This window comes from Aphelocoma coerulescens, chromosome 2 (assembly GCF_041296385.1).
Source record: "Aphelocoma coerulescens isolate FSJ_1873_10779 chromosome 2, UR_Acoe_1.0, whole genome shotgun sequence".
Lineage (NCBI taxonomy): Eukaryota > Metazoa > Chordata > Aves > Passeriformes > Corvidae > Aphelocoma > Aphelocoma coerulescens.
Genome location: NC_091015.1, coordinates 46,005,305 through 47,056,786, shown reverse-complemented (window position 1 = coordinate 47,056,786; position 1,051,482 = coordinate 46,005,305). Strand labels below are relative to the sequence as shown.

The window sequence follows — 1,051,482 nt, the reverse complement described above, 5'->3', positions numbered from 1 at the left end:
TGAGATATATAAGGATTAGAAACATTATTGACACCTGCTATCATATTATATCTCGGTAACGTAAGTACTTTTTGCAGTTTCCCTGTACATAAAACTAATATTTTTCTTTGTTGAGGAATTGTTTTTAAATAACTTGGTTTATTTCCTCTTCCTATTTCTTTGCTAAATTATCCCAGTGGCATTTTCACCTAAACCTAAAAATACCACAGTCAGCTAGTTCTTCCTGTTCCATGTGCATTTACAAGATATTTTCCTGCTTATGATGGGAGAAAAGCTCCTAATATCAGCTAGGTGGATTTCTATCTGCTAGCATACATTGACTTCTCAGAGGGACTAATGACGAAGTAATTAAGAGAATATGATGTGTGAAAGTCCTTCAAAAAATGCAAACCTCCTGCAAGTAATGCTTCTCATTGTGCTGCAAGGTGTATTGTACACTCTTGGCATCATGGTTCCCCTCTCTAAAATCGCTTAAATCATGCTTTCTCCTTTCAGTCATTCAAAAACAGACCTCCTGAAAACCATCCAGGAAGTAATAAAATTCAATTCTAAATGATTCTTCTAACCATATTTCCTTGGTGTTGCTCTGACTGCATAAAGATGCCTTAAAGGAGGCATACATGCATCTATGTTAACTCCTCAGCCCCTCTCAGGACTTCTCTGTGGTGAGAGTTCATGGTGCTTCATTACAGATCTTTCCTGCTAGGATTTGCAGGAAGAACAGAGAGAGAAGCTGAGTGAATAGCCTAATTGAGACAGGGACAGGATGGGGCCATACAGTGTCCCAGAATCTGGGTCATAAATTCCCAGTGCCAAAATAATCAAGGGAGTGCTGAAGTGTTTCAGCACCGAGTGAGAGGTTTGAGTCATCACGAGTCAGGCCCTGAGTTTTTTCTTTTGGTGTGTAACCTCTGGCCCAGAGCCCTAAATGCTAGGGCTTAAATTAAGGACAACTAAACCAGGCAGACGGTTTGTACTGCCTTATGAATAGAACATACACACTGAGGTGTGCCCTGTTTTAAAAGCAGAGGTTTTGAATGAGCCCTACCTATGCAGTATAAAGAGAGTAGGGCAGGGTAGTCAGATGCTCCCAGTTTTATCCTTTTGACCTTTTAAAATAACGTGTTTGGCCCTCAGATGTTAAAGGTTGCATAATGTTGCTCAAAATTCTTGGGAAGGCTTTTCTAAGTTTGGATTATATAGGTTGAAATCCTGGCCCTTTTGAAGTGAGTGGCAATACTCCAGGGTTCGATTTCACCCATGCTGGAGTGCTAAGGCATACAAGTTACACTCTTTTCTCTTTTTTTCTTTCCCCCCATGCTTAGTTTTATGTGGTTTCTACAAGCTGACACTATTTATACCACCAGACATATCCAAAGCAACTCGAATTCTTTACTCTCACAGAGGCTAGGAGCCTCCTTGCAGAGACACACTGGAGTTCATCTCACCTGGCACAGGCAGTCACGCTTTAAAACTGTTACAGTTAAGGACACTTCTGTTAAGGGCTCTTGATTTAAAGTGTCTGTTATAAGGACATATATGTCAGTCAAAATCTATGAAGTTGGAGAAACCTGAGCAAAGTTTCCGTTTAGAAGTGTTTAATTTAAAGAAGTAATAAATCTATTTAGATTTTTCAGGGTTTTTTTTACTTTTTTAGCTGTACTGAGAGCTGTACTCAATTATGGTGAGTTTCGTCCATTTCCGTTTAGTTAAAAACCAGGGAAATATTGTTCCATGTCAAAATAAGAAATAGGAAAATGCAACTTCGATGTTTTTTCTGCATTTCTATTTATCCACTAATGTTCATTCCCATTTAAAAGGACATGTCATTTTTATATCACTGTTAAAGTCATTGAATGAACACCATTGTCAAGTTATAACTGGTAGAAAGGGTTTGGTTTTCTGAGGTAAAGATGAGAAATCATCTCAACCGTGGTATAAATGAAGACATAACTATCTCTCTTGTGATAGCATCTCTCTCTTTCAAAACTTTAATATTTTATATTAAAAAGTGAGATGGCAATATTCATTTGTCCATGGTGTGCCTGATTGTTATATCAATCTGTTCCAGCCAAGTCCTAATGAGCCAGTTTGTTTCATCCATCTGAACTATTAGCTGCAGAAGGTTGGAGGAATGGGGACAAAGATGCCTTTATTCATTCTTTACCTGAATCCACTTTCCAGCTCCACAGGAGCTGTCATAGCCTGTGTTGTTCCCCCCATCTCTCCCCTGCTGGGAGTTGGGCCCCATGGGGCTGTTTGGAGAGCAGGCAGCTCTCAGCAGCAGGCCCTCTCTTTCCCAGCCTGATCCTCCATCCTGAGCTGAGGTGGGGACACAGAGTAACGAGTTTCTGCAGTATCTTTATGCTGTTCCAGGATTCTTCTCCCATAGCTGGTTTTCCTTATGCTACTACGATGGCACAAAGCTGTAAGGACCATCCAGAGGATCTGGCCTGTTCTCTATTTTTTCCCTCTCTTATAGTTCTCTTTCTCCTATTTGTAGATAGTTTATTCTCACACTGCATCTAATTTATTTTTTTTCTACAATCTTGCTTTGCTTTTGTTGCCACTTGGATGAATCCCACTCTGTATGTTGGCAAATGTAAACTGAAATTCACAGGTACCCTGATCTCTGAAGTGCCAGCTGTATGCAGTAAAATGCAGTATCTGAGTGATTCAGAGATCAGGATTCTTCATTTTGTTTCTCTTCTATCAGCATGTAGAATAAAGTGGTACAGCAAGGAAGATATCTGCAGCAGAAATTTAATTAGAGTTTTCAGTTAATTGTGTATGTCCTCATCACTTACAAAATGACATCCTATATCAAGGAAAACATTGATTGAATCCTGAACACTAGGTAAGCCTATTATTCAAACAATGCCTTGACAGAAATCTGTTTGAAGTATTTTCATGGCATTCTGATGTAAAATGATTGTGTGAACACAGAGGCAAGTTATTGCTAGCCCGACTTCTTTATTTGCTCTACAATACTGCAAACCCCCAAATCATTAGCATTTATTCACTCTAATATTTTCAGGCCATTAAATACAAAAGGAGTTGTAAGTTGTGTGGCAAACAGCTTTTAAGGTCTCTTTCATTCTAGCCTAAAAAACTAAGAATTTGCAGCTCCTCCTCCCCTTTGCTCAGAAGCAGAACAGCTCTCACTGTCATTCAACTGGAACCAGAACAAACAACTGGGACAATAACCGTGTGGCATCAGAAATCCTGGTGACTCTCAGCTGCTTTGCTATCCAAGATTGTAAAGAATAAAGATAAAACGTATTAGGAGTGGGTTAGAAGGAGGTAATAACTTGCTTCCGTGTCCTAAATGAAAGCCTGTATTTTTGTTTAAGATAGGAATAAATTAACTGTGTAATGTCTGGATACAGAGGTTTGTTTCTATGTGCTGGTTTGGAGCCTAACTTCGAGCCTAACTACAACATAATTGCACAGGATAATTCTCTGATAGTTTCTAGACAGAAATTGTTGACAACTGAATCCTAGAGTAAGCCGCTGCTTTAAAAATTTCATATTGTATGTAGTGAAGGGAAAAATCTTTATTTTCAGAGCTATAGTAATGCATTGACCTGTAACTGGAAGAATTCCCTGCATTGCCTGTCTTAATTCATCACCATATGTGGGAGAGAATGTTGAAAAGTGAAGATAGGTTAGAAAAGAAAATTGGGGTGTTTTAGGTGTTATTTCCACACTCTCTTCAGCACCTCCGCATTCCTATTATTTTCTGTTGGTTTCATAACATCTTAATTCACAGGATCAGAGCTTGGTTTTCTGATTAAAGATGGGTAAAATTTTGAGGATTTCTTGTGATTCTATTGAGAAAGTTACATCTTTACACAGAAAAAGAAGCCGTGGGCTCTCATGTTCCCTTTTAATAAAGTTAAGGTTCCAGAAGAATGTGGGCTAACGTTCTCTGTGCTTAATGCATGATTAATGCATGTCTAGGGAGCAGGCTCCGCATCGACCACAGCAAACCAAACTCCATAAGCAGGCTTGTTCAGTCCCTTCAATAGGAGTGACCAAATATATTTCAGGAACCCAGTGGACCACAGTCAGTCTCAAGCCGACTGTCTGCCTCGAACGCAGTGGAAAATACCCGTGTGTTCTCTGCCGGGGATTCCCCCGGTGAAGAGGAAGTCCCCTGCAGTAGTAAGTCAGACTTGTCATATTTTGCAGTTGTTTCCTGAAGATCCTAGCCAAAGAGCCTGATTGGGCTGTAGTTGGACGGGACGAAGGGGAATGTCTGCAGTTTGATAAGCCTAAATTATTCCTTCTGCTTTATGGAACCTTAAATACAACTAGTGCCAATACAGCAGCTGCCAGTGGCTAAATCCAAGGACAAACAAAGGAAGAAAAAAATAAACATCTTTTGTCTCATCCTTGGTGGTAACTATTGCAGGGAATAAATGGAATCTCTTGCCTATACATCTAGGCAGAACCTGGCAAACTTCTCTCTGCTCTTCCCTAAGCTACATCTGTAGAACTTCAGGGAGCAGGAATCAAAACAGCAAGTGCTCATCTTCCTCAACTGCACCAAATGAAGCAAGCAGTGAGTGCAGCAACTTCAGGGTAGGGACACACTCTCTTAATCACACTAGAGCTGTTCCCAAGGCTGCAAAGTCGTGGAGAGGCAGTGGGGAGGACACAGGTGAAGCAAACATTTATTTTAGAAAGCTGGAAAGCGCAACACAGGAACACGATCTACTTCCAAAGTAAGCAGACTTTTTTCCTCAGTATTCTTACCACAGTTCAAAGCCCTGAGCTGTACAAAAGTGGACTCTTGGACATCTTCATCTTATCATAATGGGTGCTTGAAGGAATTTTGCTTAACCTTATAACTCAGTTAAGACCCTCTGTAGCTGTACTAATTACTGCATTTTAATCCAAGTGGACCCTTATTTGGACGAGCTTTGCACCTTACATAGACATTTCTACCTCTGCAAAGTGAATTCTTCTTGCATTTTACAGTTAATTTGGAAAAGTGGAACGTAATTAGAGAATCCAGCACACGGTTTGTCTTTGAAGCATTTCTTTGTCTCCATTTCCTGTGTTTGGCAAATTTTTGGCTCTGGAGCTCATGGCATAGCTGAGGACTAGGCCCACAAAGGCAATTTGCTATCTGTTGCAATTTCTAACTATTGATGCTGTAAAGGCTAGTGAAGTACAAAATTCTCAGGGAAGGCCATGTATTTCAAGGGAGATTCAGTAGCAGAGCTAGATATTTAGACAGTGGAGGTCCACAAATATTTGGCTGAGTAGTTATCCACTTAACCTAGTCATTAGGAATTGGCAGGGAGAGAGATGACATCGGCACAGAGTCTTCCACAAATACGGGTACACACCTCTGATTGGGGCTTTAACTCCAGGTAGATTTTTAACTCCAGGTAGATTAGCTCAGTTGGTTAGAACATAGTGCCAGTATCTCTGATGAGTTCATGATATCCTGGATCTAGCAGAAGGCCTTCTCCTTGTCCAGTCTTCTGCTGACAGAGGCCTCACTGATAATGCAGGAAGTAGAAATTTAATTCTGTCTGCTGCCTGAAAGATTTTCAAAAGAAGATTAAGCAAAAGAAGCTGCCCCACATCTTATAACTCTCAGAAGTGTGTCCTAACCACTACAGCATTTTGGTGCTCGGCTTATTTGTTCTCTCTCATTGCATCTCTTCTCTCTAAAATATACCTACATCCTCACTGGGTTGGAACTGAAAACGTGAGATGCCTAACAAACAGGCTAAAAGTCATTCTCTATCTTTTGATCTTTCACTCTTTTAATATTTAATGATCCCATTCAAAATGGAACAGCATTAGCAAGAGAGATTAGGAAGTCCCCTGTCCCCTTCCCACACCACTGCGTGTTTTCAAGATAGCAGTGTGAGATAAAGAGTCCCTCCAGGAACACAGGCAGCTTTTGTCTGTGTCCCTCGCATCCTCAGTCAAAGGTCTAACCGCTACACATTTTGAAGAGGTGCTTCTGCCTATGCTTTGGTGAAAGTGGCAATGCTTGCTCTGCTAGGATAACATCTGCAGGCAAGACTTCAGGATCCTTAGCTTGTGAATCATGATTTTCAGGATCACAAATAGGTGTTAAGTTGCTTGATGACATCAAGACTTTGGGTTTTTACTCATGAGATCAAAGGTATGACTTACTTAAACTGAAAAACACCACAATCCACCACAATTTTCAAATACATTGAAATAACAAATTGTGAGTTACCTATTCAAACACACCCTGCAACTGTGTGCTGATGAAGGAGTGAGGTTTTCAAGCATCCAATTCAGACTGAGTGGGACAAACAGACCTGACATGATGAGTGAGTGGTCAGTCTCAGTGAAGACATTTTTGTTTGAAATTCCTTGCAATATGGTGCACTATGCTCTGCCCTGGACATTGGGAACCTCATTTGGGATGAGGCTGACAGTCCTGGCAGGTCTAACATGGAGCCCTGGGCAAGGTGGGGGAATCTCCAGGGGAGTCTGGACAAGGAGAATTGGGCTGGCAAATGCCCTCAGAACCCTGACACTGTCAGTAAAACCACTTTCAACAGCCATGTATTTTTGCTAAATAGTGTTTTATTTTGATTATGCTCACATAAGGAGTATGATTCTGAGTAATATTTCTAAATTTCTTAAATTTACTTTCCATCTAGTTATGTATACGTAAATCCTGTTTTCCAGAGAAGAATTATTACCTCGGAAAAAAAAGTGCTGTTGGGAAAAAGCAGAAATCAGCCACTCCCAGGAATGCCCACTAATTCAGCTAGATTATTATTATATTCCACAACCAGCCAGCCAGGGTTTATTATTCCTTTGAGACAATGGGGGATATAATTTGGTTTTGGAGGAGTTTCAACAATAGCTTTTCCCTCCTGCACGCTGCCAGCTTGGATTGCGCTGTGTTACCGGACCAAAGTTCCCGGTGGCGGGGGATGCCAGCTAAGTGGCTTGCTGTGCTGCATCTCTCTCGAGGTGAAATGCCATGGAAGCTGTGAGCTGCACAGCTGCCTCGGCATCTGCTCGCAGAGCCCACAGATCTGAAACAATGGGCCAGAAATTGGATGGCAATTTAAATATAATGGTCTGCCCATTACTGGTAATTAAAAAAACATTGGTAAGAGCCCAGAAGGTAAGGGAGGCATGTGAAACAGACACAGGTTTCCTCTCACCTGGGTGGACTAGGATATACTTGGAAACCAGTGTACTTCTTTTTTCATGCAAACCTACTGCAAACTCCTTGGAAATAAATGGAAAGATTCCCATTGGCATTAATGGACTTTGGATAAAATCCTAATTGCCACTATAAAACCTTTTTTAATGTTGCCATACATTATCTGCTGTGTATGTATTTTAATAAAACAGTCCTGAAGGTACTGTAGGGAATGTACTCCTTAAAATGTGTCTATTTTGAAACTCTAACAAGGGCAAGCTCTCTGACAGGAGACTGTATCTTTATTTCTGAAGGAAGGCCTCAAGCATTCTTTAATTTTATAGGCAAAATAGAGAACTGCACAAAAGTCTGTGGGTTTCTTTGGGTAGAACCTCCCAGGAGCATTTTCTTTATTCTGATTCATAACGGTTCTTTCCCTCAACTGTGGCTTTGGTCTGGAACTCAAAATGCAAACCAAAACTGATTTAGAGGCGTCAAAGCGTGGATGATCTGGTTTCATTTACTTCATGTAGTTTGATCACCAAACCATATCTATAGACAAGTTTGCTCAAAACTGTATCTAGATTAATTCAATAGTTAATGAATGTCATAGCAAGGCTTTTTCTAAAAATGAACTAAGTTTTAAACTTACAATGAAAATCTAAACTGGTGTAGTTTTATGAGGCATCAGATTTTGTTACAAGTATCGTGGAGTAAGAATGGTCTTTTCTGGTAAAATGTAGAATATAAAGTAAGAAGTGCTAAGCAAATTTGTGTAACTACACAAACTGAGCAACATTTCCTCAGTTTCTCTTTCACAAAATGTATATACTAGTTACATGGATGTTAAGAACTCAGCCCCCCTCTCTCCGATATTTGTATAGATTTATGAATCCTTCAGGTCAAGATGCCAAATATTAATATAATTCTTGGAAGCATCAGTGAATGCTGCAAGAGCTTTAATTTTCCACACCATAGGTGTAAATGTGAATTAAATACCGTTTTTCACTCCAGGAACAGAAGGAAATAGGCATCTGAGATCTCAGGTTGCAGCTGTATTCTTGGTAGCAACAATAATGTACAGTTTTAACAATGATATGAGAAGATAGAAATCCTAAGCAAACGACAAATGATTATTATCAAAGTTTCAGGCTAAGCTGGAACTTTCCTTTAGGCTGTTTGTTTTGTGGTCTTCTCTAATGTGAACTTCCCATATATGTATTGGCACATAGCTAATGTGAAAGTGCAGTGGCTGAAGCAAAAATAAAAAGCCCTCATCTCTGCTGTCTTACATAGGCATTTACCCTGTAGCAGGGGTGACCAAATAGCTTGTGAATCAGTTTCTGAACCTTGCAGTTCAGCATACACCAAAATCAATGTTGGTTTACCTTAACAGGCCAAGCTGTATTCTGTGGTGGTTTAGAGCTGATTCATGAGCTGTTCAGCTCCCTGCTGTTAGGGGCAACCTGAGGGAGAAGCCTGGTAACCTCTGTAAAGATTCCTGGGAGAAGAGCAGCCAACACTTCAACACCTTCAGTTTAGTTTGTCACTATTTACTGCAAGCTGTAGACCTCTACCTATCATTCTTTTAGGTGGGATCAAGATTGGGCCTCACATTACCCACTACTTGGAGCAAAGATTTAAGGCTTGATGTGCTATCCCAAGGGGTCTCAGTTTAGATCCCCATCTAGCCCTTGTATCTCAGGGACATAGAAGAAATCAACCAACCAACTTGACTGCAAAGAAAAATAGTATTGAAAGTATTTACTTCAAAACAGTAGTCAGTCAACAATGTTTCATTTGCCGGGTATTTCCCTTCTGCATGAGTACCTGGCAGGTTCCATGTGTCAGTCTGTCATCTTTGCCCATAGTGGATACCTAAGATTTTCAGATGAAGCCTGTTTCTGTTTTCTTTTTATTACCAGTTTTTCATATAAATACAGTAGTTTTTGAAAGCTTTTTTCTCCAAACCTCACTTCTGTCACAGTTTATATTCTAAAGACACATACTCTTGCAAAGAGTCATGGTACCAAAAGCACCCTGGGAGGGTATGTGACTCAGCAAAACCTTCCTCTTCTTTTGCTTACAGTCTTTTTCAGATTTTCCATGTACACAAAGCACCAGGTGGCCTTCTGTCTGCCTCAGAGGGCTCTTCACATACCTTGGGATCTATGTGAAAGTGAAAAACCACAGCCCATCTCACTTTCCAATTCCTTCTTGTGATGCTTCATACTTCATTGTCTGAAGACAGGGATTACTTTCATAGCTGGCCTTCTGCAGCCACTGTGACTGTTAGGACAACTCTGTATAATGCCTGCTTTCCACATGATGTTGCCTTAAAAGGTTGTAATCCAAGGCAAAAGGTGTCTTTCCATGAATAAACTATTTTATCCCTTCTATCCCTTCAGAGAACAGATGATAATGTATTATAAATTTGACTTATCTGTCAGCTTATGGCCTTATTCATTAATTGATTTAGTAGCAAACAGGTTTTGGCATCTGGAATGAAGTCCCCTTTCATTAACTACCTTGAGATAATGAAGATGGAGCTGAGTATTTTAAGCTTTAAAAATCCACAAAACCAAAGCAAAAAAAAAAAAAAAAAAGGCCCCTACAGCAAGTGAAGAGGTGAACAAGGGAGAAAAATCTGTGGTGAGTATCTCACATTTAATTGTTTGAGTAAGCCTCCCATTGTCCTTTCTCTGCTTTTGTGTTTGCTTTTTGCCTTTTTTATCACTTACCTTCTACTTTTTCCCTGTTTTTCTTCGCCTAAGCCTTTCATACCTGAACAGCTTGCTATTTTCTCCCTTCCTTCTTCCCTTTCCTTTTCCAACCACTCTATTTGTGTCTCTTTACACACATTCTTTTTCTTGACTTTGTCCCTGGGTAATCTTCTCTCCCCCAATCCAATCCGTTGTGATTTTTTTTTCCTTCCAGATGTGTGAGCATGTGCCTTAGTCCCTCACTTCACAAGCTGTAACCCACAGACTGTTGGTTGATGACAAATTGGGAGGCTGTTAATCAGAGAGCTGTTCTCTTCTAGATATTGAGTATCTGAGCCACCTTCAAAGACAAAGCCTGTCAGATACATATCTAGTATTATTTCCTGCATAAGGGTAGATGATGTTATAACATCATGAGGGTACAGGTCTATGCAGTTTTAAGTAAAAGCAGCTATTTATGCTCCCTACATGAAATCTGCTAAGATGCCATCTACACTAAAAGTCAGACTTGCTAAAAATCTGAGGCAATCATTGAAATTGCAGCCATCTCTATATTGGGACATATATTAATCGGGTAATGTAGTGCTCCCTAACCTCTTAAAATACAGCATTTTTACTAGATGGTCTTCCTTTTTAGTTTGAACACCTTATGGTGACCTTGTTTCATACTTTTAACATACCTGGAAAACTCTGGGTGGAATTCAAATGTATAGTAGCAGCAGTCTCATTAATGACTGCTTTCAGAAGTCATATATTTCCAGATTAGTAGCAACTCCCAAAGATATTAGAAGTACTGAAAGGGAGAGAGTTTGGTTAAAATAGGAATAGTACTGTCAGAAGAGAATCTTCTTTAACTAATTATAATATTGTGGGGTTATATGGGTAATGGGCCAGGCATAAGCTATACATTAGATCTGAGCTGTGTGGATCTGGAGGGCCAAAACTAAAGTAACCTTAGCTTTTCAGTACTTTCTGCCCAAGAAAAGAAGGGCCTCAGCTTCTAGAAGACTCTACTTCCTTCAGTGTACTGATCAGCAAACCGGTCAGGTCAGCAGTGTTAGAGCAATGACATTAACAAGGACACTTGTCTCTTTGGGTCCTTTCTTCTACTGCTCTCCCAACAATACCTGTTGTTCTGCCCTGACCCAGGCTGTCATTTTACAGTTTAGCACAAATGCTTTGGTCAAAGGTGCTGTTTAAGTGACAAAATGGAATGCTTTGTTAAGTCCGTCTTAGTATGGAGGGAGTCACTGAAATACTGAGAGTTTCCCTTAACTTTCAACCATAAAAAAAATGATTTCTTAAAGTCAGTTTACATGCAGAACAAAGCCAATCTGACTAAGCACAAAATGTCAACCATATTTCAAGAATCAATGTCTTGGAATATTCTTTAACTAAATCTCAGTGAGATTGACAGAGTAAGCATAGATCAAGAGGAGAATTGTTTGAACAAGCTAGCCCCAAGTATCTTATTGCTAATTGATTTATCACTACTCCTTCAACACACTTTCAAGGAGGGATTCTCTCTGTTCTGTAAAAGAAACGTTTTTAGGTTTAAGAATTATATATACCAACAATGGCCATAACTTATTTCAAGCTGAAATAGACGGGTTTTGGAAATGTGGTATTTTAGAAAGACTTAACCATGCTTGATTTGGCTGGGTAGTATGCCATTCCTTAGGGAATACTTCAAAGAATGACGCAGAGCAGCAGCAACTGGGAGGATACAGACAATTCACACAGGCTGCATGCTTTCACACCCTTGTCTCAGATCAGCAGTCCCAGATGGCGATCACCCAGAAGACTCTCAGTCTTTTTATATGCAATACTCTGCAGTCACAAAGTGGTTTAACACATAAACTCAGTAAACTCAGATGGGATTGACATTACCTTCAGTAGGCTGAGCACTCTTCTACATCCACTTGCTGAAGGAAATTAGCGTGATCACTTCAGGGACAGTTCATAGCTCTGTAAGTAACAGTAGTACAAAGTGGCTGCAAGGACACATTCCTAAACATTGTTGAAGGAGGGATCTGGGCCTAGGAAAATAATATGCATCTCAACATCTGGAAGGCTAGCAAATATAATAATCAATTACACCAGTGTAGATCTGTGAGGTACATGTCATCATAGGTATGGTACTCTCAGTAAAGAAAATAGCAGAATGATTTTGGCATCTCCTCTGCCAGAGTGAAGCACTCAGCTTTGCTCCCAGTGGGCCTCAGTTGCCCATATTTATTCCTTCATGCAGGTTAAGCCTTAGCTTTTTTATCGCTATCTTACCTCAAACCTTTTGAGAATTTATTATGACAGCAGAAATAGATGCAAATGAGTGTTTAGTCTGACTATTTTGTGAGCTGAGTTGTGGAAGCAGTAAGAATAGAAAGGATATGAAAAAGAAGAAGGTAATTATTTCTTATTTTCTATTCCTTATATACAAAGACTAAACAACTTTTTACTTTACCAGTTCAACCTGGCCATTATAGATTTAGTCATCTATATTACTCTGCAATGTGATTCCACATTATTTTCTGCCCTGGTGAAAAATGCATTTGTCCATTTCTTATGGTGGGTAGTGTTTGCCTGGCACAGGTGATCCCTTTGGTGCAGAGACTCAATCTCCAAGCTAAAGCACTCCTTGGCAGAAGTTGCCATTCACAGCACCATGATAACATGAATCTGTTCCTCACAGCTGTGGAACCAGTGTGGCTTCCTCTACATCAAACATCTTTACACCATCCTCCACTGTGTCTTCACTTACACTGAGAGGTCTCTGAAGCACAATAATTCCTGATAATGGAATGCACATGTTAAACAGACTATTAATTAAGACAAATCTCATTATCAAAAAAGACTATTACTAAAGCACCAGGTTTTTCACATGAAAACAATGGAATTCCTCCACTGGTCTCTGGTCCTTCTAGAATGCCTCTCCATCCCATATCCTGTAATTTAAAAATAATTTTACTGTAAAAGTACATTTTCTCTAATAACTTGTAACCTTTTATAAAATGATTCCATTTAAAATTCTATTTTAATCATTTTTTTCACAGCAAAGAAGAGATACTAAACCATGTAATTCATATTCATGACAGCAGGCATCATTGCATCCAGACAATGCTGGGAAAATTTTGTGAGACAGAGATAGGCAAATCAATTATAATAAACTTTTGTTTACTGGATTCTTCTTGTTGGATTTTAATGTCTGGACATATAACGTGCATCTATAAGCTATTTTGGAATTATTTAAAATCATTTGTGGGACTCATCAAAAAATAAATTAGTCTGACATTTGCACTTTTGGGATTAGATTAAGCTGTCTGCTCTGCCCCCCTTGTGAAGTGCAAAAGAGAAGACTTTTGGCTAGAAATGAGCAGTTTAGAGAAAGCCAACATGTAAGAATTGTGGACAGATCCACTCTAAAATTTTAACAAATGTCATAAGTATTCTTTTATTCAGACTCTGAGAGGCTTTGGAGACAAAAAAATATTACAAGCATTAGAAAAAGCAGCAAGGAAATCAGAAGTAATTTCCAACTTTCTGTAAGGCAGTTATTATTGTGGCTCCTAGATATTCCGTTATTTACACCTTCCTTCTCCTCCTGGGTGCATTGGATTTATTTCATTCCACCCATGCAAATCGTGTTGGGATCATCAGAGCTCTTATTTGTATACTATAAACTTTAATTGCACTGTTCTAAAACAAAGATCTTCGATCAGCCAGACCAGGTATAGTTACAGCTGGGAATCCTGAACTGCTTATTTAAGCAAATCATTTTTTTCTATTCTAAAGACTGTATTCGCTTGTGTGTTCTGGGAGGAAGAGAGTTAAAGGCAGAGACATAAAAGATACTGGGTCAAATCAGATATCTTATCTAACTCAACATTTGGACAAACACGCTTTACCAGTAGTAAAGATTTGAAGATCTGGCCCATAACAATTTTTACAATAGTAGACTGTATTTTTGTTCTTGGCGCAGCACCAAATCTAATTTACTCTGAGTTTACAGGAGAAAAAAATACAAAAGTGTTCAGCCTCCCATTTGTTACAGCAGCATAATCAGCGGTGAACTGTCACTCTGAACAGCAGCAAAAGAAGCAAAAGAGGAACGCTCGGCTCTGCCCGTGCTGGTGGGTGACGTCAGGAACTCGCTGCTGGCTGACGTCAGGAAATCAGTCTCCTGAGGAAAAACAGCCAGCAAGCAACCAGCCTTTGTTCCACTCTTCCTCCTCTCCCGTCCCCCCCCCCCACGCCTCCAGCTTCTGGCACATTAGCTCTAGCAGACAGATAAAATTTAACAAAACATTAGTGTTTACACGTGTTTTCCACTTGGTCTTCAGAACTAAGCAACAATAACCGGGAGCCCTTTCTGACTTGGTTTGTGTGCCGAGGACTGCTGAGCCATACCACAAGTGACTCCATGTAAAAGTGCCTGCAGGTGCCGTGTGGTGGGAGAGAGGGCTGTGACGTGTTACTGTGTGACAATGGTTCCTCGTACCTGGGGCTCACAGGTAGGGAAGAAGGCTCCTTGGTCAGTACAGAAATGCAAGAAGCCAAAGCCAGTATAATGCCACTGAAAATCTGCCCAGCTCTCCATGGGGAGGCTCAGGAAGTCACTGCTTTTCCAAGCAGTAATAATTTGCATGTAGCAGCCCATGCACCTAGATATCTCTCAGGACCAGAGGATCAGTGGCTGAATGCTGGCATGAAACTCATGGGACGGGTGTGAGAGTTCAAGCACCATAAATATGCAGATGTCCGATGCTTGAAGAGAGTGATATGCTTTGCCTCCGTTCCTTTATTTTGAAAAACATTGAGTGCTGTTTTTGAAGGCAGACGTCTGGTTTCTAAAAGACTGCCTGCAGGAGCTCAGCCTGGAGGCAGGATGCAGCTGATCAGCTGCCTCCAGCAAGGCAATGGCTTAAGCTCCGGCTAAATTTCTGCAGGAAGTGTGGAGCAGCCTGCTTTGACAGATAGCATGGAGGCCAGCACCCTATCCTTATTGAAGCACCACCCCTTTACTTTCTCTAAAAATAAAGTAAAAACCCCATAGAATTCAGCCATGTTTCTCTAGTTTTATGTCAGCATCATCAGTTGCAAAGTCTGGCACACCACCCTTTCACTGTTATGCTTTTTATGATGATTAAGCACAAGTATTTTTAAGGTGAGGCTCTCTATTGTCTCCCCTATGATTTCCAATATTGGCTAGCATAAGTCTTCTTGTATGTCCAGCTACCCATCTCAAAGGATAAATTACTAAGGATGCAAGAAATGTTGAAGGAATGTACATCCCAAATCAACTTGAGGAGACAGAGTTTAAAAAGAAAGTAATGGAGAAGAAGCTCCATTACAGACAAAACCAAAGAGGTGATGAAGGGTCTTGTCATCTGGGGCTGTTCATGCAGGAGATTTCTTTAATTCTCCTCCAGACACATCAGTATCTTAAAAAAGAGGAAACACTTCTATCCTGGCCTACTCTGTTCAAGTCAGGCTACCTCAGCTGTGGTTTGGAGATTTGTGAATTTCTTTGCCATTTGTAGGGGATACAGTTTAGGCCAGGATAAAGACATCTAATACAGAAGAAATGACCATCTGCTAAACCGTAACAGATTTGCAATTCCCTGCTGTAGAGCTCTGTTTTCATTTTTGGCCTTGTACTATATAATTTTGGCTGGGCAGATTTTTAAATCTGTATTTGCTAATAAAAAGACAGCAGTTTCCACTGAAGCAACTCTGACTCTATATTCAGACTCTATATTTTTGTCTGGTAGCCTTTGAAGCACCCCTATCAGCTGTAAAGGTTCACAAAGTGAACAAAGTGGTTTGGGGTTCTTGGACTTGAAGTTTTCCACTCTGTTGTTGGCTTTGGTTATCTGGGTTTTTTTGCTAAAGGTTGTGGAAAATTGATTAAGGCCCGTACTGTTTAATATCTTTATCGATGATTTGGATGAAGGGATCGAGTGCACCTTCAATAAGTCTACTGATGACACTAAGCTGGGCAGGAGTGTTGATCTGCTGGAGGGTAGGAAGCCTCTGCAGAGGGATCTGGACTGTCTGGGTTGATGGACTGAGGCCAGTTGTGAGAGGTTCAACAAGGCCAAGTGCTGCATCACAACACCCTGCAGTGCTATAGCCTTGGGGCAGAGTGGCTGGAAATCTGCCTGGTGGAAAAGGACCTGGGGGTGCTGGTCGACAGCAGCTGAACATGAGCCAGCGTGTGCCCAGGTGGCCAAGAAGGCCAATGGCATCCTGGCCTGTATCAGCAATAGTGTGGCCAGCAGGACCAGGGCAGTGATTGTCCCCCTGTACTCAGCACTGGTGAGGGCACACCTCAAACCCTGTGTTCAGTTTTGGGCCCCTCACTGCTAGAAAGACATTGAGGTGCTGGAGTGAGTCCAGAGAAAGGCAATAGAGCTGGTGAAGGCTCTGGAGCACAAGTCCTGTGGGGAACAGCTGAGAGAGCTGGAGTTTAGCCTGGAGAAAAGGAGGCTCAGGGTGACCTTGTTACTCTCTACAACTACCTGAAAGGAGGGTGTAGTGAGATGGAGATTGGTCTCTTCTCCCAGGCTGCCAGTCACTGGACAAGAGGAAATGGCCTCAAGCTGTGCCAGGGGAGGTTTGGTTTGGATATCAGGAAGAATTTTTCCACTGAAAGGATGGTTAAGCTTTGGAATGAGCTGTCCAGAGAGTTGGTGGAGTCACCATTCCCTAAAGTGTTCAAGGAATGACTGGACATGGCTCTTAGTGTTAAGGTTTAGTTGGCAGAGTGGAGTTCAGCCAAAGGTTGGACTTGATGATCCTGCAGGTCTTTTCTAACCTTAATGGTTCTATGATTCTAAATGCAGTTTTTTCTTAGCTCTCAGAGGGAACAAAAATTCTGTCTTATAAACTACCTTGATAAAGAATTCTGAATGCCTAAAATGTCAAATTTTGTTCCTTAGTACTTCTCATTATCAGATGTGGACTGAACAGTTCCTGCAGTTACATTTTCTTGACATAAGGTTCTCATTTGACACCAGTCATATATTTATATTAATGCAATCTTTCTATGTGACTTTGTGTTTCTTTGCATTTTGAAGTCTTCAGATGAAATAGAAAAAAAGTGGTATTCACTCACTTTATTAGCGCAGTAATCAGATTTTCGGAGTTTCACAATAACAGGAGAAGCTTGAAAAGTAATTAAGAGATTCTCAACACAGCAGGAGTTTTTGTTAAAGGAGAAAACTAATTCAGACTGTAGTTTGCAGATACAAGAGAAGCTAGGGCTTGAGTCCAAGAGACTCCTAATCTTCAAGAAAAGTAGCTGCTCTGAAAGCCGTGGGGAGGGGGAGGTCATTCATATACTTTCGCTTTCCTTTAAAAGAAAGCAAACTATTAGGAGCTTATCTAACAATTAAAACATCTGCTTCGCAAAGGGAAAGTACATGTCAGCTTGCATTGCTTTGATTGAAAGGATGCATTTTATTATATAAGAACTTGGAAATATAAAAAGTAGTACATAAATTTGGGTTTGTAAGGAACAAAGTTGATTTCCAGAGATTAATAACAGACTGTGCATATGCCTTTGAGAAAGCACCCAACCACATGAATGACTGTTTCCAAATGCACGTTTATTTAGATGTAACCAGATCCCGTAAGTAATGCATGTGTAAGTCAAACCGGAGATTTTGGTGTTCAGTTTTGATATTATCATAACATACTGACATTTTCGAAACTATGAATCTTCTAAACTTCATTTTTGCCTGATGCAGATATAGATGGTAATGAATGGCAACAAGTTACTCATTTGTAAATCTTTGCTATCTCCTAGCCTATCTCCTATTTCATGCCTCCCTTGTTACTGCTTTCCCTATCTCATCTGCCCTTTTCTGTGGCTAGCTGCCACCTCTCCTACTGCTTTGATTCTGCAGTGCAGACACAGGTTTCTTTAATTGTTTTGAGCAGCTGTGTTTGGCTTTAAGCTTTTATTTTCTAAAATAGTAGGAATTATTACTGCTTTAGTAGAAAAAAAAAATTTGGTGCTGCCTCTTGTGCTCAATAATGTACTGATACAATTCATAATGTAGTTTCATTTCTTTAAATGTAATAATTACCTTTTAAAATGTGCATGTGGCTTAATCTTTTTATGGTTTATGATAATGGAGGAATTTTATATGACTCACAAGTGATGATAAGGATGTGCGTTGTAGATTACTGCTCTATCACCGTGCATTTGAAGAGAGCTCCCTTATGGCAGTAAAATAATAATAGGACTGATTGCCTTGTCCTAAAACCCACTGGAAAGCACCACTCTGGGTTATTTTAGGACATAACATAGAGGTTTATTCTCCTGTAGGCTTCTCTTAGGTGGTAAGGACATTCACCTGACCTGTGGAAGGCACTGTGCTCAGCAGTTTGTCTAGGTCTTCTAATCTACGCCAGAATCCCCTTGCCCAAAAGCTGTGCCTTGGCTCTTACTTTGTCATGCTCTCTAGGGCTGGAGGGAAGGAGAAGTATATGGAAAGAAGCAGAAAATTAAAATACATGACCTATGGGTCAGTGGGAAAACAGTGTGCACCCACTTCTTGCTTTTTTTGCCTCCCATCTCTCTCTACTTTGAGAGAAAACTGCTCTTTAGGCACGTGGCATTTCCTACAGGAATGAGTGTGTCTGAGCCAACTCCACTGGAGTTTTATGGACTGAAATATCTAGATCTGAGAGAGTTTCTTACACTGACCAAGTGCCATGTCATTTTTAACCTGCAATAGCCAAGGAAGCTGTATTGAGGAAGTACATTTTAAAATGCTAATAGAAGCTGAAGAACAGGCAATGATTTTGTCAGAAACTTTTATTTTGAAAGGAGAAAAAATCAGACAGTGGCTGTTGCCAAACATCTTTCCGGGGGCTCTTGTTGTAGATGCTGACCCACAGTAGGAATCAGTCATGAGGACTGGGACAGAAAATATGACCAAATGTGGATCAGCACATCAACACTGCATTTGGACACGTAATCCTCTTAATATCCATTTCAGTTACCCCTATAAACTTGTACCCAGCCCATCTTTATCTCAACTGTCTCGGCCTTCTAGTCACCTTAGTCTAGTGATATCTGTTTGAGTTGTAAATCAGAAAAGAAATATTGTTATTGTTGCTATCTAAATCTTACAGGGCACTCAGTTTATCCATATTTGACACATTGAATCTTTTCAAGCCAGAACCACAAATTGATGGAAAATGCACAAAGTGAGGACATGCAGTAGCATCACCATCCTTTGTCCCACAGGCAATGATAAAATGATGTGTGCGCTTTTCTAGGACGTGTTAAGAGGAGCTCCAATTCTCATCACTTCTTCCTTTCCTCTCCTGCCTACAGGAATTCCTGCCATGCTGGTCTGTTCCTGAATTGTGTTCCCTGCAGCCCCAAAGAAGATTTCTGCTAGTAGCACTGCAGAGCCAAGCCAGCAGTCTGTGTATTAATATTTTTAGTGGAGTGCTCTCCTGAAATCATCATATCCAGATGTTCTGAGACCATGAGGAGAATCTTAGGTTTATATAAACCATGAAGAAAATTTTGAAAAAGTGAATCCTATAGTTTCAAAATCCTTAGTAAAAGTACTCACCCCTCAGTGTCAGGCTTTTCAAGCCACAGTAGTGATTTTTGCCTCACCATTTCTGAATGCTTGGGGGTAGCAAGTGGCATCACGACTGCTGCTGCCTTAGGCTTGTTTGGAAGGATTTGGGTTTAAAGTTAAATCAAAATTTGAGGTTAAATCAAAGTTTGTAGGCAAAAATCTGTTTCTTCTTTTGTAGTGTCTTTCACTTAGCTCTGGTTTGCATCTGTTCAAGTTAACCCCAAATTGCTGAGGTGATTTAGGGTGAATCCTCACTATAAGTCTGTTTTACATGACTGAGAGTAGTGCTGGAAAAAGGTCAGGGTTTCATTGACATAATCCTATCTCGGGGTTTGCAAAAATTTACCTTTGCTAGTGTTCAGTCAGTATCCATGACTTTGATTTGAGGAGGCTGCTATTCCAAAACAATGATTCACAAAAAACATCTATGAAAATTTGGAACTCATTCCAGCCAGGAGTTCAGAGTATTTTTCGAGTCCTCAGGGTTCACTGTGGGTTTTCAAATGGCTGGTTCAGAGGTTTTCACCTTCCCTACCTTCAGATGTCTACTATTTCTTCCAGAAAGACCTAGAAGTTTTGTAATAATGCTTCTTCCATGCTCTTGAAAACTACATACCAAGCTGAGGGACTGTGATACCTTTATTCCGATTATTTTAAAAATGCACATATTTCTTACAGGAAAAAGATAGAGTCACACAAAGGATTGCTTTCAGTTGAGTGGTTTTTATTTCCTGCCTATGAATTTATGACATAGCTCAGAGATGACATAAGTCAAGAGCTGGTAATGTAGTTATAGACTATGGGAAGAAACCTGGCAGAGAATAGTCCTATGCTGCTATTACACCTGGAATGAAACTACCTGGTGCAGAAATTACTCACACCTGTAGGGGAGATGAGTCTTGGAGAAAAGGTGTCTGTATACCTGCATCCTACAAGTGATGGTTTGCAGAAACAGTGCAGTGGTCTTAGAAATATCCTGTTAATTGGTTGGGCTCTCTGGCACTAGCAGGAACACTTGGTGCATAGTGAAGTCATACTGGAGTTGAGACTGGCAAATCTTCCTATTCTCTGCTGTTTCTTTGTTTTTACCTGTAACTGCTTTATACACTATTGCCTTCATCTGCTGTCCTACCCTTCAGCCTCCTGGGCCACGTTTGTGATTGGTATATGAGGAGCAGGTGATGAGGAATTGCACTGTAGGCTTCCTACTGGTGGTAAGGGCAACAAGCGCTTCACACAAACTTCTTTTGGTGACATCTGGATGGTAGCTCATTTAGGGAAAATTCATATAAGGTAGATTTAGATTGGATAGTATGAAGAAATTCTGTACTGTGAGGGTGGTGAGGCACCCTCTGAGCTGGGTGCCCAGAGAAGTTGTGGATGCCCCATCCCTGGAAATGTTCAAGGCCAGGTTGGATGGCAGTTTGAGCAACCTGGTCTAGGGAAAGGTGTCCTTAATTGTTTTTCTTTTTAAAAAGTATGATGAATGGCAGTGTTCAAATTCATTAAGAATAAGATTTTCCCCTATTGCTTCAACACCTTAATGTTAAGCATTATCATAGGCGTAACAGCATGGTACATATTAAACAAAGAAGTTCATACTGAGTAAAATAATTTGCATAATTATTAGCAGGTCTCTTTGCTAGTTGTACAACCTTTAAAAAAAACCAAACAAAAAAAGCTGAAGAGTGTAATCTCCTTTTTAAATGCTGCAGAGGCCATTTTGTGTTTCTGAGACTTGGGAAATCCCACTGTCTCTTTATGAGATACATCTAGGGATAATCTAAAACTGGAGTTAATTAGTGCAGTGTTTGTTATTCTGATGTTAATATTATTTTTCCACTCATAGCTCTTGTTTGGGTAAACCTATTAAAGTGTTATGTGCTACTACACATCAGCTTAGACCTAATCCACCATGTTCACGTGCATCCTTTTGCTTTCTGCGTGGGTGTAGCTTCCTTGGTTTAAATAGAAGTAGGTTTAATCAAGTGTTTAAGTGTTTGCAGTGTACAATAAAGATATGATACATTAATACTGTTTTTGCTAAAATGTACCTCTAACATTGTTCCTTTTCCCCAGCTGTCAACCACATGCTTGATCTTCTTATCACTTTGTCTCAAATTATTTCAGCATAGTTGTCCTGAATATTTTACAGTTCACATGTAAATAAAAATATACTTTAAGTAACCTCCTTAAATTGTTGAGCAAACATATAAATGAATGGAGAACAATAAAGAAATAAAAAGAAAATCCAGTCAAACACAGTTATACAAAACCCAGCCAATGAACTATATCTCCAGCATAGATAAATGGTTCAGGAGTGAGTTGAGGAGGTGGATAATGAGAGACTGAAGGGCCTCTGTTGCTATCTTTGTGCTTTTGAGGATAGCTCTACCATAGTGCACACAAGTAGGTTTCTGTGGGCACTGAGGAAGGATGTAGACACTGATTTCTTGCTAATTCCAGAAGACAGGCAGCGAGCTATTGGTTACTGAAAGCTCTTTTGCCCCATTCCCTCTCATCTTGGTTAAAAATAACTTCTATTTACTAGGTCATATTAGCTTCTGGTTAGTCTGTGATACGATTCGCTATACAGCCAGACAGACCTTTGCATAACCCAAGTGAGATGTTGCTAAAGGAACAAGAAGCAAGAATTACCTAAGCTGCCGTAGCTGCCAAAAGAAGTGAGCTTCGCTTACAAAATAGCATCCACGCTATGGACAGCTATACCATGGCCTTGCCATGATATATGAAGAGGGGCAAGGGGGACTCTCTTCACTTTTGTGGAGCAGGAGTAGCAAGAGGCTACTTTCACAGCTCCCTGCTGTAGCAGCAGGCGTTTCCCTGGAGAAGAGCACCTGAAAGGGAAGCTTGTAGATAAGCCTTCCCGTCCTTACACTCTCTAGAGTGACTGGCTGGGACCTGCCACTGTGCTTGTCACATCCATGCACCTCCCGAGGGGCTGTTGACAGGATCCCCAGAGCACTTTGTTCACACACTATTGACATTCATGGTGTGCCTCATGTTTCCCAAAGTTAATGATCCATATTGTCTGCAGATGCAGGCAGACATCACTGCTCAGACCTGTGGTGCTGATGAACTAGTTACAAAAAAACATGTTTTACCTAGAGTGACTAAATACATATAAGGTTTGTGAAAATTGACCTTTCTTGTTGGATGAGTTTCAGGAAACAGTTTTTCACTTAATGACTGGCTTGAATCCAGGCCAAATTGGTAAATCTGTAAGTCTGGACTAAGCAAGTAATTTTGAACAAATTATTTATTCAGTGAAGATAGCTGCTTTTCCTCACTAGTACATAGTTCATGGACAGACTGTGAAACTCTTTAACTTACTTGTAATTCAAAGTTATTCATACATTTCTTCACATAATAATTCTTGGTCTAAAACTATTTATGAAAAGATTATCAGTGCCTGCCATGAAGAGACATGAAGGAATGGAAATTATGTCTGGTTCAGAATCAGCTTGAAAATGTAGATGGATATGCTCTAATGTGAAGAAACTCTTCACTGTTCAGTGAATGTGGCTGGTTTTCCTCAAATCATTTATTTGACAGACCAGTTTTTCTGGCGTTTGACCAGCTCCATAATTCATAGAGAATTTCCCTCCCCCCTGCCCATCATTTTCCCAGCTCTGCTGAAAGCCTTGCAGCCAGACAGCTGTTCTGAATGAAGTGTGTATATGGCCTCATATTGGTTCCTAGTAAATAGGTACACTGGTGTGAAACCACACATACTACCTTGGGGCCATCTTTGCAGAGGACAAAAGGACATGGACACTTGCCTGCCCACTTTGCAATAGAATTGGCCCCTCTGGTATGAGCTGCAGTTAATAAACATTAGTATAGCAGCACGAACTTTCTGGTGTGAAGGGCAACACCTGTACCTGCTGCGCTGTCAGAACAAAGCTAGCATGCAGTACCTTTTAGCATCCCTTAACTGCTCACAAAAAGAAAGGTGAGGAGGGAGACTCACTCTTTCCAGTCCTAATTCTCTCCTGCATCTGGGCAGAGCTCACTGAATCCTTCAACTCTTCTGCAGAAAAGCTGGCACTGCCTGGGGTTTCTGCTTGGCGTCCTGGACCAGGACGTTTATTTAAACCTTCAACTCCCTTTCCTCCAGTGGTAACATAATTCCTTTGGTTAACCCTTTGGTTAACCTCAAACCAAAGAGACTGATTCCTTTCAACTCCATCATCTTTCTTCTCTTCACTCTCCACTATTCCCCTCCTGCAGCCCTCACCTTGTTCTTTTACCTGCTTCACTTCTTTTTTAGTTTTTGTGATTCATAGCTTTTCTCTTTAGCCTTTGCTATTTCGGGGAGGAGGATGTCTTTCCTGGCCCCAGATAGTGCTCTTTCAAAGTCTGGCTTATTCTTTATAATATATCCCATTTTTTTTTTCTTTATTTTATATTACAGTGGAGCCTCCAGCTGGTATTAATAATCACTGAAAGGAGAGTTCCTACCCAAAGAATTTAGAATGCAGATGAATTAATTCCACAGGTTAAAGAGACACATCCTTTTATAAACCTGCAGTGTTCAAAACAGTAATTAAAATTATTAAAAAGCTGATTTGGTTGTATCAGGATTATAAGTATTAATATAAATACTAATTTAGGTAGTAGACCATTTTAAAGATTCTTGCTTGCCTGTAGGTTGTTTTTATTCTGGCCTTGCAAGATTTTTAAACTATCTTCAGTGTTACAGAGTGGTAATAAAGTCAACTATACTGGATCTTATCTTTATTTTAAAATACCTTATTCTTTCTCATTCAGCTCTGCTTTTCTGGTTCTGATAGCCCTCTGCAAAATAGAATAAGTATTTTCATTCCGTTCTGCAGGTGGTGGAAGACATAAAACATTAGAATAGGTCCTTTAAAACAGCTGTAAACTAAAATGATGCTTGTAAACTGAAATACTGCAGTTTTGTTCACCCTGAATTTTAAAATAGTTTCATGAGGTAATTGAGCCTTAAAGGATCTGGATTTTTTAAACTCTATTATGTTATTATGCAGTTGCCACAGGGGGAGCATATGCTTGCTGCCAAAAATCTAAAACTGGAATCTTGGATGTTAAACAGATAAGATTAAGTCATAGACTTCAGCTGTACTAGAAGCAAGCACAACATTCATCTGAAGCATGTGACAGCTATGTCCTGGAAAACTGTTTCTAGACAGACATTCTTGCCTGCTTACATAGACTGAAATAGGCCATTCTCATTCATTCAGTCTACTGAGTTTTAAGCACCTCTGTAGAACTATTTGCTTGAATGTTTTTCCCATTTTCCTGAAGTGTGGCATTGCTTCTTTAAGGAGACTTGTAAATGAAGCCTTTCACCTAAGATGGTTATCCTATTAAGGATTTCTGCTGTTTTTATTGGTCACTGGAAACACACTGTGACATTTGGGTTTTAAGACTTACTTTTTCTTAATTGTATTAGTGGGTTTGAGTCTATGTTGGATTACAGGTATCAGTTTGTGTGCATTCTGTGTTACCTTTCATTGTGCCCTAAAACATGACAGGCATTGCACTGAACAAAAGAAAAATATAATCACTTCCCTGAAGCATTTACTATCTAACTTTAGATTAAAAAGAGAGTAATGAACAGCAGGAGGAGATGGAGTGAGGAACTACCTCACACATTACAGCAGTAAGATCAAGCTGTTAAGCTGTTGGGGCTTATAAACACCTCGATTGCTTAACTAAATGGTTTATTTAAAATAATTATGATCAGTGAGCCAGTAATTGTAGGCACCACCAAAATGAACTCAAAGGGAGGGATTTGAATGAAAAGTTCAAATTCAGTGAACCAGAATCAGCATTGCATCTCACAAACCAGGCATCATGAGATGGAAAAGCTTGCTGGAGAGGTAGGTAAGTGAGACATCAAGACTGATGTCACTGGTAAGTGGAGAGAGCAAACCTCTATACACAGAAAGCGTGCAGTTATGCAGGGCACTAAAGGTGAGAGCAGACAGTTTAAATCTAATGTGGTGGATAAAGGAGAGCTACTGGACTCATTTAAAATGGATTTAAACATCTGAAGTGTTCCAGCTGACTTAGCAAGGTCAGCACCAGCATATTAGGGAAAGCGTAGACCTGTTGCCAGGTGGAGCAGACTGATGGGAGAGGAGACATGTAGCTTTCAGGGATAGACCCTGGGATGAGTGCTTATCCACTGGAGCAGAATAAAAGTCTGGAAGATTAGTCCATAAGCACTGCAGAAGGTTTCTTACCTAGACCTTAGTCACCTATCCCTCATCACTACAGTAGCCCACCTCTCTTCATATCATGGCTCCACATTAATAGTCCTCCTGAGTCTCCCTCCTACAGTGTCTATCCTGAAATATGTATTGGAATAGTGTCCAAGTGCTGTCTTCTAGGTTATATATGGTTTGGTGGCACTAGTGCACTTCATACCAGGTAAATGTACATTGCAGCAAGTGCCAAGTTTGCTGAATAGTGAGGTCAAAGACTGCCAGAAAATGTACCTTAAATTGATCTTCACATAAAGATAAGGCCCAGTGACAGAACTGCACTTGGACATCTTTGGTGTTGGTGTCCATGGCCTGTATAACACTAGTATGAAAAACCAAGCAGCACTAAAATGCAAACATGCAGTTGCCCCATCTAAATAAAACACACTTCAAACCACTTGTTAAAGAAGTAACTTGGATGTCCCAGATGACTTGGGTTTTGTGCTATTGCAAATCCCCAATCATCTATACCTCTCTCTTTGATGGTCTCAAATGGTTAACATCCAGATTTTATTATGTTACTGAATCTTGTATGCTGTCAGGCAGCACCACATCGATTAAATTGCACTCAGGAGAGAGCTAACCACAAAGCCATAAGAATTCTTGACAGGTCATTCTTGCTTGAGCCTGGTTTCTTCTGTATAAAGATTAAAAATCTTGTCACTGATGGTGAAGAATGAAGTACATGCAAAACAATGGAGCATCAATAACTCATAAAAAGCACTTAATAGAAGTGGCAGAATTTGAATGAGATGATGTATACATTAAACAAAATAACATTAGTAGTAATACTGAAGATTGAGAGTACTGTAAAATAATTTCACTAAATATTTAATGCATGTACTAATTGACAGTGATTGTTCATTTCAGTGATGAATGAGTGTAAGAATTTTATTTTTATTCAGCATTGTACCGAACCCAGGCAAATAACTCCTTTGCATTTTGCATCATTTCTTTCCTGAATATTCCATATTAACAATATTTGAAATGAACAGGTTCTCATTCTCTATTCTGCTGGGTCTGATTTTGCTCTGCTCTTTTAGAATAAAGCAACCCTAAAACAGGCAATCTACCTAGAAGATTCTTGACTTCCATGATGGCAGCTACTTTATTCCTTTATCTTGGTTACTGGTGTAGGAGTTTTGGCTTTAGAAAAGACTATGACCAATATACATTTGCATTAGAGTTTATTTCCACCTTCTGGCCTGCTATAGGAAGCTGGTGTAAACTAGAGCTACATTCCCAAGCAATGAGGAAGCCAATTGGCAGAGTTATGACTTGTTCAAAGGCCCATTCTGGTAGCCAGGTAACCCTGGCGAAGAGAGTAGAAGCAGCCCAATATTTTTACCTACCTTCTGTCTCTGCAGGTTTCCATCAGGTGAACAGAAACCTTGAACAGGGGAGCCATTTGAGACCTGCATTTTTCCTCCTTCTAATGCTTTGGGTTCGGAACTCTCAGAAAAGGTAGGCAGTCCTGATGGTTGAAAGGCAGCCTATGCTGGGGAGCTACTTTGGGAAATAAATTGAAGTGGTTTAATTGGACTTAATAATATTATCCTATCCCATAACACATGTGAAGAGGGAAAAGAACCCAGGATTTTATTGACAGCTCTCGAAGCTTATGTTTTTAAGACATGGTCTTCAGCAGCTGGATTTGAATCAGGAGCCAAAATTGAAAAGAAGGCTGATAAACACAAGAGGCTTGAAATGATGATTTTTTGGGGGAAACTTTGAGTCCAGAAATACCTTTGTTTTTATGGAATGCTAATACAACTATGAAGCTGACTTAGCAAGCCTTATGTCTTTAGGTTTCTATTCATTACAGAGAGCTGTACACTTCCACAGGAAAAAAAAGTGGAGCCAAAAAATTGAAAACATTGGCCTTCAGCTTCTTGATAATCTTTATCTGAGAAGCAGGGTTGTCTCTGAAGGTATGTGGAAGAATTCTTACAAATACAAAGAGAGAAGTGTTCTTTCTGTAATTGAATAATCTAAATGACTACTACGGCCTCCCTGTGGATTTCCTATCCAAATGCCAACTCAACCTGTTCATGATTACCCTGTGAGAGCCAAAGAGTTCACAACCTGCAGTGGGAAGGCTGCAGAACATGATAAAAAGGAACCTAGAAAAACTGAGACTGCTTCACCAGATTGTTATTATTTAACATATTATTAAATAGCAGCAGTCTGACTGAAGATGCTCATAAGGTTATGCTTTCTGTGTCCTTTTTAAATTGTCAAGGGATTCAAGTCACTTAAAAAAAAAAAGGGTAGAACAAAGTGTGCTACAGAATATTTAGCACTAACACTTAGATAGTCTTGCTGTACTTGAGACAGGCCACCCCTCAGGCAAATTTGTGTAATCAACACAACACGCAATTTTCATAGGCATGAACACTTGCAGGGCAGGATTAAGGTGAAGAAGATTTACACTGCTGGGAGCAGTCAGGCTGCTACTTCCAGTGATGGATTCTGGAGTTGTTTGGTGTATTCAGTATTTTTGGAGGGCAGAGACACAGTTGTAAACAGTTTTTAGCCTAAAGTTTAGTGTAACGGGTGTTATAAGTGTCCCAGATGGTCTCAGCACTTTGTTGCTGCAGGCAGGATGGTGATTTCAGGGAATGCTCGTGGGCTGATGCAGGAGTACAGGATGTGAAGGCATGAAGTGTTCCAGTCCCTATAAGTTTGCAAGCCAGGGAGGGAAGGAGAAGTGCCGCAGGGCCTTCAGATGGATTTGCAATACCTCCCTTGTAGGATGTCTGATTTTTGTCTCATTCTTGGCAGAACAGCATACAGACCCATACTATCATCAGATCTGCTGTGGGGTTGCTATTCCACTGCTGCTAATTCTCCCTGCTCTGCACCTCTGGGGTTTACAGCTGGAGCAACCATCATCTGAGGAACACAGAGAGTAGAGCTCTAGCCCAAAGCTGCAGCTGCTGCTGCAGATGAGGCTGAGCAGTGAAGAGCATGAGCAGGTGAGGAGCTGCCACTGCCTTCTCTTTCTCAGGCTGTAGCAGGTCCCTGATCCCTGCTGCTAGCCCAGCAGGCAGAGCAATGCTGCCTTCCCCCCTGCAATGGGAACAACCTGTGTGCTAAATGTAGCCCAGCTGGACCAGACCTGGCTTGCTCAGCATAAATAATGCTGATCTGAAGCTCTAATTAAAACAAAGTGAGGATAATAACCTTCTGAAACCATAGAGGGAAATCAAAACTTCAAACAAGCCCTTTCAGTAAGAAGTAAAATTTGGTTTTGTTCTTGTCCAAGCTTTTAGAAGGTCTTTGTTAGATCAAGATAGCTATTATAAGCTAGTATTATGCCTTAAAATACCCATCCAAATAAATCCTTGGTGAATTTTAAGGTCAGGAAAGACTTTTGTGACTATGAAGGAATACATCAGCTCTAGTTCCTATTTCAAAGAAATGTCTTGGAGCCAGGAAAGCAGTTTTCTGCCCCTTAAAGAAAAAAAGGTTATGTTTGATGTATTATCTAGGGATGACTGTTTTGGACAGACACATCTGAGCCAGAGGTGAGTGGGAAGAGAGGACCTGCAAACACAACAATCGTGTGTGTTGGGTGTTTGCATTGTGCTAACAAAGAAACCAAATACCTGTAGCTCTGTCAGCTCCCCTCTGACTGGTGTGCTTGTGCATTTGGTGTTTTAGCAAGTGATAGGATGCAGAAGGGTTGGCTGCAGAGGTTTGGGCAGGTGCTGGAAAGAGGTGAGCCAACACTGTAGTCTGGTTCATGGCTATGTTGATATGCAAATAAAGCACAGCAAGTAATGAAATGTATGTGTTGTTTCACACTGAGCCAGGTAAATCCCATTTGAAAAAAGAGTCTGGTGGCATATTAGATTGCTTATAGGAATAAAGCACCTACTTTGTAGTCTCACTTTCACACCAGTAATTAGCATTAAATTCCTGTTTTGGAAAACGGTTGGCTTCTGCTGAGGTTTTTTTGGAAACAAAATGAAAAGTTTCTGTGCTCCTGGGTGCTGACTTATTTATTCTGTTCTTTGCATAGGATAACTGGTGAAGGCTTTCTGCTTCATGCTGAATTTGGCTCAGGTTTAAATGTGCTTTGCATATTTTCTTATCCTGTAACTGTAATTGCTTTCAGTGAGCCTTGATTACTGTCATCTACTGTCATGCACTAGTGCATCTGACCAGTTACAATGCACAGTAAAATAGCACTTCGTGTGATTTTTCTGTGTCTACAATTTTTATGTTGCAGTTGTATGATAGCCTGATTGTACCTCTGATATTTTGATTGCTTACTCCCTTAAGGTGGATCTTGAAAAGATCCACTGAAGTCCTGTTCCTTAGTAAATTGCCTGGAACGGATAAGCAAGTAGAGCACAGTTACAGACCCTCTTTTGTTTTCCTGCTTATGCCAAATCCACTTATTTTTTCTTGGCCAGCTGTCTGAGGCATAATTATCCAGAACTGTAACTATCAGACTTAGGTGAAGCTTTTATGTGGAGATCAAATGCCTTCTATTTCATAGGGAAGCTTACACTACAGAAGAGTGCACTGGGAAGCTTTGAGTTACATCTCTGCTCCCTTGCAGGTGGGGCGATGCTCTCCCAGTTGCAGAGGGCTCCTAGGGCTCCACTTCTACTATTTTTCAAAAAATTCTGTTGTTCAACCAACCACTCACTTACCACAGCCCCCACCTCAATCACAACTTTTAACTGTCGTGTCTCTTTTAACTCTCTTGTCCTGTGCCTGTTTTCAGATCTGTTTTGCTTCCTCTTTGACGGTTCAGTACCCTCCCTCTCTCTCCACTATCTCCATTAACACAACTTTGAATCCTGCACGTGATCTACCACCGTGATTTTCTCCTCCTCCTAGCCTCCAGAGACCCATGTCCCTGCCACTGCCATTATCCCTAACCCAGCACTCACCATCCATTCTCCCTCTTCCTCTTGTGGCCTCTCTAATGCCTAAAGTTTCAAAAATGTTAGTAGCCTTCCAGCTTTTCCTCACATCTTCCATACTTGAGTCCTTTGGTCTCTTTTTGTATGACATACAGACATACTCCCCCCACATATATATATATTTATGTACATATATAAATGCTTTCAACGTGGTGGTTGGCCCCTTGAGGTTTTCTTGCTACCTTTGCCCTATTTCGCTTTATTCCCAAGGGGAACAAAGTGAACCAAGATATATAACCGGGTAGGTCATGTAGCTAAATCAAACTTGGAGCTGCAGGTACAGATATGGGAGGATCTAGGTAGGAGGCTTGTTAATTAACAATTTTTGTGTGAAGGTTCAAAGGAGCAGAATGGCTCTGTGAGCTTTTATACTCAAATGAATTCTCCTCTACTGCCAGGTAAAGGATCGAATGATTTAAGGCTGGAGTGTGAAGGCCAGTCCTGTTAGCAGAAGCTCAACCAGAGAATAATACAAAATCTGCGCTCACTGTTGCTTGGCTTCACTTGCAACATTTGTGTCTCTCTAAGTCATGTCTCTTCCTCGATGTTTCTTCTTGTTTTTCACTTTAATTTGTTTTGTCCCTCAAATTTAAAAGAACCCTTCATTGTAAAGTGGTAGCAACCTCTCCATACACGTGACTATTGCTAAATGAATTACATTATTTAATTAGCAATTGTCTCGTAAATAATTGAATTGAGTCATATGTAGATTTTAGTTTATGGTGCTATTCAACTTGGTGTTAATTAAGGTGACTAATAAAAGAGATAAGAAAACATGAATAAAGAACTCACTCTCTCTACCACATCATCCACAACACTTGCATGGCCTTGGTTACCTGGAGATGTAAGATGAAAAGCTCTTTTTCTCAGCCAAGGGAATCTCTGGTTATGTTTTCTCTGGGTCCGTATTTTAAGCTGTCTGGGACACACTGACCCACAGTTACATTGTGCTACTGAGAGCAATTAGATTCACTTAGCTTTCCTTTTATTTGAGAAAAAACTAGAATATAATAATGTAGGTTTTTAAAAGAACTTTTAAGCACTATTTCAATCAAGCTTGTATAAGCAAGAGGTTTATTTTTTAATTTGTTTTTTTAATGTGAGAAAAATCTGCTAGTTTTTGAAAGGTTTTTATAGGTTTCACATCAACTTCTAAAATTCTGCTTGTTTTAAAGGAACTGCCAAATGCTGGAAAGCTTGCTTGTTCTTGCTTTCTAGTTATCCTGGCATAATACCAGATGTAAGTCTCAAATGCTGATTAAATCTCAAAGAGAACGGAGATCCAGAATTAGTTGCTTGCAGGATGTTATACCTTATAAACACCAGGGGAGAAATAAATTAACACATCTCAAGATGGATTATGGTAAAGGTCTAGAATACATAAGTAATTGTTTAATGATGTGACATCTACACTTCCTGTATTAAACTGTATTAGCTGAATCATTAATAGAATAATTAGCTGAACCAATACAGATAATAAGTTGTTGCCCTGCTGAGGCAGGAGCAAGGTATAGAGCAAAAGATCAGGCAACAGGACAAAATTTAAAGATCACTTTTCTTGCCAGTGGTAAAACTTGAAAGCTCTGCAAAAGATGCACTGAGGCTGCTTTCAAGGATGGTCTCCATGGCAGCACTCTAGACTTTGGAGAAAGCTTTGTCAAGAGCTTATCTTGTCAGTTTTTACTGCTCTGTCACAACCTGGCTCTACCCTCATCTGAAAAGCCATATCTAAAAGCAGGCATTGCTCTCTGCTTGAATGGGCAATTGGCTTGTCTCTAGTGGACCCTTGGGTGAGAATATAGTGCTGTGGCCATGGCATCTCTGCTTCATAAGGTAGGGACTAATAATTCCTTAGCTAGAGCTTACAGGTTCTTCAGAGTTGGCAAGAATCCAAATGGCCATGGCACAGGTTGACAGTTTGCCAGATCTGAAATCTGACAGAGCTGCAGGTCATGCTAAGAACACTGTGTCCGGAGACAAAACAAATTCATCAGTTTACCGTGTGTTTTATTCCTGAGAATTCTAAAGCTTTGATGACTGAAAAAGAACAAAACCCCCTCCCCAAAACGACCCAACCACTTCCCCCTAACCAAACCCCATCTCATTGACAGAGGTCATGGTGTGTGGGGGGAGGCTTTGTTACTGTCGATATTCCTCATGGAGTTGCTTAAAGCTCCTGACTGAAGTCTGATCTTCTAGCTGTATTTGGGGCAATCAAGAGCTAGAGCTTCACTGCCTGGACAAAAAAAGAGAAGACTCCATGAACACAAGCAAAGGCATTAGAAGTCCCTCTGTTGGGTGTTCCCAGTATTACTCATATCTCTCCCCCAACAATATTTCACTTTAAACAGCTCTTAATCCTGCCCAAGGGACCAATAGGTCATTGTATCTTTCTAGGTTAGCCTTTAGACTGGTTAAACACTTGTGTGCTGAGCCACTTCAGCTGGAACTACACCAGCTCACTAGCCTCTTCAGACAAAACCACAAAAACAAAGATAGACACCGAAGCACCTACACTGTTTATAGCTGCCATCCTTGCCCAGCAGGTTTCCAGTGTTTCAGGTCTGGTATGAGTGGCTGGCTTTAAAAATGATTCCGGGCAAGCCTGGGAAGACCTTTTCTAGACATATTTCTGGAATGACTACAACTGATAGTTTTATTGGTCATCCCCAAAGCCTCTGAACTCTTCTGACTCCTGGCTGAAGAAAGGCAGCCATCAGGTTCTTCTCTGAAGACTTCTTAGACCTCCTTCTTGTCTTTGAGGGCCTCCATTTTTCCAGGCCACAAAGTTCTGGTGATTTCTTCATAGTCTGACAAGTCTGTTGTGGAGTTGAAGAGGTTAGGTTGGCATTATGGACAGTGCTTAAGGCAGATAGCCCGGTTACTCTTTGTGAGGAATGAGACAACTCTTTGTAGAAATTAAAACAATTTATTAAAACAGAAAAATTGAAAAATTGCAAAAACTAACAAAATATAAAAATTTGGGATCCTAGTGGCTCAGGAAGTATGCCCCAGGAGCGCAGGGATTCAGGAACTTTAGGCTTAAGACAGCTCTGAACCTCAGGTAGAGAAAAAAAACTTGCAGTCTAGGCTGGTCAAAAAGAAATCTATTTCTAAAAGCCCCTAGAAAGGGGTAGGTTTCTCCAGCACTGCCTTAGCAAGCTGGAGAGGAAGGGAGAATGAGGAAGGCGTGTCTGTTTTGCTCCCTTTTATAGCTTTTGCTCCGCCCACAGTCCGCCCACAGCCCACCCCTTTGGTTCAAGGTGATTGGTGCTCTCCCTTTGACAGACCATCTCCGTCCACCAATGGCTCCTCCTGGTCAGAGGGGTGATATTAGTTGAGATAAGGGTCAGGTGCTTACGGGGGCTGGGCTGTCCGTTGCAACTGGGGTTTTTAAAATCTGCCTTGAAACCAAGATACAAGTAAAACATAAAAAAAATACATCCAACACATCTTAAAACACTTGTAAAAGTATACAGTAAACACAGGAAGACCATAAAAACTTGATTAGTGTACCTGGGCTGATGGGTTAATTTTAACATTCAATTTAAAAATGTTAAGCTCAAAATTAATTAAAGCACTTAATATGCAAAGACCAAGCACAAATAGGGATTTCATGTATGACACTCTTCAAGGTGTGGAAGAGAAAGGAATTGTGAGTTAAAATCAGCAGGCAGAGCATACTGGCCACTTGCAGAGGCTTTAGTCAGGTTGAGAGCTCTCTGCTTGCTTTTCTCTGTGGTGCCAGCCAGCTGCAGCAGCAGGGAAAGGGGGAAAGAGGAGCTCTCACAAAGCACTGGCTCCTACAGCAGGCTGTGCTTGCCTGGCATCACTCCTTTCTCTGAGTCAGCTGATAGCTGGGTAAAATTAGGTCACCTGCCAACATATTTTTGGCTTTTAACATAATATTTGCGGTTAGGTAAATAGATTAGTGAGAGAAAGCTGTCTCTGAGAATGGAGTGCTCGATTGAAGAATGTGTGGGTGCCTTGATTTGGTTTTATACAAGTCCTAATGGTCCTGAGGAAGTCCTGGCTATGGTCACAGGGCAGATTCAGTCCTTTTGCTGTGGGAGAGGCCCCCATGGGACTGCTGTGGTCTGGAAGCTGGTACCTCGGGAAAAGAGGGGGTGGATATGCTGCCTCCAGGGGAGAGACTGCTGGGGCTGGGTGTTTTGGTGAGCTGTCAGCCTGGCCACATGATGGGATGCTCTGTGAGGAGTGAAGTTTTCCTGCTCCCATGGCTCTCTAAGCCCTCCCCAACAGCCAGAGGAAGGGTGCCTGGAGAAGCAGGCTGTTTGGTTCCCCCCACCCCCCAATCCTGAGCTGATGGTACAGCTGTTCTGCCAAAAGTGAATGTTTTTCAAATAGGCACTAGGTGCTGTGTGAGGAACACAGACAAGAGGTTTCAAGTAAGAAGTAGGATTTTAATTCAGAACAAATGCAGAAGACTGCAATATGTGTGTTATGTTCAGCACAGCTTTGAGGCTTTGCTGTCTCGTTTTTAATTATATCCTAATATGATACCACACCACATTATTCATGTTCTTAATAATGGCTTGTATTGTTTATGGAGATGTGAACAGAGAGACCCTGGGGTTATACAAAGCTCAGACGTTTTAAAACTAGTAAGATTCAACTACTTCAAATGTTTGTTTATTTTAAAGGGATATGTTTTTATCTGCAACAAACCCAGCATCTCTCAGTCCAGGCCAAGAGAGACTTCAGTGGGACTGCATGATTTAGCACAAAATCAGGGATCCATCACTGACTTGCTCAATGTAGGCTGCTACAAGATGTTTTACAAAATGTTTCTGCATCATCTTTAAGCAGAAAACTTGATTGAGTACTACTCTCTATGAATAAAAATGATTTACCCTGTCAGGTTTTGATATAATTACTTTACATATCAACCAAGGGACTGACAGTCACGTTTATGTCACAAAAATATCTGGTGCTAGAACGCAATGCTCTTAATGGCATTTGGTGAGGGAAGTTTTATCTGAAACCTGCTTTTTAAAAAAAATTATTTTTCAAAATTAATGAATTAATTATTTTTTTAAACACCCTTATTTAATTTTGCTGTTAACATGAATGAACTCCTGGAATTCTAGTGTTCTACTGCCAAGCTGCCTGAACAGGGCCTGTTCTGTGATGCTGGAGGATGGGGATAGCCTCAAGTAACAGCACGGAAATTAATCTGAGAAAAAGATTATATTGTGCCAGGATTTAGAAAAGAATAACAGATGAGAAAGAATTGGATTAGAAGGAAAGTCATGAAACAATTAGCTGAGCTAGGTGATGCAGAAGGAGATGTTCAAAAGGAGGTGGAGATAACTGGATGAAAAAATCCATACTTAGTGGGAGAGGACATCCAGTAAACTGGAAAAAGAGAGGGGCAAGGGAGAATGCTATTAGTGTGTTCATCCAGTGATAGCAAAATGACATTTTCATACCCCACTGCTCTGTCTGAGCTCTTTTTAGTGACTGCATACAAAAGCCTTACCCTGTTAAGATAGGCACAATCCAGGATCAATATTGTATTCACATCCAGGACCAAATCCTGTTTGCCTTGCTTTTCTAAATAGTGACATTGTTTAAGTAGAATTTATTTGCAATATGTTAGTCAATTTTATGTATCAGTAATTCCTCTTGAACAAGGAGACTAAATGCCAAGGAAAGAAGTGAGAGACTCTCAGTGGGAAAATAATATGGTATGTCTCAGTATCCAGACCCATCTTAAACCATAACTCCATGCCTGCATATAGGGATTATCAATGATATCTGTTTCTTCATCCAGTTTGGACAAAAGTGTCATGTTCTGCTTAATAATGGCAGGTACAGACTGGGATAACAGTGTGTATCATCTAAATCTGTCTTTAAAAGGAAATTTTTTTTGTTATGATTGGCATCTTAGTGTAATTTCAGGATCTAGTTTCCTGAAAATCACAAGAAATTACCTTAATCAAAGTACAGAGTTGGGTTTTATACAACTTTCCTTTACAGGAAATGGTTTTACTATAATAAACTTACACCAAAACTAGTGTATAGTTAACAGTTCACTGTTTCTTCCCAAGTCTGGATGTTAGTTTGGGTACAAGGAATGAGATCTCAGAAAATACCCTGACAGATGACACCAGTTATCTGTAACTATTTTTCCCTTGAATTTAAACACTGAAGTACCTGATTCTACTTATAAAGGACCTATACTTGTGATGACCTAATTTTGTAGAGACAGCTTGCTTCCATTTTTTTTTTTATTCTATAAAGGATGCAAATGAAAATAAACCTGTGATTTAAAATTTTGCCAGAAATAGTGTACAAGTTATTTCATGTGCTAATAATGGAAAATATTACAATGTCACCACAGTGGCACAGTATCAGCACTGTGTATTAGCATGGTGCTTACATAGAACACCAAAATTCTTTCCAGCCCTTTGCAATTCATCCTGGAAGAGTGGAAGGGCATATCTCTTCCAGTTGGTTCTGGCATGAAATCCAAGATGACACAAATTGGGAATGAATCACAGTGTATATTATAAATATGAGCCTGAAAATGACTCAGCTGGAAAATTTCAGAGCTCAGGTTTGTGCTGAAGGAAGAGCGAGTATTGCTGAGTAGACCACTTGTGCTCAGTCACTTTACTGAAGGGTTGTGGTGTGATCATGGTCTTGGCTCCAGACAGGTGGGGTCTCCGTTGTTATGAAAATGGATCCATTTTGCAAGGCAGGAGGTTCTAATCCCCTGGCATCATCTTTTGGAAGCTGATCCCGCTTATTTTTCTGCAGATACTGGGGTTTTTTTTATTTCCTCTATGACTTATAAGGAAATACGACTTTTGCTTTGGCATGTGATGGGGATAAAGATCTGCACTTTGGGAGCTACCTGTGATTGAAGTGGGGTGAAGTGCTCAAAAACAAAGCTTTTTTTTTGTTGTTCTAATTTGATCTATGAAAGCTTCTGTAATTCTGTTAGAGGAGTAGGAGTTGGCAGAAATAAAAATGTATGCAGGCTAAAGGGGAACTGAGGGGAAAACACCTTAGATTCAAGTACTGTTATTATTACTAAAATGTCAGAAATTTATATTATGCAATACATCTATAGTATTTTAGGAAATAGGATTTCATTTGAAGACAGGGAATGCCCTCTCCCTGATACATTTGCAGCCCTAACTTAATGATTAATGAAATCAGAGTCTGGGTATTTAACTATGTATAAAAATGGTAATGTTCCAGCTTGTGTCTTGGGATAATGGAGGCAGACTAGTCCTGACAGTCATCCAAAGGGATTTAATTTCCCAGACATTTAATCCAAGCTGTTTTGTGCCCAGGTCTGCACAACATTATATTTCAATGCAACACTATATAGCAAAGACATTAACACCTTAGAAGGTACATCATATGTGATAAGTTTTTCATTCAGGAGAGTCATAGGACAGTGCCAAAATGCCATACTGTAGAGTTTGGCTGTCATGATCAGTTTGTAGAATGAAATAAGTATCTGCTTTATTTCTTGTAAATCAAAATCAACAGTGAAACCTATTTATTGCCATAGGGACCATATTTAAAATTCCAGAAGCTGCTCAGTTGATTAATTTGATCTGGGAAGTTTACAGACTGCTTGAATAGTAAATATCATCTTAATTAAAAAAAAATTACAACTTTGGTAAGGATATATGATATAAAAACCTCCAACAAATCAAGATTGTGAGAGCTGATCAAAATCACATCAGAGAGAAGATGAATGAAATGAAATTAAGATCTTACACTGAAAATAACGTTCCTATCTATAGCTCCTCACCCTATCTTCCTACCTACCTAAGGACTCTAAATAGCACATCATTATAATGTATAAGTGTTTCTCTAGATTATTATTCTGTATAGCATTTGAAAGATAATGTATTCACCCATTTTTACACCACATTCCTGTATTCAGGGGAGGTCTTCTCAGAAGCACGAGAAGACACTCATAGTCTCCATACAAATTGATCAGCATATTAAAAATAACTCACTTTTTTTTCTAACTCAATCTAAGAAAAGCTATACTTTATTTTAAAATAAGTTTTCTGATAAAGGAGCTCAATAGTGTGTAATTTCATTCTAGTAAAGTTTTACGAGAATATATATTGTCTGTTTTAAATTATATTACTCAAGATAGCTGGCTGAATCCTTCAGTAGAATGTCACAAAATCAGCAAAACTATGGAAAAGGCCAACAGCAGTATACTTTGGGAACAGAGTCCCATCCAGAATAGAAGTGATTTTACCAAAACATCAGAGCTCAGGCTTCTGTTACTCATGTTTTGCTTACTTCTCTTATTTCCCATTGGGAAAGACACATACTCAAAATTTTTTCATTTGTGTGACTTCTACCTTTTTCTTTATGCCTCAGTGAGATGTGGAAAACAGGAAGGAGACCCTAACTTCCCCTCCTTAAAAAAATACACCTCTTCCCCTTCCAAATATCTACCATGGCTCTGGTGGATGGACCTTGTCTGGATGCCAGATGCCCACATAGCCTCTCTATCACTCCCCTCCTCTAGTGGACAGGGTAGAGAAAATATAATGAAAGGTTCATGAGCTGAGATAAGAGCAGGGAGAGATCATTCACTGATTACCATCATGGGCAAATTAGACTGAATTTGGGGAAATTAATTGAACTTATTACCATCAAAACTGGAGCAGGATAATGAGAAGTAAAACAAACCTTAAAAACTACTTCCCCCCACCCGCTACCTAGCTAACTATCTAACCAGGCTCTACCTCTTCCCCCCCACAGCAGCTCAGGGAGATGTGGAATGAGGGTTATGGTCAGTTCTTCACACGTTGTTCCTGCCGCTGTTCAGGGAGAGGAGTCTTTCCCCTGCTGCACCATGGAGTCTCTCCCACAGAAGACAGTTCTCCATTAACATCTCCAGTGTGAGTTCATCCCACAGGCAGCAGTTCTCCACAAAAGGGCTGTAAACATGAGTCACTCTTCCACCAGCTGCAGTCCTTCAAGGACAGGCTGCTTGGTCACCGACAGGGGCACAAGTCCTACCAGGAAATCTGTTCCAACGTGGGCTTGTCTCTCCATGGGTCTGCAGGTCCCCACCAGGAGCCTGCTCTGGCACAGGCTTCTCACAGGGTCACAGCCATCCACCTGCTCTGGTGTGGGTCTCCCTCACAGGCTGCAGGGGATCTCTGCACTCCCACTGACCTCAGTGGGCTGTAGGGGCACAGCTGCATCACCATGGTCTGTACCACAGGCTGCACGGGAATGTCAGTTCGAGCACCTCCCACCCCTCCTTCTCCACTGATCTTGGTGTCTGTGTAGCTGCTCCCCTCACATATTCTCACTCTGCTCTTCTCTGGCTGCAATTACCTTTGCAATGTAACTTTATTTCCTTGTTAAATCTGTTATCACAGAGGTGCTACTGCCATCTCTGATTGGCTCAGTCTTGGTCAGAGGCATGTCCACACTGGAGCCATCTGGCATTGGCTCCACTGGAAGTGGTGAGACGCTTCTCACAGAAGCCATCCCTGTAGCCAGTAACTCCCCACTACCAAAACTTTGCCCTGCAAACTTAAAACAGCAGCTCAGTCCTTCCCTGTTCCTGTCACCTGTCATTTCCCACCTGAGGTGAGAAGCTTGACTCTAAAGCAACTCTCCTTTTTGCACAAGCTTCATATATGAGGGCAAAAAAAAAGCACAGCTGTATCAGCTTTCCCTTGAAAGGAAAACAAAAATAAAACCAAAAACCCCAAGGGCATTCACAGCCAGTTCTTTTACCCCTTTGGTGGGTAACTGAGTTTGGTTTCACCCTTCCTTTTTCTGATTGAAGGTGGGATGAAGGCTGGCAGACTGGTCTCTTCCCTGTGGCACAAAAGCACGACTGCTTGGCAGTGAGAGCATCACAAACTGATCTGGATAAAATCAAAGTAACTCATGTCTGGGAATGACAATAAGGCAAGTGGCTGGGATAGATTTAGTTTTCTTCACAGTGGCTATGGGGCTATGTCTTAGATTTGTGCTGAAAACACTGTTAAAAATAAGGGATGTTTTTGATATTGCTGAGCAGGGCTTTCACAGAGCCAAGGCCTTTTCTGCTTGACATACTGCCATGCCAGGAAGGGGCTGAGGTTCTCCAGGCATTGTGAGGGGACACAGCTGAGACAGTGTTAGTCTTCATGTGTGTGTACACATGTGCTTTAATCCAAGAGAAGTCCTCAAGCTACTTGTGAGTTTTATTTATTTGCATACAGCCTCACTCCATCCCTTACTTCAGCTGTATGTTACTAGCCACTGAGGTAGCATTTTCAGGTCTCATCGCACAGTGAGGGCCTGTAACCACCCAAAAATGCTGTGTTTGGAGCTTTCCATTCCAGAGTGGCTCAGGTGCCCCTTATGGCTTGGCACGACACCAAGTAAGGGCACAACAGGGGTGTTGGGTCTTGACATATTTAAAAGAAGAAACAACCCTGCCAAATACTGTTTGTATCACAGAATAAAGGTGTGATAAATAGTGTTTCAATGTTAGAATTTTGTCTCCTGCGTATCAGATCTTTGAATTTCAGGGTACCTATAATCTGTAGGGATAGGTGCCATTTTGTGAAAGTGTCTTTGATGCTGCACGTTATGAAAGCAATCCAGAATGATTTACTTTTCCCCCAATAATTTTTCCCCCTTTATCCAAAATAAGCCATTCAGGATGCAAGTGTAAGTTTGCAGTTTGCATACAGAAGCACGTGTGTGCTCTATCATGGTGTTACTGAAGCACTCGGCAGCCCAAGCCAGGAAATGTGATAATTGACGGGTGTGACATAGCAACCTGCACTGCTGGGAAATGGCCCAGAACCAGTTCAGCTGCTGGCTGAAGGGAAATCTCAGCCCTGGGAGCAGTGGATACTGTCTGAAGAAGGAGAAAAAAACAATTGCTATTTACATAGGGATTAGGAAAAAACCTTTCTGAGCGGATTCATTCTTTTATTCATTCAGAAAGAAGGAAAACAGATGATTGTTCAAGAAATTTTATTCTTTTTTTCTGATATTTCTTGCTGGAATTTCTGGGTGGAGCTAAAGCCAGCAATTAGCTCGTTCATTTTCCCCTTTACATGGAGTCTCTGCTTTATCATTTCTTTGGGATCCCAAACACTTGTCATATTTTTTAAAGTCAAGATATGTTTATTCTCATGTTGAAAATATATAAAGTATTAAAAAAAACCCCCAAAGTATTTAATGTACTAGAAGATATTCCAAATGATTAGTACAATCACAATAGTCTCAAGGGATCTTGATCAATTTCCAGAATTTATTTGGTTTTGGGTTTTTATTTATTTATAATTAGGTCTTCATGAATGGTTTTGGAAGGTGTCTAGGTAAAGGGATAAATATGGCAGTTCCCTGTGTGGCTGTGTGCCCCACCCACAGTGTGCTACAGCCTTGTCCATTTTGAGAATTAATCTGTCATCCAAATGACATGATTTATCTGTTTTTATTGCAATAAATTTAATTAAGCAACTTCTGCTCTAAAAATCAGAACATCCAGAAAGCTTCAAGTTAGAGGTTGGAAATTAGAAATAATCAGATGATGATGGAGAAATTAATGACTTGGGTGCCTTAGCTCTTACATATCTTCTAAGTCACCATGGAAATATGACCTCAGGAAGGTTTTGAATGTCTGAAATCTGAGGAAACTGATATTGAGATGAAAAAGACTTGATTTTATAAGCTTTTTCATCTTCCCTCATATTATGTAATTGTAGTTTTTTGGTAGTGGTGGGTTTATTTAATAAGTGATGCTAGAATACCATGTAGGTTTGGTGCTGTTAGGGTCTCTCCCTTCACTTAGGGGAGATACCTTGCAGACAATGTAATTTTGTTTGCCTGGGTTGCAAGACAGAAATTAATCATAGCTATCCTGTTGGTTTTTCATGCAAGTTTCAAACACCTCAGAAGAGGTTGAAAAGCCAAAGGCTGCTTTTCATACATGTATTGATCAAGCAGCCACAGCCTGCAATAAACTTCAGTAGCTGTAAGGTGGGAGTTGAACAACTTAATGATGTCATCACTTATTGTTACCAAACTCTCAGCTACTCAGCCTTTCCTTCTGTTAGCTAAATAACTGAACGTCTGAATTAAGCTGTTTTTACAAGTAGGCTTTTCCCCCACTAAACCTAATTTTCTTCTAAGCAAATTAAAGCATGGATCTGGTTTGCTTTTGTTCAAGGGTTCATTATATTGCAGATTATGAAAAAAACTTCATCAAGTGTGGCAAAAATGTTGCCTAAAAATTAATTGCAAGTTACTTCTAATTATTGCAGTGTTACAGTTCTTTTTCCAGATATTTATATGCAATGATTATCAAATCCTAGATATTGGCAATAAACAATGGGCTGAAAATTGTTAACTGAAAATATACAGCAAATCTGAGACTGAGAGGGATTAGGGAGAGTCAAGATTGACTAGCAAGCTATTTGCTAAAAGATAAGAAGATAATCTATGTACATAGTGTGATATTTAACTGAACCATCCTACAAGAATGAGTCCAATCGGTGCCTTATGTTTCTCAGTTCAATTTCTGAGTTCCTGGCTACTTACATTTCTGAAGAGAAGAAAATAAGTTAGTGATTTTTTTTTTCCTTTATTATGAGGCAAGAAAGGATCTTTTTTAGATAAATAAAATTACAGAAAATTTCAGACTTGAAACTTCATCTCTCTTGCAAAGTCTTTAAACCTTAGTTGTGTAATTTTTAAAAAATATTGCTACATTCTCCAGTGCAGATTGCCTGGCAGTAATTGGAGAAATTTCTTTTTTATATATGTGAAATTGACAATAGTCAAAATCAAGTAAAGCTTCCCCCCTCACTTTTTATTCTGCCAACCAGAATGCTATGTATGCTGAACAGTTTTTAAAGACTGAGCTCCTGTTTTAGGATCAGCCATCCCCTTAAATGTCTACAGTCTCTTACCAAGTGAAATAACAGAGTAAAAACAGACTCGTGACTCTGAAAGCATTGGTGGCTGCAGAAAGACTTCTAGCCCTTTAAATTGCAGGTTGCAGAAACATTACACTGAATCATTTGATCCTTAAATTGCTTTCTAAATTCTGGACGTCTTGCATGGAACTACCCAGCTACCGAAGAGATCTTGATGTAAAACATGATGGCTGGCTAATTACAACTGAGTTTGGTATGAAATAATAGCAAATCATTCCATTGAGAGAGCAGTAAGAAAATCTGACTGCAAGAAAACATTTGTGAAGTGTCTATTCTTCTTAATTAGCAGTTTAGCTTTTTTTCTACTTTGTATGTTTTTGTACTGAATCTCTGATTTTGTATAGGCAGTGTCAGATCTGGTACATCTATCAGCACACTTAATAAATATAATTCATATTTATATGTAAATTCCTGAATCCTCACTCATTCCATAATAGACAGTGTACTTTGCAGTGCAGCGAATGTAGGGGTCACCATAGTCAGCTGTGCCCCGAGTGGACCAGATCAGTGTTTTGGGTGGAGAAACCTCCTTCCACGTATTCAGTCAGAAGCATTAGAATAGCTTAGGAGCCAGGGATATGTCATGTAAATGAACTCAAGCAGCTCTACTGCCTATTATGCTCACAGTTCCCTTCTATTCTGAGGGGCCTCATTGGGTCTAGGAATTAGTACAGCCCTAGGGCTTCTCTATTTGATTAACCAGAGCATGGATTTGTTAAATGCCCAGACATGCTGCAAAGTCTTTTTTACTTCTTGGAAGCTTTTGAGTAAGGATTCAAAGGTGAAAGGGTTGGAGGTTAAAGTTCTGACCTCCTCTCCTCCAAACCCCTTCCCTTCAAGAAGGAAACAAAACAAATCACTTAAGCATGTGCCTATCTAACTCAGCATTGCCATCTCTCATCTGTTTTGTGTTGAACTTAAGGCTTTAGTTGTGGTAACTGAGGTTCAAATCTTCAACTTTAAACCCAGTTTTGTAGTCCTTGTGGTTCTAGACTACAGATTGAAAAGGAGTCCAAGGAAAAAAATATATTTAAGAAAATACTGACCTATTACTTTTGATCGTAGTGCTTTACTTAAAACTCCTGACAACCTGCATTTGGCAATATCCCTAGCTGAAAATATGGGATTGCTTCCAGCAAAATAAATGGTACTTAACATGTGTTTTATAAACTTTAGTGAGTTGGGAGCTGAGAATGACTTACGGACGATTTTGCAAAAATGCTACTTACAGTACAGTTTGCTAAGTGGAAAAATGAACAGTATTTTTGTATTGTGAGCACAGTCCTTTCAACTGTGTTCTGCTGTTGGGGGGCTGGGATTATTTGGAGACTTCATTACACAGAAGATCAAATTCCTCATTGCCTTCATGGAACTGCTGAGTGACAGAGTGTCCTGTGGTCAGCAGCGGTCACAGGGAATGTGCCACATATTTGTTGGCTGGGAACAACATAATTAACAAAACCCATAGATATCTACCTATTTAGGAAAAGAAGTCCTGGGATGATGATTCAGAGTAAAGCTGTGGATTTTAATATTCCTCCTAGGATTTTTCTCTCTCCTCTGCCTGTGAGGAGGCAGTAGAGAATTGGACAAGGTGGAGTAATGGATGAGTGGAGTGCTTTGTACTTGGCAGGGTTTACAGTCTGGGGCTGTATTTTTCCTTTCTGCAGCATACCCCCTAGGGAAGATGCCTGAATGCAGAGTGTTCAATTATCTAAGCTGTCAGGAACATGCATATTGTCAAGATGTAGGCTTGCAGCAGATTCCTGGTGATCTTTACAGATGGCCCAGGTCTCCTCATACCTTCATCTTAAGCACTGGATGAATCATTTCAATCATTCACCCTAAGTGGGGTGAGTTTTGGGTGTGTGTAAGAGATAAATGACACAGGAAAGAGACAGCTATGGTAGAGGTAGGGTTGCTTTTTTGGTTTTGGTTACTTTGGGTTTTGTCTGCCAGCTAATTAGGTACACTACAGCAAATAAACATAGAAGATTGCTTATCTCATCCCAGAAGGTGCCAAAGATGTTAAGGATGTAAATGTCACCTTCAGAAAGAGAGAAATCAAGATATATTGAATGAAAGAGCAGGAAGTATCTTAGATATGTGGCTGAAGGAATGTCATAGGAAGTCTCCTGAATAGAAAAATGATCATCTGCTCAGCTTGAGTTATCATTGTCAGTTTGAGACAAAGATGAACCAAGATATTCTGTAGCTTCTGTAGGAGGCCACTGGCAGGTTTTGAGAAAATATATGATTTGAATTAGATAGCTGTAAGTTTGCTCAGCAGGGCTGTCTGGCTCACAGAAACTAGGTTACTTAGTGGTCCACTTCATTTTAGCATGAATAAAAATAAAGCAGTGTAGGCAATGGGGCTACCTTTGGGGAGAAGAGTGGAGGTTTGCTATACTCCCAGCTTGTTTCCATCCAGAAGTTTCTATTACCAGCCTCCAGTATTCCTTGGAGGAAAAACTGAAAGAGATGGGCAGCACAGAGAGCAATTTGTTCTAAGCTTTCAGGAAAATTGGCAACACTCAAACTGCATCAGCATTCAAAACTGTGGAGCTGGGGATGACCTCTATCTGAGAACAGAGTTCATAGCTGAGAGAGAGTCTAAATTTGGCCACTTTCAGGTAGATAATGCAGTGAACAGTGAACTTTGTGGAAGAATTGTGTATCTGTGTGTCAGCCTTTACTGTCCCCCACCAGACATTAAATGCTTTTTTATAAATTGCTTTTCTCCCTGACTTGGCGAAGCAGGTTATGTTGCATTGTTTTCAATTACTCCTATGCTGGAAGCTAATCTCTTGCTTAAGTGTCTTATAGACTTGAACTTGTGTATTTTTTTGAGATTTTATTGAAACTTTCCTGAGATATTTTTCAAGCCATCCATCAAGTACATGAATAAGAAACCCTAGTGGCACAACCCACATACAAGCTAGAGAATTCCACACTGTTTTTACACTGGTGAGCTTGATTCCCCTGACAGAGTGAGCTTTTCTTCCTGACTTTGTGTACAGCTCTGCCTGTGCCGTGCCTTTCTCTCTATTCTTTCCAGGAGCAGTGCAGGGTGAAAGCCAGGATGGAGCGCTGTGGTTAGAACTCAGAGGCTTTTGACTAGTAAATGCCTCCTTTTATCAGTGATGTGAAGGTATACTAGGTATATAATAATCTTTTCCCATCTTCTGCACTGATTTTGGAGGCTGTTAAATATTTGGTTACGTTTGGAAAACATTTTGACATTCTTTGCAGAAAGACACCATAGAGAAGCAAAGTACCCGTATTATTGCTTTATAAAGGACCCTTTAAACTAATGAGGCATTAATGAATAGACTGGTATGCTGAATCTTTCTCATGTAGGAAGGGTACAAAGTCATTTCACATAAATTGCAGCCCATTATTATAAATAGTTTGGCATGGGTTTCCCTAGAGGTGGAACTTCAAGCCAAATATGCAGCAGCAGCTGTGGTGACACTTTGTGTAGAAACGGTTCCAGGCATTGTGCTGGAGGAGCTGGTATTGCAGGATAACAGCACAGCAGCACATATTTAGAGCCATCTTACAGCAGAAGTTCTGCTGGTTTATACTGAAGGTATAAAAAATATCTGTGTGTGCCTGAGATGAGCAATGTGAGTCTTCTTCCCCCTCATTATTTCCCAATGATTTTGTACTCAACCAACTACAATCACTGTACATAAGATTTTAATGATCGAGGGGTCTCCCTGAATTATGCTTTCTAATTTTTGTAGGAAATTGTAAATTATTGCTGCAATACTCCCAGAAGAATGACTTTCCTACGTCTGACATTCAAGGTCTGTGCTAAACTAGAAGCCATACCAGGTATTATCTGATAACTAGTGTCCAAATTCATCCCCAAGGCATATAATTGTATTTAGGTCCCTAGGAATTTTAGAAAGGTTACACAAATTACTACAAAACCAGGGAAAAGGGACAGTCTTTTCTTTTGTTGTGTGTGTTTGCAGTGACCATTTACACTTACATAACTTAAAGCTTCCTACTCCACTTTTTCAACCGGCCAACAAATTACCAGCCTTTGTTAGGCATGCTGACAAATCCCTAGAAATCAGTGTGTCACAAATTTGCCTGGCTTGTACAGGACAGTTCTCCCATCCTTTTAAAATTCCTACTGGCTTTATCCCTGAGACCGGTTCTGCTGAGCCTTGGTACTCTGCTTGTCCTCAGCAGGATTCCAGATTGAAAATTGATTTGAGTACCTTCAAACATGGGTGACTGGGAATGATGCCAATCCAACATGGTACTGGGCCTCACCTGCCACTGGCAAGCCTGCAGGTACGCACTCCTCAAAGCAGAGTTGTGTTTCTTCCCTTGTTTCCACAACTGAATCCCATAATGGACATGTATGGAAAGTGTGCCTGTTGGTGTGATGTAGCACACACAGGAGAGCAGCAGTCGAAGTGGAGACTGTGCATCTTGTAAAGGTGAAAAGGGATATTTTTTTCATTATATTCTCTGCCTCATAATAAAGGGACTTGTATATTCTTGGAACAGGACATCCTTCCTCTTCTCTGCTTTGCAGGATAGTAGCTGTGTTTGTCCTTTCCTTCATCAACCTCCCAAGACTTGTGTGTTGGGGTGAATATAAGGGTTATTTCACAAGCAAGATTTTGGCAGACAGTAGAGAAAATAGTTACTTTTTTCTTCTGAACCTCTAGTTTTTGAGAAAATGTCTGTTGGTATCTGACTGAGAACATTTGTTTTGTTTCTTTCCCCTGAAATTTAGTGTTACCCTTTCTCACCCCAAAACTCCATGGTTCTTGTCTAAGAATTGCTTACTGCATTTTTTGCATAGTTTTTTTAATGCCTACCACAAGCTTTTAATAGTAACATAAGCACATTAGTCATATTCAATACCACTTGATGATAATGGGTACAACATCTGATTTCCAATTATTCTTAGTTTGGGTTTATTTGCAGCCTTTAATTTGTTACTTTCAACAAATATGTGCAATTTGTGGGCTTTTCTTTGAGTCTTGTGCTCTTAGGACTGAGTTTGGCTCTCAGGTGCTTCCCTGGAACTTGTTTTTCTAGTGAAGGACTTCTTTTTTTTAACTTTTTTAGGGATGGCCTTGCAGGTTGTAAATTAATAAGTCCTGGTGATAAAGCCTAAAGGATCTTCCCTGTAGTTATCTGAAGGTTTTATTTATCCTCTGTTTTCCATTTTCTCCTCAGATATCTGTCCTTTCAGTGATGCAGAAGTGGTTTTAAAAGTAACAGGGTGATCTAATTATCTGGAAATGTGATTGAAAATAGTTTACTTGTAGTATCTTCAGCCATTTCTCATTATTTTGAGGAAAGGAGAGGAGAGTTTATGGCTTTTGATGGCTAGGTATTGATCAAATATGTAGTTGATACAGACAGATTTCATCCTTGTAACTAATAAATCGTTATTTCTTCTCACTCGTATAGAAAGTTATTTTACAGATGGTATTTGGTTTAGAGATGGGGGATGATTTTGTCTGGTGTTGTCCTCTGTCTGCTCTTTTTATTCTTGGTATTTGTAGGACTTTGAACATAAATTCCAAAGTGTGTATCACAAATTGAAGAGAGATTCCCAAGCCACCTGAATGCCCAGGTTGAAATACTTAGCAGGAGTTCGTCCCTTCTTTTTCCTTTTCTTATAAAAGCAAAATCCTACTGTTATCTGTGGAGATATGAATGCATGCCTTAGAAAAATCCTGATGGTGTTTGTGTGAACTTCTGTGACAGCTTTTGGTTTGAGACAAGCAAAGCAAAGGTTACACACTGTCCACAGCTACAGAGGACAAGCTGCTGTACTGCACCTCCTGCCTCTGACCTGTTTGTACCTGTCAACATAGCAGCAGAGGGAGGCTGGATTATTTTAAAATGTTTTTGTGCCTCTCTGTGCCTTTTCTGGGCTGTTTAATGTAGCTTTGGGTGTTCTTACAGAGAATTTGGCTCTGCTGACCACTGTTTCCATCAAGATGTCTGAGAGGGCTTTCAGCCATACAACTGTGCTAGCACAAATATAATTTTGGACTTGGAAAGGAATGGTGTAATTACATGGCAGGAGGTTTGCAGGGGGTGAATGCCTGTGGCTGATGGTAATGCTGGACACTGTGTGGGATGGCCCTGGGTGCCCTGTGAGGTGGCCTGAGCTGCAGCAGTGTGCCCCAGCCCTGTGGCCTCCCATGCCAGTGTGTGTGGGACAGACTCAGAAGGATGGATAAGAGATTAGAGACAAAAATGAGTGCACAGCCCTGAGGAGACTGCACTGAGTCCAGTGCTACTGAGGCTGTGCTAGGGACAAAGATAACGTGGGGCTGCTGTGGGCTGTGGTAGGGACAGGGCCCTACAGCCAGCTTCCTCTTGTTGAACATCCTATTAGCTATGTTGAATGTCCCTATTACCCCACAGCTCGGATGAGCTACATGCTCTGCTTGTGTGAAATAGCTTCCTTCCTTTGGCCTTGCTGCACTTACAAGCCTCAAGCTTTTATCCTGAACAAAGATTGCCACTGCAAATCATTTGGTGAGGGGGACTCATCTTTTGCCTGCCACCCTGACCATGCTCTTGTGCTGTGTTGTTGATTGGCTGTAGGAGGGAGGAAAAAAAGCCCTGAATTAATAGCCAAATATTCACTTTGATATTTTTAAGGCAGGGAAAGGAAGAGAATTTGAGTTTTTGGAAAGTCCTGTTTCTGCTAGCATTGCATCCTGTAGGAACAGGGGTTTTAGATGTTAGTCACAACGTGGGTGAGAAGGGTGGGCAGTGAGCTGCCTTTCTGGGCTGTGCTCGGTGGGAGGGAGCCAGGAGGCATCCTCTGAGGCACCAGCTCAGCTGGAAGGCTGGAGAACAGAGCTGGGAACAAAGGACCATCAGCCTGTGCAGACAGGGAGACAGCCAGCCCATCAGTGAAGGGATTGACTTTTCCCACCAAAAGGTCTTCTTTGTTTTCCTCTTTGCAAAAAAAAAAAAAAAAAAAAAAAAAAAAACAAGAAGAAAAAGAAAAATAAAAGAAAAATAAAACCCAACCTCCCCCCACTTATTCAAACATGATCTGTTTATTTTTTTTCTTATCCCACTGAAAATGTTTCATTTGTATTTTGAGGAAAAATATAGACAATTTCAGACAAAATATTTTCTTTACATGTTTTCGTTTTGCTAAGACCATTTTCTGTAAGAAAGGATGTTTCTGTGTGTGGTGTGTGCATTTTTATGCATGTGAGGGAGCTTCATCTGCCTAATAAGTATGAAGGGCTGAATGCTGTTCAGCTGGATTCTCTGTCCTTCTGCAGAGCAGGTAGAAATCATCAATAAAAGTCAGGCTGGCCAGTGCTGCTCTGGGATGATACATGTCTGCAATATTTATTGGAGTTGCATGGGTCTGACCCCTAGACAAAGTTGCTCCTTCCTTCCTTCCTTCCTTCCTTCCTTCCTTCCTTCCTTCCTTCCTTCCTTCCTTCCTTCCTTCCTTCCTTCCTTCCTTCCTTCCTTCCTTCCTTCCTTCCTTCCTTCCTTCCTTCCTTCCTTCCTTCCTTCCTTCCTTCCTTCCTTCCTTCCTTCCTTCCTTCCTTCCTTCCTTCTTCTCAAACATCCTATATTCTTAATACATTGTAATACACAGTCTTGGCAAGTCTTGTCACAGAATGCTGACCACCTTTACTTCCTTGAAGTCAGGCACAAAGGTGTTCAGGATCTGCTGGAAATCATTGCCTCTCACGAAAGCAATTTCTTTCACCTCAAATGTAGCCATGGCATTTTGCTTCACCGATAACAATGAAGGGTAATAAAGATGCAACTGCAGCCTTCAAAAAAGAGATCAGTAAAATATCATTGCTTTGAAGAAACTGGTACTTGATGGATTGTACCAAAAGACTGAAAAGCCTTCTCATTTTAGTTCCCTACACACAAACACACACACACACAAATCCTTTTGATCTCAAGATTTCTAAATTACTAAAGAAAAAACTACTTACTTGGTCTTTATTTTCTATTTCAAGACTCTATGCCATTAAAACAACCAAACAAGAATCAACTGAATTATCGCTATGTCAGCTCTTCCCCTTGACATGCTTCAGAAGCCCCCAAAGACTGGCTGATGTGTAAATACATTTTTAGCAAAGACATGGGTAAAAATAGAAGAGAGTCAAGACACTAACTACTGTTGCTCAGAAACGATTGGACTAATTAATTGTAAATAAGGTGACAAGGCACTACCTTGATATGGGCACTAAGGTACAGCCATGGACCTCCTCACACGGAACTTGTACCAGAACACCTGAGACACGACTGAACCAGTCCTTATGACACCAGGGCTGTGAGGAGACAGCTTGGTGCCCCTAAAATTAGGGAAAAGAGGAGTGGCTGAATGAAGCCATAGCAACTCCTGGATGAGAGACTTGGGTGGAATCTGGATCTGTCATTTAGCCTTCCTGTGAATCAGTCTCCCCTCTGTAAAAAGGTATGATTTGAGCTCTTAACTAGAATTCCCTTATCTGTCCTGCATCTCAGGATGATGCCTTGTACAAAAAGGTCCTGATCTTGTTTGGTGCCTCTCATTATTACCAAAATATATAAAAAAACAAAAATAAAAGTGAGATTACAACCTCAAGGTCAGCTTCTGCTGTACTGCTCTCACCCTTTCCCACTGAAGTCTGCCAGGGCATTACTGAACACAGGATTTGGCCTTTAAAGTTTTGGTGTACAATATGCACATCTTGTGCTGAGATTAAATATGAATATGTTTAAAAGTCTGCTTTCAATCCAAATTTTGAGGGCTTGCCAAAGTAGCAGAGATTGAGATAGGATCTTTTGTACTATTAATTGAAGGCTATGCTTTTATTTCCTTTAAATTTTTTTTAAAGCCTCTCTTCTGTGGTGGAAGATATCTTGCTGCTCTTGGATTGATTCCAAATACTGTTTTCCCCTTTAGCTAGAGCTGCATTCTGCAGTAGTCAGTTTGATTCCTTGCTAAGTATCTTTTGTTAAATACTCGCAATTCAGAGTTGCAGTTACTTTAAGGTGAAAGGGAAACCAGATCAAGATGCTATTAACTGCCACTAGAAAGAAAACATGCCATAATGTCATATGAGTTAATAACTCTAAGTAGCCTGTAAGATGCTGCTGTGGAATTAAACGCTTAACAATAATTCAAAAACGGCTTACAGAAATTTAAGAATGTGGATCATTTAGTATAGCTGAAATTATGCTCCTGGCATATATGTATGACACATGAGAGCACTTACCTGGAAATTTATTACCCAGCTCTGAGCAAACAAAGCATGACCTACATTTGACTAAAGTCAGCTGTCTCTGGCTAATCCTATGGGCTTCTTTTTATTAATGTCACAATTGCTAATGTGGTATAACATTGTCATTACTGAATAGCACAGCGGGATAAGCTGCAGCTGTTATTTCTCCTTCTATACCTACTAACTCATTAAATTTGAGTTTTGGGGAATACAAATTGGAAAGATTATTCAAATTCTGATTGAGAAATAGGGCTTCTGGGAAATTGGTGGCATATAAAGTAACACTTTGATTCAAGGATTTTGGTGCTTTTTTTTTTAGGAAGACTGGAATGTTCACAATTTTTTTTTTCTTCCTTGTTTCTCAGTATTAAGGTCCAAATTAAACCAGAGGTAGAACATCAAGAAAAGTAATAGAAATAGGGAAATTATTGCACAGTGGGTACTATTCTTTCTGATGGAAAGGTAAAATGCAACGCTTGTACAGTGAGAACATGGAATGAGCTAGTCTTGTTCCAAGACATCAGTAGTACACTAAGCATCCCATTGTTATTTTAAATAGCATAATTTCCTCATTTAAAATACATAAAAAGTACTGGAGTTTAAAGACTTTTTATTTTTAAACAAATTTCTACAGGATTATATAGTGTACATAGACTTCGGTATTTCCACAAAAACATACATGGTAGCAAGAACTGACTTTTTCAAGAGGGAAAGGGAAACTTTCCAATTTGTCTGCTTCAGGACTGAGGCATTGGTGTTCCTTTTTCCTTTAATTATGGTAGACTTTTTTCTGTGAGCCTTACCTCATACTTATTCTCCTCACCCTAAAGTCTGGTTGAAAACGTACTAAAAAAAAATTTTTTTTTGTGGAATCAGAATGAAGCTCCTCTTTCCCTAAAACTTATTTTTTTAGCTACTCTCCCAAACTGCGGCTGCTTGTACAACTGTAGGCAGGAAAGAGTTTCCAAAGCAAGGTCTTCCAGGCTGGCTGCATCATGGTGATGTCTGTCTGGGAGGAGCACCCCAAGTCCAGGGGCCTCGGGGCAGGCAGGCAGCCAGACGTGCAGCCCTCACAAGGGCTCTGCAGGAGCTCGGACTGGGTAGGAGGAGGAATGTCTGGGGCTTTCCCACACCCCAGCTATTTCCTGCTTTCTGCAAAGCCCATGAAATCTGTGTCAGCCAGCAGAGAGTTAGGTCAGTGCTCAGGGGTCAGGCCACAGGGTGGATTTTAATGGAGCTAAGCTGATGGTTGCAGCTGAGGATGTGGCCATTAATTTCCACTCTATTGTTACAGTGAATAGTTTTACAAGCTAAATTCAGTGCATGATCTATTGCTGTATTTCAAGGGGTGTAAATCCCTTGACTTTCATAGATGGACCTGAGGAAAGGCAATGGTACTGAAGGATTAAAAAATAAGAGGTGAGGCTGGGGGGAAAGGGAGCCGGAGTACCCAAATATTGGTGTGTGATCATGTAATTGTGGTGAGAAATACATGATAGTTGGGCTAATCTGGAAGCTTGGATGAATTGGAATTCCTCAAATCAAGATTAAAACCTCCTGTGTTCTTCAGATAAATTGGAAGAGAAACGATCTCTTAGGCATTCATGCACTTAATTACTTTCTCTCCTCCTCCCTCCTCTGCCAACAGAATAAAATAACTGTGAACTTCCACATTCTTGTTTAAAGGGTGATGTCAGCTGTTAGGCTATGGATGACTACTCCTGGGGATAGGTGGTTAGCCTACAGCGGATGCTTTGCACTCAGTACAATAAGGAGATGGGTGCTCTTTAATGCTAATGAGCCTAAAATATTGGGAAGCAGTCTGGAGAGGAGGGGCCTTGAACTGGGCTGTCATAGCTACAGAGGGCAGATAATGCACTGTGCAGTCTTTGCAGGCGATAGATAGAATTCGTTTGTGGGAATTCTGTGGAATGTAATGTCTGTGATCACTATGACCACTGTAAATACTGTTCCCTAGCCTCCTAAACTTTCCCTTTCCGAAACAGTGTTTTTCCTCTTTTCTTGCTCCTAAGTCTTGATTGAATAATTTTCAGATTTCCCCAAAGCGAAGCCTTTTCCCCCACCTTTTTTTTCTCGTACAAACTTGATCTCATGTGAGCCCACCCTCACCCCTTCAGAAAGCTTGATCCCAGTTGCCTTCTTTATCTGCCCGTTAACTAGTTTCACAAGCTGTGAGTACTACTGCAGCACACTAGCTTTTAAAAACTGAGCTTTACAAGGGAGCCTGGGGACGATAGAGGATGGTGTGGAGTGTAAGGGAGGAGATGCTGAGGGCTCTTGCAGAGCAAGGTTGGCCCAGAGCGTGAGGAATGCAGTGTGCGCCTCGTGTGCGTGATAGGAGGGGAGGCTGCGCAGAGTGATTCATATGGGAAATATGCCATGACCACACTGAAAACAAAACAACATCAGCTCAAATTCTGGTGGGGTTTGTAGTGACAAGAAAAGCTTTTTGCTTTTTATTAGGTGGTTTGTGGTCTCTCTGAACAGGCACAAGGATTCAGCTTAATGCTTTGTGAGCTGGTGCCCACCACAGGCATTGTTGTTCCTGCAGGAGAAGGACTTGGTGAGCTAAGAGTGCCTCCAGGGTATGACTTGGGAATGGGATGGCATGTGGAAGTTCTCATTGCTCTGGTTCTGTGTAAAATGAGAACTTCAAGAATATAAACATAGGATTTCTAATGCATAGTACAAATAAATGTACTCAAAATTTGTGTTAAATGGACTTAAAAGGAAAGTTAATTATTGGATATTTTTTTAAACAGCAAATGCCACAGAATTTATGTTAATTAGCCACATGGCTGTATGTGGGAATTAGCTTAAATAATGCTTAAATGATACATGAATGCTCCTTTTTTCTGTTTTGTTTTTGTTGTTATTTTAACTCTCCCTGCTTCTCCCATTTCCTGCCTCACATTTTTATCAGAAATGGGACAAGACCATTCCCATGCATCAAACAAAACAATTCACTGATGGTGCTTGAACATGGAAACACACTCTGCCTCTGGATTTCTGCGTGGGTCTTAGGCTAAAGAAAATAGCCTGCACAGAACAGTCATGAACAGGTCCGTTGCCATCCTTTTCCTACCCGGACTATTCCTCTTAGAGGAGTTCCTTCTCCAGAGGAGTCCTTTCTGATTAGCAGTTTGCTCCCTCTGTCTGTGAGAGTTGATAAAGCAAGGCCAGCAGAAGAGCCGATTTGAAACCATTATTTATCCTTAGATGTGGTTTTAGGGGAATGTGAGACTGCTCGTGAGTTACAGATAAGTCAAGATTAAAGTTACTAAGAACAGAAATCTCTGTGAGCTTTTCTTCATTTTCCTGAGAGCCAAAGCAACTTATTTCTAGCTTGTGCAGTTTCAGACTTGAGAAAATTTGTGGATAATTGGACAATTGTCTGAAAAAGGCATGAAGTTCAAAGAGTTAAAACCTTTGGGGTGAATGCATACTTTTTTGAATAAACAAAGAGTGAGAATTTATTTTCTAGGGTTCTTTTTGTCTTGTTTTGTTGCTGTTGTTTGTGGGTTTGCTTGGGTTTTTTTTTTTGTTTTGTTTTTTTGGGACAAGGTTTTCTAAGTTCTTGCTTTTTAGGGGGATGAGGTGAGTTTAGTTCTCTTCGTCTTCCTTGCTGTCCACTGTGTAAGACTTTCACAAAGTCTGTGTGCCAAATGAGGAACCAATGGGCCAAATGAGGCACATTAGAAATGGGATATCCATGCAACCCTGGGAAAGATGCTGGAGGCAGATAGCTCTGCCTCCCTGTCTCCTATGGTTCTCTTGCTTCTATGTTCCACGCAGTTATTTCAGGAAAGTTTTTCTGCCACCTCTCCTTTCTTTCCTGTGGCCTAGTTGCCACTGAAACAGCTCAGATGTGTGTCCTCTGCTTGCTGATTTTCTCATGATAGTGTGGGGAAAAAAAAACAACCCAACAATTCACTAACAAGCAAATAAAGCCATGCAGAAACTAAGCTTTCCATTAAGAAAGAGCAACTTATTCAAACCAAGGTCTCAGCTCTACCCATAATCAACTGAAATACTTACTGAGAATACACATTAAAGAACTTAATTCATGACATGAGTAGTGACTGTGTATACAAAACCCAGATGAACTGAAAAGTGAGCAGTTTCACCAGTGCTTGTTCAGAGTGTCAATGGAAAAACGAGCGTGTGAGCTAACTAAGTCATGTGTGAGAAAATGGCAGTGCTGTGTAGGCACAGGAATAGGAGAGGACACTGGCCTTCAGCACAGAATTAAACCTGACTGAACAACATTCTGCAGCACGCAAAACAACTTGAAATGTTAAATGGTTGGGAAAAATAAATGTCCTTTGTAGCTTTCTTGTATTGATGTACTTGGAATCATAAGCCTTTTTCTTTTAAACAAATGCCATCTTTAATTTCCAGATACTCCTTAAAAAAAGGCAGATAGATTCTCCCTTGGCTGCAGTTACATATAAAAACCTTTTTATCAATTTTTCAAGGAATAAGCCTGCACTATGTTTTGTTATTTCTAGCTTGACAGAGCAGAAGTTGTGAATTTTCAATATAATAAAATCCATTTTGCTAGATATTTCACCACGGGAAGGGCACTACTTTAACGAAGAGGGTATTTGAATTAACGTATGATTTTGTCCAAAGCTGAGTGTTTAAAACAGCTGATCTATATCTGAACTTCGAACAGGTTTTTTGGTGAGCATGCAAATTAACTACGTCGTGTTATGAAAGTACCCGTTCGTGACTAATAGAAATTACAAGAGTAGTGCTGCCTTTGTTCTCCTTTCATTATCCTCTTGTCCCATAGTGTAATATTGTATCTTTGGTAGTATTTAATTTTATGTAAGAAAGAATAATGAGAGGAAAAACGCTGTGAAGAATAAAGACGTTCTTTGTTACACACAGGAAAGATTAAAGCTACTGCTTGCCACATGGAGGAGCTCAAGTATCATGTTAGGAATTACCAGTAGCCTGGAGCGCTCATTCCGCGGCGTTGCTGGTCTGGAAAAGTAACTCTTGGGATTACCTTGGCCTCATGTCTGCCCCTGGGTGTGTGGATAAGGTTGCTGTAACTCTGTAGCAGATGCATAAGAGCATAATTTGTTCTGTAGTCGTCCCAATACTCTTTCTCACTGGTATCATGAAGATCCCAAACCTACTTAAACTGATGCAAACCCTGGCTATTGCTTTTCTGTGTTTTTTTTAGATATGTTTTCACAACTCCTCCTCCTGCTAGAACCTGTAGGACTAATTAAGAGGAAAAAAAAAAAAAAAAAAAAGAAAAGACGTGAAAGTCTTTCCTGTGCCATACTGATATGTAGTGGCTGGGTAGCATGTCCCTGGTTTTGCTCCCCATGGTCATGCTGTTTTATATGGGCTGGATAGTGCATGTAAACTTAAAACATCAGTTCTGATGAACTAGAAAAATAAGAAAAATGAGATGTACACCCGCAGGAGAGAGTGGAAGAGAGGCTAGAGGCCCCCCATGCCACTCATTTTTTAAAGTCAGGTTTTCAGAGCCTGCTGGCTCATTAAACATGTTGTCCCTCAGTTTGAAGCACCAGTTTTAGGTGATCTGTGAGACTCTGCCTGAGGTGTGTGAGGAAGTGCCTGTGGGAGATGCACACCTGGCAGCTCTCAGAGGACACAGCTGGCTACAGCAAGGTGCTGAGTTAGAGGCAGGGATGGGAGTGAAAAAGCAGTACAAGGACCTCATCTTCTGAAAATGCAGTCTTGTGCTGAATATTTCTGGTTGAAAACAGGATTTCATTCCTTTCACAGTAATAAAATCATGACTCATGGCCTCTTTTCAGATGAATTCCTTCTGTTATCAGACTTCTCTTTACTGATGAATTATTGTCAGCCTATTACTCCTCCTCTCCTTCCCAGGAAGTATAGTCCTATATTCTCACTGTGGTACCTGTGCTGTTGATGGGGTTAGGTGTGAGACTGGCACAGCTGTAGCACCTTTCCTGTGTTGTAGGCACACATAAGCTTGTGGGGAAAGGAGGAACCACCTCAGAGTCTGTGGTGGTGCTGAACTTCTGCATTTTCCTTTTTATTACTCCCATTGGTGGTCTCAGTTGTGGTACTGTGTGCTGGCATAGCAGAAGCCTGAAGAGCTTTGGGGTTCTCTGGCTGCTATTGTTTCCTGCAGCTAGTTCCTAAGGGAAACAGCAGTCTGGTATGTCTTGCAGGAGGAAAAGGTAGTTTAAAGTAGCCATTGCTGCTGCTTACCAGTTTATTTTAAGGTACTCAGAAGGTTTTTGCTGCATGATACGCTAAAACTACAAATCTCATTCTTCTGAAGTTGATGATCAATGTGTATTCCATAATGGTTTTATTTTCCTCCTGGGTCATATCAATGAAAAAATATCTAAGTTTTAACTTATTAAATAACCCTGAAAGACTTTGTGTTATTTTAAATCTTTTGTTGGAAAGGTTAAGGTAAATGACATTAGTTGCATCCAGTCTTAATTATACAAATAATTTCATTTTTACATTTGCCTCTGAAGCATGTTAAATTTCTCAACTTGTTTGACAGGGATGTCTCACCTTGCTGAGATTTAAGGCACAGAAAAAAAGAGCTCATGACATTACGGTCTGAAACAATTGAGAAATGTGACACACTTGATGGCTGCAAGGGTAGCTGCTGCTGCTGCAGGTTCAGCTGGAAGAGTGGCAGTAGGAAATACTTCTAGAAATCCAAGATTCTTGTGTGAGCTACTACATCTTTCTGGCCATGCATGTGAGTAAGCAAAATTCACTTGTAATAAATTAAATATGGTTCAAACATTTGGATTGGAACTAGGCTTTAGAATGTGAATCCTGCAAAATCTACATTTGTACTCTTGCCTTCTTTTTTCTTATTTGCTGCAATATTAGCAAATACATCGAGTAAGTTAATTTGGTTAAAGGGATGGCAAACGCAGCAATATAGCATGGAACTGGTTCTAAATTAGCAGTTATGGGTCATAAATGATCTATTTTTGAATTGCTAAGGGTAGAACATAAGAGTGTGCAGTACCAGCAATTGTAAACTGCTGTACACTTCAAAAATAAATTGTATGCCAACTTTGTTGCTGGGTTCCAGTGAAATAATAAAAAACCTTGGAAAATGCACACCTTCTTTCAATTAAAATACATGCTCTTTGTATTAAGTTGCAGCAATACACAAAGTAATATGTACTGTCCTAGACATGTAAGGTAGTCCTAATTCCATAGATTTGAGGTGTTAGGAAGCTTGTCTCAGGATTCCCTTACAGAAACTGGAAGTGATTAAATTGTGCAGCTGAGCGAATAGAGGGCTCCACTTCACTAGTCAGGAATTTGCATTGGTGGAATTGCATGGTGAATAGGAGAGAGATTTTGGCTAGGAAAGTACCTTGTGCTTCTGTTTCTTGGAAGATTAATCTAATTAAAAGAAAGAAAGCTTTTTCAATATAGCTCTCCCATAAAAATGTAAGAACTTCATAAACCCCTTTTCTGCTTACTTCGATCATTTAAGCAGCCCATAATGATGCTGAGATTAAAGAAGGTCTTCAGTTCCATGCTGCAAGTTTTCAGCTGTGATAATTCTTGAGGGATCTTTCAATGAGCAGAGTTGTGCAGACCCTCTTGAATAAGTCATTAATGAAACAGCTTTGTGATAAATAGTAGTGTGCTAATGACCTGCAGAGGGGGTTTATGGAGAAAGGCACTGGTCTCTTGGGATCAGTATAGCTGGTATTGCATTTTTTGGAAAAATAAAGGTGTTAATACTTCAGTTGCCAGACACAATCCATCTCAAGAAGCTAAATCTCTACTGAAATCCCCACTACAGGGTCAATAACTTCTTTAGTTATGCTTCCTTTCTGTGTGCTGTACAGAACTGCAGCTGTGTGCAACAGCCACTGAACTCATGGCTGTTAAAAGCCATCCTTCTGCTTCTGGGAGGATTTGCAAAGACTTTTTTTTTTTTAATTAATGTTTATAAAGGCTTTTTGTGATCCTCAGAGAGGAGCATGAATTCAAGGCTTTCTTACTGTACAAATCTGGAGTTTTCCCTCAGGCCTCCATTCTCTGGGAGACAAGTGGTGCTGAAGAAGGGCTGCAGTGCAGCCAGAGGGCCTGGCATACCTGCCACTGCACTGTGCCTGCTGCAAATCTTGAACTCCAGCAGTTTTAGGGAGTTTGAGAGGACTTCAGTGAAAATTCCTTCCAGCAGGTGCTGTGTGTCCACGGTATTACTTTCTAGTTTCCCACTGATCTTGGAAATACAGCATCATGTCTTTGTTCTCTTGAAGTTGGATTTTTTTCTTTTTCATTTTCTGTTTTACTCCACTTCTTCACATTCTGAAAATTAGGCGTTACCTTCTTTGCAGTCTAGAAAACCTGAATTATTGTAAATTTATATGATCACTCTTCAAGGGTAAAATCTACTTTTTTTCCTCCTCAGTTTCCTATTCAGCCTCTCTTTTATTCTTCAGAATGTTGGCTGTAGAAACTGAAGAAATATAAGTAAGTGTCATTAGGACTTGCCCCCTTTTTCATTTCACCTAGCAACACCTTTGTGTCCCCTACTCTCCATCCCCAGTCCAGGACATCCCACAGCAAAGCAAAACATTTGAAAAACATTGCTATTTCAGCTATTTCAAAGGCAAAGATAATTCAAAGCACCCACACCCTGCCCAAAGGAAAGAAATACTGAGGACCAGAGACTCTGAAGGTGGTACTTTCTCCTTTTACGGCATGCAGTGCTCTGGGTAGGAACAGTTGCAATGCTGAAATGGCTGTGAACTTGATGGCCTCTTTTGGTGAAAAATAATTTTGTCTCTGTAGTTAAATTCTCCTCCTTTCCGTATAATCCATGTCTACATTTGATGTGGGGTAAAGATAATACTGGGAGATTTTGAAGAGAACTATGTTTATTCATGTAACTCCATGAAACAGCAGGAATAGTCCGTTTATAAGGGAGAGGGAGTTTATAAGGGAGAGGGAGTGACCAAATATTTTAAAATTTAAGTCTCTAAATATGGATCTTAAATAACTTGTCTGAGTCTCTTCAGATGTGACCAGTGGTCTCTAGATCTTGTGGGTAGGAACATTTAAGACCTCTTCAAATTTTTTTTTTTTTTCTGATGCCTTAATCCACACATTCATGTGCCCGAGGACAGAGGGGGGAAATCTAGAAATTTAGAAGTGTTTTAAATGTTCATTCCCTAACAGACTTGCATAAAGTGTACAGTAGAAGAATGAGAAGAATATAACTTCTGTATCTGTAAGGCAGCAGAAATGTATTTGAGGAGCTACCCTGGTATCTCCTAGGCTAGATGAGACAATGCATGATTAGAATATTTATGATCACTGGTGAGAAGTAGGAATGATAATATCCACTAGCTGCAGTATTCTTTAACTTCCCTGCAGGCTGAAATATGTATTAAAGTAGATGTAGTGTGTGGAGTACTAATACAATACATGTGGATCATTGTGGGGAGAAAAGGTTTTAAAATAACTTCTCAGTCTGCAATTTTTCTCTTTGGGAACAAGATCTTGCTTTGCTCCCAGAAGTAAATCCTGTTTTAATGAAATGCCTTAGGAAAGCTACCTTTCAAGGTAGTGTCCTCTGTCTCCTTCTAGTGTTTATATATACTTAGAAGATATTCTGAAAAGTAATGCAGAGGACTTTTTAAACATAAATAAAACGTACTTTCTTTACTAATTTTAAGTGGCTTTGCGTTAAACTTGTACTTTTCCACTTCAAATACATGCAGCCTTTCTTTGAGCTGAGGGAAGGTATTTGCACTTTTCCAGCATGTGGCTGAGTTTCAGCTGCCCCTTTGAAGTGCCATTTAGGACTGCAATCCTCTGAGCGATCTGACTCAAAGCTCAGCTGGAACTGCACCAGGACGATTTGCAAGGTGGAAGCCACTGTAGCACTTTGGTTTGAACTAGCAGAGAAATGAGAAAAGCCCCACAGATCCAACAGAGAGCTCACAAAATGGGAAAGTTTTCAAAGTCCCCCTACCTCCTTCCTGCCATTATCAAGAACCTGCTTAGAGAGTTTTCTTCGACTAAATCTTTTTTCAAAACCTAGTCTCCTGTGTCTTTTTTGGAATAAGAGTTTTCAAGAAAAACATTGTGTAGGCTGAGAGACATGCCAAAATTAGGAGTTAACAATGCTGTATTACAGCTATTATGACTGTGCTCTTCAAACACTTCAGTAAGCCCTTGTTCAGTCAGCTTTAGTCTTTATGTGATTCCAGTTTCCAGAAATCCAGCTTTGTATTCCTTTGATACTCTGTCAAAATCTCCCCCTCTCCTGTTTTTTCCACTTGCTACCTCTGAGGGTTTAGTCCTGGAAGATGCTGAATGCACTTGGATATAATTAGTCACAAAAAACTCTTGTGTGCATTGATTGTTGCCCACACCAACTACTTACCATATGCCAAGCACTTCACAGGCACGTAAGGTAGAGATGCTGTTCCAGGTGTCTCTCCACACACTTAACAGTCAGTGGTACTCTTTTCATTCCTGAAATTACACACATAGTTCATAGCACTGGGATTGAAATGCTCATCATTTTGCAGAATCACAATCTTGAAGAATATACGTGGTTTGAAGTTTGCTGTGCCTACCCAAAAAACACTTTTTATGCTGATTATACAAAACAGAAAGCATGCCAAGCATGTTCACAGTGGAGTAAGTGACTGCAGACAGGCCTATGGCTGCAAGCTGTGCCACAGCTCCCAGATCCTGCCCTCAACAAATTACCCCCTACACTGAAAAGCTGCATTCTGGGGTTAGCCTGACTCTTATTAGGACAGGAGGCTTTAGCTGATGTTACAAGCAGCTATTTTTTCTGAGGAAGAAACAGGTGTGACAAAACCAATGCTTGATAAATATGACAGATGAACAGACTTTTACAGAGCAACAATACTTTGTGCTGTTTGATTGCTCACTGTTTTGCAGAGCCATTCCAGGGACCGAGATGATTGCATGTGAGCTTCACCTCACTGGCTCAAAACGACTGCAATGCTCTCCTTTAACATATGGAATACTTCTGTTATATGCTGCTCCATCAGATTTCCAGTAGAAAATAATTTTAGTATTTCTGTGTCTACAACTTTTATGACAAGTGGTCCATAAATCCCCTCTCTAATATTGTGTGCTCTGTAGTACTGGTGGTTTATCACAGGGATAATTTTCTAACTTGTGTCACCTGGGGACTCAGGTTGTAAACAGTAAGCTTGTTCTAAATCTTCAGCGGTTTGTTCTGATCCAGCTCACTGCTGCACTTCTAATACCCTCCTGAATGTGATTTAGAGTAGGTTGTGCAATGGAATTTTTATACTTACCTTTACTGAGGTAAAATTTGTCCACTGAACAAATGTAGAGAAAAATATTATGTTGTGCTTTTACAATTTTGCTCCTGATAAGAACTTTATTCTTGACCAAAGTTCCTGCTTATTGACACAACTAATTTTTATTAAACATTGGGATTTGCCAATCAAGAATTTGTATGTATTTGTCCTGAAAGCCCAAGTACTCTTTTTACTCTTTTTTTTTTATTTTGCAACTACACTGTGAGCTGATATAAGAAAAAATGCTTTCTGAAGAAAAAAAGCTTATCATTACACAGTTTCAAGGATAAGAAATACTTAATTTTTTCTAAGACCTCGACATAATCCTAGTTAGTTAAGGTACAGAATATGTGTTAAAGAATGCACATTTATGGTTAGTCCAGTGCATGTGGAGTCCTTTGGCTCTCTCTCTGCACACCATCCAAGCATAATGCAGCTCCTTCTTTGCATGACATTACATTACATTAGTACAAAGTGCCAATTTTTAAGCACAGATTTGCATCCTTCTGGTAACTGAAAGAGAAGATAACTTTCCTTCCAAAGCATTTTGTATCTCTACACCAGTCAATTGCAAAGCTTCCTGAGGGACATCTCTTTTGTAGTCTTAATGTACTCCTTGCACATCCCAGACTCTTGATACATAATCTTTTAAACTGCACAAAGAGCTCTTCTCTGTGATACTAAGTCTTCTACAAAGATGAGTCATGTTTTTTGCGTTGAGCATATTTAAACTACTTATTCTATATATCTGTCTAAACTGATGTAGGTAAAACAGGCAGTTACTACAGACAGCCTGTAAATCTGCCATTCTTTCACGGCCTGGAGCAATCAGCTATTGCTGGTGCAGAGTCATGGAATGAATTTTAAAGTAATCAGTTTATTCCAAGTCTTTCTTAATGTACTTGCAGGTCTAGTGGCAACAGGAAAGAAAAAGATAGTGATAGCTCATCTGGGAATGATTCTATTATGTTGAATAATCTGAAGCTATACAGAAAAATGTACTGTGAGAGGAGAGGTCTCTAGAGGTTTGTTGTGTTTTTTTAAATCTTGAAAGGCACAACTTTCTAGTCGCTGACAGAAATCATCAGAGAGTTGATTCAAAAAAGTGTGGCATTTATCTTAATTTTACTCTTTTCAACTTCAGTGACACCCTTTTGCCACTGAGTGGGAGTAAGATTAGAATAGTGCTGAACATCTCTGACAGATTTTTTTCAAGGTGGCAATTTTCTGCAATTGCAAAGAGCTCTACCTGCTTGGCACATAGAAATCGTTCACTTCAGACTAAGTCTTAGATGTTTAATGCAGCCATAGAAAATTTCAGAAAATTTGGAGCGAAGGCTCTACATGTATTTCTTTTCTCCAGCTGTAGTGAATAAAAATATTTTTCTATGTGTGCATGTGTGTGTGCTTTTTAGATAAATATACACAGAGGTAGAACTTAGCTGAGGTTATGGTGTGTTGAAAATTTGGAGAATAGTTTTGCTGTAAATTCTCTGATGAAGCTGTACATAGACTTTCAGTCCTGGTTGGGGACTATTGATCTAGAACTGTTGCTTCCTCTAAATATAAAAAAACTAAACCCATTCATTTAAACAGGGCATCACTAGGCAAAGTTATAAAAATATTTTTTCAGTAAAGCTGCCTACATTCGAGCTTATGAGTTAGAGGGAAGATTGTCTTTTGACACTGGAGGACTTAGTGAGCTATCACAGGTCACAGTATATTGGTTTTAGTTGTCTCTTCCTCTGGTGCTGCCATTCCTCTCCTTCCTTTCTGCCCTTTAATTGAGATCCACAGGCTATTCAGCAGGAATGGATCTAGATTAATATTTCTGTCAGTCTGGAAGTCCTACGATCTGATACTCTGTCCCTTACTGGGTCTGGCAGTCACTTCTGGTGCCTCCTGTTAACCTTTCACAGGGCCCAGGGCTTCTCGCCAAGGCCACCCCTAAAGCTGCTTGGAAAACTCTGTGAGAAAATGATGAAACTGGAATGGTTCTCTGTTGTTTGACTTGTATGGGATGAGTTGCTAAGATCAGGTATGACCTCTCCCAGTGGTTTCAAGCCACCAGGATTTCAGTGTTGAGCAGTAAGGGAAGCAGCAAGCCCAGAGCCCTGAGCGATGCTCTTGTTTGGGCTGTGCTGACCAACTCTTATGTGCCTGCAGCTTTGCAAAAAGGGAAAAAGAGAAAAGATTCTCTGAGCATAACCCCCTTCTCTGCACCACCTGAAAACAGAACAGGGGGAATAGTGGGGGCTTCCTTCTATCCTCTGTGGAGGAAGGTTTTTAAAATAGGACTTAAAAGATACAATGTTGGAAGTTTAGAGGGCTGCTGATTGCTACCTCTAAGAAGAGACCTGTAAAAGCAAGTGAGGGAACTGGGGCAGACACTTTTCCAGTAGGAACCTACTCTCACTTTAATAGGGCTCTGTGCCCCCAAAACGGGATTTTGCTCTCTTCTGTAAAAGTTTTTATGTGACTGTGGGCTTATGAAAATCCTAATACCAGAGAGTTTGAAAAGTCAACAGTTTTGGGAGTTAGGTTCTTTAGGCAATACCTCCAAAACCATCTAAATTTGTAACAGTGTTTCTATCTGTCTTTGTGTTTACTAACAGATCATAAAAAGCTCATCAAAAAAAATCCCCTCCCCATAATAAACAAAAAACTCAAATCCCACAAATTCAGAGATTGATTTTGCTCAGATTAAAAAAAAAAATTGATGTGGAAGACAGGAGGGAATTAAAACTGCAGTAAAGAACTGTTTAAATAATCCTGAAACTATAAAGGTTTCTGTCAGAGTAGCAGATGTTATAGCATATAACCCCTCCCCCAGTGTTTTAATGGAATGTGAAAATATTGGACACTCTCATTTAAAGGAGCTGGACACAGGAGTACAGATCTTTGTTTCAGGGAATTTGAGAATGTGTCAGACATCTCTTTGTATAAGGGGTCTTTGAAGTATACTACTAAGCTTTGTACTTGAAAGAATTAAAGGATGCTGCATAGCTTTGTGCGAAAGAGAACTTCAAAGCACTCAGAGAAGTAGCGAAAGATCTGCAGTTACTAAATTTACAGTAAAGAACCATAATAAGTCTTCCTTTTTATGTATAATAGCAACATGATATTTATGGAGAAGGCTCAAAAGATGGTGACTGAATGGATCAGTCAATAGGATATACAGAATTTTATATCACTTAGTGTTTGAAATCCATCAAATGGTGATGAAACAGCCGTGACTGCTCAAAGTGCTGAGTTAAGAGTGTTGCTGTGGTCTTCAACTTTAAATGGTTTCTGCTCTTTAAAATTTCTGTGTATTTAGTTGAGCCTTGATTTTCTACAATGGCAGCTGTGTTTTCATGTTAAGCTATTGGAAGTCTGCTAGACTGTTGGGCACTGATCATACTACTGAGCTGTAGTGTACACTAAGGTTGTTAGTGTTAAGGATATTATCATATTTCAAGAAAATTTCTGGAAAGATGGTGTGAGAGAGAGAAAAATACAAGAGATTCTGTGTTGTAGGAGGAAGCTGAGAAGTGTAAAAGAACACAGGACCTCAGGGTATAAGTTAAAGCCCTTAACTCCTCTGAGTTTGGCACAGATCCTCAGTCACATGCTTGCTGCCAGCAATATGCAACAGTTGAAGTTCTTTAGCTTTTTCTCACTTTTTTCCCTGCTTAGGACCCACATAGGGATGCATATAATGATGTTGTCTAAAGGCAACTAAGGGTTATCTTCAGTTTGGAGGACCACAAATCCCTGGAGACGAGCGGGTGGGATGATGACATTTGACTTGCTTTGGCTGAATTTGGATTTTGAAAGCTGTGTCTGATAGGTAGACTGGCACAAAATAAACTAGGTTGTGAATTTATAGTGTACCATCTACTCCATGCCAATTGCTTTTTTACACATTTTGGTATATCTGGGGGAAGTGACACCTTGAAAAAGGGACCTTGACAGACTTGAGAAGCGGGCCAGTGTGAACATCAAGAAATTCAACAAAGCCAGGTCCAGCAGGTGGACTGGGGCAATCCCCAACACCAGTACAGTAGAGAGGGGTGAATGGACTGGGAGCAGCTGTGAGGAGAAGGACTTGGGAATATTGGTGCATTCACAAACACTCATTGGATATGAGGTGGCTGTGTGTGTTTGTAGCCCAGAATGCCAACTGTGTCATGGGCTGCCTCAAAAGCAGTGTGACCAGCAGGGTGAGGGAGGTGAGGTTATCCCCCACTGCTCTGCTCTCTGAGACCCCACCTGGAGCACTGCATCCGCTCTGGGGTCCCCAGCATAAGAAGGACGTGGACCTCTTGGACTGAGGGCCACAAAAATGATCAGAGGGCTGGAACACCTCTCCTATGCAGACTGAGAGAGTGAGGGCTCTTCAGCCTGGAGAGGAGAAGGCTCCAGGGAGATTTTATTGTGGCCTTTCAATACTTAAAGGGGGCTTATAAGAGAGAAGGAGAGAGACACTGAAAAAGGTTGCCCAGAGAAGCTGTGAATGCCACATTCCTAGAAGTGCTTTGGTTGGATGGGGCTTTGAGCAATGTGATCTAATAGAAGGTGTCTCTGCCCATGGCAGGGGATTTGGACAAAGCAATCTCTAAAGGTCCCTTTCAACCCAAAGTATTCTATGACTCTGTATTCCTAGTGCATATTAGGTGTGCCCAGTACCTTTGTTTTTGTTAGAAGTAGGATAATCCATGTTGCATAAAGAATCTTTTGTTTCCACTTAAGTAGGGACTAAGGTACACTTATTTCATTCCATGTATCCATGGCTTTTAAGCTTACCCTAAGAAAGATGATGCTTGAAAGTATTTGGAAAAGGTGAGTGTAGCCAGGAGAAGATGGCTGATGCAAGGGCTGGATTAAGGAGTGGGGCAGGCAGGGCTAACACAGCTGCCACTGGTAGAAGACACTGACCATTATAAGGATCATTGACCAGGAGTAGAGGAAATCCATGACTTGTGGGAGCTGTCAACTGAGCCAGGGAGAGAAACTTGCTGTGCCAACTGACTATGCATTAACTTTGCCACCTAAAGAAGCCTTAAATAACTGAAGGAAAACCATGTACCCAGAGAAACTGATTAGAACATCATTCTTCCAGATTATAAACTGGAGGAGTTAGTTTTATAATCTAGATTTTTGAAAAACTAAAAGAAATGAAACCAGCCCCATTTTTGCTACTTCTCCAAATAACAGCAGCATGTCATCAACTAAATCAATGTAAATGAGTGCTGAGTCGAGTTTTTTTCTCACTTAGCTATGAAAAGTATTGAATGTTTCTTTAGTGATGTTTTATTCAGAATTACCAGCTGGAGAAACTGTCAGCTGTGCCATACATCTCCAGAGACTGCTATATCTTGCTTTGGGATCTTTGTTCTATACATAGCTGCTGAGGGCTGCCTACACTCTCATTATTCTACTGCTTTGATCCTTTTGTGTGCTCATGAGAAGAATGAATGACTAAGGTCAGTATTGGACTCAGTGACTTGTCAGGTGGCACTGCTAAAACTTGGCAGAAGATCACACTTCCTTCCTCTTTTGAAGACGAGATATCCAGCAGTGCCAATGTCTGTTTAAATATAGGAAGAAAGATGAGGAATCTGTAAGATCTTATATGGTCTCCTCTTCCTAATATCTTGGGATAAATGCCATACCAAAACAATTAAGTGAGGCACAACTGTAATTCTAATACCCTTGTACAGAGCAAGTACTTTCAAAAGTATCCATTGGAGGACACTAGAACACTATGAATCAAGGAAGTATGGTGATTCTACTTTAAAAAAAAACCAAAAAACCACATTTCTCTTCAAAGAGAAAAATTAAAGTAGAACATTTTTTGTTTACATAACACAGTCTGAAAATCCATTATTACTTGACAGTTTTTCTCTGTCTGTCACACCTTCTGTATGTCCATTACTGCTTTGTTTTTGTTTTTGAAAGTGGTGGCATATACTTACTCTCTGGATGCTTTTATAATCACTTGTTCTAATTTTAAATAATTCCCAGATGGGCTCGAGTTTTTCTGTTCATTATTTTTTAATTATTTTTATTTTTTCCTTTTCAGCTTTTAATCATTTACAAGTCTTACATTAGCTTTTGTACCTCATTTATATTTAAAATGATTACTATCCTTGCATCTTTTTGCTTACATCTCACAGAAAAGGTTTAATGAGTGGCCAATCACTGGTAATATAACTGAGATATAACTCAGATAACAGTGCTGGATTGAAGAACACTTTTGACTCAGTGTGGTTCTCTGGGAATGGAAGAAAAAAGACTTCAGGGTTTGATTCAGTCTAACACAAATAAACTCTCATCTACCCTCTCAATGACAGCATTCTACTCCTTTCTGCTCACTTCCATTGCATTCAAAACTGCAGCTGCTAAAATTATTTTTCTCCTCTGTCCTTCAGAGGGTAGAATATAACTGTGTTGTATTTAAGGTTTTCTTTTTTTTCTTTTTTTTCCCCTCTCCTTACTTCTAACGTCTCTCATAGCTTTGAACTTTTCTATTAGTTGTATTCACACCTGTGGTATTAAACACAAATTTCTTCCCATCTTCCATGACAGCCCATCCTCTCCATTTGAAGCAATGTTTCCTTTCCACTTGAAATACACTGCTAGTAGGATGTGAAGCATCACCTTGAGACTTTCTCTTGAAACTGATGCTTAAACACGAAACCCTTATTTACATCTTGCTTAATATCTGACTTCTATGTGAGGATATTTGAAAGACTAATGTATGAATAAAAGTTCAGTGGGGGTAGTGGAAGAGGGAGGAAGAGAGACAGGAGTTGTGGAGGGGATAGCACCTGCTTTCTGGTCCTGCCACTCTGGTAACTTTGTGATTCCTTTGCTGTCACATTTTTATGTTTCCTGTTTCCAGTATATGTAAAGTACGTTGTGTTGTTTCTTTAACATTAATTTCACGAAACTCTGCATAAAGTATTTATTCAGTGGCTGATAATGTAACAGCAATTTCCAAAGAGAAAAATAGTACATTAAATGCTTTTTGTAATTAATTCAGTTGAATTTGGCTTTTCACTCCTTATTTTTGCATAGGGTCAAGCTCTAGAGTGGTAAGCATCTTTACACTTCAGTGACCTTTATACAACTCCAGCTTTAGTTCCCAGTTTAGTTTAAAGGAATCACTAATGCTTTGCAAAGTTCAGAAATCAGTGTACGTACACACATAGAGAAACCATGATCACACATGACATTTCCTTTTATTGCACACAAATTTAACTGTGGATCATGAGCTTGAGTTAGTATTTTGCATTTCCTTTTCCCTGTTACATTGCATGTGGTGTTGTCTCTCTGACTGTGTGAAAAGCTTGTCCATTGTATTTAGTTGTTTTAAATTGTAGTAGAATGGTGGGAAATAAGTACTTATATGGGGATTTTCTAAGGTGGATTAACAGTGGTATGTCTGATTAATTTATTCCTATCCCCTACTGTTACTCTCCTCAAATGATTTCCAGATGCCTACTCTAGGCATCAAAGCATGTAATAATAGATGGGATCAGATAATAAGTCAGAGTCTGCTATTATTTAGTAAGAGGCACTATCTCTACCTAATTCGAGACAGTGTGGTGCCACACCATCTTCTGCAATCTTACAGGGACAGCCTGCTAGGAAAGCTATTTCTCACAAGTCTTTCACATAATGTTTGTTGTGCAAGGGAGGAGGGTGGATGGATTGCCTTTGTGCTATTAAACCCCTCTGTGTGTAAGCAAAGCAGGGAAATGCCTAAGACTTAACCTACAGTTCTGCCTATAATGGGCCAGGGTGATCCCCTGCTACTTGCATCACGGGTTTCCTTTCTTGTCTGATTGCCTTGCTGGTTTCTCTGGCCCTAAACAATGTTTAACATTGTTCAGGTATCCCAGCATGGCCCAATGCTTCCACTTAAGTGGTTCATGTTTAGGAAGAAATAGGAACTGGATAATATCAAATTGAAGCCCAAAAATTCTAAATGAATCATGTCTGAAGTGGTTAGAAGTCCTTAAAAGACTCCTATAATGTGATATTTGAGATTTAAAAATTTAACATGGTTCCAAGTTTATGTGACTGTTTTCTCTGAGGAGTTATTTAAACTCTACATTTGATGATTATAATTATTATCTAAATTGCATAATATCATAAGACTGTTGCAGCTTTCAGAGGCCTTTAACCTCTATTATGGCAGATCTAGTTCTTGCTTATCTGCAATTCATCAGGTACATCAAATCTTACATGTGTTGCAGCTCACAGATGGAATTGAATTTTGCCTTTACACGAATCCAGTATAAGCAGCCCAAAGAGAAATGGTGACTGTCTCTGGCTTGCCACTTCTAGCCATGGGCATTAATATTCAATATGACCAAGGACTTTTGTTAAAATTAAAGGCTATTTGATTCTAATGAATGTCAGGAATATTTCTCTGCATTTGTGGTCAGTGTTGTGATTGGTTTGAGTCTATTCTAATCTACACTGTTTACCATACCCAAATTTCACTTGCTTATGCATCAGGCGTTTCTGACATGGATGTTTTTTTAAACCAGATGTCATTAGATTAATATGAAGAGCCATACTGTCATTTGCAAAAGATCAGGTGGGTACCCAGAGCTAAATTAAATGAATCTCCAGGACAGTATTATGAGGGTTAGTTGGCAAGAACTTGCTTGCATAAGACAGGAAATTTATTTCTGGAACTGGAACTTTTTACACATTACAACATCCACAGCTTAAAAGGTATCCTTGGAAAGGTGGAGTGCTCTTTTCTCCTTGCTGTTCTTTGCCCACCTCTAAAATAACGAGTGGTGTTTTTTATGTAACAATCTCTTGTTTCAAAGTAAAACCTTATAGCCTAGGATGAGGGACTTAGAATTGTCCAGAGGATAAATAACTTCTTGATTTTCATCAAATCAATGGAAGATTAGAAAAGATTTTTTGAATTCTTGAAAGAAACTCCCGTTCCATTAACAGTTCTGCCACACAATCAGAAAGAGATTGAGTCTTGTGTGCCCTCTACTCTCTCTAGAATGTTAGACACTATACTGGCTAAAGACCCACCTTCTAACTTTCATCCCAAATTTATTTATAGCTGGTTTCATGCCTACTTGTTCTTGTTCCACCTGGAACCTGAGTTGGGACACAATCTCTCCTCTGGGGGTTTCTCTACCATTATCCTTAGGGATAGCAATGCACTTCTTCAGCCTGTTTTGCCAGGGGTAGTGTCTCAGAAAAAGAAAGATGGCTGCTTCTACTTCCAACTGTGTGCCCAGCCTGAGGAAAGAGTGCACACAGCAGAAACCCTGTCATGGTCCCTGTCAGGGGTTGGAATGACCTTCTCTCAGCTGTCACCTCTGGAGCGCAGATCTGGAGTGCTGGTTCTCAGAAGAAGCATTCTGCTGGGGAGCAAATTAAATGGCCCTGGAGCAAACTCCAACGTATTGAGCAATGGGCTTCTGGAAATCTGTAAACTGAAGAGTCATGACAATTTTCTGCTGCAGACTTTGTACCGATTTTTAGGTGCAATGAACCATCATGTAACTGTTTGAAGGTGACTGAATTAAGCGTGGGGAATTTGAACCAGGCTCCATTGACACTAAATCTAATCGAGTGTACAAAGCTGCTTGTCAGATAAGAGAAAAGAGGAACCCAGCCTTCTGGAAAGGGGACAGAAAAAGTGTTGGGTGATGGGATTAGTTGATGAAATGCTTATTATGAGAGTTATGTATAGTTAGATTAATGCTATCCTAAGTACAAAAACACAACAACAAAAAAGCTATGGTAATTCCTTAAGGAACAATTTTGCCACTTTTTCCTGCCTTCCTTGAGTTACAGTTTAACTATACAACCTTGTGTTCACTATAGAACTAATTCAGAGGAAGAGAGTGATCGAGTTCAGAGTTCTGACTGGACTTCTAGGTAACTTCAGGCATGGCCTTCTCAGTTTTATTCCAAAATGAAGGTCTGTGGTCTGTAAGTAATTATTCTATATAATAGAATAAATAATAAAATAAATAATAAATAGAATAAATTATAATATAAACATACTTATAACTCCTTTCTGTGTAAGCAAGTCTTCACTGTTGTCAGCTACTTTTTGCATCTGGAGTATTTGTATCTGGATAATCAATAATTCAAACTATTTTATAATTTATTATAATAATTAATTAATTAGAACCAAATCCTATTCTTTCATGCAGTGGGGATGTAACTGGCTTAATGGTTGTGAAATTGTATTATTTCCATTCTTAAACAACTGGACAATGGAAAAGTGGAGACAGAAAGCATGTAAGCATGAGCAAGTAAGCATGAGCTTTTGTTATTATCTCCAGACAGCACACTCTGATACAAGAAGACAGTGAGGAAAATATATTTTTATTACTTACTACAATATATATTGTTACTACTTACTACAAAATCTTACCAGCTGTGCTTTGGGCATGTCAGAGCTGGATTTCATAATTTTCCCTGTTTTCTGCAGGGGTTTTTGCTCTCCCTTCTCTTGCCTGGAGACATGTTCCTTTCCTCCTGCTCCTCTGCTCTTTCTGCAGGGTCCAGGGGCATGTGGAAGCTGGTGATTTTCTGCCTTGATGCTGCTACAGTGAGTGAGACTGAGCTTCCCTTTTGTGATAGGCTGACAAAATCCAAGCAATATTGATTGTCATAGGTAATTGCAATCAAAGTTTGGTGGCTAGAGAGTTTTTGTGGCTTAGCTGAAGCATGTCAGAAGGTTTTCTTTGGATAGGAATAAAGAATCATGCTTCAGAGGTAATTTACTGCTTGCGAGGGACTGCACCTTATGCCACTCCATTGTCACCACCACTATCTTTAGACTGCATTTTTTGCTGCCGAGACTTGTTGCTCAACATCTCTCCCCAAAGATCAGTGCCTTAATCAAAAACATGACAAGTTTTAAATGGTTAAATGGTAAAATAATTAATCTTATCTTTAATTTTAGTTTTTATTCTGATATTGTGTTTCTTGCTAATATAGTGTTTGTTAATGACCAACACAAGCAGGCTCTATAAAGTCATGGTCAAACTTTGTGTGGATATCTGTCTTGACTGAAGAAATTTCAATTTAACCTTTCAGGCTGAATTTTCCTTCATTAGGCTGGAGTCTCTTATTAACTTACAGACTCTTTCCTCCAATCCATTTCCTTTAATTAAACTTGTTTCTATTATATGAACAAGAATAGATTTTAATTTATGGAAAAGTTTGTTCAACAAGGAGTAAATGTTCCCATTGTCCTTTCCTACCACTTGCAATCCCAGTGTAAGTCAGTGGTTAGTAAGTGAAGAATGCATTATGCTGGTAGTTTTGTGGAAGTAGTCAGGTACCAGCTTAAAGTTGCTTTGAAATCATGCAAGTTAGACCACAAAATTTACAGAGTTACTGTAATGCATTTAATTAGTATTTAAAACAAGATCTACATTTGCATGTTTTCTTTTGGTATGTAAGTGTGCACACCATCTGATAAGCTAGAATTGTGGAAGGTCATCTAGAGGAAGAATAGAATAAAATTTTCCCTGTCTGTGAAAACATCTGCAGATCTAAAATAAAAAAAGTGGGAGGAGGGGGGAAGAGAGTGGAATGAACTAGAAATTCTAACAACGACATGGGTTGCTTACCAATAAGTATAAAACAGAACTGGGGAACTGGATAACTGCAGCTGATGTTTATTGACTTAGGACAGATTAATTTGGGGATGCCAATATCTACTCTTAAGTGTCACTGAAAATATAAGATGTCAGTGTGCACTTCTTTCAGACCTTATGACTGTGCTGAAACCCATTTTTTTAATCAGACATGGTCATGGTGAGGTGGGAACTAAGTTTCAAACCTATTAATTTTGTGGCTGAGTATTGTAGGAGCAACTTGGCTCTTAGAGAGACTTCCAGTTGACCCTTGATGATGTCGGTGGTGACTACTCTGACCCTTATGTTCATGCTGCCTTTGCCAGTGCAGCCTGGGAATGATGGTGCTGTAGAAAATGGGCAACAGTTTGGGGCATCTTATCTGTGCTTGGTTTAGACCAGGTGGTGCAAAAAAAGTGCCCTTCCTGTAAGGCCCCTTTTCCTTATTTTTATTGGCTGGGACCTCTGCAGACTATTATTTGAAGTAATGATTCACCATGAGGCCTTGCTTGGCCACTCAAATCGGTAGGAGATGCCCTCACATTATTTCCAAATACAGCACTGCTGGGAGTCTGAGACAGGGAATTTCCATGGGCATTCTTGTGTAAACCAGTAAGATGAATCCAAAACCTGTTAAATTTTTTGAAGCCCAGAAAAATACCAGGAAAAGAAATCCTGTTCACTGAAGGCCCAGCAGTGAGCTGTGCTGAGCATCTGCTGTTCCCCTGAGCATGAGGGTCAGCATCTCTCAGAAACAGAGGCTGAGCTGCCACCCTTGTTGGTATTTTGCTCAGGTTTGTTTTTCATTCTTGTAATTAGGACCTTCTGATCCCTTTGGGAGTGCATAATTGAAAGCATGTTAGCAGAGTATTTATGATGGACGTGTATTTTGGCCAGCTTCCTAGATTCCTTTTTTCTTCGCATACCAGGAAGAGATAATATACAGCCATATACTCCCACTGCATAGTGCTCTTGTTTTCCTGTATTTTCTGTTTTTTGTGAAGACCAGAGATCAATATACACCCAGTGTAAACCTCTAAATATATTTAATGTAAGTAAACTGATAATATTTGGTTGAATAATTTGAATCAAGTAAATATGAGTACATCTATTAGGATGTTTCACATATGTTTATTGTTGACTGCTTTGCACTCTGTTTCTGTTTTCAGTTCACTATAACTAGATTGCATGGATTAGTTTCCTCTAAATTTGACCAAGCTAAATGCTAGGTTTTATGGGCTTGTGCTTTGCTTTCTGTAAACAGCTTGTAAAACATTTAGGAATAGTAGCATTATGGCGACATTAAAAACAAAAATGTAGATCAACCAATTTAATATAAACAGTCCTCTTTATCTAATAAAAATACATGAATAGTCATAAATTGCCTATACCCTTGCTTTCATGGGGAAATAACAATAGTGTTTGAGTGTTCAGCTCTGTAACGGCATCTGCAGCATGTTTGTCATTAATACAAGAAAATAAGAAGAGAAGCAAAGCTGACATGCATTTGCAAAGATGATGTTTTTATATTCATGTCCTAATTCTGTTATTGACATTGGGTATCAATAGCAGGAGCTCTGTCAAAGAGACAATTTTAAATGTGAGTAAAGAGGCTAACATTCATCTTTCTTTAATTAACTTCATTTTGCATCCTGGAAAATACAGTAGGATATAATAGACTATGTGACCCTGCTTAAGGAGATAGAAGATGTGGCAGAAGTCCCTTTAGCAATATCTGTTTTACTACAAATCTAATGGTATTTAAAACTGAAGACAGGTCTCCTCAGGAAAAACACCTCTGCGACTGTAGACTATGCAGATGACCTTCCTCATGGGCTCCTAACTGGCTCTTCGTGGGCAAGCCCCATGGTGTGGTATGACAGTGTGGTGTGCCCCAAGTCCCTTCTCCTGCACCCTGGCTCTTGCCTCTGCTGCTTCCTTGTCTCTCAAGGAGCGCTGCCGCCGTGCCACTGCCACTGCACCTCCCCTTCAGGCTTTGCTCAATCTGCTAGACTGAGCCTGAAAGGGTGCAGGGCCAGTTGTGGCTAAGATGTGGGCAAGCATCCCTTATCCTCTTAGACTTCCCCATGGTTTCAGGAGCAGGTTGGGAAGACAATGGAGCTGACCCTACCCAGAGTCCACACGAGCCTGGTGGGGCAGCGTGTCCTGTCACACTCCCTAATCCCATCCTGCAAGATTGCCTTGGGTACGTGTCCTTCAGGAGATCAGGCGTGCTGTTTAAGCTCTGCAGCTTCAGTGAGAACAGCCTTCATCAGCAACACCATGACGTACTGTAAAGGCTTTTTTGGGGAGGCAAGCCAGTGCATGGTGAGATGGACCTTCAGGGAAAGTGGGCTGCTGCGTCAGATACTCTATCTAGCCTTCTCTGTCAGTCTGCTAATAATAATGCTTAAATATATATAGGATACTTATAATAATGGCCAAATTGATGTTTTGTTTGATGGTGTATAAGTAAAGCACATATAGATTAAAAGGGTAATTTATGTACACTTGTGGGATTATAGCACAGGGTTAGTTCTGGAGATCTCAGAAAATTCACTGTATTTGAGCACAGTTGATTTGTGATATTTTTGAAGCCCTGATGTCTAGACATACCGACAGCCATGCTGAGGGCACGGCTGCTTGCTCAGGAGACTTCTTGTATGGAGCAGACAGCCATGTGGGTTGGATCATCCTCTTGAGCACAAGAGACCAGAGCATTAGGGAAGGCCTCTGTGAAAGTTCTATATCTAGTAGATTGATTTTAAATTAGGAATGTGCACTCTCTTTTGTTTCCCACTGAATCCTAAAAGGGGGTTTGCCATGTCTATAGGGACTACTTTAATAAAAAGTGATGTTCTTTCTTAGCCTTGGTGTGTCAGTACTTCCCCCACATCGTCCCCTTTTATTGTATACACAAAAGTGTCCACCTTAAAGTGAGTGTCCACCCATCTTGAGAATGTACAAAGATACATGTAATTTGTCAACAGTTTTAAAATCTCCAAGCAACTGTCTCCTTTTCCATCACATTTGCTGCAGATGTTGATCTGCAGAATGACTCGAGGTTTAGCATACAGGGGTGTGCAAATGAAATTCTTACAGTTAGTTATTCTGGCCTGCTTTCTGCATGCAGAAGGAATTAATTGCTAATTGTAAAATGAAGTGTCTGTATAAGATTAAAAAAAAAAAAAGAAGTAAGTTTCATTCATTTATTGCACCAGGCTATCCCCACTCAGCTATCACTCATGTGCTCTTAAGTTTACATTGGTGTGGTTGGTGGCTCTGTGACACTATTAGTCTTACACTGTTTGATTCCCAAGAGTCAGTTCAATAAGCACAACGAGGATGGATTTTTTTGTTTGTGTTACAAACCTGTCAAGTAAAGGGATATTTTTCTAAGCAATTGCTCCCCAGGAGAAGCAGAAAGGCAGCAAAAAGGCATTCAGTCTGACCCCAGGACAATATACTGCAGAAGAAAAGCTGTCAGCAGCCTATTGTGGCAAATCCTTGCTGGTCCTCAGGGCCTCACACCAATGAAAATCTGTGCCAAACAGATAAGTTGCTTTCTAATCTCCCTGTTTGGCTTATTTGTGTCTGTGGCCTCCTATAAAATATACTATGCCTGAAAAGGCTAGGAGTGGATGCTCTGAGACTTGTCCATGAACCCTTCCTCAATAACACGAGCCAGAACTGCAGCTCAGGTAAAAGTATCTGTATGTCTGTACTTGGTGACAGGGGCCACATTTCCCTTCCTGCTACATTGCACCTGGCTGAAGATCATGTTGAGTTATTCTGGAAGAGTCCTGATATGTGCTTCCAGAAGAATTTGGCCCTTCAGTGCCGGTTTACTCTGCTTGTAACTTCTGCTGCTGTGAAATACCAAACTGGTAAGGGCAGCTTGATTAACTACTTGCTCCTGAGTGCTAATCTTGGACAGCAATTGTTGTTATAAATACAAGCTTCTATTACTTAGGCAGACATTTCTACTATTTAGTCCAGAGGGGACTTTTTCCATCATTGCCCTCTTCCCCATCCCCAGGCTTTTATAAGCAAATACCGTGAGAACTTAACTCCAGCACTTCTTCCTTCAATAGCAGTGAGCTTGCTGTCTGATCAGGTGGTGGGGGTTTTTTTCCTCCAAAATGAAGACTTTGGAAAATCCAACTGCTCAATACTTCATGTTGAGGTTTTTCATGTGTTTGAGTGCTCTTTGGATAGATGGTTATGTTTATACAGTTTTATTCCTCATTGTGTGTGTAATTCATTGTTTTGGTTTTTGAGACAAAACTTCAGGAGGAAACACTCTGGAATGAGTGTTCCTCCCCTTTTCCTCCATCAATGAGACAAATGGGTCACAAGGAGTGAAAGTGGGAAAAAGAAACAAACTGTTTATTAACACATGAACAAAACAGGGCAGAACAGGTTAAAAAGCCCCCTCAAAATACAACAAATTCCCAGAGAGGGAACAGACACGCAGGCTCAGACCAGCCGGGACCACCCCTGCAGGCTCCCTGGACTGGCGAGGAGGGAAGGGAGGCAGTGAGGCAAGGGGAAGGAAAGGGAAAAAAGAAGGAAAAACCCAACAGAACCTTTTCCCAGCTACCTGGAACACAAAAGAAACCCAAAAAGCAGCACAGCACTCCCGGCGCACTCCCTCCTGAGCCCCACCGAGCCCCTGAGCCCCCGAGCCTTTGGGCACAGCCCTTAAACTGCCCCACACTTGGTCCCGTGGCCCCCGCCCCGGGTCCATCTTAGAGGCACAGCGTCCTTGGGCATTGAGCGGAGAGTTAAGGAATAAAGCGCCTTCAGGACATTCATCATGTAGGCAGTCTTTTGGTAGGCAAAAAATAAGTTCTGGGAAGACAATGTACTATTTCAAGTCTATTAGAGCTCATACTAGAGTTCCTGATGTTGTTCTATTTAAAACCTGATGGTTATGCTTCTCTATACAATAATTTTTTGAGTTATTAACCCAGTGCAGTGCAAAGCAACTAGGAACTGTGCAAATGGCTTTTCTTTACCGCACCTCCCTCACACACTGTTGCCAAAATACCCTAAAAATAATGCTAATTTTGGTAATTTTAACTTCTTGTACATAAAGTTAAACACATGTTTGTGCTCTGCTGTATTAAGGATTTAAGGCTCACAACCTGGTAAAGCATAAAAGACACCTCTAGTATATAAACTTTTGAAAGAGTACTTAGTATTTACTAGGAAAGATTGGTTGGTACATTGGAAATGAGGTGAATAAGTTGACAAAGTTACTTAGCATGAAGAAGAGAAGCTATATAAGCATATGTATGCAGAGTTTTCCTCAAATCTCCCTCCCAAACTCAAATCAACCTGCCATAGTTTCTTGCCAGGGCTATGTGCGTCTCTTGGTAAAAAATACACATGTACATGTGACCAGTATCCACACGAAAATCATGAAGAAATGAAGCTTGTGGCCCCTGTGGTGCTATTAGTCTCAGTTCTGTTGGAAAACTAGGCACATGGAAGATCACTAATTCTTTTCCTAATGCTGTTACTTTTTTTCCCTGCTCCTCTTCCATTCTTATCTTCTTATTAAAAAAAGTACTTTTTATAAAGTATTTCTATGATTTATCTCCCAAGGGAAAGCCCATCTGATTAATAAGCTTTATCAGATACATTGTTCAGTGCTCCTTACTACTGGAGCAAAGATGATTAGTTGACATGTACATGAGATAAAAATCAAAATGTTTAGGACATGAGCCATTTAAGAAGCGGAGAGAAAAACATAGCATGTGGGGTTAATTTTTTTTCCTTAATCTCAATGTTAATGAGCATTTAATGTGACTGTATTATCTCTAAAGAGTAGGAACATAATGAGATAGTAAATTGGTGTGTCAAGAATTTTCTGAAGCAGAGCAATCTTTGTAACCAACTTGACTTCAGGCAAAATAGCCAAATTGCTGCCATTTGACAGTACATTATGTATCAGCTAGTGATATAAAATATCTTAGGCACTGGGAAATATCTGTACAAGATATGTGCAAATGCAATTTTGAGCTAGGGAACAGGGAGCGTGTTGAGGGCCGTTTGGTGTTGTGCAGATTGTGTGCCTGGACCAATCTTAGTGTTTCTAAGTCAACATACAGCCCATTTCTACCCCATCATTTACACTGTGGAGCTGAAAAGAAAAATCCTGATTGTACCTGTCCACAGGAGATTGTACCAGCTCACGGGAACGGAGCAGATAATGGAGGAAAAGCCTGTGCGTAATTTTGTTGAAAGTTCTCCTCCTAGCAAGCTTTTTAATCTTTCCTCATCTCCTCCAGGGAGGAACATATGTTTCTATTTCTGAAGTCCATGATAGCTCCTGTTATGAAGGTCTAGGCAGAATTATTAAAGTAAAAGGTCTCAAAAAGTCACTCTGTGTGGCTACCAAAAAGAATTTATTTGATCAGTCTTTAAGCATTCACATAAAGCAGTGACATTGGTCGTGACACTTCACTTCAGCTGATTAAAGAGACTGAGTTTTAATGTTTAGAATACAAGCCTTTTTTTTTCCCCCCTCTAAATTAGTCAGGGGGCTACACACATGCAGGGTGGAACTGGTTGCTGTGACTGGAGTTATCGACAGCTCTGGATGGGGAGAATATGGTCCAGGCAGGAGACAGGCACACCTATAACACCACCCAGGCCAGACCTGGCTGCTGTCTTTGAGTTTAAAAGGAGCCCTGGGTAGCAGGCAGGGCACGAGTGGGTGGTGGCCCCCAGCTGAAGCCACTCAGGGCAATGACAGCCTGCAGGCATCCTCAGGGCCCTGACAGAAACAGGTGCTTGGATTTAAATTGTATTTAGTCACAGGGAGGTTTGTATTATGGAAAAATTCTGGTTAGACAGTCCTTTATTCCTGCGAGTGCTGCAGACATGGGGAAATGCAGGGAGTAGTTACAGCTCCCTGTGGGTTTGCTCCAGTTCTCTTCAAAGGCGGAATGCGGTGGAGCCAGCCACTTGAGTTCCTCAGGTAACAGTAACAACCTCATTTCTGTTTTAAGTGTAGCACTGCCTGGCAAAAATCTGTCCCTCTCTGTGTCCTTAGGGACAGCAGGGAGTCAAGCTTGGGAGTGACCTCGTGAAACAGCTTTGCTCTGATAATTCCTTACCTGGCACAGAAAAGCAGCTGGAATACACATGAGGGAAGTTGAGCTTGATTGTACAAGTAGATGCTTTCAAAACTCATCCAAAACTTTCACCTTGCTGAGTAGCTCCAATAGGGGCACCTCAGCAGAGCACATAAATTTCAGTGAACGTGATGTAGTCAAGCTGAAAAGTAATTTTTCTTTAAGTCAATAGTGTAATATCCAGGATTTAGCACGTGCAGATGCACTATTAAAGTTCAGCAAAAGTAGTTTTGGTGACCTTGAAAATGGGCACTTCTATGGTAAAGATATAAGCAGTGCTGTCTGAAATGACCTGCAGAGTCAGCAAATATGTGGAAGCTGTTGGATACAGCTTTTAGCTCTATAATGTACTTAGAAGTCTAATCAATACGCCTGACTTTGGGAAATACAATCTTTTTCTCCTCCCTTTGAAACAATTATGATTTATATTCCCTTTCAAATCAGTTAAAAAATACCTTTCCTATTTTCCAAAACTTTGAATTGGTAGGTACTAGGTAACAATTTTCTTGTTATTCCAGTATTGAAAACTTTCTGATAAATATTTTCAGTATCTGTGCTAAAACACCCCACTTCCAAGTGTTTCTTCGGGGCTTGGTTTAGGAAGCTGCTAAGAAAAAACGGGAAAAAAAGTATAAATCCCACCACATGATGAGGTCTTGTTCAAAATGTGGTGTTTGCAAACAAAGACTGAGGATAAAATACATGCCAGAGGCTAACTTCTTTAATGCTGGTATAGATGAAAACAGACATGGGGAAACTCGGGTTTGCATGAGGTCTCTTAAAGGCAATGAGAGCCTCTTGGTAATTGTTTGCAGCCAGTGCTTTGGAGGTTAATGTGTTTCATGTTTGCTCCTCATGGTGCTTTAACTGGCCAGCTCAGGTGCTATGCAGCTTTGTAGGGATTCCTAGCCAGGAGCTGCACACAATCACAGCATTATGAGTGACTTGGAAAGCTTTCAAGCTTTTTCCAAAGCTTTCTACTAATGATTGCAATTGCATTGTGTTCCTGTCGGCAAATAGGCTGCTGCACGACCCCATTGCAGGCTGATTACTACCATTCCCACTGTGTTAATTGCTGAAAAGCCTCCTGAGGTTTTAATGGGAATTCTTGCAGAGTAAAGTGCTAGCTAGGTGAAGAAAGGAGGCAGCCCTCTGGTAAGATCCTTCGTATTCAGGCACAGGAGAGAGAAATGTAGGGTTAACTCATGTTCTCCTCATAGCTTTTGCAAAAGGTTGACTCATGAGAGGAGGAAGAGGAGAAAGAACTCACACAGAGCTTGGGGATTTGGCAGTCCCTTGGTACTGCTGCAGTTGTTAATGCAGTTGTCATATACTGTCTGGCCCTAGGCAGCATCCTATGTCAGTGAATGTCTGTTATTATTATTATTCTACTGACAATGTAATATTTTCCTCTGTTTTGAGATGATTCAGCCATTTTAACCTTAAAAAAAAAGACCACAAACAGATCTACTTGGGAGAAAAATCTTCAAAGTGTGAAGACGAAATTTTATGTGGGAAATCTTAATACCAGTCTCAGTTTTTCATCGGTTTTCCTTCCGTTTTTCTTTGAAAGTACTTTAAAATGCTGAAGGTATTTCGTGACTATATCAGTCCATTCTGCTGGTTTTTTTGGATTTTTTTCCCCCTGAATTTACTTTTTTTGTGAGCATTTATAAATATGTAAATTCATGTGCATACAGATCATCAGTCTCTGGCTTTTTAAAGTGATAAAATTAGCCTTTGTACCTATTTTAAAATTAGTTCTTGGATGTTTTCTCCTCTTTCACTTTAAACAAAGGAAATTATTCATATCATGCAATTTTTTTCCTCAATAGAACACAAGAGATTTTCTGTTTATTAATGCAAACATCTGGAAAACACTTCAGAAGTTCTTTATGTTAATTTCCTTAACAAGGTTCATATTTTTGTATTGTGAAACAATTTCTGAGTGAGTTTACCCATAGCACTCAGTTTGTTATCTTCTGAGTGCTCATTGCTAGTCTCTTGGTGGTAACTGGTGAACAATAATCTTGGAAATGTCACAGTCTTAATAGAGATTCCTAAACTTTCTGGAACAGATTCTGCACACTGTTTTAAGTATGTCTGGAGTCATTGGATTTGTGCTGGTGTAGCAACCAGATATGACTGTCTCAGAGGGCCAGCTGGAACTTGTTTGCAGCCTGATTTATTAGAGGTCACATTAGTAGTAGACTTCATTAGGGATCAAACAGTAAGATATTTCTAAACTATTTTGCACATGATTTTGTTAGTGTGCAGCTTGAATTCTCCCAGAGAGTGTGGACCTGGAGATTAAACTACAAAGTTCCAGCATTATCATTGGAGACATTTACTTTGGCTCAGCAGTCTTCCTTCAGAGCAGTGATACAAAACACTGTATGTGTATGTCTGAAGCTCAGGACTGGCTGCCTGCAATTTATATAAGTCCTGTTCACAAGGCTATTTGAAAAGTTTTCAAATTCAAACTTTTTGCTTTTATTTTTCTGTGGCAGCTGTCAGCTGGTTTTAAATGGTAATTTTCCTGGGAGAGGAGGACTGTGCCTTCTCATGTCTAGGTCAGGGCTCTGAGAGCAGTGACTCTCAGTTGTACCCTAATCTGTTCTTTTCAAGAGTCATGCTATTTTGGTCAGTCAGGATAATGGGTATTTTCCTTCAGGATCTAAGGAGGATGGAGTGATGCAGCAACCTGTGTTCCTATTTGTCTTTTGAATTTATTTCTGCATAAATCAAAGGGTTTCTATTAAGGTCTATTAGTTCAGTGCCTAAGTTAAATGGTCAGTTGTGCCCATGGACACTGGTATATGGAGAGACTTACTGGTGTGTTGCCACTTTGATACTGAAGACAGGATCTTGTGAGAGCCTTCCAGATGTGCTGGAGTCTGCAGGTGTTTCATCCCGTGGATAGGAGAAACATAACACAAAACTCTTTGTAAATGCTGTTAGTATTGTCAGAAAAACCTAGCACCTACAGCAGCCTTTAAAAAGCTGTATTCTGCAGGATAATTTTTTTGGTACAATTCATGAATATGGATGGCTGAACCCCAGACCTGGCAATGAGAAGCACAGCCTTTCAGAATGAGATCATTGCTTTGGAGATTTGGTTATGAAGCTAGTTATTACCTAGTGTAAGCTTTACTGCTGTGAAGGGACCTTCTTCAACACAGGTTTTCAGAAATAAGCTCCTTCTTTGGTCCTATGTGGCTTTGTGTTCAAGCCCCAGTTTTTTATGTTTGAAAATGATGGTGTGTACAGCAGCAAATAGGAAATAAATCTGTCTCTGGAGGTAGCCATCCTCATCATCTAATATTAGAGGGATCATAGCTACTGGGATCTGGAAGGTAAAAGAGGAAATGAACTTTTTATGTGAGTGGTGTTAAAATTTACAGGGGAACTTTGGCAGTCATTTTTAAAAAAGACAGCCAAATCTGCTTTTGGGTTGTGTTTCTTGTACATGCTGAAATGTCACTGCAGAGTGGTGACCAACTCTCATTTCATTGTGGTCTGACAAGATTGAAAGCCAAGAAAAGAAGAAGGGTATTTATTTTACAATCAGTATTTAAAAAAAAATCTGATGCACATAGTTTGTACTTTAAAAAGAACGTACTTCAATTTCTTCCTAAAACTATTGCTGTATTCTTACATACTACTCTTCTGTCAACAGCTCTCAGTAATTTGTAATGGAGGCAAATATTGTAAGTCTGTTTTACAAAAGGGGATCCCAAGGTGTGGGGAGGAAAAAGTGTTTTCCTTGATGCCAATAAGGAGAGCTGTATCTAGTGTGATTACAGGATCTAAATCTGTCACATCCATGTGAAGTGCTCTGCTAGGATTTTGTGCTGTAAGTGTAAAAATGAGACCTTAAAAACAAGCGTGTTCCATCTATTGTAAGGGAAAAAAATAAAAGGAATTGTCTTAGAGCTAAAAAGTACCTCTTACCTTCCCCTGAAACCTGTATTTGTTTTAGTAGACATTATCTTAACTGGTATTTTACAGTATGAAGTGCTGTAAATGTGAATACCTGTCTTACAGAACATAAGCATTTGCTTAGTTTGACTGACATCAAACATCTTGATTTGTGCAAAACAGGTTTATCACGAACTTTAGGCTAAAGGTCTGCAGGTGAACTCTTGTCTGAAAGTGCTTGAGGAAGGTATTGCATTATAGGTAGACAAAGTATTAATTTTTTTGTTTTATGGCTGTAAAAGGTGTGCTATCTCATCAGATCAACAGGATCATTTCAAGAAATCTAGCCTAAACCTTTTTAACTCCAAAGAATCTTTACTGGCTTAATAGAGTTTGGCAACATTTTCCTGACACTTGTGAATTCCAGGGTCTTACATTTTTAATGGAGTCCTGAATGTTACAGGGCTATATATTTCAAGCAAGGAATTTAGCAACTAAATATTTTCTAAGTTCTCTGTACAGGAATCTTAGTCAGTGAAGACATAAACTAAAATAAATTGACTTTGTCAATAAAATATCCTTCGGACCTATAAATACTTACTGGTAGATATACTTTGTATAGGTAAATAATATTGCTAATTGCTTCAGGAATCCTTGCAAGCTTGTGGAGCTCTTTTACAGAACTAAATTTAAAATGGCCATGTGGGAATCTAAGGGTTGGTCTAGTTTAAGACCTGAGACTTATTTCTATGAATTCCCTAACCTAGAAATGCAAGGGTGTTGCTTTCAACTGAGCCAGGGAAACATCTTTGTTCCAAAGCTAGAATGAGGGTGACAGCCTGACCTTTAAGCATGATCCAGGTATACTTCTTGATGGGGTAGTCCTATCACATCTGGTAGGTCACTATGAAGAGGCTGATGTGAAGGCTGGTGTAGATCAGGAGGAATGGGAATGCCGATATTGTTTAGACCATGCCAGTAGGGCACTGGTATAAGGAGAGGAAATCTTAAAGGCTGGTCAGGTTTGATGTTTGACTACAGAATCAGCTTCAGGAATCAACCAGTGTTGTCTCCGTTTGGTGTTGGGTAGGTTGTTAAACAAGCAAACCCTGTGCAGTACAGGGTGTGAGAGCAAGATGAGAAAGGCTGGAGGTGTGCTTTTTAAGAGGTCTACTTGCTTTTGAAAGAGCAGAATGGGAAACATCAACAGAAAAAGAGTGCATAACTAAGGATTTATTTCCTTGACCATGTGGGCTGTAATGTATCTCTATTTGATCCACCTTTGAGACACTGAGGCAGTAGGGAGTCCTCCTTTGCATGACTATTCATTTGCAGTGAATTCATGCTTAAATCCTTTGTGCTTTATTGCAAATATGGATATTAGGTAATGAAAAATAGTGGCCTGCTTATAATTAATTTATTGCCATTCATCAGAGACTTGAAACTTTTATGGCACAGAAGAGTAGTTGGCCACAACACTACTGAAACTTATGTGGACAAAGGATCTGGCTCAATGCCTCCAGCTGCCTGTGAATAAAAAATTAGATTAATATTGTCCAACCCTTTCCTCCTGCATGCTATTCAAGAGAAATATTTTGGTCTCTGTTATCAGTTAGCCAATTTGCCAAATGCTTGATTTTTAGCATAGTGTCACTGGAGTATATATGAGGTTTTTGTTATCTTAATTCTTCCAGAACAGTCCATGTTATTCCACTCAGTAAAAGAGGATTCAGTTTTCAGTATTCTAATGTTCTGTCAGTGAAAGGCCAGAAACTCCTGATTTGAACAAAAAAGACCTTAAATAGAAGTGAAAGTAATCTCTGTTTTGTTCAGTGTGTTGTTCTAACAGGCCATGCAAAACTTGTTTTTCATTTCCATGCATTGCTTTTTGTCTTAGGTATCTAATCTTTCAGTTTTGATTTTAGTAACTGAAAGATGCTCAAAACTCTTCTTTCCAAACCTCTGACTTTGCTGCTTTTGAAATCATTCTCTCTGGGTCTGAGTCTCTTTTGCTTTGTGGCAGCAAAATACACTTTATCTAACAGGTCTGAACTCTACTGTATGCTCTCTGCATCAAGCCACCACCGCTGCTGAGCTTCCTATCTGTTGGTCCTGCCGCTGCCAGGCAGTAGAACATCCTTTTCCACTGGACAAGTTACTCAGCAGCTTCTCTCTGTCAGTTCAGTTACTCTGGTGAAGCTTTCAGGTGCATCTGTTGCACCTCTGCAGTAGCTGGGAAACAGCAAGGAACAGTTTCCTTTTGCCCCTGTCACCATTGACTACATCACTGGTCCCTCCGACTTTCTTGGCTGCTGTTTTACCGTCAGATTTTACTGCATAACAGGATTTTTTAAAAAGACACTTACATAGCAAAAACCAGAGTAGCAGACAGCAAGAAAAATGGGTAAATGTGTGGAGGGTCAATGCATGCAGGAAAAATAGGAAAAATGATTAGAGGAATTCAGAAAAAGAGATGTGTGTGTGAATGACTAACATTTCACTGTGCTTCATGATCTCCTTTCTCATCCTGTATATGTCAAAGGGCCAACTATAATTAGATAGAGTCTCTTCCTGAATAGCTGAGTGAGTCTTGTAAATATGAGGATCTTTCCTTTGGTTACATGTTCCTTTCTGAATCACTGATTAGACAGAATGATTTAATCCTGAATGAGGAAGAGGTCATAGCTTTAAAAAAACAATGCTTCTCCTTACTTCCTCCATTCTGCAACAGGACCATGATCCCTTTCATCTTATACAGTGTGTGTTCAGGCAAATTAATCATGTTGCATAGTGCATAGAACTAGAGGTCAAAGTTAGGTCTGCATGGGAAAAACTTGGGTGTTTTCTAGTGTCTATGTCACTGGCTGACTTTTTAAAAAAATTATTAAATGGTGTTTTAATTGATCTAATAGAGTAGATCCAGTTGGATGAGACCTACAATGGTCACCTAGTCCAACTGCCTGACCATTTCAGGGCTGACTAGAAGTTAAAGCACAGTATTAAAGTAATTTTTCCAGTGCCTGTTAAACACTGACTGGCATGGAGCATCAACCACCTCTCTAGAAAACCTGCTGCAGTGTTTGACCACCCTCTCATTACTTTTTCATGTCCAGTCTGAACCTCTCCTGATGCAGATAGCAGATGCAGACACATTCCCACGTGTCTATCAGCTACTCTCTCCCCGCTTCCCCTCCTCAGGAAGATGCAGAGAGCAATGAGATTGCCCCTCGGCCTCCAGCTCTCCAAACTAGACAGTCCCAAAGTCCTCAGCTGCTTCTCACAGGACATCCTTTCCAGCCCTGTCACCAGCTTTGTTGCCCTCCTCTGGATGCATTCAAGGACCTTTACATCCTTTTTCAATGGTGGGACCCAGAACTGCATTCAGTGTCCATGGAGAGGCCACACCAATGCTGATTACAGTGGGATGATCACCTCTGACTAGTTGGTGATGCTGTGGCTGTTGCACCCCAGGATGGGGTTTGCCCTCTGGGCTGACAGGGCTCACTGCCAACCAGCAACCCCAGATCCTTTTCTGCGGGGCTGCTCTCCAGCCACTCATCTCCCAGTTTATACTTGTGCCTTGCACTACTGTCCCACGCGCAGAATCCAGCATTTGCACTTATTAAATTTCATACTGTTAATGATTGCCCAAATCTCTCTATATCTTCCTGTAAGGCATATTGTCTATCCAGAGAGTCAACAGCACCTCCCAGTTCAGTATCCCCAGCAGTCTCACCAAGGGTGCACTATGTCATTAGTCATACTTTGGAATGCATACAGCTGAGGAAAGGAAGTGTACTTGTGGCATGTAACTATAAATGTAGTACTTGCATTTTTTTATCACTTCTTCTTCATGTCCTAACTGCTGATGGGAGACTTTGGGCTTAGTGTGCCATATTTTGATTTTTTTCAGTAATTATCCAGTCATCTAGGTTTAAGATTATCTATTTGGAACTGTAAATACTTAAACTTTGTAAGGAATCATGTTACCCAGAGACTGGCATCCTCACTGTTTGCTGAAACCGCCAGAACATGAAGTTTACAGTCTGGTGCATAACTGTTTATTAATTTAGTTTGAAGACTATAGGAAAATGTAAAGCATTATATTTCTTCCTTGAAATTCTAGAATTCTAGAGAGATGTCAAACATGACTGGAATAAATCTGATGCAAAGGTTTGTTTCCACAGGTGTTTCACTAGATGTCACTGAGGGGGTGGGGAGGAATAAAGTTGATATCATCAAGTCCTTGCTGAAAAATCTCAGTTTTTTCAATCAGGAGAAATAGCGCATTCTTGAAAAATGTTCAGGGGAAAATCCAGTAACATTTTCATTCCTTGTTTCATTTGGAGAACGCTGGAAGCTTTTCTTTTAAATAGTTTTTTCATAATATGTTAAACAAAAGATTTTTTTTTTTTGTATTATGTAATAATCTTTGGTTGAAGTACCTTTCTTGACTAAAATTTTTGAAATATATTTTGGTAATTCCTCTGATTAAAAATTGTGTATTTTAATTATTTGTTTCTTGAAGAGGGATACCTGGATTAATTGTGAATTTAATACCTACTAAACTCAGTTTAAAAAAAAGATTTCAATTAAATTTTAGGGGATTGACTGGCAGTGAGAGTGGCAAAGAGAAGTGGCTCACTCAATTTAACATTATTGGTTTGTAAAATGAATAAAAGATTATTGAAAAGCTGAACTGATCTTCTTCAGAAGCAGCATAAAACATCTACAAGCTTGCTGCTTTGCTTTAGATGAGCTTAACAGTTCCTTTTCTGACTTTTATTCATTTGCTAATGAACAAAATTAATGGCTATAGCCAAGATCATAGCATGTACTAAAAACCAGATTTTTAGATGACTTATTTTTTTGATTTTCATTGTGTAGCTTCTAATATTTAAGGTCATGAGGAGTTTCACTGACACCAATTTACTTGTTCATTAAAGAAAGGCAGCAAAGCTGTCTGTAATGTAATTTGTAGCTTGCTGTTCAGGAAGATGCTCTTCTGAAGACCTTGTATCTTGAGTTTAGCTGTAGCTCTACTCTGCTCCCAGAAGAGAGGAGAGAGTCATCCTCCCTCCTAGACTGCGAGTGACCTTTCTGGTACCATCTGCCAAATGTTTTCATCCTTTAGTATCCTGAACTCTTACAGATTTGAGGCATAAACTGAAGGTATTGGCAACTATATTGTTAGTGGCAGGATGTTAAAGGATAACAGATCTTTTCCTCATACTTTGTAGATTTGGACAAAATGGATTTTGTAGCACACAGTTGCTCAGGCTTAATGGCCTGAGCATGCTCTGCTCCTGCTAGACTGATGGCAGGTGCTTCTCCTCCCCTGGAGAAGGGATTAATCTGAAACTCAAAGGTGCCTCTTAGGCTGTTCCTCCTCTTTTTGATACAGGTTCATGAGAGACAGTCTGACTCAACTCATCTGGAAAGGCATCCCACAACAAAATCCCTAACAGCCAGTGTTATCTGAGCCAGTGCAGAAATGCTGGAGCTCAAGCCTGCTGAATGGACTCTCTTGGAAATGAGGGCTCTTTGTTTTCGCTTCTTCCAATTCACTGATGAGTTCCCTTCCCAATGGGTTATAATTTCTTCTGTGTAACTTCTCCCAAAGCTAGTTTTCTTTTGGAAATGCGTAGCTCTCACACTTGCAAAAGTTCTCGCAAGAGATGGATTTTTGTCGCTTGCTCCAGGTAATCTGAGCTTCGTGGTTTAGCTAACATTACTTTTAATTGCTTTTGTTTTGGATTTCTTGTTAAAATCCAAAAAATAGGAGTCAAAAGTAGAAAAATGCAGCCAGAATGAATCCTGTCTATGCATTGCTAAACATACCTGTTCCTGGAAGAAGCCACACATGTTCTTTTTAGACACTTATTTGCTCTAGCAGTTTTTATCAATTTCAGGTATTAGAGGGTATAAAATATATAATAGGTGACTCTCCTTGAGCGTGACTGCAGTTAAAATGGAGAACAAGCTCAGTTTCTTTTAGTCTGGAAATTCAGGTTTGATTCTGGATGTTGTGCTCAAGATATGTAGCTAATTTTATGTCATATGAGCTATTAAACATTCTAATACAGATGGAATTACAAAGAGCTATTCCTAACCTGCATGCTGACGAATATTTGCTTAATTCCTTGACTGGTAAGATTTTTTCCTAAATTTATCTTTTTATAGAGCAAGCAAAAATCCTTTCTGAAGCTGCTCTTCAGACAGAGTCTGTGCTTTACATAAAGCAAACTTAGCCTTTTCTTGGGAGCTGGCTTTTTAACAAAGTAAAGCATCTCAGATATTCCCTTGGCTACAGCTGGGACTATCCCTGCTAGGGCTCCTGTGCTTCTGATAGGAATATATGACCAACAGTGGAAACATGCAGGAACTTAAACTGCACAAGGGAAGTCTTCAACATTTTCCAGTTATACTTTTTCACCAAAAAACCCCATCTGAAGATTTGTAGTCTAAAGGCAGCCATATATTTAGGCAGGGAAAGGGACAATTTTGTTTTTAAAAGTACTGGGTTCTTTGATGACTCTTTAATTTTCTTATTTCTTTGATAATGCATCTCTGAAACAGTAATTTTCTGAAGTGACTTGCCTATCTTACCAGTTGTATAGACTTGTTTTGTGTAAATGACCAATACTCTCAAGGACAATAAATACTCTGTAGTGATGAGCCCTAGAGAAAAGTATAAAGTTGATGTGTTTTTTTTTTTGTTTAATGCTTAAAAAATGGCTATTCTAATAGCCACTTCTCACATATGTATATTTTTCCACCTGATCAAGCTAAATACAATGAAGTAAACCCTTCACTGTATGTAGGGAACAAGGTATTAAATTTACAGGTGATGAAATATAAGAAACACTAAGATTTAAGAGATTTTCAAAGAGAGATTTTTGAAAATATGCTGCAGAAATGGTTCATTAGTGTAGAGCTTTAATACTAACTTTCCTTATGTATTACCTGAGAAATCATGTTTTATTGATTTGACATGCTTGATAGCATAAAATATTTAAATTAAGAAATATAAGAGTGGAAGAAGACATCAAAAGTGTATATATCTCACTTTAGTGGGCCAAGCTTCCTGTGGTTTGGAGGGCTTCCAGTTCTTGATATTTAGGGAAAGAATATGAGAGTAGGCAGGCATAAATGGAAGCTTTTCCCACTCCATCAATTGCTTTCAGCAATCTGTGGCTTAGGGACTTACCAAGTCAAAGGTTGTATGCATTTCTCCACATTTAATAGTTCTTGTAGGACTTTCTAACCTGAAGCTGTCTAAAAGGAAAGCTGCCCTGAAACTAACCCAAAGGCAAACAGCAGATAGCAACAGGCTTAGCTCTTCTTTTTTTCTTCTTTTTTTAAAGCATGATACTCTATTTTGTTGCTGGATGATTTTTGCAGCAAAAGCAGGATTGATATTTCCTTCAAAGAGGAGTTGCAAAACTGCATCATCCAGACCATGAAAACTGGCCAGTCTGAGATTGAGGGATGAGATAGTTTTGCTCAGACAGGTTGCTATTAGCTGCAGAATAGTTCTTGCTGCTCAGTGATAGGAAATGGGTGTTCTCAGATGAGGGAATTGGTGTGAAAGTACTGCTTATTGCCTTTCTAAGGAACTTATCAGCTCTGCCTCTCTAACTCAAGTCCATGGCACACTCTCCTTAATCCTGTTTATAATTTTGTCCCTCTAGATTTTTGGTTATGTACATTTTATTGAATTAGTGCTTCTTGAGGGAAATACTGTCTGTTTAATAGGCTTAATCTTTCCAATTTTCTTGACAAAAATAGCACTCAAGCAATCTTATAAACACTGTAAGGCAAGTGTGTGTAGTTGCACAACTTATCCTCTAATGTAGGATGATGACCCTGCTAAGGGTTTTTCTGGAAGCATATTCAAATTCCCACTGTTTAATTCAAAGCGTTTTTTACTAACAGCTGCTAACTTAAAATGCACTAAAAATATTAAATTTCAAAAAGAAAATGAAGTAAATGATGACAAAGGGGAATTAGGTATTTAGACCCACTAAAACTTAATAGGATTTAATTTGTAGAGAATTCTTTGCCCTGTTTCTTAAGATCAGACTTTTATCCAAGAATGGACAATATTGCCCAGAAATGGTCCTTCTAGATGGAATTTCTCTTGATAATCTACAAGCCAGAGAGATAAACTCTAGTTTGTGAAATCCTGAAACTGCACTGCTTCCTCTTTTTTCAAAACAAATCATTGGTAAAAAAAAGAAAAACAGCCAGATGAATAGAAGTTTGTGTAACTATCCTACTTTATAACATGATTAATTTAGTAGAAAAACCACGAAACCACCCCCCTGGGAAAGCCACGTCAACTATGAGTACAATGCTGCAGAGTATGTGTGAAGTGCATAGAAGTAACTTAAGTGCAGTCTCAGGTGCTGGTTTCTTTCCTTCAAGCCCCCCCTGGCCATTAAGTCCCTGCCAAATGTCATTTCTCCATTTACTTGATTTCCAGTCTGCGAAGTCTTTAAGACTAGATGCTCCAGGTGATGAAATAGGAACAAAAATCTCTCTTGGTAGCTGTTCAGCAACTTCATCCAGATCGCCTCAGAGACACAACTCGGTGTTACCTTCTGCTTTTCTGCTCTGTTCTCTCCTTGCCCAATGCAGCTGCTGCTGAGATTTGCCACCTTTGGTCATGGTCACTGTAGTGTGGCATCTGGTGATGAGCATTGCTCTTCCCCTGCCCTCTTGCAATCAAGGACTATGTCTCATAAGCTGGATGTAGGAAAACACTGTCACTCCACTAGCTTTGAAAGGACTGCTGGTTTGAGCAAGGAGGATTTGATGTTCATAGCAAAAAGTAACAATAAGCAAGAAGCACAGACCTGGTGCTGCTTAATGTGCTATGGGTAAAACTCTCCCCCCCCCCCCCCCCCCCCCCCCCTTTCTAAGTGAAAATATTTTTAAATTGATTATTTTTTTCAGAACAATTTCATACCATTGTCCTATTCTATAAACACTTCAGTGAAGCATTTCAGTGGACTCAATGTTTTTATAAGTTTATAATATTTTCTCTAAGTTTATATTATCAGATTAATAAGCCAGCTGCATAATGATATTACTTGCAAGATAAGGCAAACAAATTTAGACATCAAAGGCCAATTTTCCCTTTCTTTTATTGTGAAAATTTCCACTACCCCCATATGTGTAAATATGTTTGAGTAATACCAAAGGAGGAAATTAAACTTGGTTGTGAATTTCTCCTTTTGTTTTCATTCAGGAGCACTCTTTATGCAGGGTCTCCTTCTCTGAGTTTCTACTAAACAATCTGCAGTCATGAGTAATTTTCTTAGCTTTCTGCACTGGAGATAGTGTCCAGGGCAGTATTTCAGGTCAAGTGATTTATCTGATCTATTCCACTAGCAACCTTATCAGTCAGAGGTTTATCTTCTTTCAGTATTGCCTTCAGAGTCAGATACTCAATACAGACAATGAATAGGAGTTCTCAGGTTCTTATACAGAAAGTCTCACTTTTCCCCACCATCTAATTTAAAACCTGCTTCTGAGAGTTTGAATCTTAAACGTGAGGCAGAGGTCAAAAGAATGCCAATAGGTTTAGGAAAAATCTAACAGTAAGTCTTATAGATAATTAAACTTACAGTAAAATCAAGTGCTTTGACCTAAAATATTGAGTTCTTATTCTAGGAGAGTTGGGGTTTTTTGACCTCTCAGAAAGCTCCCAAGTTTTGACCCAGGCATATGACTTGGGCTGACCTGACCTAAGAAGGAAGTTTTAAATAAAATGCATTGCTTTTGAAAAGTTAATAGGTAGGGAAATTAGCCTAGTAGTTTACTGAAATAATATTTCTAATTAGAGAAAAATATATGCTAAGGACAGACTTCTGAGTGAACTTGATGGCAGAAAGAGACTCTAGAAGATAAAATTTTTCTTTTATGGAAAGTACTGCTCTGAAGGAATGGTTACACACACCTAAAATTCAGCAGGTGTTTGTAGTCTTGTGGTCATATTTATTAGCCATTGAAGAGTAGTTTCTGCAAATCTGAGAAAAGGCAGTTTATCTTTTTTTAAATCATCTGGTCTACACCAGGATTTTGTTTGCGTCTTACTGTGTTGTCTTAAAACAATCTCAGGAGAAGGATTTAGATGCTTCAGAATAGATTCCTAAAGAGAAGTAGTTATCCCTTAATAGGTGATACTCCTGCATGACACAAAATATGGTACTTCATCTGCATGGTTGTCTAATTTGATCCTTTAAAATACCAGAACATTAATTGTAATATATATGCTGCATAGCACTATATTGGTCATTAAAATACTTTCCTCTCAGTCTTTTCCTAACTAGTGTGGCAGCTTATGGCTTGCTTATTTCTATTGGCTTTGCTACTGCCCATGATACCATGGGATTCTTGGAGGCTCTCCTGGAGTCAACAGGTGCTGGGTCAGAGCACGCTCGAGGGAATACTCTGAACCTAGATACAGCCCTGGCCACGTAACAAAGGTTATCCAGATAAAATAACTGCTCTGGTACTTTCTAACCAATTTTAAAATGCTCTAGCTCTTCAGACATGCTCCAGGGCTTGGTTGCCAACAAGAGTGTTCTCAAGCTTTTCAGGGAAACCTTCCAAAATAAGCTGGTATTCCTTTCCCTCTAGGCTAAGTGCTTTGCTATCGACAGAATGCCAGGAAATACTAATGGTTTCATATTTTCACATCTCAAACATTCACTGTATCCATTTTTGAAACATTTATGCCTCAAAGTTTGAATGCTTCTAGATATTACACACGTGTTTATAAAACTAAAAAACATCCTGGCTTCTGGATGTGCCCTGTATATGGCTTCCACACTGGATCAGCCTAGTTTCAATTTAGTTTTTTATAATTTGAGTCCTGATGGTCCAAACACATGTAATTATGTTCTGTGACAAAGTTGCTTATTTCTACTTATGTAGTTTTGGAACTTCTGGCCAAAACGTGTTTTTGGGAAATTTTACTCTGTGGAAATTCCCCAGAGGGACTACTTGCTTTCTGGGAAAACAAACAAACAAACAAACCTCTTAAAAATGGGGGTAGACAAATTGTTCTACTCTAACTCTGTTTTGCCTATCTGGCTGAGCTCACAGACAGAGGGAAGTGATGAAGTAAGAGTTTTTTAAAACTGAAAACATTTTAGTACCGCTACATTGTTTCTAGTGCCACAGAAGTTTGAAGTCTAATTTTTAAATATTTTTGTTTTTCTTAACATGCTTTCAATTAAATCCTCCAATTAGTATTACCTGGGGTTATGTTGTTACAGATGTGTGTTGTTTGGTTTTTGTGTTGGTGGTTTTTGTGCAGGGGAGTCAGTCAGCTGGGTCTTCAGGAATTGATCTCTATATGGTCAACAGCTTTTTCCTGGGTAGAGGTAACTGAGGAAGTGATATTAACCGCACAAAGACTTTTTTGTTTGGAAAATTCATGCTCACTTACTTTGGATGCTTTTCTTTTGCTTTCTTTTCCCAAAAGCAGTCTTATGAATTTAGAATATTTTGGGTGGTCTTGATTTTTAATTAGCGACTGGTCCAAAGACACAATCTCTTCCACAGTGAAATTGCCTCTTAAGCTTTTTCCTTGCTTGTTCTCCTGACTGAGTTGGAGGACTATTACTTATGAGAATTAATTTATTTTTCATTAACTCATTTGTTCATCAACCTTTATCTCTAGTTTTGTCAGTAATTTAAACTTTCCTTTGTTCCCTTTTCCACAAAATCTTGGGAAAGATTTCTCTCCCCCTCACCCCTTGTTTGCTGTGAAATATTTATCTCTGAAATAATCATATTGTTCTCTAGACTGCAGTAATTTATTAAGCTTTCAGTGTTGACCTCCCTTCAAAATTTTAAAATAAAATGTGGACAACTTAAATTCATTGATCCAGTAACTGTTTCTGCTTGTACTAGTCATGCCAATTGGCCTGCTATACCATGTGTCCTTCTCAGTCTACATGCTGCCTGGTTGGCCTTGTGTCCATGATCAATAATTCAAGGAACAAAGTGGTAGTGTTGAGCCCAGGGTCTACAGATATCAAGTTCAGCCAGTGAAACATGGTTTAGTACACTAACTTCAGTTTTAGTGTAATAAACAGCTTTCACATGTGAAAATAGCACTATGTATCCTGTGGTTGGTAATAGACATTAAAAAGAAACAAAATGGCAGGGAATTTTACATCCTTCCCCCATCTCCTTCCTCCCCTGTAAAGAGCTGATGTCCTTTTTATTTCTGGAAAATTTGTGACCTTGACTTCTGGGTGCAAATGCATGGATAACCTTCTCTGCCCATTAATGGAACATTATGTCTGCTTTGCTGCTCCCATAACAGCGTCACTTTATATAAACAGTTCATGTGCTGTACACAATGACTTTTTAAACTTGCCACTTGATGTATGAACTCATGATCAAAATGAAATCTTTGTCATATGTACATTGCAACTGTCCCATTTATATGACCTTTGATCACTGTTGCATTATCTGAGTGCCAGTTCTATCAACTACCTAGAATAACCCTTTTGAATAACCCTTTTCTCTAGCCTTTTCTCTCTTTTTTTCTCTCTCTCTCTCTCTCTCTCTCTCTCTCTCTTTTTTTGAGGGGGGTAGGTTTTGGGGTTGATTTATTTGAGGGGTTTTTTGGAGGGATTTGTAGTGGCTCATTTTCTTCTCTTAATCAAAACCCCTGAACTCAGTCTGGGTCTTTTTCGTCTTCAGCTTTTCTTAGATTTTTTAAAATACACTTTAAAATAGTATATTACTGTTTAAAAGGTTGAAGTGCAGCCTTTATAATAAAATATTGAGCATCTTATCTCAGCAATTTTTGCCGGATTCCATTAGAACAGCCAAAAGATTGAGAGCTATTTTGTATGTCATTCTCATTATTGTTTTCCACTTACAAATTCCACTTTGTTTGAAGTGGAGTGTCCCTGTGTTCTGCAACCCTGACCTTGCAAATGTCACTTTTACTGACATATGCCCTGTATATATGTGCTCCACTGATGTTCTGGCCTTTAGGGCTGTGTCTAGATTAATAAACTACGCCCTGTGGACAAAGCTGTCCTACTGAAAAGGGAGCACAGTTTGACTGCGTGGATGCAAGCTGCACTGGGAGACTTTTCCTCAGGTGCAGAGCAGGATCAGTGCCATTTTGCTCACTAGAGTAGGCATGGCTTCTGTTTGCTCCCTGAAAGTGGGCACAGAGATCACTTTTTGTGCAACCTTGATTTGGTAGTATTGTAGTGCCCTATGTGGTGCTGCAAGTGTTTTCTTTTACGTGTAACATGTACAGGACAGTGTCTTTGCTACTGTGGTCTTGGAATTTCATGTTTCTGTCTGCACTTACTCCCTACAGACCTTCCCCATAAGAGCAAGATAGAAAAGTGTCTCAGACAATGTTTTGATTTGGAAAGGAAAAGTAAGACTTCAAGGAGTCTCATGGAGAATTTGCAGTTTCATACCTGTTTAATGTGAAAGGCAATTGGAAATTGCTGCATGCCTGTGGGAAGTCTTGAGATAAGACATATGGAAAAAATGTATATAACTGTGACAGGTCGGTCAGAAATGTTCCCTTTTTTAATTCTGAAAAGAGAAGTAGTCTCTGCAGAAGTAGAAACAGGAGTAAAAGCACAAATTTCAGCTATTTTCTTTTTACAGTTGATCGGATCATGTGATAAGTACTCATTTCTCTATATGCTATGGTTTCAAGGATTTTATGCCAAGATCTTATTTTCATAACATTGTACCTCCTTGGCTCAGTGGAATCATTGTAGATTAATTTTACATATGAAGAAATGATTAATAATCTAAGAGAGCACTCTCCCTTAAGTAAGGGAGAAAAGATGCTCCATAATGCAGAAAGCTATTATTGCCTTTGCTGTTTTGATATAGCATTAATGCATTCCCTTCTCTATAGTTATTAATGCCCTTAAAATAGTTTCTATCCTCCTTGACGTCTTCCATTCTGAATATAATAGAGACTTTAATGAAATTTTCATGGTAAAACAACTTGCCAGAAGGTCAAGAAAGCCAAAAATAAAACTGGGAATGTAAGTCATCTAAATGTCCTTTTCTTTTTCATTTGTGAGGTTAGCACTTCAGGCTGGAAAATGAGCTAGAAACTGATTACCAAAGATGTGGAAGGGAAGATGGGGAGGGTGGGGAGTAAAGATAATGGAACATAGCATAAAGTGTTGAGAAAACAGTCTTTTTTTGCTACAGCCTAAGAAGTTTCTGTTCAATAGCTTGACAGTTATAGATGTTGTGCTGCCTTAAATGCTTTCAGAATGACTTACACAGAACCTTGTTATTGCTTATTACACAGTCCCTTGAATCCATGTTTTTTGCTGGTGTTTTTTTTCTATAATACACTTTTCTTTCTTTAGAAAACACAACTTTTAAGGGACTGTGGGACATGCATAGCACTGAGCAGTAAACGTAGCCACTCAGCTTAGTCACAAATAGTTCTGTGCAGAAGCACCCAAATTTATTTGGGTAATTGAGAGCTGTGTGGCACTCATCTCTCAGCATTTTCTTGGGTCTTTCCAAAATACCACGATCTATTAAGGCCTTGTTCCTGTGCTCCCTGGAAGATGAGGTCATGCACTGCTCTTAAGCACTGGGAATTCTGGTTGCAGAAATACAGTTTGTAAAGCATAAACCAAGATAAATATAATGTGTTTTGTTAAGCATAACTGAGACAATGTTGAGAAAAACATGTACCTGTTACACTAGCCACTAAGAGGGGAAAAAAGTGCCATTTTTCCTAAGAAATTATACTGCAGAAGTGATGGACTGATTATTAAGGGCAAGATGGTGGTGTAAACCTCTAGAAGCTGAAAGAAGAAACAATATTCTGTAGCCTGTCTCTGAGGCATTAGCATGGGCATGGCAGGTCCGTGTGGAAGATGTGCCTCAAGCGGAGATTTGTTTTGCCTGTGTTGCTTGTGCAGACTCTCTATAGAAAATGAAGCGTTGTGACGAGGAAGACTAATCCCCTTTCTTCTGATAGGTCTTGAGGGGATCAGTAATGGCTTGTGAAGTCTGTCTCAGACTGGAATTCTGACTTGTTTGAAAAGTCCATGGTTTCCTTGGTGGTGGCCACCACTGGGATTCAGCAGCATCTACGAATAGTTCGTCTTCAAATCCAAGCTTCAAGGGGTTGGGAAAGTAAATGGGTGTATTCCTTGCTTACACAGATAGGTGACAACATCTGGGTGATGCTCTGTGGTAACTTGGGGAGCACTGCTGGAGCTCAGCAGAGCAAACCGCTGTTCTGGAGCAGTATAGATGTGCAATCAATTCTCTACACTGAAACCTTGCAGAGCAGCCCTACACAAACACCTCTATTGCTTCAGGGCATCTACAAGGTCAAAAAGCAAGAGACCAAATGACATGATCTGTTCCTGGGTCCATTGTTGTATTATGGTGCCTGTTTGAAGAATTAGGTGTGAAGGTTAACTGGCCCATGGCAAACAAAGCACGTGTATCTTCCAGACAGAGGCTGCATAGTGCATGTGTGTAAAGAGCTTGAGTAGTAAGCATAGCTTCTTAGTCTTCAACATGTTCATTAAAAAGAGTTTATATACTTTTTATGTATCAAATATTAACAGCATTGGACACTTTTTTCTGTTTCTAATGCTATTCTATTTGAAAAACAAACCTAAAGCATTAATCACTTGGACAGATGTCCACACAGTTCAATCTTTTGTACAGACTGTTCCTTTCCTAGGTATACACTTCTCTGGCATCTATTTATAACTACGCACATCTAACAAAGAGTCCTTTGTAGGACTGCAGGACCATTTAAAAAATAAGATTTTAAATGCTATTTAGTCTGTCATTGAGTTAGTAGGGGTAAGAGTACAGTGGAAGTACCTTTGGACCAAGAGATGGGAAGGAACTACATCTGAACAAGTTGTCTGGACAGTATCCTATCTGCTAAGTTGCAGTGAGATCCATAAATAGATCTTCATCTAAATGAAGCATGAACTGGAAATCCTAGTAGTCTAACATAACACCTTTGTTTTTACAGCAATATACAAAATATACAGTGTATGAATGCAGCATGATCACAGATTAGTGGACAGAATCACAGCTGATCCAAAACATGGAACTACACATCATTTAAAAAATGGATTTCTGCTTTGGAAGGGGAAAAAGATCACAATTTTATAAAAAATTGGTATAGCTGCAGACTTGACTAACTTGATGTAAAATGTTCTTACTGCCTGCAGGGGAAAATTGCAATAAGAGTCTTGTTTTCAGAAAAATTCTACTCCTCAGAGTAAGGATCTCTAACTACAAATGAAGACAGGAGAAGAAGAGTGTGTAATATAATCTGACTTAAAAGAAGTAAAACCACAAAATCAAACAAAAAGCCCTGGGAAGGCATGTTGCACCATGAACCTTTCAATGTGAGGTTGGTTGGGAGAAGATCATTTAATATTGTTTTGGAGAGAGAATATCTGTGGGGTCCAACACTCAGCCAAGACTTATCCCTATACTATTAGTCAGCTGGTAAACCAAGCTGGTTTATCAGCTTGGTTCCAACCAATGGAAACCCTTGATTACTACCTCCTCCTTCTTTTTGGACTTTTAAGACTAGTCACATGCATAAGTGATCGGAGAAGCAGGCCCACCTTTTTTAAGTATTATTAATGAGGAATACTTTCAGGATGAAGTGTTCTGATTTGAACTTGGTTTGGCAATTTCATTTTTGAGTGTGCCAAAAAAGCACTTGGCAGATGTAGGAGAGGGGGTAGAACTTCTCTATTACAAATCCTCTTCACGGTGCCTGAGGAGAGGTCACTTTGTGATGCCCTTTGCCAAGAGCTGCAGAGGAATGTTCCTGGACTCAGCCTAGGAATTAAGGACTGTGGCCACTGTATGTTTGTTCATGCATGTTCTGCTGTCTGGCAAGAGGGTTACCCATTTTAATCCTCTTCCCTCCCAGAATTATTTTTATTCCTGGCAGCAGAAATCTGTGCTGACAGAAAACTGGAGCTCTGATAGTCAAAATAGTGGGTACAGAGCAGTAGAGATCATTAGGACAAGTTCATCATGTACTGGAGGAATTGTGCTTCTGATATACTTGAAGTCCTTGTACTTCATATTTTGCTAATATGCTGAAAAAAAGTTGCTGTAATCTATAGAATTTATTAAATGATTGATTTCTAGTAACAGAGTGAAATAGGGTATGTGATGGTCTTATTATATCTGATGTAATGTGTCTCAAGACATCTGAAATAATAAAACCCACTTACATATTTTGGTCTCTTGACTGAAGGAGCAAATATTTCATTCTCCATAAATGAAGTAGGTAAAAGTGCAGACAAATAAAAGTTTTGGTTTTGTTTCCAGAAAATTAATGAAGTTAATGCCAGTTTTGGTTCAAGGTAAGTATATAAAGTAAAAACCATTGCCCAAGAAACCCTGAACCAAATGAAGCTATACTTCATAATGAATAAAACTCAAGGAGATATAAAGCTTTCATGATTGTCATTTAATAATAAGTGAGCACCATTGCAGATCCAGTGATCAGAATCCCTTTCAATATGTTAAGACATATTCAACATCTCCAGTTCCTGTCACAGAAAGCTTAGTGTTGTATTACTCTGTCAAAACCGCATTTACACCTTTTATTTCTGTAGCTGTAAATTATTTCAGCAGCAGTGAGCCCAGCAGAAGTAGTTTGGTCCAAGAAGTGTATGTTGGGTTATGCATAATGGCAAATACAGTGAGTACCCTGCATTAATCCAACTTCATGGCACATGAAATATTAGCACAGCTTTTTATTGTTGTTTTAAACTCTTAAACAATATCTGTCCAGTGGAAACACTTTACTTTTGAACATTTAAAGCCTGTTCACATGTGATACAAGTCTCCTGCTGTCAGCTGCTGAGTAATGTCAACTGCTTCAAATGCCCTTTGCAGTAACACACTGCTCTATACGGATGCTGCATTCTGGTCTAATGTTTCTTTGCAGTACGTGCAATTGAAAACAGCAAAGCTGACATTTAATACTCCCTCTTCCATATTTGTTTAGTACGTGAAAGCATAAATTCTGTGTCTTTGAAATTACTCTTCAGAGGCCACTCAGGAATATTAAGAAAAAATTAAACAACAAAAGACTGAAGATCTGTGACTTTGGCTTCCAGCAAAGTCAGCCTTTAAAGTCAAATCTGTATTCTGCATCTTTCCATGAGGTGCACAGCTGGGCAGTTCAGAAATTCCAAGAGGGATTGAGGAACAGGGCCTTATCAGAAATTTACTTTCATCTGTTTGGCACTTCAATCTGTGAGACTGTATATACAGAAAGCAGATTGGTGTTTAAGCTCCCTATGGACCAAAAAATATTGCTCTTTCTGCTATCTTCAAGGACCTCAATAAGGAAAAACTGCCAGTCTTTCTTTACAATGATTCCTTGGAAAATAATATTTGAAAAGTGTGGAAGGATGACATTTTAATTCAAGGAGACGCTTCGCTTCCACTTACCTATCTAATCAGTTGACTGTGCTGACTTTAGCACTGCAGTGTGTGCCAAGGGGAAGGGAATATTTGGTTTCTCCTTGAATCCATACTCTTTACAGTCTTGCATCCAAGAATTTTCTTTTCTGAGGAAGCACTCCAGTGTGAATTCTGAGGAAGTTGTGAAGCAGTCCAATCACATGTAGGTTGTGTGCTCATGTAAGGGACATTCCTAGGGACCCAGAACTGCTGCATAAATGTAACAGTAATTAGGCTCATTTGATACCCAGCTTTGGCAGCGTTGGTCCAGGCTTCAGGCAACATCATGGGGAGCATGGAAGGTGGTTTAGAACAACACTGGGTTTAGTTCTGCTCTGCTGTGTAAAACATGGGCTGTCTATCTGAGCCTTGAATGTTTTATGAGAACCCAAAAAAAGCACTGGGAGGGCTGGTGGCTGGTCTTATGTTCTGAGTTCACCTCTTCTGGCCACAGTTTTCTGAAGTGCTCCAGTTAGTTCAAGAAATATGAGAGGAGTTAATTTAACAAGTAATTTACACAGTCTGTGCTACAGGAGAGTTATGCAGGATCTGCTGCAAATTATGCTTGTAACCTGGAGCCATACTTCATCAGCACTTACTGCAAACTACTCTGCTCCAGGTGGCCTTATCTTGAAATTATGTAAGGAGTGTGAACAGCAGTATGCCAGGCTGTTTGGAGACAGCATTTTCTCAAGAAAAATGGACTTAATATTTAAATGATAGTTGTAAAAGCTATTCTGTAAAGATGCTTGGGCCTGGTTTAGTATTATGATATATCTTATCTCACTGTTACAGAGTTCAAGCAAGTGGAAAGGCTTTCTGAAAGCTTGCCTTTTTCACTCTACAGTTCAGACATATTGGGGAAAGTTAGGCATATGCTGTGCTTTTTAGGACTTCCAGGTTGGGAGCGTAGAACTGCGACCAAGTAAAAGGTGACCAGATATGAGACTCAGTCTGATTTATGGTATCCCGCAAGGCCATCCCAAATTTGTGCTGCACTTATTTTCTTCTAGCATTTTAAAGCTTTATATCCCAGTGAATTTCTATCAGATACATGAGAATTTTTCATTTGAGGTAACTTGAGTCCTTCTTTAAAGGAAACAATAAGCTTGAAATAGTATCCATTTCCAAAATGCAGATGGATGTCTGTGGATCATTGAAATGGGAGAAATAAACCTCTGAATAGCAGTATTGCAGATGCCTGGAAGATTAGAGAAAGGACTTTTCATTTAGACTGGCTAAAGGATGTGTGAAACTGCAGTAGGGACACTATTTCAGTACTTTTCTGATCTCAGAAAGCAAAACTCTGTTTGTGTCACTAAAGAGGGTTGTACCACATAGATTCAACTTCATTACACTTTTGCACTCTTATATGAAATAATTGTCTAAGCCCTTTTATTTTTTGTTTTGTTTTATTTTGGTTTTTTTCTGATCAGAAAGGGTAACAAAGCTTGTTGTGTAATTATAAAAATGGTAAGGGAAGAGCTGTTCTGTGTGTTACTGCTCATTTTCTCTGTATGAATGACTTATAAAAAAACTCAGAAAAACCCCAAAAAGTTTATTTGAAGAGAAAGATGACTCAAAACTGGAATCTGATATTGCTTTTGCAAATGATAAGTTGTATATATATGTGTGAATCAGTATATCAGGAGAATTTCAAGTGGATTTTTAAGATGTGGATAAGGTATGTGGATAAAGTGAATGTGTAAGAAAGGTCTTGGAAGCAAAATTATTATGCCATCTATCCATCCATCCATGTCCATTGCTACAAAATCAAAATCTTTTAATGCCCCAATTTTTTGCTTCAGAATTTTCCTTCAACTGACTAGTTCATGGCTAACACCTCTGTCTCAGTACATTGGACAAGTTGAGGACATTTGTCCTAAAAATACAATAGTGGTAAGGGGTGGAAAAGAGCAGCAAGTACAAAAATGTACTATTGATACGCTTTTACAAAAGAGAGCAAATCTAAAAGAATACTTAGAATGCAGGGAAATATATTAACAGTAATGGGTAACACAAGGTACTGTATACATAAGAGAGATGGCACTAAGATATAGGCTTTTTAAATGAAAAACAGGCTTTGCCTAGCTCCTAGGTTTACCCCATAATTCCAGAATCTAGTTCGGATGAAGGTCACAGTTCCCACAGTATCCTTTCAGGGGGAGAAAAAGGTTACTTTTGGGTGGCAACCCTAGAAATTAATTCTTATAAGATGATGTTGATAAAAGCAGCTTAAACTTGCAAGAACAGTTCTATTACACCGAAAAAATTGGAAAACTTATTCCTAGCTAAATTATCATAAAGAATACAACAAACCATTTGTTACCACAGTTAGTCCATCCTTGCAGCAATGCAATCTAGTATAGTTGCCAAGACCTATTGGCGGAATGAAACTAGCTAAAGTGGGATGTAACCAAGGTAAAGATTATTTCAGGCTTAAAAAAAAAAAAAAATTAGAAGTGAGGCTGGTAACATCTGTAGCCAAAATAGCTACAAGAAGAGATACCAACTTTTCAGTTGCATTAAGCTTGTGCTTTAATACTTAAGGACGTTGTAAGCAGATACACCAACTGTTTGCTTCCTAATTCTTGGTTCTCATCATCAAAGCCTGGTGCCAGCCCAGGCTCATGTCTGTACCAGTTTTCTTGATTCTCTCTCCACTTTAGCTGTGATGGGACCACTCACAGAATATAATGGAAGTACCACCACTTCTAACAGCGCTCACTGTCTCCACGGCCATCAGGGGATTGCCCTGAGCTGTAGCAGGCTTCATAAATGTCCAAACTGATGCTGTTTGTACAAGCAGTGGAATCAACTGTCTTTTGTTGGGAATTTGCCTAAGATAAAGTTATTCTTGATTCTTTTGTAACATAAATTGAGTAATCTTCCAAAACACCTAAGGTTTCCACTTAAAAGTCTGATTTCAGTCCAGTACCATTTTGTTTCCTGAAAATAAAAGGAAAGTATTCCTTTTATATTCACTTCTTAATGAACGTGTTGAGAGATAGCTACCGCCCAGGTTTCTTTTAGTAAGGGTCATATGAGAAAGCATGGTTCTACCTAATTATCCCAAGGTCCTGGTTGGCCCTCCAGTGGCCACTGCAACCTGTCTTTCTTCCTCTGAAATAAGGACTAGGAAAGGATTCCTTCTGCTCACAAGCCTAAACTCAAATGCCTGACTCTCATGTCCAGATTTGATTAATGCAATGCACATGCTGTGCTCTGGACTAAACCTTTTAAATCAGCCTCAAGCTGATGAAAAATTACTTTGATACCTGTGGAGCCTGAGAGTTTTCTGGATGCAGTTCAAGATGCTGGGTTTTACCTACAGGTCCATAAATGTCCCTGGAACTTTTTCAGTTAGCAAAAGGATTTGGTTTTTCTTATCCTCAGTATGAAAAAGTAGAGGCCCATAAGCTGGATCAAACTTTGTTTAATGGTGTGAAATGCTGTTAACTCCCTTTTTTGTGAGTGTAGTTCTTTGTGGGGGATGGGGGGGAATAGTAGGGAGAAGAGGAATATGAGATGCCATTTTGTGATGAATTATTGCTGTTTATTTCCTAGTTTGATGCATGCTCTTGGCTTTTTTTATATTGTGCCTTAAGTGTACAGATGTGCTCCAAAGACCAGATCAGTGCCAGTCTCTACAGCTTCCACATGTCTTCTGCTGCAGCTCTATCCAGTGATTTGAAATAAAATTACATACCTGTAAACTGGCACACTAATGAAGTTACTTTCCCTCTTTTTCCATTTCAAATTGAGGTGTCTGAAGAGTTCAGGCAGGTTTAAAGTTCTATATAATTTTATATAATTCTATGTGGGGTTATAAATTACAACAGAGAAGCTGTATCTATAGTCTTGGTCATGTCACAAGTCTTACCTGTCTATGACTTTCTAGGATTATGAGTGGGATAGGAAGGAAATCTTTACAGAAACCTCAGTAGCAGTGGAGAATTTAGTTAGTATGTTTAAACTATTTGGGGGATTCTTGTGCCCTAGTCAGAGTTTTTCTATGGAAGTCAGTGATTTTAATACTCTAAATATGTTACCAGCTGCAGATTAATTACTGCATGTGAGGATTTGTCTCTTCTGAGCATTTTTTTAACTGAGCTGTTGCCTTGTAGTGCATGAGTGGCACTGTTGCTCTAGAGGTGGATGGTCCTCTCTCCTCAAGAGCAGTTTCACCAGAAGGCATGTTGTTGTTAGCTGCTGACATTGTCTTTCATGTGAAAGAAAATCAGATTGAATTTAGCAATTCTAGTAAAATCATTTGATAGAAGCTGGTTAGTTAATAACAGAGAGTTGTTGTCTTGAGCATCATGTGGTTGATGAATGGACTTAGTAGTAATATATTATTTGGCAGAAATGGACCATCTGCTTTTGTGTATTGTTGAATGAGGAGCACAGTGGGTATGGAGTGAGGGGAAAGGAGAACAAAATACTGGTGCTCCAATATATCTTTCTCCCTCACTTTTCCCAAAAAGAAAAATGGAAGAGCAGAATGCATCTAAAAATCCAAGTACAGGTATCAAGTAAAATTATCTTAAAATGGCTATATAGACGATATTTGGATTTTCTGAACATATTTCAGTTTCTGTGCTAAAAATGTACAGTGGCCTTATAGAAAGGAATTAACTGTATTTGTGTTGGTGATGATATATCTTCCCTGTAAGTTTTTCCATGCATACTGTCTTCATGTTTCTCAGAACACTTTTCTAACGTGTGTGCACCAGAGAGTTTGGACACGTTAGTGGCAATTTATGCCCTGGAACAAAAGGAAACCTTCAACTAAGGTGAGTACATAAAATTTTTTTGTTGCATGTTTTTCTCTAAGACTCTGCTGCCAGTCTGAGCACTTCAATCACCAATTCTGCCCAAGAACATGTTTTCCTTTTACAGACAGATAGTAGTACAGACACTTCATCACTCCTGTGTTCAGGCTTACTTATCTCACCAGTATTAAGTGTGTTCAGGAAGCTTACTTGTCCAATATTTTTCTTGCTTCCTTTGCAAGGTAAGAGACTCCATCCACTCCCTCAGCAGTACACTCTGAAGAATCCATCACAGTTGTGGCAACTGTGGGTTATGCCTGGTTGTACTTGCAGAAATTATAACAGTTGAATATAAAGACTATTTAATATAATTTCTCTTGTCCCTCTCTAGAAAGCATTCTTCTTATTCAACTGTTTTCTGTATCTCATAGTTTTTTGTTTTGTGGAGCTTTTTTTGTTTTATTTTGGTTTTTTGTTGTTGTTGTTTCTTGGCTCTTAAAGTCATCCAATCTGTATTTTTCTCCCTCTGAAAGGATACTGTGAGAAATGTGACCTTCACCTAAACCTTGCCTCCTGCTGTACATCTTTTAACAGAAGCACCTGCTGTTGCTCTGGCCTTGCAGTGGATGCCAGATAGAGGGATGTACCCTTTATAACTATGATTTTTCCAATACTCATCTCATCTGTATTTAACTGGAATTTAATGTGTCCAGCAGGGGTTGACAGTACTTATCTCATATATTGTCATTAGCCTGAGATAGTAACCTTGAGGGAGGAGAAGCTTAATAAGACTTTATTTGCTTCTGATTCTTGTTGTGAAAATGTTAGCCTTTCTTGTGGGTGTGACATCCACTGCTTAACGGAGCAGGCACTGGTGTAGTGGCTGGGGAGGTCTCCAAAAGTACTTCAGTCATATTGTCCCATGCCAAGAGATTCAGTACAGGGAATGATATAAACCTGAAGAGACAACTGAGGCAAATCAGCAGGCCCATCCTCCTTAAAGCGTAGAAGGGCAGCAGCAACAAGAGGGAGAAGGAAGGTGCTTCTGTAAAGGCAGCTGTTTTTCTCTTACATTCCCTATCCCAAGCTTTCATCTTCCTTCCTCTCCCTAATCCTAAACCTTCCTATTCCTTCACAAATTAATTTTGTATTGAGCAAGCATAAATTGTTTATATAAAGGTTCATTCGGGAGCACGAATGAACATTCATGTTAGCTTTGCAAATTTACTCAATCTAAGAGCTTCTGTGTGTTCTGTGATTTTTTTAAGAGAGATTTTGGGCAGGAGACCAAAACTAGTGAACACTTGCTTTTAATGCAGTCTAGTAGCAGATGGTCAGAAACAGCCCATGGACTCACTGTCTCTTTTGAAGTCAAATATGATACTAAGTAGCAGAAGTAAAGATAATGAGGTGAGCAATTTGGTTTATGACAAGCAGGGGAAGAAATTTGTTTTCAATTAGCCTGCCAACATATGAGACCAAGGTTAAAGTATTTAGGAATATAGTACTATTTGGGTTTTAGTGCTGTTCAAAGTCTCATTTATTTGTCACAAAAAAAAAAAAAAATTAAAAGTGAGTGCTTTTAGGCTGGATTTGTAGTCAAGGATCATGGGAAGAGTTGCAGTAAAAAAGCACTGAGGCCAGATGAATTACTCTAGGTTTATATGCTGGTACATTACGTGGTGTTGTTCTCATTGTCTTTAACGACTGGCAAAGTGAAGCTCTCAGATGCTTTTCATGTATGTTGAGTATTTACTTCTAGGAAAAGGTGGTATTTATTCTAAGAATTATTCCATTTCCCATCACTAAACCATATGCATGTAACCTAAACTGCTCAAAAATATATCTGCATGAGTTACTGAGTTTTCATATTTTATTGCATAGTGCATCATGAAAACTGGAAGAAATAAGTTGATTGAGTGCTATGCTGGCTTCTATATGTGGTGTTCCAGGAACACAATTATCATCAGAAAATACTATTGTTCATTGCTTTTGACTTCACAATATGTGGAAGAAGTCATCAGTCTAAGAACTAGTTTGAAAACATGTATAGCACAACCCACCACCCTTTCTGAGCCTGTATGCAGCTGTAGGTTTTTAAAATCCTCTACAATTTTCCTTGACCAGTTCATGCACATGTTCTTCTGAAACTGTGTTTTTTGTTCCTGTTTCCCCTTGTGTGCAGTGATTGTACTGCAGGGTCATTCTTTGTGGCAAGGACCACAGGATGAGGTCTCTGCCCAGCTCCCAGGACTGTCCTCCCCCTTGCACATATGGCAGGGGGCCCTGTGTGGGTTCCCTAGGATGGGCCCTATAACCCTCAGATACGTTTTCACTTATTTGCTCTTCTCCAACCCCGGTGTTTGAATTTCTGCATACCCACCTTCCCTGGACATTTTTAGGGGCTCTTAAATGACATTGGAAAGTGTGTGTGGAGGTGGCCATGATGGTTTGATACTTGAATTTATGCTTTTATTAATGCAACACACTTATTAAAGGATATCTCATACACTCTATACCTACAGTTTTAGAAATTTAATTTTTACCTTTGTTTTTGTGTATGTATGCACAGATGACACTTTATATGAACTTATTTAGCAGAACAAGAATTTTATATATTTATCACTGTGTATTTTTTTGTACTTACAAACATTTCCTGGTCCTAAAAGAGAATGGTCAGTATATTTTGAGTTTGCATGGGTATGGTTTTAAAAAATGGCAACCAGACAATTGCAGAACAGCATGAAAATACATGGTGTGGAGGTGTGGGGCTCTACCTGGAATTTAGGGCTGGGGCACCATTCACCACCTGTCTTGGCTGGCAACTGTCCCAGTGTGGTTGTGTCAGGGAAGCTGTGTGTGTTCCACCATTCACTCCACAGTGAAATGCCAAGCCTGAGGATGTCCAGGACACATATAATGTGGAGCTTACATACTGCCCCTTTCACCCCAAACTGTTGTGTTTTCCTCTTGAACTAACTAAATAATAATGAAAGAATCTGAGTAACACTAAATAGAGGTCTCCAGTTTTTGTGTATATCTGTACACTATAGCTCTTACCTTTTTAATACAAGTTTCACTTTGCTCAGCATGTAGTATTCTGTCATGCAAAAATTCCACTGAACTGGTGCAGGAATCCTACAGGATGAGATCTTGCTACAATAAGCAGTTGATTAATATCTTAGAAGGCAAAAAAAATTTTTACCTGTGTGTTTAGGGTAAGGTACTTGAAGATTTCTTTTGTTATACTGGTACTGTACCACATGCTTATTGTAAACCTCTGGAAGCACTGAAGAGTGATACAGGTTTCTTTTCAGTGCTTGCCTCTTGCTCCAAGACCAATACTGTTACTGATTACAGACTCTTTCATGCCCTGGAGACTGTTGCTTCCAGGCTTTAATGACTCCACTTTCATTTCCATATGAAACGGTTTTCCTGCAGTCCCTTTATAGGACTAATGAGTTCAACAAACTTATTAAAGGTATCTAAAGACTTTTCCTGCACTTCAAATGATTTTATGTGGAAAAAAACCAGCAATCCTCATGCTTGTTAAAGCTAACTTTATCATTCTTTTATCTGAAAATTTTAAACAAATCACCTCCCTGCCACCGCTGTCTCCTAGAAAGTAAGAGTCCAGCTCCTTGATTGTACAAGTGCAAGCAAAATATGTAAGGATAAATAAACTTTAAAATAAATAAACTTTAAAACTGTTGTAAATGGTACTGTATAGCTTGGTTCTCCATTCATTGAAGTAGTGGTGTGATGGGATGCTAGGTCAGGCATCTTCTCCATATGGTTTCTTGTGAGATTTCCCCTGCACCTGTGTCTTCTCAGCCATGTGACTGCAGCTGGCTTCTTGTCTTCAGAGAGATGTTAATAACACACACAATATCATTGGCACTTCAGTTTTTCCTTCCTTGTCTGCTACTTTTATTATTTTTTGAACCTTCTACTGCTGCAATAATTAATGAGATGCTCAAAACCTTGACAATACAGTTGGGAGAAGACTTTGTTACCCTTACAGTAGGGTTGTAATTAAGCCAGTTGCTGTCACTCTTTTGCATCCTACTATTTCTCAAGGCTCCATCTGCCATAACTTTAAAATCAGTTTTTATATTTCTAAGAGAATTTGAATCCGTCTTGTATGTAAAGATATTTTGTGCCAATGAGTTGGCTTTTCTGGTATCAGTATGAATGACTATGGTTCAGGGAGGAGTCACAGAAACACTGTCTTCTGAAGTAGAGAAAAATAATTGAAAGTATGGGACTTCGGGCATTTCTTTCGTATTTTATATTTGGAGAAACTTTATTCTCTGAAGAAAATAAGTATTACCTTGCATGAGGGACATGGTGCTCTTACAAGAGGAAAGCCATACTAGATTTTGAAAGTATGTGTGATGTTTACTTGAATGAATGTCACAGTAGGCAAATAAGGGATTTAAAAATCTTTCCCTAATAATATATCCCCTAGAATAAATCTTCTGCATTACGTTAAATGCTTTCTCCAACAGCATTGTATCTGTATAGTGCTATTTTTTGCAAAAATAAATATGGAAACATGAATGATGCTTGGTCATGAAACAATGAGTTATGCTTGGTCTTGTCATAATTTTGTCATGAAAGATCTTGTCTTACATATATGCCTCCAAATGTTTAGATTTGTTCCAGCATATATCCTCTCAGTCCCATCTTAAAGAACTTTGATTTTTTTTTTTTTAATTGTCTGTAAAAATATATATTTCAATAATTACACTTAGGATTTTGCAATCCATTGAAGTAGCAACTCTTTTCACATATGAAGAAGGTGCTGAGAGGAAGTGGCCCACTTATGCTTCCAGACAAGCCCCATGTGGTTTCTTTCTGAGGAACTGGGTGAATCTGTGCAGCTTTCAGTCCAGTCTAATAAATTACTTTTGACTGCAGGAGTCAAACTTTGCTTGCTACCTGTTTTGTTGTGTAGACTTACTAATATCTACCTCTGCCTGATGCAGCTCTCTAGGATTCAGGGTAAACCTAATTTTCTGCCTCCTTTTTTTTAACTAAGAAGGGATTAATTTGTAATCCCATGTGTGTTTTCGATATCAGTTGAATAATGAGACTGAGGGAAAGTACTGAGAGGGAGAGTATTTTATTCTAGGTATTTTTACATATCTGAAGCACAAGGTGCCCATGTTGGGAGATGAATATGAGACAAAATTCCTTCAGTGATAATTGGGACTATCCCTCAAAATAAGAACATTTCTAGGATTTGTGATGTGTCTGCCAGCTAATTTTATGTTATTTTTGTTTACAGTGTTTTCTCTATACACTGTTTAGAAATTATACTGTAGTCCTAGAAGTCCTAGAAACTAAACATTATTTAGAGATCTGGATTTTATGTACTTAACATTTTGAGATCTCATTTACAAAAGCTGATTAAAAAAAAAAAAGGTTATGACAGTTCTCAAAACAGTTTCTAAAAACTCAAAAATAAGCTGGAAAGTCCATATAACTTTAAAAATTATAATTAAACAATAATGTATTGTTATTTAAGGAATACCACACAGCATTGCTGTCTAACAGGGACAAAGTCACTAAATGGATACCAGTACACATTTGTCTTCAAATGGTAAAGCTAGTATACAGTCCATTTTCTAGATCAGAGGAAATCTACCTTTCAACTGTGTTCATCACTTGTGTATGTGAAAAAATATTTGTGCTGGTATGCATTCACTTATGAGGGTGAAATCAGCAGCATTTATAATGCTGAGGCTTGAAACTGATCTTCTATCAGAGTCTTCACATCATTTTATGATAGTGCAGCCCTTTTTAGTTCCAAAATGCTGCTCTTGTGTCTTTTTTCCACATAAGCTTTTTGCTCCTAAGAGAACATATAGGAAACTATAGGTATAAGCAATTCCCCTGTGAGTTGAGTTCTAATGCTGTGATGGGATTACATTAACTTTGCACAATTCTGATTTTCATTATAAGCCCCGTCAGAAAGCTGGATTCATATTGTGCCATTTTTTATCCTCATTACCACTTTTGTCACAAAAATGAAATTTTTCATCTGTCATACAGGCTGGAAAAGACAGCAGCCTGCAACAGTAGTGTGATATCCTTTCTAGTGCTGTGCAGTTTGACAGGCTGTGCCTTTCTGCTGTGTTCTCCTTAATGGTTTCTCAACCTGTGTGAAGGAGAGAAGGGATGGATATCCATCTCAAGGTACAATATATGATTAATAGTGTTGTATGTATTCAGAGGACTGCAACTTTCCAGACTGAGCTGGTTGCAAAAAGAATGGCAAATATTAGAAACATTGCTACTGCTAACTGGGACCCGCTTTCGTTTTCGTGTGGTCTAAGAATTGAGATGATTCTAAAAATATTAAAGAATGTAATTCATTCTTGTGTTTCCACAAATTCTTGATGGCCTTGGTGTGCTAGTTTACATGTCCCAAATGATGAAGTTCTCTGTAAAACAGATATGACCAACTTCCAGTGTTTTACAATATTTAAACTAAAATTTCCTACTTTTAATTTATGTTCTTTAACATAGTTAAGTACCCTGCAAATTACCCTGCTTTATAAAATTCCTATCCTTCTTTACTGTTTATGTCCATAGACAAAGAAATATAGCTGCCTTTTCATTATTCCTCACGTGCTTTGTAATGAAAACTACAACAAAGGGGTTTTGGGTAGATATCCTTCATTTTAATATCTCACATTTCTAGTACCTCCTGACCTTCTCCATCTAGAAGAGAAAATATTTTATGGTTTTGTGTCTATATCCTCCATGTGATGATACCCTGATCAAACTACCTGCATGATGAGAGATTGTGATAGTACTGTTCCTGTAAGGACTAGCAGAGAGATGCTAGGATGGTGCATACTGAAGTTAATAATTTTTTGCCCGAGTGAGAGCTGATGAAATGCAGATGCCCAAAGGCTTCAGTTGCTAATAAATAAAGGCTTCATAAGTGTTAATAACAGCAGTGTTTTGTAAGAATTGGTCAGGAACCACAACCTGTGCCTCTCAGAGACAGTATGTTTGGGAGAAGTTTCTTGTGATACATCCTTGTAAATAATATTATCTGGCTATTTCTTGCCCATCTTTCCCTTCTGAAATGTATTGACTGACTAAATGTGACAAAAGTGCTCATCCCATCTGCAGTACCTTGTAAGAATGAAACACACCATACAGGGCATTATGCAAAGGACATCAGGCTTCATAAGTATTGGTATTTGTCAAACTGTTTTGTGTAACTAACCTTTTGTCAGCACAGGGGGTTCCTGGAAATAAACCCATTTTTTTTGCATTTAAATGTAACAGGTGTACCTGCTTAGTGAATAAATATGTCTAAGAGCAATTCTACAGCAAAAGTGAAAATATGGAAAAAATCTCCATTGTGCTAAATCCTTTCCTGTAAGGGCCTTTACAGAAACACAGGGGTTATAAAACATATCTGTCACAGCTCGTAAGTGTTACAGAAGTGCACCTTTACATGAAGACATCTGGAACATAAAGTTCAACTAAATCACTGAAGACTCCATCTCAAATGCAATCTATTTCAATGTGACCTTACATCAGTGAGCACTTGAACTTTGCCTGCTGGCAAGCAAGGTCTGACTCCAGCTATCTCTTATCCTTTCACAGAGCTGCGTAGCTTGCCCACAGTGTTGTTTGGGGTTTTTGTTTTGTTTTGTTTTCCTCTACTTTTGTTTTGTTTTGTCATAATGGAATGCAGCTTCTTTTCCTGGCTGCCCTGAAGGCTTGCAGCATCACTTGGTATGTTTTTGACCTTCCTCTTCCCACACAGGAAAATCTAGCTAATTCAGATTTTTTAAACAGTTTTCTTAATTCAGTAAATTGTATTACAGCAAATGCAGGGATATAATACCAACAACAAGAAAAGAAGTTAATAGAAAAATTTCACCCCAACATTAAAACCAATTAACCTTATGTCACCTGTGCTTAAAGGAAGCAAGCCAGACTACTACTCTTGCAATAGATATTATTTACTCTTTACTCTGTCCTATTTAAATCATGAAGTTGAGACGGGAATGTGCTTAAAACAAGTAATTTTTCTGATATATTTCATTCTAATGTATAACATCTCCTGAAAGCCCTTATGCTTTGTTTACTTCAGAGATGCTATGTAAAAAACAGGCAGTAAAAGCTGAGTCTATGAAGTCAATTAGGTTATACTAGGAATGACTTTTGGTCCATTTTCCTTGTAGCTACTCTTGAACTATTAACCTTTTATTTTGTTTGATGTTCAGTAAATGAAAAGGTCTTATGAAGGATCCTAGTCTATCCTGTGTAGTAGCTGCAAAGACAAATCAATTTTAAATATGTGCTTAAAATTAGAGAATATATAGCATGTTGGGGTGTAGGAAAGCAGAGAAAGGAATGGTTAGTAACAGCTTGTCCAAGTGCCTCAGGGTGCCTGTAGAAAGAAATTTATTTATTTTTACTATCTCTTCCCCTGCAACAGAATAAAAGCTAATTCAAGTGTACAGTCCTCATTTGCATCTGACATGCGATGTGTTGTATCTCAGACATGTCAGGACTTGAAGATTATTTCTGTTCCTTTTTCTTAGCTGCTTTGTCAGTCTGCAAAGCGCCCCTGGCATACTGGGAGGCCCTGACAGCCTTGTTACCCTGATAATTTCCCTGTTGGAAAAGCCACATTTACTTGAAACAGTAACAGAAACACCATACCAAACAGAAGGGTAAAATCAAGCCAACACAGCAGAAATCGTTTAAGTGGCAAAATAAGAGGGAGTTTTGTCTTCTGGGGAGGGCAAATAGATACATTTTAATTTTGTTTAGAGCTTATAGGGAAGACGTGTATTACTAAAAACTTTTTTAGCAATCCATTGATCTTCAGTTCAGGTACCTATTGTGTGTTACTGGACTACAATTTTTGGCTTTGTTTCTTCAGTTTCCTCAGACTGTTTCTCTCCTTTACCCTATGGCAGATTTCATGATGGAGAGAACCCTTAGGTAAGAAAATAATTGATCTTTACAGCATCCTATTTTCTGTCAGGGTGAGGTTGGAACGTGGAGTGTACCATTTTCCTCTTCTTTTTTTTCCTTGTCCAGTTCCTGTTTTGCTGTGAGACTGTTATGAGTAAGTGGTGCAGACTCAGATTTCTGTAGGTTATAAAACAAAATACAAGAAAAGCTCCGCCAAACAGAAATCAAATCTAATATCTAATCAGCTCTCAATAGTGTGTGACTGTAGAAATATCAACACTGTGCTGCTGGTCAGGCATGTTCTTGTAGTCAGCTCCTACAATTCAGAGTCATGATACCATGAAACTTCCTGCTTTTAAAACCATGCATGAAAGTCTGTGGCTCATTTTGGGAATGTTTAGGAATGCAGTTGTATCATCAAATATGTTCCTAGTAAGTGGATGTGTTACTGAATTGAAAATCAGTTTTAGAAATTAATAGTATAGGTAAATGTCTAGGCAGATTGAAAGTTTTTTTAAGCTACTATATTTGACCCCAGAAATAATGTTATTGCAATAAAAACAAAAACAACCAACTGAACTCATGTTTTGCAGGGTTAAAATATTAACTGATTTGCTTATATGTCTCCACTGATGAGACATTATTTAAGTGTTATGGTTTGTAAATTTTGTGTCTATGTTAAAGCATTGCTAAGTGCCCACATTAATGTGATTTTTGGTTGTTTTGTTTTGATTTCTTGTTTTTGTTTTTTTTTTTTACTTGACTGAAACTTTTGTTACTGCATTAAGAGATGCATTTTGCCTGCTTTACTCCTTAATTCTCAAAGGCAGGAACATTGTCTAATTCAAACTTCATGGAAAAAGTTAGAGCAGAGTCAGGCCCTCTGAGTATATACCCTCAGACTTTCTAAGATTATCCAGCACGCTATTTCACAGGTATAAGGAGAGCATGGTTACTTAAAGTCAGGGAATACATACTTCTCTTTGATTTGCTATATATTATAAACTAGTAAAATATATTCTAGTTTGTAAAATATGCTTTTGCTGTGCAAGGCTCAAGATGGTGATGATAAAAGCCTCTACTGGAACATTCATCGTCACAATTTGTGACACTTGTTTTGGATGCAACTGCCTAAAGCTCCTCAGTGATTGATATGATGTGGGTTTTATCTTGATCAACTATTTACCATCAGAGACTTCTGTTAGTAAACCAAGGTGTATCCAAGTGTCTTTTTACATCTGCAGAATGAGCTTTCTAACAACCTTATTTAGATTTTGTAGCATCTTTTCTTTGTTTTCCATTCCTAATGAAAAACAGATTTAGAAAAGTGTGTGATTTAGGTTAACAAGGAGTTGTGAAAGAAATATTTTTGTAATTCCTCTCCATATAACACACAAAGGATTTGTGCTGGTTTCAACTTAGAAAAGTCACTGCTTTTGGGAGCAGGCTGCAGTTCCTTTTGGTTTCACTCCATGTTCTCCAAGATGTGGGCCATTTGTTTTCCCCTTTGAAATTCTGATAAAAGAACAAAATTGGGAAGTGTTTTGTTCTTTGATTTTTGGCCTTTGAACGTGAACCTGTGATCCTGTGTTATCAGTGTGTAGAGGAAAAAAGCAGCAGTGTGAAGGCAGTGAACTGCATTTAACCACTTTTTAAAATTATGCCAAATTTTTCATAGTTCCAAATCTTTCAGAGTAAAGATGATCTTTGGTTGGTGTAACATGATGGTAGTTTAGATACTGCTAGAGAGCAATTGATGAAATCCATCATGTGGAAAAAGAATTTCATAGTGTAATACCTCTGGTTGTCAAAGTATATGAGCCAAGAGATAATAATCACAGCTAAGAAATAGCCTTCATCCTTGGAGACGATGAGGTTTTTTTTTTAATATAAATAATAATAATAATAAATTGTTGCTTTGAACAGAGAAATGCAATAGTTGGAAGAATCTGCTCCCTCCTGGTCAACAAAGCATGCCAGTTTTGAATTAGATAAGTAGTGGTGGTTGAGACAGCTGGTTTTTGTTTGTTTGTTTACTTTTTAAATTAGAACTCATTTTTCAAAGTTGGTAGTAGGAGCCCCATAGCGTTTACAGAATCATACTGTGTATTACAGAGGATATGACTTCAGGTCAATTTTCTTTAATTAATTCATGTGATTTAGGTTGGAAGGGATCTTAAAAATTATGTGTTTCAACCACCCTGCTGTGGGCAATGACCCCTTCCACTGGACCAGGTTGCTCAGAGCCCCATCCAACCTGGCCTTAACACTTCCAGGGATGGGACATCCACAACTTCTCTGGGCAACCTGTTCCGGTACCTCACCAGCCTCACAATAAAGAATTCCTTCCTAATAACTAATCAGAACCTACTCTCATTTTAAAATCATCACCCTATGTCCTATAACTACATGCCCTTTAAAAAAATGGGCAATTAAAATTACTTCTCATTAGAAGAAGCTGATGTGCGTTTTGTTAATATGTGTTAGAAAATGTCAAAATCCTTTTTCTGACATGTATTAGAAATTTGGCCTTTATAAACAGTGGCCAAACAACAATATCTTTCACTAAGTTAGCAAAGAAGTTAGAAATTTTGGATCAATAGACATAAATTATCACCAATCCTAGTTCTTTCTCAGAGAAAAAGCACAGCCAGGAATATCTAATATTGTAAAATGTCAATTTTATATAAAAATGTTCAATTATGCAAGGAAATAAAATAGCTTTCATGAATCTAGAGCTATGAAACAAATTGTAATAACTTCTTTTTTATTTTTTAACTTCCTTGATACATGTGACTTGTGCACTTGTACATGAGTTTGCATGCAAATGCTAGAAAGTAACTTGAATTAAGAAAATACAACTCTGCTGTTTTATGGTGTGGGAGAAGGATTCCTTGTTGGGTTGGTCATGTGGTAAGTTCAGGATGCTCCCTGCTGCTGTATGTTCTTACCATCAATATTCATCCACATTGCAATTTCCATTTCAATTCCAAACCTCAAAATTGCTGTGCTTTTGTATAATACACTGCTGGCACTAAATCATGCTACCTACTGATGTTTAGTGACCTGAATGAAATTGTTTCGATGTAATTGACTGACATGCTTTGTGTGTAGAAATAAGTCTGCTCAGCAAAGGCTAAATTATGTTTTTAAGCCATAAAAAAAGGGACTTGTCTATTTTAGATTTTGAAAAACAGTGCAGACCCATTGATTTCATCCACAAGAGGTAAAATATATCAAAAAAGTACACAACCTTAAAAGCTATTGCTCTAGAATTGCACTCTACTGTTTCTCTCTGTTTTCATATTATAAACCATATCTTTTCCTCATGTGATAGGCTTCTCTGATCAACACTGTGCTGCTCTTAACTGGGTGTACAGCCTTAGTTCTCTTTTGGAAGTAGGTTAGGCATGGTTGCCAAAAGGAAATGCAGCATACAGCAATAGGAACATGTAAAGTGGGCAGGCATGGGTTGTGTGGTGAGTGTGTTAAAAGTTCATACTGCATGAAAGGTTTACTGTTTAGAGGTGCAACAGTACAGTATTTTAATCTTGTTTGGAAATTTTTTTTAGGTTAGATTTAAATGTGCTCTCTGCTATGTGTCTTCCTACTTTGCACCTGTACTCTCAGTGTCAGTGAAATCTGTTCTCGTTATTACATAACATTTTGACTTCATGAAAAAAAAATCAGTTGTCTGTGTTTTCTCAGCTTTAGGAGGGGGCATATATGATCTGGCCCGAGGTAAAAACACCAGAGTAAGGGCAGATGGTGAAGTTATGTCATGATTTTTATTGACTTACTTGGGAACTAGCTAATAGTTCTGTCTAAAATCTACACTTCGATAATTGTGTGAACTCCTGCAGAAAATCCCAAAGTCAGTGCCTACTTGCTTTGCATCCTTGGATTTTCATTATCTTTGAGGAGCAGCTATAAACTGTTCTGAGACCTGGCTGTCCCTGTCTGGGCTCACTGCCCATGTGGTTAAACATTAACTCTCCTGACTTGACCCTTTTGTCTTTGTTGTATACCACTTAATTTCAGCAAGAAAACTTAAACAACTTGTGCTGCTTGACACAGGTCAAAGACAAAATTATGTCCTCTGCATTAACTCCCTTCCCTGACAAGAGAAATACCAATCAGGTCTCCAGCCCTTTGACTCACTAAGTCCTCTGGATGAAGTCATGACTTGTGTGATTTTCTTTGCCTTCACTTTCCTTGCACTCTCTGGGTTGTTTTTGTATTGCTGTAAGGTTTGAATGTGGAGGATTTGGACAAAGTCAAATCTGTGTTCCTAGTTGTAGGTTCAGACTTTTCCTGCCTAGGTTGAGAAAATATAGCTTTAAAGGCACTAAGTTTTTCTATCCTCCACTAGTTTTGAGGATGGCCTTCAGACTTTAGGAAAACCTTAACAAAGGAATGCTGTGAAAAATGAATATTAAAAATACCATGCATATGTATTTTAGAAACTTATATGATGCATCATGATACCTCTTTATGGTTATAAACCTTTCCATTAAAACTGTAAAGATAATTTGTCCTGGGAGTACCTTGGAATACCAACTGAGTATTGGGTCACTTCATGATCCCCCCCCCATATTATTTTCAAGAAATATAAGATGGTAAGTGTATGTGGTGTTGGGCGGTTCAGCTGGAAAAAATGTGGTAATCATCTGACTGAGATATGTTAAAACAAGCACAAGTATTTTGAAGAAAGATAAGCCTTTACGTTGCATGAGCCTTCGCTGAGGGCAATTACACATATTTCATCCCCTGAAGGATGGCTCCAAAGGGAGAAATCAGACAGGAGTTCAAAGGCCCCGAGGAGCCTTTTGGGCTTCAGATTTATAACTTCTGTTCACTAAACATGAATCTTCTGGAAAATGCCACACATTTTGGACCTGACGTCAGCAATATCCCACGGAGAGGGCACACCTAATCAGTGAGTTGAAAGAAAGGGTGACTCTGTAGCCTTGTAGATGAGGTGGAACATGTGCCACATGGAGCACTCATGGAGCAGAGAGGGAAGGAGACACAGCCTCAAACTCTGCACCATAAACCTTCCACTTCCCCTTTGTTTTTCTCTCCACTGTCCTTGGTAGTGTTCGGTTTGATTGAAGAAGCCCTTTTCTCTGTAGCCAGATGCACATGGAAATACCTTATGCCAAAACAAAACCAGAAGAGCCACTGGATATGCTCTGCTCTCCAGAGCTCTGCAATAAATTGAGACATGCTGGAAAGAAAATGGTCTGTGCTCTGGTTTATTGATGCATAGAGATGGTGGCTAAAATGTTGACATGCATTTTAAAGCTAGCTGATGATCTGAAAGCATTCTGAAAGATACTTTATGTTAGATACTAATAAACCCACAATATAAGTCCGTCTGTTCTCTAAATGTTCCTTTTAATCCTCAGTGCCATCTTTCTTCCAAGGAGTACTTACAGGTTTCTCCAGGTTTTGGCTGTTACTAGGTTCTTGGAAAGTAATCTCAATTGCTTTTGCATGCAGTTTTTACCCATTTAAATTGTCCTCTTAACTTTGAATATGTACCTTGAACCATAGTATATTTCTTGAAACATAAGTAGAAGATCTGTTTTGTGTTTCCTGTCAGGTTTTTGTTTATGATTTTAACATCACAAATGTCCAAAAATCCAAAGACTACTCCATCATTGTCAAAAAAGGATATGCTGGCAAGGTGATATGTCAGACTATGGTTAGCTGAAATGAATCTGACTTAGAATAGTTCTTCTCTTTTTACCTGCCTCCCTAAGAACAGGAGGTGTGCTTGGGTCTTCAACTAACTAAAGCTTTGCAGACCATGAAAATCAAGGATGCTGGGTCAGTAGGCTTCTCTTTAATATCTTACTATAGTTTAACCACTACTAAATATCAAGGGAGTTGTTTGGTTTGTAGGTTTGTGATTGTACAGTTCCTAATTGTCTATATATTCCCATCTGCCTCCTCTTAAATGGAACTAGAAGTCTACATTTATACTGTTTTCTCCAGTTACCTATTCTGTCTATGTGTGTCTCATATTTGTATCTCTTCTGTGAACTTTTCAGGTGATGAATTTTTGACTTTTTTGAATGCATAAATATGGTTTACATTCTTCAGGCTTTACATGAAGTCACCTTACTATCTATACACTTTGTTTTCTACGGCACTTCTATGGTGTGTGATTATTGGCACTTTTTCTTTTCTTCCATTTAGAGACTATGCAAAAGAAAAAGGTATAAATTTCCCTCATTCCATCTTTCCTTGCCAGCTCTTACATACATTGTTTTGGGCTGTGATTTTCCTAGTTTTATTAATGTTTATTGATTTAAACCCATCATTTCTGTACCTCTTGCTTTTTTGATGGCTTTACTGCTGCTTCACTGTAATTAAAGCAACAAGTACCACTCTTGTAATGTTGAGTGAAATAAGCTTGTCTTCACAATTCTCTATTCCTGTCAAGTGCAAGCGCACACACCACTAAGAAATTCGCATGTCCCAGGGAAAGCAGGACATGTTCCTTCTTTACAGAATGTAGGTTTCTAGAAAAATTTAGATTGACCACATGTTATTTATTACTCAGGTGAAGCCTTCATTTCTGTGAATGTGCATAGGTCCAGTGGCCTCTTCTATACAGGTGTTAACAGTTACATTTGATGTGCATGACACCAGAACGCTTAAATTGTTTCACCTTTTTTTCCCCCCTTATTTTTAAGTTCCTTCTCTTTCTGCCTATCCCTCAAAGGAAAAATGATTATTCTACTCCGGTAGGTCTTTTGATGTCTTTTTGTAATTTGTGTCACCTAGACAGAGTGGGTGAACATCCTGAAGCATGGTCTGTGAGGACATGGCAAAACCCAGCTTACCATAGCTAAATGGTATAAGTAGTGCAAAGCCATTTTTCTTCTAGTTCCCAGGTATGTTATGGTCTCTTGTACATCAAACCAAGTTATAAACATGCTAGATTTTGTATGTTTTTCATGTGCATCCAGTTTGTGGATGGACTTTATTGTTCAGTTACCTGCTGAGAGATGCCTACAGATGCCAGGGAGACATGCCAGATGTACAGCTTTCCCTTATCAGAAACCTGATGTATTTTTGCTCATTTTGGACCTTTTTCTTTTCTGGTACAAAAGCTGAGCCATAGAGAACCACTTTTGCAGTTAGTTTCTAGTCACATACCTGTAAAAATGCAAATGCTTTCTTTTACCCATAAGTTGTTCTGTTACCTTGGTTCATCAACTTCCACATACAAGGTATTGGCAAGAAATGCACTGTAGATTTTTCTTTTTCTGACCTCTTTTAGTTTACTGTGTAACTTGGACACTATTGAAAAATATACAGAACAATTACTCTCCGAAGAAAAAATGTCTTGGAATTGAGCTTACACGTAGAGTGTATAACAGAACAGTGGAGAACCTAAAAATACATTCTTGGGACAAACATTAAAGAGAAGTGAATAATTTTTTGGAATGATCTTGAGGAAAGAATTTTATGAAAAAGAACTAAAGTCCCTTTATCCCTCTTTGTAAATGGTTTAGTATGGTGACAAGATCCTTTTCTTGTTCAAGATGGTCTCATTCTTCTCACATGGAAGTGAATGAGAGGACAGAGAAAAAAACTGATTATAGGCAAAAAGATTTCCAAAATGCCAGACAAGGAGGATCACTTCAAGGCGATAATGAATAAAAATAATTTCTGTCTCCTAACATTCTGCAGCTTAATCTATACCTGCATTCAGTTGAAAATAAATAATCCTCATAAAATGAAATGCTGTGTGGTAAGAGTCATACAAAAATATGATTTATAAGAAATAACAATTTTCTAAGTTATTGCTTAACATCTTTTCTTCCCCAAAAGCTGGGATTAAAAAGTAGGTCAACAAGCCCATTTAAATAGCTTATTCCACAGTGTGGTTTAAATTAGTGCTAGTGACAAGTGTATGAAGTGCTGTGCATTTTATTTTTATGGCATATTGGTTAAATTTAGAATTGTTCAAAGTGGCTGTTATACACAAGCCTCTAGGCAAATCCTCAGATCTTTCAGTCAGTGGGCTTTGTTCCTGCTTTTAAACACATATAACATGTTGGCATTGTGTTTGTAAACCAGGTGTTTTATCTGAACGTGCAATTAGAGTAATGAGCTTTAATGTTAGTCCAGTGGTAGAGTCTCCTGCACTAAGGAGCTACAATTTCAGCTCGGAGGGTAACGCATTTATATTCTCTGGGCACGTGATTCCTGTTCCTAGTTTTGTTCACAAGTCCTTCCAGAAGAGTGATTTTAATCTAGAGACAAGCTGAAACCGTTAAGTCTCACTGAACAGAACTGCCCTTGTAATGTTATTTAGTATTGATAGGTCAGGCAGCTTCCATCAGACAGATGGCCCGAGATGAAAGAGTGATTGTAGGCAAGGAAATGGCTTTTGCAGGAGCTCTGTTCTTGTTTCAAAAGCCATTCTTTGGCTTGCAGTCTCCCTCTTTGCTGCTTGAGAGCTGCCAGAAACAATTCTGGCCCTGAATTTCAGACGTACCTAGCGCCAAGGTGAGGAGAGAGATTTCCAGCACAGCTAGAATTTTTTCTCTTCCTCCTGCTTTTGTTGCTTTGCAGCATAGGGTTCTCATCTGTACCCTAACTGGGAAGATACCAGCAGAGATGGGTGAATAATGAGGAAATCTACTTACTAGTGTTTTGACAATTACTAAATAGAGTTTTGCTTAGATCATGTTTGTACTTATTTTATCAGCTATGGAGCTTTTTCTGAAAAGCTGTGGGAGTGAAGCGTTTGCTCAAAAGAATACTTGCAGGGAACTATTTCTGGACTGTATTCATGATTAATTTAATCAAAAACCAGTTTTTTCTCACTGTAAAAGTAGCTGATTAATGATTACGTCATAAGAGAGGAAAGAGAAACAGGGAATAAATCAGTGTGTTAAATTCGAGCTTGTTCTCTTTCAGAGCTCTACATAATTCAGCTGCAGCAGCATGTCTTCAATAGCTTTTTTTGTATCTTGCTCTCTCAGTAATGATACCCTTGTCAGTCTCCTCCTGCCCTGCTCTTGTATGCCATTCTATTTTATGTAGGTTCTCATTCTGCTTTCATTGGGAAGTATATGAGTACCTTGCAAGTTTAGGGTACGTGAGGCGACTAGCACCTGTCGTATTTGCCTCATCCCTTCCCTTTGTTTTGGTAAGATTGTTATCTGCTTAAGGGAAGCAAGATAGAAAAAGAGTGATTTGCATTTGGAGTGAGAATTGATGCCATTTTTAATAATCCTTTGCCCTTACAGGAATTTGTTTCATAGCCTTGGTGGCTGCTGGCAAAGCCCTGTGTTTTAAGCCTGTTACAGCTGAGGGTTACATTTTTGTACTTGTATGCTCCAACAAAACTTCTTTGTCAAATCTTCGTCCTCGCTTTACTCCTGTTTGCTCCATGATTGTCTCCTAATTGCTATGGAAAACTGAAGCTCCTGAGAAACCAAGGCACCAAAAGAATTGCTGATGCAATGAGGTGCTTTTCCGCCCTTGCTGTGTTTTTTTTTCTTTTATAATTTTGCAGTTTTTTGAGAGGCTTTTTATTTGTGCTTTGAAAGCTGATACACTGACCAAGATAAGGGAATAATAAGGAAAATTACTGCATATTTTCAAAGTAATTTATCAAGTGTTTTTAAGTATTTCATACTGAGCCCTCTCCAGTCAAGGCAAAATACTTAAGCCACAATAAACTTTGCTTGGCAATGACTTAAGTCATTGGCAAGCTTTAGCTAACAGTCCACCTCCATTTGGGAAAGCACTTAAGGCACATATTTATGTTCCCTTGACTGCAGTGAATTGTAGAAAACGATTAAGCACACTTCCAGTCAAGATGGATTTCCTGTATTGGACCTGCATTGCAAAAATATTTTAATAGGAACCGTCACACGATACTTCTCTTTGCTCCTCACATGAATAGTGAGAGGAGCTAGGTACAGTAAAGTAGGGTATGTCATGTCACAACTAGTTACTAATACAGAAAGTAATTTGAACATATATTTTGTGGAGTGAATTGATCTGACAAAGCCTCACAAATTTCTGTGAGAAACTTAAGGAAGTACCTCTCTAAGGTCTATTTGTAAGTTATGATGTCATATTCAAATTCAAGGAACCCTTTAAGAAGTAGTTAAGTTTGGAGAGCTCGAGAAGCTTAAGAGCAGAAGGAATAAGCCTTTATTTGAAACAGTATTGATTCTTATTAAATTTGATGAATCTGAAGGATATTTCAGAAATACCTCCTGTTTAGCATTGCAAGAGGAACTCTAAAGATGCTCTGAGAAGTTACTGCTACAATGATATTGATAAATCGCTCTGTCTGAACACTAATAGGCTACTTATTCATGAGCTGAAGATGAATATCCTGTTTCCCTGTGCAAGGAAGCAGCAAGCAGACAGGTATGAAAGCCCAGAAATAATAGATTCCACAATATGGCATGAAGGTTGACAACAAACTCATACCTTCCCAGCACAGAAATGACCATATTGTCCTGACTAAAATTATTAAAACCCACCAGGAAACTGAGTCAAAATTTTAACATATTGTAGTAAGTGAAAATTCAAAAGTGATTGTACCTTGTAGCAGTGGCAAAACCAGCATAAAGTAAATTTGCTTAAAACATGGCCCTATAGAGGCGTTGTAGTTCAAACTGAGATTTTGGACAAATAATAAGACTTCATTGGAGTGTAGTAAGCTTATTAATGGATGGCTGTCTCCCATAAATTCAGATACACTTTTATCTGATGTCATAGGACTGATCATATCACCAGACACCACTCAGATACACCACAGATATTTGCTATTTAAAATTTATTAGGCTTTCTATAATAAATGAAGACATGTTCCACAGGTTAGTGAGATTTCATTTCCTATCTCTAAAAGTTTATTTAACTTAAGACGCACCCTAAAACATGTTTCAATTTGAAGAATTAAAAACCTTGGGGCTGATATTAACCTCATTGTGAGAGGTCCCATTTGTAACTAAAGGTTTCCTTAGGGAAAAAGGTCTATATTAGGTAGCTGTTATTTTTTAGAAGCTGGTTGTTATTTCTTAGAAGTACCACAACAATCATATTTAATCACTGCTTAACTGATAATTTTGCTTCCTTTTAATTGTGTAATTTTCTGAGCTGTACAACCAAATTCCATGATGATCCCATCTGAGAGCTTTTCTTGAGAGACAATTGTGAACACTTGTCCAGCTGTGTCTCGTTTCTCTAGGCACTTCTTGGTAATCTGGACACAATTCCTTGATGCTTAATTATATGAATATAATTCTGGTCCTAATAGCTCATCTAGAAAACCAAATTAAGTAATTCTCAGTGTAAATCCTTAGGAAACTATTCCTCTGTGAACAGACTGAGTGAGCAAGGCTCAAGTAATCGAAGTTTATCTGCAATGGTGTTACCATAAGCTATGATCCACATAGCTTTGAAATATTTAGATCTCTAAATTGATCTATTGTTGTTCATTTTGCCTCTATTATGTCACAGCTTGCTTTCTGTCTCTCACAGGGCTCTCATGGTAAAAGGAAACAAATGCACTCATGCTTTAATAACTGACAAAGTTTTTTGTTTTGCCATCATTATAAGTCTTTCAACAGAAGTGAGGCAAGCTGGGCCAGCCAAACAAATGTTTACCACTGCTTCTGGTGTGCTGAGATGGCTCTAGGTAAAACACATTTTAGTTTTGTTTCAGCTGCTCTTGACATATGCTCCCTATCTTAATCTGCAGCCCTGGAAAGAGCCCAAATGTCATGGAGCTTGATTCTGGAGAAAAGGTTGTTAACAGGATAATGAGCTAACTTCTCTGAGTTTTTTTACTCACTCCTGTTACTCTGTTTTGATAATGGATAGATACAGCAAAATGACACTATGTGGCACCTGGCTTGGAAAGTCAAACAGCTTGGATTTTTCTTCATGAAGCAATTTCAGTTAGATATGCACAGATGTAGTTACTTTAAGACACATCCACATAATACAATCTCATGTTCTGTGACTCTTGAAACAGTACAACTAAAACTTACAGTTTTCATCTGAGCAAATGGGTTCTCTCACAGAGCTGACATGACATGAAATTTTGCACAGGGATTGTCCTTTTTTACTAAAACAGAGGGGTAAAACGAAGTACTAACAATTTTTGAAGTGGAGCATAGAAATTAATTTCTTGGTGACTCTCTTGAGAATCTAGGTATGATTTATTAATCTCTGATAAATTTGGGTGATGATTCCCAAAGTCTTATTCCTAAATGTGTTTTTAAATCGTGGTAGTTTCACCTAGCATTGGCTAAAACCACCTGCTGTGAGCAGTCATCTATGTTTTTGTGGTGATTTGGCAGTTGTGTTTGGAGGCACTTTTTTGCCATTGCTTCCATCTGTCAGAACTAAGCTCAGAGCAGGTGATGGACTTAATACTCTGACTCCTCTCTAAAATCATGGGTCTTTTTTCTGGTGTATAGCTAAGGCTGTTTCCTCCTAGAAATACAGGCCTGGGCTTAATCTGACTCATCTCAAGTGGCCTTGCTGTCCTGAATGGAGCTGCCCAAGCATAGGGGTAAGGTTATACCCAAATTCCCACAAGAAAATGGCTTAAGTTTGACCTGAACCACTGACGATATTCTGCAAGCAAGTAATTTCTTACTTATCAGTTCCTTGCCTCTTTATGATTTCCTTTATTGTTATTTATTTATTTAAAATTAAAATCGCTCTTTCTCTTAGAAATATCATTGCTATAAAAAAAAGTTTTACAAACTGACTTGATAATGAATTCTGGGAGGCCCAACTTCTGGTAAACACCTGTAAATTAAAAGTATTTCAACATTTCAACTCCTTTGTCAGACACTGTCTTTATTTTAAATTCTTTTTTTATTTTCCTACATTATTACTGTCCATACAAGAATGATGGATGACAGAGAATGAAGTTCCCATTAACTTGAGCTGTTACCCATAAATCCTACAGAGATTTCTAATTAACATGAAAGTTTACTGGTTGGAGCTTATTGTGAGAGCCTGCTCATAGTGCTCTGTATTTCTACCAGTGCAGTCCAGAGGTCCATGAATCTTCATGGCTTTGGGATTCCCAATATGTCCCATTACCATGAAAAAGTGACAACAGATGCAAGAAGTGTAAATACTGTATAGAAGTTCAATAAAGGGTTTCATTCTTTGCTGCTGAATTACAGTTTTATGGCCCATAAATAAAGCCAAACAAGGAAAACTAAAATATGAGGAATGGTTGTATATCACACATGTTATCTGGAATGAAATTCTTTCTACTGTGGTGACAAATGTCTCACCTTCAATTTGCATTCATGTCTTGTGTTATGCCACTCTAAGGGCAGATGGTTGATGTTGTTATAAATGACCTCAAACAGTAAAATGATATATTCTGATATCATCCAGCTTTTCATGGGACAGGTATTAGACTGGGTTAGGACCAAGGGATAAAGCTTATCAACCTGGTAAAATCTGGGTAAAACCAGTATTTTCTAGGGGTCAACCTTATATAGTTATGAAAAATTAAGATTTTTGGACACACAGCTCATCTATTCTCCCCCAGTAAAACAGTATAAATATTCTGAAATTGTCTGTTTTGTTCAGCATCAGCCCATGATGTTTTTTTTTTTGTAGTGATACATGAATTTTTCTGATTCAATCACTACAATAATCACTGAGGAAAAGATGTGATGACAGAAGTGAAAAGGATTCCATAGATCATCAAATCCAAACTGCTGTACTAAGCATATTGGCATATCGACCTATTTTTAAATGCACCAGCTTCACCAAGATTGGTTAAGATGTCTTCTCCTCTTACCTGCATGGGCAGAACATTCTGAATATGCACTCGTCTTATGGTGGGTCCATTCTATGCTTATTTATAGCCTGGTTATATACATTGACTCTTGAGTCTGCACTGCATTTCAACAGCTGTTTTCTCCCTCCAGTGTTCTTAACCCAGTGAATTCATATACAGCTGTCCAAAGACTGCTGGCATTTTTCTCTTTTTTTCTGGATTTTGTGCTTTTTATGTAAGATAACGTTCATTCCTCTGATCATCTTAGCCCTTCTTTGAGCTGAAGTAGTACTAATGCATCATAAAACATGTAACTGAAATTTGTAAGCTTAATTCTAAATGAATTCTAAGTAATACACAATGCTTTGACGACTTCTTCCATGTGTGATGTCATAGCATTGCATTTGTCTTTTTTATGTCTATATTTATGGTTCATGGTCATTGAAATCTGTTTTACCAGGCATTTCCAGCTACTGAACTCTGGGATTAAATCTATGATCTACATCCCTCGATAGCCTTTCATAGAAAGTTTTTTTATGTGCCAAGACTTTGATCTCTGATGAGACCTAAAGTTTTCCTTTCCCAGCTGAAAGGAGAGCAAGCCCTAGTGGATAGGCAGGAAGAGATACCGTGCACTTTGGTCATGTTCTTGACTGTCATGGGTCAGGGCTGTAGGCTGCAGAGTCTGGAATGCCTATGCTTATTATGTGAATTATTTTATCAGTTTTATTGAATTTATCTCACGTTCTCCGTGTTTGTAAAGTTGCCCTATTGTGTCAGCAGTACAATTTTTTATGTTCACAACAGTAAGGAGCTTGATATGATTTAAATAGGTGGTCCCATCTTCATTAATCAGAAGTATGGCTGAAACACTGAGTGAAGTAGTTCTCTGTTATTGCTGGTTTGATATGAAATAATTTTAAATCTAGCTTAGTCAATATGTTTTCTGTTTTTTACTCTTTGTGTTTCTGGGCTCAATTGGAGTAATAGAAGATGGTACAGGTGGCAAATTTTGGAGGTATCTGTTTACATTTGGTACGAAGATTTAAAATTAAGATTGCTTCCTTTGAACAAGCTGACTTCTTCCTTGGAGATTACACTTAGTATTTCCTGCATAACTGTGGAAAGAGCTGCTCCAAATACCCAGTCTGTTAGTGGTCTTGGTTAACAGGAGACACCACAACTCCAGCAGCTCTCTTCACTAAATTTACAGGTTAAATCAAGAGACAGTGCATTTGGCTTACATGCAAGATTGAGGTCAAGGCATTTGTGCTCTGTTCTCGTTCCTGCCACAGATCTGCAGGATAAGTGTGAGTCAGACTCTGCCCTTTAGTTTCTTTGTCTATAAAACTTACACACGCATAATCAATTTAACAGTCCCTGACAACTTACAATTTGAGTTCAGCCATGGCCTCTGCCTCAGGGGTTTCAAACCAAGTGACATGTTCAGGTGTATATGGCAATGTTGCAAAGATGTGGTAATTATTATAGAAAGTCAGTAAAAGATAAAAGAAATTAAATATATTCTGTATGTTCCATCAAGTTCAGCAGCTGAGAGTCAGTGAAAATGGGTTTTTTAAGGTTATTTGCCGAAAGTCTTATCTTGTGGCAGACATGCTGCCTGTACCTGAACTGAAAGACTATAACCAGTTATCCAGGGTTTAGGAATCAGAAGGGTTAGGAGCAGGCCATATTCCACTTTTGTTAAGTGCCTTATTCCTTTCTTCTTCCAAGGGTTTTTCAGCTTCCCTCTAGGACCAGGAGCACTAATGTGCAGCCTTCTACTCATTGTTCACTCCCAGGAGGGTAACGAGGCCTGACTTGGAAATGCTGTGTGAGTGGCAAGCAGCTGAGCAGTCTGACTCAGGGTATTGCTGCATACAGCACTGTAAATCTGGCAAACCTAATTACGCTCAGAGGGATAATGACAACTCCATATGGGATGGAAAATTGTTTGCATGTAGGTTTTGCTTCTTAACTCTTCTGGTCTTCCTGTAGTTAGTAGGCAGGCAGCAGCCTCCAAAGCTAACAGCAATGCTATTGCTTGTCCAGCTGGCATAGAAGATTTAACTTCACATGAGCCAGCTGGCTACCTCCTTGCCTCTTTTCACCTAAGAGACTGAAATATGTCATCCTTGAGATATGACCAGACTCCTGGAACTCACAGCTCTTTCTGGGAAAGAAACAGCCTTATTAGTACTCTGTATATGCTTTCCTTCAGAAATATATAAAATATTAAATATAGATATGTATGCATTTTTATGCTTTATCTATCTGTGTTCGTGCACAGATGTTAAAACTAAAATGTATACCAAGGAAGCTTCAAGCTTACAAATAGATATACAGAAAAAGAACCAGAAAATGAAGAAACAAGGTAGTCTGTTTTCATTTTGATATGACTGCCTTACTTCCACTACCCTGCATATGTGGTACCTTTAATTATCAGTTGAATTATTTAAATATGCAGCCAATATTATTCTGTATTCAGAGTCATTGATACTAGGAGGATCACAGTATTTTCATTTCCTGTATTTTAGAACCTAATTTATTACTCTTCAAAATGGCACTAGTGGTTTTAATAGTTATTTTCCTTTCCCTAGTAAATACAAATATATGGAGAAAGATAAAAATGGCTTTTTTAATATCATTGTTTTATAAGTAGCCCTGCTAGGTTTTGAAAGTCGTATCTGGAACAATGAATTGAATGGGACATTACATTTACTGATGCTGCTGTTTGGCTGAATTGCAATTTTGCAGAGGCAGCAATGTATCAGACCGAGCCATGAATCTTTCCCAAGAGAATGTAGGATTTGGAGATGACTGAAGGTGATAAAAACACAGAAAATGCCATCTATTTGGGTGTGCTGCTGGGGCAATATTGGTAATATCTCATTAAGGTACAGATGCTTCTTTTAATGTAAACCTCTCCAGCCAATCCTGACAAGCTGCTTTTTAATAGCATGAAAATTCAAAGGGCTTATTTTGCATCTCCCCTTTTGGCTGCTGAAATGCTAGAACGAAACAATTTTAAAATTATCTGAGCTTGCAAAAATGAAATTAAAAGCATGACATAAAAGGTCTTTAAAAGGTTCTATTTGTGGATTCTTGTCTTGTATCTCATGGAGAGCAGATGTGGCAGAAAGCTCCAGCAATAGTCTGAGATGCCTACAATGCAGAAGTTTATTAAAAGCAGCAAAGGAAAACCTTTACTCACATAAGTAACAGATGCTGTTTATCCACTGAATGCCTACTCTTGGTGACACTGAGTGACATAGTTTATATTGGCTAAACCAAGAAGGCCTGTATTAAACAAACCTTTAAATAAAGCTAAATATTTAGTTGTGCAATTTCTTCCAGGGTAATGATTAAGGATTGTGGCAATGAAAGCATTGGATTGCACTTATTTATTGAATGTTAACAATACATGAAGGTAGGATTTAGAATAATTAAAACAAGGGGCTACAGATATTAGGTTATAGTCTAAACTAGTGAACTGCTACCTTTCTTGCTCCATCAGTTTTATTAGAGCAATGCCTAGGGTGTTGCCTAATGGCTATAATTAGGTAACTACTGGCCATTTTTCAAAGGAGAGGGCTCTCAAAAAGGATCTCAAAGGTTATCAAAGGCTATTTGTGCCAAGGCTGCTCATCATGCATTGCTCAGTGCTCTCACCTATTCTGAAAATTTGGTATCTGCTCTGCCACTTGGGACCTGGGATCCATGGTTTGGAATTCTTAGGAATTATACAACATCCCTTCTTATGGATGGCATCCAAACATGAGGCATCTTACTTAGCATCAAAGATCTAGTGTTATGAATAATATATGTTTAGGATGCTGAAAATCAAGCAAAATAGATCATATGTAATTCCAAGAAAATATCTCAAAGGCCATCATATAAGACTTTTATAAGCTGACTTTGGAAACTCTTGTCTACGTTGTCAAACCTATAAAGATAAGTTGAAATAAATAAATAATGAAATGGCCTACTTAAGGTCTTTGCATGTTTTGCAAGTTTTAAATGCTTTCACAGGAGGCAATGCTTAAAGCTGCTTAGCACCCAAATTATTTGCAGCAGTTTTTCAGCCACAGCATCCTTCAAAGGCATCTGCAGAGATACATCCAGGAATGGAATGCATCCAACCATACCAAGCACTGGAGATCTTTGATGCTAAGTAAGATGTCTCATGTTTGGATGGCATCCATAAAAAGGGATGTTGTGCAATTCCTAAGTTTTAAGACTTCCAAACCATGGATTGCATCGTGAAAGTTCTCTTTAAACTTTCTCTTGTAAGTGAAAAATGCTGTTGGAGGTGTCTTTCCTGAGGATTACTGGTAAACACATTGTATTTATGGGGGTACTACACAATTTAGATGTCACAGAAAGGATGTCACTTTCATTCTAATTTGTCTTTTACATGGTGTCATGGGTTAGCAAAGCATAGTCCCAGAAGTGATGTTCTTGCAAAGGGGTTCCTACAGCTCCTCTATGACCTGACAGAACCTATCAGCTGGCCAGTTTGAATATGGACAATTCTTTAAGCTGCTTAAAATTGTGACCGCCTCTGTGGTCCACATTTAAGAATAGACAAACCCCGGGCAGAGCTCTCTCTCGTTTCCGGCGCTGGGACAGGTGGCTGTGGGCCCCGTGTGGGGGTGGGCGGGCCCAGCCCAGGGCCTGCTTGGGCCAGGCCGGGCCAGGCCACGGCCAGCCTGGAGCCATGGACCTGTTCCAGCCATGGAACCCGCCCCCCCCCCCCCCGCCCCCAAGACGGAGCAGCCCGGCTCCCCCTCTCCAGTGCGGCCAAGATTCAGCTGAAGCTTCCCTGCTCTCCAGCAAAGATCATGTGACCAACACTGATAAGTGACATTCCAGCTGCAAGGCCTGGGTGAGATTAACCCTTTTAGTGCTGTGAAGAGCTGAAAACCTGAGGGAAGAGAAAGAGGAGATGCTTAAAGCTGAAATTCTGTTGTAAAGCTATGATGTATCAGAGTACCCGTTGTGATTTCATGAAGGCATGGGGGGTGGAGCGTTCAACTTGTATTTGTGAGCAAAAGCACCTGCGCTGAGATAGGCAGATGCTGAAGCAGCTGTAATTTCATGAGAAGTTTGGATAGGGAGAGATGGAAGCAATGAAGACTTTTGCTCCAAATGGAAAAGGGGAAGATCTCAGTTCCTAAAGATGCTCCCAGAGACAGTCCTAGAGACGATGAGGAGGACCCTTTGCTCCCAGGGAAGGAAGAGGGCCTCTGTTCTTAGAGATTAAATTCTCCCAGAGATGGGTGAAGAGAACTTTTGTTTCTGAACGGCTCAACCTTAAAATTGTACCCCAGGAATTCAAGAGTGGACCCTCGAAAGCAGTTGCGGGAAAAGCTGCAAGTTGGGGGAAGGGACTCACATTGCGAGCAGAGAACCAACCCGGGCAGCTGTCTCATTGTGATAATGTGTTCATAGCATGGGCAAGAGAGACTGCTCTTCCTAAATGAACTGAACAAGGTTATTGTGGAAGTGGTAAACAGACTGAACATCTCAAGGGCTGTCTTTTCACATTGTCAGTGGGAGAAGGGAGAAAGGTGGGGGGGAGGAGAAGAGTTCTGAAGGTGTGGTATGATTTTTTTTTTCCCTTTCTTCTTTTAGGTCTGTTAATAAACTTCTTTATATTCTTTCAAGTTTTGTGCCTGCTTTGCTTTTCTCCTAATTCTTATCTCACAGAAGGTAAACAATAATGAGTATTTTGGACCAAACCACTACACTAAATTGGTGTATCTGCCCAGTTACAAACTGAACCCTCTACACATGGTTTATAACATCCCCCCAAATCACTTTTTGGTGTGCAATTCTTCATGCTTGTTCTACTCTCAGAAGTGAGATTTTTTCCAAGGATTTCAAAGAAGGCCATTTTAGCTCCAAGTGTGCTGGGCGTGAAAAAGGATTGTTTTGACACACTTTTATGCTCTGGTTGCTTCAGAAGCATTTAAATCTGAAAACTGCAATTGTGATGGGTAACTCTCTGTCTCTCAAATAAGGTGTTATAAGAACTCAAAAACAACATTAAAAGGACATGAAGGTTGCAAAGTTAAGCGCCAGCCAAAAAACAGATTAGGCAATGATAGAATGAACAGTGGTAGTGATTCTTCAATTCAGTCCTGCTCTGTGTATAGGTTATGAAAATTTTGAAGGCATAATGTACTGTTTTTTTCATGTACTGTCTTCTTCTCTCCTGGTATTGTCTTTCTTTACTGAGTCTCTCTTATCACATTTGTCTTTCCAGATACAGTTTTCTCACCCAGTAATTCTTTGCTTTATCCTTCCAGATTTCTCATTTCCACCCCATCCCTAACATTTCCTTCCCTCACATTTTTACTTCACCTTCACTCCTGAATGTCTCTGTCTTCATTTTTTTTACACCCTGCTGTCTTATATCTTCTTCTTGCTGTTGGCCAAGAAAAATGAAACTCTAAGGAACGAAAAAGACAAAATCCACATCATGTTTTATGTGTACTCTTCTTAAGGTGTAGAGAACTGATTTCTGGATGAGAATATGTTTGGAAGTAAACCTTTGGAGGAGGGGTTAAGGGGAACCCTTCTAGACTGTGGCCAAAGTCAGGTGTCTCCCTCCCATACTTTTGTCTTGCAGGTCCTTTGTGCTGCCATGTGTTTTGGGATTTCCAGTGGGGGTTCGGCTTCTTTATTTCAATTAAAGATGTGCAGAGTTTTTAAAGACTGTGTTAATAGGTGAAGTTAAGATGTTAGAAAGGTCTTTTGGAGGATGCTATCTAGCAAAAAATTTGACAGAAAAAATATAGTTGGTATTCCTCCCATATTTGTATTTCAGCAAATACATGTGAGCATGATAATTTTGTGTGCAGCTCCTCTGTGAAAATAAATGTTCCTTTCACTCTTACTTGCCTCATGTGTTCTCCATCCTTTCCCTCTATCTTTTTACTAAACTGACTTTTTCTGTGCTCTCTTAAATTAGTTTATGCCTTTGGGAAATGTTACTGTGTGTATGTGGCATCAACTGGAACAAACCCCTGCAGATTCAAGGGACATCGCTGGTCTGTGCTCTGTACTCCTGCTATGCCTAGAGATCAGTGTGCTGGGAGGTGTGAACACACTGAGCAAACCAGTGAGCCTGGCTCACTGGGTGACTTTTAACTTTAATTTAATTTGGGAACTTCCAGAGCTTTCTCACTGATACTGCAAAAAGCTAACTTGTATTCTTAATTTTCTACACTGTAAGTAGATCTGGCTAATTTGTTCCCCAGCTGTTTAATTTGCAAAGGAGGCTGTCATTCTGTGTTAAATAAAACTGGAAAGGATGGAGCCCAAGAAGATCTGTGTAACGATGAAAGTTTGTTCCATTTCAAAGCTGCTGTTGATATTGGGTGTGATCCAAAAACTCTTGATGCCAGATGCAATGCTTCTATTGATGTAATCAGATTTCAAATCAGGGCTGGTGTGTTCAGCCCACTACTCCTTTAGTTACTGTGCTGGTACCTGACTCCCTGGGAGGATGAGCTGTGCCAACAGCATTTAGAAAAACACCACTCCTACTTGCCCCCTGCCTTAGTACTACATGCAAGAGATACCCACCACCACTTGTATAATTCACTCTGTTTCTCCCCTCAGGCATGTAACGTGGATTTTTCTTTTCTTTTTCAGCCTAGCTCTGCTTTTCATTTATTTTCCTCAGGCCAGATGTGCATGTTTTTTTGTAATTTACAGGTGTTGTGCACCAGATCTGGGTGATCCTCACTGCCCCTAAATTTGAGTTTCTGGCTCATTCAGCCAAGAACTGATTTCTGAATGGTCTCTTTGGACTCATTACCTGAGCCTTGACATGCTTGGTGGCCCCATCACTGGCACTTTCTACACTTCTACATTAGAAAAAAAAAAAAAAAAAGAGGGAATGTTTTGAAAATCCAGGAATCCAGGCAGTTGTATGAAAGATAACGGATGAATCAGGCTTTATAGTGGTCTGCTCTGGTATTATTGAATGTTAGAGGCTCAAGGACCAAATCATGGTCTTGGCAAGCCCCACCAGAGCATGGCTGGCCCTGGTGCTGAGAGAAGTTCCCTGGGGGAGAGTCTGAAATTGGAGCTTTCCTATTTGACTCCACTTATCAGGGAAATGTGCCTCGTTGGACAGTCTCATGGCTGAATTGATTTCTCCGTTGTCTTATGATTCATATTGCTCTTTGGTGTTGCTGATCATACTATTTTCTTTTTTGCTTCATCTGCCTGTTTTTTTCAGGCTTTATCTGTCTCTGTAGTGCTAAAACTTCCCATTTTCTCTTCCAATTTACTTTTAAAGGGAACAGTACAGAGACCCCTGTCAGATAATCTGTCTGCTGGTTAAAATATGCTGCTGCCCTTAGCTAGGCAATCTCTTTTATCAGCTTGGTGGACAAAGACACAAAAATACTTCTCCTGCTGTCAGAAAAGAGCAAATATTTAACTCTTTACAATATGCAAGTGTTTTTCACTGTGATTTTTAACAATCATTGATAACGGATTGGCAGTTACGGTAAAACTTTGTTTTATGGACTCCGTACTATTTTGAGTGCTTTGCTGGTGGGTGAAGAATCCTGGTATAAGTCACTTTTCTATTCTGAATCTCTTCTCCCACATATAAAAGGAGAATAAAAATGCTGTCTGCCTTTCTGATATGCTTTGAAATCCACTGCTGAAAAATGTTACTTAGAAGTTGGACATTATGATCTATAATTATAATCAAACCCATGTGAGCACTTCGCGTGAGCAGGCAGCCTGATAGCATATATGGTTGTGAGTGTAAAGAAACCAGGAAATTCCTCCCACTGCTGTAGATAAGTGACACTAGAGGCATTTTTAAGAACAGATATTAGCTGTTCATTGTGTCAGTAAGGCAGAGAACCTGGGGAGCTGCATTGCTACTTGTTAAAATTACTTCCTGTATTTAATTTCTCTGCCATGATTTTGCATTAGCATAATCCTTTGACCTAAATATGAAAATACCAGTGAAGGAATGAAAACTGAAATCAGGTTTCAGAGTCGATTGTCCTGATGTACTTTGTGAATGGCATTAGTTGGTGGAGGTGGAGGAGCAGTGGGAATTATTCCCCCCGAAAATCTGGAATTGTGCATCAGAACCAAACTTATTTTTTGAAGATACAACTTTTTGTTTGATGTATGCAATTTTTACTTGTATTGCAGAATGCTCTCCAGGACTATGAGAACCTTGGAAGTACTTTTGGGCATTAAGTTACTTCAGGAGCTCCTATCCAAACCATCAGCTTCTTACTGGCTTACAAAAGTAAAAAAGGTTTTGTTATCTGAAACAAATGCACATTTTTACTGTTGATTTAAAAAGTATTTTTAGCTCGTGAACATACCCAAAGCATGAAGTGTCAAATGTGAGTCTTTATTTAATTATTTATTTATTTATTTATTAAAATTTTATTATTTATTTATTTACTTATTATTTTATGATTTCACGTATGTGAATTGGATAGATCAGCATGCAAATCTATAGATGAACAAGGTTTCAGATCTACCGCCAAAACTCCAGCTGTTCCTTTTGCTATTCTCACTTCCCTTGCTGATCTTGCCTGGACACCTCAGGACAGGCCAAGGACAAGCTGCTGTCTGAGAGACCTGCATTATAAAGGTAGGTTCATCAAAATGAATGTCTTCTCCCTTACTAGATTTTTATTTTAGTATTAATTGGTTTCAGTCCCTGGCATCAGTGCAGTAAATTTAAACTCCCTCAAATCTCTTGAAAAATGGAGATTTAATACCTGTTACAAAGAATACCCCCATATGATTTTTTTTTTTTTTTTTTAGGAAACGAAGGAAAGTCTTTAATGTAACTGTAATGGCTCAAGCTCATTTGTTAAAGGAGCAATAAGGTTGCAAATTGCACAATTCATCAATCTGGAAATGCTTGTTCAACCCAGTTCTGTTCTTCTATTTGTCTGCATCATGACACTGGCTTATAGTATTTCACTGCCCTTGTATAAAAGCCCTTGTTTACAAGTGAAGTAGATTACACTCAGTATAAATTAAGATAGTAATTTGAAGCTGAGACTACTTCTTTTTTCTGAACTAAAATATTTTCTTGCTACTGAGAATAATAATAATAATAATAATACAGTAACTACAAGGTAAAACTAGCTTCTTGGGGTCTTGAAAGAGTTGTGACCATATTGTGTTGCATACTTCAAATGCACCTGAGGAGGTGTTGTGAATTTCCCTGAAAGGGGATCAAGTCTGGTGTGGGAACACAGCACAACCAGACTTGTTAGAACACCTCTTATAAATTTGTTTTTTATTAGTAGACTTGCGATGTTAATGGCAGAAATTTATTTCTTCTACTAATTCACTTACTCTTTTGTGCAGGTCGCACATCTGCACACAGCTAGAGCAGCAGTGAGAGACCAACCCTGCCATACACTTACTCAAAAGTGGATGGTCATCCTGGGATCAGCTGTGTTTTCCAGAAAGGTATTTGGAAACTCCTTTGAGGTACCTTTAATCAGGAGGTGTGTGTCACAGCTGTAGTATTTCTCTGCATGCAGCAGCCCATTTCCTCTTCTGACATGGTCCAGGTTATCCCATCAGTGGTTGATGGGTACATTCATCAGCCTCTTGTCTTTGTTTACCAGTTTCTGGGAGGCTTTGCATGTGCTATCTCATGGCACAGATGTTTTTCACTGTTTTCAGGTCATGGTCCTTCCATCCACATGTGTAGGTCCCTGGTCCCCCCACCAGGGAGGCTGGTGCAGAAGGGTTTTGTGGCAGGAGCAGTGCTGCAGCTGAGCCATCAGCTGTTACTGAGGGAAACAGAATGTGCGTGGGAGAAAGGAAGAAATGACCCTGTTGTGTAGGTGGGGAACTGGGCTATGGCATTTTGCTGATTTGCCTCACCCCTGGCAGGAAGCCGGCAGCAAGGCTGTGAACTGAGTCCAGGATGCCTGCGTCCTCCTGGCTCAACCTTTCCCTCTCCATAACAACTGCCTCTGCAGTTTTCAGCTCCTGTTGCTCTTCTTGCTCTGCTGCAAAATATGCAGTTACAGCATTCTTGCTTTCCTGGATATACTGGCATTCTGGAAGTAGGCTCCAAGGTCTGAGGAAAACCTCAAAATATTTGAGATTGAGTTTCTAGGGATTGGTTGTCACACTTATTGGGACTCAGTCTGAGGTATTTGTTCCTCTGAATGAACTAGAGCCATTTCTTCTTGTCTTTATTCCACAAAGTGTGAATAGAAAAAGAGCAGCCCAAAGTAGATGTGTCAGGTGTCTGAGGAGAACTGTTACCTAGAAGAGTCCATTTTCCCTGTGACTCTTCTACTCAACACATCTAAATTATTTAGAAGAAAAAATAGGCCAAACACTTGTAAGAAATTATATCCAAAAAGAAGATTCAAAAGGATAAGGAGAAATTATTATTGAGGCTGCAATTCACTATAATGTGTTTTGCAGGAGTCACTTTGTTTTACCAGTCCCTATCTTTCCACTGTTCCCCAGCCCAAGTGCTGAAAATAACAGCTGGCAAACCAACCCTTGTTTTTATTTCACTCTAGATATTGTAAATATTTCTTTAGATAGCACTGAAAATTGTACTTCAGGGTTGTCATGGTGTCAGGATTAGATTCTAATGAGGATCTGAGTCATGACCAGGCCTAGCATTGTAACTTCATGTTACAATGTTACGTGCTTCATTTCTACCGCTCTTTTTTTTTTTCAATCTCTGGAAGTTCATTAGTTTTATAGATGAAAGACCGTGTGGAAATTTCTTTTATCTTTAGGTAAATTCCATTCATGCAATTCACTGAATCAAAAGCCCAGAAATTCCTTTAAATGCCGGTAACTTCAGTAATTTGGAGTTATTCTTCACTGAATTGTCTTAGTTAATTACTGTCATATTTAAACAAGGTTTTGGTTGACCAAAGACCATTACAATACACTTTGGGTTAGATCAGAATATTTAAAAAGACTTGACAGAACTGTTTCTTCAACTGTCTTTATGCTGGTTGAAAGCATTTCATTTGAAGTTCCTAGTCTTAAAAATATCCTTGAGACTCTCACTCTCTTTTCCTGATAGACGTAGGAGTGATTATAATAATAAAACAAATAAGCTTGTTGTTGTAAACCGTACCTACATGGAGGACATTATTTAGAACAAGAATGGATTAGATAATTAAACTCAGTGTAATTAACTGAATGGAAATATCTCCTTGAAATACAAGGGTGGGATAACTTCTATATTTGGTAAGTAAATGGCCTATTGCTGACACTGATGGGAGGCAAATAATAAACTAAAATTAATACAAGTATCTTTGCCTGAAACTAACTTTCACATTTTATCGCTGTTTGAATGTAATTTTACTGGTTTTGAATATGCGACTTACAGCAAATAGTTCTCCTGTTTATACATGAAAACCCACTGGACTTTCTGGGAATGTAAGGAAGGGAAAATGACACCAGAACTTGGCTGACCACAAGGTATGCAGTAATGTTTTGGTTGTCAGATGAAACATGTTGGAAAACTTATGCAGATGTATTTTGGGTTAGGAAAATTGGTGTCCTCACCTAAAAAGAAAAAAAAAATACTTGAGTCTTTGTTTTTGGAACTTAAAAATGAGAACAAATTTCAGTCTATACTGAAAGATTTAGAAAATTCATGTCAGTTTAGAAAACCAGAAAATTATAACTACAAGAGAACACTGTGATTATTTTTTCTTGTGTAATTCAATTGGGACTCATCGCTCAGGTAAGTCATATGATCAATAAAGTCTTGTTCTGTTTAATTATTATAGAACAACTTGACAAACATCTGAGCCAATTTCCCCACACTGCCTCAAACTTGGAATAGAAAGAAAAAGAGTCAAGTTGATTTAATGCACAGCTAGGCTTGAGTAGCCAGAAATGGAAAGAGAAATGGGGAACTGTTCTGTCAAAAACCTTGATCATGCAAAACAGGTAACTATTAGCCTACTTTGCAATGTTGAGATTATTTTTACTGCTGGGACTAGATTTGCTTAAAGGTACAATCAGTAAGAGATAAATGCCTTACCTCCTTAATCATTGGAAATGGATTACTGGCTGAAATTCAGGTCTGTTTAAATCTGTAGAAGGCTGTTATTTGTGCTGGGGCCCTGAGGGCGCTGACAGACCTTAGTGATCAGCCTTACCTGAAACTTCCACCCACCAGGGTGTTAGCCTCCCGCCCTGGGATACGCTGGGGGAGCACTGGCCTCTAGCACAGCTGCAGGGATGCCCTGCTTGCCCACAGATTCCCTTTTTGCAGGGGTCAACCTCTGCACTGGCAGCATGGCTTGAACTTGGACCTGCCTTATTGCCATGGCATTGCCTCATGACTTGGACCCTTGGTTGGACCTGGCTACTGTGTTGGGATCTGTCCTGCTCCACAGCTCAGGGTGGTGGACAGGCCCTGGCTGGGGGGACTCTGTCCACCTAGTCTTAAAATTAATCATATTCTGTGGACTTGTCTTTCAATCTGTTGGCTTCACAGACATGTTTGAATTAGATCTGATATCTAACCATTAAACAGTTAAGTGCTAGATAAGCATGAGCACATCCATAGTGAAAACATAACTTCTCCTTTTTCTCTAGGATTTCACATTATTTGAGGGTTCTTTTTGCCTAATTCTCTTTCATGAGCTTTGGTTGTTTCAAAGACTTTCTTGCAGGCCTTTTCTATTATAGATCTTCATTGCCCATTTTCTAAAGACTAGATATTATCTCTTCATCTGTCTTGTGTGGTTATGACTGCCTGCTGCAGTGAATTGGCACAGCTTTAGCAGCTTTAGATGGATATCTATGTAATCTCTTCATGGGCTGGCCAGCAGAATCCCACTACTCCAGTACAGTGATCCTTTATATTCATCATGTGAATATTCAAGTGCTCAGATTTTACTAATGGAAGTGCCCTGGAGAGAAGATAATGAGCTTCAAGCAAAGCAAACATTAATCTTTGGTTTTGAGGTATTTGCTGAAAACATTTAAAATTGTATATCTATCTGGTTTTTAAATTTACAAGTTGAAACATATCTGGGTATTTACATCAGTTGGAGAGCATGTCAATAAAGTAGTACTTGTGTGAGGGAAGTTTCAGTGGAAGTTAATTACAGGTAATTAAGGAATAGACAAAGTATAGGATAATGGATCCTAATGCCAAAAAGTTAATGAGAATTTTTTCATTGATTTTGCAATGGACTAGACTTCATAAAAGACATCTGACTTACAGAGAGGAAATTTTCCTCATGCTTAAGCCAGTTTCACATTACTAACCATTTGCTGAAATTCTTTTAGCATTTAAGAATATATGAAAAGTTAAATACAAACCAAATATTGTTGGAATGTGACAATTTTCAGATTTTGCTTTGTTCAGTTCTTCTTCTTTTCCCGTAACTGATGGCAATATCAGTTAGTATCTCTAGCTCTCTGTGGCTGAAAATGTCACCTGATTGAGGTGACACAGTTCAGTCCAGAGAAAAATCTGCAGTCAAAAACTGATCACAAAGTTAGTTATACAACGAGTCAGGGCACTGAAGAATGAAAATACTAAACTTGCTTTTTGTGAGTGGAAGAAGGATATGCAAAATGTGCCTTCTCTTTAGGGAAGAAGCTGGAGATTTTGTCATGATGCTTTTAATTTTAAATGTTTGTTTCAAATGAATATCTATATTAGAAATATCAAAAAATCTATAAAATTTTAAGGATCAGTTATTTCAAATCAGTAGGGGTGTAAAAATAAGCACAGTCCATTAACATTTTTTGGTTTTATTGCACAAGAGAAATTTTTCTGGTTTTTTTGTGGATTTGGAGTTTTTGTTATATTTTGGTCAACTTAAGACCTTCAAATTTGAGTGTGAATCTGAGAGAATTTGATAAAGAGGGGAGATGTTGCATGGCCCATGGTGCAAATGGACTTCTCACTCTTCTTGAGTTTTCATGCCTAATTTTATTCTTATTTAACAAAGCCTCTGGATTTTTAACTGTGGTTCATAATCAAGTTTGGGCTCCAGAACGCAGAATTATTGGTGGCTGCATTTAAAAGGTCTGAAATTTGTAAGACAAATTTCAGCAGATCTGAGAAGTGAGTGACCACAGATGGACACAGGGCTGAAGAGGAAATGAAACCCATAAAAAGAGTGACAAAACATACTGTAGATGCTTTTATAATTTCTTTTCTGTTTTTTTGTTCTTCTTTTCAAGTTAGTCAAAGTTTTTCTCTGCTGTATATTAATATCCATTATTTTCCATTTACTGCAGAGCAGTAAAATTGTAAGACCAAAGGGCAATGAAAAGTCAATTTTTTCCCTTGTGTGCTTTTTTTTTACTTTCACATACCCAGAAGGAAAATATGCTATGTGTCTTTATCACATGTTTAATGCTACATGTAGTCTGCAACGCAGAGATGGGTGCTGCTGTTTGGGGTACCCCTTCCAATTTATGTTGCAACTAGTGAAAAATTATGTAAAAATGATAATGTACCAACTGCTGGGAAATGATGTAAAACTCCCATATTTGTTCCAGAATATGAAAAGATGCTCAAAGTATTCCTCTCATTCATTTAAAAGGGCTTCCTCATTTATCTTGGTTCCAACAAGACAAGAAATAAAGTTGGTTTGTGTGTGTCCTATTTCAGAGTCTGAGCAATGCTGGAGGGACTAATTTTTCTGCCTGCAGAAGCTCTCTTGCTTATTCTTTTAGCCAGATGTCAAACAGAAGACCAAGAAAAACTTTAGATTCTCTCAAGAATGATGGTAATAAGGGAAGATGATAGAACATAACTGGATTGTACTCTTGCAGCTGAATTGCTATTGATTTTAGAGAATGCAAAATCTCATTGCAAGAAAGGCATCTGTCCAGCCCTTGGCGATGCTCTGTCACCTGCCTGCATGGGGCAGGGCAATACCTCACAAATGGCTCTGCTCTTTCCAAGGAGATGGCTTGTAGCAGGAAATTCTGCCTTGTACATCGACATTTGTCTCTCTGATTAGCCCTTCTCTTATTGCAACCATTAGTAGATATTATGTCGACTTCAGCTGTGTTGCATTGGAGCAACATGGTGATGACTTTGTACTCAGTATAACATTGTGGCACTTATTTTCATGGTTATGAGGATTCTGTTGTAGATAAATAAGATACAGTCCCAATCTAGTAAAATGGGAACTGATATGAGCCCAGAACATATTTCAGAAGCAGTTGAAATATAATTTAAATTTTTTAAATATGATTTCTTTCTTTCCTACCTTTCACTTGCAGACTTCTTTCCCAAGGAAATTATATTTTTCTTACCTAATTTCATTTTGCACATAAGGAAAGAACATAAGAGAAAATATTTTTCCCAATGTTCTGCTTATTTTCCCTATAGACAAATAATTCTAAATAAATAAAGAAAGAGGAATTCATTCTTTATCAAGAAGATACCGCATACAGATACGAATTATTGTACAAATTTTACAGCTTGTCTGTAGTGTTCAGCTGCAGCAAATAATAGTGGCAAAGTTGCATTTTGTATGGCTTTATTACTATAAAGGGCATAGGACAAAGGGAAATTATGGTATTTCTGGTTTAACTTTTATATTACCATGTACAAGGAATGTATGTTGCTCTAAATTAATTTTTGGTATGGGTCCATCTTAGCAGAAGACCCTTCTGTTAAAAGATATTGTTTTGCTGGATAGCCCATTGATGTCTCATAAGCATATTCATGTCTTTGAGTCTTGAGAAAATATTTGTTTCCAGGCTGTATCAGCACAAATTGTTTTTTCTGTGTAGTGTATATATCTGCATAACTAAGGAAATATGTCACAAATAATCCTACAGGATGTAGCTTTCATTTCCTTCTGTAGTGATATCAAACAGCAGTATAATTATGAGGAGCACTGTGTAGGGATATCTTTAACTTGAAAAGACAAGGTGTCACATCTAATACAGAGCAAATCTAATAGGGTAATACAGTATGACAGCAGAGAGTTCAGACTCTGCATGCTCAGTTACACGTTGGAATACGTGTTGGAACAAAGCAGGAGATAGAGTTCAGGAAGCAGAAGTCTTGTGAGATTTATAAAGCTATAAGTACAAAAAATATATTCTCCTGTCCTTTTGCTTTGTATGTTTGCAAAATTCTGGTGGCTCAGAATCTGAATTGTTTTCCAGGTATCTTATTGTTTTATTATTAAACCCCATTACACTAAGTAACTGGCTTTCATCTCCTACTTGTGTAACCAGGCACTAGATTGTGTTAACTGTACAGGTTATCTTCACCTTATCTTTGCTCGTGTTCAATTTTGTGATGCAAAATGCAATAAACACTACATTCCAGGTTTCTTTTTCCTTTATTTAAAGTAATATCACAACAAAAATCTAGAAAATATGGGTGATCTGACTTCAAGGTCTGTCTTGGACCACTCTCAGTAAGGCTTTGCATGTGATCAGCCTGAGCTGCTGTCTCTGGCAGGCTTCAGGAACTCCACCATAGGTTCAAAAGGTTTCTGGTTCTGGGATAATCCCAATGATGCACAGCTGAAAGAATAATTTATATTGTTATTAACAGATATGAATAAGGGAACTTAAGATGCAGGCATTTAGGAGGGTTGGAAAATACGAAGCAACTGGATGCTTGAAGAGTTTTCATTGATTAAGTTCAGTGACAGGTGATGTACCTCTGTTCAAGGGCCAATTTTATGCAATTCAGCTTGATAGATAAACTTGAGATAAGCTATTTTTACACAATATGTACTGCTTGTTAAGGATGAAAAAGCTTCTGTTTTTTTCAGATAGTCATGGCTCAGAGATACCTTTTGAGTCAACACAATTCCTCCTTGTGGATGATTTTTTATCGTGCTTCTAGTTAAAGCATTCAGTACCAGCAAGGCTGGGAAGGTGTCCCAAACAAGGCTCATATCAATATTCTGGGAAAAGTAGTGAGTGAAAGGCTGTTTGCATGGTTACTTGTCGATAGCAAGCAGTGGCACAAAGGGAGCAAGGAGGTAATGTTTGCAAATTTAAAGGCCGATGTGCCAGTACTTTATAGCAGAGTCCTACTCCCCTGTAAGTAAATTGTTCTTTTTTACTGGAAAAGAAGCATGATCACCACCTAGAACTTTATCAGTCAGAAGAAAATCATAAAAGTTAGTTTAGAGGAGAAGTAAAATTCCTCAGTCCATTTTCCTGTCTGTATGTCATGAAAGGACTGCTTCTCTTCTGCCCTTGCAGAGGCAGAAGTTCCATTTTTTCCCAAAGACATAAATACTCCTGGAAAAGTTCTATGCAACAGCTTCTCCCTGCCAAGTGAAGTAACCGGTGTAGCTGGGGAGTATACAGGACCTGGTTGTATGGCTAGAGTGCAGTCCAGAGTCTGGTGGGATGACTTGTCCTTGGGTCACGTTGTCTCCAGGCGTTATCTCCTGGAGTCCCTAGATGTAAATCTTGGTCCCAGCACAGTGGACACAGACTCTTTAGTTGCTATAGCTCTGTGTCCAACAGAAAGAGCTCTGTGAAAAGGTTGCAACATGGACTATATGGCAATGCTTTGTGGTCTGCAAACTGACCCATGGGCTGTGCTCCTGGAACCCCTGCTCTGAAAAGGTAGTTTCTGCCAGAAGATGTTGCTTCCCAGAAAACTCATGTGTAAGTAATTTCAGTATCCGAGGCCACTTATAAACAACAGGCTGTTTCTGGAAGTCCTTTTTGGTATATGCTTTCTCACTCTGTTATCCTGGCCTCTTTCCCCTCTCCTTGATTTGTCACTTGAGAATCCACATAAAATGAAGAATGCAGGACATTCAAAGGAAAGTTCCTGGAGCTGAAATGTTACAGCTGTTCTGTCTCCGTTGTCTTTAAATCAGTTTCAGTTTGTTTCAGTGGTGCCGAGGAGAGCTAAAAACCTTAGAAAAAGTTGCTGTTGACATCTGTGGCAGAAGGTACCAGCCCCTTGCAACACAGGAGGGAATGTGAGCTCTTGTGAGCTGAAAGTACTGTGGGTTTTATTGCTTTATGTTAAGCAAATATAGAATGGGAATGAAAGTAGCTTGAAGTCTTCAAACCAATGACTGCTCTTAGGACAATTTAGTAGGAATTTTAACTTAATGAAGGCTCCTGGCTCTGCAGGACACCAATATCCTGTCTGATTTCATTGCTGGAAGATATCCTAACTGGTAAATTTGTAACACTGGTGTGTGGCTCAGAATGGTTCTTTGCTGAAATAACATTTCACATACTAGGAAACCTTAAGCATTCCTCTTTGAAAGAGATGCTTTCTCCTAAGTTTTACATACTGCACTTTTCAGAATTTTGAGAATTTTTCTGCCTCATATCCACTAATTGGACACTGCAGCTGGATAGAGTATGGAGAAATGAAAAGTGAAAAAAATCTATTTTAGCAGAGTTGTTTGTCATGAGCTCTGATGAAGACGGCTGTGGGTTTGAAGTAATTTAAAAATGAAATGTTGGTACACTTTTTATTCATTTGTATGTTGCTGTATGTAAGACGAAATGCATTCCCAATCTCTCCCTTGACATCAAATTTGTAGACAGACAGACACACAGGCAGTCGCAGATGTGCCATCTACACCTGAGAATATGTTGTTGTGGGGTTGTTTTGTGTCTTGTCTTTGCACAGGAAGAAGATAAAAACTGGAATCTTGTGGGAGCTGGGCAGTCAAATATCTTTAGATACTTTTGGAAGAACCTGTCTGTCTGTGGGACTGGACCTTGAAGATGGTGCCTGACTGGTGGCAGGTTGGGTTGGAAAAAGCTTACTAGTTGGCATCAGCCAAATTTAAGGGCCAAACCAGAAGCAAAAACTAAGTGGAGTGGTTAAGGATCCATTTGGAATGTTAGTCTTTCTATTCTTCTTTTTTTCTTGAACTTATTTTTTTAACCAAGTAGAGTTACTTTGATTAATTGAACATAACAAGGTTATTTAGAACTGGAGATTTGATATCTCTACTGCATCAGACTTGACATTCATTTCAGAGGCATCTCTCTATCAGGGAATGGCTTCTTAGGGTCAGCCTCAGGATTACATTACACCTACTCTCTGTGCTAGAACTGCTGTGTGTCAGGAGGTCAGTGTAAATAGTGAAAATCTGTAGCCTGGAATAATCCAACCTGACACAGACAACCTAACCCCCCATCCTAATTAGCATGCCAGGACTTAATTCCGTACTAAACCACAGTGCTTTTTCACTCGGGGATGTAAAAGTGCTTATAAATCTAATTAAAATTCCTGTTTGAAATAAGATGATCTAGGCTTGGACCCTCTTGGGCTTTTAACAGCTCAGATATAGAAGGGTCTGCTCTTATACACAGGAAGATATTGATAACAGCAGATAGTTTGATAACATTATGAAAAAAATCAATTTTTTAAATGATTTTACAAGACTATTTTTGTTTATCTTGGTCAGGCTTAATTTTCTGCCTTGAGAAATCAGCACTCTTTCAGCACTCTTCACAGAAAGGCGGTTGCTGACCCTGCTGGTTTCTATTGAAGCAGCTCCCCAAAACATAGTTAGCAAAGTTGCATTTGCCTTTTACTCAGCAGAAATTTCAAAGTTTCAGCCTGTCTCTAATTCCCAAACAATTACAAAAAAAGCCAACCAAGCGACAACACACAGAAACCACCATTCCCCCTGCCCCAAAACCCCCATCATCCCAGCATGGAAAATGGTCTTGGAAGCAGAGACTAAGAGGGCAGAAAGTGATAGTCTTCTACAATTCAACTTTCTTCTTCCCTTTGCATTTTTTCCCCTTTCCTTTTCAGGTGTTTCCTTTTCCTTTTTTTCCCCTCAGCTTAGTGGCATCTGCCTTAAAAGGACACCTCAGAAAGGTCACCTGATTACTGCCTGAAGACAGACCAAGTCAAAGAAGAAGATTTACAACTAGGAACAGATATAAAGATATATAAAAAGATGTGAAACTTTTTCTGAAAAGGTTATAATTTATACTTGAAAGGGCCATAATGACACTGCTCCTCTGCACTTATATTAGGCATTTCATCTGAAGATCTCAAAAGGTATTAAGGGAGTGAATTTAATACTATAGTCTCCTCCTTCACCTTTAACAGGTTCAATAGCAGTAGGGGAAAAATCAGGGGTGGGCATTAACAGAATTCACAATGGCCTCTGCAACTTAGGCTGGCATACTTTCTCCAATAAATGATCTGCTGCCACCTGACCTTGCCAGAGTCGTTATAGCACACGGAAAATCATAGGTGCTGCAAAAATCTGATCTGGTAGAAAACATTATGTAGGAGAAGATCTAAAAACTCCTGTCTCAACCAGAGCCAGAGAACAATGAAGCTGAGGGGCCCTCATGCCAGAGCTCTCATAGCTAAATCATTAAAAATCTACATGGGATCATAATTTTGGTTATTTGTCTAGACCCCCCTGTATGCTCAAGGAATGGAACAAGGACTTTTATCTCATAGTTTCTGCCCTATTTCAAATGTTCCTTTTAGCACCATTAACTGAAAAGGTTAGGCAGATGTTTAAAGTCCTCACTTTAAACAATTATCTCCCCACCAAAAGTAAGCACTCTGTGGTGTTAAGGCTGGGCTGAAGAGGGAACTTTTGATTCCTGGATAAAGGCACCAGTAAAAAGAGAGTATTAAAGTCATTATGAATTTAATGGAAGTTTCCTGAGCTGCTGTGCTTAGTTCTGGACTGCAGATGGTCTTTATGCAGTGGGCATGCTGTGAGTTGTCTTAAACAATGAGATCCTACAGGGACCAAAGTGGAGAAGTAATGTCTTTATGTCTGATGCTTGGACCACAGCAGATAAATATTCAGGTCCCTGAACAGCAATGATGCTGAATGTGTAAGCACATTTTATCTCTCCAGGACTCTGCAGTTAGGTGGCTGCTGAGCTTTTTGTTTGCTTTGTGGATACAGGATCACCAACAGTGATGTTTTGTTTGTCCCTCAAGGAATGTGGGTTTTTAGGTAGCTTGCTCTGTATAACACTGAAAGACTTTCCTGGAAATGGGAATGACAGCCTTAGCATACAGAAGATGGAAAGGGCTGTGTTGAATGTATTTTTTAGCTGTTTCTTGCAGTCAGGGCAAGAATGAAACTGATCTGGTTGTCTCAATACTTGGCATGCACCAAACAGGGAAAGAAAATAGAGGGGAAACAGCCCAGTCTGGCTTCCTTCAGTTAGTGAGACCTAATGAAGGTCTAGTGTTGCTCCTGCTGGGATCTATCAGCATCTTTGAGGCAGCTGAAGAATTAGATGGAACAGATATTCCCTAGGAATGCCTCCTGCTTGTTTTCAGACTGGAGTTTTATGATCTTTATGGGTGGTAAAGAGTCTGCAGACCAAAAGCCTAACTCAAGTTTATGCTGTAGTATTCAAACAGGTTAAAAGTGCAACGCTTGCAACCTGCTATGTTAAAAGCCTGTGTTCCTTCAATGACTTCCTGCATTGTATTATGTGGAATTTTTTTTGTTGTTGAGGCTTCAGCCTGTACAGCTTTCTAAAAAAGCTCCTAAAACACGAAATGTTGCATGCATTTGCAGAAGCAGCGGGTGCTGAGGAAGAGGCAGTTACAGTGCTGTCACCAATTTTAGTGGCACAGCAGGAATGGTCTTTAAGAGAGAAACTAGATGTACAAGCACTCCATGTTCTCGGGGAATATTCCTTATTACAAAACAAAACTTCTTTCTTAGAAGGCTTAAGGCGAAGAAATAACTCCTTGCCAAGATAATGTCTGCTGCTCTTGGTTACTGGCCTCACTAGACCTTTCAGGAAAAACGTGGTTTAGGAACTGGTGGAGTTGAGCACTTTGAAGACAGTATTTTATAGTTAATGACTAAGCTGTGCCATATTCAATTCCAATCTTGGCAGCTTAAAACTATTTGCTCAAGTGAGGGATTCAGCGTCTCTCTAGGTTTCCCCTCCCTTTTGTGTATTTGTCCTATGTCCTTTGACACATTTTGTCATCTTAAAGTCTGCAGAGAGATCTAACAATGTCTGTGTATCACCTGCTGGGTAAGTAAATATCTATTTCGCAGCAGGACAAGACACTGCTTCCACCAATAAAGATCTATAGAGATTTGCCCAAAATCAAGGCACTGTTTAAAAGGTTGAAATTCTTCTGTTTAGTTTGGGTGCTCCATTTTCAGTTTTCACATACTTCTCCAAGGCTTAGACTTCTTATTTTTTCTCTGAAAGAAGCATTTAAAATATCCTGGCAGAGATGTCTTCTTTTTTATTGTTTGTGAACTATCTCCAATTAGAAGGCAGGCAGAAGTGGTTACTTGTGGAATTCAGGCAGCATTTACAGCCTGGTTAACGCATAAGTGGCTTACTGCTTCTGTCCTTCTGTACCTGTATTGCATCTAGAGATCATAGCTCTGTCAGGTTGGTAGTATACAAACATGATCCCTTTGCTACTGAGAAGATGCCTAGGCTCACAAATCAGAGAGAGCTGAAATGTCTTTTTTTTCCCCTTCAGAGTTTTTGTATCCCTCACTGCCTTATTATCTTGTGACTGGGAGGAGTCTGTCTTGGTCTGGGCTTGCTGTCCTAGGTCTCATGTTTTTTCATTTTTTCTGTGGAGTTCAAGTGGAAGATTCTTGTCATCAATAACATAATCTTACTGATACTTTGTGGTTTTTTTCATAGTTTCAATAACTTCAAGTCTTAAAAATAACGAGGAGGGGTAAATAGCAGCAGCTGATGGCCTGGACTTTGGTGAAAGCTGGAGGTTAGGGTAAAGCTTTGGGGAAGTTCACATGGCTCTGACCTGAGTATCCTAGTAGTGATCAGTCCATTGAATAACAAACTCAGTCATAAAAGAGAGCAAGTGAATTTATATTAGAAAGTGTATTAACTGCATGGTATTTTTCTGGGTCATTTTGATGACATACTTTGAGAAATCCGTCTTTGATTTCATTTTACAGAAACATTTGCTACAGCCCTCCAGTATCTTCCAGCAACTTACTGTTAGTGATTTCATCTTATGCTGTATGATTTTTTAGTAATATACTGGGAATTTTCTCTTTTATGGTGGGGTTGTTTTTTTTTTTCCTTCTGTTCACACTGAAGAACTCAGAGTCTGGGTTTCCCTTGAGCTTCAGCTATATTATTCTCTTATTTTGCTGTTCCATCTCAGCTGGAAATTGCATTTTCTGTCTTTTTGTAACAGGGGGATGGGCTGTTCTTGTCCCACCAGAAGTCTGGTTTCTTTTGGTTAATTTAATACCTTCTTCACTTAAGAGAATTTATCAGTTTCTTAAGCATTCTGTTATGTTTTATTAGCCTTATTGTCTGTCTTAGTATTTAATAAGCTCAGTACAGTCCCTTCCCAATGGATTTCCTTTGCCTCACTTGTGTACAAGCTTTTTTAGCAATTAGAGAGAGTGTTTTTCATAGGTTTCTATTTGTTTGAGCTGATGGGTTCTTCCCTGCTGTTTGACTGGCACATTGCGATGCCGGCTTAGCCACTTTTCCCCAGACTGATTATCTATTTTCTTGTCATAGCCTTCCAGAGCTTCTACTATTTTCTAAATGTTAGTCTTGAAGTTTTTCCTGTCTTCCCGTTAGCTTGCTCACAGGGATGCAAAGTGATTTTTCCCAAAGGCATACTAAATTTTTAGCTCTCTAGCCATATATATGTACTCATTATCAAAGCCTTGTAGTGTCAAAGATGATTCAATTGTTGTGACAGGGTGACTCCAGGAGTCTCCCAGCTCTGCTGCTGTGGTTGACCAAGAAATGGGCACTGAGACAGAGCAATAGCTATCTTATGTGTGCCTGAGATGGGCTTAAATGCTGGGGGTTTTTTGAAGTGACACCCAGACAGCCTCCCTAAGACCCTCATGGCAGCTGACCTTAAAGGCTAGTAGTAGTTCACAGAAACTCAGTGTTACAGACCCACCTGGACACTAACTCATAGTGCTCCCCACCCCAAGAAAAGGAACCTGTTCTATGTAGCAAAACCAGAAATGATAAACAAGAAAACAAAAAGTTCATCAGCAGTGAAAGGTAAAGTCATATTCTTAAAGCACTTGTATGGCTGTGTTTCTCACCAGAATTCTTCAGAGAAAGAGGTTTGGGGAGCTGAAACACAGGCTTTAATGCATTCAAACTTTTATGGTGCTCTGCTGAAGTCCATAGCCGAATCGTATCTCTTGAACACATGGTGTATGAGATGTGGTGTGTACTGACCTCTGGCTCAGGTTTTCTGGACTGAATCCTTCATCATTTTCATCCAGGTTCTGACTTGCATCATCACAATCCAGTCCTTACTTTGTGCACCTCTACATGGAAGACAACAGAATAAGTCACAGGAAGAAGTTGTGCTGTGTGGAGCCTTCACCAGCATGGGCAAGTCACTAGCCTTCTGCCAAGCTGATGCAGGTCACCTCTTGTGAGCTGGATGTGCTGTTTGTTCTGGGAGTTCATCTGTTACAAGCTCAGCATTGTACAGTGAGATCAAAGTGCTGCATGTGGAGGATCAGTTTGCAGGACAGGGAGCATCTGTAAAGGCTTCCTGATCCCGGATTTTGTACTAACAAGTGAATGGAGGCAGTTCCTTTGATCAATGTATTTCTTTTTGTTCTTATAAACCCTTGCATTTCTTTCTCCCCATTTCCATGTCTAAACATTGCACTTGAATTTTTCTGCATAAAACTCCTAGGAGGTAAGGTTGTAGTTGAAACTTGGAGAGTTGAAATTACTTTAACAAGCTTTCATAAGCCATTTGTAAGAGGACAGGGACAGAATTTAGGACTTTAGAGACTTGATACCAACACAGTTTTCACTCCAGTGCTCCAGTCACTTGGGAGGGCTTTCCTTTTGGAGATTTGTCTTATCTATATTTTTAGGAACTTGCTGTTGAGCTTCATTTAGAGCAATCCCACAGTCCCCCTTCTAAAGATGTCTTTCAAACTGCTGATATTTATGATCTTGTGAGTTTAATTCCCTTTTATGATAAAGAGACATCATGACTGCAGACTCACAGGATGGTTGAGGTTGGAAGGGACCTCTGCAGGTCATTTTACTCAATCTCCCTGCTCAAGCAAGTCTGCCTAGAACTGATTCTGGTCCATGGCTGGATGGCTTTTTAATATCTATGAAGCTAGAACTCCTTGGGCAATGTGTGCCAGTGCTTGGTCACCCTCACAGTGAAAAATTGTTATCTAATGGTCAGAGGGAACCTCTTGTATTTTTCTTTGTGTCCATCACTTCTTGTCCTTATCACTGTGCACCAGAGACAAGAGTCTGGTTCTGTTGTCTTTGCACTCTCCCTGCAGGTACTTATACACTTTGATAAGATGCTCCCGAGCTTTTCATTTTCCAGGTTGGACAGTCATAGCTTCTCAGCCTTTCCTCAGGCTAGAGATGCTTCAGTCCCTTCCTCACTTTTAAGCCCTTCACTGGACTTTCTCCAGCAGGTCTCACTTGTATTGGGGACCCACAACAGGACCCTGCACTGCAGTTGTCTCATCAATGCTGAGTAGAAGGGAAGGATCATCTGCCAACACTCCTCCTAATGCAGCACAGGATACCATTAACCTTTGTTGTGGAAAGGGCAGCTATGTTGTCCTGGTTTTAGGCAAGGTTTTGGGGCTGTATCTTCTCTCCTGAAGGCACTTTGTAGGTCTGTGCTCTTAAATAAAATAACTGAGCATCTTTTGACAGAACCATTTTTTCAAAAACTTAGTCAGTACATTTAAAAGAGTATTATAAAAGTAATAAAAACCTTCAGGGAAGTCTGGCAGAATATACTTCCATTTTGTTTTTAATTCTCTGGTTTTAATGATGCCTTAATTTCAACAACTTTGGAGGCTTCACACTATCTCAATTTTAGCAGAAATAGGTATTATAAAAGTGTTTTTAAGGAATCTGTTTAAAAATAAAAAAAACATAATATTTTTTTCTTTTGCGGAGCAACCAGAAATGTTACATAGCTGCAGACTGCCAATGCCACTCCCTCTAGAGAACATATGTAATGGTTTTTGACTTCTCCCTTGATTTATCCTATTTGGATTTCAATTTTTTCATTGTATAGTGTTGTTTCAACAAAAATAACATGTATCTTATTAGGGGAATTGTCTTTATCTTTTGTGTGTCTGAAGGAAACAACAGAATGAGGAGTTTCACTGCCAGTCCCTCGACAGAAGCGAGAGGTAATATATCCTCTAGATCATGTGGGGTGGTATACAGAGGTCTTCAGGAAGATGCCAAGATTGTATTGCTGTTGGATGTGGTAGATATATTAAAAATGTATATAGGGTTCCTATTACATCATGTATGTCTAAGAATTGGCTCTTCCAGACTGGGAAATGGCATGGAAACTGCTCTATTTCAGTGTTCAGTCTTTATGTTTGTATTGTTGGGGGAAAATATACCTATATATCTGTATCAGTGTAGCTAAACCTCAGGGATGTAACTCTGAGGACTGAGTCCTCCTGAAGGCTCCTTGTTGGCCAAACTTCAAGGTGATTGGCAGCTATGAATCTCCCGTGCCTGAAACGTAAATTGAACATGTCTATGAAAATGACCAAGTAGAAGATGAAAGGAATATTTGCAATGTTCTGCACTTCTGTTTTCCAATAGTGATGCAAACAAGGACCAGAGTTGAACATGAGGACAGAAAAAAGAACATTTGAAGCTGAAATTAGGAATGAAGCACAGTTCCTTAGAGGCAATGGAAAATCTCTGTTGAAGGAAGGCACTGCTGGTTAGAAATGGAGGTCAAAAAAGTGGGATATAAGAAGAAGTAAAAGATGGTTTCCAGGTGTTTGGGGGTGGGGAAGGTGAGGGTGGCACAGGAAGCACTGTGCAAAGTGTTCCTGGGCAAAGTCCCAGTTTGGTTTGGAAACACTCCTTAAAGTCCAATGTTACTTTAGACCTCCTTCATCTGAATAGGGAGAGCAGAAATCCCCTCCCTCTGGCCTTGAGCACTTGGCATGTCAGACCACCCTGACACCAGGAAGTCTGATGAAAGATTGAAATCAGCAGGGCATTGTTGAACTCCTTGCAGCTAGAAAGGGTTTCATTGTGTTTTGAGTGGAAATTTTGAGATTACTTCTTTTAGGTAGAATCTACTCGTGTGTGCATCCCTGGAGCAGTATGAGTTGATGAGGACACACCTCTACTGAGCACCACAAACCAAAGCACAGGAAGCAGAAGTCCTGTATCCTATTATCACCTCTGTTTCTAATTTGTTTGTTAATTTTGAGTTAGTTACACAATTATGTCTCCAGAGCTTGGCTTGTTTGTATGATATATGATAGTGCCTTTATGAAGCTAGCTTCACAAAAGGTGGTACTCACAAAAGGGTATTACTGCATAGTGTGGGGTAGAGAGAAATCAAGGCTTTAGGTAAATGATTGATTTCTATCCAAAGGTTTCATATGGGAGCTGTTTACACTACTAATGTTGAGTAGGAGCTTTGCATTATAGGGAGGCTTAGACTGATCTTTTTCTATATTTCTTTCCTTCAATTTTATTCTGTTGTTAAAATCTTGATAGGCTAACAATACACTGTCCAGATTTCTATAACAAATAACTGCAATATACAACCCTGGAAAGCCCCCTAGAAAGGCAAAAAAAAGCAACAAAAGAAATATTTTATGATGCATTATTTGCTACATAGGTTTTAAACAAAAGTACTGGATATACCGTCTGTTCCTTTTGCATTGGAATTTCCGCCCTTGTTTTAAAATTTCACCTTAAGCTAACAATTGCACCTAGCTGTATTAAATTTTTAATAAAAATTAAAGAAGTTGTTATAATGGTACAAGAATAAAATAGCAGAGGGTTATAAGACTATATAAATGCAATATTCTTTTCACATAGTTTGTAGGAATTGCCACTTTTAATCATAACCATACATCTTGAAAACTCTACATGGTTTAAACTAATTCAGTGCTGCAAAATCAGTCATGAAAACTCCTTGACCTGAGAGTTTGTCAGTTTAGAGAATGGAAAATCAGGCCTAGAAAACATAAGTGGATTGAAATGTTTTAGAATCTATTGAATAAATTGTGTTAAACTCACTAGTGCAGGTTCACAAATGCATTAAGTCTATTCGTACAGCTTTGACTTTATGCTTTATGTAGGACAGGTTTGAAACAGCTTTCTGAGAGTAAATTCCAGTGATTTATTAAATTGGCTCTCATTCAGTGAGAGTGGTGAAAATTTTTATGTATTCAAATCTGAGCATTGTAAGGAGATCTCTCATACTCTGACATTTGCAATAGTCACAATGTATGCCTGCAATATGAAAAAGAGAGCTTGCCTTGTTCAACAAGGGCTTCACAATCTCATTTGCATAGATTTTAAAGATTAGTTTTGTATTAAACATTTACTCTGCTTTAATAAAAATCATAGCCAGTAGTCATGAATATCACCAGTGTATGCTCTCTTATTAAAAAAGTATCCCCACATGATACATAATGTGGAACAAAAACTAGAGCTGTCTAAAAACCGACTCAGTTCAGGGCTCACAATCTGACAGCTGTTGAGCACAAAGATTTGTATTTCTTAGCAGATGGAAGATTCTTATTTCTCAAACTTAATTTCCCATTAAGTTTCACTTTCTAACAGGATCAAGGAGAAATGATGCAGTTGTCTGGACACTTTTTAGGGGAAAAAGAATGAACTGCCTTCATCAGTTTCTAGAACTTCCTGTTAACATGTTATAGAAGGTAAATTTATACCATTAAGGCATATAGGTCAATGTCAGACTCAAGCAGGGCAGAATCTGCAAGGTTGATAATTACTGGTAGTACTAGTCCTATCTTATCCCACCCTAAGGATTGACTTGGTTCTTCCTATAAATGCTCTTGGGTCTAATCTTCTTCACTGGCAGTCTAGCCTGTATAATAATAAAGATTTGGGTCTGTTTATCTATTGACAGACCAGGAAAAATTCCTTATTGGCAAACAGACTTGGGAAAAATGAAAAATGAGAGTGCTCTTAGCACAAGGAATACTTCTGGTTCCAGTTTCTAATCAAGACTTGTACTTAAATGGTGTTTGCAAGCTGCTTGCATTCATACTTCCATGTATATTGCTAGGGATAACCTCAATCATAATGTGGCTTCCAGCCCCCAAATTCTCTCTCATGTTTTTGTCCCTTCATTGCTTTTGGGAAGCTCATTCATTTCCCCTTCTTCTATTTCTTAAGTGTATAGATATCTTTATGAAGGTTTCATATTCCAGTATGGGAGGTTCGGAGCACTTAAAAATAGAGATGGCACGAATTCTGACTAATCTCTCTGATACTCTTGCCTTCATTTCAGCATCTGCTCTCAAGGCTTGGAAGGACACAGTGCTTGGCACTGCCTTTGAAATATACAGGGTAAAAAATGTACGAGTGATCTGTCATAGCTTGGATATTGTATTTTTAACATTGAGGGGTAAAAAATGGCTGTTCCACTGCATTTACCCATAACAAAGTTTGACAATGTACACAGGAAAAAGACAGTATAAAACTTGTATGATTCAGTTACCTTTCTCCAGCCTCCTCATTTATCATTTCACTTTAATTTTTAAATATTTCATTTCATCTTGATAATAAGCTTAAAATTAAGCTTGACATGAAATGTATAACCTGTATTATTAATATCCCATTATTTTATGGTTATACAAGAGCAGATTTGAATTGTCGCTTTAAATCAGACTATAAGTCAAAGCAAAGACTCTAGTAGACTGCTAGATCTGTATCTTCACTGAATTAGACAGTAATTTGGCAGTCTCTTCTGCTAAATGTAGTGAAATAGCTAGTTAGTGTGATATACCCAGGCAAATCTGTTGTGTTCCATTGATGGAGACAATTCCCTGTGGCAATTGAACTGGCAGTTGAGCTGATTCTTCTTGATACAGCGATTCAGCATGCTCTTAATGTCGAGGAAGGAAAATGTGGTTTAGAGCCTCATGCTAGGAATTGGGCTGTGTCACTTGTGTCACCCAAGATAGACCTCCCATACTCTTATGATATTTGTTCTTTGTAGTCCATTAAAATGCCTTTACTGTGGAAGGTATCTAATTGAAAATTATACTTAAAATGTATGTTGTTGCTGAAAATGCTTAGGATTTGAAAAGAGCTCCCTGTACCTGATAGGGAATAGACCCCATACTTTATAAGGACACCTGAGCTCCATTATCTAGCAGTGGTGTCTTTGAAAACCAAGTATTTTTTCCAGATGTCTCACCATCAAGACTTCTGTACATCCAGAATGTAACTACAATACATGTGCTGAGAAACTCAGCATGCTCTTTGCAAAGAAAGCACTTGATTTAGAATTCTACTATCAAAGTAGTCTTCCAAGGAGAAAAAGTGGTGTGTTAATAAAAGTCCATCTTATAAATTAAGTGATGGTGTTATTAATACATTAATGGAGATGTAAAAGTTCAGCCTGACTTGTCCTTGTGGTTTGCTGAAGAGAAAGCTAACTTCTAGATAGTCAAATGTGCTTGGACTGGAAGTATTTAAGAGTTGTTTTCCCATAAGTGAACATTCGTTAAGGAATGTAAACATTTTTTTGCAGGTGAGGTTAATTTACATGCAGAAATATTTATTCAGATATTATTAAATGAAACAAAATAAATAGAAACTACCATTCCTGACCTTTTATGTTCTACTCACAAGAGGCTGTCTTTAGTAGGAAATTAACACTTTTTATCCTCCTTTAGTTGCTGTTCATGTACGTCAAAAATCCCCTCTTGGTATTGAAAGGTGAAGACGAAATTGTTCTGTGTAAATATAAGTCTCAAATTTTTTACTTTTCATCACGTTTTTTTATCAATCTAGAGAAAAATGTGTGTATTGTCTGTGTTCCTGTACTTCAGTTGCTGTTTGAAATGTGTTCAATGCATATTTGAAATATTAATTCAGAATGAAATTATAGTTCTTCCAATAGCAATTGGAAAAGAGCAAGGTGATGGTAAAAAGAAAATCCTTTAAGAGCAAGCGTTATAGCAGACTTGTGTCTCTCCTGGCAGTAAAGCAGCAGTTTTTACCTTGGAACCTGAATTTTACTGAAACCAAAGCTTGTATTTCAAGAATTTTTAATACTGGAAAGAGGATGATAAACCAATACTTGAAGCAATCACATGTGACGTGAAGAAAGATCTTACAGATAAATACGCTGAAAGAACAATTTAATGTGTTTCTTGTATTTCTTTGACTACTTGTTCTTTCACTGAAAGTTACCTCAGATCTCCCAAACATGGTTTTCATTTCAGTCTTGCTGTCTAATTAAAAGGACAGCAAGGCAGGAAACAAGTATAATTGAACTGCTGCCTGTTAAGAGGGGAAACAGAAGCAGCTAGATGCTTGTGTTTTAGTCTCCCCTTAAGCTGTCAGCTTTGAACTTAAAGACTTTTTACTTTCTTGTAGTGTAAGTGCATACTTTAAACCTCTACAGACATCCTTGACTTCATTTACAGTGAAAATATTCAGTTATACTGATATTCAGTGAAAAACACTCAGAACTTGCTTTTGTTAATTTTTCTGTGTTAAGGATAGTAGTGCCCCATTTCAGCTGCCATGAAAGTGTGCTTAGAAGTCTCTTCTCTCAAACAGAACACACTTTTATCAGTCTTTTTCTGGCACAACACCATTTCATAATTTCTGTTTTCTGCAAAAGGGACATCTCTGTGCCTTGTTTCATGGTAGCAGTCATCCATAAAGACACCACTTGGATTTTTCAACAAAAAATGCACTTTTTTCCCTGCGGTGACATTGAGACCAATACCCTCATTTCACTCTTGAGGACTCTCCTGTCCATGCTAGTGAGCTTCTTCAGAAAGCTATATTGAAAGAGAAAGGGATAAAAGGAAAAAGGAACAAGTCCCTGCTTATGCATTCATTGCAATAATTTAACTTCAATTTAAACACAGGACATTGCCATCTCCTTAGAGGTTATGTCACTGTTTCCTTCCATAGATTAGGTGGGATTATAAAAGAACTCATTTGCAGCTGCTTTACTGCCAGAAAGCACTCCAAAAAATGCCTTTTTTTTTTTTTTCTTTTGGTGAAAATTTCTGTTTTCATAAAGTGTTTTTACATTTGGGACTTTCCTAAGCTTTTGTCCAGGCTATCCACACACCTTTGAAATGTCACTGTTCTTGCAGGTCTGTGACCCTGAGGAACAGAGCTAAGTAGAGCTACAGAAATTAGCAGGAGCATCAGCACACAGGTCTCAAGAGTATAGGGAGGCCTTTTCAGGTAGAGATCCCTGACAAGAAAACCACTGTGTGTTCTTTAGGTTGATAGGATTATTTTGAACTGCTGAAAAGATACAAAGTGAATTTTAACCTGGCTAGAGCTTTGTGGTGGATGAACTTCCCTGCTCTCTCCAAAATAGTGGTTCACCTGATGTTAAAGGAAAAGATTGGGGAAGTAGTATGGATTGACTAGGGTGATACGGAGCCGCATGAGACCAAAGTTACATTTCTATAAGAGATTGTACTGAGGCTAGACCCTTAATGTATCTGTGCACCTGGAAAGTGACACTTCTCTGTAGCCATTGTCCATAACTGTTAAAAGGAATGAAATCTGTTTTCTTATGATTCTGTGATTTTTTTCTTTGATTTTGTTGTCTAAGAAAATGTAAGCTTTCCCTTAACATGAGGATTTATGAGGAGTTTCTTTCTCATATGGCATTTCCAGGATTCCTCCACTTTTCATGAAGTTGTTAGGACCCGACAGGTCTTTCTGATCTCCATCTTTCAAAGTCAGTTCAAATCAATCAGTGTACTCAATATGTATAGAGGGTGGCAAATATGTAGGTGGGCACAAACAAGAAGCACTATCACATTGGAAAAACAGACAAAAGTCTAACAGGAAAGTTTGTGCAAATGGAAGATTTTTTTATGTTTCATAATGCGGAATATGTGGCTGGGGGGAGGAGGAGACCTGCAAGCCCACTGACTAGTTGAATATAGCATTTTGTACATATACCATAGTCAGCATTCTTAGGTGGATCCAGTGTCTTGTAGGGAATCTGTCTGACCTGTTCCTTTCCTGTGAAAAGGCACTTATAAAAGTCACTATTTTGCTCCTGGTGTTACCCTGGCTATTAATTTATTTTATTTAGATGTTATTTATAGTGTGTTAGAGAATAAGTAAACGACTTATTGACTGCTGAGCACATAAATCTTGCCTAATATTGGGATTGTAAACATTTGCACTTTTTTTTATAGAACCTGCATGTAAACTCCAAATATTTTCTCTTCTGAGTTGTTTTATAGAGTATGTATTTAAAGTGTTTAGATATTTCTTTGAATACAATGAAAACCAAGTACTTATATATTTTTGCTGTGTTTCTTTTTTGTTATCTTACAAGTGTAATAATAATCAGTAATAATCCAACAGTTCTGGTGACCCTCAGCCTTTTTTTGAACTGCGGGTATAAGAAATATGAACAAATGTATGTCCACAGTAGAGAAGGTTTTCATAATCCTGTCTGTATATAATTTGTCAGTGTAGTAGAAAATCAAATTTAATCTACGTATAACAAATTGAGCTGACATCCCCCAAACAAAGCTTATTTCTCAAGAGTGGCAAAGTGCTGGCTGTAGTAGCGACCTCAGCTCTGACTCACTGCAGAAGTGGCTCGGTGCCAATTGCCAATTTTCATTTGCAAAGAGGCCTCAGAACCTCTTTCCTTCCTTGGAATCACCACTGTTTTGGCCTGACTCTGACTATACTGCAGTCTGGTTTCCTTCTCGCCTTAGCATAGTTAAAGTTTCTCCTGTCTTCATGCACTACGGGAACAGCTGGAATGCAAAGTTAATGTAGCTATGGGTTTTTTCCTATTTTTTCCTGTTCTCCACACAAAACTCCTTTAGAATGCAGGACCAAATACCTATTGGCTCCAGGGCCATACTCCATTGCAGCCTTGTCTTCAGATGTACAGTGCCAGAAACTCACTGCTCTTTTAGCTAGTGTTATATAGAGGCAAACATGAACTAAAATATAAAACTTTCTTTGTTATATTATGCATCCAAACTGTAAAAAGTCATTATACAGAGCTGCTTCTGCCACTTGCATATTAGCTAAAAGGTTGCCTTGGGGTTCAGCTCCTGGATTAGAAGTGTCTGTGCCTCACTGTATTTTTATGACATGTTGGTTTTTTTCTGCAGAAAAACTCTTTAAGGCCAGTTTTTTCAGAAACTGATTCATTTATCTTTTATTTGGTTGTCTGTCATAGACTAGTAGTACTCTCAAACTCTGAAAACATCAGTCCCAATTAAATTCAAACCACAACACAAAAAATATGAGCCCTATTTGAAATGCAGACCTTCAGCTTTCTGGAGACTCAAAGTCCAGACTCCAAAGTGTTTAATGTGACTAGAAATGCCTCTGTATGCCAAGTGAGTGTGAGACTTCACTGATTAATTTTGCAATAGTTTTGGAAATGCTCATGGCATTGTCAACTTGTGGGAATAGTCTTTTGGGAACTCACCTCAATTTTCACAATGATTATGTCTTTCAGACTTTGGGGTTTTTAGTCATGACAGTCACAAGTAATCTTAACTGTTTTTTTAGTAAAATCATGTCATTATAGAAGTTGGAAAACATCTTCCAATCTAGGAGGTAAACACAACTGTAAAAAGTAGTTCATTCATGCTACTTTTTTGATCCATCTGGGATTTGTGAAAAACCTTCTGTATGGTTTTGGTGGGCAAATTTTTGGTGGCAAATTAAAATTAGTATTTGGAATAATAGCCAAGCTCCTCAGTCATCAAAAAACTGTTATTTTCACTCTCTGAATGAATGAGCATAGCTTTTTACTGTTTTTTTCTTGCACTTCTAGAGTCCTCACAGGTGAAATCCACACTCACATCTGCCCTCCGATGTGTTACTTTGCTGGCTTTGAGGGCTCTGGTGAGGAATTTTGGGAATAAGGGCATCCTGTGATGAATTGTCCCATACACTATGTAAAATAATACCAGGTAGGTGAGAATAATAGGCTATAAAGCTTTCGTTAGCAGAGCAAACTTCTTTTCTCTGAGGTGCTTCAGTGCCTTGTGTGGGTGGCTCATTGTTTTCCCCTCTGTGGGATTTTGGAAATGTAGCCACTTGAAATGTGGAGCACTGTCATGTACCAAACCAACTGTGCTACATAATTTAATGTTGTATGATTAACTGCAGTTTCTTGCAAAAATACTTATCTTTACCAGTTGTACTAGCGTGCATGAAAAGAAAAATATGCTCTTATATGTCTCTGATATATCTCAGGATGGAAACACTTTGCTGACAAGAGCTCCTTGTCTTTAATAAACACTTTTGAAATCTATCAAACCAGGTTTCAAGTTTTATAGTGCTTATACGTACATTTTAACTGAAATCAAAGAAAACTCCAAACAAAATACTGAAAACTTCTCACTTTTTGGTTTTCCCTTTTCCCTTCTCCCTTTTCTTTCCCCTTCATAATACAATGATTTTGTCTTCTAATGGCTGATCTTTAGGAGCACTCCTGAAATGATTTTTTGAAATAGTGTTCTCTGTAAAGACTGCACTTGTCATCACAAGCCCTTGCCTCTGAGAAAGCTCATGCAAAAAAAGCAGAGACTCATTGAAATCCTGCAGAGAGAAAATTCAAAAGGGGTTGGGTACAATCATTGTCTCCATTGTGCAATCACTGGTAATATGAATTCAAGTTAAAATTCAAATGAACACTTGCAGTAATGTTCACCAATCTCACACATTTTATATAAATATGAGATACATGATATTTATATACATGATGTAAATAGCATCAGTTTCTTAGCTCTTTTAAAATGACTTGAAGAAATGAAGTAATCGCTTCAGCTGATGAGGCTTTGCAACATGTAATTTGCTGTGGGCCCCATCACATCTCAATGTGCTCAGATTATGTTTGATGAATTATTGAAAATGTGACTCTTTCATTTGAAATGCTTCTCAACTCTCAAACAATAAGAACAGTCACAACAAAGAAAAGAGTGTGGAAAAGGAGTGAAAATGTTTGACAAAATAGCTAGAATAGCCATCTAATAAGCACCCTGGTGAAGGAATATTTGGATAGGCTGAAGCTATCCTTTCTTTGTTTTACCTTTGCCTCCCTATGTTTTGAGTATTTTGCATTTTTGTCTTCTGCAGTACATTCCTGGAAGTTTAAAGGTATTTTACATATATATTACTGTTAAACTACTGAAAGAGTTCATTTGTATGGAGCATTGTAATAGCTTTTTTTTCCTCCCCACAGAGCAGTGGGGTATCCACAGAGCAGATACTCTCTACCACATCAGTGAATGCTGGGGAAAATGGGAAGCTTGCTCAGGGAGAGGCGACCTTCTGCTGCTTTTTTGCTACAGGTGATTCACAATGGAAGAGTAGCCTAGGTCCCTTAAAGTGATCTCCACAGAAGTCAGTTTTGTTTCACTGAAAGTGTGTGTTAACCTAAGTGTGATGAATACTTCCCTTTATCACCTCTTATCACCTTATTGAACTGGGTCGGCAATATGAAGTTACTCCTTTGATAACGGAATTAGGACAGTTGTAAGGGCTGAACTGGGATTTATATGGCTAAACAAGATATGATTAGTTTCTTCATCTCTGTGTTAGGGTTAACTGTGTATTTTTGGCAGGGGAATTCCTTGTAGGAGATAAAGATGGGTACTTAGTCCACTGCAGTTGGTGGCAAAGCCTGCAAAAGCATCCCTGATCTCAGGAGCAGCATGATTTCACCTGGCATAGAGCAAGTTACTTGTAGTTGTTCTGTACTTGTTTCTGCTCGACTGTTTTGTCACTATTATGCCTGAGATATGAAGCTCTGTCTCTTGCTCTATGATACAATGTAATAAATTGTGACATCTAGCACATTTTACACTTCTGTCCTAACTTTTTATGCTGCTGTCTTAAGCAACCATAGCAAAACCTTTAATGTTTGAAAAAGAAAAGAGCACAAATGAAGGTTCAGAAATAGTTTCTTAAAAGAGCACTTGAGAAAGAGTGATTTCCCTACCAACATCTCCTCACTGACAGACCAGTAATGGCCTAAGAATTTGTGGCAGGAGTACAGCTCTGTCAGTGACTGTAACTCTTACCTTTTTCTTTTTAATTTGAACTTGCCCAAGGAACAAAACCAAGAATGTTAAGTGAAAACACCAAAAGAAAATGTATATTTATTTTTCTTTTCCACAAAACTTAAAGCCCCAAATTGTAGGTTGATTTCAGACTGAGAGGGATGCTTTGCTTTAACAAAAAATCAAATACTATATTTAATTTTCATTTGTGTTTAACTGTTTCCAAACAAGTAAGTTGTCAGAGCAAAACACATCAAGAAAATAGTGCAACATTAAAATGCTTAACAAATCTGCTTGTTGCTAGTCACGCTATCAAAGTGTGATAGCTAGTTGTTATCAAAGAAAATGATAAATTCCATTCAAAGTCTCAAATGCTGCTTCTTGACGTTGCTTTTTCAAGCAAATGTGATCTAGTAAGAGAGGAAATTCTTTTGCATTCTTCCTGTGCGCAGGCAAAACCTTTGCTCTGGAAAGTGTATTCCCTCTAGTTGCCTTATTGTCTTTCCTTTCTTGTCTCTGTTTTGTTTCACTCCTCTCCAGGATCCTATCTGGAAAGCCATGGTCTACGTTTGTAATGCATAGAATCTAGTTAAGTTGAACCATAGCAAAATTAATGAAGGTCATAATAAATTCCAAGTCTCTTACCATGCTGTGTTTTTTTTCCTCGTATAAAATGTTGCTATTATTTTATACTGTACAATGTATTAGGATCCGTCCCAAGTTATAATCAGCATTAGACAAAGAGACTTTCCCTGTGGGGGAAAACTCTCCAACAAGGATTAGTGTGCTGATATTCTGGTTGATTTTACCTATTTCTTATCCTTTCTTCTCTGGTCTAAATTTTGTACGCAACCATATTTTACTTCCTATGTTCCGGAAGGACTTTGAGATCTTCATCTTCAGACAATCCTGTGTGCCCTCTTGCCTTAAGTCCCCTTATATAGGGTGTGGTCATTTGGATATGACTGAAGTCACTGAACAGTCGATCATTCCAACAGCAAGGTTCGATTCACATGTTTGTTTACAGAAAGTATCACATCAGAAGTTTCATTTTGTCACATCACCCAATTGATCTGGAAATACTGATGATGCAGTGAGGCCACAGCTATGTTAAATTAATACACTGCTGCTCTCTGGCATTTGTGAATAGTCTGCCATTAAATTATAAACTTATTCCATCTGTACTTCTATGCCTCTATTACTTCTTTTTCACCTTCTTTCTCCCACTGGGACATGGCAATAAATGAAAAAGGAACATGGTTCTGAAAAATCCTCAGATCTCCCTTTCTTAAAAGGCCACAGAGGATGCTTATAAAATTCTAATTTTTCTTTGTTCCTGTGAGCAAACCCATTAGTTTTGTGTTCATGTTGATCACAATCAGTAAAAAATGAAGCCTCTCTATGGAATACTTAATTTGATATAAATATGTCCTATATTTTAAAATATAACTGTATTTACATGGTTCTAAAAGAGGCAGAAGATAGAATACCTGTAGAAGTCGCTGGATATAATAAAAAGTAAAACAAAAATATATAAATATATAATATATATTTAGTAGGACAAAAGAAATTGCAATAAGACAGGATACTCTGTCAACACTGAATTCAAGCCTAGTAGGCAACTGGATGCCTGTTTTTAGAAAATGCTTTCTTTAGGCCCAAATAACATGTGCTTTCACATTGACATTGGCAATCAATACAAAATCCATCAAAATGTGAATTTACATCGATGTCTAGAAGCTCTTTCTCTAGGCTAAGCCATCTTGAGAAATTCAAAAGAGCAGACACGTTAGTTCAGAAGGTCTTTTCTGTTTTTTCTGCTCTTTAATAATTAAAATAAATATTCCCATGGAATCAAGCAGTAAGCAGCAAGAATAGTTGTTAAAAAGTGAAATGGTTGGAGTACATATGGTATCCCTTCCGTATCCTATTTGATTCTGCTAATCCTGCAGATACAGTAGAGTGGATTTTTACAGGGAGAAAAGGCAGTCAGGGGAAATGGGCTTTCTGAAGAGGATTTGGCACCACTCTGGGACTTAGATGAAGGTCAGATGTTCAGAAGAGGCCAGCATTAAGCAGCTCCAACCATGACACTTGTGCACAGATTTCTCAAAGAAGTCAGCATCTTGTATGCAGTGCTTGTTCTGATAATCTTATTTGTTTTGGTGGCAAAGCCAAAGTTAAGCCCTTCTGGAAATCTGACTGCTGTGGCCAATTTTGTTGACAGAAGCCCAGCTAATGCATATTGAATTGTGATTTGGAATGGTCAGAAAAATGGAAATTTTTTTTGTGTTTCATACACAGATTTTGAACCGTTTATTTTCAGAGAAAACTGATCAGAACTGAGAGCTCATTGCAAGTTTCTTGTGTAGCCCCCTGATGTTAAGTCAGTGCCTTCTTTTCTCTGAAGGGTGGGGAGAAAAATGAGCAGCATTTCACTGTTGGGTATAATTGTATTCTTATGAAGAATCAAATGTAAATTGATATATAAATAGTAGATATTTTAAGGGATGAGCAAGATGCAGCCATACTCATATGGTGGATGTTTTACCATTAATCTCAGTAGGAGCAGTATTGATGGTAATTTTACAGGCAAAGTAATTAATTTAATGGAATTAAACAATGGAATACAAGTTCAATACTTCAGCCATAGTAAAAGTTGTTCCCCTGCCATTCCAAATAAATCACAACTTCTGAAAGAAGTTAAAGATATCATTACTTTAAAAGATATTGTTGTGGTTTCTCCAATCAACTTTCGTCTATATATTTTTTTGAGGAAGGCAGATATGTATGTGACCATGTCTAGTTTTTCAATTGTCTTATTGAAACCAGAATATTACAGTGTGTTGTAGTGTACGTGTATGTACTTGGTTACAGTAATTTAAAGAGCTTGGGATAAAATTAATTTTTCTCTGAATTCATTGAAAAAAAATGTGAGAAAAGTTCAACATTCAATCTTAATCCTAGCCTCTAACTAGTTTTTAGCCCTGACTGCCAGGAATTAATGGGATTTTTTTTCAGAGTTATATGGTGGTTAAAAATATTTTCTAATATCAGTGTTTACAAGACCAAAGTTCCAGAAAAAATATATTTTCAGCAACTTTAAAGAAATGTTGAAATAAAAAAAATGTGTGGAGATATAAACACCTGTGCATACACTCACATTCCAGAAATGTTAAAAGACCTGCTGCTCATGTTACTCTTTCAACCTGTTTTCTTTTCTTTGCAGCCAAGCAGAATGTTCATTCATATAGGTAATATTATTGTCCACAGCGGTGACATGAAAGAGAGAAATAAATATACCTGTACACCTGTTATTTGTTTTATCTCCTACACTGTATTTTTTTCTTCTGTGATCTTTCTGCATAAACCACAGGTTCCAGGGTATTCTTAATCTCATCTGGATATGCATAAGCTCATTTGTTGGAGGCAGGTTGGAGAGGATATAAGAGCATAAAAAGGTCCAACTTTTTCCTGTTAGCCAGAAATAGAGACAGTACTGTCTAGGCTTTATCTGAAGTTTGATGGGGTTATGTTGTTGCTTTGTTTTGGTTTTTTTTCCTATACTACTGTTTTATTTCACAGTGTAAGACAAGTTTTTAATTACAGACTCAATTAAACCCTCATATATACCATGTAAGAGGTTTATAGCTAGTACGTGCTTCCACTGTGACCTATTTTCATGCAGCAAACTCTGGTTTTATGTTCATTTCCAGGTGCAAAAAGCGGCAAATTTTGCAGGCTACAGATATTTTCTCTTTCTAACTGATAGAGAGGCAAGAGTTATTTGTTTCTGCATGTCTTTCTTGTGTCTTTCTCAGTAGTTTCTCTCTCTCCTTGCAAATTTTGGCTCATAGCTAGCCTGCAAATATGCATTTCAATGTGTTGATGTTGACTATGACTTATATGTCCTTATGTTTACTGTCTGCAGCATACAGGAAAAGCTAAAAGATGTGCTAGAAACACATATTCTTAGAAAATAAAAATTTTCCCCCCCCTTCTACTGCATTCACAGATTATTCCTCTTAATTTTCTCCTTTTTACTCTGCAAAGTAACCAGAAATGCTGATATTGGATGACTTGCCTGAACCTCAGCCAGTTATCTTAAGCTAATTATTATGGATTTTAGGCCTGTTTGCATCTTCACAGGCAATTAAACAATGTTAGAGGGTAGTCATTACAAAAGGCATCAGACTCAGTCTGAATTGAGGCTCTTCTACTTTTCTTCGCCACTAGAGATATAGGAAAAAAGGATCCCACCTAGACACAAAGCACAAATAATTTGAGATATCAGTTTTTTCCACAATTCTGTCTCAATAACCACCAAAAGGAGAAAAGTTGTAAGCAGATAAATATGTTTGAATTGTGGATTGTATCTGTTCAACTGATCATGTTTAGTGGGTTAGAAAACCCCAAGAAATTAATCCCCTCCCCAACCACCACCTTCAAGAAACAACAACCAGGGAGCAGTCTGAAAGAACAGTCATTAACTTTGAGTTGCATTTAGATATTTAGCAAGGTCCAGAATAAGCAGTAAGTAAGCCAATTCATAATATCAAGATAATCCTTGCTTTCCATTTACAGAAATACATTTTTCATTGTTTATTTTGTAAAGGAACCCTTCTAGAATTGAAATGGAGGCATTGTTTCTTTTTCTCCTTATTTTGAAATAATATTTTTCAGGCTGTATTATTTCCCACCTTTAAAAAAATAGTCAGATACTGAAACTTGAGCAATATTCTGTAAGGTTTAGTTCTGTTTTCCAATAATGTATAAACTCTGATTGTACCTACCTTATTGAAATGCAGAAACCATTTAGCAAAGAACAAAGAGAATTTTTAGTATGAGTTTAGTATGAGAAGGAAAGAAGGCAGATTAAAAGATCTTTTAATGTTTTTGTGTTAAAGATTTAGAAATGGAGCTCTCCTGCAGACTCGTGAAAATAATATAAAAGATTAGAGCATTTTACAAAGCAAAGAAGCATGAGATGCTCTTTAGATCCAGCAAGCAAATCGTAAACATCTCTTGACCATTATATATTCTGGGTGAGGGAAGAATAAACTGAAAACACTGTTTAAAATGTGAAAAGCATATATATTTTAAAATCCTTTAGAAGAGCTAGCAGATGGACTATGAAGAATGACATCTGGATCAAACTCCTTACTTGTAAACATAACCCAGTCAAATACAGCTGGCTCTAAAAATTCTGATAAATATTTTAATCTTGGTAAGAAAATGAATGCAGTGATGTACAAAATGAGCAAATGAGTATCAATTAGATTTTTATGTGTTAATGCCATTCTTCTGGAGAAGAGTTTGGGAGGCAGACACAGTAGAGAGCCTGCCAGAGGTGTGCACATGAGGCATCAAGGGCTGCTGACAAAAATCAGACACTAACATGGACTGTGAGCAGGAAGACATGGGCTAAATGTTGACATAAACCCCCAAGATGTGTCTATTTGTATTTGCTTTTGGAAATGATCAGAACTAGCTGCTGAGAGGCAGAGCTGTTATCAGGTATGTGGAAGGACTTAAGTAGAGAGAATTGCAGCTGGAGTGCAGCAGTTTTGTGAAATGCAGGCCTGGAGACCATGCTGGTGTGGACTGGGCTATTTTGGAAGAAATCACAAGACTTAGGTCTGACATGGATGGATGAGTCCAGATATTATTCATAGATCCTGTTTAAAATAGGATTGAAATGTGCAGACTATATTTTTTCCCCTGTGACATATCACAAAGTGTGAAGGCAATCTGAATTTTCAGAGCAACTAAACCAAAATCCTACTTGATTTACCTCTTGCTTATGCAGATTAGGTTGAATATTGAAGTTTTTTTGCATTTAATGTTATTTCACTTTCTTCACAGCCTTTAAATAAATGGGGGAGGGGGGGTGTTTTAAAATATATATAACAGTATCATAATTGTGGTTTCTTTTTAATGTTTTTTTTTTTTTTCATTTATTTACATACAAAACCCTTTCTCCAGGTTCTCTTTTTTATTCAGCTTTTTTTTAAAAATTGTTTTATTCAACACATTTTGACACACATGTGAACTATTCTTTGTAATGTTTTGAATGAATATATTCATATATTCTAAGTTATATGAAGGCTTTCAAATTACAAATGAAACAGTAAGTAGGGATTAAATTATGCTGCAGTCAGGTAGATAAAGCGAGCTTGAACTTTAATACAAAAGAATCTCCAAACCCCTTTTGAAAGCTTCAGTTACAAACTGAATAAACTTTTTGTTAAAATTTTAGCATTTTTAGGCGGTTTTTCTATTTATTCTTACAATAGTTATTAATTTAAACTAATGCATATTTATGTCTGTTCAATAAATGAAATGGTGTGTAAAGCATGTAAATGAGACACATTTTTTTTACCATGTTCTTAAACATTCCTCTCCAAAGATAACTACTAAAATAGGTCACAGTATAAAAATAGTATAGTAAGCAAGTTAAGGACTAGATTCTGTTTGCAAACTGAGTGGTCTAATTCTGCCCAAACTCCATTGATTTCAATGGTTTCACTTAGATTAAACTGTGTTGCTACTGATGAACGTGCATCTACTGTAGATGAGATATTAATTTCTCCAAAATCCTGACAGCAAGGACCATGATTTAGCTGGCAAAAAATAAGAAAGTAGAAGGAAATGCCTACTCTGTTTCATTCCATCTGCAAAATTTGCCTTGAGTCCTACACTGCAGGAATGTCTGACCTTTCAAGCAGATGGATGTGTCTCATGGAGGTGCACAGGAGACACACTGAGCCTGTCTCTGCCAGATAACAAAAAGTGTGCCCATCATGGAGCTGCAGCCACCCCCTACACCAGGACTGTCAGACTCCAAATCCTGTTTCAGTGTGCATACTCTCTAAGCTATGTGGGTGGATGAGCACTGGTGTTGAGGGTGCCCAGATTTCTGCAGCTGTATTACATAGAAGTCTGGCCATGTGCTTCGCGGAGAGGGGTTAATGAACCCTTGGGGAAGTCAGGATTGCTAGAGCGGTGGGAATTACTTATGCCCTGTTTTTTGATTATGTCTCAGGTGTTCCTGAGGACTAAGTCAAAGTGTATATTAAATGATTATACAGAATGGATCAAGTAAAAAGGCCATTGTAGGGAAACATCCTTGGACTCCACTAAGCATAGTCCTGCTGGAGCACTTATTTTTTATTCAAACACTACTTCTTCCCTAGTAGGCCAATAATGCAATAAAAAAAAGGCTTTTAATATTTTCTTCATGCTTTCTTCCAGGTTCAGTGCAAGTTTGATTACTACTGAAGCCATTTATTAAATATAAGGAGTAAAAACTAAGCCAAAGGTTTCATTCTTAGTGAAATTTGACAGCTGGAAAAACACCAAGGCTAGCAACTGCCAAGCAGCGGCAGTTCTGAATAGAAGTTTAAAACAAAAAATTAATCTTTGTCAACAAATCTTTCATAAATTATTTGGTTCAGGGCTGCTAAATCAAAATATTTTTCCCATCAACTTTGCCAAAATATAATCTTTTATTTAGAATTTCTTTCTCCTTAGAGGAAAAAATTCCAAAAACTAGAGAAAATTCTGATTCTTACTACATTTAGTTGGCCTTGAAATTAGGAAAAGGGGTCCAGTACCTAATTAAGCTAATGTTTTCAAAAATCTGCCTGACTACAGAAGCTTGTGAGTGACTTCAGAGAGAGAGCATAGGTCTTTCCCCCACCTCGAATGCATAAACCTGCAAATTTAGTTATTAATCTTCATTGCACAGGCATTCAAAGTGATACAGTATGGCAGCTGGTGTGGGGTCAGTAGCTCTGACCGAGGAAGCTGTGACCGGTCCGGAGAGATGGTCCCAAAAGGAATCGCCTTCCCGAGGCCCGGTGCCTTCCCTCAGCTGCTGGCAGAGGGGCCCTTGCAGAGGCTATCAGCTCTTTAGTGATTGTCAGCTCGTGATTCCAGCTCAGCTCTGCAGGGCACCTCCAGGCCAAGCCAGACCAGAGAGAGACGAGAGGCTCGTGTGGCTGTTCCGCACGGAGGTAGCTTTATTGTCGGTCCGTACTCCAGCAAAGGGGAAAGCCAGGGAGGGACGAGATCTCTCTCTCGCAGGGGCAGGGGGCTGGCTTTATAGGGATACAGGGGGTGGGCATCAGAGGGTAAGGGCCAATGGGTTACAAATGATCTGCATAGGGTCTCCCAGAGGATTCTGGGTTTGTCTTCTTCTCGCCGTAATTGCAGAGTAGCTGCCTTCCCAGGGGAGTCCTGCTGGGAGATTGAGCCCTCTCCTTATCTCAGCAGACGTCCTTCCAGGGTGGGGGCTGGGCATACCCCACAATACAGTTTTATGCAACATCACCAGAATTTAGTGCAGTCGTATCATTACAAAACAATTAAGAATTAAGCCCATTGTGCACCTCTTACATCCTCTAAATACTGCTGAAGAATCCCTCATATAATCTGTCATCACCAGGGGCATTAATGCAAGTGGACAGGTTTGAATGAATAATCAAACCTTCCTGATACTTGTTCTGAAGTTCATGTGGAGGCAGTCAAAGCTGTAACAGGATGAATGTCAGACTAAGCAAAGCATTCAGGATATGTCTAGGCAGAAGAGTGAAATGATCATTGCACAAGAGATGGCCAAATGTCTGAAAGCTTTTTATGATAAGAAAGAGTACTGAAGTATGTGATAATTCAGATAAGCTTTTTTTTTTTTTTTTTTTTTTTTTTTTTTTTTTTTTTTTTTCTCCTGATAAAAATAATCTCCCTGGTGCCTGGTTTCATTTATCCTTGTATTCTACCAGTGTGTGCTTTTTACAATCTCTTTGTTGCTGTAATGCTGGTTGATTGAAATTCTCAATTTGTAGGTCTCCTTGAACATGTTTATTCAGGGGATGGGACTTGCACAAAACAATACACTTGTGTGAGGCAATCCCATCACATCAGCCTTCATTATCATTTTTAGATTGTCTAACTGGAGGACTTGTCAGTGTTGTAGACCCTGTGCTCTTACAAAATGGCTTCAATTGTTGTGTGCTGATCTTCGATGCTACATCAGCCTTAGCCTTACTGTGATATCTGAATTAGATAAGCATCAGATTGCCAAAACTCTAACTTTTCTCCACTAAAGCAGTGGGACGTTTTGAGCACAGGAGCTGAGGTCTTTCTTCATATGCATTGTGGGATTTTTTTCCTTCTCAATAGATCTTTTTTTAAAATTTAAATACCATCATTCCCATCTATTTTGAGATCCTAAGTTTATGCGTGTGACGCAGCTTACTGCATTGCTCTTCTTCAAACAAGGATGAAGAGTGTCTGACTTAGTTTCATATTTTCCACAGCTGGATGATATGTCTATCCATTCCCCTCTTTGACACACTGCATGCCTTTAAATCCATCATGAGTCATTTTTCTTATGTGGAGGCTAATTAACATCTTGGGAACAGATTGCTTGCTTTGTCTTGATATTTTTTGAAGTAACCAGATGCTGTAATTACTGTGTATACAGTTCTTTTTGCCTGTAGGTTGTCGGATAGCACTCCCCATCACTTTAATTAACAGCATAAAATTAATTTAAATAGTAAAAGATGAGACAAATTTGTTTAGAAGTCTTTGAATGTAATAGGAAGAAAGATTTGTCCTGAATAGTAAAAGCAAAATAAACCTGCTTCAAATAATTCATGTTAGAATACTTAATTCCTTTCCTTTTTAGTGCTACTAATATTTACTTGAATTTCTCCTGCTTTTAATTATATTCCTTTTGTTTAATTTTTGCCATGTACGTGCTACTACTCTGTGTTGATTTGCTGTAAAATAGATCTAGATTTTTCCATAACTATATTCCTGGTGAAACCTGTATTTATTGGTCCTTCTTCTCTATCCTAATGTCTACTTTGATTAGGTCATTCCTAGTGTTTCATTTCTTCTGATTTTTCTTGGGAAGCTGAACAAACTGGATTGGAATTAAGAAGAAAGATACCCTGTTGTTAATTACTTTTTAGGTGACAAGAGGAAATAAGCTTTCTGTGAAAAACATGAAGACATTTATAAGGTATGAGTCAAATAAAATCACTCTCCTCCTAGCCATTATTGGCTGTTTTTTCATGGCAGATTTCCTTATGAACAGTGTCAGCTTGTATTTTAATTGCTCTAGTGCAACTCAGCACCTCTCAGATGAGAGGGGCTTGTTACATCAGACTTTCTTTTCTTACATCAGAGGCTTTCTAAGATCCAAACACGTTGTGTCATGTTTTAATCATCAGACTAGACTCTAGCATATTCCAAACAGCTAAAACAGATTTTGTCATGAGAGCTATTAGAGAAAGACAAGGAAGAAAGGATTCAATGGAATGTGTCATCAGCTGAAATGCCAGACACATGCACAATAAAAGGACTTGATGTAAGGATGATACTCACATCAAATCCAAAATAAGATGGCAGTCTTCCTTCATGTAAATTCCATGTTTAATTCATGACAATTATTACAACTTTTTTTCCTTGTCATGAGCTGTGACTACTCAAAATATTTTTCCTATAGCCATTAAGTTCTTATCAATTACATTATGATGAGTATCATAAACTTCTGTCCCAGTTTTCATCTCAGTAAGTTGCACAGCTGTGACTGTAACTATAAAACGATAAAAAAATATTACATCCGCAAAATACATCTCGTTTCTTGGGTTTTGTCCTGCATTTTTACTAGTCATGGTGGACCACTAATAAATAAGAAGAGCACTATCAGTGACCTTTAAAGTCTATATGAACGGTTTATTAGTGTCAAGGGAACATCACAAAAATGGTATTTCCAGTAGGAAATCTTGTTTTATACTCTGCTCTCTGAAATCAGGAGGCAGTATAACATCAATGCCACACAGCAAATAAAGAAAAAAATGGAATAGCAATGGAACAAACCCGAGGAACCCTTAGAAGTCCAGGTGTTATTAACAAGACTTGGTATGTGCCAAGAAAATAGAATAAAAGACAAGACCTCTGTGTCTTTTTTTGCGTATCTGGTTGGTTATTTTTCTGCATTTCAGGAAGCTTTTAAATGAAGAAGCTAAAAACCACACTTGTTCCTCTTATATATTGTCTCTTTATGGACAAACATTATTTTTTTATGAGTAAAGTCGGTTCCTGAGATGTGCTGGCATTGTCAGTGGAATGATGAGTTGTGGGAAAGCGTGCAGTTCCAACAGCAGTCTCCACCTTGGGGATCAGTCAACTAAAGACGGTTAAAGGAAGGTTTTCCTTATTTTTTGACATTGCTGATGAGCTTGGTTAATTGCCAACACCAAAAGGTTCCAAACTGCAGTTGCCAGACCATATTAGTGGTCTGTGGATTAAGCCACTAGACCCTAAAATGCTTAGGATGCCAGTTGCTAAGTTAGAGGAGTTGGTGGTGTGAGGGTTGACATATATGTGGACAAAACAACCTTCTTACTATTGTGTATGGGAAAAAAAAGTGGGGCAGGGCAATCATGCAGCAGGCAATAGTAATCAAGTACAGAGCAGTCTGGGGGAGTAGCTGGAACAAAGAATCAACAGGAAATATGAGAGAGGACCACAAACCAGGTCTCAAGGCTAGGGAGAAGAGGAACAAGTCCAGAACAGGTGCAGACTTTTCAGGCAGAGGAATAATCCAGTTAAGACAGAAATGATGATAGGAGATGGACATAAAGAACATAAACAGTTGAAGTGAGTGTTGCCAAGGTGCTTGGTAAAGGGGGAACTACAGAGAAAAGGACCTTTATCCATCCCAGCTACAGTCTCTTTTGTCACTCATGCTGAGTCATCACCCAGCTTATTTTACTTACTAAACTGACACAGCCTTAACAGTAACTGAAGGCTGAATGGTTTTAATTTTACAATATTTTGTGATATCAGTAAGCAGAAACACAACTCACTCTACAGAGAATTTTTATGCAGTTCAGTTTCATTAATTTTTCTTTCCCCTGAAAGAGGCAGGAGCTTTATATGCAGGATATGCCAGATGGAAAGCAGCCAGATGGAGACCCTGAGTTTGCCAAATTCCAGGTACTCTGACATGCTGCAAAGGAGCAGAGCAGGAGCCATAAATGGCAAACAGGAGGTGTTTGAAATCTACCTCAGCTCTGAACAAGCTTCACAGGAATCTCTCTGACTTCATAAAACAATTCTGACAAATTAGCAATTTCCAAGCAATAATAAGCAGCCTCTCAACCCCTCAAACCACACATCACATTTAAAAGCAATTCTGGATCCATGCAGTTTCTGCTAGGCCGAAGTTGGTATCCGTCAAAAGGCTGCTGGACTTAAATTCATTAGTGCCACTGCTGGCAGCCAGTACTGACTGAAGTGAAAGCCCAGACTACTCTAATGCGTTTCTAGAGTGTGTTCTAAAGATGATGAGTTTATTTATCTTCTGCTAAACTCTAACAGTTTGCTGAGTGGAATTTGACCAGTTTGGATGGTGCATCCCTCACAACCAAACCTCAATAAAAACATTGTGTTTTGGGCGATGACAGCCCTGTGTCTTGTTCACTGTATTGTGTGTACTGCAGGGTTGAGATAACTGCTCTTGACAAACAGAATAAAGATGTTGTTATCTAATATTGGTATTCTGAAGGGCAGAGGGCTGAATGAATGTCACTCTGGGGGCACACCTTATTTCTCTGCTGGTAAAGCCAACTAATATGGAAAATCTCTTACTGCATTGCTTTTTCCCATATGTCTGCTTGGAGCTGTTTTCCTTCTGTTTTACTGTCAGATTATTTTCTTTAATACTGACTTGAATTCAGTGGTTATACATATATAGGGACATAAGCATGAATTACAAAGAAATGCTTCATAAAGTAATTAGTATTTTTAACAGTTTAGAAACTGAAAAACAAGAAGGGATTTGGAAAAGTAGACAGAACATAGTTCCTTCTTAGCCCATTATTCTTCTAAGAAAGCAGTAGCTGGAAATATTGTTTTGCTGGGTTTTACACATTTTAAAGAGTGGTAAAAAAATAGCAATTTTTTTTTAATTTCATGAATGAGTGAAGAAAACTGCTGTGAATGGTAGTCAGTCACAAGAACTAATTGATCCAAACTTCATTAGGAAAAGCAAGGTCAACCATTTTGCTTTTTCTCAATATTATTCTGTTTCATACTATGAACGTGCCACATCTAATATTCACATTCATACAGATTTTAAATATGTTTTCCACAGGTTTTAGAAAACAAAATGTGGAGGTGGAAACATTCCCTGTGATTTTCCTGCCAGTCCCCATCCAGTCAATATTGTCTCTGTGACACCTGCCTCTGAAATGCCCCACTGCATCCCAGTTGAACACAAGGTTACTCCTTTTTTCCCAGTGTGAAGTTATCAGTGCTGCTCTACAATCATAAACAACTGGTTTTGGTCCAGCTGAGAGGCAGCTGCTTTGAATGGTAGGTAAAGGTCCTTCTACACCAAGTTTGATTGCTCAGTGTCTCATGGGTTTGGGACAGAAGCCTCAAAAGTGACAAGAAATGCTGTGTGCTGTAATGAAGCAGCACAGGCCTCCCTGTGGTTAACTGCATCCTGCCACCGACTGGACTGGAGTGCAGGTTACCAGGTGTCACCAATGTTAAAGTAGTGACCTTTTAGCTTATGGACCTCTGCCATCTGCCTCTACGCTGTGCTGTGCGTTTTCTGGGCTTTAAAACAGTCTGCAGATAAGTTAATGTACCTGTCATCTTGCCCCCAGTGAGATTTGTGCCTGGTCTTTCAGCAATCTCTCCAGTAATGCTGCTCACATTTTATGGTTTTGATTCCCTCATATTGTAGATTTAGTTTTATTTTTCTGTAGATATTCCCTGGAGCCAAAACAGAAGGAAGGGGAAATCTTTGCTGCAGAAGTCGTATATTTATGAGACTTATGATGACAGGGAGGGGGAAGATCCTTAAAAAATAACTCCAGTTGTTTTTAAATGTTCAGATTTTAAAATGATCTGTGGAACACAGAGTTGCGTCTATAAAACAAACAAAAAATCTTGTGATGTTATTAATAAAGCAGGTGGCTCATCTTTCAAAATCCCATTTTAGCCAGGCAGTGATTTTCAATGAAACCTGACATGTTCATTTTTGCCAAACTTAGCAGCCCCCAAGGCCTGTTGAAAGTCATTTGAAAAAAGCCTTCTTAACAGATCAGTTTTCTTTGCTGAAGCTGTAGCATCTCCTGTTTTTGTAAAGATTTGTTTCTTTTACATCTGTATTAGTTGAGCAGCAAGCTGACCCTGGTGACATAGATAACAAAGTAGGCTAGTTATACAACACTGAAGAATGATACATCCTAGAAGCCATGTAGTTAGCACCTTTATATATTGGCAACTATATTTTCCTTTTCCCATTTATTGTAGAGAATTAATACTTGTGAATCTATTGGCATAATTGATGTCAGCTGGGGAATTTGAGCCAGCCTTGCAAATACATTAATTATCACTGCAAATGATAGAAAGCACTGGGACAAATCCAGATCTAGTTTGAATCCATTGACTTCTCTGAGCTCATAGAGTATTTTCCATGTTAAACACATGATTTTGTTCAAAAATGCCTCCCAGACTCCTGGTCCGCATTTTATTAAGAAAGACAGTCTGCTAGCTGCCCATTAAGATACTCTGCTTGACAGAGTGAATAAGCAGTCATAATTTTTGAACAAGTGTGGCTATTTACTTATAGCTATGTAAGCAGAATAATACCGAGTTAAGAAATTTTGATGAAAGGCATTGCTTTTGTGGTCTTGCTTTCAGTACTGAATGAGAAAAGGATGTTTTTGGTTGAGCTCAGCTATGGTTTTTATCTAAAAAAATATATATATATATAAGAAAAAAAGGCATGGATCTTTCTTTCCTTCTCCATCTCCACAGTCTCATTTCAGTCAGAAGGATAATCTGTAGATCCTACATGCCTGTCAGCCTGACCTTGGTGCTGGGGAAGTCATGGAGCAAATCATCTTGAGTGCCACCATGAGACATGTGCAGGACAACTAGGGGATCAGGCCCAGCCAGCACAAGTTTATGAAAGACAGGTCATGTTTGACTAACCTGATGTCCTTCTGTGGCAAGGTGACCCTCTCTGGATGAGGAAAAGGCTGTGGATGTTGTCCGCCTTTGACACTGAGGAACTTGTATCTTTCCCCTGCGTGCAGTTTAAGCAGATGCTGTGTGGGATGAACACAGTGCTGGTGTCAGCAGGAGGGCCTGAACTCTTCCCCTGAATCTTTCCAGATTTGGGGATGCGGGCATGGCTTGAAGGGCTCAGTGGAGTCATCACACACCTCCTTAGATCTGTAGAGCACAACAGCTCTGGCTCTTGTTAGACGTGGCATCTGGATTTCTCCTCAAACTCTTGGTACTGCCAAGCTGAGATTTTTTATGTATCTTACATGGTGAGTGGGAGCCAACAATTTGCAGAAGTTCTCCCAGTGAACCTGTTATTTGTAAGAGATGTTCACTAAGCCATAGGATGAATATTGATTGAACTTGTGAAAAGCTTCCTTAGTAGGAATTGGTCTCAACAAAAGCAGGTTGGGTGTTTGAAATGTCATGTATTTTCCACAGACAGCAAGTAATGTTCCTTTTTCATCTGTAAAATCAATGTCTCTGAGCATTGCATGGTAGGAGAGGACTAAGGTAAATCCTGAGGGATCATATGTATAGGACTTTCCACTTTACTCATATGCTGCTCCATCAAGAATAAATCTTGACAATCACAAAGGTGCCTACCATCTGAATTAAACCCTACATGTATCGAATAGCACTGAAAGCAACGGCATCTTCAGGGATATGAGAAGAGTGCAACATGAACTGGAAAGTAGAAAAAGTCTGGAAAGCTGTATTCTGAAGGAGAAATACGTCTTGATGTCTTATAGCAAGTGCTTGGATTCACAAGTCACTTCTGTATCAAATATACAGAAAAAAACCCCTCAAGTGGTACTGCTTTTGCATCTGGCTTCTGAAATTCCTCATTTTGTGTCTAAACTTGGGTAATGAGTGCAGTGTGCATTGAGAATTTTCTTGCACAGTTTTCAGAATAATTATCATAATGAATTCAGTAACCCTCTCTTAATGTAGTTGTTATTCTTCCCTGGTTTCAACAGGAAATGGTAAGTTAATTTAAGCAGAACTTTTTATATGTTAACATTGTATAAGAGGGTCCATCTAAGGCTCACTACCTGAGGATTTTGGCCTGATCTGATAATAAATGATGAATGTAATGCCCATGTTGAGGAAGGAAATACTTTGATTCGGCAAGACAATGATAATTTTCTCCTGCATGAATTGATGAGCTTTTTCTTACAACATTATTTAGCTTGTGCTATGTCTGTTGGTTTCTCTGCAGGTAAGTGACACTCTGTTCCGATGTGCAGCGGTCTTTTGGTTTGATACTTCAGCTCTGTAAGAGATACTACCTATAAAAATATATATATATTTCAACTAGAAGAGATCAATCCTAGGCAGCTTTCTTTTTTTTTTTCGTATTGTTTTGCTTGTTTTGCTTGTTTGACCTGTTTTTCTGTTGTTTTTTTTTCCCATGGTGTTTTTTTTTAAAGTTATTACTCCATGCCAGCAATTTTATAATGACAGACTCTCCCCTTTCCTGTTAGTTTATATTTAGTGATGAAAAATTTCCCACATACATATCTGTAAATTGTGAAAAATAGCCCTTTTCTACGAGGTATATATTTTAAGGTATCTTCAAGTAAAATAAAGATACTCTCTTTTCAGCAGTTGTGAAGCCGCATCTGCAGTGCTGGATCCAGTACTGGGTTCTCCAATACAACAGAGAGATGGAACTGCAGGAGAAAATCCATCAAAATGTCACTAAGATGAAGGAATTGGAGCTTCTCTCCTATGAGTAAAGGCTATGACAACTGTGACTGTTCATTCTGGAGAGGATAAGGCTTAGGAGCATCTCATAAATGTGTGTAAATACCTGAAGGGAGGGCACAAAGACAACAGAGTTAGGTTCTTTTCATAAGTGCCCAGTGACAAGAGGCAATGGTCACAGACTTAAACAAAAGAGATTCCCTTTGAACATTAGAAAACATGATGAGGGTGATGGAGTGCCAGCACAGGTTGCCTAGGGAGTTTTTGGAGTCTGTATCCTTGGAGATATTCAAAAGCTGTCTGCAGAGGGTTCTGGGCTGCCCTGCTCTAGGTGGCCCTGCTTGAGCAGGGGGTTTGAGCAAGATGACCTCCCCAGTCCCCTTCTAACCTCAGCCGTTCTGTGGTTCTGTGATTCCGTGAAATGCCAAACTTCATGATTTTGGGTTGAAAGCAAAAATCCCTGGTATCTCAGAAATTTAGCATTACTGGAACATTACAGTCTTTTGTTGTTTCTGTTCCCCTCTTCTTTCTCAGGTCATATATGTATATATTGTAGTAAATTCTGGATTTTCAAATACCTACCTTTATATTCTTGATGATGGCTACAGAAGGCTATTTTCTTCTTCTTCTTTTGCTTCTCAAGCAGATTAGTTTGAGCATGATAAAGACATTTATCAGATTCTTGGAGACAGATGTGGATTTACTGGGAGATGCAGAGGCTACAGCCTTTCCTCTCTTGAGGTGCCACTTGATATAGCACACCTCAGGCTTTATGTGGAGGCTTCTTTGCACCTCCCAAGTCCAAACCAGTTGAATTCATCACTTTACTTATGTTTAACTACCTGAGACTTTCAGATCCCCAAAGTGCTGTCAGACACCTACAGCTAGCTATTTATTTATTTAGAGCTATGGTAGTTGCACAGGCAAATGTAGTTCTCGTCTAAGAGGCTTTGCTGATTACAAGCCCTGCTTACTCACAGAAAGGTAATTTACTGCCTGCAGGGCAGGACTCGGGTATACCCAAGCTTCCTGGACAGCAAAATGGATCATTCCATTCCAGTGCTCATTCATTGCTAGCCTCTCTCAGACTGTTTGCAAAAGCACTTATCCTGCAAATGCTTACTCATGTAAGCTATAATACTCTAATCAGAAAGTAAGTGGGGCTTGGAGACATTAAGATTTTTTTTTTAAGTGAGTAAGCACTTTCAGGGTAAAACCCAAGGGCATCAGAAATGGTGATAATTTTCTGCATAGTACATTGGCTATTTTTATCTTGAAATCTGGATCTTTACATAACTTTCTATTAAATTTTTTGAGATCTTCCCTTCCTAGACCAGTCGAAGCCCAATAGGCAGACATTCTTATGCTTCAAAGCATTTTCTAATGGCTCCCTATGAAATGAAATGAAACATTAGCCTGAATTATAGCTGTGATCTGCTTCTAAGTTCCTTTTTAAGCACTGAATTATATCCTAGCAGTGACTATGTCCTTTCTTCTGTCCCTCTGAATCTCACTTTAAGCTTATCAAATAACTGCTTTAACAAAAGTTGGCATTGAGGTTCATGACTTGTCCTTTTAAAATGAGATTGTTTACAAATGTCTTCCCAGCACCTAACAACTTACATGGAAGTGCACTTTTTCATCTCCAAGGATGAAGAAGAAAATGAAAATGTGCCTATGCAGGGGCAGCTTTGCCACAAAGACTGAACGACAGTCATCAAAGCAAAGAAATCACTAATTTGATGAGTGGACGACTGTGAACTACCCAGGCAGACATTAACTGGTATGTATATGCTTGACTTGCTGCTGCTGCTGCTGTTACCAGTCTTTTTAATAGTACTCTGACTGCCTTTAAAAGCAAGTTTCTTGTAAGAATGGTTTCATATCTCAAACAGTTCTGGTGATTTTACTCTTCAGCTCTTTTCTTCCTTCAGCAGTTAAACAGTCTTTATAAACTCGAACTCCAGAAACATTAAAGCAAAGGGTGATGTTTTGCCAAGCCATATGTTCTTAAATGGTGTGTTTTATGAAGTTGATAATAAATACTTTAAGGCATAGTAGCTAAAAAAAATTCCAACCTAATGTAAGCAGGCATAATTCCAGTGATTTCAACATTAACATTAGGGATGAATTTAACTGTCTATTTTCACTCAGGACTGGGTATAGTTTTCAAACTGCATAGGTTTCATTGACAGTATATGTTGGGCTGGAATCTAGAATAAAATTGCATTTTTTCTACTCTACTCAATTTAAGAATTACTTCACTCTATTTCCAGCTTTATTGCTGAGCAGAAGTATTAAAATGCTGATATAAAGTGTTCACTAGGTATAAAGTCTTGCCTGGTATTTGATCATTTTCCTTTCTCAACAGCATTTTAAAGACATTGTTCACCTGCAAACATTTTAATCCTCTTTTACATGAATAATGAACTTAAACCTCTAATACATGCATGATTCTACATAAAAACACCAAATGTAGGCCATAAAATGACTGTTCAATTGAATCATAAATTGCAATACCAGGTAATCTGCAAGTAAGCAAAGCTTTTAGTCTTGCTGCTTGGTATGCCAGGTAAATAAAAATAACCTTAGATAGTTAAAGTAGAGATGTTTCCTTTATACTTGTAGAAAAATGCTGCACAGATGTTGCTTATCTAAGCTTTGGTGAGGAAAGAACAGATAGCTTGGACTGCCAGGCTGAGGTTTGGTCTTACTCAGTCACTCACTTCTTCTCCATCTAGAAAGTTGTTTTTGGAGGTGGCTCCTTATGCCTTCTCTTTCTTTAGATGTGAAACAAGATGGTTATGAATGATGGTGGGTTGTAAATTGTTCAGAAATTCCTTTTGTTCTCATTCCTTCACTGAACATCTAATGGCTCTCTCCTTCCTAGAATGTATTCTATCCTGCACTCTACTACTTTAAATAGATATCTGAGGTGTCAGATGATGATATGAGGGTAAAATTCATCCTTACAGCACAAATACTCTTTTCACATGATTTAAAAATTTTTAGATTGTAATTATAATTAAAAAAATCTATTTATGTCAGGAAACTATAATCTCATAATAGCCAGAATTGAGAGGGTATCATGGCATCTTTCTGATTTCGTTTTTGGCCTTCAGATAACCAGAAATTTCTGTGTGAATTTCAACATTTAAGAAAAGGTTCTAAAATCCGTGTAAGACTTCTGATTTTTAATTTCCATTCTTCCTAAGGATGTCAACATGAAAGAAGAAAGATAGAAGGAAATGGCCCTTACTGGCATTTTGCTCTTTAAAAGAATGCTGTATTAAATGGAGTAATATGTTAAAATGCCATAAGCAGACAAACCCAACTCATTGATCAAAGAATACTTTTTAATGAGTGGAGGGAAATTTACACCATACCTGTCATTTTAGCAGCACTAAAGAAGTTTCAGGAACACTAAATCCTTAAGTAATTTATCTTTTTCGAAAAAAAATCTGTTTTTCTCCTCAGATTCTTAAAAAAGGCGATTATAAACATGCTATAGAATTAATAATGAATCATTAGATATTAAGCTTTTTTCATTATCTCATGACTATATAATATTTTGGTCTCTTGCTTCATTACTGAATATGTTTACTTGTGTTAGTGTATGCCAAGCCATTTCATAATACCATGGATTTTGATAGGAAAGTTATGGTAAGTTTTTGAAAAGCAGAGATTGGCCTCAATATTACAATTGCATCTTAATTCTTCTCTAAAACCTTTTCAGGGATTCTTATAAAATAGTTCTGGTCTAATTTTATCACTGGTGTAGAAATGAACAAGATATTAAGGAAATAATAAGCTACTGAGATCTATGGACAGAAAAGACCTACAGGGGAGCTGAAAATTATAAACATTGCTTATAGCAGTAGCTAATAACTACCTCCTAAACTAATCAAAAGCATTATTAAATTTCTGGACATTTTAAAATATTTTCCTAATTTGATTTTATCCTCTGAATAATGAAATATGTAGTTTTTCCCAATGTCATTCCATTTCTTAAATCCCCTGAACTATAAATCTATCTGTGCTACCTGTGTGACTCCAAAATCACACTGCTTGGAGTCACAGAGGTTGAGAAAAGAAGTTGTGCTATAAAAGAAACCAGAAAAGATTTAGAGGGGAAAATGAATACACAAAAATTAAATAAAAGTTATTTGTAACTCTTGCAGATAGGAAAATTTTTAAGAAAAGAATTCTTAAAAATCTTGCTAGCAATCAGTGCCAGCAAAATCCATCCAAGAAGGAAGGGAGACAATAATTATTTGGCTCTAGTTTTGCCAATGTAACAAATGCAATCTTGGTCCTCCTCCTTGGCAAATGGCAATAATCCCATTGACACTGATAGGACTGGTATTTCACTCAATGTCCTTCTGATGCAAGCCTGTCACAATAACCAACCAACTCATACTGCACCCAGTAGGACTTTTGCCACTGACTTCACTGGCAGCAGTGCTGAACCTTCTGCCCTTGGGCCATGAGCCTGAAATCAATGAGATATCTGCTTTAAATTAGGTCATGTATTCCAGTGTTGTTTGTTTGGGTTTTTATCTTATGACTACATCAGGGTCAGATTCGTAATATGGCACAGAAGTGGAACAATCAGCTTTCAGTGTACACATTAAGGTGTGCATGGGTGTGATGCTGTGTTATAGATTCAACCAATCTGAGCTCATTTCAGCTGTGATGTAATTTCCATTGGTCTCAGTGAAAAAAATACTAGAAATGAATCTGGCCTATTTTTTCTCAGAGAAAATACAGGATTTTTTAAATTAAAAAAAAAACTAAAAAAAGAACACTGGCTTGATGCTTTTTGACTTTGCTTTGAAATAGTTCAGCTAATGTAGATGAGTAATCTGCAGTCAAAATTGGTGTTAACAAAGCTAAATGCCTTGTTTGCTGTCTCAAGTATTGAAATAAAAATGCTAGAAGTTAAAGGCCATCTAGTAATAATGTGTAATTTACATGAGCATATTAGTTTTGTTTAGAGGTAAAAACTTTGATGTAATAGAACCTCTTTTTAAAGGCAAATGTAGCCTAAAGGGTGCAGAGTGTGGACCACACTTCATTTTAAAATCCTAGGAGAATGTCTCACTGAGATTCTTACAAACTATGCTTATTTTCTTGGAATGCAAAAATGGAAAAGTATTAAAATGTTGTAATGTAAGAGAAATGTCTACATTTCTAATTGTTATTCTTCTGTGCACGTGTGTGTGTGAAAATACACACAAAATCTGTGACATCCAACAGCATATTTTTGCATAATGATAATTCTATACTCATTTCTGTAGCTGCAGGTGGAGCATTTTTTTAATAGAAATAAATATAATTTTAGTATTTCTGCTTTACTTTAAGGGCAATAATTGTCATTGTCATGGTTTTTGAAGATAAATAGCATATATTATCAAGTACTTAAGTGGTGTACTTTGACATTGTATATGAAGAGGAGAATATGTAGTCCAATATGATAATTATGGGGAAAAAAGCCAACCAAGCTAACAGTAAACATCTAACTTGCAAATGAAGACCCACTGGGAAAAGATAGACTAGATTGTGTGATTGGATTTTCACAGAAACCTTTTTTTGAAATTGCTTTTTACATTTATTTAGTTTGATTAGTTTATTTATTTTGATTAAATAGTCAGTGCTTGCAGATTGTTCCCCATTAGCAAGTGTAATTTTCATTTTTCTCTCTCTACTCAGCCCTTTTTTCTCTGGTCCTATGTTTTGTACTGCATGTGTATGACCTCTTTCAGTTTTATTTTACAAGCAGTGGGAGAACAGATGAAATTATCTCTGTTTTCCATAAGGACATGTTAACCCTGAGCACTGGAGCCTGATGCAGATCTCCTTGAATCAATGTGGGTTTGAGCAGATAAAGATGCACAGTGAGGCATTTTAAGAGCACACTGGCACAAAAGCAGTTTGCACAGCACTGCTGCACCACTTTGAGCCTTGATCCAGCCTCATGAGTTGCTAGGCTGGGTCTCAAATTCCTTATTGCTCCTGGCTAGTGGGTGTGACACCAGCTCAGCCCTAGCTCATCTACCTACTCAGAATATATGTAAGAAGTAGGAAGCTACAAAACCTATATAAAATCTTGTTTCTTGTTGAACAAAGCCATATCTGATACATGTCTTCCATATCCTACAGCAAAATGATCTTTGCAGGACATCACCACTGCTAACTGCACTGTGCAGTATAATTTAAAACATTCACATCATATAGGCCTCGTGTAAACCTATAAACCCTTTAAGTCAGAGGGATTCCTTTAAATCTGTACACAAACAGATTCTCTCTCTGCCAGTGTATTCTAGAGGAGGTTTCTCTTTGCTGAAACACATGCTTTGGCTTGAAGAAATTGGCAAAGAGTTAAGTTGGGTGAGTTGAGGCTCATTGAAACATCCTTGTAAACAGAAAGATTAATGTATGGACCTATTTAAGTCAAGTCTGGTTACCTGTTTTAGGAATATTCCAAAGGAGCTGAGAGTGTTCAGATGGATGTGTCCGTACTTGCTGCTCAGACACACAAATGTTTTTGACATGGTACCCACTGCATATTTTGGATGGAAATCTCACAACTTACAGGTGAGTGTTTCTTTGATGCCTGATAAGGAACATACTTTCCCCTGGAATCTTGGACAAAACACACTCCTTGGCGACTCAATATTAAGCCTGGTATTTGTGAAGTCATGGAAGTGACTCCTAGGCTTAGGCTGTGGAAAGTAAAGAGTATTCCAATGCAAAAGGAAGCCCCAATGACTAGGCAAAAGGCATACAGAGCTCTAGTCTGGATCACAGAGCAGTGCATTAAAGCTGTAGAAAAATGCACAAGGTAAGGTAAAGGCTAGAATAAGGAAAAGGATAGAGGTACTGCACTGAATAACATTACTGTGCAGGAGTTTTAAAGATTTGGTTGACATACATCATGAACCAAAAGGATGACAAAATCCCTAGCTCTGGGGAATAATACCAGGAAGAATGCTAATATTGAAATTTATGTTTGGACTGACCACCTAAAGGCAAAAGGTGCCTTTTTGTAAAAGGTGACTTTTTGCAGGAAGGCCAAAGTCAGCTTTGCAACCAAAGATTTACGTGAGAAGCACCATGTGAAAGTAGCCTCAGTTCCCCTGTGCAATGAAAGTCTGTCCCTCAATGGAATAAAAGGGTTTCTGAAAATGAGGGGAATTTATAAACCACTAATTTTATCTAGATTCTTTCACCAGCTCTCCAGGGGTGCTACTAAAGGAATCCCAAGTGATGTGGCATGCAAGAAAGAGAAAGACTTTGGGAACTGAAAGGCCTGGTAAAAGTCTGCTGTTGTGAGGTACTGTGGCAATGAAGAAAACGTGCACTTCTGGGTGCCTTTTGCATATTCCACATGAATGTATATTTTGCAAGGACACCATTTTATTTGGGTTTTCATTGTTCACAGACGTGGCAGAATGCACAACAAGAGTATATGCACAACCACACAGCTGAGAAGATGAAGCACTTGTTCCGCCAAGAAGGGAATTTATTCCATAGGGATATCCAAGGATAAAAATTTTTGCAATTGACATTAGGGCATCCTATCAACAGACATGAGAGGATGAGGGAAAATTCTTTCTTTTTTGCTGTAAGAAAATTTTCTCACGGCTTCTCTTCTGTTCGAGGATTTCCTATTTCTACAGCTGGAGATTGTACTGTTACTGACAGGTTGGGTTGAAGACAACAAGTGCATTAAAAAAATCCTTATGTGCTCAAGGGAAATTTATGGGGACACGTGTAAATGTAGTAATGATATTCATCTGTAGTTGACATATCAAAGATAAATGTCAACTTATCTATTTGTTAATGGATCTATTAAAAGCTGTGTTTATACTTTCTCTCTTTTTTTTTTTTTCTCAAGCACTTACACACAGATGGATTGTGCAAACAAATACTTCATTAATTGCAGGACTCAGAGCCAAGTGAACACTTCTGAGTCCAGAATCATGTCAATTAACCCAATTTAATTGCTTTCTTGATCCACCCCCACTTTTTAAACAGTTCCTTTTAGGTTTTTGTACAAGACCAGAGGGACGCTGAGTAATTCTATATGATTGAAGGACTCTATACATCCCATTTTATTAAGAAAAATACAATCTGTGCTCTCAAAATGGCACAGAAGCATGGAACATAAAGAACAACAGAAACACCAAATCCAAAAGCCTAATTAGAATGAGTTACTGAGGCAAAGTTGGCACAAACAGCCTAAGATTCCCAAGCTCAAGTGAGGTGGTGAGGGGAGAAGAATCCTTTCTAAATATGGTAATAATTTTGTTTAAAATACTTTCTAAGATACATTTTTTCCCTATTACAAAACAGCTGCTTTTTCAGTATCGACAGTTTAAAGAAAATTGTCTTTAAGCTGAAATAATGATCCATTATATGTGTGGCTGCAACATATACCCGTAGGTTTGCCACTTAGATGTACAAAAGACATGTTTTGATTGGAGAGCAGTCTCGAGTTATATAATACAAAACTGAGTTTTTTTCCACACTTAGCTGTATAACATAGAAAGAACTACTTAGCAGTTAAATACAACAGGTGCAATGAAAATGATCAACTTGATTTTTGAGGGGAAAACCAAAAATTTTCTTAGATCAGAAGCTAAATCTGAAAACAGACAGCAAGTGAGTCTTTGGCTATTTCTTAATGACTAAGAACAAAAATATGAATTTTCAATTTGATCTGGTATGGTCTTTTCTATAAGTGAAAAACCAAAGAGTTTAAAAGGATGCATTTAATCTTATAATTTTGAGAGCTGTATTGCTACCATGTGGTCAAATGTTTGACTTCTGAATGAAATTCTGTACAATAATTTCACAAGTTACAAGCCAGTAGAATATTGCCTATCTAAACCTAACCATTTAATGCTTTCTCTTCTATTATGTCACTAGTATACATTTCATTAACCTTGGCAGGTATATATGACATTTCTAATTAATTAGATGAAGAGGTTTTGCTATACTTGTGTCTCTGGAATGGTGTAAAGGATTAATCATGTGATACTGTAACACTATGCAAATGAATACTGTCTTTTCTTCCCTAGGGTGAAAAAAGAAGCCACACTTTAAATAATATTTACAGGGTATCAGTTATTGAATCTATCAAAATATTAAGGCTACAAGCATTTTTATCCATGTTCTTACTTTTTCAAATGTTCCCAGATAAAAAAGAGAATTTTTAATAGTAAAAACTTAAATGTGATGTTGTTTATACATCAACACATAAGGATTTTTTTCCTTTCAACTTTCTCAGATCCTCAACAGCTTCCTATAAATCCATGTCATTTCAACAATTCCCATATTTGTGAAAACCCTCAATTTGCCATTAATCAGACAGAATTTGCCTCTGCTGAAAAAAACTATGATTGAGAACAATGCCTTCATATATATCTCTCCAAAGAAACATTTAATAGTTCAGTCCTTCTGAACAATGTTAAAATAATAACTTAAGCCTAAACTCTCATTTGGTTTTCTCATTATGCTCACTGAAGCTAAAGGGACTATATGCATGCTTAAGCATGTACTCCAGGGCTTTCCTTATAGGCTCTAGTTCAGAATGGCAAGAGGATAATACTTAATCAAGGAAGCAAGTTTTAGTTCAAGCTTCCACCACACTGTTATGTCTAATAGTGAAGGAAATTATTTAAAAACTGCTGGCACTCCGCCCTTATTCCTAATGATCTCAAAACCACAGAATGGTCTATTACATTTTTCTGTTACTTGAAACTTGGAACATGAAAAGTTACGGGACTGTTCCCACAAATCCCTTGCTTGCAAGAACAAGCGCTTACGGGGTTGACCTGAAAATCCGGAAGTTCTTTCTGAGTTTTCACTGGAAGCCGGGCAAAATCAAGGACTTAGAGTGCAGGCACCCAACTTGGCACCTGGTTTGTATCTAAGCTCATTCAGAATCCAGATGCAGTTAGTATGTATGTTTAAAACCCCCTGTGAAAAACACTCTCTTGGGAGCACGTCTAATGAGTAATAAAGAGGTGTCTGCCTTCAAAATACAGCTTGGACCACTATTTTAAATTTAATTGCAAATTAAAATAATGCTAAAAAAGGAAATTTCCCTTGTTGTCTGTAGCCCTTATAATGGATAAAATACTTATGTAGACAGTCTGGTTTAAAACCCTTTTCTGCCATTTAAGAATTAAAACCACATCTGTTTTAGGAATGGATATTAGCCATTGACCCTAAAGACCTTTCTGAGGATGGGCCATGTTTTCAGAATTTCATCTGATTATAGATTACAATTATTACAAGATATATAAATTCTTACATGATAAATAATTGTCATATTTATGTCATAGGAAAAAAAGTCAGCCTCACTTCATTAGGAGGACCTATGGCAATTTTTCCTTCTGCTCCCTGCAGTATTTATCTATTTTTGCATTTAAGTGTCTCTAAATAGCTTTGTGAACTGCCAGGTTTCTAATTCTCAGTAGAGTTCACTTTGATCCACCGTGAAGGCAGGTCTGCCCACAGACCCATAGCACAACATAACTGACTCTTTTGCTAGTGAAATGCTTATAATTTAGACATTGCATTCCCTAATTTTAGGTAACTGTGCTTTGTGTTTTATATGTCCTGTGCATCCTTTCTCTTTACTGAGGCAAGTTTCCTGTTGACAGATTCAGGAATAGAAATTAAATAAGGTAAGAGCTTTGGTCAAAACTGAGTTTCTCTAAGTTTGATATTATTATATAGAAGATATTAGCCCAATCCAGGGGATGGGAACATTAGCTAATATTTCATGTGCCTTGGATTTATCACATTCTTACTAGGCCCTTTCCCATTATTCATCTAATGTTGAGTGTACTTCAGTATTACGTTGTTCAAAATATTTTTAAAATATTCCCAAATCCTTTGCAGTCATTTGACTTTATCAGGTGCAGCATTTCGCATATCTTTTTGTTTTTCCTATTGCAAATTATGTAAATGCAGATCAAAGCATGATATGTTTTTAGAAATTGTTTCCTTCTCTGTGAATGAGTACTTAATATTGCTGTTTAAGTAGAAGTGAAAGAAATTATTGTAGTGCAGGATGCACCTAAGTCTAAGAGGATGTTGCATTGTTCTGTTGAACTGCTGCAGCTTTTAATATTCAGACTTTTTGTCTCAGGTCTCTTAGAACAGTGCTGAGCAGAATTATTCAATAAGTGAAGAGGGACTCTAGCTATGTAGACTTGAAATATCAATATTTATTTACTTTTGTGTGTGTGCAGCAGTGCTGAAATGTTTATTGAGTTTGATTTCTGAAAACAAATGCATAGCCTTGTATTCAGAAATAAAGCCTGGTTTATATGCTTTACGTATTTGGTTTTGGCAGAGTTAGCTTTTTATTCCTGTATTTTGAGGTCTGGAGTGACCTAGAATGTCCTTTTCTGCCATTATACCTAACATATATCACAGGTATCCCATGGGATTAAAAAAACTTGTTAAGAACAACTGTCTTAACAAGTTTAAACTCTCTGATTACTGATAGGAATCCTTGCTTGGTTTATTAACGTAAGCCGAGGAATAACTAAATTGGAGACCAACTACCAGCTATTTAAGAACCAAGTAAGTTACACATGATGAATATAACTCTGTATCTATATAGGGAATGCCTCTGAGAGATATAGGATTATGAAATCCTGAAAGATACAATGTATTCCTGTTGAAAATTATGAGATAAAAATAGGAGAGGCATATTTGAAACAGTTATGTGCATAGCGTTTCTTAGTTTTGCTGCAGTTAAACAGAAAAAAATAGGAAGACATCCATCTTTATTGCCAACTCTATTTGTGTTTTTTTAGTTTTGAAAAGTCACATAGTTCCATGTTGTGTATCTGACTCATCATGTATTTCCATACCCCTTAGTCCTGTGGCTATTAAATCTGAACTTGAAAAAAATGGGTTGAGAACTCAAAAGGTGTCAAATATTGAATTATATTTTTATCTCTAGTCTGTAGGAAAGGCAGAGTCTGGTTGTAACAGGCTAAAGCAACCCTGGAGAGGAATGTTGCTTTCCTGTGGTCATCAACAGGGCACTGGCTCCTGGGAGCAGTGTCTTACACAGCTCAGCTTTGCACTGAGAAGCTGCTTCTTGTCTCTTGTCCCCATTTCCTATACAGGACATACATGCTGTTTTCCTTTTCTGTATTTGTGCAGTACTGTGGAAATGCTGATTTTGACCAAGACTGAAAGGTCAAATAAGTAAGGCCAAAATGTATCCATCAGAACTATGCCTGGTGGTAAAGCCCCCATTGCTGCAGAGGCAGCAGGGAAGAAGTGCTGGCAACAGCCCTCATCTTGCATTTCACACAGTTCTGGTCTCTGTCAGCCTTGAGATGTGCCAATCAACTAGACAGCACATGACCTGACATGCATCATAATCATGAACATTAGCAGTATCTGCTTCTGACTTCGAGATGAGATTGCTTTTCTGGTATGCGTTTGAAGAAAAAAGCTTTCATACAGAAAGTGGACACATTGGTCAGTCTCCTGAGAGGTTGAAATAATGCTTCCACCTCTGAACCTTTTCTTCTGCAGGCCAAAAGAGCAAAGTTGCAAAAATCCTATTATTCAGAGCAAATAGGTTTCAAGGAGGTTAAATATTGTATTGTAGTGTGATAGTTCTCTCTATAGCACATCAAAGAAGAAGGAAGCAGTAAGACACGTGTCATGAAGTAATATTGCAATAACCTAGGAATTTGTCAGCATGTTCTGTTGGATGGTCAGGCCATCACTGACAAAGTCCTGGAATTCTGCTACTGAATGTGACAGAGCTGTGTCCATCCCCTCAGCTCTAAAAGATCCCTGGATACTGTATGAGTCCAAAATTAAAAGGAATAGACAATAGCTTCTGAACAGAAATGGTTCCATTAGGGACTAATGAAAGCACCAAAGAAACTTGAGCAATGATGAAGGCAACTACAAATTAAAAAAATTATATGCTGACTAGCAGGGAGCCAGCCAAAGGAAAAAGAACCAGTGCTAATGATCAGGAATCTCCTGTACACCTAATTCCAAAGGAATTTCCTTATTTTCATTCAATATTCTTCTTAGATGTTACATAGAAGCAGTGCACAGAATGTTTTGTTAAAGTAGTTGTTAGATACCTATTTACACTTTAAGTATTAATGTAGCTGTTCTTTCAAGAATTTGGTGGTTATTGAAGTAGAGAGGGAAATACAGACCGAGTTATATAAATTTGAGACACGTCTTTAAGAGCTGCAGATCTGTCTTAGTCTGTTCTCTTGAACCCAAAACAACGCTTTTTGACTAAAAGCCAGGGAAAAGCCATATAGTGCAGTTGTGGTGAATTTAATGGGTGATTAGAGCTCCATAACTGTATGAGTTTGGTTACATTAACATGCTACTCAGTGTGTAGTATAGGCTATGTCTGATGCACTTTCAGCTACTGCAGTTACAGCTCGATCCCAGACATCGTGTTCAAGCATAACTCCCATGGAATAGAGAATGAAAGCCTGAATTATGCTCCTAGAAACAAAGAACAAACCAACTATTCACAGCTGCTAGTACTATAAAACCTGTATGAGGTTTCCTGCAAGCTCCTGCAGCCTGCCATATGCCGGAGGGACGCTACAGATATTGTGGCTGTTGGCAGGGAGATGCACAGCCAGGAGAGGTAATGCTTCATTCAGCATGTTCCTCTTGCAGCCCCTGGCATTAGGTTTTCTGCAGTTTCCTACAGAGGTGCAAATAGAAACTAAGGCTGTGTCTGACTCACTGGACTTTTAAGAAGGAGACAGGTGAAAAAGAGCTTGCCTTTTTTTTTTTTTTTTTTTTTTTTTTTTTTTTTTTTTTTATGGGCAAGTTCCCACTGCAGGACAAAGGTTTTATTCTAGTTAGGATATGAGATGTACAGTTCTGCTCACAACTGTAAGGACTAATTTCTTAGTTCAGATTCTATTGTGATATTCAGTGATATAAACTGAATTCAGGTTAATTTTGGAAAGAAGTAGAAAAGAAGATCTCTTTACACTTTCTTAGCACAGCTATTTCTTTCTTAAATTCTGGTGGTGATTAAAAGCTGAATTTCGCCTTTTATGACTGACCTTCTAATTCTTCTCTCAAAGATCCCTGGGCATAACTTTGCTTTATATTTATTTAAAATCATATTCCTTAGGGTATCCAGAGGAGAAGCCCTAGCAAATACCTGAGAGCAGTGTGTCCTTTTGGGATCCTGCCTCTTGCACATCCTAAATTTTATCTGTCTTTTGCTCCAGCTCTTTAGTAGCATTTCTAACATGAAATTAGCTAACATGAGGGACCAAGATGCACCCCTGCAATAATTCCATAACTTTGAAAACAGAAATTTCTTTTACATAAGCTTTATTTTTCAGCCACTGAAACATGGCTGACCTGAAAGAGCAGTAAATATTAAGTTTTTCTTTATAATTTGTATTTTATACTTTATACTTTTACAATTATTATTTCATTCAGAAACCTCCCTGTTTATTTGTGAGCTACTAAGTCGTGGTACTTGGAAATACATACTTTTATCTCTCTAAATGTTTGCTCATTGTATTAGTGATGTATTTGTATATGCAGTTTCCCCAACCTGCTTTAAGTTACATAGTGAAATATTGAAATATCTTTTGCACTGGGATAAATGAATTTGAGATTACAAACCTTTTAGTTTTTCTGTATATTGGATGAAAAGACAAAAACATGCAGACAAGTCTGTCCCGCAACAACATTTCAGAGACAGGACTGTGATTCAAGTAACTCCCTCTGATCAGATTTGAGTAAAAGTTTGACAAAAACAGACTTTTGGCAGGATGGTCAGTATGTAATAGGATCAATTAAAATTTGAGCTTCTAGAATAGTAGCTTAAATGCTCTAAGGTCAAGGCTGTATCCTATGGGCTTTCTAAATTTCCATATTTATCCACCTGGTGCATCTTTCCAGCATCTCCAATTCTTTGGGCAGATCCTTGATTGCTTTTTGCAGTCAATTGGATCAAAGTCTATGCAGCATGAAAAGCATAGGTGCAGTTTATGAATCGTATCTTCTGTACTACCCATTGGAAATGTATCCCTTCACTTCTACTTGCTGGAAAACAACTTTTCTGTGTTACAAGTAATAGCTGAAGGAACAGAGGTGCGTAGAAAGAAGCTCAGGCAAGGGCATAGGGAACAAAAATGTTGCTTTGCAATGTGACATTGTTTCAGAGTTTTCTATTTTTTCCCCTAGTTTCTAGTAGGAGAAACAATATTAAACTTAAAAGAAAGATTCTGAGACTTCAAGTGTACTTTAGTTTTTGCATATGTAACCTAAAAGTTAAACTTTGTAGATATGAGGAAAAGTCACTCTTTCTGCTTCATTCAACATAAGATTTTAGTGGCTGTCTTTTTTTGTCAGACTTCTGGTACTGAGATCTGTCATCATTGCACATTCTTTTTTATGACTCGATCTAGCCCTTTAAACCTACCCCCAGGTTTGTGAAATAATTACGAGCAGAAGCCAAAAACACAACTTGTTTAAGATTAGCCTTGAAGTCTGCCTCAAACAGCCCTGGCCAGCAGCAGTCTTATGGTTTTGAATCCCTGCTGCCCTCTGTGCAGGCACAGTATCCTTGCTGGACTTGTGTTTGCATAGCTGCCCCTGGCACGTGAAAGAAATAAGACTCAGATAGATTATACAGAAGATTATAAAATGGTGGTAGGTATAAAATAACACTGCTATTATCAAGGCGAGAGCCACCACAGCCTAACTCCTGCTCCTTGCCTTGTGTTGTAGCTCCAACCAAAGACACCCTGCTCTTTTTCCAATTCCTCCAGCACCAGGAATCACAAGAGGAACCTACACTGGATGACCCAAAACAATGCATGAAAACAGCTGAGGTTGCTGTGAAAGAGCAAGCCGGGGGATGAGTGCCAGTTCAGCTGCTTTATTGCAGCTTTGCACCTGCACAGAGCAGAGTAGGGCAGCTGCAGACAGGTAAGTTAGTGAAGTAAAAAAATAAAAAGGAAAAAGAAAAAACAAAAAGCAGAGAGGTGCTGCTTGTTATTCAGCTTTTGTGTGGTTTGTACAAAATCTCTTGTGATGCTTCATAACCTGGAGGCGTCTTCTTGAAGGGCACAGATTCCCACACGGAATGTGAAGTGGTCGTCTGCAAGGAATCAGTGTAATTTTGTGAACTGCTTTTCTATTCAATTAGCTTTTCTCTATTTGACCAGGTTAGGAGAAGTAGATGTCATCAGAACAAAAATAATACTAAGAGAAAATTCATGCCAATGGTAAATTAGGAGGATGTTGACACCAAGTATTGGACTGGAAGGTGGGAAGGGACAGAACAATCCAAGGCTTCTGGATTAGAGGTGAATTGGTACCTTGGTCTGAGCTGAAGTCTTCCCAGTTTGAGGTCATATCCTCAGAGAGTCTGACAAGGCAGCATGTACTGTGTATTTCCTTTTCCAAGGGAAACAAGTATAATAATTTCAGCACTGAGAACTGGTACTACTAGAAATGCTTCCATAATGTTCTTAGGTAAAACAACAGATGCCTAAGCAAAAAAGCAAGTATGGCAGTGCTCCTATTTGTGAAGGTCTGAATAAGTCTGTTCAGCAAAAGCAAAATTTAGAACGTGTATTCAAACCACCAGTCTGTTTTGTGCTTATGTGCAAAGAACATGCTAAACAGAGTGATATGACACCCAAATACTCATTTGCCAGTGGAAAAAACAGCCCCGAGTTAATACATGAAGACAGTTGTACATCTTCAATGCTAAATGAGCAGGAAACATAAACAAGACTAAACAAAAATTAGCTTGAAACCTATGATGCCATGCTAAAGAAATGAAAGTATGAAACACAGAAGTAACTCTTCAGTATTATCATTTTATTATATCTGCACTTTTCAACAGAGGCTTCTCATACTATCAATTCTACCTTTTGTTGGCAAATGATGAAGTGTGATAATCTGTCAAATCACAGGTAGTACACTGAACAATAATATTTAAGAATACTTCTGTCCCTTTACTCTTTAAAAAAAAGAAAAAGAAAAATATTTAATGTTGACAATAGAAAAATCAATCTTTCAAGGAGGGGTTGCAAATATGTTTTTTCAGCTGTGGAAGTTTCTGCAGTTACCTCTTTTCACAATGACAAATTAAGCATGTAAGATTGGTAAAAGTTTTTTTTTTCTTTTTCTTTTTCCTTCCCCCCCCCCTCTATTTATTAAGGCTCTTCTGGAATATTAAATCTGCATACAGCTACTGCAGACTTTTCCTCCTCACTAGTACTTTGTTTTATATGCAGCGTATTTTACATCATTTAAAAATATTGCTCTCTACAAAACACTTTTATACACTACTTTTCATTTGCATTCCAAAAAATTGCTGTAGGATTTTCTTATTCTTAGCAAAAGGGGATATATCCCCAGATGTATTTTTTGTTTTTCTTTCTTCCTTCTCCCCTGTGTAAATACTCTTACAAAAGTAGATTTAACAAAAGACCATTCACTATAAAAAACTTCCTCAGCAGTGACATGATACACCACACACCCACGTGTGTAGTCTTTATCAATAACAACAGAAACAGTGTCAAGTGATAAAAATATACATAATTTAAATCAGCCATTTTGGGAATATACTTATTCAAGACCCTTCAAGTGGAGATGAATAGCAGGTTTCTAAATATGATATTATGAGGGTAAGCAAATGAGTCATTATTTGTATTCTAGAGCAATAGAGTTGGGCAAGAACCACACTGCAGAAGGGAATAAGCACTCGTATCTAACTGTTTATTCTATTCCATTCATCACCACAGGGTGCATCTGTGCATGTGAGGTCAAGGTCAGTGATCCTTGTTCACATGAATCATTCTCAGTGCTAATGAAAAACACCCCTGATGCAGCGTGTTCGAACACCAACAGCTTCGGCAGACTTCTGGCACTCCTGACTCACTTCTGCGAGCCAGAATTCACAGGTGAGGCAGAACGCCTGGGGTGGGGGGCCATTCAGGGCTCGGGATGGACGAGAGCTTAACAGGGGCTGTTGGTGGAGATTGGCATGGAAAAGAAGGAGGATAATTTTTGACTGGAGGAAAAAACAGTGCTGCTGTGGGCCAGCTATGGCTCCTTTACACCTTGGCTGTTTGAGTTTCAAAGCTGAAGAGTCTTTCAAAATGAAAAATTAATTAAAAAAGCGCAACCTGGTTCTGAGTTAGTTTCCAAATAATTAAGTTTTAAAGTTATGATAACAAATCCTAATTATCTTTCTCCACAAGTTTCTTGAAGTCAAGGAAACAGAGATGGAACATAGTGGCACATGAAGAATGGTTTATTTTTCTTCCTCCCCCTCCTCCCCTTTCAATCAGTGCAAATTTTGCATACATTTTCTCTGCATTTCACTGTCCAGATAGAAAGAAGGATACATTTTGTGGAAGTGCTGATGACGTATAGATAGATGTGTACAAAAAATTATCACTCAACCATGGAATAACTTTTCAAGGCTGCTGCAGCGACTACGATAATTTGCTATGCAAGTGGATTTATTACTAAGATTACAAACAAAAGTTATGCACTCATGTTTCTTGCACTGCAGTAATCCTTCTACAGAAATTTTGGCGGCCCCTCGCCAAAGCCAGAGGAGGAACTCGATGGCCGGAGGAGTCCCCGGGACTCTAGAGAGGAAGAAGAGGGTGCTCCGAGGAGGTGAGGGAGAGAGGGAAGGAGGCAGGCTGTTGTCTCACCACACATGGTCTTGTGGGAAGTGGGAATCTCAGGTTGAGTTACTCATCGGTATGGAGTCAGGAGTGTGCACAACCAATGATTTTGATGGCAGGAGGTAACGTACACATGTTTTTCAGGGAAGGTGCTGTAGGAGGACTTGCCGGCGGGCAGAAGGAGGTTTGTGCTGAGGGCTGTCATTTCCCAAGCATGGAATTCTTCTGATCCCAGGAGCCCATCGCCGCCGCCTCCGATGCTCTCCCTCCCTCCGGTACGAGCAGCGGGCTGGCGGCGCAGACCCGGCCGGGCAGGGGGGGGCCGGGCGCCGTCCCCAGGGTTGCTCCCGGCGCCCCGGAGAGCGAAGCGGGGGGCGCGGGGCGGCGCTGCCCGGGCTGGGCGCTGCCCGCCCGCGCTGATTGACACCGGCCCGGGCGGAGGCGGGTCCGCGGGGACCGCGCTGCTCCCGCCCGCCGCCGCCGCCGGGCAGCGGGACCCGCGCTCCGCCGCCGCCCCCGCGCTCTCCCGCTGGGATCGCGGTGCCGCCCGCGGCATGGCCGGCGCGCTGGGCAGGGGGGCGGCGTGCTGGCGGATGCGGAGCGCGGCGGGCGGCAGGAAGGAGAAGCCGCCGGGCGCCAAGCCCCAGCCCCGGCACGGTAAGGGGGCGGCCGCGGCGGGGCTCGGCGGGGCGCCCACCGAGGTGGGACGGGAGCCCCGAGGTCCGCGCGGGGCAGCCTCGAGGCCAACTTGCCTGTGACTTGTTTTGCCCGTTCGGCTCCTGTGGGGCAGGGGGATCCTTTTCTCCTTTCCCTTCCAGCGGGTGCGGAGGGAGAGGAGCTCGCTGCTCCCAAATTCCGGCGAGCTGCGCCTTATGTCTTTTATTTGCCGAGGCGAAAGGAGAGGAACAGTGTTCGCGCGCGTTTTGGCATCTTGCTTTGATAACGGCTTGTTTGATTGTTTTTGCAGAAAGCATTTGCAACCTGGCAAACGCCAGTGACCCTGGGAAGAGTCCCCGAAATCTCTTTTGGCTTTCATGATCTTAATGCCCGAAAAGCACTGTTGAAAATTTTGCCCTGTGTTCTCTTGTCTCCTCCTCCCTTACTTGTTCGGGGAGACAGATGCTCTCTTCCAAGGCTAAGCAGCACACAGACAGTTCTCCCAAAATCAGATCCTGACTTTGGAAACATAGAAGGGAGTGGTGTTCCACGAACTATTGAAAACAAGTGTTGAGGTTCATGACCTTTGTGTGCTAAACACTGAATGCGGTTTACCCAGAGCCAAATCTGTCATGTACGGTTTCCTTACTGTACCGCTTGGCTGTCACCGTTCTCTGCTTTGAGGAACAAACCCAACTGTTTGTGGATCTGGTTGCAATGTCTGGAAATCTCTCTAGAGTTTGTTCTAGCTGTGTGTTCCCCCTTGAGTTTTAAATCCACTATTCGGGTAAGTGTGTTTGCATAAGTCTCTGACCTAATCCTTCAAGGGTAGGGTAGCAGCTTAAGTTGTGCTTGAGTTCTGCGTCAATTTGCGTTTGTTCGTTGTTGTATATGTTCGTCCCCAAAGTAACTTTGTGTCTTTCCCTGAGAAACTAATTTGGCTGAAGGAGTAATTTGTGCTCTTTACAAGTCCACAGATTGCTGTAGCTCATGCAGTACTCTTGATGACAAAGATGTTGGGATGACAGGGAGCCTGGCATCTCAGGGGCTGGCATTTTGAGAAGATGCTTGCTAAGGAAAATAATACACCCAAATACAGGTCTGAAACGAATAGAAGCTCAGTATTTCTCCCACTGACTGTCGCCTGGGTATTTCTGAGATAGAGTGCTTTTGCAGCAACATCTCCTTTTCCATTTTGCTTCTTTGTGCCCCTTTCACAAGCCAAAAGAGGAAGCAGACTAAAAGTCGGAGCAAAGATTTTGTCAGTGGTTGTCAAAAGCCCTCTAAAATAAATACTGTGGGGAAAAAAAAGTGTTATCCAGTTAGAGAATAAAAGTGATTGTTTAAAAATAATTGTAAATATTTATCCTATTAATGCTAAGTGTAATGCTGGTAATAGGGTAGTATCATTTTATCACATGATAAAAATAGTTGATAGCATTCCTTTAAGCTGTATACCTGTTATGTGTGGGTATTATACAGTAGCTAGGCACATAGACCAAAATTCTGGATGCAGTGAATTTGGTGGGAATTTTGCCACTGACCTAAGAAGAGCCAGAATTGAACCAACAGACTGTGTAGTGTGAGGTGTCGGGCCAAACTGAAAACATTTGACTGATTCAGCTGTGCAGTTGTGGCAAAGTTTATAGCCCTGCATATGCTGCTATGGTAAATACATTATCATGATAGCTCTACCATAAATTATTTAAATTAGGGAGTTATAAAATAACTTGGTTCTAATTTACCTTAAGGAAAAAGGTGTAGTATGCTTCAGTCTATCAGGATTGCTTCTTATAACTGTTTTCTAAAGAATCATATGACACTAAATTCACATTTAAGTAATTGCTGCAACAACACAGAACACTGAATTACACTGAAGCCTGTACACTTTGCATCCTAATTATATTTCTACTGTAATTTAAAAATAAGCACTGCATTATATTGTCCTTGCAAGGTGTACTAGACTTAGTTACCAGATCACCGACTAACAATTAACAGCTCCAAATGTAAGGTGAAAATGAAATTAGAGTAATTTGCATGTCCCTAATACTGATTGTGTGCTATAGGGAAGTATTTGGGGTGAAAACCAAAGAAGTGGTATTACTTTAGTATGCTTGTAAAATTTTCAAAGTTACAGAAACACTGTTTTCAACAATGGACTTTTAAGTTAATTTCAGCTTTTGTAAGCAGTATTGATCAATTCATCATGCAGGAACAGAGAATTTGCTTAAATGTTTCAGCAAAAGCATTAGAGGGGTTATAAATAAGATATACCTAAAAGTAAAATTGTAGTATGTGAACTGCCAACAGTTTTTAACAAACAAACAGACTGACAGGTTTGACTCATTCATACCCTCATGCATTCAGTTATCAAAGTTAGGTGGGAACTATTCACAAAAGAACTGTATGAAATACTTTCAAATTTGGGAAGTAATATTCCTTCTTGATCTCTGTTTTTGCTGCATAAACCATTTCAGTGATCCACGAGCCTGCATTGGTAAAAAGTGTCATAGCTCTATGGATCTCAACAGCACTGTTATGACTGACACCATCTGAAGACCATGCAAAATATTTCTGTGTATGTTAGGATTAAGATATGTTTATTTGGGCATCACTTAAGGGTCTAAATTGGCAGGGTGCATATTGAGTTGCAGCTGAGCAAACCTGCTATTTAACTGAGTCAAGTTACAAATATTTTCCAGCTTTGACATTCTTCTCACCTTTTATATGAGGAATTATGGAGACTTTTTTATACTTTTCTATTATTTTAAAATACAAATATGAAAATTTCCCTGTGACCTCGTGTGTAAAGGTTCTTGTTTTGTAGTTTCATACCATGTAAAGCACCATAAAGCTGAACTAGAATTTCCACCCATTGTGATCTAGACAGTAAATGAAATCTTGTCAAGATTCCAGCAAAAAGTTTGAGTTCCTGTTGAGACGATGAATACTAACAGTCTTGTAAAAAGTTTCTTTTTGAATGATTGAATGTTGGGTTAGCACTGGGACCTTACCTGTAAAATCTCCAAAGAACTTGAACACTGAGAATGGACAGCAACAGCTGGAATTCTATTACAGATTCTCTTTGGGCAGAAGATGTTATGAAGTAACAATGAAAAATACATAAACAAAGTAATATTTTAGTGTGCTGCTTAAGAAAACTTTGAAATACTTGTATGAGAAAACCTACTCCCTTGAGGAGTAGATGTGGAAAGATTGTGACTAAAAGCTATGAAACGGAAATAAGTTTTAAATTACTTGGTACCGCCAGAAATACCTTCAGGAGAGAAAGCAGTGTTTTATAACTCTTTTAAAGCTATGATAAAAACAGTTACCAGGGAAAAACAGCACAAGTAAATAGTGCTGGATGTATGTATAGGAGTGTGTGTATCCAGGTAGGTGAAGTTTTAGACAGAAAACAATTACTTTTAATTTTTTGGTTTTCTTTTTTTTTAAAAAGAGCTCACAAAATGTGCCATATTTAGACTGGCAAGTACAAGTCCTCTGTGCTTCAGCCAGCACAGTGAATTCAGTTAGTTTTATGCCAATATGTTGAACTATACCTAGGTAGGCTGGATAAAGGAATATGAGCTCTAACAACACAGACTTCTTTTTCACCTGGATCGGCTGACTAATTTTAGTCTTCACCTGTCTAGAATTGTCACAGAATAAGACAAAAACTGTTGTTGCCATGTTTGCTTGGTGCGATGGAAAGGTTGTAGTATGGGAAGAGTAGAAGTCAACACATTATTGCTGCAGGGATGTGGCCTCTTCTAACTGTGTTGAACTGCTGGGAGAATGGAGAGAGAGGGGAAAAAACCCCCACAAACCTGTTCATTGTTTTCTTCTTGTGTAAGCTTAGTTGCATGCACATGTGCAAACGTCCAGGTTGCTCCTGCACTGGACTAATTCCACAGTTAACAGTAAGGCAATTAAATTGTGCTTGAGCTTTCCACTTTCAGATGTTCTCATCTTTGTACATTTCTTCTTGAAATATTGAAGAATGTGCTTCAGTATTTTCTGTTGGTTTTTCCTTTTCTTCCTTCTCTGTCTCCTGGGAAGTAACGCTGTTGGTCGTATTGAGGGAGTCATAACCAAATCTTCTGTTTTGCTCGAGGCGTAGTTCTCTCACCTCACTTTTTACGTGTGCCTTATTGTAGTATTTGTGAAAGTAAATGTGTGAAATTAATGTAGGTGTTTTTATATATATGTGTATATGCTTAATATAAAGTAATAGAAGTTTTCTTCTTGAAGCAAGTAAACATATTTTCTGTGATCAGCTGGAATAAACTGCAGGTAGACTTTTAATATTGAAATATTTTTGTAGCCTGTATGGAATGTATGAACATTGATATTATTTCTTTTTACATCTACTGGCACTTTGATGCCTCAGCCACTTTTGGAGTCTCATTAGTAAGGGAGTGTGCTTACTGTGTAATGCAGACCTTGCTCTGAAGGCATGGCTTTCCAAACAAATGGATGGGTAAGGATTTTGGCCTGGAGAACAAGAGGGGTTGGTTTGCCAAACATATTTTAACTTGATTAGCCTTTCCCTTTGTCCTTTGATGTAAGTGCTAGCTGTTACCTCTTTCTGTGGTTGTTTCTGTCTGTTCGTTTGTAAAAAAATTGTTTATTTGTTTGTTTCTTTTGCTTTGTTTTTCAAATTAATTCATTGTAAAAAAGGTAATACACTAGCGGATGCCTCGTTCATAGACAAGGCTATTTATGATACTGATAAAACCTAGAATTATAACTTCCACAATTAGAGAGAAGTAGTCAGAGCTAAAAATCCATGGATTATTCTAAATTTGAATTTATGATATAATGACAAACACACCCACTAGATCTTAGAAGCACACTCCAAATACGGTTTTATGATATTTATTTAGATCTAATTTTGGCACAGAAATGTAGTTAGGAAACCAAAGATTTCCCTTCCATTTCATACCCAGATATACTTTTCTGACTTCTTTTTTTTTCTTTTTACAGAATATGTGGGTAGTTTTAATCAGACAGAGTCATTAGTCACCTTGCTGGGAAGTACAAGGTGTGATCTTAAAGGGAAAAAAAAAAAGAATCACTTTCCTGATCATTTGGCTTTTGCTGTTGAAAATTCTGAAGCTAGGTGAAATGATTACTCTGACAGAACTATAGAAACTATCTAATTTCAGTACATTCTGAAATATTTTATATTTTGAAGAACCCTGGCTCAGGGGCATTTAATACTTGCCTCTGGAAGTTTCCAATCCTAATATTCAATTTAACATCTCTGCCTTTGTCTTTCCATTTAGCCTTGCCATGTTAAAACAATGAATCATCTTGACCATTAACTACAGTTGGAATGCCTGTTTATGCACTGAATTTGTTTTGTCATGTTGCCTTAATAATTGATTGGAACTGTGGCAACTCCTGACTGCTTTCCCATATGAATTTGGGCTATTCCCAGTGCTGTTCTGAGCAGTAGAAGCATAAGCCATCCCCAGACCTGGAATGTCTTTATCCTCTAAGGGTTCAACTTGTTTTCTCATGAAACTGTAAGGTAGCATTTTCATTTTCTGTCTTCATGCATATGACATTGTGTAGGGGCTGTAATATTTCCTGTAACAGTTGAACAAGGAATATTGTTATTGTACATTCACTTTGACATATTTTGTTTTGTTGATGGATTTTAAATTGGTGCTGATTAAAATATTGAAGCATTAAATAGCAAGTGAATCAAAACTATAATGGCATTCTTTGAATAATTTAGAGAAGTGACATGGTGCAAAGCAAGCACCATGGGCTACAAGGCAAGGAGGCTGTGCCAGCAAATGCAAATTTATACCTCTTGCCTTGTGAGTGGGCTTGGAGATAGCACTCTGGTTGCTAATTAAGCAGTACCTTGAAAATAAATGCCCTTTTATTAAAAAGGCATTATACTGACAGTTCCTTGACTCATTAAAAAGCATTTGCCTTAATTATGTAGTAGTAAGTATCATTGAGATTATTTTCTTTATTTCCATGAAAAAAATTTTGTTGCATTTGGAAGGCAAATACTGGAGGATCTACTTAATAAATAAGCCCAAAGTACTGTGTAAAATGTGTTCTTTTTAAGATGGCTTTGTGATCTTGTCTTGTGCACTGTAATGTCTAAGAATATTTTTTGTGTGCTCTTTATGACCAATTTTCATTGAGTTGTTGATGCCACATTCCTGTGGAAAGCATCAAAAAGTAGAAACGAGGAGTAGGAATTAGTGGGTAGAACTTTCTTCTGAAGGCAGATTAAAGTAGAACTGTTAGTTTGTGATAATGAACCCAGGAGCCTGTGGAAAAAAGCAAGAAAAAAGAGTTGTTATAGTCAATGACTGCATTGCGCTTTGCTGTACAAACCATTCCAGTGTTTTGTTCAATGCTTATCACTCTGAAGCTCTGAAACTACAGAGCTGTCTTAACTGCTGGCATTTGTAGTGAGGGGGAGGAATGGGAGGTTGAGAAGAGATACTCCTTCTCCAGAAGTTGGGTTGAGTAAATTTGTGTAGTGTAACCAGATGTCCTCATCAGTTTCATCTCTTTGGCTGATAGGCGCTGTGGTTTCATGTGGGACGTCATGGTTGCTGCTAGACAAGAAGTGGGTGTGAGTAAAATTTTTTAGGAGGTAAGTGAGAGGAGGTTCTGTAATGAGAAGCTGTACACAGAGAGATCAAGGGACCCCTGCGAAACATTCATAGCAGCAGGACTGCAGAACAGATGAGATGCTGTATTCTGGGACAGGCAGAATGTTTCAAGACTTCTGCATCATTTTAAAGTATAAGACATCTTCATAATCAAGTCCTGACATCATTAATGAGTGGCTTTTAATGTTCAAACCTGAATTAGCGGGAACGGGAACACAATATTCAATGTTTATTTAACTTAGAGGTGTGAATTTTTGGCTTTCTAGCTACTTGGAATTCCAATAGATATTCAAGCATGTAAATCCATTTAAAAACCAAAGGAAAGTGGTTTTTTATAGAACACAATATATGTTTTAGGGAAACACGGTCTTTTCCAGTCCTGATGACGTTGGAATTCTGTAGATTCTCTAGGGCAGGACTGCTCCCAGTCCAGGTATTGATTTCAGTTATCGCTGAAGTAGCCTGAGGGATGGTCAGTTGTTTGTGTTGATGGTACTGCTGGGTGCAGCCTAAATTGCTTTGAGCATCTGGCCTACAAAGGCAAGTTCCAATGAAGCAAGAAAGAATTTACCACTGTTTTTATTCATTGTGCAGTTGTGGAGGATGTCTTGTTATTTTTCACTGAGAAGCGGTAATAATCTGATTAGAACAGAAGCATATATTGTTGGGGTTTTTGTTTGTGGTTGTAGTGTTTGTTTTCTTAATGTCCAGGCTGAAAAGCTAGTCCCAGCTCAATTACTTTAATTTTTGGGAGAGGACTATGTTGCAAATGTAAAGGAGGGAAAAAGATCACCTTACAGAAGCGGTAGTGAGTGGAGTGAGATTCTGATCTTGGAAGGGTTTGATCTCATGGGCTGTAGCTGCTTGCTGTATGCAACAGATCAGTGAGCTGATTTTTCAGGCTTTCTGAATTCTTCTGTTTTGGCACTTGTTCCAGGGAGTGAGCACACAAACGATCTCACAGAAGAGATGATTAACACCTGAGAGTTTTTCAGAGTTCTTAGCAGCATTGAGCAGTTGTTTCATTGCAGGGAGGGTTAAGCTGTAGCTACATCCTTGACTAGCTTATTTTCCCACTTAGTCCTGCACCAACACAATGCCAGTTTGATGGCAGATGGACATTCTTAGCCCAAGGCTTTTGTATTCTGCAAACTCAAACTCCATTTTATGATTTTCTCAGCATAAAAAGGAAAGTGGCAAAATTATTTATTGATATCTTTAGACAATCGTATTATGACTTTGGTGTGGGGGTTTATGTTTGTTTGTTTGTTTGTTTTGGGTTTTTTTAAGATCTAGTTAAAATATTTAGATCCATTATGTTCTGATTGTATTCAGCATATCCAGTGGAAACCTGAGGAATATGCAGAATGATTCAGGTTGGAAGGATCCTAAGGAAGATCTCTAGTCCAGTTTCCTGCTCTGTGTCAGCTGTGAGATCAGACCAGGTTGCTCAGGGCTTTCTTCAATCCAGTCTTGAAAACATCCAAGGAAGGCATGCACAAGATCTGGCAACTGGTTACTTTTTCACATCAAAATGCCAAAGAGATCCTGATAACTTTAGAAAAGTGTGAGTTCTAGGTAATGGCCATCTTCCTAGAAATAAGCCCAGGTGTAAGGGGTGCTAAATTGATTCCACTGATGATCTGAAGTACCACTTGCAAAACATAATGCAAGCTGCCTTATTTTAGGATGTTCCAGAAAAGATACCATGGAAAGCTAATAATTTGCTAATATCCATAGTGCTTTGAATAAAAAGAATTATAACTATTCCTAGGCTTGCAACCCCTTATCTGAGTTCACCTAGGAACTTAGTTAACTTTTTGAGAAATACAGAAGAGTATGCCAGCTGTCTGGCCATTCAACTATCTGCCTAAATCAGAAGTGCAGGTAAGATTTTGTGACAAGAAGGGTCTTGGCAACCTGAGTAACTGAAATGTTCCAGTGCCATTATAGCACAGAAGTCTCTGGTCATTATGGAAAGAGTCTGAAAGACAATGCTTTACTGTTTTTGGTGATCTGTGGGGTGTGTGTGTGTGTGTGTTTGTTTTGTTCTCTTTGGGTTTGTTTGTTTTGATTCGGGATTTTTTTTGGCCCCCCACAGGTTCCCAGCTTTGGAGCAGTAGTGTGGCTGCTGGTTCTGATGTTCCACTTGACACCCTGCCCACAGGGTGGGTGGGTTTCTCTGGGTGTCCCCTGTGTCTGGCTTAAGGAATCTGACAAAGAACCTGCAGCTCCACTGCATCTTTATGTCCTGGTATCTTCTTCTGTACAAGCCTACAAGTGATTTTTACTATTTTCCAACAATATTCCTGTGTAAGAAATTTCCATGCAACATAGCCTGCATGCAGTAGTACAACCTTGCTGGTAATATATTTTCCTGATATAAAAGAGTACTGTTTTTCTTTACAAAGCACATTATAACTTTTGGTATTACCTGCCATTGTCTCACATATCCTAATTAATTCAGCTATTTGGTACAATTAATTTGTTAATGCTTCTGCAGTCATGTAATAGGATACATTGGTCTACCAACAGTCTCAAGGCACTCATGTTAAAAAATTGTTTAGAGACTCACTTTCTTATTTAATAATATTTTGATAAGACCTTTGGATTTTTTTCTCTTCCTTGTCTCGTTCTCAAGTGTTTGTTTGTTGTTTTGTTTTCTTTAAATCTGACATCTGATTTTATCTTTGTCCCACTGCTTTTTGCAGGTTTTGTTTTTAACAAGTAGATGGGTAAGCATTTCTACCAGTACAGATATGATTCAGAAATCTTTGATCAATGGTTTTCCTTGAAGCCTACACTCCTGGTAATATTTCGGGTGTCAAAGCTAGGGGCAAAAGATGGTTGAGCAACTAGTTCAGTAAATAGAAGTAATTTCCCTAATTTAGGGAAAAAATAAGAACTCTATCTGCTATCAAAGTTGTGAAAATCGGGCAGTGGCTGAATTTGTGATGAGAATCCCAAGATGGATTTCTCCCATTTCTAATATTTTACGTGTTTCTTGAGAGTTAGCATTCATACTTCAACAGTTGTTTTGTAAAACGTGTCTATGTTTGAGAAAGGGTGTGTGAAGCCAATCCATACAGTAGAAGGAATTGCAATGAACTAATAGCTTTTTCAGGAATGTGTGTTCTCTGGTCATAACTTACAGAGCCTTGAAGCTGGCACAGAGAAATGTAGGGTGTGAAGGGTGCCATGAAGAGCTTTCATTGTCAGAGCAGCGCTGCACAGTGCGTGTCTGTGTTTACCACACTTTGTCGTTTGTATGTTTTTGCTACAGAAGACGACAGCAATCACAGCAGGCACTCCTGAGCAGCGTGGCTGGGAACTCTGCTGCCATCTGTGTTAGCGCTGCCTGTTCCTGTTGTGTACTTGCTTCCATATGTATAGTTTAGCACTTAGTCTCTATCACCATTGGAGTAGTATATCTGAAAACAGTTGTGATAATTAGAGTTGATGGCAAACAGTCATTTAGGAAGTTAATTAATTTGTTTTCAACGTATGTGCTCTGTTTTTATGTCTTTTTTTTTTCTTTAATATCTCCTACTCCTTCAGAAACATTTCATGAGATACTACTGCTCATTCCAAACTTGAACTCATCATTTTTGGCTTTGAACATCGTAATAACCTCCACGGCAACCACTGTGATGCCATAAACAGAGGGTTTGACTTCAGGTGAAGAATGTAGGCAGTAAAAGCAGAATAACCCATAAAGGAAAATGTGGGAGGATGGGGAGGACAGGGAAAGTGATTATTCTAGCTTTCTGTGTAGTGATACACCACCCACCCCCCCCAGAACTTTTATTTTTTTAATCTTTACTGATAGCTGAAAGATAATAAATTCTTTTAAGATGTCAGAGTAGAATTTCCATTTTAGACAGTATAATTGAAAATATATACAAGTAATGGAGTTTTATTCTGCATAAGGTTTCTTTTTCTCTCTTTCCATTCATTTTTAAAAAATCACTTTAGTAAATCCACTGTGGGAGGATAGTTTTGCTGCTGTACTTTTCCCAGGATGCAGCAAAAGAAATTGCATTTGCAGTTCACAGAGAATGAAATTAGACTTGCTCTGTCCTGATGATCCACTACTCCTACACCCGGCACATTTCTGGGAGAGACTCTTGCATGCTAGAAGAGACAGTGCCCTGATTGTACTTGCACCTGCTCTTGTGCATGAAGGAACAGGCACGTACTTGGGCCCACGTAGCCCCCAAATTAGAATTAGGCACTGTGTGGAGTACCTCTGTGTGAGTGTCTGCCTTCTCTCTGAGGCGTCATTCTTGGAAGGGGAGACTTCAAACGTATCACTTTGTTTGCTTATAGGGGTTGAGACAACCTTATGTTCTGTAATAGATTTATACCTGCTCAGAAATACCATGGTCTCAGAGAGCATCAGGCAGTTGGAGGATATCAGTTTTTATCTTGCATATTCACAACACAGTTAGGTGCTAACTGTAGTATCAGTAAAAAGTAATTGGGAAATGCAAATCTCATTATAGCATCTGGAAGAGTGGACTGTCACTTACTTTGTTTTAGTTGGATGGTAGACAGAATCACACACAGTCCTTTTTCTTCTTGAGTAATAAAATCTTGCTCTTTAACCCTTCAGCCATCCATCCAATAGGGATTATGTACATAAACCTTTATTTCTAGTCTTTTGTATCTGGCCAGTTCTTTCCTTTGGTCTGTGGCTTCTTAAAAGCAGCTTCAGTTAGACACTCAAATGACCTTAGTGCTCATGGAGCAACTTAAGTACCTGTGTGCCAGACCGCACAGCAATAAGTACTTCCTTTCCTGACGGAACAGAAATTGAATGCCTATAGTGCCTATAGAGAAAAAATTCTTCAGTAAGAGCAGAGAAAGCCCAAGGATCAGCAAGGATCTCCATTTAATATTATGCTGATCCTGTGCTCCACAAAGCTGGTTAATGTGAGGAGACTTACACTAGATATGTATCTTACATATATCTATATCTATATCTATATCTATCTATATATATATAAAATGAGCACTTTCTATTCAACAATTCTAGCAGTTTTCATTTACATTTCAAAGGCAGAGAGAGAATGAGAGTACTCGTATCTGTAATTCCAATATTCTGATAGTCCCTCCATCTGGATGGTGGTTCCTGTGAAACTGACACAGTCTGGACAGTTTTCATCAATTTAATTTGTTCCATCTTCTCAGATGAGCCTTTAATCTCCTGTTTGCTGATCCTGGGTTTATAATCAGATTTGACAGTGATAGAATGGCAGTAAATATCTTGATATAAAAGTCTATAACATAGTAGAATTGTTGTTTCCTTACTCCTTGGTGAAGTAAAATTTTATTTGTGAAGAGTAAATAACTTTGAAGCATAAAGCTGCCTAGTTTCAGGCCATTTTCAGGTGCATCTGTTAACAAGTGAGATGTTTATTATTTTTTTCCCTCTCAAAAAAGACAAGTAAAAGGCTTATTTGTTACCTGCTTCTTAATATTTTTGGAAATGAATTTGATGTCAACTTGACTAATTATTCTGTTTCCCAAGAGGTTGATAACATACTGTTCCAAATAAGATCTAAATAATAAATATTTGACCTGTGGATATAATTTTCATTCCTAAATAAAGCCATTCCTGAATAATTTTAATGCTGTTGACAAAAACCTTATAGTTAAGTGAATGAAAATATGTTTAACAGCTGCATTTAGCAAAAGCCTGTTCATGATTTGGGTTTTTTTTTTCAGTTTTGTATACATGTGTTGGCTGCATAATTTCTGTATCTATTGATGCTTCCCATCAAAGTGGAAAAATCCTTTCTCTTTGCTTTTTAAGCCATCCTCTGCATAATCTTACAGGTCAAATTAATGGTAAAAATATTCAAAAGAGAAGGTTGGAGATATACACAAAACGACGAGCATACCCAGGTGAAGTGCAGCCGGTGTGTGTGGAATAAAGAAATGTTGCCCAAACTATAAGCTGTAATCAGTCATGTTTCATTTTAATAAAGCTTTTTTTTCTTTCCTTGAATAATTTTACCTGGCTGTGTCTCTCCTTTAGTTTTTATATTCTTATTTATAATTTTGGCATCATCCCATTGTAGCCTATCTGCCTGTACTTAACCTTGGAAGGAAAAAGACTCTAAATACACTGCCATATTTTCTTTCTTTCTCTCACTCTTCTTTTCATGATACACTAATTTCCATGTTTTTACTGTTCCAAAAATTTTTCCCCTGTATTCAGTTCCCATAACCTCAGTTAAATCTGAGCTTCACTGTCAGAGACAAGAATTTAAATGTGTTTTTTCCCCTCCTGTTTAAGCCTTTGCCTTTCCTTGTCAGGATTTGGTGTTCCAGCCACCTGTGTATTCAAATGTCCATCTGGCACACTACAGAGTTTTCTAATTATTTATATCTATCTATATATCTATATCTATATCTATATCTATATCTATATCTATATCTATATCATCTATATCTATATATCTATGGCTGAGATATAAATGTCAATTTTCTTTTCTTAAGGAAATTTGTGATGGTTTTCCCGTGTGTGAAATTATTCAGTTTTTTTCTTCACAATTGTAATGAGAGTCCAAATTGTCAGCCCAATGAGCTCCAAATTCCACACTTGCTTATATAGTAGTCCTGTAATTTTCATTTATGCTTTCTCTTCTTTCTCTTGGTTTTATGCCAATAACTCCAGGAAGATCAAACATAGTAAACTTTCTGGGTATAGCTTTAGAGATAGAACAGAAGATTCTGAGGAAACCATGCTCCTAACTGTACACTTCAAGCCCAAACTCCAATCACGAGATGTACAGAGAAGTGCTGGTGATGACTGTCCCCTTTGGAAGCTGCTGTTTTCCTTGATGTTGCTGTTGGAAGAGGTCTTTGTTGTTTTGGGTACATATGAGTTAGAGAACTCTGGAAATTGCTGAAAGAGAGAATCTGATTTAGGACATTCCCACAGATTTTGTGGGGGTAGGGAAGGACTGCATTAGTGCTCATCACTGACAAATGGTAAGAACGTTTTTATTGGGTCACTGTTTCTGACAGTTTCATCCAGCTGCCTTTTTGGTTCTCTCTGGACGTGCTGTTACAGAACTTTGAGAAACAAATTGAAAAGTTGCATGCAGTAAATGAGCAGTACAAGTTCCTTATTAATGCTACTTTTTCCTTTGGCAAGCTTTTCCACTTCAGAGAGTATATTTTTTCCCCTGCACTTAGAATTAATTTTGTATGCCTTGACAGCCAAATTATTTGATGTAGGAGTAAAACATCACATCTGTCCCTCACTTGAAGCGGAACACTTGGACTGAGCTGGTCCTACCAGCGCACAATAGCATCAAACGGTCCATGGGCCGGAAGAGAATCTTCTGGTAGGAGGGAATTATTGCAATGTGTGTGGGCAAATACAAAGCTGAGGTGGAGTTCAACAAATGGGGATGTGTTGCATTTATGTTCAACATTCAGGCAAAAGTGATAACCATCATTGTTCATGCCAGCATGTAGCTGACTTTTAATTAGCTTGGAATTATGCTTTTGCTGGTTTAGGTGAAGGATGGTAAAGATTTTTTCAGCTGAAAATAAACTGCCTGAGATTTTTGGAGAGACTGTTACTGAAACCAACACAATTCCTATAAAAACTTGAATTCTATACAACATATAAATTATTTATTTTTTATATATGTTATATCCATGTATAAATTAAATATTGATGTATAAGAATAGAGTGCCTGTTGTGGTAAAGAATGTGCACAACTCCATAGGAGAGGGGATGCAGCAATGCCTGACTCAACCAGTTATAAGTGGTTTTCTGGCAGTGAGTGAAGTGCTGAATTTAATGATTTGAACATACAGGGACCTATAGGCAGTGTCTGCACAGTGGTTATTTGCATCTGAGAAATGGGAACAGGTATCCAAGGAATTTACTGAGGTAAGTTAATAGGTTTTTGAGTGTGCAGAAAGATATATGTACTCTGGGGAAAAGTAGCATGTGACCAAATCTGAATGCATAGGACTTGAACGTTGTTGGTACTTTGTAAAATTGCTTATCAATATCTTTTTGAGTAAACAATTTACTTTAGCAAGTGTGCAATATTTTTAAGTGATGAAATAAATATGATAGCAGTGATAAGGAGGGTGATAGCAAAGAGTGTGAGTAACAAAACAGTAGAATTAGGACACCAAAGCCTCACACATGAGGTTTTATTTCCAGATACAGAACATTCTGCAACTGAGCCTGCACAATGTGAGTGTAGTATATTTACAAATGAGATGTGGAAAAGGGAAAATATTTAACTGCACGAAAAAAGCAAAAACGCGTATAATATACAGTGGTCAGCAATAATGATCATTCCAGTTCATCAGTTGGAAAATGTATTTGACAAATGTCCTAATCACAGAATAAAACAGCAGTGTGAGAGTGTTTTAGTTCTCCTTTAATCAAAGCCAGGAAGCAAATGAGAATCCTGAACTGGGTATCTCTGCTCTGCCTATGGAAACTGACAGGTCTCGCAGTAGGAATACGATGGTTTGTGAAAAATGTAATTCATAAAGTGAAACTGTTGCATGTTTGTATATCTGTGGAATTTATCTATTTTTTAAAACGTGGAGGAAAACAGTGAGGGCAGCTTTCCCACACAAAGTTCAAATCATTAGATTAGCTACTAGGATAACTAAATGAGCAACTTGTTTTAGTAGTATCTGTAAGAGAACAGAAAACCATAGAAGACCTGCATCTTTCAACAGCCCAGTTAACACAGAGCAAGTAGTGAACAGAGTGACCATCAGTACTCATGAAAAATATACCTACTGAGCAGACCAGGCTGAAAGGGAGATGTGTTGGGGGGTTTTTTTGTTTGTTTGTTTTGTTTTGTTTGTTTTTTTCTCTTGTAAGTTCAGAAATACAATTCTCGCACAGAGGTAGTTGGGCTGCATCTAGAACTTTTTGTATCTGCCAGAAGATATCACTAAATAAGAATGTCTTTGGAATTAGCCTGGCATTTGGGATGTTTCAGAGGAAAGTGAACCAGGCACTAGGGGAGCTCTTAGATGTTGATGTTGTCGCTGGTAACGTTGTTGTTGCAAGGAAAGGAAAAGTCAGGGAAGAGGCAGTAGAATACTGTGATGTTGGGTTGTAGCAGCTCTGTGGGGCACGCCACACAGTGCATGTGTCTAAATGAAAGGATGAAAGGCAAGGGTAGCACTTGTGGGAAATCAAAGGAAGATCAAAGTAAATCCTAAGGGTGTCAGTGGTTCCAAACCTTCGTGGAAACAGCAATGTTAGCTACACTGTGATAGTTCTGGAAATTCCCCAAAACAGGTGCCAGTGTAAAGACTGTACATGGTGGGGTTTGCTAGCAGAGTCTTCAGAGACATAGGAAGCTACAGCAGAGTAAAATTGGTAACAGCTCTACCTAAAAGACCAGTGGTCAAGGTTAAAATGGCAGATCCCTGGCTGACATGGTGTGACTGCTTACATTACTTGAGAGCCAGATAGAAGCACAAGGACTGGCAGTGGGTTAGATGAACTGGATCCTGTATCGCCTCTTGCAGTCCATGGCACTACCATAAAGCAGGCAACACGTGGAAGTAATTAATTCCAATCTTCTATGTGTATGTCCCAGCCTCTTATTTCTGCTTTTCCTGGTTCCCTGACAAAATTTCCTTCTCCAGGTTGTCCCAGGCTTATTAACACTTTCAGTACCCCCTATATTTTCTTATTCCACTCTGTCTTCTAAGCCATTCACATCCAGTAATCTTTTCCAGATTTGTGGGCAAAAAATATGTCTTCCTAGTCTAATTTTCCCAAAAAGTCTTTAGCCATGTCACCACAAAATTCCACCTGGGACAGACATAGAACAAAAAAAATATCCTTGCAATCAAAGTTTGGCAAAGTTCTAAGCTGGTAGTGGGGTTTTCCTGATTGGAAATGATGGCAGCATTGATGTGCAGTGCTACCAGGGCTATTACAGTGCCTTGTAATTGCATCTTTTCATGTGGATTCTGACTAAAAAATTGTCAAAAGTTTGAAGGACCAAATTATGCCTAGCACTCACACCTTGGATTAATAGGAGGCATTTGATAGAAAGGGACTTATTGAGATAGATGGAAAACAAAAATACACTTCTGTCTGACTGTTGCCCACACTTAGAGTTGGCAGTCAAGGACAATATGTCTAAAGGAACAAATGCATTATTTTTTTTTTCCTCTTAAATGTATTGTGTGTTTGATAGTGTTTGTAGGTTTTGTGTAGATCTTGTGCAATAATAATATTTAAAAATTAAACAGAGACATTGTGAGATTTCTAAAAGGATGCAGATACAACAGATGAACATTCACTCAATTTCCTTTTGGCCCTATGTATATTTACTTGCAGGGAAATTCAGCATGTACTCAAAGATGCCCTATTTATAGTCTATTTTGGGCCTCTGTCTTTAACTGAATGAGATAAATATATGTATTTATTACATTTTTCTTTTTATTTCAAAACAGCCCAGCCAGGGAGTAGAACAACTGTTTTCTAGAAAGTTCCTACTTTGAGTAGAAAGTTTGTATCCAGAATAACTCTCCCACTTCAGGCAGTTTTGCTCTTAACCCAGATGAGATAACTTTACACCTGAATTAGTTTGTGTGTCATTCACTGTTTCAGTGTGGGTACACAGCCAGTTTTGCTCCCTTGCTGTTGTAATTCTTGGGAAATTAATGCAGCTGAAATAATAAAATTTCAAAATTGCCAAGCTTTTTACTTCTGCATTCATACCTATAGTAGTCCAGAGGCCCTAGACTCTCTTGACAGTGACAAAATGTGTTCTGGCAATGTTAACACTGAAATGCAAAATTCTTGGCATATCTGGAAGCATGAATGAAGGAATGCACTAAAGGACTAGGGCTACTTCAAAACAAACAAGCAGGCAAGGGAGCAAGCAAAGACAGTACCACAGGAGGGCTGTCAGAATACAGGCTGCCTTGGTGCCTGGAGTGTTTGATGAAGTTCAAGTATAAAAGCAGGCTTATATGAGAAAAGCGCCACATTGCCTGAAACATGTGTCTTAGATGCAGTAAGTTCATTGTGTCCTGAAGGCAGATTTAGGCCAAACGTCTTCTTTTCCCAGTGCTTCGTTCTAGATATGCCACTGGAAGGAGCTTAAACATGCCAGTTATTCATAATCTCTGGCACTGTTGGGCAGCAATCCTGTTAGGATAGTGGAATGAGTGGACATCCATAGTCTTCAAACACAGAGGAGAGCAAGCAAGAATTTTTTCCTGTTATTTTATTCCCTGCACTTGCATTAAAAACTGAAATTTTCCAGGGATGACTGAAATAATAGTGAGGGCTGGTATATTTGGTTTGTGTGTCAAGGTCTTGTTAGCAGTGGGGGGGCTACAGGGGCGTCTTCTGTGAGAAGCTGCCACAAGCTTGCCCTATGTTTGATAGAGCCAATGCCAGCCGGTCCCAAGATGGACCCACAGCTGGCCAAGGCTGAGCCAGTCAGAGATGGTAGTAATGCCTCTGGAGTAACAGATTTATCAAGAGAAAAAACCCCTGCTGCACAATGGCAACAGGAGCCAGAGAGAGAAGTGAGAATATACGAAACAACTCTGCAGACACCAAGGTCAGTGGAGAAGGCGGGGCAGGAGGTGCTCCAGGTGCCAGAGCTGAGATTCCCCTGCAGCCCATGGTGCAGCCCATGGTGCAGACCGTGGTGAGACAGCTGTGCACCTGCAGCCCATGGAGGTCCATGGGCGTTCAGGGATGCACCTGCAGCCTGTGGATGAACCCACACAAGAGCAGGTGGATGTGCCTGCAGTGGACTGTGACCCTATGGGAAGCCTGCTCTGGAGCAGGGTCCTGGCAGGACTTGTGGACCTGTGGAGAGAGAAGCCCACACTGGATCAAGTTTGCTGGCAGGATTTGTGACCCTGTGGAAGGGGCCCACACTGAAGCAGTTTGTGAAGAACTGCAGCCCGTGGGAAGGACTCATGGCTCCCATGAGATGGACCCCGGGTTGGAGCAGGGGAAGACTGTGAGGAGTCCTCCCCTGTGGAGGAAAGAGTGGCAGAGATGGTGTGTGATGAATTGACCACAGCTCCCATTCCACATCCTCCTGTGGTAGAGAAAATGTGGAGTGAAATTGAGCCTAGGAAGAAGGCAAGGCTGGGTGGAAGGTGTTTTAACATTTGGTTTTATTTCGCATTTTCCTGCTCTGATCTGATTGATAATAAATTAGTTAATTTCCCTGAGCTGAATCTGTTTTGACCATGACAGTAATTGGTGAGTGATCTCTCCCTGTCTTTATCTCAATCCATGAGCCTTTTGATGTATTTTTTTTTCTTCCCAGTCCAGCTGAGGAAGGGAGTGATAGAGCAGCTTTGGTGGGGATCTGGCATCAAGCCAGTGTCAGCCCACCACAGCTGGGATAACTTACAAAGTTTGAAGCAGGTGGGGAAAAAGTTGAAAATGGGCATCAGGGTAATCTTGGCCAGCACTGTGACCACCCTGGCATTAGAAATCTCTCACAAAGGCTGATTGGAGAAGAGCTGAAAATGGAGATGAATAAGCTCTCTTGGAAGTAAGGTTTTCCTGTTTTTCTGCAGGTCTAGCAAGATGAAATGATTCATACCATGGTCAGATATGTTCCAGAGAGGGAATGGGACTGCATGGTTGGGACAAAAATGCAGGTTTGGCAGCCACAGTTAGACTCCCTTGGACTGCTTCAGGCATACCACATTAGGTGACAAGTCGCTATCCTGTAGCTGCAAAAAGGGCATGAGCATTAGGCAATGCTTATGCCATATTTTCCTTTTCCCATTGCCATATCATGTTTTTTACTCCTTTGCAATTTAAGCCTTTTGAATGCATGCCTCAGAGCAATGTGGTGATTGTTTGTGGAGTTTCACAATATATTATATACTCTATTACCCACTCTTTCTATCCAGAGCATGCCAGTTATTGCACCAGGACTCTGTATGAAAATGCTTTATGATTACCCAAGTGCTCATAAAATGACGTAGGAAAGTCATCTGATACAAGAGGGAGGAAAATGACATGGACCATTTATTGATGCTGGTATGGAGACTTTAACTGAAAAAAATAGTTTTGTTTAGAGTGTCTTCGAAGAGTTCAGAGTAGCACAGCCATTATGGAGAAAAGTCTTAAATAGCTGCTGAGAATCTGAGACATCTGTAAGGAGTGAAAAAGGGTAAAGAAGATGTGGTTTTGATCTCTAGAATAAATACCAGGAGAAGGTCAAGAGAGTGCATTAGCTGAGGGAAGTACCTTGAAAAAGGCAGGGTTATGCAGGAAGGGCATTTGGGGAGACACTGAAATAACTCTTGAGACTGTAATGATGAAAACTAAGCACTGTGGGCTGTGATGAGGACAGGAGGACAATTAGAGATCACTGAACTATCACATTTGTCCTGCAGCATTTTACTGCCTAGGAGAGACTTGAACTTTTTGATTTATAACCTATTGAACTAACATATGACCAGTCAGGACTTCAAGCATGTGCTACAGCTCTATTGCAATTTTATGTTTTACTGTTCATATTCAATTAAGGAACATTTCTATTTTGAAAAACATGCTAAGGCCATCTCTCTAAAATGCAGCTTCCTCCTAATGACATCAGTTCCTAATAACTTGTTTATGTAAAGGCAGAGCATTAATTTTCTTACTTACACTAAGGAAGACTTTTTCCTGCCTTCTATCCTCTAGATTCCAGCTGGGAGCATATGATGCAGCTCTGACCCAGATTCACGTGCCATCTGGACTACCTTTTAGAAACACCCTTTTTCATTGTCTGTAGCATCAATAAAATCTCTTTAGCTTTGCCTCCCCAGTCTATTAAAGGGGTTCTCAGATATAACTACACAGATTTTAGTAGAATACATCTGACATGTATGACAGAAACAGCTGTTGCTTACAAGCATCCAGCCTTGTCACCTCCAGTTCTCATTCAGTCTGACAAATATCTAGTTTTCTTTCATAGGAGTAAGTGGAGCTGTGTTTGCAAAGATCCTGGCTTAAGTGAATTCACTGCTCTCATGCTCCATGTTAATACAGGCTATTTAGCCAGGCTGTGGATGCCCCGGGGAAGACCAAGACCTCATTTCTGGTTTTGGCCTCAGAAGCCCATGGCGCAGGCTAATGAAAGCTGTTAGTGTTCTAACAAGTCTGGAAATCTCACGTGATTTGATGTATTGGAGCAAAACTAGTTAGCTGCATGTCAGTATCACAGCAGATGGCAATGACTACGTCAAGCACAAGGTTAGGAAACAGCTCTCATGTTGATGGAATATTTCGATTGAAGGAGTTTCCTACAGGAAGGTTTTTTGGTTTGTTTGTTTTTGTGTTGCCATGGACAATCAAAGATCTGGAATGTTGATTTGGCCAACAGACCCTTTCTAGCTTATCTAGCCTCAAACTGTTGATGACTGCTAAAGTTGGGCTATGAAAATTTGGAAAATACACCTTTTGATTCCTACGTCCCATAGAGTTCCTTGTTGTTCTCATAACCATTTCCTTGCTCATGAAACACAATGCAACTGCATAACAGTGAGGAACAGTAATTAATTGATTAGTTAATGACGTTCAGCACTGTGATGTACATTGGAAAACTGGTGTGTAGTAGTGTGCTGATTTTTAAGAAATCTGTGTTGTAAGAAAAGCAAAAGCCTTTTACAGATATCTGATATAGAACCTGTGTTGCTGAATGTCTTAAAACAAATGACTTCTACTAATTTTGTAGGGTTTTTTGCAATGCCTCTCAGATATGTATGCATTTATGTGACTTTTTAAGTAAAATTATCCTTCTAAATTTTAAATGAGCATGTGGTAACTCTGGTTTTTAGGAAGAAAAAATAGTGTGTAGGTTTGCTATCCTGAATTGTCAGAAAGCTAACACCTTTGAGTAAAAACGAGGTAAAATTTTGAATTCAATCAAGTGTTTTCCTTACAGAGTTTGTAATTCAAGAATCGCTTGCTTGTTTTTCTTTTTCCCCAATCCTTCAAAATAATAAATTTAAAAACTATAATAATCTCCCTGTGGAAAAACTTGAAAAAATAAAAAGCTAAATGCACTGCAGTATTTTATATTGTTTGACCTAATTTAGAGAACTAAGAACTTCAGCCTTTTGGATTAAATTCAGAATTTTACATCTACCAAGCAGTGTGCCAATTGTTACCAGTAAATATGAAACACCTATGAGGTAGAGTGAGGTCACTGAAGAGCAACCAAAGAATTACAGGTCCAGTTCACTGTCAATTAAAACATGATTTGAATTTTAAAGTAAATCTCCTGACATTAGCAATTGCCAGGGCTTTTCAGAGTCATGAGGCAGAAATCACTATTGTATGCTTTCCTGTTGTAAATTATGAGATTCACACATTTGTGGCACAGTCTAGCTGAGAGAAAAAACAAAGCTGAGACCATCTGAAATGAAATCATGTTGTGATTTGTGCCAGATGGGTGCCTGAAGTAATTACAATGTCAGTACTTCCTAAGTAGGGTAGTGATATGGACCTAATTCTGGTCAGTCTGGAGAAACCTGTTTTGATGAACTTTCAACTCTATTTAGCTCAGACATATGTTGAAAGATAACCTAGTGGGATGTTACTGCAATCTGCTTGTACTTGCCCAGGCTTTTGACTACACTACTGCCATAATTGTACCAGTGATGGTTTGTACAAGTATTGAGACAAATGGGCTAAGACCTATTATTTTTATACTTGGTGTGAAATCTAGAGAAATAATCTCTGTCACTTTGGTATTGTGATTTGTTATGAGCAGAATAGTCTTGACTTGGGAACCTTTGCTGAATTTAATTTTTATCAATTTGGAAAAACCTCTGATCATGGATTTGGGTATTGAAGGGGAAGCAAAAAGAAAGAATATAAACAGTTAAAAGAGTTAAGTGCTTTCTTTCCCCAGGCTCAGCTTAGCCCAAACACCTATTCTAACTCCTCCCTAGTCTTGGCTTCCCTTATTTTCCCTTCAGATTATGTTCAGTGGTTCCCCACTGCCTTTGGGGAGGTGAAGTGCAGGAGGTGGGCTCATGTGCCACAAAGGTGTATTTTTGCTCCTCTTCATTTTATTGTTTTTCCCATTGTTCTCTTTCTTCATTTCCTGCTCTAGAGAGGCATCCACAGGCCAAAGTGCCCTTGGGGGTGCAGCTACCCTGGCATGGGCTCCCCACAGCTGCTGTCCCTTGGGGGTGTTGCTGCCTCAGCATGGGTCACCCATGGCTGCAGTCCCTCCTGCCCAGAGCGTGTTCCCAGCCACATTTCCAGTGCTGCATGTCCTGCCTCTTGTGGCTGGCACAGGCATGCTTAAACATCTTTTAAACCTGCCTGAGGTTTTTGGAGGTGATGGGCTGTTTATGCTGGTTTCAGAGGCTTCTGGAACCAGCTGTGGCCATCTCAGGGCTGCCTGCCACACAGGGCACCTCTGCAACCCTCTGCCACCAAATCCCTGCTGTCGATGCCCAATATGCAGCTGTAGTGCAGGTTTTTCCGGTCTTGTTTTAAAGTTTTAATCTGCAAAAGACAGTGCACAGACAGACTTGAACCTGCAGCACTGCATTTTGTAAGGGTTTGGAGGAAATGGTTAACCTCAAGGAAGGGCTGTTTGATGAACAGCAGATAAATAAACAGGAGTTTGTAAAGAATAATTTCTTAAATCCTAGTTGTGTGTCTTAGTCCTTGTGTTTCATTGACATCAGTCATCTTTCACCCTTAATAATGAGACAGCTGTATTTCCTCATGGACTCCTTTAAGATGACTTCTGACAGGTAAGCAGCCTGCTCATTTATCTTAAGCCTCAGCATGCTTCATGCCCTTCTTCTTTGTGTGCATTTTAATATATTATTTGCCATTTGCTGAAACAGCCATTTAGCTCACTGGGATGAAATAATTTTTCAGTCAGCTGAGGCAACAGAAACCTTGAGTACCTGGGAGCTGGTGTTCTCTTGCATGTGCTCTCATACCCCTGGCAGCTGATGGTCTCTGTAACCTGGGATTTCAGCAGGGGTATGTGTCCAGTTTGCTGGCTCAGGATACACAGCTCATTCTTTGTTTCCCACCTAAATCTCTGCAGAAGTGTCACAGCCATGTCATCTAAAGAGCTGAAGACTCAACTAGCTGATGCTGGGCTTTTTAATGTCCCTGTGTGAACTCAGTAGTGTTGGTTCTGAAGTTGCTGCCTGAAGGCTCAGAAGTGCAATGCCCTCTTGGTTAACACTTCATGCAGGTTTGAAATGCTTTTGGAGTTTGTTTTCTAATTGGTTATTGTCTAAAACTTATCTTCACTTTAAAGAGGAGAACTGGGATTTGCTGGGATTGGAATGTCTGTTTGGATCTGACATACGAAGTCAAATACTTCTAGATGGCAGGTCTTGTGACCGACATATCCTATTCATTTGAACAGAGCAGTCTATTTTAGAAATTGTCCAAGGCCTATTTTATTCAAAATGATCAATCATGCTGGCTTTACATAAGCTGAAGAAAATATCTTTTGCCAAGCTGACTGAAAGTCAGTAGACCAATTTGTGTAAAAAGAATTCAGTATTTCAATTTAAAATTATATTAAGGATGGAGGAGAAAAGGAGAGACCTTTTTGTGCTGCAAGTTAAGATGAGGACGAAAATAATTCTAGCATAATGGTCTCACCCTGGAAAATGGGGTTTCATTAAAATCAGCCTTCAGCTGAGTCTATCAGAACTGTCAATCACAAGAAGAGGTTGTTAGGCATGTAATTCTATGGAAAGATTGTAGGTGCACAGCCTGCCTGTTTATATCTTCCATTAAATAAATACCTCCACATTTTTTGATTTGAGAAATATGAGAATAGTTTATTTAGTCAGAAATGCCAAAACACGAAATTTCTGAATTAAGATCATGTGGAGGGGAATGTGCTACCTTACTCTGACTTCTGTGAAGAGTTTGGATTGTTACCTGTTAGTTAATGTTGTTTTCTGCCTTGCAACTCATCTCTAGTGTTGTCTGATTTCAGGGGTGATACATAGGTGTGATGTTGGACACTGAGCAGTATTTAAGTGTTTTGGAGAATCTGTGACTTTGGCAAGACATTTGCTTTGATAAAGCTAGGAGGTTAGCTGCACATGTAATCCCAAGAGTTTCTCAGGACTGAAACAGGAGGGTCAAACTTGACATCCAGAAGTCCGTGGGCCCTGATGGGATGCACCCACAAGTGCTGAGGGGAGCTAGATGTCTATAGAGCAGAAAAAGCTTTTGGCAGGGCTAGAAGCAGTAACTCATAACATGTTGGACATCATTGCTAGGCCGCTCTCAATCATCCTTGAAAGGTCTTGGCAGTCAGGAGAGGTGCTCAAGGTCTGAGAGAAAGCAAATGTCACTCCCATCACCAAAAAAGGCAGAAAGGGGAGTGCAGGGAGCTACAGGCCAGTCAGCCTCACTTCCATCCTTGGAATGGTGATGGAACAGCTTATCCTGGAAGCCATGTCTAAGCACTTGGAAGACAAGAAGGTGATTGTGAGTATTCAGCACAGATTCACAAGAAGGAAATCATGCCTGATTACCTTCTACAATGGGACAACTGGCTGACTAGATGAGGGGAGCTGTGGGTATTGTCTAACTGGAATTCAGCAAGGCTTTTGGCACTGTCTGTAATGATATCCTTATAGGCACACTCAGGATGTGTGGACTGGATGAGTGGACAGAGGTGGACTGTGAACTGACTGAATGGTAGATCCCAAGAGGGAGGCATAGAGTGCCTCCCCAGGCAGCTCACCAATGACACAATGCTGGGAGAAGTGGCCGATACCCCAGAGCGTTGTGTAGCCCTTCAGAAAGACCTTGACAGGCTGAAGAGATGGGCAGAGAAAAACCTTTTGAAATTCAACAAAGGCAAGTGCAGAGTTCTGCACCCAGGGAAGAATAACCTCAGGCATGGTAAAAGTTGGGGTCTGACCTGCTGGGAAGCAGCTCTGCAGAGAAGGACCTGGTAGTCCTGGAGGACAACAAGCTGTCCTTGAGCCAGCAGTGTGCCCTGGCGGCCAAGAAGGCCAAGGGAATCCTGGGGTGCATAAGGAAGAGCACTGTCAGCAGGTCAAGGGAGGTGATCCTGCCCCTCTACTCACCCATAAGTGGCCTCCTAGAGAGAGCACATCTGGAGTGCTGTGACCAATTCTGGGCTACTCAGTACAAGAGAGACATGGAGCTCCTGGGGCAAGGGGCTGTAATGTTTAGGGACTGGAGCATCTCTCTTGGGAAAGACTGAGCTGGGCCTGTTTAGCCTGAAGAAGACTGAGCGGGGCCTCATCAATGTATGCATCTAAAGGGACAGTGCCAAGAGGATGGAGCCAGGCTCTTCTTGGTGGTGCCAAGCAATAGGAGATGAGGGAACAGGCAGAAACTGAGACACAGAAAATTCCCGTGAACCTGAACATGAGGAAGAACTTTGTTATAAGAGAGATGGAGCACTGGAACAGATTTTCCAGAGGGTTTTTAGAGTTTCCCTCACTGGAGATATGCAGGAGCCATCTGGACACATTCCTGTGCAATGTGCTGTAGACTGACCCTGCTTGAGGAGGGAGGTTGGACCAGATGACCCTCTGTGGTCCTTTCCAGCCTTTCCATTCTGTGATTCTGTGATCTTCAGGAGATTAATTACAAATAACTGCCAAAACACTCTTATCTATTATTGAAGCTGTATATATCCTAAGAAGATATTTTAAAAAGATAGGTATCTCTCATAGTAGTAAAATTTTCTACAGTAATTGAATCAAAGGACTTTATGGCACTAATTGAAAATGGGAGAGATCATAATTATAGTATTAAACTAATGTATAATAATTATTTTTTCTGTTTTACTACTCTTTCTAAATTGCTGGCTATGGTAATAATATCTTTATGAATGTGTTAATGAAGTGTTAATGAAATTATGATTCCTATCTAGAGGGAGATAAATTACAAACTCGGAATGTTTTTGTTGTCTGTGAGGGATACTTGACACCCAACATTCTTGATATATGCGAGTAGATGGAAATTGGCACTTAGCCACTTGATGTTATGTGACATGCTATCAAACTTGTTCAGGCTGTATGTAGCATAATTTCCACAGAATGTGCTGATACATTTTGGATTTAGCTTTAAGGGCTTAGGGATTGGTTGTATATCCTGATTTATTTTAGTACACATTTTCAAGCCATTAGAAAGCTAAGTCTCTCAAATTTATCTCTGTGTGATCTGAGACACAACACCTCACCAGTCTAAGGATGGCTCTCAACAAAGGCTCTTTATTTGAAAGAGTAACGTGACCAGTACATGTACTCTGGTTTCAAGAAACAACCCACTACAAGTAGTTGGATTTGTTTTGTTTATTTATTTTCTTTCCCAAGGTGTGGGGATCTAGGTGATATTTAAGACCCCTTCCAACCCACACCTTTCTTCCATTCTATGGTACTGCTATATGCTGTTTTGCACACACGATATATCATAGGCTACTTGGTCTTCAAATAAACCAGATCATTTCTTCAAAGAATTTTCCCAACTCTTCCCTAACATCTGCAAAAGCTGTTAGTTTCCTAACTGTTCCTCCTACTCCCTAATGTCTGCAAACCAATCCTGAGATGAAAACTTTCTTTGGACTAAGAACTGTAGGATGTCTCTCCATTTGCAGTGTTGTATGGACTCATTTGACGATTCTATATGTGAAAATTTCAACATGTAGTGTGCTTTATTCAGTGCATTGAGTGCTGTTGGAGTGGGCAAAATCTATATATACACCAGCCTAAACTTACACAGGCAATGAATAATGGACAAAATAACTCAGAAAAGGAACATTTTCCTTAAGAAAAAAAGCCTCTTATAGTCTTGTCTTTCAAGAGAAAGTGTGAAAAACCTTTAAAAATTAACATCAGTGCTAAAAGAGAAATCTCTTTAGATACTAAGTGCAATGGAGACATAGGTGTTATGGCAGAATATTGTTTTCCCCGAGTATCACCTCCTAACACTCAGCTGTGCTCTAGGAGCAAAGTATTTATTCTTCATGCTTGGGAAATATGTTATGAGTTACTGCTTCTAGCCCTGCCAAAAGCTTTTTCTGCTCTATAGAGGTCTAGCTCCCCTTTTCTAAAATTTGTCTAATTGTTCTGGAACAAAGCCAATTACATAAACCCAGTGTTTTCAATTTGGTACTTAGATTCACATTTTCTGTAGTTTTTCAAGCCTAATAAAGGCTTTGAGTGTCAAAAAGCTTTTATTTCCTCCAATATCTCCTAATCTGCTGATACAAGAAAAAAGATACTATCTCTGCAAGTGCTATTTCAGCTGTTCTTAACACACTCTTATTTCTTGTCCTTGTCTCACCTGGTCAGTAGTTGGAGGTTGTAAAGGTTTTTGAAGGTTGTAAAGACAGATGAGTTAGGGAGGGATTAATTTCATCTCCTCTTGATGCAGCTAAAGCTTCAGCATGTAGGTGAAAGTAGCCAACTAGGTTCCCTCTGTGGAAGAGGGAAATGGGCATGAGCAAAGGAAAATAATATTCTTTTGTTACTTATTCTGTTGTAGGAAAACATGAACAACATGGGGGGAAAAGCCCCAAAACTTTAACCCTGTCCGAATCCACCGAGTTTCTGTTCCACATTTTCCTTTCAAAAATGTCTAATTCTGCAGCAGGGTTTATGGCCAGATCTCCAGAATACAGTCAGGACGTGATGGCTTTCCAAAACCCAAACAGCAGGAAGGCCCATTTCTTTCTAAGATATAGTTCAGATGAGCAAATTTAAGTATAGGGAAGAGGAGAGTAGGAAACTAATTATTCTCAGGGATTTAGGATTAGAGTGCTGGTATTTGGTAATCAGAACAAAATGCCATTAAAATAGCAATTTTACTGTCTGAATTAGTTGCAGTTTTCATCTGACTTTTTAATACTCTATTGCAGGGAACTTTACATACCAATATGTTTGCATTATGTGGCTGACATACAATTTTCAATGAAAAATGCTGCACTTAACCCCCCATTATTAATCTTTTGAGACTTTTGTATTCTTTCTAAAAGTACATTGCATTTGAATTTCTGTATTGGACTGTTTTAACTCATTTCTTCTTGGTCTGACTTCTAGATGTGGTAGTTGTCATTTTTTCTCTCTCTTAAAAAATAAACCAAGATAAATAACAACAACAAAAAAATCTAAACTTTTCATACTAATATTAAAATGAAGTTCAGTGAATTTTTACATGTCTTGTAATATATTGTTGTGGTAGACATTTTTACTCCAAGGTATCTCCAGTTTCTAATGTCAAATAAGTGAATTAAAGCTCTGTTTTAATAGATTTCAAAGAGACTTATTCACTCTTCCCTGCATATGTTTTTTTTACCTGGAGCCTCAAGAAGACATCTGAGGAGATTAAAATTTGGATAAATTAATTTTAAAAAGGAAAGACTATACTAAAATAAATGTGTTTAAATTTACTACTGGTTGTTGAAATTTCTATACTGTTTATTAACATCTGATTGTGAATGCTGGTCTTTTAAGCTGTAAGTTGTTCTGAAAAAAAAATTGCCCTTTCTTCTGGTTATTGTTGGAATGTACTTTCTTGTAACACAAAGCAAAAAGTAAAGATATGGTAGGTAAGTACCACCATAAAAGGAGAGAAAGACAGGCAAGCACTTAATCAAACTAAAGTTGATGTACTTTTGGAAATTCCGCAAACATTTGAGATATTTTAGTTATAAATTATTCTGTTTCTAGGCTTGCTTTCTTACTAATGCAAGTTCACCCATATAGTAGTAGTAAGGGGTCAGAGCAATTATAACTATTTTTAACAAGTGTTAGAAGCTTAGTAATAGAATAGATTATTCTATTACTAGTGTTAACATTTAGATTAAATGAACTAGAAAATGATCATGCTGGAAACAATGTCCATAGGCAATATGCCATGCAGCTCTTTAAAATTGTTCATCTTTTTGTGTTTGTTATTTATTCACATCCCTCAGGAAGGTCAGGCAAGATGAACTGTCTTTGAGTCAGTAAATGCACTGGAAAGGGCAGTGACAGTTCTCTGTTCAGCCAAAGTGGGCTTCAATTTATTCTCATTTCACACCCTGCATAAAAGCATTTCAGGGTAACGGGGCAGTTGGCCATGGATTTGTTTGGGAATTGTCGATTCCACACTCAAAGATCTACAGCTAAAATTTTGGATAGGTATTCCTTGGCAGTTTGTCAGCAAAGTGACGATAACATTGTCCATTGAGACAACATCAAGGCCTGTGAAGCTATGGGTTAAAGACCAAGCCATTTTTTGGGCTGCACAACTTGTTGCTTTCATTACCTCTTTGAGAGCATGGGTTTTGTTAATCACATTAGTAAATTAGTATTGTCTCCCTCCCTTATTATTATAAAAATAATAATTGCAAATAGTTGTGTAGTGATAGGACATTAATAAACAATTAGAGCAATTATTTCATGGTGGACTGCAGATTTATCAAAGATGACCTCTTGGCACTCAAGTCAAAAAAGTCAAATGGTCTCTTAAGTCCTTTGACTGAGCAGTGAAAGGTAACCAGACCTAAAGATCACTGAAGTCCAAAGGAAAAATACCTTTGTGTAATGGGCTGTGGATGACTGCTAAAGGGAGAAGCCTGGTAGTAATACGGCACTTGCTCATCTTTCTTGAAATGTTTTCCAAGTCAATTAGCAGAGCAACTTGTGCTGCCTGAGATTCCAGTGTCTTGTGATGTCATTTGTACTTTGTTTTCCTTTTCCATTTTGTTAACATTTGTGTAAAGCACAAAAATGAAAACATTTTACATTTTGGGTGAGCACTTAAGTCTATTGTCACAGTTTTGATTAATTCCACTCAGTTATATAATGTGACCTGGAATTAGTAGCCAGGCTTTAGTTGGGCTATTAAATCACAGATTTTCTTATAGAACACTTACAAGTGTTACTTCTTTTCCAAATGATATGCAAGCTGGATGACTAATTAAGCTTGCTGATATTCCTGTGGCAATACTATGGATGAGAGAAAACTGCGTATGTGCCAGGTTTCTGGTGTAGGTAATTATGGACCAAATGTTTATGTACACACACACACACACAGAGTGTTGGCTCTCTGTGGCATGACCCACTGCTAGTGAGCAACATTAACACCTCATGCTGCTTATTTTCTCTTGGCATAGCGCTACTCTGGTATCACCATGTCTCGTGATATTTCAAATGGAGAAAGGTTTGCCTGGTGTTGTTTCATTTATAACTTACCATTTATTTTTATTATTATTATTATTACTACTACTATGATATTTCTTCATTTTCTCTTGGAACAGTGAACATCTAATTTTTATATACAAAGAGTTCAGAATCTGTTCTCCTTTCTCTTCTGTGGTTTGTTCTCATTCTGTCTCTCATCTCAGACTGACTTCACTGTCAGCCTGCTGCAGGATAGTGAGGCTGCACTGTGGGTTTCCAGCAGATGTTAGCTGAAATCATTGGGAAGTTGCAGCTCACTGAAGCTGCTGCATAGTTAGTCATGCTGCTGTGGCTTGTAGACTTTCTCTTCTGGATGGATGAGAGCCCTGTGTGTGCTGCTGCCAGTGGGCACATGGGCATCCCCTGCTACTTGGTGTCTGTTAGTGTGTGAGAGCTTACTCCACCAGAAGGTTTTGGTCATACTGTCTGTCACCTGTCAGATTGGATGAATCTGTCAATGCCATTTGGGCATGACAGTTACTGGGGAAAGAAGAAAATAATAATATCTTTCCTTCTTTACTTTTTTAAAATTTATACTATCTTAGTAAACTTTATTTTATTCTTTACCTTGAAACCATCTAAGCGAATTTAAGTAACGTGGTGAAGCAGAAAACAATAAATCCAAACAATTTTCTTGGGTAATACAAGATGAGACCTTCACTCTTCAATTCAAATTACAATATGTGTGAACAAGTTTGCCCCTGCAATCATGCCCAGGTGGCCTGGGAATCTTTAATTTACCCAAGAGCTGCAGATTTTGGTGATCTTCAGAAAACATGATGAAAAATAGATTTTAAGTAAATATTAAATATTGCAGAACTTGGGTATAATCAGAAGTTTTGCAATGCACAGCAATTCCAGGTTCCCTGAATGGACAGACTGATGGCTACTGTAGCTTTATTTTAGAATATGGGTTTTTTTTTGCTTTTTTAGGGGGAGGGAGGGTTTGCTTGTTTTGGTTTTAGTTTAAATCGACTACAATATAAAGGTCTGCAGGTTCTTCATTATATATTTTTAGGCAGACACAGTTAATTTTGTTTCTTGCCCAATTTGATGTTTTCATTTTCTCCTAGTATTGTTGAAGGTTGTTAATAAATGGCCATATTCAAACCTGAAGTAAGTGGAACAAGGGGTAGCTGGTGCCTATTCTCCTACTGAAGTCACTTAAGCCTTTCCTCTTTCTTATTGTCTTTTCTCTCAGCCCACTGGGCTTTGGTATTATTACTTGACTGAGTGACAGTAGGAGATAGTCACATGAAGAGACTATTTGAGCTTTCTCTGCCATGAACATTGTAGCTTTGAGCTGACTGACACTTAAGACATAATTTGAAGTTTTTTCAGTGCCAGAAAATAGAAAGTACATATATTTATAATTATGCTGGTGGTAAACAAGGATATGTGGGCATAGAGAAGTACTACTGTAACTTCTGTCGGGAGGCTTAGCAGATAGAGCCTCGGACAGATTTTGAGAATGCAGAAATACTAATGAAATCTTAATTAGGTGTGGAGTTGGCTGTTACTGCAGTAAACACACAAATAAAGCCATATTTCTATTCTGTGGTGTAGCTCTGAGGATAACATATGGCCTCCCAGCTTTTAAGATTTTTTTTTTTTCTGGAAACATTTATGCATCATTAATACTTAGCCCTTCTGGTAGGCAATAAAACAGCATTTACAAGCATTCCCTTTTCTTTCTGTCTCAGCACGAAGCATGCTTTTTGTTGAGGTGGGATGAAAATCAAGCTAGAGGTATTCAGAACATCTGTTTCAAATACTGGATATCTAGTCTATTATGCATTTTTCCTGATATAAAGTGTCACTTTCATTTAGGGGTTTTTATGATATTCTGATATGCAGTGTATGAGTTTGCAAATTACCTAGACTTTTTGCAGTGGTCTTGATGTGCAAATATGATTCCTAATATTAAATATAAATTTGCATTTTGAAATTCTGATATGTCTGAACACGTGTGTATCTGTACCTATAGAAAAAGATACTTTATAGATGTGTGCAAGTAAAGTACTAATATCTGAATGCATGTAATTTTATACCTTGCACTTGCAAGTAGTATGCTTTAGAAGAAGTATTATTCCTTGGAAACCCTTTGCTTCCACAGATAATTAAGGGTGAAAAAGCTGTTTTCTAACTTTTTTTTTTTTTTGTCTAAACAAGGCCTTCTTTAATATTTGATTTCATGACTGCAGAAACTGTGGAAGGCCTTGCATTTGTTTTCAGACATTCTTTTATGTTTGAGAGCCTCATTTGCTAGGCATATCTTCATTCTGGGGATGGAGTGTTTGTGGGGGATAGGTGAGATCCTTGGTGAGGCTCTTCAGGGCAGTTGCTGCTTATGCAGGTGCACTTGGAGCCCTGGCAGTCACACCAGTAAGAGCAGACAGTAGATGACATCAGTCTGCAACCTTTCATTCAGCCAGGAGTTCAGTTAGATCTCTCTCTTCTATCCAGGTATTAATTTCCTTGTTGAACTATATTGAAATAAAGCAAATGTTTGTTTTGATAATTTGATATTTCAGTTCACTTCGTGTAGCTGAAATTTGATGAAGGTGAGCAATCTAGATATAAGCTATGTGGCAAAATTTGGTTGTGCAGCATATTGTTCATTCAAACTCTTGTAGCAGCTTACATTTTTGTATTTTTCTTTTTTTTAGGCTTTTAAATAAATAGACAAAATGAGAATAAACACTGGCATTAATGATGTTTCCTATTTTGATATCGAGTCCTATTTTGTGTTCCCCATTAATTTTCAGTTTTTGAGTTGTTGAAAGGTTTTTTTTTTGACAATACCTGAGTACCTACATACTAACAGGAGTAAACTCTGAACTTCTGGGAGAAAACAGTAGGGATTTCTGGCATATTTGAAATTCTGGAAACAGTTTGGGAGTGTTAGAATAAGCACTGAGTATTTCTGCAGAAATGATGGACAAGTAAAGGTGCTGACATTTACACTGTTACCTTCAGGTATGAGACTTTATAAGATACTGAAACAACTGAAGCAATTCTTTCCATGTTGCAGGTTGTCTCGAGTCTATGTTGCCCTGTGTCTTGCTGGTTTTACTTCCATGCATGGGAGTTAGAAACCCAGCTCTGTCTTTCTTGGAAGTAAATAAATACATAAATAAACAAACAAAAAGGCAGCACAGCCTTGAGGACTGGGTAGCCGAGCAAAATACAGGTCTCAAGGAGCGACAAGAGAATCACACACACAGAAGCACACAGAGAATGATTATGCGGATGACACCTGCTTGTGTTTCTCCAAGTGAAGTGAATTTCAGAAGGCAGGTTTTGCAAAGAGTTAATGATGGTTTAATCATGGTTTAAGCAATGGTAATGATGGCTTGGTGTTTTCTTTTCTTTTTTTCTTTTTTTCCCTTTGTGTCACCTGCACCACTCCATTAAATGTTTAGGAAGATGATTTGAGGTTGTGTGGCCCATCAGAAATGTACTCTGGGCCTTGTAGGGATGTAAGTTCCAGCAGGTATCCAGTCTGGCGGTAACTGCTGTAAGTTTAACCATTATACTTATTAAAGGAGAAAAATGGGACAGTAGGAGGATGCATCTTCTCTCCACAGGTGTGTCGTCCTAACCATTGGCAAGGAGGCAGTGGGGGGAAAATTGTACCTTATTTAAGAAAGGTACCAGGCAGAAGCTCCACAAAGTTCCAGTTGCTGTCTGGAGGCATGCTGATTGTCTTCTAATCTCCTACTGAAATGTTCTCACAGTAGCTTAAAATAAAATAAACCAAGAAAGACTGAAATGTGTAGTAGTAATTGTTTGGACTCCAAAAAAACGGGAGAGTACAGCAAAAGCCTGCTTTTTATGGCCCAGTTGGATACCAAGGCTTTACTCTTACAAGTCTGTCTGGTCTTTCAGTTTGGTGAGAGAGTTAAGGTACTTGCACAGCTGTGTAATAATTTTGAAGTGTATGTATTTAAAGTCTTCTCTAAGGAGTAGCCTCCTGAGGTGAGAAATTTGTTTTCTTGAGAGACGCAATGGGATGCCAGTCATCCAGTGCTCCTTGAACATCCTTTATCTCAGCACAGTGGAGGCTGTATAATACACTGAAGTCTGTTCCACAGCAAAAAAGACACAGTTTTGAATGAGAACCACATTTGGGCTACTTTACACAGCAGGGGCAGCTGTTTTAAGGATGCTGAAGTTCACTGTTTTTAACAGAACATTTGAAAGGCACTGCATCAAAGCCAGGCCAGGTACATTAGGTGTTTGGGGAAGTATCAGTAAGTGCCTAACCTGCTGTGGACTCTCTTAGCGAGTGCATCGCATTTTCTGCTCTGCAGCACTAAGTGTGGGTGTGCTCGTGTTTTATGAATGCACATACTGAAATTCTATTTGACTGCTGTGTAACAGCACATGATAGTAGAGAAATCTTGCATTTGCTGCTTCCTGTGAACTGTTTTAATGTGTTCAGTCAGTTTGAGTTGCAGTTTCTCACCAGCTGTTCCAGTTTGCTTCAGAAATGTTACGTGCAGCACTCCTACAGCCTTTTTCTTTAGGAATGAAACTATTCCAGGCAAATTTCAGAAGGCAAAGATGAAGAAGCTGCTACAGCTTTTTTAAATGCCATAACAGAGTTTGAAGAATTCTGAAATTGTATCTCTGTGTAACAGTACCTTTTCTATGAAAAATGCATTAATTATATGTCTACATTCTTGTTCTTCACTAGTGGACAGTGAGTCATTTATCCTGTCCTAGTAGTAAAGACTTCTGTATTTTGGTACTCAAAACTGTGATTTATTTTCCTTTAGTCACTGCTCAGGTGGGGTGTAGTTCACATATGTGATACAAATGAATAGACGCAATTTGGATGGTACTGCATCCTTTTTTTTTTTTCCTCTCCTTTTTTTTTTTTTTTCCCCTTTGGTTTTCAAAAGCAGAATGTAATAATTTGGTGCCTAGAAAAACACCAAAGGGATATGTGGACGTTTGCTGTTCTGATAATTTAATAGTGATTTGGACTGAAATTGTTCATCATCTTCATGTATAAAATTGTGTGTGAAGCACCATTCCCAACCCTGTATATTATATCACTTGCAAGTCAATACGTTTGTGTTCAATTATTCATGTTATTGTCACAGCTGAATACAAATATGGTGATTTTTGTTACGGTAGTAGGTGAACACTTCCTAGTATTCCTTCTTGTTTTTGTTGTTTTTATTCAAGATGGAAAGGATTGTGGCACCCAATTTAATAGAGTCTACTTGAGATATATTTTATGAAGATTCTCACAGCAATGCTTCGAGCCATTCAGAAACAAATGCACTTCTGACAGCACAGGAAAATTGACGAGTGATCACATTTTAATGGGTGCAGGATTTCCTAGCATACGGAGAAAAGAAAGAAGAGAGGAAAAAACAGAGAAGAAAATGTTGTAATGGCCCAGATTCTAATACTGATGGTATCTAAAGGCAAGTTTGAAGACTAACATTTGTTTTCTTTGATAATTCAGCTCATTAAGTGGGACTGAAATGGAATCTTTTGGCTCTCTTGGGCAGGCAAGATACAGCAATTGAGCAATGGCTAATGTGTTTTATCCAATAGCTGATGCAGAGGATGATAAAGGTGGTGGAAATATATTTGCTGGCTGTAGGCAGAGAGGAATTAAGATTTTTAATTCTCATCTGAGAAAGAATTTATAACATGGTTAAAATTAACTACAATTTTCTTTGCAAAACCCCACGATAAGCAGGAAACTAATAAGCATGCTTATTTGGAAACATTTAAGAAATAAAAGCCAAATTCTTTGTTTATAGTTATCATAACATTAATAGAATGAAAATACTGCAGGGATAAAAAGATTTAATGTAGACAGATACTGATTACTCAAGTTTAAATTAAAAAACCCCAACAAAACAAAACTCAGACTCAAAACAATTAAGCATCGCCAACCTAGCCCTGTATTGGGATCAGTCTGGGTAGAATATATTTAAAGTTTGTTATTGATAACTCTAACTTGGAAACTAGCTTGAAGCAAGTCCCAGTGGCTATGATGACTCTCTAATTACTAAGGTACAGCTGATCAGATGAAAGCTGTCCTCTTGCTGAGTTCTGTCAAAAAATTGTCTTGACACCAACAGATACTTTTTCCCTCTCCTCTTTCCTCTCCTCATATTTTAAGCCACCTTATGAACTGCCTTCCATCATCTGTGGAACAAACTCAGTTTTTGTACAACATCATGAGTTACTTGTTTGTGCCAATATCAGTAAAGCAGTCAGCAGCTGTTGGAATAGATTTTTGTAGTGGTAGGGCATCTTGCAAAAGAGGATATTAGCTAGCTGGAGGAGCACTGAGGGAAGAGTCTTTATAGAACACAAATGTATCAGGCCTGCTTTGTTAATACAGCATGTATTTTCAAAGATTTATTGTATAATTACCTTGATTTGATGAGGAAAAACTGTCTCAAACTAATCAAAGAGCCACAATTCATTGGTTTTAATAATCATTATTTGCCCCCTTCTGAATTGCAGGTGCTTGGTTTGAGTGTAGGGATGGTGGTGCTTATCTTCATGAGCTTTGATTAATATCTAATTCTTTGCATCATGGAAGGAGCTAATCAGATATTCAATTTGCTAATCAGCTTCTCAATTTGATTAGTAATATACTAATCACTTAAGAAAATCAAATGTGACATATGTTTATGGTTTTTGACTTAAGGTTACAACCATCTTTGAGGTGGGGAGGTAGGAGGATCTGCTTAATACTACCAGTTTGATGCAGGGTTAAGTATGAGGCAGCTGCAGCCTCTCCAGGAGTACCAGGGAGGGAACAAAGCTCAGAAGCAGATGCTGCAGTACTTGCTGTTAGGGGCTGCACTTGAACTGGTGTCCCTGGTGCCTGCTGCTTTACCTAGTCAAGAGTGAAAGTGAGAAAGCAATGTCCTGACTCCTCAGCTGATTATTTCTGTTTTCAGTCTTGGAATATCTATGGGATTTCCCTTTTGTAGGATTTTTTTTTTTTTGACATATCCTGACAGTGGAGAAACCCTATTTTTAGTATTTAGTGTTGTTTCAGGATAAGTGTCTCTGAGAACACGCTGACATGTGCAACATGGTCACCAGTGGTGTGGGGCTTTTTCTTTGCACTGTTGATAGGCACTGCTGCTTGGAGCAGTGAGACTGTTTCTCTTGTCTTCACAGGAGAAGCCTTTTTTAGCCATTTTGTGTTTCCTTTTCCTTTTGATTGTAAAATTCTCCTAATAAAGTTGTCAAAACTTGCTTCCTTTGTTGTGAGAAGTGGACAGTGCTTTGCCACTGCTTTTGTTGTACTTATGTTGTTTCATTTATGTTTGCTTATTTACTATGTTCAAGCTGCATTGCATATTGAAAAGAGGAAGTAGTGCTTTTAAACTTATTAGAACTTATATTTATTTGCTTATCTGAAGGTTTATTAATTAATAATGCTTTCTCTGTGGAACAAACCTGTAGGGATATCTCTGCTCTGTGATCAAATCCATTTAGGTAAATAAACTAAGGAGTAAGGTATGCTTGCTATGTGCTTCCAGTTTACAATGTTGTATGGATTAGTTAATGGAACCAAAGTCAGATGAAGCATCTTCTGAGGACATTAAGAGACCAAACAGTCCTTTTGTCAGGGAACTTGTTAAAATAGAGAATTCAATGGACTTTATTACATTAATTGGTGTTTGGTTCACATTTAAAAGCATAGAGTAGCATTTTAATTATTGTTTAACCAATATTTAATTTCCACTTAAAAAATGTTGTGCCTTCAGCTCTTAGATGGCTCCATCTCTTCACTTGTCTGTTACCTGACAATATTTGAAATGAAATGGTAACTGGCTGAATATTGGTCCAAATAAAAATAAAATATTTGTAGTTGGAGTCTGAAGGCATATTTGGGATGGTAGTGATATCTAAATGGGAATGTGTTCCCTTTGCTTATCTAATGAGTAGGAAAGTGGATGTCTCCCCATCTGCTTCAAGTAGGTTTAATATCAGCTGTAGCAAAACATGTGCTTAGAATCTGTATTTGACTAAAAATCAACACATGCTGACCATGTATTTGTCAAAATAATAAAAAAACCTGGGAGCTGAATGATAAATACTGTGATTATTGCTTTTTGTGTGTCACCTTCTAATAGCAAGTATGAGTTTTGGCCTGTGGAAGATGGAAAACCATAATTTTAAAAGGTAGGAACTTCAGTTCTGAAGTAGTGGTAGCCTTCACTTGCCTCTCCCTGAGGTAGTTCAGGTTTAAATATTATACTGCTTGCATGCCTTCTCTAGGGAATGAACATGCACAATACAAGGACACATTTCAATATTTGATAGTATTGTACAGCCCTAATTTTTTCCCCACTTTTTGGTAGTATGTGTCTGGATAGAAGGGTGAGCATAAGTTTAACCTTGAACTCAGATTCAAAAAGTCTGGGAGTATTTGTACTGTGTTCTTTACTTTAGAGTCAGGTGACCCTCCTAAGTTGAATAGGACAGAGACAGAAAGGCATAACAAAGCTATTAATGAAATTTCAGAAGGAAACTGATCTTGTTCTTCTTTCTGACTGAGGAAGCCTTTGCTAAAGATGGTGTTTGGATTCGTGAACTTTGATTACTTTTTGTCTCAGTGTCCAGTGTGTCAGTGCTCTTATGTTAGAGCAAAATTTGGATGCTTTGGTTTTATGACAGTGTTAGGCCAAAGGGCTTTTGGGTTCAGTCTGTGTCAAGATAAACTTTGGTAACAAGGAGAGAGTGGAGAGAGTGAGTGCTGCTAAGCCAAGGCTGAGCTGGGGCAAGCTGAGCACTGTTTTGCTTGCAGAAAAAGTATATTGCCAAGCAATGAAACAAATCCCCCTTTGCTATGAATCCATATGAGGATATTTCTGTAGGAGTATTTGTTTGACTTCATGAATATTTAGCTTGCAATGTGTTTTGAATGCATTGTTGCAATATTTCCATCATAAATACGGCCTTTAAAAAGGACACAAAAAAGAGGATGGCATTGGTTAAGACAGAGGCAGGGGAGTGTGTGTCTTTATATATGCTCAATTAAGCCTTAGAAACTAGTAATTTATGGCCACATTGTGACACTTACGCTCACAGATGGAGTAGGATATTGTGGAAAGATTCTGCCCAAACGGCTGAGGCTGCAAGCACTGGTCCCCTGGAAGGAAAGACACAGAGAGGATATTCCTAGTGTGATTCAGTAGTGCTGCAAATGTGGCAAGTCCTGGACCTTGTCACTGACCATGAAAAACAATCAGCCCTCCTATTTCTTCAGCCTATTCTGGCTGTCAGTGGGAGTGTACAGTGCTGATGCTTCTGGGATCTTTCCAAAGAGAAGAACAGCTGGGATTCAGACTTGTGCAGTGTCTTGTTACTCTCTTTCATTGGCATTTCTTGGAGAAAAAAAAAAAAAAAAAAAAAAAGGAATTGAAACCCCCACAAACCTTAACACCAGATCTGGGCATGTGTCACATGGCTCTTTGGCAAATGCTCAAAAATGTATTCTGCTTTCTGGCATTTCCCTTGCAGTAAGTATGTGCAGTTGCCTACTGGTGCTGAAATGGTATGTGATAATGAATTTTCCCATAGAGATGGGAATGTCATAGCAACCTTCTTAATAAAAGGATAGCTTTTAATAATACTAATATACGCCTGGTAATCTAGACTAGGAAGGATATTTTCTATGGTGTCATGCTCAAAGAAATGTGAGACACTCACTAGGTTGTAAATAAATCTGCCTGCTCCTTCTAAAGAGCCAGAGACTGCGATAATGGCATTCAAAATGATGCTGACATCAGCCCAGTAGTTCTTGCCACGAGTGAAAGAGCAAATAGTTGCCATTTAATTCTAATGCACCGAGATAGCCTGGAGCTAAATAATACATTTTTGTTAGTAATTATTTAGCACAATCCCAAGCTGCAAAACAAATTTGCATATGACTGTCCCTTGAGGATTATCTTGTTTAGAGGGTATATGGGAGCACAGGAAGGCAAATGACTCCAAGTTGATGGTTTGTTTGCATTATTTCAACTGTTAAAATTATCAGAAGCCTTTAAATAAAACTGAAATCTAAATAAGTTACTGTTTTTAAACATTAAGGACTCCTGCATGCAATATTTAACAATATTCCATCAAAGATATTACCTTTTTATGTGAAAAGGAATGTATGAATACAAAAACACTTTCCTGGGTCCTTAGGTATGGAACCCCTGTGGTTGTTTTTATTAATGTTCAAATAATTGAGCACATACAGTAAAGGCCATGTGAAATTCCTCTTCCTCTCATTCAGTAAATGGAAAAAAATCAATTTATTACTTACAAATCTTTGTGGATCAATTTTGACATAGCTTTAGAGTGCAGCAATGGTTGTGTTGATTCTGAGATTAGCTCAGTTGGTTAGAGCATAGCACTAATAACAGCAATTTTGTGGGTTTGATCCCTGTCCAGGCCATTTACTTAGCAGTTGGACTCAATGATCCTTGTGATCCCTTCCAACTCAGAATGTTCTGTGATTCTGTTTTGAACTCAGTGTAAAATGCAGCGAAGGTTTGTTCATAGGCAGTGATGTGAGTTTGTCTTTGGGCTTAGCTGTGATCACTGAAACTCTGTGCCTCTGAATGAGCTGGATATGACCAGTGGGGCTCCTAAGGGCTGTGAGAAATCCGACTCTATTGGAATATCTTCCCTCCTCATCTGTCCCTTCCTGGGCTATTGAGAGTGCTCCCCCCACCTTACTGTCCACTGGAAACATGCTGGAGAGCAGTATGCAATGCAGCTCTGGCTAATCCTGAAAATGACTGTACTTGATGAGTAAAGAATAACATTTACCTTCAACGAACTCCCTCACTGGAAAGTGCTGTTCCAAATTTACACTGTATTGCTCTTTCTTATCTTATTTTTACATCTCTTTGGTTTGATTGCTCCAAGGCAGTGCTGGTTGCACACGAATTGCAGAGCTTCTCCTGTTATCCAGGCATCACAGTCCTGCATTGCCAAACATTGATGCCACAGTATGTATTTAACAGGATAGTAAAAGGTCACTTTTTTGGGGCACCCTTCTCAGATGTGGGAAATTCTCTTGGCTAACAAGCATCTCTCATATGATGAAAGGCTAGGAGAACTGGGTCCATTCAGCCTGAAGAAGAGAAAGCTCAGGTGTATCTTGCCAATGTGTATAAATACCCAGAGAATGTAAAGGTGAAGCCAGGCTCTTTTCAGATGTGGCCAGTGACAAGGTGAGAGGCAGTGGGCACAAACTGATACACAGAAGGTTCTGTGTCTGGATATCAGGAAACACTTTTTCACTGTGAAGTTGATGGAGCATCAGAAGAGGTTGCCCAGGGAGGTTGTGGATTCTCCACCTTTGGATATGTTCAAAAGTCATCTCAACAGGGTCCTGGGCAACTGGCTGTATGTGGCCCTGCTTAAGAGGGAATTTGAACTAGATGACCTCCAGAGATCCCTTCCAACCTTAGCCATTCTGAGCTTCTGTGAAATCCTTGATCTGGTGTGTTAGGGTTTTTGCTTTATAGTAATTTTCATTTGTATGGCACTTTCAGACAAAAGAAGAAAAAGAAGAGGAAAAGCACCATTAAAACAAACCCAGCAGGCCTTGTTTAAACAGATGGACTGCAAAAGAAGGGAAACACAGTCCTTTGGGTTAGATGGTGCAGTAGATGTTAGTCCTCTGAGGGTGGTGAAGAAGTTAAATCTGGGGATGCCGAATAAGCTCATGTCCTAGGATCTAGGGATCTAGGGATACCCAATATCTAGGAAGAGGGGTTGCTGTGTGGTATTGGAGAGGCTGTGCAGGGACCTTGTATTGGGAATACACACGGCCTGATCACAGCTGAGAGCTGCTCCGGTCACTTGCAGCCCTTCCTCAGCACAGAGCACATGACTCTAGGTAAATGGGGGGACTAATTATGCTTTTAAAAAGAAGAAACAGAGTTAAAAAAAAAAAAAGGCTGAGATGGTTCATTAGTGAAGAAAGATGAATGTGGAGAAATCTGCCTCTCTCCTTCTGACACTTCAGGTTTCAGTGATTGCAGGTTAGGATAGAAGCAGCAGGATGCTGTGTGCTCAGATAGTCCCTCTCAAACTAATAGGTAGGTAGGTATTATTGGCTATTATTAGCTAATAGGGAGGGGCTATTATTGATTTGTAAAGTGCATCTTGACAGAGCTGCTTGAAAGTCTGGGAGTTTATTACCCACCCCTGTCTAAAGCTGCAGGAGTTTGTGCCTGAAGCTGCTGCCAGTGATAATTTCTCTCCAAATCAAGTATCTTATATTTAAACTGGAATCAGACTGATAGTGGCTCTTCTGAGATGAATTAACACAACATTTATAGAAGTGTTATGTAGGCTATACTGTGCCTACTCAGGGTGTAGGTCCCACCATCTCCTTCCTCACCTGCAGCATGACTGCCTCTTGCAGCTCAGTTCTTGAATCTGAAGCAAGGCCTATGTTTTGCAGGCTGCTTAGTTCTAGTATATATATATGGAAATTTTTTTAAAGACACCTTTTTTGTTCTTGAGTGCCTTAATATGCAACCTTGGTTGCTGCATTTTCCATTGGGAGAGGTGATGAGGATGCTTTTTTCTTGCTGAGGCAATCTAATGTAAAACAGATGAGAAGAACGGCAGCAACTGCAAACATTTCCTTTGATAAGCATTATTTTTTTTGGTGATAGTTAAAATTTACATGTGGAATAATGTTTCTGTGATTTATGTGTTAAGACTTTTAAAGCTTAGTTTCATTAATAGGAAATTTTACATCTGGGAGAAGAGCTTTTAATATGCTTTTGCTAATTTCTAATGAACTTAACTGTGGCATTCAAATATATTTTGTTTACAGTGACAAGTGAGCGCAAATCAGGTTGTAAAGGTTGCCAATCTGAATGTTTTGGTTTTCAGTATTAACTCGGAGTGGTTCATTCTGAGGGAAGGACATGTAAGTGAGATTTTAGAATTTTAATCTAGACCTGAATTGTGATTCACAGTAATTAGATTATTAACCTTTGCTATAAAAATATGTACGATTGCATTCAGCTGTGCTCATTCTGAAAATGGCCCACTAGCAAGCAGACTGACCTCAGAAAACTCCTGGGGGGTTCAGAAAAGAGATGGCATTTTATTGTAGCACAGAGGAAAGTGGAAGCACAGTACAGTTCAGACATCTGTACCATTATGACAATGGAAGGTTTCTTTTAATTGGCTAGCCTGGGATTGAAGTGCTTTTCAAGAGAGTCACATTTGGGGAACAAGGAAGCTAGATTGCCCTCAGATTGTTGCACTCAGATCTTGACCCGCAGCATAGAGTGAAGACTTGGAGTTGTACTCCACTTAGTGAGGACAAGGCAGGCATGTGGGAGAATTGATGTCTGAAAATCCTAGACATCTTAATCTTCCCAAAGAATAAGGACAAGAAAAAATTCACTCAGGTTTGGTCCTCTGTTGTGAGGCTGCATCTTATCACTGACTTGAAAGTGTTGACTTGCCAATGTTGTGCAATCACAGGACTGAAATAATTTGGCCTCATGTTTAGCAAAAGCCAGGAAGATCTGAAAGTGGTTGTTCTTTATGATGGATAAATTATACATTGATAAATATTTTCTTGCACAAAATACTTGGGATTTATTATTTAGATGTTTTGCGTTCTTGAGTTGTAACTGTTTAACACCAGTGTTTTTTTCTGAGATAAGCTATAATTCATGGACTAATAAACTTTTTTTAGATGGCATGTTACTGGGTTGTCATCTTCTTAAGTACATTATTTATTGAGAAGTATGTTGTTACTAATCAATTACATGCCTTTGTGCATGCTAATAGTGACCTCATAATTAGAGCAAAGTGCATTAGGTTTCAACATGTACTGAATAGTTCTGTAGCATTAATGTTGACTTGCACCAAAGGTGTTAAACCTCTATAAGAAGTGGAAAAAAAAAATTACTGAGATTTTGAGTGACATCCAGTAACCTGAGAAACCAAATTCTGAAAATAGATCTAAGTGACAAATCCAATTATGAATTTTACCCATGATGTTCTGTCAAAAGTCAAGGAGCTATCACAAAAAAAAAAGACTTTTCTTAGTGGTCTTCTTTCAAACATTTCCTTTCAGCAGCTTTGGTGAGTTCTCTGTGTCTAGGCTGCGGTGGAGACCAACTGTATGGAAGCACTCAGTGGCCAACTCCTGCCTCTAGAGGTACAGAAAGATGGCATCATTTATCACAGGCTGTACCATGGGCCATGGTTATGTTGCACAAAGTGGTGACCCGTTGCCTTCTCTGGCTGAAGAGTATAATTTCTCAAGTGCCTCTGCATGGCATACTGCACAGGGCTACAATCATCAAGCTGTATGCAGTTGGATTTATTATTCTCTGGCTTGACTGCTAGGAAAAAATTGAAGCACTGGAGTTGAGTTAAATGGCAAAAAGGAGATGTTACTGCAAATATTATAAGTGACCTTGCTTATCTTATAGATGCTGCCAAATAGTAGAAACGTGGAAATAGAAATGTGAGTGTTAATGCCTCTTGCATGCTTCTGCTAGTCTGCATTTCTCTGCTGCTGTTACTTGAAGGCTGGTGCTAAAAGATGAGGGGAACAAAATTATTTCTTAGGCTAATTTTTAAAAAACCTTTTCTACCCCTACCAAATCTACCCAGATTTAGCTATAGGTGTTTTAGAATAGTGCAACTGGAATCAAATAGCATTCTTAAACTGCATGACAAATCTCTCGACCCCCCATATGAAGATGAACTCTTCAAGCTTCGAGTTCCAGAATTTGGTTTCAGGTGATGTCAGAGTAATTAGGGATATCTGTATGAATTTATATCACTGATAAATGCAGCAGGTAAATTTACAACGTATTTCCAAGTAACTACATTGGAAAATTCTGTTACCTCAGATATTTATCTGCTCTCTTTACTTGCTGTGCCTATCTGAAAATAAAATCATGGTTGCATGGCAGATTACTGTTGTTTACTTAGTTCTAAATGGAGAAAAACAGTGCGTAGGCCTGCTACAGTGCTTTCTCCCTGTGGAATGTTGCTTTCTGGCCATGCAGCTTGATCATGCTGAGGGATTCAGAGGTGTCTGGGGCAGCCCAAAAGATGGTCTTGACAATGTGCAAAACTCCCATCTTAGATGGGCTCTTTCAGCCTGTGTCAGACTGGGTGGTTCCCTCTTCCAGTTGAGATAAGAGCTTGGAAATACAAGAACAGACCTGGTCAGTTATGTCCAAGTGGGGTGACTGAATGGCTCTTCTCTCTTCCTGGGCTGCAGTGTGTCCTCTGGAAAGCTGCATCAACCTGTGGAGAGGCTGAGGAAGCTGGGTGCTGTTTGCATTGAACTGCCCCCACTTCCATGGCCATCCAGCTCCTATGAACCTCCTCAGATCTGCCTCCAGCCTATTGCTGACTGTGCTCCACTGTGGCACATTGGTGCAGGAGGATAATTTAAGAAGTCTGATGAAAACTGGAGACTGAAGATGAGAAGCGACAGATGATGCATACCACAGTACCCTCTCCAGTTGCTTGGGAATGGAAAAGTTTTGACCAAATAATGTGTTAGCTCTTGTCTGTTCAAGGTCACCTTGATAAACAAAGGCTGGGAGTATTCTTGAACTATGGTTTGAAGCAGGGTTATTGTGGTAAAGATTTACTCCCTTTCAATATTTCAGCTGTTTCCTGCTCTAACACCATCTCTGGGCACCTGAGATTTCAGTCAGTTTTAAATACATTTCATCAAGATGCCTTTGGGATGCTTCCTGAGATTTCTTGGTAATTTCATTAAATAACTGCCTTTAGTTATCCCCAAATTTCATTTTGATTGATGTTATTAAAGGGGCTTTGACTTCCCTGATATTTGAGTAGGAAAAGCTTTTCCTGGCATTTGCAAATGTTCAGGGTTTGTTTGGGTTTCTTTTTTTTTGTTGTTTGGTTTTTTCCCTTCTGTAATTAAGTTTTATGTCAACACTTGCAATTGTTTCTGTGCTATATATGTGTGCCTAGACCTGCTATCACTGTTTCCCTTTTCATCTCCATTATGTTCTTTTCTGTACTTAAAATTCTCAATTTAGCTGTTTTAAGAGACTTTGGCAAAACTGAGTCATTTCTATAGGTATATAGATTGACATAATTAGATCTCTGCATCATGGCTAACCTGAAATGTTGTTCGCAAACAGCACTTCATAAATTTTCCTTTCCATTCTAATTTTGGGCTTTTAAATGTCAGATTATTAGTTGAAAAAGTTAAAAAAAAAAGCAAATTTTATGTGCCTGATGATGAACCTGATGTTTTTGAACTCGGTGTTCTCAGCAAATCCCAAATTTAGTGAGAAACCATGGTGAAAGTGACAAACCATTGCTAATTAAGTTATCATGCTTTCGGCAAGCTGATTATGTGGGCTATTTTAATGGCTATTTGAGGGTAGATATGTATTTTATTTCCCTGGCAAAATTTTGCAGGTAATAACAAACCCTGAAGTGCCTTGATTTTTAACCCAAAAAATTAGCTTACGTAGAAAGAGATGAAATGAAGGTAAGTAAATACAAGTTAATTAAAAAAAAAATCTATAAAGAAAAAAAAAAAGAGTGGCAGAGTATAATACAAAAGAAACTGGAGAACAGTAGATAAGAGTGGTGGAGAAAAACAGTGATTTCTTTTTCCCCTCAGTGCTAGATGGAGTATCCTTATGCATCACAGTAGGAAGGGAAATGCACGTAGGGAAAAAAAGGCATCTGATTACAGTAAGAACTGATTCTGGAAAAATGAAGAGACGCTAAGGACTGTGTCATAGCTGCAGTTAGTGTGAAGAATTGTAGGCTACATCTTTTTTAATAAAATAAGACAAAGCAAATTTTTTTTTTTGGGGACGATTTTTTTGTAATGTGTTTGGGGAAATATCCATTAATTCATGTTCAGTGTTATGGAACAGAATTAAGGGGAAAACAATGGCAAGCTTTCTGAAACTTCAATTTGTAGTTAGAATTTCAGCCAACGGACACTTATTTGAAACAACAGGTATGCCTTTTTTCATTTTAGTAGTTAATCTGTGAAGAAAAATACCCTCACAGTAAAGAGGGATGTATGGGGAGAACTATAATTCTAATTTATACTACCTTCTGTCTCTTGGCTGATTCTGGAGCGTAAGGAGACTAAGATTCAAGTTTACATCCTAGCAAAATGTGCTTAGCCATATAGATACTCTTGTGGTTGCTTGTCTTGAAAATTATCTGCTCCATTTTTTATTATTATTACTATTTTTCCTATCTTATTGTAAAATTCCATACCTGCCTATGTTTTGTAAACCCAGTCTTGCAAATGTCCGTACAGGACTTTTGAGGTTTCCCAGGTTTTCAGAAGAGAAACAGCTTTTATTTAGTTGTGGCTTTACATTTTGTTTTGCAGCTGTTCTGATTTTATTCTTGTAGAATAAAAGTTCCGAAAGACAGATCCTCTTAAAAGCCTTGGCCAATGTAAATAAGCAGTGGTAACTTTTGACAGCAATTCCAGAATTTTCTTATCTCTCTCTGTATATGTTGTAACTAAAATATCTTCTGAAATTATTTAAGTACTTCTTAAATTTATAAATATGATAAATTCTTAACAAGTCTATACCTAAAATTCAAGGTAAACTCTTAATTTTTTTTAACATTCTATCAAATAGCAGAGAAATGAATCAGATGATTGCTATTTAGGGCTTTTCATCTTGAGACATGCATTTTGTTTGGGCAGCTAACAGAATGATATGTCTTACTTTTTCTCCCTCCAGTCTTAGGTATTACAATACAACCTACTTTCCCTCTTCCCCTATTCAATATATTTTTGTTATCTTTTTCAGTGCTACATTCAGGAAAAATGTTAGATATTAAATCAGATGAAAAGTGAGACAGTATTTTTCTCTTTGTGTTTATTTATTAAGTATAAATATTTTAATTCCATGAATAAAAGCTAGAATTGAGAATGATACTGGAAATTTGAAGAAGGATAGCAGTGATGAGAACAGCTTGATCAGTCTAGTAATAAAATTTATTTTAAGAAATAGATTTGACTGTCCATAAAATAGAGCTGAGTCTCTATTGATTATAGGAACTTGTCACTTCTGAATTCCTACATGGCCTGGTACCATCTTGGAGTTCCTTGGTTGCCTACTCATTGTTTTGAAGTGCTCTTATTCTATTAAAACCTTGCTCTGCTGTCATCCTTACTCCATTTTTCCATTCTTCACCCTTCTCCTGAAAACATCCCACTATATAGTACTAATTTAACTGTTGAGAATACACAGATACAGTAAGCTACAGTGCAATATTTTTAGTATTTCACGGATATATTATTTATATATCCCTGACACAAGTAGTGCATGGAAATTCTTTACTGATAACTACGCAGCAGCACCCTTTCAGTCTTTTTACATTCATGTTGCCAGGGTATTGCATATTTAGTTAGTATCACTGGGATGTGAGTCAGAAATACTTTGTTGCAATGCATTGTCCCTGTATATTATAACTGCATGCATTTTTTGAGTGCCTGTCTGCAAATGCCCCCCACTTCCCTTTAATTTTTTCAGAAAAATGCCTTCATTGTCTCATAGAATCATTAACCATTATAATTTTCAAGAAAATATATTTGGGATATTCTTGTATTATGTTTGTGTCTTTATACAAAACCTGTTCATTAGGGGTGGTAACTGCATTATTCCATGAAACTCTGACAATAAAATGAAATAGTGTATGTCTTGAATATCATCATAAATTAAATCAAGATTTTGCACATGAATGAGAAAAGGCAGTATTTGACCAGTGCTACTCCAAGGGAAAGTGACAAGCTGTTGAATTTTCCTCCAGAAGGTTCATGCTCTAGAGCTTACAAAGTATCTTGTCCTTTGGGAGTTGACTGCCCAGCTCTGTTTTTTTAAAAAAAATCCAATAGAATGTTAAGAATTTTTAGGAAGAAGCAGAAAGCAGAGCATCATGATGACACTGAATGATTCCATGGTGTGTCTGCATGTTCAGTATTTGATTCTGGTCTCCATCTCTCAAAAAACATGAAGTAGAAATGGAGTGGATTCTATAAAGGGCAGCAAGTGTGATCAAGGGTATGCAATGACTTCTGTGTAAGGAGGGTCTAAATTGGCTGAGACTCTTTATCCTGAAAAAGGGAGCTTATTTTAGAACTCTATAAAATCATAAGTGGCATGGAGAAAATTAATAGGGAAGAAATGTTCACTGGCTCATCCAAGAAAAGAACAAGAGTTCAGTGCATAAACCAAACTTGCTGCAGGAAGCTCCAAATGAAAGTTGGCATGGGTGTAAGTTATGGTTGAAGAATTTCAAAGGAAAGAAGTCTTAGAAGCACTATTTTAAAACAAAAACAAAGCCCACACAAAAATCCCCCAAACAATGAAGCAAACTAAAAAACAGTCTCCAGAGAAAACCTCAGTATTCCAGTCTTGAAAATCCACAAACTGTTGGAGACAGAGGATGTTCTTAGGCATTTATGCTATATACTTGTTCCGTTTTGAAACTCTTCTATCCCTCCATTTGACTTTGTTCTTGTGGACATCGTAGGTGGACTTGCGTTCTCTCTTAGACTCATGGTCTAGCAGATTAGCAGGTAGAAGAAAGTTATTTTTAAATATATTTTATTTTAAAATAATACTTGGTGAAGTATTACTGTATAAACATATCTAATGATACCTAAAGGTTTTATTCACTGTAGGTCAGTTTAAAGTAGTATGCTTGGATAGGAAGCTGATTTCCCAAATTCTGCACTTGTAACACTGATAAGTCTTTCTACTCATATGAAAATCTGGTTTGAACTTTATGGCATTTTTTTACGGCTTTGTGGTTTAATTTTCTATATATGTATTTTGGAGTAAAAACTATCAATTTAATGGTGCAAAGCAAATACATTTTAAAGAGTATATATATTTTTTAATAATACAAGTGGTTCCATGTATTACATTTGTGTAATCCCTGCTTTTAGGTAACACTTGGTGAAGGAGTTTAATAGTGCCATTTTTCTTCCCCTTTTTCTGGCATGCTCTGTCACTATATATAAAGAAACCTCTTCGATAGCACTTAAATTGTTACTGGGAAAAAGAAATACTTTCAGTTTCCCCCAGCAAAGTCATAGAGGCACGTAGCAAGGAAACCCTAAAGATCTCAAAGAGCTTTTTTTAAGGGAGATGCTCCGAAAATCATTTTGACAATGTTGCTGATGTCCAGGTGTGAGTAACAGAACTCATAGGCCTCTTTGCAAAGCTCTGGTGCAAGGACTATTTGTCAAGAAGGCAACCCAGCAGATTGTGCAAAAGACAGTCTCCCGGTCACCTTCCAGTGATAATAAAAGGACATGGAGGTATTCTGTACTTTGCCCATGAAAAGAATTAGGATCCTGCATGATTTATTGAGACAGTTTATCTACAAAAACAGCATTGCAAGTTTTTAAAAAATAAAAGTAGTTAGTTGTATTTTAAGATAAAAATTTGACAGTGGATCCTGTTTTGTGTTTTAGTTATTTATAAGTTCCTACTGAGTGCCTTGAGCTATGCATATAGAAATCATCTCTGCTATAAAAAGGACCGACTGGTTCCTTCCCAAGAGGCTTTTTTTATGGTACAAAGCAAAATAAAAAATTGCTTATAGTGCACATCTGTGATATTGTGTAACTTAAATTTCTCCTGCTGCTTGACATTTACTTACCCGGAGTGTAACTCAGAGAATGGTTTGTCATTGTGGTGACTTTTTTTTTCCTTTAATGAACATGAGTGTGTTAAATTTGAATAACTACATTAATGTGACATTATTGCTGAAATTTACACACATAGAGTGAGTAAATTCGGAATAATGATTCCCACAATGCTCATAATGTGTCCCTTTTCTCATGTGAGCTGTACTGCTTTCTGTTACCCTTAGTGAACTCTTGTGCCTTGTTAAAGACAGAATGTTGCATCTCTGGTTGAATCACTGCCTTTCTTAGATACAACTTTGGATTTTACTAAGTTTGTAATCATGTTATAATTTCCTCAGCAGTAGTTTAATGTCCGTGGAATAAATATGGTGGGAAAATTCAGTCAGAAATATCTCTTTCCTGAAACATGATTTTAGCTCAAATGAGGCAGCACCAGGGACTAAAATTGTGTGGAAGTTCTGGCCAAGGGGGAAGGCCAGTCATCAGACCTTAGGGCAAGAAAGGCAGAATTCTAGGTTTTTTACTGCCAGGGCATGTTTTGACTTGACATTGTAAAATATCTCTGCTGTAGGTATTTTGCAGCTCCACAGTGTTAGGCTGTTGCAACATGTTCCAGTAACGGGATTTCTGCTGGCACAGTGACATTATTTTCTTAGGTGAGATCAATTAACACAACATGCAAATGCTCTAGATTTAATTTAGTTGAATCTAAATGAACAGTTACGCCAGATTATCTGTGTTGGCAGGAGGGTATGAATCTTTTCCTGAGAAAAGCTCTGTTGGGAATCTCTTCAGTCAGAGTCACTGTAAAATTTTTGGAATAAGAGTTTAGGTCTATAGCTTTCTTGAGTGAAAACAACAGATAGGTACTGGCATATCCAAAACTTATCTTCAGAACAACGTGAACTCTTTGGAAATAAGATTTAATCAGAACAAAGCGAGTGACTGCAGGAACAGCAGCTTTTTTTGTTTATGCGTAAGTGTAATATGTGCTTTAACTTACTTGTGTAAAATAAAGCAAAAAATGCATTAAGTTCAAGAAATGTGGTTTATTATCACTCTTGGAAACTGTGCTTGCTTTATTTCATAAATAAGCATCCTTCTAATTGGCAAAGGGCAGAGTGTGGCTCTGAAATAAGAATGTTATTTTAAGGTCAGGCCCTACAAGACAAAAAATCCTTTAGTGCTATTATTAGCAAGTCTTTTAGCCAGTGGCAGAGGGCAGGATTGTCAGGCAGTCAGCAGACGTCTGCAGGGGAATTGTTACAGTGGATACCTGCAAACCTGGCATCAGCTGTGTAGTTTAGCCCTACACCCTGCAGTATTTAGGCTTCTCTTCCCCTTCAAGGTTGCATCTCCACAGGCTTCTTTGAAGATCAGCAAAGTACTATTTTGGTTTCCTGTTTAAACAAGACATTTTTCATTGTTCTGTTTTTCTTTCCTTTTCTTTTTTAGTATCTACAGATGCTGTAAATTTATACTTATGTACTTGAAGTGAGAGTTTACTAAATTAATCAAATGTTTTGCTAATTGGTCTGGTATTCAGCTGGCTGAGATCTAGCAAAAACAGATATAATGCCTTTTTTTTTACAGTGTGTATTTGGAGCTATCTGTGTGTATAAATTAATGAAAAATAATGTAATGCATAGGTGAATAATGTATTTCACATATGTCACAACCAAACGAAAGGTGCTTCATCAAGCATCCTCCAAGTAAGTTAATTCTTGAGCTAAGACATTTTATCCAAAGAGTAATTTTCTTTTAATAGTTTACAGAAGAGACTAATTTGAAAGTTCTTTCACCTTAATGACTTCTGTTGGTAGCACAAAGCTCCAGTGTCATCAGCATTCTGCACCTAAACCTGCCATCTGCTGAGGAGCTGCCAGGTACATTAACTCTTATCAACTTAACGGAGATTTGTTCTAAGAGAAGCTGCATTCTTCATAAGAAGTTCAGATTGAGCCTTGACACTTAATCTAAATACTGGAGCTAGAGGGATTTTCCTGGAGGTAATTTTGAGTGATTATTACTTGATTAAAGTAGTTCTCTGTGTCAGTTTCAATCATGAATTGGCCTTATATGTGTCAGAGACAAGAGTTTATCATGCTGATGGACATTGGTGTGTAACTGAGTGGTTTTCACATAAATTGGAAAGAGCAGTTGGGTAATCCCCTTTTGCAAGCTGTAACAAATCCTGCAGAGTAGCTCTGCAAGCACGTCCATCTAATGCAGTAGCACAAAGCAGCTAAAAGTTAAATACCCTTTTCACCTTCTGCTTTTATAAGGTAGACTTTCATGTGTGTCAAATTTGTTGTGTGTGATGCAAGCTCATTTAAAAATAAATAGGTATTCTCAGATAATGAAATTTTTAATATGTAAAAAAATGTAATATAAACAGAAGAGCTGATTGTAGCAAATAATTGTTTTGTTGTTTTTTTTTATACTGAAATCAGAAGTATATATAATTTTTAAGCCTATAATCACAGCAATAATGAGCTCTTATGCCATGTTTCCAAGTACATTATGCTTGAATTTGTAGCAAAAGACAGGTCTGATCATGGCTGTCTGCCAGCTTTGCAAGAGGGTACTCATTTCAGAGGCAAATAAAATTTTTTGTCCTCGTTGTACCTTTGTGAGATTAGTAAGATTATGATGAAATAACTAATTCAAATAAAAGAAGAATCTCATTTGAAAATCATGTATGAAAATTGTTTTTGAGCTTCCAGTTTACCATAAAGTAGGAATTCTAATTTCCAGAAGTTTCTCTTAGGGTTTTTTGGTGATCAGTTGCCATTAATTTAGAATACAGAAAAGTGACTGTGTAGTAATCACATTTCACGCTCTTACCTGACAGCTCTTGTTTAGCTGGATTTGTTGAGAGTTGCATATAGTTTGGTAAAGCTAATTTGGATAATTCATGAGCTTTCCTCCCTTTAATCTTGAGGAACTGGTATCTGGAAAGGCACGCCAGAAAAGATTTCTTTAGTATATAATGGCATGGATCTACAACTTGCAAAAGCATTAAGTGAGGAGGCTGCTGGGGCTGTCATGTCACTCAAAGGAAATCTGGCATAGGAAGGGGTCTTATCCATGAATCCCTGCATGAGGAAAGAGGGCCCACAGGGCTTCCTGAGGCCAGCCATCTGGCGCAATGACTTGGACTTGAGTGCGTAGCCTGTCCCATGGTGTAGAGAAGGAAGTTTCTGGAAAACCAGTGCTGTCTCCTGCCTTCTTCTGGAATTTCCTGTTTTCTGGCTCATTTGGGGTTGCAGTGTGTGTTTTTGTTTTCACAGATGTGCGCAAGTTCTGATGTGCAGTGTATAGAATCAGGAAAGATAGCCACCCATCCAACTCGTAACATCTTTCTTCAAGGAAACCTTGATTTTTTATTTTTTTAAGTTATCTTTAAATAGGTCAACATTAATACAGTATTTCTATGCCCATATTTTCCCCACTTTCTTGATTTTAACGTTCTTCAAATTCTTGTTTGACGTTTTTCTCCCAGGTCCTGAGAGAAAATTGGGAACTCCAGAGATACATGATTAAGATTCTGCTTATCATACAAGGATGGAAAAGAAAATAATTTAGTTTTTCTACTTTTCTTGGTGACTAATGTAAAATTCAGTACTTTTACATAGTATTAAAGGTCACATTAATTTTTTTTCCTATTTCTTGTCTTTGTATATTATGTCATTCTTACTTACTATGGCTCTGAAGATTTATTTACCCTGAAGTTCCTGTGGAAGTGAGTAGCAGGAATATGATTCAGGTTTTTCCATTTGTGTCAGATGAATATTGGATATTCAGTAAATTTTGGTTTTACATTTTCATATTTTCCATTTCATGTATTTATACAAGAATGATCTTGGCCAATTTTGATAGAGGGAGCTGAAATGCCAAAACTCTTCTGCTGAAAGTTTCAGAAGTAACATTACTGTTTTTATAATTGAAGCTTTTTATGTGTTTCTGAGCTATTACCAAGTAGCAGCTGATAGGGGGAAGGAAAGGCTTAAGTGGATGTAAAGCCTTTTATAAGGCATTTTTAATTTTTGATATATTTCTGTACATTACCTGGTAAAAATTGACAAACCAGTTTCATGATGTTTATGAAGGTTCTCCGTATTTATGTGTTGAATTTTCCTCCAACTTGTATTGTAGACCTGAATCTTCTATTGACTAAAAGTTTTAACTCAGCTGAGTATTGGGGAAGTATATATCCATACAGTAAAGTTACAAAGAATAATTTATTTTAAAGAGATTTAAATATACTATCCTTTCTGAAATGAAAGTATTTTAATACTAGCTACCTTAGAATATTCTTTTGTAGATAATGAGCAATACATGTCTTAGACAACAGGAGGAAATGTGGGACACAGAAACACTTTTGCAGGTTAAACCATAAATTTTTATGTATATATACTCTTCTTCACCTCCTATCCTCTGCCTGATCCCTGTACTATGAGTTCAAATGCAGTGCTGTGAAGGAACAGTGTTGTGTGGCTATGTTTTTTTTCTTAATTTTTATTGTTTTTGTAGTTAAGTAAATGGTGTCTATATATAAAGGAAGTTGAGTGTTCTTTTGTAAGAATTGGCCTTCTTTGTTGGCAAATGGTGATGGAGACACAGAGAGAGATATTTTAAAGGAGACTGATCCAGGGAGGTGCCCTTTGAAGCAGCTGTGCTGGTTCTGCTTCATGCCAGGTTTGTGGTTGCTGACCGCTGAAGGATGCCATAATCATCCTGAATGTTTGAATTAATGATTATGTGAAATAGGATTAGGAAGAGGAAGGGAAGGGTGGAATTGAAAACTGCATCAATTTATGTAGCTTTGTTCTTAAAATAAGACAAATGAAGCATGAGGTCTTGTTGTGTGTGAGAGTAATATTTATCTGTTCCTGCTCTTCCCTTCTGGTGGTGTTGCTTTTCCCTCAGAATGGTAATTTGTGGCTGTTGCATGACCACAATTGGCAGTGTCATCTGGAGAGGAGAATTGGATACAGCTTTCTGGTCAGGCATGAAGGGGATTTCAAAATTGCCTTGAAAATTTAACCAAATTGAGTAAGTGATTGTGTGGGTTAGACAAAATAATGAAGCTGCTAAAATAAACCAGGTCTTTTTTATCTTGCCCACACTCCTGTGACACCTTTAGGGATAAAGAGAGTAAGTGCCATTCAGTTGGTCTGGAATGATTACTGTCATGAGATAATACAGTTGGCTCTTTGGTTTGTTCTCTAAGTCATTATTGTACTTGGAGATCTGCTGGTATCACTTAAGTGGTGTGCGAGTGAAGAGGGATGTAATTGATTTAGCAAGGATGCACTTTCCAATACACCTGTATATGTTTCATTAACAATAAATACATAAATGGAAAAGGAAAGTGCTTTTATTTTGCAATGCATCATTCTCTTTAGCGTTATAAACTTACTTTCAGGTATTCTTTACTTCTGAGTGTGCAGATTTTTTTCAGCAAAACAATCTACTGGGAAGTTACTCAATTCAAATATATCTCTAGGAAGCCAGTTTCTGAGACTTTGTTTAAAATAAAACTTCAATGATTTTTCCCCTATGATCTTAAAAGGTTTGATATGATTTGCTTTTATTGACTAGACTTATATTTAGATGTTCCCATTGATTGCATTCTGAAGCTATAATAGTTTATCACAAAAATCTGTCTTGTTCTCAACAAAAGATAATCTTTGAATTGCTCTTCTGACTTGCAACTATGTGTGCATTTTGAAAATGTTTCCATACAGAATATCTCCTGATATTTATATGTTTTAAGATAGAAATCCTGAGCTGTTGACCAGAGAAAGAGTAAATGCCTAACATGTTCTGTTCTTGCAAGCTGCTGTTGTGATCACCTTGCTGTACTTCTCCCCACACCCACCCAGGCTCTGAATAAATGTGCAGAAATAATTACATAGATTAATCCTTCAAAGACCAAGCCCGGTTCTTGGATATATTAATTGCACCTTGTTAGAATTTAGTTGGTTTATTTTTGCACTAACATAACATTAGAGCAGTGGATCATGGATGTGGTATCGGGCGAATCTCTTGCGTATCTTGGGACATTAGTCTACCAAGCTGATGAGATTTGCTTTTTTTCTTTTTTTTAAATAAAAAACCCCAGAAACCAACTGGTCCAAACTCCAAATACAATGATTTTTCTTGTATCTTTATGTATAATGCTTAGACTTCTAGGCCTCATGGAATTCATAAGTAATTTGTCCTTTTTTTTTTTACTCATTCTTTCAGTTGAAGATAGATAAAAGAGGATGATACCATGGATACTAATTTGTTTTTAGAATAAGAGGAAATGGAACGAAGCAGTGCTAGGACAAGTTCATGTTGCACATTAGGAAAAAACCCTTCACCCAGAGTGTGATCACTGGAATAGACTCCCCAAGGAAGTGGTCATGCCATCAAACCTGTCACAGTTCAAGGAGCATCTGGATGATGCACTTAGTCACATGGTTTAGTTTTAGGTGGCCCTGTGAGGGTCAAGGAGGTAGAGTTGATGATTGTTGTGGATCCCTTTCAACTTCAGATATTCTATGATTTCAGCTTGCAGAGAAATGGAGTGTGACAGTGGTCTTTAATATTCTTCTAATGAGAAAATTGAAATACTCAGCATGGTTTAATATAACACTTGCAAACTGAGAACCTAAGTACATGTGAAGCATCGTATATTTTTGATAAAAAAGGGACAGATATGTTGAAGGTTCGTAACAAAAAAGAAATTATAGATTTCATGTAATAATTTTATTTAGCTGCAAACCAACGTTTTAGTCAACAAAAACTGTTCAATATTAGCTTTTCTGCAAGAAGACAAGTATAAGGTACACATGTAAAATAGATGAATGGAATATTTTCAATGAACGTTTCTTACTTTGTTCATTTAATCTGAACAGAATATTTTAGGCATTTTAATTTAAACTGATCTAGCTGCTCAGAGAAATATTTTGACAGGAATTCTATTCATGGATGTTTATCATTTTAATTTTAGAACATCTGTCTGCCTTAAATCTACTGAATTTGCTGGTGAAAATGTCATTGCAAATGGATTCTTGTAAATGGCTGGGATACCTGTAATTACTGTATCCAGCTTTAATATAAATGCTTTATGTATTCCTTGTGTCTTCTGCAAAGTAATGTGAATTTGGTAAAATGAACCAGCGTCTGAGAACAGGACTCAAAGTACATTTTACTCCATTTCCAAAATATTTTATTTCGTAGTTGTCTTTAATGAGAGTCATTTTACTGTGGTAAGTCCTCCAGCATAGGAGTAGAATAAAACTAATTTTGAAATGCAGTAAGGATTTCAGTTATATCAATTTTATATTCTGAATATCCTGCATACTGCTATAGACACGAAATATGTTCTGCAGCTCACAGAATCCCAGGATACCTGAGGCAGTAAGGCTCCCTCAACCCCATCCCGGACAGGTATTTATACAGATTGATGAGATCTCCCCTAAGCCTTCTCTTCTCAATTTCCTGTGTTCATCTGTGGCCAGTTTTCTTACAGTTACATTTTGGTAACTTATAATACCATACTTTTGGTATGTGGAGATTTCAGGGGATGGTTTTGGAAACTTTCTTATGGGATATATAATGGAAATTTAAATCTTGAATTGACAGATATCAGCATCTTCAGGTTCCTTTAAATGTAGATCAACGAATAACAACAACATGGGTAAAAATACTGAAATTGTTCTGACTAAAAAAAATAAAAATTGAAGGCTAGCTGTCAGTGGTTGAGCTTTAAACCTGTAAGTCGCTTCAAGAACACTGTGTTTTTGTTGTATTTATATGAATGATGCTGAATGAACCATATGATGGGCCCCTTTTAAATTACCAGATCTGTGGTAGCCTTGTGCATTTCCCATTGAGGACCATTGGATCACTCTCTGTGTGAGTTAGAAAGAGTTGAAAAATTAGCATCAATACCTAAGAGAAAGATTTCTTAACAGTTATCTTTGAAATTATCAAATGCAGTTCATATTTGAACTACCTCTTCACCAGAAGCCCCCTTCTCCCAAACTTAAACGCATCCCTACAGAAAGCAAAACAATAATAAAATGGGTGTTTATTTCTTGCAGGCAAAACGATGTGTATCTATCTGCCTGCATTGCCAAGAGTACCAGGAATACTTTCAAGGTTCCATCTTTAAAAATACTGGCAAATGTTGGGGAGTGAAGGGGGAAAAAGAACGCACATAGTCCATGATGTTGTTAAAAATTCCTTGAAAAAGGAATTGCAAATGCTAAGTAGGAACTCTGTAGTGCCTGAGAGATTTTATACTTGCTTCTCTTTTGGATTCACTGGAGCTTCATTGGAAGTCTTAAACCTTCTAGTTAAACCAGCTAGTGTGCTCAAGCATGATGACTCTTCAGCCTTTTTGTAGGCATTGAAATTAGTCTTGCAGAAATGTGTGAATATAGTTCTTGTCTTAGAGATTCTGTCAGCAAGCAAAATTGTAATTATAACTGTGTACTTTAGCAAGTATATTATGAATCTCTAGATAAAGCACAATGCACGCTGCCTCATATTTTAATTTTATGCTTCTTTAGTACTGTTTCTTTGCATAGGTTGATAGGATATGTATACCTGCCAACTCTTAACAGTTTTTTCAGTAGTCAGGATTTTGGGGTTTTTGTTTGTTTGTTTCTTTTTTTATTTTTTTTTTAATTTTTTGATTGTTTGATTTTGCAAATAAATTTTCACTCAATCATTTGATCATTTTCCCAGAGATATTTGTACATCACACAACTGATTGGAGTTGTTGCTGTCTAGAGAAACTCATGATCAAATATCTCTAAGAGCTGGCTTTACACAACACCTAAGTTGACTCTCAGTTGTATTGGACTCTCCACCTTGATGAGGAGTAGCTGATTTATTCATATACTGCAGTGGGTTTCTGTCAGATTTCCTCTGCACTCATTGCTCTGGTGGAACTTAAGACTAGTGTAGCTTCAGTTCATAGAATTTGGAGCATACCTTCTACATGGCTGAGGTATTAAAGGATCTGAATAATCCAATGTGTATGTGCATTGTACACCAGGCTCGTACTAATTGGTTTCTCTGAAAATGTGTTTTATTTATTTCTTGCATAGCTCTCCTCAGATTCAGAATATGAAGCAGTATTTTGGAAATACCACTGGAAGCTTGGTTTTGGGTAACCCAAACCGAACCACCTTCACTTTCCAAATTTTTTATTTTTGGTGTTAGTTATATTTACAACATTAAAACTTTTGAGTAAGTATGCAGATAGTCACCAGACAAGGACATGACCCAGAAAATCTACAAGTACCAAAAAAAAAAAAAAGATTAAATAATAAGCCAGTCACTCAGCTGTCAGTTTAAATTGAAACATAATCCCTGGTTCATGCTATCATGTCCTTTTTTATTGTTCAAGCATGGTGCTTCTTGCAGAGAGTACTGTAACACACACTGGAGAAGTGGGAGGTCTCCAGGCCTGGTGTGCAGTAGCCCACATTACCTGTCACTCTCATGTCTTGCATTTTTTTTTTTCCCTTGTTCTTTTCTTCTGTTTTTCATCCCATCCTGGTGCTGGAGTTGTCATGCTGAGTCTCTACGCTTTCCAATACCTGTATCACTGCTGAATGCCTGTGTATGATTTTTGTACCCAGCTGTGGTGAAAGCATGTGCTATTAAGATGCAGAAGAAAGGTGAGACTTCCTTGCTGAGGCAAGCCCTTAAAGAAACAGAAACATTATACAAAAGAAAATACCTTTTTGCAATCATTAAAAATATTTTAGGTGGGTGGAGGGTTTTGGTGTTTTGGTTGTAGTTTTTTTTTGTGGTTTTTCTTTTTAATTTTATTTTGTTATTTTATTTGACCTTCCTTATCAAATTTATCTTGCTTCATGGATCTGTTTCAGTGTAACAGTCCTAAATTAAATATAACTGTTGGGAGAGATTTAAATTCCATACATTCTGTGAATGAGTTCTTGTTTCCCAAATTCTTTGTTTTCGGTTCAAGGCTAAGCTCTTTTATCACAAAACCTTAAGAAGGAAATATGAAGGATTTTTTGATTGATGCTGTATATTTTTTGAGTGACTGACTGCCAAAGAGAAAAGGGAGGTAAGTCAATTTTGGAAATCTCGAGAATGAACACATACCCTTAATGGTATGGTAGGAAGCATTTATAAAACGAGATGTATTCAAGATATAGCCCATAATATAGTCCAGTTCTGGTGATCTCTGACAGAAGTTTTAAGAAAGGAGACTTAAGTGACCCTGAGCTGGAACAGAAATAGAAGAAAAAGTGCTTACACTGTGATGTGAGGAATTCCTACAAATATAGTCTCTGTCCCCAGAGAAGGGCAAAATGGTATTTGTTAGCAACTAACAACAACAAAAAAGTATTCTTCTCATATTAGGCACTGTCTGAAATACAATCATTCTTTCATTTAGTGGGTTAATTACATGTTCATCTTGTGACCTATTCCAACATTTATATTTTTTGCCCTAAAATGTCAGCCTAACCAGTTTTTTCTCATCCTGTATTTGTATGGGTGATGATTTCTATTCCTGTCTTATGGGATCTTCTTAACAGGACCTTTTTCCACCTTGTCAATTTAATTTTGAATTTAATCTTTTCCTCTGATGTGCTTTCTGTCCCTTCATTCTTGATTAATCTGCCAGTCTATACTGCATTCTATCATCCAATTGTTAATGAAACTAATGAAAAATGTTGGATGGAGAACACACCCCAGTACAGCCTGTTAATACATATTTCTCATTTGGAGAAAGCATTGACAGTTACAGCTTGGTCATTGTTTTCATAACTGAAGAATTATTCTCATAGAAGTTTCACTTAGAGTATTTTTTACAAAATTTGCATAGGAAGAATAATGGAAAATTGCATCAAATGGCTTTGAGAGTTAGTGTGTGCTTTTCCTCTCTCCATAAGGCCCTTTACATTGCCAGAAGAGGACTTGAGGTGTTTTTACATGACTGTTTTTGACACTTTCAGCTTCTTTATACTTTTTAGGTACAAAGCTTGATTATTTGGTGTTTTTCCACCAATTGAAATTAAACTAAATTGCCTGTAACTCCATAGTTTCCCATAGTTCCTTCAGTCCTAGCTTTTATAGGCAGACTTTGTATTTGCCCTTTCCTAGTTTTCTTACAGTTTATCTGCCCTCCTTGAATTCTCAAAAACTAACAACTCATACTGCTGGATTGTTTGGGGTTTTTTTCTGTTTGTTGGCTGTTTTTTGTTTGTTTCTCTTGTTGTTGCTGTTTTGTTTGTTTGGGTTTTTTTAACCATTCTAGAGCTTTGTTGTCAGCAGACAATAATCTTGTGGCATTTGTACCCTAAGAGTGTTGCATATTGGTCAAATTCATCCTGACTCCAATATTTTTCCCCACTGTTATTTATGGACATAATGGTGGAGAACTGAAATGAAACTTGCAGTATTTCCTTGTAATATTTAGACGAACAAGTGGTGGTGATAAGGAGAGCTAATGGGATATAAGCAAGTTTGTTTAGTGGAAGAGCTCTGATGCCTTGAGAGGCCACCTAAAAACAGAGACTAGACAAGAATAAGGGAATAAAGGTAGGTATTTATTTGAAGGGCCTTCAAAGGTACACCCTGGGGAGCCAGAGGCTACTGCCAAGATGGACCCCAAGATGAACGACAGGTCATGAGTTCTTCACATTTTTTTAAGTTTGGTTCATTTGCATACCAGCATAAATTCTCCAAATAAAGCTTCACTTAATGATGTCGTTTCCCCAAGCTTGCCCCCTGTCATAGGTTAGCCACTACACCCCCCCTTCAGAAGCTTTTGGTTTACACATTTTGGGCCTAGGACAGTCTGAGTGTCCTTGGAGAGCAGGCGTGGAGAGGCTTTGTTATGTCTACCTAGCATGAGAGAGCAGAAGTTAACAGGCTACAAGAAGCTTCAGAGTTACACACTAAGCAGTACAGGATTTGAAAAATATGAAAGTTAAAACCTAAGGCATCGGCTCAGCTCAACTACTTTCATAGTTTTTCAGCAAGTGAAGGAGCATTTGTTGTGCTCTTGCTAAGAAAGTGCTCTCAGATCAAGTCACAGACATGGGATTGTTGTAGTGTTATGAATATCACTAATTATATTTTCTCTGTATAAATATTCTCTCCACACAGACTGAGGCTGATTAAAACTTATTTGTGCCTCCTATGTGATGGCAATGCAAATCACTATGGAGAGCTCCCCAGAGATTTATTTATTTCCTTTCAAGCCTGCTTTTGTTGTCAGTGCAGGGATGTGCTGAAGATCCTCCTGGGCAAAGGGGTGGCTTGGCTCAGATCCACAATCCTTTACAAGCATTAAGGGCTCGGAGAAGGGGATATGAGTGTTATAAAAAGACTAGTACTGACATGTAAACTGCTCTAAAACCCCCTGCAGTGCACACTTGTGAGGTGTTGCTGTGTCTGGACTGTCTGTCTGAGCTTGAGAAGTGTCCTTGCTTCAGACAAGCACCTGTTTCAAAAATGCCTGTCCCATCATAGGCTTCAGAGTCTGAACTAAGTGCTTTGGGGGCAAGTTCTTGTGTTTTCAAAATCCTCATTTGAATGTTCCACTGTAAAAAGGACTCTTGAAATTTAGATTGCAAAGCGCATTAGGTTATTCCTTTCTCTCCAGTTGTTAATTTTTCCCATGTGAATTAGGTCAATTATTGAAGCAAATGAGCATAGTATTTATTTAACTAGGGAGATTAATTCAGTGTCTGGTTTCCTAATTCTTTGCATTTTTCCTGGATATTTTTCTTTTTCAAGACTGGTTTTTTAGTTTTTGTAAAAAAAAGATTATACATTTGTGCTTAGTAGTTCAATTTTTCCTTGCTGAGCAAGTTCACAAGAAGCAGTTCAGTTTCTTGTGAGGTAAAGATGAGGTACTAAGGTGAGTCCAAACTCCAGGATTGGTGCATGTTGTTATGTAACTGCACAAATTGCGTGAATACAGGAACATACCATTGGGTAAAGTCATGAAGAATGTGGGCAACTTCAGCTGGTGTCTGAGTATTTTCTACTCCAAATATTAGCTAAATTTATGAATTCTCTGCTAAAACAGATGCAGTACACTGCTCCCTAAACATAGTGACAGGTTGAACCTTGTCCATGTCACTGAAAGTGTCCTTTGAACACCTTGTTTCTGTTCCAGAAAATGTGTGAATGCAGAAGACTTGCAAATTACTAAAAAAATCTTTCATTAGGGTGAAAAAGAAAAAAAAAAGCAATACATTAAAATCTTCCTTGTTAAAAGTTTTGTACAAAATTCTACATTTTTATGTAGTTCCTTCAAATGAAACAACAGATACTGAAACCACCATTATTAATCCTAAATATCCACTTTCTTCCTTTAGATATGGTCTTGGTGATACATTTCTTAATAGCAGAAAATAGCAAATCTGGGTAATAACAAAACCTTGATTACGAATGTGCCTTTCATTTTCTTGTGACAAGTGGCACACATGCTAATGTGTCTATGAACAAAAATTGTTTTGTGCAAAAATATAGACATAAGTTTTCTTTCTCTTCATGTCTTAAATTCTGCTAGGGTTGAAAAAAGACTGACATACTGCATGAAATTTGATGAATAATCTGATTTGATTATAATATATTATAAATTCTGAAAGCTTACCGACACCTACCTACCTGTATTTTATTACAGGGAACTTAATTTTTGCCCATGCAACTTTTTCTTACAGTTCTGTTTAGAAAATTTCCACTTTCTTATTTGCATGTGTATGTTCTCAGCTTTCCTTTCTACACCTTAATGGATGTGAACATTTCTGAGTGAGCTGCTCTCCTTAGAGCTATGACAGTACTGCATGGTGCCCATTGAGAAATCCTTCTCAACAAATTGAAATGAAGGAAACTAGGAAATTGTGGTAAATTATAATTACTTTGTACTTAAGAATAGGGCTGAAAAAGAAGATTTTTTTTTTCTGATGGAGGACCAACTAAATATTCCTTAGAGGCACTAAGTTATTAACATGCTAATGAATTTTTTTTTTTTTTCAATTTTGACCAAGTTGTAGCCAGCACGAAAATTGCCAGCATCGACATTCAAAAGAGTTTTTGAATTGCTAAGTGGAAAATTGAAGAGAAATTGATGTTTTACAGTTGAGTGGATCTTTGATTAAATGTTACATGCAATCACCAGTTTTCCCAAAAAGGTGTGGGGTGTAGCACATTTCAGGAAGTATTGTGCTAGTACAAATTTTATACTCCTTATGTAAATGTGTTTTATGGGGACATGGCTAGTACTGTACTCTGTGGATCGGTATTCCCACTTTAATATCACTTCATGTTCTCTCAAAAAGAAGAACTGTGAATAATTGCCAGAAAGAGGAACAATGCAACCCAAACCTATGTCTCAAGTAACGATATTATTTGCAGTAAAAATTTGCAGTAAAAAATTGCAGTAAAAAAAAAAAATAGGAAACTTGAATGAAACAACCAAACAAACTCTTGGTTGCAGGAGAGCTCATGTCCCATCTATAGCTGCAGGATTATACTGTGATACACAGTTAAATATTCCCAAAGTTTAGAATTTTTCTCTTATTTTTATAGCTTGCTTTTGTCACAGATTTAATATGATTTCATTTGAATTTATGATTTGAGAGAAGAACCATTCTTGCTTTTTTGATTGGTTGGTAAATAATTAGTGGAAATGCCTTCTAAAAGGGCAGAAAAGGGCCCCTTACTTGTCGTGATCCTTAAATCTACAATACCAAGGCAGAGAATGAAATATCTGTCCTTGAAACTTCCTGCTAGAATACTCTTTGTGATCATGAAGATGCATAAAATGAATGTTCTGATTGCTGTTGTTGACATAGAAGATTTGATGTTTACTAAGGTTATGCTGGATGTCTCTAACATCTGAACAACATGCCTTAAAATTCTTTTGTTTCTTTTTGACAGCCAATAGTGTGGATTTAATATGTTTTAAATCAAATTGCTGGATTCAGAGCAAGTTTATTAAGGACTTTGATAATGAAGTATTGGACCAAGTTAATTTCATTTCAACATGAAACAAGGCAAGCACAAGTTTAACAAGGTTCATGAACTGGACTGAATTTAATAGGCTCTTCTTATCTTCTCTTTTATGTTTTTAATTGAAAAAAATATGCAAATCAAATAAAATCTCTGAGGATGTGAACCCATGGAAATTAAAGATAAATACATGGTGGACCCTGAAGTTCTGAGTTTCAATTTCTGAAGTGGGTTGATGTTCACCAGTTCTGGGCTTTTCCCTTGTGATCTGATTGGAGATTTTCACATACCCAGTAAAATTTGGTTACTGAATTCTAGGTGAAGAATTACATAAACTTTTGTAGGTGGTGAGCTGTTGAAAAAGTGCCTTCGTTCCTCAGTCCTTGCCTATGAGCTGTATTTCTGTTCTAAAAACCAAGAGTTAGGAAGCTGGCATGTCAGACTATCCCCTTCCTGCTGTAAATCCATGTCCCTCTCTTCTCACCCTCTCCCAGCAGATTTGGGCTTTATGCCTGTGCAAGGAAATGCATGTCATCCTCTTCTGTCAAGTAACAGTATTTGAAACAGTCTCTCTAGGAGTGAGCAGAGATGCTATTCTTGTACAAGATCATGCATTCAGTGGTGGTGTTGATTTATGCAGAGTTCAGACAACGCACACTGGAAATACTGCGTACAAATAAAATCAACGTGAGCCTAATTCAACTTCTTTACTACAGTACAAACAATAAGCATTCATTTATAAAAGTAACTTTATTTCTATTGAAGGCCTAAAGTAATTCAGACTGGGGAAGCTCCTGATGGCGTTGTTATTGCTGCCTATGTATGCGTGGGAGCGTGTGTTGGTCTTTGGTAGATGACATTGACAGCATTGTGAGTGGAGTTCAGTGCACAATGGAAATGACTGAGTGGTCAGGGAATGATTCATCCACTAACCAGTCCTCACCCAGTTCCTGCCTGGGGCAGCAGTGGTGCATGGTGGGGAAGGACTGACACGCATGGGCACCACAGATCGTGATTCCCGTTGTGCAGCCAGCCACTGATTTGTTCCAGCAGGAGTTTTGGTTAGTCTCTCTGGGCACTGTTGTTTGTTTTTTTTTTAGTGCCAGGATTGCCTTTTTCATAGGGCTGCCTTAGCTAACAAAATCCTGATCTTAACTTTGGTCCATGTGCAGGCCATTTAGGTTTTCTACATTTTCTATGCTTGCCAGGACAAATACAGTTGTCCCTCAGTAGGTTTAAGGAACATTGTAAGAATTCAGAGTCAGTGTCAGTCCATCCTAAACACTATACAATATTTTCCTGAATTTAACTAGTAAAAAAAAATCCAGGGAAAGAGTTTAGAAGAAATAAATTAGTTAGTTTTTAAATTTTGAACCATAATTCTCATGGAAGAACATTTCCTGCAAAGTACCTGTACTCAATCTATAACTCAAATGCAACCAACTTCTCAGTTGTTGGATAATTCTTAAGTGTCTGAAAAGATACATCTACCTGCAGCCTGCCAAAATCTGTCCCACCTTCTTTTGGTAACAGCACTCAGCTCAAAGCACTAAACAAATATTGGCTAATTAATTGAATAATTTAAAGAACAAAGTATATTCCCAGCAGTGCAGAGGACTGTGCTTAGCACACAGTAGAGTAGCAATATATGGATTTCAAGCCTCTAGCAGATTTAGAATACGCATTGTATTATGTGAATACATTTGGATAAATGTCTTAATCTGATTATTTCACATTAATAATGGCTGGACTTCATGCCACAAAATGGCCAACAGTGACATGATTTTTTTTGAAAGTCCATGTGACTACTGGCAAGTACTTGCATGTTTCCCTTATGTAATGATGTTTTTATGATTGAATAGTACTTTGATTATTATACAGCGATTGCTTTTTTTTAGAAATTGCAGAGATACCCATATATGTTAGACTAAAACAATCAACAGTGTATGGTAATTGCAGGTCTTTTGTTTTTAGGCACAGTTTGGGCATAATTTTGAAAATCTTATACCTTTAGAGGAGATGGAACAAAAAATACAACCATCTAGTCAAAGCTTTTTTAATGCCCTAAAAAATTTCTCTTTAGCAGATACAGACACTGTACAGAATAATACTAGTCCTAGCAATTATTCAGCAGTTTCTTGGGAAAGACCACAGAAACTGAGGCATAAATCACCTTTTCAGAAGAGTTTCCTTCAGTGTCATACTTCCAATTTCTAAAATACTATATCCAAAATTCAAACATTAGTCATTATATAAGCACTTCCCTTTTGTCTTTGGGTCATTCCTATGATTTTTTTTTCTTCCTAGATAGAAAGCACTAGATTACAATGATCATGAAATTATCTTTGCCATTTCTCTGGGCTATTTGTGGTATTTTTTTCCTACTGAATTCTCAAGTGGCAGAAAATCGAATAGTCTTCTAATGTATTTTCTCTTTAAATAGCAAACAAAAGGGAACGAGAGGCTCTGAAAAATGTTGAATCTCTCTTCACGCTAGACAATATGATGTTACTAAATATCCCTCTGATATTCAAACAACAAAAGTTTTATTTTTCAGTTTTCTTTTAAACTACAATAACCTCTGAAAAAATAAAGTTGTGTAGAAAAGGAAGAGAAGCAGAGCAGAGGAAGGTTGGAAAGAAAGAAGAGGAATTGTCCATTAGTGTTAGAATCTGCGCTAAGTTAGGAGACCTGAAAGCATGAATTCAAGTTTCACTTGGCAACTGCTTGACAGAATGAAGTTTTTTTGTCCTGATACAGACAGGAATTGTAAAAGATTTACAGATACAGTAAAAGGCTTTCAACAAGGTCGCTGCAGGCAGCACTGAGTATTTTTCTGTAAGGTATTTTTTTTCAAGGTGTTTTTTATTTTTTACTCCTACAGGTAATAAAGAAAATATAATAGTGCATGTATTAATTTTCCCAACTTTACTGCTATTTCCAATGCTAAAATGTAGATGTTATCTACATCTTGGTCTTATAATCTAATATTTAATTTATTTCTGTAATATTTGTAAATTCAGAAACATTTGGTTTCTCTTGTGTCTGTAGGCAGTCTTTCCAACCCATTTTCTTTTTTTATATGATGCATGTCTCCTTCAGTGTATTTTGAGAAAATAATAGCTTTTGCAATGGCAAAGGTCTTTGGGCTTCATAATAATGCAATTTTAGCTGACTATTCTTTTGCTGCTGCTTCTTTTGTGCCTCTGGTGCTGACACAAAATTTAAGGTTATGAATATGTCTTAACAAGACTGTTCATCTTTAAAGGAGGAACCTTTGTGTGATGAAGAGTTTCTGTGGGGAAAAGTTCTGTGTAGTGAATCTGCTTGGAGGAGGAGGATTGTATCTCACAGTATGGAAGCAGTTGGGACTGTTGGAGTAATTGGAAGCATGATGGGACAGGACTGCTCTGTAGCTTAGTGTTAATAGTCAGCTCCAGATGAGGAACTGGGAGTGCACGTGAAATAAGTTCTCCTTACACAGGAGAAAATAGCTGTCTTTGCAGTACTTTCTGGGAAGATTTATGTAAGTGATTAGCAACATTAAGTTGGGACAAACAAATCATACTAGTGCAAATGATGTCAAAGTAGAGTGAGGAACAAAGGTGAAAGTGAGTGTGGAAATAAATGTGAGAAACTAATGATGTTTGATGTGTTGCATAGCTAAGGGCATTACTTTTGTGAAAAACGTGGACTGCATGTTGTGGGCAAGTTTAATGCAGAGCTGCTCAGAGAGAAGAAATCAGAACCAAAATGAGTATCTGCAGGGAGACAGACCACGAGACTCTCAAGAAAATATGAGTTTTGACTTCATGAGTTTCCTGAAGGTCAGTCTTATGATGCTCTCCTTTCTGTTTGTTCCTTGGCATAATCCTGAAATGTGGTTTAAAGTTCTCAGTGTCCAACAATTTACGCAGTTACTGTTATTCAAATGGACACCAGAGCCCTTACCAAGATAACATCTACAATATCAAAGTGGATTTCCTTTAGTTTCATTACAAATATATATATATACTTATCTATCTATGTAGCTAGCTATCTCTATTATCTCTATATCTCCCCCCTTTTTATTTAATTTTTTTTCTTCTTATTCTTCACTGATGAACTGATAATACAGTGGATTCTTGTTCCATATTGTGAAAACAGAAAGCTCTTGCATACATGCTCAGAAATGTGACTGGTTATGGGGGTAGGTAACATCAGCAAGTGGCTTCCTTCAGGTCCTCTGCTTCCTTCCTTTTTTCTGCAAATTAGTGGAGCCCAAAAGTTCATATCTGAAGGATGAGCTCTGCAAAGTCGGAATGAGAGGAAAGCTCAGGGTTGGAATAGCTTGGTTTTGTTATGTTGTTTTATAACAGAATTTACCATGTTTGATTGTACATTTTGTCAAGGTTGCTGGTTTTTATCTCTGTGGTGAGCAGAAGGCTCCTGCAGGCAGGATAAAAGGCTCTTGGGGCATCATTTGTCAGCTAATCCCACTGTTGAAAAAATGCTCTCTTAAGAGAAGAAAATCCTGTACTATGTTCACAGTTGTGAGAAAATACTGTGCCACTGTGAAACTTACTCAAAGCTTGGGTATTGGCCACTCTTTCATTTAATAGTTCTCCAAGGGGCACTTGTGCTTCTAGTCATCTTGCCCCCAGAGGAGACCCATTCACCTTCTTTCTTGATGGTTCAAGTGGTGACAGGAGGAAGAGCGGTAGCTTCTTTGTTTCCCACCATAACTCCTGTTAGTAGGTGATTGTGATACTGGCTGTGATACTTGGCTGTAATCAAGCACACACCAGGTGGTAATCACATGGCATTCAGGTGTCCAGCACGTGGCAAGCACATGGCAAACATGCGTCAGGCACACGCCTGGCACGTGTTATTCACGTGCCAATCACGCGCCTGGCATGTGACATTCACACGTCCATCATCTGGCAATCACAAGCCCGACACTTTTGCACAAGACAGAATTTGAAATGTGGTGACTTAGTGTTGCTTGGGCTGTAGGGCTCAGAGGCTGTTGCTCGTTTTTCTCATTAACATTTAAGTTTGTGCAAGGAAGTTTGAAAAACCGTTATCACTTCATTTGATTCATTCTTAAATAAATGCAGACCCCTGCAGAAAGGCTTGATATAATAAGTAGTATCCAGTATAAATGATCACTGCTTTGGTTTGTGTATGAATTCTCCTTGCAGTGAAAGTCTCAGAATTTGCTGAAGCAGCAAAAATCAGTAATGTGGAATGAGGTTCAGTGAAGAGTGATAAGTGTAGTGATCAATAACTGAGTGATTTGTGAGAAGCAGTTGATGACAGTGAGTGCATGTTGGTTCCAGATGTGTTTGTGCTGTAGGAGCAAGGCATGCTGAAGTGGATAACACTGCTCTACTGCGAGGTAAGCCATTCCCATTTTCTTCCTGACAGTTTAAGTTGATTACAAATGGCATTATTTGGCTGGATTTAAATAGTGCTAAGTAAAAGAATGATGTTTTTTCCTAAACTAGGGAAATGAAGGGTAGGATGGAGCAGTCTCTTGTGTGCAGTGGCTTAGGGAAAGGTCACTTGTACAATTGTTTGGTTTTAGGCGGTGGTTTTGATGGCTTTGCTTACATGTAGTGTTCACTCTTCATATGCCTCTGTGAGAAACAAAATGAAAATGTGACAAGGATTTCAAATGGATTGCCATTAAAATGGAGCAAAAGTAAATGAATGCATACTGAGAGATTATTTTTTTTAATTTGGTTGCTCATAATTCAGTAATTTTTCTTCTATCAAAGAAACTTTTCAGGGAAGAAACAATATGTAGGTTTACAATTGAAGTAGTAATTTGACATTGTTTGGATTTTTATTACCTTATAGGGCTTCTCTGATTGGTCACATATAAGTTGACTATTAATTGAATGAATTGTAGCTTTGTGAGTCATACACTCAACAATGAAGTTTTAGCTATTGTAATCTTTGTACTTTTAAATCATTAAAGGTTTCCCTTTTCTGATTTTTGTCATACAAATTCTTACTCATGCCGGTAATCCCATTAAAATTCTCTGAGACTGCTAGTGTGAATAGTCTGGGTCTAAATTAATAAAGGAATCTCATTTCTATTCTTCTAGAGTAGAGGTATATAAAACACTGAAAGTGCTTTAAGTGTTCTTTAACCCAAGCTGTAAAAGATACCATAAATTTAAAAAGTGACAGTTTCTATAATACATAGCAAGAACAGCAGAAATTATGGTGACTGCTGAGATGCTGAAATTACTATGAATTTCCTTTAGTTAAAAGGAAAATAGGGATCTGATTCTGCTTTTCTTGCACTGGTTTTATGCCAATGTAATGCTACAGAGTTCAGTGGCTGTCAACCTGACTTGCATCTCTGTAGGAGTATCTATCTATCTATCTATCTATCTATCTATCTATCTATCTATCTATCTATCTATCTGTCTGTCTATCTATCTGTCTATCTATCTGTCTATCTATATTGCCATTTCAGGAAAACTGATCCAGTTAGATGTCTGGTGTTTTAGTGGGAAGAGCACCACATTGTAAAACTCTGTCAATAGCTAAATGTCACTACTAGCATTGTATTTAACTTTTCTCTAACTTCTCTAAAAAGTTAATTTAAATCAAAGTTATGTGCCTGTCCAGCGACCTGCAGTGTTTTAGGCTATGAGGTGAATTGAAGAAGGTAAGTCTGAGAAAAAAAACCTTGAAATATTGGACAGTTTAATATTTTTTCAAGCATCCTAACCTTTTGCCATAAAGTTATTTTTCAAAATGAGTTAATCTTGGAAATGTCATAAATATTTTATCAGTAGTCTTAAATGACTGCTGCCAATAAATGTTTTAATGCAAAGTTGAGCCATCATTCTGGAGAAATAAGTAGTTGAGCAAATCCCAGGGATTTTATAAATTTGTTCTATGTATAATAGAGTTTGTAAGCTGCTTCATTGGAATCAGCATGCCTGAAGGAAGAAACTTCATAGGTCTTCCAAAGCTTTGAATTCTACCATGAATGACTTCTCAGAGCTTTTCAGCATTTTCAGCCTACCCAACAGGTTGAGAGACATTGCAGATGGCCAGCAGAGCTAGAAGGATTTTACACACTCAGCAGCAGTCATGCTGGAAGGATTTTACACACTCAGCAGCCGTCATTTTTGCAGATCACAGTGGCTGAGCCAAGTGCTCAGGCTTCCCAAAAGCAACAGCTCAGAGTCTTCACTATGAGCACTTGCTGCAGAGAAGTGCTGTCGTGAAGGTGTCCCGCAGAAAGCTGGAATGCATCAGCTACTTTACTTTCTCTGTGTATGTGTGTGGTGGTATTCCCATGCTTTCCATGATTCTTTTTCAGAAATACATCCAATCATCGGAGGATGTTTTAGAAAGAAGCACTGATGCTTTTTAATTATTAGCAATGCATGCTATATAAAGCCTAAGAAAAAAATAACAACATGGTGGTGGAATCCATAAGGTGGAGGTCCAAGATGACTTTGCATGGAAAAGATGTATAAAAGTATACAGATTTCTGCAATACTGGATAAATCTTTCCTATTTTAGAAGCCTTTTCTTGTATTTTAGCATTCATAAGGCACCATCACCGATTAAGGTGTTCAGTAAGCTCCTTGGCCTCCCTGGTAGGTTTTAAGTTTTGGAAGATACTTCTGGGCGATGCTGGGCAGTCACTAATTTCAAACAGGGGCTGACTTTTAGAAGCAAAGTGGAGCAGCAGTTCCTGCTTTGGAGGGGAGGTATGGGGTTGCGGTCTCTAGTTTGTCCATGTTTTCCTGCATTTCCATACTTTTATTGTCAAACTATACATGTCCAAATTCCAAATATATTACATATTTCACAGATCTTGCATCAAGAAACACTTACAGAAATAATTTCACACCCTCCTCTTACACTTAGCTTTAAAGTTTTTTTCATACGTGTACCTTATAAAAAATGTGTACCTTATAAGCATATTCTCCCTAATATGCCCTGCCTTGATTTTCCACACAATTCAACAGAGGAGTGAATTACACTCATGGGAAAGTAATGCAAGGAAAAAGCTAGTGCAATAAATATCTCACTGCCCAGGACGTCCTCTTAGGTCCTGGTATTTTATGATGCATTTTCCTGGACGCACGTTGGCACCCTGTGGGATTATAGCAATCATTCCTTGAAAATATATTTACATTCACTAATAGTGAATCACCTGAATTTATCCCAAATAAAAAATAAATCATCCCACTTTCTGTATTCAGTAATTAAATTCCTTTTGCACATTTTTATTTTTGATGCATAAGCGTTTCTATAAATGGATTACATCTGGGTACTGTGATGAAAAGGTTATTAGAAATGTGACACAGACAGATAGTCCTTGTGTTAAAATAATTCCCCAGTGGCATAAGCGAAGCTCTATATTGGCCTTGTGTGGCTGTAGCAAAAGATTTTAGCTGCTGCTCTGGGACACTATGTCATCCCAAGGAAACATAAATAGTTCCAGGTCCACCAATTCATCTTTCAGACTTTTTTACCGATATATGTCCAGCATGGTCTGATTTGCTAGACATTATTTTTAAATCCCTGGTATTGATGAAGAGAGTCAGATAAATGTATAGTTGACATGCAGAAATATTATATCAGCCTTGGAGACAATAGCAAAGGCATTCATTGTCTGTCAAGCCGTGATAGAGAATATGCTTTTTAAGTTCCACACAATATGTTTGTACTTCTCAACTAAAATTGTAAAAGCTACCCAAAAAAACCCACATGCTGTAAACTAGCAGAAATGACGTTCATATTACTGTGAATGCAGTGCCGAATGCAGTATTTAAAGAAAATGCAATCCAAAGGTTCAAGAATAAGATAAACAACAATAACTTTCACAAGCACTTGCAAAAACATCTGCTAACCTTTCCAAACACAACAGATTTTCACCTTGATGTGTTTGCATTGCTTGGAAAATGATCTGCTCTCCATTAAATTCGACACTAAATGGCCCAGTGGGTGTAATGAAGCAATAACATAATAAAAAAAAAAAATCCCTATACTTGCAAATGCTGCCAGAGCTATCTGAATATTTTATAATGCGAAGCTAATCTGAAAAAATGATTCCTGCTGTGAAAGTATAAATGATAATATTCAAACATAAGATCTAATTCCTCAATTTTTTTTTTTTAAACAGAGGTGTTTTTAGAAATGCATTTAGAGAAAGACAAAAGTAGAACTTCTTGTTTGATTTAGAAATACCTTCCAAAGGGTAACTGATTAAAACACTAAAAGTGCTCTTTTGGTCTTCTATGGCTCCTGTGTTTTCAAGGTCTTTTGTTTAAAAATAGCCACACAGCAGTTCCCTAAAACACAAGTATAGCAAAAAGGAGGGGGAGATTGTGTTTTGTATGTTTTTGTATGTGCTAAACATTGCTATTTACTAGGACCTCAGAAGGTTTGAAAATTCAAACCATAAAACTATGAAAATCTTTGGAAATTATCTTTCAAATAACAAGAAATAATAATTTCTAAAATTACTTAGATTAAAAAAAAAAAAAGGAAAACCCTCACATTTCTGACATTTCTCCTGCATTGAAAACAAATCTTAATTTTAGTTATCCTTTGCTTGTAGCCTTTAATTTCCTATTCCCCATTGTTACTACATTTATTGCCAGTTTATTTTATTTCGTGTCTAATGGCTGTAGTCTTTTGTGCATAACAAAGATTTCAGGGGTTGAACTGCCTTTCTGAAAATTATTATTCTTTATTCTGCAATATTTGGGGTTTTTTGGGAAAGTGGTTGTTGTTTATTTTTTAAATAGGATTCCCACAGAGCTTATTCATGTGGCTTGCCTTTTTAATTACTTTTCTGTTTCATTTTGTAGATGTATTCTCACCAGCATATTGCCAAAATACTTATTTCTGAAATACCTAATCACAAAAGGAAAAAAAAAAAAGTGACTGCGGATCCAAAGAGATAACCTATCAGCAAACTTGTCACAAACATTAACTGAAACTTAATTTTAAAAATTGCCTACTTGGATACAGTGGTAGTTAGTGATTGTATTGGAGTGTTAAAAATGGAATTTACTTGTCTGCAAAAATGAGTTGCTCGTTATGCCCAAACAGCTGTTCATGCTCTTGCTTTCTGCTGAGATAAAGTTTTGATTGGATATTTAGGTACTGGGAAAACTAAAGATATTTAAGGTGGAAAATGGCACTCATATGATATCTGGATGACAGGTTGTAGGCTGATTTCTCGTATGGGAGTTGATCCAGAGAGACTGAAAAAAAGTGATTTTTATCTATAAAATCAAAAATAATATTCTTGTATCAGCAGTAGTGTGGCCAGCAGGACCAGGGCAGTGACTACCCCCCTGTACTGGGCACTGGTGAGGCAACACCTCGAATCCTGTGCTCAGTTTTGGGGCCCTCACTACAGGAAAGACATTGAGGTGGTGGAGCAAGTCTGGAAAATGTCAGTGAAGCTGGTGAAGGGTCTGGAGCATAAATCTCATGAAGAGCAGCTGAGGGAGCCGGGATTGTTTAGTGTGGAGAAAAGGAGGCTGAGGGGTGATGTTATTGCTCTCTGCAATACCTGACAGAGGGTGTAGCCAGGTGGGGGTTGGCCTCTTCTCCCCAGTAACAGGTGATAGGAGATATCCTCAAGTTGTGCCTGCAGAGGTTTAGACTGGATGTTAGGAAAAAAAATTTTCAACAAAAGGGTTATCAAACACTTGAACAGGCTGCCCAGGAAAGTGATGGAGTTGCCATTCCTGGGGGTATTTAAAAGACGTGTGGATGTGGCCCTTGGGGACATGGTTTAGTGGTGGACTTGGCAGTGCTGGTTTAATGGTTGGACTCAATCATCTTAAAGATTCCTAAATCACCTAAAAGATTCCATGATTCTAATTCCCTTTTCTATCTTTTCCCTTCCCTTTAAAACCTGCACTGACTGCCTACCTTCTCAGAAATATTGCTAAACCCAAGGTTTTGTCTAGCAGAGGCAGCCTGAATTTCAGTCGGATGTTTCTGTCCCTTCTTTTTGAGCTCAGTCAATTTTGACTGCCATTGACGGGAGTTTCGAGGCTGTGAACACAATTTCCATATGTGGAAATCAAGAATATGGAAAAAATAATGCACTTCAGGTTGCTTGACAACAACAAATTTTCTTGGTAGGCAGAGCCCACATAGCTTTGCTAGCTCTACCATTTGTCATGTTAATTACTGCCTCAGGTACAAGGTCTGTACCACAGTATACTGCTGGTGGAGATGGAAGTGACAAAACACAAACTGCTCACTTTACCTTCATGGGAAGAGAATCCCTCTGGACCTGGGTACCGCACACATAGCTGACCTTGTGCCTTTTTCTGGCCTATTTTATGCAGAAATCTTTGTTTTCACAAGGACCATTTCTGAAAACAGATTGAATAAAAAAGCAAATGAGGGAGTTTTCGTGGCTTGTAAGTCATCACAGTAGTGCTTCTCAGATTTTAGAAGCTGATGTTTGCAAATTAATTACTTGGCCTTTAAATAGTTCCAAACCACCCAAAGTGCTCCATTATGTTAGCACAGGCTTGAGAAATAGATATGTATTACTAGCTAATTGAATAACATATGGTGTTGATTAGTGCTTAGCTCTTTTTATAGAACTCAATTAAAAAACTGACTGCAGTATATTTTGAGACTATGAGATGTCTGTTGGTTGCTTCTGGCACGAGGGAACTGCTGAACCAAGAAATGATGAAGTTTTCTGTTTAGTCCATCTATAAGTTCCTTTAGAATCTCGTGGTGAATTGGCTGTGATGGGAGATAGGCTGGGGTTTGTTCATTTGCTGCAGTATTGAAATGCAGCCTTTCCTGAAAGATTTAAGTGCTCTCCCGGCAAAGCAAAACAAAAGCCCAGGCTTTTATTTTCTGTGCTATTGCTTAAGGTATACAAATATACAATGAGCCTGTTTCAAATGGATAAGTATCTATTCTTATAGGGCTCAGTCTGCAGAGATGCATTTCTTGGGAGGAGTCCTAGGACAGAGACATGAAATTATAAAGCCCTCCAATCACAAATAATGTCAATCTCATTTTGCCTCATTCCCCCCGAGGAATAAACATGTGAGGAAAACCTGCCTTTATTTCCTTTGCTTGATGCAGGTTTTGCTTAAGAGATTATTTTCCTCTTAGACTTCACAAAAACACCTGAGATGATGATGATGATTATGATCTTCTTATTATTCCCATGGATGATTGAAGTGGTGTAGCAGCAAGCAGCAGTGATCAGACTGGGAGGAGCTGGTAAGATACAGAGAAACAATAAACAAGAAAATAAGATGGTTCTCTCCCTGACTTTTCTTCCCCCCCTGCTAAGATGCCTGTTTTACTCTATTTTGTGTGGAATTTTTAAAGAGAAAATTTGGTAAATATTGGCTTCAAATGTGATGTGATCTGAGCTATATTAGGCAGACAGCAAGAAGAGATACTGAGTTTTATCCACAGTTTTATCACTGACTAGTAATTTAGCTCTTAGGTGTATGACCTGACAAACTCTTCCTTGATTTTTAGAAGCAAGTGATTATACTTGCTCACTAAAACTCATAATACAAAAGCCTTCCTACAGCATAAAATTACTTAGCGCATATATTTTCCAGGTTTTCACATCAAATTTTATTGTATTATATGCTATTTTGTTTTTAAATTTAATCTGAAAGGTTCAGAACAAAGGAGGTCCTGAAAAATTGATTGGTTTCTAAAAACATTTCAGATCTCAGTAGATTCCCATTCCACAGTAGGTCTTCCACTGAAATGATGTTCATTCATCCATCCGTCCATCCAGAGAAAACAGATGAGTCCTGCAGTGTACCCTGTAGGTTACTCAGGTTGTTTGGGAGGGAGCTGTGTTTCACAGATGCAGTGCTTTCACTGTGAGGGACCTGTCACCGCTTTGCTGGTTAGTCCTTTTTGCTGTGTGTTTGTTCTGCCACAGCCATGATGTGCAAAATAGGTCATTCATGGCCTAAATTGCTCTGGGCTCTAAACTGGGAGCAGGTGCAACCGTGACCAAAACAGGAAGGCTACAGTCTTGGGATCATCCAGTGATAATGGGGGATGGAAGAAGCCAAGGATATTTTATTTTTGTATTCCTGATCCTTCCCCCAGGCTGCCCTGCCCCTGCTATCCATGTTTAAAATAGAAGGCAGTATCATCATTTTAGGCTTTTCCCAGGAATAAATTTCTATAGCTAGCATTTTATTCAGTGAGATCAACTAAGGTTGCAAAGGCAAGTTAGCACTCACTGGCTTTTTGGTAAAGGCATCACAAGTACCCAATGCAGCAAGGAGTTTCAAGCAGCATAACAGATAAATAGGAAGACTTTAGCACAGAGATACCAGTTTTGCGAATGGTCCTGCCACATAGCTTCACTCACATAGTGAAAAAGATTCTTAAAAGGCTGATGCAAAAGGCACCATGCTACAGTGACTTTTATCAACTGGTGATGTCCAATCACCTGAAAGATATAGCACCAAATTTATGAAGTTTGAAAAGATATGAAGATTTCAGTTATTACCAGAGGTGCTTTTGTGTAGCATGCCAGTAACATCCCCCAAATACATGAAAAATGACAAGGTGATGATTAAGGAGAGGATATTGATAAGTGATCAATCTCTCTCTTTTTTTTTTCTTTTTTTCTTTTTCTTTTTTTTTTTAAACATTGCATTAACAACAGTTTCTTGAAAGAAGCTGTTATCTCTCAATATTTGTTGTTATCTGGTGGTATCTCAAAAATGAGTATTACTATTATTGCCTGCAAAAGTTCAGTCCTTTTAATGTTTGGAGAGACATTATCACAGGCAGAGCAAGATTCATCCCATCTGAGATGTACAGCACAGACATCTGCAAATAAAGAGGAATACTTTTTTCTGAGAACAAAACACCTGAGTTTATGCTTTAGTCTGCTTCATAGTGAGATGACCTTTCATAGGCCTTCTTGGTGAAATTTAAAGTGTCTAGGAATAGAGCAGAGTCTGGGAATGAGTAACTGAGATGCAAACATCTGCATCTTTGATGATTGCTACTTAAATGTCTTTCACAGTTTTGAAAAGAAGTATTAGAAATTCCTGAATATTGTAATTAGTAGAATTTTGTCCTTAATTTCCTGTCTATCTTTTCTATCCTTTAGCTATTACAGGAATGCATTTATTGTAGCAACCTGTTGGGAAGTAAACAAGGAGATATGCTTTAAAATGTATAGAATTATAGAAGGATTTAGGTTGGAAGGGACCTTAAAGATCCTCCAGTTCCAACCATCCTGCCATAGGAAGGCAACCATCCACTAGGGCAAGTTGCAAAGCTCCATCTAGCTGGGCCTTGAACCCCTCAGGGATGGGGAGTGCACTACTTCTCTGGGCAACCTGTTCCAATGCCTCACGACACTTATAATAAGGAATTTTTTTCCTAATACATAATCTAAACATATCCTCCTTCAGTTTGAGGCCATTCCCCTTTGTTCTATCACTGCAGGCCCTTGTGAAAAGTCCTTCTTCAGCCTTGTAAGCTCCTTCAGCTCCTGGAACGTTGCTCTAAGGTCTCCCTGAAGCCTTCTCTTCTCCAGGCTGAGCTGGGTCATTCATCAGTAGCAAGAGATCTAAATTTAATACAGCTGACTTAGGTGCACAGTGGTCTCTGGGATTCATGTACTGTTGGCCTCTTGAATGTACCCAGTGTATTTGAGAATCATGTGCACAGAGCCAAAGTCACAGTGATTGATACAGTTCTGTGCTGATAAGAGGGTCTGGAAATAGAACAATTAATTGTAGTACAAATGAGGAAAATTTCCTTCAAATTTTCTTGAATAGAAGGTATGCCATTGGCTTGCAGTTAAGAAGGCAAGGGTTGTTTCAGGGAAGAATGAGATTTCTAATCCAGTGCCTTCAAGCACATTTAAGAAGAGAAATCCCCAGGAAGTAGCTACATTGTCTAAGCCAGCAAACACCACAAATTGTAGTTGTGCTGGTTTTCCACATGGGACAGTTTTCTACTTCCCAAAGCTATAATGTCGTGCAAAGTTCGTTTTACTGGTAAGCATCATTGAGCCAAAATTGAGTTCAGAGCCCCAGGGAAAATAAATGTAGGCATTTATCCAGGGTGCTATTTAAATTGGCATGAAATTTTGGGATCTTGGTTGCCTAGTTCACTCATTTCTAGTGCTCTGCAGGCTTCATTAGGACCCCTAAAATTGAGAAGCTAGCTTTCTTTTACAGGGAAAAAATAGGTACCTGCAAAACTGATGACTTTAAAAGATATGTAACCAGTACAGTCAACATGAACTCTATAATATGATGTCAGGGAAAGAGGGTTTTCATTTAAAGCCTATCCACATATTATCAAACCAATAAGACACTGATAACAATTAAAAATTACTTTCAAAATTAAGATTATAATGTTCTCTTCTAACCATATTCCATGTAATTTTCCAATAGGATAAGCTAAGCATTCTTTTTCTCACCAATCAAAATTGCTGCCTAAACATTTTTACTCCAGAAAATGGAAGTATGCAATGATGCAAGCGTGAGCTGCAGTCCTGTTGCTTTCATGAGTTAGGCTGCATGTGTGTTGGTTTAAACACTGGTGGATCTTTATGCGAATTTATGAACTTGATGTATTTTTTTTCCCATTTCTTTAAAAATGCTAGTTGGAGTGATAAGTTGTATTTTAAAAGTATGCCAGCAAATTATACTCAAATATCTCCCTCTTTTTTATCACTTGCCTTCTTTATTTACTTGTCTATTAAGAAATATTGAGTAAGAATGACTCAGAATGTTTTAATCAGAAACTGCTTCTGTTTTTAAAAAAAATTTCTTGTTTTTGATTTTTTTTAATGAATCATTTTGTGTCCAATCAACATACTGAGTACTGCTAAGTAATGCTGGCTTTACAGCAAGTGGTTTGCATTTGCATTTACAGCAAGTGGTGTTTAATATTTCACTTTAGTCCTCTAGCAGTGCCATTACATATTAATAAATCACTGTGTATCTGTAAATAAAATGGTGATGGACTGTAGTGTAATATATATTTCTGAAACTTCTGTTTTCCTGGTTGTTACCTAAACTCCAGTTATAAATTATGCCCTTCCTCCACATTTGAGAGTAATGTGGACATACACAAAAATATTTTGCAGCTCTAATGACATCACATGCTTTTCTAATGGAAGCACATGGTAGATGCACAAATCACTTATTCCCAAGGTAGAATTTCCCTTATTAGTTTATTGTGCCATTATTGAGTGTGCATTTCCTAATTTTGTTTTCTGGAATGAGATTAGAATGCAAGACAGATTCTATATGCCAAAAGTAAGACTTTCATGGATTAGACTGTTTTGATTGAAATATTAGAAGGATATATTAACATGCTAATACGCTTTATTAGGCTGCCAGCTTATGTGTGGAAATGTTTCAAAAGGAATGAGACGTGTACACATAGCATGCAATGTTTAATTTACTAGATTATATCTGCTTAAAAAGTTTTATATCTTCGTTGAAAAATCTGTTTTGTTTTAGTAATCTTATGCCTATATGGCTAGCACTATAGGTCTAGAGATATATTGTTCTTGTAATTTTAAATTTATACTGCTCTCTAGTGGGGAATGCTTTCAATGCAATAGATTATGTATATATCTTTATGTACAACATATATCTAAACTGGGATTACTGAACTGTTACTGGCATCTCGACCAATTTGGTAAACCAGTTCTATGGTGCTAGCATTTTAATCCTTGTACTGCTTTGATTAAAGACTGAACTTACTAATTTAAAGGTATTTTAGACAGATGAATCTTTGAAGTGAACAGTATCTCCAGCAAACTCCAGAAGGGCTGAGAGGTTGATAGGTTTAGGCTGCTTCCTCAGAGAAACCTGCTCCTCCCATTAGGAGAAATATGCTATAGGTCTGCTATTGAAAAACCTCAGGTTTTCTCTGAATATTCTACAGTCTCATAATGTCTTTCAGGACATTTGTGATTTGTAGGTAAAAGTTCCTATCATCACTGTTGGTATAATAGCCTTGCTTTAATAAGTAACTACTTTTATGCTGATTGTTTTTTCTCTCTGTAATTTTGCTTTGGAGTGAATTGTTTAGCCTTCTTTCTCATCGCTTGCTTTCAACAGCTACAATCCTAGATAAGAGTTGACTGTACACAGAAGCTGATATAATACTGACAGAACTAGATAAGTGAGGTTAAAATCTACAGCAAGTGCGGAGGTCCTTTCAGACCTGGGTCTGTACTTTCTTAGATGAAATGGGGTTTAGTTAGCATAAAAGAACACAATGCTAATTAGATAGCAAGAAAATCTGAAAACTGAGATTGAAACTGATTTGAGTATTGATAGATTTTAGATTTTCATCTTTAAATAAATTTGTCTTTGTGATTTGACTGGAAGGCAACAAATGTCTTTAAATCCTTGGGAGGTCTGGCAAAAAGTTAAGCTGATGAAATTTAAGACATCTGAAGCTATGTGAGGAACGATTTGCAGTATTATGTTGCAATCAGACCCAAGTCTGGAGACTTGTTTAGGATTGTTTATTTAGACACTGAAACTTTTCTGGATCTGGCATTAAAGATCCATTTTCTTGTGTCACTGTAATAATCTTTTTTTGTCTCTAGGTTGATTGATTTGTCAATTAGAGACCAAATAGTGTCATCGTATTTAAGGCTGCAGTAATTTTGTCACTCAAAGTATAGATTACATTCTTTGTCTAGACCTTCATTTATTCACTAAGTCTGGGGGAACAAGCACTTTAAAGATTTATATGGTATGTAAAGGTCTCATCAAAATGCTAAGTTGGTATAACATTTTGCATTCCTTGAATAGTAAATTAGGTTTGTAGTGCTCAGAGCATTTCTTCACCTGTGCCATTTCTTCTGCCTTTTAAATTGTGGAAGCTCACAGTTACACTGGTTTCCCTTGAAGTTCTGCAGATGGGATTATCTTCTCATTTCTGTAGTTGTTGCTGTTTGATATTAGCTGAATCTAAGTTTACTATCCTTCAATTATAATCCTGGATGGTTAAGATAAGAAACTAATAACATGTTTATTTGTCTTTGAACTACTCTAAATGAGAAAGTTATGAAGTTATTAGACTTGGGCTTGAAAGTAATCACAGGAAGTGGAGAGAGGATGGCTGGAGTTGCTAAGTATTTAATAAACTCAAGGGTGAGGTCTGTGCATTTAAGCTTATTGAACTACTATATAAGACAGGTACTTTTTCTTCTGTTCATTATACCTTCTCCCCCTCTTTTTCCATTGGCTGAAGGGCTGTTTTCTCTCACATTTTTTTCTCAGCTCCTGCAGTGTTTTTACCTTTTCTTTGATAATTTATCACAGAGGTGCTGCATCCACATCTGACAGGCTCAGCTTTGGGCACTTGACTGTGGAGTTAGTCAAGTTACGTAGCAGAACTGAAAAACTTGAACAGAAAGCAAAATATATGAGTGCATATGAAAGCAAAATACAGTGTTAAAATATAAAATGCAAAAAATTATTTTCTGCCTTTTACTGATTTGCAGATGTTGCTGTTTCGTCTGTATTATTTTGTGTTCTCATCAATCTTCTCTCATATGTTTTTTTTCTTCTCAGAAAATATGAAGAAGCCCTGGAGCCCCGATTTACCAGTTGATAACCAGTCATACAATTCAGATTTCACATCTCTCCCAGACCGGGAAGGTGAGAAAGAATTAGCACCTGATGGCACTGAGGAAAAGAAGGAGAGAGAAAAGAAACACACCAATTTCACTTTGTGTAATGTTTGTAACATTCAGCTAAACTCTGCTGCTCAGGCACAAATCCACTACAACGGCAAATCCCATCAGAAGAGGTTAAAACAGCTCAGCAATGGAAATCTCAAAAGTGATAATGGTAAGCATTATAATATATAAAACTTTACCATATTTTGATCTGAGAATTGCAGCACTGTGCATTATGTTGATATATATTAATCTAAACTTTGTTTTATTCAGACAACAAATGCTTTGAAGTTAAAGCAAAGGCTCTTGGTGACTTCAGAGTGCTGGAGGTCATCCCAAGCATGAGCATCTGGCAAATAGCTAAACATATACCATCTGTGTTATTACTAGAGTTTTCATTTTATATTTTGTTTACATAATGATGTTGATTCAAATTCTTTCTCTTTTCATTTGCATTTTGATGGTTTTCAGCATAATCAGTGATATTCTGTACTTCACAGTCTACTAGAAAGGTTATCCTTGTTAGGGGCGTGTTTGCTTTTAATGAATGTAAGGTGGTTGTGAAATAAATTGAAACAAGTACATTACACAGAAATACATTCCCAAGCTCATTTCACTTTAACTTGTTTACTCCAGGTTCAACCTACAGCTAGCATAAGATTGTTTAAAGATCATGGCTGAAGTCAAAGAGAGGTGGAACAAAACTTATTTTGGCTTTAATTGCTTTCATTGACAGTTTTGGGCAGAGCATTTTGTAGTAGGTGACATACTCTCTTATAATTAGAGTGAATTGTGATCCTCAAAGAAAAACACGTTTGTGTTTTTTTCATACTAAGGCAGATTAGATAATAGAGGAAAATGATGGCCCCCTGACAAGAAAAAAAAAATTACCATGTTACAATTTTCTCAATTTCATAACAGGTAGTACTCAACTTCGCTGTACCATGTATAGGGTTGTACTGCATTGTTCTATATGCTTCTGTGCACCATGTCAGAGAAATAATTGTGTTAATATGATGTACTTAGAACTTTCAGATTTTCTTTCTCCACATCACACGTTGCTTACTATTTTGTGGCTTGAGTTGCTTCCTGCCCCACCTGCAGAAGGATAGGCAAAACAGTAATCCTTAGATAGAACTTCATATTATTATTTTAATAGTCTCTGCATTGTTCCTGCTTTAAGAGTGGGGAATAACATTGATATGTTTCTGAGGTATGTTGGATGTGAGTGCTTGTCTGTGTATGAGGTGTTGCTCATTTCTGTAGAACACAACAATAAAACAAATAACACCTCCATAAAATTCATCAATACAAATAATTTTTTCTTTAAGTGGCAGGCGGGACTGCAGCATTTGGCAATGTTCAGAGTTCAGAAGGCTTAGAAAAAAATGCTACTACCATTAGTAGAAGCTGTGGAAACGCATAAAGGAAGATTGATTTCCTAATTGATTAAAGATGCAATATGGTTATCCACAAATGCAGTCTTTATAAAACCAAATAAGCACAGTCTAATTTATTGCTATCTTTGGTTAAGAAGAAATTGTTATTGTTATTGTTATTATTAGCACAACAATTTTGCTAATGATAGAAAGATTTTTTCTGCAGTTCATTTTTCCACTTTAATCCATGATAAATAAAGAATTAGTAATTAAGCAATGCTGAAATTAGTATCAAAGAGCTTCAATCACGGTTCAGCATTTATATTCTGGAGAGAATCAAACTAGCAGTATAGCAGCATATTTCTTATTTCCTCCTTAAAAGTATCCTATGTTGTGTGTAGCTGTGTGTGGTGAGAAAATAGCTGATTGACTGTCTAGCTCTTTGTTTCAAGGTGCATTTATTTTGGGGGGGTTATGTGAAACTTTAGGATTTTCAAATCTGGCAGATCTCTGAATATCGTCAAAAGTAGCAATCCACTGAGAGAATAATGTAGTGTAAAGTATAAGGAAGGGATTTTTCCCATGTCACCAAGTTCGTTTCTCTTCAACTGAATGTTATAAATTAGAGAGACCAGTATTAAATATTTCTTGCTAGAAGTTAGAACTGAATTAGAACTGAATATTTGAGTAACCATCTTCCCCACATCTTGAACAGAGATGCTGTTTGAGACGCCTTTTCTAAGTTGAATAAAAATCAGAACATGAGAGTTCTTTCACAATAACGGGTTTTGTCATAACTTGTATATCTGAAATATGGGCAGCATTTTTTGGGCAAATTATTGTTGTGTTGGTGACACCCCACCAAGCTCAACTGATATATGACCATGACTAAACACGTTATGACTTGACCATTGCAGTTTATCATGTACATGCAGATGGTGCTTTTTGAAGGTTATTGGTGTGACTGTTAAACATGCACAGCATTGTTTTCTCAATGTATGTCAGAAGGATACTTTATTTAAGAGAATGGTATTTCTTGTGTGGAAGTCTGATTGTCACAGAAGACAGCTGCTATGCTTTATGTACAGGTTAGTGACACAATAATTCTAGAGACTAAATTCTGCTGTAAATTAAAACTATGTAAATGTTCTGCTTTATGCATTATCTTCTAAGGTTTTGTCATAATAGTTACTTATTATGTCTCATGACATATGAGTGAAGTATCTGTACTATGCACAAGGAAACTTAATTTCTAAATACAGTGTTTCACGAACTGTACTCTCAGTTGTATATGCCTTTGCAATGCTGGGTGCTCACTTGGAACTATCATATGTGGAAAGGTTGGGAAAAATTTCGGAGTTGTGTTTTCTCATTTTGTTTCATCTCCAAATTATTCCCACACAGCAGGACAGGTTTGTGTGTTCTGTATCACAAGGGGATATAGAAATGGAGGATTGATTCATAACAAAACAAAAGCCCATGTCTTGTTCCAAAATAATTTGCAATGGACTGCTGAACAGAGGTAGGGTTCAGCTGCATTAGCTGTGTAATTAGAGTTGTCATGCTACAGTCATCATCTTCCAGCTGTGTGAAGTAGCTTTTGTCTGTTGGATGTGAATAACAGAATATTTACTTTATTTGAAGATCTCTGCCTGATTTCATAAGGTAAGTTGCTTATGCACAAAGCCTGTTAACATCTGCAAATATATAATCAGTAAATAATGTGCATTGTGGGGTTAAAAGCAGTGTTTCTTTGCTTCTCTGTTGTTATCTGGACTGTATTTGAATAACCAGCTATACTCCAAAAAGTTTTGTTAGTTGCTTATCGATCTGTCTGCTTGGCAGCTTTACTGTATGATACCCATGTGGTTCCTTCCTGGGGCAGAGCAATCTCAGAACAGCCAACTGTGCAGCCACAAAAGTGATGTGAACCCAAGGTTTCTTTTGTCATTACTTGGTACAGTGGTTTGTGATGACTTAACAGGACATAGTGAGACATCAGCACTTCTGTTGCTGAACTGTTTGTGCTTGGGAGCAACACAATTTTCTGTGTAACTTCCTCCTAATAATTGCCTTTTACGTCTCTTAAAAAGACTTCTCACACTTTCCTCAGTATAGCCTGTAAAATATTCTTCTTGTTGGTGCTTTTTTTGCCTTTCTGCTCTCATGCTTGCAGTGGAAAGGTGACAAGAAAGTCAGTGGAGATTTTGAGTATGTTTTGGGATTAAAAGAGGGCAAGATGCAGTTCCTGTCAGGTCTGCTGACACTCTACCATTTCTCATAAAACCAGCCTGGACACTGTGGGAAGAGGTGACCTCTTGTGGGACATTGTTTATTCTGTCCAGCAGGAGCAAAACTCACATTCCTACTGACAGAATGGAAAAATAACTGTGGATTCAAATGTATAGCAGCACCAGTGAGAAAGCTGATGTTTCTAAAATTTTATGTAAACCAGAATTTCTTCTGTGCATTCTTTTGTGTAAATTGCTGAATCATCATGAGTGAATGAGGCACGGTTAGGACAAAACCTAAAACTGCTTTCCTCTGCAATACTTCCTACAATACATTAGAGAACAAGTGGGAAAATAATAAAGGAGGTGAGCAATGTCACAAAATTAATAGAATTCCTTACACTTTAAAAACTGATTTCTGAACCATTATTCTTTTGAAACATAGGAGGCAGTGAGGCATTTGGTGGTAGTTTATTTATCTAGCTCTCTAAATTCATAACCCAGACCAAAGATTATCCAATTTAGTATGTTTTATGTACTATCTTTTAAACTAAACCTGACTACAACTACTTTTTTTCACTGAAATTTCATTGAAGTACAATTTTATTGTAGTGTCATCAAGGACATTGAATACATAGAAAAAAGGAGCAGAAAGTATCAGAATTGAGCATCCTTTTTTCCCCCCTTGCTAATTTCAAAAAGCAAATCCCTTAATTCAACACTTAATATTACTTTAGATTGAATAACAATTTGATTGTTGTGGTTATGTTACGCATATTATGAAATATGCACTAAAAAGGAACATTTATTTCCCACATTTTATTCTTCTTTTTCAACCTCATTCAGTAGTTGAATGTAGTTTCCTACAACAGCTCTTGAGATGGCAATTTCCTTAATCTATGCAATAATTTTTTTGCACACTGGTAAGAGAAAATGTTTAATCTTTTACAACTTCTCTTTTACATCTAAATCCTGACTTTTTACTAGTCTGAAGGTAGGAAATCCAGGTGATTTACCCAAACTGCTTGCAGAGTTTCCTTCCTTGTGCTTTTGTGTTGCTGTTTATCTTCTGTCTCTGTGCTGCCGTTGCATTTTACACCTCTGCTGTCATGTTTTGTGATCATGAAAACTGATGGCTTTGGGGTAGACACATTCTTGCTTTTACGTGGTCAACCACCAAGTTAGGGCTTTCAGGGAAGTGGTGTTATCTGCTCTTCTCATTGTGTTAACCCTCCTTTCAGAGGAATAGGATTGGATGGGACATTGGAGAAAAGAGGAAATCTTCAAGTAAAGTATGTTTTCCTTCAGATCAGGTGATTGTCTATTAATTTCCAGACAAGTAAGAATTGTCAGATCAGCTTGAGATGTCCCTGGAAGTCACATCACTAGCAAACTTTTTTTTTTAATGTAATATTCTGATGCAGAGCTTCTTGGCCAGTTAACAGTAAATCCAATATGTATTTTCCTCTGGTTTTTAAGCTTCTAGTTTGTTGGTCATAGATGCCAGTATCTTGTAAACCATCACAGCAGGTTCCTTCTGGGTATTTGTAATACCTCCCAAATGTCAAAGCTGGAGATTTCTGAACAAGTAGTACTGGCTAAGGGCAGTGTGTTGTCACTTCCATTGCTTCCAGATGTAAATCTTCCTCCTTATTTCAAAGCGCTTGTCTGTTTCCATCATGTTCCTATTTCTGTTAGTGAACTATTAGCAGTTTCTGCTTTCAAGAGCACTTTTGCAAGCAAGATATGCTTTTAAAGCACCACTTGTGTTTGCAGAATCTTTTTTATCTTATTCAGAAAGGTAATATCACCATATAGGACATCCATAGTTCACCACAAAGTTTTATCACAAGGTGAGTGAGAGAACCTTAAGAGCCAGCTCACACTAGCCACATGCACAATGTTGATATTTCCTCTAATAAGCATCATGGGATCTACTTGGCTTTGTGAGTATACAAAAAGGATGAATGGGTGGTAAATGTGGACAAACTCTTTACATGTATGCAAATATCCATGTGGACTTGCTGTAGTTAGCTGTGTGCTATTACAAATAAATGCAAGGACGTTGGTAAATTTTAATACAGATCAGTCACAGGTAAAGCTTGGCATTGCAACAAGTTGTGGGAAGGCTGTGAGGAAAGTTTATGGAGTGCACTTGGAATAATTTCAATAATGGCATGCAGTCACATAGATAAAATATATTTTAACAATTTCCAAAACATTCTCTTGGATTTGGAGGGGAGAAATCTATAGAAGTTAAACAGTTTTTCATGTGGTATTTCTGGCAATTGGTCCACTGAATAGCATGATAGGATGTTTAAAAAGTATGGGAGCCTATAGAACTGTGCTTTTTAAATATGGATAATTCTTCAGAAGCTGAGGGATAAGTAGAAATTTATGTCTAAATATACTTAAAGTATTTTTGAGTTCCTTATTATTCGTCAAGTGCACTTAAGGATGTGCTTATATCTTCCATTGAAGTATAGTTCTGGTCTCAACTAGCAAATTCCTTTCTTTTCAACCATCTTAAGTGCCAAATGAATAAAACATGCTGTAGCAGCTTATTATGAATCCAACCGTTTAAGGTGTATGGAGAATCTTCACCATAAAGAACATCTGCCCAGGGTGTAAACAAGCCTCTAACTGCAGAGTCAAAAAGTTACAAAGAATTCAGTTCTCTGCCTGAATATAAGACTGCACAGATTCTCTTTTAATACCCCCAGCTGTATACAGTACCCTCCTTTTGGTACCATCTTGAAGCAAGATGCTTAGTAAATTGCCTTCATCTAAAAGACATGGGTGTTTGTCCAAGAGAAATTCAACAGTGGCAGCTGAAACAAGTTTAGAAGTGGGTCCTTCTTTGCTGCCTTTTAACAAACCTGGGTAGGGTCTCTGAGAGCTATGTGAAGACAGTTGGAGATGGAGTCCTTAGAGGTGTCCTCAACAGCTCACAAAAGCTGATGTTATGTGCAGATTGGAGGGTGAAAATCTTCATCCACTGTGTGCCTGCTTGCTACATTTATTCTTCCATACTCACAGATCTTACTCTGCATGTTCCGAATATTGTTCTGTCACAGTTCGCCTGTCCTTTTCAGATATTTACAACCTCCTGTTTTTAGGCCCTTATGTTGCTCCTAGGTGTGCAACTCTTTCTTCCATATTGAAAAATAACTGGCTTTTATGCCCTCAAATTTGTGCTTAAAATACACTTGAAAAAAATGCGACAGCTGTCATCTTTGTCTTTGAACTTCTACTTAGCATCAACATAGCCTCTTTCTAATCACTTTTTTTTTTTTTTTTTTTTTTTTTTTTTTTTTTTTTTGAGGCTAGGACCTGCCATATAACCTATTTATCTGAACTAGTTTTTCTCTCCACTTAAAAGGTAATACCATTTTAGGCAGGTGATATCTTCATGTTTTGACTGTGGCAGGAATATTGATAAGCAATGCCAAGTTAGCTGGATCAAGTTCAGTTACTCTGAGAGCAAGGGATGTCTATCTGTGTTGTTTCTGAACAGTGTGAGGGGTTGGTCTGCCATTCTTTGCTTCTCCCTGAGTGTGGCACCATTCTCATTTCTGAGAACTCTGGCATTTGATCTTGTATGTACAGATACCAAACTGCTGAAACCTGTTTTGCAGGCTCTCCATTTAGTTCTGCTTATATCACTAGGTCCAATATAGATTATGATGACCATGGCTTCTGTCCAGACCTTCTCAGTAACTTGTCTTCTTTTAATATGATGGGGTTTTTTTTTCCCCTGCACTGACTGGCATCTAGTAGGCAACAGATCTTCTATGCGTCATGACAACGCGCTAAGTTTATCAACATTTCCCGGTATTAATTTCCTGAGAGATAGTTTTTCCCATATTCAGTCATTTTCTTATTTCAAATGTAAGTCTGTAGTCCTCAATGAAGCTGTAAAATGATAACTTTGTACCTCTCATGTAGCATAAATTTTAAATTTTTAGGATATCACAGAATTAATGCAGAATTTTTGAGTTATATCTGAGTAGAAGAAAAAAATAGCAAATATAAAATGTAAGACAAATTTCACTACTGCTGACTTTTACTTATTCATAGGGGTTTTTTTCCTCTGATTCAAAATACACTATCTTCCTGATAGTCACGTCACTGAAATCTTTAGTTAACTTCTTCTCCTCTGACATATTTCCCAGTAGGGGAAATGCATCTCAAGATCGGAGATTTAAGACCCGTGCCAATGAAATTAGTTCCAAAACCTGTTGATTTCAAGAGGAGGAGGCAAGTTCCTCGCTCTATTGAGGAAATTAATGATAGCTATGGTGGCTCAGTACAAATCATCAAAGAAGCACCAGTTCTAATCTACAGTTCTGCTATTGTGGGAGTGAGTTAACCTGTATGATGTCTTTCCTTTGTGTCTCACATTAATCTTATAGGTTAGCCTGGCTGGAGTCCCCATGCAGGCAGCATTATAGGTATATAGACGTAATCAAGATTTCCCCCCAGTTTTTCCATAAATATGAAATTATAGGGCTGGAAAGATACACTGATTGTAAGCAAAGCAGCTCACTTACTCTTTGGTAATACTTTGTTAGCATTACTGTTTAGTAATACTTTGTTCTGTAATAAAAATTCAGATTTTTAAAATACTTCTCTAGAATCTTTGTCAGAATAATATATTTTTAAATGCAGGCCCTCCCTGGTGGGGATGGTGTATAATTTATTATACAGAATATAACAGCTTTTTGATTATAAAAGCAATATTGAATGGTTCTTTTTTACGGGCTTTAGCAGCATAATGACTATAAGATTAGAACCGAAACCCAGAGTCTCTGTGCTGAATTCTAAAATGTTGTAGAAGAAAAAAGAAAGCTAATGAAGAATAATTTTGCGATCATACATTTTGTGATTTTTAAGAAATTTCTTTCATAGTGAAGTACAGTGAAAGGAAAACTGGAAGTGTAAAAATTATTCACTTTGGTATTTTGACTACAATTGGTTAGTAGTTTGGTAAAGATTATTCAGAAATGGAGTTGTCTTCTGTTGAACCTGTCCCATTTGGGAACACTTAACAACTCATCTGTCCCTTTTTGGCCAGGAGAACTCTATTCCTGCCTTTGATTAATTCTCATTACATCCCAAAAGAAGTAGCAATATTGTTAAAAAGGGAGTAAAAATTTCCTCCTTCCACTTTCATTCCTGTTCTCAAACTCAATAGAGGTTTGAATCTTGGCAAGTTGCATTGTGAATGGATGTTTTTTCCACTTGGCAAACACAATAGAATTTTGTTTTTCTCTTGGTCCATAATCTTATCTGTTCTGATAATGTCCTAGTTTTTTCTAGGGTATTGTTTTGGTTTGCACCTTATTTTTAAATTATTGTTATTGTGTTGGAGTTTTTTAATTTGGTTATCAAACTGAAGAAAACCAATGATTACATCACCATAGTTCTGACTCTGCTTAGCTCCATTTTCCCCACATTTGATACAGGAGGTTTGCCAAAAACAGACCTAGGTGCCCTCGTGGACGAAAAATGGAATGGGATTCATGAACTACACACTTGGACAGTACCGTGCCCAGTTTTGGGCCCCCAGTACAAGAGAGACATCACTGTAAGGGAGTGAGTGTGGAAGAGCATCACCAGGATGGTCAGGTTACCTGAGCACGTGACCCCCAAAGAGAGGTTGACAAGGCTGGTTTTATTTACTGTGAAGAAAAGAAGGGCTTGTGGGGGATCCTTTTGCACTCTTCAACTTCCTCGAGGGGCTTTTAGATAGAAGATTGATGTATATGAAAGGGCAGGAGGGGAACATCACAAATTGAAGCAAGGAAAGTTCTGGTTAGGTATAAGGATAAAAGCATTCAGAACTTCATTGTAAAAGTGGGTAAGCACAGAAGTGAGTTGACCAGAGAGGATGTGGAAATTATTCTCTGGGGATTTTAAGAACTCAACTGATCTAAGCTTGAAATGCTTTGGGTAAGAGGTTGTGTAAGTTGCAGAGATACCTTTCCACCTGAATTTTTCTAAGGTTCTGTAGAAAATACTGGAAAAACTTCAGTTTTAAAGATTCAGAGGCCTACTTGCTTGATTTGGGCCCCCAGTACAAGAGAGACATCACTGTAAGGGAGTGAGTGTGGAAGAGCATCACCAGGATGGTCAGGTTACCTGAGCACGTGACCCCCAAAGAGAGGTTGACAAGGCTGGTTTTATTTACTGTGAAGAAAAGAAGGGCTTATATCTATATCCAAGATATAGATATAGTCAAAGGCTTAGAGTTTTCTTCATAGCTGTGGGTATAAAAAGGAAAAATAACCAAGAAAATTCCACTCTGAATGTCAGGGTGCTGATGGTATTTGGCAGAAGCAAGGCAGATACAGTAAAATCTGTATTCTTTGAAAGGCTCTGAGATATAAAATGAGCTGTTGAAGCTTTTTTTCTACCTTTATTTTTTCATCAAATTGCCTGTAGCATATACTCAGAACTGCTGTTCATCCACGTTACAGTCTGTCTAGTTAGAGATTATAAAAATAAAATTCTTGTCCTCTAAAAGAAGAAATGTAGGAACAAGGCTACGTGGATCTTGGTTTTAGACCTTTATTTCTGTCATTAGCAGTGACAAAGAGAAGAATAGATGCTGCAGGATGCAGTAAAGAACATCAGATACCATGTCAAACAATTATGTTTTAAGACAGATGGGATCTTCATAGCAGGCTGATATTAATAATCATTCAAAATTTCTTTTTCTTTAAATAAATTGGCTTTTAATCTGAACCATTGAAGATTTCTACAGTAGATGCTGTCCTGTAAACATTGGACTGATCAAACAGCTCCTTAAAAAAATTATCCAGTAATTGATATTGAATTTGTTTGTGGGTTTTTTATTTTTGTGTGGTGTTTTATTTTCTGACCAATCATATCCCATCATGAAATTAAATTATTATTAATTGAAAACTAATTTTTGTATGTTTAGGGAAACACAATTTTCTGTTTAGAATCATCAGTGTAATACAGTTTCAGAAGTACCACACAGCAGTAAAAGAGTATTCCTCATGTTTTAAAATCTTGAAATATTTAAGAAAAAAGCACAGCAATTGTATTTGATTCTATCACTGACTCTTTTGATGCCAGTGACCCTTGTCACAAACAGATGAAATATGCTTGAGAAAGTCAAAGAAAAGATCCTAGAACTGTCAAACTTTAAGAAATATATATTCAGAATTGCAGTGTTGGCATTTAAAGACTTTTTGTGAAATAAATTCTTTCAAGAACAGTGGCAAGCTTCTCTGGTCTTAGAAGCACTCCAAATTAAAAGATTGTGGAAACAAATAATGTTGCAGTTAAAGAAAGAACAACTAAATTTCCTTATAGCTGGCATAGAAGTTTCAGTACGATTCAAGAAAGAAACATTTTAGTTTTACCAACGCTTTAATTTTTTTGCAAGCCAGAAGAGTTTATTTCAACAGATTGACTCTTAATTTTATCTCTGTAGGGCTGTATGTATGTTATAAATTTAATTTTCTTTTGGTGCAGGCTAAATTTTGTAATGTAGGTTAGTTTAATCTGTTATATGTCTGCAAAATTTTTTGTAAGGGAAATAATCTGCTTTTTTTTTTGTTTTTCCTTTGATATTGCATACAGCCCATCCTACAAAATCCATTGACCACATTAATGAGAGTACTAGAGGGTCAGGCTAGTTTTGAATATGTGTGCTTCTGAGTACAGTGATTATATATTCATACACACACATATTTACACACACAAAGCCCACTTTATTCTTAGTCTGCATAGGAATTTGTTAGTTCTTGGCTAGTATGGCAGAAAATTTCAGTGCTGTGCTTTACAGGAAGAGCCTTTGTGCACCATCTGCTGCTTAGCCCAGAGTCCTGTATGGTAGTCAGCAGTTAGTTTTTAATCTTTGGAAAGTGTAGTCACAGGTGGTTTTTTTGTTTGGTTGTTTTTGATTGTTGATTTTTTTGTTTTGTTTTTTTCTGAAGTATTGAAGTAATTTATTATTTAAAGGAATTTTCCAAATAGTATGTGTTTATTTTGTCAAATCAGAAATCATATTCATGATGATTTCAAATGAACCTCAGGAGGAATAGTTTTTCAAATGGTTCCAGAAAGATGAATTACATTTCTTCTAACTCAGTTTTTATTAATTTTTAGACATATGCAAATTTTATAGTCCAGAAACCTGCTCTTACACTGTGTGATGTAAGGTTTTTTTCCTTTCTTAAATATTTATATTCTTTTATTCAATAAACTCAAGAAAGCTCCTCACATATTAGTATTCATATTATTATACAACTAATATAAATCAACACTTAGCAAGAATAGGCATTATTACTTCTCTAGATCTCTAGAATTATGTTAGTTGTTGACAGGGTTAATGAAACATCATATCTATATGCAGGACTTTTTTTTCCTCTGGGAATATGAAGAGGTATAGTTACTATGCAGTGCTATTAAGATATCCCTGCTGTATTCTAGTAAAACTTGTATTTCTCTCTGTATAATATAATAATATTTCTCTCACTCTTGTTTAATTTATTGGAGAATGATCTTCAGAATATTGCTTTCTTCTTTTGCTAACTGACGGTGGATATTTTATGAAGTGTCGTCACGGAAAGCTTGAGTATTCAACCTTATCTGATCCCCAAAGTTACCGAGAAAGAGACTTGTCACCCTGACTTACTGTTTGTGGATATCCAAAGGATTTTGGTTAATGTGTTCTGACAGAACTCTCCATGCTCCACAGTTCACCTGCTATAGATGTTATGTTCAAATGTGCTGGCTGAAGCAGCTTGTGCAAACACGAAATGGCAGGGCTGGTGAGTTAATACAACAGTTTCTTCAGAAAGACAAGGAGGGGATGAAAATAAATGATATCTGCTTCATCCTTTATATTCCTTTGATAATAAAGCATTTCACAATGTTCTTGAAACCAATGCAGACAGAAGTATATACACAAAGCACAGCAGGATTTTGAAAAGTGCTCAGTTTGTTTATTTTGTGTACAAAACGAGCCTAAGTCTCCTTTTCTCTTGCTATTTTGTAAGGCTGAAAAACACCCAAAGAAGCCCTATGGAAAAGACAGCATATTATCCATACCAAGGGCAGTATTCTGGCCAACAGCAGCTTCCTACTAGACCATTTTGCTGTAACAATATGTGAGGTTAGGCTCATACTGTTTAATCTCATGGAAAACTTTAGAAGGCCTTGGCTCCTGTGGAGAAGTGCTCTCTTTGGTAGTAAAATGCCCTTCACAACACCCTGTGAGCAGTGGCACGAACCCCTTAACAAACTTACATTTATGCAGAATGAAAGGGAATCAGTGCTGCAACATGAGGAGACTGGCTAATGAGGGGATAGTCGGATTTGGATGGGGCTTGGTCAGTGCTTTTTCCTGATCTGGTGGGAAAATCAGTGATGAAAATTCATTTTTATAGGATGGGATTAACTTGCAGAGGTAAAAACAAATATAGGAAATTATTGCAATGAGTAAATGAATAACTGTGGGGATGACTGAGGAATAGGGGAGGGAACTGTTTGTCTTGCATATTCAAGTAATTGAAAACCTGACAAAACATAGAATATATTTTGTTTCCTGACCATCTTGAAACCATTAAGGAAATTAGCATAAATTTCCATAGAATTCATATGTCACATTAATTTGAGTGCCTGGTGCATACATTTCCTACTCAGATGGTGGGCTCCTTCTGCCAGACACTGGCAGGTTGGTGTAAATTACCCAGCAGAAGTTGGAATGTTCTTTCATTGCAAGCTGACAAAGAGAAAGACATATGCACAAACCCAATACTCTCCCCAGATCTGCAACTTTCTCATTTCTTCCTCCGTCTTTTTTAAGGAACCCTAGGAAAAGAATTCATAGTCCTTATCTGAGGAAAGCTTCAGTGAAATGCTTAGCTGAGGACTGCTTGATTTTGAGCAGGTTAAAGACTTCAAAGTTCAACTGTGGCATTTCTCAACTTTTGGATCCAATGATACTTTATTTTTCTGCTTTTGTTTTTAATCCAGACCTTAAAAATAATGCTTCTATGCTACACAAGTTAAAAAAGAAAAAAAAGTTCTTAATAACTGGAACTATGTTTCAAGAAATGACACTTCTGTGTTGTATTTTGTACCCCATATAAGTACTAGCTCGATGATACAATGCAAAAACCACTTTCCTGCTTGACTCAGCAGAAGAAAGAGTTATCCCAATTTATTTAATGTATTTTTTTAACACTTAAGTAGTGAGCAATGAATCACACATTTGACCTGAGGAATCCAGATCTCCTCACATAGAAAGCCTTGGGTGAGCCTTGGAATTTTTCTCATAGAAATATAAAACATACCTAACCCTTTGTATACTTTACTAGAAGAAAAAATCTCTTAGAGTTTAAGAAGACCCATAGTATATTTCTTCTGTTGCAGTATCATCAGTTGTTCTTCTGTCGCTAGTTTAATTAGATCATGATGTGCGTGGAATTTTTTAATACCATATGGTAATATTATATTTGCTATGTTGGCAGTCCTCGGGATGGGGATTCTGTTACCCTTATCACTATGTAAGGCAGAAGGAATATGAAGACCCTAGAATAATACTATGAGTAGCACAAAATACTGGTAGCATCAAAAATTAAAATTAAGGTTTATTGCTTTGGGTTTTTTTGGTCTAAATTCACCTTGTAATATGCAGCCATTTTTCCTCTTCAATTGTCTTGGTGAACCTGGGCATTCAGACATACATTTCTATCAAATTAAATTGCAAAGAAATAATTCCCTTAGAAGCTCCCTTTCAGCTTCATTACAAACTCCATGTATGAATACTGCAAGTGTTAGCAGCTATATTTTCATGATGTTTACAGAATTACTCAGAAGTTTACAGTATTTTTTTTTTTTTTACCTTTTCTTCTTTGTGAAGATCAAAGTAACTGGTTTTTATTGTTCAGCCGTTGTTAACATACAAGACCTAATATTCCCACACGTATAGTAAATTTTAACATCCTTGGCTTTTTGCAATTAGTAAAAAAAACCCTGGTGGGTATTTAGTTTACCTGGCAGTGCATTGGTACTTGAAGCTGCTGCTGGCAAATTCTGGAAGGGTTTTTTCTGCGTGAATGCTTGGGGGCTTGATCTGTGATTTTTAAATGCCTTTGGGAGGTGAGATCAGATACGTAAGAATGTGATTGTGTTTATTTTTTACATGAATCCCACAGCTAGAATCCTTAGGGATTTGCTGTATCAAAGATATTTATGAGAATATTGCCCTTGGCTACAGTTTGAAAGGGAGCAATGTAGGACAGGGACAGATGAAGGGTAGGCAAGCTGGTGACTCTGGTCATAGAGAATGTTGAGAGTCTCCTAGATCTGGATACCCTTTCTGATGCATAGCACTCAAGCAAAATAGGAGAGTAAGCAATATCCAGCAGTCACATTTCCACTTGAGAGGTTTTTTTGTTTGTGTATTCGGTTCCTGAATGTTCATAATTCCAGAAACAGCAAAACATGACCAGGATTAATCACTCAATTTATGGATTCAGTATATGCTGTTGTCTGTGCATGGCCTCATCTTATTTGGAGAGCAGGCTCTTCAGGCATGTGACTATTATATTTAAGCTTTGATGTGAAGTAAATTTTTGTTGTTTGGTCACTTGAACTTCTGTGTTCTTTCAATTTTCCCGCTTTAAAGGGAAGAATAGGGCAAGATAATGGCAATAACATCTGGCAGATTTGTCACAGCAGTTCCTCAGCATATCTACCTTTAGGTTTTCCATGAGTAATAGGTAGTAAAAATGATGAAGCGAGCATAAAAAGGGAAGAATTGTAAAGCCAAGTTCTATCTGAAGTTTTTTTTTCTGAGGATGTATTGTTCTAGTAATAAGAAGGAATTATATGCCTTCAGTTCAGCCAAAGATCTTGAGCATTACAGAGAATTGTTGGACTCGATGATCTTAAAGGTCTTTACCAAATGAAATGATTTTATGAACTAGCCAAAGTGCCATTTAAACAAATTAAGAATCTAACATTTACATTAATGTTGCTGACCAGAATAGTCCCATAATCTGTTAGTAATATACATCTGCTGATTTATAAAAATATGTATATGCATGCACATGTGCACACACATACAGAATGTTTTAATTAGTTGCTGGGATAATGTATAAATTTCTGCTCCTTTAAATGTGCTGATTGAAAAATGAAGAATTCCTGCCCTTTAAGTGTTCAGCTTTCACAGAGGTTACAGTAAATCTCTTAATCTCCCAAGCACTTATTCTCCTCTGTGTTTTTCACAGACATTTATCCACAGGACATTCATTTCCAATCTGTATTTAAATCCAGGAATAACTATGTGGGCTTTGAGCTATCTGCTTTCATGCACTGCTAATGGGCTCTACCACAGGAACTCTGGATGAACTGGTGGGGGGGAAAGAGACTCAAGCCATGTTCGGCTTCTATTTCATCTTAAACTGAGTCTCTATTTATTTTTGGTGAAGAGAGCATTAAAGAAAGCAATTATTTGGGGGCAAAGGAAGGGCAGGAAAGATCCACAATAAAGGATTTATTTATTCAGTCTTTATAGAGAACACCAGTGTATCAGATTTTCAAACTTATAATGGAGCATAGTTGAATTTATCTGCTGAATGGGGTGTGAGGATTTGAAACATATCCTGGATTTTTGTCAAATACTGTCAGCACTTTTTTTCATATTCCTTACAGAATTTGTAGTCCAGAATCTTGAATGTAAATGGTCATAGCTTCACATTGTTTTGTAAATACACAGTAACTCAGAATAGCATGTTCTCCCATTACTTAGATGCTTTGCAGTCACTGTGCTGAATGGCCCATTTCTGTAAGAGAAATGTAGTATTAAATTAATATTATGTTGTAAAAGAAAACACAGAAACATAATGTCTTTGAAGTAGTTACAATGAAGCTGCCTCTTGACCTTTTGGCATTTTCTCTTCTTCACATCAAAGAATTTGTTTCAGTTTTATTCAGAGCATATTTAGGGAGGCAAAGTGAGGGGGATTGAAAGAAAATGTGCTGAGGAGACCTTTAATTCTGTATTTCCAGCCTATGTAAAATAGCCTCAATTTGAAAACTATACTAAGATATATCCAGAAAAACGTTACCCGTGAACATAAATCCTTTAAACAATGTTTTTTCTTCACAACAACTTGCTTTTAAACAACAGAAGAACTCTGTTGTTTTCTTCCCATCTTATTTTCCTCTCCAGCATCATTCTCTTCATTATTTCTCTTCTCTGTCTCCATTCTGTGAGCATTTCTCCAGAGCACAAATCCCCCTTTCTGTGCAATGTATTTTCTGACCTTTGCTGAACCAGCTTGCTCTGGTGTTTTGGTATTATAAACATGCTATTTTATCAAAAACAACTAAATAGCTTTTGGTCAATAACAGCAACATGCATTTTTTCTTTCCTGCTTATAATATTGGCTATACTTTCAGTACTATTTGTATAAAGATTTGGAGGAGTGGTTATTATTTTCTGGTAAATGTGCTTAACTTTTGAAATGATACCTTTGAAAATATTCTCATTAGAGTGTGATAATAAATCATTTGATAGAAGATTTTTGTGTATCTTTCTTAATTGCGTGTTCTGGTCTCATGTGGAGCCATCAGTGAAAATAAATAGGCTAATTAAACTGCAATGCTTATTAAATTCTTGCCAAATTTGGTTAGACCCTCTTTCCTGGTGCTGGAAAAGTCTAACTCAAATCATCATTCATAGCATGAGTAAACTTCTAGATAGATGGAGATTAGGAAAACATTTCCAGTCAGATCTTGTGAGATGCTGCTTACCCCCTTCAGTTAAAGACCTCCGACCAAAGACAACATTGGAGGGAGGCAACGGACTTGCACCAGTGTCTTGGCCTCTCACAAGAGTGTGAAAAGGGCATTGGAAAGGACTGCTGTCTTGTACCAGCTTGAGGCTGGACTTCTTAATTCACTGATTTGCATAACCTAAAGAACAGATGATAATAGGGTCTAATGAAGTGTTATCCAGCTACTTAGTAAATGATTGCCTGAGCAAATTTACTTAAAACACTCTGGTGCCAGGAAAAGGATAGCAATGGGTCTGAAACTTTTTATTTTTGTATTTATTTTCCCTTCTTAAGGGACCAAATCTCTGTCCAACAATTCTAAATATGTATCTGCCTCAGTAAATTTATACATTGTGGATTCTCTAACTCTGTTTTCTTGCCACGTTAAGAGAATGAACAGTGTTTTTTGTAACCAGGAAAGTATTGCTTAAGATCACTATGCTTTTTAGGTTATTTAAACATGAAGCTGACATATTGGCCTGCGCAACGACCTGTCCTCACACTGCAGATTCCTAGCTAAAACTGAAAACAAAAGTAAAAAAACATTCAAGGTGGGATAAAGATAAAACCTGAAAAAAGGTGATTTAAAATATTGGATAACTTTGAAGTGGGAATTTTCTAAATCTGGAAATTTTCTCTTTCATAAAGTGTTCAATGGCTTCTTTTCAAACACAATGAGTTTTCGATCACATCAAGTTCTTGTTTGCTGTAGAATGCTGCATGTTTCTGATGAATGTCTGCTTCTTAGCAATAACATTTCTTAATAGAATTGACCACAGGAGTAAATAGAAATTGTCTGTGAAAGAAACTTGTTTAAACTATCATTTAACTTGCAGTTGTAGAGGTTTATACTGATGAATGGCTCATTTAAAAATCAGGTGGACTAGAGCCCAGATAATTCTCCTTCACAACTTACTGAATTTAGTCTTAGTATATTAGGACCCTAGATGTTACAGCCATTCCTTTATTTTTTGTTTTTTTCAAAAGTAGATTCAAGGAAGTGAGATAGAGCCATGCTCTTCAGGAATTGAAACCTTCACAAAACCTGATTTCTGTCTCTCTTGTTGCACAGCTTGCAGACTGGAACATAAATTTCTGTTTCTCGTTTAGAGATTTAGGTTTTAATATTTAGCATTTAAGCTTAATTAATTTTCCCAACATTTAATAACTGCATTTAAATTAGGCTGGTTTTGATGGCTAATTATCATTAATTTATGGCTGCCTTGACATTTCTAATACACTAATTATTACAGTGAAATCACTTAAAAACTTTAGTACATTTTAAGTTGTTTACTTATGAACTGTTTATTCATCTGCTTTCATGGGAGAGCACTGTGGCAGTAAGGACTGCAGGTACTCAGTTTGCTGCTGTAAGAAATAGTTTGTATCAGCCTCTCATCTGGCAAATTATCTGATAGTCCAGCAGGCATTTTCACCTACTTGTAATACCAATGGGGAAATTAGTACTAAACAAAATTTCTCACCCAGCCCAAATGCAGGTGTGGAATATAAAACATTCACGTGTCCTGACTGGCTCAAAATCTTGCAATGAGTTTCTGGCAACCAGAACTTGATTGAAGGATATATGATTCAGGTTTCAGTTGTCACAGCTTGCCTCTCTGACATTTACACTCCAAATCTGACAGGTAATTCACTTTACCAGTCAAGGTATTTTCATCAAAAACTGTGGTACTTCTCTTTCTTTATCCACAGCTCCCTGATGAGAATCCATTATATATTTAATTAAGTCTTTTGAAAAGCAGTAGTGTAAAACTTGGTTTTGTTCAAGGACTTTTAGTCTTTATTAAGTTTTGTGTGGTAATAATTTCTGACTCTTGGCTTGTAATATATATTAAACTTTGTCTTCTTAGCAGATCTGCTGTCACAAAATTCTGAAGAGAACTATGGTTATATTGTTATGTTTCTAGGACTGCAAATGGAATAGTCAGCTATGTTTCTTTCCCCAAACCTTGATGCAGGAATGGTTTGTGAGAAGCTTAAGCTAATTTTTCGGTGAATTTTTGTTTGAGGATTTTCTTATTCCTAAAACAATGACAACAACAACAACAAAAACTCAAACAAAAAAAAACCCCAGACCACAACCTCCCTAGTAAACAACCAACAAAACAAGCACATGTACCTCTTCCAATCCCAAACTGGACAAACCCAAACTATAGTTGACGAATTTTTTTTTTTTTATGTGGTAAAAATTAAACATTTTAATCCTCTTAGGACATCAGAATAACTTACAGCATAAATGTTATGTTATGTACATTGTGATAAGGATAAAATTACAAGTAGTTCCACAGAGAACAGGAATGGAAATTTGTATTTACATTATTTCTTATAATGCTCAGTTTATGAGATGTAAAGATAGGGTTATGAACTGGAAGCTGCACAAGTTTTCAATACCAGGCATATTCATAAATTATTTTACTCCTCTAAAACATAGTTGAACTCATGTGAGGCGAATTGTACCTGCCAAAAAATCATGGTCAAATACTCAGGCTCATGCCAATGAGCCATGGTTCCACTCACTTCCATCAGCCCTTCAGAGCTTTGTTCTCTGAGGGTCTGCTGCTGCTGCATGGAGGCTTCTGTCACTGTAGTGACTTTTTCCTCTTTGTTGTTTTTACATAGCCCATTTAGCTGTAATGGATGGATGGATTTTAAAACCATCTGCAGCTGCTATTAATATAATTTTTCAGTGTGTGTACTTCCACAAGCTTTTGGTAACAGCTGTTTGAGCAGAACTCTTTTTTTATTTACTTCCTTTCTATCTAATTTTACAGTATCATTTCATTTTTTGCTTGTTTCAGGTAATATTTCACTATCAGAAAATGTCAGTCATAAAATTAAAAGAAAGTCCTTTGCAAATGTCCAGTGAAGTATTTGAATTTTGAAAGAAAGTACTTAGTGTACATTCCATGTCAGCAATTTAAAATCCACACAGTTTATTTTAGTGGTATTTCTGTCAAGAGCTTATCAGAAGTTTGAGTGTTACTATAAAAGCTCTCTATTTTTACTTTAATTATATGTATGTGTGCTCTTCTGGCAAATAATAGAAATTATTTACTGTAAAAGTTGTACTCAGCCTATATTTATTGGGAGATTTAAAAATACTCTTGCGTTTTAACAACTTCCTCAACAGTCACATAGTGTGCTTTCTCCTTGATTACTGTTTGATGTGTGATGTGTATATCTAGGTAATAGAAATACTTTCTCATTAAGCTTATACATACTTAAGAGGTATATAGGTTTTAATGATTAGAGATTATTGCTGCATTTACACATCCATGGAGAAATATTTTGCCTGACGTACATTTCTCTTCTACTCTGCATGAACTACCTTCAGTTAATGTTGTTAAAACTTGGGGTATGCAGGAAAAATCAGTGACCATTTCAAAAACAATTGACTAAAAATAATGGTGCTACTTATGTTGGGAACAATAGAATATATTTGCTCCTTTTTGTGTTCTAGAATGACTTTTGATAATTTTCTTTGAAGTGACTGATTTTTTAGACATTTGTGGTACAGTGATGTCAAATTTGCCTCTTTTAACTAGAGGCAGGAGTCCCCAAGAGGAAAAAATAGGTTTTGTTGTAGTCTTCAGAACAACAGTATATAAGAGAAGGAGAAGTCTCTGGAAGTTTAAATCTTTTCAGCAGCAACTTTTCTTCCACAAGAGTCATTCCTCTTGTTTGACTGAAACAGGATTCCCATGCTCTAGTAGATGCACAAGTTACCATTTTGAGCAAGTGACAAAGATACTTTTTATTCTTTTTTTCCTATAATATTTTTAGATAGTTTAATCAATCTATTTCCCATATATATTGTGGTGAGGAGTAATATAAAATTTTCAATTAAAAACCTTCATCATTTAGTGATGATTAAGCCAGCTAAATTAGTTCTTGATGTTACAAACTAAATTGATGGCAATTAAAGGACTTAGGAAATAAATTGAAATACATTGTTTCTTGTCTCTGTAAGGAGGTTTGGCATTTCTGCCAATAGGGTTATATTGATCCTTCTTCCTTTGTGTCTCACACTTTGTCAAGCTATTGTTTACAGGTTATTTGATGTTATAGTATTTTTCTTTTGGTATTAGGAATTTCTAAATAGTTCACTGCTTTGTAAAGTCTTCTTCTGGAAAGGCAAGAAATGTGGGAAGATCACTTTACAAACAGGCTTTACAGCTATGTTTTTCAGCAGGACTGTTTGTCTTCAAGACTGTAATCTAAGGTAAACATCATATTCTCTCTAAAGAGAGACAAACTCTTTGAAGCATATGATGCTTTAAATGGAGATTCTGTTTTGAGACCAGAACATAGATTTTTCTTCTACTACCTTCAGCGTGCTGATTGGGTAAGATTAATTTAAGTCAGTCTTAGGGACGTGGCTTTACAAACGCAAAAAAACAGGACATTTCTGTGATAGGTCTGTGAGTTCCAAAATTAATCTTCTGGCTGTGCATTCTGGTAAGTAGCAGGTTTAAATGGCAGCACTTCAGGCAGAGTATGGGGAAGAAGAGAATGCTGTTTTACAGCCCAGCTTTGTAGGTTGCAGCCATGACTCTGATAGGTATTGTACTGCTTCAGCTGAGGAAACTCCCCTGGTTCCTTTCTCAATACCATTGGTAATAAAGCTTCTGGATTGAGTACTCTTTATTTTATTTTTAATGCTAGAAAAAAGACAAAAGAATGCAAGTTCTTCCTTTCAAGTCATATTGCCTGTTTTCACCACAGGAATTCTTGTATCTCTCTGAAATCCAAACAAGTTTTGTGGCAGGATACCTTGTTGAATATACTATCAGATGTTGCCACTTTTCTTACCATAATATTCCTAGCTACTGCTAGTGAACACCAACACTGAAGCAAGGGTTGATTGTTTTTCTAAATATGACTTAGCAGCACTGCTTGTATTAGATGCTAACTTGTAGTGCTTCTTCTAGCCTGACTTGAATTTCTTGGGGATTTACAGATATATTATATTAATGTACCAGCCAGACTGCATTAAAATGAAATACAAGTCTAGCTTTTTTTGGCAGGTGAAGTGCTTAACAGTTATACCTTCTAGTCCTATCATTTGAAAGGATCAAAAGAAGCTTGATAGTCTAAAACTTAGCACTATGTTGCTTTGAGGAGAAAGCTGTCTGTTTTTACATCATCTAAAGCCAAATGATTCATGACAAAACCGGAGAGAATAAGTCTTTCTTGCTGAAACATTATTTGAAGGGCTAATAGTAGAACAGGAGATGCATTTCTGGAGTAAAAGATAAGAGTTTGAAAATGCTGTCTTGGCTAGCTTTGGCTTATGTAGCAAAAATGTTAAGCCCCTCCAAAGACAACCTTCGATGACCCATATGCTAATACTTCCTGGCCAGCATTACTCCTGATTACAAAGGAATCTAATAACCTTCCTTGGCAGAGATTGCTGTCTTCTCATGTCACTGGTGATCTCTAACAGCAGTACTGAGTGAGTGGGTTCATGGGAGTCCTGCACATTTTTGCACTGTTCCACAAAGATCTGCCCTGTGTGCTTTCATTCAAAGTGTGCTTTTTAGGAATATGATGTTCCTATTTGCCTCTCCAAGTTTCAAAGATGATGTAAGAATAAATATTACGGTTTAAGTGTTTTATTTTGCTTACTAACAGAGACTTTTGTGTGACAGCTGCTCTAGGGGTTGTAAAAATGGGTGCATAGACATATAGGAGAATTTCTGTCCTTGAATCATACTTTAATCTGTGATAGGATCCATTCACATTTTATAGTTTGTTATTCCTGCTATATTCCTATGATCTCTTGTTAATATTCTTGTATTGTTGCTAAGAAAAGGTTTTTCTGAAATAAAGGCTATACTTAAGTTTTTGCTAAGCTGTGGCTTCCCCATTAGAACATTTGGGAACTACCTTCTCAAGAATATGCATTTAAGAACTACTTTTTTGTGTATAGCTAACAGAATTGTGAATGTCAAAATTCCCAGAGACAGCACTTAGTTTAAAAAATAAAACAAACACCCAAAAAACCCTCCAACCAACCAACCAACCAACCAACCAACCAACCAAAAAACCCCCAACACTCAAACTCCCTTATTTGGGGGATTTAAACTAGTTACCTGCAACATTTCCAGAATATTTCTGCATCTACCACAGCGATTCATATAAGATGACACTACAGAAATGGGATTAGGCTAAAGAGCTGAACTCTGAGTTGGATTTTTAAAGTTAAGAGGAACTCCCTGCTGAACTGCCTTGCCTGGTTTGTTTTTCAGAACATTCTCAATGTGAGGAGCATGTGAAGGCTAGGTCATGGTTTATGAGAAGTCACTTGATACTGTCTTTCCATGGAATACTTGAAAGGCTTTGCTGGAGTATCACTTGCTCTATATACTTGAAAGTGTTTTCAAAGTTATTTTTTATGCCACAGCATAACATTTACCTTGAATGCTTCCAATGGGGGATGAAAATGTTAATCTTGTGAGAATATGTTCTTTTGAGAAATATTTTTAAGTAGTATCAAGGGGACATTAGGGGAACCTGTTAAATCTGAAGAGTTTTACAAATTGTTTGCAGTCTCCTCATGAGTCTACTGGATATAATTTTTTCATGACCTAAAGTCCAAGCCCATTTCTCTTTCTCAACTAAGTTCCACACTTAGTAAGTCCAAACTGACCAGCATTTGACATAAATGTTGCTGTATGCTTTAACTTTAAATTCAGATTTAATTAGATGCAGATGCTAGACTGAATAATATCTTAAGTGCTCTGTTCCCACACAATGAACCCCCATGTCACTTATAAGACATCTGATGTCTGCTGTGGTTTCCTGTCTGCTTGTGGGAAATGTTTTCCTTAGGAATTAATGTCTTATGGGGAGCCAGATGAGCTCCTACATCTGCCACAGGTTTCAATCTCTTGTCCAGTGCTAGAAATCTGATCTTTCTGTAAGTGCCACCTCTGAGTAAATGCTGTAAGTGGAAGATACTTAAAAAGCAGAATTCATACCTCCTTGGGATGTAAAACATTCTTTTCTGTTTCCCTTTGATAATGTTCTAGCTGTTCCCCCATAATCTATAATCTTTCAAATCTAATCAGTTTCCTCTTGCAATTCACTGGGACTTCCTTGAAGTAGTTTTGAAGAACCTCAGATCAAAAGAATGAAAACTCACGTAGGTACTACATGTTTAGGTTTTATGCATGTGGAAATTAGCTAAACCTACAGTGCTTTCCATCATTTCATATGAACATTTTATATTTTTGATAAATGAAAAGGAAAGCTGTGTAGTGTTTTGTCTTTCAAGTGTGTACTTTCAAGTATGGCAGAGAATTGTCTTAATATTTTTTTCCAATTAGATATACTTCTACTCAACTTGGCTACACTAAGTGTACTTTTCACTTGACTAAAAAGATTTGCTTGTCTTATCTGAACTCTTGCCCCCTTCCCTGAGTCTGTTTCCAAGAATGGTTCATTTGCATGCAAAGGAGAAAGAGATCTTTTAATTGCAATTAGTGAATCTGATTTTGGCTCCTGAATGTAGAATTAAATGAAAATCTTCATTTTAACTTCTTTACTACATTTTACTTATTTATATAATTAACACCTGCTGTAGACGTTTTGCATTTTAATGTAGAAAACAGAATCAGTGTGTAAAAAGAAAATAATAATGCCTGAGCATTAGTCGTAATTTCCCCACATTGAGACAGTAAATTCTTTACTAGAATTAAGTTCTTTTCCTTAGAATAGTAGTGCTTAAAATTGTTACATTTTTTAATATGAACTTTTTACTAGAAAATTATAGTTAAGTTTCCCTATGTCTGATTAGTTTGCAAAATATATGTTGAAAGGAAACATAATATCAGTGTCCATAAATAAATGAGTCTAAAGGTGAGATTTACTCGCCCTATTTTTGATTGAGTCTAGAAGTGAAGACAGTTGACTTTCTGATTCAAACTGGGAATATTGTGCTCCTTGTTCTGAAAAATTTTGCTAAATGTTACCATATTTCACACATTATACGCATGTGTGCACACACATGCACACCCATATAGGTATAAATGGAGTACCTCTGTGTATCTGTGTTGCTCTAATTGTGCTCTATGCCAAAACACAAAATGGAAATGAGTACATTGAATAACTGTACCTGAATTTGCATGTGCAACTCACTGAGAGTAGCCTGTGTTGTGATCAAAATATCCTGTACCTTTGCAGCTGTGTATCCTTTTACAGCCTGCTCGAATGGTTTAAATTTAGTCAGCCAAGTCCCAGATGCTCTCTCTTTAACCAGTAGAGTAATTAGATCTATTTCTGTTATCATGTCAGAAACTTTCAGTTTCTGTAAAGTCTTAAAATATTTCCAATTCTGAATATAATGAGATTTACTGCATTGAAAATATGATCCAAATAATAGACTTGCTATCAAACAGCAGATCACCTTTTTTCTACCTGCAGAGCTGCCCAATTGTTCATGTTTCTATAATAATGTAGATCACAGTAAAAATTATGAATTACAGGAAACTGGTTTATCATTTGCACTTCTATTGAGGGTTTATTTCTTATCTCAAGCTCTGTAATAGTTGGTTCATAAAGCGTTTTGTTTGATTTTCAGTGTACAATTATGTTAGTGCTCTTCCTTTGTTTTGTACCTTTAAACTTTCTGTAACTAAATTTAGTTTTTGCTGGAAACTGATTACTTTCGAATTCTGAACTCTTAAAGAACTGTTATTGCATTATTGCCAAAACTGGAATGAAACACTTTAATGTTTATAAAAAGTGACCCCGTTCTGTTGGTATCCTGGTGGTCTGTGACGGGTACAACATATGCAGTTTAGGGAAAGGGCCAAACCAGTGTTTGCTACTTTAAGTTTGCAAGTTTTATGAAACTATAACTTTGTTGTGTTCTAGGCTTACTATTAAACTTTAGATTTTCTTTAAAGGCATTAACCCTTTACATGAATTTTTTGTCTGTGTTTGGTTTAAAATTTTTAAATTATTGTTTATTTTTCTTGTATCTAAAAAAAATCTACTTAAACGGATTTTCTTCTCTGTATAAAATAGCATTTATGCAACTGGATATGTTTATTGTCTGTCATAAATATTTGTACAGTTTTGGTAATGTTTTCCTATTGGGTTTGTTAGTTCTTTTATTGCTTTGAGAAGATGAATTTTAGAAAGAAAAAATTATTTGTTTTTTCAAAGTGGTAATAGCTATATAAGTTGCTGCAAGACTTACTGTAGTATCTTCCAGAAAAGAACACAGCCTGGTTTTTACACTGCCTGTGAGTATGAAATTGTGGAGACTGGAATACCTGGAACTTGATTTGAAGACACTTCTTGCAGAGGGTAAAATAGCTTAAGAAAGTTGTGGTGATGATTTTGAAACTGAAATTTCTGAGAGGAAGCTTTGGTCATGAATCAGTTTGGCCCTGGAACAGTTTTGAAACACTGCCTTTATCTAAAATTCTGTGAGTTCAGTAATGACTGTGGACAGGAAATTGAAAGTTTACACTAATGAGTGATATGAGGTAGCAGTCAGCTGCCTTTATGAGAACTTTCCTTGTCGTGGCTTTCTCTCTGACCTGATGGATCTTGGATGCAATGATGTGCTCTCCCCGGTTTGGGTGGTCACTCCTTCCCCTGTTAGGTGTTTCGTGTCCAGGCGAGGGCACTGCAGCATGTGGCACAGATGTGGAGAAGAGCTACATGGAGAGGCTGAGAGAAGCAGCATGGCTTTACCGACATAGCTGAAGATAAATCTACTAAGTGCCTTATGTTATTAAATTCCAAAACCAAGGGAAGCTACTTTTATTTCTTGAGAAATATGAACAGGAGAAAGTATGCAGAGACTTCACAGTAATTTTATACTAATACACACTTTGCAAAAATTAATAACAGAAGATTATACAGGTTTATTATTGCCTGTTTTGTATTGCTAGACACTGAAATTATTTAGGCACATATATTTAAATAGTTTATTTTAGCATGTCAAATTGGGAGTGGTGTACATCTATGGGAGTGAAGGTGAAATTAATATATTAAGTGCTCCCCATCCACCCCACCTTTTTTTTCCTTAGCTCCCTGACAGGATAGTGATTTTCACTCTTCCTTATTCTTTCTGAATCAAAGCAAACTGTCTTAAAATCAAAAGCTAAAATTCAGACACTGTAAGTTTAAATTATAGCAGCACCTGCAGAACTAGTTTTTCTACATGGGCAAATTAAACTTAATAACATGTTCCCAACCCCCAAAGGGTAGCCAGAGCAGTGCCAGGCACAATCAGTTTCCATACTGTGGGGCTTTAAAAAGTTCTGCTGGGGTGCAATTGAAGCCACTACCCAGAATTTTTCCTGGTGATTTCCTATATTAGCTCTCTAGAGACTATATTAAAGTGTTGAAGCTTAAAGGACTTCCATGTTTTCAAGAGCTAGGAGAATATCTAACATCAGAGTGTTATTTGCACATCAACCCAACTGTTACAATAACCAACTTATCACTGGGAAGCAGAAATGGATCTTTAAAATTTTTAGATAGATTGGCGCTCTTACTGTCTGAAAGAAAATTCATGATTCCATTAGGAAAGTGGTGGTGATACTGAATGGTTACAGGATTTAACCCTACTGTTTTGGGTAACATTTGTTAATATGATTTTATGAATCCTATTAGAGATGTAATATTACCTGTTCTGCTTTACTCTGTAGTATGAAACAGATCTGTGTAAATATACTGGAAATTATGTTATTACTCCTATTAGCTTTATGTAATAAAATTGTCTGATCCCTATCCTCAGACTCACAGTCCTTTGGCAGACTTAGTAAACTGCCACAAAAGCCCAAAAATCACATTATTGTCTCTCAAGAGGTGAAACAATATCTGTGCTTGTTGTGCATCGTGCCACTCTTGCTCTGTTCCAGCCAGTTAATTTTCTTCATGTGTATATATTAATTTGGGCAGACCAGGAAGTATTTAAGGTAATTGTCTGAAAAATCTGAAATATTATGTTACTGCATATCATTGTAATGGGATATTATTTTGGTATTATTTGGTATTTCTTCTGCTAAAATAGCTAAATTTTATTAGTGAGGGTTGGAGACGTGGGTTTTCTTTTGTTTTGTGGTTTGTTTGGGTTTTTTTTTGGTTTTGTTCCCTCCAAATAGATTCCCTATGTCCATTTTTCTTTTGATTTCTGTGGACTGTTATTGCATTGGGAATATGGAGGAACAGCTGACTGTGACTGGCTTACTGTAAGAGCTGGATTTCTGTATAACCTGTCATGTAGCTCTATTGAGGAGGGATACCCTAGAGGTGTTTTGTTAGTGCTGCTGCAGGGCTTTTTAAATTATAATACAGTGTTCTCTAGAATGCTGATGAGTTTCAGTGACAACTTCAGTAAATCAGAAAAGACATTTTCAGCTGTTCTTCTAAATTTGCTGCCTTATTCTTTGTGGGATTTGGGCACACAAAGGACTCTTTAAAAAAGGAAAGAAGTGGCTGCAGTTCCACAATTCACAACATTAAAAAAAAAAAAAAAATGAAGGCTTTGTATCACCCCTTAACACATTTTAAGAAAGTAGATTAGAATGGTATAAGAAGCTGTCAGTTACAGCATGTCAATAATTATGGGAAGGGAAGGAAAGTAGGGTGAATTCTTCAACGTGTCTCTAACACTTATCATGGGTTGCTTTGTTGAGTGTGCCATCCAGAACATCATCTTCAGAGCAGCCTGTGTACAATGGTTCATGTGTAGAGCCATGTGGCTTAGGAGTAGTTGCCAGAGAGGAAGAAATAAAAGGGGAGGATATTTTGTGTTTATTTTCATTTTAAACATGAAAGGATTTAATGTCATAACTGCTTCATTCTGGTTAAAAGAAAATGGAATGAGTGTCCCTAATGGGACATGGAGAATTGATGGTATGGTGTTGAAACCAAGATCGTGACAAGCAGCACTTCACACTATGTCTGTGGAAGCAGTTATGTTTTCAAAAAGGATGTTATGCGGAAGGTCACATCTTTGCCTCCCATCAAGATCCTTCTACAATCCAGAATGCAATTTGTATTTTTAAAATTAGTATCAAGTGCTGACTGTCCTTAGAGTGGGATAGCTGCTATAAAAAATATTACTTCAGTTCCTATTTTAGAAACAATTTTTTCCATAGTTGCAAAGTCCCTGAATGATACTGCCCAGATATCAAGGAGTTTATGCCTATACTTCCAGCTGTTTAAGCTGGAAATATTTCATATTACTATAAAATAGTTTTATCTCTCACAAATTGTCTCGTTTACCTGTCATGGTCTACTTTGTACACCCTCATTGCAACCTACCTACAGTTTTGAGTTATTGGTAAAATAATTTCTGGATTCAGTTATCACATCCAATCAGTTATTCTACATAATGAAATCACTAATTTCCCCCAGCTAAATGGCTGGCATGGTTTAACCCGGCCAGCAACCAAATACCATGCAGCAGCTTGCTCTCTCCCCCACCAGTGGGACTGGGGAGAGAACTGGAAGGGTAAGGCTGGGAAACTCATGAGTCGGGATAAAGATGTTTTAATATAGAAAACAAAAGCTGTACATGCAAGTAAAGCAAGGAATTAATTCACTGATTCCCATGGGAAAGCAGATATTCACCCATCTACATCATCACACATAATGGTGGCTTGGGGAGACAAATGCCACCACTCCAAACGTCCCCCACTTCCACCTTCTTGCCCCCACTTTATTGACTGAGCATGAAGCTATATGGTCTGAAATACCCCTTTGGTCAGTTGGGAACACCTGTCCCAGGTGCGTCCCCTCATAAGTTCACAAGTTCTTGTCCCCAGCATGGCAATACAAAAAGCAGCAGAAGGCCTTGGCTCTGCGTGAGGCCTGCTCATCAATAACAAAAATATCTCTACATTATCAACCCTGTGTTCAGCACAAATCCAAAACACAGCCACCTACTACCCACCATGAAGAAAATTAACCCTATCCTAGTCAAAACCAGCACAATAGATTCATAACAATTTTGATGAAAGCAAAAATAAGAGAAACAACACCCTAGGGATGCAATCGTGTTTCCATTAACCAAAATTTCACTTTAGCTATTCACATTTGAGTTCCTACACTCATGTCTAGACTGGATAAGCATGTTATTTTCACAGATTCCAATCCCTGTGTTCTCACTGGGTTTTGGGGTAGATATATAAATTCTTTGCATCTTTGAAAAATAGTCTAGTTTGATTTCTTGATCTCCAATATTAACACCAGTTTCTGACCTCTTTAGAGTGTCTGACAAGAAGAATTTGATTAAGTGGGTAAGTTTCTTCCTGTCATAAGGCTGTTGAGATCTTTCAGTTCCCAAGTCCAAACTCAGGAGATATTTTCCTAGTGTGATATAATTTTGACCTTATACCACTGATATTGACTATATAATGGACTCTGTATTTCTGGAAAATTAAATTAGTGTGCGATAATTCTTCAACTTGCTCGCTCCTTCCAGTCCTATATGATGCTCATAATTTCTATTTTAATATACTGAAATATATTTATCTGTAGTAACAATTCAATTTCTATGTTAAACATGTAGATTCTATATTTAGAGAAGTCTTTCAGGGTGCTTGCTGCACATCTACAGTTTACATATAGTATTGGAGCTTTTCTGAGTTAATGATTTAATTAAGCTTAGGGATTTCTTAGTACAACTGACAAATATGTGGAACTTTCTCTTCCTTTGTATTCTAGTAAAAGGACTGAGAAAATATTTTCCCACAAAAAAGCTATAAACCAGTTTGGTATGGATTTTTCCATTTTCCCCCTGTCAAATGGCTTGATTTCTTAAATTCGAGGAATAATTACATGCTTATGCTAAGTATAAAAGGCCCTTTGTATAGGTGAAATAAATTGGCCTTTCCCTTCTGCTAGAAAGTGAAAGGAAGTCAAGTTGTCAGTGGTCACTCTGAATTTACATGTGGTTCTATATAATTATTTATGCCGTTACCATCATGATTCAGCATGGTTATGGAGTGCTGTAGGTCCCTCTTGAATTTGTCTATTCCTATGTGTGCCATGGTTTTCATTTATTGTTTGTTCCAGTTTTAGTCTATTGGATATTGTTAGATTTCTAGTTCAATATTTTGTTAGTTGTATCCGGGGTCTGCTTTTTGCTCTGCCACCTGATTGTATTCTGCACCCATGGCAGTGATACTGTTGTGCTCCTGCTCCTGTTCTTCTGTGGTGTTTGATGTGCTGGGATGTTTATCTGAGATCACTGTTAGGTATTAGTCTGGGACAACATCATTCTTCTCTCTGAAAAAAAAAAACAAACCCCAAACAAAACAGGAACATATTTGGTAGAATTTTTCTTAGGTGTTCCCAAGCTCCTCATTAGTGTAGATGGTCCTGCAGAGCCCTGGGATTTTGTGGTAACAGCAAGCTGAAACTGCTCTATAGGCTGGCAGAAATAAAGCCATGAGACTGCCAGTGAAGTGCAATGTGCTGTGAGTTCAGAGGTCCTGCCAGTGGTGAGTCCAAGAGCTGAAGCGATACAGAGGACAAAAGCATTGCATCTTGCTGTGAGAGGATAGTTGAATTTATTTGTGTTCCCAGCAGTTCAGTCTTTCAAAAACACTCCAGAGAGTGAACATCACAACCCCCAAATCTCAAGCTAACCTGGATACAGGAGAAAAGCTTGTTGTTTATTGCAATTTTTTTTTCTTTTTTTCTGAGGGGATGAAACCAAAATATTACTTGATTGTTTTTCATGTATATAGTTGCTGGTGCATTTTTTATTATACTTTGTTCTCTCTGATTTATTTGAATCTCTTTCATGGTCTTTGCATTAACATTTGCCAAGTAGAATACATCTAGAAAGAAAAGTTGTAACCAAATATTTGATATATGAAAATCATTTAGAGTGGAACAAATCTCTCTGTTTTTGTCTGTAGACAGAAATTGTTCATCTCCTTTCATCTTGTGATAAGGTAATCTACTCTTAAATGGGAAACCTAATACCCTAAAAGAAGGTGTCTCAGTGTTTGCATCTCATACTGACTTGAATGAATTATTATGAATTTATATGGTTTTTTTTCTGTTTGACTCTTAGATGTAAGATTTTTAGCTTGAAGCTGCTTTCATTGCTTATAATAACATGTCAGAGTTTAACTGGCTCTCCACTTAACTTTAATACCAGAAATAATGATCAGCTTGTCAGACATAAATTCTGCAAAGTCTAATTTTTCATTTGATTCTAGTGTTCCTTTCTAACTCAATGCATGCCTGTCCATAAACATTAATTGCAGTTTACTAATGGTATAAAAACTTTGGAGTGAATCAGTAAGCACAGAGAGTTAACCAATACAAAACCATGGCAATTGATATCTTCTAAAAATATCTTCCAAGTCATCACTTATATATACCTGAATTTGCATGAGTTTTTTTGCTTTTTAGCAGTGGGGGCTGCTAGTAACGAAGCAGAGAAAATGGTGACTTAGAACCAGTGCTGCAACAATAGTAAGAGCTCACTTTTACGACAATTTTTTGCATAAAAAAGTACACAGATTTAATAAAAGAAACCAAATGCAAGTGTATGCATGATGTGTAGGAAGCAAGTTAACTCAGCCGTTTGATGTGCAGTAAAAAATGTAGATTTGTAATAAGTATCAGCTCCTAGGTCAGCCTTAGAAGTTCACAAAACCCAGCTGCTGACAGCTTGTAACCTGTGCTTGTGCCTCATTGGAATGAATTCTGTGACACTAACTCTTAATTTCACTAGCCTGTGTTTTGTTCTGTTTTTCCACAGGGCCTTTGCCTCCTTCAGAGTAGCAGGATGAGCAGTGCTTATATTTAAAAAGGGACTAAAACCTCTTACTATGTTTTTCCCATTTGTTATGACAGTATTTTATATTAACATATATTTCAGGCATTTTTAAATTCCAAACTTAATGATGATACCAGGATCAAAATACATCTAGTTCTTATCTTTAACTGATTTCAAAACATGTCATGGTATATTTTGTTGTATCTGTGAGCTTACAGTAGAAATGAAATTTATGACTTTTGGGCTCAATTGGCATTGGCTTCTGAGACACAAATTACATTTCACTGTGGTCAATTTGTGGTGTAAATATATTAAGTAGGTCATTGATGCCAAGGTTTCCAGCTGTTATGACAACAAAAGAGATTAAAGATGTCATGAGGAAGGCATAACGTGCTTCACTGGGCACCAGATACTCTTCTGTTGACTTCTGTAATTTTTGTTGCAATTTCTGCTTGCAATTGATAAGGCAAGGGGTGATTTACAGTGATTTTACTTGAGGAGCAAGTGGAAGGTATGAGTAGTAATCAGAACAGGTTGAGCAGAGAACATTTCCATGTTTATGGCACCTTGTGTTGCATTTCTGTGTATATGCAGAGGTGGTCATAAGACCTGGAGGCTTCAATATTCCTTCCCACATGTTTATGGTGAAGAAATCACAGGAAGCTGCTGAGAACTGCTGCTCTTCCATGGGGAGCTGGGGACAGCTGAGGAAGTTCCAAACACATATGTGTTCATTCCTGGTCTCTACTGATCTCCTAGGTTGGGTGCTACTTCCTTAGGTCTCCCTTCCTGCATTGACTAGCTTCTATTACCCATGCTAATAATAGGATGTCACCCTCTGTTAGTAAACTTCAATAATCTTAAAAAAGAGGGGGCCTCTAGGGGGCATAAAGTACATAAAATTTTTGGAGTTGTTGACTTCTCTTCTGTTTTTGTTTCTCACTGTCCTTCTCTGTTTTAAATCCCTGCATTTTCTTTAAAGCATGACATTTTCGCTTTTTGATGCAGAAATAAGAGAAACAGGAAGGAAGGGGATAAAAAATGTTAAGATCCAATGCAAAAGAGTTGAGGATTTAAAAAAAAAAAAAGAAGAATTTTGAAAGGAAGTTAATGTTTAAGTTATTTCCCATGGGTAACTTTTCCACTTGGCAAGAAACAGAAAAAGTAAATGTGATTTGTAGAATTAGACTGGTGCTATAGGATAAGACACTGTACTTCAGGCCTGATATTCATGTGTCTCGATGGTTGGTCTCATCTGGAGTTTAAGGGTTAAAATTGTAGTTATATAACCAGCTATCTTATAACAGCTTAGCATGTGAATAGCAGGAGCCAAAAATATGGATGATTGATTTAGTACCTTATTACATTACATTTGTTACAACTGTCCTAAAAAATAAACTTCATGCTGGCAAGAGGTGCCAGATTGACAGCTCTGGAATCTTATTTATCTATCAAAAGAGAATGTTTCTGACAGCAGGAGTTTGAAATCTCTCTTACTTCCTCAAGGCTCAGCCCGGCAGGACTCAGTGCAGAATATAAGGAAGCAATTTTGTCCTCAAACCATTTAAGTTTTTTTTCTCTACAGAGTTTGGAAAGTATTTTCACTGCATGGGGAAGGCACAGCTGCATGAAAGGTGCTGAAGTTGTGTGATAGAAGAGCACTGGATTATTACTCTGCATGTGATTGCTGACTGTGGAGTAAAAGAGTGTCCAGAGCTGCACCTGCATCCCAACCCATGGTGCCTTCCACAGTCCATGCAGAGAGTGGATTGTTCACTTGCAAAGGGATTCCCCATGCAGTACCATCAGGCTTAGGGGAGGGTGAGGGAGAACAGCTGGGAAACAGAATAAAGGTGAGGGGTGTCCTATTATTTTCCTGTTTATGTTGATGCTCTTGTGCTCATAGTACTGTAGAGGAGAGGGCAAAATCCTTCTGCATATAGCTCTGTGACTAAGCTGGACTTACCTTGATTTTAAGAATAAGCATGTGTAAGACAGTGAATGTAAACCCTTTTTTTAAGCTAGTGTATTTCTAACATCACAGTTTCTTTAATGGCAGAAAAATTTTAGCAGTTTTGGCCTAAGATCTTTGGTGTGCTTTTATGCCTTCTAGCAGTTTACTTCAGGGTTACTTTTTCTGCTCACTCTTCTACTTCAGTTTTATGCTCATCTTTTTCACTGTACTTTTAGCCTGAACAACATGACAGTGTGGTACACTGTAAACATGATTTGCAACAGTGCAATCTTTGATATAGGTGCCTCCTGATTGATCAGCATTCTTGTAGAATGAACACTGTTCCCAGAAAATGCTGAGAGATTGTCTTGACTTGATTGGTGCCTGTGGAGCACCCAGGAGCTGTGCTTTGAGTAGTCTGTGTCTCTGCATAGCCTGCTGCTGTACTTTTGGAATTCACTGCTAGCTCTGAGTTTTGTATCCCATCCGAGTAGAATAATACAGAAAAGTGAGGGAAGGAAATAACATTTCCATCAATGATTTTTTTCTGAGCAGATGAAGTTTGAAAAAAGTTCAGAAGAGCCTATAAGATAAATTTTCAAACATGAATGATTGAGATGTGCAGATAATGTGGACTTCATATAAAGCTCAGATGGACTGAAATTTAGTTCTGTGATAGTACTAGAGGAAATTGATGGAAAATATTTAGACTAAATAGGGATTAGATAAAACTGCAAAATACATTAAGACACAAATCTAAAATTGGCAGAATGGAATAGATGACTGCTGCCGATAAATTATTATTTATTGAATCTACATATCAAAAACGTATGGAGAGTTTTATAAAATTTATTTTGCATTTTTCTGACTGGATTTTAAGTGAGTGCTCATTTCTACTGGAATAGAGTCCCATCCAGTACATCCCAGAATCCTTGACATTTCAACCTGAGCTTTACTAGAGCTGCAGTAGTGCCCAAGGTTGTCTGTAACAAAAACTTGGTGTTTGAGGTACTGGAGAATAACCAGCAGATTTAAATCAGAAATTTGTTTTATAATTTGGCTCCAATTAAGAAAAAATAATCCTTTTTTTTTTTTTTTTGAAATGCTGGCTTTTCCATAAAGACCGTCTGTCTCTCCCAGAGCTATAGTAACTTCAAAGGGTTTGTCATCATTAGCAAAGCTTGGATAGAAACAGCCAACAGAATGTGGAATGTTTGTTCAGCCTCTCTTATTCCACAAGGGACTAAACACATTTGCTGTTTTATTTTGAAATACAAGAGATGATGATAAAGATGAAAAGAAAGGATAACACAAAATATATTCCTCACATGTCTTGCACTGAATATGTCAAAGCATTGCTAGTCATAATTGAATGTAAGTGCAAGACTGAATACAAGATTATTGGTTAAATTCGAAGTTGAATGGAAGCCAATTAGACTGAGTTTTTTCAACTTTTATTTGTAGTTTTTTTTAGCTTTTTTTTGCATTAAAATGCAGCATGCTGTATTGTCATAATCCAATACAGAAATTGTTAAAGATGAGTACTGCTTGTAATGTATTAGAATCATATACACATAAATTTCAGGTTGAAATTTCTTTTGTTCACTGTCTTCCTGGGGAAGAATTTTTGAACAATTCTGGGAACAAACAAGTAGAGAAAAATGACTGTTTGTTCAGTGGTAAGAGTGACTGTGAGGAGAAAAGTAAAATTTTTCAGAGAAAATTCCCTTGCTGAGATGCAGCAATCTGAAGGGGCTCAATGAAGAGTTTTTCCATCATATTCCACTGTTTAACTGAGACAATTATCCCTCAGAGTGAAAATGGCGCAATTCTCAGTACAGTGCTAGCTTTCGCAGTTTCACTTTGCTATATGTAAGCATAATAGCAATGGAGTGTGCCTTCAACCACCCGTGTAATCTTTAGAGTTATTTTGGAGTGGTGCTTGTTTACCTGCTCTCTTTTCTACATTTGTGCCAAGGGCTTATCTTGCTAGTTTGGGTCTATTTGAAGAGGAACTCACTGCTCCAGGTAAAGAGAAATAAAACTGGGGACATCTCTAGACACTTAGGCTGTTAAGATCTAAGAAGGCTGTTGGACTGCAGAAGTCAGACATTGCTCTTTTACTTAGAGAAGAAAATATGAGCTCCACGTGAATCTGGAACAGTAATAAGCAAAATAGATTGCCAAAAACTAATTTTACTCTCTCTCAGAAGGAGTGGATGAAAATTTAGGTTGCATAGCATGGGGTCAAGAGTAGGATTATTCAGTGTGTGGAAAAAAAACCCAGTGTAGCCTTAAAAGTTACTTAAATACGTTTTTGAAAGGAGGAATACCATAACAAGACCTTGTATATTGTTTTTACTGTATTCTGCTAAAGCTCATTATACCAAGCTTCTTTTTCAAATTTATGAAGAGAGAAAAAAAAAGAATCACTTTTTCAAATCAAAAAAATGGAATATTATTGCCTTTTCAAAACACTTTTTCTTCTAGGCATTTTCAAGGGGATGCTTTGTGCAAAAAATCTGTCCTTTCTACCAACTGAATGTCTGAGTGCTAAGTCATTGTGGGCAGTGTTTTAAGATATTGTTCAGTTATACTTTAATGTTTTCTTTGTGATTTCTCCCTAGATAATAATTTGTTGAGTATGTTTTGAGTTTTTGTGCGTGTGAAAGGAGAGATATCTGGTTCAGTACATTAACTTCTTTGTTGGGATTATCAGATGTAGTGCATCTGAGCTCTCTGCAGTCCATAAATACTGAAATTGCAACATGTGAGTGAGTTGGGAAAGGAGTATTTCCTCTTTTTTACAGGTAAGGGAATGAGACGCAAAGAAATTGAGAACTCGCTGCTAAAGAAACTTCCCAGTCTGCCCATTCTCTTGTTTCTCTGCCAATCACACTCCCCGTTCAGAGACTTTCACTGCTGGGACCGAGGCCTTTTCAATGTGGGTGGCTCCAGTGACCTGACAGGTGCCTGCTGGGCTCCCTGAACATCCCACACTCACACAGTCAGACCAGGTTTCCCTACCCAATCCACCCCAGCTTTCCCAGAGCAGACCCTCAGGTAACTCTTTCCATAAAGCCATTTATTCATGGCACAGCAACACAGAAGCAGCCTGAGCTGGTGTCTCCAAGGAGGGCCCTCAACAAAGGAAAACCATGGATTTTTTTACCTGCACTGTTTCTCCATGCTCCAGTCTTGCTCTTCCTCCAAGTCTTTGGCTCCTGCCCCACTCTATGTCCATCCATCTGGCTGGCATCACTGGTCTTCATCTACTTCGTTCTCCAAAAGGCTGGCAATTTCCAGCCTCTGCTGTATCTCTCAGTGTCCATTCACCTGGGTGGCATCATGCATCTTCATTCCCCTTCCAAAGGGTTGGCACTTCATGGCCTCCTGTCTCAGGCTCCGATCCAGAGCTCAATCTGCATTTCAGTCTGCATCTCAATCTGCAGCTTGCCAGCCTAGATACCTGCACCACATGTATCCTCAACATAGCTCCTCAAAGGGATCCTGCTATCTGAATCCCATTGATTTCACAGGGAGATAGGCACTTAAATATCTTTTTGAAAGTGGTCATCTGTCTTACTGTGTCCATGGTAGACTACTGAGTTACAAACCTCAGTCTTCTAAATCTTGCCCTATTCTCCTGGCTACTGCCTTGCCTTTTTTCTAGGAATGTTTTAATGTTTTTTTCTTTTGTCTTATCTTTCTCAGAGACAAAGACAAAAGAAAGGTTTTAGTGTTATCTCTGACAGAAGTAGTTAGGGAGTAGGGAGATATATGGGGCAAGCAGGGAGAAAGAATTTCTTTCATATTCCCCTTTAAGTTTATTTTAATTCTGACACGCTCATCAAACTGGTAGTCTTCTGCAGAAGTGTATGCCTGAATACTTCCGTCTTTGTCAGAGTTCATTTGGCTTAAGTGTCAGGGCAATGCTTACCAGTGGTTAGTATACTTAGTATTTCTGTGACCATGAAGCAATCTTCTATAAATATGTTACAGCAGTTGTACATGGCTGTCTGAAGAAGTCTGTCTATGAAGATTTATTTGCAAATGTCCTTTTACCCTTTTCTTAACAAGCAGCTTTCAAAGGCTGTTTATATTTTTGGCAGAGCTGTGAGCTTTCTCTTGGGGCTGCTCACATTTCAGAGAACAGGTGACTTGCATACTTTTCCTTTATAAATTATGAGTAAATTACATTGTAAGTCCAATATAGAGCAATCATAGTTGACCATGTTATTAAACATGCTTTGAATTTCTGGTTGTTGTTTATGAGTTTTCTGTTTGGTGTGAGGGTTGGGGTTTTGTGATTTGGGTTTTTTTGTTTTTTTTTTTTATAATTTGTTTTGTTGGTTGGGGTTTTTTTCCACTTAGAGACCTCAAGAGTAATTTTAGCATGTTTAAAATGATGTTTTCAAACACAACTTCTCTCTTCATGTCTTTTGTTGTATTTCATATGTATCCTCTGAAGGGGATAATTCTCCTTTTTCTGCTTAAAATAATGTTAAGCAATTATTCCCTGTTACTAACAGAGAACACACAATGTTAGCTAACAAATAACACATGCAGGAACACACAGGAAATCACAAAGCATCTTGTCAGTCCAAGAAAATGAACTGCTCATTTCTCAGCTGATTAAATGCTGTAGAACTGATTATTTTAGGATAGTTTTTGGTTTGCATTAAGCCCTGGATTATTTAGATAGAACTTTGGGGAAGCAGTGTTAACAATCTGCACTGTTTTGGGGCTCAATGATGGAAAGAATTTGCCTTGTGGTGCCCATGGCTTAATTCCCTGTTGGAATCATCTGCTTGAATTTGTTGAAATTATGCCAGTGAATAATTTGGCCCCCTGGTATTCCAGAAAAAAGAAAAATGGCTGCTGAAACCTGCTAATATCACTGAACATTAACCAAATATATCTTAATATGGGAGTGGGGAATGATAATATTTTTTATAAGAGTGATGCGTCTAACTCCAAGGTCAAACTTTGTCATTTTACATTTGTGTACCAGTCAAAACTTTTTTCATAAAAGGATTAAGACACTGTGTCATTTCTATAAGAGTAAGTACTAGAAATCAGAAGGCTGAACAACACAGTTAAATAGAAATAAAAAAACAGGTGGTAACACTGGAGCAAGCTTGAAAAATGACACTTGGTCACAGTCACCTGAGAATTCAGATGCTTGCTGCAGGCTCCTCCAGCTCCACAACTTTTGCATTTCCCTTTCACTGACCAGACATACATATTTTTTCTTCCTTGCTCAGCCTCTGACCTCTCTCAAAAGGTGTTGGCTCCTTTTTATGCTGTGATTAACTGCACTGCTTCTGATTGCATACAGATCACATTCTACCCAGGAAATGTGGCAATGTCTGTGGGGAAAATAGCATCTCTGTGCAGGGCATGAGTGTCCAGGAAAAAGCCCTCTACAGTCCCTTCTTTCCAGTTTTTGGGATCCTCGGGCCTTGCGTTGGGCCTTGCATCCTCATCTCTCTTACCCTTTATTGTGATAGTAGCAACAGAAGCTGAAATAGGCAGGAGCTAGTCCAGAAGGCCAGGCAATTTCTGCTCTGGATGGCAGTGATCCTTCTCAGCAGATTCCTCTGCCTGAGAGGTTTCAGTCAACTCTCAAGCCTGTTTTATAGCTCTTCTCCCTTTCTACAGTTTCAGAGGATGAGAGGCTGTGGGAACACAAAATGCGTCTGAAAGTGTCTAAAGGGCATAGGATGCTCAGACCATGTACCAGCATTTAAGAGCATAAACTTAAAGCAGGAACACACATTGGTTCTGTGTATGCTAATACTAGCTGTGGTACAGTCATGAGGGATCAGTATCACAGAGATCCCCAGACTATCACCTTGCACAGAATTACTTTTGTTTCCTGTTCAGAGCTAGACTTCCTTATAGCATGAAGATAATAGCTGTTATCATGCTATTTGTACCGTAGGTGAGCTACAAGTGCCTAATGGAAAACAGTCAGCATGCTGGCAGCACTTAGATTTTAAGATGACTGTAATGGAAGTTATCAGTGTCTTCAGAAACTTGGATGGGAAAACGCAGAATTATTTCTATGAAGAAAACTTTTCATTGGTAGACTATCAAAATGATCAAAATAACATCAACATTTTCAGTATTCAAGTTTAGACTATGTATAGCAAAAGTATTGATGAGTCTGTTAGTAATACATAAAAAGTCCCTAAGCAGCCACTGACAGCATACATCAAATAGTTTGGGCACTTAATAATTACATTTCTTGATAGCACACAAACACATATTATAGAAGGGAATGGCTCTCAAGGTCTTCATGCACAGAAGCATAAGTAAAGTTGTGTTTTTAAAAGTGTGCAAACAGTGTATGGCCTGGAAAGAAAAAACACGGTGATGGTAAAAGTAATTTTCAAGTATCTCTGGGCACAGTCTGCTCACAATAAATAAATAAATGCATCAAACTGGTTAATAGGTACCAAATCCTGGTGCTGGAAAGCAGATCCAGGTGTCACCAAATTCTGCTTCAGACTTTGTTTTTACATGTGTGTGTTGGAGACTTGTTCATTAATAGCTGCATGAAGAGGTTTAGAGCAAATCAGTAAGGTTAATGTTATGTTCTGTCCCCCCAGGCTCATATGTGCCTGGTTCCTTCTGTGAATTAATCTTGGAATATGCTGTCCAAGACCACGTGCAGATGCTTTGCCTTTGACTCACAGAGACTGAATCCAGTACTTGATTGGTGAGCAAGAGCAAAACATCTCTTCCGGACATCATAAGCAAATCTTGTATTGCATCCATGTACAGTCACATAACTATGGGGCCTCTCATGTTATCTTGAACCTGTAACATACATCAGAATTTTTTTCTGCTGTTTGTCACATGTTTACCTATCTTTTAAGTCAGTTATTTAGACTGTCAGTTCCTTGAAGTGTGCATCTCCATATTTTGTTGTATGTGTATATATTTTTCATTCAAAGGCACCCTGATCCAGCTGGATCTGTAGTTTAAGTAGCTATTATGCAAATTTTAGCCTTTAATGTCCTTGAATAATTGCTTTTTAGTAATATTGATTGGCAGCAGTTATCTGTGGCATAGTAGGTTTGTATCCCATGAAAAGGAGGGAAGGAATATTTGAGACAAATTTTTGACAGCACCCTTTTGATTTATGGAATACATACATACAGCAAATTCAACATTTTTGCTGAAATGCAGCAAAAACCATATGCAGATTCTTTAAATAATTTGCAGTCCCTGCCCTGCTGTTTAGGGCAGGCACTCTGAAGTGCTCCCAAATTTGTGTGATTAATATTGTAGGCCTTATTTACACCTGCAGTGTACTTATAACTTAAATGGAAGTAAATATTTCTTAAAGTTTTGGCAGAGATTTCAAAATCTAGAGGAAAGGATCTGAATTTAACTGGAGTTTAAATATCTCCTGATTTACTCCATGCACATCAAATTCTATAAAAGTATGCTTTCCCCAGGTACCTTCCTTGGTCATCTTGCCCTGGCCTGTGCTGAGCTCTGTTGCACTGCTGCATAGCTTTATGGTTCAATTTTTATTTCAAAGCATATGTGCTATGTGGCTGAGCTGTTGAAAAGAACAGAAGTGTTCTGAAACTGTTCAGGAAGTGCATACAGGCTGTGACACTTTCTGGTGACTGTTTAATTCAGCACAGTGTTTGGCACAGCCTCCAAGGGTTCCCCTGAGCCTCACATCAGCATCAAACCAAAAAGCAGCATGGTCAGGGTAGCATACTATGTTTCCCACAGCTTCCGAACACTTATTTTCTCTTCAACTTGTGCTCCAAGCAATTGAGTCTCTAAATTGGCATCATGCTAGGTGACATGCTTAGGAGGGTACATCACTAATAGCATTAAATTGCTGATTTCTCTTAAAAGATATAAAAAATAAAAAGGGACTAGACAAAAATTCAAAAGCTGTCTGATGCTAATGGAGCCTACAGATGAGAAATGTGGAAATAACTCCTTGTACAGTTGTCATTAGCTTTGACTCTCTTTCACCTACCACCATTCTCTGGAAGCAGGTAGAGCTTGTGGTTTCTTGAGAAGTTTTTTATCTATCATGGAAGCAAAAGGATAGGAACGATCTGGTTGAAAGTCCTTTAATGCATTACCCATGAACAGTGTGATACGATTTAGTTTCAGCCTTTCAGCCCCTCTGATGGTTGTGTTTTATCATAGAGGCCTTAGTCCAGCAGCAGAGGGTGGACACAAGGTCTTCTGTCAGAAAGAGACTGTCCTAGTCCAGACCCCATGGATCCAACTTGCTTTTCATTGTCCAGTAGTTTAAGATTAGGATGTGATACTTTCTTATTCCCTAACCTGAAACCCTCAAGGTCTCATTTCCCAGTTCTCTTTGCCCTTCCCATAGGAAATAAATAGAGAATTGATTTCAGCTTCACTTCAGATATAACAAGGGTAACCTGGCAATGAAAGCTGAAATGAAGTCTTCTTCTATGAGAATTTTGCAGTTAAAGTGTTGGAAGAGGAATTGTATCCCACTGGAGATGGATTAAGCTTTCTTGAGATAGTATTCTTTGAAAAGAAAATTGTCTGAAAGACAATACAAGAAAATTTTGTTTAAATAACTTAGAAAAAACGGTGACTTAGTAATGATTAAAAATTTTTTTCTGAAACAATTTTTTCTCTATGAGTTTTAGTGGGCTTTGGAAAAGTACCCATATGAATTAGGACCTCAGAAATTCTGGGTTCTCCTACACATTTGTATCTTGTACATCTGAATCTTAACTCTTGAGAATACTACTATTAAACAAGATACAAAATATATTTGTACGTGGTCATTGTGTACTTCTGTATTATTTTTGTCATTTTGTTCACACTTGCCCATATCTCACTGAGAATTAGAGAACTAGAGGCCTGTTTGGCCTCCCACTGTGTTCCTCTATTATATGTATGTATTTTTCAGTAAAATCTTTCCCAGTTATATTTTGCTATTTTACCAATGTGACTATCTCCACTGGTCACAACACTCATACAGCAGTTTTGGTTCATGTCCCTTGAGTTTAAATATAGAAGTAGCATTCATGGGGAAGCAGCAAAATATGAGTAGGAGTTTCATGGGAAGCCCCTCCAAAAGGACTAAAATAATTCTATCTGATGTTTGCAAGCTGAAAATCCATTACTTTTATGCTAATATATGTGTATCTGAATCATTAAATTAAATCTAAAGCTATCAAAATTAATAATCTAAATTATGTTTTAGTATCCTTTCCTTGATTTCATTGGTTTTTTTTTCAGTTTTGACTTTCATAGCTTTGACAAATGGTTGTACAAAGGGTTTTGTAATGATATGGGTAGATATGATTCTGCAGAATTTTCCTAATATTCCTTTTTATTTTCCCCCTAATATTCCTCTTTTTTCCAGTTGCTTTACTTATTTGTGTGCTGCCACAATAAAGGTACTTTACTCCTTGTATTTTGAGACACAACAGAAGATGCTCTGCATGTGGACAGCTGCTTGTACTTTTGTGAACTCAATTGCAAGCATTTCACACTGTTTTTTCCTGCTGTGTCCATTGCTGGCAATGAATTCAGTGCTGAGATAATCCAACTTCAATTGCCAAAGTGCTTAATTTTATCTCGTATTCTAATTTTAGTGTGTTTATTGCAGCCATTCCAAGAAATGGATGTGGAAGCACTTGGGTTTGTCCAAACAATAAAAAGAGTCCATAAATATTTTTATTTGGCACGTTGAAGTAGAACTTTAAAAGGGAAGTTGAATTGGCCCAAGCTGAAAAGATTCTTAATTAATGTTATTTTGTTAATGTTTCTGTGCAGGTATAGAAGTTGCTGCTGTACATGGGACTGAAGTATTGTTTGACTGAATGAAAACAAATGCATAGGAAAACACAGCAAGTGCATCTAGCCTTTCATCCTCTGATGCTTGCACCTTAGGGACTGTCAGGGCCAGAGTTGTTTTCTGGGTTTGTAGCACCTTTCAGAGGATTTTTTTTTCTTCTTCCCTGTTGGCCTTTTCAGTCCCCCTTTGAACCTATGAAATCCTTAAGCATCCACAACATTTCTAGGCCAAGAAATTCAACAGCTTAACTGTATGCTGTATGAGGAACCATTTTCTTTCATTCAATCTTGCTGCTTGCTCCCTTTGAAAGGTCTTAATATTTGCGTTAGAAGATGTAGTTAAACTTGCAATACAGTTGTGTAGGAAGGACAACCTTTCCTCATAGTGTTTCATAAAGTGTGTTGTACCCTGGATACCTGGGATGGGAAGAGAGATAAGTACTCTAATCCTTTATAAATACAGATGTCCTTGCAACATCTCTATGAATTAGGGTTTTATTAAGTAGATGCAGAGAAAGGCTGTGTCACAGCTTTTAAGATGCCTGGAGACCCAGATAATAATACTAATAATGCAATATTTTCCAAAAGTACACAATTGTCTAATTCTATCATCTTCTATCATCTTCATTTCGGTTTTCTAAATACTGATGTTTTATTTGACCATAAGGTATCTTGCTGAAAGTTAACCAGTATTCTGTATTGCAGCAGAAAGTTAACACCCAGTTATAGGATGTCAAAGTAACATCTTCAACAGTGGATCATCCCCTGTCTTGGTGATAGAGACAGGCTTTTTGACTTCTATAAGATTCATTTCCATTTGGAAACAGAGTCCTGCATTTGTAGCCCTCCAGCCATTGCTTTCTTAGGTTACCTGCAGCATAACTGAAGCAACATCTGTATCCTGAAATAGATAAGGAGCACTCAGAGACAATACCCTCTTTTGAAAAGAAAAAAATGCTGATATTCTTTTAATGAGAAACTTGTTATATATAGCTCATCTCTTCCAATGGTCTAATTTTTAAAAATATTTTTAAAATGTCCAGGTATCTGACCAGTTTCTGAGGTAATCTGAGCATTGAACATTATGTGCTTGAAGACCTTTTTTCTACGTTCATAAGCACTTAGATTCCTAAATTACTTATGTGGCAGAGATGATTTAATTCTATATTCAGCTGTTGTTATTCAAAATCATGTTTCAGTAGAAGTAACAGTAACTGCTGTAGTTAACACTGTAAGATAGTTTCAGTTCGTTTACAGTTGTAGTTATTTGTTCCCCATTCAGCCTGTATAGCTGAGTTTTGTTTCTGAAGAAACATAAATAGGTGGTTTTAAAAAATCCTTGCATGCCTATACAAGTCCTAGAAGAAGCTGTATATTTTTGACTTACAAAGTTGTTATGAGATTAAAGTAGAGTTTATTGAGAATATTGTGTTTGAGTGGCCTTGCTTGAATACTGACTGTTGTATAAATGTTTGGAAAATAGTGTTATACTAAAGAAGTAGCACGTGTAGGAGTCACAAAAAAAAAGTTGTTTGCAATTATGTAAGTAAATGGCTGCTCAGGGTAGAATGAATGCAGGCTTAACTTGCTCATGTATGCAAGGACACTCATGACATAAAAAGGAGGAGGTACATTAAGTATTCACAAGGAAGGAATAATTAGGAAATTATTAAGTAGGGATAATGGGTCATATAATAGGCCTAAACTTCCTATATTTTTAATTTTGGTACCTTTGTACAATGCTAAATTATATCTTCTGGTTAGGTGCTAGCTGCAAATGGTTTGATCCAGACTATCCTATCCAATAGAGCAGAAACTTAGAGAGAGATTTCATAGATTAATATGCAGAGAGGAGCTTACAAGGCACACGATTTTCCTAAACACTACAGGCCAGAGAAGGACAGTGAAATTGTACCAAATGTTAAGAAAGGAGCTTTCCTATTCTCTTCTAGTCAACATTCTGCAGAAGCTGTCAAATGGCAAAATGAGGGTTATACTGGATTAAAGAGCAGTTCCAAAAAGGAAGGCTGGAGACAGTGTAATAACAGACTTAAAGAAGGAATAATACTTGGGCCTGTTAAAATTGTTAGCCTAGAGTAAGCTCATCTAAAAGTTTCACTAATAAAAATATACAGTTTTCTGTAGATCTACTGTTATTTTATCAGTATGGTTTTTAAATGGTATGGAAGTAGCCGAAGTTTGTACTATGTTTCTGTGCCACTGCTGGCCCTGGATGCTTTAAGAAAAACTGCAAATAGATTTCCATTTCAGTCTGTCATGAAAGGACACTGCAGTCTACTGGAAGGCAAGGTCTCAAAGTAAAGGAATTTGATTATTTATCTCCCAAAGGCTGACACTGTAGTTTTGAGGATTGGTGAAGAACAGGATTTTTCTAAGATTATAAAAAACATCTCTCAGAGATTAGAGGAAGAATATAGTAACCAGCCCTGCAGCTACAGACCACAACAATTTAAATTTGTAGAACAAGCACTTCCTCATGCATGCAAGGATACTTTTGACATAGAATTGAGAAGGTCCATGAAATATTCCAGAGAAGGGAATAATTAGAAAATAGTCCGAGTGAATTCCTAGTACATATTTTTGTGAAGAGAACTGTCACAGTTTCTAATAAATGCTAAAACAATGAGAGAGATACTTTTTAACAGGATTTTATTTTTTAAAATTTTCTCTCTGTGTGGTAATAATTAAATACTTGATCATGTCCTTGATCTTGGGCAGTCTAAAGCTGTAAAAATCAGAAGATCTTGTCCTCTGACAATTACACTGTGAGTGCTTTTCTTCTCTCCCTCCAAGGCATTTCAGCCTCAGTGGCTGGTCCTTCAAACTCAGTTTCTGTAATGTTTCAGTGTATGCTGATGAAAGAAAATGTCAGCCACATTCTCTGTTGAGGTTAATGACTGTCATATAATATTAATTTTTCAACAGTACATAAGGACACTGCAGTCGAATTTAAAGGATAAGCATTTTGATATAACATCCTTCTGTCATAGCCAAGAAACCTTAACATATAGAAGGTCTTTCATCTTTTTATGGGAAAAAGAAAGACTTGAGCTTTCTCCGGTGAACGACCACATTAATGCAGTATTGCCATGGGGCACTATATTGTCTTTTAAAAGCAAGTTTTGCTTTTCATAGAATCATGTAAGTTGAAAAAGACCTTTGAGATAATTGAGTCTGATCAATCATCTAATACCGTGAAGTCCACCACTAAACCATGTTCCTAAGTGCCACATTCTATTAGGTTTGCGTGACAAGGTTTTGGTAGTGGGGGGGCTACGGGGGTGGCTTCTGGGAAGATTTGCTAGAAGCTTCCCCATATCTGGCAGAACCATTTGTTATATTTTCTCTCCCCTGTCCGGCTCAGTAGAGGAATGATAGAGCAGCTTTGGTGAGCACCTGGCATCCAGACAAGGTTAACCCATCATGTGCATCTACGTTATTTCGAAATTCGCATTTACAGGGCATTCCATATTAGCTCTAAGAAAATATTTACAAAGTCAACCTTCAAACTTCACGCAGCTATCTAAAAAGTTTCCCATCAAAAATATTGACCAAGCTATATTGGAATATTTAATTTAATTTCAATTTAGCTGCTTATGTGAAAGATTTTAGAAAACTTTTCTTTAGTTCAAAAGAGAACCTTAAAAATATTTTGAAACTTTGTGGTTTTTTTTAATCTTTAATATTTTCCTTGATAGGAGAACAGTTCTGTAGCCTGGGGGTGAGATCACTCCTATCTTTCAGCCACTGTATGTTAAAACCATTTTAACAAGTTTATTCTAGTGGTCTGTGCTGAAAGGAGTGCCTGTCTCCCAATCAACTGTAGGTAGTTCAGGTAGTGGTTATAGAACTCCTCTGTCGGTCTTGACAACCCAACATCAGAATTTCTCTGAACTAATGTTTCTGGCATCCCCAAGTACTGCCCTAAGTGTTTTGGAGATATGTCTGAGCACCAGATATCAGGTATGGGCATTATTTCTATTGCCCTACTTTTTCGGTCATTGCCAGCTAAGCCTATGAAACCATGGCCAGAACACGGGATTGACATGTTTCTGATAAAGTCTGTAAGGAATCTTACACTTCAGATATTAATTTTTACCTTCATATCCATCTGAATTATTTAACAAATATTATTTTGATGTGAATTGTTCATTAAAGGAAAATCATGTGGCCGAGAAATTGTGTGCCACAACTTTTCTAAACACCATTTTATTTCTAGCTGACATATGTGCAGTTTCTAGAAACTGAAGTACCCCAAATCACTAATAGGTCTTGAAAGATATTTTCTTCCATGCCTAGTATATCTTGGAATTCTTCATGGTGTTGGCATGTGTATTAACAGTTCTTTATCTGTGCAGAAATATGTGACACATTACTTTGAGGTTAAATCCTTCAGTTCAACCCTTAGTTCATTCCTTGAACAAATCATGAATGAGAGCTTTCAGAAAATTTGCTGATGTTCTATTCATCTGATTTTTTTTTCCTTTTCTAAGATTCAGCAAGTTTCCAGAGAGAACTACAGAATGTGACACAGTGTTGACTCTTCAGGAAAAATATTTCTCCCGTAAAACCTTGTCTTGATTTGAGACAAGTTTAGGAGGAAAACGCTCTGGAATGAACGTCTCCTCTAAAGACAGGTTTCGTCACTCCCTCCCCTTCTGATATGAAAGGAATTTCTTGGAGGAAAGTGAATAAAACTACTTATTTAACAAACAAAGTGCTGGCAGGGCACAGAAAAAAATGAGTAGGGTTAGATAATAAACCTCCTCGCTGTGGAGAAAACTAGTGGATTCAGAGTTCTTTCCTGTAGCTGGCTCAGCCTTCTCCTGAGGTCTGGGCCGGGATGCGGCATCCCCGCCCGTCCACAGTGTCTGATAATCTGGTTCTCGGATCACAGCTAAGCCGAACAGTTCCAAAAAGAAGCCACAGGTACCAGAGGATTTCTGTATGAAGTCCTGGGAAAACTTTTTGCCTCAGCTAACAGGCTAGCTAAAAGCAGAGATGAAGCTCTCTGCCACTGCAAGCCGAGCAATATGGGGGAGTGTGTGTGAGTGCTTGAACACAAACCGTGCTGAAATATTCGCCCGTCTTCCCCCCCCTTTCCTCAGACCTGGCTTAAAGCTGTGGGACTCATTTCTGGGCATAGAGGAGACAATAGGGGAATACAGTATTATCATAAAATCACTCCAAGACATACTTGTAACGTACTGTTTCCACTTTCAAATTCCCTAGAAAACATCTGACTGTACTTAAATCATGATGATCCTTTTCTGTGGAAGGCATTATAAAGGCCCAGGCAATTTGTGACATCCACTGAGCAGCTCTTCAGCCTATCAAAATGAGTTTTGAAGGATATGTTCCCTTGCCCCTGTAATACTACCCCCTACTTGCTTGTGTATTCAATCAAATTATCATGAATCTTAGTCATACAGAGATGCCTTTGATGGCAAGCATGTTAATTATCTATCATTTCAATGTCTTTGCTAGTAAGTCTTCTGGGTGTGGGATATATGCAATTCAGGCAAAATGAATTGGAGATGCTTAAGTCGTGTTTTTTCTCATTTTCCTATGCGTAGCACAAGCATGCAATGCTATAGAGTTATAGAATCATTTAGGCTGGAAAAGACCTCTTAGACCCTTGAGTCCAACTGTTAGCCCACCATTGAACCATGTCCCTAAGTACCACATCTACATGTCTTTTAAATGCCTTCAGAGACGGGTGTTGGAACCCTGGGTTCAGAGAATTTCAGTCTTTCAGTGTTGACAGGCAATGATTTTCAAAAGCACACTGCATTTCACCTGAGGCCTTGGGAAAGGCTTCCCAGATTGTGTAATAGCACTGAGATTGTTGCTGTGTAATTAAAGTTATGTCACTGGGTGGAATATGTAGAGATGTAGAAAAATTAGGTTTATGGGATTTAGTAACAAGATGGAGGATTTTGGGTGTGGGTTTGTTCTTCTCCTTTCCTCCTTCTTCTGCAAAAATCTGGGTGTTCAGGTATTGTTCTGGTATTGGTTCAAAAAACCCACAGTGCGAATCATAAATGACTAGTTATTGGATTAAAAGTAAAAATAAATTTGTTTTCATTCCATAATTGGCTATATTGGGCTATAAAAGACCTTGGAAGTTAGAACTCGAGGGCCATTTTCCACCTTGTTTACTTAAGAGACACGTCCCATACAGCTGTGATATAGATAAGAAATAATAAACATCAATTAGAAGAAGAACCCTGGTGTCTCATGTGTTTTAATCCAAACTCAAAGAACTCGCGAGACAGAGGCAAAATAAAAATCAGAGAACTTAACAGGTGGGTACTCTATCACTTCCCTGGGCAGCCTGCTCCAACGCTTGGCAACACCTTCTATGAAGAAATTCTTCCTAATATGCAAACTAAACCTCTCCTGGTGCAACTTGAAACGGTTTCCTATTGTTCTATAGCTTATTACTTGGGAAACGAGACCGACTCCCACCTTGCTCAAGCCTCCTTTCAGGCAGTTGTAGAGAGCAGTCAGGTCCTCCTCAGCCTCCTTTTCTCCGGGCTAAACAGTCCCAGTTCCTTCAGCCACTCCTCATATGATTTGTGCTCTAGAGCCTTTGCCAGCCTAACTGCCCTTATTTGGAACACATTCCAGTACCTCAATGTCTTTCTTGTAGTCAGGGATCCAAAACTGAACACGGGATTTGAGTTCAACAGTGCTGAGTACTGGGGAATGATCACTGCCCTGGTCCTGCTGTCGACACTATTTCTGATACAAGCCAGGATGCCACTGGCTTTCTTGGCCACCTGGGCACACCACTGGTTCATATTCAGCCAACTGTTGACCAACATCCCCAGAGAGAAAGAGTCTATAAGGGCTTTTGAAAAACTGAAATACATATTTATGGTGAAGTCTGATTTTAAATTTAAAACCATTTTCTAAGCCTATGATGTTTGCTTGAGCTTTATATATGCTTATAAGGAAAAGGCAAAGGCAGTTTGCTCTTGTGGAGTCTTAGAAGATACTAAAAGCAACTTTGATAGTGTTATAAATTCTAAAATGATGACTAAGGATGCAGGGAATTATTAGCTGTGCCATGTCAGTGCTTAGGTCAGCTAAAATAAACTGTCGTATTATGTGACCAGTAAGTGGCATTACGCATTTTATTATCTCCTTGCTATCCACTTGAGTTCTAGACCTTTATTAAAGATTGTTTACAGATGTTATTGAATGACACTGGGTTTATTTGTAAAGCACTGGCAGGATGGCATTAATGTCCCTAAACATAAAAGAAAGGAATGAGATAAATTTTAAAATCGTGATCTAAATGCAAGAGGAAGTAAGATAGATATAAAACATGTACATTCTTCCTTGCCAAGAATCCTTCTATATGCCAACACGTTTGCCATTACTTTAACAGCTTCTATCAGAGTAGATTGGAAAGGAAAAACATAAAAAGAGTAATTCAATGCACAAAATGCTTCTTAAGAGTCACATTAGGCATTGCCTCTGAATATGATCTTTGTTTTCATGATGTATTTAGTGATTTGATGTTTGTTAAGATTATAAGGTTGCTAAATGGTGATGGAACATTTTTGATCATGGGCATCGTCTCTCTTGATGAAACACTGTAGGTATGACTTAGGAATAGTGGTGCAGCCAATGTTCGTGACTTCTGTGCATTTATAGCTCCTTTGTCTTCCTGGCTTCTTCTTTTCCACCAATCTGCTCTTAATAGGAATGTGGTAACTTCCCATGAGCTCCTTCAGGCCCCTGAAACCTTTTAATTACAGATTTTGAAAAGTATGTGTAAATCAGAAATAGCCTTTGTAAGCAGGGAAGGTCAGAAGCACTGAAATCTGTTTCATATTTTTATTAATCATTGAACATTCATGCACCTTGAAAGAAGTACTTGTATTCATGGCCAGTGTGTAATCCGGGAACAACAATTTCTATTTTGATCAGGTGAATTGAAATTAGGAGTATATCTTGATTATTAGCTGTTTGTGGCCTGAAAGAATTTGAGATTACCCATTTGACAATATCTAGCATTAGAATAGTCAATTTGTAACACCATTCCTTGGTCAATATTAGTAAATACTGATTTTGGAACACATTTTTGTTAGGCAGGCTGGGTTTGCAAGTTTGTCTTATCCATTTCGAAAAGATCCAGCTAAAAACTACATGGGATTAACAAATGGTCCATACTCTGTTTCACCTCAGACAAATGACTGACTATAACTGGAGTGATACAGTAATATTTTTTCTTAAAAATGAATTCCCTTAAAATTATTTTTAGCAACAAATTTTGGACTACACCTAAACTGAAAAGTTTGTTGTTTTTTGGAAGTTTTTTTGTCCGTAACAGCTTCCTTGAAATTTAGTTTACTCCTCAGTTATTGACTTCCTCTAAACCACAACAAATTAAGATACCTTTGTGTGACTCGGTGAAGACTCTTTTAGTCTGCCTGCTGCACAGCTGCGATGAAAATACTTGCTTAATCAAAAGCTTTCTGTGCCCTTGGGTACAATATGTCATGAGTTGTGTTTCATTACTAATTCACGCAGTTTCTGGTGCTGGAACATCTGCTCCATGTTTGGAGAGGTGTAGAAAAATTCACTATCCAGTAATTGGATAATAAAGCTTCTGAGCTTGAGATAATTGCTTGCGCTAAACGCTAAATTTCTTTTGCTGCAGGCCAAATCCTCACTCAAATCCTTGACCCGTCTTTCTCATGAATTAAATCACTTTGATTTTTACCAGTGCTATATTGCATATTAGTAACTCTTGCTTTTTAAAAATAATTTAATAATAGCTGATGGTTTGTGTTACCCTATTTGTTTCTGTTGTTTGCTACTAAAACATAAATCTAACTACACTTAGGATTTTTACAAATTGCCTGTACTCTTGCAGTCTCTCAGTGCGTAGAATAGTTCTGTTCTTTAGCTATTTTTCTCTATGGATTTTAGATCCCAGATTTTTAGATGCCAGTTTTCCCAAATTGTATTTATTGTTCATTAAAATTTCAGTAAATTTTCAGGACGAAGAATATAAGATTAGTTTTTTAGCAAGCTAGACATGAGTCAAAAATTATTTTATTGGTCTTTTAGCAGCTGAAATGTTTTTGGAATAATAAATTATTTAGAATCACTGATAAAATTAGTGGTAATTAATGGACCTCCTAGGTATTTTCAGAAATACCAAACAGCCTTATTGTAACTGAAGAATATCATAAACCCCTGTAGAGAAAATTCAGTTCAACAGATTGATCTTGGAGGAGAGTTTGTTAATTTTTCACTAAATGGTCTGTGCTAGCAGTGAATATTGTAGTAATACAAACTTTGCAGTATCAAAGTTTGTTTTAAATAGACTTCAGTGTTGTTTCCTGCAGCGCTTCTGAAAAGACTTCTGAGAAAAGGAGAAAGTGAGAGCAGAGAAATCCTGTGGGGAAGAATAAATGTTCATTAGAAAAAAGTAGACTTGGTTAGAAAAGGACTCCTTGTTGTAGTCCACAGCAATATTACAAAAATTACTTTGTTCACTGGAGTATTGAATTGTTCCAAGCATTTTTGTCTCCATTTCTTCCTTGAGGTGTCTAACTGATGTTTCTGCTTTCATCAAGATTGTCTGTCCTTATATATTGCAAGACTTTCTTTTGCCAATGGTAACTCACTGACCCTCTCACTGATTTCTCTCCTTTATCTGCCAAGGCTGGTAATTAATTTGGTAACAGATGCTAGCTCAATAATATTTAGTCACTAAGGTGTCCTTCCTCATTGTTTTTCTTCCCTGGGGGCAGCTTTTCTAAAAACTGTCTCTGTTCTCATCTGGGGTTTAAGGGTATGAAAATTCATTCAGATCACAGTTATCTTTCCTATTATCTTCCTTGATTAAAAGTATGATGAGCTGAACTGAAGTTTACAGGAGCAGTTGGCAAAAATGGCTGGCAGTCTACTTTGAAGCCAGCTTGTTATTGCAAGAGGCAAGCAGGAAAATCGAGCGAGAGTTTTAATTACATGTACACTGCAATATCATGATCTAAATATTAGTAAGTTACCTTATTGTAAGGAACACTCTGCCAGAACTATTCACTTCTGTCTTTTTTCATCTCTCAGTGGGAGGCTTTCAAACCAAGCCCAGGAGCTCTGGCATGTAGAGGATATCCCCAGTGGATGATTATTACTGTCACAACCACCAGGGAACATAGCTATGGACTATGTTAGTTTTTGCCTCAAGAAATTTATGCAGAAGTGATGAAGTTACCTTAGAGAAGCTCACTGATAATTAAAATCTCAAGGATAGGGAAAAGTTTAAGTTTCTCAAGATCTGCAGTGTCACTCCCTGAGCAAGCCAAATGGGCTGTTCTTCAGCCATCATTCAGGGTCATGCATTCTGCTCAACTAAACCTTGCAGAGACCCATGCTACACAACATAGCAAATTGCAGTGTCTCGTGAAGGGGAGCATGGGCTGATGTAATTTTATTAGTTACTATGTTTATATTTGAATGGAAAAAAAATAGTTTGACCATGCAGAACTTCAACCTCCCCATTCTCTGGTGTGCAGCAGATCTGAAGTATAAGTGTCAGTGGCAGCAGTATTGATTCTGGTATTAGATAACCGCTGTAATAAAGTGCAATAGGCCCCAAAAATAATACATTGTACAGCAGGGAAGAAATTGTTCTGACTCTCTCTGAAATGACAAATTCCCACAGACAGTTTTGGTAGTACCAGATCATTGCACAGATCACTTGATTAGAAGACCTTTAAAAGTCCATTCCAAACCAAACTATTCTGACAGTCTAAGAAGAAAGTGTTGGATGATGAATGTGAATATTATCTTTGTGAATCTGTGGTCTGCATGTCTGAGACTGCTAATTTTTTCTATAGTAATTTTATTGTTTTGATAGCATTTCCTGGGAGTCCCTTAGGGTGAGAAAAATGGGCACTTGTGAAAAAGTATCTAAAAGTCTATTTCTGGGCAAAACATGAAACCTATGGCTACTAAGAAGGGGCTCACTGCTGGAAACTGTTCTTTTAATAAGCTATGCAATTAGTAATAAGCTGTTGATTAAAAAGCTATGTGGACCATCCTTGGAAATGGAAGGGACCCATGCTAACAGTTGAGTACATATATTTTAGATGTCTAAAGTTAGTGAAACCTGTGCCAAACTAATAATGAAAGAAAATTATATTCTGTATTGACATTTACTAAGACAACCTTAACTCAAGAGGGAAGGAGGAAGTAGGAAACTACAGAGATCCACCTTGCCTATTTTGCCATAGATTTTTTTTTTCATTTTTATTTTTGTGGTATCAGCATAAACTTTTTTACTTGGCAGCATTTGGAAAAAAAACAAAATTTCTGTTCTCAGAAGTAATGACTGACAGAAGAGAATTGCACGTCAGACCCCAGCTGGCCATGGCAGTTGAGTCATAGTTGGTTTTAGCTGACCTGGACTTCCTTTAAATAAAGGCATGGAACTTCATCCAGCGGGGTTGAAAGAATAAAACTGCCTCCTCTGTGCTTGACATGGAGCTTGCGTGGGTACCTGTTCCATATGAATGAGTCTGGCTCCCTACATTTGTAAGAGGAGGCAAAATCTTCTCTGGAAACATATATATATATATATTTTTTTTTTTTTTTTTCTTATTGTTGTAGTACTGAAGAGCATGAACTCTAGGTTGCTTGATTGGCTCTTTATAATACTGAAAATGCTTTATTGTGAGCAAAAGTAAGCTTGTGTCTGTATGATTTTGCCATTGCAGAAAACCTTCCTATTCCTGATTGTCTTGGACGACAGTTCTCAGTCTCGCTGTAATCTACCTTTACCCTGTTGTTATAATATCTTTCTCAGGTTAAGCTGTCGCACACAAAATTTTCCTTTTTATGCACAGGTTTATCAGCATCTCTGATTCTTTTTAAAGGTCTCTAGAGGTATGGCTGTGTGTCCTAATATCTTTTCCCAGGCAAAATATCTTTAGATTTTAAATCTCTTTAGGCATTAAACTTGTACATCCTCAGAAAAGTCCCTTGGGCTTTTTTTTTGGCCACGAAGTGACCATGAAAGAAATATTTTTTCCTGTTAAAATGGAATATATAATAGTGTATTATTTATATTTCTAGCAGTGCAAGCCAGAAACAACAAATTGCATTTTATTTTAAAAATATGGTGCATTAGTCTTCTCCCCAGAGGTGTCCCTCCTGATAGGTGGTGAAAAATGTTTCACTTTTATTATTTGATCGGCCTCTCTACACCTCTACTTAAGGGCAAGGTTCTATGTTGTCCTTCTATCAGTGTACTTCACATATGTTTTTTTATGAAATCTAGAGAAATTAACTCCCCTTGGACCTTCTTTGCAGGAAGCTATTCTATAGGAATAAAGGGAACAACACTTGAAAGTAATGTTCCTTGTAAGATACATTTAAGGATCAGTTTGTGGCTCAGCAGATGAGTTTATCAAGTAACTTCCTGTTTTAGGTATTAAAGCAGAGTTCAAGTAGTAATTTGAAAGTTGAGCATACTAGGGTGACAAAGGTGCATGTTTCTAGTTTAAAGCAGTGGATGAAGAAAAAAACCATCACTTGACGATGTGAAACAGGTATTTTTCCTTCAGCATTAAATAGGAAATGATAATATATGAAGAGCCATAAATGAAAAAAAAAAAGAAAAAAAAAAAAAGTTAGCATTTAATCATTTAATCTGATAGAAGAAAGAGAAAGAGATGAAAAAAAAAGGTAGAAAATGTATCTCTAATAATCAGAAACCAGACTTGGATCTGGATTTTATCATTTTAAGAGGTAAAAGCAAGACTGCTGGAGGAAACATTGATGCACTAATCAAGACTAGGGCTGACTATATAATTCCTTAAACAAATGGTTTAGTTGTCCAAAGATATTATTTTGGATTCACTACATATGTTTATGAATTTGTGTAGAATTTAGCAGATACCTCTGTCTGAAAACCAGTGAACTGTTCTTGTGATTTTAAATAGGGCTATCAAAGCCATAAGCAGGGAATACATAATCAGGAAAAGGAAGCTTTCCCCCACCACCTACATTTAGTTACCTGGATTGAAGAGTAAAAAAAAAAGTTGGAAGGTTTTGATTTTGAATCAGATGAGGTATTTAATATAACCTGAAACCATTTTTTATTAACTCATAATTTCATCCAAAAAATTGCCAACTGTACTCTGACTTAAAGCAAGGTTTTTTCTCCTGGTTTTTCAGCTCAGTTAACAGTGATAGGGGACTTTGAAGAGAAGATTTTTGCTATAAGAATGAAAAATATGTCTTACAGAGAAAATAATACAATAATAATATTATTATTAATATTATTATTATTTGATATTCCTTGTTTGGGACAATTGTGAAAAATCGTGACAAATTGGTCCTAAATTAGAAAAGTAATCCCAATGTTGTCCAGAAGCTCATGAGAGCAGAAAGATTATTTCCATCTGTCTGAAAGGATATTTATTACCTTCCTGGATCTGGACATTAAATTCTTATTTTTTCCCTGGAGCAATGCTAGAATGCATGGGAGTTTGATGTATTCCATGTCCCAGTGAAGCAATGCTTGTGTTTGGTTTTTGTGTAAATGCATACATATGCTTTTTCTTCTGTCTACCACATAATGAGCATATTACATTGTAAGTCTTTTATAAGGTGTCTTCAAATACTTGTTTCTTGCTAACAGATTGTTACTAAGTTGAAACAGATCCAGAGTAAATTAAAACAGTAAATTTACCTTCTGTTTGAAATCTCAAGTGTAAATTTCAGATGTGTTATTAAAAATTAAGGTTATTAATAGTGGTTATAAAATAATTACTTAAGATAATTATTAATTAATAATTAATATCATTATTTAAGGCTATTAAAAATTAGGATCCAAGAATAGAAAAATATTTTATTGGATATCAACCAATGAAACTTCACAAGATCATGAATTGGGTATCTGCACCTTACTCCAGAGTCTGCACAGTTTTTTCTGCACAGAACTTTTTCTTTCAGTAGTTTTATGTCATGGAGTACAGAGTTGGATATAGGCAGACAAGTTAGATTTTGAACAGTCCAAATAGTTTTCACCTGAATTCTAACCAGGAAAACACTTATTTTGCTCAGTCTTTAGGCTGAGTTTGACAGACATTAGAAAGAATAAAAACAAATACTCATAGCTTCTGTATAATGATAGAAGGAGCTTTAGGTGTGAAAGTGACTGACCAGGATGTAAGCATTAGAATATAAACTTAATTGATATCTGCATTTTTTTCATATATTGGAAAATGAAGATATGAATTCAATTTCCTATATTTGATATCCTAATACATATTCATATAAATATATGAATTCATATTCACATGCACATAGGAATGTATGTATTTCACAGGGTTGAATTCTAGGGCCAATTCTGTTTAATACATTTATCAACAATCTGGATGAAGGAGTTGAAAGCACCATTAGTTATTTGCTGATGACACCAGATTGTGAGGTTCTATTTACTCTCTTGAGGGACAAAATGCCTTGCAGAGGAATATAGTTAGATTGGAGCACTGGACAATGATTAATGGGATGAAATTTATTACATCCAAATGCTGGATTCCACACCTGGGACAGAGTTATATGGGGCACAAGTAGAAACTGGGAGATGAGTGGCTGGAGAGCAGCCCTGCAGAAGAGGATCTGGGGTTGGTGGTTGGCAGTGAGCCCTGTCAGCCCAGAGGGCAAACCCCATCCTGGGGTGCAACAGCCACAGCATCACCAACCAGTCAGAGGTGATCATCCCACTGTAATCAGCATTGGTGTGGCCTCTCCATGGACACTGTGTGCAACTCTGGGTCCCACCATTGAAAAAGGATGTAAAGGTCCTTGAATGCATCCAGAGGAGGGCAACAAAGCTGGTGACAGGGCTGGAAGGAATATCCTAAGAGAAACAGCTGAGGACTTTGGGATTGTCTAGTTTGGAGGGTCAGAGGCTGGGGTGCAGCCTCATTGGTCTCTACAGATTCCTGAGGAGGGGAAGGTGCTGATTCCTCCTCCTTGGGATTCAGGGAGAAGATGCATGGGAATGGTACAAAGTGGTGCTAGAGGAGGTTCAGAATGGACATGAAGAAGGATTCCTTTACTAGCAGAGTGGTCAAACACTAGAACAGTGTTTCTAGAGAGGTGGTCAATGCCCCAAGCCGGTACTGTCCTGCCGATTATATACATACTGGTTTTTATGCCTTTTTATTTATTTATTTTAAAATGAAATAGTAAGCCCAGAAGCACAGTGTTCCACAGCAGATACTGTACAAATTAGACCTTCAGGACTGAAATGAATGGTTGTCAGGAGTTTAGTTTCTTGGCTGCATGATGTGTTAGATGTCAAGTTGTAAGTCACTTTATCGAGTTTCCCAGCTGAGAAATAAATCAGCAAGGTTTTTAAAGCACTTGCAATGATTGAACTTCAGTGGCTTTCAGCAGAAGAAAATAGTAAGCAGATTGGTTATTAGGATACTTATTAGGATAACCTGAAATATTTTGATTGGACTGTTTGTAATACAGTACCATTGGGATCTCAACAATCTACAGTGCAGAAAACATGTTGGATTTACTTTGGATGTAGTTGGATCAACTAAATAAATGTTTTCTCAGTATACAAACTTTAATCATTCTAGATATATTGTGAAATTACACAACCCCTCATTTGTTTCACTGTGGATTTTGTACAAGACTATATAAAAGATGCATATAATATAACGAGAATATGTTCCTCCAAGTCTAGAGCCCTGAGGAAGATGACTGCTCTGAAGTACTCTGCTTGATGACGGAATTCAAAGCTTTTTGTGATCATGAGAATCCATTGGTTTGTTTTATAAAACACTTGAAGCTTCATATATTTGGAGAGATGAATCATGCCAGCAGTGTGAATAAATAAATTTTCATTTTGTCAGCTCTTTGGAAATATGGTTGGTATAGTGCACTGATTTTATTTCAGTCCTTGAGTATTGAATACAATGTCTTTGGAAGCGTAATCTATGTATTGCTTTTGCACTACAGTTTGTGCCATCTTCATCATGCAGTTTACCAGTAACTTGATTGAAAAATGATTCACAGTTGAGTCACAGAAAGGCACATACATAATTACTTGCAATTCTCTTTCTTAACAAGTTTTTGTTAATCATTCTACTTGAAAAGGAATTGGAATAAAAGTTCTTATTGTCCTTCTCTCCCGAGCTAGGAGCCAATAAAAAATACTGACAAAACCGTATGCAAGTTAGTTTACAAAGAATCTGACACAAATCCTCTGAGCCACTTAAAAATCAGTATTTTTTTTGTTGCAGCATGAGAAGAAGCTACCTAAAATAACAGTGTGTGATTCTCTCATGGCTCCACATTTAGGAAGGATAAAATGTGATCTACAATGATGTTCTGTTTTTCTTCTGTTGTTCCATAAGATCACACTTTCAATCAAGGCAGAACAGCTTTCAGTTAAAGCTGCAAGCTAAGAAATTGAGAGCAACCTGCCTTATATCTTTTGATGAACAGAGAGGAGATGGTCTCTCATTCTTCTAGCACTAATGTGAATTTATTCTTCTATTTCCTTTGCTCTTAGTACAGATGTCTAGTATGAAATGTTACATTTCAAGTCAAATAAGTAATCTGATCTGAAACACTTTTTTCTCACTGAAATAAAAATTGGAAGGACTTTTGTTTTAGATTGATGTGAACTGAAGCTTTCATATTTTTGTCAGAAAACTTAAGAAGTCCCATGTGTTCGGGTCAAATTTTTATATACCAGCAAACACAATTAGGGGTGAATTTTTTCCTTATTTAGAAAAATTCTTGGACTAAGATAGTATTATTATATTGCTGAATAATATATAGTAATCCACTTGATTCTAAATAGCCAATGCTTCCTCTCTTGTTCTGGTGTTCTCTTCTTCCTGGAGCACCATATCCATTTGGAGGGTTATTGAATGAGTCTTCTCCCTCATCCTTCACTTTTTGATTTTCTTTTCTCTTGTTATTAGTGTTGTGATTGACTTCCTCCTTCTGTTATGCCACAGATTTCTGTCATAAGATAGAAAAGAAAACCAAAACAGCTTTGATTGGAGAAATCACTCTAGGCTATCCAGCCATAATATTTATTGGTCTGAGTTCAGATGTATTGTTGTAAAATTATGATTGATGTTTCTGAAATGTTTGCTCCAAATAGGTTTTACAAATAAAAGGGATACAATGAATCTTTTTTGTTGTTCCACCCCTCCCCTCCCCAATCCTGAAACAAATACTGATGTATTCTAGATAACTTTTCTGTGTAGGGCCTTTGAAGATACCCTTCGTAAAATTCCTACTAATACATCACTTACTATAACTTCTTGGGTGAGAACAGAAGAAAATAAACAATGCTGGTAATTGTGAGCTTGCAAGTCCATTTGCCAGAGGTACTCTTTTATTTTCAGTGTAATAAAGTATAGCTGAACAGTGTGATTAAAATTCTAAAAGCAAATTTAAAAAAAAAAATCACCAAGGTGGTTATAATAAAAATAACTACGATAATTTAGATGCAGGTCAATGAACTTGAAAGACACACGTAGGTGTGAGTCTGTGTCTTTCCCTGACAGTACTGTCAGTGATCAATTGATAGATATAGTTTCTACAGAAAATAAATTCTAAGTGCAATGAAACAGATGGAAATACAAAGTTCAACTTGTCATCTAAATGCACTTTTGAAAAATACTCCTTTAGGTTCTAATGTTTTATTTATAATCAGAATCAATTTCTTTGTTGACAAGGTACTTTCTAACAACTTAAAAAAAAAAAAAAAGGAAAAAAAGAAAAAGGCGGCTGTTAAGAATGGTGTTTTCCATACAGGCTAATAGTGTCTTGCAGCAGGGTCTCTAACACCTGGCTTCATTATTACTACTTGATCATACAGTGCTTGTTGTAGTCTGCCAGGTGTTCTGGCAATGTTTGTGTCAGGATGAATGACTGAATATTAAAAACATTTTTCTCTCTTATCTCTTAGACACAAAACGTTTTAAAGTATTATTTCTTTTTTTAGGAAGAGAGATACTCTGTGTATATGTGAAGTACACATCTATATTTAATGTGTATCTACATACTTATGTACATATATGTACAAATGAGAGCCATAACTTATTTACAAGAGCTAGGAAAGTCTTACCCAGTTTTTATGTGTTTTTACAAATAGAAACCCATGCAATTCATTTGCTGTTCTCCTAATGTTTGTTTTTATCTTATGGAGATTAAGATAGTTTTTTGTCTCTTTTCTGCAGACTGTCAGAACATCTCATTTTAAACCCCACTGTTTCATTCCTGAATGTGTTTTTCACACCAATTACTCAAGTGAATGTTGTTGTCAGAAAATATTTTAATTTATTCCAGGGAAATTGAGGGCAGAGGCAAAAAATCTATGATCTCTGTATATGAACTGGAGCTGAGATTTACACCTGCGTGCTGACTGGATGTTCTGATCTCGTCTTTATCCTGTTAAAAATCAAAGACCATTTATTTGCCTCAAAGTTTAAAAAAAATTGACCTCCTAGGACTGACTGCTTTTCCTGTGGGACTTGATCTGTGGGGCATCACTGATTCACAGGAAAACAATGAAAAAACTGTCCTCAGGCTGCTGAAGACAGAGTAGATCTCCCTCTGGCATACTGAAATCTGAATTTTACAAGAGAAATGATGGCAGAAAGAGGCTAAATCTAGTCCAAAATGTTTCAAACATTAAATCATGGACTTCTATCCCAGATGATTTCCCTTTTCTGAGTGTCCTTTTTCTTTCTTGTATGTGTTTTGAGATCATAATTTCATAATGATTCAGGACACAAAGAAATGCCAAAGCTTGAGCATAACTCTTCTTGATTTCTTGCTTTCTGGATGGCTGAGAAGGGTAACTGATACTCATGAAAGAAAGTGTGGAAAAATTTCTTTCATCTGTTAGATTTTCTTTCCCTACACTGGGGGAACGTGTCTGGGTTTTTTTGTGTATGGGACTGCCCCTTCTCTTCCTGCTCCTTTGGAACTGGACAAGTAGCCAGCTGCTTTTAGTTACTTAGTGTTGGACATTGTGCTAACTGCAGTTTTGGGTGGGGAGATTCTTCCTGCACAGACAGATCAACTTGTGCACTTGGATTTGTTCCTCACCTTATCTCTGCAGCCCAGGGACCTGGCGGACAGATTATGTTGCTCTGCCAATTTTCTTCCATTTTTGGAGCTCCTTTCAAGGCCTTGTTCAGTTGGCTGTTTAATACCGTGGTAAGTCAGAACCAAAAGTGAACTGACAGGTGGCATTTCCTGGAGGGTGTCAGAAAGAATCTTGTATTTTAAGTAGATAACTCTTCTATCCTTTGGCCATTAGCCAGGGAAATCTGCTCACAGGTGTGGAACAGGTATTTGTCTAAACTCTGTTTTAACCCCAGGTTAACCTTGTTGGACTCAAAGATTTAGAGGTCTCTCCTGACATAAGCAATGCTATGGTTCTATGATTATTAGCATTGTGTTAGCACATAGAATAGAGACAGATGTTGATGGCAACCTGTGGTGTAATATAGTATGTCAAGTACACTGCAAAAGAAGGGTGAGCTGTATGGGGTGAATTGCTGTCAGAGAGCCTCCATTTCAGTCATTGATGGAGGTGTGCTTTCCTGTGTGCAAGTCGAACGAATCACATGAAGATCTGACACGTGGTGTTGAGGTAGAGATTTAAGGCACTCATGCATTGGCAGAATCAAGACAATCCATATGGAGCATAATAATGGTTATTCTTTCATCTGAAGCTTTGTCTTACTTTCTGCGTTTCCTATCTCCCTATGCATCTGCCTGATTTAAAGAAAATCCTATACTTCTTGTTTTCTTTTGGTAACTGCTGCATTAAAGACCTCTTGTCCTAGCTCGTGTTGATTGACAAGCTCAGTGTGAATGTACCTTCTGCTGTGAAGGTGTTTTACTGCTGCCTTGTTTGAAGAAAGTTGGGCTTTCAAGTTGAAGAACATTTCCACTACCTGGTGTCACTAGACTGTATTACAATAAGACAAAAACGAGGACTTGAATAGTAACTGCAATACCTGTATTTTTCTTTTTCTTCTTGTCATAATGTTTCATCCTTCACAAAGTTTAGCCATTATAAAGTACCTAAATGTCTTTTCCAAATCGTTTTCCCACTGCGATGTTCTGTCTTGTTAGATGTTTTTTGCTTACATGAGCTTGTTTTATAAGCATGGATAGACAAAATGGAATCTATCATAAATTATAGCAGTTACCAGTGAGAATAAATCAAAACTTGGAAAATATTCAGTGTGCTCCTGGGAACAATTAGAGTGTGATTCACTGTTGAAACCTGTGGAAAACAAAGTATCATGACTGCACTGGTGACTAAATCTTATTTAGTACAAGTTTGAAATAGAAATATTCTATTTAACAATTCTATCCCCTTTTACCTTTTTTAAAGGGAAAAATACTTTCATCGTAAAAAGAAAGACAAAAAACCAAACTCTGACTCACTGGAAATAGATGTCATATGTTAAAACCCAAATTATTCATCTATTGATGACTGCCTTGTTTGCATTGTGTCCAGGGAACACATTTTTAACTTGCTCTCTTCCCTCCTGTGCTTGGCTCTTTCTCCCATTTGGACTAGAGAGACTTATAGTCTTAAAGTCTTAATACATTTTCTAACCCCTGAAGACAAAAAGTCTGATCTGGGCTGGTACTTATCAATCTACCTCTCTTGGAATCAGTGGAATTGAAACAGTTTGGGATTATGCAGGATTTGGCATAAAGGATATGACACACGCAGTGCTGAGGTTGTAAAATGAAACACTAGGATATGACTATACAAAAGGCTTTGATGCTACTGGAATGATATTGGAATTCTTGCTCTAAAAGGGATGTGCTTAAGTATGGTCCTGAATACAAAACCTTTTAGTGAATTGTTGAATTGTGGTTTTCGGTGGGTTTTTTTTGTTTGTTTCATTGTTTTGGTTTTTTTGTTTGTTTGTTTGTTTGTTTGGGGTCTTTTTGGGGTGTTTTTTTGTGTTTAGGGTGTTTTTTTTTTTTTTTTTTTTTTTGAGTTGGGCAGGAGGAAAACATCACTAGCTGCAGTTTAGAATGGTGCATATGCATATTCTTAGTGCTGGAGCATTCTCATGAAACAAATGGAACAAGCTAGAATATAATGATATGCTGCTGACATATAAAAAATAGGATAAAAAACAGGGTAGGAAAGAGACATCAGATTTTTCATTCACACTATTAATTAGCATTCATACTGGTACTTTGGGATTTGTATTTTCATCACTGTGTCTACCTCAGTCAGGGCTTGTACTGAATTATCCATAGATATTAATTTATTTCAGCTGTGTTTTTAGTAAAGTTCTGTGATTTTTCTATAAAAGTCTAAACTAAAACTAAACAAGTATTCCAATCTTAAAAAATATTAATACTTTGGAACAATTACTAAATTCTAGAAGTTTACTTTCATATTTTGCTGATACTGCTTTGGAGAAACTTTCATAATTAGGAGTGCAGAAATGATTGTATATGCCTAATTTAAACATAAAATGTCAAAAGAGTAGTTCTTTCTATAGGAGTCCAAGTGTTTTCCTGGCTCATATGGCTAAATTAATTTTAGATGTTGTCATAGTAACTACTGTATGTAAATCTGTATATTTGCTATAATCTGTGATGTACTGGTGGTGTGAATGTACGTGTGGTGTGAATGTCGATACTTTGTTTAAAGGCTACACGGTATGATGTATTTATCATGCCATATTTGGGGTGTATGCATGTGGCCTAACCTTTACACACACGTACATGCCCCATATTTTATGTACATATTTAGTAACGAAAAACGTGAAAGTTTTTTCCTGTAACATGTAATAAGGACTATTGTGATTGTATTTCCAAGTTAAAAAAAACAAACACCTATGTGCACTGGTTACTGTGACAACCTCTTAAAAATACGTATACAGTTTAAAAACAATTGTAGGGTATGATTGAAATTTTAACAAAAATGTCATGCTTTAAATAAGGAATTGTTTGCATTATAATGACATATCAACATTATATGTAGTTGACATGGAGGAAGCATGAGGGACTGATAAGCATAAGGTGGAGTTTTGCTTGCATGAAGTCAGGCAGGATCACAAGAAAAAGGTCAGCAGATTGTTTAGTGAAGATGAATGGGCACCACAGCAGCCCAGTGCTGTGGGGTTTTGTGCAGTTTGTGGGAGAACAGAGACAAAAAATACAGCTGGTCCTGTCCCAAATATCTTCCTACTCTTCAACAGAGCTCTGTTTTCTGTCCAGACCTTGGAAAGAATAGACAATGACAGTTTTCACATTTGTTTACTGACAAAAGAGCCATGAAAGGTATCAAAGTATTTGGTCTGAAAGCCATGGCTGATCCATGCTTAAGCAAAGGGCAGAGCCTTGCTCTGGAAGTCAGTGTATTTTTGCATTGAGTTGAGAGTGAGACACCTTTGGAAAGCTTTTCAGCCATTAGAAACACCAGAATAATTTCCAAAAGGTAAGGAGCAGTGGATGGAGTTGAATGAATGACCAAAAAATTCAGGACAGCTCACATTAATCAAACTGATTTCCTGTTTTTCAAAATTGCTGTTGTGTAACAATGTGATCACAGATCTGGGGAAAATAATTTCCTCTGCAGCTGCTGAGGTCACTGTTAGGCTTTCTTATAAGTCCTATCTCTCTGTAAACATACATCAGGTAAAAATACAAAATACATTAGGAAGACTTCCAGGAGAAAACACTGAATATGTATTTGAAGATGCATTCATTGGAGCCCCTTAGGAAGTGACAAAAAATGAGTTCTCACAGAATGTAAAGTCTGTAATTTTACCCATGGTGAGAAGAGATCTGAGCAGCCATGTTGGCCTGTTGCAGAAGTCTTGGCTGTAGCTTTAGCTTGGATTTTGAGGTGTTTGCAGTATCATATCTTCTGATAGCAGCTGCACTGAAGGGCTGGACTTCTGCTTATGGCTAAAGAATGACATTTAAGATCAGGTGGTTTCCTAGAAGAACTGGGTGTTTTGTTTGCCAAAATTATTTTCTGAAGTGACATTACTCTTGATATTCAGGAGTACTGCATTTCCACCATAATTTAATTTCCTTTCTTTCTTTTATGAGTGAAAATACTTTCAATGTGATTATTTGCATTATAATATCACACCACATAAATGATCTTTCCTTATGAAATTGCTGCGCAATTACTGTAACTGTACTGATTGAGAAGTGGAACACATGCCATTTGCTCTTTAAGTTGTGTAACTGAAAAAACCCCAACACCACAGCTACCTGATAGAAGGGGGAAAAGAGTTGAGAGAGTGAATTAGATGCCTTATTTATTTTTAGAAAGAGTTTGAAATTTCTAATTTCTCATCATGGTGTACTAAAACACTAAGAAATGTTTAATATTTCTTTAAGCTAATGTGCTTTTGGCTCCTTTATGGAGAATATCACATGCCTTTTTTTTTTTTTTTCTTTTCTTTTCTGTGCTTCTTCATTTAAAAAGTGGTGTTAAAATCTTACTAAAATTTATGGCCCAGGTTTAGAAAATGAGGGGGAAGTGTAGAAGGAAAGTAGAACAAGAAGAAAACTACAGATGAGAAATCCTTGACAATTTCTTGTTCAGAGAAGGATTTAGACATGACATGATTATCTGGCAAGGTTGAGATAGTTTATTTAGCTTTGAAATATTCCAGCTACTGATATACAAAACTTAAAGTAAGGCTTTCGTGTAATCATTTCAGCTTTAATATCTCAGACTTGCAAATTAATTTGCATGCAATTCTTTTGAGAGGAAAATTAATAATACAAATGCATTTCTGGTAAACAAGCCAGATCAGGAGTCACAATCAGCATCATTAAGAGAATATTCCATGAGAAGAAAAAAAGCTCACAGAGATATGGAAAATCTGCGGATTAGATTGTGTCAAAAAAAAGGTGCTTAGAGCCACTTAGTGACAGGGCCTAATGTTTCACTTGTGAATGCTGACAGCTTCAGAATTTGTGGCAGAATAGTATTACGATGGTCATGTTGACAATTGTATTATAAAGGCACACCTAAGTATTTTCACTGAAATTATTGCAGTCCTTTTTACTGTCATTTTGTGGTGGGTGAAAAATGATATTTATTGCATCTAAAATGACAGGTTTAATCATATACAAAAAATCAATAGTTAATATATGTAGCAGTTTATGTCTTTCAAATGGTGTGAAATAATTTCCTTCAAAAATAGGGTTGATTTAGAGTCTTCTTTGAAATATTTTTAAAGATTATATTGATGTTGAAGCCTTGCACAACCTCAAATCATATGGTCCATTTGAGTAATGAAAGGCAAAGGAGGTTCCCTTGCGTGATCATAAAAAGAAACGCATGGTGTCACTCCTTAAAAAAAATATATATATACAAAACTGCTGATAATTTAAATCCTTAACAAGCCCATACTCAGAAATGAAGTAGATTTGCCACATAGGAAAAAAAGGGAGATTTTTTTTTTTGTCACATGAATTGCATCTTAATGCAAAAAGAAAAATTGTATGATGTATTTTTTCAGAAAAACTTCACAAATTTTCCTATTTAAACTGCCTGCTTTCTTTAGGGCCCCTGGTGTATTTTACCTGACTTTTCTCTTTAATATTATACTAGACATATTTCCTTATCTCTTTTATTCTTACACTTTGTGTGGAGTAACAAAAAAAAATTTGTACTGTTGAAAGAAGAAGACCATTTGTTTTGCTGTTGTAAAGAATTAATTAGTCTTTTCAAATGAGCCATATATATTTTTTAAATTTTTCTTCCAAAAAAGATATATTATAATTTAAGCATTGCTAAACTAAAATATTTCAGCTGCAGAACTAAGTGCTCCTTGAACTTCTCTGTTCTGCTGTCCACCACCTTCAATGAATGAGGAAGCAGTGCAAAACAGCCCATTAGGATGATATTATTTATAGCACAGTAATTGTGAATCTATGTATAAATGCTCTTTTGCAAATAATTGAGTCATCCTTACAGCTGCAAGTAAGTACAACTGTGCCAATAGCCCACTCAAATTCAAGCAAGTCTTTTTCAAAATTTAGCCTCCTCTTTTAAATAGTTTGTGCAAAGGCTGATAATTCAATCTGTAAAGGAGGCAGCTGATATTTATATACCAATAAATGTCTTTAAAATAGTCACAGGTTAGAGACATAAATATCTTCATGCATCATAAATGACACTGGAGGATTTAATTGTAAGCACAGTGATAAAAATTAGGGACCTTAAAGTCTGCCTTGTGCAACAAACCACATTGGAGCATTTTATAGTTCTAGTTACTGTGGTTTTGATATACTTAGATGTATTTGCTATAGTCCTTACCTAAACTCAGTGCTGTCACTTACAGAAAGTAGGAATCCTACATTCTAAAATGTTTGATTTTGTACAACTGCATGGACTCTAATAAATGGGCCACTATTCCTTTCTAAACTTTGATTTTATATTTGTCCATATCCACCCATGACACCTGTACATAAGGCACTAAAGAAAAAGAAGGTGAATCTTCATAAAATAAATTATATTTACATTTTCATAATTACAGAAACTTGTTTTGCACTGAATGTTTTACATTTTTAATTGAAAGTTGTAATGATATGACATTATTGGTGTTTTAATAATTTTTATCTGTATCATAATTTGTGATCGTCAAGTCCTCCACACTATACCTGCTCACCTAGATAGAGTAGTTAATATGCTACTAGATAGAGTAATTAATATACTAAATTCAGTCTACCCAATGAAACTATTTGTTAGTTGGTTTCTTGTTATTTGGCATGACACACTGATTTGGAAAGGAGACTCAGGGCCTTATGTCGTATTTCTTTAAGTAAGTAGGTTATTTTTTCATGGTGGAAGTTGCTAAATCTCAGCTTGCTTTCTATGCTTAAGTCACAAATATTTGTTAAAATAATAAAAATGCACCACAAACACACAAATTGACGTAATTTAATATCAAAACAAAATACAGCTGCAGTGAGATAGAGGTACTAATTGGGCTAAAAGTTACAAAGTCCCTGTTCAAAGAAAAAATCAGAATAATCAGCAAATGCATATTATTGTTTGCAAATTAAAGCATCCACAGTGGCCTAGCATGGCACAGAGTGAAAAAGTATTCAGCTTATTACAAAGACGTTGCACATCAAAAAGTATTCAGAAGATAAAGACTCTCAATCTTGTGCCCTATAGGTCTTCAGGTTCAGGGCTTTTATAGTCTTCTGAGACATTGCAGTAATGCTTGATCCATCAAGTGGGATCTGGAGGAATGGAGTTCGGAGAGATCTGGGAGACAAACACTTTTGCAATAAGTATCCTGGGACAAATTAAGAGTCCTGCACCAAATACATTGCATCCTAGGGTTGTTTAAATAAAGGAAACACTGGTGCATTTCAGGCACAAGTTAAATAGGAAATTATGACATAAATTCATTAAATATATATTGAAATTTTGTCCTTTTATACTCCTGTACATTGATTTGAGCCTAAATCATCTCTCCAACAGAGCTGCACAGTGAGAAACTACGTGCTTCTTGAAGACCTTTTTTTCCTCCCTAAACATTTACTGTACTTACTTGCATGTTTACTATGTATACTTTGAGACTATTCTACTATCTGGTTTCTGACTCTAAAGATTCTAAATTCTGACCTTTACTTCTGTCCCTACATGCATTCCTTATTATCTTTTAATTTAATATTGTAACTTTTCATTTCCAGTTACAAATATTAACACCCTTTCCTTCAGCTGCTGCATGTCTTCCTCTATTTTAACCAAGAACCTGATTTCCTGGTCTTATTCCTGTTCATGCTCTTCATCTTCATTATGGAGGATATTTAACAATTAGATATGCTTATTGTGTATCTGTTCTTGGCTGTTATTTGCCTATTCATTTGCATAAGTTCTACTCACCTTGGATGCCTCTATCCATTTTAGAGTTACATCTGCATCTAATTGCAGAAAGTGCTTCATCTTGAAGTGTAATCTCAGAGTTACAACATTTACTCTGATCCTCCTCCATCTTTTTCCTTAACACCATCTGGAGTTCTGAAATAAGTTGACTACCAGGGAGATGCCTAAATTTAACAGCCTATTGGAGACAGGCAGGCTTGTTTATAAGAAGTTTTTTTCAAAGAATAAGAGTTGAACAGTTGTAAGCCATCAAAATGAACGTGTATCTTTGTTACTCCGCTATACAGTCACACTTACTTTTGTTCTTCCAGCTCCTGCGCTATCATGCTTCTCTCTGTCCCTGTCTTGTTGACACTTTGTTTCAAATTATAGAATATAATTTGTCTCTCTTCATGACAGAGAGTGACTTTATTTAGACTCACTCCCAAAAGACCCACAGCCTTGATTAAAGGCACTGGACAGTACAGCAATATAAATAGTAATTGCAGTTAAAGTGAAGGTTCTGAAACAGCTTCTTAGAAGGAAGAATCTAGTCCATAGCCAAGTGTTTTGTACTTTTCCTTTCTGCCATATTACAGACTCAGTCCTGCAAGGGTTTGAGCTTTCTGCAGCCTATTGAACTCCTGACTGCACCTGGCAGAACCCTTCACCACAACAGAGAGGAGAGGAGCCTTGTTTTTATTTTTGTTTTCAGATAAACCTGCAAGGCCCAGAAATCATATTCTAGTAGACTTATCATGTTGAAATAGGAGTGATTTTTAGATAGGAGGTGCCAGAATATTTGTAGCACTGATGCAGGAGGGAAGGAGAATAATGGTCACATTTAAAAAAAAAAAAATCCAAAGGAATAATTTTAAGATGGCATATTTGCAGAGAAAATTGCAGCATAGTGCAGAGTGATAGATTACAGTGCATCCTGTTAATGCTTCAGTACTTAACCTCTATGAATCATTTTGAATTCAAAATGAAAAGATAAAAATTTGAAGATAATTTCATCAGATACCTGAAATGTCATTTGTGATGTTCTAACTAAACCAGAAAATGCTTTTTCTGGTATCAGTGGCAGCAAAAACACGTTCTTGTTTGAGGAGTTTGACAGATTTCATCACAAGAAGTGATGAGAGTTGGCCCAGAAAAGGGAGAGACACTCATTGTTATTTAAGCAATAACAGTGAAGGCAATGTAGTGCAGCTAAAAGAAAGAAAGCACTTTAATTTGTGATAAATTTGCAATGCTGACTTCATGTTTTTGACAACTTTGCGGAGAATATTAGACTCATATTTGAAGGAAAAAAATCTACATATGATTGTTTCTTAAATTTTCTTTTGGATAGAATAGCTTTAAAATCGAATAATGTTGTTTTAACACAGTTGCAGGATTTTCATTTTGTCTAAATAGGATTTGCATAATCATAGCAACATAAAAAGGGAGAAAATATAAAATTACACCTTTTATAAATAAGCACATCTGGTGGAGGAGATAAAGATACAAGATGGCCTAATGTTTCCATTAGTTTATCCAGTGCTAGAATGCTGCTAGTGTTGCTGGCAAAATTGATAGTTTATGTTTATTGATCAAGTCCTAAGAGTACCTTTTCTCCAGAACACACACATTTTCTATTCACATTAAAAACATAAAAGTAAAGTTTACATGCTCTGAGCTCAAGTTCAGATTGAATATGGCTGGAGGATGCAATGGGATGAATTAGATAGACTGCCATTAAACTTGTGGACCAGATGAGGTTATGAAACTGTACAGATAACCACAGATAATATAATAGAAAAGCCCTCTGATATAATTCTATCTATTGTCATTGCCAGAACACAAGGTCACCTCCTCTACCATATCCCTCTCCCTTAAAATAAAGAAAATTTGTTTCAGCTGTTTACTAGGGGAAAAGAGGAATCTTCCTTGTGCTCTTTGGTTTTTTTTTGCATTTGGTCTAAATGTTACTTGTGTTCTTGTATTATGTGCTAGAATATTTTCTGCCTTGTACATTGGGAACTTACCCACCTGCAGTGATTAAAACAAAAAAGTCTTTCATGCTCTTAGAGATGTAAATACAGATATCCCTGGCAAAGCCTCTGTGTACTGTGTAGTTATGGTATGGATTACAAAGAGCTTTGCTTTGGTTTGTAAACATCACAGAACGTGATTTTTCATGAGTATCAAAAAAGCTCACATAAAAGTAACTGACTGACCAGTCTAAATATTTTTTGCTATATATGCAGTATAAGCACTGCTGTGCAATTCATATGCTAGTGCTGCCTTACTTTCATAGAATCAGAATCCTTAAGGTTTGAAAAGACCTCTGAGATCATCAAGTCCAGCCATTAACCTAGCTCTGCCAAGTCCACCTAGTGGCGGACTGAACCATGTCCCTAAGTGCCACATGGTGTTTTTTGAAGTTCCAGGGATGGTGACTCAACCACTTCCCTGGGCAGCCTGTTCCAATGCTTGACAACCTGTTCAGTGAAGAAATTTTTCCTAATATCCCATCTAAACCTGGCACAACTTGAGAGCATTCCCTCTTGTCCTACTGCTTGTTACTTCAGGGAAGGGACTAAGCCCCATCTTGCTTCACCCTCCTTTCAGGCAGTTGTACAGAGCAATGAGGTCCCCACTGAACCTCCTTTTCTCCAGGCTAAGCCTCCCTCAGCCACTCCTTATAAAACTTGTGCTCCACACCCTTCACCAGCTCCATTGCCCTTCTTTGGACACATTCCAGCACCTCAAAGTCTTTCTCATACTGAGGGACCCAAAACTGAACACAAATCTTCTCTCCTTTTGTGTAGTTACCACAGCAAGTAGTTAAGATTTTGCCACAAAAGGTTTCAAGACTGTGAGTTTTTCTCAATTCTCCCTCCAAGTGTTAATAAGTATAATCCTGACAAACAGGTTTTATCTTGTCTAAGGGTTTTTGACTGTACTAGCAGGGGTCTTTAATATCTGAAACTATTTTAACTATGATGGTCAGCCTCTGGCCCTGTATGCCAAGTGGAGTCTAAGCACACATACGTATTCTTCTTTTCCTAACTAATAAAGCTCAAAATTATTACTGAGAATCTATTCCTTATTTAGTACAATGTGCAGGATACCTAGCAAAAATTGCTTGAGAGATTTGAAAAACAGTTTCCTTCTATTTCTGTGCAATATCAGTCTTTACTAAATCAACATTTTCACTAGAAAACTAGATAAAGCTGAAGACATAGACAAAAGTGTGTAAAGGCTGTGTTGTATCTTGCAGACACTCTGTAAAAGTGGTGTTTTAAGCATAGATAGCCAGCATGATTAGTAGCTCCTTTTTTGAGAAACTTAAGGTATGACAAATTATAACTGCAGCTGGTGCAAGTGAAGCTGTTAAATTGATTTCCTGTAAAAGATTGTAAAAACAGCTTTTTTTTTTTTTTTTTCATTTTAAATCTCAATAAGTAGTTGACTATTTCAGTGAGTTAAAGAAGTAAGTATTTAAATGGCATAACTGCCAGTTTAACTTGACTTTCAGATGCTTGACTCTTCTATAATGAACAGCATTACTCTAGACAGTCCCTAAGGCAAGCAGAACCATATGAGACTTGGATGAAAAACACAAATCCTATTTCATAGAAAAAAATCAGAATGTAAATGTGGGACTACAGATTAGAATGAAATTAGAGTCCAAAATTCATTCCATAGAATATTAATGAGTATTCCAACTTTGCTTTAGCCATAATGTTTCAGCTGGAGAAGAAATCAACGCAACTTTGAAATTTTCTAGCATTTGATTCTTCGGTACATGTAGGTCAAAACCTTCTGTCTTCATTTTCAGTGGCTGGTAACATATGGGATGGTTATTAAATATTATCTATGGCTTCCCTTCAGACCTGCTAAAGCTTTCAAATTAAGACATCTGTATCAATCTATCTGTGTACTGATCTGTTATAATAAACTGCTGGGTCCATCTTTCTTTTTTCCCAAGATGACAATGTATTTAGGTTGAGGTGAAGTTTCTAGCTTTGCATTCATAATCAGAAAACTTTGAGTTTAGTCTCAAACCTTTTCTCCTCAACTTATGAGGCTTCTTGTCGGTATCTTATCTGGACTAAGTGCTCACCATGACTGTAAGCAGACATATTTTTTGCTGCTAGGATGGATGTATCTGTGTGTTGCGATATTAAGCTCCGAAGTTCCTGCACATTTGTCAGTGTTTGTGGCTCTGAGGTATAATAGATTGTGCTTGTTCTTAGTTCTGAAAGGAGAGTATCTCATAAAACCAGTAATATGGTTTTCATTATTTTTATCTTGAAAGTAGTATTGTTTTTAACACTCTTCCAGTTTGGATGTTCTCCCTGTGAAATGGCATGGTTACCATGCATTTGGAAGCAGTTACTACAGTACTCTAGGTCACCACGGTGTTTCCTGTAAACAGTACTCAAAATGCTTATGGCTTGATATGAAAATGCTCATGTTCACATATTTCCAGCTGTTAATGTTGTTAGTCACTGTATGTACCAGGAACCATCTGTAAAATCCCCAGGAGATCTGGAGTTGTTAATCCGTATGTTTTACCAGTTTGTTCTCTTGTAGGCGTCAACACCGGCATTAGCAGTCAAGGTTTCCCATCTATTTCTTCCATCATTTTATCAAACCACCTGTCTAATAGTTTTAATGTAAGTTTAGGATAATGCCAAATTAAACATGCTATATAAATATGTGATGCCATTTATGTATCAGTAAAATATTTGCACTTGAGAGAGTTTGAGGCTTTTGTCAAATTCATATAACTGCCCAATACCAAAATAACATTGCTTTTAAGTTCTGGTTGGTATCTATGGTCATGACAAAAACTGCTAACAACTGACAGAATGGCATTATAGATATTCTCTCTCTTACAGAGAAATAACAAGTCAATTGGTACCACACAGTCTTGCATATTCTGCTAAAAAATCAGTTAAGTCGACATAGCTGGACAGTTGCTCTGGGCCAGTTAGGTAGCTGATTTGTAGAGTAAAGAAAATGAAGGAAAAGATATAACAATCTTTCTGTTTAAAGCCATTTGCAAAGTCTACATACACACTGGACCCAAAAGATACCTCAGGTGTTTTAAAAACATTTCTCTATAGACTGTTTTAATTTTTCTTTTGTTGTTGTTGTTAAGAGAATCAGCATTAGGAGGGGTTGTGTTCCGTTCTCTCATGTGCACTAGTGATTATTGTGCAAGGCCCCATGGTGGTTATCTGGTGGCTATCCTTTGTGACTGAGAGCCTGAACTTAGAGTTCTTCTAATGGAGACTTCTAATATTTGAGCATGAAAGCCCTCATTTTATGTTTTGTTTTGGTTTTTCCCCTGTTATTTATCCCTTTTTTCATAATCTAAAGCTTTTAGAATTTTGAGGAATAAGAAAGTTTGTATGGAACCATGGATGAGAACTTTAAAATTCTGAACCACAAATCCAATCAGAGCCTTAGGAATATGTTTGTGAAATTTGCATAGTGGAGGAAAATTACGTATTCACAGAGCAGTTACTGAAAAATATCCCAGAGTGATTGTGCAGATCTCTGCTCTTTGATTGGCTAATGATAGGTTTTAGGCAATCACAGTAAAGGGAATAGCACATTATGCAGTTATTTAAAAATTAACTTGTGCAAATCAGACATGTATAGTCAATCAGAATGCAAGGAAGTAGATACAGTTTGAGGAAAGAACTAGTCAAATTATTTCAGTAAACTAACAGCCCTTGTGATTAGAAGTGATTGATGTGGCTTCTGTGAAACTTTAAAAAAAAGAATCATCTTCCAAGAATGAGATAGCATCAAGAATATCAGTGTAAATGTTAGGCCAAAATACGCATAAGAGTTTTTGGGATTTAGTAAAAGCTATGCCATCTTTACCAGCTCTATCTACATGGCCACTTTAACAGAAGAACAGGTTTTAGTTTTGCTAATTTAGAGTATAAGATGTAAAATGAAAGGCCTGGAAGCTATATTTTGTGATGGGATGTTCTCACAGTGAAGAAACCTTTACCCTTTATCTCTCTATTTCTTTGCCCTTGAATTTATTTTTCCTGAAATTGTAACTGGGACAAAAAGTCCAAATAGCAACCTGGGCTGGTCAATATACAAATATTTTAAAGATTACTTTGAAATTGCTACTTTTGTTCAGTGGTTTGGCTGGGGGGGAGGGGATATACAAATATTTTAAAGATTACTTTAATATTGCTACTTTTGTTCAGTGGTTTGGCTGGGGGGGAGGGGGGGGGCAGCAGAAAGATCAAAAAAATGGTGTGTCCTACCAGCGGCTCTACAATAGTTTCAAGTTGCTAAAAACTGTGAGAATTTGATTCATTACCTAGTTTATTTCTAGAAAGCAGGCTGGTTTTCTCAAGAGTATGAAAGATGACAAAACATTGATTAGTAAGTGCACTCCAAGAAATGTATAGCAAAGATATATTCTGATGGTTAATACCTAGTCAGGAATTGATTCAAAACTGTTTTTATTCATATTGTGTTTTTCACATGAAAGGTGATTAAAATTGCAAAAGAATGTAATTTGTTATTTCCTTTGAATCTTTATTAGAGAACGAGTGTTGATTTTTCACCAGACCTTTCTCTCTGATTTTCTTATTAAAACTCTTCCTTAATTTTGATGAATACATATTGAATATAAAATGCTGACCAATGCATGTAAAAGTATTTATTTAATTTGTCCCCTGTGAGATTCATCTTGGAAAGACAGTCTTCCAGCTCTAACTGCTGGTAAATTATTTGTATTTTTAAAACAAGAGAGGCCTACTTTTTAAGTTCCATTAACTTCCTATTTTTTGGTGCTGGCTCTGAAGGGATATTTGTGTTACTTTGGATAAATAGTCTCAAAGGGAAGACCACCTTTTCTGATTTAATACTCTCCACCTATTTGAACATCTGGCCCTCCATGGCTTTCCATTTGATGATTGTGTTTAATTTTTTGGTTTTGAGCTATAGCTCTTACTAGAAAATTCAGTCCCTCTCTGAATATCTAAGTGATGGATGAATAATGGAGATTTACTGGTATGTAGACTAGAGACAGTGAATCTTGCCATGTTATTAAATGCATTATTCGAAGCAAGGTTTGCACTTTTTAAAATGTAGCTGCTGGACCTAATATCCTTTCAGAGTTTTGTGTGGGACAAGACTTCTTCAATGGTTAGACTCCTGAAATCTGATTCCAGTTTTAGGTATGATGCTAAAGTTGTGTTCCTCCTGAGTGATGCAGAGAGTCTACGCACTAACTATATAACTGATCTGAAAGTTCAAAGGACTAAAAAGAAAATCTAAGCATGTGGTATCACCTGCTGACAAGAATAATGAATTTCCCTTATATGGATTTACGTCAAATAAGTTCTGCATGTCTAGACTAAAATAAAATTCACAGATGTGCAAACAAAAATTACACACAATGGCAAATTAGCCATAAGCCATTATCTTCACTATACTACAAACATCTTACTAAATATTGTGGTTTAACCCCAGGGCGCAACTACACAGCTGCTTGCTCCCTCCTCTGCAGTAGGGTGGAGACAGAATCAGAATGTCAGTGAGAAGACTTGTGGGTTGAGATAAAGACAGTTTTATAGGTAAGGCAAAAGCTGCACACATAAGCAAAGCAAAACAAGGAATTCCTTCACCACTTCCCACGGGCAGGCTTATATTTAGCCATCTCCAGGACAGCAGGGCTCTATTGCATGTCGTGGCTACTAGAAAGACAAAAGCAATTACTTTGAATGTCCCTCCCTTCCTCCTTCTTCCCCAGCTTATATACAGTGAGCATGATGCCATATGGTATGGAATTTCCCTTGGGTCAGTTGAGGGCAGCTGTCCCAGCCATGTCCCCTCCCAGTTTCTTGTGCACACCCAGCCCACTCTCTGGTAGGGTGGTGTGAGGAGCAGAAAAGGCCTTGGTGCCATCCGCGCAAGCCCTACTTACAATAATGAACGTAATAATAAAAATGGAAAGCACTTAAGCTATTTTCTGCTGTTTTGTGTTCTTGTCCTTTCTTTTTTTCTTCCCCCCAGGGTCCTTATGGGCTCTTTCCCAAACAGCAGAACAGTTGGAATTTAACATAATGTTCACAGAAGGATCTAAATCTTCCTACTGTGAAGAGCTGGGGGAAGTAGTTCAGCCACTAAGCACATGGAGCTTTAGGTTTACAAGAATGAGTCCTTCTTGGAGTGTCACTGTGCTACTTTTGGGAAGCTAGCACCCAGAATGAATTAGCTACAGGAAGATTGACCAGAAAAGCCATATGAATTAGTTTATTCTTTCATCAGGCTATCTTCAGGATGGGGTTAAGAGACAAATAATTCATAGCTGGTTTTTTTAAAGTCCTAGAAACCCTCTTATTTTTCTTTCAAACCCTGTTCAGTGGAATAGTCTTCGAAGAACTCCCCACTCCTACTTGTATGTCTCATATTGTTGTTAGTTATACTAAGGGAGAATAAGATCTAAAACTTCCTTGATTTCCTAACTCAAACTGCATCCAAGTTAAGTCCAGTGCAGTGGCATGAATTGATGACAGAATTTGTGTTTTTAAATAGTCTTTATCTGCATTTTAGGTTGATCTTTTATTCACTTGCAAACATTTGTGGTATTGTATGTTTAATCATATTTAACATAACAGAATAGCATGATTGACTTATTTCCTATATTCCCTTCAATGTTTTTATTATCAGTTGTCACCAGGGAGTATGTGTTCTGTAGATAGATTGTCCATCACAAGGAATTATGTAGAAAGTAACAGAAAGGGAACTGTGCTATTCTAGCAGCAAGGAGATATGGTCACAAGTGACTTGTTTTGAAGGGCTTAAGTGACTGGTATAGCTTAGAGTAAATTGCTATTTTAACAGTGCAAAGGTGCTGGAATCTGCTCCCTAGCACGTTCTGCTGTAGTGCAGCATAGTTCAACTTCCTTTGCAATAAGCTCTGCCACTCACTCTCTGCTATGAAGACATTAAATAATGACTGAAACATAATTACTATTTGACTGGCACTCAGTTGGCTGTGATTTATGATGGAAGGGTTTCCTATTAGCAGTCCATCAGTTGTCATCATAAAATATTCTTGCACTAATTGGCATTCTGACCAATATTTGGGTTAGTCTTGATTCTGTTTCTTGCCACAGTATTCCTGTGGGCCAGACTGGTAGTCCTCTTTTTCATCTTGGCTAGCAACTAGCTAATTCTGTTGCCCGTGTGTACTGGAGAAGCTAATTTCTCTCTATTTCTGAGTTTTGTCATGTGCAACATAATTGACTAAAAATGAAGGATTCAGGAATTACATCAAAACTTTGCACAATGAGACCTAAAGAACATTACAGAGAGACCAGTGCTAAATTAGAAAAATATCCATGCATGACCCAGTTTCTGCTCCTGCTCTTTCTCTAAATATTCATAAAACCACAGTAAGGCATGGTTTTGTGGTAAGACAGTGTGGCAGGAAAAGGCACAACAGGTCTGTTCTATAGACACGTCAAATTTCCAGAAATGGAAATTGTGAATAGTGCCATGATTATTTGCACAGACAAATAAAATTAGTATCAACAGAAAGTATTACATGAATAGCTGAGGGTCAGGCGCAGCAGGAGATAGGTGCAGGAACAGGAAGTGTCTAACCTAACAGTGAGAAACATTTTCAGTGTATTTTATGATAAGTTGGGAGGAAAAAATGGACTACTTTTGTCAATATCATCTTTGGTTCAGATCACATGATATTGGAATACAATCAAAATATATGTACTTTTGAGGAGAAAAATGCAAGTCAGTGATGAGACTAGAACTCATTATTAACAAGTTAAGACTTGTTAATAATACATAGGCTGTATTGCATTCATTTTCATAGTTATTCATACTTTGCTTTTGAGTAAACAAAACCTTTATTTCAATCAGTAAAGTCCTGTTATAAATGAAGTTCTCAAGCATTGCAGATAAATGTTTAAGCTTTCATTAAAAGTTGTCATTGCATAGTTCAAAAGAACGTAAGATGGTCAATATTTCTGTGCAGGAAATTGCCAAAGACAAGTGCTTATTCTATATATCAGGGTTTTTCATCAGCTGTCAACAGTGAATACAAGGTTACAGGAAAAAAAATGAAAGAAATATGGATTTACCATCATTATTCTTGCTTATTTCCTAAAGTAGTCATTAAAATCCTATGTTGCCTACTTATTGTCAAGTTCTCCCCCTACTGTTTGTGATGACTTTAGAAGAAAATCCTCCATGTTTGCTCATTTAAAACTCCTTAATATGCAAGTTTAACTACAACAAAGGCAAGGAGGGTAGTTTCATTCAAATGTGCCATATTAGATGTCAATTGCAGATCATAATAAAGCTTGAGAAAAAAAAATCCCACCATTTACCACGTGGTTTCTAGATGCTAAATATGCATTTTGATGTAAAAGGGAAGAGAAGAGAGCTCTCCTGTTCTTCAGTGACACCAAACCCAGGGGCTCCAGTCCGGTGCAGCCAAACACCTCGAACGCTACATGAAAAGCTTTGGATTAACTGTATTTAGATGCACTGGTTTGATGGAACAGCAGCTTGCTTGAATTAATGTCCTGTGACAAGCCCTCCTTTGCAAACCTTTAGAAGCAAACTGTTTCTTTGTCTACATTTTAAGCTTGGCTACAGCCTCTGGTAGATTCTGCATTGTTTCTCACATACTGTTTTTTGGACAAAATCGAGTCATCATTTATGAAGGACTAACTACCCAAAGGGTTTAAACCCAATTGCTAGTGGTTTATTCAGGTTTGACACTTCTCAGTGTGATCCTTACCGCCTTTTGTAAAACAAGCAGACAAGGGAAAGGCTCCAGAGACTTTCTTCTGTTCATTCTGTAATAGTTTCCTTGCCACGGGAGGCTTAAGAAGATTTGTACTGCCTGCTTTCTTTTCATTAGCAGTGAGTGCAATGCTGTTGGGTAAGTTAATGTGTGAGACTATAAAAGGAAAAGTGCAGGAATTTGAAAAAAGGTGGTTTTCTTTCATTAGTATATTTTTAATGTCATTTTTCTTGATTTATTCTGTATGGGGTGCAGAGAAAAATGAAGTAACGTGTGACAGTTGAGATATTTTCAGTTGTTCTCAGCCAGACAGAGAATTAGAATCTAGCTGTTTCTTGAATGCAATACTATGCTTCACTGATTTTTGGCAGCAGCATGTTAAAATTCTTGTTATTAGACTGACAAAGAAACCTGATTGAATTTTCAACACAATCATACTTCCTGTCATGAAATGTAATAATATTTAATGATATCCTTGTATATCTGTATGCAACAAAATGCATCAATCTGGGAGCCTTACTTTGACCACTATATTGCACTAACCTTCTATACTTAAATTTCCATTAAATTATTTACTCAGTATTTCATTCTGAACGTTTACTTTAAAGAAAACTGAGCGCATTTGTTGAGAAAACCGCAAGTTTAGCAAATGGATTTATACTTTCTTTAGTATACACTAGCGATTTGCATCAGATTAAATTTGACTTTCAGCATTTTGATAGTTTTTTGTGTCATGACAGTTAATGTGTAACTATTGTTATGGATACATAGAATAGCATTTTTTAAAAAATAAGACTATACCATCATTATATTTTTTGTTACAATTTTTCAGAAAACTCTGGGCTCATAATATTTGCAATAAACACTGCAGAAGAAATAGTAAATATAAATTAGCCTTAGAGAGAGCCCTTTTGCAGTTTAAATTTGCATCTGGTGGACTGATGGATGGTAACTCATGTAGGACATATATGTTTTCATATATGAAGAATGAACATGATGATTAATGTTAGCAGTCATTAAAGAATTACTGTATGCTAGATCTCTGAACTTTCTAATTATTGCTACTCATCATAAGCAAATGTAATCCACTTTAAATTTTTTGTTGTCTTATCTATTACGCATGTTTCTGGTCTTTCCCTTCATCCCCAAACATACTTAAGTTCTCTTCTGGGATATAAGGAATACAATAATGACTTAGGAAAAATACTGGTAACTCAGCTGAAGCAGTTCTGTAGGAATTTTTTTTTTTTTTTAGAGGGTAGGCACAACAACAGTTTTCTGCTTGGTAGACCAGTAGTTCAAGATTTCTAAAGCAATTCTTAGTGAAATGTACACAGATAGTGTGTAAGTTTTTTAAATGCCAAGGTTTTTTGCTTTTTTTTTTCTCCCGACTGTTACTAGTATACTCTGACATTCTGAAATATTCAAGCAGAGATAACTGTTGATAGATGTAACTCAGCACTATTTCATATTTATAGAATCACATTGACTCCAGCCACACTTGTCAACAACCCTGCGCTTTTGACTCCCAAGAACCGTAGCTTGAAACATTATCAGTATGTGATATAATTACTCAAGAAAATATTTATGCTCTTTTATTTTTATTTGCATGCCCATTACTACATATTACCAGACACAGTTGTTCAGCCCTCAGATAATTACAGTCACTGCTTGATGGTTTAATTGTGTTCTATTTCTGTAGTTTTTATAAGACAGAGGAGGCTAGCATAGATCATAACCTAAAAATGGTCCTTACTCAATAGAAGTTGTATAGTTTTGTCCACATAGTATGTCTTTTCCCATAGTTGACCATGCTGGTAATTTGTTTTTGTTGAATACAGTACCTTAGTGATTTCAAAAGGAAAGCTTCTTGCCATATCCGAAAGTCTGGTTGGTGGTGGTAGAGGAGCAGTCACAGTTGTTCAAACTCTACCAGATAGCTCCAAGACCTTGTTCCCTGGCATAATAATCAGAACCTCTCTGTACAGCACATGGGAGCAAACATATAAACAAGAAACAGATGAACACATTTTAAAAAGGTTAATGTGAGTAATCTGTTGCCCTCCTTATGAAGCAGGCATTGGGGCTCTCACAGCCATTGACTTTCTTATTCCTCTCCCTTACCTTGCGTGCATAGACCTACCTTCATTAAAAGTGTTATCCCATGGTAAGCACGAGATAAAATTCTCACATCACTGAAGTCAATATCGACATTTAGCACTTCAGTAGAGTCAATTTATCACAGTATTAGATTTATACAATACACCACCTACAGTGAGGAAATCAGGGGAAGGGAAAAATTTCTACTGTGGTCCAAGCTTGATGTTTTGAAGTCATACCCTGCAGTAGTGGGCAGTGACATAGAGGTGCTTATACTCTAAAGGTATTCAGCGTAATTCTGATTCATTTCACCTTACTGTACATTTCAAATGTTTTGCAAAGTATTTATCTTAAAAAATGCAATGAGGTACCTTGAGAATCCCATTCATAAGCTAATAAATATGATAGGTGTATTCTGCTGCTGCAAGCAATAATGTGGGCCTTTCTTTTTTCCTTTTAAAGGTCCTTGCTGCATAAATTTTTTTATAAGACATTTTATATTAATAGAAAAACAATCTTTTGCATGGCCTTTCAGCAGAATATAACTTACAATTATTTTTTTGTAGAGGCCATTTTAACTGTCTCCAAGGACTCTGATCAGCATTCTTCACTCAAACACCCATTGGGTTCAAGGCATTTTCATGATTAAAAGAACCAGTAAGGAATGTTGAATAGAGCTAGCTTATTCAAATGCAAGAAAATCTATTATACTTTCATAGGGGAATTAACAACCTAGATACTACACACAGAAGACGACTAAGCTTTTTTGTGGTACCTGGGTGCCAAAAAGATGGCATCTGCAATTTTAGAGCTGTTTGTTATTTTGTCAGTGTGGCTCCAGGCTACATTCCACTGGATAAAACCTTTATTTTACATAACAAATAATGAAATATTGCTGCTTCACTGTCTCTCTTCACATGATTAAAAGAGATTAAATTTATTTAATATCACTTTACATTAATTTCTGATTCTACACATGCTCTTGAATCCTACTCTTGATTTTTGAAATACATGTGTAGGATTTTTCTTCTCCCTGTAACACAGTCCTCAGCTGCACAATGAACTAAGAGCTACTCATCAAATGGTACCACATCTTTTAAGGGAAAGAATAATCAAGAAATTGTCAAGTAGCTTGGGAAAGAGTTCCTAATATTCAACTCTAATTTTCAACTACAACATGAACATGCCAATACTTAGATTTCAAACTTGCTACTATCGAGAATTCTCTACCTGTCTGTTGAATACTCTTGCAAGAGCTGCCTTTCATGACTTGCACAACTCAATTAGGGAACTGTTTTGTAAGGAAGAGAAGATGATAAATTGCTTTGTTAATGAGAAGTCTCTGTGAGTTGCTGGAAGGAAGGTATGTAGGTAGGTAGGGTGCTGAAGAGGAATGCTAGTTAAGGGTACAATATATTTCCATTGTTCAAATACATACAATTTCCCAGGTTATGAAAATTTGATAACCAGAGTTTTAATGATTGTGATATGATTCACTGCCTTTGGAGGTAATGGAGATACCAAATATATGGAAGGAACCTGCTGTATAAAGAAAAATTTCATCCAGGAATAAATTTTCCGGAGTATGTGAGAGAGATTTAGTGGAAACCTCTCTAATTAAAGGCATTACATCTATGGTGCTTGTTGAGTTGCTCAGTATTGTATTGAAGAGAATAGATCTTTCATATGTATTCATTTACTTTGGGGTGTTCTGCCCCTTTGTGATTAGAAGAGAATACTGCAAAAAGTGAAATTACTCCAGCACATTATTGGGATGCTAACTTGACCCGTGAAAATTAGAAAGTTCTTTATACAACTTCTTATGATGTAGTTTCAGCTCTCCCCAATAATGGCATCATCATCTCCTGGTCTGCACTGAGGTTTCTGTTTCAGAGATCCTCCTGGCCTACTCTTAGCAGTAGTGTAAGATAGAGAGTGTTTATTGCTTTTATGAACAGGTCCCTGCTTTCCAGGATTTATTTTTAACTCCATCTAGGGACTGCTCTTTCTACATATTTTCTGCTTATCTTTTTCTGTTTCTCTATTCTTATTTCTTGATGCTTCCTCAAGCATTTATTCTCTAGCCAGTTCTTCCTGTCTTCTTTTCATTCCTCTGGTGCTGCATATTAGAGCAGTTGCTGTTGCACATTCTCCTCGTGCACTGCCATGGGCTGTGGGTAGCATAAATATCTCACAGAAATAGTTTATAGTCTTAACATTTGCAGTCAGGCTCTTCTCTTATTTACTTTAGCACATGACAGAAGAGTGCAAATACAAATGGGAATGCAAAGGAGTAATATGTGTTTCAAACAAAAGGGAATGCTAATCAGCACCAAAATCAAAGCTGAAATGTATCTCTCATGAACTTGAGTCCTTTACATGAGATGAAAATGAGACAGTTACGTGCGTGTGTATATATCTATATCTATATATATATATATCTATCTATATCTATCTCATGTAAAGAATATATATGTCTCATAGGTTTTAGATACATACAATTGCTCTTGAAGGGTAACTGTTCTTACATGAATAAAATTCTGTAGAGAACTTCACTTTGTAGAAAACCATTACAGTTAGGTCTGACAGGTCTTGATAGTTGCTTTCATGGGACCTGTTGAGAACTTTAATTCAAAGCACTATTATGTTGAGCTGCATTACAGCTCTAGCTGCATTCCCAGATCAACAGGCAGCTCTCTCACAGGCTTACTTGAAACATTTTAGCAAGGTGTTTATCTGTGATAAGTCATTATTGCTTCTGATACAGGAGGTTCTTGGTGACCAGCCAGAGAATCTTTATCTCAGTCATTTGTCCTATTCAAGCGTCTTTCACAACAGCTCTCTTGAATTCAGCAGATTTATATTGTTCAGGCTTGATAAGTAGTTCATTGATCAGTTTTCTTTCTATGAAGAGAGAATGCAGGAGAGAAATACAATCTGTGCTACTTTTACTTGTGCTGACTGAGAGTAATGCATTATGATACACCCATTTTCTTGTGGAGTTTCCATAGGCTAGACCTGAATGGGTACATTTTATGGTCCATTTGGCTCTATATATCTCTTCATACTAGAACTGATATCCTTTTTATCAAAGTCCATCTTTTATGTCACTATATAGAGTTTTATTTTATGGTTTTTCCAAGGCAGAGAGCTGGAATGATATCCATTAACACAAAAGACACTTCAGTCTCCCTGTCATTAGACTGACTTGGTTCAGCACCTCTTGCATGATACAGCTGTATAAATCTTTAACCTCTATAGAAGTACCCTTTAAATCAATAACAATAATTGAAAAAGGGATTAATGTGCTGGAATCACTTGAGAACGCTTCTGTTCATGAGGTTGGCAAGTGTCTATGAACAGTCAAGAAGTTAATAAGCATCTGTGTTAATTCATGTCTTCAATAAACATTTACCTGGTTTTAATAGTCTCTCTTCATTGACTTTTCGACACACAAAAAATTAACTTTTTCACCTGCTTTGTGAGATAGCACAAATTTGGTATTATATTATTGTGGGTTGACCTTTTAAAAGCCAGGTAACTCATCTGAAGAAGTCTATGAGATGTGGGAAATATAAAATTGCTAGCATTCCTATGGCTCAACTCAGTTACTGCTGGGCTTTAGTAGATGGTGTACTCAAACTGTACACTAAAATTTAGCATCTTAAATAACATTCATAAATTTGGGAAAGGATTTCTTGTATCTGCCTTCTTAAACACCTGTCTTCCTATATAGCAAAACAGGTTTGTAGCAGTTAGTTTTGGAATTCCAGGTCGGTGTCAAGGAACTGAATTCTCTTACAGTTTACTTCTTGGCTTTAAACATGACTTGTGCTAGGAAAGAATTACTTGGTTTCTGTCAATTTCACTGCCCAAGGTCCTTGGGGCTACAGAGGATAAGGCTGATAGATTGAAGGGAAGGCTGTTACCTTCTCACAGTTCTGAGATAGATAAAGTTTAAAAATATCTTGCTGCTGTAACAAAGGAGAAAAATTTCTTTCTATGTTCTGAAATTTCTTCCAAGTATCACTTTGAAGTATAAATTAATCTCCTGAAAACAATTATATGAGAGCTTCCTTGGCTGGCAGAAGAGAAGGATGACCTTTATATATATATGACCTTCATATATATATGACCTTCATATATATATGAACAAGTGGTAGGCTTACTGGGGGTGGGAATGAATGGCAGCTAGAGAATCTGCTCTGAAGGAAACTAAGACTGAAGCTAGCTTGCCATCAGGACAAGTTTCTGTCACTGTTACGACTCTTGAACGAATCTAGTTTTATTTGCTGTTAAGTATATTAATTAATATTCATTTTTAATTTAATCAAGACATTTTCTTCTTGATATATCAGAGATACTTTTACTACATAGACATCTTGTTGTTATAGTCTCCTAGCAACAGAAACTTTTCTTAAGCTGACATTTACAATCTCAAGAGTTCTGTGTCCAAATTACTTTGAATAGCCTTAATTTTCCACAGAGTATCTAAAATTTAATCAATCTCATCTTTTGTTGGCTTTATTTTCTAACAAAGGCATTTGATTAAGTTATTTCCTGAGCCTTGATTAGAGTATAATCCCAAATGTATTTCAGATCATGGCACAAAAAAAAAAATCTCAACCATTCTGCCTACGTCTTGGATACATTACTAAGATATATTGTTTCTCAAGCATCCTCAGAATCAGTGATCTTGAAGAGAACTTCAGTTATTCTTTTAACTCACACAGAGCCTCTGCAGTTACTGTTAATCAAAGCCATTGATCATTGTTAACAGAATTTGTACCAGATGGTCTCACTGCCTGACATTTGCAAGTGGCAATGGGAAGAAAGCAGAAATACCTGTTTGCAAACTTCTGAATACTTTCTGTGGTCATAAGGATGCCCTGTAACACATGTAAATAGAGAAATTAATGGGCAAAATTTGGGACCAGAAAAGAAAAGACACAAAATATTTGTTTTTGCAAACCCAAAGCATATCAGTGGAGAATGGTGACACTAACAGATCCATCACACACAGTGCATCAAGGGGTCCACTGAATGCTCTGCAGACGTTGCCAGGTTTTATGCTCTGAGGCTGGCTCCCACAAAACTGCCTGAGATTACAAACAGACCTGAAACTGTTGGCATCATCATTAATGTGTATGCAGCAAGTACACGCACAGTGTGTACAACAGAGTTGTCCTGAGCCATAAGGTCGTGGCTGTGTGTGCTGTGGTCATGTCATGCATGTGCTCCTGTCACGCAGGAGCAAATTTACAGCATCAGTTTTTCAAGGGTATCTGATTTTTAGATACTCTGAACAAATGTGTATTTTCAAAATATTCCAGGATCAGTGTTTCAGGGAGAGCTTGAGTATAGGAAAATTTAGACTCATGGTAACCCTTGGACAGGGCATCCTCATAGTGATCTCTGAGTTCACCTCAATTCGCTGTGACCAGTAAAGCCACTGAATGATTGAATGGCTATGTTGGTTTCTCATTTCTGTCTGGCCTCTAATAGTCTTTATGCAGTTAAACCTTCCATTATTTTTACATGATTTCTGTTGTGCTTGTCTCTGGCACTGCACACAAGGAGTATGTACTTAAAACAAAATGTTTTAAACTAAATTAGGAGCCAGCTACCTGTGAATATGTGAACTTTTGAGGGAGCTGATTCTAGCTTGTTTTTGTAAACTTAAAAATCAGGACTCCTTCTCTTCCAGTACTTAAAAATCAAGATTTGAATAGAGCAAAGCGTAGGTACTGCACCTTGCCATTTCTCAAGCTTGTCCAAGTCCCTCTGGATATCATTCCATCCTCAGGTGTCCCAACCACACCACTCAGCTTGGTGTCATCTGGAAATTTGTTGAGGGTGCACTTGATCCCTTTATCTGTGTCATTACTGAAGATACTAAACTGTTCCCAATAAGGACCCGTGAGGGACACTGCTTGTTGCTGGTGACCATTGGAACTCTGAGCTGTTGACCAGTACCCTAAGGATGTGACTATGCAACCAGCTCCTTATCCATCTAACAGTCTACCCATGGAATCCATTTTTCTCCAAGTTAAAGAGAAGGGTGTTGTGGGAGACCATGTCAAAGACTTTTACTTAAGCTATTAGAAGACTTTTTACTTGGGCTGAGAGAACAGTTGATGAGTTCAGTAAGGTAGATTGTGATATTGGCTTACACTACTCACAGTGTGCTTGAAAGGCATATTTTTATTCCTTAAGAAGTAAATTCCCACCCAAATACCAGAGTGTGACAAGTTTTGATTTATCCAGGCGTGCCGTAGTCAGGGAGGTTGTAAAATATCCTATGAAATATACCTTCTTCATCGTGGAATTGTTGACTGCATTCTGAAAGTGATAAAACTGTGCAAAGCAGAGATGTATTTTATTCATTGAGAACATGACATTAGCAGGTGCTGCTGGTGGAAAATAGCATCCCAGATATTGTCCTTCTCACAATACTATAATTGGTTATCAGTGTGCCAAAATGTCACCTGCAACAGCTGTGATTTTTTTTTTTTTTTGAGATCAGTGACTGATTCTTGTTTCAGTTTTTGACTTGATCTGCTTGTGTGACCTTTTATATTAAGATCATGCCTTTCAGCTTGTTAAGATTATCCTATTGCTCAATTCAAGAACAAAAAAGGATAATAAAATATAAAGCTCCAAAAATACCAAGGAATAGTCATAATTACAGTTATGGAAGTTTAGAAAAATCCTCCCAAGAAACAGTGAGATTTTTTTTTAAATTATTTTTCTCTTAAAATCTGTAGTTTCGGGTCTTGACTAGAAAAGCACTGCTCAAACTAATTGTAAAGAGAGCCATGCTGTCAAGTCTTCAGTTTCTCTGGAACATGACATGAAGTGTGGACATTTCCCTGTATCTTTTTATAAATGCATGTCAAATCAATAGCTTTGTCACTTCCTCTCCTATAAAAATATCCTATTCATAATGAAGATCCTATTGATAGATCTGTGATAGTCCTGTGTTTGTACAATTCTTGTATCTCTGAATTTCCCATATTAAAAGGAATTAATTCACACAAAACTCCCAGTCAAATGTATGAAACTGTGAATATTTGTGGAGGAAGAAAAACCGTTTTCAATTTAGAGGAGGTTTTGATTGAAAAAAAATAGATTCTCAGAATGAAATTTCTTTATTTTGTTTTGTAAAATAGGATTTTATTGATGTCTTAGCACTCCTAGTACTTACCTCTGTAGAAACACTCGTCATGAGAGTATCAGAGAAAAAGGCCATGTTATGTACTAGAACGTTGTCTGTCTTTGCATAGGAAAAAAATGCCTCGTGATTCCATATTTTTTTTTCATATTTAAAATATGTGGTTAATATTTAGGTTGTTATTAATGACAGGTGTACACTTTGCCAATAAAATAAAAGTATTATATTTACGCCTGTGATAACATCAAAAAGCTAAATAGCATTTCAAATTTGAAGGCATATGATTTGCCTTATAATTTGAATTTTGTATTCTGCTGATTAAGAAGCAGACCTACAATTATCTGACAGAGGCTGCCTTGTTGACATTTTCCAGCTTATTTTTTATGCTCAAGTAGAGCTGTATATTTTGCATAAGATTTAGATAATCACGTAAACTAGTTACATCACTGGAGTATTTTTATTTCAAATTCAAGTACATTGAGGGGTGCATACATGATCTTAAAATAGATTTTGCAAATCTCATCTAATGTCTTCATCTGATTTTAATTGTTTTTGGATCTCTTTCCCACATCTTCCCTATCAAGGCAAAATCTGTTTAAATTTAGATATACAAAAATATGTGAGCCACTTAAAATACATCCACAGAAATTTATTCTTTATTATTATAAATTATAAATAATTTATTATTTATTGTATTGACATAGGGTATGATAGTTAATCCATACTTTTTTTCCTTCCTTTAACTTAAGTACTGCATCATCACTCCCATGTTATGTTCAGCATTAGGCAGAAGTATTTGGAACAGCTCTGCTAGGGCAAAGCAATGGGACTCTTCCAAAGAGTTAATTATTTGTACAAGTGTCAAAAGGTTTGGTGCCCTTGTTTGTTAAGAATTTCTGGTACAGTTTTACCTGAAAACACCAAGTATACTCTAAAATTACTTATAGTCCTTCGTAAGGCTTAATGTTAACTGCTACTGAATAAACCTTTTCCCTAAGATTCTGGTGCAGGATCTTAGGAACTGCTCTCAGTTTTCTTATAGGACCAAAATACAGATTTACTGAAGTGTCAGGTACTATAAATGGTAGCTGTATATCACTTTTAATTCAGCTCAGGCCAAAGCATTTGATGTATAATATAGTGCCATAGGTTGTGCATGCACAGAAATTGCACAGACAAGTATTTGTCTCTCTTCTTCAACTGTCAGCCCAGATACATCGTCATATATCATTATCACTTCTAGCAATGACATTGAAACCTCTTGAGCAGTACTGTGCTTACTGTGCACATACAATATATAGTAGCTACCTCCCTGTGGAGAGTTTCAAAGGTATAGCCACCTCATTTAAAGATCAAAATAAGTTAATTCTTTCTTACATGAAAAAGCAAAGTTTGTGTTGGTGCTTAACATGTACTCTTTTGTGAGAATACAAAGGTGTCCTCATACTGCACTGAGAGGAAAAGGTATCCTTTGTCTGTAATATCCTTTAGAAAAGGTTGTGCTAAATTAGCAACAGAAGAAACATGTACCCGGGGCATTTAAATTCTCCGATTATGACGATTTCATACCTTGTAACCTGTGAAAAAGAAGAACATTTTCCAAGTTGCACACTTTCTAATTTTCTGAAAGAGTGGCAGACTTTGGTACTATGCCAGATTTTGAGGGTTATTTGGAGGCTCAAAGATCCACCTTTGGGCTACGAAGGACACCCAACTGCTTTGAAAGGTACAGAAGGAGTTGCCTTTCAGTTTATGCCAAACTTATCTCCTTTTGTTAATTACCCAAAGCATTTATCTGTATTTTGGAGCACCTATTAAAATGCATTTTTAAAATTTTTGCTTTGAATCTCCCCATATGAAACCATTGTGTGACCTGCTAATGTGTTTGAAAGTCTGCTGCCTGTCACAGTCATTGGACTGTCAGGAAAATTGTATTCCATTTGGTGGAGACTATTAAGTGTACTCCAGCACACTCCAGTTTAATGTTCTCTGCACTTGAGCTCTTTGTGCATATGGAGGTTTAAGTGAATTTCAGGATTTTTGAAATAATCAGGGTTAATTGTTGATACTACAGGAAAGATAATTTTGTACAGCAGGTAAAGCTGTCACTGGAGGTATGAACTATTCAGTCTCCATTGGTTAATTGTTCCCAGTTACTACGAGGTGCAGAGAGTTGTGGGATTTGGTTTAGAGATAATTTGGTTGCTTGTCCAATGGGTACCCAAATTAGAGCATCAAACTGATTTCCTATAAATAACTGAGAAATGGTTAAACAGCAAAGAATTTGCAATGGTAACAGTTTCTCCAGCAGGCTACTGTAATAGTAATTTTAAAAAAATTATATGTAAAAATAGAATAATAAAAAATGCATGTATCTTAATTGTAGCTCTTCAATTATTTACAAATAGCTGTAATCTTAATTTCTATTTTTTAATGTATAAAATAAAAGGGGTTTTAATATGTAATCATTTTAGACACCAGAAGTTTTATAATTTCTAGTAAAATATGTGTTTATTTTTCCATAAGGCCCATTTTAATCCATATAAAGGATGACTGCAAGAAGAGCTGAAGAAGAGAGAATGAAAAGTGCACCTCATTGGAGTGAAAATGTAGCTCCTTAGGTCTTTTCTTCATCATTGTGTTTGTTCAAAGAATAAAGATTAGTACCAGTAAGTTAGCTTTGCAAGTATAGTTGGAAGTAAAAGCATAAAGATGGTGGAGAAGAAATATTTGCTTTTAAGATAGCATAGAAATTACATGTATTTAATATGCCTACATGTAAGTGCAGTAACTCTTAGAATATAATTCACTAAAAATCCAATTTCTTGAGGATTTTTTCAAACTTCTAATTTACCCTCTGAAAACTCAGAAGGAGGAAATCTATTCCCTTCTATGATGGCAGATTTTCACAGCTGCATTAAATAATAGAAAGTAATTGTGTAAGCTCAGAAAAAAAGTCAATTCTTTCAATTGTTCTTCCTAAAATTATTTTTCTAATGTTCTAATGCTCAGACTGACAGACTGATACAAAACCTGTTCTTAATCTGTTCATGTTCCTGGGGGACAGTATGCCACATCTTTCCAAACAAAGAGGAAAAAATTTTACAGAATTAAAGAAAGTGAAAAGCATCAGGATATATCTTATGCATAATAAGATGAAAATTTAGATATTTCATTTGTTTTGACTGTTGAAAATTCTTGAAATTGCCTAAGAGACTGAGCAAAGCTTGAAAATTTAAGAGAAAAACACTTTATTGGTGGAGACTTGAAAGAGAATCACTGAAAATTGAGAGCAAAGAAATTGCTGAAAAGATTTTAAAAGGTAACATTTATTTGTTAGATTCTCTTCCCATTAATCTATTTCAGATCCAGGGAAGGTGGGAAAGGAAAATTTATATAAGTTTTGGAAAAGGAAGCTGAACAGCTCTGTCTTTTCATTGAAACAATTTGAAATCCAGGCTCTGCAAAGACAAAGATGAGTTAGGATGGTTAATCAGGTGTCAGCTCAAGCAGGCATTGGGATCTCACACTTGCAGAATGAAAGCTGTTAATCAGCTCCTGTGTGGAGATCTCTGCCGTTAGTTGCCTATTGATTTACAAATTTGATTGATTGAAATAATTTTATTAAAATAAATAATTTTAATTGTAAATCCAAATTTGAATCAGCTAAGGTTTTTGTAGAAGACCCTATCCTTGCAAGAAGAATATGTTTTCTGCATTATTTAACAGATATAAAAGAGGTTAAAACTCTGCTGAAGGACATCCTTGTGTCCATTTTTGAAAATAAAATTGAATGTTTTGCGTGGATATCCCTGGCTTTCTCCTAATTAAAGTATTTAAGCAGTATAAAAGGGGAAGTAAAAGTAAGATTAAACGTTTTAGTGGCTGAAATAATAGTTATAGTGGCCTACTTTGAAAATAATTTGGATGGCTTTACTTTTTTTGAGTAAGTGCAGCACTGGTAAATAGCAATCTAGTACAAACAATATCCATCTGATCTCAGAATGCTAAGAAATGCTACAAAGCGGCTGTAATGCAAGAAAATAAATCAAGAATAGGATGGGAAGATTTTTTTCTTTTCTGTGAGTAATCTTTCTTATGGGGTGTATGACTCACCTTAATGTTATTTTGCCACAATTACCTTGTATTTCACTGAATCCTAATGCTTAGGGATAAAAAGTGTACTCATTTTAAGCTGTGAGAATTCAGGACAGATGGATGAACAGAGATCATCACTGACATGCATTCTTTGAATACCATCTGGTTAGCAAATACTAGTAGGACATAAGTAGCATACGTTGTTTGTCTGGCCCTGTGTCTTGTCAGGAAACACAGCAGACTGGCATGGTCCAGGGATGCATACATTGAGTTTTCAGAAACAGGGAAGATCTTTGCAGGTGTAAGAAATTCTCACTGAGAGTGGAGGCAGCTGGAGGAATATTTCACAGTGCTCACAAAATCCCAAGCAGATGTTGGAAGCCCATATACGTGGGACATGCAGAGTACAACTTTTGAATTCACCTTGATAACACTGAATGCATCCAGATCATTGTTTAACTAACTGAAGGTTGATTATTTTTCCGGCCTGCCTTTGAAAGTGGGAAGAAGACTTTGTCTGAATTGGTAGAAGAAAAAACATGGGTTAGACTGTGTAAGCAAAACTTTGTTCTAGGTTACTGCTGCTCTCCACATCAGGGAGTCTGCTTCCCTTACAAACTGGAGCCAAAAATAAAAACAAAGACATGTCCCTGTGGGAAAGAAACAGATAAAGTTGGTGCTCCTACTGCCTGGTTCATTCCTGCTTTTTCCTCATACTCTTGAACCTTTTTCCAAGGGTCAAATCAACACAGACATGTTGCTGCCCAGCAGCACAGGCATGGCTTGCTGCCCTTGCCCACTGGCACAAAGGGGAGTGAAATCGCCCTCTCTCTAACACTCACTGCTAAATTCATGCCCAAAGGTGAACAAGTCTGAGCAACAGTGTAGAAAAAGTACACACATTTTAAGAGTCTCACTAACCAGTGAGAGACTGACATCAACCTTTGTTGGGCACATTGGATTACAAAGGAAAATGTGTGAGGTCAGCTCAAGCCAGCTATTTCATAGGAGTGAGATTTGATTAAGGCTGGGCTATGACCCAGCTGGTGGGGCCAGAGATGCTCTGGACAGTTTTGCCATTAATTTAAGTGGGAGCACAGTCTTCTACCAGCCTATAATCTTTATCATTTATAATTTGTGATTTCATTATTAAAGCAAGCTGCTTGCTGAAGAACAGAGGCAATTTTTATCGATTATTATAGAGCTAGTACTTTATCTTGGCTTCTTGTATAAATATAAGCTTGTTTATTAGCTGTCAAGCAACCATGCACTCAAGTATATAAATAGCATTAGGAAAAAATGTGTTTAATTTTTAAAAATCTAAATTCACTTCCTATGTAAAAATAAATTTGCTTTGAAAATTGTTAGTATTCAGCAGATTAATCTGTTTCATTTTTGTCAGGCTTTCACTGTACTACTTTTTTAACAAGATAAAATATGCATTGAAAGTACAATCATAATGAAATGGTACAATATAAATAGATGACTTTCATCATAATGCACTGTTTTTAGAAATGTTCATAATTTAAACAATTATGTTTCTTGACTTCTTGCCAATTAAGTTTAGTCATCTAGGGGCTGTGAATTTTAATGAGAAAGCTGAATGGTCTTTTGCAGATAAAATCTGTTGGCAGGAACACAATCAAACAAGGAAAGGTATAATCTTTTTTTCCCCCTTATTTCTCTAAGCATCATAAAAAAGATAAGAGAAAAAAATTAAGTGGCAGGAGAAACAAAACAACTGTGCAGAAAGTGCTTTATAGCTTTTTGTAGATTGAATATATTTTTAAAATCTTTGCTTACTACCCCTTGAAATCAGCGTGATAGGTTTGAAAGATGCAAGAGATGTTAAACATACCCATGAGAAAATTAAAATGAGAAGCAACCCTTAGCCAATAGGTGTTAACACTGTGATTATTAAGACAGCTCTAATGAACCTCTTCAGAAAAATTTTGAATCCAAATTCATAAAGAAAAAAAAATAAATAGGAGTGACATTAGATACTTCAGATGGTAGACTGTGGTCCATGCATCTAACTTTCAGTGGACAAACCAGAATCCCCTGGGGATTAGAATTAGATTAGCTAAATGCCTAACAGCTGTCTCACAGGCATGAGACTAGATAAAGCAACCAAGCTGTAAATCTGTGCAAACTGCATGAAAGGCTACATAATGCAAATTGATTAGTTTAGGACTTGCATTAATGTGGTTGTGAATAAAATAACCCACCAGCAAATCCTCTCCTAATTTTAACAGCTACTGAAGAGAAAAACTTAACAGACAGATCATTATGAGGTATAAGTCTACAATGAATTTACATTGTGATCAAAGAAAAAAATGGAATTACTAATCCCCATGAAGAGAGAGTTCTAATCTTTGTGCTGAAAGGCAAATATTTGAGGTTTTAACTTGGATTAATAGGTGGCTTTCATGGAATACCAATGGCCTTTGCATTTTTTTAAAAAATTAAAACTACTACCACCTATTGATTTGCATTCAAGGATGAAATATTTGATGTGGTAGACTTCTCAGTAGATAGATCATATACTATTGAAATGCAACCTATGGTAACTGTTAGTTAGTAACTTATTTGTTTTCTGTAGTTTTATATAGCTATAAATTCATATAGCTATAGTTTAGGTATATAATTTATAGCTATAAATTCAAAGCATTTGAAAGTAAGAATGGTAGGAATATTGACTTAATTTCTTAAACCTAAAGAATCTATTTCATAATATTTCTTGTCTACTCAAAATTGTACGTCTTTTATTCAGTTGAATTTTATCACAGAAAAATAAATGCCATTTAACAAGTGCTTTATTTGTAAGACATTTGTGATCTGTAAAATTTTATGTCTTAAGTAGTCAAGAGATAATAACCATTAGATTATTAAAATACAATGAGATCAGTGACCTATATTCTCTCTTTGAATGCTCTCCCTTCATATCATCTTACTCTTTGTGTATGGACTGCTACATTAATATTAATATGGATTTTTCTGTTTCATATAGTGAAAGAGACGTTTCATCAGATTATCAGGCTCTTGGTTTCAGTGGGACTAAAAGGAGCCCTCTTGTATGAAGCACTGAGGTCTCAAAGGTTTGGGAGCCAAGTAGGATGCCTCTGTGATGTTTTTGAATGCAAATAGATAGAAAGTTGTTCTACTTATTTTTAGAGTCAAACAGAAGTCATAGAGCCATAGTTCACATAAAAGTAAAGCCCAAGGTAATAAGTGAGATGTGCTGAATCAGGTGCTAATGGGGCAACATAGCTTCTGGCTAGGTAGATGGATCACAAGCAGAATAAACTCATGTACAGGGTTTCTCTACACTGTCCCCTAAGTGCCCACAGCCAGAGCATGTAGTTACTGCTCTGTCCCATGTGCGCTGAGCATCCACCATCTCAGAGTTTCTCTGCTTCTGTCCCTGAGAGACCTGATAGTATAATGTGTTTTATGTTTTTTTAATTCAGGGCACTATTGCAGTAAAGCACCTGTAATTCCAATTCTAAAGCCAATCTGCTATGTATATGATACTTAAATGCTCATTTGACTCAAATCAGATTTCCCTCAGTGATAACTGTAGTCACTGGTCTACAGAGAGTGCTAGTCTCTCTGTTCCAGCAGGCACTGTATTAATACAATATTTCAGTTTTTCCCATGTGAAGAAAGAAGTACAAAATTGTATTTTGACTTTCAAAATTTCTTTTAGTGCTTCTGTGATATAGGAAAAAGTTGGTAATTTTGGATTATAACTCATGAATGAAGAAAGTTGCATCCTCAGTAATCTTTATTGAGGATGATGGTTAGCATGACTGTACACCAAATCCTCTTCTAACCTGTTGGTTTGGTTATTTGTGTACTGTACTTCTGAGGAAAAAATGTAGTCTTCTGCTTCTTAGAGGAGTGCTTAAGCCATCAGGATGCTAGGTGACAAATGGTTATTTGAGTTTGTTTGCTGTGTTTTGGAGAGTAACTAGAGCAATTCAAGAATTCAGTAGAAATTACTGAAGATAGTTCATGGTGGTAAAACTGAATTTTGGCACAGAGTTCATAGAGTTCTGCATCCATTGCAAAAAAAAAAACCCAAAACCCAAAAAAAACCCCCCAAACCCCTAAGAAAACGCTCCTGAAGCACAAAACCAAAGAAGGATCCTCAAAGAAGAAAAAACCAAAATCATAGTGAATGTATGAAAAGGAAATAGTATGTTTTGTTCTAAAGTATAGATTGTGCATTCATTACTTCAGCACATGCAACAAATAATTTTAAAGGCCATAAAGCACTGTAGCCTTTTGCAATTTTACATAACTCACTGATTTCCTGTAGCAGTGAATTACACAGGTAGATATATCTCACAGGCTATTCTTTCCCTGTCTTTCCTGTGAGCCAGTGATTTTCTTTTCTGGTCACAGAAGCTCGCTGTATATCATCACTGCTTTTTTCCTGGTTAAGCCTTCTGATCAAGCCATAGGAAAGTAATAGGAAACTACAGGAAACATAAACCCGTTGCAGCTCTCCATGTCCTGAGTCCATAAAGCATGAAGCATTCAGGCCGTGTTACAAAGAAATTGAAAGTGGACTTACAGGAAGTTATTTCCTAAATACAAGGCCTCTTTACACCAGTCCTTCTTTCAAGGGCATGTTAATGGAGTCCCAGCATCAGACTGAGATTTATAAGTGATGGCTGGTATCTCACTGCTAGCAAAGGAAACTAAGGAAAAAAAACGAAAAGTCTGATGCTACCTCCAAGTATTTCACAAGAATGCATTTGTGCTCTCGTTAAATCTCTTACTGTGCTGAAGTTTAATGTGACTTGGTATTGGGAAACCAATCAAAGTGGAAAGACAGGAGCAAAATATAGACATGCATATTCACTGCATTTTTAAAGTTCTTACTTGCTTAACCAAATGCTATAGAAAAAAGAATGTTTTAGTGATGAGCATTGTGCTGCAGTGAAAAAATGTGGTAAATGGCAAATGAAAAAGTAGAGTTTGTCCTCTGCTGAAGGTGAGGGAAGACATTCACAAATAAAGAAAGTAGGGTGTTTTTTTACTGGAGGACATATATTTGAAGCCATTCCTTCCTTTCTGTTCTTCCCTTCTTTTTATTCATTGTACAGTCTGTGCCTATCTTATACCTTCTTGTTATTTTCACAGCATGTGGGATATTTTACATACATCATATACAGATTTTTTTCTTCTCTCTGTACTGTCCTAAAACCAGATGTAGGCATTATTCAAGCTTTCATTCTTTCAGTGATCCATACTTGACCATTTGGGATTTGTGGTCTGAGGGTTTCAATATCATCCTGTGCCTTTATTCTTTAAGTTTCTGCCTTGTACTTGTTGTCTCAAGCAATGTTGCTACATTTTAACCTCCTGTGCCTTATCTGTGATATGCAGGAGGAACACAACTCTGTCTCTCCAGTTAGTTCCTGGAATAATTTTTTTTCTTCCAAGGTTTGCAGAAGCTTCCACATGCTTGTTGTTCTATGGAGAGGTGGAAAGAAACTTATACTCCTCAAAAAGTTTCTGAGGACCTTCTTCTTTCTGCTTGATTGTGCATCCCTCAGCTGGTAACTTGGAGCTCTCTGCTAAAAACATTTTGAAATCTGACTTTGTGTGGGAACTGATAATTCATCCATTATATTGCTGCTGTTGCTGTGTGGCATCGGGTCTGCTGTCGCAGCAAAGTTTGGGAGAATGGTCCAACAAATGCCAGCTCTCATATCTGTCTCCTATCAGTGACATTTGAGCACTGACTTCAAAGGCTGATGAGGTACTTACTGGACATACCCCCCTGAGCAGAAGCCAAGAAGGAATCTTAGGGAAAGAGAGCAACATAAAAGGGTTTTCTGCTGGTGTCTTGATACATTCATTCTGTACGTATTGACATTATGTTCTCTTCCCCCTTAGCAAATAGCTTAATTGTTTGAAACAATCCAACAAAACAAGTCACAACTGAGGTGACATTATTCTGCAAGGAATTCTGGAATGCTTGAGTTTATGATTTTTGAGTTTTTAGATTAGCTCTACTCGTATCTTGCATTACTTGCCTTTAGGTTATTCTCTTCTATAGATGTTACATCATGCCAAGATGCCCTTGATTTTTGTTTCCCCCCCAGAATTTTGCTTCATAGCCAAAGAGCAGACTATAAAATTGAAATTGTATCCTCAAGCTTCCCATTTCCTTGTGCAAAAAGTACCACTTCAGCATTGAGGTTCTCTTGTAGGAGAGAACTCCCTGGAAAGCCAACTTGATTGTGATAGGTTAGCATAACTTTTAATGACTTAACACTTATATGGGATCTTATATGGGAGTCTTACCATGAGTTTTAATGATGATGTATTCCAGTCTTTTATATTTACAATCATAGAACATTTTGGGTTACAAGAGATGGTTGAAATTCATCTAGTCTAGCCCTCAGTAATGAGGATCAAAATTTAGTCATTCTGAGCTGAGTTTATCCTCAAAAAAAAAATAGTTTCATTAAAGCAAACTAAACCAATTGTTTAAAATTGAGGATACATTAAGTGATTTGCTTCCTACTGGCTTAACTCCTCTGTGGTTCCTAGCAGTCAGACATTCACCAAGCTGGCTTCAGTCATTTTCTTTGCTAGGGATGCAACATTGTGTAGTGTAGAGAGGACAGTAAACATTACAAAATAAAATGGAAAGCAAAATGTAGCCATGATGCAGTAAAGCTCATAAATAGAAGTATTTCATAGTGAGCAAATCAGGAGGTAAGTGTAGCCAAAGGTAGCAGCTTTACTGTAAGCTGCATTGTCTCTGGAATTAAACAAAGCTAAGAATACTCATATAAATTAAACACAATTGATACTACTCTAAGAATGAAAGTTTGTTGTGCATTCTGGGATGGGCAGGAACAGAGCATAGCTCGGCCAAAAATGGAAGATATGTCTCCCTCTTCACTAAAGAATTAATTTTATGAATTCTTAATGCACCTTTCTAACATGCTAATCATACCCTGTATAATTTGACACTATGTAGATTTTTTTTTGAAACTGCAGATGTTAAAATATAAGGTTCATAAGTTTCCCAAATTATGCATTTTTTCTTACGAAAGTGTAGCTTGACTAAAAAACTATTTTTTTTTGAGGGAATAGTTTCTTTTAAAACTAAAATGTTGAAAAGTTTTGTTTGGAATGTGTAGATTTTGCATGGCATTGAATATAGTGATTAAAGCTGCTGTCTATATCTGATACTATTGAACAGAATAAAAGACTGTAAATACAACCCCCATCCTAAAAGGGCTTTGAACTCTCAGCCTGCAATGTGTGGCTGCTATTTTGTTTATTAGGCTATAAAATTAATTAAACACATAAACAAGTGTGAAGATTTATAAATGTTAATATTGCCACTGGAGGGAGCCCATATTCCATAGATACTACAGGAAAAAAAAAAAAAAGGATTATAATTTTAAAAGGAAAAACAAAAATGGTGCTTCTATAATATAATACATTTTTCCTGGTTTTGACTTTGCATGTATGCAGAATTTCTGTTATACTTACTATACTGTTCATTTTTATTACTTCCATGTAATATGAAATTTAAAAGTCAGAAGTCAGAAAAGCAGTTGCTTGCTTTGAATATAACTTTTTCCAAAAAAGAGATCGTTTAGAACAAAGCTAATTACTGCCTTAGTATTAACACTGGAGTAAGGAAGTGCACAGCTAGACTACAAGATCAATGTAGCTCCAGAGCTAGAGCTGGCAGAGCCTTCAATTTGTTTTTGAAGTCTTTGAATATCATTAAGTTTCATTTTTCATAAAAACAATTATCTTCTTATCTAACTGGACTTGCTAGTATGATTTTTATCTTTTGAGACCTCTGACTTTTTAAATGTGATCTTGAGTTAATCTCTTCTAAAGCACCGTTCAAATGTCTAGGAAAGTTACCAGTGTAACTGGTGCTGTTTGTTATCATCTTATAATAACCTGTTGACAGGCAAGAAGCTATTAAAGCTTTCCTCTCCCCTGAGAGTTGTTTGATTTGTCATTCTCCATTTTTGCAGGCTGTGTGCTCAAACCAGTTTGTGATAACGCGACCAGAAAGCTAAATTCAGTAAAGAGTTCATGCTGACATTGTTATTCAGTACAAGAGGCCCAGCAGAAGGAGATAGTGCTATAAGTCAGATAACATAATGAAATGAGATCTTGTATCACAAAGAATTTGGTGGATGAAGAATCATAAACATTTTCTCTTTTTATATAAATTAGAAAAAGATGTGGGGTCATACTGAAGTTGCATCTGCTATTTTTGTTTAATTTTTTTAAAGAAAATTCAGCTGAACTGAGGCTTAGGGAGATGGTTGAATTACAACTCTCTCAACACATATTTTAAGAATTTAGATTTACTTTGTCAGGTAGTTTTTATTTCAAACAGTTGAAGTAGGTCAAAAGAAAAACATGCAATGAGCTATATTTATCACGGGAGAGACTTTAAAAGTAAATTGCATAAGCCTGAAAGAGTTTTACGTTTCCATAATTAAATAAATATTGATTTGTTGAATATTTTAAAGAATAATTTTTTTGAGAACATGGGACAGGTCAGAATGTCCTTGCTTTTAGCAGTGAGATCATAAACACTAGCAATAGTTTATAGTTGAAAAGTTAATTTCCTACCTATTTTGCAGCATCTTAGTTGACAAATTTTGCATTTTCAATTAATTATGTAGCTTTTCTCATCTTGATATTTGAAATGGAATATTCCTTCTTATTTGTTCTTATTTTTATTTATTACTATTTTTTAGTTTGTTCTTATTTCTGTGTAAATGAAATGTGGTCTTGCTAGAATTAGGGTCCATGGCTTTGCACATGTGTATTCCACATTGGTAACTGAATTTAGCTTGAATATTATACTTTTCTGAATGTGCTTCAAGAAAACCTGTATTTACATGAAAGAAAATGTAGCAAAGCAAATGCAGTAAAATGAAGGCATTGAAGTGTATCAAAGAGATTAAAGAGGAATTGTTATCTTGTCAAACCACATTGAATTGAGGTCATAGATATGTTTTAGATATTATCATTCTGTAGTGTCACATCTGATATTTTTCTTGAAAGGTTTGTTCTGACAAGCCGTAAGCAAATAATTTAATTCATTCTTGATAGTTTGTTGCAAAAAACGTGCACTGGGATGAATACCTGCAAATTTTAATGGAAAAAATTGGCAAAATAGGAGATAAAGAAAAATAAATTGTATCTTAATTTAAAAAAAATTAAGTTAGTACAAGTATTGACATGGAGAGTTTCTGAATGTTTCATTGTTCTCAAGGTAAACAATGGCTTTAGACTGTTCCTTTTCTGTTTGCAGAGTTTGAAGTCTTGCTGCTTAGAATGTGCTCTTAAACACAGAGGAATTCCATTTTCAAACAGCTTTCCAACCTCCTCTTTCTATCAGGAATATTCATCCTCAGAAGAGCTCTTCAATGAAATTTAAAGTGAAGTAAATGGAGTGTTTGGCTTCTGTAGAGTTCTTTTGATGTAGGCATTTCAAGCAGTTCAGCCAAAGAGGGTTTTTTTTTCATTAGGACCAGGTAGAGAAACTGAGTTGTGAAGCTGAAGAAAGCCCAAATCAAAAATAGTATTTTCAGAACCGTGATTCAGCTTAATTCGTTAGCCTGCATGTCTTGGTCACTATCTCTGCTTCCTAACATATTGTGGAAAATCACAAGATAAACTTACTTAAGGCTTCTAGGTCTTTATATCTCTAAAACCTCATTTCTTTTACTAAAGTAAATTGTGTTACTCCATCTCAGTAGTGCTTTTGGTCTTCTTTCCTTAGTGGATGTATAGAAAATCAGTACTGGCAATGCTTTGTCTATTGTTTATATCCTTGCTTTACAACTATTTCATCATAACATCCGTTCCAAATTGAAAAAGGGATGAGATCTGAAAAAGCAGACCGTGTACAAGGAATGGTAATATTCAGACAGGAGATACAGCAGAGGCCTCTGTGACCTTGACCCCAAACTAGATATTCCAAGAGATTTTCCTGATTGAACTAATGAGCACTTTTTTTCCTCCAGAAATTTGTGTGAACATTTTTTCTCTATTTTCTAGAAAAGCTCAGTGCAGAGCAAGGAAACGAATTAACCATGCCAATTCAAAAGAAAGCTCACATCAAATCACTATTTCTAATGCTTGCAGTGTTTAAAAAGTTAAATCTTTGCTCAGCTCCTTATGTGGTGCCAAATTGAGCTTTCATCTTCTGAACAGAAGGAGAAGAAAAGCTGAAAGAAAAGAAACGAAACAGATTGAAGAAACTTTTCATTGCAGAACAGGAAAGGGGAGTACTGCAGGGACTATAAATCCCAAGTACCATGAAGTCACAGTAAATACATGTTAATTAGTTGAGTCACCTGAACAGAAATAGTCTATCCAAACTTACGTCCTATCCCGCAAAAATGCGCTTTCATATTTTTCTTTACAGTTAATACATCCTTGAGAAATTGTGATCATATTGCAAAAGACCAAGAATTTTTATCAGATTTTTATCTACCAACTTTTAATGCTTTCTTCTAGGCCCAGACATTTTTTGCTAGTCCCAAACATTATTTGAAGATACAGGAAAGATACCCATCCCCTGTGTTCATGATAGTTCTCTGTTACATTTTTGTTTCTGTTGCCTCTAGTTTGCAAGTATAGTTATAGCATTCAAAAAAACCCACAAATTCCAGACATTTATACCTTGAAATATCGGATTTATAGTTTTTTGTAGTTCCAAACGTTGTTAAATATATTAGCTTTTTTAAAAAAATTGCAAAGCCACACCATATTTTCTTAATAAAACTAAGAATTTATGCATATATCATAACAGTCCATTGATTTGCACTTCAGCACTTCAGATTAAACAAGGTTGAGCTTGGCTGCACAAGAGAAGAGGCAGGAATGCATTTTCAAAATTCCCCCCCTTATTTTTGCTGAAGCGAGTTTAAGAACCCTATACATCTGCAAGGTCTAAGTGTCTCCATTGCCAAGGTATGAGATGTTTCCTTTTTGTTTCTCAGAAGATGTTGTGCCTGACACAAGAAAACAAGTGCACGTGAAAACTCTTGGTGACTTATGAATTGCAACACTTTGCATATGACATAAAATTCAGATTTGAGCCCAGTATGTTTTTGAGACTTTTTTTAAACACTTAGAAGAGCTAGTTACAGAAAAAATATAAATTAATTATGCTAATTTAAACATAATACGTATTTTTTTTTAAAATTGCTTAGGCCCTGCACTAAGGGATGTGCTGTGTCAAGCAGATCTCAAAGAGAAATTTGAAATAGAGGAGAATGCATTGGATTTTTTGGGATTACATCTAAATGGCCTGAGACTATTTAGTAGACTATGTAAATGGCAGAAAGTTTTCTTGAAATGATGATGAAAAGATTCTTTGGTTTTGTTGGTGGCTGTATGAGTAAATCATAAAAAGGCAGGTCATGACCTCTTTGTATCTGATTTTTGTAAAAATATTATAAATATCTGTCTCATTCAGAGATTAAGATAAACTAGTATTTGGAAATGTATGAACGTGTTTTAACTGTTTCTAAAAATATAAAGCATTAAAATAAATTATGTGAAAATGTGGTTGCTCAAAACAATGTTGAGAATGTGTTGATATGGTTTTTCAAATTTAAGTTTTAAAAAGAGGGGGGAAAAGTAAACAAATTAAAAGTTATGTACTGAAAGAACAAAATGGAAACACAAATTGTGCAGCCATCTGCAGGACATATTTTAATGACTACCACAGGACTATTTTAATAGATTTTGAGCCCTTTAGAGAAACAACTGTTATTTACAAGCCTGCCCTATTAAGTGATAAGAAATGGCTGAGTGTTGGTATCTAGATGATTAAACAAAACAAAGTCGATGTTGCTTAGAGTTTTGAAAAGCTTTATATAAGCTTTGTAAAGTAAGTATTGCACTAAGGAAATTATTATGGTTTTCTATTTTAAAGAAAGAAAACAAATTAAAGTGTGAAATTAAAGTGTTAGATATCTAACTTCATGGAAATAAGCCTTCTTCAAAACAGCAATAAGATAATAGAAACTTTTAAGCACATGGATCTTTAAAGGAGATTGAGGTATAAATGAGCTTGGCTTGCTTGTTAGCAGACTAACACAGCCTTTTCCTTCCTTTACAAATTATCTGCTTATCCATTTATTTGGCACTGCAATGCAGATACTTTTTAATAATAATAATAACAGCAACAAAAAAAAAAAAATCTGTTTCCTCAGGTCTTCACAAAGGCCACTCTAGAGATGCCGAAGCAGAAAGAGTCTTAGTTGTCACTGAATAATAGCCCTGCCTCTCAGTGGCTGGGGCCATCACTTCATCCTTTCTCCCATAGAGGGGAGTTTTGCATCTTGCTGTAATCTGTGCTCTTTACATAAGTGATGCAGAAGGATAGAGGCAGAAGTCAATCTGGCCTTTTGTACACAGATTCACTCAAAATATAATTTCCCCTCAACATCACTTAGCTGGGTTTTTGGAATAATTAAATAGAGAGTAGAAATATGTTTTGTGGCTAGAAAATGTTGGTATTGCTAATTTAGGGCGCATCATTTAATTATGTGGCTAACCTAAAGCATTTATCAGATTATACCAGGATAAAATAATTTGGTTTTGTGACATTTTTAAGATGTCTATTTAGTTTGGAAACTTCATTTAGATTGCAGCACTTGCTGGTCTGGGTCCCACCAGAACGAGATCATTACACAGAGTGTAGCAAGTATTATAAGAGCTCTGCTGTGGACAGAAATGCTTTGACTTTCCTTTTGCTTATCTACTTCAGCTGGGTATTGTGTACTAACGTGCAGTCCTGTGGTGAACTGGATCAGGGAATAGGTTTGGTAGAAAATTAACAGATCTTTTGTAGTTCCAGGGTTTATAAATTTTCCATTCCATCTGGGTAAGAAATGTGATGAATGTGAGCACCAGAGTGAGGCAGTAGGGCCTAGTACTGAGAGAGGATGTTAGGAAATGGGGATGTGAGATTGCCTCATTTTACAGAAGTTCAGTTTGTTGTTGAATTAACATGATTGCTCTGCACAAAACCAGAGCAGAGAGGGTAAGTACAGAAAATTAAAGCACACAGAGTTTCTACATGGAAAAAAACTGTTAGTTTTTGTTTTTTTGATAGCCTTTTCCCCCCTAGTGTTTATTTAAAAGAACTGAAGCAGGTAATGGTAAAGTGGGTTTACTTCCACTGTAAAAATGGTCCATTTAGAGCAACATTGAGAAAAAAAACTTCACCAAAACTGAAACAATATAAAAATAGGCACATCTGAGCTTTTTTCACTGTGAGCAGTTCAAACTGCCTTACTTTAAAGAATCATGTGATTTATTCCACTGGAAGCACCAATATGATTTTTCTGTAGTTTCTTTGTGTTTTCAGGATGTCCACAAGATTGGTGGCTTTCCTAATAAACAGGTCCTTTCCACAAAATTCCCCATTCCTCCTTCAACCCTTTGCTATTAAAAGCACAAAGTAGGAAGTTGAAGTGTTTACAGCCAGCAGTATAGTAAGTATGAGGTCCTTTGGCACCCACTGTAGGAAGGAGCTCATAATTCCTGTGCTCCTCTGTGGGGTGGTTTTGGTCCTGGGGTAGTTTAACCAGCAGTTACAACAATAAGAAATCTTCAAGAAAAGTCCCACTGTGTCGTACCCATGACTCTTGACACATCAGGAGAACACATTTGCTGATGCATTTGGTCTACCCAAGTAGCAGCACAATGAAGAAACATTACAAATGTGAGAATTAAGAATGAAACCACAAAATATGTCATTTTTTAAAATGAAAAAGAAATGTGTCTGTGTTAAGAAGCAATAGAGGATTTTAAGATAATTCAGTATCTTTTCCCATAGCCCAGTCTTTTTGTTATGTCATTAAGCAGTAAATAATGGGATTTTTTGCAGGAAAGACATCTTATACTTTCAAATCAGTGACATAAATCTAACCGTATGGATTAGCAAGTCATCCTTACCTACTTACAGTCTAATCTGCTGATGATACATAGTGTGTTCTGCTGGCATTTCTTTAATATTGTAGGAGATGAAGAATCATCAGTCATTTCTAGATTACCTTCAATAAAGTTTTCAGAATGCGCTTTTAATGAGGCTAATTTTTAATATAAAAATTGTGTACAATTTCCTGACATGGGTGATGAAAGTCAAATGAAGAAAAACCACAAATGCAGCTATTGTAACAAGGATCTACTTGCTATCTATTACTCCTGTCCTATTCCTCATGCCTAGCCCTTAGTCTTCACATATCAAAAAAAATCTAGGTCTGGAATTTCTGCAGATATACCAAAGCATGCACATCTAAATAATGAAGAATTATTGATAATGAATTCAAATAAACAAATATACACAAATACTCATATTAACACATTTGAAAAATATGATTTCTTGAATGGCTTGAAAGTATGACTTCTTGGCAATAAATGGTGTTAATATTTTCTTAATTTTTGGTCTTGTACAATTCTTTTTCAATTCTTTTTAAGTGGTTAATACATGACATGTTGTACGATGTCCCTTGATGTTCCTGCTGCAGTTGGTTTTTCACTGACTTGTTCATCTTAAACTTTTGAATTACTGAAATTCGAATACAGTCGAATTTCCTGCGTGTTCACTTGTCAGAGGAAATAACTTTCAGGGATGGGACTACGCGATGACACGAATTTATTGTTTAAAATAACAAACGCATCAGTCGAGAAGTGAGATTTTACAACACCTCCGGGTAATGGCGACTAGTCACAAGATTTAGGGTTACATCATAATTTATAAATTTCTAATGCAATAGACACTTAAAACAACACTTTGTTTTGACTTTATGACCTATCGTCTGTGGCACTTCTCACTGCAATGCAGCTATGTCTTGACCAAGAACTTCTCATGTCATGTACACACTGATGTCTCTTTTATACCATCTACATTCTTAACTTAAACTATATAAAATCACACTATTATATTTTAAAACCCTCCACCAGAACACCCAGTGTACAATTTTACTTATACCTATAGAAACACAGGCTTGTAATCCTTTTGCTTAAGATCTATAAATCTCTGTCAATTAAGCCAGACCTAGTCTCTTCCAGGGTTGTAAATCAAAGCCTCCTTTAATTGCAGGAGTTTCTACTCCTCTGTCTCCCACATCATACCATTGCCATAAAGACTTTTTTTTAATAGAGTGAATCAATAGCACAATATGTTTGGGGAATTATTCCTTTATTTAGCTCTGAACAGTATGAAAACAGACTAGATAAAGGACCTGAGGAGGAGGCGATTGTGTTCTTTTCTGTAATTCTTCTCATCCTCTTTGTGGGTAAAGTAATCTGAGATTGTCAAATCGTGTGTTACCTGATGATTTCTATAAAGACCAGCGTTAAAGACTGAGCATGACAAGGAATGGTTTATTAGGTTTGGTATTTTTTAGCACTTTGTGGGATTGTCACGAAGTTACTTGCATAAAACAAAATTTGAAAAAATAGATCAGTTTTTCTTATATATAGGTGGACTTTTAAAAATTAAAACAGTGCTACATTACACTAAGGGCTACTCAAAGATTTTTCAACGTGGAAAGTAAAATCTGAGATCTCTATCTATAACCAATAATTCTTATATAGAGACTGTAGAACATTAACTCATTTCTATAATGGTGTTGTGACTGACTAGTCAAGATTCTTGAGTATTAAATAAGAATAAAAAGCAGGCCCCTTCCCTTTCAACCTTGTACTATGTTAATACTTGCTTTTCATTGTAGAACAACTATATTAACTGTGAAGGCGGCAGCAGCTGCAAAGGTAGCAGAGAGCTAGCAATACAAACACAAAGATAGAAATAAATGGATCCCTTGTGTTTCCTCATGAGAATACATTCTGTCACTTGGATAACTCTACATTCACTCAGTAATAATTTATGAAAATTAACTATTCTGTGTCAAAAGGAGTGTATTCATTTAAGTGATAGGTCTTGGCAGGCAGCAAAATGTGGGGTTTTTTTTATTGTATCTGTGATGCATTTTTTTAATCAGCAAAGGAACAAATTATCCCATCAGATGACTGTCTTGTTAGTGTCACTTTTCATGAGCCAAATTAGAACGTTTTGACATGTTTTAAAACTGATATATTTGTATGTAAAAGGAAAGAAAGTGAAAAAAAATCCCAGAAAGAATGAAAACCTGGCACCCCAATTTTCAGAGTGTATTACTATATTGATGGCATATCTAAATGCAGGTGGGAGTGATAGGATAAATGATTGCACAGGGGCTATTTAGTTTCTTGCTTAGTTTTTACTTAAAGGGTGGCAAACAAAAGCTGGAGCTTTTTGACATTGTAAGATTAGTATTTGTCCTGTGTTTTGAAGAGTATGATGGTTACCTTGCTATCTGCAATATAACATTGTTTATTATGTAATTATATTTATTTTCCCCCAGGTAAATAAATAAACAAATCAATGTAGTAGCTGATTAGAAATATCCAATCTACGTATCACTGAAGAGTTCTCTCTTACGTTTCTTTGTGTTGCTTTGGAGAGAAGGAAAGAGGCTCAAACTTACTTACATCAATAAAATCTACATCCTAGCCATATCACTTTGACTTCTCTCATTTGCGTTTTTCCACCCCCTGTTTGTTCACACTCATAAAAATAAATAAGTGTTGGCAGAATATAAAAGTTTGCTAAGAGTTAGATTCATTATTCACAATAAGCACATCTATGCATAGCTGTAATAGCTATGATAGGCAGATATGGAACCTGTATAGTCTTACTGGAAGCTACTTTCTAAGGTTATGTGCATTTTACTTTCGTGTATATGTGTGTTTGATGCAATGAAAGAACCTCAGGAATTTAGGTAACCTCAGACAGTGTCAGAAGTCTGTTCTCCAGGCTGGCCTGCAGGACTGAGAGTGCAGATTTAGAGTAGACATGGGGATCTTCAGACTGAAGAGGTATAATGAGACCATCTCTTTCAAGAGTTCACTATGCTGTTATTAAGTGCCTATGGTTGAGTAGATTCCAAACTAGTACTTTGCCATGTTTCAGTCTTTAATTACCGTAAGCATTAGAAAAATATTCCTGGTATTAACCCTGGGTCTTTTTGCCAGACATAAATGATGATTCTTATCCTGCTTCTGTAGACTGATGTGTGGAAATGGCTCTGACATGAAGAAAGACCTGATGACATTTCTTTTGAGATTTTCTTGATGAGGAGATAAATGGCCATGTCTTCCCAAAACCATTTGAGTGTTTGCAAATTCTAAAAATCTTACTTCCTTGAACTTTTCTCAGGAGATCTATTGTAGATCCCTTTATTAGATAAAGAAGTCCATCAGTAACCAACAAAGTTAACAGATTTCATTCCAGTCGTTGTGAATTCCATTCCCATTAATAAATCCAGAAACCAGGTTTGCCTTTTTTGGAACAGTGTTGCATTACTCATTTACCTTCATATACTGCTCGCTGTGAAACTGCAGTAACTAGTAATTTTTTTGCCATTTGGTGCTTGTGCATTTGTCTTCTCCAGATTAACTGCTGTCCTCAGACACCCTTTTGCTGAATGCTTTGTTGATTTCAGGGCATGCCTTCAGCTTGACAAAACCATTTGGAATATTGATCTTACTCTCCCACTACCCATTCTACAGGAGAAGTTGCAGTTTCTCCTGTTTTGGAGCTGCTGACATTTTGAATGTATCTTTTTTCTTGTTGCCCTGGTGAGGTTTCTCAGTGAGAACTTGTTTCAAGACATGTTTTTATGAGACTACTGGACACTGTAATTAGCCTTTTGTTGTAATTTCATTTTTCAGCTTTTGCCTTTACCTCATATAAGTGTCCTCTATGCTTAATTTCCTTAGCTTGAAATTGCTTCTGGTGGGGGACACTGAAGCCTTGCTGAAGTTTCAGATCAAATGCCACAGTACTCATTCAACTGTTAGCTCTTAGAGGCAGAGAAGGTTGTTATCCCAATTTAATGCTGATAAAAGTCAGTCAGTACCACTGTCTCTGCCTCCCTTGTACATATCATATGTAATCTTTAGCACATCTTGCTGATGCAGTTGTCAGGCATTCTGCTGTCAGGACAGTGCTAATTCAGTATTTTCACTGAATTAACATCTTGCAGATCAAAGCTTTAATATTAGCAGAAGTTCTTCATAATGGGCTGCAAACACTTTATACCATTAGTAGGACATCTTGAGCTCCCTCAGGATTCATTTGGGTTATGAATCACATCTCACTTTCAGAGTTTTTTCTTTGGTGATCAGAGTGAGGGCTAATGTGCTCATGTCCTGCAAGTTGCTATCGGTATCATAATTTATTGCAGAAGAACTCTTATGGATTCATTATAAACCCAGAGAACTAACTTTAAGAGCACTCTACATGCAGCTTTTATTATTTTTGTTGTCTGAGGAAGGAGCAGTGACATTTAATTAGCACTTTAGGGAAAGTTGTTGCCTTGAACCATTAGAGTAGTTTCATCATATTGGCATCCAAAAAACATTTACTAAATTTTTGAAGTGTAACCAGTGTTCCTATCCATGGCACAATAAAGGGACCAGATTTATGATATATAAAGTTGTGTGTACTGGGGATCAAAAGGCAGAAAAAAATAATGCTGACATATGCCAATTGCATTAATTGGGAATTTTATTTAATTAAAGTTGTAGAAAGACCAAAAGTTTGAACACCAGCTTAGAAAACGTGTCAGAAAACGTATCACTGTCCCTCAGATATATGTTTCTTCCTTACCCCTGCTTTCCTGTCAACACAAAACGTGTTGTTGGTAATCATAGGGGAATAAGATTAAGATTTACTTACTTTATTGTCTGCAGGTTCCTTTGACCAGGGAAGTGCAATAAAAGTCTGGTCTGTTGCGTAAGAAGTTCTTCAACTTTTACAATATTGAGGTATACACATTACATACAGGGCAAATATTAGAGCTGGATTTTTTTGCTTGTTTTGCTTTTTCTTTCCTTCTCCCTTGGCTTGTAAATATATTTTCCCCAATATTTACTAGTTGAGGGAAAAGCTACACTGCTGTACTTTTTCTTTGAAATTGCATCAAAATGGTTTCAGCAGCTCTCTTGATTCCCTGCCAGCTGGAGGCACGCAGCTGCCAGTTCCCCACCCCTCCAGCTGCCTCTAGAGCTGGGCTGGGTTTAGCAGAGGTGTGGTACCATGGTTGAGAGAGACAACTGATGGGGACAGCTTTGCAAATGCCTTCTGTGGTTTTGGAAAGCTGCGCAAGAATATTTTGTTCCAAGTCTAGCTTTTGCACCTGGAAAAATTCTGACTAAAAGAGCATGTCTGGCCATTTCTTGTTCTATATTATATTTTTTTGTTTGTTATGAATCTCATTACAACACTGGGTGTGGCATTCAGAATGCAGGAGGGAATGTAACATTAATTAACAGCAGAAATGGTTCTTCTGCAGGCTAACTTGGAGCTTTCTAAATGAGCATTTTCTGTAAACAACCATAAAAGTAAATCAGATCTCCAGTTGGAAGTCTTGTTGGCCTGGTGTGGTTATGTGCTCTTTAGCAGAGAACTCATATTACGTTCTTGAGCATTTTTATTTTCAATGATAAGTTCTGTTAAAAAGAATTGTATGCTTGTACCTTGATTGTGACTAGAAATGAGGATTTGGAATCAACAGAAGGGTACTTATGTGACAGTGGTTCACAAAACAGGAATGTGGAAGTTAAGTGTTGTTATTTGGATGTGATTTTGGTGGGGGTGTCTCTCACTTTGAAACTGGGGATCAGCTGATGTTTGCTAAATGAGTCAGAGATAGTGTTAGGTGAAGGAGACTAAAGAAATCAATGGATTTTGCTGTTTCTGTTTGGATAATGCCATTTTGTGTGTGTGTGTGTAAGCTGTTTTTTATAGTTTTATTATTGTTACAATATCACTGTCCCTCAGATATATGGTTCTTCCTTCCCCTGCTTTCCTGGCTGTGATGCATCAGTTGCATTCTGTTCCTGAGTTGCTATTGAAAGATATGATTTTTCAAAATCTCCCTTTACTACCAGAAAGCTCATTGTCTGGAAAATTCCATACAGTCCACTGTAGCTACCTGTGCTTCCCCCACATGTCTCTTCCTTCGTCCCCATCTTCCATTCACAGTCTCTCATTCTCCTCATCTTTCCAACATTTCCTGATGCAAACATTAAATGTGAAAATAAACATAGTCTGTAAGGAATGGAAAAATTTTAATTGGGAAATAAAAACTGGCAGTGGGACATAAGTGAGTAGAAGGAGTGATTGCAGGGAACCTTCTTGCAGCTATGCTCCTTAGCAGCTTTCACCCAAGATATTTTTAATATTTTGTTGCTGGTTCATTTGGAGAAATACTGCTGAGATCTGGGTAAGCAGAGGAGAAAAAACCATCTGAGGTCAAAAATCACTGGCGTAAGAGGTTTGGAGCTAAGAAGGTAGCATCAAATGATGGAAATAATTGGGTAGTTTCTCTTTAGAAAATGAAGCCCTTCTCTGTGTTTAAAATTTGCAAGAGCCCTCTGCCTGAAAATATTTGTCTGGCTGTCTGGAATTTGTAGTCTGTAGTTCATTAGCTATTGAGACTGAGATGAACACTGACATTTTAATGAAATGGCTTTTAAAGATGTATTTTGTTTTAATATATTTCCTAAGCATGAAAAGAAACACCCTAATAAGCAAATATTATAGAAGATTGATCTGTGTTCTGAATGTATTGTGTTAAATATTAAACCAAAATTCAATCTTCAAAGTTTGAAAAAGAAATATATAACCCTCAATGTGACCTTAAATACGACACTGCCATCGGTGCCTTTATGATAAATTGCCGAAAGCAATAATCTGTCTCTGTAATCAGATATGGCCGTAGTATCTGTGGAGTTACATTTCTGCTTATGCAGAGGGCTCCATTCAATTCATCAAAAAAGTGGATTTAAAAGCAAAATGTAATCTGTTAAGATGCAAGACCTGGCAAATTTCATGTTTCTTCAGTAGTATAAAATCGAAACTGCTTTAGTTGTGGATGGAATTAAACTTTTCCCTAGATGTCTGGGATATTACTTTTTCAAGAGGCACCAAAAGCTGGCAAGCAGATGAAAGAGGAAAATGTTTTTAAGTATTTTACTTTAAAGTATAAAGGGGGAGTGGGAGGGGGGGGCGTGATGTGTGTTGATGTGTTAAATGGATGCCTGCATACTGTTAACTACTGTAATTGGTGAGTACTCATCTCTGTGAGTTTTATGGATGTAGACAGGTTTTTAAGCTTATGATTTAATTATGAAAGGAAAGGGCGGGCATCTGCAGAGGAAACTTCAGAGCATTCTCTGGCCTGTCTGGAGAGAAACCTGGGAGACATGGTTGCACCCAAGAATGTTTTTGTTTGTCTAAGGAAGAAGCCCAGAGATGTATCCTGCTAAATAAATAAACACAGTCATTGGGATGGTAAGGATGGCAGATTGCTATAGAAAGGTGGTTCTAAAGGTGAGTCAGCTGGGGCTGGTGAGGTTGGAGGTTACCCTGCCAGATCTGCTGTGTGGGAACAGATGAACTAGAACAAGGGTCAGTTCAAAATCTAAAAATATACATGGTTTTAATCATATGCTTCAATTTCCATTGAAGTTGGAAAAGAGACTAATTTTATCTTGATGTCCTTGACTGAGACAAAACCTTTGGATCAGCTTCCTTAAAATGCATGAGGTATCTGCTACTCCAGATCCCTGCTCTGCTTTTTTTTTTAATCACTTTTTAAGAAGAAGTAGTAATTTTGTTGCTGCTTTGATTTGCTACAGGAACCTAATAACAATTTGGTATTGGAAGCTTTTGAACAAGTTTATCTCAGATCACACAACACTTCAAAATCTAGATTTGTTTTTTCTTAATTCTATGTTGTACAAAAAAATAAAATCTTTTTAAAACAGGAGTGCTCTTTTGTGTTCAGACTAATACTTAATATTATTAATTAATTTATGAAGTACAGACTGGCAGGAATCCTTGTTTTCCTTTGGTTTTAACATTACTTGTGACGGATAATACAATAAGCAAACCTGTAGTGCTGTTGAGCATTTATAATGCTTCATTAAAGAAGTAGTTACCATCCTGTTTTGAAATGGCACCACGTTTATTTCAACAATATTGATTAATTAGGTTTCTGTTTAATGATGCATATGTAAGGTGGAGGATATCTGGTTGTATACAGCACAAAGTACTTACTGAAGTGAGGCTTGTGTTGAGTGCAGCAGGTCCCGCCTATACAGCTTGAAAATGTATTTAAATCCCTGTAAATTCAGAGCCTCACAGAAAAAAAAAAAATCCAAACAGGAGAATGTTCATGTTTTGAAAGTGGGGAAATAGAGAGGCTGGCTTTTTTAGAGGCAGACATCATTATTTTAAAAAAACACCCAACCAAAACCCAAAGCAAGAGAAGTGTGTTAGGGTAGGTGTCTGAGATTGCTTTCAGCTTCTTGTAGCTAATTCTGTCTAATTCAAGGATGAATTACTTTGCAATTTCTAACCAAATTTAGAAGGCTGTCTGAATTGGCTCTCATGAACTGAAAGGTGTGCCTACCTTTTTTGTATATGTTAGAGCAATTTAGGATTTCATGGTGTGTGAAAGCATTTGTAGGACATTGCAATTAAGAAACCACGACATTCAAAAGCTATTTGTGGTTGATATGTTTTAAATTGTCAGAACTTATTTTAGAACAGGGCTGTTGAAGGCTGTCTGAAGCTATGTGTGTGCACTGCTATTTATTGCACTGACCCTAGTCCTTGTAGAAATAGACTTACCCACAAACAGTGGTAAGTCTTTATATTAAATGGCCTAGTCTATTTCTGTTGCCTTAATCTTGTCCTTATGAGTTTGTATAAATCTGCTTCTTCCATTGTTACGCATCACACAAAAGGTACTAAAAATATCTCTTTAATTTTTTTTTTACTGCATACTGAAACAGTGATAAAAAGATGAAGAATATTTTGTTTTATGTAACTCCTGCTAAGCTAATGTTACTCCTTTTTAATGTCATTTTGTGTCAACATACCCAGTAAAGCTGTAGGACCTTAAATACCACCCACACAAATAGTCTCTGATTCCTGCGAGGAGTCATTTTCCTTAAGTATCTATCCAACAGATGGATCACAATTTCCTTGTATGGCAGAAACAGTTAAAGTAGGATGGAGCCACAGGAACATTATGTTACAATGTAGTTTCAATTCATATTACTTGCTATCTTCTTGTAACTTGCATAGCAGCTTGAGACACTGGTGATCTTCCCTTTTTAGTAGCCATAAAAGTGTTCATACTGTGTTGTGTTTTCCTTTATTTTAAACCTCTTGTCTGGCTTTGAATTTTCATATGAAGGATGTTGATTTGAATAGCCATTCTTAAGTTCAGATAAGAATGAGAAAGGGTCATGTTGCTGGACTGAATCTTTTTTTGGCAGAGAATTTGTGGAAAAACAGACATGCAAGGTTCAAATTTAAATACACACAAGATGCTATGATAACAGTGCATGGAAAAATGGAGAAGAGAGTTACTGCTCTGTAACTTTCATAAATGCATGCCTGAATAGATATTATGCCATTTGTATGGAATTTTTGGAGTAAAATTTTGTTGAATTTTTTTCCCTGTCATGATACCTTATATTCAGGTTGCCTGGACTAGCTGCATGCATTTCTCTTTTTAGCCAGCAAAACTGCAAAGTTCTGGTGTTGATAATGGCTGTAAAGGTCTTAAAGACTAGACTGTGAATTAGGTTTTTCATGGGAAATGTGAACAAAACTGATCCGACAAGCATTACATCATAAACAAAAAGGAAGTCTTGCTTTCTAACCTGTCTCATGGCTCTGTAATTCTTCTGTTTTCTTGCCAAAAATCGTTTACTGGTCATTTAACTCCAGAGATCTTGGTAAGCGCTTTTTTGTTTTTTCCTTTTGCAAATTCTCAATGTTTTGATCATGATCACTGCTGTTCATACATTGACAGTGTATATTCCTGCAGCTGCTTTAATAAATTTCAAGTTTAAAAATATGGAGGTAGTGCATTTTAGTTAATAATCCTCCACCATGTACTAACTCTGTACTGTTAAAACAGGTTTTAATTAAACATAAATTAGTCTACAGCCTGCCACTGTGGGTCTTGTAAGCTAACATTTAATATACACACTAGTTAAACAGACTAGTTCCAGATCCAGTTAGATCCATTATTAGTAATGTCCTCTGATGAAAATGAGACAAGATCTGAACTCTTAATCCTTGATTGTGTAAAGGATGACAGATGAAATACTGGAGCATCCTCACCTTAGGGGGAAGATAAAAAAAGAAGGAATGAAATGCTAAATGAGTTGCATGGGATCAGAGCTGGGACATGGCCAGCTGGAGAAGCAAAAGAAAGAGGAGCAGAGAAGAAAGCAAGAAAGCTCTGGAACGCAGCCATGAGACAATAAGGATGTGGGCAGAGATTTCAATGGAGAATGATCAAATGATGGGTTAAATATTGCCCCATGTGACTGCATTTTAATGGATATTATGGATTAATGAGCATGGATAACTAGAGCATGCCAGGGCTGTGGAGTCCCTGCATGCTAATTGAGGGATAAAGCACCTCTCTGTTGTCATCCGAGAGAGGGGGAGAACACTACTGAGAGGTTGTACTTCTATCATCTTAGTATGGTGAAGAAGATGAGAAGATCTTTCTTGGAGTTTGGTTGTGGGGAGTTTTTTGGTGTTCTTTTTTCTCTTTGTTATTTGTTTCCCCCCATTTCTGCAAGCTCTTAAGTCTGTGAAACCACCTGAATTTCAGTGCAATTACTCCCCATATGGCTGAACAATGTCCATTTCTTATAGAAACACAGGAATGACCATGATAACTCTGTTGCCTCACTCTCTTCATTTTCAGTAGTGCTTGGGACAATATTTCCACCCCATGAGATTTTTTGGAAATGTCTTTTCAATAAATTTACCTGGAAATAAGTTTTTTGAAGGAACAAATGTAAAGCAAAACTCCATGATAAGGCAAATTCTTCTTTGGGAATATAATATCATCAATCAGTATTCCTTGAAGATGAGTTTATAAATATATTTCCCTTCAGATTATAAATATCTTCATATCATTGGCATTTGGACACCTTAGAGCTCTGTTCCTAGCAGAAAAACATAATCATCATGGTTTTGCTTTGCTTCTTGAAAAGGTGCTTGGGGTTGAGATCTGCTGTTCTGATGTTGGGTGGCCACCACTGATGTTTATAATGTGCATTTTGCATATTTTCGCCTACCACCATCTCATTTTCTTTCATTATTACTGCCTCAGTTTCCCTTGGGGAAGGCAGAAGAAGATGTGCAGAAATTAAATGACAGTTAATCCAACTGTACCTTCACAAATGTCTTTCTAGGAAAAGTATGTTTGCTTTTCTGTTCTACAGTTTTATATGGACTTACTCTGCCATCTCCATAGCTCATGAAGTGTAACTATGCAGTGTCCCACTGTAGTAGCTGTTCATAATGCATGATTTTTGCCTTAAAAAGTTCCCTTGCATTAGAAACAATACACAGTTACACACAGCTTTAAGTGGCACAACAGGGGAGCGAGGGCAAATAAAAGAATCCATTTGGACTAACTTAGTTTCATAAAATATTTGTTTACAGTATGAATTTTAATAATTAATGTATGGATTAAAATATTTTGCTTATCTTCTTCTTCTTCCAGCAGTAGGGTCAGCACCTATAGCTACCCAGAAGGAAGCCAGAAAAGCTTCCAGATGCAAAGCGGACAAACACAGTGCTTCAGCTGCAACCTCAGCATATGCTGCAAAACTCCGTACATTACTGCGCTAATGGGAATGTGTTCAGGATTTTTTCTGGCCAGATCACCGGTGCTGTTTAAGCTATCTTTTTCTTCTGAATGTCATTTTTTCCTTCTAGTATTATAGAATGTGTATGCCAAAACCTTTGTGTACCTTTTAATACAATGGGAATTGTTCCTTCTTCTCCTCCTGTTACAAAGCTTGTTTACCTTCAGGAGTCCGATAAGCTTTTGTGAACTAAAATCTCCTTCCTCTGTAGTACATCCCTTAGTAGCTCTGTTGTGTATGTTGGTGTTGCAGCATATTTACTCTAAAACTGTGAGCTTTGAAGTGTAGAGGCTTGATAGGGCTGTGGTGATATTTTTATTATTTAAACAAATATAAATAGAACCTGCAGGTGGGCACTGTTTCCTCTTAATGTTTTTTTTTTTAAGCTCTAGGGTTTTAAAGCTCTGAAATGCATGACTTTTTTTTTTCTTCTTTCAGGACAGTAAAATAGGATAAGACTCCTAGACTAACGTCTTTTATAGGATATTGACAGGAGGAATAAAATCCAATGCCTAATAAAGCATTGGAAAAGCTCTTCTTATGGATGAATCTTCAAAAATTTTAAATACACACAAAGGAGCAAGAAAATTATTTGAAAGTATTGAATTTTAAAATTTATGTTACCTTTTCCTTCATTATTTGCACTGATTTAAACATAAGATCATGGCATAGTTGCCATAACTAGACTCCATCAATTTTGTTTATATGAGTAAAGATTGAAGTGGCATGAAAACTGCTTAGAGAAATGCAGAAGGCAGATAATTAGAATGATCTATTTCCCAGGAGAAAAACCTGAAAAATATTTGTGCTAAAGTAGAAAGGTCTAAAGGTAATTGTGGCAATGGGGAGGAATATGATTATCTCAAAGCACCTGCTTCTAAGGGAAGATTTGTTGAGAACTGCAAATACATTTAAAATTTATTAGTGCAGAAAAAAAAAAAAAGAGTACAAGCCCCCTCTTTCCATAAATGTTTAGATAAAAGAGAATTAACATGTAATGGATATGTAGCAAAGCAAAGAAATAACAGTTTGACTTGCTCTGCGTGTAACTGAACCATATTGGATTTATACCTGGAATTCCTCCACTTTGAGCATCCCATACTTCAGTAGTAAAGGGATTAATAAAGAAGAGAGAAATGAGACATTCGGAAACAGATGAGGAACTCATTGCAATATATGGTTTACCTAGATAAATATAGATTTGGTGGAAATCTGATAAATTATTAAGGTAAAAATGCGATAAATCCAAAGGCATATAAATAATTGAGACACAATCTATTTATTCAGTGTGTGGTGAAAGGAAATTATTTCTGTTTGTGAACAACAAGCATGTTTTTGAAAAACTAAATTTTAAGTGAACAGTCTTGTGTCATTATTTCAGTGGACTACTGATGTGTGTGTAGGCTTGTAAGATCAAGCTATCAGTATTGCTGTGCTGATTAAATAAAGACAACATTGAACATACGTGTAAGCACACCTGTAGCCTAGATAGGGCCTGTGATGTTCTGTATGCCCCAGTCAGTAAAAATATTTCTTAGTAAGATTTTCATTGTTACCCTTGTTTTCTCCCCCAAATCAGAAGCCCCAAAATGGCACAAGGAATGAGAAAACTGCGCTTGTAAGAAGCACCACTTAATGCCTGCCAAATTTCTATTCTGTTCGGTAGGTTTGTGCTAGCTTATATGTCAGTATCTTTTTAGTATGTATGAATGTTTTTATCTATTTTTACGTCTTAAAAGACAGGGAGAAAAAAGATTGTGCAATGCCAACAACAGTGTATCACCTTTACCCAGAGGCGTGTATTTCTTGCATCTGGGAGACCAGACCTTGCATCCATTTGCATAAAAATATGCCTGTGCATATGTGACCACTAACACAATGTACAGATAACACATCTTAACGAAACTTTGATGTGTACAGACAGTATGGATTCTGATAATTTATGCAAAAAATATTCTGGGCAACTGGCTTGCTATGATTCTGTTTAGCGTTTCTGAGGGATTATCTTCACTTTGGTAATGTTGTTTTCTCTTGAGGAATGCTTTTATAGCTTTCAGGCAGACAAACTGAAACGGTAATGCTCATGTTTCAGTTGGGAAACTGCTTGCTGTCAGGCTCTGATGTGGCTTTTACTTGTGCCATAATTACATGAATTCATGACAAGATTGTGAAATCAACACAAAAATTTAAGATTTTTAGTGTTTAAGGCAGAGAGATGTTTGGATATACCCTGAATGGGAAATATTCAGCTACTTTTGTATTTAGACTATACTAAACCATATTGAAATGTATCTGGGTGAAAAAACATGTATGCATTTTGCCCCTCCCAGAAGTCACATATGCTGAATTCCTGGTTTCAATTTTGATCTCAAAAATAAAGCTTGGGTATTTTTTTTGTTTTCTTTAGTGTTTCAGGTTGGTGTGGTTGTTGGTTTTTTTTGGGAGTTTTATCATCATTATGCACACCGTTAAATATATCATAAAGATGACAGTGAAATGTATTTACTAGCTATAATGGGCTGTAATGTTAGAGGAGAGCTTTTTTTACCTTATTTCAATACATTATAATACATTAGATTTGAAAGACTTCTATAGATTTATTGATATATAATTTCTGGAAAGAAAAAACTGTCAGCCTACTGAAGCTGAGCAATTTTCAGGTAAACAGAGAAATCAGTGCATGTTTGTAGGGATAATTAGTGGTTGCAGTTGCCACTTGCACTCAGCAGAGATTTTAAGCACTGGAATAATTTTAAACATAGTCTAATTAATCCCTGCCACACTGCTGTGGGGCAGATAAGAAATGCCATATTGTACAATCGTGGTAGAGATGATAAACTCAGGCACAAGTGTGCTAAGTGTGTAGGTAAACCAGGATTATTACCCAGTATACCTGAATTCCAGTCAGTTGTGTGCTTCAACAATAACATTCATCTGAATTAGAAGAAGGAGCAAAGAGTTTGCATCGTAGAAAAGAGGAAAAATTCTCCTTATTATAAGAGAATTTCACATTTCTTCCTGTTCAGAATCTTGATATGATTGGGATGTTCTGTGGCTTGGGTCATTCACCTATCTTTTTATGCATATATATGCATTAAAATACAGTTGGAGATAGACATAAAATTGATGTGGCACATGTAGTTTTGTCCATTTAATTTTATAACAATGTGATCTCAGTACCATACAAATTTACATTTGCTTAATAAGGACTCTATCCATTAGGCAGTGGTGTTTTGAGCTGAAAGAATAATTTTTAAAATGATAAAAAAAAAGAATAAAATGGTAGTCCTAGTTTTAGATACACTGTATTTGGGGCTTTTATGTCTGAGTTCATGACACATCAGAACAATTATGCTTATTATCCCCCATTACACAAGAAGTACTATCTGTCAGGCACAGCTTAAACCTCCGAACACACTTATTTTTCATCAGACAGCTAAATTCTATTTCATCTAGAGACTTTTCCAGTCAAAAAACCCCAATACTTAGAAATTCCCCCAAGTTAGCCAAAGAAAAAGTGTGTAGCTGTGTTTTATTGTTCAGATCAGCACATAGGTTGCACGAATACCCTTAGTGGATTAAAGAGAATTATATGCTATGGGAAAATATTAATAAGTATAAAGGAAGAGCAGAAGATATTTGATACCCTCTAAGAAAAATTTTGTTAAAAGATAATCTCTTATTTACCAGGTATTAGTTAAACAGGTGTTTAGTTTAAACTTTTAACTAAAACTTTGCAGACTTTGAAGAGTTTCATGGTTATTTCAGGATAATATTGTAATCTTTCAAAATAAAATTACAAAAATAATGCAACTTTTGTTGCAAAAAGTGGATGTCTAAATGGAAGGTTGGGGATTTCTTCTTTAATATCCTCATATAAAATGTATTAAGATAAGTTATAGAAACCACCACCAATTTCTGCTATGATTTTGAAAAAAAGAAACTTTCCACCAGGGAAATTGACGGATTAAATAAGGTATTGCAACTTGAAATAGAAGATTTTATGATATTATATTTTCTATATAGTAAATGTACTAGCAATGAATACCCCAAGAAGGTAGTGATCCTTAGTCCTGTTATGATTTTGATCTTTGTAATTAATAAAAAGGATTTTGCTTTTGTAGTGATATACTACTTTATTTTTCTCTGAAATTACCAACTGGGCTGGCATTTTTCATGAAAAATTTTTGAGCAGTTATGTGGCCACTAGTATAATATCCCTCCAAGGATGAATGGACCTGAGTGTATCACTGGTTTCCCGTGATCTCTCTCTTCATTATGGAAAATTATAAGGAATGCATATTTTGGAATAAACAAAAAACATAGTTTTTAACTATAGAACCTCAAATTAATTCATAGTTCATAGTTGCAAAATTTGTAGGACACAGTGCCTCAGACTGTGCAACTGACACAGATTTTTTAACTCACTTTTGTGTTCATGGCTCTTGGTATATAGACTAGAGTCAATATTTTAACAAATATATAGTGTTCCTATCTACAGCACTTTTAGTGTAATAAAAATTGTATCAGTTCCTGACTTTCTTACATATAATTGAATTATTTTGAAGATATTTTACAATTTCTACCTCTATACCAATCTATAGTTGTACTGCTTCTCTTTTATCAAATCATCAGCTTGGACTTGTTAAAGTGCAATAACCAGGAATTTTTACTTGTTTTTGTTTTTTTTTTTTTTTTACAACTTATGAACAAATCTTCACCATTTTGTATGATCATACATTGAAAAAAATGGTATAAATCTTTGTGACTGACATGAGTGGTTGACAGCTGCTTGGCAGTGTTGTGAGACTCTTTTGTGAGCATGCAAGAACACATAAATTCACATCCACAGATACCTATATATATAAATAATTTTGAACAGTGTTCAGGTTTTCAAAGGAAGATGCATTGGTATTTAATAAAGCTTAAAGGTGTTTGACTGTTAAAATACTCTAAGACATAAATGACTTAAGCAGTGATTTAGTGTCCACAGCCTTATCAACGCTTATTTGTATCCTTCTGTTAAGCTTGCAAGTGATACTTCATTTTAGATAGGGATCATAGCCATGTTAAGGAAAATATGTGACTGATAACCAGCATTGCTTCTTGGCTGGAAAAATAACCATATTACTCTCAGATTTACTTTGGAGAAGAAGCCTATTCCCCCTTTACCCAAAGGTGAAGGGAAAAAATTCCTACTGGGTTTGGAAAGGACTTTGATTTTTTATATAGTACCTACTTAAAGTAGTAATGGTAAAGTCTCTATGGCAAGTACAAGTAACTGGTAGGCTTTGCCCTTAAGCATGTTCACAGTTCTGTCAAGCCAGCTATTTCCCACTATTGTTAACAAATTTATTCAGTCAGGTTTTGTTTACTCTTTGAATATTAAATTTCAGATAGGGTCTTTTTTCTATTAATTTTATGCATATATACACACATAAAATATCTATATGTTTGTTTAGGGATATATATTTATAAAAAATTATGGGCCACAAGATGTTATATGCTGCAATATGTTAACTAAATGTAGTAATGTTGCCAATTTTCAAAATTGTTTTTAGAAAGAGATATGAAGATGTTGCGCTGGAAAGTGGAAACGTAATTAAATGTTCCTGTTTACTTGTGTCATTAAACTCATTTTTGCATGCTTGATATTTTAGTTCTTGTTACTCTGAAGTCCTGGCTATGGGACCTGCCTAATGGCAGGAGAGTCCAGCCTCTCCTGGTTGGACCAAGCTGCTCTTCATTTTGAGAGTTGTATATTTTGAAGATTTGTAATTTCCTTAGCAGTAAGCTCCATTTCACTGCAGTGGAAAGAGGACTGGGAGCCTTTGCTTTTCAGTCTAGAGAGTGTGGACATGCAGAATAAGAGAAAACAAAATCACAGCACTGGAATAAGACTTCTCCTGCAGCAATAGCCAGAGCGACACACACCTAGTCCTTCCTAATGGATGTATTTTCCTGGGAAATCTTGATAGCAGCCCAGTAGAAAAAAACTTCCCAAAGCTGTCAATAAAATCCTTCCTTTCCTTATAGTGTGCACAAAAGATTTCCTAATGAGGTTGGAAAGGAACTGGAGAAATTATATCTTGCTAATGTCTAGATTACTGCTCAAATAAGAGACTTCAGTTTAAAATGTTACTCAGCTGTTCAATTTCCTTTACTTTCCTTAAAGGTCCGGTTAGGTTTTTTCCACACACACAGTATTTACTTCATAACAAAGCAAGCAAGCAAACAAACAATAAGTAAGATTCTAGCCTTTTATTTGAACATGGAAAAGGTTATCTTAAAATGTTATTTATTTAAAGAATAGTTCATTTGAATGAGCATTTATTTTTGGAAAGTGCTTTTTCTGTCGTCAGTATTGTATTCAGTATTGCATTCTGCAATTCAGTCAAAATGGAATTGTTTGAAAGATTTCATTTTCTGCACTCTTTATTTCTTTTTTCTTTATTTTTTTTCCTCCTGAATATGCTCTTCCAGGAAGACACAAAAGCTTTGCTTTGCATATGCATTAACATAATAGCTGATCTGGACCTGTTTTCCTGCACAGTAAAGAAGAAAGAGCCCAAAACTCTGGCATTAATTTCACAAATATTAAATATTGATACATTAAAGTATTTGTGAATAATGATACTCCTGCTGTTCATTACTGTATTTTTTAAAACAGTTCTTTAAAAAAAAACCACGCAAACCCCTCCCAATATTTCACGCCCATCTGGCTTATTTTTTCTTAGAAATGATACAAACTTGTCTGTGTCATCAGGGTTACTCTAAGGGGACTTAATTTTGCTTGGTAATTATTTCATTTATCTGTGATACTGATCTATAGTTAGTTAAATAAAATTAATCTGTTACTGAGGAGCTTTTATGCTAACGATCTCTTTGGTGTAGATCCTCTAAAAGTAAATGTGGATATTTTTATCACTAGCTTAGAGGGAACAGAGTTTCTTTGAAGCTGGAAAGCAGAAATCCCAGAATGACAGAAATGTCTTTTGAGGGAGGAGGGGAGGAGAGGAAATACCTTCATAAAATCTGAAAAGCACATTCCTGTTCTCTGATAGTAGATGCCAAAGCACAATGTTTGCCAGATTTTAGCTAAACTGATAAGCACAGTGGAATGGGAAAAGAAAAAAAAAAGTTAGCAACTCAAGCAAATATTGACTATCAATGATTTAACCAGCACATTTATAAATAAAGTATTTTACATGTGTGAGTGAAATTCAAACAAGAACAAACTGAATATTTTGGCTACGTGATGTAATGGCAGATTACATAGCTGCCCTGAAGGTCATTTTAACATTGAATAACTAGTACTTTCCACTCAGAAGGGCCAGACATTTAATCTGTGACAAGATTTTTGTGTGAGAAAGTGATGACAGAACTGACTTCCATCACTTTTTCCAAGAAAATGTATTGAAAATAAATTTGACTTTTTTACTTGGTAAATTACACAGATTAATAGATGAAATCTGTATTATCACAAAGAGGGAAAGAATCCTCTAGAGAGATGTCACAGGATTTAAGACCAAGTAAAAGAAGATACCAATGTATGCTTACGCATGTATCTATGTCTGTAAAGATAACATCAGTACATACATACACACTATAAATGAGATTGTGTGTGCCTGGTGCATAACTAGTAATTGGCTAATCAAAAAGATTCTAAGCTTCCAATCCAGTAAAGATTACCTGGGTCATAATTACCTTTCATTCTTTTCTTGCTTTGAACAATTTAGTTTTAAATTAAAAAAAAAAAAAAAAAAGTGGCGTTTTTTTTTTTTTTTTCCCCATGAAATTTCCAGCACTTCTTAATTTAGCTAGTTTATATCTGTAAGTCATTAACAAGTCAGGATATAGGAGAGAGTAATTAGGAAAAAGAATTAGCACTTTTAAAGATAAAGACTAAGTGAACACTTAGGTACTGTGAAGATCATATTTAGTGCAGAATACCTGACAAATTCCTAGTTTTATTTAAACCAGTTTTCTAATCCCCAGCTAGGCCAATTCCTACACATTATGGTAGTAGGAAATGGGTTCTATTTTTGGGTCTGCAGTCATATTTGAAATGAATCATATTATTCCCCTGTCTCATTTTCCATATTTCTAAATAGGGATAGTAAGATTTATCTTTAAAGACAGTATAAAGCTCCTAATTATTAATTATTAATTCTTATTAACACACACACACATGCAGACCTAAACAATGGAGATCACACTCTGCTAGAGACCTTGAAGTAAGAGTCTGGCCAAGTGTTCCAGAACTAAGATCTTAGTCTTTGAGGAAAAAAAAAATTAATAGCATGGATTTGCACATCTTTGTAATATATTTGAGAGAGAGTAAATAATTTATTTTGAGGTAGCATTCTTCTGACACACTGAGGAAACAGAACACAGAAAGGGTAGTAGCACTATAATGAAAACCCTTACTTGGGAAAGCTGACCTTTTAAGCAGCTGTGTCATAAGATGAGTCCAATGGGGAAGTCCAACTCTTGGGTCCTGCCGTAGGCAGCAGCAGCTGCCTTCTGACCCCTCATTTACTCTAACATGGACACAGATTAGTGTCCCCTCTACATGTCCTGATCCCATGAGAAGGGATTGTCCTTACCCAAAGAGATACTGCAGGTGTGGTCCCAACCTCAGCAGTCCCTGAGCACAAGAATTTACACCTGCCAGCACTTAACAGACAGCCTAGAAAAGTGGCACATGTGTTAAAATAATTTCCCATGTTTATCTTAGTGAGGAGTATAACAACTAACGGGGCAGTGTAATGCTGTAATATGATTATTGATGAAGAATTATTTGCAATAGTAAGCAGAATAAAGTTTTAGACTTATTCTGGTTTTCTTTTTTTAATTGTGAAAGCTTACAGAAATAAGATAGAGGGATTACTTTGAATAGCATGTGTTTCTGTAGTGTTTTGTAACGCAACCATTTCTGTATCATTCAAATACGTGGGAACAGGAAAATGAAAAGGAGGAAAGCCATTAATCAGCTTGCTAATGTGTTTTCCTTATCAGGCTGAAAGAAGTGCTAAGAACAAGCAGGTAGCATACATTATGAAAAAACAGATGGAGTGTCAGATATGGCTTTGTGAGCTAAATCTGTGCAGTGGGAGAGATTTAACATTACCCTTAATTTAAAATTCCCAACTCTATAAATAACATGATACGAAAATACTCTTGTCTGTATAGAGACCTGGTATACACATCTGAATCTAATGCATGTTTCCCAGGTGACATTAGGCAGGTAACTCGAATCTCCTGTATCATCAGTGCATATATAGCTCAGCAGTAACCTATAATCTCACTTCTCAGCCAGTTCATTACCCATACAAGGATGCTGTATTCCATCATCCCTTGATGTGCCATGTCATCTGCCTCCAAACAGTTGCTATGGCTTGCTGTAAGCACCCAGGCAATTTTTAAAGCAGTCCTGAATGTTAGCACCATGGTGTCTAATATGAGGAACCTATTCTTCCTGTGTTTTAGCCACTACCTAGTCTTGTGTGGTGTCTTTAAAAACTGCTGTAACAGAAATATTAATTATTTTTGTAAACTTACCCTTTTTATTGCAGTTCCTAACATGACGATTTTTAGATCAATTTAATGTTAATAGCCACTTAATATTGTTTGATAGTTTTGGGAAATGATTTTGCATTCTAGTTATCTTTAGCCTTAATTTGGAGTGCAGATAAATCCGAAGTGCAAGAAAGGCATTCTGTCTCAATATAATAACATAGCTGAGATTTAACTTTTATGATTGACTTTCCACTTCATGATTCGCACTGATGTTCAGAAAATGCCATTTTTGATAATGAATGGAATGCAACTCAAACAGCACATCCTCAACTAAAATTGCACTTTTTTATACCATGAATCATTAGGTATTGAAATAACTAATGAGTACACAATAGAATGACAAGTTCACTCCAGGTTTGATGTACAGTTCTCTTGAGTCTATTTGCATAAGCTGATTTTCAATAAAAGGAAACAAGTTTTCCATAGAAGGCTGACAAGTCTGATTACTGTGGCAACTTTAGGCCATATAGTGGGACAACCTGCTTTAGATATATATAGGTGTTGTTTGCTTCTTATGCATTTTGCAACCCACTGTTTGGTAAGAAGCTATCTGTGGATTTGGAGCTTTCTGTTGGTGATACTGCATGTAGAATCTTCTGGTTCTCCACTGGAATATTGTTATTGGCTGTGCAAACTGATCTCCTTGGGCCAGAAAACTCATCTTTATAAATCAATGCTAGAGTTGATCTCTAGAGAACACCGGCTGTAATAGCAAGTGAATGAAAACAAAGTGCATACTGACAAACTCAACATGCAAAATGTAGAAACGGAGCCAGAGAATTTATTATCATTGCATAGAGATGCTTCTGCAACAGACATGTGGATGGACACAGGTCCGTGGATTATGAGGCCATCAGAATTGATCATGATGAACCTGTTGTGATGGGTCCTCCACAAGACCCATCTAACATGTAGAATAGGTGCACTCTTGTATCTTGTTTATCTGAAAAACATATAAGTTAGAGGGACATTCTATTAAATAATAATAACAAAAAAAAATATTTAGTAATGACTGCCCAAGTAAGATTCAGTTCTTTCACATGTAGTAAATTAAAAGAGAGCTGGCTTGAATAAATTTGATTCAGCACTTATCTTGAATTCCTAAGAGTTCATTAATTTGTTTCAAAGAAAATGTATACATGAACACACAAAAGGTCTGCACAGAAAACCCAAGTCATTGTCACTTTGCTGGAAACAGTTATTGTGTTAATAATTGCTTTGAACCTGTATAATCACTTTAACTGTAGTGCTGTGGAAAAAATTTTTAGTCACCGATGCTGATGCAAAAAGAGGTACTACTTATTTTTTACTGGAGCTACCCTTTGCTGTTTTGTTACAAACACCAAACACAGTGATGATATGAAATTCTTTGCAAATATGAGTGTCCTTGAGCCAAATATTTAAACTGCCCAAAGCATTAGACATGCTTACTTAATTATCCAGCTATTTCATTAAAACCCTGAAGTGATATTTTCAAATTATTTGCAATCTGCAGCTAATTTCCAGGTGATATCTTGTGAAGAGTTAGTAGAATTGATTACATGATAGTATAAATGGAAATCAGAATATGTAATGAATCTTATTCTTACCCTTACCCGTGCCCTATATCTAGTAGGAACACTTGACAGGGCTGCAGGGGAGAAAGAGGTTAAAAGTACGTATTTCTTCTACCTTGACCCCGTGTATAGTTCAGAGTATGATCAGGAGTGCCTTAAACATTGCCTGGGTCTGGTTCCTTGCTGCTTGGCCCCTGATATACAGAAGAAATATGAGTGAGTCATCATCTGCTGGGTGCCATTGTGGGATGGGGTGGGAGAAAGAGTCTTTCATGCCTGAGGAATTTTCTTTTTGCTGCTGCCAAAGCTATTGATGTTATGGTTTGTGCCTTCGGCTTGAGGAGAGTAACTGCAGGCATGAGGGAAAACTTGGTCCCATGTCCAAGCAAACAATTAGTTATAATCTCCACTCTTGAGTACAAGCCAGGAGAAGATGTGAAGACATGCAACAAGCGAGTCTCAGAGCTTATCCTGAGAAAGCACATGGCAGTAAGCTTCCAGGTTCCCACTGATATTAGCAGCTGAGCTATAAAAATGACTTTCAGTTTAAATCCAGGCTCCCCTATTGATTTCCAGCTTGATTTTTGCATGAATGTTCTATCTTTCTCTTATCAGCTTCATGCAGCTCTTGTTGGTTTGGCACTTTGTGATGTTCTTGACATTGTTCAGAGAGATGTTAAGTTAAAGCTGAACAGCTTCCTTGACCTGAAGTTTAAACAAGAATTTGACAGTCCTGGAATTTTATTTAAGACCCAGAAACACATCTTTAAAAGTACATGAAAATCATCCTTTATCAAGCACTTCAGAGAACTGAATGCTGGCTGTAACTAGTTATTTGGGAGCAAATATTAACTGGTCAATAACTGCATAGATGCCATTCAGCTCAAGAACAAAAGTAATTTACAAAGGAGAGTTTTATGCTAATCTGAAACCTGTGGAATGCTTTTCTTCTCCCACCACCCTAGATTTTCTTTTTTCACAGAAATACATATGTTGATGTGAGTGCCTTTTACACACAATGGAATGAGTAAATATGTAGGTTTCACAGTCATTCTGTCTGGATTATCAAAATTCTGACAGGTTATATAGGGACTGGCAATGGTTGGGGATGTTACAGATAGCAGAGAATGATTGATAAAGCTATTATTTTTAGTCATAATTGGAGTGCTTTGCTCCAGGTCACTACAGAAATGTTGTGGTCACCGTTATTAGGTTGTGTCCCCTTTTTGTTAAGGATTATTGCATGTTGTCAAAGTGACAGCTAAACCTGGCCCTGAACTGAAAACTAAAAATAGGAAAATATATTGAGAAAAATAAGATATAAGCCTTTAATACATTTGAAATAGCAACATAAGGGACTTTTCTGAGCAATGGACTGAGGGAATCACTGCAAATTGGAAAGAACTGGATTGTGCTGCAATATTTCCTTTCTCTGCAATCACTGTTTTGAGGTGGTGTTTGAATGCTCTATAGGCTCCATGGCAACTTTTTCAGTTAGGAATTTACTGTTAGGAGAATAAGAGCTTTCACTGATCTATTTTCAGGTCTTGTAAATTATTGCCTTGTGATCATATTTCCTACTGAACAGAGCTGGGGACTTCCATATTCATGGTTGCAAGGTGTCAAATCAGAGGAAGATGTGTATTTGGGTTCATGGATTGTAAACAATGCTTTATACATATGCAGAGACAAAAAGCTCTTGGGACCTTAATGGTGATAATTTTTTTTATTTCCCTTGGAATTTAAAAGTATATTGCCAGGACATTGAAAGAGGAGACAGGAATTACACACCTGAGTAATGTATGGAGAATCCTGCTTTGATGAGCAATTTGCTCTTAATTGGCTTGCAAGGCAGCTTTCTGGGGGAGGGAGTAAGGTGTGGATAAAGGTAATGTCAGGATTTCACAACTGTTTACAGAACTTTCATACCATGCTGTAATCAGATACTGAGTTATACCAAGAAATTTAATGCCCTGTTGCAATATTGCACAATTTAAAAACAAAATTATGAGATAGCTATGTGCACATGAAGTGAGCGTATCACACTAAGTAAGTGTGAACAACTTGTCTGTGAAAAACAGCATAATCCATCAGGACATACAAAATAAAAGTGGTAAGTTTTGGGTTTTTTTATTTTACTTTGATACCACTTTTTTGTAGTTGATAATATGACCATCACTCTACGTAGGTGTGTGTCTGTGCCTCTGTAGCAGCAAATACTTCATTAAAAAAAAATTATATTTCCTTTCTATAGTAGCAGAAGTTCACAGTTATGTTTTGGAGAATTTTGTTTGTATCTGTTTTCTGATTTATAGATGGGCATCTTAAATTAAGTACATAATTAGGGTTAATTCAAGTAGCACTGGGTATAGGTAGTAGAGAATTCTTAAGCAGCTTGTGTGTCTTGTAAAAAAGAATCACATGGGTGCAGCTCTTGTGGCAGTTACAGTCTCCAGAGTGTCTTTGCACAAATGAGCAGACTGGATTCTTAATTGTGTAGAGAGCATGTGCAGAAAGAGTAGCACTCAGATGATCCTGTTCATTGTATCTCTGTTGCTAAGCAGAGAGGCTTTTGTACCAGTTGGAACATTTTCAGGCTCTGTGGCTGCATTCCTAGATGAGTTGCAATAATTAAATGTGAAAGCACTGATTGCCAGCATTGCTTGCCAATTCCAGTTTTATAATAAGGGGCAAAAACATCTGATCAGCCCCAGACAGAAACAGAAATTTGTTTGACCTGTAATTATGTGCCAAGCCAATGGTGGTGTGAGTTTAAAGAGACAAAAACATAAACGTCGTCCGAAGGTATGGACTGTCTTACTGTTCTGAGAGCAGATACTCCTTTTTGGTAGGGAGTGCTCTGGAGGAGGAAATTCCCTCTAAGTGGTTCTCTTTCTACTGGTAAGAGGTGGGTTGGGTTATTGTTTTGGTTTTTTTAAACCTATTTCAATGCTCCTTTGGCTTCTCATATTGCTTGGTACTGGGTAAATTCTTTTTATGTAAAAGATAAGTCTAGGTATTATCTGTAATCTGCTGGTTTTCTATTTCTGTTGTCTCACCGACTTTTTCAGCCACCTCTTCTGTGGGCTGAGTAACAAGAAAGAACTGAACTTTTTACTGCTCCTCAGTTAAGAGGTGCAGATATGGAGAAGTGGCAATAATAAACTTCTAGGATTTATGAGTGAAAAGGGGCCTATACAGTAATCTTCTGGTTTTTTGGATGGACTCTATGGAAGTAACTCAGGGCTACTGGTGATTCTTGGGTTAAATCCTGGTGAAAGATCTCATATGATTGATAGCACCCAGAGAATAAAACCAGCTCTGTTAAAAATGTGGAGAGTTGTTTGCTTTTTTTCTTTTACAAATTTATCGAAAAAGACAAATATGATTCTCCAACATAAAAAGATTACCAGGAGAAAAAAGAGATAATTAGGTGGACTTTTTTTTTTTTTTTTTGTCTTCCCAGGTCGTTACCAGAATTTTTATTTATTGATTTGTTTTTCAGTTTTTGATATTTGACAGCTTCTACATAATTTTTCCAACCTTTTGACTTGCTTACAAGCTTTTTTTTCACAAGTAGATGACCAAAAAAAGAAGTGAGACACCCTTCATCCTATTAACTCCTAATTCAGAATAAGAAGTAGTTGTGATTTAAGTTTCTCCCATCATGAAATAAGACTTGTCTTTCTGAAACTAGGGGCTTTGCAGAAAGGACTTTTCTTCCCACTGGAAAATAACTTCACATTAAAACTTCCAGACAGCTTTTGTGAATGTAGATACATTTTCTTTGCCTATGGATAAGACAAAAAAAAAGATCAAACTTCAAGCCATGATTCAGTACTGGCACTGGAGGCTTGTCTTGCTTGCACTGAAATGCTAAGAATTCTCAGTGTGAAAACCATGCTTTTTCTCTATGCTTTCACAAGAGCCTATATAAAAGTAATTTGTGAGGTCTCTAATATCCACTTTCCTTTTACACGTCTGATATTGTAAGTTGTAGGGCAAATACAAAAAACATGATGTAAGTCTACAGTTGTCCTTTTTATTCTAATTTTAGCTTCACTATTTGTATAGCTAAAATCATAAGGCTCTGACAGACAGATTGAGTCAAGTAAAAATTCTTTGGGGACTTGCATTGGGCATGGTAGTCAGGGAGCAGGCATCAAAACAATACATGGCAACTTTGATGAACAGTATAGAAAAAATTCCCACTTATTATTCCTTTGCTTGGTAGTAGAGAAAACTTCTATTCAAACTTTCTATTTTGAATTTAGCAATAGCATTAAGTTATTTCCTCTTAATAGCTAGCTAATTTTTCACCTGATTGATTTTTGCTGAACCATTACCCTTCACTGGTAGCTGTCATTGCCACAAATTCTGCTCATTTTAATTATGGCTTATGTAAAGAATTACTTTTTTGTCTTAGTTCAAGCTGCGAGTCACATTTTATCATGTAAACAAAACAATTAAAAATGCATAGAGAGGAATGGCTGTGAATAATGTGCCTCTATAAATGGCTTACATAAGACAGAATGGTATATAATGCTGTCTCTAAATGTATTGTCTCTCATCTTGCTGCTATTGTATTACCTCACTGTAGAGTAAATGTACAGTGTGACATTAATTATTTAGTCTTCTGTGTTTCTGGGCTAACATTTCACTATACAATAACTCCCCTTTATTCTTGATTTTTTGCTCCTAAGTGAGCTGATGTGAAATCCCCTAATGTTTCTGCTGCCCTGTAATTATCTAACTACTAAACCAAACTTCATGAAAAATCAGAATAGTTTACTGGGTGCCGAGGAATTTAAAGTGTTCAGTGCTCCCATCCACAGAAGATGGGAGGGTATTTCTACAGATTCAGAATGCTCTGTGGTTGATGGTTCCTTAAAGGAGGATGCTTTTTACATTGAACCTATCCCAAGACTTTTACTACTCACAGTTTCTCTTTTGAGTAAAATATCAGTACTTTTTATGGAAAAAAAACTTTCAGGTAGTGCACCCCTGTTTGAGAAGGCGGATGATGTTCTCCCTTTGTTGAAATCTCCCTTTGTTGAACTTCCTGACTTGTTGTTTTCAAAACTGAATTAGTAAATCAACAACTGTCTGCCTGAGCAGGAAGGAGCTGCATCTCAGCTCTGTTTGATTGCTTAAGCAGGACATCTTTTACCTGCATTTTAGTCTTGGCTGTCTGACTTTCCAGTGCAAACATACGTGCAGGCAAGCATACGCAGGTGTGCTGCGAGGCTCTTCACCTCCGGTTCAGAAGGGCACTGAGCGTCCCTTGGGAAGCTGCACCTCGTGTGGCCATTTGCTCCCAGGGCTCCACTGGACTGAGCTGAAAACTGTGTGAGAAAGAAGTGCTTGGGGAGTGCAGGAGTTGGCACTGATCCTTAGGTAAGGGCAAGGGCCTTGTCAGGGAGATACTCAGGATGCAAAAGATTAAGCTGAACACATGCATCCTGCATGCGGGTCAGTGTTGGCACGACAGAGGTACTGTGTGGTGAAAGCACTAACAGCTACTTTGCAGCAGCTCCTCTATGGAGGCAGGTCCTGCTACTGCCTTAACAAGCACTGCAATACAAATCTTGAATCTGAAATATTTCATAACTTTAGTAGGTGGGGGGCTTTTGAAACTCACCTCGGGAAACAAATATTTGTGAAGAGTTCCTTCATAAATACATTCATGATGAATATTCATCTGCTGTACAGAGGAGTTTCTGACTGGGGTTTGACTTGTATGCATGTACTAGGACAAATTTTCTACCACAGGCAATTAAAATAATTTGAAGCAAGACATGATGAGAATAAAGAGTAGAAAGAGCAGTTGTAGTTGCCTTAATGATTCTGTTTCATCTGAAAAAATGGTTCATTTAATTTCCAAGAACATCTGCCATATTCAGTTTTGATCCATTAGGCCTATTCATTTTTAAGGATAATTCAGGTTGGAAAGGATCTCAAGAGGTCTCTAGTCCAACCTCTGTCTGCAAGCAGAGAGAGGTTGAAAAGACAGAAAGCTGTGAGATCTGATTGGGTTGCTCAGAGCTCTTAGACCTTGAAAATCTCCAAAGATGAACACAACACATATTTATTTTGAATATTTGTTTTCCTTAACTAAGGCAAACATTCAATCTTATGTTGAAACTGAATGAGACATTGAGATTATTGCAGGATGAATCTGAATCAGTTTTCAGGAGCAGAGTAGTAACTCCCAGCATGTGGTTTCATCCTGGTTTAAGTGGGAGGCAGCCTAAGTCCCAGCAGAGAGGGGAATGTTCCCTTGATGCTATTGCAGGAAAAAGTGTGAATTGTGGGCACAATTGTGGGCACCTGTCATCAAAAAATGACTCATGTTGACAGTAGTCTATTTTATTATCATTTTGTTGTATTTTTGTATCAGTTCTCACTGGAATCTCTCCCCTTATTGATAGTAGGAGTTAAACAGTGGAAACATGCAGGAAGTGTTCATCTCAGTACAAATTTAAGTGAATTTTGATACTTTCAGTACTTCCACAAAGTGAGGTAGTGAAAATAAAGGATTTCTGGGAAAAAAACCTCCAAATTTCTGTTGAGGTTTCCTTTTAGGGCCACATGGCTTTGACTGATCTGTCTCAGCACCAATGAGATAAAAGTTTACTGAGGATAGAAAGGTACTTAGGCCAGAATGCTGCCAAAGCTTTGCAGGAAATAGATTTGTTTAGATTAGACTTCAGGTCCTTTTTCCATCCCAGCTGTGCTTTCAGACAAGTAATTATTCTGTTCAGCTATGACATGAGTCAGCAAAGTGAAAAGGCAGATTTTTCTGCTTTTAGGAAAACTGTGGCATAGAGTTTGTGTTAACTCACAATTTTCTTGCTTCATGTTAACAGAACTATAATCACCTTCCTCAAAGTCATGCCCTGTAGAGTGATTCCAGTCCTACAAATGGCTGTTCTGATCATCTGGTTTTACATGCACACCATAGTCACAGTATGAAAGCCACAGTTGTGGAAATGCACTTATTCTTCCTCTGTTCCCATTCCTACACAAGCATATTCTTCCCTAATTTCATTAAATGTCAGGGAAGGCTCTGATCTGTGACATTCAGGGGGAGTTTTGAGCCTCACAAGGGTTAGAAATGGAAGAAAAGTTGGCTATAGTAAAATGAATTGTTATTCCATTTCACTTTTGATTTATGGAGCAAGAAATCTAAATTTAAATGCGTTATCCAGAGTGCATAACTTTTGTTGACTCAACCAAATTTATGTATTGTCTAGAGAAAATTGGAACTTATGCCTCCTGGGCAATTAGCAAGATTATGTCACCTTTTACTGCACACACGTTTTTGATCTTGAATAATTCACAGGCTACTTAAAATTCCAGTCTCACACCATTGTTGCTCACTGGTTACTAGTCAATGCTTATTTCTGGTTTTAGTTTTCATTCCATATTTCAGCCACATACGTTAAAAAAGAGCAGGCTTTTATCAGGTCTAGTAGAATACACATGGATGTGACATGAACTTGAATTGATCACATTCGAAAAACCCTTGTGGTTAGATACTGATTTTTTACTCATCAATTTTAAAGTATTGAAATGTGAGTAATACTAAATAAAATGTAAAAATATTACCTACAATGACATTTATCTCAAGGCTGTATGATATTACTTGTGTTATTTTGTCCTTGGGTATTTGCAGCTGCACTTAGTGTTAGGAACATGAGCATATAATATTAAAGGCACAAGTGACTTTTTTAGAGAGCTTACCTGTTGTATTTTCAGGCAAAAAGCTAAGAGTGTGGGGTTTCCACTCTGATTCAATATACTGCCTCTCTGTCAGGATAGCATGTGAGGTTCTAAGCAAACAGGGTCTGATGTGTTTTCTCAAAAGTGACTAAGCTTCTACTGGTAATCATTGCAATACCTGAAACTTACAACAACAGTTTTATTATAAAAGTATTGTTTATACTGTGTTTTAGTTCAATTTAGAGAATCTCAGAATCATACAATATCCTAAGTTGGAAGGGATCCATAAGGATCATGTGAGCTCAGGTCCTGGCCCTGCACAGGACAGCAACAGGAATCACACCATGTACCTGAGAGCGTTGTCCAAATGCTTCTTGAACTCTGTCAGGCTTGGTGCTGTGACCACTTTCCTGGGGAGCCTGTTCCAATGACCAGCCACCCTCTGGTCCAGTCTAAACACATCATGCCTGCCACAGCATGATGGCATGCCCTGTCATGGCATGGCCCTGTCACTGGCCCCCATAGAGAAGAGATCTGTACCTGCCACTCTGCTTCCACTTGTGAGGATATTGTAGACAGCTACTAGGTCTCCCCTCAGTCTCCTTCAGGCTGAACAAGACAAGTGACCTTATCCAGTCTCCATATGTCTTCCCCTCCAGACCCTTCACCATCTTTGTAGACCTCCTTTTGGACACTCTCTAATAGCCTTATATCTTTCTTATATTGTGGCACCCAAAAGTGCACACAGGACTTGAGGTGAGACCTCACCAGTGCAAAGTAGAACGGGACAGTCACTTCCTTTGATTTGGCTAAGAGAGCAGTCTTGAGAGAGAGTGATACTAGCCTAAGTAATCCCCATAAGCTTAACTAATTCAAAGTTAACTTTATTTTGCCTTCATGGTTTAAAGAGATATGGGGTGTAACTACCAAAGCAATAAATACTGACAAATAATATGTGTCTTTCCATAAGAATAGCTTTCCTGAGATATGACTGTAATTCCTTGTGTTCTTCATTTGTCTGTACTACAGAGCCTAATATGTCTGCTGAGTCAGGCCAGACAGGATATATAAACAGTACTTCATCTCTGCCACCTACATTGGTAGCTTCGAGTGCTTTGCATTATTTATTTGAAAGTGTCTGTTGCTTAAAGACTGTCTTTGACTGCATGATTTTAAAGTGTCGGGAAGTCTACAAGTTTGGGTCCATTTAGTATAAAGTGAAAGCTCCTTCCCATAAATTTTGAGCTGCAACAATAGGAAACAGTGTCAAAAATGGTACTGAATCAAGTTCTGTATGAAAGTGGTAATTGAATCTTCTAAACAAATGGTTGCATGGCTGTCTGTTCTTCCACTTTCATTTCTCACCACTGTCATTTATATAGTGAGCATCTAACATGTTTATGCCATCCTTGGTTGTTCAGGCAATATAAAGGACTCATAAAAACAGGATTGACATCTAATATTTGTAAATTAAATCACATGATTCTCTATTGTGAATAAAACGGCCTTGAACATGTAATACAGATTATTCCATGTGTTATTTAATGAGAGGCTCCAGAAGACCATTTGAGACCCAGATTTCAAAACCCTTGCAAATTCTGTAAGTTTGGTTTTGTGGGATTTATACTCGTATTGGTTTCTTAAGGAGTCCTGCCAGAATGCCAAGAACTGTAGAAAGACAAAGTCTTCAGCCAGTTCCTCTGTGGATCATGCACTGAGTTCTCCTGGTAGAAAGGGGAATGTCTGGTGGTGGTTCCTGATTCTGCATGTGAATTCTACATTAGCTGGATAATAGTTGACAAAATCACTATACTAGAGAAGGAAATGTGAAATACTTCCATGAAAAGTTCCCTAAAACTCCTGTGGTCTGTATTTTAGTGAAATTTCATGGCTGTTGATACTTTTTATAAGCATAAAGGTAAGCACACTTCTCCTCACAGTAAGTAAAATCTTTTGCCATGCTCTCAGTATTTCACTGAGACCATTTCAGAGGAAAGGTCATGATCCTTAGTTATACAACATATGGACTTCAGAACCTACAAGAAAAGCTCCCTGTTTCCTCAGAAGAATTTTCTAGTATTAGTTTGAATCAGTGAAACAGATAATGAAAGGCCTATAAATTTAATTTAAAAGAATTGTGTTTAAAAATGCTTGGAAAGATTTTTTAGTTGTTTCATAACGGAAAAGCTAAATGTTTTGTCTTGAATGTGTCAGAATGTTTTTTAACTCAAATATAGTAATTTATTTTGATGTGTTTAAAGCTATTTTCAGTGTTCATTTTTTAAAAAAATGGGGTTTTGGGGGGTCTTAGGGGGTTTTTTTGGCACTTTGAAATGGTTTATGTCATTTGGAAGTCATACTGTATGAAAAATAAACTCTAAATCCTAGCAAAACAGGTAGATCAGTGTGCTATAGAAATATGGTGAATACTTCCAAAGCAGAATATAAGAAAGGGACAAGCCTTTCAAATTGTACAAGTCTTTCATTCTGTATTTTTTTTAATGTGAGTTTATGGCATAAGTATAGTTCCTCATAAAATACAGCAGAATACTTCTTTATTGATAATATTTAACAGATATACAAGATAAAGACAGAAATTTCAGAGTACTCCTACATCACTTAATTGAATTGCTCTTGATTAAATAAATATAGTAAAATGAAGTTTCTAGCAATGCCAAGGTGATCACAGATGTGGGGGTAAAGAGGAAGGTGTCGGAGAAAATAATGGTGTGGTAAATTAGGAATAAATAATTTCTGAATGCAATGTTGTTGAAATTGTTGGACTAAATACTTTCCAAATAGGACAGTAGAAATAAATAGGAACATTAAAGCTTGAGAATGGATGAAAGCATGATTAAAATTTTATGTACTCTTTTCTATGTAAAGTTTCCCATTTGTTTTAATTCCTGTTATGTCAGCCAAAGAAATCCTTATTACAGGATTTATACTGGAAAACTTCAGTATTATGAGAGTGCTGACCTTAGATTACTGGCAGGGTTTCCTGGAATATCCAATCCAAATAATTATCCAATGATTATACTAGCTGTATTTCAAATATTATTTTATCTGGACCTTGAAAATAGGATAATGAAGTTACTTTGTCCCACATCCTTGATTTAGCATAATTCAAGTCCACTAAGCTTCCATGACTTTTAAAACCAAGTTTTATAGTGCAGCTATAATATGGTTACAAAATGAAGGTGTCATTGGTCTGAGTTCTGTTGGAAGTGGAGATTTTGTTCTGGTTACATTTTGAAATATAAGTCTATTCACTTTTGCATTAACAACTTTTTTGTTTGGTTTCTTATCTTCAGTATATGTGCATATGGTATGTAACACTATTTGAAAATATGTATAACTTACTACAGAAATTAAAGACTTCACATTGATTCAATAGGAAGAACACATAGAATTTAGACTCTTCCCTGGGGTCCTGTCCTATTCCCATTTAGATTGACAGATACCTTCCTGTTTCTCTCTGTTAAAATAGGCTCAGGGTCATGATAAAAATTTGGGAGTACTAAGGGTTTTTTTTCTTTTTAAAATTACTTCCACAGCACCTTAAAATGTCCTTGATGTTCAAGTGATTCTTCTGTGCAGATGAGAATTGCTGCTCCTAACAGCTGATAGTTTGATAAAGAAGAAGTTAGCATTCAGTTATAACACATCAAATACAGGCAGACTTCTGTTTCTCTTTTTAACGTTAAGAAATACTCCACTCCATAGATGTCCAAAGACAGGTGACAAGTTAAGGAATGAAATAGAAAAATATAAACAACCCTTGGAATCTAATATCAGGGTCCCAGATGTCACACACTGATGACTATTTTATGGCCTAAATAATAAAACTATTTTTTCCTCCCAACTGGGTTTTAGGGTGAGTAATATATGTAAGATGTGTTATTATATCTGCTTGTTGAATTTTTTTCTGTTTTTTTCTCTTTTCATTCTACTTCGTGGTAGTTTAAGCCCTAGGGATGCTTTGAGTATCCTGTGGAAATACTGTCTCCAGCTACCATTAGAGAAAAGCAAATTTAAAACTCTGCATTCCTAAGGTTAAACTAAATGAAGTTCAGAGCAGGTGGTTGTCAAGTTAGTTGATTCAGTGCATACCATACAAAAATTTGCTCATATAAACCAAACTATCAGACCTGAAAATAATGAGTGGTAACAAGACTTAAATGTCCTTTGGTCCTTTGTGAAGATGTAGATTTGGAAAAAAAAAAAAAAATTATTTTACCTATTGAAAGTCATCTTGTACCTGGGGTTCTCAGTGCTGCTGTCTGGAAATAATAATTCTCTATGAAGTGGCTCACTGTAAACCTGAAAATGAGAGGGTGTATTGGGCTTGTGTGGACAGGGTGGGGGGGTACAGTGGTTGCTTCTGTGAGAAGCTGCCAGAAGCTTACCCTGTGTTCAGTAGGCCAGATTTCCACCAGCAGGAAAACTGGTCAGGAGCAGCTGTAGCCAGAGAGAGGAGTGAGAATATATGAGAGAAACAGCTCTGCAGACATCCAGGTCAGTGAAGAAGAAAGGAAAGGAGATGCTCCTAGGTACAGGAGCAGGAATTCACCTATATCTTGTGGTGAAGAGTGTGAGGAGTCCTGCCACTGAGGAGGAAGGAGTGGCAGAGATGAGGTGTGCTGAACTGACCACAGCTCCCATTCCCTCTCCCTCTGGGGGTGGAGGAGGTAGACAAAGTTTGGAGTAAAGTTAAACCTGAGAAGGCTTAAGTTTGAGAGTACTAAAGGGTTTTACAAAACACACTAGAAGGTGTTTTACAATTTGGTTTTATTTCTCATTATCCTCTTCTAGTTTGATTGGTAATAAATAAAACTAATTTCCTGACTCAAGTCTGTTTTGTTCATGAGAGTATCTGGTGAGTGGTCTCTCCCAGTCCTTATCTTGACCCACAAGCCTTTCACTGTATTTTCTCTCCCCATCTAGCTGAGGAGGGGAGTGAGAAAGCAGCTTTGGTGGCATCTGGCATCCTGCCACAGTGGGTAAGTCAAGTCCTTCTCACCATGCCTTGAATCATTGTAGGGTTTTTCTGCACTCATCAAAGTTGGGAGTAAAGTCAAAGCACAGCACATCCAGCATTTTTATCCCTAAGATACAGTTTAGGGAAGAGCAACAAGGGACATAGGGAGAGGTTAGCTGGGACAAGAAATAAATTATGTTTATATTTGTGAAGAAACTGTAGAAAATCCTGTATCTCTTCCCTACTGAGCAAAGGAAGTAAAGTAATGGTGCTCCAAGTCCCCTCATTGCAAGTTTTTTTTATATGGCATGTCTGGCTCACTTCATTTTAGAGTTATCAAAGGGATGAAGTTAGAACTTCATGGTAGGGAAGACTTTCCTCAGGGTTTGATAAATTCATCCTCAGGCTAATTCTTGCACCTTGGTGGAAAGCATGTTGCTTTTCCTGAGACTTGGACTCACTCACAGGCTCTTGTGGTTTGTCAGACAACAGCACTCTGCTTCTTGGGAAACAAGTGGATGTGGTTAATGTGTCTTGTATTTGTCAGCTAAGCAGTCTTCATTTTTCACACTAATCAAGTTTTATGGGTTAGAAACCCAGATACTTTGAATTCAAGCAAAGTAGAAGTTTAAAGCCTTGATTACCAAGTTTAGAAAAATCTGTAACACGAAGAAGGAAAATAATCAGTGTAGCCTTAACATTTTTCCTGAGGTGAAATAGTTTCCTTTGTGTTGCTTAGGCTTGTTGAGGCAAATCTTAGATTTAGACCAAGGGGAGTAATACTGCTGGCAGACACCCCTTTGCGGGATGCTGGACCTCACAGTGGGAAAATGAAGGCCCTTGTATAAGGGAGGTCCCACGCTGCTCTGAGCAGCAGGCATAGTAAACATTTTCTATCAGTTTACAAGGGATGAGAGTTCCCCTGCCTTCACCTTTTGGCACTTGCAACCTCTCTTGTGCTGCTTATCAGAGGATGCATGACCTTTCCCTTTTGCTGACTTCTCTCAGATTATTACTGTGCTTCGTTAGTCCATTTCTCTGGCTTCAGTGGCTTCCCTCTTCTCAGCTTTTCAAGACTGCTATCAGTCTTCTAAAATCAATAAGAAGATCGATTGTACAACTGTTCTCTTAATTTTACAGTCTGTACCACATCCATAGCTTTCCATAGAAATCGTGCAGGGTATGAATAATCCAGGCATCAAACTTGTCATTAATTGTACATTTAAACTCCATAACATTTTTTAGTTGCATACCTATATACATGTATATGAAACACTGTCCTTTCTAATGTAAGGGGCCAGTTTCTGATGCCGTTAATCACCTTGCCTTGTGTCTCTTAGTGGTGAGAGCTAACACAGTAGGTCTGTTCAGAGTTCTGAGTAACATGCCAGAATTTAGTTTAAAAAAAATCGTCTATATAGATATGATAAAAAAATAGATATATAGATATAAATATATAGATGATAAAACTTTCAGTTTTCATAAGTGATAATATCTAAAGAAAACTCCTCATGAATGCCTAGAGTGCAGCAGTTTCAGAGAGTCAGGGCAACAACTCACCTGGTGTCTGAGGATCAAAATACCCAAATTAATATTCTTCTTCAAGCTGACGCTTACACACAGAGAGACTCCTTTAGCAATTAATTGATGTTATGCTTTTTCTCTCTGTTCATATTTGAAATATGTTCTGTAGTGAAGGATAGATTGTGACACATGTGCTTTAGTTTTCCATTTCCTAGAGGTGTATTAAACTATTCCTGATGTTCTTGAAGCATTGAGGTATTTTGCTGATTTGGGCCTGTTGCTAAATGCCAGGTAGCTTGAAAATGCAGAAATTAAGAAAGGAGTTTGTCCAGATGCTGGAGAAAATAATACATGCTAATGCATCTAATGAAATCGTGGGTCATAACCTGTGTGCATTTGAGGATAATCACTCCTTTTTTCTTTAAAAAATGCAAAACACAGTTAAAAGTTCTGCTTGTTGGAGAATCAAAAGTAATAGTATATGGAGTTTAATTTACATTTTACAGTTGCTCTTGGAGTTAATTTTTAAAACATAACTGAGTAAACAAAACTTCATTTAAAATAAAAGACAAATTAGGCTGTTTTCTGATAATGAATGTCAGCAAAGCATAGCCTGATTCCTTGTGATAGGGATAAATATATTTGCACTAATGTGCTTAAAAGGCAACTATTAGTTTTTAATGAATGTAAGAGATTTACTTTTTTAGCAGGGCTACTAAAAAATAATCATACATAAAGGAGTGCTTCACACAAGCTCAGGAAATTATATTCAGAGATTTAGCTAGGGAATTTGGTTCTGGTTTGAAAGATAACGTTCATTTCTACATACAAAAAATTGTTTAGTTCATTAGCATACTTTTATTCTGCAGACACTGAAAAGCTTTAATGCCCCCCAAATTACTTTGATGTAACTTAGTTTTATGAGTTATCAAGCACTAAAGATATAAATAGCCTTATTATTCTCTGGTAGCTGTTGTAGCACTGTTCCAGAACATCAGTATTGCACAATAGGAGGCATTTTAAATGGTGGTTTGTTCCTCACATTAGTGTACCAGATAAGCTTGATTCTGAGATAATATACTGATTGAAAGTGGACCTATGGTTTTAAGGCATCTGTTTGAGTGTGGACTCTCACATTAGAGCACTAAAATGTGTCTAATGGGCAGGCACTATGTTTTTTGAAATGAGACTTTTTTTTCATAATCTAATACAGCACCAGTGGAAGATTAGTGACAGCATTTTATTGACTAAGAAAAGTGGTCAGACCAAAGCATTCTACCTTCCTGTTGGATACATGTCTATGTACATAAAGTATAGTGCCATTGATGGTGGAAAATAATGGAGTTGAAGTTAATGAAAACTGGTTGAGGAAGCAGACTTTTGGGATGTTTCCTGTAGAAACTCAGCTGGGTGTCACCAACGGGTGTCAACAGTAGCAGTCATATGGCTACACATGCATTGCTCTTTGGGAATTTCACATTATTGAAATCAGTTTCTCTCTATACTCCAAAGAAACTCATGACAAGCTATTACAAAAAAAAATGCCCTAAGGTATATTACTGTGTCCTGCAGCCCCAGGGAGGAGGAGAGAAGATCCAGCAGGCAGGAATTGTGCAGCAAGATTGATTTATTTAATTATTTTACAAACTCTTTTATAGAGTTTTTTCTTTGTAGTCTAGTTGGACAAAGGACCAGCCACCCCCTGGGGGTGATTGGCTAAAATCCTAAAACATCCATTGTCAAAGTATTTTTCTACTGTACCATAAACAAGACTTTTCAAGGCTGCAGGTGTTTGGTTGTTTACATAACTCTGCTACCTCTTCTGTGAGAGAGAAAAGTCTCTCACGGGCTTAGAAAACAGCAAGAAAAGCCTTGCTAGCAGGATTTTTGTATCTACAACAAGCTATATAGGCTACAGCATAATATCAGACAGCAGGGATAAATGTCAGTGCATCACCTTCAGCATAGGTTATTACTGTCACCACAAAGACTCTTTGTTCTCTGCAGAGCACCAATCTCTCCTCTCTGGTGACCAGTGACAGGCCTGAAGTTGTGACAGTGGAGGTTTAGGCTGGATAGTAGAAAAAGGTTCTTCACCCAGTGGGTGGTTGCACAGTGGAACAGCCTGCCCAGGGAAGTGGTCACAGCACCAAAACTGACAGAGTTCAAGAAATATTTGGACAATTCTCTCATGCATGTGGTGTGACTCTTGGTGCTGTCCTGTGCAGGGCCAGGAGCTGGACTTTGATGGTCCTTGTGGGTCCCCTCCAATTCAGAAAATTCTGTGAAATTCATAAACTTGGCTGATTTAGGCACTAGGAAATCCACTGTTAAATTCAGTTTAGCTCTGCTTGTCTGTTGCTTGAAACTTTATAATAATCAGGGTGAGTGTATCAGATAAAAAGTAGGAACTAGAGAAACAGTGTTAAAAATAATTGCCACGCTCTGAAAGCTGATTTAAGGGAACTCAGTGGCAACTTTATAGTTGGGAAATTTATGCTAAGAGTGATATATTTTGTCTTTACTTAATATGATAGAAAAACCAAAATTGACCTGGTACTAAAAAAAATGCTCTAAAGAGCTGCTAGCTGTTAATACCCAAACTGTACTAAGTGATAATACTCTTATGCCAGACCGATAAGCACCTGTACAAAAGATACAGATTGCCAGCTAAATTAGTCTGGTAATCCTGATAAGTCCATAGTGAGGTCTATAACATCTGCTAGGAGCAAAAATGTATTCTGTAAGACTTGCCTACCATCTATATTTTCGGTCTATGCACGTCAATCAAATTATTTTGGGAACAGCTTTAGCTTCTCAGATAGAGAAAATGGCCTTGAAAAATTCCTTCAAATCCATGTGCCTGTATCTAACTTTTGGCAGGGTAAGAAATGATTCTTCCTAGGTTGTGGCTTTGAAGATGACTGGGGGTTTCACAGTGGTCCCAGACTGGAAGTGAAATTAAAAACGTGTTTCATCTAATCCTTCTCTTTCTTATTTTTATTTTTTACTCTTTCCCTCTAAAGAAAGAGAATGTTTGAAAGTAATGGTAGTTTTATACGAGCAAAAACAGAGAAATTGTCAGAAATTACTGTGTCTTGTAGTGCAGCAGTCACTTTGGATTATATTCTATAATCATTATCACATGGCCAAAATGCATTCCTAAGGCTGCTCTAAAATGGTTTGCACAGTCCGGCTCAGTGACATCATATGGGAATACAAAGGCGATTTTTAAATTTGAGATGAGTTACAGATAGGTTATACTTACACACAAACTGTACTTGTATTGAATTCTTCCATGGCTTTATGAATAGAAAAAAGAGCATTACATATAAAGCTAATAAACTCTCAGTGTGTGGTCAGGTGGGCAGAGTACAAGTGATTATATACTTACATGAGAAATTCCAGCACAGGGAAAAATTATTTCTTTTGGTGGGCACATATTTTATCTTCAGTACCTTGTTCTGTTTGAAGAACATACATTTTAAATCTTGTTTAACTATGTATGAGGTACTTGATGTGTATGAGGCATCAAATGAATCTCTGAGACCTGACTGTTGATAAGGTATGGCAACCAAGGGCTTGGCAGCTCTCTACTCACAAACTTCTTTGCAATCAATACTGCATTAATAATTTAGTTTCTGCCAATTTAAAATAGATATTCTTTCAGGGACTGCATCCAGCACAGTGAAATGTGATGTAGCATCATCATTATTGTTGAACTGGGAATGGGAAGTAAAACCAGGACATTTTAATTTGGCTTCCTAGAGCAAGTATGGCATTTGTCTACCTGAGTATAATTTATGAATGGTAAACTGAACATTTTTTGTGAGACACTTTCCTTGGGAGACACCTTTCCTCAGACAGAAGACTAAAGGCCAGAAAAAAGAGATCATTCCAATAGCAGCACATGACCACCACAGTCCTGACTGAATCCTGCCAAATAGGTTGCCACAGGAAGCAAGCATAATAATGAGAAGCTGTTTCAATTTTTTTGTACGGTATTTCACTTGCTTGTCCCAGGCATTTGGTTTGTGGGGGCTTGAGGGTTTTGGTTTTTTTCACATGAGTAAAAAGCAAAATTCACATAAATGAAATAGATGAAGAAACAATGGTGAGCCTGAAAGGGGGGAAAATAAGTAAGAGTGCACTTTTCCTGTATGATTCATGTTAACAGAGTATAATTTGGGAACTGAAGTCCATTGCTTTGCAATGTATTGTAAGAGAAATTATTTTATCATAGAAATTGAGGACAGCATCTTGGATGACAAATGTTTTCTTGTGTGTGACCTTCTCCCACATCCTTTTCTTCAAAGTTTAAAAGGCAAGAAGCTGCCAGTAGAGGTAGTAATTATTATAAATCTGGTACCTGGAGGCTCTCTCATCTGTGCTTGTATTTAATAAATCGTCTTTTCTGCCTTTTCCAAAATAATATTTGAAAGTCTTTTGGGCTTGTGCTCTTTTTTTTTTTTTTTCCTCTTTCCTTTTTTTATTCTCTCTCTGTCTTATCCTATTGCAAGGCATATCTGTGGATTGCTCTGTTGGCTCCCTATGTTCTGCCCAAGAGCAGAAGTCTGTGAGGGATGTTAATCCCTCTCTGTGGCCATGACTAAACAGACTTGCCATGTATTTCACTGTTTTCTTTCAAGTCCTCTATGTTTGGATCCATATATCACAGCTTATAAATTTTTTCATATCTTTTGACCAAGGGACTTGCTGGTACTAACAGCAATTTTTGAAGCTACTAAATGCATGTACTACTTTATCAGTCTTCAGTTAATAAAATATATCTTTTCAGAGAATGAGGATAAAAGCAGTCTATGTGAGCCTTCCTAACTACTTTGAACAATTACTTCTGGGAACTTTTTGATCATAGATTATGCTCCATTCTTTGTGTTTTGTTACATACCTTAAATTACTTTTTGTATGCTATGCTCTTGGAGAGTGCTTGTGAAGTAGAGGCAGAGATCATGCTTGGCATGATCATCGTGGCATGGCTTCAGCCATGGAGGTGTAAAAGGGCAGCAAGCCTGATGTTTCTCTACTCACTCTTTGAGAACACTATAAAAATGTGTACCAAATTGATGCTTTTTGTACAGCTTATAGATCCAGTCACAGAGAAGGTAAATAATCCCTATATGAGGTCCGCCTCTTGATAGAGGATGGGAAAGTGTTTGTCCACAAAGATAATTAGATGGGGTAGACAAAAGAAAAAAATATCCTCTAGCAGTTGGGTTAATCTGTGCATTCATGCAAGTTGAAATGATGGGCTTGTTTGTGTAAGTTTAGCCTGAAGGATGGTTTTCATGCATTGGTCCAATATTAACAGGAGAGATGATGATTTGCAAGGAAATTCTATATTTCAGAACAATACCCAACCTGTTTATTCTTTCATTGACATAGGAGAGGGAGCAAAATCAACATGAATGCTTCAAAGAATGATTCATCGTATGGTCTGCTGTAGGCTGGGTTGAGTTTGAGTGCCTGCTGTCTCTACTGGCAATAAGGGGAAGCTGAGAGGGCTAGCTCAGATGTCCATGTGAACACCTAGGGCTGACTGTTGGCATCCAAATGTACTCTCTGGAGTTCTTGAACCTCCTGGTATAGACTTTCCTGTGTTCCTACATTCACATCAGGTGTATTCCAGGCAAATGAAATTATTGCATTGCTTTGAAAGAAAGCTACACACACTCTGAACAATTGTGTCTATCCATTTTATGGACTATTGTTTTATAGTTAACATTGTATAACAAAACAGATATTACTTATGGCGTGTTTGTTCCAAGTCTGGCAACTTTTTTGTCTTTTTCTTTCTGGAGGATTTCCTCTTAATTCAAAAGAGTTTGTCAGAACGTTTTTTTTAATATCTTTTTTGGAGCTGACATAGTCCCTGTGTCAGCCCATCAGAGCTGTGATGGTGAGATGTAGTACCTGAGATGATCCAACAAAGGCAGCAGATGTTCTTCAGGGGGTTTTGTTTCTGATCCAGACTTACAAAGACTATTTTGCTGAAGTTTTTTAAACCACAATCACCTACAGAGGGTCTGGTTGTGACTGAGAATCTGTAACTCAGTGCCATGACTAGTTTCCAGACAGGTTAGTTATTCAACAGAACTGTGTTACTTAGAAGTGACAGGCCATTTTGCGTGTGTCATCAGCTCCCTCTCTGTTCAGGGTATGAGTAAGGACCAAGGTAGACTTTGCCAAGGAATTTTATGGTTATTTCCATGGCAGCTATCTAGGTGCAAAGAATGTGGCTCATCTGATGTAAGCCACCTGGGCATTTCTGAGGGCTGTTGACAAAAATTAAGTGGTCCAGTTCTTGGAGAAAGTGGGAGCTGGAGTCCTTCATGTCTTCAAATGCACGTACACTTAAAATTATATACCCCTGCTTGTTGTTGAAAGCACTTTTAGACAGTTGCCCAAAAGCAAGCCTGTGGTATATTTCTTTACAGCATATTTTGATAGCAAACTGTGAAATTATTCTTTTGCAAATAATAGCTATTGCACATCTTCTGTAAGAGAACCTAACTCAAACAGACAAACTAAAAGCATAATCCAGGATTTAATACAAGTACAAAACTTTAAAAAAATTGAAGGGCAAGTTTGTTTTTATTTATTTGAGTTTATTTTGCATGACTTTTGGGTTTTAATGCTGTGGAAACCAAAGACTTTTCCTTTAAATTGTTTGAAACCTGCGGAAGTGGGGATTTTCTTTTAAACTATCAAACACTTCATGAAATAACACAAATCCCCAAAGCATATAGAATACTTGAATGTCAATATTTGCAATGAGATCTGTTTATTAGGCACACTGATATGTTTGCTCATCTGTATGCTCCACTTCTTAGGAAGCTTCCAAAACTGTCTGGCATATACTTCAACCATTGGAAACGTAGTAGAATCCAAAACTGTGCAAAATGTGCCCTCTTTGGCCAAACCCATGTCCCTTCTTGGACGTGTTTGTGCCAGAGCAGATGTGGCGTGCAGCTGAACACTATTTACTCCATGGGAGCATCCAGCTGAAAAAATTATCCACACTGTGAATGCAGTAAACCTTCATTTCTGTTGCTTTGCTGAGATCCACCCTACCAGCAAATCTGATTGGGGGATTTGCTGGGGTGTTGAGAGAAGAGATTTATTATCTTTAGAAAAATAGCAAAGTATTAGCAGGATGCTATTACTTGCAACAATACAGTTTTTAAAGCCAGACCTTGGTAAGGGGTGGTAGTAAAAAAGATTTCTCATGGCAGTGTTTCTGTAGGCTCACTGGATATTTACAGGAGAGTTGGCCATGGATACTGCATGCTGGAAATAGTGCTTTACCCACTGCTAACATCAAGCGAGAATTTTCTTTTTTTTTTTTTTTTTTAAACTGATCTGGTTTCCTAAACTTCAGGAATTAGAAAGGATGTGAAAATCTTTGTTGGATGTATATATTTTTTTATTAGATGATGAAATTCTATGCAATACTTACTTGCAATCCTCCCCTCCTAATTAGAATTGGACTTTCATGCATTACAAGAGCTTCATTCAAGTGTAGGTGGAAGGGAGTCTTGGCTTGACTGGCTGTTAAAATGTTTTCACATCTATAGATGTGTTCTGTAAAGTAAATATGAAAGGGAAAAAATATACTTTTATAGTGTCTGAAAATGCAGTTAACACTGCCATAGGTGTTGAGAGAGAAGGGAGAATGATTGGAGGGGGGAAGATTCAGAAGAAGAGATAGAAATCAGGAGATGAGTGACAAAGAGAGCTTCTGGAAATGCTTTCAAATTCCCTACAAACAGAAACAAAACAGAAAATCCCACAAGAACAAAACATTTACTGAATTAGTCAAATTGAGAGGTAAATGAGTCATAATATTGAAAGAAAAAATTTCCATGTGCAGATAGCAGGCAACATAACCATATTTTTGCTGTGAAAATTTTTAGCTAAGGTAGTACCGCTGTGTTCCAGGGTGTGGACTAAATTGCTGTGTCCAGAGAAAAGAAAAAAATAAGTATAAGGATGCATTTCCCTACCTTATAATTGCCATAAAACAAGATATTTATGCTGTCAAAAACGTGTTAATTTATTTTTTCCTTAAAAGCTGTGTAAGAATATGGTCTAACATAGCCAAGGGTTTATGGGAAATAAATAGAATGCATTATATTGAAAATGGATTCCTGAGAAAGATCAATAAATGCTATAAGCAGCAGAATGAAGTTATCAAAATGTAAATCTTTTAAACAAAAAAGAATTTAACAATTTCCAAGATAAGCTATTCCCTCAAAGAACACTGAAGACTATTTTCTAGTTTACATAATGTAATTAAATTCAAACCTGAAGAATTCAAATTCCTCCAAAGACATTATTGGCAATGTGATTTACGGTGGTGATAAGGGTAAAAATGTAGCATGTCTGAAGGCCACAGGAGTTTTATAAAATTACATTTGAAAGCTGACAACAATTGTTTACAAGGTTGTTTTTTTTTAAACTACTCAATAGGGTCATAGTGAACAGACCTTTTCCTTTATTAGCAGCACAACCCTGTTCCTGACACAATTTGGGTCAAGTTCACCCCAATGTAACTTTGATAGTCTTACAAAATCTATACCAGGAGAAAATGACCCATTTTTGTCTTGTGAACACAGTGTAAGGAAAATGTGAGTCTTATTCTTACAAATAATAAACCATTTTCTGTATATTCTCTCAGCATTAAGAGAGATTAGGACAGGTTTTATATACATCTTCTCACAGTTGTGTTTTTGTTCATATGATGGGGGATGTTGTGAGCTGAATGCTGACTTAGAGCCAAGAACTCCAGGCATTTAGCCTTTTTTCTGTCACTAACTAATCTCTCTTATTATATTTTAAACCCACATTTCATCTGCAAAACAGGGATACACTATTTCCTATCTTATAAAATCATATCATAAATGCTAATTTCCTTTGATCCTTTTATATTATGCGTGCCTCAAGTCTGGTAAATTAGGACTTCATCAGGTAGATTAAATCTGTGAAGCATGTCTTGGCACTGGTGGGGGGAACATCTCAAAAGGTGACAATGTTTTACTGCTGCTGAGTGAGGGTCATTTACCTTGCTGAGTTGAAAGGGTTTCTAGCTAGGATTATAAAGGAGAGAGCTATTTGTATAGTGATACTTTCCACTGGAGAAGCTTGACAGTGAAACTGTCCCTCTTTAAAGGATTTATTTGTTCTATAAGAATGTCATGGTGTGACTCCGGAAAGACAGTGAAATGCTATTTATAGTATTTAGCCAGTCATCAGAAATAACTAATTATCCCTCTCCTGGAATGTAGACACTCTGATGACTCATGTAATATGCTCTTATTACCTCATAATTTGGCTTTTCTGATGCATTCAAAAATATGTACATATGTGTAGTAGTAGTACTTAACATCTGCCTATCTTAAAATTCTGTAAATTACATACTTAGCGATTTTTAGGTAAAAACTTTTGCAACTCCGGTGATGTCCCCTTTCCAAGTAGTAGGTGTTTCTTGTTCAGTCAGTCATTCTTGCATTTGTCATTCTAGAAAATCTCCTGGCAGGCTTGTATACACGTTAGTCAAGGAAGGAAGATCAAAGACTGATCCATTCGTAGCCTCTCAGATCTGACCTTCCCTTAGAAAACATTCAATGAAAAGTTTAAAATTACTCTTTACCAAAGGGCAAAAGACAGTAGCAGAAAAATTATGAAATGTGTAGTATGAGCAACAGCAGGACCAAATCACCAGTTCGTCTGTTTCTGAACTGAAAAATCAGATTAAGTCATCACATACCATGTAAAGAAAAATCTGTTTCTCTGAGTTTTCTATTTGACTGTTGCTATGTATTATTTTTTTGCAACTTCCTTCTAAAGTAGTAGTAGTCATGATAAAATATCTTGAAGCCTGAAAGTAGTCATGATAAAATATCTTGAAGCCTCTAAACTGTGCTCTTCTGTGATTATTGTTACTTCAAACTTATCTGAATCTCTAATTGTATGGATTTTATATTAAAAATTACCTAACTCCAGTGAAAAGTCAATAATTAATAATTTTTTTTAAAGTATCAATATATTGTGATTACCTTTACTGAGGCACCTAAGAATAACTCTCACTCCCATTTTATTGCTTATTATTAAAAAGTCAATTAACAGGAAGCTGTCCATCACTTTTATGATAATTTTTCTCAGTTAAGAATTGTATTTTAATAGTGAGCTTGCATTTTTATCTCTGGGAAGAAAAAAAAAACCCAACAAAAAAAACAATAGTAACCTAATAAATAGGTTACATGGATCATGGATGCTGGGGACAGTTTTAATCATCTTGATACAGACCAAGGCATTTTCCTTTGGTCTTCTCTATCCTTGGTGACACATTGACATAAGAGACCTAACCTGAAGATGGTCTTTTATTGTTTACTCTGGTGGAGTCTTAATTTAAAACATTCGTAGCATCAGACAGAAGCTGATAAAATCACAAGCTTATTAAAGTACTCAGCAGGTGTCTAGGAGACAGAAGTCCCAGTTCCTGTAGTGAATGGGTGATGAGAGGTAAAGCACATACTGTGGAACTGTGGATAGTAATCCTTGCAGAAAGGGAACAAGACTTGCATAGCCAGCAGACTTGCTGGCTAGCCTCTATCTGGAACTAATCTTCTTATCTCTCAGGTGGTTCCACTGGACTTTTACCCAGGGGAAGAACATCTCAGAGGACCCTGACTAAAAGCATGGTTCACTTTTATTCTTACCCTGTGCATTGTTTGGGATATTCGATGAAAATAGGTTCCTAACCTGACCAGAACAGCTGTGAAGCCCCGAAGAGAGAGGAATAGCCAGTCCAGAACAGCTGTGAGGCCCCGAAGACAGAGGAATAGCCAGTCCAGAACATCTGTGAGGCCCAGAAGACAGAGGAATAGCCAGTCATTTTTTATGCCAAGCAGCAATGAGTGTGAACCGACTGACTTTACTAAGAGCAATCGCTAACACTTACCATGCCGTAACGAGCTAAAATGTTCAGCGCTATAATTTAACGTTCTCCTTCTAATCAAATGTCTCTGGCATACTGAATAGGAAGTAAAAAGTAACAGAATAGAGTGCAAATTTTATCACTCCTAATTCTACCCTTTGATTGGGTTCGTATCCAATGATGAAAAAAAAATTGCCTTGTTGAGCAGGAATGAGGAAAAAAAAAAGAGGAAGCTGGAATCCTAGTGTGGCTTTTGACCTGTGCAGCAGTTAATTATACACTCGAGAAAGCATCTAGCATTGTCATGTTACACTGCATGCATTTGTGTGTGCACAGGGCTGAATATAAATATGTGTGTATATTAGCATGCATATACGCTTTATGCAACACTGCACTACTCATGCTCAGTATTTCCTGAATTTGTTCTTAAAGTCATTGGTTTTAAAGGATATAAATGAAGATGAAGCATGACCCAGTGTATTTTAATGTATAGACAGTTACTCTTGGTAAAAATAATTACTTAATTAAATGCTCTGGTGGACAGTGATTAAGGAAGGAAGTAGTAGATAAGTAAAGAAAAGTGTATCAGTACAAAAAGTTTCAGCAACTTAGAGAACATGATAAAATATCTTTAGTGGGATAAAATAGGAACTGCAGACTTCTGCATTACTTGATTTTACAGAGGCCTTCTATTTCTTACACTGCTTTCCATGAAAGCTTTTCTATCAGTGATGCAGTTTTCCATTGCACAAAGCTAAACTGCCAAATCAATGCAACCTAGAGATAAACTAGAAGTTACTTTTACCCTGCAGTCAACTCTGTCTGAGCAGTCAGAACTTAAATGTTCTTGAAATGGCAATCACTTTCTTATATACAGAGAAAACAGAGGTTCTGCAGAAGAAGTGATTGTAGAAGTCCAGTACACCATCCCACATCTTCTGCTCTGCTGTCTGCAGACCCTTCCTCAGGGCTAGGCAGAGATACGGACCCCTACAGCCAGCTCTTCTTCCATTAGCACTTCCAGGCTGTTATGGTATTGGCATAACACAGTCCTCCTGAACAAGATGGATCCTTAGACAGTCAGCACACTTGGAACAGCGGTCTCATATCTACAGAGTCTGAAGAAATATGGCTGGGGCCTTCAAACCTAGCTGGAATTCTTTCAGTTGCAATGCTCTGTAGGAATATGAAGCTATGAGATACATATTCATCTCTTGTATGCTGTTCATCCATATAGTGCAGAGAAGAAAAAACTCTTAGAGGGCTTAGACCAGTATTTTCTGTCTCTATGTACATATTTAGACACCTAGAGTAAATAGGCTTATTATAAGTATTACTGAGCAGCAAACTAAAAACCAAGTCACTGAATTATCTAAAAGTCGCCATAGCCCTATATTTAAGCTGTTACATTTCAAAATTATTAATTTTTTAAGTATATTGGCATAAATAAATTGCAAAGTACTTGTATTGAGATAGACTGTGTCCCAAAGCCATGTGCCCTCTTCAACATGCATTTTTTAGGGTCTTTCTGTTTAGCTGTGGGAAACAGAATTACTTTTAGGCTGCTATTATAGCAGGGTGTTTTCAAATGTGATAATTTAATTCAGAGGTATGGCAGATCAAAAGGAATCTGTACAGAAAGGATATGTAGCAAGAAAGGAACAGATACAGACAGGAGTTTTTTGCTGTACATGACATTCTAAATTAGAGTGGAAGAAGTCTCTGTCAATAAGATCAAAAGGTGGGAACAGAGATGAAAACACTTCTTTTACTGTTAATTATTATAAACCAGGTAGGATTGTATTTGAACACTATTGGCAGAATGTTAAGAAGCAGTCACAGCCTCCTGCTCCCCCTGGGAGAAGAGTATTAGAGCATTTGAAATTAGAAGAAATAAATAGTTTCTGGACGATTTTAACGTTCTCTTCTGTTCACTATTAACATTAAATGGCTATAACAACTAACAGCCATTTTGTGACATGCTCCCATTCTTAAAGGTAAGCATGAATAGCTTAAGTTAAAATACAGGGATTTTAGCAGACCATGCTTAATGTAGGAGGACAGCTTAGTCATTCAAGAGTGGTACTTTTTTCTGTGCCTGACATTTTTGAGACAGACATTTTTGATCTTTGTTTTGCACAGGGTGAAATATTGAGTCACTCTGGGGTCATTTAAGAGCCTAGGAAATTTCCCCATGTACTGAGGAAGCTAATGTATAGTTAATTCCTTAGGAGATAATTCAATTCTTGAATAAATTACATACTTGTTTCAGGTGTTTCTCATGTTCTGTTCTAAAGTGGTGCTTAGTGTTGCTGAGGGCAGTTGGTACTTGCTGTGGTGATCCCAGATGGAGCTGAATTTCAACGGGTATGGGTGATCTGCAGGGCTCCCAGATTGTTTAAGGGGTTTGGAAGCCTTGGCTGGGGCTCAGCTGGCAGAGTATGTACACGTGTGTGTGTATAGGTATCTGGGAGTGAGCTGGGTGTCTGAGCTCCCCTTTTGATTGGTGAAACTCCAGTCAGTACAGTTAGTGGAGCTTGGAGAGCTGCTTGCCCACCCAAAGCTGTTGTCTATTTCCAGATGTAATAAGTAACTCTTCTGACTTTGTTGACTACATCAATTTGATCTGCTTTGACTGTGGTGGGAAATTAGACATCCAGATTGCAGGTAGGCACCCAAGTAGACACATAAAAACTGAAGTGTCAGTCTCAGAGTCAAATCCCACCTACAGCAAGATATTGCTGATATTTTCACTTCATGACTATTTGTTTCTTGCACTCTGCTGTGGAACTTGCATGTGTGGAATTACAAGATGCTTACACCTGGGCAGGCCTATCAAATTCAATGCTGGTGTGAATAAATCCAATATAGATTTTTCAAACCAATCTCATAAAAAAGTTGAACACTGTGCTGTAACTTGTATCCTTTTATACCCTCAAATTAATGTCTTGTCTGCTGCCATTGTATCTTCTCCCCTTCTTGCATGGCACTTTCTGAGAGATTGCATCTCACCTATGACTTGCATTTCTTTTGATAGTTTTAGGTAAAACAGGTTTTCCTTGAATATGAAAGAGGAATTCAAATACAGCAGTTGTGTTTTCCATGAGATTAGTTTAACTGTTTTTATACCATGGGAGATGAAATTTGTTCCTCTCAGATTACAGTTTATCATGGGATGAGTTGCCTCAGGGGGCGTCTGTAGCATTGGCTGCTTTAGTTGAGGTACTGCCTCTTAAGGTAGTTAAAGCAGGACATGCCTTAAGCTCCTGCCTCTTCTTAGTTGCAAATGTGGTGCTGGCACCTTGCAATCACTTTGGGTGCTGCTGCAAAATATCTCAGCTCCCCAAAGCAGGAGAGAAGTTGTAATGTAATGCAGCTGGCAGTGTTTGTGTCCCTTCCTGGCTGTAGGTCTGCGCTCCAGCCTTGCTCCCATTGATCAATCCAGTATAAAAAGCAAATGGCTTTGCCCCCACTTACATTGGGACTGCACGTGCTGGCATTTTCCTCTTGCAGTTAGGTACTTAAACCACAGATCTGTACCTGCATAATCACTGGGAAACCTGAAATCATACTGCTTTGCTACTTTTTTTTTCCTTTTCTTCTTTGAACAGCTATATACAGTATCAAAAAATGAAGGAATGTTTTCATTCGTGCTTGTATCTTGAGATATTTCCATTTAGGTACTTAAGGGTATGGAAAGGGATTTTTTTTTTTTTTAATATTCTATAGGAGCAAACAGAATACAAATAAAATCGTTTACATATTTTGTGTTTCAAGACATTTTATTTCTTAAAGGAAAATTAGAAGCAGAAATGTTTGGGAAGAAAAGAGCTAGAAAGTTTTGGGAGGAAAATTGATGCTGCCTTAGATAACTAGAGGTCACTAGATGACTAAAAAAGTTATTACATGTTCAGAAAATGGCAAATTTTAGCTAAAAGTCTTTCCTGGTTCAACCACAAAATTAGGAGAGCAACTAGAAATTAAAACACAAGTTGGAACAGAATTATAAAAGAGGAATCAAATACTAATCAATAGAAATTAGAAGGAAGAAGTATGTAAAATTTATAGGGACAGCCAGAAACAGGAAATGAAGAATCTGTGGTTGGCAAGGCAAAGGACAATAAAAAGGTTTTAATGTATTAATAGCAAAAGTCCTAATCATATAAGCCACTAGATGGAGATAGTAAGATTGTTACAAGTGATTTGAAAGTACCATAAGTGCTAAAAAAAATATTTTTATTCTACATTTTGAAAAATGCTTGATGCAGTCTCCATGTTACGAGTGTGCTAAGGCACTGTCCAAAAGGCCGGGAGGAAAGAAAGGAAGATGTAAAGCAGCAGCTGCTTGGACTAAAGACTATTTAAAATCAATAGTCCTGGACAACTTTCACACAAGAATCCTAAATGATCTCTTGAGGAAATCTCCAGTTCATTGATGCACCTTGATGAAGGAAAAAAAGACACCCAACAACTCAAAACCAAACAAATAACAAAAAGCCACCCAACGACCCATCACCCCTCCAAAAAAACCCCCAAACGAAATCCAAACAAACATTCCCACCTTAAAACATAGGCTGATACCTGTGCAATAATTGCTTTGCTATCATTTTAAACAAAATTAAATGGTCTCTAATTAATAATGCAATAAATTGTTAGTTTAATCAAACATAGTTAAAGCAGGGGGTATAAGTAGATGATTTTACCATATACTATCTAGTTTTTTACTTGACACTTACAAGTTGATTGATAAAAATTATTATAGAAATAATAGAAGTGCATAGTTTTGGCCGATTGATGGTGTAATCAGAAATGCAAAAGGTATCTATTCATAAATGAGCAGATGAATCCTGTAAATCACAATGCAAAAATTAAAAATCCTGAGTGTAAAATCTGTACAAAATTTCTTAGTACGTCATCTGGATTCATAAATTCATATTTTTAAATTGTGAGAATAAGTGTCTGGATTTGGTGATGAGTCCACAAGGTAGATTGCAAAATTTTAGAGTGTCATAAAGAAGGACAGAAAAATGTGAAACACTGACTAATTGCTCACCTCACAAGAAGCAGTGATGAATTATCTGCTTGTGATATGCTCAAAACCCACACGTTAGATAAATTGTACTGAAAGCAGCCGAGAAATAAAAGGGAAAGGAGAAATGAAGGATTATGCATGTTGCACATTTTGTTGTCATCAGTTCCAGTTTTCATTTTTGAGTGAAAAAAAGCTACATTTTGTGTGTGGGTGTGTTTGAAAATATATTTGACATGCATTCAGAAAAGCTTCTCAGTCTCTGGTTGCTTTTAAAAACATATTTCTATTTAAAATTGTTATCAATATACATAGTCAAAGAAGCTTCTGCACCAATTGTGTATTCATTTACATTTTATTAACTTAAATCTTGTCCCATGTTTAGGAGCAGAAGATGACAGGAGTGGGCATTTAGTAAAACCATTAACAGCAATAGTGCCTAAAATGTGGGTTTGATTTTATGTTGGCTACATTCTGTTTGTTTGTTTAATAACTATCCATGTCTATGGGGAGGAAATTCAGAAAAATATGACCTTTCAATTGCCACATGTTGTCTGTGTTCAAACTACAAAATAGCAGAAGTGCTAGCTTTAAGCTTAGAAAAATGCGTATTGTTCTATTTATATTTCTTAAGCTGTGTATGTAGAAAATCCCAGTTGCTTAAAAAGAGCAGTGCTGTAAGTGATGTTCCTGAACTGATAAAGTCTGCTTGGCAAAGCTTTGTAAAGGCACTCAGAATCAAAAGTGAGTCTGTTTACCTCTTGAAAACGCTTTCATAGGAGGTTCTGGTTAGCCATTTCCAATAGAGAATGGAGCAGTTGATCAGATAGCAGCTAAACTAATGAAAAGCATCATGGAAGTGACAGGAAGATTAATTAAGTTCCTCCAGTTGTATTCACGTGTTGTGGTACAGAGTTCCTTCGGGTACTGCTGCAGTTAAATGGTATTCATGGTGACAAATATTGCACATTTCCAGAAGTGACACTTCTGAGTCAAGGGTAAAAAACACATTTGGTAGTTTTAGCCCGTGAAGAATGTTCAAAACCAAAGATGAGCCTCTGTGGTTGTTTAAAATATACAAATGTAACTTGCTCCTTCTCTTCTTATCCTTTAGTGTAGCCTCAGGAGATTAGTAATGAATCACAAAATCTGCATTATTGTGTAGTATGTCTTAAACTACTCCAGATGGCTTCAAAATGAAAACAAACCAAACTTCTAGCTGATGTACTTAGTATATTTGATTTGAGGCACAAAAATATGTGTGCTTGGAAATATTTTCAATTGCTTTTGGAGGCATACAAAACTAGCTTTTTTGCTGTTCTTTCTTTCTGCAATGTGGTCACTAATAGGAATGAAATAACTTCAATATATAAATTTCCAAATTATGTGGAAATTCTAATCCCACTTTACTTGCAAGAATCTTTTCATTTTGGGATGCATTTGATGAATTAGTAGGCCAAATGTGATTTGGATTGTTTCTCCCATTTTATTTTCAGAAATGAATGATTCCACAATAAATTTTTGTTCTTAATAGCTGTCTCTGTACAGCAGACGAAATTTATTTTAGGAAAATCTGGAAACCTCTGAGATGTATGAGATCATTTAGCCTACTACACATGATGCATAGACTTAAAATGTTGTGTCACTAGTGTATTTGTTGACTATTATTGCACTTCTGCCAGCAAAGAGTTCCTCGATGTGCTTCTGTATTTGCAAGAGATGAGTTGTGGTCAGCCTTACTAACTGATGTTCATCAAAGCCAATTGGTAAGAGTTTGGGTATAAATCTAGTATTAGTTGCCTCCTGGGAGAGTTCAAGACTGGAAGAGGGTTTTCCAGAAATCCTAGGGAATTAACTGGGTGCATTAATATTAAATATTAATTAGTCTCTGCAACAGACTTGCCTATTAGTGGCTTTAATACTTACTATGGAGGCATTGTGTAAATCAGTGGATAGATAAAAATCAGTAGAAAGCACAGAACAGGAGCTAGCTCATGAAGTGGTCCTCTGGCTCTAGATGAAGTCAGGTGTGGAGAGTAACCTGTAGCTTTCCCACTTCTGGAGAAATGTAAGTTGTGTGCTGTACTTCTGGGCCATGTGTACTATCTGCTTTTTTGTTTATTCCAAGGAGGTGATGTCTGGTGGGTTGTTCTGCGTTTTGAAAATCTGCCCTTTGTGGCAAAGCCGTTACCAAGGTGAGAAAGGGCAGAAAAACTCAAGGTGGAGATGCTATTATGAAAAAAAGAAGTAGGTTGTTGGAAAAGAGGATTTCAGGAAGTAGAAGTTGCTTCTGGTATTAGAAATAAGGATGAGGGGTAGCTGATTTAGGAGAAGGTAATTTTTTTCTTGTTATGTTTATGCTGTTGCTGAATCACAAGGGTCTGGGGGTTTTGTTTTTATAAGTGAACCATGCATGCATGAAAATATGATAATTTTGCAGTTGACCGGCATCTGTAGCAAAGTTAAATGCTGGTTAGCCTGTGCCGGCTTGTTGATGCCTGGGAGTTTGCACCATGGGCTGACATCATGGACTAATTTGCTCATTCATTCTGCATGATCCTGCATGCCCTGGCTGGGTATACTCAAATCTCCAGGCACACATAAGTGTTTGCTGCTCCTGACTGTGCTTCCCTACAGCTGTTTTCAGCAGAACCCTCAATACTTGCATTAAAACACCAAGCATTTGGGATTGCAATTACTAAACTAAACCTTGCTTCCACTGACAGTGACAGTATCTCACTCAGGGGATAAAATTTATTTTTTGTTCCTTGCTTGAAACCCTACTTCTTTGTGCAGCTTATTAATGTTGTACATGTGTAAATGTAAGCAGAGTTTTTCATGGAGTACGTGAATTTGGGATGTGAAAGCTTTCCAGTGATTTTCCCTCCTACCTTGCATTTCTGTAGATGAAATGAATAGAAATTAAATTTCTTGTTTTAGTGTCTTTGGTTACTTTAGTTGTATACTTACCTACTCCCTGAACACAAATAAGATGCAGTAGGGAAGGGAGGTTGTCCTTCTTGTTTTACATCCTACAGGGCAAAATCAAATTGGAGGTAACATTCAGAACCAAGTTGTGGAGAACATGTCAGTCTATGTGACACTTCGGTGTTTACATTTCCTGAGGATCTGACCTGCCATCAGACACCATGGAATTGGTACAGGTTTTTAACACAACAGCCATTTCAAGAAGGGGTGTTTGAAGGCAGCGTGGTCCTTGCCTGAGCACTAATAGCACATCTGCATAGACATCAGCCTTCTGTACCCAGGCTCTCAGATGACCAGCTGATGGCATGAATCAGCAGGCATATTGTCTTGGTGGAACATCGAGACCAGAGTTAGCCTACATCTTGCAGGGTTTGACTCCTGGCAGAATAACCCCAAGCCTTTTTTTCTGTGATAAGGTAAACGCAACTTAGCAGGCAAATGCTGTGCAGACTGGGTGCAGACTGTCTTAAAGGACGTCACGCAGTGCCTCTGCTAAAGCACTTCAGAGCTGGAAAAGGAGCTGAAGGATTTCACAGAGAATTGATTCTCTGAGCTTTTACCCTCAGTGAAGGGAGAGGAGGGAATTCTTGTGCTGCAGAAGGCCCCTGATAGCAGCTTATACCTACTGCTCTGAGAACATTAGAGTGGTTCAGCTGAGGTATTTTAAACCAGTCTTTGAGGATGGTATTTTCCCCTATAGCGAGGTGTACTTCACTGTATTGTAGAAGTGAATGAGCATTGTAATGATGAAATAAAGGAATGTACCACGAATACCCTCTGGTTTTTGCTGTCCTCACTGTGCAGTTGAAACATAGGCCATGATTTCTAGACAGCTTCTTTTTTCTTTTTTCCCCCCAGGAGTTTTTAGATAGCATTTCTTCACTGTGATTTAAGATTTGCTCAACTTACATTGTTGGTCAGTTTGACCCACACAAGAAATCTTGCTCTTCCTCCCTTGTGCACTGTGGCCTCAAAGTGCACTCCTGCACTGTGAGCTTTTTAGTTGTGAAGCAAAGCTTATTTTGGGGTATATGTGTACCAAGGATGTCTTGTTTCAGGGCTTGCCTCTTCCTAGGGGCAGTTGAAATAAGAAAGGGCACTGAGAAAGGCTAGGTATCAGAAATGAATAGGTGTGGGACTGCCAGTGAGGAACAGGACTGAAATTCGTGCCCCAGTTCCCCGTGAGTGTTTAATCTCAGTAGCATTCATACAGGTACCATGAAACCTCGCGAGGGCAATGCTGCAGAGGATTCTTGCTGAGGGATGCATAGCAGCACTGTACACCAGGGCTCTTGCCTCTGCTGCTGCAACTGGAGCGTTCCTTGGCTGCTGTGCTGCTGCGATAATTTTGCCCGAAGTGATTGGACCTCATGAAATAGTACTTATTGTGTGGTGGTTTTACAAATAAGAAGTGGAGCTTTAAATGAAGTATACCTGTCATCCTCTTTCCTGTAGAATGAAAGCATTCATCCCATTGGATCCTATTATAATGAAATAAACCTTTCAGCATACTGTCCATTATTTTTAGTATAAGTGTATTATCACTGATACATGCCAGACTGACGGCAGGAAACCAATGTCCTCTATTGATTCAGAGAAGAGACATATGTGCATAAATACAGACCACATTGTCTTCACCACACTGATGCACTGGTGTGTGTCAGATCCATCCCGAGGCACTACATGGACATGGTGGAGAGTATTCCGGTGTTTCTTTGGTCTTTCTTCTGAAGATGCTACTAATTTGTATAGCAGCAGGGATTGTGTGTCGACCTATTTACAACAAACTTAGGACCACTCCATTTGCCACAGAACAATAAAATACCTACCAGCTGCTAATGACTTATCATCCTGGGCCAGAAAGCAACTAGAGACCTGGAGGGTGAAAGGTTGTAAACTCCCTTACAGATCCTTCTTGTCGTGTATCTCCTGTCCGCATGCTTTGTTATTCAGGTGAAGAAACTGTAGTTTAAAAAAAATCAGTGTAGCTGTATTGAAATTGAACCACCTATTTGTCAGTTGCTTTTTAAAAATAGAAACAGACTTGGCTTTATCCAACATTTGGATTGAAATTGTTTATTGAAGTGGAACTATCGATTAAAAAAAAAAAAATCTTAGGGGTACATGATCTTGCAAAGTGCCAGGCATCTTTATCTTCTATTGAAGTTGGGGTATTGAGGCACTCAAAGCTTCTCCTGGAGCCTGCCCTTCAAAGAAAAATACACTAACAATATACGCTTTGTCTTTCCCATCTATTATGTAATTGAGCACGTTATGTCACTACACGCGTTTACTGCCAAGAAACAAAAAAAGCCCGTACAATTTTAGAAGGGCTTATTTTTTTTTTTTTTGTCCAAACCGAAGTTAGGTTAACCAGGATATAAGAGCATGTCTTTGCCAGCCCGTTAAAGAAAAGATCTGTTTGTAGTACTCTTAGTCCTGATGTCACAGGCACAGCAAGGACATCAGAAGGAGGAGTCAGATTACAGTAAGAATGGGCAGTGCAGCATGCAGCCGGAGTAAACGCTAAATCAGACAGGGATTGTATCAGGGATAAGACTGCCTGCAAAGTGCTCATCCTGAGGAGGCACACTGCTCTCTCATGCTTCTCGTGCTGGGAAATTTCCACATAATGTAGAATGAAAAAGCTCTGTTTTACATGTCAGCCCTGTGCAGGAGCTAATGCTGAATACACAGCGGTGGGATCCTGACTGCATGATTAATGAGAAACATAATGTATTTTGGTAAGTGTTAACCGTGATGTAATTCTGCTTCTGCTCACATTATCAATAGGAGTGATTATTACAGATTTCGGATTCAAGAACATTTCGTGCTGGCACGCACCTAAAACTGACAACTGGGGAATCCTGCCGGCTGTGCAGTTTGAAAGGATTCCATTGTCTGGGAAATTTTCTGTTTGAGTGGGCTACTGCGTAGTTCTAGCGGTTTGAAAAACAAGCTAGATAAGATGAACTCGTGCTAGGTTTGTTTTAAATGAACTTGTGTTTCATCTGCCGAGAGGGGATGAGAAATGCTTGTGAGGCATGGGAAGTTTTAGACTAACTTAATGTAATGGACGAGCTGCTACTGCACTGTCAGTGCTGGGGAGGCACAGTGAACCTCAGTATTTCATTCAGCTCTTAGTTTGAAGAATTCAAAGGTACAAAGGCGAAACAATGTTTTATTTGCAGTGCTGTGATTGCCGAGTACTCTGCATTGTGCAGATCGCTGGTGTGGGGTTGGCTCCTTTCATGCCACAAAATGCGTATTATTTTAAGCCTTTAGGGGTCTTGGAGCTGTTAAATATTTGTGCAGAGTTTAGTTTTGTTGCTTGATGGAAATCTTCCTTAGGCTTACAGCTGAGCTGGCTGCATACCCTAAAAACATAGTGTAGAGCTATGTCTAAGCAATGTAGCGCTGCAGTACTGGGCTGGGATGTACGATTGCAATATAATGCTGCAAGTTAGTGCTTTTGAAGAGCAAAGAAAAATAAAATAGAGAATTTGGTGTTGTGATGGAAAAATGCTATTCTTGACTGCTTGAAATCTCATCTAGTCTCACTGTTAATTTATAACTGCATAATACTTAGAATGAACCCAGAGCAGGGAGTTGGAGGATTTCTGGGACATTCAGCAGCTTTCTCAGTTTCATTAAATATTGAATCAGGAGTTCACTTCAAGCTTTAAGGGAAGAACTTTTTAAATATTCTCAGCCCTTTCAAAAAAAGTACTGTGCCTTGTGCCATGCTAAGCATTAGCTTCTTATTTTCATAAAATTAAAGACTGTGTATGTATGTGTGCGTCTTTAACAGTGGAACACATCAATTATGAAAGCAGATAGATTTTTGATGCAAACTGTCATAGCAGAAAAAAATACACAAATTGGTTGAGTTGTCAGAACTGTTCTGTGTCCCTTTCAAAGATAAATTTTCAGTGGTTTAGCTTTACTACATTTTCAAAAGACTGAGGAAGAATAGGCAAGCATTATGGTTTTAAGTTTGATTAATTCAGATTACATCTCTTGACTATTAAAAAAGTCAGGTTAATTTGCTATTCATTTCTTTCAGGTATTTTTCTACCATTAACAGCATTGCAAGCGCAAGATGGGTTGGTTGGGTTTTTTTTAACAATCAGTTATTCTTGTGTAGGATTAGAAGTTGCAGTTTCCTGAAATTATAGAGTTAGGGTATTAGGTATATGTTAGCTGCATGGTATTTAATTTTATCATTTTTTTCCTGTCTCTAATTTTAAGAAACATGTAATGGTGATCAAACTTTTTGATGTTACTTTGAAAAAATAAAAATCTCTGTTTTGTTTTCTGGTGCAACACAAGTTTTTAAATGGAAAAAACTGCCCTGTGCTTTCTCTCTGCTTTGTAGGAAATTTCACTTCTGAGAGCAGAGCTGAAAGTTTCTGCTAGGCAGGTTCTCTGTCTGCTGTGTTCAGTCTGAAGTTTCCTTCAATGTTAAGTTTTAAATGAATGTTCTTGTTCCTGTCTTTTGCATAAGAAAGCATGAGCTGGGGGATAATGTTTAGCTGTGGTTATTCTGGGTATTTTCTTGCTATTCTGGGTATTGCTCTGTCTGTGAGAAGCCAGAACATCTGTAATCTCACCTGTCCCTGTTACTGCACTAAGCAGTATTGCACAGAGCCAGATGAAAGCTTGACTGCGTACATCGTGCACCTACTTTGATTTCAAATTGCTACAGCCATCCTACAGACAGTATTGGAATTTTATTTTTTCTAAGGAGAAAAAAGATACTTTCCTATAAATATTAGTAAAGAATTCTGTAGTGTTTTTTGGGGCTTTGGAGTTTTTTTAAATCCATACATGCAAATGTTGGGCCACATAAGTATAGAAAGGGCAGAAAAAGAAAGCATTTCTCTATGTTTGTATGCATCTTGTTTGGCTTTCTGGGCCTTCTTGCCTATTCGCTGCTGATGTAAGGTGGCATAGTGGGAATGCGTGTGTTCAGCACTTAGGCTGAAATAAATACTGAAAATAATTACCACAGAAAGTAAGACCTAACCCTCTGACAGTATTATTGTTATGGAGCAAGTGTTAATGGGTGAAGTGAGTTTTTTAACTATCAGAGAGAGAAGTTGCTAAATTCAGGAATTTGTCGTCATGTTTCTCTCTCTTTTTAAAGCTGTAGCCTCCAAGAAGACATTCTACCTTTATCTTGCATCCTACTATGTATTTTGTATTGTTTGAGCTGAGCCTTCAAATAATTATACTCATTGTAACCCTTCTAAATTCATGAGCCTTTATTTCACATTGCAACCGAATACTGACATAGTTGTTTTAAGAACTGCTAATTTTCACTCACCATGCTGTGCTTTTGAGTTTGTTGTTTGGTCACCGTGGATACATTTGTTACTTGTTGTATTGATTTTGCATTCATCATTTCAAGTTGAATAGGAATATGGAGTTGTAATAATAATAGTAATAAAAATCCTACAAAATGATGTGGTATGTTTATAGAGTAAGCCTAAAGCCAATGAAAATAATAAATTTCTGTTAAGTGTTATCATACGGAGACGTTTTGCATTTAAGAACATAACATACGTACCTCAGAGAAACTTTTGCCTGTATTTATCGCCAAGTTAATAATTTAGCATAAGATAAAAGTCAGCTGTGACCATTCTCAGCAGTTCTGAGAGGAGGAATGGTGGCTGGCTGTCAGTGCCACAGCGCAGATGTTGCACACTGATACGGGGGAACCTCCCCTAGTCCTGCTCAATGTGAGGGCTCTGCTGTAGCTAATGGTCAGAGCTGGACGCTGCACCTCTACCGTACAGGGCCCCACCGGCCACTGTTGCCTTGGCTCGGCCACCTCGCCATGGCTGCGCCTTGCTGGGCCTGGCAGCGCCGGCGGCCACGGGAGCTGGCTTGTCCTGGAGCACAGTGGCTCCACGGCCACCCCTGGGGCTGGGGTGGCCACTCCGGTTGGGGCAGTTGGAAAGTGCTCTTGGCCAGGGGAAGGGGCAGAGCTGCTGGTGCATGTCCTGCACTACTCCACAGGCCACGGCTGTCGAGCTGGAGGAAACGCCGCAGTGATATTGCAGTTCTGGGACAGTGAGCACGGGTCCTGAGGGCTCAGGGAACCTGGCTGGAACTGAGAGCAAAGCGAATCTGCCACCCCCAGCACCAAAAAAAAATCACTGCCCCCATACTATGCCCTTACAGAAGAAGCACAACTCAAAAAACCTGCAAAATTAAAATTTACAAAGAAAAGGGAGAGGAAAAAAGGAAAATATCGTACCTTTTTTTTTTCCCCTTCCCTGCCTTCTCTGAACCTATTACTGTATTAAGTAACTTCTGTTCTCAATGTTTCACATTATACAGGAAATTAATATACTGGGACAGAAGTTAATATGCTATGGGATAAAATATAACATTAAGGGAAACATACAAATAATTTTTGCCTGAAAATGCCATAACATTGCTGTTTGTGTGGTGGCTGTCTTAATTTTCAGAGGGGTTTTTTCAGTCAATGTTGTAGAATGTAGTAGCTCATCTCCATACATACTACTATTCTGAATATCACTTTTTATTTCTGGAACACTTTCTTGAAGAAATTCATGCTGGATGAGTCATGGAATGAAAAGAATACCCCCCCCCCTCCCCAAATCCTATCACCTCTTTAAAGAAAACACTCATCGTACAAGCCAACCGACCAACTGCTGAAACAGGGAATTATTTTTTTGTTTCAATCAAAATATTAGGTTGTTACTGGTTTGTTTTTAGGAGGTTATATTTCCTTCTAGGTTAGACACTGTGGAGGCCTTTAGTACTATTTCTGTTTTCATTTAAGTCAGGATGACTCTGTGTTGATAAGGCTGTTCTTTTAACATGTTTTGAGAAGCACAGATACTGGATTACTGACTGTGTTTTATCACCAGCCATCTGCAATAAGAAAGTGTAGTTAATATATAATGGATGCTGTGTGTGACAGAAGAATTCAGCTGAGCTAGCCAATGTATAGGATCTTGAAAACTGCAGGAGCCTGATGTTTATATTTGGAACATTACAGCCTCCTGGGCAGTGAAGTTCATATCTTGAAGCACTGAATAATCATTAATGCATGTACACATAATAACAATAAAAAAAAAAAATCCTGTTTGAACTTACAGAAACTGGTCTGTGCTAGATTTCACCCTTTTAGTTTCTTTTACAGAAACTATTCATTTAAAATGCCACTAAGTACATTCAGTATGTTGCCATAACAAAAAGGTCCTTTTGCCATTACACAGGCAAAAAAAAAAAAGTCATTCCAAGTGTAACTTTTCTGGTGGCTGAGAGAATTATTCCAAAACCAAAACTGGATTCAGTGGTTTCCTGCTTCATTAGAGGAGATTAGATCACAGTTGCTGTAGCTGAAGGTCCTTTAACAAAGTGTGTGTACGCTCACGTGCTCATGTGAATGTGTGTCTGTGCACATTTTAGCTGAAATGTAGAATCTAATCCTCCATGCCTTCCTAATGAATGTCTTCGTTCTGTTAAGAAATGAAATTTAAGAGGAAACCAGATTTTTAAAATTTTCATTGTGATATCATACTTCTGGCTATTTTAATTTTTTTTCCTAAAAAGCAATTTATATAAATTTTTACAAAATATTTAAAAATAATGAGAGCCTTTGACTGAATTATGTCATATGGCTTATACCTCTCTGTGCCTGTGTGCAAGTATCCTTCCATGTTATTTTGATTTTGTTTCATAAGCTAGTGGCAATTCTAGAAATTCTTGCAATTACAAAAATGTTAATCGGGTTACAGGAATCCCTTTAAAGATTTTGCCTCTCATTGATCTAAAGAAGATGGTGGTATTTGAAAAAGGAGAAATATATTTGGACTGGCAAAGGGAAATATTTCAATTTTCTATTAGATCATGAAAAGTTCTTGAAATACAATAGAGGTCGTAAGGGCTCCAGTTTTAAAAAAGAAGATATTACATGTAATATACTGCAAAGATTAGTTTTGCAGCTGAAATTGCATAGATGATTGGTAACATTCAGAGAAAATGCAGCAAAAGAGAGAAATACCAAAGCTTGAAGTGTCCGAGATTGCACTTGAATTAAATTGCTGGGGATGAAAGTGGGAAGAAGCTTTTCTCTATTGTAGGGCTAAGTCATTATATGGCAAAACCACTTTCTGTAGGTCAGCCTGTATGCTCAGTTATTTTAGCAACACTTCTTTGAGAAATCTACTTAGGGGTGAAAAATCTAATACACAAAGCTGCATTACTGGCATGCTCATATATTTAGACCTCCTTGTTCATTTTGTTGAGCACTTCCTTCAGCTCATCAGTTTCATGCTCACAAACATGTTCCTTAGACAATTTTTTTTTTCTATGTACATATACACCATAAAGAGTTACTGCAATCTTAAGTAAGGTGTGACAGCTTAAAGTAGTTGGCAAGGGTCTGGATCAAATGTAAAATATGAAAATGCAACCGTAATTCCAAATTGGAATTGTAAGGGAGGCTCTTATGAAAGTTCAATTACTATACACCCTTGCTTCTTGTTAACATCAATGATAATACAGTTCTGTCTCTTTCGATGCTTAAAATAATATCCATTTAAAATTTCTTTAGGTTTGAAAAAATGGTAGGACATCTTGAGTCCTTATCTGGTGTTTGAACAAAGTACTTGCTCTCCCTCTGCATTTTTTTTCTCCTTTTTTGTCTTATTTCCCTCCCCCCCTCCTCCCCCACCCCACTATTTCTGCTTTAGAAAAGGTTGCATCTCTTTTAAAAAGATGGGGTTAGATCAATCTGTTTATTTTTTTTATATCTCTTCTAGCTGGCAGTTGTTTGGAAATCATAGGAAATTCTTCCATCACTATGGGATAAGGTCCTCTTTTACCAAGCCAACTAATTTACTCTGTTTTGTAGCCCCTGCAGGTTTCAGAATTTAAAACCATAATGTACCACTTGCTTTTCAAGTAAAGCTTGAAAAGCTCCTGGGGTTTGGTAGTGTATAGTATCTTCATCTCTGAAGCAGTTAAAGGAGATACAAAAATGAGATTGACCGTGAGTGCCTGCTAACTCTGGGTATGGCTGTTTGAAATTTTAACATAGGCTTAGGGTCTCAAAGGGCTTTGGCTCATACTGGTAATTTTTATAATGTGTGTTGTTTATGTTTTCTCTTTATTACAATGCAAACCAGTAGTCTCTTCCCCAATTCCCTTCATCAGAAAACAAGATAGAACCTAAAAAGCGGCTTTATGCTAGAAAACCCCCTCTGAATATTAAAACTGCTTTCTTGAGAACAAAGGAAAAAAGCTAGGCTTAATTTTCTCTTTGAGTATTACTTCATAGTGGTTCTCTTATTTATTTACTTTTATGCATAATTGAAAAAGCAGATGGACAATTCATTCAAATGAAAGCCATGAAAATTTTGTCAGCTTTTGTTCTTGTTGACCTTGTTTACTCAGCTTGTTTACTATGGAGTGTAGTAAGTTATGAAGATAGAGGGAGATAATGGCTGTGTTTTCCAATATTGTTACCCATCGTTGCACTAGGGATCAATACTGAATGAAAAAAAAGAAAACCAAAAAAGACCAAACAAGTTAAAAAACACAGAACCTTGACAAGCTCTGCTACTGTGAGTGCAAAAGGAAAGAGCAGGTGGAGAGGAAGCCAGTCTGGGCACTGCAAGAAATATCAGTGCTCTTTTTGCTAAGCCAAGTCATTTTTCAGTAGTGACCTGAGGGTCTACTGTCTCTATAGTGCAATGTTTAGCAAATTAGGTTTTGTTTGCTGGTATTTACCTGTGATAGCAAATCCACTCACCTCCTGTCAAAACCAGCAATGTAACAGATGCATTCCGTTTGCCAGATATGTGACTATTATGTAGGAAGCACACTGTTCCTCTATTTTTCTATTATTACTGGTAAGTTGTGCTGCTGTGAGCAGCAAATTTTTCAACAGTGGCTTGTCTGCTTTTAGGTAGCATAGGATAAAGTAATAACTGCGCAGACATACAGAAAACTTTACATAATCTCCTATTTAACTTTGTAATTCCTGTGTTTGTAAACACAGGAATTTCACCAAACAGGCCATAAAAAGTTGTGTATGCATATGTAAGGATATATTTAAATCCTTTCACTTTTTGTCTCCTTCTGACTGAGGGCATGGCAGCCACACAAACATGGGCACTGTAAAGCCACTGAACTGTATTATTTGTAGTATCCTTACATGATTTTAGCACTCAAGACATGATGTAATCATTTACAAACATTGGTCTCGCCAGTCCTGACCGCAGTGTGTCTGCCGTGTAAAACTGGTTGTTTAGTCCTCCTTCCCACTCACAGTGCTAGGGCAGTTGCCACAGCCTCCTAATAACACATTTAGACTCTTAGGCTTAAATCTTAGTAGCCCTGAGTACTTGGAAATTGCATTGGTCTACATGGTATGATTATTCTCTCCCCATTCTTTCTTTATTAAGGAAGGTTTCAAAATAATAACTTTTTCTTTTCAATTGGGTTGAGGTAAAAGTTTTCGTTGCATTTATAAATTCCTAATGGTTTCCCCTTTTTTCTTTCTTTTTTTTTTTTCTCCCAATCCTTTGCAGTATTTTTGTAGAACATAAAAGATATATTCTTACATAAGTACAGCTGACAAACCTACTCAATGCTAATTAGCAGCCCATCCAAATTAGCATTTAGCTCTACACATCTAACAACACATGCAATAGGTTACCTGCAGGAAGAAATGAAGGTTTTTAGGCTTGAAAGAATCAGTGGCCTTAAAGAGGGACATTACTACACACATGCCCACACAGATATGCTCCTTCACGTGAATGAACTTACCGAATGTAATGAACAAACACGGAGAGGCTGAAAAGACATTAAAAAAAAAATCAAAGCAACACTGGCAACCTCTCTAGTAATGTAGATACAATCAAAATGTGATTGTGGAAAGACTCAGAGTGTGTGAAATGTATGTAAACTCTGCTGGCAGAGAAAGGCAGGCAGGCAGCAGGTAAAGTGGGGTGGCCTGCTGGTGATGCAACAAAAAGGTCCTGGCAGCACCACCCTTCACAAGCATTCCAAGATGACCAAATGAAACTGCTCTGTTTTGCCGTAGTGACTAGCTTGAAGCAGAATTGTCATCACATGCTATCATCAACACACCGGGAAGAAAATTTATTTAAATACTCTGAAATTAACATTGTGAAGGCCATGAATGATAATGCTGTATGTCACTGTGGACACCCAGAACAGAGATTTTAGGAAGAAAATGCAGATGTGTAAAACATTAATCTATTTTTACTTATTATTATCATCCCCTGACCTATTTTTTTTTTTTAAAGCTTAATATATCCAAAATATTTAGTGTAGTGAAGAAAAACAAAACAGAACTGTCTCAGGTAGGCAGTCTTGGATGATAGTTAGCATTGAAAAATATTAACAATTAATATTCCTAAAATATCCCTCAGTTTATTCTAGCAATGTTTGTCATTTGTATAAGTTTTTTGTGCATTTCTAGTAGGAGCGTTTCTTCACAAGAACATTCACAAAGATAAAAATTGCATGATACTGTATTGTAATTTATTATAGGAGGGTTTTTTTAATGTTAAAAGCTATGCCAGCACATTGTCAGCAATACAAGCTCACTTTAGATTCATCTGAAAACAGAAATATTTCCATCTGACCTCAGTATATAGTCAAATGAATTATGAATATTTTATATCAAATGTCTATTTGAGAGACTCCAGCTGAGCTAATATCTTCAAAATCAAAAAGATAAGAAGAAATAATGGTAATTATAAATTTTTAGCCCTTTCTAGATGCTCACAGCAATAAATGACTAATGCTGTCAGAGAATGTTTACCATAATAAATAAGTTAATCTTTTAAGAAATCTTTGTGAGGTGCCTGTGATGGGCAGATTTTCAGTTTTGCAAGTTTTTCTATCTCTGTAGCCAGGTTCTGTTTTAGTACATAGTGTAGGGAGCTGATTTTGGCATTAGTTGAGGTAATATTGATGGTTTGTCTGAAAGAAGTTGGGCAGCTTTTGAAAACTGTTGGTATAATGTAAGTATATGGCAAGTGCTAGCAGATATCAAAAAAAGCTCTTGCAAGTTCAAGAATCTTTCAGAAAAAATTGAGCTTTCCTCACTGATACTATTTTTACTGAGTCAGATCTGTTCATAGAGAAGGAGGAGGTTTCAGAAAGTAATTATTGTTTGTAACGAACTGTGGAAAGTGTTGGACTGTGCTAACAGATTTTCTTGAACGCAATTTCATTTACTGGACCTAACATCCTGGGAAGCTTCCATGGCGCCCAGAAAAGTCAGAGTTTCAGCTGTGCTGGAAATACTAAACTAGACCTACTCTAGTTAAGGTAACCGCCAGATAATTTGTTGCAGTTGTGTTTAATACCTCCAATAATTTCAAATATGAATTAAATGCTCTTCAAAATCTTAAAACTGATCATCAGCAGTGTAGTCAAACTTCAGCAGCCAGTTGGGCAACAGGTTTGGGGTGGTGGCAGCGTGATCCAGTGATGGCAAAGGATTTAGCTGTTTGGGTTGCAGATCCTCTTGAAATAGTTGTTCTCTGAACCTTTGCCAGAAGAGGCAAAGAATGTGATGGAAATATGAGCTCGGGTGGTTGGATAATTTGAATTGCATTGGCCTCGTGTGGGGAGCTCCACTCATGGGAAGATGCATCTGCAGGAGGAAGTGTGGTGCTGCAGGTCTAGCCATGCTAGATGAGCTCTGCACACCTTTGGGGCATTCCCTTGTCCTCCTCAGCTTTAATGGTTTCCATAGAAAGGCTCAGGAATCAACAGACAATGAAAGTTACCCTCATTTTTTTGTTTCCGGATGTGTTTTAAAACCACCAACCTCTTTTCTTATAAACTTGCATGCAGCTTTCTGCTGCAAACAAGTATAGTCATTATTGTTCTTATTAATTTCCGTTTACCAAGTCATCTGTGCCAATAAGAATAATATGACATTCTTTAGTCACCTGAGCTATTTGATTCTATACACTCCTAGGCCCATAGCAATTCCCTGTTAGGTTTACATTTGCAAGGAATGCATCTCTGTGTATAGGATGGTGGCTTGCAAGCTTTCCTGGTTATGTGCAAGTTATGTAGAGTATCTCTTAATTCACAGTAGTCCTATTTAAGTTTTATTTAGTTTCTGGGGGCAACCACTCCAGTGCCTTGTTGAACTGGGATGTCTTTTTGGCCTCATTAAGGCACATTATTGGCAATATCATTAAAAAATCAAGACAATTCAATGAATAGTGTAGTAGTTTATGGTGGTTCTCCTTCAGTTAACAGAGTACACTAGCTAAGCAGTATAGCAGCAGTAAGGAAAATCTGGGATTTCTTCTCTTCCCCACCTCCCTCACCCCCCACCCCACACCCTCACTAGCAGAGGAGGCTTAACATTTTTCTTAGAGCATCATCTCATACAGCTCTGTTGAAGTTTATGACCACAAATCATATCAAGCTATCATTTCTGTGGGTTTGTAGCTCAGCCAGAAAAAGCTGCATGTGGGAGAAGTTCCTTTCTAGTCTGCAGGATTTTGACATTTGCAGTTGTGTGTCTGGAGCTACTGAATGGACATGTATTAAAATTGTATGTGGGTAATAGTTTCTAGTGACAAGGAAACTGTAATTTGTAATTAGAATGTTGGTTTGACTTTTGAATGTGTCATTTTGGAAAGGCCAAATAACATTATACTACTAGAACATCTAGCAAATTTGAAATTTATAGTGAATTTTAGGGGGAAAGAGATAAAATCTTGTACTAAATCATGTCTGATAAGAGGCCATTGCTCATGCTGTTAGAGCAAGAGCACAAACTTAAGGAAATATTCTCAAAAAAAAATTTCCATTTAAAAAAATTAAAGGGTTTCTAGCCCCCTTGGGTGTGTATGTGCATTTACTGCTTTCCATTGTTTTTTTTCAGTGTGTGATAGCTCTAAGAAATAGCTCAAGCCACCTTTTCCTAGCGTTCAATGAGCAGAAAGAATCCTGAAATCATGTGAAGTGGTAAACCTAATACATGGGACTTTCTAGTTATATTCTTTTGGGCTTTTATTTATTTATTTATTTATTTATTTTTTAATTTGGGCTAAAACAGACTTGCTTATAACTGCAGAGGAAGTTGTAGGGAAACACTGAAGGGTCTTATAAATGCAAGAAATGGGTATTTGGTGGGAACCAAATTCTCAGCAAGTGGCCTATTCACTTCAGGCTATCAGACACTGAATTGCACTGACTTTTTTCAGTCTTTTTTTGCTGTTCTTGGGTTTCCACCAGTCTTGGTAGTCTGACTTTACCAATTTAGTAGCATGACCAGGCCTGGTCTTGGAAATACTCTACAAAAATGTGTTGAACAGTGCCCAGTGTAGCAACCTAAAAGTGAACTCTGCATTGCTTTATTTTGTATCCCTGCTGCAATGTTCTTCTATATGCAACTTGAAGAACTTCATAAGAGTTCTGTTCATACAGTTGATGCTTGACCTTGGACACAGAGATTTATTTAACTTTCACTACTTTTGGAACTGTAAATACTCATGTAGCTGAACACCTGGGTCATTTGATGCTTTCTGTGAACTTATATGGTCAATTAAGTGAGAAATAAAATGGAAATTTTTTTGCCATGTGGTAGCAACAGAATCTACATAGCAACATGAAACATCTGTCTGTGCTCTAGGTCTTGTCAATGTATTTTAAGTATAATTTGGCTGTCTGAAGAGTTTAATAAAGAAATCCTATCGCTCCCCATTTAAATTTTATCTATATTTAGACAAGATTACCACATATACTGCCCAAGTCCAAGTGAAACAGAATAGCCAGAAATACAGGTTTGGGGAGTCTTTTCTCATATGAAAAATTAGATCTTTCTGTAATGCAGAAACAAAGGCAACAGATTTGTGAAGCTACAGATACCCTGTGTTCAACTTAGAAGAGCAGAAGCTGTAAGGTCCCAGCCGAATGCAGATATGTAAAGACCAGAATTTTGCCAGCATCAGTGGTTTGAGGATGAAAAAGTTTGTGCAGATCTTGAATTTTGTCATGATTTGGCCAACTTGCTGAAATTTTCTCAGCGTTTCAGGTTAACACACCCAAAACATTCTGCTGTGAATGAGGTGATTTATGTTTAGTTGCAGCTCCAGATCTGTAAAATTGGCTTGAGCTTAAGCTCTGGAATGCAACCCTTATACAGGCAAGCTGTGCTTGGTTTCAGGTTTCTTAGAGGCTTGCATGCAAAATTGCCTCATTACTTGAATTGAGACCTCTAATTAAGCAGATTCAGTGTGCTGCAATAATTGTCCTTTAGTATTTCAGCTCACACTAATACCCTGAGTAACTCTTCTTAAGCCACTGGAACCATGTGAACACATAGGGCTCTTCTTCTTAACACACTGTCTTTTTTTAGTAAGATTATGGGTGTTTTTTAATGTCGTTTCTAGATACAGGAAGTGTGTTCTTGTCACTGGAATCATCCTGATTTTTTTTTAATGATGTCGGAAAGAAGAGATGGACATCTTCTTGCATCTTTGGTAATAGAGTATCTTCATCTGATGTTTATTATTTCATCACACATTTCTCTTCTTACATGGTGTGTCTTGGTATTTTGGGGGTTTGTTTTGTTTTTAAAGAAAACAATGCCAAATTCTGGATTATACAAGCAAATTCTCTTGTATATAGTGATGTGGGTTGAGTATTTGGGTTTTCGATTCATCTTTCAAATTCAGCACCCTTGGTAAATTTTTAATTCCTTTTTAGTAGAACAGCAGATCCCTTTGTTTAAAACTCACTGTTATGAAACATTTTGAATGTTTAGTCAGATGGATTCACACAAATAAGAGATGGAACCCACTCCTGCATGCACTTCTGAATTAAAAAATAATTAAATTTTCTGATGTTGTTTCACTGATGTGAGGGACTAGAATAGTTAAATATGTGCAAAAGTATTTCTAGGGTTGAGGTTTGTCTGTGGCTTAGCAAGTCCTTGCATTTCTGTAGCAATCTGACAATTGGTTGGCTCACTTCACTGGTTTAATATAATTTCATTCTTGGTAATGTATTATAAGATTACCTCTTATGGAAAGCAAAGATGATTACAGTATGTGAGGCTCCCTTCACTCCTTAGCAGCAGTGTGGGAGGATGGGAGGAGGGATCTAGCTTGTCAACACATGGTTCCATTGAAGGGTCTTGCATTGTCCTCCTGTCTTCTTAGGTTTTGTAAGGTTCTTCTGATCAGATTAATATCCCAAATTCATTAACACTCAAAGGTTTTAGTTTTTGTAGAGGGGGTGACTTGCTCATCTTGAATAATAGAACCATATTGGGAAATTACCTGAAACACTTGACACAAAATTCAATTAGATAAAAGTCTGTTGACTAAACTGAGGCATTACTTTCCTATTTTAATGTGAAAAAGTAATAAAAATATTAGGAATGTGTGAAATGATGTGATGCAAAAAAAAGTTGAATTTGATTAGGTCTTCACTCCAAATAGTTGCAGCAAAGCAATGCAATGACTTAACATGGATCAGAGCAAATATATATATATATATATATATATGTATATATATAGCATACTCAATAACATCTGGAATTACAGTAGATAGACTTACAATTTTGAAGCTGCATGATCCTGATCCTTCTGATCTACATGGATTATCAAAAAAGTGTGCACGAGAATTTTTCTCCTCTTGGTACTGTATTCTATTTTATCATGGTTACAAAGCTTGGTAGGAATGCCTTTCAAAAACCCACATTTCCTCTAGTATCTCTCAAATAACTGTGTAATGCAACAGAATCAAAGTTATTTCTTTCATTTTATTTTGCTTTTTCATCAGAGAAAGACTTAAAAATAAAATAAAACATGTTGGCCGAGACTTTTTTCCTGTCGAGTAAATTTTAATGTCTTATGCCCAAGGCTTGATTTTTTCAAACACCTTAGGAAGGAGGTAGATGAGAAATAGTCTTTGCCTAGAACAAACTGAAATGTTTGAGGTGGGTTGCTTTATACTAGGCCTGTTTCAATATATATTTAGAGTCAGTTCAAGAAATGTTGAATTATAGACCATTAATAACTATGAGGGCAAAATCAGTGAATGTCTTATTTGAGTTTTTGATACATACAAAGTGAAATTTTTATAGTTATATAGGACTAGAAGTACATATTTTGAGTAGTGAGATTGTATGAGCAAGCTTGGCTCTCTCTAAAAAGTTATTTAAATATTTTATAACATTTTTCTGTGTTTGGTTCCTGGAACAGGAGCTATAAAATTTTAAGATGGCTTGATAGAGGACCAGAACATAGCCAGGCTGACTGAAGAGCAGTCCAGGAAAGGTACTATTACTTGAGAGTTTATCATATTTCTTTTTCTTTAGAGAGGGTTTCAGGCTGTTCCTGGCCTGTGTAAAAGTACAGATGAATAGTATTTGTCCCTTCGACCATGCCTTGGTATCCCTAGCCAGCAGTGAGATCTGCACATTGGTATGCAGACCGCTCCTTGCCACCTTTCATACCCCTGCAGGGGGTGGTTTTGCTTTTGGAGTTTTTGTTAGGTTGGTTTGTTGTTTGGGTTTTTTTTTCTGTTTTAGAATTTTGCCAATATCAAATGGTAACCAAGATACACAGACTACTGGCCTGAGCCTTCTGTTTACAGCTACTAGCTGTGTGGTCGACTCAGGAAACCTTATAGCAAAGTATGTGTCAGAACCTATAAAAGTTGCTTTGCTTTTTGCATGAGGACAGAGGTCTGAATAGAGTGAATAATTACATGGGGATTTTTAATGATATAATTTTATGTCACATGATAATAAAACACTTAAGGAACACTGGGATAGGATATGGAAAAAACTGAAAAATCATAACTTCATACGGCTTAAAGAAATATGAACATATTATTAAGTTTGCATTTTTTGGCCCACAGTTTGTGCTGCTTTACAGAATATTCTTATGTGTACTTGTGTAAATGTAACTGGATTGTAATCAATAGAATTATCCACCAACAAGAACAGTTTATATTAGCCAGGGGCAGGGATTCCCATTCATTAAATCAGTGAAGGACAAGCCTTTATCTATTTCCGTAGATGCAGCCTGGAGCATCCAACATGTCATGGATTAGATAAATTTGGCTTGACATGCCTGTGTTTCTGGAAAATAGGACAAAAATTTCTTTTGTCCTTTGTGTCTTGTCTGCAAAAGCAGTAGTGCTTTTCCCCCACCTATAGAGAATGACAGGAGATAATTTTATTTGCTTGAAGAACTTTTTTTAAAATTATAGGCATATTTTATGTAGAGATTTGAAAAACAGACCTACCAGCATTTTCACAAGTGTCAAGAGAAGGACAGTCAACCTAGTAACTGCCACATATTCCAGCTCTCAGAGCATTTGCCTACATCAGCTTCATCAGGTGTAAGCTTGCCAAAATTGAAGTTTTCATAGTCCTTTTTTATAAATAGCCATTTTGTTAGAACTTCTCCTGTAAGAGAATGTATTCACTTCCCCAGAAAAACACTAGCCCTGAGGTCAAGGGATTTTTGTGGGCTGCTGGAAACACAAACTAAATTCTTCCGTGAAGTGAATACACATTTACACAAATCTAAACTGCTCCAAAATGGTATCATTGTCCAAGTCTCCCCAGTTAGTCAACAGCCCAACCATTGGGACATTCCCCTGAGGCCTTACAGAGCAGGCTTAAATATGGGCCTTTGATTAAAATGCAGACCTTGATTTCTTTCAATTTTTGAAATTTCAAAAGAATTTGTTTCTACATTACGTGTGAAAGCATAGCTTCCATGTAGATCTGAAGAGGAGATAAATTTTGACAGAGCTTTGTAGCGCAGAAAAAGTTAAATTTTTACAGTTTTCTCTCCTTGTCCGTAAGCAATCTCATCTTGAAGCAAAGAATCAGCCAAATTAGCACAGAAGACTAGATTAATTATCTGTAACTTTGCAATTGCAGTGGCATGGTCAAACTTACAGCCTGATTCAAGGGTCATTAAAACATGGTTTCAAATTGGTCCTTTATGACAGAGAACAAAAAGGTTTATAAAAGTGAATTCAGTACAGTCTGTTTTGTTATGTTTTCTCTTTTGCAGAAGGGTCATGGCTGGGATCTGTTACTGAGAATGAAGGTACCCGGCTCAGGCAGTGGAGTCAGTCCTTTGGAATTTGTACTTTCTTTTATATTTTTCTTTTTTTTTTTTTTTTTAATCCACTTGAAATATTAATCAAATATTATTTTTTATGGAGTCTCACAAAGAACCAGATATTGGGGGGTCTGAGCTCTGAGGCTTGAGTCTGCTGCCGTAGACACCGAGAGGAGCTCATTGTGCCATAGAACATTTGCAGGACCATCTTTCATTGGCATCTGTGACAGTTTTCCCTGCTTTGATTTTTAGCGAGTTCTGAGCAACTCTGCAGCATCAGTGTGTTGGGCAATGCTGTTACAGAACACTGTATACAATACATTCATGTGATCTTTGTTCTAGAGAGAAAAAACAATGTTTGCTTCACTAGTACTGATGAAATGTTTCATATACCTTTATCCGTTACATTGCAACACGGTGTGGTTTTATTTTGTTTACATTTCTTGACTATAGAGACTTAGTGGTGTGTGGAATAACTATGTTTCTCATTGTAGCTTTGCATATAGAAGCACAATTCCACAATTTTTTTGATGGAAATAAAAACATTTACTCACCAGGATATACTGTGAATTAACACCTAGAAACTCTGTTCCAGCATATCATATGATGTGTTTATCTCTATTTAAAAGGGAAAAGAAAAAAAAAGTAAAATCATTTGAATTGCACAAGAGCAGCATGTGATTGCACTAAATGTTTGGCAAAGATGTAATTTGAATATACAAGAGAGTTATAAAACTATTACTATTTAAGTATGCTATAATATGTCCTATATCAACTTTATTAAAACTAAATCTGTGACTGGATATAGAATTTGCAGAAGACAACAATTTAATTGATTCTGGACAAGGTTCAGATTTCTCCCACTGATTTCCAACATCCCATTCTTTTATTTCCATTCTTATTTTGCCTGCTGCCTTCTTACTTTCCCTTCTTACCCCTCCACATTTCCCTCTTCCAAATTTGATGTGAACTCCTTGCCCTTAGCATCATCTTCGGGGTTTTGTGCTCTATTAGCACCAGCTCTCCTTTCATGGTTCCCTTGCTGAACTCAAAGCTCTGTCCTGCAGTGCAGAACTGCTTATCATTTGCATCCCTAGCTTTTTTCAGATGGATGAAGAATGGCTGACCAGTTTATCAGGACAGCAGAAAAGTTCCTAGCAAGTCAGGAACAATCTGCAAATTCGTGGTGAATTCCTCATCTCTTCGTGCTGGAAGGCTGCTATGTTGTTAGTGGCCACACTTTTGTCTTGTGTGAGTGTTTAACTTGAACCTGAACTTTTTGGCAGTGAGGCAAGAAAGCAACATCTGATGGCACAGCTCCATTAAGATGTAAGCTGATCTCTGTTGCTTAATGCTGAAGGGAGTGACTCTAATCTAATCCAATCTAATCTTCAAGTACTCAGGTACTTAGAAGACAGGAATATTTTTCTCTCCCTGGTGCAACAATTGACATTCTTTTTTTTTTTTTTTTAGTTGCCTGCTGATGAAAATCCAAGTATAGTCATGGCTGACACAGCGCACGTGTGATTTGAGATGGCATAAAATTCTGTTCTACTAAAGTTCAAACTTAATAGTTAACTAAATATTTTAGCCCTCTCTTCCCCTGTCTCTGTGGGCACAGCAAACTGCCAAGCACTGTCTATTTTTCCTTTGCTTCTCAATACAAATCATGGGTTGCCTGCTAGGATAACTTCAGTTTTGCATCAACTTCTTTTTTCAGAAACTCTTGTTCACAGAGCCTCAGGCTCTTGCTTTTTGCACAAACAGATGTATCTCCTGAGGACTGAACTTGTTTTGTTTCATTAAAGTATAGTAGAAGTTTTATGAAAAGTAATGGGTTGGGGTTTAGAGACAGTTAGGCCATGTGATCTATCAGGGTTTTTTCTGGTTTTACAACCTGAGAAAGAAAAATATTTGTGTTTGCTGTTTTGGTTTAATTTCCTTTAAGAACTTCAGATATTTCATTCAGAGTGGGAGTTAAGATATTTCATTGTTGGAAAAAGTTCCTGAGCCAAATAAGTTAAAGTGTTTTTAATTTAGGAATACATACATACAGGAAAAATGATGATATGATCTATAATTTATCTTAACAAGTATCTTTCAAGCCACATAAACTGAAAAGTTCCTTATGTCTAGGAGACTGTCCTGTAAAACTCACTTCTATCTACTGTGGCAGTGCTTACTATGCATTAATAAATCCTGTGCTTTTGGTTCCATTCTACTTTTTCCACTTATACTTTTGCTTACCTATTAAAAAACATAAACCTAATAGTTTTAAACATATATGTGTTGGGGGGGGGTGTGAATAAAAAATTTTGAGACTGCGGTAGTTTCTGATGTATCATGCAAGCATTTATGCCATTATGCATGGGACAGAAAAATGAAAAATGTGGGTTTATTTCAATAAGTATGCATTGTTGTCACATACATACACATAGGCAGGCCTATGTATGCAACTCTGCGAGGTTAATTCAGGAGGGAATCATGGTCCAAGCTCTGCATGGGTTGACAGAGGTATTTTCATGTCCATTGCTGTGTGCTGCCTTTAAGACCAACAGCCAAGTGCAGCTGCAAAGCCGTAGATTTTCCATCACTCTTTATTCAATGCACCTCTTCTCCTTCCTTCCCTTTCACTCTCTCTGTGGAGCTAGCTTTGAGTTTGCTCTTTTGGCTTGGATTCTGCCATCCTTCTCTTAACTTCATCACTCTTTGAAGTCGATCTACCTGTTGTTCAGTAAAGCAACAGAGGTTTGACAGCTAGCAGAAGAGTGAAGTGATATCCTGCAAACATGCAATGGCTTGGCATTAAGTTCCACTTACTTTGCACTATGCAGTTACAAATGTGTAAAAACACTTTCCAGTGAATTATTAATGCTAAATAGGAGATGCATTGCTACACAGAACTATCTTCATATGGTTTACTAGTGGAGCATGTCCATTTCATGATATTAGTTACGTATTTGTCTCAGTCATATGCTTGTTTCCTTTAAAGACATCAGAAGTTAATCGTGATTTCTTCCCCAAGCATGCTTTTGAAAAATGGCTCTTTTAAAGCTGATAATATATTAATAATAAAAATGAAAAATTCTTTGAAAATCTGTTTGCAATACAGTGTTCTTCTGATTAATAACCCTTGGAAATTTGTGCTCATTATACCATAAACATGACCTTTATAAAACCATCAGAAAAAATTCAACTGCAGATTATGCCAGGCCAAAGACTTTTTTAAATGTCAAAAAGTGTAAAGCTTTAAAATTAATGTGATTTTTATAATACTTGGGTGACACTTGTATTTTTGCTTAGCTTATTTATTTATGGTGGGGGTTTTTTGAGACTTTGTGTTTAGGATCTACTGGGAGACTGTGACCTCAGGGGAGCACACTTTGTGATACACCTTAATGCTCTTCAGAAGTTTCTTCCTTGTCTTTCAATGCTTAGATCCAGTTAGTTTGTAACTACATTTCTGCTGGACCTGATCTGGTAAGATCTGGTATCTCTCCAGTAGAGGCTACAAACCACATACTGACCCACTGGTTAGGAGATATCCATGATGTGTCAGTAAATAATGGTGCAGTCAGTTTAACACTGTCAGAAAATATGTTTATAGGCTGAAAGGTGTCCATAAACACTGTACATGCAGTTTTGGGGAAGTGCACATTTGTAACACTGTGCCCTTCCTCTAACTTCATCAGGTTGTAGTGCTCCTCTGAAAACACCCACCCTTCCCACCTTAGCTTGAATCTGAATGTAAACCTTTCTGCTGCAGGCTGGAAATCATGCTGGGGTGGCTGCTCTGTGTGGGAATAACTAGCCCAGATGAAGACCTTACCATCATGAAAAGAAAAGGGAAAGCTGTTTTTCATACAGAATCATAGAATGGGTCAGGTAGGAAGGGACCACAGTGGGTCATCTGGTCCAACCTCCCTGCTCAAGTGGAGTCATCCTAGAGCACATGGCACAGGATTGTGTCCAGATGGTTCTTGAGTATCTCTAGTGAGGGAGACTCCACAACATCTCCAGAAAATCTGTTCCAGTGCTCGGTCACCCACACAGCAAAGAAGCTCCTCCTTGTGTTCAGATGGAACTTCCTGTGCATCAATTTCTGCCATTGCCTCTTGTCCTATTGCTTGGCACCTCCAAGCAGAACCCAGCTTCGTCCTCTTGACACCCTCCCTTCCAACACTTATTTATGTTGATGAGATCCCTTCTCAGCCATCTCTTCTTTTCTGTCCTGGCATTACTGAGTGGTGGTAGGAATGTTTCTGTACCTTTCTAGCTCACTCTGTGCAAGGCAGGCTTTTAATTTCCTTGGATTCTCTTTCTTACCAAAGAAAGTAGAAAGTAGTATAAAACATGAGCAGTATGGGAAATAACTGTAAGGTAGAGCTGGGGATACATAGTTCGCCGAAAGAAAATAGAATCATTAGTGCAGGTGTAGACTCATTGGTGAGCTCATCTTCCCTCTAGCATTTATGGCACCGAAGGAAGAACAAGTTTTGACATTTTGTGTGAGATCATTCAAGGCTAAGTGAAAGCATGTTCAGTTTGCTATTAGCCTACAACCAGGAAAGGATATTACTGTGCTCAGAGCACTAAATTTGAGGACCTAGAGCTCAGGTCCTTGGTCTGCCACAGATTCCTGCGTGAGCTTTGAGAAGAAGACTTTTGCTGTCTGTCCTAGGTTCCTAGCTGAAAAATTGGGATAATTTCCTGCCAGGTAGAAGTGCTCAGAGAATTAATACTGGAATTGCATGGAGAAAAAAGTAAGGCTACTGGGTATTTAATATTTGATTTTTTTTTAAGGTAAATGGAAATTAAAATCTCCTTCATTCTCAAGAAGAGGAGAGCTGAGGTTCATGGGCATTCTAGTTTGTCTTCTCCAAAGCCATGACTTCCAGTCTTGGGCTTTCTGATTCTCTGGCATTTGGCATAGTTGGTACTTGATATGGACAGCTGGTAATAAGCATACTGACCAAACTGGAGAATTTCTAGTTGTTTCCTTATACTAGAAACAGACAGAACTTTACAGAAAGTGGAGCATATATTTTGGATCATTTAACTTTCAGTGATCCAACAGTTTCCAATAGGGAAAAAAAAAAATCCAAATTTGTCTGACCAACTGCAGTAAAAGCCCAAAGGATTCTGAAGAGCTCAATTAGGTAGGTCATGTTGCTAAAATAAAAAGCTAAGTCTCTGCCCTTGTGCAATTTAAAATCCATATAGGATGTGGCCCGTAGTGAGGCAAATTCCTTGCTTGACAGTGTTAAGTACTGAAGTTCAGATCACGGTTTTTCAGTAGCTGTTATGTAAAAAAACCAAAACAAAACACACCAGTATTTTGTTCGGTAGAGTGTTTCCTGTGGTCCATAGCATATTCTCGATCTGGGGCAGAAGAGGTGGTAATCTGTGGGGTTATTGGGGGCTCTGACATTAATTAGCCTTGTGGCCTGAGGTGAGTAAGATCTGCACGATGCTGAGCACTTCAATCCCATTCAGTCAGACTGGACTTCACTGTCTGTAAGGTGGGCCCACCTGCCTGCAATGCAAATGAATGATGGTAAAGGAACAGGAGGGAAGAAGGTAGCAAAATGGGAGCAGAAATCTGAGCTTGTTTAGCAGAGTAAAGGAAATGATGACAGGAGTTAATGGATATCAGAGTACTCATGCAAATTTGTCTCTGCATTTTCCCAGCCCAGCATCATAATAGTAGTTTCACAGGTTTCTACTAATGAAGAAATTTACTCCTCTGTACAGCTAGAGGAGTACATTTTTCAATCAAAATTATTGGGATATACAATCTTACGTTTTTCAAAATGTTAGTAGGTGTGAAAGAAAAGACTTTAAAAAACACTATTTGATACATAGCTGCCGGCTTCTAAAACCAATAATAACAATAAAAAAGAATTCTTTTTCTAAACTAGTTCACTTTGCAGGAACCAGAGAAGAAATATTTTCTCTAGAAAAAATAACGCTTTGAATAGCAGTAAATGACCAGAGTTGATTCAAACTTTCCAGGTGAATAGTGTATGTACTGAAAAATTCTGTCTATAAATAAACAGTGGGTACAGATTGGTGCCAATCTGGAAAAAAAAATAAAAAAGGAAGAAAATATTTTTGTAATGAGTCATTTTGAATTGTCATTTTGTCATTTTGGATCTGGATGTTTGAAATTTGCTAATATTTAAATAATAAAAACAGTTAAGCATCTAAGTAGGAACTATAAGGTGTCATTTTGGGTGAAAGAAGAGTTTCAGCTGACATGATGGTGGGGGTTTTCCCGCCTAATTGTTTCTATGTTTTGGTTTGGCCACTGAACTGAAAAATCAATTACTCACAGATCTCCACAGCTGAGACAGTGTTGCATTCATCCTCTTCAAAGTGACTAGCCACTGCTAGCATTGCTATCAGCAATGTGTGTGAAAGGAAAGCCTGTATGGCCACACAGTGTACTTGATCCTCAGGACAGCCAGCAGGATCGAGGCTGGTGTGGTTGGAGGCCCATTTTGAAGGCTTTTCTTTTTGAGTGGGCTTAAAATATTTAATACAGTTGGGTTTTTTTTGTTCTTTTCTGGATCTAAGAGTGATTAGATGTAAAAGTATTGTGCTTAAATGCGGATATTGTATTTTTTAAAATTTTTTTGAGATTATTAAATAATGAAAGCACTCTCCAAAAAGAGTCTGTGAACAATACAGAAGTCAAAAGCACTTTAAGATTCTCATTTCCCCTTCCAAAAGAAATAAATTTTAAAAAAGAAACAGACTACTCAAAACAATAAAAAACCCCTTTCAAGAAGCTGAGTTCAAACATTATAAATAGATTTTCTGAGCAATAAATTCTCCAGAGGGATCACTTCATTTGTTTACACCTAATCTCCTTTCAGTTCATATGTAATAATATGTAACCTATTAAATATTCAAAATCACAAGTTTATCTGTTTATGCACCTAAGAGATACAGGTTACATGTTAGCTAATTTTCTGTATGCTGAGTTCATATTTTAGTCACTTTATTACAATAACTGCAAATAAATAGTTTGGTGATAAGTGAGGCTCAGTTTTCTGTGCCAGGTTAGATCACTGAATTATGAATTATCACTTATTATGCAACTGAATTTACCTTTAAAGGGACAATTCAGCAGTTTTTGAGAAAAGTATCTGTTGTAAAAATGAAGATTACCATACAGTGATAAAAGGGAGTACCCTAGCGACTATGGGCCATGACAAATTACTTAAAACTTATTCCTAAAAGCTGCATCTACAATTCATGTCATATTTTCTCTGTTCTATCCCAGAGAAGTTTATTCTTTTGGTTTTGGATGTCTTAAAATTTCCTATTTTATCAGATTCCCCTAAAATATAAATGTGATATCTGATATTTTGTATCATGAAAAAGCATTATTCATCATGGATAGCCTGCTATTCTTAAATGCTTGTGTCTTTATTGTCTTTCTGAAGAAATCCCTCCAAATATACCTTTTCTTTGGCCCACTGGCAAACTTAATTCATAACAAATTAAAAGTTCTAGCTAATATTGAGTTATCCAAATGTAAGCTTTTTAATATTTATAAGCTAGACCACGAGCTCCCCACATATCCCTTCCCTTTAATACTTTAAGATAGCCTGAGTCAGCATTCTTGAAAATTTTCTGGGAAAACTTGGCTTGGGGTCTCTAGGATATGTAATGCTTATTGCATGTGAACTGTTAGATATTAGAATCCTATATAAAAAAATATTAATGCTATTTTTTGAAGTTATCTTTTAAAGCTGCCTAGAAGTCAACTTTTCAGTTGGAAATGTGTGGTACTTTCCCAGCTTCTCCACTGAGTCATACCATCCGAAAGGTTCTCTAAGCTTTTGCCAAGGTAGAATGTGTGTATTTTTTTGACCTCAAATAAGTTATTATGGAAATATTAAGAGATGCGTGAGATGGGGTGTAAAACGTGGAAATATCCATATCTTGGAGAAACCACATTATGATCCTGAAAACCAACTCAGACCCCAGGAAGGAAGGGAAATGGTACATTAGTTTAGTGTCTTTGCTGTGTTCAAAATGGCTGTGCACATGGTCAGAAGGAAAAAATTGCAGTGTAATGAAGGAATGAAAATGGAATTCTGCAGAGATTTGCTTTTTCACTCAGTGTTTATGGTGGTAGTAGTTAGTGATGGAAGAACTGCAAAAGATTTAGATTAATGGGGTATTAGTTTAGAGTTTCTGCCCAGTTTACATTCTTCCGAATTTCAAATGCATTGCAAAAAATTATCTACATTTTTGTGTCTGCAAAATCTGAGCTAGATTCTTCCTTAGGAGAGACTATTTGATAATGCATCTTGTGATTCTTTTTCTGGAAACTAAATCTGCAGTTAAGTGTAAACTTAAAGGATTGTAAATGAGGGTGTGTATGAGGAAAGACTGTGCAGAGAAAGATGTAACATAAATTCGTCTACAGCCAAGTCACAAAATATAGCAACAGGTGGTTGCCAAATTGTTGAGCTGTTTGCTAGGGAACCTGAAGAACAGGGATCTTGGCCTCCCTGAAAAACATTAAGGAATTAGCCTGTATGTAAAAATCACCCTGTCCTGTGATGCCTGTTTACTCTAGGGCTATTTTCTTTGGTTTCCTTTGTGCATATTCAGTCTTTGCAATTCTCTTAATCCAGATTTTAGGGTCAGTACTTACAGCTGTTTATACTCTTTACCTAACACTGATCCAAGGAAAATTTCAGGTGAACTGAGCACAAAAATTTGCATGGGAAGCCTTCTTTTCAGTAAGTGGTATTTCATTGAAAGCAAAATTTCCTCCAGAAGTTGTTTACTTTTTGTAAAGAATTGTCACAAAAAAAAAAAAAAATTATTAAGATAAGATTAGAACTTTAGCATTTTTAAAGACATATGGTTTCTTTTTTTTTTTTAGAATGATTCTCATTTTAAAATGTATTTTCAGTTCCATAGTGAAACATGGTCTCTAAAGTCAAAATGGGGTGAAGGGGAAGCAGGGAAAAGGACCAATGCCAGTATTTGTTCCCATTTGTACTCAAAACAAATAAAATGTGCCAATTCCATATGAAATGGACAGTTCGAGGCAGAATGGGCAGGACTCATCTCTTCATCTATTACTGCCATATTCCCTTAGTTCAGACAAGAAAGGTCTTGTGCTGATGAAGTTCATATCACTAGTGGTTTCAGAAGGAGAACCCACTTGACTGGGCTGTGTCACCAAGAGCATGAACCTCATGTTGCGCACATGGCTTTGTAGCACGTAGGCTGTCTATGCCCAGAACATGATGTTGTATTGCCATGCAGATTACCCAGTGGCAGGGCAAAATGTCTAGTCCCAACTGGAGACACAGAACTGCACCCCTGTGCAAAAATGCACAGTTTGATTGATATTGGGGGAGTTCTCAAAAACGGTCTCAATGTGATACAGGAAGAGGCAAAGGTTTGTGGCAAGCTTTTCTCCAAACTTGTATGCTCACACTTTGGGTGTATAGCCAGTGTCTCTGTCCAAGAGATTATCTTACCTGTGCTTTAAATTGCCTGAAAATTGAAGAAACAAATGTTTTCTTCAGACTTGGTCAAAATGCTGGGCTAATTAAGCTTCTATGTTGTATTATTCTTGGTCTCCCTCCAAAGAAAATTAAGGTATCAATATCGACATGAATTTCTCAAATGTCTGAACATTCATGTTCTCTTTGGAAAGACAGTAGACACTAACATCATTAACTTGTAAGACTGGAATTAGAAAATACATTAGTATCCTGCCATTTTAAGTAATTGTAGCATGCTCCTCATAAAGACACGGTTGTCTCTCTGAACTTCAGGCAACAATAATAATAACAATAATAATAATATTACAGAGCATCAAGCACAGGCTGTGAACAAAACCTATCAGTGTTGTGGGATTTTATCCTAGTTTTATTGGTCAATGTTTTCCAACCCTTGCTAGTAGAAAGTTTGTGAAAAGGCTGTCACTGAACTTTCACCCTCATTGTGCACTGATCAGCAGTGCTGCATCTGCTCAGGGAGTGCTATGGAGGTCTTTGTGGAGAAGCTTATCCTACACAACACCAAAACCATTGTAAGAAAATTTTATGGTTCTTCCCTGTGATCCAACATTCAGTAACACTTGGAATTTATCTGTGTACACTCTTCAAGAACTCTTCCCTGTGGGCTTCTACCCCTCTCCATCCCTCTGCTATTGGATTAGGTGTGAAATAGTTAACACTGTCATTCTTAAAGGTTGTCCAAGATAAGCTGAGTCACAGAAATGGTTGCCATTGCTTCAGTTTTTCTGCTGCAGATTCTAGACTACAACTCTGTGTCTGTTAAATGGAAAGAGAAGCTAATTTTTGCAGCCATAAACATTGGAGAATATTTTTTTTAAGCAAAGGCTCAAATTTCATGATGCCTCTCACATGCTCCATCATTTAGGGACATGTCTGACACTATTGAAAAAACAGAGAGCAGCTGTGCTCCTGAACATACTAATTTTCTGTGCCACTGTAGCCAGGACTGTGGTAGATTTTAAACTGTTCCAGAGGCTCTGAGTCCCAGCCAAGGTCCTGCAGAGCTGGCTGGATTTTTCCATTTAAAGCTTGTTCTTGTCCCCAGATGGCTTTGCATTGCACTGGCTGGCAGCAGCAGGTGTGTGAGTGCCGAGTCATGCCATGAAGAAGGATCACAAAATAGAAATATTTCATCTTTCGTGGCATGGTATCTTAGATGAGTTTGGGATACCAATGCTGTTGCTCTAGGTAATCTGAACCTGTGAAGCTCTTCTCCATAGCACTGAGATAACAGACCCAATGAGCTGTGTCCCCGAGCACAGGTGACATTTCTCAGTCCAGTTTACATTTGCATTTGTGAGTTACAGAATATTTAATTAGCTTCAAATTCTTTGCTGTTGCCAGGCAAATGCACACCTTGAAATTTCTGTGTGATTCTGTCCAATCTCAGGTGCAATCTGTATTTTTTCTTTTAGTGAGAGTGACTTCGTCCTTTAATGATGTATGAAAGTTTTACATAAGTGAAGTATTTCCAGCATGTAAAAAAGTACCTTTATGGGTCTCCTATTCAGAGGTAGTATGATTGGCATGTTCAACACTACCTTATCATCATTCTGACCTGTTAAATTTATTTTTACAGTGTTTTTGTGATAATGTCATGGGAATGTAGCCATTGCCAAAGCAATGGCAATCAAATACCTGATAATTCTGTACTGGTGAGCTGTGGAAAGCAGAGCTGCTTGGCCTCTGCTTTTCTCTTGCCTATATCTTCAGCTGCTGCATTCAAAGACTGATTTCTTATACACTTACCTTGAGGTACCATGTAGAAACTACTCCAAAAATGGCAGTTATTCTTCGGAAAAATAACTCACAAGATTGCAGTGACCCCTAATCCACTACCTTTAATTTACTAGTGATTCTTAGTGAAACTCTTCACAAAGGAGTTGAAAGTTGGCAAAATTACAGTCTTTCAAAATTTGGCTCCAGCTGATCTTATACATAGAAACACAAGTTGGATGCTCTTCTACAACTGGTTAATTAAGTCCTGTGTGGATAGCCCTCAGTTAGATGTATAATATGACAAACCTTGTTAGAAAATTTGCTGGCCAAATGTGGAGAGATTTCATATATCATTTTGACTATTTTATGTTTGGGCTCTTAAAGGATGTATGCAATTTGTCTAATGAAATATCTGTATGTATGAGAGTGAAAAAAGAAACCAATTTCGGATCTCTCCCTCTGTTGATCTGTCTGCCTGTGTCTCTGTTCAGTGAGTAGGGTAAAACTCCCCTTACATTTTTTTTTCAATGTTTCTTGGACTCTTACCAGCAGGTTTTTACAGTCTGTTGCCTGCCTCTCAGATTAGAAGAACACTGGCATATTTTAACAGTTTCCTAGGATCCAAATAGTCTTTAATTAACAGGGAATTGATGTTTTGGAGTGCAACCAAAATATAGGAGACATTGAAAGCAGAGAATGAACTTGGATCCTTCCAGCTTGTAACTGGCTGTGGCCAGGGGCAAACAAATAAGCAAAATAGGGTCCACTGCAAACAGGTAGTGCCTTATTGGTATGCAAAGGGATTTCTTCATTTGCATTACGTTCCCACAGAGCTGGTGGTTAGCTGGGAGGAGCTTTCTGCTGCACAGAGTCTGAATCAGCTCCACCCCTTGCAAAGAGCAGAAAGTGTTCATCGGTACCTTCCTATAAACAGAATTTCAGTGGCTCCTGAAACTGTTATTTTTAGGTTTGTATTGATCAACTGTTGAGGCAGCAAGGTATGTTGTGCTTCTGAGGTTTAGGTTTAAACTGAAGCGGTTGGCTCCATGAGTGAGCATTTAATTAAAAAATCAGAAGTCTGCAAATAACATGACTCTTGCTGAGCTGAACAGCAAGTTGTTCTTTTTCTTTTCGACTAATCTGCCTTTGTAGGGTTGAGTAACAGGGTAGGATGAAGCCCTGAAATTATAAGAGAATGAGACAAGCTGAACCTCTCAAGGGAAGTTAGACATATGCTGAACTATTGTTCCAGGTTATCCATGGAAAGAAATGGTTTATAAGGTAATTCTAATCATGATAGACTGAAACCTGAAGCAATTGCTGGCAAAGAATTATGACTGACTCAGTCACTGAGTCAGCTGTGCTTTTTTTCAGTAATGCAGTAATTTTTGGACAAGTCAAAATGTATTTGTTTGATCCACTATTGTCTTTTTGTTATTGCTTTTCGTGTGTGTGTGTGTGTGCTGGCTTTTTCCCCTCCTGCTAAACATAGCACTTGCTGAATGCCTTCTGTCTCTTTGTACGTGCAGGTGGTACATGCCAGAGCCCTGCTCTTCCAGCCCTCGTGCGTCCTCCTGCACCACCCTTGCAGCCATCGCTGGATATTAAGCCGTTCCTTCCGTTTCCTCTGGACACTGCCGCAGCAGTGAATCTCTTCCCCAACTTCAATGCAGTAAGTACACTCCAAACAGTTATGGGCCACCTCACCGAGCCACAGCTTCCGTGGAGGACTCAAGAGGGCACAAAGCAGGATTTTATGTACTCCATTAAACCTGGAATATCCTCTCCCTTACTGAGGGCCAAATAGCTCTTTCAGAAACGCTGATAGGCCATAAATTGAAGCCTACCTCAGAGTTAGTCAGAAGAAATGTAGAAGGAAAAAAATTATATGATCCCAAGTGACACACAATAAAGTTTCAGGCCATATTCAGTCCCAGAGCTTGTGAATTTCCCACAGTAATTTAGGACGTGCAGAGCTTCACTAACTTACAGTTCACTGCAACTTTCAGACAGGGAAAGTTTCAGAGCAATGGGATTCTACATCCCATCTTCAACACACTTCCTGAGAAATACTAAAAATTTACAGAGCCTAAAGAAGAAAACTCTTTTTTTTTTTCAAGTAAAGTAAGAATGAGAACTAATGAGTGTTAGCTGCTGTATGAGCTATTCAATAGCAAAAAATCCAGGGTATTTTTTACAGGTTAAGATGTGTTATTTCTCATGTCTTAGGTTTAAACTAGGATAGATTTCTCCTTTTTTTGTTTTACTTAGTCATGCTATGTATGATTATAGAAATCCCATTCCTTCTTTAGTATTTTGTTTACTTTACTGACATATGTCATCAGTGTTCCAATTTTCTTGTTTCAGGCTGAGATGATTAATGACTGAAAAGAAAAAAAGGGGTCTAGGTTGGCTTTACGTTAATTTTGACTTTATAGAATTATGCCCCCTTTCAATTACTCTCGGATGCTCTTTTCCTTATTTATATATACTAGATATACAAAAACCACCTCTTAATAGCATGTGTGCTTACCTACTTCGAGAGAGACACAGAGGAGGTGGAATTTTCCATTCCAAACCAATTCTAATTGACATGCAGAAATCTTAATTAAAATAATTAAGAGTAGTAAAAGAACATGTGCATTCTAGAAACAATTTGTAGCAATCAATAGCAAATTTCTGTAATTAAATGTTTATTTTTTACCTTTTGTAGAAGTTCATTTTCCTTTAAAGTAATTAAAATAAGCTAATCATCAAAACTATTTATACAGTCTTAAATTCAAGAAGTTCACAGCATTAATAGACAGAGAAACTACAAGCTTTAAGCCGTAAAATGCACAGAAATAATATGTCAAAGAACTACTGCAACAAATAAATTTTTTAAATTTTAAAAAGTATGTTAGTATGCAGCAAGGTTTTAAAAAGTGCTGGGTTTAGCCAAGTTACTGATAACTCATAATGAAATGGATGCAACTTTAGACTTGTTTAGTGTGCTTTAAAGTTGAGGTCTTTCAACAAGCTGTGCCTTGCAATCACTGTTTGTAGTTAATACAATAGGCCAGCTAAATTTTTAAATCTATCTATTAGAATTTCTTGTATTTTTTTTCCTCAGGATTTTCTGTAGTTCAGAGTCTTCAGATTGTTTGGCTAATTGTTTAGTTATATAACTGAAATGGAATTTTAATGATGAATGTTAATTGTTAATCCTGTGTTACTCCATAAATTTCCAGTTTCTTTCTACTTAACACAGACTGCTTTGCTACTATAATTATTTTGAGGGAGGGGTGAATAATCATGCTAGTATTAATTTGGAAGTAAGAAAGTAAAAATAGACTTGTATCAAAACCATGTTATTCCTGAACATCATCTTAGTAGCATATAATTTGGTAAGATCACTGGTAAAGGGAGCCTAGTTTTCAGGAGTGAGACTTGAAGCCCTTTTTAACAGCACTCTGAAGTCTGTTCCCATGCAAAATACTGCTTCCTGTGATGTGTGGCCATCTGCCAAGTCCACCTTGGCAGATATGTCAGTCCTGAGTGTGAGGATGCTGTCATCAGAGCTGCTGTCACCTGCCTTGCTGCTCATAGTTTATGCCTTGCAAAGTGACCTTTGCCTCCTCATCATGTGTGCTGACATGCAGCATCATCCTCTGTGTTCCCATTTTCTTTGTGAACAGAACATTATTGAACGCTGCTATGTTTAGCTCATATACCAGGGAGGGTTAGCAGCAACCTCCAAATGTACAGACTGGCTGAGGAGTTTGGCGTAGTTCCAGAAATTCTTTCCAAGCTGACAGAACTTTTGGGGGACACATCAGCTGCAGACCATTATCAGCCCAAGAAGAAGGTAACCCACAAATCACATTAGACCTTAAACAGAAATTCTGACAGGGGCTTCAGTATGCGAATGTGAGAAAACCAGTGTTTAAACAAAAAATTATCTTTGTAAAAATGCATCTTCATGAATGATTGATGATACTTTAGCTGTTGATAATGCTTTATCTTCATAGACTTCACTGACAATCCATCACAGTGTCATTGGAGAATCATTTATGCTCTGTGGCTAAACCCAGGTCAAGCAGGTGGTCCATAAAAGAACACCTGAACTGGATGTTCTCTCTCATGTTGTCAATAAGTTAGCATTTCTCTTGATTGGGACATCAGGGTCATAAATTGTGTCATAGGAAATGGATTCCTAAGGACCTCTTGACCCACATGCAATTCCACAGGAACAAATGAGTTTGGCAGCATGTCCGGACTACTTCCCAAACGTCTAGAGGGAAGTCCAGAGTTTCGGCCTTTTACTGGCCACTTTTCAACTGCCTTCACTTGAGAGCAGCATGACCAAGGGGAAACTTGAATAAAAGCTCGGGCATGTTTCAGAGAAAATAAGTAGTCTCTGGTTATTGCAATCCTAATCAGTGTGAGAGTTTGGTTATGATGGACACAGGCACCTGAGCTAATCAGCCTAAGTTTCTTTACAAAATATAATGGAGAAAAATCAGCAATTTCTCCAATTTTTGCATGGATAAAAGTGCACAAAGGTAGCTTGCAATGCAAGCTATGTGTCTACTTTGGCATGAAGTGAAGTGAACCCTGAAAGTTCTCATTCATCTATTCAGACTATAATGAGGGCCTGGCTCAGCTGCATCTACATTTAGATGAATCCCCCATTATGGGACAGGTCATAAGCTATTCACAGCTCATATATTAAATTCCACTCAGAAATCAGATGACAGAAGTGCTGACATTGTATTGTATGTTTACAGAGGAATGCTCCCATTTATTAAGTAGTTATGCTTCTAATTTTATCTAAAGACAATCTTCAGGGAATTTGAGGATTCAGATGAGCTGGATAGAAATATTAGGAGAGGTGAAAGCAAAACTAACTTACTAGTGGAGAATGTCAGATGTATATAGGAACTAATAAAACCAGATACTAATCTTAAGTATTGCAAATAATTCTAGTAAGGTGTATTTTATAACATTTTTCACTCAATTTCAGTTTATTATGAACATAAGATTAGTTTATTTGTTACTGATGATTTTGCTCTAAAACAAACTCAGTTTTTGCTGGCTGTCTCTGAAGAAAATATTCAGCACTGATTTCCACAAAGGCAAAAGCTATCATTGCAGTAGAGACTAGAAGAGATAACATGGGGTATGCAAACCTTTATCAGTAATATCCTCAGACACAGAGTAGAGGGAAAAGTAAAATCTGAGTAACCTGAGAAAAGTTAGGAAGATAATGTTTGAACCTTTGAACCATTCAGTTTCAGGAGGAACATTTTCTATTTATACAAGAAAGCATAAAGCAAACATAGCAATTAACAATCTGGTTAGCTGAACATTTGTAGGTGCTATGCTCTTAATTGTGAAGCAAATGGGTACCCTCAAGTTACATGTAAAAAGAAATTATAACAACACAGCTGTTTAAACTGAAAACAGCCCACTGGAACAGACCCTGAGAATCCCAGATTCACTGCAAGTTTATCTGGTCTAAAAAGATGAATCAACTGGATGGGATGTAAATGGCTAAATTTTATTGAATGAGAGAAACTATGACTAAAAATAATGTGTATGTAGCTTTTTAAGATATGATTTGAAAATTTTCAGAGGAATAGAAAAATAATTAAATTGTTCTGAAAAATGTTTGAGATCATTTAGCAAAAGTTTGTTATGCTTCTGCATTTTCATCTGCAGAGGGAGAAGCTGTAAATCTGTACTTAGAATTAGTTCTTAGAGAAGCAAAGCTCTAGCAGTTGCATTAAACGTGCTGGCCTTTGCATGTGAATGTGCATATGTGGTGTTTCTGTTCATGAGCCGATGGTTTGTTCCAAAGAAATTTCACAAAGCATCACAATCTAGAAGTTAATTAACTTGTAGGAAAATATTGATATGAGTCCCTGGTTTAAGAGGAAATGCTTAGTTTTGCAAGACATCAGCATCAGCCCTAAGCTGATGGATCTTCTGACAGAAAAAGATCTCATATAGGCCTTTTTTGTAGTCTCCAAAACACAGATGCATCAGAAAATAGGTTTTGCTTATTTCTGAAGCTCTCAGAATTATATACTTCAGCCTCCTGAGCAGGAGAAAGAATTTAAAGTTTAGAAATCCAGGACATTTGCCATTACAAGATGGAAAATCGGACAATGCATTGCACTCCCTGTTTATTTATTCTTCAAAGGATATCCTGACCATTTCCTGAAAAAATTCTAAAAAATATTTTGTCACACTTTGTAGTATGAGCACAGTCTGTAATGGAAGAGGTACTCAGTGAGGAAGATCTGAATAAATGGTTGAAAGCAGGAAGAGCAATGTTGCTTGAGAAGCTCCATCCCTAACTCCAAATGAAAGCCATGTTGTTAGTGGAAGGTTTCCTAAATAAGCATCCTTTGGAAAGAAACATCCCTACAGCTTTGACTAGAAATGTATGACTTGGAAGAGCAGTGGCAATGTCAGAGTTGTACTAAGCATGGATGGGAAATGAACTGTTACTCTGCAGATACGTTTATCATAATCCATCTGTAGTAATCCTTGTTCAGTTCCCTGATTTTCCTGTTTGCTTGTTCTATGCCAATAGCCCCAGGTGCATTATTAAGAGCTTCTTATTTCACCTTCCCCTGGTTAAAGTTTGCCACATGGGAAAGGAGGAGGAGGAGTTAACAGTGTCCAGTGCCCTTAGGTTGGGGCTCCAGTGGTGGCTTGGGTTAGAGTGCCAATGTGGTGCTCCTTGCTTCCTGAACACCACCCTGTGCAACAACCCAGCAGCTTCCAGGGCAGCACAAAGGCTGCACTCTCTATTTATAGAGGTGAACCTTGTGTTTGTAGGTACAGTCTTCACCTATTGTGCCCAGACGGCTGATAGAAATGGACAGTGTAGAAAACCTGCTTGCTGAGGAGTATTTCTGGGGAGGGTTATGCCAGGAAATGCAGAGAAAACCTGTCAGAAAACTGTCAGAAGGGATTTAAAAAATCTTTTCCTTAGGCTCTTGTCCTGGATAGTTATTTTATCTAGAAGAGAGATATGTGCTGCAGAAATGATGTGCCAATTTTCTGGATGTTATGAATAAGAAGTAGTGTTTTGATAGTGAGGAGTGGAGGAGGACTCTGAAATACATGTTAGTTTTTTTAAACATTATCAGCCTGGAATTTACAAAATAAAGTCAAATTTTTTGTATACCACTCCATAATGGTTTTTTTTTAATGCTTTCTGACTTAATTGAGCAGAGTAGCATAATGAGACTATTTTTCCTCATGATATAAAAACCTTTTAAGTTCAGTAGTGATGATATGCTGTCAGAATGCTTTGTTTCCATAAGAGGATAATCAGGCAACAACACAATGGCCTAAGTCTGATGTGAATCAAAATGGAATACTGCCTATATAGAACAACTTGGCAGTAAAAATATAGTTTGTGCTATTTTTTAACGTTATTTCCGTGAGAAGTTCCTTTATCAGGTGGAGAACTGTAGTGCACCAAATTTTTCATTTGTCAGACAGGGGGGATTATTGCTTCTGGGGCCAATCTCTGAGTAACTGCTCATTTACAGGTATCTAAAAACAGAGGGTTTGACTTGCTCATTTCCTTGCATAGCACTGCAATTGAGCTGTGAGATAGCTATACTCTTCTTCACAGTCTATATCTCTATTGCTGTTTAGCTGAATGTTATTGAAAATAGAGAACAATACAAAAAAAGTGGCTAGGTTTGGGAATTCATTACTAAAATAACATTTTCATTGCTGCCCACAATGTTTAATTAAATCTGCAGGAGAAGTAGAGGAATTAGGGAATGAGCAAACACAAGAAAATCTTAGCAATTCAGATGTTTTTATTTGGTGCTTGCAAAACAGGATGAATCAACATCAGTATGAAACACTCAGTCATTTGAATTGGCCAGATTTATTTCCCATAAACTTAAATACGTAATCTACGCCCTGGGTTCTGTTTGAAATACCAGTAAAACACTGATTCTCTGATGCAGAGGAAAGATTTACAGCTCAGGAGACATCATGAAATTAAGCTTTTTGTCTTTTTCCAGTTTTAAGTCAGATTAGGCTGGATCCAGATCTCTAGGAATACTTTGCCTATTCTTATGTATGGTGTATGTTCTGTTTCGTAAACAGCGAGCAGTATTTGTATTCTGACTTGGTACAAATGAGTGTTACTGAAACGTGGTCACCTGTGACTGCATGGATGCTATTTCTACTTGTACTACTGCAGAGGGGCTGCGAAGTAGCATCTCAGATCCCTAGGACCTGTCTCCAGAATCATTGCTATTTTATTCTTTGGACTTGATGCGTTGTTAAGAAGCATCTAACTTTAGGCCCTTTGCAACCTCCTTTAAAATATTTTTCCTTTGTTTGCAACTTACAGTTGGGCCTTCTGAAAGCTTAAACCCAGAAAACAAAATTTTTCTTATCTTTCTCCTAGTGTTATCTTATGTTTTAGCAGCACTCCTGGTCTGTATTTGGAATTGTTTTCATTGGCCCCATCTGAACCTCATGAAATCCAAGGCCAAGGGCAAGTTCCTCCACCTGGGTCAGAGCAGTCCCTGGTATCAGTACAGACTGAGGGCTCCAAGGATTGAGAGCAGCCCAGTGGAGAAGAACTTTAGGGTATTGGTGCACAAAAAATTGATCATGGCCCAGCAGTGTGCGCTTGCAGCCCAGAAAGACAATTGTAGCCAGGACTGCATCAAAAGCACTGTGGCTATTAGGTCAAGGGAGGTAATTCTTCTCCTCTATTCAAATCTCATACAACCCCACCTGGAGTACAGCATCCAGTTCTAGGGTCCACAATGAAAGACAGGGATCTATTAAAGCAGATTATGAGGAGGGTCAGGAAAATTATCAAGGCAGTGGAACACCTCTCCTTTGAGGAAAGACTTGAGAGAGTTGGGGTTGCTCAGCCTGGGCTCTGGGGTGACCTTATTGTGGCTCAGCAGTTCTTAAAGGCACTTATTAAAAAGATGGGGAGAGAGTTTTCACTGGGGTCTGTAGTGATAGGACAAGGAGAAACATTTTTAAAAAGGAGGGTAGCTTTACATTGGAAGAAATTGTTTACTGTGGGAGTGGTGACACATTGGAACAAGCTGTCCAGAGAAGTCCATAGAATCATATGATCATAGAATTATTTGTCTTGGAAGGAGACCTTGAAGATCATCTAGTTCTGACCTCCCTGCTGTGGGCAGGGACACCTTCAACTAGAACAAGTTGCTCAGAGCCTCATCCAACCCAGCCTTGAACAACTCCGATGGGCAACATGTTCCAGGGCCTCACCACCCTTACAGTAAAGAATTTTTTTCCTAATATCAAATGTAAACCTTCTCTCTTTCATTTTGAACCCATTCCTCCTTATCCTATCACTACATGCTCTTGTAAATAGTCTTGTCTGATCTTTCATGTATGTTCTCTTCAAGTACTGGAAGGCCCCAATTAGGTCACCCTGAAGCCGCCTCTTTTCCAGGTTGAATAATCCCGATTCTCTCAGCCTTTCCTCACAGGAGAGATGCTCTCTCCGTCTGATCAACTTGGTGTCCCTCCTCTGGACTCACTCCAAGAGGTCCTTCCTCTGCTGGTACCTCAGAGTTGGATACAGTGCTCCAGGTGGGGTCTCACCAGAGGGGAGCAGAGGGGCAGAATCCTCTCCCTCACCCTGCTGGCCACGCTGCTTTGGATGCAGCCCAGGATAGGATTGGCTTTCTGGGGCCATGTCCAGCTTCTTGTCAGCCATCACTCATGTCCTTGTCAACACTGCTGCTCTTGATCTGTTCATCCCCAGCCTGTGCTGATATCGGGGGTTGCCCTGACCCAACTGCAGCACTTTGTTCTTGGTCTTGTTAAACCTCATGAGATTCCCATAGGCCCACTTCTCCAGCCTGTCTAGGTCCCTCTGGATGGCATCCTGTCCGTCAGGTATGTCAACAGTACCACTCAGCTTGATGTCATCTGCCAGCTTGGTGAGGGTGCAGTCAATCCCTTTGTCTAAGTCATTAATGAAGATATTAAAGACATTAAGTTGTATTATATTATATTAAGATATTACTAAAGATTACTAAGTTCTGGATGCCCCATTGCTGACAGTGTTCAAGGTCAGGTTGGGTTGGACTTTTAACAACCTGATCTGGTGAAGGATGTCTTTGCCAAGGGCAGGGGATTGGGCCTCATGATCTTTACCTGTTCCTTTCAACACAACCCTTTCTCTGATTTGCCACAACTTATTTTAATAGTTTTAGGATTATGTTCCAATTAGGGAATTAGCAGTCTCCTATGCTTATGATGAGGAGCTGTCAAATCCCATCACATAAAATACAGTAGCCTTGAGACCTTCAAGGAATTTGATGAGTACAAGCGGGTAGATACCATAAAAATATCAATTAAAAAGTTTTATTTTATTTAAGTTAAATTTGTATCAAGGGTGCTCTGACCTTCTATGATTACTTTCTGAAGAAATTCAGGTTTCTAGGGTGTGTGTTCTCCTGGGAAGCAAATCTTAAGGTTACCTTAAGATAGCCTATGTTTGTGTCATTTCACCTTGCTGAACATTATAATATCTATCCTTGAATTCTTTTCTGTAACTGTAATGTGGATGCAAATAAAGTACCTGTTTCCTGGTTGCTGTCCAGTTTTTGGATTAACCAAGCCTTTGGTTAGTCTGCTTTGATTTATCTAGAAGATTTATTTTGTGTAAGTGTGTGTGAAATAGCATCACCTGTGTTTGGCCTTCTGCACCTACCATCCCTCTCTGTTCGGTTCCATGGCCCCATTCTGTGGGTCCTTACAGATACCTCAGTGCTGGTGGTCATTTGGCCACCTACAGATTGTATATACTTTTTGGGTGCAGTTAAATGTTGCTCTTCATGGAAGCTGATCTTATAGTACATGCACTTTCACCATCTGTTTGATAGTTCACCAGTTTTTCAGGATTTTTCAGGCAGTGTATCACTCTCCAGTCACTCAGCACCTTGTCTCTGAGTAAGAGATGTTTGGGCTGCTCCTTCTTGTCATGTGAGAATGGGTGAACTTCTAACTGTTCTCCACCAATTCCCATGTCCATAATTAAACAGGTCTGAGGCACAAACACCCTGTTTGTACAAGCTCGTGACTGCTGTTACATAAATGGCCACGCAGTAGGCCATGGAGTATAAACTTGAAGACATTTTCATAAGCAGTGTTGCAGGCTAGAAGTGATCTCTGGGGAAAGGACTACACATACCTAAAAATTATATACAACAAGCTTTGTTTTCAGAGCATCTTTAAAATTTACTTAAGTGGTTTCTTGTTGTTCCTAAAGCAATCAAAAGGATCTAAATGCCTCATATGTTTGTTTGTTTAACTGGTGATTAGTAATAGTGAAAAAATAGACTTTCAGAGTCATCTTGTCCTGCCTTACATGTTTTCTGGAGGGCACTGCACTGTGAGCCAAGACAGCTTGCTGTTGGGAAGTCATAATACCCAAGGCAAAGGCAATAGCACAACCTTTTATGGGGACTGAGGGTCCCTCAGGCTTTTGCTTTGAGTGCAAAGTATTCTCATAAAAGAAATTAAATGAAGTACTCTTCAGATTTGTCAAGTCTTGATGAGTGAAATTACTTAGAAGTAAATTTTATAAAGCATTTTGTAAAGCATTTTAAATAATGTTTTAATCAGTTGATGTTTACACCCTTTGTCTTAATAGCACTCAGATGAAAAAGATCAATGATTATTTTATTCTGCAAAGACTATAAAAATTTAATGGTTCGCATAATAAGTATAACTCATAAAATCTACCGTTTAATTATGGATTGTTTTTAACCTGTTTTTAAAAAGCTGCAGTTAAAGTGAAAAGGAATTACTTAAAGCAATGATTTTATTCCTGTAGTCTGAGGATGAAAAAAGTGATAAAATTCTAAAATCACTGTTATTTCTGTTGATGAGACAGACATTTGGAAGGATTTGAAGTACGGAATGAATTTTTTCTAACCTTAGGTACATTTGTGTTTCTAACATAGATTAATAACTATTTGAAGAATTTTTTTTTTTTTTTTTTTTTTTTTTTACAACCTGCAATTTGTTTTTAGGAATTTCAAAGGTATCTTGAGAAAAGCATGAGTTTACATGACAGGTAATTTCACACAGAGTAAATGCATTCCTAAGCACAGTTACTTCATAAATTGTTTATTCATAGCATGCAGTAAGAGTGCTTCTACTATTCAAGAATTTGTCTTAAAACACATGCACGTTTTCATCCTTTATGATAATGGAAAATCTCTTTTACTCTTTTTACTCGCAATAGTTTGGGCTGGTAAATGGCATATGCTGAAGAACTCATTTATCTGGACTCTTTGCGTGTTGCACTCTCTGATGAAATATTTCTCTAATGTCCATGTCCTGCCTAATTTATTTTATCATAATATTTTTTGATAAGGGAAGAAAATCCCCAAGGGTCATGTGTTGGACTTGTACAGTAAAATTGGATATACAATTACAGATTCTCATGGAACTACTGTTTTTTCTGGCATCTTTCCTTTTGGCTCTACTGAATTCTTAAAGTAATCCTATACTAATATTCATATAGATTAAATTAGTAATCAAAATAGTTCATTAAAGAATACTACAAAACCTTGTATCTCTTGGGAAATCAATGTTTCTCTTTTAAATGCATTGGTTTATATAAAATAGATGAGTATCAGACTCTTTCTATTTCAGAGAATACAAATCAGTGTTTTTCTAGAAAACATTATATTTTGTCCAGAATTCAATGTTTTGTGATTTCATAAGTAAAATTTTTAGATATCACATTACATTTACACATTTTTTTTTAAGAAAGTATAAAAAAATTTAATCGATTTTGTAGCTTCATTACACAATAAAAGCAATGATGTTTAGAACTAAATGTAAAAGCTGTCTTAATGGCTCACAACAGAAGGCTAAATAGTCTACAAGTGAAGGAAAATGGCAGATAAAAGTATAAATTTTTATAGGAAAGCGGCATTCTTAATTACAGTTAGAGATTGTGTAAAGCCTACTGCAAAGCTGTCCAGGAGAAGTTTCTTTCAGTAATTTGCTGTGAAACTGCCAGAGTGTTTGACTATCAGAGAGAGCAATTCTAATGAATGGAGGGCGTGGAAAGAATTCTTGAAGTTGAACATAATAGGCCTGTGAAAGGAATACTTAAAATTTTAGGGGAGTGGTATTTATTCACTTCTGGGACATTTGTCAAGAAAAAAAAAAAGGTGTAAATCTGCAACCTTTACTTCTTTTATTCCTGTCCAGTTTTCATTAAACTTATCTGTAGTCCACCATGTCCATGCTTTGTTAAAAATTAAAATGCCAGGACCAAGCCAAGTGTTATCTGTGCCTGCTCTGACAAGTTACGGAAGACCAGAAGAGCTGAGAACACAAGTAGCAATGCTTGCCAGACTGTGCCTTCAGTGAGGTATATTTTAGGAAGTTCTTGAGTCAAATGTGTTGTCTTGGCATGTGCTAGCCCCCCAGGAGGTAACATACTTAACTGGATGGAATCAGCAGGAAAGTTTGTTTATTTTAACTACTAATGTGGTAATTTGAGTTTTCTCATTCCCTTCCCCAGGCAGTGCCTAATATATCCAAGCAGAGAGATACATAGGAAAATTTCCTTGGGTAACCTAAGTAGTAGGAAGAGATGAGAACATATGAACTTTGACTTGCTATAAACAGTAGAAGTCTAAGTCCTATTTTTAAGGTGCTATGCTTGTGGGAGCTGGAAGTGGATGAAGAAATGTACCTCACCTTACCCATCTTTTGTGTTTGTAATGGACTTATTTGCTAATGGATCCAACTCATTACATTATTGGTGTTGCTAGGACTCAGATGACCAAGATAAATCACAGGGGTGATGCCTGAGTTAATTATAGCAGTGCCCTCCCAAACAGCACTATCAGCTCTGGGAAGCAGCAAAAGCTATTGTTGGCGTTAGGAAGTAACATGAGAGTGGGGTGCCTGGGAGAGGAGAGGCAGTGAGGAGACTGCCATTTCCAAAGGATTGGAAAACACTGGCTCTATGGCGTTTGGCAAGAAAGAGAGGTACGAAGAAGAGCAGAAGGTTTTCAAGAAAAAAGAAATATCTCAGAACAGGTATTTGAAAGATACATTTGCTTAGCACTCACACACCCATAGAAGTAATGGTGGAAACACTACAAAGCAAGATAAAATACCCAGTTTCCACTTAAAGAGTCCTTCTGTCCTTGTTCCTGGCAGGAACAGGTCCTTTCCTTTTTACTTGCGAGCTTTTCCCAGGAATTTATTATCTCCTGAAAGTTTTTAAAGCAAGTTTGTTATCTCTAAATCTCTGTTTTTGTTTTTAGGGAAGCTATTTGAAAACTAATTATGTTTTTCTTCTAAACTTGAAAGAAAAGAGAGAAATTACGTTGGTACTTACTGAAAATATGTCTCAAACTGAACTATAAACAAGCACATAACTAGAAAGAGTCTATGTGTCTTAAATCAGAGAAAATGCTTCTTTAGGAACAAATCTTTAGATACTATAAAATGTCAGAGTGGCACAGCTGTTCAGTCTCTGTTCTTCAGTAAGGATTCCCTGATAAAGGGGAATTTTTCATAAATTTCTGTGTATAGAGAGGATAACAAATATTTCAGGTCTGAAGTTCCTTACTTGTCCATTAAGCAAAATAATAAAGGTAAAATCTACTTCAGCAAGTACTGTGTATTCAAGTCTCCTATTTAGTGTGATAAAGACAATATCTACTATTCTCTTCAAACAGGCTGAGTTTCTAGAACCTGAAGAAACGTCTGTTTCAGATTACACTGAATTGCAAAAAACTATGGATCTGAAGATTAGTTTGTGTTTTCTTTCATTTGGTAGAACCCCAACATTCCCCATTCAGTTGATTGGGAAAAGTTTTACTTAATTTAGACTTATCTGCTTTAGCTGTTTCTTCACAAACCACTGCAACTTTTTAAAAAGACCTTCAATTTTATTTTTTTTAGAAGCTGCACATAAATTGATGCAGACCCTGAGGGTAAGGGGCTCTCTTTGTGAGATGCTAAATTTAGAGTCCCTTGAACAGCTCATGTGAAAGTACAAAAACCAAAATTCTGTGGTTAATGGTATGTGTATTAAGACAAGCAAATACTTAACTTTGAATATGAGCAACTAAGGAACTGTGAATTTTAGTAAAATTAAAACTTTCTTGTCTTCTAGTTCAGTGAGAAAAATGCAGAACATAACCAACTCAGAATTGAAAAATACAGAACATACAATGTATAAAATGTGTTTGGATTCTCATCCTTACTCATTTGGTGATTTGATTAATATCTCTGCTTAATACTAGTTTGACTCCCCATAAAACACTGTAATATTTTATCTGTGTTTCTTAAAACGTCATTTCTGCAGACCAAAACACAGCAGGGAAAGGTTGTGAAGACCAGCTTCGAGTTCAGTAGCTAAACATCTAAAACATTTGTTAAGATGTTCAGTAAGACACAAGATTAATCAGTAAAGCAAAAAGCCACTTAATACTGCAATAATGTGTTCTTTAGCCTGTAACTTCTTTTAAAAAAGAGAAGGATTAACAAGCATCTGCTTTGGTCTTTAGCTGTCATTAACAACATTTAAGTCTTCAACCTACATAGGGCTTTAAGATGATTATATAATCAGCAGATTTTTTAGACGGCTACAGCTGGTGATAAGCATGCATTATTCCAGCCTTCTGAGCTATGCTAAGGACTTACTGTCTTGCTAGGCTTTTGTCATGCAATAGTATAAAAAAAATCATCAGTTTCTGTTAGTTGTTCCTGGTCATTCAAAGCATAGAATGAGAGAGAAACACCAAGTCTTAGAGAAAGTTTTGTTGAGGAAGAACAATCTGGCTGATAGTGATGATTCTTAAAGGGATTGGCAGTTTTATTGGATAAAAGTTGCCAATATTACAGATAGCACCAGTCAGATGGCTTTTGAACTTAAAGAAGTTCTCCATAGTAACAGGAGTTTGTGGGGAGTCATTATGAGCTTGGGAATTACTCTGAAAGTTGTTTGTAGCCAGCTCCAACTCTAGATGATAAGATAACCATGCACTGTTTTTCCTTCTTCTCCTCCTGTTTTCTGAGCCTGAAGTAGCCTCTTTGATGTATTTCTTCCTCAACCCAGCAATACTGAAGCACACAGAACAGAAGAAAATCTTTTCAAGTTAGTCTAATGAGTTTCAACCTAAAGGTTGAAGTTGACACCATAGTCTTTTAAAACACATCCTTAGGCTTTGTTTTATTTCATCTCATTTATCAGTCATTAATTTTGCACAAAAGATGTCAACTCTGAGTAACTTTAATTTGGCTTTATCATACATCCTTTATCTTATAATGTAATTACTACCAGTCCCTCTTTCACAGATTACTGAGAAGGTCTGTGGCTATTGGTCATTTGCTTAATTTTCAGTTGATTCCCTCATCTGGAGCAAGTCCAGCAAGTGTCTGCACTCTTTGAAGAGAACAACCTAAGCAGGCTGGCAGAGATCAGTAACTTCAGCAAAATGCTTCTTGACTAGTTCTGCAGATTCTTCATCCCCATTAGGTAATGACAGTTCCTAGAGCCTGGTTAAGCTTTTTCTTACTTCAGCAAAATAATTTCTCCCTTTTAGTGCTCTGATTTACTTCCCATTTCTCTAACAGGGAGTGTTAGTGCATTCATGCCCTTAAGGCTCTGTTTTCATGCTCTGGTTGTGTTTTGAAAACAAGGCAAATATTCACAGAATGCTTGGAAAACAAAATGGGCCTGAAGAGTCTGAAAAGTGATAAAGGTTTACAGATATCTGCCATATAAAAGTGTTTATGCTTCTATCCTATGTCAATATGAGTTTCTACTCCCTTACTCTTTCCCCCTAAATGCTACAAAAAGTTTATCATTATTGGGTAATCAGGGTTTGACAGTGATGACTGCTTGATACCATCACCTAATTTTTGTTTTCATGTGAACATCTATCACAGCTATGCTTTAGGCAAAATTAAGCCTTAATTATGCCTTAATGCCTAAAGGCAGTTTTTTCATTGCTCTATCCAGATTAAAGAAAAAAATAAAATTAGAGGTAGATCCTATTTTTGTTGTTTGATCTGTACTCGCACAGCCTCATAGATCCATCTCTAGATAAACACATGAAAATAATGCATTAAAGTAAGCATTTTTAGGTTTTCAAGAAGTTTGTGTGGAATTGATTTACTGAAGAAATCTACTGGTCTTTCTAGTGGTATTGAGTAGTTCTCCTTCCCTTTAGTTTTTGCCATTGTTACAGTGTTTTCCCTGGAAGTATATGGCTCTAACTATGGAGATTTTCTTAACTTAGTTTTCGTATCTCACTTCTATGGCAATTACTGTCTGCTCACTCCTCCTTAGACAAATGGTTAAATGAACTAGTTTGAATATATTCAGATTTGGCCTTCTAATCAGTTTTAAGGAACTGAATTAAACAAAGAAGCAAATTAGTATATTTGATCTATGAAGACAAATGGCTTAATCCAGTTGTGTGTTAGAACTCAAATGCATATTCATGTAATGATTTAAAAAGGAAGTTGGTAGATGTCAGTAAACTTAATGGTAGAACAAGCGATTAGACTGCCATTGGCTTGTCTGGCATTTACTTGGAAAAAATAGAGATACAGTTTTGGTTCAGAGTGAGAAAATAATGTTGAAATAAATTACCAATATTTTCTTTACTTTCAGCTAGAAATTTACTGTTATTAAATAAAATTATTAGCCAAAATGATAATGCTACTTAAAAGATTAGTGCTGTAAATTAGTCTATTTAACTGTTTTAGTAAGGTTTGAGATATTTATCTTGAGACTATTCCAGTATAAAGACAAAAAAGAAGTCTGGTTTGGTTCTTTTACCTCTACATACTTGACAGTTCAAGCACATGTCAAAGTATGCTTCTAAACCCCTAGCATAGGAGGATATAAACAAATCATTCTATGACCTTTCAGAAATTTAAGTTAGAGTGAATGAGGCATATCTGACCTAAATTGATGTCTAAAAGCAAAGTGTCCAATCTGAATCAACCATTCAGCTCTTTCCAGAGTAATGAAGAAAGATGGGTAGCTACAGAAACCAGCTTATCCCATCTGAAGTGCTTACCTGGGATGGCATTAATCATTTACAGGAGGCACTTATCTTCTAGAAATTCTATGCCAGCTGTGCTGTCTTACAGTCTAAACCTGAAGTAGCCACTTGCCATGGGAAATCCAGGTTATAACTTAGGAAAAGTTTTTTTCACATTAAGTGAGGTCAAACACCATACTGATTTTCCTCTGTGGATTCTCCATCCCAGCAGACACTCAAAACTTCACTGGCCAAAACCCTGTGTGAGGACCTGGGCAAGGCTGCTGGCTAGCACTGCTTTCAGAACAAAGGAGGTAGAACAGATGACGTCCAGTTTTCTCAAACTAAACCATCTTGTGAATTCTAAAGGCTTTAGAGCAAATCAGAGACCAAGACTATTGTGTTTAAAGAAGATAAGAAATATGAGACAGAGGTGACAAAGAAACAAAGCCAGAAAGATTTTGTCTAGCCTGAAATGCTGCTGAATACTGTGGCTCAAGCAATGCAAGGTTGATAGGGAGAAGTAATATATTGTGTTAGAATAAGTTTCAAGTGTTCCCCTCTCCTTTTCCCCTCCTTCACCTCACTCCTCATCCAGTTTCTCCCCCCCACCCCCTTGACCCCCTTCAACCTTCAGATCTTTCTGGAATACAGGAATCAAACAAAAAGAGTAAAGGACGAGATCAGAATTAAGGAAGGTTTGTGAAAAATATATTGTGATGTTCTAATATAGATCTTTGTTTAAGACATGCTTTTCCTAAGTTTATAATCATTGCATTATTGCTATTCTCCTTCAGAGAGCTAAAATATGATTTTCAGTGCTCATAGTCTTGGTTCATCTCTGGTGAAAGTTTTATAAACAAATGTAGGGGGATGGAGAGTAGGAGTAAAAATATCAAACATATGGGTTGAACTGTGACAGACTACACTGCCTCCTGTCCAAAGGATGACTCTCAAGTAAAGTTATGAATCTCAGGACTGAGATCCAGAAACATTGACTAGATTCTGTTCAAACTTGGATATATGAGTGGCTTAATTTAAAACCTGTTGGTGTCTCTGTATGGTGATAGAACAGGAGAAGCAATAAAGTAGGGATGAAAATTTGTGGTTTGTATTAAACTGTGACATCATTCCCTGCTGGATATTTACAGACTGTTTTTTCATCAAGAAAAGACTGCTTCTTAGTAATTGAAGTTTCATTTCAGCATTAAATTAAGGAATAGTTATTTCCAAGGATTTGGTGCCTTGAAAGCAAAAGAAATTAATATTGCCTATATACAGTATTCCAACCTTCACACAGTTGCTTGAGCAGAATGTATGCTGGTTGAATGCTTCAATTAGACAGTGAAATGTTCAGTTTGGAAAATGCACACTGTGAGGGAGAAGCTCACAATTAGAGCTTAGAGTTTGGTCTGCATTCTGTTGCCGAAACATCTGACGCAAAATGATGTCTTCTTTTGACATTGCATGAAATTGAATTCCTTTGATGAACTTATTTTCCTGCAGTTTAATAACATTACTATTAGAATTCTGGAGGTTTGTCTTTTATGTATCAGTATGGGTGTGCATTCCTGCTATTTTCCTTCAGTAGTAAAACTGAGATGTGTTGTCCTAACCACTGATAGAAGTATTCCCTTCCGACACTATCCGTGTAACTATCCATTGTAAAGGGCTGCCATGTTTGTAACGTGCCAACCCTATCAGTCCTCTTAGTACCCAGCACTGGGCTGTTTAAGACTAATGCACAGGGGTAGGGAGTAGAGGCCACTGCAGTGGATGATACAAATACCCTCCTCTTTTAGTTAGCCATCCACATAGAAAATTTAAATTTATCACAGTGTGAGTTTGGCATGGCCATATAAATTCAAGCAACAAATTGTGTTCTTTCTTTCTGTAGATTTGCAGTCAAGAAATTTACTCATCTTTTTATTCGTAAATACAATGGCAGAAATAGCCAAGGACTCCGGGACAATCCATTCTTTGTAATATAGTGTTCTGCAAAGAGATGGGGATAAACCTCTCCATGTTGGTCTGCGAATCATCAGTCTTCAATGACTGTACACTTTAGCACCCTGTGTACCTCATTTTCTCTTTGATTAATTTTGCTTAATTGAGGTGGAAAGACACTGGCATTTACTTCACGTCCTACAGGAGATAAGTGTTTGAGCAAGAGATTGACATGAATTCCTCTAGACTGTGTGGTATCTGCTTACTGCAGGCACTTTTCTGCAGTGGGATGACGTAGCTGCCATATCCTTTCAAACACAAGATATGAAGTGGACATCCCAAAATGGGTCATTGTCAGTCCCTCAAATGTAGCACCCATTATTTTAAGCTGATTTAAATCAGTTGCCTCCACTACTCAGAGATACCAAATATTCTTACATAGTCTGGAAATCTAAAGGTTTAGATACACATACTGTGTATTTTCTAGTAATTTTTAAACAGTAATGTTGGCTGCATCTGATTAGATTCTGTTTCATGTATTTTTAGTTTTAAAAGATTAGCAGAGTCTGTTAACAAATAGTGTATTTTTGAGTATTTGTGGGCAGAAGACAAATGAGGGTAGATATCATATTTAACTGTACACAGTTTTACTATGTAATGGTTAAAATGTTACAGGTTTGTATATGTGCCATTATAACTTCCTAGTATTGCTGCAGCCTCAAATAGAAGTCATACGTCTTTTCTGGAACAAGGATTTGTTAAATGCTGTAAATGGTTATGCCATTTGAATGAAAACAATGAAATAGCTAATCAAACCATTTTTCACTGAATAAATAGCGAGTTGACAGCAAATAAATTCTTTAGGAACTAAATCACATTTCCCAATCCAGAAAATTACTGGAGTTTAAGTTTAGGATGTCATAAGTAAGCCATATTCTAGCTGGGTCCCAAATTAACTTATTTTGGTATAACACATTACAAGAAAATTCTTTCATTGACAAAGAATTAGTATAGAAATTATGACACAGGCATTTTAAGTGTATCAGTCTGAAGTGGAACTTTCAGCAAACTGTATTTTGCATTTGAGTTACTATTATGCATTTGATTTAGCATGCTAGTCCTTGAAGCAAGTATCACATCATCTGCTTTGTTACATGGAATGGCTAAATAACATCTAGTATTCTTAGACAACATGAGTTGCAACATAAAGCTATCAGACCAAAAAAGTTTGATGGCATCTTCTTCTTAACTCAAATTTATTGTCAAGGAGCTCATATGGAATGAATTGCCATCTACTATTAGTGTAGATTGATTTATTTTATATCCATTTTACTTTTCTATTAAAAGAAATCCCTTGGTGTGTGTTGAAACAAATGCAGGCATTGCTGGATGACAGAACAGAATGTGAATTATGTAATCACTGAGGTTCCCCCCCTCCCCCCCCCCAGTCAGGTCACCTAAGTGAGAAAGGATGGAGTAATGCTATCTCTTAAATTTTTCATTAGGAGTAAACTAGACAAGGTGATTGCGATAAAAGCCTGTTTGGAAAAGGAGTGCATTGCAAGAAATTGTATAGAGAACAGTAGACAGAAGAATGAAGGAACAGGCAGTTCTGACCCTAGGGCAATTTTTCCTCTTCCTCCAAGAACATTAAAATAAAATCTTAAGTGTCTTCTGTCAACCTGTGCATTTGTTAAATTTGTGCATGTGAAGTACTGTACCTCTGAGCTATTGGTTTCCTGTGTTTTTGTGTGGTAGTTAAGAAGCTCTAGTATTGTGCCTTTGTGCTTCTGAATCTCACAGCAGAATGCCCATTTTCCTTCCTGCTGACTTCATTAACATGTCATCATATGGCACCATTCAGTTCCTCATCTTCAAAATGAGTTCCTTGTCTGCAAGATCTTCCTCCAGACTCCACTTCATCAGTGCCAATGTTGTGACAGTGCCACTGTCCTACCCTCTATGTAGTTATAACTGTGTCTAGTAAAAACAAGCTCAGAATGTGCAAAGCCCCCTGAATTCTGGCTGATTTTGGTATCATAGTTGGCAAACAGGAGGGAGAGAAATAAACTACATATTCAAATTATTACAGGTGGTGAGTCAGGAGGGATAGGGAGAATTCTACACCTCTCAAAATGGAATTGTATGTTTATACTCACATACCCTGAGATCTCTTCAGTCATATTTTTCCTGTAAATCTATAGGCTAAAGTGCTACCTGCTGCTGAAGAATAGAAAGGCTTACTTCAATTTTTATAGGAATGAGTTTTCTCCCACAGTAGCAAACTTCTGGACTTCTGTCATTCGGCAGCGTAAACACTGGATGGCAAAAAAGAGCAACTGTCAGCAGAAAATGTGACTAAAACAGATTTAAACACAGGATGCAGTATGTTGGTGCCACTTCTTTCCAAGTGACCCTTCAGTAATATAGTAGCATTGGAGAATTGTTTGATCTGTTGTCACTTAAACATGGTCATGAACTCTTCCCAGTTTATGAAAAATGCTTAAGAAAAAAAAAAGAATAGGAAGACAAAAAGGCACAACCAGAAATCAATCACAGATGCTTTGGAACAAGCATTTTTATATAAGGCTGTGGAGAAGCAATGTTATTTTGTATGGATATTATATTTAAGATTACCTGCTTGGTATTATTCTGGCTGCTCAATAATGAAATCAAATGAGGCTTCAAGGGAGGAATAGGTATTGAAGAAAACAATGAACGATATACACTTTATCTCTAGAAAGTATATTGAGGCCCCTTACAGAAAAAATTACGAGCTTGTCACCAGAAAATATTGATGTTCCTGTTGCCATCTCAGTTAACAAGCTTCTGGTATCGCAGGCCAGAGTCTAAGAGCAAAAAAATATTTAAGACATAAAAAAATCCTGCTAAGAGAGAAAAGGTGAGGGAACAGAGAACAAATACTTTGACTCGTTGTTGGGGAAAGTTTGGGAGAAAAAGTGTAGGAGAAAAACCTTCCTCTCCTGGCTCAGTGACCCAGTTTGAACTGTGATAGAGCTAATTTTCTTCCTAATAGTACAGTGCTGTATTTTGGATTTAGAATGACAAAAATGTTGATAACACACTGATGTTTTGGTTGTTGCAGAGCAGCACTGACACTAAGTCAGAGATTTTCCAGTTTTTCACACCTTTGTGTCAACAAGGAGGCTGGGGATGCATGAGAAGTTAGTAAGGAGACACAGCTGGGACAGCTGACCCAGCTGGCCAAAAGGATATTCCATACCATATGGCATCATGCTGAACAAAAAAACTGGGAGGAATTGTGTAGGGCATGGCAGCTTGCTGCTTGGGGGCAGGCTGGACATCAATCAGCCAGTAATAAGCAGTTGAATTGTGCATCGTTAATTTTATATATTCTTTTACCTTTAATACTAATTTACCTTCCTTTTCTCTCCTATTAAACTGTACTTATCTCAACCCCTGAGTTTTATCCTTTTTTTGATTCTTTCCTCCATAGTGAGCAAACGGCTGTGTGGTATTTAGCTGCCTGCCTAACCACAGAACCTGGGGTTAGATGTTGCTTCTAAACGAGAAACTGAATTCTCTAAGAAGCACCAAGGTAAATCTAAAAGTCAAATCTGCAGACCTTGGGTAGGCTGAATCATTCTCTTTACTTGTGTCAAACTTTTTGGCAAAAGATGCCCCTTTACCTATGAGGAACTGTTTGAGGCCTCTGACCGGATTCTGTAATAGGCACCTGAAAGGACTTTCTTGAGCTGGTCAGCACCCACAGGTGTACTGTAACAGCAGTGGCAGCAGTGAGATTCAGTTTTTTTTATTTGAGTCATTGGTGTCCACACAGAGAAAAGTGAAAACCAAGGTGCTTGTCACCTCAGAGGTGCATTTGTGAGTAGTAACTGTCCCCAGGGAACATATATTGTGGAAATAGGTTTTTTAGACTGCTTTTCAAAGAGGCAAACTTAGATGAGAAGATGCATAGCATAACAGCTTCCCTGGTTCATTAACAAGTGAGGCAGAGCTTAGTACATGAACAGTAGTAGGTGCATAAACAGTAGGTCTGAGATGAAACCTCTTTTATATCCGGAGAAATTTTATCCTTTACAGGACGCTTTTTGGACTTGTTGACCATAAGGAGTTCTTTTGCCCATCCATTCCAGGGCTTAGCTTCCACTACCTTGAGCTATCATCCTAACATCATAAAATTGCTTAATTTAGCAGATTAATTACTGAATTATGAAATCAGAATTTTGTCTCTCCTGCAATTGTCTATGTTTTTGTACCATGATACAATGAACTTTTTTCATTTATTTTGACAAATGCAGATTAGCCGTAAAACATCAGTCTACCACCATATGTAATGCAAATTGATAGTGCCTTACTTAATTACTTAAGATTATTAAGTTTAAAAATTAGATGTTTATAACAACATTTGTAGGACTGTGAAACCTTCAGATGTGCAATACTCTGTTTCCCATTGGTTGAAACAGTGTGGCAACAATGTGGCAACAAGCACATAATATAAGAACGATGAAGACTCATTAGCTTATCAACTAGCTAAAAACTTGCTTTTCACACTGAATGTATTGCAGAATGGGCACCACTTTGTCCACCTCTTGGTAGAGTTCTCTCTAAGACAGCACTCAGATAAAGCACCAAACAGTAGGATGTTATATTGCTGAGGATCCAGTACGGGCTTTAGACCTTAAGTCTTCAAAGCATTTAAGCATGAATTTGCACATCAAAGGTACGTGCAATGACCTGCTACCCGACAACTTCTGGTGAATTAGCACATTTCATTATAGATGACTAAAAGACAGAACTCCCGTGTCAGAACAGTCAGTCCAGTTCTCTTGATAACATAATATTCACTATTAAAAGCAAATAACTAAAGAGATTGAACCATATTATCATGTAATTATGTTACTTCTCTTCCTTTTGCATTACAAAAATCTTTGTCTTTTACATGGTGTTTGAAGATACTCTTACATGATGTTTCCATTTGCTTTGATTTTAGGTCAATAAATGCTCCCCTAGAAAAGGGCTTCATTTCCTTTCTATAAAGTTCAGAACAAAAGCATATCATTCAATATGTTAATAAATTCCTAAACAAAGAGGTTACAGTGGAGAAGCCTGCCAAAACCTTCAGTATGGAAGCACCACTAGACCCTGTAATAACATGCCTAATGCACTAACACAGAGAGCACCAGAGAAAAGCTTTAAAATGTGCGGTGGTGTTTTGTGGTTTTGGTTTTCTTAATCTGAATATGCTTTGTAATCAAAAGCATTAAAATAATTTGTTTAAAAGCATTGATTTGAATAGACGTTATATGTCGTATTTTTAGTTATATTGCAAATGTGCCAGCCTGTATAATGAAAATATTAGACACCTACTTTATCATTTACTGCAATGCAGTCAGATCCATCCTGACAGGATTTATCTATTATCTTGTTCAATTCCTCAGAAAAAATGAAATTACATATTTCTCTTTGTGCTCTTGAAGCAGCAAATTCACTAGGTCTGTTGTGTTTTTCGGTACTGGATTCATAGACTTTTCCTACTTTTCTCTGCAAACTAATCAACATTTGCGAATCAGTATTTTATTCTAACAAACTTCTTTTTGCCCTCTTACCTAAAATTCTACAGTCCAGAGAGGCAATTCTGGATTTTGGGGGTTGGTAGTGGAGTGACAAAGGGAGGAGAGGATATACACAAGAGAGAACATGCTAGAATGCTTAGCACTTATTCCTATAGCACTAGAATGGGATCCTTACCAGTGTACAGCCTATTTTTGATAGCAGTATAGTTGTTGTTCTCAAGAATTGTTTTTTTCTCCCCATGTGATAAATAACACTAAGTCTCTGTGAATTAATTAAATTATTATCTGATAATAATCTAGAGTATGTTCAAAATAGCTGTTCATGTAAGTTCAGAAGTTAGGATGTTTTTTATCACTAGCATCTTACTGACTAAGTTGTAATAAAATGCAAATATCCTAAATGTTGCTTTACAACTTCAATTTGAAGGCAGTAAATTGTGTGAATTGTCATGTTTGTATTACAATTGATTCATCATGATTGACATAGGAAATAAGTATGAAACTGAAGGAATGCCATTATTACATAATTAATCTCACTTATGTAAATACCAGTAATATTATTTTTGCCATTTTTGGTAGTAATATAGCTTGTTGTAGTTATATACCATTTTTAGTCAGGGTCTGGGAAGATTAAAATCAGCCTAATTCAATGATGTTTACTTGGAATAATGCTGTTACCAGGGATTTGAAGGATTAACTCTAATCTGGATTTTTGTAAGTATAAATTCAAAATGATTAACATGTTTGCTTTCTTGCTGTAAGCAAACCTAAATATATTCATATTCCTTTAAAACCACTAACTACTACTGTCTTTAGTGTGGGGAATACTTTTCAGATGCAACAGTCACCATTAGATTTTGATTCCACCACCCACTTCTGTGTCTGCCTGTTTCTAGAGGCACTTTTACAAGCAGGGAGATAAGTGTTTCAAGGGGTTCGGGTGTTTTTCTGTTGGTATGATTTGGGGGGTTTAAAATTTGTTTTGTTTTAAAAAAGGAGGAGGCATATAATAATCTCTGGAGCTCTGGTGTTCACTGTAAGATTTATTCTCTACTATTAGTTCCTGCCATGTGAAATGATGCTGCATAGGTTCATTGGCAAGAAGATAAGGAGGATTTCAAAAAGGACCCTAAAGAGTTATGCAGTGCTTTTTGTGTCATAAAGTCAAAAATATAAGGGAGCTACAATAAGACTGTGGTAAAGGTTTTACAGGAATACTTTTAAAACTAATGCAAGTACTGAATGCATAAAATCAGCAATCAAGCTGGGAGCAGCAAATGTGCTATGTTATCTACAAAGATAACACAGTGTTCATTTTTCTTAGTAGCTAATTTAACTACCAAGCTTTTATTGCTGCTTCTGCTCAGTCCTTCCATTATTAGCTTAAGTTGAGATTTCTCACAAAAGTTCATCCTCGGCAGTAATAATTTGCTGCAATATAAAATAAATTACTTAACATAAAAGATCTTACTGATTGCAAGTGCCAGTTGGCACTTTCTTGTTCTCTGCTGAAATGAGCACAACACATTGTCTATTACAGCTGCACGGCTACCCTGTGACCGCTCTGTGTTGCAAGTTTTAACGTTATTGCTTCTGTATGTATTTTTCCCCCATAAATTATTCTTTGCAGAAAAATGTTAATTAGTAACTGATAGATATAAAAATTGCCAGGGACAGCCCATTAATTCCATTTACCTTAATGGCACTTAGATCATAGCTTGCAGTACAGCTGTATTCAGACTGGATTATAAATGTAATTTTTTGCATCATTAACTACCCTGATTAATCTTAGACAGCAAAAGCATAATTATAGAAACACAGGACTTGCAATGTGCCAGTTTAAAGTTGTAGCTTTGCTCTTTCACATTTACATCATTGTAAACAACATTGGTTTTGAAAATTTAGACTAAAACAGTTTTTCTCCATTTCTTAATAATGAACTTGTGTCTTGTACGAATCATTTCTCATTTCTGGTTTTACTTGGGCGTTCTTAGGTTTTATTTTGTTTGTGGTTTGTTGAGGTTTTTTTAAAGTTCTTTTTGTAACATGTTTTGCTTTTGACTGCTGCAATTACTGGATATTTGCATAGTAATTGACCACCATTAGCGAGGTGTTCATTCTGATCAAAGCATATTAAGGAAAGCACATGTATTTTCTGTCTGATTTCTGTGGAGGCCAGAAGATGTCATTGTGATTTTCACATTAAAGTCATCGGGCCAAACAAGAGTACAAATTCAGATACTTGTCTCAGATAGAAGCAGATTTGATGAGGTTTTGCAGGCAGCAGACAGGAAATGGCAAGTTCTACTTGAGTTCAGGTTTAATGTTAACAGTTGGGAAACCTGACCAGCCTGGTATCGTAAAAGCTTTTGCCACGTGGGGTTTTCAACTTGTTTACCTTTGGATTTGATCAGCAAAAGGCGTGTTGAGTGTGTGCCTTTAGTGTAGTATTGTCTTATCTATATAAAACTGATGTGACAAATCCCCACCCTGATAAGTGGATAATGCTACTTAAGTTGTGAAACTTCCAGTTGCAGTTAATAATGAGAAAGGCAAGAAGCAACAGAGAGAAAGAATTTGCACTGGTAATGCCATTTAAATAATCATAAATCTGAAAGGAAAACCAAAAGCAGTTCCTTGAATGACGATGGTTCAGAAATGCCATTTGTAAACATGATGATTCTCAAGAACATACTGCATTTGTCAGGATCAGATGACACTGCTGCATGCTGCAAATGTGCTGTGTGCCTCCTCATGTGGAGTGTGAACTGAAGATTTCGTAAAGGAGGCAAGATGAAAAAACACCTTTCCAATCATTAAATCAAATGGGTGATTGCATTTATGCCTTTTATTATAGCATGTATTTCTTGTGTGTGGAAGGAAAAACAGACACAAGTCCATTTCAATATAACAACCAACACTATTGGTTTTAATTCTGTGTTTGAGTCTCCTGCTTTCCTCTTTCAAGCTATAGGCACAGCCATTACAGAGGCAATCTGCTATGCAAATCACAGGGAGATAAAGAGTAGGGTTTTCTCAGTGCCCAAAAAGGCAGCAGCACTTTTTAAGAAGACACAGGAAAAGAGGCAGCGTTGGAGCACTGTAGTTTGCAGCTGCTCCTGAAGTACTTTTTTAGTTATCCTTCCCATAGCAGAACTGCTTGTGCCTGCAGCTGTTCATGAGAGCTGCTGGGGCAAAAGTCAGATTGTCCTTTGAAACAAGAACCAAAAAACACAGGGGGTGGTGATGGTTGACGAGAAATGCTGCTCTGAGCTAGCAAGAAGGAGTTGGTGGGCGAGGTGGTGGCTTCAACTCTGCATTCGGGCACAGACCTCCATAGTGACCTTGAACCATTACTTACTCTCAGTTCCTGTGTGTAAGATGAGGATAATATTTCCTGGCCTCTTAAGTGTGTCACAAAGATCCTGATCATTAATGATTAATTCTGGCCCATGAATGCGTGCAGTGTGTATTAAGATCTAATCATAATTGCCAAAGCTGAGACCCAAGGTCAAGCCTTGGTTTAAACTTGTTCCATCAGTGTCAAGATAAGCAGGAATAAGTCATGGGGGACAGGGTTCATCTCTAATGTTACATCAGTATAAAGAACTTCACAGCGGCAGGAGGAATTATGTTTTCATTGGTGATGTTGTTTTTATAATAACAGATAACTAATTGAGTAGAAAATAGAACCAGCCACAGGGCTGAGAGCCCTGAAGACATCTAAGATGACAGGAGCAAACCTTTTGGGGATTTGCACGGCACTTTTTATGTCTTCTTCATTTTTTCAGAATTCTTTCATTAGTTGCTGCTATCTTATCAGACCCCTCATACCTATTCTGTGTTTTAGATATCTCCAGGATAGAACTTTTATTATAAAAGGGGAGACAATGCACCCTTATGATAGCCACGTGCCTTAAATGGTGCATAAAGAGTGAAACCTTCAAAATAAGCAAAGCTGGGCTGCTTGTGCATCATGGAGTTTCTTTTCTGGAAAGATATGCTAGCAGCACAGATTGCAGACAAGTACACAATTCACAGGCAATACAATTTCGTGTCTTCACATCCATAGGTACTTTTGTGAGGTACTCCAGACATGGATGATCTTGAATCAATTATGCCTGTGCTGTCTAGTGCAAAGTCAAAAGGCTGTGCATAAGAACAAGTGGATTTGTCAGAAGTTCTAGTGCAGCTCAATTTTAATGTTAATTACCTGTCTGTAAATGGTCTTTGTAAAAGGAAATACTCAGATGAGACTTCCTATTGTGTTTAAGTTCATAGTATACTCAAAATACTTTTCACCCTCACTAGTTCTAAAGACTCAATGGTACCACAGTTTCACTTAACATGAAATGATGCTGTCCTGCTGGCAGGGGTCAGCTGAGGAGATGGAAAAACTATCAGGGCTTCTTTTCCTGCAGCAGCTCAATGTCTAGCTGCTTCATCCATTCATGTTTGCCTAAATTCTGGTTCGCATCTGCATGTATTAGTTCATCTGGAGTTCCAGCCTGGAGGGACACAGAACATCCCTTCTTACTCACTGGACTAGAGTCTTCACCTGGTCAATGGGCCTCTGGCTACCTTGTGTGTGTCAGGATCTGTATATCACCAGTGTAGTCAGAGCTGATTTGGGCATCCAGTTGGAGTTTGCTTGACTTAAAATCATATAAAGATCAAAATCAACATGAAGCAACTTTAAACAATCAGAGAATTCAAGAAAATGTGTGAACTAGTCCAGACCAATACACTCTGCCATGACAGTAAAGAAGTGAATGTGTTCCACTGTGTGATATTGTCCTTTCACAAAAGCAAAAGTAACCAAAGTTGTGACAGAAAACAAAGGCTCTTATTAACTCTACATTTTGGTCTTTGTAGACATATTAATATTTATTTGTGACAGTAGACTCTTGGAAGGAGAGGATTGCCATTTTAAACCTGTTTTAAGGTATCTTGAACTCATAGACTCATAGATATTTCTGTATGCACTCTGTAAAAACAGGTTTCTTTCATTCCTTTGTTTCATTTAGTTCTGTTTTGATCTACAAAAAGCTCAGAAGTCAGGGTCAGACTGGTAGTTCCCTGTTAATACCTTTTTTTTAAATTTTAATTTTGATATGTCACTCAGATAAGACTTCAAAGATGAAATTGCATGGAAAAGTACACTGTTAATGTTTCATCTTTCTCCAAATGATATAAAAACATGCTGAGAATTATATAATGCGTCACATTTCAGAGATGGGTAGGAAGGGATTAAAGCACTTCAAGTAGTGAATGAGCCATAACTATATTCTCCACAGCTGTTCAGTGCACTCAGGATTGCACTAATGATTTAGTCACTAAGACTGACAGGAGAGTTGGAATGAATCTCAGTGGTAATCTGTAGAGAATTACTGGAAAAGTGCAGTCACAATGTGGGTACCCAGTGAAGGTATAAGTGTGTTCTTTTCATCAAAATGGAATATAGTCCTGGTTTTTTACCATGAAGAAAATGAGACATTTCAACTGGTAGGCAGTTGGGTTAGAAATGTAATAATCTCCATTTGTTTTGAATTATTTCTTTTCTGTTTTTTCTTGCTTTCTGCTTCATAGAGTCTGAAGAAGAAATCAGGTTGATCTTAATTTTTCGGTAGAAATACCTTATTAAAATGCAAATCACCTTTGACCACCTATTTCCCTCATCTTCTTGGCATCTTGCTCATCTTAGTACCAAATTCTAATGTTGTTTATGCATACATAGTTACTTAGAAGAACAACGTTTGTTTACATTATTCTGTAAGCTCTTAAACTATATCAAGAAATTACACCTTTTTTTTCCATTTTCCAGTTTCATATTCCTCTCTCTCTCTTAGTGGAAGTGAGTATCCTGAACACTCAGTCTTATCCTGGTTAAAAAAATCAGGGAGGTTTTAGAGCTGATCATGTTAGGGTAGGTTAATGACTTCTCCCATGGTCCAAAACCCATGATCTGAGCAAAGTTAAAGTGTTATTTGCATGCAAGGAGATATAATGCTCTTAAGTGATCTGGATGAGGGCTATGAATTTAGACATGCACTTAATTTACCCTCATACTTAACCATTACCTGTTGTGAGGGTATATTCAGCTGCAAGTGCAAACTACAGCCCTCCAGTTTCCATATGTGAAGAGTGTGAGGAGCATTAATTTTCTGTATGGAGTGCTGGTGGTGCAATTAATTTAAATGAAATTGTCTTGAATCTCCAGATGTGAGGCACAATGATGACAGTTGGTCACATGATTTTATATCCTGGAATTTTCATAAAAAGGAGAGTAGAACTCCCTTCCAAGAGAAGGAAGTGAGGGGGAAAAAAAAAAAAAAAAAAAAGAGCACCCATAGTCAAATAATTATACCAGCAAGTATCTCTACTTTCACCTGAAGTGAAGTACTTGTACCAGGTTTTGAGGAAAGACAGACATGTATTAAAAGCCAAGAGAAAAATGCAGTAATTTTCTAATTACTCTGTTGTAAGAGGTTGTCAGAATTATAGCGGCTAAACAAGCAGAGCAGCTTTGTAAAATGTTTCAATTGAAATGTTGAAGTGTTTTACACTGAAACAATTATAAAATTAGAATCTGGAAAATATCTTTCTCTCCAACATTGAACTTCTATATTTTAGCCTTGGCTTCCTGAAAATATTTGCTCATTCATGTATTACCCACCAGAACCTGGGGTAAAATTATTCTGTCCCCATAACAATTTTTTCCTTTCATGATGGGCTGTATTAATTAAATTATGTGTTACGGTCCCTTTTATTTTGTTATTTCTGATTCGACAAGTATGGCTTAAGAGTTGTAACTTCTCCCAGAGTTAAATCTTAACACACTAATATTTTGAAATGTGTTGAAATGCTATAAAATTATAGATTTGACAGAGTATTTTAATAATGTCTGAAGCATCCTATGATTTTTTTTAAGTTAAGAATAGATATCTTTAAAAATTCCAGTTATACTCTACACCTTAGTTCTTAACGATTTCTTTGGAGTCACCAGAATAAAAATGGTAAATAAGAAGAATTCTTTAAATAGGCTAAAAAAGCATGGCATGAACAGGAACTTTGCATTGCAGAATCGTTTTCTCAGTCCTTAAGCAAATACATACACAGTCACTTCTCTGAAAAACATGTAGTAGTTTTCAGAGACCACTTTGCACTCTGGTACTTGTAAGCAATTCACTTGTTAGAGTGAATCAAGTGCCTCTCTGCCAGTTCTCTGTCTGGCACACATCCTGCTGTTGTGATTAGAAAGATTCACTATTATTAAATACCAATTATAACACTTGGTACAGTTTTCTGAGATACATTCACATATGAATGATGCTATTGCCAATTTGTTGTGCAACCCTCATTAGGCCTTGCCAACCTTTTGTTCCAAACCCTCGAGCACAAAACATGAAAATGCCCTTAACTTTTTTAATGTGTTCTTTTTCTCATGAACTCATTTTTGCTTTGTTCTTAGTTGAATCTCAGAAAACAAATGGTGTTTGTGAACCTTAGGTTTTTATCTTTATTGGTATCTTTAGAGATATCTTTAGGGAGGGTATAACATTTATCTCTTTTTGTTTTAAGTAATTGTTTTGGGTTTAATCATAGTTTTACCATCTGCCACTGCTTACTTAAGTGAGCAGATAAAAGAAGCAATCCACCCCTTCTTTCCACAGCACTTTCATAATGCCTACTAGAAGTGGAATGAGTAATCTCTCACTTTCAAGGTGATCTGTTTTATGTTGGTCTGTTTTTGTGCTGCAATTGTTGTATTAAGCATTGTCCGCTAGATAATTGAGCAGTGTGATAAACATGCCACATTTGGTTGCCTTTCATCTTCTCTCCTTTGGGAGAATCTTTTAGGTCTGGTAGAATTTTCCTTTGGATAAGCACTGAGCATCAATCATGGTTTTGTAATTGAGAAGATTGTTATCCATAGTATTTTTGCTCTGTTTGGTGCATAAACCAGAAAGCATATTTTGAATTAGATAGGACTAAAGTAAGGGCTATCCCATTTTAGAAAACCCGTTGAATACCACTCCAGAGTGGTTCTGAGAGATGTTGGGCAAGTCACTTAATTCCAGCATTTCCCAGACAACTTTATGGATTATAAATCCAACTTGCAATTGTAAAGCTGTGTTAAGTCTGTATAGCCCCCTCACAGATGAATCTGAAATCAGAAAATGTGTGGGGAACATAGGAAAGGGAATAGAATAGTAAGAACTATCAGGTATATTAAGTTGAGTAACCGGAACTGGTGTACAATTTTTGTAATTTATTTCTGAGAAAATACCATCTCTTATCTAAAAAAGAGATTTTCAAAATAAGTTAATTGTACTTGTGAAGTATTCACATCCTGTGCCAGTGAAGACTGTAGGACAGCCAATGAATAGGCTGAAATTTCCCCCTGGGAGTGAGGTTTCAGCTTTATATAGTCAATGAGGTTTAGGGTTATTCATTGAACCTCTTGGACAAAACACAACACTGAGAAGTTGCTCATTAGGTGAACATTGTCCATCTTCTGAGCAGAACAAAGCCAAAACCTTCTTGGGAAAATATGTGAACATATTTCAAAAACATAAATTCATAACAATGTCAAATTAAAGCTTATAGGCATTTCATGTTTTTAAGGGCTGGATCTGCAACCTTAATGTTCTTTTAGCACTTTGTGTTTCTGTATTTAGCACACATACACAGATTTGTTCCAGTTTGACAGTCCTTCACATGTTGTTTAGTGTGTTTGATTAGCATAATCACTGTGTGATTATTTCTCACTAGCCTTAGCATATGCAAATTCTTGTCTTTTGACTGACAACCATTATTAGACAATCAGAGTATAAGGATTTGCATAATCTCTCTGTGGTTACAGTATTTGTGTGCAATACCACTGTGAATGCAAATCCTTTTGCTCTGACTGGTTTCTGTATATTCAAGCAGCTTGCCAGAAATACTGCTGCTGCTTCAGCATCTGATTTCTAAGTGGAAAATTCTACAAGAAGAAAAGTAACAAAAAGAAAGGAAGAAATACTAGAGTCACATCAGAAAGGTAAATAGACAACTGCTACAATTAAATAGCTCCATTAGGATAAAAAAAAAAGGAAAGACAGAAACACTCTTACAGGATTTCAACAAAAGAATAAAAAGTTTACTTTGAGAATTCTTTCTGAAGTAGAATTTGATTTACTGGTTGCATTTCTTGGGAAGTGACAGTAATTTTCTTTCTGATAGATACCACTTTTTTAAAAAAAATTAATGATTCTGTAAATATTGCCCATTGTTGTAGTTGGTGCATATATTTTATATTAATTATATTTAACAAGGATGAGCAATATTTCTGTTTATGTACATGGAAAGCATCAGGTTAGTTCTGCCCTTTTTCATTGATAAGAACAGAAATGGTAGACACTGAGAAAAGATGTGCAGTGTGGAGTTCAACTCTCTACATAATTATTCACCATAATTGTTAGGGCAATACTGAATAAATTAGCTGTAAAAGGATAAACCATGCATGGCAGCACATCTAGAACATGTATTTTAACTGTTTGACATCATATTGTTTTATTTGTATGTGAAACCAAAATATTGTTGAACATCCATTTTTTTGTGTGTGTTTAATTATGCTTCCTAAGCTCTTCCCATCATTCCTTTTGAATTGTGTTCTTAGTTAGTTTATAAGATTCTTATTCACAGATTAATGTGATTATGGAAGAAAACAGCCCTGGAGTGCCAACTTTAACAGTGGGACTTGTTTCTTATGGAAATGCAGAATGCCAAATATACTTAGGATCAAATCACTGAGCTGTTGTTGAACTGCTCTGTTTCTGACCTGGTCACCAGGACATTAAGAATGTGTCAGGTAGATTGTAAGTTATAGGTCTGACACTTCTGGAAAGCATTGTGTTCTGCACAAATATTTTTTTTTAAACGTGCATAGTTAATAAATACTTTTATGAGTGTTGAGATTGCTGTGCACACACAGAAATGAACTGCAATGTGTGACTCCCAGTAGTTCATGTTTTTCCTGGAAATTTTAGACCATTTTGCACATGCTTTGTACATCTTGAAAATGCAACTGCAGTAGATGCCGAGTATCTCTTGGAGAGGATGTAGCTCCCACAGAGCTGAACATTGCCCATGACATGGGCAGTCTATACAGCCAATGTAAGTCTGAAAGTCCAGGAGCTCTCCAAAATATCTAAACTTCTACATAAGTAATAATATAACAATGTAGTGTATCTAATATAATATTGCTGCATCTCTACAACTGACCACCATGATTGCAGGGGAAATGTCTGTGAATTCTTGATGCCACTGAGATCACAGAGGAACTGCTCAGTTTTCAATTCAAAATAGTTAAATTATGCTGTGAGAAAATTTCTGGCTCCAGAAGTCCCTTAGCTATAAATGACAGTGACTTTACACCATTGAGGAGTTTTCCTATAGCTTAACCTTTCTGTGTTTCTATAAGTATGGCACAATAATAATTGAGCAGGCAGCTTTATGTTTGAACTGGTTGGTGTTAAAATTGCATCTATTGTGCAGTTCTAAAAATGGATCAGGTTGACCAATAAGTATAATGTGGAGGACATGATATTTTGGGATTTTTGCTTGGTAATGACAAAGATTGATACAGGATTTAAACTATTCCCAATGCTCTTACTACTTTCACTATTAGTTGGAACATAAGAGAATGAATGAAAGGAGCCTGCACTGGGTTTTCTTTATTTCTTATCAATGTTACAACCCTAACACAATGCAATGTTACAATGAAAATAACATTAAAGGAATTATATTATGAGTAATCATACATCATTATTATAATTATATGTATAATTACATATATATTCTGAGTATGATTTCTTGCCATTGGTCTGAATTTCTACAAACATATTTATTAGTAAGTACAAAATGAGGCCAAATAAGCACATTGTAATATTATTATCAAATATGTTAGCATCTGGATTTTAAAAAGTTCTGGGAGGGGGTGATACCTGTGTCTCTAAATTAACTTAGCTGTTCAGGTAATGGAAGTCAGTCTTCTGGTAGTTAATTTTTTTTTTTTAATTACTTCTGAAATGGTCTACAGCAATTTTTTCTTGAGAGCTTCCATGACCTGACATGTTTTCCTGCTCACCTAGTAATAGATCATAATGATCTGAGTCAATCTTTTTCTGCTAATTTCTTTGGTATTGAGATAAAAATACTTTCTTACTTATTTGATTGCTTTAGGCCTACCATATGCTCTGAACAGGCTCTAGGCATCCACATCATCTTAATCCTTTGAACTGGATGCTTTTATCTATAGACATTAGCAGATTTCAATTCATTTACTGCAAACCTTAAGCATGTGAAATGGTTATATCATGCCTTTTGGTTTTAATACACAATTAAAAAGTAAGTCCCTTTGTTTTATATCCTTTTGTGATTTGACTTTTGTGGGTCAAAATTGCATGCTTTCCTTTCTTCTTGCTTTTTTTGTTTTTAACTTAGGCATATTCTTAATCCTCTGGGATAAGAAGTCACAGAAAAGCAACTGATAAAAATTCTATATATTAAAAATTTCTTGAAATTCAGGAAGACCTATGTGTTTGAATTTCATCTTCAGCATAAAACAATTCTTCACACGCACACACACACACACAGAGACAAAAGAAAACATTTAGAAAGTATTTGTGGAAAATATGTAAGATTTACCTTTCCAAAGGATCAGATTTCTCTGCATGTAAAATACATCGTGCCAGGTTCTGCATTACACAGATATTTAATGAAAATTTAATGAGATGATGACTTGGCTACAGAAAGCCTTCAAGGATAACAGCTATGGTGATTCTGGAGAAGTGTCCCAGGCAGGTAGGATAGCAAGGGATCTCCTGGGTCAACTTCTTGGTGATTTCGTGGTAACTGTTTCCTCCAGAAAAGTTCATGCAGTAGCCACTCCTTTCATCTGCAGTCCACAAAATAAAGAGCATTTTCATGCTCTATAGTGAGCACAATAGCAAGGAATACATCTAATATCGTAGGTCTGACAAGACTGAATTTAACACAAGCAAAACCAAATTATAGTGAAAGGGTCAAAACTAAGAAAACTGAGTAAGGGGCCAAGTTCTATCATGCCTTTGGTTTAAGCCTCGATTTTCCTGAAGTAAGGTATGCTTCTGAAGATTTTGGGAAGGGAGTACAGTATTTGATCAAAGAATGTGAGTCATATCATCTTGCCACAAATTTCAGCTTGAATAATTAAGACACAGATGATGTAATTGGTGTGCACATATTGAAATAAAAAAATGAATTAACTTTTATATTTGTCTTCATTGCCCAACCTAATAGTCATCTTGTGGTTTGCAGTAAACCTTGAGCACTGTGCTATCCCTAGACTGACCACATGGAAAAGCACAACATACAGATAATGCCTGGTGCTGGAGAGTAGAAAGGCAAAAGGTGATGGACAAGTGGAACACAGTGCAGCTCTCAGAGCAAACTCTCTTTGTGCTTTAACTTACAGTGCAAATATATTGTCAAGAGGAAGTAAAGAGACATCTTGCCAGCCTTGGTCTTCTGCACAGCTTTGACAGCTGGATGATAATCTTTCATGTGAATTGCAAACTTCTCTGTCCTTCACTTTATTTGAGAGTAAATTAAATTACTTTCATCTAATAAATAAAATCCAGAAATTGTAAAATAGCACTAGTAATAAGTAAAAAGCAGATTTTATCAAAGTTTATCATGATAACTTTTATTTTGAAAGTGCATACAACTTACATAAGTTGAAATAAAATTTATATGTGTAATTAGTAATGTTCAGTAAGCCTAGATGTGCTTGAAGATGCTTTAAAGTATCTCACCACTTCCTGATTATCTCAGCTATATATTATTTCCCTCTTTATACTTCCCTGCAATTCTTGCTCTCTATTTTCTGCAATCAGCTAGTTCTATTCCTCTGACTCTCAGCAGGCCTCCCCTCTGTCTTCCAGTATCTGTGAGAACTGAGTCCTTACCATGCTGCACCTAAGTATCCTGTTGCCTCTCAGATTTCCTGCATAAAACTTGTGGAGGGTTATCTGGTGCTTTTGGATGTTTATTTGGATTTCATGTATTCGTGATGTTTCCCAAATGAAATCTCCAGGGAAAAATAATAATGTTAAATACCCCTCAAGCATTTCGTCCCAACTTTATTAGAATCTGGTGCTAAATTTTTAAGTTTAGCTGTGCTTTGCAGTATCAAAGAACAATTCTCCCATCCTTGGAAGTGCCCAAGACCAGGCTGGATGAGGCTTTGAGCAACCTGGTCTAGTGGAATGTGTCCCTGCCCATGGCAGGGTGTTGGAAATAAATAAGCTATAAGGTCCTTTCCAACCCAAACAATTCTATGATTCTATGATTCTCTGTACTGGCAGAGAAGAAGGGATTGTTATTTTGAAGCAACTTTTCTCAATTAATCTGACAGCCATACAGAACACTTCTTTATTTAGAGCCACAAACACAAGTAATCCTGTTCACAGTCATGCCATATAGCTCTGTATCTAGAAGTTTACATCTTTAAAAACTCAGAGGGAAGGGTGCAGATGGGTTTCTGCATCAGCACATAAACAAGAGAAAATCTGTGGTCTTATTAGGAAAGAAACCCTACATTTTTCCGTGAGGCAAAAATAAAATTAAATAAAATTAATAAAAATAAAATTAAATAATTAAATAACATGGAGTCAGCTATTCTACACATTCGTGATCTTTTTAATTCTAAAAAATATTCTGTCTCATTCTCGATATGTAAGCATCAGTTGTCTCAGAAATCCAACCTCATTTGGAGCTAGAATACTTACTCTGAAGATGGGTAAATCCAATTAAAAAAAATATAGTCTTTCCATCTTGTGAACCATGGTAAGTATCTTTCATTTAACCCTTAGAGCACTTCTTTCAAGTCATTATCTCACAATGACTTGGCTTTCTCAAGTCATTGTGAGATAATGGGCACTTGTGCAATAGTGGGAAAGACTAACATGTTAACACTGAAGGCCATTATCTCACATTATCTGAAGAGTGCCATAACTTGAGAAAGTGAACAAAGAAACTCTCTAAAGCATCTCGCAGCTGTGATTAATGTGACGGCAAACAGTTACACTGGATCAAGGAATGCACAGTTTCTTGTTACCATGTGCTGAATTACCCATATATCTGAACTTGAGGTTTCCCTAATTACTTTAGAGCTGCAGTGGCAAAAGGAACAGAATGTCTCCAAACTTAAACAGCACAGAATTAGCATCAGTTAAGACCAGGTCATACTTTAGTGTTAAAAATAGCAAGATACAGGTCTATTGATTGATTCTTGTGGCATAAGAATTCACCTCTCAGATAGTGGAGCAGTCAAAAAAGAAGGGCTATTACTATTTATTTACTTTACTACGTAGTGGTGTTCTTTCTGGTCTATATAATAGTATTTTTGGATTTGGGGCTTTTTCAAGATCATGTTGCTCAGTAAAATGAGTGCTCCTAGGGCATGGTTTGATCACTGCAGAAAGTCTTACACAACATGCTGTCGTGTTTCAGAGCTTGATATACTCTGCCCTTAGTCATTGCTTTTATTTTGGGGTTATGTTACAGTGGCATCCCTAGTTTCTAGGTGGGTTTGTGTTCTTTTGTGCAGATCCTTACACAAATGTATGAGGTGTTTCACATCAAACTGAAGAAGATGCTCAAACTGAGAATTTTTCCAGTCTGTTCTACCATTCTATAAAGCTCTGCTGTTTTCCTTGTTTCTTTGTTTTTTTTTTTTTGGCTGGGGGAGGTTGTGTGTGTGTCGGTTTAATTTTTTAATTTTTTTTTTAACCAATCTGATTTTCTTTTCAACAGGAATTAATTTAAAGACCTTTTTCATATCTGACACTGAACAGCTGTCAGGTGATACAAAAATTCTGTAGTGATCTGTTCTGGATTCACTGCAATAGAGGCCATGACTGTCTACCATTACAGATTTCATGAATAATTGATTACTCTAAGGAAAAGCTCTGATTCTTTATTTATCAAATAACCCTTTGCCAACAGACTAGAAAATAGTGAATCATGGAGACATGGGCATGGAAAGAGATGGGTTTTTTTTCACGACATACACAGATTATGCTCTGTGGATACTGGTTATCAGAATTAGTCAAAATATGTGGTTTTTTACAATTTAAAGATAAAAAATATCAGTGGCTTAACCAAGTGGCTGCAAAGCTATTACCAGATTTTTAAAGTAGCTGTCAAATGTTTTTTGTGAAAAAGAAGTAAGAATCATTTTTTCAAATGAATTTTGGGAACGTGATTTCAATCCCCCAAGTAAAAAAAACCATTGAGTAGTTTTTTCTGAAATTCTCTGCCAAAATGGTAATTTTTTTTTATAGGGACCCTGACTTACAGGCACTATCAGATCAGTGTTCTGGTAAAAGTCAGCTCAGAATAAATCCTTTCATAAATGTCCAAATTCATCCTTAAAGCAGAGTTTTTTCAAAATAGTTTCCTCCAAATGACTGTGAAAATAATCTCTGGAGGATTTGTATCTTTCATAAGTTGTGTAGATGTTGTTTCAAGGAAGAGATTCATTTATTGGTTCATGGGATATTATATTATAATATATTTTAAATTATATATATATATATAAAATTATTTATAATACTGAGCTATTGTGTGCTATTCTGGAATTATTTGTACATAATATTCTTTCACATTTTCATTAATCCTTTTCTTAGTAATTTTATTTAAAATATTCTTGTTTTATTTATCGAGCTATCTTTTCTCTGATATAAAAATCACAAATTGGTGTTTGCATAGGCAAACTTGTTCAACATTTACAGCTTTTACCTTTCTTCAGTAAAGGGATATTGGTGTATATAAAATTGAACTAAAGATATGTATTTCAATAGTATCTAATGACACTTTTTGTTCCTTTCTGCGTAAGCTCTTTGTATAACTGCATGAAGAAGAAATATTCGTTTTCAAAGAAAAATAGTAGTTTTCTGTAGATCATGGTATGGCATGATGCAGAATCTGTTTTGAGATTGTAGATAATATAGCACACAGTGGAACAGCAAAAGCTTTTTATTTTTCTTCTTCTCTCTTCACAGATGGACCCAATTCAAAAAGCTGTAATAAATCATACATTTGGAGTTCCTCTTCCTCATCGAAGAAAGCAAATCATATCATGCAACATTTGCCAGCTGAGATTCAATTCTGATGTAAGTCGATCATTTTGTATCAGATTAGAAATATGTACTTATCTTCTAGGATGTGCCATAATTTTCATAAATTGAACCTAAATGAAACGTTGTGATTTCAGTTTGTCTCTCAGCAGATGAAAAGGCTGTAAGATGTTTCAAAGAAACACGATGGTTTGGTAGTGTTTATACACCCAGCTAGATTTTCCCTGCCAATATATCCCTGTAAGCTCATCAACTTCAGTTGTGCTGCACTGAGTGTAAATAGGAAAAATTGACAGATCCATTACTGCTAATAAGGCTGGTATATCTGCTGGATCCTAATTTTTCTACCAGTTTTGGGTATGTTTACCTTCAGTTGGCTCCTACCTTGCATCCTGTCATTCCTCCAGCAGTGAAACAGAGCAAGCTGAACTGGAGATGGTCTCTAATACACCGAGGAAACCTGTCTCCCATAATTACCCAAGGAAGCTGTGCTGTGGTGCTCCTTGCCAAGTAATACCTGTTGTGTCACAGAAAAGCCTCTTAGGTTTTAACTCTTCTATTTCCTTCTCGGAATCACTGTGTATGCAGACAAAACCTGAAACACTTTTCTTCATATTTTCTTCTGCTATTCTAGTCTCTTCGGGAAGTTTCTTCACATGGGCATTGCTAGTGGAAACTAATCTTCCCCTGTCTTTATTGCACTTCTTCATTTAAATATGAAAGTTACTTCTGTCAGAATAAAAATGATCTGAATTTAGAGAGAGGTCAAACCAAAAAGTGTCCACAAGGTTCCTTCCTAATTTTAGTCATAGGAAGAAGTGAAATAATTCTTGTGTGCTCCTACTTCTTTACAGACCACTATTTATATACATTTTGTACTACTGTTAATTTATTGATTATTTATCAAAGCCATGAGTTTGTCAAAAACTTAAATTGAACCTTGATGCCTAGTTTTAGGGATTTCCCACATGGGAGTGAAAACAATGGAGTTCTTTTCATTCCTCTCAGCTTTTTAGCTCTTGGAAATAATTTTTAAAATATCTCAGTCACAATTTCCGGACCAGTCAGCATCACATACTTAATTTTACTGACGACTCCAGGTTATTTAGTTCATTTACTGAATGGATGGACACCTTCTCTTCTAACACTGACATAATTCTCGGAGTGGTACAAGGAAGGGTAATACACTCTGGAATTGTCATGTCCCTCACAGATAAAAATAGATGAGCCGAATTAGGTTCTTCCATTTAGAAGCCAGATGCCAAAATTAGGACTGTGGATACTGAGTCATTCATGAGGAGGGGATGATGGAGACTTCTGGGCCACAGTGGATCTTACCAACTAAGCAGCCCAATTTATCACTCAAAATTTTCAGCTTTTTCAGCTTTGTCTTAGGAAAAAGCATGTCACATTGAACCAGACATAGTATATATAGCTGAAAGAGACATCAGATACTTCAATGTTACATACCAGAGTGAAACACCCCCTTTCAAAGCGGATACACTGTTTGTTTGTCTGCAAAAAGATCCAGAAAAAGACAAGATGAACACATCAGTAAAGTTACTTAGTCATTAGCAGTTACACAACTTGGATTGAAATGTGGAGTGGAAAATTTTCCAGCTGAGAGAATCTAGGCATTTTCCAGAAAAAAATGTTTGAAGTAAAAATCCCTCTGCACAGAAACAAACAAGGCATCAGTGGACGCTGCTACTTTTTACTCAGAGGACTACTCTGCTGCCATACAGCTCTTTTTCTGCTGTTCTTAGAAAAGATTCTGAAGAAGAGAGAGGGAAGAAGCAGAGGCCATTTTTAGAATCACCTACAGTGTCCAAAAACTGGTTTCAGAAGGAATCTATTAATTTAAGCTGTTCACAGAAAACTCTTGGAAGACTAGCTGATATTTATCACACCTTCAGGTGTTAGAGGCTTGAACTCAAATAGCCAATACTGTTCAGAAGGTTGTTTAATGCTTCCCTCTCTCTAATAGATCAATATTATCTCTGTGGAATGGGGAGACCTCCTTGATGAGTATGTTTCACTTTCCATTTTTAATATTCACCTAAGTTTTAAAGCAACCACGGTGTTGATTTATGGAGAGATTACGATCCAAAATCCACCCATTGATTAACCTGGAATGATATCTCTCCCCCTTTTCACTACCACACAGAGGCAATTTGTGGATATCTTTATGATGGTCTCTTCTCACTCCAGTGCTTATAGTTATTACTGCTGGAAATCACAAAGTGCTCTGCTGAGGTTTTCAAGAAATAATTTGTAGTCAGAATTCCACTGCAGTTTAGGAATGTTTTTCTGCAATGTGAAAGGAATAGGCAGAGCTATTTCCTCCATTGCTTAGGTAATTTTGAAATGTCCACCCATGTTTGAAGCAAAAATGTGCTAAAGATTTAATATTGGGATTCAAAGAAAAGAATGCTTTGAAGAAAAAGAGCTGTTAGCTATCATTTTTTGATACCTCTACTACGAATGGCAAGCACACACATTGTAATTCTTTCTCCTATTATCATAAAAAAGTTTTCATTTACTCAATATTCCTACCTTTCATTTTCATCATGTTTTGTTGAACACGATTTAAATCCTTAGCAACAATAAATAACTTTTCTGTCTAGGAACCTAGGCTTTGTGTCTATTCTACCAATATGTCTCTAGTATCAGATGTGGGAGATAGGTTTTATCAGAGAGTAATGAATAGAAATTCCATTTGCCTGCTACACAATATTATGAAAATATTATAAAACTGGTCTGTGGTATTTTTCTTTTTTTGCATATAATACACAATTTTCTCCCTTTCAATACAGATTTCTTTAAGAGCAGCAGAGCTTTTTTTTCTGGTTACGTGGTATCAAAATTCCATTTCAAAAAAACGAGAAAAGGCAGTACAATAGTCTAAAATCATTTAGCTTCTTTGTAAAGGAGTTATCTATACATCTTCATGACAGCTGTGTTCAGTATTTCTTTTTAAAATAAATCTCATACAAGGTAAGGCAGTAATGTGCAAATAACCAAAGCCTTTCCATGCTGAGAAAAAACATTAGAACAGCAGAGGTAGGTTTTGTGGAGTCCATTCCAAGAATTTTTTTTTTTTTTTTTAATTCAGACAAATCTAGATATATTATTTACACTCACATTGTGCATTCAGTTTAGATGAAACATTTAAATATATGCTTAGCTGCAAGTGCTTATGTTGCCACTTAGATGTTTGCAGCTGCTGAGAGCTATTGCAGCAGTAAATGCATGCTTCGTAGCAAACATTAAATATCTGCTAAAAGTATCTGTAAAATGAAGTCCAGCTGACCTCAGTAGGATAACTCAGGTGCCTGTAAGTTGCTGTAGGAGTAAATTTTCTGCTTATGGCCTGGAAAAAAAGGAAAAAAATGCTTACTGAATTTTCCTTCCTTGAGTATTTGATCTTCCTTTGCCCACATTTCTGATGTTATTATTTGATGAAGTTAAAGGTCAATTTTTGCAAAAGGATTACCTTTTTCTTCTCTCTCATTTAATGAGATGGCTGAGTGATGACCCAGTTTGCCTTTAAAGAAAGGTTGGGCAGCATTCTGTTGTGTTCACAGGACTTGAATTTGATTATGACACACTTAAAAAATATTTCCAATTATATGAGCCAGAAATTATTGTTTGATTTAAATAGCAACAGTAGTAATATTTCCCTGCAAATCAGGGGTGCTCATCAGTCCTCATTTGTTGAGTTTTTACCTCATTTTTAGCCATCTCTATGAAACAAAGGTATCACTGAATTGATATATTGTTCCACTGTATAAATTTGTCAGGATTCAAAAGGTGCTCTTCCACTAAAACAACAGTGAAGGATTTTTTTGAGGATAAGGATGCAATAAAACTCTGCAGTACTTGCCTGTAGTTCTAATTTCTGTGGGGAAAGAAGCAGGACCAGAGGACTAACATCCTATTTAGGCCATGCTTGATATCTAGAACAAAAGATTAATGTATCAACTTGTAAGAACCTAGGGTATAATAAGGCGATAATAAACAGTCAACATGAATTTGTCAACAACAAATCACGTCAAATGAATCTAATTTTTTCCTTTGACAGGGTAATTGGCCTAATGGATAATAGGGAATAAATAGATGTGACATATTTTGGCTTTAACAAGGGTTTATACAGTCCTATGTGACAGTCCTGTAAAGTAAGTAGGGGAATATGGTCCAGGTGAAATTATTAAAAGTTGGTTGCAAAACAGAATGAAGAACTGCAGTGAGAGTAGTTGCTGAGGGTTTCCTGTCAAAACAGAAGATCACAACAAGTCGGGATTTGCAAGAGTCTCTTCCATGCTTGCTGCTACTCTAATTTTTCATTAGCAGTGTGCCTGACAGAATGGAATGTACATATGCCAATTTTGTGGTTGACATCTAGATGGAGGGTGGCAGCCTCTTGATGGAAGGTGGGAAGTTCCAAATCTCAGTCCAAAATTATCTCCAGTTGGAGAAAACAGTCTGGAATTCTGACAAGTGCAGTAAATAAAAGCATGAACTATTGCGCTTAGGCTGGAAAAAGTAAATGCACAAGTACTAAAATGAGTAAATGTCGGGCTTAATGGCAAAAAAGAAATTATAGTGAATCATAATCCAAATATGATGGCTAATGCAGAAAAAAACCAAACTCGCCCAACTAATCCTATGATAATTTTTTCCCCCAAATATGACATTTATCAATAAGTATTCCACAGCAAATATTCAAGAGCAGCCCTACAGAGAAGGACTGGTGTGCTTGTGGATAGAGGCTGGACATGACTGGACAATATGCACTTGCAGCCCAAAAAGCAGATCAAGTCTTGGTCTGCATCCAAAACAGAGTGGACAGCAGGTCAAGGGAGGGGATTCTCCTCCTCTGCTCCACTCTTTTGAGACCCAAGCTCGAGCACTGCATTCAGCACTGGGATCCTCAGCACAGGAAAGACATGGACCTGTTGGAGTGGGTCCAGAGGAGGGACACCAAGATGATCAGTGGGCTTGAACACCTCTCCTGTGAGGAAAGGCTGAGAGAGTTGGAATTGTTCAGACTGGAGAAGGGAATGCAGTGGGGATTACTGTGGCCTTTCAGGACTTAGAAGAAAGATGGGAACAAACTTTTGGACAAGAGGTAATGGTTTTAAACCTGAAGGTCAATTTAGAGCAGGTATAAGAAATAAGTTTATTAAAATGAGGGTGATAGAACACTGGAATGGGTTTCCCAGAGAGGTAGTGGATGCCCTGTCCCTGGAAATATCCAAGGTCAGGTTGGACTGACCTCTGAGCAACCTGATCTAGTTCAAGATGGCCCTGCTTCTTTCAAAGGTGCTAAACTAGATGACCTTTAAAAGGTCCCTTCCAACTCAAACTATTCTATGATTCTATGATTTTAAATTGGCAGTGCCTCGGGTGAAGAATTATTTGTAACAGTGGTCATCACACTCCAACAAAAGCATAATTAGTTGCAGAATTTAGAACACACCCACTAGTATGACAAGATATGAAAAAAATTCTCTTAGGGAAAGCAGAAAGAACTGGATAGATGTACAGCAAAAAATATACAGGAAAATATAGTAGGTTATCCATATCTGAAAGGGGGTTAGTAAGAGTTCAGTGACCAATTGATCTCTGTGTTCCTTGGTTTTGATAGATAAGTAAATTTGACTAATTAGATTAATTTGATTTAAAAGATTTTTGTTGGACTGCTTCGTGAAACAATTTTAGCTGTAATGGTAGTGAATTTCTGGAAGGAAACACATAGGGACAGTTGAGGGGTGCCTGTTGGCAGAGAGTGTTCACAAATTAGGCACCCATGTCTGAGGATGGACAAGAAATGGTGAGTGTAATCCCACACCTGAGAGAGGGATTATATGACATCGTGCTTGATTAATTTACAAATATCTCTCTGTGTTTTGGAAGGTATAATAGAAGCTTCATTCCTCATCCATGCCCAATGACTGTCATAGCTGGCCTGTGGCCTCTGTCTTGAAAAGAGAGGGGAACTTTGAAATATTGGTCCATTAAGAACCAGGAAAGGCTGGTACAGTCAAATGCTACAAGTTATTTAGCATTTCACCCTTCTGATTTGAAATCTGTTGGTTTTCAATTTCCAAAGATATGCTTAAATGGTATTTGAAGCAATCAGTACTATTTGTCTCATTCACTGTTCTGTTTGTGGCTATAACCACAGAGTCTTACTCTTTGCATGTCTTGTTGTGCTTCCAATTATGGGTTAGATTCAGATTTACAATTAAGCTAGACATTTAGAATCCTGGTTTAGTATAAACCAAATAATTTCTGCTTGAATTGTAATACTCAGATTTTTTAACCAAAGTCACTTTTGGCAGGTATTATTAGCCACCAAGCACCTTTATTTATTGATTGATTTATTTATTTATTGATAGATTATCTTTAGGCATTTTATTTTTTGTCTTGCCAAACCAATGTGCCTGTGTTATATGAATTCATCAGCCTAGTTCTTTAAGGAGATGCTTTTATGTAAATGTTTACAGATGCTCAGCATCCCCTTAAAATCAGTATTACTATATGAGGGTATAGTATTGACTGCAGAAGTTGTACCTGAACAAGAATAAAAGTTCAGCCAGATTTAACTCATTCATGTATATATATATTTTATATATTTCTGTAACTGTCTGTATATATTCTGCTTCTTTCTAATAGTCCACATTTCCTGTACTATGGAGCTAAGTGTAAGGAGAAACAAATGCTGATTCCAGTTGCAGAATTGCACATGCTGTTTATTTGATATCAGAATGTGAGTCAGAATGGAAATACACTCAAAGGGGATATTTTTCCAGAGGTACTGGCCTATGGTATTCACTGTATAAAGTGCAAGTAATCACAGAAAGTGATTAGTGTGGTGATTTCCATGGGATACTGGCATTTGCATCAATACAATATAGAAACTGTAAAGAATTGCTAGCAAAATATTTCATTATTTGATTTTTTGGCATTCCAATAGTCTAGTCAAATAGCACTGAATATTTTGCACTTACACTGTATACGTGAATAATTTGAAAACAACCTGGTACGTACTCTGCCCAGTATGATGTTCAGTGGAGTCTGGTTTTGTAGGCTTAGCCTGCACATTTTAGAAGCATTACCTCCTCTTTCCTAGAGCATAGTTTTAAAGACTGTAATATGAATTGCAGTCAGATCCTGTGCAGGTCTGGTGTCTCCCATACTAGAGCATTCACGCTTTTAAAAATTATTTTTATTTTCATTTTTTTTAATCTTTATTTTGAAAGAAAATAATCTTAATTTGCTTATATGTAAACTTTTTCATGTAGGAAATAAGTAACTTAATTTATAGATCATGAATTCCAGAATAATCTGGATTTAAGAGTAGTAATAAATTTTCACATAACCTCTCGTTTCTTAAAGCATTTCTAAAATGCTTAAGTAGAAAGTATAATTAATTTCCTTTTGTTGTATAAAGTACTTTTCCCATAATTTTCACTTTCTATACAGTAGTTCTATGAATCTGTACAACCTAGAAGCAGAAATTATTCATATCTGACACAGTACCTTCTTTAGCTTTGAAGTACTTTTGATGTTTGAACTCCAGAGTAGTTTTGGAGCACTTTTGGTGTTGAACTGAGCCCTCTGATATCTTAAGGTTGTGACTATTACTTTGCCTCTTAAGAACTTTCAGCAATCTAAATATTTTGTGTGACCCTCAGTAACTGCTGTGAGTGGTCTCTGTGTGGTGTGCAAGCTGTGGAGTTCTCTAGACAAACTCACTACACAAACTCTTGATAATCCTTGTCCTTATTTCCTGTCTTTTAATGAAAGTAACCTATTCTGTCTAGAAAATCCGTCCTGTTCCAGAATGTGGAGCAGCCTGGGGGTATCAGGCCCACTGGGACATTGCCTGAGGTCAAGAAGGCAGTAGGAAAGAAGAAGGTTTTAAGTGACTGAACTTTAAGAAAGCACATTCTTAATGTCAGCTGTTTTGTCAGGCTGTTGCTGGTGGGGAGAGATGGAGTGCCTTGGTGTTCCCTGTGTTCATATTACAAGACTTACACTTTCCTCTCAAAATTCACTCTCTAGTCACATTCAGCAGTGGCAGTACAAGAGAGAGTGTCTAAATGAAGCACTGGAACGGGCTCCCAAGGGAAGTAGTTGGCTCACCATCCTTCAAGGTAAAGATGGGTAGATATTGTACCTAGGGACTTGGTAATGCTGGGTGAACAGTTGGACTCGATCTTAAATGTCTTTTCTAATCTAAACTATTCCATATATCCAGGAGAAAAGAAAATCTAATACTTTCAGCTACTTGGTCCCTGAACAAGCAGGGTTGAGGAGAAATGTCTAATGTTTATGTCAGGTGAATATCAGAGTCACTATAGGAACATGATCCTGGAGAGATTGAAACATTCAGCTGATCATCAGGTGTTGCTGTGTAGGACTTAGATTATGTAAAACTTAAACTTTTTCATTTTCATTTGGCAGCTCTTGCTTCCTACCTCTGCTCATCCTATTAGGTTATTTCATTTTCAAAGCTCTCACTTATTTTGATAAAACCAGTCAAGTGTGCAGAAGGTTTGACATCTCTTTTAAATTACTAGATTTGCCAAAAATTATATGTGAATAGGCAATTGCTCTCTCTGATAGTCCTGTTTATAAATAGCAAAAGATTAATGACCAGTATTCTGACATTGAATATGAAGACAAATTAGTTTAAAAGGTTTCTGCTTCTGGCACTGAAGAAAATGGTTGCAGTATTTGCCCTTTTGGGGCCAAGTTTTAATTTCAGGTGGACATGGATCTAGAACTGTAAAGAGCTGAGGGAAAGGCAGAGGTGATCACAGTTAATAAGACAGAAAGTTTGAAATAAAAGCAACTTCCCGCCACATCTGTGTGTGTTACTGTCAGAAATTTCCTTTCTCTCAGAAATTATTAAATTAATATATAATAATGTATCAGAAAACTTTATACTGGGAGGCAGGATGCAGACCTAAATGGTCTCATAGGCCCTAGATCTTCCAAAATCTGCTTTCAGCTGATTATCTGTTACTCACTGAGATGTCTTCCAGAGAAATTACAAATATGTTTCCAGTTGTTTTAATGGATTTGGTCCTGTAACTACATTCTTTGGGTTACAACAGAGTCAGAAAGATTTTGTGCCTGGAGGAGGATGGAGGAACATGCAAATGAAATTCAAATGCTAAAGTCGGGCAGGTAGAGGCTAACCAGAGCTTCTTTGAAGTCTTTGGTTGGAATTGTGGGAAAGAAGACAATGCTCAGTATTTTTTAACTGTACATTGAAAAATACCATTTTATACATGAGGGAATTGGTATAGGCAGGGGAAAAGATAGACAGTATAAAAGAGGGAAAAGGAAGACCCTCTTCCAGTTCTCTATTGTGACATTCATGGAAAAGTCTTCCTGTTTAAGGTACAAGGAGAGAAAACTCTTCACTTCTTGCTCTACACTTACTTGTACTTGAGGCAGTTTTCTCCTGTCAGCTTCTTCAGTCAATGTGCAAAGTGAGTCAGTCAACTCTAATAAGCAACTGAAATTTAAGAATAAATGTGCTGGAGACTCTTTACAGAAACCACTTTCCAATAGCAAGTCCTCACTTAAATACTAATTTTAAATTCTTTGTTGTGCAGTCTTCATCTAGCATTTTTTTTTTTTTGTCTGTTATAAGTTCTTACATGCACATTTATTTAAGAATTCATGCAGTAGAGAATCTGAGATTCTAGATTATTAATAGTAGGGGCAGATAACAGATTTCACTGTAAAAATGTCAAAACATTGTCTGCTTCCAGTTACCAATCAGTGACTCCTGGTTCACTCTATTAGGCACTGATAAGGAAATAAAAAAACCCAAAGATGAAAAGACAGGGGTATATGCCAGTCTGGTTTACAGAAAGAGTAGAGTGAAGAAAACGTGCAGCAAATTGTATTTTTCATCAAGCTTCCTCCCCCCGCCCAGCCCCCCCAATTCTTCTAAAAATTCATTAAGAGTAAATTTATGCTTATACTTGGCTTTGGTTGATGATACTCTCTTCCAACACCCATAAAATATTTCCAAATATTGTTACACAGACTCTGGACACCTTTTTTTTTCTCTTTTTGGTTAGTAAATTTGCAATCCCTGACGTACCGGTAATATATTCTTCTCCGTTGTATCTGTGCAGCCTCTTCTTGTAGCATATATAATGTTTCCTTTTGAAAGAATTGCTATTAAACACAACTGCCCCTGATGTAAACAAATTCCACTTCAGAACCTTCAGGCCTGACTTTTTTCAGCTCCCAACTTCTTTTATCCCTCCTCTCATGTCTTTTACAGTCTCTGGAGATAGTGCTATTCTGGGTACTTACTTACACCAGAGCTAACAGCTGTGAGCCTTATCCTCTGAAGGAGTGGAAGTGCAACTTAATATCTCCTTTTAAAAGCCTTATATTGGAAGAAAAAAAGCACATATTTGAACTATACTTTTGAGGGTGTATTGCCCACACTTGTGCATTTTTTTTTTTTTTTAAGCTCAATTGAACATGAAGTCTTTCAAGGTTTTAAATGGCTAAAGGGGACTTCTTTTCAGCAAAGAATTCAATATGGCACTTACACCTAACTCCCCCATGACCCTTAAAAGCTGAATTACGAATTCAAAACATGTATTTAAACTGAGGTAATGGTCTACTGGTAGAGCATACAGGTACTTTCATATATATAATTGTTTCATGAGGTGATCTCAAAGTATGATTTTAAAAATACAAGGCTTTATTCTGTTTCGTATTTAGATGGGTCTCATTGTATTGTGGTGGGATAACTTTAGATACAGATGCATAGCAAATGTACTGAATTAATTTATGTTAGCAATTTTTTGATGGGCATAAATGTTTCTTTTTATTCCTTAGGAAGGAGATTTTAGAAGGTAGTCTCTGAACAGGTTTTATCCTTTCCCCAGCATAGCCTATTTTCTCTGCATCAGCGGACTTGTCATGATAATCAACTTTTTTGTCCTAACCATCAATCACTTCTGATTATAGCTGGGGAGAAGTTCTGTTCTGTTGATCAGCCCATCAGCACACATAATGTTACACCTGGAGACAAGTGAAAATCATCCCTTGGTGGGAGAATCACTTGCCTTCAATCTTTTTGTCTGAAGTATTTTAATTTACATTTAGAGTAATGAAATTGTCAGTGCTTGCTTTGATTTTATTATTTCTTTGACAAAAATAAGAAGTTCAGTGGATCTTTCCCTACATGATAGAAGAATGCTTTTCTATTTCAAATATCTTATGTTCTTTTTCATTATACAAATATTGCAATAATTGTAACTATGTAAATTAAAAATAGAATTGTTATGTGGTACTTCACTAGTACTCCTATATGCTAGTCCAGAATTTTTATAAAAGCTATTTTGTTGGCTTTTAATCAGATATTTGGTTAATATTAATCTTCAGTATTCAATTTATATGAAAGTTTTATAGCAAATTTCATAGCAATTAAATAATTAAAAACTAAAGCATTCTTTAAGGGATTCTTCTTATATTTTGGTCATTACTGTATGACACTTTTCTTTCCTTGTAATAAAGGTGATTTTCAGATGTCACAAGAAAGGTGAAATTTCAGCTTGAGGAAACACTTTCTGTTTTTCTAGTAACTTCAATATGACTTTTAATTACCTGTCAGAATGTTCATATGTAGTTTAAGTGTACCATTCTTTTTTCACCTATGGTCACTCTTTTATTTTAGGTATCTTTTCTAAATAATCATTTAGATTAGTTTGTCCTTTCACAATGCCAAAAAAACATAACCTATAAGACAAGCATAAATCTGATACTTCAAGGACTACAGGATGAAGTGTAAATGAAGAAGAAAGAATGTGACAGTGTGGGATAATAAAGATTTGATTAGCAATCATGTTTTTACATAAAAGGTTTAATTAGCAATAGCTCATTTTCCTATACCTGCTGGTCATTTTCAGGACAGTGATATATTGCTTTTTTGCAGTGAGCCACACCACCCAATAGAAGGTGTTATGTTTTCATTAGCTGCAGACACTGCCGCATTATTATCTCTCACCTTAGTCTACACATCAATACAAAGCATCTCTAAATGTCATAATTGTATAAGCCAGTTGTATATGCAGTAATTTTAAAACCACAGGATATTTTCTCAGATGTTTTGTTTCTATTTAAATTGATGATAAAAGCAATAACTTGCAAATCAAATAATCACTGAGCCTCAGTCCTTATATTCTTTCTGCTTGAATACCTTTTTTGCCAGATACAGAATTTCATCACGTGCATAGAAGTTGTTCTTCCAAAATGACAATGTGTTTATTTTTATGGTTCAGTAATTAATCTGAGCATATGGCATAATTTTTATTTTGCATCGATCTACATTACCTTTTCAAAGACTCTTATCACTCACTATAATAACAGGATAGAAAATTATTTTTTTGTTATTAAATAGAGATTTTTAATGGGTTGTCACTAACACAATTCTAGCCAAATAGCCCACCACAAGTTACCTGTCATTATTCATTTTATTCTCTAGCATGTTTTTCACACCAGAGTCATATGTAGTGATAAACAGTTGTAATAAAGTAAATTTCTAATGTAAACACATTCTGGGAAGCAGCAATGAATGAATAAGAATGTCTGAAGATGTCAGAAAACATGGAGTATATGGAAATAATTAACATTTTGGACACTGGAGGAATGAAGATTTTTTTTTATGCATTTAACAGTACTTTCTTTTGTGTAATTTCCAGGGGCAAGGATTTTTATTCTAAAATTATTTGACATGCCTAATCTGTATGTCTTCCGTGCTTGAGAAGGCTGTAAGAATAAAACTTCCTTCACAGGACAGCTAAGAAAATGAGCGCCATGTATAAGTAAAAATGGTTATCTGGCTATTCTTCTAGAGTCTGAGCCCCACGACCTGATTGGTGAGACCAGCCTTATTAGCAAGGTAGGCCACCATGGCATGAAACACAGAGAGAAGCTTGTGATCTTTACATATTTATTAGCTTCTCCTGTGCTAAATTATTGCTGTTGGAGATGATGCTGCCACCAAAAAAAAAAAAAAGGCAAGAAATAAGGAGAGGACAGATATTCAGGAGAAGAGAGCAGCAGGATGCAGTGACATTCAGCAGTAGCAGTTATGAGGAGGAGGGACTGCATTGAGAAAGCAGAGGTTGTGGTCCAGACACTGAGGTGTGTTGTTCTAAGGTATGCAAGAGGGAGAAGGAGCTATATAAGAGAAGAAAGAAATAAACAGCATTGAGTAACAGGTGTGATGATGCAGAGTAGGCCACCAATACGTGGACAGAAAGGAGACTCTGGTTCTGTCATAGTTCATGATTAACATTTGGGATATAGTGACAGAAAGGGGTGATTTGAGAAATGGAAAGTTTCAGGTGGCAGAGTAAAGTGGGAGAATGATTAGAGCCATCCAGGAACTGTTAATGCTGAATGATCATAAAGATATTGGTTGAAACCCGAGAAGTCATCCCAAAGAAAGTGTGTCCAAGTCCACAGCGTAGAAAGGCTTGAAGACATAATCTTCAAATATTGAAATACATGACCCTGGCCAGTGCAAGTATTTTTCCCTTTTTTTCAGCTGGGAGGATTTTTGTCATCCAGACATTCTTCAGCTGGGGTTACTTAGGATTCAGATCTTCTCCAAATTCAGCCTTGATTAATAGTTTTTTTCTCACTCACTACTAAAACCTGTACCAAAATTAAGGTGCCTAAAGTCTATCAGTTAGCTTTTTTCTGGTATTTGCCGTAAGGAATGATGAGAGAAGCAGTTCTAGAATAGTTCAAATGGGTAACTGACTTAAATCTGGATTTTTAAAATTTGCAAGGATTGTATATTATCTTTCTCAGAAAGTCTACATGTATCCAAAAGATATTGATTTCGCTGTTCCCTGAACTGGAAAATGAAGGCCAAAAAATATTTACCTACTTTTCCCACCACGGCCACTGATGTCCTCATGTTGGCAATTTGTTATGACTGCTCCTGACACAAATAGTAAGAGATCGATTCACAGTGATGAGGTGTAGCAACTTAGAGTAATTATACTGTGAATTATAATTCAAATATTGAAGCTGATTGTTGCAGTCATTAGAATCTGTATTTTGCGGGTCTGATTGCTTTTTTCTATAAAAAGAGGTCCCACCAATTCTAAATATGCATTTTTAATTGAGTACCTATATTCACAACAAACTGTGGCTATGAAGCAGGATATTCCTTGGCTGAGTGGGTAACAGTGGCTCATTTTGTTTCAGTATATTGTTTATAGAACATGTATTACATTTAGGATAAGGCAGGGGCTCCTGGTGTTTCACTGAAAGCTCCTTTTGGTGTGTGCAAACATGCATTTTCAACCTGATAAGGGGTGATAACTGGTAAGTGATGGGTTGGCCCTTGAGGACATTTGGCTGGGGGAGAAGCATAATTTTCTTTTATCAGCACCAAAAGATAAATTCATAGGATGATGATTTTATCATTAACATCAAGTCATTTTCTGAAATTCTTGTACTGTAGATAACCACACATTCAGACATATTATCACAGGATCCTAGAAGCATTAAAAAAAAATCTCTGGAAAAGACCTCAAAGACCATCAAGTCCAACTAAACCATGTCCCCAAGTGCCACATCTGCACGTTTTCTGAAAACATAGAGATTAAATTCTGTTGCTGCCTCCTGTGGTAATATGCAGAGCCAATGATGTGGTCTGTCTGATCAGATAAAGAAGGTAGAGGGTCTCTCCTATAAAATATCAGGGGAGTTTAGACCCATGTTCCTGAACCTGTAAAAGTCATAGACCTGTTTGACTGACTGAAAGATGTTTGCATGTGACTGAATAAACACTTTGGCTCTAGATTTAATCCATTGTTCGCAGGGAGCAGCTTGTCCTCCTACCATATTTGGACTAGTCAATGCTTTGGCGTAGCCTGAAAGCTCCTGATTATATTCCTGGCCAGTTGTCTGCCTAAAGTAACCTGTTAGAATTATCTTCTGTAGGCCTGAAGGTGCTAATACATCTTAAACCTCTCGGCTGGAAGTAATATACAGTTTGTATTTGAAATGCAAAACACAGAAAGGAAGCCTACAGAGTAAAAGGAAGGACAGGTAGCCTAGGAACGATGCAGGAAAATTGGGATACTTGTGGATGAGGAGCTCAGCATGACCTGTTAATACACATTTGTAGCCCAGGCAGACAACTGGTTGAGATTCTGCCCCTCTGTTCACTCTGGTGAGACCCCACCTGGAGTGCTATGTCCAGCTCTGGGACCCCCAAAAGAAGAGTGACATGGACTTGCTGGAGTGAGGGAGTCAAGAGGAGGGCCATGAAAGTGACCAGAGGACTGGAGCAGCTCTCCAGTGAAGACAGGCTGAGAGAGTTGGAGCTGTTCAGTCTGGAGAAGAGAAGGCTCTGTAATGATCTTATTGCAGTCTTCCAGTGCCTAAAGGGGGCCTACAATAGAGCTGGAAAGGGATTATTTACAAGGACAGGACTAGGAAGGATGGCTTTAAACTGAGAGAACTCAAGTTTTCATCAGATACTAGAAAGAAATTCTTTACTGTGAGGGTGGTGAAGCACTTGAACAGAGAAGTTGTGGATGGCCCATCCCTGGAAGTGTTCAAGGCCAGGCTGGATGGGACTTTGCATAATCTGGTGTAGTGGAAGTTGTCCCTGGCCGTGTCAGGGCTGTTGGAAATAGAAAATCTTTAAGATTCCTTACAACTCAAGCCATTCCAATTCTATGATGTGGTTGGTGGGGGAGATGGCACACAGAGGCACATCATCCAAAGCTGGGAGTGGAGGCCTCACCAGGCTCTGAGGAGAATGACATGCACAGGCACAGGGATGACATGGTTCCAGCCATTAACTCTGAAAGCCAGGAAGATGCCCTGGGAATGTTGACTTGTCTCAGGAAAGTTAATTTGCCTCAGGCAGATTTACATAACTTACTGGCAATATTTGTCACAATTTGGTAGATCATAGGAACCTACACCTGCAATTCCTTGCTTTTACAATAGCAACGTTTGCTGTCTGTTATTGCCCTTCCAAATCCATGGTCTGAACTCGCACCCTTAAGGTCTTTTCAAGGTAGGGTCCTTGTTTTCTTGGTCTAAGATTCATTCATGTCAGAATAACAGTCATTCTTGACATTATTTATACTATAAAGCACATTCTTTGGGAGATAAATTGAGTTATTCTATTTATTTTTGTTACATTTTGTTTGTATTGTTATTATGAGATGGACTCAGATGTAATCTAGCTCCAGGATCAAAAGTAGGAAATTATCTAAAATGGAAAAATGGTCTCACAAATTCATTTGAGACTGAGAAGTCTAATGATTATCTGCCTTCTTCTGATGTTATATTCCCTAGATAGCATTATGTGGTGCTTCTGATATGCATTGTATCTCTATATCTGTCCATAAACTTCTGAACAAATTATTTGCAAACCACTAGAAAAAGGACAATGGATTATGTCTCTCTGACAAAACTGTGTATCTGTTATAGCTGGATGTTAGCTGGATCAATTTATCTATCTATCTATCTATCTATCTATCTATCTATCTATCTATCTATCTATCTATCTCTCTATCTCAAGTGTACTCCACACTGGAAAGCTTTCCATCTAATGTTACACTTCTGGTGAGATGGCAGCTTTCCCATGCTGTGTGTGTAACGATAAATAAATAAATAAATAAATAAATACACATATAATTATCTTCTTCAAACAGGTTTGCTGGAATATAAAAGAAATTGGAAAATATTCCTGTGGTTGTCTCTAGCAGTGTTAAGTAAAACCTAGTGAAAAAGAGCAGAAAAACAAACCAAGTAATTTCCATTTGAGCTAAGTTGTTCTGGTGTTCTTAATTTTTATTTTTCACTATTCTTTAGCTTGTATTTATGCTTGAAATACCAGTAGCATCTGAGTATTAATATAAAGAGCCAACCAATATGATGCAGTTACTAAAAAAAATGCTATAGTGAGGGTAAGTGTTTAGCATATTCCGAGTTGCTTATGACACAGTTCTGTGGTGAAAACACAACTTTTTTTTCTCAGCTGATGTGTTTCTGTGATGTCCATTTGGTTTTGTTGGCTTAGTCAAAGGCTGTCCATCCATCTTTAAATTCCTCACACTGTGTCCAGATGGAGTATTGCACTTGCTTTCAATTGCCAGTCCAGGGTGAAATAAATGTCAGCATTTCTGTTGACTTAAGTGATGCCAGAATTTCACCCACACAATCTAAACTTAACATGTTTGCTTTCTGTTTTGGTTTTATTTTTCTCTCTTTCATAGCAAGGAGGTCCTTGCAATTTCCAAAGGGCAAGGAAAATATCATGGTTCATTGTTTCTAGATTTTGGTGTATAATGATTTCATAAGCATGGATGTTGAAACAGTTGTAAAACTCGTGCCCAAATATTGTTTTGTTACAGGAAATGTAATGAAGTATATTAGCTGTGGTCAAAAAATAACTTTTGGATCAATATGATGGAGAACATGCATGTTAGGAAGATAAACAGAACATAGCTGGGATTTGAATAAATGAGCTAAAGTCCTTCTTTTGCAACAGGGCTTCTACAGTAATTTGCTAACTTCCTATCATGGGTAATTTCAACACAGATTTCCAAGGAGGTTGGAATATTGAAGTAAATAGCTCATTCTTGAGGATCTTTTGTTGTTTTTAACACATTGAATTAGCTCATTACTGCTGAATATGTAGTGGAAAATAGCATCTGTTTACACTGCAGAATTATAAAAATTACCAGTAACAGAATAAGGAGCAATTTGCAAAAGGTAATCTTATTTGTGCACTTATCTGCAAAAAATAAATCGTTAATACATACCCAAGGGAAAAAGAACTACTGGTTATGCAATTTAATATTAGTGTTGAGCATAACATGTTAAAGAAAATTTTTAGGCCTCAGTTTTAAAAGTTATAAAGCTATGAACATAAAAACATGGCTGTCCTGTATTGCTGCTTCACCTGTACTCAGTGGTGGTTGAACTCCAGAAAGCGTCCTGAAGCTCATTGTGCCCAAATCAGTTCAAACTGTCCATACACTCCAAATGTACACCACCAGCTTAGAAACCGATGAGATTTCCTTATTAAGAGTTCTGTCTTTATTTAGATAGAAGTTTTCAGTATGGTGTTCTGCATCATATAAATTTGGGGTGCAGCAAAGTGCAGTGAGGCATGCTAATTGTCACAGTAGTGACTTGTCACAGATGTAAACTGAGTTTCAGTTCATCATTGGAGATGAAGTTAAAGATTCCTATTTCCATTTTGTTCAAAGAAGATTCAAAAATCTCTACAGCTTTTTACTAAAGAAATCAGTTTTCCAAAAGTAATTTTTTCGGGACTAGGGAAGACATGCTATCTTTTCCTTAGCCCTGTCATAGCAAAAGGAAGAACAACATAAAAACAAGAAAGAGCAAATTAATAAGTATAAATTTGTTAATTAATTTTGTGAATAGATACAGAAAAATTTGCCTGCTCCAAAAACTTTGGCATCTCAGCATTAAATTTCAGTACCATTTGGAAATTTCACTCTTTAAGTAATCTCTGCCCAAACAAATGTCTTAGGTTTTAAAATCCGACAGGGCTTTTGTATCTGTCCAGTTTAATCTTTTTTTTACATTATGCACCTTACGATTTCATATAGCTGTTCCAGTTTTGAACCTGATAACCTGAGCTTGACTAGAGGAGATGAGAGACATTAAAGCCAATGTAGAAATATAGAACATTTCTGAGACATTTGTCTTGTAACACTTCAAAATCTAAAATGTCCTGTTGATTTCAGAAGGACTGTTCTTATCCAGTAAAGTTCGTAGGATTGCAGCCAGTTTCTTTTAGCTTCAATAAGTATTTGGTTTTGGTCAATAGGAAAAAAAACAGGTTTTCAGATGTCAGTGTAACATCAGATAAGTAGAAAGGTTTGTAGGAAGGAGACAAAACATAACTGCAGTGTGAACAGTAAGTGGTGTCAGAATACCTCATTAAGTTTTGTGTGTTATTTGGTATCCCTAACCATGGCTTCCTACGTAGAACCTAACAGCTAAGGAGTAAAAGATGTTGACTGGTCAGCTTTGGAAGGTATCATTGCCATTTCTGTATTGATGATAGTACAACAACCTACCTGTCTCATTAAGTAAACCCCATTTTTTGGCTTTCACTACTTTTGGAGCAACTTGATCTATCCACATATTATGTATTACTTTAAGAACCAACATATTAATCGATTTAATGACTAACTTGCCTCACAAGCAGGTCTGTATGCTCTAGGTATGTGTTAAGGCAATGATTCAAAGTACTAAGGCTCTGACCCTGTGATAGTTGGTAGAAGTGTACTGGTGATCTTGGAAGTATACACAGTATCTTGTGGACTTCACTGGGGCCCTGAATGTGTTCACAGAATCACCCAAGAGGGATTGAAAGCAAGGAAAAGAAACAAAAATATGTAAAGGAATAAATATATAACTGTATTGTAGAGTGACCAATCTTCAAGTTCCTAGGTCTTATAAACCTTTGTTCCCTCTGGATATTTGGATTGTTTTTCTCAAAATATTTTCTCCCTGGCTAATTGTTTAGATAAAACTAGTTTTTAATGCAAATTTACTTCCATGGTATGGCACTAGTTTTTATTGCCACTTAGATATTTATGTTCTATTTATATTGCTTCATTACATAAAACAATTTACTTTTGTTTCTGGTAAGTAACAGCATTTATTCATTTTACTTCTTTTACCTCTCTTTTTCATTTAAGGTGTATTCCTGCCTACAGAGAGAAGTCCTGTGGATACACCTATGTGGGACTTTTTAAGCAAATTACTGGCACAGGACTCTTTTAGACATACAGAGTGTGTCTAAATAAGCAAACAACTAGTGAGCTGAGAGTTCTTTTATGCCAAAGAAACACATAGCCTCTCTTTGGTTGTTTCTGCACATGGAAGGCTTGGGTTGCTCTTGAGATATGAAGAGAATGAAGGAATCTAGAAATTCTTCCATCCTTAAATTATCAGTCTTCGTGCATCTGTGCAAACTTTTCACAGTGGAAAAGTTCACATGATATTTTACATATATTTACAGCCTTCTATAAGAAGGCTGGAGATTTAAACTGGGAAGCACCTAATTACAGTCAAGCTCACATAAAATAGAGCTGTAATCAGATTTGAGCATTTATGTTTCTTACTGTGGGTTTTGAATTTCTGCTTATGGGTAGGAGCTGATTTAAAGGACTGGAAATATTTACATTAAAATAATTATTTAAATATAAATTGAAAATCCAAAATGAAAAATCTGTGTAACTGTATATTTGAGTGAAAGAATCAGAAAGTAGAATCAACATTTTTCTGAAGACAAATCTGAAATTTAAAAAGCTTCTAATAATTCTAGTATTAAAAACAGTGATTTAAATAGAAGTATTAAGACTGTGTTTGGGAGCAGTTGCAGTAACTCTGTGAACTCTCTCTTATGATTTTGTATGTAGAAGTCATATTAACTTGCTTGTAATTTCAAATATAAAGTTCAAATAATACAGAATTAATAATTAAACATGTACTTTTTAAGCTTTTCCTGTTTTCCATTAAATTTCTTGTAGTATCTTTGTGTCTCACCACTACTCTTCCATGATGCTTTGCTTCAGTCAAAAAATATCAGAAATTCAGAATTCAATGAGATTGCTATTGTGAATGTAAACAGACAGAAATAGTTTCCTTGGCAACACAAAGCAGGTGAAAACACTCAGACAGGGTACTCTAAACCCACCTACTCAGCTTTCTTTAGATATAAGTTCACAAGCTGCATGCAGAGGGAATCAAGTGGGTTTTTCTCAGACAGTGAAAAGTTTCTAAATTAGATGAGTCTCTGGGCAGGTGAGTGTATTTGTAGACCCTTGACTCCAATTAGCTGTTGTGAACCAACTCAGATTCAAACAGGTGCTGGCTCCATATCTACCACTGTCATTCCTTTGATAACACCAGAAAAGACTGAACTTTTCAACACTATGCAGAAAAATCGATGTTATTTTAAATTCAACAGTATCTGTTGCTTTGAAGTAAATATCATTTGTGTAGAACCTGAATATTGAACTACATCTACAGTATTAATACAATGTGCAAAAAATATGTGGGTGTGTCCACTGCTAATGCAAGGAAGCTGGGGTACATTTCTACAAAATTACAGTATCTTCTATCATTTTTTCAAGTTCTCACTTTGGAATATGTCAATTCCAGATTCGAAACTGGAAACACATATATTATATTTACTAAGCTGAATTAATGCCTACTTTATCATATGCATAGCTCATAGCAGTGTGTATCAATTAGCTTTTTTTGTGTCTCATTCTGAGATTAATCTGAGATTAATCACTTGGTTAATCTAAATGAAAAAAATACCAAATGAGTTTAATATTCTCTTGAAACTCTGACTATAATAAGATTTGCCATGGGGAAAATAAATGATGCTGCCAATTAATACAGTAAAGATGAGATTAAATGTTAATTTTATTGATGATACCAGTTTTCAAAAGACCATGTTTCAATCTCCCCATCAAAAGTGCACCCCTCTAAACAACTATATTGCTTTGGAAGACAGGATATATAAAATTCCAGATTCTAGAACTTGATAACCTTGTCAAAATAAGCTTAAAACTGCTCTGTCTTAACAATAAAAAGGATAAAATAGATGGTAAAGCAAACAGCCTGTTTCTTGAATTTCAACATGTAACAAAATTTTTTTGTGCTGCGTGAAGTACTGGTGTCCTTAGAAGAAAAATGCCAGGTATGGGAAGTGATTGATTACTTGAGTTATCTTCCCTTCACTACAAATATTTTGGCACAGCGTATGTCACCTCAGAATGTAGTGTTATATCTAGGCATTTTTTGTATCTTGCCTAAATCATTTCAGGTAATGTCGCACTCAGTGGCAGTTTATAGTACAAGCAGATGCATGGTCATAAAAATACGGTGTTGTGGAACAAGTGATGTTAAGTACGAAATTTTGACCTTCTTCATCTGACCAAGATAAAATGAGTTTTGCTTTCCATAATGAAAATATGGTATTCCTTTCCATAAGGAAAATGAAATTGATTCTACTATACAATGGATGATTTTACCATAAGAATGGTGTTGATGCCAGTCTCTCACAATGTGATGCAGACTCTTGCCAGGTGCAGTCTCTCACCATTATAGCAATGGCTCTGGAAGAAGCCCAAAAACAGGGAGTGGGATAGAGCAGCTTTATTAATGCAAAGGTGCTAGTGAGCTCAGGAAGTACCCATTCATTCTGCTCAGTGAGTCTCAGAGTGCATTCATGTGTATATGGAATAGATGCTTTAGGAAGGAGAAGAGGGGGTAGAAAGGTTTTCTTTCTGTAGAAAGATAAATACCAAGGAAATAACATATTGGGACATTTCATTCTGCCATAATAAGGGAGAAATATTTTTGGGTTTTTTTCTACAGAAAAGACCTTTTTGGTACTTGACCTGTTATTGTATATTTGGTTCCAGGGAAAGGGGCAAATTGATTGATCACAGTTTAAGGGGCAAACCCCTTCTCTCAGAACATATCTGAAAGAAATCATATTACACATATCCTTGGTGTTTAGTACCACAACTACATCTGAGTGCATAAGGTACTTAGATTCTAGAGATGTGTTGTGGTAGACTGCACAAAAAATTTAAGTGACACAACTCAGAAGATAAAGGTAAGCTTAGCAGAAGGTAGAAATAATGATAGGCAATGTTTATCTGCACCAATAATTGACTACAGATTGAATTTGTATGTATCAGGCAGAAGCTGGGATACTTGTTCAATATGGGACATGTCATCACGTTGACATCATCTTTAAAAATTACATTACATGTTTTCACTCAATCTCCTATTCTGCAAAGGCTTGCACAGGTAATTTTTTCTTTCTTGTACAGTGTCTGTGAAACTGCTGAAGTCCGTGGAGATTTTCTAGAAAGGAAGCACAGGACTTTGTGTAATCCTGAATTTCCCATGTGCAAATTTCCCACTGGGCAAACAAAATAGAGGGCCTTGTAAGAAAGTATTTTTTAAAATTTAATATGGCCTCAAGTAAAAGCTTACCTACTAAATAGAGTTACAACATCTCCATGAAAAAGACTGCACAATCCTCTACACAATTTTTTAGCTGTTTCTCACAGTTAGAGCCCTGCTTTAGCCTGAACAAAGTGCTGAGCATCTCAGGGCTGTTAGACTTTCTCGCTGTAAACTTCTCCAGTTTAATTACTGGAAAAGTTCCATAGAGATCAGCTCTGGTTTTGTAAATAGCACATAACTGGTAAAATACAGATATCTCAGCTGCATACTGCAACCTTCCCTGGGCAGTGCTGTCATCACTGGCTGGCCAGGCTTTGGAGTCATTAGAAAAAAATGACATGCTTGTTCCGACAATAAAAAGGTCATTTGAATTTTATCACTTTCTTGTGTGCTTAGGACATCAGTAAAATTATTTTTCAAATACTTATTGATGGCCCAACTATAGGAAAACATTTGTACTCAGAGATTATGATAATATGTAGCATAGCCATCACATAAGCAATTTCCCTGACTTCATCAAGCACAGAAGCCTTCTTGGCTTATGCAGTTAAGTATTATTGATTTCCATGTGTGCCCAGCTCACTGACAGTATTAGTTCGAACTGGGAATCTGATTTTTTTTTGTTGTTTTAGAGCTTTTTGTTCTGGAGAATCCCGACATCAGTTGCAGATGTATTAGCCAAAATTACTACTATTGTATTGGGAATAATAGCAGAGGTGATGGTAGCATCCAGTAGATGGTAAAAAAAAAGAGATGGCATGATCTTCTGAAGTTCCAGACAGACAGAAAAGACTTTCCAGCACTCTCAGTCCTTGTTTGGTGCTTTCTTAGGGTGCAGACAAACTGCAGCCTTGCTATTAATTGGCCAGATAAAAGCATGGAGGAGAGCACTCTCTCCACAATGAACATCTTTCAAAATACATTGTGAAATGAGAAAGACATAATGCAAGATATTTGAATTTAATTTTGTGAGGAAGAATCAGTGGAACATATTCACTACACCTTTTGCAAAAAGTTTCTTTTATTTGAACTGGCTTTCATTATGAAGGCATTGCCTAGAGGGAATGATTAAGGCAGAAAAACAATCTCTAAGAAGAATGGTAATATGAAGTGGATCAGGAGGGATATGAAAAAGAAGATGCAGTGCTGCAAAGTTAAAAACTCTCTGAGAATAGGACGAGACCTGGTTTTTGTCTCAATGCAAAAATTAAGTGCAATATTTTTGTTGGAGCAATGCCTAAAGAACGTGAGAAGGCAAAGAATCCACTGAAGTACATTAGTGAGGCAGACAAACTTATTTTGAAGACTTCCATGTAGATATGTGGACTGTAATTGTAAGAGAATACTGTCTGGATTGTTTAAAACATTTCATCTCTCTCAGTGTATTTTACACATTTCAATTTGCTTGGTAATATGATGTCCTGATGGTGATTGTGGTACAATACTGCACTTAAGCAAAGAAAATACAGCTGAGTTTTTACACTACAGCTCTATTTTCTGTTTACATCTCCATATAGAATTTTTGTTCTTTTATAATATGTTTGTGTCTCTGGTTAAAACATATTTAAATATGTAGACAGATTTTATAGACAAATCCTTTTTATATTTGAGCAATTTGTCAAGGTTATAAAATGAATTGATTAGAAAGGTCCCTAATTATTCAACACACATACATGGAACCAGAAGAAAATATTAGGAGATGCTTAAATTGACTTGTACTGATCCAATAGGCAGGAAGTCGTGACAAATAACACTGAAAAGTGATTTGCTAGTAGACATTTTGACACTTTACTGAAGTAGTTCCCACAGACCAAAGTTTGTCTATGTGTCATTTTTAGAATCAGGGCCCTCAAAATTTATTTAAGGATACTTGAGTTTTCAACTTAGATACAAAGTAGTAATAAATATTATTATAGTCACATGATATATTTATATAATTATACTAGCTATATTATTTTATTATTAGATTTCAAATTCTTTTATATTACATAACTATATATTATTATAATAAATAATAATAAAATAATTTTTACTTTTACATTTGACATATTTTTTAAGAATGGATATAGTTTTCTAAAGTTCCCTATAACATTGCACCAGCAATATTTGACATACTTCTGATGCTTCATCACTGACTTGGTTACACGTTAGCTGACAGTGACTTGTCTTCACAGTGCTAGGGCTAATTCTGTGCATCAAACATGAAAACTATGATGAAGGAAGAAAGTAAACTCTTTCCTAAAGTATTCTTCTAAAGTATTCTTTTGTAATCATAATAAGAAACTGAATTTAATATTAAAGAGTTTTTAGGATAACTGATTATGGAGTGTTCTGTAGTAGTGGGGATTTTTTTTTTCCAGTGAGAGAACATCTGATTTTAGATCCGTTGTTTCTAAAGGAAACTGGCTTCTACCAAAATGACCAATTTAAAAAGTCAGTATCCCTTTATAAAACATGGAAAGGGAAATTCTCCTTTGATTCCTTTTGGCTTCTGTAGATGTATATAAATTTGTAGATATATATAAACTAAATGTGTAGATATATATAAGCTCTGCTCATGTCTTCTTTAGCACAACTTCATAACGTAATAAAAGCATGTATAAAACATTTATATATTACCTGCTTGTGTTTTGCAACTGTTGAACTATGAAGTGTTCCAGAAGGAGACCCTTCTTACCTTTCTGAAGGGGTACAATCTCTTCATTCAGTTAAGCATCATGGTTGGCAGCAAAAACTAGGACTAACTTGTTTCTCACTCTTCTGCTCTCTCCTATTATTGCTTAATTCAGCATGAAAGTTGGGAATAATTACATTTTATGATCTATCTTGGTTTTGTATTCATTCTACAAGTAAATACTACTTAAGGAACCATTTTTATAGGCTACAAGTAAAAGCCATTTAAGCAGTGAGGATTGTTTTGGTCCTCTTATGGCTGCAAGAAATGATTCAGTGAGGTACCATATTTTATGTTGCTTTGCTGAAAAATATATTTCCTACATCTTACTCCTGCAAGAAAAGATAATGGCAGACCTCTTTTTTTATTCTTGTTTTTTGTCTTTTTAATTAGGGTTCCAGTTCAGTTGTAAAAGTTCAGCATAATCTAATTTGGAGCTGGTTAAATGCTTAGGAGCAATCTGTTTGCTCTCACATAGAACTCCCATTAACATGCCAGCTACAGTTATATTGAAACAAGCTCAGATGGCTTCATGTCCCCACAAAGGAAGGAGATTTAAACTTTGAAATAAAAAGACTTGAAGATCTTATTTAAGTAGAGGCTGGGTGAACTGTCAGCACTCTGTGGGAAGTGAGTTATGGACAACTCTGTGTAGCAGCCATCGTACCTATAAATTTGAGCAATGTGTTTCCACTTTAGAACAATTTCATTCATATATTTCAGAGCAATGAAAAGGTCACCAATTTCTATATAGGCCCTCATTTTATATTCCTTCAGCACCCAACATACAACTTGAGATGAGCTTTGTGGAACTATAACTGTGAGAATTTGGAGAGAACTACAGGTGCAGAAGAATTAAACTTGGGGTTCTCTGCCAACAGTTCTGTGAAGAAAATTGAGATGTGTATCAAACTATTATCAGTATTCATAATTCCGAATTAAGGACCATGTTATGACTATGTTTCGATGTTTGACTAGTGACACTATTAGGGAAAACAAGTGCAGTCAGAATCTGAAGCTGACTGATGATTAAATTTAACTAGAAACTCTAAAAATAGCTGACATGATAGCAACATGAGGGTGTACAGTATTTTGTCATTTTTAATGCATCATTGTAACTTAACACTGGTCTTTCGGTTTGATTATAATTAACATCCTCTGACTGTTTGTATTTGGCTTACAGTATGTCTCAATGTTATGTGTTGAGAATTGTAAAAGGTGCATGATTGTGCTGTTTCTGTTCAAGTTGTTTCTAATTAAAAACTTCACTGTCCAGTGTTCTTTCAATAAGGGTACCTAATACAATATTTGCATTATTTTAGGTATAGAGAAACTGGCTTTTCAACCTAACTGAATGATGCATCTCAATATACAAGGGCGTATGTGTGGGTAGATATCTATGCATATATACACCTACACATATATTGTTAATTGGTTTTAGACAAGGTCTCTCACTTCTTTCCTACTCACCTTACACTTCTCAAATCTCAGGCATCTGGAAGGAATCAAGACTTTTCATGTAAGCTGAAAGTCATAATTCTCAGAAATAATATGCTTCCTTACAGTGATGGTCACTAGAACTCCTCTCCCCCAAAATTCAGCACATCAGATAGCGTTAAATAATGGTCTAATGCCAAAGAAATGCCAGATAATGCAGGATTCTTCTACCTGCATGAGCAGCTTAGAGATTGGAATGACTGTGTCTTTTTATCCCTTTTTGATAACTTAAGTTTTTGTAGCCACTAAATTCCATATATGTTTTTATTCTTTTGATTTCACAGTAGAAAACATTTACCTTCCTTTATGTTCTAAGTATTTTCTTTAGTTTAATGTTTTCTAAAAAGAAGATATTGACCTTTAAGGGTCCTTGAGCTGACCCAGAATTGTTGCTTTTAATTTTTTTCAATTCTGTAGCAGCTAAATTTTGATTACATTTCTAAAGTCTTAACTTCCCTTTCAAGTAATAAAGGAGTTACTTACCATGAAGTTTGAACTTCAAAAGTAAAGATATAAGCAATTTTTCATGTTGTTAACTTATCAACTAAAAGACTATCTTTCTTATAAAACTTTAAATAATTAGGGTAGAAATAAACTCTGAATATTCATCCAAATTCTAGTGGTTTTTGTATAAGTTTTAAACTAATAGTTCAAATACTTTTCTTAAAATATACTTGCACATATAGTAAATGAAAAAATTTGATAATAACTCTTGAAATAATAAAGTTATTTGCAGTGTAATGCTTGAATTTTAATAGCAGCACATATACAAATCTATTTTAGCTTAAAGATATGAAGTAGCCAAAATATATTTGGGACTGTGACAGGATTTGTGGGAGCTTTCTCCTTTGAAAGGATGCTCCTGGCTTTGAATTTCGAACACTACCTTTTGTAGCAGGTGGACAAAAGTAATCCTCTTTTTTTTTTAAATTTTTTTTTTATTTTAGAAAGCCAGATAATTGCACTTCTGCCTCACATTCAGTTAAGTCTTTGGTGATGGGCTTTGAAGGTGTGTTTTATATTTTGCTTTCTTTTGTTTGGGCTTTAGTTTTGGGCTGGGGTATTTTTGATTTGTTTTTTACTTTCAGTCTTTGCTGAGAAGTTGCTGATACCACTATTAGTAGTAAACTGTTCTTTGAAGAAAGCTTTGACAAAAATTCTAGTTTGAAATAGAAACTGGAAAAGTACAAAGCTGCTGGGAGGAGAGTACCATCCTCCCTGTTGCCTGAGAATTATTTTTTTTTCATGTGAAAGTAACATAAATCTTAATAGAAAAACTCATGGTAGCAAGGTAGACTAAAACAACCTAATTTTGTTCTGAAAGTAATCTACTGTTATACAGTAATATACTGTATTTATTGAATTGCGTTGCTCTAGTATTTTTCCATTGTTTTTCAAGCATCATTCTAATTACAATTTTCTGTTTGGTCACTACTCGGATAATGTAAGTGGTACCCATTATTGAAAGGTAGTCTGTATTTGTACTAATACAGAGAATGCCAGTTTAGAAATGAGCCTGATTGCATGGTTCATTTTGTTCTCCTTTGTAGAGCCAGGCTGCGGCCCACTACAAAGGCACTAAACATGCCAAGAAGCTCAAAGCACTGGAAGCCATGAAAAATAAGCAGAAATCTGTTACTACCAAGGACAGCGCAAAGACTGCCTTCACTTCCATCACTACCAATACCATCAATACCAGCTCTGACAAAACAGGTTAAGCGACAATCTTTGTTGGTTCCGTTTGGTTTGGTTTTGGTTTGGTTCATAGTTTTATTTTTCTCGTTTAATTCCATGTCTGTTTGGTTATGTGCTTGCCACATTGATTCATGCTCGATCCATCTTTCTGTGTGATATTGCTTTCTTTAAGTCCCTTCAGTAGGCTGGTGAGAGTCTGATAGTCATGTAGCCAATTTCTCCTAGTGAAAAGAGGCTTGCCATTCTTTTTGCGATGGAATGCAATACTCATTACTTGATTAACATATCAACTGATCTAAACCTCCTGGTCTGTATGCACTATCTCTCTATCAATAATTATATATGGCACATTTCTTTTAACCACAGTGTAACAAATTGCACTATTTGTGTCTAGAAGCCTCTTTAAAAGCCTCTTTAAAAACATTTTCAGTAAAAACCTAATTTTCATAAATTTCAAACATTGCATTATTTTTTTAAAATGGCTATTGCATGGTTTTGAATTGGAAAAGAGCTCTATAACCTCTCTTCCACATAATCAGGTAAGTGCTATTGATGCCAATTATTCTGCTTAAATGAGTCTTCATACTGAAATAATAGCTCTTAAATTGTTGTGTGGGTAAAAGTTACTCCTTTGCAAATAAAATCTATGCACTTGTAAAGTCAACAGGATTTGGATGAGATTGCATTTTAAATATGCAGCTATTGTTGGAAATTTCAAAGGAAGGTTGTAAGGTACCTGAGAGGTAGTTTGGTGTCTCACAAAGTATGACTGTTCTTGTGCACAAAGGGAAACAGTTTCCATATTTAGGCATAACCAGTCCCCCTCCCCAAGCAAGGCAAAAATAACCAAAAAAAAAAAAAAAGCTGTGAAACATCAGAGACCTACCTACTGATGCTGAAAACTGGTCATTTGGAACCACTTCTGATCCAGTAAGTTTAGCATTGTAAATAGATGTGCACTAACCAACTATAACATAACAGAAAAGTACCTTGCAGGCATGTGTAGTACTTTGTTGAAGATACATCTTCACTATATTTGTTATAGACAGATACCTCTATGTCCATCTCTCTCTATAAATATGTTTATCTTAGTTATAACTCATTATTATTGACAGCATATTTTTTATGGGGATTTATAACCTAATTATAATGGGATGACTTTAAGAAATATTTGCTACGTTGTTTTTGTCTTTTTTACCACAAGAAAGAAAAAGAAAATATTCTGAGGTTTTTGTGTGATGAAAGAAATTAAGTGTGGGAAAGTAGGAACAATGTCAAAAATTATTTGGGAAAATATGTGTTTCTAAATATACAAATACCTTTAAAAGTTTCTTATGCTGTTATCTGTTGAGATATTTAGAACAGGAAGGAGACTGTTGTGTGAAAAGAGTGATTTATTTTTTACTGAATATGATCTAGTGGTTGAAGACAATAACTGAAGAAAAGAAAGATTTTTTAAAACTTTAAACTGTATTATTCAAAAGCTTTTATCTTATGCTGTGTAAGTTTGAAGGATTTTCCAGTGTGCTTTAAAACCAATCTGAGTTTTTCTATCAAGCTTTGAATTAGATCCCTGAGAAGATATATGAACTGTCCTGTATCCAAGGTCAGTAGTCCAAATCTGTTTTTATATCAGCATAAGTAAGAAAATATCAGAAATCCAGTTGCGCACATAAGCAATGGCCTGTGCAGGAGTTTCTTCTGCTTTACGCAGTGGCTGCGAACTCCTGGGTTAATTTCATAGAATGTGTGTAAATATATGTGTATGTGTATGTATACATATATTTATTCTATGTTAGAAATACTGACCTTAATGGGGTTCTAAAAGACACATATTGATGTTAATTGACAAACAACCAAAAATCTTCCAATTTCCTAATATATTGAGAGCCATGTTCAACTGCTGCCGAAAGCCCTGTTCAACCAGGGGCATTCAAAGTAAGGCAGGAAGTTCTATCCAGCTGCAGTTATTAGAGGTCAGCATTGATGTGACTGGCAACAGAATAAAATCCTTGGTGTAAATTATGCTTTGTCAAGCATGTATACATGGTGAGGGAAAAAAATTTTGGGTAGCCAAAAGGATGAAATTTTCTGTCTACTATGACAAGTCAAAAATTTCGTAAATTGGATTTTATTTCCCTTCCAGTTGTTTTTATGTCTTATATTTGCTCAATAAAACTTTTATGGGCAAAATGATTCTGAGTACCAGAATATACTGCACTGTGTGAGTTTCTGCATTTGGAAACTATCACTGTAAAAGTTAAACATCCTGATAGTAATATACAGTTCTTAGGGAAGAGTTGTACTAATGAATATAATTCATAAATTAGTCTTTCATAACTAGAAGAAAGTTACTAAGTCCAGGTTACTTGTGATCATTTGGAACAAATGATTTTTCTACAGTGTTTTAAAGCTGTCTGCTGAAGATTAATAGTTGATCCCAAATACACTGAGGATAGGGTCATGTACATATCACTTCTTATATATCATCTACAGCAGTGGTTAAATGGTGAATTACACATCAGTCACAGCACATTGGTCAGGACTTCAGATCACGGGTTCTGTGTACCCTTAGCAGCTACAGTAAGCAAAATGTCACCAGGAAATCTGCAGTGCTATGCAATAAGGATTATGAAAAAGATCACACGATACACAAACTGATTCAAGGGCTAAAGCAGCAATTTGTTATGTTGCTTATTCTGGAACTATCTTGTTAGATGTGGTGCCAGCGTGTGTTACTGACACTGTGCAACTCACAATATAAGCTAACTCTTTAAAACCTCTTACACCTGATTTCTGGTGTTTAAATTATGTGTAAAGGAGAAAACAAAAAATATGGGGTTATTTTGCTCGTTCTGTGAAAGTCGTTAATTTTTTTTCCCCTTTAAACAAACTTTTAGGATTATTAGAAGCCTTGAACATGAAAAAATCTTTGGGGCAAAAAACACCATGAAGAGTTATGTTGGCAGTCATGTAATGGCAATGCCATTCTCAAGATATAAGAACTTTGTTATCATTCTAGTATTTAACACGCTTCTTTCATCTGTATTTGCCAATTATTGTATTACACGGGTAGTCAGGGAAGAAGAATAGAAAACATGAGCATTACAAGGAGAAGCCTACTTTATGGCATTATACAAACCAGAGTTCAGTATTTCTTTATTCTCTGATTCAGATGTGACAATAAAAATGCATATTTTTGCTATATATAAACACACATGCGTACATATTCCCTGATATTAAATTGTTAAACATCTTGGATAGCTTTGAAAATTGCTCCTGCTTTCTGAAAAGGTATATTTTCTTCAAAAAGCTGCTTCGCATCTTCAGCTGTAAGGACTGATACTTTAGAGCACCTGTCAAAATATGTTTAGATAGAGTGTATTCCATCATCCTAATTAAAATACCTGTCCAATAAAGTCATTGCCCTACATTAGGATTTTTGGAAAATAGATTGAACCTCCAATATTACATGATGTCCCTCTAGGTGTTGCATATGTGTATATATTAATCTTGTCCAAAGCTATGTGAAGTTAAGCAGGACACTCCATGACCACATTATCACAAATTAAGTCTTGAAGATTTGGGCTGCTTTTATTTATTTATTTATTCATCAGAGAATTCAGAATGAGTTAGATCATTTGGTAACAATGGAAAAGAAGGAATAGACCTTTCAAAGGGGAAAAACCATGTCATTAGGAGGCATCACTATGGCAAAGTCTTTAATGTTGCTTTTGACTGTTATACGCTGTGCCTTGAATCCTGTGTACTTAAATGCAGTGAACGGCTCTTAAAAACAGACAAAAATGTGATAAGCAGAAAAAGTGTGGATCTGGGCCAAGGCACAGACAAGATCATCTATCACTAGTACAGTCTTAACAGCTGAGAGACCTCTGTGCTGTCAGGGAACAAAGTACTGGTGCCTGTCCTAAAAAGCTTATAGTTGCATATAAGATGAGAGACAACTTAAGGAATAGACACCATAAATGTAACAGGCAGGTGTTTAAAGGAGTGGTAGCATAAACATGTTCAAGTGATAAAGGCATCACAAGAAAGGAAAACACTGGGGGATGGATTAGAAGGAAAAGGAAGAGGGTTGGGTTTTTTACAGATACTGAACATGTGTGGGTAACCGCATTGGAGAAAGCATAAATTCTCTTTATTTTTCCTTCACTGACACATATGAAAATTCTTCTGTGGAAAAAAGATTTTGTTTCATTACCCCTTTACAATGCCTTTTTTCTTCTTTTTGTCGAAGAAGTGGTAGGATATTTCTGATCAGCAGATGAAACTCACTCCTGAAATAGCAATTTCTGTGCAACTGGGATAATTACGCAATTGAGAGCAGTTGGAGTGGGAGAGAACAGTCATTCAGGCAAGGTCTTGGGCATAAAAGTGAAGGCAGGAGGGAGAAAGCAATCAGAAATAGTGTGGTAAGTCAGGGTAAACTTTGCAGGAGGAAGAAAGGTAGATGGCATGACATGGAAAAGTTTAGAAAGATATTTAGGAGTTTGGCAGCCAAAATACCAGAGGATCACAGAATTTTTGAGGTTCTGTGAAGGGATGCCATTATGGGTGTCTGAATATTGACAAGGCCACCCCTACAGGTCAGAGCAGAGTTAGCATGAGAAGTTTGCTGAGTATCTTTTTCAGTTGAGTTTTAACTATCTTCACAACCTTTTGCTGGGCAACCCATTCTATAGTTTGACCACCCTTAAAGAAAACAAAGTTTTTCTTGTGTTTCAGTGTCCAATGTCCTGTATTTCCGTTTCTGGCTGTTGTGCCTTTTCCTGTCACTGGGCACCAGTGAAAAAAGTCTCTGTATTTTCTATTTCCTGACCTCATCAGGTATTTGTATACACTGCTGGCTTATTTTTCAAGTGGTGCCCTCTAGGGTCTTAGGTCCTTCTTCACAAAGCTGCTTTCCAGATGCTTAGCCTCCAGCCCAGATTGATGTGTAGGGTTATGGCTTCCCACTTGTGGGACTTCTGTGCTTTCCTTTGTTGAACTTCAAGGGACTTCTATTGTGCCAATTCTCCAGTCAGTCCAGGTGCCTCTGAATGGCAACCCATCCATCTGGTTCATCAGGCCCTCCTCCCAGTTCTTAATCATCAGCAAACTTGCTGAAGGTGCACTCTGCCCCATTGTCTGGGTCGTTAATAAAGACTTTAAAAAATATTGGGCAATCTGTTTGGTCACCTGCACAGTAAAAAAGTTTTTCCTCACATTCAGATGAAACTTTTTGTGCATCATGCCCGTTGCCTCTTTTCCTACTGCTTGGCATCACCAAGAAGATCCTGGCTTCATCCTCTTGGCACCCTCCCTTCAGATATTTATAGACATTGATGAGGTCCCCTGTCAGTCATCTCTTCTCCAGGCTGAACAGGCCCAACTCCCTCAGCAGTTCCTCATAAGGGAGGGAGATGCTTCAGTCCCTTAAATCATCTTTGCTGCCCTCCTCTGGACCCTCTCCAGGAGCTCCATGTCTATCTTGTACTGAGCAGCCCAGAAGTGAGCACATCACTTAAGATGTGACTTCACCAGGGCTGAGTAGAGGGGCAGGATCACCACCCTTGCTCTGCTGGTAATGCTTTTCCTAATGCGCCACAGGAGACCATTGGCCTCCTTGGCCCCAGGACACACTTCTGGCTCGTGGACAGCTTTTTGCCCTCCAGGACCCCCAGCTCCATCTTCTCAGTGCTGCTTTTCAGCCTGTGCTGGTTATTCTTCCCAAGATGAAGGACCCTGCACTTGCCTTTGTTGAATTTCAGAATGTTCTTCTCTGCCTGTCTCTCCAACCTGTTGAGGTCCTTCTGAAGGGCTGCACAGCCCTCTGGGGTATCGGCCACATCTCTCACCTTTGTATCATCAGTGATGTTGCTGGGGAGGCATCTGCCCCTTCAGCCAAGTCATTGACGAGCAAGTTAAATGATACTGGGCCCAGTATTGAACCTTGGGGAACACCAGTAGTGATAGACCTCAAATCAGACCCCATCCCACTGATAATGACCCTCTGGTTTAGCCCGTTCTCAATCCACACCACTGTCCACTCATCCAGTCCACTCTTCTTGAGTTTGTCTGTGAGGATGTTGTAGAGGCAAGTGTTGGAAGCCTTGCTGAAGTCAAGGTAGACGATACCCACTGCTCTCCCCTCATCCACCCAGGTACTTGTTTCACTATAGAAGGCAGTCAGGTTGGTTAAGCATGATTTACCTTCAGTGAATCCATGCTGACTACTCCTGATCAGGTTCTTGTCATCCATGTGGATAGTGATGGCCTCCAGAATGAGGCGCTCCATCATCTTTCCAGGGATCGAGGTGAGGCTGACTAGCTGGTAGTTCCCTGGGTCCTCCTTCTTGCCCTTTTGGAAGACCAGGGTGACATTTGCTTTCTTCCAGCCTTTAAGCACCTCTCCTTTACTCCATGGCCTTTCAGAGATTGTGAGCAGCCTAGCTATGGTGTCTGCCAGCTCTCTCAGCACTCCTGGATGCATCCTGCCAGGCCCCATGGGCTTGTGGGTATCAAGTTTGTTTGGGTGTTCTCTCACCCAAGCCTCCTTGACCAAGGAAAAGTCCTCATTCCAATAGTTCTTTTCCCTGGTCTCCTAGGTCAGAGATTCCTGATTTTGGTTTGTTCACAATGTGAGTGAGCATGTCCTTATTAGACCATTGTGTCTCTTTCAGGTCTCTAGTAAGGAGTCAAGGGACTCTTTGTTATTAGTAAGTAGTGCTTTATTTAAGATTCAAAACTTCTGTTCTAAATTGTAGGAAAAAGTTTTCTAACACAGTGCTCAAGTGAAAATTTGGTTGTGTGAATATTTATAGATGGACAACATATAATTGACTGGTACTACTATTTATATTAATATATTTCTGCATGTTTGATTACAATATTGCCCTTCTCTGTCCAAGACCAGTACTTACATGTTGTTTCCTCCAATACCATGCATTAGCACACTTTGCTTGTTGTGTTTTATCTCTTAATGTGTTGCATTAGTTCTGTACACAGATGCATCTGTGCAGTTCCTGTTTCAGCTCCAGAACTTGTAATAGAAAGGAAGTCCTATTTTAAAATGAAAACAATTTTCCTAATATCTCTGCTTTCCTTTTATTTTCAATTTCATTTTATCTCCCTTGCCTTCAGCTGTTTATAATAAAAATACATTTTGGTAAAGTCTAGGGTTTCATGTTTATGAGAGTTTCCATATATTAAGAATTACTAGATTATTTCTGGTATTGCTTGGTGTAGCTAACTTATTTTATTATTATATTTATTCTTTTTGCTCTTCAAGTTACTTCTTTAATCCTTTGTTCTTAATGCCAAACCACACAAACTTTTCATTTCTTAATGAAATTTTAAGAAGATATACTTCTGTATTTACGATATTAACACTATTTATTAGCATTTTTATAGGCAGCAGATTTGCTTGTAATCTTTTCTAACTAAAATAAATTCTATTTCTAACAATAATACTTATGTCAACTGTATTTAAAATTCAAAATAGTATTTAATACTATTCAAAATCTGCTGGTGTATGCAGAATCAATTTGCTGTATGATCCCAGCGCGCAATTTGCTGGTACAGCTTAGGCTGTGGATACCCTCATATATCTAATTATTACATTAAGGATGTTTAATCTAGAAGTACAATTCAGTGCAGTCTGTTTGTTTAAGATGTTTTGTTTCCATATGCTTTCTTTTATCATAAAGCATGCTTTTGTTTTGGCAAGTGTTTTCTTCAGATCATTTCAGCATTGCTTAGGGCAGAACAAAATTACCAGGCTAACTCTCGGTTCAGGCTTGTGAGATACTGGATGTAAATTGATTTCCTTTGGAAGTCAATGTTTTAGTACACATCAAAATAGAACAATGACCTTGAATTTTGAATTTATAAGGATTTTTATTTCATATTTACTTGTTTAAGATATTCCGCATGTAACATTTGAAAGTTGCAAATGTGAAATGAAAAAAGGAGAAGCAATTGCTTGGTGATTAGCACAACACAGATGAATTTCAAAGCAAGCTATAGGTCTTCATGGATCCCTTCCCAATTACCCAATTCCTAAAGTTGAACTGCTTCTTTTTAAATTTTATTTGAATGAAAAATCTTTAAAAGAAGCTATAGTCTGAAAGAAATGTTCTTATTTTCCAATTCTCTTGTCATTTACTCGGAAATTAGAAATTACTATTTCACAGCTATCAGTTCTCTTTATCACATGCCTGGAAAATTCAGCCCAAACCAGCAAAATTTAACTGTGCAATGCCATCTTTCACTTTAAATCATCTGTGCTTTGACTTTTCTGTACTTCAGACAATCTGTAGCTAACTGCAGCACTAAATGTTATCAGCATTCCACAGACTGTTGTACCAATTTTGTATTAGAGCTTGATGGCAATTTGGAAGACAATAGCTTCTCTTTTGATCTCTGTGTAGAACTAGAGTTTTTTTCTTTCTTTCAGAGTGTAGCTAAATGACGATATAAAAATTACAGTAATTTATGTGTGCCTCAATTGATCATGAATGTGAAATAAAATCCTTCGTTGCTTGCATCTACGTATGCTGAGAGCTTCGTCATATGAACACCATGTGTTTCCTGTGGACCCAGCTGCTTTTGATTGTGATTGCCTTGACAGCAATTTTATGCTTGAATAATCCTGCAGTTAGAAACTGCTGTCAGTCACAACATCTGTATCAGCCTATTCAATCCGTATGAAAGTCCGACACTAGCAATGGTATTGTTCATAGGTTTGAAAAGCCTTTTCTATTGAAATATTAAATAGAGTCTTTCATTCTGTCTCAGGGAAAAGTCCACTTGGCTGCCACAGGCCCATCAGAGTAACAACTAGAAATCTTGGGAACAATCTTCTGCTTATTAGGTGTCTGTTTATAAGTTATTCATCAGTACTGCTCTAAATCAAGCGCTGTGGCACATATCTGATGGATGACACGTTCTTCATGGTGTGTTTTGTTGTTATGTTGGGAAGGGCATTGACACTGTCTAGGAGGATGGGTCTGAAGACTTCTCAGTTGTAGTCATTGGGATTTCAAACAAATCATTGCAGTCCTAGATCTTCTTTCAAGTTTTTACTGAAAAACAACAGTTTCAGAAGCCTGTAACTGCTGAGTAATTGTTTATGCACTAATCTGGAATGGAGTAGAAACTTCTTGATCCAATGCTCTGAGATAGGTGGTCAGTTTTTGCAAGATGGAATTTTTCAAATGACAGGGGTCTGTTTTGAGGGCAACAAAAGAGTAGGTAGGTCTTCATTCAAGTGATCCGTCTTTTTTCAAGGTGACATCATACTGGCTGAGCAAGGCAGAAATAGGAAGTAGTTACCTGTGGGGAGCTGCATTTTTCTGGGGGGGGGGGATGCTTCTAAGGCAAGAACAACCACATCTCCAAAGATGCTTTAGAGCTTGCTTAGATTATTTTCTTTTGTGGTACGTGTCATGTTCTTGCCATGCCTAAATCAAGGAAGCTGGAGAGTGTTGTTAAGAATATGGCTAAACGTACTGTGCTAAATGTTGGAGCCATTGCTGTATCTCATAGCACCATTCAGAGAGATCTAAAGACAGCCATAGCTGCAAGAGTTGTATTAATAAATGTAGGAGATTCTGCTTTGCCCGGTCATTGGCATTTCATTCACCATTCATGTTACAAGAACTCAGTGCAGCAGAAATCATTATTTCTAGAAACAGGTTATTCTATGTACATACAGTAGGTGTTTTCAGAAAAAGGCCAAACGTGGCTAATATTAAAAACTATTCTAAGAATGGGAAGAACAATTTAATTTTGCAACAATTCTATTTATTCTGTCTTACATTTGGTATTCCACAACTTTCAATAATGTATTTAAAGTCTTTGCAGAGCAGTGATTTCTTTCCTCAGCTAGAGAACTCTTGTAGGTGAAATTCCTCCCTCCTGTGTCATTCTTTTGCTAAAATATACCTTCCACTCTGTTGTATTAATGGAGTTATACATCGCAAATACTCATTTTATATTTGGTACCAGTCAAACGAAGTAAATATCTGACAGGACCAAAGGCTTTCTGTCTTCCTACATTGTCCCCCTTATCACTGAAAAAAAAATTATTGTATTTTGAATTAGTGAATATATGGCAAAATACAAAAATCCACCTAACTTCCAGTTGTTCTAAGGTTTGCTACCACTGCATTTGCAGCTCATCTAAATAAGCCGAAGCAAAAATTGAGTTAAGTTTAGTAAGGTATCTTCAGCACCAGCAAATATCAAGTTATCTTGAGACAAAGCATAGCTGTGACTGTAATACCTGTTTGAGGAGGAAAGTAAACATGCAGTTTACCTTCATGCACCTTCATGCAGTTCATCTTCATGCTGTGCTTCTTAGACTTATTGTAGTTTTCCATGCACTAAATGGTTTGCTTATAGGTTAAAGTTCAGGCAGGCCACACTTGTAATTTCAGAAGAGGTATGTTCAGAGCCTCTTATTCTCAAGATTTATATAGGGTTTCAAACATTTTGAAGAATTATTCTCTGTTTCTCATTTCATCTTTGTGCATTCTGTACTTCACTGTGCTATATCTAATAACAGTTTCTCAGTATAAAAGCTCTTGTTTTATGGCATGTCCATAATGGAATTAGTATCAAAGGAGCTAGAACAATTTATGTAAATTGAAATTAAGAACTACAAAATAGTATTATAGGAAACAAATCAATACAAAAATAAATATAGATTCATCAAAGAAAACAAAAAGGCACTTTTAAGAGTAACATGAACCAAGGAACTGTGTCTTAGATTTAATTTGAGAGGGGGAAAACCAGTTTACTCATGTAATGATAATGTTGATATTTAAATTCTTTCCATACTAATGGTAAGATTTAGTATATTTAACCAGAAGTACTAAATTAGACAACGGATCAGGAAAACTTGCATATGGTTTTAAAAGAAGCTGATAAAAAGCATTCTGCATAAGCTGTTAGGTTTTTCTGTTCATTGTAGACACTGTAGGAAATCCAGAGGACTAGAAGAAAGCTAGTGTTGTGTCCAAATTCACAAAGGGTAAACAGGATGAAACAAGTACTTACAGGTCTATCAGCCTGACACTAATCTCATGAAAAATAAAGCAGCAGCTGGCAGGGAACTAGAGTACTGAAGTAAATGAGATCAATTATATAATGACAATGAATATTAATTGAGAGAAAGTTAGACTTTCCTACCTAAATTTGTATTTATGAGATTACATATTTGATTGGTAAAAGGTAAGGGGTGTTTTGTGTTTGCATGGCTCTAGAAAGTGCAGAAGTTAAAAATTATCTAAAATACTGAGTGCTGCAGAATGAATATGGAACATATTAAGTGGATTTAAGCCTGCTAATTATAGGCCTTGGAATGCAATCTTGAGGTACATATTGGTGTGGAAATATTCCAGTGAAGCTCATTTGGAATCAGGTCTTAACTATAATATAATCTTACTTCATCTGTTACCTGCAAGCAATTATAAAGTCTTTACAAATGGCACAAAAACTAGAATTTTTTGGGCAAGTAATAAAGATGAGCTGTAGAGCCAGTGCATCAAATGCTTTTAATACAGGAAAGAACCATATGGAATTTATCAAAAAGCTGGGGGGACTTGATATAAAGATGAAATTGACTTGGGGGTTTGTGGCTAAATATCTGCTACACAGGAACCAGTGGTGTAGTGACTTCCAGAAAGCCTTGTGGAATAAATACTTTTTTTGAGCATGATGGAGGGATGTAAAGATTTTGGTTTATCTTATTACTGTAAATTAAATATTTTATTTAATATTTAATATTTTATTTAATAAGTAATATTTTAATTATTTAAAAAATATTTTTTTCCCGAAGAATGGCATCAAATGGAATGGAAATTTAAGGAAGACATAATGCAATTACTTAAGAATGGTTTAATAGTGAAAGGCATAATGAGATAGATGTATTCAACTTCAGTATTTATCAAAGAGAAAGTAAGAAATATTTTGATTACAGTCTATAAATACTAGCATGAAAAAACCACTCTTATAGTAAAACAATCCCTATTCCTTGTAAGGTGTGACAGTATCCAAAGATGGCAAGTGGGAAATCGTTACCTTTATTCCACAGTCAAGATAAAAGTCTTCAACACTCAAAAGGATTATAAGATATACAAAATTTCATGTGGAATTCTGGTATACATTTGACTAAAGGTACTAGGTTTAACTCAGGAATTAATAATGAAAGTCCTCTGGAAAATATTCTGGTTTATGTCATAGTAAACTGTGGACATACATATTTCAGGCTTCAAATGAATGATTTTATTTTCCTTATTCCTCCCAGAAAAAAAGATTTTGCTGCTTAGAGGCTGCAGATCTTGTGTATTACACATTTGAGACCTTCTGTAATGAAGTCCTCCAAATGGCAAATATTACAGTACTTAAATTGAAATGTGAGACTAATTTATTTGACTTCAGTCAAACAGCATGCATTTTCAAAGTTCAAGAACCGATTCTTGAAGTAAGTCCTACTTGGGTCATACAATTTTATCTTTCTGTGTTTTGCACAGGACGGGACAAATGAATAGTGCTTGATTAAGTAAAACCATAGAAAATCGTAATTGCTGGTGTACTTTTGTTTGAAGAAACAAAGACTTTATGGAACAAAGCTGACTGTATCCTGTCTCAGTGTCCTTAAGTATGTCACAAATTGACTGCAGATAATTGAAGGTGTTTTATTTTTGTGGAAGACTAATTTCTTTCTATCATAACACCTGCTTTAGTATTTTATTTTTCTGCCATTACTAGATTTTTAATTGAGAATGAAAATTCACATTTTAATTCCAAGTTGTATACTTTCAGGCATTCTTACTACTTCTTTCAATCATCATTTAGTACTGTTTCCACTTCCTTTTTCCACCTCTGATTAGTTTTAAGACCTCTAATAAGCATTTTAGGAGATTCAGAAGGATTTGCTTATTTAATCCAGTAGATCTGCACTGATCAAAGCATAGGCATTTACATTACTTTGAGTAACCCGTGTTTCCAGCTAAGTATTAAAGAGAAAGCAAATTTAGAAATCAGACTTTTTTTATCATACTTCTCAAATTATCTCATTTCTGCTTGCAAATACCCATTTTCTTAAATTAGAGTGCTCAAAAGAACTCTTTAGTTCATTCACATTATCAGAGGATTCCTGAGACTGCTGCCATGCAGTTTTAATCCCTTTGTTTGCTACGCTTTACTTTTTACTATTTCTGGTTCATTTTCTGCTCTGCTGATTTATTAGCTGCAAGTTTCTAGCATTGTCTTAGCAGATCCTTCTGAAAATTGCATCAACAGATTACCCACTACAGCTATCTAGTTGAATTTGCTTGAAGGAGTTGCCCTTAATAAAACCAGTATTTCCCAGCAGGGAAAGATGCTTCACCTTTTTTCTGCTTTCACGTATCAGAAAGTATCAGCAGCTATTGATGACAATACATAGGAAGCTTGAAATACATGACAGATCTTCCCAAACACCCTTGTTGTGCTTTTTCTGCATGTGCTTTGTGGCTGCTAGTTCTTGTTATAACACCAGACACAGGGCAAGGGCAATGGTTTGGAGAAGGCTTCGTGTGTTATCTCCCTCACAGAGTGTGGCTGGTGTGAGTGAACTTCAGCAGCACGATTTAACAGATCGGTCATGGGGACAATTCTGGGGGGTGTGCGCATAGGAGTGACAATGCTCACAGCCTTTACAAATCAATAGCATGGCTGGCAGGATCTCATAATGCAAATCACTCTTTCATTTCACACTGTTAAGATTTGAGAACTTTTAACAATAACAATTGGCTTTGTTACTGTAAGCTTACGACTGACACTTCCCTCATGAAAATTCACACACACTAGTCTACAAGATCCATCTACAAGATGGATCCATCACAAGTTCAGGTAGATGTTTTTGTTTAAATGTGGATAAATTCAGGCATGACACCTGGGTGGTCACATATTTATGAAGGGAGGAAATAAAAGGGCTTTCATTCCTGCTGCTTTTTGCTCACTGCAGTTTGCCAGCCTTAGGTGTGTGTTGTGTTATGGGTCCTGCAGCTCCTGCTGCAAGTATCACCAGTGAGACTGGTAACCACATCACTGCGTGGAGAAGGTGAATTATACCCATGATGAACAGAAGAACAATATGGAAACTAATGAAGTAGATGTGAAGTCCATACTGACAAAAATGCTCCCTTGCTAGGTTTGAGGGGCCATCCTCCACTTGCACAAGGGCTCCATCAATTTTTCAAATCTTTAGCAGATCTCTGAATGCCTTCTTGGTTAAAAGTCAGGGGACCCATTTAAGGCTACATGAAGTGTTTAAAAGGCAAACAGCCATCTAGTTGAATGTTCACACTACATAATTAATTATAGGCAGTTACTTAGCTAGTGTGCTCAGGTAAATTTAAGGGAAACTTACCCAGCCTGCTCCTGCAAATTTAAACCTTTAGTCATCATTCTTTTGTTGTTGATAATTTTTCACTTCTAACATTTCTTTCACTGTACAAAAGTTGGATATTCTCATCCTGTTTTTCCTGTGCCAGGGGATTCTTCAAACTGTCCACTGTGATGGCTGTTCACAAATGCCAAGTTGTTACTGGACTGCCTTTTAATTATCCAATTTTTTGTCTAGCTCCAAATCAAGGTCCCTGGTTGTCTTCTATCACAACTGTGAAGCCTGCTTCCTGACTGTCATCTACTGTCATTTTGGTTTAAGCTTTTCACAATTCCTAGCTCACTTTAAACACAGGAAGAAAATTAATGGAATTTTTAATTAGCCCACTCCTACTAATTAGCACTAACAGTGTGGTTGTCAACTGCTACATTTTTGTCGATCAGTAATAGTCTCGAAGAACCATCTGTAACTGGAAATTTGTCTAATTGTTTCCTTCAGGTAACAGTCTTTCTAATACTTTAAAGAGATTTTTTAAAAGGCAAAGCTTCACTTTCCAGGACACTTCAAAGTAAACCTTTGAAATGACAATACTCAGGGGAAAAACAATGATGTAGAGGAAAATAAAATCCAAGTGTTGTGGATACTAATCTGGTTCAGGCAGAGCAGGTCATTATATTTTGCATTATCTTCAGCCTCTGCCTGTGTTACTTCTATTGAGTTTGTTTCTGACTGCCGTTTATGAGAGAAAAAAAAAAAATCAACCAATCAAGCAACTGCCAATCTCAAAAAACAAACTCAAACAAATCCAACAGCCAAACCAGAAAGTTGGAAAGAGCAGTTTCTCTCTTTCCTACACTTACATGCAGCTGTGCTACTTACAACTTAGTGTTTTTATCTTCCTCATATGCTGTGGACAGGACACTGAACGAGTCAAGATACCTGTCATTATGGAACTCAGGAGATATATTGCTGGCATTTCTAGCCTTACATATCTGGGAGTTCATTTATCTTCCTTTAGCAGTGTGTCACAATACTCTGAGCTGCAGCTATTGTGTGCACACGTGCTTTATGGTTGACAGGGAGTGCTTTCCACTGCCTGAGCCCACCTTTCTGCCTACCCAGTCCTTCAGTACAACTTTCAAGAACATGCTTAACTTTCTCAAGGTCATTAATATACACTTAGACAGCATCTGAATCAAGAGACAAGATTTGATATCTTACCAGAGGGAGGAATTTTTGTGGTACATGTGATGTGGGTCTTTTTTGGTTTGCTTGGGGTTTTTTTTAATTCTTGTTTAGGTTTGTTTTTTTAATATATCTCTGATTATGTGAACTGAGCTAAGACATTTATTTTTAGTATTCATAGTTAACCTAATATATTACTAACTGCTTCATCTCCTTGTCTGAAGAATTCATTATTATTTGTTTTATTTTAATGGATTTTTTGGGGCATCTGATCTGAATAACTGAAGTACTGAAATGTAGTATTTGAAGTATTGGCAATAAAGTTAATAAACTGACCAGAAGAAGCCTTAGGAGATTTTCACAGATAGTTTAAGACATTCCTAAATTTAATTTAACTTCAGCGTGATCATCACCCAAGAGGCTTCCAGAAGCTGAATTTGGTTTGAAGTTTTACAGTGTGGATGGGGAAAGAAGATGCATCTCTGTGGCACTGAATGGTTGATTGGTGTCAGAATAATAAAACTGACACCCCAAATTCTTCTTTCAGATATGAGCAATTCTGCTTTTGTAAAAGAGCTGTTCTTTGCCAACCTATTGGGGTTTTTTTCACTTAGAAAAATATTTCAGTATGAGAAATAATAACCCATGGCAGTGGGGTTGGGACTAGAGGATCTTTAAGGTTCATTCCAACCCAAACATTCTATGACTCTATTAAGTCAAATAACATTTATTATTTGAAACACCTTTACCCTATCTTAGCTACAGACTAGTGAAGCAACAGTGTGATTTACAGAAGATTCCTCTTTTGGTTTTCTTAGGAAATCAACTATTCTGATAAAGTAGCACAGGACTTTATTAGCAATGCAGTCATATTCAGCTTCTTTTATTGTTTTCCCACTTCAATTATGGCAAAAGCTTTCCTGTCTTCTAGATCAGACATACTTATGATGCCAAACACATAATTTCCAGCTTTAAAAAAAAGTGCAGAAACTCATCAGAATAGAATTATTTGTAGACTATTTGTGAAGTTTTGTAAATATAAAGAGCATGTACCCTGAAGAAGAATCCTTAAAGATTTACTACTGAAATTTATTTAATCAAGAGATTCTGAATGGAATGTGTATTTTAAGTGCATCAAAAAGTTTTGATTACTGTTGATAGAATTTTGCAAAAAGCCAGGGAGAGGTTTAAAGAGAATTTCCCCAGTGCCCATTGTATAAAGGTATATTTACCATTCATCACTGGTTGATATAGTGCTGTGAGTTGAATAAATAGAGAATTTCTGGGCTAATAAGATGGGTTATCCAATTTCAATTCAAATGAGTTATGTTACTATCATACCGATTGGCACTAGGATTATCAAAGTGGGAAAAAACCCCAGAAACCTGGGGCACTTTCACATATGGAAAAGTGGGAAGAAAACACAGTGGCATTGAGGGAGGAATTCCAGAAGTTCCAGTTATGAGTTAGAAGGTCATGTGAGTTGCAACATTACCTCTTTGTAGCTATGTTGTTCAGAACCCCAGAAACCACCCAACAAAAACTATGAAGAGCTTCAGGATTTACCTACGGTGTGGTAACTGCCTGTCTGGTGTTTATATTTCTCTTTTTGGTGTATCCCCGAGAGATTTTAGTCAAACATGGATTTGAGACACTTGTTCTGTGCCATATCTTCTGCCAAATTGTGCACATTTCTGTCTCCGTAGAGGAAGGGACTGTGGCCTCTCTGACAAGGAGAGCTTACCAATGCTCACAGATCCCAACAGTGGCAAATTTTATGCAAAGAAAATAACTAATGTAGCATGGTGTAGCAAAGTGAATTTCCTGCTTTAAAATGGTGCTACAAAACGTTCTTGTTTTGCTCTACTCAGTCTCTATGTGTAAGTTTTTATGAAGTTGTTTACATGCTTTGCTGTGCACCGTGAACATATCAGTTCTACTGTAGGTATACCTTCTGCATTTCAAACATTGGGCTATTAGCAGTTAAACAGATTTATTGCTTGAATTAATTGCCTCTATGATATCAGAAATATGGATATCAGAGTATCAAATATCCATTGATATCAGAAACGAGAAACATTTTCCCTGAATATTTGTTGCAAAGATGAGTTGGGGTTTGGTTCTGTAGAAAGTATAGCCTTGAACTATGCCTCTTTTTATAAATGAACATGACAAATATTTATCTGGACAACTCTGGCACCTCACTTAGACTATTAAAATATATTATGCTAATGTCTTAGAAAACAAGAAATTGAGAGTTGATTCTGGTGATCTTGATATAAATTTTTGGCAATTCTGCCTGACGACAAGGTAGACTCATAGCAATTATAGCAAAAAACAGTGTTAGCACCATTCTATAGCAACTTAGTGTTTTGTTCTGGGTGAAGTAATGAACATATTTATGAAATTGAGCTGTGATTATGATATAAGGTCTTATAAAAGCTGAATTGTGGATTGGACTGTGTTACATTAAGGTGCTATAACTTTTTTTTTTTTTTTTTTTTTGGAATGGGTATCTTTTCAGTCTGGCCTTACAGAATAATATGATTATCTATATATGTTGCAATATTGGAATGTAATTTGTGGTAGCACATTACTTACATAGTTTCTGAAACTTCAGGCCCTATTTCTCCAGGCAAATCTTGTAATAATTGTGTAAATCAGTAGAAAACCTGGCAGTCAGATTCATTCTACTTTATGCTAGTAAACATTCAGACTGTTGTCTTAGATTACATATGGATAAGGAACTTCCATGAACAAGTCATCTCCTAGGAGGAGGAATTTGTTTACTCTAACATAAAATAGAGATTAAGTCCCTCCCCAAACCAAAGCATCATAGCCATTTTTGTACTTTAAAATTTCTGAAAGAACTGAATTGGTTCAGTTTTTCATGTGGTCTAGCACTCCAAGTTGAGCTTAGGAATGAGTCTGACTGATGTATAGTTATCAAAACTTACATTAGCAAAAGGTTGGAAGAAGAGAGAAGAGGGTAAATTCAAATAAAAAAGAAAATCTTTGTATTTAAGTAACAGCAATTATCAGAAATTCTGCTTGTATTAATATTGTCTGAGCACATTATAAAGCATTTGTCATAGCTAATGCATTCCTGTCAAATCAAAAAATATCAGAAGAGGACTTTTATAATGAATATTAATATAAGAGACAGCCATAAGTGAAGTAAATTATAGAGGCATACAAATTTAGTATTAACTGCTACAGCAAATAGCTTTCCACTGTAAATCAATTTCTTTTTCTAATGTTAATACAAAATTAGGCCACTTGGTAGTCATCTGAAAGTTGCTGAGCATTGATACTACTTTTCAAGTACTTTGCTCATGCATCTAACTAAATTAAAAGTCATATTCAGGAAAATGAGTTTACAGTCTTTGCACTCATTGACTGTGCTGTTTCTGCGCAGTTCTCAAATTCTGTTCACACATCAGAACACCTCTCTGCTCTTCAGCCATCTATGACAATTCAGGCAAGATAAGGAATAACTACAAGAATTATCTCTCTACATCAGAAATAAGATAAATGAATTTAAATTTTGGCTGTCTATTTTGATACAGGTTTTGAAAATGCCAGGCTTTGTGTGTTGTTTGTTTGCTTTTTTAATTAAAGATTCTTTGCTTTTAACTGTCACTGTAAAAATATGCATCTGGATTTGTGTTAGAATTTTTTCTTTTATCTCAATTTTGATGTGTGCTGTTTTGGATTAGGAAGTGAAAGAAAGGCTTTGGCACATTAAGTATTATGAGCATGAAGCTGGACTTCATAATTTTGCCAATATATTGGTTTTGGTTTGGGTTTTTTGGGAGTTGGTTGGCTGGGGGGGAGAGGGAGGGCGCGTATTCTGGTTAGTATTAATTAGCTACTAACATCCAAACAACACCCTTACAGGAAAATTCTTTTCCAGGGCAATTGTGACTTTCTGTGTAGATATTATTTGGAACTTTTTTGTTTAGTACCAAAAAGTCATTCAGAATTTTAATAAGTACATAATAACTACAAAGACTCTTTCCAGTAAGGTATAACAAAATCTTATTTTCTAGTAGTTTGAGTTTAAAAACAAATTCATTTTTATTATTTGCTTTTGATAGGTGATGACAGTCACACTTTTGGAGTTTTGAGAGCAATTACCATATGGCTTTTTTGTTGTTGTTGTCATTGTCATAGTGCTTTGATGGCTAATGATTCATCTTCTAAAATAAAAACAAAAATTGTCAAATGTCTATTCAGAATAAGTGTCATTAATTAGCTTTAAAAGGGTGTACTGTTTTGATTCTATGTAGGGATATGACTGAATAGAAAAAAAATCTGTAAACTGTTTTTCAAATGAGCAAGTATGGAGCAAAGGCATCATGAAATTTGATAATGTAATTCTGTCTAGTGAGAGGTCTTAGATTTTTCTGAACTTTTAAATTCAGATTTAAAAATGGTTAAGTCTAAATTTAACAATTTTTAAAGCTTTTATTCATCTTTCATCTCTATTTCAGAGACACCTCAGTTTTTAGCATTTAAGTTCCTCACATTGACATGCCAGAATCACCTTTTCTCTTTTTTGTGTTTCACAGAATGAAACAATTAAGGATTTATCAGACCTTTTGTAATTGATGCTGATAATATGCTGTTATATTGTATCTGATTTTAGCTTATGTAAGGATCCACATGTAACAGTCAAATAGCCTGCTTGGAAATAAGTTAATTGCTGTTTATGACTGTGCAACTGTTTCAATTTATCTACAATTACAATCCTAGTAATGATTTTCAAGTTACTTACTTTTCAAGATTACTTTGATCCATATACCATTACCTTTCAAATATGATATATGTATTTGAAAGCTGAGCAAAGCTTGAAAATATAATGGTTTTACAACAAGCTGCCGAATTTTTCAGTTCTTCATCAATAGATAGATCTTCCATATTCAGGGACACAAAAATGTTCTTCATTAAGAAAATATAAGTGAGGTGAGGAAGCTATAAACATGGTTTACATTTTTCATGTAGTTATCCTCATTATGGAAATAGCTGTGCCTGAAGAGAATTATTAATAAGAATAATATGTTAATTTCATAACATCTGTTTTAAGTAAGCTGAAAACCTTCATTAAAAATGTCCTATTCCTGGAGAAATTCTAACTGATTTCAGTGAAGTCAGGTTTTCATGTTTTTTACTGTGTTTTACTCAGATTTCTAGATTTTTAAATTTTAAAGGGAAGCTAATAGAAGAATGAGAATTCATCCTTCAAGGTATGTAGTTACGGTTGTTGAAAATGTTGCTTGAGAATAGTTTTCAAAGATTTTTATAGAAAAGAATGTAGAAGAGGAAGAAGAGATATGTCAAGATTTTAACAATGTATCTGTTGTTTTTTTTACTGCTCTGAGGAATACTAAGCAAAAAGTTTTCAAAGAAGTAGTTTAGTATTTTCTAGGTAAGATTCTACTTTTTCCCAACTTTTTATTATCTAACACTATTGAAGAGTAAAACTATTTTTTACAGGAAATTCATTAACTTCACTAGCAATGCAGGAAAGTATCGTCAGATCTTTTGGATGCATTTGAAGTACAGTATATTGCATTTACTGTATGTGTCCTGTGAAGAAAATAATTTCTGTTAAAATGCTCTTTTCCCAGCATGTCATCAAGTACTCTGTGAATTTTCACTGAAAGCAATTTTACTAGTCCTTCAAATCATAAGAGTTGATAATGTTATTTGTGTCCAAATGGAGGTTATAGTTTGAGGAGAGATACACTTGTATTTATAAACTTCCTAAACAGTAACTGTATAAATGGGATTTTATGCTTTGAGATGGGAGGAGGAAGGAAGGGCAAACAATGGTCAAATGAAAATGGTTGATGCCTTGGTATCTAAAGTCCATTGAAATTTACATGTTTAGTGCTCCATTCAATCCATGTAGTGATTCAATTTCCTACTTTTCCAAAACAAACAAAGAAGAGGGGAAAAAAAAATAATAAACACCCAAGTCAAGTAAATCTCATACTTGGGTTTGAATTAATCTCACCCAATATGACACTCTTTGAGTTTCCTTTATGGAAACACTTTTAGTAGTCAACTGAATAAAATCATCTTTTCTAGAGAGTGTTTGATATCACTGCAATATAATTCCCCAAAAGATGTCACACAAATCTGCTATCTCTTTCCAGATCCTAAGGGAGAATATTCAGGTGTAGGCATTTGGTGATGGATTTGGCGATGGACAACATATCCAGTTGTGGCTTTTGTTGTTGTTTCTTTTTTTGGTCAGTCAGTTGTCTTTGTTTGGTTTTGTTTGCCTTTTATTTTTTAACTTCAGTGAACATTAATGACATTGAAACACTCCTTCATCTGTTAGTTTAAATAAACTCTACACTATTACTGTAGCTTTAATAACTGTGTTACTTTAGCCTGAGATATAAATGAGAACCAAATTTGAGCTTCTGTCTTTGTGATTTCTGCCTCTTTCTTGTTCCTGAAATACATAATTCATTTCAGATTTCTACACCCTCTACCTTTCAAGGTTTGGTGGTGAAAGCATGCTGATTTTGGAGTGCCAGCCAAGACACCAAGTTCAGGGTCTGCCATCCCTCTCATGCTTCACAGCTGTTACAGGCTATTTTCAGCTTATTATATTAATATACTAGTATATTTTACTGTAAAATGTTTTCTAAGCATGTTTTATGAACACTGGATGGGCTAATGCTTGCCCTAAGTGAATCACCATACAAGTTAGTCCTTACCTGACCTCTTTTTTTTCAGACTAGAGATAGTAAAAGTAATGTAATGGCCATGTTTTAATAGTGTATTTCCCATCTGCCCTCTCAGTGCTTCTGAGAGACCAATTTAAAGCATCTGTTTCCCTCCCAAGCTCCTCGTATCCATATGCAACCTTTTCATCTGTTATCTTTAGCTTGACATAAGAAGAACAGGGAGCTCTCGGCTAAGCCAAGAGCAACAGTTTTTCTTGCAGACTGTAGAAGAGTAATCTTTGAATAGCTGCAGGAACTTTCATATTCTTAATCATATTCATAATGTTTCTGTTTACCATTTGGTGGCTTAAAATGTTAAAAGTAGAAAGCTATAATTTAGTATTTGCTAAGAACTTTAACTGCTTAGGGCCAAGAAGCTGCTTATGGTTTTTACTATACATCTTTTTATAAGAAAAAATACCACAGAAGAATGAGAGAAAAGTAAGTAGGTAAAATGTAAGTTTGGTTTTAAGTCTCTGTATCTAGTTTGTCTCTTTGAGTGTGCACATATAAAAATGAAGGTGGCAATTTCCTGAGAACTCATTTTAACTTAGTTGACTTAATGAAAACTTATTCGTGCATTAGTTAGACTTACTGCCATGTTATGGAAATGTTTAAGGATGCTTTCACTCTTCACTGCATATTTTTTTTTTGATTACAGGAGAAAAAAAAGAGCCTACTATAATGTATTTTTCAACAATAGAAAATAATTTTTTACAGTGAGAAATATAAATTAGGACTCCTGGATCCAATCTCCTTTTTTCCCCCCTCTATTTTTCACTTTTGGAGTAGTTCCATGGGAACTATGATTGTTCTAACACTTCTGTATTAAAGATATTCCCTTCAGTTCTTGGTCATTCTAAGTAATGCTTACTTTCTAGTTATTGTTGATATTGATTTTAATTTTCTTGGTTATTAGTACTTTTAACCTATTTTAACAATGAATTCTATGTTCCTGTATTCCTTGACTGCTTTTGATTTCATGTCAAGATAAAAATAACATGAAAACTATCCAGACAAAGGGAGTTTTAGAGTGGGGAATTCTTTTGGTTTGGTTTGGTTTGGTTTTTTTTCATCAGAAATTATTGATCCACTTCAGTAATAGTGAAATTATTCTGAACAAAGTGCTCTCAGGGGAATGAAGTGAATTTCATTCAGATGAGGGTTGCTTCCTTACAAATAGCAACAAAATGAGAAACCTCTTCTGTCTTCCTGTTGTAAAATAGGTTATTTCACTCTGGTCCAAGATCTAGGACTTTTGGTGTTACAAATGTTTCTTCAGTGCTGTCCTAATTGCTGCTTACAGGCTTGATATTAATCAAATCAGTTTACTGGTGTTTCTATTATCAGTGTATTCTTTACAAACAGGTTTATTTTTCCCTATATGAGTTTTCAAGACCATAAGCTGTTCCATGTTTCACCAAAGTCATTCCAGAAAGAAGGGTGCTCCATTTAAATATTGTTCTGTAATCCAATACAGCAAGCAAAGCTATTTTAGAAAATCTCTAGAGAGATCAAATAATAAATAGAAAATTATGAAAGGTCCTTAAAAAATGAAAATTTTGATGCAGTGCTTAATTTTCATTGTATTGACATAAAACTGTTTTCCATAGGGTAATAACTGAGGCGTCATACTTATATTTTATCCTAAGAGCAGAGCAAGACTGCAGTATCTCACACAGTCCTGCCTGCCAGCTCTCATCAAATACTGAGTTTTCTATAGGTCATTACTGCAAATTATCAAAGTTTTATCCAAGAGGTTCCACAAGCTTGAGTTGTGTGGGCTAAGAAGAATTATTGTTTGTTGACATATGTGTGAAATTAATGCTGAGTTCTGCCCCAGTGCTGTCTCTTTTGTTCCTTTTGCAGAGAAATGTTTTGGCCATGATTTCCTCATCTAAAAAATTTCAACTTCTGAATATCTCTTGACTTAAATTCAGAAATCATCCTATGTTTGTGTGTTCAGATACAAGAAGGCTTCCATTAATACTATCCAGATGTATAATTTATATGCACAGTAAGTGTAAAGGCACAAAGAAAATGAAACAGATATAGAAATAGGAATTTATCCATTTTACCTCTCGCCTGTCTGAAGAAATACAGAAGTGGAAATGCTGACATTTTAACAAATATGGTTTTTACTCCAATTTTCTTGTTCTGGAGTCCTCTAGAGGAAAGGAAAATATCTACATTGATGTGTAGCTTTTTTCAGTTTGTTTTTCCCCTCAAGATGCATTAACATGGTATCATTTTCATTCAATTTGAAATTTATTTCATCTAACTGTGTATATTGGCTTTAACATTCTAAACTATTAGTATTCATTCAAAGAACAGCACAATTTTAAATGTCATCAGTAATGGCTGGTTATGACATTCATAATGATATTTTCCTAAAATGGCCAAAAAAGACTTGACAAATTGAATGCATTCTCTGTGTGCATTTGCATGTGGTAAATATAGCAGTTAGAATATGGTCAAGTGATGATTCAGCTTCAATCTCCTAGACAAAGGAGAAAGAGTTTTCCTAGCAAGTGCTAATTGATTATTCTTCTCTCTCTATGACTTTCATGCTGAAAGTTTCCTGGCAGACTATGTAAATATTGCTAAGGATAAGTTATTTCCAGAACTGTTCTACCAGGACTAAAGAGTCTGAGGGGAAAATTAGCCGTGTAGATTTTAGGCCATGGGAGGAAAATTCTTCTAACATTAATTAAATCTCTTGATGTTTAAACTTCAATGGCAAAAAAGGCGCATACAGAAGTAACAGCAGTTCTTGGTAGGTCTCTAGTCATTTAGATGATTATGCATTAAAGATCAATAGAGAGAACATGGAAATATACATTTTACATAGAGGCTATCCAGGAAAGTTCTAATGACCCACCATCTGGTAGGGAAAAAAACCACAAAACCAGAAACCAAACAACCCCAAAGCCACTGTACTAGGAGTAAGTTTTTTTGACAAAGGGTTATTATTCGGAGCATGGTGAAAGATATTAAACTTCCAATTGAAATTTGTGGTTTCACATCTCTTAAGCATCACACTTGACACTCTCTGTCTAAAATAAGAATGAGATTCCTTAAAAAAAAAAAAAGAAAAAGAAAAGAAGTTATTTTTTTCTTTGATTAAATATTCATGTAGAGGACCTAGAACATCTGCTTTTCTCCTAAGAACTACAGACAAATAAATCACTGCATTCTGAATTTAAATCTGCTCCAAAAAATAGAAATTCTTGAACAGAGGCACCTAGTGAAATTGAATCCTAAATTTTGCCTCTTTTGTTAATAAATGTTTGTCTCTAGAAGTCAGAATTCTGGATTGTATTTTACACCATATTCGTTGATACTATGGTCACTACTATCTCCTAAGGTAGCTTATTTAAAAGTGAGTATTTATTTCACTGGCACACCAGGGACACCAGTTCTTGTTAGATGCTTTTTAGTGAACACTGCAGATTTAGAAGTTATTGCAAGCATGTCATCTCTTAAACTGACAAGTCGCTGGAGAGCAAAGGTCCTAAAAGAGTAAAAATCTGATGTCCTTTTTCATACTCCATTGAGTGATTTGAACTGACAGTATTAATGTGACTATATACCACACATGGTGTAGGGCTCAAAGAGCAAGTCAACAAGTCTTAGTAATTAGTTTTGAAAGAGGCAAATCATTTAAAAGGAGTAGTATGGATTCCTATAATCTATCATATCTAGCAGCTGAAAGAATTGAGCCAGCACAAAAGGGAAACATTCATTCAGGACCATATTTCAGTGCTTTGTCTGAGCAGCAGTAGTTCTGGGATACAGAGAGAACTCAAAGGGTGCTCAGACCTTCCTGCTCTTCCACTTTCTCTTTTCCCTTTTATCTGAACACATGATATTGCTTATGGTTTTATATGCCTCATGGTAGCATTATTAGCTATCACTAGAGTATTAAAAATCCTTTTTGGAGAAGGATACTAATGTTGATGGCTAACTGTGGATCCATTTGTCTTAGTTATCACACTTTAAAAAAGGATCTGTGAACACTGCTTCTCTCTCCTACTTTTAAACACGTTTTTGGTCAGAGGTGTTGAAGAAAGGCTACAGGAGACATTTCTATCAGAAATCTTTTTCACTGTGCTCTCATGCACCTTTGCTACACCCTCTCCCCCTTTTGCATTCTCTGCTGCAGCTCTTACTGCTGTCATGCCCTATTCTTGTCTTCAACTTGTCAGTCAAAGACAGATCTCTTCAGACTTCAGCAAATATTAACTCTGTACAGTTAAAAATGAAATTTTAGACAGCTAAGTAGATAAAATATGAAAAGTTATTTATAAGACATAAATTAAAATCCAGTACGATTTTCTATAAGCCTCTAGAAACCTGTACACAAATGGAAAATTAGAGTTATATCTTTTAATTTAATTTTATTCGGTGAATTGTGTGTTACTAGTTTAGACAACTCCTGGTTTCATATTTATGTTTCCAAGAAAATCAAAATAAGAATGAAATTATCCACATTTATAGTTATGAAAAAGAAAGTAATTGTATCAGTGCAAGAGGAATGGATTTTTTAATATTTTATTTCCTTTTTTATAAATAACATCTAGGGTTTTGTGATTTACTCTGTGCTTTCATGAAAAAACAGGTACATCATTCAGCCTAACGTTAGGCAATTTTTGTCATTCATGATTTTTCAACTCTTATGATTAAAATAAACAAATAATTAGAATCAGCTTTGTATCATGGAATGCATTTATTCTAATAAGCATTGCCAGTGTCTTGCACAATAGCCTTTTAAAGTACCAGAATTTTCATTCCCCAAATGAAATAGGCTTATTTATGTTTCAAATGTCATTGTCACCAAAATTAAATCCCATACCAGCTTTGAAGACTAATCTTCAGTCATTTCTGTGTTCCTGCTCTGCCTTTGTAAGTGCAAAATTACATAATTGGTTATGCTTTGGGAAAAAAAAAAATCAGACAGGATAAAACCACCAACTTGTTCTCTGAGCCTTCATTGCATTGATTGATTGAGCTCATTGCATCTATGTTTGCCCAAATGTTGGGTCACTTATAGAGCCTAAGATAATTTTTAGCAGCATGAGGATACCTGCTCTAAGAAGATGGTTGTTAGCTTAGTTGTACACCAAAATAATAACTTTTTGATTTGCACCATGAAGTAACATGGAAATAAAACAAAACAAGTAGTTATGGACAACACTATAAAATCAAAAAAAGGCTTCCTTTTTAAAAAAAAAATATGTCAAGTCTTTAATACAGAAGAATTAAACTTAATTTTTAAGAATCCTTTGATTATGAAACCTTAGTGCAAAAATTAAATCTGTATCTTCAAGCAGGTCGTTGTGAAAGAGTGGAGTGGTAGATTTAGAATAGTGAGGATATGCACTAACAGGCACATCCTGTCAGACACAGATGAGTAATATCTGCATGTGACAGTAAACAATCAAGGAATCAAGCTCAGTATTGCACATAAGTGAAGATAAAAAAAGCAAACAGAGCACTGTTAGTGTTAAAGAGGAGGATAGAGTGCAGTGCAGGAAAAATTATTTTAATGCTCCAAGGGGCTTTTAAGATTGTGTTTGGACAGCTGTATGCAATTTTGAGCACATGTATAATCGGAGGCCTTAAAAAGACAGAGAGATTTAAAAGGTTCACAAAAAGCCAAACTAGAATGTTCAGAGGAGTCACATATGCAGAAAGCCTGGTGAAACTAAGACTAAACTAAGAAAGCTCTTTATGCAAAATTATTTTTTAGGTTTCAAAGGTGCTGTTGAGAATGAATGCACATCAAACTTTGTGAGAGGGTTGTGGTAAAAGGGCTAGATACCAGATGATGAGTGTTAAAATGTAAAGCCTGGTCATCTAGTACCATCAGATTATAAACAGTGGTAAATATGGCTTGATTTGTTTTTTAAGTTACTTCATGCAGAATATTTCAACTACAAATCTGCATGAATTATTTTCATTTTTGCTTTAAATGGTCTGAAAAAAACCTAGTTTGTAAAAAGCCTCAGAAATTGTGCAACTTTATATATATATGTGTATGTATATAAATATTTATGCTTTCCATAAAAAGTTGAAGATTGGTTGAGATGATCATCATTTTTCAGTGGGTTAACCATGGGCTGGTCACACAGTCTGACAGAGCCACCATTGTGAAAAGCTTATAGAAAACACAGTCTGCATTGCTATTTTATGCAGGTACAGCTGTATATTTAACAGATGTGGATGGGAGATGGTGTTGAGTTGATGTAGCTAATTTCCTTCAGGAAACATGGATGGGGTCTAGGGACCCATGCTGCTACCCTCAAAGGGACTGTGAGGTAGAGGCCTCACACTAGCTGGGGAGCTGAAGTTACCAGTTTTGGCTGAGCTGTTGGGGTGTGTGAGGCTTGCTCTGAGCATGTGCCCTTAACAGACTCTCAGAATGAGTATTTTGGGATGGAAATGGATAGTAGGCAACCCCAACTTGGCATGTGCAATACCAGGACTTCCTTTACCTAAATAGTTTTAGCAATCAAATTCAAGTCTGTCAGAAAAAGTTATGATTTTTCTCATGTGCTTGCTTTCATGCCCAAACTGCAGCTGAATTATTGTTTCAGCAGTCAGACCCTATTGATGTGTCATTTTATACTCCATATTCTCACCATTTCCTCAGGACCCTCCATGGTATGAAATCAGAAGAGATGGACATCCAGTGACTCTGTTATTGTTCAGTCTTTACAATCCAATAAAATTTTACTGAGTTGATGAAAAATGCTTTTACATTAGGGTGCAATGGAACATAACAGCCATAGGTGAAATAAGATGTAAGTGAACAAGCAGTGAATCTAGGGAAGACTTCTTTCATTGTTGGTTAGTTTTTAGTTAGTATTTTGACATACAAAGAGATTTTCCCATTCCATTCCAGACAATGTCATTCTTGTTTCTGTAGCTGACAATACTCACCTTTCCTTGCTCCTTGCAAGTTCCCTATTGCTCTTATGCATCCCGGCATTATAACATTCTGCCAATGCCTCATTTCTCTTTGGGATTTAAAAACCATGCTGCTTCTGGAGGCTGTCCTGTTTAATAGAATTTTGTTGCCTTGCTGATGGTGCCACAGAGGATTACTTGCTCTATTTTCTCTCTATGATCCTAAGCGAACACTGTGTTAAAGACTAAAACAATTTCTGTCCAGCTCTGACTAGTTTAAAGCTACAGACTTGAGTTTGGCTTGTTGGAGTTTTTTATTTTATTTGAACAATGTTTCTGAATATTTATGCAGGCAAATATTTTTCTTTATAGAGCTGGCTGTACCTCAGGGGACCAGGAGTAAAAATGGTGGGGCTAGACCTAAGACTTGTTTGAAAGAGGTTTAAAAAGTACATGTTTGATATGTTAAAAACTATTATCTAACAATTTAGCTAGCTTTGATGCAAAAGCTGTGTCTCCTTTTGGACAGCTTTGAACATACACCAGCTTCTAGGCACAATATCATGATCTCCATTCAAAATGTTGATGGTAATAGATTTTTTTGTTTAGTTTTGACTTGGTCTTTTTATTTAGTTTTGCTTTCAAGCTGAAAGTGTCAGCTACTGCTGAAGACACAACATTGACCTAGGTGGACCACTGGTTCCTTTCAAGTGGTGTGAAATTCCTGCTTATACCACAGTAGGGATGCAAGGATGTTTTTTTGAGTGCATTATTGCTTGGCTTTCCTGCGTTTTAGACTGGGTTTTTTTTTGTGGAGAAATTTAATTATTTCACATTTGAAAGGATGGAATTAGATATCTCTGGCTGTGGTTCTTTGGGGATTATTTTGGCAAACCATTGCTCTTTGGAGATCTGAAGAGGTTTGAATGGTATGCAAAGATCTGGGTGGGAGAGATAAGCAGAGAGAGAAAGGGATAAGACGATCAAAAGTGCAGGGAAAATGTCTGGTTTTGAAATTTATTAGAGGGGCCCTGCTCATGTAATGGTCTTTATCTTGTCTGGAAAACCAGCAAAATGCTTAAATTACAGGACTATCCTTCCTCTGCAAACTTTATTGCAATTAGCTTACAAGTTTTCTCGGAACCCATTTCCTGTTTATTTCAGAGTCAATATATTTATTGCTTAATATGAGGGTCATATGAGCCATGGGATTTTTAATTTCAATATTGATTTAATTTGAATGTGTAGAACAGCCCCAGCTCTTAGTTTCTGAACTCCAGGAAAAGTATTTGGAAACTCAGTCATACACTGCAATAAAAGTATTAAAAAGTCTATTTTTATTTCTGTTCTTATTGCATGAATTTTTCATCAGCTTTGTACTCTTGCACACTTATATGCTTGAGTCTACATCTTTTAATATCTACTGAGAAAATGTAGTTTACTATTTCCTCTTATTTTATAAATATTTTTTCTGAGTGTTTTCTGACATTACAAGTAAATGCCTACATTAAAGAGAAGTCATTAGCTCTCCGTGATGAAGCTGATGTTTCTCAGTGTAAAGTTTTGCTAAGCACATAATTTTATTCAAGTTTTAATCAGAAACGAAAAAGCTGTGAAATAACCAGACTCAAGGAAGACACAATTATCCATCAGAAAGTGACTTTGCTGTGGTTGTTCAGTGCTTTCAAAACAATCAAATTATACTAAGATTGGGGGGGGAATAAGTATGTTTCAGCTATACAGTAATTTTTAACCACAGTGATCTAATAAGCATATCAATAAGAAGTTGCCAGCAGTGAATTGTATAAGTGTCTTCAAAACCCCAGTAATTTAGCAGTCAAAAAAATGTTTAAAACACCATTTTTATAGGATGATCATGATTAGAAAATAAGGGATGCCTTTGAAGAATTATAAATGTCACGTTGTGGTTATCAAAGACAAAAAGAAAATGGAAATTTAGTGAGTATTTAAGAGATGTTCATTAGCCTCTCTCCTGTCAAACAGGCTGTGTTGGGGAGTGCCGTTTCTCTCATTTGAAAACAAGTGTGATTAAATACTCACCTGTGCCTCTCAGTGAAATGTGACTGCATGAAATCAGCAGAGGGCTGGTGCTGAGCAGCACTGGTGGCTCTGCAGCGATGTGGTTGCCCTGTGCAGGGTCCCTTCCTCCCAGACAGCTCAGCCATCACAATCCTTAATACCTGTAGGGGGGCTCCTCTCCATTTAAAAAATGGCAGTGTGAAATTACTTCTGCATGGCAGACCTGCTACCTGCTGTAAGCATTTGCATGTTTCTTATGGACAGCATGCAAAAAAGGATTCATTTTTACATTAATGGCCAAATTGTTCAGACTGCCAAAGGACTCGTTTGCCATAGCAAGCTAACTCCTAAGTAGTTCAGCCAGACAGTCACCTTCCAGAATGATATTCTGTAGGAATTAGTCAAGAAAAGGTTTATGTGCTGACCACTTTGCTCCCTTCCTCTTTGCACTCCATCAATATTGACATTAGCTTTCATTTGCTCAGTTTGGGTAAAGAGCAAATTTTGCATACATAAAGTAAATCTTTAACCATGTGTAAAACGAAGGAGCAGGATATATCTCAGTTGTTTTAATTTTGTAGGCAACAGGGCTGTTTGCCAGCAGAGCTGTGCAGTGTGTGTCCAGCAAATTAGAATGCATAAAAATATGTCTTCCCCAGAGATGTCTGAAGGCTATCTCAACTTAGAGCAGGTTTTTGGTTGTGGGAAAGAAATAATATAATAGATGTGATTTTTACAAAATGATAGGTGACTGCACAGTGAAAAGTTCATGGGAATTAATGCCAAGTCTTCTGTAAAATCATCTAATAACAGAAATGAGGTAAAACATTCTGCTCAGTGTGCTTCTCCTATTATTTCAGACTCTCAAAAGTGCTGATACAGGATTTAATTATCTATATACGGGTGTACAGAGAATAATTCTTATTTTATTTCAAAATTGCTTTTATTTTAATTTAACTATATGATTGTAATATGCTCAGTGTGATCCTTCCTTGCAGCACAATAAAATAAATATTTGAATAATATTATTTCCTTTAAAACTTTATACTCTTTAACCTTATTTTTATCTATTTGTATTATTATTTCTCATCTCAGACCCCAAAACTGTAATGATGTCATGAAAAAATGTCATGAAACTTAAATTACAGACTGATCCTCCCACTGTGATACACCTCCCACTGAGAATATGAGATAACTAGAATTAGAACCATGTAAATCTTTCAGGCAACACAGGTTACCTCAGAAAGTTTAAAATATAGTTTGGATTTGATATGCTTGTTGAGGCAGTCTCATTTTAGTCTAGGAAAGGTATTGTAGTCTCTTTACATTGAGGAGATGGTGCTTTTTTTTGAAATGACAAGAACAGTTCTGCAATATTATTTGTATTATAGGAACAGGTATGGTATAGACAGGTAATAGGAACAAATAATTCCACAGGCTTCAAGTGAAAACTGCCAGATTTTTCAGAAATGTATTTTTAATAAGAAATTGCTTTGATTCATGTAAATCTTTGGTTTTTACATCAGTTTATATTGCTTTATATTTTTATTGCTTGTGTTAGCATGTAAGATATATATATATAAACTGTGTTACCTTCTGAGTTTCTGCTTCCTTGGTCACGACTGATTGCTGGAAAGTACAGTGTTCAATCAAACACTTCCAGGCTAAGAATATGGCTACATTATGTAGGCCAGATTAACATTTTGATTTCTATATCCACCATCAAAAGCCTAGACCCAGCAAGCCAGATTGTAACACTTATGTAGGAGTTAAATGTATTTTTATTTTAAACTGAGCCAATTTGGTCTTTAAGACCCACTGGCTGTTCTTGCAGTTGTGTAATATCTGACCACTCTCTCTGTCAAAAGTTCATGGGCTTAATTAATGTGTTTACATCTCCATGAGTGATTGATATACCCATGTGTGGATAACATGGGCAAAGTAACATCACACACAACGCTGAGTCTAGATGAGAGTGGCATTTTAATGTTAGAGTTAGCTTGGTCACTTCACACAAGCAATAATATAGATAGAAACGAAATGTTATTAGCTGCTTCTGAAGTTAAAATTGCTTTGCCAGGAGATGTAAGTAACTGGTAAATCCTTCTGGTATCAAGGAAAAGATGTTATCCTCGTCATACCCCATTGTCTGCAGTAAAAGCATGCACTCCAAGTATATATTTGGCATGTTCTTTATTAATAGTGTGCTCTGAATCTCTTTAATGCTGATTAGTTTATGCTCTCTTGTCCAGATGTTTGTAAGACCATAATGAACCTCGAAGTATGATTTATGTAAATATATTGGACTGAAAATACTACTCTTCTTAGGACTTTAGAATATATTCAATAAGAAGTGAGTCAACATGTGCAAGTCATTATTTACAGCGTTCTCAAGTGATCCATGAAATCCCTTCACTGGATTTGTAGAAGCATGGTCACTGTCTTAAGACTTGCAGCCTATAGAGAAGAACTTGACATCTGTTGTCCATTAAAGTGGAAGTTGAGAAGGCATCTGGAACTCCACTGATGATAAGGGGTAAAGATTTCAGTTGGACAACACTCTTAAAAAGGATATTAGAATATCAGCTTCCAAGGGGCGGGAACAAACCCCTAAACCAAACCCAGCTTTACATAAATAGCAGGACTTCCTTGAAAACTTCTTGTGCATTTTTCTTGTTTTCCACTTTCTTTTTAAAAGTTTAGTGACATCTACCCATAAGTGTCACAAAAATCATCCTATGAGATGAGAAAAAATTATGAAAGATCATGTACAATATACAGTCCTATATTAGTAAATTTTAACTCGAATTTTTTGGGGGTGTTCTAGTCACTTTAGGATAACTTTTATTCCTTCCTTTTGCAAGATAAACATAATTTATTTGCTAAATTAAAAGACCTCCTGAATATCCTTGTCACAATGATACTATGAGTCTTACTTGAGCAAATGTCCTTTGCATTCACTGAAATACTATTGCAGTATTTTGATAATCCTTGCCTCAGTAAATCCCTTGTACTCCTTGTACTTAAGTAGATTTGATTTTCACCTAATTTCAAAATGGAATAACGTAAATAAAGGAATAAGCATTTCTCTAGCTTGCCAAATTCTATCTGTATGACTGAATTAACAAAATTTGTCAGCAGCTTTCACTTCTTAAAATAAATATGAATTGTAATTATGTGCATAATTTCATCTTTGCAGTTTTCTGCAATTAAGATGCTATTTAAATATTTTGGATCCACTCCTAAATGTTTAAAAAATTTTTTTTTACTCATCAGAGAGTAAAATTCTCTATTTTTCTGCATTAAATCTATGTCAAAAAGTCCACTAGGTTGCTTCTTGGGTAACAAAGCACTAAGTTTTTCCCTTTTCTAAACAAAGTAAAATCAATGCTTGAGAGAAGAGCTTTTGATTAAGCCAAATTTCCTGCCTAGATAGAATAATTGATGTATTCAGTAAGGAAGAAGTACAAACTCAAGGAAAATTTTTTCAGAGGGTTTCTACCATCAAAGAACTTCTTTTTTTTAATGATCCATTAATGACTGTTTTTTATTCGAGCATCAGACACCTGAGAAGTGTATTTATAGACCATTAAACCACTTGTGATTTTTTTTGCTTTTTAGTACTGATGCAGGACAGAAGTTTTTAAAACTGTGAGAGACTAATTTCAAATTCCCCTTACAGCATTTGTTATTTTGCAGAAAATGTTTCGCTCAGTTATTGCTTGAAACACGTGTTATTTTGTCTTTATTAGTCATTTAAATTATCAACTGAGAGCTTAGTTTAAAGAAAAAAAAAAATAGGTGTTCCAAAATGGAGGCATATTTGTGTGTGAATTTTCAAGGAAACATGTGCCTTATCTTTGTGAAAGCAAATTATCATGCTCTACCAGATATTCAGTGTCAAATACCTCCAACTTCTTTATATGATACATGAAAGTTCTTTAAAGAAAAATGTCTTTATATTCAGAGGTGAAGGTTGTTAATGATATTGATATCTTCTTGGTCAGGCAAGTCATTCTGGCATTACATGAAATACATGTTGATATAGAATCATCTGACAATATAGTCACTATTGTGTCTGAGTAATAATCAAAAAGGAAATGAAAATGTGATTTAAGATAACTTTTGTGTTTGAAACACACAAAAATACATAAAAGGTTTGGGGGAGGGTTTTTATTTTTTTCTATTAATGGCAATGTTAATGTTTTCTCAAAGTGGAGTTCCTGTATTTTACATTTTTCTGTGGACAAAATAGTTAGCAGCATTTTCGATTCTGCCACTGCAATATTCCTTCCCCGAACAGTGGAGATAAATATGTGATGCAAGTATCTCCTGTTGTACAAATGTATGTATGTATGTTTTAAGTCTTTGGTCAAAAGTTTTCCATCAAAAATAGAAAATTGTTCTTTAGTCTTTGTTTTCTTCCCTGTTGAATGCTTACAGCCCTAGGCTTCTGTGAAGATTGCTTTCTAGGAAATTCCTTTGTCTCATTCCAAGCCATTTTGGTGTTGGCTGTTTTACTTCTGTTCCTGAAGCGGCTGTCTCTTCATGTGTGCTAGATATCCTTAGCTTCTTAAAATCTCTCCATAAAGCCTGCTTCTCTTAAATAGCCTTCCAGACTTTTTCCTCTGTACTCCTCACAGCACACCTACTTCCACATTTTCTAAATATTCTCAGATGGCAGCATAAATCCTACAAAGGCTTCTAAACAAGCTTGATAATATAGACTAAGTTGCATGAATTAAGGTTAAACCTGTTTGAACAATGGTTTCTTTTTCCATGGTGCTGCAGACATACATTCATGTGGAGTAGCAGTATTTTGATAATTCCAATAGCATCATGCATACATGCAGGGAAATTCTTTGAATAAAAAGGCTGTCTTTGCTTAGCTTTAGATGCGTTTATTCAGACCTCGTACAATTTGTGTATAGGTACGCAGATTTTGTGCAAAAAAAAGTAGGTTTCGTGCAATTTTGTCCAGAAACTCAAAGTCCACGAAGTCCAGTGAGTATGTCCCTTAAAATGAGCAAGGAGATCCCTCTGTCTTCAAGAGGTGAAGTGACTCTCTGCTTCTGGAGTACTGGGAAGAAAAAAAGAAGGAAACCACTTTGTTCAACAGCTGGTAAGGAAAGAGGCTGATGTTGCAAACTACACTATTAACCATGTTTTGTTTACAGTTGCAATATCATAGTCAACACTTCAGTCTAAAAAATCAGGAAACCTGGCAAGTGAATCTATTAATATAAAACCAGACCAAAATATAGTTATTTAAAATAACAATAAATGATATTTTCTTAATGCAGGTAAACAATTTAATAGTTCACAGAGTAGGCAGTGAGGTGTGACCTTGACAGACAGATTCACAAATGGAGCAGCTGTATAAAATTTGCTATACCTTTTTTTACAGAGGTTTTAGCATCGAGTACATGTTCAAAATGCTAAAAGTGGAGGTGAAAATCACTGCCAGTTGTTCAAAACTGTCTTCCTTGCACAACAAACTGCATGGAGGAGGCAGTAAAATTTTTTCTATAATATTAAAGCATTAAGGTGTGTGTGCATGCACATGTCTGTGTTTAACTGTGTATAAAATAATGCAGCATCCTAGATTGTGCAGCTGGAGTTGGCATTCTTAAAACAAATGGCTTGATGCTAAGGACCAATAGAGCTCTTTGTCATAGGCATTTACTAAAGTGAATTTGTAGCTAATCAATTTTTCTGTGAACTTCTCTGAAAGATTTATGTTCAGAACTCATAGTAGTAATTGCAAACCAAACCTGAGGCTTTTCACGTTGAATTTTATAGAATTTATTTCATCTGGCGGATTTGGATTTCAATCCAGTCATGTTTAAAGGGAGAGGGAGAGCAAACTGAGAAAATGATGAAGGACTTTCAGCTTTCAGTCACCTCTTAGAGCAATTGTACCCAAGAAAAACATACTTGGTTAAGCGATTTAAGAGTGATTACCTGATCCTCTTTTCTTATCATGTAGGTGAAAAAATCTCTGACCCCAAGCATCCCTTGTATTCCTATAATTCTATTCTTTTAGAGGTCTGTTCCAAATTTGTAAAAGACCTCATGTATAGCTGCCACAACTGATGAAAATAGTTTCCAGAATATCTCTTTGACTGTTTAGACATTCTGCTTTGGAGTAGATGTTGCATTAAAACCCATCGCTTTTGGCTGAAATTCTGTAAATACAATTTGCAAGATTTTATTATCATTATCTGATCTACAGGAATGAAAGATTTTTCATAGAAATTGTCATATTGCTCATGCAAGCCAATTTGTGTTCCACGCATGAAAAGTGGTAAGATTATTTCCAAAACAGATAAGTATATTGCACAGGAATCAATAATTTCTAAGATACCTGCACAGTAAGTTGAACTGCTGGCTTTCCAGTTTGATATTCCAAATACAAAGTTGTCTACGTCATACATGAATCAATGGTTTATGCAACCCAGTACATGAAACATCAACCTAGAATTTTCCTCTGCTCCCTTTTTCCTAGTGAAGAGGCAGCTGGTATTAAAGGATTATCTGTGCATGAAGCTCAAGCTGGTTGGCCATTGGTCCCAACAGAACCCTTGTGTAAACAGCATGAACAGACACATGGACAAAAAAAAAGTGCAGGTCTGGAATTCAGGGTAAATTGAGTGAGAATTTTGCAAATTTGACAGGTGATTTAACAGCAGCTGCTGATACTGGTGATACAAGCCACTGCAGTGCAAGACTTTGGTCATAAAGCAGCAGCCTGTGAATTACTGTGAGCTGTAAGGCTGGAGAAAGAGAATCTGAAAGGAAAAAGCATTAAAGGCATTAAAGTTCAAAGGGGAAAGAAGCAGTGTATATCTAGACAAGATTAATGGAATTATTTTAAAGGCTGGGTAGATAAACTTTTGTGCTAAATATGTTTCCAGTTTATAAGAGCGTTGCTGAGATATTTTTCATAATTTCCAAAACTCATTTGATCTACTGTATCTTTTGCAAATATTACCTCTTGGAAGTGTGAAACAGCAAAAAAATATTCACCATTTGTTCCCCTCCATCATGCATGCAGATTGGTTTTTTATTGTCTGGATGCTGGCATTATTTCTTTTCCTTTTTTAGAAAAAAACATTGTTCAAGTATTTGTTTTGGAGAAAAACTCCACATATAAAGAACTACATGGACTATGCTAACAGGTATGAGAAAATGTATTTCAGAAGAGGCTGGTCACAATTTAGTCCTAAGGATACTGTCATACTCTCTTAAATTCAAGTGGTTAGTTAAAGTAATTAATAATCTGGCATACAAAAATATATGAAAAGATAAAAATATGCTATTTCTGTGGAAGGGATCTTTGGCAAAATCCTATTTTTGAGACTTTTTCATGGATCTGCTGTTACAAGAATGATTTCTCTTCTTTGGGTTTTTTTTGTGCTACTTACAGAAAAGTTCTCTTTTGTGGTCTTAACCTGCATTTGAACAAACTAGCAGAGTAACCAGAACTCTATACTGCAAACACAGCCTGTAGTGGTTGGGGACTGCAAGCACTCCTAGTGATTGCTTTGGAGAGAACTGGATTATGTCATGTCTTAGACCAGTATTACCAGTTGCAAACTTAATAGAATCACTGCAGTAACCTATCATGCTACATGAGCAAAAGTGAGATAATAAAAAATACTTGTCTAGTTTTAGTGATTACTGCTGATAAGAATTAAGGAATGGCTTAGGTCATGAAACGCATTCAGAGGATAACTTGGCAGCCAGAGATACGGCGTAATCAGCTCATGAAAGACTTTCACCTGTGCAATGAAATGAGAAGCCTGGTTCTTTTTTCATTATAAACTATGTCTTTGAGAGAGATATTCTAGATAGGTGTCCTCTACATAGCCAAGGAAATTAATTGCAAAGACTTTTTTAAAGACACCAATTACCTGAATATTTTGCTAAAAACTTGCTCTTTCTGGGATGTCAATTGTTATATGACATTTTTTTCAGTATCCCTGTAGAGCAAAGAGGCTTGCTTTATCAGACTCATCTTGTCTGCCACTGTGGCAGCTGCATATTTGGCCTGATTAAAAATATTAATAAATTTAGATGAAAGAATTGATAAACAGCTATCCATCTGCAGATTTCTTGGCATTAGGTGCAGATAGGTTAGATCTGCAATTCCCCTGTCCACATTGTCAATCCTTTTTAATTCTGCCCTATCTGCTGACATTTGAAACAGCTGTTACAGCCCGAAGTCACAAAAAGAAAGATGTTACAAAACATGGATTCTTTCCAGTCCAATCATATTTATGTTTGTGGAATTTGTGAAAAACTTAAGTCTGCAGAGAGATCATTGATCAGTTGACTAAGTTGTGATTAACATGTTAGAAAAACCTGGTTGGTACCTCTCCAGTCTGTGCACTGAATGATTTAAAGCTATGACTGTTTCCTCAGAGGGAAAAGCTCCATTCACAATCTTGTAACAAAGTTAGCAATGTAAACTGTGATGAAAACTATTTAACAGAAGAAGTTGGAAGGCTGAAATCAGTATTCACAATTTTCCCGAGGCTGGGCAAGTTCTCCAAGATCGCATCTAGGAGAGCATGTTAGAAGAAATTTCATGTGCAGTGACAATCTTACCTAATAGGGGGGCTGGACTGTCGCTTACTGTGGGCTGTGTCTTTAGATCATGAAAGAGCAGAGACTAGAAGGCATTTCAGTCCAGATCATCTTTTCTGGCTTCACTAAGTTCTGTTGTCAATGAAGTGTAAGAGGTTACAGCCGAATGAAGACAATGGAGAAGATTACTTATTGAAATGGACAGTAAGTGAACTTTAAGTGGTTGCTTGCTTGCTTATTATATGAGGACTTTTTATCGGGTTTCCCATAAGTAGAAAAGTAGTCAGACAAGACATAAAAATGCACACAAAAAGATATAAAAAATGTTTGGGGGGAAAAATCCCCAACGCCTAGAATTTATTTCCCTTAAAAAAATAAAAATTAAAATTACAGTTAGAAAGAAAGGTAGCCATGCTAGTTGTTTACTTTAAGGATTCCACTTTCTACCCTTACCTAATTTCAAGCAGTCTTTGCAAGTGCTATAGATAGTTAGCAACTTCTAACTGCCCCGTAAGCCCTTCACCTTTTAGGGTTATGTTTTTAATGTTGTATCTTTGAGGTCTGCTTGTATTAAAAAGGACTGAATGCTTTGCTCTCATATCATATGGCATATGAGATACTCTTCCTCAATGACATTTTTGCCTAGCATGTAAAACTGGGAAGTCTATTCTTCTTTGTAATGTATTTCTAGGGATTCTTGTAACATCTCAAAGGTTCATCCTACTGCATGCTGTAGCATTTGAAGTGTTGAATTATAATCTCTACCTTACTTTACAAACACGTGTAAATTAAGGATAGAAGGTGTGAAGGGATTTGGGGTTTTTTTGATGGGAATTGTGTCTAGGTTGTCACACTGTTTACCTGCTGAAACTTCACCAAAACTTCCTATGAAAAATGTCTAAAAACAATAAGAACAAGTTTATAAAAACATCGTTTTGGAGCACTGTTTGTCACCTCTGAGTTGTGATGTTTATGATTGACTTATGAACTCTCTATTCCTGCAGAATTTTATTGATGATACAGAACACTCTTTCCACATTGAACAAGTTGTCATGTCTACCCTGATCTTCAGCTGTTTCGTTAGCACAATTCATTTTAGGAGTAGTGAATATTCAAGTGTGTTTATTCAGAATTATTTCCTGCCATGGGAGTGACAGGGGTAGGTGTTTTCTGTTTTTATATGTTTGTGAAAAATGCACAACCTTTAAAAATCTTGGTTTCACTATTACCTGGACATGCAAGGTGTCAGATATCTCTGTGCTATACAGTAAATAGACTTGGGAAGCACAGTATAGTATCTTTCCATGAAAACTGATGGAAGGCTTGTTTTCAAGACAAATGCCTCAAAACCTTTCAATTTTCCAAATTACTTGTAAAGGTTTTGTTTTAATGCTATATATTGTAAATACAATATATTTGGGGTTCACTAGTATAATTCTACTTTGTGAGGGAGAGAAGAGAATGTGTAGCCTTTCAGAGAAGAGCAAGGCAGTGAGGTTTTTGCTAATGGTTGTATGGTAGTGGAAGCCAGGAGTTGTTGCTTTGAGCATTTTCCCACCTTCTTGTTTTCTATTTCACGAAAATCTTACAGCTGTACAAGCATATGCATTTTTCTCAGGGTCATGGATCTATAGATTCACTTGGTCTACAGTTCAGAGGCTTTGAGAGGGAGTAACCAGTGTTCTCTTTTCGATCAACTTACAGTCTTTCCCACTCAGCAAAAAAAAAAAATTCTAAGTCTGTAAATCTGTATCTTCTGAGGCTGTAGCTGAATTGCCACTGTAAACAATTGGCTGACAAGGTCACAACTGATGCAGGTTTTCTGAGAGTGAGGTAAGTAAGCTCCCTACCTGCCTGCCAAATGACTAATGCACAAGCATTACATAAGGAAACTTGGTGTGTAAATGTCGGCCAAATTCTTTGCATTCCAAATTAATAATTTCTAGTTTTCATAAATTGAAACACTGGAATTATCCCAACCTTCATTTCATAGTGTGCACTGAAATTTCAGGGACTGGCATATCTGAATTTTTGTTTTAGAAAAGCAGTACTGTTATCTTTCACAACCTCCGCTAAGTCTTTAAATATGTTGTGTGATGCAGAGTGATCCTAAGTAAACCTATTTGTGATTTTGTTTGTATGGAATGGTAGCAACCTTAGGAGTTCAAGGACACATCTAATATAGTATATCAGTGCTAAAGAGATGCTTAAATGTCCTTGTACTGGTTATTGCAGAAGCTGAAAGGTGTTTGGAAGTTTGTTACTGCATCTGCTGTTATTCTACTAATGCAGCCATAATACAACTTCTAACCAAGTGTGCCGGTTTGGCCAAATTTAGAAATATATCCTCTGAGAGAAGGCAGGTCACCACCCCTCCCCCACCAGGTTCGGGAAAAATAAATTTTCCTCAAAAGAAAGTGAAAGAGATAAAAACTATTTATTTAACAAACACAAGGGAAAAGGAAAATAATGCTAAATAATAAAATCTCTCACTGTGGAGGAAAAACCTGGGAAAGTGTTAGAGTCCTCCCTTTGGTCTCCTCGGAGCTGGGGCTTGGCCCAGGGCCAGGCCCTTTGTGCCTGGTGGAAAGTCCTCCTGATGTGCTCTGATATTGAAGCAGTCCAGTAGAAAAGGGAGAAAATCCAGAATTCCAGGGAAGAAAAAAATTCAACCCTCAGTCTCTCGCCAGAGAAAAAGAAACTGAACAACTGGCCAGAAGCTGACCTGGGAGCAGCAAGCCGGGTGCTTCCTTGCTCCCCTGCTGCAGCTGGGGAAAAAAACAGTCATTATCTCTGTGTGACCTTGAACAAGCTGCAAACTGCTTTGAAAAAGTTTTGCTCACATTTTCCTTCCCCCTTTCAGGCTCATTTTAGAGGCATAGAAAGGCACAAGAATTAATTTCTGGGCATAGGGCAGCGATATGGGATACACATCATAAAGTCACCCCAAGACACCAAGGTTTTTGAAAGCTAATACAAAAAATTAAGCCCTTGATTCCATATTTTTCATCCAAATCACTTTTTTAAGTGCAGCTGGTTTCCTCTGAAAAATTTAAAAAACTTCTTCCATTTTTAAAAATTATTTGCTACATACTAAGTAGGAGTAAGCAAGAGGAGGTAAAATACACTTTACATTATAAAAAAAACCCCATCCCTCCAGTAATCCCTCAGACCTTACACAGAATTATTCTGGGTTATTGTTTTTAATTGTATTATTCAGTTGCTGATATTTTTCCCTGTTCTCTGTGTATTCTGCTCTTCAGTAGGGCTTTGAACTGGATTTCTTGACATAAGATCTGATGTCATTGTAGAAATGCTAAAAATGCTACTTTTTATGAAGGAAAAGTGGATTTTAAAGAAAATTCAATACTAAACTGAGTGAAGGTGTGGCTGTGGAGGGATGATCTGATTGTTGCAGTTGTGTAATCCTTCAAACTTACATGCTCATTAACAATATTTATGTGCCTAAAGGCTGTTGAGGCAGGCAGATTGCGCCTATTCACCTAGACACTGTGTAAACATGAGTATGAAAAATACATACAGTTATTCATAAAATAGCTACAAATTAGGGTAATTTTCAAATATCTGGGCTTGTATTGGTGCCTTCATGGACTCTTATTCATACATTTTTCTTTGTTATAGTGTACATGACAGAGAGATATGACAATGGAAAATATTACACCGCTAAAGAAAACTTCTCTTTTCTCTTTTTCTCTTTTCTGAGAGCTAATGCTGGGTCTGAATGATGTCAGATCTAGTGATGTCTGAATAACTATCATGTACAAGAAAGGAAAAAGTTTTAACAGAGGGAGGTGGGGTATGATCTTGAAAGTTGTGTAGTACTTACAGCCACGTTTAGCAGGGAAGCTGAAACCATTTTTGTTGCTACTGTGTTATGTTGTTAGGGAAAGAACTGCATACAAAGAAAAATGTGGCACATGAAGAGAATGACAATTTAGGTTTGCCAAAGAAATTAATCAAAAACTGTAATTATGTATTACATAATAATACAAATAATTACATAATAATACAAAACTGTATTAATACCTTTTCCTGCTTGGGGAAAAAATAAAAAGTGAACAAAACTAGCAGAGTTTGCAATTGCTATCAGTCCTGCTCCTGTTGCATGACTGTTTTCTTCAAATATCCCTCCATGATATTTGTTCTTAACAGATTGTAGCTCTCACTTTGCCTATGACTGATTTCCTAAGAACCACACTTTTACAGCGTAATTACCTTCACTCAACATGACAGAACTTCTGTCTTTGCAAGTATTGGACCAAACCTTCCAACAAATTAGCTATGTCATGCGTATGAATATATGTCACTTCTAGTTTTCCAGGTAACATAGGCATTTAATATTAGCCTTAGAAGAGGATTTATAAGAAAAGGACAAAGCAGAGCAAGAATTAAATACCTCATCTAGAACCTTCAAATGTTTGCTATAGCTAGTCTTGTGCTGCCATTTTGCTACTAATTTCCATTAATATGCAGCTACGCTCTTCTACTCTCACTGCAAATTAAGAGCAGTTATTTCCTTTAAGGTCTACTCTGCTAGCTTTGTATCCTAAAATACAAACCCATCATTGTTTTGTGTGTAATTGGTTAAATCAAATAATATATTTGATTCTGTAAGCTTTGAAAGTAGGAGTGATATCTATGAATGGTGCCACTAGGAAATACTTTTTGATTTTTGCTGTTCTCTTGTGTGCAGAAGACTTTATATAATTCATGAGAACAGCTTTGGGCTAGGAAAACATCACGTCTTGCATTTTGCTTCTGTGGAGAGCTTGCCTGATAAAATTATTGTATTGGCTAGATAAACATCCCAAACTGCAGAGCACTAATAATCTCTCTGCTGGATATGTGTGGATGGTGTCAGGGAGCACTACTGGAAGAGACAAAAAGGGTTGTTTCAGTCCCTTCTGACAAAGACAGCATGTGATGAAAGATAACTCATTAAATTGTCGAAATAGACAGGTTTGTGTTGGTCTTTGCCTTATCCCAGTACCATTTATCCAGCTTTACTGTGGTTTACTAAACATGTTTCTTCTGCCAGCTAATGTTTTTAGACTGATAGTTCAGTTGGTAGCAGTCTGCCTGGAGGCAGAGGAAAGACTGACACATGATAGCCAATGTAGATAGCTAGTGTTGCACAAAATAATTATTTTATTAAAAAAGTAAGAAAAAGCAACCCAAAACTTGTAAATCATACCAAGAACTGTGATGACAACAAGTTACTTAGAAATTGTAGTCTGTATTGTCTGTGAAAGCCTCTGTAAACATCATTCAATGTTTTTAACTGTAGTGATGACACAGGGTGTTTCATAAGCCCTTTGTTTCAGTCCTAGCCCTGAAGCAACCTGTGATGGGTTGGAGAGGGGAAGGAGCAGAGGGGATGCAGGCAGTAGTAAAATAATTTATTTTAGGTTATGGACCCTGGTGGAGATGTAAGAACAAGTTAAATAGATGGTCATAGTAACTGCAGCTGTGAATAGTGAAAGATCCTTCCAGAGACTCTCTGAAAATTGCAAAAGGTTTTCTTTTCCCTGGCACTCAACTGGATGCTACTCTTGTAGCAAGAGTACTCTTGTCAATTTACAAAACATGTTATCAACCATATGTGATCAGTCAAGGGAAAAATTCCTTGTAAAAACATTGGACTGAAGAAGGCTGATAAAAATCTAAATGGGATATCAGAAAAATAAAAACAATTATTTACTCCAAAGATTAAGGAATGGTAGTAATACTACCATCACATGTTCTGTTCTCTCCTCAATTTCTTGTGAAATTTGTTCTTCCAAATGTGGCCTTTTGGTATCCCAGCTACTTAAGGAAGAGCAGGTGTTTGTAAGAAAGTCATTGCTGATCAGTCTGTGGAACACATCTCCTACAGGCTCTACTTACAGTGCACTGCAAGACAGACGTCTGAAAGATTGTCTTCTCACTGCTCTCCCTGCCTTGTTTCCACTGAGAAAAGTTATACAGTTGTGATGCTGATACAACAAGTGCCAATTCCTATGGCAGACACAACTTCAGTTATTGCCAAAATCAGATTTACTAGTTCAGTGCTCTCCAGTAAAAGAAGTAAGCTGCTGCAAAGGGAATAACTTTAATTATTCCTGGATTCATGACAGGAGAATGCCATGAGGTATTACACTTACATGAGCAGTCAGAAGTTAGAGTTCTCAGAAATTCTGAGTTATATTCCAGTTATTTTAATTTATTTCTAGGGGTTCTATGACTATAAATCTATTTTGAAACTTGGCATTTAGATGGAGCTTTTAAAGAGGACATTCAACTTGCTTAAAATGCAAAAAAAAATCAACTGCCTGCTTAAAATGGAGAGCAGTCCTATGCAATCTGCAGTGCAGTTCACTCATTCTGTCCTTGTTCCATTTGATTAATGAAAACAATGTATTTTCTCTTCTTCTGCTAGTGATTAATACTTCTCCATTCTTCTTTGTTTTTGGTGGCAGATTGCTGGGGAGAGATTTCACTGTAAATTGTTTTTGATATCAAGTTTTAAATAGGCTTTGCCAGCCTGCTTATTTTGTGAAAAATGTTTCTCAGTTTCTAGCAGTGTATAGCCCAGACAGTGCCTACTCTATGACTCTGTTAAAGAGAAGGGGAGTTTAGGAGAGGCCTTTCAAAGCTCTACACAAATCACTACAGCTGACAGTGCAAAGTGAAAGAGAACAGCTTGTCTGCTGCTTCCTTCCCCATGTCTACATGGTAGGTGTGTGGGGCAGTATGAGTAGCAGGCAGAAACTAAAACACAGTTACTTACTGGCCTTGGTAAGAACAATTTCTTCTCCTGGGTACATGGTTTGAGTTAAAGCTGTAATGAGTGTTGGGGTAATCCTTTGAAGCCACTGCTGTTACTGACACAGACAAAAGTTGCTCCCTGAATTCTCCTTGGGGAAACACTGTCTCCAGTTCTGACTGGATATAACTCATGCCACCTGGACCTTGGCACTGATGCAGGCCCTATTTTTAAACAGTATTTTGGACTACTGTCTGTGCTGGTGATTCACACTGTGCCAAGGATGTTCCTGGACACAGGAATGCAATCATCCCTTTCCACAGGCATAACTGTCTCTGGATGACTTCTGGACAAAGCTGAATCTCCCAGATATCCCTGGGCAGTCTGGTATTCAATACAAGCCAAGGAGCAACAGGCAGTTCATGTGCAGCTGATCTGCTTTGGAGGAACAGAGAGGATGATACTATAGATGGGGACTGCTGTGCACATGTTGGTCTCCATGCTGCAGAAAGATACATTCAAATCAAATTCATTTTACTGGACAATAGCTTACAAAACCTTTTCCTTGTTGGGCTTTTAGCTTTTTCAGTTTTTTCAATTCTTTGGTTTTTACTGGTGATAAACTCAGCTGATGCTCAATTTCTACGCATGCACTAATATTAGCTATGAGTATCTTTTTTATTATGTTTACTTAAGAGTTGGGAAATGCATGCTGAGGCGTGTGCAGATGTAAAACTGGTGGAGGTTTGTCAGCGTAGCCTCAAGCATGAGACACCTGTATATAGGATACTACAGCTTCCTTCTATACATGTGATCCAACCACCATGTACATGCTTTATTCCTTTAAAAGCAACCTCCAAAATAAAAATGTAGCTACCAAAATTGTCTAATGCTGTCTTATCTATAACCTCCAAGTTAGAGTCAAAATAAAAAGTGTGGTTTTTTTATCAGGAATCATAATCTGCAAAAATCCTCTTTGCATTTGAGTGTGAACTCCACCCCTTAAGCAAACCCTTTGTCCTGGTTTCAAATAAGATTTTCACTAAAAAGTTCCCATTAATTAAATTGTGGGAGTAGTTTCAGCCAGAAGCTCCTTGCATGGGTACCTTTTCACTCGTAGCTGGTGAAAGGTGATGTTCTTCTGCCTGGCTGAGGAAAAAATCTATACAATCATAAGGACAGCTCAGTGTCCAAACTCAGTTATCACCAAGAGTCCCTTAAATGATTTAAAAAATAAATGGTTTCTTCTCATAATTTCCTTACCTTCCAGTCATGTTTTTCTCAGCTACATTTGCCTAAGAAGCCAAAACTCAGACATGGTGTGACATTTCCCTACCTACCTCCTTCCCTTTCCACAGGCCTTTTACCCCCCAGCTGTTGCTCCCAGCTCCGTTCAATTAACCTCAACAGGAATGCAGTTGTCCCTCTGTGGTTCATCCTGTTCAGGATTAATGAACTGTGCTTTAAACCAAGAGAACTGCTGGTAAAAATTAGGTATAATTTCATTAGAAAATTATGTACTCCTAATTAATGAAGGAGGTCATCTGAGGACTTGACAGAATTGAGTTTAACTGGAGGAAAATATTCACAGATCAAATATATGAAGTTTGCTACTTCCTTTTAATCATCTCTCTCTCTGTGGACACCTTTTGTCACCAAATGTCCTGTTTTCTATCTCCCTGCCATCAGATCACCACCAAGGCATGTTGCTGGGAAGCATGGAGTAGAGGCAGCAGTAAAATTAAGTCACTTGTGTGGCCAGTTGTTTCTTCATCTTCTGTTTCTGAGTGATGAACACTGTGTATAATGTGATTTATTTAAGTGTTACAATGCATGGACTGCTCAAAATACTGAGTTCATTGCTTCTCCAGTTACAATCCAAGAAAATTCCTGGTATTTGCCATTCATGCTGATCCTGGGAAAATTTGCAGTCCTTCAGCTTCTCAGTAATGCTTGTTTGGTACATTTGAGCAGAAGCTTGGGCAATAACTTAGACTTGTTCAGCCTCTCACTTTCTGGATATTAAACGTAATTTTGATAGACACCTAGACAAAGAAGATTAACAAGAAACTTGACCAAGAAAGTACTGACAAGCCAGGGTAGTGACAAGGGAAGGGAGACAACACAGGTAAATAGCTGTTTAAAAAACAGGCTTAAAAAAACAAGTTCGAAAAAGCTCATCAAGAATTTTCAAATACTGTTTCTGGCTGGTCATACACAGCTTTGTTTATTACTTCAGAGCTCTTGACTCTTCTGTTATGGCATCATTTAGTAACCATGCTGTAGAAGATCAGGTGAACAGCATGCTTTCCAATGTTTCATATTGTGTCATTGAAAGAGACCATAAAGTGATGAATTGCACAGTTGTCAATCAGATATTTCGGTCTTTTATGCCAAAAAAACCCTGTGACATTTGGTACTTATGTCTCTAAATCATGCTGTTGTAATAATTTTTTCTTAGAAAAAATTTATATGGGTCCTTCTAAGTTCTAAAAATATACTTCTATCTCTCCAAGTAAACGTATCCATTATGGGAAGGATATAGCTATAAAAAATAGATTGAATCCAGGTCTTGGATGTAAAACTAAGTCTAATGACTGGATTTTTGATGATATGATACCAAAATAATTTTCTGTACAATATATTGTAAAGGGCCAAATATCCACCAACCACAAAATATGCAAGTTTGTATTCTGCACATATGAAGGATAAGGAGTTGATACGTTTGAGTCAAAGTTCCTCACAGTGTTTTGTTTAAGTACTGGAACCAGTGAATGTGCTAGCACACACACTTATGTTTCAGCATATGAGAGCATAAAATCAACCAAGCACAAAAATATCTGTTAGCTGTCGTTTTTTGGGGGTGGTACTTTGGTTCTGGTGTACTCCACTGTTATATATTCTAAAGAAATTAAGTGTTATCTTCAAATGTAATTACCACAGAAGTAATGGAAAATAGGATTTTCAAAGCAGTCCAGGGAAACTGAGGACCCAGTTCTTAGTAGTCAGGAACATAATATACTGAGTCCCAGTCCCAGCCTTGAACATGCCAGTATCAAGGGAGCATTCTGTTACTTGTCACAGGTTTGTTGTAAGCCAGCCAGCTGATGATCTTTCTGCAATACTAAGTGGTCTTATATAGTGAAATATTTCATATCAAGTTCTGTTTGTCATGAGAAAGAATGTGGGGTTTAGCTTCTGCAGGGGCAAAATTGTTGGGTTTTGTTTGGTTTTTCGTTGTTTATTTTTTTCCTGACCATCATTAAGGGCCAAATGCTCGATCCTTTTATGTCAAAGGCGAAGTTTGACTGAAGTGAGACCAGAATGCATAGGTATGTGCTAAATCAGATATTTTTAAACGCATGCCACTTGAGATTGCGGAAGAAAAAACATGCTCATAAATACTTGTGATTTGTTTGAAGTCAGAGTTCTCTCTGTGAGTCTATTTATAGCTTCAGGATAAGAAATTCTTGGGCTTAGTAGCAGGAACTGATGAGTGAGACTTTCACATACTCAGAAGAAAAACATGAGTTGTAATTTTCTGGTTCTTCAGACTAAAGAAAATTCATGAGTCTTATAGCTGGGACATAAAATTAATCCTGCTTACTCAGGAGAACCTTAATCACAATGCAATTTTCTACTTGAACCATGGTATCTGTAGTACTCAAAGAAGTCAATTCTCACAGAATATTTTTTCATCTGTCATTGTCTCTTGTTAAAAAAGACCTTTGATTTTTCCAGTGACCAAGATTAGATTGTAATGTAATATTTTTATATTTTTAGTTTTTATTCTGTTGCTATATTAAGACCAGAAACACAAATGGATTCCTGTGAATCCTGAAGTGTTCTCTTTTTTTTTTGCTGCTGGAGTCCAGTTCTATACAATATCAGCAATCAACTTGTATACCAAAGCCAAGCAGTGACAGTTGCAATAATGAATATTTGCTGCAGGCCACTGGTATGAAAATAGCACAGTGCTACAAGCCTGCGTCACCAGAAACAAATCTTCCATTTGTCTGTGGCTGAATTTCCAGCTCAATTTTAGAACATTTATCATTGAAATAGCTCTTATAACACTGTCATAATATAGTGTTAAGGAATGCTGATTCAGTTTACAAGGCATGAACTCAAATGCCTTACTACTTCTTTTTGGTGTGTTTTTTCTTAATTTTTTTTAAATCCCTTATACCTTTAATGCTGTACCCTGTATTTAGGGCACTGAACTGTGAACAGGCAGCAACACTGTAATATATTCAAAGTGACCCATGCTGGTTAGGTTAGAAGTTCTTGCAAGGAAGGGAATTGGATTGCCTCTTCATAAACTTACTTGACAGCTTTTAGAATGTTTTATCCTTAATCTCTGCTGAAAATTCTCAACTTCATATGAGGACAAGCAGCTTTGCATCTTTGAATGCGTCATGGCTTTTACATGGGGAACTTCAATGGCTTTCTATGTATGTTTTAATGTCATTAATGTATTTGCATTAGTAGAATATAAAGTGTATTCATATAGGGCATCTTTTAAAAATGCAGAATATATGCACTGAACTTTGATTATTTTTTGAGATGAAGAATATGCTGATGACATTTACAATTTTTAATTTTTATATACTATGCTGCTTTTATTCATGCATCTCAAAATATCCAAAATAGCTATCATAATTGATTGTATATTCTTTTCACTTTAAAATAATTGCATGGTGAAATATTAGATCAGCATAGATACAGAAGGTCAGATACTTGAAAAATAATATAATGTGCTGTTATTTAAGCTTTTTAAGCTTTTTTTTTCTTTCTTTCATTCGTTGCCTCAGGTTTTGCTATGGAAAATAAAGAAATTATGATCTATATTTTGCTTAGGGCTAAATACTGACCATTACACTGCAAACCTAGCAATGGTGATTGATGTACATATCCAATTTCTTGCAAGATTAGAATGAGCACCAACTTTGCCATCAATCCTGAGAGAATGTTAATGTCCCTTTCCCCTCCCTGTGCCATCTGCCCTTTGCCTTCCATTTCACTGAGAGTACATTGGCTAAGCCTACTACTGTACAGTAATACCAGGATGCAGAAACTGATGTTTTAAAAGCAGTGTTAATGCTTTTAAAGCAATGGGGTTTGGGCTGGGATTGGGTTTTGAGGAAAATAATTTCACTGCAGCAATTTTTGACTGACTGACAGCAAACATTTAATGGAATTCTCTGGGATGGGAAAGGAGTGACTAGCTTACTCTTCAGTTTTGTGGACAGATCTTCAAGGGCTTTATTTATTCATCAGTTTCCTAACTAAAGGCTTAATATTTCAAAATATTTTTTTCTTTTGAAACATTACTTTTTAAAAAAATCATAAATAAGGAGATACTATTCAGCAAGGTAACACCATTCCTTCTGCACTGATATTTGACATCCCCAGTACCTTCAGGATACAGCCACTTTCAGGCTCACTTTCAGTAAAAAAAAAACAAACTGTGATTTGACCTTGAGTGGAACTTTATTTTTTGCTACATGCTTTAATGCCTGTCAATACATAGAATAATATTCACATGAAAAACTCTTTCTTGGGTTTATGAATGATAATTTTTAAAAACCCTCTGGGCGAGTATGTAGAAACATTACAAAATACACAATGTATAGAACTTAATAGAGCTTAAAGGGTCATATTCCCACTGACTGAAAGGGAATCATATTTGTGTAGATATTTGTTCAGCCAGCTTCAAGTCCTCCAGTAGGAAATATTTCTGGATCTGTGTAGGTAGGCTATTCCCAGGCTTCATAAACTTTAATATTAGAAAGAATTTCCTCATATCTAATTTAAATCTCTCTTGATGTAATCCAATAGTCCTTGTTCTACTAGGAGGGATCAAGGAGAGGAGTACATTCTCTTATTTTTAGCTACCTTCTACAGATATGACAAACGTTGTCAGTGCTTGCCCTTTTTCTTCCATACTCACAGTTCATGTTTACCAAACATCTAATTTATTTTGGCCCCCTCCATCAGAAACCCTGTCTTGTTGCTTTGCACTCGTATTGCTTCTGGATTAACAGCAAAGCAAGTAAATTTGGGGGTTTTTTTGACATTGCTGTCTCCAGGATGGACACAGGGCTTCCAGAGCTGATTAGAGGAGGAAGAAATACTTCCTAAATCTTTTGCTTTGCACTTTCAGTGTGGTGGGGACATATTTTATAACACATTGATAGAAGGGATCTGTGTTCATCTTGTCTGCTACTGAAAGATTTTTCTGAAAACCAAGCAAATAAACAAAGAAAACAATCAAAATGAAATAAAAAATAAAAGCTCCCCAAAAGCAGTACTGAGGCTGTTGTTCATAATTCTCTTTTAATAGATCAGATTAAACCTACTGAGTGTGGATTCCTGCAATTGTCTTTACTGAAAAACATCTGATTTTCTAGACTGTTTCTTCAATGCATTAAAATTGTTTTGATTCAGGTCTCTCAGTGTGTTTTCATTGCTTCCAGTTTGATATTGCCTGCTAAGCTATTGGGAATGTTCTCCATTAACAAAGTTTTTTACCAGTACTAGTCTGCACCACACCACTGTGGTGCCAGTTAGTTGTGTCCCTTCTGCATCAGAGCACATACTTAGCTCTATAAGTTACAGAATTGTTATTTTGTCTATTCTAATAGGCAGCAATTAAATAAAGGACAGTGCAGGTAGAACATCACTAGCACCAAGGGATGTGTGAAACCAAAATGAGCTATGCTGGAAAGTACCCAAATCCAGGCATATCTCAGCAAAGCAACTAAGATTTCTTTTGGGGAAAGCTGTTAATCAGTAGGTTTAATATGATCAAATACTATGCTGCAAGGGCAGAACAACTTCTGTCCTTTGTCTCCTTCTCATGTCCCCTTCCTGCCATCTTCTTCGCTGCCTCAGTGCTGGATCTTGCTGTCCTCCACCCTGCTAAGTACTTAACAACCACATGATACTGCCATATTCAAACATCATGTATAAATTATTCAAATTACAATATCATGTATTTTTTCTCTCTTTGGTTTGGAACTATTGAAAAGGCACAAATTCTTCGGTGCAAGAACTAGGTTACCAGATTTAGGTATATATCTTGCTTGTAGTCTTTCCAAAAATACTACTGATATGAAGAATGATAATCTTATTAGTGTTTGTTTAGGTCTCAGATATGGAATGTTGTATATTTAGTTACTGTTATTAGTATGTATCATTATTATGCAATAATGGATAATAATGTGCATGTGTATTAATAATTACCTTCATTTTTTTAGTGTTAGTGTTGGGAAAAATCAAGTGAAGTATCAACTTAATTTTTTAATTATTTTTTTTACCAGTTATAAAGGACAGACAATTATTTTCATTTTAGTTTTATTAGTACAAGATGTTAAAACTTTAGCTTGGCTACCCAATCAGCATAAGTATTATGTGTTACTATGACTGTTTATGCATCTGAAGTGGTGTGTATAAATTTTAACTGCCAATTGTGCTGGTCATTTACATTACTTCTTTCATTGCACTGTTCTTCTGTTGTACAGTACAGTCTTAATGACCTTTCTATTCACTTTATGAGTTCAGTGTTAGCAGACTGCAGGAGACAACACAGGGCGTTTCAATACATGGGAGTACTGTATTTTGTAACCACACAAAATACAAAGAATAAGGTCAGGTTTAGTTCATTACCATTAGTCATCACCAGCACAGTGTTCCGGTTTGGCCAAATTTAGAAATATATCCTCTGAGAGAAGGCACAACTACCCCTTCCCCCCCCCCCAGGTTCGGGAAAAAATAAATTTTCCTCGAAGGAAAGTGAAGAAGATAAAACTATTTATTTACCAAACACACGGGAAAAGGAAAATAAGGCTAAATAATAAAATGTTTCACTGTGGAGGAAAAAAACCTGGGAAAGTGTTAAGAGTCCTCCCTTTGGTCTCCTCGGCGCTGGGGCTTGGGCCAGGGCCAGGCCCTCTGAGCCCGGTGGAAAGTCCTCCCGATGTGCTCTGAGGTTGAAAAAAACAGTCCAGTATAAAAGGGAGAAAATCTGGAATTCCAGAGAAGGAAAAACACAGTCCAACTCTCAGTCTCTCTCTCCGGAGAACAAGAAGCTGAAACAACTGGCCAAAAGCTGACTGGAAAGCAGCAAGCCGGGTGCTTCCTTGCTCTCCTCCCGCAGCTGAAAAAAAAACCTGCTATCTCTGTGTGACCTTGAACAAGCTGCAAACTGCCCTGAAAAAGTTTTGCTCAGTTTTTTCCTTCCCCCTCTCAGGCTCAGTTTAGAGGCACAGAAAGGCACAAAAATTAATTTTGGGCATAGGCAGCGATATGGGATACACATCATAACGTCACCCCAAGACATTCCACCCCTTATCCCATATTGTTGGCTCAATGCCCAAACTAAGATATTCTAATTCTACACACACATTAATACATATATATATATATACACAGCTATATACGAACAGTGACAGTGACAATCAGCAAGCAGGGGTATACAAGCATTTCACACAACAATCAGATCTCCCTGTGGTACACAACGTGTTGTTCCATCTTTCTTCATTACCCACCATGTGTAACCAGGTCCCTGAGCAAAGACCACCCCACGGGTGGGTTTGTCTGCACCCGAGGCAGAATTTATCCACACAGGCTTTCCTAACAGACCTCTGACATGCACTACTGGGACCTTATCTCCATCTGTTGTATGCAGGGATTCAGATTGGGCTGGACCAGCTCTATTGGTGGAACCTCGGGTGTTAACTAACCAGGTGGCCTTTGCTAGATGCTGTTCCCAATTTTTGAAAGTTCCCCCACCTAGTGCCTTCAAAGTGGTTTTCAACAATCCATTGCACCGTTCCACTTTGCCTGCAGCTGGTGCATGGTAAGGGATGTGGTACACCCACTCAATGCCATGTTCTCTAGCCCAGGTGTCAATAAGGTTGTTCTTAAAATGAGTCCCATTGTCAGATTCAATTCTCTCAGGGGTACCATGCCTCCAAAGGACTTGCTTTTCAAGGCCCAGGATGGTGTTCCGGGCAGTAGCGTGAGGCACAGGATAGGTCTCCAACCATCCTGTGGTGGCTTCTACCATTGTGAGCACATGGCGCTTGCCTTGGCGGGTTTGAGGCAGTGTGATGTAGTCAATCTGCCAGGCCTCCCCATACTTGTATTTGGACCACCGCCCACCATACCACAGGGGCTTCACCCGCTTGGCCTGCTTGATCGCAGCGCATGTCTCACAGTCATGGATCACCTGGGAGATACTGTCCATGGTTAGATCCACCCCTCGATCTCGTGCCCACTTATAGGTGGCATCTCTGCCCTGATGGCCTGAGGCATCATGGGCCCATCGAGCTAGGAACAACTCTCCCTTGTGTTTCCAGTCCAAGTCTACCTGTGACACTTCTATCTTTGCAGCCTGATCTACCTGCCTGTTGTTTTGGTGTTCTTCATTAGCCCTACTCTTGGGGACATGGGCGTCTACATGGCGGACTCTCACAACCAGCTTTCTTACTCGGGCAGCAATGTTTTTCCACTCTTCAGCAGCCCAGATTGGTTTTCCCCTACGTTGCCAATTAGCTTTTTCCCACTTTTCTAACCATCCCCACAGAGCATTGGCTACCATCCATGAATCAGTGTAGAGGTAGAGCTTTGGCCACTTCTCCCTTTCAGCAATGTCCAGGGCTAGTTGAACAGCTTTGAGTTCAGCGAGTTGGCTTGATCCACCTTCTCCTTCAGTAGCTTCTGCAACCCGTCGTGTGGGACTCCATACAGCTGCTTTCCACTTTCGTTTCATCCCTACGATGCGACAAGAACCGTCGGTGAAAAGAGCGTAGCGTGTGTCTTCTGATGGCAGTTGGTTGTACGGTGGAGCTTCTTCAGCACGTGTCACTTGTTCTTCTTCATCAGTGAGACCAAAGTTTTCACCTTCTGGCCAGTTTGTGATTATTTCCAAAATCCCAGGGCGATTCAGTTTTCCGATACAGGCGCGCTGTGTGATGAGAGCAATCCATTTGCTCCATGTGGCATTGGTGGCGTGGTGGGTAGAGGGAACCTCTGCTTTGAACATCCACCCCAGCACTGGTAGTCGGGGTGCCAGGAGGAGTTGTGCCTCAGTGCCAATTACCTCTGAGGCGGCTTTGATTCCTTCATAGGCTGCCAAGATTTCCTTCTCTGTTGGAGTGTAGTTGGCTTCAGACCCTCTGTAGTTTCGGCTCCAAAATCCCAGTGGTCGACCTCGAGTCTCACCAGACACCTTCTGCCAAAGGCTCCAGGACAGGCCATTATTCCCGGCTGCAGAGTAGAGCACGTTCTTCACTTCGGGTCCTGTCCTGACTGGGCCAAGGGCTACGGCGTGAGCGATTTCCTGCTTGATCTGGGCAAAGGCTTGTTGCTGTTCGGGGCCCCAATGGAAATTGTTCTTCTTGCGGGTAACCAGGTAAAGAGGACTCACAATCTGGCTGTACTCAGGAATGTGCATCCTCCAAAAGCCTATGGCACCTAGGAAAGCTTGTGTTTCCTTCTTGTTGGTTGGTGGAGACATTGCAGTGATCTTATTGATGACCTCAGTGGGAATCTGACGCCGTCCATCTTGCCACTTCACTCCCAGGAACTGGATCTCTCGGGCAGGTCCCTTGACTTTGCTCTTCTTGATGGCGAAACCAGCTTCCAGGAGAATCCGGATAACTTTCTCTCCTTTCTCAAACACTTCTGCTGCAGTGTTCCCCCACACAATGATGTCATCAATGTACTGCAAATGTTCTGGAGCCTCACCCTTTTCTAGTGCAATCTGGATTAGTCCATGGCAGATGGTGGGACTGTGCTTCCACCCCTGGGGCAGTCGGTTCCAGGTGTACTGCACACCCCTCCAGGTGAAAGCAAACTGAGGCCTGCACTCTGCTGCCAGAGGAATGGAGAAAAATGCATTGGCAATGTCAATAGTAGCATACCACTTCGCTGCTTTGGACTCTAGCTCATACTGGAGCTCCAACATGTCCGGCACAGCAGCACTCAGTGGTGGAGTCACTTCATTCAAGGCACGATAGTCCACAGTCAATCTCCATTCTCCTTCAGATTTGCGCACAGGCCAAATGGGGCTATTGAAGGGTGAGTGGGTCTTGCTGACCACCCCTTGGCTCTCCAGCTCACGGATCATCTTGTGGATGGGAATCACAGCATCTCGAGTTGTCCGGTACTGTCGGCGATGCACTGTCGAGGTAGCAATTGGTACTTTTTGTTCTTCCACCTTCAGAAGGCCGACTGCAGACGGGTTCTCTGATAGCCCAGGCAAAGTATTCAATTGCTTACTGCCCTCTGTCTCCACAGCAGCTATTCCAAAAGCCCACTTGAGTCCCTTTGGGTCTCTAAAATACCCGTTCCGGAGGAAGTCTATGCCCAAAATGCACGGGGCCTCTGGGCCAGTCACAATAAGATGCTTCTTCCACTCAATTCCAGTCAGGCTCACCTCAGCTTCCACCAAGGTCAAATTTTGTGATCCACCTGTTACACCAGCAATAGAAACAGATTCTACCCCCACATGCTGCGATGGAATTATTGTACACTGCGCACCAGTGTCAACCAAGGCATCATATTTTTGTGGTTCTGATGTACCAGGCCAACGAATCCACACAGTCCAAAAAACGCGGTTTTCCCTGACCTCTACCTGGCTAGAGGCAGGGCCCCTCTATGCCTGGTTATCCTTCTTTCCCTGGGCCTGTATCTTAGAGGTTCCTTCATGGGAATTGGACATGCCATCGTCTTTTCCATCATTTCCAGCAGTTTGGCTACAGGCAACTGGAGCTACTTCCTTTTTGGTAGATCCTCCTTTCTGAGACTTGCGCTCCTTCAATTCACTCACTCGTGCTGCCAGAGCAGAAGTGGGTTGTCCACCCCACTTCCTCATGTTTTCCCCACTGTCACACAGGAAATTCCACAGCTCACTTCGTGGGATGTGCCTTCTCTCTGGGGAACGTCCGCGGAGAAGGCACTCTTTAATCTCCTGGTGATTCTTCTCCATCTTATCTTCCATTTTCTGCATACGTGTTTCCACAGCTGCGATTCTTGCATGTGTTGGGCCATGCACAGAGTCTGCATATGCTCGGAGCTTCACTGCCATATCCTTCACAGTCTCATTCGCACCGTAGTCCGGTTTCATTATTGCTAAAGCAGAAGCATATTCTGGTGGCCCAAGGTGTATGAGTTTTCGCCACATGTATGGAATAACTCTGGCCCGGTCTGGACTCCTCAATCCTGGGTCATTTGCAAAGACAACCTCTACCACCCCTAGTTCTCTCAGGCGTTGGATCCCTTGCTCTATGGTCTTCCATGGGGTTTGCTGCATGTAGAGATCATCTCCACACATATATCTTTCAGCCACGCCTGTTAAAACTCGTCTCCAGACACTGGTAGAATCAGCCCCCCTTTTCATCGCTTGGTCGATCACTGGATCATGTGACAGGGATCCCAAATGCCTTGCTTCAGCACCGTCCAGCATCACATCATCACCTGCCGCATCCCAAATACGGACCATCCAACTTATTATGGATTCGTCAGACCGTCGGGTGTAATCCTTTCTTAGGCTGTGAAGGTCCTTTATGGACATGGACTCAGTAATGGTTTCTGTGCCTGAGTCAGATGGTGGTTTTGAGGTTCCTTCCCCTGCATCTTTTGAGGTCCCTTCCCCTGCATCATCATCATCTTTCACTGGGCGATCAGTTTTGGTGGTGTGCTTCTTCCTCGTGACAGGAGCCACTGTCAGTGGCTTAGATTCTCCATCTGGTTTGGGCTTGCTGTCTGGTTTATCTGCAGCCTGAGTGACTGGGGTATCTGCAGGCTTTGCTGATTTATCTTCCTGCCTCTCTACCTTTACCTGCTGCAGTGTGCGATAGGCATATGCCAAAGCCCAACATATTGCAAGGAGCTTGTTCTCATTGGAATTGTCATTATATTTCTCTTTCAGATATTTTGCCACCTCAGCTGGTTTCTGAACTTGTTCAGGGGGAAACTTGCAAACCATTGGGTCAGAGAATTTCTTCAAGATTTGGCCCATATCCTCCCATTCCCCACACCACTCAGGATGTTCCACCTCTGGGTCAGGTGTCTCAGCAGTCACCCTGGAAATCTGAGCTCTCATTCTAGACAAGCTGCGAGACATATGGAGGAAGCTTAGAAGATACAATACCATGAAGATGATGTCTTTAACATCCAGGGGAAACTGAACATTCTCAAAAGATAACCTATCAAATTTAAAGGGAAGGGAAACCTCATCTCCTCCTCCTCTAACAATCTGGGTGCAATTACTAATAAATTCCCAAAACAGGCTACTGAAGCTAGGACTGGGGTTAGGACGGAGAAACCACTTATCATACACACTCCGAACAGCTGCCCGTACCTCTGTCAACTTCTTATAAATCATTATCACCGAGCACAGGAACAGGGAAATCCTGATTCGTCTCCCTGCTCTGTAAAATTTACATATCAGGGACAAGATTTGAGCAAGTTGTGGATAGGCAAACAACCCTAGGGACCAAAAAAAAACCAGTACCTCAATGAAGCCTAAGGACCAAAAAGACATGAGTACATCAAGCCAGAGAGACATTATGAACTCAACCACCATGGTGATTACTTTACCCCAACACAGAATAAGTAAATTCAAACCAAAATATAATTAGCACCGTTTTTTCACTTTCCTTCGAGCCACGCAGTTGGGCGCCACTAAATTTGTTCCGGTTTGGCCAAATTTAGAAATATATCCTCTGAGAGAAGGCACAACTACCCCTTCCCCCCCCCCCAGGTTCGGGAAAAAATAAATTTTCCTCGAAGGAAAGTGAAGAAGATAAAACTATTTATTTACCAAACACACGGGAAAAGGAAAATAAGGCTAAATAATAAAATGTTTCACTGTGGAGGAAAAAAACCTGGGAAAGTGTTAAGAGTCCTCCCTTTGGTCTCCTCGGCGCTGGGGCTTGGGCCAGGGCCAGGCCCTCTGAGCCCGGTGGAAAGTCCTCCCGATGTGCTCTGAGGTTGAAAAAAACAGTCCAGTATAAAAGGGAGAAAATCTGGAATTCCAGAGAAGGAAAAACACAGTCCAACTCTCAGTCTCTCTCTCCGGAGAACAAGAAGCTGAAACAACTGGCCAAAAGCTGACTGGAAAGCAGCAAGCCGGGTGCTTCCTTGCTCTCCTCCCGCAGCTGAAAAAAAAACCTGCTATCTCTGTGTGACCTTGAACAAGCTGCAAACTGCCCTGAAAAAGTTTTGCTCAGTTTTTTCCTTCCCCCTCTCAGGCTCAGTTTAGAGGCACAGAAAGGCACAAAAATTAATTTTGGGCATAGGCAGCGATATGGGATACACATCATAACGTCACCCCAAGACACACAGTCTGTCTCTCTGTGTCATCACAGCATTGGGATGTAAACAAGCAAACACAAAAAGTTACACAATTTCTTTTGTTTTCATTCGTTTCCATCTCCTCTCTTTGCCCACAGATGCTAACACAGGGACACCAGCAATATCAACGACTACAACAGTGGAAATCCGGAAGAGCAGTGTTATGACAACTGAGATCACCTCTAAAGTGGAGAAAATCCCCACAACAGCCACTAGCAGCAGCACTTGCCCTTCCGTTGAGACTGAGGAAGAAAAAGCAAAAAGACTGCTGTACTGTTCACTATGCAAAGTCGCTGTCAACTCTGCCTCACAGCTGGAGGCGCACAACAGTGGTGAGATGGAGCAGTGCTTGCTTGCTTCCTTTTTTTTTTTCTTCTGTCTCAAGAGCGCTGCAATTATCTTCCCCTGAATAGATTAGATCTCTTACAGCAGGGGACAAAGAGGTGGCAGAAAACTGGCAATTACATGGAATTCATTAACTATTAAAGTATAAAAATGACAGGCAAAGAGGCTTTCAGAAAAGGGAAAGAAGGGAATTTATTGGAGGCAAGTTGCACACTTTCTTACACTTTAGCTTTTGCAGCTTCAAAACCTTATCGAGCTAAATGACAACTCTGCTTCATTATCTTTGGTATTCACATTTTGCATAGTTTTGCTTGTGCCAGCTAGCAAACTGAGTATGAATGCCATTAGGTTTGTTTGAAATCTAACAAATTAAGGCTGAAAGAGGGAGCATCAGTCAGTCAGAGTTCAATGATGGGAGTTAGAGTTCTTAGCTCCATATTGTCTGCTAATAAATAACTTGCTAAAATTATGTATCTTTTCCCTTTGTTTTCATCAACTGATAGCAGCTGCTGCATGAGAGTTAAATGATAATTGCCTACCTCCATCTTTCTTATTTTTTAAACTTTTTCTTGTTATTAGAGCTAGTAGCATCAGTAATTTCCAGTAGTAGAGAGCCACTATTCACAGTCACTCATGTTATTGATTGGCTCTGTGGTGGGTGGGGTTAAAGATCTGGGGATTTGATATGGTGGCAATGACCTATAGCTATCCTACAGAAAGTTCCTGATTTTGGATGTGAGGGACTACCTGTTATCAAGGGTAAGTAGAGTTAAGAGACAGAAAGAGAACCTTAAGTTTGAAATGCAGAGACAGTGATAATATTCCTAGAGCAAAATGATCAACGTCTTTATGATGCGATGAAAAAATAAATAACTTTGGCATATCTGTAGGACTCAAATTAGAATGGAAATTATAACTGGTTGGCATTAATGAGAAAAAAAATTCCATCAGTTTTGCATGCTGTTTACTATATGCCAGAGCTTCAACTGGTGAAAGTTCAACTTCATAAAGGTGTGACCTTTTAAACTATTTAACTTCATATGAAGGTTCGACTAAATATTCTGATTGGGCTGAGAGCCAAAACACTATTCTGAATATTTAAACACAACCCCCCAAGTTTTTGCTGCCTGTGCTGCAAAACTAAACTCTGTGTGTGCTTACACACATGCATGTTTTTACAAGTCTCTGTGTGGATGCATACAGCAATTAGCAGTGGAATGGTGCTTCTGTACACAGTAGTTAGTCCATTATCATCACAGACTACCTGCGTGGGAGTCAACAGTGTAAGAAATTGCTCAGTCTGAATAAAAATGCAACAACAGAACATCAGTGTTCTTTATCCACCCTTTATTAAAAAAAAATAAAGCAAGTGCATTTTTCTCGCATCAATGTTTCTCACATGTTTTGGTTTCCATCCAGGACATTAATGATCCCCAAGTTGCTGCCAGGAACCTCTGCCGCTTTCTGGTTTGGAGAGTAATTAGTTAATTACAGATTTAATTGTAAGCTACCTAGACATACTGTTTATCAGTCTGTTCAGGAGGACTACAAATCAAAGCCAACTACATCTTTAATAGCTAAATTACTTTTCTTTTGCAACTACAATTCAGGTCTTATTAGCAGCAGGAGTTAATGAGAAAAGTCACACCCATTTAACTTCACATCAGGGTATCTGGTTGTGCCACTGCTTTTTGGTGTGGCTGCTTTGTGCATTACCTATAGGTATGTAATTTAGTAACTAAATATCAGGTGTGAAATAGTGTTACATTAGTATGACTCTGATAAAGACCAAAACAGTCCTATTCCAAGGATAGCACATCACACCAAGCTGAGGCTTATATGATTTTATTTTAAAAAGAAAATAAAACAATGAATGCAACCCAATTGCCAAAGTTGTTTCTGTTTCCCATTTCTATTGTCTCCAGGGACTAAGCACAAAACTATGCTGGAAGCTCGGAATGGAAGTGGAACCATAAAAGCCTTTCCCCGGGCAGGCGTAAAAGGCAAAGGACCTGTGAATAAAGGAAACACAGGCCTTCAGAACAAAACATTTCACTGTGAAATATGTGATGTGCATGTAAACTCCGAGACACAACTGAAACAGGTACTCAGCTGGCTTGCAGAGTGAGAATCTTTGGCTGTTCTTTGTTTGCATGGTGGTGAAGTACCAACACAGCACATGTCAACCTAACAGTTTGTGTCCAAATGGAATTTACAGATTTGTCCATTGTACTTGGCTGCCATGCTGTATGTTTTGTTTTGATTAGGATTTTCCCTTGCATGGAATATGCTTTCTCAAAAGCTCTCAGTTGTACATCTTTGTTAAAGAGTTAGAGAAGGTGTAAGCTGCAACAGGTTACAACTGTCTTTAGACTGCTAGAATTGTCATGAGCTAATAAATACTGCCATTTCATGTAGTGCATGATATTTGCCTTGACAAAGATGTGAAGATGGATGCAGCCAGTACTTTCAAAGAACACTAAGTAATGTTCTTAGTTGTTCTTAATGTTCTTAGGGATGGAGAGGATTTCTAATATTTTTTATCAACATTTCACTCTGAGAAGCATGACCTCCAAATTGCAATTACACTAAGTTATGTTCAGTCATTCTTCAGATGATCATAGCTTTCTGAAAAACACTTAGTTTAATTCCATATGCCTTTTGGAATTAAATACTTGTTAAGGAACTTTACAAGAATGAAGATAAATTCAATAATGGACAATAGTAATACCCATTCTTCTGGTTTCATGAAACAAAAAGTTCTATGTCTTTTTATTGTGATAATTCTCTTGAAAATTAAAATCAAAGTAAAAATACAGTTCTGAAAAAGGTCCCTTACTTCTAATATTACAAGATAATCCATGTAGAAAGATACTTATAAAACCTCAAGATCCTATGAAGAAGATAATGGATTTTGTGCATTTTTTTCACTGTCACTTAGTTTTATATGTAACCATCTCACAAGGATCTCCAGGCAGCATAGCAATTTAAACAATTTTGTGACCTTATTTTCTTCCTCAAATAGGGGATACTTTACTATCTAATATTCTTTGAAAACTTTCTATCAGAAGTGGATTGAATTTCATGGGTGCTTTATAGAGTTAGGGAGGAGTTTTTCAAAGGCTTCTATCTTTAAACTGACTCAAGTCCTGCTGAAGTTAGAAAAGGTGGGAAAATTTTTTTAACCGTAGTGGAAGCAGAGTTGAACTTAGGACTGATGAAAATTACAGTCCCAATATGTGGTGCACAAAGGATCGTTCAAATTGCAAGAGGCCCTATTCCTTTTCATTATTGAATTAGTCAAAGTAATGCTGTTGTAGAGCAAAAGCCTTTAGTATTGGAGGAGTGACCTTGTGTAAAACAGAACCTGAAGCGATCTGTTGTGGAACCATCACCCTCTGTTTTCTTCCCCCCCCAATGTATTTTAACAGCACATAAGCAGTAGAAGGCACAAAGACAGAGCTGCTGGGAAGCCGCCTAAACCTAAATACAGCCCTTACAACAAACTCCAAAAGGGAACACATCCTCTAGGGGTAAGAAAATCACCTTTTTATTTGACTTTTATTTTAATCTTCATGAGTAGGATTTTTAGAAAACGTAAGTGGAAAAATGTTTAGAAGTAGAGTAACGGTGTAAGCTACTGGAGTATCAAGTATATGAAGGAGCCAGTAGAAGCCCAAAAGGGATTTTTTTATATAATTTAAGGGGTGTTTACTACAGCCTGTGGACCCTTGCTTTTGTAGCTACTCTGAATAACCTCAGAAAAGAAGCTTGTTGCAATGGTCATTAGAGAGCAAGAGATGGAAAAAACATCCAGATGTCAAACAGGATTTTTCCAGTTTTCACCAAGGACAATAGTGATGAAATAACTAAATAAAACTCTATAAAATACAAACCATTCATTCTATCCTCATTTAGAGAATTGTGGAGATAACAAGTGAAACAATTTAAAAAATCTGTCTCTTTCATTTGACTGTTTCAGGATGGGTCTGGTCACATTTTTGACTGCCAGGATAAACTATCTGAAAGACAGTTCCTACTAGCTCTGAAAACTGAGAAAAAGGTTTACTTTTTAATAAAAAAAGCCCTAGTTAAGAATCAGCTTATATTGTGGATGGGATAGTGAAACATCTGACATTTATCTTCTCCATCAGTTAAACTGCATGAATGTTTTATCTGCTGCTTTGTAAGGGTTTATAGATGGTTCTGGCAGAGGCAGGATGTTGATTCATTGTTCTCATGGAGATTAGCTCCTTATGCCTTGACCATCTTCTTTGATGCGGGCAGAATATGGAGTTGTTTTATTTTCTGCGAAAACCCATTTCTCTTTAAGCTGAGTTAAAGCTCTTTTCTTGGCAACAGAAACTGTGTCCTTATTGGGGCACAAGTGGCATATTCATGCAGGATTCAGTTGTAGAATAAAGCAGTGCAGCAGTCTGGTAGATCTACTAATAGGGAAATAGCCCCATAGGATTTCTCAGTAATCCACTAGAAAGACCAAGGTCTCCAATACAAACTGTACTGAAAGGAATAGAAAATATGTATTGGGGTAAGTAGAATATGGAATCAGGAAAGCCTTTCTGATGGGATTATTATTCCTTTAGGAAATTCATTGTTTTCCAGGGAATAAAAACAACTATTACATTGTTGTTGTTGTTGTTGTTGTTGTTGTTGTTGTTGTGCACAGTTCTCTACCAATTTATGTAATGGTGATTTCTGAGAACTCCAGCCAAGATTCAAGACAAATAATGGCAGTGTGTCCTTTTTTCAATCCCAATTTCTCACAATATACAGGTCAGGCTAGAGGGCATCAAAGAGGCAAAAGGGATTTAAGAAGGAGAAAACAAGCTAGCAATAAATGAACAGATATGTGTAAGAGAGTTGTGGCTTCAATAAGAAGGGAGAGGCCAGTTCTCCATTTAGTCTTTTTGGTTTTGAATATAAAAACTGCCAGAATTGCTGTCACTTGAAGTGCAGAATGGCACAGCAACAAGCCAGAGATATTCTAATTTCACCTTTGATTTAATGCTCTTTCTTTACTTTTTCTTTACTCCCTCTCCCTAGCTGAAACCAGGATGCTCCCCATTAATTTTTCAAGTGATTTGTCCCTTCATTGGAAATGAAACAAATAATGGCTACTTTACTCTTAATGTTGACCTGTGAGTTCATTAGAGGTTTGAAATTAAGGTGCAAGGTACTGTGTATGTTAAATATTACTAGTTTTGCAGCTACCTTGAAATCAGAATCATGTTGATAAATTAACTGAAAAGCTATCTAACTACATTAGAAGTACCAGATTCCTCCAAGACTGGTAAGAAAGCCCTAGCCTTTTAATAGAAACAGAGATCACACATAAGATCTTTGTGCTTCATGACAAAAAATGTATGAGCATCACCAAATTTGTCTACAGAAATTAAAAAAAGAACAGAACATGCTACAGTTTTATAGCTTTTCTAGACCAAAAAAATTCTTTTACCATGTTTTCAATATCATTTGTAGTTCTTTGTCTGTTCTAGATTTACATGCTTCAGAGACAGAAGCTTTATAAATTCCCACAGCGATATTTCAGAGTTTAAGAAATCTTGTGATGTTGGGACTTATTTGGTACTTCTTCAGGCCACTGTGCAGCATGTATAAAATACTGCACTGGAGAGGAAAAGGTTATCAAGCATTTGATGGTCCAAACTTTCTGCAATAAAATAGCTCTTACAAAGAACGTCCTTCACTGGGCACTGTAGACCAAAAAGTACTTTGTACTCAGGGTTATTTTTCTTTTTATTTTCCTCAGGTCTGTTCTGGATTTTTTTTCTGTTTGGGTGGGTTTTTTGTTTGTTTTGTTTTGGATTTTTGTTTGTTTTTGTTTTGTTTGGGTTTCTTTTTTTGTTTGTTTGTTTTTTTCTGTTCTAAATAAGGCTGTAAAGGCTTTTTTGTTAAAAAATGTAAGGAAGGAGGAAAAAGTCATATGTTCAGCAAGGGAAGAAGACAGCTTGATCAGTGAGTGTAACACTGATCAAGGAAAAGATCAGATCATTGCTTTTCACAGACACCATGAGGAATTTTATATCTACTATCTATTATATTCTTTGTTAAGAGAATTACAGAATTTGGTTTGATCTGAGTATTTCTCCCAGAGCTTTAAAAGACCTGGAAGCCAGCAAAATTGCCAATAGGTTTTGAGAAAAGTAAAAATCCTCTATCCAACTGGCTAGTAAAGAACCCACAGACCTTTTGGAATATGGTGATAGTGTAATGATGAAAATCAATGGTGGTTCATGCCAGAGTACTCCTGTCTTTACTTTCTGATTATTCACTCACTAGGGTTCTGTTGAGTTGAAAATGTCAGAGTGATGTTGTGAAAATTAATTACTTGAAAATCCCTTTCAAGTCAAGGGTGAGAAGTTGTGTTTCCCTGTAAGTAAGAAGTGTCTATACTTGCAATGAGATGAACCACAGGATGGTACATATATTCATATTCTGTATATTCAATACCAAAAGTCCATCAGAGACAATGGGAACTTTTCTTTGTCTGTAAATGAAGTTTCTAATTTTATCTCAGGGTTTTAAAAACAGGACAACAAAGATATTCAGGCTCCTGGCATCTCATCAGAAACTTGAAGTTGCACTGAAAACTTCAGAAATCCATAGAGACTAATCTGATGTTCATTTGTATGCATGCTAAATTTAAATTCTCTTAAATATTACTGGACCTCTTGTGAGTCAAACTTCAGGGTTTGGGCTTTTTTCTTTAGGAAAACTCTAAATGAGCAGTTTTCTTATTTGTATTTGGTAGTCCACAAGTTTTAAAATCATGTCATGATTTAAAATGTTTTTTTAAGAAGAAACCTCAGTGAAAGGAATAGAAACATCATAGTTTGGTGGAATACTGCTTTAAAATATCTGCCACATTTTCACAATCCTTATAAGAATGAGCAGTATCTTAGTGGGAAACAGTTGAAGATGTTGAAGACACAGCAAGATTACATAGGGCAGCACCCATTTAAACACATGAAACATGAGAGCTTTTCATAACTCATGAAAGATAAAACTGGTTTATTTGCTTGTTATTAGAAGCAGGAGCTAATGAAGAGGAGCTATATGGAGATCTTAATTTTAAGTAGAACTTGCATCCTAATGATTAAAACAAAAGTATCTTCTTAGTCAGACCAGGGAATAGGATATGTTTTCATTCTGCTCTGGTCTCAATCATAAAGCTGTCCAGTTGGAGGTCTATTAATTGATATCTAATTTTTCCTTATTTGATTGTTGCAGGGTACGCGCAGCTTTACTTTGGTGCAGGTTCCCCAGCCCCAGTTTAGATTTGCTTTGATTTCTAATCTCATATTAAATTACGAGTGTCAGCAATAAGGTGTGAGCACTGAAACTCTTTGTGTCCAACCAAATCCTTGTGCCCTTGTCCAGTGGGCGAGGTTGTATCGCCTGTTACAAGTCTGTAGCTCATAGAGTCAGTAGCCACCACGAGGCCTCTCTTGCTTGATTTTGCACGTATAATCTTAAGTCAAGATCCCTCTTGTGTAGCTAATATGAACAAATGATGTCTCTCTGTTTGTTTGTTTTCTCTTGTTCCCCACAGGTAAAATTAGTATTTTCAAAGGAACCTTCAAAGCCGATGGCCCCACGAATCTTACCAAATCCGCTAGCAGCTGCAGCTGCAGCTGCTGCTGTGGCTGTGAATTCCCCCTTCAGTCTTCGCACAGCCCCAGCAGCCACCCTTTTCCAGACTTCAGCACTTCCTCCAGCACTCCTACGACCAGCTCCTGGGCCTATACGGACCACCCACACTCCTGTGCTGTTTGCTCCTTACTGAATTCCAAACAGGAATTTATTGTACTGCAATAATTTTTCAAATCAAAAAAAAACAAAAAAAAAAATGAAAATCAAGAACATTGAACTATGCAGTGTTTATTTATAGTTTAAAGTATATATGAAGAGCCAGAACTTTTGATAGAGAACTGAACAAATTCTGAAAGGGGGAATGGGCAGTATTTTCTCCAGATGAGAACATTCCTCTTGAGCATTGATCGTTTTAGAACTGATCTCCAGCATTGACTTGTAGTGACATATAAAACTTATAAAGCCTTTTGACTGTGCATTTTGGCACATATTTCCCTGCAACGTCTTTCCTGCTTTATGAAACAACTTACAAATTTGTCTAAAGGGCATTAACTGGTTCCAATGTATATAAAATACTTTATTCTGTAGATTAAAGAAGAAGGAAAAAAAAAAAGAAACACTGTGAATAGTAGTACCCTTACCAATCCTCCTGCCAAATCAGCAGTTACTGGGTATTTATCTGAACAAAAGTAGATACAATAGATGTCTTGTAAAACAGTAGTATTGTGTCTCTATCTATGCCACTAGGTTTCTAACTGAGTTGCAAAAGATAAAATGAACAAAATTATGTCACTTTGGTAAGTAGTAAAAAATTATTACAATAATGTGGAGCTGTTCCTGGCGGGCAAAGTTTTCCTCACTCAGAGAAGAATGGGCATGAAAATAATCTAGGTTAGGGCAAAGAAAGTGATAAAGAAGATCTAGTGGGGCAAAAATAATTCAGATACGGTACACAGAATGGGTCAAACATTTATTTAACTGAGAATGTATGTGTACATACATACATGTACACTGTGTGTTTATTCATAAAGTGTAATACATACAGGATAGATCAATGTTTAAGACATGACAGTGGACAACAAAAAATATGCTCTTGTCATGAACACAGACCTGACACTTCAGTGTTGAGCAGAGGGAAGACACAAATTGGTTACACAGAGTCATAACTGACAAATGAAAAACAGGAGAGAAATCCTGGTCTCATTTAAGTCAGTATAAAGTTCCTCCTGACTGCAGTGTAGCCAGAATTTCATCCCTAGAATGGCACATATTCATTTTATATCACACCAGTGGGAGTGTCTGTAGATAGAGGTAATATTTTTTGCAATAGGCTTAGTCTTAGAAACAGACTTATTCACTTGTTTTATTTCCTACTGATGTGATACAAAATGTGTTAATATACCTATAAAATGTAAACAGTGACACATGAGATACATATTACGAGATAACTGCACATCATGGGTTTGGAACAAATACAACTTCTAGGATCTGAAGGGACCCTTGAATTCTGTAGCTGACCATTATGTATGGACAGCTTAAAGCCTTATATATTTACTGTGAGGCTTAAAGGGGTTGACTGTGTCCCTTTAAAGTAAGATTTATCAGGGGTATATATAGATATATTGTATATATGCTAGAGTAAGAAAAATAACTTATAAACAGAAAATCTACTATATAAAATAACTATATAACCATTGATTTCACATGTGGGTCATTAAGTGGTAAGTAACAAACAACAGAGAAAAAAATAGACTTCTTGAATCTGATCCTTGCTGCCTGCTTTTTCCCATAGGGAGCTGAAAAGTATCTATTAATATTATGGAGTGTGCTGCTGAGTCACATGCAACCACTCTGATGTGTAGCTAAGTGAAATGCCTACCATGCATTTAGGCAGAATAAAATTTAAAAGCATAATTTAAGTTTAGATGGAGAAATTATTTGAAAGATTTTATTAAAAGGCAGTAATGCAAAATATTGACCATGTGGTTGCTATATAATGCTGCCTGTGGTTAATGCAGACAGGTGGGAGATATAGAGGATGAGAATATACAGCACTTTTGACTTGCAATTCATCAGTGAGCCTTCCATATACATTAGTATTTGCCATTTTTTAAACCTCTCCGCATTTAGATTTTATAAAAAATATATAAAGAGAGAGAAAGAAGAGGTTCCATGGATATCTGTGTCCAAAGAATTCCAAAGAGATGCATTTATTTATCTAGAAGTATTAAAATAAGTTCTATATTATGTATTTGTATTTCATCCAATTTCTTTGCAAACGTTTGTGCCTTGAAATGAAATGAGCTTTTGTTTATATTTAATTCACACCTATGTAGCCATGAAAAACACATGATGGTGATTCCAGGGCTGATTACCAGCTGGATTGCTTTGCCCTGACTTTCAAAACAACAGTATGAGTAAGTTCCTGAAGCCAAGCTTAGACATCTAAATAACTAGGGGCTGACATTTAAAAGGGCTCTCTACTCTACAGCTCCCAGTAAAGAGGCAGTAAATAAGCCAGCCTTCAAAACCTGCTCATCATACTCAATTTAGAAAATGTTTCATTTTATTTGGGTACATGAGATAGTAAGATTTAGTGCACTTGGTCTTTTAAGCCTGCTTTCAAACTTCCATCTGTTTGCAGAAGCTGTAGTGCCATTGCCAGCTGCGTTCAGATTCCTCCTTGAAAAGGGCAGCAGCTTTCAAGCTGTGCTCCATGAACCACCATTTGTCTCCAGAGCCTTTTGTAAGAGCCTGTGTAAGATCTTGCTAAAGGAGCAGAGGAAGGTAGAAGATCTGTGCAGGCTGTCTTTTCCCCATGAGGAAGCATGCAGATGGGAAAATGGGAGATAGGCAAATATCCTGAAGGCTCTTATGCACAGCCTTCTGGCGCATGGACACCTGTTGTACATCCTGCCATGTTGTTGTGATGCCATCAAAATCAACAGGCTGATCCTTGCCAAAATGTGGCCTGTGGCATGTATGGAGGCACAGTACTAAGGGCAGAGTTCATACAAATTTTGCTAGAAATAAGAGTGTCATTCCAACTACTTACATCAGCTAATTTGCAATGACACCTTCAGTTTTCTTGGACCTCTTTTGTCACAGTGCTCTATGGAACAAGTTTTTGTTCACACAAGTCTCTTTTAAAGTTCAGCTGTAAACAACAAACTCAATTCTTTTTATGTCTCTTACTCACTACCTAATAAAGGATAAAGCCTAAATGTTAGAATGTATAGTGGATTTTCTGTGCCTTGCTGCTCCACCCCCCTCTCGGTCAGTAACAAGCCAAGGTACCCAGGACATCAGCACAACAATTCTATTATCTGTCAAGGAAAATCCTGCCACAGCAATCTGATGGGGCAAAGAGAACTTCTGTTCAAGGGTATGTCCACAGCAGATGACAGAGGAGGTAGCAAACAAAAGACACTTTACACCTACTTGTCAATACATCCAGTGTGGAGAGCACTATAAAAGAAAGAAATGCCATCAATTTCGTATTACCGTAGCACGCCAGGGCCAAGAGGAAGCCTAAAGCACAAGGAAGCAGATCATTTCCTCGAAGACACAGTCACTCACTGGAATAACAGTGTGAAATCAGCCTGCGGGGAAGTGGCTGGGTAATGAACTCCGAAAAACAATCAGGTTCAGGGATGTTTTCTTAAGTTCTATTTAAAGTGTTAAAGAATGACTATTCTGTTCTGACCCAAAGAGATGGTATTTTTGTGGGAGGGATATATATATATATTTATATTTTTACGCTATCTGCATTTTTCCAAATATCTATGGCTTCAAACCTTTGTTCTGAAGGATCATCATTGCTCTGAACCATGAAATTAGTTACCTTCTTGAAAACTGCTGTAAAAGCTGATGTGAGAGGTCAGTAAGCAAATGGTATAAATATGATGATCTAAAATGGAAAAAATAGTACTGGCCATGTCAAGGAATATTGTATTTGAAATATACATCTTTATTTTAAGATAGATTATATAAAATTAAGAATAGCTAAATAAAGTTAATATAACTAGAAGAATTACATATGTCATTTCAGTACTGAAATATTACAATTGGCTCTATATTTTGAAAGTTTAAAAGACTTTCTAGAGTTCAAATCAATGCAAGGATGCTGTTGGTAAATTTAATGTCTCACTTCATTATCTTCCATTTACATCATAACTGAATGGACCTGCCTTAAGTCCACTTCTATTTAAATTGCCAAAGATATGGTAGAGTACTGGCCCCATATTCCCTGAAAATGAAATCATGCTGCTTAGGAGCCCCTGTTTCTGTCTTTTACTCCCAGTAAACACTTAGTTTTTAGAGTCTTTTCAAAGCATCCTGGGAAATCTCTAACTCGATATCTTTTTTTAGCAAAATTAAACATCATTTTTTGAGCATTAGACCAACACTGAAGAGCAAGATCTATAAAGGTTTTCACAATTGTAACATTCTTTTGGGTAAATATGAAGCACAGATACTCAAATTGTTTGGTTGCACAAATCTTTTTGAAAGCAGGTAAAGTCAGAACCTAGAGCACTTTATTATAAGGGTCCTGGTTTCGGGATTAACTCACAACAATCAGAAATCTGTTCTTTTTATTACCAGGTGTCTAAATTTTCATTTCTAAAATTGACTTCAGCACAGTTCAGGCTTCAAGACTCAAAGCTCCCAAGAAAATAAGAGTGGGCTTCCTGTTTATCAAGATGCATGTGAGAATGTGAACCTATGCTATGTAAAATATTATATTTTTTGACATCACATCTTCTCCTGTTCTCACTGTTTATCTGTAAGTGCCATTCCTTCAATGCCAATGAATCACACAGAAGCTTCTGTGCTGGAATTCAGTATGTGACAAAGAGAAACAGTAATACTGATAAGTCCTATCTTAAACTAGTTGAAATCTCAAACATACAGTGAAGGGTTTAGCCAAGGCCAAGAGCTTTATGGCCTCTCACTTCTACAGGTTTATTAAAATTCAGGACCATTTAGGAGTAAATGTAACTATCTGGAGGATGGTTATTACATAGCCTGACCTGAAATGTCAGCAGCTGAAAGAACCTGTGCTCCAGACCGAAATTAGGAATACTGTGAAAACCGTAATGTTCTTAACTTTGGGACTTCTGATAGCAGCTGCAAAAATCTTTGATTTCAATAGAGGCAATTTTTTGCTCCTATTGGACGAAGCCTTTTGCAGTCATGCTGTGTACTGCAATTAGGTGTCATTCAACTCTGATTCAGTATTGATACTTTGATAAAGAAACTTGGCCGAGTGTGAAATGTGATTAGTGGCTGCCTGGTTCATGTGGTCAGCTTCATGCTGGGACGATGCTTGGGTGGTGAAATAAAAAGAATTGAAAGAGTCAATGTAAAGAAAGAAATTGGTGGACTAAATTGACCCTTTTTCCTTGTGCAATGTTCTTAAATGAAACTTCTGAGGTATGAACAAGCTGGGACATTGAAGAGTTCCTGGATAAAAAAGTAGGGACCTTGAAGATCATGAGATCTTAACTTTAAAATAATTTTGATGAGAAGACATTCTTTGGATTAGATACCACAGTGACTTTGTAGCAGTGGTCTTCACACTTGGCACACGGTCCATACACTGACATTTTTACTGTTCACAGCAGAAATCGAGGATTTGACACCCATGATTTGAAACAAGTATAGTTAATAATATTCATTGCATAGGTACTGGACACTCGATTGAAGGAAACAATAATTTTCCTTGGGACTCTGTGTATTCATGTGTCTTCAGACCAGCCAAGATATCACTGCATTTTATCAACATCTGTGTCTTCAGAAAGGATGTCCATGCTTTTTATTTGTTTTTATTGCTGTTCAATTTTTCTTCTGTGTTTCTTTTTCATTGTCTAGTCTCTCATATGAATTAACAGAATCCATAAAATTAAATATACATTTAAGAAGTATGTAATCATCAATGCCCCTGTTGGACCATTTGATCAGAATCAATAAATTGAATAAAGAATTTAAACCAGCAGAGCCACAGTAATAGTAAAATATTGTGAAGAGAGAATGTGTATACTACAGTGCTTTTTACCTAATCTAGAGTTTTATGACACACACAGCTTTTTAGTCTTTCATACTTTCCTGAAATACTAATCTTTTGGGATTCTTCAGAGGTTTAATCAAATTTAAATGTTATTTCTTATGCTGAGTGAAAACATCTGTGTATTTCTGAGTGCAAAGGCAATATAAAAAGGGATAAAACCCACAAACCATTTTCTCACTACAAATGCCTGCAGCATTTGTTAACAATGTCAGCCCTTTCTCTGCTCGTGGCTCTTTGCTGGCATTTACCATGGGAACTGTTCTCATTGACACATGTATCAGGGGAAGACTGTCAGTTCAAAACACAATCTGTCAAGTGCAGACATTTGTTTGGGGCACAACAAAGTGGGAGATGAGAGAATATAGGCAAAGTTGTGCCTGTTAGAAATCCCTCAAAACCACCTGGAGGCTCAATGGGGACAGGCAGAGGTTCTTAATGTGGACATTCTGTTGTATTTATAACACAGAGAACATGAATTTGAAAAAAGTCTTGATTTGAATATTTTTAACTAGTGCTTCAGTGTGGGGGATGATCCCCCCCTCTACCCACTCAAAAGTATAATCTTTCCTTCAGACAGACATATTTTCAATGTAGACTTGCCCTGATATTATTGCCAGTCAAACTGCTGCCTGAATCTGATTTGTGCATTGGAATAAAACTATTCATGTCAGTTTTGTTACCCAGAAGGAGAACCCAGGAATTAAAAATGAGAATGTAATGAGCCTCAAGTTCAGTCACTTTTTTTTTTTCTTCCTCCTGCAGTTGCTCAAGTCCTACCAGTTTGCTGAAATCTAGGTGTCAATCAAAGAGAAAATGCCTGTTTCTTCTTCTACTGCTTTTTGTAGTTTTGGAAAGGAGATGGAAACAGTTGTAGCTCTTTATCCAATGACTCACACAGTAAAGCTACCATGTAGTCAATCAAATGCCTGCAAATGTATTGCCTCTCTGCATACACACAGATTTACTTCCCTCCAATCCTTCTGCTAAATCACATTTTGTGACTCCCTCAGCAGCATGGGACACTGCAAGGAGCATTTAAGAGGAAAAGAAAAACCAAAACACCCACTTATGGTCTGTATGATATAGGTATATAATACAGTACCCATTTATCCCCTTCAGTGGCATAATCAAACCATGTGGCTGGAGTCCTGCATTATGCCCCTCATTACAGTATTTGATGCTTTAAATGGTGGGCACCGAAGCCAATTTTGTTGGCTGTGCTATAATTAAGCCTTCTCCCTAACTGTGTAAGGTTCTCTGTTCTCCACTGGGGAATTTTTCGTGGCAAGTGAATACTTGGAATAAAATCTAGATATTTTTTCACCTCCTTATGCAGCTTTGAAAAGCAGTAGGGGAAAAAAAAGTAAATTAGCCTCTCATGTTTTATTGATACCTATGTTCCATCTGACTGTCAGGAACTTCATAGTGGCAGTAAATACTTCAGCAGCTCTTCAGTTCTGCTCTTTGAGACAGGATGCAATGGATCACTATCCCATGCAATAGATATTTAATCCACAGCAGTATGCAAATCATCTGGTCTATGCCACCAACTCATTAAACTCTTTAAATCTGGAGAAAAAAGCCTCAAAACCTACCAGGACCCAGTGAAAGCACTGGAGATAACGAGCACACACCTTACATGATGTGGTGTCAAAGAACTTTCAGGAGAACATCCAGGTTAGTCCTACAGCAAGTGCAAGAGAGGGTAATAGTTCTGGAAATTAAATGTAGGGAAGTTCTTTCTGAACCCGTGTGAGAACAAGTTTAACTCTGCCAAATACACTGCAGCTATGAAGAACTGGAGAAGTCTGTTGGTATCCTTGAACAAAGTTCTTCCAGCTGTGGACAATCTCCAACATTACAATAAAAGATTTCAAACCTGAGACCAAGTAATTTAGCAGGATAATGAAATATTCTTCCTAGTCATTACAGATAACCAGCATAAGTCCTTCATTTAGTAATGCAAGGCGCAGTTAAATTCCTGGGTACTAATTTACTGTCAGTAGTACCATTGAGTACTGACACTTCTATGAAAACTGGCCCTGATCCATTCACACTTCAAAAACACTGTAAATTTAGATGACATTTTTATAAGTCCAAGAGTAAAATTTCATGGTCTAGTAGTTTGTAATAGGAGTTTTGACTGATAAATAGTCAATAAGCTATCTCTAATTAAAAAAGGGTGGAGGGACATGTCTGGGGCAATTATACCTTACTATTTAAAACCCCTGATAGCTGCCTGAGGGCTTTTTAAAGGTCAGTTATCAACCACTTGGAAAAGGCAGTGGGCTGGAAAACAACTGAGTCTTCTCAAAGATAGGTTAGGTGAAACAAAATTATCAAAACTTTAGTAATTTCTTCATTAGGTAAGTGTAGATTAATTGCTTCAGATTCACTTAGGTATTTGAGACTGTGGTCCGTAAAAATTATTAAATTTGTATTATGACAATTCGAACAATTTTGAAAGAAACTAACTGAAGTTTGCATGGGTTATAGTATAAGGAGAATTGTTAGGCTGGGGAGAGGAAGTAGAAGGCTTTTCCTCTGGAGCAGTTTTAAGTTGCATCTGGCTTCACTGGTGATTTTGCACACAGAAAAAAAGCATGTGCTCTCGAAATTCTTTGATAATGCATATAGGAGCTATCATCCATAGAGAAAGGAACATGATATTTTCCAGAAAGAATAGAATAATCTTAAGAACAGATATAGTGGAAAGGAGCGGTATTTAGAATCCAAGCTCTAAGAACTCAGTAGCTGTAAACAACTGAAGAGCACAATGCACAGGTATTACCATTTGTGGCAATGAGTTAAAAATTTGATACAACTGTTAAAATCAAAAATGTTAATTGAGGTATATTCTGCATTATACCACCACAGAATAAAAACTTTGTATTTTGACAACTTCATTGATTCATAATAAAGAGTAATTTAATCTTTTCAGAAAAGACATTAGGGATGAGAAAATAATACAATAAAATTTATATGGTTAGAATAAGGATGGAAGGCCAAACAAGAAAGGGATCCAACTGCTCCCTCTCATATGGGATGGAAACGGTGGTAACCATCAGGAAAAGACAAAAGCTATTCAAGGTAAGAAGATCTTCAAGCATAAATACTTGAATTAATGTCTATAAACTCACCAATTAAAATTGTCTGGAAATTAGAAGGTACTTGTAAGTGTTAAAACACAGAAATGGTGTCGAGCAGGCAAAAATTGAGGTGATCCTCAGCTAGGCTCTGTCTTGGTTATGAATGAGGTTCTGTGCCACATTTGCTGTGGCAGCAGCTCACTGGGCACAGTGGGCTACTCTGAAGGTCTGTTCCCTTTTCGCTCTGAGCATACTTTAGTGTGTTGCTCCAAAATATGTTAGTGACTTTACTCATGACTTGATAAGTCAGGGAGAGAAATATACAAGATATGGGGATTGACATGTCAGAGGAAAAAGACTTCTGAATCTTGCCCAGGGTCTATTTCATCTATATTCACAAAATAGTAGTAAGAAAATTGTTCCAAATCTGAGCGTAAGCACATATGTTTGGTGGTGGCTTTTTGGACACTGCATGTCAGATGGAAAAGTCTGTCACATTCTTGCTAGAATAGGATTCAATATAGTTTTCCTAGACAATCTCATGTCAAAATACATCTGTCACAATCAGTTGCTAAGCATAGTTCACGCTTTCAAAAAATCAGACAGATGAGTGAAAATATTTAACAGTGCTGAAAGCAAAAAATATGTCTCTAGTTCACTGAATTCATGAAAACATGCAGGGTTTAGCAACTATTCAAGACTTGTTCATCTTTTATTTTGGGCAACAACTGACTTGGGGCTTCAGGGAGACAGATACCTGTGACCAGGTCCCTGCAACAGAATAAGGGGGTGAAGCCAAAACGCAAGGCCTCTTAGCTCTTCCCTCGTTTCAGACTGCTGAGGTTGCTGAATCCTGTGAATTGTGTTCCTCAGTGTATGAGTGCCTATATGTTGTATGACTGTACTAGGTGGGTAAGAAGCCATTCAGTTAAGCTGTGGAGTTCCAAAGCTCAACAATAAAATACAGACCTTATTGAAGTTGCTGCACTAGTCTTTGATGTCTGATTCTTACCACTCAGCATTCAGTTCAGGCTTTAGCTAATAATTAGGTAAATAAATTGCCACTTGACACCTGCCTGTCTTTACTTTTTCAAACTTTCCTTATGCCAAGAAGTCACAGATTTGCATCTTTCTAGGAGGGACTGGATATAAACTTCATGCTTTGGCACATTGCAGATACATTTTTACTCTCTGCTCAATCCCATATTTTGCTATCAACCAAAAAAACCCCAAACAGAACAACAACAACAACTAAACAAAACCACAACAACCAGACAACTCTTCCCCCCCAGAAAACGAAAACCTATGAGTCCAAGCTCAGCAATATGTTCAGTATGTTACTAGTTCATTTAGAATATTCTTCCAAATGAAGCATGTTCAAAATATTTTACAGAACTAAAAGCTTTGTGTGACTGCAGCACAAAAACATAATCCAAAATGTTTTGGCTAAAAAAGGGAAGCCTTCTGTTTTCCTTACAACTGAGGCCAAACCAATTTTAATTTCTGACTTCTTAATTAATGTTAAATACAATTTAGACTGAGTTTCTCATCAAAAAAATATTGCCATGTTTGTAGATCTACTGTTATTTAGTCCATCATTTTATCTTTAAGTGTCTTAAGTATAAGAACAGTTAAATTCAGAGTCTTCATAGATTATGCCATCTGCTAATGAAAATCTATATTTCAGAACTATGCAGAGCATGGTTAATAATTTGGCCATTTTACAAATTGACCATTTTACTTCTTGGCCATTTTTTTATTTATATTTGTTGTGTTGGTGTCTAAAGGTTTGCTGTGCTCATAAAATAAGAATTTCATTTATTGGCAAAAGACAAGTCTTGAAAGCTATTTTCATTACATCCCAGCATAGACTGAGAAGCTGTTGCAATTTTTCTTGAGAAAGAAAAAAAGAGATTGGCCATATGAGATTCAAGTTCATCTGACCCTGTCCGAAGACCCAAGCTTGTGTTAGGACCTTGGTTAAGATGTTAGGCACTAAGGTAATTCCCCAACCCCTGGCTTATTGGTAGGTGAGTTTATTCCTTCATTACTATCCACAGTAGTGTAGATGTGTACACCTCTACCATTACTTTTCACTAAATGTAGATTTAGAGCTGTTCTCTGTGAAAAATGCACTATAGGATTAGATGACTTGTGCACTGAAAGTGCTTATTTTCTCCACAGACTGCAAAGGAAATATTGGATGATAAATGAGAAGTAGACATCTGTGCTGTGTGAGTCTGAAATTGACCAAAAAAATAGACAATTATTGTATGTCATAAATTAATCCTGTGTGAGCAGGTTGCTCTTTAGTTCAGGGTGGGTAACAACCAAGGTGAAGTCCAGCATGTGGTAGAGCACACTGATGGAACTGAGTCTTCCATATGCAAGATGAGTGTGAAAAAAACCCAAACATCCTTGCTACCAATTTTAGTTTCAGTCTTAAAAGTGAAGAATTTTTTTTGCGGTGCAGGTTTTACTACATCAAGCACATTAATGTAAAAGTTTTGAATTAGGGCGGTCTTTTGAGTTTTGGAGGTGTGAGTGTTTTATTTTGGTTTGTTTGTTTTTTTAATTTTCAGCAAAAATTAACATGTAAAAAAATCTCCTGGAACCCACTCGGTTTTAGCAAGGGCAAGAAGAGTGGGCTGCTCCACAGGGTCAGGGGTGCTGGGAGCCAAAGGTGGCAGCAAGGCAGCCAGGCAAGGGGTCCCCCTACAAGGGGCTGGTCCCACAGCAAGGTGAGCAGAGAGGCCTGGTAACAGTGACTGAGTGGAGTGAGAGTCCGGGGCTATCCAGACCAGTCTGTAGTGATGAGGCAGGGAGCAGCCAGGATCAGCAGGGCAGGCAGGACGAACGAGGTGCAGTGCCAGGCACGCCTACAGTGTGCCTTGGGCATCCTCCAAGGGACAAATGCAGCTCCCAAGCCAAGGTGCCCCAATAAAGACAAAGGGTCTCTCTCAGCTCTTTCTCTCACCTTAGCTGTTCTCAGGCAGTCTGACCCCATGTTACAGGGCTATGCCATGTCAAAGCTGGGCTTCAGTCCAGCCAGCTTATACTTGGGAAGTGAAGGAGATGGATTCACACAGGGCCCTGGCAATGTTACCACATACTTTGTAAAGAGTAGAAGAGATTATTTTGACTCTAGAAATTACAGAGTAAAAGGGAGTTGAGGGACAGGAAAAGAAATGGAGACACTAAACTGTACATATGATCACAAAAAATGATAGAGCAAAGGTGATTGAGTCCTTCTCCCCCTAACCAGCGTTTCAGTGAAACACCAGTATTTGCAGCATGGGATCATCTAAACTAAAGGCTAAATTAAAGAAGCAGAAGACTGAAGCAAATGTAGAAGCTTGTTGAGGACAGTAGGAGTAAATCTTGAGTATAAATTATATTTGGCTTACAAATTTTTCTGATAAGAGTGGTATGCCATCCTTACTTCCAACACCACTCAGTCCCTCCTAGGTAAGAGAGTTTACTCTATCTGTTAGCATCTCAATAACTTCCTGATTTGAGAAACCACAATTGTCTAAAACTTTATCAGAAGTGATGTGTTTCCTTTCACTGCAAAGAGCTGTTGGATAGAAACACTAAGTTTTCACTTTTTATAGGGGCTTTTGCAGTCTTTTCTAAAGGCTGAGGCTGTTTGATTTGAAAGTTCAGAGCTAGACTCTTAGTTGCTATAAATAAGCATAGCCTCATTATTTTTCTAGGCCTGTAGCAATTTTTGGTGGCTGAGATCTGCCACACAGTTTGGAGCAAAAGTGTTATTTTCAAATAATAATCAGAGGGATGACCCCTGTTAAAAATGGTCATATTCCACTGTAAATATCTCCTGTCTTACCAGAGAGACAGTAATTGTGAAATTTTCCGAGAACTGCTATTTCCACTTTTCTCTGCTTTAACATCAACCTCCTATAGATTAAATAGTTTGCTCATGCAAAAAACTCTTATTTTCTAAACTATGTAGCTGTTGACAGATTCATGTCATTCTGAAAGAAATCATAATAGCTTAATACCACTTTATAGAATCAGGATGTATCAATTGTCTCGAGTTTTTGCTTGGGTGAGGTGTGGTGGATGCAATCCTCCTTATCCAGGGCCACCTGGACATTACAGGCCTAAATATCTTTGTGTGATCAAAGCACAAACTTTTGTGTCCCAAGACTGCTTCTGGTGGCATGAACAGCCTCTTGCAGCTATCAAAGAGTTGAATTAATGTGTCGGTGTGTTCTTACCTTCACCTTGTTCCAGTCTGTTACACTTTGTGACAGGTTATGGTGGAGGAATCCTAGTCTAGTGAAGGCAGCATGCAGATTCAGCTTTGTATATTCACTGCTCCTGAGGCTAGAGAATTTCTCAAGGTCGTTCTGCTACTAAAAATGGACTCTAAGTGCTATACGAAATAAGTCTGGTCTAAAGTCCTATTTACTGATGAAACTGTCATGAAACTGTCATGAAACTGGTGAGTAACCACCAGTTACTGGGCTTAAGTAATACACTGACTAGCATGTTCAGCCCAATAAAATAATTCCATTTGGTAGTATTACCCAAAGACTATTTCCCATACAAATGGGTATAAAATGTTTGCTTTCATAGTCACATATCTCCCTGTCCAGTGAAGAATTTATCCTCCTTTTTCGACTGCCCCTACAACTCCCCACCATCTTCCTAAGCCAGATTTTCCTGGCTTGTGTCCGTGTCTTCTTCCTTCACCCTCTCCTAAAATCACAGAGCTAAAGAGTCCATTAAGGTGATGACCCTGCTTAGGATAAATTTCTTTGCTAGTATTGTCCTTGGTCTGGGAAAAGATTCAAGTCAGTAGGAGGAAAATTTTCTTTGTGGGATAGACAGTATTTTATTAAGAGACTGTCCATAGAAAAGTGGCTAAAATTACAGTATCTCTGTTCCTAGCAAGATGTCATTTGGGATACTATTACTGATTCCCAAGACAGATATTAGGTAGTAAAATTTAGATGTTAAAACACTTGCACTGTAGATATGTGGCTTGGAGTGGAGGTCAATTCCCCATGCAAAACACCCTTCTTGTCCAGTAGACAGAGGGGTGGCCAGGCTGCTGAGCAAGAAGCCCCTAACATGCATGTCAAATGTTAGGAGGTGCTGAGTTAGCCAGCATATGGATGCGGCTTCTTCCTGCTTTAACTTTGGTTTTTTATACCATATTGATCTTATATTTCTTTTAATTAGCATTCTGAAATCTAGAAAAGCATTAGGCATAGATTAGCATAAGACTGTGCATCAACAATGCCAATACACCTCTTATGGCCAGGATACCTTGCAGGAGGAAATGCACACACTTGTATCATCCAAGCATTTGCTGAGCTAGAGAGAAGGAATTTTGTGGATCAAAAATGTTTGTTTAAGGGTTGCCAAAATTCTGCTCAAATCTCCTCTTAAATATTTAGCTCCTTTTTTGGATCCCACTATTATGGCCTAGAGGCTAAAATTTCCAGAGGCTTTGACAGTGTCATATATTCTGCTCTACAAGTACTGTTAGAGAGCAGAGAGGGTGACCAGAGTGTCAGAGATCAGAGGAGGTGAGCAGAGTGTCAGAGATCACAGATCTTCTTCCCAAGGGTGTTCAAAAATGAGCCTAGAGGGACTGGCATGTGTGGATGTGTAATTCATCTGTGTCTGTGCACAGGGGCAGCAAAAATACTGGGGAACTCTTGCTTTTAGCCCACTTGGCTCACAAATCACTAAACTCTCGGCAACATGGAGATTTAAAACACAGATAAGCAAGGTGGCAAATGATTTAATAATGATTAAATAAACTAGTGAAAGTGCATGTATAGTAGCTGTGGAAAGTTATTCTTGTTTTTTCCCCCTTTATATTTAAAAGCATATGCTTCTACCTAATATTGACCTATCTTAACCACATCAGACATTGGTGGTGGTCTCCTTGGAATTAATATATTTCCTTAGCTTCCTTTCCTGATTATTCATTTTCCTCTGTTCATTCTATGTTCCCTAGTTTACCTGTGTTACCAGAAGCTTGCCTAGTTCCACTTGCTTCTGAAAACTACAGTTAGTCCATCACTAAAAACATGCCAGCACTGCCTTACTTGGTGAAATCTTGGGGAAGAGAAAGATAATTGGATATGTAGTCAGGTATTTGGTGTGTAGCCCAGTCTTATTTTTCTTCTCTCAGATACTGATGTGCACTTTGTAAGGTGCAAGGGTAATTTTGAGATAAACCTGTAGCAGTTAGTCACTTAGAACCTGCTGTTAACCTCATCTTAGTTACAGGTGTCTGAGACTATTGCAGTGGTTTTCACAGCAGATGTACAAAACAGCACACCTGCTGTTATCCCTTAAGATTTTGGAAAGCGAAATATAGATCCTAACAGGCATCACACTTTTCCCCCCATACATACATAATCACTGCAAACTAAAATGCCTCTTCAGCTGCCACTTAACTCTAAAGATTGCCAATACTCAACCATGAAATCATCAAATGATTTAGTTTGGGTCATTGGAGCACAACAAGTCCAACTCAAAGCAAGGCTATCTTCCAAGTTGGATTAGGTTGTTGGGGGCTTTGTCCAGCTGAGTTTTAAAAATCTCCAGCATTGGAAAGTCCACAGCATCACTAGGCAACCTGGTTCAGAGCTTAACCATGGTGAGATTTTGGTTTTTTTTCCCTTAAGACTATTTAAAATATCTTGCTGTCAATGTAAACTTCCTCTTGACATTTTACTATGCACTTCTGAAATGAGTACCTTTTCTCTAACTAGGCAGTACTCAGTACCGCTCATTAGGCTTTTCTACAGGTCAAGCAAACTTGCTCTCTTTTGTGTCATGTTCTCTACACTCTACACCAAAATCCAAAATATGGTATGCCTGTATTTGTCATTAGTGGGGACCCAAACTGGATGAAACATTCCAGGTATGGCCACGCAAGTGACAAGTGAAGGAGGAAAATCCCAAATCTTTTCTCTTGTCAGTGACCAGCCCTGGTTCGTCTAAGCGTAACTGCTAACTTGTATTTAATTTGATGTTCACTGGGACCTCAAATACTTTCACAAAACTATTTCCTAGCCAATTTTCCCCAAACTCATACTGGTGCAGGAGATATTATATCTTCATACCTGCACCACTTTGTATATGGTTTTATTGAACTTCATGAGGTACCTGACAGCCCATTTCTTCCTTCTCTCAAAGTCTTTTGGTGGGACAGCCTTGTCCTCCAGTTTTAGTCATTGCACCTTTTTCCAGCTTGCAAGGTTCATGAAATTGTTTTAAGTGCAGTTATTCATGTCATTGATGAAGATGATAAATTCTGTTGGTCTCAGTATTGATCCTTAAGAGATGTTATTCCTATTAGGCTGTTGGTTAGGTTTTTGTAATAACAGTCCAGCCAGGTTTTCACCTACCTTGTAATTTGCCTATAAATTCTATTACTGGGCTAGGAGATCTGCAAGGCATGAAGGCACATAGTAGGGAGCAGCCATAAAGGTCCTCAAAAAATTTGTCACTTTCCCATGTCCCTTGTCTTTTTCAGCAATGGAGCAATATACTCCCTGTCTTGTTAATTTTTTTTTTGTTTTGTTTAGGGGTATTTTGTTTGTTTTGGTTTTGTTTGTTTGGGGATTTTTTTCCTACAGAAATATTTCACCTTGTACTCACATCTCCAGTTTCAGCTCCAACTTTGAGCTTCCTGATTTGCCGCCATCATGCTCAGGCAATGCCTTTGTGATGCAGAGAAATCCAGAATCATGGAATTGTTTGGGTTGCAAGAGACACAAACAATTGATCAACTGATCCAACTCTTAAACCAGCACTGCCAAACCAGTATTAAACCTGTCCCTGTGTGCCACTTCTACACAACTTTCAAACACTTCCAGGAATAGTGACACTACCTCTTCATTGGGCAACCTGTACCAATGCCTGACAACTCTTTCAGTGAAGAAATTTTTCCTAATATCCAATTTAAACCTACCCTGGTGCAACTTGAGGTCATTTCCCCTTGTCCTGTCACTGGTTGCCTGGGAGAAGAGACTGACTCCAATCCTGACTACAACCTTTTTCAGGTAGCTGTAAAGCGTAATAAGGTCTCCTCCATGAGTCTCCTTTTCTTCAGGCTAAACAACCCCAGTTTCCTCAGTCACTCCTCATAAGACTTGTGTTCCAGACCCTTCACCAGCTTCATTACACTCCAGCACCTCAGTGTGTGTCTTGTGGTGAGGGCCCCAGAACGTAACATGGGGCTGGATATGCAGCCTTATCAGTGCCGAGCACAGGGGGGAGATCACTGCCCTGGTCCTGCTGGCCACATTACTCCTGATACAGGCCAGGGTGCCACTGGCTTTCTTGGCCACCTGGATACACCCTAACTCATGTTCAGGTGGCTGTCCACTAGCCCCCTCCAAGTCTTTTTCCTCCAAGAAGCTCTCCAGTCGCTCTTTCTCCAGCCTGTAGTGCTGCTGGGGTTGTTGTGACCCAAGTGCAGGACCCGAAACTACACATTACGGAACCTCACGCAGTTGGTCCACGGATGCAGCCTGTCCAGATCCCTCTGCAAAGCCTTCTTACACTCCTGCCCAACTTGGTGTTGTCTGCAAACTGACTGAGTGTACTAGATCCCCTCATTCAGACATTGCACTGATAAAATAATCAAAATGAGTCCTACTACTGATCTCTGAGGGACACCACTTATGACCAGATGCCAACTGGATGTAACTCCATTCACAACCACTCTCTCAGCTCAGCCAGACAGCCAATTTCTTACCCAGTAAAAAGTATTCCTCTCCAAGTAATGAGCAGCGAGTTTCTTCATGAGAATATTGTGTAAATAGTGCCAAAGGCTTTACTAAATTCTAGGGAGACACCTACCTTTGCCTCCATTTCTTCACAGCTCTTTCTTATTCTTATCCTCTTTTGCTTTTTTTTCCCCCTCTGCTGAACATCAGTTACTGCACATCATGCAGACAGCGGGTGAAACTTTGTTTTCAAATTCTGGAAATCACTTACCATTTTCTCCTCCCAAACTATAAAGGCACTCCATCATCTCTATTCTTCATTCAGAAACTCTGGTGGGGTTTTTTTGTTTTGGATTTTTTAAATTTTGCTCCCTTGAAAAGAAACCGTGTCAGAAATGTGTAGAGGCATTAAAGAACTTGTTGCCAGACTTTGGGAATTCATCTATGTCAGCATATAAAGATTTTTTCTTTGTTGACATAACATCTACAGCTAAAATGAATCTGAATAAGATTTGTTTGATTAGTAGCATCACCCTGGGAAGAGCTGACATCATTTAGTTGTGGGATTTTACTAGATTTTAAAGGTTTAGTCTGGAGTTGATTTTGGAGAATGTACTGGAAGGTGCTTCATGTACTACTACATGTCACAACCATGCTATTAAACAAAAGTATGCAATGGTGAGCAGCATGAACCTGAGACTATGGTTATTATGTCACTAATGTGGCCATTAAGTTTTCATGTTAAGATTTATTATGCTGTCATTACAGTACTTTTGTTTTTGATGTATCAAACCACTACTACAGTACATATTTGTTGACATCTCATCTGTTTTAGAAAGGCAAATGATTACAAGTTACCAAGGAAACTAATAAGCAGTATGCAAGGAATAGGCTGTACAATTTGTTTTGCTGGATAGCAAGTCACTGCTGTTTTAATGTCAATTAAATTGTTCCTACTTCTCACACTGATAAAATAAAAACAAACCATGTACTATATAAAAACATTATAGCCATATCCATTTAGTAAATGGAAATGTGCACTGTATTGTAGCTTATACAGATGGGAGATAAAGAGGGATGTAATTTGTTGGAGGTTTTGTGTACTTTATATACAAAGTGCTTTATTTTATGACTTTACAGAAAATCTTCTGTTCCATTAAGTCCATAAGACTACATGACCACAGACCTCAGCACCTGAAGGAGTTTTTAAGACTGGTAAATACAAACTTGTTTTCTTAGTTTGAATTGCCTGGACAGTTTGATATAAAAGCTTTCATTCAGATTTGCTGACGAGCTGTACTGTGAAAAGAGAAGTTTGGAGTAAATCAGATCAGTGGGATTGAAATTGATTTTAGCTTGTGACTCAGATAAAACAGGTCAGCTGCCCCAACTCCTGAGCAGATTACACTGAGAAGCTGTATAATGCCACAAATGAAAATCAAAGAGTTTAATTTTTTTGAAAGCAAGAGGGGATTCTCAAGGGACTGTACATTTTGAAGCCATAATAGCTGTTGTTAGGTATTGTTGTGTCTATTTACTGTGGAAGAAACATTAGGGACTCTCTGTAGCCCTAGAGAACATTTGTTCATGATTCTGACCTTTGGGTGAAGGATCATGAATTTTTAAAATAATGTTGGGTATTCTTTGTTATTTTTTTTCTGCCCTGTTCTCCTGAGCCTTATGTATTCTGCATGGTTTGGTTTAATGAGTTGTACCACATCTCCTAACTTTTTCCATGTATGTAAGATTTCACTCTCAGTAAGTCCACCATAATATTTGCAAATGCTGCTGCTGCCGCCTACTCACTGCTTAAATTGACTGTCAGCGGTCATGGAAGGCCGGGAGGGTGTGTGTAGTTGAGCCCCAGAGGAGACAGGCAGATGAGCAGGACATGCTCACCTACAGTGGAAGGAATGGAAGGTGGAGAAAAGGTCAGACTTTTGGAGAGATAATATTGTGGGGCATTGCTACCACAATGAATTTGTTAGATGGATTTATTTTCTCACTTGTTGGATTTGCCCTCAGTGACAGCAGCACTGCCTTTACTGTAATACTTGCTCATTACAGCTTATGCAGAACAGATCCACGTGTGCTATAACCAAGACCAGACCATCTCATATTATTTACTTTGTGTACACCTTAAAAGGACTTTTCTTTTCTCCTTATATCAGTAATACTGAAATGAAAATAAGCATGAGTACTATTTGATACTGATAACCTTCAAAAACATGTTATTAGCTGGGTAATATATCTTAATGTCTGTGATAGCAAGGACAGGCGAGGTGGTGTGCCGGTCCCTTTGGCTTTAAAATCCCTGAAATCATGGAAGACATGAGAGCATCAGCTTAAAGCATTTTTAGCTGCTTTGTGTTCGGATCGCATTTCTTCAAGAGTATTTTTGGTGGTAGGGTTGGTGGGTGTTAACCAGTTCTAAAATGAAATACAATAGTTGCCTGTGGCAAAATTAGATCAACAAGCTGTCTAAACTGCAGGTTCTGGTATTAGTGAGGCAGTGTGCATGAACAGCAGGGGATAGCTGGATAAGGAGTAGAAGAGGTGGATATGAATGAATAGGTGGAAAGAAAAAGATAGGAATGGTATGTAGAAAACTAGAATAATATAATTTTTTCTGGGTTTTCTGAACTTCTAGTTCTTCTTTCCAAACCATATGATGAAAGTAGTGTTTTCACTGATCCTGCCAATAGTCTTTGTTTCCCTCAGGTTTGGCTTGAATATCCAGGGCTGTTTTGCTAAAGTCCCCATGGGAAATGGTGGGGAGAAAGCTTCATGGCTACTTTTTAAGTATACTTCCACAAAAGATGTGAAGTCACTGAAACTCGGCTGCACAGAAAAGTTAGAAAATCCCTTTGTGAAGTATAAGAGACAAAAATATATATATTTACTGGTATATACAAATATGAAACTTTCATTTTGTTTTGCCATGTTTGCAAAGACTGAAAATTTAAATATATTATGATATTATTTACCAAATATTCCATGAGTTTGGAAGGTAGATTACAAGTATGCAAATGGACTAGTAGGATGAAAGTACATGCTGCAAGATTTACAGAGATGGAATAAGTTTTAATTCAGGAAAGTATTTCCTGCAGAGGAAAATGTGTCATCGTAAATGAGAAATTGTTGCAACAAATGCAACTGTTGAGTGTTTAAGGAATTCAAGTCAAACTGAATGAGACTGAAAAAAAAATCATTCTGTAGCATCTTGTAAAATGCAACCAGAATTCAAATTAACACACATAGTGTATTCATAAAAAATTATGAAAAGACAAAATAGAAATACAGTCTCTAAAAGTATTAATCAAAGACAATAGTTGCAGGATGATTTTAAACCTATCAATCAAATTTTAAACAAAGGAAGAAGGTGGCATTAAGTTTATATTCAAATTAAGGTATTAAATTATATAGTAACTCAGACAATTGTTCCTGGATTTGTATAAGTAGAAGCCAGTCCATAATTTTCCCCTGTGGAATAAAGATGAGAATTTCAAAGGATTACTCCTGGCTAAATGCATTTTACATAAATGCATAATGCAAAAGTATAAGCTGCAGGGAGAATCATTCCAGTTATATAAAAAGTTAAATTATGTGACATTTAAAGCATAGCTCAGAAATATGCATATATGGAACACAGTGTGTTTATTTCTTGGGCTCAGATCAACAACAAATTGCTTTCATGGCAGCTGCTTTCACAAAAATGCCTTAAGAGTCAAGGGGTTTGGGTTTGGGGAGGGGTCTTCTCTAGTGGAACTGAACTGTTCTTTACCTGTTAAGAGCACAAGCCAGTCAATTAAAGATAGAAGGGAAAAAAAAAAAAGAAAAACACAAAAACATATTGGGGCAACTAAATGAACTGTTTTTGAAGGAATTAATTTCTTCAGTGTGGTAAAAGAAACAGAATGACAATCATTAAGATGTGGCTGGGTTGGACAGTGCTTGGAGCAGAAATAGTGTGAGCTTTCACATGAGTTTCTAATGTACTTTCATTAAAGTGAAAAGGGCATTCTGAGGAGAATAAATTAAATATTCATGTTTTCCTAATGAGCATCAAGGGTCCCTCAATTTTCTGTTTGATATTATTCTGTCCAGACAACTTGAAATTAGATCACAGGTGGGAAAGCTTGAGGGAATAGCAGAGGATCACAGAATATTCTGAGTTGGAAGGGACCCACAAGGATCATAAAGTCCAAATCTTTAAGTAAATGGCCCAAACAGAGATAAAACACACGACCTTGGTGTTAATACCACCATTCTCTGAACAACTAAGATAATGCTTCAACCTAACACAATGATGATAAGGTGATATCAGAGACTGGCAGGAACCTGTGGGAAACATCGGGGAAGCTTTGGACTGACTGCTAGCAGCAGACCATGTTTACTCGTCAATGGTTGTTTACTTGTCCCAGACTGTAATATAGGATCAAAAGGGATTTTGAATTTGAAAATTCCAAGTCTAGGGGAAAGCCTGAGGGGATTTTAGAAATTGTTGAAGTTGTGCTGGGAGATGACACAATTAGAGATGCTAAAGCATGGAGAGTAAAAAACAAAAATGAAGTCTGTTTCTTATTCATAAGAAGGTAATTTCCTCTCATAGAAAACATTAACATTCAGGAAAATAAATATTATTTTAGACTCTTAGGGCTAAACCTATCAAAGGTGCAGCCACACTGAACTGGAAAATTCCTTGGCAATCTTGCAAAGCCGCTTTTGAGTCCACAGAGGCTCACATGAAATACTCCAGGCTTCTGAAACAAGTTCCTGCATGCTGCTTCACACCTGCTTAAAAGGTAAAAAGGCAGGAGCAAAGACCCTCTAAAGCTAAGGAAGTAAAACTCCAGTCCCTCTGCTCTAGGCTCAGGCTTGCATAAACTTACTATAATTACTCTGAATGTGCAAGAGAAGAGACCTGTGAGAATGTTTGTTTAACCACAATGCAAGTGCTAGGGCTATTTATTTAGGCCATGGAAGGGAAGATGCTCTGTGATTCTGCATCAGGCAAATGCACGGAGGTAGTTTCTACATTGTTATTTGGTATAAGTGTGGGATATTTCTTAGATGCAGAGCTCTCTCCTGTCATGCTGTTGAGCAGTCACTAACCTGCATGGACATGTGAACAATCTCTGTGGCTTTAGTCCTTTGTATAATAAGCCGGGCACCTTCTAGTTTTGGAACATGTAATAAGGAAATCCAAAGGAGTCTTCATCTGCCATTTTGCTTTTTTTTTTGAGGGAGGGAACATACTACCAGCCTTCAAGTCTGGTTAGTGAAAACCTGTATGTGAAGTACAGCTTTACAGTCTAATATGGTAAGGCAAGATCATTTTGCAGGCAGAGGTCAAGATTTTACATCCCTCTTCCCCCACTCCCTGTGAAGGCAAATTTGACAATCTTAACAGCACAAATAAATGTTGCATTGCAAGTGAACTTTATAAGGAGAAGAATTTGTTGCATGGCACAGGAAGCAAAGGACCCCACAGGAAGCAAACCCAAAAGTTACTTTCAAGAAATTTTAGGTATTAGCTTTGGTCTGCTACTTGAACTTGGAAGAAAAGAGCAGACCAAAACTTGAAAAGCACTTTGATAGGGTCTATATGGGTAGACACAATCAGATTTTTATCAAAATTTCCTAATAGCCTGCTATTTATATCAAGCAAAAAACACTTGCATGATTAAAAACATGTACTGAAACAAGGATCCTACACAGAATCAACTGCTGCTCTGCAGTACAAATGATAGAACAAAATCCTCAAATATTATCCTGTCATAAAGTTGTCCTTTATTTTCTTGAAGCAGTGCTAGTTGTACATGCTGTCTTATAGAGTCAAGTCTTTCACTCAAATTCATTGCCATGCATTTGGGTGGCAAACTATTTTTAAATAATGAAAGACCAGAGATAAATCACTATCATTAGTGCAGAAGGCAAGGTCTAGTGTGGGACCATGCACTTCATCCACTCTCAGTACAAAGTTAATAATCTCTCTTAAAGTTTTCTATATTCAGCTTCATTAATCTAGACAAGGTGGCAGAATGAATAATCTGAATTAAAATCCCTGAAACCGAAGAAAAAGGATCAGTGCACTATCTGACTTTTGTTCACCTTTGCAGAAATATATTATTTTAGAAACATAGTTTGCTGTGAATTTCAATGCTTGTAAAAAGGTTGAGATATACAGATTGAGACACTGACCTTTCCTTTTCCTCCTTGGATGAAATAGAACACAAGCAATGCCCGTGCAATCATCCAGAGACATGAAAAAAGGAGGTGAAGCATACAAGTGTTTTGGTGCTGTAAGGATAAAAGTCACTCTTGCAATTCTCTGAGAGGAGAAGAGGTCATGTGTGGAACTGTGAAACCACCCTGGGAATTTTCTAAAAGACCCTGAATTACTCTTTTTGACAAAGCAATTAAAATATAAAAAGCAGAGGAAGTCACCCAGTACATACAAAAATTTATAGAAAATGGAAGACAGTTTTACCCTGTCAGTATGATTGAGAACTGAGCAAGAGCCCCACAAAAGGACTTGCAGCAGAAAGGATGGCAGAGTTCAGATCAGCGTTTAATGAGGCGCTTCCAACACAGAGTGTTGCACAAGCCCAGTATTTGGACATCAAGTTGCGATTGCAGTGCTGGCAGCATGAGCACAACCCGGAGCCATCCTTCCAAATCTGCTGCTCTGCCCATGATACCAGTACTGCCCTTCTCTGTTCCACTTAATCTTGTGCCAAGGGTACAAGAAGGTCTCTGGACTGTTGACTTCATATTTAAGTGACAACTTTGCACCTCATTAGCCTGGAGGTCTGCCTCCTCTCTTCTGTCTAGTGCTGGAAAGGTAAACTGTTACAAAATAGCTTAGTGAGAAATTTTAAACCCAGGTGTGTTGTACCAGATTATCGCTATCTCTGTCCATACTGGAGTTAATGTTTGATTATGACAGCTTGCATCAAATGTCACCTGAAAATGTTTCCTATACCAAGCAGAAGAAGAACACAGGTTCTAGATTCTTATTAAGGTTGTGAGGGATGAGCAACTTCAAACTGCTTGGAGAGAGGCTGCATACAACCTCTGTATGTATGTTGTATGTTGTACAACAGAGCTCTGTTTCTGGAGAGCCTCTGGAGCAGGTCAAGATGTCCCTGCGGGAAAAGCACGGCTGAATGCCGACTGTTTGGGCATCAGACCACACACGTTAGACTGCACACATATGACTTTTGCCCAAGTCCAGTTTCAGAACAGCTGAATGGCTGATGTAGATGATCTAATAGCTTTTTAATAGACCTAGGTTTGTGTGTCGATATACGACATTCTCAGTCATAATTGGCTATGACCAGCCAAGCCCTTCCAGTGCTTATTCACATGGTGCCTTTAAGACCTGAGAACATATGGGGTTACAATCATGTTCACAAGAATTATACATGCATGTTGACTGGTGATTTTATCACCCAAGGGGTATGTGTAAAAAATGTGTTCTCCCTGGCCTTGTAAATAACAGCGTGCAGCATTTATTAACAGACTAATAGGGAGAGGTTGTCTCATTCATTTTTGGCCAGCAGCAAAACATTCAATGTATCAGATGCTGTTAATTTTTTTTTTTTTTTAATATATGATAATATATATAAAGGTCCTGCAATTTCCTGTCTCTTCTTCTGCAGTCTTTTGTACCTTTGTGCTGCAGACTGTTGTCTGGGAGCAGCATGGCAGACTGTCCTGCAAAGGGAGGGGAGTGCAGAGCCAAGCACAATCCTGCAGGTCTGGGAATAGCTGCCAGGCTCAGCTGAGAGCAGATTTTGCAAGGCAGGCCTATGGCCAGGCTGGAGGGCTAGTCTGTAGGTCCCAGGTCAGGGACTGGGTCTAGATGGCTGCCTTGCACCCCAGCTGAGACACTGCTGCACCACAGCTCAGGCAGGATCTGAATGTGAGAAAACTTTCATTTACAGCCAGCTCCCAAGAAAGTTGCAGAGGGGCATCCTCTGCTGGGGCTGACTCTTGCTTTCTTCATTACAGCTTCCTTTAAGTCCACCAGCTGTGTGGTTTGGATGCTGGCCCCAAGCCTGCACAGCTGAAGCCCTGGATGTGGGGGATGGCTGGTGTCCTGCTCACCTCCCTGCTGCAGTGAAAGCAGATGGGAGGCTCCTGCCCACGCACTCCATTTCTATTCCCATGAGAAAAGCTCTTTGCAAACTTGAAAAGTATAATTTGTTGGGGTTTGTTTCCTTTTCCTCTGTTGAACCCAGTTTGCTTCATAAGGAAATGCAGTGTTAGCAGGTCTGAGTGCACACGCAGGACAGATGACATGGCAGAAGAATTACAGCCAATAATACCTACGTTCTACCAGGAGGATGACTTCAGAACTCCCAAAGTGCTAAATGGCCAGACCCACACAGTCTGTGGATACAAGCACCTGTTGCTATATGGACACCATCAGCTCTGCCAGACACTGAATCACAGGACAGGCCAGGCTGGAAGGGACACGCAGTGAGGCATCTGCTTCAACCTCCCTGCTCAAACAGGATCATCCTAGAGCTCATAGAACAGGAGTACATTCAGATGGTTCTTGAATATCTCCACTTGTCTCAGTTGAGACAGACGTGACACTCACGAATCACACACCAATTCTGTTCAGAAGACAGAAAGCTTATCTTTAATACCACACAGCCTCTTTTATAGTTTCTTAGCTGTTTACAGAGTTTTAAAGCACAACAAGCTTAATTCAACCAATCACCACACACCACTGGGTGAACACACGATAATCTCGCAGCATGTTTTTGTACCTCTAATTCAGATATGCCTCTTTCCCACGGTCCTTCTCTTGCAGAAGTAACAGGCTTGAGCCATGATTTTACAAAGGCAACAAGGCCTTCATTTTATAAGGTTTTACCTGTATGCAACATCCAGTGAGGGAGACTCCACAACCTCTCTAGGAAATATGTTCCAGTGCATGGTCACCTGCACAGTCAAGAAGGTACCCCTCTGTGGTGCACAAGGTGGGTGCAAACAGGGAGGGTGGCTCAGTGATGCACTCCTGCAGGACCACCTTTTGGGTCCTATTGGGCTTTGGGCAATAAGATACGAAGCATTGATGATTCCTATTACGTTGATGTACTTCTGTACTGCTTTTTGAACTTCTCATGACAAAATCTTCTATAAATTCAAGTAGTGACCACAACAAAATCCAATACCATTGGATGAAGTCACTCAGTGTCAATAAACTTGATACCATATCTGAAATCAACATTTTTATTCAAGCATTTGGCTAGCTTATAATGGGACAGGCACGGCTGGAATAGATTTACGTAAATGTGCTGAGCTTTCCCATAATTACATAAAGAAGATTTTGTGATATTCTTTTACCTCAGTTGGTTTGTGGCAAATCACATAAATCCGGAGATGAATGAGCACTGTACCTGGTCAACAGAACAGGATCTATCTTTGTACCACTAGAATGTGGAGATTTGTGGTCCTCTTGACAGTCAGTAAGAGAGGGCAGGTTTAGTTGTGAGACCATCCTGACAAGGGTTTTCCTGAACAAATTATTCTCTTGTGAGTGTTTTGGTATGTAATTCAAACCATATTTATGGCATGTATACTGCACCCTGATGTGCTGTATCCTCGTGAGCAGGTTTGGAAAAAGAGACAGCTTCTGGAAGAAGAGCAGGTGGCATTCCCACAGCAGGGATAAAATTGAATAGAGAAGAGAAATCCGTATGAACAATGAGATATAACATCTTACATAGTTTCATTAAAGAGGAAGGACAGGAAAATCCTGCTTAAATCAGTCATATGGAAGTACTCATCTCAAAACGGGGAAAAAAAAAAGCTCTTTAAACTATGGTTCAGGTTGAATGTCTTCAGTATGTGAACAAGAAAATGTGCTTCTATGAGGTTTGAAAAGAATCCTGATTACTGAGACAAGAGCAAGACAATCACTTGTTTCATGGCGGGTCTGTGAGGGTCTCAACGTGATCCTGAGTACTGTTGTTTACATGTCTGAGTGCTGCTGTGCTGGGGGACTGGGGGACTTTGAGTGCCTAACTCTGAGTGTCCCAGAAGTATGTGCTTAGGAGGTTCTGGTCTGCATCAGTCAGGACCAGCCTGCTTTTTATTCAGCATTTTAAAGCAGGCAAAAAAGACCTGAAGGACACCTCTGTCAGATGCTCTGAGTGACTCTGAATACCCCAAGAACTGGCCAAGGAGTGTATAAATGTCTGCCTTTTCTCCCAATTTCTTCCTCAATAATGAATATATTGCAGTAATCCTTTCCTTGGGATTCACCCCAAAACTAAAAAGCTCGAATAGCTGATACATCCCAGAAAACTGAAGAAATAAAACAAGGAGAGGAGAAAGGGATTTACTTATATATTTCAAGTAGTTTCTAGTGTGTTTATATCATTTTTATATAACGGGAAGGCTTTGCACATCTTGTATGTGCATTAAGATTCCTAGCATGGCTACAATTAAATAGAGACACACACATTTGTTAATCCAGGGCATATTATGGTTCCTTAATTAGGAAAAAATATGAGGACTGGGAGTAGTAGTAAGCACACTTCTGAAACCAAACTAGTACCATCTCCAGTATTTGCCTTTGTTGTGTTTCTTGATATGCCCTCTGCCTGTAGTCAGTTGTTATGCTGAGTCCAGCCTGAGGACTTTGTTCTGGACTTCACCAAGCTGTTCCTGTATTCATATACTTGACTACAAGCAAATGGCTTCAAGAGTTGTGTGAAAAGTAATGGCAGGGCTTCACATCCCCAGACTGTGCTTTTTGGGTATTCCTTAGCATCTCAGCAGGAGCTTCTGCCATTTCTGTTTTTTTGTCTAAAGTACGGTTTGTCATCTATTTACCCATTTAGTGGTAAACTTGTGAATATAAAAATCAGACACCTTTTTGTTCATTAAAAAAATGAAAATATAAGCTTGGCCCTAAATATAGTACACTTAACCCTATAGATATTATACTACTGTTTAATTGTTTTTACATTTCTTGCTGTTTCATAAGAAGAAACTAAGCATAAAAATAATAATAATAATAATAGTCCTCCATAGTGGTTCTTTGGGTTTTCTTTAATATAGCAGTTATTGGGAGTTTAACTTTTTGAGTAATTTTTTTCCTGTGAGGACAGTTTTAGAAAAGGTGAGGAGTAGAGCAGTGAGCACAGACAGGAGCCAGATACTGGGGACAACTGAGTGCAGGGACCTGCCAAGTTTCCTGCTTCCCCACTGGGAAGAACTGCACTTTCCAAGTCTCAGGCACCCAAAGAGGAATTTTCTGGCTCTTTGGAGCAAGTATAATGATGATACAGTGCCTTTTCCCCCATTTCTCCTTCATTAAAACTGCAAATGAAATCAGCCTATGCCTTTCTCTGAAGCTGTTAAGACCACATAAAAAAGGCAGACAAGCTCACAAAATTTAGAGGAAACCTATGCAAAAGAAATGCCAGTGATGGCAAAGCAGCAACGCAAACAAGAAAACAAAACTTGTCTAATGACACTCTACAGCTCTGAACACCTTTTTCCTAAAATGAAAGGTTTTAAGGACCCTAAACCTTCAAACTATACTGTATGATATTGTGTCATACTTTGACTAGTATACTCATATCTCCAGAGATGCACCTGAATCATTGTGAAATCCATTCTTCTCCAAAACCTCCCTTTTTTTTGCAGACATTTAGTATCTCCTGTCAGGTATATGGATTTCTTAAGTTGATAACATGGTGGAAGTTATCCTGTTCTTTTGCATTTCACTGAATGCTATTAATAACAAATGACAAGCACTGCTCATATTGGTTCTATTGAAGAGAAAAAAATTAGAGAAAAGCTGGTGAAAAATTGCGCATCTTATAAAATGTTTGAGAATCCCTGAAGATTGAATTATGAAGAGCTGTAGTGAAATATGTCAGCTAAGTGACGGATAAATGATCCATTCCTTTGAGTGTATTATGGGAAGGACCCTGGGGAGCACTTCAGAGCAAAACATAACCAATAGTCTAATCCATGTATTTTCTCAGTGGAATTTTTATGGATATTGCTATCAATATCCATTGATATTTGTGTGTTTATTTTATACGTGCACTGAGTAATAGGTCACATTTATAACAATGAGTCTGAATTCTATATTTGAACTACTACAGAGTGCTAACTAAAACGCAGAAAAATGATGAGCTTCTGATATCAAGAACTTATTTTCCTGACATGTTGTGACAAGAGTGGGAGGAAAGACTTGGTGAGGCAATGTGGTAAATAAGAAAGGAGTTGAGCCTTTTAGGTCCAATGTGAAAAGGCAGAAAACTGTGATGCTGGAGAGCTTGTGTTGAGTATCAAGGGCAGGAGAAATCATCTCATGTATATAAACAAAAATATGAAAAAAAATTGCATTCTCTGGCACAGTTTAAGGAAGAAACAGAGAAAGTTACAATGCACTCTGCAGCAGAAACAGATCACAAGGGACACGTGTCAGCTTGTGCTTTGTGAGCTGTTCTCACACAGGCTTTATTCTCACAGATGCTCACCAGCAGAAGGATGAAAAGGTAGTATCCCTGAAGCAATCTTTGTTATGTCTCATCTCACAAATCATTTCAAAGCAAAGTTGGATGAATGGGAAAAGCCAGTAGATTATTTCAGTACAAACCCATGAAAAGCTTTCTCAAAAAGGAATCATACAATAAAGCAAACTATTAGAAGTCACTAGAATTTGGAAACTGGAGGTAAATTAGCAGGGAAACCCAGATAAGCTCAAAAATATTAAATAATTATTCAGAAAAATTACATGGGTTGTTGACGGGCTTTACTAATTGCATCCAATGAGGATGTTAAAAATAGAAGTGAGAAAAGGACTAAGAGTGATATCAGCAAGTATTTAGACCTAAACATACAGCACAAAAAAATAAAAACCAAATTAAAAGCAATGTTGGCATAATGGCTGGATAATTAAACAGATGTTCTTGCAAGTAAAAGCAGCAGACGTTTTCAATGTTTGGAAAACTGAAACACAGGGAAAATGTCTGCAATGAGTCCTGATGTTGTTAGTAAACAGGCACATAGAAATAACATCTTGAAATTTGCTGATAAGTTGGATAGATCATATTTGAGTTCAATTGCATGATTGACTAGAGGCAAAACTAATAAGTGCTCCTTACTTCTAATTTTTCTCTTTCATGTAGCTTGAAAAATCTTTTAGATAAAAGTTTTCTCAGTTTATGCTGCCTTTTGCAGATCTTTGTTCCTGTCAACATGCGAGGCAAGTAAAGGAATTTGTGGAACCTGAAAATTTAGAAAATGGGAAATATTATTGTTGCTATTGTTGTTCTTTTAAAATGTTAATCTATTTTAAAAATCAACAGTGCTGAAAAGTTATTTAGTGAGGAACCAGCAGAGTAAACTGCAAGTGATACAGTGTTCTGCAGAAATCACTGACATTCTTTAGGATTATGCTCTATTCACAGTAGATTTGAGGTACAGGGATTCAATTTAGATAGGTGATTGATTCATTCTTTTTTTAACAGACTCATAGAGTCAGCTTGTGTGCCTTAACCTCTTAGGAGTTAGAATTATAAATAACATAATGGGATTTCCAGGATTTTCATGGAAATGTAGTAATAGTGTATGCTGTGAATGGTCAAATTGTTACCAAAAGCAAAGCATGATTACTATAGATATCTAATAAGTCTGAGGAGCAACTACTGAGAAAAAAATGATTGCTCTTCAGAAGGGAAAAAAGCCTTGATAACTAAATTAAAAGTAAAACCAAATAAACCCACTGTTTTCCTGCAGAGGTCAGACAGGCAAAATTCCCCTTGAACAGATGAGAAATAGCATGGCCTTGAGTCCAAAATGACCCCCCACCCCCCCATTCATATCTTCAGCCAATTTTAAATATGAAAGAGGCTGTTCACATAATCAGAACTCAGTCTCTGCAAGAACAAAAAACACCTTTGCCACCTCAGATCGAGCAGGTTTGGACTTGGCTTCTGGCTGAATCCTTGCCACAGGCTTTGTGGTGGCCCTCTCTCCCAGACCAGATACTGTAGAACCAGTTTCACACCTTTGAAAGATAGTTTTTACTGTCCTTATTTAGTTCTAACCATTAGTTGTGGTTAAAAAAATACCTGTCTTTAGGTTATATTCTGTCTCTCAATGTCATCTTTAAGGCTTGGCATAAGTAAACAGGAATTTTTAAAAGTTAAGACTCCAAGTTTAACTCCAAGCTACAGAAACAGAAATCTGTAGTATGCTGGTTATAACAAAAAAAAGGCACTGCTTTGTTCATGGTGAATTTAGGGTTGAAAGGTGAGCTAGAGATAGCTCTAGTATATAGATAGTGAAAGGAACAAAAGAATCAGTATTTGTTCATTATGGCTCAGGCTATTAATTGCTGGATTTAAAAATAATTGATATTTATATTGATAGAAATGTTGGAGGAGGCATAATTAAATAAGGAAAGGAAAAATTTTAAGAAGTACATACATATATACACACATATACTTCCTCCTTAGCTAAGGGGAAACCTGGGAGTAACATGAAGATGTTATGGAAGAAATTGGTGCACAAGTTTTGGTGGAATACAAGAGAAGCATATGGAAAAATACCAAGGGAGAATGATGTAATCACAGTTTGTATAATTCAAAATTACCTCTTGATATTCATTCAAAACTTATGCAAGACATGCATTTAGACTCTGGATCTTCTGGGCCATGCAGAATTGGTATAGCTAGTGAGATTCTTCCAATTACAAATATTCCCTATGGTAGAGAACTCAACCAGAATGGCAGAGAGCTTCAAGGTCTATCAGAGCACTGATGTTTCAGGCATAATTTTGAACAAGCATGGACAGAGTTGAGGAGAAACAGATGTTTCAGCTATGAGATAAGAGCTTAGACATCGAAAGAGAGACAAAAAGATCCATTATCCTGGTGATGTTTGGCAGAAAGGTATCCTTCTGGATGTGAGAACCTAAGCGAAAAACCTGACTTGATGATGATGTTCATGCTACAGAGGTGAAGAAATGATTAGGAAGGTGAAGCTGCTGACACCAAAATAAAAAAAAAAAAAGGGGGAAAAAAAAGGCAGACCAAGAGAAAGTGGAGGGTAGAGTAGGTGAAGAAAAAAAGATGTAAAAAAATCTCAGGAGAACTTTCAAATTCATTGTTTCACCATAAGATTTCCCTTCTGTAGAGCTTGCTCTAGAACACAGCCAGGGCTTCAGTGCTTCTCAGAAAGATCCAGGAAAGAAATCTTTATAATTTTTGTCAATTAGCCCTCTTCATTTCAGTGTGATTGACCAGTGAACAAAGTCAGCCTGTAAGGTTGATGCCACTGTGTAAAATGGACTATAATTGGGTTTGTAACTATATTATCTATTTGCTACATTGTATTTCTTTCCCAGACACGATTTAAGTATATTTTGTAAAACAAGAAGAAATTATTTATGAACAAGGACATGTACTATTCAAGCTGTGTTGGAGGAGGTAAGAATAGGGAGGGAATTAGACAAATACAAATGTTTATAAACATTCTTCAGCAATATTAGCTGGCAGGATTTCTTTAAAATCTGTTAAAACCTGGGAATAGAAGAGTGAGACTAAAAATAAAGTTCAGCTTTAAATACTTCTTCTAATACTTTTTCACTCTCTTTTTTTTTTCCTTAATACCTTTTACTGCTTTTAATTGAGGCCTCAAGGGAAGGAAGAATATTATAATTTATGGTAATGAATTTCAGTCCCTGGCCTTGTTTTTCCTCTTCTGGTGTCATAGTACGAAGACTTATTTTGCTGGGTTATGAAGAAGGGGAAAAGATCTACTAAAAGTGCTGTGCCAGGAAGAAACAGAAAAAAAAAGGAATAAAAAATTTTTCAGGTAATATACATAATGAGGTAGTCAGTGGTTTCCATATGCCTAAGGCCCTTGCAGTATTTCAGAGCCTATTAGAGGAGCCAGGACTCTTTAAAGAATCTGAAAGTGAAGATTATGAGTGAGTCACTAGGTGGGAATTCCCTGCAAGGTGCCCCCTAAATCTGTTCTTCCAAAGATCTGATATAAGGGTGTTACAAAGATAAGGATCTATTTGAATGCATGTTTAGGACACAGCTTTCACCCACATGTGGAAATTTGTGTCTCATGGGAATACCCTTCAAGCTGGATTACTTTAGGGATCACAGGCCTGGCCTTGAATAGTGGAGGATCAGTTTCAAGGCATCAGGCTTGACCCTTTAACATTAGAGAAGCTAAGGCAGGTCCCATTATCTCTTTGGTTTTGGACCAGAAAAGTAACTGATGAATTAAGAAGTCTTTGCTGATGCAGTTATTGCTGAACTGGATTTAGCTCTTGAGGCAAAAGGGCAGCTGGTCTTGATAGATCATTTGCAAGTAGAAATGAACATTTTATTAATTGAAAAGAAGCCTTTATTTCCCCTGATACTTGTGGATTTGAAGGCATATTTATGTAGATTTCTTCCTTTTAATCTGGCCACAATGATGACATTAAATTATTTTAATTCCTACTGCTCTATATTCAGAAGTGTTTTTCAGTCTGCACCTCACACAGCCTTGAATATCCACAGGTTATTTTCAAGTGTGCTGTGAAAGGTAAATTAAGAACAACAAAACAACTCTTAGAATTATGGTAATTTTATATTCACTATGTAAATTCTGCCCCCTCCTAAACTCTTATTAAGTGTCCACTAACAAAAAAAAATTGCTTCTCTAGGGAAGAGCAAGAATCTGTTCAGGTTTCTTGACTTTCAATTTTTTTTGCTTTACAATTTTACCATCATACAGGAAGAAAAAAATAACTCATTGCTAAACAGTGATGTATTATAATAATTCAAGGTTAAAACTTTCTGGCATATAAAGCAATAATATGCCTGCATTACGGTTTGGTGTTACAGTCATAGGACAAAAGCTATAACATGAATGAGCAGATCTTTCATTTATTTAAAAGAAGTGTTAATCTTTTGGGTTTAGTTTCCATAAAATACTCTTAATTTCCTTTTGTCCATTTATAGAAAATCATTTTGAGCTTTATACACACCAAACAAATATCAGTAAAAGACTACCATGAATTTCCCAGTTGAATTTAAGATTCTGTTAATGCTCAGTATCCTAGTTCTGATTCAGTTCTGAAAATATACTTGTGCCACATGCAATCAGTTACAAAGGTAAAGACTTTATCTTCTGCAATATATTTACTGCAGGGACTGACTGGATAGGCATAAGTTCATGGTCACTGCTATACAAATAAAATTTTTAAACCTCTTACTTGTGATTTTAAATATGCCTATTTCAGTTCTGTAATACAGGCAATTCAGGGCTTTATTGGCTTAGTGAAATGTGTTTCTATGTTTTTAATTCTGATTTTTATTAAATTCGTAACAGTTTCTTCGTCCAGTACCACATAAAAAGATGTGGTCTTGATCTGAATTATATGGTGGTTTTGCTCTCGTATTCCAGAGTTGTAAATCTAATTTTAATATTTAATTAAAACAACCTGCTAAGTCAACTGGTTATTAAGTAGATGTGCTTATACTGGTAACAGTACTGCATATATTATGCCAATGAGCTGCTTTAATTATGGCTTCTGCTTTTATCAGAAATAGCAAAGTTGAGTTACTTACTTTAGATCTGGTTATGGCTGATGAAAATCACATAGCTTCAACAAGATTATTTTTTGTGAAAAAGTACAAATCAGATACCTGGTTTTCTATCCTATGTTTGCTGCTGTTGTCCACAAAGAAGAGATGAATTTGAATCCTTGGTTCATTTTAAATAAATACGCATGAATGTTTATAATATCACACAAATATATTTGTATAAATATTTAATAGAAATCTCTGCTTATAAATTCCTTTGCTTCCAGCTGTTGGCTCCATGAGTGTTATGACTTGAGCTTTTGTCAACTTCAAGCAGTGGTATTTAAACTCACTCTAGGCAAGTAAACATCAGAGCCAGGATCTGCAGAGCTGTTTCCCAGTCCCTTGCAGCATGATCCAGCTCTGTTGGGTGCACTGATAGCTGTATTATTTCCTGAGGAAGCCTAAGGTTTGATGTTCTGTGAAGGCATACAGGTCCTTATCTTTTTTTTTTTTTTTTTTTTTGGCAGAACTTGTGTCTGGCAGTTTTTGACATCATTTTATTGGTTGACAGCATGGTCCATGGGTAACATAGGTCCCTTAAAATCTTCAACAATTTTTGGGTGTGGTCTATTTGAAAATGTACTTGAAGCTGTGACAATCCAATTTGTGTAAATATTTTAGGGTATTATAAAAGCTGTAATGGATGAAATAGATTTCATTCCTATAGTTAGTTTAAGATTAGAAGGTAAAATCTTTCTGGATTGGATGCTCAGAAGCAGAGGGGTTTGCTAATTGGATTTAATTTTGTCAGCCTGCGGTGGCTGATAAAATTCAAATCAAACACTTTGTTGACATGACGAGTTATGTAAAGCAGTGCCAAACTGTAAAGAAAATAAAAAAGAAACAGATACTCAGTTTCTGGCTGGAGGTACTGTCTTCCCAGTGTTAATCTACCTCATCACTGGGGATTTTATTCTCTGTCTCTGTTTATCTCCATTGTTACACCGTTATTTGACTCCAAGTTTCTTCACAGCGGACGGTGCTGCTGCTTTGTGTGCCTGTCTCAAAGAGGGGACAATTCTCCTGGAAACAGTGCCACTGGCTGCTCGTGGCTGGAATCAGATTAATGAAAGATCCAGGGGATGAAGGGACAGTGTGACAGGAGAAGTGTGCCTGGAGCAGACAGGCAATAGAGAGGAAGAGAGGGCACATACTAAGGACTGTTTGGAACAGAAGTGATTTTTTTTTTTCCCAGTTGAAAAAAAAGAGGTTGGTAGTTTGGATGGCCTCAGGCAGAGAAAATAGTTTTGGATAGAGGAGAAGCACAGAGGCTGGTGACAAGATGAAGGCAGTCTGGAGTGATGAAGTGAACTGATGGTGAAGCAGAAGGTATTCTGCATAATCGATGCCTCATACAAATCACCAGTGCTCCAGTGTAACATTGCTGGAGAGCAGCCTGCTTGAGAGAGGTGAGATAATGTGAGGAGTCCAAGGAATGTTGAATTACTTGTCTGACAAAGTATATGAGCATGGTGTTCATAAATATTCCAGTGCATTACCAAAGCAGGTGCTAAGCTGTGTCTGCTTGAGGAAGAGGATGAATCCTCTCTTTACCTGACAGGATTTCCTACCTAGAAAATTATGCTGACCTTTGTGCTGAGATCAGACCTATTCGTTATCAGTGTCTACTTCACATGAGCTGTCTGTACTGAGTCCTGAGCCAGGATATTGGAGAGCTGAGATGTACCTTTGATTGCCGTGAACATGAAACACGGCTTGGTGCACTTCAAATATCTGTTCTACTTTTTCCCTTCCTAAATCTCTTCCAAAAATACCTAAGGGCACAGGTGATCCTCTGTTGTTTCTAGGGACTCTGGCACTTTGTTCATGAACTAGGGCTTTGAAGCTCCACTATGTTTAACACAGATTACTTTTTTTTTCCAGGCTTTGGTTAAAAAGTTATGGGACTTTGGATTAAGGCACATGTTTGACTTGTCTTTCTCATCCCTCGAAGGATAGAAAGAAGTTGTTGGGCATTCACATAAGAGTATGTAGAGGGGATAGGAAAGTTGCAGAGGAGTGCATGGCTCTGACAGTCTGAGTTACTGTGACTTTGCCAGATCTGTTGTGTCACAGGGACTGACTGTGTACATGTCCTTGCCTACCAGGGACAGACAGCAAGACAAAATATTTTAGCTTCAAGCCTCTTCCAGCACAGTAATGCTGTTGTGTGTCTAAGCCACTTGCTGTTTTTCAATTATAGATTTTTTTCTTCCTAATAAAATATTACACAGTGTCCTGATGGACTGAATATTCCATAAATAGGCCACCATTTCCACTGCCCTGTTCATTAATGGAATTACTCTCGGCAAAAATATTTAGTATTTATGCCTTGGCAAGCTGTGTCTCAGGATTGTGGAGAGCACAGTGCAGGTTATTGTCAGAAGAGGGGACCCGCATTCCAAGGTGTGATGCTTGAGGCAGACTGCCTGTAATTTATAGCAGCAGTTAAGGGGAAACCCATGCACTAATAACAATTTAATCACAGCTCAAAACTTTTCTAGGCTTCTTTGCCAAACTGCACTCCATATTGCTGTGGATAAATCGCTGTTAGTGCTGGAGGTGGCTGATGGAAAGCTGCCTCACTATTGTGAGATTTAGACATACTACTGGCTTTCCTGGAACTTTGTATATGCCCACCACTTTTTAAAGAGAACATCTGTAAAATTTTAAGTCATTTAAAAGCTTTGAAAAACATACTCATAATCTCAGTGCTGTGAAACTGTGAGTGAAATTGTGAGTGGAAAGATGCTTATAAGGTTACATTGGGTAAAGCCTTTGGCACTATTCACTGAAGCCATAAAATTCAATGAGGAAATGATGAAATAGTGTCAGAGGAAATTGTTCCAGCAGGGAACTCAAAACTATAAAAATAAATAAATATTTCTGTCTTGTGTAATGTTAATGACAATTTGGAAACAAGATACTTTGGACCTTTTTGTCCAGATGTTGGAAAAAAAAAATATTGCAAAATGCCATTTAAACTATTTTCCTAGTGATAAACTCAAGGGTGAGACAAAAATCTCAGTATCCATTCAGTCTCACTTACTCTAAAGTGACTGGAATAAATCTCTGTGCAGCAGGACAGAGTTTGCTCAAGAAGCTCCTTTCTTTGCATAGTGGATTTATAAAGACAATACACTATAGAAGGAAGATCATGGCAAAGTGATACCCACTCCTGGTGTGACTCAGAAAGGCGGTTCTAAAGGGTGCTTGTGTAAATATTACACATTACAACTAAAAAGATATTTTAAAAAGGTATATGTGATAAAGCAGAGAATACTGCAAAGTCCAGTGGCAAGTTTGCTCAAATTAAATCCATTTGCCAGGTCTTGCAAAAATAAGTGTTCTTTACACAGAGAATTGTTCTAGGAACCAGTTGCCAGAGCTTGTCAAGCAGTATCTCCTCATTGCACTGAAAAACAAGAAAAAAGTGAAGCACAGCCTAATAGAAATGTTTACTTTTCGTTGACTCATTTTGATGTACATTTAATTGTGCAGACCTGTGACTCTCTTTGGATGGAATTTCTCTCTCTGCAGAGCAGAAACACTTATGTTACAATTAAACCCCTATTTTCAGTGCTCAAGAGGGACTTCCATGGTTCATAGACCCTGTGTTGAAGTAATTTTCATGTTATTACTGTTTCACTACTTTGTGCCTGCAGTAGGTTGTACCATGTTCTCAGCAAGTACTTATGTGAGTAAAATGCCTTAAGACAGCAGATAATTTTCCATATAGACAGAGGGTAAAAGGAAGATATATAGATTTTCATGTGGCTATTGTTACTGCTCATCCTTGCTGTCTAGTTCTCTGTGACATGGCAATTATACAAATCATATTCTAGTAATGAAAAGCACAGGTTTCAATTTTTTTTTCCCCTCAAGTCTGACCTTCTTCTGAGTCAGATCAAGAGCAGTACAGTGAGCTTCAATGCACTGGAAGGGTTAATCCAGAGTTGCCTCTTCTGAATAATCTTTTGTGTTTCCTGCTGTTTTTTTAAATACTTCCAGCTGCACAACTACTGTAATAGCTATTTTAATTTCCAACCAATGGCCAAGACAACATGAAACTTCTCTCTGAGGCAGTTTGATTCTTAGTTTTCTATTTGACTTCAGTGGAATCTAAACCACATGTTTAAGATTCTAGTAGAATATAAACGTTTCTCATAACCACAGTGGTGTTAATTTATAATCCCTACTAAAATTTTCTGCCTTTTCCTGGGAAGTACCACAAATGAACGTAATGTTTCTTACAAACTATTTTGAGTTGTGCATGTATGATGAGAAAGAATAGAAAAGGCAGCCTTTTGAAATGATAGTGCAATTTGGTGGGCAAGAGCATGTCACAGCTGCTGACAAGCTGAACACCACATACTTGGTTCAGGAAGCGTATACATATTGAAATTAAGTTTATATTCTTAGTCATTAAGAAAGAGAATGAAAACAAAACAATCTCACTGTTTTTTAGTGAGGTTGATACAATGGATACATCAGAATCAATAGCACTGAAAGTAATGGTGTGAGGCTGCCCACATCATTACCCTGCAAACATTCCTTTTTCCCATTACCCCACTGCTCACAGAACCTAATCTTGGTGGTTTATTCCTTGTGTCACATCTTCAGAAAGATAATTTTGCAAAGATAATTTTGCAAAAATAATTTTCCTCATCAGGTATTATGTTATGAGGTTTCTTTTTGTGGAGGTGGGGGGTACCAGTGAAAATTAGCAGCTCAGGAAAAAAAAAATCTTAAGGACTGTTTAAATTCTTACTACTGAGCTAAAATGAGAATGACAGCTGTTATTTAATGGCTTAATGAGCTGTACACCCAAACTCTTTTCCTATCTGGGTATAGGCTCTGGTCAGGCTGCTTTTACTTTTCCTACCTTCTGGCCATTGTGTTTACTTGTACTCTAAATCTTCTGTGCAATAAGTGCTTGTGCAGAGCATGGTGTACACAGTCCAATGAGGTCATCAGTTCTCTTGCTGCTTTGGAGTCCTAAGCTCAGAGGTGGCTATATACACCTAGCCTAAGAACTATGGATTCTATTAAAAAAAATAAATCAAAATATATCCAGTATTGCACTGCTCATAGTCTGAGGTATAAGGACTGCAGAGGGTAAAAAGAGAAGGAGAATGGAATGAATACCACCAGAGATGACTAAATTATGGGTCTGGGTTCAGCTAAGCCTTACAGACAGTATCCTGACTTTCTTCAGGGCACATCGTCTGCTTTTACACTGGCCTACTTAGATGGCAATGCATTCCCCTGAGATACTCTCTCAGAAGCACTTAGGACCGTGGAAAGGGTCTGTCAGTATTAGCTGCTTTGGCACATGTTGTGAGTTTTATGGTACAGCAAAGGCTTTGTAGCAGAGCCTGCACCTTGATTGTCCACAGTCAGATTTTAGACTATATTTGTGCTGTTAAATGCCTTGGGAAGTGCAGTCCAATTTTCCATATCATAAATCAGGAGGGTGAATATGTCTGTTAGAAAACCCCAGAATAGCCACGAGGAAAGTATTTGGAACAAATGAATGTCAAAGGACGTCTCTGACTAGTGCAATACAGCCACAGTGAGTATTCCAATGTGCCCACTTCAGCCCAGAATAGCTATCCTGGTTGTGTGGGAGTTATAGAATTCAATTTTTTTCAATGTGTTTCCTGCAACTTTAATATTGATCTTAAACTAATTACCTATTACTAAAGGTGACTGTAAATCCAAAGTTACGCATTTGGGAAGGGACTTAAACATGGTCAGGGTGTCAAGCCTTATAATTGAGGCTTAATTAGAAACAGAATAAGGATCTAAAAATTAGATCTAAAAATTTAAATGCACTGTTACTGTCAGAAGACTTTAATAATGTAAATAAGGAAAATGAAGTTGTTTTAAATTTTAAAAAAAAGCAAAGACTTTACCAAAAGAAATTAAATTCCAAGGGTGAGCCAGTCAAATGATCTTATTGGGTTTGGTTACTCTCAGTGGCATGTGGGTTCCAGATTATGTATTTCAAATGGGTAAATAATATAGATTGAAAGGAAGGGTAATCTCTGCTTGTACATTCTGCTCTTTCATAGGCCCTATGTAGTTTTTGCCTGTGTTTTATTACAAAATGAATATGAAATATATGATGCAGTCCACTATACCAGGAGCAAAATACCCAGGAAAAGCATAGGCGCTTTTCCTATGAAAACCTAAAAATTCTATAGCCACAATTCAATGCAGAACTGTGCCCAGTTCTCCTCACAGAACAAACTAAACTCAACTAAAATAAATAATTAGTTGTACTAGACTTTGTTTTATGAAACTATGTCTGACTTGTTAGTGCCATTCTAATGAAGTGAGACTGACTAGTTCAGTAGTTCTCTAGGTAGAAGAAGCAGTGAGGGGCAAATTTATTGCATACAGAGAATTAAGAAGCCATGTTGATGGTCTCTCTGTGTATGTACTGGCTGCATGTGGAAGGATGAAGTGGGTAAAAGTGCTAAAAATGCTGGTGTGTGATATTCCAGTTTTCTCAGTGCTCAATTAAAGGAGACTTCCTCTTCTTTTACCTTGGAAAGACACCTCTTACCTACCAGAGCCATACATTTGGGATGTGAGGTATTGAGTTTTTACTGCAATATTATGGTTCACCAGATCTTGTGCAGCAGTGCAGAAGAGATTTTTGGAAGAACTGGGCAGATGAGGCCCCTTTAACAGGACCTTGCAGAGGAGTGCTTCTCTCCTGGTGCTCAGGCTGGAGGTGTGCACTGACAGTGGCTGAAATAGGCACAATGCACTGTAAGCAGAAATTATCAGGAAACAATTGAAGCCACGATGTTTGACCCAAGGCTTTTCAGTTAGATTAATATATATCAATTCTCTGCAATAACTGAAAACTAATTTGAAGATGAATAGGTATAATGATTAATGGCACTACTGCAGGCACTTTGAACTCAAAAAAAATTTAAAAGGTAAAAAGATGTGGGTAGATTATATGGAAGGTCACTCTGGACAGTTCCAGCTGAGGGAGACCTGAAGTCATGTCACTGCCTGGATCTGGGGCAGAGGATCATTCTTGGAGCAGATGTCTTTAACACCATTGTGGTAACTATAAGATCCATGATGGCGTTGCCTGTGTGAGATTTAAATTTCCAGTGAGTCACAGGGCTCTGACCTGTGTATGGAAGGAAACAGAGAGTCCCCAGGACTGTCTTTTATCTAACACCCTGCCCTGGGGGGCTGGATTTCTGTTCACAGGCTTTTTGTGGGTTTAAAATAAAAAAAGCTAATCTGTATTAATGAAGCCAGTAAAACCTTTCTGTATTTTTGCTAGCAGCAAGTTGTTTTGGAGCTTTCTGGCTTCTATGTCATCAATTATCGAAGCAACTCTGTTTAGTCTGCGTCCGGACCTTTTCTTGAACTATCCATCAGGGGGGCCTTGGGAGTAGAAAGGCAGTGATTCTTGACAGAAGAACAGAAAATGGAGCAATAGGAAAAGCTAAGCCAACTTCATTGTTTGATTTCTTTTGTGAAATGAGACAAAAAAAAGAGAAAGATATTGAGCAATTTAGACTAGGAGAGCAAATAGTCTGACACACTGCACATTTTCAATACATTTCAGTGGAAAAGAGGCTCTTTGCTGCTACTGTTTCTCACAAAATATCCCTGTGTTCTTTGACAACAGTTTGGAATGCTTGTTTTTACCCCTTTTCACCATAATGCACAGTATGAAATCAGCTAAGGAAATATAAGAAACTGCACTCTATGAGTTTCTTCTGCCCTCTCTATTGTTCCTGGCAGGTCTGTTGATTATGTTTCTTGTTTCCCTTCATCTCCAGATTTCCAGAATATCCTGAGTTTCTTACGTCTGTGCCAGCTCTTAGAGCAGATGGAGAAATATGTAGCACAGGATAATATTGCGTAGATAAACTTCACAGTTAGGGAAAGGAGAGAAAAAAAGAGTCCATAAAAGAGGTGAATTTAAGGAGACTTGTGTTCCAGTCTCTTGCTTTGTTGGCCACTTCTTGGATAACCCACGTTTAGCTTACCTGCATCTGAATTTTATGAAAAGATAGATGAAGAGTTGGTCTCTACTTGTCAGAGATCTTCTGAGGTTAAAAAAGAAGATGTGGTATTCAGTACTTAGAGAACAGGAGTTATATAAGTACTTTGGATAGGTGTATTAATCAGGTATCTCTGATTGCATCTCCTGAACAATCTATCTCACCAGGACTACTCTGATATCAAGCAGCTTTTAGCAACCATCACAATAAATAAAAACCCCAAGCACTACATAACTGTTTTCTTTGAGATGTTTTTGAGAAACAGACGATATGACCCGGCTTTACAGTCAAATTGAAGTTTTATTATCCCCAAAAATTGGATAGGCCTGACACAAGTCTTGATATTGAAATAATAAATATCAGCATTCTACATCTCACAGATCCAAATGGAAGAAAATGACACCACCTTATGTTTTAATCAGATGGGTGGATAGAAAATGCATTAGTGAGCTCCATTGATTGTATCTATTTATTGTGGTGTGCCATCCATGGCAAAGGGTGTCTACACATTTAGTTCCAAGCAAAATAGATTGGAGAACAATGCCCTGTTATTAATACAGAAAGGTCAGCAAAATTGCCTTCAAAAAGGACCCTGTCTTACTTTCATCCAGAAGGGTTCCTGTTTAACCTCCATCACCAGGATTTTCCCAGAATTTGCGTAATCAGGTGGGCTTGGTGCTATACTCAATTTGGTGAGTTCTGCATGACCAAACTGTTTTGTTTACCTTTCAAAAATAGTCTTGTAATTTCTTTTCATTTGCATCCTATTGTACACAAGCACAGATGCAGCATACACAATGCGCTGTAATTAACACAGAAAGTCTGAGGAAGGCCGAACACATTGTTATTACCTAAATCCAGGCTGACTGCCTCTGGCGGGAAATGTGGGTAGTGCTGCGCCCTTTGGGAAAAGCTTTTCTTTCATTAGCCTGATTGGTCACTGAAGGTCATTTTTTATTCCAATGAAATACAGCTGCAGGTACCTTTTATCTGTATATAAATAAGAAGCTTGTTAATGCTGAAAATTCCTGAGTGACCGCTTTGTGTGTTCAGTGTTTCTCTTTGATACCTGAAGCAATGGTAAATAGTTGTTTATGTCCAATGTGCAGAAACAGGACAGGATGTTTGCTCTCGTTGGATATATCCAACATAAATTTCCGTGCTGAAAATGTCTCTTTTGCATCTATTTCCTTAATATGAGCTAGTCAAATTCATGAGCCAAACCTTGCCTTTTTAGAAGTCTTGTTATGTAACATAAGTCCCTATCCTATATTTTCCAGAGGTTTCTCATGCAAATTGAGGCACTCCATTTTGAACTGCTGGCTAAATATTGTAGTGGGCTTTTGGAGAAATAAACTTAAGTCTTCAGATTCAATTACTAGAAATAGCAATTTCACCTGTAACTACTTTTATGCCCTTTATCTCCAGCATTGAAAAAATTTACAGCACTAAAATTTTCCTAAAAGTTTCAGAAAAAGTGTACAAGATATCCATAGATATAAAGAATTTCACTTCTTTCTCTTTTGAAAGATTTACCTAGTGCTTTTCTGGCTCATAATTCCACAGAGGACTCCTACTTAACAGAATTGTCCATTGCTGGTCTTGAGCAGGCAGGTAAATGTAATACAACTGTGATTGTTACGCAGCAATACAAGAACACCTGTACTGTATCAAAACATTAAGATCACATAATCTTAAATGCACTCTGCAGTGTAGAGACTGGTTAAATATTTTCCAGTCTATCAGATACAGCTTATAACTGGAAATAACTTTGCAACACCCACTATTGTGTAGATAAATCAGTCATACCATGTTCTGAAACTCTCTTTAGGAGATATTTACAAAAATGAAAATGCAGTGAATTCATGTGTCATTTCAAAACTGTAATAACTAGATAACCATCACTGCTGTGTATGCAGCTTCAGATTATTCAAATAAATAGGAAAACATTATTCTATGTGGGCTAAGACTTATTATTTCTGTGAACAAACATTGTTAATTTTTATTCCCTGCAGTTTATACATTCATAAACTGGGATTATATGCTGTAGTTGGTAAAGACATCACTTCGTAAATTTTATTGTAGAAGTTAAGGAAAAAGACGTTAGGAGTATTTGAAGGAAATGTTTTCATAACAAAATTTGCGATTTTCTTTCACTGAAAAACCTTATTATTCAGGTTGTGTAAAAGCCTCAAAACTGTAACTTTTTATAGGAAAGCCTCATTTTCAACAGAAATGAGAAGACATAAAGACTCTTTATTACACAGAGGACATCGACCTGGATGTGGAAGACATTCTTAATGACCCTGAGACTAATCATGAGGGAATTAAACTATATTCTTCAAGACATTCAGTTAAGCACAATGTCTGACAGGCTTTTGCTATTCTGCTCATTCTTCTTTTCAATTTAGTGAATAACTCTGAAAGAGATGGTTTTCTTCATCTTGAAAAGGAATAGACATGTGGCAAATCTGGAAGTGTTACAAAACAAAAATATGAGCAACTACTTTTGCTTCAGTGGCTCAGAGGGAATTGGCAAAATATTTTCAAATAGTGGTTCATTACTCAATGCGACTGATTCTATATCCTTCTTAGGGAAAGGAAAATTCTGGCTGAAAAGATTCTGTATCAGTACATAAAATCAGTTAATAATGAGTTCTTTGATTAAAGACACACTGTAACTTTCCTAACTGTGCGTGAATAAATGAGCAAGGGAAGGAGGACGGCGAGCAATGTTTCACAGCCTTTCAAATTAACCTGATCAGATCACATGAGCTACTGTACTGTGTACTCCAGCCCTTCTTGCCCACTCCACCGGCCCTAGGTGAAGCAGCAGCTCTTATGTGTTCAGTTTTAACTGTGCCTTGAGTTCTGTCTACGTCAGTGGCAATCCAGCATGGTTCTGACATGCCCCTTGTCCACAACTAGTTTCCTGAACTATGGCCTAATGTTATGCCATGAGAAATAGTTTGTGTGGGCAAACCAACAAAAAAGCAAAATTGTTCTCTCTGACATGTGCTTTCCGGTTTGGTCTCTTTGGTGCTAACTAAAACCAATAAAGGTGTCACTTCAGCACCAGCTACCTCTTTATGCCAAGGAAGGTAATTGAAAATGTCTTGACAAGTTGAACTTCATCAGCTGAAAACACTGCCTCCTTAAATATGGGTCTACTTCAAGAAATGGCTGTTTAAATGTCACTTTCAAATGAAAGACTCTTTTCCTGTGTACTTTCAAGTCATAAGGGACAGCAATAAGTCAACTGTTGTTTATTTCAGTTAGTGTCGCAGAGACAATGCAGCCAAGAAAAGCAAGTGCTGATTCATTTTTTTTCCTGTGCATTGTGAAAAGAGCTTTGTACTTTGCTGCAGGTGGATGCAACAGCATAAGCCCTTCCAGTTCCAAGTGCCAGACAGTCTATGGGCTTAATTCAGGCTACAGAATATTTCTTAGGTGCAGGGGAAGGAAGAGTAATTGCCTTACAGCTTTGAAAGTGTAGGGATAAACCTCCATGCTGAAAAATGTTGAAAGGCAACTGTATATAGAAATCCAATAGAAGAATGGAACCTTTAAAGTATTAGTTAAGAATTCAGAGTTTTGATAAAATACAGACACGTGATATAAAGGAGTCTTGTAACAATAATACAAAAGCATTCTACTAGCACAAATCACAAAAGAGCTTTCTGCAATCAAATGAAGCAGGCTTATTTTCCCATTTACTAGAACTTCATGCACAAATATAAAAAGAATGTAAAAATTTGCAACTCTACTCCATAGTTTTAAAGCAGAACCTAAAACAATTGAATAATCTGTATTTCATGTCAATTTGTGTGATGGCCCAGAGTATTTTTGATAAGCTTCCATACAATTTGTGAGTGCTTATTTTGGGTTGATGGCTAAGTGTGACAGGCTTAATTCTATTCAAAAGCTAGTTATATACAATTCTGTAATTAAACTAAGAATAATTTTTAATTAATATTTTCATTATTAAATGCAAAAAGGAAGATATCAGTGGCATTCAGGCTAGAAAGGCTTCAAACTTTGAAATACAAACTCTGCCAAGGAGCAGGCAAAATAGTGGGATTAGCAACAGGATTAATATTTGAGCTATCTTTTGTTCAGTTGCACTCTGATTATAAGAGATGATGGGAAGTGCTGCTTCTTTTTGTGAAGCTTCCTTTGTAATTTAAAAGGACATAAAGGAATTTTCTTCTATTTTATTGTAAGGATTTCTGGTAATTTCTTCAAGTAGAAATCAAATTAATTCTGGAACATACAAGGAATTGACAAAATTATGATTCCAAAAGTATCAGGAGAGTGGACAGATCACTCCATGCTAGCTATATCTGATGCTCAGCATCAAAATAATCTCAGAGTGTAGAAGACCACACTGTGACTGAAATGGTACCTGGGATAAAAACCCTCTGTGTGCTGACATTTCCAACGTGTTCCAGCAGTTACCACCCATACTAACTAAATCCTTTGTTTTGAGTATCTTTAACCCCACTGAACACAGTTAAGCTACAACAGGGCTGAGGGAAATCTCACATTTATCCTTTTTAGCCAGTCAAAAAATCCTGAAAGGCTCAGGACTGCACAGTGATATACCATGTATTGAGGTTAAGGTATGTAAAGGCTCTAAATTATATTTAGCCTGTAGATACCTCCAGGCAGGGAGGATGTTCCTTTTTAAGCTTCATGGCCTGAAATCTGTGGGACCTTGATAATTGTTGCTAATTTTATGTTATTGAATTTCTGGCTCTTAACTGAATTAGGATAAAGATTCATCCAGGAACCATTTTTTCCCCACATTTCTGCCATTTTACAGTACATTACAAGGCATTCTTTTTCAATTCAAGTATTTCAATTTTTGTTTAGAAAGCCTTTATGATACTGTATTAAGCAAGGCTGAAATTCTAAAGAATTTTTTTTGACTTTAAATACATGACTAAATCTCATAGACCTCAAGAGCTGAAATGGAGGTTCCTGATACACAGGGAACAAAAATACAGAAGACACACCGTGTATATGAAGTCCAAACTTCAGAAGAAAAGAAACCATGGAACTAAATCACAATCACGAAATCATATATGTGATTTAATCACATTTAATACCAACAGTGTGGCAAAGTGCTTCATAGGAAGCCAAATTTTATTTCTAGAAAGAGCAGAGTACAACACTGAAATCTCAATATTCAAAACCTTCCACATGTAAAAGGTGATTCTAACATTAATCTAAGAAAAACTCTTTGTGAAATAACCATTTTTATATACATTTTTGGATTTTGGTTGCATGTTAAAAATTTCATAGAAGTAAAAATGTCTATTTCATCCTTCTACTCCAAGGTAGCATCAGCTATACTTGCTTTTCTCTTGATGCTTTCTGAGCCCAGTTTTAGTGGCCTACAATGACAAAGTTACCACACTTCCCCCACTCAGTGTTTCAAGGACTCATTTCCTCCTACCATTTAGAAAGTCTTTGATAATGACTAACCTGGACTTTCCTCAGTGCCTTTTAAGTCCACTACCTCTTGTTTATCCATGAAGAATAGATTATTACCAGCTTCTTGTAAGAGCTTTTAAAGTATTTGAAGTCTGTTCATCAAGTCTTCTCTTTTCACAACCAGACACTCTCTATGAAGGAGACCAAAATGGATCAGTACTAAAATCAATCATCAAAATTATTAATCCACTGAAAGCCTAGAAAGATGTTTATAAAGCTAACTCATATCATAAAAAGGACTGATTACAAGCTATTTAAAATAAATTCTTTTGATGTTTTGCCTGGCATGAGAGTCTGTCAGGAATGTTCAGATTAAGTGTCTTTAGTATGGAGATTTTTTTATTCTTTAAACTTAAAACTTTTATTCTAAAACATATCTGGTTTGAACAGAAAAGAGAAACCACATGCCATCCATGCCTGAAGAGTGAAAGGTATAACATTATTGGCTCGAGTAGTATCACACTGAAGTCAAGGCCCTTGCTGTGCATGATTTGGGACATGAGGTCTTGCACCTTGTACTGCAGGTGAACACCCTAACCTTTTGCTGATGCTGATGAGGAGGGCCTTAATGCACGTCCCAAGTGAAGAGGGACCCTGAAAAGATGCAGTCAGACCACCATAAAGACAAATTGCAAAAATCTGAGGTTTTGCTTTTTCACAAGTGTAAGGAGTGGGTAGCTGCACATAACGAGAGTTCCTCACTTTCTTTACCAAAAAAACTTGATTTGTTATGAGAGAGATTTCACTTGCTGTGAGATTTCAGCATGTATGAGGAAAACATACACCCAAAACGTAAAACCAAGGAAATAATCATAATACCGACTTGTTTGTTCAAAGACTAGTCTCACGGCTCCGTTCTCTGACAACAAATATCATTAAATGCTCAGTATTTGCTGAAACACTAAATTAAAGCATCTTGGCCAGATTATGAATCACTCATAGCAATGGAATCAAGAGGCCTTAAAGGAGATGCAGGTTGTGAGCTTTTTGTGCTCCCTAAGTCTCTTCTCCCACTACTGAAAATGCTGCCCTAAAGCAATAATCTGTCCTTCTTTTCCTTGTTTTCTTTTTAGTTGTCTTTTGCAGTCCCACTCTATTTGCAGACAGATCTTTTTAAGTAACTGCTGCTATAGAATAGCAAGTGTTACACACACATCCTCCACAAGAGAAACTTGGCAGAGTTTTTTTTTTTTTTACAGAGGAGCTCAAAAATAAATACTTGTGTGTGAATGACTCATGGATTTACAATACTCCTAACTTTTGATTTTGTTTTTAGTTTTTGCTGCATTGAGAACAAGGTTCTGGTATTCCCAGATCTTGTGCACAGCAACCTTGATCCATGTGTAGGCAAAGGAGAATTTATGGCTTTGTGCATCTCCTGGGCAGACACAGGCTTTGCAAGACATTTATTTAATTGCTGACTGATTCAGCCCATGGAAAACCTCTGAATCCACTGTATCTTTTACTAGTTCTCATTGGATTTTTTTGTCAAAACAAGAGGGAAGAAATCTGTAAGACAGAAATAATGACTTCATGTTGAATAAACTTCCAAACTCAGAGCACAGAGGTGTGAAAGGACAGGCAGTTTTGGTTCTGCTGAAGCTGTGGTGAGATAAGGGTTGCACTATACCTCATATAGTATTAAAAAGTTACAAAAATGAGCAGTGGAATATGATATTCTGAGTCACTTAATATCTTAATTTTCATACTGTAGCCAGAAAAAGGACAGCTTTATGTGTTAACTAAAGATATTTCAGACTTTGCTGAGAAGCCCAGGAGTCCATTAGCAGGAGGAAATTTGAAGGTTTGAGTATTTAATTAGTTTACCTGAGGATTGAATTAGAGACTATAGCGGGTGTTTGTAACAATTTTTTGTTTTTCAAAAATTAACAGGATTGTGATAAATTTCCTTTGAAAGAAGTAGCTAAAGAAGTGTTTTGTACAACCACAACTTGTTTTTTTTCATCATCCTGTGCATTTTTGCTTGCAGAGTGGTAACTTGTGGATGTATGCTGTCTATGGGTAATAGTGCTCTTATTTGCATGTCACTCAAGGACAGCTGAGATATCACAATTCAAGAATTAACTGTATCAAACATGCTGTCACTTTTTGGTTAAAAAGTAATGAAGAATTTTGAAAAATAACACAGAGGTGATTTAGATTTTCTCACTGTCCACATTATGAGAGACTGAGGTGTTTGAGTACAACAATTCCTGCTTCAGTGCTTGAAGGTGAATAGACATTTCACAGCCAGCCATATTCACAGGCCTTTTGTAAGAATTAAAATTCTGATTTTTTCCTGAAATCATTCTTCTTGGAAGGACGAGATTTTTGAGTCATCCTTTAGTCATGATAATTGTTTTGCCATGACTGTTTTCTTTCCTATCTTACATTACATAATGAAGCTCTGGTGCAAACAAAGCAGTATTTTCCAAGCTAAACCAAGCCACTACAAGAAGCAGAGTAATTTATCGACACTTTTTTTCACTCTACTCTTGATCTTAATTAGAATTAATCTCTGTATCAGAATGACTATATGATTTAGATTCCCCACTTCAAGGTAGAAAAATCTACTTTGCATTTTGAAAGATATAACATATCCCTCCTTTTTCTAATTCATTTGTGATGTCAATTACAGTGTGTATATAGACATAAATAGAAATACACATATAAAAAATCTTGGCACTAAATCAGTGTGCCATCTGCATTGCAAACTGAAGCATAGGTTAAAAAGAGCACCACAACAAAACAACAGTCTTATATCAAAGTCACAGGGAATATGAGCAAGAGAAAAGACATAAAAGAGAAGATTCACCTGTCATTTGCCATGACAGAAAAGAGGGCCATGATTTTTTATGAGGTGCTTATACTAGGTAGACTGTCTGCTCTAAAATCTGACTCCAGCAAGAGCAAAAATTTTTTCATTACAAATCACTACTCTAAAACAGCTGGTCTGGTATTATACCATGCCTCCAGCAATGACCTGTGTTGGATTGGAAAACTAAACAAGCGACCTTGTAGCCTTGTCAATTCTGCAGCATGCTACACATAAGCCCACAAGGACTTATTTTTCCTGCAAGGACCAGCTGATGCACTGCTGCTGGTTGCTGCTGTTACCCTACTGCACCAAGATTGAGCACCAGTTTACCAATTCCTTTGTGTAAATTTTTGTGAGAACCTAACCAACCTATTTTATGGATGGTTTTCACATATAGTTTCTTTCTCTTTTTCTGAAGACAGGCTTGTTCACATGTGGAAATACTTGTTTTGGGTGGGGTTTTTTGACTAATAAGACATCTGATTTGACACAGGTTCTGGATAATTTTGTCTTCATTTTAATTATAAGAAAGTTAAATATTGAATGGATGGATACTGCGCACTTGATACCATCCTTTTAACCTTGTTGTGTTGTTTCATGGGAATGAGAGACAAAGAGAGGAAACTGCGGTTCAGAACTGACTGATGATGCCAAAGCAAAGTGAAACAGAACAGTTCACATTTATTATGATGGAATTTGGCTCTGCAATATTTTAGGCTACTTTCGATGTAGGTTTCCACAGATTTTTAAGAGTTGTGTGTTTGTCCCTGAGTGCCTTTGAATGCTGCATGAATTGTACTACTCAAAGTCATTGCAATTTGGTTTGATGAGAAAAACAATACAGCAGCTAAAATTCCATTTAGGAGTCTTTTTTACTGCATGTGCTTTCTGTTAGCCACAAGTAGAAGGCTTCAAAAGTATCATAAAAGGGGGATTTCTATTCTTCCTGAAAGTGCCCTTATTTTCTTACCTGGTGGGAAAAATAAGCTGAGTGCTTGTGTACGCTGCTGAAAGCGTAGTCTGAGTGAATAAAAAGGAGTCTTGCAACAGCAGAGTGAAGTTTTCTTTCTTCCTTTTTTCCATTGGTTAAAAAAGCTAGTGCAAAGCTCAAACCTCTGTAGATATCTCTGCATTTGAAGTGAGAGCTGTTGAGTGCAGTTCTGCACTTGACATTGGAACAGTACTAATAACACCCAGTGGAAGAGCAGACTGTAATCATCAGCTGCCATCTTTTCCTTTCTCAAAGATTTTGTCACAAGGGACATGATTTGCCCCTAAAGAGTTCTTTTTTTCCAGTGAAACCCCATTTCTCTGAAGTACACAAGACATATTATGTAAGTGCATTAATCAACTTTCCAACTGTACAACAGATGCATCACTTGTAAATGAAGACCAGAGAGCAAAGGGAATAAAGGTTATGCGTTCCTCTTCAGACTCAATTTATAGTAAGGTCTCCACTGAAAATGCTGCACCATGTTATGCTTTCTTTCTCCCAATATACAATGCCAATATAATGAGTAAAGGTTTTGCAAATTATTTTTTTATTGTACAAGCTTTTTGTCTTATGGAAAATAAGAGGGTTTATATCAGACTTACGTGCATTAAGATTAATTATTTTGTTGGGTGTTACCCTCAATATTCTGACTCTTGCTGAATATAAGCAACAAGTAACAGGCCAAGAAAAATAAATGGTTTTATTTAAACAAAATCCTTCAGTGATTTATGGATCTTGGCTCTGACTTGGAGCTGTCATCACTCCAAGTACTTGTGTTAAAAGGAGGCAATATAAACTGCTGGGTCTGATCAAAGGCTTTAAAGGTAATAAACAGGTTTCTGGGTAGGTTGCCAAACCCCTGGAAATGAACTTTGGTTAGATCTTCCAGGGGTGAAAAACCAGAAAAAGACAAAAGATGATAGTGAATGATGTGTTTGCAGAAATACGGTAGAGATGATGCACAAAGAGAAAGGGACTTGCTGTGTTTTCATGGTTTGTTTTCTCTAAAGATCTTTGAGTAAAAACCACAGAGAACACAGCTGTTCTCTACAGTTGTGATTTGAGCCTTCACCCAACAGGACATGTGTGTATCATTGTGTTATACAGATCCTCTATTAGAAATAGAATATTTGGTGAGAAAAACTGCAGAAAACTGAAGCAGTCATGGCTTATTTTACGTGGGATTTTCACATCATACACTGACAGAAATATAACATTTTTGGGGGACTTCCACATAATTTCTTTTCCCTCTGCACATACATGTCTTTGAATACTTAGTGAAGACAACAGAATTGCACCCCTCTGCATCTATGATCTTGTTTTTTGTACTTAAGCAACAAATTAAATGGATTAACTGTCCCCTCCCCTGGCCCCCACAAAATAATGAATGTTAGAAAACGTCAAGAAATGAACAGAATATCAAAGCTAGATCTCATAAAATCAGAATTAAGAGCAAAATAGGGTTAGATTGTAATGTTGCTTCTCAGTTGTGCTCTTTTTCCCACCCCTACCCGTGCTACATGATCTCTATTTACTGCATTGTCCAACGTTCCAGAAAATGATCATGTTTCGAAGTCATAAACAGATATGTCCATTTGCTCTTTCTCAAGCTCGCCTGAACCTTTTTGGCATGCTCTCTTCATTTGCTTTCTGGGGGGAGCATGCATAAAATTTGGTAAAAATTGAATTGCAACACCACTAGATGTTTCATGTAAAATGAGCTGAATAAACACTCTTTTACAGCGTCTTGTGGAGGATTCGTTCTTACGGATCTTGCTTTCAGAAGTCTTAATTTTAACTTCTGTTTAATGGAAGAAAATGCACTCTTACTAGATGCAAAAATTGTGCAGAAACTTATCAAAAGTTGCTGAAAACATCTGGCAGTGTCTGCAGAAAGTTTGAAATGAGAAGTCTGGGTGCGAAGTACTGCAATGATTCCAAGTTACCAGTGCTACCACTTTAAATATTTAAAATATTGTGACAAATTCAAAGCTGCATGTAAATATTTTATGAATGTTGTGGCTTAACAGGATTGTTGTGGTATTTACTTCATGCATCTACAGAGCATGTTTGTCAGGAAATTGGCTCTCTAAACATTCCAATCCTGATACTCATTTCTTAGAAACACTTCAGAATATTGCAGCTCCATCAGTCTATACATGAACTTGTGACATTCTTGCGGGCTGACTCACTTGGTTTAGCCAGGATCAGGAAACAGAGCAGAGAAGAGAAAACTCTGAATAAAATAAAAGGAGAAGCCTTCAGGGAAAAAAGGTTAAAGTGCAAGTTTGTGGATGTAGACTGGAACCCAGAGTCACAAATAAGCAAGAACTGAAACTTGGGAATTATTTAATGTAATGTAGATATTTACAGTGTCAGTACCTGTAGGTAAAATAGTTGCCCTGGGCTACATTTCTTTCCACATAATCAATGGAGATTTACAGGCAGTTTTGGATTAAAATAAGTATCACTAATCCTAGATTTCTCCTTTTATTTGAAACTGTGTCCTAATAACAAAAAGTTCCTGGATACATTATCTCAGACATAAAAAATGTGGATGTTCGCATCTCATTAATTGAATCTCATCTATACAAAGTTATAGTTTTATAAAACTATCTTTTGCTCTATCTTTTTCCTACTGTTAAGCTTAAACCATATCTTATTTCAAAGATATTTTTTAGATCGCTGAATCTGCCATTTCTCACAATTCTCAAAGGAAAGATCCTCAGATACTAATTATGGTCAGGCCTGCTGAGTGATTAAGGCTTGTAATCAGGCACTTGGAGTAAGATTAAGCAAATTGCAGATTTCTTGCTGAGAGAGGTGAATACGTCAGAAGCAACACATCATGATACAGAGTAACAAATAAGAAAGACCCCAAAGGAACAACTTGCTCTGCATCTGTGACAAGTATTTAACTATTTTGTTTCCCACTGACCCCCTGCATACATCTGCATTAATTCATAAAGTAAAATAATAATTTAGATGGGAAGCTACTGCTGGATATCATGTGGTCCATCTCCCTCTCAAAGAGATGCTACCTAGGAGCAGGCTGTTAAGGGCCTTGATCAGTTTAATTCTCAATGTTTCTAGGGAAGAAGATGCCACATCCTCTCAGGGAAGCTGTTGTAATATTTTATCACCCTTATGGTGAAAAAAAATGTCCTTATGTTTAATCAGTTTTCCTTTCTGCAGCTTCGTTGTTGTCTTTCATCAAGTCACTGTTGATGTCACCTGTGTTAGTCTGTCCTCTAGTCCTTGCCTATAACCTTGTGTTTTGTGTCTCCTAAGTTCCCAGACAAAATTCCTTGAATTCAACCACCTTCATTGCTTGAAATGCATCTTTTCCTCCTTTCTGAAGAGCTCCTCCTTATTCACTGCAGCACTCCTGTAGCACAAGTTACTCCACCACATCTGTGGTGATGATGTGGTGAAGTGACATGAAAAATGGAATGGGGGGTGGGGAAAGGAAGGACTAGTAATGAGGGCAATTTGAAACACAAACATTTGTTAACACAGGGCTGGATCTCACTTTCCTGAAATGGTTATTTGAGCCATTTTAGGAGATGCTTAGGTAAGAAAAGATCAGGATGTAGTGGTCTCAGACGCCTTGATGAGGTCCATTTTTTGTTATTCTGTTTTCCATCTTCTACCACTTTTCATGGTTCAACTTTCTCCATCTTTTCTTCAAACAGATGTAGTAGAAAAGCTATATATAAACCTAATGAGGTTTGAAAACTCTCAGGTATGTCTTCTGATTCAAAATGAAATTCCTGCAAGAATTTACAGTGTTTCATGACTAGGTGCTATGTGGAAATAGATCAACATACAAGCATCCTCCTTCTTTTATCAAATATCCAACTATCTAATGACAAAGATTACTTCTGTGGAAAGAAGTTGTTTTGTCCTCCATGTTGTCAGTGTGCAGCATAACTGATCAGAACAACATTTATTTTTCTTTCTGCTTGATGGTCCTTGTGCATTAACTGAAACTAACAAATGTCATCACCAAATTAGGCAAAATGGGTAAAGCTGTGCCTGCATCTCCTTTCTTCTACATATGGATGCATCTCATTGAATCTGATATGTGTCTGTGACAGGTTTCAGTTTGGGAGAAAACAACCTTCTACTGAAAATGTGCTCCCCCCTCCTATTAGACAGGGAGGGTAGACATCTAGTCCACAGGAACTGCTGTTTCTTCTCTCTCTGTTAACTTTGGGAATGAATCATCAGCAAACATTTGGACTGGAAATTGGATGGAATGGCTGCAATATTTTATAGAGTCTGACAGATACTTGGCATTACAGAGAGGTAGTATGATTATTACATGACTTCAGGCAAGCAAGGGTTTGTATCTCTATATCTCATGAGACAGTTGTTTTCCTGTTCACTTCTTAAAAGCAGCATGATAAAAGTGCCAGCACAGGAGTGCGAAGACCACTATGTGAACTAGCAGACTAATCCCACTTAGCTTTGCTTTTTACTCCAAAGCAAGGTAATATCTTTCTGGTTTGTTGCCTTTGAGCAGGTGTCAAACAATTCTATTTCACAGCTAGGGGGTACAAATGTGCCCTCTCACTTTACAGACATATATGTCTCTTAATGCTTTCCCCAAAAGTCACAACCCAAAATTATATGTCTTATTATATAGTAAAACATTTTTAACTGGAACATTGTTCCTAGAAATTTGCTTGCAGTCCCATAAAATAGATGAGATGATAGGAAATGTATATTCATATTTCTCTCTCTCTCATGGAAAATTAGACCAATTCTTGAGGTTCCAGACTGGTAATACCTGTAGAAAGTGAAAGTGGTTAAGCAGTCCTAAGATCTAAAAGTGTTTTGAGATTTTTTTTTTTTCTGTATTCACCAAGAACTTTTTTCCAACTATTTTTTCTTCTCTCCTTTCATTTTGTCCAACTATGTTTTTCTCCTGCTTTTTCATTTTGTTCAGAGTAGATAGATCTAGATACACAAAAGCCAGAAGAAATCAATAGGAGTTGAAGAAAGATCTAAATGCTGAGACCAGAGTAAATAAAACTTAAGACTGATATCTAAAAATCTTTCAGAACAGGTTGTCTAATGGAAATACTATTTCATTGTTTCTATCCCTCTCGTCATCTATTATAAATCTGTTGCAGATTGTGAAAAACTTATGGTGGGGATCACGAAACTTCGACTTTCTGTCCAGCATAATAGGCCCAGAATTTGACTGTATCCTTTCAATGCTACTAGAGGACAAGAAATTTTGTTACCCACTTCCATTACAGTTTTTTGGGTTTAGAAAATACTGACATGAGAAATTGGGAAAAAAAATCAAATTTTCTCCCAAAAAATATGTTTATCTGCAGAGGGAGGTTGATGTATTCTGTTTTCTGATATGACTTATTCTAGGCTTTTACTTGTGTAAATTAAGAACGAAATGGCTAGAAAAAATGCATTGAGTTTTTTGGGTGATTTTTGTTTTTTCCCTGATGTTTTTCAAATGTCTGCCTAATTGAGCACAGCTGTGCAGTGGTGCACAACTAACCAGGAAATGAGCATTTTGATAATTTCACATTTCTAAAGCACCTCTTAAACATCTCATGTGAGAATAGCAGCCTCAGTACCTTTAGAGATCAACAACATTGAACCAGATTTACCATACTGAGCTGTCTCCTGCAGGCACTTACAAAACCATCCACTTTCAAGACAAATTCTTAATCGTTCCCTCAACTGTAACTGTCTTGTAACATAAACAAAATGTGTGCACAATAGAGACAAACTCTTCCAGGCTGCTCCAAGAATGAATTATTTTCTTTTCACTACTGCCAATGAAGGTTTAGTATCCTTTAGTTCATCAGAATCATCTCTACATCAGTTTTCCATTTTGGACTGTGGCCAGTGGAAAACTATATAGGTATATGAAATACTCTGAAGTAATTAATTAGGTGTTGCTTTTTGTGAACATCCTGTTTGTGACTTCAAGCTTGATCTTTGCATGTTAAAGCTCTGATTTCACCCTGAGCCATACCCTCAGAGGATACAATATAGTCTGACTAAGTGCACTGATACAAATTTATTGAGTCATTCCTTTCTATAATAAAAAAATAATTTAGAAATTGCTTTTCTTTCTGATTCATATTCTAATCCAGAAAGATGGACATTGATTCCTGAATATGAATTTTTAACAGGGTCAGAAATATCACCCAAAGAACTAATATGGGCCCAAGCTTTGTTTTCTTGATTCTTGACTGAACCCTAGTCCTGACCTGACCCCTACCTCTTTGGTGAAAAAGATATATTCTTGCCTTTAAATCTGATCTTGATTTGAATAGACTCCTCCAAATGTCTCCATTCACTCTATCCTAAATTTGTAGTTTGGTAGTGGTTTTGTCATGCCACTAATCTTCCAGAGCACTGTCAAAGAATGTAGGCTCTGGAATACAAAGACATCTCTTCCTATTTTCATTGTGGGTCAAATGCGTCCTTTGTCGTTCTGGTTTTCCCTCTCCTCGAGCATAGTCAGATATCACTTGTAGCAAATTTTGGATGCATTCAGGCTTCCATACCCTAACTTCTGCGGGGATTTAAATCCCAGTATGCCTTTCACTAACCTGTTATACTTTCGTCTATCTTATTTACTTCGATTGAAGATGTTCCAATAAAAATTGGCTTTCTGGACTGATTTTGAGAGTTGTAGAGATAAATCAGGCCAAGAGCTCCTTTAGTTACCCACTGACACAAGCGTTGCTCTGGGTAGGCCACTAAATGCATTGCTGCCTTATTAGTCTGTATATTCCAAAACAAATACTGCTCTGGAATTTGAATGTGTTTTTCAGTGCACATCATCTAGAAAACAAGAAAAATGTCACTGGTGTGGAAAACAATGTTCTTTCAGTACAGCATGTTTTAGCTTACATCGCTGTATGCCAAACTACACTTGATTTTTAAATAGTCTTCATGCTTTATTTGTTTTATTTCTGGTTCACTGGCCTGAATAGGATATTTTTTTCTTTTATTTTGATTAAAAAGAATACATTGCCATTATAGAAAGGCTTGGATTTTGAAGCCTTTTAGTTATTTGAACTTGATTGGCATGACTCAGTCCAAACACTAATTTAAAGTAGTTTTAAGAGTCTGGAGATGACTATGATTATCACCTTCCTGGGGTGGCTTGGAGACTCTCATTTATGTTTTCACTCAAAAGTAGAAAGGCTGGGTTAAAAGTAACCTGTCAATGTAAAGTAAACTCTTACAATAATTTTTCCCATGTAAGACACAAAGTGTTAGGAGTGTTGTGACAGTGATTTAGAAATGTTTTGTTTTTCTATTATCATCATCCTTCCTTTCTTTGTTTCTTTAATTTTTCCTCAGTCTTATTTCTGAGACCCCAAACAAACAAATTAAGGTTCATAAATAAATAAAGAGAACTATGAGAGAATTTAAAAAATAGAAAAAATTCTTTACTAATGTGGATACTTCTCAAGGAAAACAAGTTTTCTTGTTTCTAATGAAATTTATTTTCCTATGAGAAGATTTCAGTTACATATTGTGTCAGCTAAGAATCAATATATTATAAGCTTTCATTGCTTTTACAACTTCAAAATTAGGATTTTATTTTTCAGCTAATGAAACAGCATAAAATTCTAAATCAATGCGTTTATATTTGACCCCATGGCCCATTTGACTCTCTGAGACTGTTAGGTTTTTCATGATGGTCATCTTTAGAGCCACTTTAGATTGAAATGGGCAATAACTTTCCCTGTTGCCTGACCTTGTTAGCAGCACTTATTGCCTGAGTAGCAACTCACAGAACCTTTCTCTGTATATTTCAAGGCTCGTAAGATGTTTCAACTTTAATTAACAAATTTAATTAATATACAATGATCTAATTGTGTGCATGGGATACCTTAAAAATTTCCTGGACCTGAGAGAAGTCCCCTTCAGAGAGATTATGGGCCCAGACAAACAATTGCAACTCTGGAAGGGCCTCAGTACTTCTCAAGGCCAAATCCAAATTAATTATTAACTTTTTAGTACCGTTTGCTTTTCTGCTGTGAACAGTTTATCATGCAGACTGTCAGTCATGTCCCATGATGCTCATACAGTCTAGGGAATAGGAAACATGCTTGTTCAAGATTTTGATTTGGATTTTTTGTTCCTTTTTTAATGTACATAAAATCTTTCGTCAATTTTAAACTACACTTTCCCCTCAAATATGCCTCTCCTTAAACTACTGCACATTGATCTGAGTGCTACAATAAAGGTTTCTCACACTTTAAACTTTTGAGAGTGTTGTGCACTTTAGTGGCTACCAGACTGAAAAAAAGGACTGGGATAATAAAATGAAATTTAAAAGAAACAGGTTTTTTTTTTAAATTTTGGACAATGAAATAGGAAGTTGTGGGGTTACAAGATAATTCTTAGAGCAGGAAATTCAGATTAAGAAATTATTTTTTAATTGTTAAAGGTTTTGTGCTTATGGCTGTGAAATAATTAAGTCAAAGGAGGGGTAGAAGTCGAATTAATACAGCTTAACATTAGTATAGCACTTCAAAGCTCTTAGAAAAATAAATTACTTGAGTTCAGTGTGTAACTCTCAAGAAATTATTTCCTCAGCATGTACAGCATTTTCTTTCTGCTCTGACTATTCATAGACAACTTTTGGTTCTCTTAATGCCTTTATTGTTCATGTTCTTGTGAAAATTTTTATACTGATAGTATGGAAATATATCTTTATATCAGATACCCTGTAGCAGAAATCAGTGATGTTGATTGTGGAGTGGTGCCTCTTCCCTATAACTCATAGCCACAGGTAGACTTTGAAGAAATCATTACAGCTTTGAATCCACATTGAAGAAATGCCAAAAAAGCAGGACTATTTTTTTTTTTAATGAGGTTTCATTTCTTGTTTATGTGGTTTCCATCTCATTCTCTTCTTTCCTTTGTTCTGAGTTTTCACAAACAGTAATTCTGATTTGTGTGCTTCTAAGTGACCAGGAAGTATGGGGTTTTTTGTCAATTCATGCTGAGTTATTTGATGACATTTTGAATAGATGGTGCCAAATTAATGCACAGAGATGTTAATTTGCTCTTTTGGCAGTAGTCATTCTGTCTGGACTCCCAGGCAACAGCATGTCCACCCCCATACTCTTTTCTTTCTGGTTCATTCTGAGATATCATCCATAGGATTTTGCAGACATGACCAGAGCACTTCTCTGATTTTCTTTTCTAAAGTCAGCTAGAAAATCAGGTAACAGCCTCATAAAAACTGCAGCTTTGTGTGTCTCCCAGGCCAGCCTGCCATCAGGACTGAAGGGACACCACACAATCACTGTCTCTCCAGAGCAGTTGTGGTGATACAGCAGGATGGATGCCCGAGCAGTGAAACACCTTCATTAGGACTCCTTGAGCTTGGAGGGAATTTGCAGGCTCAGCACAAACTCCATAAAATCAGGAGTGGAACAGGGAAGCGGTAAGGGAGGCGAAAAAAGCTAGGTGCAGAACTTGCAAATCTAAGTGATGAATGAGTCCTTGCAATAATTCTTATAGATCTAAGTGAAAGGCCTCTCTGGTGCTGCAAATGTGACAGGATCTCTGACAAACAGAGAAATTAATCACAGAGAAGACAATGTTTATGGAGATCTGTACTAAGAAGCAAAGTCAATAATTATTGAGGTGATTCTTTTGGGCTCACCTGCCTTTAACTCATGCTAGTTTCAGTTTGCCTTCCGAATATAAGAAATAAGAGAAATGCCAGAATTGGTGTATTTCTGATTAAATGATTGGCCCAAGGCCATACAAAGACTGAAAAGCAAATACATTACTGGAAATATCAGATGTCTTGTTTTTGCCACACAGGTTAAACCATCTAGTTTGTCAGTAAAGGGTAGAACTGATAAACTAAACCCAGAACTGTTCTTTAACTAGTTTTAGTGTTTGAAGGGCATCAGAGTTAGCAATTCAGGACATAAAAGTCTGACATTTTTATACACTGGCACACTGTGCTCTTCTCTCCATTGGTCCTCAGACGGTGTTACAGATGAATTTACTATCTATGGTGTGAGTTTGGCACTTTTTCTTTATTCTCCTTGTTATGCTTAAAACCCATTTAACATTAACAATATTCCAAGGTTTCAATCTTTTGATGATTAATAATTGAGAACTGATTAATTATTTACCATGCCAGGGCCTCTGAATTTGTACTGTTCCGACACTTGCAAGGACTCTGCTCTCATGCTATGCCTACACTTCTCTACAACAAGCCATTATTCTAAGGCCACAGTTCCTTCTTTGTGCACTGAATAACTGCTGCTAGTTACCACTGATTAGTTACAAAAATATATCAGAACAGTTATAGCAGTGGACAGTTATTGCAGCACACAATCATAAAAAGCTAAACTCAAGTTAAAAAAATAGATATCAGTTGCCTAGTAGCTAGAAAACTGCTGTTAGCTAAACAAGCTGAAACACAGATCCAGTCAGGCCAAGAAAAATCAAGCCTGGCAACTCCTGCTTCTGAGGCTTTGCAGCATTAATATAAAGCCTTTGGCCTGTCACAAGCCATGGTAATGCTGTCATTTGGATCATAAGGCTACAACACCTGATCAGGTAGGTAAACACACTGACACAAACATACCTACACACCTTGACTTCAAATGCAGGAAATACATGAAGCATTCTCTTATTTCATGTTGCCAGTTGACTGCGCTCAGCAAATAAAGTCCTGGAATGTTCATCAACTCAGAATTTTCAGTTGGAGAAAATTATATATATTCGGGTTTATCACACATGTACAGATTGGAATGGGAAAAAAAAAGAGACAAACCCACATTTGGATTTTTGGGTCTTCTGTGTAACCTGCAAACCTTAAATCAGCTGCAAATCTTAAATTAACCCATTTGAGATTTTTTATCAAATTATCTTTTTTTATTTTTCCCCTACAAGAATAAAGTGGTTATTTTCTGGTACATCTTAAATAAATCTGTGAGTCTCATAGTAATGAGGTTGAATAGGTATGCAATTCTATTTTTTAAGAGGAAGAATTAAACCTCTCTTAAATTTTTAATGTCTATGGATTACATTGTATATAGCAAAAAATGGTCATAATTTGGGCCTATCATAAACCAGTTTTTATGGCATATGAAAAAAGAATATTTCTTTCTGGAAAGGAACACTTCCAATTAGTTAAACCAGACATGCATGGACCCATTAGATAGAAGAGGATGGAGAGGATTTGTAGTCTTCAATCAATGGCAAGAACAAAAACAACCATCTGCCAAAACCATCTTCAAAACACATGAGAGGTAATGTACTTTCTGGCCTGAAAAGACTGAAAAGTCCATTATTGGGCTTTTTTCCACTCAATTTTTATCTGAAGAAATACAAATATAAGTCTGATTTTCCTCAGTTTTGCTGGCAAGGTTTAAGGAATGAATGCTAAGTATCTGAGCATCTCAGCTGAAGTTATAAGTTTGTCTGATAAATGTAATATCACTTATACAATATAGTTGGAGTTTTGCATGGGCATAATAGCAGATAATGTTTTCGTTTAGGGAGTAGAAAGGCTTATAATCAGCATATAGATGGATTGAAAGCTTGCTGTCAGTTTCCAAAATATAGTTAGTTTTAGGAGAGGAATCTCAATGAGATGAGTGTGTTTGTTTTAGGGCATCTTAGATTTATATTTAATTTCAAAATCAGCAATCTTGAAGAAGTAGCAGCATAGGTGTAAATGAAGTGTATAAATTACAGAGATATTTATGGACATAGTAAATAATGATAAATTATAGTCTATTTGGTTGTCTGAACCCAAGTGTTACATGACAGCAAAATACAAGGTCATGCAGAGAAATGAGAAACATAATCTTTAACTACAGGAAAGAATTATACACTTCAAAGAAAGAATGATGCAAAATATTTGAAGGGGGGTGGGGGGGTGATAGTAGTTTACCAGCTAATCAGAAAAGGCTAATGATGAATTGTAGTCAGTGAACTGAATGCACTAAGGAACATCACATAAACAGGAAACTATATAACTGTCCCATGGTGTGTAGTCCCCCAGTCTGACATTTAGAGTGAAAAAAGGGATGGTAAATTAGAAAAAGATGAAGAAAAAAAGCTGAAGGATTATAGAGGAGGAAACATGTCTCTTAGAAACACTCTTCAGGTGTTTCATTGACTTAGCATATCAAAGGAAAGCTGAAGGGGTGACTTCCCCCAAACCTCTTAGTGCCTTGAAATCTAGGGAGTGGAAATCCGATAACAGAGACGCCTTCCACCTGACTGGCAGAGATGTGGCAAGATTTAATAGCTGGTAGAAGGAACCAGGGAGGTACAGCAAAAATAAAAAGCACATTTCTAACAGAAAAGATAATGAATCCTCAAACGTGCACACTGGGAGTGCATTATCTTTCCCAGGGGCTCAGACTAGCTGATAACCATGCTCCACTTTGACCATTTGTTCTGTAAATCTTCAGAAGTAACAGAAATATTAATTCACGAAACAAAAGTTTTCCTTCTAAAGTGTTTATAAATCACCAAAGGTAAATTGCTGCAAAGAAAAGATAAAAAAAGCAAATAATTGTTTTGAAACAGTTTTAGGTTTTTTGTTCATAGAAACTCTATACAAATCTAAGTGACTTTGTTCCTGAATTTCTTTTTGACAAAGAACCGTTATGTATCTGATTGTTATTCTGAAAGTTGGCCATGGACATGAACAAAATATTTTGTTTCCATTACTTTACTTTCGATATCTTGTAACAATCTGCCTTGTGGTTAATAGCATCTGCCCTCTATTTTGTGATTGGAAATTAGTCCCACCCAGAGGGACAAATAGATGATGATTTAGCACCATTAAAGGATGCAGTTCCACCAAGTAACGGTATTTGGTGACAGGAAGAATAAACCAGCTAAAAGCATAATGCTGAGGGGGGTAAATTAATTAAGAACAGATTTCATACATCTGCATTGAGGTCACTGAAATTAGTGGGAAAGTCGCTGTTTTAGAGTGGATGTAGGACTAATCTGGTAAAGGTATTCAAAACTAGACTCTTGCAATGGGAGGTCGAACATTATGAATAAAACAAAGCCCAAACCTGTGCTGAGAAAGACACAAATACCAAACGTACTCTTTGTATAAATATGTAAGCATGAGCTGGGGAAGCATAGGTTTTATCCACACATAACTCTTCAAAATCATAACCAAAGATATTGCATTTTCAAATAGGAGTAGATTGTAATAAGTTTTGAACCCATCGTTTCTCCTAAAATAAACAACCCACTTCTCAAGTCTGAAGCATGGCAACAGCTCTGATCCTTGAGTCTTTCCTTGAACAAATGGGAAAATCTCATTTCACATTACAACCCTGAATTCTTTTTTTTCCAGCTGACCACGATTTCACTTAGAGGAAGTGTATGAACTTCAAAAGCTGGCTTTGAAAAGAAGATAATTTGTTCTCTTAGAATAAATTTGTTTTATTCTTCATCCATTTCCAAATTCCAGTAACAGACACATTTCAGATGTTTTACAGTTTTGGCCAGAATCATGCAAAACCCTTCACAGGGAGGTGACTGGCCTATCCCTCTATCCCTCACATTTGGACACTAACTTTGCCTTCTTCTTTTTTATTTTTTTTTGATATGCCATCTGACTTTCAAATAAGGACCTGGCTTGCCTACCAACATCTCCTACTAGACCTACTGATTCACTGATAGTTTCATGTCTGAAGTATCTTTCCTATTGATTGTATTAAAGAATGAAGAATAGGCTTATGACTAAAAGCTACAAAGTTTATGAATCCTCTTGCCTGATGGCATCGTATTTAGTTAACTTTTTTTTCTATTTTGGAGAGTGTGTATGCACATATGCATAGGTACATATATATGGTAGTGAAGGATTTCTCTATTTATATCTCTATGTAATACATTAGAATTTATATTTTGCATTGTGTTGTAGGAAGTTTACAGTTTAAGCAATAAGAATTGCTCAGTATCTGGTAGAAACATCCTGTACTTTGTCTTGCCTACAATCTTGTTACAGCATGGTTAATACATTCCTACACTTTTCAAAGCCCTGGGAAATACCCTTCATATTTAAGAAATAGTAGAACTTTAAAAGATGGAATTGTGAAGCTGACAAAATCTCAAATTCTCATGATGAGTTAGAGAACTAGACCTGAAGTCCTATGCCTAGAATAAGGAAGGACAATGTGCCAGAGAAAGAAATCTGGTTACATATGAAACATGAAGGACTGTATTTTAAAAACCAATAAGTAGCTCAGAAAATTGTTTGAAATGGTGAATAATCAATTTAACTTAACTTCATGACACATTGCATGTGCTTAAAGATAAATTATATGTTTGGACAAGTAAGTAAAGTAACAAAGGACTTTTCCATGATTACACAGAAATTTTGTATCTATGATAGTTTAAATATGCTCAAGTAAAGTAGCAATGTTGTTTTTCTTTATTTATATATTGCAGTGACCTTTGCTGAAGTAATATTGATCCAGTGGAAATAATAAGAAATTGGAGATAATTCGGACAGCAACTAGACAGATATAAGTATTATGAAAACCATTAAATGTAGATTAAGCAATAAAAAGGTTGAACCCAGCTGGTATGATTAAAATAAATTAGCTTTAAATAGATAAGGATATGAGCAAAATTTCTTATTTGCTCCTTTTTCTCAAGGCAGAGAGAATTGAACAACAGTTAAACAGGAGAGGCCCTTGCACTTCTTCCAGTAATGAGCTGTAAAATTTTTCCAGTGTCAGACTCTTTCCTGTTCTTAGTCTGTCTACATCAATTCAAGATGCTTACAAACAAAAGCATGTAATATTGAATATAGTCTAGACTGAACTTCAAAGGCTCCAGATCTTCTGACTTAAATCAACAAAAAATTCTAACTGGAATCAATAGAGTGGATGTTGTAAATGAAGTGGAGAATGGCAGCCCTCTTGGCCACAGCAACCATGGAAGAAATTGAGATTAAAATCTCTGTTGACAGGAGGAAAAGTGCCAGCAAAACCTCAACTCCAGACATAAGGAGAGATGACTTCAAGTTGCTCAGGAAATTAGTAAGTAAGGTCCCCTGGGAAAATGTTTTTGCAGGTGGTGGGGTTCATCAGTGCTAGTCACCTTTTAAACACCTCATAAGAGCACAGGAGCAGACAATTCCCAAATGTCAGAAGTCAAGCAGGCGAGACAGGAGGCTGGCTTGGCTGAACAGGGATCTCCTCTTGGAAATAAAGCAAAAAAGGCAGGTGTATGCCCAGTGGAAGCAAGATCAGGTGACATGTGAAGAATACAGATATGCTGTTTGCATCTCCAGGGAGAAAAGTCGTAGGGCCAAAGCTCAGCTGGAGCTAAAGCTGGCCAGAACTGTGGGGTACAATAAAAAGAGTATTTTCAAATATGTTAATGGCAGTAGGCAGTGTAAAAATAACATTGGCCCATTACAGGATGACGATGGTCAGCTCACACACAAGGACAGAGACAAGACAGAGGAGTCCAATTCATTTTTTGCCTCCATCTTCAACATGGATGATGGATCAAGGGGCTCTCAGTGCCCTGAGCTGTAGGACCATGATTGCAAGAATGATCAACTTCCAGTCAACTATGAAATTGTGTGGAAACTGCTGCTCCAGTTGTATCCCTACAAATCTATGGGACCTGATGGGATTAATCCAAGAATCCTCAAAGAGCTGGCTGATGTCATCACAAAGCCTCTCTTGAAGATTTTTGGGTCATCTTGGTAATCCAGAGAGGTCCCAGCTGACTAGAAGCTGGCAAATATGGTCCTGATTTTCAAGGGCAAAAAGGAGGACCCCAGAAACTACAGGCCTGTCAGTCTCACTTCAGTGCCTGGTAAAATTATGGAGAAGATTATTCTGGGAAGTATTAAAAAACGCCTGAAAGACAACACTTTCTTTGGTCACAGCCAACATAGCTTCATGAGAGGCAATTCCTGCTTATCAAACCTGATTTCATTTTATGACAAGATAACTCACCTAGCTGATCAAGGGAAGCCAGCTGAAGTAGTCCTTTTGGATTTCAGTAAAGCCTTTGACACAGTCTCTCACAGGATCCTTCCTAACAAAATGTCCAGCACAGAGCTGGATAAACACATCATGGGATGGGTGAGTAACTGGCTCATGGGTTGGGCACAAAGGGTTACAGTGAATGGGGTGACATCAGACTGGTGGCCTGTCACTAGTGGGGTCCACAGGGCTCGCTCTGATGCCATGTGTTCTTCAACATCTTCATAAACAACTTGAATGCAGGACTGGAAGGGATACTAAGCAAGTTCACAGATAATTCAAAACTGTTGACTCCCTCAAAGACAGAGAGGCCCTGCGGAGGGACCTTAACAAACCAGAGGGCTGGGCAATCACCATGAGTAAGAAGTTGAACAAGGGAAAGTGCTGAATTCTGCACCTGTGATGGGACAATCCTGGATGCATGTACAGACTGGGGAAGGATATGCTGGAAAACAGTGACACAGAAAGGGACCTGGGGGTCCTGGTTCATGGCAAGTTGAATGTGAGTCAGCAGTGCCCTGGCAGCCAGGTGGGCCAGCTGTGTTCTGGGATGCATCAGGCACAGCATCACCAGCTGGGCAAGGGAGGGGATTGTCCCACTCTGCTCTGCACTGGGGTGGCCTCACCTTGAATATTGTGTGCAGGTTTGGGCAACACAATATAAGAAAGATTTTAAATTACCAGAGAACATGCAAAGGAGGGCAATGAAGATGGTGAAGCATCTAGAGAGGAAGCCATATGAGGAGGAGCTGAGGTCACTCATCTGTTCAACCAGGAGAAGGGCAAAGGGAGACCTCATAGCTGTCTACAGGTTCCTCGTGAGGGGAAGAGAGGGGGCAGACACTGATCTCTTTCCTGTGGTGATCAGTGACAGGACCCGAGGGAATGGCCTGAAATTGTTTCAGAGGAGGTTTAGGTTGGATATTAGAAAAAGGTTCTTCACCCAGAGGGTGTTTGGGCATTGGCATAGGCTCTCCAGATAAGTGGTCACAGCACTAAGCCTGACAGAGTTCAACAAGCATTTGGACAATGCACTTAGTACATGGTGTGACTCTTGGGGTGTCCTGTGCAGGGCCAGGAGTTGGACTATTGATGATCCATGTGGGTCCTTCCAAACCAGCAAATTCTGTGATTTTCTGAAATGCTTGTCCCTACCAGCTCATGAACTTAGTGCACTTGTTGTACTCTTCCTGACATATTTTCCAGCAAAGCAGTATATCGACATGTTAAAAAAAAGACTTGGTTCAAACAATAGATGTTTGGACATTTCTGCATGCTTTTAATATACTGCCCTGACATATTCTTCACTGAGACATCTTAAAATAAAAAGGGTAGCTTCCTTCAAACACAGATACTTGTATTTATACTCTATTGCTTGGGTTCCACCAGCACTGATGTAATTCCTTAAATGTCTGTAACTTAGCATTAATTTCAGGCTAAATTTCTGGAAGTTTTCAATAGGCATATACCAGTCAAGATAAATTGGGGTGATGGTACTCCCTTAATGAGCAGCTTTCTGAGTAAATTTATTCATAGTAAGAGATAATGTCTGGACCAAGGTCAGGAAATCTACATCTCCACAGGAAAAGCTGTGTGCAGACAGTTGAGGAAATAATTATATCTGAATTTTTTAAAAAAACCAAATGGACTGAGGGCAATAATTATTTCAATTCTTTAACTCTAGAGAATTATTGTAGGCCCAGATAATGCTGGAAACTCATTAAAGGCCTAAAGGATTTCAATCCCATCTGAATTTCTGTTGGAAAATAACAACAGTGATGTTTTGGCAAATATGCCCTGGAGTTCACTAGTCTATACACACTAAATCCAAGATTATTATAACTATGTGAGCAGAAAGGTAAAAACTGCCAATAAACCAAACAGAAATGTGGGTTCCAACCTAAGCAGGCAAAGGAGAGCATGGAGTTGAAACACATGGATTCAGTGAGCATGGATCGTATAATGACTTCATTTTACATATGTGCACACACAAAGCATTTAATACAAAAGGATTTCTGAATGCTTACAAAAGGCAGAGTTTTCCTTGTCAGTTTGCACAGGACCCAGGAACTATGGTCACCAGGATTCCTAAGGAGAGCAGAAGGGCTTTGCTGGGCTCCCTGCACGTCTGAGGAAGAACATTCTTCTGCTGCATGTTTTCTCTTGCAAGCCAACAAACAAAACCTCAAAACAGAGCCTAGGAGGATTTGGTTTTGAAACATTTTCAGGGTCATAACTATAAAGAAACTGACATGCAGGCAGTAGAAGTACAGCTCTAATTTGTAAGGGAAGTAATCAGTACAAATTAAGAGCAGATAAAAAGAAATTACCATCATAAGGGAGAAGGCAGAAACGAAGGAATGAAAATTCCTGGAATGTCTCCAACAGAGTTTGGTTCTCATGTTACTTTGCTTATTAGAGACAATTAGGAGAGATTTGTCTGTTGCTAAGAGTCCCTTAGATTAGATTAGAAGACTAAAAAGTTTTAATGTGTTGGCCTTTTTCTGCCCTTGAGGAAAAAATCCAAACCCATAGGAATGCTAATGAGGGGTGGAGTCTCCAAAAGGTTTAAAATTCGTTTTTTACTTTCTGTCCACTCCCCTCTACTTTTTCTCTTAATTTCTCCAGTGTTTTTGCATGTCTACCTGTACAATTTGACCTGGGAGACTGGAAGGAAGTCTATGAGAAATCATGAATTCTCATGAGATGCCATTAACTGCTTGATTTCTGATAATATTTATACCTCTGTTTGCAACAGAAGATGAAAGTAGGTAGTTTGTAAAGGAAGTAGAAATAAGGCCCTTTTAACAGCAACTAAATCATGTTGACTGCCCTGTTACGCCCCCACATCATTAAATGTTCTCAAAAGCTGTAATCTGCAATGACAAAGATGGAAAATGGACCATTCACTTGAAGAATTGAAGCAGACTTGACTTCTTTTGACAATGTTTTCTTGTCTGTTAAATTAGCAACAGCAGATCAGTATCAAAGATATAGGCAGCTGTCCTGCTTTTGCTTCACATAATAAAATTTCCTGCAAGGACCGAAGAGACCAAGGGTTTGTCAACACCCAGGCATTAGCCATGGCAGAAAATGTTGTCTAAAGGGCAAGTTACGAGTCTTCAGATGTCCTTGATCTCAAGAGTGGAAGCCAGGAGTCTGCAACTGGGGGAAAGTACAGTTTTATGGAAAAGCGAAGTCCAAGAATTGTCAGAATTAGATGAAAGGTCTTCCTAATGTAGCAAGAACACCTTGAAACAAATATGAGCTCAGATTAACAACCAGCAGTATAGCAGAGCCAGGTCTGAAGTTATGAGCTGTAGCTATTCAGTGCCAGCAGAGACCAGGCAAGGGAATTCTGCATCAGCTGTTAATTGTGCATGCAGAGGCATTAGTGAGGAACGAATCTCTGCAGTAGCTTAGCCAGGACAAAAAGAAGGGATGGCAAGGACTTCTGCATCAGCAAAATTATGATGTTCTCTTTCAATGTTACTAAATTTAAGCACGGTAAAGGAGAGAAAATAGAGCTCTGGTGTTGTACTAAGAGCAGCAATGAAGTCTTGTCTTGCCCCACTCCAAGGCGTTTTACATTTCTTTGCAATTTCTTAGACGGTATTTTAATATTGGGCTAATGTGGAAAATATGTTTATAGTTTAACAATGATATATTATCTTAATATAGTGAAAAACTGACAGTCACCAAGACTCCTGGCCTCACTGCAGTGGCAGCTTCACCAATAGAGTTTAGTGTTCCAGCAGGGAGTTGTCTGTCTGACACCAGCCCATTCCTCAGAGCTGCCCAGCTGTGCTTGTCCTGCCCTGTTTGAGGCTTCCTGTACTCTGCAGGCTCCAGAGTTCAGCGAGGCATCAGGCTTCACTGAATCACACAACATCCAGGGGGAGAGACCTTTCTGTGTGCATCCAGGATATTTTCCTGGGTTATATAGGCAAAACATGACCATTTTGTACTTAGCTACAGATAATCCAGGCTCAGACTTGGCTGTCTTCCTCTGAAAGCATAAATTCCATCCAACTAATTTACTAAAGCTCTGTGAAATAATATGGACTGACATCACCATGTCTGTCCTTAAGGAGTTCTGCAAGACCAGGATTTCACCAGAACAATCAACAAATAGCTTTACATTCTTTCTATCCACCCCACAAGCTACAGGAATTATTTTTGCTCTTTTGAAAGCATGAAGTAGCTTTGTTCAGTTGCTTATAACAAAATGCATTTTTTCCTCTTCTATCTGTTTTTTGTCACTTGGTGGGTTTGGTTTTTTATAGACACAACAAAGTAAGCATCACTGAAAGGCTTGTATAGAGCACAAACACAAGAGGAAGCTATGTATTGTTTGGGATTTATCATGTCTTCAGGTTTACTCAGTCTGCCTTGGTCTGCTCTTCTAGAGAGCATTTTGAGAGCTGTCTGTGCAATTGATGAGACTCATGCATCTCTTCTGGCTTCCAGTCTGAAGTACCTGTGAAATTCTGATAAAATGACTTTGTTTTCATATGATATCAGCATACTCATAGGAGGGAGAGATAAAGTATGAGGTAGGAAAAATCAAAATTGGCATTTTCAGATGAAGGACTGAGTCCTGGTTCCAATCTTGTCTGTTGGGTCCTTGTCAGTTGGCGTGAAGGAACAGAGGAAGTATCCTAAAATCTGCTTGCCAGGGCTATCCCCAAATTGCAGTCTCCAGATGCATTGCACAGAGATACGTCATACACATTTTCTGAGCCCTCCTCTAGGCCCAGGTTGGCAGCTGGGGTATAATGCCTTCATTTGTTCTCTCAGGAAAACTTTTACAGCTACTGTCACCTTTACATGTCATTTAAAACTGAACAAGATTTTAGCTATGGGACAATTTGCAGCTTAGTCACCAATATGAAAGCAACGTTAAAAGATGGTGACAATCTCACAGAATTAGGTCTATGATTGCATTTGAAGTTTTAAATCCCTCTGCTGTTACTGCATATTTCTGATTCTTTGTGAAGTTGAAAAGGAGATAATACCAACGCGCTTTTCTCCCCTCTTTCATGGTTGTTTTTTAGCAACACGAAAACCGTAAAGAAAAAAACCCCACATAGTGAGAAATACTAAATATAACTAAAAATAGATGAAGATACTGTTTTAGCTTCAACAGAGTTGACAGTGCATGTTGGATAGCTGTGTGTATTTCTGTACATAACTGAATCTAATCTAATACAGCAAATACGTCTAGTTGCAGAACAAATCCTGCTGTCCTAATAACATACAGAGGTACTAATAGAGTTTCCACTTGTGAAATTACTTTTTCAAAAAGCATATGGTTCAATTTGGCTCAACAGCTTTTATTCCTTGTGTCAGCAATTTGCTGAATACATTATTATTATTAGTTATAATTTATTTATTATCTCCCTCAAAAATTCCTAACAATATTTTTTGAACTCTGCCATTACATCTAGAAACACCACTGAGCCTAGCAATTGACAACACTGTGTCGTAATAAGTTGGATGTATGCTGCCTGTGGTTTTTAATATATCAGCAATGTCATTATTTTGTTTTATAACTTAAAGGGAAAATTAGTCTGTTTGCTAAATCACAAAGCACCTATCCTTATGCAGACAATGCATTTTATGCAGAAGTACATATAGAAATTATAATAGAAGAGTGTTCAAATTGCAATGTCTAATCGGAAAATGTTAGAAGCTGCCAGAATTAAGCTGTCCAAACTGAGAAATTATTTGGCAGGAAAAGGTCCTGTGTCCTGGTCTAATCTGATGCTTACACACCGGAAAGCAAATTATAATTTCTTTTCTTGAAGCTTTCTGCTCTGCTTGTTCTGTACCCTGGACATATTTCATGATCACATAGTTAAAGACTGAATAATAATTTGAACTTTTTTTATAATGGATGTATTTTGCATTTTGCTTGTGCTACTTGCCAAGACTGATTCCTTTCCTTGGTGTTTTCTTTGGTTGTTTTTTTTGGGGGGGGTGGGGGGAGCCGGTTGTTTTTCTGTTTGGTTTTGTTGGTTTGGTTTTTTTTGGGGGGGTGGTTAGGAAAAAGCTTCCTACATTAAAATGACCAGACCCACAACAGCTGTAATAATTGCTCAAACTAAAGACTGATTAACAGTACTAAGAGCTGACTACTCTCTATGAGTTCTTTTCTATGCCTCTGTGGACAGTGTCCTGAACAATTCTGCAGAGCCTGCAGGTTGACTGAAAGCCAGCCTGCTTTCCCTCCAGAAACACAACATCTGCGTGGGAATACTGCTAACCTCTCTTTTGCTCAGCTACCCAGACTAGTTCAGAAGCTGCCTGCACACATGGGTGCAATATGTGCCTTGTGGACACCTCCTGACCCCTGAGAACCCGGAAGAGGGAGATGATCTATGTGTCCGGGCAGTGGGATGCACAGCTGTGACAGAGCCAGATGGTAAATCTCGAGAATCAGGAATTTTGTGTTGAACTTTAGGCTTTGAGGGAAGCAGTTTGAGTGTTACAGGCAGCAAATCATGTGCATATACTTGCTGTGATGTCTAACTGTGGTATAGGGCCATTAATGGAAAATCGGTGGAATTCTTAATAACGAAGCAGAAAAGCCACGAGTCTCTCGTGACTGTGTTTTATATATCATGTACATTTGAAACAGGCAGGTTGCGTTTGTGTTACTGTAAAACTTGGAACTGGGATTTCTGGTCCCTCCCAGCACCCACATCTCCCTGCACTTTCAGAAGACTGCAGCAAAAGGGGAAACTAACCTTGTCAGCCAAGGAAAAGACTGAGCAGGTGGAAGGGAGCTGGTTCTCACGGCAACAGCACCAAACCCCTTCCTCAATGTCTCACAACCTTAAAGCTCTTGTTATAAAAAGGTAACATTTTACATATTTTGCAAATCAATCATAACTATAATGTGTGAAGAAAACAGAGCTGCTATGTGCTGAAACTGATCTCAGTGTGACTCTGAGCTGGGAAAGAGCCTGCTGCAGCTGTTCCACTGCGTTAGAGCCATCAGCTTCACCTCATTAGGAGAAGCATTCACCTTCCTATGAGATCCCTGCTGCATAACCTCCTGCCCTGCCACCGAGACAGACACAGTATGAGCAGTGGCACTTAACCCCTTGTGTTCCAGCTGCACTCAAATGTAGGGAAGAGAAAGCTGCAGGAATAGCTAGAACAGCTTCTTGGAAGTACTGGTGTCTGGGGGCAAGAAAACTTCAGTTCTGTGTACAAATATTCATAATGCCACTATGTGCCTCACTTTCTGACAAGACCTGCATCCTGTGGAGCACCATGTGGTGCAGCAGCAAGCACTGAGCAGTCACCATGGCAGAGACAGTGTACTAAGAAAGTGACAGTGTAAAAGAAAGAACAAATTTAATTGTTTAGTCACCTCAGAGCAGAATAACATAGCCAAATTTCCTCTTAGACTAAAATGTTTTGTATTTTGTGAGGGGAATAGGAGAGCATGCAATGCTTCCTTATATTTAATTAGATAATTTAATTAGATATAATTTTCATCAGTCTCATTTGATTTTCTTTATTGCAGAGAGGTTTTGATAGCAGTTTTCCTTTCCAAATGTAAAAACATAGTTTGTGTATAGTATTGTCATAAGGTGTACAAATTGCTCTGAACTTTAAAACATTCTACTTGGGAATCTTCAAGAATTGCACTCAGAAACATGTGTCCCTGACTTCTTGTAGAGCTGGGTTCTGATGTAACCCTCAGGACTGTTAAAAACCACAAACTGTGTCCTTAAATTCCTGGAGATTGTATGAAGTAAAGCTGAATTACAACAAAGGTACAATCCTATTTTATGGAATAGGTGGTGGGTTGTTGGGTGGGAGATTTTGTGGGGTTTTTATTATATTTTTAAAACATTATTTGGTGTCTTTTAAAAACTTTATTAGGCTAGAGCTTACAGACTGGTAGAACTGCCTTTACTCTCAATTACTTTATTATTTTTAGGACTTCTGTGGGAAAAGACTAATATAATCTGGGCCTGGCTCTTCTTTCACGTTATGTAAGCTTTGCTAAGGAGCAATCTCCCAGACTCCAAAGTTGCTCTGTTAAGGAAATGAGAGTCTTCAAAAGACTCTGAGTTCCCTGGTGTTCAGCTCATTCGCTGCTTTTGAACATGAACATGTTTCAACACAAAAAACATATGTTCTTGTGTTCTCTCCTTACAAAAGGGCAGAGAAGGAGGGTTGTGGAGGAAATCAGATGATGGATTTCTTCAGGCTCTTTCATCTCTGAGTACGTACCACACACATGAAGTCTGAGAGCAGCAAAGGTAGAGCCATGTCCTCCTTCTCCACAGGGCATTACTGGAGCTTTGATCCCTTGCCCATAACTGTCTGGAACTGGGAACCACACCTCACTACAACTCTTTGCTGCTGTAAACACAGCAGGAAATCTTGTTCCTATTGCCAAGATGTCCCCTTTTAAGGAATGAGGGTGCCATTGGAAAAGGGAGTACTGTAGGCTGCAAGAATACGTGGCACTATTACTGGGAGACAATGGGCCCAAATGCAGACAGAACATAAGACTGAACTTCTCCAGGTGCATAATTTCTACAAAGCATTTTTCAAACTATGTAGAAGGGTGAAGTAGTGGTCTGCCTAGGTATATCTTGTGGGATGGTGAAAACAAATGTGTATCTCAATCCATGATTTAGAAGGAAAAGCTAAAGGAAATTCTGACACTGGGAGAAAGAGAAGCAGTTGCAAGGAATCTTATCAGATGCAAAATCTTATTACATAATTTTTTATTTAAGCTCTTTTTATTTTAGGTCTTTTTCTAATGGTCATAAATTGTATACATCCTCAGGTCTGTGCTATCAGAAAGAAACATGCTTCCTTCTCACTTATGCCAGGGGAATGGAGAGTGAAGTGAAAATCTGGTGGCTGCTGGCTCTGATTCCAGAGAATAAAATGTTGGATGAATTTGGTACAGACTTCTCTGAGCTCTGAGACTGGTTCTGTTGCCAGTAACCAGTCAGAGAAAATCAGGAGCAAAGTCCAACTCAAACATGGGACTTATTTGTAGGATAACTTGGACTTTCTAATTGCTTTCTGTTCCTCTCATTTAATGATGTTATGAAAATCAGACACTATCCAAAAGCACTTTCCACAGTGAAGCAGTGTCTTGTAAGGGGGAGCAAATCAGAAACCACAAGAGGTAGTCAAGCATGAACTTGGGAATGAAGACTACATCTTCATGCATGTTTTTATCTGGACCAGCAGGATAGAGATGCTCCAGGTTAAATCCATTTGCAAACATTTTGTGGTATGCAATAGATCGAATTCAACCCAAACTGTATATTCAATTCTGTATGTCATGTTTCCCGTGCTTAACAGGTTACTTAATTTACTTCATATCCAAGCCAGGTCATTAAGACAGCTTTGATAATGCAGGTAGAGGGATTTTTTTTTTTTTTCCTAGACCAATATAGAACTCCAGAACAGCACTGACCAAAAATACAGCAGCCTCAACACCAGATGATTTATTCTTTTGGGGCCAAATTGCATACTAATGTGGATACTGTGACTGAGACACCAGCAGCCTTCTCTCACACAGATCTTAGCAGCAGAATTTGATGCTACTAATTTATATCCCCATTCTTACACAACTTTTTCCATCATCATGGCTAATGAAATAGACCATTCTTGACAGCAAAAATGCATGTGAACATGTTGGAAAACAGTGTATGCACTTTATACTACATGACAGGATACAGAACAAGGTGACTTTCTTGGAAACTGAATTTCAAAGGATGTGGGAATAACACAGACCATCTGTGTAGTCACTTCATTTTCTGTTGAAAACATGGAACTTACAAACAGGAAAGAGTTATCTGGCCCAGCATGTCTGCTTTTTTTGGTGTACCTTAATCCCACTTTCCTGTCTTTTCACTCTATGACTTGACCCCTTTTGTGCTGAAGAAGGAAATATGAGGCTCTCTTGAACTCATTTACACTTCTCAGCCTCAGTCTTCTGATCAATTATTTATTCCATATATTCAGAGCTCTTTCAGTGTAACACCTCCTGAGTTTACTTGGTTTAGTTTATGTTTCCACCAGATTTTGTCTTTTTAATATGAGCAATTTGCAGATTAAAAATGGTGGAATTTACATATATAAAACTTTCCATAGCAAGCAACACCATGATGACTTTTTTTTATTAAAGCAGGGAATGTAGTTACAGTGATAATGTGGAATCTTAACAACACTTCAATTATTTTTTTTCAAAGGAGGGAAATTAAGAACTAGAAAGTGCTGACATTTTTACAAATTCAAAATATTTCCTGAATCAAAGTCATGTATCAAAGTCATCTTGAGGAAATTTAGATTTCTAAAAATCAGGTGTCTAAGTCTGGGCTCACCATGATGCGTCCCTTGGCTAATGAACAGAACTGTTTACAGGACCCATTGCAGACATAGTTTACTAGGAAATGAATTGCCTTGTATGTTCTTATGTGCCTCCATTGCTTGCAAACGAAACCTGTGGATTCTTATTCAGAGTGAAACACCAAATTCTAGATGATTTAATTAGAGCTAATGAATTCCACACCATGTGTCTACTGCTCCACAAAAACTATAAGGTAATTAGAAATAATAGGATTCAGAGATGTAGGTTTTCATTGTGACTCCCAATTCATTACCTTATCCACTGGACCACTAAGCCAGAAAATGTCATTGCTGTAAAAGCAACAGCAACTGAAGAAGCTTCAGTTTCAGTTTCATTAAATATTGCTGAAGAAATCAGGCATGTCCCTTCTCCCTCCTGGGTAACATGGGGAATCTAAAGCCGAAGATCTGTAGCCACTGACTGAGAAATGTGGCTGACAAGAAGACCAAACAGCTCTTAGGTCATAAATATTTTGAGGCCACTGCAAAAAGAAGCTGTGTCAGAAAATACTACCACTGTTTGAGGTGCTGAGATGTGGAGCTCTGTGTGGGATGAAGGGTTTTGTTAGGAATGTAAAACTCAGGACAAGGCATGACTTTCAGCAGAGGATGTGGAAGGCAGGAAAAGCAAGAAGACAGACTGTTCTTCTCTATACACTGATGTAACCTTGGACCCAAAATTACATTGCAAAGTAAGAACTGTTCAAATACCACTCACATAATGATTAGAGTCATTGCCCTTTCTTCCTGGTAGGGAGCCCCTAGATGTAGAAGGGAAGCTGGAGGAAAAGAAATATTTTTGCAGTCACATAAAGAATTGAGTCTTCTTAGGTTTATATAGAATATTTTGTTCAAACATTTCTGCATTTGTAATTTTCTTTCCCTAACATTATTCTGTTAGTCCTACTACTAAGTTTGCTCTTTTATGACTGTATTTTGGGAAACACTTGATAGAGAAAACCCTTACACGACCATTGGGGAGAGACTTTTTAGATGGGAAGGTAGTGAAAAGGTAATGGTATTAGGAAGGAAGTGGGTAGGTTTAGATTAGACATTAGGAAGAAATTCCTTACTGTGAGGATGGTGAGGCACCAGGAGAGCTTGCCCAGAGAAGTTGTGGATTCCCCATCCCTGGAAGTGTTCAAGACCAGGTTAGATGGGACTTTGAGCAACCTGGTCTAGTAGAATGTGTCATTGTCCGTGGCAGGGGTTGGGACTAGGTCATCTTTAAGATCACTTGTGACCGAAACCATTCTATGATTCCATGATTTTATGATTTCCACTGAATCTAGCAACTTTGTTTTTGCAAAGGATTTATAAATGTACTTACTGCAAGACCACAGACTTATGGATGCATGGAATATCATGTACCTCCACTCTCCCAGGAGAATGATTGGTTCACTTATAATGAGAGGTGGGAGGCTGGATGTAGTGCAGTTGGTGATTGTTGCTGGGCTCCCTCTCAGTCAAAATGGTGAAACACCCCACTAGGTCAGGATGCAGCTTTGTCTCAGTCTAGTTCTGCTTTTTCATTGCATTTTCCAGAGTTGTTTTCTGAGAAGAACTTTGTCCTCTCACCCTGCTTGGCACTGTAGCCTAGAGAGGCACTAGCACACCATATCATTCTCAGGTGTGTGATCCAACTCTGCTCTGTAACATCATTTAGGTCCAGAATAGGCAGAAATTAAACACTGCTGGAGAAATATTTCCAGGACTTGCTCAAAATTTATGTAAGTAATGCACTATAAAATATGTATTTTAATATTTGGACTATTTACCACTTAGGCCAAGAAACATACAAAAAAAATTTGACTCATTTAAACCCCTGTAGTTTGCCAAAATAGCAGACTTATTTCATGTCCAAAGGTATAGATACCCTTGGGGAACTAGGTAAATGTACATAAATCAATATGAGAGGCCATTATTGCAGAGAAAACAGTGGTGAGAAACACTGGGCACACAACTGGGACAGTTCTTGGCAGATATTATATTTAATAACAATGCTCTCAGTAGAGAAATGTAAGTTTTAGGCCATTGGCCCTGCACACTACATCTCACATAAGTGAAATACTATTAAACCAGATTTCTGTTTTATCAGACTGTAAAATTCATTCACACTGAGCATGCTTCCTTTCCTTGCTTGTGACTAGCTTTAGGTACATATGCCAGCACAGTCTCAGGGCCAATATTTAATGTGCCATTTTGATACTTTCATAGAGAGGAGAAACTGTATGTAATTTACATGAATTCATAGTTCTACTGCAAGCTGTAAAAAAAAATAAAAAATATTCTGGGTTGTGTTTGATTTTTTTATGGATATGTTTGCCAGATTGTAGCAAAGCATATGTGCTATGGAGGAGAAAAAAACTTCACAGCTTGAAAAAAAGTCAGCATCTGACTGGGTTTTATTCCCGCCTCAAAAGTAAACAGTTTTCACAATTAACCCCACTGCTCTGTTTATACATCAACTAAAATGTGGAGAGTACACACAGTTGTTCTCACTAATTTGTGATAAGAAATAATGACTTAAAAAAAATATGTTATGGTTTATGCATTACCAGGTCTTGAATTCAATAGGAAACATATGCAGAAACAGATTTTCAGTCTTTTTCTATGACAAAAGAGGTGGGAAGCCAAGGAATAAACACATTCAGATTTTTCTGTTATATTGGAGTTCCCTCCTCTCTTTCTTGGTGTCCGTTGACAATACAGACCCACAAAAGAAATCACACTTCTAAGTTGCCTCTTCCACTTGATAGTAATCAGCAAATATGCTGCAGGGTGGAGAAACTCTGCAGAAAAAAAATGTACATAGGACCTTTCACTACTACCTCATGGATATAGAAACAAATGAGCCCTCACAGCATATCTTGACAGTCAATATGCTGTAGTAGCCAAGAATTTGCAAACATTAATGACTTTTCTAGGAAATGCCCTGCCTACAACCCTTTCTCAAATGTATATGGCTTTAGGTTTAATGTAACGCAAAGAACACAGGCATTTAAGAGATTTTTTTAACAGGCCATTCTGTATTTTTTGTTTTCATTTCTAAAGAAGGGAGAAATATATCATTTGTCTACTCTAATTAGGTGATTTCAAAGTATTGAAATTCACAGCTATTGTCTCTTAAAGAAGTGACCCTGATGCCATAAAATATATATGATTAATAAGGTAATGTACAGGTAATAATCCAGAGTCTGGATATGTATTGTTGTGTATCTAAAGATAGATGCTCTTTAAATTTTTATTTTATTGCTCAATGTGAGATAATTTTCAAAAGTAAGACCCTGATGTACTCAGTGGTCATGAATATCGGACCAATAATTTGTCACTTAGGTGCTCTGAAGCTTAGATCAGGTTACCTGTTTCTAAAAATGAGACTAATGGAAAAAATTATAAAAGCCACCTGGAAAGTCTAAAGTAGGAAGACAGAGAGATTTATCTAGACATATGTTGTTACTGCCACAAAAACGAATCTTGTAATCTCTAGGACTTCATAATTTCATTTTTATTAACCTCACAGAAGTGAGGCTTATTTAGCAGTAAATAATGATTTATTGGCTAATTCCACTGTCCCAGTCTTCAATACATGTACACACAGTGTTTTCTCTGTGAAGCTGTAATTTGCTACGTACAGTATCTGAGAAACTATCCAGCTTTTCCTTTCAGATTAGCTGAGTCTGAATGGAAATAATCATGGAGTGACAACTATGGATAAAGCATGTTTTTCCCATGTTTTTTCTCTCACCTCAAGCAATGCAGCCAAAGTTCCGAGCCAGCATGAGGCTCTAGCATGAGCCAGATTGCTCACCTTGTACAGAGCTCACACCCTGGAAAGCTGGAGTGAAGTAGAAGAAGTTCAATAATATTTTTAGTTCAACTCTAACAGTTAAGAGATCCACTGTGAATTAAATTCTCCAGAAACACAGAGGTAAAGACAGCATTAATTGTAGTAGTGAAGAGAGTTTTCCATCAAAAATAAAATTAATCTGAAATTTCTCATAATAGCAGTTTCTGAAGTAATAGAAGTTTTTTATTGTTTTCAGTTAAGCTTAGGCAAAAGACACAATGCAGCTATTTCAGTCTCTGGAAAAGTACCAAAGACCACACAAAAGCAAAAAATGAGTGGCATGTTTTTAAACCAGGCTTCAGGAAGATGTAGATGTATAGAAGAGTTACTGGCAAAAGGAAAAAAGCATCTAACAGTTTCAGGAACTGTCTCTGAGAAGGTGTCCAACCAGGATCTAAACCCAAAACTTGGGTGAAGACTTTTTGAAGAGTAAAAGATAGACTTTGATAAAGAAATTAAAAATTGTTGATGTGTGTCAGCACAGACTCTCTTTAAAGCAGGTTGATAGTGCTCTGATACACTGCACACAATTGAAAATGCAAGAGGCTTCAACAGGGCACAGGCAGAAGGATCTGGGAAGTTCAGAGATGGCATCCAGAAAATCCTATCCAAATAGCTTCATGCACAAACCAAACTTTTGAGAAACAATGCAAAATAACATCACTTTGCTGTAAAAAGTGTGGGGTTGAGTCAAGACAAAGACAATTGGCTGTGACATTGCTACCTTAGGAATAGCCCATAGGAAAAGCAGGCAGTGTTGCAGGGAGTGATGACTGATGCCTCAACCTAAAGCAAATCAAGAGCTCATAACTTTAAGAGTTAGGTCCTACACAAGGTAGCACAGTTCACAAAACAGGGTCCCAACGTTATATTAAAAATAATGGGTAACAAAAAAAGAAACTAATTCACCCTAAAAAAAAAAAATTGACCAAAAGCACTTTGTATTTGATTTTTTTTTCTATACCATCTAAAAAACATAACGCTTGAAAAGAGATTTTTGGAAGAGATACCAAGACTTCAGGTATGCATTCCAGTGTCTGGGCAGGAAATAAAGTTTGAAAGATAGAACATCTATATCAGTACAGTAAGAACCTTGTTTGAGCTCAGATGAAATCTGGACTGTGATTTCTAGATATAAAATTGAATGTCAGACATGGCAGAAAATGCCTGAAGTGACTAGTCAGAGATGTTAGGGACTGCATTCTGAAACCTTAATATCACTGCAAGGGGTCTTTGTAACCCCTTGATCTTTGTGTAGAAAAACAGGTTTTGACACCAAATAATGGGAAAGAGCACATGAAACTTAGGTGGAGGTAAAAGAAATGTAAGAGAAGGTCCGGAGATATTTTAGAGTGTCCTCAGAGGAAGATTAGGAAAACTTTTATTTCATATGAAAAGCTGTAGGTCGAGAGAAAAAGCACATTTAGGTAATGAATTTGGAATAGATTAATTTATTTTGCCTATGACAAATTTTTCTGGACAATGATTCTAGTTTTTTACATGATGTTCCTTAAAAAATCCCCAAAAACCTAATGTATGCTTATGCACAGCGTATTAACTTTTCCTAGAGTGACAGTCTTTACATAATTGTGAAAATTTTCCAGTGGATTCAAGCAGTTTGCAATGAAGTACAGATTTTTAATACTGCACTTCAGAAAATGGCAACTGATAAAGGTTTTTGAATCAGATTCTAATAAAATATTCAGTTAAAATACATGTCCAGATGGCACATACCCCTGGTACTTAGCTTCAGTCAAAAGAAGTGCTGCACTGCTGGACACTGATATCAGAATCATCAAGAGCTTCTGGCAGAAAAATAAAAGCAAAATAAGAAGAAAGTCAATGCAATTTGATGTCTCAAGTGCTTCTCAGCTCCAGAAAAAGATGAAATGCCTATCAAGGATAGCAAATACAGCTTACAAACAACAGAGATGTTTCAAGATGTGACTCACGTGCATTTGAGGTTGGCTCTTCTGGCAGAAACAGGTTATGGACCCACTTGAAAATCTCAGACAGTAGGAATATAAATGTCATTATGGGTATCATTTGCCCAGGAGTGTCTGAGATGGCAAAAGCTTCAGTGGGCAGAGAGAGATGGTCACCCATCCCAACTAGGATAACACATTCACTGTTTTCTGGTGGCAGAGGTGCCTGTATTTCAGGGTAGATGTACCTGACATCACTTTCTTCAGAGTCTAACCAAACACCTTTAGGCAATGTTATCATAATAATCACAAATGTTTGCAGTGCTGTGTGGGACTAACAGTATTAATCCTTAAAAGTGGGCCATCTCACAGAATGAGATGCAGTAAAGAAAAAAACTTTTCATAAAAAAATTTCTACTAGCAGCTTCTGCTAATAGAGGTACATTGTTGGTCCTTGCTTCAGCCATTTGAATTTCACTCTTTCTGACTTTTAATTTAAATAAACCCAGTCATCTGCTGCCCTCTCGTTTACAGCAAGACCTCGTTAAGTGTCTAGATAACAGCTCAGTAATAGATCCTTCTGTTAAATGTACTTTATATACACATGGGTAGGTCTCCTTCAAGTTTCCCAATTTAATTTACTCCACACTACAGTGATTCAATCTGATCCCCATTTAGTTACAGTGCTTGTCAGTGTACCATTGACAGTATTTCCATGTTTGTCAGAATTCCTGCTAATCTACTCACATAATGACTCACACATTTACTGAGGCTGCCTTTTCAATATGACTTGGTTGACACTACCTTTGGTAATGCTTGAAAAAATTATAAGCTCTGCCCATTTTTCTGTAATTCAGACTGGATTTGTGGAGTGTTGTTCTTCTTTGCTTATTCATCTTAATTCCTGAGGTATTTGGAAATTTTAGGATCATACATCTTTGTTATGATGAAGTTGTTATTCTTCCTATACAAAGCTGTGAAGAATCATTTGCACAACAGCTAGAATTGCTCATGTGTTTACCTTGGATCCGTTACTTTTTGGTAAAAAATGAGTTGTTTACTAGAACTCATAAGTCATCATTTCTGATAAAAAAAATAGGATGGGTCCTGGTGGAACCATTAATTTAACCTTCACACTTAGTTTTTTCAAGGATTTGATATGTCTCAGCCTGTCACTAAAGAAGCATGTGTGGATCTTGGAAGTGGCTTTGCTTCACCTGTCCTGTAATCTTCATTCGTCCTACAGCATATCCAGTCCACAAAAAAACTGCTGCAATATTTATACAGCTCTCCAAATTCATGCAATCTATTTTCTGCAACTGTGCATGCAATTATGAAGTTCAAAGAGAGCACTAGTCTCACTAAAGAAATTTATTTTAAGTGGTGACAGTGATGTCCTTTTGGTAATTTTTTGTTGTCAATAGATTACATGTATCACAGGAAATACATGGCTAAACTCTGATTCCTCCTGGGGTGTATGATCACAGACACAAATCAAAAACCTCAGTGTTAAGCAACATGTTTTGTTTGAATCCAGGATATGATGTATTGGTGTGAGTGGGAGGGGAGCAAAATCAAGGTAAAACTCAACAGCTGTGCCTCTGTCAACTCAGAACAACTGAATCAGGAAAAATGGAAATACTATGATCTGGGAAAGATGGCACATATGGTAAACACATGGTTAAAGACCATGAGGTAACGTTTTATCAGAGTTTCCTAAGCAGTTTTCAGAAAAAAAATTTTCTCCTTTTGAATACCTTATTGTTCTTTCACCCTCACTGGGGTTGAGAAGGACAATTCAGAGACTGAATGGAGACATGGTTAATGTCAAATTAGTGTCAAATTAGTAGTTGGCTATTCAGTAAGAATTTCCAAGATCTAAAAATATTTCAGGAAGTCAAAACCTGAAATTTCAAGATGGGACAATTTAAATATTTTGTAACGAAGAAGCATTACAAAATGTTGGAGGTTTTTTGTTTTGGTTTGAGGGGTTTTTTTGTATTTTAAAAGAATCTATACTGTGGAACAACTACCCAAATTACTTATATCAAACTTTAAGACTTTTAAAATCTATAAGTATCAAAACTGGAGTGAATTTAGCAATTTTTGGCTTAATTTTTTTAAACTGTGTTTGGTTTTATGTATCTTCTAAGCACACTCTCAGATGATAAACAAAAAACTATGAATAAATAAATCATAAAGAAATAGGTCATCCAAAGCATTGCAAAATTAACATAACCCCCTACCTTGAACAAATTAGCAAAGCAATTGAAATCCTGAAGAATCCTGAGGCTCCTGGATCCAGTAGACACATTTAATTTTGCATAGATGAATCATATTTAAATATGGAGTTAATTACACAAATTCTTTAGCGACATATGGAAAGCTGAGTGGTAATTATAGTGCATTACTATCTACATCAGTAAAGGCAACAATTCAGATTTGGCAGTTACCTCTCACATCAGCGTGCGTGGTGTCTGGCAGCCTGAGCAAACACAAAATCTCACCATTGGCTGCACAACTCCATCAGCTGTAAACTATCTAAGTGTTGTGTGATCTGAGGCACAATTAAAGTACAGCTGATGGCCTATTTGTACTTAGCAGCTGCAGGGCAAACAGCCCTGGATTCCTAATACTGTCCTCAGTACATGGGGGAAACCCTTAAGTGATGTCAGAAGAACTGGTGTCTGGCTATTTTCACCTAATCTGTAATTCCAATCCCGTCCCTAATCTAAATCAATCATAAATGACATTCATGCAAGTGACCAAACGCAGAACTCTGTGGTGTAGAATCAGTCAACAAGGAACTGTTGGAGCAATTCCAGAGGAGAGCCACAAAATTGATAAGAGGACTGAAGCTCCTCCCTTACAAAGACAGGCTGAGATAGGTGGGGCTGTTCGTCCTGGAGAAGGTTTAGTGGACACCTCACAGCAACTTTCCAGCACCTGAAGGAGGCCTACCAGGAAGCTGGAGAGGGACTCTTCCTCAGAAACTGCAGTGATAGGACACGGAGTAATGGGTAAAAATTGAAAGAGGACAAATTTAGGCTGGATATTAAGAAAAATCCTTTACTGTGAGGGTGGTGAGGCACTGGGACAGGTTGCCCAGGGAGGCTGTGGATGCCCCAACCCTGGTGGTGTTCAAGGCCAAGCTGGATGGGCCTTTGAGCAACCTGGTCTAGAGAGAGGTGTCCCTGCCCTTGGCTGGAGGCTGTTGGGATTAGATGGTCTTTAAGGTCCCTCCCAACACTTAGCATTCTATGATTCTATATAAATGAGTTATATAAATATAGCTGTTGGGGGATAGAGTGATATCTACCTAACCTGCTCTAGACGTCTGTTTTAACAATATGATGAATAATCTTTCAGCTTCACTGACTATGTTTACTAGGCAAAAGGTTACTACTAAAGGGGCATAAAATGTGCTTTTGCAATGTGTATCTTTGGTCATCGTACACATATTTTTGTGTACCTTTCCCGTTGCCTGTGATATGAAAAAGAGTTGTGTGACAGTTTAACAGCTACACCCTGTTAATGGGATCCCAACATGAGATCTCAGTTCTGGAACACAGATACACTTGTAGTTATCAGGAAAACTGATGACTTTAGCAGTTGCAACAGAAAACCATTAGGTATGATCTGCTATGTGCTGAGGAATGCTTTTAAAAGATCATACAAAGGGAAGCATGCCATTGACCAAGGCAGGGAATTTGGGGAACAGAGACACAAAACCATGATGACAGAAGAGCAAATCAAAGCTTCATACACTAAACTGCAAGAGGAATCAAGAAGTAAATTTGGCAGCATACTAATGCAAGCTATCAACTCATTTTGTCTACTGACAGCAAACTTTTGAAAGATGCCTATTCATCCAGTAGCTGACAGATGGCATTAACAGAGCTTGCACTTCTTTTGGATTTAGAAGCAAATCAGAATCCAACTTCAGACTGGATTAAACACTTTAAAAACATCTTGCTGTTGAGGCACATACTATACATTTGCTATCAATAATATATATACATCCCAGAAAAATTGCACCTGTAGTTTTTTGTATTTCCTATTGCATAATAGATGATAACAGAGATTACAGTTATTCAGGAAAACTCACTGTAGCAACACCATGGTGTCACAATCATACACCTAGAGCACCAAAATGCCAGTCATTGCTGCATGATCCACTAAGTAACAGAACACAGAATCAATGGGAACATATGAAGACCTCTGCTTTAGGATATAAGCCTTAACAAAGGTAATATAAAATGGGAATCAGTACCTGGGAAATGACAGCAGGTAGACAGCAGGTAGACCCCACAAGCACAGATAAGAGAAACTTGAAGTAGCTGGTACTGAAAATCCAAATGAAGAAAGAGTAGTGGAACTTGTTTTTCAGCTGGTAAGGAGCTCAAAGGAAACCAATCCCAGTAGTTTTTATATGTGTTTTTCCTGTGTTTGCATGCCAGCTCAACAGAAGATTTAGGGACTGATACAGTACAAACAGGACTGAGTACAGAATAATCACCATTAGGACAACACAAGGTGAAGAGATTCAGTGACTGTATGTCAAGTTACAGACAAAATGACTATTATCTTGCAAAGGATTTTTTAACTTTTCCCAACTCACCCCTTTAGTGCATAGCCCATGTCACTGTATGCTCTTCTCTGAAAGCTTCGGGATCACCAGTGAATTTCCCACTGCAGGCTGCATAAAGCCATGTGTGTCCTTAACTGCATTTGGGTTGTCAGTCCAAATAAATTACCTAACAAAACATGCCAGATGTTGCAACAAATTCTGACCTGTTTCAATGACCTTATATAAGATTTTGTGTTGCATGTATCATACAACCTTTGATGTCTGTGTGTTTTGTCATCAATACAAAATCACAAAAAAGTATTTCAGTAGGTTTACAAAGTTTTTAGTGGGATGGACTGCACAAAGCATGAGCTGCCCCTTACAAGAGAAAATAAGTAGGGAGAATATTAAAAATGGGAAAAGGCTTCATCAACTTCAGAGGTCCCAGTGTCCTCTGATTACATATGTAGCTGATGAGGAAGAGACTCTTTTTTATTAATTGCTATTTTTAGTCATATATTAAAGACAGAGTTGCCCCACTGCCACTAATTGCAACACATAATATAAATGGCAAGTTTGGGTTTCAATAAAGCCTATTTTTCCAGGGAGGGGGTACATATTTGAAAAATTTCTGACTTATTCTGTTTTGCTTTTGGATTCACAGCCTATATTGCTTGTTCTACAAGGAATATATTTTTATATATGTGGACATTCTGTGTTACAGATGGTTATTAATAACAAATCACTAATCTCTGGAGTTCAAGAAATATTTCAACCCAGCACATCCACTTTGCCCTTCAAAAACCACATTTTCTCTCAATAATAAACATCAAAATAACAGCATAATTGAATGAAATGCAAAGGAATTATTTATGTAATGGAGACATCTTGTTCTCATAAATTATTGAATAAGAAATAGCTGACAATCTGTTGAATTTTCCTAGGGCTGTGCTGAATTTCTCTTTATCAACTTGATATATGATTTATGAAAGCAGAAACATCAGGGTAAAAATGATAAGAGAACGTGAGTTGCATACTAATAAAGTAACTTCAGTGAAACCAATATTTAAAGTTATAAATTAGGTCGAACTAGTCTCAGTTTTGTTGTTGACATTCTTTATTTTCAGTGTTTCAGACATAAAATTGTAGGTATTATTTTCTCCAAATTGGTACTAAAAAAGCCCCAACCTCCCAAAAAGGAGAACTGCTAAAATTAAGCCTTTTTCTTTACTTTTTTGGTGGTTCAAGATGCCAAAGGGTTAGGCTGGTCTCCTGCAAAGTTTTCCCTTTCACTTCTATTTCTCCTCAATTTCATCCACAGAAATGCTGTCTGTAAGTTATCACAGTAGTACTTTTGAGGCCAAAACAATGACCTGGTAAAAAGTTCCAGCCTAAGCAAAACCAAATGCTGCCTTCAGAATACATGAACATTGGGACATCAGCATTTGGAACTGCTCAAAAAAAATGTAAACCACTACAGTATTAGAAGAGTAGTGAGACCTTTATAATATAATATATTTAATACCTGTAAACCCTCTTGGACTTTGTTCTTCAGAACACTGTATTTCACTGCATATTTTACCAATAACCTTCCATGTGCTTGCTTTTCTGGCTTGGGAGGAAGGTCCCTGCACTAATGCACAACATAAAATATTTTTTTCAAGAATTCATACCAGAGTAATCTACAATCTTCATGATTTAAAAGCAAGTTCCAAAGAAATAAACAAAATCTCTCCGTTTTAGAGGAAACTTCAAATTTTATGAGTAGAATTTTGTGACCTCAGGCCAGCTAACATCTACTGGCAAAAGTAAGTTGGAGGTAAGTGAGTGATACTGACTGGTCTTTTCAACAGTTATTTGTTCTTGCTGGACATCTATCTGCTACTCTGTGTTTCTATATATTACTGTAAGAGGAAGTGTATTTTTTTTAAAGAGAAGTAATATACAAGGGTGAATGCCATCTGTGCTTTGAGGGTTGCAGAGGTGAGAAAACAAGTGAATAAGTGGCTCATCCGATTCCCCTTACAGTGGGAGCTGGGTGGCAATATTTTGGCTTAAGCTTTGTTATAGTGGACACAATCCTAGCAAAGTGATGGGGAACTGGTGGGAGCAAAGGCTGACGAAGATGATGGATTCCCCAGGGGCTTTTATTTGAGAAAATCCCTATGATTAATAACAAAAGCTCACAGCCTAGCTTCAGCTATGAACAATCACTTGCTATTAAATGATAGTAGAAAAGCAGGATATTTTTCTCCCATCCAGGCATTTTCAAGAGGTAGCATTTGTTTTTTACAGCTCTGAACTTTGCTACTCACTGTGATACACTCTATCAGCAGATTTCAGAAACCACATGGTGCTCAAAGAAGATGTAGGGGCTCAGGAGGATGCAACTTATTGTCTTGTACCTCTCAAACGGCACCTGGGAGAACAAAAAAGTATTGATGCAGAATGGCACCAGAGAGCTCATTTTTGCCTATCAAGAAAGGCAATAATCCCTTGGACATGAACCTGTATAAAAGGGGGCTTTTATTACTGGTACTTTAGCATTTCATAGAGTTGTTTGATCTGGACTCCTGTCACACACAAAACCAAAGTTCTGTGAGCAAGTTACTCTCAGTAGAAGTTTTTTGACTCTTCAGTTTTCTCTCTCTACAGACCTGATGCCCTTTTAATAGCCATAAATGATCTGAGGCGCCTTAAGGGGAAAATGAGAAGATATGTTTCTAGTTGTTGGTAAAATGTCCTCCTTTGAATCTTTTTTTGCTATATGGAGTATCTTTCCGAGCTTTTAATGCTTCTGGATTGTCTGTTCTGCAAGAAATAAAATGAATGGCCAAGGTATGATTCACTATAATTTTTCTGAACAAACTTTTGGGGTAACTTTTTTGTGTAGAGAAATACAAATTAATAAAATAATTGCACGTGCTACTTACAACCTTACATTGCATTTACCATGGAATAATTTTGCAAAGGGGGGATAAAGTAAACACTGGGGCACTTCAAAATTGCCCATGTTGTAGAAGTTTGCCTGTACTGTGTGTAAAAATATATAACTTGGATTAAAGGACTCAAAGACACTCAGGCTTTACTTCATGACTGGATTACTACATTATAACTGTATTACTTTCTAATCAACAAATGAAAAAAGTAAATATTTAATGCTTTGAATATAGATTCTTTTCTTAGCAAGATAAACAATTAACTGAATGAATCAAAGTCCTGCATGCAATGCAGCAGCAGTGGGGCAAAGGGAAATAAGATTCTTTTGTATCAGCAGAGGGGAACTCTCACTGTCCTGTGCCCGGGGTCTTCCCTGCATTGCTGTCTGAGTAACAGCCTGTAGTACTGCCAGGTATCTAGAATATCTCATGAACTTTAGAGATGTGTGGAACTTGATACTGACCTCTTTACTGAGTGATAAGGACAACATTGCTGAGGAAATAGCTTCATTTAATGGTAACTTTTCATCTGGAGCAAAGAGAACAAAGGGAGGGACTGAAAAGCCTGATAGATAACAAGTACAGAAACCATGAAAAAATTACATGTATGAGAAATTTATCAAGAAAGGATGATGTCAGCAGCTGCCTTTGGTTCTGAACAAAGACCCCCTGATATGCAAGCTAAAAGAAAAGAAAAAGAAAACACTGAAACAAAGAAAGGAAGACAACTTGATGGCTATTGTTGATTTTTATTTAGCAGTCCATTCATCTGGAAGAGTTGGAAGGGGACTGTTTTAAGGTATATAAACTGCTCTGAGCTCCTCAGCTGGGCTGGGATGGTGAGGTTGGTGTATTTTGGTTTTGTCCTTCTGCCTCTTCGTAGAAACGAAACTAAGGAGAGGCATGAGATAATAGGAACTTCTTCTAGTGCTAAACTGAGCAAAATCTGGGCCGATCTCAAACACGAAATAAAACAAATAATTTTCTGTGCCTCAGACTGATTACTGAACAGGTGCAAAATGGGACCCTGAAGGGAAAAATAGAGCAGTTCAATAAGTTACTATTTCAGTCTGAAGCTTATAGAAGGTAAATAGCAGCCTGACATTGAGGTCATAGCAGGGGACAAGAATCCTACAAGGAATCAAGCAAGGCATGCTAAATCAGAGTTCACAAATCAGCAAGGAGCTATGTGGACTGTGGTTTGCAAGACAAGTCAAAGCAATGTCAATATTTGAAAAACAGGCTGCACTATCTCACCTTGGAATTTGCAGAAAGTCTTGTCAAGAAGGAAACTCTGTTGTGGAAGTCTCAAGTAAAAACAATTGTAAAAGGTTTTGGCACCTTCTAAGGAAGTGGGATGGTCCTGACAGAACCCAGGAGAGCAAGAGAATCACTGGTCTGTTCGATTTACACACCCTGAATGCTGACCTAGAAAATAAATGAGCATCTGTATAGGCCAGGTTCTTTGGAATTCAGAGTAATAAGCAGAAGAATTACTTGGAGCCTTTGATCATTTTGATAAAGAAGACACTCAGCCCTACGCCTTTCTCCAGGTTCATGCTGTTCTCCAGAACGACAATCCTCCTTGACTTAGATCAAAGGATTTTTAGTTTCATGGAGCAAAATGGACATCTTGAAGGATGTAGATGAGCTACTTTACTTTTCCTAAAGAAAATTTATGCTCTTTATTTTAGGGATGAATTCCTTACTTTCTTGAATCTTCACCACCTAAGAATGTGATAAAATAATAGTAAGTATAGCATCTAGCCACAAACAAGGCTTTTCTGTGCTACAGTGATGTGATGAATGAAAATACCTGCACAACATTTACTGCTACTGAGCTAAGCCCAGCATCAGAACTGATTTGACCATTGATTAAAAAGATAGATTAATTGATAGATTAAAATAATGATTTATTTGGTGTCTTGTGCCATGGACATAATGGAAAAATACCCATCAGTTCATTATTTCATGATTTTCTATAACTCTTGCCTTTGGTAATTTAATTCTCTCCTGTGAATGAAAAGAGAACAGTAAGAGTGCCCTAATAAATATATTTGCATGGTCAACCCCATATTTAAGTTTGCATAGAAAATTTGTATGTTACACTGACTCCTAAAGAGAGATCTTCATGAAATGTAGTAAGTATATAAAAGATAAACCATTTGCATAATAATTTTTGCTAAATTATTAAGAAACAGTTACTGGCACTCTTCTGGTCCTTTGTAGTTGCTTTGTTTAATTGTAAGTCAGAGCTGGTATAAAATATAGCAAGACAGTCCGGTGAAGATATAGCATGTTGGTTTTTAATTAATATTCTTATAAAATATGGATTAGCATGGTTAGAAACTTACTTGAAATCTAATTAACTGGCCATAGCTATCTTGTTAGGTGCCTGCAATACTAAAATATGTTTACAAGGTTAACATATTAATAATATTGTGATTATGCATTTTTGCTCATTTAATTATATTGCAAAACTTATTTTGTCCTTAGATGAGCATTAAGCATCAATTCAAAGAGCTGTCCTTTAGCAAATTATTCGATTGCTGACATACAAACTCTGATTTAATTACAAATTCATTATTAAATACTTTTATACTTAATGTTAGTTTCATATTTCACTGTCACGGTACATAGAGACACTTAAATACCTTTTAGATGTTCTTAAAGAAGGAGGCAAATGGTTGGTTGAGGGAGAAAGGCATTGGGTTAGCTTTCTTCTCTTGAAGGGAAAACTAAGAAATTTGCTGTTCTAGTTCCACATTTGGTGACAATCAGGTCTGCAGCTACAGGTGGGGTGAATCTCTCATTATTAAAGGGAGGCTCATACTCGAATGAAGCACATGCAGTAATAGCGTGTCTTGTTCCTGGAAATCTTTTCCTGTAGACTTTGTAGAAATCAATGAGCATAATTGTACTGTACTTGTCAGACAGCTGAATTTTTTTTTTTTTTAAGACATGAAACGTTCTTATGTGAACATCTGGAGCCTTCATATGAGATATGTGACTCTGAAATAGCCAAGTATCGTATGTATGACCTTCATAATGTAATTATCTTAAGGAGTTAAGTCAAATGAGCAAGAGTTATGTAATAAGGTGATTGTTACTTCCTCCTCCTCCCACTGTGAGACTGATTACAAAGAGTACTTTGCTGTCTTGCTGAAATTTAACAGGGTTTGTGTGGCTCCAAATTTAGAAATGGTAGACCTCATAAAACAAAATTTGACCTTTTCTTGGAATTCCAGTGGTAGAACTATTCTTATATTAGAAGAGGTACCTCACAGTAGAGGTGATCCTCATATTTTTGTGATTAGTTGTTTCAGGGACATCCTGAACATAACTGCAAATAAAAGTATGGTCTAGAACTCATATTCCATAGTCATTAACTGTATTCAATCTACAAGAAAAAAACTTGAAGAACTTATCTTTGTGTGTTAATGAAGCTGTGTTTGTTTTTCCTCAAGAGAGGATGCTCTGTTATTTTGTAATATATGAACCTGTTCCTCTGACTTACATAGCTGCTTGGATTTCAATGCAGCTATCCCAATTTGTATCGTGGGTCATTCATTACTAATTTTTCAGATCTCTATTTCCTATGATATTTTTGCCCCCTTCACAGCTCCAAAATTTGCATTTCTAAGTGTATTCCCAGCAAGTGTTAATTTATGACTGTATATATAAACAAGAAATAAATGAATGAGCCGGAATATTGTTCCATAGTTTTTTTTGTTGGATGTTTACTTTTAGGTTTTCAGTAAGAAAACGTGGTGAGATTTTTCTAGTTTAATGAAAGAGATTATTATGTAAATGGTCCCAAAGTAACTGTTAAATAAAAAATAATCATCTAAAGCCGAATGAATTTTCCATTGGAAAAGATATATTTTCTGAAATTTTCATGATGATTATTTTCTGCTTTCAATAGAAATCTCAAGCATTTCTGTATCTTCCAGGAAAAACTTATAAACACATAAACAATAGCATTATACTCAAATTTTATTTTAAGGGCCTGCAAAATTAAAGTGCACAGAAAATTGTTGCAGCTATGTGCTTTTATATAAGTAAATGTGAGTTGTGAGAAACAAGATAAAAGTAAGCTCATAAACTATAAATCTTCCGTATTACTGCATAGTAAAATTGCTATACATAATTCTTGTGCAGTTTATCTGGAAAATCTGATTAAGATATACTGCAAAATGAAACGGCTGATGCCTAAAAATGTATGGGGTTATATGAGGACATGTGACCTAAATTCCTCTGTAGCACTGATTTCCACTCAGAAATAAATGCATGCTGGTAGACTCTGCCATAGTTCTGTGCAGACAAGAGTGAATGTTGCAGTTAATATTTGTGCTCACAGTCATGTGTGACATATGAGTACAGGTGCTAATTTCTCAAGGAGAAAGCCTTGACCTTTTGAAAAGAAGGTTTGGCCCTAAACCAACTAAATTTTAATGCAGGCCATGGATGAAGATCTGTATGACTGTCATAACTGATGTCTGGATCCTCCCTGTCTTCCAAACACCATGGTTTGGCATTTCAATACAGTGGTGACATGCTGATTGTATTGATGACTCTGGGGATATTATTTTGGTAGAGACAGATGGATCTTTTCTCCTGCACAAAGACTGTCAACTCTAAGGATTTCTCATTCTGCTTTTCAGAATGGGGGAACTGAAAGAAGACATCCCCTAGGAAGTAGAACACACTCATGAGTCATGCATAACCAGCATGAGAATTCCTGCTTTCCTTCCACAGTGGTAAGTGAAAGTCGTAAAGAATATGACTGAGTAAATGAAAAGGGGAGATAGAAGTAGCCCAAAATATAGAAAATCCTAGTCCAACACAATCTTAATTCAGGCCCAAAAATGCAGTTTACTTCACATGACTGACTCTTATTTACTGAGATTTCTTTATTTTCACATGTTTTTCACCTGAAAAGGAAAGCACGGAGTGGATGTGGCTCAGAGTATGAGAGAACATATGGAGGCTGCAGTAGGGAATCAAGTCAGGATGTTTAAATTACCCTGTGTACTCAGTGAGCCAAAAGGCGGCTTAGATTTCTGTTCTGATCAGCAAAAGGCAATTTTCTCTGGCTTCATTTAATTTACCAATGTGTTGACAGTTGATCGTTGACTTTTGACCCCAGGTGAGCACAACTAACTCAACATGTTGCAATCTTAGTGTGTGCTCTGAGCTGGATTTGTGCATTTCATTGCAATTCCTGTAAAATGTTAACAGTTAAATAAATAAGTCTAGTAGATGTACAGATATGTTCCAGGTCCATAAGTGAGTTGGATTCCATTAAGTATAAGCAGTCTGTAAAGATATTTTTCAAATGTGCTCATAACTGTTCCTATTTAGAACTAAACATGCTTCCAACAAAAGAATTTTAAAAATGCATTTAGTTTTTCTTGGGTAGGCCTGAGAAATTTGCCCCTCATTATATGCAAAGAATGAACATGTGCGTCCTAGAGAATAAATGGTGACTATACTCCCTATGAGCATAAATTTTCTAGTGATAATACTAAGGACATTTCATTGTCTCTTCTTTAATTAAGAGGAGCTAAGATTCATAAGTGGTATGAAATTTACTTTCCCACCTGTCTTTAGTCAGTTTTATGTTTGACTCATAGTACATGTCATGTTTCTCATTCTTTTATTTCTTCTTCTCTTTTAAGTCCACAAACTAAAACAGACATCTTTATTCTATTATTTTTCTGGAGACTATCAGGTGATCAGAGAACTTCAGTCTCCAGCAAGTGCTTACATTTACTATAAACAGATTTTCAGGTTTTTTTTTCAAAAGGGAAAGAAAGAAAATAATATGAAGATATGACATCTTCAACAATCAAATGCCACTGGATTTAAGAAAGGAAAATGTGGTTGCTTTGTGACAAGTCTTTGTATGTTCCCTTTTTGATCCAAACTGGTTTTGTGCTGTTTTTGTAGTATGATCTTAAAATGAAATTTAAAAAAAAAAAAAAAAAAATTGAAAAGTTTCCATATCTCTAGTCCACTTAAGTCTAAAAATAAGAGAAGCAAATTATTAATTGTGAGTAAATTGTCCTCCACTTGCTCAAGAAAGTTATTCTTTAAAAGCATCCTAACCTAAGGATAGAGGCACACATCCTGCTTGGTTAAAGTGTAAAATCCTCACCTCAAAGATGTTGTGGGCTCACATATATTTTCAGTGTAAGCTGGAATCTATTCTTCCTCTGCTGATGGGTAGCATTTGTATAAGAAACACACTTAATTTCATTAAGGCTGATGCTGAAAGTAGCTGGTCACAGTTAGGCGCATGACAGTGTGTATGATGATTCATAAGACAGCTTGCCTGTCTCTCTGAAACTTGTCTCCTACACTTAATTTTTGCACATTCTCAAAATATCTACCCTTAGTGATTATAACTGTCAAAATTAATGAGTAAAAAATGCCATGAAAACTATGCCTAGGTATTGGTCCTTTTGGGTAAGCAATAATCTTTGTAATTATTTATTAAGTAATTTCTGTGCAGAGCTGTTGATCTGAAAAGCAATTCTAAAAGGAAAAAATTGTTAAGGAAGGCTGGTACTTAAAAAGGCATGTTAATCACATAAACACGTCACAGCATAGGAAGAGATTGACAAACACAATAGGTGTTCATCTTGTTTCAGCGGCAAATTCCTCAGGGACCTCTGGACGAGATGGAAGCAAACAGTAGAAATCAGATCACATTGTTGAGAGGATTGTAAAGGAATAGTACGAGCTGGTAGAGACAAAATCAAAAAGGCCCAATTCAGAAATAGAGGCATTTAGCAAGCCACACCAGGAATAATGACTGCTTTAGAAGTGCATTAATAGCTTAAGGTAAGAAGTCTGAAGCAAGAGTTAGCCTACTCCCTCTGTGAAACAAGGAAGCTAGTTGCACGTGATACTGAAAAGAACAGAATGTCAGTCTTTTTTGAAACAATCTTCCCTAAAAAGGTCAGGTTATGACTAGAGGATTAGTGCAGCTGGTAGGAGAGGAAAATCAGCAAGATCTTCAATAAGAACAGGGAAGATGAATTTAGAGATTATTGGGATAGTTAGGGGTTTGTCAAATCTCTGAGTGCAACCCTTTCCCAGTGGGAAAAAGGACTTGGTGCTGCTCCTGGATGCCCTCCAGCCAGCCCTGCTCCCCATTGTAGAATCACTGGAATATGAAAACTGCTGGAGGAAGAATGAACTTCAAACAAAGAAACAAACCTAATCAAACAAACACAAAATCCAAATGCAGTTGTAAACAAAGAAAGGAAATATTTTCCTTTAGCATGGAAAGCAGAGTAGCATGAGAATTTCAGATTTAAATTCTTTTCCCAGCAAAAACTTGAAGCAGAGAGTGACTACCTGTAAACTTGGAAAATAACAAATAGATAAATAAGAAATAGGATGGATTTTTCATGAATAATCATATCAAATAATCGAATTCTCTTCTTCATCAGATCTTGCTGATGGGAAACAAGTAGGAGATTTCCTGGGGCTTGTTGCCATCAGTAGAGCTTTGCTACCACCTTGACAAGCCAGGACAACAGCTTTAACAAAGCCTCTGAAATTTGTGCAACACAGGTTAGACAATCATATACAAGAAGTAATCCATCAATTCTCTATGAAAATAAAAGTGTTCAGATAGGTCTCTGCAGAATCAAACTGCATTCACTTCTATCCAATACTTTCACTAATGAAGTGCATGGTGTAACAGAAAATGGTCTTGTTCAATTTTTAAATTTCAAAACAACATCAGACCAGGACAATAAGCCTATTGGAGGACAAGATTAAAATGACAAAGGACAATTCTTGATATACTCAAGAAATAGTCTGAAAATCAATCAGAAGTGTGACATTAAAATCAGTTGCACAATAAAGGACATGAGAACAACCAGTTAGAGACCATTTCTGAAAATCATCTAGATTTAGAAGAGAGCACAAGCTGAATAAAAAACATATTGATCCTATAAAAAAGAAGTTTATCTACAAAAAACCCCAGAATCTTAGGTTTTAATTTTGCTTTGGGAAGGCTTCAGTTAGAGGGGCACTCAATTTTGGGGAATTCATTCCCAAACAAGATGTTCACCAGTTAGGACAAGACCCCCAGAGACCAATAAGAATGCTCTGATATAAAAAAGATGATACCTAGAGAAAGTACTCCGTTAATTTATCTGAAAGGTGTCAAGAATGAAGAATGGTGATTTTATTTTTAGTGTACAAAGAGCTACTATGAAGGAGAAGGCAACATCTTTTTTCAACACTTGTGAACAGAACAAGAAATAATGGATTTAATGGACATAAAGCACAAAACCAGAGAGTACAAAACATCACTGCAACAAGGGTAGTGAGGAACTGGTATGGATCGATGGAGGACTTGAGGAGTTCCGTTGCTGAAGTTCTTTTGAGAACTAGTTAGCCAGATACTGGCTGTCCTATCAGCAGATGAACTGGCTGTTGCCTTGAGCTTGATTTGTATTTCTCTGTGATTTCACCACAAGAACATTCCATATTTCACATTCACCTTTGCTGGTACAAGGTACGAGGAAAACTAAAGCTTCAAAAGCTTTTTGTCTGGACTCAAAGCAATGCTAGATAGAAATCAAAGACTTATTCCTAGATGTTCTCCTAAAAATATCCCTAACTAAAGTTTGTCTCAGTGAGAGCAATGAAATTACCTGGGACTTGCAACATCAGGTGACCAAGTTATTTAATCTTCACGCTACATACAGGTATGAGGTATCCAAGGCCATATGTGTGTATATGCATACATAATATATATATTGATACCTACATACTTATATGTGTGTTTATACACATCCTACATGTACAATAACATATTTTCTGTGTGTATAGTTGTATGATAAATGTATTGTATATATACCAAGGCAGACATACATAAAAGTACAGTCAGGATTGTCCAAAATAGAATTCAGGGCACTTAAATTGTCTTTGTCTCCAGTAATTATAAAGGATACATAAAGAGCATAGTTTTTAACATAGCCAACTGTATTTTACCTGTAAAAATCCTGCTCTCCCTTCTCCATTTAGTAGTAAAATTATCAGCAGGCAGGGAAAAGATGAACAGTTTATAACTCAAACTGTCATTTGAACATTTTTTATTAATAGTAGAATAAACCTGTTCAGCATTCATTAATGGTTTTGAGACAGATGTGGTAGGTCCTTCCTTTATAATGAGCAAATTTGATGGGAAATCACAGGTTCCTGTGCCACATCTGAATTAATCATACAACAATTCAAAGATAAATTCAGTCTGACACCTGCCAAAGTTGCTAATGACAGTAGTTCTGCTTCTTCAAAAGATGAATCCTACTTTCCCATTAAAATTATTTTTTATTACTTAGCACATACTTTAGTATATTCATTATATTCATTATTGTTATGAGAAGTAGAAAGTCTCTCTTTCTTCATACTCATATTTAGTAAGACTAGTGCACCTGTCTTTGTAATCAATGTCTACATGTCTGTCAAGCTCAACTTTCCAGTGACAAAATTTTCTGAGCTTCCTTTTCTGGTCATACACATTCATGATATTTTGCTCACTGACCTACTTGTCATTGAAGAATTCAGACTTAATGTGTACACAGAAAACGTAACACAATTTTTTTGTTATACAACTGCATTGTCCAAAAAAATCATCACTTCTTGCAGCCAAATGTACTAGACAAGGACGCTGATATGTTATTTAAGCATTTTAAACCAACAAGGAAATAATGGTTAGCCTGGGAAACAAGGAGGAATGCACATTCCTTTTGTGTAGCTTAGGAGAATTCTCCATTGTCTCTGTGTGGTTTATGAGGAAATGCATCCAAAACCAAACCAAAGGTCGCGATTTATAATTTTTGCCAAAAGAAATAATGAGTGATAAAACATTTATTTTCCACATTATTGAATGTTTTCTCAGACACAAAGATCAGAAAGAGAAGTATTTGGAAAAAATGTTGGAAACATTCATTTTAAATCAGCTAAAAATCATTCATGTCACTGTGTTTCCTATGTAGTTTAGTGTTACAAATTCAGCCATACCCTCTAACCACCATAAACAAACTTAAACCAGAAGCAAAACCACATTTTTGCATGGAAGATATAGTCAGGGAAAAGCTGACTGTAGAAGGGAAAGAGGGCTCGGTGGAACACAAAAGGGAATGTTTATGTCTATAAACATTAAAATCAGACTAAATCAAAATTTAGTTTGTTAACTGAAAATTTAAAGTATTAAAATGTCATTGAAGCCTAAATATTTTTAGAAAAACTCCATACATAAATTTATTGGCAAGATTCCTGTGGAAAATTTTAATTTCATAGTAATTGAATTATATTTTGGAAAAAAAATTCGAATCGATTGTTCAATAATTTTGAAGGAAAAATAATGACAGCTGAATCTGCCTAAGTTTAACCTAAAATTGTCATAACAACAAAAATAAGATGATGAATGAAGTGAACTCTGAAATCCAAAGTCTGTGGTTAAAGATAATTAAAGTTCAACCCTGAGAACTGGTCAAAGTGAAGGCTGCTTAAAATTATCGGAGAACTGGATCCAAATTGGTCAATTTACCAACAATGGAAAATAGTAACCTGCTGTACTGAGCAGCAGGGTCACTGATTGCAACAGAATCGCTCTGCTACAAATGAGAGGGAGAGAAAATGCTTCCAAACAAACCATGTTGCTGCAGAGGAATTGTGAAGAGAATTACTCCTGTATTTTTGCTAAATACGTCACTGAAGGATCTCCTGAGGTTTATTTAGAAATAGCCCAGCTGTGCAAACTACATCATAGTTGTTCATCTTCTTGGCAGTTATAAACCTCTACCTGCCCAGATAAATGATCAGCAAGGAAGTAAAGCTGACCCAGGAATTTTACAAATAAAAAGACAATCTGAGGTGTGCTGACATTCTTTGGTTTCAGTGACTTGTGATGTGGTAAGAAAAGCAGTCACATCCCTCTGTAAACTAGGACACTGTTTTGAGTCAGCATTCTTTGGGCAACTTTTATATCTGCTTCTAGCTAGAAATCAAGTTTCAAATGACAATTTTACAAGTGAAGTTTTGCAAGTGAAGTGATAAGACCTATAGGTTTCAGTGAAATAATCAGAATAGTTAACATAAAAATTAAGACAGAAAATCTCCTCCTTTGAAGAAAATTGGTTGTGAGAGGAAAATGCAGTAAAAATTATTAAAATTTGTTTATTAGAAGAGAACCCTGCTGCCTTCATTTTCATGTTCTGCTTTGAAATATGAGTAGACTATCTTCACTGAACAAGCCATAAACCTACATCTTGACCATTTCTTAGAAAGTAAATTATTTCCCTCCACAAACTATGAAGGGGAAATAAAAGAGCTCTTTTGTGTTTATTTTTCACAGTGAGCCATCAGACAAATTCAATTTTGAAAATATAAACCATAAAAAAATCAGAAGGGAAAAAACAGAGTGAGGTTTTAGTTAGCCTTGAAGGGAGAAACAGCATTTGTACGTGTGTGTGTGTGTGTGTCTGTTCAAGTAAATGTAAAAGGGGAACTTTTGAATTTTAAGGATAGACAAACTGTCTGAAAATGTATGTCTGCCATTTGTGGATGGAGACCTGTGCAGCTCCTTGTGGAAAACCAATTGAAACTCATAAGTGTGGAGTATGCTTTGGCCCCAGAGCAATTCTAAGCTGATGTATTTACTGCACAGAATGGCTATTAATTTCCACCCCTGAAGCTGTATCCTCCTGTGTTAAAACAAAACAACTGTGATAAGATTATGTAGTAATGTTATTACATCATAATGAAGATTGGAAAGTGGAAAATAAATTTACCAGTAGAACTGAGAGCATCAGAGGAAGAAATTAATTATCTAAGATCGAATTTGACTAGGACACAAGGACCTAAATTGTATTAATTCATTAACTACACTAAACAGTTAAAATGCACTTCTCATTTAAAGGCTTCCCTTTCTAGAAAAGCCAAGGTGTCAAAAGATTAATAGAGAATTTATTTCTTATTTTACAGAGAGACAAGAGCCATATGCTGAATCAGCAAATTAATCTTGAAAGTAAATTCTGAAAGATAGCTGTGTCACCAGGCTGAACCTGCCTCAAGGCAGCTTGCCTTTTGAAACCAATGGAAAGGTTTAATTCCACAGCAGGACTTATTCCTCTCTCTTATTTTATTTTTGGATCCTTTATTTTGTCACTACATATGGGGTCATTCAGTTCCTCATATGAGCAAGGAAGATGTGGGCCAGAAGTTGGTATTCTTAACTTTTATAACGAAGGAAAATCACTCCAGACTTTTGCAAATGGACCTTTCCAACTTTTGAAAACTTCAGTACAGTGTGGGATAAACAGAGAATATTAAATTGAACCTCTCTACTGCGAAACTCCTTTTTAAACAAGAGTTATGTTGTGCTGACCACATTACCCCTAAAATTTTTTAAGATCTAGTAATGCAAATATCTTCACATCTTGTGAGAAGTGTCAGGCAAGCTGAAAGAACTAGGCTTAAATGGCGTGAGACATGGAGAGAATGAGATCTAGCAAAATAAATCAGTATATACTGACAAACTTTCAACAATTAGAGATTTTTAAGTTCAGCATTATTTTTATTTCAGCTCTTCTCCGGACATTGGAGACTGAAATTTTCTCACCTTTTACAGAACCACAGAACCACAGTACAGCTGAGGCTGACAGGGAGTGCTGTCTAGCCTAAGACCTCCTCCATGGAGAGTTAGTCTTCCTAGCTCCAGACTTTCCCCTGGTGGCAGGGGCCTGGGATTCCTGAGGGCCAGTCTTCGTGGCAAAGTTCCAGGCAAAGAAGACATTAAGTACCTCAGCCTTTCCTCTGTACTATGCAACCAGGGCTCCAAACCCATCCAGCAGCAGGCACACTTCTCCCCTTGTTTTCTGTCTGCTGTTGATGTAAAAGCCCATCTGGTAGCCCTACATGTTCCTCACCACACTTGTGCTGAAAGCACGAAAGCCAATTTCCTTGTCCAGCTGATTTCAAGAACTGAAACCTTGTGACATCAGCTAAATTGATATCATCTAACTTTCAGATCCAGCTAGGTACAGACAACCTTGAACTTTGTTATACAAAAACAGAGGCTGTTAAGGAAAAAAGTGGAAAAATGGACTCATGGAAAATACCCAAACCCCAAAAATACTACTCAGGCTGCTGTTACCAGAGGAACAGGAGGTTTGCATATCGGCTGCTCTTGAAGCCTGGCCCTGGCCTCCTATGGTAAGGATGGTCTATTCAGTTCCTCCATCTGTGCTAGGGATGGAGCAGTCGCCGCTGAGACTACTCAAGGTTTTGACATAGGCAAGCAAAGTTATTTTGCTGTTTCTGACAGTCTATTACTATGGGTAACAAATTTACAGGCAGTCAAAGGTAGCTAAAAACAGGGACAAGCAATGAGCTGTGAATATGAAATATGTGTGTGTGGATTTAAAAGCTTATAACACAGAAAGTAGAAATTTGGATATCATCAGTGTCTTTTGATACCTACAAACAATCTAAATGTGCTCCTGTTGTCTGCTGCAGTGGGGAATCTCACACTGAGAAAAGAACTGCAAAAGGGAGAAGGCAAAAACTTGGGATTCACTTGGCCTTTCAAGGGAGTGAATCTTTTGCCCACATGGATGGGGAGGGTCTTCTTCCAGCAGAGGGGAACACTGCTGCTCTTGCATATGGCACAAGTTCATTGCCCCAGCCCTTTCTGTAAAGGCAAATCAATAAGCATGAATTTAATTGTGTTCCAATCTACATCATGCATGTACTGGCATATGGGTATAATATGTAACACATATATAACCTGTGGAACAAGTTGCCATAAGACTCTGAGCCTGAATTTATTTTGAAGGTTTTCACATTACAAATTAAAACCAAAGTTATTGAGGTTTTTTCATTTATCTGAAACTGTAAAGTGCCTGCTTTCAGGGGAAAAAAAGTTCAATCACACCTCAAACGAGCTAATTTAATTTCTGGCTTTATTTCCCAAGGTGGTAGTTTTCTGCAGAAATTCAGTGGTTGATTAATTTGCATCATTAATCATTTAAATAAAAGTGGACCCCATAAATTCAAAGAACAAATAAAGCCACTTGACTGCTAATTCAGCAAGATAATTAGAAGACTTCAGACATGCCAGCTGACAGAATATGATTAATAAAAATGAATAAACTTTGCTTGTAGGGTTATTCAATAATAAATTCTACGTTCTTCCTCCTCTGGTTTTCTGTGTGTGTGTACATATACATATATATATATGTACACTTAAATTCAAGTAAAGGTAATCTTTAAGAGAAGAAAGAGTCTTACAATTAGGGTTTGAAGAAGGTGAGATTTAAAAAACAATAAGACAACATGAGTGCATATTTGGCTCTTCTACTCATCAATGAACACTTCTGCACTGGATCTTTCACTCCGAGATACATTATTAAAAAAGTGTGCCTATAAGTTCTGTTCAGTCCTATGCAGATATGCTACTGGGCAGTGTCACCAGATCAGCACAATGCAAAATGAAATGTAGAGAAATATGAAGATTTTGAGACAGTTGAACAGGTTACTGCATGTGGCTTGTCCTCATCTGAAGGGACACATTTGCTGTAGGAGCACATTTCTCCGTGTTCAAGTCACTCATATTTAGTTTCATCCTTTGATCATAATTGTCACAGGTATTGTGCACCACAAGAGCTCAGCTATGATGTAAGTTCTAAATTCAGAGATCAATGAATTGATTGTACATCCCTTAGTATGTACAGATTACTCAAAGGTGAATATCAACAGCTGAAAACATTAAGGAAAGTTAGGACAGAACTTCCAGACTTAATGAAGGTTATTACTTTCAGATTGTTTCTTGAATGAGATGTCTTTAAATTAAATGGATTATTCATCAAGCTCAATCCATTGTAATTAGAAAGTACCAAAACTCCCTGACCTTATACAAAAACAATACATATTGGTGGAACAGCTTTTAATAATGTATTAAGAACTAAAGTTAATATTGAGGTCACTAGTAGCTATGTCTGTACCTTCGTATGCCTTTGTCAATCACTCCATGAGTTGGACATAAAATGCTTCTGGTGTTCCCATTTTCAGCTCTGGTAGTTGGGACATTAATTTGGAGAGTAGTAAGAGTAGAGTAAAATGTAACAAAATGGTGTATTCACTTGTTGGACCGCATCTCAGCACTACATTTTCCTGTTGTCTGCTGACAGATGTGTTGTGTTCTCAGACAAGATCAAAAATAGCTAGCGCAATAAAGTCCGGTTTTTAAGAACTTTTTTGTACTAGATTTGTGATATTCAAGTAATTTTTTTTTTTCAAAAATGTGATTTGAATGCAATGATATGTTTCACTAAGGTTCTTTTATTTTTGTCAGTAAGGAAAACTTGCAGTGCCAAAACAGATACTATAAAAGACAACAGAATGAGGGTTTTTATAGATGATGCTTAAACTTAATCTCTTAGTGTCCAATTAGAATTTACCAGAAATGTTACACTGGGAGGAGGGGGAGTGTTCTAACTGAGGATTTCAATAAATTTAGCAGGAGATGTAGAAATGCTCGTGGTTCTTTTCCTGGCCTTGTTTTTTACCCAGTGCATCATGCCTGGCATGGTCATTAACTGCCTTTACCTGTTTCCTTGTGAGGAAGATGGAACTGACAGTATTTTGCCTGGGATCAACAAAACATACTCCCAAGAAAAAAGATGGAGTGTTTTATTCTGTTGCTAATAGATACTAATATGAAAAGCAGTAGCAAGACTACTGGCCATGAAGATGTGTTAGGTTTCTTTTTGCTAAAAAGCAACTTGCTAGTCCATCCCTTCTGCAGAAGTACTGACCAGTGGTTCTAAACAAGACAGTGAACTTCCAAAACCTTGAAATCCATTCACTTGCTATGAACCAGGAAACTATGACAAATCTACAATCCAAATTAAGATTCATGTACTCCGAGGCAGGGAGGGAACTTGCTCTCAGATTACTCAGTACGACATAATTATGGCTATTATTGGTCTGTTCACAGGAAGTAAAACTGCTCAAGTTTGGCTCCAGTGCTGTGGAGAGATCTAAGCACAATATTAGCACAGGAAAAAAAATAATTGATTTCTTGCAGCTTCAAAGACTGGACTTAAGACAATTGTACACTTTGCCTGTGGGCACAAAGTGCTGAAAATTTAACTTCTCTAGTTCTATCAGAAAAAAACACACTTTGTTTTTCTCTCCTGCAAAATGCTATATGCCCCAGGGTATCGAACACTGTAACAATGTTTTCCTTAAACCATTCTAAAAATGGTATTTTTGGAAGACTGGAACATTAAACTAGTGAGCATTGTAAGTTTGTATTGAAGAGAGATGGGCCAGGAAAAGAACAAAACTAATACCCCTAAAACTGAAGAATGTCAGTGAAATGAACATAGACAATAGTGGCCATTCCTGAAATCCTTACTCTACCTTTATTTCCTTTGAAAATAAAAATTCCTGCCAGGATGAAAAATGAAAAGGATTTCAGGATTGGCCTCTAGATGAGAAAGTGAAGCTACACATGTATGTGACTGAATGCTTTCTTTTAGAAAAAAAGAGGGCAGAAGTGAGTCTCTTGAATAAATGCCATCATTTTGAAAAGGACTAAGCAGCCAAGATTTCCCTTTGAATCTGAAGTGTGTGTTTTCAGTGATGTGCCTGAACAGCTGTTGTGAAACTCATGTTCATGTTGTCTAATAGTTCCATCATCAAAGATGCATGAAACTTGACAAAAATGAAATCAAATACATTCAAACATTTCCATCACTTACAAGAAATTTTTGAAATACAGCAGAGAAAAAACTGAACAAGGTTCCATGTCTTCATCCTGTGAAATTTCGTCATAATTTTTCCAAGATCTAATGGGCTGAAGATTGCCATTTCCATTCTTTATTTCTTGCCAGAAACACAAGGAAGTCACTTGTGCACAGCCTTTTATATGGGATTTCTCAAACTTGGAATATGTACCTCGAAATTCCAATAAAGATTTTGTTTGTTAGGTCTTGGTAAGATTCACAGTTTTGATCCAAATAGTGGGTGGAAAAATGAACAGGTATCAATACAATTAATGTGCATTTCACTGAATTTGGCCTCTTGGGGAAAACGAGCATGTGTTTTTGCCCAAAAAGTCCTACTCAAACACAGATGTGCAGATATATCAGGAAAGGCAAACTGTGGGAACACTCTCCGTTTTCTTGGAAAAGGCAGTAAAGAGAGACCATATGCAATGTCTGGTACTTCAGACTCAAAAAAATGCTGGTAAGCCCAAGAATCTGGTTGTGGGATGTTTTTTCTTTTTTTTTTCCAACAGGTCATCTGTTTTTATGCAACTTATTACCTTTCCCTATAAGCTTTGCATTTTTTTTCTTCTTTTTCTACTTTTAAGAGTATATGATTTACACTAACCATCACTAATACTGGGATTTTCCCAGCATGCATCAGTCTTTTGAGTACTCCATTACTTGCTAATCTAGCTAAAATGGACTCAGCTTTACAGTATGTCAGGCCTCAACAACTGGACAACTGTTTACTTAATCAAACTCTGAAAGGATGAAGACTGACTGAAGTTCAAACTTCTTTTCAGGAAGATGCTTGAGGCTAATTCAAAGGAAATACTCTCCCAGATTCTCTTTCCTAGATGATCAATGTTTGGGTTTAATCACTTGGTTTTTCAGGTGGGGTGTTTTATTTTGTGTAGTCTGTTATTCTGTTTTTTAGTGTTGAATACCATGTTCAGATGTATTTGACCTGAAGCAATAAGTGCCTTTCTTTCAGATCTTAATTAAATTAAATGTTAGTACATGCAGGAGTGGTGTCTAATTGACTGCAACAGGATCTTCAGCCAGAATAGTCACATCATCCAGGCTGAGTCACCTCTCCTGAAAAGTCCATGACTTGTTATTTAGTTATAGATTTTTTTCTTATAAGGACATCTCTAGTAGGGAGAAGACAGATTTGATTGCACTGTTAACCAATTCTTCATCACTCTTTCAAAAGAAAAAAAAATTGGAGCTGAATGATTCTTTGCAGCTGTCTACCAAATCAGTCTTTCCCATCAATTTTCTTTTATTTGATCCTTAGGTTTGAAAATCTGATTTAACATATTTTGTAAAAGAAAAAAATCCTTTTTCCTTAGAAAGCATTTTTTTTCTCTTGAACTGCTATTCCTCACACTAGCCCTCCCGATGAAGATTTGATATCTCTTCCTGTCTAGGTCCTTCATCTCTCTGAAGGCTGCCTTTTAATTAAAGAGTTACTTTGCTTTGCATCATTTATTGTTATTTGTTTAAATGTTATTGTTTTTGCTTTGAATTGATTGCCCCTGTACAATCTGATCATTTGCTGTGGCACTGAGTGTTTTTCTTCTGCTATTGCCTCAGGACATTGCTGCAAACATAGTGTTGCATTTGATAAAGATTCTCATGATAAAAGAATTTACAACAAAGGAAAAATTAATTTTTCCTAAAGCTCAATGGCATCAAGATCACATAATGCCTCCCTTTTTCCCACTTCCAATTCCCATTTGCTTAGAAATAGCTTTCTATTTATTTGGACTAATATGAAAAGCACATTGTCATACAGACAACTGCAACACTCAACAGAACAAATGTGCCTTTGTCACAGGCATTTCTTTGTAGCTACCCTTCTCACCATTAACAGGCTTAAACCAAGCAGTACTATTTTAGTCCCAGTGCAATTTTCTTGTTCCTGCAAAGAAACACCTTTTGCTGTTCAGTTTAAAGTAAATTGACACTTGCAGCCATTCTCTGTTGTAAATTATTTTCCTTTCATGGTTTTTTATGAAGTTTTTTTCATTGAGTTTTCAAAGCAAGAAATTTCTTTGTTTCTTTTGTATTGCATCCAGTTTTGCTGATGCTATTGTTTCAGTTCTATAGAACGGTAAAGAAGATAGAAATATTCCACTCTCAGCAGAAAGAAGATGAGCAGTAATGTCCAGGAACAGAAATACTTAGAAATCAGTAGAGAACTTTGCTGTACTCAGAACAAAATAGTCAGTGACAATAACGTCTTATACCTCTAATGATTGCACATGGCTCTTATTCCTGCTGAGCATTCTTTTGAACCTTAGTGTGCATTGAAGCCCCCTCCTTGTGGGCTTTTAGCACATCGTGATGGGCTGTGGTCTATTCGGAACTTCCTCAGCTCATGAAATGATTTTGGATGAAAATCTGCTCCCTTCTGCCAAAAGCCTTCCATTCTGATATCAAATAGGACAAAACTTCCCTATCCATTTGCTACATAGCCATTGGTTTTCCATTACCTAATGGATATTATCAAAAGAGCTGTAAAGCTGCTTGTTACCACAACAATATCACAGAAATATAGATATTCAGAGAGAAAAGAAAGTGAGTCACTTCTTGGCCATACTATATTGTGGTCTTGTGCACAACAGTGTATTTCCTGTTGCTTTATCTAGTCTGGTTTTAGGCATCAAGCACTGCTATTTCCCTGGGGAGATCATTCCACAGTCTATTACATTTCATTGTTAGCAAGCTTTTGCCTTTTGTGCAGTTCAAATGTCCTTATCCGGGATCATGCCAGATCACTCCCTGCACCGAGTTAGTTTTAAAGTCAATGAATTCCAGGTCTCTTAGGGAATTTTTTAATAACCTGTGGGGTTTGGTGGCTGGGACTCTTTTTGTTTGCTTGTTTGGGGAGGGGGGCATGTTTGTTTGTTTGTTTGTTTTAAGAAAATGGAAAAAAGCAAAAATGACATTAATTTCTAAACTTACACATGCAAATTATTTTGAATAGTCCTTAAAGTGCTAGGTCAAAATTCAGATATGGAAGAAGTGGATGTTACAATCTTTAGCAAATTCTTTACTTTTAGTTAGCACATTAGTTAGTCAGGTTTTAGTTTTGCTTTCTCAAAAGTTGCTTAAATGTTTTCTTTTCTGAAACACGGGCCCTGGATTTTGCCTGAAGTTACTTTTGCTTACTTAATGCAAACAGGCAATATAGTTTAGATATCTTCTCGATGTGGAACACTTAATCACTTGTATATATTCATTAAGGCTGAATCTTCATCACACTGATTTTTTAGGTTGTTCTAAGTATTAATTTTGTGAATTGAAATCAGACAGTTTTGCCACTAGATCTGCCAGAGCAGTACACATGCTCAGCATTTCCCAGAGCTTCCACATAGCACAGTACTTCAGTGAGTCTTCACAGACCTTCTTCAGTTCCTTTGTGCCACTTGAGGCTGCAATTCACATTTCTTTTGCCACCTTGTCTTAAAATTCCTTGCTTAGTCTCTTCTAAGTGATTCATATTCCTTCTATTCTAAAACTGAACAATTTTCATATCTTGGCTCTGAAAAGACCCTGTTTATTGCTGAAACCTTCACATGACCTTGATGTTTGCTGTCTGACATATCTGGTAAATAACACACCACATGAGACTACGGCATCTACAGACCATATTAAAAGAGAATATGAAGGTCTGGGAAGGAGTGAGCAAGGCATGATTTCCTCTGACAGTCTATAGATCTCTCTTAACCTGGCTGCTTGGATGAGGGGAGACAAGATTTTAGAACATCTGAATATCCAAAGTTATTTTTGGCTCTTTTTAGCCAAAGGGGTCTCCATAATTGTGAGGAGAGGCAGTAGCAATTTCCTTTGGCTGGAATCTTCCACCTGGGACTTCCTCTCACATAGAAACTACACAGATTTTTCCATGTTTGTGTTGCAAACTAGGCATGAGTTTTACAGTATTTTGGTATCCTTTGTGGACACCCTGAGAAAACTTAAAACGTGACTGAATGTAGCTGATGTAACTTTCATCAAAGTATTTCTAAAATTGGATGCAGTAGATGTTTATTTTAAGGCAGGTTTACTAATGCACAGCTCAGACTAAAAGCTGTTATCAACAAGAAATTAAATAATCGATATTTGAATCCCACCTGTATTTAACCTTTGTATGTTATATCTATACCTATACATGAGGACAAAGTAGAGTAATTCTCTTTCTCTCTTGCTTATTACAGCACCACCTACCAGCAAAATGTAATGATGCCTTATTTCTCCAGGGAGCATAAAGATGATTGATGAATGACTCCTTTGGCAGTTCTGCCCATGCTAAAACAAATGCAAAAGAGGCAAGCCCTGATTCCTGCTGCCACCACGGACTCTGGGGACTTGCTAGGACTGGGGAGAAAGTGCTGCTAAGTGGTGGGTCAGGGGCAGCCCTGAGTGGGTGGACTGGACCATCTAGTGCTGTTTCCTCTTGTATCCAGAATATTTCCAGGACTACTGTACTTTTTAGGCACAGATAATTGCCTGAACCTTAGCTAGTAGCCAGCAGCAGCTGAAATCATACTGGTATCTGGCAATTACCTCTACATGTGTCAAGTGTGTGAAGTCCAGCAGACTTTTGACCTTTTGTACCACTATGCTCTGCAGTAGTTTCTTTGGGAAGGCTGAAGAATACAAACCACTAAAAGGAAATACCTTTCAGATGCCCCGAGGTTACAATGAAAAGAAAGTGAAACCATTTTAAAAGTCATTAATGAAGTGATACAGTAATTAAATTCTAATTAACCAAAGAGACAGTTGTTTCTTACTTTTGTATGCAGATGTATAACTTCTGCTGTTGCTCCTAGTTCAGTTACAAATGTTTCAGTAATGCTACTTCCATATCAATCCACATTTTATAAATCTTATTACTGGCAAAAATTTGGGGGGTTCCTGGGGGAAAACAGCAATTAGTGTCTGAGACAGGGACACTAAAACAGGTCAGAAGGGATCTTATAGTGCAGAGCTAACTTTAGCATTTAATAATATTCAAAATTTTTGCCCATTAAATCATGCTCATACTTTCCAGCTGTGATACAACTGAGCTTCTGGGTGGTGAGAGAGTTAGACAGTCCTGTGTGAGCTCCTGCAGCTGGCACTGGGAGTGAGATATCCACATTGTAGTCTGGGATTGCAGTAGAGATGCCCCTTTTCTAGGCATGATTATTTGCATCACAAGGAAATTCTGGTGAAGTTTACAACAGTCCTTTGAAATGGCAAAACATAGGAGTGAGAGATTGTTTTTAAGCTGGAGTGTCTCACAAAAACTCCGTAGGACACAATTTCTGAAGAGGAAAACAAGGCAAAGAAGCAAAAAAGATGAATTTAATATTTTCTTCCTTCCAGAGACTGTCAATTTAATAAGACTTATTCCTTGTGCAGTTATAAAGATAACATGATTAATATGAAGAACTGACGTTCTGACTTCTAAAACTGTGTAACAAATGAGAGATTCTATGTTTTTTAGGAAATCGTCCTAACTCTGCTGAAAACTGGGATTGGCCAAGCTGTGATAAAATATACCATATAAAAATTTGCATCTCCAAAAGGGTTTATTGCAAAAAGAATGAAAAGTAATGATTTAATATTAGTTTATTTTCAAAACCCCTCACATATCACTTCATTCTTAATCTTTTCTTTAATTACACATTACACATTTAAGATTTAGGGCAAGTTATTGAAAATCAATAAGGTTATAAATGTAGAATTGGTAATTACTGCATGACTTGTGCAATATCTTATTTGCATAATTCATTTACTGGCAACTTGCATTTTAATTAACCTAGAATGAGTGCTTCAGTGAAATTGTAATTTACTGTACTAAATTGAAAAAGTTGTCAAATCTTGCACTTAGTCATGCAACTGTGAATTTCATTGTCTATGAAAGATTAAGAATTGTGCAATTAAGATGATGAATTTAATTCAGGATTCCCAATGTATTATATAGTACTTTGTTTTTTCCTGGTGAATTGCATTTAAGACATGGTAATGATCAGAAACACTGACAAACTAATAAGTTTTGCTGACCAGATTTTCCTCTACGGTAGTCTAGATAAAGATGTCATAAAATAGAATTACAAGGAAAAAGTTGACAAAGAGGTAGTCACTTTAACCCCAGATGCTCCTCCAAGCTAACACTGAAAATATGAACAAAGGCAACAGAATCTTGTCATTCTACTGGTTAAACTGTGAATATGAAATGTTTGCTTCTTTTTATTAGGTAAGCAAAAAGTTTAATGCCATCCTAGGAAGATAGTTCTGGTAAGCTCAAGATCAAGATTTTCCAAAATTCTGGAATGATTATATGGAGTTATTCAACAAAAGTGCACTTAGTTCTTAAAATAAAAAGAAACTTCAGTTACATTTTTACTGACCTGCTTATGCTGTAGCAGTTTATATGTAAGATCAAATATGCAAAATTCCCTTTCTCAGCTGTCTTCTGCTGACAGTCATCCGTATATTAATGAATTTTCCCTGAACTTTGATTTGATACCAATGTCCATATTCTTGGAAAGAAATTCCTTAATGGCTTTTCCCCCAAATTTGCAATATAATATTGTTTCAAACACATTTTTAGTGTTCATCTGGAAAAGATCAAAAAGGCTCTGTTATTGCACTCTGGTTATCTGTGCTCTGATACAATCTGTTCTTTCTGAAAACCCGTAACAACACAATGGCTTTTAAAAGGGCAATCATGGTGGAAGTGTGTCCTTTCTTATAGCACTCCAGAGCTTGTGAGTATATTGACATGAATATATAGGTAAAGTTAATTTAAAGAAAGCAGTAGCTTTTTAACCCATAAGTCACTGACACAAAAATGACAGCCAAACACCATCTCATGTCATTGCCAGGGGGCGGGGAAAGGGACTCTTTTCTCTCCCTTCTGGGAAGAAAGGTGTTTCTTTTTCCAGTCAGGGAAAAGGTGTCTGTGGTTGGGTCAGTCAGCCTCTGTAATGAACATTTCTGCATGGGCATAATTCTCTATTTCTGTATACTTCTTTTATCAATATTGTTGCAGTTACTGCTCATTTTCTTATCTCATTGCTGTTTCCAGAAAATTGTTCTCATCTCAAGCTGTAATTTTCACCCTTTTGTGTCTCCAGTACTCAACTCCATCCCCAGAAGAGGGAGGGGAAGTAGAGGGGAACAAGTCAGAATTATCTGGGAGTCTTGGGGGGGAGGGGAAGGGGACACTACATTTGGGATTGTCACGCTTAAACCGTGACACCATCCATTTCATCTTACTTCCAGTGTGGTGGCTGAGATTTAGACAGAAGATATAATTTAGTTTTTTCAGGGCACTTCTATGTCAGTAGATATGCCACAATATGTAATGTAATTTGTCTGCTACACTCATTATGCAGCATGCTGTCTGGCACCACAGCCCCTCTAGACAGAAGGTGCTGACAAATTAAAGAAGAAAGCAACAAGCATTTGATCTTCTGTTTATATTGCTTTTCTCAGAAAAACAGGAGAGCCAATTCAACAGAGATTTGGTTGCCACTGTGCAAACATAGCTCCTGACCTGAGGGGTAAACTGGAATTTCATAGCTTTATCATCTTGATAAATTTAAATACAGCACAGTCTTTAAAAAGAAAAAATTTCCAGTATATATCTTCTCACATTTTCTGCTCAGGTACATGTCAATGACATTGTTTTATAAGCAGACATAGTGCATGTCATTTTAACCTAGCAAATTTGAGGTAGAACTTTCCAGAAAGAAAAAAATTGTAAGCTTTTCCTTATTGGTTTTCCTTCCTATCACCAAGAAAATGTTGCTTGAAGCATCAGAGCTAAAAGAGTTCTTAATATCAAGCTGGCTTACTACAGGACTGTATATTAGACTGGCACAGATTGTGCTGAGGGTGAGAGAGAATATTAAGTTTTTATGCAGTAAGCACCATAAAGTTCTATTTCCATCTACCATACCAGATTTTAACAAAATGCTATAGTGCATGAAAGTGTCATTAACCTCCTGTCTCCAGGCTTAAATCCTTACGCTGTGAGTGGAAGCTCTAACTAAATTTATTTTCCCAATGAGATACAGTGACTATAATGCAACTGATATATTTACTGACTTTAATATTGGCCTTGATTATCTGAGGTGAAAAATAGGAACAAAAAAAAAGAAATCAAAATAAAAACATTGTTAGGTGCTATTTTTGCTTTGGAAAAACCCGTCATTTCTGTTCCAAGATTCAGGCTTCTGCAGCGAAGTGTTCACCAGTACCTGAACAAGTTAATTGAAAACTGCCTTTGATACCTCTGTGATTGCTGCTGTGGGTGGAAGGGTGGCATGCACTTGGAAAATCTACATAACTTGCAAATGAAAAAAGGGGCTAATGTAGATCAAAACAGGGGCTCAGACACATATCCACAATTAGTATCAATCAACAGTTTAGACCCTCCATGCTAAGGCACAATAACAGTGCATGAACTGCTCCCAGATTCCTAAATGTTAAAAACCATGTGGCTTAAATTCCTGCCCAGTGAAAAGGCTAATCTGTGCACTACCTTTATGTGTATACAAAGCCCTCTGGATTAATGAACAAAAGACTATAGCTCAAGGTATCATAATGTGACTGCATTGGAGCCTCCCATGTTGCAGACTTCCACTTACTGTTAAGAAGAGCTTAAACATTTAGCCTTTTTTTCCCAGTAATAGATAAAAAAGAAAACTGTGCTGTATAAGCACATGATCTGTTTTCCTAATGTGCCTTGTGACATCTCTTGTAATGGAGATAGTAAATTCTCAGTACCAGTTCAGCCCCTTGCACCTCTGAGAATCATAAAAGAATATATATTCACATGAGAAGGCCATCCATTTCTCTCAGATCTGCAGAAATCCTTCAGATGATAATGTCTTCTGATGATATAGGCTGGATAAGGATCATTGTAGTGAGGAAGGGGGTGTCAATAGTGCATTCTTTATCAACATAGTTTCTCTTAACATATTATTTCATATTTCTATTTTAAGTGAAATTATATTTCTTATTTCTTTTGAAGTTTTCTACAGCAAGAACCACTTCTATTACCCGTGCAACATCTCCCTCTTAACTTCTCCCTACTTATTTCTTAAAGGCTCAATATATTTATTATATTTCTGTTCCTCACTTTCCTGTTACTTTACACTGATCAGTCTGTAAAATGGAATTTCAGAAAAAGATTAACTCATTGTTCTATTTTAACACAGCATTCTGTTTGCAGAATTACTTTAATCTCTATCTCTATATAGCTATTACCTTTTGGCTACACTCAGTGATTATAGTGGAATTGTGCTGTATTGAAGCAATGGAAATTTCTATCTTTACAGACCGTGCTTATAGCAAAAGAAACTTAAATATATGAACATAAAGCATTGTACAGTTTTAGCAGATATGTATAGGTTTACATAGGAAATATGAAAAATTATTGAGAATAAAAAATATTCACAGTGTACAGAAGCCTACTGTATCAGAAGAAAAATGTCCAAATAAACATGAGGGAAACAAACATTGAAAGAAGAGTTTTCTCCACTACGTAGTTTGATTGGGACTCCACAGTGTGGACAACTCCTCTAGCAGAACCTTTCCAAATTAGTTGATTTTTTGGCTCAATGGTGTCACTAACACTGGTTACTACAGCTGTGATAAACAGAACCATTTGAACTAATAGGTCAAGAACCATTTTCAGATGGAGAGCTTTTTGCGCTTTTCAGATATGTGCCCAAGTGCACATATTGCATAAGCAAAAAGTGAAACTGAAAAGCTACCTCTGCTGAACCAGCACCTTACTTCTGAGAGAAATCTATTTCTCTCACCTGTGAAAGCACAATTAATTACCACTCTAATTAAGCACATGTTTGCAAAATATAGTGAAGAGTTCACATAAATAATGCTTCTTTTCTGGTGACACTCCTTTTTCCCTTGGTATGTTGAATACTAAAGCTAGTGCTCAGGCACAGTTACAAACTTACTGTAGCAATTAAAGCTGAAAAAGGTTCATAGTAAGTAAATTAAATCAGTCCTTGTTTGGGGGTAAAACCACTTGTCAACAGTGGAATAAGATAGACCACACCTGGATTTCAGGGGTTTTTTGTGTTACTACACCACAGCCAAAAAGCTTCCCATGGGGCTGAGCAAGTCAGAAACTGGTATATGATAATATAAGTTGCTTTGGGGATTGGAGAGGAAATCTGAAAAAAACCCAAAAATGCCTGAAATATAAAGAACTATTGAACTCCATAGTTATCAATGTTTCAAATTTATGTAAAACCTCTTAAAAGTTAAGGAACTGTTCCGTACATTAGAAGTCAAGGCTTTGCTTGGAGCCAAGTCCTGCACATCTGTCAAAAAGTAAAGTCAGTTTGGAACAGCAATATCTGGGATACAGTTCGGCACAAAATTAGCTGACTTATTGGATGAATCATTAATTTTGGTTAGAAAGAGATTGCTTGTTTAAATGGTTGCTATCCATCTTCGATTGCTTCCTAAAATGAGCAGATTAATATATTCTTGGAAAACGGAAAGGCTTAGTATATTTTGGTTTGCAAGTACAGCATTTAAGAATTTGGATCATTGTCTATGTTTGCTTCTTCTGTGAATTTTTATTTACATGAAGAGCAACGAATGACAATGGTCATTGCTATTCAGATGTCTTTTCTGTTTTCAGGGCTTCAGTTCTTTCAGCAGTGGTAGTGGTAGTACAAAACCTCAAGATCTCAAAATGGGAGGAATCTTGGACAACTTTGATGCTGCACCCGTATGGCTGATCTGTGTGCTCTCTCCTTCCCTCCCTGCCTCATCATGGTCACTGTTAATGTATCCAGTGCATTATTTCCTGTTCCAGAGAGAGGTCAGAAGATGGTTTGGCCTTGAGCATACTTTACAGAAATTTCAGGACTTCTAAAAATTTTTCCACCATTGCTGCAACTCCTTAAAAGTCCACAGTAAAACACAAAAAATGTCATTGAATATTCCAGAAACTGATGTCAAAAGAAGAAGCCCCTGATTTGTACACATGCTGTATTTGATGCTTTTGTTTTAATTATAACAATTTAGGGAAGGTTTAACTTGAATAAGGAAGCATTTATTAAGATTCATTATTTAAAAAATATTGCAAGACTCCAAAGAATAGTATCTTATAGGCAAGATGATATTTTTTTCTTTTAATTAATAACCTTGCAGATACCTTTCATTAACTTCTGCTACTTTGAATCATGCCCAGGATAAACATCAAGAAGTTAAATCAGGCTAAACATTATAAGTAGTATATTCTTCAGTTATAAGTATTTATACACAGGAATCCATTGCATTCAGTGATTTTAAAATGCACTATTTTTAGGATATTTTCTTAGGAATAAAAATTTGTGGATTTATAAGCAACCGAATCCTCTGAACACCACCAGAGGAAATAACTTAGTCAATCTCCAGCTGCCTCTTTCTAAAACAACTACTGCTGTGAACAAAGAGTAAATAGTAAGGCCTTTCTATTTCAGATATCTATACAGTGTGTGGAAATGGGATATTTATAGAGTTTTAAAATGGGTTAAATGAAAATTCATTAGGAAGAAATTTGTTTAATTTTGGAGAGTATCTTCACCTATGTCCTTTAGCACATAAATGCTGTCACAAGTTGAGAAGCAGTTCCTTACAAATAAGGGAAGAGTTCTTTGCTTTCTAATATTTTTTAAGAACTCACAGCAGTACAACTTTTTCCACTATGTGAAAATCATTATGGTGGGTAGTTTTCATGCACAGTGCATTCTACACAGTTATTTAAAAGGGCACATTCACCAAATTAGGGCCTCCTGTGGATGTTTGGAAGGAAAACATGCAGACCAGTCACCACATAATGCAGACCAGGCTATGTATTCTCGTACTCAAGCTTTCTGAAGAGGTTAGTCAGTGAGTTTCTGGTAGTGAAGGAGCTGGACTTTATAAGGTTGCATGCTCAAGGTGTTAGCCACGACCTTCCTCACCCAGAGTAAGGGACTTCTTATCTCTGGTGCTTTTGCAAGAGTAGATGAGGAGAGTAACAGGGAGTCTAAATAAAAAATCTCTTGCTTTTGTCCCACAACAATTTTTCAAGAAATTAAATTTTAATGATACCGCATAAATTCCCCTCCTAAATATACTTCTATGTCAGCCAGTCTATTAAAAAATCTCCCTCTGCTCAATTTCCCCCTTGCTACAATTTAGAGAGGTGCTTTACCCACAAAACATAGCTCTTCTTATACAATAACTTTGTAAAGTATCAGCTGACAAAACTAAAAAATTATGTTGCAAAGTACTTAAGTTTAGGGTTAAAAACACGCTGTAACATACATTAAACACCTCAAAGTACCCTTCTTAGCATGATATTAATGGCTTTTGCTTGAGAGTTACCAGGAGAACAGAGAACTGAGTTCTCTCAGCAGCCATTATGAGTAATGCCTCATTTTCTGACCCATCAAAAGGCAAGGAGCCAAGGTATAGAACTGAGTTTCCTTGGACAGTTAAAATCCCATTTTAAGGCAGGATATCATTATGTCTGTGAAGAATACACATAATGATAAAGCAACCAAAATCATAATGAGTGGAGTAATCATCTCTCCTTGCCTCAGCTAGAGGAGCACTGACAGAATGTTCAAGACAAGAAAAGTTACATTTTTAATACCCAGAAAATGTTATGTCAGGCAGGTCACAACTCTGCCTTTAATGAAATGAAATGCCTTTAATTGGAAGCCACCTGCAAATAGGTTAGCATATATATACAGCCTGCTCAGTTCCCAGCAGGTAATCTATTCCGTGACAAGTACATTTCAGTTAGAAAGAAAAGTCCCTACAATGCATCTATTGTGAAGTGTAGCTAATGTGCCATTCGTGTACAATCATAAACAGCTTTAAAAGTGCATTGATTCTGTTTATTTTCATTTGAACATACAGTCATTTCTTGAAATAACTGGGAAATCAAGAGAATCAAGAGAATCAATCAAGAGAAAGCAGTTGATTAGCAATTTAAAGCAAAGCAAAATGGAAACATTTTTCGTATACTGTCAAGATTTATTCTAAGTGCCTCCCGTTAAACAGTATTGCTTACAGTAGCAGGCTGCAGTGATTCACTGCCATATTAATATGCATTGCTGAGTACAAGTAAAATCTATATTCAGTTACATAAGATTTCAGTGTTTTACTGTTGATGGCTTTTTCCTTGAACATAAGCTTTTTGTTGCACATGACATCATAGTCCATTAAAACATGAAACTTCTTGGACCAATGTCAAAGACACAATCCCCAAGGTCAATGGAATTATTCAAACTTGAAGTCAGAAGGAAGGCAGGGGAATAAAGCACTCAAAAGCTTGAGGTATTTTGAGAACTTGGACCATAACATCTTCTCTGACTGAGTAATTACTTTCCAGATTGCAGCTTCTCATTTGTGACATTAAAAAATTTTATTTTACACAATTCTCATGTATGTAGGGTGTGTGTGTGTGTGTGTGTATTTACATCCATATGAAAGTGAACTAAAAAGGAAATATATAAAAATGTAGCCATTTATGAGGCTCTGTCATAAGAAATTTCTGGGTCGCCATTGCAGAGTTTGATTTTTATTTGTTGAATAAATGGCAATTTTTGAAAGTTACAATTTTTTAATTCTATAATATTTAGAGAGGCCCTTATAATCAGGAAGATACTTGAAAATATATTTATTGTGTAAAAAAAATGGGTTTATTTTTGAAATTAATGGTTATTTTTCAGGTGTAACCTCTAGTCAAACTGCCTTCTGACGTGTGCCAATCAGGTCTCCTGAGCCAGTTTAAAATCTGGGTTGTCTTTTCCCAAAATCTGGTGTGTACTGCAAAAAATGACACTGAAGATGATTTAGGAATCACCATTTTCAAATCATAACAGATAATTGCACTCTGAGGATAGTGCGATATTTTCCATTTCATGAATGATATATGAAACTAAGGCTTTGCTATGTTTCTTGATTAAATAGTTTTCAGAGTAAATTGAAGATGTCTCAGTACACTGTCAGATAAATATCTTTTTACTATCCATATTTTATGTTGATAAATGCCTTTAAAACTATTCCTTGGAAAGCACTTCATTTCTGTACTAATTGTAGCCATCTTTCTCTTTTGGAAAGGTTTACCATAGTTGGTCAAAGGATCTTCATGTACAGATGTTATATCAGCTAGAATCTGGATCCTTCTTATGCTCATAAATATGTGTAATTCATAAAACATATAAACAATTCCACTGTGCTTTCATGCTTGGAGCTGGCAGGATACTGAAAGCTTCGCTGTGTGGGACTGTATGATCCTAATGTGCTTTCTATCATCTGAGATTATAAGGTAGAATTATTTGTCCAGCATCATGGTAGATGATCAAAAAATTAGTGCCAGAAACATTAAGCACCAAAGAGATAAATATTATACTGGTGTATACCGCTAGCTGCATCAAAGAAGAAGAAAAAAACCCAAACAACCCAAAACCATCCCCCTCAATCAAACAATCCCCTCAAAACCACTAGTGAAATTATAAGTACTTATTCTGTGTATTTATGTAGGAATGATTTACAATATAAGTGAAGGTCACCAAACCAAATTGTGTCAAATACCAAAGCTCACATTCCTCAGGGTTGTTATGAGAGGTTAGAAACACACACCTCCCTTTCTAAAATTAAATAAATGCTGAAACAAACAGTGACAGAATTTACTAGAACTAATCAACATGTTTAGAGTCCGGCTTGTGACAGATCTTGCCGTCCCCAGTTTTCTGAGAAGGCATATAAATAACTGGTCGTATTCCCTCTGATCAAAATGAAGCCATGACAAAGCTGATTGAGTCTGAAACTGGCACTGAGATGTGATCTTGAGTGACCAACTGTAAAACTGTCTGTTTCTCTGTCAGATTTCATGTATTGTAGACTATGAAGCAGCTAGATGAAGGTCATCTTGTCAGATAGGTAGCATTAAGGTTTTATGCTACAAAAGTGAATGAGATATTGCACCAGAAATGTTTAAAATAGAAAGTGACAAAAATATGATTCCACTGAAGCTTTTTATGTGCTTATAGCAGCAAAGAGATATCAAAACTTACTCACCCTTCCTCCATGCTGGAGGAGGGATCGTAATTTTTGCTGGCACATGCTGTTATTGGGATACCTACTTGTATTGATGCAAAGGTCATTTTCTTGAGAACATATATTTATGCTCAAGAAGAAGAAGAAACTCTAGCACAGGGTATGCAGATGGTTTCACTCAGTGGAATCTAATGTGGGCTCAAAGCATCTGTTCTGAGAAAACAACTGCTGAAGAGAATGGGATTATATGGGATTTGGCCTGTTGCCATAGGTGGCACACTGATTTGGGTTGCTGCAAAACATAAATGTGATATCTTCGGAACACTGAGAATGCCTCTGGAAACTACAATCAGTGCAATCTTCTGGAGATATTTTGGAAGAAGCTCTTGAAAAATCTTTAAGGAATTTAAGGAGCTAAAGTCTCCACCAGTATAAACAAGTTGATTTATTTTTCAATTTCGTAATTTTGTCTGATGAAGTTTTAAGCCTGGATTTGGTCCTTATTTAAAGGCACTGAGTAGTGTGCTTTTAGCTTGTGACTTTTTCTGCCCATAGGGCTGATTACAGGCAGCACTCAGTTTAGTAATTTGGCCTGTCACCATCAGACATATGAGGGCCCAGGATTAGGGAGACAGAGTTCTTTCAAGAAAATGCTCAGTCTAGCTTGAAATGGGGATTTCAGGTCATATCTACATTTATGGGATGAGCAAGAGCAGTAGAAGATTAGAAAGTGAAAAGGATTGGACTGGACGCCTTTGCTTACATAGCAATGGTGTGAGATGAGGTGGAAGGAGGTGTTCCCTCGACCATTTTGGCCATGGATATTCAGCACCCACTGGTGACATCAGGTGGGCTCCTGGAGTGCATCTCTGGCTTACTTCATTCTGAGAACACAATTTGCACGCTCTGCAATATAAACCAAAATGTGGTAATTGGGGGCACATGGGAGATCTGCTTCAAAAATTAATTCCTAATCTGAGCTAACACTGATGTAGGTACGTGCTCAGACTTAGAGCACAGAAATGTCATTCAGTATGGGAGGGGTGGTACATCTTAAAGCAACCAGGACTACTTTCTTCTCACCCCCAAATCTATTGACTTCTCTGTCACAGTGGACAGGGTATCTGGAGCAGAGAAAAAAGAGCTGTGACCTATTTCCCCTACTTCTGTTGATGCCCCATTCATGTACAGTTGATCACAGTTCAAACAGTCTTGTTTTAAAGTTTTCACATGAAAAGAAATTAAATGCTTTACTTTCTAAATGTTCCATCAGCAGTAGTTTCAACTACTGTGGATATTTGATGACTGCAAGTCAAAATATCTAAAATTTAGAACCCTTTTAGTCAATGTAAATATGTAATAGCTTCCGGGGTAACTCAGGTGTCTTAAATTGAATGCCTAATGAGTAATCTTTGTATTGTTTTTAATGAATGTTAGTACGTGAACCTTAAGTTGTAATAATGACATAAATGTAAAGAATGGATTTTTAAACCTCTTTTTCAAACACAGACAAGCTTCTGACTGCTAACATTTCAGCCTGCAAGTCAGAGGGCAAAACTCAAAATTCAGAATGAGAAATAATAAATGTTGAAAAAAGTAAGTGGGAACATCAAATTTTAATGGACCTTATGATTTTAAATAGAACAAGAGGTATAAAGCCAAGTTTGGTTCATTGGTTGGTTGGTTGGTAGGTTTTTTTCAGTGTACCTGTCCATTCAGTATCCTGTTCCTTCCCTCAGCTGTATGGACACCTTATTATCTCCTTTTACGTCAGTACCAAGTTTATATATGGATCTTCCATTAAATTTTACCACATCCTCCTTTTTTAGCCCCACCAAATTATTAATTTCTGCATTTTTTCCAACCCTAAGGGAAACTTACAAAGAACCTGGAGGACAAATGCTCTACTGGAATGCACCACTTTTAGAAAATGTGGAATTTTATTTCTAAACAATTTGGCAGTGTGCTTATTTTCCACCTCAGTTATCTTCTTTAATCACTTCTCCCATTTGTGTATCTAGTTTTTGTGGTTTTTCCCCCCTCTCCTTCTCTTTTTCTCGTTCAGCTTGTGGTAATGGTACAGAATGCTGATAAGCAAGACTAGACGCCAACCAGATAATCATTTTGGCCACCAAACACTGACTGAGCTTCTAAAGGAAATTTGCAGGCAGAACAAACCTTTAAAGCCCAGTAAAAGCATTTGATATTCAGTCGTTGCAGGTGCATCCACTGAAAACTGTTCAGACAAGGACTTGCTATGACACTGATTGCACCAAAGTGATATCCTATAAGCTTTCTCTATTTTTGCTAGTACTTTTGCCGTATCAGCTGCACATTACAGTAATAAAACTGGCTTTAATGGACATGTGGAATGGTGCATTGGTGATATGCAATGCTGAACAAAGAGTGCTATTATTACCACATAATGTAAATCTTTGCATAACTAGTCACTGGGCAAAAATTTTCAGCTGGAGTACATGCATATAACTCCTGGGAGATCAAGGGATCTCATGAGAGTGGGAGTTCAATCTTAGGACTTATGAAGAAGAATGACCCTTAGTTGGCATTTGCTTTTATTAAAAAACACATGCAAGGGTAAACGTTTGAAGAGGGTCTTGTAATCCTTTTTGCATTTGAAGTATGATTTAGGTGAACAGCTGATTATTCAAATCTCTAACTACCAGCTTCTTTCTTGCAATCAAGTGTTAGGATTGTTATCCTGGATTCATATTTTCAGCTCGTGTGGGTGTGAACTGAACACACAATGGACAAGCTCCTGTACAGAGACATAACTCTAAGGGTGAGTGTGCCTCTCTTTGTTTAAGGGACAGGGACTATTATTTTATTCTGATTTGAAATTTTAAATGTACAAGACTCACAGACAAAAATTTGGGTGCCTTGTAGGTCCTATTTTTCTTATGATAGGAGCATTTGACTGGGTTTGTTGGAAAAAAAAAAAAAAGAAGGAACTTTACTTACAACTTTGCAGAAGCTCATGAAGTCTTTCATCACTGGTAGTTTTCCATTTTCTTAAATATTATTATTTTGTTTTGTTTGTGTTCACTACCACAACATGAGAGTTATTTTATATTAATCATTTGACTTTTTGTTTCACAAGTAAAAACATCATTTTGTTTTAGTAATGTGTTACAATGGAAAGTCAATAGTAAGGAAGAAGATCGCCAATATGATAAAGGGAGTGCAGAGACAAATTTGACAGAGGTGATCTGTATTTTGCTTTCAACCTCCTTGCATTAAGAATGAGGCACACAATGATTTGGAATTGGAATGTGCACCCAACAGAGGCTTCTAGCCTTCAGATCTTGCTGCTTGTTGGTTAGATTATCACCTGCAGCAAATAAATCAATATTATTCTTTCTTCTTCACCATCTTTTTAAATAGTTCAAGAGAATGCATTTCAATTATGGGTCCCTTCTAACTTGAGATAACCTATGATTCCATGAACTCCTTCTAAACCTTAATGTTTCTCCTACTGTTTGCAGTTAAGGAAAGACTGATCACAGTCTGATATATATATATATAATGTATATACTCATGCTAATTTTATAGTCAGACCCATATAGTGATGGGGACTGTGGAAGTATATTTCAAGACTTAGAGATGGTGCCAGTTAAGACTATCAGTTTGGACATAAACATGGAATACAGGTATAATATATTTATCACTTTTCATCTGAATTTTGTTAAAGGAGGATCTGAAAGAAAAGAAATACTGATTATTTAATATGTTCAGTGCCATAAATGATTTTCCCAGATTGGCAGCCTGTAATAGCATTACTCTTGAAAAGGAGGTTCTTATTGGATAATATTAATAGTGGGCATGGGAAAAAATGCCAGCCTTAGAATCATGGGGAAATGCAGATCCACGTATGCTATTTTGTACTCCTCTGAGTTACAGACTACTAACCAGGTAGAGGGGTGAGCTGGGGAGCACAGGATTCTCTGAGTAAGAGGAAAGAAATGTCCAAAGTGTGCTAAGGACATGAACAGGGAAGCTTAGCCTGGAAGTCTGCTGATGAAGGAATTGTACCTAGTCAAGTGAGATACACAGAAAATTACCTGAATTTAAATTTAGATAAAAATGCTGTGTTGAAGTTTGCTCTATATTTAGGCTTCTGAAATCCAAGAAGTGCTGAAAATAACATCTTGCTGACACAGGAAAAAACATTCATTAGAGTATCAGACCAAAGAGTGTTCATCATTCATAATTTAATGGATTCCTTCCTTCCGAATTCCTTCCTTCCTTCCGAATTCCTTCCTTCCTTCCTTCCGAATTCCTTCCTTCCGAATTCCTTCCTTCCTTCCTTCCTTCCTGCCTTCCTGCCTTCCTGCCTTCCTGCCTTCCTGCCTTCCTTCCAAATTCCTTCCTTCCAAATTCCTTCCTTCCTTCCTTCCGAACTCCTTCCTTCCGAATTCTTTCCTTTCTTCCGAATTCCTTCCTTCCTTCCGAATTCCTTCCTTCCTTCCGAATTCCTTCCGAATTCCTTCCTTCCTTCCTTCCTGAATTCCTGAGTTCCTTCCTTCCTTCCTGAATTCCTTCCTTCCTGAATTCCTTCCTTCCTGAATTCCTGAATTCCTTCCTTCCTGAATTCCTTCCGAATTCCTTCCGAATTCCTTCCTTCCTATGTTCTAATACTCTCCATCAGTAAATATATCTCAAAACCACACTGACACTCTATCTGAAACTTCCAACAAACTTCAAAAGTATCAGGAAAACGTCTCTTTCAGTCCAGTGATGAGTGGACAGGGACACTCATACCCAGAATGTGCAGCAAATGCTCACAAGCAGGTGTGATGTTTCCAGCTTCTGAGGGGAGATGGAATACCTATCTTGAACTACAGAAATTGCAAGAGCTCCATATAATTGCATAATGGTATCTACTGCAGTTGATTATTACAGAATAAGTCAAATCTAGTAGCTGTGCATTTCTAACTTAAGCATCTGATTCTTCCATTTAGTCTCACTTTATGGGTAGAAACTGTTTTATTTTTTTTCTTATTCTGCAGCTTCTATGTATCAGAAACCTTCAGTGTAACCTGATAGAGAAAGCTGGAGCAGATCTGTCTCCCAGATGCCATCAGAAGTGGCCACTGTCTTGTATCAGATAAAAACTCACAGAACCTGGCACTGCCATTGAGAAATGACTGACCTATGAGCAAGTGAGATCCAAGTGCTGGAGTGTGTTTATTTGTTGCTGTTCTTAGTCAGGCTTGCCCTCTTTCAACTTATATGTTCACATTGCCCCTTGTGTTCTCTCAGGCCACACAGAAAGTTCTTTTCCCTAGGCATAATTCAGTCAAATAAGTCATGTTCCTGCAGAAGCAGACAAAAACACCCTTCTTCTCTCACCCCTTCGCCATAGCACGCATCTCCCAGAGTCATCTTACAGTCCTTTTATGGACAAGTAAGAACCTTTTGGTCTTTTGTTGGCTGTGACTTCAGCTTTTGTCACTAGGCTTCATTTTGTCGTTTGCTAGATTCTTCACAGAAATACGGATTTGGTGTTTTTAGTACTTCTAACCACAAATGGAATTTTACTTTGCTTGAACCTGATAGTTTTAGATGAGTTCTTGTTATCAGGCTCCTTTCCAAGATGATGTTATTTTTAGCACATTACAAGCTGCTGTCTTAACAATCTCTCCAAAATTTCTAGTGTTTTGTTGAAGCATTTTACTAACGGGCATAATTCCAAAATGGGAAATTTAGGAGTCTTTTTTGCATAGTGAATTTTACACTCTCCCAATGCTTTCCTTTCCTCTGATTTGCTGAGATTTTCTTCTCTTCTAAACCAGTCAACATATTTTCATCATCTAGTCACTTTTAAATATTCCTTAGTCATCTAAATATATCCACTAAATATAGATGAGGCTAAGTCTGTCACTTATCTCTTCAGATTTGACCAGAGTAATCACACAAGTAGTAGAAAACCTCAAGCATGTGTAAGCTTAGTTCCAGTTCTGGCAGTTATGTTGTGGTAGCTAAGTGTGACAGATGACTGATGTAGAGTGCTTTATTTGGGAGTTTTTTGTCTCTGGAGGCGCTTGCAAGTGTTGTGCTGTTAGCACTGGTTTGGTACAATGTGCTTTAGCATTTACTGTGCCTCGTTTGCTTTTCTTGTTTCATAATTGATATGATCAAATATTTTCTTTCAGATTGAAGTTTTGATGGAATACAGACTGTGAAGTCTCTGAGGAGTGTGGTAGATAATGTCTGTTATCCTTCACTCCCAAATTCACAGCCCAAATCACTCATGTTAGTTCAACAAGGAGTTTGTGACTTTTTATTTTTGTTGTTGGATAGGCTTGGTCACTGGTGATTTTGTACATAGAATAACAGCATTTTGTTTCCTGGACCTTCAGCACTACTTTCAAAGCTGACAGGTCCTAGGTGAGGATATACTCTCACAGAACAGGTACCACCAGACTTTCTGGCTAAGCTATTCTCAGACTTCTTTATCGCAGACCTTCTGAAAACTTTTAGTCTATGGCATGCATATTATCTCTTCTTGGGAAGGAAATGTGTTTTGCTTTCCTGAAAGCCCAAATTAATATGCCTCATTTAGTTTTGTAGCATCAACATTAAACATCGCTTGCCTCTGTATTCCTCAGTATCGCAAGAAAGGCTGGATGCAACTTTTTTGCCTCAGATCTGTAATATGCATATTTTCTATCTAGATAAAAATGACAGCAGAATATAGCATTCAAATACAGTGTTTTTTTAATAACATTACATTATTTCCTTAGCATTGTTAAGACTCAATCCACTTTCAGTTCATTATATTATACATGTTTCCGGATCTGCTGTTCCACAGTGTGTAAATAGCTGTTTTTAAGCCCTTTCTTTTTTATCCTCTCCTAAGACTCTTGTATAACTGTGAAAGTGTTGCTTACACTATCAGTTCTCAGCATCATTGCTAAGATAAAATGGGGTTGGGTTGCAGCCCTCCATGTGTAAGAGAAATTGTTCTCTTGCTTGGTTGCTTTTACATTGGCCTCATTCTCTTGTGCTTCCTGTGTTCATATCTCATAAAAAACCCAATCCTTGCTTCACACAGACAGTGGACACAGCCAGCATCATGTTGTGTTTTCTACCTTGTTCTACTTTTGGTTTGTTGGGAAATGAGAACAAGGCCAATCATTAAAAGGTTGAAACAGAGGTCAATATCACACACAACACTGACTTTTATGTAAAGTTTGATGTGCAGGCTTCAAACAAGTATTTCAGCCAAGTTGGAGACATCTTCCAAAAAGCATACAATGGATTTGAAGAAAATGACACATTGGACATTTTGCTTTGCACACCTTTAGATCAAATGATATCTCAATTACTGTGTAAAGAAGTATGTACCTGCTGGCAATAATCTTCTTTTTCTCTACTGTCTTCAGCACACTGCTTGTATGCTACAGACCACAGCTTGATTACCAAAACAAAAACCTTTTTTCTCTCATGAGCTGATTTTCCAGACCTTCTGGCCCCATAGGAAGACATCCAAGCCCTAGTGATCTTGTGAAAGTTACTAACATAAAGGGTAAAATACTGTACAGAGAGAGAAGCCTCCCCTTTGCAGTCCAGAAATGTCCACACTACAAATATCTAAGTACCCAGAGTAATTAATTTAACCTGCTAGTGGAGGAAGGCAATCCAGCTGAAGGCACGTCACAATACAGCTGCAGGGAGCAGGGCTGTATGATTACATCTCAACTTGAAGGCAAAGGAGCATTTTCAAAATCCTAGATGCAGGTGCGATTCCTAGGTAACCCTCAACTGTCTTTTGGCAGGCACATGTAGGAACCTGCCCCCTGAAGAAAGATATTCTATGTGCAGACTGTGCAGCTTGTGGTGTTCCTTAAGATGTCCTTGGTTTTATGGAGACATGATCTACCCAATGATCTACAAGGTATGCCATTGACTGGGCCTCACAGAGCAGCTTAAACACCTTCTTAAGGTTTTGGGATACAATCTGCTCAAAGCATAGGACAAAACCCCTGAAACATGGGCTTATTGGGCCAAACCCTGGTATATAGGACACTTACAGATGACAGCAAACAAAAAATAACATTTCAAAACTATGCTCAGAATTTGTACTCTTCCCTGATGTACTCACAAGCGAATGAAAAACAAGATATCTCACTGAGCCAGACAAAGCAAATATAATCACATGAGTTTCTTTGCCTGAAAAAAATATGCTTTTTCTCTATAGAAATTGGAGTTATTCAATTTTTGTAACAAAGGATTGGCTATAATAGATGACTACAACCCATATTATTGGTTATGAGGGAATATTTCACTGAATATTTTTCAAGGTGAAAGTTCCTATGTAGATTTTTTTCTGAAAAGAAGCAATGTTATTCTTCTGGGGTTTTTATACTTTGCAATATATTTAACCCATCTTTTACTGCTGAAGAAGAGAAAAAATGCCTTCAGGAGTTTAATATAAATTGCTAGATGAATGCCCAGTTGAGCTACAAACTTTATGAGTCTTTGAAATTTCTAGCTGGTTTTATAGTACAGAAATTTCTTTAAGTTTCCCTCATGATTTCTTTCAGATGGTATGATAAACTTTGGTGCGCAATGGTTCTTTCTGTTTTGTTGAGTTTTTCCCTCACTTGAGCAGTCATCCAGAAATAAAAACCTTCTACATAAATAATCAAAATACTCAGTTGATCGTGTTCAGAAAGAGCCTCATTCTTCTATGCAGTTATGCAATTATGGAGCATCTTGAATGATTGTCACTTAAAAGGGTTGTAACTTTTCCTGGTTTATTAGAAACAGCTGGTAGATACATCAGAGGCATCAATGGAATTATTACTCTGAAGCAGATGTTAAACAGAATGGGGCAATAACAGCTGTTGCAATTAGAGGCATTGTGGGCACAATTCTGCACATCTCTGGCTCGACATGACAATGATCCAACCAAAGACCACTTAGTAAAATTATATTTTCTTTTGTATATTCAAAAAGATTAATTTCACATTATCAGTGCAAAAGAACGTGCTTTTTCTTACAGCTTGTGTCATTTCTGAGGTAACTCAGACAATGGAAAGACTTGAATCAGATATCGAGTGCCAGCTGATTTTTTTTCATTTTAGTTTCTCATAAAATGTCACCCACAAAATTATTTCCTAAGTATATATACTACCTATTGTTGAGTGCTTTGGAGTGAGGACAGAAGAGTCTTGCTTAAAGGCTCTCTCAGCTCCTTGGAAGAGGAAGGCTGAGACGAGGTAGGGTCACACAGTTCCCAGCTTCCTTGGAAAATTTCCTCCTAGTTTACGATTGCTTCCCAAAGTGGACATGCCATTACATGACATCCTCCAATAAATTCATACAAATTTATCAATCCATCATGCAGAATCATGGCAAATGTTTTCTCATTATTCAGCAACATTTTAAATTTATGGAGTCTTGTTACTGACTCACAGCTAGAAAATGAAGGTAGATGACAAGTTTTGTCCCCAAGAAGCTCTGCATTCTCTTGTATAAAGGAGAAGCTGAAAACCAGTTTGACTCAGATTGACCAACACAGGCTCAGAAAATGACAACTTATTTTTAGCCACTGACCAAACGCTTTATGGAAGTTCCCCAGACTGACAAGAAGACCACAAAGTGGAAATCAAAGAGGCAGAAATTAGGAAAAACTGATTCATAATTTCATAGCTGTGTGTCCTTTCCCCTAATGACTTAGAAGTCCTTCACGAGCTGTGACTGAGATTTTAATTCACTTGTGCCCCAAAGCACAAGTGAATTGAAAATATTTCAGAGAACTGCAGTTTGCAGATATTTCATTTAACCATATCAATGGCTTTGTCAGTCTATATCAGGTGAAAAAAGAGTTTAGATGCTCAGGGAGGGGTTCAGACCACTGACTACAGCCAGAGGCATTCTCCTTGAACTGAACACCCTCACAGAGAATGGCTCTACAAAAGAAACAGTATGTAAGAGATTGTTGGTTGCCAAGACAAATTACATGTATCCCTCACTGGGTGTGAAGCCCAGTCAAACTTTGAAAGTGGCAGATTTTTGCTTCTTTTCTTTTTCTTTTTTTTTTTTTTCTTTTTTTTTTATAATATTTTTTTGTATCTTTTTGTTTGGCCTCTGAATCAAGTTGCTGGGAGAAAGTGGGAAATGGAACAGAAGGGAAAGAAAGAAGATGGGGGTCAAAATACAAATCCCTCTTTTAATTTAATTTTTCTTTTTCATAGACTAAGGTGATAGAGAAATGATTGAAGCATCCAACCTTTCTTGCCTCCATATGTAGAAACAAAGTTTGATCTCAAATCTCTCAGTCACCAACACACTGTGGAAAGAAAGATGTCCAGAAACTGGAAAGAAACAGATTTGGGAATATCTAGAGAAGCTGGATATAATCTAATTCATAGAAAGAAAAGAAGTCAGCAGAGGTTTCTCTAAGTATGGCAGTGACAGCAACAGGACAACACTTAAAGTGACTGTGGAAAAACCATTGTGACTGGGGAAGGGCACTGACAGCCTAGAAACAGGCTAGGTTTCACCTATCTTTAAGAACGAAAAGAAGGAAGACAAAGGTAACCAAACATGGATTCATCAGCATCTTATCAGTCCCTAGAAAGATCATAAAAATCCTTTCTCTGAGAATATATTCACAGGCCCATGAGGAAAAGAAGGTTACTGGGAATGGCTAGTACGCCTCTAAGGAGGGCAACTCACGGCTGGCCCAGCTGAAGAGTTCAATGGGGCTTCCTACATATTTCCTCTGTAACACTCTTCAGAGAGCTGCTGCAAAGTAGGCTTTGGTGAAAAATTGGAAGCTAGTGTCACTGTTGTGCAGCTGCAAAGCTCTTTGCCCAACTCCCAGAAACCCTCACTGTGCTAACTCTTTGGTGGATGTCTCCATTCAGACCAAGCGCTCTCTGCCCTTGTGCCTGAGGGCTGATGTGACTGCTTCAGACAGCTGTTCTTTGGAGATATTAGGTTTAGCCACTTAAATGACTGTATTAGTCTATCCAATGCCAGGCAAGGAGTAAACAGTGAAGGGGGGATTAGTGTGCAACTCTGGTAGCCTGAAGGCATTCTGCCTTTGTTGGACTGGGGCACAGATAATGTCTCTGCAAAAAGAAAACATGGTATATGCAGAGCATAAGAGATCAGCTGTTGGTTAGAAACTTCCTCTGTCCTTGATCATGATACTGAATCTCACTGACCCACGATTTTTCAGATGAGTGGTTGGTACCTCAGCTTCATCAGATAATGTAAAAATTCATTCCTTGTTAAAAAGTTAAAACAAATTTTAAAAATATATATTCTGTGTATCCTTAATCTTCCAGAAGTATTAGAGTGGATTTCCACTCTTCAGAGGTCAGACAAAGACACTATGCAGGTTTTGTGGGGATTGTGGAAAAGTTTGTAACAAACCATTTTGACTAGAAAACCATCATTTTCAGTGGTCTATTTATATTGCAAGAAGTGAACTCACTGACATACTGAATAATAAATAGGTTTCTGATCTATTGTGCAGGAATGGCTGTCACTTTATTTATTTATTTATTGTTACTCTTGAAGGAATGGATAATGAGATGATGAAATGAAAAGATAAGGGACAAAAAAAAGTAAATTTTTATTTTCTCCTTTTTCTTCTTCCTCAGGTAATTTTGTGCTCAGCATTAGTGCATAATATTTACTGAAGGTGTACTATTGTTACTGACATATATTTATTGGTTTTCTTCATTACTTGGACATGAGAAAGGAAAAATTTATCTTATATTTAATCTACAATTCATCCTGTGATCATCCCTGTAAACTTCGAGGAAAAATTAGGGTTTGTTTTGGTTTGCTTTATTTAACAGGAAATGTTCTTACTTTAATCAATTATTTAAACAACACCTTTTACTCTATGAGTAACACTCCTCACTTTGCTGTCACTACGACATATTACCCCATGGGCTCTGAATAAAGTTTTGTTTGTTTATTTTTCTGCCCTGGCTGTTTTTCACCTGCCCTGCACCTCACCAAGTGTCAGCTATCAGGGAGTCACCATTTTTTACTGGGTGAGGGCTGTCACATGCTGGTCCCTGACAGTGCTCTGGGACAAACAGCCTCAGCCACCATGCTGCACTGTAAAGGCAACTGGAACATATCTTGTGCCTCCTGCTCCATGGTTGACCTAATGGTGACTGTTTCCATGAAGCATGTATAAAAAAAAACCCCAGAGCATTCAATTTTTAAGACTTTGGCATTAGTGCTTTAGAAGCAAGAGCTTCTGGTGAGTGAAAGCTGGCAGCCCCACTTCTTTCTGATAACCTTCCAGTGTTACCTGACAGAGTGACAATCCTGTAATATAGTCCTGTATCAGCACATCCCCTCAAGCTGGCACATGCTGGACAACATTACCCAAGGACTGCATCTTCTGCTATCTGCTGGTCATCTCAGCAGTTATCAATTAAGTTAAGCAATCTCCTTAAGTACATATAAATTGCTGCCATTCAACAAATTTTTTACTGTTACTGCCAGCTATAACATGTTTCCATAGTTCACATAATTCATTACTTGCAGACCACAACTGACCACTAAAAAGGTATATCTGGCTCATGTCTGTCACAGGTCATTATATATTAGAGAATGCAGATATTTTTAGGAAAAGGAGTCCCCAGTTCAACTATCATTTGATTCTGAAAATCAGCTTTTCCATCCATCACTAGTAACATGTGCTCAAGCTCTGCCGTGAAACACTTCTCTGTGGGCAATGAACTGCACAGCAGGATAGATACCATCTAAAGGAAAAATAAGTCTATAAATCTACAATCTCATACACATACCCAGAGCATGAATAAGAAATAGTATTTCCATAAAAGTTGCTTTCTGGTCTTGCTTTTCCATATAAGATACATCTGAAAAATGCAGAGTTTCCATCTTCATTTCAAGTGAACTGTATGTTCACGAACTATTTCTAACCTAAGAGGAAGAAGTCCCATCTTTATCACCAGAACAGTCAAATCTAATTCAAGTTTCACATATTACACTTTCAGCACCCTGCAGTTCGTGGCAAAGCAGCCTTCATATATGAGAAGGTACCTTTTCTTTGATACAGTTTTCTTCCCTCCAGATCGTAGTCTTTTTACCGGGAATACAGGGGAAGGCCAATTACTGACAATTGCAGAACTGTCTTTGGCTATGCTAGCAAATCCTCACAGTAGTAAATCTATCCAGAGAATAGATGCACTTTGGTTTTATACCTACTATCCTCATTGCAAGTCTGTCTTACAAAATACATTTATTCTTGCAGATGTCTTTTCTTTCATTGCAACCTTTGTTACTGGATGCTGGAAAGGAGATCCTCCTTGTTGTTGCTGTGCCAGCACATTACCTTTTTATTTAGAATGTATCAAATTTACAGAAATGGTGGTGGTACCAGAAGAACATTCTTTAGGACTACAAATGTAAAATAAATTGGAAAATGAATTTTCCAATTTTTGGAATTGTGTTCCTCGTCAAGATAACACGAATAACAGGGATGGGAAATAATATGCAGCCAGCTTCACTGATGTCACAAGATTTTCTAGGGGTTTTTTATGTTCTTCAAGGTTATCAACTGATGTTGTAGTTACAAAAACAAGTTTATCAGCTCAGCTGCAGTTTTATCAGACATCATAGCTATCCATATGTGTTGATCAGTAATTACTCCAGAAATAATTGTGTTCCAATGATATATATTCATATATTTAAAAAATAATCTTTCAGAGGTCTGCCTAGAAAAAGAGCTCACTTCCAAATTTATAATTCAAACTCTGACTTAAATATCACCAAAACATAGATTTGTGTGTCTGCTCCAAAGGGCAACCTTATGTTGTCCTTTTTCTTACCTTTATTTCTGAGCTTTATGATGGGCCACAAACCTGCTTCTGCTGCTACTCCCACATAAGGCTGTGGCATCGTGCACAACCCATGACAAATTGCCCTAATGGAGGGAGAAAGAGAAGGTCAGTGCAAACCTGAGACATTGGAGACATCTCTTTGGCATAAATCCCTGTAGTTATGTAATGAAGAAGATGTATCTAAAAGTAAACTACTTGCTCTCAAGATTCTTCCAAGGATCATGCAGCTGCTTAATTATTAAGCACCATGAGTATTCTCACTGATGTCAGAATGGCTATTTATAATGAAGAAATTCAAGAGGGTTCATAATTCTTCAGGATAAGGGTTATTACGTTAAAATTATCATGGGGAAAGTAATTTTCGGTCCAATTATATTTATTTAGGTGTCCACATTAAAATATTGTTGTGGTTTCACAGGTTAACATATCCTTAAAATATAATTTTAACTCTAAATTTCCTAATTTATAACATTTGGGTTTGGGGGTTAGAGGCTCCCTGTAATGCATTTTGTTTTAATTATTGATGTGCTCTGTCAACCTCAGTTCCATCATCTATTGTGGTATCTCGTCTGCATAATTATGTAAGTTAATGAAACTCATGAGAAGGCATTATGAACATTTAAACTAATTTATATATGTTTTATATGAAGAGGAACATATTATATGGAGAATTGAAAAGTAATAGCAATTCCTATAGGAGTTCAAATATCTTATTTATAAGAAGGATATTAAAGCAGCAGAGTGAGATTAATGTAAAATTCAAAGCACATTTTTGCAATTTTTAAGATACTGGTTAGAATATTAAAAAAAATAGTATTTTTGTGTTCAATTCTATATATTACATAGATATTTAAGTTTGAAAGATGAGCTCAGTAGCCTATCAGGCTAATTAATTAAAGAGCATTATTAAAAACACATTCATTTCAGTTCCTTTTCTGTAAACACATTTTCTTTGTTATGGATGCTCTCTTGAGCAGAGATTCTCCTTGTTTCCTTTCTGTTTTGTTGGGTTTTTTTCCCACTTAATAGAAAAAAGAACATTGTCAGCAATTTGAACAATTTCAGCCACTTCCAAAATGCATACATTTTTTTTAACAAACATCTTTCAACCTGATTTGTACTATAGCGATTATAACTAAAAGATTTCTCCAGAAAGAATTCCTACAGAGTGCCAATTGACTTCCACCTGCTCTGCGGTTTGTTGGTAGATTGGTACAGTAATAGATGGAGCCAAAAGACTTCACGCAGGACCTAAAGGACATTTCCATCATGAGCATGGAATAGCTCCAACACACAATCCGCTGCAGGGGATGGGGCAGCCAGCACAAACAGATCTAAGTGGGACTGGCAAGAGAAGGACTATACCTGTTGCAGATTTTCCCTTGGAAAAATGCCGAACATAAGGCAGAAATACCTAATTGTTGCAGGTTATAAGCCACAGTCTACAATAGCAGAAAATCCCTATTAGACAGATAGCTATTAACAACTTACAGCCTTTAAAAAGTTGGCTGCTGGTAGGTGGGTGGCCTTTTTGAAGAACGGAAATTAAAAAGGATTTCTAAGTGCATTCTACAGATTCCTGCTTTCAAGTTAGTAACTCACAGAAACTGAGATTGGTGAAGTCTCCAAACAAGGTGCTGAACTTGAAATTGGCTACCACTTGCACTCTGTAATTGGCATGCTGTTATTTGCTATCAAGTATTTCTCTGTAGCCATGCTGGTTCAAGGATGATGTTAAACTACTGTACTACTATACAATGTATATTTGGAGTGTAGCTTTCTTTTTGTAGTCTGAACTCTGAACAAATAAAGTACATGGTGTTTGGGACACGTGAGAATGATGACACATTTTTTTCCATTAGATGATTGCAGATACTGTAAAAATTTTTTGGGGAGGCAGTTAAACCTTCCATTGCAGACTGAAATATTGAAAGTATTTTTAGCAATATTTCCTAGGTTAATGCCTACAAAGAAGCTCTGCTTAGAGAGTGATCAAATCCAAACTCTTCAATAAGAATGTCTAATACAGAAACTGAATCTACCCCACCTCCAACTTACATTTGGATAAACAAATCTGGTGGGAAACCCAAAAAGGAAACTCGGGATGTGCTCTACATACATGTCAGATCTGTTCCTCTGCATGTGTACAAGATCACTAACAGAGACAAATAATGAGCAAATAATGCTTCACATTCTATTTTACTTGTAATTTGCAGTTGAAGATTTCACCTTAAATGTGTGACTTTTTTCTTAGGTTTCCCTGAGCCATGAAATCAACTTGAACTATTTTTCAGACAGCAGAACTATCTGACCAAGCTCATATCATACCAGATAAATTGAAGAATCATAAGAGGCATGAAATTTTCCCATCTGCCCTCATAAGGATCTAAATTTAAAATTCTTCCTGTGACACTTTGAACACTGACACGTCTATGCTTGCCGTCAAAGCAGTAAGTAGAATATATCCCATTAAGATCAATACTGCGATATCCGACCACAGATGTAAAACCCACCAAACCAACCAAACCAAACCAAACCGAACCGAACCAAACCAAACCAAACCAAAAACCAATCAACTTTGTAAGTTTTAAATTGATTAAACAAGATGAGAATAAGTCCCCAAAGATTTAGATTAAAATCCCAAGTGGTACTTAGGTTTCTCACTTTTACCAAGGTGTCCTTTCCCATGAGAGTTTAAAGTACAGATACATTAGAATTCAGGCCTTGATGTGAGCTAGAGGCTTGCATTTAAAAAGCATGCAAACTTGCAGGGGCAACTCTCCATACAATGGGAAAAATCTAGAGAGGAGATTGGACTGAAGGATGCTTGTAGTTGGGTTATTTTTACGTATAAGACTGTCTGCTTCTAAAACTTGCTCTGTTGACATTACAGCAAGGCTGATATAAGCCAGTACTGAAGTGAAAATGGTGCAGTTGCTCTGAGGGGGCCCGGGGCAAAATAACTCAGTTCAGAATCTTATAATTGTGGCTCCACCTTTTCTCTATAGGGTTGAATCACACCTGGAACAAGATCAAGTTTATCTGTAATTCACGACTCACAATGAGTGCACTGCATCTTCTGCACAAATATGTGTTACAGCAGCTTTGTTAACCACAATGGCATCTTATTCTGCAGACTGTTGTCATACTTTAAATGAGAGGCTTTTCAGAGAAAGGGCTCATTTGCTTTGTATTTGTACACTGTGCTTCATAATGGCACTCCTGTATTATCTAAGACACTACAAAAATAAAAATACAAAAAATCCACAAAAAACAAGTATTCAACAGAGAGTATCAAACCCTAAGATCTCTATTATAGGGTATGAGTGGGATAGTAGCAAAATAGACATTTCTGAGAAGACTGGTGAAATGTTTCTCCAATTCTCTTCATAAATGAGTCATAAGAAGGAGGAGAAATACAATTGAGAAACCAAATCAGTTTGAAAGAAAATATCTCTTTTAGAGTTCTACAGGAAATAATACTGTATAATGTAATGGGCCCAAATGTAGCTTTAATCTAAACACACAATAATTAAATAAGAGATCAAAAGGTCTCATTTTTTGTGAAGAAAGGACACCGCAATTCTAGAGGCAGCAGTAATAATATACAGAAATTATTGGATAAATTTTTGCTTTGAAATAAAAAATAAAAATATTTAAGGAGTCACTAGAATGAATGTGAGTCCAGTTGATTTCCATAAGACTGATATTACTGTAAGATACTTGTGTGTGAAATGAAAATTGACATAAAATTACATGACAAGCAAAGAAGGGAATGTGGAAAGAGTTTGTGTACCAAAACATTTTCTCCATCAAGATAGATGTTGGAATGATGATCTGGAAGGTAGCAGAACAACCCTGAGAAGAGGTTTTCCTGAATGCCTAAGCCTTGACACTACTAAAGAGGAGTAGAAAACCGATAGAGAAATCACAAAGGATGTTAGGAGAAGCCCATCAATAATGGATAGGTCTTTAGAGTATACTTTTTTTAACCATAACTCAGAAATAATAGAAGACAATTAATGTGTTACATTTATGAGTATTGCTTTGTAATTCCACTTTTGGGATACCTTTAATCAGTGCACAGAAGCATGGATTATTCTCAACTGAATAAAGATTTTATACCAATTAATGAAACATTTCTAATGGTATAGAAAGGGAAAAAAAAATAGAAACAAGTAGAGGAGTCAAAGAGAAAAATACTGAGACAGATTTCTGTTGATTTTACTGTGTTCATCTCAACTGAAGTAAAATTTTCCAAGTGTGCCTGACATGCATAACCATATTTTTGTTAAATTTTAAAAAAAGAGATTCAAGGTTGTGAGACAAATTCTGTTTGATTTAATGTTTTTATTCAAGCAGCTCCAAACATTGATAAATCTACATTTAGGCACTTGCTTTTGATTAGGCATTTTCTAGACTGAAGTTGAAGCAAAATACTAAACCAAAAATTTTTATCATGTACTTAATCTTAGTGACTTCCATTTTTGCTGAGAAAGTCCATTTGACTACAAATGGAAGGTGAAGATAAAAACACACAGGGAATTTGCTGACGTTGTTACTGTTGATTCTCTGTGAATGGTGTAAGCAAAAAAAAAAAAAAAAAAAAAAAAGTTTAATGTTAAAAGTTAGCAGGTAAGTGGCAGTACTGCAAAAGTTTCCCTCCCAACACCTGAGAGAAGTAACTATGGAAATATACTTAATGCAGGTTGATGCACTAACAAATAGATATCAGCCAGGGCCTGTCCACAAGAAAGCAAAGCTCTCTGCTCATCTTGGGCTGTTGCCTTTGGAGCAATTTGGAGTTCTTTTTTCCTCCTCAGACAGCAGTGGGAGGGTACCTGTGTAACCAAACTCACTCTGTTGAGGCAAAGACCCTGTTAATTTGCCCGTTGCCACTCAGCCTTCTGGGGGATGATGTGGCAAGAGATGATACACTGAAACTCAGTTTTGTTTTGAGTTACTTGCACCTACAAACATCTGCTTATATGAGTACAGAGGCTTGTATCTATAAGTGATCATCCCCCTGTGCTCGGCACTGGTGAGGCTGCACCTCAAATCCTGCGTTCAGTTTTGGGCCCCTCACTACAAACAGGACATTGAGGTGCTGGAACGTGTCCAGAAAAGAGCATGAAGCTGCTGAAGGGCATGGAGCACAAGTTCTTTGAGGGGTGGCTGAGGAAGCTGGGGGCATTTAGCCTGGAGAAGACGATGCTTAGGTGAGACCTTATCACTCTTTACAACTACCTGAAAGGAGGCTGTAGCAATGTGGGGAATTGGTCTCCTCTCTTAGGCAACAAGTAATGAGCAGAAATGTTGTCAAATTTTGCCAGGGGAGGTTGAGATTGGATGTTAGGAAAAATTTATTCATTGAAAAACAGATCAAACATTGGAACAGGCTGCCCAGGGAAGTGGTTGAGTCATCATCCCTGGAGGTATTTAAGAGGTGTGGATGTGGCACTTGGGGACGCAGTTTAGTGGTGGACTTGGCAGTGCAGGGATAGAAGTTGGACTCGATGATCTTAGAGGTTTTCTCCAAACTAAATATTTCTGTGATTCTATGATTTTACAGAACCGAGTAATAAAAAAATAGAATAAAATAAAGAGTAATATTTTATTTTACACAAAATTAATGCTGAACTTCACATTTAATAGTGTGGTGCTAGGAGTCAGGCCTAGGTTTTTGCTACCAAAGTAGGAGGTCTCTGAAGGACCACCCTGTCTCATTGCATAGACTCTGGAATAGCTCCACACTCGGCCAAAATTTACTCTCAACTGTTCTGTTTGTTCAGGGCTCAGTCCACATTAACTGTTCACCCACGATCTTACTGTCTTTTTTAGGATCTGGAATACTTATCAGCTTAAATAATAGAATCAGGTCAAACAGTGAAGAGAAGAGCCTCATTTGATTGATGGACTCCAATTTGTGAAGTGTTGCAGTATCCAACTGGACTTACAGTAACTATAAATAATTCCTTGTGCAGTGCCTTTCCGTCTATCTCAAGAGGAGTGCCATTGCATGTATCCCAAGAGCAGAGCATACTTACAGCTAGATGGTCAGCTAGTGAGGGCACCAAAACTGCATTAAAATGGAAAAAATAACATCCACGTTTGTTCAAAGTTAAATTCCAAGATGCCTGAATGTATTTTTATTTAAACATCATTGAAAAGTCATCCTCATCTAGCAGACAGCCTCCGTAGGTCACACCATTATTTATTGAAGGTAGAAAAAATGGTGAGTGCATGGCAATATAATGATGACAATGTCATAAAATGATATAACATTTTGTATCCATGAATATCAAGATGCTTTTGAATATTAGTTACTCATGCCCTTGACACTAAAATGGACATTGCTGAACTATTATTTCACTTCCTAGACACAAGTCTATGTTGTCTAGCTCCCCATGTCATTTAGACCAGTAGTGAGTTTTGAAGTAAGACTTGTGTTCACCTCTTTTTACTCTGTTACTGTTCACATTGCAGAGCAGCTCTGGTGTATCCAAGCTGGATTGCACTGAGATGTCACTAAACCAGAGGAGGTGTTCCAGGAACACACTTAATCTGCTCCCATAACAGAGAGACATGCAGTCTTTTGATCTAGTGAACTAAAGCAACTCCCCAGCACAAGACAACACACAAAGTATTTGTGCTGGGTCCTGAGTACTTTTAACCCACTGAGCACAGCTCTGCAGACCGCCCCCAGCACACTGCACCAATTGCTCCTTCACATGTAGCTCGCACAGCTGACCCAGCTCACTGGTCCAAACCCATTGCTGTGAAACTTCTTTGCCTCAGGAAGGACACTGCTTCCCTACATTTGATGCCAAAGAGATACAAGCTGTTACTTATTATTTTTCTTTTATTTTTTTCCTGCCATATTTTTCCATGAACATACCACCAAAAAGACAGACAATGAAGGAGAGGGGAACAGCTCATCTTTTTTCTGTTTAAAATGCCATTTCCTCCACGTCACTTTAATTTTAAAACATGAGGTGTAAGGTTATAGTGAACATTGGTGTTTGTCTTGAATCTCTGCCTTTGTTTTGGATCAAAAATACAACACCCAGGCCAAACACAATACTAAACATTTACCACTGAGGTCACTGATCTGCAATTTGTTGCAGTGACAGATCCAATATTGTGCTTGGGTAACAGACTGGATGGCTGTTAATGCACTATTATAGGCACAGTTGGGAAATTGGCTGAGCACCAGGTAACTGGAAGAACTGGGGCTTATTGCACAAGTCCAAGAGTGTTTTAACTTGTGACTTGATTGCTAACATGGGGAGAGCTTTTAAAATGTTAATTGATTTTTTTTTTTTTTTATAATAACATAAACCATCTGTAGCTTTGAACTTAAATTTAACTTCTTTAATTAATTCTAATCCGTCTGCTACAAGAACTGCCTGTCACACATCAGTCTCTTCATTCTATTTTTAGTTCAGTTTGTCATTTAAAGCCTTGACCCCATCATAGCCAGGTTTTAATTAACAGTAAAATAGTTCTAGAGGAAACTGTATGGAGCATTAGGAATTGAGTTCAGACCTGTCCAGACAACATAGGAAGATCTGACATAGTATCTTGTGTCTTACCAATGTGTTTGCTGAAAACAAGCTATTCCATTTATCTGTGGCTTTTCTATGATAAATTTTTAAGCCATGGCTTAAAATCCTGTTTTACTGTGGAAAGTTCTAGTCCTGGCCACACATCGTTACTGTGTGTCAGGTTCTGAGAACTGTCAAGACATTGACAAACAATGAAAAAAAACAGATAAAAATTACTGGGAGGTATAGGGTGGGACAAATAAATATGAGGTGTAGAAGAAATCCACTGACAAGATGATAAATCATTTAGCACTGAAACAGAAACAGACTAGCCAGAGGAGGGGGAATGTCAAGGGCAAGAAATCAAAGATAGGTTGTGAACAAAGTTGTTACTGCGTTCATTATCATATTACTACGTGTAGGCAAAGAATGTCTGTAGGGCTAATGATTGCTATATGGAAAAGAGAACAAGTAAAACTTCAAGGGATACTTTTGGCTGAACGCCTTAACTACTTTATTAGGGCCATAGTAATCGTTAGTCAGATACAATGCTGCATGTTTAACATTAATGTTAATTTGTAAAATAAATCTCACTGCATAGTATAGAAAAAAATAACACTCTCTCTTCCAGAAAAGGCATACAGTTATTGCCAATCTCCTGGATGAGTTATTACATATAATATTATAATACTTATTATTATATAAAATTGTTGAATTCACACTCAGTTAAAGGAGGACGTTAGATTAGTCAAGACTTGATGGAAAATCATTTTGGAAAGACATGTACTGGAGATATTCCCACTTCATGTAACATGCAATGCAGTTTACAAAAAAACTCACACCACATATTAATCCTCCACACTTTTGGAGACACTGACAAAGGCCTGTTCCGATGGAGTCAAAAGCAGTGCTGTGTCAAAGCTGCCACTGACTTCAAAGTGATATCTGCAGGTCCAAGCACAGTTTGAAGATCTCAGTCTTCATATTGAAAGTTATACTGAGATGTAACAATGTAAAGCAGACTTTACATTGTTCTTTACTGTATGCTTTTAAGGAGTTGACACTTCTCCAAATCCAAGAGGATCAAGAAGTGCTTCAAGCCCTGTTACAGGGGCTTTTTAATCTCTTCTGATTTTTCAGCAATTTTAATTTTAATTAAGTGATCCTTAAATTCACAGGGACAGAGAATCCTCTAGATATGATGTAAAGTGGACAAGCAAACTCTAGACACACAGAAATTGTGAAGGTACTGCTATAGGCAAACAAATGCAATTGATAAGAGACTTTAATGAAATTGCACTAAAATGTGCTGTGACAGCTCCATTCCTGAATGGTACTTCATTAACATAGCATAACTCAATCTAATCCTTTATGTGCCTAAAGTCTAAAATCTGAAGCATCCAACACTGAACAACAGACCAGCAGATTGGAATCTTGGTCCGACAAGCACAAGATTTTGAAAGATTCCAGTTTCACATCAAGATGATGAGGTGACCTCTCCTTGTCCTCCTCCTTTTTTTTCCTTCTCTCATGACAAATGAAAGATTGATGTCTTTCCTAGCAGAATAATCAGTAACTTGTTTGGCAAGCATGAAGCTGGAATGTGGACCTGCTGGTTGAAGGTGCTGGTCTGAATTAGCCAGAACAGAGACTTGAGCCTGCGTTTTCCATACAAATGCATTATACACCAAAGTAATTGGTGCTTCTGGGACCACAGTCATTACCTCTTTTTCTGAACAAAAATTCCTTTCCAGTCCCAAGAAACTTTTCTCAGATACAGTTTCATGCATTTGATTTATTGAATTGATATTTCTAGCAAAACAAAGGGGAAAAAATATTTCTAGCCAGTTGTGCTGTTAAAAAAGAGGAATGTTTCACACAAAAAGAAGTGTTCAATGCTCTATGGAAGACAGTCTTGAATCAAGAGAGAGACTGAAAGACTATATAAAAAGAATTAATTTCAGTGATGATTAAAAGGTACTAGTTTTACAAGGTGTGATGGGAGTTAGAAATATACTCAGATGTGAAGCCTATCATTGTCCTGCAAACTAACCAACAAGATGTTTGCTCAGATTGTAAAATTTCTATAAAGTCATCCACATCAACACCCTTGGGTGATTGTGGAGCATTTTAATTGTACAGGTAGAACTGAAAATCAAATGAAATCATCCCTCAATATGCAGCTGGGCTAATGAAATCAAAAGGGACCTTCTGCTTTTATAAGGGCTTTAAGAGTTGCATTAAGGATCTGGCCCACGTGCCAAATGTAAAATAAGCTATTTGTGAATGGTTATTGTCTAAGCCACACCTGATCCCAAGGGATTTTCATGAATAGCTTTTTCGACAGAAACAGATATTAAACGTGCTGGGAATATTTCATGTAACAGAATCATGAAAACTTAACAATAAGTAAAGTGAGACCAAGAAGAGAGAACTACATTCATAAACCTTATATGACAGCATGGAATATGCTGAGAATGATCTAGCATCTTTACAGCTGTTTAATTTAGAGGATAATAAACAAAGGAGTTTGGGGATCCTTTAAAAGATGGCTGGGGAAATATTTTGAGAGCAGGATGAAAGCAAAGACTCCTGTTTCTCTGATTTCATAAGTGTCATCCCAGACTACAAAATCTGTGGACCTACAGAAAGGATTAGTGTTCCAAAAGCATACACGGGAAAAGTCTTGCTCCCTTGTGTACTAAAGCATTATAAAAGAGAGTAAAATTAAATAACATGTACTAAATCTTTACTTCATGAAATTACTTGTATTTTCTCATAGACAACAGCCAAGAGAGATTTGGTTGATTAGTCCAAGCATATGTCTAATTTTGAACTCCACAGTGCCCCTCCTCCCAGCAATTTTGCAAAAGGATGATATTACCATCTTACTATGTGAAAATAATAATGTGCCAGAGGATGGGACAAGGCCACACTTTTTACAAATCTTGTCAGCATGTTCTGTGGCTGTCAGAAACCAAGGGAGAGTTTAGTATGGTGAAGACTCAGGAATTTTAACCGTGGTTATCTGGAATGAATGAGATAGTTTTCCTGCCAGCATTTTAATGATGCCGTCCATATTTCTGGTGATTTTAAAATTAACCCAGGTTTGGATTGTGGTCACCATTTCTTTTAATATCTCAGCATACATATGTACTTTACTAGCAAATGTAGAACAAGGACTTTATCATACTCAGCCTAGAAATGAAGTCTGAAGAATGTGGGAGAGAACACATAGAAAAGGATTTTCAACAGAATAAGATGCCAGTATTTCAAATATCATCTGCAGGTGCTGTTTGGCAAACTGCATGGTCTGGGCTATATAAAGCATTTTGTGTTGCTATTGAGCTTTTGACAGGGTACCCTTTCTTCTCGGACCAGGGTAAGAGAGCAGAGGAGGCTGCTGTTCTGCTAAGTTCTTTATTTCATAGTCTCATAACTTTCTTGAAGGCAGAGTTTGAAGGGGAATAAAGCCAAGCAGCAACAGCAAACAACAGGCAAAAACCAGCTTCTTCTTCTTCTATATGCTCTATATTTTTTCTTATAAACATGTGGATTTTATTTGCTAATTAATCAATAAGATTAACACACAATTCTCGTTTTTCTTTTCTTAACCTATCCTGGTCTAACAGTCATAAGCCTTACACAAGTGTTACATAGGTATTACACAGATTTGCATACACAGTTTCTATCAGCTCTTATTGTTTATGTGAACACTCCATCTATAAAATGTGAACAGTATAAATCTATCTATATTTTGTCTAAAGTAAAGAATTCTGTGAAAAGGTAACACTGCTGCAGCAAGAACTGCGTTTAAGGTCTCTGCTGCAGCTTTTTAATGTTTAAGGCACTTAGCATATATTTCTACTAAAAGTTAAAAATCTGTATTTCTATTTCACTTTGGTGTGGCTTCATGTATCCCAGCTTGTCCAAAGGTTTTAATTCAACCCCTGTGCTTTGGCTTCCCTCTGAGCCTGAGTCCAGAGGAGCTTTCACTCCAACCAGTTGCTTCATATTATTGCCATATATATATATGTGTATATATATATATGTGTATATATATATATAAATATATCTCAATAATGTGTTTTCTACCAAAGCCTATAGATGAATAATGACTTGAGCACCTCTCCAGAGTATTAGCACAGTTCTCAAGGAGTCATCTTAAAACTAATCAGAAAAATACAGGCTTGTCCCTGAAGATATAAATATGCATTCTGATCATTGATAAACAGGGAAAATAATTTATAGAATTATAGAATCGTAGAATGGTTAGGGTTGCAAGGGACCTTAAAGATGCTATGGTTCCAAATACCCTGCCATGGGCAGGGATGTAATTCACTAAATCAGGTTGCTCAGGGCCCCATCCAACCTGTCCTTGAATGCTTCCGGAGATCTCAACGTCTCCGTTGGGCAGCCTGTTCCATTGCTTCTCCATTACACAGATTATAGTCTGAGAGTTTAGAACATCAGCCCAAACCCATGGTTTTGAGATTATGGTACTTTCTCTTACTCCTTGAATTTAAGAATAGAATAACAACTGAGATTTTAAAAAGACATGTCTCCTGTCAGAACTGCTGATAGAAATATTAGGAATACAAAAGCGAGTAGGTGACAACTAATGGCATCATAAAAACAAATTAAATTCAACAAAGCTAAAGAGAAACCAGAAGTGGATAGATATGGATGTACCAATATCTGTTTTGATCTTTGCATAAAAATAACATCCAAAGGCATCATCGTGTTTTGCACTGGAAAGATTCTTCCAATGTCATTCAGGATACACATCGTCTGAAAAATACACAAAGGCTAGTATGGAACTGTAAAAATTTAAATTCTATCCCAGCACATCAATTTCCTTTTTTTGGGGTGGAAAAAGAATTGTTACACCAACAGAGGACATAAAAGCCATGTCAGTCAATACAATGCATCCCTGATATGCTCTGTTTGATCAATTTTAAGCATTCAATGACGCAATAACAACCTGTGTGACATATACTGTCTCATGGGGTGCACGATAATAGTGGATGCTAAAATACCTAATAAGGCATTTTAATACTTTAATAAGTCCACCTAAAGGACTCTACTAATTATGTGGGCTTTTTTCTGCTCACATGGTGAATCCAATATGGCTTGGTTTTAAGGATGGGAGACTGTGGACAAATTGTGCAAAGGAGGAAACTCCATCCAACTTACACCTCAGCCATTTGCCAGAAGGAAAAAAATTCAAACCTGTCATATTCCTTCCTTTCTATTCTTCAAAAAGGGATTAGTGGGGAGATTTATTTGGCCTTTCAAAGAAGTGGCTTGTGTTATGGCTCCAGCAAAGGACAACTTAAACACTAGATTCCAAATTTTGTATTGGTCTGTACAGTGGCTGTGAGTGTTGCCATAAGTCATACTGGGGATGTTGCACATTCATAAAAAGGAGAGTTGTGGACAAGTTGTTCACAAAGAGACAATTACAGTGGAAGCAAGAAACTATAGAGATAATTCACAGAATTCATTGCAACCTGAAATAAATACATGGAGATAATATTAGCCAGAAATAGCCATTCAGACAAAAGTTATTTAAACAGCTTCTGTGCATGTATTCAACTTGATGCAGCAGAACAAGAACACATATTGAATGTAATTAGCAGTCAGACATTCAGCCTGAGCAAAATGACTTGTGAAAACCCACCATTTCTGCTACAAGTATCCTAAAATTACAGGGCAGAAAATGTTGCTAACAAAATTACCCTGGAAAGCTTATGCCTTGTTTCAAATATTTTGTTGACTGAAAGCCATCTCTGTAAGAATGATGTCATTAGCATGTCTCATCTTTAGTAAGCAAATTATTTATTTTAGTTATTTTGCACATAAATTATTATATATTTTTCTGTAAATCGCTTATGTTCTGTTTGTTCTTTTATGCTAAATGGGGGGAAGCCAGTAGTGCCTAGGAACTGACCATCACTCTGAGTATTTAGAATTTCTTCACTGGGGCTCCCTGCCCTCTGCAGTCACCAGAAAAACAGCAGCATGCATAAATCCTGACTTGCCCAGAGAAGGTGGGGAGCTGCAGGTTATGGAAGCCTTCAGCCAGCCTCCCAGTGGCAGTAGCCTTCTCTGAACTTTTCTTGGTAATTGCCTGCCAGCCCTTCTCCCCTATCCTGCCAAAAATTAGGGAAACAGCAGATTTTCCCCTAAAGGCTGCAGGCAGTCCTTGCAAGAAGGCAGGGAGGAACAAGAGCTACTCATTTGGGTCCACTCTCTTGATTTTTCTCCCTGGATCTAAGAGCAGAGGAGGGGGAAATGAGGAAGAGAAATTGGAATGATTCTGTTGCTGCCACTTGTCTCTGAGTAAGGCAGATGGCAATCTCATGGGTATCCCATAGTGGACAAGGTGATAGAACTTAATGATTTGGTGAGAGCCTTTCTTTCTTAGAAGGTTCAGAGCAACACTATAGACACATGTACCTGCTCATGAACAAGATGACTTCAGAAATCAGATGGCAGACCCAAACCTATGCTGTAAACCTATTAAAAAATAAATTTAAACACCAAAAAACCAAACAAAACCCAAAAATCAACCAATGAAAACCAAACCTATCAGGTCTCGGCAATGTTTCAGATGGTGCTGCAGTTTCTGGAAGAGTATGCTTGGCATAGTTAGTACTCCCCTCACCTGTAGGCCCATTTGTCTGGAAACCATATGTTCAAGTATGCACCTGCCATAGTTTTAGAATGTTGCAGAAAACCAAGACATAACAAGCTGGTGAGACCAATGAAAAGGTAGAACTGGAGGCAATGAGAGAGGTCTGACGGAGAGAGCTAAGGACAGAATATCAAAGAGAGTAGCCAAAAGGTACAGCAAACCCAAGCCAAATAGTAAAATCTGATATTGTTGGTCATCTAATTTCTGTTATTTAACTTTGCTGCTCCAAATCCCTGCAATGTTTATCTCAAATAATTTTGAAATATTAAAAATTTCAGTGAAAGAACATTTGCCAGGGTCTCTAGCCTTTTTCTCCTTTTCTGCCTCTTTGGCTGTGACGTAACTCATGTACCTTTCAAAAGTGCCTTAAAGGGCTTAAAAAGGCCCTAGTAAATGCTTAGCACTTTTTTTTAAACCATTTGTGGACACTTTGTACCTCCCTATTGCATGACTCCCCATTTAATCACATAGATTTTTCACTTGCTATTTAATTTTAGTAATTCATGGAGTTTTGCTCTTTGTTCTCCAGCACTCACAGATCAAAGGAGCAAATGCTGCCTTTAGAGAAGAACAGGATGTAACCATACAATTCTGAGGATGTCACTGTGCTTTCTTCTACATCAATAATTTCAATTCTCAATTTTTCTTTAAATTTTTATGTAGCTAAGCGTCCTAAAAACAATGCCTACATGTTAAATTAGGCTCCATTAAAGCATACAATCATATGAGATTGTGTAAATATTTAGTTATGAATATTAACTTTCCTCAGGAACATATTCCAACTGTCATATTTCCCAAAATATCTTAAACCGTTGGGTTGAGCCTTCCTTTGAAACTATTTTGTTTTCAAACATATACGGGTAGAGCATTGTAAAGTTAGTAGTCATAATTTTTATAAAAGCTTATCCATTAAACCTCTAAAAGTTTTTATTTTTCTTAAATGCTTATCCAATTCCCTCAGACTGAACAGATGACTGAAACAGAGCAAGAATTTCATGAGGAAAGATGGAAACAAATGCTTAAATTTAAGATTTTATCTATGCTACTGTGATTATGTTTCTTCTACAGGGATCAAAAGAAGTTACAGCTGTATATAAGCCCTCTTCTAAGAAAAGGCTTCAAAAAAAAAAATTCCCACCCTTTCTATTACCGATGTTGCTGAGTTGGCAGTGGTAACAGTGAGAAAAGGCTTCAACAGCTTGCTTTATTTAAACTCCTGCATCAATAAAACTTCCTCAGCATGTGATGGATAATTGTTCCCCAGCACTGTTGTGCAGCAGGACTGATTACCAAGGGGATTAAAATTCCAGAAACTCTCTGAAGAGTGTCTCTGAGGTCTTCTCTTCAGTCTCTCTGCTGCAAAACTGATTGTAAGTGATGGGATTTAAATTTAGCTTTTTTTAGACAATATTTCCTGGCATGATCAGCATCTAAGGCCTTACTGGAACCCCTTCAGAAAAGTGTCTGACTTCTATCCAAGGCATAATACAGCTGCAGTTTAGGAACGTACCTCAGTATAGCAGAGTTTGCTGGCTATAGCTGGAAGGAAAATAGTCACAGAGCAATAGATCACTCCTGTGGACTGAGCATGGGCCTGATTCAACCTTCCCAAATTGCTCCCACAGCTCTGAATTCTGTCTCCAGTTTTTTGGGCCAAGTCGTTACCACTTTGTAACTAAGTCATTTCCCTAATGATAACCAGGGTCTGTATGAGGAGAGGAGTGAAACTTAGTGATGAGTCAAACCAGATAGATCATTGGACTTCTTTAAATTTGACTATGTCAAAGAAAATATATAACAAGCAAATATTATTCTTAACTGGTTATGAATCATGTACCCTGTAGGAATGTCTGTTGACAGTCTGCTTAGACAGCCATGCTGTTAAATTAATCAGGCTTGAGACCATTTTTATTACTGCTTAATTTATGTGTAGGGTAGGCAACTGGTTGGAAAAAAATTAACAAATTACTTGGTCAAGTGGTGACTCAGTGCTTTCCTAATGCATGAAGCGAAGGGGAGAAAATCGTGAGAAATTATTACATTTTCTCATGATAATTAGATATTCAGCAGAAGCACTTCAGCTGTAGGCTTTTCTCAAGGTATTTCACCAGAATTGAGAAATGATTCACCACCACTGGTGCATGATGGGTATGTTCAGGTGAAACCCTCTGTAGTCAGACGAAAATTATTGTGTTGCCAACTGCATTTGATTGCAAGTAGCAACCTACCTACACCACAAAGATACTTAAAGAAATTTAAACTCTATTCTAACCAGTGCAAAAAATGGCATAATGCTCCTCAGTTAACCCCACTTTCAACTTCAGTATGGTAAAGCAGATCAGCCATTTGACCCCCTTTTTGTCATGCATGATGTGAAATCATCCAAGTGCACCCAGACATGTCCAAGGGTCATGACAAAAAATTTTACTCATCTTATCTCTAGGTGATCTAGATCTGAAAGTCTCCAAATGTGACAGAGTATCAGATAAACAAATTATATGTGTCATTAAGATTTTGTTGCACTCAGTTCTGCCAAATGCAAGATATAAAAAGACAATTTGGTTGTGCATTCACACACTTTTTACTGCATCACTGCAGCAATGGAATTTCAGAAAGGAAAAAGAAAGAAAAAAGGTAACAAATAGGTAATTTATGGTTTTACATCAATTTATTTGAAGTCATAGAGCGTGACACTTTTGGAAACATCTGGTAAAGAAGAGTATGAAGGTTTGAAATTATAGACTCGTACAGAAACAAAACATTCATCACAAATGCATAAATTGTTTCCTTTTTTTTTCCCCAAAAGAAACTTGAAGACTTAAAAGAAGGAATTATCAACATGGCACTATAACTGGCAATGTCAAGCACATTCCCTCTTGGGCATTTTGCTTGACACCTCTGAAAGTCAAATGCCAATATGAGATAGAAACCTCTATCCCTCCTGCGCAGTAGACATGTCTGAAGAAGTGATGAAGCCTGAAGCATTCAGTGAACAGAAACAGTGTCAGTTCTAACCAATACTCTTTTGCACAGTATTATTAAAATAGCTGAAAAGTATTGAGCACTGCAGATCTTACATCTCAATAGAAATTTAAGTTGCTAAATTAAAAAGGACCCCTCGAATTTCAAAATGTAGGAATTTCTATGCCAGTGCCAAGTGATGTTTGGAAGAAATCATTGAGGAATGTAATGAGAATAACTGTCACATTTAAGGAAGCAGGGAAATCTTCTCTTCTGCTAGACTAAGGTGCCATAGTCAACAACATCCCAGACATAGGGTCTTAAAATAAAAAGGAAGAGCGACTGAAATTAACGGTTAGTGACTTTGCATACGTTTTATGTACTACTTGCTTTTTGTGCATGTGAGTGGTCCCATTGCCAACAGAAGTCCTTGCAAGAATGGGACACAGAGAGACTGTTTGACAGTCAACACCACAAGGAACTTTAAATTGACTTTAAAATAAGACACACTACCTTTTTCTCCCTTGTATTTCAAAAATCTCTCTCACCTTTCAAAGACGTCTTGACTGTATTTTGGAAGTTCTTTGAAAGGAATCTGACTCTTTTCTTGCTCACCAGAAGTTTGTGTGCCTCAAGTAATTTCTTTTAAATTCATCTGGAGACAATGCAGCTGCACACACATTAAGAGCTGTGTTTAGTTTACCTCCATCTTTTTATTTTTTAGTGCATCTTTACTCAGAGAATAATTATGTGCTAAATGCGATTTCATGTCATCTTGATTAATCGAAAATGTATTTCCTCCCTTGGAATCTACACTTTCTTTCTTGATCCCAATGTGAAGTCTGGTCACAACTGCTGTATCAAAATCATTTTTGTAGCAAGAATCTCTAGCATCCAATAGAACAGTGCTTTTTTTTCTTCAAAAGGATGAGATGATACTAAGACGCAGAAAAGTCTACAAGAGGAAATGCTGAAAATGGGGAAATATAAGCTTCAATATTGCCATTTAAAGTCAATATTTGTGGGATGGTGTGTTGCTGATTCATATACCTTTCTTTTAAATAATCTGTCTTCCAAGTCAAAAGAAAGCAAGTAGAATATTTTAACTACAGACTCCCAGAATAATTAAAGTTCCTTTAATCTTTCTTTGTATGTCAAGTTCTACAATCCTCTAATCATCTCAGTAGCTTTCCATTGGATCCTCTCCTGTTTTCAATATCTTTCCTGAACTGGAGGGAGCAGAACTGGAAACCATAATCCTGGTGTAGCCTAAAAAATGTTAAGGAGTTTGGAATAAACACATCCCTTTATCCACTACCTGTTCTCTTGCTAATGCAGTCCAGAACGTGTTTTGCTCAGATTGATGCCCTCCAGGACGTCCAGGGCCATTCCAGCAGAGCTGCTCCAAGCACCCAGACCCCAGCCTGTTCAGCTGCTTGGAAGGAATTTCTTCTACATTTATCTTTGCTACACACAATGCAGTTCTTTTTGACTAGACATTCCAGCTACTGATTTTTGTTTGAATGGTGTTAATTCCTTCAAAAATGTCTGCCTTTCAGTTTAGTTTTCATCCACCAGCTTGGTAAGGGTACATTGCATCCCATCATCTAGGTCTTTTATGAAAGATGCTACACAGTACCAGACAAAGCATCATCCCCCGTGGAACTCTGCTTGTGTACATCTGTCAATTCAACTTTGGGACATAAATCACACCACTGAAGTTCTGAAGTTTAGCAGCATTCCACTCACTGGACAGGTCCATCTCTCCAGTTCATATCTTACCATCTTGTCAAAAAGGATATTGTGGGAGAACATGTAAAACACCTTGCTAAATCAAGGTTCTGTCAAGGTTATTAGTGTTTCCTCCCTGTAATGAGAGGAGCCAGACAATCTTTTACCCATACTGAGGCTGTCTTGTCTGCCAAACCAGCAGCAATGCTGTCCTTGGATTAGTGTGCCCACATGCTGTGCATTGTCTTACCTATTTTGCTGCAATTATAAAGCAAACAAAGCAAAGACAAAAAGAGAGAGAATCCTCACAAATACTTTTTCTTCCTTTCAAAAATGTGGTTTTCTAAGATAGCCTGTTTTCCCATTGTTTAGTTTTTCAGTGAGCAGACACAGAGGCCTTTCGGGGTCAAGGCCTTGTCTTAGAAGAAAGCTGGAATGGGAGCTGTGAGAAAATTCTCGCTTGCAAAGTGAAGTGGAGGATTTGGGCCTTTTGCCAGTTCCGTGTGGGTATGATGATTTCAAGGCAGTTTGCCATATCTTTCTGTATAATTTTCTAGCAGCAAAAATAGGTTTTGTATTAAAAAATGAAAAAGTGATGAAAAATAGCTTCTCCAAGTCAAGAAAAGAACAAATAAGGCAACACTCAGAAAAGTAAATTTATCCTCACATATATTAAACCCCTAAACCATCATGTATTTCATTTGGCTGAGTTTCCTGTGCTGTTTCTTTTCACTGCTGAGTAAAGTACTCCTCAGATTTTGCTGTTAACACGCTTTATGCTCACAGACCTTCAAACAAAGAAGAAGCTATTAGGTCTTGCAGCATAAAGGCAAATCCTGGGTTAGTCCAGCTTGCAAATTGTTAATTTCTGCAGCTAAAACAGGCAGGCACAGCCAGTACCAAGAATCAGTGTAGAAAATTTTTGTTTCTTTCCTTCCATCCTTTTTTCGAGAATCCCTTCCTATGTTTTACAACTATTGACCCATCTCAAAGACATGCTCCACTTCAGCTCAACTTTTATGTAGGAAAATGCAAAATAAAAAGAACATGCACAGTAGAGTGTCACATTATCTTTCTAAGGTGCAGAGCAGAATCTTTCAGTCTGTCTTCTGTTTATATAAAACTTACCAAAATTGTTATGATTTTTCCCCATCTGTCTTGTTTAATAGCCCATGGAATTGACTACAATACTCCACATGCTCAGATTTAGCCTGGTAGGATGATCCCACATGATCCCTAGCTGAAGTAGGACCTGCATGGTACCATCCTTTCTTATTTCATATGTCAACTTGCTTGAAAAATTTGCAGAGAGCAGTCAGTGGTACAAGACAGGTCACTCCCACTGCACCAGCACATCTTGGCAAATCCGTATCTGAAGGCAAAATTTGTCCTGATCAAGAAATCAAAGAATCAAGTCTGTACACACAGCTTCATCTTAAAATCTAGAGTGAAGTTTTTAGGGGTGGGTTCACCTCTACAATTAAATAAAGCTTTTTGAAATTTTGGGTCTATTAAAACTTCATAATTCATTTTCCTTTCACTAACAGTTAGACCTGTTCCTTTGTAAGTGAGGGAGGATCAGATCCCTTTGAGTCAGTCATACACCCAGAAGATGGTCAGAGCAAGACCAATTGTGGTCATATTCTGCAATAATTCCAGTCACCTCTGCAGCACCTTCAGTTAAATGATTTTTTAATTATTCTGTCATTTTTCATGTTCAGACAAGAATCTGAGCCTATAAATTGCTCTTGAGTATTGCCCTAATTTCAGCACGGGCCTACATGTGCCAAGGATACAGAATGAGGAGCAAAATACTCAGAAAAAAACCAATGGTTTCCTATAGCCTTTAAAGTACTATATATTGTGAGGCACATCAGGTTTTCCACTGGTGCAGTTTGTGAGGTGTGTTGTGATGGAAATGGCATCCTGAACTTGTGTCACAGACTGAAATATTATAGTTTATGACTTAAACATTTTCTTGAAGGACTTTTAAAGCTGTATTACAAAAGCTGCAGAGAAGACTACCACACCCTGGATGGGGCCCTGACTGAGGCCTTACTGCGCTTGCTGATGAAGATAAGATAAAGTAACAACTCAGGGCTGGGGACATTCACAAAGCACAGGCTTAACACTTCCAAGGTGGAGACCACAGCCGCAGGGCTATCAGCTGCCAGGCTCGAACAGACCCCCTGCACCAGAGGGTGGAGGGGGGAGAAGCTTTGGGTTGTGTTGGAAATGCCTCTGGTCAGAGGCTCAGTGACTGCCCATCGTCCACTGTGCAGAGGAGCCCAGCTGAGGGGTCCTCACCCTGGGGAGGGGGGAAGCTTATGCACAGCAGAAGGGGTGACATGGCCCATCAAAGGGGCCCCCCTCAAAGGGGTGCCCAGACCCTGCACCAGAGCCCCAGAGATGATGCAACAGACCCTCAGTGTTGCAAGGGACAGTGTCAAGACAGCCCCTGCAAGAGGAGGCATGTGGGCGTTCCCACCTGGCCCACAGCGTACATTAATCCACGGGATTTGCACTCTTTGGTCTGTGGCGTTGTGGCCACGGCAGCGATGGGGGACCCTCACCACCAGCAGAGCAGATGGAGGGGAGCAACGAGACATCATTGGGACCCTCGGATGGGTGATCTGCTTCCACCTAACCCCTGTCACCTCTCCCTGTTCCCCCACCCCCCATGCACACGTCTTTCTCTATTTCTTTCTTTCTTTTCTCTTCCCTTCTCTTTGCCTCTCTACTATTAAATAAAATACATCCGTGTTTTGGCATCAACATATAAGCTTGTTTGGTTTTAATCTCATTCCTGGGAATATTTTGAACCTTCTAAGTTCCTTCTGGTTTATGCACAGAGACTTAGCTTTCTTTGCTTTTCTGGGTTTAAACCAGATCGTAACAGCTTGGCACTCTACTTCCAAAACGTAAACAGCACAAACCACGTGTTGTTACTTTGAATACTGTTTATTGCATTTGTTTTCACTGAGTGTGGAATGGGTGTTGTCTTTGCAAGTTTCTAAACTCTGATTTTAATAAGATGCAAGAAAGTGAAATACCCTTGCTCATTACACAAAGACTACACAGGCAGAGGAACACAAAAATATCTGCAGGCTCTAATTCAATTAAAAGTCTGTGGCTAAAGATGTGGAAACATTTTCAAGGATGAAAATTGGAATATTTCTCCCAATTCTATCTTGCTTCATAAGGTAGACTCAAGATCCTCGAGTTACAGAATAGCTAAAGACAGTTCACATAAAATTCCGGGTCATCTCTTGCAGGTTCCTTCTTCACAGCAAGGTTAATTTGGGAATTAGAAGTAGTGCTCAGATTCTAACCTGGTATAATCCACACTAAGAAAATCCCTTAATTGTGTGCACTTCTGCTTTTGAGAAAGGGAGCTCCTCTTGGTAATGCAAATACAGCCCTGCTTCAAGAAAGTGCTGCTGCTGCTGTTTACCAGTGTCTCCCCACAGACCTCTGTCCTTACCAGTGTGTGCTGGAAAATGGCACACATATTCTCTTACACAGGACTTCAGGTCAACTCTATTTATACTAACAACCCCAGAATGTGTCCACAAAATCTCAGCACCTGGCACTATGCAGCGTCCTGTACACACAGTGAGGCAGCTCTGCACCCTGAGACCCAGGCTAATCTGGGAGAAGGAGCTGAAGATTTTTGTGTCACATTTGGTGATAGAGTGTGCCTGTGCCCAGATCCACACTGTCCATGCTCTTGCAAGCAGTGGCTGCTGCAGACAGTTCCTGCTCTTGTGAGGAGAAATTAATTCAATCTTTGTCTTTTTTTTAAATACCATTTTCTTTCCTAAACTATGCTTGTTGAAGTGGTTTTTTGCAAGTTCTGGCTGTGTTGTGTTCTGGTATATCCTTTCCTTGGGAAAGCCTGACATCCACCTGTATGTGTGGTCATTATTAAGCCTTGTCACAGTGTTTATTCTTCTGACACTAGGTTAAAAAAAGCTTTCTTATGTATCTGTCAAGTGTATGTTCCACATTTAAGGTGTTGCAGTATTTTATTATTATTTACTACTCAAATGTGATCAGTATTATTACTTTGTGATCAGTAACAGCAACATATCCAGTAATTTCCATTTCTTCAGATGCAGCAGGGTGCAAATGAGGGTGGAGTCTGTGTCCTTGAGCTGCACCTGAGTACACCTGAGGCAGTCATATACAGGCTGACTGCAAGTCTATTTTATAAATAGAAAAAGACTATTTTAAGTGTCTTTTTAGTTCTGAGTAAATATTTCCAGAATATTTTTGTGCACCCAAGGGTCTGCTTCTGTTTATCCTTCCCAGAATAGCAGAAAAAATTAAGCCAAGATTTGTTCTTATTGCCTTTTATAAAACCACTAATGCTTGGTCTAAATTCTTACCTTGGTGTCTATTTAAATTACAGTTTTGAGCACACTGTAACAGTGTGAGTTTTTTTTCGACATATTTATACCCATTTGGTTACAAATTGCCCAGTGTTCAATGAATCTGTCTCACCAGATAGTTAAACACAGATAAAGCACACCACAAGGAAGGTTCCAATCTTAAAAATATTGACTTAAGACTTTCTCTTCATAATGAACAGGATTTTGATGACATGTAGGAAATGGACACATCAATAGTCATCTCGATTTAGATTGCGTAGGTATGTGTCAAAGACTAAAAGGCCCAACAGAGTTCCTGGAGATTTCTGCCTTTCTGACTCAAATTCACATCTCCCCTAACTTTACAAAGATTTTATTCAAGTACCCTGAAGTCAGTGGGTAGCTGGGTGCTACCGATTTTTTATTATTTTTCCAAATTAAGAAAGGGAAAAGTGCTGGTGGAGAAAAAAAGACAAAACAGTTTCTTTCAAGTATACAGAACCAGGGTCTTTTACTTCTATTATATTAAAAGAAAATTAAAAGACCTTATTACAGGATGAGGAGACTGAGAAAAACTAGGTAAAAAAAGGAGACTGTGAGTGAGTAGCAAAATGGACAAATAATTGATGATAAAAAGCAGGCAGCTTTCCTCCAAAAGCTGTCTTTTGCATGCTGTTTTTGACTCAATATAGTTATTAGTTCTTTCTTTTCTTTCTTAAAAAATGTTCTCTTACTGTTTAAGAAAAAAAAGCTAAATATATGAAGGTAGGAACTAATTATCTTTCTGTAAGCCAAAAATTTTCTTGAAAACAACAACAAAAAGATTTTCTTTGAGAGGACTTTAAAAGAAATCATCGGTGACCTTTAGAAAATGCATGGCTAGATTAGAGTAGGATTCCAGAGGGACAATGTAATAGCTGATGATTAAGGTACTTACCACCAAATATGTATCATTTTTGCAAAAGGAGAATATATTCCTCCTGCCCTCTGATACAGCAGAACATTTCTACAAGCCAAATATGAAAAAAAAGCTATCAAAATAAATGCAACATTTTGTTCCAGGTGCACGTCTCTGAATTTACAGCTCAAGCAGTGCATCCACATTCTGAATGTGTTGGACTTTTCAGCTCTCTAAAGAATGATATCAGAGTGCCCTCGATACAAAAGCTGCCCAGTTGCCCTTGGGAAATGCTCTCTCTGCAGTTGCGTCAAGCTCTGTGCAAATGAAGCAGAAGGCAACCAAAAGATACCAGCAAGAGGTCTGCGAAAGATTGGGGGACCCAAGTTTTGTGGCCATGCCCACAGTTGCAGGTTTGGGCAAAGTAATACTTCCCCAGGCTTATATTATAATTTTTTTCTCTGTTTTTGTTTATTTAATTTATTTTCCTCAGGCTTGAGCATGCAGGGCTGTAGAGAAACTACATACATTAGCTGGTTCCTATGGATTTGGTGCAAATTTCTGTGTGAAACAACAGGTTCACAGGCAGACCACATCCTCCCCCTTTACAGGGAGAATGACTTCCTGTAAAGAAGAGGAGCAGGTGACCTTCAATATATCTGCTAATTTTACTTCTCTCTGTTTGCTGGATGGGCATTTCTACGGTACAGAATAACCTAGTCTAGTTTATTAAGTCCTGCTGTCATTCACAATGTTCAAGTTCACATCCTGTTACAAAGCAGAATTGATTGTATTGTTGTATTGGTGTCTTTAAAGAAGAATGCTATTAAATTTGGTAGGCTTACAGCTCAAAGACGCTGCAGTGAACAAGAGAATCAGTTCCTCCATATCAGTATTCTGATTTAAATTATTCAGTTTGACAACAATTTAGGCTGCTGCTGTGCTGAGTCCTCTGATCAATACTGTCTCGCTGCTCTCTTTTTCTACTCCCATCTTCTATTTTCATCTTTTGCGCTTAGTGTTCCACTTGGATTGCAAAGTCCTTGAATCACGATCGTTGCTTTGTTCTTTGTAAAGTGCCTGGAGCAATTCAGTCCTGGTCTGTAACAAGTGTGCCCAAATGGTGTAATAAATGTGTCGCAATTACTACTGATGCTGCAGTTGTTATTGTATCCAGGACCGTACAGGTGATAAATGAATGGCAGTAAAGTTGTAAGTTTTCCTTTTTATCACACAATGCATCCCAAACATCTGCTGAAGGTGTTCTTGCTGCCACTGTCATAACTGCTGGAGAGATCCTGGCCCTGAGCAGAAGGGTAGTCCAAGCTCAGATGAGCCTGTGGAATTCCTACTGAGGCTGTCAGAAAGCTTTCTGGAAATTAGATGGTGGTAAGTGAACTCCCTGATTAACTTAAATTTTCAATAAAGGTATATTACCAAAATAGTCACTCTTCACTCACTGCAGTATTGCACCATCCTAAAGCAAGGAGAATAAAGCCCAGGAGGGGTAAAAGGGCAGTTAAAAACCAAAGCTCGGTGCCACCAGCCCTTTTGCTTCCACCAAAGAAAGATCTCACCCAAATACCTCTATTTATGCAAGTAATCACTAAACTTTATGAAATCTAGTGAACTGCATTTTTTTTTCTGATTCATTAGTAGCAGGGGGCATTTAAAATGAGTATAGTTGCCTACATATTATGAACCAAAATATTCTCACATTGGATTAAGGAAAAATGGTACATACCATTACACACACATCCATGTACACACTCTGTAACAGGGTCTTTAGAAAAGTTCCTAAAGTCCTTCAGCACAAAAATTATAAACCCTCACATGTCAGGTGGGCTTTCCTATCTGACCCAAACCTAACCAAGCTCCCAACCTTCCCAGCATCCATCCCCCTGCTTCCCAGATTGGCTTTGGTGCTACATGTTTATTTTCTCTGCTTTAACAAAGTAGCAGCAGGAGGTTCTGAAGGGAGGAGCTATGGACTCTAAAGAGGAGATGGACCCTAATGGTGGGTGGAGAAGGTAATGGATTTTCCTGAAAAAGTAAGGGAGGGGAGTAGCAGCGCCCTTTGCAGCATCTCAGCCTGAGCCTTTGGTGTGTGGTACGGTCTCGAAGGGATCTGCCCTGGCCTCTCCTCACTGCTGAGGCAAAGTCTGAGGTAAATGAAGTGTGGGTAGAAAGATTGTTCAAACCAAAATGCCTATGAGTCCTCAGTCCTTCTTGTGAGGTTGTCAAAAGTTTATTGATAACTTTGTACTGACAAAGAAAATGCCTTGATGAATCAAAGTAGCCTTTGGCTCTTGTGGCTCATTGTGGTACACTTCAAAAGCAATCTCAAACAGCCATCTAGTCAGTCTCAGGTAATGAGGTCAGGTAAACTGGGGAGGCTGGAAAAGAGGAGGGAAAAAAAAGCTGGGAAAGAAAGAAAGAACTCACCAATTATCCACACCTTCCAAAATCCTCCTGTTATTTGTTCAAAAAATTAATAGCCTTTAGACCTCTGATGTTATTCTAGTAGTATTTTGGGGTTTTGGTAACTTACAGTAAGGACCACTATGGCCAAGAATGTCCTGGAAGAATAATTGCCTTATTGTACTAGTGGTTTTCACCTCTTCCTGATATGTGACTGGAAGCTAAGGTGAATGTTAGTCAACATCTATACTCTTTGAGATGCTGTACATTTAAGAGCTGTGCTTCTGTTAGCAAGAGTGGGTACACTTCAGTGTTCCTGTATTTTAAGTCTTCTGAGGAGAAGCAGAATGTGCCCTCTATTCCCTAAGGAAATCCAGACAAGGTCATTTATATAGGAAACTCTTTTTCATTACAAAATGTACAACAGCTACTAAATGTACCAAAATGAGTTCTTTTATCTCTAATATAAAAACAATTACTTCTTCAGGCAGCAGAAATCCGTGGTGCTCCTGCAGATGGTTTTGTCACTGGAGTCGTGTCAAACCCCTATTGCCAAATGGCAAAGCCCACTTGTGAGTTAATGATGCATTTGGGGTTTTAATACTCTAGTGACAGAAGGAACTGTAATGAATCTCACTGAACTTCATTTCAGGGCACGAACCTGATATTCAATGGGTTGGAAAAAGTCACCTTCAAGGTTGTCGAACTACCACGCTATATTTTGTTTCTGTGCACTGTGTTTTTTCTTACCTTAGGTCCTCAAGATGCAGTTTCACTTCAGACTGTATCACTGAAGTGCAGCATTCTATCAAAAGCTGAACAATGCATAACATTAATTGTTTCCAGATTCTAGCTCAGAATAGTAATCTAAAAATATCCCTGTAACAGAAGGGTCTTTAATGTAGTAAACATGGATGTGCAATAGATTGCAGAATACCATTTTTATTACCTATATTACAACTGCAGAAAGATTTAGAGGGAACCAAGGAATATATCCAGTTTTTTGATTCAGGATGGTCAGTCTTATTTGTGGCTTCATGGAAGATGTTTGAAAGCAATGAAAGAAACTTCATTGTTTTTCTGTACACCTACCCCTGCCTTTAAGCTACAAAATGCAATTTCAGGATGTATTGGCACAAATATGTTTTTATTGGTTCCTGTAATCTATAATGTATTCAATATATGGCTACAGCAAACTGAAAAACTATTAGCATCTGTAAAGCAGTCTGTGACCAAGAAATTACTTCACAAAACAAAGATTTAACATGCAACTTCCCCAGAAGTTATTTGTGTTTGGGTCTGGCTCTTCTGTTCCTTTCTTCCTTTATTGATCCCTTCAGGCAGAGGGAAACACTGAGTTATGTGATTTAAATTTTTGCAGAACTGTAGAGAAATCTGGCACAGCTGCTAATGCCACCTGATTTGGTGCTGAAAATACATTCAGCTAGGTGTTGGTCACTGCTTCTGAGTGATTTTAATAGTTAGTTAAATCATTTCAGAAAGGTCCAAGGAAGTGCAAAAGCAACAGACAGTTCCATCTTTTAAACAAATGGCGAAGTTTGAATGATAAAGCAAGTAAATATTTGTCTAGTTTTTAAAAGTATCATAGCACACATACTAAAGGGAATATGGATTATTTTTCTCCAAAGGAGTTATTTGCTATTTGTGAAACACTTACTAAAGTTTGATAGATTGTTGAAATATTTCAGTAACAGCAAGTCAAATTGAGCCGGTGATATGCTTACAAATCTTCTGAAAACACAGGAAAGCACCTCACCACTAATTATTCAGCCTAAAACAAACCTGAAAGCTGTTTAATTTTCCTTGTGTATTTTGATACAGAGAAGGTGACACGGTCAGCAAAAGGCGTGTATAGGCTTGTTTGCATATTTGCCAGTGCATTTGACAAATGTGTTTTTCTAACTCTATTATTTTGAATTTTCAGACTTGTAACAGGAAAAATAAAAGAGGAACACAGCTGAAACCACCCAGCGTGTCTTGGTGGGATGAAAGTTCAACTCAGCTTCATTTCAAAACAGTTTTATAAATTGCTACATATTTCTCGAAAATTGAGCAAGTTTATAATCTTTTTCACATTCATTTTACAGTGAAACCAATACAGGGTGGGAGGTTCTTGTTGTTACAATGTGCACATGGCAGATTGCATTTATAATTCAATCCTGTTGCATGTGATGCAAATTTTGCTCAGTTTCTTGTGACACAGTGAGAGTAGTCCTGAGATACATTTTGCCTTGTAGTGGTACTACCTGGTACAGAGTACTTCTCTATAAGGGAAACGTGAGAACAATTCAGCCATTTCTGCATTCTGAGCAGCAAAATAAATATTTTCCCTCCATTGGAATGAGAGACGGGACATAGAGCATTATTAACAGCAATCAAATTATTTCTCTGTCAATGCCAAATGCAAGATGTGTGAAAAGAATACCACAATTTAAGACATTTCAGAGTACTCAAAATCTCCCTTCCCTTCCTTTATGAACGCACTATTATTTTGTTGAATGAGTACAAAGAGATTTATGGCTCACATCTTGCTTAATGGCCTCTATAGGATATTCTATTTCAAGGACACATAATGTTTTACAAAAAGTTAGAATTCTTCACACACCTCTTCTGTACTGGGCCTAATTTTGCACTATTTGACAACAATCGGTCTCCAAAGTCCTCCCACTGTTGATCTAAATGCTCCCAGAGTGTCCGTAAAGCCACAGGCAGACGTTCATTTTCCAAACCGTTTGCCAGCTGAAAACACTAGTGCTCCTTTACTCTTTGTTTTTGACCTCTGCCAAGGGTTATCCTCCCAGCATTGCCAGCAAAGAAGGGATCACAAGAGGAATCTCTAATCTATTCCAGGCAAAATCAGTCAGGGCTGACTTAGTTAAATGGAGTAGGAGCCAGAGCAGATGACATCGTCCAAGACATATTTGGAAGCATTCATACCATGCTGTCCAGCAGCAGGACTGTGAGGGTTGTACCTCCAGCTGCAGGACAGCTAGGGCCAGTGGCCATTTTAGCCCAGCATCACTGGACATAGATGGTCCATCAGGGTCCTCAGGAAGGCACAGAGGAGTATTGGCTAGGGGCAGGGATAGTCATAAAATGCCCCGGTATGCCCACAGCAAAGGCTATGCCATTCTTCACATGTAGTGATCTCAGAGTTATCTTGATACTGAAATAGTGTCTTAAAAATATAACTGCGCCTTCCCTTGACAGCTGCCCCATGCTGTGATAGAAAAGACATGGACCATTCTGGGTTTTGTTTATTGATTTGTTCTCAAACGCAGAGATGGTTTGGACTTTCATGAATCATTACCAGATGAAGACTGCCACACTTTCACAAGCAGTTTACAAGTTATTCCCTTGTGTGTTTGTGGACATTTACACAAAAGGAATAAAAGAAAAGTGAGTAGATAAATTGCTGATTGTGGGTTATCTTTCAGGGTTACTCATGGATGTTATTAAAATGGAGGGGGGAACAGGTTATAAAAAACTGTGCTTGTAAAAGGGAGTTTCAAAATAAACACAAGTCAGTGAGATGAATATTAACACACGAGGCAGTTATATAATTTCTAGAACTTCTGTTTGAAGAGAAAGGGCACAAAAAGGAAGGTCACTAGAAAACTATTCCTTTCCAGTATCCTCTAGACATTGGCTTTGTTGTTATGTTTCCATTTATTTCAGATTGAGATCATATCATAGATATTTCCAGATAACAAATAAGGAAAAAAGACCAACATCTGTGTACATAAATACATTTTTCCTATGGTTGGCTTTCACAAAGCACTCCCAGTTTCTGTTGCTCACCAGTTGCACTTTGCAAGCACAACTGTAAAGGTAAAACCATTTTATGCATTCTAGTACAAGCCAAGTTTGTGACTGTACTGACTTTGTTTAGAAACGTTTGCTTCTCTCTTCTTGTGAAAAATCAAAAAGCTATCTGAAAGAAATTGCTAAAACAGAATAACATTGCTATTATCTTCCTTTAAAATGCTGAGACAGAAAGGAAAAGTTTCTGTCTTCAGAAAGATTCATACACATTCATTTTTAGTTTCTTTTTTCCTTTTTTTTTCTTCTTTACTATATTCTATGTAGAGTTAAAATTTGTTCCGTTACAAAGCTTATCTTTTTCATGGCAGCTTATACTGTCTGCCTATTGCAAAATGCAGTCAGGTTTCAGATTTAAATGGAAGTGAGTTTGGAAAAAACACAACCAATTTACCTACTCTTTGAGGTTCTTAATAACATTAGAAATATACATTCATCACAGCAAGGTCTCAGAAGAGTGATTTTGTTAAAAGACAATCATCAAATAAAGTATGGATTTTTAACAATCAAAGGATGAAAGTGCACTTAGCCTTAGTGGCAGAGTATGCATGTAATGACAAATTTCATCTCAAAGGTCTTGATCTGGCTGCTGCTGAAATCAATGGCAAAACTTCCATGTACTTTGGTGAAGAAAGGAACAGGTCAAAAAAGTTACATACTGATTTAAGGGAAACCAGATTGAACACAGTCCATTTTTTTCCTGTGTCTTTAATATCTAGTACATGAGTTGGGTCAGGACTAGAAAGCCCATTGCATTCCAAACCTTCATTTCACTGCAGTGCATAAACCTGTACTGTCCAAATTTTAATTCATTTACACACATCCCATGATAACTGATCCCTTCTTGTTTAGACACCAAGTTATAATTACAGTATACCATCACTTTCACGGAAAATTATAACAAAAACACTGTTACTGTTTTCTAGTGTTTTCATAAATAGTCTTATGATTGAGTGACAGTAGTATGGATTGATGTTGGGGACCTTGACCCACAGCACATCTGGGACCAGGGTCTGACTGGTCTTTGCACCAGACTCCAGCCTGGTTCATGAATTGCAGTAGGGATAGAAAGGCAAGACTGGTAGTGGTTCAGAGATGAGCAGACAGTGTGCCTTTCTGATCTTCCCCACCCTGTCTGAAAGCAGTTCTCTTTATTTCATGGGGCTATTGGCTGGGAAAAGATTTCTGACCCAGATATCACTGCTTTCAGAGTTATAAGCTCCATTTTTCAAGAGGCAGGCTAGCAATGGCTAGAAATTTTCCAATCTCAGGTTGTACCCAAGGACTTGAAAACCCTGCAGTACACTTTGAGTAATTACCTATGAGATAGAGGATTAAACATTTAATAATAGTAATGGAAATCAGAGTTCTGAAAACAGTCATCTGAGCTCAGTGCCTGGATGTCAACTTGGGATTTTCTCCTAGGATGTTTACCAAGCAACTGGATGGAGGCAGACTCAAGCACATATTCCCCTGGCAGAACTGAGCACTTGCTTTAGATGTTTTTTATTCTCCTGACTTGTTGGAATAACAATTAAGAGCAAGTGCAGCACATGCTAAATTTCCTCCTTTCATTCTATTCCCTCCCTATTGTGGCCAGTGGAATATAAATGTCACTTTGCCACACTTCTTTGGGATACTAAATCCTTTGTAGTGTAAATTCACCATATCTGATTTGGTTTTCCTGCCCAAAGAGGTTTTGTTTCATTTTGCATCTGCATCTTTGCTTGACTGTGTCCTTATATTTTGCATCTCCAAACTTATTTATGCTAATTTAGATGAGTTTAGCATATGTTGGAAATAAACTATGGCTTGCTGCAGTGTTCGGAAAATTAAAAAAAAACTCTTTACCAACACATTCACCTATTATTTTTCTCATTTCATCATTGCCATTACACTTAATTAAAAGTGATACAAAAATGTCACAAATGAACCATAGAACCCCACCATATACATCTTTAAATTCATGGGGCTCCATGAGGGTCTTCAATAGGCATTTCATACATGTGTGTGTTCAGCACTAATTTACATAATAGTTACGTATTTTTGATTATGTACAGGTGGAAAAACTGAGATACATATTATTATGTACAGGTGGAAAAACTGAGATACAAAGACCCTTTTCAGTTTTGCAGATAATTTTTAAATTAATCTACATTTTAAGCTGCAGTTTTGTGAGTGTCATTAATGTGATGCCTTTTGTACTACATCTGGTGAGTGTGCCTCAAACAGCTCATTACATCTTACATGGGTCTCAGAAGCAGCACAAACTTCAGAGTAGTTTCATTCATCCTGACTCTAAATAGGCAAATTAACCCACACTGAGCTCCTTGATGTTCAGATACAGATTCACATACCCAGCCTTATCTGTGCCACACTACCTCAAATATCTCAGAGTTTGCAGGTTCCAGAGTGAGCACAGACGGTATGACAAGGTGGATGCCTAGGCCTACAAATGGACACTGAGATTTTCAATTAGCTTTCCCTGTAATAAGTAAATAAGTGCTTACAAGACATTCCTCCAATTACATGTGTTCAACCTCAGCAAGCCACAGAACCAAGTCAGCATTATATAAAAAACTGTGCCAGAGTGTTTAATAAACAAAATTCAAATTGGCAAATGGGGTTTATAATGTTACTGAAGATGCCTTTACCTAGAATTTACCTCGTATTTACCTGATGCCAGTTTTCAAGTTTGTTTCATTTTGGATCTCCAGTAATACAGGGAGAATCAAATACTAGACCGTTCTAGTTGCCAGCCTGTTTGTTAAGGCAAAGTAAAACTTTTTCAAAGATGAAAAATTTGGAGTTGAGAATGAAAGTCTACTTCTGTAAAGCAGTCCTCTCCAAAAATACACTCACAGCTTACCAGGGTTGATGTGGATTCATCAACAATATGACTCCACCCCTCCACGTCCACACACAAAAGTTTGATTCCATCCCACTCTGTCCACTACCATACGCACAAATTTGCCTCTGTACATGCCTCATTTTTATCCTGACTGTTCAAATAAGTTCAAAATTACTAGAGATATTATTTTGACTTAATTTTTGTAGGCTGGAATGCCCATAAGCATTCTGGATCTGTCTTGTGCAACTATCTTTTTTTTATGTGAGGTAAAAGATGGATGATGTGCAGAATGAATCCTATCTGGTCCTGAAAGAGATACTTAATGTTTCATCTTGTCTTATGATTACTGGCTCGGAAAAAAACATTATTGATTTAAAACTCAAAGCCTTTCTATTTCTTAGCTGTTTTCTGGCACACATTAAGCAGACCTGCCATGCTAAGTTTATTTATTGGGAACTAAATATAAGTATTTATATTTTTGAAGAGCCTTGTAGTTCAGTAAAAATAAAAGCGTACCTGGTTTATATCCAGATCCAGCTTCAACTGAATTCCCCACAGGTAGGAACCACTAGGGGAGGTGATAAGTTTTTCAGATTATACTTTAAGTCTCCTGGTTGAAAATGAGACAGCAGCCTTACAGCATTTCAAACAATTAGAACAGAGGTGAGGATGCAGGGGAAATAGAAAGCTGAGGAAGCCCAAGATAATAGGCTGAGGTTAAATTGGACAGGACAGATAATCAGACTGGGTTTGTAGTCCCTTCTGTCCTCCTGGAGGTAAAGTCTGTCCATAAATAGGACTATCAGAGTATGATTCTGTAAAGACATATGATGATTGAGGTCACAAATCAAAAGTAAGGTGAACAAAGTAATATTTTTTCCACAAATTTAATACACAAAATAGAATAAATTTTACAGGTGCTGTGTTCACAAATTCAATCCAGAATAGCATTTTAATTATTTCAGGGGAAAACTCATTCTAAACCATAAAAAAACCACAGAAGCACATATTTTTACCCTATATTATAAATTTGCTACTTATTTTTAAGCATTAAGATATTTGTGGTAGCACATGTATCTTTATTCACATACTGCTGCTGCTGAAAAATGTTGGTTTTCATCCACTATGACCAACAGAAACATGATCTTTATAGACCAGCAGAAAAGACTGTGTTCATAAAAAGGAGTGTGAAATCACTCAGCACTTACAGCACTTCATATTTTCAAAGGGTTGTACTCGCATGAATAGACAGATTGTAATTGACTCTAACTTTACTGCAGACTAAGTGAAGAAGATTTATCCCTTTAAAGGATAGAAGAAAAGTGGTGGGAGGCTGGGGGTGTGGATGTGAAATGAATTGCTTCATCTTCCCTGGTAGAGGGACAACTAGAAGAGACCAGATGCAGACAAGAACCCACGTTTTTTCCACGGTTACAGTATTTCAGTATGTTTATTCTTCTCTGTCAAAAATAAAGAATAAGGGAAAACATGCCCATTTCCAGCCTTAGCAGCCTCACAGAAAGGACAGAATATTCATATCTGAATCCATAAATTCAGAAATATACTGAAATGAATCAAGTGAATTAGCAGACCTTCTGCATTATATATATAATATATAGCGGACACGGAAGTCCACTTGCTCCTGCTTTCCAAATATTCAGGTGGTTCAAAGAGAAAAGAGAGGCCACTGGCAGCTTTTGCTACTTCAGTGTATCTCCTGAGTGAAATCCACACTTCTACAAATCAGGAAAGATGGAGGTAAGATGCAGAATACTCCAACATATAAAAGGCAGGAAACACAGTGGTAAGGTAACTGTCAGTGACATCTTTACTCGGTCCCGCAGGAATAAGTGCAGAAGAATGTTTTTGTGCACTTTGGTTCCATTCTGTTAGGAGCTGGCATTGTCACCACTGGTCTGGTTTGCTGGACAAATGCTGAAAGCCACTGTTGTTACACAAGTTTCTTTGGGTGTTTTATATCCCTCTCAGAAGCACGGGATGGAAAGCAAGCACATTCCAATATGTACTGTATGCATCTGAACTCAGAGAAATCCAGTGTGTATTACTCCAAAACCTCTAGAGTGCCTCTTACAGGGGCAACAGTGTGTTTCTTCTGTTAGAAGCAGAATACGCAGATCTGCTTCCTGTGATCTCTGACAGAAGAATATGTTCAGGAGTGTCTGGAAAAAGTATAGTTTTAGATGACATCATATTCATACAAGCAAGGGATTTATACCTTCTGATAGGCAACACTCATTCAGTAGGGAAGTTTGCCTACAGGTAGCTGTTGCACAGAGACTGAGCATAACTGAGTTAGGAGACCACTGGTATAACACCCAGCAAAGTTACAGCTCTGTGTGAGTTTTTTCCTGATGGCATGTTCCTGAAGTTCATGGGAAAGCCGCTCTACCTAGGTGACATTAGATGACAAATGGTTCCTCAGCACTGATACACCTTACTAAAGTACAGTGTGATCAAGGTCACATTTTGAAATGTTGCCGTTTGACAGTACCAGCAAGGGAAAAGAAATTATGTCTGTCTCCTCTAGTCAAATCTCATCTAATACCTGACAGCATTACAGTGGTTATTGCAACATATTCCATGTTAAAGATTGGTTTGCCTCCTTCTTTTCCTTCTCTACCACCCCCTGAATATGCAGCTCCTCTCTTTTTCATGCAGTTTTCCTATGCCTGAAATTCAAGCCCATGGCTAATCCATAACATAAGCTTTCAAGAGAAAATCTTGATTTTTCAAAGGGCTGTAAGAGGCATGTGTCACCTGTGAGAGCATTAAACAGCTGAGTGCTCTGAGGAGCTTCTAGTCTAGGCATCTTCCAAACTCTGCATATTAAGAAATTAAGTATTTTTGCTTCAAGCCATGATGAATGTCTTGAGCTTCTTGGGGAATAGGAGGGGAAGGTAAGGTGAGGGTGAAATATGTCTAGTGGAAATTTCAGAGAGTTGAATCTTTATGCTCTGTATCATCAAAGTATGACCAATTTCAAGCCATTCAAGTGATTACACAAGGTTTGGAGGAGCTCTTCATGCAGTCCTTGAGAACAAGATTTTCAGGTATTCTTAGCTTGGATTTTTATACTTGTGATATCTGATGAACAGACACTGATTCCCAAAGCTTGCCATTTTTATTTTTTTTTCCAGGTATACCAGTTGCTTTAATACATGATATTACTTCCCGTAAGAGCTTTTGTCTCCAGCTGAATGAGAACACACACTGTGTCCTGATGATCTGCAGGGCTTGCCAAGGCAAAAACTGGTCTTTCACCTGCAGGGGACATTCTCATCTTTTCTGGGCCATTGAGTGATGACCTCTGGCTGACATTAGGTAAGTCCACACCACAGACTCCTCAGGCAGGGCTTCCAGCATGGCTATCCACATTCACCACTTAGCACAGCCAGACTGATCTATATGGAAAGAAGAATGCCTCCCAATACCCTACATGTAGTCCTAGGACATATTGTAAGAAATATATGTCCTTGAAGAATAAGGAAACAAAACTTGTGGTGTAACATACCAAAAGCAAGGCAGAGGCTGCCTCTTGGGTACAGTATTTGACTATACAAAGATTAGGTTCTACCTAGTTAACCATAACGAAAATATTTTGACAGAAGAAGACTACAGTGACTTTTTTCTGTTCTTTATGTAAAGTCTTTAATCTGAATTATGTTTCCTATTCAGTTCCTGGACTGTTGAAAGATATCATGGTAAGTAGATTTAAAATATATTGAGATTGATCAAAAGTGATTAAACCTCCCCCCCCCCCCCAAAAAAAAAAACACCAACAACCAACCAAACAAAAAAAACCCTAACAAACAAACCCAAAAGACAAGCAATTTCCCCCCCCTTCTTGATTGAGTTTGATATTACAGACAGATATTGGATGTGAATCAGACAGGTAATTTATGTGACCAAAGCTTGCAGTGCTCTGATTTCAAGCAACTTGCTCACAAGCAAATACTGCCCATACTTTGCTATGCATATGTGTAAATCAATGCCATCCCCTATCCCATTCCATTGTAACAGACTTGCTTTCTCCAAAACAATATAGTATCTGTCACAGTGTGCCAGAACACATAAGAATGTTATATCTAGACACGGAAATAAAGCCCAGTGCTTTAGAGAATGTTATCTTACACACAGACCTCAGAAACTGTATATCTGCACCCAAAAAAATCTTTATTGCCTTTTTTTCCTGTGCTCTTATCAAAGGGAATTGGTAAAACAATTGATGATCTATTGCTAGAACTCACTTTTAACAATAAAGCATTGATAAAAATGCTTATTAAAAACAATCTCAAAAAGAATGCCAGCATCTACCTTTGAAGTTTCCTTTCCTGTGTACCCCATCACTGGTGCCTAGTGATCTGTCTTTCTTTGTCCCCATACTCACCTGGACACATAAATCCAAGGCACCTCCAGCCTAATCCTGCCACTAGAATATTCTCTCTCCAGATTACCAGTGCAGGTTTGCTGAGCATCCTCAATATGAGGTGATCACTAGGGCTTGACAAGCCTCAGCAGAACAGCTTAGAGAAATGAAAATGGCCAAGAGGATCAGTTCAGCTGTCACAACCAACCAGGCTTCTCGTTCTAAACCCAGCCTTACCTACACCAACACTTCAGTCTTATCTGATGTTTACATTACTATAGAAATACTCAGGTAAATATTTCCACTACTAGCTCTATAATGGCAACCCACAGGCAGTTTATTGGTTGTTTCAAAATCAAAGCCCACTTAAGGATCCAAAAAGCCTCACTAGACAACTTGAGAGCTCTCCTTTAAGAGGGAGGATTTTTTTCTGTCACTGTCATTTTACAGATGCAAATACTTCCTGAATGCTGGATAAGAGACCAAAATACCTCAACACTTCCAGCAAAGCAACTCTGCTTTTAGAAAAGACATGCAAAGAAGGGGACTGTGAAAAACCCCAGAGTGCAAACTCTACCCCAGGGAGTTTTGCATGTTGTAAACATGAGTGAAACAGGTGAAGCAAAGTAGAATCTGCAAGTCGTCTGTGTGAGCTGACAGGAACAACTCCCAGCTGTGGACACAGAGCTTGCTTGCAAATACTTAGATAATAACACAGCTATTTCCAAAGTCCAGCTTATTTCCAGAAAGTCCCACCACATGTTTATTGCTTCAAACAGGGTGAACTTTGAGTTAGATGCCAAAAAGTCATCTGAGCCTGCCCAGAAGAGACTTGGAATCTGACATGACCCTTTTATCTCCTTTGGCAATAGTACTGCAATAATTACAAAAATCTTTTCTTTTGTAGCTGGCAGATAGGCTTCAATACATACTCTGTGATATATCCAGATCAGCACATACAGGCCTTCGCTCAATATACCTCATCAAATGTGAGTATTTCAGTCTGCAAATCTGTCCCTTGGATAGCGGGGTTGACCGAAGGGATCACTGAAAATAGTGTGTCTGCACCTACAAGAAATTAAAGAACCAATAAAACAATTAGTATATTTTTCAAATGATGCTGTTTCGTCACAAAGACTCAACATTTTGCTTGCCTAAAAATGTAATGTTGACAGTGATTTCCAAGAGGCAGAAGACTGACCCTTTGGGCAGCCCTACCCAGCTATCTGTTACAACTGCTTTGAGTCCAGCAACAGCAAAAGCTGTAGATCTGGAGGAGCTCAGAACCTCTGGGCAGGGTTTTTTTTTGTCAGAACCAGAGGTATCTAGTTGGTTTTGGGTATTGAGGCAGGAAATTCTGTCATCTGTTTTGCTCAATTTCTTCACTGACCAGAAAGGCAAGGCAGTGGCAGAATCAAAACTAGTGTTTTCACCGTCTCTTCACTCTCCTCTCAAAGACACTGGGCACACCTGCTCTTTTGAACATACCAGGGACACCTTTTAGCCCTGTAAGCCTCTTCAAAGACTTGATCTCCTACTGAGGGCAGTCTTAGGCCATTCCCTCCTCTTTGATCATGCTTCTGTTCATTAAGTATCTCCAAATATCTGCATACCACATCAATACTGAGTCAGAGGGGCACACTCAGAAAAGTTTCTCATGAATCAAAGCATTTCTCTTGACAAATACAATAAGACTGTTCAATATAGGGGACACTGACTCTTTGGGGTCATTTTCATAAGCCAGTGCAACAGAAAATTAGGTTCCTAATACATAGCATTTAATATTACAGCAGTAATACTTAATTTTTTCACCCCTTTTTGCTAAAGTATTTTTACTTTTCAGAAAGAAAATGCTTAAAACGTCATTTGGAGCATATGAAATCTATGAAAACTGGGAAATGAGAGATGGGAGTCAATATTGCAAGTGTTGTATGGGAATTAGCTTTCATCCAGGGTCGTTTTAAAAAAGTGCTGAGACTTAACTTATTTTCTACTTCAATAAACTTTATTGAACAGCAATATTGCTCTATCTCAATAAACTTATTTAATGTTCAGGCCCATGCACTAACTCTGCCCAGTTCTAATGTGTACCTTGCCTTACAAAGAATTTTGCTACAACTGTTTGTATGAGCAGGATGGTTCAAGGGATTACAAATCACAAAGCAACATGAAGCATAATGCTAATATTTGGTGTCTGCACTGGTTTCTGCAATGCACTAGAAAAACATTCAGGTTCCCTTTGAAATGTGTGTAAGTAATCGTTTTCTTTAGTAGAAAGAAACTGCAATGGAAAATGGTACCCCTCGTTGAGAACCCAAATAGCACTGAACTCCAGAATCTAAGGCATGTGCACTGATTATCTATGAATTATCTGAGATTTTTATCCTCCTTAATCCTTGCAGAATTGTGCTTTGCTGATAACCATTACAAGTGTCTCTTCAGATTTTATAGGGATATATATACAAATGACACCATAAACACAGGATAGAGCACAGCCTTGAGGCAAATAGAGTTTCTCTCACTGAACTGCAGGGTACTTCTGCTGAAGCAAAGTAGTCATTTCCCAATTATTGCATTAGTGCAAGAAAAATATGAGTTAACAGAAGTATCCAGCTGCCAGGCTCAAAAACAAAAGAAAAAGACATCATGTCATAGAGATTTTCCTGCTGCTTAATTCTCCTGTCTGCTCCTGTGCAAACACTCACCTTTTTTAATGAGGAAATGGTCCGTAAAGCTGCAAAACTGACAAATGAGATATATATTCAATTAGCTGTAGTAGTGTTGGCATGACACTTCAGGTCAGCTGGAAAGCTTTGAAAAGCAAGACATTTGTAACTTAAAGTAGAAAATCTGAATGCAAACTCAGCTGGCTTAACTGTGAAGCTCTTTTGGCAAAACACTGGAAAACATAATTGAATGTAGCCCTCCTGGGAAGGAACCCTGATAAACTGGAGGACAACTTGTCTGCTAGCATTTTGATTTTGCCTTCACAGTGTTCAGGTCTTTGTGTGATTACAGAAGTTTCACTTACAGGAATGATTACCCTACACAGTTACAGGTAAGGGCCTGTTTTATCCTCCCCCTGCAGCTAACATCTGTCAAAGAAATGGCTTTCTATACATTGCCTGCTTTCCATGAGTTTATTTTCAAACGTTGACCGTCATTTTACAGGCACAGGCGACACCTGAACAATTTACTCTGGCATATTTTTGTGCTTACAACCCATACCAGAGTAACAAATGTGATGAGCTGCACAATCGACTGAGTGGCTGCTGTGCAGACAGAAAACAGAGACACATTTTAGCTGCCAGCCTGTGCTGCACCTGCAGGAGCACTAGTTATGCCAGTGATGTTATGTATCTACACAGGAATAAAAGGTGAGGGACATCGCTGTAGGGGAACTGTAAGGGAGCACATGGTCTCAATTCACTACCTGTGACAATCTTCAACTGTAATAATCCCCCTGTAGTCAACATCCTTACAGACACCTTATAAATACTAATTTTTTCCAGCTGCTTGTTTTCCAGATCCTAGGGTATTTGTGCCAGCAACATCTATGCAGAAAAATACTGCCACCTGTGATGTGGTTCAATGCAAATCCCATCTGTGCACAGATTTTCCCATGTAAGGTAGATAATTGTACCAGTGCACTTGAGTAAGATTCCTGATATTCTGCAGCATGTTTTTCATTTGGGTACTCCCATTTCCCCCAACATAGCTACAATCTTCACCCCTCAAAAGAATAGGTCCAACATGGGATAATCCCCTTTCCGTGTTTAGTTATGCTTCTAGCTCAGGAGATTATAACATGCCAGAGAAGCTACACTTGGATCAGACTAAAAGAAGCAGAAGTATAGGCTAGACCTGAAAGAAGACACAGATCTTTTACACTGGAATTTGTTTCCATGATCATTTTCAATGAACCATGCATTGCCACTCAGATAGCAGAAAGCAAACTTCAAATTTGGACTCCAGCTTGCCTGCAGATTCATGGGATGATATCCCTTCATGGGATGGCTAGAATCAACTTGGACTTCTGCTGGATAGTGTATGAGAATCCAGCTCCTGGAAGGTACTTAGTATCATTTCACTTAAGAAAGTCTCCAACACCTTGATTTAAATTAAAAATCATAAGGTTAAACAAATTCCTTGTTGCACAAAGTGGTGGTAGACATTAATTCCTGGTTTAGTCTGTGATATAGCTTATCTATATCTGTGATATAGCTTATATACTGACAGACAGTAACATACTGTCTGTCAGTATATTACTGTATGTCAGAGTGACACAGGTGCATTTAATTCAGGTTCTGTGAGGACCAGGTTTTTAGGTCTGACAAAACCTTTGCTGGCAAAGGCCCAGGCTAAGGAAAAAAACACAGCAACTTACTCATCTTTCATGGCTTCAGGGCAGCTGCAGGTCACTGTGACCCCAGAAAATTGTGGTCATTCTGGCAAGTTAGGCAAGGTTTAGTAAGAACAGTGCACCTAAAAACCTGAAACAAAACATCTCTGCATGAGATGAGAATCAAGACTACTTTCTTCCCCTTTTCTTACCTTTTAGTATCTCCCAAACCATATCCAAGGCATTCATCTCTGAACTGCAGCAATCTTCACTTTTCTTTGTACAATTGAAATCCCTTACAATTGCTCTGTTTTGTCCCACATTAGTTCTTACTATTCTTATGCAGAATTATTCTAGTAATTTCAGCATTTTTCCCTCTTTCCTTTGTCCCAATTATGTTAATGAATATGAATATTCCAGAAAAAAAAAAAAAAGATACATCTGAAGTGCTTCAGACAGGCTGGCACAGTAGTCCCTGGAGGTGGTTTTAGACGCTACAGATTTGTTTCACATTTTCCTGCCATGGTGCAGCACTAAGAAAAACAAAGTCCCAGCTGGCACAGACAGTTGTGTTAGAGAACTGAAATTACCCTGTACTTTCTCAGGTAATGCCCTGGCTGCATCTGACAGTGACTGTTATATTCAAGCTTACTTTATATGCATTTCTTTCACAAACAGGGATAATAAGACTGTATTCTATCTTGAGTACAAACAAAAAAGTTGTAGCCATCCTTTTGCAAAATCCTTGCTTTGTTCTTCAGTCCTATTCCATACCCAGTTCTAGGAAACCATTTAATAGTGCCAGACTTCCTGCACTGACCACATTTACATTGTGTCATCAGGCTTTACTGAGCGTGCAACCAGAATTGCAGAACATTGCCTTCTACATAGAACTGTCCTTCCTGAGAAAGGTATTTTTAAATGTATTTAATCAGAAAGTTAAAAGATAAAGAAGTGGTTATTTATAATGCTTCACAAAATTCTTAGCTAAGAATCAGATCTCTGAAGGCACTGTCAAACAGGTTTACCTATTATTTCATAAGTCACTGTGAAGATTATAGTGATTGCTACCACTCAGGCCTGGAAGATGGAATGGCTGGAACAAATCAGTAACATGCAGTAAACCGTCATATACCTTCTCCAAGAGAATGACAGAAGCCAGGAGAATGGGAGCAGCAGAAGCATCTCAGAAGAAATACTATCATGGAAGAGAATATGCTAAATAGCACCGAGCCAGAAATAAAAATGCGAAGTGACCAAACACAAGGCTGAAATCATTATTCAGGAATTCCCACTCAAAACATGAGATAAACCTCTCACTCACACACTTGATATTTCCCGTGTGAGCCACTGTTCAGGAGCACTCTTGATTTTGAGTATAAGGCAACTGGGAAGCAGACCACAGATGGAATAGGTCAACTCTAGAGAAGCTGCATTCTGCTGAAAACTCTACAAACTCTTAGTAGAAATAAGTGGATCTGTGCCAGTTTGCAGCAGCTGAAGGCCTTTCTCTGTCATTTTATACATCTTGAACATTAAGATAAACCTGATTTCATCATATGTTAAGGCAAAAGCATTGACAAATAATTTAACAAATTAAGTTCATATTCAAAGGGAAGTAAGGATATGAAATCAACCTTTCATTTGGCAACTGGTCAGCCAGAGAAAAGCATGAGCAAGCCATTCAGTAGAAATGGTAACAACCACCACAAATGTTGGCTCCAATGGAACAAAAAATTGAACTGAACATAAATTAGTTCACTTACTAGCAACATTCAGAGTGTGCCATCTGTGTCTTAATCAAATAATCCACTCTGAGGTATACAGCCTAACTTTGTGTTAACCTGAAAATTTGTGTCTCTCTGTTGCAGTCACTATCTATACAGCATTGGTTTTCTTTTGAAGAATTTTTTTTACTTCAGTTCAAGAAAACAGTAATTATTTTAAGCTTTCCTCATAAGTATGAAAGTTGAATCATATTCCCCAGAGTTTACTGAAGTCAGTGAATGTTTAAGTAAACACAGGTAGATTTATGGCTTTTAATGGAACAGTATAAAAGTTGGCTATTCCCTTCCGGTTTAGGTACCTTGAACAGCCATAGGCCAAAACACAAAGACTTGTGTGCTGTTTCCTTTGGGTATCAGTTTACCCAAATCCTACATGTTAAAATTAAGAAACTCCTCCCTCTTTTTTGTTCATTTGTAAAAATGTATTCACTTACTCTCTGGATGCTGCAGAGTATTTTACCAAAAAAAGTTGTGCTATATAGTATGACACAACAAACTGCAGATCCAGTACTGTGTGCACTTCCATCCACACTTCACATCAAGAAGAATAACTGGTGCATTTTTCAGAGTAGCTTGCCTAAATGGTACTAGAGGGCAGGCAGTATTTTTGAACCAAGGAGAGGAAAGCAAATTCTAAAGCCAAATATCTTCCCCTTAGGATGTTCTAAGTAATGTCCCATTAGGCCTGGGTCAATTACAGCTTCAGATATTATTGCTTAGGAATTATAACTTCATACCACAAAATGTCTTTTCTATTACTCATACAATAATGCATTGCATTTCTAAAAACAATTCTGGATCATTGTTCAATAAAGACCATCAAAAGGATGCAAAGGTGTATAATCAAGCTTTTATCTTGCTTTAGCAACTTCTAGGCAATTAATATTTCATGACATATATTAAGAGGGTTGTTTTTTTTCTGAGTTTATGCCTAATGTAGAATTCTCTAAAGTGAAATATTTGCCAGTGGCAATCTCTTTCATACAATATTAGCATATCCAATTCTTCCCTTGTGGGATGTTTCAGCATATAATATTAATTCACAATTAGGTAATGTACTCATTTTAGCAATCTCCTGTGTTCTCATTAATTAAAAACCTGGTACAATCACTTGTAGTCTATTCAATTTTACTTTGTTTGCTTTGCTTTGACTTTTTTCTTTTTTTTCCCCTACTTTGTTTCCAGTGTGACGCTGTTTTTTGGTAGAACACTTCTACCAATGCCTGCCCCATATTCAGCACAGGATTCAGCAGTTACTCACATATGTGGATCCAACAGCTTCGGACAGGATGGTTTGTTTTTTTTATTTGGTATGGTGTACTTATCTATATTAATATAAATATAATTCTAATGTAACAATAATTTGGCTTTGCTCTAGGATTTGTTCTATTGTCATTTTTTTCACAATTCAAGGTTTGAAACCATTTCAATTTCCTTTTTTTCTTCTCAGAACCAGTAATGAAATTTCTACAAAATTGCATTCTTGGTGGTGAATTGTTCAAATTACGATCTGCTCACCTCCCTGTTATACAGACAATTGTGAGTTGCTATTTAAGCCTTCAAACAAATTTTGATTGAGGCAATGAAATAATCAAGTATGAGACATGAAATACTGGAGAATCATCCTTCAATAGGTATCACTACATGTTCAGTTCTCATGAAAAACAAAGGAGTCATTGTAATGAATGTTACATACATAGAGTAGTAGGTGAACAAAGATATAAAACCTGCGTCAGCTCTCAGAGGTTACAAACTCCTATTTCATAGTTACTGCTGGTTAGGACACAGATTCTGGTACTAAAACTCAAAGTTTAGACAGAATTTTCTTTTTAAAAAGACAAAGCATTTTGGAGCATTTTACTAAAAAGGTGGGTTTTTTTCTTTTTCTGTAAGTTCGTGCTAATAGCTCTATTCCTTTCTATGTTTAATAGCATGCTTGTAGGATTTCTGTTGCCTTATGTCTTCTTGTCTCAAGTTTTCATGACCAAACTTTATATCAGTGATTAAAGGACAGAACATACTATTTTAAAGATGAACTTCAATAAAATAAAATACAATTTTTTAAAGGAAAGTAATTTTCAGAGCAATATCTAACTTGCACTCTACCAAACCAGAAGGCAAACCCCTTCAAAGAAAAGGTTATTTGTCAAAAAAAAATGCACTGGCAACATTTATTTGTGAGCTGAAAGAAAACAAGGTGAGAGACCAGATAAGAGGCAGATGGAGAATGAAAGGAGACAAAGGAACCTGGCAGTAGGTATTGTAAAAATAGTTGAGCCTGGAAACCCTAATACCCCAGACTGTATGTTTCTGATAAAACAGATGCGGCTCTAGAAGAGAAGAAAAAAAATTAATATGTGACTGGGTTGAAGAGAAAACAGAAATATGCAGACTTAGGGCCCCACCAAAAATCAAGTTCGTCTTAAAAAATTGCAAGCCAGAATATCTCAGGAAAATTAATGAGAAACACAGGCATCCAATGATCAGGTTAAAACCAGGGAAGCCGTAATAACAGTATGTGCTTTGGAGAAATTGTGGACATCTCACTAGCCATGAATTTGCAATGTAATACGGCAGAGGGGGAACATAAAAGCCAAGTAACAAACTCTGGCAGCTAATCACAAAGTAGAGGGAAAACAGTTCCTTATCTACAATCTACATGTCTCTGCTACAGCCATCTCTGGAGTATTTCATTAATTAAGGCTAAATTATGGCCAAAAATATATATATGCTGTGAATGGGAAAATGGGGAAAAGAAAAAAAAGAAAAAAAAAGAAAAAAGAAAAATACCCTACATTACTGGGTTAATTTGGGCTGGTTTATGGGACTGAGTGGGACAGACTTAGGAGAAAAAATTGAATAGATACAGTAAGGTTTGGTGGAACTAAACAGGTACAAACTGGCACAAATACTAGAAGCAAAAAATGTCCTTTTAAGACAACAGGAGCAGATTCCAGATATCTAAATGTCCTTTTGGAAAATTAACTGAATTCTATGTTACTGTATAGACAGCAACACAAATTTCCTGCTCGTAGCCTTCAATCTGGTTCTTATTTCATCTCCACTAAAAGCACTAAACTCTCCATGATCTCTCTTGGCAAGCAGTTCTTCCCCACCATCAGTAATTTGGAGATATCAAGAAAACCCCAACATACTTTTCCAAGGAAAGGAGAAGACTGAGGGTGGAGGAGGACCATAGGAAAAAATAGATATAAATAGTTCAGTATTTATACTCATGAACACCAAATCAGGAAGGTATTTGCTGAGCCTCCTCAAGCATTGTCTGACAGGAGATGGCTCCACCTGTCTCTTCAAGAACTGCTCAGCTTTACCCAGACACATCTCTCAGGGTTTGAATGAGGCTGCAGAGAACCAGCTCACCGTCAGCAGTTGTACTCTGCCATCTGCATGCCTCAGCCTCTAGCCCAAAGTCCCAGGTTTCTCTTTGGACCAAAATGCAGCCCTGAAAAGCAGCAAGACCACACTGGATGGTGATGAACTGAAGGCACTTCAGTTCAATATTATTTTCCTGGCATTCAGCTTTGCATAAGGAGGTGCTGTGGGTTGTCTTCCTCTGACTTCCTGGGCTGAATGCAGCTCCCCCGTAGCTGGCAGCACATTGTGGGGAAGAGGAACTGAGACAGTTTGGGCACAGCCATGGCTGCTGCCATGGCAGTGTGGGCATCATCAGCTCTGCATGCAGTAGTCTGCTTCCTGCAGACTATACAGGAGGTAGAAGTAGGTCATTGGCAAGTTGGTAACAGAAAAGCAAAACTGTGACTGACTGTGTTGTCTAATGAACACAGCAGAACAGATAGCTTCAGGAAAAAAATCCCATATCAAAACCAAAAAAAAACAAAACCCTAACACCACATTTTCAATATACAATAGAATCTTCAAAAGCTCACTTGCCATATAGGGTTGGCTTACCTCCACAGTCTCAAACAAGTGGTTTGTACTTAACCCTACAAGTAAAGACAATGGTCTTTACATGCTTCTTAAAATGGTGTTTGAATCTGAGGGCCAGAACTGCTAAATTCCCTCAGCAAATCTCTTGGGTGTTGCAAACAGTGCTTCTCCATTAAAAAAAAAAAAAAAAAGGAAAAAAAAAAAGAAGAAGGAAGATTACTCTGTATCCATGGCTACATGACTACACACCGTATCATCAATACCATGTCTCTGAGCAGCTGAGAGTGTCTGACATATTTTGGAATTTTAATGAAACCCATCAGGGACTATCTGATAGGTAAAACATCTGGAAATCAAAAATCCAGGGAGTTGTATAAAACTCAAGTGAGGACTGCCTCAATTCTCATTTTTGTCACACCTTTATGTATTTTTAAGCACATTTGTACCTTTAAAGCTAGCTCTTCCAAACCTGCTGTCAGAGCAGTTTGGTTATTACCCATTCTCAGCTGATGCTATCAAGCTGACCTGTGGCGAGGCAGGGCTGTCAGAGTAAGCAGATTCCAATGTACAATAGTTGAAATAATAAATGATAGGGGCTATACACCAGAGAAAACTGTGATTATATCATCACTCCTGTGCCCATTAAGCTCAGCAATTTCTAGCTATTTGAAAAACTGCGATGTCATTTCTGCAACATATAAGTGTTTTCTTGAATGTAACAAAATCCACCATTTTAACACTGATTGCTACTCAGGACCTGCTCACTGGACTGTTATCTAACTAAACATTTCAGGAGGTTACTTACCTCTATCAGACTTAATTAATAATGTGAAGCTATATTGTTTTGGAAATGACAAGCACAGTGACTCCTTTCTGTGTCTGTCAGTGACCACAGCAACAGGATTTTTATCAGGAGGCTTTCCAAAACCTGGGGAGTACTCGGGCTTCTAAATCTCTCACTTTCAGAAATCTCCCAAAGACTGGCTCTGAGAAGTTCCCGCACTGTCCTTCCACTCTTTGGACTAGCACAGAAGTACAGCAAAACTGTACTTTCAGCACATATACTCTTCTTCTGCAGCTGGAGAGTTCAGTTGACTGAATTATCTGAACCTTAGATAGGTTTACAGTTCATTTGAAGATATTTTTGGAAAGCTTTTTTTCTTTTTCCTGGACTGGCTCCTCCTGCATGAACTAGTAAAACATATGGGAAAATGTAAAAGTGAATTTCACCATCTATCTTTACCAGAATGTGCCACACAGTCAGGGCAGAACTTAATAGGGAACTGATGGGAGGCTTCCCATGCATTACTCTGGGCTTTACATTAGATCCTGAGAAATCCAAACACTTATTTTTCTACTGAGCCAACTTCCACTTCTAGTTTTGTGTCAGACAAGTCATGAAAAAGAGAACTCAACCCTACTGAAGTAAGGACACCCAGGATAATCAGTCAGGGAAGAAATCTTAATACATAAATACACTTGGGGAGAAAATTTAAAGAATCTCTTTCATCTTTGATCCAGAGGCACTCAATGAACTCAGATGGAAAGCAATGTTTCTAATTGGAGAAAAAAATGTGCTCAAGGACCATCTGAATGCTCATTTGAGCTATGACTATGAAATCCCGCTCAATGTAATGAAAAAAAAAAAAATCCAGAGCAGGAAGCAAAATGGAAACCACTCCTACTGAGAAACTGATGGCAGAAATGCTACTCAACGGAGCAGAATGAAAGGACAGACTGCAGATGCAAAATATACTTACATCTTTTCAAGACCAAATAAATGGAGGACAGAAATAATTCAGTCAATGTTTGTAAGTTACAAGGAAAGAATGTGCATAAAAATGCTTGCTATAGTTTGTGGGAGGGCAAATTTGCAAGTAGCATCTCCCTGGAAGCATTAGTTTTACCTGAAAACAAGGAATGATAAACCAAGGTTGAACAATTTTAGATTTTAATCAAGATTTAGAGCTAAGAAACTGACTATTTGACAGTCGAGACTTCACTATCACAAATATATTCACAAGGGAAGGCTGCAGATAGAATAAAGAGATTAAAAATAATTTTGATCTCTTTCTTTCTAATGTTACTGGTTTCAGCAAAGTTCTTCCTGGTTTATTCACTGTTAATGAGAAAGGAGAAGGAAGATTTTTAATTTAGTTTCTGAACATGTGTTTTTCACTAAAAAAGGTGAAATGTGTCTATTACTCAAGATTAATTTCATTCTGACCTGTTAATCCTCGCTGGATTATGGGATTCGTTCTTTATGTTCTTCTGTACTTACATATAACCATCAGCTCTGAAGTGCCACTGGGTTTAGAAAACAAATGTTCAAAGGAAAATGTTTTTGTACCTTGCTACTGCTCTGTTTTCCACCAGTTTTTCTATGTTGAACCCAATAGTATGATACTTCTCCATTTTCTTGAGCTAAAGTGGTAGCCCAGAAAAATATAGAAAGGTAACATCAGCAAACAGAAGATAGCATCTTTTCTCTGTTATTTGCTGTTTATTTTCCAGCTGAGCCCATAAGAATGACCAAAAAGGTTCGCACTGCTGTTCTTAGCCCAGATCTTCAAGTTATTTCAAGATATTAAGCAACCTACCCATCATTGTGGAGGTCTTCCTTTATACTGTTTTTGTGTCAAGATCCATCTTAAAATTTTAATCTTATGGAATGTTAGTACACAGATTTCAATGTAAGTCTCTCTCAGTCACCACCGAGGAGATGGTGGTGCCCTAGAAATGCTGAAGTTTTGAGAAAATCTTTGTGTAAGAGAATCCTAAGATACTCTGTGCCACCACTGATATAGAGCTAGTCCCATATTTCTTTCCTCTTTTTTTAGACTTGTTTCTATTTTATCATCTTCCTTTCCTTCGGTAAAAGTGTCAGTCTCCCCACTTACAGTCCCTCAAATAGCTGCATATATTTTGGCAGCTGAAATATCTTATGTCTGAGTTTTTCTGCAAAAGGCAACAATCCCGAAGACCACATTTTATAAAAACTCAAGATAAACAGCTTCAAGGTATAGCATATTTAATCCCTCCTAAGGCCTGATTTAAGAACAAACTTATACTGAGACATAAGAACAAGTAAAAGTGAAGACTGGATGATGAAATCTGCAATGACTCATTTCTCTAGTAAAATAGTCTACTACAAGTGCTACACATTTTTTAAAGTCAATAATTTGTAGCACTAGAAAGTTAAGGAAAGCCACATTTACATGGCATGGAGATAATCTGGATCTAAAATGAAAGATGTGACTCATAATAAATGACAGTTATGTATTAGATTGCATTTTTTTCTTCCCTCTTCAGTTAGCTAAAAATTATTACAATGTTATTACTCTATTTTTCTGGAGAAATACCTCACTTCCTCCTCATCTCCTGCATTCTCCTTCTCCAATTTTCAAGTTGAAGTATTGAGAAATGTATAAAATCTATCTCAAAATTTACAAAAAAATATAGTTGATTAGAAGAACACTGGATGCAATGTTGCCGAACTGTAGCACACCTCTTCAATCACTAGAGACTCACACATACACACAGAGACCACAACAAATAATCTTGTTTCTGTTCCCTTCCTGGACAATCTGTTTGGCCCCAGCACAAGGACTCCATATGTTCTAAACTTCCAGGGAGAACCATCACATCCCACCTTTCTGTCTGTGGCATATGTTTTGGCAGAGGAGTCCCCAGAGGAAGAAGGAACACCTCAGCTCAAGACCTGAAACATCTTAGCATGGTTGTGGACACTACTCTCAGAAATCCCAGTATCTTAATAATCTAAGCATGTCACCTTCCAGAACATTAGCCATGCAAGCACATGAGGTTTATTGATAAATTCAATGCAATGTATGACAATGAATAAAATGGATACCCTGAAAGATTTGAACAGGAAAGTCAAACAAATTCAGTTATGCTTTGCAAAAGAAACACCCAGAGTTAGACATAGTTCTAAAAAGACTTGACCTTTTTCTTCACTGCTTCAAAAACCTGTTTGGGCCCAGGGCAGAGCTCTGTGGAAACTCAAAAAATCATGCCTCTTCCTGACCCTTCCTTCATGATCTAAGTTGCATTTCTCTGCTCCTACTTTTAAATAGGACTCTCTGATTGTGATATTGCACATCTTTAAGCAGCTCCTCACCTCGTCCTCCAAAGTCTGCAGTTGATATTGACACCTCTTTCCCTTGCTCTTGCTTTGCTTGCTGCCTCACATGCCTCACAGTCTTTTGTATCATTTGGAAGATGATGAGCCCTCCTATGATATTATCAGGTTTTCGTCCCCCCCAAGACAAAGGTCTAGCTGCTCTATTATTGTTCCTAGCTATTAATTGAAAGACGTATCAAGGATATCCCCATGTCCTTCATGCCAGAAACATGGACATAGCCCCTGTGTAAGAAGATAAACAATTTGAGAAATGAAATCAGTCTTCAAATTTTAGGAACTAGTGTCCAAAGCTAACACTCCAAAGCATCTCACTGTATTTTCCATCCTTAATTTTTACTTAACTTTGGATTTGAGGAGAATATCTTCTCTTTAAAACATGGCATCTGTGTTCAGACACCAGATCCATTAACTGAATTTTCAGAGTAGGCAGAAGGAACAAAGACCAGAGAGACTAATCCTCCATTAATGGAACATGTCATATCTCCACAAAATCAATTTGCCAAGGTGACAGCCTCTCTGTTGCTTTTGGTGAAAGTCACAATACCTTGGGTAATAGTTTCTCAGAGTTGAATTACCTTCTCATATATGAAAATTAGTCACATCATAATTGAAGGCATTTTAAAGACTGCATACTGGCAGCCCTTGGCCACGTGAAATAGTTTTTTCTAGTTGTGAGTTCTCTGACATAAGCTGCAAGAAACAAACACCCAAACCATGTATGTCAATGATGTGGCCATCATAAGATTTATTTGGGACCAATTCCATTTTCTGAAACAAATCTAGAGTGACGTCTTCTGTCTAGTTAATTGCAGCATCCTAAAACAAATAAGCATAACAAAGCCCTTTCATTCCTTTTTTAACTCTAATTTCAATGTTATTGAAGTATTCATAGAAATTTCTATCTTCTAATGGCAGAGATCCCAAAATGCATCACGCAAAGGGCTAGTGAGGACTACATTTTCTAGACTCTGTAAACTTACTTGAAGCTTGCAGAAACTTCAATAAATTAAGTGGTTTATGTATGTTAAAACTGGCTTAATGATTGTGTTGAAGCTTTAGTAGAAGAGTGCTGCAAGAGAATCAATTAATGGGAGTCTATTCACAGGTGTAAATTAAGACAGCTAACATTAGTTACTTCACATAGCTTCTTGATAGGCAAGTTACCATGTAGATTCCATCTCCCACTAGTAGGGATTAAGTGATAGTAGAACATCAAAGTGAATCAAATTATTTAAGAATTTAAAGTTTATAAGAAGGCCAGAGTATAACTTATACATCAGCTCTTTGTCTCAGACCTGGATGTTTTTAAACAAGTGATTCAGAAATTAATAATCAGTGTGTTTTTTGATTCTTCATTTGTTTCTGTCCATTTTTTGAGGCTTTTCTTTTTTCTTTAATATTTCAGTTGCCGTATTCCTCACAAAAAGTGGGAAGGACTGCTGTTTGGTCAGGTGGGATGCACAGCTGCATGGCCACTCTTCCACAGCACAGCACACAGCAGGGAAGCTGAAGGAGGACAGTCTCCTGAGCCTTTTAATACAGCTGCCTCCCAAAAGCATACTTGAAATAAACACAGCAGATGCAGAAGTCAGACATTGCAGTGTTGATGCACCTCGGGATGAGAAAAAAGCTCCCTACTGTACATCGGAATGAATACACTCTAAAGAATTAAGGTCATTACTGTTTGTCATGCCAAGGAAAGGAATTTGGGTTGATAAGAGTTGCTTTCTGTCTTTAACACCTGTGAACTCTGGCCTCCCAAGATTTATGGCTCAGATTTTATTTGCCTGAAGTCTCTGATCTCTTAATTTAGAGCTGTCTTAGGTGAATACATCTCATTCCAAGACAATTCCTGATGGCAGGAATGTGATGCTATCCATCTGTTTTACATAAGGGATTACTTTCCTAATTTGGGGTTTGGAAAGAGGATAGCACCTAGTAAATCGTTTTGAATGAAGATACCCTTGGACAAATTCTGGAAAGCACTATGGACTGAGGAATCTTTGGTCTTTCCACAGGCTCCTCGGGAGATGGGGAGAAGCCAAAGAACACTTTTTTGCTTCCCAGTACTACTGCGTGTTGGGTCAAGAGAGAGCTGGTGCCTGCAAATAGCCAGCAGCACACACCCAGAGAAGAGTTTAAGAGCAAAATTTGAGGAAAGTCACTGTTCCCTAAACCTTTTCACCAGCTGTCAATGGCCTATCAATCAGTTTCCCTTTCAGAGCATGCCCTTTGGGGGCAAAATTGCTCCAGTTAAAACCTAAATCTCATGAAACACCTAGACTTCCCAAGTATGTCTGGAAAGAAGACAGTGGGAGCTTTTAGAGTGAGAAATTTCTTTTCCCTCTCAAGATGTTGGTTCATTAAAAAAAACAATTCTTTTTTTACCAGAAAGCCTTATGGTTAGTTTTCTTCCCTCTGTAGAAATTATAAAAATATTTCTAAATATATTTAGAAAATATAAAAATACTTCCCAGGAGTGGGGGATGGGAGATTGTTTTTTTCATCAAAACAAGGCTTTGGTGTTTTATTTTGGCACTACTGTTATTGTTTTATTAAGCTGCCTATTAACCACTACAGCTGTCTTTAATGTTAAAAAGCTACATTAAGTATTTTGATAGATAAGCAACACTTTCTTAAATTTCACTTAATTTTTAAAAAATAACTCTCTGTCTTAAAATAAAACAATATGATATATGTCATCCATGAATAATTTTCACAAGGTAGAAAAAAATCTTTCTTCTGGAGGTATAACCAAGCAGCAAAATATATGCATCTCTGCATAATGGTTCTTTCCCTTGTTTTTCTTTGAATACATTCCTAGCTATCCTAAAGGCAGGTCTTATTAATGTCATCTAGCTGAGTTCTAAAACATCATGTTTCAGGTTTTTAAAGCTAAAATTGGGTGATTTAGTCATGCAGGCAGTCAGATGTTTAGGATGTCTAAAACAAGTCTGATCTAAGTAAGTTTTTTAGGCTGTTTCTTTAGATAATGGAAAATTAATATCAGCTGTACAGGGTGTTGGTTCAAGAACAGTGTCTAAAATATATGGGATTAATTATCTTGAAGACTTGCCTACAGGCTCACTGTAGAGCATGCCAGGTAAATAGGTCAGACTAGATGAACAACTCTGAGATATCCAAGGTTATTAGAGACTAATGCCTTCTCTCCTTCCCAATGAAACTAGTGAAAACATGGAGGATTTCTTAACAGTATTTAAGTTGAGTAAGTTTCTTTAATTCCTAAACAATTTTAGGGGTTTTTCCTGCCTTATATTTTTGATAATATTTCCTGCTAACAAAAGAAAGCTGTTGTTTTCCTAAGTCATTTAATTTTATTGTTTGAACTAGGCATCACTCGGCAAACCTGGTTGAGCTGTCACACTGTCATCACAGGACCATATGGGAAATAAAGAGAATATAGTTGTCCCCACGTCATGGAAGAAGACATGAAGGGATATATAGACGAAATGGTGCTCCAGGTCTTCCAAAACTTTGGGAAATTATCGATAGAATACCAGATTGTTGGTAAACTGATATTAGAAAGAGAAACTCAAATTAAATAGTAGCTCAGAAGACATCCCCCCATGCAGCTATATAAAGACCCTGAACTGAGGAGTTCATGGATTCTTTTTTCAGTACTGCTTATTTTCTGATTGTGAGTGATCCCTTAAATATGCACACTTGTTAAACATATTTATGTGCAGATTATGTCAAAACAAGTAGCATAATTCTAAATCAATGCAATCCTGGTTTTCTCCTTTCTTTTCAGTCGCCCAAAATAATGGGAGAAAAACAGTCTCTATTAAAGAAATCAAGCATCTGAAAACTAAAGTCAAAAGTAGCAGAAACAGTGCTACTTTATGTTCATCTTCCACATCTAAGCTGTCAATCTTTCAGTCTGTGTTCTTTGAAAGGGAGCACAAGAACTGTCATTTAATAGTCAAGGGATATTAGCAATGAAAGAACTATCATTTAAATAAAAGTAAGAGTTGTGAAACTGATGTTTCAGCTATATGATCTCCAGTTAAGTTTTGTTCTGTATGTCAGGCAATAATATTTCATTCAGCAACTCCAAACCAGATATGAATGATAAAATTCAACACACCTTGTGTTTAGACCTCTGGCAAGAAACCTAGGCTGAGCGGGTATGTGGCAGGCTGCCTTGATGACTGACACAAAGCAAATGCTAGATTTAGCATGCCTTCATCTGATGACTGACCCAGCAGAACAGCACCTCAGTGGGCTGACAGTCTTTTTTATATCTCCGCTCTCTCGATTATAGCGTCACATCCCATTTAGCACTCCAAATTCACAGTCATTTACGGACACCACCCAAGCCTAGGCAGCCAGCTGAAAGGATACAACCGTCTGGTTGTTATTATTAGCCATCAAAGTTCTGAAACATTGTCATCTTGTGGCAGGTTGAGGACATAACAAGGGAAATAGCCGCTCCTCCAGGGCATTTCCCTGGCCCTGGAAATAACCAGCATGCCTGGGGAAATTTTGAGTGCAAGGCACATGCAGAAATTGCTGCAGGGGAGTTTCCTTAGTGCCATAGTGTGGGCACTCTGGGACAAACGAAATCACAGCTGGCTTACATCACTGGATCAGGTCTTTAACTTGTAGCACTGTGTGTTCATTCCTGGTGTAGCAATGCTCATTAAATACAAAGCAATTTAGCCATTAGACCCACATTCTTTTTCATCAGGGGAAGTACCAGCAGTTTGCATATTGGTATCTTGCTACATACATAATTAGCCAATAAAAATTAGATTTGACAGAGGTTAAAAGTGTGATAGCAACCTAATGCTAATAACTGCTGTACCATCCTACATTTTCTTGCTTGGTTTTACGAGAGATCCTACTGGAATAGCTTTGCTATCTCTGATTTGCACTGTCACATGCATTCTTCCAGAGCATCTGAAGGACATGCTAAACTCAGCACAGTTCTTCCCAGAGATTACACTGTGTGCACTCATTATCCGATAGAACAGTGTGTCACCTAACCTTGAGTCATCACTGAGTCAGTTTTAGCTCTTCAAGACTCAGTACCATAACTTTCTCAGAGTTCCTGAGTCATACAGGAGGAAAGGAAAGGAGACACACAACAAAACTCCACTTTACACAAACACCTAATGACATGCCCAGGCCAAAGGCACATCTGTCAGGGTGCATGTAGACACATCTGGCCCCACAGAAAAGAAAATATTCAAACATGCCCAGCAATATAACAATGCAGCTATTCAGATCTTAGAGCGAAGGTCTGGATTCAGCAAATTTGATTGCCAGTGTCAGACTGGATGTCTCCACTGCCTATTAAAACCCAGGTTTCAGCAACATGTGTGTTTGCCTTCTCCCATTGCCAGCTCTTGGCTAACACATTTGTAGTAGAAAACAGAACTTGCATAAGCCTCCAATCTCTTTTGTATGACATCAAATTAGTTACTTACACAAAAAATGATCTCACAGTATCATATCTGGATTAAAATAATTACTTTAAGGTTTTACTGCTTTCTGAAGAGTGAAGCCCAAAGCCATTTGGTTCACCTTGTCATAAATAAGAATTTCCATTTTCATTTGTCACCTGATGGTGGACTGTGGATGGAAGACTCATGGAAAAACTAATGATAGCCTCTCGATAGGTCTAGTAGAGAATGAAAGCAAATGGATATAGATGTTTTTTTCCATTGGAGGTACATGCAGGCATGTATATGCATAAACTGAGACACAGAGAAATATCACAGACAGAGAAAACAACAGAAAGTAAAAGGCAGCAAGTCATCGTATGACCCTGACCAGAAAGAAACCCAGGAGAGCTTTGTGAGGGGAATGCAGACTGGAAAACAAGAGTATGGGCAGGACTTATAAGAGAAAAACCTTTCTGCTCTTTGATTTCTTCTGATCTTGTTTTATATACATTAATAAATATGTTTTATCAAATCAATGTAATATGATTTGATAAAAAATTCTCTTCTCCCTAAAGATTTCATCCCAGTAATAGCAACCTGCAAAACTTAAGTTTTTGCCAAATGCTAGGACTGCAAAAGGGAGAGATGTATCACATTTAGGCTCATGTGTAAGACTACTAAACTGCCTGTGAGGAACATAAAACCACAGTTCTGTGCTAACCAGGGTCAGACTTGGACTTTCTGGGATCACTCAGCCACATGACACTGACCTGATTAGGAAGGTAGGCAAAGATTGTTTATGCCACTTTCAGTAGAGGAGAAAGTATCTGTCTGTGAGTAATGTCAGAATTGAGAGTCAGATAATATCTGAGCTGGCATAAAATCTAGTGCATAATTCCCTACCTCAAAAATCCCTTGAGCACACTGGAAAAGTCAGGGTTACTTTGAACCAGTTCTGTGCCATACCATATGTCTGTGACATTTTAAATCCTACATTTAAATCCTGGTTCTAAAACCATATTTTCTATTCCTTGCAGCCACAGAGTAAGGAATAAAAGAGCAGGAAAACACTGCAAAGATAGCAGCCTGCTAAGAGCCAACGTTAAAGCAGAAATATGCCTCAAATCCCATCCCTCTATGGGGTTTATTGAATATAAATAGAGTAGCAGGAACAGAACTGAGATGCCTCAAGCACTCTGTATCATGTTTATTATCTGGCATGATGCACATTTATTTATTCCACATAAAACAGCAGCTTTAACAGAGGGAATGAGAACATCTTCAGTCTGCTCACAGTAGTTAATCCCAGGTTCAAATCACTTCAGAAAGATGAGGAAAGTTAAATCCTTCCCATCATCACCATGAAATCCTTCCATCATCACTGAGCTATAATTAGTAGGTGAACGATTAAAAGAGGAATGAGATAGAGATGGAGTGAGCACTTCCAGAGATGCTCCTTATGAAGCCCAATCCAAAAAGCAACACTGGAGCCTGTTTGCCAATCAGTCACAGAGGGCAGCTAAAAAATTTGGGAATCCTGCTCAGACCTCAAGCCCTTAGGGAGCTCCGCTGTGACAGCATTCTGCACATGTGCCCTTTAGCTATCACCAGTGTGAGGCACTATGAGGCAAGACTACCAATCCAAATTTTGGATTTGGATCCACCAGTGAGGTGGATCCTCAGTTTCAGATGCTTTGGGACAATAAGAACCCAATGTCTGCATGAGAGCAATGAAATACGGCCACTGCTGCTGCAGCCTTGGAGAGCACCAGCTCTTCCCTCTAACTGCAAAATTGCACTGTGGATTCTTGCCTATCATGACTACCTTGTAGCATTGAGGTTATGTGTTTGGGTATGAGAAGGTGGATATTTTATAACATCCCAGACAAATCTCTGATGTAAAGTCTGTCACGACCAATAAAGTTTCACCACGGAGGAATTACAATTCAAGGATTTTCAGGACTAAGGGAAGCAAAGGAGGTGTTCACTGCTTAAAGGACAGTCTAAATGTTATTTTTCCAAAGACAGTCATTAATATTTTTTTTCACCCATGAGAGTCATACTCCTATAAATGCTGTCTCATATATTTAGAGGCATAAAAGGTGACCGGCCTCTACTTAAATTAATGAAAACAATGCTCCTTTCTAATCAGATTTTAAAGGAGATCACTAATCAGCAATTTTTGAATGAGGAACTGTAGCCAGATAATCCATATCCTGTGATACCTTCACCTTCCCTTTTACCTTCTCACTGCCATTGCTCCCATGGTTATTTAGCCGATCAGATGCTGAAATGTTGGATTGGCATTTATTCAAGCAAAGTAAGCATTTTTATGCAGACCAAGGGAAAACACCTAAACAGTACTAAAGCAAGGAGCAGATGTCTGCAGTTTATCTTCCTTGATTTAATTTCAATAGAATTTACATGAGGTTCTCTTCATATTCAAGTTATCACATTAGGGAGTCTGGGCTTGTGGTGAAGAGTGACAGACATTTGAGAAATTTGTCCAGCATCTGTAGAGGACAAGCTTATAGAAACAAGCAGAGAAAATGGGTGGGGTTCATTCACTCTTCTAGAGCTGGAAAGGACACAGTGTATTGCTTTTGGGTTAGGTTCAGAGTTGATATTCTTTTCAAATATCTCATCTGACGCAGCACATAAAACTTCTGTATTAAGTCAAGGTTCTTCAAGGTATTTAGCCTTTAAACTGTCTTAGCTAAGTATTTCTGAGGGTTAATATTTTGGCTTATCTTGGAGGGGAATTTTAATGTCATTTACTTTAATTAATTTTCTGAACAGCTGTTAGCCACTGCAGTCACAGAGTCCTCAAGGAGTTAGGACACTAGCTCTACTTCCCCTTCCTAACTCTTGCACTCCTCTCTCAAGGCCTTAAAGCAGATAAAACCTTATTGTCTTCACTCATCTCCAAAGCTGGAAGGGAGGCTGAGAGGTCAGGATTATAGAAATAATCCTCTCGTTCCTCTAGAGAATCATGCTACTAGTAGCAAAGCAAATGTTCATCTTCTTTAGAGCTGATATTACAGACTTGAAAGATGGCTGCTATCCTGGCTGCTCCAGCAATTATTGAAGTAGACTTGGTGTCTGGAGTCTTTCAAAGGCAGCCCATCAAACGATATTTTACTTTCCAGGTTAGAAGTTAAGCATATTAGCGTAAAGTGAGCAAGAGCCAAGACATGCTACCATTAAAGCAGGTAAAATGCCATCTCTCAGTGATGCTCAGTATCTCCAGGAGGCAGTGGTTTCTACTTCATGCCGAGTTCAGAGTCCTGTGAAACTGCAAAGCATCAATATCCCTTCTGTGCATCGGCACAACCCGGCTGTTTGCAATTCGGAGTCTGGCACCCTGCAGTACCAACCCATGATGGGGACAGTCTCCACAGCTGACAGATGTGCACTTTAACAGTCCACACTTTAAAAGGTGGATGTGCAGACTAGGGAAGCTTTCCTGTGCAAATCCAGTATGAGTCAAGGTAACCAAGTGCACTGTCACACAAACAGTGTGTGTTCCCACAGCATGCTGCTCTCTAAGACTGCAGAACACACAAGGTGACCCTCCTTGGTGGGCACGCACTATGTTCAATCTGTCCATTTGTTCTTCTGTCAAACAGGTAATTTCTTAAGAGCTGGCCTTTATTTTTTCTCTTGCCAGAGTGTGGCAAATTTCTCTTTTTGTGTGGTGAATTAGAGTACCAGCTCCAGAAGAGCCAATGACTTTCATATTAGTGTGAAATAAGACACAGAATATGTGCAGTATCACAACTGCTCTCTCTCCACAAGCAATACATGACACTAGATTTCAGACAAGGCAGATTTTTCAGACCCCAGAATAATTTTTATTTACTGTGGCACTAGCAGGCTCACTAAAAACACATACTAATTTAGGTTAAAAAAAAATAATAATCAATCAACTTTTGCATTAAATCTTAGTTGCCCTGTGTCCAGGTCATTGTAATTCAAATGTTTTTTCCTTCCTCATCTCAGGTAGAGCTTTTGCCCTCAGGTACCTGTTCAGGAAAGAGCTTTTACTTTCATGAATATATATGTATTCATGTGTATATGAACATATGAATAAGAAAGTACGGAAACATCATCCATACTTAATCAGACTGTGAACTTTACTCGTGCTGCTATCTTTAGTCATGAGTGGTCATTAAAAAAAGCCTTTTAGTAGAATCTTTTAGCTTATTAAAAACTGTTATAATACATTTCCTACTGACTAGTCTACAGGTGTCCTAAGACAGTGGTAATCAAGAACTTCACAGCTGCAGCTAAATTATATACCTCTAAGAGAGGATGTGTACATTTGAGGCTGGACTTTAGACTTCCAGTAAAAGACTGGTCCCGTCCCCAAAAGCTTCATTCTAGTGCAAAACCCCAATAAGTGGGAGAAAGGAAGCACCGTTAAACACAATGTGTATATGAGCAAAAGGGACACCAAGAACTTTCCCAAGATTACAAAGGAAAGCAGGGACAAAGGAAAGCTGGTAATTGAACACAAATGTTCTCAAATAAGTTCAATTGCCTTAATAGTAACTTTTTTAAATTTTATGTAGTCTTAAATTCTTTTCACTTCAGTTAGATATTATGGTGACAGCTGCCTCACAGAAATCAAAAAATGAATGGAAAGCAGGTGCCAAGAATTTCTTGAACAAGAAAGCAAGAAAAACAAGAGATTTTCACTTTCTCCAGGGTGCATACCGACTTGTCTGCTGTCTTCATCAAAAGAACACCATACTACTTTGATAGCTTCCCCAGTTGTTTTAAAGAGATCATTTTTATAATTGATAGTGCTACTGTATAAAGCAATCTGCTGCCAAATTAGTAAGCCCTTAGTCAGTGTGAATGTGTATCTTATTCAAGGATCCTGTTTATTATAACGGTAATTTTACCCTTTAAGGCCCCTGAAGAGCAAAAATGTTCAAAGTCAAAGCAATGAGCTTACTGTAAATTATATTCCCAGGAGGGATGAGTCTGAATTTTCATACCAGAATAGTCCACCTCAATTATTTTGAAAAAGGAAAAACTGGATGATCTGTACACATTTTAAACAACTCAGTTTCACCTAATATTTTTCTTTGTAAATTTGCAAGCTGGCAACTCACACATATTCCCAAACTTTTCTTCATTAACAGGAGAAAGAGAACTTTCTTATTCAACACACAGTCCAGCTCAAATCCAGCACTCAAGTAAAGCAGAGAGGGGAACGAAATAATCAACCCAGGAAACCTACAAAGCACTAACCTTACAGTACGGTTGGTTAAAGAAACAGCATATTGTCCTGGCAGCAGGCAGAAAATTATCTGAGTGCTATCCACTGGCATTCCCAGAAAGTTCAGTATTAAAGGCTTCACTGACCTGGAAGAGAGGAAACCCAGGCTTTGGCCACAGACCAGTGGGGCTGTGTCACCTTCTGTTCTGCTCCTGGTTCCTCTGGCTTAACACCGATACCTACATGTGAGCTAGTCACTACAAAGTTTATTGAGAGCAAATGAACTCATCCAAATTAGATGTCTCAAGTATGGCCACAAAAACCCATCCTGAAATTGCTTTTCTCTCTCTCCATTAAGCAGAAGAAGACTTCTTGGCAGCTTGTTTAGCTGAGAAGGTGTAAACTCAGTGAAACAAATAAGGGCCCAGCCTCTTCTCCAGGCTTATATAGATATATGTTACCCATGCGTCACTCCCACTATACTCAGATATATAGGAAAGGAAGACACTGAGCTGTTACAGAAGGTTTGGAGAAGGGCCATGAAGATGATCAGAAGGCTGCAGCACCTCTCCCATGAAGACAGGCAGAAAGCTGACAGGCAGAGGTCTGGGGTTACCCAGCCTGGAGAAGCAAGGGTTTCGGGGAGACTCTTACAGAAGGCTTCCAGTACCTAAAGGAGGCTAACAAAAATAATACAAAGATATTTTTTACCAGGGCCTCTAGTGACATGACAAGGGGCAACAGTTTTAAGTTGAAGAAGATAGATTCAGGGAGAATATAGAAGGAAGATATTCTTTACGATGAGGGTGGTGAGACACTAAAATAGGTTTCCAGTGAAATTATGGATACTTCATAACTGGAAATGTTCAAGGTCAGGTAGGATGGGACTTTGAACAACTCAGTTTAGTGGAAATGCCCCTGCTCATAGTAGGGTGAGTAGAAATAGATGAATGTTAATGGTCCCTTCCAATCCAAACATTTCAATTTTTTTATGATTATTTAAAAAAGCAATGTTTTCAAAATACCACAAATTCAATCAAAATTCATGGTCAAGATAAATTCCTTTAAGACATGGATTTGTGATGTTTGTGATGTTTCATCCCAATGTTCCTGCCCTCATGAGCTCCTCTCTTTGTGATATAAATATATAGCATTACTGTAGCATGTGCAAAGGTTATTCATGGCATGGCTGGCTTGCACTATTTTGGTTGCTGTATATTCACATCTCATTGCCTTGCAATGCTGGTTTTGTTAACACATCTCTGGTATTGACTTTAACAGTTGTGCACATGTTCTTAAAGGCTATTTTAGAACAAGGCCCCTTAAAGCTTTTGAAGCAAATCAGTGCCTTTGAGAAGTCATGATTTACAGGCACATAGGAGGCATGACAATTTTGCCAGCTGGATCTGAAGCAAGGAATGGAAACAAGAACACTTTTCCTTAATTTAAATAAGGACTGACCCCTGGTAAATATTTATAGATCTGAGTCATCTCCAATGAATGTGTTCTCTGTTTTTCAGGGACCCTGAAATTCAAGTGTGGTACCTTTCATCTGAGGAAGGAATATGGTCCTCATCCATGCTCCAAGTTTGAATCCAGATGCCCAACAATATTCCCCAGAAAGGCAGAAACATGAAAATATGGTCTGAAAAACCTTGCAAACACACCACTTAGACAAAACGTGGATCCTGTCCCTAATTTGCCCTATCTTGAAACAAATCTGTCAAATCTTGTACAGCCTTGAAGTAATACTGAAAAAAATCCTGTGGCCAATATTTCTCTTGGCCAATAAAGTATCATCAAAACTGTTTGAGAATTCATTTGAAGACATGGCATATTTCAGTGAGGAAAAACAATTGTTAAAGGTCAAAACAATTTTTCTGCCATTTCCAAAACAAAATAATTTTTGGTTCAGACTGACAGTTGCCTCAGCATTTACCTTTAGTTTCGTTTCATTCTGGATTTTTTAAAATTTTTCTCAAATTATCTCCACTGAAATATTTTAAGCCTTCAGATTTTTAGAATGATGAGCAACGTCCCTCCTAAAGAAATCATTTCAGGTCAGTGTGAATGGAATTTCTTTCAGTCAGTGAACTGAAAAATAAATTATTCCAACAGCCACTGCAGTGCACAACTCAAGGGCAATGTGAGACCAGGAGACAAATTGGGAAAGAAGAATGGACTGATCCTGCCCCAATACTTTTCAATATAGTGCTACCCAACTTTTTTCAACAGGTTCCCTGTTAAAGCTTCCAGTTGAGTCACATATCTTGCTCAAACCTTGCTAGCGTTGGTGTTAACAAAAATGAGCAAACAAAACAACACAAGAAAGAAAATGAAAGTGAGGAAGTTCCATGTCTGAAACTGGAAGCTGAGAAGACTATAAATATATTTTCGCTATTTATTTGAACTGGAAACCACCTTGAGAAATATTTTATCAATATTTAAATACTTCTTCAGATGCATAACCTTCTCCTACCTCTTCTTTTTTTCATGTCACTTACTGTAACTAGCTTGGGAAGCATTTAGAGGATATAACACATAGCTTCAAGACAGTCGCTATACGACTATACTGATCTATAGCACTACAGAAAAACAGAAGTTTTGTTAACATGTGAGTTCTCCCAACAAAAACCAAATCTAGTTCTTTTGTTAAAAATATAAATAAAGATAGCAATTCTGTTTTCTCCTCTTTCTTCACACAAGGTCAAATGAAAAAAATACAAATCCCATCAAACTCAAGATCTAATCTCACATACAATTGGTCACCTAGTTCTGTGTGCACCAATATATCCTGTTATCAAAACATTTTGGTATTTAGGGGGGAAATATATTTTTAATTTCATCTTTCACTTCTCATTATTTCCCCATTTGTCTAAAGCAACAGTTAAACTGATTTCAAGTGTAGATGTACTAGCCTGAGAGTCCAGATCTGTGTCTATGAAGTGGTAGGATCACAAGAAGTTTGTCATCTGGCCATGGGGCATAAAAGTAGAATTAGCAAAATGTTTTAGCACTTGTGACTCCCTTGCTTAGATGAATTTACAAATAGCTTAACATCCTTCCAGATTTTGAAGTAGTCTTCTTCCATAATCCTGCTAAAGACGAAAATAATTGAGGTGCCAAAATTAAGTGACCTAATTCTCACATCAGAACAATATTTTCCTACTGCAGACACAACTTGTTTGAAATAATTTTTGGATTCTGATTTAAAAAAATCTAAGGCCGTTGAACAACCTTTATGAAAGAGCAAAGGAAAAGGATAGTAAATTAATTTTCATTTAATTGAGGATCAACGCCTTTTGCCTTTAAGCAACACTACTTAAAAGTCAGTCTGTTTCCTGAAAGTAATGTGCCTTTTATTGTTTGGCATAACTCCAAGGCTTGTTATAACTACAAAAACTGGAAAAAAATTAAAAACTGTTTCTGGTTCTTTTTAGTCTGTTTATTTCTACATTTGCATGCACTCTGTGTATCTTCAGTTTCCTTATTTTTCATGTTTCTGTGACTCTTTCACATTGTAATAGCAGAATGAAAATCATGACTGTAAAGCCCCTAGAATTTGCAGAGCAACCACAGAGTAGAAATTTTATCTGATATTACTTTTAATGCTTTTTTAAATAAATTAATATATTTTGAGTTGATAGGTCTTTTTAAATCCTTCTGCTCTGATAATCTGTATTTCTGATTATCTTATGCATAAGTACCAGCTTGAATTTTTCAAAGTGAAGCCTCATTTTCTTATTTTCTGCAAAGCTTTGCAATATGTAGTTTGGGATTTTCCCACTGATGTTGAGATGAGGATTTATATGACATTTCTAAGTTCTGAGAGTGACTTGATTTTCTTCTTCAAACTCCCCAGGTAACTTGTCTTCTTTTAAGCCATCTCTTTCATGGCCCAGTTCAGCAAAAGCATTTAAGCACAGGTTTAATCCACAGTGAAATACAGTATATAAATATGTTAATATGACTGAATGTCCTAAAGTTAACAGCAAAATGTGTGACCATTCTATCTCCTTTTGACTTCAAAAGACCAGTAGTGCAGATATTTTCAGGAAGGCAACATATTCATTTAATTTAAAAAAAAAAAAATTAAAAATTTCCTTGATCTTTCAGATCCTGTAAGGCCAAAACTATATCCTTCTAACTATTACCCCATCACATATGAGAATAAAAGTAAATAGCTTTCATGGTTTTGGCAATGAAATCTTATTCTTTCCATTTGATAAAGAGAACTCCATAGTGAAAACCGATACTCAAAGATATCACTGCTTAATGTATTTAGATTGACCATCCTTAGTAGTCAGGGCCAGCTGAGAATTTTCCAACAGAGTAGTACCCTGCTGGAAAACACTGTTTCAGGGATGAAATATGCTGCTTTTGGAAGTCCCCTTCTCCCCTGCCTGCCCCAGCAAGACCCAGCCCTTTGCTGTGCCTATGGGATTGTGATGAGAAGGAGCAAGCTCAAGAGGAGCAGTGGAAAGCACCTGCCAAGTCTCATGATTGTAAGCAGAACTGAGAGATAAGATTAACAAACATTTTGGGAACCAACTATATTTCTAAGAGCCAGCTGGACTGGGCCACCTGCAGCACTGCTCTGGTTTCAATGAAGCAGCACTTTATGGAGTTAATTTCCTCATTCTTCTTTACTTAACAATGTCAGGATCACTGAAAAGATACTGCACACAAAATTTTCATCTGCAAATTGACCCTAGAGTTTTTCAATTCCTGTCAAAATTATTTCCTTGTACAAGAAAAGCCAATAGTATTTGTTCACTATAGAATTTAGCAATGCTTCACACTTTAAAGCAACATTTTTATGCCCGAAGAATCACAAAATCATAGAATGGTTTGGGTTGGAAGGGGGTCTTAAAGATCATCGAGTTCCAACCCCCATGCAGTGGGCAGGGACAACTCACACTAGACCAGGTTGCTCAGAGCCTGATCCAACCTGGCCTAGAACACTGCCAGAGATGATGCATCCACAATTTCTCTGGGCAACCTGAGGTGAGGTTGGTCTCACCACCAGTAAAGAAATTCTTCCTAACATCCAATCTAAACCTGCTCTTTCACTTTGAAGCCAGTCTCCCTTGTCCTATCACTACATTTCCTGATGAAGTATCCCCCTTTGACTTACTTGTAGGCTCCCTTCAGATACTGGAAGGAATCTTTTTACAGTAATAAAATATTTACTATTAGAAGGCTCATTTGTAAAGGTCCTAGCAATCTTTCCTTTAATTTCTGCTAGAATCTCTGTTTGATTTTTCCCCTACCTTTAGAAATGGAATATAACCACTGCTTTAAGTATCCTGTATTGCTGGGTGTGGATGACTTTCCTTTTTTTAGGATGGATGGGCAATTCATTGTTTGTATTTCAGGATCCTTGGGCAAGTCCCTACTGCTGTTTACAGAACATTTTTGTAAAGTACATTTGCAAGTGTCATGCTGAATAATGGCTAATAGGGTTAAAAGTGGTACGGCATTTGGAAACATTGCAAGCTCAAAACTTTTCACTATTAATAATACAGGAAAAAAAAATCATAGAATGCTTTATGGCAGTGTGCATTTACTGTATGTCTAGGTTTGTGCTGACTGCATTTATATTACATTAGCATGAAAATCATGCCACTAATGAGATACAGCGCATTTTAAGAAACACTAACAATGATCTTTGAGAAAACCCAGAACATAAATTCCACAATCTACTGTAAAAAAAAACCAAAAAAACCTATTCATATTTTCATATGTAATGTTGCAAAGGTATCTTGGTTTCTTTTCAAGCCCTGTAAGCATTGTACAAAACAGTCTGTGCTGCTGAAATTACCTGGCAATGACTGATGTTCCGTGATCATTGTTCCTGCAGTACCCCGGGAATTCAGAAATTCAGCAGTCAGCATCTGATTACCCACATTTAATCATGAGGAGCAGCGGTTCTAGGAATATATGCCTAGTCCTGCTAACTCTGTCTTGTCTCCATCTCCACAATAAAAAGGTTTCCCCACCTACAGCCTGCTTGCTCACAGGTAACTCAATGTGGAGCATCCATTGGACTCCTGCATCACATCTCCAGTGATAGAGGATTATTTCTTGATTTGCCTTGAAGCAAAGCTGTAACTTTTCCAGACTGGTCTGTGAGTTTGGCTAGTAACAAGATGACTGCTCCTTTTCTAGATATGAATGATTAATTTTAGATCAGAAAGATTTGGTTTACATTACATTACATTGCATTACATTGTTCAGCTTACAATGCACTGCTTGCATTGCAGGTTCTCTTGGTATTTTTGTTTAAAATACATATCAAAAATCATTATTTGTTACTTTATTTAAGCCTGCCATATGCTGACATGAAAAGACAGGTTAGCAGTGAAATTAATTTTCTTTAGGAGAAAAGGTGATGGGAAGCTAAAAAAATCCACCTTGTGGTGAAACCAATTTTAATAAAAATATTTTATATCTTCTATTAAAAAAAAATTCTTACTAAATCAGGTTGAAATTACTTCTTTTTTTCTGTGAAAAATATAAAGAGAGAACTATCATTTTAACATTAAGTTTAAAGCATGCCACCCATTACTAATTCAGAAATCAAAAGAACTGAAATTTAAGTGCTTTGGTTTTTTTATATATATATATTAAATTTAAGACAAAAATGAAAGTGAAGTTTTAAGCAGGCTCTTCAGACTGCAATAAAATTAAAGCATACATCATTAAGTCACTGACACTTGTCTAAGGCTTATAAGCAACCATTGCTGTGTTTGTTAAACAGAAGTCCACATGCAGAGCAAAACTGCTAGCCACCTTCCCAGGAAACCTGATTTGCGATAAAATAACTCGAAAAAAATCAAATTTCTTATTGCTTTTGCCTCTGTGTTCCAAATTACAGAAAAAGCAATGTGCCTATACTATACTGAGGGATTCGAATATTGACAGGCTGGCTTAGCTGCCCAGTCTAAAGGCTCTATCCTGACAAACTCCGTGCCTGGGTACCTTCAAATGACTACATAGGAACTGCCACATCTACAGGGATATACCTGCCCAGAAAGGACAAGTTCATTGGCATTTATTTCACTCAACAGAAATAATGCCTCATTCAGAATTTCCATAAGCTTCCAGTGGACAGGGAGATGCATGGTATATATGCTGTTCCTTTTTCTGATCTTTCCCACTTTTGGCCGGTGTCAGAGTTAGGATGCTGAGCTAGACAGAAGCTTTGGCTGACACTGACCAACTATTTTGACAGATCTGGACCATGGCTCAGCTATTTATGGTGTCCTGATATTTAGGTTCAACACCTAGTTGGATTTAAGTTTTACTTAGGTATGAAATTTAAAATGTTTCCCCTGAGTGTTTTCAGAAACAAGTAACCTCCTAAAGAGAAGGGTTCTGAAAGTCTTCTTTGACAGCAAACTGAAACTTTCCCTATTTCCTATGCAGCTGTCAGTCTCTATTCCATGTCCTAACCCTGCTAAGATTTGCTGCTGTCTTTTATGAACATCAGAATTGCTGTAGTGCTGCAATGTCCTAAGAAGACATGTCTTTTTCAGGTAATCTAGATCCATCAATCTGTCCAAAACTGGTACATCATTTCATAGTCAGTAGTTTATTTAGTGACAGTAATAGGCAATAAAATAATGCAGTGAAATATTTTAGTGTGAGGAGTATAGTTCAGTATAGGTTAATGAAGTCTAGGTAATTCTTCATGGCACATTATTTATCCACAGTAATTTACTAGGTAGATGTGTGAAATCCCACTGTAGTCAGTTGAGATTTATGTGCTGGGGGGTCTTTGGCTTTTCTTAATTTATAACTTCAAAGGACATTTACTTTCCCCACAGCAACTGAATAACAACCAGGAGTTCTAAGAATTGCATGATTTCTGGTGAAAAAAATGAGGTGCTGATTAATGATGACCTCTTTTACAACGCAGAGTTGAGAAAAGCTTTTAAACTGCTGCTTTCCAAAAGTGATGCATATCTTGTTGAAAGCACTGTAATGGTTAGAAATATTTTGGGAATTAAAACACTTTTGAACACAGACTTGAACTGTTAAAAGTACATACATAAATAGAAACACCTACCTAAGAAAATTTTTTAAAGAATTTAAGCTAAACTACTGCAGTTCATATTCTACGACAAGTCCCACTAGTTTGAAAATCGGAATAGAGCACTAGCTAATGTGAATTTATGAGAAATGATCACAGAACCCTGAAAATGAAAATATTATTAATTAACTGCATGAGAAAACAGCATCATAAAGAACTTGAGGGTGTTTTCTGAAAACTTCATTACTGATGGTAGAGGCTAAAAACTTAAGAAAAAAGTTCTCTCTCCCATAATCAAAGTATCTCTGGAGTCAGCAACACAATGTGTCTGGTCTGCGAGCAAAATGCGAGCAAAATGCTGTCTCCCTGGAAAGTGCTAGAATGTGTCACTTCAGCTGATCCTGAAATAAGAGATAAGAAACGAGTGTGAAATCCTTTGTTGTGGAGATTAGCATTTTATTAACAAACACCTGCAGTTTGATGCTTAACAGGGCCTGAAACATGATTTCCTAATTGCTGCAAAAGGCGCTGAATCTCCTTTACAGTTGCATCTCTCCTGGTAGACATCCTTCCTTTCACTGTTATTTTCCTGCCTGTTTAACAGATTCTAGCTTCAATACAAAATTATTAATATCTCCTTTACATAATTTTCTAATTAACCCCCTCTCTGCTTCACTAAAAATTACATTAACGCTTTCCTGGAAGCAAACTTAGCATGTTCGCTTAATGCCATCATTGCGACTTTATCAGGATAACTATTATGTGTATGCCAGACATAGATCTAGGACTGCTCAAAACAAAATCACACTAATGAACACCTCCTAAACCAAAGCTGTAGGAAAGGGACATTGATTCAGTAGCAAACTGTGCATCACAAGCAACAGTTTTGTTAACACAGAGAGAGCATTGGGGCAGCAGTACTTATGTTCAGGCTGATGCCCTTTCATTACATGACTGTTTCCACACTGTGTCACCCAGCCCCATACAGGACAGTACTAGAAGCTAAACCTAATGTGTCTTTAGATTTCCTGAATAAATCAGTGCTTGAAGAGAAAAAAAAAAAAAGCAAAGTGAAAACCAAGTTCTTGTCTATCATGAGTTCAATACCATACCCATTTTCATCTCCATTTGGAAAGCAGGCTCTCTACTGCTGTAGAGAAATTCATTCTCTAGATGATACGAGATACTAAACATCTTCACATCCAACCCAGTTACTTCACAGAATCATAGAATGACTTGGGTTGGAAGCACCTTAAAGATCATCTAGTTCCAACCCTCCTGCCGTGGGCAGGGACATCTTTCACTGGACAGGTTGCTCAGCCCCATTACCAATCTGGTAAAAACACTGTCAGGGTTGGGGCATCCACAACAGTTCTGGGCAACTCACCACCCTCATGGTAAAGAATTTCTTCCTAATACCTAATCTAAACCTACAGTTTTTCAGACTGAAGCCATCCCCCCTTGTCCTGTCACTGCATGTCCTTGTAAATTGTCCCTCTCCATCTTTCTTGTGGGCTCCTTTCAGGTACTGGAAGGCCACAATTAAGTGACCCTGAAAATTTCTCTACTTAGAAAGAGGCAACCTTTTCTGACAGGAACATGCTCCTCACCCAGTCTGTTGGGCATAAGAAGAACTCTGCAGTGAACAAGATATTTGAACACAGTACCCTTAACTACTTCTAGAGTTTTCAAGCAAATGATGAATGAGGGAGTACTGCAGAAAGAGTGCATGAACACCACATTTGACAACTGGATTCTACACCTGCTTTCTCTCACATGGTATCAAAGCAATGCTAGGTAAATGTCTTGGCCTGCAGTAACCACAGCTGCACCAGTGATGGCAGTTTCTCTATCCATCATTATGTAAGCCTTCAAGTTGTCAATCTGCTCCACAAAAATGCTGTAGCAGTCAATGGATGGTGAGTTATAAAAAGCTACATAAAATTAAGTACTCTGGAAATAAAGCAAAGCATCAATTGAATCTCGTAAATTTAACGTTAGGACTACCCCCAAAATGAAACATTTAAATCTTGAGTGTTGGGGTCTCCTCCCCCCATGTAGCCCTGAGGGGAGACACGGGGTTTCCCTGCCCCTGGTCAGCCTCGTTCCCCAGTGGTTGTTTTGTGTTCCCCTGCGCAGGCAAGGACCCTTGGGTCCTGTGACTGTAGCAGTTCCTCGGCAGATCCTCAGCCATGCGGCTGGAGAAATAAACATCTCTGAAACATCTATCAAGAATCAGTCCATAGATATTTCCTTTCCATGGGACTCCTGATTTGGTATAGGCGTGTTACAGTATCCCCGCTGTAGCAGATGGTGGAGAATTGTGGGCAGAACGATCCCCGATCCCTAAGCAACTGATTTGTGTGAGTAAACCCTGGAAACTTTGGATGCCTCTTCTTGGTTTTGTTTTGCTATTCCATATCTAAACTATGGAGGAACCGTGGGAAGACTCTTGGCTTTCAGAGCCACATATGGACATTTATCTTAAACTTAAAATGATTCTTGAACAACGGTTTGTAAATTTTAGCTTGATTCAAGCTCAGAAAGAACTGAAACACTTCCTGGCATGGTTGTTTAAGAACTTTTTCTATGTTTCTTGGGATTTAATTCTTACCAAGGGCTTTTGGAAGACCGTTTGGACCCAGTTAATTTTTGAGTCAAAATATATGCCGATGGAAGAATATTTTCGTGAATATTATTTAATTACCAAGACTGTTGAGCAATGTCAGCTGTGTCCTGGTAAAGGGAAGCCTGGCTCAGGGACCGTGCGACCCAGGCCACGTGCACCGAGCACTCTGTGAGCAGCAGCGAGGCAATTCCTGCGCGCGGGCGGAGCTACGCGAGCCGCAGTGTCGGTGGTGGAGCGAGGCGCGGCAGGAGCGGCGGGACCCGGCAGTGCCGGCCCGGCCCCGCGCAGCGCGTGGTGGAGTGAGCCCCGAGAGCGCCCGAACGAGAGGGGCGGCGCACGGGCGGCGGCTGGTGGCAGCGGCGGAGCGGAGCTGTGCCCAGCCGGAACGCGTGCTGGAGCAGGGCACGGGGGGGTCATTGCTCGGGGAGCCCGCTGAGATGCAGCGCCTGAAGCTGCAATCAGAGGAGGTGACGCACGGAGAACTGAGCAGCGCAGCCCGGCCCGGCCCACGCGGCCCCGAACGTGACCCCAGGAAAAGCGTGCAGGCACCAGCAGCGCCGACAATTCCAACACGGGAGCGACCGAAAGAGAGAGCAAAGATGCAGCGAGACAGAAAACAGCAGCCACTCGGAAAAAGGAAAAGACCATAGTAGCTAAGATCTTAGGGATAGTGAAATGGTATAATGTTAAGCAAAATTATGGTTTTATAACAAGATGTGATAACCAGCAAGACATATTCGTGCATAGAACTGCTATTAAAAAGAATAACCCTGAAAAATGCATCCCAAGCTTGGGAGATGGAGAGGTGGTGGAATTCAAAATCATACAAGGTAGAAAAGGGTTACAAGCATCGCAGGTCACTGGGCCTGATGGTGTTTCTGTAAAAGGCAGTATAAATGCTAAAAATCGTAGTCATGTTAGACAATATCTCCATTGTAAGCCCCCCCTACAGTCTCCCTTTCCTAATCCCACCTTTCCCTTTTACCCTATGTCCTATTACCCCCAGTGTATTCCCAATCCGTTTTTCCATCCATGGTTTCCCTCACAAAACCATGCCTTTGCCAATTGTTTCCCCAAAAATCCCCTTCCTCCGAGTGGAGGATGAAAAGGGGGAGGGAAGAAATTAAACCCTCTCCTGCCTCAGTTTCCCCACAAAGCATGCTCAGAGAGTTCTGTCTCCCTTCTGTCAGCCCTAAGATGTTCCACAGAATCTGTTTGGACATTTAAAGACTCAGGAGGGTGGCTTGTTTTGTTTTGAAACTGTTCTTGTTATGTTTATCCAGTTGTCTTCATTCTCCTTTTATTAAAATAAAACGGGTGAAATGTCGGGGTCTCCTCCCCCCGCCATGTAGCCCTGAGGGAGGCACGGGGTTTCCCTGCCCCTGCTCAGCCTCGTTCCCCATTGGTTGGTTTGGGTTTCCTGCGCGGGCAAGGACCCTCGGGTCCTGACTGTAGCAGTTCCTCAGCAGCGCCCCGGCCATGTGGCTGGAGAAATAAACATCTCTGAAACATCTATCAAGAATCTGTCCATAGATATATTTCTTTTCCACGGGACTCCTGGTTTGATATAGGCGTGTTACAGTATCCACACTGTAGCACTTGAGCTCTTCATGATTTGGTATCTCCATCTGTAATACAAGAATGTCACAACTCCTTTGTGTATCATGCTATAAAAGTCTGCTCAGTAATAGTTAAGAATTCATACAGAATTATATATTCATATACGTAAGAAATTAGTGTCTTTTTCTCTAGAGGACAGTTTGAATGACATGTTATACAGAGAGCATGGGCCAAACATTTAGCAGTAAGGGTAAGATGGAATGGTGAATCCCTCTTTGTTGAGAGATCATTTACACTTTGATGAGTGGGGACTAATTAAAACAAAGAAAAGTATGTGATCATGAAATTAAAGAAAACATTATAATGATGTAGCCTTTAATATCATGATCATACAGGAACAATGCTAGAAAATTAATTAACACTTAATTTCAGTATTCCACAGCTTTCAAAAGGTAAATTTTCAGTTCATTCTGTAAGTAATTATATATACGTATCTATAACTGAGATAATACTCTCTTTTGAATCTTGTTAGAAACACTTCCAGAACAAAGTTCACAAGATGAGATTAGCAAAATTGAGTACAGGAGAAGAGTGATGGAAATTGAAGGCAAAATACTTCTTTGACAGAGCAAAATATTTTTTTTAGATATTGTTTCCCAATGTATTTGCAAAAATATTTACAGAAGCACTAAGCAGCAAAAACAGTGATAATAACATTATCAGAACAAGGGACAGTCATCAACAAACTGTTAACCAAATAAATATTAAAACATTATGTTCTAATTCTGAATCAGCAGACATCTTCCATGGAAGAATATGGTCTCTCATTCCCAGACTAGGAACTTTTAAACCAACTATTCTTTTGTACATCCCATCTTGCCATTCCCTGTATTATTAATATTTAGACAGATGACCTGCCTTTTAAATTTCTTTGGATCTTTTTGTTACATTTGCAGAGGAGCTCATCTTATAACTATTGTGATTATTAGGCAATATAGAGAACATCAAAGTGGCTAGTCTGACAAAATATTGACAACTGATAAATTAAAATGCATAAAGAAATTTCCTTAAATTTCTAGATGACTTCAGAAATTATAACTGTGACTTTTGTTTCTGCAAAGGTTGGAACAAAAGATATTTCAAGGTCCCTTCCAATATGGATTTTCTTTGATTCTACAAAAAAAAGGGACAGGGTATCTTCCTAATACACATTTTTTTTTAATAGGACATATCATCCTGAATTGAACTCTAATGAATAATTACTGTCTTAGCTATTTACTAAAACAAGTTGTTGAGAAGAGAGGGTAAATAAAGGGGAGGTTGTGTGTGTGTTCTAAGTGCACAAGCAACAGAGGAGTAGCACAGCCAGAGTCTAAGGTGACAACTAAAGGACATATGGGCCAGAATCTGAAGAAACAGAAAGCAGGACTAGTGGAAAGAATGTGAACAGCTGACTCAGGCTCTCTGGCAGCCCATATCTAAACACATAGCTGGAAGCTCATCCTTATTAGCAGGAGGATATCACTTGTTGATTTTTGATTGCCTCACGTTTCTGCCTATAAACAACTAATAGAGTAGCACAGTGCAAAATCTGGAATAAGTGGCAAACTGCTGATGCTACTTCAGAATAACATGTTTGTTACTTTGTTAAATATGAAAAAGAGAAAAGAACAGCACTACCAGTATAACATGTAATGTTGCATAAGATTTCCATGTTATTTAAGTTTTTTAAAGTTACAGAAAGAAATGAAGTACTGGGGTGCATCAGGAACTGTTGGGGTCCCTCCCCCGCGCCCTGTAGCCCTGGGAGAGGGGCCCTGGGGGGGAGGCACGGGGTTTCCCTGCCCCTGCTCAGCCTCGTTCCCCATGGGTTGGTTTGTGTTCCCCTGCGCGGGCAAAGCAGCTCGGGTCCTGTGACTGGGGCAGAGTCTCTCGGCAGAGCCCGGCCATGCAGCTGGGGAAATAAACATCTCTGAAACATCTAGCAAGAATCCGTCCGTATATATTTCTTTTCCACGGGACTCCTGGTTTGATATATGCGTGTTGCAGTATCCCCACTGTAACATATGGTGGAGATTTGAGGGCAGAACGATCCCCGCGACTGATTTGTGTGAGTAAACCCTGGAAACTTTGGATTCCTCTTCTTGGTTTTGTTTTGCTATTGCATATCTGGACTATGGAAGAATCGTGGGAAATGGGGCTCTCTGAGCCACAGAAAAAAATGTATCTAGAAGTAAAAGGAATCCTTGAACAACAAAACAAAAAAGTATTTGAACCGGGAGATCTTGAACACTTCTTTATGTGGCTTTTCAAAGAGTTCCCCTATATTTCCCGAGACTTACTTTTTGATATCAAACCTTCTGGATATCATCAGGAGTGTTTCTGGAACGAGATCTGCGATAAGCTAAGGGATGGACGAGCGATAGAAGCTGTCCGTGGATCCTTTATAATCACTGACGCTCTTGAGGAGCATTTGTATGGTCCCATTACCCCTAAAGCAGAAGATCATACTTCTCCCGTGGCCGAGACCGCGCGGCCGCCATCCCGGGAGCACATGACTGCAGCTGTGCCGATGGAGGTGCCTGTGCTGGATGTGCCCGGCCCCCTCGGGAGCGCGCGCCTTACCGCGGACCCCATCCCTGTCTCGGGGTCCCTGGCCACGCGGCCGCGAGTGAGGGAGCGACACCGCAGGCGCCATGGGTGCCGTGGGCCACGAGCAGCCAGGAAGCGGAGGTCAGCGTGGAAGCCCGCTCTGTGCATACGGCTCAGAGAGCCCTGTGGAGGGAGAAGCGGCGGTTTCCACAGCGACACGAGAAGCCGCGCAGCGCCGAGCCGGAACGGGGCCGCTCTCAAAGCAGCGTGGAGTTTGCAGAGCGGAACCACTCACAGGCCACGGAGCCAGCGGCGATGGCAGCACGGGGCCGTGCAGAGCCCAGACACGCACCGGAGCAGTGTCGTGCAGAGAGCGCAGAGCGGCCGCGGCGCGGGGGCCTGACCGAGACGTCGGAGTCGGCGAGGCGGCGGCCACGCGGGACCGGCACCCACGACAGACACGCAAGCACGTGATAGGAGACGTTCTAGCAACGAAAGTCACAGGAACTGTGAAATGGTACAATGTAAAAAACAACTATGGATTTATAACACGAGATGATACAGGGGAAGATTTATTCATCCATAGAACTGCCATTAAAAGGAATAACCCTAAAAATTACCTGCAAAGTGTAGGAGATGGGGAAGTTGTTCAATTTGATATAGTGCAAGGAAAGAAGGGTTTACAAGCAGCGAATGTTACTGGGCCTGGAGGTATTCCCGTCAAAGGCAGCCGTTATGCACAAAATTATAAACAATATCCATTCCAGCAATTTCCCTACCCACAGCCTAATTTCCCCACCCACAGCCTAATTTCCCCTTTTACCCTATACCCAATATGAACCCTTTCCTAAGTTTACCCTATCCCCAGTTTATTCCCAATCCGTTTTTTCATCCATGGTTTCCCTCACAAAACCCTGCCTTTGCCAATTGTTTCCCCTACAATTCCTCTCCGATGCCGATGGGGGGATGAAAAGGGAGAGGGAAGAGATTGAACCCTCTCCTGCCTCAGTTTCCCCACAGGCATGTCCAGAGAGTTCTGTCTCCCTTCTGTCAGCCCTAAGATGTTCCGCAGAATCTGTTTGGACATTTAAAGACTCAGGAGGGTGGCTTGTTTTGTTTTGAAACTGTTCTTGTTATGTTTATCCAGTTGTCTTCATTCTCCTTTTATTAAAATAAAACGGGTGAGATGTTGGGGTCCCTCCCCCGCGCCCTGTAGCCCTGGGAGAGGGGCCCTGGGGGGGAGGCACGGGGTTTCCCTGCCCCTGGTCAGCCTCGTTCCCCATGGGTTGGTTTGTGTTCCCCTGCGCGGGCAAAGCAGCTCGGGTCCTGTGACTGTGGCAGTCTCTCGGCAGAGCCCGGCTATGCGGCTGGGGAAATAAACATCTCTGAAACATCTAGCAAGAATCCGTCCGTATATATTTGTTTCTTTTCCACGGGACTCCTGGTTTGATATAGGCGTGTTGCAGTATCCCCACTGTAACAAGGAACAGCATGAACAGCCAGTCAAGGAAGGTGATTGTCCCACTCTGCTCTGCGCTGGTGTAGCCTCACCTTGAGTCCTGTGTGCACCAGAATATAAGAGAGATATAAAGCTGTTAGAGAGCATCCAAAGGAGGGCTACAAAGATGGTGAAGGGGAAATCATATAAGCAGAGTCTGAGACCACTTGCTTTGTTTAGCCTGGAGGAGACTGAGGGGAGACCTCACAGCTGTTCACATGTTCCTCATGAGGCGAAGCAGAGGGGCAGCGCTGATCTCTTCTCTGTGGTGACCAGTGACAGGATTCAAGGAAGCAGCATCAAGCTGAGTCAGGGGAGGTTTAGGTTGGATATTAGAAAACATTTCTTCACCCAAAGGGTGGCTGGGCACTGGAACAGGCTCCCCAGGGAAGTGGTCACAGCACCAAGCCTCACAGAGCTCAAGTGTTTGGACAGTACTCTCAGGCACGTGGTGGGACTCAGTGATGGGCGCTATTCAGAGCCAGGAGTTGGATTCAATGATCCTTGTGGGTCCCTTCCAACTCAGCATATTCTGTAATTATATGATTAATAATCTCTGTTTTCTGAAGCTTCAAACCCCTGAAAATATCCCTTCCTCCAGCTGCAGTATTCTAATCATGAAGGAAAGCAAAAGGACCCACTATCTATGAACTTATGAGTCCTTACAAGACCATTATACTGATTTAGCATTATCTTTTTCCTTTTTCACTGGCCCCACACAAGTCCCTCAAATACATATACTATCAGGAACTCTAAACATTTGCTGCCTGTAAGCCAAGCCTGTAGCAAATCCCCAAGTGGACACCTCCTGTCAAGCAGCAAAATTACAAGCAGAAATTGCTGGACTTTCTTCACGGAAGCAGGACAGAGAAAATGTTTTAAGGAGTAGTAATTCTTCTCCTCCTGGAACTTAAAATACATAAGAGTGCATGAGAGATATTAACAATGGAGAAAATTTGTTGGGGGAAAAAAACAAAACAAACATTTTTATTGATGTAGAAATGAGTGATTGGAAGAGGAAAAGGCATAATTTAAAGTACCGTGGGCTTCCAATATGTTCACAGTCAACCTATGCTTATCCCAGAAATAAAAAAAATATATTTGCTGGTTACAGGAACAGAACTTAAGCAACCCTGTTCCTCGTGATTATGTTTCTATTAAATCTGTTCAGAGATCTTGTGGAAGCAAGCTTGTGGCTGAAAATTGTACTCTTAGAAAGCATCTCTGTCTGTTGAAATTCATTAACTATAGTGCTGGAGAAACAAACAAACAAATAAACAAGCAAAACACAACAAACCCCAGCATTTGGTATATATTGGATATAGTTCTTTTTCTCAAATGCTTCCCACAGTTAAAATGCACTACTGAGAGATCAGCAGCAAGAGTGTTAAGAAAAGAGAGGAATGAAGTAGTCCAGACAAAAGAGAACAGTTGCAATTTCAGTTGAGGAGAGTTTATTGTACTCAAGCCTGAGGAAAATACTAAAGGATATGAAGGAGGAAAAAAAAGCAAAGGAGTAAAGGAAATCACAAGAAAATTAAAAAGAAATAAGAAAATTATAGTGCCCTCCTTCCAAAATTATGGAACCAGTGCAGAAGTTTAGGAGTGAGTCCTAAAAAGCACATGATTTTGAACACTATGGATCCTTGCATGTCTTCAAATTATAATGCTTCTTTATATAAAATAAAGCTTGTCTATTCTCTAATTTTCCTGTCTTCCAGTTATGCTTTTCTCCTGTCATATATTCACCTGTGATACAAATTCTCTTATGAACATGACCCATTGCCACTAGCAGTAAGAGTGAGATTAAGATTCATTCTTTTTTCCAGAGTAGTCCAGGGTTACCACTGTGATTCTTCATAAACTACCTTAGATAAGGTAACTGTCAGAATAAAATTTAGAAAATGCTAGTGTACCCTATTCTTATGATTTCTGCTCACCATATCTCATCACTGAAATCTGCCTTTCCAGTCAGATATTAACAGTGAAACAAGGAGTAGAACAGGCTTTGTGGCCCTAATGCTACATCAGTAGGACTCAGGGAGGTGCAGAGAGATTTGAGTAACTGTGCACCACTGACTTACATCACGACTAAAGTAATGCTAGAGAAATCAGTTTCCCTGGATACTTCATTCTGATATTTGGGATTTAAAACAGTGCTTTGGTTATTACAGCTTCACAATGTTTTTGGTTTTTCTTTTCCATGTGCAGCCTATTTGATGGTTTTCTTAGTTGATTCCCTGTCATCTATTACTCTGCTCTCCCTCAATGTCTCCTTATCACTAGCAACATTCTTCTCACACAGATTTTCATGACTGCTCCCTCATGCCAAAGGTGTGATTTCCAGCTTATGTCAAGATTTTCCAAGACCACAATATTTTTACCTTTCCTAAACTCTCAGATAGAAATTGACAGAACTCAGTAAAAAATTTAATACTGTTCTCTGAGGACCAGCTAATGCTCTAACTTGTAGAACTCATATAGTTTTTTATTAATTCAGACTTTTCTTTCAGATACATGGCTTCTCATTAAGTCCTTACAGAGGTATGGGTCTGTTCCTGAGAATCTGGTTTACAGGCTAACAGAAGCTTTGTGCCAGCCTGCTTCTTTTTGGCAACGAATTGGCTGCAATCTGAAGCAGAACTGCTGCGGTTAACCTGGAGCCTATTGGACATTTTGTAGAATATTTTCAGATTTGAGTAGAAAGGAGAAAAGAAGGGTAGAAAAGATGGTTTCCTCACAGGAGTGTCCCTTCCTGTGCTTCAGGAGTAACCTGGAAAGTTATAAGCTAAGAGAAACATTGCTATAGAATATTAGTTTATTAACAAATTATATTAGTTTAAGTTGGTTATCTTCATTTCCACGCAGCACATCCCCCATTTTTCCAGAAATGTTTATGTAGTGTGTGAAATGCCATCCCAGAAAAACTTTTGATGCCTGCAGAACTTGCTTTCTGTAATGTTCTGAATGGTATGAAACGGAAAGGGATAAACCAGTAGTGGTGACAAAGGAGTGCTGACTATCATGGTTCATACAGAGGGTTTCAAAATACAGTGTTATTGAGTAGAAAAAGGATCAGCCTCCTATTGAAGATAAATACTTCTTCTGGGCTTTCACAAAATCAAACAACTACTTTTATGTAACTGGTACAGACCACAATGAATTAATTAAGTGAGAACTTCCACACAAACCTCTTCAGTTTCATTATATGCAGAATCTCTTGCTCCAACTACCAGCAAATGCATCATCATTTAGTTCATTCTCACAGGCAACAGATTTTAAAACAAATCAGGGGCTGTTCCAGACTCCTGTACATATTTTAAATTCTGCTTCAGGCTTTGTACAGCTAAAGCTACAGCACATTCTGAACATCAAACACAAGCAAAGCACAAAGAACCTGCCACATCAGCAGGTCCAACCAAACACAAAATTGATATGGAAAATTATGACATTTGACAGTAAAGAGTGGAATAGCGCAGTTGATCTAAATGTAATAAGCAAACGTTCTTCTCACACTCTATCTATAGCAAAGGAAGAAAAGTATGATCAAAATAGTAGCTCATTTGGTAAATAGGCCAACTCAGCTGGCAATCTAGTATTGCAGATACAGCTATGGATAGGTAGAAAATAAGGCTGGGCTCCCACTTTCTTGTTAATTAAGTCATTACTTGGCTAGATCCTTTCATTTATGCCCACAGTTAAATGGCATGAAAATTGATTTGAAGTTCATAGTTGCACCTTCAAAATTCAGGTAGAATAAGGCTTATCTTCCTGATCTAGAAAAGGTATATCAAAAGAAAAAACTAAAAATCCCTGAAAATCTCCAAATGAGGAAGAAATGAAGAAAAGTGTTTCACCAAGTTCTAAGATCTATTTAGACCAGAAGTCATGGTGGCCCTGAAAATGCTGACAGGCACAGGCAGTTCTGCATTGGTTGCCAAAATAATGCCGTATCTATTCTTTCACTTCCTTGTACACAGAAGTTTAGCACTCAGTCAAAGGGTCATGGATACCCTTGGACACTCTCCAGCCCTTCTGAAACATTCAGACTTTTTGTCAACTCTGGCTCCGTTCTCTGCTGCCCACAGCCAACAGCCTTGAAGCACAAAGCATAGAAAGTCACGGTAACTCCTCCCTGCAATGTGGGAATACTGGAGGTTCAGCAAGGGAAACTTCACTTCCTGCATCTCAATGCAACTGCATTATGGCTGACATTATTTGGTCACATGTCTTAATTATTTTTTCTCCTAATACAAAAGATAACTTATCTGGACAGTGACAGGGGAGCAAGTGCCTCTTCATTTTCAATATCTCAGAAAAAAGTGTTTTCCTAAAGGAGTAAGACATCTTAGAAATCTGACTTAATATCTTCTCCTAGAAGGAAAAGAAACCCACTCAATTCCAAAGAAGTAGAGCACCAAATTACATTATTTGCCTTGGAAAACTCAACTGCATCTCATCTCTGTCAATTAGTCAAAACTAAACTTAAACCTAACAAAAATAAAAATATTATATGAACCAATCAACAAAAATAAAAATACTGCCAATTTCTCCATATTTGTGACTCATTAACCTCCTCACTTCATGTTTTTTTCACTTTCCTGCTTTTGCCAAGGTTGCTCAAGGTCCTGAATTTTCTCATCCAGGCAGGAGACATAGGGACTCAACACCCTCAAAAATTCTTGATATTACTGAAAAAAATCACTGTTAATATAGATCTTTGAATTAATTTCATAAGAATAGAATGGGATGTCCAAGTTTAGAATAGGGATCACTGTTGTTGCTGTAACAGACAGTTTGGGGGCATAGAAAACTGAGGATTGTGTTTTTAGTACCCATATGTTCCTCTATGAAGCAACAAAAGATGAACCAATCAATATTGAAAAAGAATTCTCCGTCCCCTATACTTTGACCCCTTCCCATAAAATATTCCTTGAAAATCAACTCATTTTGTCTGTCTTTTCTCTGCTTCCAGCATCCCCTTTCATTGGTAACCTTAAAAACACTCCCAAACAAGGATAAATACAGAAAAACACAATAACCCGCAATTAAAACATTCTGTTTCCAAAATTGTGAAACACAGCCACAACTCAGAGCAGTTTGCAATTCTAGGTTCTCCAATCTAAACTGAACAACAAAACCTGGTAAAATTTAAGTCAACAGTCTCATAGTTTTATTATTTATTTTTCACTTAGGAAAGAACACTGGAAAGGTAAGAGTGAGATGGATTGCCTGGAGCTCTAATAGCACTTATTACTTCAAGTTTAGGCAACGAGGAATTCATACCTAGTTACTTAATAATATTGATAGCAGCATCAATCTTGCTGACTGCAAATGGCTAATCTACTTTAGCAGCAAGTTTATCAAAGGTTAAGTCCTTTTCTTTTCCATGTTTTTTATCTGTAGGAGAGGAAAGGGGTCAAGAAAAGACCTCCCAAAGAGCTTTGCAGGCTATTTCTATAAATAGGCTAATATGGCAATTCACAACTAGGAAGGGAGAGAGGAATGAAAAAACCATAAATTCTTAAGAAAACATTACAGCACATAGATTAAAAAGGTTATTGCTTAGAAGATTGAAGAGTTTTAAATGAAAGAGGCTGAGGCGGAATAAAATGGTTACCACAAAAAAACTAGATTCTAGGAGGTGAGTTAATGATGAAATGCTTAGCTGGCAGGAGGCCAATATTGTCCAGCTTCGTTCAGCTGAGTAGGAGGGATAATGTCAGCTGACATGCTGGCAGCAAGAAAGGCCTCTGAGATGGATGGCAGCTTAAACACACACTGGTCCAGCAGTCAATGGAAAGCTTGTTGCAATGACCAGACTGATTATTCTATCCACTGGGATTTGGAGTATTTTAAAGTAACTACAGAATCCACCTGTCAAGGAAGCAGTTGGAGAAAGGGCAAGCCCATCAACTGAAAATACACATGACTGGTGACAGACCAGATATAGCACCAAGACAGACAGAAGGCAGTATCCTCATCAGTGTAACACTGAAGTTAATACAGGACAACTTTACTGACATTTTCAGAGTTGACTCCAGATTCACACAGAAATTAATGGATTCAGAATATGGCCATATTGAAATTTTCTACCAAGTGCACAAAGAAGATTTCTATAAAGAAAATCTACTGGTCTGCAAAAAGAAACTGTACTTAATACTTGCCAGAATTTCATCCATGGGATAGATGTTCAGCAAAAGTAAATGAGCACACTTCCATGATACCACCCTGTAGTATCTTCCATGGGACAGTGGCAGTATTTGCAGAACAGCAATCTCTTCAAAGCATAGGTTGAAACAGTTCGCAAAACTACTAGAGAAACTAACATAAATATTACTCAGTAATCTATTACACTGAAACTGAAAATCCAATCTTGCTGTACATCACCACACTCAAAGGATTTTACTGCAGGGGGAGCTACTGCTCTTAGCTAGATGGGATCCTATCAGGCCACAGGCTTTAAAAACACAGGGAACATGAAGACACTTTCCTAAAAAGAGGAGATTATGAAATGGATAGTCTGGGTGAAATCTAGACTTGGGTAGGATTTGACTAAATAATTATAATAAAGCCCAGTAGAAATGGAGAAATCATTATGGATACACTGCCCTTAGAATAGGGACCAAGTCTATGGTAGGGACAGTAAGTATAGGATTAAGATGGTAAACTGGTGATTATCTAGGTCTGAAAAAAAATTGAGCAGAGGGAGAGGAGCAGCCACCTGAAGGCTGGAAGGAGAAATCAGCAGGCAGCAATCAATCGAGGGATGAAGATTTCCAAGTCCTCACTTAATGATCATGAAGAAGAGGAACTGCCCTCTGAACCAGTTCTTGAGAGAGGAGGCATCTGAACAGGCTAATGGCAGAATGCAGACAAACTCAATTGTTCTTATACTTGGCTGGAGTGCTTGTAGAGTAGCTTTCCCAGTAACCAAGGATGGAGAGAAAGATTATGCAAACTCATAACCAGATAATTGCAGTCTACATCATCATCCACATTTTATTTTTCTGTGGAAAACACTCTGCTTTTAATTTCAATTCACATTCTATGGATGGGGTTAAACAAACATCTAGTTAGGAAGGATATGACCTAAACATTAATGTAAATCATCCTTTTTCATGAGTAGAATTGTGGGGAAATATGAAAATGGACTTTACTTCCTACTTTAGAAATCGAAATTAATAATTTCATCTTTGATAAGATCATCTTTCTCTGATGTCAAATGTCAACATGCTACTTTGTGATGCTTTTGTTACTTATTTTCATCTCTAAGGCCAAAAAGACTCCTCTCCTAGCTCACACAACATGCAAATAAATTCTCCTTTTTTTTGAGTCTGTTTAAAGCCTCTTTCCTCTCTGGTATAACTTCACTGATGTCATTTTGATGTAGCAAATAATCATATCAGTGATATATTTCAGGAAACAAATAGTTCCCTGACAATATATCTGGTTGTGTCCTTACCTTTTTCAACAGAGGAAAAAAGACATTCCTTAACTTAAAAGGTGGACATGAAATTTAACAGCCACAGCACAATGGATTGGTTCGAAGACAACAATCTCATCTTCCCACAGATTTCAGTTTAAAATTTAGGTCATGAAAGGAATTGATGAAATTATTTCTCCAACTCTCTCTACTTGCCTTCTAACTCTCAACTTCAAACTATTTGCCCCCAACAATATAGTTCTTACCAAAGTTTTGAAGTTATTGTAAACTGTTATAGCTCTAATCACACTAAAAGGAATGAGATTTCTATAGTTAAAGCACTGACTGCAGGTGAGTGCCATACAAGCCATCATACAGCAATCAACAAGAAGTTTGAAACATTTGGTTCAAGACAAGAAATGAGAAATGCAAGTCACTGTCATAATCAACAGGCAACCAGCTGTCTCTCTTGAATGCTGGAAAGGGGTTAAATGGCAAATAAGAAATCAACATAATAGCAGTCAGAACAAATTTAAGAAAGCTTGTGAAGCATACTTAGAGAGGATGGAATGCAAGTGAGTGAAACTTTTTTTACTACTTTTATAATGCTATGAAGGTGCTAAGGAATAAATGGGTTTTTTTAAATCCCAATGCAATCTGTCTGGCACACTGTATTCTTCAAGAAGTCCAATCAGATAAAAACTCTGGAGGTAATTGAAGAATCTGCAATTCCATCAAATAATGATTTCTTTTTAAATTGGCCTGGCAATCATAATGCAGTAGAGGCAATAAATACATTTAAAGAATAAATATTAGGTGTTTTACCAAGATGCACTGTAAAAGATGGTAGGCTTCAGTGCAGAGAATAGAACAATCTAGATAAACAGGTCAAAATGTCAGAGTCTGCTGATTTCACTTTTCTACATTTTGAATACCTGTCCTTGAATAATTACAGCTGTGCTCCAAGAGATGCTAAGAATCAGCAGGTTTCTCTGTTACTGTGGCTGGAGGAGAAAAATCTAGATAGATAACCAGCAAAAAATCCCTTAAAATATCTAACAAATTCAAATTGGGCACTTACAGTTTTGGGGGTAATCCTGAATTTGCTTCCTGATGAAATGCTTTTGTTGCAAATAAGGGAAGTTATGTAAAGTTAAATTCCCAAGTGCCTGTTTAGATTCAAGAGGAAAGGGAGGTAATTTCTATTTGCATAAGCTGGCTAATTTATGTACATTGCTCATCCCTTGACCATTTCCAAACTTTATTCTCATTTTCAAGTGTCTGCAAATCACAGTCACTTGGATATACAATGTTGTTCTTCAAATAGGAGTTGCATTTGGATGCAAATAGGAGTGCTTAAGTAAGACCAAAGACAAATGCAAGAATTTTATTTTAATTTTCTAGAAGAATAGTGAAAAACTGTTCAATTTCTGGGTGACTTCCATTTATATTTTGGAGGAAAAGGACGTAAAAGTAGTATACATCTATTTTACCCAAAAAGAAATTACTTTGGAGAAGTCTGACAAGGATTCATTTCTTTCTTTCATTTGTTCTGTCACTTTTTCCGCCCAAGCATGACATCACAATTTGTCAGAGAACTGTCTTATGGCCTAAGTGCTATTATGGAGCACTCAATAAGTGATTCATTCTGCTCATAATGGAAAGCAGTATGATACTTACTTTTGTTCTCAGAAATTTAAAAAGAGAAAAAATATTTAAATTCCTTAATAAGTAGAGGTAGTGCAAAATCAAGAGATGCTAAATTCATTCCATATTCAATAGCCTTTTGGCAGGTTAAGTGCCATGCCACTTGGATGCCAATGACATGGTAGTGAAATTCCAGCCACTGAAACATCATCCTTTCTTCCCTGGCTGCAGCACCATGATCTTCAAATTCTGGTTTGGAGGAGGTCCTGCACCCAGGAGATTTTGTCCCTGTGTCATCTTGTTAGAGGAATTCTCACGGCAATGATGTGAAAGGTTGTAGAAAACTCTTGATGAAGATTCTCTTCTGCACTGTTTTTTAGTTATTGTCAGTTCCTGGCAGATTATTTAATCAGCCAGATTTACACTGATAACCCTATAGTGAAGGACTACTTCTGCACCCTGGGCTCTCTAATCTTCTATCAACACCACTTTTGTTTAACAACATGTAAACAAATGGAAGGACTAACAGGCTAAAGCTGGAAATTGCCAGGAAGAATGGTCGTTCATCTCCAGAGTCTCTCATTTGTTCTGAGTAGGAACTCATTGCTCTAAGTGTCAGAAACAAGCAAAGGTTCAAACTCATTTCCCTCTGTGGTTCAGTTTTGCCCTGGCATAGAATTTGGCCAAAAGACAATCTATTCTCACTTTTGTTTGGAGAAAAAGAAAATGAGGAAAAGAAATTAAGACTCCCATGGGCTGTTGGGTTTTTGTTGTTTTGGTTTTGTTTTTTTTTTTTTACCAGGGAGGTAAGCAAGACTTATACCTACTGAGAACCTCAACAACTGTTCAGATAAGTCACATGCAGCAGAAGGTAGTTTAAAGTTCTTGATCAAGGTGAAATTGTGAACAAATGACAGCACTGAGTAGAAAAATCTAACGCTTACAATCCCTTCCTACTAGAGCACTTCTCTCCCAAGCACCCACTTTTGGATTTAGTGGGTGCTTGGGAGCAGACTCTCACCTACATTGGAATAATACAGCAGTAGCAATTTTAGGGTAGCTGGAAACCTATATTGGGCTCTTTCAGCTCCACCTAACAAGAAAGAAGAAAATGACTCAGCACCATCATTCATGATCATAATCAGCCTTCTGATGTGGTAACATGCTCAAGTATACCTTGCTCCCACAGAGACTGGATATCTTGAGAAAAAATGCAGATAATTGTTTTTGACAATGGCCTGAAGAACTGAAGGAGAATAACTTGAAGACTCTTGAAATACTTGACTCTTAAAATATAACACAGGCACTGTATGGTGCTTTTCAGATAACTAAAATATGGAGAAGATGAAAAGCGAAATATATTTACTTTGAGGCTGAGTTAATAGCTTTCAGAAATTCACTGAAACACTAAATACATTCTTCAACAACTGTCACTGCCTATTATTATAAATTTACTTCAAGGAGCAGATGAAACATCATCTTACCTTGTTTTGGGTTTTTTGTTTTTTTTTTCCATTTCTTCCTTTCTTCTTGTTCCAGTTCAACTTTTAAACTAAATATTTCAGCATGAAGCATTGAATAGCCCAGATATGAATACTCGGTCTTTCACTTGTAGCTCAGTTATATAAATATAACTGAGATAAGCAGTAAAAAATATGTAATGATTAGTTGGTGCTAAACCTGGTTTTAGAAGACTGAGTGTCATGAGTTAACATTACATGGTACTCATAAACATAAGGAGGAAGACAAGGTGTTACTGATTTAAAAGTGAGAACAAAGTAAGACATAAATACATATTTTACATTTTGTCAGGTTGCTCAACTGTACCATATAATTTTATCACATGCCTGATCTTTTTATTGGCTGCTACTGAGCAAATGGATACTTGAATATTTTTAAGGAACAAAGAAATACTAAAAAACAAAACAAAAATATATTAAAGTTTTCAGAGCCAAAACCAGTAATATAAACAATTTCAGTTAAAAACAAACAAACAAAAAAATAACAGCCCTTCAGGGAACACGGAATTGTTCAGCAATATAAAGCCTGGAAACTTAGAGACAAAGTTAATTTCAACATGTCAAGGTAGAAAAATGCATCGAATACATTACTTCTTTTCTTTGTGTGTGGGATTTCATCAGTAGAAGCCACTTGGGAAAAAGCAGTTAAATCAAACTTAAAATCACAAACAATAAAAAAGCAATCATTATTCACTGATCATAATCAGATGGCTGTAGCACAAATTCAAGTTGCTCCTTCCTACACATGGATGATTTAGAAATGAAACTGCTCATTTCACTAATGTCCATAAATATCCTTATATTTCATATCTTTTCCAAATATTTAGGCTTTGAAATTATAAGGCTCATTTCATCAAAGAACATTGCATGCATACTGGGAAAGAGATCAGAAGTCTAAACCAGCACATGGCCCAGGGGCCTTAAACAGGACTTCCTACAAAAAGGATCTCTCCCAAGAGATGTGAGAAAACAAAGCAGAGCCATCACAGAGAATCTGTGATCACAAAAGGAAAAGGTCAACACACAACACAGTAGAAATCCTCACATGAATGACCATGAAACTCACACGGGAAAGGAGAGATGCAAAAACAAAGTAAAGGGAAGATCTCTGCAGTCCGTCCTGCCAGCACTGAGAATTTTGGTGTCACTACCACTCTAGGAGCTAAGTGTGGTTTCTGCTTTACTAGGAAATGTACCACAGCTCAGAAGTGAGGAGAAAACATTTTTGAATGTTGTAGAAGAATGTGGGGGCCCTCCCCCCACCATGTAGTCCTGAGAGAGGGGCCCTGGGGGGGAGACACGGGGTTTCCCTGCCCCTGGTCAGCCTCATTCCCTAGTGGTTGTTTTGTGTTCCCCTGCGCCGGCAAGGACCCTCCGGTCCTGTCATTGCCTCAGTTCCTCGGCAGATCCTCAGCCATGTGGCTGGAGAAATGAACATCTCTGAAACATCTATCAAGAATCGGTCCATATATATGTCTTTTCCACGGCCTCCTTGTTTGATACGCGTGTTACAGTATCCACAATGTAACAGAAGAAAGAGAAATAATGAAACAGATTGGTCTTCTTAGAAGTATCCAAATTAGGATAACACAGAAATTTCTACTGAAATTGACATGGTTATTCTATGCAACCGTAACAAGGACAGTTAAGATTGTTAAAGAGTTCCTATCTGCACATTATCTTATAGGGAGCTTAGAGAGAAGCTTAAACATAAACTGGGTTCTCCAGGATGATACAAAATGTACTTTAATATGATGAGAACTATCATACTTAGTCTGGGGACAACTACAACCATCCCTTCAGCCCTGAAGGTCTAACTGGTTTAAAAGGTATTCTTCTGTTTGCTCTTATACCTGCTTTCTGATATCTAAATTTACCTCACTTTTCAGTGCATTCAATTCATGCACAATGTGCTTGTACATCATTACATTTTATGCGCATGGACACACATGTTTTTGTGTGCATCAGAACAAAACCAGATTTGATGTCCTCTGGCAGAAGCACCTCCAGGGGTAGGGATGGCCTGTCTCAGATGACAACTAGGTTCACTGCTGGTTCATTGCACGGGTTGGAGCTCAACCCCTGCTATGAAATACTCCTTTACATCAGTCTGACTGTTTCGCAAGCCCATTAACAAGATGATTATAAAGTAAATGTTGATTATAAAGTAAATAAATAAAGATGATTATAAAGTAAATACAGATGATGTTGTCTGGCTGAGAAAGTTGGGGCTGTTCAGCCTGGAGAAGACAAGGTTGTGTGGAGACCTCATATCATAGCAGCCTTCCAGTATCTGAAGGGGGACTGCAAAGAAGCCAGAGAGGGCAAGGAAGCCAGCAGTGTTCAAGGCCAGGTTGGATGGGAGATTGAACCTGGTCCAGGACGAGATGTTCCTATCTGTAGCAGGGAGGTTGGGTCCCTTCCAACCTATGCCATTCTATGACTGTATGGTTTGTATATATAAGAATATATATTATATACATGCAGAAGTTATAGACAGGTAATACATTACAGTGAATGCTCCAGGTTTCATGGGCATTGAGAGCCAAATCCCCAAATGGTGTAAATTCATATAGATCAATGGGGGTTGACCAAAAGCTATTTTAGTGTTTCTTTCATCAACACTGTAGGACTTTGTCACACAAATGAATGAACTGTATGAGGTCAAAGAGTTCAGTAAAAAGCAGCAGTATATGCATTCTAACTATATGATTTCCTCACTACTTTTTAATCAGATGTGAGAGTGTGATGCACTTTTGAAAAAGTGAGACTTGATTTTGAGTAAGTCAGTCTTGGAGATATTCCAGAGATCTTGTTTTTGAGACCTAGTCCCCTTCACTGTGCCTTGCCTTGAATATGCAAAGACTCCAGGCTCCGAATCACCCGTCACTAGAAATGTAGGTCATAAGTTTTCAGCTGTATTTCTCATTGTTTCAATTTACTGAGCACTGACTCACCATGATGGCTGTTAAACTCCATTACTGCCAGCATGTCAATGTTTAACATGTTTTTCTAAACTGAACCATATGATTTTGTTTCTACTGCAGAGTAATTGTACTCCTTTCCTCTATTTTTAATATTCCTTTTGATAAACTTTACTACTATAGCAATAACCCTGAACTCTCAGAAGCTAGTGCACATTAAAAATAAATGTTCTGAGATGCCATTCTGCAGAATGGGATGTACAATACAACCTAGATAGCAATTTTGGATTTTTTATGAAAAACATACTGTAATACAAAATAAAATTTATTCTGTAAATTATCTGCTAGAAAATGTTACTCTGCAATTTTGCTTTTTTATGATCCAAAATGAAGTAGGTCTTCATACTGAATTTTGAAATGACATTGCTCTTCCTGTAATACAGATAGCATTGTTGGTATAAAGAAAACAAAGCACTCAAACCTCCTCCTTTTTAACTACTCCACTGCAGAACAGTATTCTACATTTGCATTGACATTTTTTTAAACTGGAGAATAGCCATGGAATTGCCAATTACTTTTTGCCTTACTCAGATTATTTCAAAAAGGTATTTAAGAACCAGACATTGTCAAAAGGAATGGAGGGAGGAAGCTTGTAAGAAATGAAAGACAAAAGGTAAAGTTCAACAGTTCTCAAAATGTTGCTGCATACAGACCCAGAGTTTTGAGTCCCTTCCCACTACTGCACAAAATCCTGTCTAAAGAGCAGCTAAAGTTGAGATTCAGTGTTATAATGACACGCACCGCTTAAAAATGAAATAATCAAATTCTAATGATATTATGTCACAGTGACATTTCCCATTAATCTTTCTTTTTCAGCTTTGTGGTTGAAGAATTCTTCTTTTCTTAGATAATGGATTGACACCCTATCTAAGATAAAAGTAAAACTATGGCCATTGGGCATGAAATACAAGTGGTAGGTCATCTATAGGGACCATATACTTTTTATACAGACACCAAACATAAACTAAAATTGGTGTATACTTCATGGAGACAGGAGGAATTTGGAGAAGACCAAATGATTGTAAAGTAATTGGAAGAACTTTCTTAATTTCTAAATCTATTTTCTAAGTAAAATAGAAAAAACCTCTGACACAAGGTTTCAATCGTAAAGCTAGCAGATTTTATAAAGTAACATTCCAAGGTCACAAAATTACCCCTGGATTACAGAGACAAGAAACGAAAATCCTTTCTGCTGGGCTTCAATCACCAGTAAAGCCATTACAGGAAAGCAGAATATGAAGCAGAGTGTTAAGGAAAAGATATGGTTTTGAGATGAATTGTGTAAGACAGGAAAAGCAATAATGGCTGAATGTTTAATCTTAGCTTCACCCTTATGTCTTAAAGTCCTCATCTTCCATAAATATATTAGACAGAATGAACAGGTAACCTAGTGGTTGGGACAGACATATCCACAGAACCCATTTTGCTGGAGCAGTATTGATAAAAAGTGGCAGCTCTCATTTTGCAAATCCTGGTAAAAAGTCTTCTTGTATAACAGTGTCCATTAAAGCTCTGGTTAAAGCAATATAGTGTGGATTTTTACATAGATTTGGATTGTTTTACCTTTCATTTTGAGTAAGTTACTCTAAAATCTACAAACTTGTTTTGGTTTCAAACTCCAGTAAAATCTAGAGATAAACCAAGAACGAAAATGGGGGGAAAAAAAAAAGAAAGGTTACATGGTGGCAGATCCAGCTAGAAATTTCCATTAGCATTGCACGTCTGCAAAAAATACCCCCAAAAACTCCATCAAATATTTGACCGTAGTTTTTCCTGTTTTTACCCTAATAATTATTCCAGTTTTATAGAGAATAGAGGATTGTCTGCAACCCATGTTTCATAAAATAGAATCTCTTTGGCAAGTCATTTGAGCTTTTATTTTCATATATGTTCTTTGACCATGAATATACATAAACGTGCCCATGTTTTGCCAGAAACAGCAATGTCATCATGGAAATGAAAGCCATAAGTGGAAGTCAGGGTTACACTAGTGAGCTGAGTATATATAGTGCATGTATGTATTGCATGTATCCACTACATACACAGATACCAAAAAAACAGAATTGAAAAGATACTGTCCACACAGCACTTCACATTACTTGCAGTTACCTTCCACATCTCTCATAGAGGCAAATCAATTGTCACCCTTATTGTTAGACTACTCTTTGGGAGGGGGTGACACTGAGTTCCATACAAAGAAGTGAGATTTGCTCAGCAGTCTTTGAAATTCTGCTGTGTTAAATCTGATTGCTGCTACTCAAATGGGAAATGAACATGTGGAAATGGCATAATTTCAAAATTCTGGCATGAGTCTATTTCAACCAGGGCGTGTTTTCAGGAATACAAGTAGACCAGCTGGCAAGGCAGGTGAAGGACACGGTGGATCTGATTCTTCACTTCTGAAATGTCTTTCAGTCATTTTATATATCATAGGGAGAGCTCCCAAACCCTTGAGGAGTTTTCTTTGTATGGAACTATGAAGAGAGGGAGAGCATTTTTATTTATATCACTAATGCCAGGAATATTTCCATGAGATACATCCTGGTTGTCAGTGTCTGCAAGCAAGGTTGACAGAGAAACATGACCAAATAAAAAATTCTACAGTTCTGTAAATACCTGCAAAGACATTTAAATGCTGTGAGGTGTGTATAGAAGTGTCTGTTTTTCACAACATCTTCAGCTACAACAGGTGAATGGGGAGAGGGTGTTGAACTAGGAAATCTAGTCTAGACTTAAAGTTACATTTGGGAATGAATGTACCAAGACCTATATCTGGTCTCAGTATCTGAGCTTGTGAAATGAATACAGTAGGGTTCTGTTCCATACATACTTACAGAAATCTCTGTGAAACACAGAAATTAGGGTAACAGGAAATTATCCACAAAAGAAACATTATTTCTTTGCAAAAAATTTTTAAAAATAAAAGTTATTTTTTGGTACATAGTAATTCCTTCCAGCTTGTCTCAAGATCTTCCCATATATTGAAGATTAGATCAGACTCACCAAAACTTTTTTCCTTACCAGGATCTCTGTGTTAAGTAACAGAGTGCCTCTGATATCCCTTCACTACACTGGGCAAGAACATGGGCAAAAAAATCCCTTCAGTGCAGTGCTGGACTCAGATGGCTGTTCTCCTAATGACTTACACACCAGGTAAGCATCTAAGAAAATGCTGATTTTTTTTTTTTTTAATTGTACTATTGTGATGCCCTACTGTTAATATAAGTATAGGCATTACCTCCTGATCCAGTTAAAACAAATGCCAGTGAATCAGCATGTATTTCTGCACTCTTCACACAGTCCACTCAGGGAAGAAAAACAGGGGAAAAAAAAACTCATCTGTCTTCACAAAATGGTTCTTTATCAGTGTCTTATGCCTCCCCATCTACCACGCTACTCAGCTGTATCTGTACCTCTGCCTTTTAGGCAGCTCATCAGCCTCACTCAAGAGGGAAGGCTCACTGACTCAGGAAGGATGTTGTGCTGGGCAGCATTTGGGACACCTTCAGTGACATCCTCCAAGATGTGCAAGATACAAGAGAGGCAGCAGAGACTCTGCAGCACAGCAATAAACACATTTTCAGCAAAATTCACCAGTGAGTCTAACTGATAATAATCAGCTAGAGGCTAGAAGGCAGCACATCACCAGCCATTACAAAATGTGTGATACTGTTTAGCACAGGCAGAACTGCTTTCTTAACTAGCAATACATCCCACCAATTTCTATGTTATATTCAGGGACAGGGAGAAGAAAGAGAGAAAATCTCTTGAATTATGACACATTAACTTAGTTTTCTAGAGGTCACTATAGAGGTCACTCTATTCTTAACAGTTTTCTGGTGTTCAGTCATTTGGGTTTTTTTAACTGAAATACCTGCCACTAATTTTAGTGAAGTCATTTCTTGCTCTTCCGTGTGTAGCCATATAACAAACAATTTTAATATGATAATATTAATATGAGAGGATTTTTCTCTCTTATTTACTTGTATTTTAATCAGTCCATTGCATATTATTATGGAACAAACTCTACCTCTGTATTTACAAAAATTTAATCCACAGAGGTTTTAACTTCAGGGAAGACATATAACTGAAAGCAGTATTGCCATCATCACTGCCTGGATCCCCAACCACCTCTTAGTCAGCTGTTGGGGAAAAATAAGGAAAATATTGGTGTGGTAGGTCTTCATAATTATAAAAAAACAAGTACTCACTGCATAGAAACTCTTCATCTTGTATTCAATCACGCTTGCAAAATGCTAATGGCAACTAGTACAACAGTGCAGTGCTCAACACAAATACTGAGCAGCTGGTTATGTTGCCTCATGACTATTTTAGATTTGCTTACTTTAAATTGCAACCATGAAACGAGATTATGTCATTTTAAAAGAAGTTAGGCTTTTAAAGGCCCTACTCATGAAAGATTATATAGTTAAGCTTCTGAGCCCATGAGAAAACAAAATAAAGGATTTTTTTATTGAAATTAAGTCTTACATTGCCTACAAACATTCGTCTTTTAGTTACAGTACCGTAAAGGAGATTAATTTATTGCCTGGATTACAAGGACATGAGCCAAAAGCTCCAGGCTCTGCCACCGACATCTTGAATGATCTTTAGAAAGCTGCATCCTTTCCTTGAGTACAGTTTTTTTCATATAAGAAAAATAGGGGTGGGGGGGAAGATCACTAGCATGCTCTCAGAAAGATACTGAGATGCTAATGGTTTACTTGGTGTTTTTTAATTTTATTGAGAATCCCAAAATGAGAGTGCTCTATTAATGCAATTACATTCCCTAAGAATAGGCTGCATAATGTTTGTCCAAATAATGAAAGTCTAACTTCACTTGTTAGATTAAATTGGTTAGAAATGTCATCAAAAGATCATGGTAGAGAAAACATTTAGCACAACTCAAAAAAGCTCACTCAAATCAAATTAAACTACCAAATTAAACTATAAAATCAAAACTACTATGCTCATAATTAGTGAACATGAGATGTACAGATGTGGAAATGAGTTAACTTAAATTTTTATCCTAGATCCTAGTTTGCACTGGTAAATAAATTGATGAAAAGAAGAGCTACTCTACTAATTTTAGACTTTGTTTCTAACCCAAAGTTTTGGGGTGGTAGGTAGGCTAGAAGGAGCATCCAGGATCAGTATCATTCTTTATCACCTCCTTGATAAGAGATGGTCTCACTAGAGATTGAAAAAAAGACTTCTGGCTTCTCTAGGTACATAAGTCATGAACGAGCTAAATGGAATGCTTTAGCACCCTTTCTTTCCTTTTACTTGATTTTTTTTCTCTCTCTGTCTTTTGACTGTCCTATCTGTCCATTTAGTCTACTACAGCTGCTTTTCTTATTTGTTTCTGTGATACTGCTGTGAGCACCTCTCATGTTAGAAAGGCAGCTAAAAGCACAGTCCTAAGCATGTTGATATTTGACAGACTTCACAATGGGTGAGCAGACCAGGTGCTCTGCCTTTAACTGTAAGATTTGCAGCATGAGCCAAAACCAGAAACTACATTTTCAGTCTTTGCTCTTCTTTCCCGCCCCACCTCCCTTCTCTGTGCATGTTGCTTTGTCATCAGCAAAAGGAACCACAATAGCTCAAATCCCTAGTACCTTCTTTCTTCAGTTTTCCTCCAATAGTTATCATCCTCAGTACTCTCTAAAAGACTGTCAGACAAGATTTTCTAAAAGCAGAGTAAAAAGAAAACTGATCTCTCTAGAAACACTCTAAGCTAACATGAAAGGGAATAATATTGGCTGTTAACATGCTTTTTTTTTCTTAATGCTTTGCAAGTCTGAGTGGATTCCCCCACCCCACAATTTTGTAAATCTTTAAATAAAAACTTACCAACATTTTATCTTGTTTGCTGTGGGTATAAGAAGACTGAAGCCTGACTGTATGCAACACTGAATGCTGTTTTACATTTGTAGTGACGGAGGCATATAACCCCTTTAATTCGTATTTTTCAAACAAGGTTTTTTTAGTAAGGCACTATCAATACACTAGTGGACAGAGCAGGCAGGCATTTCTGTGTATGATGTCTACACATACATTTAGGTCTAGCACTCTCCTCTGTTGCAGGTAACAGGTAATCTTCGTGGGCTTCAGTGCTGCAGAAGCCAACCCTATGTGTCATTGAACCTGGCCTGGAGTTATACGGTGCTGCAAAGCACAGCTGCCATAGCCAGCTTTGTTTACTCAGCATCACATAGAACTCCATCTGGATGAGGTTTAGAGCTCTTCAAATAATTGGAGACTCCATAAGGAATAAGGCTCCTTCCCCAAACAGCAAAGTAGCAGTGGAAAAAAAATGAGAAATATTTTCTGCCTTCTTTGATGAGAGATGATTTGTCACAATTTTATTTCTATCCTGTTTGCTAGCCAAAACTACCAGTGACAAGTGCTATTTGGAGAGCACAGTCTCTAAAATATCTCACAGCTTATGATTATTAGATATACAATGTCAAAGTAGCAGTTTTGCCCATGCAATACTATCTTCCTAAAATCTGCAAGGTCAGAAGGTAACCAAAATTACCACCAGCAGGTTATATTAGGCAATAATCTGAATGTACTGCCCATTGAGATAAATTGCCCAAGACACCTGCAATGTTCCCCCTGGGTGTAGTTCAGTCAGTCCTCATGCTGCCAGGGAAGCTTAGGATCACAGAAAGATTAGGGAGAGAAAATGTAAAAATTGGGCTTTACATAAGGCTTTTATTAGGCAAACAAAGTACTCTGAATTTCAAATGGAAGAGCCTTTATAACCATGGACAGTTCTATCAGAAATGGCTGCAACAGAGCAATCATCTTTCTTGGAAGAGGTGAAAGTGAGCTCACTTAAAATAAGAGCAATATCAAGACAGATGCATTTCCAGCATTGGTGAGGGAGAACCTCTTGATATATCATATACTTTTCTTCCATGTTTAATTCCTCTGAGTAAAAATTATCACAAATTTCAAAGCAGTGTTTAAAATGCCTTTATATGACCAGCTTTAAAATGCAGAAATACAACCTAGTTTTTGTTTTGTTGTTACTTTTAAATCAGTTCATTACCATTTCTACAAGTGCAACTAACTTCAGATTTTAGCACAAAGAGAACTATTATTCAAAAGTTTTTCCACTTGTCCAAGACTGTTTACACTAGAAGAAAAACATTTAAATTTTCCTTCCACAAGTATTAAGAAATTCATATCACTAAGACTGAGTAACAGAGAAAACAAACTATTTCTTAAAACACCTGAGTTTTGTGCAAACAGAAATGCGTGAATCTCTCAATGGATGCTACCTTTCAGACAAAGAAATGACAGACATATTTCTGTGATATATCTTAATTTCCTCATAAATCATCTTATCTTAAATCATGTTCTTCACAGAATCATAGTGATCGGTCATCTTAATGCACTGTGGAATCTTCTAGAGAAAAGTATATTTATTTTATTTATATATTTATTTTACTATTATAGTTTTTTAATTAAGATTACATTAATAATTTCTAAAAAGTAATCATATTTTAGCATAATTTAACCTCCAGCAGAAAATCATTGCATAATAAAGCTCAGCATATACTACACAAAGAGGTTTTAATTTTAGAAATGTAGTTTAAAGCATACAACAATGATGAAGGGAATGCCTCACTGAAAATTACATATAGAAGATCCTTATATTTTTTAAAGAGCTTTAAAAACACATCTTACCTAATGTACCAAATCTTCAGTGTACTTCAAATAAAATAGAGACTATTTTAGGATTTGTGCAGCTGAAGACTGTAGAAATCATCATCTTGTGGACATAAGGTTCAAAATTTTCATTCATTCAAACTTTAGAGAATGAAACATATAACTCTCAGCAAAAGAAGAACAGTAATAACTAGCCATAGGATTCTCTGCTTTATTACACAGCTTATGAAATGAACAATTGGTGGAAATATATATTTATTCTCATTTTGAACTTTTAGTTAATAAAGCAATATCTCTATAGTTGCACTCTCATTTCCATTCATAAATGAAAATATATCTCCAAGTTTATACCTCTTGCCTCTATAGGCTTTTTACTTTTCAAGTGTTCTTGAAAACCACCATGATGACAACCGATTGTTTCATTTAAGCTATATGTATCAGCAACATTTTTACAATATTATTTTTTTTATTGAGTCATCTAGAGTTACAGAAAATAATTTGCCCTTTCTCCATTTTGCCCTTTTTTATGTGGTTGCGAGAGGAAATAACACTAGCAGTACATGAAACTTTTGCTGTACCAAAATGCTTCATTTATTGCAAAACAGAAGAGCATAGCTTGTTATCCCAAACAAGTGATCTATGGGAATGATTTTGGATGATGGCTTAGTGTGCTTCTGTTACTTCTGTAGCAGTAAACAATTGTGCCTTGTAATTTTCTGTATCTTCACAGTGATGAAAAAGAGTTTCAGGGATTGTGTTCATAAAATTATATGTTAGAATTATTTTTATAACCCAGTTCATTTGCATGCTTTTTTGCATCTGACAGCCCACTCTGGCTATTTAAGAAATCTCTTCTGCACAAACTGCAGTAAGCTTTATGGCTATTGTTGCTACGCTCACTGATCCAGGCAAAATAATTTCTCTATTCAGAATGCAAAGAACTATTTTTGGTGAGAGGTTATGACAGCCTTCTCAAATATAAGAACAATCCTTTTAAACATATAGAAAGTCATGCAGGTGTGGAATAAATTTCTCTTGGCTGAAAAAGGAACTCCTCACAACCCCAAGGCAAAACTGCTGCAGAGGAGTGTTCTAAAAGACCCCTTCAACCCAACTTATTCTGTCATTCTAGGATCTGTTGATGGAACATTACCCTCAAAGTCACTATCCATGTGGGAGATAGTTAAGTTAACCAGAAAACACACACACAAAAAATTCCAGGTATCAAAGACTTTTTTTTGTTATTCCCTTATGCTGTGTACTCACACCAAAAAATAACTGTTAGATACGAGAGGATGAGCACATGAGTTAGTCCTAGCTATGCTTCTTCAAGGCAATCTTGAGACTTAGAGATATTCTTTCTCAAGAGAAGCTCAAGAGAAGCTCACAGACATAATCACTTCTCTATCACCATTTGGTTCCAAACCCCTCTCTTACACAATCTTCTCAGCATAACAGAATATAGTAACCTCTGTAATTTCTGCTGTGGTTGCTTGCTTTCCACACTGCTCCAGGAAGGTCTATGTCCATAACTTCTGAGGTCTTCCAAAGGGCAGTGGTTAGGTAGTACATACAGTGTGACCTAAATCTTTCTGATAAAACATGTGGGAAGCACAGCATGTTTACATACTCTGCAATTATATTACAGGGCTACAAATGCAGGAATGGATTCTAAATGAATTTTTATTTAATAGTCAAAGTCTAAAACATAAAGTTACATCTCTGAATTAAACTTCAGACAGGATCCTTATACTGTCTTCTTAAGCCACAAAGGAATTTTTTGTGTGATCAGTTTTTCTTAAAACTCTGAGGTTTCAAATGATTACTGCACTGAAAACAGAATTGATCTACACTGACAGAGCATTCTGTGGAGCTTTGATTAACTGCTTTTCAGCTTTATTCATGCTGAAAATTAGTGAAACATAGGACAGTACTTTAAAATTAGAAACGGTTTTCACTCCAGGGTACAAAAAACCCCATCACAACATTAACAACAGTCCCTTAAAATAAAAAATAGCAGATACTCTTGACTGAGACAAAATTCAGGCAGTGTTCCTTTTCCAAGGAAGCTCAGGTGTTAGCTAAGGAATCCAAGTGCAAATGAACTCTAGGCTCAGATCGCATCAACAATCTGGGACTGTCTCTCCCTTCCAGCTAAATATCCAAGACCATTGGGTTTTCTAAGGGATGTTTAAGAATATTTACAGAGTATTTTTAAGTGACTCTGAACATCATAAAATGTACCCATCTACTTTACTCTACAGGAGCCATTCTACTTCTTACAAAAGACTGTTTCTAAAAATAGCACAAGAGAGCAAGAAAGTAACACTCTAACCTCATAGTTAGGGCATCTTTCTTGGAACCAGACATCCCTGAGTTCTCTTCTTTGCTCCTGGGAATGTGCCCACACAGAAATAAGACAGAGTTCACAGAAAATTCTCACAGTTTTCTCTGTGTGCTTGCTAGCCTGCAAGCTGGAAAATTAAGATCCACATTCCTGCTAGGCTGCACAGATAATTTAAATGGGGTTTCTCATCCCCTATGTACTGGACATATCACCATGACATTTTCCCTTCGACAGCTGATACTGCTGCTATATTAAACATAAATGATTTAAGAGCTTTAGAAGTACTAAAGATTTACTATTTAGAGAAAACCTTTGCCCATCCCCAACTGCAGATCATGTCACTCCTGTGAGTATTTGTTTTGTATCTGCAGAGAGTGGGCAAGTCTCAGGTGGGATGTTGGTGAGAGGTTGTCATTCTGAAATGCTAATGTCGTGGTTCACATGGCTGTCTGAAAAGGCTTACTTATGTTTCTGCTAAGTCACATTGCTTTATTGCAGTCAAGAAGGAAGAGGAATAGAATTATCAGCCCCATGAATCATCAGGAAAACTGTCCATGAGTTTTTCATTTCAGGCTTTCTCGATGAGCACTACTGAAAATATAACAGGGTCAAATTTGCTTTTCAAATAGCCATATGAAACAATCCAGGAAACTCAAATGGCACTATTACTCTTTAGGTGAAGAACCTAAGTCAAGATCCAAAGTTATTTTCTGCTGCAACTAACCAGTTACTGCTGCAGAAGGTTGTAGGAGAACAAGTAAACCCAGAAGCTGTGGTATCTGTCATGGAAAAGTCCAGTAAGAGGAATGCAGAAATTTCTGATATCATTATTACTTTGGTTCTGGAATGTGGTTTTCAATAGTTCATTGATTTTCCCCATTTGCAAATTGGTGTCAGAGTAGGAAAACTGGAAATCTCTCAGGAGAAACAAACCCAGTATATGCGCTCTGTTTGGCTGCTAATGTCTGTTCAGGGAACAGAATGAAGCTAGTCTGAGGTAAATTCAGGAGAAATAAACATGCTTCAAACATCAGTTCCTCAGCCACAACTATTCACTGATCAATTTTTCTCTTAATGTATTTCTTTACTTGTTAATACACAGACATTATTGATGTATAGGTCTGTTGAGGTATTCTAAATATTTCTATACTAGAATTTACCTTTTTTTTACATCCAATTTCATACATTTTGGGGTTTTTTTTACATCAGATTTTTGAAAGAAATTTTGAAAGATAGCAGCATGGTGAAATTTGCAGCATTGTGAAAACCTTGGCACACAGCACAATGTCATATGACTCTGAATTACAGTGGTAGAAAACTACTGACACAGATTAAAGTGAGAATAACAATCATTCCAGACTACACATTGCCATGTTGAATGGACATTCATAATAATGAAATAAGAAATAAGAAGAAATAACCGACAACACAAGAATGGTAGACTGAGCAAAATTAGGCCTTGAGCCCAACAGATAAAAAAGAAATACTATAAAACAATGAAAACGTCTTCCATGACATAGCATCTGCTTGCACATTGGAGGAAATTTACTGTTTCTAAAAACAAAATTTACTGAGGAAGAAAAGTAAGTCCTAACAAAACAGTGAAAGAGCTTTTGGAATTAGAAAAAACACACTTCAGAAGGTGAGAAACCACTGCTGGATTGATGCAATCTCTTCCCTTGAGCTTCAGATCAGCAGAACCTGAGGAGATGTAGAGCAGAAACATTTCCATGTATTTAACTTGTTGCGCCTTTCCCCAGTCATTCCCCATTTGTCACCACTGAAGGAAAAATAGTGCTTAGGCAGAGCTTTAGCCTTGTCTCTTTGCGTGTTCTCATTACCGCACATCCTTAACATCAGCTGTTTTTCCTGCCGCTTAATTGTAAAGAGGAAAAAGAAGTGACTCAATACATTAGCAGAAGCTCCATCGTTTTTACATTAGTTTCAGTAGAGCAAGGAAGCAGCTTAACTCACTAGGAAAACAGCTTAGCTGGACTTTTCTAGTTAAGGGGTAAGTATTTCACCCCAGCTTACATTAATTCTCTTTCTTAGTTTTCAGTTAAATTACCAAAACAAAGATGGCATAATTATTACATCCAGCAGATCTTGACTGTCTTACAGTTCACTGGTGTAGATATCTACTGCCACTCAACTAATGACAAGCTGCATAAGTTCCCATGCTTGGCAGTGCCTCTAAGCACTAATGTCTGCTTCCCCAAACCAGTGTTTGATTTCTGCAGCTAAATCTGCACTAACATGAACATCATGTTGACACTGGTCTGACATCGACTGAACACACCATTTCCTTTTCAATCAAGCATCCAAGCAGGTTATAAGGCATAAAACTCCAGCAAAATCGTTGAAGTAGAACCTGTTTCTCACTCTGTCACATGCACGCTATATTTGCTCATCTGTTTTTCACAACTAAAGGAGTGGTAACAAGTTGGCAGGAAGGTTGTATCAATTTGCTCTAGTAAAACTGCAAATGGTAAAAATCTATTTAACATTTATTAGAAATGGCCAAACCCCGTCATTTTTTGAGTGAATGCGGGCTTTGTTCCCCCAAAAAAGCAATAAAACAGACTGTTTATAATGGTTGGCAGCAATAGCATCCATACCACAGACCTCTATATCCAGCTATTTGGATTCATGTCAGCCTCTAATATTTTGAGACATCGATCCACAGAACAATCTCAGGGTTATGATTTAAAATAAATTTCATTAGGTATGTCTACCCACATGGCTTGTTACCAGAATATAGCTGTTTTTGAGACCAGGTTGATGGATCATGAAGCCAATGAACTTCCAAATGTGGGCTCAGAGACAGTTCAAGTGTCCTCTGAGGAACATGTCTGTTTAGACTCTCAGACTCAGGCTCCCCATGTGGTTTAACCCAAGCTGGCAACCAAGTCCCTAACAGCCATTTGCTCACTCCACTCATAGTCAGCTGAGCGAGAGGATTGGAGAACTAAAAATGGGAAAACTTGTGAGTTTAGATAAAGAGAGATTAACAGGGAAAGCAAAAGCTGCACACACAAGCAGAGCAAAACATGGAATTCACTCACCACTTCCCATGGGGATTCAGGTGTTCAGCCATCCCCAGGTAAGAAGAGCTTCCTGTAACAGCTCCTTCACATGCAACAGTTACTTCATTCTGAATACCTTCCCCTTCCTCCTTCTTCCCCACTCTTTATATATTGAGCCTGATGCCACATGGTATGGAATATCCCTTTGATAATTTGGGGTCAGCTGTCCTCGCTGTGTCCCATCTCAACTTTGCCTGCAGCCCCCAATAGACTCATTGGGCGGGGAGTGTAAAAGCAGAAAAGGCCTTGACCCTGTGCAAGCAGTGCTCAGCAGCACAGCTCTGTCCAAAACACAGCAGCTATTATGAAGAAAATTAATTCTGCCCAAGCCAAAACCTGCACACTCTCACAGAGACTGCAGGCTGTCCATGGGTGACCATGCTGCTGAGTGGATATGTTGCACAAAAAGCTGCTCTAGAAACCATGTCTCCAGAACCAGACAAAAATAACCATTGGGTTTGTCACACACCACATAAAATGACTGAATTAAAAGTATACAGTAAATATAATTAGAAGTAACAAAATTGATGACAGCCTCAGTGGCAGAACAGTCCCAGCCAACATATTAGACACCATACCTATGATATATACTTATCTTGACATTGTAGATGGCAGAAGAGGAGCATTTACTTTTGATAACAAATCTAAAATTCAAAAGAAAACAAATCTTCCTTTTGAGCATCACCTAACTGAAACCTTCAGTCTCAATGTCCTTTGAAAACAACAACCTTAGTAAAAGGAAAACATTAATGTATTCCACAGTAATTGTCATATTACTCCTCACTCTTGGTAGTCCAAAGACCATGACACTGTTTTTACCACCTCATAGATTCTTCACAAGGCTAAGATACACCAATTTGAGCTGAGGTTTTTGTGCTGTTAGTTTTTGTTTGGTTTTGGATCCCCATATACATTTTCGTTTCACTGCAGTGACTAAAAATATAGCAGTGGGAGAAAGACACTTAGGATTCTGTTTAAAATAAAAAGATGATTTTCTAAAGATTAGTGAGATCTGGCTTGAAATTTTGGAAGGCTTAAATTTGAGGGTAACTCCCAACAGTTTCAATTCTATTTCAAGCTGATGGAGAAATCATAAACCCAAATTGCTATTACATCTTTCAAACCACAAGACAACACTAACTGCAGAGAGATTTTTATTGAACATAATAGCAATGGAAGGCAGAGCTGAGAAGAAATGGAATCTAGAAATTAGAATTAGAAAATAGAATTAGGAATAGAATATAGAATTAGAAAATAACTGAAAAATTTTTGATCATGCATTGTTTCTCAGTTGTCCTGTCCAGGGGGAACTCAGTAAGAAATATTGTGAATAAACTTCCAGCACTGTTAGCTACTTTAATTAGTTTGATTCACTGTGTTCCCCCCATGAAACAGCACTTTTTTTTTTTTCATCCATGAAAATAATTGACTAATCATTAATAGAAAACAGAAGAGATTAAAAAAACCTTCTTAGAAATATTCAAAATAATTACACTTGCTGCTGTATTTGTGATGGCAAAGTCCATTATTCTGGCACTACTGGTGAATTAAAGAGGAATTAAAGAGGAAGAGATTGTAATGGAATGGTTGTCCATTACTTCTAAACAAGAACCTCGTAAAAAAGCTGAATTGCTGGCAAGAATGAGAATATCTTCCAGTCTCCTCCAACAACTCATGCAATGCCTCAGAGTGTCAAGCTGAATTGCCCTGCCAAGATCTTTCATTTTGCTTCTCTGAGAAAAATGAAAACTAAAAAAGCAGGAACATTCAAAAAAGATGGGGCATATATCAAGGTTCAGCATCAGCCAGCAAAACATCTGTCAAGCATCTATTCTGAAGCATCCATTTGAAATTAAGATAAAGTTATAGAAATTCCATTAAAAAGGGTATTTTAAAGTTATATTCAACAGGCATGTACATGCGGGAAAACAGTATAGCAAATGTTTTGCAAACAAACAAGCACAAATAATTCACATTAGTGGAGAGATTTAAAAGTTCTTGTGAATTGTTTATTTTTTTTTGTTTCAAAAAAAGAGAAAATCTTTTAACAAAGTGGAGGGGTTTTTGTTTGCTATTGACTTTAGGATACTCCCACTAAATTGACACTTTTTTCATACTGCAGTTTTACATGTTGACTGGAAGCAGAGGTTAATGTAAAACAGCAGCTGTTACTTAGATATAATTGCATTTCCAGCATAACTGGTGGCTTGATTTAAATATTCGTTATAAAGCTGTAGAAATTATAACTAATGAAGTTGTTATTACTTGTATGTCTTAAGCAATTATGCAAAAAGTCACATGTACACTTAGATTTCAACTGGCTTAAATATCTGAATCAGTCCTTACAAAGGCTGGGTTCTCACCAGTTTCAAAGGAATCTCATTTGACCTCAGTATATGCCATGCTCTTCCCCTCGCAATGGCTGAATTCTGCAGAGTAGAAGCAGTACTGTAGGCAGCAGAATCTCCAGCCTTGATGTCTGTTGGAACATAGACCTTGTTTAATTCAAAACAAGGTGATATTCAGCAACATATAATTTCACGATTAGCATTCTGCACACAGCTTGTGTCATTTTATCACTAATCTTTTCAAACTATTGAAAATCAGCCTATGAAAATTCTTCCGTGCTACAAACTGTTTTCTTTAGTCAAGATAACCAGGAGGAAATGTACATAAAGGAAGAATGTTAAAGATTATTTTTGTCAACTTTAAATAACAGATTAATATAACTGATTTTTCTCTCCCTGCTCTCTCCAGCACAGGTATGCACAGCCTATTTGATGAATGCAGTACACAAGTATAGTCTGCTTAAAGTCTAATAACTGGCATTTGGAATACTGATCAAACTATAATTCAATATGAATTTTCTTTGAATATAATCTTTCTGAAGCCGATTCTAAGTAGATCTATATAAAAAAGAAATAAGAATATAAAAGACAAAATGTATTACTTTAAGGCCAGGTTCTGCCACTCAATAACATAGCAAGTGGTGCTTTATAATTAAAGTTCTGATAATGGTAATGAGAAAAGTAGCATTCAAGATCAAAGGGAGGGGAGAGCTAAGGAATCATTCCTTAGTGAACAGGAAAATAGACAGACAATGCCTAAAAGAATCAAAGATGATATTTACACTGCTAATTCAACACCATAAGAATGAGATGTATTTTCACTAGTGTAAATAACCAAAAGTTGAGGAAAAAGAAAATGGGCCCTCTAAGGGATGGCTACAATAATGAGGACAGTAATAAAACCAGTCACATCCAATATTAACCTTGGCATTTATTAATAACAGGAAATTATTCTGGAATCTGGCAGAGGTTCCCCAGAAAAAACACATCAGGTACTGTACGGATACTGAGGTTGAGCCAGAACAGGAATGTCTGAAGTCTGACATGAACTGGCAGATGTGACAGCAGAGAAAATCGGTTCAGAAAGATCAATTTAAAACATCTTTAACAATTAAGGAAATGCCAAGTGTCATTATGAAAGCTAATAGAGAATGCAACAAACTTAAGGTTTATGGAGAGCTGTGCACATCTGATCTAGAATGACTCCCTCATTCTTAATTAATAAGCATACATCAACAACTCACTCCCCAGCCTCAGCTGACAGGAAGCCCAGGAGAAGGAAGGGAACAAGCAAAAATAGAACACTCATCCTTTCAGAGGCACTGACCAGCACGAATTTCCTGCTGCTGAGACCACATCTAGTCCTGAATTAATTATTTATGATTCACAAACACATGTTCCCAGTTCTAGACTGAGCTGTATCATAGATGAACAAAAGCTGACAGGCTTTCCATAGAAATAGATTATGGTTATATGTATTTCTAAGGTGGGATGAGTTGAGCATTTTACAGATTGCCACTTGCCTGATATTACATGAACAAAGATTAAGCTGTATGTCTACTGATACCCTGGACATGTAGCACACCACAGCCACAGAGCCCTGCTTGTAATTCCATGAGAAGTTGTGCTGGATGCTTCCTCTTGCAGCAGAGGACAGCACTGGCACACAACAAGGAGCTGACACTGTGGGTAGCCATTTGTTCCTTTTGCTGCCTCCTGAGCTTTCTGGGCTGCAGAAGAGCATTGACTTTCAGAACAAGTGTTTATTTGCACAGATTTTGGGGATACTCAGTGTTACCAGACCATAATGTCTGTGTCTCACATCTGGCAAATAAGAAATGGCACTGGGAACTATGCAAGTCAGTGGGATCTGGAGACAGAACTCCAGAAGAACAAAAATAGTGGGAACATGAATAGTGGGAACATAGGAATTTGTGAAGCTGTGGGAAAGAAACCAACTCCTTAAAGTGACTTTGGAACACTGACTCTTTCTCTAAAGAGTCAGAGTTCTCCACACCTGGTGAGCAGGGCATATCAAGCTTTGGAAAAATACTACAAGGAAGCTCAATCCCAGGGAGCTAATAAGTGACAATTCCAGCCTGATCCAAATAAATTTCTAGGGTAAAGTTTCTATTTGCAGATATCTCTCAAAGCAATCATCATTCAGAGAGCAACACCAACACCAAGGTTCAGTAGTCCTAGCTGGCACAGGAACCAGCACTATGTTGTGGAACTGCACTGCGGCCATGAGGTTTTTAGCCATGATAGACCAAGTAATGGTCCTGGCCCAGGGTCAGGAATGGTAGGTATTGCTTTTTCCCCTCTAGCAATGAATTCATTCCAAGTGAAATGGATTTTACTGAGTGAAAATGAATTCCATACACCAAATTTCTTTCAGGTCAGACTTTTAGGTGAAGACCGTGTCTGCCAGAAGTCTGCATGTGTTTTGAAATAGCTATTGATAAAAATATGTATAATATCACACAGTTTGAGTTCTTTAGAAAGCAACCAGTACTTGGCTACTTTTGGTCATGTACAGCCTGGACTTTTGAGTATTTTTACTTTTTCTAAATGCCATTCTGTCCACGATGGCACAATTTTCTTTAACCTTTCATTTTATGACAAGCAATTGTGCACAACAATTGCTTGTCCAACATGAGGTAACTACCCCTTCCCAGGACAAGTCAGTAACTCAGCATCAGCTTGGATCAAGCTGTGTTGATGTTGACTGTCATTTTTAGCAATGCCTACACAGTATTTTCATACCAGTTCTAACCAGCACTGAATGATAAAGATAGTGCAGCAGGTGAGGCATTTACCTAATGAGAGCCCCAGACACTGGAGAAATTTTAACAGAATGATTTTCACTCCTACAGAGAATATTGCCTCCATGCAGGTCTGGGGAAGGAATCTGTCATGAGCAAAAATGAAGAAAAGTACTGGGATCAGTCAGAAGGAGAGCTCGTCCTTGTGTAGTAATTGCTACCTGACAAAGAAAGAAGCAGAAAACACTCAATGGTATAAGTGCTTTAAAGTAAAATTCATTGATCATCCAAATTCCAGCACTATGAGGAATATTTTTCAGTTCATAATCTGACAGGCCTTTCCTTTTCTTGTGTGTTTTAGACAACACCACAGATTTAAGCCACTGGAAGGGATGTAAAGGGAAAATATACAAGCAGCCTTTGATGCCATTTGGAATGAACATAAACTTGTCTTCTGGCATCAATGCAGTGGAGATTTTCATGTCCCCATATGGTTATTCTCCTGGCTAGAGCCTGTAGAGCAGATGTACAACACATGGGAAGGAAAGAAAATTATACTTAGATAATAAAATTAAAGCTGGAAAGTAAAGGAGAGAATTTCAGGAATCGCTAAAGCAAGTTCCTTCCAGAACACACTGTTTGGGTTATTTCTTCTTCCAAAATCAGAAAAAAAAAAATAACCCCAGCAACCCTCCTGAAAATGGCCTGCTTTACGAAGAAAGCTCTGCTGCCAAAGTCCTGCTGCTCTGCAGAAATGTATCCATGGAGAATAGGCTGAGTGCAGCTTATGCTTTTGTTTTTTCCTGACTCAAAATGGATGGAACACAGATTCTCTTTTCCATTCAAAATACATTAAATCTTCATTTAGGGATACTATTGAACGGTCATAAGAAGGACAGCTTCTCAGGGAATATCACTTCTTCACTGCCCTCTGACAGCAAGCCTGGATTTGACAAGAGCACTTGATAGCAAAAATAGAGTTTCCAGCTAATAATAAGCTCCAGTAAATACAGCAACTGTGACCTTCCAAAGCTACGTCAGCTGCATATCTCTTCTGTACTCAGACAAGGCAACATTATGACTGACTGTGCAGTGAACCGTGCCTCTTTCAGAAGCATCTGTGGATTTTAAGTGATCCCTAAGCATTTTAGAAATGCAAAGCTATTTAAAATTGTGAAAGGGTTTCTCTTCACTCTTAATGGTAGATGCTTAACTACTCTTGTTAGCTGCTGAATTCAATCTCAGCCGGAGATATTAGTAGGAAGTCTGTGATGGTATGCACACCAACATCCAGTTTGGTACATCAAATTAGACTTTCTTGGTTACCCTGTTATAAGGACACCTGATGGGATACCTGGAGGGCAAATGCCTGATGTTAGTTTCAAGTACTAGAAAGTGCTAAATAATGGACAAACTATAGGCTGCTTCCATCTGCAAAAATATTCAAATTGCAATTGCAATAGCCTGAAAGGGAAAGCTTGCAGCACTACCAATCAATTTTCATTAGACTTTACTGTGATGCCAAAGTGGTCCCAGCAAATTTTACAGTGGAGGGTGAGGGGTTGTGGGGAGTGACTGGGGAGAGGGGTAGGGAAGGATGCCTAATTTAATGATAAATTATCAAGGCTTTATTAAAATACGGATTAATACAATTACCCACTTCCCAATTCTCGAGACCTGAATTCAAAGTAGGTTGCAAACAAAATAACTCTGGTAATTTCAGCCTGGTCCCTAATGGACATCTGTGTTTTATCAAATCACCTAATTAGGCAGTGGTGAGGAGACATACAGATCTGGAACAGAAAGGAGGAACATCGAGGTCATGACAGAGGTACTCCTGCTGTAATGTACATGCTGGAGATGACAACTGCACAAATTGCATCAATTCTCTGTGAGACAGCACCCCCTTCCTTCCCATATGAACTTCCAAGAGTTCCAATGGAGTTATGATATGATGCCCCTTTGGCCAAATAATGCATAGGAAGTTATTTGTCCACTGAATTTAGCTTCCCTTCTACCCCTTTTCTGCTGTCTCCTCCTCTTTTACTTTTAGAAAACACAGTAAACTGTTGTTTGTAATTCTAGCCTTACCACTCTTCAATAATAACAGATGAAAAGTAGTGTAAAATGCTTTATTTTCTGGGTTGCTTATTAATATTCAAAATGTATCTCACTGGTCACCTGGTCAGATGTTCTGACACGTCTGTTAACCTCCTTGAGTAGAAAGGTGCATTGCTGGTATTTCTATAGTATCTGACGTCCTCATAGACACACACACCCCCTCCCTCCACCACCACCCTCTCTCAAAAAAAAAAAAAAAAACCAAACCAAAAAACCATGGGGTTATTTTCTTTCACTTCTTTACACAAGAGTTACTACAAAGGTCAAAGCTCTTGAACCATACCTTTGAGGAAGGTATAAGTTTTAAATTCACATCTTTCATAACACAAGATTATAACTCAGTCATAAATTCATCTCCTGCAGACAATTGTCAAGATTTGCTTTCCGAGAATCATGTGTAGTGAAATCTGCAGCTCAGAATTTTGATACAGAAAAGTAATGTTAATACCAATAACAGAAATAATACAGCTGAAGAGCAAATATCAATCGCCATATTTCAGTCAATGTGCATTATGCATACAGGACAGCAATAAGGCAATGTACTTGTTGAAATACCTGCATTAAAATCTTTTATGAATAGCTCTTAGAGCCTTGCTGCTTTGAGCTGTTTGATTTACAACTAAAGGATATTCTAGAGATAAGAAGGATCTCCTGAGAGAGGCTGAGAATCTTAAATCTGATTTAAACACAACCCATGACAAGAGAAGACAAGGCATTACTCAGGTTTCATCTAATGATTTATTTCTTCCAGAGCTATGTCTAAATTTCTGAGTGGACATGAAGCAGAACAGACCTAAAAATTTAGGCAAGATCGCAATAAGGTAAGTTTGGTGAAAGCTTTGGCTTGGTTCTTCTTAGCTTTCTGCTTTTTTTTGCAGTTCAGTCTGTCTGTAAGTAGACTCCCTCTCTTGTATGCTTGTACTAACATACGCACTCTGCTTCATACCTTACACAGCTTAATCTTACCTTTTACCTTCTATGTTACAACCCTTTTGCCTGCTTCCTAATATCACATCTACATGAAAGAATGAAAAAAAAAGATGAGAAGAGGATGTTGTCAAAAATCAGAGGATGATAATTACACATTTGAAACTGCAGATTAGAACGTCCTTATCAAATATTGCACACATCACCATCTAGCTTTACTAATGAAAAAGTAATGATCCTTCTTCCTCTATCTTCGTCTGTGTGCACAAATTGCATAACACTTTCCTTTAAAACTAACTCCGGGAGACTCAAGGCCATCCTCTAAGTTATCACAATGGAAAACATTCCCAGTGAAGGGTCTGAATGGAATTTTAAAGGTGAAAATATTCAGGCTTCTGGACTATATTTCAAGGTAAGTACTTGAAATGTTGCACAGTAAGCTTTAAAGGAACCATGTAAAAGACTGTCTCAGTATTTGTGTTGTTTATAGGTCAGGAGCAGCCATCAAAGACCTGTACAAAGAAAAGTTTACTCCATTAACGCTTATAATAAAATTCTCATTAATCACTGTTCTGCTTGGAAAGCATGAAACTATTCTTCAACAGCTAGAAAACAACTGAGTCTTCCTGACAGCTCAGCTCCAACCACCTTAGAAAACACGGTCTGGATCATAGGATCTGGCTGAGGACATTATATAGTTCAGAAAGAAACATTGCACTGATGGCCACTAATGATCCCAGCAGACTACTATATTAATGAAGAGTTGCTGTGAATGAAGGCTGAGGTCCGATGTTCAGTTAAGCCTATGGAGAGTTTTTAATACATTCTTCCCAACTTTTCCAGTCCTAGAATGATCAGATTTTGAAAAATAATTCAACTTGGTTCAGAATTTTCATATAGCATTCCAATGCAAGTGCATCAATCCTTCCTGGTACCCTTGGGAATGAACCTTTCTTGGCTGAGAAAAGTGTAAGTTCATGACACTCTCTCTGTAGTGCTCATGTAGGAACCCTTATTCACACTCCTTGAATAACCTGAGCCCAGGTGCAAGTAATGCCAGAGACAGCATGTTGGGATATGCTGACAAAGACTCCCCCTTATTCACTCTCTCAAAGGCTTTGACAGCAGATCTATTTCCTCACTAATGCTGAGACCACATTGACTAGGACAAAATAATCATTCCAGAAATCTGGACTTCTTCTCAAACAGTACTTAAATAAGAAAAATCTGTTTATAATAGCTGGATTAAAACTTGGCAACAGTGGTAAAAACCGTGATGAGCTTTCCTTTCCAAGGGAAGGGAGAAAAACTGTTGCCAACAGTCATTTCTCACATTTCAGTCCAGTGGATCCCACAGAGATCCACATAATTACCTTCCTGTTAAGATCACCTAATGGAGTAGATAAAAGCATCTGAGCAGGGGAGTGGGGGGCAACAAATTTTGCAGACAAGTTGATGACAAATTGAGCAGAATCTTCTAAGTAAGTTCTTAAGAAATCAGGAAGTTTTTTTAACCATTATTTTTACATTAATAAATGTAAGTCTATTACACCCTGAAAACCATACAATGCAACCCTGGCAGAAATTTGGCAAGAAGTAGCCTTGAAAGATAGCCCCTAAATAAAAACAAAAATAGAAGCTATAATGAGAATAAAAATCTCTGATCCTTAGGGGATTCAGCTTGAACCAAAATTCAGTTGTGGAGTAGGAAAGGCTTTAAATTTCTTTGCACTCATTTGCATTTTAGCACTAAGATTCCGTCCAAGAATAATTAGCATAATATATTTCAGAAAAGGAAAATTATTTTTAATAAAGGAATTGTCCTTCTCCTCCTCCTCCATCTGGATGATTAAAATGAATGTTCTACTCAGTCTCATTTCCTGGTCTTAGGATTTAGCTCTTTCCATTTGTAAGGATTATGCATTTAAACAAAGAAATGGTTAAAATATTTTTTCTTAATTTGTGTCTCTGGAGATAATTTTTTGTCCCCTCTAAAAGAATACTGTGCACAAATCTGAAGTTTGTGTAAAAAACTGCTGGTGAACATAATTGAGAATTATTCTATCTAATTATAGTTTATTGATATGCTAAACTGGAATGTGCCACAATAAAAAAGGAAATTCTACAAAAAGTATACAGAGGGGAGTAAGTCTTGCCTACCTGAAAGCCTGCCTATCCAGCATTTGCCAGATCCACAAAGCCCAGCTAGTCAACAGCAATCTTAATTGCCCCATCCCTGTTCCTACATATACAAATCACAAGAAAATCTTTAATTCTTGATCTCAACATACTCTCATGGTATCTTTACCATCTTCTGTACTAGGAACAATGCATTGGGGCATAAGGGGTGAGCAGAGATTTCAGAGTGGTGGAAGGACCCCATCTGCCTGGTGCAGAATTTGAAAGGTGTGGGGCAGAGAAGGCAGCATGTTGTAGGAGGACACCAAATGGCTGCACCACTGAGTGAGATGAGAGCTCCTATACCAGCTTCTGTTCTTGCCTCTGACACAGTCATTCTACATCATGTCATTCTCCAAACAGATGCATTTCTTACTTCGCCACAGCACAGCTCTCATTTGAAGACCCTCTGTGAGTAGTCACTGGAGCTGCACATACAGAGTGTATATGTGCAGGTGCATATGGAGAAGTCAGACCCTATGAATCTCCATCAATAATGATCTTATTCTCTCTGCATTTCAGGCACACAGCTTCCAGTGTGGGGTAATACTTTGTTCATTCTCTGTTTATCAGAATACATCAAAACCTTTAAAAATACACTGAATACAGAGAAAACTAAGCTTTAGACAACAAAGTTCTATTTGTCTCTGAATTCACTGAAGTCCATGGGCAAATTCCATCAGTGCTGTGCACCAAATTAATTATGGGTCCTTGGGAGAGGAAAGCACAAGGCCCAGTGACTGAAGACTTCATTTTAACACAAGCACAACATGGGGATGAATGAAGATGGATGAGGTGAATTCCCAAATTTCCTAACTCTTCAATGTTTGCCTTAAAAAGTTAATAATTAATATAATTTTGGACATTTTAACATGCCTTTTTTGGTATATTGCACATTCTATTCAGTGATATGACAGTATGACTAATTGATTAACGACTTTTAATGTACTAGTAATTATTTTTCTTTTAAATATGCTGAAAATATAATAAAACATTATAAAAGAAAATCATCTAAGTGATAAGTGATATAAACTAAAGAAAGAGAGAAATAAAAATTGTTCAGACTTTCTGGCAACTGAATTTATTTTGAAAAAAATCCATGCAAGTCTGAAAACTGCTAGACACTTTACCAGTTGGATTTCTCATCTAAACACAAATGTGAGGCATGAAAGCCCCATTACTTGTGTCTGACTTAGCACAGACCGAGTGTGAAGTTTTTCCTCTACCCCGTACATTCAAACAGGACTGTTTATGTTCCACTTGGCATAGCTCTGAGACATGAAGATGCTACTGTCTCTAGCATACTCATTGCTTGTCACTGCTGCACTGAGAGAAGTTGACCTTAAGCTTGACTGGCTGATTGGTCTCTAATATGTTTCTGAAAAATGAACCAGATTTACAAAGAATAAGTGAAAAACACAAGACTCTTTGGTGGCAGAGGAGATGCAAACATACAGCCTGGGGTTAGAATCATCCTGTCTAGATGTCAGCTAGACTGAAGTGGAACAAAAACCTCATGCAACAAACTGCCAGAGCCAGCTGGAGGACAGCAAGTGACAGCACTACCTTCAGCAAGGAACTTCTAAAGTTTATTCTCACTGCCACTCTAACTCACAGACACACAGCATAACCAACAGACAGGCAGCACCTGGATATTGACAGAGTGCAAGATGATTCCAACAAAACAAGGATGGTCCTTGGAGAAGGTCTCAGAATCAGTTTTTAGCCTCCCAAATCATGTACTTATTGTTGAAGAAACTCCAACCATATATCTGGGCCTAATTTGCCTGAGAAGTAGGATGGGAAGGAAATGGAATTTGATGGAAAGAAAAAACATGAAGCAATTCATAAAGCAGAGGTATCAGTAAAAACCTGGCTACAGTCAGGGAGACATTTGCCAAGACTGCAGCAGGACAACTGGACCTTCTCTACATTACTGTCATGCAATCATGTTATGCTGCTGAAACAACCCCCAGCAGGCAGCAACTATCAGCAAGAGTCAAACTGAATCCATACTGTATTTGTTTTGGTATTCTTAAGGAACCAACCTTTCTGCTGGTATTCAAAAAATGGTCCTGTCTGAGAAATCCGTTAGTTACTGAGTCTGAAGGATAAGGAGTCTCTCACTGCTTGCTATGTGTGATAGAAATTTCACTTTTTTGAACTTGGATGAAATTGCCATGAGACTGCTGGAAGAGGTATCTTTTTGTTCAACAGCATTTATCTTTCCCTCTTTGAGGTATGAATTGATTGTCAGATGTTATCTGACTGTCTGGGTGGTATTTCATGTGGTCTGAAGTATCCCTGTTCCATTAAGAATCTAATATCCATTATGAGCACTGTTAGTAAAAATTACTTAAATTCAAGCCATTTTGAAAAGCTTAACTACTGTCTCAGTAACAAGATGACATGCACTGTCAAAAGCATAATGCAGCTCAGGTAAAGGGTAAAGGCTAAGTTTAATACATCCAGTAAGGATGACTAATGGTTTGGCCTCAGAATGCAACCTTATCTCCAGGAAGGGAACATACTTCCACAGAAAAAGCTAGGGGGAAAACAAACAAACCAAGCCAAACCAAGCAAAACCAAGCCAAACCAAACTAAAAACAACCAACAAATAAAATAACTGCGTGCAATAAAATCCAGAAATCTGTGAAGCCTCTGCTCAATTTCTGGTGGACACCACAGAGCATTTCTGGTTTCTTCCTGTATTATTTCACAATTTAAAAATTAAGTGAAAGGACTGGCTTGTCAGTCTGATACTACTGAAATTCAGGGTATACCCTTAACCACCTGCTTTAAAATTGAGAAACTTCACTTTTTGCAATTTTTTTTCTTTGTTTGGAGGGGGAGATGTGTGGGGTTTTTTATATGTGGGTTAAAAAAAAGAAATTATAGATAAGACGCCATGCATCTGGCTTTGGGGTCACAGCAGAATCAAAGCCTGTGCAACCAAGCAGAAAGTACACATTTTCTAAGCTTAAACAGTACACAACTCGAGTCCTCGTCTGTTTTTCAGAGATAGTCGTGAATGCAGGCTAAAATCCTAAGCTCCCACAAAAAAAAAAAAAAAAAAAAAAAAAAGAAAATCTGTAAAAATCAAAGAAAATAATATGATCAGGACACATTGTCCATCTTCTAAGTAGACGGCCCCCATCTGTTTCCGGCCAGACAGGACCCCAACCTCTAAGTAATGCCAGAGTTCAGCTCCACTCAGTTGTGTCTGATTAACTTAATGCAAGAAGTCACTTCCAGATGGGACTCCAATTTAAATCCAAAAGCTATGCCACTGTCTGGCTCATCAGGGCTTCTGCATCACATACAGCACACCCAAAGGGATGGCAGCTTCTGGCAGGCAATACTTTGTTAATACCCTACTGAGGTAGACAGTGCAGTTATTCAGAATTTACAGGGTAGAAGAGCAAGGTTGTACTTAAAGATAGATAGATAGATAGATAGATCGATCGATAGATAGATAGATCGATAGATAGATAGATAGATAGAAAAGAAACAAAGAAACTAGCTCCTGAACTTTGTGCCTCACCTTTCTAAACTCGATGAAAAGTTCACACTTGAGAAGGTTTCCTTAGGAGGAATTTTGCTCATTTTGCTTCCTCTATGTACCAGAGAGATTTTGAACAGTTCACGATCTCCAGAGTTGATGTTTGTTTTTTTTTTTAAATCACCTGATACACAAGAAAGCCAGATTCCATGAAGTCCATGTTAGATAGTTTGTTTCTAGTCATTTACAACACTGTGAGTTTTAGATAACTTTTGCAATGAACCTGCTCTCAGCTGGCTCACGTGCAGACTTACATTCCACTGGCTGAAATGCAGCACTCTTACATCATTCCTGAGCTACTGCCCAAAAGCATCTAAACCAGAAATGGGAAGCCTTGCCTATGCAGCAGAGCAAGTTTCCATTGGACATTGTTAAAATTCTCTCAGAACTATATTAAGATGTTTCTTCCTATAAAAGCACTGAAGATATTTAAATGAATAGGCATGAATATTCATGCAGGAAAAACAATAGAAACAGTCCAGCTGCTGGAATTATCATTGGGATGGGGAAATGGGAAAACAAGGTCTACATGTTAAATTATGTTGCTCAGAATTAAGGGCTCAGGGAAACATTATCTCACCAAACATAAGCCAGACTGCGGCCTACGTGTTCAGAAGAGGATAGCGATATATGTTGGTGTTCGAGATACCTGGCTTTCAAAAATCAGGTTTATCTGTTTGATCTCTGAATCCTAGTTTGCCAGAAAGACTGCACAGGATGTGTCCCTGTTCAGGGTTGGGTGATGGAAGAGCAATATGCTTGCAGACAACCTTTATCTTCCCTAATCCCCACCCACTCTCCTGTCTGCACTCCTTGATCAGCCCCAAACTGGGTACTCAAACTCACGCCATAAAAATAGCCATAGAAAATGTAGGGTTCTGAGACAAAAGATCAGTGAAAAAAAAACCAACTCCTCTATCTTAGCTTCTTCTGAAAACATTCACCAAGTTTCACTGTGCACCTGCCTGCCTGATCAGTTCTCCTCTGGGGAATTTTTGATTTTATAGTTATTCCTATAAATTCACTCATAGTTCACTACATTACACTAAATGCAGCTGACACCACTAGAGATACCAGGTGTTTACTACAGACCAGTCCCAGCTGATTACAGTGCAACTGAGGAATATTCAATAAGGAACTACTGAAATTTATGTTGGCAAACAGACACTGTCTGGTGGCTAGTATCACTAACCATGGCCTATCTGAAATGTTAGCATTATTATCCCTTCCCTAACATAGGTAAATCCCTTAAGAACATCATCATATAGAATCAGTAATGGATTGTATAGAATATAAGAAATATTGATTTACTAATCCTACTGGTTGATGAAATTTATGTGTCAAGAGAACACCAAGGAGCACTAGATGTAATTTTGACAGAGAATAGGAAGGCTGTACAACAAGAAATAATAGTTTTTTAAACCTTTACATGAGCATTTCAGAGCCAAACTCTTGTGAAAATGCATAGGCCCTTACTGAAGGTCTCAATCTCTTAAACATCAAGATTATGTGGAGGATTATGAGCATGCAACAGGTGTGAGTAATGTGATTACAACAGGTAAAGACCAACTGCTAAATATGAAAAGAAGCATTCTTGTACTTTCTCCTGTGCTGTACAAAACATTTGTCTTATGAAGACATCTGAGCAGTACCCCACTACAGTCCTTCAAATCCATTCTTGAAGTGCATTATGTCACAACAGCTACTAACAAGTTGAAAAGACTACACTTTCAATGTCCTCCCCCAAAGATCCTTTCATGTCACCCAATGCCACTCCGTTTTTATGTGTCCTCTACCTGCATGCCTGTGTTATATTTGGGCTGGAAGCAGATGTGTCATGCTCCACAAGTGGGAATGACTTGCTGTTACAATGTGAGTAGAAATAGCATTATTACTATTATTAGTATAATAATAACCCTGCCATATTAGATTAGTTTCCCTACTGAGGCAACCTTAGAAAAAGAATTTGTCTCTCTACTTCAGCAACTACACAATGGTTTTGCAAGCATATGCCCACAAGAGAAACATGAATCATTCAGAGACACACGTGGTGGATATGAATGACACATTTTTGCATTTGGATTCCTGATTCATCTGACAGATGTGAGAAAATTCATGAAGTTAGACAAGTCCCAAGTGATTGAACGTGTCTGGATGCTGTAAAGCACAAGTTATTCCACCTGCTTTGGCACTACAAGTACTGTGCTTTTTTTCCTTCTGGTCAACTGCTCACTGTGATATAGTTACAGTTGTGCATTATGAGCAATGCCACCTGTCTTTTCACATCCATTAAGAACATATTACAGACCTTATGACAATCAACAAAAATGACAGCTAATAGTCCCATATTTAATCCAACCTCTCATTCTCTGAAACCCTTTAAAAACAAATTAAAGCCTCCCAGCCAGTTTCTGAGTTCATGGATGACATAAGGATGTGGAGAAACCTTTTGAAAATGAAATACCATGACAGAAATGCCAAAATATGAAACAGATGCCAAAGTCACATGTTAAGTGCACACATGTATATATTTTGCCATCCTGCATGGTACAGGGTTGATAACAAGATACGGACTGATCCTCCTGTTTTTACTCCTATAGTATCAACTGCTATAAATAGACCCAACTGCTCCTGATGTTCCTGTGCCAGAACTTGAGGCAAACATCACTGAGCTTCCTGGAAGTCCTGTTGCTGAGCATCCAGAGCTTTAGGCAGGGTGCTTATGGACTCTGTGACGAAAACACAGGATGACTGTGGGCAGGCTATATTTCACAGACACCCAGTGCATCTCCTCACTGCTCTTCATCTCAGAGTCATTCTCTATAAAGTTCACAAACATGGCACTCACGCTGTGCAAACAAGCTATTTGTTTTCAGTTAATGATCCTCACCATCAAACACACAATGGTACTCAATTTCCTCGTTTATTTCTTTTTCCTTTCTCTCCCACCCTCCTGCTGTTTATTACCAGCAAATGGGATCTCCATCATGTAGGCTGCAAAATCTCTGGACCAGCTACAGTGTTTATGTGTTTGTACAACACCCAGCACAGCGTGATTTTGATCCTAATTTGGGACTGTTACCCTGAACTCCACTCTCTGTAGTGCTGCTTTCTCTGAAAATCACAAGCATATATGTTACTCATAGCTTAAAATTAAACAAATGAAATTTATGGCCAAGCATCAGAATGAGTTATAAATGTATATAGATGAAGTCTCTATGTCTGATCTACAGCTGGTTTCTTCCCTCATAGGTTCTCTGCATCCTCTTCTGGACTGTTTCAACATCAGAACACATCGGGAGAATTTCCCACCAAAGCCCTGGAGGTGGGCCCATGACCCAGCTCCAAGGAGGAGGAGAGAGATCATCTACAGAAGGACTCTGAATTTTCCCAGGTTTCTCTCCACAGCGAGAGGTTTTATTATTTCGCATTATTATCCTTTTCCTGTGTGTTTGTTAAATAAAGAGTTTTTCTCTTTCATTTTCCTCCAAGGAAAATTTCTTTTTTCCCGAACCTGGTGGTGGAGGGATGGTTGTAACCTGCCTTCTATCAGAGGATATTTTTCCTCCAGTTTGTCCAAACCATCCATTTAAAGCAGGCACCTGCCACTTAGTAAAAGCAACTGCAAAGGGAATGTCTCTCACTGGAGGTCACTACACTCTGAAAGGTACAGTGGTTGACTCAACATGATGTACATCCATTCAATACCCAGATAGCATGTCACAGTATTTGAAGGAATATGATCAGACTTTCTCAGCCAGTTGGATTTGCTGGTTCAGCAGTCATAATGACTGAATACAGGGATGAAATACTTTTAGTGCCTAGTTTTAAATTATAAAGCTACAAGGAGGCTGAATCTTGATTAAGAGACTGGCAGGAACCTGTACCTTGAACGACTAGTGTGATGCACTATTTCCTATCATCCTGCTCAATGAACCAAGGTGAATGCAATCAAAAATGGAGTCTTGCATGGAGAGTTTATAGCATGGTAATTGCAGGAAATGAACACAAATTAAAGCTTTTAAAAGACAGATCCACGACAGGTCATTGTAACCAACAAGTTCCTTGAGATTGTTGCTTGTTTGCTGGTCTATGAACAGGAACACCCATGGTAGAATGAAAAAGTGGGGTCTAAATCTTCTAGATTTAAGAAAAAGGGAAAAAAACAAATCCCAAAGAAACAAAATAACCACTCCACAACAAACCACACAGAGAGTGCATCAAAATCTCTACAGAAGATACCTGGATGGTTTTACACTTTGGCCCCAGTTACAATCTCGTTACGCCTTTTAACCCAGCTTAACTCATTTCATTTTGGTTTTCCAACTTTACAGCAGTACTTTTAGAAGAAGAAAGATGTAATTTAACAGGTGATGCCCTAGAAATTCTAGGAATGTTCAGCAGGTATGGCTAATCAAAAACAGAAGCAGCTCATCAGCAGATAGTTTCAAAAAAAATGTAGGGTTTTTTTGTATTTTGTTTTGGATTTTTTATCAAACTTACATAGTTTTGGTTTGAAAGACACCTTAGCAAAGCCACCTTTCATCCTATTATAGCAGCCTTCATTAATCACTGCTATAGAATCCTAAAGATAAAATCATTATATTACTTAGTGAGTGAAAGATTCAAAGCAAAAAAAAGATAAATCTCCCTTCCCATCTGGCAACTTCTAAGTCAGATATTTATACTTCCACTTAAAAAAAAAAAAAAAAGACTGCTTTAGACCCAGAATAAAGCCAAATTACTTCCTGTAAAGTAAAAATAAGTGTTGTAGAACGCCAAATTTGGACTAAGCACCAAGATTTTCAGGGTTTCTATTTAAGATTTTTACAGTACAAATTGAGTTGCATATTCTCTGTGGGTCTATTTTAAGAGACCCAGTAGAAATTAAGTCTCAGCAAAACAAGGTGTGCAATCAGAGAAGCAATAAATGAACACTCTGGGAACACGTAAGCAGGTGAGAATCAGTCTGAGAGATTGATATGATGAATAGGTCAGGCAGTGAGAATTTTTAAACAGTTTGACTGAGCAGTTAACATGAGACTTCTGAGTAGAAAAGCATGTGTAGTAACATAATACTGACCCCCCCAATGAATTCAATTAATTTTAAACTGGTTAAACAATTGTATTTAACCTCATTCACCTGGGCTTTTTTGTGTGTTTGTTTGTTTTTTTAATTGGAGTAGGTGAATAACACCACAGAATTACACTCAAATTTTGCAGGTTTTCAGAACAAGCTTCCAGACTGCCCACAAGGACTGCAGCCCCAAAGGGCAGGCTCTGACCTCACTGCTGAGCCACCTCACCCCCTGGAGCCCCACAAGTGCTCCTGTGGGACTACCTGAACATCACCCGCTCAGCTGGGTCTGTTCAGGTGTCTCAGTATAAATTGGAGAAAGCTGGAATAAGTCATCCCCAAAATCGGATTGTGATAAAGTATAGGTTTTTTGCTTCTGAAATCAGAAAATCACAGCAAAAATACTCAAGATTTTCATTACCTTGATAGTTTATTTTTGTTTGATTACAGTGAGGGAAGGGCAGGACCAGAATTAAATACATTTCTTACAGGCATTACTTTGAAAGCATGGTTACAACTCCTAGTGTGGTATCTACAAAGATGGAACAAAGATGGATGTGTTATGAAAAGGAAGAGGTTATTCCAAAATTTACTTTTCCACATAAAGCCTTCAGCTCGTGGGCTAAGGTCCCTCCTTTCCTCACCCCAGACATGGAGATTTAACTTGGTCCCAATTTTCTTGGAGATCCATTACAACCAGCTCTGGATCCAGTACCAGACACATATCAGAGAACCATTGGAAAAGTACTACAGGCTGCTTTTGATGCTTCTGAAACCAGAACAAGCCCTACTGCTGCATGACCTTTTTTCAAGAAAAGAAATCCTTCTACAGCTAGAGGACCAACCCCTCTCTGCCTTCCAAGAGACAAACCCATTCTTTTCCAGAGGAATAGACCTTTCACTACCACTGCTGCCCGGTTTGCAGTGGAAGCATGTCCAACTTTTGAGAAGTTTGCCCTTGATACAAGAGCTGCTGCTGCCCCTGGAGTACATTGAACCAGAGAACACCAAAAAATCTGGAACCCATGAGAAAGATTTTTTTTTTTAAGGGAAAGGTTGCCAATTTCTCAGCTACCCCCTCAGGAAAATACAATTAACTCATCTGTAATGAGAGCACTTACACACTCAAATTATTTGCAGCTTGTGTGCAAGCTCCTACCATCTCTGTGTCCCTGTCCCAGCCTGTTGACTTGCATGGAACAAAAGGCTGACCCTGGAAGTCTTTTCCTAATTAGCATTCCATGACTAATGCAAAAATTAAGGGAGATAATTGTGTTGGCTATACTTCTGGGGAAAAGCTTTTATGAGATAGGTCTGACAAAGTGAGTGAAAATCCCAAATGTCCAAATGCTCTAAGAATTTAAGAAAAGTTGAAAAGCTGTTGCAGCTCTAGTTTCAGAGAAGGGAAGTAGGAGGACTTTTGTCCTCATCCCTAGGCCTCACCCTTCTCTGCTCTTCACAACTCAGTCTCTCTGGTGTAAAACTGGAAGAGCGGAGCTGCTGCACATTAATACAGCCTAGAAAATTCACCCCACATGGTGTTATTCTAAAATGATGAGGAAATGCCTTCCCCTTCTTCCCAACAACCAGTATTTCTGTACTAAAACATGAACCTTGCTGTGTATGTGTTGAAGCAATTTCTTGTATCTTAAATTGCTTTGTATCAATTGAATCATTATACCCACCTGTTCCTATCTTTGCCCCACCAGCTCATGAAAGTCATTGTGGTTTGGCACAAGCAAGACGAAGTGTTTTTCTACTTAGCATATATGAATACATAAGCACAGCTAGGCCTCTGACCCAGAATTAATATGCAGCTCCTCAATGCCTTACAATTTTTTTAAACTACTTAACCAAGGATACCTGCTCTTCCCACTGTAAGTCACCACCAGCTCTGTAAAACAAGAAAAGAGAGAAGCTGCTCATTCTAAAGACAAGAAATGGGTTATATGAACTCAGAGAAGCTCAAAGATTTTCATCTTTTCATCTCACAAATCTTGACAAACTTGAGAATTTGGGGGAATAGCTTATTTCTCAAATCAGTGACAATTATAAATGCCATTAGTTGATAGCTTAAACTTGACAGATCATCTTAAAGAGCTAAAAAATTATTGCCCCATCAGAAATTTTTTGTTTTCTCAAGTAGCCAAAAAGAATAGATGAGACAGAATGAGAAGAAAATATTCAGGATTTGAACTACATTGGTACACTGTCAGCAAGATAACCAAGAATCAGATCGACTCAAAGCAACTTTAGTAGAAAAATCTTTTCATTAGTAGAAATCAAACAGGCTACAAATTATTGTGGATTTGTGGTAAGGCAAGACTGTTGGGGTTTCACTTGTTTTAAGGGAAATCAGTATTTAATGGACCCTGTATTACTCTTTTGTTGCTGTAGGTTATTGGGTTTGATTTGTGTTTTGTTGAGATTTGTATTAAGCAACATAAATGGCAAAGAAAATACTTCTTCTGGTTTTCTATTAATTAGAATGATGGTAGGTCCAATTGCAATTTCTTCTCACACTGTTACTCAGAAAAGGAGCTCTCACTATTCCTGTCCCCAGCACATTTATTTCTCCTTGCTGGTACCAAATAATTTGATGCCATTTAGAGATCAACAAAAATAGAATATTTTATCCTACTTGACAGTGACAATTACAGAGAAGAGGAACACTTTACAAAGGGCAAATTAGCTTACCCTCATCTGTGGTTCTACTGAAAACTGATTGCAAAGCAATCACATTGGTTCAGATCAAAAGAGATGGAGAAGATGTATTTTTGGGGAAAAAAAGAGTTAGCAATCATAGGTAGGACTTACAATATATAGTTAGTTCAAAAGAGTTCAACGAACACCTCATCCACACTGAAATACTTTATAAAGAGAAAAAAAATAGTTATATTAGACAAATTCAGCACTAGTACAGAACACAGACAGTTTAATCAATAGCACATATCTTCTCTCTAGAAAGGATCCATATAGTTAAATGCAGAAGGAAAAGAAAAAAAAGACAAAACTTGTGTAAGAAAACTCAGTGGGCAGGTATTAGAACAAAGACTTAATTCCCAGCTGTCAGATTTAAGAACAACTACTGGCCCATAAGAAACAGAAGATGTTAAATTTAAGGCCTTCCTATCTGAGAGGTGGTAAAAAGACAAATACGTAAAGACATTCCCCTAAAGTGTGAGAAAGGATGACTGCCTAGAGCAAAACAGAGCAGAGATGTTGTTTTGCTTCCTTCCTCCTCAAGCATGTAGAGAAGTAAAGCTCTTCTCTAAGTCCAAAAATTAATACTAATCAAGAAACTTTAGCTGAAATTTTACAGCAGAGTGGTTCTGGCTCTTACTGTCCTGGTGGCAGAAGGCATGACGAGCCTTCTCTCTGTGCAATGGGCTCTACCACTCAGAGAAGCAAACGGATTTTGAATAGTAAAGCCATCTAAATTGCACAAGTATATGAAAATTGTTTTATGTTTAAGAAAGAATCAAACCTCTTTAACATTTACCCCAAAACCAGATTTTTAAAGTCTCTCAAACCTTTCCTGAAATTCTTCATCTGCATTTAATAAATAAATAAATAAATATGTGCACATGGATTTGGTACTAACAGGCAGTCGCTTATTCACTTTGGCTGTATATGCAGCAGACATCAGCTTAAAGAGCAAATATGAGAACATTTGTAGCCATAACACCAAGTGTTTGCATTAAAGTATAAAGTAATAAAGCCTTGCAAGCTACCCAAGTCTCAGCACTTGGGATTTTGTACATAAATGTACAAAGTACCGCAGAATCACATCTCCCTTTGCTCCTTGGTCTCTCACTAAAAAGCTCTGTATTCAGGCCAGACCCAAACTTCATACTCAACATTTTTTAAAAACTAACGTGAGGCTAATGATCAGAAAGAGCAAAGACTCTCCTGTTTGTGAGAGGCCTTCCGTGGTTTACCAACACCTTCCAGTGCTCAGGATCACTGTGGGCTGTATTGCCTTGTTTGCAGGACTAGAGGATACAACCATGGAAATTCCCTGAATACTCCCTCATGCACTTAGTTGCAATAAACAGATGAGTCAGTGGCAAAGATCCCACATTTTTTTTAGCATACTTTTGAATTTTATTGTTTCAGTAGTTTTTAAATAGAAGTTTTTCACACACTTTCTGCTGTCACATAGTCTTTAACATCTGAAAATATTTCTCAAGGCAAGTTCAGGGCTCTACATCTTGGGACCTGGCCCTCCAATCCAACATGCTTTTCTCCTCAACATGTCACAGTGCAACTGGTCACAGTTTGTCAAGCCTATAAACACACCCATCAGTACTGAACTTTCAGACAAATCAAAGGTAACTCTAGATATAAATTATGCACAAATTAATCACATTTCATTTCCCAAATTATTCCCCTTCCAGGAAAGCTATGAAGCTTCTCACAGTTTACCTTGCTCATTAGCCTCAGAGCTAATCCCCCTAATACAGAGCTATAAATCCTGGACTTTTATCTAGACTAATTAAAAAGTCAGGTATTAAAGCACCCAATTTCATTCTTTATTTATTATATAAGAAAAAATAAATCTACTTCAAATTTCTAAGTCCCTTTTTCCTACCTCTCTGTAGTTATCTTGTTCCTTCTAAGACTATACACTTTACATGAGTCTTACATGAAGCACTAGAATAAGCACTTTTGAAATCAACTTTACAGTGAACTTGAATCAACAGAACACTTTAATTTTCAACAGATTGGCCCTAATTTACATCAGTCAGAGATCCAGTATTTTGACAGCCTAATTCTACACCAACAAAAAAAAAATCACCCATGTCTCTCTGGAAGCTTCTGGCATCTACATTATGGGAAGAAATTCCACCACTCTTCTTCCGTCAGGATCTAACAAGTTTGCAGCGCTCCTACATTCTGCTTTGCACTACAAAAAACTGTTTCTTCAGCAGAGACAGATCTCTCACATACACATGCAAAGTCACAGCCATACAGTAATGCTAAAGAAACCATCACTAAAACAGAAACTGCAACTCTATATTATTCTACTTGAGCATGTGGATTTGTTTGCCTGTTTAAAATAAGAAACTGCTCAGGAAAGGTAACGAGAAACATCTTTCTTGCACCTCAGCTGCCACAAATCAGTGCTGCTCTACTAACTTGCATTTGACCTGCTTTGACTTATGCCACCTGTAGATCTCACTCTGGGTGCTGAATGTGAAGTAAACTCATGTCTAGAGACCAAATGTTCAGCTGGATTATATCAGCACATTCCCTTCTTTGAAGTGCATGTGGCATATAGATTTACAACAGCTGTAGCTCTAGTCTTGAATTGTTTGCTTGAGTTTTTAACTTTTTGTAACCTACCACATACAAAGAGTGATAAAATTGGCAAAAATACAGTTTATAAAGTTTATAAAGCTATGTATTGACTGCATGTTAGTCTCTGATTATTATGCTTTTGAGGTACATATACATAAATATATGAATTTCTATTTGATAGTCCATCAAAACATTTTTCAGTAGAATGGTCAATGTGGTGAAATAAACATACAAATGTCAGTGTTAGCTTATGCCTAGAGTTTCATTCCAGAATTCACTCTCCCATTTCTGTTGGGATTTTTTTTCATGGTACTTAGAATTTGTAGAATGAATGCAAAAGATATACATTTTGTTGCTGCAATACAGTCAATTTTTGTCTAGCTAGAGCCAAGTTTACTGCCATACTTTCAGCTTAAAAAGTCTGTTTTATTTATCAAAGCCAAAATTGTTAACCTTGGCAGCCGAAAGTCAAGCACCAAAATTTCTATTTAGGCATTCATATAAATGGTCTGCTTTACACAGGCAGTGAATACCTGTAAACTTAAAAATAAGTCAGCACACAGCACTTCTGAAAATCAAGTCACTTACTTAGCTGCACAGATATGCAGTTACCCACATTTGAAGGAAATGCCTTCATTCGTATGACTTTGGTATAAAAGAGCCATGTTGTGTCCTACAAAGAACACTTTGAACACACCTTTTGAGAATTGTAATTCCTTCTGCAAGTCCTCTTACAAAAGCAATAACCCTCCTAATTAAATGTATCATTGATTCCTTTCATCTAGATTGAATACAATCCAACTAGTGAATTGACTAATAACGTGTTCAAAAGACCCCAGTGTTTTAACTCACTTTCTTCTCATTTCAGCATTGTATAAATCTCAGGCATTGTCTCCATGGTGGTTGGTTGTGTGGCTGAACAGATCATCTTCATTTGATTTGTACAATAACAATGTTAATTAAGTCCTGAGATCTGTGTAAGTCCTATCAATTACCAAATGACCTTCTGTCATTCTTACTTCCCATGCTACCAAAACATCTAGTTAAAATCTTTAAAGGCAAGCAATGTTTGTTAGAAAAGTTTATCAGTCTAGGACAGTGATAAAGGATGCTATTGCTAGGATCAGAGTTGCAATATACTTTCTGCTGCTCCACTCATCACTAAGCCCCTGGAAGAGAGGCAAGACATGCCTCTGACTGATCCTAACACATTCCTAATCAATTTATTTGCAATACAGTTGTTTGCAAGAAATAGAAGTGGCTCAGTCAGACTTGCACTGATGGTATCCCAAAAGTGCTCTGTAACTGCTGCAAGGATTTCATAACTTTATTTTAGAGGCTGAACACTTGGGCAGCTGAAGTGAGCAAAGCCAGCAATGGCAAGGACTCCACCTAGAATAATACCAGCTTTCCTTTCCACTTTGGACAGATAGTGGGCTTCAGAGCATAAGCAATGTTGTCTTGGGTTTGCAAAGATATGACACCTAAAAAGTAACCAAACTAAGATTTCTTTGTTCTTCTTCCAATACTGTGAGCAAATATGCTAGCATGTAGCATCCACTCTAATGTGTGGAGTGTGAGGAACCACATAAAAGAAGGTATCTACAATCTTCTTGGCCTAAGTCTACAGGAAGAATTATTCAGAAGATATTTTTTATATTCTGGAGTACAGCTATAGGCGCCTTGGCAATGAAACACTGAGTTTTGTGTATGTATACACATGATCCTGTGTTATTGTGGTTCCTGAGAAGTTTCATCAGGAGCCAGATTACATGCTTTATTATACAATTTTATTCTATTATACTGATTATACTACATGCCCGTTAAAGGCCAAACTAATAGGCTCTGCCTGTGCAAAGACAGTTTCTTTATAATACTTTAATTATGGCACCCTTTCAAATGTAAAATTTACTTGCAATCTGAATCACATAAACAGCACCAGCTTGAATTGTAAAAGGAACGCAGAATCCATTTTCTTCCCCAAAGCTGGAATGTCCATATTTTCTTTTTCTTACCATGAATTGACTACATTGTTATGAGTTTAAGCAAACAGGGAAAGCAATAATGTTTGGTTGTTGATTCCCTGAAGTATCAAAAAGGAATTATAGGATTTTCGTCTTACAAAGAAACTCTCTTTTCAATGTTGTTCTTGCAGCATCTCATTTTGCCTGTTAGCTGCATGGCAGTCCATCATGTAATCATTTGAAAATTATGAAGCAGAAAAGATAGAAAATTGTAAATACAAGACTCAAGAAATGGCTAAAATGCAGAGAATGCCTGGACTATAGCACAGCGCATACACTATATGTCCCCAAAAAGTTTACCTCACAGAAAATTAGATCCCCTCTGTTATAACTCCATAAAGTTTCACTCAGTTGCACTGAGTATCTGCACACAGATGTAAGTAAAAGCATTTGGTTTATGCCATCATTATTGCACCAACTGTTATTAAAGCCTTCTATTTTTATTGAAAGTGTGTGTTTCAAATGAGATTAATTTTATTGGCGGCCTCAGTTTGTGAGTAACCCAAGACATAGAAACTGGTGGTGTTAGAAGTCAGGGCTGATATTCACTGGCAGAGAATTATGGAAGGAGCTTTTCTATGCATATAGTCTTATAATTCAGTTTTATGAGTAATGGTTATAATTCTTACAATTTTTTAGAAATCCGTTTCCCAAGAGTCAGGCCAAGACAGACACATACGCAAATAATGATAGAAATAAAAGAGAAAAATGGCCTATAGCTCTCTTTTAGCCTCATTTTCCTGGAAATATGGAAGTATAACAAATCTGACTTTCTCTATCCTAACCAAAGAGAGGAAAGTGCAGTAAAATCTTAGGTCATTCAGACAGGAAAACAAAGGATAAAATAAGGAAAATGCAGAGGATCATTCACTTGTTTATCTTCTGTCAGAGAAAGACTGGCATTTCTAATATCTTCAAGTACTTTGAACTTTTAATGGCAAGTTTCATAGCTAATTAACTGTATTTCTAGCATTTCCATTGAAAGACTAATCAAATAGTTAAGATAGTACTTCTCAAGCAGTAAGAAGTGATAGCTTCCAAGTCCAGTCCACCAATGAGTCAGGTAAGTGCCACCTTCCACTCGCAGCTTGGAACTATTCATTACAAGGAATGACAAGTTTCTTAATTAACTGAAATTAATATGGAGTAGAATAGTTGAGAGAACCTGGTACAAGTCACTCTGCCCTGAGAAAAGTGACCTTTTTACTGCACTTTGTGTCTAAGCAAAGTCCAGTGAAATCTTGCACTTACTGAAAAGGCATTATCTTCTTTTATCTGCTGCTAGACTTCAAAACTGTACTGACCTAATTCAGCTCAAAATTGGGTTCATAATTGCAAACTTTCCTCAGTTATATTATTTTGCCTCTGCTGTAACCATTGTGTACATAAAAAATACATGAAAGATATATGCACATTTCTTTGGGGTGAATTGCATCATGGATGCAATGAAGAAAACATGTAATGCAGAACCAAATCACTTTAAAAATTAAGCAACAACACACATTTTTTTGCTTGTTAGACTGTACCACTAGATTCCCACATTTTCAAATGACTTCACAGTTTCACCCCAACCTCAGCAATTATTCATATAATAGAATATTTGAAAATGTAGACTGTTCTATTCAACTACATGTTTCCATTTTTCAAGTCTCTCACGTAATTCCTGGCAAAATCACATCGGAATGAAAGAATAAAAACCATGTTTTGTTGCCCTCATGACATAAGTGTTCTCAGTCAGAAAGTATAGGTACTTTTTTATGATATTATAACAATAAAGTAAGACATATGTCACTTTTCCTGTTGTAATTGCTAATAAGGCATAGCTGTGCCTATCGTTTGAGACACAATTTGCCTTTGGTATTGACAGTATACACGTGGCACTAATGGAAATATGTTAGCATAAAGAAATCTTCCAGATAGGTTGAAAAGCTGATTGCATGGATAATTCCACTAAAAAATAACTACCTGTCTATTGGAGAGGAATTTTTTTGCTATTTTCTGACCTTTTAACAATTTAGCAGTACATTAGAGCTTTTTAGATAACTTGAAATACCTACACAGCAGGTGACATTAATACGTGCTAATTTAAATATTCAAATTCATTCAATTGAAAAAGAGATTTTCATGCATACAGAATGATATCTCAAGAAGCTAAATATGTCTATTTTACATTCATGTATATAATTACAATACACACTAACTAAGTTCTGCTGTCCATTTGCCTTTCTGATAGCACTTGATGCCCTACACAAGCTGGGAGGTATCTCAATGGGAAAGGAAAGCCTAACCTTATTCACATTATCTTCACCCACTCTCCTCCCTTACTGAAGATGAAAAATCCACTGATACAATTTACCACAGTGAGGATGGAGCTCTTCTCCCAAAAGATGACTATATTACCTAGAAGAAAGCTGAAGACAGTAAAATCCTTCCAAGTTTAAGGAAGGTAATGTCGAGTAGACAACTGCATCCACTGCTAACAGATATCACATAACCACTGCTGGACAACCTTATCAGACTTGAAGGGATGCAATTTACGGAGTCTGACCCCCCTGGAAACTCTTCTCAGAGCTACAACTGTAAGAACAAACTTTTGAACAAAGAAACTGCCTCAACAAATTTCTTAAAATGTTGCAAAAGGCAAAATCACAGCCTAGAGATGTGGGTGTTGAAAAGTTGGTGGAGTATGTTGTATGCAATATTATTGGTTTGGAAGGAAGAGGAACGAAGAGCAGTTATGTCTAGAGAATGCTTTGTCAATGAATGCAAAAAAACCTGTCTCATTATAATTATAATGGTGGAAGCCATCACTTCATCTCCCTCTTAATGGAATTGCCTCATAAAAAGACCTTTCCCTCAAACAGAGTTTACTCAGCAATTGAGTAACTCAGGTACTTTTTAATCCACATTTTTGCCCATAGAGTGCTGAGCACATTTTCCAAATTCAATGAATAACAAATTATGATAGCTTCAAGATAAGCAAGTGCAATTACTTTATCAATATAGTATTAGAAAAGCATCAAAAGGACAATTCACACACAGAGTATGCTGTACAGTTCTTTGCAGTGACAACATATTTTTATTTAAAGATAAAACAATAATCCAATAGATTATTAGTTCTATCACCCTCTCCTCTCTCTCTCTAGTCACATACACAGTCATCAAAGAATACATCTTAGAACATAGCAGTTGCCCTTGGAAGGTTCTGATTTAGAAATAATTTGTCTTTCAGGTAGCAGGAACTAAAAAAATAATTTCTGTGTCTTTTAAAATCAATTGTTTCTCTTGAGAATGGTGCTGCAGTGTATAAAGAAATCTTTCATAACACATATATAAGATACTTATAAACTCCATGTGGTGTTAAAAGATGTAGTAGTTATGTTTCAGAAGAGATGTGCTGAATAGCTCTGGCATATCCCTGACAAATCATGTTCTTATCCACCAGCTCAGATGGAAAAAAACCACACATAGATAACAAAATTCTTTCTTTTAGACCAAAAACTGTAGAAAATATCAGTTGTCAAGGTCAAAGAAGTTCTTTCTTCATTTGGTGTCAATATCCAAATCTTTACATAATGAAGGTAAAGGAGGCTCCTACATTCCCTATAAAAGCAAATAAGTATTGGCCTGATTTACTAGGCATTGACTGCAACTCTGTTTTATTAAACTCAGGATTATTTTTTATGTTTTCTAAACATATATTTCCACCCTGATTTCAATAATTCCCTCCTGTGTTTTTTGGGGCGGTTCATTTTATGCTGTAGCCCACTGTGGTATCTGGATATCTCGTTAAATTCTAGATTTCAGACACTATGCCTAAATATACAAAAGGAAGCTTTGTATATTAACTACTTACAAAACAGAAAACAATGGACAGTGGTCTTTTAAAGGCTCATAATCCATGGGAAAGTACCTTTTGGTTGTCTCTTAAGATACTGACATTTTCAAGTATAATAGTAGACATACTATAGATAAAAGGCTTTGAAATAATAGAACATGATAAACTTATGCCTAGTAAAGATAATCTTTTAAACAGCTTTCAGGAATGTATATATTTATGCCAACAATATTGTAATATCATCTCACTTCACACTCTGCTAAACTACTTAGTTTGGTCACAGTATGGAAACATACACTTTGTATTATAGCTTATGAGACTGAACATACAACAGAACAGTGTACTGTATTACTGTATAGAAGAAATAAAAAAGCAGCAGCAGATCTCAGGGAGATCTCATCAGTGTGTATAGATTATCTAAAGGGTGCAAAGAACATGGAGACAGGCTGCTTTCAGTGGCATCCAGTGACAGGACAAGAGGCAATGGCACAAAGTGAAACACAGGCTGCTCCATCTAAAATTTCTGGAGTCCCTTCTGAAATTAGTATCAGTGACTTTAATCTGTTTATTAGTGTCGGTGTCAGGTTCCATTTATACTCAGCCACTTATACTCTACCACTGACTGCATTTCAGGAGTAATTTCCATTACTGTAATAAGCATGCTACAGGACTTGCTAATAGAAACAGTTTGCAGTCTCCTTGCAACATTATCATATTAAACACAAAAGGCACGGAAGAGGTGCTGCAGAATGTTCCAGGATGCCTTAGAAAATACGTAAGCAACAGTCATGACAAAAATTCAGAGGTATCCAAACCACAGACATGCTCTGTCTGAAGAGACCTTATTGTGACCCTTTAAATAGGTCATCAGAGTTCATACCTTGTTCCCCAAGTACTTCCTTTACCACATTTAGCTTGTGCATAAATATCCTCATTCACAGTATGGGGTTCCTCCCCTGGCTTCTTTACAGCTTGCTTCTCCATTATTCCTATGCAAGGCCATACACTAGGTTATTTTGACTGTGAAGGTATGAGTCTGTATTTTTAGCTTCCTTCTTCCAATGCCTGAATGTCTGCACAGGAATTTCTGAGGGTTTATTTTATTAGTCATACATGTTATTTATATCATTCTATGGCTCTCCCTGTGGTTTTCATATACTACAGTTTAAGATATTCTGAAAAAATGGATGAACAGTTGGGGGAAAGTTTGCAATTTTCTGTCCGGTCTTTCTGTTTGATCATTGTCTGCTTTTCTTTCCTGGCAAATGAGCTGGCTAATTCTTTGCAGGCTGTGTTCCAAAAGCAGCTCTTGAGAAAGAGCCCCTGTGTCATATCCAGGAAGTCCTAATAAATCAGCATCTGAAAACGACAGCATGCAGAAGTGTGGCATGCATGGGTCTTTAAAGAACTGCATTAAAAAGAATAATTTAGCTGCCAAATCCCCAAGTCTCAACTAGTTGAAGTACTCTTGACTGGTACTCTTTTTGACTGTTATGATCTTCACAAATTTTCCTTCATTTAATTGCTGTAAAATCCCTCAAGGAAACAGCATGGGTACCTTGAATATCTCCTGCCATCACAAATATCAAACAACTGTATTTCCTCAAGGAGGTTCCTCAGAGTCCAGCAGCAGTATCAGAAGAAATTGAATATACTGCCACAAAATCTCCCCTTAAACTTTGTGCTGTTGCAAGCCCCATCAGGAGGTTATTGGCAACTGTGGGTGTTCATACAGGGTGATGAGAGAAGTTGGTTTTATTCTGTGAATACAGCCATTGTCCATAACTGAATTTCAAGAAAAGAGAAAAAGGCTATATAGCTCATTAGAAGATTTATGTTAAGATAGAGCAAAAGCTAATGGAGACACAAAAAATCCTAGTGATCAATTCAGAATTCATTGACTTTAATAGCTCCTAAAGAGTTTAGGACCAGATGACATGATTAAGTAATTTTCTGAAACCACTATGAGGCATAAGCCTCATGATTCTATCTTTTGCTTAGAACCCACATATTAAGATGAAAAATTTCTTATTTATCTCCTAGAAAAAGATCCAAAGTTGAACTGGAGACAGGACATGAAGAATTCACTATTGGATTTTTTTCCATGGTGACTAGTCATCTTTATTGTAAAAATATTGTGACTTAACTCCACTGGGGACTTGCTTGGCTTTAAATACTAGCCATATACTTATTTCTAATCCTTTCTCTAGTAGATAAAGAAAGAATGGAGGAGTCAGCAGTGCTTTGTCCCATGGATATCTAAATGTTTAAGGGCTGCAATCAAGTTTCTTCAGTCTTGTTCACTGCAATGAGAGATGAAGCCTGTCTCAAAATGATTGGACAGCCCTTTTGGTTTATGGAACAGCTGAACCATGGTGTTAGGCACAAGTACATGATGACTTTACAGTTTTATTTCACGTGGGTAGGCCATTAACATGAGAATTGAACACAGTACCGATAAATAGATGACCCATGGGCTGAAGAGAAGAAGCAAAAAAATAAAAAGGAAAATTAAATCTCAATGGGTGAATACAAACAGATGAAAATAAGGAAGGAGAATGAAAAATATGCTGCATTACTCAAAATGTATATTAAGTTTCTAAGTTCTTTAGTTCACTTCAAGAAGAGTAATTTGTCTTTGGGAGAAAAAAAAACTTTTTAAATTTGTACCTTGTTTCCTTGTTATACCAGAATTCCCTTCAAGGCAGCACATGTTCCGATTAGAAACTACTTATTGATTCAAGACAGTGTTACAAGGAATGGATTGTAGGCACCTCATTAATAGCAATTATCAATTTCTGAAGCTCTATCCTGGCTCCCTATTTATTATGATATTAGTTAATAAGTTGGACACTTCTTCCAGCCTTCCTCAGCTACTGCTGACAGAAACAAGAGAAACTCTCTTCAAATGCAACTGTCTTTTGAATGAGACATGCTTTACTTCCCGTGGTTATGCACCTGAGCAGCATCAACAACACCATCAGCAATACAAAAAGTGCATGGAAATACAATACTACTCCTCCTTCTCCTTCTCCTTCTCCTTCTCCTTCTCCTTCTCCTTCTCCTTCTCCTTCTCCTTCTCCTTCTCCTTCTCCTTCTTTCTCCTTCTCCTTCTCCTTCTCCTTCTCCTTCTCCTTCTCCTTCTCCTTCTCCTTTCTTCTTCTTTCTTCTAAACTTTTCAGGTTTTGAAATCCAATGATTTGCATGCACATCTAGATTATGAGAAAAACACATTGTGGGGCCTAGGTCTAGTCAGAGATTTCTGATTTCTGTGCCTTATATGGGAACAAACCTCCAGCATTACCTCAATTCTGAGTCCAAAAGATTACTCAAAAGATTATTTTACAGGAAGATGCTAAAAAAGTTCTTTACAACAGTAGATCACTCTATCTTTTTAAAGGGTAGCTGCTTACACAGTTACAGACCATTACCCTCATAATTTCCTACTCTGTTCTGCTGGTCAGAATGATTCTAGTGCTGAAGCTATGCAGATTCACTAGTGAGATGCTAAATGTTTTATGCATGCAACATAGGATTATATGCATGTAAATGTGTGGATATGTCTTATGGTAATTAAAGGGAAAATAGTCAAAATTGTGCCTGAAGTACAGTATTCAAGTACTACACATAGAGACAGGTACATTTATTGACACGTTTTTTCCAGATACGGTTGATTACCAGATTATACACCTTAACCCTGAAGATTCGGTCCTAGTATAAAATGTGTCTCAGACTGAATATTTAGTTCATGTAAGCACAATAATAAAACAAGGAGAGTAAAGAAAAAATAAGTCAGCATTGCAAGGCAAAGGAACGTGGCTATTTTTGCTCCCAATAAGCCAAAGATAAACATTCCTGAATTGCAAGAGAAGAAAAAACCTGAGGGACCACTGAGACTCAGCAAAATGCACTCATTAAAAAATATTGTCTTTTGGTGCAATAATGAGTTTACTAACATATATAAAATCAGGTGGGTCATATGGAGGCATTTATTTTCCAAACAGTATAAGCCAAGTCTGCATATAAAAAAGCAACTATTCTGAGGATGCTGTCTGCATCCATTTGCATTTCCTTTAAAGGGCACACAAAATCCTGAAGGCGATTCTTCTATGTTTTTATGTTACAAGTTGCAAACCACTTAGAGGAAATGGAAGTGCCTGAGTCCCACTCAATACCAAGTGGAAGACTAATTCTTTAGCCCCTATATAATAACCAGTCTTAAAATTGTGATGTTTGAAGAAATTATCCTTTGAAGGCTGTTATTGTCAACTGTTCAAAGTCATTATTGATTGTATTTATCCTTACCCTGGAAGTACCTTCAAGTGGACATTTGATAGTCTTGTTGAAACATGTTTTTCAGCTGCTTCCTGAGGAGTTCACATTTTATAATTATTTGCAATAAAATGGTGCAAATGCTGCACAAAACTACAAAACTTATCTACCATCATTTGATATCTAATGTTTTAGGAGTTTGGTTAAATTCTACATCAGGAATATCTGTTAGATATTAACCTAAAGTGAGTCCTGGTTAAATGGTGAGGAACTTGGCCTTTCCTCCTTACATTCCATAATCTACAGCACTAAGGTTGTCTCAGACAACACTTCATTAAAATAAATCTCATCTTTTGCCACTATCTTTTCGTTTGCCTCATGGTGGGAGAAAAGTGCTGCCAAATAGCTTACTGAGCTTTGATACATTTTCTCCCTGATATGGCTTAATTTAACATATCCCTTTAACATATCCTCTTTTTTTAAACACCATCTTGTAAATGATCCTTCCTGAGGTTTTTTGTTTGGTTTTTTTTCCTGTACTGTTTTGATGCATAGTGTGAAGCCATCCATCACAAGCTGGAAGCAATGTATCCACTAATGTAAAGCCTACTGCTTCCAGCTCAGTGAGCACATCATACATCTTCTTCAGAGTGCCGACAGCACTTCCACCGTTGACTGTTTCCACTGGATCTGGCTCTTCCCTGGCTGGAACAGCTCTCTGATGTACTCCCAAGACCAGCCTGGGGAGCTGCCCCACTGCATGGCAGAGCTTCCTGCCCTATTTACCTGCTGCAGGTAAACTGTGTTTCCATTTCTAAGTAATTTCCATTTTTTCTCACCTGCTGATATTATTTACCAACTTTATCTTTTATTAGAAGTTATACCTGTCTTTGTAACTATCTCCCTTCTACTGTATTAGCTACCCAGAAAAGAGCATTAAAAAGTCTGAATATTCTATAAAGCACCAAAATATTCTCTCACACCTCAACTACATACTTTGTAAATACTTTATTTTTACTTTATCAAATAACAATAATGTTCCTGTCTTTTATGTTCCCATGCAATCCTCTCCAGCACTGGTTTCAAAAAGGGACCTTCCCTTAATTGTGAACTCATTTAATGCCAGGTGCAACCAATGGCATAAAGACATTAATCTATCTGACTACACTCACAGGAGTCATTCAGTCTAAATGCTCCCCACTAATCACAAAATCAATAATCACCTTCTTTTAACAAGTTCCTCTGTATGTGGAAGCTCTTTAATAACTTCCTCTATTTCATGTATCATTTTTCTATGACTATTCAGAGTTTGTCCAAAAGGAGTCTTTCCAAGATGAGATCAGCTTTTATCTACTCTACAATAGCTACACTAAAACAAGTTTTTTGTATCATTCCAGTGGGCCGTAATAGTTTTTCCTTTTTTCTGCCAAGAATCCCAGAACCTGTTCAAATGTGCTGAAAAGTCCACATCATATGTCAAATGATGACTCAGTGAGGGTTCTTTGGAAAGACATTTTGGAGAAGATCAACTCCTCGAGTTCCATTTTAATAACATTTGTAGTGTCCATGTCAGACACAGTGTCCTCACCTCTTACTCATTGTCATATGGGATGTTAACTGCAGCGTTAACACAGTGATGGCCTGACTGGCCTCAAAAGTAAACTTCTGAGTTCACAATGTTTGAGAGCATCCAAAATTAGGCAAGAGGAGTTCACCCATCCTAACTAAATGGCAGCAGAATCAGTGTTACCTTCAAATGAGAAAGACAGCTACCTTTCAACTTAAACTGAATTTGAAAACTATTTTCTAATTTTTTTCACAACCACAACTTTTCATGTCATCTCCTTATTATCCAACACTCTGAGTGGCTTTTTCTCTATTTTTGCAGTTACTGCTCAGTAACTGTAATCTTTGAAATGAAGTAGAACCTTTCAGTATCGCTGTATTAAGGGAAATTATAATAGCCTATTGACTGCAGTTTAGTCAATGATCCATTCATTATTCTGTCTTAAAGTCTTCTGAAGTTTGTAAAATAATGTATTTAATTATCTTAAAAGTCAATATAAGCACAAATGAGGGACTGCAATGAACCAAACTGGCTAAGATAATTAATGCAGTTGTGGAAACAGGGTATCAAGCTGTTCATCCCACCCTTTCCTAGCCACCTTTCCTAGGCTAATAGTCTGTACAAATAATCAGATATAATCCCACAGTAAAGTATTTGTTCCTCCAGAGATCCTTAGCTTTAAGTGTGACGTGAGTGTACATTTCACATAGAGATGAAACAGGGTAATAGCTGTCTAAAGTGCCAGTGTTAACATTTAAAAGGTGAGAGACGATACCTCATATACTTGGTAGGTGAAATAGTTTTGTTGCATACTTCACTTTAAATGTCAGGCACTCTGATCAGATGATCAGAAGAGACAGACTGTGCATGAAAGTTTGGGTTTTAATTGGATCATCCACTCCTATAACACAGTTCAGTTAATTCCCACGCCATATTCCAATCCCGATTTTTTAAAGTTCAACGTAATTCTTTTTCTGAGAGTGCAAGAACAAACACAAGAGAATTAAAAATCAAACTAATGAAAAAGTAATGGAGTAAAGAATCAAGACTCAAATCTTCATTTTCCCCTCAGAATTTGATTTGGGAGGGCTTCCAGCATCACCATCCCACATGAACTACTGAGAGGTCAGTTTGGATGAAACTGTTTGAACTAGTAGGCTTACATGGGAGGTGGATGCCTTGTTCATTTAGTAGTCTCTGGTAGGTGTGGACTGGCAGAGAAAAACATGTACAACCTCACCTCAGGAAGAACATCACTCACCAACAGCCACACATTTCTGTACCTCCCACAGTCATCTGATTCAGACTAAAACTTTCACTTGGCTTTCAGACAAAACTGGGGAAGGCAGAGTGTTCAAACACAGGATGGTCCTAAGCATTTCCCAGTGAGGCAGACACTGAATCTTCCTTTCATGTTCCTGCCTTTTTAAAAAGCAACATGCAAACCGTCCTGTCTCATTCCAAAATCTCAGGACTGCATTAGTTATTCCTAAAATAGTTATAACTAATACTTATCTCACTTAAGTTGTGAGATTTCTTTTGTACTTGAAATTACATCTTTTAGGCATCAAAGCTTTTTAAAAAGATACTCACTAAAATTCCTGTCTTCCTTTTTCATACAGAACTAAATTATTTCTTTCTCCCTCGTCCATCCTGGCCAAAGCAAAGGCAATGAATCTTTAATGCATTTTTACTCATGTAGGTTACTCCAGCAAGAGTCCAGAATATTTATCTCTGGGTTAACTATATCTTCAGAATAACTTGAATCAATTTTTCAAATTTCATTTTTTCCCAAGGGAAGAAGGTCAGTGTCTTTCAGAGCAGTGACATAAATATGAAGTTATATAAAATTATTGTTTTAAGCTTGTTTCATTGCTGTTTCTAAACTGGCCATGAATAATGTTTTGATTTCAGGTATTTGTCTTCTATAGCAGCACTGTTTGGTACAATAACTATCCATCAATACAACAAACCAGCACGTACAAACACTTGTTCTGACCACATATGAAACCTTTTTCATCTACTGGTCACAAACTTGAGAGGTTTTGTTCATCTATGTAGCTAAGAAATCCATGTCCTCCTCAGCCATAAAGGTTTTCAATATATCTGCTAAAGAGCAGTAGCCCATGGCCCCAAGTTTCAAAAATGTTTCCAACAGCCTTTTTAACATCCTACAGTGCTTTTCAAGAGAATGTAAGTGCTTTTAAATGCTGTTGTGTTTTTCCATGTCCTTATGTTTCCCTCATTTCCAATGGCAGACTTCTTTGTCAGACCATATGCCCTTTCCCAAAATATGTTTTTGACTACTTTAAAGGCAACAAACTAGCACTGATATTCTGGGTCACGTATCTGCCACATACTTTCAGCCTGTTTCCACTCTGCTTAACAAGACTGTTCCGTTCAATACCACCAAATGCAAGTTAAGCTCCACCAAAATAAAACAAAATCAGAGTCAATTATTCTATCTAGCATATCTTTATTTTCACTTGGTTTTTAACTTTATTTTTTCTCCCCATTTGATATAGTAAGCTTGAATTTAGTTGTGTGGCTACTCTGTAAATTAGTATCTACTAGAGGATTTCTTCCTACAGCAAAGGAATGGCATCCCTAGGTAAAAGAAAAAGTCTAGCAACTCAGGAATGTCAGCAGTGTTTAGCCTTCCCCAGAGACTATGCAGAAAGAGTTGTGGTGCAGTCCTCTGTTCCCTGGAAAAATGGCTGGAAAGCATTAACTCATGTGACACAGTCTAAGCCATAGCCATCAGCTAACACTCACTTTATAAATGTAAACAAGATTTTGTTCTCTATTGTTGAAAAAATATGTCCTACAAGGTCTGAATAGGACTTCTGCCAGTAGGGAATAGCACCAGTGTGAAAGCAGGTGATGAAGTGGACAGCAACTGAAAACACAGCAACTTGAAATATCCCCTCATATTTATATGAATTACTTTCAATACATCTGAATTCCTTTTCATCTTGTATAATGGGATTCCCTAGTATAATGGAATTCCTGTAAAGGGAACACACAAATTATTTTCTTAATTTGCCAGTTTCACCTCCTTTCATTTTCATTCTCTCGCTTCATTATAATCTAAACATTTATAGTCTATTTTTATACAAACTTATTACCTTATGTCTCAACCACTTTCATCTCCTATATTTAGATAAATTCTCTTTCCATAACACTTTCTAGGAGAAATAACCATACTTGACCACAGTACTCAAAATTAACTTGTTTCTGAAACATGCATAATGACATTAGAGCATCTTTAGGACTTTTTTCCCCTACATTGTTCATGCTGCAAACACTCTGTTGTTTTTCCTATTTTCAGTATTGTACTCATGAAAGAGACTTTTACTGAGCCTCTAGGAAAAGGTTAGTAGAATATCAAGGCTTTCTCTTAGCTTATAAGAGAAAATCTGCAATTCTGATTACCTAAAGCTCTTTACTCACTTAAAACAAAAATTTCCTCGCTTGTTTGGCAATCCTTTTCTGAAACTGTTCACAGGCCTTAATCCATTAAAATTTAGTCCTTCATCTTCTGAGTTGCATGAAGATCTTGAAGTTCTCTCTATCTTCTCTTTGTAACAAAGATTTCAATTTTTTCATCTACATTTTTGACAACCTAAATTTAACTCTCTTAACTCTGTACTTATTAAATTTTAATCTTAGAATCTCCTCAGCACTTTCCCAGAGGTACATTTAGAGAACATGTAAGATCCAGTACTTTCATATTCAAAAAGAAAAAGAGATCACTGTATATTGCCTTATTGATATTTTTCCTGATTATTAAAATAGGGAGACTGCATCTTTACCTATAAGTTCCTCTGCCAGAATACTTTTGCAGGCACTTGAAGAACAGATCAGTAGCCTTTGCTTTTTTATGAAGAAATCAGTTGAGAGACAATTCCTTAGACACTTCAGCAACAAATGCTATCAAAATACAGGTAAACTAAGACCAACAGAGCTCCACTATGTTCAGTGCCTGTAAAGCTCCATAAATAATTTTGTCCCTGCTTCTCTTCATCAGTACAAAATGATTTTGGCTTCTTAAACCTGGATTCAATCTGTCTCATTTAGCCACTTACTTGAAAAATTTCAGTCTGGAAACTATCACAGAGGAGAAAATGGGATAGTACCAGAGGGATAGTCCAGATACTAAGGAGACTGAATTGCCTTCAGACATGTCTATCAATCTTCTCCAATTACAGAGGTGCTTAAAGTAACTCAGCTCTTAGCTCAGGCATTGCAATTAAATGTCTGAATTTAATTTTATTTAATGTGTTTCCAAATCTGATTTAAATCCATGAAAAGGCCAAAGGATCTTTCTGTTGCTTTTACTGACTGTCAATCATTTCTCTGTCAATACTTCTCACTTTGCCTGGGGCGGGGGAAGGGACACACAGCCTTCTCTCTACCCCATTTTTAAATGATCATGTCAAATTGATAAATATTCTTGATATTTCCCTTTACTTATATTGCTAGAATTTGTAAAGGTTTGCTCCAATACTTCAATTCTTTTGAAGTGGAAATTCTATGCTAAACTCTGTCCAAGTTCTGTGTACTGGCACCTGAGAAACCATATCAGTACATTCAGCCAGTGTCACCTTCTTTTCAGTGCATGGTGCACACTAATCCCAAAGCCCTTTTCCACTTTTGTCTTGGCAACTCCACTACAAAAGCAACATGGAATGCTGGAAACTTTCAAAGCTGGGGGGAGGAAGCATCCCCAGGTTATTTTTCTAAAACTATTTTTCCAGAAATAACTAATACAGAATATGAAAATGCAATAATTTTATTTTGCAGTAGAGATGTTATTTCTTCTAAGATCCAAAATAAATCACCAAAAGATTTCAAAGCTGACATTTAATCCATGAATTCAAATAATTTCTAAGATGGATGATCCATTAGAAAGACACTTTCCATTCCTCGTGCCCTTGTAAGATTTTAATGTATAGCTGGCAGAAAATGCATTTGCACAGCATGCTTTTCATAGGAAGGATATAATTTATTGATAAAGCTTTTTTTTTAAAAAAAACAACTATGGCGTCTTATGTCCTTTTTTATTTTTTTATCTATAAATAATAAAGGGAGACTAAGCCAAGTCTTATCACTTACATAAACCTGTTGGATAATATCTTTTCTAAAGAAAGAAATAATTGTAACTCTGCAAAATAATGGGAATAGTTCAAATGACAGTAGATATTATCATAGATACAATGTTTGATGTATGTACAAACAAATTTAAGTAAAAAACCAGATGAACCCAGCTCTTCCTCCCCTTATCTAGATAATATAGATAGACTTCCTGTGTGGGCTCTTGGTGTTCTCTAGAAGTGTTATCTTGAGTCTATGGCATGGACAACCTGCCTTTCAAATAGCTTGAGGAGTCAGTCTAGGAATGAAGGGTAGAGAATATCTGATAACCTGTGGCATTGTAATTCTGATTAAGTCAAAACCTTATTCCCCTACAATTCTTTCCTTAATGCCAGCATCTTGCTATGCATAACATCAGTTAAATCAGACAGAGGAAGTATCTGTTTTACCTTCAGGAGAATTGTATAAAGTCTTTCTAGGTAGTCTTGAAATGTATTGTCTCATTCTTCCCATTGCAGAAGTACACTCACTTAAGCATTTTTATTCACTAATGTGAAACCTTGTATGTAGGACTATAAATTTAATTAAAGAAATAGGAGTTTGCTACACTAAAAGTATAATGGATAAAAGTAAGAAATATAGGAGATTAAGAGGTTCTCTTAAATTGACTCATCAGTCTTTATGTTCAGCTGCATCCTCTCTTCCCTGATGTCAATGGATCATCCAATAGCAGAAATGTTTTTCTTTTGAAAGACTCCCATAAAGAAGATGTTCCTTTATATCAAACACATCTAAAGAATAGGATTCAGTCTCCAGACACCTGATATTTCTGGGCTGAGAGCAGCTAAATTTATATAGACCTTTACTGGAGAAAAGTTAGAGTGTTTTTTAGGATTTAGTGTAAAGCCCTTCAGCTGCACCATCAGAGCTTATAGAATCTTATTTATTGAAAAAAAAAATTCCTCCCTGAAGCACCAGGGAATAAAAAATTTTGTAATATGCTATTTTATTTTTAGCCAAAGGAAGGAAAAAAATTACAAATTTTAATTAACCATTTAAAATTATATTTCTGTCTCAAATCAAAGGGTGCAGTCTGGATTCAGATGAATAACCTCTCTTCCCTGATCAGGCTTCAGGATGACACACATTAGATGTGCACTTCACCTCATTCTCATTAAAGCATGTGTTCTACTGATCCTCCTTAGCAGACCAGACAAAAGAAGATGTTGCTACTGGAATTCAGTTTTAATAGTGGATTTTTTTTTTCCCTTGAGCTGTATCTGTCTCTTAAAACAGGTTTGATTAAAAAAGAGAAAAATGCTGTTAGCAAAACAGAGAAGCCAAAATTTGTGTTGCTAGATTATGGATGCTAAACTAAAGTAACAAATATGCTAAATGGACCTTGAATTAAAGTCATAAAATCCATAAAGAGCATCAACCCCTTTTCTATGCCATCATCCACTGTCAACAGAATTCAGGGTCACACTTGCAGTCATGAATATTCATATTTTTAGTTATTTGCATGTGAGCTCCTGCAGTTTGTTTGCTTTTTAATGGCTCCAAATTTGTGAAGCATAATATGAAAACTCCTAGCACAGACATGGATTATTGGGATAAACAAATCTTTTTGCTTGAGACTGTAGTAAAAAGTCCTATTCAAATATAATAATTGAACATTTTTTATGGTAATTATTTGCTAATGCCTCTTCTCAGCTGAATTAGTTTAGAATACCATTTTGATCTTAGTTTAGGCTTTTTGCCATTCCAAGACAGTACTGTAACTTACATCAGAGAATAATTGTTCTTCCTGAGGTAATGGGAATTTTTACACAGGCCTTGCAACATTGGGTTTTAGCTTCAGTATTTTGGATTTAATCAAAAAGTAAAAAGTGTTGTCTCCAGAGGAGATTCATTTGGCATGCTAGATGTTTAAATCTTACAAATTACATAATTGGCTTGGTAATATTTTCTCTTCTTTGTTTTCAATAACCATAGAAAAATCCTTGATCAATTGAAAAAAAAATTACAAACAGTACATGCATACATATATATATATATACATATATGTATTTATATTGTACTTGAGGAATCTGCAGTAGTCACACCAGGTCTGCTGGAAAACTACAAGTCTGGAATAAAGTCTCTTTTTTTACTCCTTCTCTCTTTTTTCCAGTTAAAAGGTTTCCATCATTCCCTTAGAATGGGTTTGCCTGCTTTTATGTGATATCACAAGCTTTTAAAACAATTTATTCTTTACCGGTTCCAGATGTAGGCCCTCACAGGTGCCAAATTGGTTGCTTTTCCTTTTCTTCCCACCTGCTCCTCCCCTCCCAGTTCCTCCTGATAATTTTCTCTCCATTTGCTTTTTCCTTTTTTTTCCTTTTACTTTTTCCCCTGAAATAATCAATGATTCTTCTGAGGATTAAGGTCTTTGTCATGTTTTTGATCAGCGTAAATGTAACTAAATTATTTTAAATAAGCAGTTAAAATTTTTTTTCAAACACAATCAAATTGAATAGGAATTCAGATCTGGGTTCACTTTGAGAAATAAATTTCTGAAAAGGAGCAAAACCCAAAATCCTTGCTAAGAAGAATCCTTTAAGAATGTGTATTTATAGAGCAGAGTCTGAGACTGTCAAATTATACATTAATCATCCTTCAGATTAAACTAAATCCAACCACTTTTGCGTGGATGATGCACCAGTATTGCATTGACATGATGGGCTTTGGTCAGTGTGTGAAAACTCTCTTATTAGCCTTTCCTACTGGACAGAATTCATCCATTCCCAGAAAGCTTTTCAAAACATAAATGACATTTGACAGAAAATCTTAAGTAGAGGGGATGGGGTAGTAGGTGGGTAGAAATTCTGTCTTAGACTTGCCAAACAGATCTACGGTTTGGTCCAAATGTGTCTGGAGTTCATACATCAGCCAGGCTGGCACATCATGTTAGTAGACTGCAAACATTCTAATCTAGGCTGCCAAGCTTCCCACTGACAAGAAAGAAAACTTCCCACAGTAAGGTTTAAAAAAAGGAAAGTCAGGCCAATAGTTCAAATCAAGAGAAATCAGGTAAGTTTTATGATCTGGATTTGCAGTATGATATTGTTCAAATCAATATTTTTGAGTCTCATACATATCTGCTTTTCAGAATCATTGCTAGCAGATATTCCTTTTATACTTTTACAAGGTCCTGCAAAGTAAGAACCTGTTCTTTCAATATTTCTCCTACACAGAAGACCCAAATTTGTATGACATTACTCTTGCCTATGTGTGCTTTTAAATCCTATGGGATAGGTGGGGAGAGACACATAGCCTCTGAGTACAGCAAATACATAATCACTAAGAAACAGAAGTAGTTAAATGTGAGAATTTAAATTCCTCTTTTGCTCTGTTTCATCTTCTGCTGTTTTACTTTTTTGTTGCTTTATTTTTTTTTTTCTTTTTAAAGTAATACCAGTGTTTATTAAGAGCCAAAGCAACATTCTGGAAAGCACTTTCTTCAGTATTCATACTAAATCAGAGAGTCTATGCAGCCTTTAATTTATAAGTGATTCTGAAATGGGCAGTCATTCACAAGGAGTCCTCGGCTTGTAGCCAACATGCTTTGAGAGGGGACAGTGACTGTCAGCAGGTGGAACCCATTTCTGATCTGAAACTGTGCAATAGCTAAGGAACAATTAACAAAATCGGCAAAACCTAAACTGATCTTACTCAATCTAGATTTGAACAAAGCCATGTAGGCTGAATGACAAAGTAAAAAAGAAATAAAAAATCCAAACCACATAACCACAATAAAATGCAAAAATCATAAAGAGCTGAAAAACATTTTTCTTTCCTGTAATAAATCAGGGATAAAGAGATGCTTCAGCCAGAACACAATGAGGAAGAGAGGGAATTTGGGGGTAGGGTGTTATCAGAAGTTACTCCCACTGAAATGAACAACTGTGCTTTTGCAGTACCGCAGCCAGTTGCTGGCAAACAGAAAGGCAAAGCTACAATTTCTCAAACAATAATGCATAGGCTGCATGGCTTGATAGGAAAGGTTTTCAGCTGGAAATATTACTGATATTGCTAGATTCATCTTCCTGTAGTAACTGATGGATTTTTCGTGGAAGTGGGTCAATATATCTTTTGGTATGGCCATTGCTAATCCAACCACATCATTCTCTTTTTCAGTGCACTGCTTTAGAGCATTGCTGCTGAAAAGCCTCTTGCAGTGACTCGTTATTCACTGAACATTTCCACATCTAAATAAAAAGTCACTAATCTAATATGAGGGTTTAGCTTACAGGAATATTTCCCATAAGAAGCAGTTACAGTGGCAACCACTGCTGTTGAAATGTCTGAACTATGTGGGATTGTACTGAAATTCATAGAAGAAGGGAACAATTTATTTAAGCACGTAGGAAATCTTCCTGACTGCAAAATGATAAATGGTAGAAGGAGAAAGATTTGATGAGACTTTTAAACCTTAATTCTGCTTTTGTGCCCACCTAATTAAAAACATTCTTTTTTTCTGTGGCTGCAGCAATTATTTTGAAAATTCACTAGAGACATGACTGAAGGGAGTAAGGAGAGAAAATATCGCAAAAGCATGGCCTATATTATAGCAAAAGTAAAAGTTTTTCCAGAGTATTCTTGTTATTCCAAGAATATTCTCTTGAAGAATATACATATACTGGTCACAATGTCCAAAATGTAGAATGAAACACCCTTCTCTTTTACAATATTCTTAAGAGACAGGGAATTAAAACTGTAAGCACTAAAAGAGAGTGAGACAGATTTCTAACCTCCCTCAGGTCCCTCCCAAGTCCTACTTACCCCCGTTCAAAAAGTTCAACAGGTATTTTTGGAGACATCAGTATCATCAAATGTTCACACACAATCACCAATGACTGAGTGATACTCAAATTGCTCATCTAAGAATACTGTTTTCAGCTCCTTCCTTATCTATCTTGACTGGAAAGACTGTTAAATTGCCACACAGGGACACATCAGAAGGGAAGTGTCATACTGCCACTGTTACAGCCATCAGAAACACAAACTACAGACGACACTTTCCTGGGTCAAAAAGCACTGCCTCCAAATATAAAAAAAAAAAAAAAAAAAAAAAAAAAAAAGTGAACTTTACATCATCTAGACAGAAACAGGAATTGGTTCCAGCAGGAAAAAGCAGTTGCTTGAGTACATGACATCATTGTACTGATCACGTGCAAAAGCAGTGGAGCCCATACCAAGAGGATGTGTTTGGGGCTTTCAAAGATGGATTTTAAGAAACGGAACAAACATAAGGTGGATCTTCTGTGAAAAATAATTTAAAATAAATAATACTTATAAAAAAAAAGGAAATTGAGATTTGAACATTTCCCTAACAGCCACAAAATTTCCAAACCTATGATCAAGACGAAACATTAATTAATAACCCAGATGAAGCACAGGAAAACAAACAAATCTCTTGGAAAATGTCATTTAGAAAATGGGATGATAATAGCAATGAATATAAATTAGCCACTGGAAAGCAAACCACTAATGAGGAAAGTTGAAAGTCATAAGAAGAGCCTGTGACCACTAAAATTAATAAGGAAGAGACTTTTTATTACACTAATAATGATTAGTATCTTAATTGTATTGGGATATTGTTCAGTAAGCAAGGGGCAAGTGTTAATAACACAGACACAGAGATTTTCCAGAAATATTTCTGCTATGTACTTTGCTTGTAAAAAGTAAATTATGTGGTTATAATGAATCCACTCTGTTAGAACTGAGACAATATAATACAATAGATGCTACTTTAAATTCATTTAATTCAAAAGCAGGTCTAACTCAGCACATCCAGATAACTCTCAACTAATAGCCGGAGGAGAACTTGTATAGGAGAAGACTGAACTGTTGTGGATTTTCAATGAGACCACAGACTCGTCTCCAATTTTTAATGGTAATTTTCAGAGGAGCAAGCTAAGAAAATAATCTTCTGCCAAGGCATAGAAAGGGTAAGTGGGGCATAATACCTGAAGTAATTACAGACTTTGTTATCCTGTGTCGATCCCAATGGAAATAATGGAATAGCTGATAGGGGACTCAATTAAGGACACCAATACATGAAGTACTAATCTAAATACTCTTACATATAATAGATCGCAATATAGTTCAATATTTTTATGAGATTACATTTTTGATTGATAAAGCTTAATAGTGTTATACAATACACTTAGATCCCTTCAAGGCACAACTAACTGCACACAGCACAATATCCTAATTAATAAAGAAGGATACAAAATCAGCATTGCATACATCAAAAGAATTAAAACCTGTCAAGTATAGGTCTTGTTGATCTCACTGGAAAGCACCAGGCTGTGGCTGTATTTCCAAGGGCATTTCCACAGAACAGTTGCTGGTGCCTAGCTATTTAATATTTTTTATAAATAATTTGTTGGAAAGGAGTCAAACTGAAACAAAGATTAAGGGAGTTGTAAATACTGACGATAACAAGTCATTGACAGAACAACAAAGATCATGTCATAAATCATAAAAAGCCATTCAGATTGGTGCGAGCAAATCAAGTTTTTTGGACCATCCTAGGTAGGCCATATTAGCTTGAGCAAATTACTGTTGCATTTTAGACCATATTTTGGACCAACCATGAGATTAGTTTTAACTCAGCATACAAGTGAAATTTAAGCTTTCAGAGGAATTTCTAAAAATCTGTCATTTAAAAAAACATATATGAATGACAATGAGGAGAAATAATATCTGAAGTCACCAGACACCTAGAAAGGCATCTGAGTAGCAGCTTACTCTACCTGGGAAATCTGCAAACACACATAAAGACCACTGACTTAAGGATTTCCAGAAAATAAAAACGATGAAGAAATTAAAAAGCAAATTTCACAGGCTTAAATACCCCCAAATCATAACCACATGGTAAGAAAATGAGAGCTCAAATAGCTCAGAGAAAAACTTCCACAACATTTTGGATCTTAGGGATGCTTCAGCATCAGTGAATGTTAATAGAACCAGAAGAGACAAGTCAGACACATCATGCTGTTGAAGGAGAATAACAGCCAGACTCCAAATGTGCAGAAACTTCTTTTGTATTCACAACTGATGAAAGCCCTGGGAAGAGTCTGGAAATGCCCACATTGCTGACAATCAACAGGGTTATGTTCACCTGAATACTGAAAAGAAAGCATAGCCATGGTGTACTTGATTTGTATACTAACTCTACGTATTTACAGAACAAAATTATGTAACCTTATCTACACCTAAATACAGGCCTATTCTTCAGGCCTCAAAAACTGGAAGAATTATACCCAGGACTTACAGGTATGCCATTGATAAACAAAAATCATTTCCCCATCTTACTACAAGATGATTCTGATCACAGGGAAATTTTTTCTTTGTAAAATGGCATTACAATTATAAAAGCAACAAATATCAAATGAGAGTGGAATACAATGGATTTTCATTATGCCATTAGAATTTGTACTATGAGCAAGCAGTCTTGAGAACAGCATGAAAGTACAGTAATTATATGAATTAAATACATATGCAGTGCACAGATTGTTCCTGGAGACATTTCTTCATTTATTTATTTTTAACTTGAAGCCTTTGTTTCCATAGGAATCAATCATTCCTTGCAAAGTTAATGACTATTACAACATGCTAATGAGCTATGTTAACAGGCAATAGTGACACTATTAATGTTTGCCACCCCTGTATCTGTGAACTAGATTCAACAGGGAGCAAAAAAAATAGCATTACACTGATATGTTAATTATTAAATCCAGAGTGATTTCCCTACTCACATATTCTTAAATCCATTTGCACTGATTATATCAAATAAAAGAGTAAAACATCAGCATCTGTCATTTCCCTTTAAACTATGAAATATCAAAATATAGTTACAGTCCACAAAGTTCTGCAAGTCCACTTATGATTTAAATATTATTACTAATATGTTGTTAAAATTTCTCCTTAATTAAAAGCTTATGAAATTTTCCTATGGAAGCCTAATTTTTCATATTGTGTGGCCTTCACTGAACCAAATATCCAAAAGAGGATAAACACCTCAGGCATAGTGGAAATCTAACTTTTCTGTATCAGAGGAAGGAGCTAAGCAGTCTCCAGAGAAGATGATTCAGAACACCTAGGCTTGATGCCTAAAATAGAGGTTATAAAGCATTTCCTATACAAGTGAACTCATCCAGGCTTGATTCCCTGCTGAGGCAAATTTTAAACTTCAATAAAGTAAAAGTTGGTTCATCCTCATTTTTTTCCCATTGGTAGAATTCCAATGATTTCGAGTTAATATAAAACTAAAAAGGTTCATGCTATAATCTCTGGTAAGAAATCTTGCCAAGGCTTACTTTGAATGTAACTATTGAAAATATTAAAAATTATATTGCACAGAGATTAAAAAATGCATGTGGCTCTTGAACTGATGCTTTGGATTTCATAGTTCTGAGAACTTTGCAGCACTCAGACTGAACAAGAAGACTTGTGTTGTATGCTGTTAGGAACAGCGAGAAACGAGGGCGCGCTGAGCCAGGGGAAAGCCAGGAGGTCTGGCTGTGCCTGACAAACAGCGACTCTGCAGTCCAAGAGCGAGCTCCTCACCCGAGGGGGCTGGCCCCAAGCTAAGCTGTACGGGCGTGCGGGCGGAGGCAAAGAAAAAGGAGGGACGCCCCCTACAACTGAAAGATCCAAAGACAAACAACGGGTTTTACACAGGGTCCAGAGATTTTATAATCAGGATAAGAAAGGCGGGGACAAGGGTAACAGCGAATCGGGTAAAGCGATAGGGGTGGAGTTAACAAGGAGGTAGCCAATGGGAGCAACCCATAAGAGGGATCACAGGGAACAACCAATGGGACATAAAGGAACATAGAACTTTCCGGAACTGATACATACTCAACTAAAGGGATAAATATTTATGGATTCTACAGAAAATTGGGAGAGGAGAACAGAAACCAACCAACTTGTAATAAACAAAGTAAGGATCTCAGGGTTTCTGGGTGCTCACCATCACCAAGAGGTGATCTTAGACGTTGGTGCCTGACCACCAGGAGTCGGATGTTGTCATTTATTCTGGGGTCATAATGGCCGCAGCCACTCACAGAGTGGAAAAGCTATGGGATACCTGGGTTCACCTGTGAAGAAATGGGTGAGCCCTGCCTGAGTCAGGAGCAACATTTATAGCTATTCAAACAACAACATTTATAGCTATTTGAACAACGATAACCTGTTAGTTAACTGCACACCAGCCAACATGTGCCTAACCACATCACTTCTTCCCTGACTCGTGATTTATTATGAGCAGAGAAGCATCCATCTCTAGCATAAGACAGGCAGCATAGCAATGACACGGAAAATTTGTCTGAGGTGACATCAGATAGCAGCATACCTGCCGCTTTAATGGGCAGCAGTGAAAATGCACACATTCCAAAGGCAGGGGGATTTATCTGCACAAGGCTTATCTGCACAAGAAAGTTCTGCATAGTAACTCTTATGCCGGTGGAAATGGGCTGACTAAGGAGTTAAGCAGCTAAAAGCAGGAACAGATTCTTCACCATTTTGCCTTCTCTATCAAAGTGCTTTTGTGTGAGGTGAAGAGAGAGGTTCAATTCTGACCCTAATAAATTGTTCGAAGTGAATGCTAGTGCACTGCCTGCCTACAAATGTGCCAGTGGTTCTGCAGGCTGAGAACACGCTGTATAAAGACAGCAGGCTACCTTCCAATCTGTTCATAACAATGTCATATTTGTCTCCTAAAATGTATTTTCTGCAGGACAGGAAAAGCAGTATTGGCAGATCTTCAATGCATAGGGGAATAATTTTTTCAAAGGTTTGAGGCATTTTGGTTGGTAAGGAACAGAAGAGTTGATGTGTTCTTCCAAAATAATTAAGCAGGAATGTCTGAAGCACATCAAGCACACTGAAGCTGAGCCTCAGGTTTCAAGTTTTATGGGTTCATAAAATTCCATCCATGCTCATAGCTTTAGAGACTCCTGCTTAGTTTGCAGGAGCATCATGCAGCCAAAGAACCATATTCCCTCCAAAATTCTACATTTTCTTTTCTGACAGGACCCAGAAGCCTTATTCTGACTTTTAGCACATACAAGAATAATGGAAAAAAAAAATTGATTTTAAAAGCATTGACATCTTGTGTGCTGAACAGTAATAATTTCTTCTTAAAACCTTTGACTGGAAATACTTTATGTAGCTGGCAATTAATGATTGTTTAAATTACTGGGATGAAAAGTAAAAAGAGATTTCAGGATAATATTTTAACAGGTCTCTATCATACCCAGTTTTGGGTGCTATTTTAATCATTCAACATTTTTGAATGGAAAATTCCATTGTGTTGTCATACCAGAAATCTAGTTTATCATCAGTTACTTTACTTTATGGATAAATAATTGGACTACTGCAGTGTAAATGTTTACAACAGAGATCAGGATACAACTTTCAATGCAGTTAATCTTGAACTTCTCCATATCTGAATACAAATTAATGAAGCAAGTTAAAGCAAAAATATGCAGATTAAAAGCATTTAAAGGAAACTGCTATCTTTGTTTAGTATCTTTGCATATTTCTCTGTGTCAAAATACAATTGAATTTGTTCAAATTCAGGGTGTACCTGGACCAGGAAAGTTGCACAGGGATCATGTACATCTAATGAACCTTGCTGTTTTAGTCTTCACCAGAGCCTGCTCCACTCTATTTCACATACACGATTACGGATAGAAAACACATGAGAACAGAACACAGCAAACTGTAGGCAACAAGGAATTGCTGGAGATAAAGAACTTCCTGCATCTAGTCCTGAACTGGGATTCTGTTGCACATAACTTGGAGCAGTGACACTCCATATTATGCTCTTAACATAACATGACTACTCTCTTCAACAAATCCTATTTAGCATCCTTGATTTTAAAAGCAGTGTTTCTTGTTCCCAAAAACCAGCATGTCAATGAAGCTCTGATGGATACCTCCCATTTACCACACCATGCCATGATTTTCTACAGGTTATCTCATTTCCACAACTCGTTTTCTGTATTTTACTTCCAAAATGCAAAGAAAAGTGAAAAGAATAAAATTGCATTTGTTCTTCATTGGAGTTTACTTAATGACACTTGAGTGTTAGAGGGAACCAGTTAGAATAATCTTTAAAGTAACATTCATAGAATCATAGCATGGAAGTTGGAAGAGACTGTAAAGATCATCCCAGTTCCAACCCCCTGTCATGGGCAGGGACACCTTTCACTAGACCAGGTTTCTCAAAGCCCCATCCAGCCTGACCTTGAACAGTTCCAGGGATGGAGCATCCACAGCTTCTCTGGGCAATCTGCTCCTGTGTCTCACCACCCTCATCTGTTTGTCAAACTCACACCCACTTTTGGCTTGGTGAGTCATTCAAGATTTCAGTGCACCAGGACATGTCTGGAAGTCAAAAGTCAGTGCAAAATACTTGATATTATGAAACCACTGTGGTTTCCTTAGGAAAATGTAAATTTCCTACTGAGCTTTACAAGGAATAACACAAGATGTGAAGTTCCCTTATCTTCACCTGGAACTAAGAAAAATTTGAAAATATTAATTCACTTGTTGACACCACATGTGCATAGGCACAGATAATGTTCTCCCCATTATGTTACAGCAGGTCAGGAAAAAGTACAATTGATACATTGCTATCCCAGCACAAAGTGCTAAGAAGAAGAGCTAAAGTACTGTTTAAAAGTTGGTATCTAATTTTCAGCCAAACTGCTAAAGTTACTTTTGAAGATTTAAAAATATTTATGGCACAAACTACAAAAACCATACCCTTTCATCTAGCCTATTCAAATTTCTTGGCTAGTGTCTTGGAGTGACTATTATGTGTATCCCCTATCGCTGCTCTATGACCAGACATGAATCCTGTGCCTTTTCTGTAGCTGTAAAACTAGGTAAGGGAGAGGGGGGAGAGCCAGTGGAATTCCTTCTGCACTATGTTCAAAAACAGACATAAGCTTGCTGGCTACTCCTGCCCGGCTGCTCAGCTCGGCTCTCTGCAGCAGGGAAGAGAGTGGCATTCTCCCACTTTCTAGCTAGCTTTTTGTTCGTTAGCTAAAGCAAGGAGTTTTCCTGGAACTTCAGTTTCTTCTGCTCTTCTTCAACAACACCAGAACATCAGCCAGGAGACCTTACACCTTGGCCCGGAGGGGCCCAAGCCGACCCAGCTCCAAAGAGGAGAAAGTCACACCCAGAACGGACTCTGAAAATCTACCCAGGTTCTCTCCACAGTGAGAGGTTTTATTACTTAGCATTATTCTTTTCCTGTGCTTGCGTGCACTTTACTTGTTAAATAAATAGTTTTTTTCTTTTTCACTTTCCTCCGAGAAATTTCTTCCTGAACCTGGTGGGGGAGGAGCAGCTGTAACCTGCCTTTTATCAGAGGACGTTCATTTCAGGCATTCCTCTGAATTTGTCTCAAACCAGGACAACTAGTCAAGTGAGAGAAAAGCACACAGAGCATCAAGAAGGAAGCTTTGCAGAGTATTAAAATGTAATAAAAATGCAAACCAATTACCTAGTCTGGATTACACTGTATAGTAGCTAGCCATTATTAATTATTTAACTCTAGGAGCTCTGTGAAATATGTAAAAAACTAAAACAAGCCTTAATTTAGTCTTCATTTGTAATTTTTTCAAGCCCATCCAGAATCTGGGCTTTTTGGAAAATTATCTTGAAACATTTATTTTTCAGTTAAGAGTTTTATGCTGAAATCATGACAAAATTAACAGCTTTCAAGCTGAAAGGTTTATTCAATTGTTTGGTCTAGTGGTTGTCTTTTTTTTCCACTAACTTTTAAAATGAGTATTAGAGAAACAGCTATAAGTAAAGATAAGATAACCTTCATACAATAACTTTTGGAGTAAAGAGCAAAAAAGTATGAAATAAAAGATTTTTGTGGTAAAGTCAGTTTAAATTTAAAAATGCAACATCAAATTATGAAACAGGCTCCTATGATGTTCTTCCCTAAATGTAACTGGAAAATACAATTCAGGTTGCAAAAGATAAATTATTCAGCAAAGTAAAAGCTGCTACCACCTGGGTCCATAAAACAAACCTTTTAGCCCTATAAAATCAAAGGTGAAAAGCTCAGGCTGCTATTTTACATCTCACAAATTTGGAAGGAAGTGATTTAACATGCTTCTGCCACTGAAAAATTCTCTATGCTATAGATTGCATCACACAGTGAAGCAACAGGCATAGACTTACATATGATCAGGCATAGACTTACATATGATCAGGAAATTAAAGTGTAACTAACAGGTTAAATGACCTCCAGGAGCACTTTTCACATGTGCTTTGAAAAGTCCTCTGACTTCCTGAGTACCTGGTGGTGATCTCCTGAACTGACTTTGCAATTGCCTCGTGTGGCCTCAGACTGGATAGCAGTATGTTACTGCAAGAGGTTAGAATATGTAGCTGAGAGTCAGCTTCATTCCTTGTTTTGCCAGGGAACTGATGCGCAGCCATGGGCAAGTGACAAAAGCTAACCCAAAGAGGGTTATTAATTTTAATAACCTGCTTTTAAGTTTAGGTACTACTCCTCACAAGTGTAAGGCAGTATATCACCTCCAACTACAAACCAACATGTTCAGACCTTGCTTCTGGTTTCCAGTCATAACTCTTATTTGGAAGTCATGAGTTATGACTCTTTCATGACTCTGCTTTCTTGTAATTACACTGATATGTCTTTATTAGCATTGTTAAATACGTGTTATTGACAAATATAACACTGATTAAATTAATATTGGACTAAAAATGGATGTCCACACATTAGTATGCAAAGGACAGAAGTTTGCAGCACTCTTATGAGAAGACCCCAGCATATACTATTAATAACTTAAGTCAAGCAAAAAATGGAAAAACAGGCATAAAAGTATGTTTCTCTGCTTGAATAAGTTCCTGAACTATAACCTGTACATCCTTCATGTCAGATTAATGCCCTTTAGCTGTTAAGCTTATGTTTCACTATGTATCATTTAAACAATCTATGTATCTGCCAACAAGGCCTTACCAATAAGCACAGTTTTGTTGTCTTTTAAATCAATTACATCACAGAAGAAGCTGACAGTTGAGCTCATGTCTCTCATGTGTGACATTAAAAGTGTGTACTACAAAGGAAAAATCATTCACTGAAAGACGAACATCTTACAGGGATAGCAGTCCTGCACAGGGAGTAAGAAACCTTTGATAAGCCAGTGCAAGAAGCAGACGCCACTCTGAATGCCCACAAGTCCCATGGTTTTTCCCTTTCTACATGGCAATCAGTGTCAGATCTTTGTGCTAACAAAGCACTGCACATGTTTAGTCTTGTTTAAGCATGGCTGTCTAAATGGCATTCCTAATAATTGCCAAATTCTGCCAAATAATCCAGCTCACGCAATGAGTCCAGCTCAGTTTATGTGAGCTTTACACTGGATTTGGAAGAGAGCAGATAGTGCCAGTCTGGTGGGAGACGAGTGGCACAGGCAAGGCTGATCAGTCACAAAGCCTCCAGGTCCGCCTGCCAATAATTTTTAAATGCACTTGAACCAGAAGAGGGGCTCTGTGCTCTGTAGTGTTTGTCATGTAGTTCTGGGATCTGCAAGGGCAGATTTACGTTTTCATGCAACTACAACTTTAGCTAAAATCTCTGCTGCCTTCATTCTGAAGTGATGTATCGATAAGAAAAATGGCTGTTAGGGAGGAGAAGATTACAGAACAGCCCATCAGGGAGAATTCAGCACATGAGACGACAGAGGCTTGAATTGAAATACATAGTGTCTTATAGCTGGAGCAATAGAGTCTATTTTTCTTGCTTTCTCTTCTTTTCCTCTACTGTACTGAACACCATATTTCTTCTCTGCTTTTGGCACCTTCTATAAATGTAAACCATCCTCTCTCTGCTCCTGCAATGGTATTCTATAAGAGAGAAAATGAAGAAATATGAAACTAAATTTCCACAGAAAGCTATTAAAATTTCTTTGTACTACTTAGGCATTTCTGCTTTAACATCCTATCTGAGTAGTTCATAGACTATGTAAGCTATTTGCAGAACGTGAGAGAGGGTGGTGTCATTTTATTCTCTAGGCAGTATTTGTTCTTTCTATTTATGTTCCATTTATTACCATCCTTCTAGCAACCCACTCTTTTAAAGAGGACACCACAACTTAGAGGAGTCGTTCAGGATGTGACCTTGGCACAGCTGCAAAACAGATGACAAGTGCTTGTTCATTCAAGGGTTAACACACTCCCCTCAGTAAAATTCCTGGTGACACTGCTCAGAGCTAACAAAATTTCCACTTCCTCTTGCTGCTAGGACTGGCTTTCTGAATGAGCCAGGCTAGAAAATTGAAAGAATGGGATGGGAAAAGGTAGTGGAATGGGATGGCAAAACCTATAATAATCCTTTAAGCATGGGCCAATGGCCAAAATTCCCAGATATCAAAACCATTGGGGCTCAGCTTCTTTGACTCCTTTGGCCCTCAATGAAAGCTGAAATGCACTTAGCATCTGTCAAAACTAGGTCTCGAGCTTTTTTCCTCTATCATCTGGGATGTCACTAAACCAAATAAGCACCTTTAATCTTTTATTCAGTTGCTGATTTCTGGGATGTCTGCCACAGATGTATCTCTACCAGCCTTTTTTTATTAGTGTTAGAAAGTGCATTTTTACTTAGTAGCAGGGAAAAAGACAAGATTAAAAAAATCAAAATGTTTTCTAAAGTTTCAGTGTCACTCCCAGGTACCAGTTAATGGAAAAATTATCTTCCCTCCAAACAGCAAGATCAGCAGAATTGCTGTAGTCAATTGCCTGCAGATCTGGAGACCTGATATTGCTTAATTAGCACAGATTATGTGTTACCTTGAAGTAGATAAATTTGCCTCACTAAAATGTTAAAAATCAGCTTTGTCTCCAGTAATGAGAGCATACAATTCCCAAGCCCTTCAGAAATGCTCAGTAGTACTCACTCATTCAACCATGTCTCTTTGTCAGGTCATCTGAACTGCAGCAAAGCTCCAGCTGGAGCTGCTCAGTCTTACCTTCCTCGCAAGTATTTTTGAAAATTATTTCAGAATTGCAAGACAGACATTTCATTTCTTCTTTTATGTTTTTGCAGAGCAATGCTCTGGAAAAGCTGGTGCTGTTGGCATTGTACTGACAGCAAGAAAAAAGCTTCATTTCTGTGTGTTTTATTTCATCTGAGGGAGTCGCTTGTCCTGATCATGGTGCTACTAAGTTATCCATGCCAGCAAGCATTTGTCTTTGAGGCTACAGTTTCTTGAAGTTACAGCTTCTTCTGACAGCAATTCTTTGCCTTTGAACATGACAAGGTAGCAGCACATGATGGTTAGGAGAGAGAATTAGAATAGCCATGGGAGTCAGCAAATGTCCTTTCGATCTAGTGACCAGACAAGAACGCTTAGAAAAGACAATCCAAAGGAGAATAAAGTTCAGAAACTAAAATAGCCAACAGAAAGAATTTATTTTCAAAATGTTAGAAACCACCTGCTGGCTTGTTAACCACTCAGCTTTTAGCAGCAGGCACTGGATGACAGGAGACCTGGATCCTAACAGTGCTGGGCAAAAGGAAACCCTGCAGCCTTTCTGCCTGGAGGCGAGGATCCCTGTTCCCTGTCTGAGCCTGCTGATTTTCTGCACGGAGACCTTTGCATCTGAAGGCTGAATGCCTTTTCACAAGCAGTAAGCATCAAGTGAAATTACGCCACTTATTTTTTTTATGCACAGGGCTGCACAGAGATAACATTAAGGGAGATGAACGAGGCCTGAACCCAAGAGATATTTCAGTGCCTGTGTGACATTAGAGTAGTATTTGCTTATAACCCCAAAGGAAGGATTCAGTCTTTGAAAGCACAACATGATGTATTGTCTTTGAAATTCACTAGCTAGACACAAGCACTGGTGAATTATGAAGTATTCAACAAGACAGAAACTTATATCATGGCGTTGTGTATTAGTGGTCCTGAGGCCGCGATACATTAGTGTAGGCAAACTGACAATAGCTCAGTGAAAGCTCAAGCACATGCAGCCCGAGATAAAGAAACAAATGGCACAGCTCAGCTTAATAACCACAGTGGGTGGCAGCCAGCCAGTACAGTCCTATGAAATCTTCAGAATAACTTCTATCAGGCTGGAATTAGTCTTAAATACAGCTCAGGTGCAGCGTAACACAAAATATTTCTTCACACAGTAGTTTTACACTATCAGCATTTCTTTCAAGGTTATCAATACTACAGGCAGAGCAGGAGAGTTAACCTTTTATACTGAGGCTGACCCCGAAAGAACAAGCTACCTTTTTCAACTTACCTCTCCTGTTTTCTTAATCCTTTATCTTGGGCTGTGATCTTGCATGATTTCACAAGCTAACTGAGGTTAGCTTGGGTCATTGGTTAGATGCGAAATCCAGGCCACTACAGTCAGGCTCTTTCCCCTGAGTTGCTATTTAAGGTCGGTGTGCAACAAGGTCCTTCAGAACTTCCAAGAGTTTGGGCATGATGGGATCAAGGGCTTTGCTGTGGACTCATCACCAGGTCAGAGCTGAACTGCTGTTAGGGCATGAGGCTATGGACACTGTGGTACTGAAAAAAATTCTCATCTATGTGAATTAATTAAAATTCTCACAACTCTGTGGAAGGGCATTTTTTTCATTGCTACGCAAAATCCAATCATATGCAATACTATGAAAATCACTGAAGTTTCCCGATTACTTCCCAAAGTGAATGATGAACATTATAATCCTATTGCGTGATTTATGTACCAAATTATGCATAAGGCAATGATTTACCTTAAAAGTTCCTTCAAGATAATTCTGGATTAATATTTCTAGATAAGTATAAAATATTATTTTCAAAAATTTCAGGTGTCTGGCTGATCCTCACAAAAAGAAAAAAGTAATTTTTTATTCAAAGACACCATTGGAATTATTTAATAATTTAATTATTTAAATCTTATAGTTTTAAAGTGACACCGACAGTTGTAATTCTACAAAAATAGTAATGCAATGAAGTATAGAAGTAATATCTGTAGTTCAGGGGCTTGAATGAAACAATTAACGAGACTGATTGCAACTTATAGCATCAGAAGAAGTTTTGGTTTTTTCCATTTCAGGTGAAGTAGAAATATTTCTATTCTGTAATAAAAATAAAGTAAGGTTGCAAGTACAGAAAGAAGCCTAGAGGAAAATTACTCAGAAGCATGTACTGAGAGTTTACCCAATATATTTATTACTTTATTTAAAAGCCTGCAATTGAAACTCATTTACTTTTTAGAGATTATTTGCCTAAAAATTAAAATCAGTGTTAAAAAGCAGTCATCAAGAAACTGATTCTGCATAAGGAAATAGAAATTACCTATTTGAAATAAACTTTTGCCATTCTTATAGCCTTATTAAAACAGGTTCAGTCTGATAGTATAAAAGAGAAAACCAGAGGCTGAAACAGTATGAGACATTCTTTGTGGTGTCTGGAAATTAAAAAAAAGAGAAGCAGAGATTCTGCTGGTCAAGACTTCTCTGCCTTTTGGAGGTCAGAAAGTTCAAAGGATAAGAAGTTTCTTTTAAACAATAGATGATGCCACTGTCTTGGAAGTTTGGATTTAATAATCTGGTTCAAATAAATAGGAAAGATATTCCAGATTCTTCTAGGCTTTAAAAGAGCTGCTTTCTCCAAAGGTTTTTTGTCTTGTCTGTGTTATCTCATTGAAGAAAGAGTAAAATAGCCATAAATAACTGTACATTATGAACTGGTCTGTCCTTTAAATGAGTATCCTACACATGCCAAAAATTAGTTCTTGACACAAGATACATTCAAACAAGCAATAAAAGGGTATTCTGTGGAAATACAATTTAAAATACATGAGAGGCCCATCAGAGAAAATAGATTTATTTTTCCTTTCTAACAATCTATTGCATTTTGGGAATTAAGGCCAAAAGGCAGAAGACACCAAAACAAAGGAAGGGCCACCGTGGTTTTCCAGTCCTGTTCCTGTTCATTTGCTCTCCATGCCAGGTATAACAGGAGAGTGTATGAAGCATGTAAAACTGCCAGGCTTTGGAATCACAGAGCACAGTTGAAGACATCTCTGTACTTGAAACAGATCAGAAAGTTTAGCATCTCCTCAGGTTTGACAACTTTGTTGCAACTCAATCCAAGTAATGTATCTTACAGCTGAAAGCATGATAAAGCTAAGGAAAGGCCCTTGCATAGCCAGTGAAAAATGGCTAACAAAGACAAATGGGCCTGATGACAGACTCCATCAAACCTTGAGTTTTCTTAATAGCTTCAATAATCCTCTACAAAGTGGAAGGGATTTTTATTATTGACTTAAAAATAATGCATATTCTAATCCATGTGTCTGTGCTATCACTGGCCTAAAACCGACACGTTTTATTTGAATCCACTGAAGCTCCAGAGTTTTATATCTACCAAATCTTGTAGCACAAACAGAACACTGGAGTTTTAATAGATAAGCATTGTATTTTCAGAAACAGTCATTTCTGCTACCACCTTATAAATACACTGCCAGTTCCCAGAATATAGAATTCTTTATTTCATTACCATGGTATTGCTCTTTTAACTCTACTTAATATGCAGAGAGAAGAAACAGTTGGTTCATATTGCTTTCTTGACACAATACTGCATCAGAGCAGGTGCAGTTGCAGAAGACTTATGAATACAAAGTAGAACAGCAGTAAGTTAGTAAGGATATGTCACTTAAAGCTGTCTTTTTTAATTCAACTGCATTACTGAGAACAGGAGTGAAAAATAAATTTTATTAGTCTGGTTAATATTTATGTCCTAGTGTACAGTCCATTGGCTTGAAGGGGTCTCTGTATTCAATGTACCAGATGTTATGGGAGCAGTGCTGTGAGGTAAACAAATTGACTCAGAGATCACATCACACACATACTCAGACACACAAAGCTTGGAAAGGTGGAAAATTCAGTATGTTTCTATCCTAGATGAAACACTGATTATCATCTTTCCTTCATACATCTCTGAGCCTGCTTGGAGATGGGGTTCAATTATCTCGTGACAGGAAGTAAGGCTGATGTCCTATTTTCTGCTATGTTGTAGCCAGGAGAGCTGACTTAGTGAACTCAGTGCCATGTTCATATGTAGATAAGGCTTTCTCTTTCCTATAAAATTCTTTACATTTCACAAGCTGCCATCAAAATCTTCAAAATCAGTTGTGACTATCATAATGCTTGCAGCAGAAAGCCTAAAACAGCAACTGTGAGTCCTTGTCTGCTTCTCTGGGGCATTAACTTGCACAACCACTCTTGGTGGATTAAATATTAGCATTAGTAACTGCTCTGCTGACAAAAAAAAGGTGGCAACTCATTTTTTGACTAGCAGTGCTCTATTTCCCTCCCAGTCTTCAGGATGGAGCTCTAAATGACAAGGCTTTACCACCTTGACTTCTCTTTGTGTTGAGAGTACTGTGGGAGCTGTTGATTTTTTCTGTTCACCTTAATAAGTAGTTTAGGAAGTTCCACTTTCTCTTGTCCTGTGCCTGAGGATTGTTCAACCCCAGAAAATATTACAGATTTTATGTCAGGAGTAGTGCAAGAGATAAATAGGGGACAACAACATAACAAAAAATGACTCTATAGCATCCTAATAGTGCCTTCAGGAAAAGAAAGGTAACCCAGAAGACTGTTTGACCAGCCACCCATTCTACAAAAAAGGGATTATTTTTGTGTGTGTCTTTTACACTTGAAAAATTTCCATGAATAGTGTTGTTTTTCAGAGAAAACTTGATCAAAATCAAGTACTGTGAATTACCTTGCCCATGAAGTTCCAAGCTCCAGCCATAAAAAGGAGTCAAAATTTGTTAAGTGTGCTTCACTCTTCTTCAGTCCCAACCATTTATATAGACTTTAGTCTTTAAAATTTCCTGTGCTTACTTTCCTCCACTTATTTCCAAAGTAAAAAAAAAAAAGAAAAAAAAAATCAATCCATACATTCCAGCTGCAAAGACTCAGACCTTTATCCCTATACTCTGGCACATTCTTTCAGAGGTTTAATGAACCTGGACTGCAAGTTCATACTGTAGTCATGTTACAGGGTGACATTTTCTTTAGAGAATGTCTGAAAGCAGAAAAGGGAGGGAGGGGTTACTCTTGAATTAGCTTTAAAACGTATGTCAAAAGCCAAAAGAGTAAAAACCTCCACTCTGAACCAAAAGTCATCCATAAAATAGAGGCACTAACTAAAAAAAGACACCAACACAACAAATTCTGATGAATGGCTTATTGAAGCTAAAGACACATTTTTTATGATTGCTAAAGACTCTGTTTTTAAACTCAACCTTAAAAACCATTTTAAGGAGAACCAATGTTCCTGGCTTTTATATGAAAATTTCCTCTTTAAATTGCTGCATTATTGGTTTTAATTCAGCTCAGCTAGTTAAATACTTTCCAGTGGAGCACCCTGGACAGGCATCTGTTCACGTTATTTAATGAACCTGAAATTCAGTCAAAGTGCTTAAGTACTACCGAAGGATATATTGTTTTCATTCAATCCCATGCAAAATTTGACAATCATGCTTTGATTTTGAGGTCCTCTGGAGGTAAAAGTAGACAAAACAGAATAACAGAGGTTAGACAGAAAAATAAATCTTCCTGTATGTAATGTTGGTGTCATTCATGCATGCTCAACAAAAATTAGAAGACCATAGTTTTGTATTTTCCAGAGACTAGATAATTTGAATTGTTAGCCAACTTGCTGTTGTCAACAGGTGACAAGACCACAACATATGTACTCAGAACTAGCACAGACTAACAATCTGAAAACAAAACAAAAAGAAAAAATCAAGGTCACAAGTGAGCAAGGAGGTCCAGAAACATGATCAGGCCCTTAAAAAGACAACATCCATCTTTGACTTCCAATTTCCAGTCCAAACTACATCTTTTATCCACATTTAAAACCTTTAGATGGAGGCTAACAACCAAAGCAGTGACAGGCTCATAATTGCAATGATACTACTGGATATAGGAGAACAACTATGTTGACTAACCCATCTTAATACCATTAGGTAAATCAACTTCTTTGCTAAGTACACACAAATATCCTAAGTTGAAGCTAGAAGCTAAGAGTAGAACTTTTTTATTCTACTTGCATCACCTTTGGCTACCCCAAAGATATGCAGTGCAACCCCCAGCAATTTGTGTCATTCAATTTATCAGTTTTGTGTAAAAATTCAGAAATTTGACTACTGTCGCACATCACAAGGCTGAAGGCTGATCTGTGGTCATTAGAAAAGGGCAATAAAAGAAATTTTTGGGACAAACGACACAAATCTGATTCACGTTATGTTAGATCAGACACTCTCAGTGTATAAACCAGAGACTGAGGACCTCACAGAGTTAGTGAATGACAACCAAGAAAAGGAAAATTGCTGTCACTGGGATTGAATTCTCTTTGTAAGGGCTGACAACTGCTCCAAAAAAAATACTTAAAGGTCTGCAGGTGAAACTAGACTGACAACAAATGTGTTAGAAAAATATTAATATAGGCTTATATAGATATATAATCTTGACACTGGTGTCTCATTTCCACTGCTGCTGAAATGCTACACAGCTGGTGACTCTTTTCAAAACTGACATCCAGTTGAAATCAACTTGTTTTCAACAATAACCTTGCAGAAATGGACCAAAAAAATGAAAGCATTCTTTAAATTTCCAGTTTTCCCAGATTCATAGATCTCTTTCAGCTGAGAATTTGTTTCCAAATCTGTTCGGATACATAAATAATAATAATAAAAAAATCCATCCAAAACATCTTGGTTTTAGCAAGGTGTTGCTGGTCCACAGCATGCTTTTTAAGGAACCATACTTGGTGTCCTGCTGAACTCCTGCATGGAACAGTGGCTTCTGCCATCCTACAAGTCTGTATTTCCATCAAGTCTGTTCAGAATTAGAGACATGGATGGCTTTAGCATCTCCTCACTGCCATTGACATTATATCCAATTTCACTACCACTGTCTACTTTGAAAGTGACCAGAATATAATTTTTTTCTCAGAAAATGCAGATATTGTCTAGTCCATGGGAAAATTTAAGTTTGTGTGTGTATAATATATTCTATATTATACATATGTTTTAATACAATAAATATGATGTGTGTGTGCATCTTTTTCAATTTAAATATAAAAACCCTGAACAAACAAAATCCACAACAAGTAAAATGAAAAGCCATAACATGGGAAGGGGAGGGAAACTGCTTCTTTTCTTGATGTCAACTCTATAATATTACTGCTTCAACTGCTAAATAATTTGATCTTTTCCCAAGGGAATAGCACCTTCTACTTCTTCAAGAAGCTCCATTTTTGTCTCACTTCCTAAGCCAGAATTTCACTGTAGGTCATTCTTCTAGTTATCACCCTTCTATGATTTCCCATCACTTTCTGCATCAGGCTCACAAACCTCATCTCCCGGGCACAAGCTACAATCTGCTAACATCCAAATTCTCATTCCCCCTTTCTGTGTGTATTAATTTCCTTCCACAAAATAAACAGATCCTCTGTACAATTTTGCCTGCTTATTTTCATTTTTTTAAATGCCAATTAATTTATTCTTCTTTCTGTACCATCCTCAAGGTATTTTTCATTAAACCTTCCAGCAAGGTATCTATAGTAACATTTTACCTGGCACTGTTGCAGGAACTACCACAGGCTCTGGACACACTTTACCATGGCCAACGAGAAGTAGTACTCCATGGAAACACACTCTATGGCATGTGACAGGGTCTTAAAGAGACATTCTTCTAGTTTTATTAACACAGGATTCCAGTTCTGTGACAGAAACAGGAGGTACAGCAACTCTTAACACTGGTCCTTGGGATTTATAGCAAAGACATTTGCTATTACCTTGTAATTACCCTGTATCTCAGCTCATTCCCCCTCTTTGCAGCATCCTGAAAATAATGGAGTCCTCTCTGGTAGAGCAATGAAGTGTTGTGACCATGTACCCTCTCAAGCAGCTCAAGCAAAGGAAAATATGCACAGCAGACATAGCAGGTTATTTTAAAAAATCCCACAATGCTTTAAGTGTATCCTGGTTATCAGGGATAGACGATGCAACAGCAGCTGTGCTGCACCATCCCTCCAGTTCAGGCTGTAAATAGCTGGGGACATTCATCAAAGTAGGACTTCTGTGTGATTCTGCACATATTTGTGGCATGGTCGTGGACAAGCCCATAAAAAAACCTCCAGGTTTTAAGAATCACCCTCAGTTCTTTTGGGAAACTGCTGCCAAAGGGGATGTGTGCTTCTTTATGACTTGCAGGGTTGATTATTTGCTGCAAGGAGATGTGACACAATGACTGCCCTTTTCATTGTAAACAAATATTCCTATCCAGGCACCAAGTAACGCTCCATCTAATCCTATCTCCATTCTCCTGCAAAAGTCATTCCTTCATTGTCTTGCTCACGCAGGTGTTTGACATGTTAAGTGATTATGATGGACTCTTCATTACTGACAATTTGTGGGGGTTTGCTGTTCATGGTTGAAGTCTCTGTCTTAGGTATTAGACCCAGCAGATGGACTGCAGATGGCAGATATTCTGTCCAGAATTTAAAAGTGGCTGTAGAAGAAATTGTCATGCTTGCCTGCAGGACTGTGGGAGACTGTGATTCCTGAAGCATCAGGAAGCAACGTAACAAAAGCTTCAGTGATGAAGAAAGCTAAAGGAGCTGTGTTTCAGTAGAAATTTAGATTGCTTTAGAGTGGGAGACTCACAATATCTTGTCACTGTTGTTTAAATAAACAGCATATGATCCATTATATATCATTTATACTACAAAGGCAGTATGCTTATAATGACTAGATCTCATACTTCAGGTATTGATGCTTGCTCTTCCCGTAATCCAACAATGTGAAAAGACAGCCAGCTGAGAGACCTAAGCAAAGTCCTGGGAGGCGAGTAAGGAAAGGTAGGAAGGATGGAAAACATTGTGAATTTCTGTTTGGAAATTGCATTTCCCTAAAGTGAATATAGCCCAAAAAACAAAGCAAACCACCCTGTAAATCAGGATAAATTGGGAGAAATAAAAACTTTTAAAAAACCCACAAACAACCTACCAAACTCCACATTGTTTCAACTGTGTTGTGAAAGATCTGCATCAGGAATTGTGATCCACTTTCAGAAAGAAAGGAAAGCTTTTTGTCAGGAGGACTCCTGGTGACTTTTCTAAACTATTTGCTACAAAATCCCAGAATTTCCCCTTGTATTTCCAGAGTGGAGAACTCTCCTCATCTGCACAAATTTTTGAGGGATCTCAGCTTCAGCATGGAAAGAGGTTATTTCAGTTTGGTTTTTTTTTTATCCTTCCCTTTAGGAACGATCATTCTCTACTGCACAGTCTTGGTTTTGCCACAATTCGCTTTGTGCCATGTCAAGCTTTATCATGTCAGGACTCCAAAAGGAGGAGGAGGAAATTAAGCCCATAAAGAGTTTCAAACAAAATTCACACCAACAGTGAAATCATGACCTCCCATGTGACTACTGAACCCCCTTCTGCACAAAAGCAACCCTGCTTTCCCATCCCTGCTTTCCCATCCATTGGAACATGTTTCATATAATATTTTCCATTTCCAACCTCCTTCTAATCAGTAAACTGTCATCCGCCTGTTAGCTCTCTTTAATATAGATTTCCACTTATTATAAAAAACTCCTGTAAACAATAAAAATCCTAGACATGATGAAAAATAATAGGCCACCCATAGCAGGTCCATGTGCTTCTGGACACAGACCCACAAACAGTTCATTTTTTTAGCCATGTACATTAGAGGCAGTGCACAAATGTTACTACTCAATGGTGGAATTGCTGGGATGGTGTAACATTGCCACATAAAAAGTGTTTCTCCACCGCAGAAACTTTCCCCCCATTTGGGAGAGCAGTTGTGCTCTACCACCTCAATTGTGTCACGGAATCTTCCCATTCCTGCTCTCCTTTTCTGTCACACAGTCATCAGAAACAGAATCTTAGACAAAGCAATATTTGCATCACCTAGATCTCTTCCTCTATGGATGTCAAGCATGTCATCCACTTTAGAAACAAAGAAAGAAGAAGAGACAAAATCGGTTTTATAAAGAGACAAAACAAATTCTGCCCCTTCCCCTGTATTGAACTCTGGACAACACTCTCAGGAAAAACACAGAACTATGAAAAAAGCTGTCTAGCGTCACACTTCCAAGATCATAGAAGATTTTCAAATGGCAGCACACTAATGAATTAAGAGATATAGTTGACAGCTTCACATATCACTTTTGAACGTTCTGGTAAGAGTGCATGAGGCCTTTGGTAAAAGTACAGTTGTTTCCATTTACCTCTCCTTGGAAAATTCCATTCAGAAACAGCATCTGGTATCTAACCAGGTCTCATCTTTCTTCCAGTTTTCCTGTTGGACCAGGCAAGGGACAGGGAGATTTAACTAGCTGCCTGTGGTCACAGTGGCAGCCATTGCTCCATTGGGCTAGAAGCCAGAATCCCTGCTCACCTCTGACTTCCTCAGGACTCTGCAAACCTTGACATGCCAGAGCCTCCATGCTCATCTGGCTCACAGGCTGGATACAACTTTTCTTTCTCTCTCTCTTCATTCTCAGTCTGTGACAGACATAAGTCTTTATTTCAACCAGGTTCTTTTAATAAAGACAACAATGGTCTTTCCAATGCCATATATTGAAAGCTTGGGAAAATCCACATCCAAGCCAATTAAGGGCCAGATGTTCCTGACATGGATGGCCAGCAAAACCAACCGGAGGTGACAGGGCTCTGAACAGTTTCCTAGAACCATGCGCCTGAATGTTAAATCCATAGTTTCAGGCTCCCCATGACCTGGCAAAATAAAAGTGTGAGGGTGAGATCTCTAGTGCCATTAATACACTCTGTCCAAGGCATTCTTCTTGTGTGTCCAACAGCTAGCTCCATACATGTGCAACACATATCTACAAGTATTTTATGTAGGCACATTTAAAGTATATTCCAGAATACAACTGTGTATATGGAAAATGTAAGTAAAGTTCTCAGATAATGGAATGCAGCAATTTTATCCTCCAGTATGGCCTCTGTTCATTAAATCATTAAGCGGTAACCTTATAGGGGAACATATTACATAAATGCACATAAAGTCTTCAAGTTTAAGCAGATCATTATGCTTTAATGAGAGCTAATGGGATGATAACTAGGAAATTTTGAGTCTTTAAAATGAGTAAAAAGGACCTGTTGCTTAGAGATTCATATTTCATTTATTTTCAGTCTTCCCAGCTATACCACGGGGTGGTTCTTCGCATAAACATATGCATATACAGAAGACCTTTAGTAAACTTTAAAATCTCTGTGTACCATTATAGCATAGTAAGCTCAAAAACAAAGTGTCAAACAGAATGAAACAAAATCTGCTTTTCTGTGACACCTTTCATACTCCAAGTATCCTAGAGCACTTTAAAATAAATGACTTAGAAACTGGTAGTGCAGTCATGCAGCAGTTGTTAGTTCAAACTCAGGCCTAGATGTCAGAGCTTATTTTGGTAAAAGGAGGAAAGTACCAGCCAAACCCAGAAGTTTCCTCCTCATTCTTTCCACAGTGTCCATAAGCTATTTGGATCTCACTTGGTATAAGCAGAAGAGTTCAGACTGGTATCTTATGGTGCCAGTTACTGGTTTTTAAACTCTTTTAAAGCATGTGTCCAGGAATGCTCACAGGCATTTCTATACATGAAAATGTTTTAAAAGCAAAATCAGTGCAAACACTTTTACACCTTAATTTCCACTCAAGGACCAGAGAATTTGCTGTCCTTTTCAACAGCATAATCCTCACATAGGGAAAAAGATTACAAGACTGTCCCCATTAAAACTTTCAAGTTTCTGCATGTACAGCTAGTGGAAATCCCATTTCAAATCAAAAATTACCAAACTTTGAGTTAGTGTCTTAGATTTCTTCTGCCTTCTGTGTTAGCCTAGATTAAGAAATACTTACATCAACACTTTTGCCTTCAGGAGTTATTTGCAATGCCCAGCAAAATCCACAGGCATTACCAGTTCTGGACTCTGGCTGTTTTGCTAAATAGTTTTCTATACCTTCTCAAAACCTAGTGCCTTTATTTTTAGGCCAGAGTTCTCAGTTTATTTAAATACCTATTTCCAAACAACTATTACAGAAAAGGGAGCAGAAGCAGCAAAAACTAAACCCAGATGCATTTCAGAAAGTGGCAAGTTTTCCCAGTAGTAATTCCCAGAAGATGAAGGGCAAGAGAAAAACACAGTAGCTTTCTCTTCACCTTCCTCTAGAACATAGAATTCCATCTATGTCAAGGTTCATATGGCTTGTCTATTTTTTTTCCATTCCTTTAGAATGAATATCCTTTATTTGACTAACTAACACTGATTTTTTTTTTTTTTAAGGATTTTAAAATGTCTTCTGGGACCAAAACACCAGGACAACTGTCAAAGCATACAATGGACTTCTGTTTAAGTCAGCAGCAGGCAGATGGTGGTAAGCAAAAATGATGGAGGTCATACTGCAGAAAAAAGAATAAGGGAAATAAGAATATTTTTTAACCAGTCTAACTTCACTTTGAACCAAAAGTTCTAAGGTATCATCAAAGTCAATGGGAGGTGTGTAAACCAAAAGGAAAAAGGTAACCAGGGTGACCACCAAACCAGAGCTGAAATGCAAACAGCAGATTTATGTCATTACCTCACTAACAATGCCAGGCGGCAGAGACACAGGGACACAGGCTCCGTTAGGCTCAGCTCACCCTAGCGGACAGCGGGGGCCAGGGTCCAACGCCTTCTCCAATACGTCAAAGGGCTTCACACACGCAGTTTATCACAACGTTGTGCTTTTATGACCTCAAGCATGTCTGTGAGAGTGTCTTATCACTACACAGGAATTCTACTTCTCAAAACAGGCAGAGCATGAACAACTCGAGGCATAATAAATGGAGTTTTCCCACACTGACGTTTTTAACATTGCAAACTGCAAGGTCACTTTGAGCAAAAACTATTCCCTCCTCGCCAAATCTTCTACTTTTACCTCTTTCCTCCCTACAGGAGGGAATAAGCAAGGAGAGAGTCAGATGACATGAGAAATATCTGAGGACCAGAGAAGTAGGCTGAGTTTATCTTTCCTCTTATCACAGTGATAAAGACCACTGGAAGCTGTAGAAGATAGGAAAGTTTTTTCAGCAAGGCCACCAAGACAGCAGAGGAGCAAGTACAGCACTTGACCCCACTACATGCTAGGAAGATGTTACTCATTTGTTTATGAGTCATGTTCTGCTGCAATTCAGATGAGAATTAGGAGTAATCAAGAAAGCAGTTAAATGAGGGCCAGTAGGATGCAAGCAGAAAAACCATGTACTAAGGAGCTGGAAGAACAGAGGATGTATTTTCTGTCCCCTCTTTGCCACTCACCTGCCTTTTCCTTCTGCGGGGGTGGGGGGGCTGCCATAGCCAGCACTATGCTGACTCCTGTGCGATCTTCTGCAAAGCAGCACACTGAAGAATTCAGAATGATCAATGGGGGAAAAAAACTCAAACCCTTACTTCCAGTCTTTATTTTTATCCATGCTTGTGCCCTTCACCCAGACACTGTGTGAATAACAACAGCTGAAGAGTCAAGCTAAATGGCAGGTTGCTATCTATCTGAAATGTGGCAGAACTGTTCGTCACCTTGCCAAAAGGATAAGAAAAATCTTTGAATAATTCATTGAAGGGTTTGACCAACTGATCAGTGTCCCTGCACTCTCTTGTCCCCTGACTACATCTGAGTAAGGAGAGTTCTCTGTGAGATTTCTTCTCACACTCTGTCAGCAGCACATCCTGCTTGCAAGCTGAATTAACTTGACTGTAGTAATATTGTTCTGCTGAGACAAGAACGATGATCAGCACAACAGCACTGTTAAAAATGTTATAGGCTTCATAAAAACAATCACATCAGCTATAAAACGGTAGGTGATCATGACTGCTGCACCGCTCTCATCATAACTTAGCTTGACATGTCTGGATGGAGAAACAAATTATAGACAATTCCTTTTCCTTTCCCCCATTACTGTGCAAAGTGATACAATGTTCCCATTCCCTGCTAGACCTCTGCCACAATAAAGATAAAACAATGGTTTTTAAAAGACAGAAGATGAGACTTAGGGTTGAAAACCATCTAGATTGTTTTACAAGGTCTTTTAAAAAGCAGATCTAAGCAAATTGTTAAGGTTCACAAGAACCAACAGCGGCACTCTTTATAGCTCAGCTGTAAGTGGGGAATGGATTAAGCAGCTCCACTTAGAACTCATCATCTGCATTTCTTGTCCAGGTAAGGACCCTCTGCAAAATTACTGATAGTTCAGGATCAATTCCTGAGCATATTGTTGCGGCAGCATATGTTGTCTAAAAGGTTTATAGTTATCTATAAACATTATTTTAATTCTCTCTCATGCCATGTACCTGTTTGCACTGCATAAGGCAAACAATACTGATAAGATCCATCATTCAAGTAAGACTTTACTTGACTTAGGTCAGAAATTTGAATGATAGTGTCACTCAGACAACAGAGACAGTTTTCAGTTCAGAGTGATGCAGGACTCTTCAGCAAGGTCTGCTTCATGGGGGGGATTTGTCTGCCACTGTGATGGCTGTGCAAATAACCAGTATTCCAAAGGACTGCCCAACTGCAAGAGAGAGGAAATCAAGCAACACACTTTAGTGTATATCATCAGATTTGGTTTTTTTCATGTTTTTGTTTTCTTTGCTAAAATTAGATGTCCAGAAAAAAAATCAGTATATTAACTGATGGAACAGTCCAAGAGGTCCAAAACTGAATGTTCTGATTTGGATGAACTATGTAAAAGGCAAAGGAAATACACAATAGTTACAAAGGAAGAGCAAGAAAATACCTTTTTGTTTTCCACCCACACTGAAGAAAGATTTGGTTCATTTTTTTCTCCTGTCTGAAGAGACTTGAATAAAAGTTCCTGCTGATGCAAACGTGGGTTAGCACAGTGTGGGAAAGAGGAAGCAACTAATAGAAGTGAGCCTTGGTCCTCTCTTCTTACTAAGTTCTGCTTCATGTATGTAATTTAATACCGATTGGAGTAGCAGTGATTATTCGGTGTCCCCAGTCTCACTCACCCTGAGCTTTATTTCTCTCCTAATTCAAGCAACTTTATAATGAATGGGCTTTTTCCTTTAAACTACTAAGAATATTCATGCAGTTCTTCCCTTTCCTACATCTGACCTTGTGACTTTTGAGTTGCTTCAAACCCTTAAGTTTTATTAATCTAGCAACATGAGAAGCATACCAAATTCAGAAGAAAACAAAGATGTGACATATAAGAAAAGATAAAAATAACCAGAGATGGAAAATTTATATGATTATCTGTGGCAAAGAGAGAAACAAAGCTTAAGGACAAGACAGCATTCAGAAGAGCTGTGTGCCTTACAGAAAGGCTAGGGTCTTTATGCTCTTTAAATTCTCAATGTGTAACTTAAAGCACTATTACTATAGTAAGAGAGAACCATGAAAGCCTCGGATGGAGGGAAACAACAATTAGCAAGTTTTAAAGCTTTCTACATTCCTATACTAAGACTCACATTTCCTGAATATAGGGACTTTGAAACCAAAACTTTATCTTGTTGGGAAGAAGTGAGTCATGATTTTGAATGACAGCAAGCTGCAGTGTCTGTCTCTGATGGTTCACAAGGCAGCAAATCTCAGACCTGTCACTGATCCAGATGCAAGCACTTTCAGTTCTGGGCCCTTGGGAGGGAAAACTGGACTTGCAGGCATCCCTACGAATGATGCTATAGAACAAACCATGTAAAACTGAAATTCTACACTGGGGCAAGCACAAGATACTTTTTTTTGTGGTCTGGTGTTTTAACCATGATCTAATACAACAATGCCTATTTGACAGAGATATATCTCTGACGGAGATGAATTAGTAAAGAGGTTTATAAGTTCAATTGGATAGCATAGATATCATAAAGAAATATATGACTGGCTATTATGCCATATACTGTTATAACAGTGATTTTTCAAGGAACCATTATCTCTGTGCTTAGAAAAGTTAAAATACAAAACATAGTGTAAAGTAATTACAAGATTTTAGGAAAAAGGCTCACGAGATGACTGTTTATCATTCACTACTGCACACAGCCTGATGGTTTACACCCTCAGTGTAAAATGTTACAATGTGATTTGAAAGATTACTCCACTTGCAAAACTGAGGTGGCAGAGCCTTCTCAAGAGGAAATGTTCTAAGATAATTTGCTGTATTCTTTTACAGAATTAGTCCTTTGTAATAGTGATTTCACAGTTTGCTGCCCCTGCATTGATTCTCCCTAAACTCATCCTGATTTTCTGAATGTAAAAACCTGCTACATCACACCACAGCCTTTCTGTCAGTGGTAGACAATATACAGACAGGCTTTGCAAAAGACACAATAGCAGAGGGCAAACTGAGAGGAAGGAGAGCAGATTGAAGCCATGAAAAGTGTTCAAAGCTACAGGGTCTGCTTTCAGCCAGCTCAGCACACCCCAGGACTCTGGAGCACAGATTACTGCTACATGACTGCGAACTTAAAAAGAAAATTAACTAAAAAGCACAACTTAGCTTGCAATGTGCCCTTACCACACAAAAGGCGAGTGGTATCCTGGGCTGCATTAGGAAAGTGGAGGGCAGGCATCCTTTCCCTCTCTTCAGCACTGGTGAGGACACACCTGGAATACTGTGTTCAGTTCTGAGCTTCCCACTACAAGAGAGACATGGGCATATTGGATACAGTCCATCAAAGGGCTACAATGGTGATGAAGGGACTGTGGCAACTCGACTATATGGAAAGCCTGGGAGAGATGCGGCTATTCAGCCTGGAGAAGAGAAGGCTCAGGAGGATCACAATGTATAAATACCTGAAGGGGGAGTGCAAAGAGGACACCTTTTACACCTAAAGGGTATAAAGAAGGTGGACCAGGATCTTCTCAGTAGTAACCACTGACAAGACAAAAAAGCAACAGGCACAAACTGAAACACAAACTGTGTTTCAGCACAAACTGAAATGCTGAAACATAACCTAAACATCAGGAAACACTTCTTCACTGTGAGGATGACTGAGCACCAGCACAAGTTTTCCAGGGCAGTTTTGAAGTTTTTTGCCTTTGGAGATGTTCAATACAAAAAAGGGTACAGGTTTAAGATATCCATAGTGACTGTGGAAGCTTTTCTTTCTCAGCCCAATTTAGCAGTAAACCAGTAGCAGATGACGTGAGTTAGTGCCAAATACAAGTTACAGTCCTGTCACAGTGAAATTCATCTGATTTAATTTTAAACTGTCATCACTGAAAAGGCCAAGGAGTGGGGTGCCAACCTACCCACACACCCGGGGTACTTTCTCCACCACCCCACAGAACGATTGTGACACGCACGTACCCAATCCTCTGCTGCAAACATGCTCATGGTGGGTCAGGAAATGGGCTGGGTACAACTGTACTTGGCACTGCTAGAGCTTGCTCAAGACCTCTGAAAACTGCAGACAAGGACTTAAAGCTGGGTGACAGATCTCCTGTGTCCTGCTGTTACAGAGAAACACAACTGAAGTTCCTGAGGTTACGAAAGTAAGCACTTTTTTACTTGACATAAAATCTGTGCAGATTTAATCTAAAAATTCAGCTCTGATTAAGAATTTCCTTCTCCTCTTCTCCCCCCATCTGGCTGTTTATTGCTGATCCTCCTTCCAGCTGAGAACAGTAACTGGCACATCACCACCCACAGAGACTCTCTAATGATCCAGGGGAAAGTTAATCACACTGTACCATCACATAAATCACAGCAGTTGGTCTGTGACTTACTCAGATCTATTGAGGGCCAGATCTTGAGCTCCCAAATCAACCTTTCTTCTTTCTTTTTCTTTTTTTTTTTTCTTTTTTGGCAATAGGACTATTTTCATTCTTTCATTTCACCTATTGAATCAGTCTGAAGCATCATAATGGCCCATAAAACTACCATCTGGGATATAAAATGTCAGGTTTGTGCACAGGAACAAGATCTGCTGCCTATTCTAGCTTCCCCTGCTATGACGTTCTCTGCTTAGCCCAGGGCATTTCAGAGGGAGATTGCGTATGTAGACAGACAACACCCTAAAGGGTTAAAACCTCTGCTGTTTTTTCCTTGCCAATATTTTAATATAATGTAAATTAATTTATTTCTGGGAAAAATTCCTATTCAACACACACACAAGGACATGCAAACACACATACACATTTCCTAGTAATATCCACTCTGTTTATATATCTATGTTGTGGTGTTGTGATATACAATAAATATAAAAGGAAAATAGATGCTCCAACAGCACCAGCTAAGCAGAAAGGCTATTTTTTCCCTTTCCTAGGAGGCTATTGATAGCATTTACCTGTGCTGAATCAGAGGAGTGAAGGTACCCAGAGGCCAATAGGTCCTGCACCTCAAAAGTATCCATCCTTTTGAGCACCCAGAACAACCCTTAACCATACTGAGAACAGAGGATTCACTTCCACTTGCAATAAGGGAATAAACACATTACCCCAACAAAAAGAAAACATACAATATGAAATGACAGAAAAAAAACCCTTCTCCCACAGACATCTTTTTGTGGAATCAGACACTATATGAGGTTTATGGTACTTATCTGACAATAAAAAAAACCTAATTTCTCAGAGCTTGCTGCGGCTCGACCCCTCCCTTTTCTCCTAGTTTTGACTTTAGAAAAATGGCTGAAAATATTAGCGGATAAATTTAACCAATTCTGATTAATATCCTTCCTAAAATTAGCTATCAGCTATGATATCAGTATTTAAAGTATTCCTAACATCTTTTTTTATCAAAACTTCATATACATGGTTCAATAACCATGATAAAACTTTTAAAAGATGTACTAAGACAAACATGTGACTCATTTTAGTCCCTGACCAGAAGACACAGCAAACAGCATATCAATTTGTTTGAGGTTATAACATTGGCTTCTGCAAGATCAATCTTCCAGATTTCAGTACATTTGAGGTCTAATATTTGCAGATTTGCAAGGCTAAGTCACAATGAGTACTTCAATAAAAGTTATTTTCTCTTTTCATGTAAAATTAAATCCCAGTGTGACTGTCTACTAGGACAGCCATCTGAAGGAAAGATAAAACACAGAAGATAAGTTCTTGCACAGAATATACCCACTGAGGCATCATTTAACTTTGCTTGTGAACTTGATTTATGCATCCAGCTTTCCCAGTTGGATGGCTGAGGCATAAAATAGTAGAGTGATATCTCTCAAGATTACCAAGAAGATCCTGAAATCTCTTTCCTTAGCTCCATCACGAACTGTGTGACTGATATGGGAGGCATCAGAGCCCCATCTTAAATTTGTGTGAGAATATAAATTCAAAACCCAAAATTCTAAGACCGACAGATGCAAAATACTAAAATTTCCCCTTATAAAAAATACTTTTACATAAGCAGTCTGGTATCAAGATTTCAAAACAAAAAAAGTAGTTACCAATTACCAACTTTAATTGAACAAGGTCTAGTTAGTATCTTGTAGACGCAAAAAAAGCTAGCAGAGAAATTTTTCCAGCTTTCCAGCATCCTGTGAAGTTTTCCTTTCTCACACAAGCTAGCTTAAAACAGTGTGGAGGGTTTTGTAAACTAAGACTTTATCTCACAGGTGCAAACTTGTTATGCACAGTCTTGTTGTGGTACACTGAAGAAAATATTTTGAAATGGGTGTCGTAGAATTCAGCCAATCACTCTGAGAGGTGGATGGTCAAGCGACCAATAGCCTTAGCCATTCTTGTGAACTAAGTTATATAAACGACTTTGTAATTAATTAAATAATCCCACTTTATCCTGGACTTGAATTTTGTGCCGTTCTTCTCGCCGTCCCTGTGGACAACAGCGATGGTATCTTTCATTTATCCTTCAAAAGAAACAAAAATTCTAAGTTGTGCCTGCTGCAGCCTGTCATGGATCACTGCTGAATTTTAAGACATGAAATGGGTCAGTACTGCCCTTAAGAGGAAGCCGATGTCAGTGGAGCTCTGTTGTAACTGAGATTATGGTCAAAGTGTAAAGTAACAGAGATCTGTGTAACAGAGTTATGGTCAAAGGAGACAGAGACAAAGTTAGGTGGCACTAAGTTAGGTGGCACACTGAGTTAGATGGCATATCAGCTGAGAACAGTTGATATGCTTGGAAAAAAAAAAATACAGACAGTTTTGGGCTCAGAATCCCATAAGCAAGGGTTAGTAGAATGTGTAAGAAATAAGCAAGTGCAGGTGAAGCTGGCAGATGAGTAGATTCTCCTGACCACTGCAGAGTGTCCCACTGCAGACCAGAAGAGTCTAGTCCTGGCACAAGAGCCTCTGGACATACCTGGCACTCAACTCTCACATGTATTTCACACCAAGGGGTTTCGAGAGAGCAGCGTGGCAGGTACAGCTCACCAAGGGGCTCTGCTGAAAGGACAAGCACAGTCAGGAGCTGCTGGAATTCACCCTGCTGAGATGCCACCACGTTTTGGTGCTTGTTGTCAATTGTCCTTTCTCAGTCATGGGAACCACTGATTTGGTTCTGCTAAGGTAACTCCTTCCAAAAACTGTCAGAGAGTAAAAGCATCCTTGTATCTTTTTGGTGCTTGATAGAGAACAGGCCACTTGTCGAGTGCAGCTGGGGCAGCTGGGTTTGGGGAGAGGGCTGATTTGTGGGGATTTACTGCTTTCAGGGAGAAATAGAGTAGCCCAGGATTTCACCTTCTCATAGACTTCAAGATGAACCAAAGTTACAATTTCTTTATTTTTGAACCATACTTTTATGTAGTTTGAAACACATGGGATAAAACAAAGTAAACTACAAAGAACAATTTTAGCTTAAATTTTAAAAATATAGTTTTATTGCAGGTTATCACCTAACACATTCTGGATGCTAGAGCTGGGGCTTCAACAATCACATCAAAATCCTATTTTTATAACCCTAGATTTAATGTTGGCCTTAAAATACTGTCTCCCTGTGAGCCAGCAGAGTATTGTTATCCCAAGTCAGGTGTGATTTTACTTAATTTTGTTTGTTAGTTTTGTTGTTTGGGTTTTTTTTTTCAAATACAGGAGCAGTCTGAATGACTTGCAGCTTCATTAACTCTGGGCATTCTCAATAGTTTCTACTGGAGATAGTATTTGGGAAATTCAAAGTGATTCCCTATCCCCTATTCACTCCTGATCAGTCAGACCTGAGGGAGATAAGTCACCTTATAACAGCAAGGTGAATCCGGAACTGAAAGCTATTCCCCCTCCCTGTTATTTAGCCTGCTGGCTCTTTTACTGCTATCCATTGTGAGCTGGTCCCCTTACAACATACTCTTAAAAATTAACCCAGTTATCAGTCATATCAACACTATGTGAACACACAAATTCTTTGATTTTAAGCAACTTCTAGCATTTGGTTCATTGCTAACACTGATGACATTTGATAGTGAGATGCTCTGCTTCAAGGTACCCATGAAAGGACACATCCCTTTCTTTCCTCAGTGCATGAGAAAAAGATATGTTACATACTTTCTGCTATGTTGTGAAGCTGTGGATTGTCCAACACTAGAGATCCTTAAGAAAAGGCTGAAGAAAGATTTTTTTGGGAAAGATATGGAGACAGAAAGACTCAGCCTCACAGAAACATTTTGGATTTGATTTTGCTGGCTCTGGCCTATGAAGTCAGTGTCATATATATAATATATATATATATAAACTGCAATGTCTTCTTTCTTTAACAGTTGTAATAGTAATTAGGACAAAATCTAATTCACAAGCTGGAGTTAAAAGGAATTAGCTAATAATGTATGATTAAACAATAGTAACCGAGGTCACTGCATGACTAAATATTCTGTAATCAGTGATTAGATTTTGTTGGTCGATCTTTTAAAGGACCTGATAGGAGATGACCTCTTCCTTTCAGATTAAATGTCTTCTCAGGCTGAGTTATTATTGATCCAGAAGCTGACCTTACTGCCAGCACTGGCATTCCACATCACTGATCTCTTTGCATATGGTGTGCACGTAGTTGCTGGAAAACTTCAAAGAGATTCGATCAAGTTGATGATTGCTTGGTTAATTAAGAAGGTGCCATATTTTGGTATTCCAGACTGGTTGCTCTCTGCATTCTTAGAGAAATCACTCCCAGATTCAATTAAAAACAGCAGGCAAAGAAAAAAGAGTCCATAAGACTTGCATTCTACAGCATAAATCTTGCCCTGTTTCCCCTGACAAGAGGAATGAAAGGGTTTTTTCCTACTCATAAGTGGAGGACGGGTGTACCAAAAAAGAGGAATTTTTCCTCTCTGTGTCCTGCAAGGTCACTGCAGACCTAAGACACTAAGACACAGAGTGGGAGAAAGTGCTCTGCAAAGCATCAAACACAAGAATGATACAGTGGAGGCTTTCAGCAATCTCAGAGCCCCAAATGCTTCTTTCCAGATAATTTATATGATCAAGTGATAATGGGCAATTATTTGTCTTTAGGACATAAGGTCATATATCCATCTCACCTCTACTAATTACCCATCAGTTATACTCTGGCTGCATGTTGCCATAAAAGCAGTTAATATTAGTCTTCATCCCCACCCTAGAAAATGTTGCTTTAACTCTTTCTCAAAGTTAAAAGAGCAATTCTTTCTTGGAGAAAACATCCAGTCATGCACCAGGAATACAGTCCTGAGATTGTATTATCTTCAGAAGAATGTGGTCTTGTCTTCATGTCAAATGTGATTCTCAGGGACAAAATCTTGTCTTGGCCTGTCTTAGAGTGGTAGGAAATTCTCTTTTCAAAAGCCAACAATTTATTAGTCAGTGATTTTTTTTTGTTGGTTTCCACCCCTTTGGGGGGTGGGGGTGAGGGGAACCAACAAAAAAAACCCCACACAAAAAACACAGGGCCATACAAAATCTTAACCAATTCTACAGATGCAGGCAGCTGCACTAAGAAACAACTTTAAACCCACATAGAGCCCATCTGGGCTGAGAAATTTCACAAATCATGTGCAAAGACACTCCCAGATTTCTCCTTTTAGGTACAGATTTATTAAGAGACCAATCGGGATTGTGACCCATCCATTAGTTTTGCCTTCTGTGGTGCATGCTCCTGCTGGAAATGTGGGAAAGCATCTGCAGAGCATATCATCTGTGCTCCTTCTGTGCAGAGGCCTTGGCTGCACCCACCCCAACTCTTGTCCTGAGCCAGCATTGCTTCCCTGGGTCTCCGCTAGACATAATAAGGATGAGCACACCATGGCACGGTGTATTTTTTCAGCAGACAATTCCAGACATGGTGATGATGTCATTAATTTTTGCCTCCTCATCATTTAGTTGCAATAATTCCTAAACCAAAACATGCACCTTATTACAAAAATGAAGATGGAAACTGTGAAAGGAAGTTGCTGTTTCCCTGGCCAAAGCAGCATGGTTTGCAAGTGAATACATTCCATGCTGTGTCATCCTTGGAAGGAAATGATCATGAAAAATAATATAGATATTTAACATTGTCCAGGGAAGGTATTCATCTGAATTCTATCACCACACAATGGGTTGTGTGTTTACATCTGTAAAAATATTTACTCTTGTTAAACAAAGAAAAGCTGAGTTTACAAGCACAATAAACAAAGTTGTTCATTCAACAGATCGCTCTGAATTCTAGATTGTAATTCTCCAGTGCTCTTTATCTAGCACTCATCTAGTTACCTAGATGACACACTCAAATATTGGCCCTAATTGAAAATGACATTACTAATAAATATTGTTCAGCACTAGACTCTTCCGGTGCCTTAAAACAAGTAAAAGTTTTTGTTAATCAAAATTTGGGATTCCTCTACAGTCTGCTGTTGCATTTGGTCTCATAAAATAAGGTAGGCTTAAATTAATTCAAATGGAAACAAATTTCCAAGTAAGTATCAAATTCAAATTTCTAATTAAATTCTCAAATTCACAATTTTACAAATAATATTTGAATTCTGTCTCAGCTGTGGAGAATAACTCTACAGAAGCACTAGAAGGAATAAAAGCTGGCTTCTCTTAATTTATAAGCTTGTTGTGTATTAAAAGAGTCACTGTAGGTCAATTCTTAAAATTAGAGAAATTTAGGTTTGGCAGGTTTTTGTTCCTAAATCCTTTTTAAATTGTTAGAAAGAAGAGAGTAACATTTTTGGGAGTAACAAATAGTGTTTGATGTACTTCCAATGTTTATAGATTGCTGAGTTTAAAAAATTTAGCAAATTCCCAACGGAGAAATTGTTTAAAAAAAATCGTAGAACAAATGTTAAAATTAAATATTCACATAATCCTTTTTTGTGGAAGACAAACCAGAAACCCCTTCACTGAAATCTTTGATAAATGCAAACCTGTTCTTCAGTGAGAAAAATATTACCTGCATCTGAAGTTCTATGGCTACTATATCTGCCCTCTCTCCTGAGCACAGAACAGAAGGGTAAAAATCTATGCACTGTGCATGAAGGGCCTTTATCAGGTCTGTTCAGACACAGAGGGACCAAAGGGAAGATGTTACAGAGAATTCCCATTGCACATCTTCTTTTGGATCCTGTGTTTGCAGTGAGGACCAGCTGCTGCCCCCTGCTCATTCTGAAGCCACCAGACATGGTGACACAGTGCATGAACCCTACAGCTCACAGGGGTCCCATGAGACCCAGCACCTTGACTACGTGTCTTGTACCACTTTCCCTTTCACTTAGCACCACGGAAGAGGGACAGGAGATGGGTTTTACTCACAGCCTAAACACAGAGAGCAGCTATTCAGAGCTAGGTGCACCTCAGAATAAGGCTGCCTCAAGTTTGTCTCCCTCCCACTCACAGGTCACTTTGTGGAGGCAAAAGTTTACGGCAAACAGCAGGAAAGTCTTAATAAAAGACTATATTCAAATAGGAAGTAAAATCAAATCATTCTGCCCCCCTCCCAAAAATCAGGAGATAGAGCTATTGGGCAACTTTCTGTTGAATATTAGTTTATTACCTAAGACAGAGCTCTGGCTGGCAATTCCTGTCAGATACACATTCTTTAAACAATAAAAAGCTGCTTAAAAATAATAAAGTTGTCCTGGAAAGAAGTATTGATTTGAGTATTTGATTCCTGTGGGAACAACCTGGGTTTAATCTACCAACGCTATAATACAGACATTTTTAATACCTTTACTTAGATATGATAACACAGAAAATACTGCTTTTAAAGTTATATTTCTATGGGAAGTACAAGATGTCTAACAGAGAAGAAAACAAGTACACAACATTCCCTTGAATAATTTTCAACCCTGTGAAGCAGAAATCTTTCTCCAAATTCAATGTCATAATCAGACTGCAGAGGACACAGTGAATTATCTTCAAACATAAAAGCAAAGGTCTACCCAAAGTAAGGGGTTAAATGTGAGAAGTCTGAAGAGACAGATGCTGATCTGAATAAGTCACTGAATAAATATGAGGTAAGCTGTAGCTTACTGTTGACCTCCTAAGTGGTGGGGATTGGGAAAGAAAACAACAGGAAGAAATTCAAACAAAATTAACTCCTACAAAATAGTAAAATTATTCAGAAGGTGTGGAGGAATGCTAATGCTTCCAAATGTGTTCACCTTTCAATGGTGCCCTTGAACAAGTAAGGAAAGGTAATGCACCACACAGACAAGCATCTGGAGTCTGCCTCTCTGAACAGACCCAGTCTGTTTATCCCATTCTAGCTGGAATCAATTCTCACAATCTTCTTGTTTGCAGTGAAGTGCAGATACCAAAAGCACCAAGTGACCTAAAAGGCATGGCAGTCTCAGCTCTGGTATGCCCTTGGAAATGAGACAGAGTCCTGGAGAGGAGACCCTCCAAAGCTACACAACCCTAGAACAAAGAGGAGGGAAGTAACCCAAATGGTAAATTAGGAAAACTCTGTAGATCACAGTGCTGGGAAATTCATCTGCCTTTCTGTGCTAACCAAGACAAAAAGTATCACAAGGGCTCAGCCCTCCTGAGCTCTGGGGAATCAGCCCTGTTTCAGTGAGTTGTTCTAAACCCTCTTGAGAGTCACCTGTTGCAGCTCACATTTTTAAGCTAGGACACCCTTGGTGATTGTGTAAAAGAATGTTTTCAGTCCCACCTGGATTGAATGGCAGCTCAGAGCAGCAAGCACTTAACACACAGGACCAGGGTTAGGTATTCACAACAATACCTAATGTGTTGTTGAGCAACAGCACAACACCTTAACAGCTTTTGTGGCAAAGGCAGCTGAGCAGGTGAAAGTATCCCACAGAAGGGACCTGAATCATAGGGCAGCTGAGGCACTTACACTGTGGGGTCAGGCACAGATGTGTCTGTAGGGACAGACAACATGGGAGGAAGGGGACAAAAACTGATTTATAGCCACCTTCTCTGAAGCTGTATAATGAGCTCCACAACCTCTTCCTCTGAAGGCATTGGTAGAGAAATTTGCTTTCACTGCCAGCTCAAGAGCTTCACAAAGATACCTGTAAGCGATCCAGTTAACTCACAGTCACTCCAATATTAATTCCACATGGGGTATGAAGAAGACCAGACTTACCTTCTCTTCCCCTTTTATGCTTCCTTTGTCAAACAGGCTCTTACTCAAACATGCATTCACTGTGGGAGGAGAGTCAGAGAAATCACAGAAGACTGACTTATTTTCTTGGGTAGCTAGAAATTCATCATGGCCCATCAGTAAAGATGTTTTCTAATCACATTATCCTTCAGTTTCTGATATCATGCAAGACCCTATCAGCATTTTTAAGAGTGCTCTTTCTCCTTACCTCTTTCATTTTACCTCAGCTTTTCTTTTAGTGATTCAAGAAAGTGATGTTTCTATTTCTTTATGATAGGAGAAAAGCTTTAACTCATTTCTTTATGAATTCCGTTATCAATTCCCATTTAAATAAGCTAAAGACAGCAAAGTGGTCAAGCGTTGTTTAAGGTCAAGTGTGTTTTATGAGCAAGGAGTACAGGTAAGAAAGACCTATGTAAGAGGGTTTATAAAAACTAGGTTCCTCTACCAGAATAGATTACAAAAAATAGACATGTTTCTAGCAAAACAAGCAAATACACAGAGGGAGAAGAGTGTGGGAAAACATCAAGATCATAGAATCATGGAATAACAGAATAGTGTGGGTTGGAAGGGACCTTTAAAGATCACCTAGTCTGACTCCCCTTTTGAGGCACAGGGACATCTTCAACTAGATCAGGTTACACAGAACCCTGTCAAAACTGACCTTGAATGTTTTAAGGGATGGAGCATCCACTTCTCTGGGAAACCTGTTCCAGTGTTTTACCAGCCCCATTGTAAAAACCTTCTTCCTCATATCTAATCTAAAGCAAACCCTCTTTCAAAGGTTTAAAACCATTGCCTCTTGTCCTATCACAACAGCTAAAACGTTTGCCCTCATCTTTCTTATAAGCCCTTTTTTGAACCTGAAATAATGTCTCCCCGGAGCCTCCTCTTTTCCAGGCTGAACTGTCAGCCTTATACCAGCCGTGTGACAAGCTTCTGGCCCTCCTCTGGACTCGCTCCAGGAGGTCCATGTCCTTCTTGTGTTGGGGACCCCAGATCTGGATGCACCGTTCCAGGTGGGGTCTCACCAGACAGGAGCAGAGGGGCAGAATCCCCTCCCTCGCCCTGCTGGACGGGCTGCTTTGGATGCAGCCCAGGGTACAATTGGCTTTCTGGACTGTGAGCGTACACTGCTGGCTCACGGGCAGCTTTCCATCCACCGACGCCTTCTCGGCGGGGCCGCTCTCGACCCCGTTTTCTATCCCTTCACCCCCAGCCTGTGTTGATACCGGGGGCCGGCCCGAGCCCCTGAAGTGCAGCACCTTCGTGGCTGCGCGTCCTGGCTGCGGCTGGCCGTGACCGCCGCCCGGTCCCTCGCTGTGGGTGAGCGCCGTGCCAGGGGCCGGGGCCGGGGCCGCGCCCTGAGGGCGCCGCCAGCAGCGCCAGGGCCCCGCGCGGCGCGAGCCGGGCCGGGGCCGCAGCGCGCGGGCAGCGCCCCCTGCCGGCCGCGCGCCCGCCCTGCACCGCGCCCTCAGGGCAGCGCGGCCGCGGCCCGCACCTGAACCGCCGGGGAAATAACATAAATATATAAATATATAAATACAACATACACACACAGATAGGGTGACCCTGGACGCTTTGCGGTTATGCCAGAAATTACTCAATGTTTGCAGCTTCAACTCCTAAAATCTCGCTTGGTGCCGCTCCGGTCAGGCTGGTAACAGCAGTCTGTTTCCCAAAGACTGAGCCTCTTAATAAAATTAGGAGGCAGTTCATTGTGTTCCGTTTTTTGGGTGGGTTTTTTTGTTGTTGTTGTTGTTGGTTTTGTTTTTTGTTTTTTTTTTTCGTGAAACTTCCCTGATGTGTATGTGTGTATAGATATTTAAGTCCTTGACAAATTTGGACTCCACTGGAGCAGCAAGAAAGCTAAAGTCAAATTAATCAGAATAGATTACCTAGATGAGACAGTCATTGCTGCTGAGCAAACCTTTAGGGAGAAAAGTTGTCCTTGAAAAATATTTGATGAAGCTGCTGCACTAAGAAAGGGGCTAAATCTATGAATAAAACAGCCACAGAGAGCTCCAGGGTCCCCATAGGCTCAGTCTGTTCAGCAGAGAGAGGCAAGGGAGAAAAGGGAGAAAGAAAGAGGCTGATAGGGAGAATTCCATTATATACAGCAACTCAAAACACCTCTAAACCCAGAGACATCTAGAAGTCTGTCCCACCAAGTACAAGAATCAGAAACAATGCTTTGCCCCAAGGTATCCCTTGAGCTAGTCAAAGCATTTAGATCCCTTGGGTAGGTAGCAAGGAAGAAGAAGGGAAGTTTCTTCCTAATCATATTTTGAAGCACTGGTTTATCTTGGGGCTCTGCCTCCGTTCCATAGCCAGAAATAGCAATAGAGGTGTTTTCCAGGTCAGAATCCAGCCTGGGGACACCCACTCGTCCTATTCAGACTGTGACTTTTGCTGAAAGTCAGTTCAGTGTGGGAGGACTCTTGTGCCATTCTCAATTCACATCAGATTCAGCTCATCTGCATTAAAGGCAACACAAGGGACCATGAAGAAGTTAGACCAGGATATCAAGAATTCCACATCTTTCAATCTCCTCCTGTAAAGCATATAAACAAATCTCTCTCTTTTTCTTTTCTCCACTTACTTTTAACATTTCTAGAAAGCATAAGTCCTGCAATGCTTCATACATCATGCACCTACAAATTTGATAGGCAGGAATAATTTGTCTGAACAACATGAAATTCAGTAAATTAAGAACAAGACACTTGACCACATCAAAGATCCAACTGGCCCAGTAACCTGACCAGCAGCAAAATCAAGGGAAGAGAACAAGAACAGTGTAAGTTTGTAGTGACAGCCCTTCAGACTGCGCCCTCAGCCCCAATGTTTTGTAGCTCAGGGATCTCATGAACTGAAGGAAACACACCTGTGCATGGGGATACCTATTTTGTTGTTGTTGTTTTGTTACTCCCATATGTTTGCACATTTACTTTAAGCACCCATAGGAATTTTCATTTTATGCAACACACTGTGGCAAAGAGTTCCGTTACTTTATTCTCTATTTTTCTGTGTGCCACTTACAATTTTGTAGACGTATATCTTCTCCCTTTTCTCCTTTTCCATACTGAAGTCTTCTCCTTTTACACTTTACTCATTTTCAATCATCCAGCCAAGAAACTGAAACAATACCACACAGCGTAGTGAACCAAACACACACCTCTACTAAAAAATATTTATTTAAAGGCAGGGCTGGGGGAAAAAATGTTTTTCAGGTGCTTCTTAAGTGAAATATGGTTCAAGAAAAGCAGTGCTGAATAACTATAGGTTACGGGTTTTTTTTTTTTCTTTGAGCAAATTAGTCACAAGAACTAAACACCTTATTACAAAGAGTTCCCTAGTCATAGTAGTAAAATATAAAATACTAGGAAAAAAAGAAGGCCCTTTATGACTGGGGGAAGGTTTGGTAACCTGTCATTTAAGCAGCCAGTTTCCTCTCAGACTGTTATTACAACATTTTGCACTCTAACAGTAACAATAATAGGCTTTCTCAGGGGCATTTGCCAGCCCTCCTCTCATGTAAAACAAATTATGTCCTCAGGGGAATATTATTTTTAATATCATCATCATGGGTTTTAATAACTCAATAGTTCCCTGCAGAAATGTTGGTCCTCACCTTTATGAGTGCCATGACAAAGGTGGCAGCGATGAATCAGCCCTGAGAGTGTGGCCTGTACAGCACTGAGAGTAGAAGGTGAGTACCACCGACTCCTGCTGAAGCCAGCCAGGCGCTGTCACAGATGTCCTTGAGGAGAGCATGAGGCGTGCCCTCAGAGATGATTGAGATATTAAAAAAGAGCTGCACTACTGCTGGTTTCACGGAATGCTGTAGGGTACAAGCCTACCTCTGATTCAAGCCATACACTAAACTCTGCCTGCTTCCTGATAGGAATTGTATGTCCAGTGATTAGGACAATAGCAAACTTAATGGCCTATTTGGTAGGCTAAACTTATTTCTAAACTAATTTTTTCCTATGACTCAGTGAAAATAACATACACACACAAAAAAAGTACCCTCACACTCACCTTGAAAAGTGCTGAGACAAGTTGACATCACAGAAAGCCTGTCCTTTGCTTTGTATCCTTTGCTGCCTCACTTCTGTATCACTTCCAAAGGACAGTACAGGGATGTATGTAACTTATTTTTCAGTAGCTGAAGTGATTAATTTAGGAATGAGAACAATGCACATTTTTATCTGATTAAGTCAAACTCACATAACAGAATTTTTTCCATTTATTGTAAATCTTCTGGTTGATAACACTTTCATCTTAGTCTGTGCTACTAAAGTACTTTCATCATTGCTCTCTAAGCAAGCAGAATGTGTGAGACTATACAAATTTGGTTGTGGGGGGTCTTTTTGGAGGAGAAGGCATTTTGTGTAACCAAAAAACTCCATGCTGATACTGTCAGACTGAAGCAGAGACAGGTTCACCTGATATTTGGACCATATATATTACCAAGCATAGTTCACTATGAAGCTTCTAACCCAAATACATATACCGACTGTGGACAGTGTGAATAGTGACATGTAGTGACACCCTGAGCCAGTACAATAACGTCTTGTACTGTCAGAGGTGTCATCCTACAGAAGCATCAGAAAAACAAAGCCCTGATGACCAATGATCTTGCAATTTTATCACAATTCTTTCTGTGGGGTTAATGCCCTCTCAAAATGCATTCAAGCCAAATTTTCTCCTATGCAATTTAACTCTGTTTTCCCTTCATCTACCAGCATTGTGCAGTGAGAAACAGCACCTTCCCAATGCTTTCCTCTATGGGCTGTGTAACAGTGCTGGACTGTATGCTGCCCCTCAGCTATCCGTCAGGCTGCAGGACTTCAAGGAGGATTTTCATCTGTTATTTCAGTGAAGTTATTCCCACATACGGTTTATAAAGCACTGTGAGGTCCTAAGGGATGAAAGGTGCTATATAAATGCAAATTGTTGCTGTTGTTATGCATGAACCACAGCCAGGTTTTAAACTAGACTGACTATGAAAAATGTCATTTATTCTGACCTTTCCTGATGAGAACCACTGTGAATAGAAAATCTCTAAACTCTTCGGACATAAAGACAAACTCCAGTTCAAATTCTCTGGAAGGTAATGGCAATACTCAAAGTGGGCAAATGAGTTAAGGGAATAAAAAATGAATGCTCCCTTACTTAAGCAACACTGATAAGAAACCAGCCTTCAGGCCAAGGAATTTGGGCTCTTATTTTGACCCTGTACTAGACTATAGGACAACTGGGAGGAAATCTGTTCACTGTTCTGTGCTTCTGTTCCTAACTCTCTTCCTCCCTCACCCACCATCTGTTTTGTCTATCCATATGGTACATGTCTATCTACATTGCAAATTATCTCTAAGCTCAGTGTTTGTATAGTGCTTTCCTAAAGCCTCCTCCTCACAGTTTCCAAGTGAACAAAGCCAGCTAAGTAGCTGCAACCCTGTCAGGTGCCCAGGCAAACGTAAGTAATTGAATGATACTAATGGGAAAGTGGAAAGCAGGGCCACGGCCCTCCAGTACACCAGCTTCTTCCTCACAAGTAAATATTGAGATGCTTTACAGCACTGTTTTGAGAAGCATGAGCTAGCTCAGAGTTAATTAGCTGGGGCAGAGCATTGCATTAATATAGCTATAGTGCCTCAGGTGTAAGCTAGATTGTGCAGAACCAGACTGGGAATCACAGCATTACTGCACTGGGCTTTGAAGAGTTGTGCTCAGTACGCACTAAGGAAAAAAAATTATCCAGAACAAAGAAACTGAGGAAGTATTCCAAGACCTTCTTTTACTAATGATCTTGAAAGGGTCTTCCATCAGTCCCAAAAGTTGACAGCCTTTAACATGTCCTATCTACTAGATGCTTATTGCTCTCCTACTCTGTTATCCAGACACACATGGAGTAGCCTGTGGATCGGTCTGCCATTCAAGGAAGTTGAATATGTTTGTTGAGAGACACCAGAGTAACTGCATCATACTTGTTTGCCAACTATTGCCTGATCTCTCACCATGATAGATCTTCTAACCAAAGTCACATCTTTAGCCAGGTATGATAGCTGTAAAAACTAGGGCAAAGTGCCGACAGTCACAGCTGGTAAGAAAAGGAGCATAGATGTATTTCATGCAGTTTTACTATTGAAAGTACATTTTCCTGTATTAATGCAGAAGATGCTACCATGTGTTTTAGTTGACATTTCATTTTAGAATACAATGATGACTGAGCAGTTAATGCCAGGAGTTAAGAAAATGGACTTCTGCCCATTTTTTTTAAATATGGGCAGGTGCAAACCTTCTAAGCTTTCTCAGGGCCAGCTTCAGCCCAATCTAATTTCATGGGGAGTTACACACGCCATTGTAAAGTCAGCAAGACTACAACAAAGCAGATGTCGGTTCATTTTGGTCCAGAGTAAGAACAGAGTTCCTGTTCAACCTGACAGCCTATCTCACTGCATTGATTCAGGCTTTTCTGGACAACTCTTCCACCAGAAATTTTGAAGAGTGAAATTAATCTTGGAAAGACTCTGGAAACTTGTCACTCCATACTGGGCATAAATCCCTCTCATTCACAGATCTACTCTTGATATTGGCACAAACTGTCTCTCAGTGTACCAGACTTGCACAAAAATAGCAAGAAGACCAAACATATTGCAATCTTGTGAAACAAGATACCCAGTTTAAAATTAGGCTGAGTGTTTATTTTGAGGGATTTTGCTGTTTGCTTGTTTCCGCCCCCTAAAAAAAACAAATCACCTCTTGGGCAGTCTTTAAGTGCTGCCTCACTTACAGTGGTGAGTAGTCTCTGACTAAATGTAAGAATTATCTACAATCATGGAACACTGTGTGGTAAAATTATTTTCATTGGAAATTGAGAGGCATCAAGAAAAATACTATGAGAATATGCACATTATTTTAATCAGAAACCATATCTTTTTGCGAAGTAACACAGAAAAGACACTTATTCTGGTCTCCAACCCTAGAGATAACCAACTATTCAGTCTAAAAAGGAAAGCAGTTGGGCCCCAGAACCCATCAGGAAAAACTACATCCACCTTTATATGATTACAAATTAAATCAAAACCTCATGTAATTAAAAGGAAAAAAAATTAAATCAGAAAAGTTAGAGATAAGGATAAACAAAACAGAGAATTTTGAGGAAATTTGCATTTCAGACTGTCAGCCCATCTGTAGGCCCTTAGTTTTCAAAGTGAAGAATTAGTCTTGACTTCCTGCATGTGACATTAAAGTTGTATTAATCCCAGCTTATTGCCATCCCGATTCTGAAGACATAAGCACAGTTTATATTGCCTTAAGTGGGATATGCAGAAGCTATCGTCAGAAGCAAATCATTGAATACCTCCTGTTTCCCTTTCTACTTTCATAAGAGTATTATTTTTCTTTAGATTTATATTAGAAAAAAATGTGTTCATCTAGTCCAGGTCAAAACTGCTTTTTGTATTTTTCCACAGAATATGTGTTCTTCAGTTCCTTTACTGGTATGACACAGAAGATACTCTTGTTCATTGTATAACTATATAACCAAGGCTTCCATGTGCTGACTGCATACACCAAGATACAGTTTAGCTAAACTTTCCCAGTGGTTATTAATTCAAAACACAATTTCAGTTTCAGAGTCTACAGTTCTGAATTCTAAAGCCTAAGAAAAAGGACAGTATTTCTATACTTCGTTGTTGCTTCAACTTTTATTAATCTAAATATTGCTACATTTTTTTTTAATTGATTTGGTGCTTCAGGATCAAATGGAACTCCATTGTACTGTCGAGAGAATCCCAAAAGAAGGATTTACCTCTCCAGGGCCAAGAGCCGACTGCAAACATGTGACCAGCTACTGGAACTCAGCTGGTGAATGGATACTGTGTCCTATACCCGTGCCCTCAAGCTCCTGCCATCTTTATTCACTCTCCTGTATCTTCCTCCTCTTTCACACGTTATTGTGTAATTATTTTCACATACACAGAAGAAGATCCTCCCTTTTTTAGATACATGAAGCTTACTATGTGTGCCTTAAGCCAATGCCTGTTCTTTCAGCCAAGACAGACCCAGAAATAATACTGCATGATAATGGTTACTGTAGCATGTACATGACCCAAACAGAATCTGGGGCACACTGTGCTAGATCCTCTCCAAACAGCAGAAGATGGCCTCAGGTTTGAATTACGTTAAGGGGTGACCGAACACCATGGCTTTAGACTTCTCACAGAGAAATAAAAATGACTTGCTGAAAAATTAAGGACTGATTCAAGGACAAAACCAGGTCTACAGAACCCTAATCCTAATGCTTAAGGATGACCTATTTTCCACAGTGAAGGGGCTCATGACAAATAGGATTTGTACTTCTGTTATGTATAGGGTACAGCCTGTGCTATTAGCCTTCCAATGATATGCTGCTTCACAATTCAGAAGGTGGGCAGGTTGAAAATATGTCATTTCTTCCTTTATGAGGAACATTCTGACATCCTATGAAAATATCCTTCAATCCATGCTATAAAGGTCGTGGAGACATATGCTGCAAAAACATGCAGTTACTTAACATCTGAAATGACTGAGAAATGTGTTGGCATTTTCCTTCAACTGAGTATCTTTCTCTTTTTCACTCATGGTTAGTGAACAGTTTTTGGGAGTTTATAAATCTGATTGCATGAGCACTATTTAATTTCTTGAACTGTTGTAGCTAAAAACCAGCTGTTTGCAAAGCCTATTTTATGACATAATGTAAATTACTTACATTTTACTCCCCCTTCCCTAAATAGCCTTTTCACTGCCATCCCCTTTACTATCCCACAATCTCTTCTAATAGAATGCCTTTACAGAGAATGAAGATTTTGCAGCCCAGAACACTGGGTCTTTTTGCTCCAGTTCTGAGCAGATTTGTCATCTCTTTAAAATTTCTAGCAACAGCATCCATTCATGTGTTAAGAGAAAAATAATTGGCTTTTTCCTCTCTACATATCATACTTTACAAGTTACTCCATACATCAGGTTGTGCAAATACTGTATAAGTGTCCTTAAAAGATTTATGTGTTTGTGGCAAGAAGTGTAAAAATTATGCATTTGTATCTTTTATTATTCTTGCTGCATAATCCTAGCTGAAAGATGCTGGCTGCTACCATGGTCTATATATGACTGATACACCCCAGCATGGTAAAGATTGATTGCAGATATTCAACTGCATGACCTGAGGACTTGCCTTACATGTTTTATTTAGGGTATGGAACACATGGAGCCACAGCTGGGTTTGCTGAAGCACCACAATACATTATGTTGTTTGGTCTATAAAAGAATCCTTGTGCAGAGGAAGGGGGGGAAGAACAAAAAGAGATAAGTAAATGCTTGCTGAAAATTATAATATTCAAGAGGTAAGGAACACAAGGAAGAAAGGAGCTGCAATGATAAATCAGGCTTCAACATCTAGTATATGAAATGGGTCAGGATGTCGATGTCAGTCAACAGCTCCCGCCCAAACGAAGGAGGTAGTAATGTTTGTGTTTTCAAAATCATCTCCTTCCCCCAAGAATTTTGGTTGGGTTTTTTGAGCCAGAAGTCAAAGGTTTTTTTCTAGTGCACAGTTTGTATTTCATAGATGAAAGAGTTCTGCCTCCTAACCTAGACCACTGTTGGCTACATCATCCCCTAATTTGTACTTGTCCATTTTATCTTTAAGCATGATGAGCCAGCCTATACCACACTAGTAATAAACTTTGGGATGGCAGCATAGTTCATACAATGTCTTATTTTACTGATTTTGACAAATCTGGCTGCCTATTCTTTTTTGAGATGAGTCCTTAGCAGGCAGAAAAAATAACCAGAGGGAGAGTTGAGATCTCTAAATATTCCCTGTCATCACTTGATATCTGCTGCAGAATTAACCAAAATAGTTTAAGTACCACATAACAGCCTTATTGTCACAGACCACCTTCCCTCCCACTAAATTTTACATCTAAATGTATGTAGCCATATCATGGTGCAAAGATATGACTATCTAGAAAGCATCCCAGAAGTTAATTTAATTGCATTTATGTTCATAAACACCGGAGAGAAGCAGGTGGCTTTATTTTAAATCACCATTTTAATTTGCACTCAGCTAACAAACAAAATATATCTTTCAAAAATTCAGGACCTAGTCTTCATTTTATGTAGTATTAAAATTATTCATAAATTAAAATGATGAGGAGTGTTTTCATGTAAAGAGGACCGCAAATGTATGTGGTCTAATACACAGTAACCATTTCTACCACTTATTTGGAACTCAACAAGTCTGTCCACAAGTGCATCAAAACCAGAGTTTATGGAGGAAGTTGTGTGTCTGGGCTAGATCTCTCAGAGCAAATAAGGGCAGAACTGCAGGATGCACTGAAGAATGAATCTGCATTGCACAGCAAGAGCAGCCATGTAGAGCTCTTTTCCAGAATATCTAAATGGAAACTTCCTTATAGACATGTACCTGTGCCATAGTCCAGCTTCCCCAAAGTCAACAGTAAAACCCCCTAAGAGTTGTTTAGCCAATTAAATATTTCCCAGATAATAAAAATCTTACTTGTGAATCACTTCAGATCTTTTACTTGTATTTTATAACTATGGCTTTAACTTATTTTTATATTATCTACTTGTTATATACCCTTAAGTCTAGAACACAATTTTTCTCCTACAGAGCTAAGAAGTGCACATGACAAGATTGTGATCTGATATTGTAAACAATGACTACAGCACTATGTAAGATCAAGTGCTGTCCCTTGCTGAGCACCCTTATCTCCTTACAGAGATGAAACTGGTCCAAGGGTTTATACAGAGAATCACAGTGTTAGGCACAGAAACTCTGTTATGCATCTTATCCAAGTGTTGGAGGCTTTCCTGCTGATGGGAACAGCAGGGATGAGAAAAGTGGAAAATTAAGGTAGCTGCACAGTTCTGTTGCTTTCCTATGACTCCTCACACAGGAATGATCTGGAGACAATCTATAGGGCAGCATTAGGAATGTAGGAATTGTTACCTTCAGAGCAGGAAGTTGGGATTTCAGGTGTACACAGAGCAAGAAATGTGAGTGAAAGTCCCCTTACTTGCCTCCAGATGATGACATCTCCTGATCATCACTGAGAGAGCTTGTCAGTATAAATTTATAAAAACCCTTGTAATAGAAGTTAATATTCTCAGGTCACCTTTAGCAGGGAAAAGGAGAACCAAACAAAACCCAGGCTGCCTAACTTGGTTTTAAGCCACAGTTTCTTTTGCTACATTTAAAAAGGTCCAAATTTTGTCCACTTTTGACAAGTGTCTTACTTGACATTTTATATCATTCATGTCAGTCACACATATTTTCTAATGCAAAGTGACATGTCAGTCACCTGTCACACTGTTGTGTCTGCAAGAAGAATTTCTATGAGCTAGAATTTGCTTAAATTCAGAGGTGGAGTAAGGGTGCCTTACAATGAACTTTTCTTTCCTGACAGCAGATGATATAGTGGAGTACCTCTTTCTGAGCTCCTGCAGTTTTATTCCCTGGCATAGGAAATTCATTATTCCCATAAATGGCAAAGGGGATACTGACTCTTCCCTCCATTTAATAGTTTCGGTTTTAGTGAGCATCGTAATCATTAATAATCTACTCTATTAAGATTAAACTAAACTATGCCAGATGTTAAAACAAAATGGTAAAAAGCCAACAGCTGAAATGGGACTGGAGCAGTATAAATTATCCTTCTAGTACCTAAGAGAGGTAGTCACAGAGAGGATGTAAGTACTCTCTCCCAAAGGAAGGAAAGTGACAGAGCAAAAAGCAACATGCAGAACCTGGGAAATTACATAAAAGTTATTTACTGTGAGAACAGTTAAACATTGGAAGAGGTTTCCAGAGAAGTGGCAGGATGTCCTTTGCTGGAGATATTAAAGACTTGGCTTGACAGGGCCCTGTTTAACACAGTCCAATGCCCTGCTTTCAGCTGGAGCTTGTACCAGATGACCTCCAGAGGGCCTTTCCAACCTAAAGGTTTTCCATCACTCCAAGATTCTAAATATTTGTGAGAAAAAAAATTGTTTAAAAGAAAAAAAAAAAAAATCACTGTATGCCGCTATCTTCATGTGTTTCTTTTTCAAATATAGCACAGCAATGTATACTAGCATGTCTCAGACACCTTTGAATACAAAGATGAATCTTGAAAGTCACACTTTGTTGTGAGCTGAGGCAAAAATTATCATTCACTAATGGTCTGTAAGGCACCTTGCACATTGCTGTTCAAATGTGTGTAGCTATGGGCACCGTAACTAAACATTTTGTAAATCCTCCAAAGCACTTAATGCACTTGACAAGAGCACAACTATTTTTGCAAAAATACCTTGCACATTAGCCCTTAATTAATTAACCTACAACCTTAATCTACAAACAAAACCTAGTAATGGACCAAAACCCAAAGGATTACTTAAAAACATAGCAGAGAAAAGAGAAAGATCAAAGCTCGTGTTTCGTTAATCCAGCCTTTCCTGATGCTTTCTGATCTGCTTACTGACACTTAGCTATAAGCCAAAACACTTGGTGTTTAGTTGTAGACCCACATAATGAGAAACTTAAAAATATTTCTTTGTAATAAAAATTAATTAATTCATTAAGTAATAGAAACCAGGGACATCAGATGAGATTGTGGCAATAAAACTGCTTAAGATTTTTCTGGAAAGGCAATTTTATATATAGAATGGGACCAGTTTACTGACAGGGCTGTCAGCAAACTTGGGCCATTTTGTATACCAGAGCAACTGGGTTTTTTAAGTGACTAATTTATTTCCCCAAAGTGCTTATTCAGTTGATCTGACATTATTGATGGAAGTACTTAGAAACTGGCAAATGCTTCCAGTTAAGTTAAAAAATATATTTAAATAGAAAATACATCTGTCCATTTCTATCCCCTTCCTCTTGCTCTTGTACTTTCTGGGAGATCCTGTAATTCAGTTTTCTGAATAACTATTTCTTGAGAGATGAAATGAAATTCTCTTTTTCCAGCTGCCCAAATCATACTGGGTATTTTCATCATGACACTCATATTTACCACAGGAGTGGCCTAATTACCAGACCATAAGAACAGTCTGTCCCAGGATATCCATTCTTCCCTGTTGCGTTACACTTAGTATTACTTAATATCATATGCAAATGAGACAGCAATGCTCCTGTCTCCACTGAAAGAATATACTACCCATCATCCCCACCCTCCCTGATACGGCAAACACTCAATTATTTATGTCCCAAAGAAGTTTAAGAATCAATCCCAAGTGACATACATAACAAGTTCTTTCTCTCTTTTGTGAATCTTTCATTTATGTCTGCATGTAATTCAAAAGTAAGACCATCTAAATGCAAAGCAGAGAAGAAGATTCAGAAAAGCAGTCATAATTTTATTCCTAATCAAACCAGTTCAAGATCTGCAATTTTTTGTGTGGACTAAATTTACATCAAACGATCTGCTGTGGTTTTAACTTTGTTTCTGGTGGAAACCTGGTATTTGCTAGCTCCTAAGCTGTAAGAAAGACCACAAGCAGACTATAGAAAAATACCTAATTGTGTTCCCTCTGGATCAAAGTCCCACCTGGCTGTTCAGAAATTCAAGTACCTTTCTTAAGGAAACTCCAGATCAGACAACCATATCTATCTGGTTTCAGGTTTTATGAAAACTCTTCCATTTTACTAAAACAGAAGTCAAAATTTGGAAAAGCCAAGGACATTCCTTGCCAGAATGGCATGTATGTCTGCACCAGACCCACAAGACAGAATAATCTCAGGTATAAAGAAGGAATTTTCTTGGAGGAATCAGTAGTTTCTAAAAGGTAAAACCAGTTTACTTCAACAACCTTGGTTCAAACAATTTCTTATAAGATGTTTCATTTTAAAGATATTGAAGAAGTTACAATCAAAAGATGCAAGGCTGCTAATGAAATCTAGCAGATTTTCCATATTTTTCTCTCAGGGAAAAATGAATATACCACTTTTGCTTGTTACAGTTTTTCATGTAGGAAGAAGGTATCTTTCATTCCTTTAATATTCTTTTAGGTTTCTCTCGCTCACTCTTACCCACCTCTATTCAATAGAGCCTCATTAGTGAATGATTTTATCTCTTTTTTTTTGTTTGTTTTTACCATATATTTTTGTGGTTATGTTAATGTTCTAAAGACAGGTCTCTGAAAAAAATAACAAGATTTCTGTAAGCAAATATTACTACACCACTTAAAGTTAGGGGGGGAATTGGTGGGGATATTTTTGGGGGTGAGGTAGTTCAGCCAACATTCAGGATGTTGGATTAGTCCTTGGCTATTTCCCTGATCATAAGTCTTTCTTTGAACAATTGCTACTACAAAATTAACAGGCTGAATAACCATGCTGTTGGATTAATTAACATGTTAAATTTATTAAACATATTGTTACAAATGTGTATAAATAGAGCAATTCAAGTGTTCAAGGAGGATTTAAAGGAAAGAAAATTTCAATTAGTTCCTGAAGTTACAGAAGAAAAAACTGAGCTATTTCCATATCAGGGTCACATTATCCTTTCTGTAAGCTGAAAAGACACATAACATTCATAATTTAAAGAACAGCTGAGATTTAAGGACACCACAGTAAATGCCTTCAATAGTCTTGCAAAGAAGATATTATGATGAAGGGATCAACTGCACCCTCAGTAAATTTCCAGGTGACACCAAGCTGAGTGGTGCAGTTGGAACACCTGAAGGATGGGAAGCCATCCAGAGGGACCTGGAAAAGATCAAGAAGTGAAACCATGGGAATCTCATGCAGTTTAACAAGACCAAGAGCAAGTGTTGCACTTGGGTCAGAACAACTGGTATCAACATGGTATCAACACAGGCTGGGGGATGAACAGATCAAAAGCAGCCCTGGAGAGAAGGACTTGGGGGTGCTGGTGGGTGAGAGGCTGGACATGACCCAGCACTCCCAGCCCAGAAAGCCAAACTTGTCCTGGGCTGCATCCAAAGCAGCGTGGCCAGCAGAGCAAAGGAGGGGATTCTGCCCCTCTGCTCTGCTGAGACCCCAGTTGCAGTGCTGTGTACAGTTCTGGGCTCCCAGCATAGAAAGGACAGGAACCCTTGGAGCGAGTCCAGAGGAGGGCCACCAAAAATGATCAGAGGGCTAGAGCACCTCTCCTACGAGGGAACTCTGAGAGAATTGGGATTGTTCAGCCTGGAAAAGAGAAAGAAGACTTCAGGGTGGCCTAATTTCAGCCTTCCAGTACCTGAAGGGAGCCCACAAGAAAGACAGAGAGGAACTTTTTACAAGGACATGTAGTGGCAGGACAAGGGGAGGGGGAATGGTTTCAAACTGAAAGAGAGTAGGTTTAGATTTGATATTAGGAAGAAATTCTTTACCGTGAGGTTGGTGAAGCACTGGAAGAGGTTGTCCAGATAAGCTGTGGATGCCTTATGCCTGAAGTGTTTAAGGCTAGGGTGGATGGGGCTTTGAGCAACTTGTTCTAGTGGAAGGTGTCCCCGCCCGTGGCAGGAGGGTTGGAACTAAATTATCTCTAAGGTACCTCAAACCCACAGAAACCCAGGATAGTTGTAAACCAGACTCCTGCAGTAGTATCACAAATTTCTCTCCACAGAAATACCAAGTGTCATGGCTTGCTTTAAACCTGCACAATACAAACACACAATGGGTCCTTCCGCAGAGATTACTGTATGTGGTTGGTTAGTGTAATAACCTTTAAATTTTACTCAGATAAAGGTAAACCAGAATAGTGCCTGGGCTCTCCAAACCTTTAAATTTTCTACTGGAATTATGGCTATATGGCACTCAACAAAAGCATTTGCATTAATCAGTCCTAGGCACCACTTTTAATCAATGGATATCAAAGGCTTTCTACGAGTCACTGGAGACAGACAAGCTCCTACAAGGGGAGAAACCCACAACATCCAAAATGAGCTCACAATTTCAATTGCACTTGTGTACAATGCTGTGATCATCCTTTTTTCCAGATGCAGAGAGCACAAAGGAAGAGCAGTGAGGTATCTGTGCTGGATGTCATTCTCCAGCAGTGGCACTGGCTTCCCATCCCAGTCCTGAGTCATGACTTGCCAGTCTAGCAGAAACAGACTTGCTTCAATTTATCATAGGGTCATTTAGGCCCCTGCTGCATGCCCCTAGCTTCTTATCACTGTCAGAAAGATGTACAGAACTTTTTACAGCCCTGAAAGATATAAGAATGTCATTAAAATGAACATAACATTACTAGAATAGCAGAAAGGGAAAATGAGCTCTTACTGTTTAATCAGCCCGCTTAACAGTTTGGATTTGTTTTATTATTCTAATTTTACCACTCTAATTTTACGAACATTTACCCTAACCCTCGGCTTGTTCAGATTCCTCCTCAAGTCCCAATTCATGACTGTTTGCTTAATACTTGAGGGATTAAGCCAGTGAAATTCAAACAATTTACCACAGGTCTTTAAAAGGTTTCTTTTTGGTTTTGCTAGTGGCTTAGTCACTTGGTAGATCAGGCTACTTCCGAAGCTTGCCTCTGATCCTGACACATCACCGCAGAGGGCAAGTGGATTTATCCAAAAGAGGTCTTATGGAATTCAATTCTCAGGCTGCAGTGTTTGCAGGCACAAGCTTGAAGGTGTGCTACAATTTCAGTTGTGATTTCCAGGTTGTGAAAGATCCTCTGTCGCAGAGGACAAGAGTGGAACATTAGGCTTGAAACATGTGAGAATGAAGTTGTAAATTGAGGCTATGCAAACTGAAGAGAAATAAGTTTTGGCATCCTCCTTTAAAGTTCCCCTGATCTACTGGAGAATTTGAGCTGGAACAAAAGGGTGATGGAGCACAGTTTAGAAGGCTGTGACAACAGAACATGTCACTTGGGCCAAACTGCAAATATATTGAAACCCATTAAATGGAAGCATAAAATAATACTGATATGATACTGTGCCTTTGTGCATACCATGCTTTGATAGAGGTAGCAATGTGAGATACAAATTAGCTGAGAAGGAGAAATTCTGCATGATCACATACAACTCACTTACCAGAGTTTGGCTATCTGAAGGTAAATGGAAGTCAATCAGGTTAACTCCTACCCTGCATTCTCCTAAACTGTCAGTTATATAAACAGACAGAATGCAAATATGTTTAGCTGATGTGAACTGAAATGGCAAAAAGCCAATAATGACACCAGAATATTTTGAACAAAACCTCAGACTTGCATTTATTCGATTTTTTCATTTTCCTGCATTTAAAATTTATGTTTTGCTTCATGTTATGGGAAATGTAATAAAAGCAGTTAACAACATGATGTTAAGCTTCATTTGTGAACTGTTTGAGAAAAATCAGAATCTGCCCAGCCCATTAGTGAAGTGAAAATTGTACAGGCAGAATTCCAGCACTTTTGAATAATTGAATCTAGATTTGTTCATTAGAGTAACCTTCAGGGAGCTATAATGCAGATCCATGACATCAGCAGCTTTAATAGGAACAAAAATGTGAATTTGTCCAGAAGAGCACCATAAGGCTGATTAAGGGGCTGAAGCAACTCTCCTATGAAGACAGATGGAGAGAATTGGGATTGTTCAGCCTGGAGAAGAGAAGGCTCTAGAGAGACCTTAGAGCACCTTCCAGTACCTAAAGGGGGCTGACAAGAGAACTGGAGAGGGACATTTTACAAGGACATGCAGTGACAGGACAGGGATGATGGCTTCAAACTGAAAGTGGGTAGGAAGAAATTCTTTACCATGAGGGTGGTGAGGCACTGAAACAAGCTGCCCAGAGAAGCTGCGGATGCCTTACACCTGAAAGTGTTTAGGGACAGGCTGGATGGGGTTTTGAGCAACTTGTTCTAGTGGAAGGTGTCCCCACCCGTGGCAGGAGGGTTGGAACTAAATGACCTTTAAGGTACCTCCAACACAAACCACGCTATGATTCTGTGGTGACAGGTATTCTCAAAATTTTCCAATACTAAATTTCCTTTTGCCTTTATACAAGTATACACTCTTTATATCCCTGTACACAGAGAGTTATTAACTTTATCTTATGCTACATGTCAGTGGGAGAAAGGGACAAATATAAATGTATATAAATGTTTTTTCAGGTATGAGGGCAGCAGCTGGGGTGTAATACTCCTCTGCTGTCTCCCATTACAGGGTTCTCAAGAGGCAATGACCCTGACAGTGTCTCAGTCTCAGTCATTTATACTTACCAAGTATCAGTCACACTTTTCCACCGATTCCTCCTCTACCTGAGCCTATCTTCACTTTTTGCCCAATCTTATGGCCTATCAGAAATCTCTATTTTCTACGCCTGTATGTCTGCAACAGACTTCTAATATCTTGTTCTCAACTTCTAAGTTTCACCTCACTTCAGCTGATTCTAAAAATATGGCACTAAATTGGATGAAAAAAAAATTCCAAGTAGAAGTATATGGATCTCTTACTGTATTTCACCTTAGCCTAATGACTGTATATCTTAATCCTCCTCTATCTTGACTCCTTCCTTACCTTCCTTCCAGGCCAAAATCACACCTCTTTGAAAGGGATAGTAATGTTTCCTTTGATATGGGAGCAGGGAGGCAGGGGAAGAGCAAAATTGGTATCACATCTCCCAAATCCTCTCTTGCTTTAGTCCATCAGTAGGGTAGAAAGAAACGTGTGAGAAATGGCTGTGGGAATGCTTTCTGTGGATAGCTGAAGCAGACCTGTGAAAATGACAAAATACCATCCCACTTTTGTAAGCAAGTGATGCTACATTTACAGATAAATTTGGTATTTCACTAAATTTGGAGGTCCACACAACATTCCCCAACTACAAAACTGCCTGAGTTTCTACACTTTGAAACTATTGCATAATAGAAATGACAGGGCAATCAAAATGCAAACAGTTTTTACTGGTTACGGCTTTCCATTATTTATAGCTTCATGTTCCTTTTGGGAAATGCCATCCCAAAATTAAACTTAATTTTAGTCTCCAAAATTAGTCAAGTCCTATGACTCAGTGGAGGAGAGAATGTTACACATGCATGCTTCTAAATGGAGCGGGCAGTTTAGTCTATTAGAATTCATTAGAGACTGAGTCATAATTGTGAAACTGAATTTGCTTAGGACAATAACCTTCAAGAGAAAATAAGTATGACAGTGAGCCAGTTCTCATTTCAACAAGAAGTCAGGCAGCCTCCAAGCTTTCTTAAGTGCAGTAATCCCTTCAAGTTCCTGCCTGGCAGGATTTAGGCTGCCTCCTCTACTTTCATACATAAGAACTTTACCACATATGACACCTGCAAAAAATGTCACATGCAACTGGCATTTGGCTGCCTGGAGTGTTTAGTCTGTGTAACATCATTATCAAGACACTAAGAATTCATTCCCAGTCTAGTTAAGGAGTAAAATTAGAAAGGGACTACATACAAAAATAACATGAATAAGTGGAAACAGCTGAAATAATTCCCTCTGCACACAGCAAATAAAGTCTAATAATAAATTATTAAAACAAAATGTTAAATATCAGCTGAAGATCCAAGGTTAAAGTTAAATATTGGGAGTAGTATTCAAAGAATGAGAAGGCTTGAGTACATCACACTTGATCACAGATTATTGACTGTTGCTGACTTAAAAATTAGCGCTTAAAGAATCAAATCATTGTCTGTCAACAGCTTCTCCGTTTGGCAGGAGAGAGCTACACCCCGGTGTGCGAGGGTATGTTTCAGTACTTAATTCTCCCAGATTGAGCACAACAGATTCTTCAGAGTCATATTCTTTCTCCATTCTGACTTTGGAAAATACTTGGGGAAAGGCTAACTTTGAGAGTAGAGAATTTCCATCTATTTTGCCTGTTATGAGTTCATAGAAGCAACACTGCTGAAGACAGGTTAGCTCAGTTACAAACTTTGACAGTGGTTGCAGAACAGCAAGTACTCGCTTTTCATTCATTCCTGGCTGAGTGGCTGCGCAGTGTGTGATATTCATGTACACTCAGGTGGTTCCGAATTTAATTTTGTCTCTAAAGTACATCATTAACAATTAATACTGATGCTTCACAATTCATTTAAGCATACAGCAGTCTTCTGTTTTTCACAGTGGCAGTTGCGTTCCAACTCAATTGGGACCCTCCCTAAATCTATCCTCTAATAGCTTGCTTAATTTTATTTTTGTATTCCACAGTTCTTGATAACAGCAAGCTAATTTCTGTAACTCCATTTGATGAAAATGTGCTGATGGAACTCATATTTCACTTCATTGACTGTAATGAGCTATTTCATCAAACTGTCCATGTGACACTATTATAGAGAAAATGATAAATTTACTAATTTATTCACTAGAAATTTCATTGGAAATTTAAAAAGGAAAAGAAAAAAGCCATGAAGTGAGTTACATTAGACTTCTACCAAATGATATGTCAGGGTCTACATGAAACAAAAGCACTGACTACTGCTACACTTAATGAGGTGTAAACATTAAGTATGTGTTGATTAATCAGTAGTTGCTTGAAACTGAGAACAAAAACCTGCACCACGATACAGGTTTTCCCTTGTAAATATTTACAAGCTTTACCTTTTCATCATGAGGTGCTGCTACCATTAGAAATCAGTTTCATTCACACACCTCCTCTCTGCCTGCGAGACCTCTTACCCATGTTAGGCACATGGATTTGGATAAATTCAGCAGCTGACAACCAAGCTGTCATAGCAAAGAAGTAATTCCTTCAAAGATCATTTTTACAAAGATTATTTGCATTTACCTCTTTTAAAAAGAGGTAAAATTTTAAAATAATTTTTTACTTGCAACCATAAAGTTGTGTGGGATGAAACACTATTTTGGAAGAACATTAGGAAGTATGTAATTAGACAATTCATCTCATGCTAATATTAGGCCTGGAAATAGAGACAGTATCACATGGCCTGCCTGGCTTATTTTTAATTAGATGTCCTCCACCTGCTATTACAGTTATGATCCACATCTTTGATTGCTCTGCCACAGACCATCCAGAAACCTAGGCACTAGCCTGGAGAGCATGCCACTGGAAAATCACAAAACCAGATAGGACAATTACTCATAATTCTTCCTTGCATCCCATTTAGTACCTATTCAGGGACTTTCTTTATCTGTGCTCAAAACTGCAGCACACTCCTGCAGTAGTAACTTCCTGCACTTGTTTATTGTGGAAAGGGATTTTGTAGGAGGTTAAAAAATAATTTTAAAACCCACACAATTTTAATTACCTTCAAGAAATTATGAAAGCAATAACAAGGCTCAAAATAAAATAATATTTAATATAATGGTTAATTAATTATGTAAATTTTCTGGTCCATATAGTTTAGGGGAAAACAATTTACACAGGGAATTGTCCAGGGGCTTTTTTGTTTGGTTGGTTTGGGTTTTTAAATCTATTTGACTGTCACTTTCAAGAACTGCTTTCTTTACTAGTCTAAGCTAGTCTCTGCTTGAGTCTGGAAGACTAAAATACAAAACAGATGATTGCATAAAGAGCCCAATCAACTATTTGCAAGACATATCTTGTGTTTACTCAAAGATACGCCATTCAACATAAATAGAAAACTACCACAGAAAGAGAGCAAGAGGGCTTGTCTTTTCCCTCAGAACCTGAAGGTTTTAAGACAGCCCACTCCCTACTCAAAGCTGAAGATAGCCACCTGAAGGCAGTGACTCAGCAGCAATCGCCTTGCTGCTGCACAAGGGATTTCTTCTTAGGATGCATTACAAGGAAAAACTGCTCAGTTCACATGCTTTAAATCAAACCACAAACAAAGAAACCAATGATTTAATAATGATGTGATTAACTGACAGCTGGCAAACTATACATTCAGAATCAGTATCACAACACATAAACCACACTATTAGAATGAAATGTTAATTAATACCTATAAATTTCTAAGCACACTGTAACTAGTCCCAAGAGTTACAGCACCCCCCACGCTCACAGTTACATGCACACCACTCTCTCACAGGGCTCCAGGGCAACGAGCCCTCACCACTCTCTTCTGGGAGTGCAGTTTCCCCTACTTGCACCCCCATCTTGCTGGAAATGTGGGTGCTCTTGCTTTGTTTGTGTCCGTGCTGCCCTCTACCATCCCTATATGGCTGAGAAATCACACCACAAGTTCACACACACAGATCCTTATTTCTTTGTTCCCTGTCCTGAGACCACAGTGGCTGGATTGCTCTGATGTGAAGGATGCTCTGTTAGGTCTAGACAGAAGTTATCATGCCAGAGGATGACTTTTGGAATTATCAAAATAGGTTTTGACTGCTGCTCTCTTCTCACTTCCCTCTCCCCTCCTGTCACAAATTCACATGGTGCTTTCATACTTCTTTTCAAGTTGACTCATTCATTTAACTTCTTGATTAGATTGAGGGCCATGTGGGTACCCCAATGAGGTTATACCAACTGGTCCAAATAGAGAAAGAAGGCAGTGAAGAAGCTCTTCAGGAGAAAAATTCATCAGTTTCAATATATTTCTACCCTCCTCCATTTGAATAGCATCTGGTCAGAAAGCGCTCACACTCCATCAGGGCAATGTAGGGGCAAATTCACCACTGGGGTTAGCGGACCAAGAACATGGTGGATTACATTGCTACCAAACTCTTGCTGGATTGCACTCTCCCTGCTTGGATCAGGCACTGGGAAAGAGCCATTTAACCTCTCACTCTGGCTTCAGCTTTAATCAGTCCTCAAATTGTCACAACATTTAGACATATGAGTGATCAGCACCTTTTCCTGCTAAGGTATCCAGTCCTTAGGAACATAACCTCCATAGATCCTCTAGAAGTACAAACTTGGCTTTAAAACTAGGTAAACATTGAGGAATGGAAGCTGCTCTCCTTTTATGAGCGCAAGTTCACCACTCTATAATTAAAATATATTATTATATAAGTCCTGAGTGCATCAAGTAGCAAGACAGCCTTCCTAAGAGATTTGTGTGTAATAGGCCAATTAGTCCCTAGACCCCTATCCTGGATTTTGAAAGCAGTGAGAAGACCCAAGAAAGAGTGATTTTTTTTTGCTATTAGTAAAACTTCCCACATACCCATCTTCATGCATGGTCATCAGTAACCACTAAGCTGATGATACTTGTTCAATATCTGTTTGAGGAAAAAAAGTTTTCTTCCAGCAGGCTTTTCATAAAGCATAATTAGATGGATTAAAACTGTCCCTGCTAAATCTGCAGTCTCCAGAATGCCACTGTATGGTTAATTTACTCATCTTTGTTCCAGCCCTATTGTGCTAGTTTTTGTATTACACAGATTGATGTAGCAACCATCTATAAACATGAATATAGTCCTGGCATAATAGGAAAAACACTCAAACAAACAAACAATAGTTTCCTCTGCAAAGGAATACCTCTAGCTCAGACCAGATAGTTTTTATGCAGAGCATGGAGGTAAGAGAAACAAGTGGCCTCTGAAAGTCGCTTTTGTTCTCTATGCTATACCAGGGAAGGAGAAGACACAAAATAATGGAGACATTAAAGATATTTTGGTCCTCTTTGCCAAAGATCTGAGTCTGGAGGCTGTTACTAAAAAATGCTACTTTAAGGGATTTTCCTAGTGGAGTCACAGTCTGTTAACAGTAAACAGAATGGGAACACAGCAGAAATATCATAAGCCTCCCAGTTCAATACAATAAATATTAAATATTTAATCAAGCCTATTAAAATGGATAGCAATGCAAGTCTTCAAGGAAAAGAACAAAAGTAATTTAACAGAAAAGACTTGTAAAATATTTTTCAGAACCTGATACCATAAGCAGAGTAACCAAGCATCAAAGACTACAGATTAGCCAAGTCTTTCCCCTTTCCCAGTCTCCTTACATATGTTCCAACTCATATTCAACTTTACAGCAAGACACATAGCACCCATCTATATGAATATGAAATTACCCATTTGCAACACTCTCAGACTATGCTCTGCCCACAATCCCTCAAGTATCAACCATGTGCATCATCCCAATGCCTCTAATTTATGTCCTCTTTCTTAACAGCAGTGAGGAGAGTGATGCCAGAATTGCTTTGAAGAGCAATGGACTACTAATATGAGTAAAAATCAATCAAAAAAACCCCTCACATTAAAAAGTAGACTACCCAGTTGTCAATCAAACATCTAAAACATACATTCTTTCAATGGTGGTAAATGTAAGATACTTGAAATTGAAGGGCTATTCAAGTAGCTCTATATAAATAGAGGCATACACAAGAGAAAAATTATTAACAAATCTCAGAATGAAAACTACATACAAATTTTGATTTGTCAAGCTGTTGGCAGTGGAACTGAGACAGCCATTCCTTGACTGAAGTGCCCCTATACCATGAATACCATACTGAAGAAACACAAAGCGAACTTAGCAAAGGAGTGACCAGTCAGAACAGCATGATGTTTGACAATCACCAGGGTGCAGTTCAACCACAGGGAAATTGCCAGCATTCAATTCTAATACTGAAATATCTTGTTTCACAAAAATTAGAACACAATTTACATAGCACAGAAATTATTTCAAGTTATGAGCCATCATAAAACACATTCTTTCTATGAGGTGGTGAATTCTACCAACACTAAGGTCTGCCTATAAGGTCAGCATGCAATTCAGCTGGAATTTCAAATTTAAGGTCCAGTTACTAACATGATGCCAAAACACTCTTGATCAACAGCCCTGGGACAAAAACATGCCTATGCAGTGATTCAGTTGCACTCTTGCTTTGAGTTGGCACAAACCATTTGTTGCATAGTTCACAGAAAACCTAACCAAACAGGCTTTTTCATCAGCTCAGAAGGAACTCTTGCTGACATGGCCGTCCATGCTGCAGTATAACTTGTTTTGGTCCTGTTTGCACAGATAAGATCAAAACACTTGTCATGGTACTTGGAAACCAACTACAACTTGCATGTTTTATATCTGCATGGAAAATATGAACAAATTAGAGTTTAAAGAATGCTCCTAAAAAATGCCAGGTTTTCTTTCAGAAGACAGAGGGAAATACTTAAGCACTGTTTTGGACATCTAATCTGAGTGCCATTAAACACTTGAACAACTTTGAGGGCTCAGAAAGAATAAAAATTAACAGCATTTAATAAAAGTACAATTTCTTTGGCAATTTCTATCTTGCTAAGCTTAAAACACCAGCTCCTAACTGGATTCAGGGGACACTTCATTGGTACAGAAGGCAAATTTTGCACTCTATCACTATTTGGTGATGGACACTTAACAACCTGGCTGATCTGAAGTGTATTAATGAGGCACTAAAATGTTTTAAGGCATAAAGTAGGTATTAAAATTTCTTTGATACATTGTATGCATTTAATGGCAATTCATTTAAAAGTTGCTGGTCTTCTTGATGGGCATATAAAAAGGTTTGTTATCTAGAGATTTTTCTCATTATTTGCTTTCAGAGTTCATTTACCCTTGATTCACTTATTAATTCCAGCAGGCTTCACTGTTCTCAGACATGGAAAAAACACCATTTCATATACTTTGGCACAGTTATGGTGGATTAGGAAAGAAAAAGACAGGATACAGAAGAACAATCCATAACCCAAAAATGACAATAAACTTCACCTACATTGCTCATTTCTCCTCTAATTTATCTATTCTGTAACAATGATACAGCTAAGGGCTGAATCCAGAAGGCTTCAGAAGAGAGAGACACTACTCCATTCAGGGGCACAGTGAACTGGTCTTAGCTATTCCAGGGATAATTATGTTTTACTAGCTAGTGAAGAGTTTTCAATGAACCTGTTCATTAATTGAAATTCAGGGAAAATTTTACTTCCTGTACAAACAAACAGAAGTTATGAAACTGAATTAACTGCTCTTCAGGAAGAAAGGAAAGAACTAAGTGAGGCTCTGAACAGTTATCAGCTAGGGAAAAGCTGTAAGGAATAGTAACAAAATTGTCTGAATTACAACTGGTTGCCTTACCTACTCCTAGAGAAGTATTACAAAAATTTAGGGACATTTTCTGGACTGTATCCTTAAAGTCTAGATGCTTAGACTCACAAATAGCATAATAAACTCTTTTTTTAGATCTAAGGAGATCCACTTGAAGGCACCTGCAGTTTTTTTGCCCCACTGTTATAAGCACTCTGTTCTAAAACCTGCTTGTAACAATAGCTACAAGACTTTGTAAAGTCTAAGCCTATTTTTCCTTATGGTCAGATTTTACTTATTTCCCTTTATATCACTTACCATTCTTTTCCTTTTTTTTTTTTTTTTTCCCTCTCCTCTGTGGTGTATCTGGACTCAGAAGCTTTGTCTCCACCTCTTGTTTGTTTAACTAAACAAGAACACCAGGTTCTCCAAAATCATTACCTTGGCAAGAACTGCCCACAAACAATGTAAGTGCATCAGGGTGGTTTTACAGATGAGGCAATTAGCCCTGCTGAGAAACATGACTTCTTAGCCCAGGGATTCAGTTAACACACCCATGCTGCCCCAGACAGGCTAAGACAATTGGACACTGCCTTTGGGGTCAGGACCACTCTCTGTGATGGACCATTTTGTTCTGGATGTTTCTGGGATCTGCCAACAAGTCCCTACTTTTCTTTTGTATGATGTAATTTCCACGGAGCTTGCCAAAAGTCTCATTTGGCTAACCAATCCAATAGGAAAAGCAACACATTTCTGTGAAACTCTATAAAGGACAGAATGAGACCAGATATTAAACACAGATAAGCCAAGATACTTTTTACCATTTGAGGTACTGGGGATTGGACTGTGCACTGTTACAAGGTAGAATTGTACCACTGAGTTCTGTCCAGAAATAAATTTTCCACGGTTTTACTTGCTTTATTTTACTAGTTTTAATTTTCTGTTTGTAATTTACTAGATGCTGGGAAAAAAAGACAAAAGAGAACATGAGAAGTGGTTCATTTTTCATAATTTTTATTTTTTTTAAGGGATTGACGGAGGCTTTTTTCCCCGATTATAACTGCTGCTTTCAGAAGACAGTCAAATAATGATCCCCATATCCATGGCATAAATCTTTTTTTGTTAGGCTATGTTTTACCATTAGCATTTGGCCTTCCCATGCAATTACAGTTCATCAGGCACAAAAAGTATTTGTCAGTCTATTAATTTTCTGCTGGAATCCTCCATTATTGCTCACTTGAGTGTGCAGATCAAGCTTCTTCAGGATCCAGCTGGTAGTGACCGCTGTCATTAAAGAGTCCTCCCCTGCATCAGTGGCTCCTAACTTTCTTATGCAAATTCTGTCAAGCCAAAAATGTCTGCGCCTCTTCTCAGTCCAGTGATGAATTACTTTGGAAAGCATGAGTAAAATCAATTCAGTCACTTGAGTTAAGCCAGCATGAAAAATAAACTGAGCTTTCGCCATATGTGCTGATTGAAATTTTCAAGCATGGAAATCTTAAAAATGGCTAATTCTCCACACGTCATTCCAGGTTGTTTTATAAATCCTCACAGAGGAAGGAAAAATTATTCATGGCTAATGAAAAATGGTTCAGTAATTGTAAACTTCTGAGCATTTAAAGTCACATATTTGTTTAAATTTTCCTTGAAATAAGGGATGAGTTAACGCTGCTCAAGTTTAAAGGTAATCAATTACCAATAATGCCCCTTGCTTTAAGTCTGTTTTAGCATACAATGTGTGCCTGTACCACATTTTAAAATATTTTTTCTTAAAAAAAATACAATAAATAATGCTGACACAACATGCATGAATCATGATCTAGGGTTCTAAGATATTCTCAGAAATATGTGATTCCCAACTCTACTGTATTCAAAACACTTCAGTACTTACAGTGACGGTTCTGCACTGTGTGAATCTTGATGACCTTTTTTTTCTGTTATTTAAACTGTTATCTTGCATACAATATACAGAAATAATACAGTGGCTACAACAACAAAATTATGCTAGTGGTCATGTATCAGGGATAGGGATAGCTCCAGGCAAGAGGCAGGGAGGCAGAGAGGGAGGGAGGAAGAACGGGCTGTGCAGTCAACACAACCGTATTACCCACAAGTCGAGGTACACCAAGTTTGTGAGTCACTTACAGAGAAAAGGGGGAAAAGCTTTGAGCTTTTGGACCCTGCCTCACTAAATTGTCATTGGCTCACACAATGCAGGAGCTAAAACTTCCCTGGGACTCCAAAGAGTCTAATGGAAGGATACAAATCCCACTTTAAGAGCTTTCAGCTTTGAAGACAATTGAGGGCAAGGAAAAGTGAGATATCATGTCAGTGCATCATTACAGGTATAACAGTACCTGTCATCTTGGATTTATTTTATTTGACAACCTTGGAGGTAAAGTCTGGAATTATGGCAGATATAGGGTTAAAACAGTCAAAGAAGTATAAAAGAAGAAAGTAGGGTAAAAATACTGAGATGAAGCAAATCAAAAAAGCTATAGTGCAGAGCATATGAGAAGATTAAAAGGCCTACAATCCTTTAAGGAAATACCACTACCTAAAAAGCAAATCAGTGAAGAGTATTGAGCTAAAGACTATTTTTCTCTGCCAATTTCTTAACTGATCTCTCTGTTGAAAGCTTGATCCATCTATAATTAAAAGGACAAAAAGTGCATAAAAATGAAATAAGGATCTCAGAATTTGGCCTCTATTATTTTCACCTGACCTATTTTTCACATCATCACTAACAAGCTACAGCTTTATGTTAGAAAGGTAAAGCACCTATGTAATCATAGTCAATAGTGTTCTCATTAAGAGTAACTAATGCTCTTACAATTGCTTGAAACACTTTATTTGCTATAGGAGCAAGGTCTAAGTCTTGCAGAAGTAAATTAATTGTAGCAGTGTTTGTGCTAGTTGAGAACACCTGCAGCTGTTCCTTAGACCCGATGGTCAATGTCACTAACCTAACCTGGGAAGTAATGATATGAGAGTAATGATCTTGTCAGATAAATAATCTTGCTGTTTTTAAAGATGAGGACTTAAACAAACAAAAAAAACCCCAACCCTACAATAATATTTTACCATAACTTTTAAACAACTATTAAGTCACTGTAAAATCAACAGCATGGGATCAGTGCCTTCCATGGTGCATTTCCATCCACATTTATTCCTTTATATTTCATTTTAGCAGAGTTGCATGTGTTCAACTGCACCAAATACACATATGTACACTGCTCTGTGTTTACACTGCAGGTAGCACTGAGGGACACGTCCATACAGGTTTGTTCACAGGTCTGCTGGATCTGACCAGACCACAGACTCTCTCACCCACACAGCATCCAAATGCTTTTGAAACAATCCATGTAATAGTTGATCTCAGTTGTGAATTGAGTCTGTATGCTGCAGAGCTAACACCTTGATGCTTAGTCAATCACCAAATGCTCTCAGTGAGAAAATGCCTGCTGCCTCAGGCTATGTTTCAGATTAAAGTCAGATCCAGTGGTAGGTTTTTTATGTATTATATATTTGTATTACATTTTTAAACTTTTCTTGGACGTTTTAACACCCATATAAACACATAACAGAGAGATTAATATATTTTAACAATTTTGATTCTCTCATAGTATTTCATAATTGTGAAGTCCTCATGTAACCACTTCCTGTGAAAACCAATACCAAAAAAAAATCTTTCATCTTGTTAATAGTGTGAACAGATGCCAGTAATGGTGGATCCTTCTACCTCTAACAGAGGATTACAGGACAGACAATCCATCCATATGAGAAACTACGAGTAAGACACCTGATATACATCTGCCCCATGCTAAGACAGCAGGGATTCTCTGATTTGCACAGGATTTTGAACCAATGTGCAGCAGCTGCATATTTTCACTCCAAGTGTTTTCATTATGGCCCTTTTCCTCTATCAGTAATTGCTTAGTGGCTAGTATGTTTAAACAGTGTGGAAGAGAGTAGAACTCATTTTTCTTTTACCTCAGGGGTTTAAAACTTATTTTGACAGGAAACTTAATCACTTGACTATAAGTTAAGGGGACAGGAAATGCTCTGCACTCTTCTTGGTATGGTTATGCCACTGCATAGCCAAAAGAACAAAGATTCCATGAGAGGTAATGTTTCGGCAAGACTGTAGCTGAGGGTTAAAGCTTCTCAGTTCCCATATTGAAAATAAAGTCACTTTTTAAAATCACCTGTACTTCCCTACTGTGACTTTTACAAGTTGGCAACCAGCAGGCTTCCAGAATGGGCAAAAGGACACAGTCATCATGTGGCCATGTTGCACACATGCCTGATAACCTGGTGTATCAAACCTCCTGGAATGTGACAGGACTATTTTAGCTGAAAGGCAGTTCATGAATCTAAATCAGGATTTTAATTTGTGGAGCTATAAATATTGTGTGAATATCTACATCTTCACTCAACACAAGGATGGGGTATTCCAAGCATTGTCACTGAGGTGTCTTTTTGCAAGTATACTGATGAAAATAAAATACACAGGGCCCTGAAGACCCTCAGTTAACCAAAAACTGTTGCCATCTGTTATCCCTTCAGTTAATTCAATCTCTAACTCCAACAGCTACAACTCAGTCCCAAATATATGAAGCAGTGCTGCCATCTGAGAAGCATATGAGTATGTCCTGAGAACAGAGCAGATAATGTACACCACCTTATACTTAGTAAGTAACTTCTGCTTAACATTAAACCTCCTTGTACTTCTGATGCAGTTGCCTAGGTGCAATGGCAGGTATTTTTATCTTACGCAAGACTATGCTTCCACGAGCAATTATAATCTAATTAAAGTCATTAATGTTTATGCCCTAGGGAAACATTCAGTTATTTGTAGGCATCTGAGTTTTCCTGTCTTCCGATCCTTGTGTAATTTACGCTTTGTTGAGCACTTCTAAATATCCACAAGTTACTTCATTTGCCACCTTAAAGCTGTGCCACCTGTAGCCTATGGCACTGTTTTCAGTGCTTCTCTTTAGAATTATACTGAATAAAAATGGTTTCAGAAAATTTTCCTAACTTCCTAACTTTCATAAAACTTCCTAACTTTCCTAACTACAGCTTTTGAAACCAGGTTTTTGGTTTTTTTTCTTTTACCAAGGATGTTCAAGTTTTCACACCATAAATCATGCCTTAATCAGAGTTCAGAACTGTCTGTGCCTTTCAAATACAAGCAGAACCCTAGGAGTGGCTGAAGGAATACACCAGTGATTTCAGAACCTAGAGCACTAATATAGTCCTCTATAAAAACTATTTTGGAGCTAGGAAGTGTCAGTGAAGTAAAGATTTTAAGATAGGGTTGGAAAATTTCCTATTATTTACCAATTATATAGCAAATCTTCTCATCACTAAATTAATAATATTTTGTAAAGTGCTAGAGTATTATTTTCAAGAGTTCTATTGGGACTTGATCCATAGACATTAAAGCCAATCCTAAGGATCCCACTGATTTAAGTAAGCTCTGGAGCTAACTTCGGTGTCCCTCTTAGTGTCAGTCCACAGGCCATAAGGCAAAAGAAGGAACAGTGGCATCATTACCACAGGGTGTCTCTAATAACTTCCCAGGCTTCCAGATTAGAATTTTTTCTGCTTGGAACTGAGAATGTTTGAGTGCAAGGTGAAGCAGCCAGCCAAAGAGCACATGATTTCATTTCAAGCAATCCAGCTCAATTACTGCAGAGGGTGTGGGAAGTGATCTGTCTGTATCGCTGCTGTCAGCCCAAGGGAGGATCACTGCCGATGGCCTGTGACAAGCAAAACATTTTCACGGCTATGCCTACTAGTCTATCAGCAAAAAATGTTCCCATAACTTCAGAGGAAAAGGGATTTTAACTACAGCTGTGAAAAAAGTATTTCCTCATGTAATTCCACATCTCAAACATTTTTCACTCCATATGAGTGTGAAACTAAAACTTCTGGAAGGTTTTCACCAAGAAAAAGTATGCTTTCCTTAACACTTCCAGATCAGGTTCAACATGGTGTACAACCTGGTCTAAACAAGGGGTGTAAGTTTAAACCTTTTTCTAACATATCATGAGTACCAGGCTGTCTTGGGGTGGAACTGTTGCATATATACCCTATCTACAAACACTCAAACATTTTACTGCAGCCAGGACTTGATCCCAGTAGAGTTTGTGAACTCAAGAGTTGTGATTTGGGACGCCTGCTTGTCCATCTTTATCTCTCTCCAGCACGGGGTCAAGATAGCTGTCCCAAACTAAGCTAAATATACTTCAATTTGACAACCAGTCATTTAATGACAAAAGTCATTTCAGTAAAATATTCCCCACCAGTGGCAGTAATGCTCCTTTTGGAACACATTCTAAATAGCAATCAGCATGGCCAGCCTGACCTTGTCTGAAATCTGTTCAGGACAGATTTAATTAATGAGACTAGAAAGCTAGAACAGAGTCTGACATGGCCTGTATTCTCCACAGACTGGGGTGTTTTTAGCTGGAGTGCCCTTTAGTAGGGGTCTGCTGCCCATACAGTTCAGTCCCATGGCCAAGGCAGCATGGGTCATTAATGTGGAGTCAGCAGGATTGAAGCACATATTGTTGCATACACGTTGTTCTAAATATGGATTATGAAACCATTGATCCTTGGGAATTATTCTTAATATCTGCAGAATTAAGAAATCCAGGCAGACATTTTGTCTCAATAGTGTAAGCATAACTTTATTTATAATTTTTTTTTAAGCTGACTTAAGAACATGTTCAGAAATAGTCTTCTTTCTACAAACTGTTGCATTCACAATCCTAGGGAAAAAAAGTAAAGGCTAAAATATTTTTCTCTATTTTCAAACTAGAAACATGTCAAGCAGTTCTGAACAGCTGAGTTGCTTGTGTTACTCAGAAGTATTCATTTACATTTAGGTATGTAAACTCCATATATTTCAGGTTCCTTCAGCGTACCTTGTTTAGTGTGCATATCAGGACATCAACATTATGCTGAGCAGGTTTAATTATCTGCTACTTACATCACATATCTCCAGCCCACACTTTATGGTCCAAGCTATTAACAGAAAGTTTGGAATATGACTACAGGTTAAAATGGATTTATTTGATTAATGTGTGTATACAAGTGTGGGTTCTCTTGTGAACTATTCAAGTGTTGAGTTTAATTGAGCTACAGCTGGTGCTGACTGTGTTTTCAGAGAGCAGGGATTTACTGACTGATTGACTGTCTCTCCCTTTTAACCTGGATGAAGATGCATTCAGTAAGAAGTGAAATTTCCTGATGATACAAAACCACAGGGAGAAAAAAAAAAAAAACAAACAACAATAATCTGAATGAAAATAAGAGCACATAAAATCAAGTAGTTTATATAAAAGGAATGAAACTAGACATACCAGTTAGAAAATGCATGAAATCAGGGATTTTGTTTGTACATCTCCAATTCAACTGGGAAGGAAGGAAGAGGGAAAAAAAAATAAATAAGAGCTACTATTCCAATGACAATGCAAATCTCCTTTGGAGAGGCAGAATAAATTAAATTAATGAACTTTTAAAACCCTTCAGCTGAGAACCTCTCTCCCTTGCTGGCAGAGATGGATACAGCTGTTCAAATGGTATCACAGAGGGAAAGCAGAAAATCAGAAAAAAAAAGAAATATAAAATATTTTCTTCCCTGCTCAAGGATGTCAAACATCCTGTGTGACTTGTCATAAGTACTGCTTATCCAAAGGAAAAGCAGAGAAACCAAATGCAAATTGCCAGGGTGTCACCAAAGGTATAAAAATGAAATACAGCTATCCAGTTAGAAACAAAACAAAGTAAAATCCCCCAAACCTCCATAGGCGTCATTATCTGAAAAAGCACTGCAAAATGTAACACTTGTCATCATTTTGCCTGAATAGAAGTTCTGGACAATGATCCAGAAAGAGGCCACCACAAGGGCTCTTTCCAGTTATTCTGGACGTGCAAAACCAACACTTCACATCTATCCTGCCCCTATTCCACCTTCCATTAACAGAGCACATCCTGCCCTTCTGTAGGTGGGAAAGCCACTTCTCTATTTCAGGTTTTTCTTCTGTTTGACCTTTCCTCTTTTTCACCAGGAATGTCATTGCTGTCTTTCCATAAAACATGATCTGTTCTTTACATGAAGGTCTAATAAACCTTTTTTTTTTCCTCCCTTGCAGGGAAGAAACACAGTAATTTTTAATTCTCCTTAACATATATCTTGCTGCTGCCCAAAGTTATGATTTAAGATGTTCTAGAAATATGGTTTGTTTTCATGATGTATGTTTTCATTCACTGAGAAAGAATGGGTTCTATGCCAAAATAAATGAGGAAAGCAAATTATTTAGAAAATCGGATTAGTGTCCCTACTATGACTTTGTATGTCTAGGAAGCTGTAACATCCGACTTTCACATAGTTTTTCACTTTTTTACATTAGCGTAGGAAAAGTTATAAGAGCACTGTGTGCCAGGTTTGCCAGCATCTTGAAGGTTTGAAAATCCCAACTGCCATCTGACTCGCCAGGTCATGGAAGCAGATGTACTTCTAAAAACACACACAGGAGCTGGGAGTGAAGACAGGCAATGTGTGGGACTGTGATGCCATCACGTCACTAAGAATTTTGTCTTTTAACTTGGATTTCAAAGCATAAACCCCCTTTGGTTGGCCAATCTTAAGCTCCTCTCCTCAGTGTTGCAGCTTCTCTCCTGTTCTATAACCCTGATTGCCAGATATATCTATCAACAGATGGCTGATTGGGAGAACCGGCTCCTTTTGGCACAGGGGGTCACCAACCAGGAAAGAGAGATGTGCTCAATATATTATGCAATAAAACATAAAGCTTGAGCTCAAATGACAGAGCCTATTCTGGGTAAATGAGATGTGACAAGTCTAAAGAATATATTGAAAGTGTAAGATTTTATTCACATGCTAGTCAGAAAAACTCCTCAAAAATACCTATCCTTATCCATCCGCCTCAGAGGAATTCAATGCATGCAAACACTAAAAAACCAGAGTAATAAAAAAAACCCAAACCCCCACAAAAACACCAGAAAATATACACACTCTCAGTAGTAACCTCTGATTGCTGAGTATCACAATGGCAGAGAGAGCCATAAATTCCCCAAGTTCTTTGTTACAGTGTGCACAACACATACAGTGCAGAATAAGAATGAGTCGGTGCTTTTACTGTGACACTTCTTTAAAGAGTGTCCCATTCTTACAGATGGAAAAGAAACAAATTGTGAAGAAAAGTTGCTGAGAGTTCTTTATACTTAGCAGAGTATAGAGAAGGTGTTTACAGTGTGGTATCTCCTCCTTTTTTCCTCTAAGTATAGTCTATTCTCTACGCCAGAAATACATTAGTTGTCTTTCCTGATTTTATCAAGAACATTTAGAAGAGAGATACAAGTATGGAATAAATTTAAAATATTAGAGGGAAAATAATGTAAAAACATGTATAAACATTAGCAAGCTGAATTTTTAAAAATTTTACCAAGATTGACAGCTATTGCTTCATCCTTGCAGGTTTGCAGATACATTACCAAAAATACCAACACTGTATTCCCACCTTATTCCAAGATAGCCTTTGCTTTGAAGTCTGTTACTTCTTCTGTGCTAGAGTAATTAAAAGCAAAGCCATAAAGCTTCTAATTCCTACAAGGATGTATTGAAATTCCACATTTTTTTTATTGTCTTCCTCCAGAGTACTATTTATAAATCCGTCTTTGCTTTTCGGCAAGCTATTTGTAAAGCACATTCACTTGCAGTGTAATCTGGCTCCACCAAGTGACGATCGCTGTGATTGCTGGCCTACACCTGGAGCTAAGATAACACAAATGGGTACTAAATATTAAACTAATTTGGTAACATGGGATTTTGTTGAATAGCTTTGAACTTCATTATATCATACGTTTTAAATAGATTATCTTGTAGTGTAGATGGCAAGTGAAAACACTGAAGCAATGCAAGGAACTTATTTGTTCCACTGGATGATGATGAAATTTTGTCTTAACAAAAGTACCCATTGGATAACTGTTAGTAACTCCACCAAAAACAACTGTGAGAATAATTGTAGGAAGGTAGGAGGGAGGCAGGAGAGTAAATTATTTTCCTGAAATTCATTCCACACCTTCGAGGTGCAGATAGATAATGAGAGAAAGCCTGCTGGAATATGAGGAATGTGTATGAATGAACTTGATACACAGTTCTTAATGTAAAGTCTAAAAGAACATGCTCTGGACAGTTAAAGTGGATGAAAATCACAGATGTAAGGAAGATTAGTGTAAAATGTATTCTGCAATACTATTTTTGAATGATGGCATATTATGAAAGGGGAGTTTTTAAAGCATTTCAGGCGTCCAGGGAGATACCATGAAAAGCCTGGCAGTGAAACTGAAATTGCTTTGGATGCTGCCTGCATTGACTTTGTGAACCCACCCAAAGACCCTGGCCTTAGCTTTTGCAAGCTCATGGGGGCATGAAAAAGTAGCTCTGCTGAAATTTGAAACTACCGTGATGCAGTTGGTAGGTTTTAAATATCACTGTTAGTCAACAGTAAATTTTACCACAAACAGCAGGATTTGCTTTATCATCGTTACTTGCAGTTTTTAGTTTTGGTGAAGAAGACTACAGAAAGGGTGAGCAAACTGTCTTTTGTTACCTTAGAGTTTTACTTTGATTAATTCTTAACAGAAAAAACAATATAAGGGGTCAGCAGCTATTGGAAAGAATCATAAACCAATGCACATGGATACACAAATGTGCACTCACACATGGGGCTTACAAACTGTTAGAAATTAATTTAATATATTAATATCTTTGGATTATAGTTCTCTCTGCCATTGTGCCTAGCTACACAGAACACGGTGTTTGTTTTATTTGTGTGTTCTGTTACATGTTCTGTTCCTTTGAAAAGACTGGTTGAGGAGGAAGCCTGCTCCACACAACAGGAGATAACTCAGCATGCCCAAGGGAGAGAAAGCCAGAGGAGATCACAAGAAGGAATAGACAGGACATTCACAAGAAAGAACGGCCTGGCTCCAGAAAGACTGGGAAGAACTTGCAAACAGGACTACACAGAAATTGTGGGCACCCAGCAGATCAAGCCTAGGGTCTGTCTGCAGTGATAGCAGACAAGAAGAGAACAATGCACCCAAGTTGCCTTAAGTTTTCTTTATATTGAAAAGTAGAAATGGAACTATTTATTTAAATAGAGTTTATCTTTTTTTAGTCTATAATTTTTTGGATCTTTTGGGGGAGCTCATTACAAGATGAAAGCCTGAGGCATTTCACAACAAAGCTGTCTGTATTCCACTCTGCATCTTGTAACAGGAGGGGACAGACAACCTTGCAGGCCAATAGAAGCTGCTACTGTCCTAGATCCTGGTGTTATTCTGAGAAAGGGAAGGTGGGTATGAATAAAATAGCAAGGAAAACCACCTCTGGATCTGAACTGAGTCCTTTTGAAGAATATACTCAGTGCTTCTAAAAGCCATATTTTTGCTTGGATTCTTTGTTAGTCTGACACTGTACATAAGGTGGGGGCGGGGGGGGGGGGGAATTACACTTATTCTCCTGGAGATCAGGGCAAATAAAAATTTTGGGGATTTTTTCTAGATTTTTACCAAGATTCTGTCCTTAGCATTCTAGGACTTTATTTCTTTGAAGTTGCAGACATTTTATGATTTATGGACTTAAGTATCAATTGGCGAGAAAAGCAATCCTTGGAATCCTGAACAATTAGTGTTAGTGTTATTGTTGCTAACAAATGCTAGCAACACCAAATTCCACTGGCCCACTCTAGGGTTAAAATCATAGTTATCCCAAACTGTAAATTGACTGTTTAGAAAACAGCAGCTTAATCAGGAAGCAGAGAGCAACAAGCTGGCAGAATACAATACAAATTAAAAGAAGAAAGTGTAATTGTAGTAAAATCTGTTCTGAAGACTGCACTGAAGAAAATAAATACTCAGTTGAAATATCTGGTAATTTTTCATTAAAAATGGACTTTGGTGCAAGTTTTCAGGATTAAAAAAAGCCACAGTGAGTTTTCATGAGGCAATAGATAAGCTACAATAAGCCAGTACTAAGGCAGGCACATGAAAATATTATTTCTAGCTAAAGGATTATGGCAACTGCAGACTCCCTCATTGCTTCCTCACTTGTCAGTACTCCAGTTGACTACAGAAGACCACACACTAGGACCTAAGCCTCTTTACTATCAAATAATGCACAGTCTGACAAATTATATAAAAATAGCAGAATTAAAATGGGTTTGCAGCTGGGTAATATGTGCTTGTTCAGCCCACAGGCAATCAGATAAAATATGGTGTGCACATTGAGGTCCTATTTTAAGCACAGCAGTATCTTCCTCCTATTTCTAGAACTTCTGTGTTTCTAGACCTCTTTAAAAAAAAAAAAAGAAAAAGAAAAAAAAAGAGACACCTAGGTTAACCATAATTCTTAGCTGGCCTAAGCTGACCAGGAGTATCTGTATGTGTGGGTTTATTTCCTTTGGTGACTGGGGCAGCAGCCAGGGTATCTGATGGAAGTGCAATAGTACCTGTAGGAATTAAACTAGGAAAGGCAGAAATAAATAGCTTTATCTAAATGTCTAAATGTATATAACACAAACCAAGGACTCTTCTGCAACAGTCTACATACATCTACTTTCCAGCACGAAAACGGTAGGAGAGATGTGTAGGAAGGTGACCGCAGGTTGAGTGGGCTCAACGTCTGAAATTTCATTTTCCCTTCATCATCTTCACAGAAAACTGTCATTTGAGCATCTCTGTTCAGATTTGTGCTTATTTCTTGGCAAACAAGTACTTCAATCTAATTTATCTCATTACATTTCTATAAAACTCCTTTGTACTAAAGCATTTTGAAAGTCTTCTATTAGGTCTCCTCCCAACCTTTTATTTTAGCAATTGTTGGCTTAACTACAGTGAAAGACTTTCTGGGAACATACTGATTACATTAAACTTTGTGACATACTAGTTTAATTACTTTTTTCAGTAATATTCCAGCATTTTACAATTATTTTATCATGACAAATGCTGTGCTCTCTTTTTATTGATTTAAATAGTTCAGATTGAAGGAAATTTGGTCACAGTATCTCATTTTTCAAATGTTCTTAAATTTTAAAATATTTGAATTACACAAAATAAACCATGGAACATCCATTAAAACATAGTCTTTTTCAACATACTGGTTTTTTGCTTCCTCTTTCTTAATACAATCTCTAGTTCTTACCATACCAACTGTGTCTGCCTACAAATATAAAATAACAATATTGTATAATTTTATTCTGATTTCTCCAATAAAACTGAGAGAAAATATTCTGAAAGGACAGAAGATCAGATGAAATTGTGGGAATTAAAAGCTGTAACACTGGACACTACAGTACAGTTGCAAAGCATAATAGAATGATAAAAGGTACCAAGATACAGAGGAACACAAGAACAGAAAAGTGCAAAGATAACAGACCTTGGAGAATTCTGCCTCTGTTCCACTTTTCTGTCAGTCAAAAACCTTGTCATGTTTGAAGTTCACATCTGCAGCAGTTCAGCTGTCTTTCCATATCTCTTTACCACTGTCATGCCACTTACAGCTTTTGCTGGTGACAGATCTGTTTCAACAGTTCAAGTAAACATCAGGATGTTAGTGGCAGGCTAAGCTACAGAAACAAAACATCCTCAAACCGTAGAAGCCATTTCAATGTCAAATGTTATAATGTCATTTTGGCCATACAGTTATGATTTCAATTGATCCTCCTAAGTATTTGTCATTCAAACCCCTCCCTTCTTCAAAAGGAACAGCAGCCTTTTGGAGTAGATCCATTACCAACAGAAGCACTGAATGATGGTTGCAGTCTATTCCTTTATTCTAGAACTGACTACTCTTTTATTGCCTTTGTTTTCTGTCTGGTATTACCCACAGCATTTCCCACAAAATGTTTAAGTAATAAAACAATCCTGCTTATTTTAATATGGGCAACATACCTAGAGCAGAAGCAAATGGAGTACTACGGAGTAACAGTGTTTGCTTCTTTGTCTATCCTTGCCTGTTATGGCTATATAGTTTATTATACCCTATCGTCCCCCTGTCTACCCTATCTTGTTCTCTGTGGTGGACTGAAGTCAGTAAAAAGTGTTTGTGCAGGACCTCTTGTGAGAGAACAAAGTGTCAATCTATATCTCTGTCTCCTACCTATGAACAATGATTAGCTCTCTGAAAGTCACTCACCCATGACCCAAACCTCAGAGACCTGACTGCAGCAATACAACCCCAGCAAGAAGGAAAATTGATTTTTCCACACTTCATAAAAATCCTCCTCAACCAAATATTCTGATCTAGAGGCAGTGCTGGCTGTCAAGACATTTTTTCCCTACCCAGTACCAGTGTGCTCCAGCCAATGAGCAAGCCAAATGCTGTGGCTAATTTCTTCAGTCTTCTGTCTTTCATCATGTTTTACCAGTGGCTTTAGGAGCCAGTAAGGATTGTACACACTATTACAAGGCCTCAAATAAATACTTGTATTTAATGTGTACATAAAGAGTAGTTGTGTTTAAAAAGAAAGCTAAAAGCAAAGAGATCAGCTCTAAGGCCAGGTTTACCCATATAAACCAAGACCCTCTCCACTGACACCACAGCACCTATAGAAAGAAGGTATGTAAGAGTGGGAAGCTGGTGGCACTCTGCTCCATCAGGATCCAGGATTTCTGCACTTATTATCATATGTTTAATATTCACCTCTCAGGTTGTGACAGGTGTATTAGCACTAAGAAAAGCTACACTAAAATACATTCTTGTATACATGAATGAGTTTCATTCCATTATGCCTGATAGTATCATCATCAACATTAGCATAAAGATCCACTATGCAGGTCATTTTTGCCTTTGTATCTTTATGCTACAATTCTAATGGTGGCATATTCTACTCCTGAGCTATTTATTCATCATGAAAAATGGGGTAATAACTGGTGGAAAGCCACATATTTGTACAAACAGTAGAAGGAAAATAAATAGTTTTGTCAGTAAATATTCCATTTGATGGTTAAAATAAAAAAAAAAACAAAAAACAAAAAACTTCAAAGCTTAAAAAGTTTACTTACTTAAAACCACCTGGAAACCCAGAACCAGTGCTAAGCTTCACTTCAATAATGTGAGACAGAGGTTGGTAGGAGATTTGGGAGTAGAAAATTTGAGGGAGAGGAGGTTGCTTCTGACTGCATGCTCTGGAACTGCTGTGTACTGGAGAAAGACAGGGTTCTGGCCTACTGATAGGTGGTACAATGATAAATGAAGATATGTACTCAATGGAAACGTTGAGAAAATGTTAAACATTTAATATACACTTGTACTAGTTTGAAAACAAACCAGTGGGAGGCACCAAGTCAGAATAACAATTTAATGCGGAAATTAAAGAAAAGAGGAAAAAAAAATAAGAGAACACTGGTTCAAACTGACAGAGTCAAGATACAACCTGACTCCGTGTTGTAGCAGTCTGGTAGAATGTTGGCTGCGGTCCTCTGAAGCAGTGATCCTGCAGAAAAAGGGTCTGCTCTTCCTCAGGAGGTCCAGTGGTAGCTGTGTAGCTCCTGTCCTCTGGAAATCCAGTGGAAAGGGTTGTCTCTGGTGTTCAGAGTCCCAGATTATATCCACGATGGGATGCTTGGTTCCTCCCTCTGGGTGGAGCATCTCACAATGGGGTAATGAGTCATGAGGCCAAGTGTTGATTAGGCTCGTTAACAGAAGATAGTCCGGAGGGAGTTATCTCTGAGTCATGCAGCAGGACAATGATGGGCCATTAACAGAAAGATAGTCTGGGGGGAGGAGGCAAGGAAACACTGCCCCACCTGATTTCAACAGCTCATGAGGATGGTAATGGAATACACCTCAACCCAGGACAACACTTTTGACTCATGACTCCTCCTCGCTCATTAGATCCATGTAATTTCAAGGTTTCAGATTGGTATTTATATTGTTGCAATACTGCTACGGATTAAGACACTCTTTTGGGATTCTGGATTTTCCCTGGCACTAAAAGGAAAGATTTTGTGGCAGCTCTGACATGTATAATTCAGAGTGTCTAAAGTGAAAGACACAGCTGTATCTGACCCATATAAAAACCATTATTTTTATGTATTAAAATTATATATTTATATAATAAAATTATATATTTTTGTCTCTGGAATATCTCTCATGAACAGATCAAGACACTTATTAATCTTTCACATCCTTACTTACATTAAACTGATTAATAATTGAAAACATTTTAATTTAGTTTTAATTAGAACATAAAGATTTATGTCTATATAAGCATTTAGAACAATTTAGAATACATATGTACATCAAAAAGACACTGATACAACTAATGTAGGTATGCTGAGTTATAGCTCATTAATTTTAGCTTAATGAAACCCATGTTGCCTCATGCTTCAATTAACTCAGGCTTCTTTTCCTCTTACATTTATGGTTTTGGTTGTAAGTAGAACAAAGTTATTTTTGAGAAAGAAAAATATTAGCATTGTAATTAGAAAGTGCTTATGGATAACTCAGAATAGAGAATGTAATACTAATGACATATTCCAAAACAGAAATGGTCTGAACTTAAGCAATTTATGGCTCCTATTTGATAAATCCTTCTGAAATGTGAAAGAAATAGCATGTATGGACATACATAAAAATAATGACACCCCAATAATGCTCACATTTCTTTTTAACCTTGCTGAAGGAAAAATATCAATTATCTGGTTGTCAAAAACTTTTCAGGTCATTATTTCTACATAATTTTCGGCCAAACTTGGTCAAGCTAGTACAACACCTTTTTTGCTCAAATACGTCTGTGTCAGCTTCTTCAAAAAATGTTTGCTATTTTTCTGTTTTCAGGGAAGAAGAGGCTGCATCAGCACCTTGCAGTCCCCACAGTTCTCACACACCAAATATTCTTAGACTCCTGTCACGAGACTTCCACGATGATGAGAGCTACAAACATCCTACTCCAAACTGATCAGAGCTGAACAGTCTGAAGGCAGTTCACAAATGAGCCATCCGATGGGCAAGCAGAAAAGCACTGCAAGGCACCATCAGTGTGCAAGTCACAGCAAATGAGAACAGAACTGACTCAGCAAGACATAAATGATCTTCCCAAACCCCAAAAGTAATGGAAAGTCCTGTGTGCCTGTAGCAGGTTCAGTTTGTAACCGCACACTCATCAGTCTCTCTCTCTTGCTAAAGGAAAGAAATACTGTAGGTGTGTAAGAACCAGTTCCAAGGAGGTCCTCTAACAGAGAACACTTTGCAGTATTCATTAATTTGCTACTACACATAATTGTATATTGTATACACTTTTCTTTATGTCCTCACAGTATGCACTGTATTACATTCATTGTGACTTCCAGCTCTGTACCTTTTTGTGGTAGAGGTAGTAAAATATGTCATATGATGGTTAACACCAGACAGTACAAACATCATCATTGTGGTTGCCGGATGCAGGGTTGGATGTGAAGCAGCTGGAAAGATGGGTGAGGTGTTTAAGTTGGGTATCTGGAGGTTATCCAGCTGCCTGCATCAACAAAAGCTTGCCATCAGTCACCATATCATGGCTGCTCTTCTGTGCCCTACTGGTGATCACCAAAATCGAGTGAAAAAGTAGATTCAGCAAGTCTAAACATCTGTTCTTGTAGAGCCATACACTTCATCCTGTTATTGAAACCAGTAGGAGTTTTAAAAACATTTTCCATCAAGTACCAGATTATCAATGCCTCTCATAAGCATCTACTCAAAAAGTTAAAAGTTCCATTTATTGAAGAGTTTGGTGTTGGTAGCAATTGAAGTAACTAATTAAAATTGCATAGAATATCTTATATCTGATTGTTTGCTTAGTTGGAAAAATCAACACCGTCCTGACTTTGAGCCCTAACAGAATGTACTGGACCTCACCATATAACACCACACTCAGAGGTGAACTCTGATAAGAAGTACCAGGAATGCTCCCAGAATCACGGCTCTGATTCCTGTAATTTGCTGTCATTATATGAAGCAACTCTTGCCTTGTAATGCAAGACAATAAATCTAAGATGAGAGCAAATCTTTTCATAACTGCAATTCCAGTCGCAGTAGCAGCTGTTTTGCCACATGAGTACACCCGCTAGAAATAAACTAATAATCCACAGCAACTCTGGCATCAATGACAGCATCAATCTTTATAGAGGAAAATGTGAAATTGCTTACAGCAAAGATTCAGTTGGGCTAGAAAAATTCACTACTTGGAATACTCCACTATAAATAAATAAAATTATACAGTGGATGTAACCTGCAAATAATCTAATAGAAACACAACTGTCTAGAGATGAGACTAATGCACAAATGAGCACACCTCAGTAACAGTGAAAATGTGATTATCAGGATATAGAAATTCAAATACAGGAAATCAAAAATAATCTGCAGAAAGATTCCAAAGTGTTCCTGAAAGAGGTGTAACAAAATTGATGGAAACAATAGAACACAAAAAGGCAAAGAGAGGATTTTTAATGTTGATATAGGTATAGTCAAGACCAAAACCAAAATTTAATTAAGAGTAGCACTTAGATAGTAATGAAGGAAATATTATTTTTTAATCAAAACAGGGTTCATTTAATCACAATCAGTGCATTTGTGTCAAGCTAATAAATGACTAATAGATAAAAGACCTTACCAGCATTGCTGGGAACTATCAATTGCTACTTGGCCAAATGCAAAACACCTGCTGCCTTTAAACAAGACAAAGTTTGTAGGGAAAGGCATTGCTTTGGGTTAGAATAGCTGTGCTTAGCTGAGAAAAAAAAAAGCTGAAAAACAACCCCCCAAGCCCCCAGAAGCAGAGTTCAACTAGACAGTTTCATCTGTGTTTAGAGACAGAGAGATTTGCAAGGCTCCAGGTGACACTTGGCTGCAGCTGAGTGGAGGAGCATGCCCAATTATTACCTTTAAAACAGTGAGAGGTCTGGGGGAAGGGGATCGGAAATTAATCATACCAGAAGATCAGTATTTCTACAGACTATGTGACTTTTAATGTCCAGTACACATATATTTTTCTGCTGCTTTGGGGAGGGGGGAGTTGGGGTGGTTTTTTTTTGGTTGCTTGGTTGGGTTTTTTAAAATCTTTATTTTCTTTTTCCCCTAAGCCTGTGAGATTTTGTTTTGGGGGAGTTGTTTGGGGCTGGAAGGATCGGTTGGTAGAGGTTACTTAGGCAAAGCAAGCAGACAGGAAAAAAGCAAAAAACATGTAAAGAGAAACTAAGATTGTGGGTTGCTGTGGTTTTGTGTGTTACTAGTAAGTAAGTGGGTCTAATGTGTGTATATTGCTCATAATCTTTCATGTTGAATCCTAAAGAAAATATGGGGTTTTTTACATCATCTCATGTCTCCAAAGGGGATTGTCAGACTGCATCAAGGGCTGGGTTTGCAGGACAACTTATTTGCTAACAGGAATGCAACACCAATTTTAACGATATCTATTGATGAAGTAGGACAGTACGTTAAACATTTATTTATACTACTGTAAAAAATACATAGATGATGCCAGCAATGCTGAACTGGACAAAAAAAAAATTACATAATCTTGCAAGGAGTGGGAAAGGACAAATGCACGCATATCATGGTTTCTGTCATGATCCACGAGAATTTTTCAAGTTTGAAATCAGATTGCCACACCACATCCAAGCTGTAATGAATAAACCCAGGAAATTGGGAATAGCCGTAAGAAAAAAAAAAAAAGTGTAGCAACTAGGAAATGCTGATTTAACACAATCGAGAATACCATTTATCCTGTTAATAAGACATAGTTTAGCTGATTTTTCCTCTCCCGTTTCTCTCAGTGTTTAATCAAGGTTCAGCACGCCGCAGCCAAGGCGCATATAAGCACATAGAAGATACAGCTCCCTGACGCTTGTCGGGAAAATCCACAAACGCCAGAGGTTTATGTCCAAAAAGGAGACAGAGGAGTCCTGCAACTGTATTCGAATGAAGGGAGAGAGTCCGCCGGGGCACACGCCTGCAGGGTGTTCTTTCTCGAGGTTTCGGAGGGAGCCTCCTTTTATCCTAAACTCCGGGCCGCATGTTGCCCTCTTCCCTTCCCCAGTGGCTGAGGTACTAGGAAGGCACAGCCTTCCCGGACCGCCTACCCCATATCCCCCCTGGAACCTGTCGTTTTACCCCAAAGTTCACAAGTTCGGGACTGTGCAGACCCACTTGTTTCAGTAGCCAAGCTGTCAGGGCTCTGCAACAAACCTGCCGCCCAAAGTTAGCAGAGACATTAAGACCCATTTCAAAGACGTGAACGCCCATACCTTCACCCATCAAATTGTTTGTAAAGGCATTCGCTTTCCTTTTACGTTTGTGCTACACTTCACGGCCTGGCTGTGGGTAGCCCTCGCAGCGCAACTCCAGAGTGCGAAAGACTCATCGTGCTGCTGCTGCAAGGAGCGGTCACTGGGATGAAGCACCGATGATGACAGATTTCCACCTCCCGGCCCCGCTATGTACCCGCACTCACTCGCTCCGCCCCCGCCGCTGCCCCGCGGCTGCTGAGGCGGTGCCGGGGGTGGGCGGGGCCAGGGCCGGATGCGCGCGGCGCTCGCGCCGTGACGCGCGCTGGGCCGCACCAATGGGAGGCGGCGGCGGCGGGGTTTGAACGGCGCCTGGCGGCGGCGGCGGTGCCGCTCCGCGGGGCCGAGCGGTCGCTCCTGCGCTTCCCCGGAGCGGGACCCGAGCGCGGAGCGGAGCATAGCACAGCCGGGCCCAGCCGGGCCGCGGGGAGACAAGGAGCCGGACGTGCGGAGAGGGGGGAGGAACGAGCTGCGGGAATAGGAAAACTCGGGGCCGCTGCTGCCGCTGCGCCTGGACCCTTGCGGGCCCTCCCGCCTCCGCCGGGGACTCGGGCGGCCGCGGCCGGTCGGTAGGAGGTGCCCGGCTCTGCACTCGCCCTCCCGAGGAGGTACGGCCGGTCGGTGTGGGGTGCTGGGACGCTGTGCCTGCAGAGTTAGAGGAGCAGGGGGCCGGCTGCCGGCGCCTCGGGAGACCCCTCCCCAGGCCTTGGCTCCGGTGCCGGTGCTTTAGGCCCGCCGCGGGCGCCGGGCGTTCTGCAGTTAAGACAACGCGCGGCCGGGAGAGCGGCCACGCTGCAGCCACTGCGGTGAGAAGGGCCATAGCTGCGTGTCTTTTCCGGGTTGCGGGTCTTTGCCGTGTGTGTATCTCCGCCTAAAACTGCCACGAGCTTTACTCGTGTGTCCCTGTGCCTTTTCTTTTGGCGTTGGAGGAGCGTGGTGCAACCCCAGCTTCATGGGATCTTCACCTTTTCTACTTTTAAAGGTAGAAGATGGCAGAATGCTCGAGGAAGTCCTTTAAAGACAGTCTGAGTGACATCAAACAACGTATGAGAGAGAAAAGAACTCAGAAATGGTCAAGGCTGGGTAAAACTATCCAGTTCTCCACCGTAAAAGCCAAAAGAGCAAGTAAGATGCCTAAATATCTTAGGATTTATAATTTATTTGTTTTCTTTTGAAACCCAGTTGAAACACTCACTGTTCTGTTGCAGCCAACGACTCCAACAAAATCAAGATCATTCAAGCAAACAACAGAGATCTAGCTCTGTCCTTGCAAGAACAAAAGCTCAAACTGAGGGAAGCTGAAGCTACCATTCTTCAACTAAGGAAAGATTATCACATTTTGAAGACTCAGATGTTTGACTTGCAAAGAAATTATAGGTTCCAGCGAGAACAAGGACTTGTGGAGGTATTTTTAATAATAGCTTTATGACCTGGTGAAGCTGAAAATCAGAATCTGCACCAATCCACTGATTGTTATCTTTATATGTTTTGATGCGTTTCAGAAAACATTAATTCAGTACGTACAACAGGGTTTTTTTCACCTAACTTGGTATGCTGGTTTGGATACCATGACACCTAGTAATGAACTTTTTTTCTCACTACTCTTTTTTATTTACTTAAAATATGAAAGAGTAAGCCTAAAATCTTAATTTAAAAAATATTAAAGTCTCTCTTCTGTGAATTTCATAGGGGTTTTATCACAGGTGAGGGCACCTGACAAGTTTCTTCAGATTTTAGTTATCATAATGCTGATAAATTTGTAGTTGGTACTAGAGTATGATAGTAACAGTGTTACTGTCCTTCCATTGTCCATTAGAATCGACTATCAGCCTTGAATGAGATAATCTCCAAAGTCTCTCAGAATTTACTGGACTCAGTCACTCTCCTTGGCCCAGCAAAGAATTTGTGTTCCATAGATGTGGTAGGTACCTTTTCCTCTTGAGGAGCAGGACTTCTGTTACTGATTGCCCTCACTCCTTCCACCATAGATGCACGCAGATTTTTAGATCTGAGCCTTAATTTAGTGGAAGGACTACTCCCACCATTCCCAGTATGCCATGGGGTGCACACTGTGGGGCTGTGTCAGTAGGCTGTAAGTAGGACTGAAACTCTGCTAGGAGGTGGTTGGGGCACCCTGATTTTCTGGGGTTTTGTGCACAGTTCCTTCCCCTGTCCAGTTGCTCTAGGATTGGGCTGGTGATGAATGTGCTGATGTGCAGAGGCTGAGAAGGTGGCTGGCTAACAGCCACAGCACTTGGTGCTAGCAAGACAGACAGAGTCGAGGGCCTCTTTGGTCCTTCCTTGGGTAACTTGGCTCTTGTCTAAAATTTGTAGATGGTGTAAGCTTGTTTCACCCATTTAATAACAGTAAGATTTATTTTTTGACAGAATCAAAGAGTGCTTTCTTCAGGTCCTGGAAGCAGTTGCACTGTCACAGGACCAGTACATTCAATGTAAGTATCATTGATTAATGCCTGCTTATGTTTGGAAATTCTGTTACAGGAAGTCTAATTTTCTGACTGGAAAATGGGAAGAAACCCAATGTAATGAAACTGTTCCTTGTCATAAATTTTATTGCTGTTCAGTAAATACTACCTTTGGTATTTTCTCTAGAGGACCTCTAAAGTGTGTTCTTGAAGATAATCCTGTACCTCCAAGTGGGATGGAAGCTGGTGGTGACAGAAATTCTTTGTCAAAGATCTGTGTGGAATCTGACAGTGACATTTCCTTTACCAGAATAATTCCAAGCGAAGGTAACTAAATCAAAGTATCAGATATTGCTCTATTTTGAATTAGGAAAAAAATGTGTGAGTAGAAGTTTAAAAAATTGCTGCTTTTGAAGGAACTGACAAGTAATTTTCTGCTTATTGTCATAAGGGGGGAATACTAATGCCGTCCACTTGTAAAATGTTTGAATGAAGATGCCCAGCAAACTGGGGAGGAATTTGAAGCTGCTTTATCTTCTCTATACCTGCAGTCCAGTTTCATTATCTACTGAACTGTTCAACCAAGTAAAATTACCTTTAGACAGGCATTAGCATTTTATGAAATCAATAAAAAATTGTTAACAAAGCGAAATACCCAGGAAAATAAATGACCTGTAAATAACCTTTCCAAAAGGAACAGTTTATAGGAAAATACTAATGTTATATACCTAACTGCTTTCTACCTGGAGCCTGTATTAGACAGAGCTTATCTCAGTTGCCAAATCCTAGTTTATAAAAATCTGGAGAAAACACAAAGAATAGTCTGAATTTTTGACAGGTTCAGAATTTTTGCACAAAACCTTAACATGGTGTTTCTGTTTGGCTTTAATATGACATTTTCTCTTCAATTACAAGGACAGCCATCTGATTTTCATCTGAACAACACAGAGTCAGAGCTGGAAAACGTTTCTTCAAGTGTAAAGTTTGGATTTGGTAGAGCATTACCAAAAGGTGTGTCCACCAGACGTCACTTTTCAAAGATGAGGAACCTTGATGTAATTTGTACTGGTGTCTTGGACCATTTAGAAGCACCTGATTCAGTAAAAGAACTTTCTGACCAGAATGAAATTAGGCTTGAGGAAAGTCTAGAGGAGTGTGCTACAGAAAATATAAATGCAGCTACTCCTGACTTGAATGAAAGCAAGATCGCTTCAGGGCTTGTGTTGAGCCAGAAAAATTCTGGAACTACACAGTTCAAATTAAAACGTAATTCTGATCTTAAACAACCGGAGTGTAAAAGCAGAGAAAACCCTCAAAGAAAAGAAAAGCACCAGAAAGGAAAACCGCAGCGGCCACTTACTTCCCAACAAAGACCAGGAAAACAAGGTAAAGAGGCTTCTAAAGAAAAGCTGAATTTCTTGGGTGGCAGCAGTGATGCTTATGACTTCCATTTGGAAGAGAGTGTCCATCTTACACCTTTCCGACAAAACAAGGTGAACAGCAGTGATGCTGAAGTGGAGGACGAAGAAGACTCAGCTGAAACCAATACCACTGAGTCAAGCAGCACTGCAGAGGACTCTGATGACAGCCTCTATGAGCCTTACAAGAAGAAAAGGCGAAGTTCAGTGGACAAGAACCCTATGTCACCAATCCACGCAAGGCCAAGGTCTAAAAGATGTTTGGCACAGCGTGAGCAGAAACTCTGTCATGAAGAAGAGACTGAAAACAACAAATCAAGTGAAAAGTCTACTAGTAAGTGCAGAAAATGTTCTGTAATTGGTTTTGTTTCCTTGAAAGATAACATTGCTTAAGAGGTTTAGGTCTTTTTATTTTAGGGGTTTTTTAAATAGCAACTAGAAGTAATGTTTTAAGAATGGTTAGATTTTCTTTTAAGCTTGCTTACCTGAATGACCTGACCTGTGCCTAATTTCTTCACAGGGCAGCCTTCTGAGCCATCTCGTGGGCATCTCTGTGATGTTACCAATACAGCTGCAGTGCCCCCCAGCACGGGGGATGCAGCAGCTGTCCCTGAAGGTGAAGAACCTGAGACTCCAAAACGCAAGCGGCGAAGCTGTACTGCTACTGTGAACTACAAAGAACCAAGTATTGTAGGGTAGGTTTCTTTACTTTTCAGTTTGATACGAAGTTCATGATATTCCATCCAATAGAGGACTTGAGAGGCCTATTTAGATCTTGAAAACAAGACCTTAACAAAAGAGCTCATTCAAAGAAATCTAGAGTTAGTAATACAGCCTAGTTCGTGTGAAATGGAACTTACTAGCTAAAAGTTACTGGTTTAAGTGACGTAGGGAAAAAACCTCAGTTTTGCCTTTTTCTTTTTTCAAACAGGAAACTCAGGAGAGGAGATCCATTTACAGATACAAGCTTTCTGTGCTCTCCAATTTTCAAGCTGAAAAAAGATGCGAAACGACATTCTCTTAAGAAAGATTCTACAAAAAAATACAATGAGAAATTGGTTAGTTGTCTTTGAGATTTTCTGCAAAACCATGCTTGCACCATGAAGAAAGTAATTTTCTGGATGGAATATTTTGTCGCACAATATGTTATATAAATATGTAAATAGCTGTGTATCTCGTATTAAGGATATCAGATGAAGGGGGCCTGGATTTTTTCTAGTGACATGTTTTTAATGATATGGATTGATTACTTTTATAACTAAAGTGATTCTATTCAAGCTTCTTTTGAATGGATCTGGCAGCATATGAGAAATCTGTGATGGATAAGATGGTGAATGTCATTTCATGGGTGAACCTTAGGCACTTAAGATGTTTTGGGCAGGAAGTATTTTTAATACAGATCTGTGTTTGTACAGATCTTGTTTATGTGATGGTTGTAGTTTCATGTTGAATCTTACAATAAACATCTTAGTGTTTGGAAACAGCTCTGAGTGGGTTGGTGTTCCTGTGGCAGTTTCCATAGTTACTCCAAGGGCACTAATATCAACACTGGGCATTACAGAGGCCTGTATACTCTGTCCCCATCTTGTGTGGTGGCATAAGCAGTGTTCAGAAGCAGTTTACCAGCTGTGATTTGATTCTGTAGCTGCAGCTCTCAAAAGCAGCAGTTTAGGCTTAGTTGGTCCTGCACTGAGTGCAAGTTAGAATCAACCAGACAGAAACAAAGCAAATTTCTCGTGAAGGTTGGTGAAGAAGGCTCCAGGTTGGTAGAATGTAAACTATTAGTCCCAACTGTTGCAGGACATTCATAATAGTTTATAATAATTTTGTCCCTGCTTTGCACAGTGCTTTTCCCAGAGGAAGAGCTGCCACACTGGAGCTTGTGCTATTTGGTGCTGTGCTAGGCTGCACATGAGAACAACAGCATTATCAGCTGTCCACCACTCAAACTACTTTCACTTTGCCTGAGACACACTTAAGTATTAAAGGGTACATGAATACCCAAATGAAAGCTACATTCCAAATAACTAATGGGAAAGTACAAAAACTACATGCTCTTCATTTGTTTTGCAAGACTGCCTGTCCCACTTCAATAGGTGCAAGATCTCTCCCTTTCTGTAATAAAAATGTTAATTACTATTTTACTTGTAACTTCTTGCATGACTCTTAACAATAAGACTAGCTGTAGCTACTGAGTGTTTGACAGTTGTTCACAACACAGCCTTGGAATATTTGAAGGGAAACTTAACTTTACCTTTGTATCCTAAAATTCTAGCCACAAGGCCTCACCATCTCAGTCTGGAATTCTAGTACTAGAGGAACTTAAGCAGAGTGGTTGAGTTGGTTAGAGCCTAGTGCTAATAATGCCTACCTTGTGGGTTCAATCCCTGTATAGGCCATTCACTCAAGAGGTGCACTTAAAGATCTTTGAGGGTATTTTGTGAATCTCAGGTGCTTTCATGAAGCAAATCTGCAACAGCTGTTTTATCAGGGACAGAGAAAGAACAGGGTGATTGCAAAGCAGCCCACAGCAGCTGTGGTGGGTCTGGGTTGGTTTTTTTTTCTTATTGGATTGAGCAAGCTTGAAGAATTGAAGTGATAGAACTGTGTAAGGAAGAAATCAGTCCTTTCTGCTCTCAAATGCTTTCTCTAGAAGTGTTCAGTAAAACAATTCTTGGCCACTGTTGCTACCCTTTAACAGAACACTTTCACAGGACCAAACCTGAGTGGATGGGGGGAAAAAAAATCTCTTCCTAGATAATTATATATCTGTCACATATTGGACAGGTGCAGGCTTTGTTTATGTGACCATAATAAGTGACCATCTCAGTACCATTATGGTGATGGACCTGGACTGTAGTCTGCTGCTATATATATTATGTATTGTGAGTAAAGGACTCCTGAAGGCAAATACCAGCAAATAGCATAAGCATGCTTTGAGGTGAAAAAACCAAAACTTTGGAACAGCTAAGTCAAGGAACTGTTGGAGGTGGGAGTAACAGCACCATAGTTCAGTAACAGTTACCATAAAGCTGGGAATGCTACTTGGACTGGTCGCAGCTCAGCCCGTCGTCCTCTTGGTGAACTCACAGGCCATTTTACATATTTTCTATCCTACCTGGAAGAGGCACTGACAGCACTCCTGTAGCTTCACTGTGCTTGGCTGTGAAATTGCTTCAGTATGTATGTTTGTATCACAAGTACTAAGTAATGAAAAAAAGAGACCAAAATAAGTAGGGTTTTGTACATATATAATTTAAAACTATTCTGTACCAGTACAATATATTAATTTGACAAATGTAAGGTTCATCAGCTGTTAAAGCATTTGCAAAACCACATATCCTACCATAACTTTATTGCACAGTATCTATGAAAATATCAATTCTTAAATTAGAAAACACGTTTCAATATAGAAGAGACAATCTGATTGAAAGACGATAAGAAAATCTACTCTGAAAATAAGAAAAATTCACAGGTTACCAAGCTTAACAGGTGCATCTGTAGGCCCAATCTACAAAACAGGTTTATAGCATCCTGTTCTGGCTATTAAAGAAAAAGTACTCACTGTACCTTTGTTATAGATCCCAATGCAGGTCAGACTAAATTCATACAAAACACGATGGCAAGTCCAGCATTAACATTTTTAATACCTTGGGTAGCACATTTACTACTTCTAGATAGTTCCTGACATCTCCTGCTGAATTGATCTGTGATCTAACATTGCACAGGCATTTTGCAGGAATAGATTCTTTGACTCAGCACAGGATTGGTTTTCTCAGTCCCATAACTTGAATTTTACCAGTGTAACATCTGTAAATATAAAACACCAAGAATGAAAGTTTAATCTGTTTTTCACAAAAGCAGTTATAATTTACAGTTACAAACTCTAATTAGAAAATGTCAAGGGACAGCTTTTTGGCCTGTACTGATCTCCATTAAGGATTTAGGTGTACCTCTTAAATGTAGTGTAAGCAGCAAAATATATATATATTTTTAATATATATATATATGAGTGTGTGTGTTCTTTTTGAAGATATAATAAGATCTGTAAAATGTTAATATGTTCCTGGGTCTAAATAATCACAGTTAATAAGCATTTACAATAAAGCTTGGTAGAAAATCCAGTTTACCACAGAGCCAAGTATCTAAGCTCGAAGCTGTCCTATGTTGTCTTCTTTTGTGTACAATAGTCTTATTTCTGCTGAACAATCTAAAGAATTTAGCAGTGAAGAGTAGTAACTAGGGTGGATCATGAGGTGCATCAAAACCTTAACTCTACTAAGCCAATTAAAATTGTCGAGTAGATGCGAAATAGTCTCCTAAAGTTATTTTGGGTACTTATGTCCTGCATAAGCCAAGTCACTATGACCTTACGCATCTAGCCAGATTTTTTTCTTTTTCATTTTTTTTTTTTTTAAGAGTGGTTATGAGATTACAATTTGCAGGTAAAATATTTATCAAAACTGAAAATGAATAGAAAAACTTGCATCTATCAATGATTACAGGCAGTCCTTTTTCAGAACTGACTGCTCTTCTCTCACAGCTTCTCAACCAGCTGAGTGTTTCTTTTAAAAAATAATATCTTATAAAAAGATTCTACAAAGAAACAAGTGTTTCAGAACCCCCCCACACCTGTTGTTTTCCCTTACAATTTTCTTTTTTACTGGAAAAAATAATAAAACTTTATCAAATAGGTACTGCATTAGGTAAGCTATAACATTTGTTGTCTGGGAATTTTCTTCATCTTCCCAAACATGTGCAACTTCCCCCATGTTTGTGGGGTTTCTGAGGCTGTAGCTGATAAACTTACTAGGAACATAAGGTAATCGGCACACAAAAGAAATTTTCCGTAATTAAATACATTATAAAGCATTTTAATAAAATAATTTTTGTAACTTCAGTATAATACATGTTTGCAAAACTAAAAGGGTTTTAAAAAGTGCTAAGTATTAAACAGAAGTTTCTTGAAAGTCCCACAACTCGGATATAGAACGGCTTTCCCTGTCCATAACATAGGCACGCTATTTGGTTGTAAAAAAGACAGTGTCACTTGTCAATTAATCCAGCTTCTTTAATTTTTGTGTAGAAGAATTTCTCCAGTATATTGGCACATTTGTAGTATTCACTCTCGGGGGGGTTGTACTCTCTGCAGTTTGTAAAGACTCGCTGCAAGTCTGCCATGAATAATTTCTTAGACACGTAGTACCTGTTCTTGAGTCGCTCGCTCATTGTTTTGAGATCTGCACAGAAGAAAAATAGATTAACAGCGTTTGATTCAGATACTTTTTGTGTGCAATATCCCTTCAGACTGATTTGCCATTTAACATGAACTGGCAAAGCTAGGATTTGGAATGGAAATTGCTTTCATCTAAGGCATGGTCCAACTGACCTGCTGGAACTAAGTAATATTTCACTGTAAGGATGAATTTACGTAGAGTTTATTTTTAATTCTTTAAAACATTAAAGCTTTTTTTTTCCTGTTTTCATACTTAGAGCTCTGAGTTTTCTGCAGGTAGTAGATGTCTCTAATGCTCTTCTGACTGTCCTGAAACAACCTGTTCTCAGCTCTGCTGGAGGAGGCCTTAGGGCTATATAGGCAAAGAATTCAAACATCACAAAACATGTATGTTAACCTAAAATCCTTACTGCTGTGCAAACACAGCAGAGAAGATACACTGGTCTATACTACAGGCAGGATTCGCAGCTTTGAAAAAAACATTCAATTTTTTCTACACTGCATATATTTTTATTACCTCTTCAGAGTTTATAGTTGTATATCCTTTTTAAGAACCATGTGAGAACTGATCTCCCCTGCTTTCAGAGCATCATGCAAAACATTTACTTACAGAACATTCTTTAAGAACTGTTCTCCTTTATACTAAAATCAGTCATCCATAAAATATGCTAATCATCTCAGTGTTCTCCACATAGCCACTTTCCCAGTAATTCTCATCAGGCATTTAAAATTTCTGTCTACATTATAAGTGTTCTAGGAGTGAGTACAGGAATAGAAGTAGTGGGAGGTGTGCTGGATGCCTTGGCTTTTCTCACCTCAGATGCTCCAACAACTATTTTTTTAGCAATGCTTGAGCCAGGCATCAGCAGCACGTTTGTGAAACTGTAACAGAAGTAGCTGTAATGAAGAAGACTTAATGTCCACGAGTACTTGCAAGGACAACAGAGACCAAAGACCTCCAATGCAAAGGAATTAAACTTTTTAACTTCAGGTTTAAAAATATGGTTGTATTTTTGTTTTGGTACTGTTTTTGGGGGCTTTGGGGGGTGGCTCTGTTTTTTTTTTAAGGGAGGTTTGAATTTATTAAAAGAGAGGAAGACCCTGTCAACTTGACAAGATGGGATTATTTAAAGAAAGTTTGATGGATGCTCTCAAATACCTTTTCCAATGATACAGAACTTGCCCCTCCCTAATTTTGCACAATATTGTGCAAAAGTAAAGGCTCATTCAGCTCTCGTTAAGTCTGAAATTCAGGTGCCTATATCTAAAGTAGATATCCATAGACTAATTATGGCACCCAGCTGAGAAGGCTGTTCAGCTCACCCTAAATGACATGTTGCCTGGCTGGAGAGTTAAGCTATTCTCCTCTAAGTGCAGTGAAAGTTTGGTTCCATCTGTCACTCAGCCATACAGCTTTTGAATGGCAGATGAAAAGGGGAAAAAAAAAAAACAACCCAAAGAGTATTGCTTGAAAAAGCACCTGAAGAGCACTTAAAACAGGGGTAAAAAAGCATTTATACATGAGAACTAAGGACCTAAGGAGGTAGTAAAAAAATTTACAGCCATACCTCTCAAAAACTACAATTTAGTCTGTACACAAACATAAAGGCAACTGTTATATCTTGTCTGAGCAACTTTTTACAGTATCAGCATGCTGGCAGGAAGAGCAGAAAGAAATCTGAAGTTAAACACAAATCAGGGCAGTTTAGTCATGCAGGGTTCCTTAGCTGAAAAAAAACAAAACAAAACCAAAGACCTCAGCTTAATCCTCACAGTAAACTGCTGCCCTCACCTCTAGTGTAATGCATCTGAACAAGGAAAGGACAGACAACATTCCTACTTTGGGTTTGCCAACTCAGGTAAATTCTTTGTAACCACTGTTCAGATTAAACAGTCAGCTAGATCTGCTCAAAAAAGCAGATAGAGAAAACTCTGACACAGAAGGGGATTAACATTCTTTTTCTTCATTGGTAGAACATACATTTATGTCAGGGATACAGGAAGCCAGTGATTAGTTTATAAAGTATATCTGCTACTTGGGAATGATAAATCGAATAGAAAAAAATAATTAAACTAAATTGATGTACATGGGCTTGGAGCCTATGCAAAGCAACATGAGCAAATACTTTTATTCTCTGAGAAACTGATGGCTAGTAGCCTGCTATGAACCTGTGTTTCATTCTCTAACGATATTAAAGGGTTCAGAAACTGTAATCAGAATGATAGAGGTGAGTATTGCATAAAGGAGGGAGTGCCAGAACTCAGTTTTAAATCTGGTGCAGCACAAATCAAGCGTCCATTTAGAGTATCACTGAATTACCATTGAAATTATATGTCCCAGAAGTCAAAAACTGGGTCATAAGACAAGCAGTCAAAAGAAAAACATTATTAGCAGTTGTGTACTTCCCTTTGCAAGCAATCCTACATAAACAATAGCTGCATTACTTATGAGTAAGAATACATAAATAAATAAACACCTCAGACAACTGTGGCAGATCTAAAAGACAATGATAAAAGTTAGCTTACAATCAGTTGCATGAAGCATTTTCCTAAACTTAAATTGGAGCAAAGTGTTAAGACTTAGTTAGAAAACCCTGGGACCTTTGAAAATGTTTTCTCTATGTGATTTAGAAATCTTAAATCTGTATTTCAAAGCAACTCAAATGCTCAGGTGTTCCTGAAAATTTGCCTTCAGGTCTTTTAACATATGAGTAGGATCTGCAATGACCAGTTACCACACACAAGAACATATTCCGACAACTCACCTACACCAGCTCAGTCCTAAAAGCATCTAGCTGACTGCACCATTTAAGAGCTTGTTAGGGTTCTCTAGGGCATGCTGAGATTTCCAATATGTACAACATACATCTTTCACAAAGGCCACAGAGCACTCATCAATTTCAAATGACAGCACCACACTCTTGACACTTTAGAACTTTGTATTCAGCTGCAAGTAACATACATCTTTTTTCATAAAACAATCAGATTAAAATTTATCTGCTAAGTCTGCAGCTATAATGATTTTTAAACGCTATACTTAAAAAATGTTAATGGTATTACCCATGGGAAACCTTATAACTTCATAATATCCAGGAGCTTCTGTTCTCTTCACGGGTTCCATGAAGGGCCAAGCGCTTTGATGGCTCTTTGGTAAAGAAAAAAGTAAGGTATCTAATATGGAAACTAGATATTGGAAATAATTTTAAAATCTTTACAGAAAATAAACTAGAACTAGCACTCACCTTCACTTGCTGCAGGATGGTTTTTAATGTGCTGTAAAGTTGATCTGGATCCTTGGGCTCCTTACTTGAAGAAAAATATGAATACAAAAAGATTAGTTTTAATCCCCTATTTTCATTCCTACAATTTGCATCTTACCTAAAAGCAACTCCAAAAAGTTTCAAGCATTTTATGAAAGAAATAAAATTTAAAACAACCAAACAAACACAAATGAAAATCCTCAAAAAAGAACCCCACTACCCAAATCACACTTGCCCACAATAACAAAAAAAAAAAAAAAAAAACAAAAAAACAAAAAAAACCAACAACAACAACACAAAAAACCACTTAAGAACTCATCTCTTGCAGATTATTTATCTGATTTCCAGGGGATGGAAGGAAATATCAAGTGACATTGTTTAAAGACTCTTCTCAAAGGAGTATCCCAACTGCTTCAACATTTTACTTTGTCTAGCACTTACCCTCTTTCTTTTCCACTTGGTTTCCAGCCAGTCTCTCCTGTACACCAACAACATGAGATATTATATGGGAACTACAGTAGGTCAAAACATTAACTGAGTTATTGCAACTCAAAGAAGAAAAGCCATTTCAGCACTACTGCAGTAAAATTGGTTTGTTATAATAAAAGCTACTCCTAATAAATAACATAACCATCTAGGCCACAGCCCCATTCAATTTCCTACATGACTCTTCCTGCAGACTGTTGAAAAGATTCTAAAATATTTCTATATGAAACACATTTCTTTTCAATAGTTCATACATATTTTACTGCAACCCACCCCTGTAAAGAATAATGAGGACAAAGTTATCCAATCTGATTCCCCGGGGACAAAGAATAAATTGCAGAAAAGCACAGCTGAAAAAAAATTCCCCAGAATATGATACTTAATTTTTTAAAATTCTGTTTTGTCCTGTAAGTTCATGCCTAGCACAGAAATCATTGTTGTTCAGGAGTGCAGTGCATTAAAATGGTGCCAAAGGGAAACTGCTGCCTACACTGTGATACAAATCAAAGAGGGATCACATGTAAATAAAATTATACACATGTACATAAAAGAGGATCAGCCTGGGATGCCTTGGGGAAATCTCAAAGACAGTAGTTGTAATGGAAACACAACAATCTTCACAGAAATCAAATCAGCAGACCAAAACAATTGCATTTTAATCAAGAAGAACTATGTGACTACGTTAGTATTTCCAGTCTTGGACCTTTCTTGGGCTATTCTGCTTCTGTTCTACACTAGAAGAGATTGATACATACTAATTCCAGGAATGCTTTCTATAGGAATCTGCCGTACTCCGTCTTTGAAGCAAGAAAGGCCAGGATAAACTTTTCGTATTTGAGCTTGCTTCCTTTCTATGAGCTTTTTAATGATCTGTAATAAAGCAGCAGAGAAAACAAAAAATAATTTATTTGGTCTAAAGTAACCCAGAAGAATAATGCAAAACTGTGATGAACAGAAACATTTTCACTTCCTAACCCTGCAGCCCTTTTCCATGAAGTTGGTAATGGGGCTGAGGTACCTGACCAAACACTGATTCTGCAAATGAAGCTACCAAGTCTCTCAGCTTTTTTGGCACAAATCTAGAAAACAAGGAGTCATTGCTTGCTCTATTGATCACAAGCTGCACAGCTCCTGGGAATACAGGGGCAGAGGCAGAGAAGGAAATTTTCTGGAAGAAGGTTTGGGAACTGGCTATAAAATTTTAACAGCTGGAGCTTCTGAAATGCTTCAGCACAGCTGGTCAAAAATTTCAAGGCACATACTGAATGTATGTATTTTGATGTACATATATGTTCATATCCCAAAATTTTAGAAGTAACCTATTCACTTTAAAGTCTCCATATATCTATCTGCAGGAGTTGCTTATGTATCAGTCAAAGATACTCTCATGGCAGATTTTCTCTGGAGGATGTCAGAATGATGCCACTCTTCAGAACCAAAATTCTACTCTGTTTGCTGATGCTAGGGAAAGGCTTTCCCTGCTCCTGGATACACTCTGTTTTACTTTGCAATCTTATTACCTCAAATTCTAGGCAATTTGCTTTGGTGCTCCTGATACCCACTTAGATACTTATCTAACCTTTGTGTGTCCTGGATATGTGACTTTCAAAACTTCATAACTTGGAGCAAACAAATGCACGGCCATTCAGACCACCAGTTTGACAGACTATTTTTGGAAATAATAAAGATGGACATATTTTTATTTTTAAGGACCTTCACTCCCTCATACATAGTATTTCCTCTCAAAGAAGAGAAAAACATAAAACCAGACTTTCAACAGACCTTAGAGATGTTAAGAGAAATATAGTATACAACAGCACCATGGCCAGATTACAGCATAATATGAAAATAATTTCAAACTAATTATTAAATCCAACTTAAGCCCTTCTTATAATTTAGCAACTAATGGCTCTTCCTGATTAAAGCAAGCTGTTCAATCAGCACCAGAGATTGCTCACAAGTCAGTAGGTCACACAGCTTTGCATAGAGGGATTTGTCATATTTTTCAGAATAATTGTAAACAAGCTACTGGTACAGGTGATATGGTCTTAGCAGCCATAGGCACATACTCCAGTTCTTTAAATAAAAGCTTAGATCCCATGAAAAACTTCACTTCTAAAAGGACAGGTCCTGAAAAGTCTGATGTCTAGTACTGGCAAATACCAGCATTCAAGAAAACTGGTCATAATACAAACTGATAACATTTAAAAATATTTTTATGTCCGGGTAGGATTTTCACTGCTTTTGATACAAGCAGACAAGCAAACACTCTTCATAAAGTTGCAGACTGTGAGGGCTATTTCTAAGTTTCTTTGCAACAGGGAGAATAAAAGGCCTGACCTGTCTTTTGAGTGTTAAACAGGCAATCCTAAGTTCCAAAGTTCCAAAGCTGTATGTCATTATTCTCAGAGAAGATCAACAGCACAGACCAGTGCATAACAGCAGCTAATAATTTTAGACACAAGAGGTCTGGAGGACCAAGGCACTTTATCTACAAGAGCAGTATCTCCAAGTTCTTTAGAATAACGTGGACATCCCAACAAATAAGGGAGTTAAGAAAGTTAATAAAGCAATCCCAGAGCCAAAATCTTGAAAACTAACAGGTTTCCAGAAGCAGCATGTTATGGTGATGGTTTGGGCCCAGAACTGTACTACTGCAGTTAGGCATGCCTAAGATGTAACAGGCTACAAGAGAACATCCACTATCCACACACACTGGCAACATCCTACCCCCCTAAAGGGCAGCTGGCATGTCCAGCAGTAGCCTGGAACCTGAAGGATCAGGCAGCAAAGCAGAAGTGAAAGAGGAAAACTTATGGTCCCTGTTGTATGGACACATGAAAACTTTCCCAATGAGTGAAATTAAAAAACCTTGTAAACTAAATGTAAAGCCATCAGATATTGTCTTTCCTTCTCCACACGTGGACCAAATCATTCTACTGGAAGAAAAATTATTGTTCCATAAAGAAGCTTTTTAACAAAATAAAATGTCAGGTTTGATTAACATGAAAGAACAAATTATAATTTGTATTTCTTTAAAAACACAGGAAGGTGTTTAAACACAACTGGAAACATAATAATTATTTCGCTAATAAACTGCCTTATTATATGGAATATTATTATGAACTAAATAAAGAACACCTCACATAAACTCAGACTGGAAATTAAGACAGTCCACCCTTGACTTATATATTAAAAAATGGCAGAAGAAAGAATCCTCTTTTTCTCAAGTAAAATACAGCCATGAAATACAGACACTCCATTTAAATGTCACTCTAATGAACATTACTGATGTGGGGGGGGAAGGAATTGACAAAGCCATAAAAAAATCAATCTCACAAGATTTAGCTTAGTTAACTACCACAAAACTGAACAGTGAATTACTCCTCAAAATACCAGTACTTTAACAGTCTTGTTCTTGTTAAGTCAGTAAGTTACAATTTGATACTTCAACTACAAAATTTTGGCACTGGGACTTGAATGAAGGGATTATTCTAACTAATAAAAGCATACACTCAATTTTAAGCACCAAAGCAAGAGAGTAACCTGGCACCCACTGAACTGTTTCTAAACATCTGAATAGAGAATAACATTAAACATTTCATGTCAACCTTTACCTCTTTTTGCTTTTTGATGATGACGGAAAATTCTGTGTAGGGGATCCTTGGATTTAATTCACATCCCATTAATGTGGCACCCTCGTAATCCTTGATGTAGCCAACATATTTTGCTTTTGGTACTTTAATATCTTTGGAGAAACCCTGACAAAATAAAAAAAAAAAAAAACAAAAAAAAACAAAAAACCCTTATATTGTAATGATGCTATTTTCCTTTTACATTTGTACTGAAATGAGTGAGGATTTAGAACTAAATTCATCATAATGTTAAAATGCAAAAAATACAACAGAGTGAGTTACAGACCATGGTTCAGTGCTGCAAAAACCTTCTCATGGGAGGCACTTGATACAAGAACATTTAATTGCTAAGAAGGGAGATAGGGGAGATTGTATTCATTTTGAATGCGTGAAGAATAAGTTGTATCAGTTTTATATACAGAATCATAGAACACATTGGGAGGAACTTGAGGAGCTTGTCTAGTCCCACCTCAGCTCAGAACCTGTCTCATCATATCTGGTTGATCAAGGCCATGACCACTCTTCAAGACTGGAAAGGACAGGGATTTCCCCTCCCTAGAGAATATTTTCTAGTATTTCACCACCCTTAAGACAGGAAGGGTGAAATAAAAATTTCCCTAGTTGCAATTTCCCACTATCCAAGTCATCTTCACTGCTTAATGCTGCACACCTCTGAGAATAATCTGACTCCATTTTGCTGACCAGATAGCTGACACCTGTTTATCAAATCTATTTGACAGAACAGACATTGCCATCTTTCCTGAATTTGAACCTCATGCTTCAAATCAGGAGGAGCTGTAAGTGCAGGTCAGGTACGTTTTAGTCTATCACAGGTATGTCTCATCCTTTACTTCTTACAGAATCAGTGAAGGAACTCATATTTTACAAGTTTTTAGACCAGACAAATTACAGACTATTCCATATACCTATATTCAGACTATTCTGTCAAAGTAAAATGTATTAGAAGCCAATAATATTACATGAGATGAACACATTTTATAGATAAAAAAATACACATGTAAAATTGCACTATGCATTTTATCCAACTACTTTGCCATGTCTACTTATTTAGTTCATCACTGCTAGATGTCAAACTTGCACAAAGTAATTTCTTGCATTGAACTTACTTGTTTTTTGAAGTAGCCGATAGCATATTCATCTGCATATGTGAGAAAGTTGAGAATGTTGTGTTTGATGTGGTACTCCTTCAGATGGTTCATGAGGTGAGTCCCATAACCCTGTGTGAAACATGAGGAAAAAGCCATGACAGAGCCTTTGGGGACTGCACGTATTAGAGCCTGTGGACCAAGGGTTATTACACACTGTTTTTCAAAATGCAGTCTTTCCTCTAGATCCTGTTTTAAAGGTTTTCTCTTAATTAACTTGGTGTTGCACACTCAAGAGCAAACTCTTTTCAGCCTTATAGGGGTATCTTTGTTACACAGCATGGAAGTTGTAATTCAAGGTGCCCACCTTCTTTTTTTTGTTCCTCTTTTAAGTTAGATATTAACCATTAAAATCACATATGTCACCAACAACAAAACTGCACATACTGTAACAATAGAGCATCCTTTCTGAGCCATATCACTTCAAAACCACAAAGCAGCAGCAATACTGAAATTATTCCAGTGTTCTGTGCACCTCTAGCAAAAGTCTCTGCCTCAAAGGATTTATTATCTAAACTTATCATAAAGCATAAAAAGGAACAGTGAACAATTACCATAAGGAGTAGAAAATTATTGAGTCCACAATGAAACAAATAGCTATGCCTTCTGACTGCACACAGGCATGATTTCCATTTAAATTCAACCCCAAAGTAACAAAAGGTTGCATTTATTCACATTACCAAGTAAGCCATAGTCATCCCCTTCTACTGTGATATGAAGAAACGTGAAGTAGACAGGAAAGCCCATAATAATGTTTTGTTCCTGCATACCTTCCAATTTTCTCATCATGGAGACTAACTGGACACTTAAGAGAAACCTACATGGATTGCTTTTGGGTACTCTGTTCTTGAAAACTGGGAAAATTTTTACTTATGTACAAAAACCAGAAAAATAAATTAGAAAATACAAACTTCTGATTTATTTACAGTTTAATAGTCCCAAATATAGCAATTGCCAGATAGGAAACTAAGCCACATACAGTAAAATTTAAAATTATTTTGTAGCAGGGGACCAAACTACCTAAAAAACAATTCAATTTGTATGGGAAAACAGTTCCCATATTTTTTACTCCAGCCTCAAACTGAATTAAAATAGGAATTTATTTTTCCTAAGACTAGGCAGGTCACCCATGTGTGAGTATTTGTTTTTTTTCAGTTACCTGTTGACAGGGTCAGCTTACTCAGAGAAAAAAGGCGGGAAGGCAAATTTTCAGAAACACTTAACTGATACACGAAGGCACCCAGGGGATAAAAGAATAAATAGTGTGTTATGCAACCCTGGGGGCAATCTGATGAGTCAGAATTATTTGCTCTATTATTTTGAAAGAATATTCCTAGAAAATCACAACACACCTTTGGCAGTCTCACCTGTGTTGTGCAGTTAGGAATAATTTAGGCATATTCTGTTAGGGTTTGCATTTGCTAAAACACTTTGAATGCTGACAGGTCACTGCTGAGTGTAGGGGATTGCTCCTCTCTAACACCAGAGTTGAATAAAAGCAAATATAACCCAAGTATTAACAGCTATTACAGACTTTCAATCCCACTGTGTTACCCTTTCACACCAGGGTGTATGATTTCTGCATGTTAACTGCTACACACTCTGAATTAACCCACATCTCAGCTCTTGCAGCTTGAACTGAAAATCATGAAGCTACAGCACCATCTAAAGGCATAATACTGAACCAAACGGTCAGAGTTAGATCTACCCATAGTAGCTGGAAAAGCTGGAGGAATCTCCTGTATTCACAGTGCTCTGTATTCTTTCAACACAGATGCTAATTCTCAAAATTCTGAGAAAATGTTGCAACATTAACTCAAAAAAGAGTGTACAGAATAGAACCTGCACTTGTTTTGAGATGTAAAACTATACCTAATTTTTTACTACATCTCATTTTGATTGAAGTCATGTAATGTCACAAAGTGATTGAATACAAATTACTGCCCCACACAGGCAATATGTATTCAGTCTACCACGATGTGTTACACTACACAGAGACACAACTACTGGGGACAGAGGTGTGAAAAGTACAAGAATGGCAGACTACTGGCCTCTATTGAGAAAAATTTTATTTAATTAATTAATTACAGGTAATCCTACTGTTATGATGCTGATTCTAAATCCACACATTTTAGTTTGGGTTTTGTATATTATATTCAGAATCGCTGTATCTTTCAAAACCTATTTCTGTCTGGCAACTCAGCAGTGTATTCAACATGACTAAAAATATTAGGAGCACATGCAGTAGGTGAATGAGACTCAAATCCATTTAATAAACACTTCCAATACAGAATTCTTTTTACCTTGACTTGCTCATTGGAAGTCACAGCACAGAAAACAATCTCTGTAAATCCTTGGGAGGGGAACATCCGGAAGCAGATACCACCGATAACACGACCATCTTTTATTAATGCAAGGGTTTTATGTTTCCTGAGTAGACAAAAATATCAACCACTTAATTCATGTACATAAAGTGCCATTAACCTTCCTTTCTTCAGAAACTTGATTCGCTTCTTTCCACGATGATAATGCAATTGTATAGGCCTTCTAAGTTAGCCATTTGTATCTACAGAAGAGTTGTTATGTTAATATCAGGCTTTCAGTATACCATAAATGTCATGTAAAGCAAGCTCCTGGCCTGGCCAAGTACTCTGAGATACTCGGGTAATGCCCAATAAATAAAAGTTGTATTGCTTTCATTGAATCTATTGCTGACAATTACACCATTGCACAGTTCTCAGGATGATTTTATCCTGAGTAAATTAGAAATTAATGGAGTTACAGGAGAGCTAAGGGATTCCTGTTTCCTTGCATGCACTCTCCATAGCTAAGCTATCAGTTTCAAATGCAGCTGATGAAGTAAGAGAAGACATTTCTTATTTCTAATCACCCACTCCTAGGGGAATCAAGACCAGAATAAATATCCATTTCTGTTGCACTTATATTGACTACCAGGAAAGATGTAACAAGGTGCAGTCTCAATTCTTATGTCAAGGATAAAGAATTTTAGTATAATCCTCAAGGTGTGAAAACAGTGCACCTTTCTTTAGATCATTCAACTCACAGTATCATATAAATCATATAAATGCTACAGTTAATTTACAGAAGTTGTATTTGGGGGGAAAAGTTGGTGCCAAAATGTGCCCCTGCCAAAAAGCCCAAAGAGTAGTTATATGGTAGGTGCCACCACTGAAGAAGATTTTATGCATATTATACATTCTTCTTTTTCTTGTACTTATTTTAGTGCTTTTTACTTGTGGAATAACAGCAGCAATGCAGTAGCTTGCAGTTTCACCCTGGCTGAATGCCAGATGCCCACCAAATATGCTCTATCACTCCTCAGCTGGACAGGGGAGACAAAACGTAATGAAAGGCTCATGAGTTGAGATAAGGGCAGGGAGAAATCACTCAACAATTACCACCACAGGCCAAACAGACTTGACTTGGGGAAATTAGTTGAATTTATTACCAATCAAAATCAGAGCAGGATGATGAGAAGAAAAACAAATCCTAAAACTACCTTTCCCCTCCTTCTTCCTGATCCTCTACCTTCTTCCTCAAGCAGTGCAGGGGGATGGGGAGTGGGGTTAGGGTCCGTTCACCACATGTTGTCTATGTCACAGCTTCCTCTTTAGGGAGAGGAATTCTTTGCCTGCTCCAGTGTGGGGTTCCTCCCACAGGCTACAGTTCTTTAGGAACTGCAGTAGCACAGGTCTCTTCCCACAGGGTCACAAGTCCTGCCAGCAAAGCTGCTCTAGCAGGTAGTGCAGGCAACTCTCTTCACAAGGCCACAGGATCTGCCAGGAACCTGCTCCAGGGTGGGCTTTCCACAGGGCCACACAGCCTTCCTCCAATTCTCTATGAAGGTTAAACTGCTGGAGCAGTTCATGAAGAACTGCAGCCTGTGCGAAGGACTCATGCTGGAGAAGTTCATGGAGAACTGTCTGTTGTGGGAGGGACCCCACACTGGAGCAGGGGTAGAGTGTGTGGAGTCCTTCCCTGTGGAGGAAGAAGCAGCATACACCACAAGGGAACTGACCATAGCCTCCATTCCCCACCCCCCTGTGCTGCTTGGGGGAGAAGGTACAGAATCATGAATGAAGCTGGGAGGAAGGGAGGCATGGGGCAAAGGTACTTTAAGATACAGTTTTTATTTTCTCATTATCCTACTCTGATCTGATTTGTAAAAAATTAATTTCCCCAAGTTGAGTCTATTTCGCCTGTGATAGTTATCAGTGAGTGATCTCTCCCTGTCCTTATCTTTATCCAAAAACTTTGTACTTTCTCTCCCCTGTCCAGCTGAGGAGGGGAGCAATAGAGCAGGTTTTGTGGGAACCTGGCATCCAGCTAAGGTCAACCCACCACAGTCCCACAACAAGGAGTCACTTACCATTAACACAGCCACCAAGATGGTATTTGGGTACAACCCAATTAGACTGACCAGGAGTTATGAGGGCTTGAAAAGATGGCAAAAGTGTAGCACAGGCAGAGGTGCTCTCCACACCACCTCTGCTGGCACCTTCCTACACCCATGCTTGCAAACAACACCAGACTCTCTCTGCCTCACACGCCAGCCCCCTCTCCAAGGATACTCACGGATCAAAGACCAAGCGGGTGATGTATTCCTTTGGCATCCGAGGCAGCTGATGGGAGAACACGTTCTGCAAACCAACCAGCCACATCATGATCTTCTTGTTGGGCTTCTGGTTCAGGGAGTTGCCGACCACATGGAATTCGATCACCCCCCTGCGCTCCTCCAGCCTCGCTGCCTCGTCCCGGGCTGAGTGTGCTGAGAGGAAGTTGGTCTGTACCACACAAAAGAGGAACAAAATCACAGTTTTGAGACTTCACATCCTCTGACAGAACAGCCTTAATGAACAAGCAAATAAAACCCACTCTCTTTTTCCAACAGATCTGCCAATGATTGCCTTTGTAACGTGTCTGTGCAGAAGGGACACCATCAAATAAGCCAGATGTAAGTCTACATTACAGTCTATAAAGGCCTATCTGAATTTATATTGGTACAGATTAGATAAAAACAACTATGGTTATGACCCAAAAAGTCCCAAAACTTATTGAGAGATAGCACTCATCCAGTTGAAGCTTATGACACTAAGTCTTTGTATTTTCTTTAGTCCTAACCGGTTTGGGCATGACTTGTGGATTCACCTACACATACTGCAAATCACACATTTTAATGGTACCGCAGGAAAAGTTTTTTTTTTTTTTTTTAATTTTATTAGTGCTTTCCACCATCTCTACCACTACTGTAAGAGCCTAAAAAGAAGATTTTAATTCCTACAGAATTTGCTGTTATACACCTAGCAATTGCATCTGTAGATCTGAATGCAGATTAAATTAATACAGAAAATTTATTTCACTTATTTTTTTTCAAGATCATTTTACAATGCCAAAACATCTCTGTATGCACATACTGTTTACTTTTTTGAGCAAAGTTTGGCTGCTGGGTTTCTATTCACTGCCAGCCCCAACAGCCAGGCTGGCACAGCATTTGTAATATGCAGAGCCATCAGTCACAGTGCATAGTTTGAATAAGAAATGTAGGTGGTTCCAAATCTTCAGCAGTTTCTAGCTAAATCTTGGCAAATGAGCTGCTGGCAAAACATAGCCTGGCAGAGGGAACAGAAGGAGGAAAAGGCAGCCAAGGGAAAAAAAAAAGTGCAATTCTGTACATGGCACAATTCCGCAATTCTGTTTGTTTTCTCCTCCAGCCAAAAAAAAGAGCAACTGGGGAAGACAGAGCAAATAACTGTTTAGATCAGTTTCTGCACTAGAGAGAGGTTTTAACTTTGGATATTTCATTCTGCTGCAATTTTTGAACCTCATTTAACCTTATCATACGAGGTCTATCTATGATTAACAATAAAAAGCATGCTCTGGAACTGTTCTGTAATAAAAGTACCTTCCAGGATAACCTGAGATCTACCATTTTACTATCACCAGTTTACAAGTCTCTGCTAACTGCACACAACGCATGAAGAATATTGTAGAACTATTCCTCATGTTAATGATGTATTTCACCAATGCTTTTTGCTCACCTAATCATACTCTTTCAAAGTCTATTTTTCTTGACAGGACTTCTAGCTTACCACATTCTATCCACGTGGAACATTTACTAAAACCACACCATTTACAAACAGACCTTTTGCAACACCAAGTCTGTATCTCACCTCTGGCCCAAGCATTGCTGCAGGATCTGTAATTGTTGACATTACTTCGTTGATTAACTCAATAGGAATATCTCCTACAACCCTTGGTCTTTTAGAATCCTCCAGAGAATAGGGTTCATTATTTTTTCTCTTTTCCCCTATAAAACAAAACTCAGACAGATTAGAAATAACCAAACTGTCACAGACTAGCACTATGAAGCCTAGCACTTCTGTTATATCCTTTAGCTTATATGACAAGTTTGGGGTTGGGTTTTTTTGGTGTTTTTTTTTTTTTTTTTTTTGTTATTTTTTGGGTTTTCTATCCTCATAGACAAGGAGAAAGCAAAATAAATGAAAACTGAAAAATATTTATCACTTCTCAATTTTGGCTTTGCACTGGGGTATTAGTATAAAGCAGGGTGAATATATCTCTCCTTCCACTACACCTCTGTAAATTCACTATTTGCTTTTTCTTTTTGCTTCAAAATCCTCTGCATGGAACCTCTGTGCAGCTGTCTTGGAAGGTCTGTGCTCAATACACAAATTGCAGTGCATATTTTTGGATAACAAGAAATCCCCATTTTAGGATTCACTGGGACTAAGTAACCATCATTTATTTCTTTCACCTTTTCTATAAGCCAAGTAGCACATACAGTCTGATGTGTCATACATATTTGAAAATCCATATAAAGTTTTCAAATCAAAATATACCAAGTTAATAATTAACTGCCCTTCTAACTGCAGAGCCACATGTATTATATAGCAAAAGCAACTAGTTAAATTCATGGAAGAAAAGTCCATCAAGGACTAGCAGAGCTCCAGCAACAGAGAGCCAGCTGCTAGCTCAGGATTATCCCACTCATCACCCTACTCATTCCCACTTCTGAGGGAAAAGTTGAGAAATGACCTCAAGGAAAACTGCAGTTTAGGAGCCGCCTTGAGTTTCTCTGCAGTGAACACAGACTAAAAATTCACTTTGGTTTTGGTTTTTCTCCTTCCTTGAGGACTCACTTTACATAAGCTTGGGATCATCTCTCTGACCTACAACTTCTCTTGACAGGCTCATTAATCCCGAGGTGTTTGAAAATGGATTTATTAGGAGAATTTATGCATTCACCAACCTTTTTTCTTACAAGATTTTTTTTTTTTTGACCTGACTTCGTTCAGGTTTTAAATTTAACCTGTGTGGTCTGTCTGTGTTTTTCTTTACTGCTCAAATGTATGTACCTTCAGTACCTTGAAAGATTAAAAAACCCAAATGTGATGGCCCCTTCTACTCTGCCATTATTTAAATGAAGCTTTTTCTCATGGTTTATAATAGATGTACTCCAAGAAAAATATTTTTCAAAAAGCTCTGACACCACCAGATCTTTCCCCATTTTAATTTCTTTGCAAATACAGTTGCCATTTCTGTTAGTTAAACATTACCATAGTGGAGAAAAAGGTATGTGTGTACACATCTTTCAGCAAAAACACCTCAAGTTTGCTAATGTGGAGTGAAGGCAAAGGTGACCATACACTGCAACTGACAATATCAACAGAAACAAAAAGGCAAGGCTCCTTCTCCATTACCTAAGTTTGGGTCAAGGGCAGAAGAAACTTTACAAGCTGGACTCATATTCCCACTGTTGGATTGCTCCAGAGATGATGGACTTGCAGTGTATGCAACAGATCTTGCAACAGGAGGTGGACTGATAACTGCAATGACATAAAAAACAAACACAAAAACATCAGGTCATGGAACCCATTCTGGCGCCGATGGAAAGATTGTCACAAAGATGGACACCCACCACCCAAAAAGTAACAGTGAACACTGTGCAACAGAGCAATGCCACCAGTTCACAAACAGAGACATTAAAGGTTTAGCTCAGTGTATCTTTCTAAACTAAATTCTACCCAAGCAAGGACTGCTGGATAACAGGGATTGCAAACATCAGGCTTTATTATTTCACAGTGCTGAGCAGAAGCTAAGAAAACAAACTCCCTTCACATACCTGCCAAGCATGCTGGCATTTTGCTTCATGAAAAGGTTTTTTGTAGGGCTCTATTGAAAAGCAAAATCTCATCATTCAGCTTCAGCTGTCCACTTTAACAGTGCTCTAAGACTGGTTGGACAAATCAAACTCAATAAAAGGAGAAGCTGTTTCACCAATTAAGAGAATGAAACTATTATTTTAAAAGGTCACAGACTAACATCTCTCTCTAATATTTTAAACAAAAAAGCCCCACATTAGTCCTAAATAATGCAGTTTTCATTTGTGTTATCAATCACTAAATGCAAATTACCTGTCTGGATTCCCAGCTGGCCAGTTCGGGAACTAGACACCATGAAATCCTGATCCCAAATGGGAGAATTCTGGCTGTACACTTCTTCTTCCAGCATAGACAGAAACCTAGGCACAAAACCAGACAAAATATCAACTTAATGGGATCATTCCAAACAGGTTCTTTTTCAAAATAAGCACTTGCAATGTTTTTAAATTAAAAGCATTTACTAAGTCAGTAAGAAAATGCTGTTGGTCAATGCTATTAAAAAGAAAACCACACACACACAAAAATCACAAGCCAAAGTTGACATAAAGTATCATAATTCAGTAGGGTGCTTTCACTTATGAAACCTTACATGTGATTACAAGCAATATTTATCTAATTGCAAGTGCAAAAAAGACAGTTACAAACTACTTTTACAGAACAAAACTCCATTAATAAGAAAACTATGAGTTGACTAATGTTACACAATGATGGCAAAATCTGTCTGTTTTGATAAACCAGTGTTTTGCAGATGCACTTGCTTTCTGCCTTTTATAAAATCCCAGTGTTACTAACAATGCCTCTTAGGAAGACATTTTCATTCCTTTAAGTGTCCTACTGTAACATTTAATTGCATGTTTGTGATTGCACAACAGTATTTTTAACCTTACTTTGGTGCAGTTACAGTAACAGCACAATTTTAAACCTCTCTTAGCATTACTGTATTCCACAGATCAGACTCTCCAGCATGCTGGCCTTCTCAGGGCTAATACACCAATTTCCTCTCAGCAGCAAGACAGCTGCTTATCCTATGTGGCACAAAAGGGGTTTTCAAACCAGAAGTTGATATGGCACATTTCTACTCTCTGGAGTCATCTATATGTATAGAAACCGTTCAGCTGAAACCAACAGGACTGTTGAGAAAAACTTTCTTGAGCAGGATAGGGATTTTCAGGATCAAGTCAGACTCTTGTACTGTGTATACAGGACAGCCATACCTAAGCAGTGTGCAGTGTTTGCTGCTGTCTACACAGCTGATAATAGCTAAAAGGTTTGCAACAGTGACCTGACTATCCGTGACAGAGCAGAAGGACAAATTCAACTTTAGCTAAAGCTCCACTTGCAGGCAGCACAGAGGCTCTGCCTTCAGCCCTGTTAGTGACTACTTCTCAGCTATGAACAGACACAACCTGTGGGTGCTCCCTTTGCCCAAAAGGAGAGCCCAGGGCAGAGGGGAGCCCTGTGCCAATGCCAGGCTCCCTGCTCTAAGACACAGGTCTTCTCCAGGGTTCACTCAGCACAATGCCAGAGAAGAGACAATGCCTCAGAAAAGCACAGCCCATGAAATATTTAAAATGTTATTCATATTTCCCACAGATCATCTGCAAACAGTACTTGTCCTTTTTTCCCCAGCAGAATATCAAAAGGAACTGCAGTGAATAATAATGCTTTTTAAATTATGGCAAAAGGCTTTAAAAGGCAGTGAAAACAAGGGCATATGCACACCTACTTCTTCCACAAGTCTGCTCCTTTCATCAGTGAGGTGTTAAATCCTTCTTTATATCTGTTTCAGGGCCAGATCATGATCCTGTTCCCAGATAAGCACCAACATTCCTGTATCCATAAGAGTCTACCCCAAAGACAGTGTACATTTTTCAAAGTGGTAAAATAAACTATAATAATAGTAGGAGCAACAAATCCTGGCTCTGTTCAGCTTCGGAAAGTTCATGTTGTTTTTCATTCCCCTGAGCTCTAACCCATCTTCTGGCCCAACACAGTAGCTTGCAGAGATAGCATCAGTGCCACCAGGTCTTCTGTAGGTTCAGTTCATTTGTTGTTAGGAGGGACAGGCTTTTGAAGTATTACTTGGAGAACCAAGCCACCCTCGTAAAATAAGGATATTTTTAAAGTGATACATTACTTTAACAGGAATTCATTACAATGAATGATCCTGTCACCATCACTGTCTCTCTTTACCACCAGTAAAATGTTTGAAATTAAGGACTGTCAAAGTTGAGCATGTTTCAATACTCCAGCATGTAACTATTGCTGTTTTACTGTGAGAGATCACCATCAACATTCCAGTACTGGAAAAGACAGTCAGTAGGAAATTTAGGAGTTTAGGATTCATTGATGCGGTTTTATACTGACTCCTCCCTAATAAACCCATCTCTTCTGGGGGTGGGGTGACTACTTTGTTCACTATTACAATGTTGAATTAAACTGAAATTCTTATAAACTCTGTACAGCACCTGCCCTTTAATGCTCCATCACCAAAGCAGATGAGAACACGTTTTTAGAGGCCTGGAGCTACATTGTTTCCAAGGACTACAGAAAAAGAAAGTAATTGACCTACAGTATCTGCTAATAGGCAAAAAGAACAATCCCCCAGCAATATGAATAATCCTTTTCATAAAGTAAACCCTAGGACAAAGCAAAGCAAGCACTTGTGTACATAAAATACACTAGTCTAAGTTATGGCAGTAAAGAAAGCTGCAGTATCTAGCTGCTACTGAATAAAAAGATAAATTATTTTAAACTGCAGGTAATTTCTCCCTTTCCACAACAAAGTTGCTGGTTAACTTTGAATGCAGGCACACTGTGACCCCTTACTTTGGAAAATGAGTGAGGATTAGTGTTCGTTTTTCTTGAGGAAGCTTGTCTTTTTCTTGCCTGGCCTGCTCCAGCAGTTGTCTTCTCATTACAGTAAAAACAGAGCGAAGCAATGTCCTACCAAAAACCTGGGTGGTTTCATACCGAGGTAGACTGTCACAAAACTGAGGGACATTGCAATAACAAAGCCACCTGTAAAGAGGAAAAAAGCCAGATAATTATTACCATCTAACATATGACTTAAGGCAATAAAACCACTACCCACATCATTTATAATGCAGCTGAAAGCTATATGACCATATAAATCAGTTCCACTACAAGGCTGGACAGAGTTAAGCAGCATTTATATTGCCTGGTTTTTTTAAAGACACGACAACCAAGTACTTATAAGTTTCCGTATATTCTTTTTCTCTGCAGTCTAGTTTCCACAAAGTGCTCTTGTTCCAGACAGTAATTACTGATTACAGAAAATTCATATTGATGTCAGGGATTCTCTCCACAGCTCATTCATTCAGCCTCACACATCTCCTGCCACAGACTCCAAAGACCCTAAGCATAGCCTGTTTTACCCTCTAAATGTCTATCTTTCCCCACATAGAAGCAAAGTGGGTGACACTTTTAACTAGCTCCATCCCAATCCAACTGGACTCCCACCCTGGTCTTCCACCAGCTGGCTTCTTCCCATTATACTCTGACTTGTTACTCTTTCATTACCAGTATCTCCATCCATAATAAGCTTTTCATTAATGAAAATTACAGCATGTCATGTTTCTTTTCTAGGAAAAGGGATTATGGTACCAAATAGATAATTCAGGAGTACACTGCCTATGTAGGTCACAAAATCTGTTAATTGAATAAACAAGATTTTGGTATCTGTGTGTAAGTGAACAGTCATTGGTATCTGGAGCTTTAGCAGAATCAGACCACAGCCATTATGAAAGCTCCAGCAATGGAAAGGAAATATTAGGAATTGGATGCAAACATATTGTGCTGGATCCTGCACATGTTTCCTCATCCAGACCTAAAGTACAGCATGTCTCGAAATGTTCTCCCAAACTCTTGTGCCTTAATCTTTGCAGACAGGAGTTGCAAAAGAGTTGCAAGAGAGAGCTGTTCACAGACTTCTACTCCCTGTTCTTGGCTGATAAAGCACAGCTCTCAAAACACAAGAATGCACGTGAAACTCTGATACAGTTTCATTCAGATCCTCAGGTTCTCAAATGAAATTGGTGACTGCAAAAATTCAGGTGTGCCCATGGTTCACAGCAGCACCCAGAGCAATGCCTCAGACAACCCAGAGGAGAGAAGCTCACAATGACAGGTGAGATCTGATGGGAAGAGCACTTTGGGTCAGGGGAGACCTTAGGGACTGTGGGCAGGACGGTTTGAGAAAACACAAGTGACAAAATAATTAACAACAAAAAGCCACCAACCAGAACCAATTAGCTATTGATTCCTAACACAAGTTAACTCCTACCACCCCTGGCTGACACCTGTTATCACAAACAAATGGAGGTCAAACACCCACCAGACATGGCTGTAGGAGCACCATGGATTATAACTGCTCTTTATCGCAGTTATTCGAGGTGACAGAACATCTGAGTCGGACACAGGCACAGCGCAGTCTGCTCTGTCACTAGCCAGAGTCTCAACTCATACCAGGTTTGCTGTTCTCCTTCATGGAGAGCAGGTGTGTCAGAGGAAAGGCCACCAGGAAAGCAGCCAGAAGGTGGTGCTCATCCTTGGCCAGCAGAGGTGTCTGGGCCGTTCCTGAGAACAGGGTGCTGACAGAGGTTACCTGCTGCCTGCACCGGCAGGACCCTTTACTGCTCTCACTGTGCTCACTGAAAAAGGCACTGCACTACTCTTGTGAGAAAAAGAAAATAGAGACATGTCTTTTTATCCTAGCTCTTCTTCCTCCAGCGACTGAGTTATCCCTTTGAATTCTAACAACACATTAAAAGGGCGTAACAAGAACTATAATTTTAAGGAACCTAGTAATATCTGTTCCCCATTTAGCATTCAAGCACTCACAAAATTAGTTTGATTTTTCAACTGCTCTGTGATTTGGTTTCAAACAGTGATACTTTACAATGCTTAATGTTATCTTCTCTCTTTTTCTTTTTTAATTTGAATAATAAACAGGGATCTTACACGAGGCTCATATCTTAAGAAGACTGGGAGCACTTCACAAACAGAGAACTTGCAAAAGCATTGTTAGATACAAGTGTTCCAGCCTCTACTCCCTGTTCTTGGCTGATAAAGCACATCTCTCAAGACACAAGGATGCATGTGAAACTGATATAGTCTCACTCAAACCCTTAGGTCTTCATGTTAAATCCATGGCTGCAAGTATTCACAAGGTCCATCTGTGGCATAAAGATACTGGTGTACCCCTGAAGTTTGTACATGCCCTATTCGTAAGGAAGACTCCTAACAAGCAAAAGCAGCATTACCTGGTATAATTCACTTTATACCCTGCAATATCATCATTGGGTGATCTTAGTCTTCGCTGAGAAGGGGTCTCCAGGTGCCAGTAGTTAATGCGGTTCAGGAACATTTTAGCCAATTCCACTATTGTTTGCCTTTCCTTCGAGGGTAAGTGGCTAAATTTGTACTGCACAAAATTATTCACACCCTTAAAAAGTAAGAAAATTCTGTTTAATAATTTAGCCATAATTTTTATAGGAGCATCCTCAAACAATCCTCACTTTATGTTTATTATGAACTTGCATTGCATGGGAAAGAAAAGAAATATTGGAAACCATGAACTCCTTGCTCAGCTACTCATGTAGCTGCCACAGGCTGGTACTTGTGTACAGAGCACGTATTTTTAACCTACTGTCAGCAGCTGATGCAAAGGGAAAGAAGAAAAAATTCCTTTTTTCCTTCCTTTTTTAAAGTCAGTGAACAGAGAAAGTTCTGGTAGGCTTTCATCTATATATAAACCAACTACCACCCTCAAAACTCTCCAGCTACTTTTCAGTAATAGATATGGGCTTATGGACTTCTACTTAAGTTTATGTCGACAAATCATATTATTTCTCCAAGAAATCTTAAAACTTCACAATCATGTCTCATTGCACGTTGGATACTGTCCAGTTTGAAGAAAAATCTACTGAAAATTATTAAAATGGGTGACTAAAAGTGCTGCAACACATATTTTATAAATCCATTATAACACTGGTACTTAGCAAATAATTTTGTTTGATTGAGTTGATGAGCTGCTAAAAACTGAATTGAAAATACTGGTCTTTTTTAAAGGGAAAATTATTTTAAACCGTAAGAAGAATTACCCTTTAATCTTTATGCTTTATTTTCTTAAGCAACTTGAACATTATGAAGAATTTGACCAAAAATTGCATTGTACAAAACCTTTTTTAATAGTGTATTTTAAGGATTAGGAGCCTATGGGGATTACATACACACTAAAGGAGAACTTAAAGTGAAGACTTCTCAGAAACTCAGCAATGAAGTGGTTTGATCTTCCTAATTGATAAGAAGTGAGAGTTGTAAAGAAATAATTACTACACCCTAACAGTCTTCACATTTAAAGTGTCCTGTTTAACAATAGAACATCCACTCATCCGGGATGGGAAAACATTGAGCTCCTGTTTCAGCGAGGTATGTGAGCCTCTGCATAATCTCACTGGAGTTAATGGGCCCACTTGTCTGCCAGAAGTGCATTCTTAGGAGCTTGCTTAACCAAAAACTGAATTTGTCATATGTTCTTTATCTACTGAGAGTTACAAAAGCCTCAATTATTCTTTGGTTGCAGCTTTGTTTTTTTCTTGTGTACCCTTTGAAAGAGAAGGCTATGATCTCACTGAATTGGACTGTAACATTTTTCTTGATATACAGAAGGCAAGTGTCATTTTAATATTGGATTTCAAAACTTCAACAGCATTTTTCATCACTTGAAACAAAGAAAGATTAGAACTGCCCACATAAAAGTAGCATTTCAAGTTAACTCTAAACCCACAAAAAAGTCAGTTTCATTAAAGCATAAGATGAATGATGAGAGAAGTCAAATAATGTAACTATTGTACAAACACTAAAAGAAGCAACAGCAATCTCCTATAATCCCGTTTTGTCCTAAGCAGAACACAGAAACATCTGCAAAGTGCCTAAAATGTCCTGTTTTCAAAACCAGTGCCTGCATTTACAAAAAGAAAAACAAACCACAAAAAATCCCAAAACAAATCCTTCAAGCCCCCAACAAAATAAAATTTAAAAATACATAAATAAAGAACAACAAAAAAAACCCACCACACACCGACCAAACCCACATTTTGACTCTTTACCTGTTCAATGCTAGGTTTCTCAAATGGGGGACTTTCCAAAGATCCTTCTACTACAGGTTTTCCCATCTGTAAAATGCACTTCCTCAAAAGCTGTTAAAAATACACAAATTTTTTAAAGTTAGTATATTTGCATATATAGAGTCAGTGGAAGTCACGAGGGCACAACACACTGTGAGCAGTGTTGAAATTCTCCTGGATATCTACCTGTCTGCTTGTTTAATCATCTGAATTTGTAATTACTAAACTTCACTGTGAAATCACCTCTGAAATGTGTACAAGAGGCTTCTCTGAGGAAACACAGGCAGCTATGTTACCATTCATGTCAACTGACTTTTCCTGGTATGTCAGTGAAGAAGACTGTGCAGTTTATAGATGGGACAGGGTCAGCTCCTGAATCATCTGGATGACTTTTGGAATAAGAATCAGTATATTGTGGCTGGACACCAGAATGTCCAGCCTACAGGAGAAAAACTATCTCAGCAGATACAGTCAATCCATGCCCAAGGGGCAGTGAAATTGGCTTATGTGTGAGAAAGTGAAAAATCTGAGAAGATTCTCCACAAGTTCAGCTTACTTTGAACAGGTAGAAATAAACTTGCTTGGTGTCTGCATCTTCTTCTTTGTGGACACAGGTGAATAGATATTCCACATCCAAAACAATCCCCAGGAGCCTATTCATTTCTTCTTCAGACACATTCTCCAGGTGAGAAACATGAGCAGCTAAACAGAATAGAAACCCAAATTTGTAAGAGCCTACTGAGAGAACCCATAGCACAGCTATAGCCCAGGAGATCTCCAACTAAGCCTGAACTGTCAAGGCACAGATCCTGTAATAACCTACTTAAACAGAACACATGTTATTAGAGGTTAACTGAAACCTGTGTCACATCAGAGCAGTTTGTAAAGGTTGACCAGGGGTGATAACTTCCACAGCAGAGGAATGACAGCTGGTTGGAATCACATCATCTGCTCACACTTAAAACAGACTACAAAAGTCCTGCCTGTATTAATATGTTACACTGTATAACTACATACATTTTTGTCCTAAAGCTATGTCTTTGAGACAAGGTTTCTTGACTTAGGAAAATAAATCCATAATTTCTATAAATTATGTAATTCAGATGTAAGCAGCACCTTATTTTGTGAAGAGTGAAAAAAAACCAGTTCCAAAATATGGCTTTTAGTTTTAAATTGGGCATAAACTGTTTAAACTGGGGAAGTCTCTTGCTTTCATATCATGTAAGATCAAACTGTGCTTTGTGCACACTATACTAACAGAGACTTTGCAGACTGTACATGCTCATTTGTTCAGAAGTTTACACACATCGAAATTTCCAAGTCACAAACTCCCTTTTATCATCACCAAAGGTAAATACAATTCCACATCTGTAATTTTCAAAAGCTTGAGGTTTCTCCCTGTAAAGCAGGACATTCATTTCAAGCTGGTTTGAACAAACCGCCTGGGGAAGAAGGAAGGCACTGTAAAACAAAAACAACTCCCAGAAAGAAGATATTTGCATTACAAAAAGCAATGATCTTCCCTGACTCCAGGCCAATGTAGACGGTATGCATATCCTTTCCTCTGAAATGACAAGAAAATATCCTTTCAAAGAAAGGGAAAAATACTTTAAAGTTTGGACATATTAGCCTTTTATATTTTATTACATTTTATCTATATTTACTTCTTAAGATCAACACAGTTTTTGAAGAGAAATCTGACTCCTTAGTTGGGGAGTTAGTGAGGAAAAATAACACTAAACTTGAAAACGATCACATTTGTTGGCCACCCAGCAAAGATGGTTTGTTTTGAGAAGTTCAGTATAATACCAAAACATTTAAATTCAATATCTTTGTTCATCTTCAAGTAAAAAGTATACTGTAGCTCAGCACTTCAAAAATATGCCAGCAACTGTTTCCACTTAAATGAAAATTTATAATATAGTGTCTTAGGCACATGGCCATCATGAGCTTCCTTTGAGGATAAATATTCAATATTCTGGGTAGAATAAAATTATTTAATTTCTGTCCTTAAGACAGGTATGAAGGGTTAATATTCCCAGCTGTGTGTCCGGATTGTTTGCAAGTAATAAATACCCTCCTAGAGGAGCTTTGCATTAGAAACTGATAACGTGCTAGAGAAATGTTGCATTCAACTAATAAATGAATAAAACATCGGCATAAGAAGCCATTTCTATGCCGTTTCCATAACAATACTGAACTACTTGACTACTTAGTGGCAGTGTTTAAACATCTTATTAAACTAGTGAATTATTACTCATACTGTGAATCTGAAAGTTAAGTGTATTACCAGCATGTATTTACCAAAGAGACACCAATGTTTATACACCAGCCCAACAAACTATCTTTCTTCAGATGTTCACAGCCCATTCCCAAACTCTGTGGCCATTAGTAAGCATTTTATTAAAATTAAAGCTTTAGTACACTGGCATCAAATACTGCATCACTCTTGGCTAGAGTTACACAGTCCAAATCACATGCACTGCCCAGCTGGTACACCCTTCTTCAGTTGCTGTTATGCCTGAAAAAAAGAATTTAAATATCACATGTATAAGTTGCTATAGCAAGCAGGGAAAAAGCAAGCAGAAAGAACAGGCTCAGCGATAGGAGGACCTGCAACTTCAGCAAGCAAGCACTGGAGTGTACAAATTAGGAACAGTGGAAAAATGGATTGACAAGGAATGTGTCCACAGTCTATCTCAAAACAAGTAAATGTACACTCTAGTGTACACTGAACAAGCAAAGGAATACCCAAATATGCTATGAGAAGGTGCGTAGCAGGAACTGAGGACAGTGCTGGGGGGAAAAAAAGAGAGACAATGTGTATGCAGTGTATTAATTAACTAGTTTTAAGAGTGATTCAAGACTGACAATGTTTACCAATTAAAAAATGTGCCCTGCAACACAGGAGAAACAATCAAAAAGAAAAGAGAAGAGCCTCACACACCACCTGGTCTTGTGGCTGGTGGACAGTGAATTCTCCCAGCATCTGATGCAGTCAGTGTTAGAAAATATGCCACCCAAATAAAAGAAATAGTCATTAAAACAACCACATTGGGCCAAACTGTGGGGCTGAGCACCACAAGGACGAATACAAGTTGTAGGTAAGTAGACAATAAAACACACAATCAAATAGATTTATGCACCAAAAGCTGCACTGACTTGGCTCTAAGATCAAACCACACTCCCAAAAAAAGATATCTCAAGCAAGACCAGTATGTAGGACTACCTCTGGATGAAAATAATAAATTCTAGAAAAGAAAAGAAAAAAAAAAATCCTATCTTTTACATCAGGTACAGCTTTAACCAGTACAGGAATTTCTACACTGCTACTTCAATGGCTTTCTGAGGAGAAGAAAAAGCAGGACAGATAATGTGAAGCCCACACACCTTGTGGTAAATCTGGTCTTAAAGGTATTCAGCAGAAACACGCTAATTTAGAGGAGATGAATAGGAAAATTATCTTAGAAAACACAGCTGAAAGACATATTTTTTCCAGTAGTATGAGGAAGCACACAGCAACTCATTTCAGTTATTTTAAATGAAACATCTTCCTCATTAGCTGCAATCAGAAGAAGCCTTTTCTAAAAAGAGCAGTAAATGAAAATACAGTTTCTTCATAAAATACTTTTACTGGTTTTACAGTACTGGTTTGCCCTGATTCCTAGCTAAATGACTTAATATTTTTTAATAGGCCAAAACCAGGCCCAGCCTTTAGAAGAGCTGAGTTTTTTCAACAAAATACAAAGCATCCACAAATTCTGCTGAAGAACAGAGAACTGACAGGCACATCTTGCAAGGTTAAAAAAAAAAAAAGTAAAAGCTCTTTCTTCAAAGGCCAGGATTGAAAGGGATGGGTAACACAAGCCACCCTAATTGCATAAACAGAAGCAGCACAGAGAAGCTGTGTGATGAAAAGTTGAAACTAACTTGGCTAAAGTGACTGAATTTTCCGTGATATTATGTATTTGTTAATCTTCTCCTGCAAGCAAACCCAGGGATTTGGAATATCAGGAAAAAATTCTCCTGAAAAGTCTAGAAATAAATCACATGTAATGAAAGCATAAAAAAGAAGAGAGCAGAAATAGCAATAAATCCCATGCAAAAAAAAAAAAAAAGAAAAAGAAGAAAAGTATTCCATTCAAAGTAAAGTATTTTTTTCCAAAGGAAAATTATAAATGATCCGTTGTGAATGTTTTAGATTTCCCTTTTTTTTATTTCATTGTCCTAAGTTTTGGGCAGCAACAAAAATTAAATAGCAACTGCTTCTTTTCAGTTAGTTCTGAATTTTATTTTAGCTGAATTTTTGTTCAATATTTGCGAAGAAGGAAGTGGATCTATGCTGGAACAAGTCTAGAGAAGGGCAGTGAAGGTGATCTGAGGGCTGGAGCATCTCTCCTATGAAGTCAGGCTGAGAGTGTGGCATTGTTCAGACTAGAGAAGGTTCCAGGAGACCTTAGAGCAGCCTTCCAGGACCCAAAGGTAGCCCACAAGAAAGCCAAAGGGGGACTTTTTCAAGAACACTTAGTGACAGGACAAGGGGTGGCAGCTTTAACCTGAGAGCAGGTTTAGATTAGATATCAGAAAAAGGATTTTTTACAATGAGGGCGGTAGAATACGGGAACAAGTTGCCCCGAGAGGTGATGGATTCCCCATCCCTGGAAATATTCAAGTTCAAGTTGGATGGGGCTCAGAGCAACCCAGTCTAACAGAAAGTATCCCTGCTGACTGCAGGAGGGCTGGACTAGATGATCTTTAAAAGGTCCCTTCCAACTCAAACTATTCTGTGATTCTGATATATACAGAAACAGCCATCAGCTTTTATTTTGGTTCTTAAAATTAAAACACAATGATTCATCACTGTTTTTCAGGCTATGTGGGTAACAAATTGTTATTTAGTCTAAGTCTGAAAAACAAAACCAGAAACTACAACAGTGTTTAACAGCAGATTTTGAGCACTTGCTTCCAAGGTATGCAAGCTGTCTGCAGAATAACTAAGACCATTCCAAGACGTGCAACCCTAGTTTTACTTTCTGTGACACAGAAAAGACACAGTTCTTTTTGCTGGTAGGAGTACCTGCTTTAGTGATGTTCAAGAATATTTTATACTTTGTTCTAAAGTAGGGAAACATAATGCAGCCTCTCTCAGGAGAGAGCTACTCGCCTCGTAGCAACAGATAAAACTAGGCAGCTGACAGATAAAACTTTGTGAGGTTAAGACATATGTAACACAAAGTATTAAAATTGTTATGGGTAGCTTAATGGTGCTTCTGCATTTTAACACCTTTGAACGTCAGTGTTGTTAGAAGTTGTACCTTAGCTGAACTTCTTTAAAACAAATTTTAGGATATTTCCATATTAAACACATTTTTAAAATATTAAACATGTTTTAGCCTAAGTTATTCGCATTTACACCTAATCGTGGCTCCCATTCCTAGGCCTTGGCACGGCATCCTGACTGGAAATTTTGGGGCACGGGCGCCCGGCCCGCGGGAGGACGGGAGGAAAGCTCACCCAGCGCGTGGCTGCAGCTGCGGCAGGGCTCGGCCAGGCTCACGGCTGCCTGCTGCAGCTCAGCCCGCGGCGGCGTGGGAGGCGGGTTCGGGTTCTTCCAGCCATTGCATTTACAGGATTCCTCGGCCTGAAACCAAAGCAAAAGGGATATCGATCAACACCATAAAACACAGGAACTTGCTGAAACGGCTTTATTTCAAAAGCAAAAAAAAAAATAATTACAGGTTGCTTCCTCTTTTTTATTTTTTTTTTGGGGGGGGGGAAGCTGAGAGGAGGGGAGTTGGGGTGTTTTGCTGTTGTTCAGCTTGGGTTTGCACTTTTATCTATCTCATTACTAACCCTTATTTTCTGGAAATTATCAGAAATAGAGTAGTATCCCAAACAGAGAGATTAACACAGTTTGGTAAGCAGAATACATAACAAACCCTGGCTAGTTCCTTTAGAGAAAACCCTCACTCTAGTGAAAAAAGTATTCAAACATTTACTGATATATCAACACTTACAGCTCCTGCCACCGAGACAGATTTAATGATTTAAACATAAATAGGTTATCTAACAGGCAACACATTTGTCACTGCCTCATCAGCTACACTGGCACCAAGGAATCACACAACTGAAACCAAGCCCAGGACAGCCCAGGCAGGGTTAACTAATGCTGAAATAACCAAACAAATAAATGGACTGTTGGAAAAGGCTGTTTAAGGCAAGGAAGGCTTGGCCACAAAAGCGACAGATGCCAAAGAGAGTGACACTTCCACTGCGACCTGCTGCTTTCCCTGGAAAGTTTACTTATGCTGAGTGTGAAACAACCACCAACAGACTGCAGCTTTTAAAAGGGAAGACCATGAAGGGAGAGGTTGTGACTTTGGTAACCATGTCTCAAACCATTCGGACGTTCAAAGTATTGATTCCAGTTATCCAAAGAGCAGCTTTACAGGAGGAGATTTTCTCCTGCATATCCAAAAGACCTTGGTTATTCTAACATCACTCATCACTCCCATTTGAAGATCTAATTGAAAGGAAAGCCTGCTTTTCTACTCTTCAGAGATATCCGTGCACTGGGTTGTAAGAAGATACTCATGAAATTGCACTGCCGAGACCTCAGTGAGGAAAGTATGCCAATTCCTGCATAATATTTATGGCTGAAACAATCTTAGTAGGAAAAATTGTGATGATAATATATGCAGCACTAATGTATCATTTTTCAAAACTGATTCTGCATACATTTAGTGTATTTAGATCTATTTCAGGAACCTATTTCATTTTCCTTTTAAGTTTCCAAATCCCATCCTACCTAAGGAAGAAGAACCCAGCAGAAGCAGAAAAGATCACAGCGTGACAGCTCCTAACACTGACAGCTTTGTAAATGGCTGGTAAATTGTTCTTTTAAACTCATTTCAATATTCAGCAACCTGAGAACCAAGAAAACTGCTACCTGAAGTTTGCTGAGCACCACATGATGTTTTTACCATCCCTACGGCTTAAGCATTTATCCAGCTGGGCTCCTGGCCCTGGGTGCCATGGCCTCTGCCTGGCCTGGGGCGATCTGGCAGGTGCCAAGGGCTGTGAGCAGCATTTTCTGTAGCCAGAGGCAGCAGGACGACTCAGAGATCCACCCGCAAGTGCCCAGCAAAACCATTTCCACATATTTTTGAAAAGGGGACAACCTGTTTTGCTCTCCAAACTCACTGAGTGGGTGCAGACTGCCTGCCAACCCATGCATTTATAAAGTGAAATCAGTGAGGCTTCAGGATGAAATGAGGGGAAGATTAAAACAAATTTTTTTCTAAGTCTCGTAAAATGCAATCTGAAAAGATTTATGGTGAAGCTCAGGCTCTTTTTCTATCGTGTTTTCTGTGAGTAATATGATTGGCAGAGAACTGAAGGCAGCCTGGTGTAATTTTATGGCAGAAACCATAAGGCACACAGGCACTGAGCCAGCCGTGTTTGTCATCCAGCCCTACAGGCCCTCAAAGTTTATTGGACCAGAGAGATCAGTGATTGAGTGATACCTGTGAACCACAGACTGCCCTGGTGCAAGGACTCTGGACATCTGGGAGATGACATGAAACCCCTTATTTTCAATTAGCATCCCAACGCAAAACCTATGCCAAATAAACTATACACATTTGTTTTGTGAGAGAGACAATGTTGCCATGAAAGTTTTTGCATTTAATATGAGGATAGAGAAACTGTCAACAACAACAACAAAAGTCTGAAAATTAGATTATTGACAAAGAAAATGCAAGAGACAATTGTGAAGGACTTGTCGAACAAAAAAAAGGATTGAGTATTATTTTAGGGAAGTAAGATTTGACTCTTCCCATGCAGCTGTCTGGACAGATGCTCAACACTCTAAATTAATGACATATCACCACGCTTATTATTAATTGCCTTAAATCAGGCCACAATGAAACATATCCAGAACTCCCTCCTAAAAATAGGCACGAGCTTTTTGAGATGTTTTTCTCTGAGTGGAAGCAGTATGTCACAGAAGCTCACCAAACAATGTTTACTATCAAGCCAAAAAACTGTAAACAGTGAGTAACTATGCAAACTTTAGTGTCACACCATAATTAACAGCAAAGATGCAAACAGATGTACAAATCATGATAACAGCTCAGTTAAACTGACAAAAATAAATATCAACCCACCCACAGAAGAATAAAACCAGCATGTTTAACGGCAATTTTTTTTCTGCTGTTGTTGGTATTTCCTCACCAGATCTTTTTGCAACAGCTGTTAATTGGCATTGTTCTAATTATTCTAGAGACCTTACTCAAACAACTGCTAGGGTGGGTTTTTTTGGTTAATGTCTATAAAACACCAGAATCAGCATAAATGTTCTGTTAACCAAGGGGAAACAGAACCTAAAAAGGTCCTCTTTAAAACTTAGCTTTCATTGTAGATGTTGACAGAGCAAGTATTTTGCAGTGAATATGCAATGTGCATTCCTCAGTGGCTTAAATTGCTGAGTTGTTTTAAATCTTCCACAGCATTTTGCTCATTCAATCCTTTCTTTGACTATCTTCAGCTTTTTCCTTTCTTCCTTTTTTTTTTTAATGTCACTCATCTGCTTTTCATTAGAAAATAAAGTATGACTCCACCTCTGCAAAAACTTAATTTAAGATCAAAACAGTTTTGAGGGAAGGAAGGAAAAGTATTTGAAGTAGCACATCCAGTCCTTGTTTTCTGGGACATCTGCAGAGCTTTGACAAGTCCACTGTAGAATGATGGGCACTTCTGCGCTAATGAGGCCTGCAAAATAATGACTGTCCTCTTTGCAGGCCCAGGGATCAAGAACACCACACCTTCTTAGGTGGTTTTTAAAAAAATTAGATGAGTGCAATAAAATAAAACACAACTACACACTGTTGCCTGGCCCCCTCACTGCAAACAAACAAAAAATCCCAGTGCAGAAATTATGTAAGAAATTATTTTGCACTACACAATTTCAATTTTCTTTTTAACTCCTTCCATGTTTGGTGGAGTGTAACAATGGGAGAAATCAAACTGTCCAGTAGCTCTGGGAAGTGAGAACTATAACTCTAGGCAAATTAGGTTACTGTTTCCTTTAGAATACTGAATATACCGATAGGTCAAATATGGACAGTGAAAAAATAAAGCACATTTTAACACAAATTGTCAGTATTTATATTTAGAAAGGAAGCACCTGAATGTTACAACACTGCACGTATCTCAGCACCCTTTAGATGGGTTTCAGCTGTCTAAATAATAATGAATAAATGAAGAATGTTACAATAACCTATGGATTACAACATCCCCTCCCCCTAAGCCTAAGATATAAGCCTAAGAATGTGCAAACTTCAAGCTAACTTAATTATAAGGTAAAAGACCCCAACAGTTCTAAAACTGAGTTTCAAATAGCTGTTGTGCTGGATTTTTCTTTCCAACTTAAAATCATAAAGGTTACCCTATTTGGTAATTGAGATGCATAGCAGGCTCAACAGATTATACACAGAACATTACAGATGTTCTCTATTTCCAGCAAGTATAATTACTCTAGAAAACATATTCTTCCTCCCGACACAAAAGCTGTGTAAAATATAAGTTTTTTCCTGCCAGCAGCAAGCTCAAAATGATGACTTTATCAAAGAGTGTCACATAAATGACAATAAATACATTGATGAATTTAAACCATATATGTTTCCTACTCAGATGTCCAGTACCCAACAACCAGACAGCTGGACACTACTTGGAGAGCTGCTCATACATATCAGGAAATTAGCTGACCCATTTATCTTTAATAATACAAAATAAGCAGTTCAATGCACAGCTCAAAGGGCATGTCTTCCTTTATTGATTGATCCAATTATTTTATTCCCTGTATTTTCCAGTTTCACTTATGGAAGAGAAGTAGGCTACCATATAAAGCTTTTATTAATAATAGGCACCCAGTTCCTACCTTGTAAAGTTAATAGTAGATTTCCTATTTAAAGGAAGATGCTTTAATGGGGCCTGTATTATAAAACAGATTCACCCCACTATGAAAGTGATAAGAAAGATTCTTTGTCTCATACATGCTTCTGCAGAAAACAATCTTAATACATTTCAAGTTGAGCTTCAAGGAGCTGTACTTCCACCATACAGAGCCCAGCAGTAACACAGCCAAATTGGCCTCATCTTAACCCGTCTTATAAAAATCAGGAAAGAAAATAATTTATTATGGAAAAGGTGGTACGGGTTTACCTTATGAATTCAGTCTTTTTTATGTGTGGGAAAACTAGAGATCACTCTAGAATGAGAAGTGGGAAGAAGTGCTTCAAGAAAGGGTCAGCAGCTGGTCTGGAGCCTAGGGCTGGGATTTTACTTCCACATCTGCACGCTGCTCACCTGCTGCAGGGCCTTGGCCATGTCATCTCATCACAACCCTTCTCATTCTGTCTACTTTGCTTATCTAAAGCAAAAAGCCTTTCTTCAAGGAGGTATTATTGCTTGTGCAAGTGCTTTAGGCTACTGGGTTCTAATTATATTTATAAACACCCAGCCATTACTATAAGATACATACAATGAAAAATAAACAAGTTTGCAGAAAACTTAGTGTACTAAAACAGTACATATTTCACCTTGTTTACAAGAAAAGCTCCCAGTGAGACTGGAGAGAGAGTTGTATTTTCACATACTGTAAACCAATAGGGAAAAAAAATGCAGAGGAGACTTCCTCCTACATCTTCATTAAATATATTTATGTGTGTAAGTCACACAGTGCTGCTTTTATACAAAGTGCTGCGAGCTTGCATGCCTAATGCTCAATTTCACAGTGGACAAAACCAAAACGATGTATGCAGCCATTCATTCACACACAGATACAGCAAGTGCCAAATACAAAACCCCTCACAGCACACAGCACTACTGTGTACCTCCAAAAGTAATGAAAACTGTACCAACTCCTATTATATATCTTGTTCAGAATTCCACCCTCCTCCTTCAGACTTGGGCTTTTAAGAAGGTTTTTTACTCAGAAGAGCCTGTTCTGTGCCTTCCACACAGACTTTTCTCACAGAGGAACAAGTCAAGTGGAGCAGCTCAACAGCTACAACTCTCCTGTCCAGTTCTTTTATCAGGAAAAAAGACCAAACCCCACATTTTTCTAGCCTCAGCAGCAGCCCCCTAAACTTCAAGCTCATTCTGCTCAGGATACGTGCACACCAAACACGTATTTACCAGCAGTCTGTCCACGTTTCCCATGACATAAAGGGATGGGTTGAAAAGAAGAACCAGGAGGTCCCTCTTGAGGACCGAGCACCCTGCCCCAGAGCAGTGCCTTTTACTCACTTCTGCTCGGCATTTTGCTGTCACCAGTGAGATGTCACCTTCTGCACGGTCACTGACCCCTCCACCTTCTTGTTTTGTGACTCTTCATCCCTAGCAGACAGATGCTCTCTGGCTGTTACTCCAAACCCCTCTGAGGTTAAGCTCCTAATAAATTCTGCATGCTGAATTTTGCAATGAAGCTTATGTGGGAGAAGGTGATTGATATTAAGGATGCCATTACATATTTTAGCACTCCAACTTGTACAGCTCTATGAAGATTTACATAAGATCCATGTACAGTCACTACTTGAATGAAAACAGATGTCCCCTTTGAAGATGGTGCAAGTGTTTGCCTTCTCTCGCTCTTTTGCATTCACACACACAAATGCAAAACCAATGGAAGAGAAGTTGCAGCCCGAAGAAAGAAAAAGTTCAAAGTTACACACTGCACTGCTACAGTTGGCAAACCAGCTTCTTCAGGCTACAGTTTCTGGCAAGCCACTTATGTTACAAACCAAGAAGTGTCCTTCTGAAGCATCTGCCAGGTGTTCAGGAAGAAAAATAAAGCATTTTTCCACCCCGCACCATCCTTCCCACCTTATCCCACTGGAGAAGCTGCTTGGTTAGCTTACAAGGAGCTTCCAGTCTGCCTGCATGCTTCTGTTATGAGATCTGAAAGCAAGCTGTCTGCCACTGAACTACTGAAGAGAAGTCAAACAGCAAAGGTAGGGTTTGCATTTTAATCTGAACACAGAGCAGCATTTAGTGCTTGGAGCTATGCCTACGTCCTGGCAGGAGGAAGACCCCCTGGCCATGGGTCCTGCTCCACTCATCCCTACAAGTACCAATGGGACATGCATCCAAGCCTTGTCACAGATGAGGGCCAGCAAGGACACCCCGGCAGGGCACTGACACCCCAGCAGGGCACTGACTGCTCCTGCTCTGTACCCCATCACCAGAGTCCTGCAAGAGGGAAAGAGAAGCTGACAGCAGGCCACAGCATGCCCTCCTCCCCTCCCAAATGGCACAAAGCACCTGCAAGAGAGAGGCCGATGAGTCCCCAAGAAAACAAAGGGTTTCAGAGGAGACAAGGCTTCTCTATAGCACAGCAACTTCTACGGGGCAGAGCACCACAGGAGAAGGCTTTCACCCTCAAAAACATCACCTGGAGGTGCATCAGAGGAAAAAAAAAAAGCACCAACCAGGGAAGAAAAAAGCAATTCACACACACATACTTCCCTAACAGCCCATGAAAAATTTACCCACTTCACAACCAGTTTGGTTTATAGCAAGTCTTGCTAACATTAAAATACGGAGATGCAAAGGGGACTCATCACTGGGAAAGCTTCAAACCAATATCACTGCCCACAGTGAGTGTTGCAAAGTTCAAGTACACCAGCTGCTCTTTAACCTTATTGACACCGGTGTAATCTTGCACTGTCCCATGCATGCGCCAAGGCTGAAGTGTAGGTGCCTGCACATTTGGAAACAGCTAAGACATTGCAATGTGTGTGGCTTCCGAAATTTGCCCTCCCATGATAGCATTACACCATGCCTTCAGCAGCTTTCAGCATACAGCTAAATCTCCTCGCACCACCAGACAGGACTATAGAGACATAAAACAATGCTTTGTCTTGTTTGTTAGCTTGGCCTTTCACTTAACGTCTGTCGAAGTAGGAGAACAGAGAAAACAAGATGCACTTTTCTCACAAACAGCTACTCTCAATGCTGAAAGCATTATTAGAGGATCTGACATCAGCACTGCCAATCTAAACATGTCAGCCCCGCTGTGCATCCACAAATTGCCCTGACAGCAGCAGCGCAGCCAGCGGCCCGTGCTCTGAGCACAGGCGACAATGCCCGCGGTCAGAGCTCCGAAGGCGGGAGCGACAGCTCTGACCGAGCTCCCTCCCTTCTACAATAAACAGGGGAGTCCCGCTTCCCCACCAAGGAGAAAATCGCAGGTGGACAGAAAGTGCTTGTGATGGGAAACCAGGAGCAGCACTCCTGAATGCGAGCGCCGGGCAGACACGGAGCAGAGAGCTCCGCTGGGACGGGGTACAGGTGGACGGGGGAGCCCGCCGTCGGCTCGGGCACCACACACCGGACACCGGCCCGGCGCTACGTGACCGCCGGGGACACAACTTTCCCAAGCGCGGAGGCCGCGCCCCTTCGCTCCTCTGCCAGAGCTGCTGGCGACGGTGCCAGCTCCAGCTTGGGGCAGCGGCTTCTGCGGTGTCAACAGCCCCGCGCTGCGAGGCCGCCGCCACGCCCGGGCTGGAGCAGTCCACGCCCGGGGCCGCGACCTCCAGGCAGAGCAGAAGGGTGCCCAGCTCCCCGCCGGGATGTTTACGCGGGGAGTGCTGCGACAGCGCTGCTAACCCAGCGCTCACCGCCGGCACCGGGAGCCGCCCCGCCCGCCGCCGCCGCCCGCAGAGGGACAGACGGAGCGGCGGGCAGAGCAGCGGCGGCGCCGGGACGGGCAGCTCCCCGGGCGGGAGGGAGGCGGCGCTGCCCGCGCGGTCCCGTATTCGCTGCGCGCGGGTTTAATTTTTGCGGCCGCCGGCCGGAAAGCTCCGGGGGGAGCGGGATCCACGCGCAGCGCCGTAGCGGCCACTTCCGCGGACAGCGCCGGGCGGCAGCCGGGCCGCCCCCGCGCCCGGCAGGGCAAGGAAGGGCACGGCACTTCCCCAGCGCCTCCCTCCCCTCCCCTCCCGTCAATCCCCACCCTCCGTGGGCGGGTGGGCTCCTGCGGCCGCCCGGCCGTGTACCTTGCAGGCGGAGTAGACGCCCAGTTTCTCCAGCTTCTTGGCCCGCGGCGCGGCGCGCAGCTGCGCCTTCTTCCCCGCGGTGCGCGCCGAGCCGGGTCCCCCGGGGCTCTCGGCGGCGCTGCGGACCGGCCCCCCGGCGGCCACCCCCGCGGCTGCCGGGGAGCCCTGCTGCGGCCCGCCGCCGCCCGCCGCCCCGGCCCCGCCGCCGCCAGGCTCCGCCATGCCCGCGGCGCGGCGGCAGCCGCCCGTCCGTCCGGCCAGCCGGCGCGGCGCGGTGCGGTGCGCCCGGCCTTAGACCCTCCCCTCCGCCGCTCCGCCGCCGCCGGCTGCTCCCCGGGGGGGCGGGAGGAGGGACCCGCCGCTCCGCGGGCGGCTCCTGCCCCGCCGGCGGGGGCGGGGGGGCCGCACCCGCCTCCCGCCGCTGCGCACCGCAAGGGCGCGCCCGCCTCCCTGCGCGGGGGCTGCGCGGGGGCTGCGCGGGGCGGGCGGCACCCCCGCGGGAAGGGCGGCGGCGGCACCCGCTGCATGCGGAGCCGCTATGGAGCCATCCCGGCCCTCGGGGAGGCTGCGCGGAAAGTTGCCCTAGAAAGAGGCGGCACTGCTGTCAGTGTCGAACGGTCCCGAACCCCGGTGAGCCCGCGGTGCTGCCGCAGCCATTGTGGCCCCTCGGAGTGCCGCTACTTTGTTTGGCTTAACCACTGCCTTCCCACACTGTGCACTCTGCGGCCACCTATGAAGGGTTCAGTCTTCTTCCCCAGATGATTTCTAATTGAATGTAAAAGTACGGGTCAGTTTGTGATACCCGATTATTCAAAAACTCTCTGCTCAGTTCCTCGTGTCTTGGTTCTGGGTCTTGTTTTTTTGTTTCGGTTTTTTGTTGTGCCCAGAAACAAGTGTTGAGAGCAGGTCAGTTTATATCTTAAAGGGATTACCCTTTAATTGAAAGTTAAATTAAGCAAATTGTCCTGCCGCAGAGAGTGCACTCCATGCACAGCAGCAAGTGCACCGGGTGTGAGGCGGTTCTGCCCCGTTGCACATATGTAAAAACGTGGTTGAGCCGTGAGAAACCACAAATGGCAATTCCGTAGTACGGCGCCGCGGTTTAAAGGGTTGGGATTGAGGCTGGGCGTTTGCGTGGGGTTTACGGCTCTTTGATGTGTCAAGCTAAAGTATCAAAGTAGCAGTATGAGTTCGGAAGGGAGTCCCAGATCAGGGAGAGTTCTTGCAGGCGTAGGGCCTTGGCACCTTGCGTGGGGAAAGCAAAAATAACTCAAGGTTTATGTGAAATAGTATTTGGGGGGAAGGGTAGATGACAAAACCCTGCGGTCTCCTTCCCTTCGCAGCTCCTGGGGATATTTTCAAGCCGGTGTTATACGGCGAGTTAGCATATTCATGAAATGATAGGGAAACAGAATGGAATAAAATGACGTATTTCATGAGACAAGGGGGTCTGTTGTTTTTCTTTATTTACTTATTTATATTTTTATTTTGCTGAGATTTCAAAATCGACAGGGTGT

General features: G+C 37.8%; 3 protein-coding genes and 4 long non-coding RNA genes across 18 annotated transcripts; 6 read left to right on the top strand and 1 right to left on the bottom strand.

Annotated features, from left to right (window-relative positions):
- The first annotated feature begins 82,698 nt into the window (after nt 1-82,698).
- LOC138105718 (uncharacterized) lies at nt 82,699-171,737 on the top strand. Of its 2 annotated transcripts, none has more exons than XR_011148638.1 (6): nt 82,699-82,920; nt 142,265-142,364; nt 142,673-142,718; nt 143,450-143,554; nt 168,867-169,005; nt 170,280-171,737. It is a non-coding gene; the product is annotated as an uncharacterized lncRNA (long non-coding RNA). The 2 variants fall into 2 exon arrangements; XR_011148637.1 differs by having other exon boundaries at nt 142,564-142,718.
- Nucleotides 171,738-194,398: 22,661 nt separating this feature from the next.
- On the top strand, nt 194,399-195,484 carry LOC138105719 (uncharacterized). Its single transcript, XR_011148639.1, has 3 exons — nt 194,399-194,508; nt 195,147-195,247; nt 195,356-195,484. It is a non-coding gene; the product is annotated as an uncharacterized lncRNA (long non-coding RNA).
- An 11,703-nt stretch (nt 195,485-207,187) lies between these two features.
- Nucleotides 207,188-635,775, top strand: ZNF385D (zinc finger protein 385D). Of its 10 annotated transcripts, none has more exons than XM_069007268.1 (10): nt 226,410-226,500; nt 285,972-286,112; nt 292,448-292,726; nt 490,853-490,995; nt 531,009-531,119; nt 559,887-560,049; nt 621,136-621,369; nt 623,308-623,486; nt 624,814-624,915; nt 628,974-635,775. In XM_069007268.1, exons 3-10 carry the CDS (start codon nt 292,453-292,455, stop codon nt 629,205-629,207), a joined length of 1,440 nt encoding a protein of 479 aa, XP_068863369.1. In that variant the 5' UTR covers nt 226,410-226,500; nt 285,972-286,112; nt 292,448-292,452; the 3' UTR covers nt 629,208-635,775. The 10 variants fall into 10 exon arrangements, with proteins under 10 accessions (XP_068863362.1, XP_068863369.1, XP_068863363.1 ...); XM_069007262.1 differs by lacking the exon at nt 285,972-286,112 and adding an exon at nt 279,188-279,246; XM_069007270.1 differs by lacking the exon at nt 285,972-286,112 and adding an exon at nt 277,530-277,693.
- Nucleotides 635,776-637,042: 1,267 nt separating this feature from the next.
- LOC138106535 (uncharacterized) lies at nt 637,043-687,113 on the top strand. 2 transcript variants are annotated; one of them, XR_011149017.1, is made up of 3 exons: nt 637,043-637,450; nt 638,075-638,174; nt 687,042-687,113. It is a non-coding gene; the product is annotated as an uncharacterized lncRNA (long non-coding RNA). The 2 variants fall into 2 exon arrangements; XR_011149018.1 differs by lacking the exon at nt 687,042-687,113 and adding an exon at nt 648,040-648,118.
- A 37,338-nt stretch (nt 687,114-724,451) lies between these two features.
- Nucleotides 724,452-735,759, top strand: LOC138106536 (uncharacterized). Its single transcript, XR_011149019.1, has 3 exons — nt 724,452-724,640; nt 726,275-726,370; nt 734,227-735,759. It is a non-coding gene; the product is annotated as an uncharacterized lncRNA (long non-coding RNA).
- Nucleotides 735,760-1,003,258: 267,499 nt separating this feature from the next.
- SGO1 (shugoshin 1) lies at nt 1,003,259-1,008,461 on the top strand. The gene is made up of 9 exons (XM_069005821.1): nt 1,003,259-1,003,531; nt 1,003,906-1,004,048; nt 1,004,132-1,004,328; nt 1,004,740-1,004,844; nt 1,005,312-1,005,376; nt 1,005,537-1,005,676; nt 1,006,265-1,007,101; nt 1,007,288-1,007,462; nt 1,007,699-1,008,461. Exons 2-9 carry the CDS (start codon nt 1,003,913-1,003,915, stop codon nt 1,007,838-1,007,840), a joined length of 1,797 nt encoding a protein of 598 aa, XP_068861922.1. The 5' UTR covers nt 1,003,259-1,003,531; nt 1,003,906-1,003,912; the 3' UTR covers nt 1,007,841-1,008,461.
- A 1,540-nt stretch (nt 1,008,462-1,010,001) lies between these two features.
- KAT2B (lysine acetyltransferase 2B) lies at nt 1,010,002-1,050,283 on the bottom strand. Its single transcript, XM_069007260.1, has 18 exons — nt 1,049,966-1,050,283; nt 1,041,420-1,041,546; nt 1,036,462-1,036,607; nt 1,035,888-1,035,977; nt 1,034,040-1,034,221; nt 1,031,584-1,031,775; nt 1,029,007-1,029,113; nt 1,028,293-1,028,418; nt 1,026,742-1,026,878; nt 1,025,147-1,025,355; nt 1,022,854-1,022,980; nt 1,020,512-1,020,622; nt 1,019,367-1,019,510; nt 1,016,505-1,016,619; nt 1,015,705-1,015,741; nt 1,015,246-1,015,309; nt 1,015,064-1,015,148; nt 1,010,002-1,012,007 (listed from the first exon to the last, which is right to left on the bottom strand). Exons 1-18 carry the CDS (start codon nt 1,050,185-1,050,187, stop codon nt 1,011,814-1,011,816), a joined length of 2,415 nt encoding a protein of 804 aa, XP_068863361.1. The 5' UTR covers nt 1,050,188-1,050,283; the 3' UTR covers nt 1,010,002-1,011,813.
- Between the last annotated feature and the right edge of the window lie 1,199 nt (nt 1,050,284-1,051,482).

Bases quoted from the DNA above. Each gene is read 5' to 3' on its own strand.
- ZNF385D (XM_069007261.1), top strand. From the start codon at position 207,188: ATGGCCGGCGCGCTGGGCAGGGGGGCGGCGTGCTGGCGGATGCGGAGC. The intron at 207,291-292,447 runs GTAAGGGGGCGG...TTTTCTTCTCAG, and splicing joins CAAGCCCCAGCCCCGGCACG to AAAATATGAAGAAGCCCTGG. The intron at 560,050-621,135 runs GTTAAGCGACAA...CTTTGCCCACAG, and splicing joins TACCAGCTCTGACAAAACAG to ATGCTAACACAGGGACACCA.
- SGO1 (XM_069005821.1), top strand. From the start codon at position 1,003,913: ATGGCAGAATGCTCGAGGAAGTCCTTTAAAGACAGTCTGAGTGACATC. The intron at 1,005,677-1,006,264 runs GTAACTAAATCA...TTCAATTACAAG, and splicing joins CAGAATAATTCCAAGCGAAG to GACAGCCATCTGATTTTCAT. The intron at 1,007,463-1,007,698 runs GTAGGTTTCTTT...TTTTTCAAACAG, and splicing joins AAAGAACCAAGTATTGTAGG to GAAACTCAGGAGAGGAGATC.
- KAT2B (XM_069007260.1), bottom strand. From the start codon at position 1,050,187: ATGGCGGAGCCTGGCGGCGGCGGGGCCGGGGCGGCGGGCGGCGGCGGG. The intron at 1,041,547-1,049,965 runs GTACACGGCCGG...CTTTGGTTTCAG, and splicing joins GCGTCTACTCCGCCTGCAAG to GCCGAGGAATCCTGTAAATG. The intron at 1,036,608-1,041,419 runs GTGAGCTTTCCT...TATTCTGTTTAG, and splicing joins CAGCTGCAGCCACGCGCTGG to CTGCTCATGTTTCTCACCTG.